Source organism: Lissotriton vulgaris, chromosome 2_1 (assembly GCF_964263255.1).
Source record: "Lissotriton vulgaris chromosome 2_1, aLisVul1.2, whole genome shotgun sequence".
Taxonomy (NCBI): domain Eukaryota; kingdom Metazoa; phylum Chordata; class Amphibia; order Caudata; family Salamandridae; genus Lissotriton; species Lissotriton vulgaris.
In genome coordinates, this window is record NC_141687.1 from 1,694,855,709 (window position 1) to 1,695,838,990 (window position 983,282).

General features: G+C 45.7%; 1 protein-coding gene across 1 annotated transcript; it reads left to right on the plus strand.

Annotated features, from left to right (window-relative positions):
• Window positions 1-121,714: 121,714 nt before the first annotated feature.
• LOC147733121 (uromodulin-like) lies at window positions 121,715-968,970 on the plus strand. The gene is made up of 8 exons (XM_086955851.1): window positions 121,715-121,721; window positions 151,018-151,194; window positions 415,742-415,843; window positions 664,036-664,259; window positions 817,190-817,353; window positions 966,096-966,341; window positions 968,640-968,799; window positions 968,959-968,970. Exons 1-8 carry the CDS (start codon window positions 121,715-121,717, stop codon window positions 968,968-968,970), a joined length of 1,092 nt encoding a protein of 363 aa, XP_086811977.1.
• Window positions 968,971-983,282: the final 14,312 nt, after the last annotated feature.

Consider the following 983,282-nt stretch of genomic DNA (forward strand, 5'->3'; position numbering starts at 1 on the left):
TGAAGTCCTAAGGACTGTGATCCCATATTTATACTAAGGTAGGTGGTTGGACATACTCTAGGGACCCACCTATGGGAGGTTCCAGGGAGGGGGTGGTTACACCCCTTTTCCTTTGTCCAGTTTCACGCCAGGGCAGAGGCTGAGTGCCCCTGCAACCGGTTTGAACTGGGGTATGCACAGGGACACCAAGTGTGCCCCCAGCACTGTCAGAAAAGCATTCTATGAAGGCACGCACTCAACCCCAATACACTAAAGCCTGTCTGGGAGGTGGTTACACCTCCCTGTGACAGGAAATCTATTGTCCAGGCCTCCCCTGCCAGAGTTTCGTCCAGCAGCAGGAGGTCAGACTCATGTCTCTGGCTGCAGCATCCATTTTGTGATGCTGGGGCTCTTTTAAACTATTACCGGTTAGGTAAGTGTGTACATGTCTTCTGCCTCTAGAAGGGTGGAATTCTACCCCCGCCGCCAGAACTGGCGGGAGTTAGGATTCCAAAGGGTTTGACTCCAAACACAACATGTTTCCATGCAGCCATTCCAAAGTTTGCATTTACCGCAAGGTTATAATGCACTTAAGAGTATAAGGTCTGGCTGCATCACAGAACAGCCTCAGAGAATAGATTCTGAAAGCTGCAGAGGTGTTCTGCTCATGCATGGGCACCCTCTTACACAAAACCAAGCACTCTGCCTTCAGGAATGATAAGGCCTGCCATAGGAGTGACTTATAGGTTTATATGTGTCAGTGATTAAAGGTAGATATAGGTAACCAATATCTTAGTAAGGGGTGCATGCACCACCTTACCCAGGCTGTAGTAGCAGACCTGTGGTGCCATTTTTGAAGGCTTCCCAGATGTTGCATAATACATGCTTCAGCCCCTGGTGGCCTCTGGGGTACCTATGCCTTTGGTACCTAAGGTACTATATACTAGGGACTCACAAGGGTAACCCAGTAAACATTCTGGAGTGTACCTAATGTACATGCAATCTTTTTAGAGAGGAAGCAGCTAGGCTGGGGTCTTGGTTAGCAAGGCCCTAGCCAGACTAAAGTAAAAAAACAGTGAAACACCAGCAAAAATTGGGGGTAACCATAGCAAGCAGATCCTACTCTCCTACACTGTGTTGTTTTTGCACTGGTGTAAAGTTATTACAATACAGCCCTCGATAACCTAAACAAGAACCTTCTCATTGGTTAAATGCCAACCTTACGTGTAATAGTGACATAATTCATGGTTCCTTCAGTCGTGTTTGTTGGGATAAATGTGATTGGGATTTAGCCATTAACTTGTAATAAGGGTCTTTCTTGTCTGTTGCAAAGATAAACTTGTTTGTTCCGATTTTCACTCTCTGTCTTAAGTTTCTCTGGGAAAGCCCTGCTACTGTCACACCTTAAGTGCCCTTCCACATGTGGGCCATAGAAGAGGGCCACATGGCAGCAAAGCCCAGCTATTTACAATATGCGAGAGGAATTAGTGAGAAAACCCTCATGCTGCGCAAAGCTTTCTAATATTTCAGAATGGCGGGAGCAGGTGTGAACCTGGACTTCCTTGGGCATGTGCAGATCCAAGGAGTTGGGTGCTTTATGTGAAACTAGATATTCAAAGGTAGTGCTACCTTTTGCAATCTGATATGGTGGGCTAATGCACCTGCAAAAGTAACTTGTGTATAATAAACAAATAATGAATTAGAAACATGTTGGAACTACTAAACTTTGTGTCGTGGTGTCTGCACTATGAGAAGGCATTGTCCAAGTCAATTAGTCTGGCTTACTAAAGAAGGTATGCTTTCATCCATGCAGTCACTCATCCACACTCACATGAAAGTAGTCACTCTTTATCATACCGTCAAGCATCTGGCCTCACCTTACCAACCTATGAAAACCTCATGATCGGACAGTGCTGCACAGCTCAAAAGCCCAGAACACTGACAAATGAGGAAGGTGCTTGAAGTGCGTGAGAGCTCTCTTTAGGAACAACCTGGACCCTTTTTATGAGAAACCTGGTAAAGTGCCTTCAGTTCAGAAACCACCTTAGAACCTGCCTTTTCAGAGATGCATTCAATGTTCACCCTTTAAAACTAAGTCAATATAAGAACCAGAAAAAAAGGTCCTTCAAGACCTTTTTCTAGGATGACCATTTACATATGTCCTAATGTGTACCATATCCAGGTGGTCCAATTCCTTTTCATCACCATGTAATTCTATTCCTTTCACGTTCTTTACTTCCATATTGGTCCAAAGTAGTCATATGGCAACACCTAAGAGCTTTGTAAAACTATTAAATGCATAAACACATCTGCCCTTTAGTTGCGTTTCCATACCTAAATAAAATGATATATGTCCTATTTGTCTTACTTGCAGTGGAGCTCATACTCAGTAATTCAGTACTTTGCTTGATTGGCCAACAAGTTGGAACCTGCTTTGTCCATGTATAATTCCTTGCTATCAGCCTGGTTTATTGAGCTGGAACTGCGCTACCCACAGTCATCCATTCATGGTGGTCATGTAATGACTGGTGGTGTCGCTTACATAGGCTGGGCCAGTGCAGGAACAAGGAAAGTACAGGTATTCCTGCTGACCCTCCTCAAGCACTATAACATGTGACACCAATGGGGCCTATTAGGATGACGGGCGTACTTTGTCCGCCCACCATCCTGTCGGAGAACGGGACCGTCCGCCATCAGGACGGGGGTCCCGTCCTCGGAATTAGGATGCACCCCCCACAGTGGCGGTGCATCCCGCATTTTTAACATTGCGGCGGGTGACACTGAAAGCACCGCCCCCCGCAATGCTATAAATGCATTGCGGTGCCTGCCATGTTGTACTTTGAAACGCAGGGGGGTACCATAGGTACCCCCAAAGTGCACCCCCCACCCCCCTTACACCCTGGGGGCCTACAACCGCCCCCCAAAGTAAAGACCGTATGCCTTTCCACGGAAGGCATAGGACCGCAGGCATCGCAATATGGTTAGCGGTGTCTCGCAGACACCGCCACCATATGTACGCACTTTTTCCGCTGGTTGCGAAGGCGAACAGCAGAAAAGCGGCGGACGGTCTTCCCGTCCGCCGTGGACCCCCCCAGCCCAGCCATCCTAATGTGGTGGTGGGCCATTTCACTGAGGATGGCGGGCGGATTGTCCCAGCCAGGCCGGCAGTGGCTACCGCCAGCCCGGTGGGGGCAATCCGTCCACCATCCTAATCGGCCCCGAAAGTGTGCTGCCTCAGCCTTCCCAGAAGGCACGAGTGACTTACCGTCATTGACACTTGTCATCGTCCCTAACGAGTGATACCATCCATCATAACATTCACTCAGCAAATCAAGGCTGCGCCCAAGTGCATGTCTGTGCAGCACCTGGTGAATGCGATGACTGGTCTGTTGGTTTTGAATGGATAGGAAGCAAGCTGGCACACTGGCACCTAATGATTGACAGCACAGCAAAGCAGTACAAAACTAAAATCATCATTTTAAATTGGTGCTGATTTTACTACTGAACTTGTAGGCTGCATTTCCTGAGCCTTATGCACAATGACAGTGCTCGGACAGGAAGAACAGAGGCGTCCCAATGACCACCAGCCTCACCCTCGTCCATGGTGACCTGTGACCCCTGCTGATGGTATAGCACTGATGTGTCATCAGCGCAAGACATAGTCATGCCACACCTGCAGCAAGTGGCGCACCTGTTCAAGGAAGATTACATCAATCATAGTGGAGATGCAGATGCCACATCTAAAGCACGCGGAATTAACCTCAGGAAGAACGGTCCAGCACATTGTTTTTTTCTTTCCAAATGTGTCTTTAGACATGTCAGCTTCTTCTACGGCTGCACTGTTCTGTTAAATAGCATCCTCTGTTAGCAAGTTCATTTCCAATGAGTGTTAATGTTAACCCATTTGCAGTGAGTAGCTCATATTTGCCTTTGAAAGGCTATCTCTGTCCTCTCGCCTACTTGGCGGTTGATGCCCTGCAAGAAAAAAGTCAGTCAGGATGTAATTTTCCTTTTTGAATTTTACAAGCCTGCCAATTAGCACTATGACATATGATACTATCAGCCATTCTTGGCTTTTCAGACCACAGCATTGCGGGCCATGTCGTTTTCCTTCTTACAGTTTCATTAAGGGCTCATAATAATAGCATTGCTGCTGACTAAAATGCCAGAATTGGCCCGGTGATTTTATACATGACCTTGAGCCACTTGTCAGCTATGTTTAAAAATAAAATCAAAGCAATGTATTTGGTATTTTTTGTATTTATTATGTCTTATATAGCGCTGGCTAGACCCGTAGGTATCAGAGCGCTTTACATAAGGAACAACAGTGAGTTACGAGAATAATAATTTTAAACATTTTACACGTAAATTAAAAGTGAATGGCAAATCATAAAGAGGCAGAAAGGGAAAGGGGGGACAGGAGTATGAGTAAAAGGATAGGTTGGGGAGGGATCCTAAGGGAGGAGGGAGTAAAGGCAGACGGGCGAAAAGAGAAATATGTTAGACTCAAGAGTTAAGGAATCATAGCAATTAACATAAGGTCAATGTACAGTAAATTAAAGACAGAGTTACAGTACAAGTTACATCAGTTACAAGAGCATAGCAAAGTACAGTATAAAATCAATGTTGTGAGAGTTTGTGGGAGGGAGGGAGAGGAGGAAGGAGTCAAAAGCAGGGAGATGAGGAGGTACTGTGTCCATTGTCCGGCTGGGTAGGTGACGATCGAGGGGGATACCAGGGACAATCTCATTTTTAGCTGTCTAGAAGCTCCACCGGGTATCAGCCATGTTGCTCAGGTCCCAGCGTTCAGGTATAAAAACAGATTAGACCCGAAGGTATCAGAGCACTTTGCATGAATTCCACATTGTTCCAAAATAACATCAGTTACTGGAAACATATAAATATCTTTGAGGACGATGTCAAAGGAGCGTAGAGTGTAAGGGGTAGGGTAACGGGGTTGGGGGGAGATATGACGGAGAGATGAAGGGAAAAATCTGCCCAAGGTTCGACTTGGTAGGTGAAGGCTGAGGGGGAAGTCAACAGCCCACAGAACAATATTTAAAAATCGTAGAAGACAGGATGAAAGGGTGGTAGGGTGAAGGGGAAGTCGGGAGGTACGACAGATAGACGAAGTAAGGTTTGACCAAGGAACAGCTGGGTAGGTGATGGCTGAAGGGGAATTTCACAACCCATCACCTCTTTAGCTATCTAGTAGCTCCACCAGGTCTCAGCTAGAAGGCTAGGTCTCCACTGTCGGAGGAAAGATCAACAAGGTCAAAGTCCTGTCGGGTAATCATGATGGTGGATAGGTTTAAGGTCAGGTCAAAGTTTGGTTTCTGTCCCGGGGCACCTCCTATATCCCTCTTACTCTACTCTTAATGTAAATTAGCCTCAACAAGAATGAGGACAAGACTTGAGGCGCTGTTGGTTAAAAGGAGGTGGAAGGCAGGGTAACAGCAGGATATAAATATGCTAATGATCCCGGCTGTGGGAGCTACTTGTCCAGCTTCGGTTCGTCGGCCATCTTGGTACTGTCTGCCTTAGTGCTAAAGTCCTTTGTTGTTCAATGAACCAACTCTAACTCTAAGTTGCAGTAGAGCAGTGTCTCCAGAACCATATAGTAGCAATCTAACAGTGGATCATGATCATGGCTATCATTCTCCCATGCAGCATTGACACAAAATACCTTGCTTGGTCCTCGAAATAGGTAGGGGACGCTTCTCATGGCCTCTCAATTTGTTGTCCTGTGTATGCACTATATAATCAGGCCCAGCAGTCTCGAATCCATTTCCGCCGTGTCATGGGCGTCCGCAGAAATTTTTCTGGGGGGAGGGAGGTGGGGGGGACAAAGTGTTAATGTCATCACCATCCTCCGACATGATGTGTGCAAGGTGGGACAAAAGAAACACTGGGGCGCAGGAGGAGCCATGGGGGGCAGGAAGTATGATCTCATACACCATAGGGTTGTTGTGCCACAGCCATCTCTTTCTTTTGTGGCACCCCAAAACCCATACCCACCCTGAACCCTAAAATTACCCCCAACACCCCAAAACCCATACCCACCCTGAACCTTAAAATTACCCCTGCCCCCCAAAACTGCCTTTTGGTGGTGTTGGGCAGTGTTCCCACTGGTTAAAAGAAAAAACATTTCTAGGTTGAGCACTTTTATGCAAATAGTTATCACCATAATGGTTGTAGCAGTAAAGCTCCTCATAATTGGACGAACCCTGCAAGTAATCTTGTTCTGTAAATTTCGCTGACATTACTAAATCTGACATCATATTATTAATGTTTTCAAAGTCCCAGTCATCAGAGAAGCTACTAGGTGTTACAAAGTCACTTAATGAAGTCTTGAGCTGGTGGGGATATTTTAAGAGCTCGACCGGGCCCAAAATGTCATAATCAGTTCTGTCCCATGCTACCCCACCGGGTATTGGAATGGCTGTGATGTTCACTGATGACAGTTCTCTTTTCTCAATGTGAGAAGATGTGTGTGGTTTTAGGACCAAGTTGATGTTCTGACTTGCTGTGTCCATTGTACTATATTTTCCTTCAATGAATCTTCCCAAACATATAACCATGATGAGCCATAGCAGGAGGAAATGTACACCTAACACAATCCAAAATTCAATCCATAGTGAAATTAGATAAGTCTTTTTCAGTTGGTGGAAAAGTTCAATTACTTTGTTTTTAAAACTATGTGTTGGAGGCGCTTCTTCATGTTCGCTTGGATCTTCAGAGAAATTGTCGAAGTTGATGAAGTAGCCTGATGCAGTTCTGTCAATTGTTGGAATTGCTTCCGGATTTTCATTTGCTTTTGCATTATTCTTTGTTTCATTAGAATAGTCTGAAGCTACATCATTGTAGATTGGTGTTTCTTGACGAACTGTTATTATTTGGGTTTCAAGAGGCACAAGTTCCATGGCATTTTTGCATAGTCCTTTTTTATTCATTGCAGATTTTTCAATTTTGATAAGTCTCTCAGCATGAGCCTCTTGGATTGTAGCAAACTTTGGTATTCTGCTATTTCTTGGGAGTCCACTGGGCCTACTACTTATTATTGGCAACATGATTGTGGTTTTACCAGGTCGATGGATACAACTCGGTTCTCCTTTTTACCAGCAAGGGGCAGTAGTACTACTGATCTTGTTCCGTTGATAGCTAAGACAGGTACTGCTTTTCTGTAAGAAGACCCAAATTCCTTCTTTACCGCGATCTTTTCTCTGACCAGATCCCCAGCTTTTGGAACCCAGACAGGTCTTCCTGGGACAGGTGGTTTTTCTTCAGTGGATGTCGACTGTTGTTTCAACTTTATGTTACTCAGGTATTTTCTTTTTTCATTTAGATCCTGTAAAACAGCCAAACGATCTTTGATATCAAAGCTTTTTTCTTCTACCACTGAAGTATGACTATCTAAGTCCTGAATAAACATTCTAGTTCCGAACAATAGTTCGTATGGAGTGAGACCTTTTAGAGAGTTTCTTGGCAGATTATTAAGACTACGTTGGACACTTGTTAAATGTTTGACCCACCCATCACCTGAACCTAATACCCTCGCCGTTATAGATTGCTTTATTTCCCGTTTTTTTCTTTCCACAACCGCATTTCCCTCAGGATGGAAGGGACTAGAATACCGCAATGCGATGCCCATACTGTTCATGGCCTCTTTGTAAGCTCGAGAGCTAAACGCGGGGCCCTGATTAGAATGTAGCATGCCAATTGCGTATGTGCCAATAAAGACTCGCAAATCTTTTATAACAGTTCTGGCGTCAGCCGAGTGCTGGGGCCACATCCAAATGAATCTCGTACAAGAATCCACTGCGACCATGATATATTTATAGTTGCCATCCCTTTGTAAGGGACCACAGTGGTCCAGGTAAACACATGCTAATGGTTTATCTGAGATTAGAAGGGGTGTCTGTGCTGGTCATTTCACTGTTGATACTTTTATTTTTTGGCATATTTCGCATTCTAGAACATAGTTCTTAGTTTGCTTCCTACTACCCGGCCACCAATATCTCTGTTTTAATAATGATGTTGTGGCGGAAATACCAGCATGTGCCGATGCTAACCCTTCGTGTGCCGCTGAAATTAGTCCTAATCTGTGTTCCATGTTTGGAATCGCTCTGTCCCACACTCCAGGGATTTGAGCAAATGGAACATTGTTCGCATCAGTTATGTATGAGTACTGTACTGGAAAGCCTTTCGGGAGTGTTTTTCTGTCTTTTTTTACTGCCGCACTGACAGCTTTTAATATGTCGCTGTCTATTTTTGTTTTTGACCGGGTGATAGCAGCTACGGAAACCGTTTGCACAGCTGCCTTCGAGGCTTCATCAGCCAATGAATTCCCTGTAACGTGAACGCCATCACGTTGATGACTCAGTATGTGTATCACGTGAGTCTTTTGTAGTTCTTTCTGTAACAGAACTATTTGTTCCCAAAGTATTTTATGCTTGATTGTGCCACCTTTTGCATCGTTGAATCCATTCTGAACCCAGTTCTGCAAGTATTCATTATAAGACTGAACGCAATAATATGAATCGCACACTATTAGTGTGGGGAATTCGCGATCAGTATTTTCAAGCGCCATCTTAAATGCTAGTAGTTCAGCTCGCTGAGCTGTACAATCTCCTAGAGATTGGGTTTTAGTGACCGTTGGTCTAAATTTCCCTTCATGCCATCGACCTTTAACGATCGCGCATGCAGCACTATATGCTTGTTTACCCCCAACTGCGGGTTCTGCTGATCCGTCTGTATATATTATACATCCGTACTGATCGAGAGGCAGGATTTCAGCTGGCAGAGGACATTCATATTCATATTGCAGAAATTCTTGTGTTTTCAAATTAGGATCAAATTTGTATACTACGTCTGCCGCTGCAAGGGACTTAACCCATTGTATCCATCTCGGATGTAATGCTTTGGCATTTGGTATGCTTGCTTTTGTCACTGCTTCTAAAGCAGGTATCGGCGTAACGATTATTATTTGTTGAACCTTGTGCTAGGGCTCTTTCTCTTGCTACAGCAGTTTGAACCGCAGTTAGAATCTTCTCTGTGGAGCTGAATTTCATTTCAGCTTGAGTGTACAAATGTGATTTGTAATCTATAGGCACCTTTTCTCCCTCATTAGAGGTCAGGTATGTGAATCCGCATCTTCCTGGGATGACTCGGATCACAAGACTGCGTGTGTTCTCACGTGTTTGCAATTTTGTTTTAGTTAACATGTCTTTTTGTAGTGATCTCAAAATTTATGTGTGTTTCTGAGTCCATTTGGTCTGTTTGAAATCTGGTTTTATTAATTCATAGAAAGGTTTAACTCTTTCAGCATAATTTAGAATATATGTTCTTCCGAAATTCAGGAAACCTAGTAGTGATTGTAAATTCTTCAGCGTTTTTGGTGCTTGGAGTACAGCACATTTCTCTAAGAAATTGTTTGCTAGGCTTTTGCCTTCACTTGATAATTCATAACCTAAAAATAGGACAGTTAGATGGGCAATTCGTGACTTTTTAAAGTTGAATTTGTAACCCTCTGAGGCGAGACCAAGTATTGTGGTGTTCACCCTTTTAAGTGAGTCTCCAGGTCATCATCTGTGAGATAGATGTCATCGACATATGATAATGCTTCATCATCATATATTTGTAGTAACTCTGTTACCCTTGCTGAGAATATTCCTGGGCTATTCTGGAATCCCTGTGGGAGTCGGCAAAATTGTTTTTGAGATCCAAATATTGCAAAAGCGGTCAAATACCTGCTTTCTGGTGCAATGTTTTGACAGAAGTATCCATTAGAGATGTCTAATGTCGATTTATATTTTTTGTGCACAATGTTATTCATTAGTGCTGCACTATGTGAGTTTTGCACTGCAAATGTTTTACAACAGGAGTTTAGGTGTTTGTAGTACAAAACTAGATGATACGAATCGCCTGGCTTGGAGACAGGAAACAAAGGATTGTTCATTTGAGAGGTGCATGTTATGATCACCCCTTGGTACTCAAGTTGATCTAAGATCTCCCTGACTTGTTTTTTAGCTTCTTGTTTAACTGGATACTGCCTTTGTGCAGTAGGCTGATTTTTTAACTGGGTCTTGTGGTGAGGTGAGTCCTCATCCCATCCTACATGATTTTTATATAAAGCAGGAGCTTGGGCTACTGCCCATTTTCTTGCATATGTGTATTTTTTATGTATTTTTTATGAATCGGGATATGATTCGAGAAGGCAGGCATAATCATTTCTTTGCCATGAGGGCACTCCCTGACAAACTCTGCTGGCCAGTCTTTCTCAGCTAACAGAATGTCATAGCCTTTTGAAAGTTTTTCCCAAAATAGACTTTTTATTTTCCTGGTTTTATCTCCCTCTATACGTAATGTTATTTCATATAGCTTATGGGGCACACTAACTCGTGTGTCTGCAGTTTCCACTTGAATGTATTCATTCATGTCCACTGTCTCCAGAAGATTCATCAGGGTCTAGTGAGCTATGGTCACTTCTGCTCCGCTGTCTAGCATTGTCTGTGCCCACTCTCTATTTTTCAGCTGTGTCCTCAGTATCCTCGGCATGTTTAACCTTAATACTTGCTACCTTCTTTCTGGGAAATTGTAATTTTTTATTTTGATGAGCAGGTTCCTTGTCTTTGGACTTGACGTGCTCTTCTCTGTGTTCTGACCGTCCTCTTCTTTCCGATTTCTGTGAGGAAGATCAAGAAGAATTCAGTGAGAAGGATCGAGAGGGACGTGTATCCGTCTGGTTTTCTTATTTTATCCCTATCTCTAAGGTTATATCTTTTTTCAGAGGGTTCCCTTTGGGGAGACTTATCTTCTCGGCCTTGAGATCTCTCTCTACGCTGAGGAGACCTTCCTCTGGTCTGGAAACGTTTTTCCCTGGGATTGGATTGTTTATTACCATCCCAGCTCTTTTTTGAAGTTTTTAAATTATTTTTAATAAATGATTTTTCAGGATTTTAAGTTAGTTGGGGTTTTATCGGTTTCCCATCCAAACTATCTCTTCCTAGCTCTTCATAGGATTTTTCTATGATTCTGGCAACTTCCAATGGTTGGGCTGCTATATCTGTTTCCTTCAGTTTCTGGCGGATCGCCACAGATGCTGCTTCACCTTTTATGTTGGCTAATAATATAGCCGAGACCAGCTTGAAGTCCTTTAGTAATTTCATACCCAGAGTTAAAGCTGGTTCTGGACCATATTCATTTTGAATCTGTCTTAATACATCTGGTATGACCGCCATAGACGGGACACCGTGTGTTTTTGTGTAGATGGAAGCAAAGACTGTGCCCCAAGTTTCACAGTCCTCTACATGTGGTGCGATCCCCATCGGGAGGCAGATAGTCAGAATTCTGTGTTTATCAGTAGGCGTAGTATCAGGAAATACTGCCTCTATTTGAGTAATTTTCTGTGCTAACTAAAATGGAATGTGTTCCCGTTTTATGGGTACTTTACCAAGACATGATTGTATGTTCTGTGGTGTGATTTTGTTTATGGTCCCCTGGTGAGGGGTCTGCTGTAGAATGTTAAATGTTGGTTGGACTATTGAGGTCCGCATGACATATTGGACTAATTGTCTATGTATTTTAATTAAAAGTTTTAGCTGAGCTAAAAGTTCAAGAACTGACATTTTATCAATGTCTGGATGTGGTGTGTAGCTGGCTTGAACCGGCCACGTTGCTCCTGGTCTACCTAGTGGACAGAGCCTGGTGATGTGATTATTATGTTTAGGGCACCTTTAAACCAGAGAAGGTGCTCTTGGTATTTTAGTGGAATTTCAATCTCCTCGAAAGGAGTGTATTCATCCGGTGGTTCCTCTATTTTGTAATAGTGGAAATCTTTTGTCGTAGCGTGTGCTGCTGGAAAGTGTATCCATGAATAGAATACCTCTGTCTGCCGATATTCGTGTGCCTCTATCACGAATATGACTTACCACCTCGCGGTGTCAGGCCATTTTCTATAAGTTTTAGAGTTACAGTTCTTCTTAGATTGACCGGAATGAGTATTGCATCCGGTTTGGTTTCGTGAAGACTTGTGTCTTCCTCTAAGAGTCGAGCTGCTAGTCTTGCTCGCTCCCTTTCTTCGTCACTTTCTGCCATTTAACTGACTGAAAGTTTTCTGTTGCAGATCAAGTTTCAAGGAAACAAAGATTAGGTGCACAATATTTTGGAACACTGTATCCTTCAACGTTGATCAAAACCAGAAACTAATACTTTGGATTCTCATCCTACCATGTTCCGGCGGATATTAACCTTTCACCCACTCCAGACGTCTATTGGAGTTTTTACGGGGAAAGGGTTCTGTGTGAAAAAGCACGACTGAGTTACTCTATTGTCTTGCGTTAGATTATCGCCTTACCAAACAGTGGGCGCCATGTAGTGTAGTTCCTATTTTCCCAATAGGCTCTGCGCATTGGAATAACATAAACAGCACTGTAGACGTAGGACTGAGGTCATCTAGGTCTCTACTGACTATGTTAAACTTAATTTAGGTTTGCGCCAGCTAGCTCAGAGGTCACTGGAAACTTTCTCGAATGAAGAGGGATGGATAACCTTCCCTGGCTCAGACAAGAAGGGATTCAGTTTCCGACAACCGCATAAACATGACAACTTTTCTCCCTCAGAATAAGAGTATATCTCTAGAGTCGTGTGAAAACAATAGACAATTATTTCACTCAGTCATCAGTGCATACTTAGTTTCACCAGAATGCAGAGAAATGGAGAGACGGGCGTTTTCAATAAAAAGGTGTAATTTATTGAGCAGTCTTCCTTCTCATGCAAGAGAAATGAATTGCCACAATTGCAATACTTAAAGTAAAGTGCGTACAGTAAAAGTAGTATCATGAAATAATACTGTAAAAGCATTGATACGGTTTCTTAGCCATATGATACTTTAAAATGTATAAAATATATACATACATATTTACATTGGCTAATAGGCTCAACTGGTGCTTCTAATTAAGCCTACCCCGGTGTACCTGACCTAAGAATAATACGTGGGAGGGGACAAGTAAGTAGCGATGTTAAGTTAAGTTGGTTAAGATAATTTTGCCAAGAATCTGCATCAAGAATTCTCCTATGGGTTTAGTCAACTCCGTACCTTGGTATTAGAATGTGGGAGGTCTGGTATCTCTTTCCTCAGGACTCGATATCCCAGCAACCCGCAAGTGTAGGCTGGAAACACTGGAGCTGGATTTTCTCGGCTGGAGAAAAAGACAGCGTCTCTCTCAGTGCGTCAAACAGGAGGGGCGGCTTCCACGGGCACTCGCATCAGCTGGGCTCTCGGGCAAGTAGATGGCCGCTCTGCTCCAAACCACCGTGTGTTTGCTTAAGGCAACTGTTGGTATTTTATACCTGAAAGGTGCCGGGTTTGACGTAAGGTTGGACATAAGATGTCACCAAGAACTAACAGTTCTTGCAGGACTTCAGGAGTTCTTGTTCAAATCAAAACAAAAGCAGGGGGGGGTTTTCCTGGGCTGCTGGAGGCTTAGTTTGTTTAAAGAACTTGTTGTGCTTTTCTAGGAGTCGATGGGAGTAGCCATGCTGTGCTTTGGATTGCATGGGCTATTACTGAATATGAATCTGATTGTTATGCCGTTGTCAGGACATTATTGATTATAACCTCACAAGGGCATAAATCGGGAATATCGAATTAGGGTCCTAGATAAGAACACAACACCCTGTGCTGACCACCTCCGACTTCAAGACATTGTGCCCAGAACTTACTTTTTTGGATCTTTACAGGAATACATTTTTTCAAGCATTAATCTGAAAATATCACATCGAAACGACTTCTACTCTTGCCTGACTTGTATTAGGCTACACAATGTCCTTTAAGGTGCTGCATAGACCATGGCTCATGAAAGTATTAAATACATGCCTCATACACACACCAATTTAGGAAGGGAAGGGATGTGTCATTCAACAGTAATCCCCTAAAACAGCAAAACAAGAATTTTCACCTATTCTCACATTGCCATTCAATGGGAAAGCAACAGCGTGTGAAGTTCTCTTTGGGAAGAACATCCTTGAGGAAGGGAGTTTACACAGTGTGAAGCACTAGGGCCATCTAGTGACCACAAAGAATAAGCACACTGCAGATAAAGGACTTGGCTTTCTAACTTTCTCGTAGCGTGTAAATTGCAGACTGCTATAGTAATAGGACCCAATGTCGGATTGGTAACGAGGGCACTCGGCAATGCCCGAGGGGCCGGTATCCGAATTCCAGTTGAAGGCTGCTTTTTTGAGCAGCCTGGGGGCCGATTTTGGCATTTTCTACGTTGTTCGATGCCGCCAGCGGCCCAGTGGGTGCCTGAGAGGCCTTTCTGGAGGCAGATGGGCATCCATTACCTGATTTTTAGGTCTCAGGCCTAGCTTATGCAGTGTGGGCGGAGCCCGAGATTTTATGTTTTCCCTACAGTGGGGCTTGAACCCGCCCCTCTTCTCCATTGGCTGGCCTCGTAAATGCTGGCCAGCCATTGGAGGAGAGGGGCGTCACTCGGTTCAGGCCCCGTCTTGAGCAGATTCGGGGGGGTGTTTTTTGAAGTTTTTATTCAGTGACGTCATCTGTCACTCAACTGCAAAAACACGCCCCCGAATCCGAAAATGGCTGTGTGTTTCTCCGAGGCATTTCTGCCTCGCCTTGGAGAAACGTGGTCGTGTTTCCGGAGCTGCTCGCCTCCCGTCCCTTCTGCTTTCAGGAGCTGCCTGGCTCCGCTCGCCTCCCCCCCTTCCCTCTGCCCTCCTCCGTCACGCTCTGCCGCTTCCCCGGGCCCCCACCCCTCCCTCTCCAGCGGCCATGCTGCCTCGGCTTGTTTGTGTTAGGAGTTCTCTGTTAGTTCGAGCCGACAAGTTGTATTTACAACGCCTCCACAATCATTTCTTAAGATTCAGTAGACATATTTTAGTTTTTTTCCTTTTGAACTTTTATTGCGTGCGGAGCAGAAACGGCGATTTTGAGGAAGAATCCAGAGGGTAGAAGAATGCATGTGGGGCTGGGGCGGGCAGAGTGGCGGTCGGAGCATGTTCAACCCCTACGCCCGACAGACAGACAGACAGACACCACAGCAGGGTGGCCCGGACACCTCAGAGGTGTCCCCCCTTCATCAGAAGATTATGCGCCCATAAATGTCTGTTTTCTTTAATATTCACCCAGCGCCTCAATGCCACTTCTTAGCGCTTTGGGAAAACCCTAACAGACAAGGGTGACACGCACATGTAATGTGCGACGTTTGACTCCGGCTCGCATTATGTCTGCATCAGGACAAGGTGCTTGAGGTTGAGGGGGGGGGGCATAAGGCGGTGCGGGTCCCGGGGTAGGGGAGAGAAAGTGCAGGCTCTGCCAGGGGTCAACACGAACGCACACATCTCTCACGCACACACACGCCCTTCCCATTCACACGCACTCGTGCAACACCCCAGGGTCCAGGCTAACGAGCCCGCGTGCCTCTGTGGACCTGAGCACCCGGTGCAGCGCCTAGCAGCAGCACCGCTGAGCAGAGGCACCAGGCGCTATATTACACGTCTACTGATAGACACCGTGTTCTTGAACTAAATCATCACAACGACCGAGTCACCACAATTCTGCGCCACAACACCGCCACCTGCGTACATTGAGGGTTGTGTTCGTGAGTGCATGCGTGTCCTTGTCAGAAGAAGCCGCGGCTGTCACTAGACACTGAGTTTGCACCGTTAGATGTGTCTGAGAGTAGATTGTGTCTAGTAGGCACAGACAGTGTCAGTGTGAGGTAGTGTACTCTGTGTGTCAGTGCGTGTTATTTGTGCCTCAATAGGTACTGTGTGTTTGTATCACTTGACGTGTCTGTGAGTAGATGTCTGTGTGTCACAAGTTACTGTGTGTTTGTATCACTTATGTGTCTGTGAGTAGATGTCTGTGTGTCAAAAGTTACTGTGTGTTTGTATCACTTATGTGTCTGTGAGTAGATGTCTGTGTCTGTGTGTCACAAGTTACTGTGTGTTTGTATCACTTATGTGTTTGTGAATAGATGTCTGTGTCATATTCAGTGGACATATTTTAGTTTTTTTCCTTTTGAACTTTTATTGCGTGCAGAGCAGAAACGCCGATTTTGAGTAAGAATCCCGAGACTAGAAGAATGCATGCGGGGCTGGGGCGGGCAGAGTGGCGGTCTGAGCATGTTGACCCCCTATTCCCGACAGACAGGCAGACACCACAGCAGGGTGGTCCGGACACTTCAGAGGTGTCCCCCCTTCATCAGAAGATTATGCGCCCATAAATGTCCCACCCCTCGCTCCCTCTCCAGCGGCCATGCTGCCTCAGCTTGTTTGTGTTAGGAGTTCTCTGTTAGTTCAAGCCGACGAGTCGTATATACAACGCCTCCCCAATCATTTCATTAGTCGGTGTGGGTCCCGGGGGCTGGGGAGAGAAATTGCAGGCTCCGCCAGGGGTCACCACGAATGCACGCATCTCTCACGCACACACGCCCTTCCCATTCACACGCACTCGTGCAACGCCCAGGAGCCAGGTAAACGAGCCCGCGTGCCTCTGTGGACCTGAGCACCCCGTGCAGTGCCTAGCAGCAGCACCGCCAAGCAGAGGCACCAGGCGCTATATTAAACGTCTACTGATAGACACCGTGTTCATGAACTAAAGCATCACAACGACCGAGTCACCACAATTCTGCGCCACAACACCGCCACCTGCGTGCATTTAGGGTTGTGTTTGTCAGTGCACGCGTGTCCTTGTCAGAAGAAGCCGCGGCTGTCACCAGACACTGAGTTTGCACCGTTAGATGTGTCTGAGAGTAGATTGTGTCTAGTAGGCGCAGACAGTGTCAGTGTGAGGTAGTGTACTCTGTGTGTCAGTGCGTGCTATTTGTGCCTCAATAGGTACTGTGTGTTTGTATCACTTGACGTTTCTGTGAGTAGATGTCTGTGTGTCACAAGTTACTGTGTGTTTGTATCACTTATGTGTCTGTGAGTAGATGTCTGTGTGTCACAAGTTACTGTGTGTTTGTATCACTTATGTGTCTGTGAGTAGATGTCTGTGTCTGTGTGTCACAAGTTACTGTGTGTTTGTATCACTTATGTGTTTGTGAATAGATGTCTGTGTCATATTCAGTGGACATATTTTAGTTTTTTTCTTTTGAACTTTTATTGCGTGCGGAGCAGAAACGGCGATTTTGAGTAAGAATCCCGAGACTAGAAGAATGCATGCGGGGCTGGGGCGGGCAGAGTGGCGGTTTGAGCATGTTGACCCCCTATGCCCGACAGACAGGCAGACACCACAGCAGGGTGGCCCGGACACTTCAGAGGTGTCCCCCCTTCATCAGAAGTTTTTGCACCCATAAATGTCCCACCCCTCCCTCCCTCTCCAGCGACCATGATGCCTCGGCTTGTTTGTGTTAGGAGTTCTCTGTTGGTTCGAGCCGACGAGTCGTATTTACAATGCCTCCCCAATCATTTCATAAGTCGGTGCGGGTTCCGGGGGCTAGGGAGAGAAATTGCAGGCTCCGCCAGGGGTCACCACGAACGCACGCATCTCTCACGCACACACATGCCCTTCCCATTCACACGCACTCGTGCAACGCCCCAGGGTCAATGCTAACGAGCCTGCGTGCCTCTGTGGACCTTAATACCCCGTGCAGCGCCTAGCAGCAGCACCGCCGAGCAGAGGCACCAGGCGCTATATTACACGTCTACTGATAGACACCGTGTTCATGAACTAAAGCATCACAACGACCGAGTCACCACAATTCTGCGCCACAACACCGCAACCTGCGTGCATTGAGGGTTGTGTTTGTCAGTGCACGCGTGTCCTTGTCAGAAGAAGCCATGGCTGTCACCAGACACTGAGTTTGCACCGTTAGATGTGTCTAAGAGTAGATTGTGTCTAGTAGGCGCAGACAGTTTCAGTGTGAGGTAGTGTACTCTGTGTGTCAGTGCGTGCTATTTGTGCCTCAATAGGTACTGTGTGTTTGTATCACTTGACGTGTCTGTGAGTAGATGTCTGTGTGTCACAAGTTACTGTGTGTTTGTATCACTTATGTGTCTGTGAGTAGATGTCTGTGTGTCACAAGTTACTGTGTGTTTGTATCACTTATGTGTTTGTGAATAGATGTCTGTGTCATATTCAGTGGACATTTTTTAGTTTTTTTCTTTCGAACTTTTATTGTGTGCGGAGCAGAAACGGCGATTTTGAGTACGAATCCCGAGACTGGTAGAATGCATGCGGGGCTGGGGCGGGTAGAGTGGCGGTCTGAGCATGTTGACCCCCTATGCCCGACAGACAGGCAGACACCACAGCAGGGTGGCCCGTACACTTCAGAGGTGTCCCCCCTTCATCAGAAGGTTATGCGGCCATAAATGTCCCAACCCTCCCTCCCTCTCCAGCGGCCTTGCTGCCTCGGCTTGTTTGTGTTAGGAGTTCTCTGTTAGTTCGAGCCGACGAGTCGTATATACAACGCCTCCCCAATCATTTCATAAGTCGGTGCGGGTCCCGGGGGCTGGGGAGAGAAATTGCAGGCTCCGCCAGGGGTCACCACGAACGCACGCATCTCTCACGCACACACACGCCCTTCCCATTCACACGCACTCGTGCAACGCCCCAGGGTCCAGGCTAACGAGCCCGCGTGCCTCTGTGGATGTGAGCACCGCGTGCAGCGCCTAGCAGCAGCACCGCCGAGCAGAGGCACCAGGCGCTATATTACACGTCTACTGATAGACACCGTGTTCATGAACTAAAGCATCACAACGACCGAGTCATCACAATTCTGCGCCACAACACCGGTACTGTGTGTTTGTATCACTTGATGTGTCTGTGAGTAGATGTCTGTGTGTCACAGGTTACTGTGTGTTTGTATCGCTCACTTGAGGTGTCTGTGAGTAGATGTCGGTGTCTGTGTGTCACAAGTTACTGTGTGTTTGTATCACTTGACGTGTCTGTGAGTAGATGTCTGTGTGTCAAAAGTTACTGTGTGTTTGTATCACTTATGTGTCTGTGAGTAGATGCCTGTGTCTGTGTGTCAAAGTCAAAGTCAAAGGATTTGTATAGCGCGCTACATACCCGGATGGTCTCAAGGCGCTTGAAGAAGGGTGGGAAATAACTTGTCAAATATCCAAGTTTTAAGTTGCTTTCTGAATGCTAGGTGGTTCTGAGTGAGACGAAGGTGAGTGGGGAGTGAGTTCCAGGTTTTAGCTGCGAGAAAGGAGAAGGATCTGCCTCCCATGGTGGTTTTATTGATGCGAGGTACGGTAGCAAGGGCTTGGTTGGAAGATCGTAGCTGGCGAGAGGGGGTGTAGAAGGAAAGTCGTGAGTTGAGGCATTCGGGTCCAAGTTCGTAAAGTGCTTTGTGTGCGTGGGTTAGGAGGCGGAAAGTAATCTTCTTATTGACGGGGAGCCAGTGGAGACTTTTCAGGTGACTAGAGATGTGGTCTTTACGCGGGATGTCTAGTATGAGTCTGGCTGATGCGTTCTGGATGCGTTGGAGTTTTTTCTGGAGTTTTGCGGTGATACCGGCGTATAGGGTGTTTCCGTAGTCCAGGCGGCTTGTAACCAGTGCATGGGTGACTGTTTTTCTGGTTTCGGTGGGGATCCAGCGAAATTTTTTTTTGAGCATGCGAAGAATGTTGAAGCATGATGAAGAAACGGCGTTGACTTGTCTGTTCATAGAGAGTGAGGAATCCAGGATGACGCCCAGGTTCCGTGCGTGGTCCGTTGGGATGGGTGCTTTTCCAAGGGCCTCTGGCCACCAAGAGTCATCCCAAGCGGAGGGGGAGGTACCTAAGATAAGGACTTCTGTTTTGTCTGAGTTAAGTTTCAGACGGCTGTGGTTCATCCACTCGGCTACTTCTTTCATTCCTTCATGTAGGTTGGTTTTGGCGGTGTTAGGGTCTTTGGTGAGTGATAGGATCAGTTGAGTGTCGTCCGCGTAGGAGATGATGTTGAGGTAGTGTTGGCGTGCGATGGCCGCGAGAGGGCTCATGTATACGTTGAAGAGGGTGGGGCTGAGTGAAGATCCTTGTGGCACACCGCAGATGACTTCGGTGGCCTCTGACTTAAACGGTGGGAGGCGGACTCTTTGAGTTCTTCCGGCGAGGAACGAGGTGATCCATTCCAGTGCTTTTCCTTGGATTCCAATGTTTTTGAGGCGCTGTAGAAGGGTGCTATGGCAAACTGTGTCGAAGGCTGCGGAGAGGTCGAGGAGGATGAGGGCGACTGTGTCTCCATTGTGCAGTAGAGTTCGAATGTCGTCTGTTGCTGCGATGAGGGCGGTCTCCGTGCTGTGTTTGGCTCGGAAGCCGGACTGTGAGGAGTCGAGGGATTTGTTGGTTTCGAGGAAGGCGGCGAGTTGGTTGTTGACAGCTTTCTCGATGACTTTGGCTGGGAATGGAAGGAGCGAGATGGGGCGGTAGTTTTTGAGTTCGGAGGGGTCAGCTGTGGGTTTTTTCAGAAGGGCGCTAAGTTTGGCGTGTTTCCAGCTTTCTGGGAAGGTGGCGGAGTTGAGGGAGCAGTTGATGACGTCTCGGAGGTGTGGCGCTATGATGGAGTCTGGTTTGTTGAAGATGTGGTGAGGGCAAGGGTCTGTGAGGGATCCTGAGTGGATGGAGTTCATCAGGCGGATGGTGTCGGTGGAGATTGTGTTCCAGTCATTAAGGATGTTCGAGGGGGGTGAGGGTCCTGCAAAAGGTTGGGTGGGTTGGTCTCCGGGTCGGTTGTCAAAGCTGTTGTGGATGTCTGCGATTTTGTTGTGGAAGAATGAAGCTAGGGAGTCGCAGAGGGCTTGAGAGGGGGTGATATCATTGGAGTTGGCTGAGGGGTTGGTAAATTCTTTGACGATGTTGAATAATTCCTTGCTGTTGTGGGCGTTGTTGTCTAGTCGGTCTTTGAATGCGGCTTTCTTGGCATATCGGATTAGTTGGTGGTGTGTGCGGGGGGCGTTTTTGAAGGCGTCCCTGGTGTTGGTGTTTGGGTCTTTTTTCCAGGCCTTCTCTAGGGAGCGACAGAGTTTCTTCGATTTCTTAAGATCATCGTTGAACCAGGAGGCGTTTTTGCTGCCTAGTTTAATTTGACGTTTTTTCAGCGGTGCTAGGATGTCGGCGCTGATGGATAGCCATTGGGTGAGGTTAGTGGCTGCTTGGTCGGGGTTAGAGGAGTGGGCAGGGGGGTTTTGAAGAAGCGAAGAGGAGATCTGGTCGATGGTGATTTTGTTCCAATTTCTTCGCAGAGTAGGTTGAGGATGGTTGTGAGTTGTGGTTTTATTGTAGATAAAGTGTATGCAGCTGTGGTCCGTCCAATGAAGAGTAGTGATGTGACTGAAGGAGACATGTTTGCTGGAGGTGAAGATAGGGTCGAGCGTGTGACCTGCGATGTGGGTGGGTGTAGTGACAAGTTGTTTGAGTCCGAGGTTGGCGAGATTGTCCAGAAGGGAGGTGGCGTTGCTGTCATTGCTCTTTTCCAGGTGAAAGTTAAGGTCTCCCAGTAGAATGTATTCCTCGGAGGGGAGGGCGTGTGGGGTGATAAAGTCAGTGATAACGTCGCTGAATTGCGCACGGGGTCCTGGAGGTAGATAGAGGAGTGTACCTCTGATTGTGGTCTTGGGGTCGGTGTGGATCTGGAAGTGAAGGTGTTCGGCGCTAGCAAGGTTGACGTCTGAGCTGGATGAGATGCGGATGGAGTTCTTGTGGACGATAGCGATGCCTCCTCCTGTTTGGTCGGTGCGGTCCTTACGGATGATCTTGTATCCTTCTGGGATGGCAATGGTGATGTCTGGGGCTGATGAGGCGTTCATCCATGTTTCTGTTAGGAAGGCGACGTCGGGAGAGTTGGTGTCAAGTAGATTCCAGAGGTCGATGGCGTGTCTGTGGACCGAGCGTGTGTTGAGCAGGATGCATTTTAGGTGGTTGGAGTCAGATGTCTGTTTTGTATTCGTGGATGAGGATTTGTTCTTGGTGCCGTCGAACTTGCTGGAGTTACAGGAGAAGGGTCCATGGGTGTGTCCAGGAGCGGCTTGGGCCAGTTGGGGAGTCGGCCGGGGTTAAGGGCTAGGAGGGAGGTGGCATCGTAAGTAATGCGGGAGGGGTGGGAGGGACGGGGGCCAGGGGGACTGGCGCTGGGCGCGGGCCAGGCTCGGACGGGCGTAGACGGGCTTACCTTTGGCGCACCTTCGGCGTGGCCGAAGCGCGTGGACGCTGCACGTTGGGACATCCGTCTTAAATGGATAGTGTGGGGGCGGAGCGTGGGAGGGGCAGCTGGGAGGCGGTAGCGGGGAGGCGGGCCAGGGGAAAAGCACAACAACAAGATGGTGGGGTAGCTAGAAAGCGAAACCGGGAGGGCGCAATACAAAGCCTGTTATCGTGGAATGCACAGAACTAACAGCGTGCTCACTCAGGGCATCCGGGTGAGAGCGCTTACAAATTAAACCAAGCTGTGGTCCAGAGCGCTCCTTAAATAAACAATACAGTGTTTTTAAAGCGCTGCCTATAAGTAATGCACAGAGCGCTATAATTACGTCGGAGCAACGATACCACACTCTGCAGGCGAATCACGAGGCAAACGAGTTTCAGCTGTGGGCTGTGGGCGCTGCACTGGGCTGGAGTCAGGGAGCGTGGGGGAGCGGCCGTTCAGGACGATGTCCAGGCGGTCACAATCGGGCCTGGGAGGTGGAGAGCCCTCTATTCGTGGGTGGGAGGGGCAGCTGGGAGGCGGTAGCGGGGAGGCGGGCCAGGGGAAAAGCACAACAACAAGATGGTGGGGTAGCTAGAAAGCGAAACCGGGAGGGCGCAATACAAAGCCTGTTATCGTGGAATGCACAGAACTAACAGCGTGCTCACTCAGGGCATCCGGGTGAGAGCGCTTACAAATTAAACCAAGCTGTGGTCCAGAGCGCTCCTTAAATAAACAATACAGTGTTTTTAAAGCGCTGCCTATAAGTAATGCACAGAGCGCTATAATTAGGTCGGAGCAACGATACCACACACTGCAGGTGAATCACGAGGCAAACGAGTTTCAGCTGTGGGCTGTGGGTGTGTGGCTCTGTGTGTGTGGCTGTGTGTGTGTGTGGCTCTGTGTAGATAGCTTTTTTGTAGGTGGCTCTATGTGTGGGTGGCTCTGTCTGTGTGAGGGTGGCTCTGTGTGTGTGGGTGGCTCTATGTGAATGACTCTGTGTGGGTGGCTCTTTATGTGTGTGTGTGTGGCTCTGTGTGGGTGTAAATGCAATAGGTCATGCATATGCGAGCGATTAAGCTATTGGCATTGTAAATGACAATGCCATTTATTTAACAATTAAGCTGTTGGCAATGTAAATGACAATGCTATTTATTTATGATTAAAAAAAAATGTCATAAGCAATGTAAATGCTTGTTTAGGTCTCGCGTTACGTCTGGTGCGCACTCGATCTCGTGAGATTTAATGACTTGGAGTAGCGAGGTTAAGCCCCGCCGCTCTTCTCCATTGGCTGGCCTCCTAAACAGTGGCCAGCCATTGGAGAAGAGGTCCCAGTGACTTTCTTCTTTGGATGTAAGCCCCGTCCTTTTCGGATTGGGGGCGTGTTTTTGACTTTCTTTCTAGGCTGTAAACAACAGTCAAAAACACGCCCCCAGTCTGAAAAGGACGGGGCTTAGAAAGAAAGAAGAACCATTTGTCTCTAAGCCCCGTCCTTTTCAGACTGGGGGGGCGTGTTTTTGACTGTTGTGTACATCCTAGAAAGTCAAAAACACGCCCCCAGTCTGAAAAGGACAGGGCTTAGAGACAAACGGCGAGCGCTTGTTGTTTTTTTGCGTAAATTTCCAAAGGCAAAAGCACGATCTTGTTATAATGCCTGTGTTCTGCAAAACCAGTGGCAGAGACCAGTCGAGGCTAAGCCTACTCTTTCATCTGCTTCTGCGGCTCGGAATGACCTCTGCTAGAGTAATACAAGGACAAGAAACACTTTTTACAGAAGTTGTGGATTTTTAACTGAAGCTACGGCAGCCTCTCCGTTTTTGCAAAGGCGCTGTGATTAATTCCACCAACGTACATCAGTCGCTAGCCTTGAATCACCCTCTGCTTTTCCAGAACTGTCACTCGCATCAGCTGAACCGATGGAGCTGAGACTTGGAGAAAAGCGTCTCCTTCTTTGCCAGGCCCCTGGGGCCCACACAAACGGCAGCCAATGAAGGCCCTCCTTAAATTTCCTCATCCTTAGATTTTTCTGAACCGAAAAGCATTTCCGGGGTACCCCAGTGGAGACGAGCAGCCCAGGCCACTATTGACGAGCAGGATCCGCATGCAGCTCTCTGCCAGGGAACTCGGGTAGAAGTGCTTAATAGACCCCCACCCCCCTGTAAGGTATAGTCTTTCCTTTATATTTCTTTATTTACGTACATTCTAATGCACGCTACATCAATTAACCAGCTGGCACGCTCCATTGTCACACCAGCTGGTTCCTCGCAGAGGAGTGTATCTTCAAACGTATTTATGTTTGAAGATGCATACCTCGTGAGGTATTTTCCTGTTAGGGCCACAGCTGTTGTAAAGATCTTTAGCTGTTGGACTTACTGGAAGACGGTAGCACTCCCGTGTTAATGCTGATGTATACCTGAAATAAATCTACCTTTGGATTTTATCCTGCTTCGGATTCCTCTTCATTTGTGGAAAATAACCTTCTTTACACCCCCCCCCCCCCCACCCCCTCCGCTCCAGAACAGAGAAGTCAGTGCACCTCACTCCTTTACTGTAGTACTCACTACTACTGAGGTTTTGTGCCCAGGTACAGCTTGCCTCCCTGTGGGATTCCACAATGTAGCCTACGCACAGACCAGGTGCTGCATCTCAGTCTTAATGTTATGTCTGTGCACAGCGAGTAGACAAACGCCATTCCTTTTCAACCTTGGCACATATTACAGATGTACATGCTGCCTGGGAGTGTCAGTCAGATTCTACTCACTGGGACTGCAGCATTCCTCTGCAGCAACTCTGCTCCAGCTCTGGCGCGGCCTTCATTCATATCATGGGGAAACCTGGCACCATGTGGCCAGGACTGAGACTTACACCACAGTATCCAGACACGCCTTTGTGCATTCCTCACGGTCATTATACGAGGGCATTTTTGAATACTGTCCTCAAACTGTAAACCAAGATCGTTTTGTTTTCATGGACTGGAAATAAAGAAGGATGTTGGCACAGTCAGGAGATATTCATTGGTTGTGAAAATGTACTATATAAATATGCTTCGCTTCACTCTCACCTAGTTTGTCTCTCGTACATTTATCTCTACGCTGTTTTACGTTTTTCCACTCGTCTGCACGGGGCTAAACCTGCCTCTCTTAACACATGGGATGTCTCTCCAGGTGCCATCTTCAGGGCTGTTTTCCGCCCTCAATATATGTATTTTCCCAGCCCCCACTCTCACCCATTGCTCTGCCTACCACCTTAAGGCATAGAGCTGTCTCTGACTTTCATCTCTTGGACTGTCTGTAGTTAAATCCCTTGGGCTGTGTCCTGACATTATCTCCCGGTGGCCTCGTGCTTTAGTCCCTTGACCTGTATCCTGGCACCAGATCCTGTGCTGAAACTCACTCTCAACCCCTAAGGACTCTCCTTCGCTGTCACCCATGAGGCAGTCTCGTGCTCTGGTACCTTAGGAATTCTGCTGGCCATCTACTCGATGGTCTCTTGTTCTCCTTTCTCCTGCTGCTGTCTCTCGTTCTTCTGAACTGTGCTGTCTCCTCTTCTCATCAGTGAGCCCTCTCCTTCTCCCATCTCCTCTAGTGCCCCTCTCTCCTACCATCTAAGACTGTAATAACGGAGCCACCCGGCCCGTCTTTACACGCACCGCACGCACGCACGCATACACCTCAGGGGCGGGTTAGCCCCTGGGTTTAAATAAACGGGCGCGAGACCGCTCGTGGTCTTCGGCCCTAGTGAGCAGTCAGTGTCTCTGTCTGTTATTTGCCACTAATAGTCAGGCCCCACTTTGCGGCCTAGGTCCTCACTGCCCCTGTGCCTCCAAGACTACACTGGCGACGAGGCGAATCCAATCAACCGCCTCGCCTCCGAGCAAACACATCGCCTCATCCGCCTTCTGCCTGTCGTGCTTGAGCCCTCGGCGTGAGGCCGGCGAGTGCGGGCGTGTGCCCCGCTGACCTGTCGCTCACTCATCCTGCAGGCAGCAGAAGGACAGCCGAGTGACCGGGCAGAGCAAGCGCGCCAGGCCGTGGTGCCAAGGTGAGCTCCCGCGCCCCTGTCGACGGGGATCGCGGCGCATCCAGAAGCGGCCCCGCCCAGCCCCTTAGCTCCGGGAGCGCAACATCGCGCGGCCGCACCCCTGAGCGAGCAGGTTTCTTGTGCATCTTGGGCCCGTGACCGGAGGGTGACCCGGGCGCATCGGGGGACTAATTCGGCCTCCACGCCTTCGCCGTGTCAGGCAGGCACGAACTGGACCCTAGGCGCGCTGAGGGGAGGGATCAACCCCCACGCTTTCCAGCTCGAACACTGGGGGAAAAGGTGGAAGAGCGAGTGCCCACCAGCTGCCGGCCCCCACACGGGAGCACACTCCATTCAGACCCCGCCAGGAAAAGTGGCAGCAACGTGACAGCAGCGCTCACGGATTAGTGCCCCACCTCACAGTGAAGCCCTGAGCCCGATACACATCGAGGCCTAGAGCCTGTTACACTGCAGGACACACCACACTGGCCTAGCACGTGCTCAGCAGCGCACACAGTGGGTAATCACTGTGGGACACCCCCGCGCCGCACGGCCACCAGCTGCTGCGTGTGCCCCTTGCGTGCCCTCTGCCTCGCTGCCTGCCTCGTTTGCCGGCTGCCGGCTGCCTCCGCTGCTGTTGTTTTTGCCGTGTTTTTTTCTGTAATTTGTGCCTGTTTTTTATTTATTCCATTGTGCCTGTGTTTTTGGTTTTCCTTCCTTGTTGTCCGCCTACCTCGCCGCCCTCCGCTCTCCCTTCCCGCCACCGCCGCTTTTCCCCGCCCCTTTTCTATTCTGTACCCTCCCCGCTCCCGCCTCCCAGCTGCTCCGCCCACCCGCGCACTTGGCCTTAAATGGCGACCGTGCAACGCAGGTGAGTGTGACCCACCTGTGGGACACCCCCGCGCCGCACGGCCACCAGCTGCTGCGTGTGCCCCTTGCCTGCCCTCTGCCTCGCTGCCTGCCTCATTTGCCGGCTGTTGGCTGCCTCCGCTGCTGTTGTTTTTGCCGTGTTTTTTTCTGTAATTTGTGCCTGTTTTTTATTTATTCCATTGTGCCTGTGTTTTTGGTTTTCCTTCCTTGTTGTCCGCCTACCTCGCCGCCCTCCGCTCTCCCTTCCCGCCACCGCCGCTTTTCCCCGCCCCTTTTCTATTCTGTACCCTCCCCGCTCCCGCCTCCCAGCTGCTCCGCCCACCCGCGCACTTCGCCTTAAATCGCGACCGTGCGAACGCGCAGCGGTCACGCGCAGCGGGTGCGCCGTTTGTGTGCCGAAGGCGCGCCAAAGGTAAGCCCGTCTACGCCCGTCCGCGCCTGGACCGCGCCCAGTGCCAGGACCCCTGGCCCACGAGGACCCCGACCGACCCGCCTGACGTACTCCGCCGCCACCCTCAGCGCTCTCAACACCGGCCGACTCCCAGAATGCCATCAAGCCACTCCACGACGTACCCAAGGACCGTTCAGCTGCCACGCCTGCAAGTTCACCTGCACCCGGACCAGCCTCACACCAGCACCCGCCAAGACGAACACCAGCAGCACCCACCTCAAGTGCATCCTGCTCAACACCCGCTCCGTCCACAGACACGCCATCGAACTCTGGAACCTTCTAGACGCCACAGCCCCTGACGTTGCCTTCCTCACGGAGACCTGGATGAACGCCTCTTCAGCTCCCGACATCGCCATCGCTATCCCAGAGGGCTACAAGATCGTCCGGAGGGACCGAAACGCCAACCAGATGGGAGGAGGCATCGCCATCATCCACAGGAACACCATCCGTCTCACAACCAGCACCGACAACACCCTGACCAGCGCCGAACACCTGCATTTCCAGATCCACACCAACCCGAACACCACCCTCAGAGGCACCCTGATCTACCGACCCCCTGGACCACGCACACAATTCAGCGAGGACATCGCCGACTTCGTCAGCCCGCATGCCCTCCCCTCCGCTGACTACATCCTCCTGGGAGACCTCAACTTCCATCTGGAGAACAACAACGACCGCAACACCAGCACCCTGCTCGACAACCTCGCCAACCTTGGACTCAAGCAACTGGTGTCCACCCCCACCCACCTCGCCGGACACACACTCGACGCAGTCTTCTCTTCCAGCACAGACATCGACTTCAGCCACGCCACAGAGCTTCAATGGACGGACCACAGCTGCGTCCACTTCACCTTCAAGAGAACGACGACCCACCAACACCAGCAACAGGCCGCCCGCAGAAGCTGGAACAAGATCACAGCAGACCAGCTCGCCACCTCCCTGAGCCAGCACCCTCCTGCCAGCTCAGCGAACCCCAGCCAGGCCGCCGACAACCTCACGAAGTGGATCAGCAACTGCGCGGACGAACTCGCCCCACTGAGGACCCCGCCTAGCAGACCCGGCAGCAAGAAGGCCCCATGGTTCACCGACGAACTCAAGAGCTCCAAGAAGAACTGCCGAGCCCTCGAGAAAGTCTGGAGAAGGGAACCGACACCGGACAACAGGACCTCCTTCAAACTTGCCACCCAGAAACACCACCAGCTGTTCCGTGCCGCCAAGAAAACAGCATTCAAGGACTGGTTGGACAACAACGCACACAACAGCAAGGAACTCTTCAACATCGTGAAAGAGCTCTCCAACCCCAGCGCAGGAAACAACGACATCACCCCATCGCAAGACCTCTGCAACTCCCTCGCTTCATACTTCCACAACAAGATCGCGGACATACACAACAGCTTCAACAACCAACCAACGCACACCATGACCGAACAACCACCCCCCACCACCACCCTCCACGCCTGGACCCCGATCAGCACCGAAGACACCATCCGCACGATGAACTCCATCCACTCCGGATCACCGACCGACCCCTGCCCTCACCACGTCTTCAACAAGGCCGACGCTGTCATCGCACCCCACCTGCGAGACATCATCAACACATCCTTCGACACCACCATCTTCCCTGAGAGCTGGAAACACGCCGAACTCAGCGCTCTACTCAAGAAACCAACAGCGGACCCCACCGACCTCAAGAATTACCGCCCCATCTCGCTCCTCCCGTTTCCAGCCAAAGTCATCGAGAAGACCGTCAACAAGCAGATGGCCGCCTTCCTCGAGACGAACGGATCCCTCGACCCCTCACAGTCCGGCTTCCGAGCCAATCACAGCACCGAGACCGCCCTCATTGCCGCCACCGATGACATCCGAGCCCTGATGGACAATGGAGAAACAGCGGCCCTCATCCTCCTAGACCTCTCCGCGGCATTCGACACGGTCTGCCACCGCACCCTAGTACGGCGCCTCAGCAACATCGGAATCCAGGACAAGGCGCTGGAATGGATCATCTCCTTCCTCGACGGAAGAACACAGAGAGTCCGCCTACCACCGTACAAGTCAGAGGCCTCCGAAGTCATCTGCGGCGTCCCTCAAGGATCATCTCTGAGCCCCACCCTCTTCAACGTCTACATGAGCCCCCTCGCGGCCATCGTACGCAAACACAACCTCAGCATAATCTCCTACGCCGACGACACCCAGCTGATCCTCTCCCTGACCAACGACCCCGCCGCCGCCAGAGCCAACCTACACGAAGGGATGAAAGAGGTAGCCGAGTGGATGACGACCAGCCGCCTGAAACTGAACTCGGACAAGACGGAGGTCCTCATCCTGGGCTCCTCACCCTCCGCCTGGGACGACTCCTGGTGGCCTCCCGCCCTGGGCACCGCACCCAAACCGACAGACCATGCACGCAACCTGGGCTTCATCCTGGACTCCTCCCTCTCCATGACCAGGCAAGTCAACAACGTCTCCTCGGCGTGCTTCAACATCCTACGCATGCTACGGAAGATCTTCTGGTGGATCCCCACCGAGACCAGGAAGACCGTCACCCAGGCCCTCGTCACCAGCCGACTGGACTACGGCAACGCCCTCTACACCGGTACCACCGCCAAGCTCCAGAAGAGACTCCAGCGGATCCAGAACGCCTCAGCCAGACTCATCCTCGACATCCCACGAACCAGCCACATCTCCGGACATCTGAGAGACCTTCACTGGCTCCCCGTCAACAAAAGAATCACCTTCCGCCTCCTCACCCACGCACACAAAGCCCTACACGACCAAGGCCCGAGCTACCTCAACAGCCGAGTCACATTCTACGCTCCCAAACGCCACCTCCGATCAGCCAACCACGCCCTCGCCACCGTCCCCCGCATCCGAAGAGCGACTACAGGAGGAAGGTCCTTCTCCCACCTGGCCGCCAAGACCTGGAACTCCCTCCCTCCCGACCTGCGCCTGACCCAAGACCACCTCTCCTTCAGGAAGAAGCTGAAGACCTGGCTGTTCGAGCAGTAGCGGCACCCCCCCCCCCCCCCAGCGCCTTGAGACCCTACGGGTATGTAGCGCGCTTTATAAGTGTCACTGATTGATTGATTGATTGATACCACCAGCCCCGGCTGCCTACACACACCATCCTCACGACTGGCGCTGCACGTCGCTGGAAGACCCCAGGAACCGCGCCTCACAGCGCCAACCACAGCGCGGATAGGCTGAGGAGAAGCCCCGCCTACCCTCACCACAGTAAGGCGCATCTCGACGCAGCAGACCTCTGCCACGTGCCCACACGCCACACAGCATGAGCGTGCAACCAGCGGGCAACGCAGGCGCCGCAGCTGCGCCAGTAGTACAGCAGGTCCCACAACAAGCTGGACCTCAGGGTGCTGTACAGCCTCTAGTCGACGCAAACGCCGCAGGCCCAGTGGCAGCCGCCACACCGGCCCCTTCCGGCAGTGGTCTCGCAGCACCCCTCCCACCGTTCAGCGAACTCTCGGACCCGTTCACTTAGGCGGCGAGATGGCGCTTGTGGATAGGGAGGCTCGACCACTACTTCATCGGAGTCAGAGAGACTGATGGAAGGGTAAAACGCTCACTACTGATGTGCTATGGCGGAGACGAACTCTACGAGTTGTTCGAGAGACTGCCAAACAGAGGCAAGGCCAATGACTACGACGCGGCGGTCACAGCACTGAACCCAGAGTAAACCCTGACTACGAATAGTTCAAGCTACGCCAAGCGACAAGGCAAAACAGAATCGATTGACACTTTCTACGCGAGGCTGCGGAAACTTGCGATTGCCTGTGAACTGCCAGACCAACGACTGGAGATACGCGCTCAACTTATCTAGGGTTGCAGGTCAGTGCAGCTCAGACGCCTCATCCTCAGGCAACCGTGGATATCTCTGGTTGAAATCGTGGTTCTTGCCAGATCGTATGAGCTCTCCAATGCCAGGGCCAACGAGATGCAGGCCGCTCTGAACCGTCCCGGACTGGCGGCAAAGGTCCCAACCATCAAAGAAGAACAAGTGGATGTGATTCGCCGACGGCCGTCAGCCCAAAGAGGGAGCACTCCGACGATGCCACATGCGGTGTGTGGGAACTGCGGTATGGATCACCCCGCAGGAGGAAAGTGCTTCGCGAAAGGCAAGGTATGTTCGAACTGCGGAAAGCCAAATCACTTCGCAAAAGTGTGCTGCAGCAGCGGCGGTCACCGCCCCGGACCGAGTACAAGAGGCCACGTCCATGCCGTGCGACAGCTGTCGCTGGAAGACCCGGGACCCTGCAGCAACACCTCACGGTCAGCGTTTCGCCTGGAAGACGACGATGACAACGTTTTCTTTGTATCCTTCGTAGGGAGAGAAGGGTCAAGGAGAAGGCCACCCCCCATGTGTGAGATCTCCCTAGCCGGTTCCCCGATACAAGCACTGATTGATACAGGAGCATCAGTAAACGTGATGGACAGCGACCAATATGAAAACTGTCTCCGCGCCCGCCGCTATTACCATCAAAGGCCAAGATCTATACCTACGACAGCAATGACCCGCTTCACTGCGAGGTGTGATAGAAGTGGTAGCTACCTGTAACGACCAGGAGGTGAAGACAAAGTTCCATGTAACCGGAGGAAGACGTGGCACGCTGCTCAGCTGCCATACAGCCGAAGATCTCCTATTTGTATTTGTGGGTATTTGTTGAGCGCAACCTATCGCTCCGGAAGGAGCATCTTGGCGCTGAGAAATTGTGTGTGGATGGAATAAGATGATGGAAATTCTAAATAGCGGCCATCACATAAGCATCAGATAGCTGATAGACCCAGGTCTTCAGTTGTTTCCTGAAAAGGCTCTCAGTCTCAACCAGTCTGAGGTTTAGGGGCAAGTTGTTCCAGGCCCTTGCTGCTAGGACTGTGAAAGTTTTTCCGCCCCTAGTTTTGTATTTATACCTCTGGATCTTGGTAAGGTTACCACCGGAGGATCTTAAGCTTCGTACGGGGTCATAGTGAACAAAACGGTTGACAAGGTATTTAGGACCAATGTTTTTCAGTGCTTTGAAGACTGTAAGTAGAAGTTTGAAGAGGATCCTTTTGTGCAGGGGCAACCAATGAAGACAGTTTAGTGCGGCTAAGGCTGAGGATTTCCTGGGGAGTTTTGACACTAATCTTGCAGCCGCGTGCTGTACACTTTGTAACTTCTTCAGCGTGGACTTTTTCACTCCAGCCATCAACCCATTGCAGTAGTCTTGTCGGGAGAGTATTAATGCGACCACGACTGATTTCCTAGACGCAATGGGGAGGAAGTCAAAGAATTTTTTAAAGGATTTGATGAGTCCGAAGCAACAACCTGCCGTGATCCTGACGTGATCATCGAAGGAAAGGGCTGCATCAAATTGCACGCCTAGGTTACGTGCAGAGGTCACAGCACTAGGCGGGGCCTCTGAATCTTTGGGCCACCAATCCTTCGGGCGGAAGGGGAGATCTTTACCTAATGGTATGATTTCAGTTTTCCCACTGTTGCATTTCAGATGGTTTTTGTTCAACCACTGAAATACCTCCGTGAGACAATTCTGGAAGCGCAGCTCTGTATCCGTGCAGTTTTTGTCGATAGAGACGACGAGTTGGGTGTCGTCAGCGTAGGACGTGACTAGGATCCCATGGGACTCTATAACAGCTAGGAGGGGTGCCATATAGATGTTAAACAGTAATGGACTTAATATGGACCCCTGCGGAACTCCCGATGTGATGGTTTTTACGCTGGATAGATAGGGACCCAGTGACACAGATTGGGACCTATTCGTCAGGAAGGATGTTACCCATGCCAAAGCTGTGTCTGTCACGCCAATCTCACGCATCCTGTCAATCAGGATGGCATGAGATATTGTATCGAACGCTGCTGTGAGATCAAGCAGGATGAGGACGGCTTTCCTCCCTTCATCCTGCAGGAACTTGATGGAATCGGAGAGTTCTATAAGGGCTGTTTCGGTAGAGTGGCTGGGGCGAAAGCCGGATTGCTGCGGATGCAGAATGTTATGGTCCTCCACAAAGGCTTTCAGCTCCCAGTACACTATCTGCTCCGTGATCTTACCTAGAGCAGGCAGGAGTGAGATAGGGCGCATGTTAGTCAGGTCTGTGGGGGATTTATTTTGTTTTTTCATTAAGGGTTTCACGATGGCCTTCCATTCGTTGGGAATTACCCCTGAGTTTAAAGAAGCATTAATGATAGCGTTGATGTTTGGATTGACTGCCTCAATTAAATGATGCAGTATACGAGGGGGACAAGGGTCAGTGGGAGCTCCTGATTTGCAGGCCAAGATCGCTTTACGGGTCTGCTGGAGGGAGACTGGTTGAAACCTACGGAGGGAGTGCTGATTGTCGGCTACCTGCTTCTGGAGTTGTTGAAGGGGAATGGTCAGGGGGGGCGGGAAATCCTTTTGAATGGTTGCAATTTTTTCCCCGAAAAAATTTGCAATATTGTTGCACAAAATTTCAGAGGGAGGGATTTCAGGCTGTAGAGCTTTGGGGTGAGTGAAGGATTTTACGATTGAGAAAACCGTTTTTTGCTTCTGGTGGGCGTCGTTGATGTACTACTGGTGTTCTTTGCTCGACAAGTGCATGAGCTGCATGCAGACGCGATGCTGAAGGACTTCCCGACCCTATTTCGGGGGCTCGTCGCCTAAAGGGGAAGACGTTCAAGCTCCATGTGGATCCCACTGTAAGACCCACGACGCTGAGGCACAGACGGTGGTGGAGGAGGAGTTGCGGAAACTCGAAGAATTGGGAGTCATAGAGAAGGTGTCGGGCCCTGGGTGTCGCCTCTCGTAGTTGCCCCGAAACCGAAACAGCTTGGCGCCATACGCCTATGCGTGGACATGCGCCTACCTAATAAAGCAGTTAAAAGAGAGAGACACCTGACGCCCACGATGGACGACATCGTAGCAGACCTGAACGGAGCTCGGTGGTTTTCGAAATTAGACTTAAACGCCGGGTACCACCAGCTTGAGCTACACCCGGATAGCCGCAACATAGCCACCTTCTCTACACACGTCGGCCTTCGACGGTACAAGCGGTTAAGCTTTGGCGTGTCATCGGCCGCAGAAGTCTTTCAGAATGCTTTTAAAGAGACGCTGTCGGGTCTGTCTGGAGTCATAAACCTAAGTGACGATATCCTCATCTTCTCAAAGACACTAGAAGAACATCATGTACACCTCCGTGCCACCCTACAATGCCTGGTCGATCACGGTCTCACCCTACATCGGGCCAAATGATCTTTTTACAAGGAGTCGGTAGAATTCTTTGGATACATATTCTCGAGGGAGGGACTCCAAGTAGACCCGAAAAAGGCGGAAGCAATCAGGTCGGCACCAAAACCAACGTCCGCAACCGAAGTCAGAAGCTTCCTAGGGATGGCCACATACTGTGGCCGCTTCATCCCCAGCTTGGCGTCCCACTCAGAACCGCAACGCATGCTGACTAAGGCGGGACAACCATGGACATGGTCTGCAAGAGAGGACGAGGCATTCACGGCGATCAAGGGCGCAATGATCGATGACAAAGTCATGGCCTACTTCAGGTCACATCGGCGCACAGAGGTGGTTGTGGACGCGAGCCCGGTTGGCCTCGGGGCCGTCCTCATGCAAGAGACAGAAGCACACAAATGGGTGCCAACTGCCTACACCAGTCGGGCATTGACAGCAACCGAAATGAGGTATGCACAGATCGAACGGGAAGCTCAGGCCATCAAGTGGGCGTGCCAACACTTCCACCTGTATCTGTATGGCCACGAGTTCAAGGTCGTCTCGGACCACAAGCCCTTGGTGCCGCTGTTTGCGAGGATGGCCAGTCTTGCTCCTCCCCGCATCGAACGATCTGCAGACCTACCATTTCGAGGTTATCTACCGCCCCGGAGCAGAAAACCGGGCGGACTTCATATCAAGACACCCCGGCGCGGAGGCCACGGACTGGGGGAGGATAGACACTGAAGAGGTCGAAGAGTTTGTGAGGATGCTGTCACAGGAGGCATGTCCAGCGGCCCTTACGTTGGAGGTCATTGGGAAAGCCACCGATGAAGACGAGTGCCTTAACCGAGTGAAGGCCACCCTAACGAACCGTAACTGGAAGCATTTCTAGACGGGGTCAGCGCCCTCACGACCGCGGAACAGCAGTCAAGGCAGCAGATATGGAGGGCCCAGAGTGAGCTCAGCGTGGGGCCCCATGGAATAGTCCTCCGTGGCACAACGATTGTGATCCTGTTCAGTCTACAGAAGGTGGTGGTGCGTCTGGCTCACCAGGATCATCAAGGGGTGTTGAAGTCGAAAGCACGGCTGCGCAGTAAAGTTTGGATCCCCGGCATGGATTCCGCAGTGGAGGAAGAGGTCAGCAACTGCCACTCGTGCACTATCACAGGCCAGGAACCGGCCCCTCACCCAGTGATCACCGAAGACCCCTGTCACGAGCCGTAGTCGAAACTCAGCGCAGACTTTGGGTCCTTCCCGGATGGACGTCACACACTCGTGGTGATAGACTCCTATTCACGGTTCCTGGTACTGGAGGTGGTACCCTCCACGGCATTCACGCACGTGAAAAAAGCAATGGAAAGAATCTTCACCTTGATGGGCCTACCGGAGGAGATAAGATCAGACAACGGTTCACCTTTTCAAGGGAAGGACTTCCAGACATATCTGTCCACGAGAGGCATCCATCACCAGAAACTCACCCCGCAACGGCCTCAGGCGAATGGGGAGGTCGAAAGGTTCATGCGAACCTTGAACCACGTCCTGCAGATTGGGGTGGAGAGAGGTGAGGATGCGGAAGACTGTCAATCCCAATTCTTAAGCGCGTACCGGCAGACGCCCCACTCAACCACGTGTTGTGCCCCGGCGCATCTGCTATTCAAGAAAGTGCCAAGAGACTGTGTACCGGCTGCACCCTCCTGGTGCCCGCCTGAACTGGACCAAAATGCCACTCAAGCCCGAAGGAGACGCACTACCGAGAAAGCCAGTCGGGCTCAGAGAGCCCAACCCAGGTCCCTGGTGGTCGGCGACAAAGTTGTCCTCAAAAACAGACATCCGAACTGGAAGTATGACACCGCCTATGAGCCAGAGGTGTGGGAGATTGAAATGTCCAAGGCACCATGATATCAGCAACCCGAGGTACGAGAGCAGTGACACGGAACATGTCATGGTTTAAACGCGTCTCTCGATGGCGTGAAGATGCCGGCCCAACGTCTGAAGGTGCCGAGTATGAGGGAAATGATCAGGCAGACAATGAGTCGTCGACAGGACGGTGCGAAGGAGAAACAACCCCGCCGAGACCTGGACCGGAGAGGAACGACGTTACGGAGAGTGTTCCAAGGGAAACCCAGGTCCCCCCTGGCCAGCACGAAAGGGTCGGAGAGACGGAGAATCCGCGGAGCCAAAGATATCATCTTAGGCCAAACCCGACTCCCAGCCAGAGACTGAAGGACTACGCATGTAGTGTGGGTTCACCCAGGAAACTCCCATGAACTGGACTATTGATCTGTGAGTTTGGAGGGATGTAATAACGGAGCCACCCGGCCCGTCCTTACACGCAGGCACACACGCATACACCTCAGGGGCGGGTTAGCCCCTTGGTATAAATAAACAGGCGCGAGACCGCTCGTGGTCTTCGGCCCTAGTGAGCAGTCAGTGTCTGTGTCCGCTATTTGCCACTAATAGTCAGGCCCCGTTTGCGGCCTAGGTCCTCACTGCCCCTGTGCCTCCGGCACTACAGAGACCTCTCCTCTTTTCATCAAATCTAACGTCCCTCTCATTCATCCATGATGGTTTTTTTTATTCAAGCCTTGCGATTCATGCCGCGTCACCAGACATGAATAATTCTCCAATCTAATAATAGATGAAGAATTCTGAAACACTGAAGAAAATATCAATCTGAATTTACATCCTGCAAGTTCAACACAGCCCTCCCAAGTTTCCAACTTCAGTTAGAAATGAACCTCTGAACTAGGATCTTGAATGCCAGCTTATTGATGGTGAGATAAAAGAACCTCCACCCATCCTCTGGTTGAGAAAACTTCTTCAAAGCTGACTCGCCTATAAGAGCCCAGAAAAGTGGCACCCCTCCAGTTTCACAGATGTGGAGGCCAATTCCACAACTGGCAACAGGTGCTAAGTTGATAAGGCAGGAAGGAGCCAGTCTTGAATCCCCAGTTAAACCATCGATCTGTATTGCTATACGTTGGGTATTACAGAAGGGTTAGTAATGCCCCTTCTCCGATACAGATGCACACCCACTGCTGCAGCCAACACACACTAAATAGATAACAAGGCCTTCCATCATTGGATGGTGTGAGTCCTCATGCAAAGCAAAGGACGGAGTCACCTTGACCTTTGCACGTGCTCTCGTGCAGAACCCGAGAGGATATGCTGATCATCTCCCACCCAAGAGGTGGTGGACATCAAGAGTGAGCCCATGGCGCCCTTTATTAGAGGGATGAAGGTGCCCAAGGATACCCGGCCCCCAGGGTAATCTGCATGTCTTCTATTGGGTCTTCCACTCTACACCACCGGTGCTCACTGCCTCCTGACTGCTAAAAGGATAATGGCTGTTTTGATAAGGACCTTTATATCTTCACAACCACTTCCAAGCTATACTCAGACTTGTCTCCTCAGGCCCTCAAGGCTGGTTCTGTTGTAAGTCCTGCACTTCGTATAACACACATTGGAGGTCTTTCCTCCTCTACAGAGCCACCAGCCCCAGGAGCAATCCCTAGTATCACTTCTGAACACTACTCACACACATTCTCTTCCATCAGTAGCCTCTGTGACTGATCCTCAGATGGAGATCAGTGCCAGGTCACCTTACATTAGCAGTGCAAGTAATAAGTACTGAAATGAATCAGTCAGGGCCACCCATCGGAAGGATCAAACCAGCACCCGGCATTTGTGTGAAATATGGCCTGGGGTCCCGCCAAGGATGGGTGCCTGACGATACTTAGGCACCCATGTGAAGAGTCACTGATCCTGAGGCACACCTCATGCAACAGCGTGGGAACTCGTTTCTCCGTCATTATATGATACGTATGAAAGTAGGTGTTTCTTCTTTGTTGTATCATATTTTCTTTAAAAATGTGTATTTAACCTTATTAGTACAGCCCTATTATGTCAGATCTCACCATGACGAGTGTGTTGGTTTCACTACTGAATCCTATAAAATGTGCCCTTTTTGGAGAGGTGTCAGACTGTGTGTGTCTGTGTGTGTGTGTGACTCTGTGTGTGTGTGTGTGGCCCTGTGTGTGTGTGTGTGTGTGGCTCTGTGTGTGGCTCTGTGTGTGTGGCTTTCTGTGTGTGTGGCTCTGTGTGTGTGTGTGTGTGTGTGGCTCACTGTGTGTTTGTGTGGCTCTGTGTGTGTGTGTGTGGCTCCGTGTGTGTGTGTGGTTCTGTGTGTGTGTTTGGCTCTGTGTGTGTGTGGCTCTGTGTGTGTGGTTCTTTGTGTGTGGCTCTGTGCGTGTGTGGCTCTATGTGTGAGTGCAAATGCAATAGATCTCGCATTTGCGAGAGATTAAGCTATTGGCATTGTAAATAACAATGCCATTTATTTATCTGTTTTCAAAACCAACACATAAATAAACATTTTGTCATTTACAATGCCAATAGCTCTAACTTTTGCAAAGGCAAGACCGTTGCATTGTAAATGCTTGTTATCAACGGGCAGTGGTTTCTCCCTTTCTTTCTCTGGGCCAGGCTATTAATGTATGCATATTGAGGGGGGCAGCCTGAGCAAAGGTGGCCTCACTTGTTTTCAGGTGTGTTTCACCAGTGTAAACTAATCTGTGCATTTTTTTTACCCCCCGCCCCACCCCCACTTCGTTTTTTAGTAAAAGTTTGCATAAGCAGTGGTTTGCGGAAAAGCAATATGCAAATGTGGGCCACTTTTTTTTAGCATGCCGGGCCCGATTTGTAAATCCAAGCCTGTAAGACCTCCCTATTTTACCCCTGGAACTAAATCTATACCATGATATTGCAAAATAATGTCCTTTAGGGGATGTTGAACCTCACTGACCACAGCCACCGAGAAAGTGCCTCCCTGGCCCCCTTAGCCTGCCAATTCCGAGCAGAGAAATGGATACTGATCTTTTATTTATTAAAGTTTTTTTCTCTTGCGATCTCGACCCCATGGCGTGGTCACAAAGCTTTACAGACAACACTTAATCCCGAGATAGTCTTTGGGAATATATTTAATCGCGCATATTAACCGTGAAGATAATATTAATATTAATCTGATTTATAAACCTCATGACTGCCACAGCAATGGGCTTGCCGGTGCTTACCACACTAGACCGGCATTATGCATCAAAGAGAGGTAGGGAGGACGCGGAGAGGACTAAATTTCAAACAGGCAGGTTTTCAGTTCTTTCCTGAAAGAAAGAGGAGTCTGCGCATTCCTTAGATCAGGGACATGCTGTTCCAGAGAGTGACAGCCAAACCCCAAAAGAGCAACCTCACAATTTCTTTCTTTTTAACCGAGGGATCACTGCTTGATTTAATTCTGCTGAACGAAGTGCCCTGGCAAGAAAATAGGGATCCATGGGTACTGGAGAGGATGGGGGTTCCTTCAACATTTATAATCTTGTGGGCAGTGATGAGAACTTTAAATTGAATGCACTTCTCAATGGGCAACCAGGGGAACTTCTGGAGGAGCCCAGAAGAGGAGCAGAACGTAGGAAGGGGGAACAGTAATCTGGCAGCAGCGTTTTGGACCAATTGCACACTCATTAAAATTTATTTCTTACCACAAAGATGCAAGATTTTGCAGTAATCCATGAGCGACAGGATGAGAGATTGAATGATCAACTGTTGAATATGGGGTTGAAAGAAACTGATAATGGGTTTAAGGCCTCTCAGAAGGCCAAAACACATGCCTGCCACACGCTGGGGCTCCGATTACCCTGTTTCTATGTGTATGGATGATGCTTGTGTTTTACCTAGTGTGACATGACCTCAAAGAGTCATGAGACTTAACTAATAACCCTGTGAGGTCAGTCACATGCTGCATGCTGTAAACAGATACACTGTGCCTGCCTGTGCTCAGTGTATCTGCTTATAGCATTTTTGCCAAATTCGCTGAGTAGAGCTTTCACTTTAAGCTCCTCTGTGAACTGTGGCTGGGAATCAGACATCTCCCTCTGTGACAGTGACAAGTAGCACACAAACCCTGGCCTCAACTCACTAACTTGCAGGAGAAACTGGGACAGAGCCTCTCAAACAGCCTTGCAAGCTAAGTTTAAACTGTAAATATTTTATTTACAGATATTCCTTTTCTGAATGCAAGCTGTGCAGAAACATAGGGCCTCAGAACGATGTCATTCGGAAAGGCTCTGAACAGTATTTGGTTTGTCCAAATCCGTTTCGGAACCCGTGTTTCCGACCGATTCGGAAACACATCCGACCAACTGATTACGATAGTCGAAACCATTGGGTCATCCTCACATGGTTCCGATCGGCATTTGGAGAAACTGAGTCTGTTGTAATCGAATCGTACAGGTCTATGGACCTCTTTTCCGATCGACGCATTACGATGTCGGATTTGGATAGCATTTCTGAATCAGTTTGTTTAACACAGCTGTCGTAATCTGACTTTGGGGGCCCGTAGCAGGCTCCCCTTAACCCAGAGACCTCCGGTTGGGGTTTGTGGGGGTACGAATGGGTCTTCTCTTCCCAAACATGAATAGTGTGGCAGGCACCAAGGGTTGCCCGCCAAAGAATGCAAAGTTTTCCCCAACCACCTCTTTCTTCAATGGGAGCCTGTGTTGTCAGTCAGAAGACTGTAATGTTGCTCTAGCTTTAGGAATCTAGCCCACATAGAGAGTTCACATGACACCTGTCTTACCTCTTAATACACATCCTTTTAAGTTCATGTCTAAGCACTATCACTATTAATAAATGCTTCTCAGTGTTGTGCTATAATGTGACGTGATAATGTCAAAACTTCTACATGTTACAGAAATGTTCTTTGAAATTTTGAATAGAGTGCACTTTCCACCTTTGCAGTTTTGTCAAGTCCCACGCCTCAGGAGTCATACAAGTGGTAGCCTCACCACACTAGAATGCATTATTCATTCAAACTATAGCACCCCTGAGCACCCAACGCACGGTATGAGGAACTGCATTTAAGTAGTGAAAGTGCTGGCAATAAGTGTGCTGTGGAGAGCTTACAGCTTATCCCACTTATTTACTTGGCACTGGTCATGATCAAATTTCGGTGCTGTATAGAAAATATATTCACCTACCTCTTGCCAAACTAGCTACTGTCCTGAATAATACACTTTCTTAAGCCAGTGCATGGTCATGAACAAATCTAACTCCAGACCCGGCTGGCAGATTGCGCTCCCCTACGTGGATCCAGGTGGCACTTCGTCTGCTGTTGTTTTCCTGCAAGACACTAGAGTATGGGTAGCTTTGAGAGGACAGTGGGCTTGGTGCAAAATGTTATTAACCTTAGGTTCTGGTTGCTGGGGAATGGCCACCTTCGTTCACCACAAGATCACCGACATCCACGACCGCTTTAACACTGGTACCCACTTCCTCATCTGTCCCCTGGCTCCCCAACCCTCTGAATGTTGCTGTTGTGAAACCTAAACTTGTCATCCCTCCTCTGATCACATGAGGAGTTCTACTGCTCTGCTCACTACACCTCCAGATTTCTAGAGTTCGGGACCAGTGACGACTTAGGTATGGTCCACATTTGCCTTAATTGACAACTTTTAGTTTTTAAGTTTTCTTTTATAATTGCCTATAGAGACTACCCCCCTTATAACCAACAGGCTTGCGTGCTGCGTTTGCTTGCTAGCAATATGCCTCACCACTTTAAATTTCCACCAGTCTCCACTATTTGGGACTCAAAGGAAATGGAATCATCCAACCACATACCTAGGATTTTAATAGATGATGTGGGTGACGGTGAGGGCCCAAGGCTTCCGCCCACCAGTGATCTCCACAAGTCTAGGTGTGCTTTCCATACAACAAGATACCAATTTTATTTAAGAATTAAGCCAGCATACATTTATTAAATTCACCAAAGTCTTTAGAAGCATTGTCAGACAAAGAGACAATAAGTTGAGTATCAATTGTGCATGAGATTATGGGTACAACAAAGGGCTTCACAATGTCTGATAGATGCCTGACATAAATGTTAAAGAGTATAGGGCCTAGTGCGGTTCCCTGCGGACCCCGTATTCCACTAAGTGAGGGTGAGAAAGGATGAGAGATGATGTGAAATGAGCGATTGCTAAGAAAGGATGCAAACCTAGATGAAGCCTTGCCATCAATTCCTATATCAGAAAGGCACTGAAGAAGCACCTCATGCGATAAAGTGTCAAAGGCAGCGCTCAAGTCCAGAACGATAATGGACAAGTACTCACCTTCATCTGTCTCTCTTCAAAGCATCTCTGTAACAGTCAAGAGAGCGGATTCAGAGCTGTTATTGGACCTGAAACCAATTTGGGATGAGCCCACAATATGATTGTCCTAAACAAAACTCAGTTAGGAGATTACTATCACCCGCTTCATGGCCTGAGGAACGGTGGCCCGAGACAAAGAGAGAATGAAGACCTATAGAACAGTGGGAAGAATGACGTCATGGAGTTTTGTAACAATATCATGTTTGAGGAGGTTGTTTGGAGAGCCAGATTTCCCTAGAGTACATAGAGGGATAAGAGAGGGTAAATCAAGGGTAGCTAATGCATTTAGTTATGGCCCAGGCCGTGAATTGTCAGACCTACCAGGATAGACCTCTGCATCGGTTAGGGCCTTGGGCGGAAAGTGGGCATAGATGGTGTTGATCTTTTCAATAAAAGAGTCTGCTATATTGTTACAGTAGTCAGTTGAAAGCTTGTATGGCCCTCCGGTGACTGGTTTCGTTAAACTATTCTCAATAGAAAATTTATTTTGCTAGATTTATACTGTTAAGAATTTTAATCTAAAGGAACTCAGCTCAAGTTTTCCTTATTGATTTGTAGTATGCTTTAATGGGTTCATATAATGTGCCTCTGCCACTTCATCCGAAGACTGTATCCATGCTCCCTCGAGCACCTTGCAGTGCTTTTTCTCTGCAACCAACTCCCCATTGAATTAGCAAGTGGAAGGCTCACTTCTGGCCTGAATCTGACAAGCAGGGATGAAATTGTCAAGGGCCGAGGTAAGCCAAGCCCTTTTATTGGATTCTGCACAATCCACATTGGAATCTAGCTGAGGGATACTGAGGGATACTGGTTGATATATAGCTGCTAAATTGCAACAGATTCAGTTTATGCCAGTATTGATGGCAATAGTATTAGTGTTATTATTGATTTGGAAGATCTATGTAACTAAACAGAAGAATAGCTATTATGTAGAATTTGTACATGTGTAATTTTCACATAAATTACATGTATTATGCAAAATCTGCTTGGAAGATTGTCAAGTAAAAACTGTGGCCCGATTTACTATGATTTTGCGTCGGGTTGCATCACTTTTGTGGCGCAATCCTGACACAAATACATTTTTGGCATTTATTAAACTGTGCAAAGCCACTTTATGTGGTTTGGTGAATACAAAGTAAATCAACACTGTCTTGCATTATTTTGCATCAGATAGGCATCACTCGCATATTTTAACAGCCAGCCAGATTTACAAAGACTTGGTACCTGGGTTTGCCCCAAAATGGCGGGCCAGCCCGACAGAGGGGTAACAAGGAGAAATATCTTCATTTACCATTGTTCCTCTTTCTGTACATGCTGCATTCTGCAGCCCACATAGAAAGAGGACTATCCCTCTGAGGTTTGTTTTTGTGCAGGAAGGTCTCACTTCCTGCACAAAAACTATCCTACCTGTAACACAGGGACATCTGCACTATCGTGAAAGGGTGCATGCATTGGTACTTGGCAATACTTAGTGCAGCAGCACAAGGAGAGCAGAAATGCTCAATATCTTTGTAATATGGAGCATTTATGCTCTCTTCCTTTCATGCAATATGACGCCACAAGTTTTATTGTCTTATGCGCAAAGGTCTAGTCAGGTATCTGCTCAATGTATCATTCATACACTTTATTTAGTTAGCCGAGCCTAGGACATGTAGCTGTGCCACATGTTGAGTTTCAGAGTTCGATAGAGTCATTTTCCATTCAAACTAGTCTCCTGCAAGTGAAAAATACACAAAATGTTTATAAGTAATAAAAATAATGCAAAGTAGCAAAAACCTATAATTAAAATGTTCTTACTGATACAGTTGCAAACAAGAACGACCATGCTTCTCACACGTAAATCTGCATGGCTAAACTGAGACAATAAGACATGTCCTAAAGTGGTCATCATGAAAAAGTGGATCATTACTTGAAATTGAGGATATTCCTCTTCAAGTAATAATGGCACTAATCCTTACCAGGTTCAGTTAGGTCCCAGCATTTTGTACCTGACCTCAATCCTTGGTTGCTACAGCAACAGAGGGGACAGGCTTAATTGAGGAGTAATATATAACGCATGTATTAGTACCAAAACAGTTAAAAAGTAGAAAATACAATACAACAAAAATCAGACTCCAATTTGTAAAAGTAAAGAAAATATTAATGAGCAAATAGATACCTAACTGATAAAAATCGGATTTAGAAAGTTTTAGAAGTTTCTACTGACAAAGGCGCAAAGTGCCAACCGTGGTTCTCCTGTCAAGTAAAACCAGCTCAAAGTCAAAGGTAAAGCTGACTGTGATGGAGCTTGGGTGGGATACAGGGACTAGATTCAGTCCAGCGAAAAGTTTTATCTTTTGACTTAGTTTCTAGAACCAAAGTCAAAAATCCTTACCGGGACAAGGAGCAGGCTGTCGCCAAGATGGGTTTCAAGGGGATTTGGTTCTGCTGCCAGTGTCCTCGGTCACATGACCCTGCTGTTAGGCTATCTGTTTTCCTCCCAGACAGTGAGGCAATATGGCTTAGGTGTGGGCAGGATGGGCCATCCTAACAGGATGGGTGGAGGCTGAGCTGTTCCCTGCTCCACTTGCCCTTCAGAGGCGCTCGCCTCCACCATACACAAAGAAAACTAATGCTACTCTTTTGTCACCCGAGATGTCATGAAGCCTTGGTAGGAAACAAAGAAACTTTCCAGAACCAAATGTAGGTTTATCCTAGAAGATTCCCCACCTTTAAAGACTTGCACCAGGTATACATATTAGACCCTCAGAACAACTCTTCAGTACACTACTGAACCTATGTACCTGTGGAAGACTTCAAACAGACTGTCTTGACCCACAGAGGACTGCCACGCTGCTTGAGGTCTGCCTTACTCCCCAGAGAACTGCCCAGTTCCTGTCAGAAGACTGCCCTGCTTCTTCAGGCCTGCCATGCTCCCAAGAGGACTGTCCCACTGCTAGTGGCCAACCTTGCCGCTTGAAAGATAACTGACCCATCTCCTTGACCCCATGACTACCAGAAGTGCCTCCAAGGGTTAATCGGCTGGCCTCCTGTGGAAACTACAGGGACATTACAAGCTCCAGAATCCTTGAAGCCTGCCTGTGGCCTCTGCAGAAGTGAGTCCGGATGCCCCAAATGATGCCCCTCCTGTCCTGGACCCTTGGAAGTGGTGTTATAGGTCTTGATCCTGCCTAGCCCAAAAATTTGGGAGATGTTTGCCAAAAAGTGCCAGAAGAACTGAAAGACGACCAAGAACTACTTGCCAGCCGATCTGCCTGAGTTGCATTTCCAGTTAACCTGACTTTGGCGTAGCTTCCACTACGTTCTCCTCTGCAGAAATTCCTGTTCAGTTGAACCTCTCAGACACTTTATCCAGCCTTGAGGAGCCTTCTTTGGCTACTGCTAGTAGCTTTGCCCCACTGGAGATTTTTAACTTACAAAAAGTTGTCTATGTCCGAAGCAAAAAATTGCCAATGCCTCAATGGCAACAGGTTCCCCATCAATGACGATAACCTCCTCGGCCTAAGATTCCAGTTTCTCCCACTCAAAGCTTTTTCCTGCCCTCATCATCAGCTTCACCAAGACTTCATCCATCACTTCCCCATGACAATGGCTCCTCCTCAGCCACAGCTTGCAGCTTTGTCCCACTAATCTCTACCTTTTCCTGGACTTTTTCTCTTAAGTCAAAAGGTAAGCCAGGATCAGGTTCAATCTACCTTTCCTATCCGACCTACACTCCTTTGCAGTTGGCCTTAACTTTTGACTTGCCCAGATCTGGCCCAACCAGATACTTTGATGCTTTGGTGCTTCAAATCAACCAATCAGTATTTATACAGCTCAGATAATCACCTGATCGGGTTTCCGGAACCTCATTTGAATAGCCAGGTCTTGCTGCAGGAGTGAAGTGATGGTCCGGAGTTGCATGGGGAGGGTATTCCAGGTCTTTGATGTGATGTGGGAGAAGGTTGTCCTCCATTTCTTTGGTTGATGCAGAGAGTATGAAAAAGTAATAGGGAGGTGGAGCAAAGTCTTATGGATGGTTGCTGAAAGTTCAGGTGGTGGTTAATGTAGACAGGTCCACAGTTGTGGAGAGCTTTGTGTGCATGGGTCAGCAGCTTGAATTAGCATCTCTTCTGTATAGGAAGCTAGTGAAGTTGGCTGCGATCGGGTGTGATGTGGGTTTGTCAGGGGAGTTTGAGTCCGGCTGCAGCGTTCTGTATGGTTTGAAGTCTCGGTAGGTGGTGTGCGGCTATTCCTACATTGAGAGCTTTGCCGTATTCCAGTCGACTGGTGATGCGGGTCTGTGTCAGGGGGCGTCTCATGTGCAGGGGTAGCCACTTGAAGATCTTACTTAGCATGTGCAGAGTGAGAAAGCAGCAAGAGAAGACGGTATTGATCTGTGGTTTCATGGTGAGCTTGTTGTCAATGATGATTCCAAGGGTTCTGGCATGGATGGAGGATTTGGGTGCAGGTCCTATGTCTGACGGCCACAAGGAGTCTTTCCATGGGTTTCTGTTGTTGCTGAAGATCAGTACTTCCGTCTTGTCCATGTTCAGCTGCAGTAAGTTGCTTTTATCCAGTTGGTGACACCTGTCATGCATCTGTAGAAGTTGGACCTTGTGGTGGTGGGGTCATTACTGAGTGAAAGGATGAGTTGGAGTCATCTGTGCAGGAAAATATGTCGGGACCATGGGATTGACAGTATTGGCCAATGGGCCATATATGCAGTGAAGAGCATGGGGCTGAGGGAATAGCCCTGGGGTACATTACAGGTGAACTCCTTCGGTTCGGAGGTGTCCATCTGAGAGCATCCCCTTGGATGCTGATGTGATGGAGACTTTTGGGTAGTGTGAGGTAGGATATAGTGTTGAAGGCTGCTGAGACGTCGAGAATGATCAGAGCTTCTATTTCACCTTGGTTGAGGATGGTTTGGTTGTCATCTCTGGCTGGCTACGATCAGGGTGGTTTTTGTGCTGTGATTGCTTCAGAAGCCGGATTGGGAAGTGTTGAGTAGCTGGTTCTGCCCAAGGTGTGTAAAGAGTTGTTTGTTGATGATCTTTTCCAGTACCTTGGCTGGGATTGGGAGCAGGGAGATTGGCTGGTGGTTTTTGAGTTTGTTGGGGTCGGCGGCAGGATATTTGAGTAGTGGTCCGACTTGGGCATGCTTTCAGGCGATGGGAAATTATGAGGTGGTGATTGAGGTGGCTGATCCTTGTTTTCCAAGATTGAAGATGTGGTACAAGCAGGGTTCTGTGGGAGCTCTAGAGTGGATGTTTTTTTATGATGGAGGTGGTGTCCCCAGTAGACAGGATGTTCCAGGAGATTGGTCTGAGTTTTGTGTCAGTTGCGGTGATGCCAAATATGTCGAGGCAACCCACAGGTGTGGTTTGCGATTGGAAGTTTCTCTATATGGTTGCAATCTTGACATTGAAGAAGTTGGCAAGGTTGTCACACAGCTCTTGTGAGGGTGTGATGCTGTTTTTGCTGGCACCTGGGTTGGAGAATTCCCCAACAATAAATTTTTTAGTCTGACTTGGGCATGCTTCCAGGCGATGGGAAATTATGAGGTGGTGATTGAGGTGGCCGATCCTTGGTTTCTAAGTTTGAAGATGTGGTACAAGCATGGTTCTGTGGGAGCTCCAGAGTTGATGGTTTTTATGATGGAGGTGGTGTCCTTGGTAGAGAGGACGTTCCAGGTGATTGGTCTGTGTTTTGTGTCAGATGCAGGGGTGGCGAATCTGTCGAGGCAACCCATAGGTGTGGGTTGCAGTTGGAAGTTTCTGTATATGGTTGCAATCTTGTCATTGAAGAAGTCAGCAAGGTTGTCACACAGCTCTTGTGAGGGTGTGATGCGATTTTTGCTGGCACCTGGGTTGGAGAATTCCCTAACAATGTTGAAAAATTCCTTGGTGTTTTTGGCGCTGGTTTCGATGTATGCAGCTAGGGCTGACTTCTTTGTTGCTCTCAGCAGGTGATGGTAGAGGTTGAGGGAGTTCTTGAAGGCTGCCCTGTTGGAGGTGTCCTTGCTAGTGGGCTATCTTCCCTTCAGCTGTTCACTGTCTCGTTTCACTGCTCTGAATTCTTGAGTGCATCAATCGGCCCTTTTGGAGAATTTCCTCAGATTGCTACTCTTGATGGGGAAGGTTCTGTCAGCGCAGATGGTAATCCAGACGTGGAAGTTTTTAGTTCTCTGTTTGAGGTTTATTTATTTATTTATTTAGAGATTTGTAAAGTTTGCATGTCTTCGGATGGGCTTGTTTACCCCTTCTGGTCCTGAAGGTAGGGTAGGAAATGTATCAAGAATTTAAAAAAAAATCTACTTTGAACAGCAGCATGCATTTCAGCAAAGTAAATTGTTTGATACATTTTCATTTGAAGTGCAGTAGCCCACGTACAATGCAGTGACTAAAGAGATCAATTTCTCATTTAGCTTTTGACTGCCATGGACCATGCTTTGAATCTTTCTGTGTTAACTGTCCTCTTTGAAGTAGATGATCAATGATCTTTAAGCCTGGGTTTTGTTCTTACGAACACTATCTGGTTCCGTGTTTGTGAAGTCCAGAAATGTTCATGAACACCTCCGCAGTTTTGCATTGGCCATAGACTTCAATGTAAGGAACGTTCTAGTGCATGGTTACTATAGTACCATTTAGGGCCAGCTCTCTAGCCAGGAATAATCTAAGAGTTCAAATTTTCTTTGTCTATCCTTTTTGTATGTCTAGTGTTCTGTTTAAAAGTATTAATGTACTTTTCTAATCATGGAAATAAACCACTGATTGGGCATTCATTTAAATGGGAATATTGTTGCATTTTATTATGTTCTGTGTCTAATCCTCATTACCGCTTGAGGACGCCTTAGACTGTTCAGTCTTGTTACCCACTGAGAGCCAAGTGCTAAATGGGAAACGTGGTAAATCAATTTGGAGTTCCATTGTACGGTAGTCTCAAGACACCAATAGTAAACTGATTCAATTGTCACAACTGCAGCAGAGTAACTTCCGAATGTCCTAGGACCCCAGGGCAACCAGGTCCAACAAAGGCTTTGAAGCCTTTGTGTTAGTTACTCTGTCAGAAGTGTTTCAGTGGGAAAGTGTGTTTTTCAACCTTCAACATGTAATTAAAGTTTGGCATTTACTAATAAATAAGTAAAAACCAAGGACATCCATTGTTTAATGCGTTCGTGCGTGTTTTGCGCAACCACTGGCTCTTTGCAATCTGTAGTATTTCTGGATTGATGCTCTCTGCAGCCCAGAAAGGACAGGGTTACTAGTTATGGATCTGTAATACTTCAGATACGAAGGGTCTCAGACTTTTGGCCCCTTTTATCATTTATAACTACTTGCCCAAGCGGAAAGACATTTCCTGCTTGAACTAATCTGCTGGTAACTCATAGGACTTTTTAGCTCAAGGTATGTCTTCGCGGGGAAATTTCAGGCACATACCAGCAGATTTCATGTAATGCACATAAATGCGCTTAATTTCTGAGAAATTCTGCGAAACAATTACAAGATTTCATACACCCATAAATAATACATTAGTGAGTGGTAGCAGAGACAAGCGAAATGGAGTCACAAGTGTAAGTACTGCCATGTGTTTTTCAACCCCTGGCCAGTAGCTATGAAACCTCCCTTAATTCAACTGTTAACCTTTGAACCCAACCAAGATGTTGTGGAAGGAGTCACCGGAAGAAACTGTTGAGGCATTATACCATTACATGTTATTTATTTGTTTCAATGCCCAGTAAGCAGCGGTCAATATTAATATTATTTCTCTCTCTTCTCCACAGGAGCAGTGACCTGCTTTGGTGAGTTTTGCCTTTTTATCATATGGAGGATATGTTTGGGTGTCAGGCTGCTGATAATTATACACAACAACCCTCACAAGGTAGTTCTGCCAAATTAACGAGGAAATTGGCCAGTTGGGGTTAACATAGCAAACCATAACATGCGCTCTTGCTAAGCAAACCATAACTTACATCTCAAATGCAACTCCCAATATTTACTCAAATAAATGACGGAATTGAATGAGCAGTAAAACATAATTAAATGACAACATAGCCAAATAAAGAAAATGTACTCTATCGGTAGCAAGGTCATCAATGATGTCCATTTGTAGGTGATATGTAATGTAACCTTTGATGTCATCAGTGTCATTTGAGATGTCATCTGTTCCATCATGGTCGAGGTCAAGAGAACTGTATTTGGGGTGTGGGTTATGTTTGGGAACGCATGGGTAGGAGTTATGGTTTGTTCAGCTTACTATAGGAGGTCAATTGAGGTATTTTTTCACTTTGGTTGATTAACCAAAATTTCACTTTAACTGTGAATTTATGGGGTGATTTTTTGAGCAAAGTTAATTTCCCATGAACCTGCCTTGCCAGTGAAAATAAATGTAGCTAATAAAACAGGTTATTTGTATGAAGTGTACTAATAAATCGATATTCACATAATTATTACTACAAGGCAAAGGACAGATTCCACATTATTACTCTAGAACTAAATTTAAAAAAAACTGCTTAATGCCTCTGAGATTTAATTCCGCAAAAGAAAACAACTGCAGCAATAATCAATGGACCTAGTTATTTTGATTGTATCTCAAGGCACACATTTAACCGTTGTGATTTGCTTATATTTCAATATATAGTTAAAAACGTTGTTTATTTGTACTATGCATCAAAAAACAGCATGCATAAACTATGATAGGAGATTGGCTGGGTATAATTTGTGATAGTTTGCAGCACGCCAAGTAAGTAGGCAGGAACATAACTCGATTGGGGAGTTTCCTCGCAGACTTTGGGAGATCGAACCCTGAACTCCTTCCCGAGCCTAGTGGGCAGTGAGAGGGATTTATATCTTTGCGCACACCTGGCTTCTGCCTCTTTCGTGGTCTTAGAGCAGTTAAAAACACCAGGGCAGTACAGGATAAATGGACTGGTGCAACTCGGAGTGTGAATGCAGGTAGGATGCAGGGAGGATGAGGTCCTGATCCCTCGACCATATGTCCAGAGGGTTACAGTCCACCTATGCGATCTTGTTTGGTCCCGCCTGCTCTTGTGGTGTTGTAGTTAAAGTTAACTGTTCATATTGGGGGGAGAGGGGCATCAGGAGGGTTGTATTTTTTTAGGTGCCCTGGACAGAATGCAGAATAAACTCATACATTTACCCAAGTACAGAGATCTAGGCCTAAATCCATGATTGTTTTGCTCCCCATGCCACTCCCGTTTGAACCCAGCCATATGCAAATCAATCTTAACCCTGCACCCAATGGGAACAGTCCAGCCCAAACTGCCAGGCCAGGCCCTCCCTGAACTGGAAACAAGCATCCTAGGACCGGTTTTCACCCCTCCTATCCTGGCTGATGAGGGGTGAAACCCCGAAACCGGTCCTAGGATGCTTGCTTAGGTCCAGGAATGACGTTGTTTGGCAGTTCGGGCTGAACTGTTCCCATGAGGCAAAGGGCCAAGACTGATTTGCATATGGCCAGGTCTAAACTGGGGTGGCATGGTGAGCAAAAGAATTATGGATTTAACCAAGATCTATTGCCTGGGGTGAATGTCTTTTGCTGGTTCTGTGAAAGGCAAACCTGCAAAGGCTGGTGCGACATTGACAGTGTTTCAAACATCTTTCTCAGAGGCCCCGTGCCTCTCTATACCTGTTGGTGGAGCAGCTTCGACTAATCTCTTGTTCCAGCATTCCATTGTGCGGAAACTCCCTTGAGGCCTATTTCGCTGGGTTCCCACCGAATCGCGCAAGCACGTGGGGGTCGCTTCAGGACTGCCAACAGGGACATGGCCAAGTTGCTCGTGCAACCACAAGGGTAGATTACTCAGGTACATGTGGGGTCTAACAGATAGTCTCTGGATGACTGGTCCTCCACGGTGCCAGGAGTGCCTTGTCAGTCGCCAGGTGGTTCGCAGGCATAAGGCTCGACTCTGGTGGTTAGATGCTTCTTAGTTGTCAGGGATGAAGCAAGTGGCAATGATGACATTGTTAAGAAAACAAAAGGGGTCTAATGAGAGAACGATATCCACCCAGAAATGCACTGCTCCCTATCTATATAGAAATGTACTGAAAGTACATCTCAGCTCTACGAAAAAGGGAGACTGAAGAAGCTAAGTGTCTGTGGGAGAATACCTCTTAAAGGACAAGAACTCTCACTCAACTACAGGTGACATGCTTTATCATTGGGTTCCCTCTTCAAAGCAGGACTGCAATGTGCCTGGAGTGGGCTAATACTCTCACATACAGGAGCAGAGGTGAGCAGAAATTGGTCTGAGTAAGGGGCAAAGTGCAAGCATAAAACGAATCTATAATGAATAAAACTATCTCCTGACAGGCTGAATATCCGCTGTATTCTAGTGCCTCAGAAAATAGTGTTCAAAAGCAAGAGAGAACAGGGGGTTGGAAAAAATATCAGTAGTATATAGTGATACCTTCACTTCAAACTCTGGCCTTATTTTTGACAGTTCCGGCCAGGATTCCTGGCCGGAAATGTGATGGGTCTAGTCTTAAATATGACAGCTCTAGTCACAGGAAATTTGACATCTCTGGCTGGAAACCCTGGCCTTAAATTTTGACAGGGCCTAGGCGCAGGCTGGTGGCCTTAAATTTGACAACTCTGGCAGGAAACCCTAGTCTTAAATTTGACAGGTCCTGGCCTTAAACTGTTGGCAACAAGTGACAAGTGGCACTAGTGTTGAAAAGGGTAAGCAGCTGCCCCGGAAGGGGGCGAATGTTATGGTGTAGAGGTATACGCCTCTTTTAGGGGTTGTGGCTTCTCAGAATACATATAAGCCTGTGTTAGGAGCCTGGTATAGCATGCAACCGTTGGACTACGTGAAGGATCACCATGGCCGAAAAGAAGAGCTACATCCCATGTGTGGGAAAACACTGGCTTGGTGGCTCACAGATCCCCGTCAGTAGCTTTTACAGAACCACAAGCCCTTTGGTAATGGACGAGAATGCTCAACTAGAAGAACCTAAGGATATGGGTTGCGACGTTACTGCTTTTGGCTGTGGGTTTGCTAAGCGCTTTGGCGCCCCTAGTTTCAAGGATTGGCGGTGTCCGGTGTCCCCGATTAAGAGCGACAGCTCTAGTGAGGGTTCGAGTGGCGACTTGACGGTTGAGCAAAGCATGCTCTTGGAGTCGGAGGATGCGGAAGACAACATAGTTCCGCCTAATACACCCGTCTATGAAGACGTGGATTTTCACGAGAGTCTTTTTCCTGAGAATGTCCCTGTTCATAAGCTTGATACAAACGTGGAAGATGAGGGGGCAGCGGTTGTTACCGACTCTCAAGATGTCAGAACCGCTCCTGATGGGGCATCGCAGGATATTCCCGCCTCTCAAAATGTCAGAGCAGCCGCTGAGGGCTGTGAAAATGTGAAGGTGAGTCAAAATGTTATGAGCAGCCATTTACAGAAGGATGTATTTCTATTTCTACAACTATCGAGCACTAATAATTCGTTTTTTTGTTTGTGACCCTCTAGAGAGCAGAACCAGTGGGATGCACTTACTTCATAATGCACCAAGAAAATTATCCTAGGCCCCCTCCTAATACGCACATCTATGAAACCATGGATGTTCAGAAGGCTATGAGCCCTACGGAGGTAGTTGTGCAACAGCCTGGTACAAGCGTTGAAGATGAGGGATCACCGATGGATATTCCCGACTCTCAAGATTTCAGAGGTGCTGCAGAGGGTGGTGAAAATGTGGTAAGTCAAAAAAAAAATGTTAGGCGTAGACCCTTTACATGTAAGTTTGTTGTCTTTCTACAGCTACCGGGGTGTTAATATTTATCTTTTGAACCTAGGATGAAACACCGAGAAGAACTGAGGCCCAGGGGCAGACTGCAAAAGGTCGCAGCTTGAACTTGTCCTGTATATGCTGTGCAAACCAGACTGGAAGTTCCACAAAGCCGAGTTCACCTATGCCAATGGAATGTGAAGATGGTTCTAAGAACGACGAGTTTGTAAAAGCAACGGCGTGGTTCCCCAGAGACACTATAGCTGGTGTTAAAGGTTTCGCAGCTATAGTTGTACGAGCGTGTGTCAAACGGGACTATTACAACATGTGTTTCGGCCATCGTGTTAGGGACCCTCAACAGGGGGCGCACGAGTGTCTAGCCGAATCATACAGAGACCGAATGATACGGCATATATGTAGTTTGCTTGATCCTTACAAGATGTATAAGCTGCTAAGGGTGGTGCACGGTCTGAGCGATGAAAATAATTTTGTCCACCCTAACATGTTGAAGATCTTGATGGCGACAGTCAAGGAGATACGCTACGCCAACGACCCCTGCGCAAAACTAAGAGGCATGCCAAATGCCTGTGCGTGCTGTGACAGAAAAATGATAGAAAGACTTATAGAAAGGCGCATGTGTAATGTGTATCTAAAAAGCAGAAAAGTAGTGGACCTGGCACCACAAAGGCTATTTTATAATAGCTAAGTCCTGAGGTATTGCTAAATGCTAGCGTGTATTAAAGTAGAGTCTTAGAATGTTACACCCAAAAACCGTATATGTGTGTTAAACCGTACTTACTACGCATACTGTGAAAAGATATGAAACCCCTTTGTCTGTGATATGGTAATACTCATTATTTTTTTAATAAAATGTTCTTACACAAAACAAGCGTCTTTCATTTCCTGTACTGTAATGACTGCTAACATGTCGGAGGGTCTGTTAAGAAAACTTTATTATGATACAAGAGGGGTTGGCAGCTTTGGAAGCGGCGCCGCTCTATATAGAAGGGCTAGGGCTGAAAAGGAGTCGGTAAGCAGAGAAGCTGTGAAGACATGGTTATCAGGAGAGGAGGCGTATTCACTACATAAACCAGCCAGAAGACGCTTTAAGAGGCGTCCTACAATCGTTAATGCGTGTATAGATTATCAGTGGCAGGCGGACATAATCAGCCTTCAAGATACTGCAAAACATAACGACGGCGCCTGTTATATATTAACAGTCATAGATGTGTTGTCCAAATACGCGTACGCAGAGGCGTTGCGTGATAAAAGTGGAGCTAGCGTCACGGCCGCTTTTAAAGCCATCTTCGAGAAGGGGCGTATTCCTCAAAAACTACAAACAGACGCAGGAAAAGAATTCTTAAACAAGGCATTTCAGAAATTATTAAAGCAGAACAATGTTCAACATTTTGTAACACACACAGAGGTAAAAGCAGCGGTTGTAGAAAGGTTTAACATTGTTCTGCTTTAATAATTTCTGAAATGCCTTGTTTAAGAATTCTTTTCCTGCGTCTGTTTGTAGTTTTTGAGGAATACGCCCCTTCTCGAAGATGGCTTTAAAAGCGGCCGTGACGCTAGCTCCACTTTTATCACGCAACGCCTCTGCGTACGCGTATTTGGACAACACATCTATGACTGTTAATATATAACATGCGCCGTCGTTATGTTTTGCAGTATCTTGAAGGCTGATTATGTCCGCCTGCCACTGATAATCTATACACGCATTAACGATTGTAGGACGCCTCTTAAAGCGTCTTCTGGCTGGTTTATGTAGTGAATACGCCTCCTCTCCTGATAACCATGTCTTCACAGCTTCTCTGCTTACCGACTCCTTTTCAGCCCTAGCCCTTCTATATAGAGCGGCGCCGCTTCCAAAGCTGCCAACCCCTCTTGTATCATAATAAAGTTTTCTTAACAGACCCTCCGACATGTTAGCAGTCATTACAGTACAGGAAATGAAAGACGCTTGTTTTGTGTAAGAACATTTTATTAAAAAAATAATGAGTATTACCATATCACAGACAAAGGGGTTTCATATCTTTTCACAGTATGCGTAGTAAGTACGGTTTAACACACATATACGGTTTTTGGGTGTAACATTCTAAGACTCTACTTTAATACACGCTAGCATTTAGCAATACCTCAGGACTTAGCTATTATAAAATAGCCTTTGTGGTGCCAGGGCCACTACTTTTCTGCTTTTTAGATACACATTACACATGCGCCTTTCTATAAGTCTTTCTATCATTTTTCTGTCACAGCACGCACAGGCATTTGGCATGCCTCTTAGTTTTGCGCAGGGGTCGTTGGCGTAGCGTATCTCCTTGACTGTCGCCATCAAGATCTTCAACATGTTAGGGTGGACAAAATTATTTTCATCGCTCAGACCGTGCACCACCCTTAGCAGCTTATACATCTTGTAAGGATCAAGCAAACTACATATATGCCGTATCATTCGGTCTCTGTATGATTCGGCTAGACACTCGTGCGCCCCCTGTTGAGGGTCCCTAACACGATGGCCGAAACACATGTTGTAATAGTCCCGTTTGACACACGCTCGTACAACTATAGCTGCGAAACCTTTAACACCAGCTATAGTGTCTCTGGGGAACCACGCCGTTGCTTTTACAAACTCGTCGTTCTTAGAACCATCTTCACATTCCATTGGCATAGGTGAACTCGGCTTTGTGGAACTTCCAGTCTGGTTTGCACAGCATATACAGGACAAGTTCAAGCTGCGACCTTTTGCAGTCTGCCCCTGGGCCTCAGTTCTTCTCGGTGTTTCATCCTAGGTTCAAAAGATAAATATTAACACCCCGGTAGCTGTAGAAAGACAACAAACTTACATGTAAAGGGTCTACGCCTAACATTTTTTTTTTGACTTACCACATTTTCACCACCCTCTGCAGCACCTCTGAAATCTTGAGAGTCGGGAATATCCATCGGTGATCCCTCATCTTCAACGCTTGTACCAGGCTGTTGCACAACTACCTCCGTAGGGCTCATAGCCTTCTGAACATCCATGGTTTCATAGATGTGCGTATTAGGAGGGGGCCTAGGATAATTTTCTTGGTGCATTATGAAGTAAGTGCATCCCACTGGTTCTGCTCTCTAGAGGGTCACAAACAAAAAAACGAATTATTAGTGCTCGATAGTTGTAGAAATAGAAATACATCCTTCTGTAAATGGCTGCTCATAACATTTTGACTCACCTTCACATTTTCACAGCCCTCAGCGGCTGCTCTGACATTTTGAGAGGCGGGAATATCCTGCGATGCCCCATCAGGAGCGGTTCTGACATCTTGAGAGTCGGTAACAACCGCTGCCCCCTCATCTTCCACGTTTGTATCAAGCTTATGAACAGGGACATTCTCAGGAAAAAGACTCTCGTGAAAATCCACGTCTTCATAGACGGGTGTATTAGGCGGAACTATGTTGTCTTCCGCATCCTCCGACTCCAAGAGCATGCTTTGCTCAACCGTCAAGTCGCCACTCGAACCCTCACTAGAGCTGTCGCTCTTAATCGGGGACACCGGACACCGCCAATCCTTGAAACTAGGGGCGCCAAAGCGCTTAGCAAACCCACAGCCAAAAGCAGTAACGTCGCAACCCATATCCTTAGGTTCTTCTAGTTGAGCATTCTCGTCCATTACCAAAGGGCTTGTGGTTCTGTAAAAGCTACTGACGGGGATCTGTGAGCCACCAAGCCAGTGTTTTCCCACACATGGGATGTAGCTCTTCTTTTCGGCCATGGTGATCCTTCACGTAGTCCAACGGTTGCATGCTATACCAGGCTCCTAACACAGGCTTATATGTATTCTGAGAAGCCACAACCCCTAAAAGAGGCGTATACCTCTACACCATAACATTCGCCCCCTTCCGGGGCAGCTGCTTACCCTTTTCAACACTAGTGCCACTTGTCACTTGTTGCCAACAGTTTAAGGCCAGGACCTGTCAAATTTAAGACTAGGGTTTCCTGCCAGAGTTGTCAAATTTAAGGCCACCAGCCTGCGCCTAGGCCCTGTCAAAATTTAAGGCCAGGGTTTCCAGCCAGAGATGTCAAATTTCCCGTGACTAGAGCTAAATCAGAGTTGGACTTGTTTAGTCTAAAACCCACACAGACAAGCATCGAAAACAGCTTCTTCATGGAGGTGTCGCCTTTAGCAGCATTGACACCGTTGGCACCTATAGAGTTTTATGTGTCAGGGGCCACGGATATGTATTTGGATCTCAACAACACGCTGCTGCATCTTATGTGTAAAATCGTAAAAGCGGATGGGACAGACATTGACGACGGTTCTAAAGTGGCACCAATCGCTTACCCTCTAGCGACCATGTTTAATCAAGTGGACATCACCCTGGGCGACCGACTCATCACCCAGAACGATAACATGTACGCCTACAGAGCCTACATAGAGAGTATTCTAAATTACAGTAGCGATGCCCTTGACACACAACTTTCAGCCGGTCTCTTTCACAGGGATACACAAGGCCATTTTGAAAGCACAGCTCTGGATGGTGATAATAAGGGCTTTATAAAAAGAGCGGGGCATGCTACAGCCAGCCGTACCTTTGACCTCCTGGGGCGCATACATTCGGACCTCTTCTTCCAAGATAAACTGCTCATCAACGGAATTGATCTTAAGATCAAGCTCAATCGTAACAAGGACTCATTCTGCCTCATCAACGGGGATGCGGAACAGTACAAGCTGAACATACTGTCCGCGAGCCTGTTTGTAAAGAGAGTGAAAGTGTCCTTGTTACGATTGAGCTTGATCTTAAGATCAATTCCGTTGATGAGCAGTTTATCTTGGAAGAAGAGGTCCGAATGTATGCGCCCCAGGAGGTCAAAGGTACGGCTGGCTGTAGCATGCCCCGCTCTTTTTATAAAGCCCTTATTATCACCATCCAGAGCTGTGCTTTCAAAATGGCCTTGTGTATCCCTGTGAAAGAGACCGGCTGAAAGTTGTGTGTCAAGGGCATCGCTACTGTAATTTAGAATACTCTCTATGTAGGCTCTGTAGGCGTACATGTTATCGTTCTGGGTGATGAGTCGGTCGCCCAGGGTGATGTCCACTTGATTAAACATGGTCGCTAGAGGGTAAGCGATTGGTGCCACTTTAGAACCGTCGTCAATGTCTGTCCCATCCGCTTTTACGATTTTACACATAAGATGCAGCAGCGTGTTGTTGAGATCCAAATACATATCCGTGGCCCCTGACACATAAAACTCTATAGGTGCCAACGGTGTCAATGCTGCTAAAGGCGACACCTCCATGAAGAAGCTGTTTTCGATGCTTGTCTGTGTGGGTTTTAGACTAAACAAGTCCAACTCTGATTTGGCGCACTCTCCAGATCCACAATGTACGAAGGCCATGGTTGTGTTTACAAGGCTTTAAAAAATATTTACTTTAGAGCCGGGTCGCTTCTTTGCAGCTCTCTTCCGTCTTGGAGCTCTTCTTTTCTGAGGGCGTTTTGAAACGGTCCTCCTTTTTTTATAGGGGGCTGGGGGCCCCCGACGTCTGGAAACACGCCGTTTCCTTTTGACACTAGCGCGTGGCTTATACATCAGACCAGCTCCTTCTTGAGGCTGCTTGTTCATGCGCTCTGCAACCGCCGATGTAACAGACCCCACCACCTCCTGGGCAATGTTCGTGGCAGCCGCCTTAACATGAGGCTTTGCAATTTCATAGCCGCGTCTCAGGAAAGGCATAGCTCTTCTAAACAGACTCCTAAAGAATCCTCCTAATCCAGCCCCGTACATAACAGGCGAACCTTGAAAGTACGGTGGTCCTCCATAACCGGCTTGACTTCTGTAATAGTCTCTGTACATAGACGGATCTCCGTAGGTTTTCATAACCGCCATGATGGCTGCCTAATACCCTCTGTCGTGTCTAGGCCTTAAATGAAGCTTGACTATAACTTTCCCGTATTTAAAGGCCACCGGCTCAGACTGATCATCGTAGATCATAATTGAAATAGTGTCAAAATGGTTTTTAGAAACTGCTACGTAGTCAGGTTTGTTAAATTGTATGTTGACCATGGTATTATTATCACCCTGTACATGCACCCACCTTAACAACGGTGAGTAACTATCACCTATCCTCTGAGACTCTACAATATCGCTGTACACGTAGAGCGTGTAGAACCCCCCATTAATATCGGGGCACGTGTGATCTTGCTCCACGGGGCTTTTCACATGTTGTACTGTCCCTAAAATCCTTCTTAATTTACCTGAGCAGTTAAACAGGGTGTTTCGATTTATGGATTTAAGAAACACCTTCCTTCTCACATTATCTAACACCAGATGAATATTCGGATGTGGTTCTATACCGGCTATGGATTTGTTGATGGCTTCGATAATGCTTGAAACGTGTGGGTAGTACCCGGGCGGGAAGGATGTGTGGATGCCGGTGGGGTCCTGTTCCCTCTTGATGTGAAACTTGGTTTCGGCCGCGGTAAATGTATTCCATGTTCTAGGGTATTGTATTTCTGTTAGGGCAACCTCCCAGTCCCCCTTCAGGTCCACAGCCTTAGCCAATTTGACGGTGTAATTAGAAATCTGATTGTTGGGGAACATGTCCTTAGAAGCGTTGGATGGTAAGGTTATATAAAAGGGTGTAGTCTCCATCGTAGCAGCGGCTTTTAGCTCACACACCCTTCAGGGAGCTGGCCAACACCCAACTGTTAAATTTCTCAGGCCATCCGCGCCATTTGACATATGCCTGGCTCTTAGCCCCTGTACCTTTCCTTTTCAGAACCTTTTCAACCCTGTACACCCTGCTCGGATCATAGGGCACCTTTTGTAACTCTTCCTTGTAAAAGGAGCCCGACACCGTTTCCCCATCGTAGTCCTTTAACCTGTAAATATACAGCCCTTCCTTAAGCTCCACACTTTCAACTATAAATATTTCATCACTAAAGGTCTGTTGGTAACCCTTTGTGAAGACTCCTTTCAGTTTTGAAATCCTTACGTGATCACCAATTTTAAATACAGACTTCTTCACCTTTGTCCCAAAGTTAGGACCATACAGGTTTCTCCAAACAGTTAACGAATTACTAGGGGTTACCTCTTCAGGTGCCATTTTGATGGTCCTATGATAACTGGCATTATATACAGCTAAAAAAGCCTGTAGAACATCCACGTATCTGTACGTATTGTTAGCCGTAAAATACCGCCACATCTTAGACTTTAAAGTTCTGTTAAACCTTTCTACAACCGCTGCTTTTACCTCTGTGTGTGTTACAAAATGTTGAACATTGTTCTGCTTTAATAATTTCTGAAATGCCTTGTTTAAGAATTCTTTTCCTGCGTCTGTTTGTAGTTTTTGAGGAATACGCCCCTTCTCGAAGATGGCTTTAAAAGCGGCCGTGACGCTAGCTCCACTTTTATCACGCAACGCCTCTGCGTACGCGTATTTGGACAACACATCTATGACTGTTAATATATAACAGGCGCCGTCGTTATGTTTTGCAGTATCTTGAAGGCTGATTATGTCCGCCTGCCACTGATAATCTATACACGCATTAACGATTGTAGGACGCCTCTTAAAGCGTCTTCTGGCTGGTTTATGTAGTGAATACGCCTCCTCTCCTGATAACCATGTCTTCACAGCTTCTCTGCTTACCGACTCCTTTTCAGCCCTAGCCCTTCTATATAGAGCGGCGCCGCTTCCAAAGCTGCCAACCCCTCTTGTATCATAATAAAGTTTTCTTAACAGACCCTCCGACATGTTAGCAGTCATTACAGTACAGGAAATGAAAGACGCTTGTTTTGTGTAAGAACATTTTATTAAAAAAATAATGAGTATTACCATATCACAGACAAAGGGGTTTCATATCTTTTCACAGTATGCGTAGTAAGTACGGTTTAACACACATATACGGTTTTTGGGTGTAACATTCTAAGACTCTACTTTAATACACGCTAGCATTTAGCAATACCTCAGGACTTAGCTATTATAAAATAGCCTTTGTGGTGCCAGGGCCACTACTTTTCTGCTTTTTAGATACACATTACACATGCGCCTTTCTATAAGTCTTTCTATCATTTTTCTGTCACAGCACGCACAGGCATTTGGCATGCCTCTTAGTTTTGCGCAGGGGTCGTTGGCGTAGCGTATCTCCTTGACTGTCGCCATCAAGATCTTCAACATGTTAGGGTGGACAAAATTATTTTCATCGCTCAGACCGTGCACCACCCTTAGCAGCTTATACATCTTGTAAGGATCAAGCAAACTACATATATGCCGTATCATTCGGTCTCTGTATGATTCGGCTAGACACTCGTGCGCCCCCTGTTGAGGGTCCCTAACACGATGGCCGAAACACATGTTGTAATAGTCCCGTTTGACACACGCTCGTACAACTATAGCTGCGAAACCTTTAACACCAGCTATAGTGTCTCTGGGGAACCACGCCGTTGCTTTTATAAACTCGTCGTTCTTAGAACCATCTTCACATTCCATTGGCATAGGTGAACTCGGCTTTGTGGAACTTCCAGTCTGGTTTGCACAGCATATACAGGACAAGTTCAAGCTGCGACCTTTTGCAGTCTGCCCCTGGGCCTCAGTTCTTCTCGGTGTTTCATCCTAGGTTCAAAAGATAAATATTAACACCCCGGTAGCTGTAGAAAGACAACAAACTTACATGTAAAGGGTCTACGCCTAACATTTTTTTTTTGACTTACCACATTTTCACCACCCTCTGCAGCACCTCTGAAATCTTGAGAGTCGGGAATATCCATCGGTGATCCCTCATCTTCAACGCTTGTACCAGGCTGTTGCACAACTACCTCCGTAGGGCTCATAGCCTTCTGAACATCCATGGTTTCATAGATGTGCGTATTAGGAGGGGGCCTAGGATAATTTTCTTGGTGCATTATGAAGTAAGTGCATCCCACTGGTTCTGCTCTCTAGAGGGTCACAAACAAAAAAACGAATTATTAGTGCTCGATAGTTGTAGAAATAGAAATACATCCTTCTGTAAATGGCTGCTCATAACATTTTGACTCACCTTCACATTTTCACAGCCCTCAGCGGCTGCTCTGACATTTTGAGAGGCGGGAATATCCTGCGATGCCCCATCAGGAGCGGTTCTGACATCTTGAGAGTCGGTAACAACCGCTGCCCCCTCATCTTCCACGTTTGTATCAAGCTTATGAACAGGGACATTCTCAGGAAAAAGACTCTCGTGAAAATCCACGTCTTCATAGACGGGTGTATTAGGCGGAACTATGTTGTCTTCCGCATCCTCCGACTCCAAGAGCATGCTTTGCTCAACCGTCAAGTCGCCACTCGAACCCTCACTAGAGCTGTCGCTCTTAATCGGGGACACCGGACACCGCCAATCCTTGAAACTAGGGGCGCCAAAGCGCTTAGCAAACCCACAGCCAAAAGCAGTAACGTCGCAACCCATATCCTTAGGTTCTTCTAGTTGAGCATTCTCGTCCATTACCAAAGGGCTTGTGGTTCTGTAAAAGCTACTGACGGGGATCTGTGAGCCACCAAGCCAGTGTTTTCCCACACATGGGATGTAGCTCTTCTTTTCGGCCATGGTGATCCTTCACGTAGTCCAACGGTTGCATGCTATACCAGGCTCCTAACACAGGCTTATATGTATTCTGAGAAGCCACAACCCCTAAAAGAGGCGTATACCTCTACACCATAACATTCGCCCCCTTCCGGGGCAGCTGCTTACCCTTTTCAACACTAGTGCCACTTGTCACTTGTTGCCAACAGTTTAAGGCCAGGACCTGTCAAATTTAAGACTAGGGTTTCCTGCCAGAGTTGTCAAATTTAAGGCCACCAGCCTGCGCCTAGGCCCTGTCAAAATTTAAGGCCAGGGTTTCCAGCCAGAGATGTCAAATTTCCCGTGACTAGAGCTGTCATATTTAAGACTAGACCCATCACATTTCCGGCCAGGAATCCTGGCCGGAACTGTCAAAAATAAGGCCAGAGTTTGAAGTGAAGGTATCACTATATACTACTAATATCCGCTCTATGTGGGCAACATGTTTCTGCCTAAAGCTGACCCAGTGAAGTGTTTCAAGGACATTTGCAGGACCAAGATGATGTAGTCACTCTGCAAATATAATAAAAACAGATTCCAGCTTCACAGAGGTAAGCCAGATGGTATAAAAGATGGCCCACCATAGATAAGTCACAGGGTCCACTGCTGTTTACAGGATTAAAACATGGAATCAATCAAAGGCATTCAAGCAACATGACACCAAACGAGGCATGTAATGCTAAATTGCATGTGTAGGCTTCTGTGGATAAGTGCATACAGTGACAGTCACCAATATACAAACTCATGCTAGATAAGAAGTTAAGGGTAATCATACCCATGGCGTAATAGTACATCCCACTCTCAAGCCCAAAAAAGCCGCTTTAACTGCAGAGCCGTGTTATTATGCCATTGGAGAAAATTAAAAATAGAAAAGCGAACAGGGGCTACTAGACAAAAAAAGGCAATTGAAATATGTTATAGTAATGGGTCTCGGATATGAATATTCAAGTCTGATTTCAATACAAAGAAGGAAGAGAATATATGGCAGCAACTCGTAAGTTAACAAGGAATGCTCACATAATTATCTTGTCGGTGCTAAAAGTTACGGCCATTACATGTGTGCATGAGAATGTAAGCTACATAGGGCTATTGAGAAGAGTCAGACCATTAGCCAATTCACTAGTGGATATGGTCCCTAAACATTCCAGAAACCACTCTGAGGCAAGGAGTGAAACTGTCATCTGGCCCCTGTATCTGAGCACGAGAAATACATGAATCACTGTGTTTGGAATCAATGGCTGAAAATAAGTGCCTAGCAAGCGTCACATGCCGTGATGACATTGTTACCATTTGAAAACCTGTATAGCAAGTGACGATGACTTGCTTGGAGTGAGGATGGATGGAGGGACTTCATGGACACTTAACTTGTTAGTGCAGTTCTTCTTCTTTGACATCTGTAGTTGCTAGCAGAAATGCCATGCCTTCTGTTCCAAGCAGTCAGTGACAGGTGGCAGTGCTTGCGCCTCGAGGGTGCGACCTCATGGCTCTTGGTCCTGCCTAAGTTCGGGCGTGCTTGACAGGGTTGGTCACTCCATGTGACATTCTCAATAGCGGGCCAACGACGGCCATCTGTTGCTGGGGTGGCATCTTTTGTGCAGCATTCCTTCTCACTCACTCTTTCCAGGCCTCCTGCCCATGATGTCAGAACCCTACATGTGGCCCTCTGTGCACCTCTGATTTTGTGGTCTCAATCTCTCTCATCTTTTGCGGTATGCTTTCTTCTGAACTGGTGCACCTTCATGCAGTGGAGGGACTAGTAGACAGTCTCTTTATGGATGCCCTCTGCTGGTGCCTGCTGTGCCTCCTTTTCTTCCCTGTGATGGTGGCTGTTCACAATTAGGCATGTGCAGTGCTATTGTCTCAAGTGCAGTGGCGGTAGACAGTCACAGGGGGTGCGTTTACCACTCTCATCCTGGACTTTTCTTCTCCATGTGCGGTCTCTGATCTCTAGACAATGAGTATTCAGCCTTCTCAGGGGACACAGATCTTCCGGGCTGATGAACAGGGCCTTGAGGGGTTAATACCCTCCTCTGCTGCTGTACTTCCTTTCATCTCCTTGGGCGCTGCCTTCTTAGGCTATGCTGCTTTGAGATTGTCTGCCTGTGGCTTCACTGCGCTGGATGGACTTTTCTTGACCACTTATGGCCTTGTTGCGACCAACTGGGTAATCGGCTCCTTCTCCCTTGTGACCAGACTGGGTGATCGGCTTCTTCCTTGTTGCGACCAATGGAGTGGTTGGCTTCTTCCTCTTTTTGCGACCAGATGGGTAGACGGCCTTTCATGAGTCTTCATGCTTCGGGTGGTCTGTGCAACCACTCCTCCTTCTCTTTGCAGTCGCATTGCTTCGGCGCGCATCTGACTGCGCCCTCCTGTACCCTCTGTGACTTGCCACTTTTGGTGGTTGTCTTGTCGTCTTGCTTCTGCAGTGATTACCTGTGGCCACTAGGCATCACCACACTCTCTGTCTTCGGCCCTGGCCTCCTCTGTTCCGCTGTGAGATAGCTTTCATGCATCCATGAGCTATCCCCTGGCGTCTCCGGTTCCTGTTGCCAAAGGGGGGGGCTTGCTTACTTCTTTTCTGGTGGACTAACACTGTCTTAGGGGTCAGCCTGCCCCTTCAGTTGGATCCTGTTCGCTGTCCTCATGCGCTTTGTGTAACGTACCCACAACTGCCTTTGTATGGAGTTCCTGCACTCCTGGCACGTTCCTGCACATTCCATTCGTTCTCAAGGCTGTGTAGTGATGCGGCACCACTCTGGCAAGGCAGCTCTCTTGTGCAGTCCTCATGGGCCGTGCAGGGGGGGGTATGCTGGTGCCGACCCGCTCAGCCACAGGCGATGCGCCTACTCATTTACTTTCCCCACCCCACTGCCGCCGGCTCGCTCCTCATGCCACGCGGGGTGGGGGAGTTTCACTCTGTACCCGGAGCTGCTCGCTGGGAGTGCTAGGCTTGAGCATGGTCCACTCCGCTCTGCCGCATGCTAGCCCTTTTCTCTGCTCCCTCCCCTCGCACCCGCAGCAGCCTGACTCAGTTGTATATGCTGCGCGGGGTGGGAGTTGGAGCTACTGTGTGGGTACTGAGTAGATTTACTGTGGGTTGGTGTTCCCTTGCTGCTGCAGATGCAGGTTGGGCTCCCGTGGGCCTCCAGCTGTGTGGGGACACTTAGCTCGCCTCGGAGCCCCTCGACAATATCCCATGCACGGGCTTACCTCCTGCCCGTTGGGTCGTTGCAGCCGATGGGGTGAGCTCCGATCGGCTCCTCCACAACCCCGGGCTCCATCACACACCCGTAGACAGTCGGAGCGTGCAGTGCTTTGACACGGGGGAAGGCGCAGTTGCTGCAGCCACTTCAGGAGTGGGGTAGGCTCCCGAACTCCTTCTCACGCCTTCTCCAGGGGGAGGGGGTGCCCTCAGCACGGGCAGGTCTCTCCCCCTTTTTCCTAACTGCTGGGCTGATGAACGCATGGGCACAGCCCCCTCGTCGCCATTGTAGTGTTTGGGCCTCAGTCCCACGTGTTGCTGAATAAAGTGACACGGACACAGTTGGTAGAGGTAAATAACTGGCCCTGAGCACGTGTGCTCAGCCCCTTTTATTGACCAGGGTCATCTGACTGATGACGCCTTTGGTGGGTGGGTGTTCAGTGTGTGACAAGCATACTGGAACACTAGACCTTATCTCTGCGATACTACAGTCCTGTGCGTGAATGTTTTTTTTCTACATCGAGGACGCCTGTTTGAGAGCACCATACGGAAAACACTGAGGGTCGGTTGCAGTGTATCAAGTGACCACATGGTGTCACTGCATCCACTACTGCTCCCAGGCTGCTGCAGCTTTCCTAAGGCTGCAGGCCCTGCAGCTCATGCTGGCGCTGTGCAGGAAGGCACTGGGGACTGGAGATGCAGGTGCGCCGACGGCCAACCCATGCTTGGGCAGCAGGACAGCTCGCCCCTCTCTAAAGTGAGCCCTCATGTAGGCAGTGCAGTAGGTAAAATCTCACCACTCTGTTGGACCGATCATGCTTTGATAGCATTCTCACACTCAGGCGGAGAGGCTCACCAAGCCAAGGCTGAACTTGTAATAAACTCAGGAGGCCGTGTTTAGATCATTTTGCCTCCTTATCATTATCTGCCACTGACTTAGGCTGCTCAGTGGTGGATAACCATTCTATTCTCAAGGAGAACATTTTGTAAACTCTTCACTTGGTCATTCCTTTGAAGGAAATAAATCATATCGTAAATCCTCTGCAACCTGGCATAACGCTTCATTAAGACTGTTAAAATAATGGTGTGAAAAGTTAGAAAGGAGATGGCGTATAACTTATAAGCAGGGCACAAGTCCTAAAAAAAGAAGTGGGGAAACTAACCTAGTTAATCAGTATGCAAGTGGCATCTCAGCGCGTGGCATCGCAGCGTGTGCCATCACGGCACGTGGCATCACTGCGTGTGACATCACAGGAACTGGCATCACAAAAAGTGATATCAGATCTTAAGCCCTCACATATATGTTTAGCAGGTGTATCATGAGTAGATTTGCGCACATTTTGAGTATACTTGCAAACCCTCCTGATTTAGGCAGAGGATTCACACTTTTGTACGCTACATATAAAACAATGTTACCCTTTGTCAGCGTTAAGCTTTCTATAGCCATAGTGCTTTAAAAGAAACATTGATATTTAAATTATTACAACGCCTCCTCAAGCGTAATCAGCGTATATAAAGGCAATTTATTTTGTGCAAATACTGGAAAAGATCAACACATCTGACGTTTTAACAGTGCATGCAAATCTCCTGAACAGAGCCTGAACAAAGTGAAAAGCTGCCTCTTCTAAGTATGTATGAAGTGCTAACAAGGTGCGAGCTTTTGTTTCCCCTCTGCTGAATTTGCATCAGGTGTGAGACTCCTGACTGCTGCCAGCAAGGAAACTCCAACAAAAGGAGGCCTGATGACCCCTGAGACTCAGCCTTTGTTATGGCCGAGTATCCCAGCAGGAGTTAGAAATAAGAGAGCTCCGTCCCCCGCCTGCACGTTGTTGTGATCAAAAGCAGACAACAATGTGCAGGCACTGCTGAATGTTTCCCGGTGTTTGGGAATCACACCGGGACGAATTCAGCGTCTTTTTTAGTGGGGCCCAACTTCTTGGCAGGGTGGACGGCATCTACCCTGTGAAATAAGTGGGGGGACGCCGTCCACCCGCGTGGACCCCCGACTCATGCCCTGCTTATAAGGAAGAGGATTAAAGAGCCCTTAAGGATGCTTCACATGAATATAAGCTAGGTATCATGAAGGCTAAAACGGATTTTTGTGCTAATGCCATCTTAACACCCCCAATAGCACCAGGAAGGTGTTTAACATTATGAGAAAAATGTCTGACCCAGTTTGTCTAAGTCAAGCGATTGTGCCTTCAAATTCTTTGTGACAATTTAGCAGTGTTTTTTGAGGAAAAAAAACCGTTTTGGATGGCATTAATTCCTCAAATTTGGTACAGGTCCCCTTGGAAGCTCAGAGGGATAGCCTGTTTCCACTGTTTCCAGGTAAGATGTCCAAGACAGCCTTATGCAAATTAGACAACTTTGAACCCCACTCTGTGGAATGTTTCACACTTTGGCAATGGCCACTCCATCTGGTTCACCTTTGGATGTCCTTCCAGTGAAAGTCTGGAAAGAATTATAGACCTATCTTCTGTCCTGCCTTACACAGTAAAAATCTTGGAACGCCACATCAGTAAGCTACTAGTCCAATATCTGGAAAACAATAATTGTTTGAAGAGTAGCAATTTGGATTTAGGTCTGGCAGTTGGACCAAGTTGGCCTTGATTACAGATATGGACGAGTTAAGGAAGCGAGCCGATGAGGGGCAATCAGCTATACTGATTTTATTGGACCTCTCGACCGCAATAAATACTGTCTGTCATACCACACTCTTGCTTTTGTTAGTGACCATTGGGAACGATGAAATAGTCTTGGAATGGTTCCACCCATATCTATTGGCCTGATGTCAAGCAGTTGTTCTCCCTCCGTTCTGCTCCAAGGTTAGGGCTATTAAACATTGACTGCCACAGGGCTCTTCTATTAGCCTGATTTTGTTCAACATCTATATGGCCCCCTTGGTCAGACTGATTAAGTCTTCTAAGGTGAACTTGGTCAATTATGTCAACAACACCCATCCTATTCTTTCATTGACAAGCAATCAGAAACTTTCTTCTTTTCATGACTGCATGAAGGACATTATTCATTGACTCAGCCTAAACCCCATAATGTTTAATGGTGACAAGACGGAGCTGCCCTGCTGTGAAGCCCAAACAGTTCTAGGTGTACTTCCTCTAAATTTCTGGCCTAGGTCGTTTGAGGGGCCTGTTGTTCCTATCAAGTCGGTCTAGAATTTGGTAGTCCTGTTTGATGGAGGTACTTGCTTTGGGCTCTTGAGAACTCTAAAGAAAAATTTGCCAGTGCTTCCCCATTCGACCAGAGCTTTGGTACTCTGTAGTGTCATTCTCAGTTGCCTGAATTACTGTAATGCTCTTCTGTTGGGTGCACAACAGTATCTATTACATCGTTAGATGAGGGTTCAGGTTGCAGCAGCCAAACTTAGCCTGAGCAGACCTAGGAAAGCCTCTGCCTCCCTGGCATTGAAGGAGCTATATTCGCTACTGCTTAAGCAAAGCATTTGGATTAAATCACTCTGCATCATATTAAAAACAATTCAGGGTCTGGGTCCGGTTTCCTTGCGAAAGAGGCTGCGAAGGTACTCTCCCAGGGGATCGCTTCAATCTGCTTCAGCCAATCTGCTATGTGTGACCAAGTTTAGGAAATCTAGGCAAGGTGGCCGGACCATTATGGTCAGTGCAGCCAAGGTTGGGAATTCACCTCCTCCCTCATTAAGGTCCTCAACCGATTTGTTGCAGTTCAGAAGGGCGCTATGACCTGGCTCTTTCCCAAGTAATTTTTAATTCAAGGCTATTATCTTTAGTTGCTCTAATTCTGTTGTTTTTTGGGGCTTTTCTACTTCTTTTGTGTTTCTCATAATCATTTTATTGGCTAGCGCCAGTATACTAGTTGTTGACAGAGCGCTTTTCACATTTTATAAATAAAGAAATTAACCGCGGGGCCCACAGCAGCCTTCCTACCACAGCGGGCTCTATTTTCCTGATTGTCTCAGTGCAACTCACTGTAAGGGGTGTGCCACTTACTGGATGCAGCCACAGGCCAATCCACCCTTCTCTTACCTGCGGGGCGGCAATCGGTGGTCGATGCACCGCACTGCTGTCGCCTGGCAATGCAGAGTACTGCGGGCTCTTCCTGCAGGTGTTTCAACTGCCACAAGATTGATGAAGTGTCGGAAGAGGGTCGGATGCTGGGGGATGTGTCTGGCTGCCTTAGTGGACCTCCCGCGCTGCCTGGTAGCCGCTTCAAAGCTGCGGAGGAGGTGGAGACTTACTGTGCGCTGGCTGCTCTGCAGTGGCATTCTCCGAAGTATGTCTAGGAGCGGAGAGGGCAGAGCTGGCAGAGTCAGCACCGGAGGTTCGGCGGCGGCCGCGTTCATGCTGGAGGCTGTGGCGGGGACATCTGTGGTGCGGAGTGGCGGGGCCCTTGTGGAGGCGGAGAGTGGTGGCGTTCTCTTGTGTGAGGGCCAAACTGGAGGTCAGAAAATAAAAAAGGCGAGTGAAGCAGCTAATGCTCTGGGTAGCCAGGAGCTTAGGGGTGAGGGTGGCAAACTTTATGCTGCACCCTATTGTCTGAGGCAAAGGGGGGTTTCTGCCCTTAAAAAACCTGTATCTGTGCTCAGTGGTGTCAACTTGCAGGGGGTTGATTTGGATAAGTCGGGTAAAAAAAGTAAGACAGCTAGGCCACTTATAGTTAGGTCTGAAAAAAAGGGTAAGAAATGTGAGGCACAGGGGAAGCAGGAGTCCAGAGCAAGTTGTGTCCTTAAAGACTCTACCAAAATACCCCCGCAAAGCGAAGAGCTACCCTGTGGGAAGTTAGCAGAAGATACTGAGGGAAGGGCGAACAGAGGGAAGGGTGCAAAGAGCACAAAAAGTACAGAGAGGAAAGGCTTCTTTGGCGACCCCAAAGTAAGAGTAACCCCTTCACTAAGGTCATACTTTAGAGTTCTCCCTCAAGTTCTGGACGTGGTAAGGCAAGGAGAAGCTCTCAGGGAAAGCAGCGGTCAGCCCACTGTAGGAAAGCTGTCCCACTGTCCTGTAAAAATGACATCAGGAACCTCCCCGCCCTCCTTTAGTGACAGCTCAGCCGCTTTGTCCATATCTACCTCGACTTTTCTGGAACCTACGAGCCTACCAGCGGCACTCGTTGAATCTCCGGGCGTGCCTTTGGGTGTGCAACAATCCCAGGTACATGTTTCTGGCCCTCTAGAATTGGAGGGAGCTATGGAAGCAGAGATAGGTGAGCAGCTGGAGGATCCAGAGGGACAAGGCATAAGCACAGATACAGTCAACCTGGACGGATTGGTGAAGGCTCATAAGGGTGGAGACAACGATATAGGAGGAGAGACCTCGGGGGAACTAGGGAAGAAGCCCCCTGTAGGTAGCCCCTTAGAGCTACTCTTCTTCACTATGGCATCTGACATCAAAAAAAGATTCGCAGTTTCAGAGTCCAACCACGCAGAAATCAGACATTTTTGTGAGTCTTTAGGAAAAAAGTTTGACGCATTAGAGTCCAGGACAACAGTCTTAGAAAGCTCTGTGGAAGAACTTAAACCAGACTTGGTTGCAGCTAAAGCAGATATCTCCTCACTTAGAAAGGAAGAAGCTTCGCTCCGAGATCGAGTGGAGTCATTAGAAAATCACTCCAGGCGCAATAATTTGCATCTGCTGAAAATGCCAGAAGGCAAAGAGGGGGAGGACCTAAAATCTTTTGTTGTCAGTCTCATAAAAGAAGCTGTGCAGATCGAGGAATCCGAAGAAGAACTAAGGCAAGACATACAGAGGATTCATAGAGATCCCTTTAGGAGGCACCCTGGACGGTATAAACCTAGAAAGATTTTAATCAATTTCCTAACCTTTGAATTGAAGGAAAGAATACTAGCTGCTGCTCTGAAGCTGAAATCGTTGAAATCAAGAGACTTCACTTTTGAGATTAGGTCCGACCTCTCACGTACTACCCTGGACCGTCAATGGGAGCTGGGAAATAGGATGGAAGCCTTTAAGAAACTGGGGGCAGCCGTTCAACTTAAGTTCCCAGCACAACTGAAAATCATGCATAATAAAAAGATGCACAACGTCCGAACAGTGCAAGAGGCAGATGATCTCTTAGAGGCTCTAAGATAACTTAGATAGCCCGTTTCTTTTTGTAAGCACATCTGTCAGGAGTTCAAGGGGGTAACTACTGGGTTTAAGAAAGTGAATTAGCTATTTTACCACCCCATATAGGGCAAAATATTTAGCTATATTAGGTTATATTTAGAGACACTTAGAGCCACCTAAACACATTAGGTATATTAGTAGTGGTGTTAGGAAATACATCAGGCATTTCACCATCTCATATATTGTGAATTGTTTAGATCTCACAAGTTATATTAATAATGGATGAATTAACCCAAGTTTTCTACAACGAAAATAGCGCGTTTATCTTAGCGCTGCATTAACATTCGATTAAAATGAGGTCGAGCAGGACTTACCGGCAGGCAGAACCTGGACTAGCCAGGAAAATGGGGGAAGGGTTCTCCAGGGGGGTGGGGTGTAAGGGTAGCGTGGGGTTAGCACCGGTGGGGGAGCAGATGGGTAAAAAAGGGGAAAAAAACACTCATTCGTCTTTTAACCTTAGTAGGATATGTTTTATGCTGGTATGGTCTGATATAGATATTGTTCAGGTTTGGGTTAAGTCAAACGGTGGCTCTCATAACCTTTCATGAGAACGTTACAATTGTTATCATGTAATGTGAACGGCCTCCGAGTTAAGAGCAGGAGAGAAAAAATCTTCCAGTATTTGAAGGATTCACCCGCATATTAAAATTATCCTGCAAGAAACTCATCTTCTTAAAGATGAAATTATGGAAATATGCGGGAAGCTTAGGTGGGTGGAGCATTGTCTCTGTTCTGGTCAATCATCAAATGTTAGGGGAGTTGCCATCCTGATTAAAAAACAAGCAGATGTTAGGCTTTTGAACACTGCGACTGATGCAAGTGGTAGATGGGTCATAGCTAAAGTCTTTGCAGAAAGTAGACCCATCACAATAGTTGGGTATTATGGCCCAAATCGAGATGACCCCACCATTTTGAAAACTATTTTTTCTAATCTGTTGGGGTTTCCTGATGCGATAATCCTAGCAGGGGACTTCAATATAATGATGAATCCTCTATTGAAATAAACCCCCAAGCAGTAGGGCCAATGCCACGTCTAAATCTAGAGCCTTTCTGAAAATTATGATGAAGGAGAACGCGCTGGTCGATATCTGGAGGAAAAGGTCAGGCATTCAAATGGGGGTGTCTTTCCACAATAAAAAATACAGACACAAATCCAGGATCGACTACATCTTAATAAGTAATGACCTAGGGGGAAACATTAAAGATATTGGCTATTTGACCCCACATTTATCAGATCATGCAGCTATTTGGATGGATTTGGATTTAGTAAGGAAGGCTCAGCAAAGGGTCTGGTCATTTGATCGTACACTCCTCCTGGATGACGCCGAAATTGGCTATTTGACCCAGGAGATAAAATTCTTCTTTAACATTAATATTGGTTCAGCCGACCCGATTGTGGTTTGGGATACTTTTAAATCTTTCCTAAGGAGTTTAGTCACTAATTGGATGTCCCATAAAAATAGACAGTATAGGGAAGAAATCTCATTCACGGAAAGACTAATGAAGGAGGTGGAAGAAGATATCATTAAGGAAACCGATCAGGATCAAATTCAATCATTGATAACTAACCTGGAATTCTTGAAGGCCCGCTTAGATAGCACTGTTCAAGCTAGAATAGCCAAGAAGTGGGAGGTGAGAAAACTTGCCCATTTTGAGTACGGAGAGGGGACAGTCAGACTGTTAGCCTGGAAGGCCAAATATGACAGATTGCGTAATCTTATAAAACAAATAGAAGACACACATAATAATAAGCTAACAAGCAATGAAGAAGAGATAGGGCACGCTTTTCATACCTATTTTAGGGAACTTTAAGACGAGGACAACAGCGTGGACATTATCTGGGCAAAAGAATGGCTAAATCCAATTCACCTTTCTGTACTAGAATCTAGCAAACAAGATAATCTAGAGATAGAAATCTCACAACAAGAAGTTAGGAAGGCGCTTCTTGCTTGTAAGTCTGGAAAAGCAGCAGGGCCGGACGGCCTACCAGCAGAAGTGTACAAATCACTGCATGAAGTGATAATACCATTTATGACCACAGTTTTCAATAAAATTCTGGTAGAAGGGGCCAAACCACCGCCTTTCTTGGGGAGAAGCAAATATCACCATGATTTTAAAAACAGGTAAATTATCCACAAATTGCGGGTTGTACAGACCTATTTCACTTCTCAATTCTGATTACAAGATTTTTACAAGGATATCGGCTGATAGATTGGGTACATACGCAGGAGATCTACTGCATAGCAACCAGAGAGGTTTTTTAAATAGCAGAAGTCTCCTTGATTTCACGCATGATCTGATAAGTGCCATCGATTTTGCCTCTAATTTTACTCTCCCTCTAGCAGCTATGACATTAGATGCAACAAAAGCCTTTGACAGGGTAAATGGGAACTACCTTGCTGCTGTACTTGAAAAATTCTACTTTGGTCCTAAATTTCGCCAAATTATAAAACTCATTTATAGTGGTCCGTCAGCAAGGCTGGTGGTCAATGGTAAATTGACTAAACCCTTTATTATTAAGAGAGGAACCTGACAGGGCTGCCCCCTTTCTCCCCTCCTCTTCAACTTGTATATAGAGCATTTGCTCAGCGTCTTAGGGATGAGACAGGCATCTTACCCTTTAAAAGCGACATATGGGAAAGGAAGGTAGCCGTATATGCTGACGACATTCTCATCTTTTCGTCAGATATAGAGTCATCATTCCCTTTAGTCGTCTGTCTAGCTGAGGAGTTTGGGTGAGTATCCGGTTATGAAATATTACCGAGATCATGACCTGGAATCTGCCAAAAGGCCAATACAATACTAAGGAGAAGTCAAAATTGTACATAATATAGACAACATAGCCAAGGTGAATCTCTCAAATGTCCTTAAAGAGAGCCAAAATTTAATGAGATCCTGGGTCCACCTTCCCTTAACGATCCTAGGCAGAGTCAACTTGACCAAAATGATAATTTTACCCAAAGTAACCTTCCTCTTTAGCAATATACCATTACATTTTGACTAACAATTGATTGATAAATTCCAGCAGGCAATTAATTCATTTGTGTGGGCGTATAAAGCAACCAGGATCTCCTGGAAAAAATTAAGGCGCAGGAGAGAAAGGGGCGGTTTAGCTCTCCCAGATGTCCAGTATTATGCATGGGCATTTCAACTAACCCACTCGAGGATGCTGTTAAAATCACCAGATCTTTCAGACAGAGGGAGGATGTACAAAGCCATGTTAGATCAAGCAGGGCTTCCATATGAAGGCTTTCTTTTTAAATTTGGGGACAAAAGATTCTTCAAGAAAGTAAGGCTGAAGGTTTTAAGGGGTGCTGCTCAAATATGGGCTAGACTCAGAGCATTAACGGGTATGGAATATTATTCAAGACTAGCTCCATTATGGCATTGTCCGGGGGCACCAAGTTGTTTAAAAGATATGTTAGCTAAACCTTTAAAAACAGCAGGATTACTTACATGGAGAGATCTAACTGAAGATGGTTTCCTCCTTTCTTGGGGTATGTTTAAGGAGAAATTGGAAGGGGGTATGTCCAGATTCAAATATTTACAGTTGAAGAGCTGGTCTCAGAATCAAAAAACATCAATTGGGCAGGGATACCCTATAGAAGACTATTTTGTGACGAAGTTGGATGGGAAGAAGGAGGTAGCGTCTTTCTATTGGGAAATCAAGGAGGCCATTGATGGGAATTTTTAATATTAACAGAGTACAAAGTTAGCAAATATGTCTTCTTCAGGTGTGGAAAAATCTAGAATGTGAAACGATTACGTTTCAGGTAAAGAGCATATATGCAAATAAAAATGCAAAAAAGGTCACTGATAAAGCAATACTTTGGAAAACAAACACTGAGCATTAAACCGTCATGTATTTAATGAATTAATGTACTAGACCTAGCAGAACACTCCATTTTAAATCTGCTTTCGGAGTATAGTCCTCCTTCCACAGCTTTAAATAAGTATTGGTTTGAGTGCAAAACGAGGTAGCAGTGTACATTTAGTGTACAGGCGAAGATAGCAGTTTTTTGCAGCCGGAATGCCTCTTAAAGTTCAAAAGTAAGTTTATTAGGGTAAGTATTACATCAATACAGAAGATATGAGAACAATGAATAATAGAAGAATTACATACAATATATCAATTATATAATCAATAAATGAGTAGGGTTCGATTTAGATATAGTCTAACATATCATGCGTAAATGAAAACAGCAACATATGAAACAATTGCATCATGTATGGGATATAGAAGTGCAGAGGACACCATAGAATACAAGGTAAATCATGTAATATCAATCTAAAGGATGTCATTCATTAGCTACTTCTTGCTGTTAAGGAACCGGACGTAGAGAGCGTCTTGCACTTGTATCAATGAAAAGTGTAACAGGGGCCCATAAGTCTAAGCGCTTTGGTGTCATGTGTAATGGATATACACAGGTTGTATCTAGTCTGTGATTATAACAAACAGCATACCACCATGCCTGGTAGCCGGAATGCCTCTTGACATTCAAAAAATGTGTTCTACACTCCAGAAAGATTTACTCACAGAAATATTTTTGTGCGAGTAATTCTCCTATTGGGAGATGGGTGTTCCACTAGTGGGAAGGCCATGAAACTGTGAGCTCAGCCACTAATGCACTCTGGTATTCAAATGCTTTTTCCCTGGACTATTTCTAATCTGGAGAAGGCTCATAATTGCTAAAGGTAACACTAAAAATACTTATTAAAAACATCTGAAATTACCTCGTGTATAAATAGCAGAAACAAAAGATTAACCTCTGCTTAACCTTTTTGTGTTGCTTTTTCTTGCTGTCCAGTCTCTGTTCTGCACCCCGTGACCTTCCCACTGTTTTCCAGCCTTGCACTACCACCTGCTTTTCCTGCTGCCAACTCCAGTCTTGCCCATTGCCCCCGGAACTCCTTCACCGTGAAGTACTACAAAAAAAAAACCACAGAGCTATACTTACCAATAGCCCATATACCTTATTTACCATACATAAATCAGTCGGCAATGGAAAAGGTTCAATCGTTTATTTTGCAAAGCGCCCTATATATGGGAGCCTCCCTCTCGCCACAGCTCTCAAAGGTGTGCAGAGGAGACTACTGGATCACATTCAAAACAGTGCATATATACTTTCAGCATACCTCATTGAAACCCCGTACATGGAAAAGTGCCAGTAACTGAGAAGCCAACAGGAAGACCCATATAAGGCACAATAGATTGATTCAAAACTTAGCTCAATCTATTCCGGGGGTAGGTCAGTAAAGGTGCCTCCCTTTGGTTCTGGTGCATGGGAGTACAGGCATGGCGCCTGCAAGAATGTGCTCATCCTGGAAGAAAGACAGATGTGACCTTGACTTTCCTAAGTTAGAATCAATCCTCTGTTCATAGCCCGGGCCACCCTTTCAGACTCTCTGCTCAGCAGTATATCACGTGTCTTCCTTACTAACGAAAGAGGCCCAGGGAAAGGAAATCAGGATGCTGTTTGTTCGGTTCAGGCCTAAGTTTTTGGTTATACATGGGCAGAGTGTATTTACAAGAGGTTTCTGTTGAAGTAGCAAATATATATTGGATACATTATGACAACATTATATAGTATCGATTTTATATTTCTTCAGAATGCCCTTTTGACGTGATGTAGCCAATATATAAAGGCTGGAATCATGAAAATTTTCCAACCCCAGGTGGAGAGGAGATCCCAGAACCACCCGGTTAAAGACCAAGTACCAGTATCAGCATGGACTTCCGCAGCTAAGAGATGTAATTTCTGAATAGCTAAATGTATAGTGGGAGCAGAATCTGGAATATATACACAGCAGGAGCTGCCAATCACGCGACATGCTCCTCCTCGATCAGCCAGGATGACGTCAAGCACAATCCGATTTTGAAGCGATACAAGCCTCGTAGCCTGAAGCTCTACAGTGAGGTTAGTTAAAATCCCAGCAGTGGTTTGAACTACATTTTCCACTACTCTAGAGAAACGCCTAACATCTCTACTGGTGAAAAAGGGACCCCATATTGGAAAGAGACCCTTTGCTATATCCATAAACTGCTGAGCAGCAGTATCAGTCTGATCAGTGCCTTCAGTACTAATACTCCTGCTTACTCGATAAGGATCTAAACTTTGTTTCATCAGCTGCTGTGTCTTGTGATAAATAGAAGGAGCTATATATACTGTAGGATACAAGAAGGACAGGTAACATTTTCCGGCCCACCCTCTAGGAAGCCACGTATAGGCGTTCTCGTCACATACAAAATACACATTTGGCGGAGATATCAGAGGTAGGGTGCTGGTAGTGTGCAAAATGTAAGTATAGTTACATCTGCTATTCCCTACTTTAACATGACCTTTCCCTTGTATGCAAAAGGAAGCAGTACTATTCAAAATAGGAACTGGCATTGCTTTATCATCAGTGACATTTCGATCCTGGAAATGCTGAAAATATTGTGTGGAATTGAATTGTTCAAAATCCAACATTTCTTCCTTTAACCAAGTAGCATTTTCATAAGTGGTGTACATATTCATACAGGCATCCGGATCTAAAGATCCCTCCCCTTGGTTCCCCTGGGCATCAAATCCCTGGTGTTCTTCTATGTACTTTAGAACTGCTTCATAGTCCTTTTCATGGTATCTTTTGGGATCAGCTACATAATGCAAATACATGAGAGATAGTAACTGAAACCAGGCTTCACAGCTTGCTAAGTGTGATAATGGCAAAGAAATAAACAAATCATGGCGATGCATTACAGATGACAAGAGGCCACATACCCAGCAGTTGGTCTTATTTGTGGTACTATGAGCCTCATGCAACATTTCTATGAACGCATTTTTAACATAGGTTTCTCGATGTCGCTCTTTGTAGGGAGGCAAGGTATAAAAGAAATGCTCAGGTGGGGCTGTGGTGGTACCTAAAACATGATGCATAGGGTATTGAAATTCTAAATACATAAACACGCTCATCAATATTATCATAATTACTGCAATAAGTATTACAAAGGCTATCCTCACTCTGGTAGCCCAACCTGAAAACATGGGGACATTCTCGATAAAAGGTCGGAGAGCAAGAGGTCTCTCATCCTCGAAAGCAAATCGGGCAAAGGGATGCATCCTTACTAAAAGTCCAAACTAAACTTGGGGAAAAGGTGCAAGGAAACTGCCAGAGGGTTTCTTCTCCCTGTGTCCGTTCAGAGCCTCACAGGCAGGCTCTTGCTATCCATCCACAAAAATGATCTTCACTGTAATTTCACCGTTGCAATTTAGGCCCTTTAGATCACACAGTGTTTCTTTCTGAACAGAGCAATGTGTCAGTTCCAAGCTCTCAACGGGTTCAGTCCAGTGTCTTGCTCAATACCCCAGAAAAGCTTATTTTCAACCCTACAATTCAAGTCTTTCCCTGTCTCCTACTATCCGGAACTGGGGTATCGCGTGATTTTTGGGACCGTAAATTGTATCAAAGATGGCCAGGTGGCTCCTTGTCATGGAACAACACAGCAGCAGGGACATTTGGTGTAACACGCTTTTCAGAAGCCTCAGAGGGATCAGCCTTATCGCAAGTTTCAGAAACTGGGGCCGATTTGTCTCCTTGTGGTATCAACAATCCTTCCTCTTGCCCAATTTCAATGGCGTCCGAGAAAGGCACAAACCTCACCCTTCCTTCTCCCTCTTGTGTCAGAACTCCGTCTCGGTTCTGCTGATCAGAAGGAAGCAGTAAGGGTACCGTCTTAACATGCAACACATGGATCAAGTTCTTTTTCACATCCACTTTTACTGCTGTTCGAGTGGCCAGGAGGATCTGGTAGGGACAGCTCCACCTGGGTTCCAGACTCGATTTCCGTTGATAATTTCGCACTATGACCCACTGTCCTGGTTCCAAGCGATGTCCGGGACCCTCCCGCAGTGGCTGCAGTACTGCTGACACCTGTTGATGAATAGAATGCAGGTCTTTAGTTAAAGCGTACAGATAATCTGTCATCATAAGGTAATCAAGATCACGGAAGGACCTAGGTCTTGGAACACCCCACACATTGGCTGGTCGACTAAAAACGACATCATAGGGTGACAGCCCAGCCCGAGAATGGGGGGTTACCCGTATTGACATTAATGCTAGGGGCAGCGCATCAGTCCAACTCAAACCCGTACTCTCCTGTATCTTTGCCATTTTCAATTTCAATATGCCATTATATTTCTCAACCAATCCGGCAGATTGTGGGTGTCGTGCTGCGTGAAATTTCTATTTTATTTGCAATCCTGTACAAACATATTTAACGAGTTCTGTATTAAAATGTACCCCATTGTCTGTCGATATAATTCGAGGCAAACCAAATCGGGGCAGAAATTTCTTAATTAGGGCTTTTGCAGTAGCTAGGGCAGTATTCTCTTTGGTGGGGTATGCTTTAACCCATTTGCTAAATGCACAAACCACCACCAACACATACTTGAGATTCTTTACTCTGTTGAATTGAATATAATCCATCTGTAACACTTCAAACGGCAAAGAAGAGGGCGCAACATTTCCACTAAGGACTGTCTCCCTTCCTCCAGGATTATGCTGTAAACAGACCATGCAGTATTTGACCACATGGGCAGCAGTTTTGGGGATGTTCGAGTTATTCCACACTGGGTCCAATAATGAACAAATACCTTTTGCTCCAATGTGGGCAGTGTCATGCGCCATCACTACTACCTTGTACACCAGTGCATTATTAAATAGCCATCTCTGTCTGTCAGTCAAGTCAATCCAGCAATCATGTGACTTCTTTCTGCAATTCCTTAACACCTTTGATAGTATTATCAAATACTGTAGTCTCCGCCACCCATCGGGTTGCTACACTGGGGAACATTGTGGACGTTTTAGTTAGTGCTGTTTCCTTCGCTACTTGATCAGCAAAGGCATTTCCCTCTCCTGTAGTGTCAATGATTTTCTTATGGGCACTACACTTAATGATAGCTACCTTCTCCCCTAAAGTTAAAGCATATAACAATCTTTCAATCAATGGGCCATGTTGTATTCTTTGACCATGGGAGGTAAGAAATCCTCGTTCCCTGCACAGCCGCCCAAAACTATGGGCCACGCCAAAGGCGTATTGGCTGTCGGTAAAAATATTTACTCTTAACCCTTCACTCAGTTCACAGGCTCTTAATAATGCTATTAGTTCAGCTGCTTGCGCTGATTGCTGAGAAACCCGAGTGGTCTCTACTACTGTTCTAAGGGTAGTTATAGCATAAGCAGCTGTTCTCGTGCCATCTGGTAACTTGAAACAAGAGCCATCCACATACAACTCCCCTTGCGGGTCAGATAGAGGGGAGTCAGTGAGGTCTACACGTCCCTTCGTTTCTTCTTCAGTCCGAAATATACAATCATGAACATCGTCCTTTTGATCACTCGAAGGGAGGGGTAGTAACGTGGCTGGATTCAGAATGGCACATAGTTTAATTTTAATGTGGGGTGCAAATAAAGTTAATTCATAACCAGTCAATCGTGCACTCGTGAGGTGCAGAGTTTTTGTTCGATTAAAAAATATGTACACAGCGTGCGGTACCATCCCTGTGAGGTCAGTATTCAAAACTATCCCCTTCGACTGTCGAATGGCCGCTGCCACAGCAGCAGTAGCCCTTAGACAGCTAGGAAGGGCTCTGGCAACATTATCCAATACTGCCGAAAAGTACGCACAGGGTTGTTGTTTTCCGCCAAATCCCTGGGTTAACACTGAAAGAGAAAAACTGTCCACCTCATGCATATAGAGTACAAAAGGTTTCCGGTAGTCCGGAGTACCCAAGATGGGTGCAGAACAAAGTGCAGTCAGAATTAAAAGCTTCTTGACATTCATCCTTCCAGGGCAAGGGTTCATGCACATCTTTGATAACCAAATGCAACAAGGGTTTAGCCAGAAGGGAAAAATTAGGAATCCATTGGCGAGAGTAAGAGGTTATGCCTAGAAAAGCACGAACATCACGCTGAGTACGAGGCACAGACATGTTAGTAATAACAGTTATTCGTTCAGGAGTTAATTTTCTCCCCGCTTTTGACAGTAAATGACCAACATAGGTCACTTCCTGTCGACAATACTGAAATTTGGACAAGGACACTTTATTACCATTAGCAGCCAAGTGGTGCAACAGTTTAACAGTGGCTTCCTTACAACCATCTGCCGTATCAGATGCCATCAGAATATCATCCACATATTGGACGAGAACATTACCTGGAGGGAGAACCAATTCATCCAATACTGCTTTTAGAGCCTGACTATATATACTAGCACTTTCAGTAAAGCCTTGAAGTGCACGACAAAATCTAAAAGTGCGGCCAGATAATGAGAATCCAAAAATATGACGGCTGTCTGGATGTATGGGGATACTAAAGAAAGCGTTTTTTTAAATCAATTACTGAAAAATACTGTGCGGTAGGGGGAATCATAGTCAAGATGGCAGTGATGTCTGGGACCACAGGATATTGAGGAACCTCTATTTTATTAACCTCTTTAAGGTCCATTACAAAACGATAAATATCTTTATAATCAGGATCACCATCTAAAGGAGCTTTTTTCAAAATCGATGAAATGGGACTATTACAAATATTTGCTGCTGTTTCTTCTACAACTCCTTTCTTAATTAAATCACGAATGGCATGCAATAAGGCCTGTTCACCTTCAGGCGAAATTCGATTTTGGGGAATACGTGGTAGATGCGCATTTGGTTTTAGGGTTATGGATACAGGGGGTATTTTCAACAGTCCGACATCCGTGTCCCCTTTCGCCCAAAGAGTGGGGGTATATCTGCAAACTCAAAAGGGAGAGGTGCATTTTTGACTAAACATTGAGATAAACGTTCAATGGGAGGCTGCAATGTAAGATACACACCATCAGGAGAACAATAAATCCGAGCATGCAACTTTTTCAATATATCCAAGCCTAGGAAATTTTCACCGCAACTAGAAGTAAGCAAAAATGGTGACTCCACAGTAACAGGCCCAATAGTAAAGGGAAGTGGTTTTGAAACGGGGCTGACCACGGGGATTCCTGAAAACCCCACCGATACGTTATTTTGCCCAGACAGAGCAGCCCCTGGGACCAATGTATGAGCAACAGAACTATTCATAGCTCCAGTATCCACCAAAAACTTCTCAGATGTCCCCATCAATTGCCCCTGTACGTAAGGTCCCTGTTGGTCAACTGGTACTGATATATGGCCCCTGCTCTGTCCTTGGCTGTCTCATGCATAATTGTTTCCACCATAGCTGTCTTCTTGATAATCCTCATAGTACTGTCTTCCTTGAAAATCATCAAAATAGTTTTTCCCTGACTCATCGCCGGACCTGTCACCACGTCTCATACTACTCCAATCAGTACCTCCTCTTCCTCATCCTCTATTGAAACCACCCCGTCCGTATAGTAATGAACAATGGGCTCGCCAGTGTCCCTCTTGTTTGCTATTCGAGCACTGATCAAATCTTACAGAGGGTCCCTGTCCTCCACCTCTTCTAATCACTGCACCCCTCAGGAAAGAGCCCCTTCCTCCCCTTCTGGTGTTTTGCCCTCTGCTGACTTGCTGCAGCAGCACCCGGGTTTTCAACTCCTTAACCTTGTTATCCGATTTATCCTTACTCTCATTTTCTCGATGCTCATAATACTGAGCCATGCTAAGAATAACTGAAGGGATTGACGTGGTCCAAGTACATTCGGCAGCCTGTAATCGTGTTTTTATTTCTGATAACAAATTAGTGACAAATCTATTGACAAATAGCAGTATGCCACCTTCTGTGGACAAATTCTGTCCACTGAAGTCAATAAACACTTTCTCAAACCGGGTAAAGAAGTCGGATACATTTTCATCCTTCTTTTGGTTGCAGGCTGTTAGCTTGTCCCAATACACCTTTCGTGGGGGAATAAGGGTTTGCATAAATGCAATAATTCGAGCCGGTATAGCTAAAATCTTGTCTTTAGGTTTATTGCCAGGCTTTCGATCTTTGTCCCATGCCTTAATTTGGTCCCAGGACCCTCCAAGTTGGGCGGCATGATCTGAATCATGCACTTGTCTCCATATATCTACTGGGACTAGAAGACTAAAAAATAACTCGATATTTGCTAAAGTCATAACGGCCGAATTCGCGGCTTCAGTTAATTCTTTATAATAAGCCATAGGATTCTTTCGAGGGTCAGGAAGCTGAGCTTTTAAAGTAAGGACTTCACTCCGCTTCCAAGGGGTATAAGCCATTGGTCTTAAAAATGTGCCTCTACACGTGCTCTAACAACTTGGCCTCCTCCGTCCAATACTTCGGGAACCTCAGGATGGAAAAGAGGATGCACTTCTCTCCTAGGGTACTGTGTCCATACATCTGGGCATCTCCTATTCATTTAGTCTCAATAATTTATCAAAGTTTCGACATTCTGAAACACCTCGTCGACCTGTAATTCGAATTTAAAAGTTCGATCTTTGATGTCGCACAATATCTGAGGGGCCAGCCCTTCTTGAAAACATTGTTCCTATAAAGAAATCAGTCTTATTGCCATGTGTTCTAATGCTAGTTGTTGTGTAACTGGTTCAACATTTTTCATAGTGCTCCAGATGTCCTCTAGAGTATAAATTGGATTCCGCATCCATTGGGACGCCTGAATCACTACAGGCAGTCTTTCTTCATCTCCTAAGGATGATCGAGTAAAAACTCGTCAACCTTCCATCCCTCCCATAGGGCGTCGTTGCGTGTCATCTGAAGAGGCAGCGGTCATCCCTTTAGGGGTAAGCGTCATTCCTCTAGCCGGGGGTGTTAAAAATACTGGGATACAGGGGAAGCAGCCACCCTCCCCGGTAACAAGGTAATCAAATCTGAGGTAGTGGGACGGAGGGTAGCAGGGGCAGACAACGGAGCAGGAGGGTGCAGAGCTACTGGAGCAGTAGCAACCGCTGCTCCCGTCCTTCCTGTCCGTTCCACTGGGACCGCTGGGTACAAACCTTGGGGTGCATATGGTGGCGGAGGGCGAGCCTCTAATAGTTCCTCTATTTCGTCTTCTGCTTCAGTTCGAGTCACATAACTTTTATCAGTCTGCAATCTAAACTGTCTATCTAAATGCTCAATATTCTTCTCTACTTTTTTTCTCATATCCCACTGCCTTTTGGGTTACAGTCTGTCCTGCTTTAATCTTTCCCAATTTCTCTTCTCGTATTCGCCATAGCTTTGCCTCTTTTAACCATAAGGTTAATGAGTCAAACATAGTCTGACGGCTTTTTCTCAAAAATAATTTATTCTGTAAGTAATTAGTTTTCCTTTCATCAAAAGACCCTGTTAAGGGCCACTGTAACTCTGCATTATCTTTAGTATATTTGTTCCACAGTGTATTAAACAAAATGGGAGAAATGCCATGTTTAACATACATGTCAAAACTAGGACTGCCTTCCAGAGGAGCAGGCTGTCTTTCTTCCAGCCGCCCACTTTTCCGACGGCAGCACCCAAAACATAATTTACTAAAACAAGACATTTTTATGTATTCAACAGATCATATCATTCCAACTGCAGTTACACTCATAGACGCGTCTACTCACCACACACTCTTTCAACTTACAACAAGTCAATGTACATAATATACTTAAAGTGCATAAATTTCGATCGATAAAAATACTCTGGTCATGACTTTACAATTCCATACGACATGTCTCATACGCGAACATAGCCCGTCGACTCCTGTTCGGGGAATCGATCACCCTGGATTCCAGACCACCAAAGGAATTCACAAAAGAGACAGTCCAGAGACTGCCCTGGGATCATCAGACAGGCGCACCACGGACCCTCTTACAGAATATCCCCCAGTCCTGTGCTGGTTGGGCCAGGCGTTATGGGCGCCACCCCAGACCCTGCGCTTACCCAGTTGCTCCTGGGGGCTTTTCCGAAGAGGATCCGGCCGGCTGAGCACCCACCGTGCAATACTAAGGCGTCCGACGTTGTCCCAACTAATCACCAAACAAGTCTGTGGGGCATCTGCCCGTGCAGTCACACCTCTGCCACGTCAGACCCCCAGATTTCCCTGTGGTTCACTAATCACTATTCCATACGCAGTTAACTGTTCTTCTGAGCCTGCGCTTACCCAGTTGCTCCTGGGGGCTTTTCCGAAGAGGATCCGGCCGGGTGAGCACCCACCGTGCAATACTAAGGCGTCCGACGTTGTCCCAACTAATCACCAAACAAGTCTGTGGGGCATCTGCCCGTGCAGTCACACCTCTTCCACGTCAGACCCCCAGATTCCCCTGTGGTTCACTAATCACTATTCCATACGCAGTTAACTGTTCTTCTGAGCCACTTCTCAAAAAGTGCTCATTCCATACAATACAATTTACTCACCTGGTGCACTCAAGTCTGATTGAGCGTTCTCCACCGCCAACTTCTTTTATAGACCAACACGGTCAGCTGTTCCCAGGTTAAGCCCGAAGGACTCCGGCGAAGGGTTATTTAGCAGCTGGGAAGGTCAATGGGTCAAAGAGTGGAATTTTCCTTTTCTACCACAAACTGGTTTCTCAATTAGGATCCTTTTTCAGTCCACCCCCTCGACCAGAACCCCTCCCTGTCCCTCTTCCCCTGTTTACAGAAGGGGACAACCCTATCGCGGAGTCCCGGCGGAGTCGCCAACTGAAGTACTACAAAAAATATACCACAGAGCTATACTTACCAATAGCCCATATACCTTATTTACCATACATAAATCAATCGGCAATGGAAAAGGTTCAATCGGTTATTTTGCAAAGCGCCCTATATAGGGGAGTCTCCCTCTCGCCACAGCTCTCAAAGGTGTGCAGAGGAGACTGCTGGATCACATTCAAAACAGTGCATTTATACTTTCGGCATACCTCATTGAAACCCCGTACATGGAAAAGTGCCAGTAACTGAGAAGTCAACAGGAAGACCCATATAAGGCACAATAGATTGATTCAAAACTTAGCTCAAGCTATTCCGGGGGTAGGTCATTAAAGGTGCCTCCCTTTGGTTCTGGTGCATGGGAGTACAGGCATGGCGCCTGCAAGAATGTGCTCATCCTGGAAGAAAGACAGATGTGACCTTGAGTTTCCTAAGTTAGAATCAATCCTCTGTTCATAGCCCGGGCCACCCTTTCAGACTCTCCGCTCAGCAGTATATCATGTGTTTTCCTTACTAACGAAAGAGGCCCAGGGAAATGAAATCAGGATGCTGTTTGTTCGGTTCAGGCCTAAGTTTTTGTTTATACATGGGTCAAGTGTATTTACAAGAGGTTTCTGTCGAAGTAGCAAATATATATTGGATACATTATGACAACATTATATAGTATCGATTTTATATTACTTCAACCGTCACTCCCCTATTTAATTCCAGCTTGAGCGCTTACCAGACATTAAGCATATTCTACCTGTTCCTGCTTGTCCCACTTATTAATTCCAAGAACTTTGAATATACCTTGTAGACCAAGCTCCAATAGTGTTCGAGGACCCCAGCCACATGCACCTGCTTCGTTCCTCCATCTACATGTCTCTTTTTAACTTCCTGTGACTCTTGCTCTCTCACTCTGCTCTACTTTTTTCCGTGCTCTGTGACTGCTTTCCGGACACTTTATTATAACTTTTCAACATGGTGTACAGCAGCCACAATGCCCTAGAACATAGCTCAAAACCATTGGCAAAATAAATAACTCTGGCTAAACACTTACAAGGTCCCAAAGGCGAGACCTATTGGCTATGCCAATGCGTGTTCTCTTTTCTCCTTTTCCAACGTGCTGGAAGCCAGGCCCCAGGTAAAGCCTATGCAGCAATATACCACATTTACTAATTAAAAAAAAAAAAAAACACTACTTGCAATTAGAGGGTAATTAAATGGAACCCTTCAAGAAAAGGTAATGGGAAAGAGAATAGAAAAAGAAGAGCAGCAACATAGAAAAACAAAAAAGGATAAATGTAGGAAAAATGTAATGCAATTTTAGTAACGTTTAAACAATTGAGCATTATCATCTCTTTGAGCTCCGCGCGGAGCTAACCCTTTTTACTCTCCACCTGTAGCTCAACAAGGAGAGCTTGTGCTGAATCAGTGTCTGAGAAAATTCTGGATATCAACTTCAAAAGCACTTTCGGGTTTGTTGGTAGAAACAGCATTGCTTTTAGCGGGTTCTTGTACCAGGTCTGGGAAAATTCGGATGGACTATTCATTTGGTATTTAAAACTCTTTCTGTTTTCTAATTAGGCTCAGTATCTTTTCCTTTATTCTGTAACCTTCAAAGTTCACCAAAACAGTGGTTGGTTTAGAGCGGGTTGGTTTTGCAGAAAATGTTATTCAAAGAGGTCTGGTAATTATGTCTTATGCAGTAGCCCCTGGCATCACTGAGGTATGGATAAGACTTTCTATGACCTCCTCTACTGAAGATTTGTGTTCCTCCTGCTCTGGATTGCTCACAAATTTCAGAATACATTGTCTCTACTGAAGAAAGAGAACCCGATTGGACCGGACATCCCGTTTTATTTTCCAGTCCTTGTATCTTTCTACTTAAAGTGTTTGCAAACATTGACTAGCTTTTATTAAGATCTTTAACCTCTGGCAAGATGGCCTGAAGCAGGTACTGAGTCCCCCTATGCCCATGGTACAATAGGACCTGGGACAGTTGGATAGCTGTTTGTGACCTGAGGTAGGGAAAGCGGTATGCCCTTTGCTGTTTTCTTTTAGTTTTGAGTTAGTGCGGCTTTTTCATGAGATGCAGCTGTTAGGGGCCCATTATTGTTAATGATTAGCTGTTGCTAGTGTACTATTCAAGATTTCAGGCTAGTTGTACTGTTTGGGCCTAGCTCCTGGAGTGGAGTGTCTTCCTCCTTTCCACCTCAGGCAATCACCCTCACTGCCGCAATTCAGGAAGGGCTTCAAGACCTGGCTCTTTGACTGATCCATAGCGCCTTCGACAGACCAGCAGGCTTGAAACCCTTATGGGTGAGTAGTCATATTCTATAAGCCACTGATTGATTGATTGATTGGTGAACAGTGAATAATTTCAGTTGCCCAGCCATGATGGTGCTAAGGAATAATTGTTGTCAAGTGAGGGAATGGATACTTTGCACTTGCCTCGGTTTAGATTAGTGGTCGCCTTTGCCCTGGTCTCTCTTCCTAAAGGGTCAGCCATGTCTGTAATTAAGTTTTGATGCTGTGGTGGGTAAGCGAGATTTCCTGATAGTAAAGTAATATCAGGGCTTACAAGTGGCTGGTGCGGGACCCACCATCTATACCCTGGTTACTGGATCCAAGCCGGACACAGACACTTAATGGGGTGCTAGAATGACCTGAAAATTATGCTTGGCTATTTCTGCTAAAGGAGCATTCTGATTCTTCATAGTTTCCTCTACTTGTCACTGTGTTCATGAGGATGTGAGGTCCGTGAACTCTGTAGTCTCTGTGTGGAGGACCTAGATGCTATTTCGTTCTCCATTTCTTGAGCTGCCTATTTTCTACGAATGAGATTCATTTTCTTAGTTCCATTCTTTTTAACTGGAGAGTGGAGAACCGGGCCTTATGGGCCGGGCGGCGCAGGGCACGCCTAAATCCCCGGATTCACCTGCCTTGTAACTAACAGAGACACAAGACACTCCGTTTAACGTGGAAGCCAGGTTTATTAGCTGCAGCTAACAACAGTTGTCCCAGAAGTTACACACCAGGTGGGTTCTAAAGAGACTGCCACTTCAATCCGTGGCGCACATTCTTTTTTAGGAAACACATTTACAATATCCCACTCCTTGCACATACAAAACAAACCAATGAGAAAAGTTGAAAAACAAGCTATCAGGTGTCTCAAATACGCCCCTTTCTCAGACCCCGTGTGTTACCCCTTCTGACAAATTAATCAGTGATGGTGTCCACAATCCCCTCTTGCAGGTGGCAGGACGTACTTGTGTGTCTCAAAGGATGGTTGTGTAATAGGAGCATACAAGGAGAGAATAGCGAAGGCCAGTCGGATAAGATAGTATAAGGAAAGAATAGGAGAGGGCAAATAGTCAGCCGAAACAAGGATCAATCGAACCAGACATGGATTAACGAACTCAGCCAGACCCTGACATCGGGTTTCATGAACAAGGACAATGAAGTTACTTTTTAACTGAAAGGACACGTAGCAGCTGGAAAAGCAAAAGCACATAGTTCGCCGTGCTGCCTGAGTGAGGGCAACACAATATGGCGACAGGACACAAAATGGTGGCTAGATACAGGAAGAAATCTGAAATCGTAGAACCTCAGCCCCTCCTTTTGCCATTACTCAGGCAATACACCAGGGACTCAAGTCAATCTGACAACAGTTGTCCCAGAAGTTACACACCAGGTGGGTTCTAAAGAGACTGCCACTTCAATCCGTGGCGCACAGTCTTTTTTAGGAAACACATTTACAATATCCCACTCCTTGCACATACAAAACGAACCAATGAGAAAAGTTGAAAAACAAGCTATCAGGTGTCTCAAATACGCCCCTTTCTCAGACCCCGTGTGTTACCCCTTCCGACAAATTAATCAGTGATGGTGTCCACAATCCCCTCTTGCAGGTGGCAGGACGTACTTGTGTGTCTCAAAGGATGGTTGTGTAATAGGAGCATACAAGGAGAGAATAGCGAAGGCCAGTCGGATAAGATAGTATAAGGAAAGAATAGGAGAGGGCAAATAGTCAGCCGAAACAAGGATCAATCGAACCAGACATGGATTAACGAACTCAGCCAGACCCTGACATCGGGTGTCATGAACAAGGACAATGAAGTTACTTTTTAACTGAAAGGACACGTAGCAGCTGGAAAAGCAAAAGCACATAGTTCGCCGTGCTGCCTGAGTGAGGGCAACACAATATGGCGACAGGACACAAAATGGTGGCTAGATACGGGAAGAAATCTGAAATCGTAGAACCTCAGACCCTCCTTTTGCCATTACTCAGGCAATACACCAGGGACTCAAGTCAATCTGAGTCGATGTCAATGGCCATGAGGCCATCGAGCTGTTGCAGTAGCATCATTCTAATGTTTTCTGTTTTCCGTGACGCAGGCTTCGGAACACACATAGTGGCACAAGGACCACATATTGCAGGTCCACACTGCACACAAAGGCAACAAGAGAAGATGATGGCCAAGATCATTCCAAAGAAAGTTAGTATCTTCCATCCCCATGTGGACAGTAGTCCCCAAAACCATCCCATCACAGACCAATCTCCCATGTAAGGGTGGGCGTAAAATCCGTTTCGCGGGCGAATTTGCGTATTTTCCGCGATTTCGTGATCCGTGAATCTTGCGAAATCGCGGTAAAATCCGCGAATCAGCGGGGACGAATTTTCAGCAAAGCAAGGGTTACAGCAGCAGGTGCAAAAGTTGAACCTAATTTCTTTGTAACCTTTTACAAAAGGGTTCAAAACAAATTAAGTTCAACTTGGACACCCGCTGCTAATTGCTTCCTGGCGCCTTGTTGCCTACTTGCAACTATTCTCTGACCCTGCTCTGACCCTTGAAGCAGGGTCAGAGAATAGTTACAAGTAGGCAACGAGGCACCTGTCCAAGGAATTAAACCTCATCAGGAAGCACTTACAGATATAAAAAACAGGAAGAAGGAAGAGGATGGCAAATACACCCATTTTGAGTTGTCAGGAGGGGTTAAACTAAAAGAGACCTTTACAGCACAATTTTCATATGCATTTTTCTAAAAATAAAAAGCTGTATGTTCTGTAGGGGCAACTCAGGAATCTGGCCCTTCAGAGATCCGGCCTCTCTTTCTTTTTCTCGTTCTCTCTCTCCCTCTCTCTGTCCCTCTCTTTCTCTCTATCTATCTATCTATCTATCTATCTATCTATCTATCTATCTATCTATCTATCTATCTATCTATCTATCTATCTATCTCTCTCTCCCTCTCCCATAAACGACTGCATGGGTAACTTCGCTATGCAAGCGGCTCGCGAAGACGCAAAAAGCCCCACGAACACGCAAAAAACCCTGCAAACACGCAAAAAACCCCACGAACACGCCAAGAAAACAAAAATCCGCAAATTCGCACAAATTTGCAAATTTTGCGGATCGCAAATTCGCAAATCCGCAAATTCGCGGATCGCGAATTCGCAAAATTCGCCCATGTCTACTCCCATGTCCTGATGTATAGACTCGGAGATGGTATGTAACTTAGAGATAGCTTGGTATACTGTAGGGGCATTATCAGGAATGTAAACACAACAACTAGACCCAATCAATTTACAGACTCCACCACGATCTGCAAGGACAATATCTAAAACTATCCTATTTTGTAAAGTCATAAGACGATCCGCCTGAAGCTCGGCTGTCACATTACTTAAGGCTCCAGACGTTTAATTTATGGTAGCCTCAACAACACGAGCTAAGTGCCTGATGTCTCTGCTATTGGCCATTGGGCCCCAGAAAGAAAGCAACCCTTTAATGAAGTCAGCTGCCTCCTGTCCCGCTGTGTCTTTCTGATCAAAGACTCCCCTACCATGTCTTTTCTTGTAATGGCCTGAAGGAGCAGTATACGTTGGGGGACGAAGAAAAGCCACATTACATGTTCCTGAAAAATAAGTAGGAAGCCATGTATAGGCTCTATCGTGACAGATAAAATATGTGCCTTGTGATGGCACAAACGGTGAGGGAATCTGAGGTGTATAGACATAAGTATGAGAACAAACACTCTTCTCCTGTGGATTCTTAACATTCTGGCCATTAATTTGTAAGCAGAAATTACCTTGATGAGGTACGGTCCAGATTGGCGGAGAGCTCCTTAGTTTAGCCTTTTCTGTGAGGCTAGTAACATATCGGGTTATGTTCCATCCATCATACGCTCTCTTCTCATCTATAGGAATCTTACTAATCTGAGCGATCTTAGCCATAGTCACTATTCCCTTAATCAAAGTACTATGACTAAAGTCTGCTCCACCACCATATGGACTACCAGGAGGATATCGTAGCTGATTTTGATAAAGGTTAGAGAACATAGCCAAATAAGCCCAGGCGGAACCTTCATAGGAGAATGGAAAAACTAAATACGGCATGCCTCTCTCTGTATTATGAGGCATGAGCCCACAAACCCAACAATCAGTAGTATTCATCACTAATTGTTGTTGATGCAATACCTGAATAAACGAATTGTCGAAGTATTCGGTCCTCCTAATTTGTTCGTGTTCTGAAAGTGTATAAAACCGATGTGGGGAGGCAGTAGTAGGAAAAGATAAAAAGACAGATGGTGGGACAGGTGATGGCTGCAGAGCATAAACAACCCAACTTCCACACGCTAATAAAGTACATAAACATATCAGAATACATAGGGTTATTCCACATGGACTAACCATTAATTTCTTAAGTCTTTCTTTCATATTTACAGTCTGATCATTAATTTCCACTTTAATATCCATTACTCTAAAAGCGATGCTCACGATAATCTTCCTAGATCACTTAGCTGTGATTGTTAGCCCTCCTATGACACTGCAAGTCCTGTAGACCCTAGGTCACTACTCAGGTCACAGCTTAAGACTCCTACCGTGACCCTGCAACTTGATGGATAGTGGAAGAAAACACATTAAAATGTCTTTCAAAACTATAATCATGTATCAATTATCGTGGATATACTGTTTTGGAAAAATGTGGGTATTACTAATTAATGGAAGATGGGAAAATTTTGAATATGTTCCTGGAACATTTGTGGCATTAACAATAGGAAAAAAAGGGGATTTGTAATCAAATCATACAGGATATTAAAATAGACATAATGTGTATGCAGGAAACACATCTCATGTGGAATGATAGGAATCTGTTTAAAGATCTGGGTATGCAATTACTTGGGTGTACTAGACAAGGCACTACTATAAGGGGGGTGGCAATCCTTATGAGACGTGGACTGGGATTTTTAAAACGTATTAAGTCTGATCAATATGGAAGATGGGTGATAGCTGAACTCCAAATAGACCCTAAACTCTGGACATTATGTTCAGTCTATGCCCCAAATTCAGACGATCCAGAGATATTAAAATACTTAAGTCTGGAACTTGCAGACTGGCCCCCCTCGGTAATATTCTGTGGAGACCTAAATTTACAGGGGGCATAGATATATCTCAAGATATTGCATACCCCGGCATTAAAAAGAAAACATATAAGGCATTAAGAGGCTTAGTACTGGAATATCGATTAATGGACGTGGGATATGCAAAAAACCCTCTATCTCCTGGTTTTACTTTTTTTTCTAACCCTCACCAGAAATGAGTATGACTTGATTATTTTTTTGTGAACTCTGGTCTCATGAATAATGTTACATTTGAAATCTTTCTTCGAATCATCTCCGACCACAACCCAATACTAATCGAGGTTATGGTAGAGAGTGGGTCTGCTCCAATTTTAAGATCTTGGACATTCGATCGGAAATTATTAGCTGACCCAACATATATAGAAGTAATGAGGAAGTGGATTAGGGAATTTTTTGTCTTTAACAGAGGAAGCGCATCCATTCAGGTAATCTGGGATGCTTTTAAGGCAGGGATTCGTGGTGAGACACTCTCTTATACACTCCGGAAACAAAAATCATCGGAGAAAAATCAGATCAAAATTTTTATCTAGTACGAGAATGGGAGGAAAAATTAGTCACAGCTATCTCTACATCGCAAGATATTGACCAAACTAAAACTACATTGGATATATATAAGGCCAAGGTCTATGAAACATTCGCAACCAAACTGGCAGAACATCTCGCGACATTTAGGTCGCAGATCTACGAAATGGGAGAAAACTCAGGAAAGATCTTAGCAAAAAGAACTAGAGAGAAAGAAACTCTAAATGCCATTAATGCGATACAGGATGAGGCAGGCCAGGTTCATAAACAATCAGATCAAATACTTGCTGTATTTCGCCAATTTTATTCCCCGTTGTATAAACAGGATAACATGGCATACTCCTCTGAAATGATTTTAAATTTTGCTGATGAAACCAATTTTTCGAAATTGACCGATTCTCAGTCATATTCCATGGAAGTTGACATCACATGGGAAGAAAATGGAAGTAGCCTTACTCTCGTTGGCTACAGGAAAAGCAATGGGGCCAGATGGCATCCCTCTCGAGTTTTTCAGGACCCTTAGAGATGTTATGAAGGAAGACTTACTGACTACATTCCAGGAACCTCAGAAAGGGTTTCCACCGTCCAATCAACATTAATGGCATTTCTTAAAAAGGACAAACCACCTCTAATCCCGGCATCGTACAGGCCAATATCACTGATAAACGCCGATAGCAAGGTCTTTTCGAAAATTCTAGCTACTCGCATGTCTTCAGTGATATCCACCATTGTTTCACGCTGGCAACATGGGTTTATAACTAATAGGGATACAGCAGACCACGTGCGAAGAGTAATCAGTCTGATGGACTGGGCGCAGGGCACTAATACATCTATAGGAATCACCCTGTTGGATGCCGAGAAGGCATTCGACAGGGTGGCATGGCCCTACCTGTGGGATGTCCTGGCTTTAAAGGGCTTTGGACCAAGAATGATTGGGGCACTAAAAGCGTTGTATCAATCACCAACGTCCTGTGTCAAATTTTGGCGCTCCAAATCTACCCCATTTCCTATCTTTCGTGGTACCCAACAAGGCTGCCCGGCATCTCACTGCTTTTCTCTATTTATATTGATATCTATCTTAACCGTTAAATCGAGATGAAGAAATAATGCCAGTGAAGGTCGCGGGTACTTCTTACAGAGCTTTGGCTTATGCTGACGATGTGGTGGTGGTTACCACAGATATTATAAGGGCAATGCCACAGATTGAAGACATTGCAGCCCAATTTGGTGCCTTTTCAGGATATAAGTTAAATCCTTCCAAAACTCAAATTCTTTTTGTAGGTCAGAATCCACCAATACGTCTCAATACAGTAACTATGGCAACCTACTTGGGAATTAAGCTAACTACCCCGATTTCTGACATTCCCAAGCTCGATTTTACCCCTATTCTTAAAAAGGCAAATACTACTCTGGAGTGTATCGACCATCTACATCTGTCCCTACATGGTCGAAATAATGTATTAAAAATGTTAATACTTCCAAGATTTTTATATCTTTTTCGGACTATACCTCTTGAATTTCCAATCGAATTTTTTAAACAATTAGAGAGAATGGCCGCAAGATTTCTCTGGGGATACAAGCGTCACCGTAGAGCTTTTACGAAGTTGACTCTTCCAAAGGTTAGAGGGGGATGGAGTACTCCACATTTTCTGTTCTATTATTTAGCATCAATACTACAGTTTATCAGTCCCGTGATTATTGGAACTAAAACCCCAATTTATGAAGCACACTCTCCGTCTATATATGAAATCCCTCTAGGGGAAGAAGCTCGTTTTTGCTTGCTGAAAAATATAGAACCGAGTTACTATAAAAAAAAACAAATTTAAGATAGTAGTAGCAGCATATCGGGCATGGAAGATTATTAAGCAATACTTGGAGATTCCAAAAATCTCGAAGTATACCCCGCTAACATCTAAGCATATTTTCCCTGCCATTTTTAGGGATCATATTATGGTAAAGTGGTCAAAACAAGGGATTAACTGTATTAATAATCTATGGCATAATGATTAGATGATTTCTTTTCAGAATTTACAAGCTAAGTTTAATATCCCAAATTTTGAGTACTTTAAATATTTTCAATTACATAGCTACTTTAAAACTCTATCATCTGCTGAACGCGCAGGTCTTCAGAAGATTCACCTCATCGAATATATATCAAAAGAAAGATAAGCTTTTTTTTATAATTTGCTGATCTCAGTCTGTCCGGATGATTTAATATTAGTACAAGAGCGGTGGGCGTTGAATTTGGGGGTAACTAACGTGCTGATTGAAGACTCCATTCTGATGGCTAATTCTATCCTTCTCACGGGTAGATCCCGAACTCAACATTACATGGCCGTTTTTGATTTATATCATACCCCGGCAAAAATCTCCAAATGGGGAGCATCCCCACCTATAGCTTGTAAGAGATGTTTGTTGGAGGCGGCAGATGCACCCCACATGTTTTTTCTTTGTCCACAACTATCACATGTCCTTTCTGAAATACACATTTTTTTGTCTTTAATGTTTGGGAGATCCGTAAATCTGACTGTAGAGCTGGTATTGATAGGGGTATCTTCTGAAAAAATATCAGATGTTGAGAAAAAGTTGACATTTATTTGTATGTCTATCTATCGAGCCTGCATTACTCAAGAGTGGATAAACCCAGACCCTCCATTATTTTATACCTGGAGGGCTCGGCTGTTAGCTAAATACAATCTCCAACATGCCATTTATGCTTTGAAAGGACGCATAAATGCTTTCCCAGTACAGCAATGGATTCAGGGTGAACTAGAGGGGTAGCATGTTTGCTTTTGTTAGGCTAATGATTTATTGCCCTATAATATTGTGTATTTGTGCCATGAGCACCTTTGGAACTGTATATCTCTTCCTGTAAATTTTGTTTCTATGGTTTCTTTTTTTTGGTTTTGTGATCCTATAAACATGTAATGAATTGACTTGCTTGCAATAAAAAACTGAAGAAAAAAATGTCTTTCAAAACAAAAAAAAGGAATAATCTGAAAAATCGTAAAAAGGAAAACGTTCGATTATCTTTGGTCATCCTCGATCGTAAATTATATTGAGTCTTATTAGGGATCGTCTGGTCCTTAAACAAGGCTTCTGGATCCACTGTGTTCAAACGCAGATGTGTTGGGACGGCCTCCTGTAACACGTTGTCGTCTTCTTTCTCAGAGTTCGTGTGGTCCAGACGTGCACTACTAAACGGTGCAAATCTAGGCACTTTTTCACTTTCGTTATCACCTATGCCCTCACAAATCCACTGGTCAAAAGGCAAAGGCAAAGGTACCCTCTTACAGTGCACGCCATGGACCCAGTTCTTTTTCCCAACAACCTTCACTGCCGTCCGTGTAGTCAGCAGCACTTGTCGCGGCGGGCCCCAACGAGGTTCCAAATTCTTTTTTCGCCGAGAGTTTTTCACGCAGACCCAGTCGCCAGGTTGGATGGAATGACCTGTGTCTGCGGAGGCCTCTGGCAAAGCGTTTTGAACCTGTTGATGAAGAACACGTAATTTAGTGGTGAGGGTATGCAAGTAGTCAATCAGCATTGGGTATGGAATATCAAAATACTTTTTAGGTCGAGGGACTCCCCAGACATTTGCTGGGCGCCCGAAAATGACCTCATACGGACTCAGACCTAAACGGGAATGCACAGTAGTTCTCGTAGACAGAAGTGCTAATGGTAGGGCATCAGGCCAGGCGAGACCTGTGCTCGTCTGAATCTTTGCCAATTTGAGCTTGAGAGTACCATTATAACACTCTACCAATCCTGCTGACTGAGAGTGGTTTGCCGCATGGAATTTCTGTTTAATACCATAATCTGGCCTAAGAATTCACTCCCATTGTCAGACCAGACAATGCGCGGCAAACCAAACCTCGGGAAAACTCCTTCAAAAGAACTTTGGCAGTGGATAAGGCAGTATTGTCCTTTAGGGGGTAGGCCTCTATCCATCTGGAAAAGGCACAAACCACCACCATAACATACTTGAGGTTATTACAACGATCCATATGAATGTAATCGATTTGCAATACCTCGAAAGGATACGTAGGGGGAGCAAAATGACCTGCTGGAGTTGGAGTTCCCTTTCCTGGATTATGCATTAAACAGACAATGCAGTGCTTCACCACGTTTTCTGCACATTTAGGAATTCCTTCATTCTGCCATACTTGAGCAAAGATTTTACAGATGCCCTTTGCACTAATATGCACCGCTTTTGGCTGTCATAAGTGTGGCAGGGTATGCTCAGACGTGAGTCCCTTGCTCACTTTGCCACTGGATTCAAGCAAGCCGGGCTAAAGACGGCAGGAACCGGTCCTCGGAAGCTTGTTTCCGGTCCAGGGAAGACATGGCTTGGCAGTTCGGGCTGGACTGTTCCCATGAGGCACAGGGTCAGACTGATTTGCATGTAGCCATGTCTGAACTGGGGTGGCAGAGTGGGCTAAAGAACGGTGATGGATTAAACCCAGATCTTTTGACTGGGTGTGAGTGTTTGATTGATTCAGATGCTCCGATCATCACCACCCCCTTTTGTACCGCTTTGCACTAATATGGGCTCGACCATGCGCCATAGTAACTACAGGTAGTACATAGGCGTCTGGTAACAGCCATCCTTGATGCTCTGACAATTCCGTCCAACACCCAGTCACGTCCAACATTCTCATACTCTCTCTCCACTTACTTAGCTCTTTCTCAGTAGCCTCTTCTTGAATCGTTCTCACACTTTCTATCGCGTCCTCACTAGGGGTGGGCGGCCAGCTACGCTCCGTCTGCGGAGTGTGCGTAGTGCCGCCTACTCCGCATTTTGCGGAGCTGGCGGAGCCAGGCGGCACTACGCACGATCCGCAGACGGAGCGTAGCTGGCCGCCACCCGCCTCCCTCCCGCCCTCCCTAAATACTTTGAAATAAGAGAATCAAATAATTTAAAAAGCACTTACCTTGCCGCCGCTGCCCGCCGCGTCCCCGGGGCCCACTATCTTCCGTCTTCCATCTTCTATACTAATGCGCATGCGCGGGCGGCCGCGCATGCGCATTTTCACGAGAAAATGCGCATGCGCGGCCGCCCGCGCATGCGCATTAGTATAGAAGACGGAAGATAGCGAGCCCCGGGGACGCGGCGGGCAGCGGCGGCAAGGTAAGTGCTTTTTAAATTATTTCATTCTTTTATTTCAAAGTATTTAGGGAGGGCGGGAGGGAGGCGGGTGGCAGGGCTGGCGGCCAGTGGTGTTTGCGGAGTGGGGCTACGCGGAGTGCGGAGGTGGGCGTAGTTTCTCGCCCACTTCGCGTAGCTCCGCGAAGCCCCACTCCGCGAACTCCGCCCAGGGTTAGTCCTCACACATTCCTCCTTCTCTGACCCATCTTGCAGGGCCCGCAACATACATACGACTCGTAACATCTCTCGCTGTCTCTTTTGCTACTTCGTCTGCAAAAGCATTCCCCCAACCCACATCATCAGTAATTTTTTTGTGAGCGCTACACTTGATTATTGCTATTTGTGTAGGCAAAGCAAGTGAGTCGAGAAGATCAGTTACCAACTGGCCATGCTGTATTTTAGTCCCATGGGAAGTAAAGAACCCTCTTTCCTTCCACAAACGACCGAAACTATGAGCCACACTGAAAGCATATTGGCTATCAGTGTAGACATTTACTCTCCTTCCATTCGCCAAAACACATGCTCTCGTTAAAGCAATTAATTCAGCTGCTTGGGCTGCATTCTGTGCAATACGTGCTTTCTCTACTACCGTATGCAAAGTAGTAACAGCATAAGCTGCAGTTGTCTCACCATTTGGAAGCTTAAAACAAGATCCATCTACCCATAGGATCCCGTCCGGATCCACAAGTGGTGTATCTTTTAAATCTATTCTACCTTTCGTTTCCTCCTCAGTTCGGAGAAAACAATCATGCTGTTCTTGAATGCCTTTCTCATCCGGTATGGGCAACAATGTTGCTGGGTTCAGAGTATTACACCGCTTGATATGTATATGGCTAGCCAAAAGCGTTAGCTCATATCCAGACAAGCGAGCACTCGTGAGGTGTTGTGTCTTAGTCCTATTCAAAAGAGTATCTACTGTATGTGGTACCATAACAACAAGGGTGTTGTCCAATACCAATCCAGCAGACTGACGAATAGAAATTGCTGCCGCTGCTGTAGCTCTGAGACAACTAGGCAATGCCTTGGCTACTGGATCCAACATAGCCGAAAAATAGGCACATGGCTGTTGTTTGTCTCCAAATTGTTGCGTTAAAACTGACAACGCACAACCTTCTCTTTCATGCACAAAGAGTGTAAAAGGCTTACTGTAATCCGGAGTACCTAGCACAGGTGCAGAACACAGAGCATTACGTAAATCAGAAAAACTCTTTTGGCATTCATCGGTCCAAGGGAGAGGTTGTGGCGTATCTTTCAACGTAAGTGCCAGAAAAGGTTTAGCTAACCAAGAAAAATTCGGAATCCATTGTCTACAATATGAGGTAATACCCAGAAAGGCACGTACCTCTCTCTGTGTGGCAGTGGCGTAACGAAACTTGAGGGTGGCCCCCCTGCAAAGCACATGGAGGGCCCCCCCCACGACGCGGTCCACCATGTATGTACCACTTTGCCCTACCACCCAGAAATCTAGCATATTTTGCTTTGAAACCTTCAACATTCAAATGAAATGCCTCTATATTGTCTTTCTGTAAGTTCTAGTAAGAAAGTGGGAAACACTCTCAACATACACGCATACCGACCTTATGCAGCCGCGCTGGGTGAGGGCAGCTTCTGAGCAAACGTTTGGGCCCGGCATATATTATTTGACAAATTAAGCACAGCAGATAGTATTTAGATATACTGTCCATAGTGGGCCATATGGGTAGTTATTAAGGATAAAAAGTCAAAAGTTCCCCTCATGGGATACTCTCAGCCTAGGGAACGCACAGACAGACAGCTCACTCTCAGATGGTATAAGTCATCCACTGCAAACATTGTTTCACCTGCCTGTGATGTTCCATGACAGGTATGATGGCTCTGAAGGGCTGGTGGGGATGTGGGCAGAGTCAGTCACATGCCAGGCTTAGCAACATTTGACTTTTCCTAAACTAGGCCACAGACCCACCTTACAGAGACGCCTGGCGTTTGGGTCAAGTAATAATGTTGTAGGACGGCCGTCTCTGGAAACAAAATAAAATATCTCTGGGAATACCTTACTAAAATATTTTATTTGGCAAATCACACAGGACATCATTGCAACTAAGCAGGACTTTGGTCAAGAGCACAGCGCCGTGTGCCTGTAAAATACACACAGTAACGCTTCTGAGACAAAACACCCCTTGTGCCTTCGGAGTGTTGCTAAGACTTTGTGTGCCTGGTACAAGAGCGAACACAGGTCTGCAGACGCTTCTATGATCTCATTGGATTTGAAAATTAAATAACTTTTTTTCAGAAGCCAACTCCTTAATGACCCCCTTTGACATATGTCGGCCTCAGTTAATTTCCAGTCCTGGTATTCAAGTCGCCGAGGGATTACACGTCACATCACCCAGGACTCATGGACTTCACATGCACAGCCACAAACAGAGAGATATTTTTGGCGCAGAGTAAACAGCTCCATAACCTTCGAAGCAAAGTGAAACCGCCAAACCGGGCCAACGTTAAGCTAGCACATCCACTTTACACAGGATGCACTCTTTAGGTTGCAAGGATGTCGCATCTCCATCTAGATAGGATACAGTTATTACAATTTAACAGGATGTTCTGTTTTAATTTGTGGCGCTGCGCCAGCACTTTGCTTCGTTTTCGTATTCGCTCCACCAGAAATGATGCATTTTTACAGCACTGTCTGATTCATGCACATTGCAGTTGTGACTCTTGCTGTGTAGCTTATTGTCTGCTTTGACTAGTGACCCCATTGCCTTGCCTGCATTACTTCACAACTCTCAGGTGTCACTGTTTCCTGTAACCGCATGAGTGGCAGAAAGTTTCACAAGGCACTGGAAGGAGCAGTACTTGAAATGCACAGTTACAGTACCAAAATCTAATCTTGCCAAATGTCTCTTTTAGGTAATGCTGCAACAGTATTTAATTTAGAAAAGATATTTTAAAAAAAGGGGCCGAAAGGTTTTCCTGGGACCCGCCCCAGTCCTGCCGCCTCCGTGGTGGTGTAGAGAGCGCAATGCTAGGGCTAGGCAGCGGGATGGGACAGGAGCAGGTCGACAAAGGTTCTGCTCTTATGGGCCGCTACCACCTCACTCAGTCACTCACAGACGCTGACAGCACCCTGACCCATAATACCTAACCCCACTTGTGAATGTGAATGACATTATGTGCTCCCGTCCCAGTCCCACATTCCCCCCTGGGCCCTGACCCGTTCCGTTCACCCTATGCCTGCCCTGAATTGCCCATTCAAACTCCAAGCAAGCTCTGCTCTACGCGCCACGGGCCACCACCACGGGGGGCGGGCGGGCGCGGGCCATGATCCTCATCTGGCTCCTGCTCCTGTGATGCGGCACAGCGACCTTGCGAGTTGCGGCGCCCAGACCCCACCCAGACCAGAGAGCGCTGCGCAAGCCGCAAGCAGGCCAGGAGTGGACTGTGGACAAGGGCCGGCCTGGCCGGTTGCTGGGGCGGGAAATTTAAATTATAAGGCCAGGCCCCCGACGGGAGGACGGCGGACACAGACTCCGACTTACTTAGGACAATGAGTCTCCTGCAGTCTGACTCTGAGCGTGGGGGTGGGCGGCGGCGGGCCTGTGTCTTCTTCCCTTCTTGTTCTTTTGGGCTATGCGCGCCCCTGATTAGATGCCACACCTTGTTTGCGCCACCGGCGATTGCACCTGTGCAGTGGTGACAAATGCAATGAGGGCATTGGTCGCCACTCGCCAGCCAGCCCTGCCCTCACCCCACGCGCATACGTGGTAACACGGCAGAATGAAAGTGACAGTCAGGTGTGGACTGTGGAGGGAGTAAACAAGTATATGTGCGCACCGCGCCCGCACCAGGGGCCCCCGCCACACCATTTCAAGGCAGCACGGGCCCCGGCCGGGGCCCGCGCTGCGCATCACCATTTTTGACACAGTCTGCCTTCTGTGCAGTAGATCACGTGAGGGGCCCGCCCCTGCTGTGTGGTTGGCTCAGACATTTGTGCAATCGCTTGAATTCGTTCTGGGGTCAATCGTCTTCCCTCCTTCGACAAGAGATGACCTAAATAGGTAACCTCTTGGCGGCAATATTGCAACTTAGAAGAGGACACTTTATAATGCAAGTCAGACAAATGACGCAACAAAGAGACCACCACATATTTACAAACATCCTCTGAATCAGCAGCAATTAGCAAATCGTCAACATATTGGATCAAAGTAGCACCTGGAGGCTAAATGAACGCGTCAAGCTGAGATTTCAAAGCCTGACTGTAAATAGAGGGACTTTCAAAATAACCTTGAGGAGCACGCTTGAACCGGAAACTTCGGCCTCCGAGAGAGAAGCCAAAAATATCTCTACTTTCCTCAGCAATAGGAATACTAAAGAAAGCATTCTTCATATTGATAACAGAAAACCATGCCGCCGAGGCGGGTATCATAGTAAGCAAAGCAGTGATATCCGGGACAACAGGAAACTGGGGAGCAACAATCTTGTTGACCTCCCGAAGATCAATCACAAAGCGATACACAAGTGGTTGAGAAGGATCGCTGCATTTAAGAATGGGAAGAACAGGACTGTTACAAACATTGCCTCTCGTTTCTTCGACCACACCCTTCTGGACCAGATCATAGATGATAGCCATCAAGGCTCACTCACCATCATTAGAAATCTTGTATGGTGGAATACGTGGCAACTTAACATTAGGCTTAATAGTAACCACATAAGGAGGAATCTGCAACAAACCAACATCGTTCGGACCTGTAGCCCAAAGTGTAGCTGGAAGACATTGCAACTCAGGCGGGAAACTATCCTTTGATAAATATATAGGACAAACCAATTTCTTACCCAAAGTAAGACGCACACCAGAGGGGGAACAATACAATATTGCATGAAGACGTTTCAACAAATCCAAACCCAACAAATTCTCTCCGCAACCAGTCGTTAAATTAAGTGGAACTTCCAGATCGTAAGGACCAATCGAAAGAGGCAAAGGACAAGAAACTGGGTTAGCAACTGGGGCGCCAGAAAATCCTACAGAAACGTTCGTTAAGCCAGACAAAGGTGCCCCAGGGAGTTTTGAATGGATCATAGAACTTCTCATTGCACCAGTATCCAAAAGAAATGGCTCTGCAACACCCAAAGCAACTACCTCAACATAAGGCCCATTCTGATCCACTGGAACTGATACGACTCCCTTACTTTGTCCATGGCTGTCCTAACTAGAATAAAAATCCTGAACTTCACCTTCAACACAATAATCGTCATTGTAATATTGCGCAGACTGAGTATTCTGCTGATCAAAATTATTTGAAGAATTCTGAGGGGCAAAGGAACGCTGCCCCTGAGGCAACGCACCTCGCCCTCTACCCCTAGGTGCTGATTGAAAACCACCACGGCCTCTCGGTCCCTGAAATCCACCATTACGCTGCAATAAAACCAGACAACTATTCTTAAAATGGCCTTCCTCTTTACAATGGGCACACTGATTAGGACCAAGGAAAAGTCGTGGAACAAAAGGCTCAGATTTCTGCAGCAACCTCTGAGACTGAATAGGTTGCTGGAACTGACGCTGGCCAGAACGAGGAGGATAAGCCTGTTGAAGAAGAACTTTCATCTTTAAATCCTTAGTCTTCTTCTCAGCCTTATCTTTTTCCTCCTTGTCCCTATTCTCATAATACTGAGCAGTAGCTAATATTTGGGCAGACGAAGAAACAGCCCAAGAACTTTCCGAATCGTTCAACTTATGGGACAATTCAGGAAGCAGATTGAAGACAGATTTATCCACAAATAATCGCTGTTCACCTTCGGAACTCAAATCCTGACCCATATGGTCAATAAATGTCTCCTCAAACCGAGTAAAGAAATCAAAACACTCTCATATTTCTTCTGCTTACACGCAGCTAACTTATCCCAGTTAACGCGTAAGGCAGGCATCATCATCTTCATTAAAGTTATTATTCTACCAGGAAACTGTGTAATGAAATCATCTGGTTTAGCACCTCCCACTTGTACTGTATATGCAGCAACTATATCAGCCCAAGTACCACCCAAAGCCTGCTCATGATCCTCTCTACGAATCCGAGCCCACAATGCTTGGGGAACTACATTCCCCATCAGCATATCAACATCAGCCAAATTCATAATAGATGCATCAACAGTCTGGGACAGCTCTTTATAATAACCAGCAGGATTTTTACGAGGGTCCGGCAAAGACTGCTTAAGTGCTAAAACTTCAGCTCGTTTCCAAGGAACATGTACCCATACACGCTGAAAATGAGCAGGGACACCTGGAACAGCGCCCGCTTGTGGAACAGCTTCCCTCCATACTGGAGGAACTTCTCTCATAGGATAATTCTTCGTTTTCTGCCTAACTGCAGGATCAGGTTCGGGAATAGTCCGGGAAGAATATAAGGACCTGAAAGTAACAAGTGTCTGTATAGCACCCTTAACATCAGGACCCACAATAAGTCCTTTAACAAACCTATCCTGTATATCCAATAGACCCTGAGGAGTTAAATCCAACTCCATATCCTCCCATCCTTTAGTAAGTGCGTCACACATAGCATTGAAAACATATCTCTACGTAGGCGCATTCCACTGGAGAAAGGTACTCAGTATATCGGATTCACTATACAGCGAACCATTCATCATCCATTTATGAAGAAGGGAGTTAAATACAACTTGTTCCTCGGAATCTGGGAGTTGGCTACGGGATTGCCTTCGGGAAAAACCAGGAGACCTGTTGAACGGGCCAAAAAGGGGGGAGAAAAGACCAGAGACAGTGGGCCATATGTAGGTAAAAGGCATTTACCGAATCGTAAATACCGAATTTTACCGATTCGGTATTTACAATTCGGTAAATGCCATGTAGGTAATTATTCTGTAAATATTACCGAATCGGTAATATGCGGTAATTACCGAATCGGTATTTACCGATTCGGTAATTGCCATTGATTCCTATGGGCCTTGAGGCCCATAGGAATCAATGGCAATTACCGAATCGGTAAATACCGATTCGGTAATTTTACCGATTTGTCAAGGGAGACAGGGTGTCACTTTGACACCCTGTTGCACCCCTGATTTTGGCTTGTGTGCAATGTGACACACATACATGCCCTTAGGGCATGTATGTGTGCCACATGGCACAGGTGTACATGCACAGATGTGCATGTACACAGAAATTCGTTATTTACCATGCCATTGTATTTCATGGTAAATAACGAATTTCTAAGGGCCTGTGGCACTGTTTCCAGTGCCACCTACATCCCAAATTACCGATTCTGTACATTTACCGAATCGGTACTTTACCGATTCGGTAAAATTACCGATTCGGTAAATATACAGAATCGGTAATTTTCAGGCCCCCTACATCTGGAATTACGAATACCAGTCGGTAACGGCCGAAATCGGCCGTTACCGACCGGTATTTGGCCACCTACATATGGCCCAGTATCAACTAACCGATTACGAATCGGAGAAGAAGTAGGGAGCAAAACTGGAGATGCAGTATTAAGCAAAGGAAGAGAAGGACTACTCGTTGCAAGAGACACAAAAGACAAAGGAGACCGAGGTACAGACGCTTGTGGCAAAGGAGGTGCAGGGGGTAATACTGGAAGAGGCAATGGTGCGGGAGCCGGAGCTCCTGGCTGAACAACAGGTTGCTGCACCGGTGGCAATAATACAGGTGCATTAGCACCTGGCGCATAAGGCGGAGGTAATTTCAACAAACGAGACATTAAAGGATCTTCATCAGGATCTTTGCGTTGTGGAGGTAACACAGGATAGCACCTATCAATTGCCATCCGATGCTGTCTATCCAAGACCTCAATCGCACGATCAGTCTCGTCGTCTTTAAATTGTTGGGCAGCCTGTATAACCGTCATATCTTTCATTTTCCTATCTCTTTTTGCTTGTTTAATTTCTCTCTGTTTGGCTTCCTTACATCAAAGGCGGAAAGAGTCAAACATTGCCGGCCGGGCTTTTCTTTTGAACAGAATTGCTTCCAAATGATCATATATGTCAGGCTCAAAGCTACCATTTCGTGGCCACCGTAAGACGCCATCTTTCTTCGTGTATCGGATCCATGTGTCGTTAAAGGCAATGGGACCAACACCATGCTTAGAATAGAGCTCATAAGTGGGAGTTCCAACCGGAGGAATTGGACATGACTCCTCAAGCCGGGAATCCCTAGTACAACAAAAACAACATAATTTCCTAAATCCGCTCAGACCAGGCATTTTAAGCACACTGATCCGTTTACTAACTTCAAGGAGAGAAAGCAAAGAACACAGTACAAAAGTACTCACCCCTCGGCTTCGACTATTGCAACAGACGAATAACAAAAATCAAAAACAAAACAAAGAAAGGGGCGCTACCCACAAATACTTAACTAAATTATCTTCTCACGCCAACGGAGGTCCGTCTAACGTCTCGCGATATCAATAATCACTAGAGGGTCCAAGGCAGGGCGGTAGTCAGGGCAGCAGTCATCAGCCGTCGTCGGAAAGGAGTAGCCGGGCTGTAAAAGACCTTCGGTCCACTTCCACATACAAGGGTCGCTTGAAGTGACTCGCGAATACTCCGGAATTTTCTTGCGGGGCTTCTCACGACCCTCGGGCTGAACCGCTACCACTGAAGCCGCCCCACATTGGGCGCCAGTTGGTGAACCGGGCCTTATGGGCCGGGCGCCACAGGGCACGCCTAAATCCCCGGATTCACCTGCCTTGAAACTAACAGAGACACGAGACACTCCGTTGAGTGTGGAAGCCAGGTTTATTAGCTGCAGCTAAGCACAGTTGTCCCAGAAGTTACACACAGGGTGGGTTCTTAGGAGACTGCCACTTCAATCCGTGGCGGCCAGTCTTTTATAGGAAACACATTTACAATATCCCACTCCTTGGACATACAAAACGAACCAATGAGAAAAGTTGAAAAACAAGCTATCAGGTGTCTCAAATACTCCCCTTTCTCAGACCCCGTGTGTTACCCCTCCTGACAAATTAATCAGTGATGGTGTGCACAATCCCCTCTTGCAGGTGGCAGGACGTACTTGTGTGTCTCAAAGGATGGTTGTGTAATAGGAGCATACAAGGAGAGAATAGCGAAGGCCAGTCGGATAAGATAGTATAAGGAAAGAATAGGAGAGGGCAAATAGTCAGCCGAAACAAGGATCAATCGAACCGGACATGGATTAACAAACTCAGCCAGACCCTGACATCGGGTTTCATGAACAAGGACAATGGAGTTACTTTTTAACTGAAAGGACACGTAGCAGTTGGAAAAGCAAAATTACATTGTTTGCCGTGCTACCTGTGTGAGGGCAACACAAAAGGGCGACAGGACACAAAATGGCGGCTAGATACGGGATGAAATCTGAAATCGTAGAACCTCAAGAGCCTGGTCCTTTCCTCGCCCCTCCTGGGATCAGTTTGGCTTTCAGCATCAGAAGCTTACTAGACAAAATTATATTGGTATTGTGAGGAAATGTCTCTAGTTGTTTTTTCACCATTCAGGGCTTGGTTAACAAGATTCCTCCTATCGTTACTTGTGCCCCTTGTGCCTCTGCAATCCACTTTTCAGGACGGATTTGCCAGCTAGAACATTAGTATTTTAAAAGTAATTAATCACTTATTTGGACCCTGACTTTCCCCTCCTTCTTACCAGGGGCTTGCAGGACAGTCGCCCGACCACAGAGTTGCACCTACTTGAGATCCAAGGAGCTACTGAGGGGAAGAGTAAGCGGTAGCACCAAGAGTGAAGTTCCTGACACTGATGATTATACTCCACTGCAGTGAAAGGAGCTATTGTCACTTCTTGGAGGTGTGAGGAGTCATTCTCAAGATCAATCTCAATGAGCTCATTAATTTCACAAACACAGGCAACTGAAGGGCCTGATTCAAGGTAGCATCCAAGCGGCTTTAGGTGCCATGTTTGCAAGGAGATGTGGTTGTAACCAGTGTGGCCCATCAAGAAGCATCCATGTTCCTCATCCCTCTTGCGTTCCTCATAGATCTAGGTTGTTTACTCAATTACATATTTGACCCAGTGATTTTCAGGCGTATGATTCCCATTTTAGAGATTTTAACATGCCTTCTTGCGCACCTCTCAGTTGAGGCAATAAGTAATTACATGTCCATATCCGATTTGCTGGTCAAACCATAATCTGGCCATAGTGGGGAGAAAGAGCAAGAGCTCTGAAAGCCAAAATCATGTCTAGGGCAGGTACTCCAAGCCTTTTGTAGACCCGGGGCCAACCTGTTTCCAAATATGAGAAGCTGGTATGTATTTTTGAGGAATGTATTTATGAATAAACACAATTGAAATTGGGAACACAGATGGACTCAACAAATTCAGGTAAAACCTCGTCATCAAATACTGTTAAATTGATGATTTAAGTTTGATAGTATTCAGATCGATTTTGGGATATGTCCCTTTGTCCTACCTTACCTCCAGGTGGTGATATTACTGTACCTGACTATATTTAGTGCCAACCTCCAACAAAATGAAAGTTTAGTTCTGCCTTACACTATAATTTTTACTTTACTGATGTTTACCTCCAAGTCTTACCCTTTATCATAATCCTTTAGTGCGAGACCAAGCCAGGATGTATCTAGGATGATCATATTATCTGCATTACTGATGCAATGGTGTCTGCTACCCCCACAGTTCGGACATGACATATCTTGTTCCCTGTAGATGCAACACTATGTCTGATGTATGTAGATTGAATGGAAGAGGAGCCAACACATGACCCTGCTTCAAACAATGGTTGGTAATAATTATTTTTCTCACTTTATGATCATCTTCCATGTGAATTCCTTCGTGCAGTTATAGATAACACAAAAGGCATTAGAGGACTTCACATGACAACCCGACGTTTTACATGCAGACAAATGTTACAGATGTTTTTTAGGCAAAGGAAGGTTAAATGATTTGCTCAGAGTTGCAGAATTTTGAGAGCTGAGGCTGGGTTTTGAACCCGGTTCCCCAGTTACAAAATCGTCAACTCTACCCATAGCAATTGATAGACCTCAAAAGTGTGTCTGGAATACTCCTTTAGGTTAGTTTTACCATGATTTCCTGCATGATTAATGATGCAGAATACTGAAGTGAAATCTAAAAAATATGAATAAAGAGGGACTCATGGGATTTGACCTCTCTATGTGCTAATATGTTTAACTAAATGATAATGTCAGTGGTCTCACATCCTTAACAGAATCTTCTCTAGTAAACTGACAAAAGATTAGCCTTCTTCACTCAGGCATCTAATTCTTCTAGCAAGGTCCTTGCCTTCTGTTTGGTATCCACGTTTAGGAAATTGATTGTAGGATAGTTACTTGGATTGTCTATCATCTTTTTTAAAAGTGGGGTGGAAGATCAGCCTATCCAGGATTCCGGAATTATTTGCTGCTCAAGGTAAATTGAAAACATGATTGTTAATGGATGAGTCTGATAGCGGGATGGAAAAGGATGGTATTGCACTAGGCCAACTTGGCGCAAACTCATATCCCTGCTGTGCATACCAAGATGGACCTTTTTCTCAAACCAAGGCTGAATTCACAAATTCAATACCATTGCAATGACAGTGCAGTAGATTTTGCCTCACAGTAACAACAGAGAGAAATATGTTTGCAAACCATAAAGGTTTATTAGCAAACTAGTAAAGTTACAATCTCAATCAAATCAATTGGTCATAAATGAAAATACACCTCTGTACAGCGTACATGACTAGGATCCAATTAGTCCAATTTAATAATTGTGAGTAATAAGTTATTAAAGGCAATATCAAATCAAAACGAGGTTTTGTTTCCATAAAGGAAACTCCCTAATGCTAAGCTAAGGATGTGGGCAAGTCGGGGAAATTCAGAAGCAGCAGGTGTCTGCAAATATAGCAGTGAAAGAATAATCAAATAAAGATTTTAATTAGAATGAGGAGAAATGTGCTTGATATCGAGAGTAACCCTATAGGTTATAAAATAAGGAACATTGATCTCAAGACAGGGAAAAGAAGCCCATCTCCAATCGTGGACAGGGGCAGGTGATGGAACTAACTAACAAGCTTCACACACCTTCATCTAAGTGATACATTCTACAGGTTCCTACATAGCAGGAACCAATCAAAGGATCCGGCACCCTCCTTCTCACAGATATCCCACAAAGGAGTATTCACCTCCTCAGCTTCCATTCTTCGTGGGTGATCAAAATCACTGTCCAGCTACTTAATTGTTACTCTACGACCTTCCTACTGTAAGCTAACAAAAAATAACACATTTGTATTAGAATATGGTGACTCTGGTGCCAGAAACACACAGCAAGAAGAAATGCAGCATCAATTTGAGATTTTGTAATATTTCCTTCCTTCCTTTTCAGGTCTCGCTGAGCCAATGCGCTTGCATATTGCTCCGGCGAGAATTATTTAGGGGCTCCAGGAAAGCCTGTCAGAGGGCTTTGGAATGCGGATTATGGCAAGTGCATGTGCGCCGGGCGCGCGCTCACAATTTGCCCCCCCCCCCCCATCAGACTTGAAAAGAAGCCGCTCGCACACCACCATTTGTCTGAGCCTCGGCATCAAACTTCAAAGGAAGCCGCCCCTCTGCTCCCCCATCAGGCTTCAAGGGAATGCGCTCCTGAACTTGCTGGCCTCGCTCTCGTGAGCCTTTATTTACTTGTTTCCTATTTCTCCTCAATCCCTTCTAAGTTCTTCCTACTCTGTCTTCTGAAATTCCTACACACGTGCTAAGGTGTGTGGAAAAGAAACACATTAGTACTGGCGTACTCACTGGTACTCCAGAGTACCAGAAATCCTGTAGGAGAAAGAAAAAGACAATACAACATACATATATATATATGTTCAGCAACATAAAATGCAATCTTAAGTAGGAGTGTTGATCTAATTGTATTGACATAGGCCTTAGACAGTGACTATATGTTGGATCATGCGAGAGAGCATGCATGGATACTGTGGGTTGCATGCCAAACGTAATGATAATAGTGCTTGTCTGTTAGCGAATATAAAAGACTGTGCATGTGTGGACAGTCGGTAGTAATTATGGCGCGGCTGTGGCACCAATGCGTGCAGGGAGACTGCTGACCTTGCAGTCCGTGGCGCGCTGAGTGCAATTAATAAATGGCATGCAGTCGAGTGAAAATTCTTAAATCACCCGGAAATGCCAAGTACTTGTAACTGGCCGCCCGTGTTGCAGTTTAAATTTGCTACCTAGAGAAAGTTTAGGAAAAGGGTTAAAAACAGTAATACACCAGTATTTACAATGCCACTAAGTAGTTTGCAGTAATTGGGGCTCAGAGGGGGAGGCACTCCCTGTGTCCGATCTAGGGAAAGAAATGGAGCACTGCGGTGAGCTCACTGGTATCGGTAAGCCCGCTGTAATGCAGCGATCGCTCTCACACAAGGCCTTACTTCGTAGAAGGAGTGTCCTTTCAGGAAACCTATCTGGGGTCCCCCGTGGTCCCGGCTGGTATCTGGGCTGCAGGATGCTGCCGGTTATATGCCGAGAGAGAATGTACTCCGTCATAGTTCCGGGAATGCTGACTGGGCTTTACGCGCATGCGCGCGAGTGCGCTGTAACAATTCTGCCTAGGCTCCATTCTGGTGGCCATGTTGGAGTGGGCTCAGGGCTCCGACACTATTATCAATATTGGACATAGGATGACTACAGTATGTCCGTCAGATTTAAGATAGGACTGGGGACTAATACATTATGAATAAGGGGCATTTGAGAGCAAAGTGCCCAACTTTATTAGCAATAATGAGGTTGAACTCGGTGTTATTATTGGGCTGGTATATTTAGGCACTGACAAATGTGGGTTCTCTTCGTCTAGAGGTAGGTGAGGGTACTTGGATGATGCCTATCCCACTATCAAGGTGTGTAAGTGGCATCTATGGGAAGGGCTGGTATTGTCACGGTGCAGTTATAGTTAGAGTGTCAAGTTACAGATGTTAACGCTGACTGAGGCTATTCCATGGGATATTGTTGTTAAGGCCTGTTTTGTGGCTTGATAGACGGTAAATCCATCGTTGTTCTTTGAGCAGTAGCTGCTGCTGTGCATTGAGTGTGTTAGGGTCCATTGCTTCGATGATGACCCATGCCATGTCAGTGGTGGTGTGTCCTACTTCCAGGAAGTGGCTTGTCATCTTCGTTGTGTTTTTTTTGCACCGTATTGTGCTTCGGTGTTCACATATTCGCGTCTTTATTTTTCTGTTGGTCATTCCAATGTAGATGATATTGCATGGGCATGTAATCCGGTAGACCACGTGAGCCGTGTTGCAATTTGTGTGGGAACGCAGTTCCCATGTTTTGCCAGGCTCTAGTTCCAGTGTTTTTGTGGGACTTGTGAGGCGGCATAAACTGCAGTTACCGCACGCGAAATGCCCCACAACAATGTTATGTAATTTTGTGACACACTTGTATGTAATGTTGTTTTGTGCAGCGCTGCCAGTATTTCTGCTCCTACACAATGTTTCCTTCTGTTCCCTCGCTCACCTTCCGCTCAATCACCCCTCTCTCTTTTCCATACGTCCTCTGCCTACTTTCTCTAACTTCTCTGTTCTCTCCCTTGCACTTTTATTTTCAGTCCGTCACGCACTCCTTTCATCTTCTCGCCTCTAGCCTCATTCTTTCCTCCTTATTCATTTATTTTTGTCTTCCTCATTCCACTTTTCTGCTCTTCGACTCTCCTTTCTTACTTAATCTTGCAGTTCCTCTCGGTTTATTTCCTCGGCGCTCTGATGCCGCAGTCCCTCTTTGCGGTCGTTCCTTGCATTGACTACCCACGTAGCCTCTCTCTACTTTCCCTTGTCTTTCATTCTATTTCAGCTGTTTTGTCTGTCCCTGTTTTCTGTCTTTTGTGGCGCCCCGCCTGTTCACTCCTTTCTCCTCGTAATGTTACCTCTCTCTGATTTTTTTCTCTTCTGCGATCCCTCAGTTCTTCCCTGCTATCTCCTCCCCCTGTCTTCTACAAGTATGTCTCCCCCTTCTTCTCCGTCCACCCCTTCTGTCTCCTACAGGGCTGCCCTCTCCCAGCTCTGGGTCCTTAGCTGAGCTCCATTCCTTCTCTGCAGTCTTTCTTCTCTCTACTGCCCACCTTGCCTCTTCTCCCCGTCTTTCCGGTGTGCTCCACTCTGTATTCCCTTCTCTCTCCTACGGATCTGTTCTCTCCCCGCTCTCTGTTCTTCGAGGTGATTTTACTCCCTCCCTGTTGTCTTCCTGTTTCTCTCTCCTTTATATTGTTTTTCCCTGCTCTCTTTTCTCTGTTATGCTCTGCACCTCCTCTGTTGTCTTTACTTCATGTTATCCTCTTAAGCCTTCTTCAGAGTTGTCTCGCCCTTTTTTAGGTTTCACCTAAAGCGGGCATGCGCTGTCTGCAAAAACAATTATCCTAAAAAGGGAGCTTAGAGCCCACTCATTATTTACCATTGGTAGACTCCCACACTATTCTTGCTTCTTTGCTTACCATTCATCATCAGCTCCTCCTGGCACCCTCACATCCCCTCACCCTCACATCCCCTCACCCTCCCTCACACCCTAACCCTCACACCCCCTCACCCTCATACCCCCTCACCCTCAAACCCCCTCACCCTTACTCACCCTCTCACCCTTACTCACCCACCCTCTCACCCTCACCCACCCTCTCACCCTCACCCACCTTTTCACCCTCACACTCCCTTTCACCCTCACCCACCCTCACCCTCACACCCCCTCCCCCTCACACCCCCACACCCTCGCACTGTGTCACCCTAACTCATCCCCTCACCCTCACACCCCCTCATCCTCACACCTCCTCACCATCACTCCCCCTCCCCCTCACACCCCTCACCCACACACCCTCACACCCCCTCACCCTCACACCCTTTCACCATCACTCCCCCTCACCCTCACACACCCTCACCCTCACCCCCTCAACCTCACACCCCCTCAACCTCACACCCCCTCACATCCCCTCACCCTCACACCCCTTCACCCTCACACACCCTCACACACCACACACGCTCAACCTCACACACCCTCACACATCCTCACACACCCTCACTCACCCTCACTCACTCTCACACCCCCCATCCTCTCACCCTAACACACCCTCACACCACCACACCCTCACACCTGCTCACCCTCACACACCCTCACCCTCACCCCCTCACCCTCACACACCCTCACACCCCCTCACCCTCACACCCCCTCACCCTCACATCCCCTCACCCTCCCTCACACCCTAACCCTCACACCCCCTCACCCTCATACCCCCTCACCCTCAAACCCCCTCACCCTCTCACCCTTACTCACCCACCCTCTCACCCTCACCCACCCTCTCACCCTCACCCACCCTTTCACCCTCACACACCCTTTCACCCTCACCCTCACACCCCCTCACCCTCACACCCCGCACCCTCACACCCCCACACCCTCACACTGTGTCACCCTAACTCATCCCCTCACCCTCACACCCCCTCACCATCACTCCCCCTCACCCTCACACCCCTCACCCACACACCCTCATACACCCTCACACCCCCTCACCCCCACACCCCTTCACCCTCACACCCCCTCACCCTCACACACCCTCACACAACCTCACCCTCACCCCTCAACCTCACACCCCTCACCCTCACACCCCCTCACCCCCTCACCCTCACACCCCCTCACCCTAACACCACCTCACCCCCTCACACACCACACACGCTCCACCTCACACACCCTCACACATCCTCACTCACCCTCACACCCCCCCCATCCTCTCACCCTCACACACCCTTTCACCCTCACACACCCTTTCACCCTCACCCACCCTCACACCCCCTCACCCTCAAACCCCCGCACCCTCACACCCTCGCACTGTGTCACCTTAACTCATCCCCTCACCCTCACACCCCTCACCCACACACCCTCATACACCCTCACCCCCACACCCCTTCACCCTCACACCCCCTCACACACCCTCGCACAACCTCACCCTCACCCCCTCAACCTCACACCCCCTCACCCTCACATCCCCTCACACCCTCACCCTCACACCCCCTCACCCTAACACCACCTCACCCCCTCACACACCACACACGCTCAACCTCACACACCCTCACACATCCTCACACACCCTCACTCACCCTCACACCCCCCATCCTCTCACCCTCACACACCCTCACACCACCTCACCCTCACACCCGCTCACCCTCACACACCCTCACACCCCCTAATCCTCACACCCTCACCCACCTTCACTCACACACCCTCACTCACACACCCCCTCACCCTCACACCCTCTCACCCTCACACACCCTCACACAGCCCCACCTTCACACCCCCTCACCCTCACACACTGTTCTTCGAGGTGATTTTACTCCCTCCATGTTGTCTTCCTGTTTCCCTCTCCTTTATATTGTCTTTCCCTGCTCTCTTTCCTCTGTTATGCTCTGCACCTCCTCTGTTGTCTTTCCTTCTCATTATACTCTTAAGCCTTCTTCAGTGCTGTCTCGCCCTTTTTTAGGTGTCACCTAAATAGGGCATGTGCTGTCAGCAAAAACAATTATCCTAAAAAGGGAGCTTAGAGCCCGCCCATTATTTACCTTTATTTACCATTGGTAGACTCCCACACCATTCTTGCTTCTGTGCTTACCATTCATCAGCTGCTCCTCCTGGCACCCTCACATCCCCTTACCCTCCCTCACACCCCCTCACCCTCATACCCCTTCACCCTCACAATCCCTCACCCTCTCACCCTTACTCACCCACCCTCTCACCCTCACCCACCCATTCACCCTCACACACCCTTTCACCCTCACCCTCCCTCACCCTCACCCCCCCTCACCCCCACACCCTTGCACCGCATCACCCTCACTCATCCCCTCAACCTCACACACCCTCACCCTCACACCTCCTCACCCTTACTCCCCCTCACCCTCACACCCTCTCACCCTCAAACCCCCTCACACCCCCTCACCCGCACACCCTCACACACCCTCAGACCCCCTCACCCTCACACCACCTCACTCTCACACCCAGTCATACAACCTCACCCTCACCCCCTCACCCTCACACACCCTCACACCCCCTCACACACCACACACGCTTACCCTCACACACCCTCACCCCCCCACCCTCTCACCCTCACACCCCCTCCCTCACACCCTCACCCACCCTCACTCACACACCCTCACTCACACCCCCCTCACCCTCACACCCTCTCACCCTCACCCTCACACAGCCTCACCCTCACACCCCCTCACACACACTCACCCTCACACACACTCACCCCTCACACACCCTCACACCATCACCCTCACACCCCCTAACCCTCACACCCTCACCCACCCTCACTCACACACCCTCACTCACACACACCCTCACCCTCACACAGTCTCACCCTCACACCCCCTCACACCCCCTCACCCTCACTCACCCTCACACACACTCACACATTCTCACCAGCATAGCAAAACAAAACATAGCATAGCATAACAAAACACAGCATAGTGAGGCAAGATGGCGGCGGCTTGTTAGACAGCTGTGAGGCAGCTCCCAAGCCAGCGCTCTGAAAAGCAGTATAGAGACGAAAAAACAAAGATGTCTCGTTTAAATTAAGTAATAATGGAAGTAAAAGGACTTACCCCATTCCTCGCTGCTTTTTAAATCCCAGATGGCGATCCTGGCGTGATGTCTGGGAACAGAGCGGAAGATCGGCTCTTGATGTCTGCACCGGACCCGAGTGCACTACAATTACGCTTCTCATTTTGTACTTCCCTGATCGGAGTACTTGTGCTACGATTCATTGCCCGCCTACAGACCAGTGGGGGAGCTACGCGAGTGAAACAAGACAGACCACTAGAGCTAGATCAACCGGCTCGGCTCTCGGGCACAGCTCCGCCTTTACGGAGTGTCTCCTGTGTTCCCTGTGGCATGGTGCCGAAAAACGCCGCTTCGATAGCCGCTGCTGCAGCCAAGACTAGAGCAGCGAAGCAGGCTCTGCGTGACAAGGAGTTCGTTGCAAAGCGAGGCGGCACACGTTTGGAGGGCAGCGGCGATTTTACCGATCTCGACGCGGGAGCTGGAAAATCAGCAAAGGGCTCAAGACAACAGCCGAATACGCCCGTAGCTGGTCCATCTGTGATTGAACTGCTCGAAAGACTCCCGCTCCAGTGTTTGCTCCGGTCCTGACCGCTGCCCCTCCACTACAAAAACCAGCAGCTCTGCCATCAACCGCGGCTATCCTGAGAGCTATTCCAGGGTCTACAGTGACATCTAGTGGGCAAAGTCAGAATGGCATAACCGAGGATTTGGAACTAATGAACATTAGCTCAAATGCTTCTATAACTATAGAAGAGGACACCTCTGTGATATGTAAGAAGCCTACAGTTGAGTTGGCAGGAATACTAGACCCTCAGGCTGGGGCAGACCCTAACGCGGGAATACAAGGTATGGAGAATCTTTCCCTATGTGATACTCCAGTTTTCTCTACTGTCTCGTTGGCCTCTTCAACATCACTGATACAGACCACTCCAGCAGGCTTATCAGCGCCAGCACCAGTAACAGTACTTGAAACTATACCAACGGTCTGTAAAACCCCAATGACTGTTGCTGTGCAGGAAGGGCAAACACCGCAATACCAGCCCATATGCAATGCTCTAGAGAGTGATCTGGGGACATCAGACTTTAGAGACACTTCAAAAAATCTGGGGGATTTGCTAGAGGTCCCTGATAGCAAGGAGAAAATCGATGGAGACGAGATAACCCTCGATCCTGCCGACACCGACAGGGATCCCTCAGACTTCTACTCAATATCAGAAGGGATAGAAGATGCAAGATGGTCAGATGACTCTGAACTTGATATTGAAACTAACACTGGTTCCGAGACGGAGAGTGACCACGAAGTGAGAACGGCAGAATCCAGGGCAAATAAAAGAGCTACCATACGGAAGAAAAGTGCCCAGGGGTTGACTTGGGATTACTCCCCCTCTATTGCATTGGGGTCTCAAGAACATGCCACCGGCCCCCGTCCAACACATCGGTGCTCTCCACATCAACAGGATGCCACGCTCTCCACGGTGATGGATACAGTCCTCCAGGCTATCGCTTCCCATCGAGAAGAAACATCAAGGGATGGACGCAAAGCACAATTAGCTCTACATAAGGTTCAGGGTGTAGTGCGTAAATTGTCAAGATCAGTTAACACCTTCAACGCCAGATTGACAGAAATGGAAGACCGTATAGTCATTAATGAGGCAGAGGCTACGGCCACACAGGAACAAGTTGAACTACATGAAGCAGAACTAAGTGATGTCAGATGGAAGCTCGAGGACTAGTTTTGAATGGGGAGAGTAAAATTGCGATGTTGGAACGTAGCGGGTCTTAACGATGGGAGAAAAAGGGCCCAACTTTTTCAATTGTTACGTCAGGATCCTGTCGACATCCTCTGTATTCAGGAGACCCACATAGCTGGATGTGATAAAAACTTATTAAAAATTCCTGGATTTAATTTGATAGCAGCAACATCTCAAACGTCTAAAATACGGGGGGGGGGTTGCTATCCTGGCAAGACCCGGTTTGGGGAGTCCTAGACGCCGACTTGTCGACAAACATGGCAGGTGGGCTGTGGTCCAATTAGAATCGGATATAACCATCTGTTCACTCTATGGCTCTAATTTGGATGACCCACAACTCTTTATCGAACTTGAATTAGAACTGGCGTCCTGGGCCGGCCCACTTATCCTGAGTGCGGATTTTAATTTAAATATTGAAAAACTAGTAAACAATAGACTCCCACAGAATTATAGTGGCCGTAAACCCACAGTCTACAGGGCAGTATCCCATCTGATGGATAGTCACGACTTATTGGATACTTGGGATTTGTTGAAGCAGAATGAAAACGGCTTCACCTATTATTCTTATCCCCACAATAAGTATGTTCGATTAGACTACATTATGACATCACTACATAAGACAGCCCTAATAGACATAATGAAATCCCCCAAAACCATCTCTGACCACAATGCACTAACGTTAATTTTTGAATTGGATAGTTTTAATAGACCTAATATCCAATGGTCATTTGATCGAAAGCTTCTTACCAACCCAGACTATATTAATCATATTACATTATATGCTCAATCTTTCTTTGATTATAATCAATATAGCGCACCCATATTCAGTGTATGGGACTGTTTTAAGGCAGCAATGAGGGGAGAGACTATAGCGTTTGTAGCAAACTGTAAGAAAACTCAAGATAGTATCAATAAACAACTTAACGCAGAACTCATTAACCTGGAAATAGTACATGCTAAACAAATTCAGCAAGGAATATCAACCTCTGACACAATGCAAAAACTATTGATTCTAAAAACAGAAATTAATAGCTCGCTAACTCAAAAAGCAGCAGAAATATATCAAGCCAATAGAGATAGAATTTATGAAGCAGGGGAAAAAGTAGGGAGGCAATTAGCTCTTAAAACTAGACAAAAACAGACGTACAATAAAATAAAGAATATCGAGTATGAGGGTCAACAGTACACCTCCCCTCAAGATATTGTAGAGGTGTTTCGAAAATATTACCAAAAACTATATCAAAATGATAATGAACATCTATTTACAAGAGACACGAAAAACTTTCTCAGTGAGTGGTTACCGGAACCAGAGCTATCTAGAATACTCGATTGAGTAGATAGAGAAGAACTGGAGAAAGAAATCACAATGGAAGAATTAGAAACTGCATTATCGGACCTAGCTAACGGGAAGGCGGCTGGTCCTGACAAGATCCCCCTAGAGTTGTATAAGTTGTTGGGCAAACATATACTACCCTATTTATTAGACCTGTTTCTAGGGGTACAACATCACTCAGCTACACCAGAGTCTTGGAAACACACTAATATAGCGATATTCCCAAAAAAGGGGAAACCCCCCAGCTCCCATCTTCATATAGACCCATATCACTCATAAACTCTGACTCAAAGCTATACTCCAAGATACTTGCAAACCGACTGAGGGGGGTCATCGAATATCTCGTATCCCCATGGCAACATGGCTTTATCCCGGGGAGGGGAACGACTGATCATACCCGTAGAGTCATTGCCTTATTCGACATCATGGGCGCCACGGGGGGAGAGATGTCGATGGTCCTACTCGATGCCGAAAAGGCATTTGATCGAGTGTCTTGGCGGTTCTTATGGGAAATTATGGAATTTAACTACTTTGGCCCAGGCTTTATTAAAGCCCTAAAAGCCCTGTATATCAGCCCTAGGGCTAAACTATCCATTGAAGGCTTTGAGTCAGAGTTTGTAGAGGTCCAAAGAGGCACTAGGCAGGGCTGTCCTTGTTCCCCGATATTATTTGCCCTAGTAATTAATCCTTTAATTTTAAAGCTTCTTAACTCCCCCCAAAGACAACCAGTTAAGGTGGGTTCATATTATACTAAAATATTGGCATACGCCGACGATATTCCCGTGCTTACAACCAAACCGGCCGATGCAGTAGCAGAAATAGAACAAATAACCCAGGTTTTTGGATCCTACTCTGGCTATTCACTTAATAGAGATAAAACCATGGTTGTATGTACAAATAATATCATATATGACAGTCCCTATAAAGTCAAAAATGCAACCTATCTCGGTGTAAATATTTCTCCTGAGGTAAAAGATATTAACAGGCTTAATTATGATCCTTTGATCAAGGCAGTAAAAACAGATCTTAAGAGGGTAGATAACTTACATCTTTCAATAATAGGGAGAGCGAATTATATTAAAATGAGTATATTTCCTAGAATACTCTATCTATTCCGGGCTATTCCTTTGATGACCGACGGTAGTATTGTTAAAATCTTTGATTCCACAATATCTAAATTTATATGGAATTATGGCAAAATAAGGAGAGCATTACCATCACTAACTCTCCCCCTACATAGAGGCGCGGCCTTGGTATCCCGAACTTGACATTCTATCTCTGGGCGACACTACTCCAACAAATGGGCCTGCTCTTTAAAGTTAAACCTTCCAATCTACCCAACATAGACTCTTATATCCCTTCTATTTTCGAACTTGGACTAGGTGATAAATGTCGAGGGCTATTTTTGAAACAACTCGAAGCATCATATTATAAAAAGACCAAGTTTAAGGTGATTGGAGACGCATGGAAAATCTGGAAACTTGCCTCTAAACAACTAGGCATACCCAAAATAACAAGATACACCTCTCTTTGGCATAGTAAGATCATATCATCATCTTTGATAGATAATGTCTCTAGGAGATGGGAGAATTTAGGCATATATACACTTGGTCATTTTTTTGGACAGAATGCTATTCCATCTTTCGAGGGATTACAACAGAGATTTGATGTACCATCCACAGATTATCTAAAATATTTCCAAGTCTATACCAATATCCGTAACTCTAAACTTAATATTAATTTAGATAGTTTTTATTTTTTCTCTATTATCGAGAAACGAGCTACTAGGATAGGTACTTTATATGATATATTTTCTCAATCCTCTAATGACGATCTAGATCGTGTTGAGAGATCCTGGGCACAAAAACTCGGAAACCCAGATGTAGATATCGACTATTCCCTAACTCTTTACACAACATTATTTTTAGCACCTAACCTTAAAGCACAATATTTTAAAACTATTTACAACCTTTACTTTACTCCGGCTAAACTCTTCACTTGGGGATTACGAGTAGATGATTGCTGCCCCAGATGTAGACAGGGACAAACAAATTTAATTCACATGTTTGCCGAATGTCCGAAAATAGATAATTTACAAACATTGATTGGAGGATTTTGGGCTCAAGTTTTCGGGCGGAATCTTAGATCCTCCGCTACCCTATTTCTTCTAGGTCACGACGAATCCTTAGGTTACACTTTGGAGGAACAGAGGATTGTCTTCCTGGGCACTGCCGTCTTTCGTATTATTCTGGGGGCCTGTTGGAAAGATCCCAATGCACCCACCTTTCAGATGTGGCTTAGTCGATTTCTTGCCACATATAAGCAGGAGATAGCTATATATAGCACAAGAGGTAGGAAAGCTAGAGCCCGGGTTACCCAGATCTGGGCCCCAATTTCCAACTGGTACTCCAATGTAAGATCTCCCCCCTGATAAGAGAAGGGCCGACATGATATAACGAGGCAAACTGTGTAAATTTTTACTTTATATTCTTTTCTTTTCTTTTTTTTTCATATCAGTCGTGCAAATGTATTGGGTTGTAATGGTTTTGTTCTATGTCTTTTTTATATTTTTCTTATTGTTCTTTCTTTCGTACGTATTTTATTCCTATCAACCTTCCTGATTTACTACTGTCTCATTAAGAATTCATTCTTTTGTAAAGAAAATGTTTGATTGAATACTACAGATCATGCTCCATAAAAAAAAAACACAGCATAGCATTGCATAACAAAAAAAGCATAGGATAGCAAAACATAGCATAGCATAACAAAACAAAGCATAGGATAGCAAAACAAAACATAGCATAGCATAACAAAACAAAGCATAGCATAACAAAACAAAGCATAGCATAGCAAAACACAACAAATAACACATACAATAACAAAACACAACAAAACATAGCATAGCATAACAAAACATAGCATAACAAAACAAAGCATAGCATAACATAACAACGCATAGCAAAACAAAACAGCATAGTATAACAAAACATAGCACAGCATAACAAAACACAACAAAACAGCAGAACAAAACATAGCATACCATAACAAAACATAGCATAACATAACATAAAACAAAGCATAGAACAACAAAACATAGCATAACAAAACATAGCAAAACACAACAAAACATAGCATAGCATAACAAAACACAACAAAACATAGCATACATAACAAAACATACCATTGCAAAGCATAGCAAAACATAGCATAGCATAACAAAACACAACAAAACATAGCATAGCATAACAGAACACAACATAGCATAACAAAACAAAGCTTAGCATAGCATAACAAAACATAGCATAACAAATCATAGCATAACAAAACAGCATAACAAAACATTGCATAGCATAACAAAACACAACAAAACATAGAATAGCATAACAAAACATAGCATAACAAAACATAGCATAGCATAACAAAGCATAGCATAGGAAAACAAAACAAAACATAGCATAGCATAACAAAACACAACAAAACATAGCATAGCATAACAAAACAAAACATAGGATAGCAAAACTAAGCATAGCATTGCATAACAAAACAAAGCATAGGATAGCAAAACAAAGCATAGAATAATAAAACACAACAAAACATAGCATAACAAAACATAGCATAGCATAACAAAGCATAGCATAGCAAAACATAGCATAGCATAACAAAACATAGCATAGCATAACAAAACACAGCATAACATAACAAAACATAGCATGACAAAACATAGCAAAACACAACAAAACATAGCATAGCTCAACAAAGCACAACAAAACATAGCATAGCAAAACAAAACATGTAATAGCATAGCAAAACATAGCATACCAAACACAACAAAACATAGCATAGCATAACAAAACATAGCACAGCAAAACAAAGCATAGCATAATAAAACACAACAAAACATAGCATAACAAAGCATAGCATAGCCAAACATAGCATAGCATAACAAAACATAGCATAGCATAACAAAAAACAGCATGGCATAGCATAACAAATCAAACCATATGATAGCAAAACATAGCTTAGCATAACAAAACAAAACATAGGATAGCAAACTAAAACATAGCATAGCATACAGCATCACTCCGCACCACCACAGCATCACTCAGGGGCGCCACAACACCACTATGCGCTACCACAGCACCACTGAACGCCACAGCATCACTCGTTCACCATCACAACATCAATCAGCACTACCACAGCATCAATCTGTGCAACCATTCAACAACACCTGGTTCACATATGTTCTCTCAATGTTTCAAGCTTTATTACAAATGTAACAAAAAGATGTTAATATTTCACTTGTGTTCTTGGATTTTCATCACAATAAAATACACTGAACATAATCTTCACAAAAGTTATTTACAAAACTTTAAGCTATTGCCATTATAAATTACAATAACTTTTATTTAAGTATTAATTATTGAAAACAAATTAAAAGCCATCGTTATTTGTAATATCAATACATGTAAGTCACGTAAATACAACACATATTGCATTACAAATGCTATTGGTGTCACATTTGCGAAAGTTATAACTATTGGCATTGTAAATGACAAAGCCAATACCAATAGCTCAAACTTTCCAAATGCTAGACCTATTGCATTGCAAATGCTTGTTTAGACAGGTCTCCTACATGATTATGAGTAATAATTACAGTCTTCATTACTTTTGAGTTCTCAGTACTGTGTCTGTTTTGTGACAGGAGGTAGAATATACAGATATCTTCAATTAAATGTTTCCACGGTTGTTTAGGGTTCTGTGATGTAGGATATACACTGATAACTGATGCCTCCTTGAGTGGGAGCTAATCCAATGTGCCTGCCTTAATGTTGTTGCTTGCGGCATAGATCTGTTTTAGCCTTCCTTTTCTTGTAAAGATCTCATCCAGGCAGACCTTGTTCCATTACCGTCTGGATTCCTAATGGCGAGTGTATTCTTTTATGATAGTTCATATTGTAGAGGGTGGTTGCTCATAGTAAAGTAAGGAACTTGAATAGTACTGACCACCCCAAGATGGCTGCCATCCACATAAGAGGATTACACCCTTTTTCTATTTCCATTGAAGGAGAGCTAAAGACCTTTTCAAAGTGGCTGCCATCCTAGGGAGAATGCTGTTCCCTATTTCTATTTCCATGGCTAATGTGTGGATGAACCATTGGAGAGGGCACTGGTCACCTCTTCTATTTCTAGCGGTTTACATACTTATTTATGACAAGACCAATTGATTATAACAAAAAATAAATTCTGATTCCACCCTACCCCCTTTCTCTCTTTGCTTTTCCCTCCTTGTTTGTGACCTCTCTCCCTGTATTTCTGATTTCCTTATTTTTATTATACCTCTCCTCTCTTTCTACTCACCCCATGCCTTCTCTTTTTGCCCGTTTCCTTCTGATAATCCTTTTCCCACTTGCTCCTCTATACTCTTCACCCTTCTTCCAATGCTCTTGAACCTCCTATTCCATTTGGAGGGGTGCACTGTTGTAGGCATGGCTCTGCGCAGTTGCCTGGAACAGGTTTGCACAGCACTACAAGGATATGGGCATCACCCACCCTAAGAGAATGCAGGATGTGGGGGTCAGGCACTTCAGTCCCAGACAGTCTCAGAATGCAACTGCGGCCTACAGCAGGTAGGAGTTGTAGAATGGTCACCTGTAGGAACTCAACAGCAGACACCCGTCGCTGTTGGTGGGTTCCAATAGGCAGGCTGCTTTGGGGAACTGGGTTGTCCAGTAGATGCAGACTATCGTACCAACAACAGCCTGGGCCCATCTATGGCCCGAGCAGGGAAGTGGTGCATGTGTGACAAAATAATAATTAGTCCACCATGATAGGGCTTTGTCATAGGAGGGGTAGCAAGGGATCCGAACAGGCACAACTATAAAACTGTGGGACTTCCTTCTAACTGTATTTTTTCATCACCAGGATTGCCTCCCACGAGACAATGTAAAGAGTCCCAGTGGGCATACATAATTTCTGTGCTGCCCACCAGCAACCACTGGCTCAAATTAACCGCTGTGTGTAAACAAAGGATGGAGGTCTAAGCCTTCTTTACGAAGACTTTAACTAGTGATATTTTAACCACAACATTTGTTGTGTGTGTTAATTCACTGAGCCATCCTCTTGCCATTCTGTCTTCTATTATTTGTGTTTTTATATAATCTCCTAATTTCTTAGAAGGCTCTTACATCACCTCTGTCAGCCCTCAGAGACCTTCAGCAAACTCTTGAAGACCCTTATCCAACCCTGCGATATGCTATTGCCTTAGTCAATCAGTTCCATTCCTGTTCAGTACTCAGAGTCACTTGACCAGCCTTGAGACAACCTCAGCCACCTGTCAGACAGGCCTTCAGATCCACTATGCATGTACTCAAAGTTTGTGAAACCCATTACTGGGCTCTCTACAGACAGGTTTACACTGCCTTCAGCCTACAAAAATGTATCAACTGCTGGCTTAGAGGGCACTAGATACCCTAAGCACATCCCAAGAGATCCTTACCTAGCCCTGAGAAGCACAGATTGCTGGCTCCTCACATTGCCTCAGGCCTTACCATGCTAGCAGCTAATACTACTATAACCGCCTCTACTGATGATTGATCCTGTCTCACAGCCCCACTTATGCCTCCTAAAGCTCTCAGGCAGTTACATAGCCTCAGAGTACCTCTGCTAGCCTTCAGGCCCTCACTTTGACTCTCGGTCTCTTTTTGCTGTCTTCGTAAACGTCTGACCCTGACTCCCCGCTGGCCTGTTCTCAGGCCCCTGCATTCAGTGCGCTGGTCGACATTTCACTATATGCTGCTCCTACGGCACCACCTTTACTTCTGGCACATTTTGCAGCGTAAGCTCTGTCCAGGATACCTTGGCACCACCCATTGCAGCAAGCTATATATTAGCAGCAATGCATGTAATCAGCAGAGCACCTGTTGAAATCCTAGTACTGATGTACAGTGGATTCCTGCAATTCTTACCGAGACCCTCCTGTGACCTGCAGGTCATCATTTCCGACCTTGTGAAACAGTGCAGTAGGTTATGTGCGTGCTGCAGACATTTGCACTTGGGTTGCTTGGATATGTTTAAACCCTAGCAGGGCTAATTAAACTGCTATCCTTCAGATGTTGATATAAATAGGCCATTCAGCGAGTGGTAATCTTAGTAAATGACAATAGTAATTCAGTTTGTATTATGTTATTCATGAAGAATACATCTCTCTCTGTTTCTCTTTTCCTAAGTGTATCTTTGTCAATGTTTGTTGTTAATATTAGTAATTTTATGGAGGTATGGGTAATTTAATGTTGAACTTGAAAACATTCTTTTCAGCTGTCGATGTCATGGTGCTTTTGATTTAAAAAATCATCACAAGGCTTGCATGCAAATGAGGGAGACTGTCTTGAGTTCAGGGAGTCTTGCGAGTGCTAAAATTGCCATTGAGACCGGTGGTCAAAAAAGAGCATCGGGGAACCCACAAATCCAGTTGAGATTTAATGAAGATTACGGCTATGTAAGTGGGGCATTACTGCCTCATCTACATTCTCCTCATTCCAGTTCTTAACTGTGAGACTTTACTAAGCAGATAATTGCACCAACACTTAAGATGCTCAAACAAACTTATTTCATTTGGCAATTGCATTATTCTCGTTTTCAAAACTATAGAACTAAAAGGATCTGCAGTATCTCAGAATTCTAATTGGTGATGTTACTGAAGGTCTGATAGGATGATCATGTCGCAGCTTTACCTATTGCGGGAAGAGAAGCCCTACCTACTTGTGCCTATGAAGCTGCCACTCCTCTGGTAGGCTACCCCTGGATATTAGAAGAAATGACCCATCGCACTGATGTATATGCCTGAGTTATTGACTGGCTAATCCCTCTAGTGATTGTTTACTTTGAGGCCTTACTCCCCTTATTTGCAGACCCATACGACACAAAAAGCAAGATGGACGTTCTCAACTCCTCAGTTCAGCTTTGCTAGAGAGGCAACACTCTTTTAACATCCAGTGGAAAAGGAATACCATCTGCTTTTGATAGAAGAAATTGGTAATAAGCGGCGGCTCATTTGCAATAGTGGAGGAGCGTCGCCCCACTGGGAATGAAAAATAATACAATAATAAAACAATGTTATTATAATTTTATTTTTCACTTGGCAGTGAATGCTGCCCAGTCTAGGTCGGGTCCGGCAATCCTCTCAACACTAGCCAGGGACCGAAAGGAGGAGGGGGGCACTAGTAAGTGTGCATGTCAGTTTGGCCAGTCATCTTAGGCTGGGCAAACAGACATGCGCACTTAGAATTTCAACAGCTCGGTGGGAAAAATGGCACAGGCTCCCACGCCCTTTGTGAGCCGTAACCAGGCCGCTCGGACCAATCCAGGTGCAGCTCTCACAGCATGAGATCAGCGTTTGGATTGGGTGGGGAGTCTGGAAACCTATACTGGTCCAGGGACTTACAGAAGAAGGGAGCACATGGGCATCCAGCAGATGGAACGGCAGCGGGAGAAGTAGGTAAGTTTTTTTTTTTTTAAATATTTGCCCCCACGCTGCCCCTACAATTTTGATTTGACATTACCCACTGCTGCTGGTAATACCACTTCCTGTCCTAAGTATAAGGAAGAACTAATCCTTGGAACCAATATAGGATATTAGTTAAGGACTTCCTCATCTGGGAAGAATCTTAAGTAAGCGAATGATGACGTTAATGCTCTCTAAACACCAAACCACTTCACATAGCTAAATGGCACCAGAAAAGGTGTTTTAGCTGATAACTAAGCTATATCTGACCTTTCTAGATGCTGAAAAGACTCTGAATGTTGACACCTAAAACTATCTTAAACCAGATTTGAAATAAGTTTTTTTTAACGTATAAAACCCCTTGAACGTCTTGAACCAAATGGCAGATTTTAGAGAAATGTATATTTAGGGGCTTATTTACAAGAGACCTCTGCCACCAGAGCATCACTTTTTTGACACTCCGATGGCACATGCCTCTCTTTCATATCTATGAGGCGATGCAAAGCCACGCTGTGTGGCTTTGCATGGCCTCATAGACATGGATTAAGGCGAAGCAGCGCAAAGTGCTGCATTGGTGTACTCTGCGTCAAGGGGGCATTCCATAGTTGTTGCGGTGGGTGTTCCAACACAAAACCCATGGATTTTGACGCTGCCCCTGATTTTTAAAAAACAGGTAAATCTAGGGCAGCGGCAAAACGTTATGCCTCCTCAGCGCAGGCGTAATAAGGAGAAATGTTTTTATTTCTCCTAGTTTTTTCCTTTTTCCATGTGTGCTGCGTTCTGCAGCACACATAGAACGAGGAATGTGCCTGTCTGGATTGTTATTGTGAAGGTAGGTGCTTCTTCCTTCCAGTGGCAGCTGACCCTTATGCAAAGCGATAGGTTGGCAAGGAAAGGGGTGGACATAAATACATTAAAAAGTATTTAAAGAAATAAATAGCAACTTACCTGGCGCTGTGTCTTATTCCTCTTCTGATCCCTGACTGATGCACATTGCAAAGGGTCCCGGATGCCAATTCCAGCGCTTCTCTCATGCTGGAATTAATATTTGTGAGTGGCCTTTTTTGCCACTCAGACAGTGCCTAGAAGCTGGTGGCTTTTCTCCACCTGGCTGTACAACACAGCCGGGTAGAGAAATGCTAAGTGCGCAGGACTCGCTGCCCGTCCTAAAATGACTGAACAAACCATCATGCACATTTAGTAGTGTCCACAGCTCCTCCTCCTGAAGTTCAGAAGGATGGCCCAGCCCCGCAAATCCGCTACCTAGCAGAGGCAACACTGAAAATGAAAATGGTATTAAAATAATTTTAGTACCATTTCTTTTTTACTTCTGCCCCTGTTGGGTAGCAGCAGTGGGGCAACACTCCTCTGCCAAAGTGGAGGAGCTGCCCTGCTTCCTGCACAAAAACAATCCAGCCAACAACATAGACACCCTTGCACTACAGTTCAAGGGTGCCTCTATTGGTGCCAAGCACCAAATTGTGCACCGGCACTGGCTGAAAAGTCAGGAATGCACGTTAATATAGTGCATTCCTGCCCTTTTAAATTGGTGTGGGGTAGCGTAGCAGAAAGACTTGTGGCACTGCCCAATGCCAATTTTTGGGTAAATGAGGCCTTTAGTACTTTTATGGCTGCCAACTGAGAGGAAAGAGTTGATGAAGATACCCTTCTAAAAACCCATCTCTTTGGAGTAACAAAACCTGGAAAGGATCAATGGATAAAGGATACGATTCTTTAGATGAACACCATTCGTGTCATGAGCCCCAGTGTTTCTTGTATGATTTCATGGTTGGTGGTTTGTGTAATGTTGAATGTCAAGAGCTGCTGACCTGAGCATCCTGACTGCCCCTCCTAGCCTGCCCTGCCCTCTGACACCCAAGCCGTCAGCCTGACGTGCTGCAGTTGAAGGGACGGAAGAGCTGAACTGGAGAGGAGGTGAGCGGAAGGAAAGATGAATACATTCCACCGTCCATAGAAAAGGGATAGATGGCATACAAAGTGCACACTCCCCCCAACACATTAAAGCCCCTTCTCAAATTAAACACCTGAGCCTTGTTTGATTTTCCGCAGTGTGCATATTTTATTAAGATACGTTAACAGGTCAATTACTTCATTGACCTGCATTTCTTTATTTAAAACTCAAAATTATTTTCACATCACAGTATTAAGATACTCACACTTATATACATATTTACTCTTTTACAGCCCGTTCTCCAATGGGCTTTTGGTTGACCTTCGGGTTGTGCCAGCAGGCCACAACCAAGTTAGCCTGCTCTCCTTAAGTTAACCACCTTCCGGTCACAGAGCCGCAGGTAAATAATCTGCCACCACTTGTGGCAACCAGCGGCTTCCAGGGTAGGGCTAGAGAAGCCAGGGCCACCAGCAGGTCAGCCCCAACTCTCCCGCCAGCCCGGAGCCCATGATGATTTAAAAACCTGTTCTGAGGTAAAACTGGCACTGCCCAAAGAAGTTCCTGTGATACTCTTGTCCAGGACCCCGCCACAGGGCGAGGCGCTTACTGGCGGACTCGTCTTCCTCCCCTGCACTCCAGAGCTTCGGAAATGGCCCCTAAGACTGTTTGTATAAAAATTTCAGTGCCCGCCTCTGATAGGTGCACTCCGTCCGCCGCATATAGCTCCGGCCTGGACGTTTGTATTAGCTTGTGACGAATAGTTCGAATGCTAGACCTCTGAAGTATTTCGGCCACTGACTGGTTCAACCTTTTGACTGATTTATTCACTGCCTTCGAGGGTGCGCCCCGCAACCATGTCTGCCTTGGAATGACTTCAGACCATAGTAACATGGCCTTTGGCAAAATATTTCTGACTGCTGCTAGCGTAGTAAACAAAAACTCTTTCACCCCTCTCCTTCCAGCCGGTATCATGTTGTTGCCTCCACAGTGCAACACGAATACATCGGGATAGGGCATGCCTCTGTCCAAGGCCGCCCTCAAATCATTCGGGATGTCAGCTAAGTGTTGACCACCTACTCCTACCCAATGGTGGTCCCATCCTTGCGCCACGTGTGCCTTTCTCTCGAGCGTTTCCTTGAAGATCAACCCCGCCCTGCGAATATAGGAGTGGCCGCACCAACATATTTGGGTTCTTTGGGAGGTAGTACCTAGGGTAAATATCGAAAGAAATGGTCAGAACCGCCTTTGAAAGTGGGGAGGGGGGGTTATGAAGGGTGACTTTCATACTAATTGCGGGTGCACATAACGTTCATAGCATGTTGACTTCCAACGTCCTAATCTCATGATAGTCTGTTCCGGCAACCCCAGGCCTGCGGCTGTGGTTGCTGCACCGATACGAAAGGAATGGGATGTGAAGTCGGCCGGGTCAACACCCATCCTTGACAAGGTCAGTTTAACTACCCTTGTGAACTGAAATTTGGTGAGGGGTAAGCCGTTCCTATGGAGCAACACTCTGTCATCGCCCCCTTGAGGCCTGGTTTGCATGAACTCCCTCATCAGCCTAACTGGGCAGTAAGACTCCCCCGCCACTCTGCCTAATTGTAGCTAAGTCCCCTTGCCCAAAGGATCTGTTTTTGACCTTCGAACCCTGACTCTCAGGACATCTTCTGACTCGATTATGTCTGCACACCTTATACCTCCTTCCCTATCCGCCTTAGAGGCCGGGAGCAACTCAGAAATCCTAAGTGCTCCACAAAAGGCTAACACGTACGCTACCCTAAATAGCTGAGTTTCGTAAGGGGAAAAGCAAACCAACGGCAGGGTCTCTAAGATCTTCACTAACTTACTCACATCTATGGGCCTTCTCGAGTCCTTCACACCCGGTGTTAACCGCTCCCATCCCTTCACGGCTCTCCTCACTCTCTGATCCTTCATTGGGTCCGTAACCCCTTTTAAGCCCGCATAGAATGCCAACGCTGACAGCTGTCTCTTCATCAATGCCACTGATTTCCCACTCCCTCTCTGATGTACTATAAAGCCTAATACGCTCAGGGGTATAAAAGCATCCACTAGGCCCGCTCCCCTTAAGTATATCTGATAACATTCCCACGACCTCTGATACATACTCTTAGTCTTGGGGGCCAGGGATGCAGTTATCAACTCGGAGGCTGTGGGGCACCAAACTTCCATAGCCCCGCTGGGAAGGTTGTCATTGTCTTCTCTCCTTGTGGCCAATGTGCGCGGAATTCTGTCAACTTAAAACGAGACAAGGCGTCAGCTGCTTGGTTCTCAACGCCAGGGACAAGTCTTGCAGTGAAATGTACATTGTGACTCATACATTGCAATACTAGTTCTCTTAGTAGGCGCAGCACCCATGTGCAAGTTGCTCTCTGGTTATTGATCACCATCACTACTGACATGCTGTCTGACCAGAATACAATGTGTCTGTTTGCGAGCGTATCACCCCACAAATGTAACGCCACCACTATGGGAAACAGTTCCAGGAAAGTAACATTGCGTGTCAGACCCTGTTGTGCCCAGTCCTCTGGCCAATACTGCATGCACCACCTAGGGCCCAAAATTGCCCCAAAGCCAACACTCCCTGCTGCATCAGTGAACAATTCAAGGTCCGCATTTGAGGTGCTCTGTGTCCGCCATAACACCGAGCCATTGAAGTTCTGTAAGAAACACTTCCAGGTAATCAAGTCCCTCCTCACATCAGCTGAGAGTCTAACTCTATGGTGCTTTGCGCGAAGCCCCAACATTGCCCTTGCTATACTCCTGGAAAATGCCCTGCCCATTGGTATGACCCTCAAGGCGAAGTTCAGTTGCCCTACCAAGACTTGTAGCTGGTGTAATGTAACTTTCTTTGATTTTAAGCAGTCATCAATCGCAGCCTTAAAGGCAGCCACTTTGAACATGGGTAACCTGCAAACGCCTTCTCTGGTATCGATTTCAATGCCCAGGAATGTCAGGCATGTAGTAGGGCCTTCTGTTTTTTCTGCTGCTAATGGTACCCCGAGGGCTTCAGCCAAGTGCTGGAAGCCCAGTAGGGCCTTCCTGCATGACTGTGAACCCTTAGGACCCAGAAATAGAAAATCGTCTAAATAGTGTACAACTGCATGGGATTTGTCTGAGGTCAGGAATTGTTCCACCGCCCATTCTAAGAACCTGGCAAACGTCTCAAATACTGCACAAGCGATAGAGCATCCCATGGGCATGCACAGATCTATGAAATAATTCTCTTTGAAAGTGAAGCCCAAGAACTTGGTATCCTCCAAGTGAACCGGGAGTAGCCTAAACGCTGACTCAATATCCGATTTGGCCATTAAGGCCCCTTCACCCAAAGCCTGCAGTTTTTCAATTGCTGTGTCGAACGTTGTATAACGCACTGTGCAGAGATCTGGATCCAGTTTGTCATTGACAGATAACCCTGTGGGGCTTGATAGATTATGTATCAGGCGGAATTTACCTTCCTCTTTTTTAGGAACTAAACCCAGGGGTGAGCAGACCAGATCAGGGTTTGGGAGATTTTTGAATGGACACACTACCCGCCCCAAGGCAACTTCTTTCATTAACCTATTTTGCGCTGCTTCCATATTATGGAGCACCGAACTCTGGTTGTGTGGCGGGACGCTGGTGGGGGTAGCTGAAGACGGGATATGGAAACCGATTGTAAAACCATTATGTAGGAACTGAGCCTCTTCTAGTTTGTCATATTTGGTAAGGAGGTGTGTCAAAACATGTCTTTTAATGGGAGTTGGCAGGCCTGTCGGCTGCTTTAGGTGGCTTCCCTTTTGGAGTGGAGTGGGCCGACTGCTCTTTAGGATTTCCTGATTTCTTGAAGCATCTGATTTCAGGGTGAGACGGGCCCCCACAATAGGAACAGCAATGTTTAAACTTGCACGAGGTCCCCCTAGTGCACTCGTTTTTGTTAAACAGCCAGCAGGCCTGTTTTCTATCTCCAGCCCCCCTGTCACTCCGAAAGGACTGGCTCTGAGCAGGGGAACCAGCGGCGTCACTAGGGGGGTGCGGGGGGTGCGGCCCGCACCGGGTGTCACCATCCCACTGGGGTGACACCAAGGCGGTTAGCAGCAGTTTGTGTTGTAAACAGTGTGCAGACTTGCTTGCAGTCAAACTAGTAAACGACGTTGCAACCGCAACGTACGTGCAAGTTCAGTCAGTTGTCTCGCAGCAACTTGCAACCTTACTTTCCTGCTCAGGAGGACTGGAGGAGGTGCCTGCTATAGTGATCTACTGCCACTGGGGGCCCGCGTACAGGCGGATTGCGGAGGATGTCATGCCATCCCTGATTCTGAATCCGCATGCGCAGCATTGGGCCCTAAGAGCACGTGACTGGCCTGCACTGCAGCAGGAGGATCAGAGGCGGCACGTCTTGACTTGACCACCAGTTACCGTCCGCCATAATTTAATTTTATTCCCCGGCCACCGTGACCGATGTAGATTCCCCCCCCCACTCACCCCTCCCCCCCCGTCTAACAGCAGGACAGGTGAGTCAGTGAGTTTCTCCGTCCAGACCGGCAGGGGGGCAGGGGGGCGGGGGGGCACGCACCAATAATAACACGGTCACAGGCTGCTCTTCTTTTTTCTTTCTACTTTGTGAGTGACGCAGATGATAGTTTTTGCGGCCTTGCGGGGTTTATCATGAGTGCCAAAGGGATGCCCTGCTGATTTGCCTTTGAGTTCTCCACGCTGTTAGGAGCTGCTATTTTACTTTCTTTTTGCCCACTGCCAGTAATGGGTTGTAGTTCTTGCTGGAAATCAATGTATTTTTCTGACATTTAATTCCAAAGTGCAGCATCGGGAATAAAAGTTAAAAAATATGAAAAAGAAATAACTAAATAAAGTAAGACAGACTAGTGGTAGCAAACTGGCTAGATAGATTTTATTCACACCCAAATACATTTAGCGCCACTTTTACAGAGTTTGCCAGTGAAGCGCTATTTTTGTTGTCTTGGCATTGTTTTCCCTGGGCTTGGAACTAGTGCACCAATCTTGGAGGTACTGCAAAGTGAGGATTCAAAAACAAAATTTGTACTGCTGCTCTGCATCTACAGATGTATTTTTTACCATAGACACTGCTTACGTTTTGTATGGATATAAGCAATGGCTGTTGAAATGGGCCATTCAGGGCCCCGAGTCATGTCCTTAACTTTTCAGGCAAAAGCACTAATTTCTGAACACTGAGTGTAAAAGCGTTAAGGTAGCCATGTTGTTCCTGCTTACATTTCACATGGTTTCCAACATTTTGCATTCCCTTTGATTGTTTGCTTTTTCCAGGATGCTGTCAGTTTTGTTTTGTAGGCCACATATTGCTCTTCTTGCCTAGTGCGTAATTGAGTCGCATCCAGGTGTTTGTAGCGCAGTGGCAACAATTAGGTTGTAGTTGAAGGCAGTCTGAGTTTTTCTCAGTGGGGCACTGCAGTATGGTGTTCAGTGGGGGAGAGGATGTGGCACTATGGGCAGAGGAGCTGCTGAATTTGAAACTGGGGAACCAAGTTCAGCCAGCCTTAATAACCAGTGCCTCCTCCCTGCCCTCCAGCAATTTTCGGTAACAACAAAAATGTCATGATGACTGGTGATTAATGTTCTTCCTAGAGAGAGATCAGAATTTTGTCTAATGGAAGATTTGACTCAAGGAAAGGTAGCTCAGAGGGTTAATGTACCTGCTGCAAAGAACATGTACCATGCAGATCACAAAGTACACATAATCATGTAAATAGGCCAGTGGGTGGTGGGCTACTGTTTTTTTCAGAGTGTTCCTTTTGTTACTTGCAGTTTATAAGTTAAAATCCTAACATAGAACATTGAGCTATGTCATCTACTCCGCAGCAACACAAGTCAAATTGTTTCTTAACTTGTGATATGTTTGAGCTACAAACAATTTATTAGTTGAAATGGTCACATCATCTTGCATTATGAGGCAATTATGGCTGAGCCATTATTATTTAGAAAACTTTTGCAAACTAGGATATTTATCCATTCATGTTTTAACTGCTGTTGTGGAAAAGGGAGAAGTGCTGAATGATGACAGAAACTCCATGGCTCGGAGAGAAATGGCTTGTGCTTCCACATTTTATCGTATTTGGGGACATTCTTCTATTAGAAGCATATCCCACGGCCACTTTCTGAATACATTTTACTGTCAATAACTCATTATAACCTTAAATCAATTATCAATCTAATATGTGTTGAAAAAAGCTTTGTTTTTGACCTTTCTGTCTCCCAGATTTTCTTGGGAGGGGAGAAGTGTAACCCCCCAAACTCCCCCTAGTAGTGTTTGCTCACTGCGCTTGCTCGCTACACACCATGTGGGGGCTGGTCTCACTTTTACTTTGTTCTCTCTCTGATTCACTACTTGTGTCTATTTTCGGTGCTCTCTGAAAGAATGTCTATGGGTACATAGGATTGGGCGGGTAACCTGATGTTTTTTAAAGTCACCATCTACTATTTGCTGTGCTTTGAAAGTTGATACAATTTTAATATTCAATGAAAAATGTGCTGTAAGATTCACTGGGGTTTTTTCGTGACGAGTTTTACACTATGCACACCAAGTGTACATAACTTCATCACGTACTTATTGACCAATTAATTAGGAGGGTGTTGCTCCTGATAGACTGCTGCTGTTTTTAAACCTTTTAGTTTTAAGAATTTTATCTTTCACTTTCATAAGTTTGGTGTGACAGTATTAGTCCACTTTTTCACAGTACAGTCACGCCGAATTTACGCTAGTACACCTTCACTAGCATGACACTGTGTGTTATTTTGGTTATCACCATACACCTATTCTGGCGGTTATCCATGCTACTAACCCTGTATCTGTATTTTTTCCATCCAGGTATAGGACAAAGCTACAGAGGTAACTTTTAGCATCCCACAATTGCGGCATTAGGCACATGACACCTGCATGTTGTTTATAGTTTGTAGACCTTACTCTTACCCACTTGAGGTCCTGATGAATCGCGGGTACTTCTCCCATGCGAGAAACATGTTGACCAGTCCGTTGCAAATCTAATCTACGGCCACTACACCTAACCTGTTGGCACCTAGACTACTGATTGCCTGCCCATGTGAATTAGTCAACAGCATTCCTGGTAATTGCGCTACCCCTACCGATTGCACCCAAACTTGTGACACTCCGCTACCCGGTTGCGCAACCACTGGCGGTAAAGTAACCTGAGAGCAGGGCGCCTCCGCAGTAGCGACTGGCTCCCCTCCTGTTTGCGCAGCATTAGAAATATCATGGTTGGCCTCAAGAGCGCCATTGTCCTTATTTGCAGTAGGGGACCCCCTGAATAAAGTAGTCTCCGGTACCCTCTACTCCATTTTAATCACCACCTAGGCTACAGTCCTAACTACCCACACACCCGCACTTCACCAAAAGGCAGTTGGATTCAAAAGATCTCCGCCAAAGAGCCCCTCTCCGAGGTGAGCCCGTCGGGGATTGCACCGCCTCCCCGACGAGGAGCAACGCCGATGATGAAGCATGACACCTGCATGGGTGTGTGAGGCAAATACTTCCAACAAAATGGATGCCCAGAGGTGTTACACTTTCACCTTCGGTCACGCCAGTTACACACACTTTCTAATCTAAGGAACAGTCCAGCAACCCATTTTGCTGACCTGTAAGATTCACTATCATGGGACCTGCCACTGGCAGCCATCTGTAACTTGAAATGTGAAGACGACACAAGGGGTGAATCTGTGGCGCTGTCATTTTTCAGACCATTTACTTGTGTCACTCCCATCACAGTACAGGAAGGGGGCAGGGGCTATACTTGGCTGTCCTTTATTGGGCATTTATGTGCTATTGAACTGAGACCTTTATTTGCAATAGCTTGTAGGAGCAGCTCCCCCCTTTGTCCAAGCCTGGGTGGGAGGCTCAACTACGGTGTAATTGTCACATGACGCCACCATGGTGAAGAGCTGCCTGGAAGAAACGCATCCACCAGTAAAATCTGGTTAAACCACCAGGTTCGCCATGAAATGAGGGGGAAGCCGTCTCCTCTGGGCTAGCAGGGCTGCCCCCTCCTCAGGAGCAATGATTATAGGCTTCGCTATCCACTCAAATAGGGGTGTGACAAAATAAATTTACAATCGTTACTAAGGATTCTGTATGGTCCCGTTATTTGCCAACTGTGCCCACTGGCAGACTCGGAGCGGAGGAGGTCCATGCGGTAAGTCGTGAGGGGGTGACACCATGAGTTACCCGCACCGGGTAACACCAACCTTAGTGACGCCACTGAGGGGAACTGGTCTTGGACGTTGATGGGGAGGAATAAAAAACTGTGTGCCATAAATTGATCTCACGTTGATCTCATGCTATCCCTGGGTGTACTGCTTTCATTTGCCTGAATTTGTTATCATATTTTAACCATCCCACACCTGGGAACTCAGAGGCCGCCCCATGTATCAAGGATATATAACTGATCATCTGAGGGCCCAACCCAGGGTATTTCTCCAATATAATTGCGGCAGAAATGGAAAATCCTGTGATCCAATTCTTTATGGACCAGTCAACCCATACCTTTTTTTTGCTTGTACTCGCCCTCCTTACCTCCTCTGGCTTTACCTGGAACAACTCCTGCATTAATAATATCGAACACATCAACATATTCGCCCTTTAGTATCCTTTCCTTCATGTCTGCGGGTACATGCCAAGTGATCCCCGTGGATGGTGATAAGGTCAAGGATGCGGAACCGTACATTAACGGACTGTATGCTAAAGTCGGCTGACAAGCCATCTGCATCCCAGCCCCCCCTTGCATATGAGTACTTGATGGCCCTGCCAAATTTACAGCGGTGTTAACTGTTGGAGCCTGGGGCACACACCCCACATTCGGGAAGGTGCCCATCATTATAGGCCCCCCACTTCCCGGGTATGCTGTGGTGGGAATCATCGTGCTAACAGGGCCATTACTGATTGCCTGCCCATGTGAATTAGTCAACAGCATTCCTGGTAATTGCGCTACCCCTACCGATTGCACCCAAACTTGTGACACTCCGCTACCCTGTTGCGCAACCACTGGCGGTAAAGTAACCTGAGAGCAGGGCGCCTCCGCAGTAGCGACTGGCGCCCCTCCTGTTTGCGCAGCATTAGAAATATCATGGTTGGCCTCAAGAGCGCCATTGTCCTTATTCGTGCTCGGGCTCAAGTCTATTGTCTCTAACACCTCCTTCTCACCTGGTGATGCCGGTTTGGGCTCAGCTGCCCTGGGCCGCTTCTCTTTCAACGCCTCTTTAAATCTTTCCGGCGTACGCCGCGTTCGCTTGCCTCTCCCTCTTTCCTCTTGTGCGTTTGCGTCCACTCTAGCTCCTTCTCTCATTGTCTTCAATGCCCAATCCACGCCTTTTTCTTTCATAAACTCCAGCTGCTCTGTAAGCGCGAGGTAGTCATCGCTTTTGGCTGGGGCCTCTTTGCCCTTCGTTGGCCGCTTTGGCGGCATTCTGCACTTGAAAGAAAATGTGTTAGTACCACTTAATTGACATACGTGCATCCGGATTAGCGGCCAAACTGAGAAACCCTATACACATCTCTCCTTTCAAGGACTTTAGCCCCAAAGCGTTGGCCCTCGCGCTATCGCTGGCAGTTTGCCCATGACGACCAATAATGTTCTTAAATTACTTATGTATTACTAATATTATGTATGACTTTGTGATCAAATTGTCAGCCTGTAGCGCAATCCCCCCTCAGGCTTGTCTGCCGTATTTACGACCAAGCACCCCTGTTTCCCTATGGATTTGTCATCTCTAGTGCGCTCTTGTCAGCGTCTATAAAAGAAAGGCTTTATTTTCTGTACTCCAGAATGCAATAAATACAAACATGTTTAACAGACCTAATTCTTGACTCAAAATGTTTTGATATTCATTACATGCTTTGGATGTCATACAAAGCTACTAGCTTTGAACTGTGCCAACATGTGGCTAAAAGCCAAATGATATGCTTTTTATAATATAAATAACAAATCCCTTCTCTGCCAGGAAGATGTATCGTAAATCAGCACCCTTCGCGTGCATCTTGAATCAATTAAAGTGTATTATATGCATTAGCCAGGCTCCTAATGCATCTTACTTCAATTACAGTGTATTAAATGCATTCACTATGCTCCTAATGGTATTAGTATGAAGCTCATGTGAGCGCTGAGCTTATTAATAATGGGCCCGTCTCTTCCCGTTGGGACACCTATATTCTGCCAAGTTTGCCGGTCTCTTTTTATAAAATCAAACAATATCCCTTTAAAACTCGGGGGGGGGGGGGGGGGGGACTGGAGCGTCTTGCCCGATAGCGCATACCGCCCTAATCCCGCTGCATGCCCTGACCCTCTCACTCATGGTGAGCACTACGCTATTTTAACAAAGGGGGGAAGGCGGGGGGCTGCTCAGCAGCCGATCGTGCGACTGCTCGCCATTCTGTAAAACGTTCCGCTCTCATTTTTCCGACAGCCCTGCCCCCTTGCCCTCGCTGTAAGCGCTAACTTTTGTTCCAATAAGGAAGGGGGCGCGTCTCTTCGTATCGCGCAGGATCCACATGCATACACCAGACCCCCTCCTTATTACGGATCGGATCACCAGCCCACGGGCTCTCTACCAGCATGTCCCCTCGCAACAGCATACATTCGCTTCATAGAGGACCATCAATACGGCGGCTCGCACACGCGACAGGCATTCCCTGCCCCCCACGCTCACACTATCAACTCACGCGCCTAAACATTCACGCCGCAATAACTCTCCACAGCAATACACCAACAGACACACTGCGAGGCACACTCACCTGCACCAAAGAGTCGGATTGACCCTCGCGAACCAGCTATCCACGCGACGGTCCCTGACTTCCTTCTGCGACGTCCGACTCCTGGGCGGTCAGCAGACAAAGAAGGGGTCGCAAAGATGGTCGCTGGCTTTTAAGCCTCGCGCCCTCCCAACTGCATCCGGGGCACTTACCACGTATTTGCGGGTAGTCCCATTACTTTCACTCCCGGGTCGAGTGACCCGGAAGTGATTCCCTAATTAGGCGGCCCTTTGGCTGCCACTAACGGCGCCACGCCCTTAAGGGGGGGGGGCGCCCTGCATTCGTTTGGGTAAAAGCTCCAGCGAGCGTGGGAAAAATGAAATATCTGGTTACTTTTTCATAGTCTGATCTGCAGTTTAATAGAGTAGCTAGTTAAATTAGGAAAAAAAACAACTGCTCCTATAACAAATCGACTGCTGAGAGATTGGGAAGGGGCTCTTACTTTGTGACCCGGAGTTGAAATTCGCTTCCTGTTGCCCTTCTTTTCCAGAAGTTGTTTGATTGTACCTTTGTATAGTTGGTATCCCAGTGCTGCATACCAGTGGCGTAACGAAACTTGAGGGGGCCCCCCTGCAAAGCACATGGAGGGGGCCCCCCAGCAGCCCGGCGCGCCACCTACCACTTTGCCCCACCGGCGTAAATAAGCATTCACCTAAAGCTGCATTTTCAGCACTGTGCATACTTCGAACAGCAAATATAAATAGAAAGCACTTTTATTGTGTTCTAGGGCTGCCTGAATGATGAGATCCATGACTGATAATTAAAGAGAACAAAGACAGAAAAATCACATTACAAATGAATACATACTCTTTTATTTATAACCCTATTTAGTGCCAAGACAAAGGTCTTCCCAGGTTCTTTAAACACATGGCTGGCATTTTCCTTTTGTCAACCCTACTTTATATCACTTTTCATGAAATGCAGTCTCACACTACAGCAGTAAATGTAAATTTCAAATGCAAGGAATAGGCAGAGTGGGGGCCCAGGGGGTACTGGAACCAGAAAAAAACTAAGCCTTGTCACCAGTTTACAAAGGTATGTTGACTGTGCACCTCAGATAGAGCGTACAGCTGACTGTTGTGGTGCACTGTAGCACCCAACAACACTTTTTGATAACACACGCAGACATGTAATAGCGCACACTGGGTAGAGCTTATATAGCACATAGCGCAGAAATCCCAATAGCTGGATGGCATACAGCTCCCAAGAGCATTGTAAGTAGTTTAAAACATATGCAAGCATCAAACAGAACGCACTGGACAGACCTTGCATACACTCCACATAGCGCAGATATGCTATACAGCTGGCTGCAATGTGGCCTCGAAGAGCACTTTTCAATAGCATGGAACACACAAAACCGTCCAACACAACACATTAAATAGAACACTTTGCTTACATCTAACTAAGCACAGACATGGTATTTGGGCTGTGGGCCATATTTTCCAAAGAATGCAGTATATAACATAAATAACGTAACATAACATGTAATTGCTGCACCTATAGTAGTGTAGCTCTAGCTATAACTTGGTCATCAGAATGTGCTACAACAAAGACGATGATGGTGGGCTGGTAAACAGGTGAGAGGGCCAACACATGTTCACTATTGAGAGGCTCAGAAGCGCACAATTAAAATTATGAGGCAGTCCACCCAGCCCAAGGACTAATATGAGGTGACTGGTGCACCCATGCTGCAGCTGCACACTACACCTACTGCACTGATGGCCCGAACTCTACGCCACTCCACGCCAATGCACTCTACTCCACTGCAGGCTACTCCGCACCACTCTAATCTGAGTCTACACCACTGCACCAATGCACTCTGCGTCAATGCAGTCTATACCACTTTACTCAAAACCAATCCACTCTGCACCACTGTACTTAATGCCATTTCAATCTAGACCACTTTACTCCACTCTGCAACACTCCACTCTTCGACGCTCTTCTCCACTCTATGACACTACCTGCCCCATTACACTCTATGCCATTACACTCTACGCACTGCAGTCTACTCTGCACCACTCCACTCTACTCTACGTTACTTCACTGTATGCAAATTACTCAAAACCAAAGCACTCTAATGCAACTGCACTCTATGCCTGTCTACTCTTCACCACTGTACTTTATGCCACTTCATTCTAGGCCACTCTAATCCACTCTACAACACTCCACTCTATGATGCTCTAATCCACTCTATGCCACTCTGCAACACTACTCCACTCTATGCTACTCCCTCTACGCCACTTCATGCTATTTTACTCCACCATATTCTACACTACACTCCAGTCTACTCCACTACTCTACTCTACGCCACTACACTCCATGCCACTCTACTCTACGACACTACTGCACTCTATGCCATTTCATTCTACTACACTACTCCACTCTAAATCACTCTACTTTACAACAATATACTCCATTCTACACCACTCTATAACACTGTACTCCACTCTACGCAACACTCTCTGCCACTCCACTCTGCTCTACACCACTCCACTATACTCAATACCACTCCACTCTATAACACTCTGCTTCACTCTACAATACTCAACTATATGGCACTCTAATACACTCTACACCCTTCCAATCTACGACACTCTACCATCTCCATAACAATCCACAACACTATGCCAGTCCACCCTATACAAATCCATGACAGTCCACTCAACTCTACTCTACACCACTCCATGACTCTACGCCACTTCATAAGAGCCAACTCTACTCCTCAACACTGCTTTACGACACTCCGGCAGAAAAGCAACTTGCGTCTTGTTTGTCTAAATGCCCTTCCCATGCTGTGTAGCAAATGGGGAAGGGTCAAACGTGAACATTAATGCTACCCAGATAATCTAATTAATTGAATCACTGGCATAGTGATTTCTCATCAGCCAGAGCTGTCACCCCATTACCATTGGTGTACTAAAAAGGTATGATATGTGTTTCTAAATTATTCCTAATAAATATAAGCAACTGATAATGAGCCCATTAAATGTCCATTCTCCTGTGAAAAACAAAATATCGAATCCAATGCTTCATTTGAGCCTGTGATTTTCGGTGCTCAGCACCAGAACTACATTGTCAGCACCTCCACATATGACTGTCCGCCCCATGGTAGAGCAGGTGGCTGAAATAGGGATGACCAAAACAACAGCAGGCCATTAATTCAATGTACGTTAACAATGATTAATAACTCCCACGCAAGCCATTCTTCAAGCTTTGAGGGCCGGGAATAGTAATTAATTGTAATACCTGCAGAAGTGTGAGGGTCAGTAGTTGTCTTGGTACTGTCATTGGCAGCAACAATGGATAGTTTAAATTGCAGTAGCCTTCTGGCATGGCCCCGGCACCTAAATGTTCACAAATTAAGCACTGAATGTGTGACCTTAACTATACTGGGCCAGATGAGACCAGGCAGTACAGGAAGGCATATGCCTGAAAACACACACAGGCTGTACCTACATTTTGGGGAAAAAGGCCACCTTGCACATTATAACTTCTTCATGATACTAAATAGTACCTGTAAACAAGTTTGTATTGCTTTATTCGTAGAATGACTTCCTGCTGTTCGTGTCCTCTAATTACTAATCAGGGATAATTGACGCAGATGTAGAAGCCCTGTAAAAATGCTTTTCATTTGCATTCATGCATTCCCATGCAACATCAGTATCACTTGAAACTCGCAACCCCATCATCAAAAATAAGAATATGAAATGTATTTACGGCAGAGTTGCATAAGTACTAGACACAAATATGAAAACAAGATTCCCCGTTTTGGAGGGACAGTCCAATAATGAAATTAAAGTTGAAGTTCCAGCCCCTGGAAAGACTTGACTCCTAACAGGCTGTTTCTTCATCAGAAAAGAAACTGGAGACACCTTGTAGTGAAGGAGTTATGACCAAATCACAAATTTCTCAAAAGCAGAAAACAGGGAATTGCATGAAAATGTTATTTGATTTTGTTAACTGGGATTAGTAATAGACAAGTCCTTTTGCTTATAGCTTTTTAAAGCTCTAGGGTGTGTGATTCTGTCTTCCATAGCCTAATATTGGCATCATGCGCATTATAATAACTTAGAAGTCAGTTTGCCTTTTCTCAAGGAACAACTAGCCAGATGAAGGCCTAGAGTGACCTGAAACAGAGACCTTCATAGGGTCTAAATCACCCAGAGCTGAGGTGAGCCAAGAATAAAATACTTCACAGTCCGATTCAGAAAAGTAATTCATCATAAACTTTGTAAAAAAGGCTAAACTCATTGACTTCATAGGGTAATTTCCTTATGTAGGGTAGAAACAGGACGAAGGTTGCCTGTGCTAAATTTGGAGGTAGTTTAAAGAAACAGTATTGCCGTATGATCTGACCAGGTGAGCAGCAGTTATAGAAAAACATAAATTAATTAATAAGTTGAGACAATGGCCAGCACTATGCGTGGGGGCTCGCCACAGTTTGTGCAAGCCCAAGAGTAGCACAGGCTTCAGGCAGATTTCGGTAGCTCGTAGCTGGATGGCTAGACGTGTCTCTCCATAAGTTAAAGTCGTCATGGTTCAAAATCAATAAAAAGAAAAATAGAAAAAAAATAAGTCCTCTCGCTTGTCACGAAAAAAAGCAAATTGAAGTTAGAGTTAGGACTAGTACAATTAAATGAAATGCCTCTGTCGTCACCTTTAGTTTCTCTGAAAAAAAAATATTTTTTAAAATAGCTCTGCCTGCAAATTTTACAACTTCGGGTGGTAACTTTGAGCAGTATCAATGGGTTGCCCTGGGAAATAGCTGAACGGAGCACCTGCAGCTTATAATTGTAATTCATTCAACCGGCTATATATTTGAGTTGGTGCTTTATTTTCAGATAGTACAACTTGCAAACAGTAAGGTTGGCCTCCTGTTTCTGAACTGTGCTGTCCGAAAACAAAGTACTAACTCAGCCAAATATCGGGTTAAAAGAATCCACTTTACCTCTGCAATTGAGGCGCATAAAACAGGCGCGCATCCGTTACCTGCACCAGTAAATCCCATCTTAAAGTGACCGCTGTATGGTAGACGAAAGCCACACGCACTTGGACAAGTGTTTACCTCAGAAACAGGGGAGAGTCTGTGGCGAGTAGTGCGTGGATCAAAGGGCTTCCAATGTAGGCCCCTAATTGCTAGTCAAGTGTCTGGTTTGCACAGTGTTGGGCAGGGGCGACTCTGCTGAACTTAGTGACAGGAGCAAATTATTTAATAGCATAAGCAGCAATTAAAGTCACTGGCACTTACTTTTTTGCAGCGAGCGGAGCAGGGCAATTCGGTAACGTTGATGCCAAGCCGCAACATTACGACTGGACTTGGACTAAAACCCACTGCCACCACCCTGCGGCCAGCAGATGGTAATGGAAACTCTGAGGCCGGGCAATCATGGTTCTGGGCGGCTGGTCATGTGTTCTAAGCTCTGGGCTGCAGCTGCACCGTGCGATTACCAGTGCCAGTAGCTAAAACTTATTTACTGTAGCTGCCGCAGTGCGCACGCTCAGACAACTGTATTTCAAGCTCATTCATTGGCCGGGCAGTCAATGACTCCTGATGACGTCATTTGAAATGCTGCGCGTGAACGGTGAAGTCAGAGTGGGTGAAAATCAATAATGTTTAAATTAGTAGCACCTACTGTGCGAGAAACCGGACTGCCCAGACCCAAAGCCTGCCCGGAACAGGAACCTGCCTGTCGCTCTCTCGGGGCCCCGCACACGGTGCACATGCACAGCACCATTTCAGACTCGGGACGGCCCGCCCGCCAGCCGGGGCCTGGCCAGCCAGGCCTGCATTTGAAGACTCTGCTCCATTCCCCAGTCCCACTGCACTGTCCCGGCCGGGGCCGCCGCACCATTTTCAAACACTCTCAGGGGCCCGCCGGGGACCCCCCCACCCCCTATTTCAAAAGTGGCACTGTGTCGCAGGGGCCACCGGCCGGCCCGGGGCCCGCGCTGCGCAACATTTTAGCATTTAAGAGCCACACACACTTAAGGGCCAGATGTAGGTAATTCATATTTACCGAATCTTAAATACCGAATTTTACCGATTCGGTATTTAAGAGTCGGTAAATATGAAGGGGGGAGATGTAGGTATTACAGATTCTGTAAATACCGAATCGTTAAGATTCGGTATTTACAGAATCTGTAAATACCGAATCGGTATTGCCCATTGATTCCTATGGGCCTTAAAGCCCATAGGAATCAATGGGCAATACCGATTCTGTAATTACAGAATCGGTAAATACCGAATTTTGCAAGGGTGCAGGGGGTGTCACTTTGACACCCTCTGGCACTCCAAAAATAGGCATGTGCGCCATGTGGCATACAGACATGCCCTAAGGGCATGTCTGTCTGTCACATGGCTAGGTGTGCATGCACACATGTGCATGCACACCTGAATTCGGTATTTTAACACCCAATTGGATTGGGTGGTAAAATACCGAATTTGTAGGGACTTTGGGACTCAGAAGAGTCCCACCTACATCTGGGAATTACCGAATCGGTAAAAATACCGATTCGGTATTTTACAGATTCTGTAAATTTACCGATTCTGTAAATTTACAGAATCTGTAAAATCTGGCCCTCTACATCTCAAGATGCCAAATACCGGTCGGAAACGGCCGAATTCGGCCGTTTCCGACCGGTATTTGTCACCTACATCGGGCCCTTAGTGTATATTCTATGACGTGAGTGAGGAGGGGGGCCGGCCGGGGCCCCCAGGAGCGTGGGGGCCCCCCGCACTGCAGGGGTTGCGGGGGCCTGTGTTACGCCACTGCTGCATACGCACTGTGTTATTGTTGTTGTGTTGTTTCTATAGCGGACAACGGATCTCACCGAACCTTGGATGCCCCTTGGGGCTAATGCTGCGCGTTTGCCAAATGTTTATAAAAATATAAAAGCCGTTGGTGAGGAGTGCGCGCAGTGATGTGTTATTGGACAGGTTTCTGGCAGTATAATTGTATTGGATCCCACTTAACTGCCCACTTTCCTTCTTCCCTCTACTTGCAGTCGGAAACAGCTCAGTGCCCTCGTGCTCAGACCCCGTGTGTCATGGGGCCTGTACTGATGGAGTCGGGTGTTACTGTGCAGATGCTTCTTCCTGCGTTTCACCTGCGTGTGATCCAGCAACAACCACGTGCTGCCCCGTGGGACTCTTCTGGCACTCGGACTCCTCCTGCTGCTCGGGTGAGTCTCGCTGTGTGACTGTGAAGCACATACATAAAATAACACGCATTTCAGAACCCGCAGACTTGGCTTTGTGTACTGTGATTTGTTGATGCGATACCAGTGACGTCTCACTTTAGGCCCATAAAAACATTACATTAATCCGCACGCTCATCGGGATCGTTAGTTCATATCCTGGTAAAAAATGCTAATAAAATGATACTTCAAAACACAAATTGTCCATTCAAATCTACTGACCTGTGCAAGGGACCCTCCACAAGAACACTGTGTCATTTTCACATAGTAATACATGTATTACACTTGCTGCCTCCAGTGACGTTTTAAGGAGCCCCACATTACATTCTCATATTGCTGATGTTTTGTTAAAGAGGTCTTCTGTGTTTTGTTTTTTACAAACCAAAAAATTGACTGTCAGTCTCAGCCTTTGTACAATTAACGGGTGCACTCAATCATTAGGTGAAACCCACCTGGTCACAAGCTGAAGCTCAAAACAAATCTAAACACCTGAAACACCAGAAAACCCAGTCACAGACCTTTCGTTGGACCCAAGGTGACAAGAGCAAAATATATGTTGAAACGCATTTTCTCTTACAATCTATAAGTTAAAATAGTATCAGATACACATTCTATTGGGTAGTGTGAGCAACCAAGTTCACCGCTCGCATCAGTTCCATCTATCCCTTCCTCAAAGAAAGCTCTCCTCCAAATGTATTTCAATAAAGCTCCTGATCATATGGCTCTGATTGTGTATAGCCTTGGTACCAACGTTGCCCTTATTACTGCACCACTGACCCTACGCCTCCTTGTCTATTGAGGTTCAAACTAGTGAATCCAGCCCTCGAATGACTGCATCCGTGACCTCATCATGTGTGAAAGCAAAGCCGGTCAGCTGGGACTAGGTTTAGGTTCTCAGATACCCTTCAGCCATGAAACATTTCGTTTTTTTTTTTTGCACAAGTCAGTGATTCCACCCACTATGTTGACCATGTGCATTTTGTTCACTAACTGCCCGCTGTAAATATTCAAGCAATATTGTTGAACCAGCAGCAGAGAGGCTGGATGAAATTTTCCCGACCAGAGCACTTCCATCTGCCAAAGTTAGAGCAGGTGAATTGCGACTCTCAGGTGAAATAACATGGCTCCTTAGGAATCGTGGACTAACCTCTAATTTCTATGAGTGTGCACTCTGGCTATCGAAAGGTGCACTCGTGAAATCAGACTGCCCTGATAAGTTGTCATTGAATGTGTACGGTGACTCCTGTGGCTAAGTTCAAACCGTTCTTCAGGATAGTAACACTAATAACAATCAATTGGTTAAAACTTGTGCGGTTGCACTGGAGACATGCTGCACAACTACCCACTGATTCTGCCCCTATGCTATTTTGCGCATCTGAATTGCCCTGCACGGGCACTAAGGGCGTAATAATAAGCTGAGACCACGAGGAGCCATGAAGCCATATGGTGTCTCATCCTAGCCTAAACTAGCCACGGATGGATCCAGTGCATTTTTCGTCTAGCGCATGAGTAGGGATATAAACTACAGAATCCATATATTAATTGATAATGTCAGGTTGAAGCATCACATAATGCAACTAGTGTGCTTGCTGACAGCCGTGGGAGATTACATTGTTTGCTCACAGTAGAGTGGAGCATTGAGATTCAACCTGCGTGTACTAACTAAGCATTAATTTCTGCTCCAAATGGGCTGCAATATTTTTCCATGGTTTCACAACAGGCAACTTTGCTTCACCAGTGTTGCCTTCTAAATAAGGGAATTCGACTGCATTTATCCTTCTTATTTTCTATGCAGATTTCCGGCCTTCCAACATTGTGGGCCTTGGAATCTGATTTTTCATTCTGAAAGTTATGCAGGTTTAATTCTTTAAGCTATGCATCAGTGCATCCATCAGTTTCTTAGCCAGTTTCCCAGGTATGATACAAGTTGCTGGGCCCATGTAACTACTTGTGAGCTCCGTACCTTTTGCCCAGGGCATTCTATTGCTTAGTGGTGTTGAACAATCTAAGTATTCACACTTTTATCAGTGTGATGGTTAGTACCAGTGGGGGTACCGTAACTGACTAATCTGTCAGTAGCAATTGGTGGTGCAAGCTATGGTGGCCTCCTGACGAGGGCCCTGGGACCTTTTCTCTTCACACCGCTGTCAGATGTCTAAGCTCTTTACACCACACAATCAATTATGCGTGTTTAAAGTAGTGGATAGGCAATATTCTCCAGTATTGTATCTTTTATAGATTCACATGCTTGAATCTTCCACTGCGTCATTGTGGGAGTCCCATAGTAATTTCCTAGCATTTAGCAACCTTTTAGCAGTGATTTAACACATCCAAAACTCCAGCTAATGAGAGCAGGGCCACCATACCTCAGATTTCTTACCACACGTCGTGTGTTAAAGAGTCTCCCTGAGCTCTGCTCGGTCACAGTGTTTCTACTGCTGCCCTTTTAAAGTTCCAGCTAGCAGTTAATTTCTTCACTTCATATATTCTTCTGAGGTACAGTCCAGGAGTACCCATTTTTTCTTCATTATGTCGGAGTCCAATAAAAGGGTTTTTTAGGCCCTGTAAGGCTTGTGGAAAGTCCAGACTATATTCTGAGGACCCACATAAGGAGTGTCTTTATTGCCTGTATCCACACCACTAGCCCCGAGAATACAAGCACTGTCGTACTTTCTCCACAAAAACTCAGTGAGGGTAGGCTGCTTCACTGGTTGCAAAGGAGGAAAGCAGCAAAAGGTTCTGACTCTGAGGAGAAGACCCATACCTCCTCCAGAAAAAGAAAGGAGGGTCTTCCTCTTCACTTAAAGACCCTAAAAAATCCAGGTCTCAGAGTAAAGAGAGGGTTGAGGAGAAAATGGGCTAAAAAAGAACAGCCCGGTTCTTTTTCTCACCAGAGGTCTGGTTCTGCTCCATGGTCAACGCCTCATACTCCTTCCAGGAAATCTTCAGCTGAGAAAACTTGCTCGTCGGTGGTACAGTTGATGAAGAAATCACTGTCTACAGCCCCAATCTCCACTGGATCTTGCGCTCCATCTACGGTTTCGTCAGCAACTGTGACTACGTCGACGGTCAAGAAACGGCAGCTTCGTCCACAACAGTAGTGGTGGTGTCACCGTCTTGGGCTGCAGTTAGACTGTATCTATCGACAAGGGCTTCCCCGTTGATGGTTCAGCAGGTTCGTTGACCATCAGCGACTCTTCAACCGCCACAGACGGTTATACCGTAGACGATCCCGCGGACATGGTCGTCGACCACTCCGTAGACGAGGGAAAAAGACCAAGGGCCCGATGTAGGAGCCCTAACACCAGCCGGAAACGGCCGATTTCGGCCGTTTCCGACGGGTATTAGGGTTTTCTAGGGCCAGATGTATGAGCCTTAATACCGGTCGGAAACGGCCAATTTCGGCCGTTTCCGACCGGTATTTGGCTTTGGAGATGTAGGGGGCATTTTATTTACAGAATCGGTATATTTACCGATTCGGTAAATATACAGTATCGGTAAAATACCGAATCGGTAAATTTACCGATTCTGTAAATCAAGATGTAGGTGGCACTGTAATCAGTGCCACAGGCCCTTACCGAATCGTTATTTACCATGGAATACTATTCCATAGTAAATAACGAATTCCAGTGTACATGCACATCTGTGCATGTACACCTGTGCCATGTGGCACACAGACATGCCCTAAGGGCATGTCTGTGTGTCACATGGCACACAAGCCAGAAACAGGAGTGCAACAGGGTGTCAAAGTGACACCCTGTCACCCTTGCAAAATCGGCAATTTTACCGATTCTGTAATTACAGAATCGGTATTTGCCATTGATTCCTATGGGCTTCAAGGCCCATAGGAATCAATGGCAAATACCGATTCTGTAATTACAGAATCGGTAATTACCGAATCTTACAGATTCGGTATTTTTCGAATATTTTACCTACATAGTAATTACCGAATAGTGAATACCGAATCTGTAAAATTCGGTATTTACCATTCGGTAAATTGCTATTACCTACATCTAGGCCCTAATGTAGGAGCATGCTTTACAGAATCTGTATTTTACCGAATCTGTATTTACAGATTCGGTAAAATTACCGAATCGGTAAATACAGACTCGGTAAAAATACCGATTCTGTAAAAGCACATGTAGGTACCACATCTTTGAGTGCCGCAGGCCTTTCAGATTCGGTATTTTACCACTCAATCCAATTGGGTGGTAAAATACCGAATCCAGGTGTGCATGCACATCTGTGCATGCACACTTGTGCAATGTGACACACAGACATGCCCTTAGGGCATGTCTGTGTGCCACATGGCACACAAGTCCGGAATTGGGGTGCCAGAGGGTGTCAAAGTGACACCCCCTGCACCCTTGCAAAAATCGGAATTTACCAAATCGGTAAATACCGATTCGGTATTCACCATTGATTCCTATGGGCTTCTAGGCTCATAGGAATCAATGGAGGATACCGATTCTGTATTTACCGAATCGGTAAATACCGAATCTTACAGATTCGGTATTTAACAATTCTGAAATACCTACATGTGCCCCCTTCTATTTTACCACCTCTTAAATACCGAATCGGTAAAATTCGGTATTTTAGAAGTGGTAAAATAGAATTACCTACATCTAGCCTCATGTGTTTCTACAGCCGATTCCTCCCCTTCTGCAGTATTTTTCAAAGATTTCTCCATTACCTCCTACTGGTCTCCTGGATTTCAAGGAATCTGAAGATGATGGTCCTTATATCCCTGCATACAGTGCCTCACATTCAGAGTTAAGTGTCACAGCTCTGAGGAAAAGTTATCAATGGATGATCCATCTACTTATTTGGAGAGGGATTTTTCTTTTTCCAATGCAGGGTGTCACATGTTCCATGTTTGGACGCATTTCAGGAGCACCGCCCTTATGATGAACAGGAAGAACAAGCTCAAGAACCCTCCATTATTATCCATGTTTCATTGGTCACTGACCTTAGGTTGATGCTAAATGATTATTACATAAGGATTCCTGAGGCAAACTCTGCTCTGCAGCCGCCTTCCGCTCAGGAGGCCCACAATGCCTTTTCCTGTGGCGCTGGCTGCGCCCCTCTTGCCAAAAAGCAAGACCGTTTGCCCACCTGTGGAAATTCCTGCACAAATTCACGATGATGATGAACAGCAACTAAAGGAAAGGGAATTGCTGTTGGGCCCGGATGTTCATGAAGAGTGGGACGACTGCTTGGCTCCTATTTCACCTTCACCTAGTCTGCCTCTAGCTAACTCTCCGCCTGTAGATATCAGCGGGTTTTAAGATTTGCTGGAATTTGCTTTTAGGCGCTTTAACCTCCTTATGCCAGCCAAGCAGACAGAGTGTTTTTTATACAATTTTATGTTTAAAGTATGTTTATTGTGCTGCACATACGGATCGAAAAATCATCATGTGTTATTCACTGGTTCGGCGTCAACATTCGGCCTACCCAGCACTGATACAGCTTTTAGTTACACAACAGAACAGTAACCATGAGGGATATACTTGCATAAGTGTGTGTATTTCAAGAACCATGGCCAGTCTTTCGAGTGCGAGGAGCAGAGGCTCCTGGAGACTACAAGCGGACAAGGAAAAATGCACAATTTCATTACAAGACAAGTGCTGTGCAGGCCAGGTCCCTATAAAGCTACATAATAGTGTCCCCCTAAATGAAGAACCCTCAAACCTTGTACCCCAAACCCCGCCTTCCCCCCGAACCACCCACCCACCACCCCAGTTCCAGGTCCAAATGTCATCCACGTAGTCATGATGGTCTAATTCGATGATTCCGTGACGTTACAGTGCGGTAGCCGAAGGAGGCGCAAATATCTGGGACAGGTCACCTCCCTGAATTCTGTGGCCAAGAGCGTTAAAAAGGGCCGCCATAGTTCCGGGTACTTATCTCCTTCTCCCCTAGCCACCAGAGACAGCTTTTCCATCCCCAAGACATTCCAAAGACGGTGCAACCAGCCCTGGAAGGTGGGGATGTGAGCAGTGCGTCAGTAAGTGAGAACATTCTGCAACGCAGAACCCAGGGCTATGGCTATCAGTCTGCCCCGATGGGAGTGCAGCGGGTAGGTGATGGGATTGGGTGAGCCCAGCAACACGTAGACGGGGAATCTGGGAAGTGTAGTGTCTAAGTGTAGATCCACCTCGTCTAGTACTTGTTTCCAGTAACCCTGTAAATGCGGACAGTCCCATAGTAAATGTACCAGTGTACTTCTCCCCCCACAGCCCCGCCAACATAATGCATCTCGTGTGTGATCTATCTCATTGAGCTTATCCGGGGTATAGTACCAATATGTGGCGACTTTAGTGAGGGTGTCTGTTAGCCCCATGTGGTGTGCGGAGTGGCGAGCTCTATAGCAGATGCCCTCCCATTCCCTGTTACCCAACGTGCGGCCCAGATCTCTTTCCCATCTTGCTCTTCCTGAGTTGTGGATATGAGTGTATCTGCCTAGCAACATGCGGTAAAGGTCTGATATTAAGTCCGGGTTGTTCAGCAAAGGTGTTAGCGGGGAAGGGAAGGACGTTAGCTCGTGTGCCACACTCACCTGGTCCCACACCTCCAGAGGAGTCTTTGTAATGAGCGAGGCGTAGAGATTGGGTGGTCGGTGTCGCCGCCGCAGGAAGGGAACCTCCTGCAAAGTGCGGCCTGCCACCGCCTGGTCCTGAAAGAGCCAGTGCTTCTCGAATTCCCATTTACTCCACTCCACCAATGTTCGCAACGGCGCTGCTTGGTAGTACAGTAACAGGTCAGGGAGGCCCAATCCCCCGTTCTCAGGAGGCAACATCGCCAGGCGAAGTTTCATCCGCGGACGACGCCCGTTCCAGATGAACTGCGCCAGTTCAGATTGGGTCTGGCGGATCCACCCCTCTGGGGGCCTCATAGGGATGGCTCGAAACACATAGAGGACCTGCGGTAGGATTGTCATTTTTATCGCTGCCACCCTGCCCAGCCATTACAACGGGAGGTGTCTCCATCTACCCAGCTCTGACCGGATCGTTTGCCGAAGTCTCGCGTAGTTAAGGCAAACTGTGCCCTGTAGGGTAGCCGCCAGTTGGATACCCAGATACGGGACGGCCTCAGACGCCCATGGGAAAGGAAAGAGCCCCTGTAGGTGCGCTCTCGTAGACGCCTCCAGGGAGAGGTCGAGTGCCGCCGACTTACTGAGATTAACTTTAAATCCCGCTACCTCCGCAAAGGTGTCCATAATGGCCCACAAGCTGGGAGCGACACTCGGGGGAGCACAATGATAACAGAACATCATCCGCACACAGGCTGATGGTATGTTCGAAGGCGCCCATTTTGATTCCGTGAACCTCTGGAGCGAGTCTTATTGCCTGAGCCAGGCGCTCCATGTAAAGGGCAAATAACAAGGGCGACAATGGACACCCCTGTCTAGTGCCCCGTTCTATGGAGAAGCAGGGCGAGGAGCACCCATTGACGCGGACCGTCGCTGAGGGTCGCGAGTAGCAATTCAAAACCCAAGTGCGGAAGCGGTTGGCCAATCCAGCCCTTACCAAGACCTGCTCCAGATACGGCCAATGGACACGGTCAAACGCCTTTTCCGCGTCAATTGCAAGCATCATGTATTCCCCTTCCGTGCGTGTAGCTTTTTCGATGAGGTGGAGCGCCCTCTTTGTGTTGTCTACAGTTTGCCGCTCCAAAATAAACCCGGCCTGATCCGGAACTATCAGTCTCGGCATCAGTGGGGCTAATCGTGCGGCCAGGATGCTCGTGTATAATTTCAAATCAATGTTGAGTAGCGAGATGGGTCGATAGGCTTCGCATCTCGAGTGATCCTTACCCGGTTTGGGAATTACGGAGATGGTGGCGTCCAGGAGGTCCTCCGATATCGCGCCCAGATCCGAAAAGGAGTTAAAGAGAGTGGTCAACAGCGGTACCACTTGTGCACAGAAGGTTTTTATAAAAGATGGCCGTGAAGCCATCAGGCCCCGGGGCTTTTCCCAGCTTGAGCCTGGAAATGGCCGAAATATCTTCCTCGGGTCTGGTGTGAGTACCGGGAGCGTGGTAGAATCAAGGAATGTTTCACCTGCTGCGCGATCTAGTGTCGATCCTGTATATAGGGAGGTATAGAAATCGCCAAAGGCGGCTGCGATCTCTCCGTCGTCTGTAGCAAGGTTCCCCCCGACGTTCTAATTTCTTTCACCATGTGATGTTGCCTTTTCTCTCTGAGCGCTCGTCCCAATAAGCGCCCACACCTGTCCCCCCCTGTGTAGTACATGTGACGCACTCACAGTGCCGCAAATTCCGCCCTGTCTTGGTCGAGCACGCTCAACTGTTTCCGTATTAATGTTAGTTGCCTCCATATCCTGGGTGCGCTTGTCCTCTGGTGCATGCCCTCCAACTCCCTAACCTTCTGCGTCAGCTCGTCCCTCTTCTCCGCTCTCGCCCTATTTTCAGCTGAGGACAAGGCTATGAATTCCCCTCTAAGTACTGCCTTTAAGGCTGCCTAGTGTGTCGTTGGGGAAGTGTCAGAGGTGGTGTTATGTAGAAAATACTCAGTGATCGTGTGTGCGATTTTCTCGGACACCTCCTTGCGTTGTAATAGTGTGTCTCTGAGTCGCCAGCATCGGGAGGGTCGCTGCACTGGAGGAAAAAGGAAAGTCGCCGAGATGGGAGCGTGATCAGAAAGAGTTGCCACCCCTATATCTACAGTGGACGTCAACGCTTGGAGGGAAGCAGAGGCCAAAAAAGAATCCAATCTGGCGTATGTGCGATGTGCGCTCGAGAAGTACGAATAAGCTCTAGTGCCCGGGTGGAAGCTGCGCCATAGGTCTACCAAACCCAGTTCTCCCAGCCTCCTCAAACCTCCCTCTGACAAGGTCCCCGCCTGGGTAGTGCGCTGCGCCGATCTATCCAATGTGGTGTCTAGCACATGGTTGAGGTCCCCCCCAGAAGGACATGCCTATCCTCGGATGCCGCCACTACGCTAAGCGCGTTCTGAAGGAATTTCTCCTGACCTTCATTGGGGGCATAGACTGAGCAAACTGTGAAGTCCGACCCCCCCAGAGAGAAATGGTACGATAGAAACCTCCCCTTTATCTCTGCACCCTTCCGTAGCACCCTCCCTCGAAACTTCTGTGCCACTAGGATCGCAACACCAGCTTTCTTGTTCGGGGCGGAAGGAAAAGAACTGCTGCGGGAAGTTCTGTGCCCTCATCCTGGAGCAGTCCTTCTGCAGTAAATGCGTCTCCTGTAGGAGGCAAATGTCGGCTTGCGCATGTTCAAGGCAGGATAATACTGCTCTCCTTTTGATAGGATTGTTAAGCCCTCTCACATTCAGGGAAAGGATGCACACCTCAGATGGGGCCATAGGTTGTTCTCATCCCCGCCTGCTCTGTGTTCTGGAGGCTAGCCCCAAAGTCTTTGCCGGCACCCCAATATAGTTCCCCCACTGTATGGAATCGTGGCCAGACTCGGCCCGCTACATGGTAGTGAAATCTCGTGCCAATGGTTCGTGGCGAACCCCCTAGGACCTGGAACCCTTCCCTCTCCCTCCCACAAAAAAGAAAACCCCAGACTCTACCCCTCGTCCAGCCCCAACAACACCCCCACCCTCCGCCTCCCAACCCCTGCCAACACCCCAGAACTAGGAACTGAAAAAGATAGAGACAAAAAAGTACACCATTGTCCATCATCTATCACACTGCGTCCCGAGGGAAAGAAGGTCCAGTCTCTCATCCGTCCCTCCCCCCGTCCGCCCCCACAAGAGTATCTGAGACCCCAAGAATTGCTAACGTGGGGTGCATCAACCGCCCGGCTGTTGTGATAAGTCTGCAGACACTGCCTCCACTGCCGCCCTGCGACCATTCTCGATCTCCGTCTTTGGGGGTCGCTTGACGCATCGCCGGCTCCGCTGTTGGCGCCATTGTGATGATGATTCTCCCGCTCCTACCTGACGAGCCGGCTGCTCATCCTCCTCCATCGGCATATCTATACCCAGCACCTGACATGCGTCTTTGAGGGAGCGAAGCTGGTAAAGCTTGTTGTCCAACTTAAACATAATCCTGAATGGGTGTCCCCAGCTGTACGGTATAGCCTGCTGCTGAAGATGGCTTGTGACCGGTTTGAAGCAGCAGCGTTTCTGGAGTGTAAGTGCTGAGAGATCCTGATAGAGCGTCGGGGTGTCACCGCGGAAGGAGATGGGCTGTTTCTGCCTTGCCTTTTGAAGGATATCCTCCTTAGTGCGGAAATCTTGAACACAGACCAGTATGTCTGCGGGAAAAGACGACCCAGTACGCTGTGGTCCGACCCTGTGCACTCTGTCGATCGGAAGAGCCGTGTCCTCCGGACGGTCCAGAATATGGTTGAAGAGCTCCCTGGTAAACTTGAAGAGGTCTCTATCCACATCCGAGTGAGCCACTCCTCGAATGCGCACATTGTGTCGTCTGGAGCGGTTTTCTAGATCCTCCAAGTGCGATTGCAGGTCTACCTGTTGATCATGGAGGCGTATGATTTCCTGCTGTAGCGCCTCAGTTTCGGTGGCTCGGGTATCCTGCTTCGCCTCGAGATCCGCCACCAGTTCACCCACACCGTCCAGATCCATTCGCACTGCGCGTATCTCAGCTGTGAATTCCTTTTTGAGAGTGTGGATGTCTTCCCGCAAAGTCATAAAAAGGGACTCAAGAAAGGCCTTTGTGATGGGTTCCGTGCCTTCCGCGTCCCGTTTCGCACCAGCGGCCGGAATCACCTTAGCTGTATTGGGCGATTGGGTTTTTGCGAACAAGTCTTTCACTGTCCGGTCCTTACGGACTTTCGTGCCCTGTGACATAGTGACTGGTCGGCGGTGGGCCCATTTCCAAGAGAGTCACTAGGCCCAGCAGTTGGGCATGTGTGGGCAGCGCCAGCCACCAGAACACGTGTCTACGGCCATCTCACACTGCACAGCAAAATGGCACCCGACTAGGCCCTCGCCTCTGAGGACCGCGCCGGGGTGTGCTATCCTCTGTCAGGGGTCCACCTCTAGGATTTCCTCTGGCTCCGATGAGCCCTATCCGTTCCGAGCAGGGACCGCCTCCCGTATCACAGACCCCACTCCGGGTTTCTCCGTGATGGCTTTCGTTCGGCGGGCCCGCAGTAGCAACAGACGTGTCTCCCGCCTGCCGCCTCACGCAACTTTCAAGCGTGGGCCGGGACGCAGCGTACTCCCGAGACCCTGTGGGGGGCCTCAATGCACGAGTTCCCAACGCCAAGTCTCTAGTGTGGGCCCCCCCACTAGCGATCCCGGTCCTAGGTCCCGTCCTGCTTCGCTTCCCGCTAGGCCTCCAGGATCAGCAGGGGCGCGCGCTCACCCCGCGGCACCCACCTCCTCACTCCTGAAGTACGGCGTGTGCCTCCACCGACCACCACCTTCTCGCTATGGCGGCGGGTCTGCAGAAGCGATTGGGCCGTAAAGCCCTCAGTGATGGCTTGCGTTCGGCGGGCCCGTAGTAGCAACAGATGTGTCTCCCGCCTGCCGCCTCACGCAACTGTCGGGCGTGGGCCGGGCCCGCTGCGGACTCCCGAGACCCCATGGGGGCCTCAATGCATGAGTTCTTAACGCCAAGTCTCTAGTGTGGGCCCCCCACTAGCGATCCCGGTCCCAGGTCACGTCCTGCTTCGCTTCCCGCTAGGCCTCCATGCACAGCGCGGGCGCACGTTCACCTCCGCGGCACCCACCTCCTCACTCCTGAAGTACCGCGTGTGCCTCCACCGACCACCACCTTCTCGCTATGGCGACGGGTCTGCAGAAGCGATTGGGCCGTGAAGCCCCCTTCGCCTCGCGCCGTAAAAGGCGCGGGTCAGACCCGCCTGTGGCTCGCTGAGGTGGGCGGGAGCACGCCCGATCCCAGGCCTCCATCTCGACCGCTGCGTCTCCGACTGCTCGCTCCGCCTCCAGCGCCGGCCGCGGGTCCAGGCCGCGCCGCGAGTCGACCGGTTGATCGCTACTCCAGCTGTCCCTGCGAGCCAGAAATAACCCACTGGGCCCCCGTGGGTTAAGGACACCGGGCGAGCTGATGGGGTCGCTGAGAAGGGGCTCCGTGAGGCTGGAGCCCGTGCTGTAGAGGGCCAACGGCGGAAGCTCCGAAAGGTGCGTCTTCCTACGCCGCCATCTTGGCCACGCCCCTCTTTTATACAATTTTAAACCTACAATTCAGCTCTCCACTCCCATTATAGACTACTTATTGAAAGAGGGCTTGAAGCTGATGAAGACACCAGCTTCTATACCTGCGTCGGTGCCAAAATTAGACAAGAAGTACAGGGTGCTCGAGGACTCGCCTGCGTGACTGATTGGTCACCCTCAACCTGATTCGGTTACTATGCAAGCTGCTCAGAGGAGATCGAAAAATCCTTCTTCGCAGTGTGGAGCTCCACCTAACAAGGAAGGGTGCTAACCAGACAACTTTTGAAAAAGGTTCTCTACTTTGGCAGCGACTGCCATCAGGTCCTCCAATGCCATGACTATCCTCGGGAGGTATGACCGCCAGATGTAGTCCAACATCTCTGCCTTGATGGAGTTTCTTCCAGAGGACAAGAAAAAAGAAGCAAAGGAGGTGCTATCGGAAGTAGTGAGAGCCTCTTTCGAGAAGATTGATGTGACTCTGGCTATTTCATCGACCGCCTTCAAGCAGATTGCGGGGAGCGGCAGTGTTGAGACGGCAGGGGTAGCTGAAATCTGCAAGGTACTACCCGGAGGTTTGGCCAATGTAATGGATATGCTATGCGACAGCGAATTTCTCTTTGGCGAGCATGTAGATGTAGTGATGCAGTTGATCAAGTTGGATACGGATACAGCTAAATCATTGATGAAGCTGCAGCAGAATAAGTTTGCTTCCTTCTGGGGAAAAGGCAGAGGTTAATAGCTCTCTGGTCCACAGCTTCAGCAACATTTCCAGCCCTATTATCAGCAGGCATTTCGTTCTCAGGTGACTTTGCAGCCCTTTCAGTAAACCTCAACACCAGCCTTCCCTAGAGCAGTGGCACGTCGGTGCCCACCGCCTGGAGAAGGGGCTCATGACTCCACCAAGAGGCAATGAGGACCTGCAGGCCCCTGCTACCTTAGTTCGACTTCAATTCGGCCTGCTTGTTCCAAATTCTTCAATCAATGGAAGCTTATATCTACTGTCAAATGGGTGTTAGACATATTCCTCAATGGTAACACCCTGGAATGTGTTCAACAGCCTCCAAATTTCCCTTTGAGAAGAACTTCCCATTGTCATCTACAAGTCCTCAAGAAGTCAGTTTTGTGCTTGCAAAGCAGGCAATTGAAGAGGTGCCGCCCAATCAAAGCATTCTGGGGTTGTATTCTCACTTCTTCTTAATAAAGAAAAATATGGGGAAATGGAGGCAGATAATGGTTCTCAGGTCATTGAACAAGTTCATCAAATCTCAACCCGTCAGAATGTTGTTGCTCCAGGAAATCTTGATTCTAATGAACGCGGGTTAATATATGTTCACCCTGGATATTCTTGACAAATATTTTCATGTTCCCATACATCCCAAAACATTGCAATTTTCTCAGGCTCAAAGTGGCAGGGTACCATTATCAATTTATGATACTACCCTTCGGGTTGAAGTCGGCTCCAAGAGTCTTCATCAAATGCTTGGCCTCAGTGTTGGGTTTTCTGTGGTGAGCCGGTCCCCAGATATTCCCTTGCCTGGATGACTGGTTAGTCAAGGCTCCATCACTCCATGCTACCAGAAGATCAACAGATGCCTGTGTTTGACTCTTTCACTCACCAGATCTCCAAATCAACCGGTAAAATCTTCTCTGACTCCTTCCAGGTTGTTAGTATCCCTAGGAGCAAATCTGGATACCACGGTTTTAAAAGCTTTCACGACAAAAGAAAGGATCTTATGCCTCCAGAAAACCGTACGCCTGTCCATAAGAAAGTACATTTCATTAAGGACATGCAAATCAATGATAAGGATGAGGTTCTGCTGTATTCCGCTGATTATGCAGTGTCGCCTAAGAATGAGGCCTCTTCATGAACAGCTCGGTGCTCAATTGACTCAATCTAGAGGCTAATTCAAAGGCATAATTTTAATCACACTGGTGATGACTTCAGCAATGTCCTGGTGTGCAGTCAAAGACAACTTTTCCCAAGGTCTTTCCTTTCTCACGACAAAACCAAATTTGGTAATGACGTCAGAAGCGTCCATGCACGGTGAGGAGCCCAGCTGCAGGGATAACAGATCCATGGGAGGTGGTTGACCCAGGAAACACAGTGTCACATAAATCTCTTGGAACTAAAAGCAGTTTTTCTGAACGTCCAAGCATTCGTTCCATGAATCAAAAAATCGTCAATCCTAATTTGCACTGACAAAACCACCTCCATGTTCTATCTGCTTGAACAAGGTGGTACAAGATCTCATGCCATCTCAATCCTGGCGCAGCAGATCTGGGAATGGCTGATAGCCCACATGATACCAATACAAGTTCAGCATGTGCCTGGAGTCCAAAATGATTGGGCCGATTGCCTCAGCAGAGACACCAAGCAGTGTCACGAGTGGGGGCTAAGCAAGGATTTGCTCCAAAGGGGATTTACGCCGTTGGGGGTTTCCAACCCTAGATCGGTTTGCTACGTCTCTTAACAAAACATACAGGTTCTATGCCAGCATATTTCCTCAGCCAGGCTCTGTAGGAAACGCATTCCACTTCTATTGGGAGGGAAAGTTTGTTTACACATTACCTCAGTTTCCTCTCATTCCAAAGGTACAGCAGAGGATAAAACAGGAGCCTTGCCACATCATCCTAATCGCTCCGGCATGGGTGCAACAAGGTTGATGCCCCACATGATATTAATACAAGTTCAGCATGTGCCTGGAGTCCAAAATGATTGGGCCGATTCCCTCAGCAGAGACACCAAGCAGTGTCACGAGTGGGAGCTAAACAAGGATTAGCTATAAAGGGTTTTACGCCGTTGGGGCTTTCCAACCCTAGATCTGTTCACTACGTCTCTCAACAAAACATGCAGGTTCTATGCCAGCATATTTCCTCAGCCAGGCTCTGTAGGAAGCATATTCCACTTGTCTTGGGAGGGAAAGTTTGCTTACACATTACCTCAGTTTCCTCTCATTCCAAAGATTCAGCAAAGGATAAAACAGGAGCCTTGCCGCATCATCCTAATCACTCTGGCGTGGGTGCAACAATACTGACTCACAGAGCTGTTTCGCCTATCAGGGTCTTCTCCAATCCTGTTCCAGCCAAGGGAAAATCTTCTCTCCATGAACCAGGGCCAAGTAGTTCATCCTCAAATCCACACACTATACCTTTCAGCTTGGCTCCTCATCACACAGAATCCGGACAACTAGAGATTTCTGATGAATGTCAAGCAATTTTGCAGAAAACCTGAGCTCCTTCAATGATCAAATGCTACGCGGCCAAGTGGAAAAGATTTTGCATATGGTATGCAGCATACTCTTGCAATTCTCTCTCATCGTCGCCTGAGGACGTTTTGTTTGATGTTATGTCCCGCCAAAGCATTCGTTCATCAAGGTGCACTTGGCAGCAATATCCAGATACAGACGGAGCTCTAGTTTCTTGTTTTTGTAGTCTAACAGACTGGTAAAGCAATAAATGAAGGGACTTTTCAGGTCCTATCCTCCAATGGAGACCTCCTCCAGTGCTCTGACAATTGAACATTGTCCTGTCACAGCTTATGAAGTCACCCTTTGAAACAATTCACATTTGCGATTTGAAGTACCTCTCCTAGAAGGTGGCATTCCTGTTGGTCATCACGTCAACTAGACACATTAGTGAAATTCAGGCCTTTACAACAATAAAACCTTAAAAGCAGTTTCTACAGAATAGAGTAATTCTTCATACAATCCATCTTTTATTCCTTTAGTACCTTCTTCATTCCATCTAAATGAGCCAATAGTTTTGCCCTCCTTTTCAGCTCCATCTTCCAAGACTGTGAAAGCACTTAATTCACGGGACATTAAAAAAGGTTTAAAGTTCTATTTGCAAGGGACTCAGTCTTTCCGAAAATCTACTCAGTTACTCATTGCCTTCTCTGCCCCTAGGAAGTGTCAGGCTTTGATGCAGCATTTATCGCTCGCTGGGAATATTCTCTTCTGTTACAACAGGGCTGGCCGCCCTCTGGTTTCCAAAGTCGCAATTCATTCAACACGCAAGGTGGCAGCTTCCTCTGCCCTATTTGCCGGAGTGTCCTTGCCTGACATCTTCAGGGCTGCGTCATGGACGAATGTCTATACCTTCCGAAAGCATTACTGCCTGGATGCCTGGCAGAAGGCTTATGTAGAAGTTGGTGAAGCTGCTCTGTGATGTTTATTCGCATAAGATACGATCTTCTTTGTGTCTGTTTCCCTCATATGCTCTTGTTTTATGATCAGTCATTAATGTGTTTCGAATATTTCCTAATTGAGGTGTATGTTCATGTGTACATATATATGTGTGTGTGTATATATATATATTCACTGAAAAAACCATAGGTTTCAAACCAGTTATAGTTAGCTGGTCATTTTACTCATACAAAACCTTTGAAATTCCCCCGTTATAGTTAGTTCAGCTAACTATAACTTGCGCGCCCGCAATGCACTGCTGATGTCACATATTACATCACTCATGACATGGTCAGTGACATCACTGATGACATCTCAAATGACATCACTGATGACATCACTCATGACATCATCCAGTGGATGTGTGTCTTTCTGAAAAATAAATATTTTTTATATATGTATATCTAAAGGTCAAACCTCGGGGTGAGATTGTCCGATCGTATGACCTGGGATTCCCACATTTCCAAAATGGTATTAAATTTAAAAAGGGTGTCTGGTGCAATAATAAAGAACCAGCGCCTATCTCTAAGTAGACCGGTAGCTCCAGCCTTAATAGTTTATGAGGGGAAGGCTTTATCTTCGGCAGTTTATGGCGCCAAACTATGGGGTGCAGAAAATACTAGGCCACTGGTAGCTGCTGAAAACAAGTTTATCAGAGATCTAGTCTCACTTCCTGTCTCTACCCCCCTGATACCCCTATTTTTCAATATGGGCAAAAAATCAATCTCGGATAAAGTTCGACTAAGGCCGCTGTTATTTTGGGTGCGTCTTAGAAGAACCGAGGAACTAGCTGGGTACTCCCGAGTGCTGGATGAGCTAATAACTCTAAATGTCTCTAGGCAAATAAAATGGCTTAACAACCTCAAGAATTTAGTAGTGTCAATAGGTCTGGGGGAGCTGTGGGCGACACAAGACCCTCCCCCGAAACAAACTGTAAAGAAATTATATTGGGACTGGGTTAGGGACAAAATTAACAATAGCTCAAACTTGGGTACTTTAACGATGAATTTCCTTGCTCACAAACCATCCATGAAGATGGAACCGTTTTTGGATTTTATCCAAGTAGCCAGTCATAGATCTCTATTCCTGAAACTAAGGTATGGCACCCTGCCCCTTAAAAGTTTTTGGGAACGATGGAAATTCAATCTGGGCATTGAATTAAAATGCCCAGGTTGTCAATGTCCTGAGGAAACTCTTGCCCATTTTTTATTTGCCTGCTCAGCTTACAAATCTGTTAGGGCTAAATGGCTGAAACCTGTATGTAGGGAGTTGGGTGTAAAAGATCATAGATCAGCCCTACGTATTATTACAACTAATACGGTCTCTATGTACATTGTTTGTGGGGTGGCCAAATACCTGGGGGGCGCTTGGTTAATACGCTCTAGATTGTTGGGAGATGTATGTATTCGGGAAAGGGGAAGACATTGTTTTAAACATTGCTTTTACTTTTTTGTTCCATGAGATGTAACTGTAGTACTTTGGATTAATTGTGTTTTATATATTTGTATGTTTGTACTTTTATGATGAATTTTCATTGAATAAAGTATTACAACTAAAGGTCAATGGAAGAATAAATAGGTAAGTAAGTGTCTAAATGGATGACTTTTTTGTAAAATTGATTGTATAACTGAGTGATTAATTGTATCTTAGTGAATACATGGGTTAGTGAGTAATGTTTAAATATGTAAATATCTGTATCAGTCTCACACATTTTTTAAATAAGTGGCTGCATGGGTTGGCGAGTAACTACATGAGTGTCTATATAGGTTATTAGTTGGTTTTTTGAGTATCAGTATGAGTGTCTGAGTGTTTATATGGTTTGGTGAGGGATATTACTTAGCACATAGATGCATTAATGAGTGACTCACTGTTTATATGTGTTTTGAAGACAGCATGTGTGCAGGACTGTATGGGTGGATGAGTGTGTTAGTGAGTGAATGACTGTCTCAATACTGTCTTTATGACTAAGTACATATGTGTTAAACTACTATATGCGAGTATTGGTGTATATAAGTGAGTATATATGAGAGTTCGAGATTTGAAGAGTTCCTGTATAACTAAGTATGTGTTTCTATAAGTGATCGTTTAAGAGAGTCAGTATGTGTATGTTTGTATGTATAGCTGTATATGCAATTAAATGGATGTTTATTTGCATGTGTGAGTATGTGTGTAAGTAACTCTATGGATGTGTAACTGGATGTATAGGTGTATGAGTACATATGATGATTGAGTACATGTATGAATGACTATATAGAACTGTTGGTGAATGAGTGGATGTGGAAGTAGATGTTGGAATAGATAGTTGTAACTGGTATTGGTATCTCCATTTTCTTGAATATTTTTGTTTCTATTTTTGAATGTGTGTATCAAAGGTTATGTTAGAGTGAGAGGAGGTCTGCTACTCTTTCACAAGGATGATGTCATCAGTGATGTCATTTGAGATGTCATCAGTGATGTCATGAGTGATGTCACTGACCACGTTATGAGTGATGAAATATGTGACGTCATCAATAGTGCATTGCGGGAGCGCGAGTTATAGTTAGCTGAACTAACTATAACTGGGGAATTTCAAAGGTTTTGTGTGAGTAAAATGACCAGCTAACTATAACTAGTGTGAAACCTATGTTTTTTTCAGTGAATTTCAAAAGGTTTTTAAAATGCTAAATCCTAACTATAACATGTGTGAAACCTATGTTTCTTTCAGTGAATTTGCAAGGTTTTTTAAATGCTAATTCCTAACTAAAACTGGGCTGAAACCTATGCTTTTTTTTGCAGTGAATTTCAAAGGTTTTTTAAATGGTAATTCCTAACTATAACTTGGCTGAAACCTATGGTTTTTTCAGTGAATTTCAATGGTTTTGTAAATGATAATCTTTAAATGTATTAATTGCTATATTTTTTATACTGATTTACTACATTATTTTAAATTATTTATTTTTAGATATTTTATTTTTTAAATTACATTACATATTTTTAATATAAATTGAAAAAAAAATGTTTTTACACCTCTCTGCAACGCAGCCCCCTGGCGCGTTTGTAGAGGGGAAACTAATTCCCTTTGCATACTGGGGGTCCCTGGGGGCCAACTAGCCCACCTGGAACCTCCAGTATGCGCCAGGGGGCTGCATTGCAGAGAGGTATAATGAGGCCACACCCTTTTTTACACCTCTCTGCAACACAGCCCCTGGGCGCTTTTGCAGAGGGGGAACTAATTCCCCTTGCATATTGGGGGTCCCTGGGGGCCAACTAGCCCACCTGGGACCTCCAGTATGAGCCAGGGGGCTGCATTACAGAGAGGTGTAATGAGGCTATGCCCCTTTTTACACCTCTCTGCAACGTTGCCCACTGGCACGTTTGCAGAGGGGGAACTAATTCCCCTTGCATACTGGGGGTACCTGGGGGCCAACTAGCCCACCAGGAGCCTCTAGTATAGGCCAGGGGGCTGTGTTACTTTGCCCCAGAGGGCGGCGGTCCCCAGGGCAGTGTGGGGAGATTGGGACCCCCCTACACTTCTTTAGCACTATGCCCCCGTGATTTGGTCCCCCCGGGGGGTAATTTGAAAAAAAACAGACCGGGTTTAAAAAAAAAAAACTTGGGGGCCTCGGGGGTCCTTGTGGGACCACCTGGGCAGGCCAAGGGGGTCAGGGTGTTTCTACCCTGCCCACTTTTTGTGTTCTACACGTTTGTTTTTCTGCTTTCTTGTGCATCGGTCTACCGAGCACAAGATGGCTGCCAACACTTCCTGGTTTGAAGTGCTGACAGCCAATGAGCATGCAGCTTTCTCGAGAAGGTACGCATACCGTACGCGTACCGTGCACGAACCCCGCGATTTTTCGAAAAAAAAAATATTTTTGGGGGTCCTTGAGGGTCCTTGTGGGACCCCCTGAGCAGGCCTAGGGGGTCAGGGTGCTTCAACCCTGCCCCCTTTTTGAGTTCTGCACGTTTGTTTTTCTGCTTTCTTGTGCCTCAGTCTACCAAGGCACAAGATGGCTGCCAACAATTTCTGTTTTGGAGTGTTGACTGACAGTGGCAGCCAATCAGCATGCAACTCGTGCACGGGAAGGTACGCGTACCGTGCGCGCTTATAGATATATATATATTTTCTTTCGATTTTCTCAGGAACTACTGGAAGGTTTTACACCATTTAAGCAAAAGCGTGATCTGCGAATCAGACTCTACCATTTTGCCAAATTTCTTGTAATTCCGTTCAGCCGTTCGGGCTGTAGCCGTGTCTAATCGTCCTATAGAAAATAACATGGGGAAAACACGTTTTGGGACCCTCCTTTTTTCTCAGCCCCCAGTTGACGAATCCCCCAAAATTTTCAGGGAAAGAGCAGAGCGGGCCATCTTCTTTGAGAAATTCGCGAAGATTCATCAACCGACGCCAAAGTTATTCCAAATAGAATGTTGCGGATTTCCTATGGAAACTAGGTCCTAACTATAACTACCTACTGGCGACCGCCAGTAGGTAATATATATATATACATATATATATATATATATTTTCACTGAAAAAACCATAGGTTATAGGCCATATATAGTTAGGAATTAGCATTTACAAAACCTTGAAAATTCACTGAAAAAACCATAGATTATAGACCATATATAGTTAGGAATTAGCATTTACAAAACCTTATTTTACTCACACAAAACCATTGAAATTTGCATATATAGTTAGTTGCACTAACTATATATCGCGCACCCGCAATCCACTGCTGATCATGTCACATATTACATCATTCATGACATGGTCAGTGACATCACTGATGACATCACTGATGACATCTCAAATGACATCACTGATGACATCACTGATGACATTATCCAGTGACTGTATGTTTCTGTAAAGTTAAAATATGTCTTACATATTGAAGAATGAGTGGATGTATAAGTATCTGGATGAAGGATTTAGTAGGTGCATGACTGACTGTATGAGTGAGTGATTAAATGTGTCTCACTGAGTGCATGGGTTAGTGACTAAACTGTCTTAATTTGTGCATCATTATGTCTGTTGTTCTGTAAACTGCTGCATGTGTTGATCAGTAGCTATATGAGTAACTATATGGGTTATTGATTGGTTGCCCAAGTATTTGTATGGGAGACTGAGTGTGTGTGTGGGTGGCTGGGAGGTGTATGACTCTGTGCATAGATGCCTGAGCAGTTGATTCACTAGATGTATGGGTTCAAAAGTGCATGTGGAAACAGCTGTATGGGCTGTTGACTGTGTGCATGAGTGTATTGGTGAGTGAATGGATATCTCAGTGCTACATGTCAAAGTAAGTACATATGTAAAACACAGTACATGTGAGAGTTGACATATATAAATAACTGTGCATAAGAGCCAGTGAATGTGTGAGTGGCTGTATGGATCATTGTGAACTTGTATCAGGGATTGCATAAGAGAGTAAATATGTATTAGTATATGTTTGAATAAGTAAGGTGTGTATAACTGTATAGTTGAGGAGATGGAGGTGTGATTGATTCTTTGCATGACTGACTAGGTGTGTGAGTAACTCCATGGATGAGTGACAGTCTGTGAGTGTCTGTTTACACTGAGTGTATCTAAGGTTATATTAGAGTCTGAAGAGGTTCATCGTATTATCACATGAATGATGTCATCAGTGATGTGATCAGTAATGTCAAATGAGATGTCATCAGTGATGTCATCAGTGATGTCATTTGAGATGTCATCAGTGATGTCACTGACCATGTCATGAATGATGTAATATGTGACATGATCAGCAGTGGATTGCGGGTGCGCGATATATAGTTAGTGCAACTAACTATATATGCGAATTTCAATGGTTTTGTGTGAGTAAAATAAGGTTTTGTAAATGCTAATTCCTAACTATATATGGTCTATAACCTATGGTTTTTTCAGTGAATTTTCATGGTTTTGTAAATGCTAATTCCTAACTATATATGGTCTATAACCTATGGTTTTTTCAGTGAATTTTCAAGGTTTTGTAAATGCTAATTCCTAACTATATATGGTCTATAACCTATGGTTTTTTCAGTGAATTTCAATGTTTTTTTAATAGCAAATATCAAAAGCTGTAAAATGTGAAGTACGTGGTAGGTAAAAGATGTGCTTTGAACGCTGCCTTCCCTCCCCCCGCCCCCTCTTTTTTTTAAGGAGTATTCCGTCATTGCAGATAGTGAAGGGTAGGTAATGCAGGCCTTTGCCCCTGTTGTAATCCGTCGTGCCTGCTTCCCTCTCCATTTGATTGATTGTGTCCAAGCATTTACTGTTTTGGAATTGGTTCTCTTTGGTTCATTCTCTATTTACAAACAAGCACAGAGTCGCAATACTCTGTTTAGTCTTTGCAGATAGTGAAAAATCGTTAGAAAAAACAAAAGGAATCTAGCGAAATCAGTAGGCCACTAATGGGATCTCTTTTTGACCTCGCTAAAATAGAAACATTAGGAACAACACCTCATGAGAAATATGAAACTAGTGAGAGGAACTGAGCTCGACGCCATGATGGCTGCAAGACAGCTCGGCTCCGCCGCCCACCCCGCCCAAAATAACGACAAACCCTATGCAAATATTATAAATATATACAACACACCAGCAAAGTAACAGGGTCAAACGTTTTATTAAATAACTATTTACATGGCAGCCTGCTGCAACATCGATCCAAATGCATGCCGCCATTCCCGGGATTTCTCCCCGACTACTCTGTGGCCTACGAGATGGATCAGTATGGGCAAATATACACTTGGGGATTCACAAGCAACAACAAGCCTTTGTATTTGGGGCTCAAAATCAACAACAGTGACAGAGAACAGAAGCGAACTAAGCACTCAGGGGCTACCTTTAAACGTAACATCATCTCCCCAAAGGTTCATCACCTTACACAGACATGCACTCTGATCTCCTTGGCCTCAGTCAAGCATCAATAGTAAGATTTTCATAGGTGAGTGTAGGTTCATGGTTTTCCATCCACAGACTAAAAGCCTGGAGTGGGACTGAAAGAACCATAACTAGGTAAGAAGGAAGGCAGAGGCTGTAGGAAGGACTCTGGATATGGTATGTTGCTTGGTCCCTGAGATGCTTCGATGTCACTGCCTTGCACAAATGGCATAAGTCCTGGATGTTGGGTGCCATAGTTGAGGGTTTCGAGCAGCGCTTGTAACACTGTCTGGAGCTCATTTGCACCTGCTGCAGCTTCACTATTCTCAAAGTAAGTGGGGGCTGTTTGATGACCTGACTGCATTGGAAAGCAATGTGATGCAGTGCCTCCCTGAACCGCTTGACGGAGGCCCCCGGGGGGCGGTGTGGTGGCGCGGACTCGGAGGGGGCGCATGGCTCCTGCCCCCTCCCCAAGTCTTGTTGCCCTGGTGTGGCTTGAGATCGCCCTCGACATAGGCGGCTGGCTCCCGGGGTCAGGCGGAACTTTTTGCCTTTTGGTGACTCTTCCATTCTGGACCTTGTCCCACAATCCGTTTGACCTGAAGACACGTCCTGCGGTGCCCTAGTCCGACCATCACATATACCTGCGCCAGGAGACGGCGTGGGGTGCACTAGAAGGGAGAGGCAGCGCGAACGAGCCTCCCCCACCTCCCCAGGTGGAGGTTTCTCAGCTACACCCCAGCGCTTCACTCGGCCAGCTGACTTGCGCCCGCTCTTGCGGCACAGTGCCTCGCTCGGCCAGCTGAATTGCGCCTGCTCCACACCTTGTCCCACAATCTGTTTGACCTGAAGACACGTCCTGCGGTGCCCTGATCTGACCATCACATATACCTGCGCCAGGAGACAGCGTGGGGTGCACTAGAAGAGAGAGGCGGCGCAAACGAGCCTCCCCCACCTCCCCAGGTGGAGGTTTCTCAGCTACACCCCAGCGCTTCACTCAACCAGCTGACTTGCGCCCGCTCTTGCGACACAGTGCCTCGCTCGGCGAGCTGAATTGCGCCTGCTCTTGCTATTACAGCGTCTCACCCGCCATCCAACAGAATTGCACCCAATCTTGCGGTACAGCGACAGGCGGCTGCCACGGAGCTCACAAAATGGCGGTCGGCTCCACAGACTTGGGCCTGGCCTGCAAGGATGGCTCTTGGCAACCCTGGAACTCGGACGCTTGACTGCTACAGCATGGGCCCCATTCCCAAAAGCGTCCCCTCAGCCTTGAAGATTGTACAAGAGTCACCGGGGCCCCCGACTCCCGCAGGCTTCCGGTGGGGAGCGACTGCCATGTTTGCTCGCGGAATGGCCACGACAGAGCCACGAGATGGTGGTGTTCTCATGCTGACGCCAGCTTCAGTCTGAAACATCCAGAAACACTGTAGACTACCAATTCGATCAGTTCCGGTGGAGCCCCAACGTGACCCGGTAGAGAAGAACTAGCCCTCCCCTCTTTGACTGATGGTTCTTGTTGCCTGTCCCTTCTGTTGTCATTTAACAGAACTTTTTGGACTGCTGAAAGGGGTTCTGTTCCGACCGCTGGTTGGTGGAGACATTTTGACTATATTCTGGACCTGCATTGTCGCGTAATGCGTCATATGACGCGCCGCGTTAACGCACCCGGAAGTGCTCCGGTGCGCGAGGCGCGAAGCGCAGCTTCCCGGAAGCGATCCGGGGCGCGGCGCGCGTAACGTAAGCATAACAGGTCATGTGACTTGTTAATAAAACTTTTCATTGGTTCCTTTTACTTTTGGTTTCCTAATGATGGAAGGCTTGGTCATATGACCTAAAAATAACACTTTTCATTGGTTTAGAACATTATTTTTTTTCCCAAATGATGAAAGCCCCACCTTTTTTTCTCACTCTGATTTGTAAAGCAAAGGACCCAGATGCATTTACAGTTTATCACTAACAATGTTCCAGGCTAATGTATTTTCCCGGGAAATTTACAACTGTCCTGCAAGTAAAATATTCCTATTTCGAGAAAAAGGGCGTTTCTTCGTCCCATGAGGGAGCCGTGGAGCAAAAGAGGCTCGGCCTGCTGTCTTAGTCACTGATAGGCCTGAATATTGGATTCTTATCGATCACTTTATGTTGCCAGAGTGGAAAACACAACAGCCCTTGACCATTTATCTTTACTGCTTACCTGCGTATTATACCTTTTAACCGTCATGTAATCGGGCTGCTTTATTTCACTTGCCTTTTACTGATTCGAAAACAGTGGCTATTATTCAAAACCTTACCAATCTAGGTACTACTACCATGTTTTGTTTTAAAAACCTTTATTGTGAAAATGTCAGTATACAAATTCGGGCCTATAACCACGTGGGCCGGCCACGGAGCAAACTGTAATCGTATATGATGAGGGGACATTTACACTGTAGAAGAACGTAACGGGCGGGCCATTAGGTTGCAAGAACTAAGGTGTCTAACAGTTGCGGATTCGGTGGACGTACATTTTATAATTAAAGTACGACAGGGCCAGTTACAATAAAATTATCTAGATATACATTTGCGGGCAAGTACCATGGGTGACATTAATTCGAACTTTCAATAGTACAGTAATCAATAACACATCAGAACTTAATATCAATAGGGATGTCCAAATGTTCAATCAGTACTCGTTCCCGCCCGCCATGTGCTTCAAAACTGCATACGTATCTCGTGATATCAAGGCTGGGCAACCAGTACACAACAAGGAGTTACAAGTCCCATTTATACCGGCGCCATTTTGGACGAGGCCAGGCAGGTCCAGGATATAGTCAAAATGTCTCCACCAACCAGCGGTCGGACCAGAACACCTTTCGGCAGTCAAAAAAGGTTCCGTTAAATGACAACAGAATAGATAGGCAACAAGAACAATCAGTCACAAGAGGGGAGGGCAATTTCTTCCCTACCGGGTCACGTTGGGGCTCCAACGGAACAGATCGAATTGGTAGTCTACAGTGTTTCTGGATGTTTCAGACTGAAGCTGGCGTCAGCATGAGAACACGACCATCTCGTGGCTCCATCGTGGCCATTCCGCAAGCAATCATGGCAGACGCTCCCCATCGGAAGCCTGCGGGAGTCGGGGGCCCGGTGACTTTTGTAGAATCTTCACGACTGAGGGGACGCTTTCGGGAATGGGGCCCATGCCCTAGCAGGCAAGCGTCCAAGTTCCAAGGTGTCCCAGGGCCATTTTAGTGGACCAGGCCCAAATCCAAAGAGCCGGCCACCATTTTGAGAGTCCTGTTGCAGCCGCCTATCGCTGCACCGCAAGAGTGGTCGCAATTCAGCTGGATGGAGGGCGAGACGCTGTGCCGCAAGAGCGGGCGCAACTCAGCTGGATGGAGGGTGAGGCACTGTGCCGCAAGAGCGGGCGCAATTCAGCTGGATGGCGGGTGAGGCACTGTGCCGCAAGAGCGGGCGCAATTCAGCTGGATGGTGGGTGAGGCACTGTGCCGCAAGAGCGGGCGGAACTCAGCTGGATGGCGGGTGAGGCACTGTGCCGCAAGAGCGGGCGGAACTCAGCTGGATGGCGGGTGAGGCACTGTGCCGCAAGAGCGGGCGGAACTCAGCTGGATGGCGGGTAAAGCACTGTGCCGCAAGAGCGGGCGCAACTCAGCTAGATAGCGAGTGAAACGCCAAGGGGCGCCCCACTGCAGCTGATGAGCCTCCACCTTGGGAGGCGGGAGAGGCCCGTTCGCGCCGCCTCCCCCCCCCCGGGGCGCCCCACGCCGTCTTTCGGCGCAGCATTGTAGGATGGCCACACCAGTGAAACTTGCTGGACACCACCTCGGTGCCATCCGGATCTCGGCGCGTTGTGCTGCCTTTGGCCTATTCGCACATCGGTCCACTACTGACGCCGCCTCACAGGCCAACGGATTTTGTAGGCTTTTTATAGCCCAAAGCCGCATAACAGGTCATGTGACTTGTTTATAAAACTTTTCATTGGTTCATTTTACTTTTGGTTTCCTAATGATGGAAGGCTTGGTCATATGACCTAAAAATAACACTTTTCATTGGTTTAGAACATTTTTTTTTCCCAAATGATGAAAGCCCCACCTTTTTTTTTCTCACTCTGACTTGTAAAGCAAAGGACCCAGATACATTTACAGTTTATCACTAACAATTTTCCAGGCTAATGTATTTTCCCGGGAAATTTAGAACTGTGCTGCAAGTAAAATATTCCTTTTTCGAGAAAAAGGGCGTTTCTTCGTCCCATGAGGGAGCCGTTGAGCAAAAGAGGCTTGGCCTGCTGTCTTAGTCGCTGATAGGCCTGAATATCGGATTCTTATCAATCACTTTATGTTGCAGGAGTGGAAAACACAAAAGCCCTTGACTATTTATCTTTACAGCATTCCTGCATATTATACCTTTTAACCGTCATGTAATCGGGCTGCTTTATATCACTTGCCTTTTACTGATTCGAAAACAGTGGCTATTATTCAAAACTTTACCAATCTAGGTACTACTACCATGTTTTGTTTTAAAAACCTTTATTGTGACAATGTCAGAATACAAATACGGGCCTATAACCACGTGGGCCGGCCACAGAGCAAACTGGAATCGTATATGATGAGGGGACATTTACACTGTAGAAGAACGTAACGGGCGAGCCATTAGGTTGCAAGAACTAAGGTGTCTAACAGTTGCGGAATCGGTGGACGTACATTTTATAATTAAAGTACGACAGGGCCAGTTACAATAAAATTATCTAGATATACATTTGCGGGCAAGTACCATGGGTGACATTAATTCGAACTTTCAATAGTACAGTAATCAATAACACATCAGAACTTAATATCAATAGGGATGTCCAAATGTTCAATCAGTACTCGTTCCCGCCCGCCATGTGCTTCAAAACTGCATACGTATCTTGTGATATCAAGGCTGGGCAACCAGTACACAACAAGGAGTTACGAGTCCCATTTATACCGGCGCCATTTTGGACGAGGCCGGGAAGGTCCAGGATATAGTCAAAATGTCTCCACCAACCAGCGGTCGGACCAGAACACCTTTCGGCAGTCAAAAAAGGTTCCGTTAAATGACAACAGAATAGATAGGCAACAAGAACAATCAGTCACAAGAGGGGAGGGCAAGTTCTTCCCTACCGGGTCACGTTGGGGCTCCATCGGAACAGATCGAATTGGTAGTCTACAGTGTTTCTGGATGTTTCAGACTGAAGCTGGCGTCAGCATGAGAACACGACCATCTCGTGGCTCCATCGTGGCCATTCCGCAAGCAATCATGGCAGACGCTCCCCATCGGAAGCCTGCGGGAGTCGGGGGCCCCGGTGACTTTTGTAGAATCTTCACGGCTGAGGGGACGCTTTCGGGAATGGGGCCCATGCCCTAGCAGGCAAGCGTCCGAGTTCCAAGGTGTCCCAGGGCCATTTTAGTGGACCAGGCCCAAATCCAAAGAGCCGGCCACCATTTTGAGAGTCCTGTTGCAGCCGCCTATCGCTGCACCGCAAGAGTGGTCGCAATTCAGCTGGATGGAGGGCGAGACGCTGTGCCGCAAGAGCGGGCGCAACTCAGCTGGATAAAGGGTGAGGCACTGTGCCGCAAGAGCGGGCGCAATTCAGCTGGATGGTGGGTGAGGCACTGTGCCGCAAGAGCGGGCGGAACTCAGCTGGATGGCGGGTGAGGCACTGTGCCGCAAGAGCGGGCGGAACTCAGCTGGATGGCGGTTGAGGCACTGTGCCGCAAGAGCGGGCGGAACTCAGCTGGATGGCGGGTGAAGCACTGTGCCGCAAGAGCGGGCGCAACTCAGCTAGATAGCGAGTGAAACGCCAAGGGGCGCCCCACTGCAGCTGATGATCCTCCACCTTGGGAGGCGGGAGAGGCCCGTTCGCGCCGCCTCCCCCCCCCCGGGGCGCCCCACGCCGTCTTTCGGCGCAGCATTGTAGGATGGCCACACCAGTGAAACTTGCTGGACACCACCTCGGTGCCATCCGGATCTCGGCGCGTTGTGCTGCCTTCGGCCTATTCGCACATCGGTCCACTACTGACGCCGCCTCACAGGCCAACGGATTTTGTAGGCTTTTTATAGCCCAAAGCCGCATAACAGGTCATGTGACTTGTTTATAAAACTTTTCATTGGTTCATTTTACTTTTGGTTTCCTAATGATGGAAGGCTTGGTCATATGACCTAAAAATAACACTTTTCATTGGTTTAGAACATTTTTTTTTCCCAAATGATGAAAGCCCCACCTTTTTTTTTCTCACTCTGACTTGTAAAGCAAAGGACCCAGATACATTTACAGTTTATCACTAACAATTTTCCAGGCTAATGTATTTTCCCGGGAAATTTACAACTGTGCTGCAAGTAAAATATTCCTATTTAGAGAAAAAGGGCGTTTCTTCGTCCCATGAGGGAGCCGTTGAGCAAAAGAGGCTTGGCCTGCTGTCTTAGTCGCTGATAGGCCTGAATATCGGATTCTTATCGATCACTTTATGTTGCAGCAGTGGAAAACACAAAAGCCCTTGACCATTTATCTTTACAGCATTCCTGCATATTATACCTTTTAACCGTCATGTAATCTGGCTGCTTTATATCACTTGCCTTTTACTGATTCGAAAACAGTGGCTATTATTCAAAACTTTACCAATCTAGGTACTACTACCATGTTTTGTTTTAAAAACCTTTATTGTGAAAATGTCAGAATACAAATACGGGCCTATAACCACGTGGGCCGGCCACAGAGCAAACTGGAATCGTATATGATGAGGGGACATTTACACTGTAGAAGAACGTAACGGGCGGGCCATTAGGTTGCAAGAACTAAGGTGTCTAACAGTTGCGGAATCGGTGGACGTACATTTTATAATTAAAGTACGACAGGGCCAGTTACAATAAAATTATCTAGATATACATTTGCGGGCAAGTACCATGGGTGACGTTAATTCGAACTTTCAATAGTACAGTAATCAATAACACATCAGAACTTAATATCAATAGGGATGTCCAAATGTTCAATCAGTACTCGTCCCCGCCCGCCATGTGCTTCAAAACTGCATACGTATCTCGTGATATCAAGGCTGGGCAACCAGTACACAACAAGGAGTTGCGAGTCCCATTTATACCGGCGCCATTTTGGGCGAGGCCGGGCAGAACCATCAGTCAAAAGAGGGGAGTTCTTCCCTACCGGGTCACGTTCGGGCTCCACCGGAACTGATCGAATTGGTAGTCTACAGTGTTTCTGGATGTTTCAGACTGAAGCTGGCGCCAGCATGAGAGCACCACCATCTCGTGGCTCCGTCGTGGCCATTCCGCAAGCAATCATGGCAGCCGCTCCCCACCGGAAGCCTGCAGGAGTCGGGGGCCCCTGTGACTTTTGTAGAATCTTCAAGGCTGAGGGGACGCTTTCGGGAATGGGGCCCATGCCCTAGCAGGCAAACGTCCGAGTTCCAAGGTGTCCCAGGGCCATTTTAGTGGACCAGGCCCAAATCCGAAGAGCCGGCCGCCATTTTGAGAGTCCTGTGGCAGCTGCCTATCGCTGCACCGCAAGAGTGGGCGCAATTCAACTGGATGGTGGGCATGACGCTGTAGCCGCAAAAGCAGGCGCAACTCAGCTGGATTGCGGGTGAGGCACTGTGCCGCAAGAGCGGGCGCAACTCAACTGGATGGCGACTGAAACGCCAAGGGGCGCCCCACTGCAGCTGAGGAGCCTCCACCTGGGGAGGTGGGGGAGGCCCGTTTGCGCCGCCCCCCCCCCCCCCCGGGGCGCCCCACGCCGTTTTTCGGCGCAGCATTGTAGGATGGCCAGACCAGTGCGGCAACTTGCTGGACACCACCTCGGTGCCGTCCGGATCTCGGCGCGTTGTGCTTTCTTCGGCCTATTCGCAAAACGGTCCGCTACTGACGCCGCCTCACAGGCCGACGGATTTTGTAGGCTTTTTATAACCCAAAGCCAACTAAAAGACAGGCCAAAGCAGCCCATTGTTGCTACTCCGGGGAGGGAGGAGCAAGGACAGTGTCAAGCGGACGGTGAATGCTTTGAGATGGATATTGCAGCAGGCTGCCATGTAAATAGTTGTTTAAAATGTTTTTTTTTTTAACGTGTTTACTTTGTTGGAGCGTTGTATATATTTATAAGTTATTAAAGTGTTATAATCCTACTACTTTGTTGGAGTGCTATATATTTGTAATGTGACACATTCTTGTGAAGACTTTGATGTACAGAAAGGCATCCCTGGAATCTTGCGCTTCAGGCTCGGTCCCACACACCCTTACAGTGAGAATCCCCTCCCCAATCACAATACAGGATCGTTATCAGATAGTAGGAACGCGTGTGGTGTGACGGATCTCATGGGGTGGGGGCCTTGATATACTGTAACTCCTTTGAAGAGGGGTGATTCTTTACAGTGGGGGCCATAAACTACTTCCGCAGGGCTAGGTGATAGCCTGGGACCGGCCTGAACAATCGGACACAGAGGAAGAGGAGTGTCAGAGGGTGCGATAGTGAATAGGGTTAAAGGGAGGTGTCGGGCGGGCACGGGGTGTGTTTCTCAGGGAAGAGCAGCGCAGATGGGGGGAGGTTTATGGCCCATGCATGAGAGAGAGAGCGGGGGTGACCAGTGCGTGGGGGAGATGCTTGCGAGGGTAGGGAGCCGTGCTGAGGATCGGCGGCGTGCAGAGAGTGGGTCTGGTCAAGGCATCTAAAATGGCTGCCGTGCACGACAAAAGTGTGGCAGGAAAAAAAAGCAAGATGGCGCAGACAATGTTTATCAATACGGATTAATTTTCCACAGAGAGAACGGGGGAGGTCAGAGAGGGGGGGTGTTCGTAGCGCCAGGGAGACGCGCTGGGGACCGGCGAGGGGCAGAGGGGCCATAGCGCTTTCAAAATGGCTGATGCTTGCTAGAGCGTACGTGCCTGAGTGGGGACAAGCTGGCGCCGATTATGTTGACATCGCAAACCAGATTTTAACACTTAGACATGAAAGTGAAAACTGCACCATTGCCCCCCCCCCCGACTGACAGCCTCCTTTGCCTCAGCTTGGATCATCATTTGCTAAAGTGTTCAAAGACCCCACCGTGAGTATAAGCACAACCGGGGCCTTACTGCACACCCTGAGAAAAACTATGCAGCAAGACAATCTCTACCTTCTCCCTTTTCCATGTTCCAACGCTTTGAAATAAACAATATATTTCCTCGCAGTGACAAAATGGCGGTCTTCACTTCCTGATTTCCTTCGAATCGAACGTTAACAGACGTCAGGCAGCAACAAAAAAAATTCCGCTCACGCGCAGCCGCTGGAAGACATGTATCAACATATATGAGCATCCTCAGCCACCCTCAGAAAACATAGGGGGTCAGGATACGTCTCCCGTGCCCCCTTATACCCATTTCCCACATTGTTTTCCCTCCATCTTGTGATTTAATTAAAACGAAACACAAAATGGCAAATTCCCGTTACGCTACAGGTTTGCGACCCGGTTCGCGTACCGGGAAGCGCTTCTACCGCGAAAAATCATTTTTTTTTTATTTGCCCCACGGGACTCTTTAATAACCCCAACATCATTCCTAGGGGGTCAAGAGGGGTCTACCTTGCCCCCTTTCATTAAATTCCCCCTTCGTTTTTCTCCTCCTCTTGTCTCTCGATCCTACAGAGAGACAAGATGGCGGCCGTTCTGGACTGTTTAGAATGTTGACAGACACCGGAGAGCCAATCAGCTTCGCTTCGCGAAGTTCCGTTACGTGTCAAGTTCGCGAACCGGGGCGCTAACCGGGACGCTGTCACAGATATATCTGTTTTTTAAAACGTTAATTTCTCAAAATCCACTGGAGCACATATATTGAGACCTAGCAAAGGCACATCGGGCTAACAGTCCCTACAATTCTGCCAAGTTTCGTGTAAAACCATTCAGCCGTTCGAGCTAAAAGTGAGGCCAACCGCCCTATGGAAAACTCAATGTTAAAAACGCGTTTTGGGACCCCCCTTTTTTCTCGGCCCCCCCTTGACGAAACCCACGCAAATTTTCAGGGGCTGCTCAGAAACAAAATGTGCCATTGTCCTGAAACTTTCAGCCAATTCCGTTCTCAAACGCCAAAGTTATTAGACATAGAATTTTCAAAAATCCCATAGAGAAAAAAATCCTAACTATATATACCTACTGGCGACCGCCAGTAGGTTATATATAAATATATATATATATATATATATATATATATATATAAATATATATATATATATATATATATATATATATATATATATATATATATATATATATATATATTCACAGAAAAAACCATAGGTTATAGTGGATATATAGTTAGGAATTTGCATTTACAAAACCTTGAAAATTCAATGAAAAAACCATTGGTTTTAGGCCATATATAGTTAGGGATTTGCATTTACAAAACCTTATTTTACTCGCATAAAACCATTGAAATTCCATATATAGTTATAAGCGCTAACTATATATCGCGCACCCGCAATCCACTGCTGATGATGTCACATATTACATCATTCATGACATGGTCAGTGACATCACTGATGACATCACTGATGACATCTCAAATGACATCACTGATGACATCACTGATGACATTATCCAGTGACTGTATGTTTCTGTAAAGTTAAAATATGTCTTACATATTGAAGAATGAGTGGATGTATAAGTATCTGGATGAAGGATTTAGTAGGTGCATGACTGACTGTATGAGTGAGTGATTAAATGTGTCTCACTGAGTGCATGGGTTAGTGACTAAACTGTCTTAATTTGTGCATCATTATGTCTGTTTTTCTGTAAACTGCTGCATGTGTTGATCAGTAGCTATATGAGTAACTATATGGGTTATTGATTGGTTGCCCAAGTATTTGTATGGGAGACTGAGTGTGTGTGTGGGTGGCTGGGAGGTGTATGACTCTGTGCATAGATGTCTGAGCAGTTGATTCACTAGATGTATGGGTTCAAAAGTGCATGTGGAAACAGCTGTATGGGCTGTTGACTGTGTGCATGAGTGTATTGGTGAGTGAATGGATATCTCAGTGCTACATGTCAAAGTAAGTACATATGTAAAACACAGTACATGTGAGAGTTGACATATATAAATAGCTGTGCATAAGAGCCAGTGAATGTGTGAGTGGCTGTATGGATCATTGTGAACTTGTATCAGGGATTGCATAAGAGAGTAAATATGTATTAGTATATGTTTGAATAAGTAAGGTGTGTATAACTGTATAGTTGAGGAGATGGAGGTGTGATTGATTCTTTGCATGACTGACTAGGTGTGTGAGTAACTCCATGGATGAGTGACAGTCTGTGAGTGTCTGTTTACACTGAGTGTATCTAAGGTTATATTAGAGTCTGAAGAGGTTCATCGTATTATCACATGAATGATGTCATCAGTGATGTGATCAGTAATGTCAAATGAGATGTCATCAGTGATGTCATCAGTGATGTCATTTGAGATGTCATCAGTGATGTCACTGACCATGTCATGAATGATGTAATATGTGACATGATCAGCAGTGGATTGCGGGTGCGCGATATATAGTTAGTGCAACTAACTATATATGCGAATTTCAATGGTTTTGTGTGAGTAAAATAAGGTTTTGTAAATGCTAATTCCTAACTATATATGGTCTATAACCTATGGTTTTTTCAGTGAATTTTCAAGGTTTTGTAAATGCTAATTCCTAACTATATATGGTCTATAACCTATGGTTTTTTCAGTGAATTTTCAAGGTTTTGTAAATGCTAATTCCTAACTATATATGGTCTATAACCTATGGTTTTTTCAGTGAATTTCAATGTTTTTTTAATAGCAAATATCAAAAGCTGTAAAATGTGAAGTACGTGGTAGGTAAAAGATGTGCTTTGAACGCTGCCTTCCCTCCCCCCGCCCCCTCTTTTTTTTAAGGAGTATTCCGTCATTGCAGATAGTGAAGGGTAGGTAATGCAGGCCTTTGCCCCTGTTGTAATCCGTCGTGCCTGCTTCCCTCTCCATTTGATTGATTGTGTCCAAGCATTTACTGTTTTGGAATTGGTTCTCTTTGGTTCATTCTCTATTTACAAACAAGCACAGAGTCGCAATACTCTGTTTAGTCTTTGCAGATAGTGAAAAATCGTTAGAAAAAACAAAAGGAATCTAGAGAAATCAGTAGGCCACTAATGGGATCTCTTTTTGACCTCGCTAAAATAGAAACATTAGGAACAACACCTCATGAGAAATATGAAACTAGTGAGAGGAACTGAGCTCGACGCCATGATGGCTGCAAGACAGCTCGGCTCCGCCGCCCACCCCGCCCAAAATAACGACAAACCCTATGCAAATATTATAAATATATACAACACACCAGCAAAGTAACAGGGTCAAACGTTTTATTAAATAACTATTTACATGGCAGCCTGCTGCAACATCGATCCAAATGCATGCCGCCATTCCCGGGATTTCTCCCCGACTACTCTGTGGCCTACGAGATGGATCAGTATGGGCAAATATACACTTGGGGATTCACAAGCAACAACAAGCCTTTGTATTTGGGGCTCAAAATCAACAACAGTGACAGAGAACAGAAGCGAACTAAGCACTCAGGGGCTACCTTTAAACGTAACATCATCTCCCCAAAGGTTCATCACCTTACACAGACATGCACTCTGATCTCCTTGGCCTCAGTCAAGCATCAATAGTAAGATTTTCATAGGTGAGTGTAGGTTCATGGTTTTCCATCCACAGACTAAAAGCCTGGAGTGGGACTGAAAGAACCATAACTAGGTAAGAAGGAAGGCAGAGGCTGTAGGAAGGACTCTGGATATGGTATGTTGCTTGGTCCCTGAGATGCTTCGATGTCACTGCCTTGCACAAATGGCATAAGTCCTGGATGTTGGGTGCCATAGTTGAGGGTTTCGAGCAGCGCTTGTAACACTGTCTGGAGCTCATTTGCACCTGCTGCAGCTTCACTATTCTCAAAGTAAGTGGGGGCTGTTTGATGACCTGACTGCATTGGAAAGCAATGTGATGCAGTGCCTCCCTGAACCGCTTGACGGAGGCCCCCGGGGGGCGGTGTGGTGGCGCGGACTCGGAGGGGGCGCATGGCTCCTGCCCCCTCCCCAAGTTTTGTTGCCCTGGTGTGGCCTGAGATCGCCCTCGACATAGGCGGCTGGCTCCCGGGGTCAGGCGGAACTTTTTGCCTTTTGGTGACTCTTCCATTCTGGACCTTGTCCCACAATCCGTTTGACCTGAAGACACGTCCTGTGGTGCCCTAGTCCGACCATCACATATACCTGCGCCAGGAGACGGCGTGGGGTGCACTAGAAGGGAGAGGCAGCGCGAACGAGCCTCCCCCACCTCCCCAGGTGGAGGTTTCTCAGCTACACCCCAGCGCTTCACTCGGCCAGCTGACTTGCGCCCGCTCTTGCGGCACAGTGCCTCGCTCGGCGAGCTGAATTGCGCCTGCTCTTGCTATTACAGCGTCTCACCCGCCATCCAACAGAATTGCACCCAATCTTGCGGTACAGCGACAGGCGGCTGCCACGGAGCTCACAAAATGGCGGTCGGCTCCACAGACTTGGGCCTGGCCTGCAAGGATGGCTCTTGGCAACCCTGGAACTCGGACGCTTGACTGCTACGGCATGGGCCCCATTCCCAAAAGCGTCCCCTCAGCCTTGAAGATTGTACAAGAGTCACCGGGGCCCCCGACTCCCGCAGGCTTCCGGTGGGGAGCGACTGCCATGTTTGCTCGCGGAATGGCCACGACAGAGCCACGAGATGGTGGTGTTCTCATGCTGACGCCAGCTTCAGTCTGAAACATCCAGAAACACTGTAGACTACCAATTCGATCAGTTCCGGTGGAGCCCCAACGTGACCCGGTAGAGAAGAACCAGCCCTCCCCTCTTTGACTGATGGTTCTTGTTGCCTGTCCCTTCTGTTGTCATTTAACAGAACTTTTTGGACTGCTGAAAGGGGTTCTGTTCCGACCGCTGGTTGGTGGAGACATTTTGACTATATTCTGGACCTGCATTGTCGCGTAATGCGTCATATGACGCGCCGCGTTAACGCACCCGGAAGTGCTCCGGTGCGCGAGGCGCGAAGCGCAGCTTCCCGGAAGCGATCCGGGGCGCGGCGCGCGTAACGTAAGCATAACAGGTCATGTGACTTGTTAATAAAACTTTTCATTGGTTCCTTTTACTTTTGGTTTCCTAATGATGGAAGGCTTGGTCATATGACCTAAAAATAACACTTTTCATTGGTTTAGAACATTATTTTTTTTCCCAAATGATGAAAGCCCCACCTTTTTTTTCTCACTCTGATTTGTAAAGCAAAGGACCCAGATGCATTTACAGTTTATCACTAACAATGTTCCAGGCTAATGTATTTTCCCGGGAAATTTACAACTGTCCTGCAAGTAAAATATTCCTATTTCGAGAAAAAGGGCGTTTCTTCGTCCCATGAGGGAGCCGTGGAGCAAAAGAGGCTCGGCCTGCTGTCTTAGTCACTGATAGGCCTGAATATTGGATTCTTATCGATCACTTTATGTTGCCGGAGTGGAAAACACAACAGCCCTTGACCATTTATCTTTACTGCTTACCTGCGTATTATACCTTTTAACCGTCATGTAATCGGGCTGCTTTATTTCACTTGCCTTTTACTGATTCGAAAACAGTGGCTATTATTCAAAACTTTACCAATCTAGGTACTACTACCATGTTTTGTTTTAAAAACCTTTATTGTGAAAATGTCAGTATACAAATTCGGGCCTATAACCACGTTGGCCGGCCACGGAGCAAACTGTAATCGTATATGATGAGGGGACATTTACACTGTAGAAGAACGTAACGGGCGGGCCATTAGGTTGCAAGAACTAAGGTGTCTAACAGTTGCGGATTCGGTGGACGTACATTTTATAATTAAAGTACGACAGGGCCAGTTACAATAAAATTATCTAGATATACATTTGCGGGCAAGTACCATGGGTGACATTAATTCGAACTTTCAATAGTACAGTAATCAATAACACATCAGAACTTAATATCAATAGGGATGTCCAAAAGTTCAATCAGTACTCGTTCCCGCCCGCCATGTGCTTCAAAACTGCATACGTATCTCGTGATATCAAGGCTGGGCAACCAGTACACAACAAGGAGTTACAAGTCCCATTTATACCGGCGCCATTTTGGACGAGGCCAGGCAGGTCCAGGACATAGTCAAAATGTCTCCACCAACCAGCGGTCGGACCAGAACACCTTTCGGCAGTCAAAAAAGGTTCCGTTAAATGACAACAGAATAGATAGGCAACAAGAACAATCAGTCACAAGAGGGGAGGGCAAGTTCTTCCCTACCGGGTCACGTTGGGGCTCCATCGGAACAGATCGAATTGGTAGTCTACAGTGTTTCTGGATGTTTCAGACTGAAGCTGGCGTCAGCATGAGAACACGACCATCTCGTGGCTCCATCGTGGCCATTCCGCAAGCAATCATGGCAGACGCTCCCCATCGGAAGCCTGCGGGAGTCGGGGGCCCCGGTGACTTTTGTAGAATCTTCACGACTGAGGGGACGCTTTCGGGAATGGGGCCCATGCCCTAGCAGGCAAGCGTCCGAGTTCCAAGGTGTCCCAGGGCCATTTTAGTGGACCAGGCCCAAATCCAAAGAGCCGGCCACCATTTTTAGAGTCCTGTTGCAGCCGCCTATCGCTGCACCGCAAGAGTGGTCGCAATTCAGCTGGATGGAGGGCGAGACGCTGTGCCGCAAGAGCGGGCGCAACTCAGCTGGATGGAGGGTGAGGCACTGTGCCGCAAGAGCGGGCGCAATTCAGCTGGATGGCGGGTGAGGCACTGTGCCGCAAGAGCGGGCGCAATTCAGCTGGATGGTGGGTGAGGCACTGTGCCGCAAGAGCGGACGGAACTCAGCTGGATGGCGGGTGAGGCACTGTGCCGCAAGAGCGGGCGGAACTCAGCTGGATGGCGGGTGAGGCACTGTGCCGCAAGAGCGGGCGGAACTCAGCTGGATGGCGGGTGAAGCACTGTGCCGCAAGAGCGGGCGCAACTCAGCTAGATAGCGAGTGAAACGCCAAGGGGCGCCCCACTGCAGCTGATGAGCCTCCACCTTGGGAGGCGGGAGAGGCCCGTTCGCGCCGCCTCCCCCCCCCGGGGCGCCCCACGCCGTCTTTCGGCGCAGCATTGTAGGATGGCCACACCAGTGAAACTTGCTGGACACCACCTCGGTGCCATCCGGATCTCGGCGCGTTGTGCTGCCTTCGGCCTATTCGCACATCGGTCCACTACTGACGCCGCCTCACAGGCCAACGGATTTTGTAGGCTTTTTATAGCCCAAAGCCGCATAACAGGTCATGTGACTTGTTTATAAAACTTTTCATTGGTTCATTTTACTTTTGGTTTCCTAATGATGGAAGGCTTGGTCATATGACCTAAAAATAACACTTTTCATTGGTTTAGAACATTTTTTTTTCCCAAATGATGAAAGCCCCACCTTTTTTTTTCTCACTCTGACTTGTAAAGCAAAGGACCCAGATACATTTACAGTTTATCACTAACAATTTTCCAGGCTAATGTATTTTCCCGGGAAATTTACAACTGTGCTGCAAGTAAAATATTCCTTTTTCGAGAAAAAGGGCGTTTCTTCGTCCCATGAGGGAGCCGTTGAGCAAAAGAGGCTTGGCCTGCTGTCTTCGTCGCTGATAGGCCTGAATATCGGATTCTTATCAATCACTTTATGTTGCAGGAGTGGAAAACACAAAAGCCCTTGACTATTTATCTTTACAGCATTCCTGCATATTATACCTTTTAACCGTCATGTAATCGGGCTGCTTTATATCACTTGCCTTTTACTGATTCGAAAACAGTGGCTATTATTCAAAACTTTACCAATCTAGGTACTACTACCATGTTTTGTTTTAAAAACCTTTATTGTGACAATGTCAGAATACAAATACGGGCCTATAACCACGTGGGCCGGCCACAGAGCAAACTGGAATCGTATATGATGAGGGGACATTTACACTGTAGAAGAACGTAACGGGCGAGCCATTAGGTTGCAAGAACTAAGGTGTCTAACAGTTGCGGAATCGGTGGACGTACATTTTATAATTAAAGTACGACAGGGCCAGTTACAATAAAATTATCTAGATATACATTTGCGGGCAAGTACCATGGGTGACATTAATTCGAACTTTCAATAGTACAGTAATCAATAACACATCAGAACTTAATATCAATAGGGATGTCCAAATGTTCAATCAGTACTCGTTCCCGCCCGCCATGTGCTTCAAAACTGCATACGTATCTCGTGATATCAAGGCTGGGCAACCAGTACACAACAAGAAGTTACGAGTCCCATTTATACCGGCGCCATTTTGGACGAGGCCGGGCAGGTCCAGGATATAGTCAAAATGTCTCCACCAACCAGCGGTCGGACCAGAACACCTTTCGGCAGTCAAAAAAGGTTCCGTTAAATGACAACAGAATAGATAGGCAACAAGAACAATCAGTCACAAGAGGGGAGGGCAAGTTCTTCCCTACCTGGTCACGTTGGGGCTCCATCGGAACAGATCGAATTGGTAGTCTACAGTGTTTCTGGATGTTTCAGACTGAAGCTGGCGTCAGCATGAGAACACCACCATCTCGTGGCTCCGTCGTGGCCATTCCGCAAGCAATCATGGCAGACGCTCCCCATCGGAAGCCTGCGGGAGTCGGGGGCCCCGGTGACTTTTGTAGAATCTTCACGGCTGAGGGGACGCTTTCGGGAATGGGGCCCATGCCCTAGCAGGCAAGCGTCCGAGTTCCAAGGTGTCCCAGGGCCATTTTAGTGGACCAGGCCCAAATCCAAAGAGCCGGCCACCATTTTGAGAGTCCTGTTGCAGCCGCCTATCGCTGCACCGCAAGAGTGGTCGCAATTCAGCTGGATGGAGGGCGAGACGCTGTGCCGCAAGAGCGGGCGCAACTCAGCTGGATGGAGGGTGAGGCACTGTGCCGCAAGAGCGGGCGCAATTCAGCTGGATGGCGGGTGAGGCACTGTGCCGAAAGAGCGGGCGCAATTCAGCTGGATGGTGGGTGAGGCACTGTGCCGCAAGAGCGGGCGGAACTCAGCTGGATGGCGGGTGAGGCACTGTGCCGCAAAGAGCGGGCGGAACTCAGCTGGATGGCGGTTGAGGCACTGTGCCGCAAGAGCGGGCGGAACTCAGCTGGATGGCGGGTGAAGCACTGTGCCGCAAGAGCGGGCGCAACTCAGCTAGATAGCGAGTGAAACGCCAAGGGGCGCCCCACTGCAGCTGATGATCCTCCACCTTGGGAGGCGGGAGAGGCCCGTTCGCGCCGCCTCCCCCCCCCCCGGGGCGCCCCACGCCGTCTTTCGGCGCAGCATTGTAGGATGGCCACACCAGTGAAACTTGCTGGACACCACCTCGGTGCCATCCGGATCTCGGCGCGTTGTGCTGCCTTCGGCCTATTCGCACATCGGTCCACTACTGACGCCGCCTCACAGGCCAACGGATTTTGTAGGCTTTTTATAGCCCAAAGCCGCATAACAGGTCATGTGACTTGTTTATAAAACTTTTCATTGGTTCATTTTACTTTTGGTTTCCTAATGATGGAAGGCTTGGTCATATGACCTAAAAATAACACTTTTCATTGGTTTAGAACATTTTTTTTTCCCAAATGATGAAAGCCCCACCTTTTTTTTTCTCACTCTGACTTGTAAAGCAAAGGACCCAGATACATTTACAGTTTATCACTAACAATTTTCCAGGCTAATGTATTTTCCCGGGAAATTTACAACTGTGCTGCAAGTAAAATATTCCTATTTAGAGAAAAAGGGCGTTTCTTCGTCCCATGAGGGAGCCGTTGAGCAAAAGAGGCTTGGCCTGCTGTCTTAGTCGCTGATAGGCCTGAATATCGGATTCTTATCGATCACTTTATGTTGCAGGAGTGGAAAACACAAAAGCCCTTGACCATTTATCTTTACAGCATTCCTGCATATTATACCTTTTAACCGTCATGTAATCTGGCTGCTTTATATCACTTGCCTTTTACTGATTCGAAAACAGTGGCTATTATTCAAAACTTTACCAATCTAGGTACTACTACCATGTTTTGTTTTAAAAACCTTTATTGTGAAAATGTCAGAATACAAATACGGGCCTATAACCACGTGGGCCGGCCACAGAGCAAACTGGAATCGTATATGATGAGGGGACATTTACACTGTAGAAGAACGTAACGGGCGGGCCATTAGGTTGGAAGAACTAAGGTGTCTAACAGTGGCGGAATTGGTGGACGTAAATTTTATAATTAAAGTACGACAGGGCCAGTTACAATAAAATTATCTAGATATACATTTGCGGGCAAGTACCATGGGTGACGTTAATTCGAACTTTCAATAGTACAGTAATCAATAACACATCAGAACTTAATATCAATAGGGATGTCCAAATGTTCAATCAGTACTCGTCCCCGCCCGCCATGTGCTTCAAAACTGCATACGTATCTCGTGATATCAAGGCTGGGCAACCAGTACACAACAAGGAGTTGCGAGTCCCATTTATACCGGCGCCATTTTGGGCGAGGCCGGGCAGAACCATCAGTCAAAAGAGGGGAGTTCTTCCCTACCGGGTCACGTTCGGGCTCCACCGGAACTGATCGAATTGGTAGTCTACAGTGTTTCTGGATGTTTCAGACTGAAGCTGGCGCCAGCATGAGAGCACCACCATCTCGTGGCTCCGTCGTGGCCATTCCGCAAGCAATCATGGCAGCCGCTCCCCACCGGAAGCCTGCGGGAGTCGGGGGCCCGTGTGACTTTTGTAGAATCTTCAAGGCTGAGGGGACGCTTTCGGGAATGGGGCCCATGCCCTAGCAGGCAAACGTCCGAGTTCCAAGGTGTCCCAGGGCCATTTTAGTGGACCAGGCCCAAATCCGAAGAGCCGGCCGCCATTTTGAGAGTCCTGTGGCAGCTGCCTATCGCTGCACCGCAAGAGTGGGCGCAATTCAACTGGATGGTGGGCATGACGCTGTAGCCGCAAAAGCAGGCGCAACTCAGCTGGATTGCGGGTGAGGCACTGTGCCGCAAGAGCGGGCGCAACTCAACTGGATGGCGACTGAAACGCCAAGGGGCGCCCCACTGCAGCTGAGGAGCCTCCACCTGGGGAGGTGGGGGAGGCCCGTTTGCGTCGCCCCCCCCCCCCCCGGGGCGCCCCACGCCGTTTTTCGGCGCAGCATTGTAGGATGGCCAGACCAGTGCGGCAACTTGCTGGACACCACCTCGGTGCCGTCCGGATCTCGGCGCGTTGTGCTTTCTTCGGCCTATTCGCAAAACGGTCCGCTACTGACGCCGCCTCACAGGCCGACGGATTTTGTAGGCTTTTTATAACCCAAAGCCAACTAAAAGACAGGCCAAAGCAGCCCATTGTTGCTACTCCGGGGAGGGAGGAGCAAGGACAGTGTCAAGCGGACGGTGAATGCTTTGAGATGGATATTGCAGCAGGCTGCCATGTAAATAGTTGTTTAAAATGTTTTTTTTTTTTTAACGTGTTTACTTTGTTGGAGCGTTGTATATATTTATAAGTTATTAAAGTGTTATAATCCTACTACTTTGTTGGAGTGCTATATATTTGTAATGTGACACATTCTTGTGAAGACTTTGATGTACAGAAAGGCATCCCTGGAATCTTGCGCTTCAGGCTCGGTCCCACACACCCTTACAGTGAGAATCCCCTCCCCAATCACAATACAGGATCGTTATCAGATAGTAGGAACGCGTGTGGTGTGACGGATCTCATGGGGTGGGGGCCTTGATATACTGTAACTCCTTTGAAGAGGGGTGATTCTTTACAGTGGGGGCCATAAACTACTTCCGCAGGGCTAGGTGATAGCCTGGGACCGGCCTGAACAATCGGACACAGAGGAAGAGGAGTGTCAGAGGGTGCGATAGTGAATAGGGTGAAAGGGAGGTGTCGGGCGGGCACGGGGTGTGTTTCTCAGGGAAGAGCAGCGCAGATGGGGGGAGGTTTATGGCCCATGCATGAGAGAGAGAGCGGGGGTGACCAGTGCGTGGGGGAGATGCTTGCGAGGGTAGGGAGCCGTGCTGAGGATCGGCGGCGTGCAGAGAGTGGGTCTGGTCAAGGCATCTAAAATGGCTGCCGTGCACGACAAAAGTGTGGCAGGAAAAAAAAGCAAGATGGCGCAGACAATGTTTATCAATACGGATTAATTTTCCACAGAGAGAACGGGGGAGGTCAGAGAGGGGGGGTGTTCGTAGCGCCAGGGAGACGCGCTGGGGACCGGCGAGGGGCAGAGGGGCCATAGCGCTTTCAAAATGGCTGATGCTTGCTAGAGCGTACGTGCCTGAGTGGGGACAAGCTGGCGCCGATTATGTTGACATCGCAAACCAGATTTTAACACTTAGACATGAAAGTGAAAACTGCACCATTGCCCCCCCCCCCCCGACTGACAGCCTCCTTTGCCTCAGCTTGGATCATCATTTGCTAAAGTGTTCAAAGACCCCACCGTGAGTATAAGCACAACCGGGGCCTTACTGCACACCCTGAGAAAAACTATGCAGCAAGACAATCTCTACCTTCTCCCTTTTCCATGTTCCAACGCTTTGAAATAAACAATATATTTCCTCGCAGTGACAAAATGGCGGTCTTCACTTCCTGATTTCCTTCGAATCGAACGTTAACAGACGTCAGGCAGCAACAAAAAAAATTCCGCTCACGCGCAGCCGCTGGAAGACATGTATCAACATATATGAGCATCCTCAGCCACCCTCAGAAAACATAGGGGGTCAGGATACGTCTCCCGTGCCCCCTTATACCCATTTCCCACATTGTTTTCCCTCCATCTTGTTATTTAATTAAAACGAAACACAAAATGGCAAATTCCCGTTACGCTACAGGTTTGCGACCCGGTTCGCGTACCGGGAAGCGCTTCTACCGCGAAAAATCATTTTTTTTTTATTTGCCCCACGGGACTCTTTAATAACCCCAACATCATTCCTAGGGGGTCAAGAGGGGTCTACCTTGCCCCCTTTCATTAAATTCCCCCTTCGTTTTTCTCCTCCTCTTGTCTCTCGATCCTACAGAGAGACAAGATGGCGGCCGTTCTGGACTGTTTAGAATGTTGACAGACACCGGAGAGCCAATCAGCTTCGCTTCGCGAAGTTCCGTTACGTGTCAAGTTCGCGAACCGGGGCGCTAACCGGGACGCTGTCACAGATATATCTGTTTTTTAAAACGTTAATTTCTCAAAATCCACTGGAGCACATATATTGAGACCTAGCAAAGGCACATCGGGCTAACAGTCCCTACAATTCTGCCAAGTTTCGTGTAAATCCATTCAGCCGTTCGAGCTAAAAGTGAGGCCAACCGCCCTATGGAAAACTCAATGTTAAAAACGCGTTTTGGGACCCCCCTTTTTTCTCGGCCCCCCCTTGACGAAACCCACGCAAATTTTCAGGGGCTGCTCAGAAACAAAATGTGCCATTGTCCTGAAACTTTCAGCCAATTCCGTTCTCAAACGCCAAAGTTATTAGACATAGAATTTTCAAAAATCCCATAGAGAAAAATATATATATATATATAAAAGAATAATACAAGTACTATCAACTTAACCCTACACTTTATTTTGAAAATGCTTAAAACAGACTGCCTCTTTAAGCAAATTGACATTGGTCCTACTTCAATGTTTGAGCTACGTTTTAAAGAGCTAACGAACCCACCCCCAATGCTGTGCATATGATTAAGAGGTGTGTTACCTCGAAACGCGTAATGCATTTCTGCCGAAATAAAGAGATTTCAAGTACGCTGGTGTGGTCGGTTTCACGCTGCTGAGGTCTGCGCGTGGGTTTGGATGGATTTATGAGGTGCTTGACACACCTGGTACCGACCCCAACTCGCATGGAAGGGCGCCTTAATTGTCAAAACTTTTTGGAACTTTGTGAGAAACAAACTTGAGCGCCCGCCGGCTAAAACAATTATCACTGAAAGGTGTCGAATGGATGAGGCTTTGTTATGAAGCCCGCCTCACCCTGGAAATGAAGTATTGAATTTGCCAGAGTTTGCAGAGGGTTTTCCCTGAAGCACAGCGCACAGATGGACTTTACTGAGGCATAGAAGAACCAGCAGGAAACGGGATGGTCGCAATCCTTTCCACAGTATCTCTGACCATCACATATAGCCGCAAAATGGTACTTTACCTGAGAAAGGCCTGTGAAGGTGTTGGAGAAACGCTGTGAAAGTCTGCCAATATCTACATTGGAGTAAGCTGAAAAATCGGAGTACCAACAAGAGGCATTGTGGGACATGGAGTCCAAATACCGAACAATGAAGGCGCACAGGGAGTTAAGGTGAACCTGGAAGTAATTACAGTGTGACCCAAGTATTATACAGCTAAAAGAATAATACAAGTACTATCAACTTAACCCTACACTTTATTTTGAAAATGCTTAAAACAGACTGCCTCTTTAAGCAAATTGACATTGGTCCTACTTCAATGTTTGAGCTACGTTTTAAAGAGCTAACGAACCCACCCCCAATGCTGTGCATATGATTAAGAGGTGTGTTACCTCGAAACGCGTAATGCATTTCTGCCGAAATAAAGAGATTTCAAGTACGCTGGTGTGGTCGGTTTCACGCTGCTGAGGTCTGCGCGTGGGTTTGGATGGATTTATGAGGTGCTTGACACACCTGGTACCGACCCCAACTCGCATGGAAGGGCGCCTTAATTGTCAAAACTTTTTGGAACTTTGTGAGAAACAAACTTGAGCGCCCGCCGGCTAAAACAATTATCACTGAAAGGTGTCGAATGGATGAGGCTTTGTTATGAAGCCCGCCTCACCCTGGAAATGAAGTATTGAATTTGCCAGAGTTTGCAGAGGGTTTTCCCTGAAGCACAGCGCACAGATGGACTTTACTGAGGCATAGAAGAACCAGCAGGAAACGGGATGGTCGCAATCCTTTCCACAGTATCTCTGACCATCACATATAGCCGCAAAATGGTACTTTACCTGAGAAAGGCCTGTGAAGGTGTTGGAGAAACGCTGTGAAAGTCTGCCAATATCTACATTGGAGTAAGCTGAAAAATCGGAGTACCGACAAGAGGCATTGTGGGACATGGAGTCCAAATACCGAACAATGAAGGCGCACAGGGAGTTAAGGTGAACCTGGAAGTAATTACAGTGTGACCCAAGTATTATACAGCTAAAAGAATAATACAAGTACTATCAACTTAACCCTACACTTTATTTTGAAAATGCTTAAAACAGACTGCCTCTTTAAGCAAATTGACATTGGTCCTACTTCAATGTTTGAGCTACGTTTTAAAGAGCTAACGAACCCACCCCCAATGCTGTGCATATGATTAAGAGGTGTGTTACCTCGAAACGCGTAATGCATTTCTGCCGAAATAAAGAGATTTCAAGTACGCTGGTGTGGTCGGTTTCACGCTGCTGAGGTAGGCGCGTGGGTTTGGATGGATTTATGAGGTGCTTGACACACCTGGTACCGACCCCAACTCGCATGGAAGGGCGCCTTAATTGTCAAAACTTTTTGGAACTTTGTGAGAAACAAACTTGAGCGCCCGCCGGCTAAAACAATTATCACTGAAAGGTGTCGAATGGATGAGGCTTTGTTATGAAGCCCGCCTCACCCTGGAAATGAAGTATTGAATTTGCCAGAGTTTGCAGAGGGTTTTCCCTGAAGCACAGCGCACAGATGGACTTTACTGAGGCATAGAAGAACCAGCAGGAAACGGGATGGTCGCAATCCTTTCCACAGTATCTCTGACCATCACATATAGCCGCAAAATGGTACTTTACCTGAGAAAGGCCTGTGAAGGTGTTGGAGAAACGCTGTGAAAGTCTGCCAATATCTACATTGGAGTAAGCTGAAAAATCGGAGTACCGACAAGAGGCATTGTGGGACATGGAGTCCAAATACCGAACAATGAAGGCGCACAGGGAGTTAAGGTGAACCTGGAAGTAATTACAGTGTGACCCAAGTATTATACAGCTAAAAGAATAATACAAGTACTATCAACTTAACCCTACACTTTATTTTGAAAATGCTTAAAACAGACTGCCTCTTTAAGCAAATTGACATTGGTCCTACTTCAATGTTTGAGCTACGTTTTAAAGAGCTAACGAACCCACCCCCAATGCTGTGCATATGATTAAGAGGTGTGTTACCTCGAAACGCGTAATGCATTTCTGCCGAAATAAAGAGATTTCAAGTACGCTGGTGTGGTCGGTTTCACGCTGCTGAGGTCTGCGCGTGGGTTTGGATGGATATATATATATATATATATATATATATATATATATATATATATATATATATATATATATTCACAGAAAAAACCATAGGTTATAGTGGATATATAGTTAGGAATTTGCATTTACAAAACCTTGAAAATTCAATGAAAAAACCATTGGTTTTAGGCCATATATAGTTAGGGATTTGCATTTACAAAACCTTATTTTACTCGCATAAAACCATTGAAATTCCATATATAGTTATAAGCGCTAACTATATATTGCGCACCCGCAATCCACTGCTGATGATGTCACATATTACATCATTCATGACATGGTTAGTGACATCACTGATGACATCACTGATGACATCTCAAATGACATCACTGATGACATCACTGATGACAAGACCCAGTGACTGTATGTTTCTGTAAAGTTAAAATATCTCTTACATATTGAAGAATGAGTGGATATATAAGTGTCTGGATGAAGGATTTAGTAGGTGCATGACTGACTGTATGAGTGAGTGATTAAATGTGTCTCACTGAGTGCATGGGTTAGTGACTAAACTGTCTTAATTTGTGCATCATTATGTCTGTTGTTCTGTAAACTGTTGCATGTGTTGATAAGTAGCTATATGAGTAACTATATGGGTTATTGATTGGTTGCCCAAGTATTTGTATGGGATACTGAGTGTGTGTGTGGGTGGCTGGGAGGTGTGTGACTCTGTGCATAGATGTGTGAGCAGTTGATTCACTAGATGTATGGTTTCAAAAGTGCATGTGGAAACAGCTGTATGGGCGGTTGACTGTGTGCATGAGTGTATTGGTGAGTGAATGGATATCTCAGTGCTACATGTCAAAGTAAGTACATATGTAAAACACAGTACATGTGAGAGTTGACATATATAAATAACTGTGCATAAGAGCCAGTGAATGTGTGAGTGGCTGTATGGATCATTGTGAACTTGTATCAGGGATTGTATACGAGAGTAAATATGTGTTAGTATATGTTTGAATAAGTAAAGTTTGTATAACTGTATAGTTGAGGAAATGGAGGTGTGATTGATTCTTTGCATGACTGACTAGGTGTGTGAGTAACTCCATGGATGAGTGACAGTCTGTGAGTGTCTGTTTACACTGATTGTATCTAAGGTTATATTAGAGTCTGAAGAGGTTCATCGTATTATCACATGCATGATATCATCAGTGATGTTATCAGTCATGTCAAATGAGATGTTTTCAGTGATGTCATCAGTGATGTCATTTGAGATGTCATCAGTGATGTCATCAGTGATGTCACTAACCATGTCATGAATGATGTAATATGTGACATCATCAGCAGTGGATTGCGGGTGCGCGATATATAGTTAGCGCTTATAACTATATATGGAATTTCAATGGTTTTATGCGAGTAAAATAAGGTTTTGTAAATGCAAATCCCTAACTATATATGGCCTAAAACCAATGGTTTTTTCATTGAATTTTCAAGGTTTTGTAAATGCAAATTCCTAACTATATATCCACTATAACCTATGGTTTTTTCTGTGAATTTCATTGGTTTTTTAATAGCAAATATGAAAAGCTTTAAAATGTCAAGTACGTGATAGATAAAAACATTTTCGTATTTATGCACGCTGATGTGCTTTGAACGCTGCACCCCCCCCCCTCCCCTCTTTTGTCTTAGTAGTACTCTCTCTTTGCAGATACTGAAGGGTAGTTAACGCAGGCCTTTACCCCCGTTGTAATCCGTCGTGCCTGCTTGTCTCTCCATTTGATTGATTGTTGTCCAAGCATTTACTGTTTTAGAATTGGTTCTCTTTGGATCATTCTCTATTTACAAACAAGCACAAAGTCGCAATACTCTGTTTAGTCTTTGCAGATAGTGAAAAATCGTGTAAAAAAATAAAAGTAATCGAGCAAAATCAGTAGGCCACTAATTGGATCTCTTTTTGACCTCGCTAAAATAGAAATATTAGGAACAATCCTTCATGAGAAATACGAAAATAGTGAGATGAACTGAGCTCCACACCATGAGGGCTGCAAGACAGCTCGGCTCCATCACCCATCCCGCACAAAATAACGACAAACCCTATGCAAATATTGAAAATATAGACAACACACCAGCAAAGAAACAGGGTAAAACATTTTATTAAAAAACTATTTACATAACGTTGGTTTATAAGATGATGTCAGTAGTGGACCGATGTGTGAATAGGTCGAAAGCAGCACAAGGCTCCAAGATCCGGATGGCAAGCTCCTGGATGTTGGGTGCCATAGTTCAGAGTTCTGACTTTGAGCCTTTTTCAATGCCTGTGCTTTGTTGAATCAAAATGGCGGCTTGACACAAAGCTGACTCAAGCGTTGCTACTGATGCTATGCAGACCAAAACTGGTTTTTCAGTTTGTACATTTTTCTAGATTTTTCAATCCAAGTTTGGTTGACTTTGTAGAACGATGGCTTCAAATTTTCAACATACGGTGTGGTGGCGCTGACTGGGAGGGGGCGCTTCGCTCCTGCCCCCTCCCCAAGTAAGATTTTCATACGTGAAAGTACGTTAATGGTTTTGGTCCCTGAGTTGCTTCGATGTCACTGCCATTCTCAAATGGCATAAGTTCTGGATGTTGGGTGCCATAGTTAAGAGTTCTGAGCAGCGCTTGTAACACTGTCTGAAGCTTATTTCCACCTACTGCAGCTTCACTATTCTCAAAGTAAGTGAGTGTCGTTTGTGGACCTGACTGCATTAGAAAACAATGTGATATGTTACCTTCCTAAACAGCTTGACGGAGGCCCCTGAGGGGCGGTGTGATGGCCATGGACTCGGAGAAGACGCTTGGCTCCGACACCCTCCCCAAGTCTTATAGCACTGGTGTAGCCTGAGATCGCCCCCGACATAGGCGGCCGGCTCCCGGGGTCCGGCGGAACTTTTTGCCTTTTGATGACTCTTCAATTCTGAACCTTGTCCCATCCAGCTGAGTTGCGCCCACTCTTGCGGCTACAGCGTCTTGCCCACCATCCAGCTGAATTGCGCCCACTCTTGCGGTGCAGCGATAGGCGGCTGCCACAGGACTCTCAAAATGGCGGCCGGCTCTTCGGTTTTGGGCCTGGTCCACTAAAATGGCCCTGGGACACCTTTGAACTCGGACGCTTCCCTGATAGGGCTTGGGTCCCATTCTCGAAAAGCGTCCCCTCAGCCGTGAAGATTCTACAAAAGTCTTGGGGGCCTCCGACTCCCGCAGGCTTCTGGTGGGGAGCGGCTGCCATGATTGCTCGTGGAATGGCCACGACGGAGCTACGAGATGGTAGTGGTCTCATGCTGACGCCAGTTTTAGTCTGAAACATCCAGAAACACTGTAGACTACCAATTCGATCAGTTCCGGTAGCGCCCCATCATGACCCGGAAGAGAAGAACTTGCCCTCCCCTCTTTGACTGATGGTTCTTGTTGCCTGTCCCCTCTGTTGTCATTTAACAGAACTTTTTGGACTGCTGAAAGGGGTTGTGTTCCGAACGCTGGTTGGTGGAGACATTTTGACTATATTCTTGACCTACGTTGTCGCGTAATGCGTTATATGACACGCCGCGTTACCGCACCCGGAAGTGATCCGAGGCGCGGCGCGCAGCGCGTAACGTAAGCATAACAGGTCATGTGACTTGTTAATAAAACTTTTCATTGGTTCATTTTACTTTTGTTAATTTAATGATGAAAAGCTTGGTCATATGACCTAAAAATTACGCTTTTTATTGTTTTCGAACAATATTTTTTTTTCAAACATATGTTATAATATTCCAGGCTAATGTACTTTCCCGGAAAATGTCTTGTAAGTAAAATATATTCCTTTTTCGAGAAAAAGGGCGTTTCTTCCTTCCATGACGGAGCCGTTGAGTAAAAGAGATTCGGCCTGCTGTCTTAGTCGCCGATACGCCTGATTATCAGATTCTTATCAATCACTTTATATTGCAGATATGAAAAACACAACTGCCCTTGACCATTTATCTTTACTGCGTTCCTACATATTATACCTTTTATCCGTCATGTAATTGGACTGCTTTATTTCACTTGCCTTTACTGATTCGAAAACAGTGACTAAAAGTAAAAACTTTACCAATGTAAATACTACTACCGTGTTTTGTTTTAAAAACCTTTATTGTGAAAATGTCAGTATACAAATACGGGCCTATAACCACGTGGGCCGGCCACGGAGCAAACTGAAATCGTATATGATGAGGAGACATTTACACTGTAGAGGAACGTAACGAGCGGGCCATTAGGTTGCAAGAACAAAGGTGTCTAACAGTTGCGGAATCGGTGGACGTACATTTTGTAATTAAAATACGACAGGGCCACTTACAATAACATTTTCTAGATATACATTTGCGGGCAAGGAGTTACGAGTCCCATTTATACCGGCGCCATTTTGGGCGAGGCCGGGCAGGTCCAAGATATAGTCAAAATGTCTCCACCAACCATCGGCCAGACCAGAACCCCTTTCGGCCCTTTATGCTACAAGATGGTGTCTTCCATTCAGAAAATATTGTTGGCAGCATTTTGAAAGGAAACAGAAACAGCCGTTCTCCTAGTGAGTTTCACATTGTTACATTTAGGAAGAATGTTGAAGAGTAGTATGTGGAAAATCTGAAGCCATTTTTCTACAAACTCTCAATCAGACTTGGATGGAAAAAAAAAACCTGAAGAATGTACAAACTGAAAACCAATTTTTGTCTGTATAGCATCAACAGTAACGCTTGAGTCAGCTTTATGTCAAGCCGCCATTTTCATTCAATCAATAGCGTCCCCCTGCACACATTCAGGGACCTGGTCGTGTCTTCAGATGAAACGGATTGTAGGAAAAGAAGCAGAAAGGAAAAGGAAAAAAGTTCCGCCGGACCTCGGGAGCCGGCCGCCTATGTCATGTGCCACCTTTGGCCACACCAGGGCAATAGTGAAGCTGCAGCAGGTGCAAATAAGCTTCAGACAGTCTTACAAGCACTGCTCAGAACTCTCAACTGAGGCACTCAACATCCAGGACTTGCCATTCGGATCTTGGCGCCTTGTGCTGGTTCCGACCTATTCACACATCGGTCCACTACTGACATCACCTCATAAGCCAACGGGGCACCCCACGCCGACTTTCGGCGCAGCATTGTAGGATGGCCACACCAGTGCGGCAACTTGCTGGACACAACATCGGGGCCATCCAGATCTCGGCGCGTTCGACTCACTGTACCGCAAGAGTGACCGCAACTCAGCTGGACACGCCATCTTTCGGCGCAGCATTGTAGGATGGCCACACCAGTGCGCCAATTTGCTGGACACCACCTCGGTGCCATCCGGATCTCGGCGCGTTCGAGTCACTGTACCGCAACAGTGACCGCAACTCAGCTGGACACGCCGTCTTTCGGCGCAGCATTGTAGGATGGCCACACCAGTGCGGAAATTTGCTGGACACCACCTCGGTGCCATCCGGATCTCGGCGCGTTCGAGTCACTGTACCGCAATAGTGACCGCAACTCAGCTGGACACGCCGTCTTTCGGCGCAGCATTGTAGGACGGCCACACCAGTGCGGCAATTTGCTGGACACCACCTCGGTGCCATCCGGATCTCGGCGCGTTGTGCTGCCTTCGGCCTATTCGCACATCGGTCCGCTACTGACGCCGCCTCACTTGCCAACGGATTTTCTACGCTTTTTGTAGCCCTATGCCGCATAACAGGTCATGTGAGTTGTTTATAAAACTTTTCATTGGTTCATTTTACTTTTGGTTTCCTAAAGATGGAAGGCTTGGTCATATGACCTAAAAATAACACTTTTCATTGGTTTAGAACATTTTTTTTTCCCAAACGATGAAAGCCCCACCTTGTTTCTGGATCATTCAGACTGAAGCTGGCGTCAGCATGAGAGCACCACCATCTCGTGGCTCCGTCGTGGTCATTCCGCGAGCAATCATGGCAGCCGCTCCCCACCGGAAGCCTGCGGGAGTCGGGGGCCCCCAAGACTTTTGTAGAATCTTCACGGCTGAGGGGACGCTTTTCGAGAATGGAGCCCAAGCCCTAGCAGGCAAGCGTCCGAGTTCCAAGGTGTCCCAGGGCCATTTCAGTGGACCAGGCCCAAAACCGAGGAGCCGTCCGCCATTTTAAGAGCCATGTGGCAGCCGCCTATCGCTGCACTGCAAGAGTGGGAGCAACTCAACAACATGGTGAGCGAGACGCTGTAGCCGCAAGAGCGGGCGCAACTCAGCTAGATGGCCGCCACTTGGGGAGGCCCGTTCACGCCGCCTCCCCCACCCCCGGGCCGCCGCACGCCAATTTTCGGAGCAGCATTGTAGGATACCAAAACCAGTGCGGCAGTTTACTGGACATCACCTGGGTGCCTGTCGTACATGTTGTGTCAGCCATGGGACACTGGACACAGTCCCATCAACATCTCAACGCGTTCTGCTGCCTTGGGACTATTCGCACAACAGACCGCTACTGAGGAGGCCTCCCCCCGCACCACCCGGGACGCCCCACGCTGTTTTTCTGTGCTGCATTGTAGGATCCCAAAACCAGTGCGGCACCCAGGCGACATCACCTGGGTGCCGTCCAGAACTCTGCACGTTGTGCTGCCTTGGGACTATTCGCACAAAAGCTAACCATTGTTGCTTTTTGAGTTGAAAAATGTTTAAATGTTTTTAGTTTTTGTTCCGTTCATTATAGTTAAAAGTTAATAAAGTTTTATAATCTTACTTTGTTGGAGTGTTATCTATTTTTTTAAAAACGGGTGAATAGGGCCTTGAATCGGGTTATTGTCATGTGTGGGCTTTGGAAGTGTGCTGCTGCAGGATCGGACATTTCAAACTCAAATGCACGTTCTTTTTCTTACCTTTCCGAAGCATGGAGCGCAATAGCAGGCAGAGAAAGGGTGATGCACGTGTTGAACACTACCTGACCTGGCAAGTTGCTGGCAGTGCCCCCCCCCGCCCGCTCCTGAAAGAGGGCATACACACACCGCCGCCCCGAGTACTTCACAAATCTTTAAAAGACCATGCGCTTGTTCATGAGGCTTAAATGGTTTATCACCTCTTCTAGAACCCCTGCATCGACCCTCTGACGTTTCCTGGAAAAATTACCATGTAACACAATACCAAGCCCTGTCAGCTGAAACCCCCAAGGAATCGTGGGGCATATTATCAAGGGGGTTTATCTCCGCTTTTTTGGCTTTAAAAGCCATGAAAGCGGAGATAAAATTATCTCCCTATTACCAAGCTGTCGCTAACACCAGTTAGTGACAGCTAAAAGGAGATAGCGACCATCTTGGGCCCCGCTTTGCATGTCAGTGATACTTATCACTAATGACATGCAAAGTGGCGTGCCAAGATGTTAGCGACTGGAAACAGTCCCTAACATCGTTATCTCCTATTACCAACTTTTGGAGATATTCGCGCTAAGCGCGAATATCTCCAAAATCTAACACCTGCCCTGAGCAGTTCTTAGCCATGTTATCCAATGGGAGGTGGATAACATGGCTAAGAGCATTTGCTCGATAATACATGAATATTGCTGACTTTTCTGCGATAATAGCAAGGTTTATCTGCGATAAAAATCGCCGATGTGCGGCGATAATTTTTGTCTCTAAACAAGTTAGAGACAAAAATTATCGCTAGTTGTTCGTAATATGCCCCCGGGTTTTTGCTTGCAGAAATCGGGAGGCGGGAGACTAGCACTGAAATCAGTAGTCACACGCCTGAATCGGGAGGGTTGGCATGTCTGAATTCTCTACAGCTGGGGCCATAAACTACATCCGCAGGGGTAGGTGATAGCCTGGGACCAGCCTGGCATCTAAAATGGCTGCCGTGCACGACAAAATGGTGGCATTGGAAAAAAGGCAAGATGGCGCAGCCGCTGGAAGAGATGTATCAAAATATATCAGCCTCCTCAGCCACCCTCAGGAAACATAGGGGATTAGGATACGTCTCCCGCACCCCCTTATACCTAGTAATTTAATTAACGAAGCACAAAATGGCGAATTCCCGTTTCGCTACCAGTTTGCGGCCCAGTTCGCGGCCCGTGACGCGCTTCTACCGTGAAAAATCATTTTTTTTTTTATTTTCCCCACGGGACCCTTTAATAACCCCAACAACATTCCTAGGGGGTCAAGAGGGGGATACCTTGCCCCCTTTCATTAAATTCCCCCTTCGTTTTTCACCTCTTCTTCTCTCTCGATCCTACCGAGAGACAAGATGGCGGCCGCTCCGGACTGTCACGCAGCAAAAAAAAAAAAAGCTCACGCACAGCCGCTGGAAGAGATGTATCAACATATATCAGCCTCCTCAGCCACCCTCAGGAAACATAGGGGATTAGGATACGTCTCCCGCACCCCCTTATACCTAGTAATTTAATTAACGAAGCACAAAATGGCGAATTCCCGTTTCGCTACCAGTTTGCGGCCCAGTTCGCGGCCCGTGAAGCGCTTCTACCGTGAAAAATCATTTTTTTTTCTTTTCCCCACGGGACCCTTTAATAACCCCAACAACATTCCTAGGGGGTCAAGAGGGGGATACCTTGCCCCCTTTCATTAAATTCCCCCTTCGTTTTTCACCTCTTCTTCTCTCTCGATCCTACCGAGAGACAAGATGGCGGCCGCTCCGGACTGTTTAGAATGTTGACAGACACCAGAGAGCCAATCAGCTTTCTGCGCGCAAAGTTCCGAAACGCGAAAAGTAAGCGGACCGGATCGCTGCCCGGAGCGCTGTTACAGATATATATCTTGATTTAAACGTTAATTTCTCAAAATCCACTGAAGCACATATATTGAGACCTAGCAAAGGCACATCGGGCTAACAGTCCCTACAATTTTGCCAAGTTTCGTGCAAATCCATTCAGCCGTTCGAGCTAAAAGTGAGTCCAACCGCCCTATGGGAAACTCAATGTAAAAAACGCGTTTTGGGACCCCCCTTTTTTCTCAGCCCCCCCTTGACGAAACCCCACCAAATTTTCAGGGGCTGCTCAGAAACAAAATGTGCCATTTTCCTGAAAATTTCAGCCGATTCCGTCCACAAACGCCAAAGTTATTAGACATAGAATTTTCAAAAATCCCATAGGGAAAAAATCCTAACTATATATACCTACTGGCTATCGCCAGTAGGTAATATATATATATATATATATTTGTATGTATGTATGTATGTATGTATGTATGTATGTATGTATGTATGTATGTATGTGTGTGTATATATATTTAAAGACAGTAACAAGTGCAGAAACGCCAACCTACTCAAGGTTATGATGCCAATTCACTTCACGGGACTATAAAAACCACAAGTCCCGGCGTTGTTAAACTCCACCCACTTAGGGAGGACGACGCCAGCTGTCAAATTAAAGGCGTTTGAAGAGCGTGAAGAGAACTTGGTCGATTATCTTCATTCAGCCCATGAGGAAGGGGCATTTTGCGGCCCGAAACGCGTCAGACCTTGCTTTTTAAACCAAAGGGAACCTGTGAGCATTGCAGAAGAGCCGAATAACAGACCGGAGGGTTGGATGAAGCGGTGAGCCCTCCCGAAGCGCTTGCGCAATTTGCTCATGCAATGTATATATATATATATATATATATATATATATATATATATATATATATATATATATATATATACCTCCCAAATGCCCCTGAGCTCAGAGACGACACTCCACAGAGGAACAGGAAACTCCCTTTATTTATTGAAACCGGCTCACTTTCCATCAATTCGTTCGTCCCTTACGCGTTTCAATGCTTCATGCATCTTAATCATAGGGCGGGGAAAGTCACTAAACACGGAGCAGACTACAAACAATTTCACCCTTTTCAATTATAACCCCCTGGCAATCCGTGGAATTCTGGGTATTGTAGTCCCAATTGTTACCCTCCGGTGGGGTCCGTGTAAATGTCTTTGTTTGTAAACCCCCGAATCTTTTCTTCGATATTTGAGGCCCTCCAGTGGGCTCCAGGAAAGTGCTCCGGTTTTGATAGCAATTCCCTCTGTGCTGAATCGAAGAAAAGATTCGGGGGTTTACAAACAAAGACATTTACACGGACCCCACCGGAGAATTGCGCAAGCGCTTCGGGAGGGCTCACCGCTTCATCCAACCCTCCGGTCTGTTATTCGGCTCTTCTGCAATGCTCACAGGTGTCGTCTCTGAGCTCAGGGGCATTTGGGAGGAATGTTTGGACATGGCGGCCTCGGCCGTGGGAGATGCACCGCCTGATGAAGCAGACAGGTCTGTGTGGCTGCTTAAAAGACGGCAGCCACCTTTCAGCACAGAGGGAATTACTTTGGCAGTTGTTGTGTAAACTGCTGCACCAGTTGGTTACTAGCTACTTGAAAGTCGATATTAGTTATTGATTAGTTAACTGATTATTTGTATGGGAGAGTGAATGTGTGTGTGGTTCGGTGGTGGGTGTGTGACTGCCCAAAGATGTGTCAATAGTTGATTCAGTAGATGTATAACGTTAAGACTACATGTTATAATAGTTGTAAGGGTGGGCGTAAAATCCGTTTCGCAGGCGAATTTGTGGATTTTCCGCGATTTCGCAATCCGCGAATCTCGCGAAATCGCGGTAAAATCCGCGAATCAGCGGGGACGAATTTTCAGCCAAGCAAGGGTTACAGCAGCAGGTGCAAAAGTTGAACCTAATTTCTTTGTAACCTTTTACAAAAGGGTTACAAACAAATTAACTTCAACTTGGACACCTGCTGCTAATTGCTTCCTGGCGCCTCGTTGCCTACTTGCAACTATTCTCTGACCCTGCTCTGACCCTTGAAGCATGGTCAGAGAATAGTTACAAGTAGGCAACGAGGCACCTGTCCAAGGAATTAAACCTCATCAGGAAGCACTTACAGATATAAAAAACAGAAAGAAGGGAGAGGATGGCAAATACACCCATTTCGAGTTGTCAGGAGGGGTTAAACTAAAAGAGACCTTTACAGCACAATTTTCATATGCATTTTGCTAAAAATAAAAAGCTGTATGTTCTGTAGGGGCAACTCAGGAATCTGGCCCTTCAGAGATCCGGCCTCTCTTTCTTTCTCTCGTTCTCTCTCTCCCTCTCTCTTACCCTCTCTTTCTCTCTCTTTCTATCTATCTATCTATCTATCTATCTATCTATCTATCTATCTATCTATCTCTCTCTCCCTCTCCCATAAACGACTGCATGGGTAACTCCGCTATGCAAGCGGCTCGCGAAGACGCAAAAAGCCCAGCGAACACGCAAAAAACCCCGCGAACACCGAAAAAACCCCGCGAACACGCAAAAAAACAAAAATCCGCAAATTCGCACAAATTCGCAAATTTTGCGGATCGCAAATTCGCAAATTCGCAAATCCGCAAATTCGCGGATCGTGAATTCGCAAAATTCGCCCATGCTTAAATAGTTGTTTGGGTGAGTGAATATTTTTATGGGTGTGCTGATGAGAAAAAATATCTCTCAATGGTACATGTCCAACAGACTAGAATAATAAAAGGCAGTGTATGTGCCATTTGTTGTATATAAATAAGTATACATAAAACTCATTGATTGCATGAGTGACTGTATAAATAACTGTATACTTGTAATAGTAATTTCATAACACACTAAGACTGAGTTACAATCTATATGAATAATTAGGTGCTATTTGTACATTTGAGATGTCATCAGTGATGTCATGAGTGATGTCACTGACCATGTCATGAGTGATGTAATATGTGACATCATCAGCAGTGCATTGTGGTCGTGCGAGTTATAGTTAGCTGAACTAACTATAACGGGGGAATTTCAAAGGTTTTGTATGAGTGAAATGTCCAGCTAACTATAACATGTGTGAAACCTATGATTTTTTCGGTGAATTTGCAAGGTTTTTTAAATGCTAATTCCTAACTATAACATGTGTGAAACCTATGGTTTTTTCAGTGAATTTGCAAGGTTTTTTAAATGCTAATTCCTAACTATAACGTGTGTGAAACCTATGGTTTTGTCAGTGAATTTGCAAGGTTTTTAAAATGCTAATTCTTAACTATAACATGTGTGAAACCTCTGGTTTTTTCAGTGAATTTCTAAGATTTTTTCAATTCTAATTTCTAACTATAACGTGTGTGAAACCTATGGTTTTTTAAGTGAATTTCAAAGGTTTTTAAAATGCTAATTCTGTATCAATTTTTATATTTTTTATATATTTTTTTCCCACAAACTGCCTTTGTATATTGTATTACATTGACTGTATCCTGTAATATGCAACGGCATAGCTAGTTTTTATGATTTGGATAAAGTTGAACAGTATAGTCTACATCTTCAATCAACATATAAACAGTCAAATTTGTTAATTAACTTTTTTTGTTGTGTTTTTTTTTCAACATGTGCCCACCTCGCGATTTAAAAAAAAAAGTTTTTTGCCCTTCGGGGTCCTTCAGGGACCCCCTGAGAAGGCCTAGGGGGTCAGGGAGTCCCTACCCTGCCCCATTTTCACGTTCTCCACTTTTGTTTTGAGCTCCCTTCTGCCTTGAGGGTGCGTGCACCGCGCAGGCACCCAGCAATTTTTTTTTTTTAATAATTTTTTTTGGGCCTTCGGTGTCCTTCAGGGACCCCCTGAGAAGGTCTAGGGGGTCAGGAAGTCTCTACCCTGCCCCCTTTTCACGTTTTCTACTTTTGTTTTTGGCTTTTTTCTGCCTCGGACACAAAATGGCGGCCAACACTTTCTGGTTTCCACCGAATAGAATGTTGACGGACGTCTAACAACAAATCAGAATTCAGCTCATGCACACCCGATTCGCGCACCGTGCACGCTTATAGATATATATATATTTTCTTTTAAATTTCTCAGAAACTACTGGAAGGATTTACACCATTTAACCAAAAGCGTGATCTGCGAATCAGACTCCACCATTTGCCAATTTTGGTGTAATTCCGTTCAGCTGTTCGGGCTGTAGCCGTGTCTAATCGTCCTATTAACATGGGGAAAACACGTTTTAGGACCCCCCTTCTTTCTCAGTCCCCGCTTGACGAATCTTCCGGAGACTTTTAGGGAAGGAGCGGAGCGGAGTGGGCCATCTTCTTTGAGAAATTCGCGAAGATTTAACAACCGGTGCCAAAGTTATTCCCAATAGAATGTTGCGGATTTTCCTATGGAAACTAGGTCCTAACTATAACTACCTACTGGCGACCGACAGTAGGTAATATATATCATGTGATCAAGGCTATCTCTAGCCGAAATGTGTCATGGCGGATTGGTGCTGGGCTGAACTTTAAATAAATCAATTTGCACCACGTTTGGGTCTCGCTGGTTCCTGACTGACGGTGTGGCTGACTGCGCTGCGCTGCGTTGTACTGGGAACTGGACGTACCTCATATATATATATATATATATATATATATATATATATATATATATATATATATATATATATATATATATATATATATATATATATATATATATATATATATAGGGTCGCATGTGAATCTGTAAAAGTTATCAATACTAGAGAACCACAGTTTACAGGTAATTAACTTGTTTTGTCTTCAGTATTGTATCTTTTTTAGATTCACATGCTTGAATCAGAATAGCTAGCAGTTATTGAAGGATCAGCGGCAGCGGAGAGGGTGAACCATCCCACCATGCGACCCAGAATCGAAAATACTGATTATAATCATAAAGAGCATACATCATGAGCGCACATCAATATATAAATATATATATATATATACATACACGTCATGTGATCAAGGCCTTTCGCGGGCTGAAACGCGTCATGGTGGACTTGGTGTTTGGGCTGCAACAAAAGAATATTTGCACCAGTATTGGGTTTGTCTCGTCTTGTCAAAACTGACTGTTTAAAGACGTTTTCTGCTATATATATATATATATATATATATATATATATATATATATATATATATATATATATATATATATATATATCAACAATTGGCGGGCCTCAACAGGGTTTCGCCTTACCCCAGTATAAATATATATACAGGGGACTTTAAAACTGTACAGCATGGATATATGTAGTTAGGTGATAAGCATACACTTGTTCAAATCAATATCAATTGAAAAAAATATATAAAGAACAATTTATTTATATATTTTTTTCATGCCAGACAATTGGGATTGCTATTGATTTGAGTTATGTATATACAACAGTCTCCTGATATATATGTTGATAATAGTTGTTTTAGAAATATCATTCCAATATAAGTCATGTAATTACAAAGTTTGTTCTTGATATGCACTATTATGTTGCAACAATACGAATATGCTGCCAAATCTTTGTAAAACAAATGTAATACTGAGCCTATACTGGAGACTGTAAAGAAAACTACACAAGTATCTCCTTCATGTCTATGGCGTGATTTGCACACGTGAATCTAATTGCACTGGCACAGGGCACTTTAAAAGATACCAAGAAACGTAGGACTATGTCATGTAATCAAGGCTCTTGTAGGAGCTGAAACACGTTATGCCGATTTGCACAAGAACAATAAATTAATTCAGCACTTACTCTTTGGTCAGTTGCTTTTCTTTGGAAGTATACAAGAAGAAGAAGGTGTGTAATGGATATGGAAAGCCGACTTGGTCTCTTTTCGGCTATTTCACCGGACCCACTTTCCACAAAGGAACAACTTGTTGGAGAGACAAAACTTCCAGGGCAACCTGGAAGTATCTAACGGAATATGGAAGGAATTGTTGGCGTCGTGACCCCCTGTGGTGCATGAAACGCTGAGAAACCAAGGTACAACAGACGGACCAAATCAGAGGATTTGTACGAACCGAGAGATTACCAAGGTACAGATTATCTGCACTAAGGGGCGGAAAGGTTTGCGGGGAAAAGAAATAATGGAAATATATAACAAATTATTTCCCTTATCCCAAATTAACGTAATCGACATTGTGAAAAAGTGTCGGCTGACATAGTTCACCAGCGAGAAGCAGCAGCGTTGGAAATGTTCGACGACTGCAAAGAAGTAACAGCACTATCGAAACAAACAGATTTAATCACCACAAGCCCAAATGAGAACTTAAAAGATAAATTCAGAAATTTTGAGAAAAAAATGCCAGCCGAGCAAAGTAAATGGTGAGAGTCGCGCTCATTAGAACGATATATAGATGTTAATCGGATCCCACGGGGCTTACGCATACTACTGGCCCGAGCTACGAGTCACCAAACCCTACAATGATGCGCGAGTGGGCTCAATGTAATTTAGAGTCATCGAAACGATTGGTAATGATATTGATCAAATATGCAGATTTTGACAGAACAGTATTATTAGAGGAAATTGACAAGCTAAATGAGGAAATAAACAAACTTGGCCAGACTGAGAAAAAGAAAAACTACGGCAAAAAATTATGTTCAGATTGAAATGAGAAGAAGACAAAATCAAAGAACGTAAAACATTCAAATTCCATCGGGACAAAACCGATTATGATCTTGGCCAGATATTTACTTTTGCAACAAAGTACAAGGCGATGCGAGCAGTTAAAAAACAGAAACAGTCTGAGCCATGAACAGGACCCCCAAGGAGTGGCAAGCCGAATTCAAGCACATCACAATCAGATGTGAGCTCTGCACCGGACAGTGAACCAGAGCTTGACACAAGAAGGAATACCAAGCAAAAGCACACATTGGATGAGGAATTGGGGGGCATATTATCAAGGGGAGGCGGTAGGCAATTATCGCCGGTTTAGCGGCCGTTTTCGGCCGCTAAGCGCGATAATTCTATCGCTAACTGATGTTAGCGACACCTTTTAGGTGATAGCGAGCGGTTTGGGGCCCACTTTGCATGTCAGCGATATTTATCGCTAATGACATGCAAAGTGGGCGTACCCAACCTGTTAGCGACTGAAAGCAGTCGCTAACGTCGCTATCGCCTATTAGCAAGGCGGACGTAGCGATGGAAATATTCCTGCTATCTCCAAAAACTAACACCTGCTCAGACCAGTTCTTAGCCATGTAATCCAATGGGAGGTGGATAACATGACTAAGAGCATTTTGTCACTAATGGCTGAATATCGCTGTATTCTCAGCGATATTCACGCTATCACCGGAAAAATTATCGCTTTGAAGATAAACGTTGCTAATAGCAAGTTATCTCAACGATAATTTCCGGCGATGCTTAGCGATAAAACAAATTGTTGCAAAGCCTAGTTAGCGATAAATATCGCTACTCGTTGGTAATATGCCCCTGGGTTTTTATTGTTTATGCAGGGACAGGAGGCAAACCCTCTGACCCAGGCCCCAAAGACCCAATCAAGGGCAAACAAAAATATTAGACGCAGACAAAGAAGGAAAAGCAAAAGAAACCAGTTTAAACACGAGGAAGAGAGGGGGCTGGAGGAGAGGCAAATAAACATTAATAAAACAATTGTCAACTTGGGCATAGCATTAAGTGAAACTGACAAAAGGATTTTAAGTTTGGGCCTCTCCTATTGTCCTGCAAGAAAATTTAATTATTCCAAAGCCTGTCTGGATATCTTCAAAGGAGTAAGGAAATTGAAACTCAAAAAAGTCCATGTTTTAAATAAAAAGGAAGATAACCCTGCTACTGAGGATATTACTATGAATAAGGCTATGAGTAATGATATTACATCAACCCAATCGGGCGCCTCTTTCTACACAGAAATGCAAGAATTGTGGTCAAACAATGAAAGTATTGATGGTAACAATACAACAATGATGGAATAAATACAACCAAACACACAGGACTCTGGTGATAGACCACAAGAGAGTATAAAGACTAATTTTAAAGCTAAGTCTACCTCTAACCCCATAATGACATGGGGCTCCATTGATATATTCCATGAGAGAGTGGTGGAACAAGTGAAAGAACTAAATATGTCTACCAGAAAAAGTAAATGGAAGTACAATATACAAATTGATGAATATGATCGACCCGTTTGAAAACTCAAGGAGAATAATAATGTTGTCATTCAGAACTCTGATAAAGGGGGAAATATTGTTCTGATGTCCAAAAGTGAATATACAAAAGAAGCATACAGGCAATTGAGAGATGACACATGTTACACCAAAAGTACCATCATGGAAATGAAAGCTACAAATCTGAAATACTATTCACAATTAATGCAATGGAAAAAGAAAGGAATCATCACAGCTCAGGAACATAAATACCTAAAGAATGAGCATCTGGTCGTACCAACGATCTATTTTATACCGAAGATCCATAAAGATCCACACAAACCACCAGGCAGGCCAATGATTTCAGTTAGAACTAGCCTATTGGAACCCACCTCCCAATATGTGGATTATTTTCTCCAAGACCTTGTGAAATTCTTACTATCATATGTGCGTGACACTGGGGACTTTTTAAGGAAACTGAGGAATTTCGAATGGGAACCTGGATATAAGTTCATATCATTGGATGTGAGTTCACTGTACACAAGTATTCAGCATCACAATGGACTGAGGGCTCTAAGAATTTTTCTAGAGAAATTGGTGTCTATAACAGTGGATCAAAAGGAAATGCTCATTCAAATGGTGGAATTCTGCCTGATGAACAATGTATTTATGTTCAACAATCAAATATACAGACAGGTCAGAGGAGTAGCAAATAGGGGCCAGCTTCTCCCCCAGCTATGCATGTTTGCATATGGGCTGGTGGGAGGAGCTGGTACTCAAAACCCAATATGAGTATGTAATAAACACTAATATCAAGGTTTGGCTATGTTTTATTGACGACCTGTTTATTTTATGGGATGGGAGTGTTAGTGATGCTAATGATTTCATCCAAGCATTGAACGTAAATGATTTGAATCTGCAGTTTACAGCTACTATCAGCAGTATTGAGGTGAGCTTTTTAGATACTAAAATTTACGTAAAAAATGACAGGATTGAGTCCAAACTATACCGCAAAGAAACAGCAGGAAATTCTACACTGCATGCAAGTAGCACTCATGCTAAGCATCTTATCAACAGCATCCCCTATGGGGAGATGCTGCGGTTGAGGAGGATTCATAGCAATGATCTTGATCTAAGAGAACCCCAAATCTCAAGCAAAACAAGATTTTTGGAAAGAGGGTATTCCAGTTCAGTGATCGACAATGTCATTTTAAAATCTATGCGCAAAGAGAGATCTGAATTATTGTTGCCAAAGCAGACCAGTGAGCAAACAGGTGTACAACTACAAACTATTGAGAGAGACGATCTGAATGAGTTCAGAATCATTTTGCAATATAGTCAGCAACATAAAAATTGCATTCCATTCTTTTACGTAACTGGCCTATGGTACCAAGTGACCCTGTTATAGGCACAAGTTTGCCTATCAGACCTTCTATCACGTATAGTAGGGGGCCATCAATGAGGGACTAATTGGTGAAAACCAGTCCAGAAATCATAGAGAATACTAGTTGGCTCCAAACTCACAAATGCTTCTTCAGGTGTAAAACCTGTAAAGTGTGCCAACAGGGTGAGAACCGCATAACGTACATGACACCATTTAGCAGCAGAAGCATTAAAATATCAAACTTCTGACCTGCAAGACTGAATATGTGGTTTACGTTTTAATCTGCCCGTCAGACCTACAGTATGTAGGCAGCACAAAATTACAGGTTCACAAAAGAATTTTGCAACACCTGAGTGTGATTTCAAATCAGGACAACACATACCCAGTGGCACGCCATTTAAGGAGCAAACACAACTCTATAAGCCAAGACCTAAAGTACTTTGTGATAGATGCGATCCCTCCCAGCAGAAGAGGAGGTAACATGGAACACAGGTTACGCCAGCTAGAAACCAAATATATATTGGAACTGAACTCTAAGCAGCAAACTGGATTGAATATAACAGAGGACTTGTACACCTGTTTATGAAATGACTGTTTTTATTCAATAACTGTAATATAGGCATTTTAGATTCATTTATTTATTGGATGACATGCAACGTTTTTATTTCGGGCCTCAAAGAGTAGTTTTATATGACTTTATAAGCAATGGCAGTGGATTTTTTTAAGAACAAGTATTTTACTATGATCTTTTATATTGTCATATTTTTTCATTCATTATTTATTCACTATTTATTGATTTTAGGAATAAGATAACATTATATATTTATATATGGATGACTATTCTGTAAAGAACTTATGAGACTCTTAGTAACGACATTTGCACATTGCGTATTTGCACCTGAAACATGCATATATTGCACACAAACCAACAAAATGAATGAATTACAAACATACGTATTTATACGGTTATTTATTAATATCATTAGCTTGCAAGCTGGCATGGGTGGGTTATTTGTACCAAACAAATAGAATACCTAAAGAAGGTGCACATAATGATTTACATCTAAAGATATGCCTAAAAAATGCCTACAAAACTGTCAAGGAAATGGAAATCAAATAGAAAATACAGTACCTTTGTAACAATGACTCAATGACACCACCATATATTGGGGCTCCAATACATTAGAGTGTGAACAAAATGAGGGACAACTGCATTAAAGTAACCATTAGATTAACAAATACAATGAAAATACAGTTTTACAATTTGCTAAGGATGAAAAATAAAAGAATAAAAACAAACAAATAAGTAAATGAACAGAGGACTTTAAAACTGTACAGTGGGCATATATGTAATTAGTTGATAAGCATACACTTTTTTTGCACTTTTTGCACAAGAACAATTTATTTATATATTTTTTTCATGGCAGACATGTAGGATTGCTATTGATTTGAGTTATCTATATACAACAGTCTCCTGATATATATGTTGATAATAGTTGTTTTGGAAATATCATTTCAATATAAATCATGTTATTACAAAGTTTGTTCTTGATATGCACCATTATGTTGCAACAAAACAAATATGCTGAGAAATCTTTGTAAAACAAATGTAATATTGAGCATATACCGGAGACTGTAAATAAAACGACACAAATATCTCCTTCATGTCTATGGCGTGATTTGCACATGTGAATCTAATTATACTAGCACAGGGCACTTTAAAAGATGGCAAGAAACGTAGGACTATATCATGTGATCAAGGCTCCCGTAGGAGCTGAAACGCGTTATGCCGATTTGCAAAAGAACAATAAATTAATTCAGCACTTACTCTGTGGTCCGTTGCTGTTCTTTGGAAGTATCCAACGAGAAGACGGTGTGTAACTCGCCAGTAGGTAGTTATAGTTAGGCCCTTTTTTTTATAGGAAATCCACAACATTCTATTTGCAATAACTTTGGCGCCGGTTGACGAATCTTCATGAAATTCTCAAAACTCGTGGGGTTCTCCAGTCCGCTCCTATCTTGAAAGTTTAGGGGTGATTTGTCAAGAGGGGGCCGAGAAAAAAGGGGGTCCCAAAACGTGTTTTCCCCATGCAATTTTCCATCGGAACCTTTAATCGCAGCTACAGCCCGAACTGCTGAATGGAATTACACCAAATTTGGCAAAGAGGTAGTCCTTGTAAATCTATTCATTAGTTTTTTAGATATTAAAGGAAAAAAATGCATACATATCTGGGCGGAGCCTAACAACACATCTCATCGTGAGATCTGATTGGCTGTCAGCTCTTCATCCAAGAAGTGTTGGCAGCTATCTTGGGACCAATATACATGATAGCACCTCATTAAAAAGCATTGCAGTTAATAGAAGGTTTTAAGACTTTAGTTACATTATAAATCATCTGTTGATGGTACCATACTCATTTTAGGAATTGTGGTGTGTTCTAAGTTGATTTTACCATGTGAAAAAGCCTTCTGCTGGGATATCATGAATCATGTTTGAGAGAAAACTATTTTCTCATGCTTTTCCCACAGAGGTTTGGAAGGTGAACTATAAGCTACACTGAGAGCATATTTTCTGTAAATTCCCATTATCTTTCTCAGTCATGTGAGAATGAAGTCTGACATTCTCAGTAAAACATTTTTTTAAAATTATTTTTATTGAGAGTTCATAAATAAAAGATCAGCATTACAGAATACATTTGTAAAAAGCTTTAGTACAGTACATGGCATATGGATATAAATAAATAATCAACAATCAGGTGTCCACGACATGAATATGAAGTGCAAAAAGTAATTGTAAAGGGCAAAAGTGTTTAAAAGTGCATATAGGCAGACTGGTGATTATGAAGGTAAAACATGTACATCCAATAAGGGCTGAGACTGTCAGTTAATTCCTTCGTGTTCTTCTGCAGCTTCCTAGAGTGTTCTAAGGAACAACTTGAGTGCTAACAGCCTTACTTATGACAAAGGAATAGCACACCTGAAGCCATCTTAAAACATTTAATTTAAAAAGGAACAAAATGAGGGGGTTAATTTTGCCATAGAAAGTATGATTAGTGCTGCAGAAAGAAAAATGAGGGCACATTTTGAGTGACTTCTCAAATCCTCTTCTATTTCCTAAAAAAAATTCTGACATGCAGACTGAAACATGTACTTTCAATACCAGCAGCAGATTTCCCTGGTGAGCAGTAGCTTTACTACAGTGATCTAATGAGCAACTAGAGTGCTAACAGTCAGAATTCATGGCAAATATGTGACACATCTGAACGCCTTCTTTACGGAACCAAAGTAAACAAGCATTGGAAAATGCAATAGGTCTCTGATTTATTTGAGTTTGAGCTGATGGCATTGTAAATGACAATGTCTTTCCGCCATGTGTTATGGAGTGTACGCATGTGGTGTGTAGTGGAATTATGTGGGTTGGATTTGAATTGTAGCAATGGTGGCATGCTGCTCTTTAGATAAATATGTTTAAAAGTAAAGTGTGCCATACTGTGATTGCTACAATAGTTAATTGTGGATGCGTTAACAATTGATGTGTGTACTGATGGCTGGTGGTGTGTGTGCCTGTAGAAATTGTGCACTGATGGCTGGTGGTGTGTGTGCCTGGTGGAAGTGTGCACTTACAACTGGTGGTGTGTATGCCTGTTGAAAGCGTGCACAGACGGCTGGTGGTGTGTGTGCCTGGTGAAAGCGTGCACAGACGGCTGGTGCTGTGTGTGCCTGGTGAAATCGTGCAATGACGGCTGGTGTTCCTGGTGAAAGCGTGCAGTGACAGCTGATGTGTGTGCCTGTTGAAAGTGTGCACCGACAGCTGGTGATGTGTGTGTGCCTGGTGAAAGTGTGGTGGTGAGTGTGTGGTGGTGAGTGTGTGTTGGTGAGTGTGTGTGTGTGTGGTGTTGTGTGGGTGGTGGTGTGTGTGTGTGTGGTGTTGTGTGGTGTTGTGTGGTGTTATGTGTGTGGTGTTACATGTGTGGTGTTGTGTGTGTGGTGTGTGTGTGGTGTTGTGTGTGTGTGGTCTTATGTATGTAGTGTTTGTGTGTGGTGTTGTGTGTGTGTGTGGTGTGTGTGTGTGGTGTTGTGTGTGGTGTGTGTTTGTAGTGTGTGTGTGGTGTGTGTGTGTGGTGTGTGTCTGTGTGGTGTTGTGTGATCCTCTGTGAGACACCGGGGTCTGTCGTCTGGAATGGAAGCTTTGGTCAGATGAAGGAGCATGGAAATGTTGGGCTTCTGTGAAAGAGCTGACAGGTGTTTCGGGTCCCCCTTAGGAGTCAAAGACTCTGAAAGCAGTGCCCCTGTCTTTAACATCACCACACTAGTGTGCCTCAAGTAACATGTGCCAGGTCATCTAGGTGCCTAAAGCAACATCCCAGTGAAAGCACTGGACTTCACTGGCACTAAAGCATGTCATTTGTGCTCACCCTGCACACTCACACACTGCTCACCCTACACACTCACACACTGCTCACCCTGCACACTTACACACTGCTGGCCCTGGACACTCACATAATGCTCACCCTACATACTCACACACTGCTCACCCTGCACACTCACACACTGCTCACCCTGCACACTCACACACTGCTCACCCTACACACTCACACACTGCTCACCCTACACACTCACACAACTGTTGCTCATGACTGGCTTTCTCTCTGCCTTCCTCCCCTAGACTGTCTGAAATGTTCCCCAAGGAACTTGTCCAGCTACCACAAGAGACTGCAGTGAGCTTCGAGGTGCAACCTCGTGCATCATTTAGATGCTGCAGTACCATGATAACTATTTGGAGTGCACATGCTACCAGATCACAACTCTCCAGGGAGAGGCAACAATGGGGGATCAAGATCGCTGGGTCTGCTTCTACTGCGGCAGAAGTGGCATTCTTTCTCCAGAAGCCTCATGGGATTTTTTGCGAATACTTGCTGTCTCAACTCCCAAGCTCCCGAGTCATCTATTAGGAAACCTCTTAAGCAAGGAAAATGAGCAGTTGGAGGAAGCTAGTAACCCAGAGGCCCCCTTTTAATTTGAAAGGGTATCAGGTGTCCACAAGCAGAGCCCCGCCATGAGAGCTGCACTTGGAGACCCGGAGCAGCTTTTTAGAACATTATCACTCACGTCAAACGACAGGCAGAATTGGCACGTAGTGGGGCGAGCGAGTACTCATCAGACGCCACACTGCTGCAGCTTATGTTGCTCTAAACAGCCACTCCCAGGTCCGGTCTTTTAGACTTGCAACTGCTGCATTGTAGTTGTTACTTGCCCTTAGACTACTGCCTGTACAAAGCTGATTTTATTTTTATTTACCCCCCCCCCCCCAGCAGTGGGTCCAGTGAATCTTTGCAAACGTTATCAAACAGGGCCTAACTTGGGTGTAAAAGGGAAGACCACTTGCCCTTAGCCCCCCCCACCCCCAAAAAATAGATGTATGTGGGACCCGTGTTCTGAGCCAGAGCTGCTGCATAAGATCATGTATGTCTTGCTCTAGCCCCCACCCATACCTTCTTTGGCGCTGAGGTGAAGCATATTATGCAGTGTGGTAGTCTCCGCATGATGCGGCATTTGTCGTGTTCACTGTCCGACCTGGAGACTAATACAAGGCTGTAACTGCCCTGCCCTCCGGACTTTTGAAGAGTGTTTTCGGGGTGGCTGTTCCTCTTACTCCCTGAGTGCGAGGCCATTACAGCAGAAGGATGTACTGTGCCAATGCAGGAGATATTACAGTGCGAGGGCAGGCGCAGCACTATGTTCAAGCAGCAGAGACCCGAACTGTCTCAGGGCACAAGAGAAGGATAGCCAGCACTGTACAAGGGCAGGACAGGCGCATCACTGAACCCAAGCAGGGGCCTGCCCTGTGATGGGACAGTGGGCTGCAGTGCGCCGGGGCTGAGGAGTGCTCAGCAGCGTGCCATGGCAAAGCGTTAAAACGCGCCGAGGGGTCTGCGGGGTGGGCCTTCATTCGAAGATTACTGCGGAGGGTGAGATGAGGCCTTGGAGGGGGCTGGAGTCAGGGGCACTGGCCCGTCCCTTCCCTCCATCAGGCCACCCTGCAGAGCTCTTTATAAAGGGGGCCCTGCCGGCCCGCGCTGTCTGCTGAGCTCGGGGGCGGCATGCAGCGCCTGGTGCTCCTCTGGGCCTTGTCGGCCGAGGCGCTACTAGTGATGGGCAACGCTCAAGAGCGCGGGGGCTCGGTGTGCATACAGATCACCCTGCTGCCTCCCCTCGGTTACACCCTGCAGCAGATGTCGGACGGGCTGCACCTGGTTTCGTCCACCCTCGATGCCAAGGGGCATCTGGTGTCTTGCGAACTGAAGGGGGTGCCAGAGACCATGCGGGCCTTCATTCTCACATGCAGAGCTGGCAGTCGGGTGAAGGCAGCAGTGGTCACCCAGTACCCAGGGTCGGTGGGTGTAGGAGTCACCGAGGGCCACGGGTGGCAAGGTGCAGCAGGCACTCAGGATCCAGGCTTTGAGGGGTTTGCCGGAGCCAGGCTGGCATGCCAGATCTTCCTCAAGGACAGGGATGCGGGCACCCCCAGAGACCAGCCTCAGGACGAGGGAGGGGTGCAGCAGTCCAGGAGGGGCTTAACCTACCCTGGGACCCTCTGGTGCGGGGCTGGGAACAGCACAGAGAACGACAAGCAACTCAGTAAGAATCCGTATCTGACCGCTTTACAGTGCCTAGAAGTAGGGTAAAGCGCCCACTGCACAGGATGCCAAATTTTTTACCCCAAACCTCTCCAGTTACTCTCTCTTTCTGGCAGAAACAGTCTGCGCTGCTTGTACTTTACAGCTGTTTCGTGAGAATGAAACTTCTGTCGCTCACAACGGACAGGAATATGTTTCTGGAGTGACTGAAAACCCTTTAGCCCTTCATTGCTATGCGGCGTATTTTTACTGTTACTTATTTATTTGATCACGGTTTGCGACTTTTCTTCTTATTGCCAATAATAGCTTTAATAATAATAATGTAAAATGTCGTAAAAACAGTATTTGTCTCTGAGAAGTCCGCTTCTCCATCTCCTCTCCTCTCCGCATCAATTGTCTACGTTTTCCTCCCAGAGTCCGTCTCTTTCTCTCTTCCAGAAACAAATGTCTCCCACTCTCTTGGAATCTAGTGTCTCACCTGAGAATGTTGTGTCGCGCCCTCGCCTCCGCTTAAAATGCTGTCTCTCTCGCTCTCAATCTCGCGGTCTCTCTGCACTGTTGTGTTCTTAAACTCCTCATCTCTTTCTCACCCCTACACTCTCTCAGAATCGAGTGCCCCCCCTCTTCGCCAGATGCCAGAGACTGCACTTCTCTCAAAACCCAATGTTCCCCCTCCCTCCTTCCAAAACACAGCCCGCCGTGAAATGGATCCAAAAAGCCCGCGAGTGGTGCGCGCTTGCGCGCACCACTGCGAGCATATGTTTTAAACAGCCACGATAATTCAAAACATATGGCCTCTGGTGCGCATAACAGACACCAATAGGCCATAGGCGGAGCTACGCGACCGCCTATGGCCTACTGCATGTTCTGTTTAGTAACAGCACGCACGCAAAGGCCAATGGAAATGGACCTTGGAAATCCACACGCACGAGCTATGTGGAATTTCAAGGTCCATTTTCAAATTGCCCAGAATAGGACTCTCGATGCGCGACACTGCATGCGCAGTGTATGGCAGGCCCTAGCCCCAAAAACTGAAAAGATTTCCTACTCAGGAGACTGTAGTAAATGAGGAAATTAGGAAACTTCATAACAAATAAGTCTTCCAAGATGGCCACCAGAGACAAAAGAGCCCAAATGTAGCACAAATATCACCAAGATGTAGCCCAAGTTTAGCACAATGATTGAGTGTCCCAGAGTGTTCTAAAGAACAACTAGAGCGCTAACAGTCTTACTTATGACAAAAGTATGGAACACCTGACGCCATCTTGATTGGAATAAACTGGTAACACTTAAAACATTTAATTTGCAAAGGAACAAAATAAGGGGGTTCATTTTGCCAAGAAATTATGATTAGTGCTGCAGAAAGAAAAAATAAGGCACATTTGACTTCGCAAATCCTCTTCTATTTCATTAAATAATTCTAACATGCAGACTGAAACATGCACTTTGAATACCAGCAGCCGACTTCCCTGGTGAGCAGTAGCTTTACTACAATGATCTAATGAGCAACTAGAGTGCTTACATTCAGAATTTATGGCAAATGTGCGACACATCTGAATGCCCTCTGGATGGAACTAAAGTAAACAAGCAGTGAAAATACAATAGGTCTTACGCTTGTTTAAGTTAAAGCAATTCTGTTTCTAATTAGGTGGCTTTTTAGCTTTGCTTTTATTAGTGTTTTTCAAACACTAATAAAAGCAAAGGATTTGTATACATATATGTAAATGCATTTATTGTTGTATTTATATAGATATGCAGATTATATATATATGTTTATATATGTATGTGTATATATATATACATACGCATACATATATATAAATGCATATCTATATATGTGCATATGTGTGCATGTAGAGAGAGGTAGAGAGAGGTAGAGAGGCTAGAGGCATAGAGGTAGAGGTGTAGAGGTAGAGGTAAGAGAGGTAGAGAGTAGCAGAGAGAGGTAGAGGGAGGTAGAGAGTAGATAATGAGTAATAGAGAGTAGAGAGTAGAGAGTGAGTAGTAGAGAGTAGTGTAGTAGTAGAGAGTGAGTAGTAGAGAGTAGTAGAGAGTGAGTAGTAGAGTGAGTAGTAGAGAGTGAGTAGTAGAGTGAATAGTAGAGAGTAGTAGAGACCGAGTAGTAGGGAGCAAGTAGTAGAGAGTGTGTAGTAAAGAGTGAGTAGTAGAAAGTAGTAGAGAGTGAGTAGTGGAGAGAGTAGTAGAGAGTGAATAGTAGAGAGAGTAGTAGAGAGTAGTAGAGAGTGAGTAGTGGAGAGTGAGTAGTAGAGAGTAGTAGAGAGCGAGTAGTAGAGAGTGAGTAGTAGAGAGTGAGTAGTGGAGAGTAGTAGAGAGTGAGTAGTAGAGAGTGAGTAGTAGAAAGAGAGTAGTAGAGAGTGAGTAGTAGAGTGAGTGGTAGAGAGTAATAGACAGTAGTACAGAGTAGTAGAGTGAGAAGTAGAGAGTAGTAGAGAATGAATAGTAGAGAGAGTAGTAGAGAATAGTAGAGTAGTAGAGAGTGAGTAGTAGAGAGTGAGTAGTAGATAGTGAGTAGTAGAGAGAGTAGTAGAGTAGTTGAGAGTGAGTAGTAGAGAGTGAAAGGTATAAAGTAGTAGAGAGCGAGTAGTAGAGAGCGAGTAGTGGAGAGTGAGTAGTAGAGAGTAGTAGAGAGCGAGTAGTAGAGAGTGAGTAGGAGAGAGTGAATAGTAGAAAGTGAGTAGTAGAGAGAGAGTAGTAGAGAGTAGTAAAGAGTAGTAGAGAGTGAGTAGTGGAGAGAGAGAAGTAGAGAGTAGTAGAGAGTGAGTAGTAAAGTAGTAGAAATTGAGTGGTAGAGAGTAGTAGAGAGTGAGTAGTGGAGAGCAAGTAGTAGAGAGTAGTAGAGAGTGAGTAGTAGAGAGTACTAGCGAGTGAGTAGTAGAGAGTGATTGGTAGAGAGAGAGTAGTAGAGAGGAAGTAGTAAAGTGAATAGTAAAGAGTAGTAGAGAGTGAGTGGTAGAGAGTAGTAGAGAAGTAGAGAGTGAGTAGTAGAGAGTAGTAGAGAGTGAGTAGTAGAGAGAGTAGGAGAGAGTGAGAAGTGGAGTAGTAGAGAGTAGTCAGTCAGTGTCAGTCAGTGTATATGTGTGCATGTAGAGAGATGTAGAGAGAGGTAGAGAGGCTAGAGGCATAGAGGTAGAGGTGTAGAGGTAGAGGTAAGAGAGGTAGAGAGTAGCAGAGAGAGGTAGAGGGAGGTAGAGAGTAGATAATGAGTAATAGAGAGTAGAGAGTGAGTAGTAGAGAGTAGTAGAGAGTGAGTAGTAGAGTGAGTAGTAGAGAGTGAGTAGTAGAGTGAATAGTAGAGAGTAGTAGAGACCGAGTAGTAGGGAGCAAGTAGTAGAGAGTGTATAGTAAAGAGTGAGTAGTAGAAAGTAGTAGAGAGTGAGTAGTGGAGAGAGTAGTAGAGAGTGAGTAGTAGAGAGAGTAGTAGAGAGTAGTAGAGAGTGAGTAGTGGAGAGTGAGCAGTGGAGAGTAGTAGAGAGCGAGTAGTAGAGAGTGAGTTGTAGAGAGTGAGTAGTGGAGAGTAGTGGAGAGTGAGTAGTAGAGAGTGAGTAGTAGAAAGAGAGTAGTAGAGAGCGAGTAGTAGAGTGAGTGGTAGAGAGTAATAGAGAGTAGTAGAGAGTAGTAGAGTGAGTAGTAGAGAGTAGTAGAGAATGAATAGTAGAGAGAGTAGTAGAGAATAGTAGAGTAGTAAAGAGTGAGTAGTAGAGAGTGAGTAGTAGATAGTGAGTAGTAGATAGAGTAGTAGAGTAGTTGAGAGTGAGTAGTAGAGAGTGAAAGGTAGAACGTAGTAGAGAGCGAGTAGTAGAGAGCGAGTAGTGGAGAGTGAGTAGTAGAGAGTAGTAGAGAGCGAATAGTAGAGAGTGAGTAGGAGAGAGTGAATAGTAGAAAGTGAGTAGTAGAGAGAGAGTAGTAGAGAGTAGTAAAGAGTAGTAGAGAGTGAGTAGTGGAGAGAGAGAAGCAGAGAGTAGTAGAGAGTGAGTAGTAAAGTAGTAGAAATTGAGTGGTAGAGAGTAGTAGAGAGTGAGTAGTAGAGAGTAGTAGAGAGTGAGTAGTAGAGAGTACTAGCGAGTGAGTAGAGAGTGATTGGTAGAGAGAGAGTAGTAGAGAGGAAGTAGTAAAGTGAATAGTAAAGAGTAGTAGAGAGTGAGTGGTAGAGAGTAGTAGAGAAGTAGAGAGTGAGTAGTAGAGAGTGAGTAGTAGAGAGAGAGTAGGAGAGAGTGAGAAGTGGAGTAGTAGAGAGTAGTCAGTCAGTGTCAGTCAGTCAGTGTCAGTGTCACTGTCAGTGTCAGTCAGTCAGTGTCAGTAAGTGTCAGTCAGTCAGTGTCAGTCAATCAGTATCAGTCAGTGTCAGTCAGTCAGTGTCAGTCAATCAGTGTCAGTCAGTGTCAGCCAGCCAGTCAGTGTCAGTCAGTCAGTGTCAGTCAGTGTCAGTCAAACAGTGTCAGTCAGTGTCAGTCAATCAGTGTCAGTCAGTGTGAGGCAGTCAGTCAGTGTCAGTCAGTCAGTGTCAGTCAATCAGTGTCAGTCAATCAGTGTCAGTCAGTCAGTGTCAGTCAGTCAGTGTCAGTCAGTCAATGTCAGCTAACACAGCTCTGCTGACCTGGTTCTCTAGCTTCAAAGCAGCTCTGCTGACCTGGTTCCATGGCTCTAAAGCAGCTCTGCTGACCTGGTTCTCTCCCTCTAAAGCAGCTTTGCTGGCCTAGTTTCTCTGGCTCTACAGCAGGTCTGCTGACCTGGGTCTCTGGCTCTAGAACAGCTCTGCTGACCTAGTTCTTAGGCTGTAGAGCAGCTCTGCTAATCTGGTTCTCTGGCTCTACAACATCTCTGTCGACCGGGTTTTCTGGCTCTAAAGCAGCTCTGCTGACCCAGTTGCATGGCTCTAAAGCAGTTCTGCTGACCTGGTTCTCTCCCTCTAGAGCAGCTCAACTGACCTGGTTCTCTCCCTCTAAAGCAGCTCTACTGACCTTGTTTCTCTGGCTCTACAGCAGCTCTGCTGACCTGCTTCTCTGGCTCTAGAGCAGCTCTGCTGACCTGGTTCTTAGACTCTAGAGCACCTCTGCTGACCTGGTTCTCTGGCTCTAAAGCAGCTCTGCTGACCTTGTTCTATGGCTCTAAAGCAGTTCTGCTGACCTGGTTCTGTGGCTCTAGAGCAGCTCTGCTGACCTAGTTCTTAGGTTCTAGAGCAGCTCTGCGGACCTGGTTCTCTGGCTCTAAAGCAGCTCTGCTGACCCGCTTCTATGGCTCTAAAACAGTTCTGCTGACCTGGTTCTCTGGCTCTAGAGCAGCTCTTCTGAACTGGTCCCTTGGCTCTAAAGCAGCTCTGCTGACCTGGTTCTCTCCCTCTAAAGCACCTCTGCTGACCTGGTTCTCTTGCTCTAAAGCTCTACAGCAGCTCTGCTGACCTGGTTCTCTGGCTCTAGAAATGCTCTGCTGACCTGGTTCCTAGGCTCTAGAGAAGATCTGCTGACCTGGTTCTCTGGCTCTAAGGCAGTTCTGCTAACCTGGTTCTATGGCTCTAAAGCAGCTCTGCTGACTTGGTTCTCTTGCTCTCGAGCAGCTCTGCTGACCTGGTTCTCTGGCTCTAAAGCAGCTCTGCTGACCTGGTTCTCTCCCTCTAAATCAGCTCTGCTGTCCTTGTTCTCTGGCTCTAAAGCAGCTCTGCTCGCCGGATTCTCTGGCTCTAAAGCAGCTCTGCTGACCTGGTTCTGTGGCTCTAGAGCAGCTCTGCTGACCTAGTTCTTAGGCTCTAGAGCAGCTCTGCTGACCTGGTTCTCTGGCTCTACAACAGCTCCGCTGACCTCGTTCTCTGCCTCTAAAGCAGCTCTGCTGACCCGCTTCTATGGCTCTAAAACAGTTCTGTTGACTTGGTTCTCTGGCTCTAGAGCAGCTCTGCTGAACTGGTCCCTTGGCTCTAGAGCAGCTCTGCTGACCTGGTTCTCTGGCTCTAAAGCAGCTCTGCTGACCTGGTTCTCTCCCTCTAAATCAGCTCTGCTGACCTGTTTCTCTGCCTCTATAGCAGCTCTGCTGACCTGGTTCTATGGCTCTAAAGCAGCTCTTCTAACCTGGTTATCTGGCTCTAAAGCAGTTCTGCTAACCTGGCTCTCTGGCTCTAGAGCAGTTCTGTTGACCTGGTTCTCTCCCTCTAAGGCAGCTCTGCTGACCTGGTTTCTCTGGCTCTAGAGTAGCTCTGCTGATCTGGTTCTCTGGCTCTAAAGCAGCTCTACTGAATGGTTCTCTCACTCTAAATCAGCTCTGCTGACCTGGTTTCTCTGGCTCTAGAGCAGCTCTGCTGAACTGGTTCCCTGGCTCTAAGGCAGCTCTGCTGACTTGGTTATCTCCCTCTAACGCAGCTCTGCTGACCTGGTTTTCTGCCTCTAGAGTGCTCTGCTGACCTGGTTTTCTGGCTCTAAAGCAGCTCTGTTGACCTGGTTCTATGGCCCGAAAGCAGCTCTGCTGACCTAGTTCTTTGGCTGTAGAGCAGCTCTGCTGACCTGGTTCTCTGGCTCTAGAGCAGTTCTGCTCACATGGTTCTCCCCCTCTAAAGAGCTCTACTGACCTGGTTCTCTGGCTCTAAAGCAGTTTTGCTGACCTGGTTCTCTCCCTCTAAAGCAGCTCTGCTAACCTTGTTTTTCTGGCTCTACAGCAGCTCTGCTAACCTGGTTCTCGGCCTCTAGAGTAGCTCTGCTGACCTGGGTCTCTGGCTGTAGAGCAGCTCTGCTGACCTGGTTCTCTGGCTCTAGAGCAGCTTTGCTCACATGGTTCTCCCCCTCTAAAGAGCTCTACTGACCTGGTTCTCTGGCTCTAAAGCAGTTTTGCTGACCTGGTTCTCTCCCTCTAAAGCAGCTCTGCTAACCTTGTTTTTCTGGCTCTACAGCAGCTCTGCTAACCTGGTTCTCGGCCTCTAGAGCAGCTCTGCTGACCTGGGTCTCTGGCTGTAGAGTAGCTCAGCTGACATGGGTCTCTGGTTCTAGAGCAGCTCTGCTGACCTGCTTCTTAGCTTCTAGAGCAGCTCTGCTGACCTGGTTCTCTATCTCTACAGCAGCTCTGCTGACCTGGTTCTCTGGCTCTAAAGCAGCTCGACTGACTTGGTTTCTCTGGCTTTACAGCAGCTCTGCTTACCTAGTTCTATAGCTCTAAAGCAGCTCTGCTGCCTTGGTTCTCTGGCTCTACAGCAGCTCTGATGACCTGGGTCTCTGGCTCTCGAGCAGCTCTGCTGACCTGGTTCTCTGGCTCTAAAGCAGCTCTGCTGACCTGGTTCTCTCCCTCTAAATCAGCTCTGCTGTCCTTGTTCTCTGGCTCTAAAGCAGCTCTGCTCGCCTGATTCTCTGGCTCTAAAGCAGCTCTGCTGACCTGGTTCTGTGGCTCTAGAGCAGCTCTGCTGACCTAGTTCTTAGGCTCTAGAGCAGCTCTGCTGACCTGGTTCTCTGGCTCTACAACAGCTCCGCTGACCTCGTTCTCTGCCTCTAAAGCAGCTCTGCTGACCCGCTTCTATGGCTCTAAAACAGTTCTGTTGACTTGGTTCTCTGGCTCTAGAGCAGCTCTGCTGAACTGGTCCCTTGGCTCTAGAGCAGCTCTGCTGACCTGGTTCTCTGGCTCTAAAGCAGCTCTGCTGACCTGGTTCTCTCCCTCTAAATCAGCTCTGCTGACCTGTTTCTCTGCCTCTATAGCAGCTCTGCTGACCTGGTTCTATGGCTCTAAAGCAGCTCTTCTAACCTGGTTATCTGGCTCTAAAGCAGTTCTGCTAACCTGGCTCTCTGGCTCTAGAGCAGTTCTGTTGACCTGGTTCTCTCCCTCTAAGGCAGCTCTGCTGACCTGGTTTCTCTGGCTCTAGAGTAGCTCTGCTGATCTGGTTCTCTGGCTCTAAAGCAGCTCTACTGAATGGTTCTCTCACTCTAAATCAGCTCTGCTGACCTGGTTTCTCTGGCTCTAGAGCAGCTCTGCTGAACTGGTTCCCTGGCTCTAAGGCAGCTCTGCTGACTTGGTTATCTCCCTCTAACGCAGCTCTGCTGACCTGGTTTTCTGCCTCTAGAGTGCTCTGCTGACCTGGTTTTCTGGCTCTAAAGCAGCTCTGTTGACCTGGTTCTATGGCCCGAAAGCAGCTCTGCTGACCTAGTTCTTTGGCTGTAGAGCAGCTCTGCTGACCTGGTTCTCTGGCTCTAGAGCAGCTCTGCTCACATGGTTCTCCCCCTCTAAAGAGCTCTACTGACCTGGTTCTCTGGCTCTAAAGCAGTTTTGCTGACCTGGTTCTCTCCCTCTAAAGCAGCTCTGCTAACCTTGTTTTTCTGGCTCTACAGCAGCTCTGCTAACCTGGTTCTCGGCCTCTAGAGTAGCTCTGCTGACCTGGGTCTCTGGCTGTAGAGCAGCTCTGCTGACCTGGTTCTCTGGCTCTAGAGCAGCTTTGCTCACATGGTTCTCCCCCTCTAAAGAGCTCTACTGACCTGGTTCTCTGGCTCTAAAGCAGTTTTGCTGACCTGGTTCTCTCCCTCTAAAGCAGCTCTGCTAACCTTGTTTTTCTGGCTCTACAGCAGCTCTGCTAACCTGGTTCTCGGCCTCTAGAGCAGCTCTGCTGACCTGGGTCTCTGGCTGTAGAGTAGCTCAGCTGACATGGGTCTCTGGTTCTAGAGCAGCTCTGCTGACCTGCTTCTTAGCTTCTAGAGCAGCTCTGCTGACCTGGTTCTCTATCTCTACAGCAGCTCTGCTGACCTGGTTCTCTGGCTCTAAAGCAGCTCGACTGACTTGGTTTCTCTGGCTTTACAGCAGCTCTGCTTACCTAGTTCTATAGCTCTAAAGCAGCTCTGCTGCCTTGGTTCTCTGGCTCTACAGCAGCTCTGATGACCTGGGTCTCTGGCTCTACAGCGGCTCTGCTGACCTGGTTCTCTTGCTCCAAAGTACCTCTGCTAACCTGTTCTATGGCACTAAAGCAGCTCGGTGCACTCCTACAATCGTCCTGACAGAAGCATGTACTTATCTAATCACTCTGCTGAAACATAAGCGCTTAAAGAACGTATCCTGCTGTCAACTACTAGCGCGCTAGGAACCCAGTCACTGTCTATGCACTTGCAGAATGACTCAGGCATTGAGACAAGCAGTGGTACAGTCAAATGTGCACCATGTATGCGGTGCCTTAACCCCTTGCAGACTACTGATTAAGTCCTGAAAAAGTTCAGGTAATAGTCATGCTTGTCTGGAAGCAAACTGCGAGTCTGTGTCCACTCCTACACTCATCCTGACAGAAGCATGTCCTTATCTAATCACTGCTGAAACATAAGTGCTTATAAACCTATCCTGCTGTCAACTACTAGCACTCTAGGTACTCAGTCGCTGTCTATGCACTTGCTGAATGACTCAAGCATTGAGACAAGCAGTGGTACAGTCAAATGTGCACAATGTATGCAGTCCCTTAACCCCTTGCCGACTACTGAGTCAGTCCTGCAAAAGTCCAGTTAATAGTCATGCTTGTCTGGAATTACACTGTAAGTCTGTGTCCACTCCTACAATCATCCCAACAAAGCATGTTCTTATCTAATCACTCTGCTGAAACATAGGCGCTTATAAACTTATCCTGCTGTCAACTACTAGCACTCTAGGAACCCAGTCACTGTCGATGCACTTGCAGAATGACCAAGGCTTTGAGACTAGCAGTGGTACAGTCAAATGTGCACAATGTATGCGGTCCTTTAACTTCTTGCAGACTACTGAGTCAGACCTGCAAAAGTCCAGGTAATAGTAATGCTTGTCTGGAATCACACTGTGAGTCTGTGTCCACGCTTACAATCATCCTGATAGAAGCATGTCCTTATCTCATCACTCTGCTGAAACATAAGCGTGTATAAACGTATCCTGCTGTCAACTACTAGCACTCTAGAAACATAGTCACTGTCTATGCACTTGCAGAATGACTCAGGCATTGAGACATGCAGTGGTACAGTCAAATGTGCACAATATATGCAGTCCCTTAACTCCTTGCAGACTACTGAGTCAGTCCTTCAAAAGTCCAGTTAAATAGGTCATGCTTGTCTTGAATCACACTGTGAGTCTGTGTCCACTCCTGCAATCATCCTGACAGAAGCATGTCCTTATCTAATCACTCTGCTGAAACATAAGTGCTGATAAACCTTTCCTGCTGTCAATTACTAGTACTCTAGGAACCCAGTCACTGTCTATGCACTTGCAGAATGACTCAGGCATTGAGACTAGCAGTGGTACAGTCAAATGTGCACAATGTATGCGGTCCTTTAACTTCTTGCAGACTACTGAGTCAGACCTGCAAAAGTCCAGGTAATAGTCATGCTTGTCTGGAATCACACTGTGAGTCTGTGTCTACGCTTACAATCATCCTGATAGAAGCATGTCCTTATCTAATCACTCTGCTGAAACATAAGTCCTTATAAACGTATCCTTCTGTCAACTACTAGCACTAGGAACCTATTCACTGTCTATGCACTTGCAGAATGAGTCAGGTATTGAGACAAGCAGTGGTAAGTCAAATGTGCACAATGTATGCAGTCCCTTAACCCCTTGCAGACTACTGAGTCAGTCCTGCAAAAGTTCAGGTAATAGTCATGCTTGTCTGGATTCGCATTGTGAGTCTGTGTCCACTCCTACAATCATCCTGACAGAAGCATACCCTTATATAATCACTCTGCTGAAACATAACTGTTTATAAACGTATCCTGCTGTCAACTACTAGCACTACTAGCACTCTAGGAACCCAGTCACTGTCTATGCACTTGCAGAAAGACTCAGACAATACCTAAGCACTTATACATTAACTGAGCACTCTGTTTGCAGCACTGTCATCATTCTAGTTACTAGTGATGTTCTTATAGAATGACCTAGGCACCAACACAAGTATAAGTACAATATTCTGTGCACAATCCCCACAAACCTCTAAGCAGATACATACTATTGGTACACTCCACTAAATACTGAAGTAGTACTCATGCAGCCTAGGATACCTCCTGTCAGTCTCATGCAGTTTGTCAATCAGCCATACGGCACTATGATCTTATTGTATCACTCTGCCAATACCTAAGCACTTATGGGGCAGATTTACAAGCCCCCTGCGCCACCAGTACGTCACTTTTTGTAAAGTAGTGATGGCGCTGGGGACTCCTCCATATTTACAAGGAGAGGATAAGCCAACCTGCATGGCTTTTCCTCTCCTTGAAAATACAACCCATTCAAACGCAGCACTTTGCGTTAAAGGGGCATTCTATGGGTGTTGCTGTGTCTGTTCCCACACAACACCCATTGAATAACACATCTCAAGACTTACGAGAAAGTGTAAATCTGTAGATACGTGTGAATGGTGTGCCACCCTAGAGGTGGTGTAGTGAGGCAGAACAAGGAGAAATGTTTTTATTTCTCCTCATTTATTTCCTGTTTCAATGCATGCTGCATCCAACAGCACACATTGAAGGAGGAAAATGCCTTTATTGATTGTTTTTGTGCAGATGTAGTCCCTTCCTGCACAAAAACAATCTCCCCACAACACAGATATACTTACACCATGGTGCAAGGGTGCCTGCGTCACTGCATGGCTGCAGTTTGTGTGCTAGTGCAGAAGGAGCACAGAATTGCGACATATTCATGTAATTATGTCACATCCCTGTGCTTCAGAAGTGCCGCAGCGCGGTGCAGCTAAACGGTTTACAGTGTCACGCTGCAGCACTTCCTCATAGATCTGCCCCTATAATTTAACCATACAGTACTAATGCATTCTTTCAGTCAATCATGCTCTACACATACATTCAACCAAACTTTCAGACATTACCATGCAATTATAGTTCTGTTTTAAACCAGATAAGGCAGTTCTGAACTTTTATTTTTTCTTCTGTTTCTTGTTTTCTATTTTTTTTGTAGTCTTTTAACAATTTTGTACTTTTTTTGGTGTTTTTTAAAAATTGAGCAAAAAAGGAACTAAGTAAACAGTTAGCTTTTGGAATTCAACATCATTCTAAAAACAAAAAAACAAAAAAGAAATTGCATTTGTGGATCCGTTGAGCTACACAAATAGCGTCCACTGACTGTTCACCATAACAGATGATGGTTTTGCACTTAGTGCAGTGCTGATGCAGAAAAGCAAATTCTGGGCGAATGTCTACTGGTGGTGCTGAAGTGGATGCTCCAGAGGTGCTAGCAATGCGTGGTGGTGGATTGTTTGCTGCACGCATAATTTCTTCTTGTGCCAGATTCTTTGGATGAATGGTCCACAGGTGTTTAAACATACTCGCTGTTCCACAGCAGTATTTCTTGTCACTGCCTCGCGACAGGACTCTGAGACACAGCAAGCATGTGACTTTTATTGCGTTTACCTTTTTTTCTCCAGCAGGAATGGTGGAAAATTTCCATACCACTGATTCAGGCCTTTGCTTGGGTGGAGCTTCCTCCAAGATATTTTCATCTGAATAATGATGTGGAGCTTGCGAACCAGATGCCATTTCTCCAATGCAATTTTTTAAAAACACAAAAAAAACTCCAAAACCAGCTCTGGAAGAAGAAGAGATGTCTCTCCTCAACTGCTCCAAACAGAATAATTAAAATAGGTGGGGTCCTTCAATAGTTACAGTGGGAAATGTTATGAACCAATCAAATCTTTTTTTTTAGATCACTTGGGATCCGCGCACCGTGCGCTCACGATGAGCGCACCCAACGCGACTTTGCGAAAATATATTTAAAAATAATATACGTTTATTACAAGTAAAAATATATTATTTTTATGAATACCTTAGATAATTTTTTGCCCTAATAAGTACATTAAAGACACGTACATTTCATTATAGCACATAAAAAATTTCACAGGTGTCACGCACACAGCGTGCCCCAGCACGTATATGACGTCACCTGGGGCCCGCCACCGTGCAAGTGTCGCGTATCGCAATGTGCATGTGTCACGAAGGCGGGAGAGCAGGAGTTGCGCACCAGTCGCATACTGGTCACGTACACAACTTAACATTGTACGTATGTGATGTAATTGAAAAAAAACATGCACTCGTCGCTCACCATACACAGATCTTTCGCAACTTTTTAAAAATGGCAGCTAGAATACGCGGACCTGCTGCAGTAGGTACGCTTTGGGCGGGCAACTCCCCCAAAAAATGTGAATTTTTTTTCAAGAACATTATATAAATATATTAAAATACAAAAAAATCAAAATAATAAAAAATATTTCAGTTTTAAATTTATTTTACATTTTTTTGCAATTTTCAGAAAAATATATGTTATTTAATAAATAAAATATTTATAAATAAGCAGTTAGAAAACTGTAGAAATCCAGTACAAAAAAATAGATATAACTACTATTGCACTTAAAAATTAGCATTTAAAAAACTTTTGAAATTCACTGAAAAAACAATAGGTTTGATGAGTGTTATAGTTAGCTGGACATTTCACTCATACAAAACCTTAGAAATTCCTCTGTCATAGTTAGTTGTGCTAACTATAACTCTCGCGCCCGCAATGCACTGCAGTTGCTGTGGGACACACTGTGCGCGCTGTTCTAACGGCGAATGGTTTTAAAATAGCTCTTAGGCTTTACTTTTAGAACGCTCAGTCTGGTGAATTGTTTGTGTAACTACTTTCCTGCATATTAATTCTCCCTCTCCCGCCCCGGTCCGCCGCGTCCAATCATGGACGATTGATGCGGAGGGCGAGGAGGAGCCTTTACATCCGGGATCTGGGAGGTGAGCTCAGCGCTCTAGCGACGCTGTAACTAACGAGGGTATTTAATCAGCTGGGATATCGCGCTCGCTGCGGAGAGTGTGTTGCCGGTGGCAGAGGCAGCCCCCTTCACTTTGCGCAATTAACTTCAGTTGCTGTGGGACACACTGTGCGCGCTGTTCTAACGGCGAATGGTTTTAAAATAGCTCTTAGGCTTTACTTTTAGAACGCTCAGTCTGGTGAATTGTTTGTGTAACTACTTTCCTGCATATTAATTCTCCCTCTCCCGCCCCGGTCCGCCGCGTCCAATCATGGACGATTGATGCGGAGGGCGAGGAGGAGCCTTTACATCCGGGATCTGGGAGGTGAGCTCAGCGCTCTAGCGACCCCTCCCACCTTCAGGATAAATGTGCTTAGGACAGCGTCCGCGCAGCGGACGCGTGCAGCGGGCGCGCCGGAAGCGAGCCGAAGTCGAGCCAAAGTCAAGCCCGTCTGCGCCCGTCCGCGACAGGACGGGGCGCGGGGCCAAAAACCCTGGCTCACCAACTTCGACCATCACAAGGTATGGCAGGCAAGAGTTGCTGGATATACGCTCTAACATCCCTTTGTGTGATAAACAACCGATGCATGTCCTATCGCTAATAAACTGCTCTTCTTGCACTTTTTTCCCTGTCACCCCTGTCACCAGTCAGAAACCGGACAGTGATATTAATACAATAAAGTCAGCTCTGCTAAACTGCAGATCCCTCCGAAAACATAGCTTAGAAATATTTCATCTACTGGAGGACGATGCTATCCAAATTCTGTTTCTTACAGAAACATGGCTGGATGAACACTCCGAGCCTGATATCATACAAACCCTGCCTCCTGGCTTTGCCCTCTCCAGATTGGATAGGAAAGATGGCAGAGGGGGGGCATTGCGATAGCCACTAAAACCCCATTAGTATGTACCCTCTCTTCTACCATGATTGACCACTGTGAAGCGGCCACTTTCACCATCACCACTGGTCCCAATCATTCCCTCTCTGGTATTTTGGTGTACCGACCCCCTGGACAGCTGTATGATTTCACTCCTACTCTGGTAGAAGCCATCACTCATCTAGCGCTCAAAAAAACCCGCATTTTGGTTCTTGGTGACTTTAACGTCCATTTTGACGACCCACTCAATAAAGAGGCAGCGAATATCAAATCAGAGCTACTCTCCTTAGAGCTAGAGCTAAAAAATACCGACCCTACCCACCACCATGGTCATCTACTAGACCCGGTATTTGGAAATTGGAAGGGAATTCAAACCTTTGCTCCTCAGCCAATTCCATGGTCTGATCACTTTATAGTGCCAATATCCATTCAACTAGAAAGGTCTGAGCAGTACAAACAAAGCTCACAACGTTTCAAGCGTAGAAGATGGAAAAATTTCTCCATTGACTCCTTTTCTAACATCATTCAGGATGCTGGCCCCCCAAAAGGATCTGATAGTGAGACAACCTATGCTCACTTACAGGAAAATATCACTAAAGCACTGGATGCTACCGCTCCCATTCGTACCACCACCAATGCTACAAGAACTAGAAAAACTGCCCCTTGGTTTAGTCAGGAGCTCCAGAGCGCGAAAACAGCGTGCAAAAAGCTCGAAAGAGATTGGCGTGTCAACTTCTGCCCTGAAATAAAAACTAGATATAAAACAACACAAAAGGATTACTATAGAATGGTACGTGCATCTAAAGCTTCCTACTATAATAAGCGGATCCAGGAAGCTGAGAACTCCTCTAAAGAACTTTTTCTGATCTATAAGGAGATCTCTATAGTTGAGTCCAACCCCACTCCCCAAAATGATTCAGTGGATATTTGCAACAAAATTGCCAAATATTTCTCCGACAAAATCACTAACATCTATGCTAATTTCTCTAGCAACATAAAATCTGGCAATGACTTCATAGAGAATGATGCTTATATAAGTACTCCCATCCATCTGAGCACCTTTTCTGTACCTCCAACTGAAACTCTAACTAAAATCTGTAAGAGTATTAAGTCTGGTTCACCACGCGATCCCGCCCCTCCAAAAATTTTAACGGCCAGTCTCCCGGCCCTGGAACCGCATTTCAGACATATGCTGCAAATATCATTCTCTACAGCCACTCTCCCCGCGGACTGGAAAAGAGCTATAGTATTCCCCATTAAGAAAAAACCCAACCTGAGCCAGGATATATTGGAGAATCTACGTCCAATTTCTCTACTCCCTTACCTCGCTAAACTAGCTGAGAAAGTAGCTAATGCCCAACTCATGAGACATCTGGAAACACAAGAAACCTTCCATCCCTCACAATCGGGCTTTAGATCTGGCTTCTCCACAGAGACAGCACTCCTAAGAGCTACTGAAACTCTGCGGGACGGAGCGGACTCAGGCAAAACCATGGCCTTGATCATGCTAGACCTCAGTGCCGCGTTTGACACTGTAGTTCACTCCATACTGCTACAGTGTCTAAACAGAGCGGGAGTCACAAGGGAGGCTCTAGGATGGCTGAAAGCTTTTTTAACCAACAGAAGCTTTCAGGTCCAAAGTGGAACCTGTCTCTCGGACAGCTTAACCTTAGAACAGGGGGTACCTCAGGGCTCGGCCCTGAGCCCCACCCTGTTCAACTTATATATGACACCTTTGGCAGAGGTGGTCCAATCGTTCGGCGTGGAGCTTGTCTCCTACGCCGACGATACACAGCTCCTGATCTCCCTGTCCCAATCCCCCTCCTCGGAGGCTGACAACTTCAAATCCTGTATGTGCAAGCTGGCCATATGGATGAATGAGCACTGTCTCAAATTAAACGGGACGAAAACAGAGGTGCTCATTATAGGGGGAAACAACACCAATTGGACCAAGGACTGGTGGCCTACATGTCTGGGACCAATACCTACCCCCAGTCAGGAGGCCAAAAATTTAGGTGTCTGGATTGACAACAAACTCTCGTATGACAGTCATGTTAGGAAAACAGTTGGAAAATGTTTTGGAGTTATGAAGACACTCAGCCGCACCATGGACCTACTCCCATTGAGTTCCAGGCGCACCATGACACAAGCTCTGATCACTTCCCGCATTGATTACGGGAGTGTGCTTTTGTTGGGCACTTCTGAAAAAAACATTAGAAAGCTGCAGGTCCTGCAAAATTCAGCGGCACGCCTTATGCTCAGACTCCCGCGCAGAGCTCCATCTAAACCTTCTCTGGATGCTCTGCATTGGCTGCCCATTAGAAAGAGGCTAACTTTTAAGGCACTCCTCTGGTGCCATAGGATCATTCACCAGAGAGCACCCTCCTATCTGTCCGACCTAGTTTCCCTTTATGAACCCTCCAGATCTCTACGTTCTAAGGGAACAGGCTTACTTAAAACCACACGCCCAAAAAAAGCCAGACTTGGAGGCAGATCCTTCCGCACTCTTGCGGCTAAGGAGTGGAACACCCTCCCCATGAACATTAGACAGGAAAAAAGCGAAACATCCTTTAGGAAACTTCTAAAAACTCATCTTTTCATCAGTTAATTTCTCTGATTGCTGCCTGTCTCTCTTCCGCCCAAGTAATACTCTCTCCTAAGCGCGGGGACACGCCGGGAGGCGTCACCAGGCGCTCTATAAATTCCTATAATAATAATAATGATGTCACATATTACATTATTCATGAGATGGTCAGTGACATCACTGATGACATCACTGATGACATCTCAAATGCCATCACTGATGACATCATCCATGTGACAATCTGATACACCTCATCACACACTAGTATAACCTTTGATCACTCAGTGTAAAATACAGAGTACAATATTTAAAAGCATTGACACACACATACCAGTTACTACATACTCACTCACTGATTCCTAAGTCTAAACACACAACTGTCCATTCCCCCACAGAATCACTTATACATGCAGTCACTGATCAATGGTAACACTCTCAAATGTACTCATACACCGATATAGACATTGACACATCAGAAGTCATCCTAGTTGATTATGCAGTGATGCTACTCACTCATGAAAAGAATCAATATCACACTTACATTTACTCACCTACACAGTTATACACACAACACCTGATTTACACATACACATAGTAAATCATAGTTACTATGTTTAAAAATCACTATTACAATTATACACTCATTCATACAGTTACTCTCACAATCACTGACTCTTAAGTATACTTATTTATATACACCAACTCTCATATACAATGCCTTTTATTTTTCTACTTTATTGGAGATGTACCACTGACACATATATTCCCCCTCTGCCTGCAATGACTCCTGGTGGCCCCCTGCACTGGGCACCGCCCCCAAGCCCACGGACCACGCACGCAACCTAGTTTTCATCTTGGAATCCTCCCTCACGATGACCAAGCAGGTCAACGCCATCTTGTCATCATGTTTCAACAGCCTGCGCATGCTCTGAAAGATCTTCCGGTGTATCCCCACCGACACCAGAAAGACAGTCACCCAAGCCCTCGTCACCAGCCGACTGGACTACGGCAACGCCCTCTACGCTGGAACTACAGCCAAACTACAGAAAAGACTCCAACGCATACAGAACGCTTCTGCACGACTCATCCTGGACATCCCCCAACACAGCCACATCTCTGCCCACCTGAGAGACCTGCACTGGCTCCCCGTCAGCAAAAGGATCACGTTCGGGCTCCTCGCCCACGCTCACTAGACTCTCCACGACATGGGCCCCGAATACCTCAACAACCGCCTCACGTTCTAAGCACCCACCCGTCAGCTCCATTCCACCAGCCTCGCCCTCGCCACTGTCCCACGGATTCGCAGAACCACCACCCGAGGAAGATCCTTCTCCAACCTGGCTGCCAAGACGTGGAACTCCCTCCCCACCCACCTACGACTGACCCAGGACCATCTCTCCTTCAGGAAGCAACTCAAGAAATGGCTCTTCGAGCAGTAGCTGCACCCCCCCATTCCCAGCGCCTTGAGACCCTTGCGGGTTAGTAGCGCGCTCTATAAATGTGCCTGATTGATTGATTGATTGATATATTCACTTACCAACATACAAATAAACACACTCAGCCACCCAAACAACTGTTTCCATAAACACTCCTAAACCCATATGCCTAGACAATCAACCACTCACACATCTATGCATAGAGTTACAACTCCCCCACTCAACCACAGATACACTCAGTCTCCCTTACAAATACTCAGCCAACTAAACAATAACTAATATAGACACTCATGTAGTTAGTGACCAATTGATGCAGCAGGTAATACAACAACGGAGACAGTGATACACACATTAACATAGTTTGGTTACTAACCCATATATTTAGTGAGACCATTTAATTACTCACTTAAACAGTCAGACAGCTACTAAATCCTCCACCCAGACAGTTTTATATCCACTCAATCTTCAATACAAATTGGTATATATATATATATATATATATATATATATATATATATATATATATATATATATATATATATATATATATATATATATATATATATATATATATGTATATATATATATATATATATATATATATATATATATTTAAATTTCAAACAAAACCACATTCACTGGATGATGTCATCAGTGATGTCATTTGAGATGTCATCAGTGATGTCATCAATGATATCACTTACCATGTCATGGTATGATGTAATATGGGACATCATCAGCAGGGCATTGCAGGCTTATAGTTAGCACAACTAACTATAACAGAGGAATTTCTATGGTTTTGTATGAGTGAAATGTCCAACTAACTATAAAACTCATGAAACCTAAGTTTTTTTCAGTGAATTAAAAAAAAATATATATATATATGTATATATATATATATATTACCTACTGGCGGTCCACAGTAGGTAGTTATAGTTAGGATTTTTTTCAATGTTAAATCTCAAAATTCTATTTGGAATAACTTTGGCGCTGGTTGACGAATCTGCTTGAAAATTTCCTCAAAATGGCCTCTTTGAGATTCGGTCCTTCCCTGAAAGTTTGGGGGGGATTCGTTAAGCGGGGGCCGAGATAAAAGGGGGGTCCCAAAACGCGTTTTCCCCATGTTAATTTCCATAGGCGGTCGACCTCACTTTTAGCCCGAACGGCTGAATGGATTTCCACCAAACTTGGCAAAATTGTAGGGACTGGTAGCCCGATGTGCCTTTGCTATGTCTCAAGATATGTCCTCCAGTGGATTTTGAGTAATTTAGGTTAAAAAAAATATATATATCTGTAAGCGCGCCCCGGTACGCGCTCCGGGGCGCGAACCAGCGCGCTACGCGACTTGCGCACGGAAAGCTGATTGGCTCTCGGGTGTCGGTAAACATTCCAAACGGTCCGGAGCGGCCGCCATCTTGTGTCTCGGTAGGATCGAGACACAAGAGGTGGCCAAAACCAAGGGGGAAAAGACCATTAGGGGGCAGAGTAGACCCCCCTGACCCCCTAGGTTTTATCTGGGGGCTATAAAAGGGCCCCGCGGGGCAAAAAAAATATATATATTTCGATTTGCGCGGGGGGAGCGCCCGGTACGCGCACCGGGGAGCGCACCGGGGAGAAAAGAGAATGGCAGAGTTTAAAAATGTAAGTCATTTTATATAAATGGGAGGTAGTTCTGAAAAGAACTGTTTTTTTTCTTTTGTTTTATATTTTTTTATTGTTTTTTTGAACATTTTTTACTTTTTATGGCTTTTCTGAACAGTTTCATATTTTTTTTGTATTTTCTTGGGGGAGAAACAAAAAACGGGGAATTGTAAATGGCTCAACTGGAGCAAAAAAAATTCTGCAAAAAATTAGGGTTTTTTCGGGCACTTATGGTTATCCCCAGCACAGATGATAAGTTTAACACTTTGCTCACCATAGCAAATTAACTTACCACAATATTTGCACATAATTTTAAAATCGTTAAATTTGGGTTGTATGATAGGCATTGTCTCTGGTGCCTCTGAACCCGATGGAGTTGGTTCTTTTGATGTTGAGGGTCTAGATGATGATGGGGGTAGCTTACTTCTGCAGCAGAATAGTTGATTGGGTGCCAACGGATCATGTGCCGAATCATGGTATGATTCCCGAAGGAATATTTTTTGTTAGGGTTCCCCCTGGACAGCTCTGCATCACAAATCAAACAAGTCACCTTCGCAGCGTTGACTTTTTTGAAACCCCTTGGGATTTTGTAGACTCCCATACGAAGTGCTCTTTTGGTTTGTAGGGCTGATGAACTTCTTGCAGGAACTGTCTTGAGCCTTCCTCCTCTTCCTCCTCCTCCTCCTCTTCTTCTTGACCACCAATGTGATCTTCTGGTGGTCTTTTTGATGGTGGTGGTGGTGGTGGTGGGGCAGATGCTCCAGCTGCTGCTGCTAATGTAGCCATTTTTAAGTAGAATATATTAGAGACAGATCTCAAAACAGGTCTTCCTCAGTCAAAGGACAAAGTCAGAATAAAGAAAAAAGGAGGGGGCTTTCATCATTTTGAAAAAAAAAAAAACTGTTCTGGACCAATGAGAAGTGTTATTTTCAAGTCACATGACCAGGGCTTTCATCATTTGGAAACCAAAAGTGTTGTGAACCAATGAAAAGTGTTATTTTCAAGTCACATGAGCAGGGCTATCATCATTTTGAAACCAAAAGTGTTGTGAACCAATGAAAAGTGTTATTTTGAGGTCACATGACCCGACGCGCTTACGCTACGCGACCCGGGTCGCGCCCCAGGTCGCGCCCCGGGTCGCGTTTCGTAAGCGCGTCGGAACGTTTTGCGATCGTATGCGCATGCGTGCTTCCGGGTGCGCTAACGCTGTGCGTCATATGACGCATCACGCGGCTACGCGATACGTCACAATGTTGTTTTCGTTCGCGGCAATAGCGCTAACGGGACGCTCACCGGTACGCGCCCCGGGGCGCGCCATAGCACTGCGCTTACCGGTGAGCGCATCGGTACGCGCCCCGGGAGCACACCGGGGCAAACAAATAAAAAAAATATATATATATTACATAATTATAAAATATAAAATTCGTTATAAAAAATATAACATTTCATACCTGTAGAGATTTGAAATTTGAAATTCACTGAAAAAAAAATAGGTTTGAGGCCCTATATATAGTTAGGAATTAGAATTTAAAAAACCTTTGAAATTCACAGAAAAAACCATAGGTTTCACACCAGTTATAGTTAGGAATTAGCATTTTAAAAAACCTAGTAAATTCACTGAAAAAACCATAGGTTTCACACCAGTTATAGTTAGCTGGAAATTTTACTGACATAAAACTATTGAAAATCCCACGTTATAGTTAGTTGGACTCACTATAACTTGCGCGTGTAATGCACTGCTGATGACATCACATATTACATCACTCATGACATGGTCAGTGACATCACTCATGACATCACTGATGACACCATCCAGTGAATGTGTGTCTTTCTGAAAAATAAATATGTTTTATATATGTATATGTAAAGGTCGATGGAAGAATAAATGGTTAAATAAGTGTCTTAATGGATATATATTTTTTTTTTAAATGATTGGGTAACTGGCTTATTAAGTGTATCTTAGTGAATACATATATTAGCGAGTATTGTTTAAATATTTAAATGTTTGTATCAGTGTTTCATTTTGTGTATAATTGGCTGCATGGGTTGGTGACTGACTCACTGTTTGTATGAGTTTTGAAGACAGCATATGTGCAGGACTGTATGGGTGGATGAGTGTGTATATGTGTGTGTTAGTGAGTGAATGACTGTCACACTAGTATATTTATCATTAACTACATTTGTTCTAATGTAGTACATGTGAGTATTGATGTATATAAGTGAGTATATGTGAGAGATTGAAAGAGTTCTTGTTTAAATAAGTATGTGTTTCTATAAGTGATTGTTTAAGAGAGTAAGTATGTGTAAGTTTCCTTAGAAGTAAAGTGGTAGTGTGTGTATAGCTGTATATGTAAATAAATGGATGTTCAATAGTTTATTTGCATGTGTGAGTAACTTTTTGATGACTGTCGGTGTGTAACAGGATGTATAGGTGTATCACTACATATGATGAGTGAGTATATGTATGAGTGACTATATAGAACTATTGATGAATGAGTGGATGTGTATATAGATGGTGGTATTACTGAGATGGTTGTTGTAACTGGTATGGGTATCTCCATTTTGTCTTCAACACCATTCCTATTGCCTTTGATCCAAAAATGATTGAAAAATCTCAAAAAGAAATTAACTCATTCATATGGAAATACAAAACCACAAGAATTGCGTGGAAAAAGCTAAGAAGAAGAAGAGAGAAAGGGGGTCTTGCACTGCCTGATTTATTGTATTACTCATGGGCCTTCCAGCTGTCACATTCAAGAATGCTTCTTAAGATGCCGTCTAATCTTGCAACCAATTCCATGTATAAGGCTATGTTAATGGGGGCTAATCTAACATCAGATAGCTTTATGTTTAAGTTCGGGTGTCAGAAATTCTTTAAGAATATTAAACTAAAAATTGCACAATCATGGGCTAAAAATTGGTATAACATTAGAAAGAAACTGGGTCTATCATACTATTCCAACTATTCTCCAATCTGGGACTCACCAGGGTCACCATTATGTCTGCGGGACAGCCTTTCCACTATAATAGAACAAGCAGGCATTATAAGATGGGGTCAACTACTTAAAGATGGTAACCTTATAGCATGGGATGAGTTACAGGAATTGGTTGGCGCAGGGCTGTCAAGATTTAAATACATTCAACTAAACAGCTGGGTGAGATCTCAGATCTGCACTGACACCAAACTAGGGAAAATAAGCAAAATAGAACAACATTTGGTGGAAAGAGCTACGGGGGGGAAGGAGGTAACTACTTGGTATTGGCAGCTCTTGGAGGAAATTGATGGGGAATTCCAACTCCCAGACGAACTATGGAGAACGGCAATTGGCATCTCATGTAAGGAGAGATGGCAAAACTCTTTCACCCTATTATACAAAACTGTAAAGCCTTCATGGCTGAGACGAAACCACCTTTTCTCCGTACATCGAGCATACATAACCCCGTTGAAACTATCTAAATTTCTACCAAACAAAAAATGCAATAAATGTAATTTAGCAGATGCCTGTGACATACATATGTTTTTTGAATGCCCTGGCATCCAAAAATTTTGGATAGATGTGAAGGAAACTTTAAACTCTATCCTAAATACATCTCTAGAAATAACTCTTTCCCTTGTCATCTTTGGGCTGGAAGATAACATAAAAGGCAAGGCGAAATCCTTTCTTTTCTACGCAATTTTACTGGCGAGAAGACAAATTTGCATAAACTGGGTAGAGAAAACACCGCCATTACATTCTCGGTGGCTCTCCTCTTTATATGAAATATCTAAAATGGACCTTAAAAGAACAGCTAGTAAGAGGAAATTGGCCTTTTGGGACCTCTTAATCAACTGGAGATGAACCCGGGGTTTTTTTTTTTTCCCGGGTCCAATGATTATGCCTTACTTACTCCGGGACCAGGGTCAGCCAAGTATCGATAAAGGTCCTACAGGTTGAAATATACCTTGAAGGAGCAAAAAACAACTGTATCTCTTCTTATGGGACATCTCTACTACCAATATGTCAAATCACGTCTATAAGTCGTGTCAGGTGGTTGGTATGGACCTTATTGAAGAAAAGGCAAATGAGGACAAAAAAAAAGAACGATTGATGAATGAGTGGATGTGTATATAGATGGTGATAATACTGAATTGGTTGTAACTGGTATGGATATCTCTTTTTTTTCAAAAATGTTAGCTTCTTTTTTTGACTATGTGTTTCAAGGGTTACATTACACTGAAAGGAGGTCTGTTACTTTGTCACAAGGATGGTGTCATCAGTGATGTCATGAGTGATGTCACTGACCATGTCATGAGTGATGTAATATGTGATGTCATCAGCAGTGCATTACACGCGCAAGTTATAGTGAGTCCAACTAACTATAACGTGGGAATTTCAATGGTTTTATGTCAGTAAAATTTCCAGCTAACTATAACTGGTGTGAAACCTATGGTTTTTTCAGTGAATATATATATATATATTACACGTTATAGTTAGTTGGACTCACTATAACTTGCGCGTGCAATGCACTGCTGATGACGTCACATATTACATCACTCATGACATGGTCAGTGACATCACTCATGACATCACTGATGAGACCATCCAGTGAATGTGTGTATTTTAAAAAAATAAATATGTGTTATATATGTATATGTAAAAGTTGCTTGAAGAATAAATGTTTAAATAAGAGTTTACATGGATGTTTTTTTTTAAAAAAATTGATTGGTTAACTGGCTTATTAAGTGTATCTTAGTGAATACATCTATTAACAAGTAATGTTTAAATATTTAAATATATGTATTTGTGTTTCACTTTGTGTATAAGTGGCTGCATGGGTTGGTGATTAGCTACATGTGTGTGTATATGGGTTATTAGATGTTTGTTTTAATATCATTATGAGTGTCTATATGGTTTGGTGGGGGTATTCCTTAGCACATAGATGCATGAGTGACTGATTCTCTGCTTGTATGTGTTTTGAAGACAGCATATGTGCAGGACTGTATGGGTGGATGAGTGTGTATATGTGTGTGTTAGTGAGTGAATGACTGTCTCACTAGAGTCTTTATCAGTAACTACATATGACTTAATCTACTATATGTGAATATTGATGTATATAAGTGAGTATATGTGAGAGTTAGGGATTGTAAGAGTTCCTGTTTAAATAAGTATGTTTTTCTATAAATGATTGTTTAAGAGAGTAAGTATGTGTAAGTTTCCTTAGAAGTAAGGTGGTAGTGTGTGTATAGCTGTATATGCAAATAAATGGATGTTCAATAGTTTATTTGCATGTGTGAGTATGTGTGAGAGCATCTTTTGGATGACTGTCGGTGTGTAACAGGATGTATAGGTGTTTCACTACATATGATGAGTGAATATATGTACGAGTGACTATATTGAACTGTTGGTGAAAGAGTGGATGTGTATATAGATGGTGGTATTACTGAGATGGTTGTTGTAACTGGTATGGGTATCTCCATTTGTTTGAAAATGTTAGTTTCTATTTTTGTGTATGTGTTTCAAGGGTTACATTACACTGGAAGGAGGTCTGTCATTCTGTCACAAGGATGGTGTCATCAGTGATGTTATGAGTGATGTCACTGACCATGTCATGAGTGATGTAATATGTGACGTCATCAGCAGTGCATTGCAGGCGCGCAAGTTATAGTGAGTCCAACTAACTATAACATGGGAATTTCAATGGTTTTATGTCAGTAAAATTTCCAGCTAACTATCACTGGTGTGAAACCTCTGGTTTTTTCAGTGAATTTAATAGGTTTTTTAAATGCTAATTCCTAACTATAACTGGTGTGAAACCTATGGTTTTTTCAGTGAATTTCAAAGGTTTTTTAAATGCTAATTCCTAACTATAACTGGTCTGAAAGCTATGTTTTTTTCAGGGAATTTCATAGGTTTTTTAAATGCTAATTCCTAACTATATATAAGGCCCCAAACCTATATTTTTTTCAGTGAATTTCATATCTATGAAATTTAATATTTTTGAAAATGAATCCTATATTATATTTCTATTTAAAACAATTTTTTAAATGTATATTGTTATTTTTTTTTTGTCCTGGAGCGCTCCCGGTGCGCGCCCCGGTGAGCGCCCTGGAAAACGCAGTCTTTTGAAGCGCCCCGGTGCGCGAACCAGGAAGCGTCCCGTTAGCGCCAATGTCGCAAACGAAAACATGATTGTGACGTATCACGTAGCCGCGTCCGTGTGATACGCATGGCGTAAGCGCACTCGGAAGCACTCGAGCGAATACGATCGTAAGCATCTGACGTGCTTACGCGACGCGCCCCGTGGCGCGCCCTGGGGCATGCCCGGGGGCGCGTAGCGTAAGCGCGTCGGGTCATGTGACCTGAAAATAACACCTTTTATTGGTTCATAACAGTTTTGGTTTCATAATGATGAAACCCCTGGTCTTGTGACCTGAAAATAACACTTCTCATTGGTTCAGGACACACACTGCATTCTGCCCCCCTCTCTTCCCTTGCCTCGGGCTGGGATCTCGCTCTCACAGACACGCCTGGGGTGGACAGGGGGAGTGGGCAGCGGAGAGAAGAAACCCAATTCTGCTGCCCCCCTCTTTCTTCCTCTTACTCCCTCTCTTTGTCGCGCTCCTCTCACTTGCAGAAAACTATGACTGTTCTTTCCTTTCTGTCATTCATTCCCAGTGAAATGGATCCCCAAAAAAGCAAGCACTGGCAAACTAATGTGGCATGATAAGCAAAGGAACGATTGGGTTGGAGTGCTAAACATGTGTTTAAACTTAACAGACCGCTACAGTGACATTTAAGACCGCAATCAATGAGACATTTAAACAACAAAGCCCCATAAGTGAATATACTACATCTACAGAAAACTGAACAATGTGACTATTTTAATAACACGTTATTCCAAATGTTTCAAAGACCATCCTGTGGTTATTTAGACAATAATCTATCACAATAGCTTTGAGTCATGGAAGGGGCAGCTTAATGTTTGATTATGCATTTCTTTAGTAAGAAAATAAATGTCTCAGAAAGAAGGATTAAGAGTAGGCTGGCATGTACTAAGTAGGCTAGGTTTCTATTCATGATAATGATACATTCATTTGTGGGATTAGGTCTGACTATGGAGGAACACTAACATACCAGCGATTTAGACAAATAAAATTGTAGGAGAATTTAGGAATTCATTCTTGGTTTAATGCAGTTTTGTGGCTTAGTTGCACAGATCTAAAATACTGAAAGCTGTTCACACATTATTTTGGGGTGCTTTGTTAAGTGTGCTATGTCACCATTACTTACACAGAAGTGCATCTTTCAATTACTCAAAATAATGTGTTACTAATATACAACTCAATGATACTCATTTTGCCAGTGTCACGAAGATGAGAGGTGAATTCAAAGGGTTTAAACCAACAGCGCAGATAAATAACTTCACAGGTCTTCTGTTTTGCACGCGCACTACTCGACACCTGGGCGTGATAATGTCAGAGAGAGCCTGCACACCCATCGCCTGTGCTCTGCAGAGGCACCGTGTTTTGGGCAGCAGGCAGTGGAGGAAACTGTGTCTCTTTGAACAGTGTGTCCAGGCCAGGCCACCATCACCCAGCCCACGGGGCCGCGAGCGCTTAACTGGGTCCCCACCACCACGATCTGTTAAACACATCCTGCAGTTTGTTGATGACGGAATGAATGGTTTTATTCACACCCAAGCACATTAGCGCCACCTTACAGAGTATTCCAGTCAAACACTATTTTTCTTTTCATGTCTTTAGCTTTCTGAATAATGAGTGTAAAAGCTTTAAGTTGTATTCCCTATGAGTGTTTAATTTTGCCCGAATGTGGTTACTTTTTTCAGGCAGCAAACTACTCTTGTCTAGTGGATAGTTTGAATTGAGTTGCTTCTAGGTGTTTATAGTGGGGCACAATTGGGTTGTAGCTGAAGGGAGTGTGAGTTTCTCTCAGTGGGGCAGGATGGTGTTCAGTGGGGGAGAGGAAGTAGCACTCTGTGCCGATGACAGAAACTGCAAGGCTCTGAGACAAATGGCTTGTGATAGCACTTTTAAGCTTATTTGGGACATTCTGCGAATGGCCAAGTTTTCCGATGAATGTATTGTGTTGACAAATAACAACCAAATGCATGTTTGCATTGTCAATTTAAATAAATATGGAAAAATACTAGCTGCAGCATTGTCTTCTGCTTGTCTCAAAAATAAATGTCGATAAATACAAACAAAATGCCCAAAAAATAAATATGGATAAATACAGACGGAAATGGCAAACAAATAAATACCATTAAACCGGGAGCCCTACTCATAATTATAACAACATTTAGAGCCTTTCTAAAGGTGCTTCTCTGTGAATCTAGAATTCACTCCACCTCAGTTATTTTGACCGAGTAGTTCTGGAACTCTTAACGTGCTTTCCCCTCATTGTGCTCCACCTCAAAAATTAGCGCATGGAGGCCAAAATGCAATGCCACCGGGATGTGCACGGAACCTTGGAGACAATTAGAGAGAGCCATGAGTCGTGCAAGCTGCAAACTACACAATCATTTAATTGAGTCGATCAGTGTATTCAATCTTTCTTGGTTAGAAAAGGTAGAAGGGTCAACGAGGGAGAACACGTTTCCAAGTTTACATCAGCAGGGGCAACTAGGGAGATAAGTGGCAAGACCAAATGCAGTTCCGAATCTGGGCATTGGTGGTGAAACGTAAAGTGGTCCCTGCCACGTTGCAATCTCGAGGCGCTTAACTCTTTGAACAGAAGCGGTGCACATGGCTTTACATGCAGTGTCTGTCATAGAGCCTAGAGAACGTCACATGTCAACATTCCCACAAAACAATATGAAAGATCCCTTCAACCCGCATGGTTCTGTGTACACAAACAAACCCCACCTGCACGCACATACGCTAATCACAGGTACGCTGTGTGCTATCTTTCCGAGTAAGCAAGAAAAAGTAGCTAGAATAAAATATAGTTGAATATCCAGTAATACACTAAACCTCTACGTGACGAGATCAGAAAAAAAATATGTGCAAAACTGCAATTGACATGATGACCTTTTTTAAGCTGTCCAGTTGGTGTCTTGAAACAAAATATAGTGTTGCTATATGTAGAGGAATTCCACCAGTATTACTGTTCGAGGAGCGTGTAGTGTTAATCAAATTACAATTAATAGATTTAACTAATACTGCGCAAAAATCAGTAAATTATATTTTGTAGGCACAGATTACTGCTGCATTCCTTATCAGCCCCCTCTCTGCAGGGCGACATGGTTCACTGAGCCATTCACCAGCTCTGTTGACACATCCAGTGTTTGGTGGTGTAATCATAAAGTTTCTTTAAAGGTTCTAATAACGTATTCCATCAAGCTTGTGTTAATCACCATTCACAATGTTTCTTGTTGACACATTCCGTCACAGGGTCTATTGGTACACCTCCTCAATGCATCACTCGCTGGGAATATCACATAGGCTGTCATTGTATCCCTCGCCTGGCTTGTAGATTTACATCAAAAGTGTCAATTAATCTGTTTCTTTTGACAGGATGTCTTTTGCTATATCTCTTCATAGCATGGCTGCTGTCATTTGAGATGTCATCAGTGATGTCATCAGTGATGTCACTGACCAAGTCATGAATGATGTAATATGTGACATCATCAGCAGTGCATTGCGGACGCGCAAGTTATAGTTAGCAGAACTAACTATAACGGAGGAATTTCTATGGTTTTGTACAAGTGAAATGTCCAGCTAACTATACCACCCCTGAAACCTATGTTTTTTTCTGTGAATATATATACATATATATATATATTTTCATGTGAGCTCAATACATCAATATATATATATATATATATATATATATATATATATATATATATATATTGATGTGAGCTCATGATGTATGCTCTTTATGATTATTATCAGTATTTTCTGACCCTTTGATAACTGCTTGCTATTCTGATTCAGGTATGTGAATCTATAAAAGATACAATGCTGGAGAAAAAAACAAGTTACTTAACTGTACACTGTGGTTCTCTAGTATTTATAACTTTTATAGATTTACATGCAACCCTACCTCCTTCCCTTTCAGGTTTACCTTTCATACCTGTCTTGTTCCTCTAATAATACTCACGTTCGAAATCTGAAATACGGTGGCCCTGCAGGGGAAGGAAACTCTTTGGTCTATGCTCTGATTGACTGGGGTGGGATGTTTTAAAACAATGGTAACAGATTGCTAAATGCTAGTGAGTTCCTATGGGCATTTGAATGTTGAGTTTTATAACTGATATTTTACTGTTACCTTGGGACTCCCACCATGACAACGGGGAAGATTCAGGCATGTGTATCTATAAAATATGTCAGGTAATTTACAGGTAAGTAACTTGTTTTTTACATAAGACAGATGACCACAAGCCATCCATACCGGTAGGCTGTGTAGTTTTCCGACAGCCGCGGTCCATGCAGGTAACAGCAGTGGAACAGTTGGACCGTGAGGGGGGGATTTTGAGGGTCGATGCAGAGGGAAAATTAAATAAATAATTAACTTTCCCTCTGCATTGCCCCTCAAAATCCAGCCCCACGAAGCCCTCCCGCCCCACCGCTGTTACACGCACGGACCAAGGCTGTTTTCCGAAAGTTTGATCTGGAGAAGCACTAACTCAGACTTTAAGTGACACCATGGATGGGGGTTCTCTTCTTCATAATCATTATTGGTTTCTACGGAAATGAACCCTTTTAGTGCCTAGCTGCGGAGACAGGGTGACTTGATTTATAACCCAGCTCTGATGCTGGCCCCTGTTAAAACCTTTGATTTCCACCCCTTAAGCTTAATTCCGCTTGTGAGCTGCAATTTAAGGGAATTATACTTCTATACAATTGGCAAAATATTGCAAAATTGCTATTCTAATAATTTCTAAATGCTCCAATGCTGAGCATATACGGACTTAAGACAAATTTTGCCGGGGGACGGGGGTTCAAAACCCTGGACTCCTCTAAAATCTTGTGCTCTACCAGATCTTATCCACTCCAGACTAACTATGGGGCATATTATCAAGAAAGGCGTTAACATTATTGCTGGTTTAGCGGCAGAAACGTGCCACTAAACATGCTATAATGTTTTACGCCATTCTTAATGATATGCCCCTACGCTCGGTATGCTGTGGCATTAACCTGAGGCAACACTGCGCCCTCACCACTCATTCCATCTTTGCTAACTGGAGCCTTGTTGATTCAGACTTGTGCTTACCACAACTACATGCCATCAACAGTTTCAGGATTCAGAAAAGGGGGTGGTGATGAACAAAGTGTCTGAATTAAGCAGACCACTCTTACCCAGTCCAAAGATCAGGGCTTGATCCATCACAATTTTTTTAGCTCACTGCACCATCCCAGCTCAGAACTTGGCTATATGCAAATTAGTCTGACCCTGGCCCAGTGCATCATGGGAACAGGGCAGACCAAACTACCAAGCCAATTCTTATACTGGGAAGGAAACAAGCTACCGGGGACCGGTTTCTGGCATTTCAGCCGTCTTCGGCCCGGCTTGCTTGAATCCTGATGGTGCAATGAGCTAGGGACTCACATGTGAGTATATCCTTCCACGCTTATGGTGGACAAAAATGATTCAGAAAAGGGGGTGGTGATGAACAGAGTGTCTGAATTAAGCAGACCACTCTTACCCAGTCCAAAGATCAGGGCTTGATCCATCACCGTTTTTTAGCTCACTGCACCATCCCAGCTCAGAACTTGGCTATATGCAAATTAGTCTGACCCTGGCCCAGTGCATCATGGGAACAGGGCAGACCAAACTACCAAGCTAATTCTTATACTGGGAAGGGAACAAGCTACCGGGGACCGGTTTCTGGCATTTCAGCCGTCTTCGGCCCGGCTTGCTTGAATCCTGATGGTGCAATGAGCTAGGGACTCACATCTGAGTATACCCTTCCACGCTTATGGTGGACAAAAATGATTCAGAAAAGGGGGTGGTGATGAACAGAGTGTCTGAATTAAGCAGACCACTCTTACCCAGTCCAAAGATCAGGGCTTGATCCATCACCGTTTTTTAGCTCACTGCACCATCCCAGCTCAGAACTTGGCTATATGCAAATTAGTCTGACCCTGGCCCAGTGCATCATGGGAACAGGGCAGACCAAACTACCAAGCCAATTCTTATACTGGGAAGGAAACAAGCTACCGGGGACCGGTTTCTGGCATTTCAGCCGTCTTCGGCCCGGCTTGCTTGAATCCTGATGGTGCAATGAGCTAGGGACTCACATCTGAGTATACCCTTCCACGCTTATGGTGGACAAAAATGATTCAGAAAAGGGGGTGGTGATGAACAGAGTGTCTGAATTAAGCAGACCACTCTTACCCAGTCCAAAGATCAGGGCTTGATCCATCACCGTTTTTTAGCTCACTGCACCATCCCAGCTCAGAACTTGGCTATATGCAAATTAGTCTGACCCTGGCCCAGTGCATCATGGGAACAGGGCAGACCAAACTACCGAGCCAATTCTTATACTGGGAAGGAAACAAGCTACCGGGGACCGGTTTCTGGCATTTCAGCCGTCTTCGGCCCGGCTTGCTTGAATCCTGATGGTGCAATGAGCTAGGGACTCACATCTGAGTATACCCTTCCACGATTATGGTGGACAAAAATGATTCAGAAAAGGGGGTGGTGATGAACAGAGTGTCTGAATTAAGCAGACCACTCTTACCCAGTCCAAAGATCAGGGCTTGATCCATCACCGTTTTTTAGCTCACTGCACCATCCCAGCTCAGAACTTGGCTATATGCAAATTAGTCTGACCCTGGCCCAGTGCATCATGGGAACAGGGCAGACCAAACTACCGAGCCAATTCTTATACTGGGAAGGAAACAAGCTACCGGGGACCGGTTTCTGGCATTTCAGCCGTCTTCGGCCCGGCTTGCTTGAATCCTGATGGTGCAATGAGCTAGGGACTCACATCTGAGTATACCCTTCCACGCTTATGGTGGACAAAAATGATTCAGAAAAGGGGGTGGTGATGAACAGAGTGTCTGAATTAAGCAGACCACTCTTACCCCGTCCAAAGATCAGGGCTTGATCCATCACCTTTTTTTAGCTCACTGCACCATCCCAGCTCAGAACTTGGCTATATGCAAATTAGTCTGACCCTGGCCCAGTGCATCATGGGAACAGGGCAGACCAAACTACCGAGCCAATTCTTATACTGGGAAGGAAACAAGCTACCGGGGACCGGTTTCTGGCATTTCAGCCGTCTTCGGCCCGGCTTGCTTGAATCCTGATGGTGCAATGAGCTAGGGACTCACATCTGAGTATACCCTTCCACGCTTATGGTGGACAAAAATGATTCAGAAAAGGGGGTGGTGATGAACAGAGTGTCTGAATTAAGCAGACCACTCTTACCCAGTCCAAAGATCAGGGCTTTATCCATCACCGTTTTTTAGCTCACTGCACCATCCCAGCTCAGAACTTGGCTATATGCAAATTAGTCTGACCCTGGCCCAGTGCATCATGGGAACAGGGCAGACCAAACTACCAAGCCAATTCTTATACTGGGAAGGAAACAAGCTACCGGGGACCGGTTTCTGGCATTTCAGCTGTCTTCGGCCCGGCTTGCTTGAATCCTGATGGTGCAATGAGCTAGGGACTCACATCTGAGTATACCCTTCCACGCTTATGGTGGACAAAAATGATTCAGAAAAGGGGGTGGTGATGAACAGAGTGTCTGAATTAAGCAGACCACTCTTACCCAGTCCAAAGATCAGGGCTTGATCCATCACCGTTTTTTAGCTCACTGCACCATCCCAGCTCAGAACTTGGCTATATGCAAATTAGTCTGACCCTGGCCCAGTGCATCATGGGAACAGGGCAGACCAAACTACCAAGCCAATTCTTATACTGGGAAGGAAACAAGCTACCGGGGACCAGTTTCTGGCATTTCAGCCGTCTTCGGCCCGGCTTGCTTGAATCCTGATGGTGCAATGAGCTAGGGACTCACATCTGAGTATACCCTTCCACGCTTATGGTGGACAAAAATGATTCAGAAAAAGGGTGGTGATGAACACAGTGTCTGAATTAAGCAGACCACTCTTACCCAGTCCAAAGATCAGGGCTTGATCCATCACCGTTTTTTAGCTCACTGCACCATCCCAGCTCAGAACTTGGCTATATGCAAATTAGTCTGACCCTGGCCCAGTGCATCATGGGAACAGGGCAGACCAAACTACCGAGCCAATTCTTATACTGGGAAGGAAACAAGCTACCGGGGACCAGTTTCTGGCATTTCAGCCGTCTTCGGCCCGGCTTGCTTGAATCCTGATGGTGCAATGAGCTAGGGACTCACATCTGAGTATACCCTTCCACGCTTATGGTGGACAAAAATGATTCAGAAAAGGGGGTGGTGATGAACAGAGTGTCTGAATTAAGCAGACCACTCTTACCCAGTCCAAAGATCAGGGCTTGATCCATCACCGTTCTTTAGCTCACTGCACCATCCCAGCTCAGAACTTGGCTATATGCAAATTAGTCTGACCCTGGCCCAGTGCATCATGGGAACAGGGCAGACCAAACTACCAAGCCAATTCTTATACTGGGAAGGAAACAAGCTACCGGGGACCGGTTTCTGGCATTTCAGCCGTCTTCGGCCCGGCTTGCTTGAAGATCAGGGCTTTATCCATCACCGTTTTTTAGCTCACTGCACCATCCCAGCTCAGAACTTGACTATATGCAAATTAGTCTGACCCTGGCCCAGTGCATCATGGTAACAGGGCAGACCAAACTACCAAGCCAATTCTTATACTGGGAAGGAAACAAGCTACCGGGGACCGGTTTCTGGCATTTCAGCCGTCTTCGGCCCGGCTTGCTTGAATCCTGATGGTGCAATGAGCTAGGGACTCACATCTGAGTATACCCTTCCACGCTTATGGTGGACAAAAATGATTCAGAAAAGGGGGTGGTGATGAACAGAGTGTCTGAATTAAGCAGACCACTCTTACCCAGTCCAAAGATCAGGGCTTGATCCATCACCGTTTTTTAGCTCACTGCACCACGCCCAGCTCAGAACTTGGCTATATGCAAATTAGTCTGACCCTGGCCCAGTGCATCATGGGAACAGGGCAGACCAAACTACCGAGCCAATTCTTATACTGGGAAGGAAACAAGCTACCGGGGACCGGTTTCTGGCATTTCAGCCGTCTTCGGCCCGGCTTGCTTGAATCCTGATGGTGCAATGAGCTAGGGACTCACATCTGAGTATACCCTTCCACGCTTATGGTGGACAAAAATGATTCAGAAAAGGGGGTGGTGATGAACAGAGTGTCTGAATTAAGCAGACCACTCTTACCCAGTCCAAAGATCAGGGCTTTATCCATCACCGTTTTTTAGCTCACTGCACCATCCCAGCTCAGAACTTGACTATATGCAAATTAGTCTGACCCTGGCCCAGTGCATCATGGGAACAGGGCAGACCAAACTACCGAGCCAATTCTTATACTGGGAAGGAAACAAGCTACCGGGGACCGGTTTCTGGCATTTCAGCCGTCTTCGGCCCGGCTTGCTTGAATCCTGATGGTGCAATGAGCTAGGGACTCACATCTGAGTATACCCTTCCACGCTTATGGTGGACAAAAATGATTCAGAAAAGGGGGTGGTGATGAACAGAGTGTCTGAATTAAGCAGACCACTCTTACCCAGTCCAAAGATCAGGGCTTTATCCATCACCGTTTTTTAGCTCACTGCACCATCCCAGCTCAGAACTTGACTATATGCAAATTAGTCTGACCCTGGCCCAGTGCATCATGGTAACAGGGCAGACCAAACTACCAAGCCAATTCTTATACTGGGAAGGAAACAAGCTACCGGGGACCGGTTTCTGGCATTTCAGCCGTCTTCGGCCCGGCTTGCTTGAATCCTGATGGTGCAATGAGCTAGGGACTCACATCTGATTATACCCTTCCACGCTTATGGTGGACAAAAATGATTCAGAAAAGGGGGTGGTGATGAACAGAGTGTCTGAATTAAGCAGACCACTCTTACCCAGTCCAAAGATCAGGGCTTGATCCATCACTGTTTTTTAGCTCACTGCACCATCCCAGCTCAGAACTTGGCTATATGCAAATTAGTCTGACCCTGGCCCAGTGCATCATGGGAACAGGGCAGACCAAACTACCAAGCCAATTCTTATACTGGGAAGGAAACAAGCTACCGGGGACCGGTTATTGGCATTTCAGCCGTCTTCGGCCCGGCTTGCTTGAATCCTGATGGTGCAATGAGCTAGGGACTCACATCTGAGTATACCCTTCCACGCTTATGGTGGACAAAAATGATTCAGAAAAGGGGGTGGTGATGAACAGAGTGTCTGAATTAAGCAGACCACTCTTACCCAGTCCAAAGATCAGGGCTTGATCCATCACCGTTTTTTAGCTCACTGCACCATCCCAGCTCAGAACTTGGTTATATGCAAATTAGTCTGACCCTGGCCCAGTGCATCATGGGAACAGGGCAGACCAAACTACCAAGCCAATTCTTATACTGGGAAGGAAACAAGCTACCGGGGACCGGTTTCTGGCATTTCAGCCGTCTTCGGCCCGGCTTGCTTGAATCCTGATGGTGCAATGAGCTAGGGACTCACATCTTAGTATACCCTTCCACGCTTATGGTAGACAAAAATGATTCAGAAAAGGGGGTGGTGATGAACAGAGTGTCTGAATTAAGCAGACCACTCTTACCCAGTCCAAATATCAGGGCTTGATCCATCACCGTTTTTTAGCTCACTGCACCATCCCAGCTCAGAACTTGGCTATATGTAAATTAGTCTGACCCTGGCCCAGTGCATCATGGGAACAGGGCAGACCAAACTACCAAGCCAATTCTTATACTGGGAAGGAAACAAGCTACCGGGGACCGGTTTCTGGCATTTCAGCCGTCTTCGGCCCGGCTTGCTTGAATCCTGATGGTGCAATGAGCTAGGGACTCACATCTGAGTATACCCTTCCACGCTTATGGTGGACAAAAATGATTCAGAAAAGGGGGTGGTGATGAACAGAGTGTCTGAATTAAGCAGACCACTCTTACCCAGTCCAAAGATCAGGGCATGATCCATCACCGTTTTTTAGCTCACTGCACCATCCCAGCTCAGAACTTGGCTATATGCAAATTAGTCTGACCCTGGCCCAGTGCATCATGGGAACAGGGCAGACCAAACTACCAAGCCAATTCTTATACTGGGAAGGAAACAAGCTACCGGGGACCGGTTTCTGGCATTTCAGCCGTCTTCGGCCCGGCTTGCTTGAATCCTGATGGTGCAATGAGCTAGGGACTCACATCTGAGTATACCCTTCCACGCTTATGGTGGCCAAAAATGATTCAGAAAAGGGGGTGGTGATGAACAGAGTGTCTGAATTAAGCAGACCACTCTTACCCAGTCCAAAGATCAGGGCTTGATCCATCACCGTTCTTTAGCTCACTGCACCATCCCAGCTCAGAACTTGGCTATATGCAAATTAGTCTGACCCTGGCCCAGTGCATCATGGGAACAGGGCAGACCAAACTACCAAGCCAATTCTTATACTGGGAAGGAAACAAGCTACCGGGGACCGGTTTCTGGCATTTCAGCCGTCTTCGGCCCGGCTAGCTTGAATCCTGATGGTGCAATGAGCTAGGGACTCACATCTGAGTATACCCTTCCACGCTTATGGTGGACAAAAATGATTCAGAAAAGGGGGTGGTGATGAACAGAGTGTCTGAATTAAGCAGACCACTCTTACCCAGTCCAAAGATCAGGGCTTGATCCATCACCGTTTTTTAGCTCACTGCACCATCCCAGCTCAGAACTTGGCTATATGCAAATTAGTCTGACCCTGGCCCAGTGCATCATGGGAACAGGGCAGACCAAACTACCAAGCCAATTCTTATACTGGGAAGGAAACAAGCTACCGGGGACCAGTTTCTGGCATTTCAGCCGTCTTCGGCCCGGCTTGCTTGAATCCTGATGGTGCAATGAGCTAGGGACTCACATCTGAGTATACCCTTCCACGCTTATGGTGGACAAAAATGATTCAGAAAAGGGGTGGTGATGAACACAGTGTCTGAATTAGGCAGACCACTCTTACCCAGTCCAAAGATCAGGGCTTGATCCATCACCGTTTTTTAGCTCACTGCACCATCCCAGCTCAGAACTTGGCTATATGCAAATTAGTCTGACCCTGGCCCAGTGCATCATGGGAACAGGGCAGACCAAACTACCAAGCCAATTCTTATACTGGGAAGGAAACAAGCTACCGGGGACCGGTTTCTGGCATTTCAGCCATCTTCGGCCCGGCTTGCTTGAATCCTGATGGTGCAATGAGCTAGGGACTCACATCTGAGTATACCCTTCCACGCTTATGGTGGACAAAAATGATTCAGAAAAGGGGGTGGTGATGAACAGAGTGTCTGAATTAAGCAGACCACTCTTACCCAGTCCAAAGATCAGGGCTTGATCCATCACCATTTTTTAGCTCACTGCACCATCCCAGCTCAGAACTTGGCTATATGCAAATTAGTCTGACCCTGGCCCAGTGCATCATGGGAACAGGGCAGACCAAACTACCAAGCCAATTCTTATACTGGGAAGGAAACAAGCTAGCGGGGACCGGTTTCTGGCATTTCAGCCGTCTTCGGCCCGGCTTGCTTGAATCCTGATGGTGCAATGAGCTAGGGACTCACATCTGAGTATACCCTTCCACGCTTATGGTGGACAAAAATGATTCAGAAAAGGGGGTGGTGATGAACAGAGTGTCTGAATTAAGCAGACCACTCTTACCCAGTTCAAAGATCAGGGCTTGATCCATCACCGTTTTTTAGCTCACTGCACCATCCCAGCTCAGAACTTGGCTATATGCAAATTAGTCTGACCCTGGCCCAGTGCATCATGGGAACAGGGCAGACCAAACTACCAAGCCAATTCTTATACTGGGAAGGAAACAAGCTACCGGGGACCGGTTTCTGGCATTTCAGCCGTCTTCGGCCTGGCTTGCTTGAATCCTGATGGTGCAATGAGCTAGGGACTCACATCTGAGTATACCCTTCCACGCTTATGGCAGACAAAAATGATTCAGAAAAGGGGGTGGTGATGAACAGAGTGTCTGAATTAAGCAGACCACTCTTACCCAGTCCAAAGATCAGTCCCTTTCTCACTGAACCATCAGGATTCAAGCAAGCCGGGCCGAAGAAGGCTGAAATGCCAGAAACCGGTCCCCGGAAGCTTGTCTCCTTTCTGGTGAAGAATTGGCTTGATAGTTTAGTCTGCCCTGTTCCTATGATGCACTGGGCCAGGGACAGACTGATTTGCATATAGCCAGGTTCTGAGCTGGGATGGTGCAGTGAGATAAATAACGGTGATGGATCAAGCCCTGATCTTTGGACTGGGTAAGAGTGGTCTGCTTAATTCAGACACTCTGTTCATCACCACCCCCTTTTCTGAATCGTTTTTGGCCACTATAGGTGTGGCAGGGTATACTCAGACATGAGTCCCTTTCTCACTGCACCATCAGGATCCAAGCAAGCCGGGCCGAAGAAGGCTGAAATGCCAGAAACCTGTCCCCGGTAGCTTGTCTCCTTTCTGGTGAAGAATTGGCTTGGTAGTTTAGTCTGCCCTGTTCCCATGATGCACTGGGCCAGGGACAGACTGATTTGCATATAGCCAGGTTCTGAGCTGGGATGGTGCAGTGAGATAAATAACGGTGATGGATCAAGCCCTGATCTTTGGACTGGGTAAGAGTGGTCTGCTTAATTCAGACACTCTGTTCATCACCACCCCCTTTTCTGAATCGTTTTTGGCCACTATAGGTGTGGCAGGGTATACTCAGACATGAGTCCCTTTCTCACTGCACCATCAGGATTAAAGCAAGCCGGGCCGAAGAAGGCTGAAATGCCAGAAACCGGTCCCCGGTAGCTTGTCTCCTTTCTGGTGAAGAATTGGCTTGGTAGTTTAGTCTGCCCTGTTCCCATGATGCACTGGGCCAGGGACAGACTGATTTGCATGTAGCCAGGTTCTGAGCTGGGATGGTGCAGTGAGATAAATAACGGTGATGGATCAAGCCCTGATCTTTGGACTGGGTAAGATTGGTCTGCTTAATTCAGACACTCTGTTCATCACCACCCCCTTTTCTGAATCGTTTTTGGCCACTATAGGTGTGGCAGGGTATACTCAGACATGAGTCCCTTTCTCACTGCACCATCAGGATTCAAGCAAGCCGGGCCGAAGAAGGCTGAAATGCCAGAAACCGGTCCCCGGTAGCTTGTCTCCTTTCTGGTGAAGAATTGGTTTGGTAGTTTAGTCTGCCCTGTTCCCATGATGCACTGGGCCAGGGACAGAATGATTTGCATATAGCCAGGTTCTGAGCTGGGATGGTGCAGTGAGATAAATAACGGTGATGGATCAAGTCCTGATCTTTGGACTGGGTAAGAGTGGTCTGCTTAATTCAGACACTCTGTTCATCACCACCCCCTTTTCTGAATCGTTTTTGGCCACTATAGGTGTGGCAGGGTATACTCAGACATGAGTCCCTTTCTCACTGCACCATCAGGATTCAAGCAAGCCGGGCCGAAGAAGGCTGAAATGCCAGAAACCGGTCCCCGCTGGCTTGTCTCCTTTCTGGTGAAGAATTGGCTTGGTAGTTTAGTCTGCCCTGTTCCCATGATGCACTGGGCCAGGGACAGACTGATTTGCATATAGCCAGGTTCTGAGCTGGGATGGTGCAGTGAGATAAATAACGGTGATGGATCAAGCCCTGATCTTTGGACTGGGTAAGAGTGGTCTGCTTAATTCAGACACTCTGTTCATCACCACCCCCTTTTCTGAATCGTTTTTGGCCACTATAGGTGTGGCAGGGTATACTCAGACATGAGTCCCTTTCTCACTGCACCATCAGGATTCAAGCAAGCCGGGCCGAAGAAGGCTGAAATGTCAGAAACCGGTCCCCGGTAGCTTGTCTCCTTTCTGGTGAAGAATTGGCTTGGTAGTTTAGTCTGCCCTGTTCCCATGATGCACTGGGCCAGGGACAGACTGATTTGCATATAGCCAGGTTCTGAGCTGGGATGGTGCAGTGAGATAAATAACGGTGATGGATCAAGCCCTGATCTTTGGACTGGGTAAGAGTGGTCTGCTTAATTCAGACATTCTGTTCATCACCACCCCCTTTTCTGAATCGTTTTTGGCCACTATAGGTGTGGCAGGGTATACTCAGACATGAGTCCCTTTCTCACTGCACCATCAGGATTCAAGCAAGCCGGGCCGAAGAAGGCTGAAATGCCAGAAACCGGTCCCCGGTAGCTTGTCTCCTTTCTGGTGAAGAATTGGCTTGGTAGTTTAGTCTGCCCTGTTCCCATGATGCACTGGGCCAGGGACAGACTGATTTGCATATAGCCAGGTTCTGAGCTGGGATGGTGCAGTGAGATAAATAACGGTGATGGATCAAGCCCTGATCTTTGGACTGGGTAAGAGTGGTCTGCTTAATTCAGACACTCTGTTCATCACCACCCCCTTTTCTGAATCGTTTTTGGCCACTATAGGTGTGGCAGGGTATACTCAGACATGAGTCCCTTTCTCACTGCACCATCAGGATTCAAGCAAGCCGGGCCGAAGAAGGCTGAAATGCCAGAAACCGGTCCCCGGTAGCTTGTCTCCTTTCTGGTGAAGAATTGGCTTGGTAGTTTAGTCTGCCCTGTTCCCATGATGCACTGGGCCAGGGACAGACTGATTTGCATATAGCCAGGTTTTGAGCTGGGATGGTGCAGTGAGATAAATAACGGTGATGGATCAAGCCCTGATCTTTGGACTGGTAAGAGTGGTCTGCTTAATTCAGACACTCTGTTCATCACCACCCCCTTTTCTGAATCGTTTTTGGCCACTATAGGTGTGGCAGGGTATACTCAGACATGAGTCCCTTTCTCACTGCACCATCAGGATTCAAGCAAGCCGGGCCGAAGAAGGCTGAAATGCCAGAAACCGGTCCCCGGTAGCTTGTCTCCTTTCTGGTGAAGAATTGGCTTGGTAGTTTAGTCTGCCCTGTTCCCATGATGCACTGGGCCAGGGACAGACTGATTTGCATATAGCCAGGTTCTGAGCTGGGATGGTGCAGTGAGATAAATAACGGTGATGGATCAAGCCCTGATCTTTGGACTGGGTAAGAGTGGTCTGCTCAATTCAGACACTCTGTTCATCACCACCTCCTATTCTGAATCGTTTTTGGCCACTATAGGTGTGGCAGGGTATACTCAGACATGAGTCCCTTTCTCACTGCACCATCAGGATTCAAGCAAGCCGGGCCGAAGAAGGCTGAAATGCCAGAAACCGGTCCCCGGTAGCTTGTCTCCTTTCTGGTGAAGAATTGGCTTGGTAGTTTAGTCTGCCCTGTTCCCATGATGCACTGGGCCAGGGACAGACTGATTTGCATATAACCAGGTTCTGAGCTGGGATGGTGCAGTGAGATAAATAACGGTGATGGATCAAGCCCTGATCTTTGGACTGGGTAAGAGTGGTCTGCTTAATTCAGACACTCTGTTCATCACCACCCCCTTTTCTGAATCAACAGTTTCAGGGGCATCACTGCCCACACTGACCCACAATGTGGCATCTGGCCATATTAAGAAAAAGCAAGAGCTCCCCCATCAGATCATCCTGCGCCCTTAAACATGGCCGTTTAGGCTCAAGGTGCCCCTGTGAAGCCTGCCATCGGACACTGCTGTTCTGGCTGCAGGTGCCAGTAAGTCCGAACACAAGTGTTCCTTATTCTTTGTTGGTCACCACCCGCGAACCTTGGGTGTCTTCGGTAGGATATCTTATGTGTCCCTGGCTTGCTGCACAGCACACCAGCCTTCTACCCGTTAGATCATCTCTGGAGGTGAACTTGTTCTGTTCTTTCTGCACTGGCATCCTAGGCGATGGTGACATACATCAATTTCCTCCGGCAACAAAGCTGGGAATTGCTCGACCTGGTTGCCTTTTAAGCCCTGGTCGCCTTTAAAGCCATGCCTGCTACCATGAACTGTTTATCGGCCGGTCTGGAGTTGGAATCAGGCCTGGACTAGCCGTTGCGGGCACCGGGCAATCCCTCGGTGTGCCGCAAGGGTGGGGGCTGGTTTTGGGCCATGGGGGCCACTTTTGTTACCGGTCCGTTTTTGCAGCATAGCTGCTAAATCGGCCCTGTAACAAAATCGGCCGAAAACCGGCCCCGGCAAAGAGCTCAGTCGCACCCCCAGGGGGCAGGCCTAGCACTTTGCCAGGGCCGGTTTTGGTTTTCAGTCAGGCCCTGGTTGGAATACATCACCCAGACTTTGTGTGGCAAGGCGGGGCCCAGGACGGGACCCGCTCTTATGCTCTTGATGAGTCCTACAGCTCCTGATGCGCTCAAGTCGTGTCCAGGCGTGTGCCCTGGTCAAGGCAGGCTGTCATCGCTCAGAAGAGGCATGGTCACCCGATATATGGGCAAGCACAAACTTGGTGCAGGACAGTACACACAAATTCCCATCCTGGTACCACACTGGATTCCCTCGTAATGTGAGTAGTAAGTGTGGTTTCAAAGTAATAGAACTAGCAGAAACATGGCTGTCTCTCGACATGGATGAAAATCCTTGTTTTGTCACCTTATGCACAAGCCCACTACTGTCAGTATCTTTAAAATAAGTCCCAGATAGCAGCACTAATTTAATGCAGCCTGGGAACATAAACAATGCTGCTGCTAGGTCTGTGGGGGGAGAGTTGTATGGGAAGCCTGCCCCGGAAATGTTTATAGCTATGCAGCACCCTTTAGTGATCAGCAGATTCTGTGAGTCATCAGACAAAAAATGATGGAAAACTAAAACAGGCTCAATCTCTGGTAATTTGAAAAAACTGGACTCCATCACCAATTCACACACTAATAAAAGAGCTTGCTCCCAGCTGCACTTAGTAACCATCACAAAATATGAAACAAATTGAGGAGGGCTTACTCCTATCTGGGAAGAGATTCAGGCTCTACTAAAAAGTATTGTGATTTATGCTATTGCACCTCTTGTGGAGAGGATTAATACCCTGAAAGGGGCCATCAGGGATTTATCATCTAGTTTAAAGTCGCAATCCAAAACTGCAGCTCCTTCATAACCTCAAGACCAAGTTCCTTCTAGTAGTGGTCAGAGTGCCAATAGTGACAATCGTAGCCCTGCACACAGTCCCACAGACCTGGGGAATCCTCCCCTCACTGCCGGAAACAACACAGCAAACAGGTCCACGTTGGTTTCTAGGGAAAGGTACATGCATAAAACACATCAGGCCACAGGTGACCCTGGACACAGAAGGCCCACTGGGATCTTACAAGTAAGAATTGGCCCCTACCTAAAATCAAAAAAGGGGAGCTATGCAGCAGTACATTTCAGGAATCCAGACGAATCACTGACATAATATCAACACTGGTAATATAGACATACAAAATTATCGACACTAATATCGACAACATAAATATCGACATGCTGTACTTAGTTGAAACAATTCACAAATATCGAAACAAAAATATCATCAAAAAGAAACATCGATACAACAAAATCAAAGATATAGTTAAAACTAATATCGTTAACATTAAATAAACATCAAAAATATCACAAATAATGAAAGAAAAATATAGACCACATAATTATCGACAATACACAAATATCGACAACTTAAAAATAAACCAAATAACATAATACATAACAAATATAATATAAACAATATCCCAAACACACACAATATACTAAATATTTCAAATTCAACTAAAAATAATATATAATAAAAAAATTTACATAACTAACACCACCAAAATAATTAATCTTTGTAAATGGAATATATCAAATAAATGATTTATTTCATACCTTAACTACAGTATAAAGTACATATAAAATACTAGCATATTTTTAAATAAACAAATATAAAAAAGGATTACCTGAATAATAATTAGCATTTCCCAAATAAGGAAACAACTGCCAAAATCATGTAAAACATTTGCCACATCCAATGAAAAGCACCGACAACTTAAATAACCCAATAAAATGTTAAGAACAATTAGAAATTAAATACATTAAATATAAATTAAAGAAAAATTAACATTACTTTATATTACATCAGCAAAGATTAGAATAAGGAAAATCTCCGCTGGATTGCTTCTACAACATAGCACTGCCACATCTAAAACTCGCATTTCCACTTACAAAGTAAGTAAAATATAAAGCTTATGTTATAACTTAACAAAAGATAAGTGAAGTACTTTTAAAATAATTAAACAAGGAATGTAATATTGATAAAAATTATATCTCCTCTACCAAAAATCCAAACTACTTCCAACTAACTACAAACAATATTAAAAAAGATCTTAAAAAAAGTGAGTATAAATTAAAATATTACTAATCCAACAACTAATAAACCCAAACCAAACGCCCCACTAACCACCCAAACCCCAAAATACAGAAAATGCTCTTAAACAAATCAATTAAAACTATGAACCTGATTACGATGATGCTGAACCCGCCACCGACAGCCTGTCGGTGGGGGATTCACCGCCATCATGTGGTCAATTACCGCACGCCAGATTGTGATGGCGGGCGGTGTGCTGGCGGGCGGAAAGCCCAACCGCCATGGGTCCGATAGAAGCAATTGTTACGATTGCCTGTCAGACCGCCCTGCATCTTTAGAATGGTGGCGGTACCTAGCAGGCCACATTTGCCAGATTAGGATGCTGGATTTCCGCCAACCTTTCTATCGCGGTTCACCTGCCATGGTAAGGCTGGTGGGGATTGACTTTGGGGGCCCATTGCATGCCCTCCTTGTGCAGGGCAGATTGTATTTGCACTTGGGGGGAACCAATGGTACCCCACTACATTTCCCTTCACCATGTGGCAGGCACGTGTGATGCCTGCCAAATAGTGCAGAGAAAAGAAAACCTGTTTTTTTTCTATTGCGGCGGGTGCTGCAGCCAGTACCTGCCGCAATGTAAAAAATGGCTTTTGCGGCTGCCATGGTGATGGCCTGATTGTAATTTGATATGTGAAACCCCCTTATAGGCAGGCGGTCCCCATCAGCGGGACGATGGCCGACAGATTTCAGTCGGTCCGCCATCGTAATGACCCCCTACATTTTTTTTTACAGAAAAAATTAAACATAAAATCAAAGACCCAACAGGAAAGATCTGAACGTTGAAAAGGTCTACAGAATAAAGAATGTGCATATAGTAATTTTTTCAAAATCAAGTAATACAATAAAAACATTTGTAATAAATGTAACATTTTCCATATATATTTCTCATAGCAGTTAAAACATCAAAACTGGCTGAAGGTGCAACTGCATTAATTCACAAAAAGGAAAACCTTTATTATGCTATATGGAACATATCTACACCCAAGAAAAACAAACAGGCAACACAATGAATTGCAAATCTACCAAATATCATAAAAATGCATGTTATGGGGGGTCTACAACAAAAGAAACTACTGTATTAAATGTAAAAGAACTTAAATACCCCCCTAATGTAGCAGAGTTAGAAGTAATAAACTTTTTAGATACTCCAAAGGAGGCTAATACTAGCTTTCAAAAACCTACAACTGAAATACTAAAGAACATCCAACCTATTCTAGAACACAGAACTGGCCAATTACCCACCATCCCAATGTACAAAAGATTAACAGCTAGAACAAAATATCAACTAGTAGCACCCCACATGCCCCAAAACTTCAGTGATGTTCAAATACCAGCTGAACTCACTCTAACTCATAATGAAGTCCTTCTTTATGATAACAAATCTAATAAAAAAAAGAATTATAATATTTGCAACTCCTCCAAACCTACTTAAACTTCAAAATTTGGAAACATTGATGATGGATGAAACATTTAAAATATGTCCCAAACCATTTTACCAATTATACATAATCCATACGCAGTATCTCCATAAGCAGTATCACAATAGCAACATCCCCTTTATATATGCCTTGTTACCAAACAAGCAGACAACTACCTATGCAGAACTTCTAACAAAAGTAAAGCAAGAAACTAATACCAACAATCCACAAAAAAGTATCATAGGCTTCAAACAGTCAATGATACAAGCCATCACACAGCAGTACAAGGTTGCTATTATCACTTTAATCTGTGCATAATAGAGACACCTTCAAAAATCTACCCTTAATGTAGAATGTGCAACTACCAGCAATTTTGCATATGCCTACGTCACAATGACTGAAGCACTTGAACACTACCATTTATTAATAGAAAACAAACAAATTAGCCCCTTCCATGCTCATGACGAGCTCAGCTCGTCATGCAGTACAGTGCTACTGTGCTCATGACGAGCTGAGCTCGTCATGACCACACCTGTTTTTATTGCTGTCTAACACAGCAGAGGAATCTCTCAAGCAGCGATGTGGTTAACATAAACTAAGCCCCTTACTAGACTATTTCGAGGATACCTGGGTGGGAAGGCTACACAGATCTTGACACAGAAGACAGCCAAAATTCCACATTCCATGGTGGAATGTATACAACAGTACCCTAAACAAAAAAGCTAATTCTAACAACGCTGTCAAAGGATGGCATAACACTTTCCAAGCCACAACAGGCAGAACCCAACCAACCCTACATAAATTACTAGAATCATTCCTAAAAGAGCAAAGCTACCAACAACTAAGACTAGAACAATCTGTGACACAACTATGTTCAAACCTAACTAAACAAACCAAAACAATGCACACGCATTTACAATATAAAGTAAGGGGTCCATTAGGTCGCCCGTCATCCTAGCGGGGATTGGGACTGCCTGCCATAAGGGTGGGGGTCCCGTGGGGGGCATTAGGATGTGCCCACCACAGTGGCGGACACATCCTGCATTTCTAGCATTGTGGTGGGCAGTGCTCTCAGCACCAACCGCCACAATGCTAGAAATGCATTTCAGCATTTGCATAAACAAAGCGGCAGGCACCGCGCGGTGCCTTCCGCTTTGTTCATGCAAATGTGGGGGGGGGTACCACAGGTACCCCCCCGTGTGCAGCCCTCATCCCTCCTTCACTTTGGGGGCCTTCAGGGGGCCATAGAGTGAAGACAGCATGCCTTTCCATGGCGGCATTGCTGCCATGGAAAGGCATGACTGACAGCCCATACTAATATGGCTGGCGGTGTCTATGAGACACCACCACCATATTAAACATTTTCCGCCCCGGCCGCAAGGCGACCGGGGCGGAAAAGCGGAGGACAGTCTTTCCGTCCGCCGCGGTCCCCCCGCCATACTAATATGGCAGGGGGGAATTCAGGAATGGATGTCGGGCGGATTGCCTCAGCCAGGTGGCAGAGGCAATCCGCCCGACATCGTAATGGGCCCCTATGACTCTAAAGGGTTAGAATATTTAGAAACAATAGCAAAATCCCTACTACAAAACATTAACACTCAAACATAGATAAATTCTAGTTGTAAACTAAACTCTTAACGAAACAACTAAAATATAAATATAATGCCAACATTTTTTATCCTTTTATAAAAATATTTGACATAATAAATATATTTTATATCTTTAAAAACTATCAATAACAATCATATAAATAACATTTGCCGCTCACTGTAAATAATTTAAAATAAATTAAGTTTTTGTAGCTGAAGAATATAATCCAGACAGCAAGTAAAAAATCCAAAGTTATCGATATTCCATTACTTAGTAAAAGAAATATAATGGAAAAATACAACTGTATAAAATAAACTACGCAAACAAAATGTCCATAGTGTAGAACTATATAAAAATCTGAAAAATAATGGTAAAAAAAGAAACGTTCCTTGAAAACCCAATAAATAAAGGAAATTTACAAATAATTATTTGTTTACTTGAAACTAATACATAGTTGCTTCATCCAACACCCATTCAGAAACATAGAATACCTGTGAAAAAACCACAATCCCTCCCACACACATATGCAGGAATGTTATTTAAAACAACCATAAACAGAATTAGAATTCCTTAACACAGTACTCTAGAATTAAACATATATAGCAAAGCATAACTCTAAACTTACAACGCTCTAACCGCATTTCATATACGCTAAACTACAAATGAAATCTCACAACAAACACCAAATACAAATGTATATACAGTAGAAACTATCTAACTACCTTCCCCTACTCCTAAAGTAAGTCTAAAAGTAATTAAAATAAACTTACCCTAACCAATGCAACGCAGCTTCCAACCGCATGCTTCTCCCTTCAGTAACAACCAAAAAACAACACTAATAGCCTAGAAAATAGAACTTAGGGGCTCATTACAATGGCGGACGTTTAACATTACGATGGCAGGCATTTAACATTGCGGACTGTGCTGCTGGCTGCAGCACACTACGCACTGTCAAAATGTCATGCTTTGCATTTACCTGCACTAAGTGGCAGACACCATGCGGTGCCTGCCACACAGTGCAGGGAAATGCAGGGGAATACCAAGGGACCCCCCAAGTGCAGCAACACCTCCACCAACACAGAGGGGGCCGGCAACAGGGCCCCGAATCAGCCTCCGCAAGCCTTTCCATGGCAGTTCCACCACCATGGAAAGGCTGGCTTACGCCAGCATTGTAATCTGGCGGGCGGTGCCTGCTAGGCACGTCACTATTTCCCCAGTCCTATCTGCTTCGCCAGGCAATTGTAACGATTGCCTGTGGCGGAAGCGTGGCAATCCGCCATCCTAATGAGCAGCTTAGTTAAAAAAAAATTGGCCACCTAATTGATGTAAAAAATATATATATTCCCACATTTTAGACAATGTAAATTAGAAATGTTAATCAAAAAAGAGTTTCTAAAGTAATGACTTATTATTATTTAAAAAAATTACTGCTTGCAAAAAATATGAAACATGACATTAATGTTAACAGTTCTTTTTACAAAACACTTTCTCAACTTTATAATATTTTTTTTTGATACACATTAAATAATACTGTACAAAATATGATATTATTTAGTATCAATTATATTAACAAATAAAAAGAGAATACAAGAAAAAAGTTTACAACATTTCTACTAAGGATAATGTAAACTGTATATAACTATCCAATAAATAATTAAAATAAGATAAATTGTATAACTGTTACAAAATAAATATATATTAAACAAACGTATACAAAACAGTAGACAACTTTATCCTATGTTTGTAAAAAATGTATATATTTTCAAAATTCTGCATTATATAAAACATACGTTTTTTTTCCATATTTGTTTAAATATTTACCAAATATGTTACATATCCAAAAAATAAAAGTGTATTATTTTGCTTTACAAAAATATATATCAAACACTGTAAATATAATAAAATACACTACATTTATTTGCTTAAATCTTTCAATAAAAATAAATAAATAAATTATAAATCTTGTTATTTATTTACTTTCTTTGTTATTTTTCTTATATTATATTTGTAATAAAATAATTGTCTTACATTTAATACCTGTTAAAAATTCTTATTGTAATAAACATATATTATGTACTGTTACCGCTTAAACATATATCATTTTCAATTTTCATAATCTTGCTCCAAAATAAAGATATATAATTTAATATACTCACTCCGAACTACAATAGCTCAGGGAAGGTGCTGGACACTAAACCTATATAATTTAATATTTCCACTACAAACTACATTAACTGAGGAAAAGTTCTGGACACTAAACATATATTAACTATTCTTCTCCAAACTACATTAAATCAGGGAAGGTACTGGAAAATAACATTTATAATTTACTGTTCCCCCTCCAAACTACATTAATTCAGGGAAGGTGTTGGACAATAAACATATAAAATATACTAGTCACGCTTCAAACTCCTATAACAAAGAGAAGGTGGTGGACAGTAAACATATATAATGTAATACTCCCACTCCAAACTGCATGAACTGAGGGAATGTTCTGGACACTAAACATGTTTATGTAACTATCCCTTCTAAAAACTACATTAAATCAAGGAAGGTGCTGGAAAGTAAATATATATAATGAACTATTCCCACTCCAAACTATGGCTGTCATTATAATGTCCGTCCGCCATTGTTTTGGGGCTGGGACAGCCCGCCTACAAGGCTGTGGTCCCACGGGGTGTATTACGATGCGACCTCCACCTTGGGCTCGCATCTGCTATATTTAACATTGCAGAAACGGGGGTGGTGATGAACAGAGTGTCTGAATTAAGCAGACCACTCTTACCCAGTCCAAAGATCAGGGCTTGATCCATCACCGTTATTTAGCTCACTGCACCATCCCAGCTCAGAACCTGGCTATATGCAAATCAGTCTGTCCCTGGCCCAGTGCATCATGGGAACAGGGCAGACTAAACTACCAAGCCAATCCTTCCCAGTATAAGAATTGGCTTGGTAGTATGGTTTGCCCTGTTCCCATCATGCACTGGGACAGGAACAGACTAATTTGCATGTAGTCAGGTTCTGAGCTGGGATGGTGCAGTGAGCTAAAAAAATGGTGATGGATCAAGCCCTGATCTTTGGACTGGGTAAGAGTGGTCTGCTTAATTCAGACACTCCGTTCATCACCACCCCCTTTTCTGAATCATTTTGTCCACCATAAGCGTGGAAGGGTATACTCAGATGTGAGTCCCTTGCTCATTGCACCATCAGGATTCAAGCAAGCCGGGCCGACGACGGCTGAAATGCCAGAAACCGGTCCCCGGTAGCTTGTTTCCTTCCCAGTATAAGAATTGGCTTGGTAGTATGGTTTGCCCTGTTCCCATCATGCACTGGGACAGGAACAGACTAATTTGCATGTAGCCAGGTTCTGAGCTGGGATGGTGCAGTGAGCTAAAAAACGGTGATGGATCAAGCCCTGATCTTTGGACTGGGTAAGAGTGGTCTGCTTAATTCAGACACTCTGTTTATCACCACCCCCTTTTCTGAATCATTTTGTCCACCATAAGCGTGGAAGGGTATACTCAGATGTGAGTCCCCTTGCTCATTGCACCATCAGGATTCAAGCAAGCCGGGCCGACGACGGCTGAAAGGCCAGAAACCGGTCCCCGGTAGCTTGTTTCCTTCCCAGTATAAGAATTGGCTTGGTAGTATGGTTTGCCCTGTTCCCATGATGCACTGGGACAGGAACAGACTAATTTGCATGTAGCCAGGTTCTGAGCTGGGATGGTGCATGGAGCTAAAAAACGGTGATGGATCAAGCCCTGATCTTTGGACTGGGTAAGAGTGGTCTGCTTATTTCAGACACTCTGTTCATCACCACCCCCTTTTATGAATCATTTTGTCCACCATAAGCGTGGAAGGGTATACTCAGATGTGAGTCCCTTGCTCATTGCACCATCAGGATTCAAGCAAGCCGGGCCGACGACGGCTGAAATGCCAGAAACCAGTCCCCGGTAGCTTGTTTCCTTCCCACTATAAGAATTGGCTTGGTAGTATGGTTTGCCCTGTTCCCATCATGCACTGGGACAGGAACAGACTAATTTGCATGTAGCCAGGTTCTGAGCTGGGATGGTGCAGTGAGCTAAAAAACAGTGATGGATCAAGCCCTGATCTTTGGACTGGGTAAGAGTGGTCTGCTTAATTCAGACACTCTGCTCATCACCACCCCCTTTTCGGAATCATATTTAACATTGCGGCGGGTGCTGCTACCTTGTGATTTAAAAAAAAAAAAAAGGGGGTCAGGGAGTCTCTTCACTGCCTTCTATCCCATGTTCTCCGGTATTGTTTTCTTCTCACTTTTGCCCCGGGATGTGTGCACCGTGCGCGCACCTCGCGATTTAAAAAAAAACAAAAAACTTTTTTTTATTATTCAGTGGTCCCTCAGGGACCCCCTGTAAACACCGAGGAGGTCAGAAAGTCTCTACCCTGCCCCTTTTTCACGCTTTCCACTTTTAGCCTCTGCCTCGGACCAAAAATGGCGGCCAACACTTCCTGATTTCGACCGATTGGAATGTTGACACACGGCTGACAGCAAATCAGAATTCGGCTCGCGCACGCATAGGTGCGCGCACGGTGGGCGCCTATAGATATATACATTTTTTTAACTTAATTTTCTCAACAACTACTGAAGGGATTTACACCATTTAAACAAAAAGCCGATCTGCGAAACAGACTATATTTTTTTGGACAAATTTCATGTAATTCCGTACAGCTGTTCGGGCTGCAGCCGTGTCTAATCGTCCTATGGAAAATAACATGGGGAAAACACGTTTTGAGACCCCCCTTTTTTTTCAGCCCCCACTTCACGAATCCCCCCAAAACTTTCAGGGAAGGAGCGGAGCGGAGCGGGCCATCTTCTTTGAGAAATTCACAAAGATTCATCAACCGGCGCCAAAGTTATTCCCAATAGAATGTTGCGGATTTCCTATGGAAACTAGGTCCTAACTATCACTACCTACTGGTGACCGCCAGTAGGTAATATATAAATGTATATGTATATCAAATCAACAGCAAGTGTATGACACTTGCTGCGCCTTTCCCTTGCCTTCTCATATGGATTTCTCATGGCGGTGGTCTGTAGCGAGGCAGGCTAGCCTCGTAAATCCAAGCACAAACGCCGCTTAAGGAATTTCTCCAAAACCGCAACCACGGACACGAAGAGGACTTGAAAGCAGCCAAAATGTATTGATATACAAAGTGCAAGAAATATTAACACACTTGGTAAATGCACCAGTTAAATGCATGAATAAACAAGCAGCAAATAATATGAGATTAAACTCAAGCAGCTATAATGGGACGTCCTGCAAGAGATCTATACACTAGATACATCAAATTATTACTTTGGATGTGCACCTCACTCATTCACACATCACAACAAAAACACCTCAAATGATCAAAGCCAGTGGTCACGGGAAACATCCTTTATAACACAACTTTCACAATGCACTACCATTACAACAAAACGTTTACAACGCAGGATCCATTACAACACATGCCATTACATTGCATGTCATTACAATGCAGCTGCTATTACAACGCATGCCATTACAACGTAAGTATGGGTAAGTATTTAATTTAATTTTACCCCTACACTATACAACACTTACCCTACTATTACATTCCCATTAATAAAAAAAATAATAATACTTACCCATACTCACTTTGTAATGGCATGCATTGTAATAGCAGCTACGTTGTAATGGCATGCGTTGTAATGGCATGCTTTGTAAAGGATCCTGCGTTGTAATGGTATGTGTTGTGAAAGTATGCGTTGTAACGTCATACATCCCTGCTCACACATCACAATGGCAATAATCAAAACTCAACACTTCACCTGGTGCAAACACTACATCTTAGCCCGCTACTGATCGGGGCGCTAAAAATCCAGGGATAAGAGCCTCAGCAACCGGGGTTCCGCTGTACTTAAGTAGGCGCGTCCGTCCCCATTCGCGGTCCAAAATCCTGTTTTCTAAGTCGACAACCCTCAGCTTTATAATCTGAAAACACACACTAGAAGGTTCGAGAATCTCCACCCCTCGCCCCTGCGCCAAAGGAATCTTACTATGACTGGTCAGCTTCCAAGCAAGCATTCCATGGCAGGACGGAGTTTCCATGTCCCCTCTACATTCTTGCATGTTCCAGCCTTTATCTTGACGAAGCTCACAAAAGCCTTCCAGGATACATTTAACAATCTCTCACAAGAGCAATCATTGAACGTGATTACCCCAAATAACTTGCAAGCGTAACTGTGCATGCAGATAAAGCTTAAGCCAAGCAGAGCCAGAATTCAGGATGACATAAGGCCATATAAAAGCCAATAGTAAGGAATTAAAAATACATTTGTGCACCACTGCTTATAGCATCACATACTTCATCTCTCAATGTACAACACAGTGCACACTTGTGTACCACTGCTCATAACACTGCACTTCAAGACCAAAAAGGTACATTCCACACCTCTCTCTCCTATGCTTTCAAATGCACATCCTACATGTTCTGTTCTTGGCAAGGCTGTTCTACTCCATGACAGCTCCCACTGAAAGATTGCAAGATTACAAGAAAGAAACCTTTAAGATAAACAAGGCATATGCAGGACGTCGTACATTCAGGCTAGTGTAAAAAAAAACACCAAAGTCAATTAAAATATTGGTAGTCAAAGTTCATCACAGGATGTCAGACCACAAGAGTGCCTCTAGCACTACAAGACCTTTATCTTGGCGCTGAAATAGTGCAGTTTCACAAAAAACGTTGTAGAAATGACCTCACAAACCTGCCTCAAAAGCTTGCATGACAATGTTAAAAAACATATATTTTATTAGCTAGATTGGAAACTTGGGTCGCACTAAAGAAACTTTTATCACATCTGTAAGTGGAGTTTAGAAAGAAAATGATCACCTAAGACCAGATGTTCAGGTTCCATCTGCTCTTGAAAATGTTTCGCATAAGATGGAGTCACTGTATGTAGTGTTAGTGGACCTTCAATCTGCCTTTGACAATGTTCCCAAACATTTGCTTGTCTTGACATTTTGCTTCCCTTCGTTGGCATTTTGGCAGTATTCATTGGGGTACTTTGCCACTATTAATTGGGGCTCAGCGGGGGGAAATACAAAGCCTTTTGTGTACATTAAGTCGTACTGCAAGTTTTGCTTGCTAGCTCCATTGCTTTTCCTCTTTTGTATTAGTCAAGTGTTGCAGTTGGTAAACATTAGTATTAATCGGGCCAGCGTAAGATGGAACTAAAATTACAATCTTTTGTTTGCTGATGCCCTTCTTCTTTCAAAGACACCAAGAGCCTTATGGATTATACCTGTTTCAAGAAAAGACTTAGGGCTTCATTTATACTTGGGAGGAGGGAGTAAAGTCAGTAGGCTGACAGAGTAAATTACTCTGTCACCCTGACAGACAGCCTGGCTGTAGAAAATTGGGTGATTAGTTGACAAGGGTGTGAGCCCAGCAACCACAATCCTTATTAGGGTGAGACACAAGTCAACCCTAAGTTAACCTGTTCTCAGCTCTCTGGAATCTTGACACAGAGCTGTCAGACTTAATTTAGAGGCTATCTATAAAGTCATTTTTAAAAAAATGAAAACACCACAAAAAGGGGTCCCACACCAAATTACAAACAATAGAGTATTTTTAAATAAAAAAACGACCAAAACTACAAAAATCCAATCCTTAGAACCGTAGATATTTTTTTGAAAGATTTCAGTAAAAAAAGCGCCAAAAAAGCGTCAACTGTGGATGTCTGGTTGTGTCAGACCAGGACAAAGTCACATGTTCAGGCTGGCCATGATGGATCATGGGCGGGCTACAGGGACCCAGTTAGGAATGCTGAACAAAGTACCCTTCAATTCTGGTTTGCAATGCATTGCGAGGTTTGATGCCGAGGTTGCGGCGCTCAGCCAAAATAATGCTCAGGTTTTGAGATGCGAAGCTGCGAAGCAAGATCCTACATCATCATCGATGATCACATCAATGGGGGCTTGCAATGCGAAGTCCATGTCCATGAAGGTGCGTGCAGTTGAGAAGATGCTCCAGTCCTGAGGAACTGTAAGGCTGCGATACAAGAACCTGTGATGTCATTGAGGCTGCCGTCAATGAGAGAAGTAAGGGCCTGCGTTGGGAAAACTTTGTACAGGCGGCAGCTCTGATACAGCTACGGGGTTGTTGCAGAGTCCTTTGCATCGGGAGAACTCTTGCAGCAGAGGTGATGCACCAGTTCTGCTCAGGTTAGTGTCACAAAGCAGAGGACATACGTTGATGCTGCTGTATCCACAGATAGGCTGGCAGAGCACCTTCAGGCCCACTTCCAAAGGTCCAGGACTAAGGTGGTACCACCTGGCATGGTAGGACTCACAGAGCCAATGTGCTGGGATCAAGATGTTGCAGCCTTTTGTCTCTGAGGCTTTAGTCAGGAGACCAGCCATCTGGCACTTGAAGTCACTTTGTATCCTGGGTTTAACAGATGCAGGTTCAGTCTTTCTGACCCAGGCAAGAGGGCAGCAGGTCAGCACAGAGGAAAACAGTCCTTCAGACATGCAGAGTAGCCACAAGTCAAGAAGTTTACTGAAGATTTTCTGTCTGAGGTCCAATGTTTATCCCAAGATGGGCCTTTGAAGTGTCAGGGAGATCTACAGGCATGCCTCCGAAGAGTACAGGTGCCCTGCCTCCCTTCCCTGGCTCCAGACTAACTACAGAGTATCTGCAGCCCTTTGTGTGGAGAGAAAACACAGCCTACTCAAGTGTAAGTGGGACTATGCCCTGCTGCTCCCTCCCATCCTCCCAGTGATGGCCCATCCAGGCACACCTAATCTCCATATTGTGTGTGACTGTCTAGGAGGTATGCACAAAGCATAACTGTCAACAATTACACCAAATCATATGAGCCAGAGACAGGCTTCAGGCATAAAATGGCAGCGGCAGGAAAATGCCATTTTCTAAAAGTGGCATTTTCAAAAGTGTAATTTAAAACCCAACTTCACCATAAATTAGGGTTTTTCATTACATTTCATAGGATTTTTTTATTACAAAGACACCAAACATGAATGAGTGACCTCTTCCAATTTGAAAGGTACAGCTTATTAAAAGTAACAAGGTAATTCCAGCATTGTCCTATGGGAGAGGTGGGCTTGCAGTAGTGAAAAATGAATTCAAGAGTTTTTCACTACCAGTACATGTAAAACTTATAATTACATAACCAACATTTAACTACAATGCACCTTTCCCTCTGGGCTGACCAGGGCCCGACCTAGGGGGCGTATGCATATTACAAGACGAAGAAATATGGAGAAGTGTGGCTCAATGGTTAGAGCGGCAGACCCTGATGCAGAGGTCTAGCCCGGGACCAGGGTTCAATTCCCCGCATCGGCGGGTCTTGGGCTCAAAAAATTCCACGGACCTGATAATTCTCACCTCAGTGCCTATTCCAATCATGGAGTCCCACTCTGCAACTCTGGGCAATAGCTTGCTTAATCTCCACAACGGCCCCCACAACGCTAAGGATGCCTGGCCTCCACCTTGGGGGTGCCCAGGAGTGGACGCCTCACAGGGAAAGCCAGGATGGGTTCCACAGAGGTATTCGTACAAGCGCCTTGAGACCCTTGCGGGTGAGTAGTGCGCTATACAAGTATCAATTTACATTTTACATTTTAATTTTACAAGGAAGGTTAGTGCCTGGCAAAAGGTTTATTTTGCCAGGTCAAAATGGCAGTTTTAAAAACTATACACACAAGCTGCAATGCCACATGTTTAAAGTGCTACTTAAGTGGGTGGCACAATCAGTGCTTCAGGCCCAATTGTAGCAATTCATTTACAGGCCCAGGGCACATATTGTGCCACTGTAGAGGGACTTATAAGTAAATTAAATATATGCCAATTTGATGAAAGCCTTCTACCATGATTTGAAGAGGGAACACAAGCACTTTACCATTGGTTAGCAGTGGTAAAGTGTACAGATTTCTAAAGCCAGCAAAAACAAAATCAAAACAGGAGGGTTGAAGGCAAAATGTTAGGAGGAAAATTATGCCAAGGATGCCAGGTCTAACATTGACTGAGCAGATATCTCTTAACAGGTGGCAGGAACCGCTTTCACTTCGGTTCCTGTCAGTGTTGTAAAACTTTGAACAGGAAGGGATGGGAGCACACTGCTTCCCCTCCCAGCACAGTTGGGATTGCTGAGGAGGCTGCCACAATCCTTACAGGTCTCATTACCTCTCACAGGCGCACAGGTGCATCTCCACAAGCTCATCAGCTCAATGGCTCACAGGAGCCTTTTCAAAATAGGAAGGGGTGGGAGCACACTGCTTCACCTGCCAGCACAGTTCGCCCCTTAGCATTATGGTAAATGCAGTTGTTAGTACATGCTTACTTGAGATTTTAATGGAGTGTTCCACCAAAGTTGGTGCAGGTTAGTGCTGTCCGTCTCTAGACACATGTTTCTGGATTTCATCCGTCATCATTAGAGATAAAAACAAATTTTATATGGGGTTGCTGAGCAGGCTGCCACAATCCTTACAGGTCTCAGTTCCTCTCACAGGCGCACAGGTGCATCTCCTCAAGCTCGTCAGCTCAATGGGACCTTTTCAAAACAGGAAGTGGTGGAAGCACACTGCTTCTCCTCCCATCACAGTTCGCCCCTTAGCATGATGGTAAATGCAGTTCTTAGTAAATGCTTACTTGAGATTTTACTGGAGTGTTCCACCAAAGTTGGTGCAGGTTAGTGCTGTACATCTCTAGACACGTGTTTCTGGATTTCATCTGTTATGAGAAGAGATAAAAATGTATTTTGTATGAGGTTGCTGAGCAGGCTGTCATAATCCTTACAGGTCCCAGTACCTCTCACAGGCGAAGAAGTGCATCTCCACAAGCTCGTCAGCTCAATGGCTCAAGGGAGCCTTTTCAAAACAGGAAGGGATGGGAGCACACTTCTTCACCTCCCAACACAGTTCACCCCTTAGCATTGTGGTAAATGTAGTTCTTAGTACATGCCTACTTGAGATTTTACTGGAGTGTTCCACCAAAGTTGGTGCAGGTTAGTGCTGTACATTTCTAGACACGTGTTTCTGGATTTCAGCCGTCATCCGTCATCAGTAGAGATAAAAACGAATTTTATATGGAGTTGCTAATACTGCTGCTCTCTACTGATGGCAGGCTCAACCCAGAAACACGTGTCTAGAGATATACAGCAATGTCTGCACCAACTTTGGTGAAAAACTCCAGCTAATTTTGAAGTAAGTTTGTACTGTGTACTGCATTTACCAGGATGCAAAGGAGAGAGCTTTGCTTGGACTGTGAGGCAGTGTGCTCCCAACCTCCATTCTGTTTAAAAGGCTACCTTGAGCCAGCAAGCTGACAAGCTTTGGAGGTGCACCTGTGTGCCTGTGAACGGTACTGTGACCTGAGAGAAACTTGGCAGCGTTTCCAGCCACCCCATATGATTTTTCTTTGCTCTTTAATACTACTGCTCTCTACTGATGATGAGCTCAACTCAGAAACACGTGTCTAGAGATATACAGCAATATCTGCACCAACTTTGGTGAAAAACTCCAGCTAATTTTGAAGTAAGTGTGTACTGCATTTACCAGGATGCAAAGGAGCGAGCTGTGCTGGGACTGTGAGGCAGTGTGCTCCCAACCCCCATTCTGTTTAAAAGGCTACCTTGAGCCAGCAAGCTGACAAGCTTTGGAGGTGCACCTGTGTGCCTGTGAATGGTACTGTGACCTGAGAGAAACTTGGCAGCATTTCCAGCAACCCCAGATGATTTTTCTTTGCTCTTTAATACTGCTGCTCTCTACTGATGAAGGGCTCAACCCAGAAACAGGTGTCAAGAGATATACAGCAATGTCTGCACTAACTTTGCTGAAAACTCCAGCTAATTTTGAAGTAAGTTTGAACTGTGTACTGCATTTACCGGGATGCAAAGGGGCGAGCTGTTCTTGGACTTTGAGGCAGTTTGCTCCCAACCACCATTCTGTTTAAAAGGCTCCCTTGAGCCAGCAAGCTGACGAGCTTTGGAGATGCACCTGTGTGCATGAGAGTGGTACTGTGACCTGACAGAAACTTGGTAGCATTTCCAGCAACCCCAGATGATTTTTCTTTGCTCTTTAATACTGCTGCTCTCTACTGATGATGGGCTCAACCCAGAAACACATGTCTAGAGATAGACAGCAATGTCTGCACCAACTTTGGTGAAAAACTCAAGCTGATTTTGAAGTAAGTTTGAACTGTGTACTGCATTTACCAGGATGCAAAGGAGAGAGCTTTGCTTGGACTGTGAGGCAGTGTACTCCCAACCCCCATTATGTTTAAAATGCTCCCTTGAGCCAGCAAGCTGATGAGCTTTAGAGATGTACCTGTGTGCCTGTGAGTGGTACTGTTTTTTTGTTTAGTAAAATTCTCCAGTTAATACAGTAGATTCATATCAGCAGTAAAAACATAGTAAGTAAGGTACAGTACATGTGAACATTCTGCATATTGTCTGGAATAATCCAATATATCTTCTGCACAGCACAACAGTGTAGCAATGACAACATATGTTCAAACATTAAAGATTTGTCTTGAATAGATCATGATTTTCTAGTAAATAGATAGTGAGAGGTTCCCAGAAGTTAAATGGCTTAGCTGCAGTTTGCAATTCCTCAGCGTATAGCAGAACATTATCTCTATAGTAAATAGTGTCTGTTATCCATTGTTCTACAGTAGGTGTTTGTTTACTATCTCAGTGCACGCCAACTCTTCGATTCGCTATTAATAGCATTATTGCAAGTAGTTTTTTCTTTGAGGATTTCATAGGTGGTTGGTGGCTCAATAGACATAATTATGGTGTGCAAATTATCGTACACAACATTATTTTACCCAGTAAACAGACCACATGTTCCCAGTATAGTCTAATCTTGTCGCAGTTCTAAGTGGATGTAGTCAGCTTGATCTAGCCCACATTGTTTGCAGTGTGCACTGTCCCTTAATCCATATTTATAGAGTTTAATTGGCGTATGGTAGGTTTGATGCAGGTATTTATAGTGAATAATCCGGAGATTTACGTTACGTGTTAATAGGTCAGTTAGGGAGAAACAAGTTTACCAGTCATCGTCAGTTAATGGGATCTCCAACAGGGCATTCCACTTATCTCGTGCTTTATGTGTGTTTGCAGCAATTTCCATTCATATTTGGTTGTAAAGTTGTGTCACTATGTGAGTATGATGTGTGGTTGTATTCGGCATTTGTAGCGAGTTTAATGTTGGAGTTTCATCCGGGTATGTGGGATATAAGACCTTAATAGCTGCTCTCAATCAGTGATAGGTGAATTTGAATAACATTCAGTGATTGGTGATGTATTCAAGGTCATCTGGAGTGATAAAGGTACCATTGGGGTAAAGGTTCCCCATTGCTGTTATGCCCACTTGCATCAAAGTGTCATGGTACTTCTTTCTTGCGTGACTGACAAATCTGGATGTTGTGCGAGAGGCATTCTTGGTGTGTAAATGGGAGCTTTCTTAGCAAGTTGCCAGGCTGTGGAGGTTGTCCGTATTGTGTTTATCTCATTTTTGGATACATGTGGTTGAGGGTTTATTAATATACTGGTTAGGGCGATGGGTTCAGCGTCGCCATCCTCCATTGCGAGATGTGGCATGAACTGCACTGGGTGATAACAGTAGTATGCGTATTGTGCTTGAGCACATAAATAGTATAGATACAAATCAGGCAGTGCGAATCCGCCTGATGCATATGGGAGTGTTAGTGTATCAATATTAATCCTTGCCTGTTTACCCGCACATATTAATTTAATGAGATTGGTGCGCATTCTTTTAAAACTTGGAGTTGGGGAGTGTATCGGAATATTTGTGAAAAGATAGAGCAATTTAGGCAGTATCACCATTTTTACTAGGGATATTCTATCTGCCATGGGTAAGGGTAGTTTTATCCATCTGGTAAATTGTGTTTCTATCTTATCAATTGCGATACCATAGTTACATCTAATGACCAATTCGGGGTCTCGATGAATCATATTCCCAAGTATTTTATTGGGTCTGTTTGCCAAATTATTTGGAATTCTATTTGTGGCGATTGGGCATTTTCTGTTCGTGGTATTATCACCGATTTGCTCCAGTTTATTTGAAGGCGGGATTGCCGTCCAAATTTTATACATTCTCCAAGTAGTGGGGCTAGATTTGTGTCAGGGTCCCTAAGATATAGCACCATATCGTCCGCATATATTGAAATGCTGATGGGTCGTAACTGAAAATCTAGTGCTGTGTGACTGTAATTTTGACATATTTTACAAGCTAGGGGTTTCAGTGCAATCGGGAATAATAGAGGGGATAGTGGGCATGCCTGTCGGATACCCCTTTGTATTGATATAGGCTTCGAGATGTGTCTGTTAACTTTTATGCAGGCTGTGGGTTGCTTGTAAAGTAGTTGAATCCAATTAATAAACATGAATGGTAACCCTATTCTCTGTTGTATTGCGCACATATATGTCCATTCCACTGAATCAAATGCTTTTGCCTCGTCAAGAAACACTGCTACCGCCTGTAGGTCCGGGTTGAGCTGATTTATTAAAGCAAAGAAAGTGCGTAGGTAATGTGCAGTAGAACGGGCAGGTACGAAACCGTATTGGTCTGGTAAAACTATAGTCGACATCAAGGGTTGTAGTCTTGTGGCAATGATTTTTGCTAAAATCTTAACATCCGTATTTATTAAAGATAAGAGTCTATACAACTCCACTTTTTCAGGATTTTTATCCGGTTTCAGCAGAGCTATAAGTACTTCTCGTAGAGTGGGAGGGAGAATGTTATTATAATAGGCTGCGTCATACATTTCAATCAAATAAGGGCTTAACAATTCAGAGTATGCTTTATAGAATTTCCCCGTGTAACCATCTGGGTCAGGTGATTTGCTGTTAGGTAAGGACTTAATAGCTAATTGTATTTCTTAAACATTTATAGGTTGTGCTAAATATTCACGTTGGGCATCTGAGAGCCAGACTACTTGCTATGTCTTCAAGATAGTGTAAGATTTCGGGTGTAAGTGCAGTGCCTTGTGATTTACATAAAGCACCATAAGTGTCCATGAAGGTACGTACTATTCCCTCTATGTCGTAGTGAATGATCCCATTGTCGTCCTCTATTTGTAGCACTGTGTACTGTTTGTGCTCTGTTTGAATATTTTGGGCTAGAGTCCAGCCTGGTCCGCCACCCTCACCCACCCTTCACTCTGTATGGCGCTTCGAAATTTATTTTATTTCTTCACCAGCCAGAGTGTTATAGTTGTTTACTTCCTTCCTAATCTCACTTAGGGTCTGTGCATTGTGAGTAGTATCATATGCAGCTTCTAGTTGCTTGATACGTGTTTCACTTTGATGCAGTTGTGTATGGAGATCTTTCAATGTACCAGCACTGGTACTAATGCATATGCCTCATAACATCATTTTAAACGCTTCCCAAATGTTTCCTGCACTGTCCACTGAACCTTTATTTAGGGTGAAGAAGTCTACTATGGCAGAGTGAAATGTATCTTTATATAGTGGGTCTAATAAGGCCATAGATTAGATTAGATTTTATTTCATTTGTATAGCGCATAAATCACCCGAAGGTCTCAGAGCGCTTGCAGAGGAAAGTCCTATCAGAAACCCAAACAAGGCAGAGGCAGATCTAAAAGAGCCATGTTTTTAGCTGTCTGCGGAATCTCAGATAGTCAGGTTCCGTCCTAATCTGGAGGGGCAGGAGTTCCATTCATTAAAACGCCACACAAATGGGGGATACGGCACAGGGGTGATGTTCCACCGTATTTTGAGACCTATCTTGTGTTCCGTCCAGCGCCATATTGAAGTCCCCCCCCATATTAGATCCACAACGGGTAAGTGCAGGATTTTGGATCTCAAGTTCTCTATAAAATCCGGATTGTCTACCTTTGATGCATAAACATTGATGAGGCCTACTTTCATGCCTCTCATTATTCCCATAAGAATAACATATCTCCCTTGAGGGTTTGTAAATGTGTGATCAGTGTGTCCCTTTTTTATGAGGATCACCATCCCACGGGCATATGATGAATAGGATGATGATATCACCAGCTCAGCCCATCAAGTACCGAATTTGTCTGCTTTCTGGTCGAGTATGTGCGTCTCTTTAGTTATGGTTGACATTTACGTATCTGTAAGTGAACCAGGCATAAAACAAAATGCTATCATTACTCTTAGCTGTCAGATTAACTGTGCATGCTGTAATCCAGAATGCACTATACATACATGCAAATGAATCTAATTCGCATAAAACCGTTGTCATTACAATATTCCGTTTTCCCTACCCCCCCCCCCCCACCCACTTCGCTATCCCAATCATGGTGGAGACAGCCCCAGTTAACTAGCAGAAAGAAAGAAAAAATCAAACAATTCTTCTCAACCCCAAATTATTCCCTAGTAGGGGAGATAAAGTTGTGTATGCACAAGGGTGGTGGAAACTGCCAGCCATGAACCCCAATGACAAGCACTGGGTGATCAAGTCTACCGTCATAGAGTATCCTATGAGGTTATTGCATAAACTTAACCAAATATCATCAACAGATCACTTGTTTGAGATGCAAACCAGCAAATAGCATAATTATCTGAATTGACCTTAACACATCTTTGTGTAACATTACATTCAAAGAAACAAATCATGCCGCATTTTTATCAGTAGTTTTAAGACTTATCTACGTTCCTAGGAGAGATCTATGGAAATCTTTAAATCAGTACCAGAGAGAAAAGTATACATCTGTTCACAGCTAAGAAGTCTTATTCCACATCTGAAGTGTTCTCCTGCTCAGCTTCTGTCCCCTTCGGGGATTTCCGTCGAATAGACTGTGGGCCGTGAGCTGTAGATATTTAAGCACTTACTTGGATTCATTAAAGATCTTATTTTTCCCTTTGTCTGTAATTCTCAAGCGGGCTGGGTATATCCTAGCATAAGCAATATTATTTTCGCGGAGTCCCTTTTTCACGTCCAGAAATTTCTTCCTTGCTTCTTGGACTTGTGAGGTGAAGTCTGGATAAATAAATAGAGATTGTCATTGCTTCAAGGTTGAGCGTTCCCAGCTCCTTGGCCTTACGCAGTGCTGCATCACTATATCTATAGTTGAGTATTTTGGCAATGATGGCCAGATCTCTGGCACCACAACGGTGGCTGTGGTGCCAGAGATCTGTGTGCTCTTTCCACAATAAACATTTCTGAAAAAGTGTCTCTTCCAACAACAGCTGCTAAAAGTGTCTCAACATAGCGTTCCATATTTCCAGTGCAGGTTGATTCCGCTATTCCCATCAGGCGCAGATTATTATGGCGCGATCGCGCTTCTAAATCTTCCGCCTTTGCTACTAAAGCAGTCACTGTTTTGTCCATTTTGGCTTGCTTTAAGTCTAATTGGTTTTGGGCATCTTCCATGTCTGATATACGGCGTTATGCCATATCAATACGCTCAGTATGTTTATCCAGTCGTTCTGACATACGGTCATCTTGATAGGTCAAGGTGTCTATTTTACCATCAATATTTGATAGTGTTGACTCAATTTTATTTATTTTTTATTTATTTAAACTTATAAAGCGCGCAGCTACCCGCAGTGGGTTTCCCGGTTCTGAGGGACAGATTAAAGAAGAAGAAACTTGCATGCTGATCTTACTGATGGGAAGCTTCTTTTTACTGCTGAAAGAGCTAAGTTTTCAGTCCCTTGCGGAACGAAAAAGATTGGTTTCTGTCTTCAGGGTCACAGGGAGAGTATTCCAAAATTTAGGACCCAGATGGGCAAAAGATCTCCCTCCCATTTTTGCTAGCCTAAATCTGGGAACAGAAAAATCACTGTTCCCTGAAGATCTCAGAGTTCGGCTTGGATTGTAGGCCTGGATGAGGCCCTGAAGATATTTAGGGGCTGAGCCTTGTTTGATTTTAAAAGCGTGACAAAGGGCTTTGAATTTAATTTGGCTCGGGATTTTGAGCCAGTGAAGGTCACGAAGTGCTAGAGAGGCAGATGTTCTCCGGGGAAACTTGCGGAGTAGCCGAGCGGCCGCATTCTGAACAACCTGGAGTTTTTTTATGGTTGTCAGGTCAGCTCCAAGGTAAAGGACGTTGCCATAATCCAGGCGGGAAAATACCAACGCCTGGACTACAGTTCTTTGTGTGGAGGGGGGCAACATCCACAGGATTTTTTTAAGCCATCTCAAGGTGGCAAAACAAATAGAGGCCACCTTTACAGCCTGCTGTCTCATTGTGAGTTTCTCATCTATGAGGAACCCGAGATTGCGTACTACAGTGGCGGGCTGAGGGGTAGGTCCCATGTCATTTGGCCAATGGTGGGGGCCCCAGAGATCCTTACCCTTGCCTAGTATCACAACCTCAGTCTTGTCACCATTTAATTTCAAGAAATTGCTCTTCATCCACTCGGAGACTCGAGTCAGACCTTCTTTCAAGGCAGAGGTATTGTTACACTCTTTATTAGAAAGAGAGGAAATGATTTGTGTATCGTCGGCGTAGGAGTATAAGGTGAGACCGGCTTCCCCCACAATAGTGGCCAGGGGTCTTACATAAATATTAAATAATAAAGGACTGAGTATAGATCCTTGGGGAACGCCGTACGCCGATGGACAAATGATAGAGGAAGCAAAGGCAGAGTAAACCTGAAAAGTGTGACCACTCAAAAAAGAGGCTATCCAGGCTAGAGCTGCGCCCTCCACACCCAGGGACAGTAGAGTTGCAAGGAGGATGGAATGAAACACAGTGTCGAACGCTGCAATCAGGTCAAGAGGAATGAGAGCGGATGTCTCTCCGCGATCGACACTGTGTCGTTGACTCTCGGTTACTCCTAGAAGTGTGGATTTGGTCGAGTGATGTGCTCTAAAGCCTCACTGGGACGGATGTAAAAATCTCGAGCTCTCAACAAGATGGGTTAGTTGTGTGTTAATATGCCTTTCCAGGATTCAATCACAGTGAACATTGATTGGAAGTCGACTGGCGCATCTGTGCTTGATGTAGTGGGATTGCGTGTTCAGGTTGCGTGTTCCTCTTTGCTGTATAAGAACAAAGGTGCTGCTGTATGTTGTTTCGGTACCACTTTTAATTAGCTCCAGTTACCTATTGAGGCTTTCCGAGAAATGGAAAGGATTGCTGTAGGGTTGTCACAGTCCGCAATAAACTGGAGAGGCAGGGCCAGCAGCTAGCTCACCACAATCCACTCCGACAGCTCTGCCCAGGCCCACTTTTTATTTGACTCTCTATTGGTTCTGTGACAAGTGTGCTGCTGCTCATACCAGCAGAGCGCAGAGCTTTCAAGAGCCGTAGTATGGCTGTCCATTATATGTATCGTTCCGCTATGCGCTCATTGGGTAGCAACTCTCATCGCAACCCTCTCCGGAGGATACTGTATTTATGGTGCAGTAGAAGTCAACAAGCTATGACTCCCTGTCGCTTCCACACTCATCAGGCCCTCCAATCAGAGCTAGCACCACTTGTTGTGCCACACACACGGCGCGTAGCATAATGGCAGAGATAGTTCACAGCAACCATGTGAGTGTCACCAATCGATGAAGGAGATGATAGTACTGTGCAAGTTCTGAATAAGTTCCGTTTGGGTTTTAAATAATCACCCTATTATATTGCATATGAGCGTTTAAGAAACACCGTGCCAGATCAGCGCTGGCCTCATGTGCTGTATGCAGTGAGCTGCAATTCACTGTGTAATTTCAGCTCCCTGTAGTAAGCCTCTTCAATCTGGCGTGGAACAGACCGCAACCCCGTTTTTGGTTGTCTGCCGCAGATGGGGTCCGGCAGAGGGAGAACAGTTCGCATTGATAGCAGGAGGCGCGCTATATGGCACAATGCGTGGTATTAAACCGGGACCCGGGAATAATCGAGGCAAGTACAGTGACTCTCGTTTGGACACAGCAAGCAGGTCCATCAGGGAGAGTGTCTGATAGTGTTTCCGTTGTATGCAGAGCTTTTACTGGAAAGTTGCTCACCTCACAGGAGGACATAGCCAGGCAAAATATGGCTCAAGGGAGTTCTCTCGCGCTCTGCAGTAGCTGGTCCGCTCGCCGTGTGCAGGCCTCCGTTTCGGCTGCTACGCACAGAGCTTGCGTAGATATCGTACCCCCTGTACATGCATCCGCAGCTGCAGGGCTGCGCCTCGGTCAATTGTCCATGAATGTTATCAACATTTTTTGGGCTATATCTGGCTGCAGAATCGCTGTCCTGAGGGGGACGCTATCGCCAGCTGCTCATGCGATCTTGTATTTTTAAAGATTGTTCGGTTATAGATGCAGGATTATTTTAGGATAAGGTCTCGATCGGAGGAGCATGCTTACAACACAGCCATCTCCTTGCATGGCTAGCTCCGCACCGCTGCCTGTGAGTGGTACTGTGACCTGAGAGAAACCTGGCAGCATTTCCAGAGATGATTTTTGAAAAGGGGGTGGTGATGGACAGAGTTTCTGAATGATGCAGAATACTCCTACCCAGTCAAGAGATCAGGACTTGATCCATCACCGTTTTTTAGCTCACTGCACCATCCCAGCTCAGAACCTGGCTACATGCAAATTAGTCTGTTCCTGTCCCAGTGCATGATGGGAACAGGGCAAACCAAACTACCAAGCCAATTCTTATACTGGGAAGGAAACAAGCTTCCAGGGACCGGTTTCTGGCATTTCAGCCGTCGTCGGCCCGGCTTGCTTGAATCCTGATGGTGCAATGAGCAAGGGACTCACGTCTGAGTATACCCTCCCACACTTAGTGTGGACAAAATCGATTTTGGAAAAGGGGGTGGTGATGGACAGAGTTTCTGAATGATGCAGAATACTCCTACCCAGTCAAGAGATCAGGGCTTGATCCATCACCGTTTTTTAGCTCACTGCACCATCCCAGCTCAGAACCTGGCTACATGAAAATTAGTTTGTTCCTGTCCCAGTGCATGATGGGAACAGGGAAAACCAAACTACCAAGCCAATTCTTACACTGGGAAGGAAACAAGCTTCCGGGGACCGGTTTCTGGCATTTCAGCCGTCGTCGGCCCGGCTTGCTTGAATCCTGATGGTGCAATGAGCATGGGACTCACGTCTGAGTATACCCTCCCACACTTAGTGTGGACAAAATCGATTTTGGAAAAGGGGGTGGTGATGGACAGAGTTTCTGAATGATGCAGAATACTCCTACCCAGTCAAGAGATCAGGGCTTGATCCATCACCGTTTTTTAGCTCACTGCACCATCCAAGCTCAGAACCTGGCTACAGGCAAATTAGTCTCTACCTGTCCCAGTGCATGATGGGAACAGGGCAAACCAAACTACCAAGCCAATTCTTATACTGGGAAGGAAACAAGCTTCCGGGGACCGGTTTCTGGCATTTCAGCCGTCGTCGGCCCGGCTTGCTTGAATCCTGATGGTGCAATGAGCAAGGGACTCACGTCTGAGTATACCCTCCCACACTTAGTGTGGACAAAATCGATTTTGGAAAAGGGGGTGGTGATGGACAGAGTTTCTGAATGATGCAGAATACTCCTACCCAGTAAAGAGATCAGGGCTTGATCCATCACCGTTTTTTAGCTCACTGCACCATCCCAGCTCAGAACCTGGCTACATGCAAATTAGTCTGTTCCTGTCCCAGTGCATGATGGGAACAGGGCAAACCAAACTACCAAGCCAATTCTTATACTGGGAAGGAAACAAGCTTCCGGGGACCGGTTTCTGGCATTTCAGCCGTCGTCGGCCCGGCTTGCTTGAATCCTGATGGTGCAATGAGCAAGGGACTCACGTCTGAGTATACCCAGAGACCCTAGATGATTTTTCTTTCCTCTTTAATACTGCTGCTCTCTACTGATGATGGGCTCAACCCAGAAACACGTGTCTAGAGATATACAGCAATGTCTGCACCAACTTTGGTGAAAAACTCCAGCTAATTGTGAAGTAAGTTTGAACTGTGTACTGCATTTACCAGGATGCAAAGGGGCGAGCTGTGCTGGGACTGTGAAGCAGTCTTCTCCCAACCGCCATCATGTTGTAAAAGTTTGTTGGACAGCCGCGTCAAACTTGGCAGCTGGGCGTCGACCTTTTAAAAAGTGTGACTTTTTTTCCAAAATCAAAAGTCCCAAAATGGGAGTTTCTTTTTGCAAAAAAAAAATAAAACGAATTACCCCAAAATCATGGCTGTTTTATTCATGTTTACTGTTCCTCTGTTCCAAACTTTATCTGGCAATAACAGACAACATTAAAAAGCCATCACACCGCCAACTCTAAAGTAGGCATATGGTCGGATTTCTAACCTCCGATTGCCAGTACTCCTTTGGGCCATCACATAAGTACGTTCGCAATGGAATTAGAGCAGGCTCTGTTGTTGACATACTGTTGGTCGGCCCAACTCTAAATCAGGCAGATAGACTGTGAGTATGGTGGAGAGCGTACTCCGCCACCTGTGCAATAGAGTCCCCTCTCTGCCAAACTTTAAATCAGCCCCTCAATTTTGACAGTTTACTCCTTAAGCAAGTGTGTGCTATCACATACTTAGGAATTAGAGTATTTTTGGATATAAAATGTAGAAACATATTCTGGTGTCCAGGAATCTCCTTATATGTTAAAGAGCTGGATAGACAGATTGTCTCTGCCCTGGTAGTTAAAACAAACGGTCTCTTCGTGCTCTGTGGTGTTTTTGCACCACGGAGCACAGAGAGACCAAGTCCCTGAGTGAGACAGAATGGATATAATGAACACAGTCCGTTTCTATTGAAGGGAAGCGTAATTTGGGAACACTTTGGAAAGCATATGTTGTGGTCTAATGCCAACTGAGAAGGCTTTTTTCTATCAAAATCTTCGTGTACAAGCCATCAACCTCTGGTTCAATAATGATGAATCAGCTCTCCAGTAGATAAATAGATCGGCTGATCTATTGTAAGAAATTGAGCTTGTCGGTCCTGAGGAGAACACCGCTAATTCAATGTGGGTCTTCAAAACGCGTCAACCTGTTGTTTTTTGACCTATTGAGTGTTTATAATTGTGTGAATTGTTACCAATTCTTGCATTATTTGTGAAATTCATTCACCTTAGGTAATAAGTGGTGTCATCTGTATAGTGTGGTTGTAGTTGAGGAAGAATGGGTGTATAGCTGTAGGAATGAATGTAGTAAGATTGCAAAACTGCAATAATTTTTAGAGGACATTTGAAAAATGGATGAATGGCAATGTGAGACAGATGTTGATATGTGGTGTGTGGGGACAATTTGGTATGTGTAAAAAAACTTTTAATCCATTTAAATAATTTTGTGGAAGAAAAAACTTTAATTAATTAAAAAACTAAGACGAATGAGGTCTAGTTGTCACATTGTTTGGGTTCAATATGATATGTCAAAAAGGTTGAATTGGTGATCAGTACTGGCGTTTTGTTGTTTATTGTTCATTGGGGCCCTGCCTTACTGATTTTGAGTCCAAACCCTGGTTGTTTTAGGTATAAATATTGTGGCCCAGACCAAAGAACTTTAGATCACTTCTGGGAATCAAAACAAACCTTTGCTGAGGGGAAGAACCAAGAAGCTGAAGGAGGAGACTACCCCTATGCTGCGTGTTGTTGGGGTTGGGCTGCAGCGGTTACTTTATTGCCTAAGAAAGAAGAAAAGGACCCAGTGCGCTTTTATCATCTTGAGGAAGATCTCCAAGGGCTTGAAACTGAGCTTGCCTCTTGCCTGAAGTCTCGGAGATTCAAAACTTCACCCCTTCTGTTTTCCTGCATCTAAAACTGCGGTTTTAGCTGCTACAGAAGGAAATTGTGACACTGATGTCGACGAGCAATGCCGTAACCTGCATCGAAGCCGAGAGCACTGCTCCAACTTGCAAAGAAAACCCGAAGCCGGCCGCCGTACCACATGGATGCCAGAGAGTTATGCCGTACCCTGCTCAAAGCCATGAGCGCTGCTCTGATTTGTGCCATGGGCCCGACGCCTGCTGCTGTGCCGCGTTGACTCCCAAGACGACTTCATCATCGTGGAGCCGATCCTCAACGTGGGTGACAAAAAATCCTTTGACAAAGTGATTTCGTTAGGAACCGTGGTCTCGACGTCATAGTGATATTACCTCCCCGACTCAGTAAGGAACCGTCGTCTCACCTCCCCTGCGCTGCAGTAAGCAACCGAGTCAACACCTCCCCTGGGGTCATAAGGAACCGACGCCATGCAAAGCCAATGAAGCCACACCTTCCCGACGCGGTGAGCTGTCTTTGTTTTTCATCGCTTTTCCAAGGTACTGTTCTTCAGGGGTCTGTTTGAATCCGGGCCCGACGCCGCACACCTCGGGGTCAGCTCCGCACTTTGGAATTTCTTCTGTCACAACGTAATAACTCAAGGTGGAGTTATTTGTGGCTAGAGACTGTAATAACTCTATATAAAAATACTTATTTTTATAACACAACCTGTGTGGTGTCCATCTGCAGTGTTGTCACTGTATTACTGTATGTGTTCACAAATGCTTTACACTGCCTCTGAGATAGGCCTATGTGCTCGTGCCAAGCTACCAAGGGGGTGAGCAGGGGTTATTCAGGAGTATATCCCCCTTTCCTTGGCTAGACACAATGGTCCCTATTTGGACAAATGTGCATACCATTGTCAACTAGAGACCCCCAGTTCTAACATTCACTAATCTGCGTGACAGTGTCAACCTTGTTATTCTTTGCAATATCGAATGAACAACTTATGATGGATATTTGTCCTGTAATCTTTCCGCTCCCTTACTAAATCTGGAGAAAAAAAATTAAGTTTGCGGGCCCACCTCAGGAGACCACAGCAGCTTTCCCTCCTCTTGCCTCTGCCAGTGCTACCAATGACAGTACCAGCAGAAAAACTCACCAGCACACTCCTACAAGTGTGACAATGCAGACTTTTCCAAGCCTACAAAGATAAAAAATGTCATAGCCGGCAAGTTGTAGGCATTTTTAATGTATATTACATTGATAAAGAACTGTTGCTGTGTTTTTCTCTAATCTAGACAAATGGGGTCATATATTCGGGTGTTGACCAGTAAGCGCCGGTGTCCAGCATCGGAAATCACTGGCTCTAATTAAGCCCTGGTCCACTGATTATAAATGAGTCTGAGCCTATGTGAGGTGCCCATATCTATTGGGCTATTTTTGATTCTGGGTCCAAGGGCAGGTTTCCAAAACATAGCTATCCTTCTCTTAGCCATAATTAAGGCCATTTTCATAAACCCTACCATGCACGTATGCTGTCTGAACCATGGACCGTGGGAATGGTCCCAAAAGGCCTGGCATCGGTTTCAATGACACCCACCTGTGTGTAATGTTTAATGTCTTTGAGAATACAATGCTCCATCTCCCAAATCTGATCATGATTGAACACTCCTCTAGCAAGTGGTAAAAATGGATATTTACCTTCTTACATCAAGGGTACATGTGTCAACTCCCCTTTACATGTAAAAAATGTGTTGGCTGATGCCCTGTCAAGGAATAAGATAGTACCGGAGGTACGAATGAACTCAGGTGATGATTTGCAAGAATTTGGGTGGGATGTTAGTTTAGAGTGTTTTGATGAAAAATACGTTACTAATAAGGAATGGATGGATGCAGTAAAAAATAATACATTATCCAATTTTAACAAAAGCATTAAGGTAAGATGGTCTATAAGGATTATGTGCAGGTAAAATATGAATTGTGTATTGATGAATGGGTGTAAGGAGAAGTGGTAAACGTATTTCTCCGGTGACATTAAGCGATACAATTGTAGAGTGTGGTCATCAAGGTCATTTAGGTAGATGAAGGGAATTATTTTGGTGGCCAGGAATATATAGGGAAGTAGACCATGTTGTTAGGAGTGCATGTTGTGTGTAAATAGTGACAAAACATTGAAAACAAATACTCAGCCCTTACAGCCGGTTGAGTATCCTGTTATTATGTGGTCAAAATTGACTGTGGACAATATGGGTCCCATTGACATCCTAGGTAGTCGCAACAGGTTTGTAAAGGGCATGGTGGAATTTTTTCTCCAAGCTGTTTGAAATTAAATTAATTGGAGAAGTGTCCAGCAAATCTGTTATACAGTTCATGGAAAAATGTTTATAAGGGAAGGTTATTACGATGAGGTGGTTTCTAACAGATGACCCCATTTTTGTTCTCAAGATGTGGAGATGTATCTGAGTCAAAGGAATGTGAAGCATTGTAAGACTGCGGTGTACAACCCCAGGTCAAATGGTCTTGTAGAAAGGGTGAACAGGATTGTACAGGAGAGTATTGAAATGGCTGTTGGCAGTGAGAAGGATGTGTTACATCATGCCAATCAAAGGATATGGGCGTACAGAACAAGTATTCATTGTACCACTTGTTTAACGCCTTTTGAATTATTGTAGAAAAGAAAACCTACGTTTGCCATGTCCATCGGATCTGTTCAAGGAAATATTGATTTAAATCTTGATGAACTGCAGAAAAAAGTAGTTGAAAATCAAAGGTTTTATAAGGAGTATTTTGATAAGAGTTGCAGAGTCCATTCCATTTCCATTTCAAATAACTTTATTTCGATTCCACAGAGAAATCATAAAAGTATACATCAACATAAAAGACACAAGCTATAATAAAACCACGGTACATATTTACATAATTCTGGTTTTCAAAAACATTCAATATCGGTTTCTAATAACAAGAGCTGATCTAATACAACTCAGTACAGCATTACAGATGTTTGCAGTTGACAAAGATAATAAATATTCATATCCTTCTTTATAATAACATGATCCAAAGGACAGTAGTAATGGTATAATAAAGGTGTTTCTTGGGACCTCATACAAAGTGCAAAAAAGAATAAGGTGCAGAGTGTTTTGCGAGACCTTATTATTACAGGGGCAACAAGGTAGCTTTTCACACCACCCCCCCTGCTTTGGGAAGGCAAAAAGGAAGTGTAGAGTACTAAGGCGAAACCTTGTCAGATAGAAACGCCATTGCGTATTCATAATATATGATAAATAAAAGGGTCGCACTAGTTTGCCCCGAACACGTAATACATATTCACTGTTCCTTAGGGAACCCAATTTAGAACTATAGGCGTTTTTAATAGTTAACTTAGCATCCTTATTGATCATGCCAGGGTTTTCAAACATGTTGCCTAACCCAGCGCAGATTCAAAAATATTGATGTCAGCAGTTAGTGTAGTTCAATTTACCATGATGTGTGAAGAAGGGAAAATCAACATTTTACTATCCTAAAGTTGTGAAAACAGTGCGCAGAGGATATGTTTAATTGAATTATTGGTCCAGATTGAGTAAGAGTTGGTTGGGTGAAAGTGTGTGATTGTTGCCAAAAAGATGATGTTCAAGTGGATCTGAATGAAAATCCCAAAAGGAGAACCCAGTTGTGTGATATAAAAAAAAAAGTTGTTTTTTCCTGGAAAATATAAGAAATGTATATGCTAATATTAATACCTGAATCGGTCATTATTTATATGTATAGTTCTTTGCTAATGAGTTTATTTCTTTGATTGCATTTATATTGCACTGTTGAACTCGCAGCATTATCTATGTATTTATAGGCCTGGGCGGTAAACTCTGTTCTGCTCGCGGAATTTGCGGAATTTAGGTGATTTTGCGTTCCGCGGAAAACGTGGAATTGCCAAAAATTCCACTGCTTTGCAGAATTTTTCGCTTGTTCACGCCTTCAAAATGCGTGTTTGCAAGATATTTCACACAAGAGCACGCAAACAGCGTTCGGGAACAGGAAAAAAGCATTGCGAACAGGCGGAACAAGAAATCCCGCATGTTCGCGGAACTCTGCGTGCTCGCGGAGATTTTTTACTGTTTCGCCGAGCTTTTCGTAGCGCGACTACGCAAATTCCGCCAACCCCTAGTATTTATTATTGGGGTGAAGCCAGCCAAGAGGATGGTGAGGGTGGTGTGGGCTTGTTTGATGGATGAGGTGGTTAGGAGATCTGAGAATTCATCATTGAAGACTTTGATCTACCTGGGAGGCTTGTAGATGTGATACGGTGGTGGTCTGAGTTGCAGGGAGATATAAATGGCATATTAGCATCTCCATGGAGCAGCGGCGGTCAGTAGTAGGAGTACCTGCCGGGCGGTGACGTGAGGAGGGGGAGGGGCAGGGTGGGGGTTAGTAAACTATGGATTACGGAGGTTTACAGTTGATGGAGCAAGGTGAAGAACAAAATTTTGTTCAAACTTGCGAAGTTAATCTCTCAATAACAAAGTAACTATATTAAAAGCTTGTGGAGAATTATTATTAATCAACCTAGTTTAAAGAATGCATTTATCATTACACGCGGGATAAACTAGTGTGCTCTATGTTGCAAACGCAAAAGAAAATAATAAACTAACCTTGTCTATTGTCTTTGTCAGAATTAAATGCGGCTGTTTAATTAATGGCATGTGCTTATTATGTGTGCTTATGTTATGTCTTTCGTGATAAAAGCCCATGGAGTTCCTGCCATACGAAAAGGAGAAGTAATTATGATGCTGCCTATGTGTGCTTCTGCTAGGTAACATGAGTAACAGGGTTAATTAGTTAAGGGGGAGGGTAACAGAATGGGTCACAATTCTTTAATTAATTGATGTCTTGTGTTTGTTTAATAATAGTTTCCAAAGTGAGGCCTAAAAGAGGGTACAGAAAATGGCTGACAGAGCTGCAGACGCAAAAGCTTGACCAGAGTGATTTCTTTATGCATGCGCAGCTGTGAAGACTTTTGCTGCATTGTCACCATGATTTAAAAAGTAGAATCTTTGGCTGCGTTGAATGTGCTCTTGGAAAGGAAGCCCAAGGACAGGAACTTGATATGCCAGCCAAGGTTAGGAAGTGAAATGTACAAAACTCGAGGAAAGTTACTTTCTTGAGGAAGCTGAATTGAGAGACAATAGAGCTTATGTAAAGCCTGGATTTGGTCAAGAGTCGGACAATGACCTAATATTTTATCGTGGACTGACACAGGACAGCCAATGAGAAGCACGGATTTTCATGAAAGAATGTAAAATGTAGAAAGTTTAGCTAGAAAGAAAGGTATAAAGTCTGACACAATAAGCAAGGAAAAAACTCTTACTTTCCGAATCCTGAGTGTCGTGACATGCTGATGGACCTTTGGCGCATGCAAGGACAGCAGACTTTAAATGATTTTTTCCTTTTCAGGCGAAGAGAGAAATAGTTAGGGAAATAAATTTAGGGAATAGAAAACTGTTATTTTGCTAATAATTCATATTTCTGAACTTTCTTTGATATGTCAGTCTTAATTTTATTCTTTAATAATTGCTGCTTTCTTCTTTGAGAATAAAATAAAGATTCTAAAACGTAAATGCTTTTTCCTTATGAAAAATAAAGATAATAAAATTAGATTTTAAATGACAAGCTGGTCTTGTTTATTCATGGTCTAGTTTCCATCAGTTGATCCAATCGCCTTAAGTGATTTGATTTTTGAGTGATAATATGTTAAATATCATGCTAATGAAAGATAAATAGCAGTTGTATATAATAATGTAAATATTTTGTGAATAGATTGATTAACCAAATCACCTGATTCAGTTGCTCAGAAATTGTCTTATTGGTGTTATGGGCCTGAATATGTGTTTGATGTTTAATGGTGAGTATTGAGGTGTTAGGTAGCGTTTATGAGACAATTTTTCAATCAGAGCGCTGGATCAATTACTTAGTAGCAGAGGTACGTTACTATGGTAACTAGCATGTTGTGGAAAAAGGGTAGGGCTATGACCTTTTTCAAGATTGCCCGGCGCTGACCGCCTTTGTACCATTCAAATTACCAAGCAATGAGGCAGGCGCCGGAGACCAGAAGGCAGGAAACAGAAGTTTTATTCCGACGGAGCAGAACACATCAGATCAGACAACAAGGTATCGTCTCGAGGTGCTCTAACAGCCTCTCGGAGGCCTCGCCTCTTATACACTAGTTTATGGCATGTGACCTTTCTTTATTATAATCAGAACATTGTGAAGTCAGGAAAAAGACATCCCCGTAATCCTCGTGTCAATCCCACCCCCATATATCTCCACAATAGAGGTCCTCAACCTGCTGATAAGAGGAGGGGGTCATCACGCAGCTGAGTGTTCCGTCGAGTCTTAGGATGTGTGCGCCTGATCATATCCCAGGGGGTGGGGAGGCCTTGATCAATATAGGGTCCTTTGAAGGAGAGCGACCTCATACAATAAGGGGCAGTAAATGATATCTCCCGGCTTAGGCGATGGCCTCGGACCTGTGTGGACAGCTGGACACGGGGGAAGGGGTCATCAAAGGAGTGGTATTCATGCCGCGTGGACAATCGAGCGCGGAGGGAAGGTTTATCAACAGAGGGGCATTCATGGGAGGAGAGGAGATGCTGGTCAGGCGCAGGCGTGACTCCCAAGGACAGGGTCATGCAGAAGGGTTATGCTCATGAGGGGGAGGGAGGGGGAGCCAGGGTGCGCGGAGGATGCTTGCTGGGTCAGAGGGGCGCGCTGGTGATCGATCGTGGGCAGGGAGACCATGATACCTAAAATGGCTGTTGTGCATGTTGTACGTGGGTGACAAGCTGGCGCAGATGATGTTTAGCTCGCAAACTAAAATTCCACAGTCCTCCCTTTTAACATGTCTCGCCAACTTGTCAGTTTGGATTTATCCCCATAAGGCCACGTATTTCTACTTCGTAGAGGGGACTCATGTGCTCAGTTCGGAAGTCCAAAGTCTTTGGGCACATACAGTTAGAGACAAAGCTGCACAAGGAGGGCAGACATTGAATACCCAAGCAGCACCCACATAATATCACAACAGGTATCAGTACAAAGGAAAACAACCTCCAACCCCAGTTCTTCAAAGTGTCCCAAAACCAGCTCCCAAGCGACCATCCTTCCTGCTCTTGGTGAACCTCCGAGGAAAGTCTGTGGAGGTGTTCAATGGCTTTGTAGACTGAAGGCGAGTTATCTGGCACGTATGTGCAGCAGCTGGATCCGATGATGCGGCATGCTCCTCCTCGGTCGGCTAGGACCACGTCTAAGACAAGGCGGTTTTGAAGGGTCACAAGGCGGACCGCCTGAAGCTCCGCCGTGTTGTTGGCGAGGATGCCAGCCGTGATGTTGATCGTTGTTTCTACTGCCTGGGTCAGGTGTCGGATAGCGCGGCTGTTTGCCATTGGGCCCCACAGGGGAACAAGTCCCTTTGCTGCATCTAGGAACTGTGCTCCGGTGGAGTCGGCTTGTTCAATGTCATCTGCACGCCTCTGCCGGTGATGGTTGGCAGGGGCTACATATGTGGGCGGAAGAACGAAGGCAATGTAACAGGCGCCTTTCCAACCTCTCGGGAGCCAGGTGTAAGCTTTGGTGCCACACACAAAGTACATATTCGGAGAAGCAACAAAGGAAGGGGGGTCAACTGAGTCCAATGTTCTGGTGATTCGGCAGGCGCTGTGACCCACCAGCTGCGTTCCATGGCCTTCGAGACACACAAGACCTGTGACATTGATAACAGACAGGGCCACAGTCAGAGTAGCGGTAGTTTGTTTTTGCAGATGAGAGAAGGTGGTCCTGGCGGGATTGTGGAGCACCTGTACTTCGACTCGTTCTTTGGCTGGAATGTCTTTAAGGAAGGTGGCGCCCGTGAGCGCAGGACACAGGGCAGCAGAGGTCTTTTCGGTTTTGTTCAGCCAGAACCCAGAGTAGAAGTGTGACACTGTCCGGCTGGAGGTGGCGTTGTCCTTGTGGCTCTCCTGCATGAGGATCAACCAGGCGAGGCAAGAGCCGTGAACTGAGAAAGGAGAAGGGATGAAGGGGATGGAGTGTCCAGTGGCATGCGGGAGCAACCCGCAGATCCAGCAGTTCGTAGCATTTGCTGCGAGGTTGTGTTGGTGCAACAGTTGCACGAAGGAATTGTTCCAAAATTCCTTGCGCCTTTCTCGGAGCTGAGGCGACAGAGAGATTAGGTGATGCTCTTTCAGGGGTGTCGGTTGTGCAGTAGGTAGCAGTGCCTCATGGGCCGGTGTACTTTCCTCCAGAATCCAGAAGGAGGTCATGAGGAGGAGGCAGAAGAGGAAGACAATGAAGAGTGCGATTGTCTTTGATTTGTGCAAGTTGTCAGTCTTTGGATTTCTATACTGGGTATTTCCTGTTGCTTCCATCATCTTCTTATCTGGCGCTTCCATCATCTTCTTATCTGGCGCTTCCATCACCTTCAAGGGGCTCGGTAGTGGGCAGAACCACAGACTTCGTTTAGCTTCTCTCCCGGTAACCCTTGATTGTGCTTAGGTCACCGTTCTGAGATTCAACTTAGTCCGTGGCCTACTTAGCCGAAACTCCCTCCTTTCGACGCAGGAAATACCCTTCTCTGGATGGCACAGTGGGATCAGAGAATTTTGCAAGTTCGAGTGCCTCAGTATCGGGATAACAGTCCAATATCGGTCGGTCTTTGCTCAGGAGCTCTTCTTGGGTGCTGACGTTTTCTGTTGTGGCCAGGTTCGCAGAGACCTTCCGGCAATGATGTGCGTGCAGCCAGTGCTTCTTCCCCTCCACTCGAAGCGCCGTTCGTGTAGTAATCAGCACTTGCCAGGGGCCCGTCCACCGAGGTTCCAGACTCTTGGTCCGCTGGAAATTTCGTATTAGGACGAAATCTCCCGGTTGGATGTCGTGGCCGGGGCCCCTGGAAGCATCGGGGATGGCCTGCTGCACCTGTTGATGAATGACAGACAACGTTTTAGTTAACTTGCACAAATAATCAGATAGTAGGACGTCCGGGACGTCATGAATGGAGGTCGGTTTGGGAGCAGTCCAGAGATTCATCGGTCGCCCGAATACGACCTCGTAGGGGGTCAAATGGTGCTTGGTGGGAGTGGAGCGCATCGATAGCAGGGCCAGTGGGAGGGCATCTGGCCAGTTAAGTCCAGTGGTGGCCACTATTTTTGACAATTTTAACTTCAGTGTGGCATTATGGCGTTCCACCAGACCGGCGGATTGGGGGTGGAAGACCGCATGAAACCTTTGCTTCACCCCCAACCCCTTTAGGATTAGTTGGATAACCTCAGCTATGAAGTGGGGGCCATTGTCGCTCCATAAGATTCGACAAAGGCCATAGCGAGGGAAGAATTCTTTCAGTAGTACTTTGGCAGTAGTCATGGCAGTGTTGTCACGGGTTGGATAGGCCTCTACCCATTTGCTGAAGGCACATACGATGACTAGTACATACTTCAAGCTTTGGCATCTCTCTAGTTGGATGTAGTCCATCTGAAGGACCTCAAAGGGGTGATTGGGGGTCCCAAACCCTCCCCGGGGTACCACAGTTCCTTTCCCGGGGTTGTGTTGCAGACAGATAAGGCACTGCTGGACTAGGCGTCTGGCTGAGTCGGGGATTTTGTCGTTGTGCCAGACTTTGGAAATGAGTTCGATCATGGGTGCAGATCCTATGTGTGCGGGGGAATGCGCCATAGTCAGTATGGGGATCAGGTATGAGTCAGGCAGCAACCATCTGTTTGCATCTTTTGTTCGCCAGCAGCCCTCATCATCCTTCAAACCCACTCTTGCCCATTCAGTCAGTTCGTGAGGGATGCTGGTCGACTGAATATCTCTGATCATTACCCTTGTGTCACTCCATTTCTCTGCTTGTGACCTGGTCACATACATGCGTGTCATCGTCCTATTCTCAGCTGTGGTTCGTGCAGTGATGTCGGCCAGTGCATTCCCTTGTCCGACTAAGTCTGTCACTCTTTTGTGTGCCTGACATTTGATCACCGCTAATCGTTTGGGGAGGAGAACTGCTTCAATCAGGGCGGAGACTAGATCTCCGTGGAGGATTGGGGTGCCGTGGGACGTCAGGAATCCCCTCTCCCTCCACAGGAGTCCAAAATGGTGGACCACCCCGAAGGCATACTGGCTGTCTGTGTATATGTTCGCGGTGGTCCCCGTGGCTATGATGCATGCTCGTGTGAGGGCTATCAGCTCTGCTGCCTGGGCAGATCGTTGTGTGATACGGGCTGTCTCAACTACTGTTCGGGCTGTCGTTACTGCATAGGCAGCTGAAGTGGTGCCATCTGGGAGTTTGATGCATGAGCCGTCTACCCATAGCTCTCCATCGGGGTCAGTAAAAGCAGTGTCTCGGAGGTCAACCCTACTCCTAGTTTGTTCGTCCGTGAGGGTCACACAGTCGTGGATGGGAGGAACGTCGGGGTCATTTTCAGGCAGGGGCAACAATGTGGCAGGATTCAAAGTTGTGCATCTCTTTAGTGTGATGTGGGGTTTAAGTAGCGTCAGTTCGTACCCTGTCAGTCGTGCGCTAGTCAGGTGTTGAGTCTTGGTTTGGTTCAGGAGGGTGTCGACAGCATGGGGTACTAGTACAGTGAGGGAGTTGGAAAGTACGATTCCCTCGCTCTGACGGATAGAGACAGCAGCGGCAGCTACTGCTCGAAGGCAGGCAGGTAAAGCTCTGGCTACAGGATCAAGAGTGGCGGAGAAGTAGGCACAAGGGCGCTGCTTAGGACCAATTGCTTGTGTTAGGACAGACAATGCACACCCCTCCCTTTCGTGAGTGAAGAGGGAGAAGGGTTAGGAGTAATCCGGGGTACCTAGGACAGGCGCTGAACAGAGGGCATCTCGTAATTCCTTAAAGGAGGCCTGACACTCAGGGGTCCAAGGGAGCGGGGAGGAGGCATCTTTGGTTAACAGGGCAAGTAGAGGTTTTACAATGAGGCTGAAGTTAGGTAACCACTGTCTGCAAAAAGAGATTAGGCCAACCAAAGAGCGGACCTGCTTTTGTGTTTTTGGGATGGGGGTGTCTAGGATGGTTTGGATTCGGTCGGGTGTAAGTTTCCTCCCTTCTTTGGACAGGAGATGGCCTAGGTAAGTCACTTGTGGCTGGCAGAATTGTAACTTCTTTTTGGAGACTTTATGGCCATTTTCTGCAAGAAAGTGTAGGAGTTGGACGGTGGCTGTCGTTGCAAGCGGGGTGGTGTCGGCCGCCAAAAGGATATCATCGACATATTGGATCAACACTACTCCATCTGGTAGCTGGAAGGCATCCAGCTGCCTTTTGAGGGCCTGGCTGTAAATGCTGGGACTTTCAGTGTACCCCTGGGGAGCTCTTCAAAATCGGTACGAGCGGGATTTTGAAGTGAAGCCGAAGAGATAACGGCTGTCTGGATGGATGGGGATAGAGAAAAACGCATTCTTAAGGTCGATAACAGTGAAGGTGGTGGCAGTGGACGGGATGAGGGTCAGAATGGTGGTGATATCGGAGACTACAGGGTATTGGGGTACTACCACTTTGTTAATCTCTCGCAGGTCGATGATGAAGCGGTACGCTTTCTCATCTCCTTCACCTTGCTTCTTAACAATAGGTAGGATTGGGCTGTTGCAGACGTTGCTGACCACTTCTTCAACCACTCCCGCATCTACCAGAGACTGAATGATCGCTACCAGTGCCTTCTCACCCTCTGGGGATATCCGATATTGTGGGAGTTTCGGGAGCATAGCGTCCTGTCGTACAGTTATGTGAATAGGATCAATCATCATTCGCCCCACATCAGAGTCATTTTTGGCCCACAGGTACGGAGGCAGGGTGTCAAGCAAGGACAGGTCAGCGTCAGTTATGGAGCACATGCGTTGTGGGGGGCAGGATCTGGGCATGTCTGGGTTGTCGTACAGGATGACTCGGATTCCATCTGGGGAACACCTAATAGTAGCTCGAAAATGTTTCAGTAAGTCAATGCCCATAATGGCGTCAGGGGAGTTGGAGGAGAGCAGAAATGTCGCGTCAGTGGTGTTGTTTTCTAGGTCAAAGGTAATAGGTACGGACAGGGGGTTAGTGGAGGGCGTTCCATCGAAACCTATCGACGTTATGTGTGAGCCAGACAAGGGTGCCCTTGGAATCAGTCGTTTTGATAACACACTACGTGTCGCCCCAGTGTCTACCAAGAATGGAGACTCTGTACCCAGGACCTTAGCGGTGACATAAGGACCTTGCAGGTCAACACAGAGCTCGACTGGATCCCTTCCTTGCCCCTGGCAGTCCTATGCAAAGTCGGGGGCATTTTCACCTTCGGACAGCTGATATTGGTTCTGTCGGGGACGGTCAAATGTGTTCAGTCTCCCTGATCTGTCATTGTTGGTGTCGTTGGTGTGCCCTCGTCCTTGTACTCTATTTCTCGGACCACCTGCCACATCCCTGGAATCCCTATTTCTATTCATCTCTAGCAGAACCGGACACTGGGATTTCCAATGGCCGAACCCTTTGCAGAAGGCGCATTGGTCATTGCTAATGTCTCTACGTCCAGTGTGGGGTGCTGGAGTGTGATCTTTAGGAGGTAGATCTCTGGGGGTGGTTGATTGGTAGTTCCCCCTTTGGTGTTCCCGTCCTACCGTTATACCTGGGATCTGGGCTATCATTACCCTTTCTTTTAAATCTTTCTTCTTTTTCTCGGACGCCCTATCATTCTCATTCTTTTGGTGCTCGTAATACTGAGCCATCTGAAGGATAGCTGCGGGTTTGGAGGCCCCCCAACTACTCTCACTCATCTGCAGCTTTTGGGAGACCTCTTGTGTTAGGCCTTTTACGTAATTTTGTACAAACAGGTGCTGTCCGGTTGCGGTGGTCATGTCTTGGCCACTGTAGTCGGAGAACACTGTCTCGAATCGGGAGAAGTATTCTGACACATCTTCCTGCGGTTTCTGTCGACAGGCCGTGACTATCGACCAATCTACCTTTCTTTCTGGGATCAGTGTCTTTAATTTCTGGACTAGTTTGTCTGGGAGTTCCAGTATGTCCTTTACTGGTTTCCTTCCTGGCTCTCGCTGTCTATCTAGTTTACCGAGTTGGTCCCAGGTATGTCCAAACAGATCCGTGTGGTCAGCCTTCCGGATTTGCTTCCACACGTCAGCTGGCAGGCATAACCCAAAGAACAAGTCAATGTCCGCTAAATTCATTATTGTCGAACCCAAGGCTGTGCCTAATTCGGTATAAAATGCTGTCGGGTTCTTTCTTAAATCAGGCAGAGTTTGCTTAAAGGTTAGGATATCTTGTCGGTCCCATGGTTGGTAAACCCAATTGTACACAACCCTCCCTTTTGCATCTGCATTATTAATATCATCGCTTGTTCCCTGGCCCCGTGGCGGGATCCAGTAAGGGGCCGCCTCTCTGATGGGCATCATAGTATTGGCTACTGCTACTGAGGTCGTTTCAGGGACTGTAACCTTGGTTTCTGGTTTTTGTTCCGTGAGGTGGCGGAAGACCTCAAGCATCTGCATGAAGAGCTCCGTCGCCTCACATTCAGTCCCATCTACAACATCAATCTTCCTATACAGTGTTGTTAGTTTAGCGGGGCCCTTACTTCGATACCTATCTTCATATGCGTTCAGGGTGTGGTAGCTGAATCGCAAAATGAAATGCCGTCTGTGGCTGTCGGCATGTGAATTATATATGCTCATTGTGTATTCTTCGCTCTCCCGTCGTTCTACTAATGTCTTTGCTATTTTGTCGATCCCATCCCGCTCATCTTTGCTCAACCTATTTGGCCTGGCTGGTGGTTGTTTGCTAGCCTCGGGGTCGTCTGACGAGGTTGTTAATGTGGCTGGTGCGGAGGCCATGAGGGCCGGTGCACTAGCGCTGAGGTCGTTCTCGTTTGCATTTAGGGCCTGCGAGTGTTGTTGGCTGGGGGCATACGGAGGGGGCATGTAGATGATTGGGGGACCTAGTAGTAACTCATTGTTCGCCCGCTGTTTGGAGGGCAATTCAGGGTAGAGCACAGAGGGGGTCCTAACAGGACATTGACCTGTCGACCCTGATTCTTGGTTTTGTGTAGCTCCCTTTCTTTCTTTTATTTCCTCTTCTAGTTGCTTTGCGGCTAGGTGGGCTGCCTTTCGTAATTCTTTCCCTATTTTTGCTTCTTCTCTTTTCTTTCGTTGTTCCGTTTCTTTGCGCCACATGCCGATACTGTCAAGCATAGTGGGCGTAGTCTTATTTTTCTGGAGCGCTATTTCTAATGCTTTTATTTTATGATCATCAAAGGAACCTATCAGTGGCCACTGACTTTCAGGGTTCTTCTTTGTATATTTATGCCATAACTTAGTATAAGCTATGGCGACTAGTCCATGCTTAGTGAACATGTCCTTATTAGGGGTGCCCTCCAGTGGAGCTGGATGGTTCATCTCTAATAAGCGGTCCGGGCTGTACAGGCTACCAACCAGTGGGGAGAAGATAGGCATGATGGGTTACAACGGGGACAAAGGTCTGCACTACCTATCTTATCACGGCGGACAAAGACTAGACAGAATATTTCTATTCTACGTTGTTTGGAGGCCGTGAATACCTCAAAAGAACCAATACCGAACACTTAATGTACGGTCAATCAAACAATCAGTGGGGAGAATAAGTGGGTACGAAAAAGTTTGCGTTACCCACTCTTTCTCTACCTGCAAAGAGAGACCTTGTTCTTCCCTGTTTGCAGACAAAGAATCTCCAGACAATAATCCACGAACGATAGTTCGGGAAACAGTGGGGGAGGAAGATAGGCACGACGGATTACAATGGGGACAAAAGTCTGCGTTACCTATCCTTCACTGCTTGCAAAGAGAGAGACTGTTGTTTTCTCCGTTTGCAGACGGTGAATCTCCAGAGGGTTCAACAAAGCGTAATACTAGTATTATCCAAACCAAACAATTATTTTCTCAGTTTGTCGTGTCTACACGACCTTACCCGGACCGCATGGACGGTTTCCTGTCTTCTGAATCCAGCGCCCGATCGTCCACTCTTCTTCGTGATGTTCGTGGCACTCCTGATGGTTCCCAGTCAGGACCGTAGATCACTCGAGAGAGGTCTGTTCGGAACTAGTGAAGGTCGGATGATCGGCTGTCAGACGAGGGTCTATCGGACACGAGCTCTCCCGATCGTTGCAGTCGTTCACTCTGTCGTCGGGACCTCTCCCACTGGATCCACGTGTCGCTGATGGGCCCCACGCTTTGGGACGCCAATTGTGGAAAAAGGGTAGGGCTATGACCTTTTTCAAGATTGCCCGGCGCTGACCGCCTTTGTACCATTCAAATTACCAAGCAATGAGGCAGGCGCCGGAGACCAGAAGGCAGGAAACAGAAGTTTTATTCCGACGGAGCAGAACACATCAGATCAGACAACAAGGTATCGTCTCGAGGTGCTCTAACAGCCTCTCGGAGGCCTCGCCTCTTATACACTGGTTTATGGCATGTGACCTTTCTTTATTATAATCAGAACATTGTGAAGTCAGGAAAAAGACATCCCCGTAATCCTCGTGTCAATCCCACCCCCATGTATCTCCACAATAGAGGTCCTCAACCTGCTGATAAGAGGAGGGGGTCATCACGCAGCTGAGTGTTCCGTCGAGTCTTAGGATGTGTGCGCCTGATCATATCCCAGGGGGTGGGGAGGCCTTGATCAATAGAGGGTCCTTTGAAGGAGAGCGACCTCATACAAAGGGGCAGTAAATGATATCTCCCGGCTTAGGCGATGGCCTCGGACCTGTGTGGACAGCTGGACACGGGGGAAGGGGTCATCAAAGGAGTGGTATTCATGCCGCGTGGACAATCGAGCGCGGAGGGAAGGTTTATCAACAGAGGGGCATTCATGGGAGGAGAGGAGATGCTGGTCAGGCGCAGGCGTGACTCCCAAGGACAGGGTCATGCAGAAGGGTTATGCTCATGAGGGGGAGGGAGGGGGAGCCAGGGTGCGCGGAGGATGCTTGCTGGGTCAGAGGGGCGCGCTGGTGATCGATCGTGGGCAGGGAGACCATGATACCTAAAATGGCTGTTGTGCATGTTGTACGTGGGTGACAAGCTGGCGCAGATGATGTTTAGCTCGCAAACTAAAATTCCACAATGTTACATGGTAACATATAGGATTAATGTCTAAAACATGCTAAGTTTGTTTAATTGTTACATGTAGTCGAAAGGTCTTTTCCAGCAGTGTGAAAATTCCTAGTTTGTGCCGGCATAAGTAGTGTGACAGGTGAAGTTACACAGTGTATTTGTTCTGTTTCAAAATAGTGGTATCGTCGTATATCACAAGTGTTGTGGTCGTACAACACAAGTTTAGGGATTTTAGGTGTATAAGGAAGAATGTATAGTGAGGATTGTCTATGAAATCGTAGCTTTCGAGTATAGGGACATCTGTTCTGTTTTAAAACTCACTGTGAAAAGAGTAGTAGAACTTATCTAAGCTTGAGTGAAGGGTAAGGAAGCGTTGTCTATCTTACTGGCAAATGAGGATTTCTATTGGTGGGTTAAAGTCCTACTAAAGTTTTATATATGCATGGTTAGGGATTTTTTTTCCGTATGAAAGTGCGTAAATGAATTTGTAATGTACGATCAAGTAAAACTCTAGATTGTCTCTAAGGAGGAGTAAAAATCTCTGTATGTGCATTTAGAGAGAAACGAGTTTGTTATTACCTGCTAGAAGGGTAAAGTAATCTTACTTTATCGAATGATTTGAAATATTCTGTGAAAATAGAGTCGTCTATTTCACGCGAAAGAATACTTGAATGTTTGGGAAAGCTATCACTTTATTTTAGTGAAACGGATAAATGGTTTGTTTTTGTGGAGGTATTAACTGAATTCAATTTAAAGATTTGTAAATATGGCGCTGTGATTTAAAAAAAAAATTTTTTTGTAAAGGAGGGGTCAGTGTAAGGAGTGTAGTGAGAGACAGAGAAGCTGCAGCGGTAGCATACGTCACAAGAGTCGCGCTGTGATTGGCTAACATACGTCACAGTATTCGCGCACAGATTGGTTCACATGACAAGACACGCTTACAGCTGATTGGCTGATCCCGAAAAACAGTAATTCTATTGGTTGCGCAGAATAGTGACATAGCTTAACCTGATTGGATTATTAGTTAGTTTCGCGCACGGATTGGTTGGTGTTGCGGAATAACAAGAAAGTTGTTACGATCTTTACCGAAGTAAGGAAATTTTGTTTAAAAGACATGGATTATTATTATTTAAAAGAGAAAAAGAAACTCACATGGTTTCAGAAATTGAAAAACAAAATTAAATCTGACAAGAAAATTTCAACGCGAGGTGGAAGATTACTTCATAAGTACAAAACACCTGCAGCTTATATGTTGGCTGAATATGGTTATCATACTTGTCTTTGGATTGAGAACTGGATGAAATATACTGAAAACGATGGTATATTAGCATGGCCGGAAGATGGATTATTTAACATAGCGGTCTTGAGGAATTTAAGAGAAAGAATGATGGAACTTGTACCAAAGCCTAGACCTACTCAATTTGAAGCTTTAGTTGAATGGGACGATGAAATGTTTGAGTTGGAACAAGAGAGTAGAGAAATGCCAAAGGGAACAGGATTAGGTCTTGATAGGGAAACACTTGAGGATAGAATGCATCGATGGAGAAGAGCAGACATGTTTGATGGTTTGTACCCAGTGAGACTAATTGATGAGGTAACTGGGAAAAAAAATGCTCAAAAGAAATAATATATTAGAGAAGAAAGTGATCCAGAAGATGCAGTATTAGAAGATATTTATACAAAAAAAACGCCACCTTATCAACCAGTTTGTACATGGACTTCTCCAAGTGCCCCACCAAGAGAAATAATTGATGAGACATCCCCTGAAACAAATCAGAATAATAAAAGAACACCTGAAAGAGTAGAGTTATCACCTGAGACAAACCAGAGCAATAGAAAAACACCTGAGAGAGTAGAAACAGGATGTAATTCAATTACATCAGGAGTAAATAGTAATTTTACTGAAACTCCAGTTCAAAGTAATGTAACCCCAAGAAATGGAAATAGAACAGAAAGGTATGAGGGATTGCCAGATACTTCAGAATACATTCGTTCTGGGAATGAATTAATACAGCAGTTAACTAAAAGTATGGAAGCAGTAACAGTGCCTGTAACGATTGGACCTGTTCTTCCAGTATTTGATTAAAAAGAAATTAGACATTCAGCTTTAACTGTTCCATTAAATTCAGAAATACAGAAAGTGACTGAAATTTTTTATTCAGATTTAACTGAAATACATGGAGAAAAAATGATGATGCCTGATTTAACTTTTAATGAAAGTTTGTCATGTAAAACCCCAACTGGTGCAGATTCTGACTCTGGATCTCCGGTAAAGAGTCTGAGTAAAATAAATTTAACCCCAGAATGCAAATTGCTTGACGTTGGAAAGTTGAAAGCAGATTTAGAGGAATTAATAATTGGTACAATTGGAACTGACAGTTTGAAGGCATATCAGGATGATGAATTATTACTTATTTGCAAAAGCATAACATGGAAAACGAAAAATAAATATGATCAATTGGAAGAAAAAGCTGCTGAGTTTGAAGTAGATTTAAGCAAGCAGAAGAATTTGCAGAAAAATTATAGAGTGGATTTCTCTGAAAAAGATATTGAAAATATGAATACCTCAGGTAGAATTACCCATATTAAAGACTTAGGGGCATATGTATGAAAGTCCCGAATTGCGATTCTGAAATTGCGATTTTTACCGAATCGCACTTTCAGAATCGCAAATCGGTATGTATGAATGAAAATGCAAATAATTAGCGATTCCTTAAAGATCGCTATTTATTTGCGATTACCCCAAATGCGATTCCTTAACCAGTAGGAATTGCATAATGTATCCAATCGCACCGGAAAATCGCTATATTAGCGAAAAATTGCAAATCGCGGGGGAAAAATCGCTATATTAGCGAAAAATCGCAAATCGCGGCGAAAAAATCCCTATTTAGCGATTTTTGCACATGATCCAATCAGGAACTCAGGTGCAGCATGATGACATCACAACCAGGAAGTGAGTGACTTCCCATGCTGCACCTGACTTCCTGAATCTGAGGCAGTGTGAAGGAGTTTTTGAAAGTGAGCAGTGTACACCTTGTAAAACATGGCTGAGAGTGGAGCCACGCCCAGGCAGGATTCACAGCAGCAGGAGACTGAGAACACCAGGAAAAGAAAACAAAAGTTTTCATAGGCAGAATTGGAGGCCCTCATACACGAAATGGCGACAAACCATGAACTTCTTTTTGGTGCAAAATCCAGGGAGGTTCCAGAGAGCCGCAAAAGGAGGATCTGGGAGGAAATCCAGCACCATGTCAATGCTGTGGGTGTGACACCCCGGAGTATTGAGGACCTCCGAAAGCGATGGTATGACCTGCGCCTGCGCTCGAAGGAGAAACTTGTTGCAAGGCTGGAACAGTCCAGGCTGACAGGTGCTGGGACCTCAACTGTACCTGAATCTACACCCCTGGAGGAACTGGTTGAGGGGACCCTGCAACCAGAGTGTGTGGGAGGAGTGGCTGATTTGGACAGCTCTGACCAGCCAGCAGGAGGAAAAGGTAAGATTAATGCCCTCACACCCTCACACCCCCTCACACCCCCCAGCAGTGAGCCAGGTGCGCAAAACAAGATATGTAGTCCAGAGCAGGCACACAGGCAGCCATAACAATGCATTATGGGAGATGTAGTCACATATAAATGAAAGTGTCCAATTTGAAGCAAAAATAGTCTATCACATTATCTGCTGTTCTTGACAGTGAAACAAGAGCACAATGTAACAGAAATATAAGTGCAATATTTATTTACACAGTGCAAAATAGTGAAGTAAATTAATGTGTGTTGTTCTATTCACAGCACCATCTACAACACAGCCCTCAGGCAGTGGGACAGTGGCTGAGAGTCACCAGTCGGGAGATGGCGGCCAAGATGCCAACACAGATGGGGATGAGAGCCCAGTGACCAGGCGCAGACATGGGAGGAGACAGATTGTCAGGCCTCTGGCACCATACCAGGATGAGGCGGAAGTAATTGGAGAAAATGACAACAATGCTGACACACAGCCAGAGCAAGAGGGACATGCCACACACCAGCAAGTCCCACGTAGTGCAGCCAGGCGCAGACGACGCGCAGCAAATCCATTTGAAGGGCGAGGTGATGATTCAGTGTATGCAGGCCTGGAACTGAACATGTTGCAGGTGCAGCGCCTGCAGGCAAAAAATATAAAACTATTACAGAGGGAGATGAGGGAGGGCTTCCGAGCACTCAGGAAGGACCTGCAGGATGGTGTACAGGCCGTATGTGACCAAATGCGCACAAGTACGCAACGACAAGAAAGGTTCACCAGGGCCATCAATCGCTTGGCGGCTATGTCTGGCATACAGGCAAGGCGCAGCATCGATAAGCAGCGCCAATTTACTCACGCTGCGCAAGACATTGCCAATGCACTGTTGCAGGTGACCACTGCGGTAGATGAGTTGCGCCAAATACGCGCAACTGGGCCGGGAGTGCTGACTCTCAGTGAGGAAGACAACCAGTCTGTTAGGAGCAGCATCACACCACCACCAACCCTTGAGAGACGCCGTAGTGCCAGGACCAGTAGGGCTGCACCTACTAATGACAAATAGGCTGTGCAGCGTTTGACTGGTGAATCATACTTTTTTGTTTTTGAGGGCACAGTGACATTAACATGTGCTAAAGTATTCACTGACACTACTGTTCATTTTCACTTCATGCGTTTCCTGCCATTAAGGAATTAAAGCTAATTTTCACACTTGCATTACTTGGCATTGTGTTGTTTTTTCTTACCTAAAAATAGTTGTGCGTTATCTCATCACGCCTCTGTCGCCCAGCTGCTGCTACCGCTTTACCAGCCACCATACGTCCAGGTCCATGCCCCTCTACATCAGAGGATCCAGAGTCACTCAGTTCCACTGGTGTCCCTTTTCTTGTTGCAATGTTATGGAGCATGGCACAAGCCACCAATATTTTACAACACGTATTGGGGCTGTATTGGAGTGCACCTCCACTCTTATGGAGGCACCGGGATCTGCTCTTCAGTACACCAAATGTCCATTCAATGGTGCCTCGGGTAGCAATGTGTGCCCTGTTATATCTGCGTTCACTTGCATTGTTAGGATTGAGTTAGGAGTGAAGATGAAATCACGAACAGCATAAGCACTGTCACCTGTGGGTTAGACAAAAATATGTTAGCATGTGACATGCACATGGTAGTTTCTATAAATGACCACTATGTGTGAAGGCATTTACTGAGTAGGTATCCCTCGCCAAACTCCCCTCTGGCGAGTCTACGGTAGATCCCACTGTGTCTGAAGATGAAAGCATCATGGGTGCTGCCGGGGTACTTTGCTACAATGTCAGTAATGGGTAAACAGACATAATATCGAATCCAAAATATAGACTGGACATAATATCGAGGAAAAAATATAGACTAGACAAAATATCGACCAGACATAATATCGACTACAAAAATATCGAGTTATATCGATATTAATAGCCAAAATATCGAATCAAAAATATAGACTAGATATAATATCGACTAAATAGAATATAGACAAAAGAAAATGGAAAATAAGGTACGTTTTTACTAATTTTTTATAATTGTGTAATATAAATCTGTAGCGGGTAGTGGGTTTATAGGGGAATAGGGTGGGAAGTAATTTAAATAGAATTAATTAATTATGTTATTATTAATAATAATTGTCAAATAATTAATAATTGGTAATTAAATAAAAAATAATTGGTAATTAATAATAATTGATTAATTGATAAATAATTAATTTATAGTAAATTAGTTTCAGTAGCGGGTAGTGGGTTTATAGGGGAATAGGGTGGGTAGTAATTTAAATATAATTAACTAAATATGTAAATTAATATTAATTGTAAAATAATTATTAATAGGTAATTAAATAAAAAATAATTGGTAATTAATAATAATTGTTTAATTGATAAATAATTAATTTATAGTAAATTAGTTTCAGTAGCGGGTTGTGGGTATATAGAGGAATAGGGTGGGAAGTAAATCAATAATTAATTAATTAATTAAGTAAATTAATTAAATTGTTTAATTAATTAATAATTGTCCATGAAATTAAAAATAATTGGTAAATAAAAGTTATTGGTATAGGAAATTAAATTTACTTGGTACTAATTTTTCTATAAATTAGAATTAATTATGAAGTTTTGCCTTTTTATACTGTTGCACTCACTGGAGTGGAAATAGTAATTTTAACCCCTACGCTATCCAACGCTTTCCCTACTGTTGCACCCACTGGAGTGGGAATAGTAATTTTAACCCCCTACGCTATCCAACGCTTTCCCTACTGTAGCACCCACTGAAGTGGGAATAGTAATCTTTACCCATACGCTATCCAGCGCTTTCCCTACTGTTGCATCCACTGGAGTGGGAATAAGAATTGTAACCCCTACGCTATCCAACGCTTTCCCTACTGTTGCAACCACTGGAGTGGGAATAGTAATTTTAACCCCTACACTATCCAACGCTTTCCCTACTGTTGCACCCACTGGAGTGGGAATAGTAATTTTAACCCCTACGCTATCCAACACTTTCCCTACTGTAGCACCCACTGGAGTGGGAATAGTAATTTTAACCCCTATGCTATCCAACGCTTTCCCTACTGTTGCACCCACTGGAGTGGGAATAGTAATCTTTACCCCTACGCTATCCAGCGCATTCCCTACTGTTGCACCCACTGGAGTGGGAATAGTAATTTTAACCCCTACGCTATCCAACGCTTTCCCTACTGTTGCACCCACTGGAGAGGGAATAGTAATTTTAACCCCTACGCTATCCAACGCTTTCCCTACTGTTGCACTCTGTGGAGTGGGAATAGTAATTGTAACCCCTACGCTATCCAGCGCTTTTCCTACTGTTGCACCCACTGGAGTGGGAATAGTAAATTTTACCCCTACGCTATCCAACGCTTTCCCTACTGTTGCACCCACTGGAGTGGGAATAGTAAATTTTACCCCTACGCTATCCAACGCTTTCCCTACTGTTGCACCCACTGGAGTGGGAATAGTAAATTTTACCCCTACGCTATCCAACGCTTTAGCTATTGTAGAATTCACTACAGTTGTTACAATAAATTTTAACAATTTTGCTATGCTACGGTAAAATTATTATATGTTTATTTAATAAAAAATTATTATATAAATATATATGTATAATTTTTTAATATATTTTTTTAAAATAAAATAAATATTTAATAATATAACATTAATTTAATAATTTTAAGTAAGTTTATAATAAATATATTTATTACTACATTAGTTTTAACTTAATTTAAAGACATTTAAAAAAACGATATTTTTTACAGTCTATATTTTAGTAACTCGATATTTTAGAGTCGATATTTTTGTACTTACCTGTTTAAAGATAGCCAGTCGATATTTTGTCCATCGATATTTTTTCAACGATATTATGGCAACTCGATAGGTCGATAATATTTCAGTGATCCTCAGTAATGATTAAGCATGGGCGAATTTTGCAAATCTCGCGTTCGCGAATTTTGAGGATTTGCGAACTCGCAATTCGCAAAATCCGCGAATTCTCGCGAATTTGCGGATTTTTTTTTTGTGTTCGCGTGGGTTTCTGCCAGTTCGCGAGGGTTTTGTACAATTTCGCAAACGCGAACTTACCTGTCGGGTCGCAAGTTTTGCGAACTTGTTGTTTCTACGTGTCCAGCCTGTTTGGGACACTCTTCTTCATCACTGCCACTCTCTGTCACCACTGCCACTCTCTGACTACTCATGCCACCCTCTGGCCCACCCATGCCACCCTCTGTTTCATCACAGCACCCTCTGGTTGTCCAGTCAGTGTACATTATTGTGGCAAAGCAAAGCACACCTTCCCTGCCTCAAGTGACCTGAATTAATTTGGGGCTGATTAATGTGTCACAGAATATTTTTTTAGCTGGCACCTGCTTCCTTAGTGCTTCCTGATTAGTGATCTTTTGCACTTGCTAAGTGCTTTCATTATTGCAAAATTAGTTACAATAATGAATTAGGGGCTGATTAATGGATTTGAACTTCCAGCCTGGCTCCTGCTTGTCTCCCTTAGCTGTAATTCAGGACCTTTGTGGCATATGTGTAACTATTCTGAGGTTCAGAGCAGGGTCACATAATAGTTGCAAGTAGGCAACTGAACTCTGGAGGGGCCCCTCAGGAAGCACTACAGGAAATGGCTACTAATGATGAGCCTGAACTTTTGAACCTGGTAAGTAGTTTCAGTTTTGCTAAGATCGTATTTCTGCAATTTAGCGCTTATTCGCGGGGCGCGAAGTTGTACTGGGAAGCCGCGAACTCACGCGAACAGTGCGAGCAAAATCCGCTGCTCGCGGATTTGCGGATTTTGTGGGAGATTCGCGAATCTCGCGGATTGCGAATTTACCGAAAATCCGCAAAATCCGCGAGCGAAACGGATTTTCCGCCCATGCTTAGTAATGATGTGTTTGGCATCACACACCACCTGAATGTTCAGTGAGTGGTAGCATTTCCGATTTCTGAAGAGGTATTTATTGTGTGCGGGTGGGGATATTGCAACATGTGTGCCATCAATACATCCTATCACGTGTGGGAAATGCGCGATTTGATAGAAGTCCTGCTTTGTCTGTGCAATTGCCTGAGGAGTGCTGGGGTGGTAAATATGATGAGGCATCCTCTGGACCATGGCATCTAGGAAGGCATTGAAGAATCGCGATAGGGAGCTTTGTGACACCCCTCCTGCTGACGCTATCACCCCCTGGAAACTTCCAGAAGCCAAGGGGTGTAGTGAACACAGGACCTGTATTTCAGTGGGAATGGCATTTGTCCTGCGGGTGGGGTGTTCAAGGTAGGGTCTGAGTTCTGCTATCAAATCATTAATGCTGTCTTCATCAAGCCTGTAATGGGTGTGGAGGTCCTCCTCAAGGCGCTGGGAGATGCTGATGCGCGAACGGAATATCCTCTCCTGCCGCAGCCTCCTCTGTGCAGCAGCTCTCAGTCGCATCCTCCTTGCTATGATGTAAAGCCCCGCCATTGTGGTAAACAGTTTTTTGAATTCTGTTGCTGCTTAAATAGTTTGCACCTGGTTACCACCTGCTCCTACTTGGTGGTAATTGCGAATCTGAAATTTGCGAATTAGCGAAAATCGCTAATTGCGAATTGTTCATACATATCATTGCGAATCTGAAAATTGCAAAATGAGCCAATCTGCGATTTTTATGCGATTCCCTACTTTTGCGATTATCATTTAGCGATTTTCGCAAACGGCTAAAAGGCAATATCGCTATTTTATCGCAGATTGCCTCTTTTCGCATTCTGCAGAATCACTCTTTTTGGGATTCCTTATTTTTCATGGCTTCAACCTTCATACATGCCGTTCTGCCTATTCGCATTCACTAAGGCCGAAATTCGGCGAATTTTGGCCTTTGCGAATGCGAATTTCCTTGATACATATGCCCCCTTATTGTGATTTTGAGAAAATGGGGTGAACTAAGCAACTGGAGAGCAAAATGGACAAAGAAAAGGGATGAAGACAGACCAAGTTTAGCTTTTCCTGTCAGAGAAAAGGAAAAGGTGGTAAATGAGTTTCCAATGAGAGAAATAGCAGGTGGAGGATATGTGCATGTCCCATGGACAAGACAGGACATACTTCTGTTCACAAATGATTTTCCCCGATTAAGAGAAAAACCTGTAGAATGGTATCAGCAGGTAGAAAGATTTTTGAAAGTTTCAAAGGTTTTGTGGGTTGATCTTGATGGATTATTTGACATTGTTGTCCCATCAGATCTTTGGACAGAATGTAAAACTACTATAGGCTGGCCTAGTGAAGAATATGAACGAGATAAAGTAACAGGTGCTCCTTCTCCAGAAGTAATGATAAAATACGAACAAGTAATTGTGTTTTTGAAAAACAAGATTCCCCCAAAAGAAATAGATTGGGTTCAAATAGATTGAACAATTCAAGAATCAAAAGAATCAGTACATTCATTTTATGAAAGATTACTGCTGGTTTTTAAACAATACAGTGGTTATGAGCACCTAAGTGAAAAGGATATGAGCTATTTTATATACAGATTTTATATGGCTTGAGACCTGAAATTAGTGAAATGGTAAGAACTGGAATAGTTGGTTGGCAATCAAATACAGTGGATGATATTTTGAGAAAAACAAAATACTGTAGTGATGAGATAGAAGCCAAACAAAAGAAGCTGAAAGAAAAAGCAATGTGGGCACAGGTGAAAGTGGCTGAGCAACAAATAGCAACTTTGGGAAATAAAAATGTTGATCAGAACCAAGGGAAATTTAAAGGTAATTATAATAAACCAAAATTGATGGGAAATATAGAAGAGTTAAAACAGAAACTCCCATGTTTTAATTGTGGCGAAATTGGACACTGGAAGCGCGAGTGTAAGAATCCACCCAGAACATTTGTAAAAAATGCATCATTAAATCCACAGATGTAGAATGAGATAAATGAGCAGCAACAGCTACAGCGAAGGATAGTGAATCAGCAAAGTCAGTTACCACAACCGCCACTTCCAAACTGTGTAAATTTTATTTATTTATTTATTTATTTTATAGCATTTATAAGGCGCACAGCTACCCACAAAGGGTTTCCCGGCGCCGAAATCAGCAAAGACACAAGGCACAACTGGAGAGAGAGCAGATCCGAAGGCAAAGATTATTGATCAAACAACCAGGTTTTCACGCTTTTTCTGAAACTCCTGTAGTTTTCTTCTTTGCGTATTTGGGTAGGCAGTGAATTCCACAGAGTTGGGCCCAAAAATGCAAAGGATCTTCCGCCCAATCTAGCCCGTTTATACCTTGGTACCGCAAACTTCGCAGATGTAATTGAGCGAAGATTGCGGTTTGGAAGGTAAGGCTTGGCAAGGTCTTGAAGATATTTGGGGGCAGTCCCAGCTTTAATTTGGAACAAATAGCTCAGGGTTTTAAAACGGATCCGATTTTCGACCCTAAGCCAGTGCAGGTCTCTGAGATGTTTAGTGATCCTGGCATATCTGGGAATTCTACAAAGCAGTCTGGCCGCAGCATTTTGTACCAACTGTAGGCGTCTTATTACTGCTTTATTTGCACCCAGGTACAGGATGTTGCCGTAGTCAAGCCGAGATGTCACTAAGGCATTGACTACGGTCTTCTGGGTGGTCGATGGTATCATCCAGACAATTTTACGTAGCCATCTGAGAATAGTAAAACAGATGCCAGCCACTTTATTAGCTTGCTGCACCATAGATAAGCTGTCATCAATGATGACTCCAAGATTTCTAACTTGAGTGGCAGGGGTCGGGAGCTTGCCCAATGAGGTCGGCCAATGGGAATCGCTCCAGAGATTTTTACTGTTCCCTAAGAGGAGGATCTCTGTTTTCTCCCCATTTAATTTAAGTTGGTTGTCCGACATCCAGCAGAAAATTTCATGGAGGCCTGTTTTAAGTGCCGAAGAATCAGACGAATCAGATTTGGATAATGAGAATAAAATCTGAGAATCGTCTGCATAAGTCATCAAAATAAGACCAAAGTTCTCTGCAAGGGTGGCTAGTGGGCGAAGGTACAAATTAAACAAAAGGGGACTCAGAATAGATCCCTGTGGTACACCATGCGGGGAATAGAAAACATCCGAACAAGCCTCAGAGGAGGTGATCTGGAAGGTCCGGGAGGATAGATATGATTTGATCCATTCTAACGCCTTGCCCTCGACACCACTCTCCCCCAGCCTACAAAGTAGTCTGGAGTGAGAGATGGTGTCGAAGGCTGCGCTTAGGTCCAACAAGACCAGTGCCACCGTTTGGCCATCATCTCTGAGCTCTTTAATTTTTTCCGTGATTCCGAGCAGGGCAGTTTCAGTGGAGTACCCACTCCTGAATCCGGACTGAGAAGGGTGAAGTAGTTCATTATTTTCCACATATGTGGAGAGAGCTTCATGGATGTGCTTTTCCAGCATTTTGGAAAAGGCAGGAAGTAACGATATTGGTCGATAATTGGCCAATACCGTAGGATCGGCGGCTGGCTTTTTCAGCAAAGGGCTGACTATGGCGTGTTTCCATATAAATTTGCAGAGATACAGTACAGAAACAGGATTCAGCGGAGGTGAACAGGTAAACAGATCACCGAGAGTGAATGTGCCAAATGTGTCTCAACAATTTTGGATGAAAGAAGATGGAGGGAGTGAATCTGAGGATTACTTATGACAGTGCCTGAGAGAGGAGGAAGAGTGTGTGCTTGGAGCCACTCTTGAGGTAGATCAATCTGGTCCATTGGTAAATGGTAAAGTGAATGATGTAGAAATTACTTTCCTAGTGGATACAGGTGCTACCCGTTCTACTGTTAGACCAGTGGAAATAGAAAACCTTTCTCTCTCTGGAGAAAAGATCCAAGTAGTAGGTGTAGCTAATCAGCAAATTAAAACAGATTTAACTGAACCAGTTGAAGTTGAAATAGGTAAATTCAAAGACATGCACAGATTTGTAGTTCGTGATAGCAGTCCAGTAAATCTATTAGGTAGGGACATTCTCTGTAAAATGAACTGTGCAATATATTGCTCACCGGATGGTTTTGAGCTTCAAACTCCAGAAGAAGATGGGCTTTACAAATTAACAATGTCAATGGTTGAGGCAGAGGAAAGTAAATTATTTCCTGTGTTTGATAAAAATATTTTACCTGAAGAATTAAAAGACACAGTGAATATAAAAATTTGGGATTTCACTGGAGATGAAATGGGTTTGATGAAAAACGTAGACCCAGTACAAATATCGGTAAAACAAGGAGCAGATTATCCAAATATTCCTCAGTATAAAATGAAAGCAGAAGTGATTGAAAGTGTTACACCTGTAATAGACAAATTCAAGTCAAGTCAAGTCAAGTCAAAAAGGCTTTATTTCGATAAAAAGTTATCATAAAAGCTTCACATAAAATTCATGGATACATTTAAAAGAAACAAAATAAACAAAGTACAAGAAATGTATATGCAGACAATTCATTTAAAAATAATTCAATGTTTTTAAAAGGAATCATTTCATAGATTATTTAAGAAAGAATTGAACAATTGATTTAAGCCTTTTGGCTCTGATGGACCAGGCCCATGATAAAAATTTGGCAAGAGCACAAGCATAAGTAGTACGACTATCAGACATTAATATGCGTATTGCGTCCGAATGACACCTAGTACCCAGCTGGCGACATAAGTGTTTGAGCCATATCTTCCTGGGTAAAGTATACTCTCCACATTCAAACATGAAATGCGCCACTGTCTCTGGTCTGACTAGACATACTGGGCAAAACTCTGTAGTTTGTGCAGGCAATTTCCATCGTGATGAAAAAGCATACAAAGGGAGAATTCCTGCTCTAAATTTAAAATAAAGGGCCCTATCAAAAGGTTTTTCGATAACATCTAAGTATAGTTCCCGTTTTGGTAGGTCCTTAAACTTCAAAAAATCTTCAGTGAGTCTGCCCAAGGAAGCATTAGTATTCCGTTGTAGCGCAATCCAATTCCAATAAAGTTTCTTGAGGGTTGCCTTTGGGGGAGAGGATCTATTTGCCCACGCATCATTTAGGCCCAAGTTGAATAACAAGGTTATCATGTCGCTCAGCCAATTAATTTTGTGCCACCCTGATAGTGACATAATTTCTGTGAGGCCTTGCGCGTATTTACTGAGCTCGTGCACTCGCCACAGTCGTGCCCATAATAAAAGTGGGCGGAGTTTTGCTAAATCGTCAATAGGGCGACATCCTAGATCCAACATTAGTGGGACCGTAGGAGTACCCTGAGGGAGTGACATGATCGCCCTACAGAATTTCTTCTCAGATCTTGGCAAGTCATTGGTAATGGATGAACCCCATAGCTCCGCCCCATAGAGAGCAGAACTAACCCCTTTAGCTGCATAAATATTGAGGACAACAGCTATCGGTCTAATTGCACAGGAGCGTTGTTCTTTCAAAAGGGCTCCTGTTATCCTCTTATGGGTTAATAGCATTTTATCAAGATGTGGGGTCCATTGCATTTTGTGGGATAAGCGAATGCCAAGGTAGTCAAACACTTCTACCCTCTCCAAAGGCTCTGCGTTCAGAGTGGGGGAGCGTACTGGTTTTTTTGGGGGGTTCAACACAAGGTATTTCGTCTTGCCCGTATTAATTACCAGGCCCCGTTCAGAACAGAAGGATTGGAAGTTGTCCAGAATCCTTTGGAGGCCTATTGGGGTTTTTGATATTAAAAGCGTGTCATCCGCGAAGAGAAGGGTAGGTATACGTTCTCCAGCCAGGGATGGTTCGTCTGAAGGATGTTCCCGAAGGTGCTCAACCACACCGTTGATATAAAGGGAAAAGAGGGTGGGAGCTAACACACATCCCTGGTGGACCCCTCTCTCAACCGGGATACTGCTAGTTTTTTCCCCTCCTGAACCCCACCTTATCTGGGCATAACTATTTTCGTGGAGCCTAACAAGTAATGAAAGTATATAATGTGGCAACCTCATATCGGCCAAGACTCTCCACAGGGTCTCCCTCGATACAAGGTCAAAGGCAGTCTTTAAATCGATGAACGCGAGATAAAGACTGCCTTTGCCTATAACCACGACCTTCCAATACACCATCATCAGCCTAAAAGCTTGTTTGATTGTCCCAGTACCCACTCTAAAACCTGCCTGGTAGTCAGAAAGGATTTTATTTTCGTCTATCCAGTCCAGTATTCTGACCAGTAGAACCTTGCCGACTACTTTTTGACTGATGTCCAGCAGGCTAATAGGTCTATAGTTGGACGGGTCTTCTCTGGCACCTTTTTTAAAAATAGGGACCACCTCCGCCCCTTTCCATGATGAGGGGATCGGAGCACCCCTGCAGATGGCAACAAGTAAGCAGTGAATGAGTTTCCCCCACTTCAGGATGTCTAATCTCAGAAGGTCACCAGGAATGCTGTCCGGGCCAGCAGCTTTTTGAGGCATGATGGTGCTTATAGCATACTCCACTTCTTTTATTGTGAAGTCAAATTCTTCGAGGTAGATACCCCAGTCTATTTGGTTCGTTGTTAAGGCCACTTCCATCCCTTCAGCATCATTGGGAGCATCAATAGTAGTGTGATCATCTTGGCGGGTGTATAGCTTTGAAAAGTGGTTAACCCACGCCTGACTTGGGATATTGCATGTTATAAGATCACTATCTGGCCTGTTTCTGGCTCTAATTGTATCCCAGAAACATTTTGGATCTTTTTTGAGGCTAGCTTCTTTAAGAGTACACCAGTACTCCTCTTCCCACTCTTTTTTTGCATGTGCCAGTGTTCTCTTATGCTCTTTCCTGGCTATCTGAATCAGGGATTGGGATTTACCTTTAACAGCCTCTATTAGGAGAGACTTTGCCCGTCTGCATGCTGGAGTATACCAATCATGCTTTCCCCTGAGTTTGTAATGAGACGAGTTCCTCCCTGCAGAGCCCCTTACCCAAAAAACTTCCCCTATGGACTTAACAGCTGCTTCAAAAATGGGTGTTGCCTTTTCGGCTAGCAAGGCTGGGTTAGTATTATCTAGTTCTATTTGTGAGGCCATAAGTAATTCGTCTATGGTGGAGAGTTTGGCAGCCTCAGTGGCAATTTTATTCCACTTTAGACGTCTTCCACAGGAAGAAACAGTGGTTTTGTATGGGCAATTCGGTGGGGCTATAGATGCATTACTAAGCCAGGGATTCGTTAAGGATAGGGAAAGTGAATTGTGGTCGCTCTCCACAGTGGGTATAACTACCATATCTTGGACCAGTCTCCAAAGTTTTAAGTCCAACAGAATATAATCAATCCTTGAGGAATGATCAACTCTGTTGAACGTAGGAGCACCCAGGCGATCTGAACTTGTGCGACCATTCGTAGCTCTTAAACCAAACTCTAGTGTCAGCGCATTTAGCTGTATTGCGCTACGGGACCATCTTTTTATCGGGGGGATAGTGAGTGTAGGGATGCCCCATCTGCTGTCATCCTCACCTAGGCCTGAGATGTCCTCCATAGGGAGTGGCTCATAGGTGCAGTTAAAGTCACCTGCTACTAGGGTATGGTCAGCTTCCGCATGGTCTCTAAGTTGTGCTTCAAGGTCAGATATCACCAATGAGATACACCCATTTTTTGTGCCTCTGGCGTAGATATTATATAAAGCAAGGAATAAGCCCCTACTAGGATTAGTCAATAGGATTCCTAATATGTCTGGGCTATTAACCTGCTTAGGTGTTATACAGCAGTTAAGGGAAATGCTTATCCAGATAAGAAGACCCCCCGAGGGACGTCCCTTCCCATGCGTGGCTTTCTCAGCAGGTACAAAATGGGTTACAAATCCGACCCGATGGAGTGGTTCAATACTCCAGGTCTCCTGGAATAGGCAGATTTTGTGTGCCTCAACCAAGTCGTTCCATTCAGGCAGGCCCAATTTCCTATGGATGCCTGCAAGATTCCAACTAAGGATTTTTATTGATTCCTTGGCGGGTTTACTAATATTATTGTTAGTATCAGTAAAGCTTTGGGGTTCCAGGCAATCACTTGCCAGCATAGGAGGTGTTGGCTGGGTTGTACTAGTGACTATCATGGTTGGAGGATTAGAGCACGTGGGTTGTAATACAATCGGCGCACGCTCCTCCTCGCCCCAGTTCAAGTCCAAGTGTCGGGTGGTAGTTTCCTCGAGAGTGAGTCAAGGGCGCAGAATCTATTCCAATGTGCAAACTGGGATAAAAAAGGGTCGAATACAGGGGGGCCTTGCCAGGGTGGCTGCCAATGATGGATAGTATGATGGGGAGCATGTGTATAAGCCCTATTGGTTGGAAAGCTAAACCTCGGAAATTGCTGTCTTGGTGCCACAGGGTAAAAATAAGAAAGAGGAAATGGGTGGATTTGGGTATTAGGTCCGCTACTGGGTGCATTACTTATGTAATTTACTACCTCTGTGTCCCTGAAGTTAACAGTTATAACATCCCCTGCTGTAGTCTTAGTGTTTCTTCCAACCCACTCTCCTCTTCTAACTGCAAGTATTTCACCAGACATGTGTTGGGGTAAAGGTCTATGTAGCTGCAGCCACTGTGCGCATTTATTTCTCAGCTCAACAAAGGATTCCCTTCTTCCCTCCTTCAGAGGTGGTACACGCGCTAACACAACCACAAAGGGTGAGCTTCCGGTGGCAAATTAATTCTCTTAAAGCGAGCCGATCTTGTCTTTGGCTCTTGATTTTTATTTGGAGAAGAGGCTAGTGTTGCATTTTTACCAGTGCTTTGAACACCCTTCGCTGATTGGTTAGACGGTTTTCTAGTACCCAAATCCTATTGCGTCTCCGGAATAGGGCCAGTGGTGTTAGGAATTGAAGGAGTGGCAGCAGGTTTTCCCCCAGTTTGGATCGGGTGTTGAGTAGCTGCTCCTGTGGTTGCTGGAAGCAGTTTAGGCTTAGTGGGGGCATCTTTTGATGGTTTGCTAGTAATTCCTCCCAATGACACCCCTTTCAAGTTTCCGTGAGATACTGTTGCCATATTTCCGCTTGATTTGTTGGAGCCAGTCCCTTTGGTGTTAATTAGTGATGTCAATTTATCAATTTTAGACATTAGAGGCTTTATGTGAGCAATAATCGTGGCTTCAAGATCTGATTTTAGGTCAGCTACCATGTTTGCTACCCAACACGGTATGCCTGATGCGGAATTAGGAGTGGGAGACACTAAATTATGGTTCCGCATATTATTTTTGGGCTTTTTCTTTGTCTTTGGTTCGCTGTTTATAGGACCTATACTCCCTTTTCCTGACAATGTGTTACTTGTCGATCCACCATCCCTTGTAGGACTTTGGTTAGGTGGGGTATTTTGTGAACTCCCTAGTTGTTCAGTGAGAGGCTGGCCACATGGAAGATCGGCAAACAAGGCAGTGACTCCGAGGCTTAAATCCAGCTCATCAGTAACATCTTGAGATAAAGCCAAAGGATCAGCTGCTACCTCCTGGGAGTCAGGCACAAATTTTGTTGGTGGCAAAGATAACCTCCTTTCAGTATTAGCAATAGCGGAAGATACAACCCCTATAGTCTGTTGTAACATGATATCGATTGCAGTGAGGGTAGGAACCATTTGCGGAGTAGGTTCTTTTTGTCTAGTTTTAGATCGTAGAACGGGCATTCTACCGGGTTTCAGACCCTTCGTCATACTGTATCGAATCAAGGGGGTAGAGTCAGAGTGCGCAAGGGATAGAGAGTCTTAAGACAATAATTGATCCTGACCTTTCAGCTCGGTGATCGAAGAGAAAGAGGAGGGGCCTGGCCCGACCTCCTCTGACCGCTGAGGGCGGTAGAGGGCCCGCCCTTTGCCCGGGCTCAGCCCCGGGCGTCCCGCACGCGTCCCGCGAGACGGGGGTGATGACGCTTTTAAGCGCCTCCTGGCGCAGAGCAGTAACGCGGCAGACCGCACGCACTCTGGGGGTTGTGGTCTGCCTCGCGCTCGTCTCTACCGGCTGCCTCGCTCCAGCTGATCAATGAGCGTCGGTCAGCGGGAGACAAGCGGCTGATTTCTCACAGGGTCAGCTGCAGGCTCCGTAGTTCCCCAAGGCTTGTTCAGGTTGCAAAAGGCAATGGGCGACGTCAGGCAGCAGAAAGGTTTCCCCCTCCACAATGGGGGTGATGACACTTTTAAGCGCCTCCTGGCGCAGAGCAGTAACGCGGCAGACCGCACAGCACTCTGGGGGTTGTGGTCCGCCTTGCGCTCGTCTCTACCGGCTGCCTCGCTCCAGCTGATCAATGAGCGTCGGTCAGCGGGAGACAAGCGGCTGATTTCTCACAGGGTCAGCTGCAGGCTCCGTAGTTCCCCAAGGCTTGTTCAGGTTGCAAAAGGCAATGGGCGACGTCAGGCAGCAGAAAGGTTTCCCCCTCCACAATGGGGGTGATGACGCTTTTAAGCGTCTCCTGGCGCAGAGCAGTAACGCGGCAGACCGCACAGCACTCTGGGGGTTGTGGTCCGCCTCGCGCTCGTCTCTACCGGCTGCCTCGCTCCAGCTGATCAATGAGCGTCGGTCAGCGGGAGACAAGCGGGTGATTTCTCACAGGGTCAGCTGCAGGCTCCGTAGTTCCCCAAGGCTTGTTCAGGTTGCAAAAGGCAATGGGCGACGTCAGGCAGCAGAAAGGTTTCCCCCTCCACAATGGGGGTGATGACGCTTTTAAGCGCCTCCTGGGGCAGAGCAGTAACGAGGCAGACCGCACAGCACTCTGGGGGTAGTGGTCCGCCTCACGCTCGTCTCTACCGGCTGCCTCGCTCCAGCTGATCAATGAGCGTCGGTCAGCGGGAGACAAGCGGGTGATTTCTCACAGGGTCAGCTGCAGGCTCCGTGGTTCCCCAAGGCTTGTTCAGGTTGCAAAAGGCAATGGGCGACGTCAGGCAGCAGAAAGGTTTCTCCCTCCACAATGGGGGTGATGACGCTTTTAAGCGCCTCCGGGCGCAGAGCAGTAACGCGGCAGACCGCACAGCACTCTGGGGGTTGTGGTCCGCCTCGCGCTCGTCTCTACCGGCTGCCTCGCTCCAGCTGATCAATGAGCGTCAATCAGTGGGAGACAAGCGGGTGATTTCTCACAGGGTCAGCTGCAGGCTCCGTAGTTCCCCAAGGCTTGTTCAGGTTGCAAAAGGCAATGGGCGACGTCAGGCAGCAGAAAGGTTTCCCAAATTCATAAAACAAGGTGTTCTAAAAGAAATTGAGAGTAGCCCATGTAGCTCACCGATTATGGGAATTAAAAAGCCAAATGGAACTTTCAGAATTGTTCAGGACCTGAGAAAAGTTAACAAAATTGTTGTTCCATGTTGCCCAGTTGTACCAAACCCAGCTGTAATTTTATATCAGATCCCGCATGATGCAGAATGGTATACAGTTATTGATTTATGCAACGCATTCTTTACTGTTCCATTGCATCCAGAAAGCCAACAAATGTTTGCGTTCCGGTCCAAAGAGCGTATATTAGCATGGTGTAGAATCCCTCAAGGGTACACCAAGAGTCCATCCATTTTTAATCCGTTGTTGAAGAAATCATTGGAAAATCTGGATTTACCTGGAAAGTCTACGTTGGTGCAGTATATTGATGATCTCCTTGTAGCTGCAAAAACGAGAGATAACTGTGTAACAGATAACATTACTCTTTTAAATCATCTGGCAGAAGAGGGGCATAAAGTATCTCCTGCGAAATTACAGTTTTGCAAACAAGAAGTGAAATATCTTCGTCACAGAATTGCAAAGGGAATCAGACAAGTGACAACAGAAAGAATACAAATGATTCCAGCAATGCAACCTCCAAAACACAGAGACAAGTTAGAATGTTTCTAGGAATGGTAGGTTATTGTTGCCAATGGATTAGTGGATTTTCAGTGATTGCAAAACCACTGCAAAGACTGACAAAAGCAGATATAAAATATCCGATTAGCCTAACAAAAACTGAATCAGAAGCTTTTGAGCAGTTAAAGAAAAGTTTGTGTGAAGCTCCAGCATTGGGAATGCCTGATTATGAAAAAGAGTTTGAGCTGTATTGCAGTGAAAGAGAAGGATGTGCATTATCAGTTTTGATTCAGAGACATGGAAAACTGAGAAAGCCAATAGCATATTTCTCAGCTGTTCTTGATCCTGTTGAAAAAGCTTTATCAGGTTGCTTAAAAGCAGTAGCTGCAACAAGTGTGAGTTTGGAACAAAGTGAAGGAATAATAATGGGATTTCCTGTAAAAGTATATGTGCCACACTCAGTTGAAATTCTTCTCACTAGAAGCAAAACACAGCATTTGACAAACAATAGGCTGACAAAATATGAAAAAGTTATTCTTGGATCAGATAACGTTTCAATTGCGAGATGTGTGAATTTAAATCCTTCCACATTATTACCTGATACTACTGAAACAGAAATCAGAGATGAGGTTGATCATGAGTGCCTGGATGTATTATATTATTGCACAACACGAAGGCAGGATATTAAAGATGTCCCGTTGCCTGAATCAGATTATGTTTTGTTTGTTGATGGTTCAGTGCAACATATTCGGTGTGCACAGTTGCAGATGTGATTGAAGCCTCCAGTCTCAAAGGAATTCGTTCAGCTCAAGTAGCAGAATTAATTGCTTTGATTTGTGCATGTGAATTGGGAAAAGATCAGAAAATTACCATACTGACTCATAGTCAGTATGGTTATGGTGTAGTCCATGACTATGCCAGCTTTGGTCTCAAAGAGGTTATTTAACTTCTGCGGGATCACCAATAAGAAATGCTCAATTGATTAAAAGATTGATCGATGAAATTCAGTTACCAGGAAAAATTGCAGTAGTTAAATGCATAGCACATAAGAAAGGAGAAGACTACATAACAAAAAGAAACTCATATGCTGATTCAATAGCAACATTCTGTGCAAAGCATAATGTGTCAGTCAATCGGAAAAAAATATAATGAACATGTTTTGAACTCACTTATGCTAATATCTGTAGTTGAAACTTGGCAAGGAGTAAAACAGTTACAAGATGAGGCAAGTGATGAGGAGAAAGACACATGGTTAACAGCAGGATGCAGACAAAGAGAAGAAGATGAGATTTGGGTTTACAAAGATGACAGAGCAGTAATGCCAGACAGTATGATTTCTGACATGGCATGCATGTATCATGGTCCAGGACATATTGGAAGAGAATTGATGATTAGATTATTTAGGCAGATATGGTACAATCCAAAATTCAGATTAATTGCAGAGTCCTTTTGTCAAAGATGTCTTATTTGCCAGCAGATCAACCCAAACAGAAAAACTGTTGTAAGAATGGGAACGAAAGGACGGGAGGGTGGTCCATTTACCAGAATACAGCTTGACTTCATTGAAATGCCACCTCACAACAGACTCAGATATGTTTTGGTGATAATCTGTTTGTTTTCAAGATGGGTGGAAGCATTTCCAACACGTCACAATGATTCAATTACTGTGGCAAAATTGATTTTGAGAGAATTCATACCAAGGTATGGTTTTCCAGTGTCGATCGAGACAGATCGCGGCACACATTTTGAAAACAGATTGCTAAAATTGATTTGTGAAGCACTAGGAATAAAGCAAAAATTGCATTGTGCCTACAGACCAGAAGCATCAGGTGTTGGTGAACAAGTGAATGGTACAATAAAAAACAAGATAGCTAAAATGTGTTTAGCAACAGCAATGAAGTGGACAGATGCACTTCCACTTGTTTTGATGACTTTGAGAAGCATTCCAGATAGAAAAACAGGATTGAGCCCCCACAAAATTTTAATGGGAAGGGTCATGAGACAAGCATTTGTTCCAGTTGATAAACTGTTGAGTATTAATGATAGCGTCATTATGGATTACTGCAAAAATCTATCTGACGTGGTGACTTCTGTGTTCCATCAGGTAGGAACTGAAGTATTTTCAAAACAAAAAGAACAAGCTCATGATCTGTTACCAGGAGACTGGGTAAGAACAAAGGTACATCGAAGAAGGAATTGCCTAGTACCAAGGTGGCAGAAGGCAAGACAAGTGATATTGGTCACAACAAATGCAGTAAAGTGTAGGGGATTGAAAAGATGGATTGATGCTAGTCATACCATACGTGTGCCTACACCTGAGAATCCTGAAGACGAAGGTGATACAACAGCTGATTCAGATTCAGAAGAAGAACCTGAAATAAAATCAGATACTGAAGATCGACAAGAAAGTCGAGATCTGGAAGATTCAGATGCGAACGAGGCATTGAATGAAGAAAATGAAGAAGTTGTAATACAAGATTCTGAAGAAGAAAATGATAATGATCTGCTAGAACAAGTAGCAGAAGAGGAAACTGAACAAGAAGTGATTCAAGATCAAGATCAGGAGAGTATTGAAAAGCAGATTGGAAACTTTGGAATAAGGAACGATAATTCCGAAACTGGTAAACTAGAACTAATTGAAGAAGAAGAAGAAGAAGAAATTCCAAGTACCAGCTATAAGAATGCTGTTCCTAACAAAGTGAAACTGCCAAGTAAAGAAGTACCCTGATGAAGAATCTGACAGAATAAAACTGATTATTAATGAATCAGCTGATAACACAGAAAGTGAAACAGATGACAGTGGAGATGAATCAAAATTTAAAAGTTCAAGGAAAAGAGCTTGGAGAGTAGAGTATAATTTGGCAGAACCAAAAAGGAGGTTAACAAGAAAAGGAGACAACTGGCCAAATAAAAATGAAGGCCTAAAATTCAAATTGGTGAATGAAGCTAAAGAGCAAGTGAATGAGTTCACAAGTTAAAGAGAAGAGGATTTAAATAAGAAAAAACAAGCAGGAAAGAGAATAGAAGTGATCACTAGCAGGTCAAAGAGAACAATAAAGCCAAACCAGAAATATAAGTCACCAGAGTGGACTTATATAATCATTCGACCAGTAGTAGAAGTAAATATTAGTCAAGATAATTTAGATGATGAAAGTGATAATGATTGATTTTATTCATTAAGTGACACAAGGTTGAAGAAATTGTGTTAGGAGACATAAGGTCGAAGAAATTGTGTTAGCTGGAAAACACATTTGATGTATGACGTAAGGTCGAAGAAAAGCTGTTAGTGAATAAAGTCTTTTGAAAAAAAAATTTAAACAAAAAAAAGAGGGGAGTATATTTAGTAAGTTTTCAATTTTTCATTTTTTCTTTTTATTTTTAGGCTTTTGTTTTGATAAGTGAAAATACCTTATACTAATGATAATTCGAGATGCTCAATTCTTAAAAGATGTTGCAAGTTGTCTTCAATATGTGTAGTATTGATAATTTTAGTTTGGTTAATTCTAGCTGGTATTTCTCCTTTTGGAATAGATAAAGAGATGTATAAAGTTAACATGACTAGTAAAATTTTAGATAATCATGACACAAATGATAAGACTAATAGAATTATTGTACATAAACAAGAGATTCATCAAGATAGATCTGTAGGAGATTTTTCTAGCAATACCTTTTCAAGACTTTTATCTGAATATGTTAGGGTGATGAATGCAAAAGATTGTTACATCTGTGTGAAATTACCTACTTCTGTGTCTGAGGGCGTCACATAGATTATGTTTCCTCTTACGTATGGTATAACATGTAGTGTAAAAGCTAGTTTGTTTTATAAAACTGGACGTCTAGAATATTATTATTCTGACTTTGATGACATTTTTGCAAATCTAAAAGTTGTAGATAGCTTGAATAAAGTGAAACATGCTAAACAAATGAGGGAATTTTTCTTAACAACTAGTGAACTTACTTATGAGTATGCTTTTAGAAATAATTTAACATGTAAATTAAGAACAGAAGGGAAGTCATTCTTAAATATGGTGGAAGAGAGAAGGGCAATTTACAAACGAAATGAAATGTTAAAAACAACTAAGTCAAAGTTTTGGCAAATGGAAGATGAGAAGTTTAATGGTAGAAATGAAAATGTTGCAATTCATATAGATAAACCTGTTAGAGGAAAATTTTGTATAAGAAGAGATAATACTTTATTTGATAATTATTTTGTTGGTGCAAGTCAATGTGAAGACACTTATCGTATTACAGGGGGTTGGGGATTTAAAGGAGGCAAAGATCCAATTTTTCCTGGAATTTATTTTATGTGTGGGAATAAAGCTTATTACAGTCTCCCAGACCACTGGTATGGGACGTGTTATGTAGGTTTAGTTTTTCCCAAAAGATTTCATGTGGATGGAAATGCAAAGGGTTCGTTTGAAATTGGCAGTCACCTGAATAGATTTAGAAGAGAAAGCTTTACAGAAATAATGGGAGATATATTTGGTGCAATAATACCTATGGTGGGAATAACCCTGAATGCAAACAAAATTAGGAAAATGTCCACAATTGTAGATAGATTGTCAACAGACACTGCAAGTGGATTTCAATTAGTAAATACTGAGCTTATTGCAATGAGAACCATGGTAATGCAGAATCGTCTTGCATTTCGGTGATGAAGAGGGCATCAAGTTTTTGATAGGTGTTAAGGCCTGCAGTTTCTGATGCGTTGAGTACTGCAGAGCAAGCATTATTGAGCATCAGTTGGAATGTGTGTTCTGTAGTTTGAGGATGTGTGATAGTTAGTTGGATATTTCTGAGGTTGGGTTTATGTGTTGTGCAAAAACTTTGCGAGTGTCTAGGTTGTCTAAGTACGGGTAAAATCATGGGGACTGCTAGTGAGGCTCTAGTGAGGCTCTTGATAATAATCTTATCTGGTTAAATCTACATAATCTTAACATGTAGATTTAACCAGAACATGGGTTCTGGCCTAATGCCCTTCCATGTCACTAAAGACATCTGGAATGGAACACTTAACTTTGGCAGAATGTGCTTATAACAATTCCATTCACTCTGCTACCAAGGTTTCTTATATTTACTGTACTCTAGGTTTCTATCCTCATTTCTTACTAGCTTTTCCTCTGTCCCCTCCTCTTGTGACTGTTGCTGTGGACTTTCTAGAGAGGTTTGATTCTGAGTATTTAGTGATTGCTAGAAATGACAAGATTCTAAAACTGCTATGAAGGCTAGAACCAATAAATTAAGAAGACCAATCCCAAAATTTAAGGTGGAAGATAAGGTTTGGTTGTTGTTCTCGCCCTCTCAAAAATCACCAGTACGGTTATGTCCATGTTATGATGGTCCCTTTGCGTTAACAAAACAGATCAATCCTGTCATTTTAAGACTCTGTCTACCTAATTCTTGTAAGAGTCACCCCACTTTTCATGTCTCCCAGCTGAATGCTTTTATGCCTGATTCTTTCCATAGGAAATCTCCTCCTCTCGTTATGGTAGATGTATAACCAGAATATGAGGTTATTAATATCTGTGACTCATGTTTTTAGAGGTCAGTTACAGTTCTTCATTCACTGGAAAGGATATCCTGTTAGTCAGTGTTCTTAGGTTCCTGCGCCTTTAGTCCATGTCCCAGCTTGGTTGGCAATTTTTTCTTGCCTTTCCTGACAAGCCCTGGTGTTGCCCTCTTTCATGCTCCTTATCTTCTGCCTCCTCATCACTCCGGACCCAAAATAGCAATCACCTGCCTGCAGGTCTGCAGTAGGGGTGGGCTTAATTTACGGAATTTCCTGTAGCATATTAACGCAAATTACAGTAAAATTATGCAAAATTACACACAATTATCCACAATTAATCTCACATCCAAATAAACCAAGCTGCCCATTTGGGTAAGAATTCGACTCTAAAATGTACTTTCAAGTTGATTTCCAATTGCTTGCATTCAAAACATTGCAGTTCGCGTTTAGATTTGTATTTATGTGTTTACAAATTACACAAACAGTTGTGAAAATAACACTACCTGAAATGCCACTCACGTCCAATATTTACCTGAATGGTATATCTCACGTTAAAACATCTCCACGAAATTAGGCTTTGTGGCATACTGTGGCAATCAAAGTAATTTAGTGTAAATTTCATTAAAGTAAATTAATAAAATTACACAATATTAAGACGTTAAAGTTTGCCATGTCACAGTATACCGCTGTGTTTTAAAGCTACTCAACAGACAGTACAGAAAAGGTTTTCATTCTCTTTTCCTGTCCCTTCACATCATGACTGTTTCTCCGTTTGTTTCTTCCTGATTTTTCCAGTCCATTATGGTTCCTGACATTTGATGTTTGATGTAATTATTTTTCCTGTTCTTTTGCTATATAATGTTTTCAGTCTGGGTAGAGGGTGCGTTGCAACATAGCTGTTTCTTCTGTTGTTTCCTCGCTCCCACAACTTGTAGATACTGACTCTTCAGCGTAGAATAATTGCTGTTGGACTTTCATTCTTGGTTTTATTCCGCCCTATCAAGCCTTCATTCAGCAAGGATGTTTTTTATATCTTTATTTTCTAATGAAGAAGGTGCCAGGTTCTTAATGGTGCTATCCTACTACATATTTCTGTGTGTAGTGGCATTGTGGCTTCAGAAACAGTTATCCTTACTTTGCCAGTGGAAGACCCGGACCCCGTTTATGGGTAAGCATTCAGTCCTGAATAGTACTCTGGGTGCTCAATATAATTCTAAGACTTTTTTATAAGCTGATCACGATTACCTTTGGAAACACTTTTTTGGGAAACTTAAGCATGACTCAGGGTTGTTCTTAACTTCCTCCGGCATACCAAAGATTTTCATATTCCCTCTGGGGTTGTAGTTTTCTGACTCGGGTATCCCTTCTAGAGAAACAGGGATTTGGATTAGCCAGGGACATTTATTTTGTGATTTTCCGTCAGAGTTTTCTAGATTTCGTATCCTGCTTTAGAGATCCTATCCATAATCTGTTTAATAGTGTTGCAGATCCATGCAATATCGTTTTGCATTAAATCTGTGTTAATTTTGGTGCCCTAGGCAAGCTCATGTATGCACCACTACTTTTATGCGATACTTCTCTTTGTGTTATTAATGTCTGTCTTTCTATTTTATCAATGAAATTGGGGGAGGGTGGGGGTTGTTTTAGAGCATTTTAAATTAAATATTTGTTCTTCCTCTGTCGTTTTGTCAAGTGGGTATTATGTTCCGGATGCTAGAAAAAGGATTACAACAATAGGTCTGCGCAGTATAGGACACACCCACAGATTGTGATTGCAGAGAGAATTGACTTGAGCGGCCAAAAGCACATGATGAGTTCAGCAGGTAGGAGCATTAGTATGGCAAACTGACTGTCAAAGGCCTCTCACCTAGTGTGCTGTTATTGCTACAGAAGTGAAGTGAATTCCACCAGGCCCTTACCTTGCTAGCCAGCCAATCCTGTAGCTGCCAGATAACCTGGACCGCCAAGTAGGGGAAAGGGGATTGCGGACCAGAAAGGAAAATGCACATCTTCTTGGATCTCAACCAAATCGCTCTGTCCTTGTCTAGTTCTCATCCTTTTGTTCTGTTAACATATTATTTGTGCTTTCCACAGATAGTGCAGGAAAGATTAAAAGTACGGACTCTTTTTCCTCCGGAGATCTTGTTCCATTTCTCACAGGATATCACAAATCTCATGTCTCACTGGAAACAAGGAACTTTAAGCTAAACTGCCCAAATAGAAATGATCGACTTGCAAAACAAAGGTTTCTGGGACATCAGACGGATTGAAAAGCATTGTCTGAAAGTTGTCATCAATATTGGGTGTAAGAGAATGTTTGGGCATAATGAATGACCAAATATGAGGAAGAATTTACATTTTTAAAAGGGCATGAAAGGGGATCATGGAAATCATAAGAATCCCGAAGGCCACATCTCAGGCAATTCACAACTGTACTACTCCCCAGCCCCCAGAAGTCCCCTTCGATGGTTTAAATTTTTCTGGATTTCCATCATGGAATGATCACACCAATTATGGGGCATGTACTGAGCTGGTGACTTCTATGGTCTATCTTCAGGCACATACCCGTTCAAATCTAAGTTGAAAAGTTTCCCTTTCATTCTCTTGGCATCCAATACTGCCTTGACTGCATATTTCAACTATTTATCTAGTAATAACGGTTGATTTGGGGGACGTAATGTGGGGTGTGCTGAAACACCCACTCAGCAATCATGAGCTAGTAGAGGTGTGGCGCCTCCTCCACCCTAGAGTGATGGAATAAATGTTCATTTACTCTCTATAAACCCCTACAAATACATGCATAGACTTTTATCTCATGCCCCATACCACATTATAAGAAATAGCTGCTTATGAGATTAGAGAGTGGTATTTCAGCCCACTCCCCAGTAGCCTTAACATTATCCATGGGTCCCATTGAGTAAATTATGGAGAATAAATATGTAAAAGTATTGACAATTTGCTGTAAAATGGCTCCAAGGCTACCACCTACAAGATTACCTGTTGCTCAATAAAGATTTATGGCCAGATATACAACTGTTTTTTGCGGTCGCTGAGGGTTTTCAGACACCTTGCGGCCGCTAAAGTGAGTTAGACCTGTACTATTCCCATTTTGCGAGTCGCAAAATAGGAATAGGGAGTCGCTATTAGGAAGGGGCATTTCGAGGGCGTCCCTTCCTAATAGTGAGTCCTCCAGGTATGTATGACTCTTTTGCAACTGCAATTGCGGGCGCAAAACAGTCGCAGTTTACCACCCTTCCTAGAAGGGTGGTAAAGCACTCGCAAACGAGTGGTATTGGGAATGCAGGGAAAAATATTTTTTAAGGGCAGGAAGTGGTCCCAGGGACAACTACCTTCACTTAAAAGGAAAAAGGGTTGCATTTAAAAAAAAATGCTTTATTGAACAGACATGGTGGTCTGCTGACCCCAGCAGGCTACGTTCCCTGTGAGGCTGGCCATTCCCAATGGGGTCGCAAATTGCGAGTGGCTCATGCATATTGATGAGCCTCACATTTTGCGCCCCATTGGGAATCGCTAACAGTGTCTATGACACTGTTGTACATTGGATTTTGCGCCTCAAAATTTGCGCCTCGCAATTTGTCGAAAATTGTGAGGCGCTAAATCCAATGGTCGTACATCTGGCCCTTAATCATTTCAAAATTGATCCTTGGTGTCTCAGGACGACCTCAATTAGAGGTGAGACTTTGAAAGATAGAGCATTTTGGTGTAGACAGGCTAACAAGAAGTCAGAGTACTTGGGAAAAACCCTCGGTATTGCTATTTAAATATGTGACTAAAGCGATATACAAACTGAAGGCCTTCTTCTCCACCAATGCAGAAAATGCCTTATTTAGGACTGGAATCAATATGAGCATAGTGAAAAGGTCGGCAAGTTTCAGGGTTCGTTTCAGCTTCACCTGAATACATCCTCCACTGGGGGCCAAGAATGGATTGTGGTGGGGGGGAAAACCAAGATGGCGGATTGAGGACGCCGCCCGGTGCAGCTCGAGAACGCCGCTCCCACCACTTCACTGACGGCGGATAGAGAGAAAAGCCTAATGAAACCCTGACCGACAATTAAAGAAACGGTTTCAGATTCACCTGGAAAATCGTCTTTGAAACCGAAGGTACAGCCGAAGTTGGATGCGGCTTCTGTTTGCAGGAGGTTGCGGCAGCGGTAGCCATGAGCTGTGGGCGGAGACTGGCTACACTCGCTGGGCTCGCTGGACCCTGCTGACCTGGCTTGGCTCTTCGGGTCCGGGAACCGGTGTACTAACCAGCGCAGGACGCGCAACCAGCGCCCTTTGGCTCAATGATCGAGAGTTGAAGGGACCTTCAGCTACGAGATACTTTCCTTGTACAGAGGTTTTAAGTACGGATATGGCTCCGAAGAACCAACCGCGGAGCACTAGGACCACGAAAGGGATAACAAATCCCGAGGAGAACGCTACACAGGCAGCCTCAGCTGCTAACAATACCGTGGCAGAGAAGAGGTCGGCGGCTGCAGCGGCCGACAAAGTGAAAACCCCAGCCAAGTCCCACGGGAAGGATGGAGCCGCAGCTGGATCACAGAACTTGTTCGCTACTTGGAAACAGGAGAAAGCTGTAATAATGACCGGTAAGCAACAGCTATTGCGATCCCTAGTGCCTACAGCTAGCGATAAAAGCAATGATACCAAAGCTAAAGGGGCTAATACAGATGTAAACATAGCGGCAACAGTAAATTGCATTAACATTGAAGATACTATGCAAACAAACAAGGAAAACAATGTGGCTATGGCGATTGATATGCAGAGTGTTGTAAGAACCGATATTAGCATTGCTGAGACTGCTGAGACTGATGTGGCAACTACAGAATTGCTTGTATTACGCTCTGATACAGATATAATAGTTGTTCATAATGATAAAGATAAAGATAGAGAAAGAGACAAAGTTAAGCCACAGGTACAAGCCCTAGATCCAGTAGATACGGAGCTAATAAGAAGCTCGGATACGCACAGAGAGAAGGGCTTAAGAAGTGATGCAGCTAATATTACGCTCACTCAGGTGAACTATGAAACCCTGGCGGATGAGGCAACAGATACACTTAATTTAGTCTCAGCTAAGGGATGTTCTGGAGACGGTGTAGAGGGATGCAATGGAAAACAAGTAGAGTCTAATGATGAATATGAGAAACTGATTGACGAAGAGGAGGACAAGGAGGGGAACTTTTTACAGGATAATTGGAAAACAGTGGCACAGAAAAAAGGAAGAGGGAAAGCTAAAAGTAAATTAAAAAACAAGAAGAACACAAATCCTTCTACTCTTTCCTCTGCCATAACTCATGTTAATACTAGAGGCAAACCAATTATTGATGACAGCCCATTACGCAAGTGGATACAAGCTAAGGGAGGGGTAAAATCAATGGCTCTACGCCTATCAGGAAACAGCTCCACGGGGCCATTAACTCCATTACAAGATAATCAAGATGTGGATAATGCAACCCCGTCTACACCTCCAAGTCAATCAATTATGGAGGTTCCTATGGAAACACAGAGCCTTCAACAACAAAGTCTATTGTAAGAGAAGAAACTAATGAAATGGCTCTCAGTCCAAATGATCTTGTTGGCATGGCAGCTAAAGAAACAGATCATGTCATGCAAGATTTGAATGATTCACATCAGGAGGTATCACCTCCTGACACACCGTTGGGGACCCTTTCTCTGGCTTTAATCTTAAATATGTTGACCGAACAGAGGCAAGAAGCACAGCAACACTTTATGCAACTGAAGGAGGACAATACTAAAACTCAATCGTACTTACTTGAAGTCAATAGCAAAATGAATACGATAACTCAAGAAGTGGAAGAGCTACAACATCGAGTTGCACATATAGAAGAGACTTCGGTCAAATATGAGCAGAAAAGTTCCGGTCATGAGGATGAGATACGGGCTCTACAATTTAAGATTGAAGACATGGAAAATAGACAAAGAAGACAAAATCTTAGACTCTTTGGGGTCCCTGAAGGGGCTGAAGGGGCAGATCCCAGGGCATATATAGTCAAATTATTTCAACGTGCATTCCCGGATCTCGCAGATTGGGATTAGGACTCTCAGCTTCAAAGAGTTCATAGATTGCCACTAGTTAACAGAAACAGGAACAATAAGTTTCCTCGCCCGTTTTTGATTTATTTTGGAAACTTTCTACTGAGACAGGCTGTATCTCTAAAAGCAAAACCCAATCCTCCCATTGTTACAGAAGATGTGACTTTTTTTGTTCGGTCTGACCTTTGTAAAACTACCATGGAGAGACGATGGAACTTGCGTCAATTAATTGATTCTTTCAAAGCCGTAGGGGCTCAGGTTTTCCTACAAGAACCTGCATGCTTAAAAGTTAATAAAGCTGGTCACACGTATTATCTTAACCAGGTTAAGGAGGCAGAAATGGTGTTAGAAAAAATCACTAACGCATGAGCTATAAGATACTATATTCAGGAGTGCCAATTCCATGTGATTGTTATCAGAAGGGGCCTGACCAATTTGATTAATCAATGATAAATTGATGAACGTTGAAGGGGGAATGATATACTTAATGAGGTAGGTAGGAGGTAGGTGGGTGGCTCCACCCTCAAGAGGCTGCCTTACCAACGGCAGCAGGTATAAAGGGGGGGTGTTTTCCTATGGCACGGGGGGAGTGTGTAGAATTGGGGAGAGTGGGTGGGAGGAAGAGGGGGGAGAAAATTAAAATTGGCATGGCAAGTCAAAATGAAGATAAAATGTTATTAGCAAGAAAGAAAACTTTAAAGAGTTATAAGAAAGGGGAAGCGTTTTTTGATTTGTTTTACATGAAATGATGTACTGCAGTTGCCTTGCTTGGAACGTATCAGGCCTGAACAATAAGACCAAAAGTAATTTAGTTTTTCAAGAACTGAAAATGTATGATGCACAGTTGGTTATGCTAACAGAAACACATATTTGTTTTAAAGATAAAAAACTTTTGAATCAATTGGGATATGAACTAGTGGTTTGTACCACTTTAAATGCGCCAATAAGAGGGGTTGCAATTCTAAAGAAAAGACATTGGCAAGGGGAAGTTATCAAAACTGCAGCAGATAAGGGAGGGCGGTGGGCAATAATGCAAATCCGGCTAGAAGATAGCATTTATGTTTTTTTATGGTCCTAACAAAGACGAGCCATGGTTATTTGATTGGTTGAATATAGAGTTACTATCATGGGAAGGGGAGCTTATTTTAATGGGAGATTTTAACTGTGTATTAAACTATCAACAGGATGCAACCAAGAAAGGGATAGGGCTACGCATGCGTAAAACTAGAGCAGCAATACTGGAACTAGCAAAAATACATAACATAAAAGATATATGGCGTAGCCTTTACCCAGGCATACCTGGATATACATACTATTCATCTCCCCATAAACTCTGCTCCAGGATAGATCTGGCTTGGGCCTCCGACGAACTAATGAGTAGGGGATCTATGCAGGTTATGCCAAAAATGTCCTCTGACCATAATCCCGTAATATTTACATTTGGTTTAGTCTTAAGGACAAAAGAAGGGCGCCCTTTTACTTTTCCAAGATATTTATTATCGGATGAGGTTTTTGTAACTTCCCTTAAAAAACACATAAAGGAGTTTATTACACATAATATGGACCCGGCTAGTGTTCTTTCAGTTTGGGATGCTTGTAAGGCCTCCATTAGAGGAATAGCTCAACAATATATCTTCAAACAAAACGCAACAAGAAAAAAAGAAACAAAGTTACTGACAGATAATATTTTACATATCGAAAAACAACTAGCTGATAGTCTTAGGGATGGGGCTAGGAATAGGTCCGATATATTACTCCTGGAAAATAAACTGTTGATCTCACATACAGATATCAAAAGTTCTCTTATGGAAAAAAATAGCTGTAAGATACTCAAATACAAAATCTCGCAATATGAATGTGGAGATCGAGTAGGAAAGCTCTTGGCTCATAAGGTGGCCGAAGATCGAGCATCAACACTAATCAAGTCCATAAAAGGCCCCCAATGATATTTTTCATACGCAGCCTGTACATATAATGGAGCAATTTGCCTCTTACTACGAATAATTATACACCTGGAGTCTCTGGAGACTAGGGTCAGTCCAAATCAGATCCAATCTTACCTAAATGATAAACGTCCAGTAAAACAATTTATAGATCAGGATACTCTAGATAACTTGGAAGAGAACTATACAATAGAAGAACTACGCTTAGCCGTGTTCTCACTTCCATCCAATAAAGCGGCAGGGGAGGACACGCTTCCTATTGAATTGTATAAAATCTGTGCGGAAGAAATACTTCCCCTTTTGTGTCTAGTTGTGAATTCAATAGGCACAACAGGTAAGGCTCCGGAATCCTGGAAAACTATGAAAATTATGTTTTTTAAAAAAAAAAAGAAACCACCGATGGAATGTGGGTCATATAGGCCAATTTCTTTAATAAACACTGATGCTAAGGCCTATTCTAAGCTGTTATCAATACGATTGGCACACCTTATGCCGCATTTAGTTAACGAACAACAACATGGTTTTGTAGTTGGAAGGGATACCACAGCTCATGTCAATATGGCGATTACGGCATTTGATATAGCTGCTACTAATCTCACCCCACTCGGCATGATACTGTTGGACGCAGAAAAAGCGTTTGACCGAGTGGGGTGGGATTATTTGTGGAAAGTGCTAATTCAGTTTGGGTTTAAAGATCGTTTTCTCAAAAGTATACAGGCTATATACAGGGATCCTAATGCTAAAATTAGTTATGCGGGGCTATTCTCACCAACTTTTGCAATATTAAGGGGGACTCGGCAGGGGTGCCCACTCTCACCCCTGCTGTTTGCTCTCTCCATGGAACCTTTCATTAATGCCCTGCAGAATCAAGAAAAGATAACACCGGTAGAACATGAACACAAAACTCTCAAAATTACTGCATATGCAGACGATTTAGCTATATACACTACAAATGTAACAGATGCATTAATTGGAATTGCAGACGAAGCAAAAAAAATTGGCGATATCTCAGGCTACAAATTAAACTTTAATAAAACTCAAACTATTATGAACTATCAAACTAGCCAACTAGTAACTGGGTTATGTAATTCAGCCGTGTACTTAGGGGTGAAAATCTCTTCCAAAACTAATGAAATAAACAAATTAAATTATGACCCCTTACTTAAACAAGTTACAACGGTGCTTAAAAAATGGCACAAACTTCCATTGAATATCCTGGGTCGAATCAACTTGATTAAAATGAATATTTTGCCCAAATTTTTTTTTCTTTTTTCGTTCTATTCCCCTCCGAGTTAATAATATATTTTTTAGGAAACTAGAAGGAATTTGCAGCAGTTTTGTTTGGAGCTACAAAAAACCTAGGAGATCGATGGCGATACTAAAATTACCCCTAGAGAAAGGAGGACTGGAATTTCCGGACTTTAAGTCTTACTTTTTTGCATCCTTTTTAGGACGGCTTAGGAGCTTATTAAATAGGAACCAAACATTTTTTTATCAATTTATATTAGGCACAAATTCATCACAATTTCTAGCAAGAGTACAAGACCCTAATTTTTTCAAACGAGTTAAATTCAAGACAGCAAGGGATTCGGTAGTGATTTTCAACCAGAATATGAAATTTTGTGATGCTTCCTTTTTTCATACAGATTTACCATTATGGGATAATCCAGGGCTACCCGGTATTTTTAATGATAAAGCTGGGAGAGATTGGGCCATCCATGGGATTAAGATATTGGGAGACCTATATTGCCCTGATGGGTTTCTTCAGTTTTCGACTTTACAATTACTTTATACGCTGCCAGGGGAAATGATACTTAAATATATGCAAGTTAGGGATTACTTAATACGGAAAATGAAGCTGAAAAAAATTACAAGCTTGGATATTTGGGGATGTTTGTATAGTACAAAAAAGAAATCGCTAATTAGTACGGGATACAAACATTTAAGTCGGCATAATGCGGATGATTGCCCAAGACTGTCACAAAAATGAACGTTTGAATTAGGAATCAATGTGACACCACAGAACATATCAAATGCTTTTGTAAATATCAATAAAATAGTTCACTCCTCGAGCTTAAAGCTTCAATTATATAGGACGGTCAGCCAACTTTATCATACTCCGCTGACAATTTCTAAATGGTCACAAAATAATGACCGTACTAAATGCCCTAAATGTGATCTGGTGGCAGCAGATCACATTCATATGATTTATTTGTGCCCTGCGCTGGCATCGTTTTGGCAAGAAATAGAAAATACTCTACACCAAAAGCAATTGATCTGTTCTCCACTCACTGCACCTATGGTCTTACTTTCTTTACATACGAGAGGCAACAACAATATTAGCTGGCTAAATATAGCGCTATCTTGTGCTAGATTGGTGGTAGCTAGAGCATGGATTTCACCAAATCCACCTCACAGGACAGAATGGTTAACCTTATTACATTAAATATATACCATGGAAAAGGCTCTTGCTAAGAATAGAAGTCGAAAGTCAGTAGATAAAATGGAAAAGATTTGGGCTAACTTTGTATAAATTCTAAAGGATACAAGATGAATTTTTTGCGATTTTGAAGTTTAAAGATGGAATGCTCTTAGTTTGCTTTTCTCTTATATTTGTCTTTTTGTCAGGCTGAAGTTGTATTATGTGAAGGATACTGTGTTACTCTGTATATTTGATCTTTCCCTGATATCACTCTAAAATATGTTTTTGTTATAATGCTTTCTTTTTGACATGCTTGCCAAATATTTTTTTTTTTTTAAAAAGAATACATCCTCCACTGTAATACCTGCTATCTGGAATGACTGTGAAATATCAATAATCTACCCACTTGCTATCACCAGAAAATGTTGGCTTGTACTTTTGGAAATTCTACCTTTTTGATCTGAGAAACATCCCAGACCTGGAACACACATTTCTCACAGGGTTGTAGCTGCCCACTTCAACACTTGAGAGAAGGGAGGGGAAAATAATGGTGCGTGAGATCAGAGTAGCCATTAATGACGTGGTGTTGTGAAAATCCCCACGGAAGGTGGGTCATTGATTGGGTTTTATAACATCTATGAACTTAGAACAGCCCTAGCTTTAAAGACCTTCTGCTGTATGTTGCTACAATCAGCTAAGTACATCCTGAATTTAATGTAGCCTTCATTACGCTGAATTCCCAAACCAGGTGGGATACTCTCTTGTGCTCGGCTATCACCTTAAACATGGACATGAAGTTCTTGGCCATGGTTGTCGCCAATAGGTTTGAGCTGGGTTTGTGTCAGGGCATGCCTGTGCTGTTAATATAAAGACTCTTTGGGATTCACTGTGGCAGGTATCCCGTGGTCAGGATGAGAAAGTTGCAGAAAAAGCTTTTGACTGTGTTGTAGTGTGAAGGGAAGGTCTTGTCCTGGTTTTGGTGAAGTGGCTATACCTTAACCCGATCGCAAGAGTTAATTTGGGGCGAAGTGACCCAAGACGTTTTTCCCATAGCACTTCACCCAAGGTGAAATTATTTGGCTTTGACCAAAGGTCAAAAAGTCAAAGACAAAGTGCAAGTTGTACTTAGTTGTAGAAGGAGACAGGGTAATTTTTGAGGCCTGAAGAATGGTATCAACTTAAGAAGATGACATAATGCTTTGCCCCATCATCTGCTGGTTACACTGAGCCAGGTGTAGGTAATTGAATGGGGGACCATTAATAATTTCCACAATAACATTCTCATCTATCGTGCTATTAAAGATTAGCAAGTGAGCACGTTGCAGAGGTGTTGCCCATATTGCAGGATGTAGGGTTCCCACCCAAAAAAGAATAATTCAAATTATAGAAAATAAAGGGCATGTAAACTCCACAGATTACATTATATGTTTTTAATCTCCATAAAAAGCCACTTGTAAGTCTTATCTGGTGGATTTTGTGTACACGTGACCTTTCATTTATTAGTTTGTACTTCCATTTTTTGTGCAGAATGTACATTAAAAGTACTGATTGTTATACTGTAGCACAGAATACTTACCTGTCTATTTTCTATGCCATAAAGGAATCTTTCTACATAAATAATATTCATCAATTGATTTGACTTGATTGGATCGTAAATGACCAATCTAAACAGGGATAACAAAAACAATCTAAATGATTCCTTCAGGAGTTTCTTGTTGTTCACACTGTTTGCCCATCTCTTAGGGGAGGATTGGTGTGAGAAGTGTGGCTTAATGGTTAGAGCGGCAGACCCTGATGCAGAGGTCTAGCCCAGGACTAGGGTTCAATGCCTCGGCGGGTCTTGGGCTCAAAAATTCCACGGACCTGATAATTCTCGCCTGGGTGCCTATTCCAATCATGGAGTCCCACTCTGCAACTCTGGGCAATAGCTTGCTTAATCTCCACAACGGCCCCCACAACGCTAAGGATGCCTGGCCTCCACCTTGGGGGTGCCCAGGAGTGGACGCCTCACAGGGAAAGCCAGGATGGGTTCCACAGCGGTATTCGTACAAGCGCCTTGAGACCCTTGCGGGTGAGTAGTGCGCTATACAAGTATCTATGGGAAGCCGTTCACGTCAAAATTACAGATCCCCATTTACGACACCTTCTGAAATGCATATCATGATGCAAAATGATTATGACACACACCAGAAGAAATATAATATCTGTCAAGGTAAATATGATACCTGGCAGAATGAATCTGACTTGAACCAAAACAAATATGAAGCGTGGCAGATTGAATATACTACTTAGTGATTAATATAAATAACACACACTCTGAATTGAATAAGAGATATATTGAAATATATATCAATGATACTTTAATGAACATGGCCCTCACTATAAACAATATAGCAATCAGTGAAACAAATACAATATGCATCAAAAAGAATTGGAGATTCCTTGAAATGACTGACATATGCCAAGAGGAATATGACATACATTAAAATGAATATGACAGATTGAAATGATTATAAGTTACTGAAATGAATATATTACATTCTGAAAAGAATATGATGCATATTGAAATTGTAATAGCATACACTGAAATGAAAATAACACATGTTGCAATGAACATAAATTGAGTTGAAATGAATATTACCTACATTGCAATGAATATGAGATATATATAACAAATGAATAGGAGATGATTTCAAATGAATATGGCTTGTGTTGAAATAAATATAAGCCCTGTTAAACTGAATTTGACATGCTTTAAAATGGGTATGAACAAAGCTGAAATTCTCATGACATTTGTCAAAATTATTATGGCATGCATTGAAATTAATATGATACATATTCAAATGAATATGATATATGTTAACATGGATAAGTTGCATATTAAAATGAATACAAGTGTTATATGAATATGACATCTATTGAAATAAATATAACATTGATTGAAAAATATCTAACACATGTTAAAATGAATATGAAATGAGTTGAAATTAATATGAAGTCCATTGAAATTAATTTGACATGTTTTAAAATGAATACGAGTAACATCAAAATGAACATGACATTTATGATAATGAATACAACTTGTTTTGAAAGTAATTTTATATACATTGACATGATTATGATATGTGTTGAAATGGATAGAATCATGTTAAAATTAATATAAGATTTGTTATTTTGAATGAGTCATCCATTGAAAGGAATATGATATATGCTAAGATAAATAGGACATGCATTAAAATGACTATGAGCCCCATTGACATTGATTCCAAATGGCTTAAAATGGCTGAAAATAAAATGAAACTTGACAAAATGAATATGTTATGCTTTGAAATGAATATGATATACATCAAAATGAATATTTCAATTATAGAAATAAATATGACATATGCTGAAATGGTTTAGACCCATGTTAAAATTAATATGACAGGCGTTACTCTGAATCTGACATCCATTGAAATGAATATGACATTTTTTTGAAGGAATATGACACGTTAAGATGAATATGAACCACTTTGAAATGAATATGCCACCTGTTGAAATGAATATGGACACATCAAAATGAATATGACATTTATTAAAATGAATATGCCATTTTTAAAATTGAATATGAAACAATTTGAGATAAATGTAGCATGATTTGAAATTAATAAGCACATATCGAAATGAACCAAGCCATGTTTAAATGAATATGACCCCTGTTCAAATGAATATGGCTTGCAATGAACTTATGTTGATTTGCTTTAAAATTAATATTACATATTAAAATGAATATTACATATTCTGAAAAGATATGATAAGGACTACATTGAATTAACTAAAATTAATATAACACACATTTAACAGAATATAAAACAAGGAACCAGCCTTTATCATGCATCCATTACATGCATTTATTTGCAACGCAGTTAAATAAATCTACATTTGTCACACCCTACTTATCACATAGGTAAGTATTTTTGTAAATAACATAATTTGTTTATGTGCACCTCCGGGTCAGGCAACACATTCCCCAGCAGCTCCGCCTGCAGCGCCTCCCAGCCTCAGATGCAGAGCCTTCTCGCCTCCTGGGTTCGCGCCGGCAGTCCGCCGCTCCTGCACTTCACCCAGCACCCCCTGGTCCTCTCCTGACTTGTTAGGAGACTCCTGTTTTCGAGTTCCATTTCCATTTAGCTCTTCTTGGCCCTGACTCATTTTTACTTATTTAGCTGACTCAGTCATCTCGCTCCTGACCTGAGGATTTTGCCTCACTCCAGGCAACCTTTCCTCCCGTTGCTGCCCCTCAGCCCCGCCCCCCCCCCATCTGCAGTCCCGTCCCCCTCCCGGACTTAATGGTGGACTCTGGGCGGACACACGCAGTGGGTGCACCGCTGGCACGCCAAAGGCAAGCCCGTCTGCGCCCATCCATGCCTGGACCGCGCCCAGCATCAGACACCCTGGCCCCCGCAAGTGCCACGACACCCAATGCCGCAACGACACCAAATTCCTCCACAAACTCAACGCCGACCAATGGTCCACCTGCTTCCAGGCCACCCCTAAGCTCACCCATGGACCCTTCTCCTGCCGTAGCTGCAGCTTCACCAGCCGCCGAAAACCCGCACGTTCCACCCCACCTGCCAGGGCAGGAAGCAACCATTTCAGATGCATACTACTCAACACCCGCTCCGTCCACAAGCACGCCATCGAACTCTGGGACCTACTCCACTCAGCATCCACTCAGTCTCCCCGGACGTCGCCTTCATGACAGAAACCTGGATGAGCCCCTCCTCGGCACCTGACATTGCCATAGCCATCCCGAACGGCTACAAGATTATCCGAAGGGACCGCACTGACAGACCAGGAGGAGGAATCGCCATCGTCCACAGGAATACCCTCAGTATTTCAACCAGGATCGAAGACATCTCCAGCGCCGCAGAACTCCTGCACTTCCAGATCCACACTGATCCCAACATCAGCTTCAAAGGAACCCTCGTTTACAGACCCCCGGACCCCGACCACAGTTCTCAACGCCATCACTGATGTCGTCAGCGCGCATGCCCTTGCTTCCACAGACTACATTCTCCTCGGAGACCTGAACTTCCACCTCGAGAATGCCAACAACTTGAACTTCCATCTCGAGAATGCCAACAACAGCAACTCCATTGCCCTGCTCGAAAACCTCGCCAACCTTGGACTCAAGCAGCTCGTCACGACTCCCACCTACTCTGCTGGACCCACTCACGCTCGACCCCATCTTTTCCGCCAGCGACCACGTCACCTTCAGCCACACCATTGAACCACACTGAACCGACCACCGCTGCATCCTCTTCACCTTCAAGAAATGCACCACCACCCGCTCGGACCCCCTACCGCAGCTGGAACAAGGTCACCGAAGACCAGCTCATCACCATTCTCGCTCGAGACCCACCAACCGACACCACCTACACAGCCGCCTGCAATCTCAGACAATGGATCGACAACCGCGCCAACACTCTCGCCCCGATCAGAAAACCCTCCAACAGACGCACAGACAGAAAGGCTAGCTGGTTCACCACGACCTCCAGGAATCCAAGCGGACTTGCCGAAGACTCAAGAAAAAGTGGCACCACAAACAGACACCAGACAACCAGGCTGCCCTAAAGAACGCCAGCCGCAAGCACCACCAACTCATTCGAGCCACCAAAAAGACCTCCCTCAAGGAATGCATCGACAACTAACGCACACAACAGCAAAGAGCTCTTCAACATCATGAAGGAACTCTCCAACCCCAGCTCCAATGACATCTCACCATCGCAAGACCTATGCGACTCTCTAGCCACCTTCTTTCACCTCAAGATCGCAGACATCCATGTCAGCTTCAACACCCAGACCCGCCAGACAGCCACCGACAATGCAGACTCGCCACCCCCCAACCTCACAAACCTCCTGGTCTCCTAGCAACCAAGATCATCTGCGGCGTGTCCCAAGGATCATCCCTTAGCCCCACCCTGTTCAACGTCTACATGGCACCGCTCGCCAACATTGTCCGATCGCACAACCTAAACATCGTCCCCTACGTCGACGACACCCAGCTGATCCTCTCACTCACCAAAGACCCTGTCACAGCCAAAACCAACCTACCGGCAGGAATGAAGGCCGTCGCCGATTGGACGAGGAACAACCCCCTGAGGCTAAACTCATACAAGACAGAGGTCCTCATCCTCGGCTCCACCCCCTCCACCTGGGACGACTCTTGGTGGCCGACCGCTCTGGGAGGCGCACTGACACCTACCAACCACGCACGCAACCTGGGGGTCATCCTGGACTCATCGCTCTCATTGACCCAGCAAGTCAACGCCATCTCCTCCTCCTGCTTGAACGCCCTCTGCATGCTGCGCAAGATCTACAGATGGATGCCCACTGGAACCAGACGGACGGAAACCCAGGCCCTTGTCAGCAGCAGATTAGACTACGGCAACACCATCTACCCAGGAACCACGGCCAAACTCCAGAAAAGGCTACAACGCATACAGAATGCCTCTGCACGCCTCATCCTCGACGACCCCCTCCACACCCACATCACAGCCCACCTGAGAAACCTGCACTGGCTCCCAGTCAACAAGAGGATCGCCTTCAAGCTCCTCACCCACACTCACAAAGCACTCTACAACGCCGGCCCAACATACCTCAACAAACGACTCACCTTCTACACCCCGACCCGCCAGCTTCGCTCCGCCGACCTCGCCCTCGCCATCGTCCCACGCATCCACAGGACGAACACCGGCTGCAGATCATTCTCCTACCTCGCCGCCAAGACATGGAACACCCTCCCCAACCAACTGCGCCAGACCAAGGACCTGCTGACCTTCAGGAGACATCTCAAGATCTGGCTGTTTGAGCAGGTGCTGCATTCCCCCCCAGCACCTTCAGACCCTTACAGGTGATTAGTGCGCTTTACAAATGATTGATTGATTGCGCGTAGAGATAAAGGGAGGTAAGGATGATTTTAGGGTTTAGAGGTGGTTAGAGGTAAAGGGAGGTAAGAATAATTGTTGATTTTCGGGGTGGGTAAAGGTAAACAGAAGTAATGGTGATTTTAGGGTTTAGGAAGGGGGTAGAGGTAAAGAGAGGTAAGGAATAAAAAAGGGGTTCTCGCGGGCAAAATAAAAGGAAAAAACACACATACACATCCATATACATGGGTGTGCACACATATGTACATATCTTTGTCATTTCAGGATTAGAGTCCCGTCTAAATTGTGCAAAAGAGCAAGCAGGGAACTCTGGGTAGTACCTAAGTTTACATGGAGTGCAGCTCCTTTCTATGGAGCACTCTACAACACCACTAAATCTGCTTACCTCAAATATCCATTATTCTAGCAAAGTTTTTTAACATAGGATTTGTACAGTTCGATCCACTCCAAGCTAGAAAGTGACTAAGGGCCTGATTATGGGTTTGGCAGACTTGGAGGGGGCTGCCATGCCAGCGCCATGCTCCAAGACAGCCAAACCAGTAGTCTGGCCGCCTGCCGTATTCCAATTGGAATACAGGTCGAGCAAACCTGCGGCGGCTAGCTGGCCCCGGCGGTGCCTATCAAAGACTCATATGTGAGCCTTAGAAAGGCAGCGCCATGTAACCATCCCAGTGCGTTTCAATACAGCATGGACTGTGAGGTCCATGCCGTGCTGGTACAGGGGTACATACAGATGGGTGCGAACAATGTGCCCCCCTGCATGCATCCCCTGGCCTAGAAACAACAACTGGGCCCCCTTAGTTTCCTCGCCACCACACTTTTTATGGTGGGCTTACTGACATGAAAACTGTATCTGTGAGGAAACTCGTAATTTGCTTGCTGTGCCGCAGCGGCACCACCGTCATATTGCGGGCCTCAGACTGCTGCAAGACTGATAGGGATCGTGGATCCCTGTGGTAACAGGGGTCCTATGCTGGTCCGACCATCAAACTCGTAATACGGCAGTCGGACCGCCAATAGCCGCACCACCACTGTGGGTTTGGTGGTCCATCGGACTGCTAAATTCGTAATCAGGCCCTAAGTCTTTTGTCATTTTTACAGCAAAGTCCTTAAACATAAGATTAGCTAGTGCCAGCCATGCCGAAATATAAAATAACCAAAGCGTTTTACCACTCCATGCACTGTATCACAGCTTTGAATTGAATAAAAGCAACCCTTCACATGTTAGCCTATCAGTCAATGATGTGACTTGTAAAGTGCGACTACTCACCCATAGGGTCTCAAGACACTGGTGGGGAGGGACTGCTGCTCCGTTGAAGGCACTGTGGTTCAGTCAAAGAGCCAGGGCTTGAGGTCCAGGTATTTGCTGCGAGGTAGGAGAAGGATCTTCCTCTGGCTGTGGACATGCGGATACGTGGCTAGGGCCAGTTGGGCAGAGTGGAGGACTCTGGTGAGTGAGTGGATAGAGAGGCGGTGGTTGAGGTACGCAGGTCCCACATCATGTAGGGCTATGTAGACTTATGTGAGGAGCTTGAAGGTGATTCTTTTGTTGACAGGGAGCCAGTGGAGGTCTCTCAGGTGACCGGTGATGTGGCTGCGGCGGGGGATATTGAGGAATAGTCTGGTAGATGCATTTTAAATGTTCTGGAGTTTCTTGAGGAGTTTCTGATTGATGCTGGCACAGAGTGCGTTGCCGTAGTTGAGTCTGCTGCTGATGAGTGTGTGGGTGACCATCTTTCTGGACTCACTTGAATATCTTTCGGAGCAGATGTGCATGTGGAAGCAGTATGAGACTGCATTGGTCTGGTGGTTCATGGTGAGCGAGTAGTCCAGAATGGTGCCGAGGTTTTGTGCATGATCTGTGAGTGTGGGGGGGATCCAAGATCTGTGGGTCACCAGGAGTTGTCCCAGGTGGAGTGAGTGGAGCCGAGGATGAGGATTTCAGTCTTCTCTTCTTTGGAAGCCATATTGGGAGAGGTCTAGGATGAGGTTCTCTTCAATGAACTCAGAAAGTTGTGCGTTGATTGCCCTCTCAATGACCTTGGCGTGGGAAAGGGAGCAGAGAGCTGGGTCTGAAGTTCTTGAGGTCCTTCGGGTCAGCAGAGGGTTTCTTCAGCAAGAGGTTGATCTCTGCGTGTTTCCAGTCTTTTAGGAAGGTGGCGGAGTTGATGGAGCAGCTGATGGTGCAGCAGAGTTCAGGGCAATTTGGGGGGCGGCTCTGTTGAAGATGTGGTTCGGGCAGGGAACCGAGGGGGCTCCAGAAAGAATGCTCTTCATGATCTTGAGAGTGTTTTCAGCAGTGAGGGGAGTCCAACTGAGCAGGGTCTGCTGGGGCCCCGTGTCATTTGGTGTGGTGGTAATGGGTGGGGTGAGAGAGTCTTGGGTATTGAGGGTGTTGAAGCTGTCGTAGATCTCCTTAATCTTGCAGTGGAAGAAGGTGCTGAGGTTGTTGCAAAGGTCTTGGGAGGGTGGGATACCTGCTGTCTCTGCGCTGGGTTTGGTGATTTCTTTGACTATGGCAAAACGTTCTTTGCTATTGAGTGCGTTGGTGTTGATCCTTTCTTGTAGGGACACTTTCTTTGTTCTAATGAGGTGGGGGTGTGCAGTGACAGCGGTTTTCAAGGCCGAGTGGTCCTCCGGGGTCTTGCTGCTCCTTCATCTCTTTGCAAGCCGTCTGAAGGTGGGTCTGGACTCATGAAGGGTGGGAGAGAACCAGTTGGCTTTTTTGGAATGTCGCTTGACTGAGTTTTCTTAGAGGGGAGCCAGTGTGTCTGTTCAGTTGGAGAGCCATATGTTGTGGTTGCGTGCTGGGGTATTAGTGTCCGTGGATATTGGAGGTGGGGTTTCGTGGAGGGAGGTGGTGAGCTCTTCTTCTGTGACTTTGTTCCAACTTCTGTAAGGGTAGCGATGGGCGCAGTGGTGTACGGTGGGGTTGGACGCAGCGGTGGTCGGTCTAAAAGAGCTCAGAGGTGTGGCTGAAGGTGATGTTGCGGGCATGCAGGGTGTTGGTGTCATAGAGGTGGACGGTTGAGGACCAGGGTCCGTGGAGCTGGGCGTGGTCCAGGTGCCTTCGGCATGCAACAGTGCGCCACGCAGCAGCCGCCATTAAGTAGCATGAGGGGGAGGGCTAGACAGTTGGGAGGTGGGAGAAGCAGGTAAGCGGTGCTGTTGCCCACAGGGGACGAGAAGTGGCAGGGACATAGCGAGGAAAACGCACAAAAGTGACAAGAGGAAAAAGTGGAAAAGCGGAAAAATGCAGAAAGTGAAAGCCAAAAACCTACCTGCTGCTGACGCTGTAACGCTGCAATAGCGAGGAGCATTTCCTTGGGGTCGCGGGTCACCTGGTGAGAAGCCGCCACCGCCGAGAGTCATCTGCACACAATCTACACGCGCCGCCGCTCCGGGACTTCAATTCCCGGCAGCCTACGCGGCGGCGCGCTTTCCACCGACGCCAGGGCGCCAGGAGGTGCACAAAAGCGCCGGAGACACCGGCGGAGCGGGGGAGAAGCCAAAAACCTACCTGCTGCTGACACTGTAACGCTGCAATAGCGAGGAGCATTTCCTTGGGGTCGCGGGTCACCTGGTGAGAAGCCGCCACCGCCGAGAGTCATCTGCACACAATCTACACGCGCCGCCGCTCCGGGACTTCAATTCCCGGCAGCCTACGCGGCGGCGCGCTTTCCACCGACGCCAGGGCGCCAGGAGGCGCACAAAAGCGCCGGAGACACCGGCGGAGCGGGGGAGAAGCCAAAAACCTACCTGCTGCTGACGCTGTAACGCTGCAATAGCGAGGAGCATTTCCTTGGGGTCGCGGGTCACCTGGTGAGAAGCCGCCACCGCCGAGAGTCATCTGCACACAATCTATACGCGCCGCCGCTCCGGGACTTCAATTCCCGGCAGCCTACGCGGCGGCGCGCTTTCCACCGACGCCAGGGCGCCAGGAGGCGCACAAAAGCGCCGGAGACACCGGCGGAGCGGGGGAGAAGCCAAAAACCTACCTGCTGCTGACGCTGTAACGCTGCAATAGCGAGGAGCATTTCCTTGGGGTCGCGGGTCACCTGGTGAGAAGCCGCCACCGCCGAGAGTCATCTGCACACAATCTACACTTCCACCGACGCCGGGGCGCCGGGAGGCGCACAAAAGCGCCGGAGACACCCGCTTCGCGGGACGCGAGCGGGACGCCCGGACGAAGGCCGGACAAAGGGCGGGCCGTCTGAGGCCGTCCGAGGTTGGCCACGGTTGGGTTGGGCCAGGGACTTTGCCTCTAATTACATCATCTCCAACGCATAAGGCAGACCAGGCTTACTAAGCGCCAGGTAATCATTAACCCCACTATTTGTAGTACTTGTTTTTGTCTCAAGAGGATTTCTGTTGCCAAATGCCTGCAAAAAAGCAACCCACACCTTCTAATACAATGGAGAACTATCTTGTACAAGTTGTGGCAAAAATCAACACTGATAGAAGGACCTCACTGGGTCTGGAATCACCTCTACAATCACCACTGGTAGATATTGAGAACGAGGACTCATTCACCTTGTTAAATAATAGCCTCCACGGTGGGGCACATGCCTCCCTCCAGGATTCAAATTGCATTCAGCCTAGCGGCATTGTTGCTAATATAGAAGAAAATAGTGACACAGATGCACCAACTGTGCTTTCCGTAAATAGCGAGTCTGCTATTTCTACCGCTCCCCCCATCCCCGCACCTAGGGTTTCAGGGGGTAAAAGGAAAGCCATACAAATGAGAGGAGGCTTAAGGTCATCTAAAAACAAAGTCGCGTCGCCACCTAGGAAATCTATCGATGATGACGAAGAGGACTTGACTGGGGAAACTTATGTGACTCTTTCCGACGATTTATTGCAAAAACTTTGTTGTCTGATGGATACAAAAATTAAAGGGATGGTAAAACCCCTGATCAGTAAAATCGACAAATTAACTGCTGAGGTAAGCAAACTGGAGGGTCTATTGGGAAAAACTTTGGGGGAGGTGAGAAAACTACCAGAAGTCATCTCAACATGTGTCCAGCCTCTGATGAGTGAAATTCAATCCAACCACTCTAATGGACCGACTTCTGTTGTTACACAAAATCCCCCGTTGCCCTTACTGGCAAACTTATCTGATAGGCCTCCCGGAGATGTTTCATCTGCCTTACCTTATGGGGAATTAAATACCACGAAAGGAGCATCAGAGCTCGTCGTTGAAGCCTCACCATTAGTTCTTGTTCTTGCTAATGTACCCAAATTAGCCCCCGGTGATGCTGAGTCGACTGCGTCATTACTCAATAAATAGTTATCATGGCTAACTAATAACATGGCCATAACACCCTGGGGCAAGGAGCAACTTGCGGAAGAACTGGTGAATGCACGAAGGGTCGAGTGGATTGGCAACAGGGCAAAAAAATTCAAGGGGGATTGCGTTGTACTTAACTTCTCTGACCCCGAGGTCCTGCCAAATATTTTACCAAATCTCCACCCGCCCCAGAAAAGATTTACCCCTATTGTTCCTCTGACTTTAGATTTCTTTTATCCTAGGAAAGGTAGAGGTCCTAATTGCAGCACTCTCAGAACAAAATGGAACGTTGTAACCAAGAGGGGCAGCAAGAACTCTGATCTTGCTGAGTGGGGTCTAGGAGTGGAAAATAGATTCGCTGCACTCTCCAACCTAGACGCTTGTGATTGACTACCATGCACCTCTACCACCGTGTCGCAAGTTCCTATGGCTGCAAACTATTTAGTGGTTTCGAGTTGTCCTAAACCATTACAGGATGTGACAGGCACTACTGTACCTAGAGTTGGTGTAGCTATTGCAAATCCTAATGTATCTGGCAATGTTGATCTATTGTTAACAGGGTCGGATCATTGCACTTGTTCTATAGCAGCAAACACAACCGGGAATTTATTGTCTTGGAATATTGCGGGGCTTTGTTCTAAATTGGATTGTGGTATATGGTCTGGTTTTGTCAGCCAATACGATGTCTGCATTTTCCAAGAAACCTGGGCTGTAGATCCTGTATTTGCGCTTGGTTATTTGAATTTTTACCTCCCAGCCACTAAGGGTCCTAAAGGGCGACCGATGGGGGGACTTACGATATGGGTGCGCCAGGCTCTCATGGTTGATGTGAGAAACATTGAGCTTCACCAAAAAGACATTCAGCTCATTCGATTAAAGGGTAGCTCATCTACCTCCATGGACATTTACAATATATATGCCAGGGGGGGAAATGTAAGAAAATCTGAGGTCCTTTTGTCTTTGTATAACTTAATAGAAACTCACTCATCAGGGAATAATATATTAATAGCCGGCGACCTAAATCGCACTTTTGAGCCTTTAGACACTGGCGATGTACAATTGGGTATGGAAGAAGACACCCTATGGGATATCCCTGCTCTCACTACAGTCCCAATAACTCGTTGGACTGAGGACATCCTTGGCCTAAACGCTATGTGTTTTGAACACGGGTTAAGGGCCTTGAATGGCCGGACAAAGTCTGACAGAATACCAGCTATGACTTTTAACAATGGAAGAAATAAGAGCCGTATTGACTACGTAATATGCAGTATGTCTCTATGGCCAAAGGTCATTGATATGGTTGTGTTGGAAAGGTTAGAGAGCGATCATGACCCTTTATGTGTCCTTCATAACTGGTGGAAGTCTGATGCCGTCTTAAATACCTGTGCTGAACCTCTCCCGCCATTGATTATACCCACTAATGATATGCGCAGGCTGAGGTGGACCAGTGTTAAAACTGACCTGCTGGCTTTGGAAAAAATAAACATGGCAACTGACAAGGCCACTGTGGCCCTTGAGGGTGTGGTCGGGCTACCCCCTACCCAAAACATAGTTACTCAGGTCCACAACGACCTTTTCAAAGAAATACAATGCCACTTTTTAAAACCGATTAATAACAAAAAGCCAGGGAAACTTAGGCCAGCCAAATGGTATAACCAAGACTGTAAGGGGGCCAGGGCCCGTTTATGGGCCGCGATTAAAAATAAAAACAAGGAGGCCATCAGGATGGCTAGGGCACAATATAAATCCTCCATAGTTAAGGCTAAAAAAGATTGGGATGAAGCCCACTGGAATATGTTACAGAGTGCCAGTGACCAAAATAACTCTAGGTTATTTTGGCATATAGTTAAATGGGGCCACGACAGGATTGAAGACGCCTCTACAAATAACGCCCCCCAGGATGCCTGGGTTAAATTTTTTAGTGAACAATATGCTTCGAGCGACCTGGCTACGGACAGCGTATGTGAACCCCATGCCACGACGGAAGCTGACACCTTTACGCAGCACGAAATAATGATGGCACTTAAAACTGTCCATCATGGTCGTGCTCCTGGCATTGACGGTGTACCTGCAGACGTTTTTTTAAACGATACTGCAAGGTGGTCTAAATACATTCATCTGCTAATCAATCACATTGCCAGAGGTGCAGATATCCCTGTAACATGGAGGGGTGCCGTTATCATCCCGATATACAAGAAAGGGGATCGCGCTCTGCCTAGTAATTACCGTCCGATTAGTTTGATCGATACTGTTCAAAAGATAGTTGGTCGTGTAATTGTTAATAGGCTGCTTGATTGGGTTGAGGATAATAACATCTTATCCCCCTTCCAGGCTGGCTTTCGCAGGGCAACCAGCACTGTGGACCAAGTCTTCCGTCTTCAGCTGATTCAGTGGAGGACCGTGGTGCTAGGTGGAGGCAGCCTGTATGCAGCATTCGTTGATTTGCGGGCTGCCTTCGACCTGGTTCCAAGGTCAAAACTGTGGGAAGTTCTTGTGACACTTGGGGTCCCCGGGGAATTGTTGTCCTTAATCATGCGGTTGCATGAGGGCAATTATGCCAAAATTCGCTGGGGTGGGTATGGTAATGACACCGTTGAATTCCCAGTTGAGCGTGGGGTTAGGCAGGGTTGTTCAATGGCGCCTACTCTGTTCACTCTTTTTATTAACGGTGTGGTTTCTTCAATGCAGTCCCAGGCAGTGGATGCTCCTTTTCTTGCAGGTGAAAAAGTTCCAATTTTAATGTTTGCCGATGATACTTTAATTTTATCAAAAACACCAGCTGGGTTGCAAAAAGCATTGGCAATATTTGATGATTTCTGTGTAGCCCACGGACTGGAGGTAAATGGGTCCAAGACAAAACTCATGGCCTTCAATCCTCACAGAAATTTTAAATCTAATATCTCGTTGGGTGGTCGTACCCTGGAGGTTGTTAAATCCTTCACCTACCTAGGGATACATATTTCCAACGATACCAGGTGGCGGTCTCACCTTAATATCGCTACATTAAGGTATAAGCAAATAGCTGGCACAATCATTAAAGAGCAAAGGAAATCGTTCACTAAGCCCATCAAACCACCTCTGATAATCTACGAGGCAAAAGCAATAGGGTCTGCCCTGTATGGTGCGGAACTATGGGGGTATGAAAACCTTCAGGAGCTCCAAACCTCAGAAAATAAATTTTATAGGAATCTGATAGGCGTCCCTCAGAGCAGCCCGCAATTGCCTCTAAGATATGAATTAGGTAGGAGAGCAATTTCTGATAAGGCTAAACTACGCCCGATTTTATATTGGCGTAGGCTTTGGACCACGCCAGAGCTCTCTCACTATGCAAATGGGTTTAAAGACGTTGTCACAAGTGACTGCTACAACAAAATTAAATGGTTTAAATCATTGAAGATCGCCTTGTTCGATATAGGACTTAACGCTCTTTGGGTTGACCCAGCTGGGGCCCTATTCCCTTCTAAATCCACTATAAAAAGTATCTACTGGGAACATGTTGTTAATAAAAGTATGCTTAGTTTAAATAGTGGGTCTATGACCACCAGCTACTTAGAGACCAAGTTGTACCCAATTTATGAAATGTACTGGGATTACATATTAAAGCCCATGGACAGGAAACTGCTTTTCCAACTGAGGGTTGGTTCTTTGCCTTTATCCAACTTAACATCTAAATGGAAAGCAGGGGGTGCGTCAACTTGTCCTGCATGTGGGGTAGGTAATGAGACTCTTGGTCACTTTCTGTTCTCTTGTTCAAGGTACTCTATTCCTAGGAGAGTTTGGTTGGCTCCAATGTGTAGGAACCTAGGTACAAAAAATAGCATGGTAGCATTGCGGATTTTAAGAACTACATCTGCTAACTGGATTATTATTGCCGTTGCAAAGTACCTGGGGTGGGCTTGGGTTATAAGACAGAGAACGATTAGAGGGCAATAACTCATTCTGTTGTTTACAGGAATTGTTAGTACACGTCTATTCTCTGTAATAATTTATGATATATTCAGAGACTGCTAGGCCATAGTCTATTCTCTGGAAAAAATGATTATTTGGTCAGAGACTGCTAGACTTGTATCTATCTTTTATCTTCTATAACATATCTAATTTTAATGTATCATCGGCTAGAAATTTTATGATATATCTTCTTTTTTAAAAAAAAATTGTTCATCTATGATCACTATTTTGGCACTTTTTCATATCAATCCTGCTTTTGATAATTCTCTTCCTATGTATTGTGTTTTTTATTAACTGTGTGCTTAAGTCTAATATGACGCTGTAAATTTAATTGTTTTTTTATTATATGTATGTTTGTCTGCTTTTATGAGTAATACTCGAAATAAAGCACTTTGAAATTGAAATTGAAATTGAAAGTGAAAGAAAGTACCGAAAAACAGAAAAAATGCAGAAAGTGAAAGAAAGTGACAGAAAAGCAGAAAATATGAAAGGAGTAAAAAAGAGATGGTGGCACACCCAATCAGCGCGTCCCAGCAGCGTGTGTCAGCAGTCACTCACAGGCAGTCTCTGGGTGGATTTTCAGACCCTGCAGAAGGCAGCAAGATTGGGCCACAACAGCATACCGGAGCCCCAAGATGTCAGCCAGGTCAGGCGTGAATACATTCCAGGGCCGACCACAGGCCCCCCTCACAGCGAGAAGCGCTGGCCAGCCGCAGTGACCTCCTGTTGTTATTATTTGTTTTTGATAAACGTATGCACAGTATAGTGTGGTAAATGTTGTAAAAATGTGTGAACATGTGTGAATAGCAGGAATTGTTGTGATATATGTTGGACCAGAAGGATTAGAAGTCTTTTTGCACCTACGTTCTCCTTAATGTATATAATTTTGAAAAGATAAGAAGCTACTAAAAAGAAAAAAGGTTAAATAAATAACCTAATCATATGAAATTATTCAGTTTGATTATTGTAATAAGGAAATTGCATGAGTTAATCAGAATACCGGGTTCCCCTTTGCTGTACTTATTGAATACGCCTGCCCTGGTATTTGTCCTTTAGGGCATTTCCCCTTTCTTTGCATAATCACTCAGTCACAGGCATAATCAGTTGCTAATGCAATAAGGTAAAAAAGAATGGTGGGAAACACCAGCGCAAAACTTGGCAGTGTTTTACTCTGAACACGATATGGTGCTATCAAATACAAATTGCAATGCCAGTCTTTTTTTAGTTTTAAAAACAAGCTTTTTGCAGTCATGTCATTATTTTATCAGATCACTAATGTAGAAACCACGCCACCCACAATGGTATTATTTAGGGTCACTGATGCAGAAACCAAATCACCCTTGCTAGACAATAGGGTTATCACACACTTTGAAGCTTACCAGGAAACGTCAGGTATTTGTATCTCTGCTGGTCACATTTTATAGCACTACCAACATGCCGGCCTTGTGTCCCTTCCCTGTTTGTAAAATACACTCCCATTCAAACATGGCTCCAGACCACCGTGAGCATCGTCAGCCAATAAAATGAGGAGCCATCTGATTTCAGCAGTTCGTAATCAGATGTGTGGGGATTGTCCAGAATAGACTATTCTTTCCTTGCTCAAACTACCACTCACAGTAAGTAGCGTATGTCTATGATTGCATGAAGCTGGTGATGAAGCAGGGTTTTGTATGTAAAGAGACTTGCTTGGATCAATCCTCTCGAATAACGCATAAACATACTTATCGTATGTTTGTCCTGTTTCGTATTACTAATAAACTCCACCACACGATATTTCTAGTATCTAAGGGAAGCTTGACTATGTGCTTTTACTAACAAAAACGCAAGTGAATTAAAATGGCCACCAGAACGTGGGAACTGTACTGCGCATGCGTCTACCACACTCACGTGGTGTGACGTCTTCTAATGCTTGGTGGGAAATTCTGCAGCTGTGCACTAGAATTAAGATGGCTACTACATGTGACTAATCGTTAATGCACCTGTTACCGCTTTTCCTAAGCCATGTTTGTTTCGCATAATAACTAACGCTGTAGTTAAAATAAAATAAATGGGAATAGTGTAGAGATAAGTGGTATACAGAATATTCATTTATTCTTTGTTCTAAAACTGTTTCTCTTCTACTTTGCTATAAGCTCGTATTTTGGGCCTGATAAACCCTTGCTGCTTCCATGATGACATTTTCCGCAACTGCGCAGAAGAGATCAAGAGTCCCAAGTCATGGCATTGACACACTGCCAAGGACATCCTTGACCTACCTCAAGATCCCTGGGAACCTGACCCTGTGACCTTGCAAGAGGAAGCTGAACTGTATCAAATAAAATACATTTATGAAACATCCATTGCTGAGTGGAATAAAAGTGCATGGGAAAATGAAGTTATTGGAGGGAAAGTTAATTTGAAATATATGATCTCATACTGACATGGTGTGATGACCTCTCATCTTTTTTGGCTAATCAAAATTGGGAATACACACATTGGCAACATTGGGGGTGGTACACTGCCCTGGAAAATGGTATAACTAAGGTAGACTTAGTTAGTTAGATTGTCGGACTTGTCTGAATAGCTGACCTGTCACTGACCCAACGCACTCAATAGGCGTTCGAGAGCAGAGGTGCTGGCGGAGCACTCTGTCAGAAGATTGAATAACCCAATCGGGGTTTGGGAGAGGAATCGAATACCCAATCAGGGTTCTGGAGGAAATTCGGTAACTCAATTGGGGTCTGACTGTTAGCCACAGAGAGGGGTGTAACGCTAGTGTTGCACTTAGCTGGGGGTACCTGTCCTGACCTGCATCCGTCCTATCCTGATCCATATTGGTCCGCACCTATCCTGGTTTTTGTCTACACCTGTCCTGTCCTGGTGGTATCTGAACTGTCGGGAATCCTGTTTTTTGGTCCCAGCCCGTGGCCAGGGTTGGTCTTAACACCATCTAGGTAAATATAAATCTGTGTGGGTATGTCAAAGTGCTGTTTCCCTTTTCTACCCATCCTATGTCCTAATGCTTAAAGACAGTCGCATAAAATCTTCGCATATCTTTACTTTGATTATTATCTTCTTAATTGAAAGGGCTCTAATTGAAAGTGTATGGACTCTAACATTTATTAATTTTCTTAGATAAAGTGTTTAAACCTTTCCCGAGTTTGTGGTTATTTATATAGGAAATGTTATTATAACTACCTATTTTCTTGCAAACTCCCTTGATCTCTTAGGACTCTAGGTACCGATGACAAGGATTGGTAAGTCAAGGTATAAGTTAAAAGTCCTAAGTGTAAAGTGAATAACATCCTGGTATAGTGAAAGGGTTTTCACCTGTTTCAAGGTATTACTATATTTATGGGCCCAGGTGAGTATGGTTTGTGTCCCCGTCACCCTTCCCCTCTTCTCCCCATTCTGTGCCTCTCACCCTCCCCTTTCCCACCTTCATTATCTGTCTATTTACCCCTACTCCAACCCCCCTGAATCTCTCACCTTGCCTTCTTTTCCCCTTACGTATTAGTGCTTATTGTTTATGTCGACCTTACAAGTAACTTGTGCCGCTGGACCAGGGAGTGCCACAGGGCTCAGCTTTGAGCCCTACACTCTTCAATCTTTATATGGCCTCCCTGGCCAAGGTTGTCCAAGCGTTTGGGGTGGAGTTGGTGTCCTACGCCGACGACACCCAACTGCTTATCTCGCTGTCCCAGAACCCCACAGGAGCATCCTCCAATTTTAAGGCCTGCATGCAGGCCTTGGCTGACTGGATGGATGCCCATTGTTTAAAACTTAATGGGTCTAAAACTGAGGTTTTAGTGGTGGGCGGAAAGAGCAGTAGCTGGTCAGCCGATTGGTGGCCATCTTGCCTGGGCGCTACCCCTGTACCGTGTGAGGAAGCAAAAAACCTAGGAGTGTGGGTAAACCCCACGCTGTCCTATGAGGGTCACATTAGACGCCTTGTGGGGAAATGCTTCGGGGTTCTGAAGGTTCTGAATAAGACACTGGATCTTCTCCCCTTGACTGCCAGAAGGACGATGACGCAGGCTTTGGTCACCTCTCGGTTGGACTATGGGAACGTTTTGTTCCTTGGTACCACCGAGAGGAGTATGGGCCGTCTGCAGGTCATCCAGAATGCGGCTGCTCGCCTGGTGCTGAGGAGGCCGAGGAGAGCCAACTCACAGAAGGCGCTGGACGCCCTCCACTGGCTCCCCATAAAGAAGCGTGTTTTGTTCAAATGCTTGGTTATGTGCCACCGCATTGTCTGGCTAAAGGCCCCTGCCTATCTTCGGGACCTAGTCTGCAGATACGAGCCGTCCAGGGCCCTTCGCTCGGGTGGTACGGGGCTGCTGACGGTTCCGCGGATAAAGAGATCCAGAATGGGAGGGCGTTCCTTTACATTACTGGCCGCCCAAAATTGGAACAAACTCCCGCTAGCCCTTAGACTAGAGAGCAGAGAGGGACCATTTCGCTCTCTGCTGAAAACCTACTTGTACATACCGTAAGGCTCTGGGGAGGGGGTCTCCTCTCAGGTCTGTTTGCTTCTTCTCCACTAGCGCGGGGACACGCCGTGATGGCGTTACTGAGCGCTCTATAAAATCCTTTACTATTATTATTAACTATGTTGCCATGCTCTAAGAAGTGTGCAACCTTTGTAACGATGTAACCTGTAACTATGATCTGATGCTCATGTAAAGCGCTCTGATACCTCCGGGTCTAGCCAGCGCTATATAAAACTTTTAAAATAAAAAATAAAATAAAAAATAAATAAAAACTTTGCGCTCTATCACTGGCAGGAAGACTTTATACTGTGTTGACAGTTTAGCACTCAGAAAACAAACGGCAGACACATGGCGTAGTACTACTCATGCAACATTATCACCATGACCTGGTAAAATGAAGGCGGATAAAAGTAAATGTTGAAGTTGAATTTTGTGAATATATATTTTATCACTCAAGTATCCTAATTGAGATGTCAGTCCTAGTCCAGGCTGTCCAGTCCGTCCCAGGTGGGACCCTTCCAGTAACAAACTGTCCTGGTGGCCGCTGTAACCCGGGTCACTGACTCCTTCTTCGTCTCCCTCGGCTGCGTTAAGAACTGAATTCGGCAGGGTGCAGCACAGCTGACACATAGTGGCCAATTTTCAGATTGCTCAAGTGTGACATTTCCAAGAATTAAGTGTGCTTATGAGGGACATTGTAGTGCCAAATGTGTGACACTTTAAGTGCCACTTTCTCACAAGTGAAACTGAGGAATAATGTTCATTTAAAGAGATACATATTGGAAATTACCACCGTCTGAGCAGTAAGAAGCCTTGTAAAAGCCCTGGAAACTGCTGTAAACTCCTGAAAGGGAGGGTCACTAATTGATTTACATTTCTAAAGTGGTCTTACTGTAGTGATTTCTAGAAAGATCCTTGACACCTTGTGATGGGTGCTGCCTGATCACTTTTGGGGAGTACTGATCAGACCCCTATTCTGCGGCGACTATGGTATGCTAGAGAAACCTTGCAGTGGTTACTGAGAAAGACGTACATCACTCAGGCATTATTAGGTTTAAGGCCCTACCAATATTGCACCAGTGTTTACCCAGCCTGTATTTTTAGACCCGGGCAGGTTAAAAAATGGCGAACAACTTCCAGAATTAATACTTCTTTTAAAATATAAACCCACAGCTACAGATACATCAATAGTGTTTTTGAGTTGTCTAAAATTGCCATAAATTAGTTTTTAAACAAGCCACCTGGGCTGAAATATTAGATGTAAAAAAAGAAATAATACAGAATGACTCATTAGAACATTAGATGCTGGTGCGCAGCTTTGAGTATAAGGTCACTCAGAACTGGTAGGTCGGGTGCCAGACCCCACGAGCAATGCATCTATAAAACTGTGTGCTTTGTAGAAAACGGATAAGTTCCTAAAGGGGTTGGTTACGCTACCAACGTGAGCAATAGATTTAGAGGGAACTTAAGGTCTGTGCTTGGTTGTGCACTTATTTTTATTCTCTGATCGGGTAGTTTTGCAGCCTTGCACTGGGTTTGCCACCAAGGTTACTTTTCAATTTAATGTAGGAAAATAAATGTGAATGTATGCCAGTATAATGTAACTGGTGCTCATGTAAAAGCCCTTGAATACCTTTTGGTTGCGTATATACAATTGTTAAAGAAAAATTGTTAGGCAGAAAATAAATGTGATTCCTCTGCTCTGGGCTGAGTGCTTCCAAGAGTGAGGGCAGGTCTGTGTCTCTAAAATTAAAGAGCTGCGAGGCTCTTACTACCGACACAGTTTGATAACAATAAAATCTGTTTCAATATTTGCCGACTTGCAGACCATGTTTTTACAACAATTGTGATCAGTATTTGAGGAATGAAATGCTGTATTTGTGCACTCTCCGTGACCTGACAGTGTGTCTGGAACACAGGTCTGGTGCCTCTGTAGTAGCTGCAGGCATTAGATGATCTGCTTTGAGGCTGAGCCTGCGCGCAATCCAGAGACAGGGGCGGGAACGGCTGGCAAAACCACAATGTCGGGGTCTGGTTCCGCAGGTGAACCCCGAGACAGTGCGGCCATGTGATTGGAGGTGATGCAAACAGATCGAGCCGTGCTGCGCCCTGTGCACAGAGCCCCCCTTTAACGACCATTTGTCCCGTGCAGTGGCAGGGTGAGAGAATACAGCACACACTGCAGCCCAGGCCGGTGCGAGCTACAGCAGGACAATGTGAGTGCATGGTATGCAGGCGCGCAACTTCAGCCTCCTGCCTTCCACAACAGCACGCAGGATGTGACGTCACGCCCGCACCGGCAGTATTGCACACAACCTGACTGGGCCCGGTGACGTCAGGCAGGCTGACAAGTGAGAGCCCTGCCGCGGGAAACATTAATATTGCAACGCAGACCTGCCACGTCAAACGTAGTCTTAGCATGGAATGTGAGCCTGCCAGCGCTGAGCAGCCTTAGGTCAGCTGTGAGCCCCAGTCCTTGCCATGTAACCCCTACTCCCCCGCACACTTAACGTCGCGGCTTCTGGACAAGGGCTGCATCCGGTCTACATACAATTTCTGTTTTTGCTGCTGTGACACAGCGCCGGGGCGGTAGGGCTCAGCAGTCAGACTGGGGCTGGTGTGGCTGGTGGGCACTGGCAGGCAGTTGATCTGTTTTTGCTGCTGTGACACAGCGCCGGGGCGGTAGGGCTCAGCAGTCAGACTGGGGCTGGTGTGGCTGGTGGGCACTGGCAGGCAGTTGATCAGTGCCAGCGCCACTGCCCACCAAAAGCCTCTGCACCTATTAGCTGAGGCCTATCGCCAGACGCTTCAGCAAGAGTGGGAGCTGGTATGTTACTGCGGAAGAAGAGAAGGCCTGAATGGAATTATGGGTAGGAGAAACCCCTCCTCTTCGTGAGCTTGCATTGAACTCCACTGTGATTGGCTGTGAGTGTCATGTGCTTCTCAGTGCATGTTATACACAATTCACCATATCCAATTCATTCACACGCTTATCCAGTTCATGCAGTATGCTATACAACACAATGTGATTCGTATCTAATTTCATTGATGTCCATATTCATTTCGAGAGGAGTATTATTTGCTTCACTATTATTTATATCAATTTCAAGATTTGTCATATGTAAACCATTATGTAATGTTAACTTTTTAAAATCTTTTTTAAATTACCTTTTGTGTTATCTCAACTCCTTGCAAAACAATACAGTTGCCTGCAGTAAATTACAGCACCATCACACATGAAGCTGTATATAAATTAGTACATTAATGGCCACATGCATCAAACTTACCATTTGCGATTTCTTAATTGCAAAAATTAGGGAATCGCAATTAAGAAATCGCAAATGGCTATGCATCAAAAAATCGCAATTTTATTTGCGATTTCTAAAATTTCCTTAATTGCGATTCACAATTTGCGAATCGTAATTAAGGAATCCCTTCCCATTGATTCCTATGGCCCAAGAGGCCCATAGGAATCAATGGGAAGGCATTCAGAAATTGTGATTAGCTTTTTGCGAATCGCAATTTTTTAATGCAATTTCAAGGGTGCAGAGGGGGGGTCCAAAGGACTCCCCCCTGCACCCCTGAAACTTAACTGTAAGTGCAATTTTCACACACGCATGTCTAAAGGGCATGTGTGTGTGTAAGATGAAACTTTCAAAAATGCATTTTTGTGCATTTTTCGTAAATTAGCATGAAGGTCAACTTCATGCTAATTTAGCTCTCCCAATTTGAGAATGTGCAAATTTTAATTGGTCCTGCATTGCATTTAAGAAATCTCAAATTGCGATTTCTTAAATACAATCGCAATTTTAGAAATCGCAACATGGTTGCGATTCCTAAAAATGCGAAAAGCATGATGCATCCCAAATTTGAGAATTGCATTCGCAAATGGCCGAAAATTGCGATTCGCACCGTTTGCCAATGCAATTCTCAATGATGCATTTGGGCACAACAGTCCAGCAGTTTCCTTCTTTTACCAGAACATCTTTTTCACACATCAGGATGGCACCTCCAAAGCACAGTAGCATTAATCAAAGCTGAATGTGGCCGAAATGGCACTTTGGGTACTATTACATTTAGAGCTTTTGTTCAGCAATCAGTGTGTGTACACATTCCCATCATACCTCCATCCCTCCCTCTTTTTGCATGCTTGGCCAATTTTTTTTTTTAAATCTGTTTTTATTATCTAGAAAAAAAAAAGAAAGAAGGTCCAGGTATACACAGCGTCGGGCCCACAACCCTATACAGGGCCGGCCGCGTGATGTAAAAGGGTCCCCAACATTTTTGGAGAAGCATTAGTGAAGTATTTTAAACACAGCATGTCGCCTACAACCCTTGTTGGGCCGGCCGCGTGATGCACTATATATAGCAGTACTGAACTATTGTGGGAAGTCTCAAGACCCTCTATAAACAACAACACTGAGAACGTGGGCGAGAGGCCCATAGAAAGCGAGTAGTGGTGAGTAGACAGAAAAGTGTCAAAAAAGAGAAAAGACAGTAGATAAACAAGCATTTACAATGCAATGGTCTCTGCATTGTTAAAGTTAGAGCTATTGGCATTGCTCATGACATTATTTATGTTTTGGTTTTTAAAACATAAATAAATGGCATTGTCATTTACAATGCCAATAGCTTAATCTCTCGCAAATGCGAGACCTATTGCATTTGCACCCACATAGAGCCACCCACACAAAGCCACCCACACACACACATGCAGAGCCACCCACACAGAGTCACCCACACACACACAGAGCCACCCACGCGCACCCACCCACACACAAACAGAGTCACACACACACACAGAGCCACACACACACACACAGAGCCCCACACAACTCTCTGCCCAGTAACGCCCTAGGGAACAGAGGCACGAAAAACTGGATCGCAAGCAGGGCACAGAGGCACAAAAACCGGATCACAAGCAAGCACAACCAACGAGGGGGGGGGGAGGACAGCAAGCACATCCAACGAGGGGGGCAGGACAGCAAGCACAACCAATGAGGGGGCAGGGGAGCAACACAAAAACCGGATCACAAGCAGGGAACAGAGGCACAAGCAGGGAACAGAGGCACAAGCAGGGAACAGGGGCACAAGCAGGAAGCAGAGGCACAAGCAGATAGCAGAGGCACAAAAACCAGATCACAAGTAAGTACAACAAGGGGGGGGCAGGACAGCAAGCACAACCAACGAGGGGGCAGGGTAGCAACACAAAAACCGGATCACAAGCAGGGAACAGAGGCACAAGCAGGGAACAGAGGCACAAGCAGGGAACAGAGGCACAAGTAGGGAGCAGAGGCACAAAAACCAGATCACAAGTAAGCACAACCAACGCGCTGCTGTAAGTAATTCACTATTACTTTGAGCTCCAGACTATATCATGAACCAGTTACAACAGCTGCAAACCACAACAACTCGTTTTTTCTTTGGCCAGCTTCCAGCTCGCTCTTCCGCCACCAAGGCAAACATTACATTGGCTCCCTACGGCCAAACAAACTGCCTTCAAGTCCCTCTGTACGGTCTTCAAGGCCATAAATGGACTCAATCCACTTTACTTGCAAAACAAGTTCCAGTTCCATTAACTTCCGATGCAGCTTCGATGAGCTAGACTGGACAGATCGCGAGGCCAGATTTTATCAGACACATCAGCTAAACTCGAACTCTCTCCCGCTGAATTGAAGAACCAAAGCTAATCGTTTTTCCTTTTGCCACATATTTGAAACTGGATTGCTCTAAAGACCTTAACCCTGCTATTGCACAAGCTTGTGTACCAGTTCCAGCGCCAGGACACCTTTTCTCAGTATCTGCACACTTAAAAAAAACAAATATGCCTCCTTTGGGGCTGGAAGCGATGGGCGGCGGGGGGTTCCACGGGAGAGGGATGGCCGGTTCCCTACTAGAGGCGCTGCAATTCATTATTTATTTACTTATGCGTATGTGTGTGGCGCCGACTTTACCCGAAGGTGTCGGAGTGCTTCGCAGTAGGAGCAGGAAGGATACAGGAGGAGAGAATTACAAGTGAGCAGGTTACAAAAGGACAAGGTTGAGTTACACGAGGCAAGAGGGACAATTGTCAGCAAATACAAGAGGTAGCAAACGATACGATACAGGAGGTAAAGGTTACAAGAGGCAAAAGTGGGGGGGAATTGTGATCCGGGTGGCGGGGGGGGGGGTTAAAGGGTAGTAAAGGAATTCGGGGGGGGCGAAGAGCGCAGTGAGGAAGGGGGCCTTACGGTGGGTGGTTCCTCAGGGGGGTGAGAAGAGCCTGGGCGTTTTTATATAGCGAGGACTTTAGCCGAAGGTAGCGCTTCGCAATAGGAACAGTAATGATACAGGAGGAGAAAGTTACAAGTGGGGCTTGCGAGGAATGTGGAGGAGCATGGAGGGTTGCAGTGCCAGGCACAAGTGAGCGCTGCACCCACGGGTGGGCCCCGGGTGAATGGGAGTGAAAGAGCGGTCTGTGGGGGAGGAGGAAGATGTGCTATACAGGGAGAAAAGCCTTGTCAGTTAGTAAAAGGAGACACGGACAGCGGGAGGGGGGCAGTAAAAGGAGAGACGGACAGCGGGAGGGGGGCGGGAATGGAGACACGGACAGCAGAAAGGGGGGCAGTAAAAGGAGACACGGACACCGGGAGGGGGGGCAGTAAAAGGAGACACTCCAGTGGGAGGGGGGGCAGGAACGGAGACACGGACAGCAGGAGGGGGGGCGGGAACAAAGGGGGGGTTAAAGAGTAGTAAAGGAATTCAGGGGGGGTCGGAAGAGCGCAGTTTGGAAGGGGGCCTTGCGGTGGGTGGTTCCTCAGGGGGGGGACGAGCCTGGGCGTTTTTATATAGCGAGGACTTTAGCCGAAGGTAGCGCTTCGCAATAGGAACAGTAATGATACAGGAGGAAAAAGTGCTTGAGAGAGAGAGTGGAGATGGGAGACAGCAGGGCAGAAACCCCCCTACTAGAGTGTGCTTGAGAGAGAGGGAGGATGGGAGACAGCAGGACAGAAACCCCCCTACTAGAGTGTGCTTGAGAGAGAGGGAGGATGGGAGACATCAGGGCAGAAACCCCCCTACTAGAGTGTGCTTGAGAGAGAGGGAGGATGGGAGACAGCAGGGCACAAACACTCCCACTAGAGAGTGCTTGAGAGAGAGGGAGGATGGGAGACAGCAGGGCACGAACACTCCCACTAGAGCGTGCTTGAGAGAGAGAGTGGAGATGGGAGACAGCAGGGCACGAACCCTCCCACTAGAGAGTGCTTCAGAGAGAGAGAGAGCGAGAGGATGGGAGACAGCAGGTTGAGAGCCCTCCCACTAGAGCGCATCTGAGAGAGGGCGGACGGGAGACAGCAGGGTGAGTGCTCTTTCCTCTGCAGTGTGGGGGCGGCTCCAGTGTGGGCAGGGGCTCGCCTTAGCATGTGTTGATCGTCAGCCGCAGAGTTAGTCATGCACCCCACACTGAGGTGCCTGTAATGTACAAGATGGCTGTGAAAGGGATAGCAGTGAAAGGATGTGGCGTAACCTTCGCCCTTTGTACTGTAGCATGGACTGCAGTAAATATGTTTGGAACTGGAAAAGGGAAATGCAGAATCTCCGCTCCATTTCCAGGCACCTCTTCCGCCTCCTCTCCGTCCTTTGTTTCTATGCGGCAGCGTCCTTGTGGCATTATGCAAGATATTATGAAAGCTCATTCTTTAAAAGTGCTACAAGCATGACCGAGCTCATTCGATACACTCACCACGTCACAGGCCGAGCAAGATAAAAATCTTAGAAGACATGAAGGGAGAAAGGAACACAGAGACAGACAAGCATTTACAAGTGAGGCTTGCGAGGAATGTGGAGGAGCGTGGAGGGTTGCAGTGCCAGGCACGGGTGAGCCCTGCACCCACGGGTGGGCCCCGGGTGAGTGGGAGTGAAAGAGCGGTCTGTGGGGGAGGAGGAAGAGGCGCTATACAGGGAGCAAAGCCTTCACAGTTAGTAAAAGGAGACACGGACAGCGGGAGGGGGGGGGGCAGTAAAAGGAGACACGGGCAGCGGGAGGGGGGGGAACGGAGACACAGACAGCAGGAGGGGGGCAGTAAAAGGAGACACTCCAGCGGGAGGGGGGACGGGAACGGAGACACGGACAGCGGGAGGGGGGGCGGGAACAAAGACACGGTCAGCGGGAAGGGGGCAGGATACAACGGGAACGAGGACACGGACAGCGGGAGGGGGCGGTAACGAGGACAGCGGGAGCGGCAAATAGCAAACAAGCACTCACCTGAGGACGACGGTGGGCCTGAAATGGCTGCCACAAAGCTCAGACATTTTCGCATTCGGGGCGTGTTTTTGCAGTGACGTCAAGATTAAATAACAAGATAAAAAAATTGCAAAAACACGCCCCCAAATCCATTCAAGACGGGGCTTGAACCGAGTGAAGCCCCTGTCCTCCAATGGCTGGCCTCCGTTTTGGAAGGCAGCCATTGGAAGAAAGAGGTGGGTTCAAGCTCCAGTACTGTGAAACATAAAATCTCGGCTGCGCGACACTGCTGCGCAGTGTACACTAGGCCGAGACTTAAAAAAGTAGACAGCAGCGAAGGGGGTTGTGTGGGCAGACGGGGGAAGGGTTCAGCGAAGCCATTGTCTCATGTTACTGAGATCGAGAGTCTGAATACTTGTCAGAGGGGATTACGCGCAGGGTTGGGGTCAGTCAGGAGTATAGCGTCCTCAAAGAGTCGTAAAGCCCTGAGTTTTGAAGGTAGGTAGCGTGCATGTTCTATTTTACAAAGATATTTAACTAAGGGTTGCCAGATGGTGGTGAAGCGGGGGTCACGTGATTGCAGTCGTGCTGTAAATAGTTCCATGGTTACTACGTGCCATAAGCGCACAAACCAAGCGGCAATTGGGGGGGATCTCCACTTTCTTCTAATATAACGCTATAAGTTGTTTAGCAGCTCCAAGCATGTGAAGTGCTATAATCCAATCGCTGTGGGTAAGAGCTTTTAGGTTGTCAGGCTTGAGGCCTAAAAGGACCGTGGCTGTGGACTCAGGCAGGGGGAAGCCTAATACCTCCTTAATATGGCTGAGGACTTCTTTCCAGAGCAGGGTCAGGAGTGGGCAAGCCCACCAAATATGAATGAAGTCTCCAGATGCATTCCAGCACCTCCAGCACAATGGGGATGTGGCAGGAAACATTATGTGCAGTGGAGTAGGCATGTAATACCATTGCGTCATTATCTTGTACACAGTTTCCCGCTGCAAAATACTGCGATAGACCTTTCGAATGTCGCGCCACTGTGCGGGTGTAATTTCCGTGGAGGAAGTCAGTTGCCATTGGCGTTGAAATGGATGGGCAGTTATTAACGGGGGGTGCTGCACGATCTGGTATGTCCGAGAGATAAGGCCCTTCGATTCGTCAAAGGAACAAACCAATCGCTCAAAGGGAGTGAATGGTCGAATGGCTGCCTGTTGCATCTCAGGCGAGGACACCCAGTGTCGCAGCTGTGCATACTGGAAGGTGGAATTCCTCTCTACACTGAAAACGTTTTAAGCATTCCCCCTTCGTACAGATTACTGATCACTCTGCATCCCCCTTGTAACCATTTGGCGAATGTCTGCGGGTTAAGGGTGGGAGGAAATAGCGGGTTGCCTGCAATGAGAGTGTGGGGGAGGGAAAGGTCTTAAGTCCCTTACGCATGGCCACTTTGTCCCATATATCAGAACCGTTTTTGTGGGCACTGTAATATATGCGCTACGAGAGCACGCAGTACCGTGGAGCCACGTAAGATCCCAGATGGTACGCCCAGTTACCATCCTTTCCATGTGGAGCCAGATCTTTTCACTTTCAGTGGTTGTCTACCCCGAAACAACACGAAAATGGGCGGCCCAATAATATTCCAGGAGGTTGGGGCATGCTAGCCTTCCTCTGTCTCGCGGGAGCATGAGGACCTTGTGGGAGAATTGTGGTCTATGCCCGCCCCATATGAAACTGGTGAGGTCTGGCTGAAGGCTCTGAATCTGGTGCTCTGGGATAGGGGTGGGAAGGCATTGAAATAAATACAGGATTTTAGAGAGTATCGACATTTTAATATCACTAAGTCGGCCCAGCCAGGACAGGGTCAGAGATTTCCATGCTCTCATATCCTCCAAAACAGTTCTCCTGCACTCCTGCCAGTTTACTTGGGTCCACCTGTCAAGGGAGAAGCCCTAAATATCGAATGTGGTCAGTGGCCCATTGATAAGGAGCGAGCTTTTTCAAGACTGGTATCTGCTCCTCAGGAATTGTAAGGTTCAGAGCCCAGGATTTTCCATGATTAATTTTAAGACCTGTGGTCCGCTCAAAAGACTGTAGTAGGGAGTGGAGCGCCGGGAGGGATATATGTGGACGTGGTAATGTGAGGATAAGGTCATCCTCGAAAAGCGCTACCTTATTCTGCCGACCCCCTAGGGAAAGACCATGTATATCCTCAGCCTGCCTGATCATTTACGCTACAGGCTCTACCACGAGGGCAAACAGCAGAGGAGACAGGGGGCCACCCTGCCGTGTACCCCTGTGAATGGAAAAAGGATCCGTGAGCTGCCCGTTGACCCGTATTCTAGCTTGTGGGGAGAGGTAGGGGGCCATGATCATAGAGATCCGGTTCCGGCCTTGTCCGATTTCAGTGGACACATTTTTAACTGGTTTCGATGCCATTGATCAACCTTGCCAAGTGCCACGCATCTCTCGTTAGAATAACGCATTTTCGTTAATGTCCTTGCATTATCGCAATGCTTGAGTTTGTCACGCAAAAGTGCTACTCCTCGCAGAACTTGCACAGCTGATCAGATTAAGCTATGCTTTGAACCTGTTCCGAAGTACCTTCCTGCAGCACACAGTCCTCTCACTTCCCCTGTTTGAAAGGAGATCAAGGCTGATCTGCACAGACAGTTAGAGTTGATGGGCGGCCCTTATTCTATGTTTCACTGAAGCAACTGGTCCTTCCCCTCTTTGTAACAGCTGGATTCAACATTCTAGCACTCAGCCAACTGCGTGCATTTCTCCCCAGTTCTAGCACAAATGTTGTGAGAGTGGATGTGACGCAGGGCGGGCCACCAGATCGCAAAAACATTTTAGGTGAGCCCTCATGGGGACTTGTCAGTCCTGGCAGTTGAATTCTCTCTGTTGCAAGTGGTCAATGCAGCCTGGGCACCTCTAACTTGCATTATGGACAATCTGGAGTTCACACTGAACGTGTCAGTGCACTTTCACCACAAATTAAACTGATATTGATTTCAATGCATGTCATATTCATCTTAGCATGTGTCATATTCCTTTCAATGAATGTTTCATTCATATTAACACATCTTGTACTAATTTTAATATAATTCATATCCATTTCAACACATATGAAAATCATGTCAATGTGCATCATATTAATTTCAATGCAAGCCGTATTAATTTTGATAAATGTCATGTTCATTTTAACGTTACTTATATTTATTTTAAAACATGTTAAATTCATTTCAATAAAGCTCATATTCATTTCTACTTATGTCATTTTTATTTTAACATGTGTTATATTCCTTTCAACTCATGCGATATTTAGTTGAGTGGATGTAATATTAATATTACCATTTGCCAAATTCATTTTAACATGTCGTTAATTCCAACTGGACTTATAGTCATTTCAACATGTCACATTCATCTTAGCATCTGAAATATTCCTTTCACTGGATATCACATTCATATTAACAATTATTTTATTGTTAACACAAGTCATATCCGTTTCAACATATATCATATTTATTTTAATGTGTATCATGCTTTTTTCAATGAAAGCCATATTCATTCTGATGAATGTCACGCTCATTGCAACATTACTCATATTCATTTTAAATCATGTCAAATTCATTTTAACACATGCCATATTCATTTTAACGTGTCATGTTCCTTTAAATTAATGTAAAATTTATTTCAATGGATGTCATATTGATATTAACACTTGTCATATTAATTTTAAGATTCAACGTATCCACTTTAATATATATCATATTCATTTGAATATGTATCATATTAATGTCAATGCATGCCATATTCATTTAGATGAAGGTCATGAGAATTTCAGCTTTGGTCATACTCATTTTAAGGCATGTTAGATTCCATTCAATAGGGCTTATATTAATTTTAACACAATCTATATTCATTTGTAATCATCCCCTATTCATTTCTGTATTTCTCAGATTCATTGCAAACTGGGCAATATTAATTTCAGTGCAAGTCATATACATTGCAACATGTGTTATGTTCGTTTCAGTGTATGTTATATTATTTTCAATGTGTATCATATTCTTTTCAGAATATAATAAATTCATTTTAGTAACTTATATTCATTTCAGTCCATCATATTAATTTCAAAGTATGTAATATTCTTCTTGGCATATGTAGGTCATTTCAAGAAATGTCCCATTCTTCTTGATGCTTATTGCATTCGTTTTAGTGATTGCTCTATTGTTTACAGTGAAGGCCATATTCACTTCAGTGTGATTGATATATATTTCAGTACATCTTTTATTTAATTTGGAGTGTGTATTACTCATATTAATCACTAAATAGTATATTCACTCTGCCAGGTTTCATATTTGTTTAGACACATGTTGCATTTATTCTGGTGTATCTCAAACTTATTTTGCAGCACTCCATACATTTCAGGAGGTGTCTTATGTGGGGATTTGTAATTTTGACGTGAACGGCTTCCCATAAGTATCAATTTACAATTGACATTTACATTGTGTTCTAGTTAGCTACAGATGCATAGTCGCCACTTACCCCTACTTAGGACCCTAAACATTATTGGAAGAAGTGAAATTGTTGTCCTGTGGAAGGTTTGTCGGAGGAACATAGTAAAAACTGGTGATCATCGGTTCTATGTCCCAATGACCAGAAGTGAAATTTGTGGAAGAATTTAACAGCAAGGTAGTTATTATATTTGTTTGAGAGAAGTGATTCTTGTGGAGGGATTCCTAGGACAAATCATTATAAATAATTGGTGTCAGACACTTCTGGAACTTCTTAGTGTTAACCATCGGAAAATAATATTAACTGAAGAATTAATTAAGACTCAATCGAGTCCTAAATGGAGTGATGGAATTTACATTGCATCAGAGTGTTTTTCGAAAATAAGACGAGGGACATCTTAAGGATTTGTGGGTTGCCGTCCATGATATATTTTGGGGCCCCTGTTTGGATCAGCTTTGAATGTATTACTCCTTTTAGCTCATGCAAGCTCTCATGATGCTAACCAACATAAAGTTCTATGTTATACCTCATAAATGGGGCATGCACAAGCAGCCAAACGGCCAAACTGTCTGGTGTCCAACAGCCCAACAGTACCAAAAGAAACTTGAACATTCATTTGTAAAACCATTACTTTTTAAGTTTGGATCTACATTTTATTACTTGAAACAAGAATATTGTGTGTGAAATTCAGTGCCTAACCTAATTCTCCCATTGGTGGAAAAACACATTAAGGGGAGAAATGTTAGATGTTTAGTGGACAAGTGTATGACATTAACATTAAATTATGTACACTACACTTGAAACTGAACTTTAGATGCCAAATATTTGTAAGCACAAATATTTGTGTAATAAAAAATGTATCCCCTTTCACGCCTGGCATTCCTGCTGCAGGAGTAGAAATCAGAGGTCTGCTATGAAGATCCTTACGTTACCAATTGTTAAAATCTAATAACGTTCTACTAGTTTCTCTATCCCTGCCATGTTCCTCTTCTACTTTTCATGTGTGTGCGCTTCCCTGGCTGGACAGTTACCTGTGGCCTTAATAAGATAAATGAAATAGGGAAGGACACAAGGAAGGGACCGAGGCTTGAAGCGTACAATATTCCAAGATGTGTGAAGTAGAAGGAGAAGAAGGTACACCTAGGGATGATGTAAAAAGATATGTGAGCTATGGAGTAAAGAAGGATAGATAAGGAGAACTAGGAAGAGAAAGGTGTATGTAGAAAATGAGTGGCAGAGAATATGTAAGATTTTTTAGTACGGTAGAGAGATAGATAGAGAGAAGGAAAAGGAAATGCAGAGAGGAAGAGGTGTACAGTACTCCAAAGACTGGTGGCTGGTGTTAAAGGGCGTAGGAGGAATTGCCCCGACAGCATCGGTGAGGTGAAGGGAGAGAATGAATACCATGGAGCAGCTTTAAAAGAAGTGCTCACTGCTTGGTGCTCCTATGAAATCAATTTAAATCCTATTTTCTGTGTGAGGTCGGAGTACTCCTACGCATGTGCTGGCTGGATGAGGGCAATTTCTTGACCTCGAGGAACAAGCGAGGAGAGTGAGAGCAGCCTGATGGGAGTGGATGCACAAAGCGGCAGTGCATAGATTTCAAATGGGGGCACATTATCTCTTTACTGTGCTGAGCAGTGGGTGGGGAGGACACCTGATAAGTGTTCTAGGGCTTGCTGGGGCTCACATGCTGCCACCAGACAATGAAAGTAGACTTGATGGCTGCTGAACTCTCAGATGTTGGAAGGGCTGGGTCCAGTCAGTCAAGCTGGTACAAGCAAGCCTTCTGGTGAACTTGAAGAGCAGATGCAGCTGGTGGAAGTTAATGTTCATATTTAGGCAAAAAATGCCAAGCTGAATCCTTAAAACTCGTTGTCTTATAGTGGCCATAGCGACAGAATTCACCTAGTACAAAATGTTTTCATAATTACATGCTGGGCAGAGGTTTTCCATGAAAATGGCACCCACATTTTAATGGTACTCAGATTCTGACCAATGTACGAAAATAAATGCTACAAAACTAATTTCCCCTTATTTTGTCAATGACTCGGTGGCGTTGTCAAGCTATTAATGGACATGGATCCGACGCCTAGTCGCCCTTATGAACCTTGTTGCATTGTAAAGGATAGTGCGGGGAATGAGATTTTGATATCAATTTATGATTATGATCAATTTAATAAATTATCTCATTCATCTATTTTGGACCGCTAGTATCTGTCATTGAGGAAAAGACAACCCTCTTATAGGTTAGACGAACCCCATTAACTGACGCCACTCGGAAGAACCACTTACAACTGGTAAAGTTTGAAAGTTTTATATAAAATCAAAGTTGGATGCAATTACAATCCTCTCAGGATCAAAGTATACAAAAGAATACAAAATCAATTCCAATATCAGCAATCTAAAGCTTCGATGTGAAGTGGTTCCTTGGCGTCATCTACAGAAAAGAGAAAAGTATCACATTAAATCTGTCCCTACTCTATGCTATGTGACATCCCTATTTCGCAAGTTCCTAACCTAAAAAGGTGTCAGCAGTTTGACTTCCAAAGAAGATCAAACTCTCTTAGCCTCTAAAGGTAACTTAAGATTAAGAAGCAGTACCCTCTCTGCCTACCCATCCGTTCTCCTTAAGGGTCCTCGGCCTACTGCTCTCTTACGCTCTGATCTTTCTCAGCGCATCTGCTCAAGTCATCTACCCTTCGCCCTTCTTTCTCTAAGCAATTCCCTTGCTGTTCCTAATCTCCAATTGCCAATTGCTCTCTCCTCCCCGGGGTGCTGTCCCTAAAATACACAATTCCAGTGTGGGTGGAACGCCCCTTGACGCCCACCACGGACTTTCCCCGATGATGTCAGCTTCTTGCTTCGTCCATTGCTTCATCCCTTTCGCCGTCCGTTAAGTTGACCTCTCTTCTTTAGATGTCATCTTCATCTTCTTATTGGTGACTTTTACTGACACTTTCAGATCAAATGTCATATGAACTTAAACAAGACTTTAACTTACAACTTCTATTCTTTGACCTTCTAGGTCCTGTGAATGGTCATTCAAAAACAAGTTTCAAATTCTTAGCGCTTCTCATCACGTTCAGGCCATAAACCTCGTCCAGCGTTGTCACCTTAAATCTAACAAGTGCTAGACTTCTTGGCTCTCACGTCCACATCAAACTATTTACGACTCTTGTAAGTCCGCTAAATTATATACATTTGCCTGTGCTCCTGCTAACCCTCGGTCAGTCAGGTTAGAATCACAAATGACCTAAACCTTTCTAGCATTCTCACAAAAAGCCTTCTACACAGTATAACCTTTAACACACTTATATATATTCGTACTTAGCAAAAATCAGTTATACATATGTGAATACATTATACATAGAATAAAACTACGTAAAGCATAACTTTATATTATCGTTCGCTATATCATTTTATATATGTTCTACACATTTCTTCACGTTTCATCTCTCCACGTTTCATTTCTCGCTGTTTCTCCGTTTAAAAGTTACACACGTACATGAATTCTACTTTGCACGTTCTACTTTTCGTAAGCATTTCTACACCATCTCTCCATCAGCCCACTACATATACGGGCCTTCTAAATCTAATACATGTTCTAAAGTGAATACAGTTACATTTCCTATATTACTTTGGATTATATCGGTTATCTTATGCTATATGTGTCAACTTCACTTTACGATATACATTTCATTCCTACGTTTATACGATGTGCTTGTAAATACGGCCTATACATAATTTTCATTCAAATTTGCGCTCTCTCAGTCCCCCCTTTGATGACTTCTAGGAGTCATCACTTAAATGCAATTTGAATAACATCTCTAAACAGGACTAGTTACAATATTCCCTCTTTTCATCGTTTCGAGAGCTCTTAAACTTTTGTACTGTTGATCTTGTAAAGCAGCTAATCTCCTTTCTTGCTCTCTCATTGTTCGTTGTAACCGATTCGATCTATACCATTTATACAATTTTACTAAACCTAACAATGTGATTATACAGATTAAGACTATCAATACAGGCTTTATTATGTACCATACTATGCTTTTACCAAGGTTGGCAAACCAACTTCCAACCTTTCCTACTCCATGACCAACTTTTTCCCAAACATTTATTTTTGATAAATCTTCGATCTCCTGATGAATCTGTGTAATGTTCCGTATGACTTTCTCAAGTGGTTTTGAATTATCAGGAATATAAGTACAACATTCCTGAACCTTCAAAGCTTTACAAACTCCGCCTTCTTTTGCTAGCAGTACATCTAAAGCAAGTCGGTTCTGAAGAACCATTGCTCTAATCGACTGCATCTCCCCTTCTACCAACATTAATGACCTTGCAGTACTTGCGGATAATCTATCTACAACTGTAGCCAGTCTCCTGATCTTAACATCGTTAAGTATTAAACCTAACAATGGAAACATCGCTCCAAATACATCTCCTACTACTTCCGCATCTCCTACTTCCCTTTTCGCTCTCCTCGAAGCCTTTCCTTCTATTATCGCTACATCCTTTGCATGATATATTTTGGGGAAGACAATTGCCAAGTAACACGAACCATACCAATTGTCAGGTAGTTTTACATAGGCATTTCTTCCACATACAAAATACACATTCGGAATAACTTGCATCTCTTTCATAAAGTCTTTCGTATAGTACTCTAAACGAAAAGCATGTTCACAACTTACTTCACCTACAAATACACTCTCGTAATACGTTTTGCTTCGAGTTAAACATAACTTTCCTTTCTGCGTTCTATCCAATGCTATTGGACCATTGCTACCTTTCTTTTTATGTGCCTTCTCTTCTTCGGTCCAATCCGTTTTCCACTGTCCTGACATTTTTAGAATCTTCTGCCTTCTGTATCTATCATCCACTTGTCCTATGAACTTTTTCTCTACCTCTGACACTTTGCAAGTTAGATTATTTCTGCGTGCATATGACGTATCTAATGTATCCCAAGGAAGAAAGAATTTTGCTAATCTATCCTCCTTTTTGTAATAGTCCCACTTATTCATTTGCTTATAATTCGGAACTTCAGGCAGTACCGAATCATAATTTGAAAAGTAGTACTCAAATCCTTCTCTACCATAAAATATACTAAGCAGTAAGCTACATGTTATCCCATAAGTCAATGGGAGATGATGATATCTAATGCCTTCGTCTACAGAAGCCGGCAATTGCATACAAACGTAGCAATCTTTGGCCTCCATGGCATCGATATATTCATATAACAGTTTAGCATATGCGTTTGACCTAAAGTTTCCCTGTGACTCGTCTATATGTAATCTACGAGCTTCATCTGCAAGTAACGCTTTTTCACGCATAACATTGCTCTCTTCGTTCTTCCCCACAAGAGCAGGTTTCAAAGTCGTTACAGGCTTTACATCTGCTGTTTCCTTATCACTTTCATGTCCTATTATGTATGATATTGTCACTACTGTAATTATAAGAAAAATTACTACTGCTATTAGTGTACCTACTATACATCTAGCTTTTCGGTTTGGGTTGCCGTTCTCCATGTTATCAAAACAGCGTAGCTCCTTCTTTTGCGAAAAGTTTTCTTTCTGCAGTCTTCGTTTGCTTTATTTGCTTTCTCAGTCTATAAAGTGCTTTTTATTAACAAAAGTCTCTTTTTCACAACAATGTCTTTTTCCTTTTCGCAACAGACAACCCTAACCCTTCTCCGTCCACTAAATGTAATCCCTAATTTTATTCTTCTTTCAACTCGGTGCTAGGTTATCTTCTTCTTTATAGCTTATATACAAAAGTCTTTTATGCATCAACAATTATTTTCGGACCTGCAGCTTTCACAACAATTTCTAATAATTCAAAACGAATGACTTTTTCTTCTTCTTCTGACATTTGCTGGCCAAAAGTTGGAAATTGTAATCTTTTTAGCACTAGATCTTGAATTTGACTCAAATATGGGGGTATGGGAAGTGTGAAAGTCAGTAACCCCTCAGTCTCGAGTCCAGGCGTCAACATCCATATCTCCACTGCCACAAATGGATCGAGATCGATTACCTTCACGCTCTTCACTCTCCCAGATTTCTGTCCCCAAGACATCTGCTAGATAAGTCCACTCTGGGGTGGCGTACCTTCTGCAGGGCACACGTACCCTTCTCGATCTCCTTGGACTTTCAGTTCCTGAGTCTGTAGTTTCCTCCTCCTGGTCTGATTCTTCGGCAATCGGAACAAGAGTTCTTTCTTGCTTTTCTTCCGAGCTTGGCCTTTTCCTTCTCTCTGGCCAATTGGCTTCGTCTCTCTTTGTCCTTCTGCTCCTTGTTCTTGGACCAGTCTCTTGGCCACTTTCTTCTTGCTCAGTATCTGTGTCTGACTCCCAATTACTTTCTTCTCCTAAGGCGACTTCGGTCTCACTGATGTCCTGACCTCCGTCAACCTGTTCCGTCTCAATCTCAGCCTCTTCGCCCACCTCCACAGCTTGGCTTTCCCCCTCTATGGCTTCTCCGCTTTCCGCTGGATTCTCATCCGAGAGAGGAGCTGCTTCTTCTAGAGGTGTTGGCACTCTTCGGGTGTGTGAGGCATGTATCCAGTTTGGCAGACCTCCACACTTTACTGCAGTATTCGTTACAAGTATGACTTGAAACGGTCCTCTCCAGCGCACGTCTAAGCAGTTCTTTCTTACATGCTTCTTCACCAGGACCCAGTCCCCCGGACTCAGGTCATGGCACAAATCTTGTGCTGATGGAACCTCTGCAGCCTGGACCTGGAGGGACACAGAATTAACGGCGTCAGATAGTCCCTTACAGTAGTCCAAGATCAAATCGTCTGTGATGTTCACTAGAGCTGCAGTCGGAACCGATGGCAATCTCATAGCTCTCCCCATTAGCACTTCATGAGGAGAGAGACCTGTTTTTCTATCCGGTGTACTACGTATGCTCATAAGAACCACTGGAAGTGCGTCTGGCCAATTCAGGGATGTTGCTGAACAAACTTTGGCAAGTCTGGACTTTATCGTGCTGTTGATTTGCTCTACAATCCCTGAAGCTTCTGGTCGATAGCTGCAGTGTAACTTTTGATCGATATTCAAAGCTGAACATAGCATTTTCACTATTTCGCTGTTAAAATGAGTTCCTCTGTCCGATTCCAAAGAGGATGGCACCCCAAACCTCGGTATCAACTCTCTAAGTAACAGTTTTGCTACTGTAAGTGTATCGCACCTACGTGTAGGGTAAGCCTCAACCCATCTAGAAAATATGCAGACTATCACTAAAACATATCTGAGTTTGTTGCATTTAGGCATTTCTATAAAATCAAGCTGCATCCTATTGAAAGGCCCCCCAGACCTCCCAATATGACTCAATGTAACTGGTGTTCTCTTTCCTACGTTTAGTTGCTGACAGATCGTACATCGCTGACACACAGCTTCTGCCGCTACTCTAAACTTGGGATTAAACCACGTTTGTCTGAATACTCTCACCATAGCATCTCTTCCTATGTGTGCTGATCCATGCAATTTCCTTGCCATTGGACTAACAAGTTCATTTGGTAAAACTGCTCTCCCATCAGCGGAGATCCAGAAATTCATTTCACTTCTGGAACAACCCGCTGTTTCCCAACTCTTTTTCTCGTCATCTGGAGCATTTTCCTGAACACTTCTTAATTCATCCCACGTATCTACAGTATCTAGCAACATTGTCAATTCAGTTCTTTCCTGGATTCCCCCCACTTTTACATCAGTGTGAGAATATCCCTGCTCTGCGCAATAACGCGCTACTTCATCAGCATAGCGGTTTCCTAGTGATACAAAGTCAACATTTTTTGTATGCGCAGCGCATTTGACCACTGCTATCGCTGTTGGACCTTGCAATGCTTCTAACAAAAGTCTCACGAATTCCCCATTCCTAATGGGAGAACCCGAGGAGGTCATATAACCTCTTTGAGACCATAACTGCCCGTAATCATGAACTACCCCGAAACCATACTGGCTATCGGTGTATATGGTGACTCGAAGTTTGTCGCCCGCTAAGCAAGCACGAGTCAAAGCAACAATTTCAGCTACCTGAGCGGAGTGTACTCCTTCCAGGCAAGCGGCTTCTATTACTTTCGTAATTGTGCAAACTGCATAAGCTGCTCTCAGCTGACCGACATTGTCTCTTACACATGAACCATCAACAAAGAAAATTTCATCGGGGTCAGTCAATGGCTCATCCACAATATCGGGTCTCGGTTTGGTGCATAGTTCAGTCACATCAAGGCAGTTATGATCTGTACAATTTTCATCATCAGTCTCGTTTGGAAGTGGCATCAAAGTTGCAGGATTCAAGACGGAGCATCTTTTTAGGGTCACATTCTCGGCAGCCAGTATGACTTGCTCATAGCGTGTGAGCCTGCTATTTGTCAGATGCTGAGTCTTCGTCCTGGTCATTAACAATTCTACCGAATGAGGTACATACACAACTAACTGATGACCCATGACTACACTCTCAGATCGTTCAATGCTGACACCCGTTGCGGCTACGGATTTGAGACATCCGGGCAACGCTGCGGCTACTGGATCTAATGTAGCCGAAAAATACGCTACTGGTCTACGCGCATCTCCGTGGATCTGAGCTAAAACTGCTAAAGCGCATCCCTCTCTTTCGCAGCAGTAAAGCAAAAATGGTTTTGTGTAATCAGGCATCCCTAAAGCTGGGGCACGACATAAGTCCTCCCTCAGCTGCAAAAACGCCATAAAACAATCTTTGTCCCATGGTACCGGATCACTTACTCCTTTGTGCGTCAGTTGCAATAAAGGTTTTGCCTTCAGTGAGAAATTGGCTATCCACTGCCGACAATACCCAACCATACCTAGAAACATCCTGACTTCTCTTTGTGTTGTAGGCGCGTTCATTTTCATGATCGCCTCTATTCTGTCTGGAGACACCTTCCGCTTTCCTTTTTCAATCCTATGGCCCAAATATTGCACCTCAGTCATACAATATTGCAATTTACTTGGAGACACCTTGTGTCCATTCTCGGCCAAGTGATTTAACAAGGTTATGGTGTCTTCTCTGCAAGCTTCCTCAGTTTCTGACGCAACTAGGAGGTCGTCTATGTACTGGACTAGAACCGAATTCTTGGGCAGTACTAGACTTTCAAGATTTCGTTTTAATAGCTGGTTAAAGATCGATGGGCTTTCTGTATACCCCTGAGGGATACAACACCATGTTAAAACGCGATCTTCCAGCTTAAAAGCGAAAAGATACTGGCTCTCTTCATCTAAAGGTATCGAAAAGAAAGCCTGGCACAAATCTATCACTGTAAACCATTCAGCTTGGAACGGTATCTGAAATAATATCACTGATGGATTCGGTACCACTGGACAACATGAGACAACAATATTATTAATCTTTCAAAGATCCTGCACTATCCTGTATTTTCCACTAGGCTTCTGCAAACCCATAATCGGGGAGTTACATGGACTTCCCACGATCTCCTTCAGTATTCCCTGTTTGATCATGGATTCGATCACAGGCTTTATTCCTGCAATCGTCTCCGGAGTCAACTTGTATTGCGGGGTTCTTGGATACTCCGCATTGGGTCTTACCAAGATTTTTACTGGTTCTACTCCCTTGATCAGTCCTATTTCTTCTCCAGTAAAATCCCACACCTCAGCTGACACTTTCTCCCTTAAATCCTGTGGAAGTTCCTCCACTGTTAAAGTAGGATATAGTTCCACGCACTCTTGCGAGTTTACAACTTTAAAATCGGCATCCTCATCATTGGTCTGAACTTCTACTCCTTCAGGTGTACAATGTATTGTGCAATTCAGTTTACACAATAGATCTCTTCCTAGCAAACACACAGGGCTAGAATCACAGATCACAAACTGATGTTCGTCACTGTAATTCCCTATCTTCACTGACACTGGTTCGGTCAGGGGATTCGTCATCCTCTTGTTTGCGACTCCTACCACCTGAATCGTCTCTCCCGAGATTGGCAAACCTGGGACTACCGCTGATCTCAACGTAGATCGAGTGGCACCCGTATCTACCAAAAAGGTTGTAGGACATCCAGCTACTTCAGCCTCTACGTATGGTCCTCTCTGATCTACCTCCAGGGCTGCTCCTAAAGTACAGTCTTCCTCCCTATTTACTCGTTGCCCTGTAAGAGGATCAACGTAATAGCATTCTTCTCCTCCTACAAACAATGGCATTTGTCTATAGGTTTTCCCTCCATTTGTGATGCGAGGTGGTTGAGGAAACGGGGCTCGAGGAGTCTGAGTCCCCCCTTTGATAAACTTTCCCTTCGGGGCTGCGGCTCCCTTAACCACGTTATTCTGTACCTCTTCCTCCTCTGGTTCTAATTCCCCTGTCTCAACATTGTAAGGACACTCGCGTCGCCAATGTCCCACTTCGTTACACTGATGACACCTCGTTGTCCTTTTCAGTGTCGCGATATCCATTCTCGGTCTCGGTCTTTCTTCCTCATCTCTGCTCTGATTATTCTGTTTCTTTGCTTGCGCTCCTGTTCCCTGTTGCCGCTGTCCACCCTTTCCAGCTGCTTGCATTTGTACCAGCATTAATTTTTCCTTGAGTTTCTTCGCTTTCGAATCTATCTCATCGCTACAGTACCTTGCATACCTCAGAATTTCGTCTAAAGGTTTGTTCTGCCAACAGATCAGATGCTGTTGTATCATCATGCTTATGTCTGGCCTTAATCCTAAAACAAACTTCGACACAAACTGTCCTATGTCCTTAGGATCCATTACGTCTAACCCACTGTATTGCTTAAATGCTTTCAGCAGCCTCTCATAGAACTCGTGAACCGTTTCTTTAGGCTCCTGAGTTGTTCGATCTATCTTAACCCAGTCTATATCGTGCACCGGCACTTTCTCTTTTAGCCATGTTATTACTCTCTCGTATTTTTCCATGACTCTAACTGATTGGCCATTCGTCCGGGTATCTCTCGGAGGCTCACAAGTAGGCCATTCAACACTAAGCTTGCATGCCGTCCACAAATCTCCGGGTACTACGATATCGAACAATGTGTTCAAATCGATCCACAGCACCTTAGAGATCTTTACGAACCTCTCTACCTGCTTGTACCACTCAACGGGATTTTCTCTAAGCTTTGGGAAGGAATTGGTAAATGCCGCCAAATCCCCCCTGCTCCAAGGTACATGAACGTAATTTCCGTTCGCGATTTCTCGCAAAGGGAAAGCTTCCATTCGCATTAGGTCTGTATCTTGGGACTTCGCAATTGTACTTCTTCTAACAGATCCCCTCTTAGACCATTTTTCCTCCCATCTAACCAGATCTCTCCATATTCGGATACACATGACCAGTTCCCGTATGTGTACTCTTAATCCAATCGTTCTACGTTCATCCAAATCTGGGTCTGTGCAATTTAGCCTATGATTGGGCTGTAAGGCTTTGGTTCGTGACAGGTCTATCATGTATCTATTTGCCAAATTAGATAAATTTTCATGAGCTGACCTCGCTCTCCGAGTAACATCCTTGGCTAAGAACAATATTTCATCTGGTGCGTACAATTCTAACCTCTCTATTGCCACTGTGCCGTCTATTATTTCATCCAAGTCTGATTTTAAGCTCATTACGTCAATCCGTATGGCTTTTATTTCGGCTCTCAGTATGTCAGTCCTAGGTGGTTCGCTCATACCTCTCTCACCTCCACTATGCGCCCTACGCCTAAACACAGGTGAGTTATGAGGAGTTTTCCTTCCATCTCTTTGTTCCCACCTCTCTAGATCCCAAGCCTTTCCATCTTCCCGTGGGGTGTGGTGGAACATTGCTCCATCCCCCATCCCTACACTTCGTCTTTTTGGCTCGGTTTCTCCAGATACGAGATAGGATCCACCGTTCTGTTCTAAATCACTATAACTCGCTTGCTGTCTGGTGTCGCTCAGTAAACGATAAGGTCCTTCACGGCCCTCCATGCTCCCGCGATCTCGATCTTGATCACCAGAAGTATGGCGAGACGTTTCGCGACTCCCTATAGTCTCATGACTTCATCTACTATCGCCGGATGCATGTCGAGACGCTTCACGACTCTCCATGTTTCCGTGATTCCAGTGTCGCACATTCTCATCTGGGGCATGGTGAGTGCACCTAAAAGTATTCCGATACTCCTGTGTCCTTTGTTCTCCCTCACTGAAGGTGACGCGAGGCACTTCGCCACACCCTGCACTCCTGTCATCGCACATTTGCCTATTGCCGCTGATAGTAGGACAATTATTTCCTCTGCTTTCCTGACTCCCTCTCTCCCACTCCGGGCTGCTTTCGCCAGCTCCACAATGTGAGAGGATCCGGTTATCTTGGCCTCTCCACTCAGCTCCGGTTTCTAAACTTTTATCCTTAATCTCCTCGGCAGTATCCCACTCTTTCAGGTATTCCCTTAATTCCTTAAAGGACTTCGGTTTTGGTCCCCTTAAGTCCATTGGCCCTCTTTGACCCCCTTGTTCTACCCAGGGACCTACTTCGGCATCTAATGGGGTACTCCGACTCATCGGTGCTAGTCTCTGCCTCTGAGGATTCATCATGATCTCTCTACTCTCCATCTCTGCCCTTTCCCTGTCCCATCGTGCCTGTTCCTCCTGCTGGACCCCTTCTGGGTTGTAGATTGACACAATAGGGCCTATGGTAACCGGTACTTGTAGGGCATCCGGCATTTGATAAGACCTTGCATGTTGCGTTTCGGGCATTTTCTGGACCACGAATTTTCCCACTACTCTCTGTTCAGAACTAGATTGGGGTACTTCCTCCTCTCTCTTGGCATCCCACTCTGTTACTGGGATCGATTTATATTCCCCCCATCTAGCTCCGTCCTCTTGTGGTAATATAGGACTTGCGGCCCCTCCACTGTACGGAGGTGGTCTATCCGTTAATAGCCTCTCTATCAAATCCTCTTCTGTCTCACTTTCCTCTTCTTCCTCTAGAGGTTTCCTTTCTCCCGTAACTTCTAGCATCGGGTACAGTTTCTCTGCTTCTATCTTTTGTACTCTCCATTTCTTGGCTTCATCATCCCATTTAGCATCCTGTACTGCCTTTACTGATCTTCTCACCCTTTCCTGGCGTCTCTTTACGCTCTTTTCGTGTGCTGTTCTAAACCATACGCTAAGTGCTTCGAACTGTGTTGGCCTCGGTAGAGGTCTTGTTGCAAGCATTACCGCTTTCAGTTCGTTCAACACATCTAACTTAAACGTTCCGAATCTCGGAAACGTCAGTTCCTTATTCCCTTCAGTTAACTTATTCCACTCAGAAATCCATAATATGGAGTGCAAGCCTAGATTCACTGCCATATAATAAGCTGGTGTGCCTTCTGGTGGAGCTTCCTCTCCGGCATATAAGTTTCTTCTATTTCTCCTAAAGAGTGCTCTTAAACTCTTAAAACATTTCATTTTCGATAATCTACAATTTTCCTCTTACTCTTCCTTGTTTACGTCCCGATGACAACCAACCAACCAATCCCTACGCGGCTCTCGCTAATCGGCCTATCTCAGCGCGACTCTTCGCTGACCGACCAATCTCTGTGCGACTCTTCGCTGACGTCTGACAAACTAACCAATCTCAGCGCGGTTCTATGCTGACGTCACTCGTTCCCTCTGCAGCAGTTCTCCTCCGTTCTCAACTCGTCTCCCGACTTCGCATGCGTTTTCATTCATACACTGAAAAATGACTACTTCCGTCCAAGCGATCACTTTTCTCTGACTGTACGGCCACAGTCTAACTGTAATTGTCACCTCAACTGACGAAACGTCTTCCCTCTTACGGTCCGACGCTCGCCTCAACTGATAGGTTACTTACACACAGTAAACGTACGACCAGCGTCCGCTACTCATTCACTCACTCATACGCTCCCCCTATCATCGGTCTGTCGGGAAATCAATGGTACCTCATGACCCCCTTTCAATGGTAGACAATTACTCTGGGTGTTCGATACACCCGAACCACTTAAGTCCTCTGGACATAAGATTTCATCCGGTTGCGCGCGCTCACAACCTTCCCTCAATCACACTACAGGCATTCAACTCCGCTTGACATTACAACACAGGAACAACATAAAACACCTCAATCTTACAACGCATGACCCTTATACTCACTCTCGACCGACTCTGCTGCTTTTCTTCTCGACACGCCGTCAGCACCGTCTTCGGCTGGGACTCTTCTTCTGGTCGTCGATGACTAGGGACCTTGGGGTAAACTAAACCTGGCCTAGGTCGTCTTCCTCAAGAAGATAACCATCATTTCTCTGCTACCAACTGCGGGGAATGAGATTTTGATATCAATTTATGATTATGATCAATTTAATACATTTTCTCATTCATCTATTTTGGACCGCTAGTATCTGTCATTGAGGAAAAGACAACCCTCTTATAGGTTAGACAAACCCCATTAACTGACGCCACTCGGAAGAACCACTTACAACTGGTAAAGTTTGAAAGTTTTATATAAAATCAAAGTTGGATGCAATTACAATCCTCTCAGGATCAAAGTATACAAAAGAATACAAAATCAATTCCAATATCAGCAATCTAAAGCTTCGATGTGAAGTGGTTCCTTGGCGTCATCTACAGAAAAGAGAAAAGTATCACATTAAATCTGTCCCTACTCTATGCTATGTGACATCCCTATTTCGCAAGTTCCTAACCTAAAAAGGTGTCAGCAGTTTGACTTCCAAAGAAGATCAAACTCTCTTAGCCTCTAAAGGTAACTTAAGATTAAGAAGCAGTACCCTCTCTGCCTACCCATCCGTTCTCCTTAAGGGTCCTCGGCCTACTGCTCTCTTACGCTCTGATCTTTCTCAGCGCATCTGCTCAAGTCATCTACCCTTCGCCCTTCTTTCTCTGAGCAATTCCCTTGCTGTTCCTAATCTCCAATTGCCAATTGCTCTCTCCTCCCCGGGGTGCTGTCCCTAAAATACACAATTCCAGTGTGGGTGGAACGCCCCTTGACGCCCACCACGGACTTTCCCCGATGATGTCAGCTTCTTGCTTCGTCCATTGCTTCATCCCTTTCGCCGTCCGTTAAGTTGACCTCTCTTCTTTAGATGTCATCTTCATCTTCTTATTGGTGACTTTTACTGACACTTTCAGATCAAATGTCATATGAACTTAAACAAGACTTTAACTTACAACTTCTATTCTTTGACCTTCTAGGTCCTGTGAATGGTCATTCAAAAACAAGTTTCAAATTCTTAGCGCTTCTCATCACGTTCAGGCCATAAACCTCGTCCAGCGTTGTCACCTTAAATCTAACAAGTGCTAGACTTCTTGGCTCTCACGTCCACATCAAACTATTTACGACTCTTGTAAGTCCGCTAAATTATATACATTTGCCTGTGCTCCTGCTAACCCTCGGTCAGTCAGGTTAGAATCACAAATGACCTAAACCTTTCTAGCATTCTCACAAAAAGCCTTCTACACAGTATAACCTTTAACACACTTATATATATTCGTACTTAGCAAAAATCAGTTATACATATGTGAATACATTATACATAGAATAAAACTACGTAAAGCATAACTTTATATTATCGTTCGCTATATCATTTTATATATGTTCTACACATTTCTTCACGTTTCATCTCTCCACGTTTCATTTCTCGCTGTTTCTCCGTTTAAAAGTTACACACGTACATGAATTCTACTTTGCACGTTCTACTTTTCGTAAGCATTTCTACACCATCTCTCCATCAGCCCACTACATATACGGGCCTTCTAAATCTAATACATGTTCTAAAGTGAATACAGTTACATTTCCTATATTACTTTGGATTATATCGGTTATCTTATGCTATATGTGTCAACTTCACTTTACGATATACATTTCATTCCTACGTTTATACGATGTGCTTGTAGATACGGCCTATACATAATTTTCATTCAAATTTGCGCTCTCTCAGTAGTCCTGAGAGGTAGGCCCTAGTAATGATTTAGAAATAAACATGTGAAATGTTGCGAGAGACCGAAATAAAGCGACATTGGTACACAACATCAACATTGAGAGCTGCCCTACATTCTGGATTTCTTTCTTTACCTACTATGTTAGTGTCAGGAAAAAAATGGCACGATGTTAAACGGAAAACATTTTTTGTGAAAGGCTACAGCAGAGGTAACTAAAAAAGTGTTAATATAGCGGATAGAAGCAAGGAAGGCACCTTTAAATCTTAATATTGGGTTGTCTGCATTTTTAAACCTCACTGAAACGATTTGTTTTTACGTACCGCTGATTGTTTCATGTGTTTAAGGTTTGAAATGCGCTGTTTCTTTTTATAATGGCTGATTTTGCTGTTTTACAACATGGGATAACAATTTCCTACAAGGGTTGACACAATTGCTTCATAATAGTGTACATAACCATCTCATTTGGCAGCCCATGCCGTCACTACTTCTGAGTTATGCTGTTGTTTTTTTACTAATGTAGGTTATATGAGCATTCACTTGTCTGCCTGGTGCCTGTGTCATTCACCGAGAAGCGAGGCACCCTAATGGGTCAGTTGGTGTCACTTGCTTTGATCTTTAGATGGAAGTCACAATTTAATTTAATGCTCACCACTTTCAAAAGAAACAGGCCACCAATGACTCCAAGGAGATAAGGTAAAGAGGGAGAGGTAATCTAGAAAAGATTTGATTTAATCAGAGAGAGGTAATGGCAGTAAAAGATAGACGTAAAAAGAGTGACTAGATGAAAAACAAAGAGATGCAAGAGAGAAACCGCAAAATGGGAAGAAGTATAGAAAAAAACGGGTCATCTAAAGACAGTGGCGAGGAAGCCAGAAAGGTAGCAAGAGGGGTGAAGGGTAGAAAAACAAATGTAGTGTTAGGCAAAAAGCAGCAGTTGAGAGGTTGAGATACAAATATGAATTATGAAAATAGCAGTAAAGTTTATACAGAGAGAGAAAGTACTGTAGAAAAAGAAGCAGAGAAAATGAAGTAGATATAGATATAAAGAAAGGGGGTGAGTGAGATAGCTGGGTTATAGGCAGTGAGTTGAAATGGAGAAGAAGGGCTGAGACAAGAATTTAAGTGTGCGAGAGAGAGAGGCATAATATTTGATGATAGAGAAAAAAGGGATAGAGGTGGATAAAAAGATGTAGCCTTAATGGAGTAAGATATGTAGAGAGGTAGTAACAGTTGTAGAATAAGAGAAAGAGGCGATGGAACGGTGAGGTTGTGAACTAATATTAAGGTAAATTGAGAGGTTAGAGAGGGACAGAGAAATCAGTGAGGTAGAGAGAGGTAAAGTAGGGATGAAGATGTGATGTAGATAGAGAAATAAATGAAATAGAGAAGTAAGGGGGAGTGGTGCGGTAGAGAAAAGGCTGGAGAAGAGATAGGAAAAGGAAATATAGTAGATATATGGAGAGGAAGAGCGGTGACATGAAGACAAGATTACCTTGTGTGACCAGTGTTGTTGGTCCATGGAGGTCAGATGGAAAAAATTTCAGTGACGCACAGAGAGAAGGACTTGTTAGAGAGGGTAAACCGTCTAAATATCGAGTTTTAAATATCGAGATGACAAAATATCGAGCTTAAAATATCTAGTGAACAGAATATCGACTGTCAAAAATATAGTGGTACAGAATATCGATATGCAGGTAATAAATATTGTTGGTCATAATATCGAAGTTAGTAATATTCTCAGTCATAATATCGTTGTTAAAAATCGATTTTTATTGTTTTAAATGTTAGTATATGTGTTAAAAGTATATATTATTTTTGTAATGTATGTTTGAATTTTTTTTCAAGTAATGAATTTAATGTTCCATTATTTTTGCGTATTTTAGTTCTGTAGTAGTTTGTGGGTTTATAGGGGAGGAGGAGGCAAAGTAATTTAATTATTGTTAATATTTTTATATACTATCTTTAAAGCTATTTTATAGTGTTAATTGTGGGAATTAATTTATGTTTGCTGGTTACTAATTTTATCGTTAATTGTTTTTTTTTGTTTTTTTTAGACGAAAATTTGTCAAATCGCTTTATTGCCATCACTGTTGCATGCCACTTTGCCTTTATTTTTTGTTTGAAAGAAAGGAGGCAAGTTAAGAACGTGCGTGGACTGTAAAGCAGTTGTCAGAATGACAGTTATAAATTGATACCCACTGTTCTTTTTAAAAAAATAAAAATTTATTGGGGTCTTGGATGAACCAGAGCAACAAGAATTTTTTTTTTTAGCAATTTATACAAAATACATCTGAAAACAGACAAATCCAGAAATAATAATAATACATTTCCAGGTCAATAACAATGCATCAATCGAAATACGATCCCTAGATTTTCTCAAATTTCCTAACCACCCCAATTCTTTGAGCGTAGATCTGTTCGCATTGCTTGACTCTTTTCATTTTGTGACGCTATTCATGTACATTAGGGCAATATTGTGAACACCAATTCTGAAGTAATAACGATCTAGCCACAACCATAGCTATATACATTAGTTTGGCTAATTGCTCTGTTAACATCAACTCCGAATCGAATCCAAACAGAACCAGTTTAAGATTCACAGAAATCATAATTTTATATTGGTTTTGAAGAAACGCAAAGACATCCTCCCAAAAGGATACTATTTTGGGACAATGAGCTATTTTATCGTTAATTGTTATTAGGTAATTAATTCATTGATAATTATTTATGTTAATTGATTAATATTTTACAATATTGGTGGTGACGTTCATAGGAGAATATGGTGGGAGGGAATTCATTATTTTTTATTAATTGTTAATCAATGTTAATTATATTGCAGTAGTGGTAATACTAAATTAATCCCTTACGCTATCCAACACTTTCTCTACTGCTATACTTGGTAGAGTGGGAATAGTAAATTATTCCCACACGCTATCCAACACTTTCCCTACTGTTATACTCAATGGAGTGGGAATAGTCATTTTTACCCACCCGCTATCCAACACGTTCCCTACTGTTGCACTCGGTGGAGTGGGAATAGTCATTTTTATACACCCACTATCCAACATGTGCCCTACTGTTAAACTCGTTGGAGTGGGAATAGTAATTTTTACCCGCCAGTTATCCAACACTTTCCCTACTGTTACACTTGTTGAAGTGGGAATAGTAATTTTTACCCTCCCACTATCCAACACTTACCCTACTGTTGCACTCACTGGAGTGGGAATAGTATTTTTTACCCACCCGCTACCCAACACTTTCCCTATTGTTACACTTGATGGAGTGGGAATAGTAAATTATTCCCACATGCTATGCAACACTTTCCCTACTGTTGCACTCACTGGAGTGGGAATGGTAATTTTTACACTCTCGCTATCCAACACTTTCCCTACAGATACACTTGTTGGAGTGGGAATAGCAATTTTTACCCTGCCACTATCCAACACTTTTCCTACGGTTGCACTCACTGGAGTGGGAATAGTAATTTTTACCCTCCCGCTATTCAACACTTTCCTTACTGTTGCACTCACTGTAGTGGGAATAGTAATTTTTACACTCACTCTATCCAGCACTTTTCCTATTGTTACAGTTGGTGGTGTGGGAATAGTAAATTATTCCCAATCGCTACCCACCACTTTCCCTACTGGTGCTCTCTCTGGAGTGGGAATAGTAATTTTCAGCCACCTGCTATCCAACAAGTTTCCTACTGTTGCACTCACTGGAGTAGGAATAGTACTTTTTAAACTCCCGCTATGCAGCCCTTACCCTACTGTAACACTTGTTGGAGTAGTAATTTTATTACCCTACGCTATGCAATGTTTCCCCAATTGTTATAATTAATGTAGTGTGAAATATTATTCACAAATACAATTTTTAAAAATAATTTATTTTATTATATATACAAATAAATTTGTATATTGATATTACAGGTTTATTTAGATATATATATATGTGTAATTAAAATCTTAATTATGTTTTTAACATTTTATAATTAAATTTAATAATTATTTATTAATAATATTACTTTAATATATATAAAAAATGATTATGCATGTTTACTATTTTTCCATTACATTTAATATTTATTAATTTTAACATGTGTTAAGTAATTCTAACTATGCTTTATTTAAATATATTTATAATGTAATTAATTTCATATTGTATTTAGGACATTAAAAAAATCGATATTTTATACAACCATATTTTTAACAACCATATTTTGGTTTCAATATTTTGGTAATAATAATAATAAAGAGCTTGTAAAGCGCACAGTAATGCCATCACGGCATGTCCCCGCGCTAAGCTAGCAGTGAACCAGCAAGAGAGAGAATCCAGAGGTCTATGCTGTGTATAAGTGAGTTTTCAGCAAGGCCCTAAACCGCGCTTCACTACTCTCGAGTCTCAAGGCCAAGGGAAGTTTGTTCCATTGTTGAGCTGCATGGAGCGCAAAAGAGCGACCACCTATTCTGGCCTTCCTCGTCCTGGGGACTGTCAGCAGACCGGTCCCCTCCGAACGAAGGGTCCTGGAGGGTTCATACCGGCTAACTAGATCCTTTAAATACGCGGGCGACCTATCCCAGACAATCCGATGACAGAAGAGTAGGCACTTAAAACGTACCCGTTTCTTCACAGGCAACCAATGAAGCGCATCTAGCGCCTTCTGTGAATTGGCCCTCCTAGGTCTTCTCAACACCAACCTGGCGGCGGAGTTCTGGATGACTTGGAGGCGGCCCAGGCTACCCTCGGTTGCCCCCAGGAACAGTACATTTCCATAGTCCAACCGCGAGGTCACCAGTGCCTGTGTTAAAGTCCTTCTGGCCGCAAGGGGCAATAGGTCTAAAGTTTTATTTAGGGTTTTTAGAACTCCAAAACATTTGCCCACAAGACGCCTAATGTGGCCATCATACGAGAGGGAGGGATTCATCCAGATTCCCAAGTTCTTTACTTCCCCACAAGGGGTAGGAGTAGGACCCAAGCAAGAAGGCCACCACTCAGCTGTCCAGTTATCGCTTTTTCCCCCCACCACCAGCACCTCTGTTTTAGAACCATTGAGTTTTAAACAGTGGGAGTCCATCCATTCTCCCAGTGCCTGCATGCAGGATTTAAAGTTGGTAGGAGTGTTGGAGGAGTTCTGCGATAAAGAGATCAGCAGCTGGGTGTCGTCGGCGTACGACACCAATTCCACCCCAAATGATTGTACCACTTTTGCCAGAGAGGCCATATAAAGATTAAAAAGAGTGGGGCTAAGAGCCGAGCCCTGAGGCACTCCCTGATCTAATGGCATATTTGCTGAGCGACAAGTCCCTTGCTGAACCTGAAAGCATCTCTCTGAGAGGAATGACTGTAGCCAGCACAGCGCATGACCAGCCACCCCAGCTTCCTTCAGGCACCGCAGCAAGATGGAATGTGCTACGGTGTCGAAAGCTGCACTCAGGTCGAGCATAATTAGGGCCATTGTGTGACCTGCATCAGCCCCTGCTCTTAAAGTCTCGGTGGCTCGGTGGTACTTATCTTAATGGAGATAGGAAGTCAATATTTTGTCCCTCTATATTTTGGAGACGATATTCTGGTACCTCAATATTTTGACTGACGATATTATGTCAGTGATCCGTTAGAGAGAGAATTAAGGGAAGGAGAGGTGATTGAGAATGACTGATATGGAAGTAAGCATAAAATGTGATGCAGAGGGGCATGGTCATATGAGAGAGATAGAAGGGGATGAAGTTGAATGAGATATATATGGGGTATATTGAGAGAGAGGTGAGGAATACAAATTGATAGAGAGAAAGTTTGAAGGTACATAGAGGTTAGGTGAGAGGGTCAAGGGAGAAGATATGAGGTGAAGTAGGAGAAAAAAAAGGCAAATAAAGATTATTTTTCAACTTAATTGCCACCAACTGACTGCCAGTGTGAGTGTTAAACCTGGGAAGGTCAGGCATGCACGTTAAGGGGCAGATTTAATTTTCATCTCAACAGAGCATCTAAAGTTACTGCACTGAGTAATGCCAGAATGAGAATGCAGGACAGAGGCACAGGGGCATATTTATGACCCTCTTTGCAAGGCCTTTGCACCGCGCAACATGGGAGTGACACAAATGTAAAATGAGATTTATGAAGCAACGTAAGCACCTTGCGTGGCCCTACACGGCTCAATACATTTTGAGTAACGTAACAGAAATCACTGCACTCTGTTACTCTGCGCCACAGTGGCTTTTCCATTAGTGTTGCTTGGGTTTTGCCAAGCAACATCCATGGATTATGATGCATTCCAAGATTTACAAGAACAAGCAAACCTGGGAACATGCCAAAAAGATAAGCCTCCCCAGGAGAGGCATAATGAGGAGAAATATCTTTATTTCTCCTTGTTTTTTTCCTCTTTCTATATGTTCTGCATTCTACAGCATATATAGGAAGAGGAAAAAGCCTTTTAAGATTGGTTTCGTGCAAGAAGATGCCCCTTCCTGCACAAAAACAATACAGACTAGAATGCATAATGGTGCAAGTGTGCCTGAGTTGGCGCCAGGATGCCAAAATGTGCCAAAATGCTGCCAGCTCAAGGGAAACAGACAGTAATGTGCCATATTAGATAAATATGGTGCTTTTCTGCCCTTTCCTGTGATGCAGGGCAGTGCAGTATGGTGACTTTTTGCTCTGCCATGCCACAAAAGTCATAAATATGCCCCTTAGTACTGCTGCACACTACAATTAGCAAATGTGGCCCTAAGTTTCTGTTAAGCATTCAAGACCGTCAAATCAGAAAAGCTGTGTTTTTATGAGAACCATTACGGCAGGAATTGTTAATGTCCCTCTCACTTTACCAGGGGGCCCTGGGCAATTTCCCACTTTGTCCATGCCTTAAAATTTTTCTAAATCGAAGAAACCTATGAAGAGGCCCTGAGGCCTTCAACTGTGACCCAACTGTGGAACAGAAGAATGCACATCGATCTGAGAGAAGTGCATACATAAAGAGAAGTTAAATTCATACTCACTCACTAGGTTAAAGCATTGGGGACACGTCTTGATCACACTGAGTACACTAACCCCCGCACTTTGCCTACTCACCAACTTCTCAACATTGTATTCCTTATCATAAATAAGCCAACGTACACTCTTGTCTTGTGGTGGTCATTTGTTGGCCAAGGTTTCATTAGGAATGCACGTATATATATTGCATACCTTTGCATAACATGCCATAAACCATTATTGGTGAACTGACATATTTGAGTCATGCCTTATTTGCATCTCATAATACACTGCATTTGCATTAAACAAATGTACATTGCCCAATAGCCAGTTAGCCTGACAGTTTGTTTGTATAGGTTATTTGTAGCTTGCATTGTCTCTTAGCCCCTACGGGGTTGTTGCTTTGTTTGGTTGGGTTTTCTCTCTCTTTAAGCGGGGGGGGTGTAGCTTCTGTCCCGGAATTAGGCCACAACTCGCTATCTTGTCTGACTCTTGTTGTGCCCTGCCATCCGGCGGGGGCTGGGCAGCAAGCGCCGTCTCCGTTTGCTACCTCCTTGTGGTAGGCCAACTCACTCCGCCGTAAGGCATCCCAAAGTGAGTGATCCTACACACTACCCTTAGGCCAACTCACCCAGCCAATAGGCATCCCAAGGTGAGTGGTCCTATTACGGCAAACCGCACTCTGTGTGCCTCCGTACCAACCATTATCCCCTTAGTCTCTTGCCACACCGTCAGGGAGGCTTAGGTCTTCCTGTGGCTCCCCACTTCCTTCCATCCTAGGCCCTTTTATCTACAACCTGCTAAAGCCATCGCACCCCACAGGTTGTTCCAGAAGACTCCCATGCCCTCCTGAGACAGATGCACCCCATCTTTCGCATAAAACTCAGGGCGACCCATGTGGATGAGCCCGTGCCTAACTGTTTCAAAGCTGTTGGTTCTGCAGAAATTGCTCACAGTAAGGTTCAGCTTTTTCTGGGAGTTCTCAACTGCTTTCTGCGATTGGGCCCCGCCCCATTCGCTTCTGCTGATCAGCTCTGACCAAATGATAGGGGTGCACTAAAAACCTTGTCTGCTTCCGATAGGTCTCTTTGTATATCCTGAAAAAGATCTTTCCTCCCTCACCTGGCCAAGTTCTTTCCCCCCCAATGCACGATTATTTATTTATTTATTTTTTAAATTAAACAGTTCTTTATTTGGATATGAAATTATCCTTAAAAGTGCACATCAAAACTACCAGTGATACTACAAGTATAAAAAAACGAGAGATAAAAACAATGAATTAACAAGAAAGAAAAAAAAAGAAAAAATCCAGATTCTTAGTAGAAGACTTCAGCAGCATACATATGTTAAAAAGGGAAGAGACACATGCACGATTAAAATATCTGGGTGCCATGCCACCTCCGCCTGTAGTTTTGCGAGGGTCGCCGGCAGCTGGTCCCATTTCATGCCTGGTACCTTATGCAGGTGTCCACTGGCCACCTTCCTGCTTGTGACCCTTCTGTCGCCACCAGGATTGCATCCATGTTATGAACGAACCACAAACACCAAGCGTGGTCTTCGTCCTGCCGGGGTAAGGATAACATGTCACTCTGCTGCTTGGTTGAGGAAAACCACAGTCTCTGTAGTTTATAGCAACTGGGGCCTTACGTCGGTCCGGTATGCCCGCGACCGCCATCTACCCTGTATTCCAGACTCGGTCATCCTATGTTGTGCAACCGTCGTGGCAGCCCAATCCTGAATGAGTGAGACCCAAAACCTGATAGTGGCAGCCCCGCTTTACTGAGTGAGAGGCGCATGATCGCAGTGAACTAGAATCTGCTAAGGTGTGTGCTGTCTCTGTGCTTAAATAGCGGCCCTTCGCTGGGAGGTCGCAATGTCATGAAGGCGAGCAAGCAGCACTTCTGGTCGTCAATGCACCGCAGTCTCACTACCGCCCGCCCTGCCGGTTTGACCTGTCTTAGATCGCCTCAGTTGGATCTCCACTTCCCCTGTTTTGAGTGTGACATCGCCTGCCTGTACGCAGCGTGTCGCTGGACCTGCCCTTGAAGGTGCTACTAACTCGCTATTGCGGAAAGCCCCGAAGAATGCAGTGGAAAATGCTGCCCTAAACAGGAGGTGCTCGAAGTCGTCCTTCGTGATGCCCTGTAGTGTTCCCAACAACGAGCCCAGCTTAGTATAGTCTATTGGGTGCCTTTTATCCCTCCTAGCGCCTTCTGTGCACTTCCACCCCTTCATTACCACCTTGATGTAGTGCTTAGCCACAGGGTCCTTCCCGGTCTCTAGCTTGGCATAGTATGCTACGACGACCAGGTGTGCTTGCTTCCATGACCTGCATTTCCGGGCATTAAATGCCCAATGTATGAATTGTTCTGCTTCTCTGAGTGTGGCCCCCATATCGTCCAGAGACTGGATGCCCCATACCCTCTGTATTGTGCCGATATATGTTATGTAACTCCCGGTGGCTTACGGGGTAAGGGCTTGGTTGACCAGTTCAGATAAATCTACCCCGCCAGGTCCCACAGCTGGCCCAGGAAAGGGGTCATGTCCTGCTCTGCGCAAGGTGCCAGCTCCCTGAACTTTTCCATCCGTGCCCTGGAGAGGGCATCTGCAACTTCGTTGTCCACCCCTGGTATGTGGCGTGCTCTCAGGTCTATGTTGCCTTCCAGCTGTAATTTAACCAATCAGCGCATTAATCGTAGTGTATCTAGGCACCTGGCTGTTCCTTTGTTAATCGCCTGTACTACCCCTTTGTTATCGGACCATAGTGTTAGCTTTGTTGGGCCGAACCTGTGGGCGGCGATGTGATCCTCACGTAGTCGGGAACCGGGGTGGGCCCCCGGGCATCTCTTCCTGCCACCTGAAACTCACACGGTCTCCCTATCTGCAGCGTCATGATGCAGCACGGCGATGCTCCGGACTGGAAAAGGGCATCCGCACAATCCTCCTAGGTGAGCCGACAATAGTTTTCGCCCATAAAGAGTCCTCGCCGCTGCTGCTTCCCCCACTCTGACAGATAAGAGCTTACCTAGAAGTTTTCTATAGCGCTGGCCAGACCGGAAGGTGTCAGAGCCCTTTACAGCAGGAGGGATAGAAATCAAATACAGGGTAAAGAATAAAATAAACGTATTCATAAGTGTTCAAACGTTACAATTATACAGAGTGTCTGAGGTGCACCATTGAGGTAGAGAGGTCTAGGGGTCCAAAGTGTGTGCCATTGAGGTAGAGAGGTCTAGAGGTAATCTCGATGTATGGAGAAGGTTTTTAGGCTGTATCTTTGTCTGAGTGTCAGTGAACTAAGGCGCTGGGTTGGGGAGAGGGGAAGAGGTAGGCAGTGGATGCGTATTACCAGGTGACTGCCGGGTGGAGGCTAGTGAGTCATGGATTTCTGTTCTGGAAGGCGCAGTTGAGGTAAAGGACTTTTAGAAGACTTTTGAATTTTGGAAAGGAGGGGGTAGTTCTGATGTCTATAGGAATGGAGTTCCAGATTTTGGGTGCGCTTCCTGCAAAGAAGCGGGCTACCGTTTTTTGTTTGCACGTTTTCAGGGGGATGAGTAAGAGGGAGTTGGAAATCCTGAGGCTTCTAGACTGGCCGGCTTTCTTAAGTTTAGAAGCTAGGTATTCCGGTTTCCCAGTGTGCAGGGCTTTGTGCGTTAGGTAGGCAGTTCTGAAGCTGGCACACATTTCCACTGGGAGCCATTTTAGATCTCTGAGTGCAGGAGATATGTGGTCATATTTTTTGACTCCAGTGCCCATTCTGGCAGCTGCATTGAGGGTTGTTTTGAGTAGCGCTAGATGGGATAGAGCTGTACCAGAGAGAACACCATTCCCATAGTCCTGTCTAGACAAGACCAGGGATTGGGTGGCTTGCTTGAGGTCCATGGGCGGAATGTGGGGTTTGATTTTATTGAGAAGCTTCAGATCGAGAAAGGCACTCTTTGCTGAGTTTTTGATGTGATTGGTCATGGTTAGTTTGTGATCAAGGGTGATTCCGAGTGATTTTACCGAGTTTCCCAAGGTGAGATTACCACTGAGAACATCGATTGCTTTCAGCCAGTCAACGATTTGCAGGTTTTCTTCCTTGTTGGAGATGAGGAGAATTTCGGTTTTTCTCTGATTGAGTTTAAGGTGGTTTGCTGATAGCCATTCTTGAACTTCTCTGAGAGTATTGTTGAGTCTTATAATGTCATTAAAGGACGAGGTTTCCAGGTAGATCTGGGTGTCATCTGCATATAGATGGAAGGGGACTTTGGCTTTTTTCAGAATGGTGGTGAGGGGTTCCAAACATATTTTGAACAATTGAGGGGAGAGAACGGATCCTTGGGGGACACCTGTGTTAACGGGGAGAAGGTCGGATGTAAAGGATTAGATTTTTACCCTTTGGGAACGATTTTGAAAGAAGGAGGAGAACCATTGAAGGACCACCTCATCGGCACCTACACGGTCTTTGAGAACCTTGATGAGAAGAGTGTGATCCACCACGTCAAAGGCTGCTGAGAGGTCGAGGAGGATGAGTAGGCAGCAATTGTCGGAGTCAAGGGAGTTGAGTATGTCATCCACGATGTTGAGGATTGCAGTTTTGCTGCTGAAGCCTTTTCTAAAGCCTGAGTGGTGTTTGTCCAGTAGATTAATATTGTCAATATGTTGGTTCAGTTGTCGGAGAATGCATTTTTTGAGGATTTTGGCTAGGAAGGGAAGATTGGCGACATGTCTGAAATTGTTCAGGTCGTTCGTGTCTAGGCCTGGCTTCTTCAGAAGTGGTGTGACTTGGCCGACTTTGAGGCAATCTAGTATGATGCCGGCTTTTAGGGAACTGTTTATTACTTAGCACCAAAGTGGTGCAAGGGAGAGTTTCAGCTTTTTGGTCATTTGAGAGGGTATAGGGTCGAGGATGTGGGATGAGGGCTTGGCGGAGGAGATTAAACTGAGAATTTCAGTTTCACGGATGGGGTCGAAGGATCTCCAGGTTTTTGTGGGTCGTCCGCTAGAGGTAGCAAAGCTGTCACATAATTCTTTAGAGGCCTGAACATGGGTAGTAGATGGCTTGGACATTTGATTTTGATGATGCTAAAGAGCTCTTTGGTCTGTTTTTAGCCTTGTCAAGAAAGCAATTCCCTTTGGACACATTAATCAAAACAAAATAACATCACATACAACAATAATGCAGGCAAACTCAGAGCAGTGCAATAGTGAACCAAATTCTGAAACAACAAATACATTTCCAAATGCACAATTTTATTTAATAATTAAAAATGTAGTTAAAAACCAAGTTAAAAAATATGTCAATCAAGGGAAAACAGACAATATATGGAACAAAATATATTCAAAGTTCATCACACAAGTTCCTAAAGCTAAACTAAAGGAGGAACTCAAAAGGGTGTATTCAGCGTCAGTCAGAATAGTCCTTTGGTTATACTGTGAATTCTCTCCCCCAATCCTCAACGCGTTTCGACGGGCCAAGTATAATGCAGCCGTCTTCTTCAGGAGAAATATTAGCTGTCTTCCCCAGAAAACTTAAAAGAGGACTTGATAGTCTTATAAGGGGCGAATAGCTCCTGAGATTCTACAGGGTATACTTCCTGTTGTTTTAGCCGTTATTTTGAAAGGTCGTATTATCAAGTTTTATTTCTATTATGGAATCCTATCAGTAGGTGATACACATAGTCTTTTCGGCATAAAAATGTATCTGTCCCTTCATAGTGTTTTCATCTGATGAAGTCAGAATATCTTGCTTGCACGCGGTAGTTAGGTTCTGTTTGTATAAAATTATTTTCAATAAAGACACCAATTAGTTACTATCTACGCCAGCTCATAGATGAAATGGGGATGCATTCGTCTTCCCACTCATTGGTAGATGCTGCTCCTTTTAAAAGGAACCGATAAACTTCCCGCGTGTCCTCTCCGTGGTGTACACTCGTCCGCTAGAGGTAGCAAAGCTGTCACATAATTCTTTAGAGGCCTGAACATGGGTAGTAGATGGCTTGGACATTTGATTTTGATGATGCTAAAGAGTTCTTTGGTCTGTTTTTAGCCTTGTCCAGCGCGTTGCAGAAAAAGTTGTTTTTTTTCATTATTGATACGTTTTTTGTACTTTCTTGTTGCTGTTTTGAGTTCTTCAGAGGTTGGAGGAGGGATTCTTTCTCCAGAGACTTTTTGTGGCTCTAAGTTGCCTCCTTTCCTCGTTGATGTCCTTGTTGAACCAGGATCTGGAAGGGATGTTCCTGCGTTTTTTCAGTTTCACTGGAGCTAGTTGGTCTAAGATGGAGGACATGGTTATGTTGTAGTGGGATGTGAGTTCTGTAGTTGAGAGGCCGTCCGGGGAGATGGGAAGGAGGGTGCTTATTTTTTCTTCTAAGTCAGCTGTGTTTATCTGCGTTAGATTTCTGGACCAAGTAGGGGCATTTGTGATGGGAGGTTGACACTTGAACGGTTGCGAGATATGGAATAGGATTAGGTGGTGGTCTGACCAGTCGACTGGAAGGATGTGGTCTATAGTAATTGCGTCGTGTTGGGTGATGATGGCATCCAGGATTGCCCCTTTGGTGTGAGTTTCTTTTGAGCAGTGCTGGATAAGGTTGTTGGAATGTAACAGCTCATTCAGGTTGGGGACTGGAACACTGTTTTTATCATTCCAATGGAGGTTGAGGTCACCCAGAATTAGGTTGCTGCTATCTCGGAGGGAGCAGTGGGCGATCAGGTCGGATAGGTGTTCAGTGAACGTGACGGTGTTGCCTGGGGGATGATTCAGGAGGTGGCAGTGTAGTAGATTGTTGTTAGTGGTTTTGATGTTGGCAGTTAGGCATTCAACACTGACAAGTTGTTATTGTGGATGATTGTGGATGATTGCCAAACCTCTGGCTTTTCGGTCTTTTCTATCTTTGTTGATGATAGAGAAGCCCGGGGGTATGAGCATATCGAGGATAGGAGGGGAGGAGTCATTGAGCCAGGTCTCAGTGATGAAGGCTATATCTATGTCATGGTTAAGGATGGATGTTTCTAGCTCTGTGGCATCCTTCGTGGCAGATCTGCAGTTTATGAGCAGGTAGTTAGTACGGGGAGTCTCTTTTTTTGGTTCAGTTATTAGAGAAGCAGTAGGGATGTTGATGAGGAAGGCAGGGGGTCTAGGGTGTTTTGGGAAGGAGTGCTCATTTCTGAATCCGGTGATTACCTGAATGTTGCAATGCACGATGTGAGTGGAGGGGGAGGTGTATGAGGAGGCCAGCTCAGTCGCTTCCTCAGGGGACATGGCTTCCGGAGTTCTGTTCGGTCTCGGGGCATGGATCGAGGAAGGACACGAGGACTGGCTAGGGAGCTGTGCCTTGGGAAGCCTAGAATGTGTGAGGATGGAGAGATGGGAGTAGAGTGGGAGTTTAAGGCGGGATTATGGAGTGTCACGAGGTTGGTTAGGATGTGATTCAAGTCCTGTAATATAATGACGACTTGGCTTTCTATATGGGAAAGACGGCGGCTCATCTCTTCTTGAGGGGAGGTGGGTTGCTTCTAGGTAGGATCTCCTCAGTGAGGAGAAGAGCTGACAGTGTTGTGTTGTCTTTTGGTGGTAGTTGTGTTGTCAGTTTGGGTTAAGGGATAAGGTGTAGGATGAGGGGGGTCGTGTTGTAGTAGATGTTTTTTTTTTGCAGGTGGGTCTAGGTCGGTGATTGGGAGACTTGGGATGTGTATTGAGGTCGGCCGCTAGTGTGTGGGGTGGGGTTCGCACAGGGGGTTGTTCCAGAGGATCAAATAGTGCAGGAGGAGGCGCTGTGTACTTGGTGGTGGAAGAATTGGAGACGGTTAGAGGAGGAGCTTAGGTGATTGTGATAGCGGGAGGCGGAATTTGGAGGATGTTCTGTTGGGGGGACTGGTTGCCCGGGTGGACAGGGAGTGTTGGTAGGGGGGCTATACATGGGTGCTGTTAGTCCATTGAGAAGGGAAGAGGAGATCAAAAGCCTCAAGGTTGGCATTGTTGGTTTGGATCAGGACTGTGCCGTTGGAGTTGGGGTAGTGAATGATAGTTTGCAACTATGGGGAGTCTTGGCGGTTTTGGTGATGTGGAGTTGTGCTCTCATGATGGAGTTTGAATTGCCGGGCCTTTCCCTGTGAAAGATGAGATCCATTTATACTAGGCCTTTGGTGGAGCAGTGATATATGTCAGCGAAAAGGGATTCCGGGAAGTGCCTGATCAGTTTGTGTTTGAGTTTTTTTTCTCTCTTTGGGCGGGAGGGTGATCGAGAAGTAGTTCGGGCCGTGGCGCTTTATGTAGGGTAAGGAGAGGGGGTTGGAGGAGATTGTCGTGGTAGAAGGCATTATAACTAAGATGTCGGTGGGGCTATTCCCTTTGAGGGTAGGTTAGTTCTAATAACACTGCAGACGGGAAGGGTAGTGGCTACGGAAGGGACAGCTAGCGGTGACAGATCGCTCTGTATGTAATTCGTTGGTAGGCTGCTGAAACGTGTTCTAAGGGGGCAGGGAGAGATTGGGAGGAGAGGGGCTAGAGTCAGCTTACTTTCTGGAGGGGAGTGGGGAAGTACTGTTGACCAGCTGTAGAGATTTACGAGTTATGCAGCCAGAGTCTAAGGGGAGAGCCCCCAGGAGGTCGGACCAAGTGAGCAGAACAGGGTGCAGGATAGGGATGTGGTGGGCTAATGTCGAAACACTACTGGCTTTGTGTTAGGGGATTATTGAGCCAATCCTCCGGACAGTGCCTCATTAGTGGGGTAGCAGGAGGAAGTAGGGCTACGGTATCTACGAGGACAGGGTAAAAGCTATGTAAAGGGTCCAGTTATGTTTAAGAGGGGGGTTCCCAGGAGCGGGGTGAATGGGAGCCTACGTACGGTAGGGAAGGTGTTGGAATAGTAAATCTACTATTCCTTAGCCTAGAGCACCCTCCAGCGCAAGTCGTGGTAACGACTTTCGTTGTAAAACCAGCGTTGTAATGGTAGTGTGCTGTAAACACCGCGTCATAATGGATGTTCCCCCATTTGCATGTGTCCGTTATGAGATGAAATAGCAGAGCACTTACTTGTGGCTTGTTTTTGTCGGTGCTGGTTAAGCAGCCATTTTAGAGTTAGGAGGATGCGCAGTAACGGGGTATTTAGCGCTCCGATTCCGCAAAAGAGGGCTTAGTGAGAGGCCAAGTGGTTGCAGATGGGAGTTTCCTTATGGGCAGACCTGGCTGAACCGCCATTTTCGGTCAGGCCTAGCGGATTGATGGACCAGCTCGCGCTCCCTATTCACAGCAGATTCATCAGATGGCCAGGAGGGGGGGCGGTCCGTGTCCAGGGCCGGCAGTGTTCTTGTCGGTACTCATGCGGTTTCAAGAAGGGGTGTCCTGGGGTCGAGTGAGGACTGGGAGCCGCCGTTCACCAGTGAGGCATCAGTTTCCATCTAGATGATGTTGCGGCGGCGAATCTCGTCTTCTCAAGCTCGGTTCAGGCTTATCCAACTAGGGAGTTGATCCGGTGAGTACTCAAACTTCTTTTCAGGGGATGGTGGAGAGGGAACAAGGATTATTCTTACATTGTTGTTGTCCCTTTCCAGGAGCTCGATTTCGGTGCTACATTGGCGGTCGCCATGGGGAGGGGGTGCGTTAGTCTTCCCGTTTCGGGGCCGGCTAGGCGCCGTGAACCGGTTCTGTCCGGGGGCTCGGCATTAGTTATGGGCTGGCCCTCGAGGCCCCTGCACTGATCAGGGAAAGGAATGATGGAATTAGGCATGTGGTGCATTTCCGTTACAGACTTCCGGGGTTTAAATTTCAGTAACCTGAAAGAGAAGGTCTGGCAGTGGGTCATTAAGAGCATGACAGCCATGCAGGGAAAAAATGGCACAGTGGAATCCCAAGTGTAACAGCACGGCTGTGTTATCTAAGAAATGCTGGAAAACCCATTCATCTCCTCCTGGCTACAACTGTTATTATGACTAATACCATGCACACATATGCAATGCAAATATTTGAAGAGTAAAAGTACAGCAGCACAGCGTGCTGTTCCTTACATCCTGATTTATTTAATCTGGTCCGAAGTGATCCCTAAACCCTATAATGTTCTGTGTATAGGGCCACGTGTTTGAGATATTTTTGCTGCCACAGAAATGCTCCCTGACGAGTGCCTTACTGCTTCTCTGAGCTAGATCCTTGATGTATCAGATATTAAAGATATACTGGTCCTGCTGGGAAATGCTGGTGAAATGTTATTGCTGCCTCATTCCCGGCTTGGCAGCCACTGTTGAAAATGCTGGTACTTTCCCATATGTACACAAGGTAGCCCTGAAGAGAGAGGCTGGCGCTGTTCCATTAAAAGCACGAATGCCCTCCTCAGAAACACTGAGAAACGCGTAAGGAAGGCTGTACAACCTTCACGCAGGGGCTGCTGTTTTGGTTTGTTTGGCAGCATTGTCATTAATCTGCCCTAATATCCAGAGAGTGTCGCCAATGTTTGATCTGTTGTTTTCTTTTATTTCAGAGGAGCTCAACTGTGAACCTGCGTGTGCTAGTGATGAGGTGTGCACTGACAATGCAGGAATTGGGGAGTGCAGATGCAATGCAACCACATATCTACATGCCTGTAAGTTACAGATTTCCTTTTATGCACTTTGACTCTAACAGCTGCAAAATGTGTCCAGACTTAAGTTGTTGCTCATCACAAAACAAGTTAAACAAATCCCAATGCAGCCTTTCCTCTATGACTGTGCGTGGATATTTCTGATTTCACCGACCCTCACTGAGCACCATATACAGACCTTGAAGTCTGGGGAGGAGGGTCTGTCAGTGTGGCATGCTGTGGTGCATGTTGCAATGGAAACAGTTGCGGCTTGAAAACAACTAGCAAACTATATGAACAAACAAACATTGAAAAATCCCACAAGTCTTTGATTACTGATAGCATACAAACACTGACTCGCTCAGATGCTCACCTCATCTTTCTCATGCACACGTGTAACAATGTTGAAAACACAATGTTCATACACATAGAAAAACGTCATGGGAATGGTGGTGTTAGCAGTGGTGGTGCAGGTATTAGTAGTGATAGTGGTTGCCTAGTGGTGGTTGTAGTTGTGGTCATGGATGAGATGGTGGTGGTAAAAGTACTGATGGTGACTGTAGTCAGTGCTTGATTTGAAAATTAATGAGTGCCAGTACCCAAAGCTCTGCAGGGAAACCTGCAGCAGGTGTAATAAATGCCAGCACTCCGTATACCAAGCATGTGTTGTCTTGATTTTACCTCCTACATCTTTGTTCAATCACCTCGCACTCCCTGCCCCTTTATCTGACTCACAGGTTCCTGCTTTCACCCATTGTGACAGCTTTTCTCTTCCTCTGTTTTACCGCTTTCTGTGTTTTCAATCTCTTGCTATTGATAAATGGCTGATGCAGAAAAATAAGTGCTGGGCTTAAATAACATGTACCAGGGAACCCCAACGGCGACCACTGGCTCAATTTAGGCACTGTCAGTAGTATTAGCACTGATCATAGTAGTGAGGGTAATGGTGGTCATGTGTGTAGTGGAGGTGAGGGGTGATAGTGATGGTGTTATAAATAATGGTAAAGATAATCCCGTAGCAACTAGCAGTGATGGTAGCAGCTGTGAGTGTGCTCTTGTGGTAGTAGGTGTTATGGTGGTCATAGCAGGAGTGGTGGTTAAGGTAATACTACTGTTGATGTTAGTGATGATAATAGTGGTGGTTTTTTGATAGTTTCGGAAATAGTAGCACCAGCAATGGTAAAATGTTAGTTTTGGAAACGGTTATGGTAATGGTGGTGGTAGAGATAATGTTAGTGGTAATTGTAGTATATGTGGTGGAGGTAATGGTTGTGGTGATGTTGGTAATGGTGCGGTAATAGTTATGGCAATGGCAGTTATGATGGTAATGATGGTGCAAGTAGTAGTGGTGGGGGTAATAGCTGTACAGTAGCAATGTGCATGTAATTAGGATGGTAACAGGTATAATTTGTCGTATAGTTTTCTTCACAGTCTTCCTGCTAAAAAGGTAATTTAGCCATATCGCTGCAAATAAACTAGCCAGGTGTTACATATTCTTAAAGTGTTCTTCTTTAATTGCAAGAGCCAGTTGACAAAAGTTTACCTGCAAAGCTGTTTTTTTTCACATTGGTAAATAAACAGGAGATTAAACAACATATTACCCCAGGAAAAATATGTCTCCACTGAAACACAGAAGCATGTTTTTGCATTTTGTGTTTACTTAAATGTGACTATGTGGTGCTGCTAATTTGCAGCAAAAAATGAATTGCCAGGTTCTTCAACAAAGATTAAGCAGTGACATTATGTGTGTTTTTTTGCGTTGGATGTGCATGTTTCTCTTTAAAGAAATAAACTCTTCACTTAGTCACAAGATATGATGTTAACCGCAAATATAATGTAAAAAGGCCATTGAACACAGAAGCAGGATCTGTTTAATATTGTACTCAGAGCACTCTGAGAGAAACCAAGAAATGTACATGAAACATAATTTGTGGAGCCATGTTGCATCTTAAAACGAGTGCACCTCTTTTTCGACCATGTTCATGCCCTTGCAGTAATAGTAGCAGTGACAGGTGTGTGTTTTACCTGCCTGAGACTCCTTGAGATATTACTGTGTCTTGGGTTTTGTTTTGGGCTAGGTATTATGCTGCAGCTATTACAATATCACTTCTCATTGAGATACAGGAGGATATTAGAAAAGCTGTGATCTGTAAACAGTGATATCTATCAGGGATAGCTATCTATATTTATGCTCACTGAAAAAAACACAAATGTTAAAGTGGCTGTTAGAACTAGGGGTCTCCAGTTGGCAGAGGTAGGTACCACTGTCCAAATAGGGACCCTTGATTCTTGTCAGGGTAAGGAGGAAACCCTCTGAGATAACCCCTGCTCACCCTCTAGGTAGCTTGGCACGAGCAGTCAAGGCTATTCAGGAGGCAATGTGTAAAGTATTTGTACCAACACTCACAGTAACACAGTGAAAACACCACAAACTGACTCCACAACAGTTTAGAAAAATAAAGGTATTTAATTTAAACTACACAAGACCAAAACGACAAAAATACAACATACACAGTTCAAGAATATGGTTTCAAAAGAGTTCTTACGGTTGCGATAAAATAATCCACAGTTGCGTGAAAAGTTCACAGTTGCATCACGTTTCAGACACAGTACCTTTAGTTGCGACAAAGTTTCCAAAAGCAGAATCTGGTGCGGTGGAAAACAAGCGACTCCACAACAGTTTAGAAAAATAAAGGTATTTAATTTAAACTACACAAGACCAAAACGACAAAAATACAACATACACAGTTCAAGAATATGGTTTCAAAAGAGTTCTTACGGTTGCGATAAAATAATCCACAGTTGCGTGAAAAGTTCACAGTTGCATCACGTTTCAGACACAGTACCTTTAGTTGCGACAAAGTTCCAAAAGCAGAATCTGGTGCGGTGGAAAACAAGCGATGCGTTGCTCCTGAGACCCTGGGGAGGCGATGCGACAGCCCCGCTACAGCAGAGGGCGTGTTGCGACGAATCCGGTCCGTATGGGGAGGAAGGCCACTTGTATGGATTCCGGTGCGTAGGTTCCGTAGGAAGTTTGTTCTCGCAAAGGCACGATGCGACGATCTCTGGAGTTGCGATGATCTCCGGGGCGTCGATGCGCGAACCAGCAGTGATCTTCTCTCTCGCAGCTCTTTGATGCGATGGCTTCTGCGATGACACTTGCAGCGATGTGATGCGGTCCCCAAGCAAGCAGTGCGGCGATCTCACCCATCGACAGGCTCTGCGACGACAGCGATGTTAGGCTTCCCACACCGATCGGGTGCGTTTCGCAAACGAAGGATGCGACGGCTCTGACAGCGGCAACAGGCGCTGTGACGATCTCGACCTTCGTAGCGGCGGGAAACTTCTCGCACTGTCGGGGGTGCGCTCCGCAAGCGAGCGATGCGACTCTTTTCAATTGCAAAAGTCTCTCAAGCTTAGTTTTAAGCTTCCCAGCACAGGTACAACTTCCAGAGGCCCCACAACTGGATCAAGCACTCGAGGAAGGACAGAAATCTCTCAGCCTAGAATCAGGGAAGTTGGGGGTGAAGTCCTTTTGTTCCTGGGACTTCAGAACAGGGAGCCAGCTCTTCTCAGGCCCTTGGAGATTCCATCAAGACAGGGGACACTGCACAACAGCAAAGTCCTTCCCCTCTCATTCGCAGCAAAGCAACAGGTCAGTCCAGCAGAGCAACAGCAGGACAGTCTTCCTTCTTCAGATTCAGCTTTCTCCTTGGCAAAGGTTCCTTCTTGATTACAGGATGATCTAATTTTCTGTTGTCAGGGGTCCTGTACTTATACCCCTAAAAGTCTTTGTTCTCTTCGTGCAAGTGGGCCCTGAGCCCGGTCTTTACCAGTTCTGAGTGTTGCTTGAGCACTTTGTTTGCCTGGCTTCTCCTTTCCTTTCAGAGTGAGGTGCAGGGTCATCAGCCGCCCAGCAGGAGGTGGAGCCGGCATTGTGGCAGGCAGGCACAGCCCTATTCAGGCCCAGGTGCTAACTCCTCCAACCACTCAGCTTGCAAATGCAGTCATTCAGCCTAGGGCTGACTCAGCCAGCCTCCTGGGGAATCCCCAGCCCCTGTCACTCTCAAACCAGACAGTCAACACACAAACAGGCCAAGGCACACAGAAGGGTCAGACAAGAGAACAGCAACTTTCTAAAAGTGTTGTTCTCAAACACAGGATTTAAAAACAACCTTTCCTAAAAGATGTGTTATTAAATTCTGAGTTATGGGATACCAGATACTTATGTCCTATCTTGTTCCTATGGGAAGAAATGCTGGAAACCACTGTAGCCAGCATCCCCCATGTTAATCTATGGAGCAAGATAGCCTTACAATAGTGAAAAACGGAAATGGCTGTAATTCACTACCAGAACATGTCACCTACACTAGTACATGCTTTACCTTTTACATACACTGCACCCTGCCCAGGGGGGTACATTGGGCCTTCCATAGGGGTGACCAATGTGCTCAAAAAGGGAGGGGTTAGGCCTGGTCAGTGGGGACACTGACCAGGAGGACATGGTAGTTCCTAGACTGCACACAGGCACTGCAGTGGCAGGCCTGAGACACCAATTTAGGGCTACTCATGTGGGTGGCACAATCAGTGCTGCAGGCCCATTAGTAGCATTTGTCATCACCAGCCCTGGCACACCCAGTGCACTTTACTAGGGACTTCGTGGTGATACAAAAATGCCAATCATGTATATCCAATCATGATAACAATTTACACAGGGAGCATTTACACTCTGGCACTGATCAGCAGTGACAGAGTGTCCAAAGCATCTAAACCAGCAAAACGAAATCTAGCACAGCATCAAAAATACAGGAGGTAGAGGCAAAAAGATAGGGGAAAACCATGCCAGAGATGCCAGATCTAACAGTGGTATTATAGTCAAGTACTGGAATGAGATTAGAACTAAAGTTAATAAATTGAAAACCCACTTACATTCACCAGTTGAAGTTCAATGAACTATCTATAACTTGCACCGCTGTTATTTACTGCTTATGACCTCTCATATTACACCGCTACATAAACGTAGGCGATCCTGTTTTAGGTGCAAACCTATAATAACGGATAAAGCCTCACCGAAAGCGAGACAGCCCCATCACTGTAAACATATAAACACTGACAAACATCTGCACAACTATAAATTACAATTCCATAGAAAAGGATGTCTGCACAACTATAAATTACAATTCCATAGAAAAGGAAAGTGTGAGAGAATGACTCATTTACATTTTATCCTGAAGGCTGAAACACAATGTAACTTTCAAGGTTGTAGCAAGAAAGATTGATCTAAGATTATTCTGCTTGAGTTTTGTTGCTTAGGGATATAATTAAAATATTTTTTTACTTCCATTTGTTTCCTCCAGTTTTGTGTGCTTGGATTAAAGATGCTGAGTTTAGGAGCATATTTTACGTCTGAGCTTTGTCTTTTATATATTGTAGAGAGGCTGATCTTTAGGCAGTGTTTAATTCTTTCACTAATTAGTAAAATGGAAAGCTAATAAAAATGTTGGCCAATGTATACTTTAACATTTAGCCAGAGACACAGAATAGGTGAAATCCTTTGCTACATCAGTCCCCCTTTCTAAAAAGTCAGTATTGTTAGTGGGTTACCAGCAACACCGCTCAGGTTAAAAACATTCAATGCAAGGTGTAGTGATAGGTACCTGTGAAAAGAGGGCCGTCTCCATGCACATTGGACAGTGGTGAAAACTTGATACAATACCTTCCACATACCAACTAGATACATAGTTGAAGCGTCTCCCTTTGTTATGTCAGATACCTCTAGCTAATTCTGGCTTTTAAACCAACAGGACTTTACTGCCCGGTTTTTAGCCCATAGTTAAAATATTAAAAGCAAAAGTTAAAGTCAGAGAATACAATCGAATGTCTGTTAAAAGGTCAGGACTGACTTATAATGAGGTAAGATAAGTTCTATTAATTAGTTAGTTAATACCATAACCATTTTGGGATAAATAAAACAAGATAAACACGGCTTCACCTTTGAAAATGAGACTTAATGAACACTTTAGCTAACATTAATCATTAGACAGAAGTGGTCAAGTAATATTTGTAATTTAAAAGCGTAAAGTGCATAGGCTAGCATAAGCTGGAAAATGCAGGCTTTGTTCTTAATTTGAGATATGATAAACATTTCATCTGAAAATTGGTCCACTGAGCAAAATGAGCAAGATAAATATAAACTTTGTCTTTGAGTAAAGACATAATATATACTGCATCTAAAATTAGATTCAATGTGCAAAAAGAGGCTGGTAACTCTTCAGGTTGTAAGAGCATAATGTGCAATTAGCTGTCCCGCAGTCTTCATTCTTAAATGTAAACATTATAAGTACCACATCTAAAAGTTAATTCAATGTGGGCATTACACCATACCGGCTAGAGGCTCAGCTGACCAGACGCTGCAGGACTTAGAGGGCAAAACAGCCAACTCCTCGCCGCACCCGCTCCGCGGGTGCCGCTTTGCACAGGAGTGCGCAGAGCATCACTTACCGGGAACCAGGAGCAGTAAGGCGGAGGTAAGGGCGTGAGGCTCGGCGGGGCTGCGAGCATGCGGGGACTCCAGCAACCAGGAGTCCCTGCGAGACCACGGAGACAGCATCCGGTCCGCTCTCCCCGCTGGCCCGCCCCCACCCGCCTGAGGCTAGGAAAGGCGACTCCCACCACCACCTGTTGGGGCATTGCACCATACCGGCTAGAGGCTCAGCTGACCAGACGCTGAAGGACTTAGAGGGCAAAACAGCCAACTCCTCGCTGCACCCGCTCCGCGGGTGCCGCTTCGCACAGGAGTGCGCAGAGCATCACTTACCGGGAACCAGGAGCAGTAAGGCGGAGGTAAGGGCGTGAGGCTCGGCGGGGCTGCGAGCGTGCGGGGACTCCAGCAACCAGGAGTCCCTGCAAGACCACGGAGACAGCATCCGGTCCGCTCTCCCCGCTGGCCCGCCCCCCACCCACCTGAGGCTAGTAAAGGCGACTCCCATCACCACCTGTTGGGGCATTGCACCATACCGGCTAGAGGCTCAGCTGACCAGACGCTGCAGGACTTAGAGGGCAAAACAGCCAACTCCTTGCCGCACCCGCTCCGCGGGTGCCGCTTCGCACAGGAGTGCGCAGAGCATCACTTACCGGGAACCAGGAGCAGTAAGGCGGAGGTAAGGGCGTGAGGCTCGGCGGGGCTGCGAGCGAGCGGGGACTCCAGCAACCAGGAGTCCCTGCAAGACCACGGAGACAGCATCCGGTCCGCTCTCCCCGCTGGCCTGCCCCTCGCCCGCCTGAGGCTAGTAAAGGCGACTCCCACAACCACCTGTTGGGGCATTGCACCATACCGGCTAGAGGCTCAGCTGACCAGACGCTGCAGGACTTAGAGGGCAAAACAGCCAACTCCTCGCTGCACCCGCTCCGCGGGTGCCGCTTCGCACAGGAGTGCGCAGAGCATCACTTACCGGGAACCAGGAGCAGTAAGGCGGAGGTAAGGGCGTGAGGCTCGGCGGGGCTGCGAGCGTGCGGGGACTCCAGCAACCAGGAGTCCCTGCGAGACCACGGAGACAGCATCCGGTCCGCTCTCCCCGCTGGCCCGCCCCCCGCCCGCCTGAGGCTAGTAAAGGCGACTCCCACCACCACCTGTTGGGGCATTGCACCATACCGGCTAGAGGCTCAGCTGACCAGACGCTGCAGGACTTAGAGGGCAAAACAGCCAACTCCTCGCCGCACCCGCTCCGCGGGTGCCGCTTCGCACAGGAGTGCGCAGAGCATCACTTACCGGGAACCAGGAGCAGTAAGGCGGAGGTAAGGGCGTGAGGCTCGGCGGGGCTGCGAGCGAGCGGGGACTCCAGCAACCAGGAGTCCCTGCGAGACCACGGAGACAGCATCCGGTCCGCTCTCCCCGCTGGCCTGCCCCCCGCCCGCCTGAGGCTAGTAAAGGCGACTCCCACAACCACCTGTTGGGGCATTGCACCATACCGGCTAGAGGCTCAGCTGACCAGACGCTGCAGGACTTAGAGGGCAAAACAGCCAACTCCTCGCCGCACCCGCTCCACGGGTGCCGCTTCGCACAGGAGTGCGCAGAGCATCACTTACCGGGAACCAGGAGCAGTAAGGCGCAGGTAAAGGCGTGAGGCTCGGCGGGCTGCGAGCATGCGGGGACTCCAGCAACCAGGAGTCCCTGCGAGACCACGGAGACAGCATCCGGTCCGCTCTCCCCGCTGGCCCGCCCCCCACCCACTACGTCCCCTATATCACATAATCAGACTCCCGCAGCGCGGGACGCAGCTCGAGGCAAAGACCGGGCTAAGAGCGGGCCGTTTGAGGTCGTTCGAGGACTGAGTGGACTGGACTGGCCCACCCTCTTTTGCCTTTTTCCCCGTTATTTCCTCTACTGAGTCTAAATAGGTAAACCATTATATTATCCTGTTTCCACTGCTAGATTTGGCGGTTGCCTTCGTGTAGCTAAAGTTATGTGCACCAGGTTAACTCGGAGTAAGGCTGTCAAGGGTGGCCCACCAATCAATGGCCCCATGGATGATTTCATTACCCGTACTAATCTAGCTATAGACCAAGAAATTTCTAAACTTCAGACCCGGGTCTCCCTGGAACTGGCAGCTGCCAGAAGATTGTCCCAGGTCATTGCAATTTCTAAAAAATCCTCCCTTGGCCACATAGCCACTGCGGTTACCCCGGAGCGTCCTGCCATTCCCCATTGTGTAGTCACACAGGTTGATGTTCACCAGACCCCGATTCCGCTCCCCCTTCCCCCGCCCTTAGAGCCACCAGCCAAGACAGACAAAGCGAACCTACCAGCTGTTTCTCCCAAACAGGCTGCTATTTCTAAACCCCCCACCCCGTTATTTTTCAACTCACCTAGTTGTAATATTATTAATGGCAAACAACCTAAAAGAAAACGCAATTCCCGCTCTGCCTACTCTCGCAAGAAGGCAAAAATTGCGGTAGCACAACATTTGAAATTGACTAGTGTTCCGGTACCCAATGCAAAAGGAGAGTGTACCCCTAGTGAACAGCCACCAAGGGAGGGAGGGGGAGAGGGGGCAGCCACTGCTTCCTCTACTACCACCCTAGAGGATGAGGGCTTACATGTAGAGGGTTTGGAAAAGAACGAGGAGGAATTTATAGGTTTAGTTTGGGAAACTCTTAAGAAACTTCTTTCCCCCCTCGACCTCAGACTCTCACGCATTGAAAACAACTTGCTCGAGATGGAAAAGAGCATTATTGCTCTGGCCACTCTCGGCCTGAGAAGTCTTGAAAAACAGGGTCTCCCTGTAGCTGACCCATCACCATTAGTCCCTACACTACAAGCCCCGCAACTCCCCCCCCCAGTACCAGCCTCTGTACGGCCGGTTCCCAAACCGCGGACCATGGGTGTGGATCAAACCTCCGCTGCCCCTAAACCTAAGGCTCCCAAGCTCTCTATTCCACAGCCACTAGTAAATCCCAACCCCGGCGTCCCTCTTAGACCCCCTCCCAGTGAAGTGGCTTACCAACCAACTCAGGGCCCTCCTGTTAAGAATAACTTTAGAGGGGGCTATATTGATCTTCCTCCAGAGGCCAATGATTATGTGGTTGTGTTGACGGGCGTTCCCCAGATTGGAAATGGTCAACACGAGAACCACTGGTCTATGAAGAACAAGATAATGCATTGGCTTAATGTGAATAGACCTATTCCCAATGGCCGGAGAAGCAGAGTTTTGATGGTACGTAGAATTCCCTGGGTGGGTCCCACAAGGAAAACCAGCTTCGGGGACTGTGTAGTGGTGACCTTTGAGGACCCACACACGGCACATCACATCTGTTCTTGGCCCACCAGCGAAGGTTCTTCTGTCATACCTAGGCCACTGTCCTTCTTTTACCCACCACGCCCCAGACATATCCAGGTGGATGATTGGTCATTGGTACATCACCACACATGGAAGAGTCACCCTAACAACCAAAAGGACTTCCCTTTACATTGGAATGGCCTTCCAACCTCTAATAGGTTTGGCGGCCTGGAGGAGGTAGATTGACTCCCTAGGCAACTTGCCCATCAATTAATGGAAAAAGCACCTTCACCCCAGGCCTTAGGACTCGTAGAATCTCCCCCCTTGTTGATTGAACCTTTAGTTCCTAGCCCCCTAGGTCCAGTAGGAATACCACATACTTTGCCTATAGATGGGGGATTGATCACTTCATGCACTTTAGATTCGCAAGACGTAGTCGAACGGCAGGATTCACCTTGTATGATTCCCCTGTCATCCATTCAGGATGTCCCAATAGATAGGAAGCTGCCCGGAGTAGCAATGCATCCTAAACACCAGCAGATTGAGTCACCACTAAGGTCATCTAGAGCGGCTGCAGGGGTGGAAGGCCCTGTGACCAATTCGGCTATACCTGTCTATTCTCCAAGGCAGACTACCCTAGGTGAACCCTTGCTAAAGATTCTAAGCTGGAATGTGGCAGGGCTTGCCCGTAACCTTGAAATCCCTGAATGGAACGCTTTTTTGGACCCCTATAACATCTGCCTCCTACAGGAAACCTGGTGCCTAGAACCCAGGCACAGAGTAGGCTTTACAACCTACTTTGTCCCAGCTTCCCAACAACATGGATGCAAAGGTCGCCCGTCTTGCGGCCTCCTTATATGGGTCAGTATTGCACTAGGTTTAAGTGTAAGTCAAAGGACCACTCAATCTCCTGACCTCCAGAGGATAACTATACACTGCCAAGGGGGAAGGAAGTTAGAAGTCTTTAATCTTTATTTGAGGGGAGCCAGGGGTGGGGCATCATGCCTATCCTCAACAGGATTAAGCAGCGATTTAGCTGCCTGCAATATCGATTCTTATGTTCTCCTTGCAGGCGATTTCAACTGCTGTTTTGAGCCATTGGCCAGGGAGGACATTTTGGACACTTTGGAAGAGGATACAAGGAGAGGTATCCCTATCCCGACCCTAGATCCGATCCCCAAATGGACGCAAAGTGCGATAGACATCAATGCACTTTGCATGGAACACGACCTGAGACCAACAAATGGACGATCCAATTCGGATTCTATGGGTGCGCATACTTATAACAGGACGGGTCACACCTCCAGAATTGACTATATCATGTTGAATTACAATCTTTGGTCATTCCATCAAGACATGGAGGTCATAGCGTCTTGTGATAGTGACCATAATCCTCTTTCCTTAACCCTCACTCCTTCTTGGCAGGTTGGGAACCGAGACAAGTTTGCCCACAAGTGGAAATCCACCCATGAAATTGTTCCTTCAAACTGTGGTAGGCGCCTAAAGTGAGCAAAAGCGGCAGCGGATGAAGTAAGGATGGCGCAAGCAGGGACCATCATGTCAGTGGTGGGCCACGGCTCGATGCCTTAAGTCTCACCAGTCAAGATGTTCTACCGACATTCACAGAAACTATTGTGGCATTAAGCGAACTGTTTACCACTCATCAATCCAGTGCGAGGGTTGTACCGAAAGGTGTTTCTAAGGCAAGATACAAGTGGTATTCCTCCAAATGTCGGGCTGCTAAGGGGGAACTTATCTCCGCAGTGAAGAACAAGGTCCAGCCAACACCAGAATTGCAAGGAAATTTTACAAAAAAACTGTGGCTGAGGCTAAGGAGGCTCATGAATACAATTTTTGGTGGGAGCTAGTGGAGGCAAGTACTAGGAAAGATTCCAAGGGGTTTTGGGATTTGCTGAGAGCCAGGGACAAGCCTCTTGATCAACAGTTAACCTGTAATATCCCTGGTGACGTCTGGTTTGCCCACTTCTCCAAGCTATATTCTGCTCCACTGGGGGCATCTCATCCAAGTTTGAGTCTTTCGTCCAGTCCCCCAGCTGACATTCCAATTAATGACTGCCCCTTCACCACTGAGGAAGTTGAAAGGGCAATCAGGTGTATCGTAACCAATAAGGCTGCAGGCCCTGATGGGATTCCGGGTGACTTGCTGAAGAAATATCCATTATTGTGGAGCAGATTAATTGCTTCACTCTTAAATGAGGCCTTGCTGGGAGGTTCTCTCCCTGACTCATTGAGGGGTGCTGAGGTCGTCCCTATTTTTAAGAAAGGCTGCAGGGACGACCCAGCCAACTATCGCCCTATCAGTCTGCTGGACTCAACACAAAAGGTTGCGGGCAAAGTGGTACTAGGTAGGATCTCGCAGTGGGCCAATGAAAACCAGATTCTGTCAGATTTCCAAGCAGGTTTTAGAACAGGGACAGGCACCATCGAGCAGACATTTCGCATTTTAATTATATATTGGAAAGTGGTAGTGCTGGGTGGGGGCAGTTTGTATCTAGTCTTTATAGACTTGCGAACTGCCTTCGACCTGGTCCCACGAGCCCAATTGTGGAATGTCCTCGATAGGTTAGGTATACCCTCTTACTTGTTGGCTTTGCTTATAAAATTCCATGAAAGCAACTTTGTCCAGATTAGATGGGGTGCTCAAGGGGAAAAAACATCTTGTATCCCTGTAAATAGGGGCGTCCGCCAGGGGTGTGTGCTTGCCCCCACTCTGTTTTCTCTTTACGTTAACGGAGTGGTGGAGCATCTTCTTCAACATCCATCAGATGCACCTTCCCTGGCAGGAAGGAAAGTTCCAACGCTCCTATTTGCGGATGACACCCTCCTAATCTCAAAATCACCAGCAGGCATTCAAAAGTTGCTTTCTAGCTTCAAGGCCTTTTGTGATACTAAGGGCCAGTCTATAAATATAGGCAAAACCAAATTCCTTGTCCTTAACCCGCCCAAGAAATCTGTTGCCCCTCCTGCTCTAGACTCTGTTCCACTCGAAAGAGTCAAAGAATTTGACTACCTGGGCATCCGACTCTGCGACACTATGAGTTGGAAGGCACACCACCAAAAGGTGTTTTTGACCCATAAGAGGGTCGCAGGTGCCCTGCTCAAGAACAACATGCCTCATCTATAAAACCTATTGGGGCACTATTAGACATCTACAGGGCAAGGGTGGTGAGTGCAGCATTGTATGGCGCAGAACTGTGGGGCATTCAGAGAGTTGACACCTTATCGCACCTCGAAAATAACTTTCATAAAGATCTTATGAGGTTACCCCACAGTACCCCTACAATCCCCCTCTTGCTAGATGCAGGCACACACCCAATATGCGAGCAAGCAAGGCTACGTCCCCTTTTACTATGGGCCAGGATATGGAACGTCCCAGAACTGTGTAGCTACGCAGATGCCTTAAGTGAACTTTTATCACTTTCGGGCTGGCATAAGGTACCCTGGCTCAGGGAGGTTAAGCGGCTTCTCTATGAGTTGGGGTTAGGAGACGCTTGGGTCAATAGATCAGCACCGTCAAAACAACTACTAAAGAAGGCTTATTGGTCATGGGTGGACAACGAGAGATTGTGCAATCCTAAACATTGTAAATCTGTTGCTCAGTTTCTGTTAGTTAAGGAGCTCCTTTATAGGGAACCCTATCTGGATCTAATCCATAACTCGGGCGACAGATCACTGTACTTCAAATTTAGGGTGGGAGTACTCCCCTTAGGGTTGTTAACTTCCACCTGGAAACCACCATTACAAACTGTACCACATTGTCCCTTCTGTGACTCAAGGGTTGAGTCTGTTGCTCACCTGTTGTTTGAGTGCTATGCTTATGCGGTGCCTAGGTCGAGATGGCTGAAGCCTTTATGTAGGAGTTTGGGCACTAGATCACACTTCGAAGCCTTACTCATATTGCGTACAGATGCCCGTCCCTTTTTTGCCTGCTCTATGGCAAAATTTCTGGGCTGGGCTTGGCGAATAAGAACTGCAAAGAAACTGTTGATCCAGTAATGTGTTTTCTGCCTGTATTGGCTTTTACAATTTGCCCAATAATACATTTTCTAATCCCGTTGTTGATTCTGAAGGGTATTTACAGTGTGCATTGTTAAATTGTTTTTATTATTGATGTAATGTATTGCTTTTATGATATGTTTTTATATCGAAATAAAGCTTTCAATCAATCAATCAATTCAATGTGAAAATTGAGCAAAATGAACACAAACTTCATTTATGTTACATATAAACATTCATAACATCTGTACTTCGCTCATGCAATGATTCATCGATCAATCATTGTGGAAATTCACATTTTGTCTTCTCAAATATAATAACAAATTTAAAATAGAATGTTTCTTTTTATATTTAAAATCAATGATCTTTCTGGGCCGTGGTTTTCAGAGCCAGTTCATGAAGTTTATGGTATTTTACTAATTTGCAGTACAACTGGGGATCTGACCAGTCAAGCCCTTGTATGATAGCTGCTCTACATGTCCTTATTCCTCCAGAGATAAAGACTTTTTTTTAGTAAAGTGACACGTGCTGTATGTAGGTTGTGTCAAATACAAATATTAAAATCCTCTGTTTTTGCTGCCACAAAGTCTACATGCTGTTGGCCAATTTTGGTCAGTTGTTGATGGTAGCTGGCCAAAGCAAAGTGGCATCAGTTGTTTTTTTAAGTGTACAGGAAATGTAAGACTTAAGTAAGGTGCCGGCATTGACGTTTCTTGGTTTTTGATCATCATCAGGGGCGTGTGATCTGTGGCTGAAGCTGTTTTATATATAGCAACAGAGAGAGAAATGTTGCTTTGTTATTTGAGATGTATTTAAAGGTTGTGAAAAATAGATTATTGTTATAATGAGACATCTGTCATGGGGAGACTTGGCAGTTATGAAAGTCTACATAGCATCAGTATCACCATAATGTAGTAAATCAAAGATTGCAAATAAGCAATTGTGAGCATGCTTAAAACATTAAGTAACAGATGCTTTAGAATTCAAGGCAGCACATTTATATGGTGTAATTCAACATTTTAAAGGTTTCACACAATGCTATGCTGTGTGCAGTGTTGACCACCCTTAGAATGTCACAATTTTCAGTGGAGTAGGTAAATGACCACCAAACTGTTTCCAGAAATGTGTTTATTAAAACATTTAAGTATAGCACTCCTATGCTTTTCTAATCCATCAATAGTCCTTTAAACTAGATCGAGCCTTGGCAGAGTCAGCCTGAAAGGTAATGAGATGAGATGTGAGATAGGGTAATGAGATGTGAGTGAAAGTGCAATACACATAATTGCTATGCTTTCTATGCTGAAAACAGTCCAACATAAGTCCATTGAACACACTGCCATTTGTAAGGTGCTACATGGCCTGCCTTATAAAAACTAGCGACCCTTCCAGGTAGGTCGCTCCCCCTTCACACAGCACCGCCTGTGCCCGTTCTCTCCCTCGCTGCCCCCGTGTCTCTCTGGCCAGTTTTTCCTTCTGCTCCCCTCGCGCCCCCGTGTCTCTCTGCCCGTTTTTGCTTTCTGTTGCCTAGCTGCCCCTGCATTTCTGTGACCTTTGTGCCTCTGTACCACTCGTTTCCCCCCGTTTTTTGTGACCTTTTCTGCCCTTTCTTGGGACCTTTGTGCCTCTGTGCCACTCGTTTCCCCCTGTTTTTTGTGACCTTTTCTGCCCTTTCTTGGGACGTTTCTGCCTCTGTGCCACTCATTTCCCCCCGTTTTTTTACCTTTTCTTCCTTTTTTTCTTTTGACCTCTGTGCCCTCTGTGCCATTCGTTTCCCCCTGTTTTTTGTGACCTTTTCTGCCCTTTTTTGTGACCTTTGTGCCCTCTGTGCCACTCGTTTCCCCCCGTTTTTTGTGACCTTTTCTGCCCTTTCTTGTGACCTTTCTGCCTCTATGCCACTCGTTTCCCCCTTTTTTGTGACCTTTTCTGCCCTTTCTTGTGACCTTTGTGCATCTGTTCCACTTGTTTCCCCCCGTTTTTTGTGACCTTTTTCTGCCCTTTCTTGTGACCTTTGTGCATCTGTGCCACTCATTTTCCCCTGTTTTTTGTGACCTCTTCTACCCTTTCTTGGGACCTTTCTGCCTCTATGCCACTCGTTTACCCCACTTTTTTTGTGACCTTTTCTGCCCTTTCTTGTGAACTTTGTGCATCTGTGCCTCTCGTTTCCCCCCGTTTTTTGTGACCTTTTTCTGCCCTTTCTTGTGACCTTTGTGCATCTGTGCCACTCGTTTCCCCCTGTTTTTTGTGACCTCTTCTGCTCTTTCTTGTGACCTTAGTGCCTCTGTGCCACTCGTTTCCCCTAGTTTTTTGTGACCTTTTCTGCCCTTTCTTGGGACTTTTCTGCCTCTGTGCCATCGTTTCCCCCGTTTTTTGTGACCTCTTCTGCTCTTTCTTGTGACCTTTCTGCCTCTGTGCCACTCTTCTCCCCCCATTTTTTGTGACCTTTCTACCTTTTCTTGTGACCTTTGTGCCCTCTGTGCCACTCGTTTCCCCCATTTTTTCTCACCTTTTCTGCCCTTTCCTGGGACCTTTCTGCCTCTGTGCCACTCGTTTCCCCCCGTTTTTTGGGACCTTTTCTGCCCTTTCTTGGGACCTTTCTGCCTCTCTGCCACACATTTCCCCACATACTTTGTGACCTTATCTGCCCTTTCCTGGGACCTTTCCGCCTCTGTGCCACTCGTTTCCCCCTCAATTGTTGAGCCCTTTTGCCTTCTGTTTTCTTCTACGCCCCTCGCCGCTGCGTCCCCGCCCCCCTGACTGCCCATTCGCGGCCCCCACCTCCCACCTCCCAGCTGCTCCTCAGTCCCACCTCCCCACACTCCCCCCTCCCCATATAGGCCAGCCCCTGCACGGTGAGGAGAGCGACCCTTGACCCTTCCAGGTAGGTTGCTCCCCCTCGGCACAGAACCACCCGTGCCCGTTCTCTCCCTCGCTACCCCCGTGTCTCTCTGCCCAGTTTCACTTCTGCTCCCCTCGCTGCCCCCGTGTCTCTCTGTCTGGTTTTTCCTTCTGCTCCCCTCGCTGCCCCTGTGTCTCTCTGCCTGTTTTTGCCTACTGTTGCTTAGCTGCTCCTGAATTTCTGTGACCTTTCTGCCTTCTGTGCCACTCGTTTCCCCCATTTTTTGTGCCATTTCTGCCCTTTCTTGTGACCTTTTGCCCTCTGTGCCACTCGTTTCCCCCGTTTTCTGTGACGTTTTTGCCCTTCCTGTGACCTTTTTGCCTTCTGTGCCACTCGTTTCCCCCTGTATTCGTGTGACCTTTTTGCCCTTTTTGTGACCTTTATGCCCTCTGTGCCACTCGTTTCCCCCTCAATTGTTGTGCCCTTTTGCCTTCTGTTTCCTTCGTCGCCCCTCACCGCCCCCGCAACTGCTTCCCCTGCGGCTCTGCCCCCTTGACTGCCCATTTGCTGCCCCCGCCTCCCAGCTGCTCCTCACTCCCACCTCCCCACACATGTCGGCCACTGCGCAGTCACACCACTGGTGTGCGGCAAGCCTGTCTGCGCCCGCCTCTGCCTGGACCGCGCCCAGCGCCAGAACCCCTGGCCCCCACACCCGCCACCACAGTGACACCAACACTCTGCATGCTCTCAACTCCGGACGGACCCACAACTGCTTCAAGGCCGCCCTGAAACGCACGCATGGCCCCTTCACCTGCCGGAACTGCAGCTACACCAGCCACAGAGCCGACAAATCACTAGCCAAGAAAGACCTCAACCACCTCCGATGCATACTACTGAACACCCGCTCCACACACAAACACACCGTCAAGCTCTGAGACCTGCTCAACAAAACCTCCCCAGACGTCGCCTTCCTGACAGGACCTGGTTGAACAACTCCTCTGCACCCGGCATCGCCATAGCCATCCCAGACGGCTACAAGATCACCCGCAGAGACAGCACCAATGGAGTCGGAGGAGGAATCCCCATCGTCCACAAGAACAGCATCAGGGTCTTGACTAGCACCGACGATGCGCTCAGGACCGCCAAACACATGCATTTCCAGATCCACACAGACCCCAACTCCACCCTTAGAGACACCCATGTCTACCGACCCCCCGGACCCCGCCCCCAGTTCAGCGACTCCCTCGCCGACTTAATCAGCACGCATGCCCTGACCTCCACCGACTACATCCTCCTCAGAGACTTGAACTTTCACCTTGAGAACAACAACAACAACAACTCCACAACCCTGATCGATAACCTTGCCAACCTTGGACTGAGACAACTCGTCACAACATCCACCCACTCCGCTGGCCACACGCTCGACCCCGTCTTCTCCTCAACCTCACACGTCTCTGTCAGCCACACCACCGAACTTCTCTGGACCGACCACCGCTGCATCCACTTCACCTTCCAGAAACCCACCACACACCACCGCACCCAACAGATCCTCCGCCGCTGCTGGAGCAAAATCACCGAAGACCAACTACATGCAAACCTTGCTCTCAGCCAACCCACTGAACCCTCCAACACCGACGTCACTGCCCACAAACTCAGACGCTGGATCGAGGACTGCGCCAACACCCTCACCCTGCTGAAGAAACCCCCCACAGATACACCAGCAAGAGGGCATGCTGGTTCACCCCAGAACTCCTAGATTCAAAGCAAGCCTGTCAAAAACTAGAGAAGAAATGGCACAGTGAACAAACTCCGGACAGCCACGCAGCACACAAGGACGCCGTCCGCAGCCACCACCACCTCATCAGGGCTGCCAAGAAGACCTCCTTCATAGACCGCCTCGACAACAACGCACACGCCAGCAAGGAGCTCTTCAACATCGTGAAGGAACTCTCCAACCCCAGCTCCAACACCAACGATATCCTGCCGTTACAAGCCCTGTGCGACTCCCTCACCACCTTCTTCCACCGCAAGATAGCAGACATCCATGACAGCTTCAACACCTAGACAGCCCCAACAGACAGCAACACAACAGACCCTCCGCACACCATTGACCACATCCCCATGCTAGCCTGGACCAGCGTGAGCGTTGATGACACCATTAAGACCATGAGCACAATCCACTCCGGCTCACCGTCAGACCCATTCCCGCACCACATCTTCAACAAAGCAAGCAGCTCCATCGGACCCCACCTACACAACATCATCAATCTCTGCTTTGAGACCGCGACCTTCCCAGAGAGCTAGAAACACGCCGAGATCAACGCCCTACTCAAAAAAACCAAGGCAGACCTAAGAGACCTCAAGAACTTCCGACCCATCTCTCTGCTCCCCTTCCCGGCCAAGGTCATCGAGAAAATCGTTAACAGACAGCTAACCCAATACCTCGAAGAGAACAGAATCCTGGACCCTTCCCAGTCAGGGTTCCGCAGCAACAAGAGCACCGAGACCGCCCTCATCGCCACCACCGACGACATCAGGACCCTGCTAGACAACGGGGAGACTGCAGCACTCATCCTTCTAGACCTCTCCACCGACTTCGACACCGTCTGCCACCGCACACTACGCGCACGCCTCCACGCCACAGGGATCCGAGACAAGGCTCTAGAATGGACCACCTCCTTCCTCTCTGGCAGAACCCAAAGCGTCCGTCTCCCCCGTTCCGTTCCAAAGCCTCCGAGATCATCTGCGGTGTACCTCAAGGATCCTCCCTCAGCCCGACACTGTTCGACATTTACATGGCCCTGCTCGCACATGTTGCCCGACAGCACAACCTCAACATAATCTCCTACACCGACGACACTCAACTGATCCTCTCCCTCACCAAGGACCCCATCACCGCCAAAGCCAACCTCCATGAAGGAATGAAGGCCGTTGCCGACTGGATGAAGATCAGCCGTCTGAAGCTGAACTCGGACAACACGGAGGTCCTCATCCTCGGCTCCAACCAGTCAGCCTGGGATGTCTCCTGGTGGCAAACAGCACTGGGGGCAGCCCGACCCCCACCGACCACGCACGTAACCTGGGAATCATCCTCGATCAACACTCTCAATGACCAAGCAAGTCAACGCCGTCTCCTCCTCCTGCTTCAACACCCTCTGCATGCTCCGCAAGATCTACAGATGGATCCCGACAGATACAAGAAAGACAGTCACCCAGGCCCTTGTCAGTAGCAGACTCGACTATGGAAATGCCCTCTACACGGGAGCCCCAACCAAGCTCATCAATCGACTACAACGCATCCAAAACGCCTCGGCACGACTGATCCCCGATGTACCACGACACGGCCACATCAAACCCACATCAAACCCCACCTGAGAAACCTACACTGGCTCCCCGTTAACAAGAGGATGTTCTTCAAGCTCCTCATCCATGTACACAAGGCACTCCACAAAACCAGCCCAGCCTACCTCAACAGACGGCTCTCCTTCTACACCCCCAACTGCCAGCTACACTCCGCCAACCTCTCACTCGCCACCGTCTTGTGCATCCAAAGAACAACCACCGGCGGGAGATCCTTCGCCCACCTCGCCGCCAAGACATGGAACACCCTCCCACTGAGCCTATGACAGACCCAAGACCTGCTGACCTTCAGGAGGATACTAAAGACCTGGCTGTTCGATGAGTAGCGGCCCCCACCCCCAGCGCCTTGAGACCCTCGCGGATATGTAGTGCGCTTAACAAGTGACTGATTGATTGATTGACTGCTAAAAGCAACATGCTTTGAAAAACCTTGGTAAAAAACATTTGTGTCTCTTTTGGGGAGCAATGCAACTGAATGATCACTTATAAGCACAGATTTCAAAAGGTTTGAAAAACACTGAAAAAACACCACTGAAATCCACAAAATAAACACTGCAAACAGGACTGCCTTGTTAAAAGGTATCACTGATGACATCACTGATGATATCTCAAGTTACATTATTGATGACATCACTGATAACAAAATTCAGTCATTATAATAGTGTCCTATAGTCTTTAGGGACTTGAAGTAATTCAAGAAGCTACATCTGTGCCCAATTTTCTATCACCAGTCAAGCGACAATAGACACAAATTATTTCAACAACACCGTAAAAGCAGTAGGAGCAACATCATAAATCCTTACTTACAGCCACTATCAACAAAATGTAGGACAAATTGCTCGGAGTCAACAACAGATTTTGAAGCCAGAAGATGGTTTAATATCAACAAATGGGCTTATACTAGAGACTCCACCGCATTCTGGACGCTAATTCGAAAAAGGTAATTCGAAATATAATTTCTTCGAGCCAGTGGTTAACAACATAGAAAAGTACACTTGGGAGGAACATTGTGCCAGCACTCCCTTGTTTGCCCAGCAAAGAGGATTTATAGCACACAAAGCCCCAGGTTCTAAAAATGAAAACTAAGCAACCAGGATAGTGCATGGAAGTCTAATGTGTTTAATGCTAAAATATCCAACAACCACTCAAAAATGAGCAGGCAAAAGCCATGCCAATTGACCAGTGCCTCACCCTCGATCAATACAAGCAGTAATACTGAAAGCCATACATTTAAGAGCCACAGTTATACACTTTTTCTCATTTGTTAAATCTTTACTATGATCATCTAGTGTCAACAGAATATATTAGCACTCAATGTAATGAGCAAGGATCTATAAAAGAGTCTTTTGATAGCAACCTGTCTATGACTGACAATTGACCCGAAACATGTAATGCAACAGTAGGCATCACAAACAGTGACCTCTGCTGTAAAAACCTCTAGAACTAATGGAGCGCCAGGTCCGAACAGAATTCCATTGGCAATATTCAACCAAGATTTACCAACATGGGTAACCCCATTGTCTGTTCCCAACACAGGGATTTTATCAAATGGCAATATCCTTGACAATTGGCATGGCTAGATACATCACCGATACATAAGGAGGGGTTGACCTACAAGCATGGAAAGATCCTGCAGGACAGACTTGAATTGCTAGCTCGAATATTCCGACTAAATTCCAGACTAGCTTCAGGTAAGGCTGTAAAACTATAGATAATATCAGTGGCATCAGTTTATTGGCATATAAGGCATATAAGGCTATATAGCAGAATTATGCCATATTTGTCTGTTTTTTTGAATTACAGTGTTGCTTTTGATGGAGTCTATCACAACACTTTGTGGGATGAACTGAAAGGCTGGGTATTCTGGAGACCCATTTAAAGCAATTCAATTGCTACACGCTTATACCTGGGTCCTTATTAAATTAGGTACTGGTTCCTCAATTTCAAAGAAAATACCCACCAACAGGATTCTAAAACACCAGTTCAATTCAACCTCTGAACATCTAATTTATTAATATCATTGGTTGATTTGAGGACTTATCCCCCCAAATTATGAGGACATCAGGGTGATGCTAGAGTGCCGGCTGCAAGATTGCCGCCACTTACTGAGGCTCTGCAGGCTGGATCGCCAATCTACCAGTTATCCTATAGTTGGGGGACCCATTGTGGCTGGTAAACTTGTGTGTGTGCTCCCTAATGAACGTAGCTGCTGTCAACCCGCAGCTAGCCGCATTCTGATGACTCCTGGGATATAGCAGAACCACGTATCTGGGGACTGCTAGAAAGAAGAACATGGCGGCCCGGCCTGAGTGGAGTGAGAGCAGGAGTACCTGACCCTGATTTTCCAGATTACGGCATAACAGGCGGCCCTGCTGTGACATGAGGGATCTGGAATTGCAGCTGATGCGTCAAGGATGGACTCCGCTTTATGCTGGGGTGCCGCGCAGTGAGAGGAGGACCCCCGGTGCGGCCTGGACCCTCCGCTGTGCAGCCCAGGTGAAGAGAGATTGGCAGGGAGATTGCCTGGCAGAGATGCTGCGTGATCTGCCGGGAGGCGGACTGGGTTTGTGGCCGGCCCAGGGGATTGTGTGGTGGCGACTGGGCCTGCAAGACCTGCTCTCAGCCCGACCGGGCTGGCACGCTTGTTCATGACTGGCACTGAGGCTGTTGCGGCCTGCGGGGCACCTGCAGGGACCTGGTGTGGTGGGACCATGCTGCAGGTAGGCGGGCGCTGTGGCTGTGGGGGCCGTGAGGCCAGCCCATACCGGTGGACTCCTGTCATTGGCTTTGTGAGGCGGTGCTGTCTTTGATTTGGAGTCCCTGAGCTCGGGACTGCCTGGCGGTCTGGGGGGATTGCCACAGTGGAGGAATAGGATCCTGGGGGCTGCACCGGTTCCCTTTTGGACGGCCCTTTGTGTCCTACACTTGACCAACATCTGGTGCGAGTCTCTGCTTCCCGCGGAGCTCCGCTGTCTGGTGGTAAATGGAGGTCCTACTTAGGCCTCACTGACTGGAGCCCTGCTGATGAGTCTGCCCACCATCCTGACATAAAGTGTGCTGCACCCATGGGGTCTGGGAGCTGTTGGAGCCCAACACTGGGCCCTCTGTGGGAGGGTCCCCTGGCCACCTGGGGCCTGAGGACTGACTGTACTGGTGCCTCGGGGCAGGCGAGGATGGCATTGGGATGAGGCGCCTAATCCTGGGTGGATGGTCTTATGGCAACTGGGAAGTGGGGCCCAGATGGGACTTACAGCTGCAGGGACAAAATAGACAACACTGTGCACATGAGGGATGCTGTTGATGTGTGCAGTGTGTTTTGAAGTTGCAATCTACGGGGCAGATCTTGCTTGCAACAAAGATGGCCGCTTGAGCTGATTTTTCCGCATCGCCATCACACGATACTGTACGTATCCTGCATCTGCACAAGAAAATTGCCTAGATTTGGGCTGCTGCACGTACCTGAGGGGCTCTGGAAGGTAACAAGCCGACTCCGGTCTCTGGAGCAGACTCGGCCTGCTGTGGCTCCATATGCGGCCGCGATCCCCAGACTGCGGGGATGGTGGTGGGGGCGGCTCACGACCCTGCGGTTGCGCTGTTGCCGAGCGCTCCCACAGCTGGAGAAGAGGTGTGCTTAGACCCCAAGCGGGTGACAACTGTGGTGGACTTTAGTCATTGGAGATCAGCGTGAGGGGCAGTTGCTGGAACTGATGCCCCCTGCCAGGGTGAGAATACGGTATCGCTACCCGCTAGCAGAGATCCCCTGATGCGCGAAGCTTTGAAGTGAGCACAAGCATACTTTCTGGGCGCGGTGATACAGCGGTGGGGCGCAGCTGGAGCAACTTCCCATTTTGCGACCTGCGGCAACACAAAGTACTAATTATCTGGGAGCGCTGCTGGCCCAGAAGAGTGGAGATGAGAAGTGAGTGCCCCTGTTCCTGCTGGTGCCAGTAACAAGAGACAGTGAGCGGATGACCGTAGGGGGACTGACTGCCTGTGCAAAGCTGGGGGAGAGCCTTTGAGATTGCAGCGCCATCTTTGGCAACGTGCGGTACTACCAGGATCACAAGGGTAGCGCTGGGTGCTACCGGCAAAGAGAGGGATCATCATTGTTGGCCCTGGAGGGGGCCAGCATTGTGCTATCGCTGTGGACTCCCAGGTGTATGAGACTGAGAGAAGGGCATCTGAGGAGGCAAATGCCCCAGGTTGAGGCACAGGGAGGTGCCACTTTCTACGGAGGCTTGTAGGGAGCACTCGCTGGAATGGTAACTTACCCCTAGTGCTACTGTTTGGCCTGGATTGTGGGAGTGACTGAGGAGTGCATGAGGACTGATTGGCATCTTCAACGGGATGGCTGATGATTGGCCCCCTGCGAAGAGGCGTGCCTGTGGGGCTGCTGTGCTGGTGGCTCATTCTGGTCGGTACATTACACTGTGCTTGTGGTGGGAGGCATAGGCCATAGCTTGAAGAGTTATGCTCACTGGGGACTGCTTGCCTGGGTACCTGGTGGATATCGGCCCTGGTTGTTGCTGCAGACTAGCCAGGATGGGCGGAGTTGATAAGACACTGCCTAAAATCACATTCAATCAAAGGAAATCGAAGGTGCTGGAGACCACCATGGATGATGGGGACAGCACGCAGGAACAGGCACATGAGGATGCAGATGGTGTCATCTGCACCATGCTGGTTGCCATGGAAAAAGAATTGGAGGGCAGCCTCTCTGTCCTGGGCATTAAACTGTATTCCCTCTCGTTCAGGATGGACAGAATGTCGAACAAATGAATAAGCATGCCGAACGGATGGACATGGTGGAACGCTGGGTCACATAGGTAAAGGAAGCAGAGACAGCTATAGACACTGAGCACAAGCAAATGGGAAGAGTGCTGCAGGTTCTGCAGGACAAAGCTGAGGATCTTGAAGCGCATTACCATCGCAATAACTTGAGGATTACGGCCTTCCAGAATCGACCCAGACTGGCAACATGGAAAAATTTGTCTAGAACCTTTTGGTAACACTCCTTGGAAGTGAAACGTTCTCTCCCATATTTGTGGTAGAGAGAGCACACCACTCCCTCGACCCTCGCCTGGTTCCTGGTGCTCCTCCACTGCCGATCATAGCGAAACTACAGAATTATCGGGACAGGGACTCGGCACTGAAGGTAGCCAGGAAAAAACAGACATTACAGTATGAGGGTTTCAGCATCTCCTTATATCCAGATTTCACAATGTGGGTGCAGGAGGTTCGCAGATTGTTTGTGCCATTTGGATTACGCCATGCTGTGCCCTGCTCCAGGTGTAGTGATCAACAGGGGGGCACCAAAGGTGCCACCTAGGCTGCCATTTCTTGGCCTTGCACCCATGGGGGCCCTGCTGAGGGCCCCCAGAGACAGATTCCTAATGCCTTTCTGTGTCGGAAAGGCGGGTACAGAAAGGTAGTGAGAATCTGCCATTGTAATCCCTCAGGCTGGAAAGCGACAGCCGAGGGATTACTGCAGGGTTTCCCAATGGCGGACTGGCTCTCTGAGCCCATCAGAGGCCTATTGTAAAAACTGTTTGGATTCCCTTCCAACCACCCCATTGAAATGGGTCAGTAGGAAAGGATTCCAACCAGCTGATTACGATGCCGCCTTGAGGGCTCCGACAGTCAGTCAGAGCCGTTTCATCCTGCATCGTAATCAGGCCCTAAATGTTAATTTCTCATAAAAAATGTATGTGCAAATGCCGCAAAGACCTTTATAAATCACATTTCTATGCACACAATTTAAAAGTCTCATTATTTTTCATGTGAAGTACTTTAAATATGCAATACCCCATCCTTTCTTAGTAATATTAATCACACAAAATGTATTTGAGTGCTGAATATGCATGATAATAATGTACTCCTACAATACTTAGGATGGAATCAAAATTACGCTGCTCCAATCAAAAGAGCCCAGGGCGAAACAGTATAAAGCCTCATATAAGAAAATTCAGTAAACAAGAACATATCACTACTTAAATCAGGTAGGAAAGTTTATTCGGGGCTCAAACAAAGGCATCACCTTCGACTTATTTTCCAGAATATATCAGTGTATTACCTACTGACCTGTTTCAGCACAAGACATTTTCTGCACTGTTTCAGCCTAAAGATATATTAGCAAGGAAGGCTATTGAAATCCTCAAAGTACAAGCCGCTTTACCATTACTGCTGCTTTCCCATGAGACACTCTAAGCTTTTTTTGTTGTTTAGACTGCATAATGAAAGAATCTTACTGAGTTGCTTAAGCACAAGTTACTTTTTAGGTTCTGTTCAAATGACTGCAATAGATTAATTTTAATGTTTTTATTCATTGTATTAGTTCGTGAAAAACAAACTTGGGAGTTGTACTCTATGGGGTCGATTCCGATGTCGGTAAAAATGCCTTCACAATGCTATTCGAAGGCTTACCTTCCGACCGACTCGTATCCGGAGGTTTCTCCTACAAACCAGCAAGTATCCGCAGAAGCGCAGTGGACGCGCCCCTGGCGCGCCAAAGGCATGCCCATCTGCGCCCATTCGCGCCTGGACCGCACCCAGCGCCAGACCCCCTGGCCCATGCTGATGCCAGGGCGCCCGACTGACATACCACTACCCATCCTCAACGCACTCAACACCGGACGACCGTCCGCCTGCTACAGAGTGACCCAAAAGCAAACCCACGGACCCTTCACCTGCCAAGCATGCAAATTCACCTGCCTCCCAACCTACACACCGCCCGTCGAACCCACAACAACAACAACAACCACCTCAAGTGCATACTCCTCAACACCTTCTCCGTCCACAAACACGCCATTGAACTCCAGGACCTCCTCGACACAACACCACCAGAAGTCGCCTTCCTCACGGAAACCTGGATGAACGCCTACTCAGCCCCCGACATGGCCACAGCCATCCCGGGCGGCTACAAGATCACCCGGAAGGACCGCATCAACCAAACCGGTGGAGGAATCGCCATCATCTACATGAGCACCATCAACGTCACGACCAACGCCCAAGACACACTCTCCACCGCTGAACACCTACACTTCCAGATCCGCACCGACCCCAAAACCACACTCAGAGGAACCCTCGTCTACAGACCCCTGGGCCCACGCACACAATTCAGCGAAACCATCGCCGGCTTCGTCAGCCCGCATGCACTAACCTCACCAGAATACATACTCCAAGGAGACCTGAACTTCCACCTAGCGAACAACAATGACAGTGACACTACCACCCTACTCGACAACCTGACCAACCTCGGACTCAAGCAACTGGTGAACACCCCCACTGACTATGCTGGCCACATGCTGGACCCCATCTTCTTCGCCAGCAACCACGTCTCCTTCAGCCACTCCACCAGACTACACTGGACCGACCACAGCTGCATCCATTTCACCTACAAGAAGACCACAACACACCACCGCACGCTACAGATCTCCCGCAGATGCTGGAGCAAAGTCACTACAGACCAACTCACCACAGCTCTGAGCCAGAACCCACCAGCCAACTTCCCTGACACCAAAGACGCAGCTCACAACCTCACACAGTGGATCACCAACTGCGCCAACAACCTCGCACCGCTGAAGCACCTCCCGGGCAAGAACACCAACGAAAAAACAACATGGTTTACCGACGCCCTGAAAGACTCAAAGAAAGCATGCCGCACGCTCGAAAAAAACCTGGCGCCACGAACGAACAACAGAAAACATGACAGCCCTCAAGAATGCCACTCGCGAACACCACCAGCTGATCCGCACCACCTAAAGGACATCATTCAAAGAGCGGCTGGACAACAACACCCACAACAGCAAGAAACTCTTCAGCATCGTAAAAGAGCTCTCCAACCCCAAAGCCAGCATCAACGACATCACACCCGTCACAAGACCGCTGCAACTACCTCGCCACATTCTTCTACCACAAAATCGCAGACATATACAACAGCTTTAACACCCAGACTTTGCCTCCATCAGCACAGAAGACACCACCCACGTCATGAACACCATCCACTCCGGCTCTCCCTCCGACCCATGCCCCCACCACATCTACAACAAAGCAGACGCCATCATCGCAACCCACCTCCGGAACGTCATAAACAGCTCCTTCGCATCAACCACCTTCCCAGAGAGCTGGAAGCACGCAGAGATCAACGCCCTTCTGAAAAACCCACAGCGGACCCTAAGGACCTCAAGAACTTCCGCCCCATCTCTCTTCTTCCCTTCCCGGCTAAAGTCATCGAGAAGACCGTCAACAAACAGCTGACTGCATTCCTCAAAGCAAACAACTCGCTCGACCCATCCCAGTCCAGATTCCGAGCCAACCACTGCACCGAGACAGCCCTAATGGCAGCCACTGACGACATCAGGACCCTGATGGACAACGGAGAGACAACCGCCCTCATCCTCCTAGAACTCTCAGCCTCCTTTGATACCGTCTGCCACCGCACCCTAACAACCCGCTTCTACAACACTGGGATCCAAGGAAAAGCACTGGACTGGATCACCTTGTTCCTCTCCAACAGATCCCAGAGAGTCCGCCTCCCACCGTTCCAATCTGAGGCTACCAAGATCATCTGCGGCGTACCCCAAGGCTCCTCGCTCAGCCCAACCCTCTTCAATATCTATATAAGCCCCCTCGCCACCATCGCACGCAAACACAACCTCAACTTAATCTCCTACGCCGACGACACCCAGCTCCCTCACCAAAGACCCAACCACCGCCAAAACCAACCTCCAGGAAGGAATGAAAGAAGTCGCACCCGTCGCAATGCCAAATTGACATGTTGTGCATTCCCATGCACAACGGGGCAGGCACTGGGCAGTGCCTGCCACCTTGTGTATGGGAATCCCCCAAGTGCAACCCCCTGTGGGCCCGCAATGTGCCCCCAAAGCACATTCCCACCAGGCTTCCATGGTGGCATCGCCACCATGGAAAGGCCTTTGAAACCAGGCATGTGCCCTAACTCTGCCCAGCCGCAATCGGAACGATTGCCACCTGCAGAAAAGCGGCAGACTTTGTGTCTGCGGCAATACCTACCACCATAATATTATGGCGGGGTAAATCAAGTTGGGATGGTGTGCGGATCGCCACCACCAAGCCGGCGGTGGCGATCCGCCCGCTATCCTAATGACCCCCTTTATGTTAAGAATAATGTAAATTTATTTCATGTACTTACTTTAAATTCAGAGCAAAATACAAATGTAAATAATAAAAATATATTACATAAAAATCATTTTTCTGAAGTTTATATTAAAAAATACATTCCCACCTGATGAAAAACATATATTTATGATGTGAATTATTAATTATTAAAAGTGAAGTGTAGTAATTCAATTATTTTAAATAAACTATAATGTTACATTATGTTTTGAATTAAAAATATGTTATTCAATATTTTATATTTAGATAATAAATATGTACTATTTTAATACTTTAAAGAATAATTGATATGGATTTATAATTTTACCTATTTTAAATAATCTAATTTCATTCGACATTATTTCCTATGTGGTTTTAATTGAAGTCCCTAATGCCATTATTTTTCTATGAGACGGTGGTACAGTGCTAGTGGTTGGCCATTTATAATGCCGAGCCTACTTCACAAGTGTAAGTTACTACAAAAGTGTAAGTTACTAAAAAAGTGTACGTTTCACATGTACATTACAACAAAACTGTTAGTTACTATAAAAACGCAGTTCGTACACAAAAGTACTACACTTATTCAAAAGTGTAAACAAACTCAAAAGTGTAAGTTACCTCTGTGAATCAGGCCCGATGTATCCACACATGTACACAAAGTAACTCGATGCTCTAAATGACTATAGGCACTTTACTAAAAACGTTATGTTTTTAAATGATGCAAGGACTTATGGAGTTGTGTGAACAGTAGTATTAAGGTTTTCTTCATTTGAGATGTCATCAGTGGAGCTATGCCAACCCCCCTTCGTGTACCTAGACCGCTGTGTGTGCAAGGCCTTTGGCCATTCATAGCTCGGTTTTAGACAACATGTATAGAATCATAACGCATGTCGAGTTGAAGATATCATCAGTCAGTTAAAACATAAAAAGAAGGGGTATGGCCACCTGTAGGCAAGATGGCAACCACGTTCTAAGGCTGCTCCCGTGGCCCCTTCAAGAATCCTTCATCATCCTTGCCCAACAGCAACAGGGGGCATATTATCAAGACAGGCGATAAATTTATCGCCGTTTTAGCGGCAGAAAACTGCCGCTAAAACGGCGATAATGGGCTTGATAATATGCTCTATGGAATTTCAATTGAAGCCCATGTTAAATGTGAAGGGCATTTAACATGGGCTTCAATTCGAATTCCATAGAGCATATTATCAAGCCCGTTATCACCGTTTTAGCGGCAGCTTTCTGCCGCTAAAACAGCGATAATTTTATCATCTGTCTTGATAATATGCCCCCAGGTTTTTGCCACCCCAGCTGCATCCTGTGGTGGAGGGGACCTGCAGCGAGTTGTTGGGAGCCATGCAGACACAGTCAGACCAGGGCTGCGAAGGCCGCAATGAGCCATGACCAAGATGGCGGTCTGCGGCTGAGCCACGGACCTGGAAGAGAACGACGTGGGACTGCCACAAATTTACCCGGCCACACTGAGCAGGCTCCGCTACAGGGCCAATTGAAACTGGCCCTGATGCAGAGGAGGGCCGCTGCTTGATGCTGTGGCATAGCTGGCAACCGGCTTCCTTGTGGCTGTGGAGCACGGTTCAAAGTGATGGAGCAGCACGGAGGTGTTGAAGACATCACCAACCCTGGATTTGGACTGGAGGACGTGAAGGAGCTACAGATAGGAGAAGTATACAACTGGGAGGTGGGATGGGTGTCACTGAACTGATACTGTTTAGGCGCCCCTTTCCTTGACCGTGCTCTTGCCTTATGCAGAGCATCTTGTAGATCCCAAACCCTGCATTGTGGCTCCGGCTGTTACTACTTCCTCCCTGGGTGGAGACTGGGGGACCGATTACTGCAGGGACCAATGTCATTGACTTGAGGTGGGGAACCCCCCTTTTCCTACAGCCCACCTGGTGCAATACTGGGCACGAGGTGATAGTGCACCCACACTCCCTGTAACACATTTGGGGCCCACAATGGGCACCCGGAACATGTCTCCACATGCCTCTCCATGGCAGTTCTACCGCCGTGGAAAGGCTGGCTACCACTGGCATAATAATCGTGCCAGCAGTGTTTGGCCCTGATCTGCAACAATTGTAGCAGCCAAGCTCCGTCTGCCAGGCAACCGGGCGGACTGCAACCGGCGACTGTCCCAGTAGTTTGTGGTGGAGAGGGTGCATTGCTCTCTGGCTTGTCTGCCCCACTGGAGCCCCCACAACCGTTAATCGCCGTATCTTTAACCATTGTGACTGATACATTTTCCCCAATGGGGCCATGGTGCAGCAAGACCTCAGCTTTCGAAATGTGAGTACTATGGTCCTTTGAGACTATACACATGCGGTCCAGTAGCGTCGACACTGATTCAAAGACGTGAACCAGAAACTTTAGGCTTCCAAAATGCCGTACATGCTCCTGTTTCCAGCCAGGCTGAAAGTGACATTTCTTTGACACCCAAAGCAGGCATGGGAGTGGGAGAGGGAGCAGTGAATATTTTGACGGCCCGATGGCCCTTGGGGGATCGTCCACCAGATGGTGGGCGCCCCCTCGTAATCCTAAACCTCCCAGGAGGAAGCAAACTTGCTCCGGGAAGGCTTGTTCCTGCCCACAGAGGGGTCAGGTTTCACCATGCCTCGACCATCGAGATACTGGGACTGACACTATTGGCCCAGACTACTGCTTTAGAACAATATTGCCAGCCCTAGGCCAAGGGTGCAGATGTGTCCCCTTGAAGCTCTGAGGGCGATCTGGGTGTGTCTGAGCTAGTGACTGGGTGAGGGGCTGTAACATGGATATTCCAGTCTTCCTCTCTATACCGACTTTTCACTGTAATGTTTCAGATATTGCTCTGGTTGCCTCGTGGTTGTCACACCGATATTACATATTGATACTTGCTGTTTGTCAGACACTAGAATCCTTAATGTGGGTCTTTAGGACCAGTTTGATTGTTGTTATGTGGGGGGTTGGGGCAACAGTTGCTTCAGGGGTGGAAGTATGGGGTGGGTGAAATTGGGGATGTGTTGTTTTGTTTGTTCTTTTAAGTTTTATGACACATGTCACTGGTTCGCTTTACACACATCACCCATATAAACTCGGGTACACCGCCTTGGGCGTTCCACACGCAGCAGAGTCCCATCTGACCCCTCAGTGTCTTCCTGTGGAATGGCTGGCCCCCCAACTACCTTGCCTGTTGATGCCTGTTTAGGTTCTATCAAGGAACGTTAGTGGCCTGCTAGAATGCATTACTTGATCGGCCCACCTCAGATACGTGAAGAGAGTCTAGCCAGCAGTGCCCCTGCTTCAAGAAACCCATCTGATGGGCACACATTGTCCCTTTCTAGGTCGCTTCGTCTACGATAAGGTATTCCATGTTAGGTTCTCCCGGGGCTCCAGAGAAGTGGCCAATTTACTGCACAAGGTGTTCTCATTGGTGGTGTCTGCCTCCCATAATGATCATCAGCACGATATGTGGGGACTGAATGTTCTAGAGGGCATGCACTACAATTACCTATCGGCCTATGTGTCCCAGTAGCAACTCAAGTCCATACTTAAGACACTTCAGGATCTTATGCAGACCCGTCCTCCGTGTGCCACTCTGAATGAGTTGACATCAATGCCATCCCCAACCCTATACTCTTTACCTCCTACTCACCCCAACTGAGGGGCCGAACATGCTTCTGGCAGCTTTCCTCCATGGGGGTCTCAATAGGGCTTTGGAAAATGCAGAACCCCCGCAAACGTGCATGACCCCATGCATTGATGGCACGTAATATCAGATCTGGCTTCCAGCAATGGACATCCTCAAACTCATCGGTATTGGGATCCCCTCCCAGGGCATGTCAGACCATGCACCTCTTCTATTAGGATAGAGCTCCTGCCTGGTTACTCACTAACCAAGAATGCACAACTTTTTTAGAAGCAGAGGTCCGCTCATATTTTGAGGTTAACCAGGGCACAGTGGCCTCTCCCAGAACTCACTGGGCAGCCAGCAGACTCGCCCTTTGGGGACTGATTGAAGGGTATATCTGGGACAAGTACTCACTCAAAATGCCAAAGATGGCAGCTCTGGAAATCAAGATCGTCTACTTGGAGCGGCAGGTATGTCAACAGCCCTCGGCTGACCTGGACCACAAGTTGGTGCTGGTGAGGTCTAACCTAGGGTAGCCTACCCATGAAGAAGCCTGAGAGTGTTGGAGTGCGTCAACACAGCATATATATGAGCAGAAGGATAAATCAGGACAGCTCCTACAGTGGCTGTGCTCTAGAGATACTCACTCTAAAGTGGTGCCTTTGATTTGCGATGTTGAGGTTTGCCTCCCTGAACAGGCTCCAGAATAGCACAGGTCTCTGCAAATTGCTATTGGGCCTCTAGTGTCTTGCATATTAACAATGACAAGACTTTTTTGGCTCATGATGAACTCTGTTGAGCTATATTATAATGAACAGAGTGTATTGCAGTGAAGGCTGCTTTAGCATGTTAAGTTCACAGCTACACGCAGACCAATAAAGACGTACATTACTAAGCTCCATGTGTGGCTTAGTCATTGGCGGGTGGCCTGTCTAGGAAGACTGTACAAATGGCAAGAAGATAGGGGTAAGTAACCCGAAGATTGACAGTGCTGTCTCAGAGAGTTTATTGTGGTTCAAGTAAACTGCTCATGCAAGCCACGTGTGCCATCGTCAAAGTACAGAATCAATGTTTAATCTATGAGGAGTCAAAGTACAGTTCAAGTCACTGTGAAGTAGTTAAAAACAAAAGCATTTCCAGAAAATCTACATGTCGTTGTTTGAGAACCTTTCGGTCAGGCCATACCAAAAGGTACCTCGTTACTACGCAACATAGAGCTATACATAGCATAGAGTGATAACTCTGGAATTACAAGTGCTGCCAATCAGAGATAAGCCTGGTGTAAAAATGTACAAAGGGACAGCCAAGCGCAAGATAACGCTGCAGTTACAAGTGCTACTGGGTAGAGATCAGCAAAGTGTCAAGAAAAGTACATAGTGACAGATAAGTGCAAGAGAACGCTGTGGTTGGAAGCAGACAATCACATACTTTTAATGTACTAAGCAGAGCCCTGGAAGAAGAAGACATTTACGATCTCAGTGGCGGATTTTGTTTTAAGTTAGGATTTTGTCTCAAATTAAACTTAAGTTTAACTTAAGTTTCTCTTAAGTTTAACTTAAGACAAAATCCTAACTTAAAACAACATCTAATTTAAGACAAAATTCTAATTTAAGACAAAATCCTTATTTAAGACAAAATCCTTATTTAGGACAAAATCCTAAAATAAGGCAAAATCCTAATTTAGGACAAATTCCTAACTTAAGACAAAATCCTAATTTAGGACAAAATCCTAACGTAAGACAAAATCCTAATTTAAGACAAAATCCTAATTTAAGACTACTAAATGCCTTCTGTGAATACCAAAAGTAGTAAGTTTAGGATGTTGTCGTAAATTAGGACTTTGTCCTAGATTAGGATTTTCAAATACCTCAAAGATCTTGCTGGTGATGGCGTAAAGGAAATCATAAAGAAAATGCCTTTAACTAACGAAGAAATCAAATACTGTCAGATAAAAGAAACCCTAAAACTTAATTCCAATCTAATGCCAAATATTGACTATGAAAGATATATCTTTAGTCAAGAATGACAGAAAGTTGGTAGAACCATCATTGAATTTGTAGAGAGACTTGACACATTCATCAAACACTGTAAATTCAATCGACTTAATACTTTTTGCTCTCTACTGATGACGGGCTAAACCCAGAAAGAAGTGTCTAGAGATAACAGCACTACCTGCACCAATTTTGGTGAAAGACTACAGCAACTTTGAAAGTAAGCGTACTGCATTTACCAGGATGCAACGGGGTGAACAGTGCTGGGATGAGAGGCAGTGTGCTTCCCCCCACCCAGGGATCTATGAACAGTTTGGTTTTGGAGAAAGTCAAACAACCAGTGAATGGTGCTTTGAAGGCTGAAACAAGTAAACCTAGATGTTGGAGAGCACAATCAGTTCATAAACATTGCCTTTGTTTTTGATCTTGCCAAAGGTGCAATTTAAAAAAAATAAAAAAAATTTAGTTTGGTCATCCCATCCCCCCAAAAATTCCATCAAGAGCTTCCTTGAACTTTTAAAGCTTGAGCCCGCCCAGATACATAGGTGTATCTGTGAGAGAACTCTATGATGAAGCATGTCACCAAAACAAAAACAACAGTGGTTCAGAGTCCTTTTAAAACTATGAGATTTTCTGGATGGACACAGGTCTGTAGATACCCCCTCGCGAGAACACATTCACCCCCTTGAATTATTTATGTATAGTTAGTTGGAAGCACAGTGAATCTTCTTTGAATGCTTCTGCCTCCTGTTTTTTTTCCAGATGTGATATATACATTCCCCTGCACCAAGTGGTAATCAATGGTGAATGATCATGAGGTGGCTGCAGCAGCAGAGAGTTGTGGGAGCACAGATCACAAAATGCATCTGTTCGCCAGCAAGCAGATGGAAATAAGAGAAACCGGATTAGGCCTATCTATGGCAAATGAAAGTAATTGGATTGAATTTACCTGGGGCCATCGACGAGTAGAAGGTTTCACCTGGTCGACGGAGAAGGAGCGAAGGGATCCTGGAGCACGAGGGTCCATCGTTATGTCGAAGTCCGTTTTGACCCGATAGTGCCCTGCTTCGGTGCCTGATTTGGGCCGCAGGCAGCTGCGAGTTGGAGGTCAGTGTCCTGAGCCCCCTGCCCTACAGGGGGTTACTCGTGAAGGCCCCCGCATCGGCAGAGGGCAGCGACGTGGAAGAGGAGGGGGAGGTTGGTTCCAGAAGACCTCGGAGCCTCACTGTGACACCCGTAGCAGCAGAGGATTGGCTTCTCATCGTCGCATGGCGGATCGGAAGGAGCCTGCGGTGTGAGCCGGGGGACTGAGACGGGGGCCCCCAGCACATACAGAGGTCCAGTGGCGGCAAAGCGGAGCCGGGATCCCCTCTATCTGGAGAGGAAGTGAAGAGGAGAAAGAGAGGCAGACCGGTGGACAAAGCAAGGAGCCTACGAGCCTCACATCTGAACCGCCCGCGGGTGAAGACACTGAGAGAGCACCGAGCGACCCACTGCCCCTCCTCCCTCGGGTCCTTTGCTTCAGTTGTGAGGCCACAGGAACTTGGCAGGGGATGAAAATCTGGTTTTGAACTCTGCAGGAGGATCGGCGACTGCACCAGATCAAACGGTGAGGCGCTTTGCTGTGCCCAGAAGGAATGAGTGTTTTTGTTTTAGCTACAGAATGCTAGTTTTGCCCTGGTCGCAGGGAAAAGAGTTGTAGGAGAATAGTTTGACATTTTTGTTTTTTATAGCCACACCTTGTTGGTGATGCTCAGGGAAATATGGCTGCCATTTTGTGAGGCTATTCAGAGGCTAAGTTGGCTGTTGGTATAATAGTGAACAGAGGACTACACCAGAAAGATGGTGTTCTAGAAACAAACAAAGGAATAAGAAGCTCTAAGAACTGGCTTCATGAACAGAGACATTGGACTGCACACCAGTTTAATACTACATGGTAGCCATCTTGGAAGGGGCATAATCTCAGCAAATAGCACAATCTATGTTTTTATCATACTAGGGAAGTTAAAAGTGGGCACATTTCTGATTTACAGTTTATATCAGTTGCTTATTCGTGAGCTATTGTCACTTTTAACAGCAACATATACGATTTACGTTATATAGATCCGAGCCCGGTAGTACTCCACAATGTCAGGTGAACACCTAAAACCGAGGGAACAAATTCATACTCTATAATTTACCCTCCCACTATCTCAAAAAATGCCTCCAAAGTCTTTAACCCTTTCGCTGCTGATGACGAGCTCAGCTCGTCATCACCCACGGGTGTCGTGTGCTGATGACGAGCTGAGCTCGTCATGGAAACAGCAAAATGGCAATTTGCAGCACAGGGCAAAAATCCCCGCAGCAGCCATGTGGTTAAACACAACCTTCTCAGATCTAACCCAGAAACACTGATACTTGACCCCTCCTTTAACCAAAAAAATGGCGGGTTTATAAACGACTTTATATTCTTTACTACGAAAATGGCCAGATGTAGGAATGCAATAAATAACTTTCTGAAAATTCAGGAAACAAAAAACATTCCCTATGGAACGAAGTTTGTCATTACCCTGTCTAGGAAATGTAGGGCTTCATTAAACATTACGTGTTATAAAAATGGCACGTTTCTCATTCAAGTGGCCAATAAAGACCTGGAATGCTTTGACGAAATGTTCTTAACACTAAAAAACTATGTCCTCTGCAGCCCCACTCTAAAAAGGATCCAGCCTAACACTAAGTCCCAAACTAGCACTGTGCCAGCGGGGAACTTTCCGGTTAGGACCACAATTGAAGTCGACAGGGAGATGGAATCCAATCGCCCCACCCAAACTACAGCGACAGTCTGCAGCAACTCTAGGGATGAAACTCAAACCCTACATCAGGAAATCAGTAATTCACAGGTTAATGTTAATGATAGCGCCCCTGCGCCTGGCAGCTGAAACACCAATATGGTTGAAAATCAATTGTTACTGCAGGCAATCAGGAACCAACAGACTAATGCTAATGGTAGCGCACTTACGTCTATCAGCAGAAACACAATTACTGAACCTCAGTTAGTACGTCAGGATGACAACCACTTGAGCGTTAAGGACTCTCATGCTGATATGGCGATAGAAGCACAACAGTCTGATTTCACCTTGACGTCTAAAACCATCCCATCTAACGTAGTACAAAGTCTTTGTCATGACTCAGTCGAGAAGTAGGCATGGACAATAACACTCAACTAGCAACAATACCCCCGAATCTGGACTTGAGCTCACAGCCTACCTCAAACACTGATATCAACCCACTAGTGGGAACTGTTAGCATGATGAAAACCGCTCAGACGGAGCAAGTTCAAGTCAGCGAAAATGGAGCGCTGGGGAACCTCAAGGAGAAGAGAGGAACCATCCCTAAGCATAACAGAATATGCTTAGATCCTACGGGGATAACCAAAGTGAAACTTCCTAGAGAGACACCCTCGGCACAACCCACTAATACCCCTGATAGTTCAGACTCTGTTAGGATCGGAATCCATCAAACTAATAGTGATCTCTTAAACCTCAGTGCGCAATCTCGTAAAACTTACAAAGCTATGCTTGACGCCATTAAAAATATGAAAAACCTTCTGTGTCTGTCTGAAAAATGGCTGGCAAAAATGGAGATTTTTCAATATTTCCCCCTTGAAACGCATGTTCAACCAAGCTCCACCCCATTGGCTTTATCAAATAGAATTTACCGGCCTCGCACGCAACTCAACTATCTGACTGATAGTGAGTTATTATCTATTGTGTCCACATATGAACCCATGCCTACCATTCAAACTAAGATAGAAGAAAACCATAATATTCAAACTATCGTAACGAAAGCCTGTAGAAATTCTCAGGCTAATACTAGATGGATCAATGCCAACAATCTTTGGAAAGTGGCATTAACGCCCAAAGAATCTCTGCCACCATTGAGCATTTTCGCAGAAGCATTTTAGCTGCGCTCTACTCAACTATCGATCAGCAAATAAACATGAGGCAGACATATCCGATCTCATTCTTAACCATAACATTGACGGAATCATTCTAACGGAAACATGGCTTTCTGACTCTTCATCGCCCTGCCAAGACCTACTTGTCCCCCCTAACTACCAGATTTTGAGGCAGGACAGAAGCATCAGAAAGGGTGGTGGCATCGCTTGTATACATAAATCTGACATTTCCATCACAAAAATACAGGCTGAGCCTTTAGAGCCTTGTGAATATCTAGGCATTTCCTTAAGAGCAGCAAATAACCAGAACTGTAAAATACATGCCTTTTACCACCCCCCGGGTACTAAGACCAAATTCATAGACCAGTTGATAGAAATCATTATTACTAACTCTAATCTGCAGACGAGCGATATATACTTAGGAGACTTCAACATGCATTAGGAAGATCATGATGACAATCAAATCACCCTGTTAAAATCCTTCCTGGATAGCCAATCTTTAGTCCAAGGATGTCATCTCCCCACCCACAATAAAGGATCTATTCTTGATTGGATCTTAGCTAAAGAGAAATCTATTGAGAACATTGCAATCACACCCTGCGACTGGTCAGACCACCACATAATTACCTTCGAAATTCCCCTCAGAAAATCTAAATCATCTACACAAGCTATTAAACCCAAAAAGTGGTCTAGAGACACCAGAGGAATTAATATGGAAAACTTAGCGGCACAATGCAATATTGATCTGCAGCCACCCATGAGCATGGATGACGTCAACGACCTCACGCTGCATTACAACGAAACAATGTCCAGCATCATTGAGGACATAGCCCCGCTAAAACTAAAAAGGTTCTCAGACAAAGACAAAAACCCATGGTTCAATGGTGCCCTAAATGAAGAAAGAAGGTCATTGAGATTAGCGGAACGTAAATGGCGACAACACCCCTCCTCACCCCAGCTAACCTTACAGAGACAATCCAGGAAAGCGTATAATAAAAGCATTATTAAATCTAAAGAAGAATTCTTCAGGAAAGAACTGGACAACGCAGTAAATAGACCAAGGAAACTCTTCGATCTACTTAAAGATCAATCAAACAAGGCGGCCAAAATGGCTCCAGTCATTGCCAAAACTAACTTAAACAGTGAACACTTCTCGATCTTCTTTACAAACAAAGCCAACTCATTGGAGAGGGAACTCAAACAAGTTGCGGATGACATTGAATTGGAGAAGGAATGGGGAGATAAGGTGCTGGATGAACTAGAATCAGCCGAACCCAAAAACAATGCCAGATGATCAGATTTTACTCAGGTCAGCAAATTAGACATTTCAAAGATCATGGCGACCTCGAAACCTAACAATCATTACAACGATCCCCTTCCGGCGAAATGCTGGTCCTGCATAAATCACCTGCTAATCCCGGCCTGGTCTAAGATCATTAATGCCTCGTTGTCTCAAGGTCAAAAACCGGCCTGCTAAAAAACAGTCATCTCACTCCTAAAAAAACGACTGAGAACCCCTTAGATGCGAACAACTTTAGACCGGTAACCAATATTCCCATGTTGGCCAAAATTCTGAAAAAATGTGTCGAACATCAATTGAGCCTACACATCTCTGAATTCAAGCTTCTAAACGACTGCCAATCCGGTTTCCGCCCAAATCACAGTACAGAAACTGTGATTCTGCACATAATAGATGACGCTTTGCTGACTCTGGACCAGAATGAAACATGCCTCCTAATCTTACCGGACCTGTCGCCAAATTTCGACACGGTGAACCATGCCTATATACTCGATCGACTGAAAAACAGGATGGGATTTGAGGGTACAGTGCTATCCTGGTTCAGTTCCTTTCTGGAAAATAGATCGCAAAAAGTAATTGTCAATCAAACCCTTTTAAGCGCAACCAACAATACTATAGGAGTTCCTCAAGGCTCAACGCTATCTCCATCACTTTTCAATCTATACGTAGAAACTCTTACAGAAATAGTTCAAAAAGCTAACATTGCTTACCATATGTATGCTGATGACACTCAGCTGTACATCAAGGTTGCGTCGACTGATGATATAAAGACAATGAACCTTGCTCTAACAAGAACACTTCTATGGGTAACCAAGAACCACCTAAAACTAAGTCCTCAAAAAACTGAATTCCTCCTGATTACTCCTAAAAAAAGCAAAACATTGATTGCTGAATGGTCCAACCTTATCACGGCACTAAAGTGCACTCCTAAGATTGTGGACTCAACTAAATCTCTGGGTATCACTCTGGACAAAAACCTTAATATGTCTGTACATATCAACACAATGGCAAAAAACGCCAGATTCCACTTAAGCTACTTATGAAAACTAAATCCTTTCTTAAACAAAGCAGACCTCAAAACAGCAGTTCAGGCATTGGTCATCACAAGGATTGAATACGTTGCACAACCTTAGCTGGGCTCCCTAAGTTCTCAACAGCCCCATTGAAAGCATGTCCTAATGCAGCCACAAGACTCATAGCGGGATCCCAAAAAGTTGACCATATCTCCCCCCACTTGAAAGCTCTAAACTAGCTTCCGTTCGAAGCACGAATCCAGTTCAAACTGGCATGCATCACCCACAAAGCAATGCACAACAAATCTCCAGTCTACCTCGCCAAGAAACTCAATCTGTCGGAAGGGTCACGTTCCTCCAGGAGCAATGCTGATCTACTACTGAAACCGGCGCGCTTCCGTAAGAAAATAACTTATGACCGAGCATTCTCAGGGGCTGTACCGAGAATTTGGAACGCCCTCCCCCCGGACTTGAGAAGGATTCCAACCATCGCAACATTTAAAAAGGAAGCAAAATCGTTTTATATGAGGAAATTTCTCCCTTAAATCCTTAAAACTGTACTTCATGTATTTCATTCTGCCTGGCTGGTAGAATTTTCACACAAGCAGCTCATTGTACTAGGTTGGAATGTTATACTAGTTTTTATCTCATTTAGATTCTAAAGACTTTATGGAAATCTATCTATGAACTTTTTGGTTGTGTTAGCCCTTAGGGTATTGCTAATGCTGCAATCACCAATGGCTAGTAATATGTAAAGGTAAGAATGTTGTTTATATGCTATGTAAAGCGCTCTGATACCCTGTGTAGGGTCATGTTCGCGCTATAGAAAACACTAAAAATAAATAAATAAAATAAATCATACCACCCTTTTAGGAATTTACCAGCAAAGAATTCTTATCAATCAGTTTTACACACATACACGAAATATGAAATTGTGAGACAGAGGAGATGTTCCTGAAGGAAACAAGTGGCAAAGCCTTGGGGAGTGGGGTTGAAAAAAATGTGTGCCACAGCACTTTGTGAACATAGGTCAGAAGGTAGGAGATGACCTTTCAGGAGAATAATCAGCCATGAAAGATGATGCTGGCAACTAACTTTGGTTGGGAGTTTCAAACTGCTAGTGAAGCACCGATGAAAGAAAGAATGGAAACCATTGTATTCATTTTCAGTAGGTGGCATTGCTGGGTAGAATGCTGGTTGTTGTTGTGGTACATTATTTGCATCATTAGTTGAGGTAGTGTGTAATGTCAAAATGTTACATTGAGACACGCTCACCTTTGATCGGCCATCTTTTATGTGTGGGAAGCCTGGATCAGCACAGCAGGAATAGACTAGGCTTGGATAAAACTTTACAGTTTGACAACCCCAAATCAATGGCCATATTAAGAGATTGAGAGAGCCACAATTTCAGGCTAGAGTTATTACATAGTAACAGTGGTGCACACGCCAACTTCAAGTAAGTAACTAATTGGAAAAGCAAAAATTATGCGCATACCAAGGAATGAGGGAAATAGGAAGGTAAATCCAACTGAAGAGGAGTACAGGAATTGCCTGCCAGACCACACGCAGGTAGGCTAGGCTACAACCATATACCCAATATACCTTGAGTGAGTTAAGCTTTGGAGACACTGGGTAACATCAGTGAAAAGGATCCCTCACACACCCTAAGTTTCTTTAGATAGTGAAACCGCTGCAGATTTTGGTGGTACATCTACACGTTGTGCTGCCTATAGATCAGTTTGAATATAACTTTACAGTGTGATATGGTTGAATGGATCTGGGTCAAAGAAGTGGCATATAAACCAGTATTCAAATAAACAACAGTGCATGTTTCAATGGTAATTTGACAAACAAATAAAGTTATAGTACACTTTGAACAGTTATATATTGGTAACATGTAGGACTTGCTGTTGGGAAGGTTTAATTCCTCATTCTTTTAAAACATGCACTCCATAAGTCTATCTAGCAGACTTTTATTTCTTACCACAGAGCTTAATTGTTACTGGGCACCATAATGAAAGTTGCATCACAATTTTCCCTCAGTTCTCCGGGGGAACTTAATATGGAGTGAACCAAATGTTAAAATATCCAGGAACATGTCGCCAAAGCCATTAATGCTAAATCGAAAATTGTTACTAAAGTTTTGTGTACGACCCTGAATCTGAAGTGCTAAAAGGTTTTTAATTGTTTATAGTAATTGGAAAAGCAAATGCGAGATTTTAAAAAAAATGGTTTAAATAAAAAATAACATTATTCCCAATATCTGGTCATGTCTTAAAATATGTACAATTATCTGTGTTCTGTGGGTCCATCCTGCCGAGGAGAAAACTATTTATTTTTAGCAACAGTTTTGAAAATGTCCTCCAGCCATTAGACTCTGCACAAATGCACTTTATTTATCGCTGCTAAATATAACTCTTTGCACAATTGTACTTTAATTATTGTTTGGGATAGGTACTTTTAATTATTCCTGCTAACTTTTTTAGTATAAAGCTGTATATGTGTTCTATGTTCTATCTGCAAAAAAAAATGCTTGCAACCGATTGTGTTTTATTTTTGATTGTAATGTTTTTTATTAATCAACAAATAAAGTATTACTATAGTATACTACTATACTATATGCTTAATAGGGGGCGTGGCCAAAGCACAAGCAATGAGCTATGTGAGAACAGGTAGATAAAAGTAATGCAACCCCTGCAGCTTTCACGGGCTCCTCTGTGATGATCAGTAACCTAAAACAAACAGAAATTAAAAGTAAGAAAACTGAAATCATTAAATGAGTAGAAATAGGGAGGAGTACTCCCTCTAACATGGCGCCTGTTTAGCTGGGATCCAGGCACCGCCCAAACGGCACAAGTGCCTACAAGGAAAGAAAACGTGGAAGTGTTGCTCAGAAGGAGCTGCTCAATAGGGCCTAGGATCAGACATTAGCCAATTGAGTAAAGGATGTTTAGGCCTTGGAATGGGTTTTGCAGTTACATTAAGTACAAAAATAAATTCTGATGAATAGCGGAAAGAGGAGTTGTTAAAAGAAGAAATACTTAAGGTCAAAGAATTAGTAGGTTGGAGATGCGAGGATAAATAGTGATTGTTTAAAGGGTGTACACCTTAGTGGGGTGTTAAAAGGAACTGGCTGTCGATGATGGCTTAATTTTTATATAAATTGGATGAACTCTACTGAACCTAATAATACCCAGTTTGTCAACCTTGGCCCATGTAGATCACTTGGAGATTATTAGGACCAGGAAGGGATTAAAAATACACTGCCAGTGGTCAGGGTTTGATTTTCTTGTAAAGAGACTTGTGACAGTATTGAGTGTAGCAGCAGTAATCAACTGTTACAAATAGGACTTCACCTATGGTGTTTTACAACCTTCCTCTGCGGCCATGGGAAGATGTGTCCTTTGATACTGTGGGTGAAGTAGGTACCCGTAATGTAATTGTGTTTGTGGCTTTGTTCTCAAGATGGCCTGAGTTGTCACACGCAAATGACATGCATATGACTTGTAATTAAATATCTTGGAGGTGCCTTCAGGAAGGATGACTTAACTGTAACCATCTAGGCTGACAATGGGGTACAGCTAACATTCTAGAGCAATTATATTCTGCAGAGGTGTATTGCTCATGTCATATTGAGACCAATGAAATGAGGACATTTAAAAAGACCACAATAAAGAGCATGTAGCTCTGGTGCTATTTCGGGTCATGGGCAAAGTGGATAATTTGGGCAAATTGGATAATTGCTCGGGGTGCCATTTTTCACGAGGCTCATTTGAAGTGAATGTGACAGGCTGAGAGAAAAACCCTATAACATCACAACTTTCTACTTTATTTATTGTTTCCTTTTGCCATTCCGGAGAAGCTAACTCACCTACATGGAGCAAGGGTTTACTAATTCAAGCTGAGCTGGGCCTGCATACTAAGCTTTTATTAAGCCTTTAGCATCCTAACCCAATTGTGCATGCCTTATTTTCAACACAATATACTGGCTGCTGCTAGCATTTTGGGTCCAGCAGGAAACAACGTGTAAATTATAGCTTTGCTTGGTAGTAACAAATAGCAAAATAATGACTTCTGCCATGCCAAAAAATAAGTGTCTCTGTATGTCTCCATTGACTAACAAGATTAGTGCACATTGATCAGCAAAGGTGGAACTGTCTTCTCTGTCTAATTCACCATTAAAAGTGATTCCACATGCACAGTTTGGAGTGTCCAGGAGAGAGCGAGAGGCTTATTCAGCCGTCTATAGTCATATGAATATGTTGCAAGATTCTAAGGGCCATTGTGAATCAGGACTTTATGGCTTTGGCTTTTCTTATTCTTAGTCAGTGCCCTGGGAATGAGTTCTTTAAGTAGCTTATGGGCTAAAGATGCTTTCCCAGGTTGTTTATTTCAGACAAGCCCTTGTGGTGCTGCGCGCTGATGTGATTGATTGGAGGCAAGGACAATTTTAAATCAAAAACACCAAAACATTTTTAAAATGGAAACCCAAAGGGGTGTGACCCCCATGATGCAATGGGAACATGACTTTTTGAGCTCCCCAGGCCCAGCATCTGCCATTAATCTTCTATAAAATGCCCACTCCAGCTCAAAATGACATAGTTCTACTCCAAAACTGGGGTACAACTTGTAACGAGTAAGGAATCATCATATGATGACTTACAATAAGAGAGATCAGCAGCAAAGAATCCATCGCGTAACAAAGCCACTGCCTTCCAAGAAGGCTGCTGCGCTTGCCTGAAGAGGATTAAAAACACAAACGGTCCTTATGGGGCAAGTGAAGCCCTTGACTTCCATGGCAATAGTCTCTTCAGGAACCCTTCTTAAGAGTAAGGTTTGTTTATGCATTTAATATATTTATTTCAAATGAAGAATTGTTCAAAAAATAAAGACAACAATTCAGTAATATCAAACAGCAGGCTAAAGTGCTCCTATTTGTAAATGGCGTCATGAAAAGTGATATGGTGAATAAATAGTGCGCCGATATTAAATGTAATATTATATTCATTTGACTGACAGGGATGTGACGGTATTCATGACATTTGTTCTACGGGCGTCATGGTCCACAATCAAATTAAAAACAGTTCACATTTGAAAATTGTCGGTGTTTTGACCTGCTATGCCAAATGAACCAGAAAAGGGTCAATATCAGGACAGAAGATTTAAGGAGACACCCAAAGAGAAGAAAGAATCATGTGTAAGTGTCCTTAATGTTGCGTGTTATGAAAAACAAGGGTTTTTTCACATATCAGAGAAATTGTGGCAATAGTCCTACAACTCTAAGGATTATCTAACTCAATGGGTACCCCATCTGGCTTCTTCTAAAAGATGACAAGCTGGAGGGAGTGAAGGGGTGTTGTTAGGATCTTTTGCAGTGTCACAGAATAATGGTAAAACAGAAAACTATGCTGAAACTCACTTACAAAAAGGGGAAGGGTCTATCTGAAAAAGGTTAAGGACCCGAAGTGAGTAAAGTTAACAATGAGCTAGAATATTGATATATCGGATGTAATCAACAACAAAAAAGTAGAGAACAAAACAAGCATGAATAAGCCTTAGGAGGTATTTTACGATCTACTACCATAGTCAACATTGTGGAAGAAAGGCAATGTTTAGATCTCTCATAAAAATCTGAGATGCTTACAAAGAATGAGACATGCCCATCTTATACATGTAATCGTATGAGTATCCTCATTTGGTAACTACCCATGAACACCACTGTAAAAATCAATTTCTTTCATCCACACAGTCTCTGACAGTTCTTGTCCATCTCCATTTTCCTTTCCAATGCACATTACAACATCTTCATAAGTAAAAGCTACTTCACATTCACTTCCACTATCAGCGCATTCATCCACACAATCACAAGGTATTCTTAATAATCCATCTGCAATACTAATGTTTTTGTCAGGGACAGATTCAATTTCATAATTAGACATGTGTGGTCAAAATACTAATCTCGCCAGGCTGGGAGTTAAATTCCTACCCCCACCTGGTTTCAAGAAATTGACTAAGGGTTTATGGTCAGTGTGTATTCTTCCCCTCACATACAGTCAGAATCGTTCCTTTGCCCACGCAGCGGTAAGTGCTCCTTCTCAATAATTGAGAAATTGCGCTCAGTTTGTGACAATGTGTGTGAGGCGTATGCTATGATCCATTGTACATAATTATTATTCTAGGCTAAAACTGAACCAACTACATAACCATTAGCATCAACAGATATTATTAATTTTGCTCCCATGACGAATGGTTTAAAACATTGAAGAACCGGGTATTTTAAACCCAGCGGCGCCATGGGAAACGCCCTTAGTCTTCCGGATTCACCTGTCTTAGAGTACAGAGACACAGGATACTTCTTGGTGACGTCAAAGATCGAATTTATTGGCTGCAACCAGGAACAGAGGTCTACGAAGCACAATACAGGTGGTTCGCTAGAGACTGCACAATCTTACAAAACCAGCCTTCCCTTTTTATACAAAATATCATGCTTCAGGCAAAAATTCCTTATTTTACAGTTGACCATTCATATATTTTCACTACAAAGAAAAAGCGGAGTCATGATGACAAGCCCATATTTCAGTTTGTCCAGCCCACAATCTATTACCCGGCAAGGTCCAGTATTTCCATCAGATATCGACAGACCCCCAATAAAAACGGGCACCTCCTCCTCGTAAAACTAGTCATAAAGAAAGAAACAAAGACAGGTGTGTGTAAGATTAGGCATAGTTTGTGTGCGATGAAAGGTTTACGATGTGTTGTGCCTTGATACTAATCTCATTCGGCCACTGGGAGAAGAAACTGGCCGAACAGGTTTGGCTTCAGGCAATGGAGTCAGCTTGCCCAGGTCACAGAGGTGTCAGCAAAGGTGTACGTGTCAAAAGGACTTGCACGGCCACAGTCATCCTGCAGTCATCAGTCTAATGTGAGGGCAACCCCCAAAATGGCTGCCGTACACAAAATGGAACCCAAGGGTTCAGGACGATATCGTCAAATGCATAGTGAATCCATCGGTGTAACATGACGAAAACACTCGTGCATACCGCACTCGTCATTTGCAGTTCGCTGATACCAAAATCGTCATGCTACGATAACCTTCATTAAACGGGTTCAGGATTCACGGAACCTCAGCCCCTCCTTTTGCCCTTACATTAGGCAATAACCTAAACTCACTTCAATCTGAATCCAGGTCTATATTCATCAGATCATCAAGATGTTGCTGTAGCATCATCCTAGTACTTAGTAACTCTCTCTGGACAGGGCTCCTTGAACAGGAAGTAGCACAAAGGCCACAAATAGCAGGAGCACACTGTACGCAAAGACAGAACAGGAAAAGGATAGCCAATACCATCCCAATGACCATCAGAATCTTCCATCCCCACGTGGATAACAGTTCCCAGAACCATCCCATCAACGACCAATCTCCTTCAGCCATATGTACAGACTCGGAGATCTTATGTAACTTGGAAATGGCCTGGAAAACTGTTGGAACGCAGCAGCTCAATTGGATCAATTTACAAACCCCTCCTCTATCTGCAAGTATGACATCAAGAGCAACTCTATTCTGAAGTGTCATAAGTCTATCCGACTGGAGCTCAGCAGTCAAGTTACTAAGGGCACCGGCAGTTTCGATTATGGTGGACTCAACCACTCTCGTCAATTGGCGAATGTTTCTGCTGTTTGCCATCGGTCCCCAGAACGGCAGAAAACCCTTAAAGAAATCTCCCACCTCTTGCCCTGCGGTATCTTCCTTACTGAAGACACCTCTAGCAACTCTCATCTTATGGTAATCTGCTGCAGCTGTAAAAGTGGGAGGCAACAGGAAAGAAACAAAACATGTGCCCGAGAAGTCAGGGGGCAACCATCTATACGCCTTATCATAACAGATTAAATAAGTACCCTTAGCTGCTAAAAACGACAGTGAAGTCTGAGACGCAAAAACATACGTCTCAGTGCAGACACTTTTCCCTAACTGAGCTCTCGGATTCTTGCCATTACCTTGCAGACAGTAATGACCCTGATGGGGTACAATCCAAATCGGAGAGGATCTTTTAGCTCGCTGGTTAACACTCAGACTAACTCCATATCCAGTAACATTCAATCCAATATATGCTAGTGTCTCATCTCTCGGGATAGTCTCATAGGAATCTATTCCTCTATCATGTAACTCTCCACCGAGTAGATCCTTGGTGGAGAGTTAACCTGCAAACAGAAAAATCATAAAAACTTCATTTTTTTATTTGTCCATGGCTTTCGGTCTCAAATTATAGCGGCTTCTTCCAGGCAATTCTTGATCTTTGAATAAAAGTTCAGGTTCAATAGTGTTCAAACGATTTGACGGCGGCACAGCTTCTTGCAAAATATTGTCACTTTCCTTCTCAGTGTTCGTTCCAGTCAAGGGAGCATCGCTGAATGGCAAAAATCGTGGCACAATGTCTGTTTCAGAGTCTTGAAGTCCTTCCTGGACCCACTGGTCGTACGGTAAGGGCAACGGAGCCTGTTTACAATGGGCGCCGTGAACCCAGTTTTTCTTGCCGTGCACTCGGACTGCAGAGCGGGTTGCTAACAAGACTTGGTAGGGTCCCGTCCAGCGAGGCTGCTCGTTGTTGGATCGCTGGAAATTCTTCACCAGCACCCAGCTTCCAGGTTCAATAGCGTGTCCTGGATCATCAGAAACTTGTGGCAGAGTGTCATGAACCTGTTGGTGTAAGACACACAGTTTAGCCTTCAATTCATAAAGGTAATCAAGCAACACAGGATGTTCGAGCTCGCTAAATTTTGTTGGTCTTGGCACGCCCCAAATATTCGCCGGGCGGCCAAACACAACCTCATATGGACTCAAACCCATTCGCAAATACACAGTCATTCTTGTGGACAGAAGAGCTAGGGGCAAAGCATCTGGCTATTGTAAACCAGAGCTAGCTTGAATTTTGGCCAATTTTAATTTAAGGGTGCCATTATAGCACTCGACTAAACCAGCTGATTGGGGGTGATTTGCAGCGTGGAACTTCTGCCGGATTCCTTATCCCTCACATACTCTCTTCATCACTTGACCCACAAATTCACTGCCATTGTCTCTCCAGATAATTCTCGGCAAACCAAACCTCGGGAAAAATTCTTTGATAAGGGCTTTAGCTGTGGACAAGGCAGTATTGTCCTTCAAAGGGTAAGCTTCCACCCATCTAGAAAAAGAGCAAACAACCACTAACACATACTTTAGGTTGTTGCATCTCTCCATGTGGATGAAATCTAGCTGCAAAGCCTCGAACGGATACGTTGGAGGAGCAAAATGACCAGCTGGAGTTGGAGTTCCCTTTCCAGGATTGTACATCAAACACACCATACAGTTCTTGACCAAATTCTCTGCACATTTAGGAATACCAGCATTCTGCCAAACCGGAGCCAACAACTTGCAAATCCCTTTCACGCTGATATGTGCCATTCCATGTGCCATTGTAACCACTGGAAGCACATATGCATTGAGCAACAACCACCGCTGACGCTCTGACAATTCAACCCAACAACCATTCGAGTCCAATTTACCCTTACTTTCTCTCCATTCATTCAACTCTTTCTCTGTAGCTTCAGCTTGGATGGATTTCACACTCTCAATCGTATCTTCACACATACTTCTATCTGGAACCCATCTCGCCGGACCCGCATTATACATTCGACTCATCACATCTCTCGCAGTTTCTTTCGCGACTTCGTCTGCAAACGCATTACCACGGCCAACATCATCAGTAACTTTCTTATGCACACTGCATTTCACAATCACGACTTGCAATGGCAAAGTGAGTGATTCAAGGAGTTCATTCACCAACTGACCATGCTGGATCTTTGTACCATGAGAAGTCAGATATCCACGTTCACGCCACAAACGTCCAAAACTATGAGCCACACCGAATGCATACTGACTGTCAGTGTACACAGTCACTCTCTTTCCTTTCGCCAACACACACGCTCTTGTCAATGCAATCAATTCTGCCGCTTGCGCTGAATTATGTGGGATACGTGCAGCTTCAACAATCGTATGCAAAGTCGTAACAGCATATGCCGCAGTCGTATCACCACTCGGCAACTTGAAGCACGAACCATCAACCCACAATGTACCATCACACTCAGGAAGAGGAGTATCCCTCAAATCTATTCTACCTTTCGTTTCTTTCTCAGTTCTAAGGAAACAGTCATGTTGCTCATCAACATTATCTGTCTCAGCTGAAATCGGCAACAACGTGGCTGGATTCAACGTGTTACATCTCTTTATATGTACATGACTCGCTAACAAGGTCAATTCGTAACCCAACAACCGAGCACTAGTTAAGTGCTGTGTCTTGGTACGATTCAACAAAGTATCCACTGCATGTGGAACCATGACTATTAACGTGTTGTCCATAACTAAACCAGCAGACTGTCGAATTGAAACAGCAGCTGCCGCTGTAGCTCTCAAACAACTGGGCAACGCTCTAGCTACCGGATCCAAAGTCGACAAAAAGTAAGCACATGGACGCTGCTTATCGCCAAATTGTTGAGTCAAAACTGACAATGCACATCCCTCTCTCTTGTGGACATACAATGTGAAAGGCTTACTGTAGTCGGGAGTACCCAACACAGGAGCCGAACAGAACGCATCACGCAATTCTGAAAAACTCTTCTGGAGTATTCTTAACAGTGAGAGCTATCAAAGGCTTTGCTAGCAATGAGAAGTTAGGAATCCGCTGTCTGCAATACGATGTAATACCTAAAAAGGCACGTACTTCTCTCTGTGTCGTTGGCACACTCATTTTCGCAATAGCTTGAATTCTTTCTGGGGTCAGTTTCCTTCCCTGCTTCGATAAGAGGTGACCTAAGTAGGTTACTTCTTGTCGACAATATTGTAACTTTGAAAGACAAAACTTTATGATGGAAGTCAGACAAATGACGTAACAACAACAAAGTGGCCTCTCTACAAATCTCTTCGTTATCAGCAGCAACTAACAAATCATCAACATACTGTATAAGAGCAGCACCATCAGGTAAAACAAACAGATCAAGTTGTGTTTTCAAAGCTTGACTATAGATCGATGGACTCTCACAATAGCCTTGAGGAGCGCATTTAAACTGGAAACTTCAGCCTCCTAAACTGAAGCCAAAGATATCCCTACTCTCCTCGGCAATCGGGATGCTGAAGAAAGCATTCTTCAAGTCAATAACCGAAAACCAAGTGGCAGAAGCCGGAATCAAAGTCAGTAAAGCAGTGATATCTGGTACAACAGGAAATTGCGGAACAACGATCTTATTCACCTCGCGAAGATCGATCACAAACCTATATACAGGAGGCTGTGAAGAATCAGTTCTTTTCAAAACAGGCAAAACAGGACTATTGCACACATTACCTCTCATTTCCTCAATCACACCCTTGTCAATCAGATCATAAATGATCGCCAAAAGTGCTCTTTCACCATCGCTGGAAATTCTATATTGCGGAATGCGTGGCAACCTAACATTTGTTTTCAACGTCACAACATATGGCGGAATCTCCAAAAGACCCACATCATTAGGACCAGTAGCCCAAAGAGAATCAGGGAGAGAAGACAATTCAGGTGGAAGTCGATCTTTAGATAAATACATTGGAGAGATCACTCTCTTACCTAATGTAAGCTGTACTCCTGACGGAGAACAATATAGCGTTGCATACAATCTTTTCAACAAATCCAATCCCAACAAGTTCTCACCACAACCTGTCGTAAGAATCAGGGGTGCTTCGAATTCACAAGGTCCAACAGAAATGGACACCGGAATAGAAATTGGATTCGTAACCGGGGCGCCAGAAAAACCTACTGAAACATTCTTTAAGCCAGACAAAGGTGCGCCAGGGAGTTTAGAGTGCATAATAGAACTCTTCGCAGCACCAGTATCAAAAGAAAAGGTTCTGACACACCTGATGCAATCACTTCAACATAAGGTCCACTCTGATCTACTGGAACTGAAACAACTCCCTCTCTTTGTCTATGGCTGTCCTAGCAATCATCACCATCCATATTCTCACCTTCAACGTAATATTCGTCCACATAGTACTGTGGCATCCTGCCAGACGCACGATTCTGCTGATCAAAGCTATTTATGGAATTCTGTGGAGGCAAAGAACGCGCATTCTGAGGAAACACACCACGTTCCCTACCTTTAGGACCTTGCTGAGCACCTCGACCTCTTACACCAGAAGCACTATTCGTGCGCTGTAGCAGAACCGGACAACTACTCATGAAATGACCCTCTTCTTTGCCATACGCACACTGATTAGGGCCTACAGGAAAACGCTGTTGAGAAGGCTCGAACCTTTGCGAGTTTCTCTGATATTGCTGAGGTTGCTGATAATTGCGCTGATTAGTACGAGGTGGATGAGCTTGCTGCAACAGAATCTTAGTCTTCAATTCTTTAGTCTTTTTATCCTCTTTCTCATCTTTACGTCTATTTTCATAGTACTGGGCAGTAGCCAAAATCTGCGCTGATGTAGAAACAGCCCAAGCACTCTCAGAGTCTTTCAACTTATTACATAACTCAGGAAGCAAATTATGTACGAATTTGTCAACGAACAATCTCTGGCCACCCTCAGTAGCCATGTCCTGACCACTATGATCTACAAAGGTCTCTTTAAACCGCGTGAAAAAGTCAGACACCGTTTCATCTTTCTTCTGCTTACACGCAGACAACTTAACCCAATTGACTCGTACTTCAGGCATCAAAGTCTTCATATAATCAATAATTCTACCAGGGAGTTCAGTAATAATATCTTCAGGTTCAGCACCTCCTACTTGTCTATCATTCGCAGCACGAAGATTGACCCAAGTAGCACCCAATTCTTGCTCATGATCCGCATGTCGAATCTTACTCCCAATAGGCAGTGGGACAACATTTCCAAACAACATATCTATGTCTGCCAGATTCATAATGCAAGAACCCACAGTCTGAGTGAGCTCTTTATAATATCCCGCTGGATTTTTGCGGGGGTCAGGCAAAGACTGCTTAATAGCTAAAACTTCAGCACGTTTCCAGGGAATATGTACCCAAACACGCTGAAAGTGTGGCAGAATTGCTGGATTAGCAGTTGCATCACCAGGTCTCCAAACTGGAGGAACCTCACGCATGGGATATTGACGCGCTTTTCTCCTAACTGACGAATCAGACTCAAACAATCGCTCAGAAGTAGTGTCACTACGAAACGACAAAATAGTCACAACTGCTCTCCCAACATCCTGAGGACCCACAACGGTCCCTTTCGCAAACTCAGAACGCACACGATACAACTCATCAGCAGCTTTACCTACTTCTTCAACCCATTGTTCATGGAGGAATCCACACATCATTTCAAAAACGTACCGTTGCTTTGGTTCTTCCCATTGAAGGAAGACATCCATAACACCCTCCAGATCATACTGAGAAGCATACGTAATCCACTTACGCGCCAAATGATCCAAAACTGTACGTTCATTTGTGTCAGGCAACTGACTACGTGATTGTCTACGCTCACTAACTGGAGACATACTCAAATGTCCCCATAAAGGAGAAAGAAAACCAGACAAAGCAGCAGTCATTTTCTGTCTTGTAGAAGGAGAAGATGAAAGAATAAGAGAAGACGGAACAATAGAAGAATCCAAGGTCGAAACAGAAGGAGTAGTGTAAATAGGCGTAGGAGTAGCAGATGAAGGAGAAGGCAAAGTTGGTGGCCCTTGAGAAGGCTGCGCCAAAGGAACAGTAGCCAACGGAAGAGGAGCTGGCTGTGGAGGAATCGCAGGTGGCACAACAACTGGATGTTGCGCAGCTAAAGGTGGCGGTGGTGCCGTAGCACTCTGTGCATAAGGGGGTGGCGAACTCAATAGATGTGACATTAAAGGATCTTTCTCAACGTCTTTCTTTTCAACTTGCTCTTTAGGTGGCAAAGCTGGGTAGCACTTGTCTACAGCTAAATTCCTGGCCCTAAGCATCTGTTCGCTCTCTTGCTCTTCCTCATTATCCCTAAACGCTATAGCAGCTCGCACCATTGGCAAACCTCGTTCTCGTTTATTCTTCTTCGCTAACTTAATTTCTTTCTGTTTGGCTTCCTTTCGCCATAGGCGGAAAGAGTCAAACATTGCCAGCCGGGCTTTCTTTTTAAACAATCTAACTTCGAGATAATCTAAGATCTCAGTTTCAAAGCTACCATAACCGGGCCACTGTAGGACGCCGTCTTTCCTGGTATATTTTACCCAGATGTCATTATAACCAATGGGGCCCACTCCATGTTTCACATATAATTCATACGTAGGAGTTCCAATCGGAGGAACCGGGAACAAATCCTCCAATCGGGAATCCCTATTATAACCACAACAAAACATTTTTCCAAGTCTGCTAAGACCAGGCATCTTCGCTCACTAGTCTAGCTTCAAACTTCAAAGGATTATCGAATACGATAGCCTCGTGAAAACACGAGTCCCTTGGCTTTGGGGCCTACAGGTACCAAATCAAAGCGATCCAGAAGGATACCAAAACAAACTAAGGACTGGGAGACGCTCCACTCATACTTAACTGAGGTATCGATGACGTCGCCAGAAGACCTGTCTATCGTCTCGCTCTACAAATCATCAAAAGGCTCCAAGAGAGGGCGACAGTCAGGGCAGCAGTCCTTCGTTGCCGTCGGAAAGCAGGGAACCTCGCAGCAAAGACTTTCGGACCACGTCGACATACAGGGGTCGATGAAGTGGCTGGCCTTCCTCCAGAATTTTCACACAAAGCTCTCCACGATATTCAGGCTTGGACCGGTACCGCTGAAGTCGTCCCCACGTTGGGGCGCCAACTGAAGAACCGGGTATTTTAAACCCAGCGGCGCCAGGGGAAACGCCCTTAGTCTTCCGGATTCAACTGTCTTAGAGTACAGAGACACGGGATACTTCTTGGTGACGTCAAAGATCGAATTTATTGGCTGCAACCAGGAACAGAGGTCTACGAAGCACAATACAGGTGGTTCGCTAGAGACTGCACAATCTTACAAAGCCAGCCTTCCCTTTTTATACAAAATATTATGCTTCAGGCAAACATTCCTTATTTTACAGTTGACCATTCACATATTTTCACTACAAAGGAAAAGCAGAGTCATGATGACAAGCCCATATTTCAGTTTGTCCAGCCCACAATCAATTACCCGGCAAGGTCCAGTATTTCCATCAGATATCGGCAGACCCCCAATAAAAACGGGCACCTCCTCCTCGTAAAACTAGTCATAAAGAAAGAAACAAAGACAGGTGTGTGTAAGATTAGGCATAGTTTGTGTGCGATGAAAGGTTTACCATGTGTTGTGCCTTGATACTAATCTCATTCGGCCACTGGGAGAGGAAACTGTCCGAACAGGTTTGGCTTCAGGCAGTGGAGTCAGCTTGCCCAGGTCGAAGAGGAGTCAGCAAAGGTGTACGTGTCCCAAGGACATGCACGGCCACAGTCATCCTGCAGTCATCAGTCTAATGTGAGGGCAACCCACAAAATGGCTGCCGTACACAAAATGGAACCCAAGGGTTCAGGACGATATTGTCAATTGCATAGTGAATCCATCGGTGTAACATGACGAAAACACTTGTGCATACCGTACTCGTCATTTGTGGTTCGCTGATACCAAAATCGTCATGATACGATAACCTTCATTAAACGGGTTCAGGAGTCACGGAACCTCAACATGGTGCCATTGATATTTCCTTCTTAACATCATTAAAACATTTTGTTGGCTCTTGAGACCAGTAAAAATACATTTTCTTCTAATATCAGGACCTGCTTCAAAGCTTTATCATTTTCCTCTTGGTCTTTTCTAAAAATTAAAATATCCTCATGGAATACTTTAGCACCTTTCATTCCCAATAAAATCCTGGTCATTTCATCATCACAGCGGATGCACTCACAAGGCCAAAAGCTATTCTTTTGTATTAAAACAGTCCTTCGGGGGTTATAACAGCTGTGCCGTGGTTGGAATCATCCTGTAACTCAATTTGATGGTAAGCACTTGCAAGGTATATAGCTAAAAAGGTATTTGCATTACCAATTGATAACAATTCTTGAAAATTGGGAAGAGCAAAAGTATCCACAGAGCAAGAACACTGACTCATTGTCAGTGAAATTGCTCTCCCACCCTCGCAGCTTCACCATTAAGTGAGGTGCCCCTGCCCCTGCACCCTTGAGTGTTAGTGATCGAGGCCCTCCTCCACCCGCAGGTTTCCCTGCGCCTCATCCCTGGTGGTCCAGTGGACCTTTGTCTCCTTTCTCTCACTCTGCTCCTTCACTAGTTTTTCTACCCTTTCTATCTTTCACCTTTCTGCACCTTTCTGCATCTCTGCTCTTTTGTGCCTTATTTCTGCCCATTTTACCTTTCTCTCCCTCTGCTCCTTCACTCGTTTTCACTCGTTTTTCTACCCTTTCTATCTTTCACCTTTCTGCACCTCTGCTCTTTTTTGCCTTATTTCTGCCCATTTTCCCTTTCTCTCCCTCTGCTCCTTCACTCGTTTTCACTCGTTTTTCTACCCTTTCCATCTTTCACCTTTCTGCCCTTTTCTGCATCTCTGCACGTTTGTGCATTATTTCTGCTTATTTTCCCTTTTTTCTTTATCCCTTCTTTCCTCCCGTTACCTTTCCCGGCCGCTGCTGCCCCCGCGGCCCCTCCCCCCCAGCGTGACCGGCCCAATCCAGCTCCTCTCCCCCCTCCCGCATCCCAGCTGTCTAGCCCTCCCCATTCCCTACTTAATGGCGGCCCCTGCGGGGACAGGCGAGCAAGACCACTGACTCATTGTCAGTGAAATTGCTCTCGCACCCTCGCAGCTCCACCATTAAGTGAGGTGCCCCTGCCCCTGCACTCTTGAGTGTTAGTGATCAAGGCCCTCCTCCACCCGCAGGTTTCCCTGCACCTCATCCCTGGTGGTCCAGTGGACCTCTGTCTCCTTTCTCTCACTCTGCTCCTTCACTCGTTTTTCTACCCTTTCTATCTTTCACCTTTCAGCACCTTTCTGCATCTCTGCTCTTTTGTGCCTTATTTCTGCCCATTTTCCCTTTCTCTCCCTCTGCTCCTTCACTCTTTTTCACTCGTTTTTCTACCCTTTCTATCTTTCACCTTTCTGCACCTCTGCTCTTTTGTGCCTTATTTCTGCCCATTTTCCCTTTCTCTCCCTCTGCTCCTTCACTCGTTTTCACTCGTTTTTCTACCCTTTCCATCTTTCACCTTTCTGCCATTTTCTGCATCTCTGCTCTTTTGTGCCTTATTTCTGCTTATTTTTCCTTTTTTCTTTATCCCTTCTTTCCTCCCTTTACCTTTCCCTGCCGTTGCTGCCCCCACTGCCCCTCCCCCCCAGCGCGACCAGCCCAATCCAGCTCCTCTCCCCGCTCCCGCCTCCCAGATGTCCAGCCCTCCCTGACCCCTACCTAATGGAGGCCACTGCGGGGACAGGCGAGCAAGACCACTGACTCATTGTCAGTGAAATTGCTCTCCCACCCTCGCAGCTCCACCATTAAGTGAGGTGCCCCTGCCCCTGCACTCTTGAGTGTTAGTGATCGAGGCCCTCCTCCACCCGCAGGTTTCCCTGCGCCTCATCCCTGGTGGTCCAGTGGACTTCTGTCTCCTTTCTCTCACTCTGCTCCTTCACTCGTTTTTCTACCCTTTCTATCTTTCACCTTCCTGCACCTTTCTGCATCTCTGCTCTTTTGTGCCTTATTTCTGCCCATTTTCCCTTTCTCTCCCTCTGCTCCTTCACTCGTTTTCACTCGTTTTTCTACCCTTTCTATATTTCACCTTTCTGCACCTCTGCTCTTTTGTGCCTTATTTCTGCCCATTTTCCCTTTCTCTCCCTCTGCTCCTTCACTCGTTTTCACTCGTTTTTCTACCCTTTCCATCTTTCACCTTTCTGCCCTTTTCTGCATCTCTGCTCTTTTGTGCCTTGTTTCTGCTTATTTTCCCTTTTTTCTTTATCCCTTCTTTCCTCCCTTTACCTTTCCCCGCCGCTGCTGCCCCCGCAGCTCCTCCCTCCAGCGCGATCGGCCCAATCCAACTCCTCTTCCCGCTCCCGCCTCCCAGCTGTCCAGCCCTCCCCGACCCCTACTTAATGGCGGCCACTGCGGGGACAGGCGAGCAAGACCACTGACTCATTGTCAGTGAAATTGCTCTCTCACCCTCGCAGCTCCACCATTAAGTGAGGTGCCCCTACCCCTGCACCCTTGAGTGTTAGTGATCGAGGCCCTCCTCCACCCGCAGGTTTCCCTGCGCCTCATCCCTGGTGGTCCAGTGGACCTTTGTCTCCTTTCTCTCACTCAGCTCCTTCACTAGTTTTTCTACCCTTTCTATCTTTCACCCTTCTGCACCTTTCTGCATCTCTGCTAAGCATGGGCGAATTTTGCGGATCTCGCGTTCGCGAATTTTGCGGATTTGCGGATTCGCAATCCGCAAAATCCGCGAATTCCCGCGAATTTGCGGATTTTTTTTTTTTGTGTTCGCCCGTGTTTCTGCCAGTTTGCGAGGGTTTTTACAATTTCGCAATTTGCGAACTTACCTGTCGGGTCGCAAGTTTTGCGAACTTGTTGTTTCTACGTGTCCAGCCTGTTTGGGACACTCTTCTTCATCACTGCCACTCTCTGTCACCACTGCCACTCTCTGACTACTCATGCCACCCTCTGGCCCACCCATGCCACCCTCTGTTTCATCACCACACCCTCTGGTTGTCCAGTGTACATTATTTTCGGCAAAGCAAAGCACACCTTCCCTGCCTCAAGTGACCTGAATTAATTTGGGGCTGATTAATGTGTCACAGAATATTTTTTTAGCTGGCACCTGCTTCCTTAGTGCGCCCTGATTAGTGATCTTTTGCACTTGCTAAGTGCTTTAATTGTTGCAAAATTTGTTACAACACCTGCCCTGCCCCAACTGACAATAATGAATTAGCGGCTGATTAATGGATTTTAACTTCCAGCCTGGCTCCTGCTTGTCTCCCTTAGCTGTAATTCAGGACCTTTGTGGCATATGTGTAACTATTCTGAGGTTCAGAGCAGGGTCACATAATAGTTTCAACTGGCAACTGAACTCTGGAGGGGCCCCTCAGGAAGCACTACAGGAAATGGCTACTAATGATGAGCCTGAACTTTTGAACCTGGTAAGTAGTTACTTTCAGTTTTGCTAAGATCGTATTTCTGCAATTTTGCACTTATTCGCGGGGCGCGAACTCACGCGAACAGTGCGAGCAGTGCGAGCAAAATCCGCTGCTCGCGGATTTGCGGATTTTGCGGGAGATTCGCGAATCTCGCGGATTGCGAATTTCCCGAAAATCCGCAAAATCCGCGAGCGGAACGGATTTTCCGCCCATGCTTAATCTCTGCTCTTTTGTGCCTTATTTCTGCCCATTTTCCCTTTCTCTCCCTCTGCTCCTTTACTCGTTTTCACTCGTTTTTCTACCCTTTCTATCTTTCACCTTTCTGCACCTCTGCTCTTTTGTGCCTTATTTCTGCCCATTTTCCCTTTCTCTCCCTCTGCTCCTTCACTCGTTTTCACTCGTTTTTCTACCCTTTCCATCTTTCACCTTTCTGCCCTTTTCTGCATCTCTGCTCTTTTGTGCCTTATTTCTGCTTATTTTCCCTTTTTTCTTTATCCCTTCTTTCCTCCCTTTACCTTTCCCCGCCGCTGCTGCCCCCGCAGCTCCTCCCTCCAGCGCGATCGGCCCAATCCAACTCCTCTTCCCGCTCCCGCCTCCCAGCTGTCCAGCCCTCCCCGACCCCTACTTAATGGCGGCCACTGCGGGGACAGGCGAGCAAGACCACTGACTCATTGTCAGTGAAATTGCTCTCTCACCCTCGCAGCTCCACCATTAAGTGAGGTGCCCCTACCCCTGCACCCTTGAGTGTTAGTGATCGAGGCCCTCCTCCACCCGCAGGTTTCCCTGCGCCTCATCCCTGGTGGTCCAGTGGACCTTTGTCTCCTTTCTCTCACTCAGCTCCTTCACTAGTTTTTCTACCCTTTCTATCTTTCACCCTTCTGCACCTTTCTGCATCTCTGCTAAGCATGGGCGAATTTTGCGGATCTCGCGTTCGCGAATTTTGCGGATTTGCGGATTCGCAATCCGCAAAATCCGCGAATTCCCGCGAATTTGCGGATTTTTTTTTTTGTGTGTTCGCCCGTGTTTCTGCCAGTTTGCGAGGGTTTTTACAATTTCGCAATTTGCGAACTTACCTGTCGGGTCGCAAGTTTTGCGAACTTGTTGTTTCTACGTGTCCAGCCTGTTTGGGACACTCTTCTTCATCACTGCCACTCTCTGTCACCACTGCCACTCTCTGACTACTCATGCCACCCTCTGGCCCACCCATGCCACCCTCTGTTTCATCACCACACCCTCTGGTTGTCCAGTGTACATTATTTTCGGCAAAGCAAAGCACACCTTCCCTGCCTCAAGTGACCTGAATTAATTTGGGGCTGATTAATGTGTCACAGAATATTTTTTTAGCTGGCACCTGCTTCCTTAGTGCGCCCTGATTAGTGATCTTTTGCACTTGCTAAGTGCTTTCATTGTTGCAAAATTTGTTACAACACCTGCCCTGCCCCAACTGACAATAATGAATTAGGGGCTGATTAATGGATTTTAACTTCCAGCCTGGCTCCTGCTTGTCTCCCTTAGCTGTAATTCAGGACCTTTGTGGCATATGTGTAACTATTCTGAGGTTCAGAGCAGGGTCACATAATAGTTTCAACTGGCAACTGAACTCTGGAGGGGCTCCTCAGGAAGCACTACAGGAAATGGCTACTAATGATGAGCCTGAACTTTTGAACCTGGTAAGTAGTTACTTTCAGTTTTGCTAAGATCGTATTTCTGCAATTTTGCACTTATTCGCGGGGCGCGAACTCGCGCGAACAGTGCGAGCAGTGCTAGCAAAATCCGCTGCTCGCGGATTTGTGGATTTTGCGGGAGATTCGCGAATCTCGCGGATTGCGAATTTCCCGAAAATCCGCAAAATCCGCGAGCGGAACGGATTTTCCGCCCATGCTTAATCTCTGCTCTTTTGTGCCTTATTTCTGCCCATTTTCCCTTTCTCTCCCTCTGCTCCTTTACTCGTTTTCACTCGTTTTTCTACCCTTTCTATCTTTCACCTTTCTGCACCTCTGCTCTTTTGTGCCTTATTTCTGCCCATTTTCCCTTTCTCTCCCTCTGCTCCTTCACTCGTTTTCACTCGTTTTTCTACCCTTTCCATCTTTCACCTTTCTGCCCTTTTCTGCATCTCTGCTCTTTTGTGCCTTATTTCTGCTTATTTTTCCTTTTTTCTTTATCCCTTCTTTCCTCCCTTTACCTTTCCCTGCCGTTGCTGCCCCCACGGCCCCTCCCCCCCAGCGCGACCGGCCCAATCCAGCTCCTCTCCCCGCTCCCGCCTCCCAGATGTCCAGCCCTCCCTGACCCCTACCTAATGGAGGCCACTGCGGGGACAGGCGAACAAGACCACTGACTCATTGTCAGTGAAATTGCTCTCCCACCCTCGCAGCTCCACCATTAAGTGAGGTGCCCCTGCCCCTGCACTCTTGAGTGTTAGTGATCGAGGCCCTCCTCCACCCGCAGGTTTCCCTGCGCCTCATCCCTGGTGGTCCAGTGGACTTCTGTCTCCTTTCTCTCACTCTGCTCCTTCACTCGTTTTTCTACCCTTTCTATCTTTCACCTTTCTGCACCTTTCTGCATCTCTGCTCTTTTGTGCCTTATTTCTGCCCATTTTCCCTTTCTCTCCCTCTGCTCCTTCACTCGTTTTCACTCGTTTTTCTACCCTTTCTATATTTCACCTTTCTGCACCTCTGCTCTTTTGTGTCTTATTTCTGCCCATTTTCCCTTTCTCTCCCTCTGCTCCTTCACTCGTTTTCACTCGTTTTTCTACCCTTTCCATCTTTCACCTTTCTGCCCTTTTCTGCATCTCTGCTCTTTTGTGCCTTATTTCTGCTTATTTTCCCTTTTTTCTTTATCCCTTCTTTGCTCCCTTTACCTTTCCCCGCCGCTGCTGCCCCCGCAGCCCCTCCCTCCAGCGCGATCGGCCCAATCCAACTCCTCTTCCCGCTCCCGCCTCCCAGCTGTCCAGCCCTCCCCGACCCCTACTTAATGGCGGCCACTGCGGGGACAGGCGAGCAAGACCACTGACTCATTGTCAGTGAAATTGCTCTCCCACCCTCGCAGCTCCACCATTAAGTGAGGTGCCCCTACCCCTGCACCCTTGAGTGTTAGTGATCGAGGCCCTCCTCCACCCGCAGGTTTCCCTGCGCCTCATCCCTGGTGGTCCAGTGGACCTTTGTCTCCTTTCTCTCACTCTGCTCCTTCACTAGTTTTTCTACCCTTTCTATCTTTCACCCTTCTGCACCTTTCTGCATCTCTGCTCTTTTGTGCCTTATTTCTGCCCATTTTCCCTTTCTCTCCCTCTGCTCCTTTACTCGTTTTCACTCGTTTTTCTACCCTTTCTATCTTTCACCTTTCTGCACCTCTGCTCTTTTTTGCCTTATTTCTGCCCATTTTCCCTTTCTCTCCGTCTGCTCCTTCACTCGTTTTTCTACCCTTTCCATCTTTCACCTTTCTGCCCTTTTCTGCATCTCTGCTCTTTTGTGCCTTATTTCTGCTTATTTTCCCTTTTTTCTTTATCCCTTCTTTCCTCCCTTTACCTTTCCCCGCCGCTGCTGCCCCGCGGCCCCTCCCCCCCAGCGTGACCGGCCCAATCCAGCTCCTCTCCCGGCTCCAGCCTCCCAGCTGTCCAGCCCTCCCCAACCCCTACTTAATGGCGGCCACTGCGGGGACAGGCGAGCAAGACCACTGACTCATTGTCAGTGAAATTGCTCTCTCACCCTCTCAGCTCCAACATTAAGTAAGGTGCCCCTGCCCCTGCACTCTTGAGTGTTAGTGATCGAGGCCCTCCTCCACCCGCAGGTTTCCTGGCGCCTCATCCCTGGTGGTCCAGTGGACCTCTGTCTCCTTTCTCTCACTCTGCTCCTTCACTCCTTTTTCTACCCTTTCTATCTTTCACCTTTCTGCACCTTTCTGCATCTCTACTCTTTTGTGCCTTATTTCTGCCCATTTTCCCTTTCTCTCCCTCTGCTCCTTCACTCGTTTTCACTCATTTTTCTACCCTTTCTATCTTTCACCTTTCTGCACCTCTGCTCTTTTGTGCCTTATTTCTGCCCATTTTCTCTTTCTCTCCCTCTGCTCCTTCACTCGTTTTCACTCATTTTTCTACCCTTTCCATCTTTCACCTTTCTGCCCTTTTCTGCATCTCTGCTCTTTTGTGCCTTATTTCTGCTTATATTCCCTTTTTTCTTTATCCCTTCTTTCCTCCCTTTACCTTTCCCCGCCGCTGCTACCCCCACGGCCCCTCCCCCCCAGCGCGACCGGTCCAATCCAGCTCCTCTCCCCGCTCCCGCCTCCCAGCTGTCCAGCCCTCCCGACCTCTACTTAATGGCGGCCACTGCGGGGACAGGCGAGCAAGACCACTGACTCATTGTCAGTGAAATTGCTCTCCCACCCTCGCAGCTCCACCTTTAAGTGAGGTGCCCCTGCCCCTGCACTCTTGAGTGTTAGTGATCGAGGCCCTCCTCCACCCGCAGGTTTACCTGCACCTCATCCCTGGTGGTCCAGTGGACCTTTGTCTCCTTTCTCTCACTCTGCTCCTTCACTCGTTTTTCTACCCTTTCTATCTTTCACCCTTCTGCACCTTTCTGCATCTCTGCTCTTTTGTGCCTCATTTCTGCCCATTTTCCCTTTCTCTCCCTCTGCTCCTTCACTCGTTTTCACTCGTTTTTCTACCCTTTCTATCTTTCACCTTTCTGCACCTCTGCCCTTTTTTGCCTTATTTCTGCCCATTTTCCTTTTCTCTCCATTTGCTCCTACACTCGTTTTTCTACCCTTTCCATCGTTCACCTTTCTGCCCTTTTCTGCATCTCTGATCTTTTGTGCCTTATTTCTGCTTATTTTCACTTTTTTCTTTATCCCTTCTTTCCTCCCTTTACCTTTCCCCGCCGCTGTTGCCCCCGCGGCCCCTCCCCCCCCCCAGGGCAACCGGCCCAATCCAGCTCCTCTCCCCGCTCCCGCCTCCCAGCTTTCCAGCCCTCCCCGACCCCTGGCCGCGGGCTGCGGGTGCGCCGCTGGTGCACCGAAGGCGCGTCAAAGGAAAGCACGTCTGCGCCCGTCCACGACCAGCACCAGGAACCCTGGACCTCCGCCCCGCCAATGCTACGACCCAGCAGCATTCCACGCACTGAACCCAGGCTGCAACAACAACTGCAAGCTAGCATCACCAGCCGACACCCATGGACCCTTCAGCTGTCACCGCTGCCGGCACACCTGCAGCACCGCCAAGAACACGGATCCAGCACAACCCGCCCACAAGAACACAACCGAACCGAAGACCCTGCAATGCATCCTCCTCAACGTCCGATCCCTCCACAAACACGCCACAGATATCTGGGACCTCCTCGACAGCACCACCCCGGACGTAGCATTCTTCACCGAAACCTGGACCAACGCCACCTCCGGACCGGACATCACCATTGCCATCCCCCAAGGATACAAGATCTACAGGAAGGACAGCCCCACCCACTCAGGAGGAGGAATCGCCATCGTCCACAAATCCAGCCTCCGCCTGAGCACACTCCCTGACGAGTCCACAGAACTGATGGAACACCTTCACTTCAAGATACTGGCCAGCCCCACTGCCGCCCTCCGAGGAACCCTCATCTACCGACCTCCTGGACCTCGCAGACCCTTCGCCAACTCCATCACGGACATTATCTCTCCGCAGGCCATCGCATCCACCAACGACACCCTGCTGGGAGACCTCAACTTCCACTTCGACAATCAACTGGACCCCAACACCACATGCCTCCTGGACAACCTCCACAACATTGGACTCTGCCAGATCGTGACCGAATCCAGGCACTCAGCAGGACACACCCTCGACCCCCTCTTCACTACAGGAAACTCCATCACCTTCAGCCACACCACCGAACTCCTATGGACCGACCATTGTTGCGTCCACTTCACCTTCAGAACACCCACCATCCACAGACACCAGCACCTGCTTCCACAAAGAAACTGGACCAAAATCACCGACGACCAGCTCATCTCCTCACTTAACAACTCCACCCCAACCATCGCGGAAAATGACGACCCCAACACCGCAGCCCGAACCCAGCATAGATGGATCTCGGACAGCATAAACACCATAGCCCCCCTCAAGAAAAACAACAATACCCGTGCCAAGAAGGCCAGATGGTTTACCACCGAACTTCGAGAGTCCAGGCGCACATGCCGCCGCCTCGAAAAGGCCTGGAGAAACACCAAATCCACAGAAGCCCACAACAACTTCAGAGCCACAACCAACGCTCACCATCAACTCATCAGAGAAACGAGGAAAAAGCGATTGAAGACAGAATCTCCACCCACGCACACAACAGCAAGGAACTTTTCAGCATCATCAAGGAGTTCGCCCAACCCACCAGCGAGTCTACCGACATCCCTCCCTCACAAGACCTCTGCGACAAACTCAGCACCTTTTTCCACCACAAAATCAAGAGCATCTACAACATCTTCGACGAAGACAACCAACACACTGAACCCTCACCAACCACCCCCGACACCCGGAAACCAACGATTGATGACTGGACAGCCCTCACCACCAAAGACACACTGAAGACAATGAAGTCAATCCTCTCAGGGGCCCCCACGGACCCCTGCCTTCACCACATCTTCAACAGAACCGCTGACACCATTGCACCCATGCTCTGCCACACCATCAACCGCTCCCTGGCGACTGCCTCGTTCCTCGACGACTGGAAACACGCCGAGGTCAACCCCCTCCTGAAGAAACCCTCAGCGGACCCCACTGACCTCAAAAACTACAGACCCATCTCCCTGCTCCCTTTCCCAGCAAAAGTCATCGAGAAAGCCATCAACAGCCAACTCGCCACATTCATTGAAGAACACAACATCCTCGACTCCTCCCAATCCGGCTTCAGAAAAAATCACAGTACGGAAACTGCCCTCCTCGCCGCAACAGACGACATCCGCACCCTACTGGACAAAGGAGAAACAGTAGCCCTCATCCTCCCAGACCTATCAGCGGTGTTCAACACAGTCTCCCACTGCACCCTAATACGCAGACTCTACGACGCAGGAATCCAGGACAAGGCCCTCAACTGGATCTGCTCCTTCCTCTCTGGCAGGACCCAACGGGTCAGACTCCCCCCTTTCCTCTCAGACCCCACACCTACCACCTGCGGAGTCTCCCAGGGCTCCTCCCTCAGCCCGACGCTCTTCAACGTCTACATGGCTCCACTTGCCCCCATCGTCAGAACCTACGGACTCAACATCGTGTCATATGCAAACGACACCCAGCTCATCCTCTCCCTATCCAACGAGCCCAACACCGCCAGACGCAACTTTCGAGAAGGCATGGAAGCTGTCGCCAAATGGATGAAAAACAGCTGCCTACAACTAAACACCAACAAAACAGAAGTACTCATCATGGGCCCAAACCCCGACGCCTGGAGCGACACCTGGTGGCCCACCGCCCTCGGAAACCCGCCAACCCCCACAGACCACGCACGCAACCTGGGAATCATCCTGGACTCCGAGCTCAAAATGACCGCCAGATCAACTCTGTCTCATCTTCCTGCTTCCACACCCTCCGCTTCCTTCGTAAGACCTTCAAATAGATCCCCCTCGAACACAGAAAGACAGTCACTCATGCCCTGGTCACCAGCAGAATCGACTACGGCAACGCACTCTACGCCGGAATAAACATAAATGATTCGCAGTAGTGTGATCAATAGAACATTGATGACATCCCTTAGGCACTCAAACTGGTGTATTCATCCTAAATTATTCACTGAGAAGTAAGTATTTTCAACTGTATTTTATTTTCTCCTCCATAAATGGTATTTATTTCATATCCATTTGCAATGTTTTTTCAACAAATATTCCAACATCGAAATTGCATATTATTGCATCTTGCTCCAATGCATTTCGGGCAACCGCCCTTCATCGGGGAACATCTAAAGTAAAGACGAATAGCGTTTTAACCATCATAGAAAATACTAGGATAAAGAAATTCCTTAACCCGATTGAAACACCAGGGTGCTTGTTGGCGTGATGTGTTCGTTTCTGTGACTTTAAACAATTGAATAGTGACTGATTTGTGATGTTTTTGTGATACTGACTCTTACAAGGAGGATAAAAGTGGCGTCTAAAACAAAAGTTGTGTGAAAGATAATAGATGAAACTAAAACGGGTAAAAAAACAATAAAATGAACTCATGTGCTATTCGTCTTTACTTTAGATGCTCCCCGATGAAGGGCGGTTGCCGGAAATGCATTGGAGCAAGATGCAATACTATGCAATTTCGATGTTGGAATATTTGTTGAAAAAAACTTGCAAATGGATATGAAATAAATACCATTTATGGAGGAGAAAATAAAGTACAGTTGAAAATACTTACTTCTCAGTGAATAATTTAGGAGGAATACACCAGTTTGAGTGCCTAAGGGATGTCATCAATGTTCTATTGATCACACTACTGCGAATTGTTAATTACTCGCCCGAGGGTGATGGGCGACACCTAAGAGCACCTACAAAAAACTCAACTATTCGTTTGAAACTTTATCAACAGGCAGTGCACGGGCCAATCTTACTTTCATTAGGAATAAACATAAACCTCATCCGCAAGCTATAGAACATCCAGAACGCCGCCGCAAGACTGGTCCTCAACCTGCCAAAACACTGCCACATCTCCCAGCACCTGCGCACAGTCCACTGGCTCCCCGTTGAGGCGAGAATCACCTTTAAGATGCTCACCCAAGCACACAAGGCCCTCCACGGCACCAGACCAGCATACCTGAACAGCCGGCTCAAATTCCACTCACCCCAAAGGACCCTACGATCAGCCCAGCTCTCCTACGCCGAGGTCCCCCGCACCAGAAAGACCAGATCGGGAGGCCGCTCCTTCTCCTTCCTCGTGGCCAAAGCATGGAACGCCCTTCCGCTCCACCTCTGACAGACAACATCGCTCCCCATCTTCGCAAGAAACCTCAAAACCTGGCTCTTCGACAGACCCCCTCCTTGATGGAATGGAACCTGCACCCCCCCCCCCCACCCCTAGCGCCTTGAGACCCTTACGGGTGAGTAGTTGTGCTTTAACAAACTCCTGATTGATTGATAGATCCACTCATGTAGTTTCGTGTAAGCTCCTCGAATCAACACAGAGTCTTAAATCTCCACTAGATTTTAAAGAAATTGCCACTGGCAAAAGCCAATCAGAAATTTCGATATTTCGATGGGTTCTATATTGTTTTTCCTACATAAGTCTTGCAACAACTCCTTTAGTTTATCTCTGTAATTCAATGGTACATTCCTCAATGTTTGTCTAACTGGTGTGAATTTTTTACTCAATACAGCCCTGTGTTTGAACACTTTTATTTTACTAAACTAATCATTAAAAATATTGGAAACTTAATTTTCCAGATTTGCATATTCTGCACACTATTCTTTGCCCTGTGCACTAATATGCACAGCATACACAGATGGATTAACACAAGGATCAATTTTCATACCCAGTTCCATTATGCGAGACCAAATCAGTACACTTCCGAGCACCAAATTCTAAATCTGCCCAAATAATTCCGAGCACAGGATTTTTATGGCCCAAATAACTACCTGGGCTAGCATCAGACTAGGGATGGACAGAACTCACAAAATTTTACTACGCGGATTTCTGCAGAGTTACATAAAAACTCCACAAGTCTGTGTAGTTCCGCCCACCCCTACTGACTACATTTTACATTGCCTAGCGATCTCCAAAAAGTATAGCATAATACAAAGAGAGCAGCTGTGCTTCATCAACAAAGCACAACCCATGAGAGTGTCGTCATTCTCGGGGTTTATGAACTACAGGGCTCTGAGCAATAAGAAGAGGTATTACTGAAATGAGTGAATTATAACCATAAGCAAGCAAAAGGGTGAGCACAGGCTATGCAGCCACAAAAAGGGTAGGACTATGCAAAATGAATGCCCGAAGCTTCTGAGCTAACAGGAAAGGGGTTGAGTTGCCCATCCATGACTGACTCTGTTCCAGTCTCTCTGGCCTTTCAAAGGGATAGCATCCTCTTTGTTGCCGATAATTCCAGCCTCATGTAAAGTCGCTAGCTCTCGTTGGCAGGCATGCAGCTCACTGATGGTATGGTTTCTGCTGTTTGTGAGACGCATGAGTGAGTGCAGCAGCCACTATGTGGGGAGTTGTTTGCAGGCTGCGAAGTCCGGGAGAGTGTACATTAATGTAGCCGTGGGCGGTGATTGTGTGTGTGTGTTGGGGCGAGTGGAGACATACTCAACAGCCAACCCACAGGTGAATAACAGGGACTGCACATTGTCTCATCCCCCGCTGTGGGAGGGGAGCGGCTGAAAATCCTAGCTGTGCAGTCCGTAGTAAAAAGCGGTGCAATCTTTTTTTTTGTCCCAGTCCGTCCCTCCGGCTCCCTTAATCGTCAGGACCAAACAGGGTGGGAGAAGAAGGGACAATTCGGCATGATATATGACAAGGTAGGGTCACTGATGGAGTATGGTTGTTAAAAGGCGCAAGTCTACCTGCTGTCCCTTGGCTCCATTTTTTCAGAAAAGGATTACAAACATCACACTTTCAGTCAGCGGGTTTCACAAATTCACACATCTATGTTTAGCCTATACATGGCGCAGGTTAAGTCACCCCATACTTGGCGACATGGGCCATGGAAGCACAGTGATCATATGCATTTATATATGGGAGCCAGAAACAATGTGAGTGGGGGGCACCAAAATGTACCTCACAGAGAGTGCAATACTATCTTCAGAACACCTTTATATAAAGTTTAAGTCACATTGGCACTTAAACTCAGGGTGCAGAGTTGAGCCCCCAATCTCACTCTCTTTCAGCAATGTTATGAGCAGGCAGACTCAAAAATGAGTTTATTGCAGGGGTATTTTTGATAATGGAGCAGTTTCTAGGATCTGCAAAAAGCCAAACATCTGTTTTATTCAAGTAGCACTCGTTATACAGTATTCATGCTGCAACAATACTTAACCCCCTTCCTTCAAGAAGAAAGAGACTTACTGATTAGTAAGACAGAGAGAGCTGCACTAGAAATCCCACCGCTCTGACCTTGCCAGCCTCACTGCATGCCTTAGCTGTCATGGTTCTTTTTTGCTTTCAACAGAAACATAGCTCTGCATCACAAACAGCACTATAAAAGTTGATTTCCAACTTGTCTGGCCATTTTAGGGACTGTTTTTCTGTAATGCACTTGATCACGCGCATGTTTTCAGCAGGCGTTCTCTTACACAACCCCGTTTGTAACTGCATTTATGTTCTTGTTCTTTGCAGTGTCCATCAATTTTACTGAAATGAAATGCTTTAAAAAAATTCTCTAGAATGATGCAAGCTTGCAACGAGGCTGATTTCATGGAAGTCTACAGTGGTATCTTTCTGTTTTGGAAGCTGTGTATTACTGAAAATAGGACGGGGGACCCACTAAGTGGAGATCAGATGACGTATAAGTATAAACAAAAAAATTTCAGTATACAAACTACTTTTGCTGAACTGCCACAACTTACAGGCAGTTTTAAATAGGATATGGATCCCAGGGGTTCACAGGTAGCTACTACTGGAGTAAGAGAGTCAAAGCAGGGCAGGCAAGATAATGTCTTCCCTTTTTTTTTTAGCTGTTCGGGCAGGAGACACTTTTCTGGCCATTCATAGAGGATTGCACGAGTGGTTAAGCCCTACCACTACTAGGTCAAGCAAGATTAGATCATATGAAATTGCTTATGAAAACGCTGTATAACCTTGTAGTAAGAATATGAGTCCCAGCGTTGGGTTTGGGAGTTTTGCGGCCAAGACAAATATCTCTGCGTTGATGCCTTCCCGCTATGAGCGCTGAGACAGAGCTATAGTAAAGGTGACACAGCTGATGAAAATAACCTAGCGCACGCACGGAGTGTGCCTGTCTTGTGTATTGGTTTCCCCTTTGCACAGTGTTAAGTTAGCATGTGCTGGTTAGAAGTTAAACGCCATTTTTCCTTTCCTGCTGCGTCTGCACACAACACATTTTGTTATTAATGCTTTTTGCCTAGTTAGGTATTTTGCTTTACACAAGAATAACATGTTTGCTTATAATATCAGTCTTGCTTGGTAAGCTATGTCTGTACATTGAGTGCAGAGGCCTTCAAGGTTATTTCAACACAGCGCTTATTGTTTGGATTGATCAGTGCACAGAGTAGACATAATATGGATGCAGCTGTGGCCAACTTTGGTTTTAGGAACGAATAATAATACACTGCACAGAGCAGGACACACACTTGATGAATATCCGTATGCAGAGTGTTGGTGCAGGAGATGATGTGATCCATTTCCACTGAACCCAAAGGTATGGGCCCGCCCTTTAAACCCAAAGAGACCTTTTTTAGATATAATATATTATACTAGCTAGGGAGGGTAAACCGAGGTTCTATTTAGACCTGTTTCCTTTAGCATTTTAACATGCTTTCACCCTTTGTATTTTATGGAATAGTAACTATGCTTTTAACCTTGATCTTTATAATATGTTTGCTTGTATTAGCTAAGATACTGCGTTTGAGAACACTGCATTAGAAATAAACATTTCAAACCCGCACGTGTCCTCATTGACTCCTTGTTCTGGATTGATATGTTAGTATAACGAAAGAGTGTTATTGTGTTCCACGTTACCTGAGGTGTTCTAAGTCCATGTTCTGGGTTGTCTAAATCATTGGGGTTTTGTAAGCACCAATAAGACACTGATAGCTAGTCTGGAAGGGGATTTTGGATACTGAGATGAGTTTTGGCACACCCTAATTCACAGAGGTTCCAAGTCTCTATGCACAGTTCTGTATATTAGCAGAAATCCCTGCTACATGTCGCCCGATCGTTGGTGGTCGTATTACATGACACTTGAGTAGTACTTGTATCGGTCCTTAACACCCTTCACTGTTGTTTCCCGAAAACAGTGGTGTCGGACAAACCTTCCTATATTAATATAGGTCTTTTGAAGCTTGATTCTTTCAAAACAGTTTCATTGAATTGCTACCCAGTTGTGCTACGTACCTTTCATTGCACCTTTTTCTTTCTGTGTCACTATGGCCGTGTGGACATTCCGCAACATAGTGGCATTGCGGTGCGCAATCACTTGTAGACTTATCATGTCCCCGTGGATGACATGGCCGTTATTATGGTGGTGAGTGCAGAGGTGGCTTACCCATACGAGATTTTTTACTCATGGGTGACCTTCCCGGCTGTGAACGCTAATACCAATGTGTTCGAAATGTACACTCCCACTGCTGTGCTGCAGGAATATGCTCCATATAGGACACAGGAAATTCCGATTGATGCTTGGCAGCACCGAGTTTGGTTTAATGGTTCCCTACCCCACTACTTAACGGCACCGAGGTTAGGTCCTTTGTCCATTCCAGGCGCTACATGGACTGTTTTGGCTGGATTTACACCACATCCTCAACATGGAGCGGTTGCCGTTGTTGCTGATTTGCGGTGGTTACATACAGTCGCGATTAATGTAATTAGATTGTTAGTTCAATACATTACACGCAATCTCCCGGGCGGGGCCCCAGGAGGTGCGGCGCTTCCTGCTGGACAGGGCGGTATGAAACTTAGTCCTGTAATGGTCAATGCTGTGATGGGCAAGCGCCCCCAGAATAAGGATGAATTTCCTTTCTGGCTTGCCGAGAATTTTGACCAGCTGGGAGCAGTATTCCTAACACGACTCCTGGTGAAAAACACAGGATTCTGACAATTAGCATGCCTAAGGACTTGACCCCAGAAATTGGTGACTGTGAGTCTTGGGGGAAGATCTTTGCGGCAGTTTATGTGAGGTGCTTCGCCACTCCGTCCATGACTGTCCTTCCAACGGTCATTAAACGTGTTCAAGATGAGCACGGACCTGAGGCAGCGGTTGAATTGGGTATGCGCCTATGCGGCTCCTTATGCGTAGTTTCCGATCTCATACTTGCGAATGTAAAGGGAGATGCGGTGAGCTTTCAGGTGGCTAATGCATTGCAGGTGGTTCCCGATGCCGACAAACCCCGACAGTTACAGAGGATTATTGTGGCGGCTTATAAGACCGTGGGCCGCAATAGCATGGGAGTCAAGCCGTTCTCCACTAAGGAGAAAAAGCAACCCCAAGGGCCGAAGTCAGAGAATGACGAACAGCCCAAGACCAAAAAACAAAATTGGCTTAAAAAACAAAAACAGGGTAAACCACAACAAAAGAAACAGGAGTCTCGCCCTGCATCACCAGTGCCTGCGCCTACGGAACGTGTTTATGACTTGCGCGATCGCACGACGATAAAATCACCTGATCGTTTTCAGGTTTCTGAACAATGCTCTCCTCGTTCTTTTCAGGACTCATCGACTGGTGGTGGAGGAGGCGGCAGAGGTCGGGGTGGCTAACAGGGATGCGACCAGCCCCGCCCGAAAGACGGTAAAGGCAAGCAGGACTATTCAACACCGAAAAAAACCAGTTTCCGAAAAAGAAAGTTGGTGCTTTAACAGAGAGATATGCCACAGATAGTGAGAACGCAGCTTCGGAATCAGACATGGGCTCTGACCTTGCTGGACAGCGCTGCGGAGATTACCATAGTGCGAGAGGCCCTGCGTCGGCTACTGAAGGTGACAGCGACTGATCGATTTGTTGTTGTGGAGACAGCTGATACTAGAGTAGCTCCCCTGATAGACTTTATGAAATAGTCCTTTTTATTGAAGGTGACATACAACATACAATCAAGGGGGTGTTTTGGGAAAATCTTACGACTACATATGACATTTTGTTAGCGGAGGCTGACTGGCCCCCACCTTTTATGCTCGCAGCTCCTAGAGGGGAGGAGGTGATCCTCCCCAGTTTCGTGCACACGGTCTCGAAAGAGCATGCACTGAATTTTGCAGATGAGTGGGCTAAGGCTCTTGCGCTGACTTTGTACCCTACACAGTGTGGTTGGGATACATTTTCTCCAGACCACGAAATTCCTTACGGTCTATGCCACAGCCTCAACCTCAATATCCTATCCGACGAGAAGCTAAGGCTTCCGTCGCAGAAATCCTTGAACAATTGGAATATCAAGGTGTGATTGAAACTTGTGTGTCACCGATGAATAACCCTCTTTTTACTGTGACCAAGTCTGATGGTTCGTACCGTTTGGTATTGGATTACCGGCATTTGAACTTGCATTGCAGTACCTGTGCAGTACAGAATACTCACGGCTCTGCTCTTGTGGATGGTCTGGTGCGTAAACGTTTTAAAACTACACTTGACATATCCAAAGTTTTTTTGCCCACAATTTGGACGGACTGAGTTCCCAGTGGACCAGTTTTACCTGTGGCGGCAAACAACGGCACAATACTCGTTTACCTATGGGCTATAAGAATAGTCCTGGCGTGTTTGCTGCCCGTATAGTCTCTCTTTTAGAGAGGATAGACACTGATGCTGTTCGTATGTGGATGACATATATCTCACAGACGACGAGCTTTGGGTGCATCTGTGTTGCGTTGACAGCATAATTTGTAACTTTGCGGACTTCGGTTACAAGTTCAACTTTGCAAAGTCACACACTGCAGAGTATACAGTGTTGTTCCTGGGCTACGAGCTCAACAATGAAGGTAGAGGATTGCTCCTCACTTCTTGGAGAAATGCGCACAACTGCGCGCTCCTACAACTCTGAAAAAATTACAGTCCTTACTGGGATTTTTGAATTTCGGGCGTACTTACATAACCAAATATGCCCAGCATATCAAGCCTTTGTATGCTTTGATACAACCAACTTTTACCAAATCTTGCTGGTTGCCAGAACATTCAGCTATTTTGCATTCTTTGCAGGCTGATCTTCTAGAATCTAAATTCTTACTGACCCGTGATAACCACACCAACCTGGTGATAAGAATCATCTCTGGGGCGGTGGGTTCCACGTGCCTTACTTTTAACGAAGGAGACACAGTACCTATTGCTTACAAGTCACACTTGTACAATTCAGCTGAAATGCGGTTTTCCTCTGTGGAAAAGATTTTAATAGCAGTGCAAATGGCGATTCTCAAGGAACGTGCACTGTCGCAGGGAAACCGCATGTTGGTTGTAACCCTGTTTCCTGCATTAGAGCTAGTGACGAAAGCCAGTGTGCCAAATTCTAAAGCTTTGCACCCTCGGTGGATACAATGGGCAGCATCATTGACGTCTCCGGATGTCACGTTTATTTTTGATGCCTCCTTACAGTCGCATGAGTTTTTGCAGTATGAATTTGTTCATCCTGCCCCTTTGACTATGCGGCCTTTGGAGGATTTCCATTGCATCATTTACACTGATGGTTCAGAGCAGGTTGCACATGGGTCTAAGAACGCATACGTTTCCGAATGCGCTATTGTGGTGGGTGCCATGGTGAATGATGAGTTCAAGTCTAGGGTTGTGCACACGCAGACTCTTGGGGACTGCACCGCACAATTGGCAGAGCTTCATGCTCTGATGCTTGCATTGGAGTACGCTGATCCTGGTGTGACAACTCTTATTGTGAGTGATTCTTACTACTGTGTCCAGTCTTACAATGAAAACCTGTTCTTTTAGATTCAGAATGATTTTCGTGATTCCAAGGGTAGCACAATAAAACAGAAAATGATCTGGGTCCGAGTGGCTGAGCTTAAAGAGCAGTTGCCACTCGTGTTTGTGATTCATACTCTCGGTCATCAGCGCGTGGGAGTCCACACTGTTGGCAATTCGCTTGCCGATGAGGCAGCAAAATCAGCGGTATTGACATATTTGGTTGCAGCAGTTACACGTTCCAAAAGTAAGATTGATGATGATATCTTGGCAGCTGTTGCTGCGACTGAGAAGGGAGGTAAATATCCAAAAGGATTCCCTTCGAAGTATTCATACCACTTAAGTCCTGATAAAGTTCCTTATGTGAAAATTCCTGACGTTGGTGAGAGGTTGCTTCCCAAAGCTGACCGCAGGCCTACACTGATTACAGCAGCCCATGAAGGTGATGTGTCTGCGCATGCGGGCGTTTCGGCTCTTGTGGCTCAGTTACTACAACGTTTCTGGTGGCGGGGACTGTACAAACAGACGCATGATTATGTCCTTCCATGTGACATTTGCCAGTAGATTAAGCCTTCGAATGCCGCGCGTCCGCCACAGACACAGTTGTACATTACTAATAAACCCCTTGGGTGTGTTTATTTATATCACTGTGGTCCTTTTTCTTCTGATACTGCGTATAAGTACATCTTAGTAGCAGTTGATTCATGCACACGCTGTGTGTGGGTATGGCCTCACCGCAGCGCTGATCCACGGACTGTCATAAAAGACTTGCGTATCTTTGTAGGGATTTTTGCCTGTGGTACCTTCCATTCGGATCAGGGTCCGGCTTTCGCCTCTAAGGCGTATAAGGATGCCATGACTTTGTTGGGGGTCCAAGTCAAGTTTTCGTCTCCATACAGACCTGAGGGTAATAGTGTTGTGGAACGGATGAACCGAGATTTAAAGCAGTCTTTGACGGCTCGAGGTATAGGCACTGGCAGGAACTGGCTGGCCCATCTCAATGGCGTGCAGCGTGCTCTTAATAATCTCCCTAGAAGGTCTCTGGGTGGGCGGACCCCATACGAAATGCTCTTTGGTATCAATATGTAGGTCCCGGACCTTGACGGTCTAGACTCGGTGGCTCAACCTGCCTCCTTTGACGTAGATGAACATTACAATGTTTTACAGGATCTACAAAAGACAAGAGACAGTCTTGCAAAGGAGCATTTGCCCTCCACCTCGGATGATGCGTTGCAGATCCCGGTAGTTGGCTGGCTACCCCAAGTTGGAGAACTGGTTCGTGAGAAGATCGAGAACAAGAAAGAATTTGGTCCCTCTTATCGAGCTCCGGTTCCAGTGCTTGGAGTGAAGGGCACAAGAACAGTCATTTTACCACTACTTCCAGGTCGTAAGGAGAACAGGTATATCTCCATTGACATTGCCAAGATACACAGAGTGGCCGATTCTTCTTGGTATGACACCAGCAGTCTCATGTCCTTCGATATTGAGAAATTCTGTTTTGGCCCCGGTTTCCAATCCTGTGCCTGATGTTGCTCATGAGTTGCCTGCAATTTCCAGTCCTTTATTGAGTATATTGCCTGGTGCTCAACATGATTAAACTGACTATACCTACCGACTGACTTATCGATGCCTGATTTGCAAACTCGCTTGGCTACAGAATCCAGATTATCATTTGACTCTGTTCCTCACACATCTAATAAGCCCTCGAAGATATCTGTTTTGGCAAGACTGTTTAACCCCTTCAACGCTCATGATGAGCTCAGCTCGTCATGAGGTACACCTCTCGTACGCTCATGACGAGCTGAGCTCGTCATGAACGCATAGGTTTCCGTTTGCGGTCAGCGCACCGAGGAAATCTGCACCGCAGTGATGCGGTTAAAAAAGATTTTTTGATTCCCTCTTGGACCTATATTTGGATGGTGCTTTTTTCGATTTACCTTTTTATGTTGATTGGTTTTGTGTTTTATTTTTTCCGTCTCATCAATGGACAATATGTCGAGGAGAGAACTAGCTTTCGACATATCAATAGAACTTTGGCTCCCCATTCCTCATCGCACCGAGTGCAGAGAGACTTGGCTTTTGTTAACATCACAGCTTGGCCTGTCTTAGATGGGATTGTATGGGATGCAGTTCGATTTCAAATTCATGGGCCCACTGAGGTTATAAATGTACCTAATGTGCTTAGAGTGTCTATGGGGGATGTAGTTAAACAAAATATTCGGTCTGATGATTGGGATGTTCAGGCCGTTGAATCATTGTTTTCTGATTTGAAATATTATGCTGCCTTTGATGCTGAAGATTTGTACTTGGAGTCTGCTAAGTACGGTGATTTGTATTATTATCAACATTTTGGCAATCACTACCTGCATAAAGCTAATACCAGGAGACTCACTGTAAATAACACCCAGTGGGAACACTGTCCAGAACCTATACAAGGCAGTTCTGCTACCTTTTTGAAAAGGTTCATTTACTTTACAGATTGTAATCAATCTAATCCTAATGCCTTTTATTTTAAAATTGCTGAAAAGTCCATTTCCAAAGTTAGACTTACAGATACTAAATTATTGTATTCGAAATCCTTTCTAGACCAGTTGGCCATTGGGGGCTACACGTTGTGGAAGGATACAATTGACCTTAAATCAGTTTGGGGTTCAAAAAGCTGGCAAGTGCTGAGGCTTTGCACCGTGCATGCCTCATCCCAAACCATATGTTGTTTTTGAATTCTACAATTTCACAGACAACATGCTTTGGATTGGCTACTACTAAAAGATTAAATGCTCCTTCTTTTCCTGATTTAGAGGAATATTCCGGTTGGGATAATACTACAAAATTTTCCGTAAGAGAGTTGCAAACTCTAATATTGAATTCTTCCTTTAACCTATCCGGTTTGGATCCCGAAGGCTGGTTGCCCTGGCACAGAAGTGCTGATTCATGCCAGCATCGTTTTCTGGGTTTAGCTCCGGGCTTTACACAGGTCAGGGTGGATCCCTGTTTTGAAAGTGGCCATTCTGTAACTACCTATTCTGTAGGCAAATTGTGTCAGAACTGGCTCAGACATTCTACCTTGGCGTCAGTTAAACTGCATTTGTTTAAACTGACTGATGATGTTGATTTGAGTGATTTTATTAAAGGCCTGGCTAAAGGTAGATCCAAGAGATGGATATATGCTGTTTATAACGAAATCTGGAAAGCTTCCCAGGTTGAGGCAGCTACTCGCCTTAGGGGTATAGATCAAGCCAATTTAGAAAAAGTGCTAGCAGTTGTAGATAACAACATTAACAATCTCTCTTCTCGCATTTACACATTGGATAATATTGTGTCATCTGTTGTCGATATTGTGCAGGATGAAGTGTCCGCTTTGTATCAAGGTCAGAACCAGTTACGTTCCATTATGCAATTTGCATGGACATTGCAGACCCTTAAAGCGGGAAAAGTGATGTGGCATTACATGAATACATCATCCTTATTTGCCCCTTTTAATTTGACTGACAAGCAACGCTTACTATCAATGAAGGATGCTTCTTTTTCCATGTTACACATAGAGAAGTTAGAGCCTTTACCGTTTTCTGTGGTGGAAGCCAATGCTGCTACATGGCTTATTCATGGTTTAATAACTCTGCCGTTTCCTTTATTTGCATTTAAAAATTGTGTGAAGTACTTTGCCATTGGCAGATACGAGCCTCTAGGAAGTTCTTATCTCCATGAAGCCTGGTCGCTTCCTTTTAAATATAGATGTCTTAGGGAGGGAAGAGAAGTTTATTTAAATGGTGAAGAATGCACTGAAACGCCGGATCATTCCTTAATGTGTTGATATATCCAATTACATGGCTCTTGCAACCAAGACAAGCCTAATTTAGCCTGTGTTTTGAAAGGTACACCAGTGCCTGCAATTGTTCACACATTCACGTTGCTGGCTAACAGGAGTTATTTACTTTTGAACAATGAGGATGCTGTGGGTTAATTAAAGAGATTGCTTATGTTGTTACACTCAGTGAACGTGTAGTTTGTTGCAAGAATGTAATGTATTCACCCCTGCATGGGAAACTTGATGTTTCCATCTGGCCTAAGATTCCGACCTTGAAAGCAGAGTTCAATAAGATGAGTCGCATAAGAGCTCTATTGTACCAGAAGGAAGTTGCCCTCACATCTGCTCGTGAAACATTTGTCCTTCACGTGGCAAACACCCGTACAGAAGTGCATGCCTTATTAAATACTGATTTGCCCTTGCACTTTGGTTAATTGATTCATACTGTCTTCAATGCGTCCTCTACTTCGAGGCTGGCTCACTTTTTTAAGGTTGTAAGCGGTAATTTAGTGACTTCCTTCCAAAAGATTTTCGGAGTCATTCCTGCTTTCTTCCAATCTATTTTATCCAGCCTGTTTAGTGGATTTCCCTTGCTACTGGCTCTTGCTGCTGGCGTCCTATTGCTGTTCTGCCTATTTCAAAATGGATGCACATCCTGTGTTGCAAGACGGGCTGTCTCGGCCAGGGCTGCTTCACGCCCGGATGCTTGAGTACAATGGGGCGCTGCCTCAGGCCACACTGAGTGCGGCTTACGGATTATCATTTTAATTTTCCTACTTTACATGCGTCCAGCCTGTTTTTCATTGCCTGAGTTGCGACTTCGAATGAGCCCTGAATTTGTGTCTCTGCAATATGGTGTCTCCCGATGCGGATTATAGTCAGCTCACGAGCCCCTTAGTTGCTCATGAATTGCTTTGTTCTGATGGAGGGATTATGGCCTTTGCAGCGATGCATGGTATATTGGGTTGTTGGAATGTGTTCACAGCGGCACAAGATTTCTTGGCTCTCAGTTTCCTCGAGATCCCACCGAGTTGTCCTCTGATGGTGCAAGAGGCTCCGGTCATCGAAGAGCATGTTTGTTCTTTTCCTTTGTTAAATTGGATGGCTGATCTATTTTCGGATGATAATAATGACTTCCTGTTGGAGGCTGTTGCTGCATATTTTGCATATTCATTGTTAGGATGAATTATGTTTGCAGTCTAGGTTTCTTAACCTAAAACATCTCGTTGGATTTCAAAAATATTTTTGGGGGACTCTCAGGCTGTTTTTGAAAGGCTCTCCTATTGACTTTGTCAAAGTCCGATGCTGTGTTTTTTCCCATCTATTATATTTTTTTCCTCTTATATATATTTTTTTTTAGCTGTTCAGGCAGGGGACACCTTTCTGGCCATTCATAGAGGATTGCACGAGTGGTTAAGCACTACCACTATTAGGTCAAGCAACATTAGATCATGTGAATTTGCTGATGAAAAGGCTGTATAACCTTGTGCTATGAATATGAGTCCCAGCGTTGGGTTTGGGAGTTTTGCGACCGAGACAATTATCTCTGCGTTGATGCATTCCCGCTATGAGCGCTGAGACAGAGCTATAGTAAAGGTGAACAGCTGATGAAAATAACCTAGCGCACGCACGGAGTGTGCCTCTTTCCTACTTTCATTTCCACAGCCAGCTTCTCAAACTGGCAGTGACCCAATACAGAAGAGGCTCAAAGATATTGAAAAAGGTTATGAATTTGACTCTAGTTCTAGCACCACCTGCAGCCTGAGAGGTAGAAATGGATATTATTATGTATCTATTTAGGGATGGCCGGTAAACACTTTGATAAATGACTACTTAAGCCACACCTAAAGCATAAGGACACTTTACTTGGTGTGCGTATTGTTTCATTACTTTTGGTATATAAAGTTCATCCTTTATTTCTAGTATCTTCACTCCACCAGCTACACTTATAGCACTAGTACTCCCACTCTCACTTCTTACAACCTGAATGCATTTTTCAGATACTTCTAGACTTCTAGCCACATCCACATTTCCCCATAAGACCATAATTTATCTTGTATTTTCTTAGATTTGGTTTTCATGAGTATATGATCTCTCAACACCTGATCATATATGTTTTCAAAATCCCACTTTACTGACTATCCCATAAAAGCAGCAACAAACTAGTCAATGGTTTCCTTCTCCTTCTGTGCTCAAGTAAAATGTTAAATGTTCCATGACCACATTTATTATCCTGCCATATATTTCCTGCATTTGTTTAGTTGCATTCTGAAATGCATCCATATTATGGTGTTTTCCAAAAGAGGTTAATTCTTAAATTCTCTCAGCCCTATGGCACCTAACTTATGTCTTTGTAGTTAAATGTCTTTCTAGCGAGAATTCACCATCTTCCATTACATCCAAATTTTCCTTAAAAATATCCAGGCATAAGTCCAATTGCACAGGCGGTTCCCCGAGTTCTGCCAAGAAAAAGGGAAGCAGTTGGATGCTCAACATACTGCAAGAATTCTCTAAATAAGAGTACTACTACAAGATCCTCAATTTATATGCTTGTCACATTGTGCTAATGCAACTGTAATATATGCAGCCCTTAAATCACGCTTATTTCCCAAACATAAACATATTACACTGTACACAGTAAATTAAATTACCTATTACACTGTACTTAGTGAATTTAGGCACTTAGTACACTGTACATGTTTCTAATCTCCATGCAATTTACCACAGTTTTTATTCTGACTTAAGGCATTAGTAGCTGGGTGTGCCTAACACACTAAAGTGTTCAGGAATTTTTAACTCAGAATATCGTAGGTGTGCCTATCACCGGATGACCAGCACAAAAAGTAAGGTGTGTTCAAATTCACATATCATAGGCATGCCTATCCCTTAAGGACCAGCACACATTTAAGGTGTGCCATTCACTGAAGGGTCTATTTCCTTTGAATGCTCAGATTGCATAGTACATCGCGATCAGACTTTCAAAATGGCTGCCAAGACATCAGGGGATTGACGTACAGAGGTGTCAACTTGGCAAGACCTAAATGGTCGCCAGGTGACGTTGTAAGAGAAAACTGCACCAGCAACTTATCTTTTTCCAATATGGCCATCAAGTAACATTGTGAACCAACAACCACTCCAGCCACTGGCAATGCACCCTACAATATGGCCGCCAAACAGATGTGAACCAATAGTGTTGGTTAGTTGCGTTCTTCAATCAAAGTAACCTCCAGGAGTAGTCAAATGACCCCAAATGACATCTGCCCATAAAGCTGGCAGGGAACTTACCCTGCCCAACCAACTTAGTCTGTGTCTCATCAGACTGCGGGAAACACCACGTCTGGATATGCTACATTTTAAATGAAAATGCCAGAATTAACACACCAGCAACGTTCCAACTCATCCAAGCAACCATTGTCAGAAAGGGTTTACTCAGGTAGGTAAAAGACAGGATGTTTTTTATGGTTAACTTTGTTTTATTGATTTTCAGGCAAATGAAAAGGCACATTACATACAACGTGCATTCCCATCTTTCATCAACCGGATCTCCCCCCTCTCACCAATCTGTCCAGACCTCATCATACCTGTGGGAGCGCCGGTGAGTTCCCCTAGTGCGATTGGGGGCCAGTTCTGTCAGGATAGGATATGGGTCTGACCCGGATAAACAGTATAAAAAGACTAGAAAAAAAACCCACACCCCCCCCTTCTCCCATCCCCCACCCCTGAACCGGTGTGCTGGATCTATACCTCTTTAGGTTTCTACATGAAGGGTCAACTTCGTACAACAGATTAGTTGGCCGCTACTGCTGACTGAACTTCGGTGAGCAGAAGAAGGCAGAGGTATTTCGGACATGTTACTTCATTGAATTCCAACGCTAACAGGGACAATAGTGGACGCCAGGTGGTGCTAAATGAGTATGCTGAATTCGCTAGAGTGGCTTAGAGTCTTTCCATAGCAAGGATATACCATAATTTATGGATCTAACCTGTGTGTGTTGGTCGGGTCTGTGTGACTATTAGGGAGAGGATATGTTGAACAGCTGCTCCCATCGCTAGGCCCATCTGTTTCCCCTTGAGTGACTTTAGAGGATATGTGATTGTGTTAGGCAGCCTGAAGAGTGTGTAGGCAGGGAAGCGGGGTATTTCAGTCTCAAATTGTTTGTCGATGTCATCTAGGACAGCAGTCCAGTATCCTGTTAATTCCTTACAGTCCCAAAGTAGGTGAGTCAGTGTACCCTCCTCATCACAGCCTCGTCAGCAAGTCGGGCTACAGTCTGGGTTCCCTTTGTTCAGTCTAACTGGTAACAAATACCAGTAGGTTGCCACCTTGACCGCCGATTCCCTACTGGCCATATTTCGAGCCGTGTGGTTGGCCTTGAAGTAAATATCACGCCAGTCTTCCTCCGACAAATCTCTCCCCAGTTCCTGCACCCAAAGACTTTTGCCCTGCTAAGGGCATGGGGGAGGCTGGTGGACGAAACAAGTTGTATAGTTCAGAGATCATCTTTTTGTCTGAGTATTTTGTTATGAGCCATTTCTCATACCTCGTTAGTTTTCTGCTGACCAGTGGGCACACGTCTGGGTGGAGGAGCCAATGACAGAGTTGGAAGTATTGGAATCGGTTCGGCGCTATGATAGCATAGGATTGTTTCCATATGAGAACAAGATGAACCCTCCAGATCAAAGAGATGTCCTGCCGACTTGCAGTTGGAGACCCGCCACAGTGAGAACGCTGCCTTGCCTAGCCCTGGTGTAAACTTTGGGTTATCGAATAGGGGTGTTATCAGTGAGGAGAGTCCGTGCATGTCAGCTACCGCGTCCCAGACTCGCAGCACTGTGCGCGTGATTGGAGAACCCTCGAGGTTTGGCGGTCTATTAGGGTGCGTCAATAAAGGTACCTTCCATAGGGATAACTTTGCTTGCCCGCGGTATGGGAACTGCCACCTTTTTCAGACTTAGGTCTGCTCCATTCAAGCAGATGTCTAAGTTGCGTCGCCCTAAAATATTTCAAGGACTTTGGGATACCCAGCCCTCCTTCATCAGGAGGTTTGTGGCAGATATCTCTGCATATCCGTGGACACGCCCTGGCCCTAATAAAGTGCTGCACCGCCCCTTGCAACTTATGGAGGGTCTGCGGTGGAGGTCAGGCCGGTAGGGTCTGGAAAACGTATAGCACTTTAGGTAGTATGGACATTTTAGTGGCAGTGATATGGCCAAGTAGCGACAGAGAGTTTTTCTGCCATTGGCGAAGGTCTTTCTGGATTTGTGAGATGAGTTTGGTGTAATTATTCGTGACTGTCCGCTCGATAGAAGAAGCCAGATCTATCCCCAGTTAGGGGATTGTGGCCCGGGATTGGAGCTCTCCGTAGGCTATTTGCTCTCCCCTGGGAAGGTTCTCGATTCGACCTAGATACAAGATCATTGATTTCCGCATATTCATTTTAAAACCTGAAGCCCTGCCAAAGGAGGCCAAATCCCCAAAAAAGCGCTCAGGGGACTCCAGAGTCCCCAAGATGTCATCAGCATACAGACTTACTGTATGCCTCTCTCCTCCAAATGGGATGCCTAGGATATCAGGGTTTTCTCTTATCCTTTGTGCTAGAGACACCACTTAGAGAGCAAAGAGGAGGGGCGACAGCAGGCATCCCTGTCTTGTGCCCCGCTGGATTTCGAAAGGCCGTGAGATTGTCTTATTGACCCATATCGTAGCCCTGGGCCTATCGTAATACCTCGCCACCCATGACCTGAACCAGTCCCCAATACCAAAGTGAGCCAGAGTTTTGTCTAAAAAACCCCAGTCAACTCTGTCGGATGCCTTTTCGGCATTAACCTACAGCAGCAGAGCATCCATCTTTGTGCTGTAGGCTTTGTTGATGAGCTGCAGTATGCGTTTGGTGTTGGTTATATAAAGCCAGATTGGTCCGGTTCGATGATACCAGGCATACGTGGGCCTAGTCTAGCTGCTAGAACCCCTGTAAACAACCTCAAATCCAGATTGAGTAGGGAGATCGGGCGGTAGGAGCCACATTGAGTCGTGTCCTTCCTGGGTTTAGGAAGGACTACAATATCAGCAGCTACCAAGTCAGGGGGGATAATTCCAGGGTCCTGAAAGGAGTTAAAAAGCTGTGTTAAAATTGGGGCAAGGAGTGGACAGAAGGCTTTATAGAACCCTGTCGAAAAGCTATCAGGCCCTGGCCATTTCAGAAGTTTGAGACGAGAGATTGCTCCCATCACTTCTACAATCCTTTTAGGTACATCCAGAGCTTCTACCTCTGCCTCCAGCTGTTGGTCTTTACCATATACGGTATAATAGAAGTCCCAGAGGGCTTCCGCTATCTGTCTGTCCTGTTCCACTGTGTCCCCATTAGCATTCTGAAGTGCCAGAATTTTTGAGCGCTGGGTGCAGGCTCTGAGTTTACTCGCTAGAAGATGCCCTGTTTTATCTCCCTCATATAATAGGAGTGTTTGAGCCATAGTCCTGCATATACAGCTTTGCCTAGATCAAGACTTGCTAGCTGCGCTCTAGCTGCTTTCAATTGATGCCATAACCTAGGAGTGCAGGTTCGACTGTGCACTCTTTCGAAGTCCACCACTCGCGCCGTGAGCAATTCTCTCGTCTTTACATTCTCTGTCTTCAACTGTGGAAATATCAATTAGTTCGCCCCTCACTACAGCTTTGAGCACCCTTCATAGTGCCACTAGAGGAATGTCCGGAGAGTCATTCATCGCAAGATAGTCAGTAATGCATTTGTGGAGCTGCTGAGTTACACCCGCACGTTTAAGCGAGTTCTCCCTAAGTCGCCTCCTCCCCGCCGGTCTATGAGTCGGGGGCATAGAGAGTGTCAATGTAGGAGAGTAGGGTCTGCTATCCTATGGTCACCCCAAATTTTTGCTTTTTGCTTCACTGGTTTATGACTTAACGTGGCTGTGGGCCTGCTAATCAGACCCACAGCCTGCTGTTCTCTCTCTAAATTACTGCCAATGCACTTTAGGTGCCTTACGAATTGGAACTGGTTCACCTTATTGGCCCCTGTAACAGTGTACCCTAGGTACCCAGGGCATAGGTGTTTCCAAGGCCTACCAGGGGCTGCAGCATGTATTGTGCTACCCCTGGCCTGGCCTCCATATTTGACACAACTGGCTGATCACTCAGCTGGGGTAAGTTGGTGTAATCACCCCTTACTTAGGTACAGTATGCCTGTGCCTAACCCTAAACTGGACACATATGTTCCTATCAGCCACTCCTATGGAAGGCCTCATCAATCCTGGAGGCAGAGTGCTTGGAAATATGTGAGATGGTGCTCTAGCATGAGCTGAGCCTGTCTGCAGCTGTCGGGAACCACTCCCTAAGCTGTTCCGGGATATTGCCATACCATATACTCTTAAGTGCATTATAATCCTCGCGGTTATATGCTATCTTTGGTTTGGCTTTATCAAAACATGTCGAGTAAGGTGTCATACGAATTGGAATACTATCCCCTCGACAGTTCTGTCGACGGGGATAGCATTCCACCCTTCTAGAGGGACACGACATGTGTGTAGCCTTAACCCCGGTTAAAGTTAACCAGAGCCTCAGCATCACAAAATGGATGCTGCCACCACAGACACGAGTCTGGCCTCCTGCTGCTGACCGAAACTCGGCAGATGGTGGCCTGGACAAAGGGTTTCCTGCCTTGGGAGGTGCGAGCACCACCCCAGACAGGGTTTTGTGTATTGGGTAGGACAGGGCTGAAGAGAATCAGACATGCCCGGGGCACACAAGGTGTCCCCGTGCATAGGCCAGTCCAAACCGGTCCTGGGACTTTCCAGACCCAGGCCTGGTGAGGAGCTGGACAAAGGAAAGGGGGTGTAACCGCCCCCCTTCCTGGTTCCTCCCAGAGGAGGGACCTAGTAGGTGATCCACCCCTCAGATTGGGAATAAGAGTGGGAGCAGTGCCATTGCACAGCAGATCATCCTGAATCAACTTTAAACAAAGAAGAAGACTGGACTTCGACATTCTGCTGCTCAGAAGACTGAAGAGAATCTCCCTTGTGGCCTAGGAGTGGCCACCCTGTGAACACGGGCACCAACCAGCAACTCGACGTCTGCTTTGCCGCCGCCTCCCGCCGGAGCCCGAGCCCAGAGCCTGACAAGACCCAGACTCCCAGACTTCTCAGAGCCCGATCCACAGTCCCTGCAAAGAAGGGACCCGTGGAGGCACCGAGAGACGTGGGACCGGACATCTTGGAAGACACCCGAAAAGCTGACAGTGCAGCAACCGAGGCACCCTCGAAGTTGTGCTTTGGGGACTGAAAACCCCTACCATCGAGCAGCCCTTGCACCGAAGATCAGCCCCCCAGCATCTCCACGATCTGCGTGGGGCCCTTTTGCATTGTGCCACTCGACGTGCCATCCCGGCCACTAGCCACGTGGTCAGCGGCCATCTTGGCAACGAAACCGACGAACTACACCACGGGTCTGGTTGCTCCAGACTTGCCCAAGCTCCTGTGAAAAGGAGCACTCGCTCTGACCTTGCTGGTCCGAGTGTTGAGCGTCTTTCGATTCCTGCGTGGCTTGCATTAGCCAAGGCCTGTTTGCTCCGATCAGGTCGTCGACACCGCCAACAGCGAGAAGTCTGCGTGGAACATCTCGTGACCGACTCCTGGACGTCCTCGACCCCCGGTGTCTACGTGGCTGCAGAGAGAAGCTACACCTCAACGCCTGTTTGCACCTGACATCGCCTGGTTCCACGGTAGTCACTGGCTAGTGACTTTGAACATTGTTCCCTCTGCTTTCAGGTCTTCACAACTTCAGATCCACCCTTGGATCCACCGGAACTCTTCACATCGAGCCGCCTGCAGCATCTTCAGCTCCAAGCACCATCGACCAGCGTGACGAAACCCGACACTACTTCGACCCTGTGCACCCGCTTCCTGTGGGTGAGGTAACTCAGCTCCGCCGGTGTTCCTACACTGGTGCACATCTCAAGGGCCTGTGTCTTAAGTTTCAGCGTTCTAGGTCACTCTGAAGGTTCCTAACTAACTAACTTTGTACTTTTTACGCACCATAGACTTTACATTGGAAAGTGCGTGCACTTTGAACACTGCACCCGAGTCCCGCGGGCCTTTCCAGACTTAGTCACTGCTAGTCTCGAATAGCTCCAGCAATTCCCAAGGCCCTAGGCCTATTCCCTTTCTGATTGGTATCTCTTATACCACTTTCTTAGTATATGGTTTAGGTGGCCCCTAGGGCTCATCCATATTGTGCAACTTTTGTGTATTTTAAACTGTCTTGTGATTTAACGCTTGTGCTTCTGTGCTCATAAAAAGTCCAGGGGATTTTATAGTTAATAAATCAATATATATTTTCAATATATATCTGTGTGGTGTCCCTTTCATTTGGTATTCAAGGGGGTTGTGTATGGTAATACAGCTGGCTTCACATGCCTTTCAGAGTTTAGCCTAAGACTGCTTTGTCCACGTTACCACTAGGATAACTGTCTACAAGGTTGAATTACAACCAATCATCATAAGGGTTGCTTGGCATGGTACAAAGTGATCACTAGAATTAGTGAGCATTATATACCAGGCCAACTTCTCACATTAGTGGCAGCGGTGGGATCTGAGCTTGCTGTTGTTTTACCATTACAATCTTTGAGATTATCATTTGAAAGATCATACAGGTACCTGCTAGGTACATATAAAACAAGACTAGTATACTTAAGTTCTAATGAACTTAGTTGTTGTAGAGCAAAGGGAGTAGCACACCCTGACTACAACTAGTAGATAGGTTTAGTAGGTAAACACCAGTGTAGGTAGATTGCAACACATCCACCCACACTAGAGCAATGTCTGGAGCAGAGGGTTCCACTGGGAACATCCCTGTTGAGAGTGACCCTCCAAGGGCACCATCCAAATTTGCTATTTTTTCCTTTAAGGAATTAAGACAGCTTTGTGTCTTAAGGGGTCTGAGGACAGGGCCTTCCCCTACCACAGACCACCTTAGAGAGATCTTGGATCAGTCTGAGACTCTAAAGACCTCTAAGGCAGACCCCACAGGGGATGCTGAAGGAGGCCATCCTTCAGAGGATGACACTGTAGACACCCCTGTCCCTATTATCCTGGTAGATGAGGAAGCCCCCATCACTGGAGCTCCTCAGGTAGATGAGGAGGAGGAAGAGGAAGAAGAGACAGAAGGGGGGAGCAGTGAGTCAGATGATGACAGAAATAGTCAGGTGCTGGTCAGTAGACTGAACCAGGCTAACTTAAGCCTATTTGGGACTGAATCAGGTAACAACCCATTCAGACCCCCAGGTGGACTTAACCAGAAGCCTAGGAGGAGAAGGACTCACTCAGGTGACTCCAACAACTCCCATGCTTCTAGAGGTTCTCATGGTCACTCCAGAAGGGATATGACTAGCCCTCAGAGAAGGGAACATGAGGCCAAAATGAGAGAGGCTGAATTGAGGATCCAGAGACAAGAGTTAGAGGTTGCCCTGGCCCAAGAGAAACTTGCTAGATCAAGACAGCCTAGAGAGAGTGGGGTAATAGAACCCACTGGTTGCAGCAATATCCACAAGGATAAAGACAGGTCTTTTGATAACAGAAACCTGAGTAAGATTGTGCCCCCCTACAAAGCTGGAGATGATATCCATAAATGGATAACTGCAATGGAGAGAGCCTGCAGAGTACAGCAGATCCATCAAGAGCAGTGGGCAGCAATCTTGTGGCTCTCCTTTGAAGGTAGAGGCCAAGACAGACTCCTCACAGTTAGTGATGGGGATTCTAGAAACTACCTGGTCCTGAAGAGTGCTCTGATTGATGGGTTAGGCTTAACCACTGAACAGTACACGTTAATGTTCAGAGATGCCCAGAAGACACAGACTCAGGACTGGTCTGAATTTGTTGAGTGTGCCACTAAGGCTCTGGAGGGATGGTTGCTGGGAAGCAAGGTTACAGACTATGAATGATTGTATAATTTGCTGATGAGAGAACAAATTTTAAATAATTGTCAGAACCAGCAGTTGCATCAACATTTGGTTGACTCAGATTTGACCTCTCCCCAAGAATTGGGAAAGAGGGCAGATAAATGGGTAAGAACCAGAGTTAAGCAAAAGAACCAGAACCAGAACCAGGGTGGTGACCAGAAGAAAACAGACCAGAAGGGTGGGGAGCAGAAAGCTAAAGACCAGAAGTCTTCAACAGGGCCCCAAAATGATACAGAGGGTGGGTCCCAAACTTCCAAGAAGAAGAAGAAAGAAGGTCAGAAGAAACCCTGGTGTAAAACTTGTAAAAACACCTCTCACTGGACAAGTGAGTGTAAAAAGGGTGGAGCCCCCAGCACTGCAGCCCCTAAGGCAACTGCACCCACTAGTGCAGCTAGCAGTGCTGGTCCACAAACCAAGGGGGTAGTGGGTATCACTTTGGGAACTGAAGGAGATTCTGATCTAGTCAGAACCCTTACACAGGCTGTTCTGATTTGTGAAGGGGACATAGATTTGACCCCTGACATAAGTCCCAGTAACCTGGGCAAATACAGACAGACGCCTTTGATTAATAACAAAGTGGCTCAAGCTTACAGGGACACATGTGCCAGTGTCACTATGGTGACACCTAACTTTGTGGACCCTGGACAATACATGCCAGGTGATAATTACCTGGTGACCAATGCCAGCAATGTCACTACTACACATAGTGTGGCACTTGTTAACTTTTCCTGGGGAGGGGTAACTGGCCTGAAAAGAGTTGTGGTTAGTGCTGATCTCCCAGTTGAATGTTTGTTGGGCAATGACCTGGAGAACTCTCTATGGTCAGAAGTTGAGTACAGGACTCATGCAGAGATGTTAGGGATATCATCACATGTCCTTGCTGTGACCAGGTCACAGGCCAAAAAGTGCCTCTCTGAACCTCAGGTCTTGGATCCTGGAACAATGGACCAAGCACCTTCCAAGAAGAAGAACAGGAGGGTTAAGGCTGTGCCTTCCCAACTGCCTGCAAGTGAGGATCAAGCTTCACAGGAAGCTGGTCTTGAGACCCCTGAAGGAACTGTCTCTGAAGAACTTGAACCTGATCAGGTTGAGTTTCTGGGACAGGGGGACCTTCTAGGGCAGACTTGGGGCAGGCTCAGTTAACCTGTCCTTCTCTTGAACCCCTCAGACAGCAGGCTGCTGCTGAGGCTGCTGGGAATGCTCAAGGTGCCCATAAAGTTTATTGGGATGAAGACTCCTTTACACAGAGGGTAGAGACCCCAAGCCTGGTGCAACCAGGAGGTTGGTTATACCTCTGCAATTTAGGGGTTTCCTTCTCACCTTAGCCCATGATATTCCTCTAGCAGGACACTTAGGCCAGAATAAGACCTGGGACAGGCTTGTCCCTCACTTTCACTGGCCCCACATGTCTGAAGACACCAAGGAGTTTTGTCGCTTCTGTGAAACCTGCCAAGCCAGTGGTAAAGCAGGTGGAACAACAAAGGCCCCCCTGATACCACTACCTGTGGTGGGGGTTCCCTTTGAAAGAGTGGGGATTGATATTGTAGGTCCAATGGATCCCCCTACAGCATCTGGGCACAGATTCATACTGATGGTAGTGGATCATGCCACCAGGTACCCAGAGGCAATTCCACTTAGGACCACAACAGCTCCTGTTGTGGCCAGGGCCTTACTTGGAGTTTTCTCCAGAGTGGGGTTTCCTAAGGAGGTGATATCTGATAGAGGTGCCAACTTCATGTCAGGATATTTGACAGCTATGTGGAAGGAATGTGGTGTCAACTACAAGTTCACCACTCCTTATCATCCACAATGTAATGGGCTTGTTGAGAGATTTAACAAGACCCTAAAGGGCATGATTAAAGGATTACCTGAAAAGCTCAGGCGAAGATGGGACATCCTACTGCCCTGCCTTTTGTTTGCTTACAGAGAGGTCCCTCAAAAGGGGGTTGGCTTCAGCCCCTTTGAATTGTTGTTTGGGCACCCTGTAAGAGGACCCCTGTGTCTGGTGAAGGAAGGATGGGAGTTACCTCTCAAAAAGCCTAAGCAAGACATAGTGGACTATGTACTTGGTCTCCGCTCCAGGATGGCAGAGTACATGGAAAAGGCATCCAAAAACCTTGAGGCTAGCCAAGAATTACAGAAAGCGTGGCATGACCAAAAGGCTGTCCTTGTTGAGTTTCAGCCTGGACAGAAGGTATGGGTGTTGGAGCCAGTGGCCCCAGCAGCACTCCAAGACAAATGGTCTGGACCCCATACAATTCTGGAGAAGAAGGGAGAGGTTACCTACTTGGTGGACCTAGGAACTCCCAGGAGCCCCCACAGGGTGCTCCATGTCAACAGATTGAAGGCATATGTCAACAGGGAAGACATGGGCTTGCTCATGGCTACAGATGAGGGACAGGAGGAAGAGAGTGACCCTCTCCCAGACCTGCTCACTCAGAACCCTGAGGATGGCTCAGTTGATGGTGTGGCCTTAGGTGGCAGCCTCACTGAACATCAGCAACATGACTGCAGACAAGTTTTACAGGCATACAGGCATATGTTCTCATTGACACCCAGTCAGACTAACTGGTGTACCCATGTGGTGGACACTGGTGACAGTCTTCCTGTAAAGAGCAAGATTTACAGGCAACCTGACCACGTCAGGGACTGTATAAAGACTGAGGTGCAAAAGATGCTGGAATTAGGTGTTATTGAGCCTTCAGAGAGCCCCTGAGCTAGCCCAGTGGTTCTGGTCCCCAAACCTCACACCAAAGATGGCAAGAGAGAGATGAGGTTCTGTGTGGATTACAGAGGACTCAATGCTGTCACCAGGACAGATGCACACCCTATTCCAAGGGCAGATGAGCTCATTGACAAGTTGGCTTCTGCCAAATTTTTGAGCACATTTGACTTGACAGCTGGCTACTGGCAAATCAGGTTAGCTGAGGAGTCTAAAGCCAAGACAGCATTTTCTACCCCTAGTGGGCATTATCAATTTGTGGTGATGCCCTTTGGTTTGAAAAAGGCACCTGCCACCTTCCAAAGGTTGGTGAATCAAGTCCTCACTGGGTTGGATGACTTTTGCACAGCTTATCTGGATGATATTGCTGTCTTTAGCTCCACCTGGGAGGATCACCTGGTCCACCTGAAGGAAGTGCTTGAGGCTCTGCAAAAGGCAGGCCTCACTATCAAGGCAACAAAGTGCCAGATAGGGCAGAGCAAGGTTGTATACCTGGGCCACCTTGTAGGTGGAGGCCAAGTTCAACCACTGGAGAGTAAGATCCAGACCATAAAGGACTGGTCCCCTCCAACTACCCAGACTCAGGTCAGAGCTTTCTTGGGCCTGACTGGGTACTACAGGAAGTTTGGTAAGAACTATGGGTCCATTGTGACTCCTCTTAATGATCTGACATCTAAGAGATGCCCAAAAAGGTTCAGTGGACAGAAAACTGTCAAAAGGCATTTGATGACCTGAAGAAGGCCATGTGCTCTGCACCTATCCTGAAGAGTCCTGACTACTCAAGAGAGTTCATTGTCCAAAAAGAAGCTTCTGAGTTGGGAGTGGGAGCAGTGCTTTCACAGCTTAATGTAGATGACCAGGACCAGCCCATTGCTTTTATTATCAGAAGGCTGAACCCCAGAGAGAAACGTTGGTCAGCTATTGAGAGGGAGGCCTTTGCTGTGGTGTGGGCCCTGAAGAAGTTGAGACCATACTTATTTGGCACTCACTTCAAGATTCAGACCGACCATAAGCCCCTCTTATGGCTTAATCAGATGAAGGGTAAAAACCCCAAACTACTCAGGTGGTCCATTTCCCTACAGGGGATGGACTTTACAGTAGAGCACCGCCCAGGGACTGACCATGGCAACGCAGATGGTCTCTCCAGGTACTTCCACTTAGAACATGAAGACACAACTGGTCAAGGTTAGTCTAATGTCCCTGCGTTTGGGGGGGGTTGTGTAGGAGAGTAGGGTCTGCTATCCTATGGTCACCCCAAATTTTTGCTTTTTGCTTCACTGGTTTATGACTTAATGTGGCAGTGGGCCTGCTAATCAGACCCACAGCCTGCTGTTCTCTCTCTAAATTACAGCCAATGCACTTTAGGTGCCTTACAAATTGGAACTGGTTCACCTTATTGACCCCTGTAACAGTGTACCCTAGGTACCCAGGGCATAGGTGTTTCCAAGGTCTACCAGGGGCTGCAGCATGTATTGTGCCACCCCTGGCCTGGCCTCCATATTTGACACAACTGGCTGATCACTCGGCTGGGGTAAGTTGGTGTAATCACCCCTTACTTAGGTACAGTATGCCTGTGCCTAACCCTAAACTGGACACATATGTTCCTATCAGCCACTCCTATGGAAGGCCTCATCAATCCTGGAGGCAGAGTGCTTGGAAATATGTGAGATGGTGCTCTAGCATGAGCTGAGCCTGTCTGCAGCTGTCGGGAACCACTCCCTAAGCTGTTCCGGGATATTGCCATACCATATACTCTTAAGTGCATTATAATCCTTGCGGTTAAATGCTATCTTTGGTTTGGCTTTATCAAAACATGTCGAGTAAGGTGTCATACGAATTGGAATACTATCCCCTCGACAGTTCTGTCGACGGGGATAGCATTCCACCCTTCTAGAGGGACACAACATGTGTGTAGCCTTAACCCCGGTTAAAGTTAACCAGAGCCTCAGCATCACAAAATGGATGCTGCCACCACAGACACGAGTCTGGCCTCCTGCTGCTGACCGAAACTCGGCAGATGGTGGCCTGGACAAAGGGTTTCCTGCCTTGGGAGGTGCGAGCACCACCCCAGACAGGGTTTTGTGTATTGGGTAGGACAGGGCTGAATAGAATCAGACATGTCCGGGGCACACAAGGTGTCCCCGTGCATAGGCCGGTCCAAACCGGTCCTGGGACTTTCCAGACCCAGGCCTGGTGAGGAGCTGGACAAAGGAAAGGGGGTGTAACCGCCCCCCTTCCTGGTTCCTCCCAGAGTAGGGACCTAGTAGGTGATCCACCCCTCAGATTGGGAATAAGAGTGGGAGCAGTGCCATTGCACAGCAGATCATCCTGAATCAACTTTAAACAAAGAAGAAGACTGGACTTCGACATTCTGCTGCTCAGAAGACTGAAGAGAATCTCCCTTGTGGCCTAGGAGTGGCCACCCTGTGAACACAGGCACCAACCAGCAACTCGACGTCTGCTTTGCCGCCGCCTCCCGCCGGAGCCCGAGCCCAAAGCCTGACAAGACCCAGACTCCCAGACTTGTCAGAGCCCGATCCACAGTCCCTGCAAAGAAGGGACCCGTGGAGGCACCGAGAGACGTGGGACCGGACATCTTGGAAGACACCCAAAAAGCTGACAGCGCTGCAACCGAGGCACCCTCGACGTTGTGCTTTGGGGACTGAGAACCCCCACCATCGAGCAGCCTTTGCACCGAAGATCAGCCCCCCAGCCTCTCCATGATCTGCGTGGGGCCCTTTTGCATTGTGCAACTCGACGCGCCATCCCGGCCACTAGCCACGTGGTCAGCGGCCATCTTGGTGACGAAACCGACAAACTACACCGCGGGTCTGGTTGCTCCAGACTTGCCCAAGCTCCTGTGAAAAGGAGCACTCGCTCTGACCTTGCTGGTCCGAGTGTTACGCATCTTTCGATTCCAGCGTGGCTTGCATTAGCCAAGGCCTGTTTGCTCCGATCAGGTCGCCGACACCGCCAACAGCGAGAAGCCTGCGTAGGACAGCTTGTGACCGACTCCTGGACGTCCTCGATCCCCGGTGTCCACGTGGCTGCAGAGAGAAGCTACACCTCAACACCTGTTTGCACCCGACATTGCCTGGTTCCAATCTGGTTCCACGATAGTCACTGGCTAGTGACTTTGAACATTGTCCCCTCTGCTTTCAGGTCTTCACAACTTCAGATCCACCCTTGGATCCACCGGAACTCTTCACATCGAGCCGCCTGCAGCATCTTCAGCTCCAAGCACCATCGACCGGCGGGACGAAACCCGACACTACTTCGACCCTGTGCACCCGCTTCCTGTGGGTGAGGTAACTCAGCTCCGCCGGTGTTCCTACACTGGTACACATCTCAAGGGCCTGTGTCTTAAGTTTCAGCGTTCTAGGTCACTCTGAAGGTTCCTAACTAACTAACTTTGTACTTTTTACGCACCATAGACTTTACATTGGAAAGTGCATGCACTTTGAACACTGCACCCGAGTCCCGCGGACCTTTCCCGACTTAGTCACTGCTTGTCTCGAATTGCTCCAGCGATTCCCAAGGCCCTAGGCCTATTCCCTTTCTGATTGGTATCTCTTATACCACTTTCTTAGTATATGGTTTAGGTGGCCCCTAGGGCTCATCCATATTGTGCAACTTTTGTGTATTTTAAACTGTCTTGTGATTTAACACTTGTGCTTCTGGGCCAATCAATATGGCCACCCCTGCTTTCCTATTCATTGTGGAGGAGTAAAATTGTTGTGGAAAGGCGCTGGACCTCATTCTGTGCCAATCTTTGGGAAGGAGATGGGTTTCTTGTAAAAGGCACACCTCTGCCCCTGACTTCTCTAACTAAGACAGGATGGCTCGCCTCTTAATCGGGTTGTTTAGCCCCTTCACATTAAGGGTGATCAACTGAAGTCTGGATCGTGACATAACATGGTCATGAGTGATTTCTGTTGTCGCCGTAGGAGTCTGAGCCCCTCATCTGCGCAGCAGTGCCCTCGGGCCCTGGCGTCATTCATTTGTGTCCCTGGCCTTTGCTGAGACCCCTCCACAAGCAGCACACCGGTTCCCCTCCCCCCTCCCTAACCGTAACAACACCCTGTCAACCAGTATTAAACGTTGCCTCCCTTGCTCCTGAGATTTGCTCCAAGTCAGTTTCGGTCTCTCCCACCCCCTCCCCCACCCTTGAGTCCCCCCGAAGCCCGAGCCTCCCAGAACCCTCCCGTTCCCCATTACCCCCAACTGAACAATCCCTGGGTTTTACCATAGTCCATTGCCCATCATCCAAGGATGCAGGCATGTGGGAACGAAAAAGTTGGGGTATACGTGTGGCCCAAGTGTCCCAGGCCCCCAGCCCCACCTTAAGTCAGCTACAGTTCAGTGCCATTGGACCCCAATGTTAAGTTCACAGACGGTCTGGCAAGGTGGTATCCTTTGTTACTGCTTCAAGGGCTGCCATTCTCTCCTGTGTCATAGTTTTGGAATCCGGCTGCAGTTCCAGGTTGGGCAAGCGTTTGCGGCCTACTCTCTGCCATCCTCCCCCTGAGGACCCTCATGTGCGGCTGGTTGACTCGTCTGGGCTCTGATGCTCCAGCCCAAGGATTGTGCAAGTTTCTTGGGGGGATCGAAGTTGGTGTACCTTGCCATTCCATCTAAAGATCACGCGGAAAAGTTGACCCCAAGAATAGGCCACCCCCTTTTCCCTCAACTAGGCGGTCACCTCCCTGAAGGCTTTCCTCTTCTGTAAGGTGATGGAGGCCAGGTCTTGATATAGTGCTACAGAGTGTCCTTGGTACTTGAGGGGTTGTTTCAGACTAGCTTCGCGTAGTATGCATTCCTTGAGAGGGATATCCGGTAAGAAGGCAAGTATATCTGGCTGGGTGGCTGGCGCAAGTTTTTCTAGGCCCATGCGGTGTACCCAGTCAAGGCATATTTCAAAGTCAGGTGCCTCTCCCAGAATTTCTCTAAACATTCCCTGGAGGTAACAGGCGACCTCAGACCCCTCTTCCCTCAATGGCACCCCCTGACGCGAATGTTATTCTGCCTCAAGCGATTTTCGAGGTCCTCCGCGTAGGCCTGCAGGTCCAACTGCTGGTCTCGCAGACGTATCACCTCCTGCTGAACTTGCTGAATCTCCTTGTCTTTGGTTTGCTCGCAGTGTTCAATAGCAGCTACTTGCTCCCTGATCTCGTCAACATCACAGCGAATCTCCTTCACCTCTCCTGCCACTTCATTTTTGAGTGTTTGAAAGTCCTCCCCAAAAGTGTTGAAGAATGATTCGAGGAATGAGCGAGTAATCGGCACCTCTCCCTCTTCTGCATCCGCCTGTGGTTTAGGTGCTGGAGACCTTCTACCCCCTTTATCCTCAGACAGGGAGCCTTTGGCGGGCATCTCCTTCAAGGACCTCTCCGCCTTCTTCCTCATCGAGGACATTGTGGGGCCGCTAACCAGGAGGGAGTCAGCCTCTACGTGCAGTTCGCTTGCGTATCACTTGAGTAGTGCTACTGTGTGCAGATTTGGGTCAGGTAGGTTCCTTACCAAGCCTGTCATGGGTAGTCTCTGCCAAACTCTGTCTCCCCTCTGTCGCTGAACACCGATCCAAACTCAGTTGTGCTCTGATGCCCACTGGTTTACGCAGCTTCTCTGCTCCTTGCCCGTGTGCTCGGCGGTCCCCAGACAGTTTCAAAGCAACGTTCCACCAACTGGGCCTCACTCCGGGTGACACCCAACCCCTCCCCTGGCCGTATATTGATATCACTGCACCTCTGCCAGGCAGGGACCCTGGCCAGGTAGAGGCAGCCTCTCACTCCACCCTGTCGCGCTGGGCCCCCTTCTCACCACTGCTTTACTCAATGCTATTGCCTAAGGTCTCCTGATTCCGTCGGCCCCTAGCGTGGAGAACCCTCTCTTCGGCCACGCTGCAGCAGGCCCTCCTTCTAGGCCCCAAGCACTCCCTGCTGTGGGCGATCTTTGCCACCGGCCCTCAAGCCCTCAGGGGACGCGCCATGGAGCCCCTCACACAGCACCTTCAGTCTTGCCACTTGCTGGGGCCACCTCACCTTGTCCAGTATCTTCCAAGGTGTGTCTCCTACACCTTTACTTTGCAGTGACCAGCCCGCCTTCAGGGGGCCCCCCGACACCGCTTCACAGACAAGGGTGCCCTCCTACGTGTGGGTGCACCCATGATGCGCTTTCCCTGCTTACTTCTTGGGTGCTGCCGTAATCAACTAGAGAGATCACAGGCATGTCCGACTGCCGCTGCCGGGAGCACTCCTTCCATCCCGCCTTGGTGCCAACCTCCGATGATAGCAACTCCGCCTCAAAGGGCTCACCAGATTCCACCTCATCAGCGTTGGCAGGCACGCCTGACTTGGTCTCCACTTCTCTCTCGCCTCTCGGGTTCCCAGCAGGTGTGCTTTGCCACTTCATGGAGCGTTGGAATCGCGCTTGTTCAGGCCCGCGATCCGCGCCTCTGCTAATGCTATGCCGCCCAGAGGTGACTGCTGGCCTCACACAGCGCCGTTCCCTGCCACCTCCGCTCCTCTGCTGCCGCTGCAGGCACTCACCCAGTCTGGGTGGACAACAGCCACAACCGCCACCAGCCCTGCTGCCAAGGGCCCTGCTGATGTCACCTAATCAGCCGCTCTAGACGTCTCCCGGCATGGGCACCATTTCCTTTTGCCGCCACCTGCACATGAAGGGCCTCTCAGAGCGCCGATCGGGAGCATACTTTTGCCACTTTCGCTCCCTGGATCGCTGCTTTGCTCCTACTTGCAGTTCCGCCGTCTGTGGTGTCTAATGAGAAGATTTGCCTGGATTAGGGGGCTAGGAGCAAGGAGCCTCTGATTCAAGCGACAGTTCAGACCGCCATCTTGACCACGCCCCCAGGATTTTTAAGAAGATCTTCATATAAGGAGCAGTGCCAGAATGACGACAGATAAGTCTGCAATTGCTCCGACTGACAGTCCCAACTGACCACTAAACATAATGCTTCTCCCCCACATTCTACATTCCACATTCCATACGAACATTCCACTGACAATGTCCCACACACAGCAAGTAAATAGAATGAGGGCTCGACCGACATGATTTAGGGCTTCTGTGGAGCTGAACCAGTCTCGAGAAAGACTTTGTCACTCTGGAAGAGGCCTGATAACAGCATAAATACTGGCAAATCAGCATTCCTCCTTTTATAAAGCAACAGACACCTGGAAATAGCACCCCATTCCTAAGGCCCCCCTTTAATTGAGAAGCTGAGTGTTACCATCTGGCAGACGGATCAGTTCAGTGGGACACTTGGAGTTCAGTGGAAATCCGTATTCAATAGACCCAGCATGGCAACAGAGAAGATTGCTGAGATACCCCTCCATGAAGGAAAAGTTTTGAAATCAAGACATGAGAGGCCATAACCTGCGAACAAATCTTCTATAATAATGAGACAACAATGGCATAGGGCCAACAACCATTAGATGTTGCTCTTCATACTGCAATCAACAACAAGGTACCCCCTTGTTGGCCTATAATAATACGAGACATTACATGCTTACACCAGATTGTGTAGTGACAGCTCTATAAATTCCACAGCAGTTAATTATAATGGAATAGCATAAGTGGTATAGTATGGACATTTCAGCTTTCAACTGCTATTTCTAAACCATAATGGCAAGGTACAAGGTAAGCAAAGCAACAATGCTACAACTTAACCCCTTCGATGCTCATAACGGAATGGTTCCGTCGTGAACATAGGTGCTCCTGACGGACTGGTCCCAAAGCCCCCCTGGTTTGTGTGCAATGACGATCAGCACGCAAGCCATGCTGTCGTCATTGCACAGAAACTGAATCTGAAATGAGCCTAAAGTTTGACTTTCTATGTGCTCAGGGGGCTATCTCAGCTCCCCGGGCACGTAGAAAGACGGGAGAGGTATCATTGGAAAAGGGAGAATCTCCCCAGAATCTCCACAGTGGATCCCTGCTTGGGGAATGCCCCAGGTAGGTGATCTCCAAGCAGAGATCCTCCCACCAGACACCAGGGAGGGGGGAGCGGCCCCTTGGGCAAAGGATCTTGCTCCCCCCAAATGTAGTCTTTTTGCCACCCAAGAGGGTAAAAAGCCCACTAAACGCCAGAGACTTTTTTGGCGCATAAATTATAAGGGTGGGGGATGCCCATAAAGGGCATGTCCATGCCCCAACTCCACAAAATTCAGAGCCTTTCTGCCCCCCCTGGACCAGTAACCCCCAATCTGCCCCCCCCCAGGGGGGCGAAAAGCCCACTACATGCCAGGGATTTTTTATTGCCAAATTGAATTAGAGTGGGGGTGGCCCAAAATAGGCATTCCGATGCCCCCACCCCCGGCCACAAACATTATAGTCTTTCTGCCCCCGGATACCAAGGATTTTTTTCATTATAATTAGTTGTATGGGCTGCCCAATATGGGCATGCCCATGCCCCCACCTTCCTACAAAAATACCAGCATTTCTGCCCCCCCCAGGGGGGCAGAAAGCCCACTAGACGCCAGGAATTTTTTGGGGCTAATCTGAATTAGGGTGGGGGCTGCCCAAAATGGGCATGCCAATGCCCCCACCCCTCCTCCACAAACATTACAGCCTTTATGCCCCCCTGGGGGGCAGATGGGGGCATTAGCCCCCAATCTGTCCCCTGTGGGGAGCAAAAAGCCCAGTAGACACCAGGGATTTTTTGGGGCAAATTTTAATTAGGGTGGGGGCATTGGCATGCCCGTTCTGGGCAGCCTCCAACGTAATTAAATTTGCCCAAAAAAGTCCTTGGCATTCAGTGGACTTTCTGAGGGGCAGATGGCGGCATTAGCCCCCAATCTGCACCCCCGGGGGGGGGCAAAAAGCCTACTAGTTGCCAAGGAATTTTTCCCTCAAATTTCTGTGTGGGAAATTTCTGGAACCTACGTTGATCTAAGCATGGGCTGAAAATTCTTTCCGCTCGCGGAATTTGTGGATTTTCCACGATTTCGCGATCCGCAAAATCGCAGTAAAATCCGCGAATCAGCGGGGATGAATTTTCAGCCAAGCAGTTACAGGGTTACAGCAGCAGGTGCAAAAGTTAAAGCTAATTTTTTGTAACCTTTTACAAAAGGGTTACAAAGAAATTAACTTCAACTTGGGCACCTGCTGCTGTAAGCCTGTAAGTGCTTCCTTGCGCCTCGTTGCCTACTTGCAACTATTCTCTGACCCTGCTTTGACCCTTGAAGCAGGGTCAGAGAATAGTTACAAGTAGGCAATGAGGCGCCTGTCACAAAAATTAAACCTCAACAGGAAGCACTGACAGATATAAAAACAAGCATTTGCAATAAAATAGGTCTCGCATTAGGAAAGTTTGAGCTATTGGTCTTGTAAATGACAGTTTTTTTTACTTATGTGTTGGTTTTGAAAATTGCTAATTTAATAGCTTTGTCATTTACAATGCCAATAGTTATAACTTTCGCAAATGTGACACCTATAGCATTTGTAATGCAACATGTTTTGTATTTACGTGACGTAGCTGTATTGATATTACAAATTACAATGGCTTTTAATTTTTTTAAATAATTACTTAAATAAAAGTGATTTTAATTTATAATGGCAATAGCTTAAACTTTTGTAAATAACTTTTGTGAAGATTATGTTCAGTGTATTTTATTGTGACGAAAATCCAGGAACAGAAGTGAAATATTAACATCTTTTTGTGACATTTGTAATAAAGTTTGAAACATTGAGAGAACATATTTGAACCAGTTGTTGTTGAATGGTTGGGCAGATTGATGCTGGGGTGGCGCTAAGTGGTGCTGTGGTGGTGCTGAGTGGTGCTGTGGTGGTGCTGAGTGATACTGGGATGGTGCTGAGTGATGCTGGGGTGGTGCTGAGTGGTGCTGTGGTGGTGCTGAGTGATGCTGTGGTGGTGCTGAGTGATGCAGTGGTGGTGCTGAGTGGTGCTGTGGTGGTGCTGAGTGATAATGTGGTGGTGCTGAGTGATGCTGTGGTGGTGCTGAGTGATGCTTTGGGGGCGCTGAGTGGTGCTGTGGTGGTGCTGATTGGTGCTGTGGTGGCGCTGAGTGGTGCTGTGGTGGTGCTGAGTGATAATGTGGTGGTGCTGAGTGATAATGTGGTGGTGCTGAGCGATGCTGGGGTAGCGCTGAGTGATGATGCAGAGGGCAGAAAGGCACAAAAAGCAGTCTAACAAAGGGCAGAAGGGCGGAAAAACAAGGGAAAAACGAGTCTAACAGGGGCAGAAGGGCACAAAAAACCAGTCTAACAGAGGACACAAGGGCAGAAAAACAAGGGAAAAACGAGTCTAACGGAGGGCAGAAGGGCACAAAAAACTAGTCTAACGGGGCAGAAAGCCACAAAAACAAGTCTAACAGAGGGCAGAAGGGCACAAAAAATGAGTCTAACAGAGGGCAGAAGGGCACAAAAACAAGGGAATAACGGAGGGCAGAATGGCACAAAAAACCAGTCTAACAGAGGACAGAAGGGCAGAAAAACAAGGGAAAAACGAGTCTAACGGAGGGCAGAAGGGCACAAAAAACTAGTCTAACGGGGCAGAAAGCCACAAAAATGAGTCTAACAGAAGGGCAGAAGGGCACAAAAACAAGGGAATAACAGAGGGCAGGAAGGCACAAAAAACGAGTCTAACAGAGGGCAGAAGGGCAGAAAAACAAGGGAAAAACGAGTCTAACAGAGGGCAGAAGGGCACACAAACAAGGGAATAACAGAGGGCAGGAGGGCACAAAAAACGAGTCTAACAGAGGGCAGAAGGGCAGAAAAACAAGGGAAAAATGAGGCTAACAGAGGGCAGAAGGGCACAAAAAACGAGTCTAACATGGGGCAGAAGGGCAGAAAAATAAGGCAAAAACAAGTCTAACAGAAGGCAGAACGGCACAAAAACAAGGGAAAAACGAGTCTAACAAAGGGCAGAAGGGCACAAAAAACGAGTCTAACAGGGGGCAGAATGAATCCCACCTCACGTGTTTGTCCACGAAGATGCCACCTTTTTGTGCAATACCTCTACTCAACTGGAGTACTTTCTACTGTCTAATCAGTAAGTGCGCCCTCATAGGCTAAATGTATAGGGGCAGATTTACAATAGCGCCAGTTATTGTGCGCCGCAGCTCCACCACCCATGGTGCGCCGCATTTACAATGCGGCGCACCATGTGGCAAAAACGGCACAGATGCGTCACGCATCTGTGCCGTAAAAGCAGCACATTGCTGGAGCTGCGTGGAGCTTCCGACGCAGCTCCAGCAATGCTCTGGGGGGCCCTATCTCCCCAATGCTGCATCAAGCCTGGCGCCTGCTTCAAGCAGGCGCAGGGTTTTGACGCAGCATTGGCCTAAAAGTGACTGAGTGAATTCTTGTAGATTTCACTCAGCCACTTTTAGGAGGCGTTCCTGTGCTGGAACGTTCTCCCCTGCGCCGGAACGCCTCCTGATGGCACAGGGCTTTACAATGTGACACATCTCTAAGATGCGTCATGTTGTTTATACCCAGCACCATGACGCATCTTTTGTGCTGCCACTGCGTCACAAAAGGTCTCGGTAGAGGGTGGGAGTGGTGAACCAGAGGGTGGTAGTGATGAACCAGAGGGTGACAGTGATGAACCAGAGGGTGGCAGGGGTGAACCAGAGGGTGACAGTGCTGAACCAGAGGGTGTTAGTGCTGAATCAGAGGGTGTCAGGGGTGAACCAGAGGGTGGCAGTGATGAACCAGATGGTGGCAGGGGTGAACCAGAGGGTGGCAGTGGTGAACCAGAGGGTGGCATGGGTGAACCAGAGGGTGGCAGTGGTGAACCAGAGAGTTGCAGTGGTAAACCAGAGGGTGGCAGTGCTGAACCAGAGGGTGACAGTGGTTAACCAGAGGGTGGCAGTGGTGAACCAGAGGTGCTGTGATGAACCAGAGGGTGGCAGTGGTGAACCAGAGGGTGGCAGTGGTGAACCAGAGGGTGACAGTGCTGTACCAGAGGGTGGCAGGGGTGAACCAGAGGGTGCTGTGATGAACCAGAGGGTGGCAGTGGTGAACCAGAGGGTGGCAGGGGTGAACCAGAGGGTGGCAGTGGTGAACCACAGGGTGGCAGTGCTGAACCAGAGGGTGACAGTGGTTAACCAGAGGGTGGCAGTGGTGAACCAGAGGTGCAGTGATGAACCAGAGGGTGGTAGTCATGAACCAGAGGGTGGCAGTGGTAAACCAGAGGGTAACAGTGCTGAACCAGAAGGTGGCAGGGGTGAACCAGAGAGTGGAAGTGCTGAACCAGAGGGTGGCAGTGGTGAACCAGAGGGTGGCAGGGGTGAACCAGAGGGTGTCAGGGGTGAACCAGAGGCTGGCAGTTGTGAACCAGAGGGTGGCAGTGATGAACCAGAGGGTGGCAGTGGTGAACCAGAGGTTGCTGTGCCCAAAAACTACCGCATGGGTAACTTCGCCATTCAAGCGGCCTGTGAACACGCAAAAAGCCCTGCGAACACGCAAAAAACCCTGCGAACACGCAAAAAAAGAAAAATTTGCACGAATTTGTGGATTTTGCGGATTGCGAATTCGATTTCGAACGAATTCGCGGAACGCGATTTTGCAAATTTTACCCATACTTACGTTGATCCATAAATTCCCTCCCACCCAGCGTTCCCATGGTCTCCCGATAAAAATTATACCTCACTCGTGTGAGTGGGTCAAGTACCTAAGACAGGCAAGGGCCCAAAACTTATTGAGAAGACATCAAAATGACCTATCACAAAGCAACCTAGAAACTAAACACCCTGGGGAACCCAATGAGGTATGGCTTGCATGGATCCCCCAACGTTTCCCTACTCAGAATCCCCTGCAAGCCACAAATTTAGTTGAAAAAAACATATTTTTCACGTATTTTTTAGTGGAAACACTTGCTGGCACAAATGTCCTACCACCCAGCGTCCCCCTTGTTCTCCCGTGTAAAATGATACCTCACTTGTGTGGGTGTCCAAAGCAGAACAGTCTAAAAATGTATTTTAAAAAAATGTAGAGCTTAGAATTCTTGGTGCTATACTCTAAATCCCTATGTTTTGGGCTCTTCACAAGCCTTTGGCCCACCCACACAACTAGAGTATCATTTTACTCGGGAGAACAAGGGGAACGCTGGGTGGTAGGACATTTGTGCCACCATGGTGATCCCACGCAAAAATGTATGGAAAAAGTGATTTTTTTCAGCCAAATTTGAGGTTTACAGGGGATTCTGGGTAGGAAAACGTTGGGGGACCCATGCAAGCCATACATCACTGGACTCCCCCAGGGGTCTTGTTTTCAGAAATGTTTGGGTTTGTTAGCTTTCCGAGATGGCCGCCGAGCCCGGGGACAAAAACCCAGGTGACCCCCCTTGCAAAACCAGGTTGTTTTGTGATAGACCTTTTTGATGTCGCCTCAATAGGTTTTGGGCTCTTGCCTGTCACGGGTACTTGACCCACCAACGTGAATGAGGTATCATTTTTATCTGGAGACCTGGGGGAACACTGGGTGGGAAGAAATTTGTGGATCCACGTGGATTTCAGAACTTTCCCACACAGAAATTTCATTAAAAATGATTTTTTCAGCTAAATTTGAAGTTTGCAGGAGATTGTGGGTAGGAAAACGTTAGGGGAACAATGAGTAAGTGGAAATTTGTGGATTCACGCAGATTCCAGAACTTTTCATCACAGAAATGTGAGGAAAATGTGTTTTATTTGACAATTTTGTAGGTTTGCAAGGGATTTTGGGTAACAGAACCTGGTGAGAGGCAGTCAAGTCACCCCATCCTGTATTCCCCTGGGTGTCTAGTTTTCACAAATATATAGGTTTGCTAGGTTTCCCTAGGTGCCAGCAGAGCTAGAGTTCAAAACCTACAGCAAGGCACTTTGCCAAAAAAGGGTCATTTTTCACTGTGAAATTGTGGTGTGTCCATGTTGCGTTTTGCGCCAATTCCTGTCGCCGGCATTAGGCCTTCCCACATAAGTGAGGTACCGTTTTTCACTGAAGACTTTGGGGAACGCTGGTGCGTAGAAAGTTGTGTATCCACGCGGATTCCAGAACTTTCCACCACAGAAATATGAGGATAATGTTTTTTTACAATTCTTTAGGTTTGAAAGGGATTCTGGGTAACAGAACCTGGTGAGAGGCAGTCATGTCACCCCATCCTGGATTCCCCATGGTGTCTAGTTTTCAAAAATGTATAGGTTTGCTAGGTTTCCCTAGGTGCTAGCAGAGCTAGGGTTCAAAAACTACAGCTAGGTACTTTGCTAAAAAAGGGTCATTTTTCACTATGAAATTGCGGTGTGTCCACACTGCATTTTGCGCCATATCCTGTTGCGGCCACTTGGCCTACCCACACAAGTGAGGTGCCATTTTTCTCAGAATACTTTGGGAAACGTGCGGTGGGTAGAAATTTGCAGATTCCAGAACTTTCCACCACAGAAATGTGAGGACATTTTTTTTTGTTTTTTTTTTTTTAGGTTTGCAAGAGATTCTGGGTAACAGAACTTGGATAGAGGCAGTCAAGTCACCCCATTCTTGATTGCCCTGTGTATCTAGTTTAAAAAAATGTATAGGTTTGCTAGGTTTCCCTAAGTACCCGCAGAGCTAGGGTACAAAAACTACAACTAGGCACTTTGCCAAAAAAGTGTCATTTTTCACTGTGAAATTGTGGTGTGTTTACGTTGCGTTTTCCGCCGTTTCCTGTTGTGTGGCACTATGCCTACCCACACAAGTGAGGTACTATTTTTATCGGGCGCCTTAGGGTAATTCAGATTTGTAAAGCAACATTTATTACCTATTGACTTTTGATGCTTTTCTGCCTTCCAAATGAAAGATATTGTGTAAAACAGAAATAATTTTGAAAAATTATCGATAATTCTCATGCTAGTATGAGTATCCCAATTTTGGAAATGTGCAAATATCTACTGTTTCTAAACTCTATATTTTGTTCCCATTTCAGAAATACATACGTGTTTTTCATACCGATTTTTTCATGTACACATTTCCCCAGAATAATTGCTATATACCCGGTACATAATAAAAAACCATTGCAAGTCGCTGCTCAGTTTTTGGCTCTGGGTATGTCAGGTTCTTGGTGAACCTACAAGTCCTATATATCCCTACAACCAGTAAGGTCCAGAAGATGTAACGGTATATTGCTTTCAAAGAGCTGTCATAATTAGAAGAAGTTACAGGTGAAAACGTTGTCACAAAAGGCTGTTTTTTTCAAATAATTTTACATTTTACCTATATTTAACTGTTAGTTTTTATAAAGAAACCTTGAAGGATCTACACCACGGGTCTCCAACATTTTTCTGTAGTGAGAGCTAATTCTGCACAAGGAAAGTCCTGCTGAGCTACTAGCATATTTTATCACTGTAAAATGCTGATGATATGTATTAACATTACGCTATGACCACCCAAAGTACAATTATCAGTAGTAACCACCCAAAAATTCCAGGTGAAGTTATCAGCAGGAAAACGATTATCAATATTAAATGCTTGTAAAAAAGTAACATTCAAATCATCCCATGCTGTGTGCCATAAAAAGTATTACCACAGCAGTAAGTCTCTCCAACTCAAATTGAATTATCATTCAACTAACAAATTTAAATGTGTTTTAGAATTGCAATATTTTGTCGTCATTAGCAGATTAGTTTTTGGAAATACACATATTTTTCTATCAAAATCCCTTTCCACTTTGAGCAATCAAACTTAATTTTCCAGAAAAGAAAGCATGTTTTCCTTTAAAAATCAAATCTGTTTTCATCGTTAGAAAATACACAGTCCCTAAACATCAGCTATTTGTTTTCATTGAGTACCACCATGTAAAAATGGCTCTCATTGACAAATTATGCTTCAAAGACCCAGGTATTGGAATCATAGGCCATGCTTCCTCATCATAACACTAAGAATGCCTCTGTTATGCCAATAATGCCCACCATTAAACCAGGGCTACCACTGTGTCACAGCTGAATGCCCAACATATATCAGTTATGGCCATTGTTATGGAAAAAGTGGTAGCCACTCTGTCAGGAATGGCTAAAAGCAGGCCAGTCATGCTCTTAATATGTCAGTGATGTCAGCAGGTATGTAATTACTAGACTTGTATGCCCAAAATAGTCAAGGACGAAAATATTATGGCTATAACGCTAGGAGTAGCTTTAAGGAATCAACACTGTTTATTTAGGAAGGACACAATGTCACACACCCACACAAAAATGAATGTAATGCTTTTAATTTTCTCTGCCCTGGATGCATACTCTCTTCTCCTCAGCTCTTTGGTTGATCATGCTCCCAACTAACACATTTTCATTCTAGTTCTTGCAGTCACATGCTTTGCTGTGTCAGCCCTGGTTACTGCTGCTACTGTTCTTTGATGTCAGACACAGTGCGACTGATCGAGCAGGGCCGATAACATGGCCAATCTCCTTCTTAGGTAGATGTAGAGTGGATAAAGATGGTTCATGTGAGAGACCGATAGGCCAACGCTGCAGCTTCCACATGCTTCAACACCCTCTGCACACTCAGGCAGACCTTCAAATGGATCCACCCCAGAATACAGGCAGACTGTCACCCATGCACTCATCACCGGCAGGCAGGCCTACTGGAACACCCTCTATGCCGGAATCAACTAATCTCTACTCCACAAACTTCAGACTGTCCAGAACGCCGCAGCCAGATTCATCCTCAGCATCCCACGACAAGACCATATTACCCACCATATACGAGCACTCCACTGGCTCACCGTCAAAAAAAGAGTGACCTCCAAGCTGCTCACACACACCTATAAAGCCCTCTACAACACCAGACCCCAATAGCTCAATGGAAGAATCTCCTTCTACACCCCTTAAAGAAACCTCCCCTGCTGCTGGCCAGGCCTTGGCCGAAATCCCCTGCACCCACAGAACCAGAACAGGAGGCACGCCCTTCTCCTACAACATGGCCAAGACCTGGAACGAACTCCCCTTCAGCATAAGATGAAGCCCCACACTGAAAGCATTCAGGAAAGGCCTCAAGGCCTGGCTTTTCGAATGACCTGAGCTGGCCAAATCCCCCCCACACACTCCCCCAGCGCCTTGAGACCCTCACAGGTGAGTAGTGCTCTCTATAAATCCCTGATTGATTGATAGGCCACCACAGTGTGTGTTTGAGCGTTATCAACAGGCCCTGCCATTGGTTTGATTGGCTGTCTGTAACAATTAAGGGTAGTGAAATGAGCAGTGCAGCCTTCTTTAATATACACAGAATCTCTGAGATTGTCTTGGTTTGGCTTCACCTCTGAGAGCTACTTTGTGGGTGCCGGTGAGCTACCAGTAGCTCCCGAGCTACTGGTTGGAGACCTCTCCTATAGACACTACGATTGGAAACTAGGTGGAATTACAGTTGAGGTAGGAAGGACGTGTACCTACTTGGGGAGAATCTTTTCACAGACATTAGAAACTATTTCTCACTTCCTGATCATGCAGCTCAAGGCTACAGTCCATGTAAGTGCTCTAAAAAGATTTTATTTTTCTTTCGGAAAGAGACATTTTCATTCCGGTCTTGAAAATATAGTGTTAAGATACCTGCCACTTTATCATATGCATTAGAGTATATTACTGTAAATAAGTGACCCATCTTAAACTTGATTGAAGGGATGCTTCTCCGTAAGATAATTACAATGAGCCAAGCCACACCGTTACAAACAATATATTTAGAGCTCACAGTAGTTAACGCCTACTCTTGATCTATGGCAAGCATAATTAGATAAGCATATAACCAACTGCACTCGGCTGAAAGTTCCTTACGAGCTCTTTCAAAGAGCAACATTTTTAAGGCTCGAGCAAGTCAGCATACTTCTAATGAAAATCTCACAACTGCTTTTGAACATTTCCAAGGCTCTATTACCCTTCTGCAGTCCTGGTCACCTGCAAACCTGAAGCTATTTTTTAAACAAATGACACAGAGACAGAGTTATGACCTCAACATTGCACACTGTTCCCATTTATTACATTATTGTCCTTTACTAATAACTTAGATTATAAGATTGATAAAAAAACTTAAATATACACTAGATTGTGGCATTAGACGCAGGATTATTATGCTACATTTAGGTATACAACTACTAAAAGCCTACACTAAACATTGGAATGACACAAGTGAAAAGTCAGGATCTTCTGAATAATGTTGGTGAGGCGTTAAAGATATTGTGCACATCCTATATGTCTGCCCCTATAAAGTCTTAGTAGAAGCTAGGAGCCGTTTTATAAAACCATTATGTTTAAAATAAAAAAAATTCAGCATTCATGATCTGTTTAATTTATTTAAAGTACCACCTAATAAACTTGTGTGCTATAAACTGTACACATTTTTTTCAACTTTTTTACCATTCTAGTAATAGAAGTCATGTATGGAGTGACACGTGCTCCCAGAAAATATACGGTATAGAAAACAGTGGTCCTAAACTTTTCTTTGAAAAGTATAAATCTAATCTGCAATTATCTTAGCATGCACAATGTCAGCTCACAGTAGTCAAAATAGTCAAATTGATAATGTGCAACAACCAATAGATTCCCAAATAACATATATTTATATAGTCATAACTTAAATAGCAGTAGGTATCTTACTGCATTCTAGAAACAATGAAGTAGACAGAAAAGGGGGTGCTCCAAGGGAACGTGCAGAAGGGGGTGCTCTAGTGAATATGATATGAAGTAGGAGAATGGGAAAGGTTCCAAGTGGTGCTCAGAGAAATACAGGGCAGCAATACCCATTTGGAAACTATCAATATCATCACTACAAGACAGAATATTCTGTGTAGGCAATCATTACAGGATGGAATACAAGATTATTTTGACACTAATACTAACAGGACGGATAACAGAGGAGAGAAATAGGATGCAATGAAAATAGTATTAATGGCTAATGTAAGGACAAGGCTATTAAATAAAGAAATTGATAAAAAAGAAAAACAACTCAAAACATTGCAGGCTAAACTACATACTACTAGTATATTGCTTTAGTGCATTGCCTGCAAGCTAATATGCTGAGGAAAGTGGCTCAAAAAGAAATTCTGTGCAACACACAGTACAAGCTAGTGCTGCACAGTGGTAGCAACCGGTTGGCAGATTGCTGTCTTGACTCTTACAACGAGAGATGGTCCCTGTGCCTTTTCCCAGAAGGAAAATTTTCCTAAATAGTATGCAGGAAAGTTTCAGTTCTATTAACCCCTTCGCTGTGGCGCAAATTCTGCCGCGGAGCGAATTCCGCTGCGGCGTGGAGGGGGCTAGTGGGCGGGCGCGGCGCTTTGGTGCTCAGGACGACACCACGCCATCATGCGTCATGGGTGGCGTGTGCTTATGACGGCGTGGTGCTGTCATGACTCCGCCCGCTCATTAATTCACCCGCACAGGTGGGAAATTAGTGCCGCGTGGGCAGAGCGGCAGAGGCATGACGGCACCACGCCGTCATGAGCACACAACTACCATGACTCATGATGGTGTGGTGCCGTCATGAGCACGCAAGGGGTTAAAGACACGCAGGTGAGGATTTTGCTGAACTCTCTTTGCATTATTAATATGGCAGCATTTTTTTAAAACATCTTCTCTAAATCTTCTTTTGGGGAAATGAAAGCAAAGAAACGTTTCTTAACCTTCTTTTTGAAAGAAAAACACACAAAACTAAATGTGCCAAGAGTCTCTGGGAATATATTCCCAAGATAATCAGTCACAATACAATGGTAATCCACAAAGGTGAGCAATCCGGTTGCTCCATTGTCAGTAAAAGTCCTTCCTTTTCTGTATTCCCCCTCTTTTTTTGCGCAAGTCACGCCTTAGTCTTTTCCTTACTGGTCCAGCTTTGTGCTTACCGTGCCTATGAGCAAGAGGAAGGTATCAGGCCAGATCACCATGGTCATTCCTCAACACAGTCATTAAAAGTTTGCAAAAACTTCATGAAGACTTTCAAGACCATAGGTTAACCTTGAATATCATTAAGAGAGAACATGTGTACTTACACACTAGGGTGGGTTCTAGAAAGAGAAACACCTTCTTGCCAGGTGGGATATTCTTCGCCTGTGACTGTAATAGAATTGAAATGTTTTTACATGATAGTTAGGAAAAATGTCCATACTATGTCAGGAACGGAGGCAAGGCTTATGCTGTTTCAAAGCGTGTCCAAATCCAAATGAACCCTATCCAGCACCGGCTTGAAGTTAAATCTTTTAAAAGTAGAATCTGAGGGCCAGTCCGCAGCATTCATAATGTTTTCCAATCTCACTCACAGGGAGAAAACCTTGGAAGCCATGGCCCCTTTGGCGGAATGTGCCCCGAAGGCAGTGAGGTCGATGCCTGCCTCTTGCATAACCCACTGCACCAATGTCGTTTCTTAGTGCAATTAACAGTTGTCTCATTTGCTCGTAAGCCTTCAGACATTGGACCACACACAGATTGGTGGAGTCTGAGAATGCTTGGTACATGATATTACTAGTATGGAATTTTGTCTACAAACTGTGATTGATATTCCTGAAACGGAAAATATTCTGCCAGTTATATTCAGAGCTCAGACATCTGATACCTGCCTGCAAGAAACTAGGCATAGCAACATTGCCTACTTGTGCGAGAGCTCTTTATGAGATAAAAGCTTGTTTGGTTGCCAAGACAGGAACAGATTGAGGACTTGGTTCGCTTCCCAAAGTGCTGAGTATCTCAGGGCAGGAGGGAGAGACAATCAAATCCCTCAAAGGAGCCTACAGACAAAATAATTCTCCCCCACTGGTGCACCCTCAGTTGGAGTAATTCCAGTCCAGAGGAGATAGCAGAGTGGAACGTGTTGATAGAGGTATATGCAAATTCTTCAGTGGCTAATGTTGCTAAAAAGTTTAGTTTGTGAGCAATCCAAACTCCTTCACAGACACAACCTGTCCATTGGTTCCAAGGTGACTTGTACCACTTGACTGTGCTGTCTGTCCATGCCTTAGACAGGAGTTCTTCAGCTTGGCACAAAAAGCCTGGGATCGGCCATCATCGCTTGTAATCCACCAAGCTATCTGGGGGAGGGAGCCCTCCATTACCAACTGATTGGGAAGTTGATCTGGATTGAAAAGGATGTGAGGAAACTGGGGGAGTTAATTTGGAGTATCTCAGAAAAGTTCCAGTAAAACCAGGAATCACACTTGAGATCTCCAAATTGGAGCGACTGTTGGACTTGGCCCTTCCTGCTGGGTAATCCCTAAACTTTTTGCCTTTTTCCTCCTATATTTCCTCTGACCTGTTTTTGTTAGTTTAGGACTCTGGACACTTTACCACTGCTGACAGGTGCTAAAGTACATATGCTCTCCCTGGTGTAAATTGTTTCATTGATTGGTGTCCATGTTTGGCTTATTTGGTTTACTGTCAGTCCCTAGTCAAGTGCACCAGGAGTGCCAGGGCTGGTAAATACAAATGCCGCTAGTGGGCTTGCAGCACTGGTTGTGCCACCCACAGAAGTGGCCTAGCAAAATGTGTCTGAGGTCTGCCATTGCAGAACCTGCGTGTAGTCTGGTACTGTCATGCTGGCTGGGCAAGTGCACACTTGCCTGCCCCTAAACCTTCCCTTTACTTCATATTAGTCACCCCTATGGTAGGCCCAAGGGCATGGTGCATTGCAAGTGTAAGGTAGGACATGCTCTGATGTGTGTGGCATGTCCTAATAGTGAATCACAGCCAAATTTGATTTTCACTATTGTAAGGCTACCTGTTCTCTTAGGCCAAGATGAGCTGTTGGAATTATTACACCCTATAATCCAGCAGGCTCAGGGAACATGGTAGAAAGTCAAGTTTAGTATGCCTGAACTCAGAATAATAAAATACTTCTTTTAGTAAAGTTTATTTTAATATCCTGTGTTTGCAAATGCTACTTTTAGAAAGCTAGCATTTGCTTCTCTAACCATTTCAGCCCGCCTCTGCTGGGATGTGTATCTGACTGTCTGGGATATGTGAGTGACAGGGCTGGGGGATGACAGGTGGTGAATGCCAGGATTACACCTTGGTGGGAGGTGGGAGTGCCCCTGGACTCTGAATAGGGCTGTGCTCTGCCACCACAATGCTGGCTCCGCCCCCTGGGGAGCGACTGATGACTCAGCCCGACACCTGGCCCAGGAGAGGCGAAGCACTGTCAACAAGGTACTCCTGGCTGCCCCTGTCCACACAATGCTGGCTCCACCTCCTGAGGAGCATCTGATGTGCCTGCCCCCCACACTGAAAGCAGAAACCAGAGTACACCCAGCAAAGTGCTCAGAGACTGACAGAAGTTATGCAGAGGCCTCCTGGCCTGCAAGAACAAAGAAAATGCTGTGTAAAAGTAGGAGCCCTGCTCCTTGCAAATCAGATCCTGTTGACGCCAAGAAGAAACTCTGCCTGAAGAGAAGGACCTGGGAAAAGCTGCATGGAGAAGTACTGCCTCTAATCCTGAGAGACTGGCCTGTGGTGGGTGCCTTGCTGCTGAAGGAGAGGAAGAAAAAGACTGAGAAACTCTTTTAAAACTACTTGTGCATTTGACAATCTCCAAGGGCTTGCTGTTGAACTTGCCCCCTGAACTGCGCCCCAGGAACAGTGGGCGCTACCCCCCCTGGAAGAGGAACTGCTTCTGAGGATTGTGTCCCTGCATCGCTGCCCCGGAAAGCTGAGTGCGCTTTGCCCCCATCGTGCCCTCTGACAAGCCTGCGCTGCCCCTGTCCTGCCAAGCACCGTGAGCTCCTGCCGCCGAGCCGCAGCTCGCACAGCAAAGATCAGCGCCGCCTGACCCCAGCACTGTGACTGCCTCCCTGAGCCGAAGCTCTCAACGCAAAGCAGAGGACCCGTCCGGTCCAATCACCACAATCTGCTGGCCCCCGCCCGTGGAAAGTACAGAAAAGACGGACCAGAAGCGTGGGCTCGCCTTCCGTGAGAAGCCCTGCTATAAGTGCCCCAAATCTGCTGCACACCTCTCCAGGACCCCAGGACTCGGCCCTTGTGAGCCTCTGTCCCCCGGAGCACCGCCCGCCTGGTGACAAAGAGACCCTGTGGCCTCCGCGTCACCCCGCCGGCCAGGACAGCAACGCGACGCCGGACAACAGCGTAGAGCCGTCCGCACCGAATCCATCAAGAAAGAAAAGGACACGAAGGTATTGTGTGCAAAGCGAACTGCATTTCAGCCCGCGCTGTGAGCTCAGAATTGTTGCCCATCCTGATTCTCCTCTTCTACGTTTTCTAAGACATTGCGCGCACCGTACCCTGCTGGTACGCCTCGTAGTGCGCTTGAACTCCATTGCCAGTGTACGCCTCGTAGTGTGCTTTGAAATCCCATTGCCAGCGTACGCCTCGTAGTGCGCTTTGAAATCCCATTCCAGCACACGCCTGCGCATCGGAGGCTGGTACGCCTCGTAGTGCGCTTCGAATCTGGGTCGCACCGTACGCTGGCTCTCCTGAGGCTGGTACGCCTCGTAATGCTGTATTCAGTGTTCGCATCGTACGCCGTCTCACGCGAGATGCGTGAGGTTTGGTAGGGCCGTCCCGCAAGTCATAAGAAACGTACCAAGAGCGCTGCGAAGCGCACAGAGGCCCTAAGGAGCACCATACCTTCAGGGAAGTGGGCAGAAGGCCCTAAATTTTGCTTAACAAGAACTGATGCATCATTTTAAAAGAAGTGAAAGCATTCTAAAGTACTGTCCCTGCAATTCAAGAACTGTGGCATAGTTAAAGAGTAACTGGAACCGCTTTTTGAAATCTGAAAGACTGTATTTACAAGGCACTGCTTGAAGAGTATATATGGCCTATTGAGAGTAACTGGATTTGCTATACCTGTATTGACAAGCCTGCTTAAAGTATATATATATAAAGGAAATATATTTTTACACAACCTACAGTCTAGTGTCATTGTGTGGTGGGTTAGTGGTTGTTGTGTGTGATGCTGCAAATGTTTAACCCTATGTGCCCCAGAGATTAGCCTAGACTGCTTGCGCCACACTACCTAGATGGTGAGCAGGGGTTATTCTGGTGGGTAATCCTTTGCCCTGACTTAGAGGAGATGCTGCACTGCGCCAACCAGAGACCCCCAATTCTAACATTGCTGGCAGCGGTAAGAATCACAAATTTACATTTGCATGTCCATACAGTGATTATTGACCATTGCACAGTGATTACAGTCCAGTAACTTAGCCATAGACTTTTTTTGATGCATGCTTTTCTAGAAGAGATCTCCATGTGTTTTTGAAGTCATGCCTGTGTCAGTGAAAATGGGAGAAACTAGAAAACTACACCGGGAAACAGCTCAAGAGCTTCTGCAAAAATTTGAAAATTTCCATGACCGGACTCTCCAGAAGGGAGCCGTTAAAAAAGGCGCTGAGGGCCTGGGTCAAGGCAAGGAATGCCCCTGGAAAGGATATTGAATTTGAGGATGCAGAACAGCAGCTGGAGGGACCCCTGACTCCAGAGTGGAGGGGTGCAACCTCCCCATTGGGTAGCAGTGTTACTGGCCGAGGTCTGTCGCCAGAGGAGCTGGCGGACAGACAGGCAACCCGAGATCATGAATTGAAGTTGGAGGAGCTGAAATTAAAATGCCAACTGGAGCTAGAATCTAGGAAGTTAGCCTTGGAAGAAATGAAAATGGAGCTTGCGCATGACTTAAGAATGAGTAAACTTGACTTGGAGCTCGAGGGGCGTCAGGCCAGGAGGGCTTCAGCCCAGCAACAAGAAATATGTGTAGCTCAGAGATTGAGCTTTGCTGAGTTGGAGGAGGAGTCCAGCTCAGATGGTGGCAGCAACATTAAGGTAACCAGTGCTGAAAGCGTAGTGCACACACCTAAAGATATGGCACCTGACTTGGAGGGGGTTAACATACACCAGGAGGTTCAAGGGCATGAGGTAGCTCCAGTAGTGCGCAGCGTCCCTGAAGGGAATAGGGTAGCTGGCGTAGGAGTTCATGGTCCTAGTGGTGGGAGGGATTCCCCCATGGTTGAGGTCCTGGTGAGAGTGTAAAGACCCCCCAGAAGAGTGTGGGTTGTGTGACAGAGACAGTCCGCTACTGTCTGTCCAGTCTCAGAAGGATGGTGTGGAGTATGTGTGTGAGGCGCTGGATGGAGAGGTGGAGGATAGTTTGGTTAACCCTGCTAAGAGGCTGTGTAATCCAATTGTGGGAGAGCATACTTTAAGTCCCCGTTTTCCAGAGCTATGCCAACACCTGTTAGAAAGTGAGTTCTCTGACCCGAGGGAGCTCACATTGGAGGCTGACCTTTGGTGGATTCCAGAGGGTCTGGAGAGGCATTGGGGTGTGATCCTGTGGGGAGTGGCTCAGGTATCTTCCAGCCCAGAGTGGTGGAAGTGGAGCAGAGTAGCCCAGCTAGGTCCTGTAGTAGTGAGAGGGGTGTAGGGCCTCACGTCCTGTCCTTAAGGGGAAGGAGTGAGAATGGGTTTTTTCACGGTAGTGCCCAACCTCAGTCTCAGAGCCTGGATGGTTCTTTAAGGGAACACCAGGTGGGGAGCCTGGCTGTCCGGATGAGTCACCCGCTGAGGGGGATCCCCCAGTGGCTAGAGAACGTGGAGGCTCTGTAAAAAGGGCTCCAGTAGTTCTTGTGTCTGGCAGTACCACTCCAGTTGGGAGGGTGCAGAAGTCCAGAAGGAGGGGCGAGAGTGGGAAAGAGTCCCCAGTGGAAGAACCAGTGGGTCAGGGGCCAGCCAGGAGGGCTGCGTCCCCAGTGAATGACCATGGGGACACCACTTCTGTCCTGGGGGATCTTCCCGCACTGTCAGATGGACAGGGGTTGGGAGATCTGTGCCAGGCAGACTGTCACACGACACATGAGCTATGTGCCACCCTCAGGGGGGGCATGCGTGCTCCCCGGGAAGTCGTGGTGCGCCAGGCAAGTGTTCGACTGCAGGGTTGGGTCCCTGAGTTGAGAAGCCAGGTTCAGGGGTAGTCTGACCTGGAGGGCAGGACCACTGTAATCAGTGTCCTGGCCTATGTCGCTTCTAGGGGTACCACTCCAGTTGGGAGTGGGCAGTACTCTGGAAGGGGGTGCAGAGGGAGGGAGTCCTTGCCTCTGACCCCGGTTCAACTAGAGGGTTTAGACCCTATGTTTAAGGGCCAGGTGCAGGGTGTCCCCCTTGACCTGGTACCCCAGTTGCAGGATGGCACCCCTGAACTGGTGGGCGAATTGTGCAGGTCACCTGCCACAGGTGCCCTGACAATTCTGGAAGGGGGTACCACTCCAGGTGGGAGGGTACAGAGCCCCAAGGAGGAGTACCGGCTGTGGGAGAGGCTACCCCAGTCTTTGGTCCAGCTGCCAGGTAAAGGCCTGGGGCTGGTGGGTCAGTGCCATAATGTAATACCTGACCTGACAGTAGGGAGAGTGGACCATGGGTGCCAAGCACCTGTGGTTACTGCCCCCCACTCTTTAAGGCCACAGAGGTTTGAGAGCCCTGAGAGGCATAAGGCCTGGGTCTCATTCCTGACTACTGTCAGTGGCCACTGTGAAATTTTTCTGTCTGCCTGTTGGGACCCACCTGTGAGCGAATTAAGGCTAGGTGCTGCCCAGGTGGTGTCCACAGGTGTGGAGAAGGGTTTCCCATGGATTGGCTTTGTGGACCCTGAGAGCATACCCAGAGGAATTGAAAAAGGTTCAGTTTGGCGTAGAACTGGAGTCTGCCCCTGCAGCTGCGGGCCAGGTCCTTGTTCTATCGCCCAAAGCAGTGAAGACCATCAAGGTAGTGATTGGTCTACCCTGCGTTTTGGCTGGAAGGGGGTTGTGTTGGACTTGGCCCTTCCTGCTGGGTCATCCCTAAACCTTTTGCCTTTTTCCTCCTATATTTCCTCTGACCTGTTTTTGTTGGTTTAGGACTCTGGACACTTTACCACTGCTGACCAGTGCTAAAGTGCATATGCTCTCCCTGTTGTAAATTGTTATATTGATTGGTGTCCATGTTTGGCTTATTTGGTTTAGTGTCAGTCCCTAGTCAAGTGCACCAGGAGTGCCAGGGCTGGTAAATACAAATGCCGCTAGTGGGCTTGCAGCACTGGTTGTGCCACCCACAGAAGCGGCCTAGCAAAATGTGTCTGAGGTCTGCCATTGCAGAACCTGCGTGCAGTCTGGTACTGTCATGCTGGCTGGGCAAGTGCACACTTGCCAGCCCCTAAACCTTCCCTTAACTTCATATTAGTCACCCCTATGGTAGGCCCAAGGGCAGGGTGCATTGCCAGTGTAAGGTAGGGCATGCTCTGATGTGTGTGGCATGTCCTAATAGTGAATTACAGCCAAATTCGTTTTTCACTATTGTAAGGCTACCTGTTCTCTTAGGCCAAGATGAGCTGCTGGAATTAATACACCCTATAATCCCAGCAGGCTCAGGGAACATGGTAGAAAGTCAGGTTTAGTATGCTTGAACTCAGAATAATAAAATACTTCTTTTAGTAAAGTTTATATTAATATCCTGTGTTTGCAAATGCTACTTTTAGAAAGCTAGCATTTGCTTGCCTAACCATTTCAGCCCGCCTCTGCTGGAATGTGTATCTGACTGTCTGGGATATGTGAGTGACAGGGCTGGGGGATGACAGGTGGTGAATGCCAGGATTACACCTTGGTGGGAGGTGGGAGTGCCCCTGGACTCTGAATAGGGCTGTGCTCTGCCACCACAATGCTGGCTCCCCCCCCTGGGGAGCGACTGATGACTCAGCCCGACACCTGGCCCAGGAGAGGCGAAGCACTGTCAACAAGGTACTCCTGGCTGCCCCTGTCCACACAATGCTGGCTCCACCTCCTGTGGAGCGTCTGATGTGCCTGCCCCTCACACTGAAAGCAGAAACCAGAGTACACCCAGCAAAGTGCTCAGAGACTGAAAGAAGTTATGCAGAGGCCCCCCTGGCCTGAAAGAACAAAGAAAATGCTGTTTAAAAGTAGGAGCCCTGCTCTTTGGAAATCAGATCCTGTTGACGCCAAGAAGAAGCTCTGCCTGAAGAGAAGGACTTGGGAAAAGCTGCATGGAGAAGCACTGTCTCTAATCCTGACAGACTGGCCTGTGGTGGGTGCCTTGCTGCTGAAGGAGAGGAAGAAAAAGACTGAGAAACTCTTTTAAAACTACTTGTGGATTTGACAATCTCCAAGGGCTTGCTGTTGAACTTGCCCCCTGAACTGTGCCCCAGGAACAGTGGGCGCTGCCCCCACTGGAAGAGGAACTGATGCTGAGGATTGTGTCCCTGCATCGCTGCCCCGGAAAGCTGAGTGCGTTTTGCCCCCATTGTGCCCTCTGACAAGCCTGCGCTGCCCCTGTCCTGCCAAGCACCGTGAGCTCCTGCCTCCGAGCCGCAGCTCGCACAGCAAAGGTCAGAGCCGCCTGACCCCAGCACCGTGACTGCCTCCCTGAGCCGAAGCTCCCAACGCAAAGCAGAGGACCCGTCCGGTCCAATCACCACAATCTGCTGGCCCCCGCCCGTGGAAAGTACAGAAAAGACAGACCAGAAGCGTAGGCTCGCCTTCCGTGAGAAGCCCTGCTATTAGTGCCTCAAATCTGCTGCACACCTCTCCAGGACCCCAGGACTCGGCCCTTGCGAGCCTGTGTCTACCGGAGCACTGCCCGCCTGGGGAGAAGCGACCCCATGGCCTCCGCGTCACCCCGCCCGCCAGGACAGCAACGCGACGTCGGACAACAGCGTAGAGCCGTCCGCACCGAATCCATCAAGAAAGAAAAGGACACGAAGGTATTGTGTGCAAAGCGAACTGCATTTCAGCCCGCGCTGTGTGCTCAGAATTGTTGCCCATCCTGATTGCCCTCTTTTACGTTTTACGCTGCTGGTACGCCTCGTAGTGCGCTTGAACTCCATTGCCAGCGTACGCCTCGTAGTGCGCTTTGAAATCCCATTGCCAGCGTACGCCTCGTAGTACGCTTTGAAATCCCATTCCAGCGTACGCCTGCGCATCGGAGGCTGGTACGCCTCGTAGTGCGCTTCGAATCTGGGTCGCACCGTACGCTGGCTCTCCTGAGGCTGGTACACCTCGTACTGCTGGATTCAGTGTTCGCGTCGTACAACGTCTCAAGCGAGATGCGTGAGGTTTAGTAGGGCCCGTCCCGCAAGTCATAAGAAACGTACCAAGAGCGCTGTGAAGCGCACAGAGGCCCTAAGGAGCACCATACCTTCAGGGAAGTGGGCAGAAGGCCCTAAATATTGCTTAACAAGAACTGTGGCATCATTTTAAAGGGAGTGAAAGCATTATAAAGTACTGTCCCTGCAATTCAAGAGCTGTGGCATAATTAAAGAGTAACTGGAACCACTTTTTGAAATCTGAAAGACTGTATTTACAAGGCACTGCTTGAAGAGTATATATGGCCTATTGAGAGTAACTGGACTTGCTATACCTGTATTGACAAGCCTGCTTAAAGTATATATATATAAAGGAGATATATTTTTACACATCCTACAGTCTAGTGTCATTATGTGGTGGGTTAGTGGTTGGTGTGTGTGATGCTGCAAATGCTTAACCCTATGTGCCCCAGAGATTAGCCTAGACTGCTTGCGCCACACTACCTAAAGGGTGAGCAGGGGTTATTCTGGTGGGTAATCCTTTGCCCTGACTTAGAGGAGAGGGTCCCTGCTTGTCGCCAGGGCTGCACTGCGCCAACTAGAGACCCCCAATTCTAACAGCGACCATGACCACTTCCGCTCGCTGCCGCCGGATCTTGGCCAATGCTCAAGTAATTATGGCAAAGGGGAAAAGGCATATCTACTTTCCAGAGCCCAGTCTTTTAGGAAAGCATCTCATCAAGTGCCCCAACCAGACCTGCTGGTGTCTGACTCTATGACGAGGCCCGGGGCTGATCAAAATATCGCTCTGCATTGCAGGCCTCCATGTGAGAGAGCCACCACGAAATCTCATCTCGCACTTTGTCTGTAAGACTGTGTAAGACGGTGACCCTTGCGAAGGTGTGATGCCTTGAACCATTGTAATGCCCGTTAATACAAGGGAATTAAGAAGATGGCTTGGATCGAGGAGGACAGTCGCCCTACTAGTCGCGCAATCTGGTGAAAATAAGTCTGTGGTCTGGCTAGAGTGGTCTGGCTACAGTGCGCTGTAATTTAATAATAATAATAATAATAATAATAATAATAATAATACCATTTTTAGAGCGCCTGATTACACTCAAGACAGTGTGTCCCCACGCTAAAATTACTGCTACTCCCCAGGAGACAGAAGACCAGAAGTGAATGGCCTAGGTCGAAGGAACCTGGAAGCTTTATTCGCGTGGAAAAAGATGGGTTTTCAGTTTCAATCTGAATCTAGCTTCAGAGGGTTCCATGCGTAGGTCGAGTGGAAGTTTGTTCCAATGTTTACTTGCTAAAATCTGAAGGAGCGACCTCCCATCCTGGCCTTGCGAATGCGGGGAAGTTGAAACAGCATCGCTCCGGTAAATCTTAAATTCCGGATAGGGCGATGGATGGTAAGAAGTTTTCGCAAGTAGCCTGGACCTTTTCTCTGGGCAATGCGATGTGCAAAGCAAAGTGCTTTAAACTTAATACGTTCCTCAATAGGGAGCCAGTGAAGTTTAGCTAGTGCCGTCTTTCCTGATGCTCTACGTGGAAGGTTGAGTACCAGGCGAGCGGCAGCATTTTGAACGCACTGCAGTTGGTGTATACCTTTTTTGCTTAAGCCTAAGAGTAGGGCATTGCCGTAGTCCAGATGTGGTGTGACTAAGGCATGAATAAGTGTCTTCCTAGTGTTGATGGGGAGAAGGTCAAGAACTTTGCGAAGAGTTTTGAGTATGCCAAAACATCTTCCCGTGATTTTACTGACATGCTGTTTAAAAGAAAGCTGCGCGCCAAGCATGATTCCCAGATATCTGACGGATTCCGCCGGGGAGGGAATCGCGCCCAGTTCCTTGGGCCACCATGCATGCGACCAGGCAGAGGGGGATTTGCCGACAACCAACAGTTCAGTTTTGTCGCCTTTTAGGCGCAGGCAGTTGTCGTTCATCCATCTTGCCACAGCTAGCATACAGTTGGAAAAATTGGTGGCATCTTCCATCTGATTGTGCGTAAGTTTGATCATCAGTTGGGTATCGTCAGCATATGTGCCGATATCCACTCCGAAAGCTTCCACAATGTGGGCTAGGGGTTCCATGTAAAGATTAAACAGGGTAGGGCTCAAACTAGAGCCCTGTGGAACCCCATGTCTCAGCTTACGGGGGGGAGGATTTATAAGGAGGGCAATGCATTCGAAAACTTCTGTTTTCTAGAAAAGGTGTTATCCATTCATAAGCAGATCCCTCCACTCCCAAATCTGAGAGGCGGGACAGCAGCGTCGTGTGCAGCACGGTGTCGAAATCTTTGATCTTTGAAAACTTTCAGGCCGGCAAGCTGAACGTAGCAGTCAAGGAGTTAATATTAAACCCCAGGAGCGTAGCCAACTGAGAAGGAGCCAGGAGATATTTTTCTTCATTTATTATGAAACCCAAACCTTCCATGAGGTCTATTGCTGTTTGTGGATGGAATGACAGTTGTCCGGGTCATTTGCCCATGAGGAGCTTGTTGTCTAAATAAAAAAATGCGGCAGGTGCTGCGTGCTCGAAGGTGCTCCACCATTAGTTTGAAAACCTTAGTGAAGCACCAAGGAGTGGAAGACAGTCCGAAAGGCAGGCTTGAAAATCCAAATGCCTGTTGGTGCCAAAGAGACTAAAGGAAACGCCGATGTTGTGGAATATTGGGAACCAGCAGGTACGCATCCCAGAGGTCGAGGCGCACCATCCAAACTGACCGTTTAAGGACATCTTGCAGAAGGTAAATTCCCTCCATCTTGAAATGCCGGTATACAAGCCACTTGTTGAACTCCTGTAAATTTATAATGTATGTTGACCCCTGTCAGCCTTGTCCACAAGAAGAATGTTGCTGACAAACCCGCGGGGTGGATAGCAGTCAGATGGATCGCACACTTGCTCAACAAAGCGCTGACTTTTGAATCTTTTAAGTCCCCCTACCGCTGCAGAGAATTTGATCTGGCGTGGTCTCGATGCCTGGAAGATGGTCCCATAAAACTCTATGTAAAAACCCTGAATGGTTTGCACAACCCACATGTCCGTTGTTTTAAATATTTGCACCCTTGTTAATGTGTACATGTCACCCCTGGCCTATATTGTGGAGTGTTTTGGAATTAGAATTGTATCATACGCTGATCATACACAGTTATTCCTATCTTTTCATGAAAATGCCCCTTCCACATTGACCACTCTCAAAGTATGTTTTAACTCAGTTTTGCATTGGATGAATGCCAACTTTCTGAAATGGAATTCAGACAAGACCAAAGTTTAGTTGTTTGGTCCCAAGAACATGCCAGATTCCGACGTCAGGTGTCCACCTGAGATGGACAACACACCTTGTCCCACCTCAGTGGCCAGAAATGTAGCAGTTAAATTTGATGCAGAGCTAACCTTTGAACATCAAATATAATCTCTATCCAGCTTCTGTTTCTTGAAGTTCAGGTCCTTGAGATGTATGATCTATTTTATTACGGTGGCTCAACAAAAGACTGTAGTGTCTGCCACAATCACTTCCAAGCTAGACTATTTCAATAGCCTCTCTCTTGGACTTCCCTCCTATCTTATACATTGGCTACAGAATATTCAGAACGCTGCAGCCCGACTGATCCTTAAACTTTGTCCCTGGCATCCTATCTCCGATCACCCATGCCAGCTTTAATGGCTGCCGATCGGCAAAAGGATTCAGTTCAAGGTCCTCACTTTTGCTTTCAAGATCTTCAACACCAGGGGTCCTTCATACCTTAGGCGGTACTTCAAATTCTCTCTCCAGGAACAATTCCTTTGCTCTAATAATCTTTAGCTGTTACAATTCCCTCAGATTGCTAAATCTAGAAGAGGAGGCAGCTTCTTTGCCTACTTAACAGACAAACTCTGGAATTCCTTACATCTGGCTTAATGAAGCCGCCCAACCAAAATAGTTTTAGGGAAGAGGATTCAATCATATCTTTTCAACTGAGTAACAAACCCCTCCTGATCTGATCTCTGTCCCTGATCTTGGTGGACACTCTCATCGCTTGAGCAGGGACACCTTTTTAGGTAGCTGCGCACTTTACAAATATATATTCAATTTTTTGCATTTGTTAGAGCCCGCCATAGATGTAAGAACAATGCCAGACTGCCCCCCACTTGTGCCCTGAACAAGGCTGAACAATCACCGGAACTGGTGTTATTGGCGTGTTCTCTGAAACCTTTCCCTCAAAATCGTTGCCCCCTGGTGTGGCAAAAGATCACGAAGCAGGATTGGTCCTGGTAGCCTTAGCCTTGTAGTGTAGTTCCTATATTCCCAATAGGCTCTGCGCATTGGAATAACATATCCTATAGATTTGACGTAAGACTTCAAGTCAAGCATTTCTTTATTTGGTTTCTGGCAGATAAAAAAACCATAAAAGCAGTTACATTAAAAACAGGAGTTACATTTTATACACATTTTTTTAAAAATCCGAATACTGACAATAAGTTTTAGTTATAAAAAATACTATTAAAAACAATAATAAAATGTAATCATTTCATTATATTTAACGAATGTTTACACCTATTCTTTCTGATCTGTGAAATATTTTAACAAAGTTTATCATTCACGCTTTATTCAGTCGATTTGTTTAGGTTTTATGCCCCTTTACACATTTAGACGATGCCGAAAGATGCATTTTAGAAATTTAACAATGCACCTCGGCATCCACTCCTCCTCCATCGACTGTAGGAATAACATGGCTGGACGGCACCTTCTTATTCCCACGTGTTTAAGTAAAGGGATTAACCAGATCTTCCTATGTTCACTGTAAAATTTGCAAAAGAACAGAGTATGTATAGTGGCCTGGGTTGAGTTCTCATCACACGGGCATGGGGATAGTACTGTATCCCACTTATTTCGTTCCGGGAAAGCAACCAGACGGTGGAGGATGTTTAATCTGAATCTTACAAGGAGAAATCTCGTAAAAGTGGTAAGATCCTGGATTAAATATGACTGGATGGATAGACTGGTTTGGACAGCAACACTTTGTTGCACAGAGGGTTTCGGGGCTTCTTTCGTTAGCCGAATTTCTTCTAGATAGGCCAGTGAAATCGCCTTTAATGCCTTTCTAGATAATGACTGAATTGTAGTGGGGGCCAGGTAATACTTTTCCAGTCCTAGGTCAAGTAAGAATCTTTTTATGTAGGCCAACCAACCAATTTTGGATGAGTAATCTAAAGCGATACAGTCTAGGATAATTTGCTGGGTAAACGTATTTTTATTTTTATCCCCGGACCATATACGGTGCCAAAGAAGAAGTGGCTGTATTTTTGCCATGTCCGTAATGTATGAGATTCCCAGCTCTGTGTGGCACGCAAAGGTGGATGTACTTTTGGGGACCGCTAGGAGAAAACGGAGGAATGGGTTTTCTGCCACTTGTAGATTTTTCATGTTTGCATACCCCACACTCCTGCTCCATATAGCGCAACAGATTGACATTTAACTCTGTAGATTTTTAGGAGCTCTACTGGTCGTCTTCTCCCCAATTTTTTTGAAAAGTTAACCAGAGCCATGATGGTCCTAACTAGATGGAATTTTCTTGACTCTATAGCAGGGGACCAACTCAGTTTATTGTCGATAATGATGCCCAAATATGGATATTGTGGTGTTACGTCCAATTTATCATTATTTAAGAATATGCTCTTTGGCCTTTGCTTCATTAACCCAGCACTCATGACAAAAGTCTTTTTAATGTTGATGCGTAGGTTTAGCTCACCCATAAACTGGGAATACCTGTTTAGGGCCTTCTGAAGTTCTAGGGGAGTTCGAGCCAATATTACGGCGTCGTCCGCGTAGAGCAACGCCGGAATCGGACAATTGTTAGCTTGGGGAAGGTCCTGGCTCCCGTTCAACATGGCCTTCTCTAGACCGTTAGTATAGAGCGTAAAGAGAAAGGGAGCCAGGACACAACCCTGTCTCACTCCCCTTTCCGACCCAGATAACTCTCCCCTTGCACCATATCTCACCCTGGCTGAAGCATTTCTGTACAACTCTCGCAGAAAGTTTACTAAAGGTAAATCCACCCCCATGTCCAACAGTACTGCCCATAGTTTAGTGTCAAATGCAGCGGACAGATCCACATACACCATGTGGATACTGCCCCCCTTTGCAAATACGTACTTTCCTAGAAGTAACGTAAGGTTCAGCGACTGTCCCACGGCCCTCACGAAATCCAAACTGAATGTCTGAAAGTATCGAGTCATCCTCCGCCCACCGCTGGAGACGCTCCAAGATGATTCTACCTGCGACTTTGCCCAGCGAATCCAGCAGGGAAATCGGACGCTAACACGAAACCTCTTGACGGTCACCATTTTTAAAAATTGGGACCAATATAGATTTTGACCAAGAATCCAGAAGTCCCACCTCGCACGCTGCCCTTAGTACCCTAGTGCGCAATGGTGTCCAAAGCTCCTCGTTTGACTTAAATAGGTCTATTGGGACGCCGTCGGGTCCAGGTGCTTAGCCGTTTTTACTGGCTTTAATGGCTCGCTGGACTTCACTGATATCTATATCTATTTCTAGGGGGTATATGGAATTGGATGGAACAACAGTTTGATTTACACTTATAGCTGGTTGGCTCCCTCCAAATATCTTAGAGAAGTAGTTTACCCAAGTCTGTTCATCAATTGCCACGTCAATGGACGGTTGGTTCTTTTGCTCTTGTAAAAAAGGGGATTTTATCACTGCCCAAAACGCAGAACTGTCTTTGAGAATACAGCTTTTATGCAACTGATCCCATAGGGCCTGTTTGAGTTCTGTTTTCCTTTCCTTTAGGGCAATTTTATACTCCCGCCTTAGGTCTAATATTTCTTTGGCCTCCCCGTTGGGTTTTGCAGGGCGACTTTCAATGTAGAGTGCGCCACTGTGCATCGGTGATTGAACCAACCTGCTTTCTTCTCTTGGGTGTTGTTTGATTTTACAAACAGGGCTGAATTTATTGCTTTTATGACCATCTCAAAGTTACTTATTAATTCTTTGCTGCGTACAGACAGATCTAAGCATTTGACGATTGAACTGTATGCTGTTTGGATGACTCTCTGTCTAGATGTAAAGTATTCTGCCTCAGTGCACTAAGTATAGTTTGGGTGCTGTCCTCTCGGCTGAGAAATTAGTGGCGCCGGTCGTTGAGGAATTAGAAATCAAAATGTAATCTATGGTGGTTTGACTGCCTCTCCCAATATAGGTTGCATCTAATCTCTTAGCTGGCAACTTCATTTCATTCAGGATTTGTAGGTCCAGATCGAGTAAGGATTCATTTAGACAGTTTCCCGTGCTTGTATGGGAGAAGTGTACCAGAGGTTCATCATTTTCATCCATAAACCCACACAAATTATGATTACAATGTTCACAGGGATGTTGATTGAAATCGCCCCCCCCCACAAGATTGTGACCCCTTTTGCAGAGTCTCTAGTCATAATGGATAATTGAGAGCACAACTGTCACACAATGATTTGTAGTTCTTTTTCTGGCAAATTATTATAAAAATGTACTAATAAAACAGACTCATCTTTGCCAAAACAGAGGAGTAAGATTTGATAGTTAGTTTCCAAGGCTAGTGAAGTAGTAACCATAACCCCTATTGTATTTGAGATATATACTATCAGCCCTCCTTTTGCTCTACCTGAGGTTGTGTGTATTGCGGAGGAGAAAAAGGTTTTTTACCCTACTAAACGGATTACATTTGTCAACCTAGGTCTCCTGGAGGGATATTATTTTGAATTTCTCCAAGAAGCTTATCCCCGTACAATTTTCTATTTTTGGGCGTAACCCGGCAATATTCCAAAAAAGGAATACAATAGAGGAGTCTGCCTTGTGTGTGGTCATTTCCATGGGCTCTAAAGATTGATCTATTAAGGGCTCTTCTATATTTTCCACGGGATCTGCTTTTTTGCGCATTCTGAGGGCCGAAGATATGTCCCCTACAGTGATGCACTGGTTTACTACTTCATGGTAGATTATCGGCTTGTGTTCAGTACAATTCAATGTTTCCGGCTGATCGTCCGGCTTATTATCGCCGGGAAACAACCTTTACAACGCAACTTTTAGAATGCACTACCATTACAACGAAACTTTTACAACGCAACATCCATTACAACGCATGCATTTACAACGCAACCATTACAACGCATGACACTACAACGCACACCACTACAACGCATGCCATTACAACGCAGTCATTACAACGCATACCATTACACCGCATAGCATTACAACACATAGTACCCTTACACTATCCAACACTTACCCTACTGTTGCACCCCCTGGAGTTAGATTAGTAATTTTTACCCATACACTATCCAACACTTACCCTACTGTTGCACCCCCTGGAGTTAGAATAGTAATTTTAACCCCTACACTATCCAACACTTACCCTACTGTTCCACCCCCTGGAGTTAGAATAGTAATTTTTACCCCTACACTATCCAATACTTACCTTACATGCAATGTAATGTTATGCGTTGTAATGGTATGCATTGTAAATGTAGTATGCGTTGTAGTGGAATGCGTTGTAAAGGTAGTTTCAAAGAATTCGTTGTAATGGCATGCGTTGTAAAGGTATGCGTTGTAATGGATGTTCCGGTGTAAAAAATGCGTTGTAACGGTAGGCGTTATAAAAGTATGCGTTGTAATGTCATACATCCATTATCGCCCTTTGGTTTTACCTCTAGTGTTGATACAATGCTCAATTGACTCAATACAGGATTCACCCTTTTGTCTTGTTTAAGCAGTCAATCGACTCCTTCCAGCCTAGACAGTATAGAGAAATGGTTAAAGGTGAGAACATGGTAATCAAAACCATTTAGACCAAAATTGGGACCAAAATTTGGTCTGCTGCGCCAATGAAGGGTGCTGGATCTTGGAGTATGGGCCAATAAAGAATGTGGGTAGAAATAATTAAGGTCGTGGGTAGAGATTTCTCCCCCTCCTTTGTCAGAGTACTAGTCACCAATGTGTTTGGTTACTCTGCGATCCCTGAAATTTATTATGATTACGTCACCTCTAATGTCTTTTGGCCTACACCCTACCCACCCTAATCTTCTGACATGTAAGATATCCCTATTAATGTTGGGGGGCAGTGGCCTATTGTTCCTTAGCCAAAATATAACTTTATTTTTAAGTTCCTGGTAACCCTCGGATTTACCCTTTGGTAGTTCCGGAACCCCTGTTAAAACCACGACATAAGGTAACGCTTGTGGTGGTAAGTCAATCTGTTGTTGCTATGGTATCCCAGATTCAAGGGGAGGAGACTTACTGAGAGTACTAATCTGGGGCTTCTCTATCTTGTTGTGTGACCTGTCCCACTCTGTCATCCTTATTTGTTATATGGAGCTTAGTTGGAGGAGCCTTCAAAGAGGCGTTGGTCTTAGGGTTAGCTTTTGAGGTGACTTGGCTCTCCAGACTCGCTTCCTGTGGTCTAGAATGACTGTTATCTGTTGACAAGGGGGCTGGAGTTTTCTTAACTTGGGTTAGTGTTGTGCTGTTACTTAAGGTTTTCGCCACTATTTTTGGCCCAGATAGAGTCGTACGGTCTTGTTGATTGGGCCTAGCCTTAACAGTTTCTTTTAGTAAGTCTGTGTTTGCAGTGACCGCTTTTTCTACACTCCCCAGTTGTTCAGCCACCCTTTTCAGTCTCTCTGTTAGTGGTAGTGTTAGCGATTTAACCAAGGTCTCCATACTGCTATTTAGGACATTAGTAAGTTCGGTGAGCTGGTTTTGATTATCCTGTGTTTTCTTTCCCTTAGTTTTTTTGGTCTTTTTTTGGTTATTCCTAGCTGGTTTAGGAATATTTATATGTTTATAACCACTGTGTTTTTCCCCACGCTTCCTTTTACCTGTTGTTTGTCTATGTGGTGTATTTTGGTTATTGTTGGACAGGGCCTCGTGGCGTGGCCCCACTCCTCCCGCATGGCGGGTCCCGGACTGCCTCGACCCCTGTTCTACGACCAAGAGCGGCACCTTCCACCTTCTCCAAGTGCCGCCCCTCCGGGCCACCCCCAGCTCTCCCCCGACGGAACTCGACCTCATCTCCTCAACCCTCCCGGCTGGCCCGGACCCTTTCCCGGACCATCGTCTCCGGCCCAGCCGCCATCTTGGACCCTCCACAACCAGGCCTCGTGGCCTCGGCCCGACCCCAGCCGCAGGCCCAGCAAAGCCCCGACATCGAGGCACCACGATCCGACCAGGGGGAAAAGAGACCACTTGGCGAGTCAATGGGGGAAGGAGTTTCGATGGTCCCACATCCACCTAGTATCGATCGCCCACAGCCTCCCTGGGCGCTGGCTCCACCCCCCTGCTGGTTGTCTGGACTCCACATCCCGGACCGCCCGACCTCCAAGTGCTAGGGTCCGGACATCAAAGGGCACCAGACCTATAACTGGGGCAGCTCCGGAGCAGGAAAGCAGATGTATCCTGGAGTCGAGAGACACCGAGACAAACTCATCCTTGGAGTCCTGCTGGCGCTGCCGCAGCTCATCTTCGTGAACCATCCTTGGAGTCCTGCTGGCACTGCCGCGGCTCATCTTCGTGAACCATCCTTGGAGTCCTTTCTGGCGCTGCCACGGCTCATCTTCGTGAACCATCCTTGGAGTCCTGCTGGCGCTGCCGCGGCCCATCTTCGTGAAACCATCCTTGGAGTCCTGCTGGCACTGCCGCGGCTCATCGTCATGAACCATCTTGGAGTCCTGCTGGCGCTGCCGCGGCTCATCTTCGTGAACCATCTTGGAGTCCTGCTGGCACTGCCGCGGCCCATACCGGAGAACCTTCCAGCTCAAGGATTGAGAGCAGTGCGGCAGGCACCCCTGTACAAGACTGGTACCAAGACTGTCCCGCTACCCCCTTCCCGCAGAGACTAAGTTTAGAGGGATCCCAGCATCCCGTCCCTTCTGTATTTGTTACGATAACCTGCCAAAGAATACCGATAAAAGTGTTAAGAACCTATCTTTGTGTGGCGTCCATATGTGGGGGGGGTGGTTACTCGTCCGTACGATCCAAGGAGAGCGCCCTCGCCAGGAGGCCTCTCCCCCTTGCTCGGCCGACCCTCAGGTTTCCCGTCTAACATCGATGGCAAGCGGCGGGATTCGAGCCGACGCAAATCGTACGGAGAGTAACTCGCCCCACTACAAACGAAAAACACACAGCGACCATGACGACGAAAGAAACCGGAACAACCGCGAAATTCCAGATGGAGCGGCTGGAAGATTACAGCCACAAGGAATTGAAGCAATTCTGCATAGACTTGGGTATCGCTACCACGGGACTAAGCACCAAAGACGATCTTAAGCATGCCCTGCAGACTTGGGTAGAGACGGGAGCGTCGCCACCCCAAAACGAAAACATCGCAACCTCGGAAACCATTGCAACCCCCGAGGAGGAGAGAAGCACGGGCCTCTCTCACGAGGAGGCCCGAGAACGAGAGAGGAGCCGGCTCCATGAGTTGGAACTGGCTAGACTCCGCTTAGATGGGGAACTGAAACTAGCGGAAAAGAAGATAGCCCTTGAACACCTACGATTACAGGGAGAACGGGAAGAGAAAAAAAGCCAGAGGGAGCTGGAGGAGAAGAAGCTCGCGTACGAACACGAGCGCGGTTTGAAAGAACTAGAGATTAGGAAACGAAACGGGGACACCGGCGTCTCCGGGAACCAGAGCTCCACTCCCTCTGCGGACACCAAGGTCCACATCCCCAAAGATGTCGTCCGAAAGTACTACAAGAACGACAACATCCAGCAATGGTTTAAGGCCTACGAGGTAGCCATGACCTCCCACCGGGTTCCGCGAAAAGACTGGGGGGCCGGGTTGTGGGGGAGATTCGTCAACGAAGGGAGAGATGCCCTGCTACAGCTCCCCGACGCTGAGATGACCTCCTACGAGCATATGAAAGCCGCCCTCCTCACTCGCTATGGGCTCACCCCCGAGATGTACCGGCAGCGATTCTGAGACTGTAAAAGGATCCCCGGTACCACCTGGGTAGAATATGTGAATTTTTATAGCAGGGCCCTAGAAGGATGGATCAAGGGCAGCCAGGTCACCACCTACGAGCAATTGTTCGACCTCATCATATGGGAACACCTCTCCAATAACTGTTTCGTCGAACTAAGGCAGCATCTCCTCGACAGTAAACTGACCGAGCCCTGGAAACTCACCATGGAAGCAGATCGATGGGAGAGCACCCGGGTCCCCCGGAACTGGGCGGGAGACCAAGGCCGAGCCTCCCAGGGATCCCACCGTCCGCGAGGAGGAGGAGGAGGCCAGGGCTGGGGCCGGGACACCGCCACGGTGCCTCTCACCAGCACTCCCCCGTCCCTGGCTGGGAGAGGAAGCCCTCCAATACGGCCGGGACCCCGCCCCAACGTTATCTGCCACAAATGCCAGCGACCCGGTCATTACGCCAATGACCCCAACTGCCCGAGAAACCAACCATCCAACACCACAGGACCGCTGAACCGCCAGATCACCGCCGTCTCCCTAGGGGAGGAGCAAGGCGAAGAAGAAGTCGAAGACGGTGAACAGTACCAGCCCGAGTGGGAACCCGCAGCCATGTCCCTGGTATGTCTGGACGAAAGAGACATGGTCCCACGGGCCCCCATCCCGGCCAATACGCAGAAGTACAGCCAGTGGGTCACCATTAATGGAGGCCGGGCCGAAGCCCTAGGCGACACGGGAGCCAGCGTAACGGCCGTCCGTTGCCATCTGGTGACCCCGGATCAAATCCTGCCCAATGTGCTATGCCCAGTACGGTCTGCGGATAACTCCGAAAGCCTGTGCCAGATGGCCCGCATCCCCTTTGAATGGGGGGGAGTGTCGGGCATGCTGAAAGTGACCGTCCGAGACGATGCCCCCGTAGACTGCCTCCTGGGAACGACCTCGAGAGCTCCCCCTGGACTGCCGTTGAGTGGAGGGAGCACCTGGGGATGCTTGGCCTCCCTGAATGGGTCTGTGCCACGACCCGATCCAATGCCGCCCGCACCATCCCCTCCACTGAAGAACCCGAATTGCCCGAACCTCCACCGCCCGTAGTCACTGAAGACACCGACCCTGAACCCGGTCCACCGGGGCTCAACGACGAAGAACCTGACCCACTCCGCGACCTCCCGGAGCTGGCCCAGTGGCGCCAAGAAGGTGGCCCCACTCAAGAACAGTTCCGCCAAGAACAAAAAACTTGTCCCTCCCTCGAGGGGATCCGACAGCAAGCCGCAGCCCAGAGCGCAGGGGATGCCTCGGGGGCTCACTGGGTCTATTGGGACAATGAGCTCCTCTACAGTGAGCAGAAGATTGCCGAGCTATGAGCCAGCCGGGTGCTGGTAGTCCCCCTCCGATTCCGAGACTTCCTCCTGAACCTGGCTCATGATGTACCTCTCGCCGGGCACCTGGGGCAGGACAAAACTTACAGCCGCCTGGTGACACACTTCTACTGGCCCAAGATGAGGAACGATGTGATCAACCACTGCCGGGCCTGTCCCACCTGCCAGGCCAGCGGGAATAGCGGCAGAAAAATAAAAGTCCCACTGCAAACCTTCCCGGTCGTCAACACTCCCTTTGAGCCTCCCTGGGCGCTGGCTCCACCCCCCTGCTGGGTGTCTGGACTCGCACATCCCGGACCCCCCGACCTCCAAGTGCGAGGGTCCGACATCAAATGGCACCAGACCTATAACTGGGGCAGCTCCGGAGCAGGAAAGCAGTTGTATCCTGGAGTCGAGAGGCACCGAGACGAACTCATCCTTGGAGTCCTGCTGGCGCTGCCGCGGCTCATCTTCGTGAACCATCCTTGGAGTCCTGCTGGCGCTGCCGCGGCTCATCTTCGTGAACCATCCTTGGAGTCCTGCTGGCGCTGCCACGGCTCATCTTCGTGAACCATCCTTGGAGTCCTGCTGGCGCTGCCGCGGCCCATCTTCGTGAAACCATCCTTGGGGTCCTGCTGGCGCTGCCGCGGCTCATCTTCGTGAACCATCTTGGAGTCCTGCTGGCGCTGCCGCTGCTCATCTTCGTGAACCATCTTGGAGTCCTGCTGGCGCTGCCGCGGCCCATACCGGAGAACATTCCAGCTCAAGGATTGAGAGCAGTACGGCAGGCACCCCTGTACCAGACCGGTACCAAGACTGGTCCGCTACCCCCTTCCCGCAGAGACTAAGTTTAGAGGGATCCCAGCATCCCGTCCCTTCTGTATTTGTTACGATAACCTGCCAAAGAATACCGATAAAAGTGTTAAGAACCTATCTTTGTGTGGCGTCCATTTGTGAGGGGGTAGTTACTAGTCCGTACGATCCAAGGAGAGGGCCCTCGCCAGGCGGCCTCTCCCCCTTGCTCGGCCGACCCTCAGGTTTCACGTCTAACAGTTATATGTTTCCTTAGAAGAGGACACCCTGGAAGAAATAGTTGATAACGAGACCTCTAAAGTAGTGTCTGGGGTCATAACTTTAGATGTGTTATTAATGTGTGATGATGACAAAGAGGTTGGGTCTTGTAATTGTAGTGGGATACTGATGTCTGCCTCTGGGGATTTGTCAGAAATCTGTACAGTTGGAGTGGTTGCTAACTGTATTTTACCCAAGGAGGAGTGTTTTCTATAGAGAAGTTCTGAAGATAGGCGCCTTTCCGTGATTTCAATCTCGCGTTCGAGCACGGAGGCAGCCCTTGTGATGAAAAGATCTAAAGTCCCTTGGACCGAACCTCCCACCAACGATTTCCTGGGTTTACCACTTAAACCGCTCATGTTAATATGAGATTTGGTATCAGTACAGTTTTGGAGTAGAAATGACAACTACACCAGATTAGGCTAATAATAGATCAGTTTGTGGAATAAGTTCAACGCTATGTTTCTACACAGTACAATGCGTAACTAGCTGTTATCCAGTCAAAGAAGCAAATGGGGCAGAATGTAAAGTCTCGATCTTACTTAGTTCCTGAGGATGATGTCAGAGGGGTGGGCCAGCCCAACCTCGGCCAGCCCCGGACGGCCACAGACGGCCCGCCCTTTGCCCGGGCTTAGCCCGGCGCGGCCCGCGACGCGGAGGGAGTGCGTGGTATTTCTGCACCTCCGGGCGCGGTGATCTTCGTGTGGGGCGGGACAAGGGCTGGAGGGCTTATGGGCACCGTAGTCCCCCCGCTCAGTGGCCGCTAGTTGTGATGAAGAGCGGCAGCGGGGGGGACCGGGAGGCAGCAAGGGAAGAGTTCCTGGTGCTTGAATAGCGCAACAATGTCACCAAATCAAAGCCTCGGGCAGGCAGGCAGGCAGTCAGAAAAACAAACAAAAAGGCTAACAGTCCGGCAGAGTCTCCCGCTCCACTCCAGGAGCATGTGGTATTTGTGCGCCTCCGGGCGCGGTGATCTTCGTGTGGGGTGGGACAAGGGCGCGAGGACTTATGGGCACCGTAGTCCCCCCGCTCAGCGGCCGCTAGTTGTGATGAAGAGCGGCAGCGGGGGGGACCGGGAGGCAGCAAGGGAAGAGTTCCTGGCGCTTGAATAGTGCAACAATGTCACCAAATCAAAGCCTCGGGCAGGCAGGCAGGCAATCAGAAAAACAAACAAAAAGGCTAACAGTCCGGCAGAGTCTCCCGCTCCACTCCGGGAGCGCGTGGTATATATGCGCCTCCGGGCGCGGTGATCTTCGTGTGGGGTGGGACAAGGGCGCGAGGGCTTATGGGCACCGTAGTCCCCCCGCTCAGCGGCCGCTAGTTGTGATGAAGAGCGGCGGCGGGGGGGACCGGGAGGCAGCAAGGGAAGAGTTCCTGGCACTTGAATAGCGCAACAATGTCACCAAAATCAAAGCCTTAGGCAGGCAGGCAGGCAATCAGAAAAACAAACAAAAAGGCTAGCAATCCGGCAGAGTCTCTACGTAGGACTTAAGTCAATAGGTCTCTATCGAATATACTAAACTTAATAGTGAGTGTTCAAGCTAAGTCAGAGGTCACTAGAAAACTTTCTTGAATAAACAAGAAGGGATTAGTTTCTGACAACCGTATAAACATGGCAACTTTGTTTCCCAAGAATAAGAATATTTCTCTCAGAGTAGTGGAAACAATAGATAACTAGTTCACTCAGTCAATCGTGCATGCTTTGTTTCTACAGAGTTGCAGAGAAATAGTGAGACAGGCGTTTTCAATAAAAGGGTTTATTGAACAGTCTTCTTTCTCATGCAAAAGAGGTGAACTGCTACAATCGTTAGGCAGATTGCAAAGTATAATGCGTACAGCGTAAACAGTAATATGAAATAATACTGTAAGAGCATTTTATGGTTTCTAAGCCATATAAAAATACATACATAACTAAAATACTCAACTGGTGCTTCTAAAATCCGCCTACCCCAAGGTACCTAACCTAAGTCTAGCACGTGGGAAGAAGTAAGTATTGTCTTTTGCATAGGTTTACTTTTGCCAAGAATCTACCAAAAGTTTCTCTAGGTTCTAATCAGCTCCATACCTTTTTAGAATGAAGGAGGTCTGGTATCTCTGTCTCGGGACTCGATTTCCCAACACCCTGCAAGGGGAGCCGGAAACACTGAAGTTGGATTCTCTGCAGAGTAGGGCAGCTTCCTGATCAGTGTGTCAGCTGGAGAGTCGGCTTCCTTCGGCACTTGCTGTAGCGAGCTGCGTTGGGCAAGTAGGTCTTCGAACTGCTCCGAACCACCGTATCTTGCTATAACAAGTGAAGGTATATTCATACCTTGAAGGTGTTTAAGAATGCCATAGTTTGACGTAAAGTCGGGCATATGAACGTCATGAATGAACCCCTGGGGAATAGTTGTTCATTGTAAAGTAACTGAGTTCTTGGAGAAATCAATATTCAAGCAAGGGGAAGTCCCTAACGAGTTAAGCTGGTTTTCCAAGAAATCATTGTGATGGTTGGTGAACAGATGGAAGTAGCCATGCCTAAATAAGGGCTTGATTTCTTATGCCTATATAAGGGAAATGTGAATTATACCTATATAGGCATGAATCGGGAAAATTCAATCGGAGCCTAAAACGCCACACAACAGCCTTGCCTGGAGTCTTTCCCTCTGGAGTAGGGCTGGGATGCAAAATGGCCAGCAGGACAGCCCCTACCACAGCCGGCCCCTTGGAAAACCCTTGAGGGGAAAACTTTTTTTATTAATGTCTGGGCCTTGTCTGAGGAAGTGAACGTGTTGACAAACTTCAAAGTTCTTTGGCGAGAGGGTCTCCAGAAAGACCCCCTCGGGCCACTGCTCTTGCCTCTGATACTGCCAAGTCCTTCAGGTCCACTTTTATTAATAGACACCGTCTGTGTTCCATGGACAAAGCCCAGGTGGCGTTTCCTCTGCGCCCATCTCAAAGGTTCTCAGGAGAGATTATAGCACCGGACTCCTTAGGGTCCTCCACCAGTATTTTCATCAAATGCCCTACTGCTTTCAAAAGCTTTCCCTGGCAAACTCGCCAGGAGCGGTGTTGGACTAGGCCCTTTTTTGCAGGGTCATCCTTGAACTTTTTGCCTTCCCCCTATATTTTTTCTGACCTGTTGTTGGCTTTTTTACAACTCTGGGCACTTTACCACTGCTGGCCAGTGCTAAAGTGCATATGCGTTCCCTATTAAAAATGAATATATTAATTGGTGATTCCATGATTGACTATTTGCTTTACTTGTCAGACCCTAGTACAGTGCACTGAGTGTGCCCAGGGTGTGTAATTCCAAATGCTGCTATTGGGCCTGCAGCACAGGTTGTGCCACCCACAGAAGCAGCATTGTATAACATGTCTAAGGTCTGCCATTGCAGAGCCTGCATGCCGTCTGGGACTGTCAAGCTGACTGGGCAAATGCACCCACTTGCCAGTACCTAAACCTTCCCTTTTCTTCATATTAGTCACCCCTATGGTAGGCCCCCGGGCAGGGTGCATTGTAAGAATAAGGTAGGACAAGCCCTGATGTATGTGGAATGTCCTAATAGATGAATTATAGCCATTTTCGTTTTTCACTATTGCAAGGCTACCTGTTCTTCATAGGCCAGAATGGGCTGCTAATTATTACATGTTTATAATCCTAGCAGACTCAGAGTACGTGGTAGAAATTCGAGTTTAATTGTGCCTGGACTCAGAATAATAAAATACATATTTTAGTGAAGTTTATTTTAATATTCTGTGTTTGCAAATACCACTTTTAGAAAGTAGGTATTTGCTTGCCTAACCATTTAAGCCTGCCTCTGCGAGGTTGTGTATTCCTTGTCCGGAGTTTGAGTGAAAGGGCTGTGGGATTCCAGGAGACAGAATGAGTCAGCCCAGTGGTGAAAAGGGAGATCTGCATCTAGATAGGAGGGAGGAGTTGCACCTGGGACCTGAATAGAACTGTGCCCGCCCCCCACATTGCTGGCTCCACCCCCTGTGGTGCGTCCGATGTCTCTGCCATGCACACTGAAAGAAGAGAAGGAAGACTGTCAATAAAGTGCTCGAGGACTGTACTTGCCTTTCAAAATGCGGGCTCCACCACCTCTGGGGCATCTGATGTGCCTGCCCTGCGCTGTGAAAGGAAAGGAGAAGTCTGGTAAACAGAGTGCTTCAGAACTGGTTTTAAATGGGTATAGGCCCCTCTCCCCTCAGAGAACAAAGGATTTTGGGATATAAGTATTGGGACCCTGATCCCAAGAAATTAGATCACTTTTGGACTACAAGAAGAAACCTCTGCTGAGGAGAGGAATCTGAAGAAACTGAGGAGAGACTATTCCCAAGCTGAAGTGCTGCTTGGGGGATTGGCCTGCAGTGGTTCCATGACTGCCAAAGAGAGGAGAAATAACTTTGTGGATTTTACTTTCAACTTGTGAAAAGATCTCGAAGGGCTTGGAAGAGAGCTTGCCCCCTGACCGAAGTCTCGGGACCAATAGACTTCACCAGCCTTTGTGGATTGCTGCTGGAAATGCTGTTTCTGTGGCTACAGAGACAGGGAGCTGTGACCGACTCTCACGACCAGCCCGGTGTCCTGTAGACACCGCATCAAGCAACGTCCTCTTCGAACAATGCAATATCTGAGCTCACCGGCTCCGTCCTGATGCTGTCACCGAGCCGTTGCATGCACCGCGACTGGTGGACATCGCGACGTGCAACGCCTCGCTACACCGACACGTACTGGTCTGACCGACGCAGTCACTGCTGCTGACTTTGAGTCCTGTGAACTCACTGGAGTTGGGTACCGCCTCTCATGCTTTGCGACGCACCACCCGACTCGCATCGCTGTCGGGACTGACCGACGCCAACTCCCGAACTCCGGCACTGTCACTGCACCGCAAGCTGCAAGCACTGCATCGAAGCACCGTCTCACCCTGCAAAGCATGCCTTGGATCCACTGACTCTGTCAACGGGTCGCTGCCTGCATTGCATCGAGGGACAACGGGTCCTGCAACGCTTCCTTTCTGCACCTCGACGAACACCTGAACTGGATCGCACATCCGTGCCGGCCGCCTGAAGTAAAAGGGACTGTGACTGAGTGTGTCGACATTTGAGTGGGTCCGTACCGATGCGGTCCGCTGGATTTGTTGAGCTCTGTGTTATTTCAACAACGCTGTAGCCAGACCGGGCTACCGACTCGCATAGAACCTTGATTTAAGCCTTTTCAACCAAAACTCTTGAATTCTAATAGTACTGTGGATTATTTGTGTCGATAATTGGTCTTGTGGTAACTCTATATAAAATATACTTATTTTTGATATAAAAATCTTGTATGGTGTCCATTTGTAGTGTTGTCACTGGGTTACTGTGTGTGGTCACAAATGCTTAACTTACAACGCCTCTGAGATAAAGCCTTGCTGCTCATGCCAAGCTACCAAGGGGGTGAGCAGGGGTTATTTTAGGAGTGTAATCCCCTTATCCTGACTAGAGGAGAGGGTCCCTATTTGTCACAAGTACCTACCTGTGCTAACTAGAGACCCCCAAGTCTAACAAGCGGTCTATCCCTTTTTTAGGATCTTTAATGAATTTGGGTAGGAACGTTGCCATCTTTTGGTCAGTTTAAGGAGTTTGGGCTACGTTTCCTTAAAAGCTGGGTCTCAGGCATTCCGCTCTCAGACAACTGCACCACGCCTCTTTTTCTAATAGTTTGCCCAAGCGGCTGGCCACTTTTTGTGCCACTTAGTTACAGGCCCACTCGTCTGACCCTGGATGTAGGATTTGGTCGGGATACAGCATACTGGACTGCCCTGACCCTGAAGGCATTTCACTGTAACAACACCTCAACAGGTAATAATAAAAGGCAGTTTTTGAAAACCAGTACAACGGTTCCAAGAAGAAAGAGACAGGGATGCATTAATGGTTGTTGCAATATATGCGAAGAGCAGTCCTTATTCAAACATAGTGGGGAAACGTTACTAAATAACATTGAATGTATGTGTAACCTGTACAAATGTGTGCACATGTTTGCTCAGGACAACGGTGAGCAGGGAAAAGTGACAAGTGACACAGTGAAAAAATGGCGAAAAAAGGATCAGTAGTGTCAGTATATAGAAGAACACTTTTTGTGGTTAAGATTCATTAAGAAGGATTTAAAGAGAGTAGATTTTTTGACAAACCACAGAGCTTGTGCCAAGGAACTGCGCTAGGAGGTCGATGGTATTTTGATCCGTTGTAAGTTTAGGTAAACTTTAGGATCAGGTTACAAATTTGTAAGTGCTGTGTGATGATTGGAGAGCAAATCCTAGGGGGCATCGAGAGTATTACCCAAAAATGGTGTGCTAGAGGAGGAGGGGAGACGCCTACAAGTCTGTCCAAAGGGAGCAGTGGTGGTCCAAAACATGTAATTTCCTGCAGGAAATTCAGTTGGAGGCTGAGATGGGCATTAATTAATCCGGGAAGGGAGGGTGGGCCCCTTGAGGTAGGTCACAGTTGTCCTGGGTTCGGGGTCAAGGGTGGTGATGTCCGGTGTTGTGGCTTGACGGGGGAGTGAGAATCGAGCAGTACTTACTGAGTGGTCTGCATGGGTCTAGAGGTTCGAGATACAGCATTGCGGATCAGTCCTAATTGTAAGGGCACGATCCGGGACGGTTGGACCGTCATTAAAACTTACTTGGACGATATTCCTCTCCCGTTGGTCATTGAGTGTTTTTACAAGTTGGCGCTCATTGTAGGCTATTGACTGTGCAGCGGTAAGTTTGTTTGTGATGTCTTGGCATGGCCATTGATCTGTGGGCCCTGTGTGTTGCTCAAATGGTTACTGGGCGCAGGGGATCTTGTGGTTGGGATTTTAATCGAATTCCCGCTTGAGTTACATGAGAGGCTCTGAGGATATATTCAGTAATAATTGTACCATAGATTTGTGTGTCTCTGTTTTGATCAGCAGTGGTTGGTTTTTATATGGGGTCACAGCCATTCTTATTCTCCTTGCTATTATCTTTGTTGTCCTGATGTTCTGACACAAACCAATGCTTAATGGTCTCTTTAACCTTTTAACCGCGGCGGTAATTCCGCCGCGGTGCGGGCGTTTCCATGCGCGGGTGGGGCGCCTTCGGCCAATGGCCGACGGCAGCAAGGAAAGGGTTAAAATGTATTTTGTCATTTTTTGTTTTATTTAACTTTTTCAGTTTTTTCTTGTTTTCCTAGATAGAGGTTGAAGTTCTAAAGAAGATGGTGCCAAATCATCAGATTTTTCAGGACCATTATCAGTAGTGTGGCAAGATTGTGGTTTTGACTGTGAGTTTGGATTCAAAGCCAAAGTGTTAATGCTCGGTGGGCATTTGGGGTAGTTACTATCATTCCTAGAGGTTTCTTGCATTTTTCCTGAACTATCCTGATTATGCTGTGGCCATTGATGTGGGTCCAATGTGGACTGGGTATCACTTGTTCTTATTTTGTTTGTTTGATCTCCCATTTGCCCTGCTGGAGCGTACGTGACTTTTATCGTATTTTTTTCTTTATATATAGTCTTCGTACTTGGACTGTGGGTTGAGTTGTGGTGAGAGGGGCATGATGTATTGCTTGTCCACCTGTTTGCCTCACACTTAAGGTCAGTAACTAGAGTGCTCATTATTTCTGGGAGTTTTTCCAAGGTCTGCAGTATTGGGGAGCACCCGCAGTCTTTTGGTTTTACCTTTACATATGTGTTTGCCTGTGCTCTACGTATCAGGGAGTTTAATGTTCCAATTTTAGGTCCACTCCATAGATCAGGATGGCTACTAATTGCAGTATGTTTATTTGAGTGTCTAATTTATCCACATGCATTATGACTGCATTTGCCATTGAAATCAAAGGTTCATTGATCAATGCAAGATGGTTTTCTATTTTTGTGGCACCAAACTAGGTTCCGTTTCTGTTTTATGCAAGTCGGACGTCCGTGGGTCATTTGCACTTTTTGGACTTTGATCGAGATCTAGGTTGAGACTCTCTTTTGCTAATAGGTCCTCGTCTCCAGAATTAATGGGCATGAAGGAAAAGGCCAGGGGTCCAACTAGGGTTTCGAAAATATACAATTATCCATGATGCCCGTGGTTTATCTTATCAAAGAAGAGAGTTCCTTGCTTATCTCACTTACCTCTGGAGCAGAGGTGAATGGAGCTTCTGTGAGACCGTTGTCTCGAGTTTGTGGGCGCCAATGTGCCGATTGCTGAGTAGTTGGAGCGAAACGAGCTGTGATCGGTTGGATTTTCTTCAGCTTGTTCGCTATTGCCCTTCACTATGAAGATTTTTGGAGAAAGAGGTACGGTCAATAAAGAGTTTTGATTTCAAATTTCGTATTTACCAGCACATGCTGATGTGTTAGCAATAGTTCCGTTGGTTTCCGTGCTAGTTGCGAGAAAGGATATGTCGACTATTCTTCCACGGTTGCTGGAGTTTCCTTGTTTAGACAGTTGTTGGAAATAGTTTCTGATATCATTGTTGCCTTTAGGGTTGTTACTATTACTAATACTAATACTGTTACTACTGTTACTGTTGTCAATTTCAACGTGTTCACTCAGGTTTTGGGTTATGTTTGTAACTTATGTCCCTGCTGTTTGTCCTTGATGTTTGTCCTTGATGGTAAAGGAGAGTTTATTTGTTCCTCTCCCAATTGTTGCCCGTCCTGTAAGTTCCTGTCCTGTGAGGTCAGATCATATCTCGCAGTGTCTTTGCCAGGAGGATATAACATCTTAGCTTTTTGGCGACTAGCAGATTTATGAGGGCAGTAGTTGGCCTGGGGCTGAGTCAGTCACGCATTCCTTGTCCGCACAGTTATTCTGCGCAGTCGCCTTTCTATACCATTCTATTCGGCAAATGCCTGGTCTTTGAACCGTGGTCTCCGATCATTGGACCAGAAGTTTCGATGTCGAAGTTGAAGATTGGAGTGTCACTTGACACTTTTCACTGCTTACAATGTCGCGGTTCTTAATAGACGTGGTAGAGAGCAGGAGAGTGTAGAACACAAAGGAGTAGGAAACAGTGGGAAGCAGGTGACGGATTACAGGAGGAGCAGGAGTCAGAAAGCTAGAAGTAGAGTGGAGTGGAAGCGGTGGCAGCGGGGGAGGGGATGGAGGGATGGAGGAGCAACTCAGGGCCCGACCCTGATACCTCTCGCCTCTCAACTTCTTCTGACCCCTCTGGTCACAGCTGTCCCCCAAGGCTCACTATGCTCTACTCCACTTGCTGGGGAGCCCTTAGGGTGTCCTTAGGGTGTCCTTAGGTGTCCTTGCCCTGGGGGGCTGTCCTAATGAAGGGTGGGCGTAAAATCCATTTTGCGGGCGAATTTGCGGATTTTCCGGGATTTCGCGATCCGCGAATCTCGCGAAATCGCGGTAAATGCCGCGAATCAGCGGGGACGAATTTTCAGCCAAGCAAGGGTTACAGCAGCAGGTGCAAAAGTTGAACCTAATTTCTTTGTAACCTTTTACAAAAGGGTTACAAACAAATTAACTTCAACTTGGACACCTGCTGCTAATTGCTTCCTGGCGCCTCGTTGCCTACTTACAACTATTCTCTGACCCTGCTCTGACCCTTGAAGCAGGGTCAGAGAATAGTTACAAGTAGGCAACAAGGCACCTGTCCAAGGAATTAAACCTCATCAGGAAGCACTTACAGATATAAAAAACAGGAAGAATGGAGAGGATGGCAAATACACCCATTTTGAGTTGTCAGGAGGGGTTAAACTAAAAGAGACCTTTACAGCACAATTTTCATATGCATTTTGCTAAAAATAAAAAGCTGTATGTTCTGTAGGGGCAACTCAGGAATCTGGCCCTTCAGAGATCCGGCCTCTCTTTCTTTCTCTCATTCTCTCCCTCCCTCTCTCTTTCCCTCTCTTTCTCTCTATCTATCTATCTATCTATCTATCTATCTATCTATCTATCTATCTATCTATCTATCTATCTATCTCTCTCTCCCTCTCCCATAAACGACTGCATGGGTAACTTCGTTATGCAAGCGGCTCGCGAAGACGCCAAACATCCCCGCGAACACGCAAAAAACCCCGCGAACACGCAAAAAACCCCGCAAACACGCAAAAAAACCAAAAATCCACAAATTCGCACAAATTCGCGAATTTTGCGGATCGCGAATTCGCGAAACCGCAAATTCGCGGATCGCGAATTTGCAAAATTCGCCCATGCTTAGTCCTAATGCTCTGATGCTCCCTTGTTTTGAGTCTCAGTGGGAGGGCATGGGCGTAAACGCTGCCCAGAGGGCTGACCTGGTGCCCTGGAGCCCCTTCGTTTCACCTCTATGCAGACCCTCCAGCTTATCGCGATTTCGCGATTTGCAAAAAAATCACGAAATCGGCCGATCTGTTGAAATGCCGCGATATTTGGGCAAAAGCCCGCGAAATTTGCCGTTTCCGCCGTCTCCGCCGTTTTCCGCCCGTTTCCGCCTTAAAATCCACCCCCATGCGCACCCATTTTCCATTCCCCAGGATTTCGCGGCGAGAGAAGGAGCGAGAGGAGGTCGAGGACGGTGGCCGAGAGAGGGAGAAGACCACGGCGGCCGAGAGAGGGAGAAGACCAGCAAGAAGCGGCAGCGACACACACACGAAGACTCTTCCTCTTCTCCAGAGACCAGGGAAGCGGACTCGGAGCAGGAGAACAGCCGGCCGGCGAACACAGACCGTCCCTGCCAGGATCGCGTTAGCAGGGAACAAGAAGCTGTTCGGAAGTCATTTCCGACCCACAGAAATACTACAAATAAAAGATTAATGTCCCCCGAAGGCCCCCCGCACAGAGTGCAGAGTTTTGTTGACTAAAAAGATAAAATACGCTGAAGGATCATAGAGAACATAAAGCATACTGACAGTAATTTACGCACACCTCAAGCTAAACCAAACTCCCCCTTTCAGTTGTAGATATTTTATTACTCAGGTCGAAGGTACACATTATATGGACATGAGAGGGGTGAACTGGCCCAGTACATGTGACCTGCGTACCACACACATACACTCTTTAAGCTCAATTAACTTATAAGTGTATTATTAAACCAGTAATTTCCTTATGTAACGTCATGTTGTCTTTGGCACTAGCTGTCACATTTCAGTAGCTTGCGCGCTGACATTCTGTGGGTTTTGGGTGTAGGCTTGATATGAAAGTCCACCGTTAGAGGGCGCCAGAGTTACACCTTCTGACGCTAACAAGAGCCACGTGCTGTGAGTCACATCCAGCAACTCATGGGACTGGAGGGTGCAAATGCTAGAGCCTCGTCTCTTCCCTGTGCACACAAACGTGACAAAAGTGAGCAAACTGCAGCGCCTCGCTAATTATAGAGATGTCTTCAAGGTCGGCGCCTTACATGGCGCTCCTTCCAACCTGCAGAAATGAAAATAGTCAAAGCCTTTATTCCAGTCAACAAAGCCCGCCTCTGGCTGCCACGCGACTAAAACGATCTAGTGACTGCCAGAGCCACGGTATAAACAAGTAATAATACAGTTCCCACAGGTGCTACAAGAAACACGCTTTTACTAAGAAGCACAGTGGGGGCTTTTCTGTGAAGGAAACAATTAGAGGTGCCTGGAAGCAAAGCTTTAATGTCTCACCCTCCTACCTACCCTCTCTCTTTTCTTACGCCTCTCCATTACCCTCTGCATCTCTCGCCCCTACCTCAGTTCATATTTTTTCCCACTCTTCCAATCTCGAAATCCCCATCTTTTCCTCTCATTTCCCTTCTTTTCCTTAAGCTCTCTCTCCTTCCTTAACCCACATTTCTCTCTCTAACTCCAGCTACGTCTGTCTCGTTCACTCTGTCTTTATGCATATTGTGTGTATATGTATGTGTGTGTGTGTGTGTTTTGTGTGTGTGTGTATATACAGACCCTCCAGCTTATCGCGTTTTTCGCGATTTGCAAAAAAATCGCGAAATTGGCTGATCTGTTGAAATGCCGCGATATTTGGGCAAAAGCCCGCGAAATTTGCCGTCTCCGCCGTTTTCCGCCCGTTTCCGCCTTAAAATCCAGCCCCATGCGCACCCATTTTCCATTCCCCAGGTTTATGCTGTTTTGTACTTTAACCCTGACTGACATGCGTTAAGGAACAATGTTTTGTATTCACAGCCTCATTCAGACAACAAGTCATTTTGCTTACAAGTGGGTTTATGAAATGAGTGGACTTTCCCAGGCCACAACCTTACAAATTTTGCATATTCCTTAGAAAATATAGCAGCTCTTGCATGACCTTTCCCTTAAAACATTGTGGATTGTAAAAACAACAGGTGATGGACAGAATGCAGAACAATGTCATACATTCACCCCAGTACAGAGATCTGGGCCAAAATCCATCGTTTTTTTGCTCACCATGCCATTCCAGTTTGAACCCAGCCATATGCAAATCAGTCTTGACCCTGAGCCCCATGGGTACAGTCCAGCCCGAACTGCCAAGCCAAGTCCTCCCTCGACTGGAAACAAGCATCCAAGGACAGGTTTCGGGCTTTCAGCCCTCATCAGCCTGGATAGCTTGATTCCAGTGGCATGGAGAGCACGGGACTCACGTCTGAGCATACCCGTCCCACTCGCTCCGAGACCTGTCTCTGCCTCCAGCATGCCTAGTCTGAAACCTGTGGGGGCTCAGAAGAACTGAACGTAAATGGCCAAGATTAACATGCCTTTTAACTAAAACAAATGGGCTGAATTGTAAATAAATAAAATGTACATAGCTCCATGTTGTCAAATAACTCAAACAGTAAGATATCTGTGTTTGGTGTTGCAAAAAACCCAAAATAAAATGCCGCTAAATGCCGCTAAATTTCCATTTTTGTGCTGCTAAATTTTCATTTTCGTGCCGCTAAATTTGCCAATCCATGCCGCTATATCCAGGGGGGTCTGTCTATGGGGGAGCCTGGGCATAAACGCTGCCTAAGGTGTTTGAGGTGCTGGGGAGCTGGGGGAGGCATCTACCCCACATGACCCCTACACCCAGTCATCCATTGTCACCCAAATAACCGGCAAATAACCGATGAGTTGCAAACTGCAGGCGGAAAGATGAAAGATGAGAGCCAGAGAACTACACGCCGCAATGACACAGCTACTCGGCTCAACTCACCCCCAGGCTCCGAGCCCATAACTCCAAGCCCGACCCGATCTCGGCTCAATCACGGCAACTCCGGCACAGGACCTGGTCCTGGTCCAAGTCTGCGGCTCCAGTTGGCCTCCAGTTAGCCCCCAGTCAACACCCATCTGAAGCTTACTCCACTGCTCCGTGGGTCAAAAGCAGGGGGGGGGCGGGAGCCGGAGTCACAGCAAGCTCGGCAGGCTCGGTGTGCTCAGACTCGGACTCAGAAGGGACTCAGTAAGTAGGCTCCCCTCTTGTTGCAGCCTGGTATCGCACTCACAGACCGACTAAAGCACAAGTGTAATTGCTGCTCCCTGCTCCCTGTTGTGAAAACCTGGGATTCCTATTGTGAGTTAGTAGATATGGCACCTACTGATGTCATGATCAAAGTGGCATTGCCTAAACATTTTTGCATTGTCAGATGTATCCCCACGACCATCTTTTTCAGGTCTGGACATAAAACTTTTGATGACTGACACTTTTCCTTTCACTCTTGTATTATTTAGCTACGTTTAGGTCAATATGCTAGCATTAGGTTGAAACTCTGGAAAAACCTGGTATGAGACTATGCACTTGTATGTCTGTTTTGGGATTAAATGGCTGTAATACTTGTGCACATTGTAGACAATCCACATGTTGATGCTTACACATGTTGGTCATAGTTAGATTTGGTTATTCACATGGGAATTACTTCCTACCTTCCTAGATGTGAGTGATGCTACAGGAACTGAAGAAATTGTGAGCAGCATTTATTGCAGTGCACATAGTGAAATAACAAAAAAAGGATTTAACATACAATTAGTGAAAACACAAGAGTGTATTAGTCAGTATTGGTGGATGAATCCATTATTGTCGAAACCACAGTGTCTCTAGTCCAAAGTCCAACTCCTCTCATCAGAAATGGGAAAGTGTACAGGAAGATTCAACAAAGTGAATGTGTTGCATGCAAAGTGGGATATCAGGAAAAACGCTTCTTCCTGGTGGTGGTTGGCACCCAAACCTCCTGGAGTTTTCCTTGGATGTCCCAGCCTGCGCTGGGTAGGTGGATCTGATCATGCAGGGTCAGGGATGTCTGAGGATTCTTCATCTGTCAGGGCCTCTCTTCTTGTGGCTGCCACAGATGTACAAGGGTGAGATGTAATTGTATCACAAGAAGGGGTATGTTTTGGAAGAAAATCCCTTTAAATGTCCCTCAGCACCCCAATCATCAGACACATGTTGTCATTGTGTGTGTCAAGCCGCTGATCTATGGTCCTCTGTAGCCGCTCATCTCCCCGAGTTCCTAAAGTACCTGGCCCATCACTCCTTGGTTGTCCTCATAGGTGCCTAGGAGTTGGGCAAGGTTGGCCTGATCGCCATTACCACCAGTGGCCTCACTTTGCTCGCCCATTGTTACCCTCCCACCACCCCTTCCCCCATGGCCTGGGTCATTAACACAGCCTGCACCCTCCCACAGCCTTCTACGTCCTCAGTGAGAGGGTTGCCAATCCTCACCTCTTGAGGTGGAAGTGGGAGGCAGGAGATGTTGTCGCCTGTGCTTAAAGCAAAGATTGTTGGGGCACAGGTCAGCACCGATGTTGCAGATGGGGTGGGAGATGTGGTTGTGGGCATGGTGAGACCCACTGTTGCTGTCTGCCCAGGCCCACCAGAGGGGGCAAGTTGGTCTTCCATGCCCAATTCACCAGGAGATTCAGCATCACTGAAGGCTTGATCCAGGAGTGGAGATAGAGTCTGGTTGGTGTTTTACTCTGGGTAGAAGTTGTGCCAGATCCACATGTTCAGAGAAAGAGTATATTATTATTGCTGTAAGTGTGTTTTTTACATCCACATCATTATTACCACGGTGAGTTTAGGCCTGTGAAGAACATTAGGGGTGTAGGTTAACATTGAGAGCTCTCCCTTTGTGTTTGACTCATTTCTAGACATTGGGAGACATCCTTTACAAGAGGTGTTATTGGGCAGATATTTTGCATTGGAGATGTAGTTCTTGTAGAAATGAGGGATGGATGTGCCATCTACAAATGCCTTTCACAAAACAACATGTAGGAGTAACATGTGCATATGTAAAATCAAATTCCTAGTTGTGTACAATACAGGCATACACACAACTTGGTTGTTTGTTTGGCATTGGTACTCACGTGTGCTGTGTATTATCATTGGGCCGCCAGGCAAATCATATCAGCTGTGTCACCATGATGTGTTTATGATATTTCATGTTCACACTTGATATGGTGTCACTCATGGCCTCATTCACTTCATGTATGGAGACCAGGCGAAGCTCAGTCTAAGTAAGCATACATGTGTCTGAGCAGAGCATTAAGTGCTAAACCCATATGACCTTGGGAACAATTAAGACATATCTGACAAGTGAGTATGGAAGAAGGACACTTTTGCCTCTTGTTTGGGGTCCATGCAACAGGGCCCCAATGGTAGATGTAGTTACTTAAGACTCCCATACTTCAGACATAACCAATGGCTACCTACACCTGAGCTGAACTTCAGCTGGGAGATAGCAACAAGTGACTATGGGCAAACAGCACTAGTACATATTGTTTAGTGTTCAATCAATAGGCCCTCATGGCAGATGTAGTCAATTCAGTTTCCCACATACCAGATTTGACCAATGGCTACCTGCATGTGAGCTGAACTTCAGCTGGAAGATGGTGGACAAATGAGTATGGTCAAACAGCACTAGTACATCTTGTTTAGTGTTCAATCAACAGGGCCTCATGGCAGATGTAATCACTTTAGTCTCCCATAGCTCAGACTTAACCAATGGATACCTGCATGTGAGCTTTACATCAGTGGGGACATGGCTGACAAGTGAGTACGGGTAAACAGAACGAGCCCATCTTGTTTAGTTTTCATACAACACATACGCATGGTAGATGTAGTCACTTCAGTCTCCCATACACCAGACTTGCCCAGTGGCTACCTGCATGCAAGCTGAACATCAGTGGAGACATGGCTGACAAGCGAGTATGGGCAAACAGCACTAGTACATCTTGTTTAGTGTTCAATCAACAGGGCCCAAAGGTAGATGTAGTCACTTCAGTCTCCCATACCCCTGACTCGACCAATGACTACCTACATGTGATCTGAACTTCAGCTGGAAGATGCATGACAAGTGAGTATCAAGCAAGGAAACAGGTGCCTATTGTTTAGTTTTGAAGCACAGGGCCTCATGGTAGTTGTAGACATGTGTTTCTCAAACTTATCAACAATAGCTTAACTGGATTTGTGTTAGATACAGGTTTGCAAGATGTGTTAGTGCTGGCCCATACTATTAGACATTTATACATGATAAGGGTCCTTGAATGGTGATTAGACGGTAATGAACTTTCAGGCTGCATTCCCACAAGTGGAATGTAATGGAGATATGGTACATTTGATCTTATGTGCAGGGCTACTGATCATTAATGATAGGAGCTGTGATGTGTGCATTTAAACATAGATGTTTTCTGACTGCTGTTGCGGTGTTACTTACCAGACGCCAATCCCCCAGGTATTCCGGTCAAACCTTCTGATGCAGGATGGCGTGCACCTTCTCCTCCCAGGATGTGAGTTCCAATGGTGGGACAGAAGGACCACCTGCGTTCTTCTGTGCCGCAAGGTGGAGCCTGGAGGCTAGTTTCTTGACGCTCATCTTCAGGTCATGTCACCTCTCACTGATGCCCTCTTTTGTGCACAGGGTGGTTCCAACAGCATTCACTTTGTTGACTATCCTGTCCCACATTTCATTTCTATTAGTAAGAGGAGTTTGTTGGACTTGGGATCCAAAGATGTGTGGCCCTATTCCTATTATTTCATCCACCATCACTGTCAACTCAGTGTCTGGATTTTTGGCAGGTGAGATTGTGCAAAAAAAACAGTCAATGATATCAAACCAAAGTATGACAAAGATGTAAGTACATAAAATGTGTGTTGAATGTGTGGAATGGAATTGTCTTATATGGGGTGCCTTCTTTCCAAATGATGTGATGTGTCTTGCTGAGTTGGAGTGTAGTGGCAAAGAATCATGTGCTGGTATGGGGTGTGTTTTCTGCTTTGAAATGTAGGTTGTCCTCTTTAGCAATGACCATCAGTTGTGTATTTTTAACCATCCAATGAACAAGCTTTGCGACTGCTGTGGTCCATGCCCAGATCTCAATGCCAGGAGATCTGCGACCGCCATGCTCCATGTCGGGAAATTTGCGATCACCGCTTTCCATGCCAAATGCTTTCTGACTGCCACACTCCATGCTAAGTACTTTCTGACCTCTGTGTTCCAAGCTGAGTGCTTTCTGACCTCTGCGCTCCTTGTCAAGTGCTTTCTGACCACTACAGTTGGAGATTAGGCCAATGTGCATGGTCATACCGTTTAGATTATTTTGCAGACTCAGTGGGCGTAATCGGACTGTGGTAACGGCAGTCAGACAATCGGTCAGACCAGTACATAATGAGGCCAATAGTTTGTAATTTAAAGTGATTTAGACATTTTTATTGAATTTTAGATAGTAATTTATAATGTTGTAGAGGGATAGGGTGAGAAATTAATCAGGTAATAATTAATTATGACTGATGTAATTATATAATTGAAATTTACTATGCTAAATATATAATACTGATTCATTCTAGCTATATGTTATTTGCGGGCTATGTTTGTGGGGGTATGGGTGGTTAGTTAATTATGTAATAGTTATATTACAATTACTAATTAATTATTTTATTGATTTTTAATTATATAACTTATTGAATACTTTCTTCATTTTACTTATATTTTAGTTGTGGGCTGCTAGGTTTGCAGCGATGTTGGGTAGGAAGCTAATGAAGTAATTAATTAACTATTAAATATTATTTTTAAATTAATTATTCAATTAAATTTTAAATGTGTAAAATTATGAAATACTAATTATTTTAATTCTATTTTAGTTCTGGGATGCTCGGTTTGTGGGGGCCTAGCTTGTGAAGTTCATTGAGTAATAATCGATTAACAATTAATTATGAGCTGTTTTTTAATACTTTCATTTTCTAACAAAATTTAAATTATAGAGTACTTATTTTTTTAAGATGCGAGCTGCTAGTTTTTTAAGGATATAGGGTGGGAAGGTAACTAAATAAAAATTGAAAAACACTTATTAATTGACTATTAATCATTTTATTGAATATTATTTATATAAATTGATCAATTGTTTTTAGTTGTTTTCTTACACACACACGCACACACACATGTGTGTGTGTGTATATATATATCCATTCAGATACTTATACACCCACTGATTCTTCAATACGCCTTTCCCTATATATATTAAACATATTTAAACTTTACAGAACACACAGTCACTGGATGATGTAATAAGTGATGTCATCAGTGATGTCAATGACCATGTCATGAGTGGTGTAATATGGGACGTCAGCAGCAGTGCATTGTGGGGGCGCAAGTTATAGTTAACTGAACTAACTATACTAACTATAACGGGGGAGTTTCTATGGTTTTGTATGACTGAAATGTCCAACTAACTATAACTCCGCTGAAACCTATGGTGCCTGAAACCTATGCTTTTTTAACTGAATTTCAAAGGTATTTTGAATGTTAATTTCTAACTACAACATGCCTGAAACCTATGGTTTTTTCAGTGAAACTCAAAGGTTTTTTAAATGTTAATTTCTAACTATAACATGCCTGAAACATATGGTTTTTTAAGTGAATTTCTAAGGTTTTTTAAATGGTATTTTCTAACTATGCCTACAGAGGTAGGACATGTGAAAAAAGAAGAAAAAACACACAGAAAGAAGCAAAAGAAATGCAGAAAGAAGCAACAGAATTCCACAAAGACGAAGAAAAGTGCAGGAAGGAGCAAGACATGTGCAGAAAGAACCAACAGAGGAGCAGAAAGAGGCCTTGTTGCAAAATCATTCTGTGCCCACAACTTTTTCAGACGGGTACTGGTGGTAACTGACTCTGACTAACCAGGCCTAGAACCAGTGCTATGCTAAAAGACACTTAGAATACAGTGAAAACACCCACATACACTAGGGAACACTATGCATTGGGGTACCCCTGTGATTAGCATGACCTCCTCTGTAAGGCCCATGTACATAATGGAGCAGGGGGATTAAAACTACCTCTAAGTCAGAGGTGCAGAAATATGCTACTTTAACTAGTAGTCGCATTTGCAGAGTGGTGGAGAAAGGGTGCTGGGCGTCCAACCAACGCTCAGGAATTCCGCTGCGTAGGACTTACAGGAGGTACCAGGAGGTATTCTTGTCCCCCAAACTCCCTCAGGATGAAATTGGACTTCATACCCATCCCGTAGTCTGCCATGAGGCACGTTTGCAGAGTGGTAGAGAAAGGGGGCCATGGCCTCCAAAGACGTCTTAGCAATCCCACTGTGTGGGACTTACTGTAACAAGATGGGTAGTTGGCTTCCCAAACTATTACCTCCAGTCAGTCCCACAAGGCAGCATTGGTAAATACCCGTACCAGGCCAGACCCACTATGCCCACCACTCCACAAACGGGCTCCCTGGCACGTTCTTGGTTGGGGATTGAAGTCCCCTTCATTGCTGGGGGTCCTTTAGGGGCCAACAAGCCTACCTTTTACCTCCAGTAAACGCCATGCAGTGGGATTGGTGAGAGGTAGACAAATGCCATGCCCCCTTTCTCCACCACTCTGCAAATACACCCCCTGGGGCATTGTAAGTTGGGGGATTAAGTCTCCTTGAATCCTGAGTGTCCCTGGGGTCCAACTAGTCCACCAGGTACCTGCAGTAAGCACCATGGAGCTGCATTGCAGAGAGGTGTAAAAAGGGTGTGGCCTGACCACCTCTCTGCAACGCAGGCCTGTGGCTCTTACTGGAGGTACCTGGTGGGCTAGCTGGCCCCCAAGGGCCCTCAGGATTGAAGGGGAATTAATTCCCTAACTTAAAATGCGCCAGGGGGTGTATTTGCAGAGTGGTGGAGAAAGGGGCCGTGTTTGCACACATGTTACCTCAGGCCCTGCCCCCTCCTTTCACCACTGTGCAAATGCACCCCGTGGCACGTTTTAAGTTAGGGGATTAAGTCCCCTTGAATGATGAGGGTCCCTGTGGTCCAACTAGCCCACCAGGTACCTCCAGTAAGCGCCACAGAACTGCGGTGCAGAGAGGTGTAAAAAGGGGCATGGCCTGGACCACCTCTCTCCAACGCAGCCCTGTGGCACCTACTGGAGGTACCTGGTGGGCTAGTTGGCCCCCAGGAACCCCAGTATTGGAGGGGAATTAATTCCCCAATTTAAAAAGTGCCACAGGGCACGTTTGCAAAGTGTTGCAGGCATCCTGCACGATCGCAGTCTTTTAAAACAAAAATGTTTTAGAAGGGTGCTGTGAGACCCCCCCATTCTTTTTCTTTTCTTTGGGCCCTGGACTCCCCATCCCCCAGGGCCTGACCCCTTTTAAAATAAAAAAAATATACGAACGGGAAAGGGGCCTCGTGGGCCTCCCTCCCGTGGCCAATTCCGGCCCGGGGGACCCCATCCCCCGGGGTATGGCCACATCTTTTTTGTTTTTTTATGGAGGGGGGGCTGCGGGCCCCCCTCCGCAGGCCTCTATTGGCCCTGGTGTAGTGTAGTTCCTATATTCCCATTAGGTTCTGCACATTGGAATACTATATCCTATAGATCAGACATAGGACTGAGGTCAACTAGGTCTCTATCGAATATACTAAACTTAGTGTGCAGAGACCATTAAGTGCCGCACACAGGGAAAAAAAATTGGAGGGAACATTGGGCAACGCTAATGTTTTTTCTCTTCCTGTGTCTGTGATGCTACTGTTTCTCTTACAGCTAGTATTGCTAGTGTTCTACCAGGGTCGTGGGAGCGCTCCTGCTCCTTTGCGGCCGTCATTTATGGTGCTGCCCAACAGTTCTCCACCGGTAGATGGCGCTGTGTCTCTGGCAGCTTCCCCCAGATGAGCAAATCTTGTCAATTATGAATCTTACAGGTTCGAAGTCGCCGGTTCCTTAGCCTACCGGAGCCTTTGCCTGGGGTGGTCTGTATCTTGTATATTTGTACTCTAGCTCAGAAGAGCTGACACCCTGTATCTAGGATTACCATGGTCAGTATCCTCAGTTTGTGATGCCCCGCTGAGGTCTGCATTACGCAGGTGACCATAGGTCAGTTTCAGGGAACACACTTCCTGGCTTAGAACCTCTATATACATTTACTGGCACCAAGGAGAATGTTCCCAGGGCCTGGACCCAGTCTGGTGTGGCGTTGCCCACAATAAATTCTATGCCTGCAACCTCAGTCCCTAACCAGCAGCCCTATTCTGCCTATATATGCCTCATGCAGGGTGTGCTGCGTGATTAGCACCTTGGTATTCATTTTAACTCTGCATTGTTGTATTTTGTCCTGTGACATGGAACCCTCAGATGAGGTTCATGAAGATCCTTTGGGATACCTTCCCTGGTACAATGATTTTTATGACGCTGTTGGTTCCTCTACCTACTGTGTGGTCCATGAGGCTATGGTCCCTATGGAAGAGCGTCTCATGCAGGACATTGCACGCAAGTGTGCCAAGAGACTCCAAACAACACCAGATGCACCAGGCCCTTCATCCAACTCTCCAGCCTTATTCGAATCCAAGCCTATACCAGCGAAACGTCCCAGAGAGGAAGATGTTCATCTAGATGCTTTTTAGCACTTGAAACATGCCTTAATTACAAAGCACATCCCACCTTACCCCCACCAGCCCCCGAGCTCCAACTGGCCATTCCTCCCCTAATCCCCCAAAGATGATGAGCTATACTGATGAGGAGGCAGGGGTCTTTTAGACCATAGAGGCCATCTCCCCCTCCCAGCAGTGGCGTAATAATTCTTGAGGGTACCCCCCTGCAAGGTACAAGGAGGGGCTTTCCTCGGGACTGAAAAACGAGCTCTCAAGCCTGGTAACAATGCTGAGAGGGCCCCCTGGCCCACCGGGCCTCCTCGCACCACCGGGGCTGCGGGGGCCTATGTTGCGCCATTGCCTCCCAGTGAAATGCCTTCAGGGTCAGGGTTGGTTCAGTGCGGAGCCCATCTTACAGCTCTGCCAATGTACCGAAATCCTGACATGACATTCACTTCTGTTACAGCGCAACCGCAACACCTTGCTCTTCCAATGTACATCATTCTCAACCTGTACCATCATCAATTCCAATAATGTCTTGAAAGGCAAGGTTCAGTAAGCTAAGACAATTATTTTTGGTAAATTAAAGAACAAACAATCATACGCAAATGGCCCAAATCGCAGAATAAGGTCATTTGCGACTGCAACAAAGCATTTTCATATCTACAAAAATTGCTATTAATTAACTTGTTACAGAATCATAGTGGTATGTATTAATGTTTTTTACTGACACTTCGAAGGAGTTGATAACCATTCACAAATAGGAAGGGGGCCGCGAGGGATCCATTGGACCCCTACCCATTTGAAAATGTTTAACAAAATAATTTTTCAGAACAGAACAGGCAGTGGTACCACGTACCACTGCTTACTCTTAAACAAGCATTGGCAGACCCAATAGGTCTCGGCAATGCAAGAGATATTGGTTTTGCCAATATGTTTTAGCCTTGTTGTACACCAGCTTGGCAGCTGTTCAGCATGGCTAAAAGATAGTTAGTGGCGTAAAGTAGACTGGTGTGGCGGGAGTCGTAATGCAGAGTATCATGGAGTACAGTGGGCTATTCTGGAGTGGTGTAGAGTCATGGAGTGGTGTAGAGTAGAGTTGAGTATCATAGGGTAGACTGACATAATGTTGTGGAGTGTCATGGAGGTAGTAGAGTGTCGTAGATTGGAAGGGTGTAGAGTGTATTAGAGTGTCATATAGTTGAGTATTGTAGAGTGAAGCAGGATATCATGGAGTGGAGTGGCATAGAATGTCAGAGTGGAGTGGCATTGGATGGCATGAAGTGTAGTGGCGTACAGTGGTAGACTGGAGTGTACTGTAGAGCATAGTGGAGTAAAATGGCATGACGTGGCTTAGAGGGAAAAGCATAGAGTGTTGTAAAGTAGAGTAGTGTTTCAGAGTGGCATAGAGTGTATTAGAGCATCATTAAGTGGAGCATTATAGAATGGATTAGAGTGGCCTAGAAAGTGGCATAAAGTACAGCGGTGAAGAGTAGACTCGCATAGAATGCATTGGCTTATAGTGCATTGGTTTCGAGTAAAGTGGTGTACAGTGTATTGGCGTAGAGTAGAGTGGTGCAGTGTAGAGTGGTGCAGAAATAGAGTAGAGTGGAGTGGTGCAGAGTAGCCTGCAGTGCGAAGTGTGCAATGGCGTACAGTGGACTGGCACAGGTAGTGTCACAGATGACATAGAGTGGAGAAGAGCGGGAAAGAGTGGAGTGTTGCAGCGTGGAGTAGAGTGGCCTAGAATGAAGTGGCATTAAGTACAGTGGAGTAGATCGGCATAGAGTGGATTGGTGTTGAGTAAAGTGGTATAGACTGCATTGACCCAGATTGCATTGGTGCAGTGGCGTAGAGTAGAGTGATTCAGATTAGAGTATATCATTCCACGTCCCCACCAGACACCTCCGCTCTGCCCAGCTGGCTCTGGCCACCGTTCCTCAGATCCACAAGACTAGAACCGTAGGAAGATCCTTCTCCTACCTCACCGCCAAGACCTGGCAGGCACCGCCAAGACCTAGAACACCCTGCCTACCCCTTCAAACAATCCCCGTGGCTGACCCAATTCAGGGAGGCCTCAAGACTTGGCTCTTCGACTGAACACCAAAGCACAGACTGACCAGCAGCCCATGCCTCTCCCAGTGCCTAGAGACCCTCAAAGGTGAGTTGCCGTGCTTTAAAAACCTTGATTGATTGATTGATTGATTGATTGATTGATTGATTGATTGATTGACTGATACTGACATCAATCTATTGTAAGTCAGATGGCGTGGCCTCAACATAGGACACAAACAGTTATGGTACATGTAGCACTGATTCTTTTGGGGGTAACATCATCATGGTGTTGTACATATACTCTTAAACCATACACCAGCTGTATGCACATATCTATCATGTATAAACCTTTTTTTCTACCGATGCTGGTTTTACATATTGTGATATGGCAGATGTGTTGAAAAACTGTACAGGCTTTACATCCTAACTTGAGTATGTTTCCTGTGAGTGGGTTGTATAGGATATGTGACCTAACTGTACAGTCCCACCAATCGCTCAGCACACATGAGGCACACGTGAGGCATCACCAACATGTCATCAGGGAAGAACCAAGACCTCACTTCAAAGTGACCCACAATGCTAATGTGACATATCGGATGGTCACTAGATATACTGTTAGATATGGTATATGTGGCCATGTGAGGGTCATGTCGAAGCAGTGTGCTCAGCATGCAGATATCAAACACTGACAGTGATGTGCTCCTTGTATGCTCCATGGCCCAGGCTGGAGCGTGGTGTAAAACCCAATGGAACAGATGCACAAAGTACTCCCCCTGTAGATCTGCAGATCTCAGATGTGGCGGGAATCTGTTTAACAGGACCATGAGTTGGCCCAAATTCACCTGGTGATACTAGATTTAGTATGGTGCAAAATGAGAGCCCCAGGCCCAAGACTATTGCCCATGTGCCCATGATGTCACTGTGTGCCATTGCCTTAGCACAGACCCTTTACTCCCACATGCCTTGGATTTTACTGTCATATGAGTAATGTTACAAATTTTAATGAGAACAATTGTCACATCAGATAGTGGGTTACAACTGAAGTGTAGTTCAATAGTGCATCACCTGCAGTGTAATAATGTGCAATGATGCAGTGTGTAGAATTGTATGTTGATATTTTCCCATACACACTGCCACATATGGCATCAATCAATCAATCAATCAAGGACATTTATAGAGCGCACTACTTACCCGTTGGGTCTCAAGGCGCTTAGGGGGGGGTGCCATTACTGCTCGAACAGCCAGGTCTTGAGCTTCTTCCTGAAGGAGAGGTGGTCTTGGGTCAGGCGCAGGTCGGCCGGGAGGGAGTTCCAGGTCTTGGCGGCCAGGCAGGAGAAGGACCTTCCTCCTGTTGTCGCTCTACGGATGCGTGGGACGGCGGCTAGGGCGTGGCTGGCTGATCGGAGGTGGCGTTTGGGAGCGTAGAAGTTGATTCGGTTGTTGAGGTAGCTCGGGCCTTGATCGCGTAGGGCTTTGTGTGCGTGGGTGAGGAGACGGAAGGTGATTCTTTTGTTGACGGGGAGCCAATGCAGGTCTTTCAGGTGTCCGGAGATGTGGCTGTTTCGTGGGAAGTCGAGGATGAGTCTGGCTGAGGCGTTCTGGATCCGCTGGAGTCTCTTCTGGAGCTTGGCGGTGGTTCCGGCGTAGAGGGCGTTGCCGTAGTCCAGTCGGCTGGTGACGAGGGCCTGGGTGACGGTCTTCCTGGTCTCCGTGGGGATCCACCAGAAGATCTTCCGTAGCATGCGCAGGATGTTGAAGCACGCCGAGGAGACGGCGTTGACTTGTCTGGTCATGGAGAGGGAGGAGTCCAGGATGAAGCCCAGGTTGCGTGCGTGGTTCGTCGGTTTGGGTGCGGTGCCCAGGGCGGGGGGCCACCAGGAGTCGTCCCAGGCGGTGGGCGTGGAGCCCAGGATGAGGACCTCCGTCTTGTCTGAGTTCAGTTTCAGGCGGCTGGTTGTCATCCACTCGGCTACCTCCTTCATCCTTTTGTGCAGGTTGGCTCTGGCGGCGGCGGGGTCGTTGGTCAGGGAGAGGATCAGCTGGGTGTCGTCGGCGTAGGAGATTATGTTGAGGTTGTGTTGGCGTGCGATGACTGCGAGGGGGCTCATGTAGACGTTGAAGATCGTAGGGCTCAGCGAGGATCCTTGAGGGAGGCCGCAGATGACTTCGGTGGCCTCTGACTTGTACGGTGGTAGGCGGACTCTCTGTGTTCTTCCGTCGAGGAAGGAGACGATCCATTCCAGTGCCTTCTCCTGGATTCCGACGTAGCTGAGGCGTTGCACTAGGGTGCGGTGGCAGACAGTGTCGAAGGCCGCGGAGAGGTCTAGGAGGATGAGGGCCGCTGTCTCTCCGTTGTCCATCAGGGCTCGGATGTCGTCGGTGGCGGCGATGAGGGCGGTCTCGGTGCTGTGGTTGGCTCGGAAGCCGGACTGCGAGGGGTCGAGGGATCCGTTCGTCTCGAGGAAGGCGGCCAGCTGTTTGTTGACGGTCTTCTCGATGACTTTGGCTGGAAACGGGAGTAGCGAGATGGGGCGGTAATTCTTGAGTTCGGTGGGGTCTGCTGTAGGTTTCTTGAGTAGAGCGCTGAGTTCGGCGTGCTTCCAGCTCTCGGGGAAGGTGGCGGTGTCGAAGGAGGTGTTGATAATGTCCCGCAGGTGGGGTGCAATGACAGCGTCGGCCTTGTTGAAGACGTGGTGAGGGCAGGGGTCGGTCGGAGATCCGGAGTGGACGGAGTTCATCATGCGGACGGTGTCTTCGGTGCTGATCGGAGTCCAGGCTCGGAGGGTGGTGGTGGGCGGCGTTGCTGTGGTCGTGGCGTGCGTCGGTCGGGTGCTAAAGCTGTTGTGTATGTCCGCGATCTTGTTGTGGAAGTAGGAGGCGAGGGAGTTGCAGAGGTCTTGCGAAGGGGTGATGTCGTTGTTTCCGGCTTTGGGGTTGGAGAGCTCTTTCACGATGTTGAAGAGTTCCTTGCAGTTGTGTGCGTTGTTGTCCAGCCGGTCCTTGAATGCAGTTTTCTTGGCGGCGCGGATCAGTTGGTGGTGCTTCCGGGTGGCGAGTTTGAGGGCGGTCATGTTGTCCGGTGTAGGTTCCTTTCTCCAGACTTTCTCGAGGGCTCGGCAGTTCTTCTTGGAGCTCTTGAGTTCGTCGGTGAACCATGGGGCTTTCTTGCTGCCGGGTCTGCTGGGCGGGGTCCTCAGAGGGGCGAGTTCGTCCGCGCAGTTGCTGATCCACTTCGTGAGGTTGTCGGCGGCCTGGCTGGGGTTCGCTGAGCTGGCAGGAGGGTGCTGGCTCAGGGAAGCGGCGAGCTGGTCGGCTGTGATCTTGTTCCAGCTTCTTCGAGCAACCTGTTGCTGGTGGTGGTGGATCGTCGTTCTTCTGAAGGTGAAGTGGACGCAGCTGTGGTCCGTCCAGTGGAGTTCTGTGGCGTGGCTGAAGACGATGTCTTTGCTGGATGAGAAGACGGCGTTGAGTGTGTGTCCGGCGCGGTGGGTGGGGGTGCTCACCAGTTGCTTGAGTCCAAGGTTGGTGACGTTGTCGAGCAGGGTGCTGGTGTTGCGGTCGTTGTTGTTCTCCAGGTGGAAGTTGAGGTCCCCCAGGAGGATGTAGTCAGCGGAGGGGAGGGCATGCGGGCTGACGAAGTCGGCGATGTCCTCGCTGAATTGAGTGCGTGGTCCCGGGGGTCGGTAGATCAGGGTGGTCTTCGGGTCGGTGTGGATCTGGAAGTGCAGGTGTTCGGCGGTGGTTAGGGTGTTGTCGGTGCTAGTCGTGATTCGGATGGTGTTCCTGTGGATGATGGCAATGCCTCCTCCCATCTGGTTGGCGGTGCGGTCCCTCCGGGTGATCTTGTAGCCCTCTGGGATGGCAATGGCGATGTCGGGCGCTGAAGAGGCGTTCATCCAGGTCTCCGTGATGAAGGCAACGTCAGGGGCTGTGGCGTCTAGGAGGTTCCAAAGTTCGATGGCGTGTCTGTGGACGGAGCGGGTGTTGAGCAGGATGCACTTGAGGTGGTTGCTGCTGGTGTTCGGCTTGGCAGGTGCTGGTGCCGGGCAGGTGATGTGTTCCGTGATTTCAAGACATACTACGCAGAGACATGCAGAAGTAGTCTGAAGTCCAAATCAGTAATCAACATGTCCACTGATCCACAGAGTGGGAATTATCATTTACATTCATGGCAGTTTTTTTCTTGGTGACCGCAAACTTCATGTGTACTCCCACTATGCAATGGTAGTAGCGATGTCTTAAACCAGTGGGATTCAAGTCATTTGTCCTGACTGTTCAGGTGTATGTCCATGGCTGCAATACTACTGTAGCCTTCAGAAGGGCACATTGGTGTGCTGTCTTACGTGGTAACACATATCAGCAAATCCCTTTAAAAAAATACAATGCATCTCAAATAGGTTGTAAAAGCTGTAAAAAAACACATATCTACCCTCACATAACACCTACTGCAAGTTCGAAACAAACATTAAAGTGAGGCTGTACAAAGATTATTCACATAGCTGCAGGCACTTCTATAATAAAGTTCACCACACAAGCTATAGTAAGGACTACTGCACTACACTACCAGACACTGAAATACAATCCATGTAGTGCCTGTTAAACATATGCTCAGAGTAAAACACTGTTCCCCTTCTGCATGGGCAATTATTTTTAACATGGATTACAATTGCCTTTTTAAGATTGGGATGGATCAAGGGGCTAACCTGAGCTCTCGCGTCCAGCTTTCTCAATACACGAGAACGTGCAGCTTTGAGTTCCCGCAAGAGATTATTCAAGTCTCAGGTGCCATCTTGACTCAGGGGTGCCTATATTAGGCAGCGGATCCCAGACGATAGCGCCAGTTATTCATAAAGCAGTCCTGTGAAGCAACGACAGTCTTGCCATAGTCCCAATTGGGGATGGGCTTCACTCTTCGATATATGCCATGAAGTTGGTGGACACGACGACCCGCGATAACCTTTGACTTAGGTGCCATTGAGGTGGAGATGCTAGCTATACATTTGGCGTTATACTGAGGAGCACATGACATTGAGGCCATTAAGAAATACGTACGACCAATAGATATAAAAATAAGCCATTGAGACGGATGCTTGAATTTTGAATTTTTACTGATCTGGTGACGTGTTTAGTAGGTCGCACCTCGACATTTGGGGTAGCCCTCCCTACATTTGATAGGCTTATAAACTGTACACTACAGCGGGATCAAATCACTGAACTTCATGTTTTTGAATAAAGATAGCTGCCTTTTACCTGAAGTCCCCTGGGCAAGTGTGGTTGTGTAAATCTGGAGGAGGTCCTGAGGAAGGTGGCCTTGTACCACCGAAAAGCGAGTCGATCAAGTGCGGAATCTCATACTGTTGTCTGAGATTTGTCTATGGGCAGAAATTTCTCTGCTAATTAGATCTAGTCCCTTTACAGATTTTTGTTTGAATGAATGTAGTAAGGGTATGACTGTGTGAGAATGACTGATGAAGAGTGTTGCTATCCAGGGGTTATAGTTGCTTCATGACATGTTTTTTGCTTTGTATATTGGCTTTTATTATGTGTATATTTGATTGTTCAAATTAACTTCTCTTGTATGAATTAGTAATGAAATTTCATGTTTCAAATTTATGAATTGCTTATGAACTTGGATATAAAGTAATACAAACCTTTATGAAGGGAAAAAAAGAAAAAAAGAAATACATTTTATATGAAAATAAATAAAAGAGAATATCTTATGAAAAAATAAAAAATATTTACATAAAAAGGATGAAGGAATATTGTGTGTTTGTCACCCATGTTCCATTTGCATGTATGTTAAAAAGTATATCAGAATTATATCTTTATTAATTTTCTATGGTCAATGAGGGAAATGTGTTTTTCTTGTGTTTCTTCACCCTTTTGGGTTCAAGAAGATTTTCCACATGGAGCAGCGGCTGCGCTTGTAGCCAGGTGTATTGATTCATCATCAATCCTGACTTCAGAATCTCTGTAAGGTGGATAATTTCCCTCTGGCTGGATGGACAGTGAATCCTAGAATACGGGTTCAATATTGAAGCCAGTGAAACACCACCAGCTAGTGAAAGCATGTGATAAAATTGTTGTATAGCGTTTTAGGACCCTAGTGTAATTTTCCCAATTCATGCCCTCATATAGGTATAAAATATCGTAGTTATATAGGCATAGAAATCATAACCATATTAAGACATAGCTCAAGTAGTCCTAATACGGCTTGGCTACTTCCACTATTTCCGAAAATCTACAGCAATTTCTTGGAAAAACCCGCCTTCAGCAGTCAGGGACTTCCCCCTGCGTGAATATTAATTTATCCAAGAACTCATGGAGAATTAAGTCTCTAATTACGTTATTATGTCCAATCTTACATCAAACTCGGGACCTTCAAGGTATAAATATGCCTACACTTGTCCAAACAAACACAGAGTGGTTTGGAGCAGTTTGACCTACACGACACAGCTCGTGCAGCAAGTGCCGAAGGAAGCCGACCCTCCAGCTGACGCACTGAGAGACGCTGTACTTTCTCCAGCCCAGAAATCCAGCTTCAGTGTTTCCAGCCTACCCTTGCGGTTTGCTGGGAAATCGAGTCCTGAGAGAGAGATACCAGACCTCCCACATTCTAAAACCAAGAAACAGAGCTGATTAGACCCTAAGAGAATTCTTGGATTAGATTCTTGGCAAAGAATACTAAAATTAGGCTACACCTCACTTACTTCTTCCCTTGTACTAGACCTAGGTTAGGTACACCAGGGTCGGCGTATTTTAGAAGCACCAGTTGAGTACTTTTAGTCATTATTTATCACTGTATGTATTTTATGCATTTTAGGTATTTTATGGCTTAGAAACCATATAATGCTTTTAGAATATTATTTTATAATACTCTTCGTACTGTACGCTTTGTACTTTACCGCAAGTATTACGATTGCAGCAATTAATTTCTTATGCTTGAGAAAGAAGATTGTTTAATAAATACCTTTTATTGAAAACGCCCGTCTCTCTATTTCTCTGCACTTCTGGTGAAACGAAGCATGCACGATTGACTGAGTGAAATAGCTATCTATTGTTTCCGCGACTCCAGAGATATATTTCTTATTCTTGGGGAACAAAGTTGTCATGTTTTAAGCGGTTGTCAGAAACTAATCCCTTCTTGCTCATTCGAGAAAGTTTCTAGTAACCTCTGAGCTAGCTGGCACACACACAATGAAGTCTAGTATATTCAGTAGAGACCTAGTCGACTTCAGTCCTACGTCTAAGCTACAGGATATACTATTCCAATGCGCAGAGCCTATTGGGAATATAGGAACTACACTACATGGCGCCCGACGTTTGGTAAGGCGATAATTTAATGCTAGATACTAGAATAACTCAGTCGTGCTTTTCACACAGACCCCTTTTTCCCATAAAAATGCTCCAATAGACGTCTGGAGTGGGTTAAAGGATAAAATATCCGCTTTAAACTAAGTAGGACAAAAAATCCTATGTATTAGTTTTTGGTTTGTTCAACGTTGAAGGATACAGTGTTCCAAACATATTGTGCACGTAATCTTTGTTTCCTTGAAACTTGCTCTGCATACTTTCGGTCAACACAATGAGTGACGACGAAAGGAATAGAGCTGCAGCAGCAGCTCAGGCAGTTTCAGACGACACAAATGTCCAACAAAATGACGCAGATGCCACACTCATCCCGGCAAATATAAGGAAAACAATCACTATACAACTTATAGAAAATTGAGTATCATCGAGAGGTGGTAAAGTAATATTTGTTATAGAGGCACATGAATATCGGCAGACAGAGGTATTCTATTCATCGATCCTGTTTCCTGCAGCAAATGCAGTAACACACGAGTTCCACTACTATAAATTGGAGGAACCACCAGTCGAATAGGTTTCTTTCGGGGATGTTGAAATTCCACTAAGATATCAAGAGCATCAGCTCTGGTTTAATGCCGCGCCCAACAACATCAAAATCACATTACCAGGCTTGGTCCACTAGGTAGACCAGGAGCCACATGGCCGGTACTAGCAAGCTATACACCACATCCTGACTTTGAAAGAATGACAGCTCCTGAACTGTTAGCTCAGCTAAAACAGCTGATTAGGATACACAGGCAGTTGGTTCAATATGTCATGCGGACTTTAAAAGTCCAACCAGCTGTAAGAATTCCAGAGCAGATCCCTCATCAAGGGAACACAAACAAAATCACACCACAGACTAAACAGTCAGTCATTGGTAAATTGCCCGCAAAACAAGAACAAATTCCATTCTGGTTAGCACAAAAAATTACTCAAATAGAGGCAGTATTCCCTGATAGTTCACCTCATGAGAAACACAGGATTCTGACAATCTGTCTACCAATGGGGATTGCACCACACGTAGAGGGCTGCGACACTTGTGGTACAGTCTTTGCTTCAATCTACACTAAAACGCATGGTGTCCCGTCGATGGCGGTAATACCAGACGTTCTGAGACAGATTCAAAATGAATACGGTCCAGAACCGGCCTTAAGTCTGGGTATGAAATTACTGAAAGATTTCAAACAGGTCTCGGTTATACTATTAGCCAACATTAAAGGTGAAGCAGCATCTGTGGCGATCCGCCAAAAACTAAAAGAAACAGATATTACTGAGCAACCGTAAGAGCTTGCCAGAACTATTGAAAAATCTTATGAATAACTAGGTAGATATAGTTTGGGTGGGAAACCAGTAAAACCCCAACTAACTGAAAAGCCTGAAAAAGTTTTTATTAAAAACAATCTCACTACTCCTAAAAAGAAGTGGGTTCACTGTGTCAATATAGGTGCTCCAATGTTGTGAATATCGAAAACCGGCGTCTAGGCTAGACGCCGGTTTTCGATATTCTCGACGGATTACACTATGTCCGAGATTTTGAAATGAATTGTAAATTCTTCACGACATTGGAGCACCTACATGGACCCAGTGAACAAACTATATTCAATCTTTTAAATCTTGACAGCACTATCCAACATACATGGTATCTTTTTGCGTGGACAAATTATCAGCAGCGTTGTAATAGCCCTGCAGAAGTCTGTGGTCTATACCACTATAGACGAAACACGTGTTGGCGGCTAGACCTTTTGAGAAGATTACTATTGGATTAAATGAAGAAATGAAGGCTATTCTACTTGTGATTTATTGAAGACACATTATTGATTGTGGTTATTAGCTCAGGATATAGTTTGTTTGTTAAGTATATATGGTCCTGTTTATTCATTACCATTCCGGTTGTTCGTGGGTGGCCATCACCTTATCCTTGGAGCTATTCAGATTGTATTTACAGATTTTTGTCAGAACTCTGCGCAACTATTACCCAGCCACCCCACATTTATTGTACTGACAATGGGTTAATGACTCTGTCCTCCAGAATTTATTGTTTGGACAGCATTGTATTATCTGCCATTGACATAATAGAACAGGATGTGCTAATGTTTCAACATGGCCCGTCTCAATTGCGTTCTATATTGCTACTAGGCTGGACGTTACAAAATCTCAGTTCAGGCTATGTGCCATGGCGTCTAATCAATACTACGTCATTGTTTACTGTCTTTAACCTTATAGATAAACAAATCTCTCTGGCACAAAGAGGAGCAGAGTATACGGTGCTGAGCATTGAAAAACTGGAAAGATTACCATTAACTGTTTCTGAGAAACCTGTTGTTGAATGGATAACACATAGCACCATCACGATACCAGAGACGTTTTTCCAATTTCAGTATTGTCTACAGCATGTACCAGCAGGCCTGTATGAAAGGTTGGGTAAAGGATACATTAAGTCAACCTGGAATTTACCATACACCCACAAATGTTGGAGTGGGGGAAAATTGGTATTTCTTAGTACCAAAAATGGTAAGAATTCACTAAGCTGTACACTTTTATGTGAAGGTATTAATTTACATGGAGCCTGCGAAGGTTCTTTAAATAACCTTTCTTGCCACATGCACGGTACTCCAGCAGCCATGATAGACCTGATTTTCAGGCAGCTATCCAATGGGAGCTACGTTATGCTCAATGAACATAGCTGCTTTGGCATGTTGCCAGGAAAATCCTATCTAGTTAGTGTGTCGGCCAGAGTCACTTGTTTTATGCAAGTATTGTATCCAAAAAGTAATACAGACAGGGAGATGGCGTTATGGCCTTCACTGAATATCTCTTCTATACGAATTGATACTTTAAGCAGAACGAAAGCCATTCTTTTACAAAAAACTGTGCCACTGACCTCGTCTAGAGAAACGTATGATCTGCAATTTGCAAGGACTTCTGCAGAGATACATGCATTATTATCAACAAACTGCCCAGTACATTTCGCAGAAATGTTAGGTCAAATGTTAAACTAGTTGGATACCAGTGGCATCGCACATGTATTTAAGACGATCTTTTCGGGACTGTTTTTTTTTAAAAAAAAATTTTTAAAACCTTTATTATAAAAGAGCACACAGCTATTCAGCCTAACATCCCGGAGGCAAGGCAGCATAGACTCAGGAGGAGAATAGTGCAAGGCGATTTACATCAGTACATTGCAGGTTGTTTTTAATTTTTAATAACAAGATAACTAAACCAAGAAAAGAAACGCCAAAGGGCGCGTAAAATTGGCAATGAGGCAATAGAGACGTAAAGGAGTCGGCCATAGGCAGGGGAGGACAGGTAGAGATTCGATAATAGAATGAATGGTAGGATAGGGAGGGGGGGAAGGAAAGAGAAGGAGAATTACAAACATCATAAAACAGTTGGTGTCACAGGTTACGGTGATAGGCGTTTGTCCAGGGGGATAGGTTCCGGCGGCAAACACACATCACCTTTTTGGGACTGTTAACACCATTCGAAGCAGTCCTCAGCATTTTTCCAAATTTCGTGCACTCTGTGTTCGGCGGCCTGCCTCTCATTTTGGGACTCGTAGCAGGAATTCTATTTTTGTTTCTCCTGATCCGATATGGCAAGTCCAGTCACCAACGATACCCAGACAATGGAACGAGCTCTCCTGGCCATGTGGTATCGTGACAGAATTACACAGATTCTTGGCTTGGCTCATTTAAGAGATCTGAATATCACTTGGTTTCTTTCATTCAGACCAATCTGGCAAGATTGCATCTTACCTGTTCTACGATGCCTGCTTTGCGGAGAAGAATGCACATTAGACATCTGTCTTACACTTCCATCCGCACTGCCAACGGATGTTGACACTTTGCTGGGTCCTGTAACGACTCATACATCGTGTTGCCCCCAACGGCTGCCAATCCTGATGACCGCATTCATTGAAATCTCGCCAGCGAATCCAGCTATTGGTGAGGTACGTGGAACAACAGGCACACAGGTACCATCTACATCGAACATTGCTAATGCGAATGACGCTGACGGCAATGCTTCACATCTATGCACATTTGATCTACTTGATGAAGTAGAAATCGAGTCCTGAGAGAGAGATACCAGACCTCCCACATTCTAAAACCAAGGTGCGGAGCTGATTAGACCCTAAGAGAATTCTTGGATTAGATTCTTGGCAAAGAATACTAAAACTAGGCTACACCTCACTTACTTCTTCCCTTGTACTAGATCTAGGCTAGGTACACCGGGGTAGGCGTATTTTAGAAGCACCAGTTAAGTACTTTTAGTCATTATTTATCACTGTATGTATTTTTTGCATTTTAGGTATTTTATGGCTTGGAAACCATATCCTGCTTTTACAATATTATTTTATAATACTCTTCGTACTGTATGATTGTACTTTACCGCAAGTATTACGATTGCAGCAATTCATTTCTTATGCTTGAGAAAGAAGACTGTTCAATAAATACCTTTTATTGAAAACGCCCGTCTCTCTATTTCTCTGCACTTCTGGTGAAACGAAGCATGCACGATTGACCAAGTGAAATAGCTATTTATTGTTTCCGCGACTCTAGAGATATATTTCTTATTCTTGAGGAACAAAGTTGTCATGTTTTAAGCGGTTGTCAGAAACGAATCCCTTCTTTTTCATTCGAGAAAGTTTCTAGTGACCTCTGAGCTAGCTGGCACACACACCATTAAGTCTAGTATATTCAGTAGAGACCTAGTCGACTTCAGTCCTACGTCCAAACTACAGGATATACTATTCCAATGCGCAGAGCCTATTGGGAATATAGGAACCACACTACAACATGGACTAATTTCTTCTTTAGTAACAAGGTATTATGTGGTGGAAGCAGCTGTTAGGACAAATCAGATTTGGAAAATTATGGGCCTGATTCACAGAACTAATTTATGACAAAATCCTAAACTTACTACTTTTGATATTCCCAGAAGGCATTTAGTAGTCTTAAATTATGGTTTTGTCTTAAGTTGGGGTTTTGTCTTCAATTAGGATTTTGTCCTAAATTAGGATTTTGTCTTAAATTAGGATTTTGTCCTAAATTAGGATTTTGTCTTAAATTAGGATGTTGCCCTTAAATTTAATTTAAGAGAAATTCCTATCTTAAGACAAAATCCTAATTTAAGACATAAATCCTAAATTAGGACAAAATCCTAATTTAAGACAAAATCCTAATTTAGGAAAAATCCTAATTTAAGACAAAATCCTAATTTAGAACAAAATCCTAATTTAAGACAAAATCCTAATTTAGAACAAAATCCTAACTTAAGACAAAATCCTAATTTAAGCCAAAATCTTAATTTAAGACAAAATCCTAATTTAAGAAAAAATCCTAATTTATGGCAAAATCCTAATTCGAGACAAAATCCTAATTAATGACACAATCCTAATTTTAGACTACTAAATGCCTTCTGTGAATACCAAAAGTAGTACGTTTAGGATTTTGTCGTAAGTTAGTTCTGTGAATCGGCCCCCCAATAGTTAAAGCTGTATTCTTCTTTAAAAAAAGACAATCAAAATGCTCGCCACTATAATCATTGCAATAAGCAAGGTGCAAAATATTAGTTACTTTTTAGGCCTCCATTCCCGCATTACACTCACTCAACCCCTTCCTTCAATCTGCCCACTTTGAACTTGTGTATCACATGCATTCAGAGTCAGTGCTGCCTGAAGGTGGGCTTTGTGAATGCACTGATCCCGTGGAACCAGGGTTGTGACATTTTCTTTAATGTCCAACCAAGGAAAAACAATACTAAATCAGGATAAGCTTTGAACCCCATAAGTTTGATCTCAATTATGAATCATATGTTCACAAACATAAAAACATTTATATGACATAAAATGTGTTATAAAAAAATATGATATGTTTGTGATTGAAAGAAAATGTATAATTCAATGTTAAGTAAAGTTTTAAAAAACGCAAAAACGTTTCTGATGTTAAAAAATTATATATAACAAATAAACATGCGCTAAATAAAAGCAAAAAGAAAATCTGTTCAATCATTAAACTGACTCCTTTATTTCTATTTGAACCCCTACATTATAAACCACCCTAAACGATAAACACAAAAACAGAATACTTTATTTTTCTAATTCATACACAGTATTATATTTAGGTGGCCCTTAACAACCACCTTGACATAAAATGTACCATGCAAAGTATTTTATGATATATATAGTGTAAAACATATTAAACAGAAGAAACAATACATTTACTATTCCAGTACTAATATAAATAATATGAGGAAGGACTGCATGACTCACATTTTCTATTCCTATTTCTAATGTGAGCTAGTTTGCATAAGGTCTTAGACACTAAGGGCCAGATGTATGACTGTTTTTAGCGTGAGCAAACAGGTTTTAGACCCATTTTGCGAAAACTAAAACCCTCGGGCCCATGCACAAAACATATTTTGCGACTCGCTAATAAATTAGCGACTCACAAAATAGGTTTTGCGACTCGCTATTAAGAAGGGGCGTTCCCTCCCTAATAGCGACTTATGACCCATGTATGAATGTTTTTTACCGCAATTGCGGTCGCAAAACACTTGCACTAGGTGGTAATGCAATCTCAAATGGTAAGGGCTTTCCAGGGTACCCCTTCCCCTTTGCAATTGCATGAGGAAATATTTTTTAAGGGCAGACAGTGGTCTAAGTGACCACTGCATGCCCATAAAAAATGAAACGAAAACCTTTCATTTAAATTTTTTTTGAAAATGCATTCCGTTTTCCTTTAAGGAAAACAGGCTGCATTTAAAAAAACTGTTTTATTTAAAAGCAGTACCGGACATGGTGGTCTGCTGAGTCCAGCATGCCACCAGCCATTCCCAATGAGGTTGCAAAATGCGGGTGCCTCATTAATAATAATGAGCCTTGCATTTTGTGACCCCATTGGAAATCGCGATCATTGTCTCTGACATTGTTGTACAAAGTAAATTGCGACTCGCAATTTACTATTGTCGTACATCTGACCCTATAGTTATTGCCAGGCATAATTATTGCTCACATGGGTACCTTCATCAGGACACTACTGGAACTGTGGACAGAATAAGGACTGCACCGGTTGTTGAGACCTGTGAGGATAGATCTAAGGGCTCGACATACTCCAGTTTGTACCCAGGAAAAAGACGTGTACTCCAAAGGACAGTTCGCTGACATACTGTTCAGCTGCAGCAGTACAAAAGCTGCAAGAAGTCCATTTTGCTGAAAGAGCCCAGCCAACCAGTTTCAACTGGACCTACTCTGGGCCTACTCTGGGCCCTGCAGTTGGCTTCTTTTGGGATAGAGTTCTGTTTCTGAGTTCCTGGAATCCTTGGTTTGTGTCAGAGTGCAAGACTTTTTGCTTGGAGAATTGACAGGAGACTGAGATCTACCTGCCATGCTGATCTGGCAAGAGTGCATCATTGGTGGGCCTTACTTTGCGGTAGCTCCCGCTATGTTCTTCTCCATTGCAGCAAATTTGATTCAGCAATACCCAACACCCACCTGCATCAGATGACATTGAACCCTCATCTGCTACAGCCTGCAGCATTGTCCTGCTGAAGGAATCCGATTTCCTGAAGGCCCAACAGTGAGCAGCCTCTGATCGATGTCCACAACTTCCTGGGCGCAAACTCTGAACTTTTCCCTGCCTGAGCTTTTCCTGCCTTCATCAACGGCTTCACAGAAATCTTGTCCTTTGACAACTCATTTTCAGATCCACTCTGCAGCCTTACTCTGCTGAGAACTCTACCTTACTGATAATGTTCACAGTAGTTAGGTAACTTTCTGACTAGGACCAACCCCGGTCTTTGTATCTGTCCCCGTTCCTCATGATCGACCTCAAACCTTACCCTTGTCTCATTCTAGCACAACCAGTTACCTGCAGTTGGCGTTCTGCACTTTTGTGCTCTATTTATTTCAAACTTTAAAAATTAATATCTCTGGTTCACCTTAATGTTTTTTTGTAGTGGTGGTATAATTTTGCTCATAAAATTTTTCTCTTTTTATGAATTGGAGTGAGATTTTTATTGTGTTGTGTTTTTAAAAGTTTTGGTACTTTTAAATACTTTACACATTTTCTTAAGTTAAGCCTGTCTGCTCTGTACCATAGCTCCCAAGGGTTGAGCTTACGTTTACATTACTAAACACTTTACTAGAGCTATATAGAACAAAAACAATATTGCTTTCGGGAACTACCATCCAACCCAATAATCCACTTTCTGAGGCATGCCTACAAAGTCCTCTATGACCTAGGACCAGCATTCATCAACCACTGTCTGAACTTCCACCAACCCGCAAGACACCTGAGCTCTGCCTCCTGCACCCTTGCCCACACTCCCCGCATCCGTCGAAGCCACAGTGGAGGTCGCTCTTTCTCCTTCCTCGTAGCCAAGCCCGGGAACGGCGTTTCACTGCACCTCTGAACAGCAAATTCTCTGTCTGAATTCTGACAGGGACTCAAGACCTGGTTCTTCGACTAACTGCAACCGGATCCTAGCACCTGGATACAGCCATGATTGATTAGCCATGCTCAACAAATCCCGATTGATTGTTGGATTGATTGATTGATGGACTTTCTTACATGTGTTATCGTGTAAGTGTATTCTGGCACTGAGCAGGTGTGTGTACCTAGCCCTGCTTGGGGCAGATTGGTTAACTGAAAAGTCAGGTCTTTAGGAATTCAAAAAGAGAGGAGGAGGATCTGATGTAGAGTAGGATAATCTAGACCTCTGTTCAAATTAAAAAGGACTGCCTGTGAATTGAGGAGGCGAATTGGGGAAGAGAAATCTTGAGTAAAACAAGCGCTCTGGGCAAAAACACTATATAAAAGTAAAATAAAAAATTCAAGAGATTTCTTGAAAATGAATAATGGTTTGAATAGAACTAGTATGGTGACTACAACATCTACTCTAACTAAAGCTGGGTATGGTTTTTAACAACTCACTTAAACAGCAACCCGGAAGGTAAACAAAATGATAGTACAGTTAACTACATAGGAAAAGATACAATTAATCCTGAAATGGAATTGAATAAAACTGAAGAACAAGTATGCAATTTAATCTGAAAACAAAGAAAAGACGGAGCCTCAGGCCCAAACAGAATTCCATTTGCTGTTTATAAAGGTAACCCAACTGCTTGGGCAGAATACCTAACAAGAGTTTTCAATCAAGCAGTTCAATCATCATCAATACCGGAATCATGGAAAGACTTGGTAATAGCACCTATATACAAAAGTAGCTATTGGGTACATCCTGCCAATTATTGATTAATTTCATTACAAGATACAACAGCTAAACTCTTTGCAGGAGTTTTCCTGACAGAGTTATCAAAATGGGCAACTGAGAAGCAGATAATTCCACCAAATCAATCAGGGTTTATCCAAGGGCTGGGCTGAGTAACTGGCTCTATATATACTACACCAAAATGAGGTATAGTGTTTATAGAGTCCAGGTGACCCCAGAGGTAGTCAGAGGTTAAAGTTAGATAGAACCTTACTCTCTATTTATGGTAGTGTGGATGCGCAGTAAAGCAGTATCAGAGGACAGTGTTAAGCATTTGATGTACACACTCAGTCAGCAAATGGATTCACACACTCAAGAACTGAACTCTAGGCCAATTGTTTTTGTATAAAAAATATACTGTTGTTTTATTTTTAGAACCAAGCCTGGTACAGGTAAGCATAAAATACCTGGCAGCAATAGGTTATTGATTGTAAAACAGTTTGTAAATGCAGGAGAAATTGTACTTTGTTTGATTTACAGGGAATGCTGTAGGGTGCAACACTTAGCAAATACAGTATATTGGAATGAATAGGCTTTTTCAGTAAATTGTAGGTAAGTTACTTTTCTCGTTACTTTTCTAACTCAGTGCTGGATACCTAGGTTCAGAACTGGGACATTTCCTGCAAACAGGTGAGTAAATGCGTTTTGGTTATTTGTACGATTTTTAAAGAATATTTTTAGATTTCAAAACTCCACACAGTCGTTTTTTGGAAGAAAAACAGTGCATTGAAATGAATAGATTGAGTAAATAAGTTTTGGTTATTAATGCCATTTTTAAAGAATATTTTTAGGTTTCAAAACGCCAAACACCTGCAACGACTACAACGCACCCAGAACGCCTCAGCCCGACTGATCCTCAACGTCCCCCGCCGCAGCCACATCTCCTCCCACCTAAGAGACCTGTCTGGCTTCCCGTCAACAAAAGGTTCACCTTCAAACTCCTCACCCACGCACACAAAGCACTCCACAACGTCGGGCTAGCCTACCTGAACAACATACTCAACTTCTACACCCCTGCCAGCCAGCTCCGCTCCACCAGCCTTGCCCTCGCCGCCGTCCCACGCATCCAACAAACTAGCTCCGGCGGCAGATCCTTCTCCTACCTCGCCTTCAAGACCTGGAACACCCTCCCACCCACCTACGGCAGACCCAAGACCTGCTCACCTTCAGAAGGCTCCTCAAGACCTGGCTCTTCGAACAGTAGCAGCTCCCCCCCCCCCCCCCCCCCTCTGCGCCTTGAGTCCCTCATGGGTAAGTAGAGCACTTTACAAATCCCTCATTGATTGATTGATTGATTGAAAGTTTTTGGAAGAAAATTGTCAATGTTATCCTATAAAGGAAAAACAGGTTATTGGTTCACAGATAAGTAATCAACTGTGGGAGTTAAGGTTCTGGGGTTAGACTCAGGGGTCCCCAAGGGTCAGTGATGCACTCTTGTTTCACCCTCAGCGGCACTAGGGCGGCCAGGTGCAGAGTGTTGAGGCCTGATGCTATCCAATGGGGGATAGGGAGCCTCCGGTTGGTGGCTGCTGACGAGCAAGCAACATTGCTGTGGGAGCAAAGCTCCTGGACATTAGCTAAGGGCAAATGGGGAAACAAGTTGGCACAAAACTGCACCCTCAGTGGCACTGGGGCGGCCGGGTGCAGAGTGCTGTTTCGACGTCGGTCGCCCTGTTGTTTTCTATGGAGAACCTCTGGTTTGAAGAAGCACTGCAGCCTCTGGGACGAGGATCTTCTGGGTGCGACCACCACTTCGAGGGGTAAGTTGGGATTTCTTAGGTTGGTTAGGTACCATTGGTTTGGGCACACAAGGCTGTGTGGTGTCGGGTGCAGGGGTGCCTTTAGGGTCGGATTTTCTTACCCGCTCTGATTGCGGTAAAAGGGGATCCTCTGGATTGATGCTGAAGGCATCATCTGGAGACTTGAGGCATGTCAGGAGTCACCGGATCTTGGGTCAGGATTGCCGGGGTGACCTCCTCGTGGTGCTTTTCCACTGTAGCTCGGGCCGGGTTCGGAGGGTGCAAAGTAGGAAGGATTCACGGTATCTGCCGGAGCCAGATGCTGCAGTTTGAACACATCCGGTGTTCACAGGAGAAGCAGTCTTGGAAGTGAAGGCAGGCAGGTCCTCAGGGGTTTTTGAGGTTGCTGGCTGCAGGACACACCAGGACTTTGCAGGAGCAGGTTTGAGGGGGCCTGTAGGGCTGGGGCCAAGTCAGTGGGCATCGTCCTCTTGTTAGCTCTGCACGACTCTTCATCCTTCTTCTTCTTTTCTTCTTGTCAGGCTGCATCTGAGGAAGCAAGGTTCAGGGTGTCCCCTAAATACTAAATTTAGGGGTGTTACAGATAGGTAAAGGGCTGGGACCTATGGGTCCCTTCCCTGGGGTGGGTAAAAGCACTATTCTGCCACTCTCCAGTGGGAGGGGGGCAGGAGCCTGTCCCTGGTTGGCTGGGTCCCCCATCCTCAAGATGGCGGGGACTCGAGGTTGTGCTTCACCTCGCCTTCCCCACTTGAGGGTTGGAGTTGGCAGAGGTGGGTACACCTCTCTTCCTCACTTGTTTTTCCCACCAGTTCTTCCACCCAAAGTGAGGGGTGGGAATATAGGTCCAGGGAACATCGTACTCTTTCCCTACATCATCTGCCCTACATATCACATGAACAAGCCTTATAAGGACATAAATCCAAATAAGGACATAGGGACAGAACACCTTATAAGGATTGACGCCTTTCACCTAGTTCCATGCAGAGGGAGGGTTTTTCCCAATTGATATTGCTAAGACGTCATCCTTAGCACATATTAATAATTTAGGACAACATTACCCAGGGGGTATGCTTCACCTCTCCTAACTATGCACAAGGTTTAATCCCGAACGTCATCCTCATACTAAACAATGGCTAACACACGCACAAGGACTGTATAACTACAGCACCTCTTGCTATCAGTATTTGGCGGGAACCAAGACTTCAAGGCCAACACACTGACCAGAGACGCTGAGGGTCCGACATGCAGTTGCTCCAGTTGACAGTGGTCTAACCATCCCTTGGGTGAGTGTCCAACTCGAGACCAGGACAAGGTCTCACACTCTCACAATTCAGGTAGCGGGGTTTGAATAAATCCTAGTAGGATTTTTGGCTCTTAGACTTGTAAGCTCTTTGACACCTACTCACATGCTAGGTACACTTAGGTACATCTAGACAGGCATCTTAGGTGTAAGTGCTTTATTTTATAAATGCATTTTATATTCATGTATATGTTTATGACTATTGAAAATGGTAGAACTGTACTATTCCTTTTTATTCACTATACTGTTGATCCTATATCTCTGCTACTGTGTAACAGTTATAGCAGAGCATATATTTTACACTAGAAGAACAACAGTACAATAAGTTCTTATTGTAAACAGACTTGACGGTTTCTTCTGTGTATCTCTCTGAGACAAAATGAGCAAGCACGAGTGACTGGGTGAAAAATAGTATATTGTTTCCACAAGTCTGAGGAATCAGGGTTTGTAGTGTTCTGAATTTGGCAAAAATTAATCTTTCTGATGAAAGGAGATTCTAGTGGCACTGTGAGCTAGCTAATGCAGACAAAGCTAACACACGTGGTGGGGGTGCTCAGAGCCAGTCTACCACCCGACCCACAGTGTATGTTATCCAAAAGCGCAGGTCCTGAAGGTGTACTACAGGAGCTACACTACAGTAGAACCAGTGGGGACCAGTTGCTGAAAGCAGCAAATGGTATGGAGAGGCTCACAAAGGCGGCATGACTTTGAAGCTCCCCCTTCGTGAACCCTGCTCATCCGAGGGGAGGAGGCATGGCATCTTGTCCCAGGATGTGCATTGTTTCAGGCCCCCGAGAGCAGCAGGCTCTTGACCCAGGGGTCCAGAAACACATCCGGGGGTGGCAGCATAAGCAGCCACTCAGCCAGGTCACTAGGAGTTGGTTGAGTTTCAGGGGGCCCTCTGCTATGCATTTTACATTAAATCCCATACATACTGGCATCAGTGTGGGTTTATTGTGCTGAGAAGTTTGATACCAAACTTCCAAGATTTTAGTGAAGCCATTATGGTGCTGTGGAGTTCATAATGACAACCCCCCAGCAACATATACTCTTAATGGCAACACTGCACGTACAATGCAGAAGAAGGGACCTGGGCCCTGTAGGGGCACAGAGCTCATACCTTTGAGCACCCAGCTGGAGGGGTGGCTGATCTAGGCCAGGACAGGGGTTTGTTAGACACAGCACACAGGCTGAGTGCCATGTTGACTCTTTACTTTGTTCTGCACCAAGACACGCAGCCTGCAAAGACAGTGTGTGTGTGTGAAAAGGTGCAGGGCCTCTAAGGGTGGCAGAATAAGTGCTGCAGCCCTTAGAGGTCACAGGGCCCTGGGTACCTTTGGTACCATTTACCAGGGGATGACCGGTGCCCAGAGATACCAATTGGGCTAGTTTTGGGGAAAGAACACAGGGCCTGGGTACCTGATTAGCAGGGACCTAGGGCATACCAAGAAAAAGTGCATCAGTAGTCTGGCAAAAAGTGGGGGGAATACTGCAACAGAAACCCATTTTCTTACAGCTGGGAACAGCTATTAATATCCTAGTACTTTCAATACTAATAGACAAATCCAAAACCAGGAAGCAACCATTATACCTTCGCTTTGTGGATTTCAAATCCACCTTTGATTGTGTGCATCAGCAAACCCTTTAGGAAAAGTTGAAGAAACAAGTAATACCAGCAAGCTTTCTAAAAGTCATTCAATCAGCATACTCAAATCTAAGCATGGGCGGATTTCGCGGATCCACGATCCACGAATTTGCGTATTTGCGTATTCGCGGATCCGCAAAATCCGCGAATTTGCAGATTCGCGGATTCCTCTTCTGTGTATAAAAGGACAGGCACGGATCAGAGAAGCTCGTGGTCACAGGAACTGCACAGGGATTGAGCTTGTGAAAGTCAATTATGCAAAGGCCTCCATCAAGCATCATAGCTAGATATGGAGAGAACGCACACCTATCCAGCCTCGACAAAACACACATTTTTGGGGGGGCTGATTAACTTTGCCATCAAACCAAAGAGCGCCGAGGTCCCTCGAGTGAGCTGTCCATCAAGTGGGTAAAGGGCGCGAAGGCGGTGCACACCACTAGTGTGTGGGGGGGGCCAAACGGGCGTGGCTTACATGCGAGTTCACATGCCTCTTGTGTGTATAAAAGGACAGGCACGGATCAGAGAAGCTCGTGGTCACAGGAACTGCACAGGGATTGAGCTCATGAAAGTCAATTATGCAAAGGCCTCCATAAAGCATCATAGCTAATTTTCGATGATAGATATGGGGTGAACGCACACCTGCCCAGCCTCGACAAAACACTCATTTTTTGGGGGGCTGATTAACTTTGCCATCACACCGAAGAGCGCAGGGGTCCCTTGAGTGAGCTGCCCAGTGCCCATCATCCTGTAACTATTTAAGGATGGTGCCGGCAAGCTGCCAGCGCCATCCTAAAATAGTTACTAAATTAGCTTCATCAGGAAGCACTAATAGATCAAATAAAGCAGGTGCTCGAGGGCTACAACGCCTTATAAACAGAATATCAAAGTACTCCTTGGCAAATGGCATGGTTATAAACAAGGCCAAGACTAAAGTATTGTATTGTAATTGCATTTATATAGTGCTACTAGTGTAATGAACTAGTATAATGAAAATATGAAAGTAATTTGAGTGGTGGATATGTTAGTCAGTTATTTGAATTGAGAAGGATAGTGTAGGAATAGAAGAAGGAAAAAGGTTTGCATTTATATAGTGCTTTCTACCCTCGATGGGGTGTCGAAGCGCTTTTTCGGCGAGTAGCATGCTACATTGGAACCCATCAAGAATTTGTGGTGAATTAGTATAGTGAAAATATGAAAGTAATTTGAGTGGTGGATATATTACTCAGTTATTTGGTTTGAGAACAATAGTGGAGGCATAGAGAAGGGAAAAAGGTTTGCATTTATGTAGCGCTTGCTTCCCCTTATGAGGTGTTTAAGTGTTTTTTCGGCGCATAACACGCTACTCTGGAACACACACAGTGTTAGTAGTGAATTAGTATAGTGAAATATGAAAGTAATTTGAACGGTGGATATGTTAGTCAGTTATTTGGATTGAAAAGGCTAGTGGAGGTATAGAGAAGGGAAAAAGGTGTGCATTTTTTGAGCGCTTGCTATCCTTGATGAGGTGTTGTAGTGCTTTTTCGGCAAGTAGTACGGTATTCCGGAACTCATAAAGGATTAGTGGTGAATTAGTATAGTGAAAAATTAAATTAATTTGAGTGGTAGACATGGTAGTCTGTTTTTTGGATTGAAAGGGATTGGTTTAAGGTTTGTTTATTGTACAGTTAATTAAAACTCACAATTATAAAACGCACAAATTTATAAAAAAAAGTCAGTATCTTCTTTAAAACCAGTAAGGTGCAGTGGTTCAAAATGTAAAAAGTCTCAGCTTTAGTTGCATAAGAGTCTGTGGAGTTTTTGTGGGCTTAATGCGTTTGTTTTGTTATTATTTGACTTCTGCTAGAGAATACCCTCTGTTTTTTTTGTTCAGTCTTTTGGCCACTATATCAAAGTATTTTGTTATTCGGCAATTTAGCTGAGTTTCTTCAGGGTTAAAACAGAGCATCACGGCCTACCTGCAGCTCGTTATGCCCTTCTGGTTCCATAAAGCTCGAAGCTGGGAGCGCCTTATGTCCTGGAGGTTTGTGCAAATGCAGATAATGTGTATAAGGTCTTCTTTTGCAGAGAGACAGAGGCGGCAATGATTTGCGGGATTTTCCCTTGACCATGGTGCCAGGTGCGGAGCTATGGGGATTCGACCCATGCGCATGTTAAGAAACTTGTTTTTTGTCTTCTGTGTGAGGCCCATCGTTAGGTAGTCTTGTGGTTTTAGAGCGCTGTAACCGTTCAGCACCACCCAACCGTGCGCTCTCTTAGCTAGGGTGGCTTTGTCCTCAATTGATGAAACCATCTTAGTGACTTTTGACACCACTTTTTTAAAGGTACGAGGGTCAGTTGCCGACTCCCATAGGTCTGCAAGTCCTAAGACCTTCAGTGAGTCCATTAAGTAGGTCCTTGCAGGTGAGTTGTCTCTTATGTTTAGTTCTGTCCATAGATGGGCGTTTAAGGATCCATGGTCCGCGTCTCTGATTTTCCGCCAGCTTTTTAAGTATGCGCCTCTTCTCTCGACCTCTTGTTTCTGCAGGCCGAATTCGAGCCGAATTTGTGCTGGTGATGAGTTGATGGGGAGATGAAATATTGCCCTGTATGCTCGACTGATGGTTTTATCTAGTGTTGTTGCGTCTTTTCCTCTCATGGCCTCGCTGCCGTAGGTGAGCATGGGCTGTAAGCGAGCTCTTATTACCTGTAGGAGAGGGCCCAGGGACTGGTCTGGGAGTGCTTTCTGCAGAGGCTTTATCGATAGGTGGAATGTCGTGCCCTTTCGGCGAATGGCCTCTAGTTGTTGCTTGAAGGAGCCATTGCCGTCTATTATGACGCCTAGGTATTTGTAGGAGGTTACCTGGTCTAACCTCTGTCTGTTCAGGAACCATGTGGGTTTCCGTTTTTTGTGATAGTTTATTGTCATTACTTTTGTTTTGTTTAGGTTGATGGTTAATGAGTTGATTTTTGAAAATGCGTTGGTTTTGGGGACCGACTGATGAGGACTAGGTCATCAGCGTATAGAAGGTTTGAAAGTGTGATGTTGCCTAGTCTTGGAGCATGAGATTTAACTGTCTCCAGTTCGTAGGGGAGGTCTGCGAGAAAAAGGTTAAACATCATGGGGGCTAGGACGCAGCCCTGTTTCAGGCCTTTACTGGTCTTAATTTGTCTCGAGAGATGCGAGCCAGAACCCAGCTTGATTCTGACCCAGGTATCGGTGCATAGCATTACCAGTTGTTGTAAGAGTGGGCCTGGGATTCCCCATCTGTCCAGCTTCCGCCAGACTTTTTGCCGATCCACATGGTCGAACGCGGCACTATAGTCAATGAAGCACGTGAAGAGTGCACCCTTAGAGGTTTTTGCAGCGTCGGCCAGAAGGGTAAGTGCCATGATGTTGGTTGAGGTGCCCTGGCTGCTGCGGAATCCAGTTTGGGTTGCTGCGATGATGTTTTTTTCTGATGCCCAAGATGTTAGTTCCTCCAAAATGAGGCCTGCGTAGTATTTGGCCTCTGTATCAATAAGGGCTATAAGACGATAGCTGCTCGGGTCGTTCCTGGCTCCCTTTTTGTAGATCGGGCTTATTATTGAGCCTCTCCAGGATGTTGGTATACTTGCCGTTCCTCTTATTGCGTGAAATACTGGTGTCAGAGTGTTGCACCAGAAAGCGGGGTCTTGCTTGTATAGGATCGGCGGTATCCCGTTGGGACCGGGGGCCCCCTCGAGTTTGCCTTTCTGGATTAGTTTCCTTAGCCTGTCTGGTTTGACCTGGGATGAATTTATTTCTCGGAGCACAGTTGGGTCCTGTGTGGGTGATTGACCTCTAGCCTCGGGTGGGGTTTGGACCTCGATTGATTTAGTCCTTCGGGCTTGGTTCTATTTAAGGCGAAGTGTGCCCAGGTTGTCGGGGCTTTGATACCCTGCATCTGACCTGTCTTCCCCTGTTAGCTTGACCGTTGTTGGGTCCGCTGCGTTGAAGTGAGCTGATAGATGAGTAGCCCAGTCAAATTCGGAAATATTGGAGTCAATGCCTTTGTGGCCTGGTTGAGACTATGGATGATCTTCCAGAAGCCGGAACTGTTCTTCTGTTTGGAGTTGTGGAGGATTTTTGCCCAGAGGTCCTCGTTTAGTTGCCTTTTTCTTTCCCAGGTCTTCTTATTTAGTAGTGCTTTTAGCTTGCGGAGGTTCTTTTGAGAGTCCTCGATGTTAGGGTGTTTTCGGAGTTCTTTGAGGGTCTTTTTTATTTCTCGCTTTATGTTTTTTGTCTCTGCAGTTGTTATTTTTCCGTGTGTGATCCTGGCGATGTTGTTGCCTTTTTGGGTTTTTGTCTCTGTTGCATGTTTGGCTCCTATTTCCGTTACGAAGTCAACCCAGGCGTCGAGGGGGTTGTTGTTTGAGCTGAATGTCTGATGCATGATTGTTTTAGTGCTATTTAGGAGATTCTCAGGCTCTGTGGTTTTGCATCTTATTCTTCGGTAGTTGGTGGTGTGTTCTGTAGCAAGGTATCTTCTTGCAGCTGCTTTGTTTACGCTGGTCAGTTCAAGAGTGGATTCTAGCGGCAGATGGTCGCTTTGGGTGCTATTTCCTATCTTGAACGAGCTTATCTTCTCGTACAGTGGGAGTGATACGAGCATAAAGTCAAGGTGTGAATAGGTGCTTGATGAAAAATAAGTTGGTGCTGGGGGGATGTCCTCAGTGAGTCGTCTGTTGAGCGCTCTCAGGTTTAATTGCTCGAGATCTTGTACAAGCTGGGTTGCGGTTTTGGTGTGTCTATTTCGGGGAGGGAAAGATTGGCTTGGGATTTTCCAGATGGTGTCCTTTTCCTTTGTCATTTCATCCGTGGTATTATCTCTGAAAAGGTTAAGATTGAAATCTCCTGCCACAAGTACATTCTCCATGTCCCCCTCGACCATGAGCCTTGTCAGTTCTTTGACGAGTTCTCTTGACCCTGATTTTTTGTGCTTCGGATGAATGTATGTATTTATGACGTGTAACTGTTGAATGACCTGTTCTTTTTTAACTGTGAATGATATAAACTGTATTTCGTTTGGTGGGGGGATGTTTGCTCTTTTGATTTCCGTTGCGCCGATGGTAGATATTGAGGAGAGTATCGCAAGTCCTCCTGAGCATCGGCCATATTGGGAGCCTCTGGTTGCCGGATGGATCAAAGTTGTATAGCCTTGTAAAGGGATGTTGTTTGGTTCCCATGTTTCCTGGAGGAGGATCAGGTCAAAATTGTTAAAGTAATTTTGTGTGTCTGGGTCGTCCAGTTTGTTTGAGAGGCCATTAATGTTCCAACTGCATATTTTGATTTTGGTAAGGGTGGCCGTTGGGTCGGATGCTAAAAATGGCACTTTTTGTCAGTTGGGGTCTCCTCCAGGTATAGTGCGTGTGATTTTGAGACTGCTTAATGTTGATTGCTGTGTGGGGGGGTTGCGAGGGAATGGTGAGTATTTGTCCAACCCTGGGGAGTGGCTGAGCGCTCCTTTCAGTATTGATTTGACCGGTTGGGTGTTTTCTTGGTTCCTTTCTTCAAGGAGCAGAGTGGGGTAGGGTGGCTTTTTTTCTGCTTCGAGTTTGATTCCCCACAGTGAAAAAGTAGGTGATTTGTTCATAATTGAATTTGCTACCTCCCTTGATGACCATGTGGTCTTTGTTGTTTCATTTCCTTGTGGGTGGGGGGCTGATTGAAATCTGAGTGTTAGCAGATCGGTGGTTTTTATGTTTTTTAATTTCTCTATTGAATTGATGAGCTTTAAAATGTTGCCCCTGTTTAAAATGTCCACTCTTCCTCTGGAGATAAATTCGGGGAAGAATAAGATTGTGTCCGTGTCCTTTTCGCCCAGGGGAGGTGTTTGCTGATGCTTTTGTTGCTCGGTTTGGGTATTACCGTGTGGCTTATGAATGAGCGGAGTTATTGTTCCGCTATTGGATGGGACCCCTTCCGGTTTCTCCTTTATCTGGCTGCTTAACGAGAGGGCAATGCTTGTTGATCGGTGATTCTCTGTTGTTTGTCTAGTGTCGGTCTCATTTTTATTGCAGGTGCATTTTTCTGAGAAATTTTTTGTTGTCGCTTCGGTTCATGTTGGTGTGGGATCTGCTCGGGGCTGTCTGCTTGCTTCCGAGGTTGTTTGTGTTGTTGCCTCTTGACAGGCCCGTTGTCCTTTTTGTTCCTGTCCTCGTGGGTTTCCAGTTGCCGGTTTAGATGGTTGGCCGGCGGGGTTCTGCTCTGAGTAGAGGCTGGGGGCCTCTTTTAGGAGTATAAAGGATCCCGTTCCTGCTGCTGTTGGTGTCTTTGTTTGCAATGGGTTTATAGGTAAAGATGGGAAATTTGTAGGTTCCTTTTGGTGCTTACTGTCACCTGGCTGCTCCTTGTCCCTCGGTGTGGTAAGTAGACTGTGCTCTTCTCTACTTTCCAGTTCAGCTGTTTTCTTGTTCCGGCCCTTTCTTTTTTGCTTGCGTCTTAGCCGTGCGTTAGATGGGTTCTCCAGTGCTTCGGTTTGTCCTCTTTTGAAGCTGTTCCGTGGCAGTTCTTCGGGTGAGCTTATGATGGGTGGGGGCAGGCTCCACTGCGTGCTTATTTTTATTTTATGTGGGTCTTTACTGTTTTCTCGTGCCCCTTTGAGGTGTGGGGTGTCGGGCCATCTATTTGGTGATGGAAGTTTCGTTGAGGTTGATTCTATTTCGGTCTTGATATGCCTTTCAATTGTTGAGGGGGGCTTTGTGATGTTTGTTTTTATGTCCTCCAAAAGGTTGCCCAGCATCGTGGGTATAGTTGATAGTTTGTCGATGATTGGTGAGCAGATGCAGTTGGTTCTTTCAATTTGAATTAGGTTAGCTGACTCCTGTCCTCTTTTTATTAGGCAGTTAAGGTCAGCTAGTTTTCTGTCAATCCCCATAGTGGCCTCTGCTAAGCTTTGTAGAACTGACAGTTGTAGATCGAGCTTATCTGATTGGTACTGAAGTGCCCTTGAGGATAGCTGTATTGTGTTGAGTAGGGTTGCCTAGAACGGGTTGGGGGGATCTCCGGTCCCCTCTGTTGGCAGATGGGAGTTTTCTTCGTTGTTGCCATTGATGGGTCCTGTGACGTTGTATGTTGCCACTAACTCTCTCCATTCTTGAGATACCAGGAAAGACATGTCCCTGTCCGGGGAGCTTTGAACCCCTCTTGCTATGTTTGGTGGCGAGTTTGCAGGGTCACGTATTGGTCCCGGTGTGTCGGGAGCCTCAGTGTGGCCTTGAGTTTTTTGTTCTGAATGGACGATTAATGCTGGTGGGGGTGCTGATTCTTGGGTTATTGGTGCTGCTGCCACCCCTTGGTGTGTGTGTGGGGAGGAATTGGTTGGAGATAGATGTTTTTTGTTGCTATCAGGCCCCGAGGGCCCTGCCAGCTCTGACAGGTGATAGTTCCTTGATGTGTCCTCATTTAGTGAGGAACTTGTTTGTATTGCTTCCTCTTTGCGTCCATCTATGCTCCCCTTGATTGGTTCCTCTGGTAGGGGGGCTTGGCTGGTGTTGCCTTCTAGTCGCTCGAGTCTTCTGGTTTCTTTTGCCCCATTGTCCCCTACGCCTGCTTCGCCTCCTACGTCATTCATTCTTTCCCTTGGGGTCGGTGCGTTGTGTATTTCTGCTACTGAGTAGCTCATAGTTTGTGGGAGAGCGTTGTATGCGTTGGCGGGTTGTAATGGAGATTGGAGGCCTGTAATGGAGTCATTTGAGGAGAAGATGACATTTCCTGGGTTTTTTAAGAAGGCAAATTTTGTGTAGATTTTCGGCTGAAAATTGTGTATTGTCTCCATTTGCTGGCCCGCTACATTGAGTAGTTGGGGGGTGTATTTCCTTTTGTTGCTTCTGGATTGTTCTAGAGGTTGGGTTTGGCTGTGATTGATGTCCTTATCGGGTTGTTGACCACCGGTTTGCGGACCGTCATTTGTGGTTGTGTTGAATTCTTTACTTGTTGTTTTGTCTTTTTCCTTTTTACTGTTGGTAGATCGCTTATTGTTTTCCGGTGACGCTGAACTTGTGGTTGTGTTATTTCTTTTTCGTTTGGCTGGTTGCTTTGTTGGCGGTCTTCGTTCCCTACCCGACCTCATGGTGATCCAGTAAGTTCCTCTCAGGGGCTCGGGAAGTCACTCTGTGTCTCCGTGCCTGTGTCTGTGTCGCCGAGGCTGTGCTGCTTCTGCTGCTTCTGCCGTGGACCGATGTTCGGGTTCAGGTACAGGTGCCCTTTAGCGCTGCGACGGTTTGGCGTGAGTTGCAGCGTCTTGGGCTTCTCTGCTGCCGGGCTGAGACGCTTACTGCAGGTGGGCTGTTAGCGTGGTGCTGCGAAGGCGGTAGACTGTGGTCTTTTACCTTCTCCGGCAGCTGTTGCACTGCTTCGAGTGCTTCGAATGCTCTGCCTTGGGTAGGTGGGGGGAAGGAGGGCTGCTGCAGATGCCTGCCACTTGGAGCCCCAGCCTCCTGCCTGTTGTCTCCTCGCCCGCTCTCACTGTTCTCACTGTTCTTGCTGACTTCTCTTTGCTGTCAGTATTTGTATTTGTATTTGTATTTGTATGTCGATTTGTAGAGCGCGATTGCTGCCCGGGGGAGTCCAAGCGCTAAAAACCAACAGAACAGGAGGAGGTAGCCAGGGCGGTATCAGACGACAGTAAAGAGGAATGTTTTTAACTGTTTCTAAATGAGGTAAGATTGGGGTTTTTCCTTAGGTGGAGGGGTAGGGTGTTCCATAGCTTGGAAGCATTGTAGGTGAAAGTCCTACCGCCAGTTCTGGATTTTTTTATTTTGGGGATTGTGGCCGTGAAGGTCAGGTTGGAACGCAGATTCCTAGTGGGTTGATAATGTGACACAAGGTTACGGGTAATGAGGGGACCCGTCGCCAGAACGCCTGGTGTGCAATGCATAAGGCTTTGAATTGTATTCTTTGGGGAATGGGTAGCCAATGCAGTTTTTTCAGTGGGTGTCTTTAACGGGGAGAGTGTGGGTGAAGAGTGAGGGTGGAGGTGGAGGTAAGGTGAAGGTGAAGGTAAGGTTGTCGCGTACTCACTCTCTCCGCCGTGGCTCACCGCTGTCAGTGGTCAGATCGGATCCCGAATCCCGGGTATTTGCCAGCACTTCCCTGGGACTCCAAGCTGATCTCTCAGCCACCCGCCTTCGCTCGCGGGCAGATGGATTGAATCAGCTCTGCGCTTGATGCTGGCTGCTGTTTGGATGGTTGATGGTGCACAGCCTCTCTGAAAACTCAGAACATTCCTCTGCTCTGGCTCGCTGCTGCTCGCTCTTGCTCGCACTTGCTTTGTTTCTGATTGTTGCGTGACTGTTGCCTGATCAGGTTAGTTCACTTCTTGCTACGTGGCTCGTGGTTCGTGGCTCGTGTTTTGAGGCTCTCAGCCGAGCTGGGAGAGCTGAGGCGGGAGGCTGGGCGGGTCTACCAAGCAGGGCTGGGCTGGGCTGCTGGTTGCTGGTTACAGGCTGGTTACCGGCCGTGGGCCGCCTCGAGCTCATCCCCCGTCTGCCCCGCCTGCCCCCTCCTGCTCCCTCGTCGCCTGCCGCTTTGTTGCTCCTATAGCTGGGAGCCGGACCGACAGCCTGGGGGACGCTCCGGGTGTGTGGTGGAGGTTCCGTGCCTCTAGCGCCGTGAGCCTGGATGCCGGGGGACCGGGGGACTGGGGGACCGGGTGCCGGTATCTCGAATTGGCTCCTGCTGTGGCTCTCCCTTACAGCGCTCGGGGGCCGAATTTTTTGTCTCCTCGGCCTCGGCAACTAAACGGTCGACGAGCTCACCAGAACGCCGCTGCTGCCGCCAGCCCTCGGCCCGCTGCTCGTCTCTGTGCTCCGTGCTCTGCAATAGCTCAATAGCGCCACCTCCAAAGGAGATTGAAAAGGATAGTGGAAGAATAGAAGGGAAGGATTTACAATGTTTGTTGTTGGTTGTATTGGAGCTCATAGCAGTCGGAGGAGTCTTGGGAAGAGTAAAAGGGAGGTGGATGGGGATGAGAAAAAAGCGAGAGAGAGGGGGAAGAGTCAGAGGGAGGGTTTAGAAAGTGTTGTTTTGGGGGATACGAATAGTAAAAAGAGGTATGAGATGATGCAAGTCTTGAAAGGGTTATTTTGGGGATCATAGTAGTGGTATGGGGTTTGGAATGAATGAGAGAGTGGAGGTAGTGTATTTATATCTATAGAGGGATAGGGTCTGAAATATTCTGGTAGCCTTGGAAAGAGTAGTAGAAAGAGGTTTGAGATGAGTCAGAGAGTTGAGCTAAAGAATATTTTGAGAGCAGTATAGGTTGAAAATAGGGTAGTGCATTAGATATTCTGAATTAGAAGAAAAGTAACAAATAAGTAAAGTAACAAATATATAGATCCAAAAGTAATACAAATATAGATCCATAAGTACATGAAAGGTATATAGATGCATAAAGAAAGCTAGTATATGTGGATTAAAGATGCATTAAATAAACTTGTGCTTTTAAGTGTTGTTGAACTTTGAATTAGTTGTATTTCTTTTTATATATATATTTTTGTAGATCAATAGTGAAGCAGTTGTAGATAAATAGTTATGATAAAAAGATGTACTTGTTTATTCAGTCACTTATATACATGTTAAAAACATAGAATAATGTAGCAATCATTAATATGCACATTTGTTAAGCAGAACTAATGAATATCTATATAGAATATTTAAAAAACACCAAAGTATTCTACATGTTTATTCAAAGAAATACACATATATAGGTACATATTTATAGTACAAAGAAATGCTTCTACACAAAGAGATATGCTGTATATTTCTATCTGTTTGCATATAGTGGTTATGTGGGGTAGAGCCAAATCTTGAGTAGTTTTCTGGAGCTAAGGTGGTTATCTGTGGATCTTATGTGTGGGGTAAAGTGTTCCATTGTTGAGGCTGCTTGAACAGAGAATGATGTTCCACCCATTGTTTTTTTCTTTTTTCATTGGGATTTTGAGGCTGGTGCCAGTCTTGAGTGGAGGTTCCTTTGTTGAATGTGTTTGTTGATTTTATTTCTGATGAAGAGCGGTCCCAATCTTTATCGTTTTTTGGGTGATATAAAGCATATTTCAACGTGGCTCTTCAGCAACCGGTAACCAATGCAGGGCTTTCAAGGCAGGAGAGATGTGGTCTTGCAGTTTTATATTAGGAATAGTATGGCAGCTGAGTTCTGAATCCGTTGTTGTCCTTCCATGGTCATTAAAGGTGATCCGTAGTAGAGACTATTGGTGTAATCAAGTTTGGACAAAACAAGGGAGACAGTAGCCTGGACTTTGTGTGGAAATCCCAAATGGGGGAAGATTTGTTGCAGAGTTTTTATAGTAACAAAGCTTGATCTTGTTAGTTTGTCCACTTGGGCATTCACCGATAGCTTGAAGTCCATGGTCATTCCGAGGTTTCTTACTTTCTTTGATATTTTAGGCGGTGTTCCCAGATCATCAGGCCATGTGGCGAGCGGGTCATAATGTTTCCAATTGCCACATGTGAGCATTTCCGTTTTGGAAGCATTTAATTTGAGATGGCTCCACATCATCCATTGATCCACGGCTCTGAGCCAGCTGAAAATAGGCGAGTTTCCAATGTCTTTGGGGTATTGCAGTTGAAGGAGAATTTGCGTGTCATCTGCATAGTTATAGCATGTTAGGTGAAATTGTTTGACCAGTGCCGGTAATGACTTCATGCAGATGTTGAAAACCATAGACGAGATAATCGAGCGTTGAGGGACCCCTGCGTTTGTGAAGTATAATTTGGATGAGAAAGGTGGGGTATAGATGACATTATTTCTTTCGCGAAGGTAGGACGTGATCCACTCTAGAGCAGTCCCCTCTATGCCGGTTTCGTAGAGTCTTTGTATCAGAGTGTCATGGTCAACTGTGTCAAAGGCAGTTGAGAGATCCAAGAGAAGCAGCACAGCAACTCCGTTTCAGTCGACTGTGTTCTTCATGTCATCCCAGATGGCAAGGAGGACAGATTCTGTGTCTCTTCCTGGACAGAATCCCGTTTGGAAATCTGAAAGTATGGCATTCTCTTCAGTGAATTGTGACATCTGGGCAAAAGCTGCTCTTTCTATCACTTTGCCCAAGAAAGGTCCATTCGAAATCAGTCTGTAGTTGTCATGGTTCGGCGGGTCCAAGTTTGTTTTCTTCAGTAATGGGCCTATCTATGACTTTATGAGTTCTTCCAGAAATATTACAGTAGTTAAGAAGTAGTTGATTATTCTCCTTACTGGAGTGGCAGTAGAGGTTGTTAGAAAACTTGTCTTGAAGGTTTGCGGTGGGCAAGGGTCAGAAGGGCTGCCGGCAGGCCTGCTTGCTTTGACCATGTCCATAAATTCATTGTGTGAAAGGTGTTGGAAGGAACTGAAAGAGTGGGATTGAGTATACTTAAATTGTAGCCTTGTAAAAGGGTTATTGCTGATGCTGTGTCTCGGTTTTAAGTAGGAGTGTAACATGTCTGTTTTGTCCGTGTAAATATTTGCCAGTTTGTCTGTGAACTCTTGAGTAGAGGGGTTAGCTGCTTCTAGGCAATTTAGTTTACAAAATTCATTGAGAATTTTATAGAATTCCTAATTTGCAACTTTAGCATTTTGAATTCTGTCTGAATAGTACTTTTTCTTCCCTTTCTTATAGCTGCCTTGTAAAATCTGTTAATTTTCTGTAGGCGAAGTTGTCTTGTTTGGTGTTTGTTTTGAGCCAGGCACGTTGCAGCTTTCTAATTTGTTGTTTTATCTCTTTTGTCTCTGTATTTTGCCAAGGTTCTTGTTTTCTTTTGTTCTGTTGTGTGGTTTTTAGTGGTATCAGGGTATCAAAAGCTTCTTGTAGCCACTCATATAGTTTTTGAACCAGATATTTTAATCATAGATCTCTACTGGACGTTAGTTGTGTTTCTAAGTGTTCCAAATTGAGTTTGTTCCATAGCCGATAAGTGGATGCACGTAACATGCACGTCAGGTGTTTTTAGGTGCATCGATTAGTGTTGTTTTATGTTGGAAGTTGCAAATGGGGATCTGACCATGTGACTGGACCCATCATGACATCTAGGATGTGCCCAGTGATGTGTGCTGGTTCGTGGACAATCCAATGCAGGTTCAGTGCTTTAGGGCCATCAATGATTGTTTGTGCATGGGGTATATCTGGTTTGTCAAACCAAATGTTAAGGTCACCCAGGACGAGGATGCATAGGTTGGAGTGTAGTGTTATCATGTTTGAAACCGTGTCTAGAAGTGCGTCTGGGAAAGTTGCCTTGCTAGGTGGAGGTCTGTAAAGTAGCAGGAAGTTACAGGAGGAAAATGGTGTAGGGCTGCATCTGGTGAAAAAGGCCTCACCATTTTTTCTTTAAAACGTTGTCAACTTTAGTGATATGTAATGTTTGCCTGAACACAACAGCTAGGCCACCTCCTTTTTTGCTGATACGATTTTGGGTGGTCGTTTGAGCCGGGAGGAATGACTTCATGCAGGACTGGAGCCACATCATCTCCCATCCATGATTCAGTTATGAATAGTATGTCTGTTTTTGCATCAGTAACAAGGTTGTGGATCTGATGTTTGTTCTTAGAGAGCGCTCAAGCATTTGTCAGTAGACAGTTTAGAGAATGTGCTATGGAGATAATGTTACTTTGTTTTGTAGAGGAATGAGCTCTATTTTGTGGACCTGAAGCTGGTGTGTCCTCAGTGTTGGTATCAGGTTAGCAATCATGTTGCTTTTCTGTATCGTGTTCTTCGTTCAGCAGGCTAAGTAGGCATTTTGATGGGTCTGCATGTGTAAGTGGTGCAGACGGTGTTTGAGAGTGAGTTGGTGTGCTGGGTTGTTTTTGTAGTGTGACCTTGTTGTGCAGTAGACATGGAGAAGCAAAGTTGTGAGGTGTAGCAGGTTGCTTATTTTGTTTGCACCTGTTTAGGGCGGAATGTGTATGAGTTAGGCATGGTGGTGCAGCATGTGAGTCATGTAGTAAGGTTCCAAATTGCCCAATGGATGAGAGGTGGTTAAAAGAGAGTTACTGTGATTGTTTATATGTGTTGGGTGTGGTGTATAATTGGAAAGGTGGGTGTATGTTTGTAGTTTGTGATGGTAAGTATTATGAAGGGTTGCGCTTGAGAGATTTTGTTTTGCTGGTGTGCGTGATATGGTTTGTTTTTGAGGAGTAGTGAAAGGAGATGCTGATGTATGTGTTAGTATAGTATTGTTTGTGAGTTAAAGCTTAAGGTAAAGGGGTGGTGATGGGTTTGTGAGTAGTTTGTAAATTGTGTGTAAGAGGGGATGAAGTAGAGTTGTGAGTGTTTGTCTCAGACTTCTTTGGTACATGAGGTAATATGTATGGTGCAGTGGATTGTGGATGTTGTGTGGTTGTCTTATTGTGGTCAAAAGAAGAGGAGAATGTTGGTTGGAGAAATGATGGAAGGCTGAGTATAGGTTTGTTGTTTACAAAACAGGGTTTGTTAGGAGTAATTAGAACAGGGAGTATGTGTCTGGTTGGGATATAGTTCAGTATGGTGTTGTATTGGGTTGTGCTAAACATGAGTAGATTGGCTAGTGGTATTGGATAGAGTTGTGTACTGTTTGTAGGTGATCGTGGAAATGTGTGGTAGCTTAGATTGAAGGGTGTATAGGTGTGGTTTATGTGGTTTTGTAGTGGGTGCTGAGATATTGAATTGTGCATAGTGTTGGTTTGTAGTAGATGAGTGGAGTACATTTGGTGTGAGTGTGTTAATCTGGTTGTAGATGTGGGTGGAGTAGGATGAGTGCTGGTGTATATGAGTTTCTGGCCCTAGTCCTGACCAGGTTCGAACATGCTCAAACAGGCACTCACCTTTATCTTCTCCACCCATAGCCTTGACGCCCAGGCTAAGATGTCCTAAGTCCTGACCTTATATAGCCCTAGCCTTATATAGCCCTTCAGCCAATGGGAACCCTAGCCCTAACCAATCACAACACTAGCCCTAAGCCCTGGAACCAATAGGACACCGAGACCTTACAACCAATCATAGCCCTAGCACAAGCACTCAATAAAGCACAAAACCCTAAATCCTATTTCCAATAGGAAGCCTAAACCCCAACCCTTTTCCCAGAAACCAATCACACAGGAAACCCTAAGCGCTATTTTCAATAGAAAGCCAAACCCTAGTCCTAGTCCCAACTCTAGTCCCAGCAACCAGTCACACAGAAAACCCTAAGCCCTACGTCCAATAGAAAGCCCTGCCCCACTCTACTAGCCAAAAAATTAGTGCACAATCCCTACAGAAACACAGCTTAAACAGCAGATTACTGCTGGGAGCTGGGGTGAATTACTTAACATACAGGTATGAGCACAGAGCAATGGAGAAATTAAGAGGAAAAAACAGGTAGTCACGGGGAAAGTGAGAAAAAAAACCCAACAGATTTTGGACTGATAATCCCACAATTCAACAGGTTAAATAAAACCGTCACCGGCAAGTTAAAACCACAAGATTATACACAAACCAGGTGAGAAATGATGCAATCACGGGCAGGTTAGAAACTTACATTTTTAAACTGTAACAACCATAAGCAAAACAGTTAAAAATGATGCAATTGCGGACCGCACTAACTTGCCTCCCTACCACCTCCTGGTCATTGGTTCACTGTAATCTGGGGTACAGGGAAACTGCAGTGAAGTTAATATTAAGATAAACAGAAAAAATACAAACATACATGGTATCTCCAAAACCATCAACTAGAGCAAGTAAAGACCTAAAGGTATCAGGTGGTACTATTTGATGATAAGGGATCATTTCAGCCACACAAGATGGATCTGCAAACTAGAGGTAACACCTTATTGACTGTATTTAGATCTCTGCAGAGGTTTCTAGGGGGACCTAGCTATCTTCCGCTCTTAAAAGTAATAAATGCTAAATTATTGCCAAGTATAATATACGGTAGTGAGGCACTGTGCAGAAAGGATTCTGTAACTGTAAACAATGTTATCACTAAAATCTTTGCATTTCTTTTCCTGCTTCCAAGAAACATATCACCAGCCCAAATTATATTAGAATTTGGGTTACCTAGTCAGCGTATTGCTAGGAAAGGTCAATATATAAAGGTATGGAAAAGAATAAAACCAAACTCCTTGAACCCAATGTGTCAATCATTTTGGCAAGAAAAAAAAGTAAATCAAAAATCACAGTATTGGAGGTACTTACAAACAGCTTTAGATGAATACTCAGCGCACTTAATTTGAGACATGTCCATAACGCCAGAATCTTAAAAACAATTAACAGAATAACAAAATAATTGTCGATGCTGAAGGACAAAGAATCCCTTGCAAAAAGAGAGCACGTCTGGATGATTCTAGCGAATACAAAGCTTCCAAATCACAATCCTATCTAGAAACACCTTGGTCTACAAAACTAAAAGGACAAAGTCTAGAAGGTCCCTAAAACAAAGATCTACTCGACAGCTAATGTAGGCCAGAAGAAACTTCTGGCCTACATTAGCTGTCCAGTAGATCTTTGTTTTAGGGACCTTCTAGATTTTGTCCTGTATCTTTCCCCTGGTTCCATAATAGCTACCTAAGGGGGCCTCCTGCTTTTTCTTTTTGCTACAAAACTAAAAAACATTTTCATCAAAGCATGATTTGGCCTTCTCCCAGGATCATCTCACGCAATGCCATGGCTGCACACAGCAAAACTCATGCCCTGCGTATTATGCAAACAAGGAGAAGAGGGGCGTGGCCAAGATGGCGGAGCAGTAAAACACATTCTCCTGTCTTTCCACTCTTGCCTGGCCGATAACGGCATTTTAACAGCGCCTGAAGGGGGCTTTGTAGCTACACACCCCGGGGAGGCTTCGCTGGCCGGCAGTGCCCCCTGAGTGAGCAACTCTGGTGTCAACGCAGTGCCCGGAACTTGTCGTCCGGCAAGCAGTTGGAGTAGACAGCAGGAAGCTGCGAGGCTGCACCGGGAGAGCGCCTAGAGCTGTGGGACGAAGGCCGCGGACTGGCGGAGACAGCCTGGAAGGGGTCCCAGGTGATAAAGGATTTTTATCACCCCCTGCCCTCCAGAGATTGAATACTCGCCCATCTATGATCCATTGGCGTCATTCAGATTGATTTTCTCTCACAACGTGAACTTCACCACATTCGCTCGGTTGCTGAGGCCAGCAAGTTCCTGGGCATTGCAGACTCCACGGAAGAGGAGACGCCACCAAGCAAACTAAACAGAAACAGGAGAAGCAGCCATCGATGGACTCAGATCAAATCTCCAACTAGCTCACTGAAACCTGATTCAGCCACCATGACCAAAGAGTGCCAAGCAGTCCTGGCATCCCTTACAGGGGAGCCGTCAGGCGATGGACATTCGGGGTAACTGTAGGTAACAAGCGGACACTGTGCGACCACCTTTGCTTAAATCCTACGTAGATGCCTGGGTCGGTCCGGGTGGGGGCAGAGAGACACTGGCCATGGGCACCCCATCCAGCTCCCCTTTCCCTGTCTCGAGTCTGGGCATTGGCCTCGTATCACAAACATTCCAAGATGTTGGACTTTAGTCCCCTGAGACTTCTTGTAGGAGTTTCCTTGTTGGGATTTTTTATTCTTTCTTTGTTGAATTTGTTTTCTCCCCCAGATCGTGGACTTCTCTTGTCCTGGCAGAGTTAGTGGTCACCTGCGACGTGAATGCACCTCACAATCCAGAGGGCACCAGATGGGAGCAGATGGGGGATCACCAGTTCACTATGCAGAATCTTTGAGGGCCTGACAGCTGAGCTAGATGAGCTTAAAATCCTTACCCTGAATGTGGTTGGTCTCACCGGCCTGATTAAGAGGGGGGCCATCCTGTCCTACCTAGAGCACTCAACAGCACATCGACTTAGATCGCGGGCTTTCCCTTAGCAATATTTCTCCTCACACACTACTAAAACGGCAGGAGTGGCTATTCTTTTCTCGCGTCTTTTAGGGGCAAAGTTGGGGCGAAGCAGGCAGAGATTAAAGGAAGGCTTTTAGCTCCCATGATCACCATTAATGCACAAGACTACACCTTTGGCTTCATATACATGCCCAACAAAGGGCATTAGGCATTCCTGAGGAAGGCAGCGATGGACCTCGCTGCCTCTCCTGACCGAATACTCTTACTGTGGGGGGGGTAACATTAATCTAGTGTTTGACAACCAGCTAGATCGTTCTGTACAATGTCATGGTGTGAATGTGGCCCTTACACAAGCGGGCCGATAATTGCTGCAGGACTTGGGTATGGTAGATACGTGGTGTTTCATGCATCCCACCGACCACGATTACACTTTTTATTCTCGTGCGCATGAAACATATGCTAGGATTGACTATTTTATCGGCTCACGCTCCCTATTTCTCCATTCACAAGCCTCAGACATTGAGCCGCGCTCACACTCCGACCACGCGGTACAAAAGGGGGTGGTGATGGACGGAGCCTCTGAATCAATCAAACACTCACACTCAGTCAAAAGATTTGGGTTTAATCCATCACTGTTAACTAGCCCACTCTGCCACCCCAGTTCAGACATGGCTATATGCAAATCAGTCTGACCCTGTGCCTCATGGGAACAGTCCAGCCCGAACTGCCAAGCCATGTCTTCCCTGAACCGGAAACAAGCTTCCGAGGACCGGTTTCTGGCATTCCAGCCGTCTTCAGCCCGGCTTGCTTGAATCCAGTGGCAAAGTGAGCAAGGGACTCACGGAGGCACAGGGTCAGACTGATTTGCATATAGCCATGTCTGAACTGGGGTGGCAGAGTGTGCTAAAGAACGGTGATGGATTAAACCCAGATATTTTGACTGAGTGTGAGTGTTTGATTGATTCAGATGCTCCGTCCATCACCACCCCCTTTTGTACGGCTTTTGGCCACCATAAGTGTGGCAGGGTATGCTCAGACGTGAGTCCCTTGCTCACTTTGCCACTGGATTCAAGCAAGCCGGGCTGAAGATGGCTGGAATGCCAGAAACCGGTCCTCGGAAGCTTGTTTCCGGTCCAGGGAAGACATGGCTTGGCAGTTCGGGCTGGACTGTTCCCATGAGGCACATGGTCAGACTGATTTGCATATAGCCATGTCTTAACTGGGGTGGCAGAGTGGGCAAAAGAACGGTGATGGATTAAACCCAGATCTTTTGACTGGGTGTGAGTGTTTGATTGATTCAGATGCTCCGTCCATCGCTACCCCCTTTTGTACCACACTCCGACCACGCAGCGTTGATTCTCATGCTCTCACTCCCCCTCCAGAAAGACCAGCATTCACCTGGTGGTTGCGCAATACCCGGCTACATTGTTAAGATGTGATAAAACGCTTGGACAACTCATAAAGGAACTTCCTAAATTCAAGGACACCCCTGACACTTCAATTATCACACTATGGGAAATACTAAAAGCATGCATCACAGGGAAACTCATAGCTGTCTCCGTGGCTGACAACAGAATTTGGAAGGAGAGACAAAGGGATCTCATCGTTCAAGAGTTAGAGAGCATCCACAAGCGGGCCGGGGCTCAACGAGTATGGAGACAGTAGGAGGCAGCTCGCAGACAACTTGCAGGCATTGATTTAGATAGAGCAGAATATGCTGCACTTACGTTGCGTCACTCCTTCTATGTGGGGAGCAATCGTTGCAGGCGCCTTTTGGCCAACATGCTCTGGTTACAATGTCAGTCGACCGTGGTTCATGATGTGTATGATGAGGCCGGTAATGAGTGCACACACAACATAGCTATAACACAGGTGTTTAGGGATTTCTATGCTAAACTGTCCTCCGCACAACAATTAGCAGAGCAAGATTCACTCTCTTATATACAAGGAGGTCATCTCCCAAAACTTACCCCAGAGCAGGCAGCCAGTCTAGATAATGCCATCCGAATAGAGGAGGGGATCTCAGCCATAGCCTGCCTCAAATTACACAAATCTCCTGGTCCGGTTGGCTTCTCTAATATCTTTTACAAGACCTTCTGTGCATCACTGGCCCCTATTCTCACTAGATTATATAATACGTTAGTAGACACAGGGAACATTCCTCCCACAACGCTCAGAGCTTCAATTGTAGTAATTCAAAAACCGGGTGAGAATGTTATGTTTTGTGCCTCCTATTGACCAATGTCCCTCTTAAACGTTGATCTGAAGCTTTTCACAGGTATAATAGCAGCACGCCTGGGCCCTATGATGGGCTGATAGACCTGACCAGTCCAGGTTTGTAGCCACTAGACAGTGAAGCGACAATACGAGAAGGCTACTCCATCTCCTGGATATAGTGCAGCGCCAAAACAAGGAACGGGTTATGATATCGATTGTTTCCAAAAAGGCCTTCAATCAGGCAGATTGGGAATATTTAAAGACTACCCTGGCATGGTTAGGGGAGGGAGACCGCTTCTTAAGGTGGGTGCTCAGTGGCTACAGTCAACCAACGGCTACGGTGCAAATTAATGGGCGCTCTTCTGACCCCTTTCAGATCTCACAGGCACTAGACAGGGGTGCCTGCACTCCCAGTTCCTCTTCGCCCTTTACATGAAGCTGATAGCCCAGAGAGTGCAGGAGGACCCACAGATCTCTGGTGTGCGATTCCTGGGGGATGCTCATGCCATTAGCTTGTAGGCCGATGATGTGGTTGCCACATTTGAAAAACCACAGATCTCTATTCTCGCCTTCTTTGTTGAGCTGGAGAGATTCATAGCAGCCTCTGGTTTTAAAATTAATGTGGCAAAGTCACAGGCTATCGGTTCACACTCCCACCGTCCACCATAGAGAACTTTGCATGCTTAATCCCACTCCAATGGGAAGCAGGATCCATCCCATAACTGAGGATTCAACTCAAGAAATCTACCCACAACACAGCAGCCCTAAACTACAAACTGCTCCTGACCCAGGTTCGGGGACAGTTGGGCAGATAGGGACCCTTCAGCTTCTCCCGGTTGGGGAAAGTGGCGGCAATCAAAATGAACATCTTACCCAGAATCCTATACATTTTTCAAACTCTCCCTGTAGAGCCTCCCCCCCGAAATTCTTAAACATCTGCAGAAGGCGATCTGTTTGTTTGTGTGGGCTAATAAGAAGCCTTGAATGAGTAGGAAATTGAGCTATAGGCCACCTAGAGAGGGGGGACTGGGGGTCCCTAACCTGACCCCCTACTTCCGGGCCACTCAGTTGCATGTCCTGCTGGAGTGATCGCATAGTGAGTCGGAGAAACACTGGCTCTCCATGGAGCAGGCGATCACGGGGCGGGCTTTGTGGGGGGTCCCCTTTTTACTCAAAACACAGCGTCCAGAAGACATATATAGACATATATAACTCACCAATCATTCGCACGACTCTGAGAGCATGGGATTACAAAGCAGCCAAGCACGACCTAACCTCATTTTGTTGCCCCTTACTCACATAGTCGGAACTGAGGAATTCTCCCCCGGACTATATCAGAAGGTGACCCATCACTGGGAAGCTCAGGGCTATGCATCCATTTGACATATGTTTAATTTAGAGGCCCCCCTGACATTTGAGAATCCCTGAACTGCATTTGCTCTGCCCGAGTCATAAAGATACAGTTTCCACCAAGTGAGACACTGAGTGATGTGCCCTCTGGTGCACCCAGGGGCCTAGAGACGGCTGAGACGGATGAGAATTGGCTTCACACAAAGACAACAAATGCACACCTTATCACTGAACTCTACCACATGCTGCAGCCTCCAAAACAAGTGGCCTCTACACCAGGTCAACAAAGGTGGGAGACGGAACTGGGCCAGACACTCTTACAGGAAGAATGGGGGGATATTTATTATTCCGCGCTCCACACAGCATGGAATATCTCGAGCATTGAAACTGCAACTAAAATAGTCACCTATTAGTACCTTACTCCACCTAGAATACATAGATATAACCCCAAATGCCCCTCACACAGCTGGAGACGGTGTGGAGCGGAGGGCAATCTGACTCACTTATTGTGGGAATGCGCATGTCTCTCGCATATTGGAAACACGTTTTATCTGATATTGATACTCATTTTAATACACAAATGTCATGCTTCCCAGCATATATTGTTTTAGGCCTTCCCTCTTAAATTTCGTAAAGGCAGGCAGATGGGATTGGCCCTGGGAGCAGCACTCCAGAACATACTGTCCCACTGGGGCACAGACAGGCTTACAACACACCAAGAATGGTTGGGGTCGTTATAGACTGTCCTGGGCATGGAACACTGTAATGAACAATAAATGAGGGTAGTCCATTCTTTGTAAATTCAATGTTGTATTTTATTAAGTAGTATCCAGAAGAGAGCCCCACCAGGAGCAGTCTGTACAGGAAATGAAGCCTTAAATATATTGAATTAAGCAGACAAGACGGCTGACACATCTGGAGTTCAGGGCAATCTGTGTCGCAGGAACTGGGATGGAGGCAGGTGCTGGCATGCAGGCAAATACAGTAGGCAGAGAATTGAAGAATCTACAGATAGTAAATGGCACTATTGATGTTGAGGGCGACCGGTGATAGATCACTGGTGGGGCTCATGGTGCCAGATGAGTTGAGCTGCTGCTGAATTGTTAAATCTTGAGGTAGCTTGGAAGTTGACGCGCAGGGCCTTTCCAAATCTTCGCCAATGTAATGGACAATAAATGAGGGTAGTCCATTCTTTGTAAATTCAATATTGTATTTATTTAAGTAGTATCCAGAAGAGAGCCCCACCAGGAGCAGTCTGTGCTCTGCTCAGCCCATTCAGCAACTGATCCAATCATACCAACATTCTAACATTCAACATTCTACACATCACCCATCCTGGCTGAGCAGCATACTACAAACACATTGCACTTTTGCTACAGGGTGAGAGGGCCTTGTTTGTGAACTACTGCCGACCTTTCTTATCTACTCTTAGCACGGAGGTGAGGGATCTAACCTTCTCTAAGTACCTGCGATTGCTGCAGCTTTTAAATACCACACAGAACCCCACTCCAATTGCCGCCCTGGATTTAGAGGTGGAGAATCCACGACAGTGGCGTAGCTAGGTGGGTGGGAGGGGGTGCGGGGGTCCACCCCAGGCGGCTTCATTTTTGAGGCTGCTGCGCAGCACTAAAGGCCCGTTATGGCCCCGGCGGCCTTTGTAAATTGTTTGGGAACGAACACAGTGTCCCCAAATAAATTATAAAGGCGCCGCAACGGGCCTCCAGTGCCACGGCCGCGGCCCAGTTTAAAAGTGCAAAGTCGCGCTGCACTCCACTCCTTCTGACCTACTTTGGTAACAGCTGAGCTGCACAGTGCACACAACAGAAACGCAGGACTTAGTTTTTGGCAATTTAATTGAAAGCACTGCAGGCGGCCGAGGTGCTTTCAATTAAATTGCCAAAAACGAAGTCCCGCGTTTGTGTCTCCTCGGACTCCTCGACCGTTGTCGCCCCCCCCCCCCCCGTCCCAGCCTTAGAGTCCAGGGCCGTCAATCTTGTAGAATGCGCGAGCGCTACCAATGACGGCCCTGTAGTGATATTTTGGCCAATCGGGGCGATTAGAACGTAGCAGTGACGCGTTACGAGCTTCACTGCTACGCTCTCGTGAGGAGTCAATTCTGGCCTGGGGAAGTGCTTTATGCTTTGGGCGTTTTGCTGGCAGGCTCTCTGGACATCACTCAATATAGAAGAGGTATGGTAACAGAATACTATGCACTATATATTGTGGTATACAAATATTATAACATAAATGTAGGCAACCAAAAATATCGACATGGTAAGTACATAACGTTTTAATGTAGGTTTACTATACATGATTCTCCATATATTTGAGGTCTTCAAGCTGGGGATGGAGGGCTGGTAGGTGTGAAGTGATGCTAGTGTGGGCAGCAGGCTCTGGCAAATAGAAGCACGCAGAGCACAGACCAATGTCATCATGTAAAACAGCGCAGTGATTTTAGTTGAGAGAAAAGAGTGGAGGTGTGAGTCCTTCTATAATGGGTAATCATTAATTGTTTTATCACTCATGTCCTGACACGGAGTACATGTCAAAGGAGGTGGGGTCTCCAACACCTCATTCCCTCATTCTGAGAAAGACTCACAATGTTAACAGCACTTAGGAGGACAGGATTTACAACTGAATCTTGGTAAACCGATATTTGACTGCGATTATAAGACTGAAAACAGAGCAAAGATGCAGAGTTCAAATTGTTTAAATACTCACAGCTGCCGTGCTGCCCCATTTCTTGCAAAAAACACAGTTCTGCTTCTGTCCATCAACTGTGGTTGTTGCATTTGTCACCCCGAGTGGGATGGGTATGCTCAGACGTGAATCCCATGCACTCCACACCACTGGATTCAAGCAAGCCGGGCTGAAGATGGCTGGAATGCCAGAAACCGGTCCTCGGAAGCTTGTTTCCAGTCCAGGGAAGGCATAGCTTGGCAGTTCGGGCTGGACTGTTCCCATGAGAGACAGGGTCAGACTGATTTGCATATGGCCATGTCTGAACTGAGGTGGTGTGGAGTGCAAAAAACGATGGATTTAGGCCCAGATCTCTGTACTGGGGTGAATGTATGACATTGTTCTGCATTCTGTCCAACACCTGTGGATTTTGCATTTGTCACCCCGAGTGGGATGGGTATGCTCAGACGTGAATCCCATGCACTCCACACCACTGGAGTCAAGCAAGCCGGGCTGAAGACGGCTGGAATGCCAGAAACCGGTCCTCGGAAGCTTGTTTCCGGTCCAGGGAAGGCATGGCTTGGCAGTTCGGGCTGGACAGTTCCCATGAGGCACAGGGTCGGACTGCTTTGCATATGGCCATGTCTGAACTGGGGTGGTGTGGAGTGCAAAAAAAAAAATTGGATTTAGGCCAGATCTCTGTACTGGAGTGAATGTATGACATTGTTCTGCATTCTGTCCATCAACTGTGGTTTTTGCATTTGTCACCCCGAGTGGGATGGGCATGCTCAGACGTAAGTCCCATGCACTCCACACCACTGGTTTCAAGCAAGCGGGCTGAAGATGGCTGGAATGCCAGAAACCGGTCCTCGGACGCTTGTTTCCCGTCAAGCGAAGGCATAGCTTGGCAGTTCGGGCTGGACTGTTCCAATGAGGCACAGGGTCAGACTGATTTGCATAAGGCCATGTCTGAACTGGGGTGGTGTGGAGTGCAAAAAACAATGGATTTAGGCCCAGATCTCTGTACTGGTGTGAATGTATGACATTGTTCTGCATTCTGTCCATCAACTGTGGTTTTTGCATTTGTCACCCCGAGTGGGATGGTTATGCACAGACGTGAGTCCCATGCACTCCATACCACTGGATTCAAGCAAGCCGGGCTGAAGACGGCTGGAATGCCAGAAACCGGTCCTCGGAAGCTTGTTTCTGGCCCAGGAAAGGCATGGCTTGGCACTTCAGGCTGGACTGTTCCCATGAGGCACAGGGTCAGACTTATTTGCATATGGCCATGTCTGAACTGGGGTGGTGTGGAGTGCAAAATAACGATGTTTTTAGGCCCAGATCTCTGTACTGGGGTGAATGTATGACATTGTTCTGCATTCTGTCCATCAACTGTGGTTTTTGAATTTGTCAACCCGAGTGAGATGGGTATGCTCAGACGTGAGTCCCATGCACTCTACACCACTGGATTCAAGCAAGCCGGGCTGCAGACGGCTGGAATGCCAGAAACCGGTCCTCGGAAGGTTGTTTCCGGTCCAGGGAAGGCATGGCTTGGCAGTTCGGGCTGGACTGTTCCCATGAGGCGCAGGGTCAGACTGATTTGCATATGGCCATGTCTGAACTGGGGTGGTGTGGAGTGCAAAAAAACGATGGATTTAGGCCAGATCTCTGTACTGGAGTGAATGTATGACATTGTTCTGCATTCTGTCCATCAACTGTGTTTTTTGCATTTGTCACCCCGATTGGGATGGGTATGCTCAGACGTGAGTCCCATGCACTCCACACCACTGGTTTCAAGCAAGCCGGGCTGAAGACGGCAGGAATGCCAGAAACCGGTCCTCGGACGCTTGTTTCCCGTCAAGGGAAGGCATAGCTTGGCAGTTCGGGCTGGACTGTTCCAATGAGGCACAGGGTCAGACTGATTTGCATATGGCCATGTCTGAACTGGGGTGGTGTGGAGTGCAAAAAACGATGGATTTAGGCCCAGATCTCTGTACTGGTGTGAATGTATGACATTGTTCTGCATTCTGTCCATCAACTGTGGTTTTTGCATTTGTCACCCCAAGTGGGATGGGTGTGCTCAGACGTGAGTCCCATGCACTCCATACCACTGGATTCAAGCAAGCCGGGCTGAAGACGGCTGGAATGCCAGAAACCGGTCCTCGGAAGCTTGTTTACGGCCCAGGAAAGGCATGGCTTGGCAGTTCAGGCAGGACTGTTCCCATGAGGCACAGGGTCAGACTTATTTGCATATGGCTATGTCTGAACTGGGGTGGCGTGGAGTGCAAAATAACGATGTATTTAGGCCCAGATCTCTGTACTGGGGTGAATGTATGGCATTGTTCTGCATTCTGTCCATCAACTGTGGTTTTTGAATTTGTCAACCCGAGTGAGATGGGTATGCTCAGACGTGAGTCCCATGCACTCTACACCACTGGATTCAAGCAAGCAGGGCTGCAGACGGCTGGAATGCCAGAAACCGGTCCTCGGAAGGTTGTTTCCGGTCCAGGGAAGGCATGGCTTGGCAGTTCGGGCTGGACTGTTCCCATGAGGCACAGGGCCAGACTGATTTGCATATGGCCATGTCTGAACTGGGGTGGTGTGGAGTGCAAAAAAATGATGGATTTAGGCCCAGATCTCTGTACTGGGGTGAATGTATGACATTGTTCTCCATTCTGTCCATCAACTGTGGTTTTTGCATGTGTCACCCCGAGTGGGATGAGTATGCTCAGACGTCAGTCACATGCACTCCACACCACTGGATTCGAGCAAGCCGGGCTGAAGACGGCTGGAATGCCAGAAACCGGTCCTCGGAAGCTTGTTTCCGGTCCAGGGAAGGCATGGCTTGGCAGTTCGGGCTGGACTGTTCCCATGAGGCACAGGGTCAGACTGATTTGCATATGGCCCTGTCTGAACTGGGGTGGTGTGGAGTGCAAAAAAACGATGGATTTAGGCCAGATCTCTGTACTGGAGTGAATGTATGACATTGTTCTGCATTCTGTCCATCAACTGTGTTTTTTGCATTTGTCACCCCGAGTGGGATGGGTATGCTCAGACGAGAGTCCCATGCACTCCACACCACTGGTTTCAAGCAAGCCGGGCTGAAGACGGCTGGAATGCCAGAAACCGGTCCTCGGAAGGTTGTTTCCCGTCAAGGGAAGGCATAGCTTGGCAGTTCGGGCTGGACTGTTCCAATGAGGCACAGGGTCAGACTGATTTGCATATGGCCATGTCTGAACTGGGGTGGTGTGGAGTGCAAAAAACGATGGATTTAGGCCCAGATCTCTGTACTGGTGTGAATGTATGACATTGTTCTGCATTCTGTCCATCAACTGTGGTTTTTGAATTTGTCAACCCGAGTGAGATGGGTATGCTCAGACGTGAGTCCCATGCACTCTACACCACTGGATTCAAGCAAGACGGGCTGCAGACGGCTGGAATGCCAGAAACCGGTCCTCGGAAGGTTGTTTCCGGTCCAGGGAAGGCATGGCTTGGCAGTTCGGGCTGGACTGTTCCCATGAGGCACAGGGCCAGACTGATTTGCATATGGCCATGTCTGAACTGGGGTGGTGTGGAGTGCAAAAAAACGATGGATTTAGGCCCAGATCTCTGTACTGGGGTGAATGTATGACATTGTTCTGCATTCTGTCCATCAACTGTGGTTTTTGCATTTGTCACCCCGAGTGGGATGAGTATGCTAAGACGTCAGTCACATGCACTCCACACCACTGGATTCAAGCAAGCCGGGCTGAAGACGGCTGGAATGCCAGAAACCGGTCCTTGGAAGCTTGTTTCCGGTCCAGGGAAGGCATTGTTTGGCAGTTCGGGCTGGACTGTTCCCATGAGGCACAGGGCCAGACTGATTTTCATATGGCCATGTTGAACTGGGGTGGTGTGGAGTGCAAAAAACGATGGCTTTAGGCCCAGATCTCTGTACTGGAGTGAATGTATGACATTGTTCTGCATTCTGTCCATCAACTGTGGTTTTTGCATTTGTCACTCCGAGTGGGATGGGTATGCTGAGACGTGAGTCCCATGCACCCCACACCACTGGATTCAAGCAAGCAGGGCTGAAGACGTCTGGAATGCCAGAAACTGGTCCTCGGAAGCTTGTTTCCGGTCCAGTGAAGGCATGGCTTGGCAGTTCGGGCTGGACTGTTCCCATGAGGCACAGGGTCAGACTGATTTGCATATGGCCATGTCGTAAGTGGGGTGGTGTGCAGTGCAAAAAAACGATGGATTTAGCACAGATCTCTGTACTGGGGTGAATATATGACATTGTTCTGCATTCTGTCCATCAACTGAGGTTTTTGTGTTTGTCACCCAGAGTGGGATGGGTATGCTCAGACGTGAGTCCCATTCACTCCACACCACTGGATTCAAGCAAGCCGGGCTGAAGACGGCTGGAATGCCAGAAACCGGTCCTTGGACGCTTGTTTCTCGTCAAGGGAAGGTATAGCTTGGCAGTTCGGGCTGCACTGTTCCAATGAGGCACAGGGTCAGACTGATTTGCATATGGCCATGTCTGAACTGGGGTGGTGTGGAGTGCAAAAAAACGATGGATTTAGGCCCAGATCTCTGTACTAGGGTGAATGTATGACATTGTTCTGCATTCTGTCCATCAACTGTGGTTTTTGCATTTGTCACCCCGAGTGGGATGGGTATACTCAGACGTCAATCCCATGCACTCCACACCACTGGATTCAAGCAAGCAGGGCTGAAGACGGCTGGAATGCCAGAAACCGGTCCTCGGACGCTTGTTTCCCGTCAAGGGAAGGCGTAGCTTGGCAGTTCGAGCTGGACTGTTCCAATGAGGCACAGGGTCAGACTGATTTGCATATGGCCATGCCTGAACTGGGGTGGTGTGGAGTGCAAAAAAACGATGGATTTAGGCCCAGATCTCTGTACTGGTGTGAATGTATGACATTGTTCTGCATTCTGTCCATCAACGTTGGTTTTTGCATTTGTCACCCCGAGTGGGAAAGGGTATGCTCAGACGTCAGTCCCATGCACTCCACACCACTGGATTCAAGCAAGCAGGGCTGAAGACGGCTGGAATGCCAGAAACCGGTCCTCGGACGCTTGTTTCCCGTCAAGGGAAGGCATCTCTTGGCAGTTCGGGCTGGACTGTTCCAATGAGGCACAGGGTCAGACTGATTTGCATATGGCCATTTCTGAACTGGGGTGGTGTGGAGTGCAAAAAAACGATGGATTTAGGCCCAGATCTCTGTACTGGGGTGAATGTATGACATTGTTCTGCATTCTGTCCATCAACTGTGGTTTTTGCATTTGTCACCCCGTGTGGGATGGGAATGCTCAGACCTGAGTCCAATGCAGCCAGAAACCGGTCCTCGGACGCTTGTTTCCCGTCAAGGGAAGGCATAGCTTGTCAGTTCGGGCTGGACTGTTCCCAATGAGGCACAGGGTCAGACTGATTTGCATATGGCCATGTCTGAACTGGGGTGATGTGGAGTGCAAAAAAACTATGGATTTGGGCCCAGATCTCTGTACTGGGGTGAATGTATGACATTGTTCTGCATTCTGTCCATCAACTGTGGTTTTTGCATTTGTCACCCCGAGTGGGATGGGTATGCTCAGACGTGAGTCCCATGCACTCCACATCACTGGATTCAAGCAAGCCTGGCTGAAGATGGCTGAAATGCCAGAAACCGGTCCTCGGACGCTTGTTTCCCGTCAAGGGAAGGCATAGCTTGGCAGTTCGGGCTGGACTGTTCCAATGAGGCACAGGGTCAGACTGATTTGCATATGGGCAAGTCTGAACTGGGGTGGTGTGGAGTGCAAAAAAACGATGGATTTAGGCCCAGATCTCTGTACTGGGGTGAATGTATGACATTGTTCTGCATTCTGTCCATCAACTGTGGTTTTTGCATTTGTCACCCCGAGTGGAATGGGTATGCTCAGACGTGAGTCCCATGCAGCCAGAAACCGGTCCTCGGATGCTTGTTTCCCGTCAAGGGAAGGCATAGCTTGGCAGTTCGGGCTGGACTGTTCCAATGAGGCACAGGGTCAGACTGATTTGCATATGGCCATGTCTGAACTGGGGTGGTGTGGAGTGCAAAAAACAATGGATTTAGGCCCAGATCTCTGTACTGGGGTGAATGTATGACATTGTTCCACATTCTGTCCATCAACTGTGGTTTTTGCATTTGTCACCCCGAGTGGGATGGGAATGCTCAGACGTGAGTCCCATGCACTTCACACCACTGGATTCAAGTAAGCCGGGCTGAAGACGGCTGGAATGCCAGAAACCGGTCCTCGGACGCTTGTTTCCCGTCAAGGGAAGGCATAGCTTGGCAGTTCGGGCTTGACTGTTCCAATGAGGCACAGGGTCAGACTGATTTGCATATGGCCATGTCTGAACCGGGGTGGTATGGAGTGCAAAAAAACGATGGATTTAGGCCCAGATCTCTGTACTGGGGTGAATGTATGACATTGTTCTGCATTCTGGCCATCAACTGTGGTTTTTGCATTTGTTACCTACCCCGAGTGGGATGGGTATGCTCAGACTTGAGTCCCATGCACTCCACACCACGGGATTCAAGCAAGCCAGGCTGAAGACGGCTGGAATGCCTGAAACCGGTCCTCGGAAGCTTGTTTCCGGTCCAGGGAAGGCATGGCTTGGCAGTTCGGACTGGACTGTTCCCATGAGGCACAGGGTCAGACTGATTTGCATATGGCCATGCCTGACCTGGGCTGGTGTAGAGTGCAAAAAAACGATGGATTTAGGCCAGATCTCTGAACTGGGGTGAATGTATGACATTGTTCTGCATTCTGTCCATCAACTGTGGTTTTTGCATTTGTCACCCCGAGTGGGATGGGTATGCTCAGATGTGAGTCCCATGCACTCCACACCACTGGATTCAAGCACGCCTGGCTGAAGATGGCTGGAATTCCAGAAACCGGTCCTCGGGCGCTTGTTTCCCATCAAGGGAAGGCATAGCTTGGCAGTTCGGGCTGGACTGTTCCAATGAGGCACAGGGTCAGACTGATTTGCATATGGCCATGTCTGAACTGGGGTGGTGTGGAGTGCAAAAAAACGATGGATTTAGGCCCATATCTCTGTACTGGGGTGAATGTATGACATTGTTCTGCATTCTGTCCATCAACTGTGGTTTTTGCATTTGTCACCCCGAGTGGAATGGGTATTCTCAGACGTGAGTCCCATGCACTCCACACCACTGGATTCAAGCAAGCCGGGCTGAAGACGGCTGAAATGCCAGAAACCGGTCCTCGGATGCTTGTTTCCCGTCAAGGGAAGGCATAGCTTGGCAGTTCGGGCTAGACTGTTCCAATGAGGCACAGGGTCGGACTGATTTGCATATGGCCATGTCTGAACTGGGGTGGTGTGGAGTGCAAAAATAACGATGGATTTAGGCCCAGATCTCTGTGCTGGGGTGAATGTATGACATTGTTCTGCATTGTGTCAATCAACTGATGTTTTTGCATTTGTCACCCCGAGTGGGGTGGGTATGCTCAGACGTGAGTCCCATGCACTTCACACCACTGGATTCAAGCAAGCCGGGCTGAAGACGGCTGGGATGCCAGAAACCGGTCCTCGGACGCTTGCTACCCGTCAAGGGAAGACATAGCTTGGCAGTTCGGGCTGGACTGTTCCAATGAGGCACAGTGTCAAACTGATTTGCATATGGCCATGTCTGAACTGTGGTGGTGTGGAGTGCAAAAAAACTATGGATTTAGGCCCAGATCTCTGTACTGGGGTGAATGTATGACATTCTTCTGCATTCTGTCCATCAACTGTGGTTTTTGCATTTGTCACCCCGAGTGGGATGGGTATGCTCAGACGTGAGTCCCATGCACCTCAAACTACTGGATTCAAGCAAGCCGGGCTGAAGACGGCTGGAATGCCAGAAACCGGTCCTCGGACGCTTGTTTCCCGTCAAGGGAAGGCATAGCTTGGCAGTTCGGGCTGGACTGTTCCAATGAGGCACAGGGTCAGACTGATTTGCATATGGCCATGTCTGAACTGGGGTGCTGTGGAGTGCAAAAAAACGATGGATTTAGGCCCAGATCTCTGTACTGGGGTGAATGTATGACATTGTTCTGCATTCTGTCCATCAACTGTGGTTTTTGCATTTGTCACCCCGAGTGGGATGGGTATGCTCAGACGTGAGTCCCATGCACTCCACACCACGGGATTCAAGCAAGCCGGGCTGAAGACGGCTGGAATGCCAGAAACCGGTCCTCGGAAGCTTGTTTCCGGTCCAGGGAAGGCATGGCTTGGCAGTTCGGACTGGACTGTTCCCATGAGGCACAGGGTCAGACTGATTTGCATATGGCCATGCCTGAACTGGGGTGGTGTGGAGTGCAAAAAACGATGGATTTAGGTTAGATCTCTGTACTGGGGTGAATGTATGACATTGTTCTGCATTCTGTCCATCAACTGTGGTTTTTGCATTTGTCACCCTGAGTGGGATGGGTATGCTCAGACGTGAGTCCCATGCACTCCACACCACTGGATTCAAGCAAGCCTGGCTGAAGAAGCCTGAAATGCCAGAAACCGGTCCTCGGAAGCTTGTTTCTGGTCCAGGGAAGGCATGGTTTGGCAGTTCGGGCTGGACTGTTACCATGAGGCACAGGGCCAGACTGATTTGCATATGGCCATGTCTGAACTGGGGTGGTGTGGAGTGCAAAAAACGATGGATTTAGGCCCAGATCTCTGTACTGGGGTGAATGTATGACATTGTTCTGCATTCTGTCCATCAACTGTGGTTTTTGCATTTGTCACCCCGAGTGGGATGGGTATGCTCAGACGTGAGTCCCATGCACTCCACACCACTGGATTCAAGCAAGCCTGGCTGAAGACGCCTGAAATGCCAGAAACCGGTCCTCGGAAGCTTGTTTCTGGTCCAGGGAAGGCTGGGTTTGGCAGTTCGGGCTGGACTGTTCCCATGAGGCACAGAGTCAGACTGATTTGCATATGGCCATGCCTGAACTGGGGTGGTGTGGAGTGCAAAAAAACGATGGATTTAGGTTAGATCTCTGTACTGTGGTGAATGTATGACATTGTTCTGCATTCTGTCCATCAACTGTGGTTTTTGCATTTGTCACCCTGAGTGGGATGGGTATGCTCAGACGTGAGTCCCATGCACTCCATACCACTGGATTCAAGCAAGCCGGGCTGAAGATGGCTGGAATGCCAGAAACCGTTCCTCGGACGCTTGTTTCCCGTCAAGGGAAGGCATAGCTTGGCAGTTCGGGCTGGACTGTTCCAATGAGGCACAGGGTCAAACTGATTTGCATATGGCCATGTCTGAACTGGGGTGGTGTGGAGTGCAAAAAACGATGGATTTAGGCCCAGATCTCTGTACTGGGGTGAATGTATGACATTGTTCTGCATTCTGTCCATCAACTGTGGTTTTTGCATTTGTCACCCCGAGTGGGATGGGTATGCTCAGACGCGAGTCCCATGCACTCCACACCACTGGATTCAAGCAAGCCTGGCTGAAGACGGCTGGAATGCCAGAAACCGGTTCCTCGGACGCTTGTTTCCCGTCAAGGGAAGGCATAGCTTGGCAGTTCGGGCTGGACTGTTCCCATGAGGCACAGGGTCAGACTGATTTGCATATGGCCATGTCTGAACTGGGGTGGTGTGGAGTGCAAAAAACGATGGATTTAGGCCCAGATCTCTGTACTGGGGTGAATGTATGACATTGTTCTGCATTCTGTCCATCAACTGTGGTTTTTGCATTTGCCACCCCGAGTGGGATGGGTATGCTCAGACGTGAGTCCCATGCACCTCACACCACTGGATTCAAGCAAGCCGGGCTGAAGACGGCTGGAATGCCAGAAACCGGTCCTCGGACGCTTGTTTCCCGTCAAGGGAAGGCATAGCTTGGCAGTTCGGGCTGGACTGTTCCAATGAGGCACAGGGTCAGACTGATTTGCATATGGCCATGTCTGAACTGTGGTGGTGTGGAGTGCAAAAAAACTATGGATTTAGGCCCAGATCTCTGTACTGGGGTGAATGTATGACATTGTTCTGCATTCTGTCCATCAACTGTGGTTTTTGCATTTGTCACCCCGAGTGGGATGGGTATGCTCAGACGTGAGTCCCATGCACTTCACACCACTGGATTCAAGCAAGCCGGGCTGAAGATGGCTGGAATGCCAGAAACCGTTCCTCGGACGCTTGTTTCCCGTCAAGGGAAGGCATAGCTTGGCAGTTCGGGCTGGACTGTTCCAATGAGGCACAGGGTCAGACTGATTTGCATATGGCCATGTCTGAACTGGGGTGGTGTGGAGTGCAAAATACGATGGATTTAGGCCCAGATCTCTGTACTGGGGTGAATGTATGACATTGTTCTGCATTCTGTCCATCAACTGTGGTTTTTGCATTTGTCACCCCGAGTGGGATGGGTATGCTCAGACGTGAGTCCCATGCACTCCACACCACTGGATTCAAGCAAGCCTGGCTGAAGACGCCTGAAATGCCAGAAACCGGTCCTCGGAAGCTTTTTTCTGGTCCAGGGAAGGCATGGTTTGGCAGTTCGGGCTGGACTGTTCCCATGAGGCACAGGGCCAGACTGATTTGCATATGGCCATGTCTGAACTGAGGTGGTGTGGAGTGCAAAAAACGATGGATTTAGGCCCAGATCTCTGTACTGGGGTGAATGTATGACATTGTTCTGCATTCTGTCCATCAACTGTGGTTTTTGCATTTGTCACCCCGAGTGGGATGGGTATGCTCAGACGTGAGTCCCATGCACTCCACACCACTGGATTCAAGCAAGCCTGGCTGAAGACGCCTGAAATGCCAGAAACCGGTCCTCGGAAGCTTGTTTCTGGTCCAGGGAAGGCATGGTTTGGCAGTTCGGGCTGGACTGTTCCCATGAGGCACAGGGCCAGACTGATTTGCATATGGGCATGTCTGAACTGGGGTGGTGTGGAGTGCAAAAAACGATGGATTTAGGCCCAGATCTCTGTACTGGGGTGAATGTATGACATTGTTCTGCATTCTGTCCATCAACTGTGGTTTTTGCATTTGTCACCCTGAGTGGGATGGGTATGCTCAGACTTGAGTCCCATGCACTCCATACCACTGGATTCAAGCAAGCCTGGCTGAAGATGCCTGAAATGCCAGAAACCGGTCCTTGGAAGCTTGTTTCTGGTCCAGGGAAGGCATGGTTTGGCAGTTCGGGCTGGACTGTTCCCATGAGGCACAGGGTCAGACTGATTTGCATATGGCCATGCCTGAACTGGGGTGGTGTGGAGTGCAAAAAAACGATGGATTTTGGTTAGATCTCTGTACTGGGGTGAATGTATGACATTGTTCTGCATTCTGTCCATCAACTGTGATTTTTGCATTTGTCACCCTGAGTGGGATGGGTATGCTCAGACGTGAGTCCCATGCACTCCATACCACTGGATTCAAGCAAGCCGGGCTGAATACGGCTGGAATGCCAGAAACCGGTCCTCGGAAGCTTGTTTCCGGTCCAGGGAAGGCATGGCTTGGCAGTTCAGGCTGGACTGTTCCAATGAGGCACAGGGTCAGACTGATTTGCATATGGCCATGTCTGAACTGTGGTGGTGTGGAGTGCAAAAAAACGATGGATTTAGGCCCAGATCTCTGTACTGGGGTGAATGTATGACATTGTTCTGCATTCTGTCCATCAACTTTGGTTTTTGCATTTGTCACGCCGAGTGGGATGGGTATGCTCAGACGTGAGTCTGATGCACTTCACACCACCGGATTCAAGCAAGCCGGGCTGAAGATGGCTGGAATGCCTGAAACCGTTCCTTGGACGCTTGTTTCCCGTCAAGGGAAGGCATAGCTTGGCAGTTCGGGCTGGACTGTTCCAATGAGGCACAGGGTCAGACTGATTTGCATATGGCCATGTCTGAACTGGGGTGGTGTGGAGTGCAAAAAACGATGGATTTAGGCCCAGATCTCTGTACTGGGGTGAATGTATGACATTGTTCTGCATTCTGTCCATCAACTGTGGTTTTTGCATTTGTCACGCCGAGTGGGATGGGTATGCTCAGACGTGAGTCCCATGCACTCCACACCACTGGATTCAAGCAAGCCTGGCTGAAGACGGCTGGAATGCCAGAAACCGGTTCCTCGGACGCTTGTTTCCCGTCAAGGGAAGGCATAGCTTGGCAGTTCGAGCTGGACTGTTCCCATGAGGCACAGGGTCAGACTGATTTGCATATGGCCATGTCTGAACTGGGGTGGTGTGGAGTGCCAAAAACGATGGATTTAGGCCCAGATCTCTGTACTGGGGTGAATGTATGACATTGTTCTGCATTCTGTCCATCAACTGTCGTTTTTGCATTTGCCACCCCGAGTGGGATGGGTATGCTCAGACGTGAGTCCCATGCACTTCACACCACTGGATTCAAGCAAGCCAGGCTGAAGACAGCTGGAATGCCAGAAACCGGTCCTCGGATGCTTGTTTCCCGTCAAGGGAAGGCATAGCTTGGCAGTTCGGGCTGGACTGTTCCAATGAGGCACAGGGTCAGACTGATTTGCATATGGCCATGTCTGAACTGTGGTGGTGTGGAGTGCAAAAAAACTATGGATTTAGGCCCAGATCTCTGTACTGGGGTGAATGTATGACATTGTTCTGCATTCTGTCCATCAACTGTGGTTTTTGCATTTGTCACCCCGAGTGGGATGGGTATGCTCAGACGTGAGTCCCATGCACTTCACACCACTGGATTCAAGCAAGCCGGGCTGAAGATGGCTGGAATGCCAGAAACCGTTCCTCAGACGATTGTTTCCCGTCAAGGGAAGGCATAGCTTGGCAATTCGGGCTGGACTGTTCCAATGAGGCACAGGGTCAGACTGATTTGCATATGGCCATGTCTGAACTGGGGTGGTGTGGAGTGCAAAATACGATGGCTTTAGGCCCAGATCTCTGTACTGGGGTGAATGTATGACATTGTTATGCATTCTGTCCATCAACTGTGGTTTTTGCATTTGTCACCCCGAGTGGGATGGGTATGCTCAGACGTGAGTCCCATGCACTCCACACCACTGGATTCAAGCAAGCCGGGCTGAAGACGGCTGGAATGCCAGAAACCGGTCTTCGGAAGCTTGTTTCTGGTCCAGGGAAGGCATGGCTTGGCAGTTCAGGCTGGACTGTTCCCATGAGGCACAGGGTCAGACTGATTTGCATATGGCCATGCCTGAACTGGGGTGGTGTGGAGTGCAAAAAAATGATGGATTTAGGCCAGATCTCTGTACTGGGGTGAATGTATGACATTGTTCTGCATTCTGTCCATCAACTGTGGTTTTTGCATTTGTCACCCCGAGTGGGATGGGTATGCTGAGACGTGAGTCTCATGCACTCCACACCACTGGATTCAAGCAAGCCTGGCTGAAGGCGGCTGGAATGCCAGAAACCGGTCCTCGAACGCTTGTTTCCCGTCAAGGGAAGGCATAGCTTGGCAGTTCTGGCTGGACTGTTCCAATGAGGCACAGGGTCAGACTGATTTGCATATGGCCATGTCTGAACTGAGGTGGTGTGGAGTGCAAAAAAACGATGGAGCTAGGCCCAGATCTCTGTACTGGGGTGAATCTTTGACATTGTTCTGCATTCTGTCCATCAACTAGGGTTTTTGCATTTGTCACCCAGAGTGGAATGGGTATGCTCAGACGTGAGACCCATGCACTCCACACCACTGGATTCAAGCAAGCCGGGCTGGAAACAGCTGGAATGCCAGAAACCGGTCCTCAGAAGCTTCTTTCCGGTCCTGGAAAGGCATGGCTTGGCAGTTCGGGCTGGACTGTTCCCATGAGGCAGAGGGTCAGATTGATTCGCATATGGCCATGTCTGAACTGGGGTGGTGTGGAGTGCAATAAAACGATGGATTTAGGCCCAGATCTCTGTACTGGGGTGAATGTATGACATTGTTCTGCATTCTGTCCATCAACTGTGGTTTTTGCATTTGATTTTGATTTTGATTTTGATTGGGATTTATAGAGCGCGTTGCTACCCTAGGGCATCCCAGCGCTAGTGATCAAAGCTCCAGCAAGGTGGAGAAACAGGGGAGAAGTGATCAGGGGAGATTTTAGGGGAAGAGCAAGGTCTTTAGTCGCTTCCTGAACCTGAGGTGGTTGTGTTCTTGCCTCAGAGAGAGTGGGAGGGAGTTCCACAGTCTAGGGGCATTGTAAGAGAACAGGCGACCGCCGGTTCTGGCCTTCCTGATTCTGGGGACGTTTGCGAGGGATAAGGAGTTAGATCTTAATTGTCTACTTGACTGGTGCTGTGTCAGAAGTGGTCTGAGGATAGGGGGGCCTTCATTGTGCATTATTCTGTGGGCAATGCACAGGGTCTCCACACCACTGGATTCAAGCAATCCGGGCTGAAGACGGCTGGAATGCCAGAAACCGGTCCTCGGAAGCTTGTTTCCGGTCCAGGGAAGGCATGGCTTGCAATTCGGGCTGGACTGTTCCCATGAGGCACATGGCCAGACTGATTTGCATATGGCCATGTCTGAACTGGGGTGGTGTGGAGTGCAAAAAAACGATGGATTTAGGCCCAGATCTCTGTACTGGGGTGAATGTATGACATTGTACTGCATTCTGTCCATCAACTGTGGTTTTTGCATTTGTCACCCCGAGTAGGATGGGTATGCTCAGACGTGAGTCCCATGCATTCCACACCACTGGATTCAAGCAAGCCGTGCTGAAGACGGCTTGAATGCCAGAAACCGGTCCTCGGAAGCTTGTTTCCGGTCCAGGGAAGGCATGGCTTGGCAGTTCGGGCTGGACTGTTCCCATGAGGCACAGGGTCAGACTTATTTGCATATGGCCATGTCTGAACTGGGGTGGTGTGGAGTGCAAAAAAACGATGGATTTAGGCCCAGATCTCTGTACTGGGGTGAATGTATGACATTGTTCTGCATTCTGTCCATCAACTGTGGTTTTTGCATTTGTCACCCCAAGTGGGATGGGTATGCTCAGACGTGAGTCCCATGCACTCCACACCACTGGATTCAAGCAAGCCGGGCTGAAGATGGCTGGAATGCCAGAGACCGGTCGTCGGAAGCTTGTTTCCGGACCAGGGAAGGCATGGCTTGGCAGTTCAGGCTGGACTGTTCCCATGAGGCACGGGGTCAGACTGATTTGCATATGGGTATGTCTGAACTGGGGTGGTGTGGAGTGCAAAAAAACGATGGATTTAGGCCCAGATCTCTGTACTGGGGTGAATGTATGACATTGTTCTGTTCTGTCCATCAACTGTGGTTTTTGCATTTGTCACCCCGAATGGGATGGGTATGCTCAGATGTGAGTCCTATGCACTTCACACCACTGGATTCAAGCAAGCCGGGCTGAAGACGGCTGGAATGCCAGAAACCGGTCCTCGGACGCTTGTTTCCCATCAAGGGAAGGCATAGCTTGGCAGTTCGGGCTGGACTGTTCCCATGAGGCACAGGGTCAGACTGATTTGCATATGGCCATGTCTAAACTGGGGTGGTGTGGAGTGCAAAAAACGATGGATTTAGGCCCAGATCTCTGTACTGGGGTGAATGTATGACATTGTTCTGCATTCTGTCCATCAACTGTGGTTTTTGCATTTGTCACCCCGAGTGGGATGGGTATGCTCAGGCGTGAGTCCCATGCACTCCACACCACGGGATTCAAGCAAGCCGGGCTGAAGACGGCTGGAATGCCAGAAACCGGTCTTCGGAAGCTTGTTTCTGGTCCAGGGAAGGCATAGCTTGGCAGTTCGGGCTGGACTGTTCCAATGAGGCACAGGGTCAGACTGATTTGCATAAGGCCATGTCTGAACTGGGGTGGTGTGGAGTGCAAAAAACGATGGATTTAGGCCCAGATCTCTGTACTGGGGTGAATGTATGACATTGTTCTGCATTCTGTCCATCAACTGTGGTTTTTGCATTTGTCACCCCGAGTGGGATGGGTATGCTCAGACGTGAGTCCCATGCACTCCACACCACTGGATTCAAGCAAGCCTGGCTGAAGACGGCTGGAATGCCAGAAACCGGTCCTCGGACGCTTGTTTCCCATCAAGGGAAGGCATAGCTTGGCAGTTCGGGCTGGACTGTTCCCATGAGGCACAGGGTCAGACTGATTTGCATATGGCCATGTCTAAACTGGGGTGGTGTGGAGTGCAAAAAACGATGGATTTAGGCCCAGATCTCTGTACTGGGGTGAATGTATGACATTGTTCTGCATTCTGTCCATCAACTGTGGTTTTTGCATTTGTCACCCCGAGTGGGATGGGTATGCTCAGGCGTGAGTCCCATGCACTCCACACCACGGGATTCAAGCAAGCCGGGCTGAAGACGGCTGGAATGCCAGAAACCGGTCTTCGGAAGCTTGTTTCTGGTCCAGGGAAGGCATGGCTTGGCAGTTCGGGCTGGACTGTTCCCATGAGGCACAGGGTCAGACTGATTTGCATATGGCCATGCCTGAACTGGGGTGGTGTGGAGTGCAAAAAAACGATGGATTTAGGCCCAGATCTCTGTACTGGGGTGAATGTATGACATTGTTCTGTTCTGTCCATCAACTGTGGTTTTTGCATTTGTCACCCCGAATGGGATGGGTATGCTCAGATGTGAGTCCTATGCACTTCACACCACTGGATTCAAGCAAGCCGGGCTGAAGACGCCTGGAATGCCAGAAACCGTTCTTCGGACGCTTGTTTCCCGTCAAGGGAAGGCATAGCTTGGCAGTTCGGGCTGGACTGTTCCAATGAGGCACAGGGTCAGACTGATTTGCATATGGCCATGTCTGAACTGGGGTGGTGTGGAGTGCAAAAAACGATGGATTTAGGCCCGGATCTCTGTACTGGGGTGAATGTATGACATTGTTCTGCATTCTGTCCATCAACTGTGGTTTTTGCATTTGTCACCCCGAGTGGGATGGGTATGCTCAGACGTGAGTCCCATGCACTCCACACCACTGGATTCAAGCAAGCCTGGCTGAAGACGGCTGGAATGCCAGAAACCGGTCCTCGGACGCTTGTTTCCCATCAAGGGAAGGCATAGCTTGGCAGTTCGGGCTGGACTGTTCCCATGAGGCACAGGGTCAGACTGATTTGCATATGGCCATGTCTAAACTGGGGTGGTGTGGAGTGCAAAAAACGATGGATTTAGGCCCAGATCTCTGTACTGGGGTGAATGTATGACATTGTTCTGCATTCTGTCCATCAACTGTGGTTTTTGCATTTGTCACCCCGAGTGGGATGGGTATGCTCAGGCGTGAGTCCCATGCACTCCACACCACGGGATTCAAGCAAGCCGGGCTGAAGACGGCTGGAATGCCAGAAACCGGTCTTCGGAAGCTTGTTTCTGGTCCAGGGAAGGCATGGCTTGGCAGTTCGGGCTGGACTGTTCCCATGAGGCACAGGGTCAGACTGATTTGCATATGGCCATGCCTGAACTGGGGTGGTGTGGAGTGCAAAAAAATGATGGATTTAGGCCAGATCTCTGTACTGGGGTGAATGTATGACATTGTTCTGCATTCTGTCCATCAACTGTGGTTTTTGCATTTGTCACCCCGAGTGGGATGGGTATGCTGAGACGTGAGTCCCATGCACTCCACACCACTGGATTCAAGCAAGCCTGGCTGAAGACGGCTGGAATGCCAGAAACCGGTCCTCGAACGCTTTTTTCCCGTCAAGGGAAGGCATAGCTTGGCAGTTCGGGCTGGACTGTTCCAATGAGGCACAGGGTCAGACTGATTTGCATATGGCCATGTCTGAACTGGGGTGGTGTGGAGTGCAAACAAACGATGGAGCTAGGCCCAGATCTCTGTACTGGGGTGAATGTATGACATTGTTCTGCATTCTGTCCATCAACTGTGGTTTTTGCATTTGATTTTGATTTTGATTTTGATTGGGATTTATAGAGCGCGTAGCTACCCTAGGGCATCCCAGCGCTAGTGATCAAAGCTCCAGCAAGGTGGAGAAACAGGGGAGAAGTGATCAGGGGAGATTTTAGGGGAAGAGCAAGGTCTTTAGTCGCTTCCTGAACCTGAGGTGGTTGTGTTCTTGCCTCAGAGAGAGTGGGAGGGAGTTCCACAGTCTAGGGGCACTGTAAAATAACAGGCGACCGCCGGTTCTGGCCTTCCTGATTCTGGGGACGTTTGCGAGGGATAAGGAGTTAGATCTTAATTGTCTACTTGACTGGTGCTGTGTCAGAAGTGGTCTGAGGATAGGGGGGCCTTCATTGTGCATTATTCTGTGGGCAATGCACAGGGTCTCCACACCACTGGATTCAAGCAATCCGGGCTGAAGACGGCTGGAATGCCAGAAACCGGTCCTCGGAAGCTTGTTTCCGGTCCAGGGAAGGCATGGCTTGCAATTCGGGCTGGACTGTTCCCATGAGGCACAGGGCCAGACTGATTTGCATATGGCCATGTCTGAACTGGGGTGGTGTGGAGTGCAAAAAAACGATGGATTTAGGCCCAGATCTCTGTACTGGGGTGAATGTATGACATTGTACTGCATTCTGTCCATCAACTGTAGTTTTTGCATTTGTCACCCTGAGTAGGATGGGTATGCTCAGACGTGAGTCCCATGCACTCCACACCACTGGATTCAAGCAAGCCGTGCTGAAGACGGCTCGAATGCCAGAAACCGGTCCTCGGAAGCTTGTTTCCGGTCCAGGGAAGGCATGGCTTGGCAGTTAGGGCTGGACTGTTCCTATGAGTCACAGGGTCAGACTGATTTGCATATGGCCATGTCTGAACTGGGGTGGTGTGGAGTGCAAAAAAACGATGGATTTAGGCCCAGATCTCTGTACTGGGGTGAATGTATGACATTGTTCTGCATTCTGTCCATCAACTGTGGTTTTTGCATTTGTCACCCCAAGTGGGATGGGTATGCTCAGACGTGAGTCCCATGCACTCCACACCACGGGATTCAAGCAAGCCGGGCTGAAGACGGCTGGAATGCCAGAGACCGGTCGTCGGAAGCTTGTTTCTGGACCAGGGAAGGCATGGCTTGGCAGTTCAGGCTGGACTGTTCCCATGAGGCACGGGGTCAGACTGATTTGCATATGGGTATGTCTGAACTGGGGTGGTGTGGAGTGCAAAAAAACGATGGATTTAGGCCCAGTTCTCTGTACTGGGGTGAATGTATGACATTGTTCAGCATTCTGTCCATCAACTGTGGTTTTTCCATTTCTTGTGGCAGATCTTTTGACCAGTCCTGGTATTATGGTCAACAATACATTGCATTTTGGGTCTTGTAGTTCCATATTTAACATTGTGAGCACAGGCTTACATATTCTAGCATGCAAAGTGCTTATGGCTAAAAAGACAGGACTGACACATGACATTAAACTAGTTACCAGATGGGTATAATACTGTGACAAAATAAAAGGCAACTATTAACATAGATGTTTCTCAAAATTTCTTTGACACACTCTGTCTCTAACACGACTCTTACATTTAGATAGACTTCTGTTTGGTCGGAATTTTGATCCTTGTTCCTTGGGAAACTTCCATCCAGTATTTGTCTCTCGTGGTGAGGTAAAATTGATCATGAAGGCAGCGCTGGTGGCCAGCCACAGTACGTTGCAGTACGGCATGGACAGTAAAGTCCATGCCATCCTGGAACTGGGGGAGCACTTTTCTTTTCTCAGCGCCAGCAGTAACATTGAGGAAGACCCTCTATGACACTGCTAGCATTGAACAAAGTCGTAATGTACTTGGGGTTGATTCAGGGCAGCACCAAGCATATTGCTGCCTTCAGACCACTGGTGGACCACCTGGGACGTGGTTCCTTGGCAGTTGCAGCAGTTTTGTGGCAGTCCGACCGCCGCAGTTGTAATATTGCGGGCGGTCCTACAGTGTGGTGGTTGTCGGACTGCCACCTCAAGAATGGCATCCTATGGACCGGTGTAGTCTGAATCAGGCCCTAAGAGTCTACCCATCTGTGAGTCCACCACCGGAGATCTTTTAAACAGTCTAGATTATGCCAAACTTGGTACAGGGTCTATAGGCTACAAAAGAGGAGTTGGTTCAGAAAAAGCAAAGTACTCATTTAATGATCTTCCCTCACTATTCTGTATTACAGTTTTTTTTTACCCACTCAGTAAAATGAGTTGTTTGACATTTACTGAGAGCGTCTTATCAATGAGCAAACAGATGTCACAATTGTTTTGTTACCTACTCCCATTCTTGGTTGTTTCTGTCGCTCAGCAGAGTAAGTGCTGGTATGAAAGGTACTTACAGCTAACATCCCAACTGTATGTTGTGCATGTATGTGTATATGGGGCCAGTATAGTATATGCATTCATTTTGATAGCCCCTGGTCTGGTCCTGTGCAGAAGATGGAGGTGATTTTGTTTTCCCAGACAGTGGAAGTGCTTTGATGACAGTCGTGAAGAAGGAGAGAGGAGACCTAGTCGCTGAAATGGTGACATAGGAAACAAGGCACCTATAGAAATTCGATGAGGTCCTTTTGTTGAAGGAGTTTCAGAATAGTCTTCCTGTAGCAATGCCAGTTAGTAGATGGGTGAATGAGGAAGGCAGGGAAGTTGCAGTCTCTGTTGTTCAGATAGTGAAGGATCTTTTTAGTGAGTACCGCTTTTTGCCTCTTTGGCGTCACTGTTTCTTAGCTGTTCATAGCTAGGAGCAGAGAGTTCACACCTCTTTGTACATCTGGTGTGAGTGCCCCAGGTTGTAGACTACTTTACTATGAGGCGCTTCTTCCTGCACGAAGATGATGTCTGCAGAATGCCCTGGAGAGGGACTTGAAAAGTGCAGCCAACCCAAACCACCTCTGCATACGCAGAAGCAGCCCAGTGTTTGAAATCTTGCCATTTAAATCCAGTTACAGTTATATGCGTGGCACTCTGTCCTGAAAAGTAAACTGACAAAGAAAAGTGCCGCTTTTTTCGATGCCGGCATCAATCTATTAGTGAGATCTGGAATATTTGTCAGATTGAATTGCGCCTTCCAGCTTTTGTAATGGAAGACGCTGGACCACCCCTGCATCTGCGGAGCCCCTTAAAGGGTAACAAAATGCATCAAGTCACATGCTCAAATACCTGCCTGGATTGCCCAAGCACCTAAGGATTCTCGAGTTGGCACTATACAAACCCTAGTAATGTAACGTGAGAGATTGCTCTGCTGTCTAAAAACCTAAATCCATGGACATAAATTAGAGGTCACTGCTGCGAGCCCTGGCTTGCCCCTTGCGAGCCCTGGTACTGGCTGTGCGACTCCTGGCCTCAGAGTTGGAAAAGTAAGTGCCAGGAACAGTGCAGAGACAGAAGATCAAGTCATAAATATTGAGTTGCACAAATATCGAGGCATAAATATCGTGAGTCAGAAATAGACAGCAAGAATATCATCGTGAAGTATATCCATTTAAGGTAAGTAATATCGATTTTAAAATTATTGAAGTGTTTAATATCGTTTACAAAAAAATAGTTGCTTAAAATATCAATTTTATCATTGCTATGTATTTTAGTATATATTTAATATGTATGTGATTTTTGTATGAGAATTGTTTGTATTTTTATTATATATTTTACATTTTTTGTAGTTATTATTTTTTTATTTGAATTTTGCGCTTTTCGTTCCGTTGCGGGTTGTAGGTTTATAGGTGAATATGGTGGGAAGTAATTTAATTTTATTAAATGTATTAATTTATTCTTCTTTACATTTTGCTTTTTTAGTTACGTAGTGGGTTATGGGTGTATAGGGGAGTAGGATGGGAAGTAATTTAATTATATTAAATGTAATGATACTTTTTTATTTATTAATAGTTATTAATTTAATGTATTATTATTTGTTTAATTGAGATGTTATAGTGTTAAATGTGTAAATACATATTAATTAGTTAATAATTGGTTGTTAATTAATTTTAAATAATCAATTGGTAAATAATTATGGTAATTGAATAATTAATTTTAGGTGTGTGTTGTGGTGTTCATAGGTGTGAAGGGAGGGAAGTAATTTATTTTTAATTTATGAATTAAAAATTGGCTGTTGATTTTAATTAATTAATTGGTATTTAATTATGGTAATTGTCTAAAGGCTGCAAAATAATGTATTTTTAATTTATGAATTAATAGTTGTTTGTTAATTATTTTTAATGAATTCATTTGTAATTGATGTTGGTAATTGTGTAATTATTCTTAGGTGTGTGTTGTGGTTTATATAGGTGTAAAGGGTGGGAAGTAATTTTTTTTTAATTGATAAATTATTAATTGATTATTAATTAATTTTATTTTATTATTTTGATTGGTATTTTTTTTTCACAACAAATGTTATTGATTGATCAGGTAAAGGCATATACACAGCTCTCCACAGTCAGGAGATCGCTGCCAAATATAAACACATGTCTCAAAATCTTGCAAACCCAATCAATAAAAAAGGAACAACCCCCCCATCCTCCCCCACCTCCCACAGCTACCCAACAACCCCTCTACCCACCCCTTATCCCTCCCTAACCCAGTGCACGTGATCACAGTAAGCCTCCAGTAACTGTTTGTATCATGCCAGGCACCATGCGCCTCCCTAGGCCCGAAGAACATCGTCCAAATCTGGACCATCTTCAGGTTCTGCAGGAGGCTCCAGAGTTAAACCCCTATAGTCGGCCCACCTTTTCCAAATTTTGTAATGTTTTCTGGGGCATCCTCTGGCCTCAAACACTGGGCGCTCCAGCCCCATAAAATAGTCCAGCCCTGCCTTCCATGCGCTCAGTGGGTGGGCTCGCTCATTCTTCCACGCTTGCGCCAAGTCCCGCTTGGCCACCACCAGACCCAGTAACAAAAGGTGACGTTTGTAGATGTTTCCTCCCACGCCCTCCAGCACATGGAGAAGGCCCAAACGATGGGTACGGGGAAGATCCCATCCCAGTACCTCCGACAGACAGCTCAATACACCATTCCAGAACCTGGTCAGGCCAGCACAAGACCATACAGTATGCAACAGAGTACCCATCTCAGCTTCACATCGCAGGCACTCCGGGGACACAATCAGGCCCGCTTTCCTCAGCCTCTCCCGTGTATAGTAAGCCCTATGCAAATATTTAAATTGGACTAACCAGAGTCGTACCGCGATAGCAGTCCCACGCGGGGACTCCAAGGCCTCCCTCCAATCGTCCTCGTCCAGGGGTCCGACGTCCCTTTCCCAGTTTTCTTTTAATGGAATTACGGAAGAGGAACAGTGAGTGACTAGTGTTTGGTAGATACGGGACACCTTCTTATCTCCGAGGTCTCCCAAGAAAACTTTCGCTTCCATGGGGCTGAACTCCGGCAGCGACTCCAAACCAACCAAACTAGGCGCGAGCGCGTGACGAAACTGCAGGTATCTGAAAAATTGGGTCTTGGGCATATGGAATTATTCCACAACGGGGTCTCCGCCGTCAATCTACCCCACCAGCCCATGCGAGGCAGTGCTTGTCGCCAAATCGCAAAAACCACTTGTGTGGCACATGGCAGTCGCCTCCGCAGTCTGACCGAGTATAAGATCGTGTGCAGTGTGTTGTCACCCATCAGCGAGCGCTCTAGAGCGTAGGCCGGGTCTCCTCCATCTCTGAACCACCATTCATTCAGTACTAACAAATGGGAGGCCTGATAATACAACAGTAAGTCTGACGTAGCAAGACCACCACAATATGTGGATAGGAAGCATGTACGCAGCGCCACCTTGGCGGCACCCCCGGCCCACAAGAAGCGGCCTAGGACAGAATTGACCGGCTGGAACCACTGAGGTGCGATCTGGTGCGGATGGTTCTGCAGCTGATATAAAAGGCGCGGAAGTGCGACCATTTTAAAGATCGCAGACCTACCATATATAGTAAGGGGCATCCGGGCCCATGTTTTAATATCCGTCTGGACCTTCTCCCATACCGGTATCATGTTGCGCTCCCATGAGATCGCCTCGGACAGGAACATGCCTAGATACATCATGCCCCTGGCTGCCACCTGCAAGGCCGACACCCAAGAGCCCGCACCTGCCCCGTCACCCAGCACCCATAGGGTGGACTTGCGCGGGTTAAGACAGAGGCCCGATACCTCGCCAAATATGTGCATGATTTCCAATACTCGGGGCCCGATCTATTTAAGTCCATGAGGAAGAAGAGGACGTCATCCGCAAAGAGTGCGATCCTGTCGGTGAGTCCCCCATCCCACACGAAACCCCGTAGCTGCGCGTCGATGCGTACCCAAGAGGCCAGGGGCTCCATGGCCAGCGCAAATAAGTACAGGGACAGTGGGCACCCCTGACGGGTCCCCCGACCGATTAGAAACCTCTCTGAAACCGTTCCGGAGACACGCACGGACGCCGTAATGTCAGTGTATAGCAGTTTGAGATACGAGATAAACACCGGGCCTAGATTAAGATGCAGGAGCGCAAATAGATAGGTCCAACTCACAGAATCAAATGCCCTATCTATATCTGCCAACAGTAGGGCTGCCCGCTCCCCGGTGGCCCCCATTGGGTCCACAGCCGTCTGCGCCCGTCTAATATTGTGCCGCGTCGCCCTGCGTGGCATAAAGCCAGCCTGATCTGGGTGGAGCAGATTAGCGACGTAGGGGAGAAGACGGTTCGCCAACGCCTTAGCTAGCAGTTTAGCTTCGATATTGAGCAAAGATATAGGGCGATACGAGTCATGTCGGTCAGGCGGCCTACCCGGCTTCTGAAAAACCACCACCTCAGCGTGGCGCCAGTCAGCTGGCAGCCGACCCAGCTCCCGCGCTGCCTCCAGCGCAGTCCTGTAATGGGACCCCAATTGGAGTTGGAATTTCTTGTAGAATTCACATGGGAAGCCGCTTGGCCCGGGTGCCTTCCCTGTGTTGAGCTGCCCCAGCGCGTCCCCTAGCTCCTCCGCCGTAAGAGGGAGGTCTAATGCTGCTCGCATCTCATCGGAGACTGCCTTCGGGGGCAGGTCGGCAATAAATTTATCGACCGCGTCATCCGGAAGGCAATCCTGCGGCGCATATTGCCCCGCATAATATCGGGCAAAGCTAGCCGCCAGTTCAACCGGGTCTGTTATCGTGACTCCGTCTCCATCCGCGAGTCCTGGCAGCGTAAGTGGCTGCAGAGTACGTTGACATAACCTATGGAGCATAGTACAGGACTTGTCTCCCCACTGATAAACCCAACTCCGCGTGGCCAGCCACGCCTGTCGGGCCTCATCCATCAACACGAACGCATAGGACTGTTGCGCCTGCAGGAACAGCCGCACCTTCACATCATCTCCCTCTCTCTGACACCGCCACTCCAGAACTTCCACACGCGCCGCGGCTGCAACTATGGCCTCCCGATGTCGGCGACGGGCCGCCGCGCACCACGCTATGTCGATTCCCCTCAATGTGGGCTTCATGGCTTCCCAGACCACCGTCACATCTATGTCCGCTACAAGGTTTTCCTGCCAGTAGTGGGCAATCACACCCCGCATGTGCTGTACATATTCAGCTTGCTGTAGGTGCCACGAAGACATCCTCCACCGGAACGGTTGTCTCTTCCTATGCAGTTCAATATCCATGGCCACCGGGGAATGGTCAGACAACCTGCTAGGCCAGATACCTGCCTCCTGCACTCTACTCAGAAACGCACAAGGCACAAAAACATAGTCTAGTCGCGAGAAGGAACCATGCACAACAGAAACATAGGTATACTCTCGGGCCTTAGCATGCATGTGTCGCCAAACATCCACCCAGCCCAACCCCTCCACCATCGCACTCAGCCGGGTAGGGGCAGCAGCAGTCAGCGTCTCCCGTGGTCTCCGACGGTCCATATGCACATCCATCACATCATTCCAATCTCCTCCCAGCACTGCTAGGGACTCCGGGATTTCCGCCCACACCGCAAACAACCTCTCAGCCAGGGAACACTGCAACAGGGGAGGGGAATATATACTCCCAAACACAACAGATTCTGTACCCACCATTCCTTTCACAAAAACGTACCGGCCCTGCAGGTCACTGTCGCTCATGAACATAAGCTAACCTGCGATGGACCAAGATGGCGACCCCCTGGAGCCCCTGGAAAACCCAGCATGAAAAACCTGTTGGTAACCAAATCGCTGCAGGCTAAGCACCTTCGTCCCCATCATGTGCGTCTCTTGTAGCAGTAAGACATCTGCTGCTTCCTTCTTCCGCCACCACAAAATCGCCCCCCATTTTGATTGGTATTTAATTATGATAATTGTGATTAATTTTAGGTGTGCGTTGTGGTGTTTATAGGTATAAATGGTGGAAAGCAATTTATTTTTAATTTATGAATTAATATTTAGTTGCTAATTATTTTTAATTTATGTATTCTGGTAACTGTAATTAATTTTAGGTTTATGTTGTGGTTTTTATAGATGTAACGGTTGGGAAGGAGGGAAGTAATTTATTTTTAATTGATTAATAATAATTGGTTGTTAATTAATTTTAATTGAATAACAGGTAATTAATTATGGTAATTGTGTAATTAATTTTAGGTGTGTGTTGTGGTGTTTATACTAGTAAAGGGTGGTAAGTAATTTGTGTTCAATTAATTGATATATATTTGTTAATTAATGTTAAATATCTGATATTTATTCTGGGTAATTGTTTATTTTTCATGTGTAGTTTTTACTTTTAAAGGGGTAAAGAGTGGGTATTAAAATATATTATTTAATTATTAGTTAATAGTAATAGTTTTACATTTTAAAATAAGTTTTAATTGTGTTTTATTATATTATAGTTTCAATTAGATGTCTGTTGTGGATATTATAGTGTTAAAGTTTGTGTTTTGAAACTGTTTATTAGTTTTGTTTAATTAATAATATCTTTTTAATTGATTATTAATTATGTTAGTTATGTATATAAACGAAATAAAGAATCTGGAAATGTTTTGTTATCGGTGTGGTGTTATAGGGTAGGGAATAAAATACATACATTTATGGTTTAATTAATTTTTTTGTTTGTAAATATTTCCTAGTTTAAAAAAATTTTGTTTTGTAAAAGTATTTATTACTTTATTTTATACAATATTTCTAGGTTTTAGGTATAAGTAATTGATATTTAATATGCGTTCTTTTTATACGTTTAATATTTTGCATATTTATTTTTTTAATATAGTTTATTAAATGTTGTTTTTGTTTACGTGTTTGGGTGTGAATAGTATTTGTTCTCCGCTATCCAACACTTTCCCTCCCGTCGCACTTACTAGAGTGGGAATAGTAATGTTTTCCCCTCCGCTATCCAACACTTTCCCTACTGCTGCTCTCACTGGAGTAGGAATAGTAATTTTCACCTCTATGCTCTCCAACACTTTCTCCACTGTTGCGCTCTTTGGAGTGGGAATAGTAATTTTTACATATTCGCTATCCAACACTTACCCTCCTGTTGCACTCACTGGAGTTGGAATAGTAAATGTAATTATTTTGCTAGTCAACACTTTCTCCACTGTTGCACTTATTGTATTGTGCAATTTAGGTTTCAATATTTGTTTAGTTTAATGTTTACATTTATTCTAGAACATTTTTTTTATTCTTTTATATTTATATATTTTTTAATTAAATTTTACAAATGTTAAATAAATTACAGATAATAGTTTCATTATTTTAAAGTAAATATATATATATAGATATGTATAAATATGTATAAATACTTATGTTTATTTGTTCAGTTATTTTTTACGTTTATTTGGTATATTTTGTAAACATTTACATAAAATGGATTTTTTTAATTGATATTAAGATTTATTATATATATATACATATATACATATATATATATATATATATATATATATATATATATATATATTCACCAAAAGCTATCAGTCGATAGCGTAAGTCAGCACACAACACAGGAGTTCTTTCCCAAATCGTCACGGTTTATTTATCAGGAAGCAGCATGCATCACACAGCACCAACGCGTTTCGCAACCCACTGTTGCTTGATCACGGTAGGGATACAATGTTACAGTTCCAATTTGTATTTAGAAAAAACCGCCTCAAACTCATAACAATGACATCACTTCCTGCCAATTTCAGGAAGTGGCTTGGGAAATGTAGTTTTTGTCACAAAACGAGTGTGTCTTAAAGGAAACAGCGATATAATTTATAAACAAACGTGTGTTATATTCAGTAAATATTGCAATTATCAGGTAATTTCAAACTGTTTGCACACAGAAGGATCATTGTTATTCATTGGTCATTTATGTTAAAGCACACGGACTTTGAACAACTTAAAAGATGACAAAACAATAACTATAAAATCAGCCGATAAAGGCGGGAATATTGTCATTCTAAACACAACCGACTACATGGCTGAAGCGCATCTACAGTTGGACAACAAAAAATATTACAGAAAATTAGAATCAAATCCAACGAAGATATTCAAAGAGAAATTGGATCAAAAACTTCAATTATGGAACAACCAAAATCTAATTGACATAGATGAAAAGAAATTTTTGTGCACAGACCATCCGAAAATGGCCACAATCTACTTTCTTCCGAAAGTGCACAAGAACCCACTAAAACCACCAGGGAGACCCATTGTGTCATCGAAGGGGACCCTCATGGAGCCAATTGCAAATTACATTGATTTTTTTCTTTTGCCGTTTGTTACCAGCTTAAGCTCTTACCTACGTGACACAACAGACCTATTGAAACATCTAGAGGACCTCCCATGGCAAACTAACTACCTACTTATAACAATGGATGTTGTGTCGTTGTACACAAATATTGATAACGACATCGGATTGAATGCTTGTGCTTTTTTCTTAAAAGAACGGGATATCCATTTAAACCAACACAATCAGATGTTGATTGACATGGTGGAGATGTGCCTTACCCAAAATGTGTTCTTATTCGGAGATGAAATTTACCAGCAAATCCATGGCTGTGCCATGGGTTTCTCATTCAGCCCAGCATATGCATGTCTCACTATGGGGTGGTGGGAGCAACAAATTGCATGGCATACTGACAATGATTTCTATGTAGAAAAGATAGCAAAATGGATAAGATACATAGACGATCTTTTGATAATTTGGGAAGGAACGGCCTGTGAATTTGAGAATTATTTCCAAATTCTGAATTCCTCAACTTCAAACATTCGCTTTACGTATCACATCAGTAAAGACAGAGCAATTTTTCTGGATACGGAAATCTACATTCAAGACAACAAAGTGGAGACAACACTCCATAGAAAAGATACGGCAACTAATTCAATCTTACACTTTGACAGCTTTCACAAACCTTCTGTCAAGGAGAACATACCGTATGGGGAGTTCTTAAGAGTACGAAGAATTTGCTCAGAAGAAAAAGAATGGAAATCAAAAAGTAAGAACATGGCACAGAGGTTCAAAACCAGAGGATACCATAAAGCTATCATTGAAAAAGGGTGGCAAAGAGCAAACCAAAAAAAACGAGAAGATGCCTTGACAACTAAAAAATCAGCAATAAACACCACCCAGAACAGAGTACCTAATGAAAGAAAAGTGAGATTAATTCTGGACTACACGAGAGAATCAAAACAAATTGTCAATACTCTCAGAAAGAACTGGAAATTACTGCAACTAGATCAAACTGTGGGCAAGATAATGGGTAATCATCCATTAGTTACATATCGTCGAGCCAAGAACCTAAAAGATAGGTTGATACAGAGCCATTTCCAGGATAAAGCAAAAAAGAAAAAGGGCATTCAATGGATGAATACAAAAGGCTTTATCAAATGCCAACGGTGTAAGGTCTGCCAAATTGCCATAAATATAAAAGAAGTGAACTTACCCAACAACAAATTGTGGAAGATCAACCAGTTGATAGATTGTACAAGCACCCACGTAGTATATGTGATCGAGTGCCCATGTGCTTTAAAATACATCGGGAGTACGAAGAAACAATTCAAACTACGTATCCTTGAGCACATCAGAGCGACAGTGAATAAAGACAAAAATAACGCGGTCGCCAAACACATGGAATTAATGCACAATAGTGACTGGAAACTCTTGAAGACATATGCATTGGAATGTGTCTTACCACATGAAAGGGGCGGGGACCAAGAGAAACAACTCAGATGCAGAGAATCGAGACAAATTCTTAATTTCCGAACAATGAGCCCCTGGGGTCTTAATCAGAGCGAGGAGCTTTATGTACATTTATGATGATGTGAACAATATGAGAACTGGTTGTGTACTGAATTATTTTTCTTTGGTAACAAGATACAGAGTCTAACAGAATTTTAAGAATTTACAGATATGAGTGGATAATGTAGTTGGAATAACCTATAACAGCGTATTTATACAGTTGGCAGTAGGGATAACCAGATCAGGTAGTAATTGAATAAGAGATCTATATGAATTAATAATAGGGTCTACCACAGGATCTAGAAATTAGTGCGGGGACCAAAATAGACAAAATGTTTTCCAAATATAATTAAGATATGACGTCTAGCCCACTAGAGGGCTTTATTTGAGTTGAAATTTAGATAACATGCTCACCAGAGAGCTAAATTTCAGTTTTCCTGTCATAATTAATTTGCCCACCAGATGGCACTCTTGATTTCCAGTGTTTGACGGTCTCCGTGTGCTTTAACATAAATGACCAATGAATAACAATGATCCTTCTGTGTGCAAACAGTTTGAAATTACCTGATAATTGCAATATTTACTGAATATAACACACGTTTGTTTATAAATTATATCGCTGTTTCCTTTAAGACACACTCGTTTTGTGACAAAAACTACATTTCCCAAGCCACTTCCTGAAATTGGCAGGAAGTGATGTCATTGTTATGAGTTTGAGGCGGTTTTTTCTAAATACAAATTGGAACTGTAACATTGTATCCCTACCGTGATCAAGCAACAGTGGGTTGCGAAACGCGTTGGTGCTGTGTGATGCATGCTGCTTCCTGATAAATAAACCGTGACGATTTGGGAAAGAACTCCTGTGTTGTGTGCTGACTTACGCTATCGACTGATAGCTTTTGGTGAATTTAAGAAAGCGGGGCTCTGCTTTGAAGTCAGCACCGGTGGATGAGCGCCGTTGGATTACAGTTCTGAGCCATATTTGTGGATATATATATATATATATATATATATATATATATATATATATTCACTGAAAAAAACCATAGGTTATAGACCATATATAGTTAGGAATTAGCATTTACAAAACCTTGAAAATTCACTGAAAAAACCATAGGTTTTAAACCTTATATAGTTAGGGATTAGCATTTACAAAACCTTAATTTACTCGCACAAAACCATTGAAATTCGCATATATAGTTAGTTACACTAACTATATATCGCGCACCCGCAATCCACTGCTGATGATGTCACATATTACATCATTCATGACATGGTCAGTGACATCACTGATGACATCACTGATGACATCACTGATGACATCTCAAATGACATCTCAAATGACATCACTGAGGACATCTCAAATGACATCACTGATGACATCAATGATGACATCTCAAATGACATCACTGATGACATCACTGATGACATCTCATTTGACATTACTGATCACATCACTGATGATATCATTTATGTGATAATACAATGAATCTCTTCAGACTCTAATATAACCTTAGATACAATCAGTGTAAACAGACACTCACAGACTGTCACTTATCCATGGAGTTACTCACACACCTAGTCAGTCATGCAAAGAATCAATCACACCTCCATTTCCTCAACTATACAGTTATACACACCTTACTTATTCAAACATATACTAACACATATTTACTCTCTTATACAATCCCTGATACAAGTTCTCAATGATCCATACAGCCACTCACACATTCACTGGCTCTTATGCACATATGTTATTTATATATGTCAACTCTCACATGTACTGTGTTTTACATATGTACTTACTTTGACATATAGCACTGAGAATCCATTCAATCACCAATACACTCATGCAGACAGTCAACCGCCCATACAGCTGTTTCCACATGCACCTTTGAACCCATACATCTAGTGAATCAACTGCTCACACATCTATGCACAGAGTCATACACCTCCCAGCCACCCACACATACACTCAGTCTCCCATACAAATACTTGGGCAACCAATCAATAACCCATATAGTTACTCATATAGCTACTGATCAACACATGCAGCAGTTTACAGAACAACAGACATAATGATGCACAAATTAAGAAAGTTTAGTCACTAACCCATGCACTCAGTGAGACACATTTAATCACTCACTCATACAGTCAGTCAATGCACCTACTAAATCCTTCATCCAGACACTTATACATCCACTCATTCTTCAATATGTAAGACATATTTTAACTTTACAGAAACATACAGTCACTGGATGTTGTCATCAGTGATGTCATCAGTGATGTCATTTGTGATGTCATCAGTGATGTCACTGACCATGTCATGAATGATGTAATATGTGACATCATCAGCAGTGGATTGCGGGTGCGCGATATATAGTTAGTGTAACTAACTATATATCCGAATTTCAATGGTTTTGTGCGAGTAAATTAAGGTTTTGTAAATGCTAATCCCTAATTATATAAGGTCTAAAACCTGTGGTTTTTTCAGTGAATTTTCAAGGTTTTGTAAATGCTAATTCCTAACTATATATGGTCTATAACCTATGGTTTTTTCAGTGAATTTCAATGGTTTTTTAATAGCAAATATCAAAAGCTGTAAAATGTCAAGTACGTGGTAGGTAAAAACATTTTCGTATTTATGCACGCTGATGTGCTTTGAACGCTACCCCCCCCTCCTCTTTTCTTTTAGGAGTATTCTCTCTTTGCAGATAGTGAAGGGTAGGTAACACAGGCCTTTGCCCCCGTTGTAATCCGTCGTGCCTGCTTCCCTCTCCATTTGATTGATTGTTATCCTAGCATTTATTGTTTTGGAATTGGTTCTCTTTGGTTCATTCTCTATTTACAAACAAGCACAGAGTCGCAATACTCTGTTTAGTCTTTGCAGATAGTGAAAAATCGTTAAAAAAACAAAAGGAATCAAGCAAAATCAGTAGGCCACTAATGGGATCTCTTTTTGACCTCGCTAAAATAGAAACATTATGAACAACCCCTCATGACAAATACGAAACTAGTGAGAGGAACTGAGCTCGACACCATGATAGCTGCAAGACAGCTCGGCTCCGCCGCCCACCCCACCCAAAATAACGACAAACACTATGCAAATATTATAAATATATATATACAACACACCAGCAAAGTAACAGGGTAAAAAGTTTTATTAAATAACTATTTACATGGGAGCCTGCTGCAACATCGATCCAAACAAGCCTTTGTATTTTGGGCTCAAAATAAACCATCAATATTAAGATTTTCATAGGTGAGTGTAGGTCATGGTTTTCCATCCACAGACTAAAAGCCTGGAGTGGGAATGAAAGAACAATAACTAGGTAAGAAGGAAGGCAGAGGTTGTGGGAAGGACTCTGCATATGGTATGTTACTTGGTCCCTGAGATGCTTCGATGTCACTGCCTTGCACAAATGGCATAAGTCCTGGATGTGATTCAGCTGGATGGTGGGCGAGACGCTGTAGCCGCAAGAGCGGGCGCAACTCAGCTGAATGGCGGATGAGGCACAGTGCCACAAGAGCGGGCGCAATTCAGCTGAATGGCGACTGAAACGCTAAGGGGCGCCCCACTGCAGCAGAGGAGCCTCCACCTGGGGAGGAGGGAGAGGCCCGTTTGCGCCACCTCCCCCCGCCCTCCCGGACACCCCACGACGTTTTTCGGCGCAGCATTGTAGGATGGCCACACCAGTGCCATCCGGATCTCGGCGCGTTGTGCTGCCTTCGGCCTATTCGCACATCGGTCCGCTACTGACGCCGCCTCAGAGGCCAACGGATTTTGTAGGCTTTTTATAGCCCAAAGCCGCATAACAGGTCATGTGACTTGTTTATAAAACTTTTCATTGGTTCATTTTACTTTTGGTTTCCTATTGATGGAAGGCTTGATCATATGACCTAAAAATAACACTTTTCATTGGATTGAAACATTTTTTTTTCCCAAACGATGAAAGCCCCACCTTTTTTTTTCTCACTCGGCAATCCAAAAAGGTTCCGTTAGATAACAACAGAGGGGACAGGTAACAAGAACCATCAGTCAAAGAGGGGAGGGCAAGTTCTTCTCTACCGGGTCACGTTGGGGCTCCACCGGAACTGATCGAATTGGTAGTCTACAGTGTTTCTGGATGTTTCAGACTGAAGCTGGCGTCAGCATGAGAGCATCACCATCTCGTGGCTCCGTCGTGGCCATTCCGCGAGCAATCATGGCAGCCGCTCCCCACCGGAAGCCTGCGGGAGTCGGGGGCCCGATGACTTTTGTAGAATCTTCAAGGCTGAGGGGACGCTTTCGAGAATGGGGCCCAAGCCCTAGCAGGCAAATGTCCGAGTTCAAATGTGTCCCAGAGCCATTTTAGTGGACCAGGCCCAAATCCGAAGAGCCGGCCACCATTTTAAGAGTCCTGTGGCAGCCGCCTATTGCTGTACCGCAAGAGTGGGCGCAATTCAGCTGGATGGTGGGCGAGATGCTGTAGCCGCAAGAGCGGGCACAACTCAGCTGGATGGTGGGCGAGACGCTGTAGCCGCAAGAGCGGGCGCAACTCAGCTGAATGGCGGATGAGGCACAGTGCAGCAAAAGCGGGCGGTAAACAGCAGAATGGTGACTGAAACGGTAAAGGGGCGCCCCACTGCAGCAGAGGAGCCTCCAGCTGGGGACGCGGGGGAGGCCCATTCGTTCCGCCTCCCCCCCCCCAAGGCGCCCCACGCCGTTTTTTGGTGCAGCATTGTAGGATGCCATGACCCGTGCGACAACTTACTGGACGTCACCTGGGTGCCGTCCGAATCTCGGTGCGTTGTGCTGCCTTCGGCCTATTCGCACAAAGGACCAATACTGACGCCACCTCACAGCAGCCCATTGTTGCTTTGTTTAAAATGTTTTTTTTAACGTGTTTACTTTGTTGGAGCGTTGTATATATTTATAAGTTATTGAAGTGTTATAATCATACTACTTTGTTGGAGTTCTATATATTTATAATGTGACACATAATTGTGAAGACTTTAATGTACAAAAAGACATCCCTGGAATCTTCCGCTTCAGGCTCGATCCCACACACCCTCACAGTGAGAATCCCCTCCCCAATCACAATACAGGATCGTTATCAGATAGTAGGAACGCGTGTGGTGTGACGGATCTCATGGGGTGGGGGCCTTGATCTACTGTAACTCCTTTGAAGAGGGGTGATTCTTTACAGTTGGGGCCATAAACTACATCCGCAGGGCTAAGTGATAGCCTGGGACCGGCCTGGACAATCAGACACAGAGGAAGAGGAGTGTCAGAGAGTACAGTAGTGAATAGGGTGAAAGGGAGGTGTCGGGCGGGCACAGGGTGTGATTCTCAGGGAATTGCTGCGCAGATGGGGGGAGGTTTATGGCCCATGCATGAGAGAGAGAGCGGGGGTGACCAGTGCGTGGGGGAGATGCTTGCGAGGGTGGGGAGCCATGCTGAGGATCGGCGGCGTGCAGAGAGTGGGTCTGGTCAAGGCATCTAAAATGGCTGCCGTGCACGACAAAAGTGTGGCATTGGAAAAAAGCCAAAATGGCGCAAACAATGTTTATCAATACGGATTAATTTATAACAATTATTTTTAACAATATATTTACTCGCAGTGACAAAATGGCGGTCAACACTTCCTGATTTCCTTCGAATCGAACGTTAACAGACGTCACGCAGCAAAAAAAAAAAAAAAACGCTCACCCGCAGCCGCTGGAAGACATGTATCAACATATATGAGCATCCTCAGCCACCCTCAGAAAACATAGGGGGTCAGGATACGTCTCCCGTACCCCCTTATACCCATTTCTCACATTGTTTTTCCTCCATCTTGTAATTTAATTAAAAAGAAACACAAAATGGCGAATTCCCGTTTCGCGACCCGGTTCGCTACCCGGTTCGCGAACCGGAAAGCGCTTCTACCGCGAAAAATCAAATTTTTTTTATTTGCCCCACGGGACCCTTTAATAACCCCAACATCATTCCTAGGGGGTCAAGAAGGGTCTACCTTGCCCCCTTTCATTAAATTCCCCCTTCGTTTTTCTCCTCCTCTTGTCTCTCGATCCTACCGAGAGACAAGATGGCGGCCGTTCCGGACTGTTTAGAATGTTGACAGACACCGGAGAGCCAATCAGCTTCGCTTCGCAAAGTTCCGTTACGCGAAAAGTTCGCGAACCGGAGCGCTACCCGGGACGCTGTCACAGATATATCTGTTTTTTAAAACGTTAATTTCTCAAAATCCACTGGAGCACATATATTGAGACCCAGCAAAGGCACATCGGGCTAACAGTCCCTACAATTTTGCCAAGTTTCGTGCAAATCCATTCAGCCGTTCGAGCTAAAAGTGAGGCCTATCACCCTATGGAAAAATGAATGGGAAAAACGCGTTTTGGGACCCCCCTTTTTTCTCGGCCCCCCTTAACGAAACCCCCCCAAATTTTCAGGGGCTGCTCAGAAACAAGATGTGCCATTTTCCTGCAAATTCCAGCCGATTCCGTCCACAAACGCCAAAGTTATTAGACATAGAATTTTCAAAAGTCCCACAGAGAAAAAATCCTAACTATATATACCTACTGGCGACCGCCAGTAGGTAATATATATATATATATATATATATATATATATATATATATATATATATATATATATATATATATATATATATATATATATATATATATATATATATATATATATATATATATATATATATATATATATATATATATATATATATATATATATATATATATATATATATATACATACATACATACATACATATATATATATATATATTTATATATATATATATATATGTATGTATATATATATATATATATATATATATATATATATATATATATATATATTTCAAACAATTTTTTTACATCTATATTTTTTACATCAATATTTCTGTACTTACCTCTTTAGGTGTAGGAGTCAATATTTTTGCATTCTATATTTTTTGGGCGATATTTAGAACAGCAATATTTTTTACATCAATATTCTATCAGTGAACCCCAGAAACATGGTGTGGGGGCTCTGCATTCCTTATTGTCTTCCTGTCTTACCTTATACCAATAGTGAATAATGTTCTGTTATTCATTATTAGCGTAATAAAATGAAGCACACTCAGGCCCAAATGTAGCAGCTGTGGTAAGTAAAATTGGTTTTAAATGTATGTCATATGCATGCCTGTGCGTGAGTGTCTGTTTAACTGAGAGAGAGCGTGGGTATGTGCAAGAAAATGTTTCTGCGTGAGTATGCATGTGTGTCTCAGTGAAGGTGAGTGAGAATCAAGCGATAGTAGCAGCCACGGCTGGCATTGGGAGTATCTGCAGGGCGGTGATGTGGGGAGGGGGAGGGGCAGGGTGGGGGGTAGTAATGTATAGATTACGGAGTTTTACAGGTAAGTAAACATTTCGATAAATAAAACGAATTTCGTTGCGCGCACTGCATCTCATTTGGGGATGCAGTGTACTCAACGAAATTAGTTTTATTTATTTAAATGTTTACTTACCTGGGAAGCTCCGTAATCCATACATTACTACCCCCCACTGTGTCCCTCCCCTTCCCCACATCACCGCCCTGCCAGTACTCCCACTGCCAGCCGCGGCTGGACAGTAGTGAGTGAAATTCTTCGAGACTGAGGCCCAGATTTGCTAATCTTTGGTGCAAGGCAATGTTTAACCACAGTTGCTTCACTGCCTTGCATCAAAGGGTAAGGGGAAAAGTGCCCCACATCTAATAAGATATGGTGCATTTATTATCTCCACATGCTCTGGTGCACTTTTGGTAGTTATGCCCCAACGCACATAGTCTTGTGCCACAAGGCAAGGTGGGTGCATTTTCTGAAGCATAAGTTTTGTACAGGGAGAGAAAGCTGCAACGATGTTACCACAGGCAGTCTCTGCACAACCCTCCCAGGTAATTCGATTCTTCAACTACTAAAGCACAAAGAAGCCATTACATTTGATGGTGCGCACTTTATAAATAAACAAACTATACCTGAAAATGTCCAGAAGACTCGGTCTATGCGGCATGAATGGTTCACCTAACATGTTCCTGAAACAGGTGATTATAGCCCACATTTTTTCTGATATGATTTACATTAAATACAACTCTTAGTTACATATTAAAGCATACTTATTTCTGTTTATGCAGCAAAAGTTTTTTTTTTTTAACACTAGCCCACTCATGAGAATATTTTTGCGGAGGCTGCACTTGAAGGGGGCTTGAGAGCCAGCGCCATATTGATCGCCGTGCCCCCCCCACCCTCCGTAACAAACTAGGTTGCGCCGGGTTTTGGTGCGCAGGAGACACAGGGCGTAAAAACAGCCAGGCTTCGCCTCTCTCCCCTGCCCGTCAGGGCCAATGGGGGCTATGCAACTTACAAACCCAAGCCAACAAGCTAGGCAGGGAACATAGGGATATGAGGCCTGCTCCCTCAGGTGAGCTCCATGTTCACGGCCAGAGCGGGGGGAGCAGCACCTTGACTAGAATCTTTTTTGGAAGCGTTCTTACCTTTTGCATCGTTGTCGTCGGAGGGCTGGGTGGCTCAAAGTGCTGTCCCCCAGCAGATTGAAGTGCGGGATTCTGGCGGCACCAAACAGCAACCGCCACCACGCTGACCGGATCCCACCCGGTAACTCAGGACGTCGCTGCGGGGGAGGTTGTGATCAACATCTGGAGGAGGCGCAGCACCGGGGACCGGAGCCCACCCAGCAACGGAGGTATGGAAGTGAGCGGAGAAGCGGTAAGGAGCGCAGAGCCACTTGGACTGGAGCCCACCCGGTAACTAAGCAGAGGAGAAGTGAGGAACCCAAAGAAGCACCGCCCACTGTTACAAAGCCCAGCGGGCGGATACTGCCTCAAACCACAGACCAGCCCGCCCTCGTCTAGGGGCAGGAGGCGGGTAGCAGGAACGGCGGAGAACAGTACGTGCCTCTCCTTCAGAAACCCGCCGCAGCACTCCCATGTGTATGACTGCTTGTGCTGCCTGTATGTTAGTGTGTTATGCGTGTTTTTAACTAGATCTTAAATTACCAGCACTTAAGATCTGTTTTGCGCTGCATTTCTTGATTTATTGTTCAATCACGGCACGCTCCGATACTGGGGCTTTGATACGGATAATGTTAATTCCTCATGAGCCGTACCCACTCATGTCCCTGGCACTCACGGGTACTGCGGCAATCGTTTTTTGACAAGTCACGATACAACACAGGTCCGAATGGAGCGTAACAACCTGATGGCAGTAAACGCGTGTTTCTTTCACAAACAGCACGTAAGCCTGCTCCAGTTACGATTGCTCCAGTCCGAAAACGGGTACATCCTCACACAGTGCACAGCACAAATTCTCTGTATGTTTGCACTGGATTAATTTGCCCTTACCGCACCCTTTCTCCCCGTTTTTTCCACAGGTTTTTATTCAAAACTACACGGAGAACAACACTTTTTATAAATCACCGTTTTGTGATTTCACTTACATCACTAGGTTAAGGCAGGATACACCTTAGCGTGTGTAGACCACCCAGCCTAAGATACACTGGTCCTGATGAAAACCTCTACAATTACACGAAGGTTGAAACATGTAGACCTACCCTTTTAACTTACTTTACGTCTACTTTTTGACACTACAGCCTACCTAACCAGGCAAAGGTGCCACATGTAAATATAATTGTATATATATTTTTACTGGTTGTCCAACCACTCCAGAATAAAGTCTTTGAGTGGGTAGTGTTGAGACAATTTTTAACCACACTTTTCTATTCATATCACATATAAACAAAAATACCCAGCTCCACTGTAATCAGGTGTCGCAGCACACCTGGATGGCATTCGGCTATCCGGGTGGGACCCCGATAATGAAGCATGTCACCAACCAGGTTGGTGAGTGAGGGGTCTTCTAAGGACAAAGGATTTTCCCAGATTGCGTCGCAGGGCATGCACCTCAATACCGTAATAACTGTACAGGTATTTAGTACCCTTAGTGGTTACTCCTCCATTTGTTTAATTTAGTAAATCTAAGGGGACCAGGAGTTCCTACTGGACCTCTAAGGTCTAACCACCCTTTCTCTCCCAATTGTTTACAAAACATTAAGGTATCTCCAGAGGCTGAGAGTGACTAATTTTCCTTGCTTTAACAGGAAGGAGACCACGCCTGGTATGGGGGTAGGGCACTAGTTCATATCCCGGATGCAGACCTGGTGGCGGCAAGGGGGCAACAAGCTGAAAGGGTGACCAGCTGACACTTGCATTCGGTGGTTTGGTTGGCAGGGAATGGCATGGGAACAGCTGCTGGCAACCCTCGAGGAGTTGAGGGTGGACACAGCATGGCACCCGGATGTACTGATCATACACCTGGGGGGCAACAACCTGGCGTGGTTCAGGAGGAGAACGCTCCTAAACAACATACAGAGGGAGCTCACGGAAGCAGCCGGGGTATTCAGGAGCTCAGCAGTTGTGTGGTCAGAAGTAATCAGCCGGCACGAAAGGTGCGGGGCAGACTCACAAAAAGCAGTTGAAAATTCCTGCAAGAAATTGAACCTCGCAGTAAGCAAATACTGCAGGGCTAATGGCCTGGCCTCGGTTAGGCACGGGCTCATTCACATGGGCCGCCCGGAATTATACTCTAGTGACGGCGTGCACCTGACAAACGAAGGCATGGGTTTGTTCTGGAGGAACCTCTGGGGCACCATGGCATTAGCTGGTGCAAGTAGCGGGACACAGGGTGTAGTCGAAGTGGGAGACGCCGGGAGACGGAGGCCTCAAAGACGGCGTGGCAGAGAATACGCAGATAATGGTTGGTAAAGAGGCACACCGGAGCGCGGTGTGCCAGGATTGGACCACTAACCTTGGGATGCCTCACGGCTGGGAGAGCTGGCCTAAGGGCAGAGGGTAAGACCACTCACCTTCAGAAGTCTCACGGCTGGGTGAGGCGGCTTACCGAAAAGGGGGGGTAGCAAAAATGGAGACGGCGCTCCCAACCCAGCCCCCGCCGGATGGCAGGGCACAACCAGAAATTAACAAGGTAGCGAGTTGTGACCTAACTCCTGGGACAGAAGCTACTCCCTCCCCCGCACAATGAGAGCCTAAATCCAATCTACCAAAGAAAAACGACCCGCAAGGGCCAAAAGAGACTTGACAGTAAAAAGTACAAAGTTTATGCATGTTGTCACTGCATTCCTAATAAACTGCGGCCAACAAATGACCACCTCAAGACAGAAGTGTACGTTAGTTTATTTCGCAGAATGGGGAATACAGTATGGAGAAATGTATAGATGGGGGAGGTGGGGGTGAGTGCGAGGGTTATTACAATAACTGTGCGGACCACCCAAAAGTCTGGTCATCGGGTTTTCAGATATTTTTTCCGCTTTGTAACAAAGATTTGAGATCACTGGGAGAAGCAGCTGTAATTCCGAGAGGTGACCCCGTAATACCATGCGTGTTCCTGGTGTTATTGAGAATTATGTTTTTTCCAGTTTCTCTCGAAATGACTCGCCCATTCACAAAATACAGCAAAAAGCCCCTTCCGCCCCAACTCCTAATCAGTGGTGTTAGTCTGGAGGTTATCAATAAATAAAGCAGGCTACCTCTTTTGATTATTGTATGTCCATGTGTGTTTTGTAAAGTCTGTGTCTTCAGAGGATCAAACCAGCGGGGTGCTTAGGTCTCTGCACCTGCATTCCATTAGTAATCACATGGTTGTGTTTTGTTGCAGATTACAGTGACATCGTACCCACTATTCAATGCGCAGATTCAGCAATGTCCGTGTCTCTCAAGAAGTGCCTGCTGGAGAGGTTCAAGTACAGCATCGCAGGCATCCATTTTGATTCCTTGGACCAGAACTGCATCAGCCCTTCTATTCCGGAGGTGGTGGGAAGTGAACGCTGGTTGAGAGCTCAAACCATACTGCAAGCAGGATGGTGTGGAACTGAGATGAACGTAAGGAGAGGTGCACCTTGCAATGAAAGTGGCTGTTGTTTTATAAATGTCACGATATGTATCTGGTATTTTAGTACCTGGGGCGCACAGTGAAGGAATGTGGACTCGCCGCTAGGGTCTTTGGAGTAGAATTTAATAATAAATGATACATAAATCACAGACCGCAGCAGAGTCAGTGGTGCTGAAACTGAAACAGCTGCTGGGTCGGCGCTCACTAGCAGCCCCGAGTTCTGTCATTTGGAGCTGCTGCTGTCATGTCATAAATCACACATCAATGAAAAACATAGCGGTTTTAGTGGCACAACAAACTTCCTTATCTAGGGTCAGTGCCACTGAGGGTTACCAACAACGTAACGCCTCGTAGCAGCCTAGTAACAAACATTTGCAATGCAATACATATCGCATTTGCAAGAGTTAGAGCCACTGACATTGTAAATGACAAATGGGCGGATTTATAAGCCCCTATCTCCACAACAACATCACTTTTTTGGATGTTGTGGTGGCGATATGGGCTTCGCCTTATTTACAAGGCAGCATTAAGAGCTGGCCCATATTTACAAGGGTGGCGTAAATATGGGGCAGCGCCAAAATTAGGACCAGGGAAAACCTGGGCTTCCCCCTGTACAATGAGAAGAAGTGTTTAATTTGTCCTCGTTTTTGCTGATTCCATGTGTTGGACTTGGCCGTTTGTGCAGGGTCATCCCTGAACTTTTTGCCTTCCTCCTGTATTTTTTCTGACCTGTTGTTGGCTGTTTTATGACTCTAGGCACTCTACCATTGCTGATCAGTGCTAAACTGCATATGCTCTCCCTATTATAAATTGATGTATGGATTAGTGACTCCATGATTGTCTGGTTTGGTTTACTTGTCAGACTCTAGTATAGTGCACTGAGTGTGCCCAGGACTTGTAAACCAAATGCTGCTAGTGGGCTTGCAGCACTGGTTGTGCCACCCACAGAAGCAGCCTGTAAAAAGTGTGTTCCAGGTCTGCCATTGCAGAACCTGGGTGCAGTCTGGTACTGCCATGTTGACTGGGCACGTGCACCTTCTTGCCAGTCCCTAAACCTTCCCTTTTCTTCATATCAGACACCCCTATGGTAGGACCAAGGGCAGGGTGCATTATAAGTATAAGGTAGGACAAGCCCTGATGTGTGTGGCATGTCCTAATAGTGATTTACAGCCATTTTTGTTTTTCCATATTACAAGGCTACCTATTCCCCATAGGCCAGAATGGGCAGATTGATTATTACATCTTATAATCCAAACTGACTCAGGGAACTAGATAGAAATTGCAGTTTAGTATGCCTGAACTCAGAATGATAAAATGCATCTTTTAGTGAAGTTGGTTTTAACATTCTGTGTTTGAGAATACCACTTTTAGAAAGTAGGTATTTTCTTGTCTAACTATCCAGGCCTGCCTCTGCTAGGTTGTGTATTCCTTGTCTGGAGTTTGAGTGACAGGGGCTGGGGGATTCCAGGAGACAGGATGAGTCAACCCAGTGCTGAATAGAGAGATCTGCATCTAGATTGGTGGGAGGAGATGCACCTGGGACCTGAATAGGGCTGTGCCTTCCCTCCATGCGGTGATGCATCTGATGTCTCAGCCCTGCACTGTGAAAGGAATGAAGGAGTCATGTAAACAGAGTGCTCCAGGACTGGCCAGAACTGGTTTGGACTAGGCAAAGCCCTCTCTGCCTTCAGAGAACAAAGAGAAACTGTGTATAAAAGAGGGGACCCAAACCCCAGAGAATTAGATCACTTTTGGGAAACAAGAAGAAACGTTTGCTGAGGAGAGGAACCAGAGAGACTGAGGAGAGACTATCCCTAAGCTGAAGTGCTGCTTAGGCGATTGGCCTGCAGTGGTTGCCTGATTGCCAAAGAAAGGAGAGAGAGACTTTGTGTGTACTTTCATCAACTTGTGAAGGATCTCCAAGGGCTTGAGATAGAGATTGTCTCCTGCTGAAGTCTCAAGGACAACAGACTTCACGCACCAGCTCCCCAAAAGTTCTTTGGAAGTGCCTGCAGTTGTGCTGGGCTTTCTGAGGGACTGCGTGTTGCAAGGAGCTGAAAGCACGTCTCACAAAGAAGAAGCGTGATGCCGCCACAACTGCTGTCGTTGCATCGCCTGAGAGGAAGATCGCCATCGCATAGGACGCCGCTGCATCAACGGAGAAGCGTGTCCCCACCACTGCAGCTGTCGCATCCTCGCCGAAGCACCTCGTATCACCTGAGAAGAGGATCAAGGTTGCACCAGATGCCGCTGCATCACCAGGAAGTGTGTCACAGGACCTGTCGTGGCTCGGAAGAATCGTGGAGTTGCCGCACGGCCATCGGGCGTGCCGCATCATGTCGGATCCAAGAAGCACAGTAAGAAACCGATGCATCACCTCCCCTCGCAGAGAAGAACCGACGCATCCCCTACGCTTTATTAGGGACCCGACACATCACCGTTCTTGCGGGTAAGGAACCAACGCATCACCTTTCCTGCAACACTTTAGTTGTATAGCATTACACTTCCTAAGGTACATTGAACTCAAAGTGTTGCATTGTACATCTTAAGTGATCTAAGCTATTAATATCATTTTTAAGTCCAGTATTGTGGATTTTTGTCATTTGTAGTCTTGTGTTAAGTCTTTATAAAAATACGTATTTTTATACTACAACTTGTGTGGTGTCCATCTGTAGTGTTGTCACTAGGTTACATCCGCAACTTCTACTGTAAATATGTCCCAATCTCTTTTATCTATGTGTTTTGCTTTGGAGTGGATTGGATGTATGCAGTTTGGAGTGGCATTATTTGGTTTGAATTGGAATTTTTCATTGTGGAAGTGTGAGGGGTGTAATCATGTGGTGTGTTGTGTGGAAATTTTGTGGCAGGGTGTGCAGTGGAATAATGTGGATAGTATTTATGTGGTGTTCAGTGTACTGGAATTACGTGGAGTGGGATTGTGCAGTAGCGGCAGCTACCAGATGGGAGTGGTGAGGCGTGGAATTAAAAAAAAGAAAAACACACACCTAGGCCGGCCAGCAGCCGCCTCTCCTCAGTCCTCTTCTTCCTTTCTCATCCTGCAGAATGACGCAGCAGGAAGCAGTTTTGATCACAGGCTCCTCTGAGCCATTCACACTGCTGCAATGCAGCCTTGTGATTGGTCTGAGTGCCATGGTTTGGCAATCAGATGTGGACTGGGAAACTTTGCATGTTCCTCAGCTGGCTGTGTAAAGCAAGCCTGATGGGGAAGATGCAAAGGGTGCATGACTGTTTCACCGGCCCAAGAGGGCTAGCCAGGCAGTCATGCACATTTAGGAAGTGAAAAACACTCCTCTGCTCTCTCTGCTCCGGTCAACCCCACCCTCCGAAACAGCCACTGACCGTAATAGGAAAAAATAAAATGATAATGCCAATATGTTATTATTTTATTTTTCCTTTTGAGCAGTGGGGCAACGCTCCTCCACCTTAGCGGAGGAGCCACCACTGGGATTGTGTGTCATGGAGTGTAATTATTTGGAATGGTATTTTGTGTTGTGAAGTGGAATGTAGAGTAGTTTAATTCTGTGGTGTGCTGTTAAATTTGGGGCATGATGTGGAATTCTGTGGTATGGATTGGATGTATGTGGTGTGTTAGGTAATTGTAATGGTGGCCAGGTCTGCCTTTTTTCAGTAGAGCACATGCTGTTTCATAACATCGCCTCATGCTGGTCAGAAAACACTCACCATAGTGGAAAATAATTTGTTGTATATTGTTAGATTTGGGGGTCTCCAGTAGGCACAGGTAGGTACTTGTGACAAATAGGGACCCTTGCCTCTAGTCAGGGTAAGGGGGTACACTCCTAAAATAACCCTTGCTCACCCCCTTGGTAGCTTGGCCCGAGCAGACAGGCTTATCTCAGATACAGTGTGTAAAGCATTTGTGACCACATACAGTAATCAAGTGACAACACTACAGATGGATACCACACAGGTTTTATATAAAAAATAAGCATTCTTTATATAGACTTATCACAAGACTACAAACGACAAAAAATCCACAATACTGTACTTAAAATGGTAGTTTTAGCTAAGTTCTGTTCAGCTCTTAAAATGCGACTCTTTGAGTCAATTTACCTTACGATGCGTTACGCTTCCACAACAAAAGTGTTGCAGCGATGGAAATGCGGCAAAGTTCCGGTGCAAAGAAATAAAGACGTGAAGATCTTCCAGATGCGGCAAGCTTCTCCGATGATGCTAGAAGTCTCGATTCGATGCGTCAGCTGCAGCGGCGACACCCTTGTCCCGCGATGTGACGACAACAGCTTAGGCGGCGGCACTCTTCTCCGACGTTGTGAGACGCTTCCACACAATGCGACACCTGTAGCGGCGACACCCTTGTTCCATGATGCGACGACAGCAGCTCTGACGGCGGCACACTTCTCTGTGGATGCGAGGTGCTTTTCTTGATGCAGTGCAATACGACAGTTACAGTGGCGACATCCAAGATGCGACGGCAGCAGCAGCGACGGAGACACACTTTTCCTTCTTTGCGAGACGCTTTTCTCGATGCGGTGCAATACGATAGCTACAGCGGCGACATCCAAGATGCAATGGCAGCAGCAGCGACACGCTTCCTCTTCGTTGCGATTCAGAAAAGGGGGCAATGGCATCAGCAGCGACGGAGACATACTTCTTCCTCTTGAGTCGCTCTTCCAGGTCCTTGCGACACGCAGTCCCTCAGAAGGCCCAAAACAGCAGCAGGCACTTCCCAAAGAACTCTGGGGAGCTGGGGGTTGAAGTCTGCTGTCCCGGAGACTTCAGTAGGAGGCAAACTCTTTTCTCAAGCCTTTGGAGATCCTTACAAGTTGATGAAAGTACACAAAGTCCCTTTCTCCTTTCTTTGGCAGTCAGGCAACCACTGCAGGCCTATCCCCCAAGCAGCACTTCAGCTTAGGGATAGTCTCTCCTCAGTTTATTCAGGTTCCTCTCCTCAGCAATGGTTTCTTCTTGTTTGTCCAAAAGTGATCTAATTTCTTGGGATCAGGGTCCCAATATGTATTCCCCCAAATCCTTTGTCCTCTGAGGGCAGAGGAGCCTTTGTCTAGTCCAAACCAGTTCTGGAGCATTCTGTTTACATGACTCCTTCTTTCCTTTCACAGTGCAGAGCAGAAAAAATCAGACACCCCTCGGGAGGTGGAGCCAGCATTGTGGAGGAAAGGCACAGCCCTGGAGCACTCTGTTGACATGATTCCTTCTCTCCTTTCACAGTGCAGGGCAGAGACATCAGACGCACCACAGGAGGTGGAGCCAGCATTGTGGAGGGAAGACACAGCCCTATTCAGGTCCCAGGTGAAATTCCTCCCTCCCATCTAGATGCAGATCTCTCTATTCACCACTGGGCTGACTCATCCTGTCTCCTGGAATCCCCCAGCCCAGTCACTCATACTCCAGACAAGGAATACACAACCTCGCAGAGGTAGGCTTGGATAGTTAGGCAAGAAAATACCTACTTTCTAAAAGTGGTATTTTCAAACACAGAGGGGCCGATTCCGATTCGGTAAAATCCCGTACAAATAGTCATACGGAGCATTTTTCCCATACGAATCGTATCCTTGAACGTCCCGTACGTACGATGAAGTACGATGCGTACCCAAAGCAGTTCTCCGTCCGAATTGTACCAAAGCCCATACAACTCAGTAATCCGTACAAATCGCATTCGGAACCCGCAGTACGCGATGTCCGTACGGATCGAAGCATCATTTTCCGACCCAGCAAGTACGATTCGTCCAGTCAACACTCCATACGACTTTTTTTTTACGAGAGCTCAAAATGTCCGGAAAAGCCTAATTCGACTCGAGGTGCGTACAAAACGGACCCCCGGTGCGGTTTGCACACCCCATGATTGTAGGGGTACGGTTCGTACACCTACGAGCATGGGGTACGGTTCGTACACCCCATGATCGTCGGGGTACGGTTTGTACACTCCATGATCGTAGGGGTACAAACCGTGCCCCATGATAGTAGGTGTACGAACCGTACCCCATGATGGTAGGTGTTGTAACCATACCCCTACGATCATGGGGTTTATGAACCGTACCCCTACCATCATGGGGTGTACGAACCATACCCTATGTGATTGTGTGGCTCTCCGTATGAATTGCTTATACGCGACGTTTACCGTACGAATCGCGTACTCATTCCCTGGTCCGGATCGTACTTGTCGGGTCATACAGCATGTTTACGATTCGTACGGTTCACTTTCAGGGTCCGTATCGTACGGATTTGCCTTTGCTTTTTATACGGTTCGCAACGATTCGGACGTATTTTTTTACTACGGATCGTACTACGCGATTCGGATGGATTTGTTCGATTCGTACGGAAACGGCTATGAGTTCGAATCGTCGTACGGATTTCTTTCCCGAATCGGAATCAACCCCAGAATGTTAAAATCAACTTCACTAAAAGGTCTATTTTATCATTCTGAGTTCAGGCATACTAAACTAGAATTTCCACTGTGTTCTCTGAGTCAGTTCGGATTATAAAATGTAATAATCTTACTGCCCCTTCTGGCCTATGGAGAACAGGTAGCCTTGCAATAGTGAAAAACGAAAATGGATGTAATTCACTATTAGGACATGCCACACACACCAGGGCTTGTCCTCCCTTATACTTACAATGCACCCTGCACTTGGGCCTACTATAGAGGTGTCTGACATGAAGAAAAGGGAAGGTTTAGGGACTGGCAAGTGGGTGCACGTGCTCAGTCAACATGGCAGTACCAGACTGCACACAGGCTCTGCAATGGCAGGCCTTAGACACACTTTTACAGGCTGCTTCTGTGGGTGGCACAACCAGTGCTGCAAGCCCAGAAGCAGCATTTGGTTTACAAGCCCTGGGCACCCCTGGTGCACTGTACTAGGGTCTGACAGGTAAACCAAACCAGCCAATCATGGAATCACGAATACATACATTAATTTCCAATAGGGAGAGCAAATGCACTTTAGCACTGATCAGCAGTGGTAAAGTGCCCAGAGTCATAACACCAACAAAAACAGGTCAGAGAAAGTACAGGAGGAAGGCAAAAAGTTCAGGGATGACCCTGCAAAAAGGCCCAAGACCAACACAACCCCCTTCCAGCCAAAATGCAGGGTAGAACAATCACTACCTTGATGGGCTTCCCTGCTTTGGGTGATAGAACATGGACTTGGCCCACAACACCAGGGGCATATTCCAGTTCTACGCCAATCTGAACCCATTTCAATTCCTCTGTCCATACTTTCCGGGCCCACCAAGCTAAACCATGTGGAACCCTTCTCCTATTTGGACACCATCTGTGCAGCACCTAACCTTAGCTTGCTCAAAGGTGTGTCCCAACAGACAGACAGCAAGCCACAGTGGTCACTGACAGTATTCAGTGATGAGACCCAGGACGTATGCTTCTCTGGGCTCTCAAACCACTGTGGCATCCGACAGCGGGGGCAGTAACCCCAGGTGCTTGGCACACTTTGTCAACTCTCTCCTATCAGGTCAGGTCTGACATCCTGACACTGACCCACCAGCCCGAGGCCTATACCTGGCAGCTGGACCAGAGACTGGGGTGGCCTCACCCTCACCTAGTCCTCCTCCTTGGGGCTCCATACCCTCCCACCTGGAGCGGTACCCCCTTCCAGAATTGTCAGGGTGCCTGTAGCTTGTGTCCTGCACAATTCACCCACGATGTCCGCTTGTTGAAGCGGCGTCACTCGAGCCAGCTAATTGGCATTGTTCTAAGTGATGAGCATTGCAAATACCCCAGATCCGACAGCGCTGGAGTGTTGACATGGCCTGGAGTATAATGCGTTGACTCCAAGAGAGAGGTGCCACCAGAGCTGAAATTCTGCGCAGGTAAGCTGAGGAACGTAGGACATCATTCGGTGCCCAGAGCACCGCGGACTGGACGGAGCAGAGATTCGACAAAGCGTGCGGCGGGAGCAAGCGGTGAGTTATGCATGTCGTGGGGGCAGGGAAACGGACCTCGGGACTGCAGTAGTGTGCCCACCCTGATACGCCACAAGGGGGGTCTGTGTACAGGCACATCTCATTCTGCCTGAGCCCCACAAACGTCCACCCACCATTTCCAGAGCCTTCCGGGGACAGGGCCCGCGATGTGCTTACAGGCCGCCTAACGGACAGTGGCTCGGGGTGGACAACGGTGGGGGGGGGCGGGCCGCTGCGGCGCGGCCCCTGCTCCCAACAGAGTTTGATGTGCATGCTAGCTCAGGAGCGTCCACCTACTCCCTGTGCATTTGAGGCCCGACAGCGTCAGCAGCGGCTTCCAGCCATCTCCAGTTGCGTTAACATGCCACATTCCTGCTGGGCCTCTTCCCTCTTTGGCCACTCTTTTCTCCCCAATGCGGTTGATCTCCTGCTCCTCATTGATAAGGGTGCATTTCTGCACATCACAACGCTACATCAGGGAGCTCCCCGACCCCAGGAGACAGACCATACCATCTGAAAAGGTGGTGTCGGGAAATGGTTACTGAGACTTTTGCTTTCTGACTCCACCTCCCCCAGCCAAAGAAGATATTGCAACTTCCTATAGGGGTGCTGAGACATTTGTGCTGGGCCATATCATGGAGCTAGCCTTTGGCTGTGTCTCCCCTACAACCTAGTCTTTCCTGCACACTTTGCCATCACTGATCACACCAAGTGTGGCCCGTGCTGCGGCATCCCACCTTGACTCTCTGACTTGCCCCCTGGAGCTCGGCCTGACACTCGCACACTACCTGTTGGTGTTAACCCCTGCGGCGGGTTGCATGCATTGCGGTCCTGCGGCATAAAGACCCCAAACAAAGACCCTGCCTTTTGAGAAGATTACCGACAAGGCCACTGAGGGCAACATGGGCATGACAGACAGCGTGCAAGGCACAGAATACAGAGACACACTCCTAGTGATGTCTGCGGCCATGCTTCAGAAGATGAGGGCTGGCTTCAAGGCCCTGGATTGGCGGTTTGACGCATTGGACAGGAGCCTGGCGGACATGGGTGCCAAGATTCGGGTCAAAGACCGGCGAATCGATGTGGCTGAGTCGCGAATCTCAGACATTGAGGATAGCAATGCACAGTCCTCAAAACATCTAGAACGTGTTAAGCGCTACTACTAAAGGAGATAGCTGTAAAGAATGAGGACCTGGAGGCGGGCAGTAGGCACAATAATATTCATATTTTAAGAGTCCCTGAGTCCACTGCCACTGGCCGTCTGGATGTCTTTGTCGAGACCCCACTGTTTGATCTGTTTGTGAAGGAAGCCTTCACCCTAGGGTTTGTGATAGAACAGGCGCACAGATCCCTAGGTCCTCGGCACAATCCAGGATGCCCTACCAGACCCAATATTGCCCGTGTGAGGAAATTTAGGGACCAGGACACCGCTTTGCGCCTCACCAGGGAGCGTGGCGACACCATCTGGCAGGGTTCTAAACTGTCCCTCTATCCAGACTTCACCGTGATGATGCAGGATGCCCCCCGCAAGTACAATGGGGTGAAGGCTACCCTCAGAAATCTGGTCCTGAAGTATGGCATGCTGTACCCCACCAGGCTGCGGATAGATGTGGGCGGTCGGGCCCGCATATTCGACACTCCTACAGAAGCGCAATAATTCTGCCCTGCTTATAAACAAAACAACTATCGCTCAGGGGCTGTGGGGGGGGGGCCCACTCCACCACACAGTGGCTAAGATGCCAGTGTTGTACTCTTTTCAAATTCTGGTACCTGATAACTTTGCAGTGATGGTAAAATGTTATTTTTTGTGCGATAAGATGGGATAATATATTGGATCCTTCTGTTATATTTTTTATTGCTGGTCGACAGACCTAGCGTTGCCACCCCCTATGGTGTACACCGGGGGTTTGTATTTGTTCTTTAGGATCAACCCTTCTCGGAGTCCTTCACTTAATTGTACCGTACATTGGTACTCCTTGGTCTGCTTTTTGTTTTGGTGTGGGGTGGGGGAGGTGTACTTGCATGTTTCAAGTAGTTTATGGAATACGGTCACAGTCACAGTTTTGTATTTTACACTGTACCTTGTATTCATTGTATCATTCGCATACATTAGATGGCCCAGCTAGGTAACGTTGAAGGAACCTCAGCCTTGCCCTTGATGTCCTGGAATATTTATGGCCTGAATGATAATTGAAAACGAAGGCAGGTGGTTCATTATTTATTGAGACAACAGGTTGACATTGCATTTTTTGCAGGAAACACACTGGCCCAAATCTGATACAGCCTGCTTTGCGGCTTGATGGGGGCACATAGATATTTTGTAACTACAGCAGTTACACCAGGGGCACAGCAATTCTCATCCACAAAAGAATCCCTTTTCGATCCGGCGCAATGGTGGGGACGATGACGGTAGATATCTTATCATCACAGGCACGATCATGGGACACTACATGGAGCTGGTGTGTGTATAGGGCTAAGCATGGGCGTAAAATTCGTTCCGTTCGCGGAATTTGCGGATTTTCTGCAATTTCGCCTTCCGCGAATCTCGCGAAATAGCAGAAAAATCCACGAAATCGCGTTCGGGACGGATTGTCAAAAACTGAAGTACATGAAGCACTTACAGGGTTACAGAAGGTGCCCACGTTGAAGCGAATTTCTTTGTAACCATTTACAAAATGGTTACAAAGAAATTAACTTCAATTTGGGCACCTGCTGTAACCCTGTAAGTGCTTCCTGAGCGGCGCCTCCAGAGTTGTTGCCTACTTGCAACTATTCTCTGACCGTGCTCTGACCCTTGAAGCAGGGTCAGAGAATAGTTACAAGTATGGCACAATGATCGAGGCTGTCACAAAAATTAAACCACAACAGGAAGCACTTACAGATAAGGAAGCAGGTGCCGGACTTGATGCTCAAATTCAGTAACACATTAACCAGCCCCCGGTTGAGGCTGGGCAGGTGTGCTTTCTCCCCATAATCTACTGTGGTGAACCAGAGGGTGCTGTGATGAACCAGAAGGTGCAGTTGTGAACCAGAGGGTGCTGTGATGAACCAGAGGGTGGCAGTGGTGAACCAGGGGGTGGCAGTGGTGACCCAGAGGGTGCTGTGATGAACCAGAGGGTGGCAGTGATGAACCAGAGGGTGACAGTGATGAACTAGAGGGTGGCAGTGGTGATCCAGGGGGTGGCGGTGATGAACCAGAGGGTGGCAGTGGTGAACCGGAGGGTGGCAGTGGTGAACCAGAGGGTGCTGTGGTGAACCAGAGGGTGGCTGTGATGAACCAGAGGGTGAAAGTGATGAACCAGAGGGTGGCAGTGGTGAACCAGAGGGTGGCAGTGATGAACCAGAGGGTGGCAGTGATGAGCCAGAGGGTGGCAGTGGTGAACCAGAGGGTGGCAGTGATGAACCAGATGGTGACAGGGGTGAACCTGAGGGTGGCAGTAGTGAACCAGAGGGTGGCAGTGATGAACCAGAGGGTGGCAGTGATGAACCAGAGGGTGGCAGTGATGAACCAGAGGGTGGCAGGAGTGAACCAGAGGGTGGAAGTGGTGAACCAGAGGGTGGCAGTGATGAACCAGAGGGTGGCAGTGATGAACCGGAGGGTGACAGTGGTGAACCAGAGGGTGACAGTGGTGAACCAGATGGTGGCAGGAGTGAACCGGAGGGTGTAAGTGGTGAACCAGAGGGTGGCAGTGGTGAACCAGAGGGTGCTGTGATGAACCAGAGGGTGGCAGTGGTGAACCAGAGGGTGACTGTGGTGAACCAGAGGGTGGCAGTGATGAACCAGAGGGTGACAGGGGTGAACCAGAGGGTGCTGTGATGAACCAGAGGGTGGCAGTGGTGAACCAGAGGGTGGCAGTGATGAGCCAGAGGGTGGCAGTGGTGAACCAGAGGGAGCTGTGATGAACCAGAGGGTGGCACTGATCAACCAGAGGGTGGCAGTGGTGAACCAGAGAGTGCTGTGATGAACCAGAGGATGGCAGTGATCAACCAGAAGGTGGCAGTCGTGAACCAGAGGGTGGCAGTGATGAACCAGAGGGTGGCAGTGATGAACCAGAGAGTCGCACTGGTGAACCAGAGGTTGCTGTGATGAACCAGAGGGTGGCAGTGATGAACCAGATGGTGACAGTGATGATCCAGAGGGTGGAGGTGGGAAACCAGAGGGTGGTAGTGATGAACCAGAGGGTGGCAGTGATGATCCAGAGGGTGGCAGTGGTGAACCAGAGGGTTGCAGTAATGAACCAGAGGGTGGCAGTGATGAACCAGAGGGTGGCAGTGATGAACCAGAGGGTGGCAGTGGTGAACCAGAGGGTGCTGTGAGGGTGCTGCCTTCATTTGTTTGGGGACATCCTACCTGCCACGTCGAACTGCCTGAACTCCACAACGCTCGCTCAGCCTACGAATTGGTTTCCCTCCCGCCGCCGCTGGAGTTTACCTCGCGGTCGCTGAGCGGAGGGAAACTACATATCCCAGCCTGCCCTGCGAACCGGAAAGACATCACTGGGGTCATCGCGCCCGGAGGCGCTTGAAATTGCAGGCGCCCTCGGTGGAGCGTGTGCTCTGCCTTCATTTGTTTGGGGACATTCTACCTGCCACGTCGAACTGCCTGAATTCCACAACGCTCGCTCAGCCTACGAATTGGTTTCCCTCCCGCCGCCGCTGGAGTTTACCTCGCGGTCGCTGAGCGGAGGGAAACTACATATCCCAGCCTGCCCTGCGAACCGGAAAGACATCACTGGGGTCATCGCGCCCGGAGGCGCTTGAAATTGCAGGCGCCCTCGGTGGAGCATGTGCTCTGCCTTCATTTGTTTGGGGACATCCTACCTGCCACGTCGAACTGCCTGAACTCCACAACGCTCGCTCAGCCTACGAATTGGTTTCCCTCCCGCCGCCGCTGGAGTTTACCTCGCGGTCGCTGAGCGGAGGAAAACTACATATCCCAGCCTGCCCTGCGAACCGGAAAGACATCACTGGGGTCATCGCGCCCGGAGGCGCTTGAAATTGCAGGCGCCCTCGGTGGAGCGTGTGCTCTGCCTTCATTTGTTTGGGGACATCCTACCTGCCACGTCGAACTGCCTGAACTCCACAACGCTCGCTCAGCCTACAAATTGGTTTCCCTCCCGCCACCGCTGGAGTTTACCTCGCGGTCGCTGAGCGGAGGGAAACTACATATCCCAGCCTGCCCTGCGAACCGGAAAGACATCACTGGGGTCAACGCGCCCGGAGGCGCTTGAAATTGCAGGCGCCCTCGGTGGAGCGTGTGCTCTGCCTTCATTTGTTTGGGGACATTCTACCTGCCACGTCGAACTGCCTGAACTCCACAACGCTCGCTCAGCCTACGAATTGGTTTCCCTCCCGCCGCCGCTGGAGTTTACCTCGCGGTCGCTGAGCGGAGGGAAACTACATATCCCAGCCTGCCCTGCGAACCGGAAAGACATCACTGGGGTCATCGCGCCCGGAGGCGCTTGAAATTGCAGGCGCCCTCGATGGAGCGTGTGCTCTGCCTTCATTTGTTTGGGGACATCCTACCTGCCACGTCGAACTGCCTGAACTCCACAACGCTCGCTCAGCCTACGAATTGGTTTCCCTCCCGCCACCGCTGGAGTTTACCTCGCGGTCGCTGAGCGGAGGGAAACTACATATCCCAGCCTGCCCTGCGAACCGGAAAGACATCACTGGGGTCATCGCGACCGGAGGCGCTTGAAATTGCAGGCGCCCTCGGTGGAGCGTGTGCTCTGCCTTCATTTGTTTGGGGACATCCTACCTGCCACGTCGAACTGCCTGAACTCCACAACGCTCGCTCAGCCTACGAATTGGTTTCCCTCCCGCCGCCGCTGGAGTTTACCTCGCTGTCGCTGAGCGGAGGGAAACTACATATCCCAGCCTGCCCTGCGAACCGGAAAGACATCACTGGGGTCATCGCGCCCGGAGGCGCTTGAAATTGCAGGCGCCCTCCGCGTCGCGGGACGCCCAGACGAAGCCCAGACAAAGGGCGGACTGTCTAAGACTGTCCATGACTGGCCACGACTGGACTGGACCAGGTCTCTAACATCTTCAGCATTGTGAGTCACATCCCTTTTTCAATCTGCTGTTACTGATTGCTCAAAGTCTTAAGTCATACTATTGTACTGGCAACATTTCAAATCAAGTCTCATTGTATTTGGACTGACCGGTTCCAATATGTCGAAACAGAAAACCCCCATTACTCCTGCCAACACCATGGACAATTACCTAGTCCAGGTGGTGGCAAAAATAAACAGCGAACGGAGGTCGTCTCTGGGGCTTAGCGATTCTCCACCATGTGCACAAAGACAAACGTTAGCCTTGACTCCATCGGATTCTGATGCAACGAATGGAATTGATCTACACACTGTTGAAAACAATGACTGCTCAGTGTTAAACGTATCTACGACACCTATCGCCCCACAAATAGATACAAATGTCGATCTATCAATGGGGGATGAGACTAACACGTCCTGCAATGATATAGAGATAGATGAAGAGAACACCACTCCATCAATGCCAGTCCCCGCACCAAGAGTAGTAAAAGGGTCCATGAAGGTCCCCCCTAAAAGACTAGGACTGAGGTCTAGTAGTAAAAAGCCAGCATCCCCCCCTAAGAGTAGTAATAAAAGTGTCATAGATGGAATAAGAGAGGAAGGGAATGGCAGTATAGGATGGGATGACATGATATCTAATAAACTTATGGGCATGTTAGAAACTAAGATATCTCGGATAGTTAAACCCCTCCTATCTAAAATAAACCATCTAACGGACAAAATTAATAAACTGGAGACCCTTTTAAAAACAACAAATGGTAGCGTGGGGGAAATCCCGAACCTGATCATAAGTAAACTGGAGGTAAAACAAGCGATGGGAAACACATCAGGGGGGAATATTTCTGGGAGGGCAGAAGACACACCAGTTCCTATCCAGTCAACTACAATTAGATCTAGTAATGATCTCAATAACCCTATAGCCATAGACCCTCCGACAATCCAAAGGAATGCTATAATTTCTGATTTTAATACAGAAACAAGTCCTGTGGAGTTAATAGTGGAAGCCTCACCCCTGATTCTAGTTCTTGCCAATGTGCCACCACTGAAAACAGGCCAGATCGAGACTCCAGAGTCCCTATTAAATAAAGCATTGCAGTGGTTAAGTATTAATATGCATATAACTCCCTGGGGCAAGGAAAAGCTGACGGAAGACTTGCTTACAGCAAGAAGGGTAAAATGGATAGGGATTAAACCCAAGAAATTCGCAGGAGATTGTGTGGTACTAAACTTTAAGGGCCCTGATGTATTACCAGACATTCTGCTTCATATTTCCCCCCCCCAACTTAGAACGGCAGAAATAATTCCTCTTACGTTGAATTTCTTCTACAGCAGAAGAGGGCTAGTGGCAAAACCAACCATACTAAGGACTAAGTGGTCAGTAGTAGGAAATAGAAGGGCTAGGGGGGGCCCCATTTGTGACTGGGGGCTAAATTTGGAAAATCGCTTTTCGGCTTTATCTGATCTAAACGAATGCGATTGACTTGCTAGCCGTGAACCAGTCCCTCTCAAAAGGCAGACGATCCAAAAGAATAGAAGGGTAGAATATGTGATATCCACAAACTTGAGCAAGCAGAATCCCTGGGAATCCCAAACCTTTATATCTGGAGAGCCCAAGGTAAATATAGAGGGACCAACCAGAACTAGAGAGGCGAAAGGGAGGGAGAATAAACTGACAGGTGGAGAAATAATAATGGCAGAAAGAGAAATATCTGTAAACACTGTCGAAAAGGGCCAGCCACCGCAACAACAAGAAATCCTATTAATGTTCATTGTCTCCTGGAATATTGCAGGCATAGCAAATAAGGTAACTACACCGGAATGGGTAGACTTCATTGATCATCACAACATTATTATGTTGCAAGAAACTTGGTCATTGACTCCATCCTTTCGTCAGGGGTACCTAAATTTTTACGTGCCGGCAACTAGAAATCGCTTGGGACGTCCCTCAGGAGGCCTGTTAATCTGGATACGCCAGTCCCTGAATTGTACAATAAAACAACGATCAGTACCATCAAATGACATCATGGCACTTAACATTAGATGGGAAAATGGCCAAGAACTTGTCCTGTTTAATATCTATGCCAGGGGAGTGGGTGGCGGAAAACCCTCTGAGGTGGTAACGATTTTAGACCAGAATATCGAAACGTTATCACCTAAATCTCACATAATAGTGGGCGGGGGCTTTAATGACACTTTTGAACCCCTGGGTGAAGAGGATGGGATCTTGTCTGAGGAGGAGGATGCCAAGCGGGGAATACCACAGCTGGAGTTGCCTGCCATTAAGAAATGGAGTGCAGTGGCAATCCAACTGAAGAGTCTCTGCCTAGAAAGAGGATTGAGAGCGGTAAACGGGCGTTCGCCCTCTGATCCAAAAGGGAACAACACGTTCGATAATGGCCGATCAGCTAGCAGAATTGACTATTTACTACTGGATGTAAGGATCTGGAATAAGATGCTAGACATGGTTGTGGAAAAAAGGCTAGAAGTTGATCACAACCCTCTACGACTGACCCTCTACTCCCACCATGAAATTGCAGTGCATACCAATGGAAACGGGATGTTAACGCAAGATGTTACATGCTCGAACAACCAACGTCATTTGAAATGGAGAATGTTAATAGAAGACTTAGCAAAATTAGAGGACCTTAAAAGAATAGTCGTCGACGAAGTGACCAACATCAAGTCCCATCACGGGAAGCTTAACTTCCAAGAATATATGATGGAGGCCCATGATAACCTCTTTTGCAAAATCCAAACTTTCTTCATTAAAGCAGTAGACCCTAACAAAGTAAAAAAAGAGCAACCAAGACAAGGCTGGTACGATAAGAGCTGTAGGTTGGCACGTCTCAACCTGAGTACAGAACTGAGAACAGGCAACGCCATAGCAATTAGGAGGGCGAGAGACAATTACAGGCAAACCCAAAAGCAAGCCAGGAAACGATGGGATGAGGAAGGCTGGCAGGAATTGAAGGAGGCCTGTGCCGCCAAGGATTCTAAGCGATTTTGGGCAATAGTAAAATGGGAGAGGGGAGGAGTAGCTGCCCAGCCGCAAAATTATGTTGCTGTAAATAAGTGGACTGAGTTTTTTAAACCACAGTACGCCCGAAATCCAGCCTATGTTGTTGATCAACCTCCCCCACCCATCTTCTTCAAACACGAAATATTTAATGAAAAGGATGTTAACAAAGCATTGGATTGCATAGCGGGTGGAAAAGCCTCGGGCATGGATGGAATCCCGGCTGATATATTTCTTTCGGACCGAAATTCCTGGTGCACTTACTTTAAAATGTTGGCTAATGCAGTGGCGATGGGAGGAGAAGTGCCCGTATCATGGAAGGGAGCAGAAATCATCCCTATATTTAAAAAAGGTGATAAAACTCTAGTTAAAAACTACAGACCTATAAGTCCAGAATAAGTTGCAAGAATGGATTGATGAAAAGAACATACTGTCACCCTACCAGGCAGGGTTTCGCCCCCTGACTAGCAGCATCGACCAAGTCCTATACTTCATAACTATCTACTGGAGAAATGTTATACTAAAAAAGGGAACATTGTACGCTGTTTTTGTGGACTTGAAAGCAGCTTTCGATCTAGTCCCCAGAGAAAAATTGTGGCAGACCCTGGCTGACCTAGGACTAAGCCGGGAACTCCTCACTCTCCTAGTTCGCCTCCACGAAAACAATTTTGCTAAGATCAGGTGGGGCAAGCAGGGAGAAGTAACAGAACCCTTCCCAGTAGAACGAGGAGTAAGGCAAGGGTGCGTCTTAGCGCCAACGCTATTTTCAATCTATATAAATGGCATTGTTGACCACCTAAGGAAAGCCCCAAGTGACGCTCCAACTATAGCAGGCTCCCACGTCCCCGTCCTAATGTTTGCGGACGACACGCTCTTACTTTCACGCACCCCGAGCGGTCTCCAAAAAACAGTTGATGCCTTTGGTGAATTTTGTGATAGTAGGGGTCTTGAACTGAATACAACTAAAACTAAATTCATGTGCCTAAACTACCACTCCACTTTCAAAGGTGTAATAAGATATAAAGGCACCCCCCTAGAGAAAGTGGATGCTTTTTCTTACCTAGGCATCATCTTACAGGGAAACATGAAGTGGAAATCGCACATAAACGCGACAGCATTGAAGTTTAGCCAGCTTGCAGGCGCAGTTGCTTTAAAACATCGAACATCGCTAACTAAGCCAGTAAACTGTGCACTTGAAATCTATAACTCGAAAGTACTGGGCGCCTGTTTATATGGATCCGAATTATGGGGGTTTTCAAACCTGGGAGAGCTGGGGCGTGCAGAAAACAGATTTTTACGAGGGCTTGTTATGGTCCCCCAAAGTACACCCATATCTCCCCTGAAACTGGACCTTGGCAGAAAAAACATTGAGGACATAGCTAGACTACGGCCACTTCTGTACTGGAGACGCCTGATGGTGACCCCAGAGCTAAGCCACTACGCCGCAGCCCTGGCAGATGTTGCCAAGTTTGATCGTTTTCATTGTATTGAATGGCTAAAAGAACTACGGGAACTTCTGGTAAAGCTAAAACTGGAACACTTATGGGACACTAATGATTTGGCTAGTTTTCCTTCGAAAACAAAATTGAAAGAACTATATTGGGAGATGGTGTATTTAACAATGTTGTGTAAAGGATCCCAATCAAAATTGTCTATTCGCTTTTTGGATATAAAAATGTACCCGTTATGCGAAACATATTGGGATATAATTGAACGCCCACATGATAGGAAACTATACTTCCAATTTCGTATAGGAACACTTCCAGTGAATGCTTTTAAGAAACACTGGTCTCCAATGTGGGATGAGCATTGCTATTACTGCAAGGACCAAATAGAGCACATCTCCCATCTGTTGTTTTGTTGTCCATTGTATGCCAGCCCTAGGCGCAAATGGCTAAAACCAGTGTGCTTAAATATTGGTACCCGTAGTCAATTGACAGCCCTCAGAATATTAGAAACCGATTGTTCTACACCTTTTGTAGTTGCTGTAGCCAAATTTCTTGCTTGGGCATGGGCAATCCGCACTCGCACTTTAATGTCAAATACAATAACAACATGAAATATGGCTGCTATTATCTAACCTTCTTGTTGCATGAATTGTCTTTTTTTTTAAAAACAACCTTTCATGATTATTGGAAAAATCTTATTTGTATTTTTATCATGTATAGCATTCGACTGTCAAAGTTTAATATGTGGTTTAGAAAGTATTTTTTTAGATGTAGTATTTATTGTATTAGGGTTAGGAAGGGTGCTTTTATGACAAATGTCGAATAAAGCTTTGAAATTTGACTTGAACCAGATGGTGGCAGTGGTGAACCAGAGGGTGGCAGTGATGAACCAGAGGGTGACAGTGATGAACCAGAGGGTTGCAGTGGTGAACCAGAGGGTGCTGTGATGAACCAGAGGGTGGCAGTGATGAACCAGAGGGTGACAGTGATGAACCAGAGGATGACAGTGGTGAACCAGAGGGTGGTAGGTGTGAACCAGAGGGTGGCAGTGACAAACAAGAGGGTGGCAGTGGTGAACCAGAGGGTGGCAGTGATGAACCAGAGGGTGGCATTGCTAAACTGCCCGGGAGCCCTGTGGGTGTTAGCCCCTGCATTGCTGAGCTGCCCAGGGGTTGTGAGCCCACGTGCTACTGAACTACTCCGAGGCCCGGTGGGTGTGAGCTCCCGTGCTGCTGAACTGCCCCGGAGCCCTCTCAGTGTGAAAATCATTTGTGCTCAATTGCCTGGGAGCTCTCTGGATGTGAGCACACATTGTGCTAAGTGTCCCCCTGCCCCCAGTATATATATACGCGTACCGCACAGCACCATTATGCTCTTGCACCATGAAGTCTGGTGCCTGGATGCTCCTGATCTGTGTAGGTGGTACCACTGTCTGGTGAGGTCAAAATGTAAAGTCATAACTTGCTACACAGCACCAATAAACACGTGTCCCCCTGGCACCGTTATGCGCATGTACCAGGCATGGAGCACCCGCATGCCACTGCACCCTACTGCCCAGCGCCAGCATATGCCTGTACGGGGCAGTTTAGTATGAGATGGGACATTGTCCAGCTGCAGCAGCTGCATGCGCCTGAACCAGAGGGATCCACAGGGCTTTTGGTCAGATAAGCAACTAGGTGCACGGCCTAAGTGAGCGCACTAGGTACAAAAGGAGGCTATATGTGGTGCGGATGGGTGAGTGGATAAGCCTTCTAAACCACTCGGTTAAAGTAGACTAAGCTACCTAATTGGAGACTTCATGTTTACCCAATGCACTCGGACAACAGTACAACATACATTATGTGAGCAAGTATGCAGAAAGTACAAAAAAGCAAAACAGCAGAAGTAACTCGGAAGCTCCAGAGGGAGAGTGGTCCGTTGGAGTCCTTTATTATGTCAAACAGCCAGCCGACACGTGTTTCATCGCTATTGCGAATCCTCAGGGCTAAAATGGCTGTATCTAAAATGAGAAGGTCGCGCTGCTGGTGATAATTCCGACCCAGCTGGGCCCGTGACCATTGGTTTCGAGAAGAGGGAAGTCAGGGGACTGGTTCCAAAACAGTATCAAGCAGTGTTGTGTGTGAAGTCCCGGAAACATTTGGAGCGTCTAGTCTGACTGCGCGGTCTTTGGATTATGGTCTAAGGGGTTTACTTGGTTATAGACACCCCAGTGTGGAGTCGGGTACGACTTCCATATGATTCGAAGGGCGACAGAGACTCTGTGTTGCAGAGACCGGGTCGCAGAGGGTGTTCTTGCCGGGACGTGTTCCTATTTTGAGTTACTTCTGTTGTTTTGCTTTTTTGTACTTTCTGCATACTTGCTCACATAATATATGTTGTACTGTTGTCTGAGTGCATGCGCCTGAACCCACTGAGCAGTATCAGAATGGCTTTGTACCAACACGCGCAGCAGAGCTATCTTGGACATCTTAAGGAGTACAGCCACTTCTCCGGACACTAAAACTAGAGCGCGTTGGGCTCTGATTGAGCTCTGCAAGCAGCACTCGCTGCTAGATATTTGATGGCACCGTACACTCATTATTCTGGCCAATACAATACCTGGACAAGGATAGACTTTTGGTTCATTTCCATGGGCGTGGCCGGATGGTTCCAGTCCCTAACAACACTTCACAGGACCTGTTCTGACCATTATCCGGTACAGCTGCTCCTCGGGGGGCCTTTTCCAGAGGGGAATGAGAGACAATGGCGTTTCCCCAGTTGAGCCCTTCTAGACGATCTCTTTAACACAGAGGTATGGGAAGCCATTGAGGACTATTTCTCTATCAACACAGGCTCAGTAGACACATGGGCTGTATTCTGGGAGGGTTTTAAGGCGTATATCCGGGGTGTATGTATTTCAAAACATGTGGGGGTACTTAGAGACCTCCGCAACACACTAGCGCGAATAAAACAAGAGCTCACAGCCTTAGATTCCAAAACCCTCCACGCTATAGAGCCGGATATAGAAGGACAACGATTGGCCCTTCTTGTTGAGTTTCAGGAGACTGACAACCAAGTGGTACTATTTTTGAGCAAACATCTGTATGCCCGTAGATATGGAGAGGGTGAGAGGCCTGGCAGAGTTTTGGCGCAGATGCTCTGCCCCCTTATGGTTGGGCATACATCTCCAAGCTACACTTATCCGATGCTCAGAAACACACCTGCACCACGGGGATACGTGATGCATTTTTGGATTATTTCTCGTCCCTGTACAAGACTAGACTGGGGAGTGATCTCACAGCACAGGAATCCTACCTCTCGGAAATTGCGCTAGTGTTCTTGCAGAAGGACATGCAGGACTTCTTGGCTGAGCCCATCTCAGAGGCGGATGTTCAGGGTGCCATTGACTCTCTCCGTGGCTCCTCAGCCCCAGGGTTAGATGGCAGGACACCAAAGAAGGCCACACCTGATCGTCGGTATGTCTAGGCCCATGCCGTGCCGAATCCCCTACCTGATGAAGCATCATTAAGTGGCCCAGCCTGCTACCATCTGTCCCAGACGGTGAAGAGGAGAGCAGCATTACTGAAATAAATTCTTGCATGGTACATTGGAAGACGTGCATCCGCCTAGCTATTTGTGTGCCGATGTTCCTTTGTTTTGGGGGAGTGAAATGGTCCCTGCTGGGGAGACGGAATGGGCTGCAGCACCAGTGGCCTATACTTTGAAGTGGCAGCACTACCGCAGGAGTGAAGGGCCGGCCCCATCTGGAGGGGAGTCTGTAAAGAGACTGAGCCTGCCCCTACCATAAGAGGTAAGAAGCCAAAGTCAGAGGGTGCTCCTACATTTAAAGCCCCTGCACTGGAATCTCCAGCACCCACAGTGCCACTGTGAAGCCACAGCAGCCCCACCCTCGTATGTGTAATTACAACCAAAGCCCATTACAAGCATGAAGAGCACTGCAATAGAAAGGAAGCTAGCACACATGTGTAGGCACTCACCCCACACCTGAATCAGCAGCACCCACAACGAAGAACTGGAGTCTCACATGCAGTGCAAGGTCCGCAGCATCATGAAAGCTAGCAGGGCCTCTTGAAGTAACTCTAGTGCCACCTAGCGGTCACCCGTGTGCACCATAGCCCGATAGTGACGGTGACAGGCAGTCTGCAAAAATCAGGCCCACACAGTTATGTGAACGTAAGGTCTGTGTTCCTGCACCGGTAGCACCAACTACCTGGTCTGAAGTGCACCACGTAATGCGTTGGAACTGAGGTGGCCCTGAAGGGCAAAAAAACCTAAAGAGAGCATAAGCCTCCCAGCAAGAACTTAAAGCTGCTAACAGTCCAGTGATGCCAAAAGCACTCAGACAGCAAATCCTCAAGGCAGCCCCATTAAGGGGGCAAGGAAACATGCACGATACATGTTCGCCCCAGTGGCTGTGTGACCCCACGGTAAGTGAGGAATATGCACCACATGCCCCCAGTGGTGAATTGACATCACTGCAAGCCAGGAAAATGGGCAAGCTAAGTGTGAGAAAAGGGCGCCAATGAAGAATGACTGAGATTGTCCAGTAGAGAGAGACCTCTCCAGGAAGAAGAAGCATTGCTGAACGGAAGACGCTGCACCAGCTGGCCACCCGCTGCACAGAATTGCGGCCTCTGGCCCATCATTGAGCGTGTCACATGAAGTAACTGACCCTGTAAAACATGCTTGAATGGAGGCAGGAGCAAGTGCCCCAACGGCGCAGGCTCGAGGCACAATCACTAAGCCAGAGAGTGAAGAAGATGGATGAAAGTGACCCTCCATCGAGGTAGTGGAGCACCAAGAAGATCCCTGAGGAAGGGACCGGACCTGCAAGAGGTCCACACAAAGAAGAAGAGCCAAGTCCTACTGAAGGACAGACCTGATATAGGTCCGCAGCAAAGAAAATACACAGTCCTAAGAGCCGGACGCGACCATTGAGACGTTCATGGGGAGTCAACAAGTGACACTTATGATGCCACATTACTACAAGGAACCTGGTTGGAAGAGAAGGACAGAGTGGCACGATGCCACAGCATGAACAACTACCACAGGTGTGCAAGACAAAAAGGAGAAGAGCGATATGTCTGAGGACTCTAGCCACTACCAAATGGGCCTCCATCAACACAAGGCAGCCACCAGGGTGCTGAGACATCACTGAAGACAGCTCTGTGGAAGGACCAAAAAGTAGCAAACACAATCTGCGTCCAGGCCCCACGCTTCACAGTGCGACCATCCATTCACCTGTCATGGGCTGCTTGGCATTGATGGCATTGCAGTTAGCAATTGCACATACCAAAGACATCTGCAAGTTTCTATGAAGTTTCTCCAGTCCTCCTCGCTGTCAAGCAAGATATCACCACCTGTAGCCTAAGTCTAAGATGGTCGTAATCATTATTACCAGATGCATCACCAAAACAACATAAGGAGTATCGCACCACCAGCATGGACCCAAATGCCTGAAACATCCAGAGACCGAGAAGGTGCCATTGTGGCAGGCTGGCCACCCAGAAACCTTGGGTGAGCATATGTGAGCCTGAGACCTGCCGAAAAGAGCATACTCGACCATTGGACAATCCACTCTGTGGTTGCACAAGGTTTGGCCATTGCCTTGTTGGGAGTTCCACAGCGACCACTTTGCGTGGCTTTCAAGAGCTCATGAACTCGTGTGGCAATCCAGGGGCAAAGGCTTCACGGGAATTCCGATGAGAGGGAAATCCCAACAACAGATATGTGCCTGCTGCAGCTCCACGACAGGCACTGGGAAGCAAACCGGTCATGAACGGAGACTGGTCACCCAAAGACTATCTGATGAAGACCTGTGAACCTGAGTACTTACTGCCAAAACACACAGTCCCTGAGACACTATCCTTTGCGGCTGTAAGAGTAGCTTGGTTGTGGTCCTGTTGGCAGTTCCTCAGCTATGTCTTTGCGTGGCCTGCGAGAGGCCCCAGACAGTCCATACAGCTCCTCAGCAGCTTGGCAGAAAGAGCCCTATGGAGATGCCTGTGAGTGAGAAGGCCAGGCAGGAAAGGAAAGTCTGAAGCTGCTCTACCAGCAGGCACTGGGAAGTATGATCGCCTTCAAGTAAGACCCTCATCGATCAATGTCATCCTCAGTCTTTGCAGGTTTGCCATCCATTGTAGCTTACAAGGAGATCTCCACAGTGGACTCCACTACTGTTCTGTTTCAACCCACATTTGAACTGTGCCAATAGTCTCCAACACCAGGACCCTATGAAGGTCCAAACTACATCACCGAGGTGAACTAAAGGTTTATGGACATGCGGCCCAGGTATCCAGCACTATTCAGAAGATGGCCTGAAGAGACTCAGTGGTGCTGTGTTTTGATGCTTTTTTTCTCAGTGCTTGAACTTTGTTTGGTTCTTTTCTAATAAAGTTTGGGAGGGATGTAGTGTCCTGCTGGACACGTTCTAGTGTTTAGCATGTTGCTGTATCTACACTAAACAGTACACCAGCCCTTGACAGGAGTCACCAGTCAGGCGACCATGGTAATATAAGGGGTCAGGCACTCGTGCCCTGGGCCAGTACCATAGCCACTGTGTGGGTGTGCCTTATTTCACAAGTATGTGATCCTAGAGCTTACTGCTTTACTGCGTGTAGCTTAAAAAGTGTGACGGAGCAACTCACTTTAGGTGCTATCTTAGTTTAAATCAGTGTGCTTGAGGGAACACATTTAGACATGTCAATCTGTAATCACCTATGTGAAATATTTAAAAAAATACCATTATGTTTCAGTTGTACAAGGAAGCTGCAGTGATTCTTAATTACATATAAGAAAGTAACAGAATCTGCATAGCTGAAGAGATTCCAGACTTAAACAAGTAACATAAAAGCGGGCACAGTGCCGAAAAATGAAGTGCGGCACCTGTGTTGATACAAGTTATGATAGCAGTGCACTGCGTAGGGCATCTGATGACACGGGGCAGCAATTAAAAACAAGCAGGAAGTGGTCCTTGAGAGAGTAGGCACTGCTATGGGGGGCATTGACAAGGGTAGTAGATATGTATGTTTGAACACTAGAGTTTCACTGACATAGGGACAAACCAAGGTTACATGGGATATTGCCTTAACTCTCATACGTTATTAGCCGAGAGGGTTTGTGTAGTGTTGCTCTTGTTACAGAATGTGGCTTATCACTACTTTGAAATTGCGATTCTCCTATTGACATGACTAGAGAATCTGGATTTCATTAAAGACACGGAGGCTAACATTATGCATATAACTTTTAATGCAGACCGAAGCAGCCGCATACATCACAAAGCAATAGTTCCATATTAGAACGTTTTGAACCAAACAAAAGGCATGAGCACTAGGCAATAAGCCTCTTTTAAATGTGGTATAAAGAAAAGAAAGGAAATGTCCAATAAACTTCAATGAAAGGTCCAATAAACTTCAATTAAAAATTCCAAACTTGAAGAGAGAAGAAGGGTAAATAAAATTCCCAAGTACATAAGATCCGTGGGTCAGGAGTCGGGTCGAGTACTTCCCCCCGACCCTCCTGAGACTATGTCTTCAGCGCTGGGACACCTCCGTCGGAGGTAGCTGCGCGCTCTACAAAATTCAAAATAAATAAATAAATAAATAAACATGAAGTCACTAGAGGTTATCTGAAAAGGAAAAAGTTATAAATAAATCTAGAAATACAAATAATAAAGAACAGTTCTGCAAAGGATTATAAACAATATAAGCGCAAGTTAAGCATTCAAATAACAATATAAACGCAAGATAAGCATTCAAGTAAACATATCACAGAAGCTAAACAGTTATTTTAAAATCCACCACCCAAGGGAAAGGGTGGGATGGATAATGTTTGCCTCCGTGTCTTTAATGAGATCCAGATTCTCTAGTCATGTTAATAGGAGATTTGCAATTTCATTACAAGACAGGAGGCTACCATTATGCATGTTGGTAGCAATGTAAGACAACATCAGACATATGAGTGATTGGTTTGCTATAGTGATGAGCAAAAGTTCTAGAATTAGACCAATCAGCAGCTTTAAGAATATCATCTAACTTACCACCTGACCAAAAACATTTACTGGCCATTGATTTAGAGTTCAGCGATGGGTTTTGAGTGTTTAGAAATAAATGGCGCACAACAGGTGGTGGTTGAGTAATCAAGAAGTGCTGATACTGGTTGGTGCTACTTGTTCAGAGGAAACCCAAGACTCTGAGACCAAAGGGTGGGGACACTCACCCTTCTGATATGTAGAAAACAAAGTCAAGAGCACACAACAAATGCGTGTGGAAAAACGTGGTATTGGGGGACCGGTGATATTTCCAACCCGGTCCTACTCGAGGTTCCCGCATCCGGCGAACCTCGATCGCTACTCATCGGCATTCAGCCACTTTTGCTTCAATAGAAGGCATTACCCGCCTTTATTCAACATGCTCTGTTTACCCTACAGCCTTCGCCACTTAACGCACCTTTGTGCTTATACTTGGTGTAAACACCCGACTAGGACAGGGTTGGAAATATCACGTTTTTCCACACGTATTCAGCCCTGAAGAGTCACGGGTTAACACCCGATCTGACGAAACACGTGTCGGCTGGTTTCTTGGTCCGTGGGTCTCCTTTGGTAGGAGGACCATCCACATATCCATTAAAACAAGATAGAAAGAACACTCGTGTGCAATCTTATCCTTAACACCATTCTGTGATCACTCATATCATTACATTTGTTGTGTGCTCTTGACTTTGTTTTCTATTTACTGGTCATTGCACCTCTGATAGAGTGAGGTTTGAAGACACTCAGATCAATACCTGCAAGGTTCATAACAGTTTTAACCCATCTTGCAATAGAGGCAGAAGAAATACTTTTGTGAGGTTTAACAAAGGAGATAACTAATTGATTTACACCAGACCGGCGAAAACTATTCATTCTCAAATCATATTCTATCATACAGTCAACGACACAAAGTTTATTACATGTCAAAGCGTGGGTAAAAAACAGAATCAGACATAGTCTTGGTTCTTCTATGCAGTTCAAATTTGACTCCAAACATATCATAAGATTGATAAGAAATATCTAGAGCTTTAACATCAGAGACCCTACGACAGGAAATCAAGCAAAGAAGAGTAGCTAGCTTGATAGAAAGATTATTTCTATTCAAAAGAGAGTTATCTGGCAACTACAGAAAAGGTCAAGAATTAATTTAACATCCCATAAAGATTGATATCTAGGTTTTGGAGGTCTTCTAAGTCTGAAACTCTTTACCTACAGTTTTACCGTTGACCAGGGCATGACCCGCGGTAATAGCCGATCTATAACAATTGATAGATCTGTAACTTAGACCTCAATCGAATTGTTCTCCAAGAAATTAACTATATCTATGATAGGTGCCTCCACGGGATACAGGTCCCTTTCCATGCACCAATGTACCATGCACAAATGTAACCAAACTTTCCAAAAGTTGTTTTACCGGTAATGTGTGCCAGGGGCCCATGATTCACCGAGGAGAGCTGAAGCTGTCAACGAAAGTCCTGCGAGATCATTGGATCGCCTGACACTCTCCAGGCAAGAAGGCTCAAATTCCCTGTTTGAATAAGAGGGTGAATTTGTCCGTCTATGTCTGTAAGAAGGTCGATCAGAGAAGCAATCAGGAAGGGCAGATCGTAAGTCAGTTCTAGGGCAGTAGGGAACCATGCTTGGGATGGCCAAAATGGGGTTATCAGGACAAACGAAGAGCGTTGATGTCTCACTTTCTGAAGGATACTCTGAATCATCGCAATTGGAGGGAAGGCATAAGCGTTGATACCCTCCCAAGATTGTAGAAAAGCGTTCACCGCTAGAGCACCGGGGTCAGGCATCCAGCTGAAATAAGTCTCCAATTGGAATGTTAGTCTGCTCGCAAAAAGATCTATTTGGAAAGGACCCCAGAAATTGTTGAGGGAATTGAAAACAGACATGTTGAGTTTCCAATCGCTGTAGTCTAAGAGGAACCTCGAGTTCCAATCTGCACAGAGGTTGGGTTTCCCCAGGAGATATTCTGCTCTGAGAGAGATCTTGTGTTCCAGGCAGAAAACTAAAGTTTCCTGGCTAGGTTGGAGAGGTCTACCGATTTGGTACCACCCAAACAGTTTATGTAGGCCACAGCGGACATGTTGTCCATTTTCAGAATAACAGATCTGTCTTGAAGAGAATGTTTGAAACTCATCAGAGCATAACGCCCTGCGGTTAACTCCAGGTAATTGATGTGGTGAAAAGATTCTTCCTGAGACCAAATTCCTCAAGTGTTTTGATCCTCAAGACAAGCACCCCATCCATGAAGACTCAAATCTGATTCCAAAATAAAATCTGGTGCTGAACCAAAGATTGCTCTGCCGTTCCATGCATCCAGATTGTCCATCCACCAGGTCAGTTCTGAGATGGCCTTGTGGTTCAAGGAAACATGATCTCCGTACCAGAGGCCTGATCTCAGAGCTTTTGCTTTTATTCTTTGAAGTGCTCGATAATTTAAGGGCCCCGGAAAGATAGCCTGAATGGGAGAAGAGAGAAGGCCCAAGAGTCTGGCTAATTCTCTTAAATAGAGGTTTTGTTGCTTCAAGACATGTCTTATCTTTTTCCTGATTTTGGAAATCTTCTTTGGAGGAAGAAGGAGAAGGCAGTTCGTGGTGCTACGGTGAAACCCAGGAATTCCATAGTCTTTGAGGGAGATAGTATGGATTTTTCCTTGTTTATGATAAAACCCAGGCTTTCTAAAAGGTCTACAACAGTTTTCAGATCATGGATGACTTGATTGTAATCTTGAGACAGGATAAGGATGTCGTCTAGGTAGATGATGAGACGAATACCCTTTTATCTTAAAGATGAGGTGATTGCCCTCATGACCTTGGTGAAACACCAAGGAGCTGAGGAGAGGCCGAAGGGAAGGGCATGGAATTGAAAAAGACTGTTTTTCCAAATAAACTGAAGAAAGGGTTGATGTTCCTCTGTCATAGGAATGGTAAAGTAGGCATCTTTCAGATCGAATTTGACTAACTAGTCCCCTTCCAATAAGAGGTCTCTAAAAGATGGATACCTTCCATCTTGAAATGCCTGAAAACAAGGTATTTGTTGAGTTCCCTCAGGTTTATGACCGGTCTCCAACCTTTGTCCTTTTTTCTACAAGGAAAAGAGAGCTTATAAATCTCAGAAATTCCATAGGTACCTCTATGTTTGCACCTTTCTGGAGCATTGAGGAGATCTCTTCCTCTATTATTTTTTCCTGATCTAAGTTGAGGGGAATTACTTTGGGAAGTGACTTTTGAATCGGAGTATGTGTGAAAGCTATAGAAAATCCGACCACAGTATTTAAAACCCACGGGTCTTGAGTTTCAAGTTGTGGTAAAAGAATTTCAGTCTGCCTCCCACCTTTGGTTTAGAAGAAAGGGGGGGAGGATAAGAGAGAGAAGTACTCACTTTGAATGTTGGTGTCAGTAGAAGGTCCTCTGGCCCTGAATCCTCTGGAACGGAAGCCTCTTCCTCTTGGGGGGGTAGAACTGAGGTTGATTGGAGGGTTGGTATCCTCTTCCACCATAACCTCTAGATCTGGAGTAGGGCCTTTGGTTGAAGCGGCCGGAATATTGGTCCCTTCTTCTGGCCCTTCAAAAAAGTTTGTTTGAATTGAAGACCATTTTCATGTTCTGATGGGCTTTGTCCAAAGCAGTAAATGTAGAAACATATTTACCCAGGCTTTTAATTAAATCTTTCCGAAAAAGTAAGCCTTTTGGGTTAAGAGAGGTTTCTTTGTCAGCCAAGTCGCTTAATTTTATGCTAATCTTGGTCAAGACTACTCTTCTCCTCTCTGAGTTAAGGCCTGCATTAGCATTGCCTAATAAGACAAGAGCCCTTTGACTCCAACCCCGAATTGAACGGGTGTCGAGAGGGGAGTCATTAAGGTAGCTCTCTTCTGCGGCATCAATAATTTTAGTTAAGGGGCCTAGAATGTCTAAGACCTTGTCTTGGCAGATTTTAAGGGATCTTTCTAACCCTCTTCGAGGGTCTCTGCCAAGTTTAAAAAGGTAAGTAATAAGTTCGGGGTGGGGTTTGGTGTCTGGCAAACTCTTCCCTCGATTGAAGGTCTGGAGCATTCGGTTCTTAAGAGGTTGCGAGTCTCCCTCTTCAAAGGGTTTCTTAACCATTTAGTAATAAATTTGCAATCATGATCATGGGGGGTCCACTCTGAACTCCTTAGATGTTTAATATTAAAACGAGAGAACATCTCCTTTCCCAAGGGGTCCATGATACTATCTTTAGAAGAAGATGGAAGATTATCGTTAAAGAGAAGGGAGTCAATATCTTGATCATCCTAATCGAGGTCAAGGATGTATTCATCCAGGAATTCTGAGGCATTGTCGACATGAAAGTTGTCATCATGTATAAATTTGAGATTATTTACATCATCTTTAGCACTTTGATAGTTTGTCCCGCGAGGGACACCCATATATTTTGTGCCGCCTAGGACACCTTTCAATCTTGTGCCGCTAGGGACACCTGATGTATTCAAGGTGCGAGGACCTCCTGTAAATCTCGAGGTGCTAGGACCTCCTGTGCTCTCTGGGGTAAATTCAATATTTTTTGATTTCTTAGATTTCTTACCCCTTGTTTCAGTGAGACCGTTCTCGTTTGATAGCTCAGGTTCGGGAAAGTCATCCTCTTCAGAAGGGAATGATCTTTTTGAAGACATGACCTGGGAGAGTGTTGAGAGCATACAGGATCTCATTTCCTTATGAATAAGGTTTTTAATAGCCTCGTTATTAAAGTCAGATTCTGCTGCGCTAGCATGAACTGAGTCTGAGTCAGACATAGTGAATAAATATATATATTATTATTTTCTGATCCTCTTTATATTTATTATTAATAATAAAAAAAATGTTATTCTTTTTAATAGATATTACTCCCTTTTTTATATTAAATAAGGGGGGAGGTGGCTTAATGGAGAGACTTGATAAAGCTATCACTCCATAAAGTGAGTTATTGGTTAAAACTGAATGTAAAGGTATAAATTATAATATTGTTAAGTTAGGGGAACAAATGTGCAAAAGAATATATATGTATATTCTAGCCAAGGGTAGGCGATCTCTGAAACCGCGAGCTGATCTGCGACGTGAGTAACTGAAAAAACTGTGCTCGAGCATCTGATCAGCCGGCTTTAGAGGTAGAGGAAAGTTCCCTGGCAACGCGCGTACGCGACGCGGGCGCTTTACCAGGGTGAATTCCTCAAATGCGCCGGTTGAAATCCCCCGGGAGAAGGGAGGACCGATACGTTAGGCGCTTGAAGGGAAAAAATAAAGTAAGTAATCAAGTGAGAGCGCACGGGGGAGAGGAGCCTAAAAGCGGTGATCCTCTCCCCGGTTAAATAAATAACGCGGAAAAGAAAATAGGAAGTGCGGTTTTTAGTGACAAAATCCATGCTGGTCTCCGTAAATTGGAGAGCGGGAGAAGAAAAGGGGATAAACCAATAGTAGAACGATAATCAGAAGATGAGTAAAGCGCAAAAAACAAAAGCATAATAGCGAATATACCATCGTAACAGAAATTTAAATATATTAATATTACAATCAGCAATGATAAAGGACTATTGACGAAAAACAACAGCATACAAGGAAAAGCAATAAATCAAACAGTTATAGGAATAAAATGACAAGAGAAACAGTGAATGTATCTGCTTGGAGCCGCAATTAAAAGAGGCTTATTGCCTAGTGCTCATGCCTTTTGTTTGGTTCATAACGTTCTAATATGGAACTATTGGTTTGTGATGTATGTGGCTACTTGGGTCTGCATTAACCCCATGGCTGCTAAGGCAATTCCCCTCCTGTGCTGGGATTTGCTCTATTTCATTGTTTTATGACGAGCTGGGCTCGTCATCAGTGTATGAGAAGGCTACACCATGACGAGCCCAGCTCGTCATCAGCTTGGAAGGGGTTAAAAGTTATATGCATAATGGTAGCCTCCGGTCTGTAATGAAATCACTGCGAGCAGTAAATATACATTACAGTGGCTAAGCAGATCATCCCTTTTTTTGTAGTTACCCAACAATGTAAAAGGGGGTGGGGTCGCACACCACTCACGCACCAGCGGGATCGCCCCTAAGGACTGTGGTCAGTGTAGTTTTGTATTCCGCGGTGTATCTTTCTTCGCCATCCCTGTACACGTGTTTCGGGGTATTTACCCCTCATCAGCAGGGAATAGGCCATCTTCTAATCTTCTGGGGTTGCCGGTGGCTGCCAAATATTGCCAGGTCTAGTACCACTCAGGCGCGCAGGTGCGGGGTCCCAGGCTCGTCAGCCAACAGCTCGAGGGAGCTTTAAACTTTTCAAAAGGGGGTGGGGTCGCACACCACTCACGCACCAGCGGGATCGCCCCTAAGGACTGTGGTCAGTGTAGTTTTGTATTCCGCGATGTATCTTTCTTCGCCATCCCTGTACACGTGTTTCGGGGTATTTACCCCTCATCAGCAGGGAATAGGCCATCTTCTTATCTTCTGGGGTTGCCGGTGGCTGCCAAATATTGCCAGGTCTAGTACCACTCAGGCGCGCAGGTGCGGGGTCCCAGGCTCGTCAGCCAACAGCTCGAGGGAGCTTTAAACTTTTCAAAAGGGGGTGGGGTCGCACACCACTCACGCACCAGCGGGATCGCCCCTAAGGACTGTGGTCAGTGTAGTTTTGTATTCCGCGATGTATCTTTCTTCGCCATCCCTGTACACGTGTTTCGGGGTATTTACCCCTCATCAGAAGGGAATAGGCCATCTTCTTATCTTCTGGGGTTGCCGGTGGCTGCCAAATATTGCCAGGTCTAGTACCACTCAGGCGCGCAGGTGCGGGGTCCCAGGCTCGTCAGCCAACAGCTCGAGGGAGCTTTAAACTTTTCAAAAGGGGGTGGGGTCGCACACCACTCACGCACCAGCGGGATCGCCCCTAAGGACTGTGGTCAGTGTAGTTTTGTATTCCGCGATGTATCTTTCTTCGCCATCCCTGTACACGTGTTTCGGGGTATTTACCCCTCATCAGCAGGGAATAGGCCATCTTCTTATCTTCTGGGGTTGCCGGTGGCTGCCAAATATTGCCAGGTCTAGTACCACTCAGGCGCGCAGGTGCGGGGTCCCAGGCTCGTCAGCCAACAGCTCGAGGGAGCTTTAAACTTTTCAAAAGGGGGTGGGGTCGCACACCACTCACGCACCAGCGGGATCGCCCCTAAGGACTGTGGTCAGTGTAGTTTTGTATTCCGCGATGTATCTTTCTTCGCCATCCCTGTACACGTGTTTCGGGGTATTTACCCCTCATCAGCAGGGAATAGGCCATCTTCTTATCTTCTGGGGTTGCCGGTGGCTGCCAAATATTGCCAGGTCTAGTACCACTCAGGCGCGCAGGTGCGGGGTCCCAGGCTTGTCAGCCAACAGCTCGAGGGAGCTTTAAACTTTTCAAAAGGGGGTAGGGTCGCACACCACTCACGCACCAGCGGGATCGCCCCTAAGGACTGTGGTCAGTGTAGTTTTGTATTCCGCGATGTATCTTTCTTTGCCATCCCTGTACACGTGTTTCGGGGTATTTACCCCTCATCAGCAGGGAATAGGCCATCTTCTTATCTTCTGGGGTTGCCGGTGGCTGCCAAATATTGCCAGGTCTAGTACCACTCAGGCGCGCAGGTGCGGGGTCCCAGGCTCGTCAGCCAACAGCTCGAGGGAGCTTTAAACTTTTCAAAAGGGGGTGGGGTCGCACACCATTCACGCACCAGCGGGATCGCCCCTAAGGACTGTGGTCAGTGTAGTTTTGTATTCCGCGATGTATCTTTCTTCGCCATCCCTGTACACGTGTTTCGGGGTATTTACCCTTCATCAGCAGGGAATAGGCCATCTTCTTATCTTCTGGGGTTGCCGGTGGCTGCCAAATATTGCCAGGTCTAGTACCACTCAGGCGCGCAGGTGCGGGGTCCCAGGCTCGTCAGCCAACAGCTCGAGGGAGCTTTAAACTTTTCAAAAGGGGGTGGGGTCGCACACCACTCACGCACCAGCGGGATCGCCCCTAAGGACTGTGGTCAGTGTAGTTTTGTATTCCGCGATGTATCTTTCTTCGCCATCCCTGTACACGTGTTTCGGGGTATTTACCCCTCATCAGCAGGGAATAGGCCATCTTCTTATCTTCTGGGGTTGCCGGTGGCTGCCAAATATTGCCAGGTCTAGTACCACTCAGGCGCGCAGGTGCGGGGTCCCAGGCTCGTCAGCCAACAGCTCGAGGGAGCTTTAAACTTTTCAAAAGGGGGTGGGGTCGCACACCACTCACGCACCAGCGGGATCGCCCCTAAGGACTGTGGTCAGTGTAGTTTTGTATTCCGCGATGTATCTTTCTTCGCCATCCCTGTACACGTGTTTCGGGGTATTTACCCCTCATCAGCAGGGAATAGGCCATCTTCTTATCTTCTGGGGTTGCCGGTGGCTGCCAAATATTGCCAGGTCTAGTACCACTCAGGCGCGCAGGTGCGGGGTCCCAGGCTCGTCAGCCAACAGCTCGAGGGAGCTTTAAACTTTTCAAAAGGGGGTGGGGTCGCACACCACTCACGCACCAGCGGGATCGCCCCTAAGGACTGTGGTCAGTGTAGTTTTGTATTCCGCGATGTATCTTTCTTCGCCATCCCTGTACACGTGTTTCGGGGTATTTACCCCTCATCAGCAGGGAATAGGCCATCTTCTTATCTTCTGGGGTTGCCGGTGGCTGCCAAATATTGCCAGGTCTAGTACCACTCAGGCGGGCAGGTGCGGGGTCCCAGGCTCGTCAGCCAACAGCTCGAGGGAGCTTTAAACTTTTCAAAAGGGGGTAGGGTCGCACACCACTCACGCATCAGCGGGATCGCCCCTAAGGACTGTGGTCAGTGTAGTTTTGTATTCCGCGATGTATCTTTCTTCGCCATCCCTGTACACGTGTTTCGGGGTATTTACCCCTCATCAGCAGGGAATAGGCCATCTTCTTATCTTCTGGGGTTGCCGGTGGCTGCCAAATATTGCCAGGTCTAGTACCACTCAGGCGCGCAGGTGCGGGGTCCCAGGCTCGTCAGCCAACAGCTCGAGGGAGCTTTAAACTTTTCAAAAGGGGGTGGGGTCGCACACCACTCACGCACCAGCGGGATCGCCCCTAAGGACTGTGGTCAGTGTAGTTTTGTATTCCGCGATGTATCTTTCTTCGCCATCCCTGTACACGTGTTTCGGGGTATTTACCCCTCATCAGCAGGGAATAGGCCATCTTCTTATCTTCTGGGGTTGCCGGTGGCTGCCAAATATTGCCAGGTCTAGTACCACTCAGGCGCGCAGGTGCGGGGTCCCAGGCTCGTCAGCCAACAGCTCGAGGGAGCTTTAAACTTTTCAAAAGGGGGTGGGGTCGCACACCACTCACGCACCAGCGGGATCGCCCCTAAGGACTGTGGTCAGTGTAGTTTTGTATTCCGCGATGTATCTTTCTTCGCCATCCCTGTACACGTGTTTCGGGGTATTTACCCCTCATCAGCAGGGAATAGACCATCTTCTTATCTTCTGGGGTTGCCGGTGGCTGCCAAATATTGCCAGGTCTAGTACCACTCAGGCGGGCAGGTGCGGAGTCCCAGGCTCGTCAGCCAACAGCTCGAGGGAGCTTTAAACTTTTCAAAAGGGGGTGGGGTCGCACACCACTAACGCACCAGCGGGATCGCCCCTAAGGACTGTGGTCAGTGTAGTTTTGTATTCCGCGATGTATCTTTCTTCGCCATCCCTGTACACGTGTTTCGGGGTATTTACCCCTCATCAGCAGGGAATAGGCCATCTTCTTATCTTCTGGGGTTGCCGGTGGCTGCCAAATATTGCCAGGTCTAGTACCACTCAGGCGCGCAGGTGCGGGGTCCCAGGCTCGTCAGCCAACAGCTCGAGGGAGCTTTAAACTTTTCAAAAGGGGGTGGGGTCGCACACCACTCACGCACCAGCGGGATCGCCCCTAAGGACTGTGGTCAGTGTAGTTTTGTATTCCGCGATGTATCTTTCTTCGCCATCCCTGTACACGTGTTTCGGGGTATTTACCCCTCATCAGCAGGGAATAGGCCATCTTCTTATCTTCTGGGGTTGCAGATGGCTGCCAAATATTGCCAGGTCTAGTACCACTCAGGCGCGCAGATGCGGGGTCCCAGGCTCCTCAGCCAACAGCTCGAGGGAGCTTTAAACTTTTCAAAAGGGGGTGGGGTCGCACACCACTCACGCACCAGCGGGATCGCCCCTAAGGACTGTGGTCAGTGTAGTTTTGTATTCCGCGATGTATCTTTCTTCGCCATCCCTGTACACGTGTTTCGGGGTATTTACCCCTCATCAGCAGGGAATAGGCCATCTTCTTATCTTCTGGGGTTGCCGGTGGCTGCCAAATATTGCCAGGTCTAGTACCACTCAGGCGCGCAGGTGCGGGGTCCCAGGCTCGTCAGCCAACAGCTCGAGGGAGCTTTAAACTTTTCAAAAGGGGGTGGGGTGGCACACCACTCACGCACCAGCGGGATCGCCCCTAAGGACTGTGGTCAGTGTAGTTTTGTATTCCGCGATGTATCTTTCTTCGCCATCCCTGTACACGTGTTTCGGGGTATTTACCCTTCATCAGCAGGGAATAGGCCATCTTCTTATCTTCTGGGGTTGCCGGTGGCTGCCAAATATTGCCAGGTCTAGTACCACTCAGGCGCGCAGGTGCGGGGTCCCAGGCTCGTCAGCCAACAGCTCGAGGGAGCTTTAAACTTTTCAAAAGTGGGTGGGGTCGCACACCACTCACGCACCAGCGGGATCGCCCCTAAGGACTGTGGTCAGTGTAGTTTTGTATTCCGCGATGTATCTTTCTTCGCCATCCCTGTACACGTGTTTCGGGGTATTTACCCCTCATCAGCAGGGAATAGGCCTTCTTCTTATCTTCTGGGGTTGCCGGTGGCTGCCAAATATTGCCAGGTCTAGTACCACTCAGGCGCGCAGGTGCGGGGTCCCAGGCTCGTCAGCCAACAGCTCGAGGGAGCTTTAAACTTTTCAAAAGAGGGTGGGGTCGCACCCCACTCACGCACCAGCGGGATCGCCCCTAAGGACTGTGGTCAGTGTAGTTTTGTATTCCGCGATGTATCTTTCTTCGCCATCCCTGTACACGTGTTTCGGGGTATTTACCCCTCATCAGCAGGGAATAGGCCATCTTCTTATCTTCTGGGGTTGCCGGTGGCTGCCAAATATTGCCAGGTCTAGTACCACTCAGGCGGGCAGGTGCGGGGTCCCAGGCTCGTCAGCCAACAGCTCGAGGGAGCTTTAAACTTTTCAAAAGGGGGTGGGGTCGCACACCACTCACGCACCAGCGGGATCGCCCCTAAGGACTGTGGTCAGTGTAGTTTTGTATTCCACGATGAATCTTTCTTCGCCATCCCTGTACACGTGTTTCGGGGTATTTACCCCTCATCAGCAGGGAATAGGCCATCTTCTTATCTTCTGGGGTTGCCGGTGGCTGCCAAATATTGCCAGGTCTAGTACCACTCAGGCGCGCAGGTGCGGGGTCCCAGGCTCGTCAGCCAACAGCTCGAGGGAGCTTTAAACTTTTCAAAAGGGGGTGGGGTCGCACACCACTCACGCACCAGCGGGATCGCCCCTAAGGACTGTGGTCAGTGTAGTTTTGTATTCCGCGATGTATCTTTCTTTGCCATCCCTGTACACGTGTTTCGGGGTATTTACCCCTCATCAGCAGGGAATAGGCCATCTTCTTATCTTCTGGGGTTGCCGGTGGCTGCCAAATATTGCCAGGTCTAGTACCACTCAGGCGGGCAGGTGCGGGGTCCCAGGCTCGTCAGCCAACAGCTCGAGGGAGCTTTAAACTTTTCAAAAGGGGGTGGGGTCGCACACCACTCACGCACCAGCGGGATCGCCCCTAAGGACTGTGGTCAGTGTAGTTTTGTATTCCGCGATGAATCTTTCTTCGCCATCCCTGTACACGTGTTTCGGGGTATTTACCCCTCATCAGCAGGGAATAGGCCATCTTCTTATCTTCTGGGGTTGCCGGTGGCTGCCAAATATTGCCAGGTCTAGTACCACTCAGGCGCGCAGGTGCGGGGTCCCAGGCTCGTCAGCCAACAGCTCGAGGGAGCTTTAAACTTTTCAAAAGGGGGTGGGGTCGCACACCACTCACGCACCAGCGGGATCGCCCCTAAGGACTGTGGTCAGTGTAGTTTTGTATTCCGCGATGTATCTTTCTTTGCCATCCCTGTACACGTGTTTCGGGGTATTTACCCCTCATCAGCAGGGAATAGGCCATCTTCTTATCTTCTGGGGTTGCCGGTGGCTGCCAAATATTGCCAGGTCTAGTACCACTCAGGCGGGCAGGTGCGGGGTCCCAGGCTCGTCAGCCAACAGCTCGAGGGAGCTTTAAACTTTTCAAAAGGGGGTGGGGTCGCACACCACTCACGCACCAGCGGGATCGCCCCTAAGGACTGTGGTCAGTGTAGTTTTGTATTCCGCGATGAATCTTTCTTCGCCATCCCTGTACACGTGTTTCGGGGTATTTACCCCTCATCAGCAGGGAATAGGCCATCTTCTTATCTTCTGGGGTTGCCGGTGGCTGCCAAATATTGCCAGGTCTAGTACCACTCAGGCGCGCAGGTGCGGGGTCCCAGGCTCGTCAGCCAACAGCTCGAGGGAGCTTTAAACTTTTCAAAAGGGGGTGGGGTCGCACACCACTCACGCACCAGCGGGATCGCCCCTAAGGACTGTGGTCAGTGTAGTTTTGTATTCCGCGATGAATCTTTCTTCGCCATCCCTGTACACGTGTTTCGGGGTATTTACCCCTCATCAGCAGGGAATAGGCCATCTTCTTATCTTCTGGGGTTGCCGGTGGCTGCCAAATATTGCCAGGTCTAGTACCACTCAGGCGCGCAGGTGCGGGGTCCCAGGCTCGTCAGCCAACAGCTCGAGGGAGCTTTAAACTTTTCAAAAGGGGGTGGGGTCGCACACCACTCACGCACCAGCGGGATCGCCCCTAAGGACTGTGGTCAGTGTAGTTTTGTATTCCGCGATGAATCTTTCTTCGCCATCCCTGTACACGTGTTTCGGGGTATTTACCCCTCATCAGCAGGGAATAGGCCATCTTCTTATCTTCTGGGGTTGCCGGTGGCTGCCAAATATTGCCAGGTCTAGTACCACTCAGGCGGGCAGGTGCGGGGTCCCAGGCTCGTCAGCCAACAGCTCGAGGGAGCTTTAAACTTTTCAAAAGGGGGTGGGGTCGCACACCACTCACGCACCAGCGGGATCGCCCCTAAGGACTGTGGTCAGTGTAGTTTTGTATTCCGCGATGAATCTTTCTTCGCCATCCCTGTACACGTGTTTCGGGGTATTTACCCCTCATCAGCAGGGAATAGGCCATCTTCTTATCTTCTGGGGTTGCCGGTGGCTGCCAAATATTGCCAGGTCTAGTACCACTCAGGCGCGCAGGTGCGGGGTCCCAGGCTCGTCAGCCAACAGCTCGAGGGAGCTTTAAACTTTTCAAAAGGGGGTGGGGTCGCACACCACTCACGCACCAGCGGGATCGCCCCTAAGGACTGTGGTCAGTGTAGTTTTGTATTCCGCGATGTATCTTTCTTTGCCATCCCTGTACACGTGTTTCGGGGTATTTACCCCTCATCAGCAGGGAATAGGCCATCTTCTTATCTTCTGGGGTTGCCGGTGGCTGCCAAATATTGCCAGGTCTAGTACCACTCAGGCGGGCAGGTGCGGGGTCCCAGGCTCGTAAGCCAACAGCTCGAGGGAGCTTTAAACTTTTCAAAAGGGGGTGGGGTCGCACACCACTCACGCACCAGCGGGATCGCCCCTAAGGACTGTGGTCAGTGTAGTTTTGTATTCCGCGATGAATCTTTCTTCGCCATCCCTGTACACGTGTTTCGGGGTATTTACCCCTCATCAGCAGGGAATAGGCCATCTTCTTATCTTCTGGGGTTGCCGGTGGCTGCCAAATATTGCCAGGTCTAGTACCACTCAGGCGCGCAGGTGCGGGGTCCCAGGCTCGTCAGCCAACAGCTCGAGGGAGCTTTAAACTTTTCAAAAGGGGGTGGGGTCGCACACCACTCACGCACCAGCGGGATCGCCCCTAAGGACTGTGGTCAGTGTAGTTTTGTATTCCGCGATGAATCTTTCTTCGCCATCCCTGTACACGTGTTTCGGGGTATTTACCCCTCATCAGCAGGGAATAGGCCATCTTCTTATCTTCTGGGGTTGCCGGTGGCTGCCAAATATTGCCAGGTCTAGTACCACTCAGGCGCGCAGGTGCGGGGTCCCAGGCTCGTCAGCCAACAGCTCGAGGGAGCTTTAAACTTTTCAAAAGGGGGTGGGGTCGCACACCACTCACGCACCAGCGGGATCGCCCCTAAGGACTGTGGTCAGTGTAGTTTTGTATTCCGCGATGTATCTTTCTTTGCCATCCCTGTACACGTGTTTCGGGGTATTTACCCCTCATCAGCAGGGAATAGGCCATCTTCTTATCTTCTGGGGTTGCCGGTGGCTGCCAAATATTGCCAGGTCTAGTACCACTCAGGCGCGCAGGTGCGGGGTCCCAGGCTTGTCAGCCAACAGCTCGAGGGAGCTTTAAACTTTTCAAAAGGGGGTGGGGTCGCACACCACTCACGCACCAGCGGGATCGCCCCTAAGGACTGTGGTCAGTGTAGTTTTGTATTCCGCGATGTATCTTTCTTCGCCATCCCTGTACACGTGTTTCGGGGTATTTACCCCTCATCAGCAGGGAATAGGCCATCTTCTTATCTTCTGGGGTTGCCGGTGGCTGCCAAATATTGCCAGGTCTAGTACCACTCAGGCGGGCAGGTGCGGGGTCCCAGGCTCGTCAGCCAACAGCTCGAGGGAGCTTTAAACTTTTCAAAAGGGGGTGGGGTCGCACACCACTCACGCACCAGCGGGATCGCCCCTAAGGACTGTGGTCAGTGTAGTTTTGTATTCCGCGATGAATCTTTCTTCGCCATCCCTGTACACGTGTTTCGGGGTATTTACCCCTCATCAGCAGGGAATAGGCCATCTTCTTATCTTCTGGGGTTGCCGGTGGCTGCCAAATATTGCCAGGTCTAGTACCACTCAGGCGCGCAGGTGCGGGGTCCCAGGCTCGTCAGCCAACAGCTCGAGGGAGCTTTAAACTTTTCAAAAGGGGGTGGGGTCGCACACCACTCACGCACCAGCGGGATCGCCCCTAAGGACTGTGGTCAGTGTAGTTTTGTATTCCGCGATGTATCTTTCTTTGCCATCCCTGTACACGTGTTTCGGGGTATTTACCCCTCATCAGCAGGGAATAGGCCATCTTCTTATCTTCTGGGGTTGCCGGTGGCTGCCAAATATTGCCAGGTCTAGTACCACTCAGGCGCGCAGGTGCGGGGTCCCGTGCTCGTCAGCCAACAGCTCGAGGGAACTTTAAACTTTTCAAAAGGGGGTGGGGTCGCACACCACTCACGCACCAGCGGGATCGCCCCTAAGGACTGTGGTCAGTGTAGTTTTGGTATTCCGCGATGTATCTTTCTTCGCCATCCCTGTATACGTGTTTCGGGGTATTTACCCCTCATCAGCAGGGAATAGGCCATCTTCTTATCTTCTGGGGTTGCCGGTGGCTGCCAAATATTGCCAGGTCTAGTACCACTCAGGCGCACAGGTGCGGGGTCCCAGGCTCGTCAGCCAACAGCTCGAGGGAGCTTTAAACTTTTCAAAAGGGGGTGGGGTCGCACACCACTCACGCACCAGCGGGATCGCCCCTAAGGACTGTGGTCAGTGTAGTTTTGTATTCCGCGATGTATCTTTCTTCGCCATCCCTGTACACGTGTTTCGGGGTATTTACCCCTCATCAGCAGGGAATAGGCCATCTTCTTATCTTCTGGGGTTGCCGGTGGCTGCCAAATATTGCCAGGTCTAGTACCACTCAGGCGACCAGGTGCGGGGTCCCAGGCTCGTCAGCCAACAGCTCGAGGGAGCTTTAAACTTTTCAAAAGGGGGTGGGGTCGCACACCACTCACGCACCAGCGGGATCGCCCCTAAGGACTGTGGTCAGTGTAGTTTTGTATTCCGCGATGTATCTTTCTTCGCCATCCCTGTACACGTGTTCCGGGGTATTTACCCCTCATCAGCAGGGAATAGGCCATCTTCTTATCTTCTGGGGCTGCCGGTGGCTGCCAAATATTGCCAGGTCTAGTACCACTCAGGCGCGCAGGTGCGGGGTCCCAGGCTCGTCAGCCAACAGCTCGAGGGAGCTTTAAACTTTTCAAAAGGGGGTGGGGTCGCACACCACTCAATCACCAGCGGGATCGCCCCTAAGGCCTGTAGTCAGTGTAGTTTTGTATTCCGCGATGTATCTTTCTTCGCCATCCCTGTACACGTGTTTCGGGGTATTTACCCCTCATCAGCAGGGAATAGGCCATCTTCTTATCTTCTGGGGTTGCCGGTGGCTGCCAAATATTGCCAGGTCTAGTACCACTCAGGCGCGCAGGTGCGGGGTCCCAGGCTCGTCAGCCAACAGCTCGAGGGAGCTTTAAACTTTTCAAAAGGGGGTGGGGTCGCACACCACTCACGCACCAGCAGGATCGCCCCTAAGGACTGTGGTCAGTGTAGTTTTGTATTCCGCGATGTATCTTTCTTCGCCATCCCTGTACACGTGTTTCGGGGTATTTACCCCTCATCAGCAGGGAATAGGCCATCTTCTTATCTTCTGGGGTTGCCGGTGGCTGCCAAATATTGCCAGGTCTAGTACCACTCAGGCGCGCAGATGCGGGGTCCCAGGCTCGTCAGCCAACAGCTCGAGGGAGCTTTAAACTTTTCAAAAGGGGGTGGGGTCGCACACCATTCAAGCACCAGCGGGATCGCCCCTAAGGACTGTGGTCAGTGTAGTTTTGTATTCCGCGATGTATCTTTCTTCGCCATCCCTGTACACGTGTTTCGGGGTATTTACCCCTCATCAGCAGGGAATAGGCCATCTTCTTATCTTCTGGGGTTGCCGGTGGCTGCCAAATATTGCCAGGTCTAGTACCACTCAGGCGCGCAGGTGCGGGGTCCCAGGCTCGTCAGCCAACAGCTCGAGGGAGCTTTAAACTTTTCAAAAGGGGGTGGGGTGGCACACCACTCACGCACCAGCGGGATCGCCCCTAAGGACTGTGGTCAGTGTAGTTTTGTATTCCGCGATGTATCTTTCTTCGCCATCCCTGTACACGTGTTTCGGGGTATTTACCCCTCATCAGCAGGGAATAGGCCATCTTCTTATCTTCTGGGGTTGCCGGTGGCTGCCAAATATTGCCAGGTCTAGTACCACTCACGCGCGCAGGTGCGGGGTCCCAGGCTCGTCAGCCAACAGCTCGAGGGAGCTTTAAACTTTTCAAAAGGGGGTGGGGTCGCACACCACTCACGCACCAGCGGGATCGCCCCTAAGGACTGTGGTCAGTGTAGTTTTGTATTCCGCGATGTATCTTTCTTCGCCATCCCTGTACACGTGTTTCGGGGTATTTACCCCTCATCAGCAGGGAATAGGCCATCTTCTTATCTTCTGGGGTTGCCGGTGGCTGCCAAATATTGCCAGGTCTAGTACCACTCAGGCGGGCAGGTGCGGGGTCCCAGGCTCGTCAGCCAACAGCTCGAGGGAGCTTTAAACTTTTCAAAAGGGGGTGGGGTCGCACACCACTCACGCACCAGCGGGATCGCCCCTAAGGACTGTGGTCAGTGTAGTTTTGTATTCCGCGATGTATCTTTCTTCGCCATCCCTGTACACGTGTTTCGGGGTATTTACCCCTCATCAGCAGGGAATAGGCCATCTTCTTATCTTCTGGGGTTGCCGGTGGCTGCCAAATATTGCCAGGTCTAGTACCACTCAGGCGCGCAGGTGCGGGGTCCCAGGCTCGTCAGCCAACAGCTCGAGGGAGCTTTAAACTTTTCAAAAGGGGGTGGGGTCGCACACCACTCACGCACCAGCGGGATCGCCCCTAAGGACTGTGGTCAGTGTAGGTTTGTATTCCGCGATGTATCTTTCTTCGCCATCCCTGTACACGTGTTTCGGGGTATTTACCCCTCATCAGCAGGGAATAGGCCATCTTCTTATCTTCTGGGGTTGCCGGTGGCTGCCAAATATTGCCAGGTCTAGTACCACTCAGGCGCCCAGGTGCGGGGTCCCAGGCTCGTCAGCCAACAGCTCGAGGGAGCTTTAAACTTTTCAAAAGGGGGTAGGGTCGCACACCACTCACGCACCAGCGGGATCGCCCCTAAGGACTGTGGTCAGTGTAGTTTTGGTATTCCGCGATGTATCTTTCTTCGCCATCCCTGTACACGTGTTTCGGGGTATTTACCCCTCATCAGCAGGGAATAGGCCATCTTCTTATCTTCTGGGGTTGCCGGTGGCTGCCAAATATTGCCAGGTCTAGTACCACTCAGGCGCGCAGGTGCGGGGTCCCAGGCTCGTCAGCCAACAGCTCGAGGGAGCTTTAAACTTTTCAAAAGGGGGTGGGGTCGCACACCACTCACGCACCAGCGGGATCGCCCCTAAGGACTGTGGTCAGTGTAGTTTTGTATTCGGCGATGTATCTTTCTTCGCCATCCCTGTACACGTGTTCCGGGGTATTTACCCCTCATCAGCAGGGAATAGGCCATCTTTTTATCTTCTGGGGTTGCCGGTGGCTGCCAAATAATGCCAGGTCTAGTACCACTCAGGCGCGCAGGTGCGGGGTCCCAGGCTCGTCAGCCAACAGCTCGAGGGAGCTTTAAACTTTTCAAAAGGGGGTGGGGTCGCACACCACTCACGCACCAGCGGGATCGCCCCTAAGGACTGTGGTCAGTGTAGTTTTGTATTCTGCGATGTATCTTTCTTCGCCATCCCTGTACACGTGCTTCGGGGTATTTACCCCTCATCAGCAGGGAATAGGCCATCTTCTTATCTTCTGGGGTTGCCGGTGGCTGCCAAATATTGCCAGGTCTAGTACCACTCAGGCGCGCAGGTGCGGGGTCCCAGGCTCGTCAGCCAACAGCTCGGGGGAGCTTTAAACTTTTCAAAAGGGGGTGGGGTCGCACACCACTCACGCACCAGCGGGATCGCCCCTAAGGACTGTGGTCAGTGTAGTTTTGTATTCTGCGATGTATCTTTCTTCGCCATCCCTGTACACGTGCTTCGGGGTATTTACCCCTCATCAGCAGGGAATAGGCCATCTTCTTATCTTCTGGGGTTGCCGGTGGCTGCCAAATATTGCCAGGTCTAGTACCACTCAGGCGCGCAGGTGCGGGGTCCCAGGCTCGTCAGCCAACAGCTCGAGGGAGCTTTAAACTTTTCAAAAGGAGGTGGGGTCGCACACCACTCACGCACCAGCGGGATCGCCCCTAAGGACTGTGGTCAGTGTAGTTTTGTATTCCGCGATGTATCTTTCTTCGCCATCCCTGTACACGTGTTCCGGGGTATTTACCCCTCATCAGCAGGGAATAGGCCATCTTCCTATCTTCTGGGGTTGCCGGTGGCTGCCAAATATTGCCAGGTCCAGTACCACTCAGGCGCGCAGGTGCGGGGTCCCAGGCTCGTCAGCCAACAGCTCGAGGGAGCTTTAAACTTTTCAAAAGGGGGTGGGGTCGCACACCACTCACGCACCAGCGGGATCGCCCCTAAGGACTGTGGTCAGTGTAGTTTTGTATTCCGCGATGTATCTTTCTTCGCCATCCCTGTACACGAGCAGTGGGCTGACGAGCCTGGGATCCCGCACCTACGCGCCAGAGTGGTACTATACCTGGCAGATATTGGCAGCCATCGGCGACCCCAGAACACTGCCTATCCCTGCTGACGAGGGTTGAAAACCCGAAACACGTGTCCAGGGATGGCGAAGACAGCGAAGATAGCAAGATCGAAAGATGATGCATCGCGAACACTCTACTACAATGACCAGAGTCCTTAGGGGCAACTTTCGCCGGTGTGTGAGTAGGGTGCGACCCCACCCCCTTTTTGTAACTTAAAGCTCCCTTGAGCAGTGGGCTGACGAGCCTGGGATCCCGCACCTACGCGCCGGAGTGGTACTATACCTGGCAGATATTGGCAGCCATCGGCGACCCCAGAACACTGCCTATCCCTGCTGACGAGGGTTGAAAACCCGAAACACGTGTCCAGGGATGGCGAAGACAGCGAAGATAGCAAGATCGAAAGATGATGCATCGCGAACACTCTACTACAATGACCAGAGTCCTTAGGGGCAACTTCCGCCGGTGTGTGAGTAGTGTGCGACCCCACCCCCTTTTTGTTACCCAACAATGTGTTTGCATTAAGTGCTTTCAATGGTTTTCATGATGCGGTACATACGCCTTTTATTTCACTTACCACTTGTAGGTGCTGTACTATTTGTAGATTTCTCACCAAAGCGATGCCTGGAATGCCACAGGAAACAGCTGATATAGGAACCATTCTGGCTGGGGTGCTTGTTCTTTATTAGGAGATTGAAATATGCTGTATGCCAGAAGTTAAGGCCACCATAAGGCTATCAGCCTGGCAGTAAGGCCATGCAGGGTTCTCTGAGTCCATCCGTACAGTGGTTAGGACCCAGCTTCACAATGCCGGCGGATGGCTGAAGGTTGGGTAAAGATGTGCTGGGTAGTGCAGCCATGCACACTGCTGCACGTGGATCCTTTGGCACCAGCTGAAGCTGGTGTCCATACGCCACTGCAGCTCCTTCAGACCACAAGTAAATCTAATGACAGCAGACATTCTCTGCCACATGAAGCTGAACAGGAGGGTGTCTGTACACAGCTACAGAGTAGTACAGAGGAAATGTTGATAGAGACCGCAGGTGGGGCTGCCTGGGTGTTCCTGAGCTTGTTTAGTGTGTAGCCCTGCAGAAAAAAAACAAAAAGTTCTGCCGCCATTTTAAAGCTGAAGCGCGTGTGCACAAAAGTAAGGCGTGTGGCCACTATTATTAACATGAATGTGCAGCACAACACGCTGCCAAAAGTGAAACAAGCTGCACGTCTGCTAATATTAAAGTTAAAGTGCAGCATGATGTGCTGCAAAAAATATAAAAATTAACAGACAGTACAAGGAACAGGCCCTTACAGTGTAACACAAGCAGTAAATAAAAGAGGTTGTCCCCAAAGGAACACAAACACCTACAGCATAAGCAAACTGCAGTTGGCAGGTGCTCTTGTGTGGAAACTGAAAGGATGCATTAGGAGTGCCAACCAATGATGAGCCAGTAAAAAAGAGCAATGCAGGAGTCAACTATGTTAAGCAGCAGGCAGGATTACACTCAATATAGTTATTACAGCATAGCTTGCAGAAAGCGCATGCGGGCTACCTATGATCAACCTAAAAATCAGGAGATGCTCAGCTTGCTTTGGTTCAACTAATCCCCTAGCAGAGGTGAAGACACTTCCAAACACAGAGGGTAGCCAGTAAAGGAAAATTAAAAACTGATTGCAGCTTTTAAGACTTTTCCCATTAACCATACTTGTTTGGATGCTTGGCAGAAAATCATGGGGCTTATTGTAGCATGTATACTGGCGTACTACAAAATGCACTTTACAAACCACGGTGGCAGAGATCTCTGCACAGGAAGAAAGCTGTTTGATACTAAATGTGGGAGGGATTTGGGGAAGTGGCTAGAAAATGGGGAATACTTTTTATAAAATGTGAGGGGTTCAGGGAAATTTAAAAATGGGGTTTAGTAGGAAATTCTAATACAAACACACATCTACAAAAGAGTAAGACCATTGCTCTGTGGCTAAGTTTCCAGAATTAACTTTACACTTATAAAACTTGTTTGAGTAGTCTTCACTTCCTGAAATGGTGAGTAGCAAACTAGTGCAGAGTTACAAGTAGGTGCTGCAGTAAATATACATGTTAGTGAATATACATTTTGTGTATTTACCTTTATTAATAGGCTTATTAATAGGCTTATCCGAGTTGAAAGAGGGATTCATATCAGACATCTGTGTTCCTAAACTAATTCCATCAGATATTTGTATCTTCATATTATTTTGCTGTACCTTATAATATTTGCCCTGGTAACCCCCTTGCTTCTATCTAAGAGGCTGTAATGCCTTCCAGATCTCTCTCTGTGAGACTTGCGTGTCACAGCCATACTGCTTCCCATTTAAACAGCACCGTGAACTTTCTCTGGAGCCCTGACATCCCTCTCACCACATCCATAATGTACAAGGGACTAATTATAACAACGAGTGCTTAATTTGAGCCAATAATTGCCGCTGTGGGCCATAAGCACTCATTTTTGGGACCAGCATTTTTTTTATACAAACATTTTCCAGTACCAAGAGAGAGAAAAAAACACAAAGCGGAAAGATGGAGAAAGATGAAAAAACAAACACAAAGGGAGAAACCAGGAACCCATAAGAGAGGTATAAAGAGGCAGGGATTCCCTGGTTGTGGTTTAAAGACGCATGAAGTAGATTGAAGACTATCTTGATATTTGGTTCTTTAGCATTTATTTGCACTGGTCACGGATGTCTGAGCAGAGCTTTGGGCACCGGTACTCATTACTTCATGAAATAAGCATTGATAGTAACGTCCCATAAACCAAGAAGCCCTATGCTGCAGCTACAGGTCCTGGTACAGACAGGTATAGGACTTACAAAAACTTTCCCCACTCTATTCACTGCAGCCAAGCAGAGAACACTGGATTGTTTACACAATAGGGAATACATTGCATTTAGTAGAGCATACCCCCTGAGTAAATGTGAACTGCGCTCATTTGGTGTTTTTTGTTTATTTTTACTTTTTAAAGAAAACTGTTAATTTTCAATTTGAGTTCTTAATCAAATACTTTAATAAATCATGTTTCGTTCTATTTTTCCCCTTCCATGCTTCTAATTGGTATTTGGACAAAATATTGAGTTTTAAATAATGGTTGCAGAAATAGGGGCAAAAAATATTGTGGTACAAAAATATCACGATGCAGAAATATTGTTGCCAAAAATATCAATATTTTAGGCAAGTAATATTGATTTCAAGAATATCATTGTTATTAATATCATTCTCAATAATATAATTGTAAAAATATTTCTTTTTAATTATCTTTATGTGCGTTAAAATATTTTAGGAGTTATTATTGTTTGAATAATTGTTAATAATATTTAAAAATGTAGTTTGTGATTTTTAGTGATTAATATTTTTTATTTTAATTGCTAATAGTAATTTATATTGTTGTAGCAGCCTGCTAGGTTTATGGAGTTATAATGTGGTCAGGTAATTAGGTGATAAATGATGGCCAATTGTTTTTTATTACAATTGTTTATTAATCATGTTAATTGCCTAATTGTTTGTTACCTTTATAAATATATTTTATTTTAGTTAATTATTAAGGTTATATTAGGAATTGTATACGTGTTAAAAAGGAATAGGGTTATGTTTCATGTATCGAATGTGCTTCAAGTGAAGTGCTTTTCCTACTGTTGCACAGACTGGAGTCAAAGTAGTAAATTTGACCCAATCGAAGTCCAACGCTTTCCCTACTGTTGCACAGACTGAAGTGGGACTAGTGAATGTTACCTCTCCCAAGTCCAACCCTTTCCCTACTTTTGCACAAACTGGAGTGGGAGTAGTACATTTTACCTCTCCAAAGTCCAATGTTTTCCCTACTGTTGCAAAGACTGGAGTGGGACTAGTATATTTATCCCCATTGAAGTCCAATGCTTTCCCTACTGTTGCACAGACTAGAGTGGGAATAGTAAATGTTACTTCTCCGAAGTCCAACGCTTTCCCTTCTGTTGCACAGACTGGAGTGGGAATAGTATATGTTATCCCTCCTGAGTCCAACATTTTCCCTACTGTTGCCTAGACTGAAATGGGAATAGTAAATGTTACCATTCCAAAGTCCAATGCTTTCCCTACTGCTGCACAGACTGGAGTGAGAATAGTACATTTTACCTCTCCAAAGTCCAGCGCTTTTCCTACTGTTGCAAAGACTGGAGTAAGAATTGTAAATTTTACACCTCTCGAGTACAACGTTTTCCCTACTATTGCACAGGCTGGATTGGGAATAGAAAATGTTACCTCTCCAAGTCCAACGGTTTCCTTACTATTGCAAAGACTGGAGTGGGATAGTAAATTTTAGCTCTGTGAAATTCAATTCATTCCCTACTGTTGCACAGACTAGATTAGGAATAGAAATTATTACAATTGTTTATTAATCATGTTAATTGTTTCATTGTTTGTTACCTTTATGTAATTTATTTTGGTTAATTAATAAGGTTATATTTGGAGTTGTATACATGTTAAAAATGGATAGAGTTATGTTTCATTTATCTTATGTTCTTCAAGTGAAATACTTTTCTTACTGTTGCACAGACTGGAGTCAGAATAGTAAATTTAACCCATTCGAAGTCCAACCCTTTCCCTACTGTTGCACAAGTTGGAGTGGGAATAGTACATTTTACCTCTCCAAAGTGCAATGTTTTCCCTACTGTTGCAAAGACTGGAGTGGGAATAGTATATTTAACCCCATTGAAGTCCAATGCTTTCCCTACTGTTGCACAGACTAGAGTGGGAATAGTAAATGTTACTTCTCCGAAGTCCAACTCTTTCTCTGCTGTTGAACAGACGGGAGTGGGAATAGTATATGTTATCCCTCGTGAGTCCATCGTTTTCCCTACTGTTGCAAAGACTGGAATGGGAATAGCAAACTTTACCATTCCAAAGTCCAATGCTTTCTCTACTGTTGCACAGACTGGAGTGAGAATAGTACACTGTACCTCTCTAAAGTCCAATGCTTTTCCTACTGTTGCAAAGACTGGAGTAAGAGTAGTCAATTTTACACCTCCGAAGTCCAACATTTTCTCTACTGTTGCACAGGCTGGAGTGGGCATAGTAAATTTGACCTCACGAAGTCCAAAGGTTTTCTTACTGTTGCAAAGACTGTAGTGGGAATATTGAATTTTGCCCATCTGCAGTCCAACGTATTCTCCACTGTAGCACAGACTAGAGTGGGAACAGAAAATGTTACTTCTCTGAAGTCTAATGCTTTCCCTACAGTTGCACAGATTGGATTGAGAATAGTATATGTTACCCCTCCGGAGTCCAACATTTTCCCTACTGTTGCATAGACTTAAATGGGAATAGTACATTTTACCACTCCGAAGTCCAATGGTTTCCTACTGTTGCACAGACTGGAGTGGGAGGAGTAGATTTTACCTTTCCAAAGTCCAATGCTTTCCTTAGTGTTGAAAAGACTGAAGCGAGATTGTAAATGTTACCCCTCTGGAGTTCAATGCTTTCCCTAATGTTCCACAGACTGGAGTGGGAATAGTGCATTTTAGCCCTACAAAGAGTAACGCTTTCCCTACTACTGCGTAAACTGGACTAAGAATAGTACATTTTACCTCTCAGAAGTCCAACGCTTTCCCTACTGCTGCACAGACTGGAGTGGTAGTAGGAAATATTACCCCTATGGAGTCCAACGCTTTTCATAGTGTTGTACAGACTGTAGTGTGAATAGTAAAGGCAAACCCTCCAAGTCTAACCCTTTACCTACAGTTGCATTGTCTGGAGTGGAAATAGTATTTCTATTATTCCCAGATTGCAATACTTTTTTTTAACATTGTTTAAGTATAACTAATATTATTATTTGTTTACTTGTTTATTTTCATATTTGTATAAAAATGCTTTTTATAGTAATAAATTAAAAAAAATCACAAAACATTTAAAATAAAAAACATTATTTTTAATAATCATGTTCTATATCCATCAATACGAGCTATTTGATTATATCGATTCCCATGAACCAGATTTCCTCTTCTTAACCGAGACCTGGTTCAAGACCGACTCCCTGCCTAATGTGCTTGCCACCTTACCATTGACATATTCCGCCATCCGTGCGGACCGTCCCGAGGGCAAGCGAGGTGGTGGAGTGGCCTTAATAGCCCGTACTGATTTCAATTTCCAAATCCTTCCCTCCCCTCCTATCACCGATGTTGATTTCCTTGTAGCTCGTTCTACTTCCTATCAAATTCCCCTCACTTTCGTTCTTATTTACCGCCCCCCCCCCAGCCCACCCCTTCGTTTCTCCCTGATATCCAGTCCCTTTTGGCCACTTTGGTAGTTAACAATTCTTCCGTACTGGTTCTAGGGGACCTTAATTACTGGCCCAATGACCCTGCCGAAAGCCCCCAATCTAAGGAATTTATCTGCCTCATGAAAAGTTTGAATTTTGTACCGCTCATCCACAGTCCCACCCACTTACATGGCCATATGTTAGATCAAATCTGGACACTGAATGTTCCATCCACACCTCCCACTATATCCCCTTGTCCATGGTCAGACCATTCCACCATCGCGTTCTCCCTTGCCCTAGCGCCTCTGGTCAAACCCCCCCTTCCCAAAAACACCTGGGTTCGGAGATGGGGTAAGGTAGACATGCGTTCCTTCTGCTCAGCCCTGGCCAAGACCTGTCCTGACCTAAACGGCCTGACAGCCGCCCCACAGTTGGCCGTAATTAACAACTGGCTTACGGTGGCAGGCGATGAATTCGCCCCCCTCAAGCAGCTTTCAGTTAAACGGGCCCATGCAGCCAATCGGTGGTTTACTTCCGACCTTAAAGAAAAAAAACTAGCTGCAAGAAGGGCCGAACCTGTCTGGAGAAGAACTTACGACCCTGCCCAAAAAAACATCTACCTGGCCGTTCTGCAAACCTATAAAAAGAGCATCCTGGAAGCAAAAGCTGAATATTACACCAACAGGATTATGGTTGCTGAGTCACAATCGAAGGAAATCTTCTCTACTGTCCATGAACTTGCCTCATCCACCAGAGCTACAGTTACCATCCCCCCGTCCCAATCCCTCTGTGACTCGCTCAACGAGTTTTTTATAGACAAAGTTGTTAAAATTGAACACAACATCCCTCCGCCCTCCTCCACCTTTGTTGATCCTTCCCCTCCCCCACCACCATCAAACTGACTAATTTCCCACTTCTAACCGCTGACACCCTCTTCCCTTTGCTCCAACGGGTCAAATCAGGCTCCCCCTTGGATTTTGCTCCTGCCTGTACCCTCAGGGAAGTTTACTCAGCTTGCCCTACTCCCCCTCTGACCCTTCTTAACGATTCGCGTATCCACGGTCACGTTCCCAGTTTACACAAATCGGCGGTTGTCATCCCAATTTTAAAAAAATTGGGCGCCGATCCTTCCTCCCCCTCTAATTACCGCCCCATCTCACTCCTCCCCTACCTTGCAAAAGTCCTTGAATCCCACATCACTTCTACTCTGAGCACTCATATTGAGGCAAATCATTGCCTCTCCCCTTGCCAAGCGGGTTTTCGTCCCCTGCATTCTACAGAAAAAGTGGTCATCTCTGTCATGGACAAGCTGCGTGAAGGTATCGACATCAACCTTCCGCAAGCCCTGATTCTCCTAGATCTATCCGCCGCTTTTGACACGGTGGACCATACCATCCTCCTTAACCGTGTCAGGGCGGCGGGTATAGAAGGCTTAGCCTTTTCTTGGCTGGAGTCCTTTCTCGCTGGGAGAACACAGGAAGTCCGCTTGACTGGCTTTGCGGCGGCCTCTTGCAAGGTAGAATGCGGGGTTCCACAGGGTTCATCACTCTCCCCTCTTTTGTTTAATCTGTACATCTTTCCCCTCATTTTTATGTTACAGCAACTGGAGGTCACCGTGTTTAATTACGCGGATGACCTCCAGTTTATCTTCAATCTATCCCATTCATCTTCATCTGCCCTGAACGTTCAAACAATCATGACTCTCATTCAAGACTGGATGAACTGCAGCCACCTCAAGCTGAATCCGGACAAGACTGAGCTGGTCCTGACCGGAGGTGGCTGCAGTCCCTGGTCCCCTTCCTTTTGGCCCCCTTCCCTTGGTGCCCCACCACTTCCTGTGTCCAAAGTGAAAACCTTGCCCACAGGTCAGCTCCGTGGTTTCTTCATGTTTCTTTTCCCTGAGAGTTATTAGGAAAGTCTCCCGTTTCTTTTCCCCCTCAGCACTGAAAATTATTATGCTGGCCATGGTATTGTCCCGTATAGACTATGGTAACATAGTCTATAATGGAGCCCCTGCATACATGATCCATCGACTTCAACTGGTGCAGAACCAGGCAGCCCGCCTGATCCATGGCCTACCCAGACACCATCGGGTTACTCCACTACTCAAAACGTTGCACTGGCTCCCTGTGAGAGAGCGTGCCCTGTTCAAACTCGGTTGCCTTACGTATCAGGCTAGATCGGGCACCGCCCCCGAGTTCATCCGTTCTCTCATTAAGCCATATTGCCCAGGCAGAGAACTCCGCTCGGCCCATTTGGCCCTCCTTACCATCCCCCGCTTTAAAACGCAGAGGGCGGGCGGAGCGAGATTCGCTGTCCTGGCTCCAACATTTTGGAACTCCCTCCCGGTTACTTTACGCACTTCACCTTCTTATCTTTTGTTTCGAAAAAACCTTAAAACCTTTCTGTTTACACAAGCCTATCCTTAAATCTCCTGCTGCTGTCACTTACTGATCACCACTAGCGCCATGAAACCGCTGGGTATGCGAGCGCTGTACAAATGTTTTTAAATTCAAATTCAAATTATATATATGTATATATGTGTGTATATATATATATATATATATATATATATATATATATATATATATATATATATATATATATATATATATATATATATATATATATATATATATATTCACTGAAAAAACCCATAGGTTTTAGGCCATATATAGTTAGGGATTAGCATTTACAAAACCTTAATTTACTCGCACAAAACCATAGAAATTCGCATATATAGTTAGATGCAATAACTATATATCGCGCACCCGCAATCCACTGCTGATGATGTCACATATTACATCATTAATGACATGGTCAGTGACATCACTGATGACATCACTGATGACATCTCAAATGACATCACTGATGACAACATCCAGTGACTGTATGATTCTGTAAAGTTAAAATATGTCTTACATATTGAAGAATGAGTGGATGTATAAGTGTCTGGATGAAGGATTTAGTAGGTGCATGACTGACTGTATGAGTAAATGATTAAATGTGTCTCACTGAGTGCATGGGTTAGTGACTAAACTGTCTTAATTTGTGCATCATTATATCTGTTGTTCTATGAAGTGCTGCATGTGTTAATCAGTAGCTATATGAGTAACTATATGGGTTATTGATTGGTTGCCTAAGTATTTCTATGGGAGAGTAAGTGTGTTTGTGGGGGTGGCTGGGAGGTGTGTGACTCTGTGTATACATGTGTGAACAGTTGATTCACTCGATCTATGTGTTCAAAACTGCATGTTGAAACAGCTGTATGAGTGGTTGACTGTGTACGAGTGTATTAGTGAGTGAATGGATATCTCAGTGCTACATGTCAAAGTAAGTAAATATGTAAAACACAGTACATGTGAGAGTTCACATATATAAATTACTGTGTATAAGAGCCAGTGAATGTGTGAGTGGCTGAATGGATCATTGAAAACTTGTATCAGGAATTGTATAAGAGAGTAAATATGTGTTAGTATATGTTTGAATAAATAAGGTGTGTATAACTGTATAGTTGAGGAAATAGAGGAATGACTGATTCTTTTCATGACTGACTAGATGTATGAGTAACTCCATGGATGAGTGACAATCTGTGAGTGTCTGTTTACCCTGAGTGTATCTAAGGTTATATTAGAGTCTGAAGAGGTTCATCGTATTATCACATGAATGATATCATCAGTGATGTGATCAGTAATGTCAAATGAGATGTTATCAGTGATATCATCAGTGATGACATTTGAGATGTCATCAGTGATGTCATCAGTGATGTCATTTGAGATGTCATCAGTGATGTCATTTGAGATGTCATCAGTGATGTCATCAGTGATGTCACTGACCATGTCATTAATGATGTAATATGTGACATCATCAGCAGTGGATTGCGGGTGCGCGATATATAGTTATTGCATCTAACTATATATGCGAATTTCTATGGTTTTGTGCGAGTAAATTAAGGTTTTGTAAATGCTAATCCCTAACTATATATGGCCTAAAACCTATGGTTTTTTCAGTGAATTTCAATGGTTTTTTAACAGCAAATATCAAAAGCTGTCAAATGTGAAGTACGTGATAGGTAAAAACATTTTCGTATTTATGCACGCTGATGTACTTTGAACGCTGCCCTCCCCCTCCCACCTCCCTCTTTTCTCTTAGCAGTACTCTCTCTTTGCAGATAGTGAAGGGTAGTTAACGCAGGCCTATGCCCCCGTTCTAATCCGTCGTGTCTGCTTCTCTCTCCATTTGATTGATTGTTATCCAAGCATTTACTGTTTTAGAATTGGTTCTCTTTGGTTCATTCTCTATTTACAAACAAGCACAGAGTCGCAATACTCTGTTTAGTCTTTGCAGATAGTGAAAAATCGTTTTAAAAAACAAAAGGAATCGAGCAAAATCAGTAGGCCACTAATGGGATCTCTTTTTGACCTAGCTAAAATAGAAACATTAAGAACAACCCCTCATGAGAAATACGAAACTAGTGAGATGAACTGAGCTCCACACGATGATGGCTGCAATACAGCTCGGCTCCGCCACCCACCCCACCCAAAATAACGACAAACCCTATGCAAATATTATAAATATATACAACACACCAGCAAAGTAACAGGGTAAAACATTTTATTAAATAACTATTTACATAACTATTTTATACTTTTAGTTGCCCGATCCGGCTAGCTCAATCGATCGAGCATGAAACTCATAAACTCTGATAGCAAGCTTTGCTGCTCATGCTATGCAGACAAAAACTGGTTTTCAGTTTGTACATTCATCAAGATTTTTCCATCCAAGGCTGGTTGAGAGTTTGTAGAACGATGGCTTCAGATTTTCAACATACGATGTGGTGGCGCGGACTGGGAGGGGGCGCTTGGCTCCTGCCCCCTCCCCAAGTCGTGTTGCCCTGGTGTGGCCTAAGATCGCCCCCGACATAGGCGGCCGGCTCCCAGGGTCCGGCGGAACTTTTTGCCTTTTGATGACTCTTCCATTCTGGACCTTGTCCCACAATCCGTTTGACCTGAAGACACGCTGTAGTGGGGCGCCCCTTTACCGTTTCAGTTACCATTCCGCCCGCTTTTGCTACACTGTGCCTCTTCCGCCATTCAGCTGTTTACCGCCCGCTCTTGCGACTACAGCGTCTCGCTCACCATATAGTTGAGTTGCTCCCGCTCTTGCATTGCAGCGATAGGCGGCTGCCACAAGACTCTCAAAATGGCGGCCGGCTCTTCAGATTTGGGCGTGATCCACTAAAATGGCCCTGGGACACCTTGGAACTCGGACGCTTGTCTGCTAGGACTTAGGCCCCATTCTCGAAAGCGTCCCCTGAGCCTTGAAGATTCTACAAAAGTCTTGGGGGCCCCCGACTCCCGCAGGCTTCTGGTGGGGAGCGGCTGCCATGATTGCTCGTGGAATGGCCACGACTGAGCTACGATATGGTGGTGCTCTCATGCTGACGCCAGCTTCAGTCTGAAACATCCAGAAACACTGTAGACTACCAATTCGATCAGTTCCGGTAGCGCCCCAACGTGACCCGGTAGGGAAGAACTTGCCCTCCCCTCTTTGACTGATGGTTCTTGTTGCCTGTCCCTTCTGTTGTCATTTAACAGAACTTTTTAGACTACTGAAAGGGGTTGTGTTCCGACTGCTGGTTGGTGGAGACATTTTGACTATATTCTGGACCTACGTTGTTGCGTAATGCGTTATATGACACGTCGCGTTAGCGCACCCGGAAGTGCTCCGGTGCGCGAAGCGCAGCTTCCCGGAAGCGATCCGGGGCGCGGCGCATAACGTAAGCATAACAGGTCATGTGACTTGTTTATAAAACTTTTCATTGGTTCATTTTACTTTTGTTATTCTAATGATGAAAGGCTTGGTCATATGACCTAAAAATTACGCTTTTTATTGCTTTCGAACATTATTTTTTCTTAAACATATATGTTATAATGTTCCAGGCTAATGTACTTTCCCGGAAAATTTACAACTGTCCTGCAAATAAAATATATTCCTTTTTCTAGCAAAAGGGCGTTTCTTCGTCCCATGACGGAGCCGTTGAGCAAAAGATGCTCGGCCTGCTGTCTTAGTCGCCGATACACCTGAATATCAGATTCTTATCGATCACTTTATGTTGCAGGAGTAAAAAACACAACAGCCCTTGACCATTTATCTTAACTACGTTCCTGCGTATTATACCTTTTATCCGTCAAGTAATTGGACTGCTTTATTTCACTTGCCTTTTACTGATTCGAAAACAGTGACTAAAATTAAAAACTTTACCAATGTAAATACTACTACCATGTTTTGTTTTAAAAACCTTTATTGTGAAAATGTCAGTATACAAATACGGGCCTATAACCACGTGGGCCGGCCACGGAGCAAACTGGAAACGTATATGATGAGGAAACATTTACACTGTAGAGGAACGTAACGAGCGGGCCATTAGGTTGCAAGAACTAAGGTGCCTAACAGTTGCGGAATCGGTGGACGTACATTTTGTAATTAAAATACAACAGGGCCACTAACAATAAAATTTTCTAGATATACATTTGCGGGCAAGTACCATGGGTGACGTTAATTCGAACTTACAATAGTACAGTAATCAATAACACATCAGAACTTAATATCAATAAGGATGTCAATTCTCGTCCCCGACCGCCATGTGCTTCAAAACTGCATACGTATCTCGTGATATCAAGGTTGTTCAACCAGTACACAACAAGGAGTTACGAGTCCCATTTATACCGGCGCCATTTTGGGCGAGGCCGGGCAGGTCCAGGATATAGTCAAAATTTCTCCACCAACCAGCGGTCGGACCAGAACCCCTTTCGGCAGTCAAAAAAGGTTCAGTTAAATGACAACAGAAGAGATAGGCAACAAGAACCAACAGTCAAAAGAGTGGAGGGCAAGATCTGAAGCCATTGTTCTACAAACTCTCAAGCAGACTTGGATGGAAAAATCCTGAAGAATGTACAAACTGAAAACCATTTTTTGTCTGTATAGCATCACCAGCAACGCTTGAGTCAGCTTTGTTTGAAACCGCCATTTTGATTCAATCAATAGCGTCCCCCTGCACACATTCAGGGACCTGGTCCTGTCTTCAGGTCAAACGGATTGTGGGACAAGATGCAGAAAGGAAAAGGAAAAAAGTTCCGCCGGACCATGGGAGCCGGCCGCCTATGTCATGGGCGATCTTTGGCCACACCAGGGCAATAGTGAAGCTGCAGCAGGTGCAAATAAGCTTCAGACAGTGTTACAAGCACTGCTCAGAACTCTCAACTATGGCACCCAACATCCAGGACTTGCCATCCGGATCTTGGCTCTCAACTATGGCACCCAACATCCAGGACTTGCCATCCGGATCTTGACTCCTTGTGCTGGTTCCGACCTATTCACACATCGGTCCGCTACTGACACCACCTCATAAGCCAACGGGGCACCCCACGCCGACTTTCGGCGCAGCATTGTAGGATGACCACACCAGTGCGGCAACTTGCTGGACACCACCTCGGTGCCATCCAGATATCAGCGCGTTGTGCTGCCTTCGGTCTACTGTAGCCGCAAGTGCGGACGCAACTCAGCTGGATAGCGAGTGAAACACCAAGGGGCGCCCCACTACAGCCGAGGAGCCTCCATCTTGGGGGCGACGCACAGCATCACATTGCTTTCTCAAACAGCCCCCACTGACTGACGCGACCTCACAGGCCAACGGGGCGCCCCACGCCGACTTTCGGCGCAGCATTGTAGGATGGCCACACCAGTGCGGCAACTTGCTGAACACCACCTCGGTGCCATCCGGATCTTGGCGCGTTGTGCTGCCTTCGGCCTATTCGCACATCGGTCCGCTACTGACGCCTCCTCACGTGTCAACGGATTTTCTATGCTTTTTATACCAGCGCGTAACGTAAGCATAACAGGTCATGTGACTTGTTTATAAAACTTTTCATTGGTTCATTTTACTTTTGGTTTCCTAATGATAGAAGGCTTGATCATATGACCTAAAAATAACACTTTTCATTGGATTAAAACATTTTTTTATCCCAAACGATGAAAGCCCCACCTTGTTTCTGGATGTTTCAGACTGAAGCTGGCATCAGCATGAGAGCACCACCATCTCGTGGCTCCGTCGTGGTCATTCCGCGAGCAATCATGGCAGCCGCTCCCCACCGGAAGCCTGCAGGAGTCGGGGGCCCTCAAGACTTTTGTAAAATCTTCAAGGCTCAGGGGACATCCGAGTTCCAAGGTGTCCCAGGGCCATTTTAGTGGACCAGGCCCAAATCCGAAGAGCCGTCCACCATTTTAAGAGTCCTGTAGCAGCCGCCTATCGCTGCACCGCAAGAGTGGGCGCAACTCAACTACATGGTGAGCGAGACGCTGTAGCCGCAAGAGCGGGCGATAACCAGCTGAATGGAGGATGAGGCACAGTGTAGCAAAAGCGGGCAGAATGGCAACTGAAACGGTAAAGGGGCGCCCCAGTACATCAGACGAGCCTCCACCTGGGGAGGCCCGTTCACGCCGCCCCCCACCCCCCCCGGGGCGCCCCACGCCGTTTTTCCGAGCAGCATTGTAGGATGCCAAAACCAGTGCAGCAACTTACTGGACATCACCTGGTTGCCATCCACATCTCAGCGCGTTCTGCTGCCTTGGGACTATTCGCACAACAGACCGCTACTGACGAGGCCTCCCCCCGCACCACCCGGGACGCCCCACGCCGTTTTTCAGAGCTGCATTGTAGGATACCAAAAACCAGTGCGGCACCCAGGTAACATCACCTGGGTGCCGTCCAGAACTCAGCACGTTGTGCTGCCTTGGGACTATTCGCACAAAACACAGCTACTGACCATTGTTGCTTCTTTTTAAAAAAAATGTTTAAATGTATTTACTGTTTTTGTACCGTTGTATATATTTATAAGTTATTAAAGTGTTATAATCCTACAACTTTGTTGGAGTGCTGTATATTTTTAATGTGACACATAATTGTGAAGACTTTGATGTACAAAAAGGCATCCCTGGAATCTTCCGCTTCAGGCTCGGACCCACACACCCTCACAGTGAGAATCCCCTCCCCAAGCACAATACAGGATGGTTATCAGATAGTAGGAACGCGTGTGGTGTGACGGATCTCATGAGGTGGGGGCCTTGATCTACTGTAACTCCTTTGAAGAGGGGTGATTCTCTACAGCTGGGGCCATAAACTACACCTGCAGGACTAGGTGATAGCCTGGGACCGGCCTGGACAATCGGACACAGAGGAAGAGGAGTGTCACAGGGTACGGTAGTGAATAGGGTGAAAGGGAGGTGTCGGGCGGGCACAGGGTGTGATTCTCAGAGAAGAACAGCGCAGATGGGAGGAGGTTTCTGAGCCATGCATGAGAGAGAGAGCGGGGGTGACCAGTGCGTGGGGGAGATGCTTTAAGAGGGAGGGAAGCCATGCTGAGGATCAGCGGCGTGCAGAGAGTGGGTCTGGTCAAGGCATCTAAAATGGCTGCCGTGCTCAACAAAAGTGTGGCATTGCAAAAAAGGCAAGATGGCGCAGACAATGTTTATCAATAGGGATTAATTTATAACAATTATTTTTATCAAAATATTTAATCGCAGTGACAAAATAGCGGTCAACAGTTCCTGATTTCCATCGAATCGAACGTTAACGGATGTCACGCAGCAAAAAAAAAAAAAATGCTCACGAACAGCGCAGATGGGAGGAGGTTTCTGGCCCATGCATGAGAGAGAGAGCGGGGGTGCACGCAGCAACAAAAAAAAAACGCTCACGAACAGCGCAGATGGGAGGAGGTTTCTGGCCCATGCATGAGAGAGAGAGCGGGGGTGACCAGTGCGTGAGGGAGATGCTTGCGAGAGTGGGGAGCCATGCTGAGGATCGGCGGCGTGCAGAGAGTAGGTCTGGTCAAGGCATCTAAAATGGCTGCCGTGCTCAACAAAAGTGTGGCATTGCAAAAAAGGCAAGATGGCGCAAACAATGTTTATCAATAAACAATTATTTTTAACAAAATATTAACTCGCAGTGACAAAATGGCGGTCAACAGTTCCTGATTTCCATCGAATCGAACGTTAACAGACGTCACGCAGCAAAAAAAAAAAAAAGCTCACGCACAGCCGCTGGAAGACATGTATCAACATATATGAGCCTCCTCAGCCACCCTCAGAAAACATAAGAGGTCAGGATACGTCTCCCGTACCCCCTTATACCTAGTAATTTAATTAAATCGTAACACAAAATGGCGAATTCACGTTTCGCTACCAGTTTGCGACCCGGTTCGCGAACCGAAAAGCGCTTCTACCGCGAAAAATCAAATTTTAATTATTTGCCCCACGGGACCCTTTAATAACCCCAACATCATTCCTAGGGGGTCAAGAAGGATCTACCTTGCCCCCTTTCATTAAATTCCCCCTTTGTTTTTCTCCTCCTCTTGTCTCTCGATCCTACTGAGAGACAAGATGGCGGCCGCACCGGACTGTTTAGAATGTTGACAGACACCGGAGAGCCAATCAGCTTCGCTACGCAAAGCTCCGTAACGCGAAAAGTACGCGATCTGGTGCGCTATCTAGGACGCTGTCACAGATATATCTGTTTTTTTAAACGTTCATTTCTCAAAATCCACTGGAGCACATATATTGAGACCCAGCAAAGGCACATCGGGCTAACAGTCCCTATAATTTTGCCAAGTTTCGTGTAAATCCATTCAGCCGTTCGAGCTAAAAGTGAGGCCAAAGGCCCTATGGAAAAATGAATGGGAAAAACGCGTTTTGGGACCCCCCTTTTTTCTCGGGCCCCCCATGACGGAACCCCCCCATATTTTCAGGGGCTGCTCAGAAACAAAATGTGCCATTTTCCTGAAAATTTCAGCCAATTCCGTCCACAAACGCCAAAGTTATTAGACATAGAATTTTCAAAAGTTCCATAGAGAAAAAATCTTAACTATATATACCTACTGGCGATCGCCAGTAGGTAATATACATATATATATATATATATATATATATATATATATATATATATATATATATATATATATATATATATATATATATATATATATATATATACATATATATATATATATATATATATATATATATATATATATATATATATATATATATATATATATATATATATATATATATGAAATCCGATATCGTTTAATGCGCACAGCATCATTCCTCCATTCCTCAGGAAAAAGAACAAGTCGGACCCAAAGCTTCGTGCAAAAGTTAAGTGTTCTTTATTTCCAAAAAAAAAAATATATATATATATATATATATATATATATATATATATATATATATATATATATATATATGTATATGTATCGTTACGCGTTCCCAAAAAAAAATATATATATATATGTATATATATATATATATATATATATATATATATATATATATATATATATATATATATATATATATATATATATATATATATATATATATATATATATTCACTGAAAAAACCATAGGTTTCACACCAGTTATAGTTAGCTGGAAATTTTACTGACATAAAACCATTGAAATTCCCACGTTATAGTTAGTTGGACTCACTATAACTTGGGCGCCTGCAATGCACTGCTGATGACGTCACATATTACATCACTCATGACATGGTCAGTGACATCACTCGAGCGCATACGATCGTGCAACGTAAGCATCCGACGCGCCCTGGGGCGCGCCCCGGGGCATGTAGCGTAAGCGCGTCGGGTCATGTGACCTAAAAATAACACTTTTTATTGGTTGAGGACAGTTTTGGTTTCCAAATGATGAAAGCCCTGGTCATGTGACCTGAAAATAACACTTTTCATTGGTTCAGGACAGTTTTTTTTCCTAATGATGAAAGCCCCCACCTTTTTTCCTCATTCTCACTTTGTACTTTGAGTGAAGAAGACCTGTTGAAAGACCTCTCTGTACCTTTTTGGACTGAAAAATGGCTTCAGTAGCAGCAGCAGCAGGAGCATCTCAGCCACCACCACCACAACCACCAAGAGGACCACAACTACACCACAGTGGTGGAGATGAAGAAGAGGAGGAGGAGGAGGAAGAGGGGAGGAGGTGGCTGCCAGAAGATAATACCCCATATAGGCCAAAGCAGCACATTATATGGGAGTTTTTTTCCATCCCAAAGGACCAAAAAAAAGTGAATGCGCCAAGGGTTACTTGCCTAATCTGTGGCACTGAACTTTCAAGGGTGAACCCAAACAAGAAATACTCATTTGGCAATAACACCATGATTCGCCATATGCAACGCAAGCACCCTAACAACTATGCTGCGGCAGAGGTGAGAGAACTGGCCAGTAACCCTCCTCAATCTTCACCCAGCACCTCCAAAAGAAAGCAACCCACTCCATCGGGACCAGAGACAAGGGAGTTGGTCCCAAACATACAACCACAGTTTGGGCAATACAAGATCACTTGTATGTTTTGTGGTAAAACCATCACCTATGGTGAGCAAAGCATAAAGCTCATCAACCGTGCTGGTGACAACTACAATTGCCCCAAAAAAACATAATTTTGTCCTGATTTTTTTTTTTGCTCCAGTTGAGCCGTTTTCAATTCCGTTTTTTGTTTCTCCCCATAAAAATAACAAAAACAATATAAGATAGTTCATAAAAGCCAAAAAAAGTACAAAATGTTCAAAAAAACATTAAAAAAAATATAAAACAACAAAAAGAAGAAAAAAAACAGTTCTTTTTAGAACTACCTCCGATTTATAAAAAAAGGCTACATTTTTTTAAAACTCTGTCATTCTTTTTTCCCCATGGTACGCTCCCCGGTCCGCTCCCCGGTGCGCGTACTGGGCGCTCCCCCCGCGCAAATTGAAAAAAAATATATATTTTTTTGTCCTGCGGGGCCCTTTTATGGCCCCCACATCAAACCTAGGGGGTCAGGGGGGGTTTACTCTGCCCCCTTATGGTTATTTCCCCCTTTGTTTTTGCCACCTCTTGTGTCTCGATCCTACTGAGACACAAGATGGCGGCCGCTCCGGACTGTTTGGAATGTTGACAGACACCCGAGAGCCAATCAGCTTTCCGCGCGCGAACTCGCGTAGCACGCTGGTTCACGCCCAGGTGCCCATACCGGGGCGCGCTTATAGATATATATATTTTTTTGAACCTAAATTACTCAAAATCCACTGGAGCACATATCTTGAGACATAGCTTAGGCACATCGGGCTACCAGTCCCTACAATTTTGCCAAGTTTGGTGGAAATCCATTCAGCCGTTCGGGCTAAAAGTGAGTTTGAACGCCCTATGGAAATTAACATGGGGAAAACACGTTTTGGGACCCCCCTTTTATCTCGGCCCCCGCTTGCCGAATCCCCCCCAAACTTTCAGGGAAGGAGCGGAGCGCCACCAGGCATTTGTGAGGAAATCAACCGGCACCAAAGTTATTCCCAATAGAATGTTGCAATTCCTACCGCCAGTAGGTAATATATATCTATATATACATTTAGGTGTGTATATTTATACAAGGGTATATTTAAATGTTACTTATTGTTTTAATTTTCATTATATTGTTGTCATATATTAAAACATTTAAGATATATAGAGTTTTAAAATATGAGATATGTGTATATATTAAAAACAATATTTTTGTATGTTTTGTAACAATATTAGCGTGAAACAATATTTGTTTTTTGATATTTTTGTACTTCAGATTATAATTATATGAAAACAATATTTTTGTAATCAATGTTTTTGGCACAATATTTCTGAATCACAATATTGTTGTGATTGACATCAGGTTAGTGAACTGCCTTGTTTTTCTACAAATTATAACAATAGAACAGAAAAGAAGTTGTTCATAGTGTACAACAATAAGTCAGGCAATGGAGCACTTAATTGCAAGATTCACCCTTTGCCGCTAATATCCAGAACATTTACAAAAAGGCACAAACAAATAATATGAATGCTAAAGGCTGACACATCAACTTTGGAAGATGATGTGGGAGAGACTTGGTCCAACAACAAAACTGCAGACTTTGGATCCTGGAGACCTGGGTCTTAATCCAGGTTTCAGCACTTTCTTCAAATTGTGTGATCCTGGGCAAATCTCTGTGGATATGATCAAGCCAACAGTGAAAATCCTCTCAGTAGGCAAATAGGTCCTCACATAACAGCCATTTTTGCATTGGACTATCAGTTATCAGTATTTACAGTAGGGAACAGGAGTAGGGGATGTGTCAGTGTTTAACAGCTCTTTGAATTGTACATTAGTGCAGATTGATTGCTTGTCACATCGAATGGAGGCTCTTTTTTCACATTGAAATACTTTAATGGTAAAGGCACATCAGCATGATGACATCAGCTGTCAATAACAGCACAAATTCATAGGAGTAGCAAGGAAGTGCTGAGGTAAGATCAGTGAGTCATGTAATTTATTTGCATACATGTAGTGGCCCAGGTGATGGCTGTACCCTGGCACTTTGGAGGAGATCAGAACAATTTGAGTCAAGAAAGCAGCCAGGAACTTAAAATACCCACCACTTGGAACTATATCTCTTATGGCACCAAGCAAGCGAAGCAAGTAATAGCTATCCTTCCCTGAAGAGCTTGTTCGTCTATTCCATGCAAGTATCTACCCTTGTCATCCTTTCTTTCTTCCATCCACCCACTTATAGCCACCTTTTTACCTTTACTTTCTGTCATCAATCCAGTCTTTCATCCAACATTCAGTCTGTTACCATTCAATCCACCTGTCCATCTGTCCGCCCATTCATATCCAAACCTATTCATCCATCTTCAAATCTATCCATTAAACATATCCATCCATCCATTCCTTAACTCAGTCATCCATCCTTTCATGTATCCATCCCTCTTTTATCCATCCAGAATTCCTCCCATCCTTTCAATAATCCACCCATCCATCCACCCTTTCACTCACCCTCCCATCATCCTTTCACTCCATCTATCCATCCTCCCTTTCACTCATCCCTCCATATATCAACCTTTTCACTCAGCCATCTATCCTTTCACTCATCCAGCCACCCTTCCACCCATCCTTCCAGTCATTAATTTATCCATTTACCCTTTAACCCATTCATCCTTTCACTCACTCAACCATCGATCTAACCTTTCACTAATTCATCCATCCAGTCATCCTTTTACTCATCCATCCACCCATTCATCCATCCATTCTTCCTCCCTTTCATTCATTCTTCCTTACATCCATCATTTCACTCATCCTTCCATGCATCTATTTATCCACCCTTTCACTCACCCATCCATCCACCATTGCACTCACAGATCCATCCATCTGTCAGTCTGTTCGTCCATCTGACTGCTCATCTATTCATCCATCCATCAATCCATCCATCCATTTACCCTTTAATTCATCCATCCATCCTTTCACTCACTCATTCATACCCCTTTCTCTCATCTGTCCATCCTTTCACCCTTTTGCTCATCCATCAGTTCACCTTTTCATCCAGCCACCTAACCTTACTTTCCTTTCACTCGCCCATCCACTCTTTTCTCCTTCATCCTTACATCCATCCTTTCAATCATCCATCTTTTCACTCATCCATCTATCCACCCTTTTACTCATCCATACATCAGTCTTTTATGCCATCCATTCATCCACCCACTCATTCATCCATTTCTCCTTTCACTCATCATCCTTCCATCCATCATTTCTCTCATCATCAGTTTTTAACGTGATGTAATAGCGCTTTTTATCTGAGGTTTTTAACTTCTTTGGTGCATCAGATGGCCGGGAGCTGCCTGGCACACCAGTGCTCATGTGGGTCGGATGGCTCCCAGTCCCGGCTGTCTGTGCACATGGTACAGGAAATCTCTATGGTGCAGGCACGAGAGGGATTACCTTTCTGTCAAAACACCCTAGGGTGTTCCAATAATTCGTCCGAAATGACGATCGGCATGCATGTCACACTGCTGTCGTTTCGGAGAAACTGAAACTCAGTTTCAGTTTCACTGCCTCCATGCTCATGGGGCTATTTCAGCCCCCTGAACACTGAGGCAGATGGGAGAGGTATCATTGGAAAGTGGAGAATCTCCCCTTTCCAACGGGACCCCTCCCTAGTGGATCCCTGCTTGGAGATCACCTCAGGAGGGTGATCCCTAAGTAAGGATCCCATCAATAGGCACCAAGGAGGGGGGGGGCAGCTACTTGGACAAGGGCTTTTGCTCCCCCCATTATTTTGGGCACATTCAGTCTTTCTTCCCCCTCCCCCACCCCCGGCAGGCAGATGGGACAGTAGAAAAGGGGCAAAAAGCACACTAGGCACCAGGGATTTTTTTTCTACATCTATAGGGGTGGGGGCTACCCAAAATAGGTATGTTCATGCCCCCTCCCCCCAAATGTTACGGTCTTTCTGACCCTGTGGGAGGCAGATGGGGCCTATATCCCCCGATCTGCCCCTCGTGGGAGTAGAAAGGTCACTAGCAACAGGGATTATTTGTTTACGTTTCTAGGGCAATGCCCCCCTAAATCCCACAGTCTTTCTGCCCCCGGGAGGCATATGGGGGCAAAAGCCCCATATCGGCCCCTCTGGCGGTGCAGGAAACACACTAGGCATCAAGGATTTTTTATTTTTATATATGGTTGGGGGCTCCCAAAAACAGGCATGGCAATGCTCCTGTACCCCAAATTCCACGATCTTTCTGCCGCCATGGGAGGAAAATGGAGGCAATAACCCCTGATCTGCCCCCAGGGGGCCAGAAAGCACACCAGGCACCAGGCATTTTTTGTTTATGTCTATAGGGGTGGGGGCTGCCCAAAATAGGCATGCCAATGTCCCCCAAATTCCACAGTCTTTCTGCCCCACCTGATTGGCATATGGAGGCAACAGACCCTTATCTGCTCCCCCGGCGGAAAAAAGCACACTAGGCGGCAAGGATTAAAAAAAATACATAGGGCTGGGGGCTACCCAAAAAGAGCATGGAAATGCCCCCACCCTCCTCCCCACATTCCACAGTATTTCTGCCCCCCGGTAGGCAGATGGGGCAGTAGCCCCTGATCTCCAACCAGGGTGGGGGGGGACAGAAAGCATTCTAGGCACCAGGGATTTTTTTTATTATGTAAATAGGAGTGGGAGCTGCCCAAAATGGGCATAGCAATGCCCCCACCCGCCAAACACATTTTCACACTATTTCTGCCCCCCCAGGAGGCAGATGGGGGCAATAGCCTGTCATCTGCCCCCTGAGGGACAGAAAGCCTAAATGGGCATGCCAACGTTACCACCCTCCCCCCCATAGAAAATGGTCACAGTCTTTCTGATGGGGGCGATAGCCCCTCATATGCCCCCCTGGGGGGGAAACCTAACTAGGCAACAGGGGTAATGTTGTTCTTTATATGTAGGGGTGGGGACTGCTCAGAATGAGCATGTTAATGCCCCCACACCCAAAATAAAGTTTCTCTGCCCCCCCCCCCAGAAGGCAGGTCATGTCCATAGCCTGTTATCTGCCCCTCCAGGGGGGCAGACCCCACTAGGAACCAGGGATATGTTTATGATCATGTCAGGGAGAAGCCCCATGGATAGATTTGAGGTTTGCAGGGGATTCTGGGTAGGAAAATATTGAGGAATCCATGCAAGCCATACCTCCCTGCACTCATTTGGGTGTCTAGTTTTCAGAAATGTCTAGGTTTGGTAGGTTGCCCTAGATGGCCGCTAAGCCCGGGTCAAAAACCCAGCTGACCCCCTTTGCAAAACCAGGTCATTTTATGATAGGTCATTTTGATGTCTCCACAATACGTTTTGGGCCCTTCCCTGCCGCATGCACTTAACCCACCCACACAACAGAGGAACCATTTTTATCGGGAATCTTTTGGGAATGCTGGGTGGGTGGAAATTTGTGGATCTATACAGAATCTAGAACTATCCATCACAGAAATGTGAGGAAAAGGCTGTGCCATGGGCCAAAAACCCTGGGGCCTTAACTTGCAAAACCAGGTTGTTTTGTGATGGGTAAGTTTGATGTCTCCACAATATGTTTTGGGCCATTCTCTGCCATGGGCACTTAGCTCACCCACACAAGTGAGGTTTCATTTTTATCGGGAGACTTAGGGGAATGCAGATTGGGTAGAAGTTTGTGGATCCACACAGATTCCATAAGTTTCCATCACAGAAATGTGAGAAAAATGTGCTATTTTTGACAAATTTTGAGGTGTACAAGCAATTCTGGGTACCAGAACCCGGTGAGAGCCACACAAGTCACCCCATCATGGATTTCCCTGGGTGTCTAGTTTTAAAAATGTATAGTTTTGCTAGGTTTCTCCTTCTGCAAGCTGAGCTAAGGTCCAAAATCAACAGCTAGGTACATTGTGAAAAAGGGTCTGTTTTCACAAGAAAAAAGGATATATCCACTAGGCCTACCCACACAAGTGTGGTACCATTTTTATCGGCAGACTTAGGGGAACACAGAATTTTAACTGTTATTACCTATTGACTCTCTATGCATGTCTGCCTCCCAAATGTAAGACAATGTTTAAAAAAGAAGTCACTTTGAGGAATGTCCTATAACACACATGCTATTATGGGTACCCACAATTTCGGAGATGTGCAAATAACTTCTGCTTCTAAACTCTATACTTTGTTCCAATTTGGGAAATACATAGGTACCTATTTATAACTCTTTACATTTTACCAAATGAATTGCTATAAACCCGGTACACATTGAATACCCATTGCAAGACGCAGCTCAGTTATTGGCTCTGGGTTCCTCAGGTTCTTGGTGAACCTACAAGTCCTATATATCCCCACACCCAGAAGGGTCCAGTGGATGTAACAGTAGATTGCTTTAAAAAAACTGTCATACTTAAAAGAAGTTACAGGTGAAAACGTTGACACAAATGGCTGTTTTTTTAACTCATTTTCACAATTTCTTATTTTCAACTGTAAGGGACCCATTATGATGTCGGGCGGATTAGCCACTGCCGGCCTGGCTGGGGCAATCCGCCCGACATCATATCCAGAATACCCCCCCGCCATATTAGAATGGCGTGGGGGACCACGGCGGACGGAGAGACCGTCCGCCGCTTTTCCGCCCCGGTCGCCTTGTGGCCGGGGCGGTAAAGGATTAATATAGTGGGGGTGTCTATGAGACACCGCCAGCCATATTAGGATGCCCTTCCTGACATGCTTTTCCGTGGCGGCAATGCCGCCACGGAAAGGCATGCAGAGACTCCCTGTTGGGGCCTGTTGCGGGCCCCCTGGAAGTCTGGGGGGTACACATGGGGGGTACCTACGGTACCCCCCGCATTTCAAAGTTCAACATGGCAGGCACCGCGCGGTGCCTGTCATGTTGTGCTTTGAAATGCACAACATGCATTTTTACCATTGCGGTGGGCGGCGCTTTCTGCACTGCCCGCCGCAATGGTAAACATACAGGATGCGCCCGCCTGTGTGGCAGGCGCATCCTAATGCTCAAGGCGGGACCGCCGCTCCTATGTCGGGCGGTCCCGTTTTGCACGAGGATGGCGGGCAGGCAAAGTCCGCCCGCCATCCTAATGGGGGCCTTAGGTTCTATAAAAAAACTTAAAGTATCTACACATATGGCCCAAACTAAATTCAGAATTTTGTCTACTTCTCAGAAATGTATAGCTTTCCGGGATCCATTATTACGTTCAAACCCATTACTACCACTAACTGGAATGGGGTTGAAAGCACAAAAAGTAGCAAAAATAGGCTGTCCTAGTAAAATGCCAAAACTGTGTGAAAATGTTGGTTTTCTGACAAACGTCTGCCTGCCCCTGAAAGCTGGGAAGCTGGTAATTTCAGCACCACAAATCCTTTGTTGATACTATTTGCATGGAAAAAAAACAGATGCTTTCTTCTGCTGCACTTTTCCCCCATTTTTCCAAAACAAAAATTTAGCTGTATTTTGGCTAATTTCTGAGTCCCCTCCAGGGGAATCCACAAACCTTGGGTACCTTTAAAATCCCCATGATGTTGGAAGAAAAGGACGAAAATTTGACGTGGATACCTCATGTGGACAAAACATTACAGAGCCCAAAAAAGGCTTAGCACAGGGGGGAAAAGGTCTAGCAGCGAAAGGGTTAAAAAAAAATTTGGGAGGAAGGATGTATGGCGCTATGCTTCTGTCGATTGCTGAGGGCTTTTTTTTCTTTTTCCCTGGCACAGTTGGTGGTGCCATTTTGGTTTAGTGCTCACTTCAGCTCTTCAAGGAGGTGGAGCACTGGCACTTTAAAGACGAGTCTGTGGCGCGGATGCGCCTTCATAGGCAAGCTTTTAACGTGGTGTAATAGCACTTTTTATCTGAGGTTTTTAACATTTTTGAGTTTGATTATTTGTTTTTTCCTTGGTGTGTGGAGGGATGGTGTCTGGTTCTATGCTTCTGTCACACGCTGAGGGCTAACATTTTTCCCTTTTTTCGCAGCACAGTTGAAGGTGTCATTTTGGTTTAGTGCACACTCCAACTCTTCAAGAGGGTGGAGCACCATAATTTTAAAGCTGGGACCGCAGCGCAGACGTGCCAAAGGAGCGCCAAAGGCAAGCCTGTCTGTACGCTTCAGCGACCCGTTAGCATCCAGCGCCAGCCACTATGCACAAATGATGCCAGTTTTGGGGACAGTTGTCTTCTAGACTCCAGAAGCACTGCCCGCTTTACGCTCTAGGTCAGCTTGCTTAACGTGCCTTGATGTGAGTAACAACATTTCTCTTGTAGGGGATTTCCATTTATAGTCATAAGCACTGAATGGTCCCACATGCAGGGACCCCGGAGCACTTCAATATAACTTATTAGGTGTAAACTATTGCCTTTCTTGAGGAAGGCCTGCAAAGACAATTAAGACAGAGACAGATTATGCAGCTAATATACCTAGGCTACAATGGCCAAATTCTTCATCATGAAGACAAAAAAGGACCAATATAAAGTAAAAGACGATTTGGGATGATTTGCCAACAGCATAAATCTCACTCACAGACCCTTTTTATGTCTCGTCCTGACATCAGCAGCACACGCGCTGCTCTCGTCATACGAGACTTCTTGGAATCGAGACGATTCCAAGAAGCCTCGACCCAGCTCTGCCTGCAGATTTCATCTATGCACGTCGTTTGGCGTCGCGAATTAGGCCAAAAGCCTAGAGGGCATTCCTTGTTGCCACCCTGTCTCCTTTCAGGCACGCCCACTGGGATTGGATCGTTTACAGGCGGATTTACACTTTTTCCTTCAAAGGACTCAAAGCACTTTTTTTGTAATTTGCAGCACCGTCCACACGCTTGTAATGCCGGCTGACAGCCATAGAAACCAGGTCAGCAGAGCTGCTCTAGAGGCAGAGAACCAGGTCAGCAGAGCTGCTTTAGAGCCAGAGAAGCAGGTCAGCAGAGCTGTTCTAGAGGCAGACCACCAGGCCAGCAGAGCTGCTCTAGAGGCAGAGAACTAGGTCAGCAGAGCTGCTTTAGAGCCAGAGAACCAGTTCAGAAGAGATGCCTTACAGGGAGAGAACCAGGTCAGCAGAGCTGCTCTAGAGCTTAAGAAACAGGTCAGCAGAGCTGCTCTAGAGGCAGAGAACCAGCTCAACATAGCTGCTTTAGATCCAAAGAACCAGGTCAGCAGAGCTGTTTTAGAGTCAGAGAACCAGGTCAGCAGAGCCGTTGTAGAGCCAGAGAACCAGGTCAGCAGAGCTGCTGTAGAGCCATAGAACCAGGCCAGCAGAGCTGCTGTAGAGTCATAGAACCAGGTCAGCAAAACTTCTGTAGAGCCATAGAACCAGGTCAGCAGAGCTGCTCTAGAGCCATAGAACCTGGTCAGCACAGCTGCTCTAGAGGCAGAGAACCAGGCCATCAGAGCTGCATTAGAGCGAGAGAAACAGGTCATCAGAGCTACTTTAGAGCAGAGAACCAGGTCAGCAGAGCTGCTCTAGAGGCAGAGAAACAGGTCAGCAGAGCTGCTCTAGAGCCAGAGAGCCAGGTCAGCAGTGCTGATTTAGAGCCAGAGAACCAGGTCAGCAGAGCTGCTGTGGAGCCAGAGAACCAGTTCAGCAGAGCTGCTTTAGAGCCAGAGAACTAGGTCAGCAGAGCTCTTTAGAGGGAGAGAACCAGGTCAGCAGAGCTACTTTAGAGCCAGAGAACCAAGTCAGCAGAGCTCCTGTACAGCCAAAAAAAACAGGTCAGCAGACCTGCTTTAGAGCCATAGAACCAGGTAAGCAGACCTCTTTAGAGGGAGAGAACCAGGTCAGCAGAGTTGCTCTAGAGGCAGAGAACTAGGTCAGCAGAGCTGCTTTAGAGGGAGAGAATCAGGTCAGCAGAGCTGCTTTAGAGCCATAGAACCAGGTCAGCAGAGCTGCTCTAGAGCCAGAGAAACCAGGTCAGCAGAGCTGCTCTAGAGCCAGAGAAACCAGGTCAGCAGAGCTGCTTTAGGAGGGAGAGAACCAGGTCAGCAGAGCTGTTCTAGAGGCACATAACCAGGTCAGCAGAGCTGCTCTAGAAGCAGAGAAACAGGTCAGCAGAGCTGCTCTAGAGGCAGAGAACCAGGTCAGCAGAGCTGCTTTAGAGCCAGAGAAACCAGGTCAGCAGAGCTGCTCTAGAGGCAGAGAACCAGGTCAGCAGAGCTGCTCTAGAGGCCGAGTACCAGGTCAGCAAAGCTGCTCTAGAGGCAGAGAACTAGGTCAGCAGAGCTGCTCTACAGGCAGAGAACCAGGTTAGCAGAGCTGCTTTAGAGCCAGAGAAACCAGGTCAGCAGAACTGCTTTAGGGGGAGAGAACCAGGTCAGCAGAGCTGCTTTAGAGCCAGAGAACCAGGTAAGCAGAGCTGCTTTAGAATCTGAGAACCAGGCCAGCTACTACTCACTCTCTACTACTCACTCTCTACTACTCATTCTCTACTACTCACTCTACTACTCTCTCTACTACTCTGTCTACTACTCTCTCTACTACTCTCTCTACTACTCTCTACTTGCTCTCTACTACTCGTTCTCTACTCGCTCTCTACTACTTTCTACTACTCACTCTCTACTACTCTCTACTACTCTCTACTACTCGTTCTCTACTACCCACTCTCTACTACTCACTCTCTAATACTCTCTAGTACTACTCACTACTACTACTCTACCACTCGCTTTCTACTACTCACTCTCTACTACTCACTCTACTACTCTCTCTACGAATGTCTGACAAAATGTCGATATACAAAATATCGACCTACAAAAATATCGCAACAAAAATGTTGATTACAAAAATTTCGACATCCTATCTCCAAAAAGGTAAGTACAAAAATATCAACAAAAAAATATTGATGTCAAAAATATCGTAATTAAAACATATCCTTTTTTTAATTAAAAAAATATATAATATAAATCAAATAATACTTAGAAATGTAATAAACATAGTTAAAAATATGTTATATTTAAAATTATAAAATAATATACATAATTTAATAAAAAAATTAATTAAACATATACATATAATACATAATACAGACTTCCTTAATAATAACTTTAAAAAATAATTGTAATAACTTATAAATAAATACAAATATTACAAATTACAAATAAATCTATACACATAAAATAATAATAAAAATAAAAATTAATAAAAATGTAAAACAATTTAAAAAATGTAAGTAAACGTTGGATAACGTGGGGGTAAAAATTACTATTCCAACTCCAGAGAGTGCAAAAGTAGGGAAAGTGTTGGCTAGCGTAGGGGTAAAAACGACTATTCCCACTCCAGTGAGTGCAAAAGTTGGGAAAGTGTTGGATAGGGTGGGGGTAAAAATTACTATTCCAACTCCAGAGAGTGCAACATTAGGGAAAGTGTTGGATAGTGTAGGGGTAAAAACTACTATTCCCCCTCCAGAAAGTGCAACAGTATGGAAAGTGTGGGATTGCGTGGGGGTAAAAATTACTATTCCCACTCCAGAGAATGCAGCAGTAGGGAAAGTGTTGGATAGCATAGGGGTAAAAATTACTATTCCAACTCCAGACAGTAAAACAGTACGGAAAGTGTTGGATAGCTTAGGGGGAAAAATTACTATTCCAACTCCAAAGAGTGCTACAGTAGGGAAAGTGTTGGATAGCGTAGGGGTAAAAATTACTATTCCCACTCCAGAGAGTGCAACAGTAGGAAAAGTGTTGGATAGCGTAGAAGTTGAAAATAACATACTTATCAATAAATTAATATTTTAAAATATTTAATAAATTATGTATTAAATAAATATAAACTATTTACAAATACCATAATTATTAAAAACATAATTACCAATAAATAAGTAACAATAATAATAATAAATACCAATTAATAATAATTAATTACCAATTAATAATTAATTAACAATCATATAATTAACAAAAACAATTAATTAAAATAAATTATTACTTAATTACATTTAAATTACTTCCCAGCTTATTCCCCTATAAACCCATAACCTGCTAAAGAACATAATTATCAAGTAATCAATTATTTAAAGTTAATTACCAATTAATAAAAATATTACCAATTAATTAAAATTAATTTATAAATCCTAAAAATTAATAATTAATTTAGTATAATTAAATTACTTCCCATCCTATTCCCCTATAAACCCACAAGCCGCGACGGTACTAAAATACAAAATTTACTTTAATTACATTAAAAAAAATAGATATTAAAAACATAACAATTTACATAAAAATCAATATTAGTAACATTGAAAATACTAACATCGATATTGACAAAATCGATATTACTTACCTTCGAAATTCCGTCCCATCGATATTAAAAATATTATATTACTTACCTTCTATATTTTGTCCCTTCGATATTTAAACATCGACATTATTGTATGTTGATATTTAAAAATCGATATTTTGTCTTCCTACCACTCTTTACTACTCACACTCTACTCTCTACTCTCTAGTACTCACTCTCTACTCTCTACCTCTCTCTCTACTACTCTCTACCTCTCTACCTCTCTTTACCCCTCTCTACACGCACACATATGCACATATATGTATGCATATATATGCATATGCATTTATATATATGTATGTGTATATATATATATATATATATATATTTATATATATATATATATATATATATATATATATATATATATATATATATGCAAAGTGAAACGGCGTCCCAAGCGCGCACTCAGGCACAGCAATAACCACACCACCAAATCGTGTCTGCCAACAAGTAGGGTTTATTCACGCCATAAGCCCTACGTGACGCGTTTCGCACTCCGTGAGTGCTTGTTCACACGGTGTGAACAAGCACTCACGGAGTGCGAAACGCGTCACGTAGGGCTTATGGCGTGAATAAACCCTACTTGTTGGCAGACACGATTTGGTGGTGTGGTTATTGCTGTGCCTGAGTGCGCGCTTGGGACGCCGTTTCACTTTGCATACTAATTACCGGACACCTCACCGGCAGCGCGCCACCCCCACGAGACGACGGATGCCCCATTGAGGTAATCTTTGGAATTCATATATATATATATATATATATATATATATATATATATATATATATATATATATATATATATATATATATATAATTAATAGTTAATCTTCAATCTGTCCCACTCATCCGCCCTGAACGTCCAAACAGTAATGACGTTCATTCAAGATTGGATGAACTGCAGCCACCTCAAACTTAACCTGGACAAGGCCGAGCTGGTCCTGACCGGAGGTGGTTGCAGTCCATGGTCCCCCTCCTTCTGGCCCCCTTCCCTTGGTGTCCCTCCACTTCCTGTGTCCAAGGTAAAAACCCTGGGAATCCTTCTTAATCCCCAGCTCACTGTCCACTCACAAGTCAGTTCCGTGGTTTCTTCCTGTTTCTTTTCCCTTAGAGTAATTAGGAAAGTTTCCCGTTTCTTTTCTCCCTCAGCTTTAAAAATCATCATGTTGGCCATGGTACTGTCCCGCATAGACTATGGCAACATAGTCTATAATGGGGCCCCTGCATACGTGATCCATCGATTACAACTGGTGCAGAACCAGGCGGCCCGCCTGATCCACGGCTTACCTAAATATCATCGGGTCACTCCACTCCTCAAAACACTGCATTGGCTCCCTGTGAGAGAGCGTGCCCTGTTTAAACTTGGCTGCCTCACGTATCAGGCTAGATCGGGCACTGCCCCCGATTTCATCTGCTCTCTCATTAAGCCATACTGTCCAGGCAGAGAACTTCGCTCGGCTCATTTGGCCCTCCTTACCATCCCTCGCTTTAAAAAGCAGAAGGTGGGCTGAGCGAGATTCTCTGTCCTGGCTCCAACCTTTTGGAATTCCCTTCCGGTTACCCTGCGCACCTCACCCTCTTACCTTCTGTTTCGGAAGGATCTTAAAACCTTCCTTTTTACGCAAGCCTACCTGACCTAATCTTTTAGCTGCTGCCGCCCACTGTTCAACACTAGCGCCATGAAACCGCTGGGTATACGAGCGCTGTACAAATGCTTTAAAATTCAAATTCAAATATATATATATATAAATATATTACCTACTGGCGGTCGCCAGTAGGTAGTTATAGTTAGGATCTACTTTCCATAGGAAATCCGCAACATTCTATTGGTAATAACTTTGACGCCGGTGGACGAATCTTTGCGAATTTCTCAAAGTATGTGGCCCGCTCCGCTCTGCTCCTTCCTTGAAAGTTTGGGGAGGATTCGTCAAGCGGGGGCCGAGATAAAAGGGGGGGTCCCAAAACGTGTTTTCTCCATGTTAATTTTCATAGGGCGGTCAAACTCACTTTTAGCCCGAACGGCTGAATGGATTTGCACCAAACTTGGCAAAATTGTAGGGACTGGTAGCCCGATGTGCCTTTGCTATGTCTCAAGATATGTGCTCCAGTGGATTTTGAGTAATTTAGGTTAAAAAAAAAATATATATCTATGGCCGTGCCCCGGTACGCGCACCGGGGGAGCGCAGAGGGCGCGACACGCGAGGTGCGCATGGAAATCTGATTGGCTCTCGGGTGTCTGTAAACATTCGAAACAGTCCAGACCGGCCGCCAACTTGTGTCTCCGTAGGATAGAGACACAAGAGGTGGAAAAAAAAGGGGGAAATGGCCATAAGGGGGCAGGGTAGACCCCCCTGACCCCCTAGGTTTGATGTGGGGGCTATAAAAGGGCCTTGTGGTGCAAAATATATATATATATATTTTTGATTTGCGCGGGGGGAGCGCCCGGTACGCGCACCGGGGAGCGGCCCATGGGGAAAGAAGAATGACAGAGTTTTTAAAAAATTTAACCTTTTTTTATAAATTGGAGGTAGTTCTAAAAAGGACTGTTTTTTTTCTTCTTTTTGTTGTTTTATATTTTTTTTGTGTTTTTGGAACATTTTGTACTTTTTTTGGCTTTTATGAACTATGTTATATTTTTTTGTTATTTTTATGGGGAGAAACGAAAAAACAGGGAATTCAAAATGGCTCAACTGGAGCAAAAAAAAAAATAAGAAAAAATTAGGGTTTTTTGGGGCATTTGTGGTTGTCCCCAGCAAGCACCATGAGCTTTATGCTCAGTTCACCATAGGAGATGGTCTTACCACAATGAATACATGTTATTCAGAAATCCGCAAACCGTGGCTGAATGCAAGGGATCGTCTCCCTTGCCTCTGGTCCCGACAGAGTGGGTTGCTTTCTTTTGGAGGTGGTGCTTGTAGATTGGGTAGGGTTACTGGCCAGTTCCCTCATCTCTGCAGCAGAATAGTTGATCGGATGCCTGCGCTGCATGTGTCTAATCATGGTGTTGTTTCCGAATGAATATTTTTTATTAGGGTTCCCCCTTGAAAGTTCTATGCCACAGATTAGGCAAGTCACCTTGGCCGCATCGACTTTTTTCTTGCCCTCTGGGATTCAAAAAAACTCCCATACAATGTGTGGTCTTGGCTGGTATGGGGTAATGTGTTTTTCCAGCCATCTTCTCCTCCCCTCCTCCTCCTCCTCCTCCTCCTCTTCCTCCTCTTGTTGACCACCAATGTAATCTTGTGGTGGTCCTCTTGGTGGTTGTGGTGGTGGTGCTTGTGCAGATGCTCCAGCTGCTGCTGCTACTGTAGCCATTTCAAAGTACAAAATATACCTCAAAGATTGCAAAACAGGTCTTCCTAAGTCAAACGACAAAGTCAGAATAAGGAAAACAGGTGGGGTCTTTCATCATTTGGAAAAAATAAAGGCCTGAACCAATGAGAAGTGTTATTTTCAGGTCACAAGACCAGGGATTTCATCATTATGAAACCAAAACTGTTCTGCACCAATAAAAAGTGTTATTTTCAGGTCACATGACCGACGCGCTTACGCGACGCGCCCCGGGTCGCGTCGTCGGATGTTTACGTTGCGCGATCGTATTCGCTCGAGTGCTTCCGGGTGCGCTTACGCCGTGCGTATCGCGCGGACGCGACTACGCGATACGTCACGATCATGTTTTCGTTCGCGACATTGGCGCTAACGGGACTCTCCCCGGTTCGCTCAATGGGGCGCTTCAAAAGACTACGCTTTCCGGGGCGCTCACCGGGGCGCGCCCCGGGAGCGCTCCAGGGTAAAAAAAAATTTAAAAAACAATATACATTAAAAAAATTGTTTTAAATACAAATAAAATATAGGATTCATTCATTTTCAAACATATTACATTTCATAGCTATTGAAATTTGCTATTAACAACATTTTGAAATTCAAAGAAAAAAACATAGGTTTCACACCAGTTATAGTTAGGAATTAGCATTTAAAAAACCTATGAAATTCACTGAAAACACCATAGGTTTCACATCCGTTATAGCTAGGAATTAGCATTTAAAAAACCTATTAAATTCACTGAAAAAACCATAGGTTTCACACCAGTTATAGTTAGCTGGAAATTTTACTGACATAAAACCATTGAAATTCCCATGTTAGCGTTAGTTGGACTCACTATAACTTGCGCGCCTGCAATGCACTGCTGATGACGTCACATATTACATCACTCATGACATGGTCAGTGACATCACTCATGACATCACTGATGACACCATCCAGTGAATGTGTGTCTTTCTGAAAAATAAATATGTTATATATATGTATATGAAAAAGGACGATGGAAGAATAAATGTTTAAATAAGGGTGTTAATGGATGTTTTATAAAAAAGAATTGATTGGTTAACTGGCTTATTGTTAGCGAGTTGTGTATAAGTGGCTGCATGGGTTGGTAAGTAGCTACATGTGTGTGTATATGGGTTATTAGATGTTTTTTTAGTATCAGTATGAGTGTCTGTATGGTTTGGTGGGGGTGTTACTTAACACATAGATGCATCAATGATTGACTCACTGTTTCTATGTCTTTTGAAGACAGCATATGTGCAGGACTGTAAGGGTGGATGTGTGTGTATATGTGTGTGTTAGTGAGTGAATGACTGTCTCACTAGTGTCTTTATCAGTAACTACATATGTTTTAATCTAGTATATGTGAGTATTAATGTATATAACTGAGTATATGTGAGAGTGAGAGATTGAAAGAGTTCCTGTTTAAATAAGTATATGTTTCTATAAGTGATTGTTTAAGAGAGTAAGTATGTGTAAGTTTCCTTAGAAGTAATGTGCTAGTGTGTGTATAGCTGTATATTCAAATAAATGGATGTTCAATAGTTTATTTGCATGTGTGAGTATGTGTGTGAGTAACTTTTGGATGACTGTCGGTGTGTAACAGGATGTATATGTGTATCACTAAATATGATGAGTGATTATATGTATGAGTGACTATATAGAACTGTTGCTGAATGAGAGGATGTGTATATAGATGGTGGATTTACTGAATTGGTTGTTGTAATTGGTATGGGTATCTCCATTTTTTTGAAAATGTTAGTTTCTATTTTTGAATATGTGTTTCAAGGGTTACATTACACTGAAAGGAGGTCTCTCACTCTGTCACAAGGATGGTGTCATCAGTGATGTCATGAGTGATGTCACTGACCATGTCATGAGTGATGTAATATGTGACGTCATCAGCAGTGCATTGCAGGCGCGCAAGTTATAGTGAGTCCAACTAACTATAACGTGGGAATTTCAATGGTTTTATGTCAGTAAAATTTCCAGCTAACTATAACTGGTGTGAAACCTATGGTTTTTTCAGTGAATATATATATATACACATATATAAACATATATTTAATCTGCATATCTATATAAATACAAATATAAATGCATACATACATATACATATATGCATACATATGCATGTTATGTACATGGAAGTTTGAAAAACACTAATAAAAGCAAAGCTAAAAAGCCACCTAATTACAAACAGAATTGTTTTAACTTAAACGAGGGCGAGACCTATTGCATTTTCAATGCTCGTTTATGATAGAGATGAAGTAGAGCAGGACAGAGTAGCCTTATAGGCTGTCAATATCTGGCTAAAAATGAAACTGTACCTTTTAGAACCCTGAGCCCACCAGTATCCCTCATGCTCAGCAGATGGCAGTTGCTTCAGTTCTTTTTTCCGGCTCCTGCTGACAGGATCCTGGAGCCCTGAGCTCAGCATTTTTAGACTTTTTCTCTTCAAAATACACGGTTTTCTTTTGGTATCAACAGCTTCATTCAATGTTTTTCATCTTTCCCTTGCAGTGTCTGCCTTTTCTGGCAGAACATTATGTTTTTTGTCAAATAAAATGCTCTTTTTTATTTGTCCAAATGACCTGCCTGGGGAAGAAAGACTCTACCTTCTAGGCAGCTTCTCTCTGAAGATTTTCAGCATAAAATCATCTGAAGGTAGGACTTCAGAGCGAGAAGAGGGACAGTCCTCTACCAGGGCTCTGCCATTTACCTTTGAAGAGCAAAGAGAGGGTTTGTCCTCTACCAGTGCTCTGCCATTTACTTATGAAGAGCAAGGATAGGGTAAGTCCTCTACCAGGGCTCTACCATTTGCTTCTAAAGGACGTGGAAGATCCCAACTGAGGCTTTCAGCACAAAAACAATACATTTTCCTGTCCTAAGGATCAACCTCAACGTCAAGTCCATCGACGTCAGGACAATTGACATCAGGATCATGACCATCAACATCATGACCATTGACGTCATGACCATCGACGTCATAGGCTTCGACGTCATAGGCATCGACGTCACAAGCTTCGACATCAAAAACAATTGATGTCAACACCATCAACGTCATGACCATCAATGTCATGCCCATTGACGCCATGAACTTCAACATCATGGTCAGATTGGATATCAAGAGTGTCCACGTCATGACCATTGTTGTCATGACATCGACGTAATGGGCTTCGATGTCATGAGCTTCAATGTCATGGGCTTCGCTTTCATGGGCTTCAACGCCATGGGCTCCCGGTGTCATGACGTTTGAACGTCAGGACATTTTAATGTCATGACCATCGACGTCAAGGCCAGAGTTGGCGTCAAGGAATGGGTCTGCGTTAAGGGGAAACAGGAGGCTCACGATGAAAAGTATACCGACTTTTAAACATATCAGCGTTAAGGCGTTGTTACAGGAGGTTGCCATCTTGCCATGTTGCCATCTAGGTGCCGACGAGAGCTGATGTCAAGGACATTAAAAGCTCTGTTCCTCTGCCTTCTCTGCCTCTACCGTCTGGTCTCAGAGCCATTCCAGTGCTACTACTGCCTGGAACTGCTTCCGCCTACCCCCCAAAAAAGAGATAATAGTAAAGAAATACATAAAATAAATGCCATTCCTTGTGCCATCACATCTACAGGTGTTTTTCACCTCTGAAGTCATGTGTATTGATCAGATCATGCACATGATCTAGGCTTCAATCACAATACTCTTCCTCCATTTGTACAGGGATATTTATTCCAACTCTGTTGGACTCTCCACCATTTTGCTTTTCTTAGGTGGACGGCGTTACAGATGTCAGTCCGTTGTCTGTGGCTTCAGTAATAGTTGCAGGAGCTTCTCCTTCCTGACGGTTCTGAAAAGAGGTGCTGCACCACTAAACATACCATGGTCAGTGTCATGACCATTGCGTACTTTAGTACCGGAGCTCTTAAGCTAGCACAGAAATTGTGTTATATCCGGCCTCTGCTATATCAATTCTTATGAGTGGGATTCTCTTGCCCGCTGCTCTGAATCTTCGTTCTCACAGATGGTATTGACCATCAACCATGGCCCAGTACAAGAGGCTGTTATGAGCCAGCACTTGGAGAATCTATTGAGAAGTTGGCAAATGATCTTCCCAGGGTCCAATGAGAAGTCTTCCTACAAATAGTTAATAGAGGTTTCATAGTGCTTAATAAGGTTATCAATGTGGCAACTGATTGCTCATTTTACCCGGCACAGGCATAGCTTTCCGAAAACATACTTGGCTCTGTCTTAGGGCTCCTACTCCAGAGTCTCAGCAGACACTAGTCAATATTTTGGATTCAGAGTTTTTCCCTCTTTTGCAACAAGATGCCACACATAGAATATATAAAGAGAGATGTGTTCTGCGCTTGGCCTGGAAAGGCTCAAAGAACAAAATTGTTCCCTCAAGCTGAACAGAGACAGTTTTATCCTCAGAGGGTTAATTTACCCATTTAGTTAATGGCCCTAAGCCATTAACTTTTTGTCCCCTCTCTTCTGCTACTACCTCCAATAGAGGACACCATCTAACAATCTTTCAACCAGATGCATTTGAGGTCGCTCCTAAAATGCGGCAAGACCAAAATACTCCCATTTGGCTTTAGGACATTAACCAAGTGCATGGCAGTAGCTGCTGCCCTTCGGAGACACAAAATATCTGTCTAACCATAATTAGACGATTGGCTGATAAAGCGTCCACCCCTCAAGAAGCTCAACTCAATTTTAATGGGACTTGCAGTCTCCTCCAAAGGTTGGGCCTGCAGGTCAACCACAACAAGTAAACACCTCTCCCGGTCCAGACGCTCTACTATCTGGGTGCCTCCATCGACACTATAGTGTGTCCTTTGGAGGAGAGACGGTTAAAGATCCTTAGGAAGTGTCAGGTTCTCATGAAAGCCTCTAATTCATCAGTGAGAACAGTATCCTTGCCCTTCGACTTAATAGCTTCCAGCATCGTTCTCGATCTGACTGCCTGTCTCCACTGGCGCCCTCTGCAGGAAGGCCTCATGGACCAGTGGGTCCAGTTGGCAAGCATTTGAGAAGACAGAATGCAGCTGTCCCCTCATGCTAAACTTTCCCTCAAATGGTGGTGCTTCTCAACCAACCTACTTTGAAGTGCGCCAATTCATCAGGGGGACCCTCCCCAAACGGAAGTCATGGACACCTCACTACTGGAATGGGGGGTCTACATAGATCACTTTCAAATCCAAGACAAGTGCGAACAGAGGGACTGGGCATACATTCTCGAGCTGCGCGCAGACCATCTATCGCTGAAGGCATTTAATCCATCCTTCAGATCTCAATCCCTGCTGCTTATGATGGGCAATACAATACCCATGTACTACCTCAACATGCAGGGAGGGACGAGGTCCTGGCTCTTGTCGTATTAGGCCCAGACAATCTGGAAATGGTTTCTAGCCAGGGACCTCAAAATAACAGCCACTGTCCAGGTGAACAAAATGCTCAGGCAGGCTCTCTCAACAGACTCTTGCAAGAGAACCATGTGTGGGTCTCACACAACTACGCAAGAGAACCATTGTGTGGGTCTCAAACAACTACGCAGTCCAAATCACCTTCCTAAGGTGGAAAACTACGGCCATCAACCTCTTTGTCACTACTGACAACAGAAAATACAGAAGTTTCTCCTCGATGTATTTACTTCCAAGCACCCTAGGAAATGCCCTGTGGATGTTTGTATGTAATGGTTTGTAAAGCTCAGGAATCACCTCTGCAGGGGTATCTCTATGCTACCAGAGAGAGGGTACAAGACAGGCACAAATGAGTCCCGGAATAATTCATTCTTCAGGAGTTTCTGGAAGAGTAAAAGGTTGGGGCATTTGCGCAAAGCCTCCGGCAAGGTTTTCCAATGTTTCGGGGCATGGCAGGTGACAGTTTTGCAGCCAGTTTGTATTTTCCTGTAGCTGGGAACCACTAGCAGCCTTTTACCTTCCGATCTGAGTAGATGGTTCGGGCAGTAACCTTTAAACTTGTCCGCCAGATAGCTAGGGCTCGTACCATAAAGAGCTTTATGGGCGAGGCAGCAAAGCTTGAATTTTATCCTATGGTGGATAGGAAGCTAATGGAGTTGTTTTAGCAACGGCCCCAGGGCGGTACTGGGCAGCTTTTTGAGAGCAAGGCGTGCGTCAACATTCTGCCCCAATCTAGAATCAAGATGACCTTCAAACCTCAGGAGTGTCCACATAAGTGGTTCATGGGCTTCCTTCTCCGTTCCGTCCATGTCTCAAACTACCATGCGGACTTGACCAGCTAACGGCCAGCTCAGTGGCCCCATGGGACACCCGAAACTCTCCTCTTATATTTGACAGCATGGCTTCTGAGCTAGTGCAGTACGGACATTTAGTTTAACCGCAAGTCTGCATGAACATTCTTGAAGAGCCTAGGTGGCTTTCCACAAGTGGTGCATATGCTTTGAAATGGAAGAGATTTTGCATATGATATTCATCTAAGAACGTGGACCCAATATCTTGCCAGGAAAAGGTCAGTACCCCACACTTATTCCAGTTGATTCAATCTGGCTTGCAATTCTCTTCTAGAAAGGTTCACTTAGTAGCTTTTGTTGCCTACAATAAATGTCCTTCAAATCCTATTTTTCTTCCGAATTCCCATTACCAGGGATTTTCTAAAGGAGTTGTATAAAATGTTTCCTTCCCCTTAGGTGCCCTTCCCCTCCAGGAGATCTGACTGCAGTGCCTGTACACCTTATGCATTACCCTTTTGGGTCCATACATAAAGCATATCTCCAACATCTATCTTAGAAAACTGTTTTCCTTGTAGCAGTCACATCTGTCTGCAGGGTTAATGAGAAAAAGAGCATCTGAGAACTCACCCAAAATTCCTCCCTAAGGTTATTTCAGAGTTTCATGTCTACCAGACTATCTAATTTCCTACATTCTTTCAGAATCCCTCTACTCCAGCGGAAAGCACTCTTCTGGATGTGAGGACAAAACAGAGGATATCCACAGATAGAACCACTTGTTTTACAACTATGATCTGGTCCGTACAGGTTTAGCCACCTACAAGCAATACATTCCCCATTGGATAGTTTCTTGTATCCTATTGTGCTATCAAAAAGCTAACAAATCACTCTCACCTAACCCTGAAGCACACCTCACTAGGGGTGAGTTGGCTACTGCTGCTTTATGGCGGAACATGCCTATTCTAGAAATGTATAAAGCAACCTCTTGGAAATCAGTTCATACATTCACAAAGCAATACTACCTAGATCTGAAGCTAGAGCAGATGCTGGAGTAGAGCAGGCTTTCCCTCAGAAGTCTCAATGCTTGAACATCCTGGTTCATCCTCTGTCCCCTTCACCGCTCTCAGTGAGGATGGGCTTACTATTCTATTCTGTGATTATGGCTATAAATGGAAACCCCCCCTACTAGAGAAGGAATAGTTTCTTACCTGTAACATCAGTTCTCTTGTAGGGGTATTTCCATTATAGACATAAGCAACCCTCCCTCCTCCCCATTGGAATGAACAGAGGTATTTATGCAATATACATATGCTCTCACATCGCCTTCGAATAGAACTGAAGCAACTGCCATCTGCTGAGCATGATGGGATACTGGTGGTCTCTGGGTTCTTAAAGGTACAGTTTCTTTTTAAGCCAGATAATGACAACCTATGAGGCTACTCTGTCCTGCTCTCCTTCATTTCTCATAAAAAAAAGGGTTTGTGGGGGAGATTCATGCTGTTGGCAAATCATCTAAAATTGTCTGTATTTACTTTTTATTGGTCCTTGTTTGTCTTCATAATGAAGAACTTGCCATTGTAGCCAAGGTATATAGGCTGCATAATCTGTCTCTGTATTAAGTGTCTTTGCAGGCCTTCCTCAAGAAAGGCAAACGTTTACACTTAAGAAGATATATTGAAGTGCTCCGGGGTCCCTGCACTTGGGCTGGACTATTCAGTGCTGATGACTATAATGGGAATACTCCTATGAGAAAACTGGAGTAACATGTAAGAAAATATTCTGTCTACATTTATTTGTTCTTCATGTGACTGGGCTACAAAGGATAGTTTCTGTAGCCTGTAACCGCCTTCGTTAGCTGCTACCTTGGATAAGGCTTTCTCTGCCTATATTCTTAACGTAAGCTTGCTGCAGAAACATGCTATTAACATATTTGACATATTACACAATGGCTCACCTGATGTTTTTTTTATTTATGAAATGAAATGTGGCATTTGCAAAGTGCAAACTGTCGCTCCCAAAGGAGCCTCCTGGCACTAACAGATAACGCGCTACAGCAGGGAAAAACTAGGATCTAGATGAGTGCAAAGAAAGATTCATCAGATGTTCCTTAGATCCATGTCTTTAGGGCCTTCCTGAACTGCTCTTCAGATGCCATAGATCTTAATTTGCTTGGCATGAAGTTCCAAGCCTTTGCCCCTAACACGGTAGTCGACTTCGCTCCCCTAGTTTTGAGTTTGCAACCTGGTACTTTAAGGAAGTTTGAAGAAGTGGATCTAAGTGTCCTCAATGTCGTGTATGGTGTAAATATTGGTGAGAAATATACTGGCCCTAATCGGCGCGTTGCTCTGAAGGCCGTGAGAAGTTCGAATAAAATTCTTTTGTGTGGCAGGAGCCAGTGAAGAGTTTTCAAAGCCGCTGAGGCTGACGCCCTACGGGTAAGCTTTAAGACAAATCTAGCTGCTGCATGTTGCACCACCTGTAGTTTCTTCAAGGTAGATTTATTGGCCCCTACCAGGAGGCTATTGCAGTAGTCTAAGCGTGAAAGTATTAAAGCCACTGCCACTGATTTCCTGGCATCAAGTGGGAGTAAGTCAAATAATTTTCTCAGAGTCCTAATTAGGCCGAAGCATGTACCCGCCACCTTAAGTAAGTGGGGTTTGAAAAGAGAGGGAGGAATCAAACATACCCCCAGATTTTTTGCAACTTCCACAATAGATGGAGGGGCTACTGCTTCTATCGGCCACCAGTCCTTGGGTTGAAAGGGATTATTTTCCCTCTCAGTAGGATTTCAGTCTTATCCGTATTACAACGGAGGTGGTTGTTTTTCATCCATTTGATGACTGCGGTAAGACAGGATTTAAAATGTTCCACCGCCTCCATAGAGTTTTTTTCAAGAGACAGGATCAGCTGAGTGTCATCAGCATAAGATGTTGTTTCAATCCCATAAGCCGCAATGATGGAGATAAGTGGGGCCATGTATATATTAAAGAGAAGTGGACTAAGTGATGCACCCTGTGGGACACCCGTAGTGATGGTACGTTCTGAGGAGAGAAAGGTGCCCAGGAAGACAGCTTGTCTCCGGTTCGACAGGAAGGATGTGATCCACGCAAGTGCCATATAAGGAAATGCTACAGGGTTTTAGTCTGGCTACTAAGATGTTGTGATACTTGGCTTCCTAGCTCCTCTTCCCCCCCTCTGCATATGCCCATTCCACCAGATCATAAAGTCCATTGTCTGAACCACCATTGGGAGGGGCGGAAGTATTGCTATTGCTTTTAAACATAAATATACCTGCTCAGTTTTTGCGCTCAATAAACTGAATGGTGCAAAAGCTTTAGGCTTTTGCCTATTTTTTAACACCTCAATCAGTCTGTGGGTGGCATTCTCATTCATGGATGCCCCAGCCCAGCTGGATCCTCTTTTTTTCAATTCTTTTGGGTGATGCCCTCTCTCTCTGGGCAATACAGTACTCTCATTTCTTAGTACTGGGGGACTTCAACATTCATATGGACTGTGTGACTTATAAGGATTCAGTGTGTTTCCCTCCCTTAACTTGGCCTAATATATTACCCAGCCTACTAATGTAGCAGGTCACTCAGTTGATCTGGTGCTTTCCAGCTAAAAGTTGATCATATGTCATCCTCTTCCGCTGCATTGGATTGACAACATCTTGATTAGATTTAGTTGCCCAGCTTTTACTTTCAAGGATCCTTTGATACCTTTCACCTAGGCAGCCTTGCCTTTCAGGTCTTACAACAAATTCTAAAAAGCAGAGCTTTTGAACTCTCAATAGGACTACGCCCAAGTTTACTGACAACATTAAGGTAGACCTGGTAGGCTGGATTGCTGGTTCGCGACTCAGTTAATTTACTGGCTCCTATTAAGATTAAAAATATGAGAGAAGTAGATCTTCAACTCCCTGGTTCACTGAAGCTCTGTTAGAAGAAAATAAACGCTGTAAAAGGCTGAAAGAAATTGGTGCAAGGAGTATAATCTGAGAGAGAAGGAGTCAAATAGGACGGCACTGAGGTAATCTCATGGTCTGCTCAAGATTCCTAAAAAGGAATAATTTGATGGCATGATTGAAAGGGCAGGCAATAAGTCACAGAGTATTCAAAATTGCTAACAGCTTTATGTCTCCAGCGGCCTGCTCTATAGAAATTTCACAGTCTCTTGAATGGTGCAACATCTGGCTATTTTTTTAGGAGAAAATTATGAATCTCCAATCAAGCCTTGCTCACTCTGTGCAGGAGCCTAGTGACTTCTCCCTTTAAGGGCAAGTGATTAATGAGGCAGGGTGCTCCCTTTTATCCTATGAACCAATCTCTTGTGAGTTGTGAGGAGTCACAAGCAGCCATTTTACATCTCAAGTCTGGTTCACCCACTGATCCCTGCCCCATCAGTGTATTAGTCAAGGCGGCGGAGGTAATCAATCCATGGGTAAATAAGCTATTGAATGAGTCACTGACCAATGCTATAGTCCCTAGAGACTGCAAACATTCTTCTGTTGCTAAAGAAGCCCTCGGCTGACCCTAATTTGCTCAGCAATTATATGCCCATCTCCTTGCTGCCTGTAGCCTCAAAGGTCTTGGAGAAATCAGTCAGCAGGCAGATTTCTTCTTATCTGGAGATTAATAATCTCCTTTGTTTTAGTCAGTCAAGCTTTAGTAAGAACTTAAGTACTGAGACGGCCTTACTAGAGGTGGCTGAGGAAATCAAAGGCACTCTGGATTTTAAGGGCAATGAGGTGCTGATTTTATTAGATCTGTCTGCCGCCTTTGATGTGGTCCGACACTCCTTTCTGCTATACTGCCCCACGCGGATTGGAATGAAGTATAGCCCCTTGCTGTCTCACCACCTTTTTAGACAATAGGGAACAGGAGGTCTGGCTGCCTCGGTTTTCCTCTGGCAATAGGGCAATTTCAGTCGAGGTCCTGCAGGGCTCTGGCCTTAGCACTACGTTGTTTAATATCTATCTTACCCCGCTCACTTCAATCGTTGGATCATTTGGTGCCAACGGCATAACATAAGCCGATGACACGCAGATTCTCTTCTCCTTTAAAGACTGGGAGGATCTGGCTTTTGTCTCCATTAAATCGTGCCTTACTGAGGTGCTTATCTTGTTACATTAGAAACAATTGATGCGTAACACCCATAAAACTGAAATTCTAATTTTTGGCACTACGGTACCTACCGGATGGTCTGCATGCTGTCCAGATGTTACTGTTTGGCCTGTATCTTGCACGGACACAGCCAAAAACTTGGGAGTTTAGTTCAACAAGTGCTTGTTCTTTCAACTACAGATCAGTAGGTGGCCGGCATGTGGTTTAATATTATAAGTGCTCTGAAAAAGTTTTATTTTTTTTGTTTGTCCTTCCCAGCCAGTTAAACAGTCATCCAGGCTCTGATAACATCTTGCCTGGACTACGCTAATGCCTTTTGTCTAGGCTTTTGGAATATGTCAGCCACAGACTTTAAGTAGTGCAAAATGCTGCGGCGCAACTTTTATTGAACCTTCTGAAGAGAGCTTGGATCTCGAGTCATCTTTCTACTTTACACTCCTTCCAGTAGGGAAGGAAATTATGTTCAAAACGTTGGTGTTAATTTTTCATGCTCTCCACAATGTTGGTCAATGCTATCTGACTTCTCATATTCATTTTTACAATCCTTCAAGACGTTGCCGGTCCTCACATTTGACTTTGGCTTGAGTGCCAAGAGTGAGACTGTCAAGGATTGGAGGATGGTCGTTTTCCTTTCTAAAACCGTCTGTATGGAATTCTCTTCTGCTGTATTTGAGGCAGAAAGTTCTGAACCTGCTTTTAGGAAGGGGTTAAAATCTTAGCTATTCACTTTTTAACTCTGCTTGCTGCTGGATTAGCGCCAGGACACTTCTAGGAGCATCTGTGCACTTTATAAGTCTGTTTTCTTCATCATCGTCATCCATTCAGCCTTTCACTTATTCATCCACCCATTTTTCCTTTCACTTGCTCATCCATACTTCCATCAATCCATCCATCTACCAATCCATTCATCCTTCCTCTCTTTCACTCATTCATCCATTCATTCATGCATCTATACATCCACCCTTTCACTCATCCATCCAGCCAGCATTTCACTCACTCACGTCTCCATCCATCCATCCATCCTGTAGTGTAGTTCCTATATCCCTGATAGGCTCTGCGCATTGGAATAATATACACTATAGTTTTGACATAGGACTGAGGTCAGTATGTCTCTATCGAGTACATTAAACTTAATTACTTGAGTTTACACAGAAATAGATAGACGGGCGTTTCAATAAAAGGGGTTTATTGAACAGTCTTATTTCTCATGCAAGAGATATGAACTGCTACAATCGTAAGACAGAATGCGAAGTATAATACGTACAGCGTCAGCAGTAATATTAGATAATACGGCAATAGCATGGTTTGTGTAGCTATGACATATATAAATTAACCCTGGGCGTAGTTTGCGTAGTAGTGCTACGCGTAGCTATGCGAAGTGCACTTTGCACTACGCGAGATACGTGTAGCGCTATGCGAACTATGTAGTGCGCTGTTCGGGATGATTGCACAGTGCCGATGCTTGTCCGCACTGTGCAATCATTGAAAATGGCATCTCGCACAGTGCGTCGGTTTTCTGCCACTCGAGTAGATTTTTACTCGAGTGGCAGCTTTCTCAACGCAGACTGGTAGTTTCTCATTGCGAGCAGTCGTGAGCATACGCGACCACTCGCATTGAGAATCCTGACCTCCCCGCATTAAGAATCTCGCCGGGAGGTTTATTTTACATGCTCGCGATCGCCAACTTGATGTTGCTGATCGCGAACGAGGAAAAAGTCTTGCAGGGATGTAATTCTGCTCGCTCGCGGTTGCCAACTTGATGTTGCGGACCGTGAACGAGCAAATAATGCCAACTACGCTACGCGTATTTGCACTGTGCTACATGCAATTCGTGTAGCGCGAAGTAGCCCAAACTACGCAAACTACGCGAGCGTAGCGTAGTTGGCCACCCAGGGTTAATAAAAAGACATACAGAAATAACACAGGCTAAAATGTGAATTCTCATCTAATGCTTCTAGCTAGTGATACCCGAGTGTACCTAACCTAAGTGTAGTACGAGGTAAGAAGTAGGTGCAAACTGTGCAAGGGACCCACGTCTTGGCATACCCTGCCAACTTAGGCGAACAAAGCAAACACAAGTACATGATGGACTGAGCGCTGAAACTTTCAGACACTCACCCCCAGTCACAGACCTTAATTAAATCCATCATCATTCTTTAGCTCACTTCCTCACCTCAGTTCCGACCCAGCCATATGCAAACCAGTCTTCACCCTGTGCCTCATGGGAACAGGTCAGCTCAAACTGCCAAGCCAGGTCTTCCCTGAACCGGAAGCAAGCATCCTGGGACCGGTTTCAGGGTAGCATCCCTCATCAGCCTGGCTAACGTGAATCCAGTGACAAAGTGAGCAATGGACCCACACCTGAGCATAACCTGCCAACTTAGGGCTAACAAAGCAAATACAAGGAGATGATGGACCGAGCGCTGAAAGATTTCAAACACTCAACCCCAGTTACAGATTAGGGCTGAATCATCTTTATTCTTTAGCTCACTTCCCCACTTCAGATCATACCCAGCCATATGCAAATCAGTCTTTACCCTGTGACTCATGGAAACAGTTCAGCCTGAACTGCCAAGACAGGTCTTCCCTGAATAGGAAACCAGCATCAGAATTTTGAACTATGCTTCAACCCAATGAACACTTTTCTTAAGGGCAAATGGGAACAGCACCTGCAAAAGGAATATACAGCAGAAGACTGGCCAGACCTCACGCAAACAGGTGACAAAAGTATTAGGGTAGCTAGACTGAAATTCAGCTTTTTCAAAATTCTGCAAGACTGGCATTTGTCACTCAGCAAACTTCATAATGTGATTTTAAGCCCCACATCTAGCTGCCCGAATAGGTGGTCAACCCTTGAGGGAGATACCACATATTTAAAATCATGTCCAGTCAAAAAAATTTGTTGGTCCTCAGTGTGAAACGCTCTGTTGGAAATAGGCAGTTTACCCATAATACCTTCCTTGGCATTGGCCCTAATACATGACTCACAGGACTTTGTAGGACCTAATGCCCACGCGAAGCAAATGGATTGATACTTCCCTAGCAACAGCAACGTTCTCCATTTTCAAGAAAAGTCAGATAAATCAGAGCCCAACTTATGATAAATGGATGGAAACACTAAAAATAACAGTGGCCCATGAGAGGCTGATCTACAAGCTGAATGATCAACTGCAGAAATCTGACGACATATGGGGCCTTTTTACCATTCCTAGTGGTGACAACATTTCACATATGTTTACCTGTTAGCTATACCCTGATTCCTGTGGTTCTCTGCTATAATTGGGACTTCCTTTCCCCATCGGTGGTGGTAATGAGGAGGTGGATGGAGCACCTCTACTATAGGTCCAAAGGGAGAAACACAATATCTAATTTACAGCTTACATTTGAAGTCTAATTTGGGTTTTTTAATTGGATCTTTTCAAGCCGTACAATACTCCACATTTGTACAGAGTAATGGGAAACAGTGAGGCTTATAATAACAAAAACAAAACGAAAATTAGGGAGGTGATCGGGGAAGACAATAGAATCACATGTGCAAGCTTGAACCCGACAACACATCTTGGCAGAAATATGAGGACAGCCAGCAATAGTATGAACCAATGCACGGTCTCATATATATCTCTTAATGGAACAGTGTATCCAATGGTGGCTTACAAATCATGAGCATCAATTAACAACAGGTAGCATTCATGGTTAGTGGTTGTACTAGACTGCTGAGCACTTCCAACCTTGTGGCTTTGAGCATGCAAGACAGGGAAGTTCTTAAGATGTATTTGGCGGAGTGGAATTGTCCGAGTCTCTCTGCCTTAGCCATGCAAGAAATGGAGCCCATATGTCTTTAAGTGTGGATGCAAGGCTCATTAGTTCCCAATAGGTAGACAATTGTTCCTGACAAAACGTGATATAATTTACCCAGGTGTCAGTTAAAGGTGTGGAACATTTGCCCCAGTGCATGGTAACTCTATGCAAGGGTGGCTTATTTAACATAGCCCAATAAGCCCATCAGAGGCACACGCCAAAGTTCCAGTCGGTGATATCTCATATAGTGTCATACACCGTATCCCAGTATCCCACTATCGGCGGCCATTGCTATGCTAAATGAAAGAATGGGACTTGTGATGTATGGCATTTCCAGCAATTAGTATCTCCTCTGAGACCCATAGCAAAGATCTGCATTGGGGTTCGATACATTTGGGGCCAGATGTACGACCCGTTTTTGCATGCGCAAACCGCATGCAAAAACCTTCTGGGCCATGTACAACCCCTATTTAGTGAGTTGCAATGTTTTTGTGACTTGCTAAATAGGATTTGCTGCTCACAATTAGAAAGGGGTGTTCCAAAGGCGTCCCTTCCTAATTGCAACTCTCAACCCCATGTATGAATGTTTTGTGACATTCGCAATTTACTGCCCTCTTCAAGAGGGTGGTAGAGCTGGACACCTTCCCCTTTGCAAATGCAGGAGAAAATATTTTTTATGGGCAGCCAGTGGTCCAAGGGGCAACTACCTGCCCTTAAAAAATAAACGAAAACTTTTTTGTTGCTGTTTTTTAAATGCAGCCTGTTTTTCTTCCGGGAAAATGAGCTGCATTTAAAAAACGACACTGCTTTATTTAAAAGCAGACCACCATACATGGGAGGGCCAGTCATTATCCATGGGGTTGCAAATTGAGACATGCAATTTGCAAATTTGCAACCCCATTGAGAATCGCTAACAGTGTCTCCGGCACTGTTGTACATGTCATTTTGCGAGTCGCTAATTGCGACTCGTAATTGAGAACAATTTGCAACTCGCAAAATGACATGGTTGTACATCTGGCCCTTGATGTAGGAACTTAAAGTGAATGAGCCACGATCTGTAATTAGGGGAAAGGTATTACAACTGGCTGCAGCAGTAGAGCCACTGCTCGTCTGTGATAGGTGGTTCAAAATCGATTTCCAACTCTACAGTGCTCTCAGTTTTATTACTGGAGATGTTCATTGTGTGATGTCGTAAAGGCGTGTAATTAACTTACGTGGAGATGAGTCGGTTAATATGTTTTCTAGGGAGGTGAGTATATGAGGTGGGGTCAGAAATGTATTATGTAACTTGCACCATGAAGCATGCAGTTGATAATGTACAAAATATGGAAGTATGCCTTTGCTTGGTTGTGGTGGAGCAATAAATTAATCTCCAGGATATAGATCTTCGAATGTGATAATATTGAGTCTACATGCCGGCCTAATTGCTGCGCTGTCCTGCATCAGAGAAAGATGGGGATTTTGTGCAAGTGAAATGGATGGGGTATATATTACCATCCCAAGCCCATCTCAGAGTTTCAACCATGTCTATCTCCATTCCCAGATGTCTATCCAGTTCCACCAAAACATGGGGTCACAATGGGGCCGGATTCAGCCAGTAATATAAAAATTGGGCTTGTGCGCAATAGGCATATAAAGTAAAGTTGGGTGCTGCCAGGCCTCCCTGGCATACTGATAGCGTGAGAGCTTCCCAGGATATTCGAGATTGTTTCCCCCCCAGACCAAGTAAACCATGTTGGATCGTCCTCGCTTAAAGAATACCGAGGTTAGTGGTAGGGGTAGATTAACAAACAAGTACAGCAATTTGGGTAAAACAATCATCTTTGCTATTGCTATCCGTTCAGCCAATGAAATGGCCAATTTTGTCCAAACTGGCCCCTTCTCCTCCAGCCACCTGATCATTCGGCTGTAGTTTGTTCCCAAAGTTCTTGTATGTCTCTGCTAAGCCCAATTCCCAAGTATTTAACTGGGCTGTAAGGCCCATTGTAGTAGATATTATAATGTAAATGGCTTTGTCGTGTCAGTGAGGAGAAATAGTATGGATTTGGACCAGTTGATGTGTATTCCCGATAACCTGTCAAACCGAATCAGATCGGGTATCATGGGAGTAGATTGTCTTTTGTGTTGCAGACATATAACGTGATATTATCTGGGTATAAAGATACTACCAGGCTCCAAGATGTGAAGCCCGTCCTCTATTAGCTACTGGAGTTTCACAGCCAAGGGTTCCATCGCAATAGCGAATAAAAGAGGTGCTAGTGAAGATCCCTGGTGTGTGCCTCGGTTCACCGGAAATGGTTTTGATATAAGATTGTTAAATCTAACATGTGCATGAAAGACGCGTTTGTTGTATAAAATTGGGACAGAAGCCATTTCTAGGCAGCAAGGAAAATAAATATGACCACTGAGCGGCCAGTGTCGACACTTTGTGGTCCAAATTATGTAATATTGCAAATATTGTTCTCAGGTTGTCTGAAGTGGAGCATCCAGGAATAAAACCGGACTGATTGGGTCTAACTATTTGGGGTAGGAGTGGCTGCAGTCTGGTAGCCAGCAGTTTTGTGTAGATTTTGTTGTCTACATTGATTAGGGATAGTGGACAATATGAGCCACATTGATTTGCAGGTTTCCTGGGTTTGAGAAGTAATGCCTCCTTATAGACCTTAAGAAGGTGGTGTGAAAGTATTGAGGTGTAAGTCTTGTGAAAGGAGGTAGTGAGGCCGTCCAATCCTGGGGCCTTGTAACCTGGCAAACTTTAGATTACTTGAACTATGTCCTCGTTGGTAAAGGGTTCATCTAAGTATGCTCTGTGTGCATGATTCAGCCATAGGAGCTGTATCGTGTCCCAGTATTCGCCCCGTACAGAAGCCCCACAACATGCGCCAGACAAATATAATTTAGTGTAGAAGTCAGTGATAATGTCAGGGAGGATATTTGGGTCTCTGATCGGGTTGGAGTCAGTATCTAATGACTCTGTGGCATAAGTAGAGGACCGGTAGGACCTAAGTGTGATGCAAGTGTTTTACCGGGACTGTCTTCTTCTCCATGCCTGCAGGCCATTGTAAATTTACCCAAGAAGTGAGTGTCTCTGCGAGCCTCTTCATTAAATTTGGTAATTTTTCCCTAAGGGTGGCGAGGTGCTTTAGTTCATGAGTTTGGTAATATGCCACCTCCATGTCACATATTTCCCTTTCAATGTTTTCCAATAAACGCCTAATGTCCTTTAGTACACTCTGACCATCACGTTGAAAGCCTCTCATAGAACTGCTGGGGATGTTACAGAGTGTTCATTTAATGTGAAGTATTCAATAATTTCTTTGCAAATTTCCTCTCTAAAGACAGTGTCCATTAGTGCTTCTGGGGTCAGGCGTCATACAAAGGCTCTGGGGATCGTCTGAAGCAGCAGGATCTGAAGTTTAACTGGGGCGTGGTCAAATAGTGTGTGTGGAATGTGTGCAATAGATGTGTTCAAAGTTACAACGTCCTTGGTCACAAGCAAGAAATCCAGTCTGGACCATGCTCTATGGTGTGTGGATAAACAGGTACCCTCTCAAGTGTCCGGATGCCACTGTCTTCAGACGTCCACTAAATGATGGTCTCTCATGATCATCTGCAGTGTTGCCATTTTCCTAGGGTTTAGAAAACGGGAGGTGCCCAGTCTATCTAGTGTATCATCTAGTATGGCATTGAAATCACCACCCCATATCACTGTATTCCCACCTAATCTTGAGGTTTGGACCAGATATCACCCAAAATGCTGGGTCATTTCTGTTGCGTCCATATATAGCCACACATATAATTGGTCTCCCCTAAAGGTGACCTTCTACTATCACTAATCTATCGTCTGAATCAGTCAAAGATTGTATGGTAATCCATCCCAGGTCTTTGCCTATAAACACAGCCACCCCTCTGGAATAATTTGAGTAAGTCGCTGCATAAGTATAGCCCCAGTGTCAAGAGTGTAATTTGGATGTTGATGTGCCTATAAGAGATGTTTCCTGGAGAAAGCAAACTTCTATTTTATGTCTAAGCAGGTATGCTTTCAGTAAGTGTGCCTTTCTATGGTCATTGAGACCGCAAATATTCCAAGTTAGGTATGTAATTAATGTCAGTATAAGGAACTAAGTGTGTATACATCCCGGTCCTGTTCCATTAATGTATTCTGAGACAGAGTTCCCTTCGTTGAATTGCGGCTGTGGCGTGCTTGCTGTAGAGATTGAGCGCTGTGTATGCATGTGATTTGGGTGCAGATCTACATTTTCCATCAAGTAGCAATGTTTTCCTATTTAGCCGTCTCAACCCTAAGAACTGAATGGCAACTAACCTACCCTTCCCACCTCCCACACCAACCGCCTAATCAGGTTGTGTCCATGTCCCCTGCCTCAAACCCAACAACATTCCCAATTTGTGGTCACGTCTGTAAAGGGTAATTCTACCTGGGGAGACCAGGTGTTGCCGGCAAACTACCCTACCAGGGGTGGTAGGGTGGCAGAGAGATAGGTCAACACAGTGGCATCCTAGGAGCATCAGCCACTTGCTTTGTGCCACTGGGGAAATAACGACATAGCATAATCAACAAACAAAGCATCTACAGGCCTTAGAAATTGTGACCCATAAGAGTGTAACCTTCAACAGCATCAGCATGACCAATACCTGCAGTAGCAGTTACATGCAACCAGATATTTCAATCGACAGGATTCAGGAGAGGACAGAGAACCGAGACAGCACTGTTGAGGGTGGTTGAGGATTCCAGGAGGATTTTGGACGCGGGTGGCAGCACGGCCATTATCCTCCTGGACCTCAGCGCCGCCTTCGACACGGTTAACCACCGTGTCCTTCTATCTCGCCTTGAAAGGATTGGGATCACGGGCAAGGCCCTTATGTGGCTCGAGTCGTTCCTAAGCGACAGAGTCTTCAAAGTTTTCTCAGAGAACAGCTGCTCCCTTCCAGTGCCATTACAGTGTGGGGTGCCACAGGGCTCCTCCCTTAGCCCCACACTGTTTAATGTGTACATGGCTCCTCTGGCAGAGGTAGTGGCCCCCTTTGGAATCCAGTTAGTAAGCTATGCTGATGACACTCAGCTAGTTGTTTCCTTAAATCAGGTGGAACCCCTTCCGACCAACCTTTGCAGATGCCTGGAGGCGGTTGCGAAATGGATGGATGTTTCCCATATGAAGTTGAATGGGGGGAAACGGAGCTGATGTTACTAGGAAAAAAAGCTATATTTAATAACTCCACACTATGGCCTTCCTGCATGGGGCTTGGGCCCATTCCAAAGACGGAGATAAAAAGCCTCGGTTCCTGGTTGGACACGGAGTTGTCTTTTAAAACCCAGGCAAGAAAGACAGTGGCCACTTGCTTTGGCCTATTGAAGACAATTCGTAAAATCCTCCCTCAGCTACCCGAAGCAGCCAAGAAAACCATAGTCCAGTCCCTTATTCTATCCAGGCTGGACTATGGAAATGCGCTCTACCTAGGAGCCCCGGCTTCAGTTACTCGGCAACTCCAGATTTCCCAGAACTCCGCAGCGAGGCTACTTACGGGTACCAGTCACCGTACTTCAGCCGCACCGTCGCTGAGTACCTTGCATTGGCTTCCAATAAGGGAGTGGATCCACTTCAAAACCCTTTGTCTGGCCCACAAAACTCTTTATGGGAAGGGCCCCCCCATCCTAAATGACATAATCAGGCCATATAAACCACCCAGGAACCTTCGCTCAAACCAGCAAAACCTTTTAATAATTCCCAGGATCAATATGGCCCGCACAGGGGACCGCCTCTTTTCGCAAAATGCGGCTAAGTTATGGAATGCTCTCCCTCCACCTCTACGTCAAGAGCCCAACTTGCTCGCATTCCTCAAAAAGCTAAAAACTTTACTGTTCCCCAAGATCTAGATGAGTCAGGCCTCTACACTCTCTGATATCTATTTCCCTCTGGTTAATCATTAGCGCTGGGATGCTTCCGAGTAGCCATGCGCTATAGAAGAACCTTTACAATTACAATTACAATTACAGTTATCACTTAGTCTAGCATTAGCCAAGGCATGGGGTGAAGTTCCTGGGGAATGTCTCTGCCCACCAATATGTTTAGCAAATTTGAGCACTGATTTGATGTCTGTAAAGTAATGCAGCTTTCTTTTGTAGGGGACTCGTAATTTGGCAGGGTAAAGGAGCACATATGAAGCCCCTGCTTGTTGGAGCATGCGTTTCACAGGCACAAAGTCACGGCGAACAGCATGTACCAAAGGGGTGAAATCTCAATAGAATGACAAGATATTACCTTGGCATTGTATGGTTCCATGTTCCCCAGCACGATGTATGATTAAATCTTTAGATAATCCTAGCAACCAACAGAGCCGCACTCCCCCCAGCACCTTGAGACCTTCACGGGTGAGTAGCTGCACTTTACAAACCCCTGATTGACATCATGGTCCCAGTTATTTAGTATGCGCGCAACTATGGGCAACTGGGGGCTTCAGGCCGAGACAGCGGTGTCCTCTCTACTATGAATACCGTTGGGGCCAACTCACGCAGCAATGTTTCCACAATATCTTCTATTTTTAAAATGGCAGTGGTCTCTAGCACACCAGTTATGCAGAGGTTATTCCTTCTTGAGCGGGCTTCAAGATCTTTGTTATTCGCCTTGATGACAGTTAACCCTTTTCCATATGTATTATATGTTCTTTAGATGCCACCTGGTAATCATTAGCATCAGATACCCAGTTTTCGAGTTGGTCTAGCCGAGTTTCTGGAGTATCCACTATTTTTTTTAACTTGATCCAAACAGGTGCTCAGCTCATCAATCTTTCCATCAATAGTTTAAAGGCTATTTTGAACCTTGAGGTGGAATGGCGCGAATATCTACTTCTTGTTGCTCAGATTCTTCCCTGGTAGATTCTGCCTCAGTGCCTGTGCCAGCCGTATATCGACAATGTTAGCTTTGATTGATTTGTGTCACGTTTTCCCATCTTGGCCAAACTACAGCAATCCCATCTCTGTCAATAGTGGGTGTCTGTTATCTCTGGATCTCCCTGTTAATCGTTGTGTGTGAAACACAAGGATCTGGAGTGATTAAGGGAGTCGCCAGCGTCGGAAAAGCGAGAGCTCCACCACACTTGGCCATTACACCTAGACAGGGGGCATGTGAAGGCCTGGACCTTAAATTGGAAATCTTGAGGTGTATTCTAGGCTGTTATTGCATAATTCAGGGATAGTGGTGTGTGGATTTACTCTATTTCCTGGGACATCCCTCCAATCTTCCTGTGTGGCAATCAATGATGAATGAGAGGCTGGAGGGACTTCGAGCAAGTTGCCAATCTCTTTCGTATGGGTTCTTTCGCACCTCAGATTCTTTGTGTTGAGCCCCGGCCTCCAACGCTTGTATTGCGGAGTTTGTCCAGCCAAGATGGCTAGTGACCTCATTGTCTGTCTCGTTATAGCCAGGTAGTGTTGAGGTGTGGCCACAGAACTCAGTACCCCGCCCCGCAGGCGATCCGATGTGCGGATCCCTCACGCAGAGTCTACATTCCAGCCTGGCCTTCTCCAACGCGTAGGCCGCCAAGTCAGCCGGGAGGGAGGCGGACCACTCTCAAGGTCCACGGCCGGCAAGGTGAAGGCGGAAGGAAGGGGAAGAGGAAGTGCTCACCTCTCAGCCACACTCACCCCATCCCGAACTCCCCAGCTTAGTGCCTCAGTGGCAAGTGCAAAGCCTGGATAACCACCACAGCAGGCATCTGGCTCCACCAGTTGTCCTCACGCGGGGAGTCATCTTCCACCAAGACATCGCACTCCACACTCCGATCGACCCCCTGGCATTCTCATGCTGATAGATTAGTGCACTCTGGTATGATACAGCAGCAGCTTCCCATGCCCCACCGCTGCATCGGCTCACCTCGCCATACGTCATTCATGGCTCGCGGCTAGGAGGTCGTCACACATTAGTTTGACTGTGGAGGTGCAGCAGGGGGTTTATGCTGGCGTATTTGCTGAGCTTTTGCCCCGATTGCCACTGATTAAATCGGATTCATGAAGGATTTGTCAAAGAACAACCATCATGATGCTCATCTAAGCCATGCCCGAATTCTAATATTGTTAATTTAAAACAGTTTCATTACTAGTAAGACCTCTATGTATCTACCAACAGTTATGTGAATATATAAATGCATGTAGACTGCTCGGTTGCAAAATAAGTTGGATCTTACTCTCCAAGTGTGGTGGAAGAGTTGAACATTTGGAAAACTACTTTAGTAAAGCCACTATTTTGAGCTTTTTGTTATTCTTACATTTTTCTTTGCTCTTATCTCTCCTTTCACTCTCCCTCCTCTCTCATCCTGGTACCCTCCCACCTTTGATCATTGCCTGATATATCTATAGGACATGCATGGCAGATTGAATATTCAAGCATATTTGCTCTTCACTACTTTGTCTATATCCATCTAATTGTAATGTGCGGATATCATTCCTGGTTCAACCTGTTAAAATCTGTTAAACCTTCAAACAAGTGGAAGATCAGAGGTAATGGCTTTGGTAGATCCATATTGTTTTGGAATTTCTTTCAGGGCAATCCTATAGGCCCAATCAGCCGGGTTCAGGCAATCCAGTATGTGGTGTGGGTCAGGTCAAACACTTGATAATGTAACTTTCTTGCAATCCTGAACAGGTTGTCATTTTCTGCATGTGTATCTTTTAAAGTTCTTTGTACGGCCCACTGGGCAATCTTTTGGAGACCCACTCAGTTCTTAAGCCATAAACACTTTGGGTGTGTGCACGAGTGCCTTGCTCCTCTGATAACAGACCTTTCCCAGTATCTCTTGTAGGAAGCTAGCTCTTTTTATGTTATACCAAAAAAAGGTAATCCGTGCAAAGTGTTCAGGTATTCCCCTATGAGCAGACAGGGGTTTGCTCTAGCAACCCAAGGCGCTTTCCTAGTGGGTAGTGTGGTCGAGCAGCCTCAGGCTTATCAGAGAGGAGTGTTAGACACCTGCAATTACATACAGTAGTCAATAAATGATGCACACGACTCAATAAGGAGATCCAAACCAATTTATAGAAATAAGTTGTATCTTTATACATGTTTAGGCACCAGAATCAATACAATCATGTAAGTACTTTACTCAAGAGAAATACTTTTGCATTTAAAAAGTCAACAGTGCATTTTACAGAGGCTGCAATGTTATCCTGTAGGAGGAAAAACAAATATGGCATTGGAGTTATTTGCAGCAACTTACAGGGCCAACCTCCTGGACTAGGTGAGTATGGGACAAGGTCCAAGGCAGCATCAGCACATCACTTCCAGCTGCACAAGGGCGGCCTGGTGCAGTGGTGTAAAACAGCAGCAGGTGCCCAATGTAAGTAGATGGGGATCAATCTTCATGAACAGAGGCTGCAGAGTCAGACTGGGAGGCCGGTTGGGCTGAACCAACAAGGGGGCTCAGGCCTCACGATTCTCAAAAACATGGGGACATCATTGGTCCTCTTCTCCATGGGCCAGGGGCCACAGGTGCAGAGGTGTCCTTAGATGTCCGATTTTTGTCACCAAGAGGGGACGTTGTAGAGGGAGCCTACAAGCAGAGGCTGCAGGTGGCGTCGGGAAGTACACAGAAGGGAAACCCAAGGCGGACTTAGAGTCTGGGGACCACGTTGGCACCATTAGTCCACTTCAGCTCTGGCCAGGCGGCTCGAGTGCAGTGGTGCTTTCCTGCATCAGGTTTTTGTAGTCTTGGAGCCTCATAGCTCCGTCTTTAGTACCTGCCCCACAGGAGTCCCTGAGCATTTGGAGAAGCACTAGCAGTCTTTCCAGACTTTGGAGGGTCAGCAGCTTGCAGTCCGAGATACCTTTGGCGCAATTGTCGAGAATAGGGTGACAGGCCAGCAGGGCTGGTGCCAAGTCAGTTGCTTCTTCTGAAGTTCTTGCTTTTGTTGCTCTTAGGCCCTTCTTCTTTTAGTCAGGTGGATCTGTTTTTCTGGTTCCAGGAGCACCCCTAAATACTTGATTTAAGGGTGTTAGGGGAGTGTAGGGTAGTAGCCAATGGGCCACCGACCCTTGGGTCACTATGCCCCCTACATGACCACTTCCTGTGGGAAGTGGCCATCACCCTGTCCCAGAATTCCTAAGTTTGCCATCACTAAGATGGCTACCTTTGAAAAGTTTGCTCCACTTCAGGTAGCCCACATTAGAGGGTGGCACTTGCCCAAGGGTGGGCAAGCCTATCTGACTAGCTAATTTTCCCACCTGTCCGGGTGCCAAATAGCTCTGGACAGAGGGGGTCGGATTCCACTCCTTTATGAGAAGCCAGATTTAAATACTATAGGCGGTGGGGTTTTTGAAGCTCCTCTGCACTGGAATACTAATCTGCAGGTTATCCTGTGGGAGGAGGTGAAGATACCCCCTGCCCGATATGGCTTGGTCTCTGGCCTCATGACAGAAAAGGCCCTCACCTTAAGTGGTCAGAAACTCGTCTCTGGTGGCAGTCAGTCAGCACTCCAGTAGCTGGTAGGTTATCAGGAGGCCCCTCTAAGGTGCCCTCTTCGTGTATGTATTATTCCGCCACTGGCATCAGTGTGGATTCATTAATACAAGATGTTTGACACCAAACATCCCTATTTTCAGTGGAACCATCATGTAGCTGGGAAACTCGTTTTCAGTAGTGTCAGCATATGCTTTAAAATGTCTTCCCTGATCACTTGTACTGGCAGTAATGGACCAGACCATCACAGGGGCATATTTGCTCATGCAGTCAGGCCCTCACATGTAGTATAAAGCACCCTGCCATAGGGAGGTAAGTGAGCCTATAAGGGATTTATTAAACCATATATTTCCATTAATTGTTGTATTCAATGTTAGCAAACTATCAAAATAGCTTGCAAATCGATTCCTTCAAAAACAATTCAGGTTATTCACATATGAACAAATCTTTAAAAAAAAAAGGTGGTTTATCACAAGGGTATATGTATTAAAAAAAAGATTTTATATTAATCCAGAATTATGAATTATAAAGGGTACAAAATCATAATACACACAATGCTATCAGAAGTTGCAAACATGTATACATATCCTTCTTTGTTACAATTGTGAACACCTTTTCACAGATATTTATAGGGCAATGCGACCAAACTCTTCAGACAACATTGCCTCTAATACAATGATGCACAGAATAGGCGTGATTGTCGATGTTTCAGTCAAAATTGTTTACATCCTCTAGACCATCTTCAGGCCTTTAGATATACGAATGAATGACCCGTGTATGGAAACGGAAAAAACAACATTTACCATGTAATCTTCAGAATTTTTTGATTCTCAGTTAAGAATTACACCTGTGTGGAAAAAGTACAAAGTGAAATGTGTCTATATTAAAAGAAAGATCAAAGAATGAATCGATAGTTAAGACTCAACCCATCTCACAAAGAGGTTATATCACCTAGCCACGTGAGAAGAGGGAGTTAAAATGAGTTAAAAAGATTTTTTTCACTTAAAAAATGATAGAAGTAATAGTTGGTATTGTAATCCAACCAAGTATGAGGTGGCAAAGGTGCTCCTCCAGCAATCAATGATAAAGAAGCATTTAAAATGCAATAGGTCTCGCACTGACATTTTTTTGAGCTATTGACATTGTTTTGTCTTTTGTAAAACATAAATAAAATGCATTGTAATTTAATATGGCAATTGCTAAAAAAGTGTAAATGCGAAACCTATTGCATTTACACTAGTGTACTCACAGTGCTTTGTCTGCTATAACCCCGGTGCATCTCTTTTCTTCAGAGGTGAAATAGCCCTGAAAGTCACTGCGCCTGCTGCAGCAGCCTAGCTGTCCGCAGATGTAAATGTAGTTCTCGGATGACCCGCTTTGAGGGACAGGAGAAGGTGGATGTGCGAAGAGAAGAGAAAAGAGGAGAAGAGGGATTTGAAGATGAGGGGAGGGTAGATGAGAAGTGAGAGGGAGAGCGAAAAATGAGTGGGTGTGGAGAGTTAGAGAAGAGGATGAGAAGGATGCGTGGAAAGAAGAGGCAGTGGACAGAGAAGAGGATCAGGGTTGGAACGTTAGGAGAGAGATTGGAAAGGGGAGAGGAGGTTTAGGTTTGACGGGATGTGAAAAGGAGACGGGAAGAGGAGCAGGGATATGTTAAAAGATGAGGGAGAGAAGGGGTGGGGTGTGGAGATTATGGAGAAAAGGAAGAGAGAATGAAAGGAGAGTGAGGAGCTGGGGAATGGAGAGAGGGTGCGAGGTGAGAAGAGAGGGTGGAGGATGGGGAGATGAGGAGAGACCTGGATGGGGAGGCTGGAGGGAGACAACGAAGGAGGCGCTTGCAGGTAAATGAGTGGGAGAACAAGGGAAGCACGTGCAAGCATGGCGAGGCGGCTAGTCTGGGTGAAGAGAGGGGAGGATGAGCAGATGAAATGAGGCAATGAGGTGGGAAGCGGAGGATGGAGAGGAGGGAGGGAGAGGAAAAATGAGGGGAGAGCTTAGGAGAGATGGGGACACTGGAAGGAGGGACGGCGAAGGGTTGAACGTGAGAAAAGAGGCGATGGGTGGAGAAAATGATGGAGGGATGAACAGACCAGTGGGAGGAGAGAAAGAGGAAAAGGCACGGCAAGGAAAACGGATGAGAGAGAAGCACCTCAAGCTTTGGGGACCGAGAGAACGGGCGACGGATGGTGTGGGGTAGGAGAGGAGTGTAAACAGGAGAGTGGGAAGGCAGGGGTTGAAAGAGAGCAAGGGCCCAGAAATGTCCTGGGAATATGAAAGAGAAGACGAGTGCAAGAGAGAGTTTGAAATAACGAGTGGCGAAGAGGAGAAAGAAAGAACTGCAACAAGGGAGGGAAAAGAGAGAGGCGAGGGGGAGAGAAAGAGAGAGGAGGTAGCGAGAGGGGAAGAGAGTGAGGAGGAGAGGGGAAAAGGAGAACTGCAACGAGAGAGAGAGAGAGAGAGAGAGAGAGAATGGTGGGCGAGTGGGGAGGCCATTGTCCAAAGTGTATGACTGAAGCTTGGTGTGCTAGGGCATGACTTTTACAGAGAGCACAATTGGGCACTAAATTTGTATCAATTATGCAGCTTCATTGCTTCACTGCTAACCCTGCGTGAAGCATAAATGATACGACGTGGAAATCGATTTTCTGTGCATATCTCTCGTGTGTGCATCACACATGTAAAGTGTCTCTTTTTGTTTTGATCCTATTTGATCCTATTAAAATGTTTGCAACAATCACTTAAGAATCACAAAAAAAATCGAGATTCATTTGAACTTTTCTTACTGCTGAAATATTTCTAAAAGTTTTTTCGCAAGCACTTGCAGTTTGTCAAATATTACAAAACACTTGACACTGCGCAGCTTCTTCCATAGCTTGTAAGCACTGCACTACCTCTCGCAACCCCACTTCTGCGCCCCTGCCCTTAGACCACCCACCCACTGCAATATACCTGGCCCAGAGTTTTGGTCTATACTATGTCCTTGTGTGGCCTTGCAGAGTAGAATCCTTCTCAAACAGGACGTGCAGCCAAGCTTTAGGAAAGTGGCAGGGGTAGTGGAGCAATAAGATGTATCCTATCAACGTGGCAGGTCACTTTGTTTAAAGTGCAGTGTTACTGAAAAGTAGATTTGCAGCATTTCGGGTACGAGAAGTTCTGCTGGCAGGAGCTGGAGGAAAAGACACAAGTTCTACGGATGGCAGGAAAGAGGTTACCTACTGGGGATGTGATGGGAGATAGGGTAGCGTGAAAGCTACTAATCTCAGGGGTAGGGAGGGTGCTAGACCAGAAGTGGTGAGAAGGGGTGCAGGGCAAGGAAGTGTTGGGTTTAAACAAATAATCTTCCCCTGGTTGATACAATGAACACGAGGGAAAGAGGTTCAATGAGCGACACATCACTGTGCTGTGTGCATCAGGCATGTCATATATGGCTATGTCACCAAAACCCAGAAGCACAGAAAATCCTCACCCCTTCCCCGTCATATTACACGACTCCCAGACGGCAGATATTCCACATATAGGTTGATGTAATGACACGCCTCGTAGCAATCCACCCCACCCCCTCATAGCTCTACCAGCTCCCCATGTCACTTTCTTAAAAAGTTACGTTTTCCATACCTGTTCCCCCCCCCACCCCCCAATGGTGCGGCGCGTGGCCCCCTCGGATCCGTATGGGTGCTTGTTCCTGGATCACGGATCCAAGCAGATCTGCCACCGCTGAGGAGGACAGCTCAAAAGGGAAGAAGTACGGGGGCCTCGGAGCACAGGGGGGGGGGGCTCTGTGTGAACCTCCTCTCTTTCTTCAGACTCACCCCCCCACCTATCAACCCTCCCCTTCTCTCTCTTTGCTGTAATTCCTTCTTTAGGATGCCACAGTGCACTTATCCGTGAGGCTCTGGAGAAAGAGTCTGCACGCATGACAAGCCCGGGAACACCACAACAGCAGCGGAAGTGACTGTCCGTTGTGTCACCATGAAGTGGTCTGGGGCACTTCCGCAGTGCAGCGAATTTGCATGAGCTACACAAGCTTGGTGTCAATCAATCAATCAATCAGAGTATTTATAGAGCGTGCTACTCACCCGCTAGGGTCTCAAGGCGCGCGGGGGTGCGGGGGGGGAAGGTGCCGCTACTGCTAGAAGAGCCAGGTCTTGAGGTGCTTCCTGAAGCTGAGGTGGTCCTGGGTCAGTCGAAGGTGGGTGGGGAGGGAGTTCCAGGTCTTTGCTGCCAGGTAGGAGAATGACCTGCCTACGGAGGTGGATTTGCGGATCCGTGGGATGATGGTGAGGGCTAGGTTGGTGGAGTGGAGTTGGCGGGTGGGGGTGTAGAATGTGAGACGGCTGTTGAGATATTTCGGTCCCATGTTATGGAGGGCTTTGTGTGCGTGGGTGAGCAGTCTGAACGTGATCCTTTTGTTGACGGGGAGCCAGTGGAGATTTCTTAGGTGCGTTGAGATGTGGCTGCGGAGGGGGATGTTGAGGATGAGTCGTGCAGAGGCGTTTTGTATGCGCTGGAGACGGTTTTGGAGTTTGGTTGTTGTTCCAACATACAGGGCGTTCACGTAGTCCAGTCGGCTGGTGACGAGGGCCTGGGTGACTGTTCTTCTGGTTTCGGTGGGGATCCCTTGAAAGATCTTGTGGAGCATGCGCAGGGTGTTGCAGCATGCGAATGAGATGGCGTTGACTTGTTTGGTCATTGTGAGCGAGTAGTCCAGGATGAAGCCCAGGTTGCGTGCGTGGTCGGTGGGAGTTGGTGCAATGCCCAGTGCCAAGGGCCACCAGGAGTTGTCCCATGTGGAGGGGGATTGTCCGAGGATGAGGACCTCCGTCTTATCCGAGTTCAGTTTGAGACGGCTGTGCTTCATCCAGTCTGCTACCTCTTTCATTCCTTCCTGGAAGTTAGTTTTGGCGGTGGCTGGGTCCTTGGTGAGGGAGAGTTTCAGCTGGGTGTCGTCGGCGTAGGAGATAATGTTGAGGTTGTGTTTTCGTGCGATGGTGGCGAGAGGGCTGATGTAGATATTGAAAAGTGTTGGGCTGAGTGAGGATCCTTGGGATACGCCGCAGATGATTTTGTATGCCGGGGAGCGGAAGGGGGGAGGCAAGACCAGTCTCCTCCGACAGCGCTGCCTGCTTGGAGTCATGGGGCACCGCCAGCAGCCCCACAAAGACAACGACGACAGAACAGTTCAGTGCCACATTCACTTACCTGCGAAAGAAAAGGGACAGCGTTTGAGCCCATTAATCACAAACGTTAACCCATCTATTTACAGTATGCCCCTGATAATTAGTTTTTACTCAGAGTCAGAGACAGATTACATGTGATGGCGGGCAAGGCGTGTGTGTGTATTTTATTAACCGGTAGGCCCAGGAAATGGACCAGGGTGCAATCCACCAGCAGATGTCAAAAATGGAAGTGTGCGCTTGTGTTTGTTGATGAGCAGATGCAACATTACCACAGGTGATGGAAATTTACACCCTGCCGCCCTCCCACCCTCTGTTCCATGCTGAATGCCCCCAGGGTGTTTTCTCAAGGAAGCATGTAATGATCGTGTGGGGTGCTTTGCAGCTCACACTTTGGAAGCTCACGCGCAGCAAGTAGTCACTGATTCTGCCAGTGATCTCCTAGGCAACTGCCAGCTTAAATGAGACACAGTGGAGCCCTGTCTCCTTTTGCCACGGCCCATTCGGACTGAGTCGTTAGCTTCACGGTTGTCATGTAGGAATTTGTTTTCTCAAGGGGGAATCACACTTACACGCCCCCTTCAGATAAGAAATTGCTTTACAACAGCCGAAAAGCAGGCGACCCAGTCCAGACGGGCCGTCCCAAAAGGAGAAAGGGCGTTAACTCAGAAGCCTCATTTCCAATGGGAAGCTAATGAGGGGCACGGCTTAAAGCCCCCTTCTAAAATTTACTCACCCACAATATGTCTCGCAGAGGTGAGCAGCACATGCGCGCTGCCACGCAGGTCTGCAAGACCTAATAAAGGGGGAATGTCTATTTATTATTTGAAAATAATATACTCCTCAATAATTCGAGGAGACAGCCATACTTGACAGTTTATAGATGGATAAGGTCCAAAGTCTAAATATATAAGTAAAGAATCCATCTTCAGTACAACACATTAAGCAGGATAAATATCAGAGAAAAGATTCTCTAAGTTTAGTCCATCTCAAATCTGCATGTTTTGATAAGATGGAGAAAAATCACAGACCTCACTGGATGAGCACAATGAATAAAGGATCTATATGTGCTAATGTACAGTCATGGTGCTATAAATGTTGAACGTTATAACTTTAAGAACAAGTGAATCGAAATCGATCCTATCGGAATAAAAAGTTAATTCTAAATTAATCGAAATTTAAATACCACATAGCTTTAAAAAGGCAAAAATCCATTTATATTTAAAGGAATAATTATTGTGATCATCAAGCCTAAACAATGATTTCCATTAGCCCTTATTCGATGTCAAAGGGAAGAGATCATATATATTGATCAAAAATCAAACATCCACAATTCATGTGGAGTAAAACAAGTGCATTTGTCAATTGCTCCCTTTTGTTTTATAATTGCACTCTGTGATTTTAAGTAAAGTGTTGCTATAATTAGAAATTCGAGTCGTTACCTGAAAAGGTATAACGTATTTACATTAAAATAAAAGTTAAAAAGAACTTACTTTGGTAATGCTTACACCGGAGACCAAAGTGTATTCATGAATATATAGTCTGGTCAAAAAACATGCAAATCTATTATTTTTATTTTTTTATTTTATTAGATTTTATTCGTTACCCGGTACAGTCCATTACATACAGTATACAGTTAGCAATAAAAGCATAAAAACAGCTATACATGTATCAAGGCGATAAAGAGAAAAAGAAAACACCATACAGATGTATCAACTGTATCTAATAACCTAATTCATTTCACAGTTTACGGCTAGAGTATCATAGCAATAGGGCTATATGTGGGAGTCTCTCCAGATTTTAAGCGGGCCCATAGTTTTAAACCTGATTCTCTAGTTTTCCTGCCTCTTGCCCTATAGAGTAGGTCAGGGTCTATTGATCATAACCAAGAATTTATCATAGAACCTTTTACATTAGTAAATTATTAAGAGATTACTTCTGTGCAGTACAAAAACATTTATTACAACATTTTGAGAGAAGTGTAATTCGCATTATTCAAAATAAGTACCACAAGCAATATAACAGGCAAGAAACCAATTACTTCATTGGATCAAGTAGAAACTAAAGGACATAAGTCTCGATTAAGTTCATGTGAGACAACGCTCTTGTGGATACGATTCTCAAGTGTTCGCTACATAGTATACATTTCAAATGCACTCAAAAGTGACAAGGAAAAGAGACAGTAAAAGGGGATGAGTGTGGTTGGATACAAGTGGGGACTGGGTAAAGGGTGTTGTGACCTTATTACAATCACAGTGATTTGTGATGCAACCTTTACAGACTAATTTAGTTCATTAGTTTCATTTCCTTCTTTAACATAGGGTCCGTTTTAATCAATTGGTTGCTTCCTATGTTAGGAGGGTGAAATACAATCCGGTCCACGTTTCGACCCCCGGAATAAGGGTTGATTGAAGCCTCATGCTGGGGTCTTCTTCAGGACTTAAGGGTACAGGAGCGCCTAAAGATGATACAATTATAGAGAGGACTGTATCAAAAACTAGAGTTTGAGGAGCACTAGTACTGCAACTAACTCGTTAAAAAAGTGAGCTTCTTACTTAGTGTAGGGCCGTCCAGTGGCCTATTGACGTTGGACCATCATTGGTTCCTTAGTGGTAAGAGGTGACCTAAAGGTGTTTAAAATTGGAGGCATAGGCTTGAGTGCTGGGTTATTTAAGTAATCCTATGAGCAAATGCTCGCAGAAATGACAAAGGGGACACTTACTGGGACATCCGCGGCTTTCCAATCATCCAATTCATTGGATCATTTCCATTTCTTGGCTCGTCGAGATGCTTTTATTTCTGAAGATTAAAAGAAAAGGTTTCGTATAATATAAACGAGTCCTAATTCAGTATAAGGGGAAAGTTTTTATCGGTATGAATGACACTGATGTGTAGTCTGGTTCATACTTTAGTTTAGGGACATCTATAAGACAGGACTGGAAATTAGTAAGTTAATCCAGCGTCTCGAAATTAGTCTGTGATTAAGCGTTTAAAACAAGTCTAGCTCGTATATCAAATCAAGCAAATTTATGTCAATAAGGTTGAAGATACTCGGGGAGTATGGGATTCCTTATTGGAGGACTAATCTGCCACTTACCGTCAGGACTTCATCTGAGTGAGTGCTTTCAACAGCGCAGCAAAGCCGCGAGTGAGCAAGCCGCGAGGTGCAAGCGCTGGATACTGCCTGGAGGCTCGTCATGATCCTCCAATCAGGTTGCGGCATTCGCATCCTGTGCAGGGAGTGTCTACAAAGCTTAAAAGGAAGCTGAGGCAATCCCTAAGCCCTAAGTTAAGGGATCTCCTTCCTGATTTGTGAACACTACAGGTTCCTGCTGATAGGGAATCTTACTATCCTGAGGCAATTACCCCCAGGAGGTGAACTTGAAATGGGCACAAAGCAAATTTAAACATGATAATAACCATATAGGTCGTACATTGGTAAATTTGAAAGCAGTGAAACATATTATCATACACATAGGGATATTGTTCCGTAATCACTAAAAGGCTCATTGTCTGACTTGCCAAAGAAGTGGTGTATTTGGCGTTCAAAACATAGCTAGGATGTAAGGAGCATGAAAGAAACATTATAAACGTGTCAACATATTTTAGTCACAGTTGATCAAAGCCATTTGGGAAAAGGTTACATCTGTCTCATTCAGTCCATTTTGTACTGAGTCAAATCGCTGCATCCATTTGCATTCTCGTGTGTTCAAAATGGAATCTAAATCCCCGCCCCTGGGTCCCAGTGTGATTTTCTCAATAACCATCCATTTGAGGGATTCGGGTGTATGTTTCTTCGCTTGAAAGTGGTCCACTAAGGGCGCCCCCATAGTTAGGCATCTTATTCTACTGCAATGCTGCAGTATCCTGTTTTTGATCTTCTGCTTAGTTTGACCTATGTAGATCAGGCCGCATGGACAAAAAATGGCATATATTACTCCATTACTGTTGCAGTTAGTGAGTGCTTTCAGATCAATAGTAATGTTATTGTGTGTAATAGTGATGGTGGCTGGAATAATCGACCTACCAGGGGCCAGAACCCACAGAATTGGGACGACTCGCGCCAGCAAGGATACAACAACAAACAAGTCCGGTTCCAACAGGACAACCACGGAGAGATCAACACCAGGAGAAAAACTTACCGTTGGTAAGCAGAGAAAGCCCAATTATGAACCTATCCAACCAAACGCTGACAGAAGATAAAATCCAGGTTCTCAGCAAGGGCTTGTCATTCGTACCTACATCCCACGTGAATGTGTTCAACATTAAGACGGAGTTGACCAAATTCTTTCGAAAAATTCGGCTAAAAAACTTCTTTCTACACAAAGCTCCAAGCACAAACAGAGCGTTTACCAGTCTACGACCACCCTCTACCTTCACTCCCCAGACCGCTATGACCAACCATCGGATTTTGACTTATGAAAGCCTGGTCATGAAAGATGTGCTCAAACTATGCAGTACCAAACGCTATGTCAAACATAACATCACTAAGAATGAACGGACTGCCCTTGATGGCCTCAAGAATAATAAGACTCTAGTCATCAAACCCGCCGACAAGGGAGGAGCAATAGTCATCATGGACGTGAATGACTATAAACAAGAGATCGAATCCCAGCTGAATGATGGAGTAAGCTATCGGCCGATAGCATCGAACCCAACCTCAGACATCAGAAACCTGATTAAGACAATAACCCAAAAAGGAAAAGAAGCAGGCTTCCTTACAGATAAAGAATACGCATATCTGAATGTGGACCAACCTCGAATTCCCACGATTTATATCCTACCAAAGGTCCACAAGAACCCCACCAAACCTCCGGGAAGACCTATAATATCTGGGTGCGGCTCCCTCTTGGAGCCACTCTGTAAATACGTGGACAGTTTCTTGAAACCTCTAGCCGAGGCAACACCCACCTGCCTGAGGGACACCATGCAGGTTATCAATCTAGTGGATCAAAAACCCTTCAACAAGAATAGTCAACTGCTTGTAACCATGGACATCGTGTCATTATACACGAGCATCCCTCAGGGACCAGCTTTAACAACAATACAGAGAGCCTTAGCGACAAGACCTCAACCAGCAGGAGTACCTACTGAATTCTTGGTCGATCTTCGGGAGATTGCTATGACGAAGAACTGTTTTATATTCCAGAACAAATTTTTCATGCAAAGGAAAGGTGTCGCCATGGGGGCAGCATTTGCCCCGGACCTGGCGATCCTCTACATGAGTGATTTTGAACAGCACAATATCCTCTCACCCAACAATCCTTTTGTGAATAACATATCAGAATACCACAGATATATTGACGACATCCTGATGATCTGGACAGGACAGGAACAAGAGCTTGATACTTTCACTCAATGGTTGAATACCCAGTCTGAAGACATTAAATCCACCACCAACTGCAGTAACGAATCCATTGACTTCTTGGATATAACCATCAGAGAACTGGATGGAACCTTATATACGACCTTATATAGGAAACCAAGTGAGAGGAACACTCTACTTAGGTATACAAGCCATCACACCCGGGACCTATGGGATAATCTACCGTTTTGGCAGTTCCTCCGCATTCGGAGGAACTGCACCATGAAAGATGATTACTTTGCTGAATCAGATGAGCTTATTCGTAGACTGCTTGAAAGAGAATACCCCAAAAGACTGGTCAAAAGAGCACGCAAAAGGGCATGGTTCAATAACAGGGAAACCCTACTCGTACCAAGGAACCGACAACTCCCGGAAAACAGGATGATCTGTGTCACGACTTTTTGCAGCAAGAGCAATGAGATCCGCAGAATAGTCAACAACCATTGGAGCATCATATCAGATGTGATTGAAGTCCCAGACCCCCCCATGCATGCCTTCAAAAAGGCGAAAAGTATCAGAGACCTGGTGGTCCGCTCCATGCTGGACACCCCACCAGCCCCAACCATACAAACAATGTGGAATCTCCCCAATATAATTGGGAATTACAAATGCAGCAACTGCAAGGCCTGTGCACTTTGCATTGAAACAAAGACTATTACACACAATAACATTACTATTGATCTGAAAGCACTCACTAACTGCAACAGTAATGGAGTAATATATGCCATTTTTTGTCCATGCGGCCTGATCTACATAGGTCAAACTAAGCAGAAGATCAAAAACAGGATACTGCAGCATGCAGTAGAATAAGATGCCTAACTATGGGGGCGCCCTTAGTGGACCACTTTCAAGCGAAGAACAATACACCCGAATCCCTCAAATGGGTGGTTATTGAGAAAATCACACTGGGACCCAGGGGCGGGGATTTAGATTCCATTTTGAACACACGAGAATGCAAATGGATGCAGCGATTTGACTCAGTACAAAATGGCCTGAATGAGACAGATGTAACCTTTTCCCAAATGGCTTTGATCAACTGTGACTAAAATATGTTGACACGTTTATAATGTTTCTTTCATGCTCCTTACATCCTAGCTATGTTTTGAACGCCAAATACACCACTTCTTTGGCAAGTCGGACAATGAGCCTTTCAGTGATTACGGAACAATATCCCTATGTGTATGATAATATGTTTCACTGCTTTCAAATTTACCAATGTATGCCCTATATGGTTATTATCATGTTTAACTTTGCTTTGTGCTCATTTCAAGTTCACCTCCAGGGGGTAATAGCCTCAGGATAGTAAGATTCTCTATCAGCAGGAACCTGTAGTGTTCACAAATCAGGAAGGAGATCCCTTAACTTAGGGCTTAGGGATTGCCTCAGCTTCCTTTTAAACTTTGTAGACACTCCCTGCACAGGATGCGAATGCCGCAACCTGATTGGAGGATCATGACGAGCCTCCAGGCAGTATCCAGCGCCTGCACCTCGCGGCTTGCTCACTCGCGGCTTGGCAGCGCTGTTGAAAGCACTCGCTCAGATGAAGTCCTGACGGTAAGCGGCAGATTAGTCCTCCAATAAGGAATCCCATACTCCCCGAGTATCTTCAACCTTATTGACATATATTTGCTTGATTTGATATACGAGCTAGACTTGTTTTAAACGCTTAATCACAGACTAATTTCGAGACGCTGGATTAACTTACTAATTTCCAGTCCTGTTTTATAGATGTCCCTAAACTAAAGTATGAACCAGACTACACATCAGTGTCATTCATACCGATAAAAACTATTCCCTTATACTGGATTAGGACTCGTTTATATTATACGAAACCTTTTCTTTTAATCTTCAGAAATAAAAGCATCTCGACGAGCCAAGAAATGGAAATGATCCAATGAATTGGATGATTAGAAAGCCGCGGATGTCCCAGTAAGTGTCCCCTTTGTCATTTCTGCGAGCATTTGCTCATAGGATTACTTAAATAACCCAGCACTCAAACCTATGCCTCCAATTTTAAACACCTTTAGGTCACCTCTTACCACTAAGGAACCGATGATGGTCCAACGTCAATAGTTAATAAGAGGGGTAGATGACGGCCGAGTAATTATCCTTATGATAATTTTGCTCCTAGTGATCTATTGGACAAAGGCAGGGACTAAGCATTCACACAGCAGTATTAAAAAGTATACTCCAAAGATCAATTTGTGTTGGTTTGCAAAAAGATTAAAACAATTTATTACCTCCCAGTGTGGGTTACAGTCTACAGCATAATTAAAAAATATTCAGATTAAAAAACCACCTAGGGTGGTAAAACAATTATAGTACAATAGAGCAAAACAGTCACATTCAGATTAAAAAACCACCGAGGGTGGTAAAGAAATAATTATACAGTGAAACAAAAACAGTCGACGCGGCGTTTCGGTGTATTTCAAATTCTTCACACCTTCTTCAGGACTTTTGTAAACATATTCACTCAATATCTATAAAGTTAAAAGATACATTTTACTATATGATTTCATCTATGTGCAAGAACCAACAACCTTACACTACTACTGCCTTACTAAAACATTACATGACTCATATTATTAAGTGCCTTTTTTTTAGAACTCTACACCCTCTAAACTAGACATTAATAAATCAGAAAAACAATTCATTTATAACATTGTTAATAGTATCCTATGGACATTATTTTCTATTCACTCCCTAAAATTAGTGGACTATACATGTTCGCCCTGCCACATGTGGGCAATATTAAAGAATTTACCTGATTTGATATGGACAAGGTTTAAAATTTCCTTTTCTTTAGACTCGGATTGCTTTCAATAGTATGTCATATGCTGTTCGGAGATAAACATAGAGTACTATTTTAGTGATTTTCCTCTTACTTTCATTTTACCAAAATGGCCGGTGTTGTACATTTTAGGGACAGGATTTTACCTTCGTAGGGCGAACATGTATAGTCCACTAATTTTAGGGAGTGAATAGAAAATAATGTCCATAGGATACTATTAACAATGTTATAAATGAATTGTTTTTCTGATTTATTAATGTCTAGTTTAGAGGGTGTAGAGTTCTAAAAAAAAGGCACTTAATAATATGAGTCATGTAATGTTTTAGTAAGGCAGTAGTAGTGTAAGGTTGTTGGTTCTTGCACATAGATGAAATCATATAGTAAAATGTATCTTTTAACTTTATAGATATTGAGTGAATATGTTTACAAAAGTCCTGAAGAAGGTGTGAAGAATTTGAAATACACCGAAACGCCGCGTCGACTGTTTTTGTTTCACTGTATAATTATTTCTTTACCACCCTCGGTGGTTTTTTAATCTGAATGTGACTGTTTTGCTCTATTGTACTATAATTGTTTTACCACCCTAGGTGGTTTTTTAATCTGAATATTTTTTAATTATGCTGTAGACTGTAACCCACACTGGGAGGTAATAAATTGTTTTAATCTTTTTGCAAACCAACACAAATTGATCTTTGGAGTATACTTTTTAATACTGCTGTGTGAATGCTTAGTCCCTGCCTTTGTCCAATAGATCACTAGGAGCAAAATTATCATAAGGATAATTACTCGGCCGTCATCTACCCCTCTTAGTACTATTTTTTTGGCCACTTCAGCCTACCATTGCTTAAACAGGGTTTCTTGTTTTCTGATACATTGACCCCCTTCCCTGTATAGATATCAGGGGTACCTCCTTCTGTTGAATTCTACCAACGTCAATAGGCCACTGGACGGCCCTACACTAAGTAAGAAGCTCACTTTTTTAACGAGTTAGTTGCAGTACTAGTGCTCCTCAAACTCTCGTTTTTGATACAGTCCTCTCTATAATTGTATCATCTTTAGGCGCTCCTGTACCCTTAAGTCCTGAAGAAGACCCCAGCATGAGGCTTCAATCAACCCTTATTCCGGGGGTCGAAACGTGGACCGGATTGTATTTCACCCTCCTAACATAGGAAGCAACCAATTGATTAATACGGACCCTATGTTAAAGAAGGAAATGGAACTAATGAACTAAATTAGTCTGTAAAGGTTGCATCACAAATCACTGTGATTGTAATAAGGTCACAACACCCTTTACCCAGTCCCCACTTGTATCCAACCACACCCATCCCCTTTAACTGTCTCTTTTCCTTGTCACTTTTGAGCGCATTTGAAATGTATACTATGTAGCGAACACTTGAGAATCGTATCCACAAGAGCGTTGTCGCACATGAACTTAATCGAGACTTATGTCCTTTAGTTTCTACTTGATCCAATGAAGTAATTGGTTTCTTGCCTGTTATATTGCTTGTGGTACTTATTTTGAATAATGCGAATTACACTTCTCTCAAAATGTTGAAATAAATGTTTTTGTACTGCACAGAAGTAATCTCTTAATAATTTACTAATGTAAAAGGTTCCATGATAAATTCTTGGTTATGATCAATAGACCCTGACCATTGTACACATACGTATGTTAACTGACCCAGGTCAGAGAGTTTTTAGGGTATACCCCGTTGTAAACTCACTACTCTTGCCCTATAGAGGGCAGACTCTATAATATGGATCCCTAAAAGGCGAGAAAGACACATCTGGAAGGAATGGGACTCCGTATCTTTCCCGCCTGCTGCCAGCATAATCCGAAGGATAGCCAACGAGACAAAGACAAACCCTTCTTCGTCCTTATTCAGTTTTAATTTGCTGTCATAGCCAAGAATCATAAGTGTAGGGTATAGGCGGATCTCAATACCTAGCAGCTCCTCCCAAAATTTTGGGATACTCATACAGATCTCTGTAAGCTTTACACAATAAAAGAACATATGTGCTAAATCGGCTGCTTCCTCAGCACACCTAGGACATTTACTTTCATCCTTCTTACCCCACCCAAATAGCTTAGCTGGGGTGAAATATAAGTTGTATATTGTTTTATAGTGCTGTGCTCTCAGATTTGTAGAGCTGAAACATTTCCCAGCCAAGTCCAGTGTCATTCCTTAATCAACCGCCGGATCCCCTAGTTTGGTTATCCAAGCTGATACGACCTTATCCATATCGCTCTCGAGGGTTAACAATAAGCTTTTGTAAATCGGATTAATTTTGACCCCATCACCTAGAATATATTCCACCACAATGTTTTTAACCCCTGAGGAGATGGCTGACCTTCTTCTAGTTAGTGTATGTTGTAACTGAAAAAATTTTAATCCATGAGCAGCGGGAATTTGATATTTAGCCTGGATTTCATCAAAGGTTAGCATTCTCTCTCCAGTATACAAATCTCCACCTCTTCTAACTCCTAACCCCTCTCATAAACCCCACAGACTATCGCTGCTTAAAAATGGGAACAGGCTAGATTTCCAAAGTGCCGTATAATGATTAATTTTTGCAATTCCCAGAAGCTTCTGAATATTCTTCCAAACATGCCAGGCACTTTCCAATATCTTATAGCATTTTTTGTTATAATAGCGCCTATTGGTTTTGCGTAAAAATACACCAGTCGTCTCCTTGCTCAATAGCAGCTCGAAGATAGAGGGTGGGTGTTTGACCCCTAATGGAAGGTCAGATGTACTTTGGGTACTATCTAACAAGATGGCCATTTGATTAAAGAGACAGCTCAACATATACAATCTTAGATTAGGAGCCGCTAGCCCTCCCTTATCCAACGGTAGTGAGAGGTATTTCATAGACCGTCTGCTTTTGCCATATTGCCAGATGAAATTAGCAAAAGCTGCTTCCAGGGGCCTTAACACATCCTCACTGACCACCAAAACAGGCAAATCTAAAGACGAATCAAAGGTATGAGTTTACTTAATCTCATTGGCATGCACCTAGTCAAACAATGAATATATTGTAGCCAAGTCTATATTTACCTAGGTTCAATCGTAATCAGTTTCAAGAGTACTAGCACTCGCTCAGGAGTCGGGGTCTATGAACACCTGACACACTACATCTATTTAAAAATTAGCACCTAAAGCATGGGAGATCGAAAGCGGACTGCTAAAGCATGGCATGTCTAGAGATAAAAACTATCATGGCCATCTTGAAATAGTAAATATTTGAATTGGAAAAGCCGCAGGAGCATCACTATAGCTGCACTCCTAGGGGCCTCTAATGCCTCCCGACAATCTTCCTCCTCCAGGACCCCTACATCCCCTTCCCATGACTCTCTGAGATTCTGTTGTGGAGAAGTGTGTGACTAGTGTCTGATAGATGCGAGATATCTTTTTGTCTCCGAAGTCTCCCATGAAGACCTTGGCTTCCAACGGACTAAATTCTGGGAGGGAGTCCAGACCTTCTAAGCACGTTGCAATGGCATGGCGGAATTGCAAATATTGAAAAAATTGGGACGGGGCATGTCATATTCCGTTCGGAGAGCCTGGAAGGATTTAAGTGTTGTTCCCGACATTACATCCCCTAACGTTGAAATCCCTATATTGTCCCAACCCTTGAAACCCTAAAGGGACTCCAGGGCAGGAAGGTGAACGTTATTCCACAATGGGGTTTCCATAGTCAGCGTCGCCAACCATCCCATGCGATGCAGTGCCCGCCTCCAAATCTGAAATACCAGTTGGGTAGCCGGCAGCAACCTCTTCCGAAGCCGTGCTGCGAACAGTATCTCATGCAGGGAGTGAGAGCCCATAAGGTGTCGTTCCAGGGCATATGCTAGGTCGCCCCTATCCCCGTACCACCACTCATTCAGGACCAAGAGATGGGAGGCCTGGTAATAGGAGAGGATATCTGAGGTTGCTAAACCACCACAATACGTTGAAAGAAAACTTGTCCGCAATGCCACCCTCACCGCACCTCCAGCCCAGCGCTGAATTTACTTGGCGGAACCATTGGGGTGATATTGGATAGGGGTGGTACTGTAACTGATAAAGCAACCAGGGGAGGGCCACCATTTTAAATATGGCCGATCTGTCATAGATTGTAAGGGGCATACGGGACCATGTCTTCATTTCCGTCTGGAGCCGATCCCAAACCGGCACCAGGTTGCGCTCTAAGGAGATCACCGGGACCTCTGAAATAAATACTCCTAGATATTTAATGCCCCCAACTGCTACCTGTAGAGTGGAAGCCCAGTCCCCTACTCTGGATTGCGCTCCGAGCACCCACATTGTCGATTTACGGGGTTCAGGTACAAGCCCGAGGTTTCGCAATAGATCTGCATTATCTCAAGTATACGTGGCCCCGATCAGTGAAGGTTGGTAAGAAAGAATAGGACGTCGTCCGCATATAGGGCGATTCTATCAGACGGACCAATCTCCCACTCGAAACCTCTAAGCTGTGCATCCATAAGCACCCAAGCCGCCAGTGGCTCCATGGCCAGGGCGAATAGGTATGGCGAGAGTGGGCAATCCTGCCTAGTGCCTCACCCGATTGAGAATTTAAATGATAAGGCACCTGCCACTCTAACCGAGTCCATCAAGCCCGTGTACAATAGTCTCGGATAGGACAGGAAACGAGGCCCTAGTTTAAGCCGGGGCAGTAACGCAAACAGGTAGACCCAACCCAGTGAGTCGAAGGCCCTGTGAATGTCAGCTAGGTGGAGTGCCGCCTGCACCACGGCTTCTTGAACTGCCGCCACTGCTACATGGGCCCTACAAATGTTGTGCCTGGTAGCCCTATGGAGCATAAACCCGGCCTGATCTGGATGGACGAGTTCCGTGATGTAGGGCAGGAGATGATTAGCCAGCGCCTTGGCTAAAATTTTTGCCTCAACATTTAGTAGCGATATGGGCCTGTATGAAGCATGTTGCTCCGGAGGCCTGCCCGGCTTCTGAAACACTACCACTTCTGCATGTCTCCAGTCTGCAGGGAGGCAGCCTCGTTCCTGTGCTTCTTCCAACGCCGCCCTGTAGGGTGTGCCGAGTTGGAGGTGGTATTTCTTGTAAAACCCGCTCGGAAACCCATTGGGTCCTAGAACCTTTCCAGTTTTAAGTTCTCCTAGGGCCTTTCCCAACTCTTCCGCCGTTAATGGGAGCTTGAGACCCTCACGCACCTCATCCGACACTGCCCGTGGTGGCAGGTCTGCTATGAACTTGTCTACCCTATCCGCTGGAAGGTATTCATTCGGGGCATATTGGTTCACGTAGTATGACGCAAAACTTTCGCCAGCTCCCTTGGATCTGTGATCGGATCTCCAGCAGCATCTAGAATCCCCCGCAATGTCTGAGCCTGGAACGCACCCTGGCAAAGTCGGTGCAGCATTGTTCCCGACTTATATCTGCACTGATAAATTGTGCTGCGTGTCACTAGCCACGCCTGACGTGCCTCGTCTAAAAGCAGGGACGAATAAGGTTGCTGTGCCAAGAGGAGTTGCCCCACCATCTGACTTTCGCTACCTACGCTACAACGACGCTCCAGGATCTCGATGTCCTCCGCGGCCCCGATTAAGTCTGCTTTGCACTGTCACCAGCAGCTGTGACCGATCCTACAATCTCTACCAAGTAGTGGGCAATGGCCTCCCCCATGTGTTTCTGGTAGTCTTCGCTTTGAAGGTGCCATGTAGAGAGGCGCCACCGAAATGGCTGCCTCCCCTTACCCAGCATTAACTCTATACGTACAGGGGAATGGTCCGATAGCCCCCACGGCAGAATAGTCGCCGATCCTACCCTGCCAATAACTGCTCGTGGGACAAAGATATAATCTAGCCTGGAGAAGGAGTTATGGACTGCAGATAGGTACGTGTATTCCCGCCTAAGTGCGTGTAGATACCGCCATGTGTCCACCCAATCTAAGTTTTTAACCATGTCCCCTAATTTAGTTGATGCTGTAGTTACCCGCCCACCTCCAGGCCTACATCTATCTACCAGCCCATCCATGACATCATTCCAATCTCCCCACCACCGCTGGTGTCTCGGGAATGTTGGCCCAAAGTGCAAAGAGCTTCTCAACCAAGGACCACTGTAAAGGAGGTGGAGCATATACACTACCTAATACCAGGGTCTCCTCCCCAATTTTTACCCCTAATAAATATGTACCTACCCTGCGGGTCAACCCATTGAGTGGTATGAACATAGGAGAGTCTGCGATGTACTAAAATGGCCACTCCCCGGGAGCCTCAAACAAAGCCCGCATGATAAACCTTCTGGTAGCCAAATCGCTGCAAGCAAAGTGTTTTGGTACCCAATAAATGGGTTTCTTGTAAGAGTAGTATATCAGCTCGCTCTCTTTTGGCCTGTCGCAGTACAGCGCCCCTCTTAATTTGGTCCAACATTCCTCGCACATTCCAGTTAAGGATTCAAAGGGATGCTCCGGGACCTACCACTCTAGCCGCCGTGCTTGCCATTGGTGAACCATGAAAAGAAGTGCCCACGTGCCGGGCCATTTAGGTGCATGCAAATATAACAAGGAGACGTCCCCACTGTCGTGTGACCTTACCCCAACTGACCTTCTTCGGCTCGGACCATGCCCAGGTTGTAGGAAGGAGAAGGAATCCCCTCTTCATGTTGTACATTGTTGTCCAATATATGCTGCAATTCGGAAGAAGTGGGTCATCCAGCTATGTAAAAACTTGGGCATCAGGAACTATCTTGATTTTTACAGGATATTGAGAACTGATACTAGTCCTGTGATAGTTACTGTAGTAGCAAAGTTCCCTTTCTCAATGTGGCAGATACGTAGGAAATTAACTAAACTTTGAAATGCTTCCGTATTAATTAAATCATGTTTATTTCGGGAATGAATTGTGTACACATGTAATCTTATCCTTCTTTTATGAAATTTTAGACTTAATTTATCATTTTATAAATTTTTAATTCTGCTTTCCTATTCTGATTTTCTGTTGAGTCGACTCATTTTGACCAACCGGCCAGCAACCAATTGGTATTTTAAATATGATGGTTGAATACTCGTATTCTTCTTTTTATCATGTATGTGCTTTTATGGTTGTATCCAACCGAAATAAAGTTTTCTTGAACTTGAAACAAAAAACTGCCCTCCCCAACTCCTGGTTCCCATCCCCATATCTCAAAAACACTGAAGTACCTATTGCGGTGGAGGTAGCCCCAGGCCCACAACATAGGGCCTGAGCCCGGCCCCACCAATGGATCCACCCAAACTGTCCATAAACCAACCTCCCCCCCTGCAAGTCCCAAACTAGGGGAAGGCCTGCCCCCCCTACATCCCCCCTACCCCGCTACTCTTGAATATCGCCTGCATCATACATTAAGAGTCCCTTCAGTCCGAGCTCTCCACCAGAGCAACACTACCCTGGCCCCGCAGAAATGTTGGGTGCTGTGTAACCCTCAGTTATAACTGTGGTCTGCTTACCTATGGGACCAGCGATCAGGGATTCACTATGGGAGGATCAGAAGCACCCCTTGAGCCCCCCTCAGTCCCCCCCTGAGTTGGAGCGCCTTCTGGACCTGGAACGCCAGTTCCCCCTGCACTGTGACCCTCGGGCAGTTTGTGACTGTGTTCCACTCTGCGTAGCGTCCGAATCCATGCCTGGCGGGGTATGCACCCTCACTTTCACTGTTTCGTCGGTCAATTGGAAGACCTCCTCCGGAGTGTTGAAGAAGACTGGAATACTACCCTCAACCAAGCCGGATAAAGCAGAGCATATGGGAGCTTGAGGACCCGCAGATGCACAATCCTGTGTAGTCAGGGAAAATAAGGACCCGCTGGTTTTCATAGAGGAGAGGTTCTTTCGCCCGTGCCTGCTGTAAAATAGTGTCGCGATCATGGTAGTTCAAGAGTTTGGCAATGACGGAACCCAACCAGCGGTTTCTGAACAAGAGCCCTGTGTGCCCGTTCTAGCACAAAACAGTTGGATAGGGAGTCCGGTGGAAGCCAACTCGTCAGCCATTGAGCCAGGAATTTCTCCATGCTGCCCTTCTCGCAGCCCTCCGGGAGCCCAACAAAGCGCAAGTTATTCCGCCGAGCCCGCCCTTCCGCGTCCTCTGCCCGGAGTGCTAGATTCTTCTGCATACTCTCCATGTTGGTGACCTTGCGCTTCAGGGTTGCCACATCATCCTCCACTCCCGAGAGCCTTGTTTCGGCTTCTGTGATGCGGGCTACGGCGTTGCGCAAGTCTTGACGCAGTAGAGTAACGTCCGCTCCCACAGCCCCAATTTCCGCGTCCAACATATCCCTGGATTGGGTTATAGCTGCTAAATGTGTTGCATTATCTGGTCCCGGGTTTGGAGGGCCCCTGCTTCCCCGGCCCCTCCCTCTGTTAATTTATCAATTGGCCCATGCTTTGTGGCGCCCCCACCGCTCCCACCTCTCGTCATCTTGGGTGGCACTCAGGGACACTCACCAACAGTCCAGTCGTCCCGTCCACCAGAGCCCGCTCCGCTCCCCTCTGGATATTTCAGTGCGCCGTAGATCCCTCCTTGTCGGGACCCCCGGTCAGGCTCCAGCGGGGCAGGCCAGCCACTCAATTCCAAGGCCCGCCACCCTTCACCACAACCCTCGGTAGTAGGGGGCTGTCACTGCTCTCTTGGGCTACATGTAGGATCCTACTGTCTCCGGGCAAGGTGCACCAGTCCTGTCAACTATGTCCAGCACTCGGGCAGCCAGATCGGGCCTGCACCAGGGGGCCCAGCGCCAGGGGCCGCAACACAGTAGGTCAACAGCTTAGGGACCGCCACTGCCCATACAGGCCCTTCACTTCAGAAATGCACCGTGCCCTCAAGCCGACGACCGCCTCCTATTGCGCTTCTTTCACTGCCGGTGTCACCTCTGGTCCAGGGGCCCCAGGGCCTCTGCCAGCGAATATGGTATCTCCAAGTTCTGACTCCTCACAGGGCCCCAGCCCACCACAACGTCGCACTTTGGGGGTGCCGGGCTCCGCCCCTAATCGAAGGCACCCCCGATCACAGACCTCTGCCGAGGGCCGATCTGCCCCTGAGCCCCTCCAGTGCCCGCCCCGCAGGGATACCCTCCTCCAGCTGCGCCAAACTGTGGTCCACGGCCTACCTTCGGGCTTCACAACATCCAATCCTCCGCACCTCTGCCCAGGAAGGATCGGGCCTCACTGTGGCTGCTCACGTACCTTCGGGGCTCTCTGGGGGGGTACGGAGCACCCACCGGCTATGGTTGGGAAACACCGGCCCACCTGCTGTTCTCCTCTTCTCGGTGGCCGCCTCTTGCGCGTCAGGTCTGGGAGGCCCGAAAATCGAGGCCCCGGCTTCTTCGGCTCAGAACAGGCCCTAGCCGCTGCTCCGCTCTGCTGATTTTTTGGGCCCCCCCTCGTCCCGAAAATGGCACTGGAGCCTCCCCTCTCGGTCCGGAGCCAAGAGCTGCGCTTCAGGGCCTCGAAGCGGTCTGGGGAGACAAGATGACATGACGGATTAGTGGCGGGCGGGACGGAGCTACACTAGGCTGCGTCCTCCATGCTGGCCCGCTTAGCCACGCCTCCACAACCTCCCAATCTTAATCACCAAGCTACACCCCTGTACTCAACATTAACCACACCCTAATACTTCCCAGTATATGATGGAGTTCTGTTCAGAGTCTGCCCTGAAACCACAAGGGTCTCAGTGCCTATATTATCAATATGCTACATCCACCCTTCGTTAAATAAAGAGTGGTGAACATTTCAAAAATCAAATTTCTTTAATCAGTCGGCGAGGTGATTGCACTTGTTGAAGTGACCGATGATCGAAGTCCACACTCATCAGACCACAGTGGCATAAGCTTGGGTGCTGGAGCCAGATCTGCTGGCAGGGCTGCCTCACGCATGGTTCTAGGACTCAACAAGTGTTGCTGTAGGTGTTTGAAATGTGGCATGTCCTGAATGATGGATTGTCCAGGACAAAGTGCTGTTATAATATGTCCCTTGCAGACAACAACCTGTAGGGTATCATCAGCAAAAGGAGTGTCTGTTTTCCGTCTTCATTTCTGTTTAACCAGTACCCAGTGTTCTCTGTCAAAGACTGTCTCCTATGCATGACAATGCTGATCGGCATATGTCTTCATTTTCTTTATTCAGTGTCAGTGTCTTGAACCTGGTGAGTATTCACTGATCGATTAGAGGTCCATTGAGGTAGTTTTGTTTTGATGGATCTCCCAAATAGCAAGATGCCTGGACTTTCACCAGTTGTAAAGTGAGGAGTTGATTGACTTGCCCGGAAGAGCTAACTAATCAAAAAAAGGAAGAGGATTCCCAAAATTGATATAGGTAGGTGACCCAGTAAAACCATAAAGCCAAAAGCCACCCAACAGAGGGGGAAAATGCTGCTTGCCTCTCCACATGTATTGTTCTAGTTTATTTGATATTCATTTACCGGTAGTAGCAAAAATATAATATAGATAACTTGTAGCCACTGTGGACATAATACAAAAATACATAGTGATTCATACAACTCTTTTTTTATCTCACCTCTCAAATGCAGTCTCACCTAAAAACATCTCTCTTTCATACCACAATTATACTCATTCCACTAGCATACTAAAGGTATAAACAAAAGCAATATGTCAAACCTTAGAATCTTGGATAAATCCGTTAGGGATTCTCTTGGACTGTTGAAAAATTCCTTCAATATATCATATAATTCATATCAACAATTGTGTATAACATGATCATAGTTATTTACTTGATTTTTTAACATACGTGTAAGAATTTACATATATTTCAGAGACAATAGTGCTAAAATGTTACTGTTATGTTGTGCCGAAACACGTTTCGGTGAAGGCCAAGTTGTAGCCAAACCTTCCTCAGGGCACAAGTTCTTGGCTTGGCTTGGTTACCAAAAGTAGGGGGGGAAAGGTGAAAAGTAGAATAAAGACTTTTCCATCAAAAAGTCCTAAAATAATAAAATGAAAAATATATCTATATTACTGAAATTCTCGATCCAAAACCAGATATAATGTATATACGTGTAGACCAGCAAGCGAGAGCGTACTTGATTGGCTTCACCGAAAAGCCTAATAGATGTGTTTATAGAGATGTGCTTTCTATGTGTCCACAGATGGACCCAAAACCAAAAACCCTAGTGTGGTACTCAAATAGATAAACAGTGAACATACTTTTCCATTGAAGTTGTAGTAGCATCATGCTGTCTAAATGGCCAAACCTCATACACAATTCAAGGAAATAGATAAAGTGTATGTGGAAATTTCTAATGTGGCATGCTGTCATAATGGACTGACTTGTGTCATAGTCCAAGTACAGGTGTGTTGAAAAGCTAAGAATTCTAAATCAAATTAGGTAAGGGAGATATAAGAAGGAGGAAGGGCCAGATACTCACATATCCTCTCAAGGTAGAAGGAGCAGAGGAGGGAACAGATCAAATAAAACTCGAAATGGTCAAGATAGCTCATCTCCAAAATTCCTGGAATTCCTGTTATTAATAAAAGAAAATAAATAGGAGTGAGGAAGAGTAAAACATAACTGTGGGTCCTCTGAGTCTAAAGAGAGTGAGTGACACATTTACCTCAGAGTCATGGATCATGCCCTCCTGTTTCAATGAACAACGTTCCCATCGAGGAAAAGTAGAATCTCAGTGTGTCTTGAATCTCCTTTAAAGTTCCATAATACTGGCGATGCCTACAAATAGGAATGGAAACTGATGATATAAACTCAAAATCTTTATACTCAGACGAAAGGACCCCAAAATTGCCCCTAGCCCTACCAGGCTTACATCAACCATTATGTCAATGTGCAACTTGGGATTGAAGTAACCCATTTCATTTGCAATTTCAAAATGGAGAAGCGTGGCTCAGTGGTTAGAGGCCGCAGACCCGGAAGCTGAGATTGGCCGTGGACCAGGGTTCGATTCCCCGCCTCGGCGGGTATCGGGCTCAAAAATTCCACGGAGTCGACAATTCTCCCTCCGGTGCCTACTCGACTCACGGGGTCACACTCTGCGACTCTGGGCAATAGCTTGCTTAATCTCCACTACGGCCCCTCGCGGCGGGATGCCTGGCTTTCACCTTGTGGATACCCGGCCGGGATATCTCACAGGGGAATACCAGGACGGGTTCCCTAAGCAAGCGCCTTGGGACCCCTGGGTTAAAGTGCGCTATATAAATCGAAACACATTTACATTTAATGTCCCTGAAACTCCTGTCACATTCAGGAGACCATTGAAACAGTACATTTTGCTATGTCAATTCTCCTAATGGGGCGCTCATTGTAGCAAAGTTGTGAATGTATCTTGAGTAATAACTGGCCACGTCTAGAAAGGATCATACCATTATAACAACTGGAGGGGGTACTGGAACGTGGATGATAGTGCCTGCACCTTGTCTGGGACTGGAATCATTCCCCCATCAGAGATTATGTGCCCAAAAAACGTAAGTTTAATTTTGTGGAACTCACACTTTGTAGCATTCAGAGTGAGGCTGGCATCAACAAGTAACTGTCAAACTTGGTTGAGGGTTTTATCATTTTCTTCTTAGGTTTTCCTAAAAACCAGGCTGTCATCACTGTAATTGTAAGCATGTGTAACAGGTTGGATAACTCGGCGTGTAGCATCCTGAAATATCTCAGCAGCCGAGGATACTCCAAAACTCAGTCTCTTATATCTGAACAAACCAACATGAGTCGAAAAAGTAGTAATGTACATGCAGTTCTCCTTCAGTTAAAGTTGATGGTATCCTTTTTTTAGGTTGAGACAGGGAAATACTTTGACTATATTCAATCGCATGAACATGTTCGCTAAGTGTGGACCAGGATGTCCCACCCTTTTGATGGCTTTGTTTGCCTGGCGCATATCAACGCAAATGTGCACTGATCTTACTGTCCTTTTTTTGTATCACTACTATGGGCAAAACACATGGCATGGGGCCTGCGGAACATTCAATTATGTCATGCTTTAAAAGCACTTCCAACTTTTTCTCTACAGCCTCCTGTAAATGGAAAGCAACTCTATGGTGTCGCTGAGTGATTATCTTCATTGATATGAAGCTGTACTTTAATTTTCTTGAGTTTTCCTAGGCCATGAAACAGTGATGGGAATCAGCTTGTGATCTTAGACTGAGCACAGAGGTTGTAGTTGAAGCATATTAACCCCATGTCATCAGCGGTGGCAAAACTGAGCAAACAGGCGCTCAATGAAGTCCTTTGCAGAACATGAATGGTGGGTTGCACCAATGTCTTTTTGTGTTGCATTGTCGCTGTCAACATCCCTTGACTTTGCAGTGGCCAAGAAGCTGACCAGGTGTATACCTTCATGCCTGATGGAGTGAGGCAAGGCACAAGGAAGAAATTGTTAAACTTTTTCCATGGGCATAATATTAATCAACGCGACATCGTCTATGATAAAAGTCACTGTTTGATAGTTCACTTTTAACGTGATCTTGGTACAGTGTCCAAATGAAGTTTGTCGTTTTGTTTGAACTGTAACCACCCACATTCGTACGCAATTATCGGTAGATATCAGTACACACCCATATGCTTCATCAGTACTCAATAGTGACGATGAGCTTGACAAAGATTGAATTTGCCTGGTTTCCATTTTTCATAGCTGACATTGCTTTTTGGTTTAGTGGTCATGTTCAAAGTGCTTTTGAAACGTTCTTGCATCCATCTTTTCTTTGCATTTTGACACACTTGATTTTTCTTTAGCTCGACAAACAGTTATGAAATGATTCTTTTTTCCACAACCTTTACATACCTGTGTGATGGCTGGACATTCACCTTCAGAGGGGAACATAAATCCACTTTGGAAGCATAATTAAGATCTTTTTAGAGATGTCAACCTACATGCATCTTGTTTTTGCTTATTGTTGCTTTTGCTGGCCAGGACTGATTTATTGTCGGCTGTTCCTGCTTCCATGCCAGCAGCTTGTCGACTTTTCATAGTTGACCTTTGGCTTTGGGTTGAACTTGGCCTCCAATGTTTCTTTTACCTTTTGGTATGATTTTGCATCAGCCTGGGAAACTTTCTTTAGAATTTTATTCACTGCATCGCCTGCAAGGTTTTTCAAGTATTTCATAATCTTCATTCCATCTTCTTCTAGTGCATCTAAAGTGTTCGGACAAAATATCAAGTAAAAAATGTTGAGTTGCTCAAATATCAGATTTTTAATATCGCAACACATAAAATTATGTTTTTTAAAGGTAAGACATATTGTTTTTTATGTTTCTTTATGTCTTTAAATAATATCTGAATTGTATATGTTTTATATTGTTTGTGAAATTGTTGTTAATGCTTTTAAGTATACTTTGTAATTTTAAGGTATTTATATTTTTTATTTAATTGTAAAATAGTAATTTATAGTGTTGTTGCAGTTTGTAAGATTTGTAAGGGTAATAGGTGGAAAGGTAATTAATTATAATTATTTTGCAATCGTTTTTATTGATATTAATTATTTATTTTATTATTAAGCATGTAAATAGTGTAAATATCATTTTTGTAAGTTATATGTTAGGTGCATGTTGTTGTGTTTGTAGGGGTATAGGGTGCAACATGTAATAAATAAAATGTGGTTAATTAATAATTATTGATGAATTAATAATTAATTAGTAGTTAAATATGTAAATTGTGTAATTATTAAGAACATTTCATTTACATTTTAGGTGCAGGTTGTTGGATTAGTAGGGGCATAGAGTGGGAATTTATTTAAATAATAATTGATTAACGATAAATTATGTATTAATTCATTAACAATTGATTGTAAATGTATTATGTAAATTGTGCAATTATTATAATTTCTTTATTTGAATATATATGTGAAATGTGTGTTGCTAGATATGTAGGGCTATAGTGTGGGAATTTAATATAATAACTAATAAATAACATTTTAGGATTATATTAATTCGTTTTAAAACATAATTATTTTAATTGTTTCTTTTTTTAAATGTATATATTTCATTTTAAGTTAATAGTTTTTTCATTTTAGGAAATTAACACTTGTATTAAAATGAGGTATGTTTGAAGTGTTTGAAGTGAAGTACTTTCCTTACTGTAGCACAGACTGGAGTGGGTATAGTAATGGTTACCCCTTCTGAGTCTAACACTTTAACTACTGTTGCACAGGCTGGAGTGGGAATAGTAAATTGTACCCCTCCTAGGTCCAACGGTTTCCCTACTGCTGCACAGACTGGAGTGGAAATAGTAAATTTTACCTCTCCTGAGTCCAACGCTTTCCCCACTGTTGCACCAACTCAAATGGGAATACTAAATTTTACCCATCCTAGGTCGAACTCTTTCCCTATTGTTGCACTAACTGGAGTGGGAATGGTAAATGTCACCCCTCTTGAGTCTAACACTTTCCCTACTATTGCGCAGACTGGAGTTGGAATGTTGAATTTTACCCTTCCTGAGTTCAACGCTTTCCCTACTGTTGCACAGACTGGAGTTGGAATAGTACATTTTACCCCTCCTTAGTCCAACACTTTCCCTACTGTTGCACCAATTGGAGTGGGAATAGTAAATTGTACCCCTCCTAGGTCCAACTCTTTCCCTACTGTTGCACAGACTGAAGTTGAAATCTTAAATATTGCCTTTCCTGAGTCAAATGCTCTCTCTACTGTTGCATTGACTGGAGTGGGAATAGAACATTTTACCCCTCCTGAGTCGAAAGGTGTGGGAATAGTATATGTATTATTCCTAGAATTTAATAGCTTTGTTTACATTGTTTAAAGTTTTATTATTATTATGAGTCTCAGTATTTTTCATCCATAATGCTTGTAATATATACTATATTTATAGTAAAATGTAACAATTTACTTGCTTACTTTTTATTTGTAATTAAATTCATTTGTTTTTAAATTGTTTACAGTTAATTTGTTAGGGTTTTCAATTTATTGTGTATATGCATATATATATCTACTTGTTAAGGGACGCTGGTGTTAGCTCTTGAAACAGCAGCGTGGGGGCTGCTAACATCACCTTGCCGTGAGCGGAACGGCCAACGCTGTCAGGACTTGCCTTACCTGCCGTGAGGGGAACAGCTTTCACAAACTTCAATTCCCAGCAAATCCCTACTCTGACACCTCCCGCGACAATGCGCAATGTGCTTGAAGGTGCAATAAAATCACTGCTAGCCCCCCGCAGCGTGGGACGCACGCTGGCGTGCCTGGGCCATGCCCGGGCCAAGGGCGGGCCCATCTGCGCCCATCAGAGGCCGGATGAGGCCGGGCTGGGCCACCCCCCAAGCTTTCCAAGGGGAGACCAACAGATCCTAGGAGTTTGGACCCCACATACATTTTTCTAAGGTTAGTGAATTTAAGTCATTGGAGTATAATACTCTATGGATTTACTTTGACCCCCCTCACAACCATGGGTAGACGAGCTGATGTGGGGAAACTTCATGCAGCACCAGCTCAACATGCTTCCTCTGTCCAACAAACTTCAATAGATAGGATGTTACTGAGAGCTATTGGTGGAGTGGCAACAGAGATAGAATTAACGGAAAGACGATTGTCAATCACCCCTTATGTAGCTCCACCATTTAGTCTTCACGATGAAACAGGATCCTCATTATCCATTGCTCGGGAACACCCAATCTCTAACCCAAGGACCCGTGCTGCTGGAAGGGTGGACGAGCCATATCCAGAAGGCACCGCCCCAAAAAAGGGAAGATCTCAACCGCTGCTTCAACGGGGCCAAATGCAATAAGCAAATTATGGACCACGAGACACCTGGGGATGTGAGCGAGGATGGTCTAAGAACATCACCACAAGCAGGACTAGAACAGCCAGCCTGGCTTATGCACGTGGTGGAGGACATGCAGGTCCAAGTAAGGACAATTGAACTGAAAAACTTGTGGGATCTGGTTGATAAGCTCATCAAATTGGTCGAACGATGGGTGAATAGGACTGAGGTGGTTCTTAGGAAAAGGAACCGGTCAATCCAATGATCCCCACAAGATATAACCAAGAGCCCCGAATAAACGACAACATGTCTTCCCCCAGTATGGTAATAATCCCCAAAAAGGAGGGTGAGGTAAAGCGACTAAGTATTCCAAAGGGGCTGGGAAAAGGAAACAGTACTCATGGCCAGGGCCATAAACAGGGGGCACAGATGGGAAGAATTAACGATCCATCTGTAGCAAAGTCTCAAGCAAGTATCTCTCCTAGTGAGAGGTCTAGACTGATGAGTGTACCACAGGAGGGAAGTTATGATCCAGGGCTAGCCCTTCCATGTATTAACCTCCCCACCGGCCTCAACCCCTTATTTAGTTATCCTACCAGGAGTCCCAGAATTGAAACAGGGGTATAGAGAATCCTACTTTGATCTAAGAAATAAATGCCTACACTGGTTAGCCAACTACAAACAGTTTTCTAAAAGAGATATAAGTGAAATTCTCATGATTTGCGCGGTGGGTTGGGTGGGCTGGAGACCAAAAGATATTACTGGTGATTGTGTTGTGATTAACTTCAGGAACATGGCGATTGTAGAATCCCTTCTAGATGATCACTATCATAGGACCAAGGGGTGTATCAGTTTATTACCACTTGGATATTTTAACCCTCCAGGCCAGATTCTGCAGGCCAGAAGAAGAAGTGACCAACCGAGGAGAGAGTGGCAGCAGAATAATCAATTCTCCCCACTAGCACAGGCTCAACCATCTGCCTTATTTTATAATATTTCTATATTTAATAGATTTAACCCCCTTGAGGCAGTGGATTGACTCCCGAAGATAGAGCCCCCTTTTAGAAAAACCTGATTACCGTAGATTGCCCACCCCCCAGTTGAGGGGGACTGAACTGAGGAGAAGCTCCCCAAATCAGATCGTGGCACCGGTCTAGGTAAATGGAGAAGGACAAAATAGATCACCCAGGGGCAAACAGAAATCAGACACTACTGGCATATTGAGCCCCTATGTACCCCAAAAGGACCTGCAAATATCTAAGCTAGCCCTGGGATTTTGTAATCCCTTGTCCTACTGTAAAGGGCCCACATGACCTGAACACTAGATTAAACTCAGCTCAGCACAAGGAGATCTGTCAACCCCCCAGGGACACATTAGAGAGCTATATTATCAAGCTCCCCAGTCATATATATCTAGTGCACCCCCTAGTCTAAAACTTTTTTCGTGGAATGTAGCTGGACTAGCCTCTAAACTGGACAGCCAGAATGGGGACTCTTTATCGAGCATCATGAGAACTGTATGTTCCAAGAAACATGGGCCAGGGATGAAACACACAGACTGGGTTATGCTTCATTTAGAATTCCAGCCACCCATGCGGGGAAGGGCGGACCATCAGGGGGGTTGTGCACCTGGGTGGGAGTCCATCTCAGCTGTGAGGCAAAACAACTAGAGAGCTCCTCACGTGACATCCTCTGTGTCCTTTTATGCTTTTAACCAGGCAGGTTCTACCTAATCAATTAAAATAGATTGCTCCTAGGACTGACCCTGACCTTTTTTTATACCACCTTTTTCACGTGCACTACCTCCCACTCTGGCCCTTTACCCTCATGCACCAAACGGCTTCCATAAAAAAAGATCTCCGATAAAGTGCCCCGGAAACGGTAAGCCCGTCGAGCATTGCAGCGCCGGCCCGACGAGGAGCAAGGCCCAATGATGAAGCATGACAACTCTCGGGGTGTGTGAGGTCAACAAGACAAAAGAATTGTCTTTCCCATCCCTTCCCTAGGAACTGCCCTCCCTTGTTGTACATGTCCTTTTATGCTTTCACACAAAAATAAGCATTATGCTAATAAACATATCAACTAAGTACCTTTCTCCCAACCATTCCTCCAAACTGTTGGGAATCATTGGCAGACTTCAACTGCCAAATTGAGCCCCTGAACGGGTTGGTTACAGGCACATTTGACGAGGAGGACCGATACTGGTCCATCCCAGAGCCCAATATACCTCCAGCAGGTGCCTGGACACTGTTAGCACTGCAGATATGTATGTACCCTAACATCAAACTTCTCACTGAGAGCATGTAACGGATGCACCATTACTGATAGCCCGGGGAAATATACTTTCAACAGACCGGGGCATACTGAAATCATTGTTTACATTATGATAGACATCAAATCATGGAACAGAGTGATAGACTTTAAAAGCAGTCCTCGCTATGATAGCGACCACAATGCTCTTATTTTAGAAATAGCAATGCCATGTGCTGGAAATGCGCCTGATAAGTTGCTTGCACCAGATCCATGCATGACCCAGTATAATTGAGGGAGGGGAGTCCGTTGGGGCGAAATCTTCCAATCACAAGAAAAATTGGCCAAGCTCTATCACTAAATTATTCCACACCTCCTAGTTGCACACCAAGTAATGGAGATTAAGGGTACCCCCAATCCCCTGTCAAGAATTTTTAACAATCACCAAGAACTGGTTCCTCTTTGGTCGTCTTTGTTTATCAAAATAAAAAGCCTGGGGTGAACAATAGACCCAAGCACCAATTGTTTAACACTAGTTGTCGAGCAGCCACATCTGACTTTATTTCACCCATCAAAAGCAATAACAAGACAGTGATCATAGAAGCAACGGTCAAATATAAGAGTGCTACGGCTAAGGCTAAAAGAACTTGGGAATCCCAAAAATGGGAGGATATTAGAAGTGCATTAAACACGCATGACCTGAGGACCTTCTGGAACATCATAAACACTGGTTCCCAGGCTGGCAAATCGGCCATAGAACCTAACATAGGTGAAGGAGTATGGAAGGCCCACTTTGAAGCCCTTCACACAAAGGCTGAGGATAGGGAAGGGAATGTGGCTGGACGGTCATTGCACTCTGGTTCCACTCCTGACGATGTCCTCCCAATCTCTGTGAGTGAGGTCACCGATGACCTAGAAAAGATAACACCAGCCAAAGCTGCAGGGCTGGAAAAGATTCCTGGTGATCTCTTCCGCTCTGAGCCCACTATTTTGTCCCCTTAACTGTCCAATTTGTTTAATGCTATATTACAAGGCATGGCGATCCCTACCACCTGAGCAGGGGCTGAAATAATACCAATCTACAAAAAGGGCTCCCCGCTTTCGCCTGCCAATTATCGCCGTATTAGCCTCATAGATGTAGGCCAGAAAATATTCGCCCATGTCTTATTGGGGTGTCTCCAGATCTGGATGGAGGAACATATTATTCCTACCCCCTTCAAGACGGATTTAGAGCAAGAATATCAACAATTGATTGAATTTTAGGCTACAGTTGATAAATTGAAAAACAGTTGGTATAGAGGGGGGCAGCCTCTACTTAATATTTGTAGACCTAAAATCTGCTTTCGAACTGGTACAGAGGGACAAACGTTGGGCAATTTTACTAGAATTGGGAGTCCCAGAGTACCTGTGTCATCTGTTAAAACACCTACAGAAGGGTAATTTTGCCCAAATTAGATTTTGCAAAAACGGTGAACTCTCAACCCCCTTGCCCGTAGAGATAGGTGTCCACCACTGCTGTGTCCTGGCCTGACCCTCTTCTGCATTTTTATCAATGGCCTAATAGGTACATTGAATGCTGGGAAGAACATCGATACCCATAGGTTGGCCAAGTGTAAAATTTCTGCCCTGGTGTTTGCAGACGATGCGCTCCTGCTTGCAAAATCCCCCATGGGAATTCAAGGGACCCTCGATAATTTTAGTGCCTTCTGCAAACTTCGGGGATTAGAGATTAATCTCCAAAAAACAAAGTATATGGCCTTCAACGTAGGCACTTCCACCCGTCCTAATCCCTGCCTGGATTGCAGACCCCTGGAGAGAGTAACCATCTTTGAGTATCAGGGAATTACGTTGACAGGGAGAATGGCCTGGGGTGCCCAAATCAACAAAGCTGGTATGAAACCAGCTCTAACAACAGGGGTATTTTAAAATTATACAGGAGCTGCACTAAAAAGTTGGTCAGTCCAGTGGTGGAAATCTACAAAGTCCAGTCTAAGAGCGCTGCCCTTTATGGAGCAGAATTATGGGGACATTGTGCATCTGGCTCGTTAGCTCGCACAGAGAATTCATTCATTGGACATCTTATGGGCCTCCCCACCAGCACACCCCTAACCCCTCTCGGTATGGATCTTGGGATTAGACCCATTGTGGACGAAGCTGCCCTTAGACCCCTACTCTATTGGCGCCACCTGTGGAGCATCCCAGAACTAGCTGCATATACGGAGAAATTGATTGAAGTTATGGGGCTGCAAGGTGCAGGATAGCTACCATGGTTGGTGTACATTGAGATCATATGCAAGGGCGTGGGTAGAGTTAAGGGAAGTCTATGGTGCAAAGCAGAAGAAACCTCCCAAACAACTTCCATAAAGACTTTGGCAGAGAGTTTTAGAGATCTCAAACTCAATGAGCTAGAGAAGAGAATCACTGTGGGCCGACTGTTGAGTTCTTTGGAAGTAAAAAAATGTTACAGCCTGGAACTGGAGCTGGACGACAACCAACCACTCTTCCTCAAAAGCTCTACTTACAATTTAGATATGGATTCCACCCGCTGCGCTCATTCACAAAAAAATGGGAATGCTCTACTAACGGGGAGTGCCAGCATGCAATAACACAGATGAGACGGAGCTTCACATGTTATTCTTTTGTAAGGGCTATAGGAGGGCTAGGTCTCGTTCGTTACTCCAGCTTTGTAGGAACCTGGGGTCTAGACACTGCAGTGAAGTCTATAGGCTGCTAAAATCCGACACACATATGCACATTGCCTTCTCTGTCTCACGCTTCCTATTCACCATGTGGAGCCATTCTAAAAAAAGATGGTTAATCGGAATGGCAATAATTCATGATCACCTCCTGACTTAATTTCCCCACTGTCAAATTTGCACTATTGTTTTTATTCTTTTCATGTTAATCTGATTGAACTGTCGTAATGAAATACTCTCGTCCACATCAAATGTTATATATATTGTGGCCCCTTATGGTTATTGCTCTAGGCAACTTTTTATATCGACAAAGTTGGGGCAAAAATGATGGACGAGTAAATGTTACTACTCTTGGGGAGTTTAATATTGTCTAGTAAAGCCTTTTTAAAACATCTCGTAGCTCAAAGAATTAATTAGGAGGATCATCATGACTACTGTCCTGCATTGATATAGACTTTGTGTTTATTTGTTATCAATACACATGTAATACACAATTGGCCAACAATGACCTCTTGAAACAGCATACATTAGCACAATGCACAAGCACTTTCGTGCTCTGCTTACAATCAAAGCAGAAGTGGGGAATAGTTGCCCCAGAAATATGAATATTGACTCTTTTTATATCTATTTTTAAATTGTGCAATTTTATTGTATCTTAACCATTATTTTAATGACACTTTTATGGCCATGTTTGCCTTAATAAAGGTCTTATGACATTGTTAAGTTATTAAATTTAAAAAAGATAGACAATTATGTTATAAATTAAAATTATTATTTGGATAATACTTTTACATTTTATATGTGTAAAGAAACATCCATACATATACATGTATTTGTTTCAATAAGTATATATTTTGCCAAATTGTATTATTTAAATATATTTAATTTACTTTATATGACTGTTACATGTTATTATATTTAATGTTTAGTATTTTTAGCCATATATATTTGAAAAAACTTAGTGTACAACGATAATTTTTTGTGGGATTTTTTTGTCACTTACACTATAAGTATAGGAAAAGTATATTTTTGACAGATTATTTTTAACCATGATATTTTGGGTTTCGATATTTTGTCAGTGAACATCATCCAATGTTTCGATCCATCTGGCACAGATGTTCTGCTACTTTGAAATGTCGAAGAGTGGTGGTGACTTCTCGCTCTCATTTTTTGTCATTGAGAGTATGTGCTGTTCAGACAGCTTTCTCTATGGGCCATAAGTATGAAGGTAGCAATTAGCGATTCTGTAATAGCAAATTTAAAGAAATCGCTATTTCAGAATCGCTAATTGCTATGTATCAAGAAAATCGCATTTTTATAGCGATTTCTTGATATTCCTTAATTACGAATTCGCAAATTGCGAATTCGCAATGAGGGAATACTTTCCCATTCATTTCTATGGGCCAGGAGGCCCATGGGAATGAATGGGAAATTTGCGATTCGCAATTTGCTAATCGCAAATTGAGAATATTTTCAAGGGTGCAGGGGTGTCCAAAGGACACCCTGTTGCACCCCTGAAATATACATGGGTGCACATGTGGTGCACATACATGCCCTAAGGCAGGGGTCTTCAAACTGTGGGGCGCGACCCCCAGGGGGGCCGTGGAGCGATGCAAAGGGGGTCGCGCCTTCACAGTGTTACTTTTGCCCTGGCCTCCAGGGCTTCAGCCCCCCTCCTCCCCCATCCTGTGTCTCAGCCCGGCTGCTGCAGTGCAGCTCGCGCTCCTGGGGCCTCGGCTGGGCAGTGTCTGGAGACTTATCTCCGAGTTTTTCACAGGTCTTTAAAGACCATTAGCATATTTACATGCCTTTGTTAAGTGATTACCAAAGCTTAGTTTTTTATGGTTCCAGTACCCCCTGGGCCCCCACTCTGCCTATTCCTTACATTTGTATTTTTACACTTACTGCTGTAGTGTGAGAATGCATTTAATGTAAATAAATATAAAGTTGGGTTGCCAAAAGAAACATGCCTGCTGTGTGTTTAAAGATCCTGCAGAGACCTGCTCTTGACACTAAATTGAGTTATAAATAAAAAAGTATATATTAATTAGTGAAGTGACATTTCTGTCTTTATATTCTTTAATTATTAGTCACAGATAATTGAGGCATCCCTAGCTAACAATTAAAAGTGTTTTCTATTTAAATTTGCTGTTCTAAGTATTCACAGATAAGTGCAAAAAATACAGCTGTAGGTGACAATGAGCTGGTAACCCTAATCCTTAGACTGGAAGTTTGTTGCAGGATCAGCACATTATTTATTTCCTCCACCCTCGAACCCTGATTAATGCCATTATAGCAATAGTTGAACCCTACGCTTCAAGTTTTTGGGAATGCACCCTGCTTTCAAACTACTCACTTCTCATTCTCGCCTTCACTTTCACGTTCACCCAGCACTCCCAGCGATCACAATGCACTCCCACTGACCTCCATGCACTCACACTGATTACCATGCACTCCCACTGATCACCATCCACTCACACTGATCACCATGCACTCACACTGATCACCATGCACTCACACTGATCACCATGCACTCACACTGATCACCATGCACTCATAGCGATCACCATGCACTCATAGCGATCACAATGCACTCACACTGATTACAATGCACTCACAACATTCACCCAATCACCCTGCACTCACACTGATTACAATGCACTCACAACATTCACCCACTCACCCTACACTCACAGCGATCACAATGCACTCACAGCGATCACAATGCACTCACACTGATCACAATGCACTCACACTGATCACAATGCACTCACACTGAACACAATGCACTCACACTGATCACAATGCACTCACACTGATCACAATGCACTCACACTGATCACACTGCACTCACACTGATCACAATTCACTCACACTGAACACAATGCACTCACACTGATCACAATTCACTCACACTGATCACAATGCACTCACACTGATCACAATGCACTCACACTGATCACCATGCACTCACACTGATCGCCATGCACTCACACTGAACACAATGCACTCACACTGATCACAATGCACTCACACTGAACACAATGCACTCACACTGATCACAATGCACTCACACTGATCACCATGCACTCACACTGATCGCCATGCACTCACACTGAACACAATGCACTCACACTGATCACAATGCACTCACACTGAACACAATGCACTCACACTGAACACAATGCACTCACACTGATCACAATGCACTCACACTGATCACAATGCACTCACACTGATCACCATGCACTCACACTGAACACAATGCACTCACACTGATCACAATGCACTCACACTGATCACAATGCACTCACACTGATCACAATGCACTCACACTGAACATAATGCACTCACACTGATCACAATGCACTCACACTGATCACAATGCACTCACACTGATCACCATGCACTCACACTATTCACCCACTCACCATGCACTCACACCGATCACCATGCACTCACTGTGATCACCATGCACTCACACTGATCACCCTGCACTCACACTGATCACCATGCACTCACACTGATCACCATGCACTCACACTGATCACCATGCACTCACACTGATCACCATGCACTCACACTGATCACCATGCACTCATACTGATCACCATGCACTCACAACATTCACCCACTCACCCTGCTCTCACAGTGATCACTCAGCACTAAAAATTTGCTTGCATTGTTCACTCATTACCTCACCCTGCAGTCACACGAGCACACTTCTCACCCTGCACTCATGTTACACTCCGCTTACCTGTCCCCCCCTTACTGCTCAATCTGTAGCTCACTCAAACCAGGCCATCACTAACCATGCACTAATTCGTCCCACTCTGCACTTACAGCCGAACCCAAATTTATATGGTCTCCTCACTCACCCTGCAGTCACTCCTCTTACCATACTCTCACACTGTTGCATTGCTCACCGTGCAGTCACATGGGCACTCTTGTCACCCACACAGTGCAGAAGGTTAAAGTGCCTGGTACAAAGAAGATGTACCATGCACATCAGAGAACTGAGTGTGAGTAAACTATGAGTAGCGCTATAAAAAAATGAAATGTTTGTCAGACAGGTGCTATAGAGAGATGAGGTGTGTTGTTGGTGAGTGGTAGTGAGGGAATTCATGGAGAAGGTGGGAAGACTGTTGCACCGTGTGCGACCAGTGCTTGGACAATCCCTGGCTGGGAGTGTTAACCCTCCCCCACCCGAAGTTCGGGTCTAGTGGATGCCCTGCTTCTGCCTATTATTTACATTTGTAGTGCGCTACTGTTACCAAAAGGTGTCCTGGGGCTAATAACCATCTGCCTGTAATGTGAGAGAGGGATCTGGGGTTGGGAGATGAGAAAAGAGAGGGGTGGAAGGAAGGGGGTGAGAGGAAAGGGGCATGGGTAAACTGCTTAACTCTGCACAAGTCCACCACGGTTTGAATGCACCCTTGCTGCTCCCGGCCGTGGCCAGGTGAGCTTCTAATGTGGCAGCACGTATTCCTGCGGATTAGGAGGCCCTTCACAGAGGTTGACTAGACATCTTGCTGATGTTACTTGCTGTATTTTGGTTATAAACTGGTACTGATGGGGTGAAATCTTTCCTCAGTATTACTGTGTTAAAAAAAATTCTAAATAATAAAGCAATGCTACCCCAAAAAACGCAGCATCACAGAACATTATTTACATTTTCTACTCACACAATTTAGTCAAGCCTGTCGCATAATTTGGTCCTCACCTTCCTCATAACCTAGAGGTTTAGAAATTTTTGTCAGGAGGGGGTCCTTATGCTAGAAAATGTTGACAGGGGGGTCTCGGCAACCAAAAGTTTGAAGACCTCTGCCCTAAGGGCATGTATGTGCGTCACATGGCACTTTGAAAAATGCAAAAATATGCATTTTTCAAGGAATTCGTAGCTTACCACCAACTAGAAATTGGTGGTAATTTGCGATTCCTTAAGGCCAATTTGGGAATTTTTTTGGCTTCTTACATCGCATTTAAGGAATCGCAAAATTTACGATTCCTTAAATGCAATCGCAAAATAAGGAATCAAAAATTTTGCGATTCCTTATTTTCAAAGCAGATTTTCTTGATACATACTATTAGGGCAAATTGCATTCGCAAATGCCGAAATTCTGCGAATTTTGGCGTTTGCGAAGTCAAGGCCTGTAACTCCTGCAACACAGCTTTTGTGCATGAGCTTGGGGCACCATGCCCGATATGAGGTCATAGAATGCTTCACTTCTCTTTGACAGTAGGTTGAGTCTCTGTTTCTCCTACCTTGTTGTCGCTGCTTTTTTCGTTCTGCTTAATTTGAGTAGTTGCTGCTTATTCGACACGGAGCGCAGCATCTCTGTCGATTGCACCACCCACGGTTTTGGCAGGCATTTTGAATGTGCTCCTCTGCAAGGTTTTCATTTTCTTCTTTGGCTGTATATGGGCTGGAGCAGGACTTTGATTCCACATCTACCAGTCGCAGGGGCTTTGCATTGATTTGAGGCACATGTGGCACGCATGAGCAGTTTGCTGTACCATTGCAAACTCTCAGGGAGAACAGCCTTGTTTTCTCTGGGGCAAGTATCCCTTACTCATTGCCAGATGTAGCATCTTCCTCAACTCTGGAGCATGCAGAAAAATGATGCCACACAGGAGCTGTAGTAAAACATGTCTTTATTCCTCAGCATACACTCACACTCTGCACAATATCTCATACCCGACATTAACCACCCCCATACACTCCCTCCAGAATCACAAGGGTTGCAGTGCGTATAACATGAATATGTTACAGGCATGACTGTCTGGGGCAAGATGATGAAAGAGCTATTTGCCTGTCGTGACAGTCTTTCTGGTGGACACCTTGTCTATCTGTAGATTTCTCATCTAGTGATTTACCTCATGTACCAGACTAGATCTGGACATTCTTGCAATCGCTCCTCGCACTGACAGGTGAAACCACATGGCTTTGGGTCCCCGACTGGATGCCTGTCCCTTTTTCCACAACCTTATAATTATAGAGGAGAACGACAAGTTTGACTGTAGGCTGGCAATGTATAGAATTAAGCTAGCTTGGAACTTTATTAAAGAAATATGCAAGACCACCCTCAGATTCAGAGGTGAATTGGTAGGGTACAAATTTGTGGGTAGATCGAGTGTTCACCAGAAATATTGTTACTGAAAATAAGTTTCTTTTTTCTGATTGATACTTGTACCCAAGCTTTCTGCACCTTGTAAATTATTTTCAGAGCAGTACCATCAAGGATGTGGGACTGAGGTGATCACAATAAAACATATTGCGGTAGGGTATGGTAAAATTATCAACTCTGCAGAATTCATAGTCAAGGCAGTCATACCTGCTGAAAGTATGTGGATCAAGCCAACATTGCAGCTAACAGTAGACACCTGCACAGCCCAAAAAAAGAGACCTTCTCCCTGGTGGATTACTTGCTGAGGCAGAGAAGAGGCTCCTTGTTGGCTAGGGCGTAGCACAATCTTATGCATAGGACAGCTCAGTAGGAGGGCGTCTGATTATGGACTGCTTTACCTTTCTTGGTACACACAAAATCAAGAATAAATCGTAAATCATACGTTCTTATATAGCGCCTTTCACCGTAAGGTCTCAAGGCGCTTGCTTTGGGAACCCGTCCTGGCCTTTCCCTGCGAGATTACCCCTACTGGGCATCCCCAAGGTGAAGACCAGGCATCCCATTGCGGTGGGGCCGTAGTGGAGATTAAGCAAGCTATTGCCCAGAGTTGCAGAGTATGAACCCACAATTCGAGTAGGCACCGAGGCGAGAATTATCGAGTTCGTGGACATTTTGAGCTCAAGGCCCTGCCGCTTCGGGGATTGAACCCTGGTCCCGGGTCTGACATCTCCATCAGGGACTACCTCCTTTAACCGATGAGCCACACTTCTCCACAAGAAACAACTAATTGCCAACACAATGGTACCAAGTCCAGCTAATGTGAAAGCTCGGAGCTTAATGAAGGTCCAAATGGTGTTGTGGACTGGCCTACTAGAGTACACCATCATCCCACTTGTAAATTCTGCAATCTCAATAACAGCCTGGTCTCAGTAGAGACAGTGTTTCTATTTTAGTTACAATAAGGCAAGTGTACGAGCCAGCAGCCATAATACCATATGAAGAGGACCTCAAATAATGATGGAGAATGCTTCAGAGGTAAAATGTTATTTTTCGAAGTACAAAACATCATTGCTCCCTTCCAAGTTGTCCTCTACCACATGCAAAGGCAATATTCTAGGGTCAATTTGTATCTGTTGCCACATTCTATATCACTGTAGACAAGTAAGATTGGTATAAATCGTTTTGAAAACATTGTTATGTTGAATTTACTGTCTACATGAGGAATAGCAACTAAATAGAGGCCTAAATGAGTTGAAACATTCAGAGAAGACTGATAAATATATGTGGGACTATAGCGCCAGATGTGCGAAGATTAGGAGCAGGGGTGGCCTTAGGCATGTGCAAGCTGTGCACCTGCACAGGGCCACCAAACCCCAGGGGCCACCACGCCAATATATATCCTTAATATAATAATCCTCTGAGGATGGATACATATTTGTGTGGCGGCCCCTGGCAGGGATGTGGTGGCCCCTGGCAGGGATGTGGCGGTCTCCGGCTCTGTTCCACTTCCAAACACCCTGACCCCCCCCCCCCACCCCACCCCCCTCTCTTCACTGGCCTCCGCGCTCCGCCTGGACCCCCTCTTCCGGGGCCCCGACCTACGCTCCCTGCCCAGGGCCACCATGAGCCTAGAGCCTGCCCCCCCCCGGTTAGGAGTAGCAATCAGTAAATCACTATTTCTAATGTATGAAATCCATTTGAGGTGCATTAGTGATTCAAAATAGGTTTCAAATAGATCTACCTCATGCATATTCATGAGGTAGGAGGGAATTTGAGGCCCTCTAGGATTCTCTGCAATCACATGGATCTTGGCCTTCTCGAGTCAGCGGACCATCATGTCTATGATTACTTTTAAATAAAGCAAGCTTTTTCTTTTTAAATGCAGCCTACTTTCATTTAAGAAAAACAGGATGTGTTTAAAATAAAAAAATAAAAACCTTTAATTTTCATTTTCTAAGAGCCTCTTAATCCCAATGGGGCCGCTTCCCATTTCCAAATGGGTTACCTCCACTTTTAAAATGGCAACATTCAGTAATTTGGTTGCAAATCAGTAATACATTTCATAACAATTTGGTATTTCGAAGGGACAGGTAAAACACGCCCCTTCCAAATACTGATTAGCAAATGTAAACAGTGATTCTGTAGCAAGTTACCATATCGCATTTTGTATTTTGTAAATCCTGTGAATTGGGTCATTTGCGACTGGAAAAATGCTTTGCATATCTTCCCCATAGTTCTCTATATGTAAAATATACTCCATTTGCAACTAATCTGCACCATGTGTCTTTTTCATCCAAAGAAGGAAAAGGGAATTTTGTCAATAAGTTACTTTTATTAACAGTATATTGCTGAAAATGTGTAATTAGTTATAAGAAGCTTGAAGGTGTTTTGTATAACAGTACAGTTGACTTTAGATATTGAGTTGAGTCAAGTTAGATTCAAATGATAGTACAAGTAAAGAAAGAGCACATGTCAAACTCTATTCCAGAGAGAACGTAGATCTACCTGGTGTCGTCTTAACATATTATTAGATACATTTCTCAAATGAAATAATTATGCTTTGGTATAGATACGATGACATGAAGCACCACAGGCATGAGAGAATGCCATATGCCAAAGGCCCAGCACCCTTACTCCTCACAACAGAAGAGACTGAGCTTAACAGATGCTCCATGTCTCGGTCTTTACAGTCCTCACTCAGGGGCATATCACCAAGGACTTTATCTCCGCTTTTTTAGCTTTAAAAGCCAAAGAGGCGGCGATAAAAATATTGTCCTATCAACAACAGGGTGCTAACATACAAAATCGCATGTTAGCACCCTTTTTCACTACGCTTCCCTTTGCATCTCTAATGAGATGCAAAGTGGGCGTTCCAAAGCAAAATAATAGGAGAAATGTTGCTAAGCGACATTTCTCCTATTATCAAGCTTCACGCTAACCCTGTTAGAGACAAAAAAGCAGCGCTAACCACGGTTAACGCTGCTTTTTTACGACTGCTAATTTTCAGACTTAGCCATATAATCCAATGGGAGGTGGATTACATGGCTAGAATCCACCATGGGCTATCAACAAGGATATCCCTATCCTTGTAGTTTTATCGCTGCATTACCAGCGATAACCTCCCAAAATGCCATTATCGCTGGATTTTTTATCGCCAAGGCTGTTAGCGTTGATAAGAACGCGATAACCAGGCAATATAATCCAGCGATAGCGGGCATTAAAAAAATTAACGCTAAGCGCCCTTAGCGTTCATTTTCCCTGTTCCTTGTTAATATGCCCCTTATTCTTTTACAAACTATCACTATTAGGTGTGTTGGTGTGATTGATTCCGATAAAACTAAACAAGAAAACAGATCCAGGATTTCAGTAATATGAGTTCAGTGTGGCATAGATTCTGGAAACCCAGGCTATAATGTACACCTTTTTAGAAGATAGTGAGAAGCAAAGGAAATGGCAATCTAGTCTCCATCCAAAGATCAATTGTACTTTTTACGTCTCACTTAAGACAATGCATGCAGTGTCTGTTGCAAGAACTCTTGTTCTATAACAGTTGGCTTAGAGGCCGTCCATTGTTTACCCTTTTGTTTGTTTTATTGTCACTCTCATTTGCTTGACTCAAGCATCTCCCTCTGGTTGTAAGACAGAAGCAGGCATTGCTAAACCATTTGTGCCTCTACAACGTTTCCCAACAACTAATACGTCTTAACCATGCATTCCTTTACCATGCATGTCATTACCACACATGCCTTTACTATGCAATTTCATTATAAAAGCATGATTAGTAAAGGGATATGCGTAGTAAAGATCACACCCCAGACCCCCCACCCTGGGTCCTAAAACCTGACCCCAGATACTAAAAACTACCTCGACATCAGACCTGCCCTTGGGTCTAAAAACTGCCCAGCCCTGAAAATTGTCCTTCCCCTTGCACTGAGCCCTAAAACTCCCCCCCCCCCCTGTCCTAAAAACTACCTGGACCCCAGCCCCCTGTCCTGAGCCCTAAAAACCGACCCCATCCCATGAAAACTAGCCTGACCCCTCCCCCACCCTGATCCATAATACGCAGCCCTGCCCAAAAAACAAGCCTGATCCCTCTGATTACTATAAACAAACCCATCCCTAAAAACTACCCCCACCTCTCTTACAACCCTGCACAAGCCCCACTTACCAGATCACATCCCCGAGCTTCCTCTACCCATCCTTCCTTATCCTGTGCCAGCCCATCCGTGCATCGAAACCGCGCACTGCCTTAACCACGCATATGAGTGGTAAAGGCATGAGTGGTTCCGTTTCTGGAAGCGGCACGCATGGTTCAGTTCGCATTGTAATGGCAGTTTCCCTCTCCCTCCACCCTCTGTTGTCCACTTGCTTGCCTTCAGCACCTCCCTCCTACTCTCTATTGTTCATCTGCTTGCCTTCAGCACCTCCCTCCTACTCTCTATTGTTCATCTGCTTGCCTTCAGCACCTCCCTCCTACTCTCTATTGTTCATCTGCTTGCCTTTAGCACCTCCCTCCTACTCTCTATTGTTCATTCGCTTGCCTTCAGCACCTCCCTCCTACTCTCTATTGTGCATCTGCGTGCTCCCAGCCCCTTCCACCAACCCTCTGTTGTCTGTCTGCTGGCTCCCATCACCTCCAGCACACCCCAGCTGTCCTTGTTGCTTTCCCTCCCCCTCTGTTTTTCCGCCCGCCGCCTTTTCTCTCTGTATTGCCGATCCCCCCCCCCCCCCCCATTGTGTTGAACCCGCCTTGTGGCCTTCAGCACCCATCCGTGTTGCTTACCACCACGTAACTCTCTATTGCCTTCCAACCCTCCTCCCTCTGGGTTGCTTTTCTCCTCTACGCCATCCGTTTTCAACTTGACTCCGCCCCATCTTGCCTCCCTTCCTCAGTGTTGCCTTCCACCACTCAATAAAACAAAAGCTTGATTACTTGGCCAGCAAAGGCTGCATTAAAGCTACTTTATAACAAAGTATCCATTGTACGTTTTGCCACTCACATGCCATCCCTTCGCCTGTGTTGCCACTTGCCCTCCCTCCTGCCGCACCAGAATAAAAAAAAAAGCATTATGAAATGGCCAATGCTGGCTGTATCATGGCGTTTTTTTCCACAGTAGATTTAGCGTTAGTATTAGTATATTGAGCTATGCTGCAGGCCTGAGCAAAATTTTAACTATACCGAGTAATCGGAGGAATCTCACCTTACTGATGTGATGTTAAATTACTCAAAATTATTAGATCACCCCTATTAGCATAACTTGGAGTACTTTGGGGCAAAAATACCTACTCAAGAGTACACAAATAGATCCCAAGTAGCTGCTGCTGTTTATGTTGTGTTGAATTTACAGCTATTTTTTTTTTTTGCGCAAAATGCATTCTCCGGTTCATCATGGACGCAAGGGTGAGTTTGTATTATATCAAGCGTTACATTTCAAGAGTAATTTTGGGTAATCTCGCATCATTTTGCTGTAATTTCGCAGAATTAAGCTACAGCAAATCCTGCAAGTTACACCTAACCCTCCTATGCTGTCCATTTAAATTGCCTTGACTTTATATTTCAACTATTTTAGTATTTGCAAAGGCGAGTTATTTTGACTCCCTTTCCTACCTTCACTTGTGCACTGCAGATGTGGTCGTTGAGTTAGGAGACTTTTATAATTAAATCTGTATTTTAACTCGGTATATTGTACTTTTAATAACGTTAATAATGTTACAATTGAGAACTTGAGATGTAAAGCGCTGGAAGAATTGTTTTCAAAACAATTTGTTTTAATTTCTTGTCTTTTGTAAAACGTCTATCGTTCCTGTCCTAGATAAATCCCGAGCATAAGACGCTAACCTACTCAAACATCCTGCATGTTCCTCCGGACACTTCCAGTGGTGTTATAATAAGCAGTTCTCTGACGATCCCCTTCTCCTGTACCTACAACATGACAATGCACACGAGCCTGCAGATGGTCCTGTTTTCCATTCCCGAGTAAGTGCATTTAAAACGTGCTGAACGGTCGCTGAAATGAAACACTTTCACCTATGGAACCTTAATTATTTGTTGATTTTGTCATTTTCTATGCCGTTTATCCTGTACTCCTTTTGCCCTTTATCCTGTACTCCCGTTTCCTGCAATACTGCTATGATTCCCTCATCAGACTCTCCCTTTCTATTCTATGTAATGTTACTAACATTTGTGTAGCCAAGTCTACGGTAGGTGGCGCCTTGTAGCCTTTGGGCCTCTTCGGGTGCCTCGGCATCTGATTCTGATTTTTACCACCACAGAGCGCAAGACATTTTGTGATGATATCTCGTTGTTCTAGTTTAGTCGTTTAACATCCAACTCTGGCAGTATCATGCTCAATGAGATATGGCTGTGTCATTTTTGGTGCCAGATACGTCTGTCCGAGGTCCTACCAATTCCTTTACTTGTCATAATCTTTTTGTGTGGCCCTTTGAGAAGGTCTTGGCCTGATGTTGGTCATATCTTTGAGCGGTATTGATATGAGATGTTCTGTTGTATGTGCTCTGTTGGATGTCTGTTTGTGCTCTATCTTTACAAACAGCGACATTGCTACGTATAACTATATACTATATCTGAGCTCATTTGGACGTTTGTGGGTAAGTCGATCAAATTCAGGCAAACTTATTGTGGTGTTCTGAGGGCCCGCCTGACCTACATGTGGCCACCTGGTGAACAGCAGCTCTGAGATGTTGTTTACTTGACCGAGCACCAACAATGAGGAAGATATTGAACAAATAGATAAGCATACACGTTAGTGTCAACATCGGCCCATACCCCAGCCCGCTTACAACAATTTCCCATAATAACAGACACCACACAATGTTTTGTTGGAGAAAGTTGTTGCAGCTTTATTTGCATAAACATTATGCCAACATGTTCGGTTATCTTATGGGCGATCCAGGGTCGGGTAGCCCCTTGCCACCTGCCCACTTGATGAGCCATAAACTCCCTGTGGTGTTAACCGCGGGGGTGTTGTCAAATTTGGGGGAAAGGCTAGACCCTCCCCCTTGCGGTCCTCCAGTCCATCCCTTACTCGCGCCACTCCCCACTGCGGGGGGCGGAGCGTTGCAGGCAATCCCCGGTTGCTCAGGTCCACAACCGCCTGAAGGACTAACGGGGTGCCGTCACTCCTCCAGGATCCCACCGGGGATCTCCCTGGGGTTAATTGGCTCTTGCACCCTTACTGTGCTCCTGTAGAGGGTACCCTTCTGTGCCTTCCTATTGTTGGATCGCCCTGTAACTACGCCTGCAACACAAAGCAAAATAGTATTAGATAACTACCCCCCCCTGCTGCCCGAACGCCGGGTTTGCGGTAGGGAGGGAAAACAGCATCCGGGCAGCCCGGTTCCTCTTGGTCATGGGGGGGAGGATCCGATGGCGAGGCCGACCAGGGAACAAAGAGGGAGCCAGGCCGGCAACCCCAGGCCATATCCCCTCGGCCCTGCCCCTCCCCGGCCGGAAGTGACATCACTGGGGACCCTCCAGGTCCCTAACACTAGAGCGCTTCTTGGGGTCTGTGCCATTGTGTCGCACTAAGGGTGGCCGCCCTCCTAAATGGCCCCCTTCGGTGGCCAGGGCAGCCTGGCATAGTGCCAACATTGGCCCATACCCCAGCCCGCTTACAACAATTTCTCATAATAACAGACACCACACAATGTTTTGTTGGAGAAAGTTGTTGCAGCTTTATTTGCATAAACATTATGCCAACATGTTGGGTGATCATAAGGGCAATCCAGGGTCAGGTAGCCCCTCGCCACCTGCCCACCTGATGAGCCATAAACCCCCTGTGGTGTTAACCGCGGGGTGTTGTCAAATTTGGGGGACCTCCATTCCACCCCTTACTTGCGCCCCTCCCCACTACGAGGGGGCGGAGCAAGTGCAGGCAACCCCCGGTTGCTCAGGTCCACAACCGCCCGAAGGACTAACGGGCACCGTCACTCCTCCATGATCCCACCGGGGATCTCCCTGGGGATAATTGTCTCTTGCACCCTTACTGTGCTCCTGTAGAGGGTACCCTTCTGTACCTTCCTAGCGTTGGATTGCCCTGTAACTCCGCCATGGTTCTGGGTGTGGCCACCGCCGCCCCAGAGCCCCCCCACCTTACATTGATCTTTTACTTATAACCTGCTGCTACCAATTCCTCCGCTAAATCTAGCAGGAAGAGGTCCATCCTCACTTTTGATAGGTGTAGGCCACTTATTCAAAGCATCCTGTGCCTTTCGCATGTAGCAACCCAAGCCTGACAAAACCAAAACCTCTTTGCTTGGTGAATTTGCACATCTCGCTGTCACCCGCCTGCACGAGGCCCCCATTGCCTCCCCTGACCTTGCGCCCGCCAAGATTACCTCGGGGTAATTTCGGACCACCATATCTCGCAGGTCCCCAGCAAGTTGCTCAATTCGCCCAAGTGAAATTGCACCCCGTAGCCGGCCGGATCATAACCTGCGCGGGGAGACCCCAACGGAATTCTAGTCCCTCGTCTTAACCACTCGGCCACGACTACTTCCTGTTCCTCATCACGTGCAGCAGGCCCCTGCGCCTCAGGCGGATGATTTGCACATTGTTTATTATTTATGTCCACCAACCAAATTCCTCAAACACTGCAAACATGATTACACAGACTCCAGGTCACACAACAACGGCACATCCAAATTCGAGGTCAGTGCATAAACCTGCCTCTTAAGACGTATGTATTTCTTGTAGCAAATTGACTCCCAACGCTCCCCTTGTTTTATGTGTTCCACTGGCAAGCTTGCCTGGAAAGACGTGGCTGCTGCCCCTATTCTATAAAGGAGTGGCTACAAAAGCGCTTGTCCTGGACTCTGTTGCCTGAGAGTTCCAAACACAGCTCCATTATGCGCTGTACTTGGTATTTGCAAACAAAACAGGTGATGGACAGAATGTGGATCAATGTCACACATTCACCACAGTCCAAACATCTGGGCCCAAATCCATCGTTTTTTTGCACTCCACACCACCCTGGGTTAGACAATGGCGATATGCAAATCAGCTCTGACCCTGTGCCCCATGGGAACAGTCCAGTCCGAACTACAAAAGCCGTGTCCTTCCCAGAACGGAATCAAGCATCCGAGGACCGGACCGGTTTCGAGGTAACACCTCTCATCAGCCCGGCTAGCTTGACTCCAGTGGTGTGGAGTGCCTGGGACCCACGTCTGAGCATCCCCAGCGCACTTATGGCGGCAATTGCAAACAAAACAGGTGATGGACAGAATGTGGATCAATGTCACACATTCACCCCAGTCCAAAGATCGGGGCCCAAATCCATCGTTTTTTTGCACTCCACACCACCCTGGGTTAGACAATGGCGATATGCAAATCAGCTCTGACTCTGTGCCCCATGGGAACAGTCCAGTCCGAACTACAAAAGCCATGTCCTTCCCAGAACGGAATCAAGCATCCGAGGACCGGACCGGTTTCGAGGTAACACCTCTCATCAGCCCGGCTAGCTTGTCTCCAGTGGTGTGGAGTGCCTGGGCCCCACGTCTGAGCATCCCCAGCGCACTTATGGCGGCAATTGCAAACAAAACAGGTGATGGACAGAATGTGGATCAATGTCACACATTCACCCCAGTCCAAAGATCTGGGCCCAAATCCATCGTTTTTTTGCACTCCACACCACCCTGGGTTAGACAATGGCGATATGCAAATCAGCTCTGACCCTGTGCCCCATGGGAACAGTCCAGTCCGAACTACAAAAGCCTTGTCCTTCCCAGAACGGAATCAAGCATCCGAGGACCGGACCGGTTTCGAGGTAACACCTCTCATCAGCCCGGCTAGCTTGACTCCAGTGGTGTGGAGTGCCTGTGACCCACGTCTGAGCATCCCCAGCGCACTTATGGCGGCAATTGCAAACAAAACAGGTGATGGACAGAATGTGGATCAATGTCACACATTCACCCCAGTCCAAAGATCTGGGCCCAAATCCACCGTTTTTTTGCACTCCACACCACCCTGGGTTAGACAATGGCGATATGCAAATCAGCTCTGACCCTGTGCCCCATGGGAACAGTCCAGTCCGAACTACAAAAGCCATGTCCTTCCCAGAACGGAATCAAGCATCCGAGGACCGGACCGGTTTCGAGGTAACACCTCTCATCAGCCCGGCTATCTTGACTCCAGTGGTGTGGAGTGCCTGGGACCCACGTCTGAGCATCCCCAGCGCACTTATGGCGGCAATTGCAAACAAAACAGGTGATGGACAGAATGTGGATCAATGTCACACATTCACCCCAGTCCAAAGATCTGGGCCCAAATCCATCGTTTTTTTGCACTCCACACCACCCTGGGTTAGACAATGGCGATATGCAAATCAGCTCGGACCCTGTGCCCCATGGGAACAGTCCAGTCCGAACTACAAAAGCCATGTCCTTCCCAGAACGGAATCAAGCATCCGAGGACCGGACCGGTTTCGAGGTAACACCTCTCATCAGCCCGGCTAGCTTGACTCCAGTGGTGTGGAGTGCCTGGGACCCACGTCTGAGCTTACCCAGCGCACTTATGGCGGCAATTGCAAACAAAACAGGTGATGGACAGAATGTGGATCAATGTCACACATTCACCCCAGTCCAAAGATCTGGGCCCAAATCCATCGTTTTTTTGCACTCCACACCACCCTGGTTTAGACAATGGCGATATGCAAATCAGCTCTGATCCTGTGCCCCATGGGAACAGTCCAGTCCGAACTACAAAAGCCATGTCCTTCCCAGAACGGAATCAAGCATCCGAGGACCGGACAGGTTTCGAGGTAACACCTCTCATCAGCCCGGCTAGCTTGACTCCAGTGGTGTGGAGTGCCTGGGACCCACGTCTGAGCATCCCCAGCGCACTTATGGCGGCAATTGCAAACAAAACAGGTGATGGACAGAATGTGGATCAATGTCACACATTCACCCCAGTCTAAAGATCTGGGCCCAAATCCATCGTTTTTTTGCACTCCATACCACCCTGGGTTAGACAATGGCGATATGCAAATCAGCTCTGACCCTGTGCCCCATGGGAACAGTCCAGTCCGAACTACAAAAGCCATGTCCTTCCCAGAACGGAATCAAGCATCCGAGGACCGGACCGGTTTCGAGGTAACACCTCTCATCAGCCCGGCTAGCTTGACTCCAGTGGTGTGGAGTGCCTGGGACCCACGTCTGAGCATCCCCAGCGCACTTATGGCGGCAATTGCAAACAAAACAGGTGATGGACAGAATGTGGATCAATGTCACACATTCACCCCAGTCCAAAGATCTGGGCCCAAATCCATCGTTTTTTTGCACTCCACACCACCCTGGGTTAGACAATGGCGATATGCAAATCAGCTCTGACCCTGTGCCCCATGGGAACAGTCCAGTCCGAACTACAAAAGCCATGTCCTTCCCAGAACGGAATCAAGCATCCGAGGACCGGACCGGTTTCGAGGTAACACCTCTCATCAGCCCGGCTAGCTTGACTCCAGTGGTGTGGAGTGCCTGGGACCCACGTCTGAGCATCCCCAGCGCACTTATGGCGGCTATTGCAAACAAAACAGGTGATGGACAGAATGTGGATCAATGTCACACATTCACCCCAGTCCAAAGATCTGGGCCCAAATCCATCGTTTTTTTGCACTCCACACCACCCTGGGTTAGACAATGGCGATATGCAAATCAGCTCTGACCCTGTGCCCCATGGGAACAGTCCAGTCCGAACTACAAAAGCCGGTCCGGTCTTCGGATGCTTGATTCCGTTCTGGGAAGGACAATCAAAATTAAAGGCAGATCGAAGTAGAGAAGACCAAACTGTCCACTCCAGCCCGACACCCCCCTAGGGGGCCAACACCCTACACCCGGAGCCCCCGCACTGACTGAGCGTGAGAGGGGCCGACGGGACCCCCTGCTCCACACCCTGGAGGAACCGCCAGCTCCCCTCCTAGGCCAGCACTGCAGGAAGACACATGACCACATAAGGACGGACCCCCCGCACACCCAGGCCCACCATCCCCATCCCTAGACCATGCATGCACCCACATAGGACCCGGGGGAGGATCCTGGAGATGGGAGAGGAGGGATGGGACAGAGGGAAACCACTTACCACGCAGGAAAACAGCGTCCGGGCAGCCTGGTTCCTCTGGGTCAAGGGGGGGTGGGGATCCGATCGCGAGGCCAACCGGGGATCAAAGAGGGCGCCAGACCCGCGAGCCCAGGCCATATCCCCTCAGCCCTGCCCCTCCCCCGCCGGAAGTGACATCACTGGGGACCCTCCAGGTCCCTAACACCTGAGCACTTCTTGGGGGTTGTGCCATTGTGTGGCACTATGGGTGGCTGCCCTCTTAGGTGGCCCCCTTCGGTGCCCCGAGGCAGCCTGGCATAACTTAAGGAAAAGTAGCACGGAAGGTGTCCCTTACCGCTTAACTTTAGAGACTCCTTTATCTTTAAAAACATTGGGCTTGATTGACAAAGGTAAACTTACACATTTGTTTAAGTGTAATCTTTTCAAAATTCACCAAACTGCAAATAAATAGGAACTTTACGACTGCGGAGAGTCCGCAGACGGGGCAGAGAATTCCCACATCTTTTTATTTCAGAGTTCATCAATGCAAAGTTACTACTAAATCACAGTTTTATGGATACCCAAAAAGCATATACTTACACAAACATGTACGTTTACATTTGTGAACCAGGCCCACTGTATAACAAACATGTAAAACTATGATAAGGTCTCTCTAAAATTCAAAATAGTGTATTTCTCTAATATGTGACGTGTTTCACCTTAGTACATCGGAATATATTACTTTATTGAATTGCATTTGTAGAAGTGACAGTTTTCGAACATGAACTTGGAAACTTTCATGCACTCACTCCATCTTGGACGGCAATGCCATTAGTGATCCCAGAAGCAAGTCCATTTTCAGGTGTACCCTCTATGTGGCCTGCTGTTGTTATACAGTGAACAACATTATAGTCATCCATTATACTAAATCAAACACACAAATAGTTTTTGTACACAACATATCCTAAGCTTGCATACTTCAAGGTGCTCACATATGTTGCAACAGAGAAAACGGATTCAAGGCGAAATAAAACAATTGCTAAGGATCGCACACTTTGGTAAAGCTGAGAAGCTGATCCAAGGTTTTCAGATATCACATTGTGCAGTTTATCCACTAGATTGCTATCTCTTTCTGCATTTCATTTTACATCAAAAGTGAGTGCTTTGCCTTTAAATTGTGGGACATGAGATTAGAGGTTGGTTGGCAGACAGAAGCTACATGAAGACTCTGATCATTTTTTGGGCATGAGGATCTAAGAGTGCCTTGAGCTCAGCTAGGTATCTGGCACTGGCTTGCACTTTTAGTGGCTCTCCCACCTCTATTGCTTTGTGGCAATTAAGGAGACAAAGGCATAGGAAGGACATGATTTGACCATGATCAAACCATTCTGGTGTAGTAGGAGTACTGTAGGAAAGTGCCTCTTTCTTTTGGACATGACTAGCCTCCACTTTCTGCCTACAAAATGATGTAACTTTGAATGAAAGTTTGCAGGGTGCAGCTGACCCATGCACACAAGGCTCTATACAACCGAGGACCAGCATACGTTAACCTGTGCCTGAACTTCCACCAACCATTGAGAACACTATGCTCCCCCTTCCTTGCACTTGCCCATACTCCCCACATCTAATGAAGCAGAAGTGAAGGACGCTCCATCTCCCGCATTGCAGCAAAGACCCGGAGCAGCCTCTCCATGCACCTCTGGAACATCACATCACCTCCAGAATTCCGAAAGTTCATCAAGACCTGGCTGTTCCAAGAAGCCTCCGGGACCTGCAAGCGCCTAAATACACTATTGGGTGATTAGCCACGCTTTACAAATCCTTATTGATTGATTGACAGGGTCCCTGTTAACCAGGTCCCCTGTGCAAGAGCTCCTTCCCTAAACTGTACCTTTTGTTTCCAATTGGCAAAACTCCAGTGGCCTTTGTAAGTCCCTAGTAAATGGTACCCCTGGTACTTAGGGCATTGGCAGTGAAGAGGGAGCCATAGGCCATAAATTGTGCTACCCTAGGGTCCCCTCACCAAAGCAATGCACACTGCCATTGCAGACTGAGAGACTTGGTGCAAACAAAACCGAAGAGTCGACATGGCACACATCCTTGTGGGCTATGCCATAGACACTGCAGGGGATATAGGTAAGACACCCCTAGAGCAGGCCTGATAGTCCTAAGCACTATATCACCTGTGATGACATATTTTCATGAGCAGAGAGATGATTCCGGTGCCTCCCCTCCTCTATGTGTCCTCACGGCACCTGGTAGTTGATTTCCCTGCTCCTCTGCCTGCTTTTCCTCAAAAAATCTTTGAGTGTCTCTGCCTCCATTAAGCCCCAAAATGGTGACCTCCGCCTAGCCCAATCAGACTCTAATCGAGCTTCTCCAAGCTCCCAGTTGAAGCCTATGACAATTCCCTCATCTAACTAATCAGTATGTTATGCCAATGTCTGAACTACGCTTGATTTATACCCATGCTTTCCACCTCTGCCTCCACTGTGGTTATGGGAGCATGGGTAAGCAGTTAGTTATTTTCTACGCCCGAATAGTGGGTATGTGTGCATGAGTTAACCGTTCTGCTGTATCTACCTCTGATTTCAATTTTCCTCATTTATTTAAATCTGCATGAGTTAACCTTTCTGATGTATCTACCTCTGATTTCAATTTTCCTCATTTGTTTAAATCTACCCACTACTTTTCGCCACTATTATTATCAGCATATTTATTGTGTTATTTTAACTATGATATTGGCTCCATTTTAGCGATGTAACCTGTTGTTGCTCTCGAATTTACGCCTGATTTCTTCAACTCCTCCCTTGCTTACACTACTTACCATTCCTGCCTCTATTTTTCTCTCTCCCAGCACTCCCCCTCACCCCAGTTTTTGGTTTCTAATTCCTCACTTGCCTACCCTAAGTCCGGATCCCGCTCTACCTTTGCTCTCCCAACGTAGCCCCACACTTTTTTGGAGTCCCAAACCCCCTCCCCCTCTACCCTCATCTCCTTAACTTCTGTGTCTTCACTCTGTCCTCCTCCCTCGTCCTTCCAACATGCCTTCTCACACCACCGTCCATCAACCCTCAGACCCTACTTACGCCATACATGGCCCAACTCTTGGATCATTCTCTACCCCCCAGTCTCTCCAAACATGCTAGAAAAAACTTCAAACATAAACTCCTTATCCGTAACCCAGAAACACTCATTGTTGACAACTACATCAGCCTCACCTCCCCCATTATCACCAACTAGATCTTTTACTCTAAACGCCCCTCCAAATGGATGAGCAACTTCCTTCAACACCTCCCAATCTCTAAAATAACCAAAATTCCACATGGATCCAAACTATCCACCACTCCCTCCCCAGCCTTTCATGGTGATGTTAATATCTCCATATACAAAACAGGTAACATCCTCATACAAGCCATGCCATCCCATCTCTCCATCTTCGAACTCCACTTCAGCACTATGTCCTTCCTCCTCGACCACTCGGCACCTAATACTCCACCTCCCCAAACAAATAGCACCCCTAACACCTTTCTCCTCTCCCCCTGCTCCACCTCCACTCTTAACCACCTAATTAACACTGTCACCCAACAATGGACTTTACTATCTCCCTCCTGGGACCTCTCTACTGATAATGACATCCCCCATCCCCAATCACATACCTCACATCCCCCTCTTATCTCCCTCTCTCCCTATACCCCCATGAATGCCCTCTCTTTAGACTCCTCCTTCAGAAATGATAGCCTCCACTCCCAATCATCCACCTACCACTCCACTCCCACAACCCAACATCCCCTCGACTCGCCAAACGCCCTCCCCCTGGCCCAACCACTCACGTACTCCTCCGCACCCTTCCCACAATCACTCGCTTCACTGGAAATTCTATGCCCCCCAAACAACCTAACCCTGCCACCGACACTTCACAGCTCTGTCACCCCTCACTCCTCACCTACCTACTCCCAATCACCCACTTACCACTCCCCTCCCACGATCCCACCTCCCCTCGATCCACCAAATGCCCTCCCCTGGCCCAACCGCTCATGTACTCCAACGCCCTCTCCCCTCAATCACCCGCTTCACCGGTAACCCTATGCCCCCCAAACAACCTATCCCCTCCACTGACAATTAACAGCTCCATCAGCTCCGTCACCCTCACCTACCACCCAATCTCACCACCCACTCAACATGCCACCTCTGCAATTATTCAAGACCACCCCCTTTCCCCAGGTCATATTCCTCTATCTATCCCCAGAACCATATTCCTCCAAACCTACATAACACCAAACTTGACCGATCTAATTTGACTGCTGAACCCCCTCAAAATTCCTAGCCCCATCACCTTCCACCACACGTCTCCAACCACATCTCCCCCCTCTCACATAAATGTACCCTCCACAAATAACTCAGACCGCGTCTTCTCGACTTTTCTCCTCCCCTTTATTGCCCAAAGCCTACAAAACATTGAACATGACCTTGTTAACGTAACTACTGAACTGACCCGACTCAGGAAAGATTTCATTCACCTCGGCGCCAAAACCCTCTCCCACCATAAAACCCCCGCCCACCCTCCCTCAAAAATCCCTCACACCACAAACAACAGTTGGAGATCACTCCCTCTCCACCGCGATACACAGAGACCTCGCCGCACCTCTAACCATCTCTCCCCATCTGACATTGCCGACCTATTAAACTCCTACCTTCTTAATGTACCAACCACAAATCCCCCACTCCCCCACACCCCCATCCCTGTTATTATAGGTACTAATAGAACCCCTTCCTCCCCCTCTTCCCCAGACCACCACCCCAGCTCACGTTGATCCCCTCGTGCCCACTTTCCATATACAACCCCACACCACTGAAGTGCATGCTCGTCAACTGCCAATCCGCTGTTTTACACGCCACGGAAATTTCGGAAACAATCCTGAGTGAATCCATTGATATCGCATTCCTCACAGAAACCTGGCTAAAAGACCACTCGGCCGACTCTCCCCTCCTGGTTACTCTATTCTTAGAAAAGACAGACCAATCAGAGTGGGGGGTAGTCTCGCCATTATCTTCAAAAATGATTTCCAGTTATCCCTTGTTACTAACCCAGGCTACTCCTCCTGCGAATACCTAGAAGTGGAACTATCAACCCAAAACTCCCTCCCAATTCGCCTACACAACATCTATCGCCCCCCGGGTCGATCACAGCCCTTCATTGAGGACTTATCTGAGCTCCTGACGAAATCTGCATTATCCAACTCAAAAAAATATCTTTCTTGGGGATCTTAACCTCCACTGGAATGATACCAATGACCCCAATATCTCCCTCCTCACAACTCTCCTTGATATCAGTGAACTCAAACAACTTTGCTTATCCCCAACACACTCCAAAGGTTCCATACTTGACGTCATTCTGTCTAACGACGATCTGACATCCGTGACCAATATCATCCTCATTGACTGGTCTGACCACCAACTTATACTCTTCACCATAGATACCTCGGCAAGCCTCCCCGCCTCTAAAGTTAACAGACCTAAGAAATTAACAAGGAATCTAAAAAGTATCCCCCTAGATGCTCTCCAATCTAAACTCTAAGCTCAACTCCTTCTCATTCCCGACTCACAAAATGTTAATGAGCTAATTGAACTCTACAACAATACTGTCACTGGTATTCTTGACGAACTGGCCCCGTCTAAACTCAAAACCCAAAGAAACACCCCCTCAAACTCTTGGTTTAATACTGAGTTAAATAATGAAAGACGGGCACTCAAACTAGCAGAAAGAACCTGGAGACACCAACCCTCTCCCTTCCATCTGGCTCAACTTAGACGTGCTAGAACCACGTACAAAAAGCACATCTTCAAGCAAAAGGCATCCTACTTCTGCACTCAACTAGATCGTGCCAAAAACAGACCCAGGGAACTCTTCAATATAATTAGCAATCAAACCTCCCCAGCGCCTCCTAATATGACAGCCTCCTCAGCCAGATGTGACGAAATTGCCCATTTCTTCTCGGAAAAAATGGCCAAAATTTATCAATCCTTCCCTCCCACAAAACCACCCTCCAACCCACTTCCTTACAACCCCTCTCACCCTCCCTCTTCTCTACACCCTCCCAACCACTCCACTGGCCTCCCTCCAACCACTTCACCGGCTACCAACCCCACTAACTCACAACTACAGAACAATGCATCCTTGCTCAACTTCCTTCCCGACACAGAGCTAGAAGTCCTCAAAATAATTGGCAATCTTAAAGCATCCTTCCACACAAAAGATCCTGCATTCTCCAATCTTGTCCCCACCCTTAAACACAACTTCGCCCCATTCTGGGCAAAAATTATCAACACCTCACTTTCCACGGGCTGTGTCCCCACCTCCCTTCAACTTGGTCAAATCCCGCCCATAATTAAAAATCCACTTTAAGTACCTGGGTATCCTTATAACGCCTGACCCAGACGAGTTCTATAATCTAAATCTCAGCCCCCTTCTAGAACGGTTTAAGCGTGACGTGAAAGTGTGGCAGACTCTACCTCTCAAGCTTTTAGGCAAGGCGGCACTGTATAAAATGATGTGCTCCCCTGTTTCCTTTATGTGCTTGAAAATACCCTGTCATTGATCCCTTCACAATATTTTGAAGCTGTTGCTGCAACAGTGTCCCATCTATTATGGGGGGGAAAGCCGCCCCGAATCGCGTAAGATAAACTAACTAGAAGTTGGTACGATGGGGGGATAGCAATTCCAAGTGTAAAACTATATTACTGGGCAGCCCATCTCAAACAGATTAATTTCTGGTTGCACGCCTCACAAACTGACCCTGCATACCTTGCAGATAGACACTCTTTGGAAGGTAAGGATCTGTTGGGTAATCTCTATAGCCCTCGTCCGCCTACAGACTTGATAGGTCCGGCACGTCACTCAGTACAGTTGTGGTACCGGGCCAACAGGCGTCTCAAATGCTTGGGAACTATCACCCAAATGACACCGCTTTGGGACTCAAGCAAGTTGGGCTTTCTCCGAAATAGTAAGGGATTCCAGGCCTGGGATAACATTGGTATTTCGGTAGTAGGTTACTTATGGAAAAAGGGTAAGGTGGTTGATTTTGCACACCTAAAACACAATATGAGATGTCACAGACGGAGAAGTTCAGATACTTGCAAATTAAACATACGCTACAATCGGTTATACCGATGGGCACTGTCCTAGAGGAGTCATCTCCTCTTGAAGATAGGCTTCTTACTGAACACATGGAGGTCAAGGCCACTTCCCTTACTTATAGGAAGCTCATAAATAACCTCCCGGACGCTACAGTTACACTGAAACAAAACTGGACTGAGGAGGTGGGCCCCTTTGAAGACTCTGAATGGCAGGAGGCCCTCGCCTTGCCTCGCCCTGCAAAACCGCAATCCCCTCAAGATTACAACTGGTCCAACTCAAAATACTTCATCGCACGTACTACAACAGACCCCTCCTACACAAGATAGGAAGGGCCGTGCACAAATTCTGCCTGCGAGGCTGCGGGGAGGAGGGGACATTCTTCCACACTATCTGGGATTGCAGGTTCATAGCGACGTATTGGACAGCAGTGATGCGCACGATCTCCCAAACAATAGGCATCTCCCTGCTGCCGCAGCCTCGTCGCTGCTTGCTGAATGTATGGGAACCTAACGATCTGAATCACAGACAGCAGGACTGGGTAATGTTAGGTATGTTGATGGCAAAGAACAACATTGCCAGGCTGTGGGGCTCGACAGTCCCACCGACTCTTTGTAATTGGTGTAAGGACATGGATGAAGCGATGGTGGCAGAGAGGTCTGTGTACGTCCACCGTGGCTGCCCAAGCAAATGGGGTAGGATATGGGGTGCATGGAACTCGTTCAGGGGTATCATCTGAGAACCACCAAGCACCGCTGGGGAAGACATTGACCCAGACTAGCAATGTTGAATTTGGATGTGCAATGGAAGCGGCGATACGATTTTCGATACAATGTACAGTATTTTTGATTTGAATGTGAATATGGCTGCAAGAGGTCTGCTGCAGTATTTATGTATTTGCTGTAATATTCCTATGCAGATCTGTCCCATGTGCTTTGTTCTAATAAAAACAATTTTAAAAAAAAATCCAAATGCTGACCCAAATGACCTAAACAATCTCCGCCCTATCACCAACCTCCCCCTTCTCTCAAAGGTCCTTGAGAAATGTGTCCTACTACAACTTGACAAACACATTGAAAGCTTTAACCTACTCGACCCCATTCAGTCTAGCTTCAGGAGAGGCTGCAGCACCGAAACGGCAATGCTCAATGTCATTGATGACGTCCATCAATCTCTTGATAATGGCGAGACCTCCCTTCTTATCCTCCTTGATCTCTCCGCAGCGTTTGATACAGTCAACCATTCAGCCATACTCAATGTTCTTATGACCCGCATCAGCCTTAACAACACTGCCCTCAAATGGTTCACCTCATAACTTCAACACCGAACTCAGCAAATAAAAATTCTAAATTGTCTATCTAACCCCTCTCCCGCCTTTCTTGGAGTCCCCCAAGGTTCTATCCTCTCCCCTTCCCTCTTTAACCTCTTTATGGAACCCCTCACTCTCATTCTTAAACAAGCAGTCATCAACAACCACCTATATGCTGATGACACCCAAATCTACTACAAGATTAAAATTCACGCTGACATCTTACACTTGAACAACTCCCTTCACAAGATTCAATCCTGGTTCCAGTCAAATCATCTCAAACTAAACCCAAATAAAACTGAAATCATCCTTTTCGCCCCTAAAAAGAACCGCCTCCCCATTCAATCGTGGATCTCAGACTGCTCACTCAGACTGTCCAACTCCGTCAAATCTCTTGGCATTACTATCGACAACACCCTCACCTTTAACGTTCACATCAAAAACTCTGCCAAAGTAGCCCTCTTCACTCTCCGTCACCTCAAGAAAAGCAAACCATTCTTACCCATCGATGACTTTAAACTTGCAGTTCAATCACTGGTTCTCTCACGTATAGACTATGGCAACGCCATCCTCAACGGAATCCTCAAGGTCCACCTTGCCCCTATTAAAGCTGTGCTCAACCTTGCAGCCAGGCTCATCACAGACTGCAAACGCTTCGATCATATCTCCCCAGCTCTCAAATCGCTTAAATGGCCCTATCGAAGGAAGATCAACTTACAAAACGGCCTGCATTACTCATAAAGCACTCTACCAAAACACTCCGCAGTACCTATCCAAGAAACTCCTTATCGCTGGTATCACTCGTCCTCTGAGAAGCTCCAACGCCCTCCTCCTAATCCCTCCTCTGCACAAAAAGAAAACCACACAATCTCGCTTCTTCTCTGGAAACGCCCCTACTATCTGGAATACCCTCCTGAAAAAACTGCGCTGTAACCCCTCATACGCCAGATTAAAAAAAGACCTCAAAACCCACCTCCTTAACTACTACTGGGGATCCTAACCTGTGCCTGACTCCTGATCTCATTTCACTATTCCTTATTTGTCTCTGTAATATTTGGCCCTCTTCCTGTAATCCACTCTACCTATAATACCAGTATTATTTTGCTTCAACTCCTGTTTCATCCCTCCTTGATTTTGTAATTTTGTTGTTTTTTACTTTGTTATCATGCTTTTTATGCCATGTTTGCCGTATTCTATCCTGATCATGTAAAGCGCTCTGATACCTCTGGTTCTAGCCAGCGCTATATAAAACTTTTAAAATAAATAAATAAATAAAAATCAATGTTGATTCTTGGATATTGTAAGTGAACAGGGAAGTCATAAGGAGTACATGGGCTGGGCACTCATCATTATTAGTTCCCCAGCTCAATGATGGCTTCTTTGTGTTATGGGTTGTTTGGTACCAAACATCTAGTCTTAATAAACCTGCAATGATTTCAGTATCAGATTCATTAATAAATGCACACAGTGGATTCCTTAGAGGGTTCCTCTGAAACCTACCAACCCTTAATGTGGTCATCGACTGGTCTAAGCCAGCCTGTCACCACCAGACAGAGCTCTGACCTCATGGGGTGAGCGCCTGTGCGCTCAGACGTTGAGAACAATGCGTGCCCTGGGCAGATGTGTTCACACCTCCCCTGGTCAGCAACAGCCATCTGTGGCGGGAAGCTTCAAAGGCCTTACTACCTTTGGAACGTGACCCTGAACGTCTCCTGATATAATGAGCATGCCCCCCGTTTCCTCGCCCCTTATGACTGGAAGATAGGTGGGAAAACAAAGAAATAATAGGAGGTGTGCCTTCCCCCCTCTGCCAACTCCACCCCTCAGGTACTGGAAGCGGGGTGAAGCACATTTTTCAGTGCCCTTTACGTTGAAAATGGTAGGACGTCTCCAATCAGGGCTACAGCTATGTCTCCATCCCACAGGAGGTCGACATAATAGAGGGTGTAGACCAGGGGTCTCCAACGAGTAGCTCAGGAGCTACTGGTAGCTCACCAGTACCTCCAAAGTAGTTCTCAGAGATGAAGCCAAGCCCAGTATCAAATTCGGAGAGTTGACGCCTATTAAAGAAGGCAGCACTGCTGATCTCAAGATCCTAAGAGTGACAGCCAGCCAAACCTATGACAGTACCTCATACTAAACACTGAAACACAAAAAATATCGGCCTATAGGGCCTGCCACTTGACAGTCTGTATCTAATATCAATATAACTAAGCCACAAGGAGATTGACCATCTTGTATCACTGCTTTATCAGTCAAAACATGTGTGTGACCAATGGACCATAAAAGAAGTGCGACAGTAGTACCCTGAGCAGTAATGAGTGCTGAGTGCTGACCAACCAAAAGTGTGGGACTGTAGGTGTCAGGTTGAAAATGTGTCAGTTGGGTGTATAACCAGCTGAAGACCTGAGGAGAACAGGGCATGATTCAGACCAGAAAAAATTAAGAGACTCATCAGCATTTAAGTGCGTCCCTAATAAACACTATTGCTTCTTGAAAGCTACGCCTGGTGTCAAAGGCACCAAATGTCTATGCTAGCCCCCATCATAAGGGTGTTATCTCTGACATAAATGTGCCCATTTCTGGCATAATAGTGCCAATGGCATAATAATGGTCCTCCTTGACTATTTGGGGTATTTTTGGTCTAGTTGTGGTATACTGGCAGCCATCATTTACATACTGGGAGAATGACTGGCCTACATTTACCTATTCCTGGAGTAATAATGGTCATGACTGATATATGGTCTCTGCCTTGACCCTTATGGTTTCAAGCCTTGGCCCAACTGTGGCCCTAGTATAATGGTGGGCATTATTGGCGTAATATAGGCATCCGTGTTTCTGGTCCAGGGAGGACCTGGCCTGGCAGTTCTGTCTGGACTGTTCCCATGAGGCATATGATCAAAACTGATTTGCATATGTCTGGGTCTAAATTGGAGTGGCATGGTGAGCAAAAGAATGATGGATTTAACCCAGATCTCTTGACTGGGGGTGAATGTATGATTCATTCAGCATTCCGTCCATCATTTGTTTGCGTAGCAATTTTCACCCTAAGTGGGATGGGTATGCCCAGACGTGAGTCCCTTGCTCACTGTGCCACTGGATTCAAGCTATCCTGGCTGATGAAGGGTGACATACCCTGAAACCGGTCCCAGGATGCTTGTTTCTGGTCCCGGGAGGACCTGGCTTGGCAGTTCGGTCTGGACTGTTCCCATGAGGCACAGTGTCAAAACTGATTTGCATATGGCTGGGTCTAAACTGGGGTGGCATGGTGAGCAAAATAAGGATGGATTTAACCCAGATCTCTTGACTGGGGCTGAAGGGATGATTCATTCAGCATTCCGTCCATCATTTGTTTGCAAAGCACTTTTCACCCTAAGTCGGATGGGAATGCCCATGCGAGGGTCCCTTGCTCACTGTGCCACTGGATTCAAGCTATCCTGGCTGATGAAGGGTGACATACACTGAAACCGGTCCCAGGATGCTTGTTTCTGGTCCAGGGAGGACCTGGCTTGGCACTTCTGTCTGGACTGTTCCCATGAGGTGCAGGGTGAAGACTGATTTGCATATGTCTGGATCTAAACTGGGGTGGCATGGTGAGCAAAAGAACGATGGTAGTAACCCAGATTTCTTGACTGGAGGTGAATGTATGATTCATTCAGCATTCTGTCCTTCATTTGTTTGTGTGAGCATCTGTGGCACAAGACTGTACTACCTGGGTATTCAAAGTAGTCTGTCCATATGAGGCATTTGTACATGGGAGTTCTTGATGAAAATGAAAAGCTGATGTTTTGGGACCGTGCATTCCCTAAAATCTGAAAACTGATATTTTAAAGGCAGTTTTTGTTTTAAAAAATGGGTTTTCTTCTGGAAAATTGAGTTTGTTTGCCGACAGTGGAAAGTGGTATTTGATAGAAAAATGTGCACTTTCAGAAACTGATGTATAATATTTCAAGCTGGGGGGACCTACTGCTGTATTTATAAACGTTGTGCCATAGGGCATATCTAGATTTGAATGTTACTTCATAAGTCAGGTGGAGGCATTTTATATTGATGAATGTTTTCCTGGCATTTCTGATGGTAACCGCACCAGGAATACTTGGGTGGTAACTATTGATAATCCTGTTTAGGGTGGTCATAGTGTAGTCACTATTTTACAGTTATAAAATTTGCTAGTAGCTCAGTAAGTCTTTCCTTAAGCAGAAGTAGCTCTCACTACAGAAAAGGTTGAAGACCCCTGGTGTAGACACCCCAGGTAAGGGACCCATTGGCCACTACCTGTCATCTCCTTGAAAACACCCCTAAAATTAGTATTTATATGGCATCCTTAGACCTGAACCATAATATTCACAGACACATGAAGAAGACAAGTGAAGAAACGGTGTTGGACCGAGAGCTGCAGACTTTGTGGTGGACTGTGGGTGGGAACTCCTGCTTGCTGCCATAAATTCGACCATCGCCATCCTCCAGATCGTCCCATCGTTGTGTGGCCTCCACAAACCCCAGAAGGTGATCAGCACTTTGCAAATTGCCAAGGACTGCTGTGAGATAGCCGGGCTATCTCACTGCAGCCCAGTCTCCAAAAAAGCAAAGTCAAGTCCAGCATCATCCAGCTCCCCAGCATGACCAATGGAACACTTGCTTTGGAGGGTCAGCTCGGCCTCTGCACCAAGTCTTGAGGTTCAAGCACCCACCAGAGCTGAAAGGCACGAATAAGCAAGGTACCGGCCCCCTTGCTATAAAAACCTACAAAATGGAGTCCAGGCGTACTCCAACACTAGAGTGAGCCAGCACCCAACGAGGGACTTCAGAGCTCCGGAGCAACAACAAAGATGATATGATGGCCTATATTGACCCTAAAGCTGCCCCTGAGGTGATTGTGATCGCTTTTTCAAATGTAATGATAGCTATTGCTAATAACTTGAGGGTGGCTGGTAAAAGGAAAAACCCAGCCTGATTCGATGCTGCTTGTTCACAAACCAATCGTAAGCTAAGAAAGGTTTTACAGTCAGTTCCTAGAAATTATAAGGAGATTAAAGATCTAAGACAACAATATAAACTAAACTAATCCAAATGAGGTAATATTTGCAGGAAAAGGCTTGGACTAGGCTGGACCAGGCAGCAATAACCAAAGACACAGCTCTATTCTGAAAAACATTTAATTATACATTTTTAAAAGGCAGCCAAAAACCTAGACTAGAAACAGTGGTATCTTAGTCCGATTGGCTTTTACACTTTGAGAGTATTTTTAATCTGATAAGTGACAAAGGAGCGTCTCTACAGTATGATTCTGCAATGGCATCCCTAAATACGGTCAGTGTGAAGGAAGTCAAATTGGTTATAGCCAAATCTGCAAGCAGGAAGGCCCTGGGGTCCGATGTAGTCCCTATAGACTTTTTTTTCAGTCCAACATCCCATTATGGTCCCCACATTGCCTCAGGTATACAATGCTACAGTACATAGGCTTATCACTTCTACCTGGCCTGAGAGCATAATTATTCCTGTTTTTTAAAAGGGCAATAGGAGGGAAGCCAAATGTTACCGGACAATATCTCTCCATGATTCATCTGCAAAAATGATGGGTAGAATTATTCCAGATAGATTCGAGGCATCATGGGCTCAGGAAAATTATGTATGAACTAATACACAATATTGTTTTAGAAGGGACATTCTGAACAATGTATTATCCTTAACCTTTTGATTAGTAAATACACTGAAGTTAAGCAGGGCCATATCTACCTATGCTTTGCTGATCTGAGCAGCGCTTTTGACCTAGTAAACCATGGAATGTTATGGAAGACACTGATAGAGTTGTATGCCTCAGTCAATATTATTTCACACATATCACAGATCTATGCACAGTTGGCAATACGAATAACATATGGAATGGGAGCAGAATGCACCTTGAGCTTCAAAGTTACAGAAAGCATAAGACGGGGTTGAGTCATTGCGCCCCTTTTATTTTCATTATTTCTCATTTGGGTGGACAAGGTACTTCAACAACTGGAGGTAGGCGTTTCTAGGGCGGGTTCCTGACCTACATCGGTCCTCCTGTATGCTGATAATGCATTCCTGATCTCAAGAACCACAAATGGTTTATAGCTGTTGATCGAAGGATTCACAGCATACATGGAGCAAAAAGATCTGAAGCTTAACCTGTCCAAAACCTTTACTATGGTTTGCCGAAGGGGAAAACCAAACAAGAGAATGTATTAGGTGAAGGACTATAGACTGGTCGAAGTACAGGCCTTTACTTATCTTGGTATACAATTCAGATATTCAGGTACATGGGGTCCTCACATTAAAAAATGCAACAAAACAAAAACAGCTAGAACTACTGAGGCTTTGTTCAGATTTTCAAGTAAAATAGGCAATAAGCCAATTAGAAAATTGTCTAAATTATACAGAAGCAAATGCACACCTACTGCTATTAATGGGGCAGCTGTCTGGGGTATGGCCGAGAGCTTACTACTACAATCCTAGGAAAATGAGTTTTTATGTAAGGTCTTGGCAGTACCACGTACTGTTTAATCTTTTATTACTCACAGTGGCCTGGATGTGCCATATATTGAAGATTTGAATGACCTGAATTATATTATTTGCTGGTACAATATTTGGAGAAAGGCAGAGACAACATTTTCAAAAGAAGTTATATTTGGCTGCCTAAATCTTGAACATTACCATAATATTCCATGGTTAGCATACATAAATAGTTTGCTAGTAGAATCATTTAAGGGTATATCTGTAAGAAATCCAATATTTAACAACAGTAGGAGAAGTGCAAGAGAAATAAGAAAAAGTCATAAACCCTCTGTATCTAGATGTCTGTTAGGTCAGGAACATCAGGGATTACCTGTGTATCTACCTATAGTAACAAATACCCAGCAAAGATTTTATCTCACACAAATGTGGCTGGGTATTTTGTATCAGCTTGTAGCATGCCCAAAGAAGATGCATGGACAAAAAAAATACCTAAATGCCCTTGTGATGGCCGGGCATTACCATCAACCATCCATTTTATGTTATTTTGGGGTTATATAAAAATATTAGGACAAGCTTGTTACACCCTTTATGTTTAACCCAGAAATTATTTTTTCTTTCAAGATAGGTTTACGTTTTTATGTAATTTGGAAAATGCAATAATTTGTCCTACTGTTTCTACCCACATTGGGCATGTAATAGCAAGAAGGAAAACTTTAACAGCTCTGGATGAGATAAGATATGAAAACTAAGTTGTACCATGGTTCTGTCTTGGCCTGACTGAATGCAAATTTTTAAACACGTGTTTAATTAAGTTAGTACCAGCCATTGGGGAATCATTAATGGATTAAGTTGATTTACGGAATTAAATTAACCAACTATTTGATTATAAGAGATGCAGTCCTGTGTACATTTTAAAAGTTTTAACTGATAATTGCTTATACTGTTTTTTATATGTAGCACTGAGTAGAGTTGCACACTATTTTATATAATTTATATATAGCTTGATTTGCTTAAATAGTGATATTTTATAATTATTTTATGACAATTTTATGTAAGCATCTAGCTTCTTATCAGATTTAGCGGTTATGCAACTGAGCCAAAAAGTAAGAGGCCCCACTTAGGTAAAGGGTCTCTTGCTAGACCCTATATTTACAAGTTCTGCTTTGCTTCTGGTTGCAGATCCGATACCCATATTTTAGACTAATCATTTTTTGATCCCTATGTCTCTGACAATCCCTGGCCCTAACAGACCCCCTAAATCTCTGACCAGGGAAGACAGATGCTGGTCTCAATTAAGTCCTGATAATTGGACAGGAATCCTTAGTGAGACCACTCTGTCGGTGGGACATGATCCCCAAGTAGACAATTCTAATAATACAGACTGGTTAACTCACTCTCTCGATTTATCCTTCACGAGAAGAGGCACATGCAGACACATTCAAATAAGTCAGCTCCGGGGTACTTCCCCACCACAGAAAGTTGAAAAAACAATGCAAGGTGGAGAAAGAGAATGATGAAAAGACTATGGGGAATTCAAAAGCACAGAATATCGGAAGACAGTTAGGATCTATCACTCAGAAATTAGATCTACACAAGCCACTTGCCATGAGGCTAGACTTCAGGCAGCTGCTAACTCCCCTAGGGAGATCTTTAAATACACCAAATCTCTGCTGGAAGCTAATGCAATTGGACCACATTCTGAACCCTCCAATGATAAATGTAATGCTCTGGCCTCCTATTTTAATACTAAAATATCAGCTATCTACCTCTCCTTTCAAAGGGAGGAGAGATGTCCCAAGTCCACATGCCCACGTCACACCAAGGAATCTGACCCAGCTAACTTGTTGGAATTCCTGCCTTCTCTTTTGATACTTTCACTGGACTTTTCAGCAAAATTAAATCGAAATTCCCTCTTGACCCTGCACCTCCGAGGATTGTTCCTCTTGGGGCTGAGTCTATCTTCCCCATCTTGCTCAAAATGGTCAACCATTCCCCAAAGGAGGCTCTGGTGCCCCAACCATGTGAAGGACGGGGCCCTCTAGGGCCATGGGGGTTACTTACAACCACCTGCTATGCCTTCCTAAGATGAAGAGTCGGTCAGCTAGTAGAGAATACAAACTTACGTTTATTGAGCATATACTCTACAGAGGAGTCCTATCAGACCTTCACCCTAAGATGCCTGTCGAGGGGACTGACTCCCCAATGTTTGCTAATACATGATAACCTCTTGGCTGCTAATGACAAGGGTAACTCGTCATGGACTTTCCATTGATTTCAATGGAAATTATATGGCATCACTAATAATGCCTTAGCAGTGAAGGTGTTAAACCCCTTTTGGAGACTTTGGCCACACCTCTAGTGGAAAACTACCGGCCTGAGCCGGGCATAGACAAAGGAGGCACAGAGATGAGCTAACACCCGCCAGATGGGTACATTCTATCAGTGGTCTAAGGCCACTGTGCTGAGTCTCAGCATCCCCTAACGTGGGAGCAGAGTTACACATTGAGAATAGAATGAAGAAGCAGAATAATTGCTCGGTAGCAAGTCGGGTAGCAACCTTGAATGAGAGAGAAAATAATAACACAGTAAAGTGATCTGCTGAGGCAGGCAATTCTAAATACTAAGGCCTAGTACGAGCAGAGTCCAAGCAGTCTAATACAGATTACAAAATACAACAAGGAGTCACACGGGCTAACGAGAGCTTATATGTTAAAGCGATAACTCAGTGGTTTGCATAACGTTAACACAAATGGCATCTATTTAGCTACATATTGCTAATCTAATAAGCATAGACAGGGGCATTTCAAACCCAACAGACCCTACTTTTAGCATATGTGGCTAAAAGTTTTATTGCTATCCGGTAGGGTCTTTACAATTCTAAGGGGTAGTAGAGGAATTTTCAACATAAAATATGTAAAATTAGAAGAATTTTTTGTACAGTCATCCGAAAAAAAAAGTTCAAGAACCACATCATGCACCTCCCTAGCTGACTTCATGTTATATATGTTTACCACTGTCTTGCTTCACATATCAGATAATACAGAATCTCCCTCACGGTGGCTCAACCCAATGAAGCAGGACACATTAACACAAAACAAAGAACACCTTTAGAAAAGGGTTTTATTTCACACAATGCAAAGACTCTCTCTTTTTAGAATAAGGCTTGGGTTTTATTTTACACAATGCCCTCTGACAGAAAGGCTTTCCCAGATGCCAAATGCACAAAATTCAAGTACACATAGAGATATATGTTAATATGCAAGCAATAATAACACACATACAGGTACATGATTCAAGGTAGACTTTTGCAATTCCTTATTAAGGAATCGCGAAAGCCTATGCATGTAGAAATCGCTAAGAAAATAGCGATTTCTAAATATTCCTTAATTGTGACTCGCAAAGTGTGAGTCACAATTAAGGAATGTCTTCCCATTCATTCCTATGGGCCTATGGGCCTATAGGAATGAATGGGAATTGCAATCGCAATTTGTGAGTACGCAATCGGTACTCGCACATTGTGCATGCAATTTCAAGGGTGCAAGGGTGTCAAAAGGACACCCTGTTGCACCCCTGAAATCTGCCTATGAGTACATCTTGCACACACACATGCCCCAAGTGCATGTGTGTGTAAAATGGAAACTTTGAAAAATGCACTTCAGTGAATTTTTCAAAGTTTTTCAAATTACCATCAAGTACAAATTGATGTTAATTTGCTACTCCAATTAGCGAAATCGCAAATGTTTTTACTTTAATGCATTGCATTTAAGAAATCTCAATTTGTAATTCCTTAAATGCAATTGCAATTTAAGTAATCGCAATTTAGAGATTACTTAGATTGTGATTTTTGCATTTTGGGAGGAAATCCTGGTTTCTAAGTCAAACAACCCTCAGCTTTATAATCTCAAAACACACTAGAAGGTTCGAGAGAAAACTTCCCCCGGTGACAGAGGAATCTTACCAGAACTGGCCTGCTTATAAGCAAGCATTCCCTGGTAGGAAGGAGTTCCCACGTCCCCTTCTCCAATCTCGCATGTTCCAGCCTTTATCTTGACGAAGCTCACAAAAGCTCTCCAGGGTACATTAAACAATCTCTCACAAAAACAATCCTTGAACGTGATCAACCCAAACAACTTTCAAGTGTTTCTGTGAGCGCAGATAAAGCTCAAGCCAGGCAGAGTCAGAAAACAGGATGACATGAGGCCATGTCAAAGCCAATAGTAAGAACTCCATAATACTTGTCAATGTACAACACAATGCACATTTGTGCACAACTGCTTATAGATTCACATACTTCATCTCTCTATATCCTATAACATTGCATACTTCATCTCTCAATGTACAACACTGAGCACATTTGTGCATCACTGCTCATAACACTGCACTTCAAGACAAAAAAGTACATCCCACACCTCTCTCTCCCTCTCATGCTTTGAAATGCACATCCCACACGTTCTGTTCTTGGCAAGGCTGTCCTACTCCGTGATAGCTCCCACTGAAAGACTTCAAGATTACAAGAAATACACTTTTAAGAGAAACAGGCATATGCAGGACATTGTACATTCAGGCTAGGATAAAATAACACACTAAAGTCAATTAAAATAATGGTAGTCAAAGGTCATCACAGGGTGTCAGACCACAAGAGTGCCTCTAGCACTACATTCACCAATACCCTAAGCGAGTTAGAAAAAAATCAAATGAGGGCCTAAAATATGTGGAGAGTTAGAGGTGACCCCCCACCGTTTTGCAGCTAAAACTCAAATTTATGAAAATAGCTAACTCCTCTTTGGCTCTACTGTGAGGGGAGGGAGTAGAAGGAGAAATAAAAGTGGCAAAGCCATCAAGCAGAAGAGTACTCCCAACCTCCCAGGTCTCCTGTAAACAGACAATGTTCAAAGAGCTGAGTGTGGTGAATCACTCCTCAGTAGCTAATTTGCCCTGAACTACAGTAATTTCACAACTCACGACCTTGAGGATACTAGGAGTATGTAACTGATGAATTGTTGCATAATCATCTAAAACCAGAAATGAGTCTGTTCTGAGCATCTAGCTCACTAAGGGATTGGAAGTGATTACGCAGGGGTAAACTGGGGACCTGAACCTACAGATGGGGATTACTATCTCTGGCTACCTGAGAAGCCATTAGGGCCTGAGCCTGATGACTGGGATAACTAGCTTTGGTCACCTGTGTGGCCATTAGGGCTCTCGCCCAAACCTTCCTCTTATGGATAAAGCCAGGAGGGTTGTAAAAAAAGCAAAGGCATGAGAATAGTAATGCTGTTAGAGAGTGGTCCAAGAGTTATCCTATTTAACATGTCAGTTGTCCGGCAAGCATTACAAAAAGTTAATAACGATACAATGTCCAGCCACAGTTTTCTCTAAAACGTCAATCCAGCCCACCCTGTGAGCCATGATGATGTTGTTACATAAAGGAAAATCTAAATTGACTCTACTGGACAGCCAATGAGTTACTTTATTTTTAAGTTGCTAGTAACTCTCAGTTGTCTCTTGGTTTGGGGGGAAACATTGGTCAAAACAAACACATAGGGCGTTGAGACTGGAGGAAGTTAGATAACATTCTTACAAGAAAGAATCCCAGCTGGGCCTCCAAAGGTGTAGGGGGACTACTCCCTATAGGCCACGTGGCTCAAAACTACTTATGTTCTAGGGAAATGGGGCCATCAGTAGAGTTAGGCCCCCTTTGTAACTGGGACACAGATTCTATAAGAGGGGATGACGAGGGGAGAGTACAGGGAAAAACAAGAGTAGCAGAACCAGCACACTTTGTCCACATCCCCTGATTGGGACAGACTAGGCCTCGAAATATGAGCATGGGCTTGAGAAGGAACACATGGATTAACAGCTGGCTTAACAGTAGAGTTGCCAAATGTATTTGGGGAGGTCAGGAGTGGATGAATTGCAGCCATGGAAACTCCCAGATTGCTGGAGTAAATACCTTCGGAGGAGTCAATGGGAGGCGACGATGAAACCTCTTGCCCCAAACCCCAAGGCTAGGTTGGACTGGCCCTACAGGGCCGACTGGGGGGTACTGTAAGGGGATTCAGTAACTGGCATCAAATGGACTCCTGTCCGATGACTGGGTGGGACTCGCACTGAATGGTAGCTCACTCCACTTCTACGGAGATAATCTCCTCTGTGAAGGCCCTTACAGCGCTGTTGAGGAAATATAGAATGTATTTGCTAGTACTTGGTCAGTTATCAACCATATTATGAGTGACCCCCTTCCTTTTCTCCCTCTCACTGCAGTGAAAGCAAACCACTCCCCACGAATACACTTCCCGCCCTCAGGGGGAAGAGGCTAAAACACCAAAGATGCCAAAGGTACCAAAAATGCAGGTACAAAATCAATCAGTAATACGGATCCATACACACCAGGCTTTCCCCACAGACCTTGAATAGTCTTAGACCTAAGTCCCTAAAGCAGGAGGACAAAGTTCTCCCCCAGCAAAAGTCTAGGAATGGCAGCAAAAGGGACAAATTGTGTAAACAGGCAACCTGGATGCCCAAACAACACTTTTTGGAGAAGCCAGCGGTGCCCTATCCAAAAACCAAGTGGCTGGCCCTGTCCTGTCTTTTCCTGGTGCTAATGGGTGCAGGACGAGACCACCTTTGGTCCTGGAGTGGCCTGCGCATGTCCCGTGCTGCATGAAGTGTGTGAGCGCTATAAGCACGATGAAGAGGCTCCTCCCTTCACTAACAGTTGTGGTCAGTTCGGCGCCTCCTGCTGTGTTGTGTTATGAGACTACAAGTCCCCTCTGTCTTCCACCCTTTAAGTAGACCAACATATTGCTGGGAAACCGTGCAATGCGGGATGCTTGGGAGTGCTTTAAGCACAATGATTTGGCTCCTTCCTTCCCTAGCAGCTGCAGTCAGGTCTGCACCACCTGGTGTGCTGTAATATAGGGCTACGAGTCCCCGCTATCTCCCGTCTACCAAGTAGACCAACATGGTGCCGGGCAAATGCACACTGTGGGAGACTTTTGAGAGCTATAGGAACAATGGCCAGACACCTCCCTTCACTAACAGCTGCTGTCAGTTTTATGCCTCCCGGCATGCTGTGTTATAAAACTTCAAGTTCCCATTGTTCGCCACCTGCCAAGTAGAGCAACAAGGTATTGAGCAATCCCATGATAGTGGATTGCCGTAATTTGCCTTGCCCATGGCTATAAAGTGTTAGCTGATGCTTGATTTGCAAAGAGTGTGGAAGAGGAAGGATCAGTCCACCCAGAAAAAAGGCTTGTTTTGTAACTAGGACCAGAAGAACCACCGGGATCTGTTTTTTGGTAGCCTTTTCCACAAGAAGGATCACCCTCCTTAGGTTATCATGCGTTTGTCTTCATTTAATGAATCCATATTGGTCAGGATGAACCAGATGCAGCACAAAATCCCTTCCATCCGAGTGGCAAGAGTCTTAGTGTAGAGTTTGACGTTCAGGTTTAGTAGTGCGATGGGTGTATTGGAAGCTCAGAAATGGGAGTCTTTCCCGGGTTTTGGAAGGACTCAGATCAGTGCCTCGCTCATCGAAGGGGTGACCTATTGGGAGGAAGCCATATGATTAAATACAAGTGTTTAGTGAGGCACTAAATCTTAGCTATAAAGTGGGCCATAAACCCATCAGGCCCAGGGGATTTATGTAGTTTAAGAGCACTGATGGCAGCCTCAACTTCATCTTCTCTGATCGGGCTACTCAGCTCCTCATTTTTATCAGCTGTCACTTGAGGTAGTTGAACCCCACACAGTTATTCTAATTGTGCATCTTCCCCTTGTCTCTCAGATGTGTACAGGTGTTTATAGAAAATCACGGTAGACATTTGTTTTATCCTCTTCGGATGTAGCTATACTGCCTGTCTCTCTATTGATGTGGCCAATGTATTCCTCCTCGTGTTTGACCCTGCGTTGCCACACTAAATGGGTGCCCACCTGATTTCCTGGATCATATGTCACATGTTTAAGGTGTAGCAAAGTAAACTCTGCTCTATTCTTGTATGTTGTGTTCAATTTTCCCCTATGAGCAGTGACCTTCTTCTGTAGGGCTATGAATGGAGTGTCTTTACGGGCCCGGTCTGTCACTTGGTGTTCTGCCTCGAGCGCCAGCCTGTTCTGGGGTTTCAGGTTAGTTAAAGTAAATGACAGCCAAATGTATTTCCTTCTTACAATTGACTTAAAGGCGCCCCATGTATGGGACAGGTTAGTATCTTGAGGGTCGTTCATCTGAAGGAATTCCCTGTTACTATTACGCATCTCGAGTGAGGGGTCCAAGGAAGAACCACATGCAGGACATAGTTGTGGGGCAGTCTAATCTTTTGTAAGCTCTACGGGGTGTGGTTCAAGAGTGCAATAGAATGGAAGGTGGTCGTCATAATGGAGTGTTTTAGTAACTGGCTTATAAATTTGTAATCATGTCTTGAATATGAACAATGGGAAGGTGAGAAAAAAGTATAATCCTGAGTGGTAGGGTGTGTGACTCTATATATCAAACCCATTGATTGGACAGCTTGCTTTAGGGCCCTAGTGAAACTCCCTGTACAGGAACAATGAGGATGGGTGCTATCTAACTTCATGTTGCAGGTGAGATTGAAATCCCCAATGAGAATAACCTCTCCCTCTGCAAACCCTCCCAAAAGAACGAGGAATGAAAGGATAAAGGCAGCCTGAGCATAATTGGGAGCATAGACTGATTCTATTGTACACATCTGACCCATTATTGTCCCCTTTGCCATCATTATTCTTCCCTCCTTCTCAGATATGCAGCCTTTTGGTGGAAATGTTAAAGAGGAATGAAAGAAGAGGGCAACACCATTGAGTTTGGTTGGGGGTAGCTGATCTACAGATCAGAGGATACTCTTTATGGTGCAATCTATGACCCTTACTACATTTAAGGTGCATTTCTTGTAGTGCTACTATTTCATATCTCTGGGCCAAAATGCATTTCCAGAGTTTATTATGTTTGGCTAGAGAGTTGAGCCCTCTAATATTTCATGTCAATGTAGTTAAAAATACCATGATGTCTCCCGGTTAAGTAGTCGCACTCAGAGGCCTCAGAACCAGCACACCGTCCATCTCCCCACACCCCCATGCAGAGCATATAAGCTATAGGAGTCCACACCCAGGCCCTCCCTTAACCCGCCCCCTTCCCATCATGGTGCTTCAGCATTATCCTAATCATATATTAGAAACATAAGTAACAAAACATAACTTTTTGACACCTAGTTCCCCAACATTATAATAGTAAAGATATAGATTGCATAAGATCAGGCGTGAAGGTCATGAACCACTAAAGCATTCTTGCTTCAATGTCTCAAGATCAAGGCTAACTAACTTCATAGAGGTGCCATATCTGTACAGTGGGACCTCTCTTGTCTCTGTTCATCGCATAATTTATCTCCCTGTAGGACTATGTGGAGCTGCAAATAGGTAAGTAATGAATCCCCAAATTGGGGTCTATCGTACAGGTATAAACAAGGTATCAATTCATTTCATGTTTGTAATGAATGAATGGAGAAATTCAGTGAAACCGTGGCAGTTGAACAATGTGACCACAATTTTTAGGTGTGTAAACTAACAAAGGGGGGAATTGCAGTGGGAGGGAGAAGTGGAAAACATATTAAGTCTTGTTTTATCCTTGTAGGTACACTAATGATGTGTGTACTAAAGACAAGTATTGCCACCGAGTGGTTCCCTACCATATAGTAATTATACTAGGAGGGAAGTAATAATAAGACATTATAAGGGATATGCATCCTGATGAATGCCATCCACCCTGTCTGGCAGTAGTTAATGGCTGAAACATGTTGGTACAGCAGGTAGGGTAATGGAGATGTTGTCTCTCTCATATACACTTAAATTGTTTTACTCCTGCCACATGGGACCCAGAATAAAATTTAGAAGGGTAAATACTTTGGCAGTTTAATCATTCGTCTTTTCTGCAACAGGGATCCCTTCATTTGGATATTTATTCTATTTTTTTTATATATAAAAAAGAATTTGCGCTCCACCTTGTATATTGGCCTGTGCCAGCGTGTGTTAGCGGCCCTATGATTAAACATGCCACTATTTAAAGGGTGAGGGCAGTCTTCACAACCTTTTGGGTTTCCCTAATAGGAATTATTTTCTAATTTCCCTCTTTCTTCCTCTTCTTCTTTCCTTTTACCCCCTTGGGGAAATCTGGCTCAAAAACTTTGAGACCTGTTCATCTTTCTCCATGTTGATGGATGATGGATGGATGATCCTTAATTCGCTAAAACTGAACGGAGAGAAGACGGAGGTAATGGTGTTTGGAGGGAAAGATGACGTATGGTCATCCTGCTGGTGGCCAGACTCATTAGGAGCCTGTCCAACCCCTACCTCCTCTGCAAAAAATCTCGGGGTTATGATCGATCCTGCCCTCAACATGGGTAAACAGGTCAGCAGAACCATCTCCACCTGCTGGGGCATTATTCATGTCATGAGGAGGATCAGGCATTATCTATCCCTGCAGGCAAGGAAACAGCTTGCTGTTGCCCTCATTTGCTCCAGGCTGGACTACTGCAATGCGCTGTATGCGGGAATGAATAAGAGTCTACTGCAGCGCTTGCATGTAGTCCAGAATGCCGCTGCCAGATTTGTCCTAGATCTTCCTAAACGCACCTCAGCCACTGCGGCCAGAAAGCTGTTGCATTGGCTTCCTGTTGAGGACCGCATTCGCTTCAAGACCCTATGTATGACATATAGGGCTTTAGCTAAAAACAGTCCCACTGGTGTAGGATCCATCCTGTCCCGCTACACTTCCTCTAGGGATCTGCGTTCCTCTGGCAGACTCCTCCTATCTATTCCCCGTTTCAGGAGAGAGAAATGGGGTGGTAGGGCCTTCTCCACCTTGGCGCCCAAGTGGTGGAATGCCCTCCCACTGGAAATAAGATCCCTACCTACTCTTTAGGCATTTAGAAGGGCTCTGAAAACACATCTCTTTGCACAGGCGTATATGTAGTGGTGTATTGCTTACATTTATGATTTGTTTTGCTAGGCGCCTTGATGCCTTCGGGTTATTGTTTGCGCGGTATACATTTTCTTTCAATTCAATTCAATTCATGTTCGGAGTCCTTCTCATGTAGGGAGTTGTGTGACAGGCCATTAGACACAGCTTTTCCTCTGCCATCTTCGTTGCTGCTGTGAGAGTCATTGTCCTTTACCTGCACTAGTCGTAGGGCTCGTGGACGATGCCTCCAAACTTCCAATTTTGCCATTTTGCCCTTTTGCCCTTTTGCCGCTTTTGCACAAGACACTGCAGGTAGCTGTTGTTGTAAGTTTGACTGCGTAAATATCTTCACATGAGATTGGCTTGTTTTCAGCATCTCTAGACTCACACCACAACCTTAGTCTGCACAGTGAGTACTAAAGCCTCCAAGGTTATCATAACAAATGTTAGCTGTTATTCGGGCAGATCGGCTCACGCTTAGACACAACATACATGCAGCTGCAGTTAACTCATATTCTGGCGCCTTTAATACGGCACTGCATACATGTTCTCATGCACTTGGAAGAATTCAGATTCCAGAGAGCACCTCACTTCCTGGAGAAATGCACAAAATTGCGCGCTCCTACAACTCTGAAAAAACTGCAGTTTTTTCTGGGTTTTTTGAATTTCGGGCGTACTTACATTCCCGATTATGCCCAGCGTATCAAGACGCTTTATGCCTTGGTACAACCTACTTTTTCCAAACCTTGCTGGCTGCCTTTTCAGTCTGATCTTCTTGAATCTAGATTCTTACTGACTTGTGACAACCACACCAACCTGGTAATGAGAATTGTGCCTGGGGCAGTGGCTTTCATGTACCTGACTTTTAATGAGGGTGACACAGTCCCTATCGCTTACAAGTCACACTTCGGTTGAAGAAGGTCTTGACCGCGGTGTTGATGGCGATTCTGAAGGAATGTGCACTGTCGCAGGTTAAACGCATGTTGGTTGTTACACCGTATCCTGCCTTGGAGGCAGTGGCGAAGGATAGTGTACCTAATTTGAACACTTTACACCCCCGGTGGATACACTGGGCCACATCCTTGACGTCTCCAGATGTCACCTTCATTTTTGATTCCTCTTTGCAGACTCAAGAGTACTTGCAGTATGAATGTGTTCATCCTGCTCCTCTGACCATGCGCCCGCTGGAGGATTTCCATTGTATCAATTACATGGACGGTTCGGCGCAACCGGCGATAGAGTCTAAACATGCTTATTTTGCGGCCTGCGCAATAGTGGTTGGTACCATGGTGAATGGAGAGTTCAAGTCTGTTGTAGTGCATACACCGACATTAGGGGACTGTACCGCCCAATTGGCAGAGCACCGTGCTCTGGTGCTAGCACTGGAGTACGCTGGTCCTAGTGTGACTACTCTTATTGTGAGCCACTCTTACTACTGTGTACAGTCTTACAACGACAACTTGTTCTTTTGGACTCAGAATGACTATCGTGATTCCAAAGGTAGCACAATGAAACACAAAATGCTTTGGGTTTGAGTGGCTGAGCTTAAAGAACAGCTCCCACTCTTGTTTGTAATTCATACTCTTGGTCACCAACACGTGGGGGTACAGACTGCTGATGAAGCAGCGAAGACAGCAGTTGCGACATACTTAGTAGCAGCAGTTACACGTTCCAAAAGTAAGATTGATGATGACATCTTGGCAGCTATTGCCGCAACAGAGAAGGGAGATAATTACCCGAAAGGTTTCCCTTCTACATACGCTTATCATTTAAGTCCTGATAAAGTTCCCTATGTGAGAATTAACGACGTTGGTGACAGGTTGATTCCCAACGCGGATCGCAGGCTGGCTTTGATAACAGCGGCTCATGAGGGTATGGCCTCAGCTCATGCCGGCGTGTCAGCTACTTTATCTCTCCTACAACAGCGTTACTGGTGGCTCAGATTGTACAAACAGATGCGTGATTATGTCCTTCATTGTGACATATGCCAGTAGATTAAACCTTCAACTGCTGCGCGCCCGCCCCAGACACAGTTGTACATATCTAATAAACCATTTGGGTGTGTTTATTTAGATCACTGCAGTTCTTTCTCCTCAAATACTGTGTATAAGTACATCTTAGTTGCAGTTGATTCATGCACATGCTTTGTTTGGGTGTGGCCACAAAGGAGTGCTGATGCCCGCACTGTCATCAGGGATTTGCGTGTCTTTGTGGGAATTTTTGCATGTGGTACCTTTCACTCGGACCAGGGTCCAGCGTTCGTCAATAAGGCGTACAAGGATGCCATGGCTTCATCGGGGGTCCAAGTCAAATTTTCGTCTTCATACAGGCCTGAGGGCAATAGTGTTGTGGAGCGAATGAACTGTGACTTAAAGCAATCCTTGACAGCTAAAGTTATAGGTAGAGGCCGGAACTGGCTAGCCCATATCTATAGCATACAGGGTGCACTAAATAATCTCCCTAGAAGATCTCTGGGTGGGCGGACCCCATACGAAATGCTTTTTGGCATCAAAATGTTTGTGACGGTCCTTGAGGGTCTAGACATGGCTGCGTCTGCTGCATCCTTTGGCGTAGATGAACATTGTGATGTTTTACAGAATCTACAAAAGACCAGAGACAGTCTTGCGAAGAAACATTTGCCCTCCACATCTGATGCTGCTCTTCAGATTCCGGTAGCTGGCTGGCTAACCCGAGTTGGTGATCTGGTCCGTGAAAAGGTGGAGAACAAGAAGGAGTTCGGCCCCTCATATCCAGCACCAGTTCCTGTACTTGGCGTGCAGGGCACAAGAACAATCATTTTAACAATCCTCTAACAATCTGCGGACCCATCGCCCATCGGACCCCAACAATGACAGCGTCTTGTGGGGGAACCTGAGAGGAACCTACCGTTATACCGCAGTGCTGTGCGCCTCAAGGGCGCACAAAATGGCGGCATGTCCTAACTGCGGTGCTGAAAAGTGAGGCCTGGAACAGGGCACTCGCTGTGTCTCCAGGACTATTACCGTGGTGCCGGATTTGGGCCAGGAGGATTAGTTACTTACCTGTAATCCTAGTTCTCTTCCAGGGGTATCATCATCAAAGTCATAAGCATTAGAATATTCCCGCTAAACGCGTAGCTGCTTTCTGTTGTTCAATAAAAACAACTCTGCTGATGTGCTGTGGTCCGTCTCCTTCCTGTTTGCTGGTGTGCTGTGTGGTTGCTGAGACACCGAGAGATCCAGAGGAGTCACGTGCTGTATATATATATATATATATATATATATATATATATATATATATATATATATATTCACTGAAAAAACCATAGGTTATAGACCATATATAGTTAGGGATTAGCATTTAAAAAAACATATTTTATTTGCACAAAACCATTGAAATTCCATATATAGTTAGTTGCACTAACTATATATCGCGGACCCGCAATCCACTGCTAATGATGTCACATATTACATCATTCATGACATGGTCAGTGACATCACTGATGACATCACTGATGACATCTCAAATGACATCACTGATGACATCACTGATGACAACACCCAGTGACTGTATGTTTCTGTAAAGTTAAAATATGTCTTACATATTGAAGAATGAGTGGATGTATAAGTGTCTGGATGAAGGATTTAGTAGGTGCATGACTGACTGTATGAGAGAATGATTAAATGTGTCTCACTGAGTGCATGGGTTAGTGATTAAAGTGTCTTAATTTGGCAATCATTATTTATGTTCTTCTGTAAACTGCTGCATGTTTAAATCAGTAGCTATATCAGTAACTATATGGGTTATTGAATGGTTGCCCAAGTATTTGTATGGGAGACTGAGTATGTGTGTGGGTGGCTGGGAGGTGTATAACTCTGTGCATAGATGTGTGAGCAGTTGATTCCCTAGATGTATGGCTTCAAAAGTGCATGTAGAAACAGCTGTATGGACAGTTGACTGTGTGCATGAGTATATTGGTGAGTGAATGGATATCTCAGTTCTACATGTCAAAGTAAGTACATATGTAAAACACACTCCATGTGAGAGTTGACATATATAAATAACTGAACATAAGAGCCAGTGAATGTGAGAGTGGCTGTATGAATCATTGTGAACTTGTATCAAGGATTGTATAAGAGAGTAAATATGTGTTAGTATATGTTTGAATAAGTAAGGTGTGCATAACTGTATAGTTGAGGAAATGGAGGTGTGATTGATTCTTTGCATGACTGACTAGGTGTGTGAGTAACTCCATTGATGTGTGACAGTCTGTGAGTGCCTGTTTACACTTAGTGTATCTAAGGTTATATTAGAGTCTGAAGATGTATTATCACATAAATGATATCATCAGTGATGTAATCAGTAATGTCAAATGAGATGTCAGTGATGTCATCAGTGATGTCATTTGAGATCTCATCAGTGATGTCATCAGTGATGTCATTTGAGATGTCATCAGTGATGTCATCAGTGATGTCACTGACCATGTCATGAATGATGTAATATGTGACATCATTAGCAGTGGATTGCGGGTCCGCGATATATAGTTAGTGCAACTAACTATATATGGAATTTCAATGGTTTTGTGCAAATAAAATATGGTTTTTTAAATGCTAATCCCTAACTATATATGGTCTATAACCTATGGTTTTTTCAGTGAATTTTCAAGGTTTTGTAAATGCAAATTCCTAACTATATATGGTCTATAACCTATGGTTTTTTCTGTGAATTTCATTGGTTTTTTAAAAGCTAATATCTATAGCTGTAAAATATATTCTTTATTAAGTGACGTATCACGTAGCCCGTGAGACGCCTCATGATGCATCGCATAACCGTGACGTATCGTCTCTGCAGCGCAAACCAAACCCAAAACGTAAGTGCGCCAAAAAACGCTTAAAGATATATATATATTTTTTTAACCTTAATTAGACAAAATCCACACGTGCACATATCACAAACGTTCAAAAAACACAATATGTCGGACTCCCGTTACGCTGCCGGTTAGCTGCCCGGTTAACGTACCAGGAAGCACCTTTACCGCGAAAAATCAAATTTTTTTTTCACCCCCCAGGGAACTTTAATAGCCCCCTCATCAATCCTAGGGGTTCAGGAGGGGTCTGCCTTACCCCTTTCATTCATTTACACCTTTTTTCCACCTCTTGTCTCTCGATCCCACAGAGAGACAAGATGGCGGCCGCTCCAGACTGTTTACAAAGATAACAGCCAATCAGCTTTTCCTCAGACTCCCGTTACACTGCCGGTTAGCTGCCCGGTTCGCGTACCAAGACGCGTCTCTACGGCGAAAAAATCGGAATTTTTTTTTTTGGGCCCAGCTTGGCTCTATAATATCCCCTCATCAATCCTAGGAGGTCAGAAGGGGTCTACCTTGCCCCTTTCCTTCATTTCCCCCTTTGTTTTGGCCTCCTCTTGTCTCTCGATCCTACCGAGAGACAAGATGGCGGCCGCTCCGAACTGTTTACAATGTTGACAGCCAATCAGCTACTCGTCAGACTCCCGTTACACTGCCGGTTAGCTTCCCGGTTAGCTGCCCGGTTCACGTACCAAGACGCGTCTCTACGGCGAAAAAAACGGATTTTTTTTTTTTTTTTTTTTTTGGGCCCAGCGTGGCTCTATAATATCCCCTCATCAATCCTAGGGGGTCAGAAGGGGTCTACCTTGCCCCCTTTCCTTCATTTCCTCCTTTGTTTTGGCCTCCTCTTGTCTCTCGATCCTACCGAGAGACAAGATGGCGGCCGCACTGGACTGTTTAGAATGTTGACAGACACCGGAGAGCCAATCAGCTTCGCTTCGCAAAGTTCCGATAAGCGAAAAGTACGCGAACCGGATCGCTGCCCGGAGCGCTGTTACAGATATATATCTTGATTTAAACGTTAATTTCTCAAAATCCACTGAAGCACATATATTGAGACCTAGCAAAGGCACATCGGGCTAACAGTCCCTACAATTTTGCCAAGTTTCGTGCAAATCCATTCAGCCGTTCGAGCTAAAAGTGAGTCCAACCGCCCTATGGAAAACTCAATGTTAAAAACGCGTTTTGGGACCCCCCTTTTTTCTCAGCCCCCCCTTGACGAAACCCCCCCAAATTTCCAGGAGCTGCTCAGAAACAAAATGTGCCATTTTCCTGAAAATTTCAGCCGATTCCGTCCACAAACGCCAAAGTTATTAGACATAGAATTTTCAGAAATCCCATAGGGAAAAAATCCTAACTATATATACCTACTGGCGACCGCCAGTAGGTAATATATATATATATATATATATATATATATATATATATATATATATATATATATATATATATTGACTGAAAAAACCATAGGTTATAGACCATATATAGTTAGGAATTCGCATTTACAAAACCTTATTTTACCCACACAAAACCATTGAAATTCCATATATAGTTAGTTGCACTAACTATATATCGCGCACCCGCAATCCACTGCTGATGATGTCACATATTACATCATTCATGACATGGTCAGTGACATCACTGATGACATCACTGATGACATCTCAAATGACATCACTGATGACATCTCAAATGACATCACTGATGACATCACTGATGACATCTCATTTGACATTACTGATCACATCACTGATGATATCATTCATGTGATAATACGATGAACCTCTTCAGACTCTAATATAACCTTAGATACAATCAGTGTAAACAGACACTCACAGACTGTCACTCATCCATCGAGTTACTCACACACCTAGTCAGTCATGCAAAGAATCAATCACACCTCCATTTCCTCAACTATACAGTTATTCAAACTTTACTTATTCAAACATATACTAACACATATTTACTCTCTTATACAATCCCTGATACAAGTTCACAATGATCCATACAGCCACTCACACATTCACTGGCTCTTATGCACAGTTATTTATATATGTCAACTTTCACATGTACTGTGTTTTACATATGTACTTACTTTGACATGTAGCACTGAGATATCCATTCACTCACCAATACACTCATGCACACAGTCAACCGCCCATACAGCTGTTTCCACAGGCACTTTTGAAACCATACATCTAGTGAATCAACTGCTCACACATCTATGCACAGAGTCATACACCTCCCAGCCACCCACACACACACTCAGTCTCCCATACAAATACTTGGGCAACCAATCAATAACCCATATAGTTACTCATATAGCTACTTATCAACACATGCAACACTTTACAGAACAACAGACATAATGATGCACAAATTAAGACAGTTTAGTCATTAACCCATGCACTCAGTGAGACACATTTAATCACTCACTCATACAGTCAGTCATGCACCTACTAAATCCTTCATCCAGAAACTTATACATCCACTCATTCTTCAATATGTAAGACATATTTTAACTTTACAGAAACATACAGTCACTGGATGTTGTCATCAGTGATGTCATCAGTGATGTCACTGACCATGTCATGAATGATGTAATATGTGACATCATCAGCAGTGGATTGCGGGTGCGCGATATATAGTTAGTGCAACTAACTATATATGGAATTTCAATGGTTTTGTGTGAGTAAAATAAGGTTTTGTAAATGCGAATTCCTAACTATATATGGTCTATAACCTATGGTTTTTTCAGTGAATTTTCAAGGTTTTATAAATGCTAATTCCTAACTATATATGGTCTATAACCTATGGTTTTTTCAGTGAATTTTCATGGTTTTGTAAATGCTAATTCCTAACTATATATGGTCTATAACCTATGGTTTTTTCAGTGAATATATATATATACATACATATATAAACATATATCATCTGTATATCTATATAAATACAAACATAAATGCATGCATACATATACTTATATGCATACAGATGCATGTTATTTACATGAAAGTTGAAAAAACACTAATAAAAGCAAAGCTAAAAAGCCACCTCATTACAAACAGAATGGCTTTAACTTAAACGAGGGTGAGATCTATTGCATTTTCAATGCTTGTTTACTTTGGTTCCATCAAGAAGGCATTCAAATGTGTCACACATTTGCCATAAATTCTGAATGTTAGCACTCTAGTTGCACATTAGATCACTGTAGTAAATCTACTGCTCACCAGGGACGTCTGCTGCTGGTATTCAAAGTGCATGTTTCAGTCTGCATGTCAGAATTTTTTTAATGAAATAGAAGAGGATTTGAGAAGTCACTCAAAATGATCCCTAATTTTTCTTTCTGAAGCACTAATCATACTCTCTATGGCAAAATTAACCCCCTCATGTTGTTCCTTTTTAAATTGAGTGTTTTCAGACTTACCACTTCATTCCAATCAAGATGGCTTCTGGTGTGCCATACTTTTGTCATAAGTAAGACTGTTAGCGCTCTAGTTGTTCTTTAGAACACTCTGGGACATTCTGTCATTGGGGTATACTTGAGGTACATCTGGGTGATATTTGGGCTACATTTAGGCTCTTTTGTCTCTGGTGGCCATCTTGGGAGACTGTATGTCAGAATTTTTTAATGAAATTGAAGAGGGTTTGAGAAGTCACTCAAAATGTGCCCTAATTTTTCTTTCTGCAGCACTAATCATAATTCATATGGCAAAATATACCCCCTCATTTTGTTCCTTTTTAAATTAAATGTTTTAAGAGTTACCACTTTATTCCAATCAAGATGGCTTCAGGTGTGCCATACCTTTGTAATAAGTAGGACTGTTAGCGCTCTAGTTGTTCTTCAGAACACTCTGGGACATTCTGTCATTGGGCTATACTTGGGCTACATCTGGGTGATATTTGGGCTACATTTGGGCTCTTTTGTCTCTGGTGGCCATTTTGGGAGACTGCATGTCAGAATTTTTTAATGAAATAGAAGAGGATTTGAAAAGTCACTCAAAATGTGCCCTAATTTTTCTTTCTGCAGCACTAATAATACCTTCTATTGCATAATATACCCCCTCATTTTGTTCTTTTTAAATTAAATGTTTTAAGAGTTACCACTTTATACCCATCACGATGGCTCCAGGTGTGCTATACCTTTGTGATAAGTAGGACTGTTAGCGCTCTAGTTGTTCTTTAGAACACTCTGGGACATTCTGTCATTGGGCTACACTTGGGCTACATCTGGGTGATATTTGGGCTACATTTGGGCTCTTTTGTCTCTGGTGGCCATTTTGGGAGACTGCATGTCAGAATGTTTTAATGAAATAGAAAAGGATTTGAGAAGTCACTCAAAATGTGCCCTAATTTTTCATTCTGCAGCACTAATCATACTTTCTATGGCAAAATATACCCCCTCATGTTGTTTCTTTTTAAAATAAATGTTTTAAGAGTTACCACTTTATTCCAATCAAGATGGCTTCAGGTGTGCCATACCTTTGTAATAAGTAGGACTGTTAGCACTCTAGTTGTTCTTTAGAACACTCTGGGACATTCTGTCATTGGGCTATACTTGGGCTACATCTGGGTGATATTTGGGCTACATTTGGGCTCTTTTGTCTCTGGTGGCCATTTTGGGAGACTGCATGTCAGAATGTTTTAATGAAATAGAAAAGGATTTGAGAAGTCACTCAAAATGTGCCCTCATTTTTCATTCTGCAGCACTAATCATACTTTCTATGGCAAAATATACCCCCTCATGTTGTTTCTTTTTAAATTAAATGTTTTTAGAGTTACCACTTTATTCCAATCAAGATGGCTTCAGGTGTGCCATACCTTTGTAATAAGTAGGACTGTTAGCGCTCTAGTTGTTCTTTAGAACACTCTAGGAGGCTGCAGTAGAACACAAAGGAATCAACTGACAGTCTCTGTCCTTGTTGGATGTACATGTTTTACTGAGAATGTCAGACTTCATTTTCACATGACTGAGAAAGATAATGTGAATTTACAGAAAATATGCTTTCAGTTTAGCTTATAGATCCCCTTCCAAACCACTGTGGGAAAATCATGAGATATTAGTTTTCTTTCAAACAATATTCATGATATCACAGCAGAAGGTTTTTTCACATGGTAAAATCACCTTAGAACCCACCACAATTCCTAAAACGAGTATGGTACCATCAACAAATGATTTATAATGTAACTAAAGTCCTAAAACCCTCTATTAACTACAATGCTTTTTAATGAGGTGCTATCATGTATATTGGTCCCAAGATGGCTGCCAACACTTCTTGGATGAAGTGCTGACAGCCAATCAGATCAGATGTGTGGTTAGGCTCCGCCCAGATATATATCTTTTTTTGAACCTAAATTACTCAAAATCCACTGGAGCACATATATTGAGACTTAGCAAAGGCACATCGGGCTAACAGTCCCTACAATTTTGCCAAGTTTCGTGCAAATCCATTCAGCCGTTCGAGCTAAAAGTGAGGCCAACCGCCCTATGGAAATTAACATGGGAAAAACGTGTTTTGGGACCCCCCTTTTTTCTCGGCCCCCCCTTGATGAAACCCCCCCGAATTGTCAGGGGCTGCTCAGAAACAAAATGTTCCATTTTCCTGAAAATTTCAGCCAATTCCGTCCACAAACGCCAAAGTTATTAGACATAGAATTTTCAAAAATCCCATAAAGAAAAAATCCTAACTATATATACCTACTGGCGACCGCCAGTAGGTAATATATATATATATATATATATATATATATATATATATATATATATATATATATATATATATATATATATATATGGTCGCCAGTAGGTAGTTATAGTTAGGACCTAGCTACCATAGGAAATCAGCAACATTCTATTGGGAATAACTTTGGCGCCGGTTGAGGAATTTGCGTGGAATTTTCCAAAATTTTGGCCAGCTCCGCTCCGCTCCTTCCCTGAAAGTTTTGGGGGAATTCGTGGTGTGGGGGCTGAGAAAAAAGGGGGGTCCCAAAACGTGTTTTCCCCATGCAATTTTCTATAGGACGATCTGACACGGCTACAGCTCGAACCGCTGAACGGATTTACGCCAAACTTTGCAAAATTGTAGAGACTGGTACGCAGATGTGCCTTTGCTATGTTTGGTGAAATTTGCTCCAGTGGTTTTTACGAAAATTTACTTCAAAAACACATATATATCTATAGGCGCGCTCCGAGCGCTCACCGGTACGCATACCGGGGAGCGCACCCGGCGCGCTACGGGAGTGCGCGAGCGGAAAGGTGATTGGCTGTCGGATGTCTGTCAACATTCTAAACAGTCGGGAGAGTCCGCCATCTTGTGTCTCGCTAAAATCGAGACACCTGAGGTGAAAATAAAAAGGGGGAAATGATTAAAAGGGGGCAGGGTAGACACCCCCTGACCCCCTAGGTTTTCTGAGTGGGGCCTAGAAGGATCCTGAAGGGCAAAAAAACTATTTTTTTTAAAAAGAATTCGTGGGGTAAGCGCTGGTTGCGTTCCCAGGTGCGCTCTCCGGTACGCGCACCTTGAGCGCACCACGGGGAAAAACAGCGTAAAAAATAGAGTAAAAAAATAATTTTGAGTGCTTAGAGGTAAGTTAGCTCTGAAAAGAGCTGTTGTGTTATGTGTGTGTTTTTGTACCTACAAGTAGGTACCAATGCAGAGTCTCAAATTCAAGAGGAAGACTCTATTCCCTTCATCTGTAAAATGTACACCATCTCTCCTATAGATGCCTTGCATGTTGTAACGCAAGTTGTTGTGGTATATGGAACCCATACCATAGTCTCTGAGGAAAGCAGAAACGGATTTATTCACATGTTTCGTTGCTTTCTCAATCTGTGGACAAAATTGGTTGGACCAGTTCCATTTTTGCCTTTGGTATATATTAGAAAATACCAAGGCAGTTTTTGGAAAAAGTGACATCAATTGCTCAAAGATGTCCTTTAAAAGCATTTCCAGACCTACCCCAGTCAAAGTGCCCAGGTAATTTCTAACCCTGGGCGAAGCACTACGCTACGCTCGCGGAGTTTGCGAAGTTTGCGCAACTTCGCACTACGCCAGCTGCACGTAGCACAGTGCGAACACACGTAGTGCAGCGTAGCGTAGTGCAGCGCTCATTTTTTGCTTGTTCGCGGTCCTGAACGTCATGTTCGCGACCGCGAGCAAGGAAAATGACATCCCGGCGAGATTCTCAACGCTAATTTGCTGTAGCCAAGTTCTGAGCTGGGATGGTGTAGTGAGCTAATAAATGGTGATGGATCAAGCCCTGATCTTTGGACTGGGTAAGAGTGGTCTGCTTAATTCAGACACTCTGTTCATCACCCCCCCTTTCTGAATCATTTTTGTCCACCATAAGCGTGGAAGGGTATACTCAGATGTGAGTCCCTAGCTCATTGCACCATCAGGATTCAAGCAAGCCGGGCCGAAGACGGCTGAAATGCCAGAAACCGGTCCCCGGTAGCTTGTTTCCTTCCCAGTATAAGAATTGGCTTGGTAGTTTGGTCTGCCCTGTTCCCATGATGCACTGGGCCAGGGACAGACTAATTTGCATATAGCCAAGTTCTGAGCTGGGATGGTGCAGTGAGCTAAAAAATGGTGATGGATCAAGCCCTGATCTTTGGACTGGGTAAGAGTGGTCTGCTTAATTCAGACACTCTGTTCATCACCCCCCCCCCTTTTCTGAATCATTTTTGTCCACCATAAGCGTGGAAGGGTATACTCAGATGTGAGTCCCTAGCTCATTGCACCATCAGGATTCAAGCAAGCCGGGCCGAAGACGGCTGAAATGCCAGAAACCGGTTCCAGGTAGCTTGTTTCCTTCCCAGTATAAGAATTGGCTTGGTAGTTTGGTCTGCCCTGTTCCCATGATGCACTGGGCCAGGGTCAGACTAATTTGCATATAGCCGAGTTCTGAGCTGGGATGGTGCGGTGAGCTAAAAAATGGTGATGGATCAAGCCCTGATCTTTGGACTGGGTAAGAGTGGTCTGCTTAATTCAGACACTCTGTTCATCACTCCCCCCCCTTTTCTGAATCATTGTTGTCCACCATAAGCGTGGAAGGGTATGCTTAGATGTGAGTCCCTAGCTCATTGCACCATCAAGATTCAAGCAAGCGGGGCCGAAGACGGCTGAAATGCCAGAAACCGGTCCCCGGTAGCTTGTTTCCTTCCCAGTATAAGAATTGGCTTGATAGTTTGGTCTGCCCTGTTCCCATGATGCACTGGGCCAGGGTCAGACTAATTTGCATATAGCCAAGTTCTGAGCTGATTTGGTGCAGTGAGCTAAAAAATGGTGATGGATCAAGCCCTGATCTTTGGACTGGGTAAGAGTGGTCTGCTTAATTCAGACACTCTGTTCATCACCCCCCCACCCCATTTTCTGAATCATTTATCTGCCTAAGATCACACTGTGAATCAAGCTTGATTTTAAATGGATCTGGGTGTATAAAATGCGTAGTTGATGTCTTTAAAAATATGGAAGTACATGTTTTTTAAAGACATGGTAGATTACATGTAACATCCTGGTCATGTGCCTAAGATCACAGTGTGAGTCAAGCTTGATTTTAAATGGATCTGGGTGAATAAAATAAATAGTTGATGTCTTTAAAAATATGGAAGTACATGTTTTTTAAAGACATGGTAGATTGCATGTAACATCCTGGTCATGTGCCTAAGATCACACTGATGGATGAATCAAGCTTCATTCACAGTGTGATCATAGGCATATGGCCAGGATGTTACATGTAATGAGAAATTCATGTTTTGTCTTGCGTATATATAGGGGGCCTGTTTTTTGCCAGTAGAGACACTGAAATACTATGAGCAGAGACACACATACTGCTTGCAGAGACAGACATGGTAGATTGCATGTACCATCCTGGTCATGTGCCTAAGATCACACTGTGAGTCACGCTTGATTTTAAATGGATCTGGGTGTATAAAATGCGTAGTTGATGTCTTTAAAAATATGGAAGTACATGTTTTTTAAAGACATGGTAGATTACATGTAATATCCTGGTCATGTGCCTACGATCACACTGATGGATGAATCAAGCTTCACTCACAGTGTGATCTTAGGCACATGACCAGGATGTTACATGTAATGAGAAATTCATGTTATGTCTTGCTTATATATAGGTGGCCTGTTTTTTGCCAGTAGAGACAGTGAAATAATATGAGCAGAGACACACATACTGCTTGCAGAGACAGACATGGTAGATTATATGTAACATCCTGGTCATGTGCCTAAGATCACACTGTGAGTCAAGCTTGATTTTAAATGGATCTGAGTGAATACAATGCTTAGTTGATGTCTTTAAAAATATGGAAGTACATGTTTTTTAAAGACATGGTAGATTGCATGTAACATCCTGGTCATGTGCCTAAGATCACACTGTGAGTCAAGCTTGATTTTAAATGGATCTGGGTGTATAAAATGCGTAGTTGATGTCTTTAAAAATATGGAAGTACATGTTTTTTAAAGACTTGGCAGATTGCACGTAACATCCTGGTCATGTGCATAATTTCACACTGATGCATGAATCAAGCTTCACTTTGCTTTCTTCTAGGGTCACCCCATGAAAGAACTGTTTGGCAAATTTTACACTCCACCTTTGGAGCATTAACCTTTTTTTCACCTGGTGGTATGGTAAAACATTTCCATATAAAGTACTCCTTCATCTTGGGCTGAGGAGGCTCCTCTTTAATGAAGTCATCTGAGACCTCACTGCTGCTGGGTTGTCTGGCAGCCATTCTTTTCACTAAATAGAAGAACAGAAAGGAACAGGTCTTGCTATCTCCAAAGTGAAAGAAGAAGTGAAAGACATGGGTGGGGTTTTCATTAGTTGTAAAAAAAACTGTTAACAACCATTGAAAAGAGTTATTTTAAGGTCACATGACTTGACGCGCTCACACTGCGCGCACCGGTGCTTTCCGGGGGCGCTTACGCGGCGCGAACGTAGGCGCTTCCGGGGGAGCTTACGCGGTGTGCCTGACTGACGTTTTGCTAGCTTTTCGGAAATGCATTTAATGTTAAAATACGGTTATTTAAAATCAAAAATACTAATTTTATAAGTATGCCACTGAATATCTTGCATTATTATTTAGTATAAGTACATACTTTTTTTTCCGCACGCGGAAATAGCGCTCTCACTGCGCTCTCGGGTGAGCTTACCGGTGCGCGCACCCTGAGCACTCCAAGACAAAATGATAAAAAAAAACCTACATGAAAAATAAAAAAAATTATATTTGAGAAAAATAAATAATAATAATTAATATTTAAAAAAACAGCTAATAAAAAAAATTCAATTTAAAAATCGTAGGTTACAAACTCGACATACAAAGGAATTAGCTTTTAAAAAACCTTTGAAATTCACTGAAAAAACCATAGGTTTCACAATCGTTATAGTTATGAATTAGCATTTAAAACACTTTTGAAATTCACTGACAAAACCATAGGTTTCACATTTGTTATAGTTAGGAATTAGCATTTAAAAAACCTTTGAAATTCACTGAAAAAAACATAGGTTTCACACCATTTATAGTTAGCTGAACATTTTACTCATACAAAACCATTGAAATTCCCACGTTATAGTTAGTTGGACTCACTATAACTCGCTGATGATGTCACATATTACATCATTCATGACATGGTCAGTGACATCACTGATGACATCACTGATGACATCTCAAATGACATCACTGATGACATCACTGATGACATCATCCAGTGTCTGTTTGTTTCTGTAAAGTTCTATACATCATTTGTGTGTTACTGTAAAGTTTAAATATGTTTTGCATATTCAAGAATGAGTAGGTGTATAAGTGTCTGGATGAAGGATTTAGTTGGTGCGTGACTGACTGTATGAGTGAGTGATTAAATGTGTCTTACTGAATGCATGGGTTAGTGACTAAACTGTCTGTATGTGTGCATCATTATGTCTGTCATCAGCAGTGGATTGCGGGCGCGCGAATTATAGTGAGTCCAACTAACTATAACGTGGGAATTTCAATGGTTTTTTTAAGAGTAAAATGTTCAGCTAACTATAACTGGTGTGAAACCTATGGTTTTTTCAGTGAATTTCAAAGGTTTTTTAAATGCTAATTCCTAACTATAACAAATGTGAAACCTATGGTTTTTTCAGTGAATATATATATATATATATATATATATTACCTACTGGAGATAGCCAGTGGGTATATACAGTTAGGACCTAGCTACCATAGGAAATCCGCAACATTCTATTGGGAATAACTTTGGCGCCGGTTGAGGAATTTGCATGTCATTTTCCAAAATTTAGGCCAGCTCCGCTCCGCTCCTTCCCTGGAAGTTTTGGGGGGATTCGTCAAGCGGGGGCCGAGTAAAAAGGGGGGCCCCAAAACATGTTTTCCCCATGTTAATTTCCATTGGACAAATAGACAAGGCTACAGCCCGAACCGCTGAACGGAATTACACCAAACTTTGCAAAATTGTAGGGACTGGGACGCAGAAGTGCCTTTTCTATATTTAGTGAAAATTGCTCCAGTGGTTTTTATGAAAATTAGGTTCAAAAACACATATATATTTATATGTGCGCTTCCAGCGCTTACCGGTACGCGTACCGGGGAGCGCACCCGGCGCGACACGGAAGTGCACGAGTGGAAAGCTGATTGGCTCTCGGGTGTCTGTGAACATTCCAAATGGTCCGGAGAGTCCGCCATCTTGTGTCTCGGTAGAACCGAGACACAAGAGGTAAAAAACAAAAGGGGAAAACTATAAAAGGGGGCAGGGTAGAGACCCCCTGAACCCCTAGGTTTTATCAGGGGGGCCTAGGAGGACCCCGAAGGTAAAAAAAACAATATATATATTTTTTTAAACTTTTACGGAGTACGCGCTGGGTGCGATGCCATGTACGCGTACCCTGAGCGTACCATGGGGAAAAACTAAAAAAGATATATATTTTTGGGCCCCCTGAGCAGGCCTAGGGGGTCAGGGTGCTTCTACCCTGCCTGAAAATTTCAGCCAATTCCGTCCACAAACGCCAAAGTTATTAGACATAGAATTTTCAAAAATCCCATAGAGAAAAAATCCTAACTATATATACCTACTGGCGACCGCCAGTAGGTAATATATATATATATATATATATATATATATATATATATATATATTACCTACTGGCTATCGCCAGTAGGTATATATAGTTAGGATTAATTCCCTATGGGATTTCTGAAAATTCTATGTCTAATAACTTTGGCGTTTGAGGACGGAATCGGCTGAAATTTTCAGGAAAATGGCACATTTTGTTTCTGAGCAGCCCCTGATAATTTGGTGGAGTTTCGTCAAGGGGGGGCTGAGAAAAAAGGGGGGTCCCAAAACGCGTTTTTTCCATTCATTTTTCCATAGGGCGGTTGGACTCACTTTTAGCTCGAACGGCTGAATGGATTTGCACGAAACTTGGCAGAATTGTAGGGACTGTTAGCCCGATGTGCCTTTGCTAGGTCTCAATATATGTGCTCCAGTAGTTTTTGAGAAATTAACGTTCAAACCAAGATATATATCTGTAACAGCGCTCTGGGCAGCGATCCGGTCCGCTTACTTTTCGCGAAACGGAACTTTGCGCGCAGAAAGCTGATTGGCTCTCCGGTGTCTGTCAACATTCTAAACAGTCCGGAGCGGCCGCCATCTTATCTCTCGGTAGGATCGAGAGAGAAGAGGTGAAAAACGAAGGGGGAATTTATTGAAAGGGTGCAAGGTATACCCCTTTTGACCCCCTAGGATTGTTGTTGGGGTTATTAAAGGGTCCCGTGGGGAAAATAAAAAAAAATGATTTTTCACGGTAGAAGCGTTTCCCGGGCCGCGAAGTGGGCCGCAAACTGGTAGCGAAACGGGAATTCGCCATTTTGTGCTTCGTTTTAATTGTTTAGAGACAAAAATTATCGCCGCACATCGGCCACAAAGCATGAATATCGTTGAAAAGTCAGCGATATTCATGCATTATCCAGCAAATGCTCTTAGCCATGTTATCCACCTTCCATTGGATAACAGAAAGCTGATTGGCTCTCCGGTGTCTGTCAACATTCTAAATAGTCCGGAGCGGCCGCCATCTTATCTCTCGGTAGGATCGAGAGAGAAGAAGAGGTGAAAAACGAAGGGGGAATTTATTGAAAGGGGGCAAGGTATACCCCTCTTGACCCCCTAGGAATGTTGTTGGGGTTATTAAAGGGTCCCGTGGGGAAAATAAAAAAAAAAATATTTTTCACGGTAGAAGCGCTTCACGGGCCGCGAACTGGGCCGCAAACTGGTAGCGAAACGGGAATTCGCCATTTTGTGCTTCGTTTTAATTGTTTAGAGACAAAAATTATCGCCGCACATCGGCCACAATGCATGAATATCGCTGAAAAGTCAGCGATATTCATGCATTATCCAGCAAATGCTCTTAGCCATGTTATCCACCTTCCATTGGATAACAGAAAGCTGATTGGCTCTCCGGTGTCTGGCAACATTCTAAATAGTCCGGAGCGGCCGCCATCTTATCTCTCGGTAGGATCGAGAGAGAAGAAGAGGTGAAAAACGAAGGGGGAATTTATTGAAAGGGGGCAAGGTATACCCCTCTTGACCCCCTAGGAATGTTGTTGGGGTTATTAAAGGGTCCCGTGGGGAAAATAAAAAAAAAATTATTTTTCACGGTAGAAGCGCTTCACGGGCCGCGAACTGGGCCGCAAACTGGTAGCGAAACGGGAATTCGCCATTTTGTGCTTCGTTTTAATTGTTTAGAGACAAAAATTATCGCCGCACATCGGCCACAATGCATGAATATCGCTGAAAAGTCAGCGATATTCATGCATTATCCAGCAAATGCTCTTAGCCATGTTATCCACCTCCCATTGGATAACATGGCTAAAAACCGCTCTGTGCGTGAGCTTTTTTTTTTTTTTTTTTTTTTTTGCTGCGTGACGTTTGTTAACATTCGATTCGATGGAAATCAGGAAGTGTTGAACACCATTTTGTCACTGCGAGTAAATATTTTGTTATAAATTAATCCTTATTGATAAACATTGTCTGCGCCATCTTGCGTTTTTGTCCAATGCCACAATTTTGTCGTGCACGGCAGCCATTTTAGATGACTTGACCAGGGCCACTCTCTGCACGCCGTCGATTCTCAGCATGGCTCCCCACCCTCGCACGCATCTCCCCCACGCAATGGTCACTCCCGCTCTCTCTCTCATGCATGGGCCATATACTTCCCCCATCTGCGCTGCTCTTCTCTGAGAATCACACCCTGTGCCCGTTCGACACCTCCCTTTCACCCTATTCACTACCGCACCCTCTGACACTTCTCTTCCTCTGTGTCCGATTGTCCAGGCCGGACCTAGGCTATCACCTAGCCCTGCGGATGTAGTGTATGGCTCCAGCTGTAGAGTATCCAGACATGCCAACCCACCCGATTCAGGTGTGAGACTACTGATTTCAGTGCTAGTCTTTCGTTTCCCGATTCCTGCAAGGAAAAACCCGGGGGCATATTTCCAACAACTAGCGGTAATTTTTGTCTCTAACTTGTTTAGAGACAATAATTATCGCCGCACTTCGGCGAATTTTATCGCACATAAACCTTGCTATTAGCAAGGTTTATCGCAAATGCGATAAAAAACGGCCGCAATGCATGAATATCGCTGAAAAGTCAGCGATATTCATGCATTAGTCAGCAAATGCTCTTAGCCATGTTATCCACTTCCCATTGAACAAGCGCATGGTCTTTTAAAGATTTGTGAAGTACTCGGGGCGGCGGTGTGTGTGTGTCCTCTTTCAGGAGCGGGCGGGGGGGCACTGGCAGCAATTTGCAGGCCAGGCAGTGTTCAACACGTGCATCACCCTTTCTCTGCCTGCTATTGCGCTCCATGCTTCGGAAAAGTAAGAAAAAGAACGTGCATTTGAGTTTGAAATGTCCGATCTTGTAGCAGTACACTTGCAAAGCCCACACATGACAATAACCCGATTCAAGGCCCCATTCACCCGATTTTTTAAAAAAATATAGTACTCCAAGACAGTTACATTTTAAAACTTTATTAATATTTAAATATAACGAACGCAACAAAAACTGTAAATATATTTAACCATTTTTTGAAATTAACCAGAACTATAACGATAACAACAACAACAACAATAATATAACTTTTATGCCTAAATTACGCAAACATTTAGCTAATCTGCTAAAGGGGGGAGTCGCCATTTCTTTACAATAATCAATAATGAAAAATCCACATCAATAGGGTTGCCCGTTTTCTCGATGCAGCACTATAGTGCAATATACACAGCACCTGGGGTGTCAAGAGTGAACAGGTCTTTCTTTGTTCCTTAAGATTCTCCGAGAATGCTGATGCATTGGTGTCTGTACACTTCTTTGTCAATTCTGTCAAGATGATAACTGCTTTATAAACAGACGATATCTTTGTTTCGTCATTAGTGTTAAGTGTGTCTGAAACTACAGTGCCCTTCTGTTTTTTTTTCTTCAGGCTCTACAGAGTTTTGTGTGTTGTTCTTTTGAGCGACAATTATTCCAGAGGTTTCAGGTTCACTTGTTTTGTTCTGCAGTGAGTTAACAGCTTTAGAGAGTTCATGTTTATTTGCTATGTCCTGCTGTTCGTGAACTGCTTCAGAGACGTCAGCCTCATTTTTTATGTTTCAGTAGATCCTGGACCTGCCCGGCCGCGCCCAAAATGGCGCCGGTGTAAATGGGACTCGTAACTGCTTGTTCTGTACTGGTTGCCCAACCTTGATATCACGAGATACATATGCAGTTTTGAAGCACATGGCGGAGGCTTGTCTGCTGTAGTGGGGCGCCCCTTTATCGTTTCAGTCGCCATTCCGCCCGCTTTTGCTACACTGTGCCTCATCCGCCATTCAGCTGTTTACCGCCCGCTCTTACGGCTACAGCGTCTCGCTCACCATGTAGTTGAGTTGCTCCCACTCTTGCGGTGCAGCGATAGGCGGCTTCCACAGGACTCTTAAAATGGCGGCCGGCTCTTCGGATTTGGGCCTGGTCCAGTAAAATGGCCCTGGGACACCTTGGAACTCGGACGCTTGTCTGCCAGGGCTTGGGTTCCATTCTCGAAAGCGTCCCCTCAGCCTTGAAGATTGTACAAAAGTCTTGGGGGCCCTCGACTCCCGCAGGCTTCCGGTGGGGAGCGGCTGCCATGATTGCTTGCGGAATGGCCACGACGGAGCTACGAGATGGTGGTGCTCTCATGGTGACGCCAGCTTCAGTCTGAAACATCCAGAAACAAGGTGGGGCTTTCATCGTTTGGGGAAAAAAAATGTTTTAATCCAATGAAAAGTGTTATTTTTAGGTCACATGACCTAGTCTTACATAATTAGGAAAAGAAAAGTAAAATGAACCAATGAAAAGTTTTATTAACAAGTCACATGACCTGTTATGCTTACGTTACGCGCTGCGCGGCGCGCTCTGGATCGTTTCCGGGAAGCTGCGCCTTGCGCACCGGAGCACATCCGGGTGCGCTAACGCGTCGCGTCATATGACGCATTACGCGACAATGCAGGTGCAGAATATAGTCAAAATGTCTCCACCAACCAGCGGTCGGAATTCCACCGCTTTCAGCAGTCCAAAAAGTTCGGTCAAATCTTAAGAGTGGGAGCAACTCAACTACATGGTGAGCGAGACGTTGTAGTCGCAAGAGCGAGCGGTAAACAGCTGAATGGCGGAAGAGGCACAGAGTACCAAAAGCGGGCGGAATGGCAACTAAAACGGTAAAGGGGCGCCCTACGACAGCGTGTCTTCAGGTGAAACGGATTGTGGGACAAGGTCCAGAATGAAAGATTCTTCAAAAGGGAAAAAATTCCGCCGGACCCCGCGAGCCGGCCACCTATGCCGGGGGCGATCTCAGGCCTCACCAGGGCAACACGACTTGGGGAGGGGGCAGGAGCCAAGCGCCCCCTCTCAGTCCGCGCCATCTCACCGCCCCTCGGGAGCCTCCGTCAAGCGGTTTAGGGAGGCACCGTATCACATTGTTTTCCAATGCAGTCAGGTCCACAAATGGACCCCACTACTTTGAATAGTGAAGCTGCAGCAGGTGCAAATAAGGTTTAAACAGTGTTACAAGAACTGCTTAGAACTCTGAAGTATGGCACTCAATAACCAGGACTTATGCCATTTATGTAAGGCAGTGACATGGAAGCAACTCAGGGACAAAAAGCATGAACGAACATTCACGTATGAAAATCTTATTTGGAGAAGGGGTAGAATCCAAACGCCCCCTGCCAGTTCGCGCCACTACACTGTATTTGGAAAATCTGAAGCCATCGTTCTACAAACTCTCAACGCTTGCTATCAGTGCATGAGTTTCATGCTCGATCGATTGAGCTAGCCGGATCGGGCAATAAAAAGTATAAAATAGTTATGTAAATAGTAAGTTAATAAAATGTTTTACCCTGTTTCTTTGCTGGTGTGTTGTCTATATTTATAATATTTGCATAGGGTTTGTCGTTATTTTGGGCGGGGTGGGTGGAGGAGTCGAGCTGTTTTGCAGCCCTCATGGTGTGGAGCTCAGTTCATTTCACTATTTTCGTATTTCTCATGAAGGGTTGTTCCTAATGTTTGTATTTTACCGAGGTCAAAAAGAGATCGAATTAGTGGTCTACTGATTTTGCTCGATTACTTTTATTTTTTTACACGATTTTTCACTATCTGCAAAGACTAAACAGAGTATTGCGACTTTGTGCTTGTTTGTAAATAGAGAATGATCCAAAGAGAACCAATTCGAAAACAGTAAATGCTTGGATAATAATCAATCAAATGGAGAGACAAGCAGGTACGACGGATTACAACAGGGGTAAAGGTCTGCGTTAACTACCGTTCACTATCTGCAAAGAGAGAGTACTACTAAGATAAAAGAGGGGAGTGGGGGGGGGCAGCGTCCAAAGCACATCAGCGTGCATAAACACGAAAACGTTTTTACCTATCACGTACTTGACATTTGACAGCTTTTGATATTTGCTATTAAAAAACCATTGAAATTCACAGAAAAAACCATAGGTTATAGTCGATATATAGTTAGGAATTTGCATTTACAAAACCTTGAAAATTCAATGAAAAAACCATTGGTTTTAGGCCATATATAGTTAGGGATTTGCATTTACAAAACCTTATTTTACTCGCATAAAACTATTGAAATTCAATATATAGTTAGATGCGCTAACTATATATCGCGCACCCGCAATCCACTGCTGATGATGTCACATATTACTTCATTCATGACATGGTCAGTGACATCACTGATGACATCACTGATGACAACTGAAATGACATCACTGATGACATCTCATTTGACATCACTGATCACATCACTGATGACATCACTCATGTGATAATACAATGAACCTCTTCAGACTCTAATATAACCTTACATACGCTCAGTATAAACAGACACTCACAGACTGTCACTCATCCATGGAGTTACTCACACACCTAGTCAGTCATGCAAAGAATCAATCACACCTCCATTTCCTCAACTATACAGTTATACACACCTTACTTATTCAAACATATTCTAACACATATTTACTCTCTTATACAATCCCTGATACAAGCTCACAGTGATCCATACAGCCACTCACACATTCACTGGCTCTTATCCACAGTTATTTATATATGTCAACTCTCACATGTATTGTGTTTTACATACGTATTTACTTGCACATGTAGCACTGAGATATCCATTCACTCACCAACACACCCATGCACAGTCAACCGCCCATATAGCTGTTTCCACATGCACTCTTGAACTCATACACCTAGTGAATCAACTGCTTACACATCTATGCACAGAGTTACACACCTCCCAGCCACCCACACACACACTCAGCCTCCCATTAAAATACTTGGGCAACCAATCAATAACCCATATAGCCACTCTTATAGCTACTGATCAACACATGCAGCAGCTTACACAACAACAGACATACTGATGCACAAATTAAGACAGTTTAGTCACTAACCCATGCACTCAGTGAGACACATTTAATCACTCTTTCATACAGTCAGTCATGCACCTACTAAATCCTTCATCCAGACACTTATACATCCACTCATTCTTCAATATGTAAAACATATTTAAACTTTACAGAAACATAGTCACTGGACTGCTTAAAAATGCACATGAGCTTGCAGAAATGCTCCGACCCTTACGAAAGGATTTAAACATTAATTGCTTTGAAATATTGGACACACATTGAATCGTGACACGCATTTGGGAACTCAATAGCCCAGCATGCAACAACAAAGGAATGCTCTTTAGCATACGCCCATTGAGGGGCGAGCATGTTAATAAAGCCCAGCTGACAACAAAAGTGCGTGCATCAATGTTTGTTCAAGAGCAGCCCATGAAGAAGCGGCGCAAGACCGCGAAACGCGTTGGCAATAACAAACCAGTGGGGGCATGAAAGCAGGCTGCAGATTATTGCCGGATGCCTGAGCAGAGTCGAGTGCCTTCTCAAAACGTTGGGAACTTTGTTGGAAAACTATTTGCACGGCATCCCTGCCGTGGAGGGGGCACCATCACCAGCTGGATAAACAGTACATCCAGCTGATTGAGGCGTGGATTTCGAACTTTTCGGGATCATCAAGCACCCTGCTTAAAAATGCACATGAGCTTGCAGAAATGCTCCGACCCTTACGAAAGGATTTAAACATGAATTGCTTTGAAATATTGGACACACATTGAATCGTGACACGCATTTGGGAACTCAATAGCCCAGCATGCAACAACAAAGGAATGCTCTTTAGCATACGCCCATTGAGGGGCGAGCATGTTAATAAAGCCCAGCTGACAACAAAAGTGCGTGCATCAATGTTTGTTCAAGAGCAGCCCATGAAGAAGCGGCGCAAGACCGCGAAACGCGTTGGCAATAACAAACCAGAGGGGGCATGAAAGCAGGCTGCAGATTATTGCCGGATGGCTGAGCAGAGTCGAGTGCCTTCTCAAAACGTTGGGAACTTTGTTGGAAAATATATATATATATATATATATATATATATATATATATATATATATATATATATATATATATATATATATATATATATATATATATATATATATATATATGAAATCCGATATCGTTTAATGCGCACAGCATCATTCCTCCATTCCACAGGAAAACGAACAAGTCGGACCCAAAGCTTCATGCAAAAGTTAAGTGTTCTTTATTTCAGAGAGATAAAACCCAAGCAGTCCTGTGTATATATACACATATATATATATATATATATAATTACCTACTGGCGATAGCCAGTAGGTATATATAGTTAGGATTTTTTTCCTATGGGATTTCTGAAAATTCTATGTCGAATAACTTTGGCGTTTGTGGACGGAATTGGCTGAAATTTTCAGGAAAATGGCACATTTTGTTACTGAGCAGCCCCCGAAAATTTGGGGGGGTTTCATCAAGGGGGGGCGAGAAAAAAGGGGGGTCCCAAAACGCGTTTTTCCCATTCATTTTGCTATAGGGCGGTTGGACTCACTTTTAGCTCGAACTGCTGAATGGATTTACGCGAAACTTGGCAAAATTGTAGATATGGTTTGCCCGACGTGCCTCTGCTATGTCTCAATATATGTGCTCCTGTGGATTTTGAGAAATTAATGTTTAAAAAAATATATATATCTGTGACAGCGCTCCGGTTAGCGCCCCGGTTCGCGTACCGGACGCGTAACGGAACTTCGCGAAGCGAAGCTGATTGGCTCTCCGGTGTCTGTCAACATTCTAAACAGTTCGGAGCGGCCACCATCTTGTCTCTAGGTAGGATCAAGAGACAAGAGGTGGTGAAAAACGAAGGGGGAAATGAAGGAAAGGGGGCAAGGTAGACCCCTCCTGACCCCCTAGGATTGATGAGGGGGATTTTAAAGTGCCCCGCGGGGCAAAAAATAAAAAAAAAAATTTTTAAATTGCGATTTTTCGCTGTAGAGGCGCGTCCCGGTACGCGAACCGAGCAGCTAACCGGGCAGCTAACCGGGCAGCTAACCGGCAGCGTAACGGGAGTCTGAGGAGAAGCTGATTGGCTGTCAACATTTTAAACAGTCTGGAGCGGCCGCCATCTTGTCTCTCGGTAGGATCGAGAGACAAGACGTGCAAAAAAAAGGGGGAAATGAAGGAAAGGAGGTAAGGTGGACCCCTCCTTACCCCCTAGGATTGATTAGGGGGCTATTAAAGTGCACCGCGGGGCAAAAAAAAAATGTTTTGCGATTTTTCGCGGTAGAAGCGCTTCCCGGTACGCGAACCGGGCAGCTAACCGGCAGCGTAACGGGAGTCCGCCATCTTGTGTTTTTGGAGAGTCCGGTTCGCGTACCGGTTCGCGTCCCGGAAAGCGTAACAAGGGGAAAACCAAGAGAAACAGTAAAATAAAATTTAAAGGAATAGATTTCCACCAAACTTGGCAAAATTGTAGGGGCTGTTTGTTTGATGTGCCTTTGCAAGGCCTCAAGATATGTGCACATGTGGATTTTGTCTAATTAAGGTTAAAAAAAATATATATATCTGTAAGCGTGCTCCGGCGCGCTTATGTTACGGGTTTTGTTTGCGCTGCAGAGCCGATACGTCACGGTTATGCGACGCGTCATGAGGCGTCCCACGTGGCTACGTGATACGTCACGTAATAAAGAATATATTTTACAGCTATAGATATTAGCTTTTAAAAAACCAATGAAATTCACTGAAAAAACCATAGGTTATAGGCCATATATAGTTAGGAATTTGCATTTACAAAACCTTGAAAATTCACTGAAAAAACCATAGGTTAGAGACCATATATAGTTAGCTGGACATTTTATTGATATAAAACCAATGAAATTCCATATATAGTTAGTTGCACTAACTATATATTTCACGCATCCGCAATCCAATGCTGATGATGTCACATATTACATCATTCATAACATGGTCAGTGACATCACTGATGACATCACTGATGACATCTCAAATTGGTTGACCAGAAGGCAATTCATTGCGACTTGTTGCACAGCATTAACATAAGACAGTCCCTCCCGACGCTGGGAGTAAGCGGCACTCCTGCAACGAACTTGACACAACAAACCCACTTGGGATTAATTTATTTTGAAATACGTCGTGGTGAAAAGTAAAGACTCACTGGAGGAAACAAACAACACTACATGTACCATCAGGCCACGTTGGTGGCCACGCCCACTGGGGCGGAACTTTGTTCTACCTGAAAAGAAGTGTTGGAAATCATTGCTTTCTCCACTGTTTCCAGCCCACAACCCCAAGAAGAAGTGCCTACTAGGCACGAAATGCGTCGGGAGGGACTGTCTTATGTTAATGCTGTGCAACAAGTCGCAATGAATTGCCTCCTGGTCAACCAATAAAGCGTGATAGAAACTCACCTGGGTGTGGTCCTCTCTCTAACAGGCAAACTCTTTTGTTGGATATGAGGTGGCTCTGCCTGGGTCACGAGAGGATCTCGCTGCGCTTCGTGCAGTCCTGCAGAAGCGTCAACCTACGTTTCAGCTTTAGGACAGGAGAGCGCGGCTGATGGGAGTAAGCGGCACTCCTGCGACGAACTTGACACAACAAACCCACTTGGGATTAATTTATTTTGAAATACGTTGTGGTGAAAAGCAAAGACTCACTGGAGGAAACAAACAACACTACATGTACACATGTACCATCAGGCCTACTAGGCACGAAATGCGTCGGGAGGGACTGTCTTATGTTAATGCTGTGCAACAAGTCGCAATGAATTGCCTCCTAGTCAACCAATAAAGCGTGATATACATATATATATATATATATATATATATATATATATATATATATATATATATATATATATATATTACCTACTGGCGGTCGCCAGTAGGTATATATAGTTAGGATTTTTTCTCTATGGGATTTTTGAAAATTCTATGTCTAATAACTTTGGCGTTTGTGGACGGAATTGGCTGAAATTTTCAGGAAAATGGAACATTTTGTTTCTGAGCAGCCCCTGACAATTTGGGGGGGTTTCATCAAGGGGGGGCCGAGAAAAAAGGGGGGTCCCAAAACGCGTTTTTCCCATGTTAATTTCCATAGGGCGGTTGGCCTCACTTTTAGCTCGAACGGCTGAATGGATTTGCACGAAACTTGGCAAAATTGTAGGGACTGTTAGCCCGATGTGCCTTTGCTAGGTCTCAATATATGTGCTCCAGTGGATTTTGAGTAATTTAGGTTCAAAAAAAGATATATATCTGGGCGGAGCCTAACCACACATCTGATCTGATTGGCTGTCAGCACTTCATCCAAGAAGTGTTGGCAGCCATCTTGGGACCAATATACGTGATAGCACCTCATTAAAAAGCATTGTAGTTAATAGAGGGTTTTAGGACTTTAGTTACATTATAAATCATTTGTTGATGGTACCATACTCGTTTTCGGAATTGTGGTGGGTTCTAAGGTGATTTTACCATGTGAAAAAACCTTCTGCTGTGATATCATGAATATTGTTTGAAAGAAAACTAATATCTCATGATTTTCCCACAGTGGTTTGGAAGGGGATCTATAAGCTAAACTGAAAGCATATTTTCTGTAAATTCACATTATCTTTCTCAGTCATGTGAAAATGAAGTCTGACATTCTCAGTAAAACATGTACATCCAACAAGGACAGAGACTGTCAGTTGATTCCTTTGTGTTCTACTGCAGCCTCCTAGAGTGTTCTAAAGAACAACTAGAGCGCTAACAGTCCTACTTATTACAAAGGTATGGCACACCTGAAGCCATCTTGATTGGAATAAAGTGGTAACTCTTAAAACATTTAATTTAAAAAGAAACAACATGAGGGGGTATATTTTGCCATAGAAAGTATGATTAGTGCTGCAGAATGAAAAATTAGGGCACATTTTGAGTGACTTTTCAAATCCTTTTCTATTTCATTAAAACATTCTGACATGCAGTCTCCCAAAATGGCCACCAGAGACAAAAGAGCCCAAATGTAGCCCAAATATCACCCAGATGTAGCCCAAGTATAGCCCAATGACCGAATGTCCCAGAGTGTTCTAAAGAACAACTAGAGCGCTAACAGTCCTACTTATTACAAAGGTATGGCACACCTGAAGCCATCTTGATTGGAATAAAGTGGTAACTCTTAAAACATTTAATTTAAAAAGAAACAACATGAGGGGATATATTTTGCCATAGAAAGTATGATTAGTGCTGCAGAATGAAAAATTAGGGCACATTTTGAGTGACTTCTCAAATCCTTTTCTATTTCATTAAAACATTCTGACATGCAGTCTCCCAAAATGGCCACCAGAGACAAAAGAGCCCAAATGTAGCCCAAATATCACCCAGATGTAGCCCAAGTATAGCCCAATGACAGAATGTCCCAGAGTGTTCTAAAGAACAACTAGAGCGCTAACAGTCCTACTTATTACAAAGGTATAGCACACCTGGAGCCATCGTGATGGGAATAAAGTGGTAACTCTTAAAACATTTAATTTAAAAAGGAACAAAATGAGGGGGTATATTTTGCCATATGAATTATGATTAGTGCTGCAGAAAGAAAAATTAGGGCACATTTTGAGTGACTTCTCAAACCCTCTTCAATTTCATTAAAAAATTCTGACATACAGTCTCCCAAGATGGCCACCAGAGACAAAAGAGCCTAAATGTAGCCCAAATATCACCCAGATGTACCCCAAGTGTAGCCCAATGACAGAATGTCCCAGAGTGTTCTAAAGAACAACTAGAGCGCTAACAGTCTTACTTATGACAAAAGTATGGCACACCAGAAGCCATCTTGATTGGAATGAAGTGGTAAGTCTGAAAACACTCAATTTAAAAAGGAACAACATGAGGGGGTTAATTTTGCCATAGAAAGTATGATTAGTGCTTCAGAAAGAAAAATTAGGGATCATTTTGAGTGATTTCTCAAATCCTCTTCTATTTCATTAAAAAAATTCTGACATGCAGACTGAAAACATGCACTTTGAATACCAGCAGCAGACGTCCCTGGTGAGCAGTAGCTTTACTACAGTGATCTAATGTGCAACTAGAGTGCTAACATTCAGAATTTATGGCAAATGTGTGACACATCTGAATGCCTTCTTGATGGAACCAAAGCAAACAAGCATTGAAAATGCAATAGATCTCGCCCTCGTTTAAGATAAAGCCATTCTGGTTGTAATGAGGTGGCTTTTTAGCTTTGCTTTTATTAGTGTTTTTTCAACTTTCATGTAAATAACATGCATCTGTATGCATATAAGTATATGTATGCATGCATTTATGTTTGTATTTATATAGATATACAGATGATATATATATTTATATATGTATGTATATATATATATATTCACTGAAAAAACCATAGGCTATAGACCATATATAGTTAGGAATTAGCATTTACAAAACCTTGAAAATTCACTGAAAAAACCATAGGTTATAGACCATATACAGTTAGGAATTAGCATTTACAAAACCTTGAAAATTCACTGAAAAAACCATAGGTTATAGACCATATATAGTTAGGAATTCGCATTTACAAAACCTTATTTTACTCACACAAAACCATTGAAATTCCATATATAGTTAGTTGCACTAACTATATATCGCGCACCCGCAATCCACTGCTGATGATGTCACATATTACATCATTCATGACATGGTCAGTGACATCACTGATGACATCACTGATGACATCTCAAATGACATCACTGATGACATCACTGATGACAACATCCAGTGACTGTATGTTTCTGTAAAGTTAAAATATGTCTTACATATTGAAGAATGAGTGGATGTATAAGTGTCTGGATGAAGGATTTAGTAGGTGCATGACTGACTGTATGAATGAGTGATTAAATGTGTCTCACTGAGTGCATGGGTTAGTGACTAAACTGTCTTAATTTGTGCATCATTATGTCTGTTGTTCTGTAAACTGTTACATGTGTTGATAAATAGCTATATGAGTAACTATATGGGTAATTGATTGGTTGCCCAAGTATTTGTATGGGAGACTGAGTGTGTGTGTGGGTGGCTGGGAGGTGTATGACTCTGTGCATAGATGTGTGAGCAGTTGATTCACTAGATGTATGGTTTCAAAAGTGCATGTGGAAACAGCTGTATGGGCGGTTGACTGTGTGCATGAGTGTATTGGTGAGTGAATGGATATCTCAGTGCTACATGTCAAAGTAAGTACATATGTAAAACACAGTACATGTGAGAGTTGACATATATAAATAACTGTGCATAAGAGCCAGTGAATGTGTGAGTGGCTGTATGGATCAATGTGAACTTGTATCAGGGATTGTATAAGAGAGTAAATATTTGTTAGTATATGTTTGAATAAGTAAAGTTTGTATAACTGTATAGTTGAGGAAATGGAGGTGTGATTGATTCTTTACTTGACTGACTGGGTGTGTGAGTAACTCCATGGATGAGTGACAGTCTGTGAGTGTCTGTTTACACTGATTGTATCTAAGGTTATATTAGAGTCTGAAGAGGTTCATCGTATTATCACATGAATGATATCATCAGTGATGTGATCAGTAATGTCAAATGAGATGTCATCAGTGATGCCATCAGTGATGTCATTTGAGATGTCATCAGTGATGTCATTTGAGATGTCATCAGTGATGTCATCAGTGATGTCACTGACCATGTCATGAATGATGTAATATGAGACATCATCAGCAGTGGATTGCGGGTGCGCGATATATAGTTAGTGCAACTAACTATATATGAAATTTCAATGGTTTTGTGTGAGTAAAATAGGGTTTTGTAAATGCGAATTCCTAACTATATATGGTCTATAACCTATGTATGTATATATATATATATAGCAATTGCAGCCTAATAAACACCAGAGCTGAATCATGCTGTAAGGAATTTCCACCATACATGAAAAACATGCACTAGAAACAGGAGAAACAACAACAAAACTAGTTTAGAAATTGTTTTAATGCTCAGAAAACAGTAGAAATTCTCAGAAATCAATGAAAGCATAGGAAGCTCCCAGGCTGCATTGCAATACACAGTCTAAAAAGACTGAAAAGCTAACCTGGAGCTGCATAGCAATAAACTGACACCGTGCCTTTAAGGAACTCCTGACCCCCAGCTTCCCATCATGCCTCAGGGGTGACAGTTAGGTCAGTTGTTCTTTGCAGAGACTGAAAAAACCATGGAACAAAGAGGTTAACAATATCTCCAAATTATAATAGTCCTTTGCCCGGGGAGGCGGGAGGGTTGCTTATGACTTTGATGAGGATACCCCTGGAAGAGAACTAGGATTACAGGTAAGTAACTAATCCTTCTCTTCCAGGGGATCCTCATCAATAGTCATAAGCATTAGAATAGAATAGCAAGCCTCACCTCATCTCCCTGTGGGCAAAGGAGAACACAGAAAACGTGATCAGTAAGCTTAGAAAAACCAAGCTAGGATAGAGCAAAAAACTATCCAAACAAATTCCTCAAGGAGGCCTGGCCTACTTGAGCATCAGCCCTGGTATCAGATTCTAGGCAGTAGTGCCTCGTAAAGGTATGAACTGATTTCCAGGTGGCAGCCTTGCAAATCTATGACATTGGGATGTCATGTAAGAAAGCAACTGTGGCCGCTTTCCCCCTGGTGGAATGTGCCTTAGGAGGCAAAGGTAAGGGCCTTTTCGCCAGCTGGTAAGCTAAGGTGATACAGGAAACAATCCATCTCGAAATGAATCTCTTAGCGGCTGGGAAGCCTGGTCTCATGGCGCCATAATTGACAAATAACTGATCTGTCTTCCTTATGCCCTTGGTACTTTTTAAGTAGAACTTAAGCACCCTCTTGAGGTCTAAGGAATGAAGCGACCGCTCCGCCGGGGTCGCTGGATTCGAGAAAAAAGATTGCAGGGAAATAGACTGATTGATATGAAAATCAGACACCACCTTAGGGAGAAAGGAGGATGCGCCCTTAAGACTACTCTGTTATAGTGGAAAACAGTGTAAGGCTCATTGGTACACAGCGCTTGGATCTCGCTTACTCTGTACGCTGATGTAATGGCTACCAGAAGAGCAGCCTTCCAAGACAAATGCTGCAAGGAAGCTCTATGGATTGGCTCAAAAGGTGGGTCCATCAATTTAGATAACACCAGGTTCAACTCCCACGGAGGAGAAGGGTTTTGAACAGGGGGATACACCTTCTTCAACCCCTGCAAGAAGTCCTTGACCACCTGCATTTGGAAAAAGGAGGGCTGACTAGGCGACTTCCTGTACGCCGTAATGGCAGATAAATGCACTCTGATAGAAGCATACTTTAGACCAGATCTTGCTAAGTACAGAAGGTAAGGGAGAATGACATCCTCCTGCCCCCTCATAGGATCAAGATTATGTTCTCTACACCAAAGAAAAAACCTCTTCCACTTAAACGCGTATGACGCTCTTGTGGAGGGCCTTTTTGCTTCTTTCAAAATATGCATGCAATCAGGAGGCAGTTTCAAATGTCCGTATTGCAGGACCTCTGGAGCCATGCTGTCAAGTTCAGGGAGGGAAGGTTGGGATGAAGAATCCTTCCGCCCATCTTGGTCAACAGGTCCGGCCTGCAAGGTAGTCTCCTGTGTGGAAGTACCGACAGATGAAGAAGGTCCGGGTACCACCACTGCCGTGGCCAGTCTGGAGCTATCAGGATCATGGTCATGCTGGATCTGAGTAGCTTGGACACCACCTTCGGGATCAGGGGCAGAGGAGGAAAGGCGTACCCAAATGTCCCTGACCAGTCCATCAAAAGCGCATTCCCTCTTGTCCCTGGATGGTGTAATCTGAATGCAAAGGTGTGGCATTTTGTGTTTTTGTCATCTGCGAATAGATCTATTTCCGACCCCAACGATGGAAAAGGTCCGCCACCACCTCGTCGCGTAGCACCCAGTCTGGCTGATCTTCAAAGTGCCTGCTGGGTGAGTCTGTTTTGACATTTAGCTCTCCTGGAAGGTGCACTGCCACCACTGAGAGCTTCCGGGCGAGAAGCCAGTGCCAGATCGCCTGTGACTCCAGGGAGAGAGGATGCAACAGAGTTCCACCCTGTTTATTCAGGTAAAACATGGTTGTCGTGTTGTCGGTCTGGACCAGGACTGAATCAGACTCAATTGCAGGCAGGAAAGCTTTAAGAAGCCAGATGGACCGCTCGTAGCTCCAGCATATTGATGTGGTGGGACTGTTCTTTTGCCGAACACCGTCCTTGTATTTGAAGGCACCCCATGTGTGCCCCCCAGCCTTGCAGAGATGCGTCTGTCACCGCCGATTGCACTGGAAGTGGCTGTTGAAAAGGGACTCCCACATCAGATTCCGCTGCTGAGTTCACCATGAGAGGGAGGATCTCGCCGCCTGGGAGAGAGATATCTGATCTTCCCAGCGACCTGTTGACTGATCCCACTGGTCCTCCAGAGTCTGCTGCAAAGGACGCATCCTCAGCCTGGAGTTGGGGAGGAGAGAGATACAGGACGCCATGGATCCTAGCAGGGATGTCACCTGCCGGACTGTCGGCTTTTGCACTTGGAGCAGAAGCCTGTACCTCTGTTGCATTGAAGACAGTCTATCCTCCGAAGGATACGCTCTTCCCACGCTCGTGTCCAGAATGGAGCCGAGGTAGTGGATGGTCTGGGTTAGATGCTGCACTGACTTTTCCATGTTGACATGAAAACCGAGATCGTGTAGTTGTTGCAGACAGGTCTGGAAGTCGTGTCTCACTTGCAGCGGGGATGGACCTTTCAACAGCCAGTCGTCTAGGTATGGATTGACGAAGAGACCTTTTTTGTGAAGAAAAGCTGCCACCACTGCCATGCATTTGGTGAAGACTCGCGGAGCCAACTTGAGGCCAAAGGGTACGACCTTGTATTGATAATGTTTGTGGCCGACCACAAACCGCAGGTACTTGCGATGACGTCTTACAATGGAAATGTGGAAGTACGAATCTTGGGGGTCCACCGAACACATCCAATCCCCTACTTGCAGATGTGGACATATTTGGTGAAGGGCCAACATGCAAAACTTCTCCTTGACTATGACCTTGTTCAGAAGCCGAAGGTCCAGGATTGGTCGAAACTTGTCCTCCTGATCTTTTTTGGGGACAAGAAAGTACCTTGAGTAAACTCCTCTTCTTCTTTGAGAGAGCGGAACCTCTTCTATCGCCTGCTTTTGAAGAAGAGCTCTCACCTCTTTTCGAAGCAGCTTTAACTGATGAAGACAAGACTTTTTTCTGTGGAATGTCCTTTGGAAGCGCACTGAAACGTAGCGCGTATCCATTGCGTAGTATATTCAGCACCCAGCGATATCTTGTGATGCTGGCCCACTCTGCCAGATGTTGTGAAGCACTTCCTCCCACTGGAGTGGGCTACAGCGGCAGAGGAAGCCACTGCTCATGACTTTCCTCCCACTCTCGCCGCGGTAGAGGACTGCTGTTGGTGACCACCTCTACCTCTGTTGGACGTTCCTCCTCAAAACTGGGACTTCCCTTGGTTCTTGTTCTGGGACCACAGAGGGATTTGAACCCTCTGTTGAGGCCCCTTGCGCTGGTCGGATTCGTAGCAGCGCTTAAATTCCTTCTTTTTCTCCAACGCGACCGCCTTGACGGTGTCCAACTCGATTTTCATCCTATTCATCTCCTCATCTGCGTGCGTGCCGAAGAGAGAAGAGCCAGAGAACGAGAGGTTCAACATTCTCTGCTGCACATCTGGCTTTAGTCCTGTCAGTCTTAACCAGGACGACCTCTTGGCACATATTCCATGCGCATAAGAGTGAGCTGATAGCACTGCACCATCTGCCGCTGTGCTTATCATTTGATTAGCCACCAAAGATCCCTCCGTGACTATTTCGCCGAAATCCTTTTGGTCTTCCTTTGGGAGCTTTGTGCTTTGTGTATTTGCAATACAGCCTGGGAGCTTCCTATGCTTTCAGTGATTTCTGAGAATTTCTACTGTTTTCTGAGCATTAAAATAGTTTCTAAACAAATTTAGTTGTTGTTTCTCCTGTTTCTAGTGCATGTTTTTCATGCATGGTGGAAATTCCTTACAGTATGATTCAGCTCTTGTGTTTATTAAGCTGCAAGATCTTATATATATATATATATATATATATATATATATATATATATATATATATATCTGTAAAAGTTTGTCCCCAAGGAACGAGGCCGCACACAATCAGGGGTTACTTGCTTTATTGACACGTAGAGGGCGGCAGTTGTATCCGGCAATTTTCGTCTGCCTGACGCGTTTCGGGCTAGCATAGCCCTTGATCACAGGCTGGAGTTGAACCTGCACAGCTTCCGCAGTATCCCGCAGCCCCACCTGTCTGATTGGTATAAGTCAGCAGTCGGACCTCCCTGGTGAGGTCAGTTGCATGCAGGCATTGTGGGACTTGGCAGACGAAAATTGCCGGATACAACTGCCGCCCTCTACGTGTCAATAAAGCAAGTAACCCCTGATTGTGTGCGGCCTCGTTCCTTGGGGACAAACTTTTACAGATATTTAACGGCCGTCCCGCCGTGAGGCAACGCACCGCCACTGAACTGTGAGCACCGCGGGGGCTCAAGACGTTTCAGAGTCCCGCTGCGGAAATCGGGAGGAGAGAGGAGGACGACAGCGACGATCCGGGGGGCTCACTGGGGAGCCTCAACCTCTGTCAATTATGGAATGCAACTCTGCACACCCACTGGAGGGTTCAAACGGAATGTTTTTCTGTAAAGACTTCACGCAGGACTACAAGTTCCACAATGCCTGCATGCAACTGACCTCACCAGGGAGGTCCGACTGCTGACTTATACCAATCAGACAGGTGGGGCTGCGGGATACTGCGGAAGCTGTGCAGGTTCAACTCCAGCCTGTGATCAAGGGCTATGCTAGCCCGAAACGCGTCAGGCAGACGAAAATTGCCGGATACAACTGCCGCCCTCTACGTGTCAATAAAGCAAGTAACCCCTGATTGTGTGCGGCCTCGTTCCTTGGGGACAAACTTTTACAGATATTTAACGGCCGTCCCGCCGTGAGGCAACGCACCGCCACTGAACTGTGAGCACCGCGGGGGCTCAAGACGTTTCAGAGTCCCGCTGCGGAAATCGGGAGGAGAGAGGAGGACGACAGCGACGATCCGGGGGGCTCACTGGGGAGCCTCAACCTCTGTCAACTATGGAATGCAACTCTGCACACCCACTGGAGGGTTCAAACGGAATGTTTTTCTGTAAAGACTTCACGCAGGACTACAAGTCCCACAATGCCTGCATGCAACTGACCTCACCAGGGAGGTCCGACTGCTGACTTATACCAATCAGACAGGTGGGGCTGCGGGATACTGCGGAAGCTGTGCAGGTTCAACTCCAGCCTGTGATCAAGGGCTATGCTAGCCCGAAACGCGTCAGGCAGACGAAAATTGCCGGATACAACTGCCGCCCTCTACGTGTCAATAAAGCAAGTAACCCCTGATTGTGTGCGGCCTCGTTCCTTGGGGACAAACTTTTACAGATATATATATATATATATATATATATATATATATATATATATATATATATATATATATATATATATATATATTTTAATTTCTTTGTTGCCGTGTTACTTGATGAAGACATATAGAACCCATTCATATTGGATTTTATCCAATTGGTTACATTTCTGCATTAGTTTGCACAATATTGCACTTCGTCACTTTATGATGTGTATATAAACAACATGAATTGCACATTGCATTTGCACTTTATTAGGATATCTTGCTAAAAAGTTTGCACATGATTGCGTAATTTGCACAATGTATGGGTTTTATCTAAAGAAAATTGTATTGTCTTTTTAAATGAATTGTAACACGGCGTGTTTTTGCTTAATTTCTTCTTGCATTTACTCAATTTTATTATATGCGTCAAATTATATTATATTTGTCGCATTTTTGGCCATTTGATGTACATTTGTTTGTCTTTTAAAAAACAATGGACTTTAGTAATTCTTCCTTTTTAGGTCTCGGAACTGCGAACAGATTGCGAAGCAATCTGTCGTTCCGAGACTCTTTTGTAATCATTCTGGCTTTCGAGGAGTCAAGGGAGACAGACAAGCGAGGTGCACGCGCAACCTTGGAACTGGGATCAGGTCGCGCGCGCTTCCTGTCTCCCATGGCTCCTTGGAAGCAGACTCACACGCACGCACACACATACAGACCCCCCCCCCCCCCTCGCCGCACATACACACACTCACCCACACACACTCACACACACACATACAGAACATCCCCCCCTCGCCGCAGCGCATGCGCAAGCACACACAGAGACACCCCCCCCCCCCTTCCTACCTCGTCTCGGCGTGTCTTTGCGCTCCATGGTGACGTTCGCCAAATGAGGGTGAGCACTGGACAGACTGTCTTGCACAAGGACGGGCAGGTGCACAGTCGTCAACAGGCCCCCAACAAGTCTCCGAGCACCTAAGGAGGGGTACCCTCTTTCAACAGGACACACCGGCTTGCCCCAGTCGCGTGCCGTCCCTGCCTCTCAGATTGCGTGCTAGTGCTCGCGCGCAGCCGCCGTTCACGGCTGCGCGCGCCCCCCCGCAGCTGAAGCAGCAGGCCTAAGGTCGCCAGTACATAGGGAGAAGCGGGTTGCTTTGCTAATTGTGCCGGTGCTTTCTGGTGCTTAGTACCGGCACTTACCTATCAGGGCCGTGTCTACTGCATGTCACATTTATTCACATGCTATTTATTACCTCACTGACTGTTGCTGTTAGTGCGCCCTCTGTCGGCTCCCAGCCGCTACAGCATTGATGCCGCCCGAGACGATTACTAAGTACCGCTGGAGCGATGAAGAAATGCTCCCGCGGTGTCACTTAACCACCAGAATCAAACTGAGCTGAAAGAATGGGTGACTTAACTGCTGGCGAGCGGGAAAAGAAAGATGAACACTGACTCACTGCCTAATAGTATGGAGACCCGGGCAGTGGTTATGTGTGTCGTGGCTGTGACCTCGCATCCTCCTCTGGAAGGAAGTGAGGTCGGATATTCAAAAAGTTGCTGGACCCGACTCAAGTGAGTGGTGTGCTCTTCACGTCCTAGCATCCAGCAGCATTACCGGCAGCAGTAACGAAGCATTCTGGTGACAACCAACACGTCTGATTGCAAGTAGGTTCCATGCACACGTACACCACCACTGCCATGCACACACGCACACCACCACTGCCATGCACACACGGACACCACCACTGCCATGCACACACAGACACCACCACTGCCATGCACACACGCACACCACCACTACCATGCACACACGCACACCACCACTGCCATGCACACACGCACACCACCACTGCCATGCACACACAGACACCACCAGCTGAGTAGTGAGTAGTGAGTGCAGAGTAGTGAGTGCAGAGTAGTGAGTGCATAGTAGTGAGTAGTGAGTGCAGAGTAGTGAGTAGTGAGTGGTGAGTGCAGAGTAGTGAGTGCAGAGTAGTGAGTAGTGAGTGCAGAGTAGTGAGTAGTGAGTGCAGAGTAGTGAGTAGTGAGTGCAGAGTAGTGAGTGCAGAGTAGTGAGTGCAGAGTAGTGAGTAGTGAGTGCAGAGTAGTGAGTAGTGAGTGCAGAGTAGTGAGTGGTGAGTGCAGAGTAGTGAGTGCAGAGTAGTGAGTGGTGAGTGCAGAGTAGTGAGTGCAGAGTAGTGAGTGGTGAGTGCAGAGTAGTGAGTGCAGAGTAGTGAGTGTGCAGAGTAGTGAGTGCAGAGTAGTGAGTGCAGAGTAGTGAGTGCAGAGTAGTGAGTGCAGAGTAGTGAGTGCAGAGTAGTGAGTAGTGAGTGCAGAGTATTGAGTAGTGAGTGCAGAGTAGTGAGTAGTGAGTGCAGAGTAGTGAGTAGTGAGTGCAGAGTAGTGAGTGCAGAGTAGTGAGTGCAGAGTAGTGAGTGCAGAGTAGTGAGTGCAGAGTAGTGAGTAGTGAGTGCAGAGTAGTGAGTAGTGAGTGCAGAGTAGTGAGTAGTGAGTGCAGAGTAGTGAGTAGTGAGTGCAGAGTAGTGAGTGCAGAGTAGTGAGTGCAGAGTAGTGAGTGCAGAGTAGTGAGTGCAGAGTAGTGAGTGCAGAGTAGTGAGTAGTGAGTGCAGAGTAGTGAGTAGTGAGTGCAGAGTAGTGAGTAGTGAGTGCAGAGTAGTGAGTGCAGAGTAGTGAGTAGTGAGTGCAGAGTAGTGAGTAGTGAGTGCAGAGTAGTGAGTAGTGAGTGCAGAGTAGTGAGTAGTGAGTGCAGAGTAGTGAGTGCAGAGTAGTGAGTGCAGAGTAGTGAGTGCAGAGTAGTGAGTAGTGAGTGCAGAGTAGTGCAGAGTAGTGAGTGCACAGTAGTGAGTAGTGAGTGCAGAGTAGTGAGTGCAGAGTAGTGAGTGCAGAGTAGTGAGTGCAGAGTAGTGAGTGCAGAGTAGTGAGTGCAGAGTAGTGAGTAGTGAGTGCAGAGTAGTGAGTAGTGAGTGCAGAGTAGTGAGTAGTGAGTGCAGAGTAGTGAGTAGTGAGTGCAGAGTAGTGAGTGCAGAGTAGTGAGTGCAGAGTAGTGAGTAGTGAGTGCAGAGTAGTGCAGAGTAGTGAGTGCACAGTAGTGAGTAGTGAGTGCAGAGTAGTGAGTGCAGAGTAGTGAGTGCACAGTAGTGAGTGCACAGTAGTGAGTAGTGAGTGCAGAGTAGTGAGTGCAGAGTAGTGAGTGCACAGTAGTGAGTAGTGAGTGCAGAGTAGTGAGTGCAGAGTAGTGAGTGCAGAGTAGTGAGTAGTGAGTGCAGAGTAGTGAGTGCAGAGTAGTGAGTGCAGAGTAGTGAGTAGTGAGTGCAGAGTAGTGAGTAGTGAGTGCAGAGTAGTGAGTAGTGAGTGCAGAGTAGTGAGTAGTGAGTGCAGAGTAGTGAGTAGTGAGTGCAGAGTAGTGAGTGCAGAGTAGTGAGTGCAGAGTAGTGAGTAGTGAGTGCAGAGTAGTGAGTGCAGAGTAGTGAGTAGTGAGTGCAGAGTAGTGAGTAGTGAGTGCAGAGTAGTGAGTAGTGAGTGCAGAGTAGTGAGTAGTGAGTGCAGAGTAGTGAGTAGTGAGTAGTGAGTGCAGAGTAGTGAGTGCAGAGTAGTGAGTGCAGAGTAGTGAGTAGTGAGTGCAGAGTATTGAGTGCACAGTAGTGAGTGCAGAGTAGTGAGTAGTGAGTGCAGAGTAGTGCAGAGTAGTGAGTGCACAGTAGTGAGTAGTGAGTGCAGAGTAGTGAGTGCAGAGTAGTGAGTGCACAGTAGTGAGTAGTGAGTGCAGAGTAGTGAGTGCAGAGTAGTGAGTGCACAGTAGTGAGTAGTGAGTGCAGAGTAGTGAGTGCACAGTAGTGAGTAGTGAGTGCAGAGTAGTGAGTGCAGAGTATTGAGTGCAGAGTAGTGAGTGCAGAGTAGTGAGTGCAGAGTAGTGAGTGCAGAGTAGTGAGTATAGAGTAGTGAGTGCAGAGTAGTGAGTGCAGAGTAGTGAGTGCAGAGTAGTGAGTGCAGAGTAGTGAGTGCAGAGTAGTGAGTGCAGAGTAGTGAGTGCAGAGTAGTGAGTAGTGAGTGCAGAGTAGTGAGTGCAGAGTAGTGAGTGCAGAGTAGCAGAGTAGTGAGTGCAGAGTAGTGAGTGCAGAGTAGTGAGTGCTGAGTAGTGAGTGCAGAGTAGTGAGTGCAGAGTAGTGAGTGCAGAGTAGTGAGTAGTGAGTGCAGAGTAGTGAGTAGTGAGTGCAGAGTAGTGAGTGCAGAGTAGTGAGTGCAGAGTAGTGAGTGCAGAGTAGTGAGTGCAGAGTAGTGAGTGCAGAGTAGTGAGTGCAGAGTAGTGAGTAGTGAGTGCAGAGTAGTGAGTGCAGAGTAGTGAGTAGTGAGTGCAGAGTAGTGAGTAGTGAGTGCAGAGTAGTGAGTGCAGAGTAGTGAGTAGTGAGTGCAGAGTAGTGAGTGCAGAGTAGTGAGTGCAGAGTAGTGAGTGCAGAGTAGTGAGTGCAGAGTAGTGAGTGCAGAGTAGTGAGTGCAGAGTAGTGAGTGCAGAGTAGTGAGTAGTGAGTGCAGAGTAGTGAGTAGTGAGTGCAGAGTAGTGAGTAGTGAGTGCAGAGTAGTGAGTAGTGAGTGCAGAGTAGTGAGTGCAGAGTAGTGAGTGCAGAGTAGTGAGTGCAGAGTAGTGAGTAGTGAGTGCAGAGTAGTGAGTGCAGAGTAGTGAGTAGTGAGTGCAGAGTAGTGAGTGCAGAGTAGTGAGTAGTGAGTGCAGAGTAGTGAGTGCAGAGTAGTGAGTGCAGAGTAGTCAGTAGTGAGTGCAGTGAGTAGTGAGTGCACAGTAGTGAGTGCACAGTAGTGAGTAGTGAGTGCACAGTAGTGAGTGCACAGTAGTGAGTGCACAGTAGTGAGTAGTGAGTGCAGAGTAGTGAGTAGTGAGTGCAGAGTAGTGAGTAGTGAGTGCAGAGTAGTGAGTAGTGAGTGCAGTGAGTAGTGAGTGCACAGTAGTGAGTAGTGAGTGCACAGTAGTGAGTGCACAGTAGTGAGTAGTGAGTGCACAGTAGTGAGTAGTGAGTGCACAGTAGTGAGTAGTGAGTGCACAGTAGTGAGTAGTGAGTGCACAGTAGTGAGTGCACAGTAGTGAGTAGTGAGTGCACAGTAGTGAGTAGTGAGTGCACAGTAGTGAGTGCACAGTAGTGAGTAGTGAGTGCACAGTAGTGAGTGCACAGTAGTGAGTATAGAGTAGTGAGTAGTGAGTGCAGAGTAGTGAGTGCAGAGTAGTGAGTAGTGAGTGCAGAGTAGTGAGCAGTGAGTGCAGAGTAGTGAGCAGTGAGTGCAGAGCAGTGAGTGCAGAGCAGTGAGTGCGCAGGGTGAACAATTCCAATCCATACCACATAATTCCATTACACACCACATGCATACACTCCATAACACATGGCTAAAAGACATTGCCATTTACAATGCCATTAGCTCTAACTCAAATAAATCCGAGACCTATTGCATTTCCAATGCTTGTTTTACATTGTGGATTTGAACCCTTTACTCTTTTGTAGTATATAACAACTGTTGATACTACTCTTTGGAAAACAGACTTTTCAGTGCTCAAAATGGAGTATGTCCTTTCTTTCGATGATCACATGGTGTAGTGTTTGAAAAAAAGAAAAAAATGCTAATTGAAACAAAAAAACTGTGAAGCACTGGGTATTTAAATGTGTATGCCGCATAAACTGACTGTCTGTGAGCAAGGGCGGAGGCCCGAAACGCGTCAGATTCTGTTGGACTTAAACTTTTAATAAACTCTGTGCCTTTATTTACATTTGGATTCGTGTGGTTTTCCTGGGTCGATGGAATGCGGAGCCTTTGAAATACTGCTGTTGCTGCATATATATATATATATATTTATATATATATATATATATATATATATATATGGATATATATATATATGTGGGGCGCATATAATATAGTGTTTCTGACTATTGATGAGGATCCCCTGGAAGAGAACTGTTAGTCAAGTAGGCATCGCCAGTTGAAGACAATCGTGCTGGGCTACGGCGCTGCCGAGGCTGCAACGGAGCGGAGCTGCGAAGGACGGTGTCAGCGCTAAAGGACAGATTCTCCCGAGAAACTGCTTGGCAGATCTACAACAGCTCTCCTGGTAATTGTGTGCATTGATGGCATTGTGTGCATTGCTTGTGTGCATTGCTGGCAGTGTGTGCAGTGTTGGGCTGTGCGAGTCGGGTTGGAGAACCAGTGCACCCTGCTTTTCCTTGGTGCGGGGGAGACCGGGTGAGCCTGTGACAACGATCCACAGGTGAAAAGTGCGGATGTTCAGACCGGGACCAGCATAGCTGCTCTGTGTCCCCCGGACTGCCACGCCGCTGGTCTACATGGCAGCAGGAGCGGAGCTGAGTGACACTTGCCTGGTCGCTTGTAGGCAGATATCCGGTGGCTGGGTGCTATCATCGTGAGGGTGTGCGCGCTGGGAGGCCGCGGGCTGCGGACGGAGCATCAAAACGGCCTGAATTCGCTCAGAGGACGAGGAAAGTGAGTGCCTGGGTGTCCCTTGTACCCCAAGTGTGCTGGGAGATCGATACGGTGGGGAGCAGCGCAGCTGTGTGAGAGGTTCCAGGGATCACTGCGGAGTGCCAGGCAGAGCAGTAACATGACAGTGGACTACAAGGTGAGCACCGGGGGCGATTGAAGGACTACTCCTTGTGCAAATATATTGTTCACTTGTTAGGGCTGCACGGTGGTCTGCAGGTGCACTGATCATTAATACTGTCTGAAAAATGCTGGATACTCTCTGAAGGCAGGCATATAGCAATATCAGTGGCACTCAATTGGGCCTGCTGAGGAGCGCAAGATAGAAAAGTAGACGGTGGTCCTTATAAAAGAAGAGGTAGGGTGAAGGAGTGGATTCAGCCGTGCAGCAGAGCTGGTCCTGCACTCTCTTTACTGGGGGGACGACCATAGACCAGTGAATTAAGAGGACAAGGACACAACTGCTGTGCTGATTGTCTAGGCCATTTCCTGTGCTACACTTACCTCCATACACAACATCATGGGCAAGACTGACAAGCAACATCCTTAGTTATCGTTTGAATCCTGTTGCTCGAGTCGACCTGCGGGCACCCATTCTGACACAGAGTTAGAGCAGGCTCAGCCACAATCCTCCATGCTGGAGGTCACGTTACAGGCTATGCACAGAGCCTACAAGCCATTGATGGAAAAATAGACAGCCTATCCCTCGATGGACAAAATGGCAGCTGCATTGGATAAGCAGGGCAAGAGGCTCTCAGCAGCAGAGCAACGCATATCAGCTGTGGAGGATGAATCTGATTCTACGGCGGGCAAGTGCCAGGATATGGATAAATTGATGACTGATGATGACTGGGTTAAACACTATTAGTTCTAAGCATCATCCTCTGCAGCCAGGTACTTAATATGAAAACATCTGGATTGCTGATGTGCAGCGTACTATAAACTTCTGTGAATTGAGAACAATAATTCGAATTACAAACTGTGTGCTTCATGTCCTTCTGGAATGGCCTGTGCTAGGCTTTTACCTTTGAGATGGGGCAAACTCATGGCCACAGGGAGAAAACAGTCTGTTCTCCAATATTGATGCTGTTTGTTCCCATTTTGTACTCTTTTCTTTGTCTACTTCCTTTGCTCCTATCCCCTCCCCCCTGAATCTCTCCCCTTGCCTGCTACACCACCTAGCCCCCTGTCCTTTGTGACCTTTGACTAAGCACTCCTCCTCCCCTTGTTGGGGAAAGATCCAATATTTATACTCTGGAGTCTCAGCGAACCCGCTGAGAGAGTCCACAGCACCAAGGGAGCCACTCACAGTTGAGGTATGGTATGGTACCCCTTGCCAAAGCACTCCCTCTCCCCTTTTTGGGAAGGATCCAGTGAGTAGGCCTTGGAGTATCAGAGAACCCTCTGAGAGAGTCCACTGCGTAAAGGGAACCTCTCGCAACAGAGATGGGAAATGATACCACTTCCCCTGGGAACACAACTTACTGGACTTTGGACGCAGCTTTGACTCGTCTACCGGTTTGTGTCCCCGTCTTCCTCCCCCTCCTCTTTCCATGCTGTCGCTCCCCTCCTCGTTCCCTCCTTAATTCTATGTCTACTTCCCCTGCTCCCACTCCCTACCCCTGAATATCTCCCCTTTCCTGCTTTTTCCCTTACGTATATGTCCTTATTGTCTATCTCGACCCTACAGATGTGGCTATGTTGCCATGCTCTAACAACTGTGTAACCTTTATAATGATGTAACCTGCAACTATGGTCTGATACTCTTTTAAAGCGCTCTGATACCTCAGGGTCTAGCCAGCGCTATATAAAACCTTTAAAATTTTTAACTCCACTTCATGGTCGCGAGGAAAACAGGTACATCTCCATTGACAATGTCAAATTACAGCAAGTGGCCGATTCTTCTTACTATGACACATCCGGTCCCTTGTACAGCGATGCTGCGAAATACTGTTTTGGCTCCGTTGAGTAACACCGGACATGACGTTGCCATCGAGATGCCTACAGTTACAAATCCTTTATTGAGTTCACTGGCTGGTGATCTTCTTGATGATACTGAGTATACTTACCCCACAAAATAGTCCATGCCCGATTTGCAGACATGTGTGGCTAATCAATCACGCTTTTCATTTGACACTGACTCTGTTTCTTCGAAGTCCCCTTCAAAGGTGTCTATTTTTGGTGTTTGGTTTAAAAAACATTTTTTGATACCCCCTTGGACTTACATTTGGCTGATGCTATTTTCTATTTTTTTATTCTTGTCAATTGGATTTGTGGTGTATTTTTTCTGTCTTGTGAATGGACATTATGTTAAAGAAAGATCTACGATTAGACTAATTGATGGAACTTTGGCACCCCACTCCTCATCACACATCATGTAGAGGGACCAGACTTTTGTGAATATCACTGCTTGGCTTGTTTTAGACGGGATTGTATGGGATGCTGTAAAATTTCAAATCCACAGACGTCATTAATTTGTAAATGTAAATGTATAGGCATTTATATAGCGCACTACTTACCCATAGGGTCCCAAGGCGCTTCGACCGCTGCGAAACCCTTCCTGGCTTCCCTGAGAGATGGTCCCTTAATGGGTATCTCCAGGGTGAGACCAGGCATCCCCGGCGGTCTGGTGGGGCCGTTAGTGAAGATGAGGCAAGCTAATGCCCAGAGTTGCCGAGTGTGATCACTGATCAGAGTGGGCACCGAGGCGAGAGAATTATCGAGTCCGCTGACCCTGGTCCAGAAACCTGCCGCGCCGGGAATCGAACCCTGGTCCCGGGCCGTCCTCTGCTCCCGGGGTATTCCGCCTCTAACCAGTGAGCCACACTACTTCACGTAATTTCCCTAATGTACTTTGTGTTTCTATGGGGGATGTGGTTAAACAAAAACTTCGCTCTGATGATTGGGATGTACAAGCAGTAGAGGCTCTATTTTCTGATTTGAAACATTATATTGCCTTTGATGCTGAAGATTTGTACTTAGATTCCGCAAATTATGCTGATTTATTTTTCTACCAACACTATGGCCATCATTTTCTACACAAAGCAACCACCTTTAGAAATGTGGTTAATTATACACAATGGGAACATTGTCCCGCCCCTGTTGAAGGTAGCTCCAAAACTCTTTTGAAAAAGTTTACTTATTTTACTGACTTTAATCAGTACAATCCAGAGGCATTTTATTTTAAGATGACTGCTAAGTCCTCTTTCAAATTTAGACTTACCCACTCTAAATTATTATATTCCAAGTCCTTTATTGACCAATTGGCTATTGGGGGCTATGAGCTGTGGAAAGATACTATTGATCTTAAATCTGTTTGGGGTTCTAAAAGTTGGCAAGTGCAAGGCACTGAGGCTTTACATCATGCATGTCTCATCCCGAACCACATGTTGTTTTTGAATTCGACTATTTAACAAACCACCTTCTTTGGATTGGCTATGTCTAAAAAATTAAATGCTCCTTCTCTTCCTGATTTGGGAGAATACCCCACCCGGTACAATCACACCAGAAAGTCCCTTAGTGATTTACAGTCTCTTTTATTAATTTTGTCCTTTAATATTTCCAGTTTGGATGCCCTAGGTTGGTTATTCTGGCAAAAAAGTTCAGATTCATGCCAACATCATTTTCTGGGTTTGGCCCCGTGCTACACACAGGTTAGGGTTGATACCCGTTTTGAAAGTGGCCATTCAGTCCCTACCTACTCAGTAGGCAAGCTATGTCAGAACTGGCTTAAGCATTCCACTTTAGCGTCAGTTAAGCTTCATTTATCTAGATTGACTGATGATGTTGATTTGAATGACTTTGTGAAAGCTCCTGCCACGGGCAGATCCAAAAGATGGATTTACGCTATTTACAACGAGGTTTGGAAACTGTCCCAAATTGAAGCTGCTTCTGGGTTAAGGGCTATTGATCAAGCTAATTTAGAAAAAGTGCTTGTAGTTGTAGATAATAGCATTAACACACTCTGTTCCCGAATTTACACATTAGAAAATATTGTTTCTTCTGTTGTTGATATTTTGCAAGATGATGTCTCTGTTTTGTACCATGGTCAAAATCAATTACGTTCTATTGTGCAGTTTGCATGGACATTGCATTGATTATGCCAACTCACTCTACGTTGGCATCCCTGCCTACCAGCTCCGTCGTTTGCAGCTGGTACAGAACCAGGCTGCCAAACTCATTTTCCATCAACCCAGACACCATCATGTCCGTCCCCTGCTTAAAAGCCTTCATTGGCTCCCAGTGGCCAAACGCTGCGAATTCAAACTAGGCTGCATTACCTTTAAAGCACTGGCCGGCCTTGGTCCAGCCTTTACTTCTTCCTTGCTCCACCGCTATCTTCCTTCTCGTAATCTTCGCTCCTCCCACCTGGCTCTACTCACAACTCCCACTTCTACCCGCAAGAAACATGGAGGTCTCAGATTTTATTTTCTTGCCCCCTCCTGTTGGAACTCACTCCCTCTGGAACTTAGAATAACTACTTCCTATACCCACTTTAGATCCCGCCTAAGAACTCTGTTGTTCTGCCAGGCCTACGAGTAACTATCTGTCCATTAATCCTCACTGCTGGTTTTTCCTCCCCCCGTTCACAGCGCCATGAAACCGGCTGGTGTAAGTGCGCTTTAAAAATAACTTTAACATAACATAACATAACATAACATTACAAACATTGAAGGCTGGTAAGGTGCCTTGGGACTACATGAACACTTCTTCTCTATTTTTACCCTTTAATCTGACTGTAAAACAAAAATTTATGTCCATGAACGATGCTACATATTCGCTTTTGCATATTGAAAATTTGGAACCATTAACATTTTCTGTGGCCAAAACTAATTCTGCTGTTTGACTTATTCATGGGTTAATAACTCTACCTTTTCCATTATTTAAATTCGAAGCATGTATGAAACACCATGCCATAGGCAAATATGAACCCTTTGGTAGCACTTATCTCCATGAAGTTTGGTCCCTACCATTTACCTATAGGTGCCTGAGGGAAGGTAAAGAAGTTTATTTGCAAGGTGAAGATTGCACTTCGACACCCGACCCCTCATTGGTCTGTAGGAATATACAAATGCATGGCTCTTGTTATTCAGATGCCCCGAATTTGGCCTGCATTTTAAAAGGTACACCAGCTCCGGCTATTACACTGACTTTCACGTTGTTAGCGAACGGTAGTTATTTACTTTTAAATAATGAAGATTGCTGTGGTATGCTGGTAGGGATTCCGTACATAGTGACTGTTTCCCAATGTGTTGTCCTGTTGTAAAAATGTCCTGTTTCCTCCTCCGCATGGGAAGCTCGATGTATCCATCTGGCCTTCCATTCTAACCTTGAAAGCAGAGTTCAACAGATGAGTCGAATAAGGGCTCTTTTGTCTCAAAAAGGAGTTGCCCTTACATCTTTGCGTGAAACATTTGTCCTTCACGTAGCAAACACTCGCACCGAGGTGCATGCCCTTTTGAATACTGATCTCCCCCTGCATTTTGGTACTTTGATTCACACTCTATTCAATGCTTCGGCGACCACGGGCTTGGCACACTTTTTTAAAGTAGTAAGTTTTGGCCTAGTGACCTCATTCCAAACTGTTTTTGGTGTCATACCGGCAATTTTTTTCATTCTATTTTTTTAAACCTCTTCAGCAGTTTACCATTAATTCTCGCCTTGGCTGCTGGTGCCCTGCTGTTGATTTGCTTGCTCAAGAATGGTTGCACATTCTGTGCCACACGACAACGTGCCCCGGCTGCTCCAGCTCCGTAACCTGATGCTTGAATACTATGGATCGCTACCTCTGGCTACATTGAGTGTGGCGTATGGATTATCTTTCCGGTTTGCGTACTTTACATGCGTGCAGCCTGTCTTCCATTGCCTGGATTGCAGTTTTGAATGGGCTCTGGATTTGTGTCTCTGCAATACAGTGTCTCCTAACCCAGATTATGATCTACTAATGAGTCCCTTAGTTGCTCATGAATTAGGCTGTTCTGGTTTCGGGATTATGACCTGCGCAGCGGCTCATGGAGTCCTAGGTAATTGGAATATATGGACTGCAGCCCATGACTTTCTGGCACGCAGTTATCTCGAAGAACACCTGAGTTGTCCTCTGATGGTGCTAGAGGCTCCGGCTGTTGAAGAACATGTGTGTTCTTTTCCATTACTGACTTGGATGGCTAAAATGTTCACTGACGATAACAACGACTTCCTATTGGAGGCGGTTGCAACATACTGTGCCTATACGCTGTTGGATTGAAGTGACAATTTTTTTTCTCCACTTCATAGACACGTACTGGACTCATGGTTTTTTCTCTTCATTTTTTCTTTCTCCGCATTAGATGGTTTGGGCACTATATACCCCTGTTGGGTTTTGAAGTTTATTTTGTGGTTACTAATTCATAGTTTTACTCCCAATTATCCAGTTTGGCAACATTTTGAACTTGATTCTGTCTCATTCGAACTTGAACTCTACATTCTAAAATTGCCCCCCTTCTTGTGGGTTATCCGATCAAGGGAGGATGTAGTGAGGTCAGACCTCTGCTTGCGCACATTGCTATGTAAGCATAAGCTTATTAGAAGTTTAAACGCCATTTTCCCCTTTTGCCGCTTTTGCACATGACACTGCAGATAGCTGTTGTTGTAAGTTTGACTGCGGGAATATCTTCACATGAGAATGGCTTGTTTTCAACATCTATAGACTTACAGCGCAACCTTAGTCTGCACAGTGAATGCTAAAGCCTCCAAGGTTATCATAACAAATGTTAGCTGTTATTCGGGCTGATCGGCTCATGCTTAGACACAACATACACGAAGCTGCAGTTAACTGAAATTCTGGAGTCTTTAATATGGCACTGTTTACATGATCTCACACACTTGGAAGAATTCCGTTTTCAGAGAGACAGAGAGCTTTCGTAGATCCTGATGAGTATCACTTCTGCTGATCTTAGAGGTATGGGGTCCCCCATTCAAGCCTAAGAGACCTTCTATAGTTTATAAAACATAGTTCCTAGCTAGGTGGGGGTGGCATACAATGCACTATAGGACCTGTTTCCATCATCATTATAATGTGATTTCCCCTTTTGTGTTTTATGGAATTGTAACAATGCTGCTTGTATTATTTTTAATCATATGTCTGCTTATGCTCGCAAAAATACTTCATCTTTGAAGACGTTGTTAAAATAAACATTTTAAGCTTTACTGTGTCTCTTTTTTACCCATGTTGTGAACTGGTATGAGAATCACAAATGAAAGAGTGTTCTTGATTCCCACCATTCCTGAGAGTAACCTAAGTCGCATGTTCTGGGTAGTTTAATCATTGGTTACTTTGCTAAAAGACGAAGAGCTAATGTGACACTGATGCTACTTGGTTAGGGGATCTAGGTACTAAGGAAAGTTTTTTGATCCACCACAATTCACTGAGGTCCTGGGTCTCTGTGCACAGTTCTGTTTCTGAGCAGAATCCCTGCAACAGTACCTAATTAGACAGTTTTATCATTTGTCTTTTCTGCAACAGGGATCACATCATTTGGATATTTTTTTCTCTTTTTTCTATATATAAAAAAGTTTTTCTTTTGCGCTCCACCCTGTACGTTGGTCTGCGCCAGGATGTGTTAGTGGCCTTATGATGAAACATGCCACTATTTAGGGGAGTGAGGGCGGTCTTTACAATGTTTTGGGTTTCCCCAATAATAATTATTTTCTCATTTCCCCCTTGCTTCCTCTTCTACTTTCCTTTTACCCCCAGGGGGAAATCTGGCCCAAAAAAATGTGGGACATGTTTCTCTTCCCCGATTTTTGTAGTCCTTCTCGTGTAGTGAGTTGTGTAACAATTCATTTGACACAGATAGTCAAGGCAGAGTTCTACAGAAGTACTGCCTCAGCTGCAAAGTCATGGTGTCTGTTTCAAACTGCGATGCAGCTTTTCCGCTGTCATCTTGGTCGCCGATGTAAGAACCATAGTCTTTTATTCGCACTAGTCACAGGGATTGTGGACAAGCCCTCCAAAATTTCCTCAGACTGGTTGCTTTTCAGTACCACCACCCCCAGCAAAGTCACCACTTTTGTCAGATCCGTACAGTGATGTACTTTGTTTTAGTATTCAAAGGCAAGGCCAAAAGGATAAGCCAACTGATATATGATCTAATCACAGTGTAGTTTATCAGTAACAGGTCAGAACTGTAGTCTTGGAGCCAAAGTAGCTGGAGCAATATCTTGGAACATAGAGCATGTAGCGTCTTGGAACTATACAGACTCTACTTGCCACTTGTAAGAGCGCTTCTTTCATTTACAGGATGGTAGTTTGACTAAAACACTAGGCAATCTGAAATAGAAGGGGGTTCCCCGAGACTAATACATGATGTAGGCAGGAACGAGGGGGGGAGAACTGAATGAACCAGTAGAAAGAATCACCCTGCCAGGTATGGTGAGAGGTGGTCCCAAAAGGGATCCGCTATTGATAGGGGGGGAGGAGTGTCAAGGGAATACCTGAGACCAAATGAACGAATGGACCACAAAGAGCGATCATAGAAAATATATATTCTTTATTTTTGATTTTGTTAATTTAGTGCATTCAGTCATATTAATAATGTGTTCAAAGATCATACATATAAAAATTCATAGGATTCAGTGTTGTTCATCATTTTTAAAGATCAGTTCATAAAAAATAAACATAAGAAAAAACCTAGACAAAATATATGGTGTTCCACTCACTCCGAGAACTAAAACAGGGGGCTGAACAGGCACTTTTGGTCTAAAAATTCACTCATACTGTAACACATTCAATCAATTCATACAGGTAGTAAACATAAAGCCTGCAACAGAGAGAGGATGGAATTATGGTTGCATGGACATGGGTACACCTAATGAAAGGCAGGGAGATGAAGTGTTGTTGCCTTTCTGTAACAAACGCCGTAATAACGCCAACGCGCGTTTCGGTTGGAGGCACCTTCATCAGGGCTGGCAGAAAGGAAAATGGGGAGGGGAACACACAAGCTGGAAAGATAGAAATAAAGAATATTTGAATATGTCATATAGTAAAAGAATTAATATTGCACAGATTATTGCATGACATAGATACACATATTTTCAAGGTTCTCTTAAATTTTTTTTAAATTTCCTATGATTAAAGAAGTTTCCAAAAGTCTATGTGGTACATCAAATGTGGTCTCAGTCTAGGTATTCATAGGTGGCTCCCAGGATGGAATACCCCGGGGGTTGGCAAACAGTCAAGACCAACAGGGTTAAGACGGTGAAGACACAAAATTTCCTTCATAATACAGACATTTATCACTCATGCATCCTATTGCATATTTCCAAATATAGGGTCCCCATGCTAGACATAAGGGGTGCTATGGGGGGTAATATTCTAGGATCATACCTGAGGTGAGTGTGAGTCAAAGACTCTAGAGAAACAAGGTCCTTTGGGAAGGATCGTGGGATCGAAAGATAAAAGTCCTTGGCGATAAAGAAGAAACAAATCGCACTGAAAGAGAGGGAGGAATATCTACAGTGATTTGGAACGCTAAGCAGAGGGAGTAAAGGGATTTTTTGACTAAAACAAGCAGGAGAATCCGCTTACCAGGTATTCAGGTGGAAAAGCTGTTCAGCGAATGACTGGCGAGCAATCAATTTGGGGAGGGCACAGGTTTCCTTTATTTAGGGGGCACTAAATGAAAGGTAAAGCATATTTCAAAGGCGAGGTAAGAGTCAGAATAAAGGCTCAAGATGTATGGGCAAACGGTGCGTATAGACTTACCTAATAGTATAAGTATGTGGCTATTCAAACGGAGAATGATGGTCATCACATTCAAAGGACGAGAACTTCCTTAGTAGGGGGAGCACTAAATGGGTGATAAAATGTAATTCAGAAGCGGAACATCAAGATCGGCGAAGATATGCACAGAAGAAGTGGATCTCACACGGGGGCTTACCTGGATCTAATAAGTTAAACACAGCCGCGTCTGGGGGCTGGGGAAATGGCAGCAAGATAAGGGCGTTAGGTAGGTAGCACAGGTGAAAACTAGGTAAGAAACAGAATAAAGAAGGGCAAGAATAAATTTAACAGTCCCGCTAATAGTATGATAATGGTCGGTCTGAGGTGGTCGGGATATACATAGGTGGTTCTAGATCTTAGTAAGGGCTTACCTGGGATTGCACGATTTTTTTGACCACGCTGCCTGGGGGTGATAGGTGGGCGGAGAGGAGCTCAATTGTCAGCAAAGCTGGTATGAGGGGGAGTTCAGGTCTAAAGATGGACGGAGAAGTGAAAAAGGATATATAGTGATTAAGGGGAAGTTTGACCAGGATCAGAGGTAGAGGACAGAAGGGAGGGGTGGGGGGGAAGGTTTTAGGAAGAGTGACAGGGAAAGGGGGGGAGAGGGAGGGGACGGGAGGGGGGAAGGAAAGGGGAAAAACGGGGGCCGGGAGGGGAAGAGAGGAGAAAAGGAAAGTCCTGTGCTCACCTCTGAGTTGGTCGGAAGGTTCGAGTCCCAGACGCGGAACGGGAAGCCTGGGGTGCTGGCAGGATACCAGGACGCAAATGAAAGGAAAATTCTGCCGGCTAGAGGGAGAGGTAAGGGAAGGACTAATGGAGAGGCGATCTGCAGAATTTGGGCGCCATCTTGAGCAGGGTTATATGTATGGAACTTAGCTCACGTTGGGGAAAAGAAGGAAGGACTAGTGGAGAGGCGATCCACCAAATTTTTGGGCGCCATCTTGGAGAAGGTTCTTAATGTGATGCCTAGTATAAGCAGGGGGTCGCAAACATTGAAGGAGTCTTTCTTAAACGGGGCATCAGAAGATTGCATAAAAATAATGTAAGAAAGTGCAGGACTACCGCATGGCAAAGTGTGCGCGACTGCAACATGGCAATTTTAGGGATTTTTTTAAACGTCTAACACGTATGAGGAAATTAATATGGACCCCGTTCCTATAGAGGTTATTCAAAGTTAAAAAAGGGTGGACTGGCGTTTCTCCAATTTGAGTGCTTTCTTGCTGGCAAACTATGGATTAGGGGTATATTCTATTTAGAAACCATGTCAAAAAAGGGGATTGCTAACGAGGGAATCAGAGGGTTCACAAAGGACAACGGGGATCAGCACATGAAGCTGCGGGGGTGGGCAGAGGATGGGGGCATAGGAGGAGGGCATCGCAGTAAAACATTAGATAAAGTCCTTCGCAGGGGGTAGATTAGTCAGAGGAGACGGCGATATGGCACAGGCAGATATAAGTGTCAGAGGAGAGAAAGAATGGAATGATCAATCTCATAGAAATATATTTTGCTATAGGCATTCTTCATTGAGACCTTGAGTGACAGAGTTCAACAGAAAAATCCAGGAAACCTCCCTTTTCTTGCGGAGGTTTGTGGGATCAGTTCCAGATCTTGTTTTTATTTTTTCCAGTATGAACCATCGGAGATCATTTTCCGTATGTCCCTTTTCCATCCAATGGGACACAATGGGGGCGGTAGTTTTGAGGTTTATGATGTTAGATTTGTGTTCCCCAATTCTCACCCTGCATTCACGTCCAGTTTCTCCTACGTATGGGAGAATGCAAGGGCATAAGATTACATACACCACATTGTTGCTTCGACAATTGGTAAATGTCTCATTACGAGCCACTGAGATGGTTTGTTCTATTGTAGGTATGGAGTCCCCACTTATAGCTTGTGGGCATGCATGGCATGAACCACATCTGTGGTTCCCAAAAATTGGTTTCAACTTGGTTATCGCACTTTGGGTGCCAGTGGTGGTCTCAATTATCTTTCCTCGAACAAGGTGGTTTTTCAGATTCTTGTTCCTTTTAAACGCGAAGATGGGTCTGGGTATCAGGGTTTTGTTCTTCTCCAGATTTAAGAGGTGCCAGCTAGAGTTGATAGCTTGACGCACTTTATGGTTTAGACTGGAATGTCGAGTGATACAAACCAATTGATCAACATTCTCTGCATCTTTAGGTAGGAACATGTTCTCTCTGTTTGTGTATCTTGCTCGTTTGAAGGAATCCTTGACCAGTTTGGGTGGGTATCCGCGGTGTAGTAATTTGTCTCTGAGGATGTCAGATTGGGTAAGGAAGTCCTGGATACTCGAGCAGTTTCTCCGGATACAGAGGAATTGACTATAGGGAATACTCTCCTTCTGGCAGCGAGGATGGAAACTGCTGAATTGAAGGAGAGTATTTCAACACTAGGCAACAATGGGCCAATCCAGTAGACATGATTTAGTTTAATCTTGGTGTGGTCATCCCCCAGGAGCTCATAGAACAGGCCCTACCACAAACGCCTCAAGGTCCGGGCCCTCCACACTTTCCTTCAGGTTTCCCAGGCAAATGTTGTCACTCAGCAAAGGATTTTTCACATCTTCGCATTTTAGGAGTGTAGTTTTGAGATATGCTTTAAGTTGGTCAGAATAACCTTTTAGCCAGCCCACCCACTGTTCAAGGGTTTGCCTATTGGCATCAAGAGTTTGAGTCCCCACTAAATCTAGATCCTGTTGTAGGGTAGTGAGTCTGGAGTTGAGATCAGACCAGTGAGTCTCTTGGAAGGTGGCAAGGTCTATTTTTAGCTCTTCCCACAGCTCCTTTTTTTAAATCCTGAAGTGAGGAAAGGAGATCTTCCTTAGTTAATGCAATTACACCCCTCTTTAGCAATGGAGGGTTGTGAGTCTCTTGCTTCTCTCGGTTGAAAGTAGCTCGACACTCTATTAAGTTGTGTTTTTATGGACGCGTTTAGATTGCTGGTGGGGGCTCAGTTATACAGATTGAGATGAGTGCCCAGGTGTATCCTCAGATAGGGTACGTGGATTCAGGCAACATGTCATGGTCTCTTCGATACTTCACCCCGCTGAAAAGGTGAAACTTGGAGGAAAAAACAAACAGCAATGCAGATTATATTTTCCCCTACCAGTGCCGCAGGTCATCAAGGGCCCCTAGCCCACTTCCTTGCAGTGCGCTGCTAGGGCTCGTTCGCACAAATTCTTTAGGTAGGTCGCTCAGAAATTAAAAAGCTGGCCCTCAGTGTCCCATGGCAGTCCCAGTTGGGCTGCTCACTCATCCCATTCTGCCCTCTTCAAGAAGAAAATCCAATTGCTAAATATCATAGAGTGGTCTTTCGCTGTTCGGTACGGCCGCACCGAATGTTGAGGGACCCCAGAGGAGACAGCCCAGAGCGCTTTATAGAAAACAGTAAATGCTCTCACTCTCAATGAGGCTTCCGCGTTGTCAGCTATTTAGGAGGTGAGTCTAGTTTGCACATGCAGGTCCCGCTGCCTCTGCGAGTAGTGTTTCTGCCTTAAATCACCACCGTATGGGGTTCGGCCTGCTTTGTCATCCAGGAGCCTTGTGGTTTGGGAACATGTTGAAATCAGGCATGCTAATGGATCACCCTAATTTTTCTCCAAAGTTAATTTCCCCCTTGGTAATTAGTAGCCATGCCCTGCGGCATTGAAGTGAGCATAGTACGGGCCAGGGCTTGATGAGGGTCATTGGCTTCTGCTCTACCGTACCTCAATGCTGCATACACAATCATGTTGGAGCCATGCCATTTCTTGGGTCTAAGTTGCCGGTGGCGCTGGCAGAGCTCCTGCGGGACCTGCCTGGGGCCACTTTTAGTGCCCCCATTCTCCCTGGTCAAAGTGCTGGTCGATGGACCTGAATATGGGGCCGGGGCCCCTGCCTTCTTGATTTTCTAACAGAACACGATGGAGTGCTGGTGGATGGCGTCAATGGGCCATGAAAGTTTGCAGCCCTGCCTAGACTTTAAATACAGATTTAACAACCAGATCATTTTGAGAAAGTGGTAATGCCAGCAATAAATGGCAAATCTCCTGGTCCCATGGCTAAAACATTCCCATTGTACCACTTATATCAGTGGAGGTGGATGTATGTATCTGCCCATCTCAGTGAATTGGACACTTTGTTTGGAAGTCTTTATCAAGCAATTTTTATTTTTGGGGTGTAGTGTAGTTCCTATATTCCCAATAGGCTCTGCGCATTGGAATAACATAAACGATAGTTTAGACGTAGGACTTAGGTCGACTAGGTCTCTATTGAATATGTTAGACTTAATTGTGAGTGCCAGCTAGCTCAGAGGTCACTAGAAACTTCCTCGAGTACACAAGAAGGGATGAGTTTCTGACAACCATATAACATGACAACTTTGCTCCCCCTGAAATAAGGATTATATCTCCAGAGTCGCGGAAACAATAGATGGCTATTTCACTCAGTCAATCGTGCATGCTTAGTTTCACCAGAAGTGCAGAGAAATAGAGAGACGGGTGTTTTCATTAAAAAGGTTATTTATTGAGCAGTCTACTTTCTCATGCAAGAGAAGTGAATTGCTACAATCGTAATACTTGCTATGAAATAAAGTGCGTACAGTAAACGGAGTATTATGAAATAATACTGTAAAAGCATGTATATGGTTTCTAAGCCATGAGATACTTAAAATAGATAAAATACATACAATGATAAATAATGACTAAAAGTACTCAACTGGTGCATCTAAAATACGCCTACCCCGGTGTACCTAACCTAAGCTTAGTACAAGGGAAGAAGTAAGTGAGGTGTAGCTTGCGTTAAATAGTTTCTGCCAAGAATCTATCCAAGAATTCTCTAAGGGTCTAATCAGCTCCGTACCTTGGTTATAGAATGAAGGAGGTCTTGTATCTCTCTCTCAGGACTCGATCTCCCAGTAACCTGCAAGGGTAGCAGGGAAAAACTGGAGCTGTATTTCTCGGCAGGAGAAAAGACAGCGTCTCTCTCAGTGCGTCAGTTGGAGGGTCGGCTTTCTTCGGCACTCGCTACAGCAGGGCGTCGGGCAAGTAATTCAGTCGATCTGCTCCAAAACCACTGTGTGTTTGCTAGGGCAGATGTGGGAATATTTATACCTGGAAGGTGCCGAGTTTTACGTAAGGGTGGACATAATAACTTCACTAAGAACTCGCAGTTCTTTACACGCTCCAGGAGTTCTGGGACAAATCAATACTGAAGCAGGGGGAAGTCCCGGGCTGCTGAAGGCTGGTTGTCTTTAAGAACTCGTTGTACTCTAGGAGCTTAGTGGAAGTAGCCATGCCGTATTTGGACTGCCTTGGCTGTGTCTAAATATGGTTATGATTCTTATGCCTATATAAGGATATGATAAGTTATCTATCTATACTACTATAATAAAGCAAGAACTTTGAACCTTTGAGGCGGGTAAACTCGGGAACCACAGCACCAATACACACACCTGATACATCATTGGAATCGTGAGGGTCTGCAGATGGACATAGGCTATATAAATTTAAAAAAACAACATTATTTAAAAAATTGACGATAAAAAAAAGTAGTCCCTTGGAAGTAGCGCCGGCCGTGTGCGCTAACGACGCTAACGACGTGCATGCTGACATCAGCGCCGGGAGGAGCGGTAAAGTTTGCAGAGGCTGAGGAGCTGCGGCGCCCGCGGTGGGCTTGCAGCGTGGAGCGGACAGGAGCGGTGAAGTTTGGCAGCGTGGAGTGGACAGGAGTGGTGATTTGGCAGCTTGGAGCGGACAGGAGCGGTGAATTGAGGAGCGGCGGCACCCGCGGTGGCCTGAGGTAGGTGAGTGTTGGGATGCTGAGGAGCGGCGGCGCCCGCGGTGGACTTGCAGCGTGGAGCGGACAGGAGCGGCGAATTGAGGAGCGGCGGCGCCCGCGGTGAGCTGAGGTAGGTGAGTGTGGGGTTGCAGCGTGCAGGAGCGCGGGGAGGAGCGGAGATGTTTGAGAGCCTGAGCGCGGGGAGGAGCGGTTATGTTTGAGAGCCAGAGCGCGGGGAGGAGCAGTGATGTTTGAGAGCTTGATTGCTCACGGACAACGTCGGGAAGGGCTGCTAGTACCTATATAAGGGCATGAATCGGGAAAATTACACTAGAGCCCTAGATACTTTACAACACCCACTCCACGTAGAATGTCCATCTTTACTAAATACTAAGCTGTTATAACATTTCTAAGCATGTGTTTACAATCCCACCCCAAAAATACATAAAATGCATTTGAAATGGTTTGTACACGAAAAATGAGTATTGTACTGTACGTTTTCTAAGCAGTGGTATCATTCAAACAATGCATATAGTTTTACATTTGAAATGCTGGTTGAACGATTCACGAAATTACATTTATGAAATGGCTCTTAATACAGAAGAGAAGGTCGAGACCATTTCATCACAGGTTTATATATAATACTGTACATGTGCTAGAGGCTAAGTTTAAATATTGTCTCTAGGTTTCGAAAATAGAAATCTTGTTCTCTAAGAATAGTTCTACATTAAGCAGATTACTCTGTTCCAAAAAAAAAAGGTAAATATTTTGGAAATGAGAAAAAATAATTTTGTTGTAGTAAAAAAATAGTTCCAATTTTTAGAAGTTCTGTTTATCAAAACTGAAGGCTGAAATCAAAGTTCAGGGAACGCTGTGTGCTTGTTTCTCAAGAGTTATTCTCATTGTTAGGAGAAAACATTAACTCAGATAGGCTGGCAAAGAATTCGTCTACCACAGTAGGTGAAAATCGGGCCATTTCCGAAAAAGTGGAAATAGTGCATATGTGAGATGCATTACCGTCAGTGTTATCTGGATCAGCAATGTTCACAGAAGGTTGTACCTGTGTGCCACTTTCATCTCGTACCTCACCACGACCTAGTCGTAATGGTAAGGTCTCAACGAATGCCGTCATTAGAATTGGTAGCCGCTGGGGACAACACGTTGTATGAGCCGTTACCGAACCAGGCAAAGTATCCACATCCATAGGTACTGCTGATGGGAGTGAGAGACAGATGTCTAACATGCATTCTTCTCCACAGAGCAGGCATCGTAGAACAGGTAAGATGCAATCTTGCCAGATTGGTCTGAATGATAGAAACCATGTGGTATTCAGATCTCCTAGACGAGCCAAGCCGAGAACCTGTGGTATCCTATTTCGGTACCGCAGTGCCTTGATCGTGGTAACCTGGGTATAGCTGGTGGCTGGACTTACCATATCGGAGCAGAAGGAACAAAAATAGAATTCCTGCTACGAGTCCCAAAATGAGCGGCAGGCCACCGAACACAGAGTGCACGAAATTCGGGAAAATGCTCAGGACTGCTTCAAAGGGTGCTCTCAGTCCCGTAAAAATTGTCTTAAATACATGTGCAATGCCACTGGTATCTGACATGTTTAAAATTTGACCTAACATTTCTACGAAATGTACGGGGCAGTTTGTTGATAATAATGTATGTATCTCTGCTGCTGTCCTTGCGACTTGCAGATCATACGTATCTTTAGACGAGGTTAAAGGCACAGTTTTTTGTAAAAGAATTGCTTTCATTCTGCTTAATGTATCAATTCGAATAAAAGAGATATTCAATGAAGGCCAAATCGTTGCCTCCTTGCCTGGCTTGCTGTTTGGATACAATACTTGCATACAACAAGTGACCCTGGATGTAACACTCACGAGATAGGCCATTCCTGGCAACATGCCACAACAGCAGTGGTCACTTATTATAACGTAGCTACCGTTGGAAAGTTGCCTGAAAACAGGTTTGTCTGGCTGGGGTGCTGTGCAAGTGCCAAGAAAGGTCATTAGATGAACCCTCACAGGCTCCATGTAAATTAATTTCTTGACACAGAAGTGTACCACTTAGCGAGTTTTCACAATTTTTCCCAATAAGAAATACTTCTTTGTTACACCCACTCCAACATCTATGTGTGTAAGGTAATTTCCAGGTCGACTTAATGTATCCTTTACCCAACCTTTCATACAAGCCCGCTGGTATATGCTGTAAGCAGTATTGAAACTGGAATGTCGTTATTGGTATTGTTATGGTACCATGTATTATCCATTCAATGACAGGTTTCTCTGAAACTGTTAATGGTAATCTTTCTAGTTTTTCAATCTTCCGCACCGTATAGTCTGCTCCTTTTTGTGCCAACGAAATTTGTTTATCTGTTAGGTTAAAGATAGAAAATAATGGCGTTGTGTTGATTAGACGCCAAGGCACATAGCCTGAACGCAGATTTTGTAACGTCCAGCCTAACTGTACAATAGAACATAATTGGGACTGGCCGTGTGGTAACATTAGCATATCATGTTCTATTATATCAATAGCAGATGATACAATGCTGTCCAAAGAATTAATTCTGGAGGACAGAGTCGTTAACCCATTGTCCACTATAGACAGTGTTTTTTCCAAATTAATACAATCAATTTCTCGTATTTTTTCAGCAGTTTCAATTTGCGTTATTTTCCAAGCTTCGTTGTAAGCAACATATATACCGGCGTATATGAAACGTTTTTGATGCAGTTTGCGATGTACCAATAGGAAATCTCGCAAGTCAGCACCTTCTTTAAGTAAGGTCAAGTGTTGCTTAATTTCAGGTAGTGTGGATTTCTGTAGCCATTCGAGGCATAGTTTTCCTACACTGTATGTTGTTATTATCCCTGGATGTTGTCTCTGGGAATATCTTGGGTCTGGCCTGTTCTGTTTGAACCCCTGTGTTTGTCCAGGAATCTATCTTGACAGTTATTAGTGTCTGTGGGCCAGATCAACCATTTTTTCCAATCAGGATTAGTTCTATTTTGGTGTAAAATATGGGACACGTCTAACCTCTCATCTGTAGTGTTATTTCTATCAGGCATAGGCTTTGGTATAGACGGGTTGTTTAAATCTTTTATCTTGGCTAGGCTAAGACAGGTTGTTTGTTGAATGGTGTCATTCAGGAACATTATTTGTTCTGGGATCATGCAGGCTCTGAATAATGATTCTAAACCTTGTACTTGCCAATCTTTTGAACCCCAGATTGTTTTTGTTTCAATGTTATCTTTCCAGAATTCAAAACCAAATGTGGACAATTGTTCATCAAATTTTGCAGAATAAATCAGTTTTGCATTGGTCAACATATTTTTCATTCCTGTCTTATTCACATTTTTTAAATAAAACATTTCTGGATCTGTGATATTACACCCTGAGAAGTATGGAAATTTCTCATAAAATATTTTCGAGCTGCCTTCTGGTGGAGTTGGACAATGTTCCCATTGATTATAAGTAAAAACATTTCTAGGTTTTGCAGATTTATGCAAATAGTGGTGCCCAAAATGATTAAAGCAATACATTTCTTCATAATCTGATGACCCTTCTAAATAATCATGACCTGTAAATTTTGCTTACATTTCTAAATCAGACATCATAATATTAATAGTCTCAAATTCCCAATCATCAGAGAATGTGCTCTGTGAGACAAAGTCACTTAAAGAAACCTTGAACTGATGTGGATATTTCACGAGTTCAACCGGGCCATAGATGTCGTAATCAGTAGCGTCCCATGCTACACCACCAGGTATGAGAATGGCTGTGATGTTTACTGATGACAGGTCTCTTTTTTCAACATGTGATGACTTGTGAGGTTTTAGGACCAAGTTGATTTTCTGACTTGCTGTGTCCATTGTACTGTATTTTCCATCAATCATTCTTCCCAAGCTTAAAACCAAAATTAGCCAGAGCAGGAGGAAAAGTACATCTAACACAATCCATAATTCAATCCATGGTGAAATCAGATATGTTTCTCCAAGTTGATGAAAGAGTTCTGTAATGTTTTCTTTGAAAGTTTTGTATGCTGGCTTTTCTTCATGTTCACTGGGATCTTCAGAAAAGTCATCGAAATTGATAAAGTAGCCAGATGCAGTTCTGTCAATTGTTGGAATTGCTTCAGGATTTTCATTAATCTTTGTATTTGCTTCTTCCTTTATCATATTAGTATAGTCTGAGGCTACATCATTGTAGACAGGTTTTTCTTGACGAACTGTTGCAATTTGGGTTTCAAGAGGCACAAGTTCCATGGCTTTGTTGCATAGTCCTTTTTTATTCACTGCAGGTTTAACAAATGTAATCAGTCTTTCAGTTTGAACCTCTTGAATTGTAGCAAGGTTTGGTCTTCTGCTACATCTTGGGAGTCCACTGGGCCTACTACTTATTATTGGCCACATGGTTGTGGTTTTACCAGGTCGATTGATACAACTCTGTTCTCCTTTTTACCAGCAAGGGGCGGTAGTACTACTGATCTTGTTTCGCTGACTGCTAAGACAGGTACTGCATTTCTGTAAGAAAGCCCAAATTCCTTCTTCACCGCGATCTTTTCTCTGACCAGATCCCCAAACTTTGGAATCCAGACAGGTCTTGCTAGGACAGGTGGTTTTTCTTCAGTGGCCGTTGGCTTTAGCTTTGTGTTACTCATACTTCTTCTTGTTTCATTTAAGTCCTGTAAAACAGCCAAACGATCTTTGATATCAAAGGTTTTTTGTTCCACCACTGAAGTCTGACTATCGAGGTCTTCCATTATCATTCTAGTACCAAACAAAAGTTCATACAGAGTGATTCCACCCAGAGAATTTCTTGGCAGATTATTAAGACTACGTTGGACACTTATTAGATGTTTGACCCACCAGTCACCCGAACCTAATACCCTCGCTGTTATAGATTGCTTTATGTCACGTTTTTTTCTTTCCACTACGGCATTTCCCTCAGGATGGAAGGGACTAGAGTGCCGCAATGCAACGCCCAAGCTGGCCATGGCCTCCTTGTAAGCTCGAGAGCTAAACGCAGGACCCTGGTCAGAATGTAGCGTGCCGATTGCGTATGTGCCGATAAAGACTCGCAAATCTTTTATACCAGTTCTGGCGTCAGCCGAGCGTTGGGGCCACATCCAAATGAATCTTGTCTTAGTAGTTGGGGGCCGCATCCGTCCGTAGGGACGCCTGCGTGCAGACAGTCTAATGCTATCTAACATAGGTGTCTGGGCTGGACTGACTGCTATTGTCAATTACCTGGTCCGGTTAATAACTGCGATCTCTGTTGCAGTTCTGGCAATGAATTGCAAAGTTGTAAATTTGCACGCTCATTCCTGGCCACCAGTACTTCGATTGTAAGTCTATTAGAGATTTTAATATCTCTTTTTGCCTCAGACCCTCTCCCATATGTGCTTCTTGAACCAAGTAAGCCCTCCGTTTCCTGTTTGGAATTACTCTGTCCCCCACTCCAGGGATTTGAGCAAAAGGAACAGAGTTTGCATCAATTATGTATGCATTTCTGAGTGGATAATTTAGAGGTAACGCCGCATAATTGCCTTCCATTGAGGCTTTTACTGCTAGTAGCGTTTCACCGTCTATTCTTTTTTTAGAACGCTTAATTGTAGCTACGGAAGCCGTGTGGACAGCTGCCTTTTCGGCTTTATCAGCCAATGAATTCCCTGCATTGTGAACGCCATCACGTTGATGACTCAGTGTATGTATCATGTGAATCTTTTGTAGTTCTTTCTGTAAAAGAACTACTTGTTCCCATAGCTTTTTATGCTTGATTGTGCCACCTTTCGCATCTTTGAAACCGTTTTGAATCCAGGTCTGCAAGAATTGATTATAAGACTGGACGCAGTAATATGAATCGCGCACTATTAGTGTGGGGAATTCGCGATCAGCATTTTCAAGCGCCATCTTTAAAACCTGTAGTTCAGCTCGCTGAGCTGTACAGTTTCTGAGTGATTGAGTTTTAGTGACCATTGGTCTGAATTTACCTATGCGCCAGCGACCTTTAACAATCGCACATGCTGCATTGTATATTTCCACAATCCAATGTTGCGCAGATCCGTCTGTGTAAATTACGCAGGCGTACTGTTCAAGAGGCAGAATTTCGGTCGGGAGAGGAAATTTGTGTTCATATTCTAGATATTCTAGTTTTTTCATATTGAGATCAAAAGCGTGTACAACGTCCGTTGCAGCAAGAGAAGTAACCCATTGTATCCATCTTGGATGTAAAGCTTTAGCATTTGGAATGCTCGCTCTTGTTACTGCCTCCAGGGCAGGTACAGGTGTAACGACTGATATGCCTTTTCCCTGTACCAGGGCTCTTTCTTTTGCTATAGCAGTTTGAACCGCTGTCAACATTTTCTCAGTTGAAGTGAATTTTATTTCAGCTTGTGTGTACAAGTGTGATTTGTAAGCTATTGGTACCGTTTCACCTTCATTATAGGTCAGGTACGTGAATCTGCATCTTCCTGGGATGACTCTGATTACAAGGTTGCGTACGTTTATGCGTGTTTGTAGCTTTGTTTTTGCTAACATGTCTGTTTGTATTGAACGTAAAATTTCTGTGTGTGTTTGAGTCCAATTATTTGATTTGAAATCAGGTTTTATTAATTCGTAGAGAGGTTTAACCCTCTCTGCGTAATTTAGAACGTAAGTTCTTCCAAAATTCAGGAAACCTAGAATTGATTGTAAGTTTTTCAGCGCTTTTGGAGCTTGGAGCAGCGCACATTTCTCTAAGAAATTGGCTGCTAGGCTTTTCCCTTCACTTGATAATTCATATCCTAGAAATAGGATAGTGTGATGGGCAATCCGTGATTTTTTAAAGTTGAATTTGTACCCTTCAGATGTGAACCCAAGTATAATGGTGTTCACTCTTTTCAAGTGCCTGTCCAAATCATCGTCTGTTACATAGATGTCATCGACATAAGATAATGCCTCATCATCATACATTTGTAGTAACTCTGTTACTCTGGCTGAAAATAATCCTGGGCTATTCTTGAATAGCTGGGGGAGATGGCAAAATTGCCTCTGGGCCCCCATACTTGAGAAAGCGGTCAAATACCTGCTTTTTGGTGCAATGTTTTAACAGAAGAAACCATTTGAAATATCTAATGTCGTTTTATATTTTTTGCGCACAATGTTATTCATCAGTGCTGTACTGTGTGAATTTTGTACTGCAAATTTTTTGCAACAAGAGTTTAAGTGTCTGTAGTCCAATACTAGACAATATGAATTGTCTTGTTAGGAGACAGGAAACAAAGGATTGTTCATTTGTGAGGTGCATGTTTCAATCACCCCCTGGTACTCAAGTTGATCTAAAATCTCCCTGACTTGTTTTTTAGCTTCTTGCTTAACAGGATACTGGCTATGTGCAGTAGGTTGATTTTTTAACTGGATTTTAAGGTGAGGAGAATCCTCATCCCATCCTACATGATTTTTATATAATGCAGGGGCTTGGGCCACTGCCCGTTTTCTTGCATCTGTGTATTTTTTATGAATTGGAATATGATTTGAGAAGGCAGGCATAATCATTTCTTCGCCATATCGGCACTCCCTAAAAAACTATGGTGGCCAGTTTTTCTCAGCAAGAAGAATATCATAGCCTTTAGATAGATTGTCCCAAAAGAGACCTCTTATTTTCCTAGTAATGTCCCCTTCTATACGCAATGTTATTTCATATAATTTGTGGGGTACACTAACTCTGGTGTCTGCAGTTTCCACCTGAATGTATTCATTCGTGTCCACTGTCTCCAGAAGATTCATCAGGATCTTGCGAGCTATGCTCACTTCTACTGCGCTGTCTAGCATTGTTTGGGCCCACTCTCCGTTCTTGAGTTGTGTCCTCAGGTTCCTCAGCTTTTTTTTTTTACCTTTATGCTTGCTACCGTGGATCCACGAGATCCAGCGGGGACAGCTAGGTGCCGAGAGGGTGCTGAGCGTTGCGGGCGGTGTGCCATTGTCGCTCCCACCCCCCCTCTGAATCTATGGGGCGTGGTTCATACTGAATACAAACTTTTGGGCTCCTCGCAACTGAGGTAAATCCCCAGCCTTTGGTTTGTATTCTTCACGCACTTTTTTACACATAGTGCCACTGTTTTTAACTTTCACACCTACAGCAGGGTAGGCCTTAGCGCGCCTATACCTGTTGAGGTAACACCCACTTACTGGTCCTGAAGAAAGCCCTGTAAACTCACACACTTAAAGGGCAGAAACATGTTGACCTTCCCCTAACAGGGAAACACCTGTATTTCTTGTGGATAGTTTCCCTGCACATAGCATTAATTTTAATATGTCAAGTTGACCAGCGAATAAATGATTTTTTGGGACAACCTCTGACATTTTTAACTACACCTTCTTTTTCACATTCACTCTCACAACAACCCGCTCCGCAGTCTCCTGGCGTCGTAGCACACTCGGGAGGTACTCGATCTCCCGAGTGGACCCGATGATGAAGCATGTCACCACTAGGGTGAGTGAGGGTTTCTTGAAGAAATAATTTGTTTTTTCTAGAAAGTTAGCCCAGTGTATTGACCAACTACAGCTGGCCTCATATTAATACGTGCTATCCTGATCACACCCACGCCCCTGTTTATTACCCTCCCACTACTTTTTAGGAGTAATTAAACTATTTTTAATGAAAGTTTTTTCAGGATTTTCTGTTAGTTGGGGTTTTAGTGGTTCCCACCTAAACTATCTCTACCCAATTCTTCATAGGATTTTTCAATTATTCTGGCAAGTTCAAAAACTTGCTCCGCTATATTTGTTCTTTTTAATTTTTGGCGGATCACCACAGATGCTGCTTCTCCTTTTATGTTGGCTAGTAATATTGCAGAGACTTGCTTAAAGTCTTTCAGTAATTTCATACCTAGATTTAAGGCAGGCTCTGGACCGTATTCATTTTGAATCTGTCTTAGTATGTCTGGTATAACCGCCATAGACGGAACACCATGTGTTTTTGTGTAGATTGAAGCAAAGACTGTTCCCCAAGTGTCACAGTCCTCCACATGTGGTGCGATCCCCATTGGTAAACAGATTGTCAGAATTCTGTGTTTTTCATGAGGTGTACTATCAGGGAATACTGCCTCTATTTGAGTAATCTTTTGAGGCAACCAGAACGGAATTTGTTCCAGTTTTGCGGGTAATTTGCCAATGACTGATTGTATAGTCTGTGGTGTATAGCTGGCTAGAACCGACCATGTGGCTCCTGGTCTACCTAGTGGACCGAGCCTGGTACTGTGATTTTTATGTTTTAGGGCGCCATTAAACCAGAGCTCATGCTCCTGGTAAGTTAGTGGAATTTCAACGTCCTCAAAAGGAATGTATTACGCTGGAGGTTCTTCTGCTTTGTAGTAGTGGAACTCGTGTGTCACAGCATTTGCTGCTGGAAAAGTTATCCATGAATAGAATACCTCTGTCTGCCAATATTCATGTGCCTCTACCACAAACATGACCGTACCACCTCTCGATGATACCCCATTTTCTATAAGTTTTATAGTTATGGTTTTCCTTATATTTGTCGGGATGAGTATTGCATCCGGGTCATATTGTTGGAGAGCTGTGTCATCCAAGACTGCTTGAGCTGCTATTCTAGCTCTCTCCCTTTCGTCGTCACTCTCTGTCATTTTGCTGACTGAAAGTTTGCAGAGCAAGTTTCAAGGAAACAAAGATTAGGTGCACAATATTTTGGAACACTGTATCCTTCAACGTTGAACAAACCAAAAAACTAATACATAGGATTCTCGTCCTACTTAGTTCTGGCGGATACTACCTTTTTACCCACTCCAGACGTCTTGGAATTTTTACGGAAAAACGGGTCTGTGTGAAAAGCACGACTGAGTTACTCTAGTATCTAGCGTTAAATTATCGCCTTACCAAACGTTGGGCGCCATGTAGTGTAGTTCCTATATTCCCAATAGGCTCTGCGCATTGGAATAACAGAAACGATAGTTTAGACGTAGGACTTAGGTCGACTAAGTCTCTATTGAATATGTTAGACTTAATTGTGAGTGCCAGCTAGCTCAGAGGTCACTAGAAACTTTCTCGAGTACACAAGAAGGGATTAGTTTCTGACAACCATATAACATGACAACTTTGCTTCCCCTGAAATAAGGAGTATATCTCCAGAGTCGCGGAAACAATAGATGGCTATTTCACTCAATCAATCGTGCATGCTTCGTTTCACCAGAAGTGCAGAGAAATAGAGAGACGGGCGTTTTCAATAAAAAGGTTATTTATTGAGCAGTCTTCTTTCTGGATCACTGAAATAATATCGAATGACAAAATATCGACCTTCAAGAATATTGTTGACAAAATATAGACAGTCAAAATATCGACTTTCTATGTACAAACAGGTAAGTACAAAAATATTGAGTTTAAAATATCGTTTACAAAATTATAGTTGTAAAAAATATCAACTTTACTAAAAACAATGTTAAATTAAATTATTATTAAAAATTAATTAGCATAGGGGTTAAAATTACTATTCCCACTCCAGTGGGTGCAACAGTAGGGAAAGCGTTGGATAGCGTAGGGGTTAAAATTACTATTCCCACTCCAGTGGGTGCAACAGTAGGGAAAGCATTGGAAAGCGTAGGGGTAAAAATTACTATTCCCACTCCAGAGAATACAACATTAGGGAAAGTAAATCTTTCATATATAAATCAAAAATCTAACAAGAAATATATATTCATAATTAATAAAAAGTAAATAAAAATGTTATGTAATAGAATAAATAATATTTTACATTTACTAATTAACAATAATTATTTTAATTATTCACCTATTAATACAAATTAATTAAACATTAACAATTAATTATTTAATAATTAAACATTATTTCACTATTATTTCCGAATAAATAACGTGTATTTTATTTTATTATTTAATTAATTATTAATATATTACTTTCCACCCTATGCCCCTATAAACCCACAACCTGGTACAGAAATTAAATTAGTAAAATGTACATAATAACCAATTAATCAATTAATATAAATGAATTAAGAATTATAATTAAAGTAATTAACACATATAAATTAATTAACAATTAATTACTAATTACTATCAATAAATATATTTACATATTTAATTATTTTTTATTAAATTACTTCCCACCCTATTCCCCTATAATCCCACAACCCGCTACTGCATTAAATTAGTAAAATTTACATAATTACCAATTAATCAATTAATAATAATTGTTTTTCAATTACTATTAAATTAATTGACACATATAAATTAATTAACAATTAATTACAAATTACTATCAATTAATAAATTTACATATTTAATTAATTATAATTAAATTACTTCCCACCCTATTCCCCTATAAACCCACAACCCGCTACAGAATTACATTACGCAATAATTATAAAAACAAAAATCATTTAATAAAATTATTTATTACATAAATACACACTTTCACACATATTATAACATAAAAATACACTATAAAATATTATATATTATTAAAAAATCGATATTTTTACCTATCTATATTATATACTTCGATATTTTAACTATCTATATTTTATACAGTCGATATTACTTCACTTACCTTAAAAACGATATTTTTGTTGTCTATATTCTGTCCTGTCGATATTTTGTCCAGTCTATATTAAATACTCGATAATATGTCCAAACGATATTTTGGACTCGATATTATGTCTGTGCACCCTTCTTTCTCATGCAAGAGAAGTGAATTGCTACAATCGTAATACTTGCTATGAAGTAAAGTGCGTACAGTAAAAGGAGTATTATGAAATTATACTGTAAAAGTATTTATATGGTTTCTTAGCCATAAAATACTTAAAATAGATAAAATACATACAATGATAAATAATGACTAAAAGTACTCAACTGGTGCATCTAAAATTCGCCTACCCCGGTGTACCTAAACTAATCCTAGTACAAGGGAAGAAGTAAGTGAGGTGTAGCTTGAGTTAAATAGTTTCTGCCAAGAATCTATCCAAGAATTCTCTAAGGGTCTAATCAGCTCCGTACCTTGGTTATAGAATGAAGGAGGTCTTGTATCTCTCTCTCAGGACTCGATCTCCCAGTAACCCGCAAGGGTAGCAGGGAAACACTGGAGCTGGATTTCTCGGCAGGAGAAAAGACAGCGTCTCTTTCAGTGCGTCAGTTGGAGGGTCGGCTTCCTTCGCCACTCGCTACAGCAGGGCGTCGGGCAAGTAGTTCAGTCGATCTGCTCCAAAATCACTGTGTGTTTGCTAGGGCAGATGTGGGCATATTTATACCTGGAAGGTGCCGAGTTTGACCTAAGGGTGGACATAATAACGTCACTAAGAACTCGCAGTTCTTTACACGCTCCAGGAGTTCTGGGACCAATCAATACTGAAGCAGTGAGAAGTCCCGGGCTGCTGTAGGCTGGTTGCCTTTAAGAACTTGTTGTACTCTAGGAGCTTAGTGGAAGTAGCCATGCCATATTTGGACTGCCTTGGCTGTGTCTAAATATGGTTATGAATCTTATGCCCATATAAAGATATGATAAGTTATACCTATATAAGGGGATAAATCGGGAAAACTACACTAGAGCCCTATATACGTTACAACAGGGGACCAGCACATACATTTTTCTCATAAGACATTTATAGAGATCAATCGAGAGAAAAACACACAAAGGGGCAATAAGAGAAAGACAAAAAACAGACAAAATGTTTCAAAGGGAGTAATCAATGACTTACAAGAGTGAGATAAAGGGGCAGGGAGTGTCTGGTAGTGGATTAAGGAGGCATGAGGTACATTCAGTTCAAGGCTATGCATCCTCAGCATTCTGTGTGCAGACATTTATTAGCACAGGCCGTGGAATTCTTAGCAGAGCTTTGGGCACCAGCACTCATCCTTGACAAATAAAGCACTTTTTAGATAAGAGCCTTGCAGGCATAAAGATTCTATTTCATTCCAATTCAATAATCAAAACACTTTCTTAGTACACTTGTCTCTCCAAAGGTAATGACAGCTAGCAGAGTAGGGTTATGGGTGAAGTAGAGCAATAGCAACTCAGACATAGCATAACACAGTATTGTCAAATCTGTGTCTCTTTTAGAGACTGTGGGCTTAATGTAGATAACAGTATGGAATGAGAACCCTCAAAATAATCCCATTGATCACAGTCCACATCAGACATGTGAGTCGCTCCTCCTATACCTACTTTGCACTCCATCACAACTGATCTCCAGCTATGGGCATCAAAGCACAGACCATCATGTTTGGGCCCTTGGGGAAAATGTTTGTGAGTAGCCACTATCTAATGTCTGACTTATATGCCATTTTAGGGTGCTGAATATTTGGGATTTCTTTTGTTAGATTTATCTGCATTCCACAATCCTAGGCGGAGGGATTACATAGCTCTGTGCAAAAATGCAAAGTCAAAGTAGGTAAGGTCTAGTAATCCAAAGAGTGACATGGGCAGATCCTAAGCAGTCTTTTAAGGCCAGAATACTACCTGTTGCCGTACATTTCCCCAAATGAGAGACATAACTATTAAAGCAGGAATCACAGTGGGTGACACAGGCAGAACTTTCACAACCTTTTAAATGCATAGATCTCACCTATTCTTTAAAGGATGTGATCACCTGTGTCACGTCCTTTACACCGCAGTCAAACTAAATACAAAAATTCAATAAGAAGCACTGGGCCATACTGCACACGGGAGTCATGTCCCGGGCCATCCCACGGTTTGCTTTCAAATGAACTGACAATATTAAGGGCATCATTGTACACACAAGACCATCCATTCAAAAACCTAAGCACCAAGAACCGCTGTGAGGTCTCCCCCCTGTAAAGGGCCACTACCCCTGTGGCTCATGCCGTGTAAACAGTCTTGGATAGCTAATCTTGCTCAAGATAGCACTTTTAGATGAACTTTTATACACGCTTTTGTTTCCGCTTCGCACTGGATGCTGGTTCCCACATTAAACCTCTATTGTACAATATCCTTAAAGACAACATTCATTATTCTGAGGTTTGCCTCTTTTTTAAACAGGTAAGTTTGGTAATGCAGTTTGTGAAAAGACACTCTAGGCTTGTCTCTACTGTTTGAGCCATTGGTCCCACCACTTGCATTAGAGTGGAGTGCATGTGGAGAAGTGTGGCTCAGGGGTTAGAGGCGGCAGACCCGGAAGCTGAGATCGGCCCTGGACCAGGGTTCAATTCCCCGCCTCGGCGGGTCTTGGGCTAAAAATTCCACAGACTCGATAATTCTTGCTCCGGTGCCTTCTCGACTCACGGGTTCACACTCTGCGACTCTGGGCAATAGCTTGCTTAATCTCCACAACGGCCCCTCGCGGCGGAATGCCTGGCTTTCACCTTGTGGATACCCTGCCGGGGTTATCTCACAGGGGAATACCAGGACGGGTTCCCTAAGCAAGCGCCGGGAAACCCACTGCGGGTAGCTGTGCGCCATATAAGCTCAAATGCATTTACATTTACATTTGAATACATCTTTCACACAAGGAATTTCATATTAGTACTAATGCAATGAGAATGCCTTCACAGTTGATATCACATGAGCTCAAGTGCTCATGGTGACAGGCACATCAGAGTGTAGGGAGAGAACCTCAGCGTGCTAGACACCTGTGCTTTTTAGGTCTCGGACCGAAGGCTGCGCTTGCGCAGTCTCGCTCCGAGATTTAATGTTTTCTAGAGTGGGGCTTGAACCCGCCCCTCTTCTCCATTGGCTGGCTTCCTAAACGGAGGCCAGCCATTAGAGGAGAGGGGCATCACTCCGTTCAAGCCCCGTCTTTTTCGGATTCAGGGTGTGTTTTTGCAGTTTTTCTCTCCATGACGTCATCTGTCACTCAACAGCAAAAACCACGCCCCAGAATGCGAAAATGACAGCGCTTTTCTAACACCATTTCTGCCTGACTGCCGTCCGAAGAAGTCGAGAAGCTGCTGAGTCCTCCGGTGAGTTCTTGCTGTCCTGCCCCCTCGTTGCTCGTGCCTGCTGTCCTGCCCCCCTCGTTGCTCGTGCTTGCTGTCCTGCCTCCCCTCGTTGCTCGTACTTGCTGTACTGCCCCCCTCTTTGCTCGTGCTTGCTGTCCTGCCCCCCTCGTTGCTTGTACTGGCTGTCCTGCCCCCACTCGTTGCTCGTGCTTGCTGTCCTTCCCCCTCTTGTTGCTCGTGCTTGCTGTCCTGCCCCCACTCGTTGCATGTGCTTGCTGGCCTGCCCCTCCTCGTTGCTTGTGCTTGTTGTCTTGCCCCCTTGTTGCTGGTGCTTGCTGTCCTGCTCCCTCGTTGCTCGTGCTTGCTCTCCTGCCCCCCCTCGTTGCTTGTTGCTGGTGCTTGCTGTCCTGCCCCCTCGTTGCTCGTGCTTGCTCTCCTGCCCCCTCATTGCTTGCGCTTGCTCCCCTGCCCCCTCGTTGCTTGTGCTCCCTGTCCTGCCCCCTTGTTGCGCGTGCTTGCTCCCCTGCCCCCTCATTGCGCATGCTTGCTCCCCTGCCGCCTCATTGCACGTGCTTGCTCCCCTGCTCCCTCGTTGCTTGTGCTTGCTCCCCTGCCCCCTCGTTCGTTGTGCTTGCTCCCCTGCCCCCTCGTTGCTTGTGCTTGCTGTCCTGCCCCCTCGTTGCTCGTGCTTGCTCTCCTGGCCGCCCTCGCTGCTTGTGTTTGCTCTCCTGCCCCCCTCGTTGCTTGTGCTTGCTGTCCTGCCCCACCTCGTTGCTTGTGCTTGCTGTCCTGCCCCACCCTCGTTGCTCGTGCTTGCTGTCCTGCCCCCCTCATTGCTTGTGCTTGCAGTCCTGCCCCCTCGTTGCTCGTGCTTGCTCTCCTACCCCCCTCGTTGCTCATGCTTGCTCTCCTGCCCCCCCTCGTTGCTTGTGGTTGCTGTCCTGCCCCACCTCGTTCGTTGTGCTTGCTGTCCTGCCCCCTCGTTGCTTGTGCTTGCTCCCCTGCCCCCTCGTTGCTTCTGCTTGCTGTCCTGCCCCCTCGTTGTTTGTGCTTGCTGTATTGCCCCCTTGTTGCTTGTGCTTGCTCCCCTGACCCCTCATCGCTTGTGCTTGCTCTCCTGCTCCCTTGTTGCTTGTGCTTGCTCTCCTGCCCCCCCTCGTTGCTTGTGCCTGCCCCCTCGTTGCTCGTGCTTGCTGTCCTGCCCCCTCGTTGCTTGTGCTTGCTGTCCTGCTCCCTCATTGCTTTTGCTTGCTGTACTGCCCCCTCGTTGCTTGTGATTGCTCCCCTGCCCCCTCTCCCCTCGTTGCTTGTGCTTGCTGCCCTGCACCCCCCGTTGCTTGTGCTTGCTGTCCTGTCCCCTCATTGCTTGTGCTTGCTGTCCTGCCCCCTCGTTGCTTGTGCTTGCTGTCCTGCCCCCTCGTTGCTTGTGCTTGCTGTCCTGCCCCCTCGTTGCTTGTGCTTGTTCTCCTGCCCTGCTATTGGCATTGTAAATGACAATGCAATTTATTTATGTTTTAAAAACAAAAACATAAATAAAAATAATGTCATGAGCAATGCCAATAGCTCTAACTTTAAGAATTCCGAGACCATTGCATTGTAAATGCGTGTTTCAGCTCCAGCTGAGGAAGACACAGGCAGAGATGGAATAAGTTTAACCATGTTTGTGGAGGAATTTGAGACTGTGTTGCAGGAACAGTGCTGTCAGGGTGCTCCCTCCCTAACTGCTGACTGTGATCTATGAAAGGCCACGTGGTGTTAAATCGGAGCTCTAATTGAGCCCCCGCCCCCACCCCTTCCCTCGTCTGAGAGTTTAGAGCATTCACCAATGTCCACTGAATTGGGTATTATTCTTGTAAGAGTAGGTTTCACAGAGGGATCAAGCAAGTGGCAGTAGTTGTATGAGTTATTACCGTAACTTTATAAACGTGATCATCAGAACTGCATTTAAATATCACTAAGTGTGCCACTAAAAGTTACAAAATAAACTTATCTTATCAGAGAAGACTGGATGATGACTATTTTTCTATACATTATACAAATAAGTAAAAGATGTTGTCCCGGTAAGGGGTCACGGTTGAGTGGACATCTGTCATAAAGGAGACTAGGTTTAGTTACTTTTGTTATTATTGGTCTATAGGCATGTACAATAACAATATATGCTGTGTACATTGAAAGCCAACAGGTGTGCCAGAGAAACGTGTGTTGATGTGTTTCAACTCCTCAGAGTGACATGGTGTTCAAACATTCTTCAGGACAGAACCTCAGGAGAATGTAGGAAATGATGAAGTATTATCTTGTGTGTGGTTATTTATCAAGGTGGTCAAATAAGGGATAATTACTCTTATGAAAATGCTGCAAGTAATATACATTGTCATCGGTAATGAAGGGCTTCATATTGTAAATCGTAAGATAAGAGGATCGGTGGGGCAATGAAGTTTAGTGTTAGTAAAACTATGTACCTACCAAATTGCACATTGAAAGAGGAGAATAAATGGTAAATAGGTAACAGGTAGAACAACAGGTGATAATCAGAAGGCCCACAGTGATTACCTCTGTAATCTCAAAAATATGCAATAATTCAAAGGCTATCAGGCATATGTATCAAAGTAAATACCGGGAGCAAAGGGGCAGATTCTCAGAATCTGCCCCTTTGTTCCCGGTATTTTTGCATTTGGGATGCATCATCCCAAATGCAAAAATCGCAATTTAAGGAATCTCTAAATTGAGATTCCTTAAATTACGATTGCATTTAAGAAATCCCAAATTGAGATTCCTTAAATGCAATGCATGAAAGTAAAAAAAAAATAGAGAATTCGCTAATAGGAGTAGCAAATTACCATGAAGTTGAACTTCATGGTAATTTGCTAAAACTTTGAAAAAAGCACTTGTGTGCATTTTTCAAAGTTTCATGTTGCACACACACATGCCCTTGGGGCATGTGTGTGTGCAACATATGTGCACAGATCAATTTCAGGGGTGCAACACGGTGTCATTTTGACAGCCTTGCACCCTTGAAATTGCATGAGCAATTTGCGAGTTCCTACTGGTACTCGCAAATTGCTCATGCAATCTCCAATTCATTCCTATGGGCCTTTAGGCCCATAGGAATGAATGGGACAGCATTCCTTAATTGCGAGTAGCAATTTGCGAGTAGCAATTAAGGAATGTTTAGGAATCGCTATTTTAATAGCGATTCCTACATGTATAGGCTTTTGCTATTCCTAAATAGCGATTCCTTAAAAATCGCTATTTAGGAATAGCAAAAGGCTACGTTGATGCATCTGCCAGTAAGTTTGTTAATAGTTATGGCAAGTTTTAATATTAAGGGCTCCATTACAATCTCAGTTGTAAAGCCTCCTACCTAAGGTCGGAGGCCTTACGAATGAGATTGTTGGTTTCAATTCCGACCGGCTGATTACAATACAGCCGGTCGGAATTGGTAATGCGTAATGGGTTATGGTAATGAAGTTTATTTCCATACGTTGCGTCCAGAACCTGGAACACTCTGCCACTTGATCTCAGAGCCAATCCCAACCTCACTGTGTTTCGCAAACAATTTAGGACTTTCCTGTTTAATTCCCCCCACTAATCCCTAGCTTCCTCCTCATCTGCTCTTCGGTAGGTTCTGGTTACCCTAGCGCTTGGACGCCTCCGGGCAGCAATCGCGCTCTACAAGTCTACAGGTTTACAAGTCTACAGGTTTACAGGTTTACGTTAATTAAAACCATTGCATTACGTTAAAATAACATAATAAAAAAGAAATCCATAATAATGAATAGTAAAAATATGCAAGTAAATTAACAGGTGCCAGTTACTCGAGTCCAATTAAAAGAAAGTTTTTCCATCAAGCATTGCACCTGGCCCTTGCGTCATGGTCTGAAAGTGGTGAGGTAAGTTCATGTTATGTACAAGGAGGTGCGCATTATTCATTGGAAACTGCCCAGTAAACAGAGTCCCCAATTCTCTGGCCAGTCAGTTCTCCGACTCTCTGACCCTCTCCCTTTAGCAACCCTTGTTTTGCTCATGGACCCGACACTCTGATAAAGTGTATGTGTTTCTGCCATCATTAGGTCCAAAACTTGAGGTTCGTGCTGGCAGCTGCCCATTACTCTACTGATCATCTCCCAAAAAACATATTGACCATTTGTGAACTGTCAGTTTTCCGGTTCGTCCTCCCTTTCCCTTTGATGGCACATATTTTGATCATAGTCTTGATTCTCAGGTAAAGTGCTTGTGCTTTGTGGAGCCTAAAGCAGGCTTTTAATGATTAAGGTAGTTGGTAAATTCGAAGGTGGGTCAAAGTCCTGTTAGACTGCTATAGGCTGGATCTGGGGTTATTTTAGGAGTGTACCCCCTTACCCTGACTGGACACAAGGGTCCCTATTTGGACAAAGGTACCTACCTCTGCCAACTAGAGACCCCCAAATCTAACATCTGTTGATGGTCTTTTAGAGATTGCATAGGAGATAGAGGTCAGGGCAATTGCTGATTGATTTATCTCTGTGGTAACAAGGGCTCTCTTAAGCTGGATGTTCCACAGGGAGCCTGTTTTTCAAATATGTCTCTGAGGCAGCTCGTTAGGGATTTTTCCCGACATGGATGTAATATTTGAGAAAGTTGGCCTCAAGGGTTAATGCTTGTTTGACCAGTCCAAGTTCCAGCATGAGTCTTGCCCTAAGAAGATGTTTTGGTAATTGAAAGAACCTTTTATAGCCCAGGCACTGAGCCCGCTCCAGGAATTCCGAGCAGGCCCCAGGAAAAGCTTGGTGTCCATAGGAGAGTGCCGCGAGAAGAGATGCTTGAATAACTTTCCTTATTCCCTCTGCAGATGGACTTTTTAGACTGTTGTTGAGTTTAATTAAACCACAAGTAATGGTCATTAATTTCTCTGTCAGATCATTTTTGTGATCAGATGATTGGGCAGATTCTGTGACACAAACCCCCAGGTACTTATATTTCGGAGCTGATGTGATGGAAATTGGGCCCATGGTGCATGCAATTTGTTTTTTGTTCTTGTGCCAGCCGAGTACAAGGATGTTGTCTTGTCTGGATTGATGGTAAGATAGTTTGTTACACTGTATTTGTGTAAGCTGGTCAAGGCGCGTTGGAGCCCCACTTTGGTATGGTCCATGATGACTATATCATCCGCATATAGGAGGTTGTGAAGGGGACGGTGGCCTAAGCGGGTTGGAGCCAAACAGCTGTTGGACAGAGCTTTTCCCAGATCTGCCATGTACAGATTAAAAAGTAAGCATGCCAGCACGCAGCCCTGTTTCACACCCCCAGTGGTACAAATGTTAGCTGATAGAGATGTTGGGCCTGTTCTCACCCATACCTGGGATTCAGAATAGAGGGAGATTATGTCCGTTAGGAGAGGGGATGGAATGTCCCATCTTGCTAATTTCTTCCAGAGCGTCAGTCTGTCAACCTTATCAAATACTGCGGTGAGATCGATAAAGCAGAAGAAAAGTGGGGGTTCGTTCTGCTGGCTGGCTTGATGGCAAAGAGCAGATAATGCTATAATGTTGTTGGTGGTGGCAACTCCTCCACGGAAGCCTGTTTGGAAAAAGTGGAGCAGCTTGTTTACTTCCACCCAGCTTTCCAGTTTTTCAATAAAATGTGGGCATGTGCTTTTGCTTCCAGATCTAGCAACACTATTAGGCAGTAGTTGCTTGGTTTTAAGGGGTTGCCTTTTTTAAAGATCGATCATAGTATTGAGCCTTGCCAAACTATAGCAAAAGCCCATTGCGTAGATGGTGTTTAAGAGCAGCGTTAATAACGCTGCCCAGTCCTCTGGGGCACATTGCAAGATTCCAGCTGGAATCCGGTTTGGCCTTCATAACATTTATTAGTTTTACTATTTCCGAGGATGAGATTAAGTCTAAGGGCCAGATGTAGGTAAATGTCATTTACCGATTTTTAAATACCGAATTTTACCGATTCGGTATTCAAAAATCGGTAAATGACATGTAGAGAAAAATTCGGTATTTTTTACCGAATCGGTAAGATTCGGTATTTACCGATTCGGTAAATACCGAATCGGTATTTGCTATTGAATCCTATGGGCCTTGAAGCCCATAGGATTCAATAGCAAACACCGATTCGGTATTTACCGAATCGGTAAAAATACCGAATTGCTAAGGGGGACAGAGTGTCACTTTGACACCCTGTTGCACCCCTGTACCTGGCTTTTGTGCCACATGGCACAGGTGTACATGCACAGATGTGCATGTACACATGAATTCGTAATTTACCATGCAATTGTATTGCATGGTAAATACCGAATTCTTAATGCCCTGTAGCACTGTTAGACATGCTACCTACATCTCAAATTACATATTCGGTATTTTTACTGAATGGAAAATTTCCCGAATCGGTAAAACTTACAGAATCGGTAAATTTACTGATTCTGTAATTTTACCGATTCGGTAAAAATACCGATTCTGTAAAATTACCGAATATGTCCATTTTTGGTGCCCTACATCTCCATAGCCCTTTACCGGTCGTAAACGGCCGAAATTCGTTATTTTCGGCCGTTTCCGATCGGTAAAGGGCTACCTACATAGGGCCCTTAGTGTTCTTCTACTTTCAGCGGTCGGAATTGAAACCGACCGGTCATTCTGGCTGGCTTCTGACGGGCTCCATGAGCCTGTCTGCTAGTTGGAGACAGGCCGGTAATCCAAATGGAAGGCGTTTCCGACTTCTCTATTATAATGCATGGTTTCTGGCAGAGTTTCCATGCCAGCCTTTCCAACAGGGTGTTTGGGGACACCTAGCAGGGCCCCCTTCTGTTTTCAGCCTCCGGTTGGGCCCGAGGTGCGCCAAAGGTACCCCCTTGTTGATCCCTGGACTCTGTGGCAGGCCCCTTAAGGGGCCTTCCACTGGGGACAGGGATGAACACAGACTCCCATTCCATAATGGAAGCTTGTGTTAAGGAGGTCGGTCCAGTTTCCGTGACAGTTGCCTCCGTCCGACATCAAAATAAGACCCTAAATGTAAAATATGGCACTGATTTTGTTTCCACCCAGTGCTAGATTTTGCACTTGTCAGGCCAGTTCTGCGGAGATTGAGTGACTTAAAGACAATCTTTGTAACCAGTATTGCTGCTGTATTTAGTAACACAGTAACCAGATTCTGCTGATGTCTCAATTAATTACTAACTACCCCCTCAATATTGATTTTTAGGAGTGCAGTCAAAAGGTGAAGGCTTTTTTGGTGGATAGTGGGGTAGGGGGCTTAACAATTTGTTCATGAAGCACATGTGCACCCACAATAAATATAATATTGAAGCAGTGTTATTCGTATGTACAATTACAAAATACTTTTTTATTTAGGAAATATACTCAGTGATTTTAATAAGTTCTGGGCACTAGCACTCTAGTCAAAGTAGTATCTATATTGTGCTGTAAATTCTTTGTGTCTGTCGCCTATGTCCACTTATCCGGGGAAATTTGAGGAGGGATAATCCCTGGCCCAAATCAAGCACAAATGTTTGCTTTCCCTACTTTTAGTTCCAGTTCATGTTTGCTAGGCCACAAGGGAGGCAGTTGTAGAGATCAGGATACCTGACCCTTCTTGATTGGCAGAGATCACTCTGTCCAAGGTGATGGCCTGCTGTGGGAAGGATTGGCAGTTTCAAGGGCCAGTGGGAACTTTGTGGGTGGCGTAAGTGAGCTGTGGAACATGGGTCAAGGTTCCTGGCTGGCAGCTCATCAGGGGACAAGGTTTGCAGTGGGAGGTACAACATTCGTGCCTCACAAAAGCTCAATGACATTTGAAGAAATGTTTCTTCATAATGCGGGAATTGAGAGGCTTTTGAGGGTTTCATGTCAACTGAAGAAATAATGTGGTGCAATGCAGGATACAGGAAGCCTGGCTTCATATGATCAATAATGTTTGAATTAAACACGCATGGTATTATATGCAAGAAACATTAACTAGAGTGACACTTCCGGGTATTTGTGTGCTTAATAAGTTATATTAACATAACATAACATAACTGCTGGGTAAATTATAATGTCACTTTTAGTATGGAACTGTAAATTGGAAAACATGATTAAAAAAAATACGCACACATTTGTGAGGTAATTGATTCAAAAGTGCCTTTCTCGTATTATAATTAAGGATCAATTAGACTTTTATTGCATTTTTCGTGTGAGTGGTTTAGACCAAGTGCTAGCTGAGGCAGTGATTTAAATCTGAAACTCAAGGGGATGAACGGAGAATAACATTGGCATTGTTGAAAGTAAGAGCACAGCTCTGCTGGTTTCAGGTGTAAAGAATGAATTTCATGTTACAGATCACACTTCTAGATAGGTGAAGTATTACTTTGCTGAACACATGGGAGTGGGAAGCATGGGAATTTTATAAGGGTTGGTTGCAGGATCGCCACCAATAGTAAACTAAGTGATCATTTAGTGGAGAAGTGTGGCTCAATGGTTAGAGCGGCAGACCTTGATGCAGAGCGCTGGCAAGGGACCAGGGTTCATTTCCCGCCTCTGCGGGATCGGGCTTAAATTCCTCTGACCGGATATTCTCGCCTCAGTGCCGAATCTAAGCATGGGCCCCACGCTGCAACTCTGGGTAATAGCTTGCTTAGTCTCCACAATGGCCCCCGATACACAAGGGATGCCTGGTTTCACAATGGGATGCCCAGGAGTGGACACCTCACAAGGAAAAGCCAGGAGGGGTTCCCTTGTGGTAGGAGTACAAGCGCCGGGATGCTTACGGGTTACTGTTCGCGCTATACAAATACAACACATTTACATTTACATTTAAAACACACGGTTCAAAAAACTGGAAGGGGAGAACCTGCTAAAACTGAACAAGAAAAGGTGACCTTTTTTCCTGCAGTTCATGCATTAGTGATGGAATCTTTGTAGATTGGCGTGTCCAACTCTGCCTTTAAATTCTGTCTCAGGCACTTTTCTCTAGAACTGGTACCTCCTCTTTCCTGTCTTTGGGCCCAATAGAATATTTTTAATAATGTCCTCTAAAAAAGCCCGCTTTCTGAATGAAAGAATGAGTGCTGTAGATCTGAAAAGAGCCTGCTGCCTGCAAAGGTCTGCTAGCTAGTGAGGACAATGCCCGAATGTTGGACTTGGCTCTTTTGGCAGGTTCACCTCTAAACTTTTTGCCTTTTCTGTGACCTGATATTGGTAGTTTTTGGTCTATGCGCACTTTAGCACTGTGGCCCAGTGTAAAGTGTGTGCGCGCTCTGAGTGCGTGTGGTGAGATTGGCCTGCCCTCCCTTAGGAATGCATAGGGGATATGTGTGTCCACTGTAATTCCTGGTATGAGAGGAGTGCAGGGGCAAGTTTGGTATGTATGAACTCGTGAGAATAAATGCTGCTCAATGGTGTGCGCAGATTTATGGTGACTGGTGGAGAAATGCCACTTTTAGAAGTTGGAATTTCTGTGTGCTATGTGTCTGCCTGCCTGGTGTAAATTGCATGTCTGGCTTGTGAGTGGCAGGGGCTGGATGGTGTGGGTGGCTCCAGGAGATAGGGTGAGTTAGCCCAGTGGTGAATAGAGAGATCTGCATCTAGATGGGAGGGAGGAGTTGCACCTGGGACCTGAATAGGCCTGTGCCTTCCCTCCACAATGCTGGCTCCGCCCCTTGTGCTGCGTCTGATCACTGAGCCCCACCTAACAATAGAGAAGAGGAGCCTGGTCAACAGAGTGCTCAAAAAACAGTTGCACCAGGTTTCCCAAGCCCTGTGCTGTGACACAAAGGAAAATGTCCTTTAAAAGAAGGGGCTGTGACCCCATGGAAATGTTTTGCTGTTCTTTTGACTTGAGGGGGGCCTGCTGCTGCCGGGCTCCAGGAGGAACCACCACAAGGGACTGCCTCCCTGCTGGAGGCCCCTGTGAGCTGGCCTGCCTGGGCCCAGCCTTTTCCCCTTCACTCTACAGGCCTTTGTGGGACTTTCAATCTTACCGCCTTGAAAGCTCTTCATTTTTATTGCAGAGCGCTTTTCTTATCCAAGGAGCATGTGGGCTCCGCAGTGCTGAGCTGCCTCATCTACAGAGGGAATCCTGATGTAGGGATTCCCCCGCAATTGCCATTCATCAAGCAGGTGCCCACCCTGCATCTGTGGACTATAAAAGCCGAGCGGGAGCCCACCCCGCTTTTCTGTAGCATTTCTGCATTACTAAGTAGTGGGTGCCCACCCTGCATTTATATCGCCTTTACCGGGAGCCTACCCCGCTTTATACTTGAGATTAAGAGGAAGCCCACCCTCATTGCCGCTTAAAAGAAAGAAGAGAGAAGCACAAGGGGAGCTTGGCCCTAGAGGACAAGTGGGGAGGCTGGGCCTAAGTATATGAACAATCAAAGAAGAGTACCTCACCACTTACATTTGCATCCACATTTATGGAAAGTTGAACACGCTGTTTGTCGTTATCAACTGGGTATTTTTATTTATACCGAATACTTTTTTGATTAAACTCTGTTTGTCAAACACAACATATTAAAGACAGACAAAAACATATGTACAATGTGAATTTGAACCAAGGTTAGACTTGTCTACACAACAAAGTGTCACAAACTAAATGTAGTCATTAATCACGAAAAATGAAAAACAATGTGAAACAGACAGTGACATTAGATATGCATGGCAATGAATGATAAACACACTTTAAAATGAATAGAGCATTGATTGAAGCAAAGAAAAGTAGAAAAAAAGGGGGGAAAAATTAGGAAAGGAGAGCGAAAATAAATTCGGGATTCTTTATCAGCCAGCGAATGCTGGTATACAAGTTATCCTTTTCTAATTGGCCGACGCGTTTCGAATCCAGGGGCTTGTTTTCCGGATTCTCATCAGGGCACAATTACTCTGTCAGTTCTTTGAAGAAACAAATTCAGAGGACAATTGTCAGTGCAGGCTGGATGAGTTCCGACGCGTTTCGAATCCAGGGGCTTGTTTTCCGGATTCTCATCAGGGCACAATTACTCTGTAAAATTTGAAAGCAACAAAGCTTTTTTAAGTATCATGGGTGGAAAAGGCAAGACTCCCTATGTTATGACACTCAGCCGAGGGACCTACCAGTTCTTTGAAGAAACAAATTCAGAGGACAATTGTCAGTGCAGGCTGGATGAGCTCCATAAGGAGTCCAGTTGGCGTGGCTTCCTAAAACAAGGTGAGTTGACATTAGCACAGCTACAATGTGTTGCTGCCAGAATGTGCAAATTGATTAGGGACAAACGTACCGTCGGCTGTTTCTTAACTTGACGATGACGGCTGCCTTTAATGTAGAAGGTGAATTCTTCTGCGGGCTCTCGCTGAGAATGAGGCCAATGTCGCTGTGTGCAGAAACATAAGCATTGGTATTGGGAGCTGGGGTCTGAGTTGTTGCTAAATACTATACTGGCTGGCAAGAGACGTACCTTTTAAATTTTATCAGAGTCGGTCCGAAGGGGTCTTGGTATCCGATCAAACTTTTTATGGGGGTCCGGCGTATACAATTTTCACGGTGCTCCGTATCCTCTGATGGAAAACGGAAGAGATTTTGGTTAGTTTTTAGCGTTGACCGCGAGTAAAACAAAGACCAGCGGCGAGGTGCCACTGGAGCATGGCTTACCTCCGTGTTGCTCGGTCAAGGCCTCCAGCGTTCAGCGTGATTCCAAAGATGGATGCTATCGTTGTTGCCATGGAGAAAAGCACTTGGAAGTGTGCTAAGCCTTATGGGATTTGTAGTTTGTCTAGTATTCTGTGCTAATGTCAGGAAATTACATGGATTGTGTCATGTGTAATGCTTGGAACTGAGGAGAAACTGAGACGCGACCTGTACGGTCATCAGGCACCAGGACACTATTGGGTCAAAGTCTCGCGACTTCAGACAAGCTGTTAAGGCCCTTCTGTACACTGTTAAATTTCAGAATCAAGTATGCTTCCTTTTTGAGGAGCATTCTGTCCAAGTCTGCGTTGTTCTGTGATGGACGTAGTGTATGCAATACCGTCCATCTAAGGTCATTGGCATCATGATTGGCATTCAAGAAATGTTCAACCATGGGGGCAGTCATGATTTTGTTTTTAATTCGGGACCGGTGTTGGCAAATGCGTGTGCTAACTTGTTGTCTAGTTTTGCCAATATAGATTTGGTCACAGGGGCACTGAACCAGGTAAACAACATTCTTGGTTTTGCAGTTGGAAAATTCTGAGTGTTTCCATCTGGTGGCCCCATGCTGGAACTCGTCGCCCTCGATTGTATTTGGGCACACGACACAGGTACCACACTTGTGGTGTCCTGTGATCGGTTTGAGGTTCCACTGGGTCAGTAGATCGCTTTTCTTTTTTGTAACGATACATCTGCCCTCATGATGTGCTGTCCCACGTTTTGGTTTCTCTTGTAGGCGAACAAAGGTTGTGGGAGTGGGCATTCTAGATTCGCCATTAAGTGCCAATCATTCAGCACAGTTTTTCTTAGTTTGTGTGTGTCTGGTCCAAAGGTGGTGACACAGACCAGTCTTTCGAGTGTCGGTTTGGGCCGTACTTGTAAGAGGGTTTCGCGGGGGGTGAAGCGCGGTCTTTTGAAAGAGTGCTTCAGCAGTTTCTTTGGGTACCCACTTTCTTGCATTTCTTGACAAAACGTCTCCGCGTGGGACATGAAGTCTTTCAAGTCGGAGCAGTTTCTCCTAATGCGCAACAGTTGCCCATATGGAAGGTTGGATTTCAGATTCCTAGGGTGGGCACTCTTGTGGTGCAGAATGGTGTTCCTGTCCGTATCTTTTTTGAAGATTTTTTAAAAGCTCGCTTCAAACCACCTTGGGAGATGCGAACCAGGAACCGCTCATACAAGTTGTAGAGGGTTCCAGTGCTGTAGTCAATTTGTCCAACAGACCATTGACACCAGAAGAACACTCGGTCTTAGCGCTGGGACTTAAATTTGTGCCTGGCAGAAAAACTGACTACGCAAAACTCAAGTTAGAAGCTATTGAGTTTTGTCGCAAAATTCGTTTAAAAATCTTCTTTTGGAATCACCCTTCATCGCCCACCACAGAAGTCACTGGGTTACGGAACAAGTCAACCTTTGTCCCCGATCAAAACATTCCAAAAGAGGTTCTCGCATTCGAACAGGTCCTGCTGTCATCAATCGAGAAACTTGAGAAGGGTAGACACTTTGTTCAACAAAATATAGGCCAAAAACAACGTGCAGCAATTAAAGCTCTCAAAGAAGACAATTTCATCATCATTAAGCAGGCCGATAAAGGCGGGGCTGTTGTGGTGTGGTCTCGTGAGAAATATCTAGCAGAAGGCAACAAACAGGTGAATAATGTTACCTGGTACAGACGTCTTTCTGAAGACCCTATTAAAGAGATCCAACGACTCATTGCTGATACACTACAGGTTGGATTGGATGGTGGCTTTTTGGGTAAAAAAGAATACGATTACCTTCTAAGAAAATATCCCAGAACTCCAGTGCTCTACCTTTTGCCAAAAATTCACAAGAGCCTACAAGACCCCTCAGGACGTCCAATTGTTTCTGGATGTGACTCGTGCCCTGAACCTCTTTCTCAGTACGTGGATTTCTTTTTGAAACCATTCCTAAAGACGGTCAAATCGTACTTACGCGATACGACTGACTTTCTTCTCAAGGTAGAAGACACTGAGTTCGACCCAGAGACCCAATTGTTGGTAACAATGGATGTTACCTCCCTCTACACGCAAATTCCCCAGGAAGAAGCGTTAGAGGTGATGGAAATTTATCTGAATCTCAGGGAGAGGCCACACCAAGTACCCACTTCCTTCATCTTGAGACTGGCTGAAATTGCCTTAAAAAAGAATTATTTTTCATTCAATGGCAATTTTTTCATGCAGGTTAAGGGCACCGCGATGGGGTGCCCTTATGCCCCTGAAATGGCCGTACTGTACATGGCTCAGTACGAACAAAAATTTGTTGACAACAATAACCCTTTTAAACAGCACATCCTACAATGGTTCCGCTACATAGATGATGTCCGGCTCCTGTGGCAGGGGAGCCAGACTCACCTGGTAGCTTTCCATGACTGGCTCAACAACAGGCATGGTGACATCAAATTCTCGATGGCACAGAGCAATGAAAGGATGACCTTCCTTGATGTTGAAATAGCAAACATCAATGGGGTTCTTAAATCATCCCTTTTCAAAAAAGATACGGACAGGAACACCATTCTGCACCACAAGAGTGCCCACCCTAGGAATCTGAAATCCAACCTTCCATATGGGCAACTGTTGCGCATTAGGAGAAACTGCTCCGACTTGAAAGACTTCACGTCCCACGCGGAGACGTTTTGTCAAGAAATGCAAGAAAGGGGGTACCCAAAGAAACTGCTGAAGCACTCTTTCAAAAGAGCGCGCTTCACCCCCGCGAAACCCTCTTACAAGTACGGCCCAAACCGACACTCGAAAGACTGGTCTGTGTCACCACCTTTGGACCAGACACACACAAACTAAGAAAAACTGTGCTGAATAATTGGCACTTAATGGCGAATCTAGAATGCCCACTCCCACAACCTTTGTTCGCCTACAAGAAAAACCAAAACGTGGGACAGCACATCATGAGGGCAGATGTATCATTACAAAAAAGAAAAGTGATCTACTGACCCAGTGGAACCTCAAACCGATCACAGGACACCACAAGTGTGGTACCTGTGTCGTGTGCCCAAATACATTTGAGGGCGACGAGTTCCAGCATGGGGCCACCAGATGGAAACACTCAGAATTTTCCAACTGCAAAACCAAGAATGTTGTTTACCTGGTTCAGTGCCCCTGTGACCAAATCTATATTGGCAAAACTAGACAACAAGTTAGCACACGCATTTGCCAACACCGGTCCCGAATTAAAAACAAAATTATGACTGCCCCCATGGTTGAACATTTCTTGAATGCCAATCATGATGCCAATGACCTTAGATGTACGGTATTGCATACACTACGTCCATCACAGAACAACGCAGACTTGGACAGAATGCTCCTCAAAAAGGAAGCATACTTAATTCTGAAATTTAACAGTGTACAGAAGGGCCTTAACAGCTTGTCCGAAGTCGCGAGACTTTGACCCAATAGTGTCCTGGTGCCTGATGACCGTACAGGTCGCGTCTCAGTTTCTCCTCAGTTCCAAGCATTACACATGACACAATCCATGTAATTTCCTGACATTAGCACAGAATAATAGACAAACTACAAATCCCATAAGGCTTAGCACACTTCCAAGTGCTTTTCTCCATGGCAACAACGATAGCGTCCATCTTTGGAATCACGCAGAACGCTGGAGGCCTTGACCGAGCAACACGGAGGTAAGCGATCCTCCCGTGGCACCTCGCCGCTGGTCTTTGTTTTACTCGCGGTCAACGCTAAAAACTAACCAAAATCTCTTCCGTTTTCCATCAGAGGATACGGAGCACGGTGAAAATTGTATACGCCGGACCCCCATAAAAAGTTTGATCGGATACCAAGACCCCTTCGCACCGACTCTGATAAAATTTAAAAGGTACATCTCTTGCCAGCCAGTATAGTATTTAGCAACAACTCAGACCCCAGCTCCCAATACCAATGCTTATGTTTCTGCACACAGCGCCATTGGCCTCATTCTCAGCGAGAGCCCGCAGAAGAATTCACCTTCTACGTTAAAGGCAGCCGTCACAGTCAAGTTAAGAAACAGCCGACGGTACGTTTGTCCCTAATCAATTTGCACATTCTGGCAGCAACACATTGTAGCTGTGCTAATGTCAACTCACCTTGTTTTAGGAAGCCACGGCAACTGGACTCCTCATGGAGCTCATCCAGCCTGCACTGACAATTGTCCTCTGAATTTGTTTCTTCAAAGAACTGGTAGGTCCCTCGGCTGAGTGTCATAACATAGGGAGTCTTGCCTTTTCCACCCATGATACTTAAAAAAGCTTTGTTCCTTTCAAATTTTACAGACAGAGTAATTGTGCCCTGATGAGAATCCGGAAAACAAGCCCCTGGATTCGAAACGCGTCGGAGCTCATCCAGCCTGCACTGACAATTGTCCTCTGAATTTGTTTCTTCAAAGAACTGACAGAGTAATTGTGCCCTGATGAGAATCCGGAAAACAAGCCCCTGGATTCGAAACACGTCGGCCAATTAGAAAAGGATAACTTGTATACCAGCATTCGCTGGCTGATAAAGAATCCCGAATTTATTTTCGCGCTCCTTTCCTAATTTTTCCCCCCTTTTTTTCTACTTTTCTTTGCTTCAATCAATGCTCTATTCATTTTAAAGTGTGTTTATCATTCATTGCCATGCATATCTAATGTCACTGTCTCTTTCACATTGTTTTTCATTTTTCGTGATTAATGACTACATTTAGTTTGTGACACTTTGTTGTGTAGACAAGTCTAACCTTGGTTCAAATTCACATTGTACATATGTTTTTGTCTGTCTATCATATGTTGTGTTTGACAAACAGAGTTTAATCAAAAAAGTATTCGGTATAAATAAAAATACCCAGTTGATAACGACAAACAGCGTGTTCAACTTTCCATAAATGTGGATGCAAATATAAGTGGTGAGGGACTCTTCTTTGATTGCTTAAAAGAAAGAAGTCACTGCCGCAGCCCAGAAATTGCTGAAATGTTGCCGGGCCGCTATCGACACAACTCAAAAGCCAGGCGGCCCTGCCTGGTTGAGGGCGGGGCCGCGTGGTGAGGCGGAAGTAGTCCGGGAGCCTCGCGGGCTTCAGAATGAAGTCCTGGTCCTGAGGAGGAGGACCGGGTGAAGCACAGCTAGATGATGGTGCGGGGCTCCCATAAGTGGAGAGAGACCAGCCAAAGCAGCTGACAAAGAGTAAGGCGAAGTGGGGGCCTGAGGCACATTGTCGGCGCCTGCCCCTGCCGTATAGGACAGCCGCTGTGAGATCGGAGGAGAAGACCAGAGGAGACTCTCCCCCCCTCCAGCAAAGAGCCCGGTGAGTGAGGGCTTCCCTTTTGGTGCCTTGTTTGCTGAGCGGACCCACGGGAGAGCGGGCGGCTCCAACATCGGGGGTGGGGGGAGGCAAATTGGTTACAAGAGCCCCAGAGCGGGGCTCTAGAGCGCAGTTCCTAACCACAGCTGCACCGCCATAGTGGGCAGCTGCAACGGTGCCCATAATTTATTCTTAGGGCCCCAGTGAGGTACCAGGGGCACAGTGGTGCTCGTGTTTGCAGTGCTCATTTCAGCTGCCCTGTGAGAGCACAGGCAGCTGTAACGCTTGGCGGGCACATTGTCTGCCGGGCCCCAGTGTGGGTCCATAGGTGCCAGTGCCCCTTTTCTAAAGCGCCAGTGCCGGATTCTTAATTCCATCAGTTGCGCCGCCGTAGCGGGCAACTGCAATGTGGGAGCACCTTTGTTAGAGAGTCCCAGTGGGATTCCAGAGGGCACAGTAAGTGCCCATGCCTACAGTATCAACAGAGCTGTACAGCAATTATTGACAGCTGCAACGTTTAGGCCTGCGCAATTGTGCACTTGCGAATTTGCTGCCATGGCAGCTACGCACTGACTATTTGGACATAGGGCATTTGAGCCCCCTGAGAAGGCCAGTTGGCCAGGGGGACTGTGTTAGGTTGTTAGGGTGCCAGGCTCTACATGGGATTTAGGTGGTGCTCCGGAACTGTAATTTATGCACCTGGATTTTTACCTCTACTGTGGTTTATGCTAATGAGGTTCGGGCCTAATAGGTTTTATGCCTAATGTGATTATGCTGAGGTAAATATTGTGCCAGTAGTGACTGGATGTGTTTTTTATATACTTACCTTTTCTGATGGTTCTGACCGTGGCCCGATTTACCTGGTCCTGTATATAATCCCCTGTAAATACTGCCTGGTGCCCGTTGGCACAGTGTACATAGTGTGATTATGATCTAATGTGTTTATTACAATACAATGGCTATTTTTATTTATAACCTTGTGTGGAGTTCCTTTTGTGTGTGCCTAGTGTGTTGCTGCTGTGTGTATGTGTGTTGCGCAAGTGCTTTATACATTGCCTCCAGGATAAGCCTGACTACTCGTGCCAAGCTACCAAGGAGGTAAGCAGGGGTTATCTTGGTGTGTAACTCCCTTGCCATGACTAGATTGGTGGACTCTGCCTGGCTTTGGCGCAAGCCTTAGCCAACCAGAGATCCCATTTCTAACACCAAAGTATCATAGGTTTTATGGGAGAATCTGCTAAATGGAGCTTGGCCATGTGTCAAACCCTGCAGGCACTGTAGCTTTTGCAACTGATTCTATAAATTTTAATTTTTAAGCTGCTGATTGGATTTGATTGATTTGATTTTGGGTTTTGTAGAGCGCACAGCTACCCTTGGGTATCCCGGCGCTAGTGAAACACAATCCTGTAGGGTGGGAAGTCATGGGGGGAGTGCTCAGGGGAAGAGTAGGGTTTTCAGTCTTTTCCTAAATCTGAGGAGGATTTGTTCTTGCCTCAGGGAGAGTGGGAGGGCATTCCATAGTCTGGGGGCATTGTACGAAAACAGGCGACCACCTGTTCTGGCCTTCCTGATTCTGGGGACTTTTGCCAGGGAGAGGGAGTTAGATCTAAGTTGTCTGCTTGATTGTTGATGAGACACAAGTGGCCTGAGGATGGGAGGGCCTTCATTGTGCATTATTCTATGGGCAATGCACAGGGTCTTGAAGTTGACCCGTTCCTTAACTGGCAGCCAGTGCAGACTTCTAAGGGCTGGCTTAGCCGAGTTCCTCGCTGCGGTTCCTGTGAGTATTCTTGCCGCCGCATTTTGTGCACATTGAAGTCTGTGGACTACAGAGACTGGGGCCCCCAGATATAGGACATTCCCATAGTCCAATATGGAGTTCACCAGCCCCTGCATCAGGAGCTTCCTGGATTGAAGGGGTAGAAGATGGAAGATCTTTCGTGCCATCTTCATAAGGCCGAAGCAGGTTCCCGCAGTTTTCCTCGCTTGTGTTTTAAAACTGAGACCCTGGTCCAACCATATCCCTAGGCTTTTTACTTCCGATTTTGGGGATGGTGGAGATCCCATGCAAGGTGGCCAGGGAAGGGGTGTGGGGATTTTATTTGGGTTTCCCAGGAGGAGAATTTCTGATTTTTCCCCATTCAGTTTTAGCCGGGACTCACACATCCACTGGTGCACCTTTTCCAGACAACTGAATAGATTGGAGAGGGCGTTGTCTGATTGGTTGAGGGAAACGACGAGCTGAGTGTCATTGGCGTACATTATTGATTTAATCCCAAAAGAGGCCCTCTGAGAAGACATTTAACCTGTTCGGCACTTATGACGGAACCGTTCCGTCACGCGCCTCGGGTGAGCTGTGTTAGTGACGGAACGGTTCCGTCACGGCCCGGCCCTGATTTCGCGCCTGCGTGGCGCGTTCTATTGAGCGGGCGCGTTCATGACAGAACCGTTCCGTCACTAGAACAGCTCACCCGAGGCACGTGACGGAGCGGTTCCGTCACAAGCGCAGGTGAGCCGCGCGGCCCCCTTCCACCCCCTAGCACTGCGGCGTAATTGCCGTCGCAGTGAAGGGGTTAAGCTAAACATGAAAACAAACCCTCAAGCTACTAGATATATCATACTGCTCTATAGAAGCTCACGGACCATCACCTAAACCCCAGGATTTTCAAACTGCCTGCAACCAGGATTGATCTTACCATGATCAACCATTCTTACCTGTTTAACAGTACCTCAACTCAGCTTGTTTGCATTCGAGCAAACTTCTCCAAAACACCCTATTGTTAATCTTCAAGCCACTTCACTCTTAGGAGAAGAGCACTTCAGTGGCCAAGACAGCATGGTTGGACATTCAAACTGAATTTTGAAATTAACTTGAGCTCTAGATTAACTTCGATACCTTTTGGCTTCTGTTAAAAAATCTTGATTTTTTTTTTATAAATCCAGTTACTTTACATCTTTACTGATTTCCCTATTTTGTGATTTGACTTGTTTGATACATTTTTAGATTTTTTATTAACTTGATTTGAACCTTTAAGTTCTTTATATCTTAACAGCATTTTGATTGATTAATTGTGTTCACAGACAACACATACTTCCTAGCAGAAATCATATTAACTCTGGATTAGATTGTTTGAGCCTTCTGGCAGCTCTGTCACAGCTCACAGGAAGACAGTGATCTCTTTCTCTCAATGCATATTATTTGCTTCCCTTATAGTTATTTAGAAGGCAGACTTTATCTATAAAACAGAAAGGTTTGTTGGGCCTTCCATATGAAGTTCTCTCACTCACTCACGAATGTTCCCTCCATCACTGGCTAGGACAACACCTGGTAGCCCCCCGCCCTCGGGAGCCCACCCACCTCGACGGACCATGATTGGTACCTCAGCATCATCCTTGACTCCTCCCTCTACATGAACCGCCTGATCAATGCCATCGCCTCCACCAGCTTCAACTGCCTTCGCATCCTCCGTAAGAATTTCACATGGATCCCCTCCGACGGCAGAAGGATCATCACCCACACACTCATAACCAGCAGATTGGACTACGGCAATGCCCGCTATGCTGGAATCAACAAAACTCTCCTACACAGACTCCAAACCATCCAGAACGCCGCAGCCAGACTCGTCCTCGGGACACGACGCCACGAGCACATGACCCAACACCTACGAGGCCTCCACTGGCTCCCCGTCAAAAAGAGAGTCACAACTGAAACATGGATGAATGCCTCCTCAGCCCCAGACATCACCATTGCCATCCCGGAAGGCTACAAGATCATCCGTAAGGACCGCACCGACCAAACAGGAGGAGGCATCGCTATCGTCCATAAGAATTCCATCCGCATCTCAACCAGCTCAGACGTCAACCTTGCCAGCGCCGAACACCTTCACTTCCAGATCCACACCGACCCCAAGACCACACTCAGAGGCACCCTCCTCTACCGGCCTCCAGGACCCCGTGCACAATTCAGTGACGACATCACTGACTTTATCACCCCACACGCCCTCCCCTCCGAGGAATACATTCTATTGGGAGACCTCAACTTTTACCTGGAAAAGAACAACGACAGCAATACCACCACCCTTCTGGACAATCTCGCCAACCTCGGACTCAAACAACTTGTCACTACCCCCACCCACATTGCAGGTCACACACTCGACCCTATCTTCACTTCCAACAAACATGTCTCCTTCAGTCACACCACAGCTCTCCATTGGACGGACCACAGCTGCGTTCACTTTATCTACAATAAGACCACAACCCACAACCATCCTCAACCTACTCTGCGAAGAAACTGGAACAAAATCACCATCGACCAGATCTCCTCAGCGCTTCTTCAAAACCCCCCTGCCCACCCCTCAAACCCTGACCAAGCAGCCATTAACCTCACCCAATGGCTATCCAACAGCGCCGACATCTTAGCACCGCTGAAAAAACGTCAAACCAAACTAGGCAGCAAAAACGCCTCCTGGTTCAACGATGATCTTAAGAAATCGAAGAAACTGTGTCGCTCCCTCTAGAAGGCCTGGAATAAAGACCCAAACACCAGCACCAGGGACGCCTTCAAAAACGCCACCCGCATACACCACCAACTAATCCGATCTGCCAAGAAAGCCGCTTTCAAAGACCGACTAGATAACAACGCCCACAACAGCAAGGAATTATTCAACATCGTCAAAGAATTTACCAACCCATCAGCCAACTCCAACGACATCACCCCCTCTCAAGCCCTCTGCGACTCCCTAGCATCATTCTTCCACAACAAAATCGCAGACATCCACAACAGCTTTGACAACCGACCCGGAGACCAACCCACCAAACCTTCTGCAGGACCTTCACCCCCCTTGAACATCCTTAATGACTGGAACCCAATCTCCACTGAGGACACCATCCGCCTGATGAACTCCATCCACTCAGGATCCCCCACAGACCCATGCCCTCACCACATCTTCAACAAAGCAGACTCCATCATAGCACCACACCTCCGAGACGTCATCAACTGCTCCCTCAACTCCGCCACCTTCCCGGAAAGCTGGAAACACGCAGAACTCAGCGCCCTTCTGAAAAAACCCACAGCTGACCCCACCGAACTCAAAAACTACCGCCCCATCTCCCTCCTTCCATTCCCGGCCAAAGTCATCGAGAAAGCTGTCAACAACCAGCTCGCCGCCTTCCTCGAAACCAACAAATCCCTCGACTCCTCACAGTCCGGCTTCCGAGCCAAACACAGCACTGAGACTGCCCTCATCGCAGCAACAGACGACATTCGAATTCTACTGGACAATGGAGACACAGTCGCCCTCATCCTCCTCGACCTCTCCGCAGCCTTCGACACAGTCTGTCATAGCACCCTTCTACAGCGCCTCAGAAACATCGGAATCCAAGGAAAAGCACTGGAATGGATCACCTTGTTCCTCACCGGAAGAACCCAGAGAGTCTGCCTCCCACCATTCAAGTCTGAGGCCACTGAAGTCATCTGCGGTGTACCACAAGGATCTTCACTCAGCCCCACCCTCTTCAACGTATACATGAGCCCCCTCGCGGCCATCGCACGCCAACACAACCTCAACATCATCTCCTACGCTGATGACACTCAACTGATCCTATCACTCACCAGAGACCCTAACACTGCCAAAACCAACCTACATGAAGGAATGAAAGAAGTAGCCGTGTGGATGAAGCACAGCCGTCTGAAACTGAACTCAGACAAAACAGAAGTCCTTATCTTAGGTACCTCCCCCTCCGCCTGGGATGACTCTTGGTGGCCAGAGGCCCTTGGAAAAGCACCTATCCCGACGGACCACGCACGGAACCTGGGCGTCATCCTGGACTCCTCACTCTCTATGAACAGACAAGTCAACGCCGTTTCATCATCTTGCTTCAACATTCTTCGCATGCTCAGAAAAACATTTCGCTGGATCCCCACCGAAACTAGAAAAACAGTCACCCATGCACTGGTCACGAGCCGCCTGGACTACAGAACCACCCTATACGCCAGTACCACCGCAAAACTCCAGAAAAAACTCCAACGCATCCAGAACGCTTCAGCCAGACTCATACTAGACATCCTGCGTAAAGACCACATCTCTGGTCACCTGAAAAACCTCCACTGGCTCCCCGTCAATAAGAGGATCACTTTACGCCTCCTAACCCACGCACACAAAGCACTTTACGAACTTGGACCCGAATGCCTCAACGCATGACTTTCCTTCTACACCCCCTCTCGCCAGCTACGATCCTCCAACCAAGCCCTTGCTACTGTACCTCGCATCAACAAAACCACCATGGGAGGTAGATCCTTCTCCTACCTGGCAGCTAAAACCTGGAACTCACTTCCTACTCACCTTCGCTTCACTCAGAACCACCTAGCATTCAGAAAGCAACTTAAAACTTGGTTATTTGACAAGTAATTCTCCACCCTTCTTCAAGCGCCTTGAGACCCTCTGGGTATGTAGCGCGCTATATAAATCTCTTGACTTGACTTCAAACTCCTCACCCGCGCCTACAAATCCCTCAAAAACATCGGAACCAATTACCTCAACAAAAGACTATCCTTCTACGTACCCAAGAGGAATCTCCGCTCGGGCGACCTCATCCTGGCAAAGATTCCCCGCATTCGCAGAAAGAGAACCGGTAGGAGAGCTTTCTCCTACATCACAGCGAAAACCTGTGAACATCAGACGCTCCTACACCCTGCAAACGTTAAGGAAGGACCTCAAGACCTGGCTCATCGACTGACCCAGAGCCGCCGCACCCCCCACCCCCCCAGTGCCTTGAGGCCCTCATGGGTGAGTAGTGCACTTTATAAATCCCGGATTAATTGATTGATTGAAGTTAGTGAAGGCTTATCTGGCTGAAGTATTGACTACTGTGGCTACAAGCTGATGCTTTTCCAATCAAACCGTTTTCCCACAATAATTATCGATGGTTTTCTCCCTTTAGCTGGAGACAGTCTTGGCTCATCACAGTATTGAAGATCAGTATGTATAGCATGAGCCCATCATGAAATCTACAAGGGTTATCCACTTTTAGAGCCAGATAGGAGTCATCTCCATGAGACTGATAAACAGTAAACAATCTAATGTACAGATTCACGTTTGACTAAAAATAACAGGGCATTGTGAAAATCTATCTTTGGTGGCCAGTTTGAAAAGCTGGTATTTTGGGCAGCGTGGAACAGACCCATGTAAGCAGCTCCCCAGTTCTCATAATCAGGCACTTTTTAAAGAGCAGCAATTTCACAATTTATGTTTGTGCAAATTATGTGTGTTGTGATCTAGGAGGAGAGAGAGATTAAGGAGCTTGAATAGTATTTGGTTAAATAAATTCCTCCCCTCAAAATAAAGTACCGAAAATATAATCCAGTAGCTATATGTCTACATTCCTAATAGGCATCAATGCCAAGTTGAAGTCCTATATTAAGTAATCTTTAGGACTGGACGAACTGTCCGAAGATAATCTCCAATTTTAGGGATGTTTTCTTCGGGACATTTTAACAATTGATCAGATTTTCCTCTTACTTCTTCTAATCAACAAATTCATAACAAAGCAATTAAGAAACCTATTCATGGTGTTCACACATTTTTTTTATCACCCATTGATCTGCTTGATTGACATTTACAGTTGAAAGAGCTACCAGTTATCACATTTAACCCTCTTCAGGGCAGCCTCCATCAGAAAAGCTTTACGAGAGGAAACCGTGATGCATGTTGAATAGAAGACTGAAGGCAAATTGACTGATAAATGCATTTTAATTGTGCAAGCCAGGTAGGGATTCCTTATTGTTGTACTACTAGTCGACAGTGTTATTGAATTATATGCCTGTGTACGAAGTTGTTACACCAGTGATGACCCCTCAATATGCGTACGACAGATCTATCGCTAAAGGAAGGACACTAACTGCTCAGGAAATATTATCAAACTGAATCAAATAAAAACTGAAGTGAGGATTTGGGAAGTAGAGTCCTGTAGAGATAGAGAAAGTATGTGTCTGTATATATGTATGTATATATGTATGTATGTATGTATATATGCTGTATTTGTATAGGTCAAAACTAGCCGAAAGGCAACTGAGCCACTCAAATCCATTGGCAAAAACTGGAGAATTGGTTTCAATGTCTAAAGTCTGGTTTTCTCCACCCTTTTTTTGAGGAACCAGTTGTAAATCTAAAGGTAGCAGATGAAATACCTTTCCAGATTTGTAAAAATCTAATGCTCTCTAATAAAACTCATTGCTTCCATAGCTAAAGGGAAGGGAAATACTGTTGTTCTACTGTGCAGAGAGTGGGCCGTGGACTATATGAACCATGCCAGAGATAATTCTGCATCCGCTTACTATTCGTATTACAGTAAACACGGATGGCCAGTTTGGAAGCAGATTGTGCATTTACAAGCAATGTCACAGAATTTAAGAAAAATCTGTGAGATCTCTACAAAAAATTGAAGCACTTCCGGAAAGCATACCTGATAGATGAATGTTGGACTGATGTTGTAAAAAAGACTGAGTGCTCTTGAGATTCATGTCTTTTGAAGCCCTGGAAGCAAACTCAAGGGGTAAAAAGTTTCCTAGTAAAAACATCAGATCCTACTGTTATTAAATTATAAGAGATTTGAGATACTCCGAAAACGAATACAGATATTGGCTAGAAAGATGAGAAAAGCCCAGCAATATACCATGAAATCACATAACAGATCCTCAGGACATTCTTCTACCAAACTTCACACCATTGAAACATCCAAACTTGCACACACCTTACACTCCATCTAGGGCAAATATACTAGCAACCTCTAGCAAACAAACATCCTGGGAAAGACTGGCAGCCAACCTTTGCCAAGGCTCAACCATCAATTGGAAGATATCACCCACAGTTTGCCACATTGTCGAAAGGATGAATACACTATCTACATGAACCCTCTAGCACATTTACGAGGCATGAAGGAGAAGCATGTGATGCCTAAGCCACTTAAACCAAGATGACACTTGACTAGAAGTGTAACTTTGTTTTTTGTGGAAAAGACAGAAACTTATAAAACAGATGTTAATGTCTACATACCTGGGAGGAGAAATTACCGGACTTAGAGGCAACTACCACACATTTGGAGAAAATAACTAAAAATAGTTTGACAAAGTCTAGAGGGTAAAGACAATTAGCATAATGCCTGTTTTTTGAATGAACGAAGATAAGCTACACAAAGGGAAGAGCATCCATTTTCGGGGGTTAAGGTCAAGGTGCCGAAAAGCAGTTGCCCGCCTTGTTGCCTCATAATCCAAGGAGGACTTTCATATCTAAAAAGCCATGGTCTTCCGTGTGCACCTTCATTTCACCTTTCCTAATTTTTACCTGATTGTTTTTCTAATTATTTACACACTACTATTTATACTTTTGCCACTAGATTAAAAATCCTTCCTTTGTCTTTCCTCTATTCACCCTCTCTTATCTCTACCATATTCTTTCGTGCCAATTCTTCTCTTTAACTTTTATTAGAAACATTTTAAATTAGCTACCAGTTACTGAACTAAAGATTAAAGACTTTCTGATTTGTTCTTTTTCAAATGTAATGATCAAATGATCATGACATCTGGAAATTAGTCTGACTTGCATTTTTAAAGGCATTGGCTGCAGAAAGAGCACCCTCTGTTGGACAAATTAGGATAATAATATTTGGCCTACCCTAGCAACTGTTACTCGATTTATCTTTATATCAAATCTCTGGCCCTCTTTTAATCGAAAAGATTTACATATTCAGTCTTAATACATTAAAACATATTTAACCACCAGTCACTGTACATTATTAAGTGCACATCCCTGTATTGTTCTTATATGTATAAAGGAAGGCTACGTTCTATTGTTTTATCTTGTGTTTGTTCACACTTGTGAAATGGAGGAGCCAAGTTCCTTTTGAGGGACCCACTGGGGCAGCAAGTCCCTTGGCCACAATTTCATTTAGCTAATATTGTTGGCAAGAGAAATTCCAGCATCACAAATGCTCACTCCTAACAACTCAGCTAGAAGACAACTCCCTTTCTACAGTGGGTGACTCAGCATTGTCCAATTTTACATGACAATTTCGCAAAGCCACCTTTGCGTGTAGAAGATTCTCTTAACCAAACTCCATCTGCTTGACTAGTAGAGGTTTGCAGATTCCCACTGCGCACTTCCAGCATGACTCTTCCAAGCAATTACGAATTCTGAAACACTTCTGGAGTCCACGCTACAACCTCCTGCTGATTAGTGGGTTTGCTTTTTTCCATAGTAAGCTCTTTTGAGTAGGGCCATTGCTAGAACCCCATGTGCCTTATTGAAGTGTTTCAAGGCATGCATAGATGTAATAGCCTAATACTAGAAATATTACCAGCCAAGGTTCAAATTGAGGTTTAAAAAAAACTGATACTCCAGTATTTGTAAAAATGCCCCACTTCCAGCTTCCACCACACGAGCCTCATTATTTTTCCTTTGATATGCTATAACTTGGGGGTCCTATTGAGTATAGTTAGCATATGAATCAACCAAAATCACTCTATTACTGCATACATCATTATAGGGAGATCATTAAGGGCCTGATTATGAGTATGGCGGTGTGGGAGCAGGGCAGCTCGCATCCTCAGGCCATGATGATAAAGGTGGCCCTTTAGGGCCCCTTGAGTTTCCTCACTGCCACAGGTTTCATGGAGGGCTCACCGCCATGAAATCTGTGGCGGTGTAGAAACTCGTAATAAGCTTTGCGATGCTGCAGCAGCACCGCAGCATATTGCGGCCTGGAGACCGCCATCCACTGCCAGGGATTGCAGATCCCTGGCAGTTGCGGCGATCCTATGGCGGTCAGACCAGGCGCGCAACACCCGTTGGACTCACCGGGCTTCAACCCCTTCCTCCCCTCCCCCCCCCCCACCCTTGTGAGTGGCAGCCCGGGATGAGACAGATCCCCGGCACACACAGCCACACCAGAATGTTTCACAGGTCTTTAAGAGACCATTTGAATGTTAATTAGGCTTGCTGTTGTTTCACCCCTTGTTGAATAACCTGCAGCTCCATTCTGCCTACTGATTAAAGGTTCAGCCCCACCACCCCCCCCCCCCCCCCCCCCCGAAATTTGGCTCTAGTTGCGCCTCTGGGTCAGACCACTGTAGTTGTAATACGGCGGACGGACCACTGGTGCGGGCGGTCACTGACCACCATGCACGTCTACCATGAATTTGTCTCATCGCTTTTGATCTTTTGGAAGTGGAAGAAATAAAGAACCTCTCTCCAACTTGCAGTTCATTTTTTCATCTCAGTGCTTTGTTTAACTGATAACATGGGGGTAGCTTTTGCGGGGAACGGGATTTTGATATCAATTTATGATTATGATAAATTTAATAAAGAATCCCATTCATCTGTTTTTGGATCGTTGATATCTGTCATTGAGGAAAGGACCACCCCCGCATTGGTTAGACAAACCCCATTAACTGACGCCACTCTGAAGAACCACTTACAACTGATGAAGTTTCAAAAGTTTATATAAAGATTAATTTGAATGCAATACAATCCACTCAGGATAAAATCTCAAAGTATACAAAATACAAAATCAGCTACAATATCAGCCGCTTAAGCTTCGGTGTGAAGTGGTTCTTTCTGCGTCATCTGCAGTAAGATAAAACAATAATCAAGTTAAACTGTCCCTACTCTATGCTATGTGACGTCCCTACTTCGCAAGTTCCTTCCCTAAAAAGGTGTCAGCAGTTTGACTTCCTAAGAAGTTCAAACTCTCTTAGCCTCTAAAGGAAATCTTAAGTTCAGAAGCAGTACCCTATCTGCCTACCCATCCGCTCTCTAAGGGTCCTCGGCCTACTGCTCCTATGCGCTTCTGATGTCTCAGCGCATCTGCTCAAGGCATCTATCCTTCGCCCTTGCTCTGAGCAATTCGTCTCGCTGTTCCTAATCTCCCAATTGCTACCTCCTCCCCGGGGTGCTGTCCCTAAAATACACAATCACAGTGTGAGTGGAACGCCCCTTGACGCCCACCACGGACTTTCCCCGATGATGTCAACTTCCTGCTTCTTCCATTGGTCCACTCCTCGCGTCGTCCGTTAAGTTGACCCTTCTCCTTTGGATGTCATCTTCATCATTTCATCGTCGACATTTATTAACTCTTTCAGATCATGTAACATATGAAATTTAGACAAAGCCTTAACTTTATGTCTCTTAACTTGACCCTGCTAGGTCCTGTGAATGGTCTTGTCAAAACATAGTCCACCTCAAAAGTGTCTCTCCTCACATTCGAGCAATAAGCTCCGTCCGGCATTGTCACCTTAAATCTAACAAGTGCTAGACTCCTCGGCTCTCATGTCCACATCAAGCTATTTACGACCTTCACAAGACCACTAAATTACATTTCATGTGACTATGCTCCTTCGAGCTCTTGACCAGTTAGGTTACATACACAAATGACCTAAACTCTTCCAACATTCCTACAGAAATCCTCTACACAGCATAACCTTTGGCATACATTTATATTCGTATTTTAACAAAAGCCTTAGTTATACTTAAACATTCTACATCAAATACATGAAATACATAGAATACGACTGCATAGAATATAACTTATGCATTTTCCTTGGTTACATCTTTATGTGAGGTCTTTTATACATTTATCCACGTTTCTCCACGTTTACGTCTTTCCATGTTACATTTCTCGCCGCTTCTCCAATTCAAAGTTACACATGTTTAAAGTTACACACGTACACGAATTCTACTGTGCACGTTCTACATTTCATACACATTTCTACACATTTACCCTTCATGTATACGGGTCTTCTAAACCTAATGCATTTTAACGTGTGAATACATTTACATTTCCTATACCATGTTATCACCTTCATTGGCCTTTATGCTATAGTCGCCAACTTCACATTACGATGTGCGTTTCATTCCTACGTTTATAACATATACGTCTAGATATGGTTACTATATACTTTCTATTCAAATTGCGCTCTCTCAGTTCCCCCCTTTGATGACTTTTAGGAGTCATCACTAAAAGCAATTTGAATACATCACTTATACCGAACTAGTTACATCTGTTCCTCTTTTTATCGATTCAAGTGTTCTCAAACTTTTATACTGTTGATCTTGTAGAACAGCTAGTCTCCTTTCTTGGTCTCTCATCGATCTTTGTAACTGGTTCGACCTATACCATTTATACAATTTTACTAATCCTAATAATGTAATTATACAGATTACTACTATTAATACAGGCTTCAAAATGTACCAAACTATACCTCTGCCTATATTAGCAAACCAACTTCCAACCTTTCCCACTCCATGTCCTACTTTTTCCCAAACATTTATTTTTGATAAGTCTTCAATGTCTTGATGAATTTGTGTAATGTTCTGTATGACTTTCTCAAGTGGTTTTGAATTATCAGGAATATAAGTACAACATTCCTGAACTTTCAAAGCTTTACAAACTCCGCCTTCTTTTGCTAATATTACATCTAAAGCAAGTCTGTTTTGTAAAACCATTGCTCTAATCGACTGCATTTCACCCTCTACTAACATTAAAGATCTTGCAGTGCTGGCAGACAATCTATCCACGACTGTCGCTAACCTTCTAATCTTAACATCGTTAAGAATCAAACCTAACAATGGAAACATCGCTCCAAATACATCTCCTACTACTTCTGCATCTCCTACTTCCCTTTTCGTTCTCCTCGAAGCCTTTCCTTCTATTATCGCCAAATCCTTTGCATGATATATTTTGGGGAAGACAATTGCCAAGTAACACGAACCATACCAATTATCTGGAAGTTTTACATAGGCATTTCTCCCACATACAAAATACACATTCGGAATAGCTTGCATCCCTTTCATAAAATCCTTTGTGTAGTGCTCTAACCTAAAAGAGTGCTCGCAACTAACTTCACCTACAAATTCACTCTCATAATACGTTTTGCTTCGAGTTAAACATAACTTTCCTTTCTGCGTTCTATCCAATGCTATTGGACCATTGCTACCTTTCCTTTTATGTGCCTTCTCTTCTTCTGTCCAATCTATTTTCCATTGTCCTGACATTTTTAGAATCTTCTGCCGTCTGCATCGATCATCTACTTGTGCTATAAACCTTTTCTCTACTTCTGATACTTTGCAAGTCAGATTATTTCTACGTGCATATGATGTATCTAATGTATCCCAAGGAAGAAAGAATTTAGCCAGTCTATCTTCCTTTTTGTAGTAGTCCCACTTATTCATTTGCTTATAATTCGGAACTTCAGGCAGTACCGAATCATAATTTGAAAAGTAGTACTCAAACCCTTCTCTACCGTAGAATATACTAAGCAGTAAACTACAAGTTATCCCATACGTTAATGGGATATGGTGATATCTAATGCCTTCGTCTACAGAAGCCGGCAATTGCATACAAACGTAGCAATCTTTGGCCTCCATGGCATCGATATATTCATACAATAATTTGGCATATGCATTTGACCTAAAATTTCCCTGTGACTCGTCTATGTGTAATCTACGAGCTTCATCTGCAAGTAACGCCTTTTCACGTATAACATTGCTCTCCTCCTTCTTTCCCACAAGAGCGGGTTTCAAAGTCGTTACAATTTTTACATTTGCTATTCTTTTATCGTTTTCATGTCCTGTCATGTAAGATATCGTTACTACTATGATTATGAGAAATATCACTATTGCTATAAGTGTACCTATTATACATCTAGCTTTTCTGTTTGGGTTGCCGTTCTCCATGTTATCAAAACAGCGTACCTCGTTCTCTAGCGAAAGTCCTCTCTTTTCAGTCTTCGGTTGCTTGTTTGCTTTCACAGTCTTTAAAGTGCTTTTTATTAACAGGTATCCTTTTTCACCACAATGTCTTTTTCTCTTCTTAGCAGCAGACAACCCTAGCCCTTCTCCGTCCTCTAAATGTAATCCCTAATTTTATTCTTCTTTCCACTCGGCGCTAGGTTATCTTCTTCTTTATAACATACGTACAAAAGTCTTTTATGCATCAACAATTATTGTCGGACCTGCAGCTTTCACAACAATAATTAACAGTTCAAAACGAATAACTTTTTCTTCTTCTTCTGTCATTTGCTGACCAGCTGTTGGAAATTGTAGTCTTTTTAGCACTAAATCTTGAATTTTACTCAAACGTGGGGGTCGGGGAAGTGTGAAAGTCAGTAACCCCTCAGTCTCAAGCCCAGGCGCCAACATCCATATCTCCACTGTCACGACTGGATCGAGAGTGGTTACTTTCACACTCTTCACTCTCCCAGATTTCTGTCCCCAATACATCTGCTAGATAAGTCCACTCTGGGGTGGCGTACCTTCTGCAGGGCACACGTACCCTTCTTGATCTTCGTGGACTCTCAGTTCCCGAATCTGTCGTTTCTTCCTCCTGGTCCGATTCTTCAGCGATCGGGGCAAGAGTTCTTTCCTTTTTCCTTTCCGAACTTGGCCTTTTCCTTCTCTCCGGCCAACTGGCTTCTTCACTCTTTGTCTTTCCGCTCCTTGTTCTAGGACCTGTCTCTTGGTCACTCTCAATTTGCTCGATATCTGTGTCGGATTCCCAACTACTTTCCTCTCCTGAGGCAACTTCGGTCCCACTCGTGTCCTGACCTTCGTCGCCCTGTTCCAACACAGTTTCAGCTTCTTCGATCACCTCCACAGCTTGGCTTTCCCCCTCTATGGCTTCTCCGCTTCCCGCCGGATTCTCATCCGAGAGAGGAGCTGTCTCTTCTGGAGGTGTTGGCACTCTTCGGGTGTGTGAGGCATGTATCCAGTTTGGCAGCCCTCCACACTTCACTGCAGTATTCGTTACAAGTATGACTTGAAACGGTCCTCTCCAACGCACGTCTAAGCAGTTCTTCCTGACATGCTTCTTCACCAGGACCCAGTCTCCTGGACTCAGGTCATGGCACAAGTCTTGTACTGATGGAACCTCTGCAGCCTGGACCTGGAGGGACACAGAATTAACGGCATCAGATAGTCCCTTGCAGTAGTCCAAGATCAAATCGTCTGTGATGTTCACTAGCGCTGCAGTCGGAACCGATGGCAACCTCATAGCTCTCCCCATTAGCACTTCATGTGGAGAGAGGCCTGTTCTTCTATCTGGTGTGCTACGTATACTCATGAGAACTACTGGAAGTGCGTCTGGCCAACTCAGGGATGTCGATGAACAAACTTTAGCCAGTCTGGACTTGATAGTACTGTTAATTTGCTCTACGATCCCTGAAGCTTCTGGTCGATAGCTGCAGTGTAACTTCTGATCGATATTTAAAGCTGAACACAGCATCTTCACCACTTCGCTATTGAAATGAGTTCCTCTGTCCGATTCCAAAGAGGATGGCACCCCAAACCTCGGTATCAACTCTCTAAGTAACAATTTTGCTACTGTAAGTGTATCGCACCTACGTGTAGGGTAAGCTTCAACCCATCTAGAAAATATGCAAACAATCACTAGCACGTATCTGAGTCTGTTGCACGGAGGCATTTCTATGAAGTCAATCTGCATCCTATTGAAAGGCCCCCCAGACCTTCCTATGTGACTCAAGGTGACTGGTGTTCTCTTACCCACATTTAGTTGCTGACAGATCGTACATCGCTGACACACTGCTTCTGCCGCTACTCTAAATTTAGGGTTAAACCACGTTTGTCTGAATACTCTCACCATAGCATCTCTTCCTATGTGTGCTGGTCCATGCAATTTCCTTGCCATTGGACTAATGAGTACATTTGGTAATACTGCCCTTCCGTCGGCAGACACCCAGAAATTCATTTCGCTTTTCTCGCACCCTGCTGTTTCCCAGCCCTTTTTCTCATCATCTGGTGCATTTTCCTGTACTGCTCTCAATTCATCCCACGTATCTACAGTGTCTAACAACATGGTCAATTCAGTCATTTCCTGGATTCCCCCCACTTTTGCATCAGTGTGAGAATATCCCTGCTCTGCGCAGTAACGCGCTACTTCATCTGCGTATTTATTTCCTAGTGATACAAAATCCGTATTTTTTGTGTGTGCTACACATTTGACCACAGCTATGGCCAAAGGTTTTTGCAAAGCCTCTAACAGAAGTTTCACGAATTCTCCATTCCTAATAGGAGAACCCGAGGAGGTCATGTAACCTCTTTGAGACCACAACTGCCCGTAATCATGAACTACGCCGAAACCATACTGACTATCGGTGTATATAGTGACTCGAAGTCTATCGCCTGCTAAGCAAGCACGAGTCAAAGCCACAATTTCAGCTACCTGCGCGGAGTGTACTCCTTCCAGGCAAGCGGCTTCTATAACTCTGGTAATCGTGCATACTGCATAAGCTGCTCTCAGCTGACCGACATCGTTCCTTACGCATGAACCATCAACGAAGAAAATTTCGTCTGGGTCTGTCAATGGCTCATCTACGATATCAGGTCTCGGTTTGGTACATAGTTCAGTCACATCGAGGCAGTCATGTTCTGTACAATTTTCATCTTCCACTTCATTCGGAAGTGGCATCAAGGTTGCAGGATTCAAGACAGAGCATCTCTTTAGGGTCACATTCTCGGCAGCCAGTATGACCTGCTCGTAGCGTGTGAGCCTGCTATTCGTCAGATGCTGAGTCTTCGTCCTTGTCATTAACAGTTCTACAGAATGTGGTACATACACTTCTAACGGATGACCCATAACTACGCTTTCAGATCTTTCAATGCTGACACCCGTTGCAGCTACGGATTTGAGACATCCGGGCAACGCTGCGGCTACTGGATCTAATGTAGCCGAAAAGTACGCCACTGGCCTGCGCGCATCTCCATGGACCTGTGCCAATACCGCTAAAGCGCATCCCTCTCTCTCGCAGCAGTAAAGCAAAAAAGGTTTCTTATAATCTGGCATCCCTAAAGCCGGGGCACGACATAAGTCCTCCCTCAGCTGCAAAAACGCCATCAAACAATCTTTGTCCCATGGTACCGGATCGCTTACTCCTTTGTGCGTCAGTTGTAATAACGGTTTTGCCTTCAGCGAAAAGTTTGCTATCCACTGTCGACAATAACCAACCATGCCTAGAAACATCCTGACTTCTCTTTGTGTTGTAGGCGCGTTCATTTTCATAATCGCCTCTATTCTATCTGGAGACACCTTCCGCTTTCCTTTTTCAATCCTGTGGCCCAAGTATTGCACCTCAGTCTTACAATATTGCAACTTACTTGGAGACACCTTGTGTCCGTTCTCAGCCAAGTGATTTAACAAGGTGATGGTGTCTTCTTTGCAAGCTTCCTCAGTTTCTGACGCAACCAGGAGGTCGTCTATGTACTGGACCAGAACTGAATTCTTGGGCAGTACTAGACTCTCGAGATTTCGTTTCAATAACTGGTTAAAGATCGATGGGCTTTCTGTATACCCCTGAGGGATACGACACCATGTTAAGACGCGATCTTCCAGCTTGAAAGCGAAAAGATATTGGCTCTCTTCATCTAACGGTATCGAAAAGAAAGCCTGGCACAAATCTATCACGGTAAACCATTCAGCTTGGAACGGTATCTGAAACAATATCACTGATGGATTCGGTACCACTGGACAACATGAGACAACAATGTTATTAATCTTCCGAAGATCTTGCACTATTCTGTATTTTCCACTAGGTTTCTGCAAACCCATGATCGGGGAGTTACACGGACTGCCCACAATCTCCTTCAGTATTCCCTGCTTAATCATGGATTCGATCACAGGCTTAATCCCTGCAATCGTCTCTGGCGTTAGCTTATACTGTGGTGTTCTTGGATACTCAGCATGGGGTCTTACCAAGATTTTTACCGGTTCCACTCCTTTGATCAATCCTATTTCTTCCCCAGAAAAATCCCATACCTCAGCTGAGACTTTCTCCCTCAAATCTTGTGGAAGCTCCTCCACTGTTAAGGTAGGATAAAGTTCCACGCATTCCCTTGAGTTTACAACTTTGAAATCTGCGTCCTCATCATTGGTCTGCACTTCTACTCCCTCAGGGGTGCAATGTATCGTGCAATTCAGTTTGCACAGCAAATCTCTCCCTAATAAGCACACAGGACTAGAATCGCAGATCACAAACTGATGTTCGTCACTGTAATTCCCTATTCTTACTGACACTGGTTCGGTCAAGGGATTTGTCATCCTCTTGTTTGCAACTCCTACCACCTGAACCATTTCTCCTGATATTGGCAGACCCGGGACTACTGCAGATCTCAACGTAGATCGAGTGGCCCCTGTATCCACCAAAAAGGTTGTAGGACATCCCGCTATTTCAGCCTCTACGTATGGTCCTCTCTGATCTACTTCCAAGGCGGCTCCTAGAGTACAGTCTTCGTCCCTACTCGCCCGCTGCCCTGTAAGAGGATCAACGTAGTAACATTCCTCTCCTCCTACAAACAATGGCATCTGTCTGTAGGTTTTCCCTCCGTTTGAGATGCGAGGTGGTTGAGGAAACGGGGCTCGAGGAGTCTGAGTCCCCCCTTTGACAAACTTGCCCTTCGGGACTGTGGCTCCCTTAACCACGTTGTTCTGAACCTCTTCCTCCTCCTGCTCTAATTCCCCTGTCTCAACATTGTAAGGACACTCGCGTCGCCAGTGTCCCACCTCATTACACTGATGGCATCTCGTCGTCTTTTTCAGTGTCGCGATATCCATTCTCGGTCTCGGTCTTTCTTCCTCGTCTCTGCTCTGATTATTCTGTTTCTTTGCCTGCGTTCCTGTTCCCTGCTGCCGCGGTTTATCCTTTCCAGCAGCTTGCATTTGCACTAGCATTAACTTTTCTTTAAGCTTCTTCGCCTTCGAGTCTATCTCGTCACTACAATACCTTGCATACCTCAGAATCTCATCCAAGGGTTTGTTCTGCCAACAGATCAGATGCTGTTGGATCATTAGGCATATTTCTGGTCTTAATCCTAAGACAAACTTTGAAACAAACTGTCCTATGTCCTTGGGATCCATCACATCTAATCCGCTGTATTGCTTGAATGCTTTCAGCAATCGCTCGTAAAACTCATGCACTGTTTCTTTCGGCTCTTGGGTAGTCCGATCTATCTTTACCCAGTCTATGTCTTGTACCGGCACTTTCTCTTTTAGCCATGTTATTACTCTCTCGTACTTTTCCATGACTCTATCAGATGGACCATTCGTCCGGGTATCTCTTGATGGCTCAGAAGTGGGCCACTCAACACTACGCTTGCACGCCGTCCACAAGTCTCCGGGTACTACGATATCGAACAGTGTGTTCAAATCGATCCATAGTACCTTCGAGATCTTCACGAATCTCTCTACCTGCTTATACCACTCGACAGGATTATCCCTAAGCTTTGGGAAGGAATTGGTGAATGCCGCCAAATCCCCCCTACTCCAAGGCACATGAACGTAACTTCCATTCGCGATTTCTCGCAAAGGGAAGGCTTCCATTCGCATCAAGCCTGTGTCCTGGGAGCCCTCAAGTACACTCCGTCTAACGGAGCCCTTTCTGGACCATCTTTCCTCCCATCTATCTAGATCTCTCCATATTCTGATACTTACGATCAATTCCCTTATGTGTACTTTCAGCGCGATCGTTCTGCGATCATCCAAATCCTGATCCGTGCAAGTTAGCCTATGGTTACTCTGTAAAGCCTTAGTTCGTGACAGGTCTACCATGTACCTGTTTGCTAAATTAGATAAGTTCTCGTGAACTGACCTCGCTCTTCGAGTAATATCTTTGGATAGAAACAGTATCTCATCTGGTGTATATGAGTTTAATCTCTCTAATGGCACAGTGCCATCAATCAATTCATCCAGATCTGCCTTCAAACTCATCACATCAAGCCGTTTCGCTTTTATTTCAGCTTTCAGCATTTCAGTTCTATGTTCCTCTCTCATATCCCTCTCACCTCCACTATGCGCCCTACGCCTGAGCACAGGTGAGTTATGAGGAGTCTTCCTTCCATCTCTTCGTTCCCACCCTTCTAGATCCCAAGCCTTTCCATCTCCACGTGGGGTATGGTGGAATAATGCTCCGTCCCCCAACCCTACATTCCGATTTCTAAGCTCGGTTTCTCCAGATGTGAGATAGGATCCACCGTTCGGTTCTAACCCATTATAACTTGCTTGTTGTCTGGTGTCACTTAACAAACGATAGGGTCCGTCACGACCCTCCATGTTCCCGTGATCTCTTTCGCGATCACCAGAAGAATGGCGAGACGTTTCGCGACTCCCTATGTTTTCGTGACTCCGACCACTATCCCCGGATGCATGTCGAGACGCTTCGCGACTCTCCATATTTCCGTGACTCCAATGTCTCGCATTCTCACCTGGGGCATGGTGTGTGCACCTGAAGGTATTCCGGTACTCCTGTGTCCTATGTTCCCCTTCACTGAAGGTGACACGAGGCACTTCGCCACACCCTGCACTTCTGTCTTCGCACATTAGCCTATTGCTGTTATCAGTGGGATAAGTATCTCTTCTGCTCTCTTGGCTTCCTCCCTCCCACTCGGGGCTGCTTTCGCCAGCTCCACAATGAGAGAGAATCCTGTTATCCTGCTCTCTCCACTCGGATCCCGTTTCTAAACTTTTATTCCGAGCCTCCTCGGCAGCGTCCCATTCTCTCAGGTATTCCCTTAATTCCTTATGGGTTTTTGGTTTAGGACCCCTCAAATCCATTGGCCCTCTTCGATCTCCCTGTTCTACTCTGGGACCTGTTGCAGAATCTAATGGGGTACTCCGACTTATTGGTGCTCGTATCTGCCTGTGGGAATTCGTTGTGGCATTCCTATTCTCTTCTTCTGCTCTTTCATTACCCCATCGTGCCTGTTCCTCCTGCTGGACCCCTTCCGGGTTGTAGATTGACACAATAGGGCCTATGGTGACCGGGACCTGCAAAGCGTCCGGCATTTGGTATGACCTAGCGCATTGCGTCTCCGGCACCTTCTGGACCACAAATCTTCCCACTACTCTCTGTTCAGGACTAGCTTGGGGTATTTCTACGGTCTTAGTAGCGTCCCACTCTGTTACTGGGATCGACTTATACTCCCCCCACCTAGTTCCGTCCACTTGCGGTAATATGGGACTCGCAAGTTCACCGCTGTATGGAGGTGGTTTATCTGTTAACAACCTGTCTATTAGATCCTCCTCCGACTCACTTTCCTCATCTTCCTGTTCTAGGGGTTTCCTTTCTCCTGTGGCCTCTATCATGGTGAACAGTTTGTCCGCTTCTACCTTCTGCACCCTCCATTTCTTAGCTTCTTCGTCCCATTTAGCATCCTGCACTGCCTTTACTGATCTTCTCACTCTTTCTTGGCGCCTTTTTACGCCCCTTTCGTGTGCTGTTCTAAACCACACACCAAGAGCTTCAAACTGTGTTGGCCTCGGTAGAGGTCTCATTGAAAGCATTGTCGCCTTCAGTTGGTTCAACACTTCTAATTTAAACGTTCCAAATCTTGGAAACGCTAGTTCTTTTTGCCCTTCTGTTAGCCTATGCCACTCGGAAATCCACAGTATTGAGTGTAAGCCTACATTTACTGCCATATGATATGCTGGTGTGCCTTCTGGTGGAGCTTCTTCTCCGGCATATAAATTTCTCCTTTTCTTTTTAAAGATTTTCCCTAAACCCTTAAAGCACTTCATTTTGTTTACGTACGATATTTCTTACTTATTTGCGTCTAGATAACAACCACCAATCCCTGTGCGACTCTCGCTAATCAGCCTATCCCAGCACGGTTCTACGCTGACGTCACTTCTCTCTTCTTCAGCAGCTTCTCTCGTTTCTCAACTCGTCTCACGATTTCACATGCGTTTTCATTCATACATTGAAAAATGACTACTTCCGTCCAAGCGATCACTTTTCTCTGACTGTACGGCCACAGTCTAACTGTAATTGTCACCTCAACTGGCACAGCGTCTTTCCTCTTACGGTCGGACACTTGCCTCAACTGATAGGTTACTTACACACAGTAACGTACGACCAGCGTCCGCTACTCATTCACTCACACATACGCTCCCCCTATCATCGGTCTGTCGGGAAATCAATGGTACCTCATGACCCCCTTTCAATGGTAGACAAATTACCCTGGGTGTTCGATACACCCGAACCACTTAAGTCCTCTGGACATAAGATTTCATCCAGTTGCGCGCGCTCACAACTTTCCCTCAATCACACTACAGGCATTCAACTCCGCTTGACATTACAACACAGGAACAACATAAAACACCGCAATCTTACAACGCATGACCCTTATACTCACTCTCGACCGACTCTGCTGCTTTTCTCTCGACGCACCGTCAGCACCGTCTTCGGCTGCAACTCTTCTTCTGGTCGACGATGACTAGGGACCTTGGGGTAAACTAACCTGGCCTAGGTCGTCTTCCTCAAGAAGATAACCATCAAATTCTGCTACCAACTGCGGGGAACGGGATTTTGATATCAATTTATGATTATGATAAATTTAATAAAGAATCCCATTCATCTGTTTTTGGATCGTTGATATCTGTCATTGAGGAAAGGACCACCCCCGCATTGGTTAGACAAACCCCATTAACTGACGCCACTCTGAAGAACCACTTACAACTGATGAAGTTTCAAAAGTTTATATAAAGATTAATTTGAATGCAATACAATCCACTCAGGATAAAATCTCAAAGTATACAAAATACAAAATCAGCTACAATATCAGCCGCTTAAGCTTCGGTGTGAAGTGGTTCTTTCTGCGTCATCTGCAGTAAGATAAAACAATAATCAAGTTAAACTGTCCCTACTCTATGCTATGTGACGTCCCTACTTCGCAAGTTCCTTCCCTAAAAAGGTGTCAGCAGTTTGACTTCCTAAGAAGTTCAAACTCTCTTAGCCTCTAAAGGAAATCTTAAGTTCAGAAGCAGTACCCTATCTGCCTACCCATCCGCTCTCTAAGGGTCCTCGGCCTACTGCTCCTATGCGCTTCTGATGTCTCAGCGCATCTGCTCAAGGCATCTATCCTTCGCCCTTGCTCTGAGCAATTCGTCTCGCTGTTCCTAATCTCCCAATTGCTACCTCCTCCCCGGGGTGCTGTCCCTAAAATACACAATCACAGTGTGAGTGGAACGCCCCTTGACGCCCACCACGGACTTTCCCCGATGATGTCAACTTCCTGCTTCTTCCATTGGTCCACTCCTCGCGTCGTCCGTTAAGTTGACCCTTCTCCTTTGGATGTCATCTTCATCATTTCATCGTCGACATTTATTAACTCTTTCAGATCATGTAACATATGAAATTTAGACAAAGCCTTAACTTTATGTCTCTTAACTTGACCCTGCTAGGTCCTGTGAATGGTCTTGTCAAAACATAGTCCACCTCAAAAGTGTCTCTCCTCACATTCGAGCAATAAGCTCCGTCCGGCATTGTCACCTTAAATCTAACAAGTGCTAGACTCCTCGGCTCTCATGTCCACATCAAGCTATTTACGACCTTCACAAGACCACTAAATTACATTTCATGTGACTATGCTCCTTCGAGCTCTTGACCAGTTAGGTTACATACACAAATGACCTAAACTCTTCCAACATTCCTACAGAAATCCTCTACACAGCATAACCTTTGGCATACATTTATATTCGTATTTTAACAAAAGCCTTAGTTATACTTAAACATTCTACATCAAATACATGAAATACATAGAATACGACTGCATAGAATATAACTTATGCATTTTCCTTGGTTACATCTTTATGTGAGGTCTTTTATACATTTATCCACGTTTCTCCACGTTTACGTCTTTCCATGTTACATTTCTCGCCGCTTCTCCAATTCAAAGTTACACATGTTTAAAGTTACACACGTACACGAATTCTACTGTGCACGTTCTACATTTCATACACATTTCTACACATTTACCCTTCATGTATATGGGTCTTCTAAACCTAATGCATTTTAACGTGTGAATACATTTACATTTCCTATACCATGTTATCACCTTCATTGGCCTTTATGCTATAGTCGCCAACTTCACATTACGATGTGCGTTTCATTCCTACGTTTATAACATATACGTCTAGATATGGTTACTATATACTTTCTATTCAAATTGCGCTCTCTCACTTTCCTAATCTACTTGTGCCTGTCTATTTTCCATTTAACGTTCAGAAATGCAGTTTGCTTGTTCTGATTTGCATATTTAGCGAGATTTATTAACATAGCTGGCACTCATATTTGAAGATTACTTATTTTGCAAGAATGTCAGACACAACTGTCCTTCCTGTTTCACTCATCCCGTTTCTGAAAGCAGGTACAATACTCCATGTTGTACACAGCCTCATGATGCTTTGCACAGCAGGCACTCCCCTCGGTTAAGGTTATGTAAACATTTTCGCCTGTAACGTCACCTTCTTGATGACAAAGTGTTAGACCTGGTGGGCGTTGGTTCGGCGCCTGGAAGCTGTGTCGTTTTCGATATTGTGCATTATAAAGGCAAGGTAACATAATGAAATGCATTGTGTTCTTCAGACGTCAGATGCCGCTTTCAAATCACAAAACCTTTCTAGAAATCCCTTCACATCTGCAACGTCCATCCCCCACCACTGGCATTGCCTCTGCAGTCTCTTTAAAACTAAAGATTAACATTTTGAGGTTGTCAGTCAATCACTCAAGAAAGCAAACGTTATTATGTGCAAGACACTTGCTGTTCGGCGCTTATTTCTATTTTTATTTTTGCATGTGCAGGGCAGGATTTCTGCCCTCTGTGATTGGTTCGGGATCCATCACCACCTTCATGGCTGCCTACATGAATGAGGCCCTTACTGTTCCGTACACAATAGACGATGTACTGATGTTTGGAGACCCGCTCTACATTGGCATCTCCACTACATTCTCGGATGGAGACCTGTTTACACTGAGAGCAGACAAGTGCGTTGCCTCTCCAAGCAGCAACAACCCCGCTGAGCCCGGAGTGCTCTTAATATCAAACGGGTAAGTGGCCATTACACAAGTGAAAATAGTCTGCAGACCCTAAAGTTATATTAAAATCACATACGAAGTAAATAGGCAGAAAAGTAGAAATTAACTATTCTCCGATGTCATGAAAGTCAAAGATAAGTGTGACGTATGTACTTAGGGGGCCTGCACCTCCTTTGTTTGAAAAAGAGCAGCCACTTAAGTTGTAAACACAAACCCAGGGAAAGTCAATGAATGAATAAGCTATTGGGATAATTTGACTAGCGCCTACCTTTCACTTTAAGAGCACGCATCAAGAACTGAAAGAAACACGTTGGTATTCTATTCAGACAATAATTGAGGACGGGGTAGGAATTTAAGTGGAAATGCACACCTGGCAGACTGATGCAGTGAGCTCAGCTGTCGTTAAAACTTGCCCACAGGAAAAGGCGGCTGGAGGTCCCAAAGGATCCCTGCACATCCCAACACCTGTCCTGGCCCCGTCGCTGATGACAAAATACATTGCACACAACCCCTGACGGGTGCGTCATTTAGAGTTGATCCGGATTTATTTGGGAAAAGCTGACTCTCATCCGGTATTCTTGGTGCTCTCGCCACAGGGTCGGATTGGGATCACAATTCGGCCCGGGCACTGACGAAAAAAGTGGCCCACAGTCAAGAGGCGTGGCCCATATTTAAGGGGCGTGGCCTACATTCAAGGGGCGTGGCCCACATTCAAGGGGCGTGCCCTTTCATGAAACACCATTTGCACAGACAAGGAATGAAAGTGGGAGGATACTGTTCTTGCACAGGACACAGGGCCAAGGTGACAATGGCCTACATGCTGAGCAACTAAAAAAAAAACGCAAGGCCCCTTTTTGTCACAAAATTATTCCAGCCCTCAAGCACAGGAGCACCTGAAAAGCAGCAAAGCCCCTGCTATTACTAACCTACTTAGCCCTCCCCAGGCCTTCAGCAAAGGAGCACCTGAAAAGCAGCAAAGCCCCTGCTATTACTAACCTACTTAGCCCTCCGCAGACCTTCAGCTCAGGAGCACACGAACAGAGGTAAGGCCCCTGCAATTAGTAAATTAATCAACCCTCCAGGCCTTGGGAAAATGTCCTGGCAGGGGAGCACAAAACACAGCTTTCTGGGTCATCCAAGGTAGCCAGGGGGGAGGCTGAGGTGAAGCTGGTGCATGGGAAGTGCCTTCCCAGTGTGTTCTGGCAGTTTGAGTATTTACCATTTACTGTATTACCCTTGTACCTGTGTATGGTACCCTTTTGTAACTTGCACACGTCACTTTTCTCTTGTAAAACACTGTTTGCTCCTCTCACATTTTGTTTGCTTTCGATACTTGCACAAGTGCCACCATTGCCTACGTAACGTTTGTTCTTGTGCTGGAGTGTCTGCCATTTATTGCAGTATTATACCTCTACTTGTATTTTGTACGCTTTTGTAACCTTCACACATATCTCTTTTTCCTCCTGTAATGTATCGTTTACTCCTCTTGTATTTTGGTTGCTCACTATTGTCACTTTTGATTCATGTAACTTAAATTTTGCTTTTGTAATTTGTCCACTTATAATTTTCTCCTCATGTATTATTGCTGTTCCTAGTGTGAAGCGCTCTGACACCTTTGGGTAAAGTCCGTGCTATATAAAATCGCACAAATAAATAAATAAAACAAAAAATTCCAAACATCACCAGGCGCCCACAGCAAGACCCATTCTTCCTCGCCCACTATGCCTTGAATGTGAAGGGCTGTGGGCGAGGTGTTAATACTAACACCGTTTCTGAGCTGCATGTGCCCCAGGGGGCCGAGGTGCAAATGGCTCAAAGGCCTGAGAAACACCTGGCCCCCAGGGAGGCCGATTATTGCAAACAATCACCCCTGCCCAGCCTCAGCTTGATTGCTTGGCAGGGCAGGGGTGAAGGAGAGGCCACAGCTGACAATCGCTGTCCGGCCGCACAGCAAGGCTGCTTTCATTTTCTGTGTCTCTGTCTCCGTGCACTCTGTGGGCCAGTTTTTTTTTCTCCCCTTTCCTAGTCCACTCTCTGAGGACTGGGACAGGGGAGAAAAAAAACGGCCCACAGAGGGCACTGAGGCACCGGCCCTTCGGCCCATTCCCGAATGCCCGCCTTGCCAATCCGCCCCTGTCTCGCCAGTATTTTACAAGAGATCAGTCCTCGGAGCACTCGATGTCGTGGACTCTGCACTTCATCCATGGCTGTGGGTGGATCAGACGCACACAAACGCCAGCAAGACTGCAGGGGTGACTGTGGTATTAAAAGCAGTCTTCCAAATCTAACTCCACTCTCTTCTCCCAACAGCTGTCCAGTGACAAATGCAGTGGACGTAGAGATTATCCACAACGGTGATTCCCTGGAAGTTATGTTTAAGATAGTGGCCTTTGCCTTTCCAGGCCAGTCTGAAGCGTACATGAGCTGTGATGTATCTCTGTGCCCGAAGACAACACCAGACACCTGCAGGGTAAGTGATGAGGGGTGATGCAGAAAAGGAATTTAATTAATTTCCCATACCATCACTTGTGTAAATGAATGAGGTGGGGCTGCATCATGGGGGTGTGTTCAGTGCTGACACAAAGCAGATGTGTGCTCCTCTTTTAAGACTGTGTATACTTTGTTGTAGCTCTTTCCTTAGAGCAAATTCGGGGCCCCATAACCGCTCTGTGATGACTCAGAATCTACAACCGAGGCGAGTCATCAAATCAATGCATTTAGATAAAGAGAAGTACATCAGACTCCACCAGGAAGCCAGAGATGGTTAATGTTTCAAACCATAAAGGTTTATTAAAGGTTAAAAGTTTAAAGATTCAAAATCATCAAATCAGTATCAATAGGTAAAGAATACATAAATTGATTTAATGAATATAAAGTTAAAAATCAATCAAAGTTATATAGGGAAGAGAACAAACTAATATAAAGTTGACTCACAGAAAAAGTTAGGTAAAGTTGGCATTCCCATAAAACAGGTCCCCTAATCTGACCAAAACTGTATGCAAGCTTTCTGGAAAGGCTTCTAAGCTCTCTAACGCATTGCAGCTGCTTTAATCACACAATTCTATTATAACGCATTGCAGCTGCTTAAATCACACAATTCTAATATTTTGATGCACCTACGCGTGGTTCGCACAAAACAAACCAATCAGGTTAAAGCATACTGATATAAGCCTAACTCATTCGTTTCTCAGGCTCCTACACTATGAGGATTCCCTAAGTGACAGTCAAACTTACATTTATCTGCAAATTAACACGATACATTGGATCAGTCTGTGCTCTGCAGGTGTACTGTAATAAGTCATTAGAACATTCTACATTTAACATGTAAAGATTTCACATGAGAAAGGAAACAAGCATTGGCATTGCCAATAGGTCTCGCTTTATAAGGTACAAGGTTTAACCATGCAACAGGTGATGTTGTTGCACCAAGGATATTATGCTGCAAAACTAAATACTTATAAGGTCCCAAAAAGCGAGACCTATTGGCTATGCCAATTCTTGTTATTCCTGTGAGGGGTTGTGAAGGCAGGGCCCAGTGCTCTGCGTTGCCCCGGGGGCCTATAATTTTGTTAAGATGGCCCAGCCTAGAGGCAGCTGTGCTCTCGAATAAAACTGGTCAGGTATTCATTCATTCACATCTCGGCCAGAACTCATCTTGCAAGCTTTCACTGCTCCTTTGTCGAAAAAGTAAATCTCTTTGCCCATTCCGGAAACCACTCAAAGCGGCTTTCAAGCCTACAGATCACCGGCTCCCTCGATCTTTTTCTCTGGTTTTCATCAAGGTACATAGATTCCTGCTTACACGGACAGGAGGATTCTCCTTTTCCTTTCAAGTGACCAATATCTGAAGCCTTCCTCTTTTTCTTTGTTCATTCACCAACCATCTTGCATTTCAAAAAATCAACAACAAAAAATCCTATACAGTAATTAATGACTGTCTTATGTACTGAAGTAGGGAGTTAGCGTAAAAGAGTTTTCCAAAAATATTACATATAATCAATGAGTCACTCATCAGTGCCAGGTGATGCGACCTCCTGGTTAGCACATGCTCATCATTTGAAACAGAGGTGAGTTCAAGGCATGCTGGTGACCCAGTGATCTAAAGAGCAATAAACAGGGCTGATACATTGGCCCTGGTGCAGCGGAAGCGCAGGTTGTCATCCCAGTTTATCTAAGTCACTGATGGAAGCCAAAATGGGGAACTGACTACCCATCTGCTTCCTGTGAGCAAGGAGGGGATTTCTACAATGTTCCTATTAGATACAAGCTGCAGTCCAGATGCTCTAGTCCAGCATATTTCGCTTTAGAACACAGATGCCCTCAGTAGGTGCCAGGGGTCCACAAATGTCCAAAACATAACAATCAAAAATGACTAAATGTTGGGCCAAGGACATGACAATAGCACTCAGGGATACCGCAAGGATGTCCTGTATTTTATTCATTCATATTTTTTCATGATATAAATCTCTTCAGTGTGTATAAACATTAAAAAGATAAACATAAAATGGGTGATGCGTGAAAAGGGGGTGCGTCGGTGACACTCTTACAAAACTCGGAATGCATAGTGACAACTAGCTACTTTCTTTGTCCTCAGTAGTAAATACTGCTGGGTGGAGAAGAGAAGTGGGGTCGGGCTCTAAGGCCAACTTAGAGGGCTAAAAATTGATGTGTGGTATTCAGGTACAGGTGTGATACAGGGTCCTGCTCATTAAATATATAGACAAATAGAAAAAGAAGTATGAAATACCTCTAATCTGATCAGCCATTTGTCCTGATGCATATCATTATCATTGGTACATATCAAGCCTCGTTTAGGGTGTTGCAGCACCAGCCTTGCAGTGATACAGTACTTGGGGATTCGAATTATCCTGAAAATTATATTTTGGGGGTGATGTACAATGGCGGTTCCAAGCTTTTTATGTGGAATGGGGAGTTGCAGGGGAAACTGGTGCTACCACACTGATTTTTGCAGAAAATTCTGAATTCCGAACTGTTCTCTATGCACATATTCTGATTCTGAAAATCCACTGCCGGAATACAACATGTGGTATTACTGATTCGTTGTTATAGAGTTTCGGGTAGAAACTTTGTTTCTGCACAAATCAGTATTAGAAAGAAATCCAGGCCTTGTTTAAAAGAAAAAGGAAAGACATTTAGGTAGCGTGCTTGTCTTGCCAGACGGTGTCAGCATGATGTCCATACAATAGTGTAAGATGCCAGACACATGCAAGGCGCAAAAAGCAAAGCATTAACAATATACTCGTAGGAAATTCAGATCTTTTCGATAGCCCCCAGCAGGGGAAAGAAATTACTTAGGAAGAGATAGTAGAGTGAAAAGAAAGGAAAGGATGCAGTGTTGCGAGTGAAGAAGATGGATGTTGCTGGGAAAGGACGCAGAAGTTGGGAGCATGGCGAGGATGGGTAGAAAGGAATGAGTGTTGAAAATGAAGGCCGCCATCTCAATGAGCATGCTAGTGTGTTTAAAATAGGAAACAGAGCAAGCTGAAAAAATAACAAGCATTGGCCGCGCGGCCGTGAAAGTGACCGGGCAGCGCTATCGCGAAAGTGAAAGTGAAAGTGATCGGGATCGCGTTGCACTTAACGACCTGTGACGGAGGAAAGACAGATGGCGGCTGCCCGCGTGCACGCACGCGTAACCGCAAGCTTGAGGCCGGCCAAAGCCTGTGGTAGGACTTTCAAAACCCACTTACTAAATGTCTCGCAGTACAGCATATGCGCTGGCTCAGGTGAGACCTAAAAAGGACACATGCGTTTGTTAACTGTAGTTGGCTTCTTCTAGAAATAAAGAAATGCACATAATATCAAACAAGATGGCAACCAGATGTCAGTCATGTTAAAAAAGAAGCCTGCATTAGCCATGATCAATCCGAGTGATTCATTCTTAATGTAATGCAATATATCTGATATGAAAATAACTCCATGACCTTCTCTTGTGAAACCGTGAGCTGTGGTGCCACTTCCTGTTTCCAGACTATGCTGTCACCAGCTCATGCACTAACTCAGATACTGCCCGAAGTGTACGCGCTTCAGACAAAGCAATGTCTTAAAAGCAGGTCTCCCGTCTGCTCTGCGCCAGTCCACTTGTTTCATGATGTGTCCCCACGACTCGCATCACGAACAGGTGCCCTGGCTCATGTGCTTGCTCTGTTTAATGTGCATACAATGAATTCCTCTCAGTTAGTGCATGAGCTGCAGACCGTGCAGCTCATAAACAAAGTAAGTCAAAAACTGCTCACTGTGTCAGAGCTCTGCAACCATCTCATTAAGAGGGCGCTGGCTCAGAGCAGAGCTCAGTGCATGGTATTATTTTATGAGAGATGTCTAAAGTTAATATATACAATTCAAGATTTTCCCCAAAATAAAACTAAGTGCAGACAGCACAAGCCGGAAGCAGTAGTCGGAGATTGCCTCTGTCTTTTTCCACCTTGTGATGTCTCACGTTCATGCATTAACCATAGAATTTTCAAGTTATGTGAATGGACATTAGACACCTGAAACTCAGAATAGGCTGGTAGCTCTCCACTAAGTCAGTGCAGCTCTTTGCGGCACGAACACAGAGAAACTCAGAGTTAAGTGAAAGAGCGTTAGACAGTCAGTGCACTTACATCGAAAAAGGAAATAGCTGTCTCCTGTACGAGAGCACGTTAGTTATAGGGTCTCATGAGAGGAACAAAGTTGAGAGCAGGAAGGTGTTGTGACTTGATTCTCCCTAGTGCATCCTCTTCTTAGTTGCTCAGCCAGTATGAATGTGATGTCTGCGTGGAATGTTGGAATGCCTGATGACAGTGTGATTGGAATGTGAGTGTGCTTGTTGATATGTGAGGAATGACAGTTGAAGAGTGTAGGCTGAGCAACAACCATCTAGCTCCTGGTGGGACTTCTACAATATCTTATTTGATTCCCTTTTGGACATCTAATGAACTTAACAAGACTTACAACTTATATCTACTGGAGCAACTAATAAACCTTTACAGGGTAATACTTCATGGCTACCTCTGGTCATCCTTGAAATCTACTTATAACAGAAGGCACGAGTGTGCACGCAGAAAATCAAGGATCGGAGATCTGAGAAAGAAGTTTGTGAGTTCAAGAACATATTTTATGAGAGCCGTGAGGCGCAGGTGTGAGAGCAGAGTGGGGAGGGGCTCGGGGAGGTTCAAACATCCAAGTTTCAGATGGTTCACACGAGGATGGAGGTGGGGGTTTGGGGGGTTGAGTCCTAAGGCACAACTTTGTTCCGTTTACATGGTCATAAGGAAACTCACTGCACATAGCATAGATGGACCTGGCAAGTGAAGCTAATCGAATGATAGAAAAGAGGTAGTTTAAGACATAGAGTACTAGACAAGAGTGTTCAGATCATCCAGACTGAGCTATTCACCTCAAAATAAAACATTATCTCTTTGCAGAGCTCCGTGGTCAACTCCTATAAAGTAATAAACAGCACTGAAAATAATGCAATGGGCACTGTTAAGATATGAAGGAAGCTAGAATCAAACAAAATATCGAGGCACAATGTGATAAATCGATTTTCCAAGACCACACTATCTGGACCTCTTTATAATTCATACAGCGTAGAATTCCTCCCCACCTGATTCCAAGTGGATCAGTCTTTTTACATCCATGTCTCCTGGGTGTGGCGTGATCAACCCTGGATTTACCATGCACTGATTAAGCACTGTAAACTCATGTGTAGCCTCATTCCCCATTTTATGATGATAGGTGAGATTACATTGCGTTCCCTTGCCAGAAAACACCTTTCCCTTCCCTACTCTCCACACACTCTTCTAACCTCCAACCTCAACTGCATACGTTTACCACCTGCCTAAAATGTGGTGTTAATTGTATAAATGACTCCAAAATATTTGAAAATTCAGTAGTCCCACACAGTAAATTGCATATGGATGAGGTTTAGCTTGCATTAAACACAAGGAATCAGTTAAAATGTGTGATTTACCCATGCCTCCCTTTACTGTACAACTCAAAATGAGGGGCCAAGTGATGGTGCAGGGATTTGAGACCACGTGGTGTATCATTTATGAACAATGTGTGCATGTGGCAAACATTGGGTTGCATTCCTATGTTTACACACGGTATCCATGTATCTATGAATTTGGCATCTAATCATTACCGCAGAGGTGTAGAGAACATTTTAAAATTTAGGGCAAATTTTCTGAAGCTCCTGGCTAAGAAGACGGTGAAAAAATAATGTTTTTTTAATATGTTTTCACTTAGTAATACATTCATAAAATGAGTGCTGGCTGATAAAAACGTAACATGGACATCTGAACTAATCAAAACAGACGTCATGTGAGTAAATTGATGATTATGCACAGTGGCACAGCAAGGGTGCCATGGCGGAGATACCCCTTCGGGGATTTATTCAGGCGCTATAAAAGCACATAAATAATAATAATAATAATAATGGCCCTAATGCAAGAAAGACAGTGGCATTTTTGCCACCGGCTGAGTAGTCAAAGGCAGACAAAGTTTGGGTGCGGTGGGCCCTCACACCCCTGGGCCCTTGTGCCCTTGGGCTCCTGTACCTATTGCACCATTCTACACAAAAATCACAAAATCACACACTGTTCACTCTGAGGTAAGCCAAGCAATTTTTGCCCAGGTGTTGCATCTCATCCTGTCTCTAATTTTACAGCTTTTATGTGGACCATTGCCACATACACCAAGTATGGTGCATTCACCATCTTGTAGTTTCACTTTTGGCATTGTAGCCATGGAGTAAAAAACCCATCATGGAAGGTGCAGTTGGCGAGTTACTAGGACTGCCTGAAGATTTCACTCAAGCAGTCGTGACCTGTTTTAAAGGGTGTTGAGGATCTGCTTGTCCTCATTATCAACGCAATCTTTGTAGGACGCTCTCAGTGTACAATAACAGCAGTTCATTAGGTCATTTCAGGCACTCTCGCTCTGAGCAGGGTCAGGTAAGCACATTTCATGTGCCTCCAGCATGACCCGAGCCACCACACAGATTCTTTGGCTGATGATGCACAGCCCTCAAAGATTCTGAACTCAAGTGCCCACCCCTTGGATGCCGTGCAGCTAGCTTACAGTTCATGTCAGCTGCTGGTGCATTAGGGTTCATGCTGACAGTGTCGACAGCGGATTGTCAGTCATCAGGAAATATTGCCATTCCTCAGCCTTTCTCAACACTTCACAGAATGGGCTGAGAATGGTGAACCTCACTCACATCGACACATCAACAGCCTTAGGACATTGACAGCTGGAGCCTGTCCAGTGCATCTGCACGCTGTGTGTGATTAGATGTCAGTGTCACATGCTGTAAACAAATGCAGTGTGCAGGCTCGAGTTCTGATGGTCCTGCTTCCAATGCATGTGTCCCGTTACCATGTACCGGCACTGCAGAAAGTCTGTCAGGGGTGAGAGACAGACAGAGTGCATGCTCTGAACAGAACACTGTCCTCGCCTTCAGATAAAAAGGTATGTCATTACATTTTTCAAATGCACCATTACTTTTTCACATTTGTTATTTGTTTTGCTAAATAGAACATAGGATCAAGCGTGTAAGTCAAGTCAGCTGTGTAATACTGATAGTCACACAGAAACAAATCTCGGGTACCCGAACTGCAGAAAATCTACTGGCGGGAAAACACATTCATTTAGTACTGCTCAGAGGCATTGTTTCGGACGAGGGGTTTTGAGGTGTTACACTCCCTAAAAATGTGTTCTGTGTTTAATAGTTGGGTACAAGGGCTTTCAGTCGGGTATGATGAAATGGTCTATCGGTTTTCACTTGGGATTTTTATATACCTACACGGGACAAAAAACACACAATCACTTTCTCTCGTCTCTGTTTTAAAGGCTTAAAAAATGTTGATTAGTTTGAAAAATGTTGTGTTTTAAGTGCCCCTGCCAATCTACTCTCATCTCTCTTTCCCCTACCCCTTAAGCCCCCTCATCTCCTGCATCTCATATAAAGTGTGTTAACAAGATATCCCAGAGTGGTTGTTGGGAAATCTAAAGCTCAACCCCCACCCCCCTCCGCCCCCACCTATTCTTCTTGACCAAGCTATGTCCCTTCTACTGCTGCATTAAAATACTGCCTTTTCAGCTTGCTGAGGCATTACACGTCTCTTCTAGAAGAGTTATATTATTTTTATAGGAAGTTTGTTGCATGGGTTGTTTCATAGCTATGGCTCGGCTCGTGGTAGGGCTCTTAGATTCAAGACATACCTTTGTCTCGGGACTGGCTCTTCATATAAATTTGGGGGCAGATTTATGATGGCCTTGCACCTCTTTGCGCCGCAATTGCGTCACTTTATTTGACGCAACGGCGGCGCAAACAATGCGCCCTATTTACAACGTGACGCATCTAGGAGATGCGTCACGTTGTAAAGCCCTGCGCCATAAGGAGGCGTTCCTGCGCAGGGGTGGGGCGTTCCTGCGCAGGAACGCCTCCTGAAAGTGGCTGAGTGAAATCTATGAGATTTCACTCAGTCACTTTCAGGCCAATGCTGCGTCAAAACCCTGCGCCTGCTTGAAGCAGGCGTAGGTCTTGACGTGGCATTGTGAAGATGGGGCACCCCCGAGCTTTGCTGGAGCTGTGTCACGCTTGCGACGCAACTCCAGCAATGCGCCACCTTTCCGGCACAGATGCGCCGTTTTTGCACCATGGTGCGCCGCATTATAAATGTGGTGCACCATGGGTGGCGGAGCTGTGGCGCACTGTGCCGCACATTAACTGGCGCATCTCTGGGGATGCGCCAGTTAACATAACTCTGCCCCTTGGTGTCTTGTCCGTCTCTGTGCCTGACCCTGTTCACACGCCACTCCCACTTCAAGTGAGAACGCCATCTGATTCCTAGTCACTGTACCATTGTACCCTTCCTGCTGCTAAACAAAGTCGTTCGTACTGAATGTTGCCAGGACACAATCTGAAAAGGTCTGAGTGGCCAGTCGTAACTGAGCAGCCATTAGAGAAAATAAACTCCCTAGGGTTCTCTAGCATTACCCTTGACTCTAGTCTGCCATGTCTGATCTCAGTAGAACCCTGTGAACATCAGTTCTTCTTTTTCGTACTGAAGTCATGAAGTCTCTCACTCTTCTTCCTCAGTCACACTGGGAAGCGTTGCGTACAATAACACGATAACCCCACCTGCCACCTCTGTGGTCATCACGTATGACATGGAAACACTTCCCACACAGGATGAAAACGAGGACAGCACACTTGCAACCACCCTGCACAGTGTAGCGTGCTGCCCATGTAGGAACACACTTTTGCAGAGACGTTTTAAGGCATAGGGAAAGTGGACTCTGGCCCAGGGCACCAGCCTTTCAGAAGGTTCCCTGATAGAGCCAGCTCTGTTCTCCAGAGTCCTGCCCAGATGTGCTTTAATACTTTTTACACAGATTGTTTAAAATACTCCTTTCCTTTCATTTTTTTGTAATGTGGGTTATGTGTGAGAGTCTATTATAGACATTTTGGAGAGAAATGTTGTGCTAATGTTTCATGCAACATCCATAAAAACGTTTCTTGTAGATTGAAACAGGGCCTCACAGATGAGAAACGGAAGGGGGTCACAGACATTATTTGCAGTAATGTAAGTGAGCTGCTGCTGTGCTACAATACTGAAAACACACGTCACAATCCCTGAATATTAGATGTAAACACATTTAGAGTTTGGATGAGTGTGCCTGTGCATTGTCTGTGACTTGGCCAAAGAGGGTATAAAAGAGTTGAAACTGTATCATAAATTTAAAGTTGTTCTGAAGAGGGACCCTTAAAATACCTCTGGCCCAGGGCCCCCAAAATCCTTAAGATGTCCCTGCACTTTAGTTCCCTACACACAAGGAGAAGTCGCTATATGGTGCAATACAATAAAATACAATTCACTCGAGAACAGCTCGGTATTTCCGTGGTAAGCACTTACTACAGTCTCCAACATTGGTTCGACAACCAATCTGTTTTAGCACTGTTCTAAAATTTGCTGAAAAGTAGCACAACGTAGGATTTGTTGAGATTGAGATGTGCCACAGCTTTATTTTTTTTAATTTCTGTAGTCAGAATCCAACTAGTCACATTTTCGAGCTCCGAAAGCCTGCTGCTTGGTTTCTCCCCTACCTTGAAAGCATAGGGGGTGGCAGAGGGAGACGTCTGAGAACAGAGGGTAGACATGGGAGAGACAAGTGTAGAAAGACAATATGTAACAGGCAATACGTGGATGCAGCAGGCAGAGAAAGACAGAGAGAGACAAATAGCATTATTAAAAAAGAGACAAGCAAATAAATGTGGGGGGGGGGGATCTGAGAGGGACAGGTATTGAAAGAGCGAGAGATAAACAACATACAAGATGCAGACAGGCAAAGAAATAGAGGTGAGACAAACAATAGAAGAGGAAGATATAAATAAAGAAAGACAAGCAACACTGGTGAGAAAGTCAAGTTGAGAATCACAAAGAGGGAGAGATAGCCAGTAGAATAGAAGGTGCAACAAGCTATACAAGATAGGCAAAGAAAGAGCAAGAGAGGCAACAAGAGAGGGAAAAATGGAAAACAAGTAAAGAAAGAGACAGTCAAAGAAAAAGAGAGTGTGAGGCCTTATAGGTAAAATAGAGAGATAGGCAAGGGGAGTGGGAAAGACTGGCAGAGAGAGGCGGAGACATAGAGAGGGAGAGGCAAGAAACTAAAGATAGAGAGACGGGTGAGGTAAGTGTGAGAGAGCCTAATAGAGGGGGGATAGTCTGGCAGAAGGAGGAGGAGATGGACAAAGACAGAAGGTCAGACAATAAACAGTTGGTAAACAGGCAAACAAACTGAGTAAAAGACTGGCAGTGAGATAGAGACTTACAAAGAAAAATTGAAGATGAGACAAAATATGGTAGAGAGACAGACATAAAGAGGGAGGGACAATCATAAAGAGCAATAGAAGAAAAAAAGAGGATGAGACACAGCCTTTAGATTTCTTCCCTCCTACTGGTGGTGTCTTTGCCTTGGCTGGACTCTCACCCACCACTGGCCTGGCTGCCTGAGAGCCAAGCACTGCCAAAGGGTGTGTTGCTACAACATACCTGGGGCCTCATTATGGCATTTTAGTGTAGAGCAGTTCAGCAAGACACCTTGCTCGACTGCCCTATGCCAAAGAGGAAGGGCAGGAAGGCACCGTATTTAAGCAATATGGTGTATTCCTGTCCTTTCTGCCTGCGCTGCTGCTGTTTTGGCAGGATAGCATCAACATAGGCACCCTTGCACTATGGTGCAGGCAGGGCTGTTTTTGTACAGGAAGGGCTACCTTCCTGCACAAAAACAATCCTATGAGGCAGAACGAGGGCAAACTAACATATTTCACTTCATTACACCTCACCTCGGGAGGTGTGTGGATTTGACAACTTCTACAGTTTTTCATCACTTTGTAAATGAGGGTAGTTTCAAATTCCATGGATGTTGTGGTGGAAAACTCACCACAATGCCCATGGGACACCTCCAGGCACAGAACAAGTCAATGTAACGATTTGCGCTGCTTTACCTTACTCGTGATTTTTGAGGCCACTCTGTTGGACCCGGCCTTTTTGGCAGGTTCACCCCAAAACTTTTTGCTTTTGCCGAGCCCGCTTCTGAAACCGGTTGTTGGTGATTTTAGGTCTCTGCGCACTTTTTCACTGTGGTCCAGTGTAAAGTGCATGTGCTCTCTGTGTGTGTGGTGAGAGTGACCTGCCCTCCCATAGGAATGCATGGGGAATATGTGTGACCATGGTAGTTCCTGATGTGTGGGGAGTGCAGGGTCGAGTTTGGTATGTGCGAACTCGTGAGATTGAATGCTGCGCAATGATGTATGCGGCATGATTGTGTCTAGTGTGGAAGTGCCACTTCTAGAAGTTTTTATAAAACAAACAGAATTGCCAGTACTGATATGAGTGGACTAAAGTAAACAAATAATCATCCAAAACTAGAAGAGAAATTCAAGAATGGGAATTGCTAGTTAATAGCTTTTTATTTCAGCAAATTTTTGGAAAGAGCATTACAAACAGATTCTTCAGTTCATCTTACAAAAGGGGATTCTCTTAAAAAGGACACATAAGACATTAGAATATAACTATACATCAATCATTCATTCAAAGTTACACGCATATCACAACCAAACATTACGCACTCAAACAATCAAAGGGAAAACACAAAGCATATAATACAATATATATACAATACAATACAGGGAATCGGAAGGAAAAAAGCCACGGTCTGCACAGATTTTATAATGATATTAAGAAAACTAATTTGTGTCTAGTACATTCCTATATATCAAACAAAGTGATCAAAACTCATTGAAACCGTTAATCCTAGGTAATGTACAACATGGAGCTGCAGGGGAAATTCATTAGATAACCAGCGGCTCTCGCAGACCAATGTGTGGCAGGGCCTACGCGTTTCGAATCCCACCAGATTATTTGGGATTCTCTTCAGGGCCTAATGAAGTATCAGTTAGTGTGGATCATGAGCATGTGGTAAGGACCGCAGTTTTTTTAGGAAACGTGAATCTGGGTCTTTCACATAAAGTCTTCAAAGGTGTCCGTAGGAAGAAGGTTGAACGCTGCTGGGTGGAGAACGTGGACCCCTAGTGTGACGAATTTTGTTTCAGGGCTGGACGGGGTTGACAATCGTTCGCAATCGATTCTGTGATCGGTTAAGATGCCTTGAAAAGCCTTCAAGGTCTGGGGTTAACAAAGTCGGGCGTAGAACGACTTCATGCAAGATTAGTAAATCATGGAGTCCGTGAATAAGAGGGTCCAATATATGAGGTGTTTGGAGAATAATTTTCCGGGATCCCGCGAGTGATGCAGAATTCAATTAAGGGCCCAGGTTTGTCTAGGAAGAAGTCCGCAACCGTGTAGTAACATTCTAGAAGTTGGCATGTTTGTGTAATTTGTGTCTGGCGTGTGATTGGCTGGAGCTGGCTGGTGAGCCTGGCTCCAGGAGTCAGGATGGGTCTGCCCCGGTGGTGAATGGAGAGATTAGCATGCTGATGTGAGGGAGGGGTACACCTGGGACCTCAATAGGGCTGGGTTTTCCCTCCACAACTCTGGCTCCACCCCCTGTGGTGCGTCTGATGTCCCTAGCCTGGCTAGTGAAAGGGAGTTCCCCATAACCAGTTTTAGCTGGTTCTCACATTGCCTACACCCTGCTAGACAAAGGGATTTTTGTGTATAAAAAGAGGCTGTGACCTCTTGTAAAATGTTCTTGTTTCCTGACTTGAATCTACCAGGGGGGTGCTGCTGCTGGGGCTAAGGGGAAGGCTTGCCTCCTTGGGCCCTGCCCAGCCCCTGGATGCTGGAGGAATTTGCTTGTTGGGAGCTGCTTGTTCCACCTTGCCTCCAGGACCTTCTCTTTGGGACCCATTTGCTTTGGAACCATTGCTGCTAGGACCCTTGTTGCTTCAGGGGTCATTCCTGGGGACTTTGGGGTTTTAGTGCCCCCCAGCGCCTCGTGAGTGCCTTATTTTTACTTGTTGGCAGAGCGCTGTCGTTATCCTTGAAGGAAGTGCTCCTGCCTGTCCCTCGCAGTGCCGGGCTGCAATCCCCTTCGTGAGAATTCCCCTATGCCTTTTTGCTTATTGCAGGTGCCCACCCTGCTTCATGTCTGCTTATTTAATTAAGCCTAGAGCGGGTGCCCACCCCGCTTAATTGCCCAGCCTGTGTGATTTAAACTTGCACGGGTGCCCACTCCGTGTCTCACCACCGTGGCCTGAGCCACGAGAGAACTGCCCCCAGGCCGCTACCTAGAGCGACCCGGAAGTTGAAGATGTGGACGGGGCCTGCCCGATTCTTTTGCTGCTTCCCCCTGCCTGGGGAAGCTGTCCCGCGCCATGCTGGTACGGGAGACCAGAGATGCAGCCCGCGGGTCGAGGATGCTGCGCCAGGAGTGAGGCGGAGCTCCCCCGAGATCGAGAGAGAGAACCGCTGCGGCAGTGAGGCATTCTTGCGGCGCCGGAGGCCCGAGGCACGTTGTCGGTGCTTGGCCCCTGCCGCATGGTGGAAGCGCAGAGGTACCAGTGAGAAGAGAGGCCGGCCAGCAGGAAGCTACGGTGAGTGGGGGCTCCATGTTATTTAGTGCCCTTCGCAGCCCAGCACCATTGTTGCCTTCGAGCGGCCCCGTCCTGCAGCTGGCTGCTCCAACGAGGCAGGCACGATTTTGGTCCCGGAGCCAGCCTCCTCTACGTGCCCATTGCCCACCAGTGCTTTCGGGCATATTTTCTTAAGAGAGCCTCGTGGGCACATTTATTTAAAACGCAGCTGGTCGCTCACCCGAGTTTAAGGGCCATCATTAACTAAAGGCCATAAGTGTTAAAAGAGCAACTCGGGGCATATTGAAATTCAAAGCGCCAGTGTTTAGGGAGGCAGTTTTTCCCCTTATCGAGAGCCACATGACTTCTAGGAGCCCGTGTGCTCCACTGAGGAGGGGGCAAGTTCTTCATTTGGGGGCATATTGTTTGGTATGGAGCCTAGGTGCCCCCCCCCCACAGAAGTCCATGCTGAGCCCCGTGGCTCCAACCTGGGGCCCATTTGTTTCGGAGCCTAGAGGGCTCCCAAAGGGCACCAGTTATCCTAGAGTGAGATGGCTCAGTTTGGCACAGTTTTGTTCCGGAGGGCTAGTCAGAGCCCATTCCGCAGTTTTGCTGATTCACAGCTGCCCAGCAAGTAGTGGGCAGCTGCACTGTTTAGGCTTTTTTTTTCTTTTAGGAGGACCTGTTCTTTGTGAATCCTGGAGTGAGTCGCACTCCCTTCACCCCTAACGTGGCCTGTCACAGCTGCTCAGCACTTAGTGCCAGCTGCAGCGTTTAGGCCCTTGTGGTTGTTCTCAGCTGCCCAGCAAGTAACGGGCAGCTGCAACGTTTAGGTTTGCGCCACTGGCTCACCCCTGACTGGCGCTGCATTGGCAGCGCGCCCTGACATTCTGGACACAGGT

Bases quoted from the DNA above. Each gene is read 5' to 3' on its own strand.
- LOC147733121 (XM_086955851.1), top strand. The intron at 415,844-664,035 runs GTAAGTTACAGA...GTTTTGTTGCAG, and splicing joins AACCACATATCTACATGCCT to ATTACAGTGACATCGTACCC. The intron at 966,342-968,639 runs GTAAGTGGCCAT...TTCTCCCAACAG, and splicing joins GTGCTCTTAATATCAAACGG to CTGTCCAGTGACAAATGCAG.